The following is a 1,064,739-nucleotide window of genomic DNA, read 5'->3' as shown; positions in this document are numbered from 1 at the left end:
GACATTTACGATACATTTTAAATTTTCTATTATTGCCTTACGTCACAATAAATTGGCTAGGTTATAATGATTCACTCTACATATGTTTATCATTACAGTAAAATTCTGTTTAACGCTTTTTCCAATTACCATAGATTTTACAATTTGTATAATAATTTTGGAAATATATAGTGGACATTTCAGAGCTTTTTTTCTATATACATCTTGTCGGACTCGTAAGTATACTCGTTTTTAATAGTGTTTGAATAAAACTATCTATCAATGAGCTTTACGTGGTTTCTTTCGCTAATGAGTCCACTTGTTGATTGCCAATAATGCTTTGATGGGACGTAATCCAGAAGAAAATTACGATATTGTTACTTTGATTGAGCTCAAATTTTTCCTAATTTCGAAAAGGTAAGGATTGGTAAATTAACTTATTGTAGATTGAAGAAATTTCATCGCAGTGAGCGAGTCCGAGAAAATGTAAATGAGGCAGTTTTGTACAAGTTTAGCTACCTCCATCACTTCGTTTAGAACAATGCATTCAGCTGTAAAAATGGATACATCCTTTCCTATGAATTTTTTAATGTTAAAATCAAGTTCAGGACAAACACAAGCTGCTCAACAAATTTTCATTTAAAGTTTTTATCAATATTAACACTATCTTTGGTTTTATTGCCGAGATCTTTTTTAAAGGTATGAAAGTAGCTGTTGTGTTATATCGATATAAGTAAGTGGTTAGGTTTATATTTGTATAGATTTTTGATTGGTCTCTCATTATGGAAAATAAACATTTAGAGATTTGTCGCGTTGAAATTAGATTTTTTATTATATTTTTGAGAAATTTGAAAATATTTTGAGTGGTCCTACTGTTTGTAGTTGATCAAATTATTAGATGTGCTTTGTCTGTATCCAAGTGCCGCTCTGATTGATGTTCTTTGTATTATTTCTAATTTATGTATTTATCCTAAACGTTTATACAGATCCATTATATTCTATAATCTAGATTTTATATGGAATGATTGGGGTTTTTGAATGGGTGCTCCATCATGCGCTCCTTAGGAATCTAATAACATTGTAGGCTTTCAAATATTTACTAATGACTGATTTTATATGTTGAGCGAGATGTTTTGTAGTCGAAGATTATTACATGAAAGCGAGCTGATTTAATCGATTGAATGGTACAATCATCTAATTGGATTTCAAAAATGGTAAAAAATTAAGTAAAATCTTCATAAATCGTAACGGATCGAGTGTGATAGCAGTTTACCAGGGCTATCTACTTACCTTTTCGTCCCACCGTGTTACAATATTTACTGATTATGTCAGATCGAACTGTTTCAGAAAATCTTTCGCTTGACCGCGGGTAATCTTCTGGTCATCGATCTCCAGCTGACCATCCAAAAGCTGTTCTCTTTTGCTGGACGGTGAACCGCCCGGAAAAAAATAGTAATATTCATCTTCCATAGTCTGCTTTCCACCAGGTAACTATGTTAGCATTACTTGTCGGTTAAAAAAACCGATTCGGATTTTTTTCTATCGTCTAATTCTTTATCTCGTTCTTATCTTATTAATCAACTTACATTCATCTGCTCTCTTATACATATATTTCCACACTCACATACTTTCATCATTTATTTAACTTCCAGGCATCTATCAGCCTTTTTCCCTCTCAGAATAGCTTCGACGTACGTCGCAGTTATTGTCCAGTTTTGTTTTCTTGCAGCATTTTCACCACATTTTCTGGCGTGATACTGCCTATTCTCGTTTCTAGTCGTCGTCTCGTTCATGTTCGCAGTATTTACAGTCTTGACTGTTTATTTTCCCTATGCCGTGTAAATATTTCCTGAAATAATTATGACCGGTAAGGAACTGGGTCAGGAAATAGTTTACTTCCCCGAATCTTCTTCCCGTCCACAATCTTATGTCGTCAATGAGACGTCTCGTCCTTGTACTAGTCGTTTTTTGTCCTTCATCGATTTTTTTATTCTGTTATCGTCATATGCCTCTCTTTTTCCGTAACATCTCTCCTTGCTACGTCTCGGTTTCGTTCATATATGTGCTTCCGTTCTCAAGCGAGCAGGACTATCACCATCACATGAACGATTTCAGCCGAGACTATTCTTATTAGGTACAGACAATCCTCAATACTCCCAATCAATACACCCTGTCTCTGTACATTCATAAGTCTTTTGTTGTATTTCTTGACATACAGCGCATTGACCCACACCTCTACGTCGTAAAGCGTGACGAGTGGGTCGTGGACATCAACAATTATCTCTTCCACACACATTGTCTCGATCCAAATATATTTGCCATCAGGTGGCTGAGAGCGGAAATCTCTTCTGCCGTCTTTTTAACTATCTTTTACAGACTGATTCAAAACATGTAAACGCGGATATTTTTAGATTCGTTTTAAAAAGTTATATAAAATGGAATTTTTTAAAAATTTATAAAAAATAGGTGACTAGACAATCACCTTTAAAAATGACCAATTAGCGGTCAGCTTTAGCCAGGTGCTCGCTTGGAGGTGAGCGCGAAGCGAGAAGGGGAACCGGCATGTGCGCATTACGATTAAGCTAAAGCGATGCTTAACTCGATTTCAATGTGTTTATCATTAGACCAATCGGTGGTGACAAAAAAATGTTATCTATTTTTTAAATCTTGCTGTGTAAATACATACAACTGTACACAACATAAATATGCAATAAAAACAGCTTGTTTTGTAATCCGTTATGCTGAACAGTTAATGTTAAATTAACCCATTAATACCCAAGCCGAATCTGGTAGAGATAGCCTTGAAATAACTATTGAGTTCATGTTATAGCTCAAAAATAATTTACACGTGTTTTTTCTTTTTGCATTTCCAATCGTTTATAAAAAGTTATTTAAACAAATTGACAAAAGTTTTAGTTATTTGAAAAACTATTTACGGCAATCGATGCTACGGGAAAAACCAAGGCGAAAACCTCTATAAGATTTTCTTGTCAGCTCGATTTTGTTGGTGTATATTCGTTATAAACAATTTGAAACTGAGAAGTGATGCTGACAAAAACCTCTCTAACATTATTTTTTTCGACCCAACTGTTTTTGTTAATCATTATGGGTAAAAGAACTACTTTCTTCAAAACAGATCCTTAAAAACAATTACGAATGATTTTGTCTGTGAGTTTCGCAAAAGTAAATATCACATTTTGAACAACAATATTCAGTCAATACTGAACAATTTTCGTTGTCACACTTTCTACGTTTCCCAACCTTTATCTAATGTTCCTCTGTCGGAGTTTTAACTTTTTTCTGTCGTTTGGGTCGATGAGTATTTTCGAGTTTTTGAATATAATATTCACAAACTTCCTCCACAATATCTTTTGAACCTTTCTTCTCATCTGGATGAAGTTTATTGTAAATAACAGTAGCATTAGCTAATGAAGCTTGAATAAGTCTCATGAAGAGACACCACGTCCATTTTTTGCTTCGGATTGTAGGCATAAGTGCATTACAATGCTGGTCGTGTAAGTCTACTCAACCCATGTATCTATTAAACATTGAGAAAGCTTAAGGAAAGAGAATTTTTTGTTTAGTTTTATTATGCCATCTTTTCATTTCAACTTTTGGTTCATCTCCGTATTTAGTTGAGAGAACTGATACGGGTTTTGAGTCCATCACCGTTATGTAATTCAGTTTTGAATTGGCTTCATGAACTGAGATAGTGGTTCCTCTATCAGCTTTCTTTGACATATCGATTTTTGCTTTGACGCGATTTTGACGAACAGTTCCTGTAGCCGATAATCCAATATTTCTTAAGTGAATCATGAGATCTGGAGATGCAAAGAAGTTATGAAAAAACAAATGATATTTTGCCAGATTTTCATTTTTAACCGTCTCCAGGAACCTTTGAAGTAATTTGATAACCACTCTCGATCCCAAACAAACAGAAGCTAAAGGATTTTCAGATTCAGTACCAAACTTGCCTGTATATATATCTAAATCATATATATATCCATCTGAAGAACATAGTGCCCATAGCTTTATCCCAAATTTTATAGGTTTGTTCTTAATGCATTGCTTGATGCTGAATCTTCCAAAATATTTGACCATAATTCGTTAATTGACAAATTATAATCAAAAAATCCATATCTCATACAATTTTCCCTAAATAATTCAAATAAATATCTGACTTTCCAGACTTTATCTTTTTCATCTTTGTCTTGAAGTTTATAAACCCTAATGTTTTTTTTTTATTTTTACAAATTTTTCCCTTGGCATAAGTTCTTTTATTATTGGACACTACAAAAGTCGTTTGTTGGACGAATAGTCAGACTGCTTTTTCCTAGAATTGACTATAGTAATCATAATGATCACGATGAATCGGTCTAAATCATCATTGGTCAATTCAAAGTGGTTTTCGGAAGTAGCTTCTATAATAAAGTTTTTCATTGATTGAGAAAAAAAGAGTTCAAACAATTCCAGAGAACTTTTTGAGTAAAATGATGAAATAGATGAAAGATCATAGTCATCATCTGGAAGATCGTCATAATTCAAAGCATTATCACGCCAATCATATTTATGATTCCGTTCTAGTAACTTCTGGTCACTAGTATAAGAACTCTTTATATGTTCATACGATCCTATAGGAAGCGGCCGAAATGAAGTATATTCTTCTTCTTCATTACTTGAACCTTTATCTGAGCTCTTATGCTCTGTTGGAAGAAATGCAATATTAACATGATGGTCACCATCTACATCATCACCGTCAACCATCTCATTAAAATCAGCAATTCTTCGCCTCGTCATGGTATTACAGTTTTATATTGAAGTATATAAAAAGAACAAAATCAGTAATTTATTTAATATAATAGAATGGTCTTCTATTTCACTGAGTGACAAGCTATCGTCGAAATAGTATATGACACCGAACTATTTAGTCGATTTACATTTGAAATGAAGATAGGAATAAAAATTAGAAAGAATTATAAAATTATGAGGAATTTCTACTGATGGTGTGATTATTTCAGTACAACCGTAGAAAATCTTTTTCAAGTTATTTTTAGTTCACATTCGGTTCGTAAAATTCAAATGATGGAAACTGCTTTATGATTTCTAATTACAATTGTATGATAAAAGGTTAAAGAGGTTTTCGCCTTGGTTTTTTCCGTAGAATCGATTGCCGTAAATAGTTTTTCAAAAAACTAAAACTTTTGTCAATTTGTTTAAATAACTTTTTATAAACAATTGGAAATGCAAAAAGAAAAAACACGTGTAAATTATTTTTGAGCTGTAACATGAACCCAATAGTTATTTCAAGGCTATCTCGACTAGATTCGGCTTGGGATACAACGAGGTCAGCATCACTTCTCAGTTTCAAATTGTTTATAACGAAATTACACCAACAAAATCGAGTCTAACGAAAAAACGCTACAGAGGTTTTCGCCTTGGTTTTCCCGTAAAATCGATTGCCGTAAATAGTTTTTCAAAAAACTAAAACTTTTGTCAATTTGTTTAAATAACTTTTTATAAACAATTGAAAATGCAAAAAGAAAAAACACGTGTAAATTATTTTTGAGCTATAACATGAACTCAATAGTTATTTCAAGGCTATCTCTACCAGATTCGGCTTGGGTATTAATGGGTTAATGATATCGAAGCGGCAACCATCATGACGCGGTTTTGCAAATCAAAATTATTTGGCATAGAAAGTAATATTCATGAAAATTTGAAACTACAAATTTTTTAAATTATTATTTTAGTAAAATTTTAAATTGAATATACAAATACATTAGCAAATGGTTTAAATGTTACTCAAAATCCAGTTTCACTACGAAAAGAATTTACTTCACTAGTACGAGTATGTGAAAATCATTCTGTAATGTATCATTAGAACAAGTTGATGTATTAGCAACAGCTGTTTGTTTATAACCAAATTACCTATCGAAGACGTCATATAAATATTAATTATATAAAAGTTTTGTGTGACCATGGCCAAAAATAATTTTAGTTTGGTGTTATGGAAAGGTGATTCAAGAGAGTTTAGTGTAATACCAAGAAAGAACGTTAGATGTAATGGAAGGAAAATTTAAAAGGAAGTGGTTGGAGGTGGATACAATAAAAAGTAGCAGTAAGTAAAGAAAATTTTTTGAACGAAAAATACATATTGTATTTTATTGAATACGCTTTATTTAATAATTTTAAGCCCTTATACATAAAATATATAATACACTATTGAAAAGATATAAAGAACAATAAAATAATTATTATTTTAAACAGTAACAGTTTAAACGTAGTTAAGTGATACCAATAAAAGCAACCAATTTTGCCGCGATCTCTCAGTACCACACTATGCTTCAAATAAGTTGCTCGCGACTAACTCGCAGGTGAATTGCCAACAACATAAAATTCTTGTGCGGCCCGCGAAGGCAGCGTGGTTCACCCGTTTCACGTTCTTCCGTCTCACGTTCAGGATGAAGGGAAATAGGACATTAAAGAAACGACCAAACGTACACAAAGTAGTGGTGTTTATTTACGTCAATCGTCCATTATAAACAGCGACTCGGTAATGCCCGAAGTTCCGCTGAACTTCCTCACAATGTATCATTGTTTGCTCGCGAGAGAGTGAATAGCGGTGCACGTACATACGTGTGGTTCGCTATGTTTTATCACAGACGATGTCTCTGTTCTGGTCCGTTCTCTCAGACGAACGCTCCGTTTTACTTTCTGGCATGCGCTGGTCCCGGGAAGGCTGTAACATCAATACGTGGTCCGTCGGAACAGGCCTGCTTGGAGTCGAGCAAAATTTAACTTCATCGTCGCCTCAGGAGATTGTCATAAATCCACGAACTATCTCGATCGAGCGTCCGATACGAAAAACCATGAAAGAATCTTTTATTATCTGGCGTTCGCTGATGCTTTGGCCCGTTGATATCTGTGTTGTAAAATGGTATTATTCTTAGATAGAGAATTTACGAGGTCTGTCCGGAAAGTATCGGGCCTACCTTTATATTTTCGTGTTAGCGGTATTCTTTATCATCTGGTGGGTGACATCCTTCAAAGTAATCCCCACTTGATTGAATAACACGGTTCCATCGATGTTTCCACTTTTCAAAACAGTCCTGGAACTCACTTTTAGGGATAGTCTTAAGTACACTCGTCGCATTGTTTTCAACCGTTGTTTTGTCATCGAATCGGTGTCCTTTGAGTGGTTTTTTTAGTTTTGGAAACAGCCAAAAGTCACAAGGGGCTATGTCGGGCTATGTATGGAGGTTGTCGAAGCAATGCGATATTGTGTTTGCTTAAAAACTGCTGCACAAGATTGGATGAATGCGCTGGCGCATTACCGTGATGGAGATGCCAGTCACCACTTTCCCAAAAGTACGGCCGTTTTCTTCTTACTTCATCACGCAAACGTATCAAAATTAGAACGTAGTATTCTTTATTGATTGTCTGACCTGTTAGTGCATATTTATGATGTACAACACCTTCACAATCGAAAAAAACAATCAACATTGACTTAACATTGCTCCGACTTTGACGTGCTTTTTTTGGTCTTGGCGATTCAGAATGCTTTCACTGTGAAGATTGTTGTTTTGTTTCAGGATCATAACCATAAACCCATGATTCATCACCTGTAATAACTTTTCTAAGCACATTATCATCATTATTGACCATTTCCAGATTGTCCAGAGCGATTTCTAAGCGAATGTTTTTCTGCTCTGCTGTGAGCAATTTTGGGATGAATTTCGCACACACGCGTTTCATTCCTATATTTTCGGTTAAAATTTCTGAAATGATAGTTTTTGGTATCCCAAGGTCTTCTTCTAGTTCTCGCACAGTCATACGACGATCTTGTTCGATTGCAAGTCGCACCCGCTCAATATTATCTGCGGTTTTTGTCGTCGAAGGTCGGCCGGAACGAGAATCACTATCGACAGATGTGCGACCATCCTTGAACCGTTTATACCACTCTTTTATTCGTGTTTTGCTCACACACTCATTTCCGAAGGCCTTTTGCATCATTTCAATAGTTTCCGAACTCGTTTTTCCGAGTTGAAAGCAAAATTTGATGCAAATTCATTGATCTTGTTTTTCAGTCATTTTTGACAATATCAAAATCCGACGAACGCAAAAAAGGCACTGTAAACAAAGACACGCTGCGCATGAACTATACGTCCGGCAGGTGTCAGTAAATAACCAATAAATTCGTGAGGCTTTACTGTTGACGTTTCTGTCCGGTAGAGGTCACTCGAACACTATGGCGCGAAGATATAAACGTAGGCCCGATACTTTCCGGACAGATCTCGTACTCAGGTGCAGAGCATCTTTTAAAGGTTTTCGAAATTCGCAACCCCCTAAGTCTGCAAAAAATCGCCCCTAAATTCCGTCTAAACGAAAAATTACAGAAACGGTATCAGAGTATCAAATGCGGAATTAAAAGAGTAAAATTGTACGTACTCTCAGAGGCAGAACAGGATTTAGAAATGTTCGAACCTCGCAGCTCCCTAAGTCTAAAAAAACTGTTCCTTCATCCGGAACACAATATAGGAATTTTAATTGGAAAAAAAAAGAATTACCTTTGTAAAGTAACGGTAAGAAAAATTTTGATAGTCAAAAAATTACTCTGCATCTGCATGAACTGATTCTGTATCAAAATAGCCATAAACTTATTTCAGAAATTCATCATTTTCTTCGTTTGTATCGAACCCCCGTCTCCTCAAACGATCTGTGTAGTAGATTTCTTTTTCTCTTCTTTCCTTTGATTTCAGTATCCCTTTCTAACATCCAACAGAAATCTGCCATCATGTCTATGTCCCATCTTCCTTGGTATCTACGTTCCATTTCCTGTATATCCTGATGATATCGTTCACCTTGTTCTTCACTGTAGTCCCCGAGATTAGCGGGAAAATAGTCCAGAAGAGAATGCAGGAAATGTAATTTCAAATTCATCAAACAACCCAATTTCTGGTAATTATCCAGCAGTTTATTAACTAGAATCTAATACTGATCACTTTCTGTCCATTTCTTTCTGTCCGGTAGAGGTCGCTCGAACACTATGGCGCGAAGATATAAACGTAGGCCCGATACTTTCCGGACAGACCTCGTAAATGGAAGAGATCTCGAAGGCGAGTGAAGTGAGGGTAACACATGCGAAAAGGTTAAATGTTTAGTCAAAGTCAATAATTTACAAAAATGCTAATTGTTCATTATTTTCACTTATAATTTATATAATTTCGCACACTTTATTACGGTTGAATTTCGTTTATCGATGATTAGATTTTATAAATAAGAGATTCACTACGCAGCATGGATTAAGATCGACTTATTCATCAAGCTGGCACGTTTACAAACAAAGTAAAATTGATCTCACGTTATTGATTAACTAAACTGAATCTCGACATTTTGAGTGTTGATCCTGATTCTCGGGATCGGCTCTAGGGATAATTCAACGCTTACGTGCCTGATCGTTGTCCAACGATGATTCAATTGCTCGACTCCGCTAATACAATTCAGCATCCATGACGCTTCCAGACCGCTACACTCCAAAAGCTATGACTTAGCGATATATGTTGCTGAGCAGTCCACGGAGAGATATTGTGTAGCCAAAAGGGAAACAAGCGAGAGCTAACTGATCGTCTGTCTCTGCAAGAAATCACACCGACTGTCTTCATGTACATTTCCTACATCTGACACGATCGATGGGCGCATCGACAGATTCTCAAACCGAAATCAAATTCGACCATTACAGTGTGCGCTAGATCTAGAGGTGCATGATTTTGAGTATGGGATTTTTTAGGAACTTATGTGCGAGTTTATTTTCCTTTTATATACAAATCATACTGCTGCCGTAGCCTGAAATTTTTATGCCAGTGACTAGTTTGTCTGCTAGTTCTTTGATTACTGTTGTATAATAGCTGTTGTACAACGATGTTCGAAACATTTGTCCCACACGCGATGGCAATCCTCCGCGCAGGGTTTGCTTAATGCTGCTTGAGCGACAAGGGCCTTTTATGTTTGCAACTCGTGAAAGTTATAAATTAATGTTGCTGTGGACGACTTTGTTCCCTCCTTTTCATTGATAATGGTGTAATTGTCATTTCCGAAAATAAAGCGGTATCCTTAAACGATTTTTTTTACAGACAACAGATTTGATCTTAAAAGAGGGACGTACAGCACATCACGCATTTTAGTTATTGATGGTTTTTCGTTGCTGTTTACATACTTTATTGCTACAGACCCAGCGCCTTCAATCTTTACGAGGTTTTTGTCATCCATGAGGTCATCGAAAAATTCCTCTTTCTGCAGCATCTGACTCATTACTTCTAAATCTATAATCCAGCGTTCTCGTTTTCATACAAACATTGGAATTCACTAATGATGGAAAGAAGGGAAATAGTGATAGATGTCAAATCACTTAATTTTAATTATATTCAGCAACGTTTCATCAGCACATTTGCTGACCTCTTCAGGCTTTATTAATAGAAAAACAACAAATTATTAACAATAGAGTTTGCACAAGTAATTTTAATAGTATATAATTATATGTATATGTGTATACCTGATTTCTCTCGTAGTCAAATTATTATAGGCTAAAACGAATAGGTCGTAGCACAGTCAAGTTACAATAAAGTGAGAAATCAAGTATTTCAACCCATATATATACTCTTCATCTATTATCCCTTCCTCATCGATCTTAATAAAGGCTTATAGGTGTGACTAAGATATTGTATATCCTCTTTTCTATTTAACGTGTTTTTATGTAAGCCAATGTGTAACATTTCGGATATTCTTCGTTTCTTATAATTCTTTTCATAATCCAATATCTTAGCTTTTTTCCAGTCAAATTCGTGTGAGAACGTTTTTCTATGTGTAGCTACTACTGTATCTGAATCAATGTTTTTTTGTGTTCGTTTAATCTAATTTTTAAGGAACGTTGTAACGGGGTGAATACCGTTTAATTAATTTATCCGCGTAATCGTATCGAAAAGCGCACGTGATTACCTATGTTAAATACGAATATCGGAGAGCAGGAGGGAACGGGCGTCAGTCAACCAACTATCTACAAACACGGGAAGAACACTTCGAAAATACTGTTAATATCACATACGAGAACTTTTATTATCTCTTTATATTACATCGCATTCGGCCCGCGTGTTTATGTTTACATGCCGCGCGCACGACAACAACATGCAGTGTCGGATCGTTCGCCGCTCTTTGTTTGCCGAGATGTTACATGCACGCTTATTGTCGAATCGAGGTATTAGTAGTGTAGCAATTATATCGCGACCGCGAAATTAAGCTTACCTTTATTTTGCAGACGTACGAAGAACGAAAGAAACGGTTCGCACTCTCGTTACGGGAAAGTCTGTCTTTAATACGAGGAAGCTCGCGTTTTCGGTTTCGCCCTCGCTGGCGAAACTCCTCACACGCGCACTCTCACACATGCTTTTTAGGCAGGTGGAGGCTCCCCTGTCGCAGCTCCAACTCGGCTCGTGTCGGCACCCCGGGAAAACTCGGGAAACGTCTAGCGGCTAGGTAACGCAGCTCTGCAATCGGATTCTAATCCTCGACTTTTGCTCGTGTATCGGTAGCTGATTCCGCACTTTGGTTAAACGTGTCAATGGCTGATCCTTCACTGGTTCATTTTCAATCGCACACGTTCCTTCTCGTCGCGTGCCGAATTCCCTCATTATGTTTTTCGTCTACCGGTAGGTGCTGCCCCCGCAGGCAGCCACTAGGTTAGGCTATTAGCGCTAATACGACGATTACCGTCACAACGTTTACTTTCACCTATATAGACCGCTGAATATTGCAGTTAAAACTAGACAATACCAGTGTTGTCTAATAAATCAGATTTGTCTTTTCCTAAACGAATAAACTCTTGTAATGATTTTTGTAATAAAGGAATAGGCATAATGTAATGTTTTTTTAACACAGATAAACATTTTTTTAAGATGTTGCAATTATTAGGAATAGCGACTGTAGGTAATTTTTGAATTTATAATTTTTTAGAATTATTATTTCCTTTTTTGTATTTATTGATACGTTTTCGTATATGTTTTTTGATAAATAAAGATGAATAATTATACTATTTTAGGATATTAGTAATTATTTTTAAATTGTTGGAATGAAATTTTTTATCAACAAGTAAAGACACTTGGTCAACTAAATTTGAAACTATATTAACTTTTTGATGAATTGTATGTTCTGAGTTAAAATTCAAAATTCTGTCAGTTTGTGTTGTTTTCCTAAACCAGTCAAATTCTAATTTATTATTATTTCTGATAAATTTTAAGTCAAGAAATGGAATAAAATTATTCATTTCAATTTCAAACGTAAATTGTAATCTATTATGATAAAAATTGAACGTCTCGATAACTAAATCAATTTTATCTTTCGGAACGCACATCAAAGTATCATCAACATATCTGTAATAGAAAACAGGATTAATCTGATATTCATTCCGGAACACGCTCAGGCAATGTTTCTCTAAGTCTTCCATAACAATATCAGCCAATAAAGGAGAGATATGTGAGCCCATCGGGCTTCCAAATATTTGTTTATAATAAATTTCGTTAAACACAAAATATGTTGTAACGGGAGATATCATTCGGGGCGCGAATGGGAATCTTACCCGTTAAAGAAAGGATGTTCCCAGCGTCGCGAGGCTAACCGCCGCCTCGATCAGCTCGTTCGAACAGCGTCGATCTTCAGACCTTCCGCCCCAGAGCCCGTGAAAACTCACACGTGGAGAACACGTGCGGCGATCCGGGGTGCCCAGTGACTCAAGGTCGGGCAGGTTCTGTCGTGGGCGTCAGGAGAGGAAAACCAGAGGGGATTCGGAATTTTGGAGGTCTATCAATATAACCACTTTTGAACCATGCATACTTAAAAGTATTATGATACCTCGGAGAAGATAACTGATTATGTACGAGGAATTGCATTTTTATGATAAAATTTCTTTCGTGTAAATTGATATTGTATTGCATTAAAATAATAAAATCAGATAGCTTTCTTACAAAATTCTTCCAGAATCGAAAACCATAAACATCCAAAGGCTAAATTTTACCTAATGTAGTGCCAGGCGGTATTGTCATTACCATTAAACTTGTTCCGGTACAACTTCTTGTACGGTATTATTACATTGCCCACTCCAAGAGTCTAAAAGTAAGACCGATGAATTCCCAGTATTTTTTAAAAATACTTCTTGCATCCACGTCTGAAGCAGTTGCTTAGAAAGCTTTCCAGATGTAGAAGCTCGTATTAATATATTTTCTGGTGTAAATAATGTCTGTCTAACTCGAGGCCCAAAGTCTCCACTTGCTTCTTTCAATACTAAAAATAAAGGTGAAAGCAAATTACCCTCTACTGATATAACAGGTTGAATAGTGTAGCTGTGTGTTAAGGAAGACAGTGATTGTGCTATGCTTTGAATTTCTTTCAGTCCTCTATAATTTAATGTTCTACCACTGTGAATCTCCAAATTAAATCCGCTCTGATCAGAATTATATACATTGCTTGCACCGTATTTTGTAAGCAATTGTTTAATTTCAACTCTAAAAGTTTCACGTTGATTTTTAATTTCATTAATATTTTTCAATAAATCTGTTGTAACAAATTTAGTGATTTTTCGAGATACTATATTATGTTTTTTTTAAATTGCCAGATCCACCAATTCGATGCTTTGAACAAAGGCATAGCTATTTCAGCTTTTTTTTGTAAAGCCCATCTTTTCAAATCAATATCATGTACAGTCATCTTCGATATCATAGCTTCATTAAAATTATTAAAAACATATTCTGATATCTTGAATAATTTATCATATCTACTGTCTCCTGCTTCAACTTTCTGTTTCCATCGTCGTAATTGTCGTTCGCTAGTTACTTGTTTGTATTTGTGCTTTACAGTATTAAATGAATAAGGCTTACCTTTTCCACTCAACCAAAACTTTACTGCTTCTTCTTTATATTTAAAGTCAATTTTGTCTTGCTCACATGGATTATTTAATTCTTCTAGAAAATCATCAGATTCTTCGTTTTCCATGTACTCAATAGCTTCTGGATAAATTTCATTTTCATTGCAAAAATACAATGTCGTTTCTTCTTGAACATCAACATCAGAATTTTCTGCATGCTGTCTTATTATTTTCTCCAGTATGTTGTGCAATTGCATTTCTTCGTCACTGATTAAAAACTTTGGTTCGCCATTATTGCTCCGATCAAATGTCATTGAAAGTAAGGTTGCTACAACTTTTGCATCAACAGGCATATTTTAAATATATATAGTATCCAATATGTACGAATAGTGAACAGTCTGATTTGAAAAGTCACGCAATCAAATTCTGAGCACAGAATTTTCGATAATAGTAAAACTAATTATTTTCAAGTAGTCTTAATAATTTTATGAACAATCTTTTATATGAATATATAAAAAATTATATAATATATATAATCTTTTATATAAATGTATATCTAAATGCATTGGCACTTACTGAGTATATACAGGTGTTATATGATACAAGTACAATTTTAAACTAAACTCGACCTTTCATAAAACGTGTTTTTATATTTTTCCTTATGAGCAAAATAAAATAATATTATAAAGATAACAAAAACCGAACAACATTGTTAAAAATATCCAGTGGTTAACTATTGCGGCACTGCTTCCGCATATTAGTATCAATATGATTAATCAATCGCGGTTTCCGCATTTGGCGTGGTCAATAAAAGAATAACAACAAAGTTTCTGCAATATTTTTATTACTATTATTGTTATATATATATATAATTAATGCTGTCAAAATACAAAATTATTTATTTGGTGATAAGATTTTATATTCATATGCACATCAATGTAATACATGGATTATAGGTATACAATACGATGAGGAACATAAGAAAATCAATAACAATTCATAATAATACATCTCCTAATAATAACAATAAAATAAAAATAATAATAACAGAAATCATAATAAACTGTTAACTGGTTGATAATAGTTTTTTCAGAAAAATTTTTAACTAAAGTAAAATTATTTTTTGAGCCAGAAAAACTGCGTAAAAATCATTTTTCAAAAAAATTTGCATAATATTTATAATAAATAATAGAAAAAAATTAAGAAACAAAAACAAACGAAGTTTGTGAAATTCAAAAAGTCCCAAAAACCACAGGTTTTTATTTTTGGTGCCACTTAGGGACTCAAAATACAAATTTTTTCGGTAAAATTTGATACACGTTTGAACGTGTAATTTCCCCTATAATTCGAATCTGCCATAAGCAACAGTAGTTTCCATTTGAAATTTTCAAGTTGAGCCAGATTTGGGGCAATTTTTGGAATAGGACCCAAAAAACTGAGTTTCTCATTTGAAAGAACGAAAAACATTACAAAAGAAACACTATAAATCTTTTCAAGTGCAAAAAACACGACTTTTACACATAATTGAGGTTATGTAAGATCATAAGATAATTTTTTTCGGTCAAACTAATTAATGTATCTTAAAGTATGAGTCTTTCCCTTCAAAATGAATTTTCAATCGTTCAGATATCTTTTTCTTTCACCGAGATATGATAATTTGAATTTAGCGTCTCGCCAACTTATGCACTTCAAGCGTATGTAGATAATTATAATTGGCAATCCTGTTTGTACCAGCTAAATTACCGTATGGGCCGCTAAAAAAAATACGTGTCTAATATTTTTCGATACTCTAATCGTATGCAAAGTTTGAAGAAAATCGGTGACGGACACCTCCCTGCCTTCCCTTGTAAGACTAAATCACACGATATGTTTTTGAATAAGGAACTTACATCCAATGATATTAAAACAACATCGTTTGGTATAAAAATATCTTTCAATTTCTGTTTTAACTGTCCACTGTTTAAAATGTGAGAGCTAATTTGCTTTATAACTGTTTTAAGTGCACTATATAAGAATTTTGCTAATTTGTGAGTAGAGCTATTAATTGATGAAATTATTGGACGTAGTGGCACGTTTTCTTTATGAATTTTTGACAATCCATGGCATTTTGCTATAGTTGTGTCCGTTTGAGTCAAATCATTATTATGCCGATATTTTTTCAGAAAACCATTGTCATTCATTTAAAATTAAGTGATTTTCCATCTATCACTATTTCCCTTCTTTCCATCATTACAAAATTGATCATTTATGAAATATTATGATTTATTTATTTAAAATGTTAATAACTTCTGATTTATCCGAGAAGATTTTAATATTGAAATTCGGTTTCAGGTTGCAAAAATAAATAAAAAAATATTATATTCACGCGGAATCAATGTATTGATGTAGTTAAATAAAAATATGGTACTTATCTATTTTCAGTTTTTACTCCTAAAGTATCACTTTATTATATTAATAATACTCCATAAATTCAACGTTTTGACTACTGATGTAATTTGATTATATTTTTTCCATAGATACGAGGGGGGGTCAATAAGTCTTTACAAGATCCAAGAGATGGCGCTCGTCACGCTTAAATTATCATGCTTTGGCAAGCAATACTACTAACTAAATATCGTAAAAAGTTTCAACTCGATTTATTAAGTCATTTTTTTGTGAGCGTTGGTTGAACAAAAAGTTATTGGTTTATTTGAAAAATGGAAAAATTAGAGTTTCGAGCGGTGATAAATCATTTTCATTTGAAAGGCCTTACACCAAAAGAAGTCACAATTGAGTTGAACGACGTTCACGGTAAGTCTGCCCCTGTGGTTAAGATTGTTTATAACTGGGTAAATGAATTTAAATGAATCAAACGGTACAATCATTTCAATTTTGCATGAAAAATTGGAGATGAAAAAAATATCAGCAAGATGGGTGCCGCGTTTGTTTACTGTTGAAAACAAACGAACCCGCGTGGTCATCTCTAAGGCTCTTTTGGCACGTATACGTCGTAATCCGGAAGACTTTTGGCGTCGACTCGTAACTGTAGACGAAACATGGGTACACCACTACACTCCTAAAACCAAAGAACAGTTCAAACAATGGATTACCGTAGGAGAACCAGCCCCAAAGAAGGCAAAGATAGTAAAGTCAGCTGGCAAGATTATGGCCACGGTTTTCTGGGATGCGTATGGAATCATCTACATCGACTACTTTGAAAAGGACCAGACAATCACCGAACAATATTATGCGTCATTATTAGGTCAGCTAAAAGAAAAAATTAGAGAAAAACGTCCTAACTTGAACAAAAAAAAATGCCTCTTTGTTCAAGACAATGCTCGAATTCACACGTGTGCAGTTTCGATGGCAAAAATTAACGATTTAAAGTTCGAATTAATTGACTATCCACCATGTTCGCCTGACTTTTTCTTATTTCCTAACCTCAAACAATGACTTGCCGGACAACGATTCATGTTGGATGAAGAAGTCATCGCCGAAACAAATGCCTATTTTGAGGGTTTTCAGAAATCATATTTTTCTGATGGCTTAAAAAACTGGAAAGCCATTTAATAAAATGTATCAACCTTCTAGGAGATTATATGAAAAATAAAAAAAAAAATAACATACGCAAAACTTTTTTTTCCTTCTTTTTGTAAAGACTTATTGACCCCCCCCCCCCCTCGTAGTATTCGATGCCATGATTCTGAAAAGGCAATTCTCAACATGTATGTACTTGTCGAGCAAGCGCACTAACAAAAATCGATGTTCACAAAGACTGATCGGTCGCACGATACGAAAAAATGACTGTCAGAACGCACTGAAAGTTGACAATGTTTTTTAATCACTACTTATTAAATTTCAGATTTGATTTTAAAAAATATCATTTTTTATAGAACTCATTTTGGTACAGACTCATCTGACGCATTTAAGACACTCGTGCTACAAAATAGTATACGATATAAGTGTCTGAAACGATGGATTTTGGCATGGCGTGAAGCACGAGCGCTCATTTAATTTAATAATTGATTGTTATTACAAACTACTGAACTTGACTAAATTAAGAAAAATTATTCCTTCTTTTTGTAAAAATTTATTGACCCTCCCTCGTAGTAAGAAATATCTGGAGAGTCTGGAAGTGTTTACAGACGGGTCTATAAAATCTGGATGCCAATGTTTTCGTAAATATACAATTAAATTTATAAAATGAAATAAAATAAAATAAAATGAAACTTTAATTTTTAAAAGTAGATGAAGTAAAAGTTAAAGAAGAAGAAAGGAAAGACAAACAAGAAGGAAGGAGAGATAGAAGTAAAAGAAGAAGTGGGAGATAACATCGAAGAAAAAGGTGGAGAAAAAGGAGAAGAAATAGAAGAAAACACAAAAAGAAAGGGAGAAGAAATAGAGTAAAACAGAGCAGAAGAGAAAGAAATAGATATTTTGCGAGAGATTTTCAGACAAGAGTTTGCTAGTTGCGAACCTAAGGCCGGATACGTATGTATGCACATACGTTTACACGCACACACGTATATACTCCAATAAAATCGTATCACCCCATCATACATACGCTAATAGTTGCAATACACTATTCTAACAAAATTTTCAGATACGATTAACGGATAGTGCAGATGTATACATTTTGACGGTGAAAATAGATAGTATAAAGACAAAGTTTCTGCAGAATAGCCATCGATGGTATCAAAAATAATGATATTAATAAAAAAAGAGGAATTGAACAAAAATGACACCAACTGGAAAAGGACATTCTCAACCAATTCCAACATCCGTTTTTGAGGGAGTCCTTGGTATACACTGATATCATTTAGGTATATTCATTGTACTGAATTTGAAAATTTAAAGATTTTATATTATTTTAGAATTTTTTAATAACGCAATGAACGAAGACCAACAATTTGCACGAGATAAATATAGATGAATGCTGACGAAATAGCGTAATAACATGCTTCATTGATGAAATACAAAATGTGAATTATTTTTTATTTATTTATGTACAAAAACATTAATAACATAAAAAAACAATGAAATAATAACCCAATACAAAGAACACTCCAAAGGCCTCAAAAATGAGTTCTTGAATAGTAACGACATAGTTTTAGGAAAGTCTTCAATAAAGTACTCAAAAAAATCCTTAGAAAAATCGTCACAAAACTCCTCAATAAAGTTCGCAGAAAAATCCCCAAGAAAGTCCTCAGGAAATTCCTCAAAAAAGTCTTCAGCAAAGTCATCGAAAAAGTCCTCAATAACGTCCTCAACAAAGTAATCAAGAAAGTTCTCAAGAAAGTCATTAGGAAAGTCCTCAAGAAAGTCTTCAAGTAAGTCTTCATAAAAGTCCTCAGAAAAATCCTCAGAAAAGTCCTCAAGAAAGTCATTGAAAATGTCCTCAAGAAGTAATCAAAAAGTCCTGGATAAAGTCGTCAAAAAAGTTCAAAAAATACTTCTAGAGGATTTTCTTGATAACTTTTTTTGTGTACGTTGTTGATGGTGTTATTGACGACTATTTTTATCATTTTACTGATGAGTTTTTAAAAAAATTTTTTGAGGACTTTATTGATCACTTTCCTTATGACTTTTTTGAGGACTTTCCTGAGGACTTTTTTGAAGACTTTCTTAAGGACTTTATTGATGACTTTCCTGATGATTATCTATCGGACTTTTGTGTGTGTATTTGCGTGTTTATGGTAGGTTGGTCGCGCATATGTGTATGTGTGGAAGTGTTCAAACGGGCGAATGAATTTAAGGCTGTTAATTAATAAATTGAAACAACAATCAAATTTAACAAGTTATAATATTTTAAACATTTTTACAATAAGTAAGAAGTATATATAACAAATTAAATAAAACAAAAAAAATAACAAATTTTATGTACATAATTATTTAAACTATTTAATCTAACATTTCTTAATCTTTCTAATCTTCTTCCATTTCCCAATCCGGACCATCCACACCATCTTCTATCTCTTCATCTGTTTCTTCGTCACTACTTTCTTCTTCCTCATTTTTCTGTACATTACCATCATGTGCACCTTGTTCCCCTTCTTCCCTTTCAATTCTTTCTTCATCCGGTTCATTATTGTCGATAGGTGTTTTCAAATACTGTTCAAAGAGTCCACCATTCATTTGGATGCAACAACGTACTCTGTGCTGAACACGATGTGTAGTCCTGTAGATCTCTTCTTAATCTACATCTTGTGCTCATTCTTCAACACGTTACCAGCACTCTTCAGCAATATCAGCTGCACCATAGTTGTATATGCATTCTTTACATGATCCCCAAGCATAAAAATCAAGTGGATTCATGTCAGAAGAACGCGCTGACCAAGATATTGTCCCCCTATTGCCAATCCACAATAGATACATCTATAAGAAACAAAATAGTTCACAATTGAGCTCAATTTATCTGCTTCTTGATTTATATGCATTCCAGGTGTGCTTTCGTGTGTTTGTTGTACCTCATCCAGATGGTCGCGCACTTATATTGTGCATATAAATGATATCAGCTTACTGTTCTGGTGTTAGTACGCATTGCAGTCGCACTTCCGCATCTCGAGGTTCTGTTAAAAATATTCCTGAATTATGATCTTATAATAATTATTATTATTAGTATCTTAAGATTATAATCTTGATTCCTTAACTGGATATAGATCTTACCCTATATGTACATCTTTAAATAACTGTTGAATTTCAATGAAATTTCACAAAACTATACACGATAGTTTTCGAGGTTGCTGAATCCACATTTAACATCGTATTGTTAAATAACGTAAAAAATTGGCTTTTTTAAAATCATTTTCAACAAACATTATTTTACGAAAATAAAAACTTTAATGTAGTAAGATATTCGTTAAAACTAACGAAGTTGAATGCAATGATAAAACGATGGTTCTGAGAAAGTGACAAACAGCGGCAATAAGAGCAGCAGCTGGTGTAAAACGAACCAGAGTAACTATAAGAGCTACAACAGCCAACAACGTCGTATACAGAGCCGCGGATCAAGCAAGTCAACCGCCAGCAAATTATTCACCGATGCCGGACGAAGATTTAATAAAACCTGTACTATCTGCGCCTATTGAAACCAACATCATCGTCAACAAGCACCATAAGAAACAGCACCAACCACTTAGCAACCAAGATAATCGTTGCTACAACATGAGGGAAATAGACGTACTGCAGGACTACGAACTTGATCGTCCAGGTAAAACACAAGGTGAGAGATTGGCTAACTAGAAAGTCAGTAATCATGATACTGTGAAAAATAGCTGTATATGTATAGATACAAATACGATTATAAACCAAGATTTAGACTACGCGGTGATTGAAACATTGCTTATGATGAGAGATGCCGCCGCGAGTGACTGCTATTCGAGAAGACTCAACAATAAACTTTAAATACAGTGACAGCGACAACATTGTCCGTTTGTAGAAAGCCATACGCGGAGAAGTAAAAGCCAGAAATAAGACTTTATTGGTCATGGTATCGTCGGCCGCGCATTTAATGAATTTCTTAAAATTGCAGCACGGCAATTCTAATGCGATAGCGGTTCGAATCTCTGATGATCTCTAAATTTACCTTCTATGAGTAGAGGAGAAGCGAGGAAGCTTTAGTCAACAAACGTTAGCAAGCTGGGAAGTCGGCTTATCAGCGATCTAAACAGGATGCGCTTCCAAGAATACGTTCGCTAGAGACAGTGAAACATCGAAGAGAGGTCCAAGGACGTCGGCAATAGTCTGCAGAACAACCAACAACCAAGAAAAAGAAAAAATTATCGTTTTTCATGGATTTGAGACCCGCTAACTGTTCGACTGACAGATTTTTTTTGAAATACACATAGGCAAGTGTATAAACCAGCCAATAGGGATCAACACTTTTGGTAATATGCCGAAGAATATAGTAAACTATTTATTTGTAGCAACCTGATGCAGACAAATACACGGAGCATGCGTTTAGACGATCATCGGCAACTTTATTAGTTGATGCAGGAGCCGATATAACAGCATTGAAACGCCATGAAGGATGGAAATCAAATTCAGTGGCAGAAGGGTACATCGCAGATTCTCATGCTAATAAAAGGAAGGCATTCCAGCAAATTACCCAGGGAATCGCACTAAATAAGACAAGATGTTCTGAAACTACTGTGTCGAATGAGCAATCAGCTAAAAAGTTTAGATCTGATCTTCATTTTGCAGCAGTCAGTGATCAGTCGAATAATGAATTACATGTCCATGGTGAACCATCCACAAGTCAACGGGCATGTCGTACAGTAGTTAATGAAAGTACTACTGATACAGCTGCAAATGTATCTCCTAACAATGAAGAACAACCCAAATTATCTGTTTTTTATGATCCCGACGTTGGTTTGTATCTACAAGGCGTTGGGAATGACGAAAAAACAATTATACTTAATAATTGTAGTGTAAAAATACAAGGTGCAGCAAACAATAAAATAATAATGAGAAACTGCACTATTACTTAAGAAAAGTGATGAAAGAACTTAAATTATTAATTCTAAGTTTCAATTAGACATAGTTTCATCAAATAAGTGATTTTTCCATTTTGGGCCTCATTGGTCAATTTTCAGATAATATGCTCTATCTTCAGATGTAATCAACGAATAGAGCTGAAATTTTATGTCATGTTTTAAACCATTGAAAGAAAGTAAAAAAACCTTCAAAAAGTAGAATTTTCATAAAAAAAAAGTAACTTTTTTCTCAGCGACATAAGAAATTTTAATTTAATTTTATTTGGTCCCTATGGTTAGGACCCAACGGTACAAATCCCTCTACCCCTACTTTCACAGTTGAGAGCAAGCGTTATCCGGTTTTTTCGCGCACCCGATTGTGGGCAAGCGTACAATCTCCAAGCGATGGTTCTAATCTAAAGTTAGCATTAGAGTTAAACTCGCCACGAGGTCGCGGATCTCGGTCTCCGGTAAGTTTAACCGATCTCGCCATCACAACCTAAGGTAAGAGTATATACATGTGGCAAGCGATATTTTTCAAATTAGTTATTATAACTGAAGAAAAAATATTTTACTTTCATCCATGAGACGAGAGACGGAGGAATGAAGGTAAGATTTGATATTCTTTAATTTTTTAAATAAATAGTTTTCGCTAAAAGAAATAAAATTTTTTTCATCCGCAGGTCATTCGAGACTTTTTAAAATATGATTATTATAGATATCATATAATATAGATATTATAAATAAAAATAAAATTATAGATAAAATTTTATAAAAACAAAGAAATAGTTATCTTAATAAGACTACTACTTATGAAGCATAAAAGACCAATGTTTTCAAATGTTGCTCTAACAATGCCTTATCACATTTTGAAAGAAACATTAGATAAACTGAAAATTAAAAGATCTACATCCATACAAGGCTACAATAATATCCTAAGTTCTCACCGACAAATATGCATCGATCTAAATGAATTTGAGAAACTTCCAGAAGTAATTAAAATTGATTATGGAAAGATATCCTCTTATATTTACCCCAGTAATCAAGCAATCATATGTTACTTGTGTTATTTGGAAGAACACATTGCAAGACATTGCCACAGTGCCGTTGACACATGCAAAAATTTTGACCATAACAAATTAGTAAACACTACTGTTATCCAACACGATTGTACACGTATGTAAAGGAATTTCCATCAACTCAAATCTACATAAGATTCCTATTTGCTCATTTGAAAATAATTTAGAAAACCAGTCATCAACAATATCCATTATAGAAAAAGCGAAAAATTATTTATTTAAACATCGTCTTCAAATAAAAGAGCATGGTTTGACAGCTTAATCAGCAGCTCCACGAGTTCTAACATTTCGCAAAACCTCATAATAACGTACAGAAAAAGTTCAAAAAAAGAAACTTTTAAAACTCACCTCACAACAATTAAAAATTTACCATTAATAGATACTCTTGAAAAAATAAAAAGCTCTTGTCCAAGCTCTTAAGAAAAACTCGCTGAATTACTAGTTATTAACCACGGAAGTACTTATATATAATAAGACTCCTACAAATATACCACAGATACGATCAAGTTTATCATTATTCATTAAAAAATTACCGTAAAAAATTTTAATTCGAAAATAAGCAGAATAATTGAGAAACTCAAAATATCTAGTACCACACAAAATCTAGATGAAGGCATGAGAAATTATTTCTAACTATATCAAGACACTTTTTACACGATTAAAAAAGAAAGAAAGATTGAGATTGCAAATCTAAATAATGCAGGCTTATTAGTGTCACCTGCAGAGAATATCACGGATTCAGAAGAATCCCAAATGCAGCCCACCACACAAAAAACGCGGGTGTCCTACTCCGACGTAGAAATAGTATAGGTACGCGACGATGTTATGAACAGTGGACAGGCGATTAAAAGCCTCTAAACTATTCGAGTACAGCTAAGACGCATTGATGCAGTTCTCGAAAGATAGAGGCTAGGATGAAAATACAGGGAAACATCAGCACAGACGTAACAACAGGTATGTATGCAATAAAGGAGGCGGTAGAAATCGCATGGAATGAATGCAACTGCTCGAATTCCCTCCTGAAAAACGCTCTAAACGAGATGGAAAGCTCAGTCTGGAAGGTCTGGTCCTCTTTGGAAAGGAGAGTCTAACATCACTTTAGTTAAGCCAAAGGACGGAAAGACATATGCAGACACCCTACGTCGACCTAAAATGGAGATTGATCCCGAGAGAAGAGACGATACGGCAGACTTTTAGAGACAACGAAAAGGTATAGGATTTGACGCAGAGACAGACATTAGAAATTCTATACTTGGACATGGTCATAGACACAAATAATGCCAAGGACGCACTCAAATGGAAAACGGGACAAGATATGGACTTTAAAATTTACATTTTTGAATAAAAAAAGAGCGACGTCTACATGGACGAATTCAAAGTGGATATTTATTTGGAAGAACACATTGCAAAACAAATAAAACAGAGATACAGCTCAGAGACTGCTTAAGAAGTGCAGAATTAAAATTGACTGTATTTACTGTCGGGTTAAAGAAAGACTGACAGCTCCGAGATGATACTGGAGCCTGGGATATGGATACCAATGAGCGAACTGCTAAAGATGGGACAGAGGACAGTGCTGTTAAAAATGCGGCTAGACCGGCCATATGAGGAAAGCCTAGCTGACCAAACAACCTATTTTCCATGCCTCAAGGCCCGGGTGAACGGGCTTGTTCACATACCGTGACAAGGACGTGTACGGTGTAACGGTCCTATCTATGAGCTCTTCTCTTATTTTCACTGGATTACTACAACCTGCTAAACTCACGAATCTACATATATCAATTAGTATATTAAACAAATTAGCGATATTAAAAATTTATTATAAATATTAAAATTAGCGATTTTCAAATATGAAAATTAGACGTTATTTTTATGTGGTTTAAACAATTTTATACACAGCCATTTGAAATTTTCACCAGTTGACGCTGAAAGTTGAAAAAATATGAGAAAATAAGAATCATGTCGTCATATACTGATACAACATTTGTAAAGTGTTTTAAGTGCAACGAAATCGAAGATATTTCATTGTTTAAAAAAATATTACTTTTTAAATTCAAATCTGCATGAAAATTTTGTAGTGGATCAAATTTTCATTGGATTGACATTATTTTGTTTAGAAAAATACCATTTTTTATAAAAAAAATATTGGGAATGACTACTAGAAAATTCAAACCTCCAAGGCTCTGTAAAGCTTAAAAATCCTAAATAAAATAAAGCGAAATCAGGGGTGCCTTATAATTTTGAGCACTACTGTAGGACGCACATTTGAGACTGACGATACCTCTGAGGGGGAAAGCTGGTTGACTACGCCAACGATGTGGCAGTAGTGATAACAGCACAAACCCCGGAACTGATACAAATGTTATGAGTCAACAGATGGATGACTAACACGGACTGATCTTGACTCAGACTACAACGGAACTTATCCTTCAACAAGAAGTATGATCAATACCCTTATTTCAATGTAAGTCGGAGAAATACAGACGCTCGGTGTAATATCTGGGGGAAACCTAGATATGAAACTGATCTTCTGGCCATATGTACCGACTGATTCAAAAACATATGTAAACCCGGATATTTTTGAATTCATCTAAAAAGTTAAATAAGATGGAATTGATAAAAAATTTTTATAATATTTTAGTAATGAGATAATTAACGACTAATGACAGCTACTCAGCGGTAGCTTTGGCCCGGTGGTTGCTTGATGCTTGATGGCGAGCAGGAAAGGGAAGCAGCACGAACGCACTGACAGTGGTGCTCAATTTGCTACCTAACCAATATATTAGTATATCTATAGCAGTTGTTGATACAATGCATATTACTAAGTATTGGTTTTAATCGATTTTATACTTAATAAACAGAAGTATGATCAATTCCACAAAGAAACGTTCATAATTCTGCATAGTTTTCACAAATTTTCATATTAGAGGCAAAGCGTCTACGGAAATCATTTTTATAAAATAGATTGTGTATAAATTGACAAAAAAATTTACCCATATTTTTGAAAGATATTTATTTGTTTTTATTCGATTCTAAAATTCTGAAAGTTATTATATTTTTTTGCGATTTTCGCGATAATCAAATTTCACAATATCTCAGCTTATAAATCAATATTTTTTACTTGTAAGGGCTCATTTTAAAGAACAAAGTGTGCCCTACAATTTGATGTCAAAAAATATATTTTATACTCATTTATAAATAAATTTAAGAGCTAAAATTTTTTTTCTAATGTTCGCTATTTTATTTGTTTACAAGAATATCATCGTTTCAAATGTAACAACCACCTTAAAGTTATACGACATGATAGACTTTTACTTAAAGGTTAGTAAGAACTTTAATTTTTATAAAAATATCAATTACATTTGGAGCTATTGGACGCGCTGCTTCTGAGACCTTGCCGATTTCTTGTGGCTTTTCTATTAAGAACGATGGCGATTTTGGCCTTGCCATCTATGCCGGTTTCCACAGCCTCTAGGTGGACTGAGTGTGCGTGTGCAGTATGCTGAGAATACAACCAACACGGGTTTGATGTGAGGATAGTGAATCGTTGTTGCAATAATGAATTTTGATGCACAAGCGTTTGAAGAAGGCATGGCCGAGGAAAATGTAAGTACCTCCTCGTACTTTGTCTCTCGCACGGTTTGCTTGCTTTCTCTTTCTCTTACAATGCGCTGCTTCATTAAACCGCATTGTGTTAATTCTACATTTGTACCATTTATAATTTCATTTATATGAACAGCAGTTATACTGATTACGCATTCTTTTGTCTCGCCTTACTCTTGTTCCTTTCCTGTGCTAATTTCCTTCATATTTATTATTCGCGATTTCTCTTACATCTACCCACGACGCTCTACGCGGGCCACGAGGTAGCTTTGATGCAGACAACCAGGCTCGGCCGAGTACGAGCCATTGCAAAAACTCGGTGCAAATTGAGCATAGTATCGCCGAGACTAATCTTATAATAACTCATAGTAATTTGCTCTCTATAACGCAGTGAAATTTATAAACCGTTATAATACAATTAATTATGACAACGTTTCGTTGGTTTGCCTTCCAGCGTCATCAGGTCTTTTATTAAATTGTCAACTGATACAAAAAATTTTTTATGACGACTTAAATAAATGATAACATTAAAAGTCAATACAACAGAAAATTTACATACCAATACAATATGTAGAAATAAAGAATTTATATTATCCATTGCTAATAGTCCAAACTTTTAGAATTAATTAGCAATAAGACAACATAAATCGAAATGACAACCGAAAGATTCAAAGTCACAAGTCACACTGAGAAATTAAACACAACGGCACATAGTAATATTCTGAAGTTTAACTCAGGCAAGGTTTATTTTATTAAAACTAAGATGTAGAGACCAATTTTTAAGAGAAGCAATGTATTGAAAAGACCAATGGAATTAATAACAAGTATCTCGAGCTATTAAGAATTTTAAGCTATTCAAGAAATTTAAAAATGCTACTGTATTGTTTGCTAAGAAATTGAGTATTCCCTTGTCTATTAATAGTATTATCATATGCATTAATGAATATTATTTCAGAAATAATTCTTTTTTTCTTGTTAATCTCTTTGTCTAAAATTCTAACATTATTAAAATTGAAACTATATGTCGAATTATCAACAAGGTGCTTTGCTATTGGTAACAATTTTTCTATAAAAGTATTTCCATGTTCATTAATTCTTTGTTTTAATTTTCATTTTGTTTGTTCTATATAAGTAGCCGCGCACTGATTGCATTTAAATTTATATATAATAAAAATCTCAGACCATTTATCATTACGATCCTTGCCCAGTTTTACAATATTATTCAATTTTGTACTCATAAGCAAAATTACACGAAAGAATCTTTCAAACGATAGCATTTCCGTATGCAGTAACGACAACGTGTATCTATCAAATCCACCGTGTGCCTTTAAAAATGCGCTGGCTATCAGTAGATGGATGCTCGCTCGCAAATGTCGTGATATGTAATTTGATTTTTTATATCTAAGGTTGAAAATAAATAAAAAACATTAACTTGTTTTTTACTCATCTATTATATATACAGGATGTCCCATTTTAAAGGAACCACCCCGAAATTTTCGACGGTTGGCGTTGTACAAAAAAATTGTTCAGACAGTAGTTGTTTGGGACAATGGGGGCAACCTTTCTGTGAAATCCGATTTGACCTTGAGATTCATTTTCAAGAGCGGAAAATTTTACGTTCAGATAACGTATTATGTGTAGGGTGTGGTTAACCCCCCCCCCCCCCCTCGCCTAAGGTCATGTAGGGGTCAAATTCATGATTTTCTTCCTCTATGCATAGGTCTGATCGGCAAGGGTAAGGTTAATTGTAATAACCTAATAACTCGATAACCCAAATAACCCAAAAATCCAATAAGCCGATAACCCCAATATAATTCAATAACCCCAATATCAAAAAAAAATTGTAGGGTAAAACAACAGTGACCTTGAGCTTAAACTTCAGGTTGATTTTCAAAGTCGACTTCATGTATTCAAAGCCTTCATGAGAAGTGTCATTTTCCATTTTGTGGGATAACATGTTATTTCCATTATTTTTTCTGGTGTGATTCCGGACAAGCCTACAAAGTTTCAACTAAATTGTTTAATAACACTTTTTTAGTATTGTTTATGACAATAGTGATTCGCGAACAGTCCTTCTCAGGATAGTTCAAGTGTAATTTTCTTAGTCGACTTAAAAGGAGGGAATATGACGGATTATTCGAGAAACGAAATTGTTGATATTCTGTTGTCTCTCGGGGCATGTCAAGGCCGATATCGTGCTGCGGCAAGGTATTACCCGCAGCACCCGGCTAGGTAATCAATACCTTGCCTTCATTGGCTGGGTAATCGATACCATACCTTCATTGGCTGGGTAATCAATACCTTGCCTTCACTGGCTGGGTAATCAATACCTTATTAACCTCACCCTTGCCCCGGTGGGATAGGGGGTGAACCGTTCCCCCAACATAATACTTTATCTAAACGTAGAATTTCCCGCTCTTTTCGAATCCGGGATAAAAAATGGGGGTCCTTATTCAAAATATCTCTTGGTTATTGGGTTATTGGGGTTATTGGGGTTATCGAGTTATTGGGTATTGGAGTTATAGGGTTATTACAATTAACCTTACCCTTGACTGATCATCCCTGTGCATAGATGAAGAAAATCATAAATTTGACCCCTTCATGACCTTAGGCGAGGGGGGGGGGTTAACCGCACCCCACACATAATACCTTATCTAAACGTAGAATTTTCCGCTCTTTTCGAATCCGGGATCAAAAATATGGGTTCCTATTCAAAAAATGACTTTGACCTTCAAATGAAAATAAATCTCAAGGTCAAATCGGATTTCACAGAAAAGTTGCCCCCGTTGTCCCAAACAACTGTTGTCTTGTTAGGAACTTGATTAAAACCAAACAAGAACAAATTTACGCAAATTAAGCATGAAGGCGTTTGGTAATAGTTTGACGGCATATTAGACAGTGATATGTTCACAAGGTAAAAATAGTATAGTGATCCTAGCATCCAAATATATCTTACATCTGGTAATTTCAAGTTGACGCAAAATATTGCCTATATCTCGCTGCGACTTTTCAACCCTTTCGCGAATTTTATTCATTTTTTCATTTTGTTTATCTATACTTTTCTTATAACCGCAAACTTCTTCGCAAACAGATACCATACTAATAGTTGCATTTGATATGGTTTTTGAAGCACATTTCTCCGTCAAATGTAAATCGGAAAAAAGCTTTGTAACAAGGCTCTCTATCGATAACGATAACGCAGGCTCGTCTGTACTCGAAGGTGGGTTGACAGTAGGTGGGCTAGTTGTTGCGCACGCTGGATCTTCACACGTTGTTGCTGTCCGATACTCGAGCTTATACTATCCACAAACATCTCTACATTTTCGAGGAGGTACTGGTACGGGACTCTATCCGATCGGCACATTGCCACAACTTCTGTTACGAATGAAAAGGCAGCCGCCATCTCAGAGCTTATGTTCCGTCATAGGGTCATCATCTTCTTCCCAACGACAGACTTCCATACTACATTCAAAACAGCGCACTCGATCGATCTGCCCCGTATAATAAAAGCCGGCCGCAGCAAGATCTGCTGGTCGTACGTGTGCGCATATCCATTGAGACGTGAAGCTATCCAGCCTCGCTTGCTCAAATCTGCACAAATAAAAAAAATATTAAAAAAAATATAAAGTATGTTCTATAAACAATAAAACAAATAATTAGCTATAGTCAATCTTGTTGGAGATCATTGTAGAATGTTCGTATCACCTTTTTTTCTTTCACACTTTACACTAGTTCACTCTCGATGCGAATGCGACTGCTGATGAGATGCAGTTCATTTTTATAGCGGATGATTGAGATTTCCCCTCTGAAAAAATTCCATACATGCCATACGTACCATACATTCCATTCATTCCGTACATGCCATACATTCCATAAAAAAAATTCATTTAATTTGTTATGAGTTATACATTGTGACGGTAAACGTCTTATTAGCGCTAACAGTCCAACCATGCGGCTGCCGGCGAGGGTAGCACCTGCCGGTTGGGGTGAAATATAATGAGGGAATTCGGTACGAGATGAGACGGAACGCGCGCGTATGAAAACGAGCCAGCCGAGGATTAGTGCCCGATCGCAGAGCAGCGCAGGAATTATAATTGGTGTCCTCCGAGCTATCCTGAGTGCCGATACGAGCCGACCTTGAAGTACAGCAGCGGTGCCTTCTTCCGTTCGGAAAGTGTGCGTGTAAGTGTGCGTGAGCGGAGAGTTTCGCCATCGAGGGCGAAACCGTAAACGAGAGATATCATCGCCCGCAGATAAACATTGCCGAAAGACTAGCGTGTGCCGTACGAGTCTCCACTTGTTATCCGTGCGAGAGTTAATAAGGTAAGTGGCCAGCTTGATTTCGCGATTGCTAAATAATTGCTAATAACTAATTTCTCGTGCTCCGTAAGAAGCGTGCATCTAATAACTCGGCGAACAAAGAGTGGCGAGCGATCCGACACTGCATGTTATTGTCGCGCGTGCGCGTCTTGTAAACATAAACACGCGGGCCGAATACAGTGTAGCATTAAAAGGCAATAAACGATCCTATATGTGATATTAACAGTATTTTCGATGTATTTATTTCACGTTAGTAGATAGTTGGTTGACTGACACCCGTTCCCTCCTGCTCTTCGATTTCGGTACTTAAACATTCAGGTAATCACGCGCGCTTTTCTATGCGATCGCGCGCTTAAAATAAAAAGACGGTATTAACCCTGTTACAACATACACGTGCGCGCGTATGAAACAAAATTTCGCTCCTCCATTCTCCATTAAAAAAAATTCCATACATGCCATACATTTCCATAAAAAATTCATTTAATTTGTTATAAGTTATACATACACGGGCGCGTATGTATGCGTATATAAAGCATACAACAGAACATTTACTGTGGGGAATTGACTCAACGGTCTATACAAGTGACGTCATTTAAAACTGTCGCATATACGCACTGATTTTAGAGACATTTTTTTATTGTTGTTGTTTTTTTAATAACGAGATTTCAATTATTTTAATTAAGAAGAAATTACCTGTCCTTTCTGTTGAATTTAATTTTTGACAATTTACATATAAATAATTAATTGTCTACATCTAATACTCTATAAGAAAAAAATCTAGTAACATTATTTATCGAATTCTTTTCTCAAAATAATCTTTCAGTAATAAAATATTAAAATTATTAATTATTAAAATTAATTAGAGATCATTTAAGACCAAGAAAAAAAATTTTTAAAAAGAATAGACATACAGGAGAATCGAACTTAGTCTCCTTCGCATCTATACGAATCTATCTACCGTCTGAGCCATTGTCGCTCTTTCTAAAGATAGTGCGTACTAACTATATATTACTTCATGATTTAGGAAAAAATTATAATTTTTTTAGTATTATTTTATACACTGAATTAAACGAATTATTTTAATATAGTATATTTTTTAACTAATTAAAAAATACTTATCTGCACGTTTCGCTGAAAATGGAGGGGTAAGAATAAAGAAAAACACAAGGTTGAATTCATTCGTAATTTAAAATTGTTATTGTTTTTTTGTTGAAACGTTTGTTTTTTAGTACTTACCTTTGCAGCTACGATATATTTGCACATACGTTTGAATAGCACTTCAAAGTGCTGATTTATAAAACATTATATAAGTTTTTTTATTGAACAAATAGTTAGTCAATGTTATATTTAATCATACGTTTGAATAGCACTGAAAAGTGCTGATTTATAAAAATAAAATAAGTATTTTATTCAACAAATAGTTTGTCTATAATTGAAAATTTAGCACTGAAAAGTGCTGTTTTAAATTTATATTAATCGATAATATCAATTAACTGTCGGGATTGTATAGCTTCGCCAACTTGAAAAAAAGTGGTCCAGAAAAGGGCCCATCGTTTTTTTGGTTGTGAAGTTAACTTTGGTGTAGTAAAATGCAGCGCGAAGACGATAGTGCAGCGAGATAGCGAGTGTTAGAGCAATTGTTTTCACCGGATGATAGGCCGTGGCAAGACACGTTGGACGAAGCTATGGCAGCATTAGACGAGGACTGCGATCTTTTCGAAGATGAAGTCTTCGGAGTGATGGTACCACAGAATAAAGCAGCGGTGGACGAAGTTGTCGAGCAACCGCGAACACCAACGCCGAGGAGAGACGACGACATCCACGAAGCGGTAACGATTCGGATGCCGCTCACACATCCACCATCAATATTGTAAGTACCTATTTTTTCATTCTCTCTCTCTCTCTCTCTCTCATTCTGTTTTTATAATATAAAAAACAAAATCATTTAAATGTAAATAGATATATTCTTATTATTATAAAATTTATAAATAATCAATACCATTATGCTAATAACACAATTATATTTAAATTTTATTAATTTATTAATATAATGATATTAGTTATACATAAATTTCTTATAATAATAAGAGCATATGTGTTCTTTACATTAAAAAGAGGTTCTGTTCTTTTTTCATTAAATAAGGAATGTGAGAGCATGACACGTACATACATACATACGTATGTATGTGCGTGGGTATATGAGAGAGAGAGTATATACTCAAATTTCAAATCTAATGTCTCTCTCTCTCTCTCTCTCTCTCTCTCACGTACTTATAATTTCTTGTTTTGTTTTCGATCGCATTCTTTTTCCGATACTTGACGTCTGGTTATCATCGTCGTCATCGTTATCGGCATAGTACACGGTTACTTTGTGAACTCTCATAGTTTTATTATACAGAGAATTTCAGTACGAAGCATACATGTGTTTCCTATTAATATATGTGATACTATTACAGCAGGTGTCGGTCGCCACTTCAAGTACTGTTACCGTCTCCGTACTCCCGATCGTATTCGACGGTGAATGTGTAAGTTCAATATTTATTAATTTTTTAATATTATATATATATATATATATATATATATATATATATATATATATATATATATATATATATATATATATATATATATATATATATATATATATATGGGACGATCCATGTCAACCGGATCACTGCTGTGTCCAAAATTTGATGTGACCAAAAAAATCGTGCAACGACTCATTTTAAAGCTTAGGATATCTACTTTCTGATGCTGTGTGCGCCTTTGCAAAATCCAACATGGCGGCTCCAATATGGCGGCTACAAGAGACAAACTCGTAAACAAAAAATTTTATTTTTCAAATTTTTAGTAATAAATGTTAAAAAAATTAATATTTCATATTTTTTTATGAAAATCTGGCTCATTTCCTACAAAAAAGTAACAGAGACCATTTTCGCTAAAATGAAAAATAAAAAAGTTATAATTTTTTGAAAATTTTCAAAAATAAAAAACTTTGCGATTTTTATACTCAGAAGGAAATGACTTTGGAAAAAAAATTTAAGGAACAAAATTGCTTGAAATTCATCAAAACACAAGTGTGAATTTTTTCGAATTCCTTTGAGCGATTTTTTGCTTTTTGGATTTATCGGATTGTTTCAAAAATTAAAAAACTTCCCAAGATCTTTTACAAAAATTCATACGTAGTCTACGACTAATTCTAAGAGCTTTTTATTTTATAAGATTGTTCAGTAAAGGCGATCCTTTTTGAGTAAATCGAAAAAGTAACTTGGACCGCTAGACACCAACCAGATAACCCACGCAAGCTCAGGAGAAGCTGTTTATAAATAAAAATGTAAGAAAACTAACCCCAAGATATTGAACCTGCGTGCCCAGGGGCAGCAATTTTTAAATTATAATGAGAATAAACTAGTGAGGCCAATAACCAAATAACCCACACAAGCTATAAGGCAAACTGTAAAATATGTATAATAATCATTCAAGTTTCGAAGGTAAAAAGTACAATTAAAATACGTTCAATAATTATTTAATTCTGAGAATAAAAAATTATGTAAAATATGTACAATGATTGTTTGAGATTTTATGAATAATATAAAGACCATACAAATCAGGATTTCTGTTGGTTTTTCGCTTCTGACCCATCTTAGGTGGATGATATGCCAAAATCAATAGCACCATCGTGTTCTCCGGGAAAAAATATATCGAAAACATGTAACATATGTTCGAAAATGATATTAAATTACTTCTGAATACAAAAGGCATAGCTGTCTACAGTATGGATAAGGCCGACAGTCTTAGCAGAATATCATTTTTGCTGGTTTAATAATGAGTTTAAACTATTTTTAAACGTATAATACATGTTTTCGATGTATTTTTTTCCGTAAAACACAATGGTGGTATTTACTTTATCGTAGGTTTAACCTACGCGGCTCTAGAGTAAAAAAACTGTATTTTTTATCGGTTTTTATTTTTTTTGAGGGGTTCCACCACTTTTAAAAATCTGAAAAAATTCACAGACATTTCTGGACTATAAATACATAATATATATTTTTTTCAGAAATGAGTCTTTCTTTGTTTTTGAAATATCGCATTTTGAAATATTCGAATGGCTCTAAAAATTTGAATTTCCCGCCAAAATTTTTTCCAGTTACCCCGTTTTGTAGGGCTTAAAAAACTCTACAATTAAAAAAAAAAAGAATTTTCTAGCTCAAGAATTGACTGAGATATCGTCGAAAAACTGAAAATCACAAAATAGGGCCTTATAAGGCCCTATTTGAACTTAGGGGTGTGAAAATTGGGGAATCTTCGTTGTTTTTCATGCTGAACAAGATAGTCCATCCACTTTTTCAAAATCGTTGGGGGCACTTTTGACCATCTTAATAGGCTAGACCCTTTGCATCCACTATCAAAAATTTGTCACACTTGTAGAAAAAGTATTTATAACTCTCATAAAGATCTTTCTTTTGAAGGTAATAGTCGAGATTACATGGAATTCGATGACTCTTTGAATGAATCTCCGAATAAAGGAATACGCGAATCCTGCAGTAAAAATGATAGTATAGAGGACATGAAATTTGATGATTCCTTGGAAGAACTTGCATGCAAATCTAGAGAAGAACAGTTAGAAGAACTCTTGAATGGCCTTAAAAAGAAATTCCTAAGTTTATCTGAAAATGATCCAATGCGTACGTCTATTCTCACTATAGCTCCTGATTGTTGGAGCATTCGTACAATCATGGAAGAATTTAAATGTTCTCATAGACTGGCAAAAAACTCTAAGGATTTGAAAAATTCTGGTGGAGTATTATCAGTACCACCTTTCGAAAGGGGAAAAAATATAGATGAAGAAACTTTATTGAAAGTTATTGAATTTTACGAAAATGACACAAACGGTCGCATTATGCCGCATAAAAAAGAAGTTATCAAGGTCAAGATAGATGGTGTGATAGTTTCTAAACAAAAACATTTACTACTGTATGATGTTAAAGTTTTACATTTCATGTTCAAGAAGAAATATCCAGAATATCTTATTGGATCATCTAAGTTCGCAGAGCTGCATCCTAAATGGTGTGTTTTAGCTGGATCATCAGGAACACACAGCGTTTGCATATGCACGACTCACCAGAATGTTAAACTAATGTTAGATGCTATAAATCTTAAATTTTTGAACAGGGATTCTGAATTTCAATTATGTGACTACAAAGATTGTTTTAAATTCATTCAGTGTAAGAAACCTACAACTGATTGTCATTTGCTACAGTGTAACAAATGTCCTAATACTGAGAAGCTTTCCGACTTCCTTTTGGAATTATTGAAAAAAAAATAAAATCGAACAAGTTATATTCAGCACTTGGCAATCTACTGATCGCTGTACCCGCAAACAAGAATGTCTTCCCTCAGATGAATTTATAGAAGTATTGTGTGATCGCATCAAAGTTCTCATTACGCATAGTTTTATATCAAATGAACAAACAAAATTTATATCTGATAAAAGGGAAAATTTAAAAGAAAATGAAATATTGCTATACTATGATTTTGTGGAAAATTATGCATACGTGGCTCAGGATGCCGCTCAAGCTTTCCATTATAACAATGACCAATGTTCTGTTTTTACTGTTGCATTTTACTATCGCTCCAATATCGAATTAAAACATCACAACATGATTTTACTATCAGATTGCACAACCCATGATGCAACAGCAGTTTATTTAATGCAGCAGAAAGTGATACCGATAATTAAAATGTTGTATTCAAAAAGCACAAAAATTTATTATATATCTGATGGTGCCAAGCAACATTTTAAGAATAGAACTCAAATGATGCACCTTGCCCATCACAAGACTGATTTTCAAATTGATACGGAATGGCACTGTTATGCAACGTCTCATGGTAAATGCATCTGTGATGGACTAGGTGCTTCTTTGAAGAGTGAAGCAATCCAATATAGCTTACAAGCTGAACCAAAAAATGCTATATTAAATTCTATAACTCTCTTTAAATGGGCTAAGGAAAAGTTCAAGAACATACAATTTCTTTACTATACAAAAGAAGAACATAAGAGGTTATCTGATACATTAAAAAGAAAATTCCCCAACCCACCTGCTGTAACCAAGATTCAAAGTAGCCATGCGTTTATTCCAAATATTGACAATAAATTGATAGTAAAACGCTACGCGGCTGCAAAAGATAATGTGGATATAATACAATATTAGAATTAACAACAGTTGTACATGAATTGGACAATATCTTACACCATATCTAACCACTGAATTATACCCAGTATAATTTAAAAACAGCTGTCCCCCGGGTACACATGTTTAACGCCTTGGGGTTATAATTTATTGAATTTTTAATTGCAAACAGTTTGCCTTATAGCTTGTGTGGGTTATTTGGTTATTGGCCTCACTAGTTTATTCTCATTATAATTTAAAAATTGCTGCCCCTGGGCACGCAGGTTCAATATCTTGGGGTTAGTTTTCTTACATTTTTATTTATAAACAGCTTCTCCTGAGCTTGCGTGGGTTATCTGGTTGGTGTCTAGCGGTCCAAGTTACTTTTTCGATTTACTCAAAAAGGATCGCCTTTACTGAACAATCTTATAAAATAAAAAGCTCTTAGAATTAGTCGTAGACTACGTATGAATTTTTGTAAAAGATCTTGGGAAGTTTTTTAATTTTTGAAACAATCCGATAAATCCAAAAAGCAAAAAATCGCTCAAAGGAATTCGAAAAAATTCACACTTGTGTTTTGATGAATTTCAAGCAATTTTGTTCCTTAAATTTTTTTTCCAAAGTCATTTCCTTCTGAGTATAAAAATCGCAAAGTTTTTTATTTTTGAAAATTTTCAAAAAATTATAACTTTTTTATTTTTCATTTTAGCGAAAATGGTCTCTGTTACTTTTTTGTAGGAAATGAGCCAGATTTTCATAAAAAAATATGAAATATTAATTTTTTTAACATTTATTACTAAAAATTTGAAAAATAAAATTTTTTGTTTACGAGTTTGTCTCTTGTAGCCGCCATATTGGAGCCGCCATGTTGGATTTTGCAAAGGCGCACACAGCATCAGAAAGTAGATATCCTAAGCTTTAAAATGAGTCGTTGCACGATTTTTTTGGTCACATCAAATTTTGGACACAGCAGTGATCCGGTTGACATGGATCGTCCCATATATATATATATATATATATTTGAAAAAATTAATTCATATATATATATATTAATTTTTTCAAATAAAGAATCTTTTTTTATAGATCTGATGACGATGACGATGACGTGGAGATGGTTTGTCAGATCATTGTCTCGTGTCCACCACCACCATGACGCGTGACACACATCAACCTGGTGACGCCTCGAACAGCACCCGTGATCGATATCACGACGCCACAAACGCTCTTGATGAACTTAGTTTCACCAGAGCAACAAGAGGCCCACTGCCGCCGACGAGAACAGGTATGAATTTTTTTTTCTCTTTTCTTTTCTAATCGGGGTAGTTTGTTCTAAGTTTTTCATTTTTTTTTTGCAGTTCGACGCCGACGACGACGACACCATGCCAGTATGCGAAGGCTGGGAATGCGCATATTGCACCGCTGGTCGCTGCAGTTTGTAGCCGCAGTGGGTGGAATCACCACCATAGCGCGGAAGCAGTCAATCGGAATGGACCGGTCAGACACGTGGTGCGCCGGTTATTCACATTGCGGTTGCCCACTCCCAAAAGTTCTCCGCTATACGCCAGTTATCCCGATCGCCGTCGTCAACTCCCAACCCTTGAGTAGGTCCGCGGAATCACCCACAACGGCGCTCATGCGGGGTCTTCACATCACGGGGAAAAAGCGCCTGTGCGTCATGGGCGGCACAATCGTCGGCGCCCCACGCTATAAAGTAGATAAATTTTTCCCCGCTGATCACGACGACGACGATGAAGAGGACGATGATGATGATGATGGCGATGACGATAACTAAGCGTCAGTTTTTTATACATTTTTTACATGTATAAGCTCTTTTATATTTCTGTATTTTTTGTACTTTTTTATATATTTTTGTATTTTTATATAATAAATGATTATTAATAATGATATGTCTTTTTATTTCAGGGATCAGACATACACGCACGCACACGCGCGCGCGCGCGCGCGCATGCACATTGAACAACAACAAAAATTATCCGTGATATACCAATTATAATAAATATTTATGTATAATATTTATTAAATTTATTATCATTTGTATGTATTAGCGCTTGGGCCCTCCCCACCCCCACATGTCAATCGTGTAGCTAATATACACAATACGAATTGCCCGTAGTACAAGTGGCAGTAGCTCTAGTGGTAGAACATCGGCCTGCGGATCCAGAGGACGCGCATTCGATCCCCCGATCCGTTAGTCCGTTTTTTTTTTCGATAAATCTAAAAAATTAACACACACACACACAATAAAAAAATCAAAATGCGTAACACAGAACGCGCGTAGCGGGAACACATTAGATCAGTAGAAGAGGAGGGGGAAGCAAAGAAAACGCACGGGCGTCAGAGCACATTAGCACACAGTATAGGAATTAGATCAGTAGGGGGAAGGGGGAAGTGCAGAGAACGCACGGGTGTCAGAGCACATCAGTATAGTATAGGAGAGGGGAGGGAGTGCGTAGAACGCACGGGCATCATAGCACCAGTAGGAAAGGGGAGGAGTGCGTAGAACGCAAGGGTAATACAGTAGAGCAGGGGGAGAGGGGAGAACGCACGGCATCAGAATAGATTAACTTAGTAGGGGAGGGGGGAGTGTGTAGAACGCACCGGTATAAATTAGTAGGAGGGGGGAAGGTGATTCGACAATGCACGGGCCGCTCATTAAGGGAGGGAGGTGAGGTGAGTTAACAGTGCTGAGCTGAAGATGTACACACCTCAACTCAGACACTTCAACTCATTAAGCTGATACCCCTCTGAGTTAAGGCCTCTCTAGTTCACCTACTCTTTTTAGTTCAGTTCAGAATTTTTTATATCAGTTGACAATTTAATAAAAGACCTGATAAAGCTGGAAGGGAAACCAGCAAAATGTTGTCATAATTAATTATGTATAATTATTTGGTTGGAGTTTTAGGTGTCACTCTCATAAAACATTGGAATATAATTCATTAGATCTATAATGATGAAGATTAATAATGTATTTAATTAATTTATCACTGAAAACATAGATATCTTCATTATGAAAAGCCAAAATAACTCTATTTTTCCATTTACTGTAATCTATGTTACGTATAATTTTGAACATATATCGTCAACCAGCCAAGATTTTGGTATTTCACAATTTTCTACGTGATCCTCACCAATTTATTTATACAAGTTTTATGAAATTTTCATTATTATAACGGATGTTCTTGCTTAAATTGAAAATTTTTAAATTCTGCTATAAATAAGACTTTTTTATAGTGTTTTCAACTACGTAAATTTTTAATTGCATGTTTAATAACTTATGGTATTTGTCTAAATTCACCACCAAGTAGAATTAATTTTCCTCCAAATAGCAGGGTATTATTACATACATCTTGCAAGTTTTTATCTACGATTTCAACAGCCTTTCTTGGAATCATAGAAGCTTCATTCCAAATTATCAGTTCAGTTTGCCGTAATTTCCTTATATCAGCTTCTTGTTTTAAAAAGGATATTTCTACGTTATTTAAATCTAATATTAGTCAAAATGTTCTATGACTTTTTATTCCTTTTGGTAATAAAATTGAAGCTTTACCTTGTAATACAGTGCATTACAAGGCTTTGCCTGAGAGTGTTGCATTACTTGCAACACCTCAGGGGAGCCATCCCCGTCTCTTACCATCCCATAACCAGCCGAAGAAAACTGTTCTACTCGCGCCCTAATATCAACCCTAAGTAATTTTCAAATTGGCCCACCCACGCCTGGAAAAACGATGCAAAAAGGCAAACCACGTGATCCTACAGATGAGTGAAAAATGGAGCGCATGACAAAAAAAGAAAGCGCACGCACACACACAATCCTGACCATGTGTTGCCAGCTGGAGGAAAACACGGAAAAATTGACGAAAAAATGCAACAAAAATGCATGCGAGCGGAACTTGCAGACACATTACACATCCAGGCACTATCACAGACACTCTGGTGAAGCTGGCACACCTAGGGCGATCAGGAAATCGTAGATGAAGCGGCAGCCGGCAATCAGCTGTGCCAGGCTGCTGTGCACCATCAATGACACCCTGAGCGCCGTACACATTGCTGCTGACCACTGGCGAACATTCGAATGCATACACACGACACACAACCGAGGGGGAGCGCTCTAGGAGGTGCTCCAGAGACCGGCAGTAGAGCACGATGTCTACACGCGGGAGCGAGGGCGGTCATTTTGAGGCGCCGAGATAGACTGAGAATCTTTGACCGTGAAGAGCCGTTGCTCGTTTATTTTTCGACTGATCGTGAGCTCCGCTACAAGCAGATCCGCTACTAGGCGAGAAAATCAAGTGATTTGGAAACAGTCGAGTGAATCTTTAGGCTTATAATACATAAGTAGATAAAGTGCCGCTTATTAGTGAGAATTAGGTGTTGCTTCTGTGATTTTCCATATCCTTGACGCGTGGATCCGTCGACATTGGAAACAAAGTGCTCCGACCGAATCGCGCTGACCAACCGCCATTTTTTTCTTAACTAACTCGAGCGTAAAAGAAGTGTAGGATTCGGATAGCTAGATGAAGTGCTACTCGCCGTCGAGAATTGGGGATTGAGCGCATAATTTGTCACGTGTTTGATTCGCCGGGACGTGTGGATCCGTTGCCGCTGCGCATTAAATCGCATCGAGCCGCGCTGACCATCCGTCATTCTGACCGACTATGTACCCTAGCTAGAGAATAAAGGAAAGTGTAGTGTAATCGATATCTGTTATTTATACCTCGTTGACTTTTCCCTCCCTGCATACTGATTTTATTTTCAGTCGTGGACGATCTGTAGCGAGAATTTTTCCTTTACTAGTTCCGAAAGTTAAGTAACATACGCGTTAACTCTCGACCGGAGATGCGAAGTTACTTCCTAAACTGCCGGCATTCCCAGGACGTGAAGAGAACGGAGAACACTAACCGTTGATTGTTGGAGCGGCCTGAAGGAAAAGTTGTCGGCGTGAGGCCACCAATTTGCGCACTATGCGCAGTCGCATAGTGAACAGATAAACCTACGCGCCGATTTCCTATCTCATCCCCGACGATCATCGTATTCAAGGAATGGCGGTCCGGCGCCCTTATCACTAGTCAGAGAAACGACCTAAACAAGCATTGTGGCGGAAGTATTTCGTGTGTGCGGCTTAAACCACTCGAAGTCCCCTGCCACAAACTGTCCAAGTCATTGAAAGGGCGTTTTTATTATAGAAATATATTTATAAATTATAGTTTTATATAAATGTACCACCTGATCCATCAATAAAATACATAATAGTTTATCGTTTGCTATTGCGTATAAAATATTTAATTTATCTTCGTTCAATTCTTTTACCATTTTTAATACAAAAATTTACATTTAAAGATAAGTCATTGTCTATATCATCAGTATCGACAATAATTGTACGTTCTGGTACTGGTAAATAGAACTCTTTGCATCAAATATTTTCCTTTTTTTAGAAGTAAATCTAAATGTTGTAAAGTATTATTCTATTCAGTTTCTTTAAAATCTGCACAAAAATACTCTTTACATTTTTTGCATATGGTATTTCCTGGGATATTTTCTGATAATAAAAAGTTAGAAAAGTATGTTCGTTGCTGTTTAGACTTCATGATTAAACACGCTGCATTGAAAGCTTCTAAAATATTTGAGTCATTTTCTAATAGATTCATAGCACAAACGATTTCTTAGTACAATGTCTGTCTCAAAAGTATTCGACCTACCTTGATTTCTCGGTGCTTGATTTAATCTTTGTCATCCGGGGAGTAGTATCATTCAAAGTAGTCCCTATTTGATTGAATAAGATGCTCATATCGGTATTTCCACTTATTAAAGCACTCTTGGGAGTCAAATTTGGGAATTGTCTTTAGTGCATTCGTCGCATTAGTTTCAACAGTCTCTTTATCATCGAATCGATATCTCTCAAGCGATATTGTCAATTGAGGAAACAGCCAAAAGTTGCAAGGAGCTATATCGGCACTGTAGCAGAGCTGCTCAATACTGTGTTTCAATAAATACTGCTGCACAAGGTTTGATACGTGCGCTGGAGCATTGTCATAATGAAGAAATTAGTCACCGGTTCACCAAAGTTGTGGTTGTTTTTTCCTAATTACTTTACGCAATCTTTTAAAAATATCATCTTAGTACTCTTTTTTGGTTGTGTGGCATGTAGGAACATATTTATAGTATGCAAAGCCCTTATAATAAAAAAATAGACCAGTACGAGGATCACTGTCAACAGATGTGCAGCCACTTTTGAGCTGTATATACCACTCTTTTATTTATGTTTTGTCTATACACTTATCTTTAAAGGTCTTTTGCAATATTTCAATAGTTTGCGCATAACTTTTACCGAGATTAAAGCCAAATTTTTATGCAAATTCGTTGTTAGTTCTGCCATTTTTAATAATAAACAAATTGCGACGAATGCAAAAAGTTGTTGTAAACAAATACACGTTGTGCGGGAACTAAATCTTTTCATTGATACGTATCTCGGACTACTAACGAGAAGGTTAGAAGTTGCTGGTGATGTTCGTACCTTCTAGAGGTCGCTTGATATGAACGTAGGTCGAATACATTTGGGATAGATTTTGTATGTTTCACACGTATATCCATTATAAGTTTTTATATCTTCAAATGATTGCGCTCCTTTCCGTCTATTCAAAATCAATATTATATCGTTCATTATCTTTTGGACTTAAAATTCCATTTCTACAAATTGCATTTTTAGTTCGGTTTCGCACTCTACACTTCCATGTATTATTTTTATATTCGTAATATTGTGCTATTTTAGCATATTTTATTTTTCTAGCAAATTCACCTATCTTATTTAATTTAAACCTAGCCATGAATGTAGTTTTCCATTTATGTAGAGCTTTTTCAACTTCGTATTCTTCAAAAATTAATTTTTGTTCATTTTAAATATGAATTGCTAATTCTTGTACCGTATGACTTCTCCACATAATGGATATCCTATAATCAGCCATGCAGATTCCATTAGACATAAATAACGTCCTTTTGGAAAACTATTACGTTCATCGTAAATTTCATTGTCATTGTCTTATGTTGTACTGTTATTCTTTGTGTTTTCTTTTAATTTTTTTATTTTGAAGTAAACTTTATCACTTCCTTCATGGATATAATCAAATATATATATTTTAAACTTTGTATAGATGCACAATATTCAACATTGATATGATATTCATATTTAAGTAAACAATATGCATTATATGGCACTACCATCGAGTTATCAACACGAATTGAATCTTTTCCTTTTTTTTAATAAGTGTGTCCATTATCCAAATTATCTTTTCTCATATAATCAGAAAAACCATTTTTTTCAAGGCTATCGTATTTTGAACTTTTTTAGGAAAGTTTTTTTACATTTAACATTCATAATACATGGTAATTTGTTTATACGTAATCCATGTAACATATGTCTTTTAACTAATCTTGCTAAAATTTCTGCTGAAATTATTTTATCGATATCTTCTAGAGTTTTTAATTTACTATCTGGATGCAATATGATAAATAAATGAGAATGAGGTTTGAAAACTTTTTTGAAATTCTATAGTATAAATCCATGCTAGGACTTTAACAAAAATTTCTTTTTTTTGTAATATCATTTAAAAGATTGCAAAAAATAATTTTCAAGAAAGTAATGCTAACTCATTAGGAATAGTTGCGTAAGCAAAATTCTTCAGTTTCAGTTCTACCCAATTTGGATTATAAGTCATAGTAATGAAAAGGTGTGATCTTTCTATTTTATGAATAGTAGCCATTGCATCTTGATAATGTTGCATATATCTAGGACCTCCATATGAGTAACCGGTAAAATGAACATATTTCCTAATCTTTCTTTGTTCTTTAAATTTTCAGATTTATTGCGTAGTATTGCGAAATACGTGATCCATAAGTCCTTGATAATATTCTATTCTAAATTTTTTTTAATTTTTACTAATAAAATTCGTTCTGTTTACTTCTGCAGCTGCTGCTGAATATATCAAGTCCTGTTGAGAAAGTTTTACAGCCATTGTGACGGTAAACGTCAAATTAGCGCTAATAATCTAACCTAATTGCTGCCTGCGGAGGCAGCACCTACCGGGGAGACGCAAAATGTAACGAAGGAATTCGGCACGCGAGCAGACGGAACGCGCGCGATTGAAAATGAACCAGTGAGGGTTTATCCATCATCGCGTTCGCCCGTATTTTCGTCGTCGACTACCGATACGCGAGCCGCCAAGACCGAAATTCACAGACAGAGCGTCCGCACCAGTGCCGATTTGAAGTGACCGCTGTTAGAGAGGCATTCTCGAGCTACCAGGAGTGCGGACCCGAGCCAACGGAAAAGCGTCGTCCTCTGCGATATCGAAAGTGTGTGTGTGAGGTTTCACCATCGAGGGCGAAACCACGTGCGCGCGAATTCGCGATCCGCGACACAAAAATAGACAGCTTTCTCGCAGCACGAATTGTTACCGTCGTCTTCGTACGTCTGCAGAATAAAGGTAAGCTGGCCAGCTTAATTTCGCGGTCGCGATTCGATAGTTACTCAACTAATCATCCGAAGCGAAACGTTCATGTGATAGCTCTACGGACGAAGAGCAGCGAGCGTTCCGACACTGCATGTTGTTGTCGAGCGAGCGCCGATGTAAACACAAACACGCGGGCCGACTCTAATATAGCAGTTGACAAGACAATAAAAGGTTTCGTTCGTGATATTAGCAAGTGCTCTCAGCGTGTTTATTCCGTAGTAACTCCAATCCTTGTAGATTTGTAGTTAGTTGGTTGACTGACACCTTTTTTCAAACGAGGTTCAAAACCTGTTTTTAAACGACTGAAAACGATTTCATCTTTTTCAACGTCACAGCTCAAACATTCATTTTTAAATGGATTTTCTGAAATGCAATCGCTGGAATTAATTTATCTGAATCATAATCAATAATAATTGAATAATTAAGATGAGAATCATTGATAATCGAATCGTCTGAATTGTAGTCGGTTGTATGAGCGAGTTTAATATCTGTTTTAGATTTTTCTTGAATTTTTTGGTTTTTTTCTGATAAATCATTACTTATATTTCTATGTATTTTTTTCTCTATCCTAATCTGTATTGGAAATATTGTAATATGGTGAGATCATTATTCTTGTTAATTTTACTTCTATGTTAATAAACATTTTTTTATACGTATTGTGACGGTAAACGTCAAATTAGCACTGATTATTTAACTTAATTGCTGCATGTGAGGGCAGCACCTGCCGGGGGGACGAAATTCGTAACTAGGGAATTCGGCACGCGAGCAGACGGAATACGCGCGATAGAATTCGAACCAGTGAAGCTTAGACCATCGTTGTGTCCGCCCGCTTTCGCTATCGTTATCGCCGATTCACGAGCCATCAACGTCAACGCATCAAAACAGCAGCAGCCAGTTACCCGAGATTGTGGCCGCCAAGGTGCCATCCAGCTACCAGTTTGAGACCAGGACGAGTACGTGTGTGTGAGGTTCGCCATCGAGGGCGAAACCATAACGTGCGCGAACTCGCGACTCGCGAAATAGACAACAGAAACTGTCCCGCTCTGTGCGAGTTATTTGTGCTTCTTTCGATCGCCTGCAATAATAAGGTAAACTGGCCAGCTTAATTTCGCGATCGTGATTGCGTGATTAATAATCAATTTCTAATATTCGATGCGTGCATGTAACGGCTCTAATAACAAAGAGCAGCGAGCGTACCGGCAAAGCGTGTTGTCGATGAGCGAGCGTCAACGTAAACAAACGCGCGGGCCGACCTTCTGTAGAGTATGAGGGATAATAAAAGATCTAATTCGTATTACTAACAAGTGCTTTTCGATTCACTTATACCTCATAGCTTCCACTCACTTTCCTTCGTTAAGAGAACTTACTGGTTGACTGGCGACTATCTTTACATGCTCTCCGATTTACGTACTGAGCATAATTAACTGCGCGCGTCCTTTTAGTGTATTTGCGCGCATAAAATAATTAAACGGTTTTACCCCGTTACAGTATTTAATCTGTTATATATATTTTTTGTTATAATTTTAAATGAAAACTTATATCCTAATGGTTCTTTTTGTAACGAGAACTCCATCCCAAATCTTCCAAAAAAATAGTATTGGAAAAACCATTGGTTCAATATGTTATGATAATTTATTCATATACGTATGTGCATTTTTATCTTGTTGTTTTTTTGGATAAACACATAAATCGAATTCATCAACTACACCTGATTTTGATAAATAAGGCCGCTACATTCTTTTACAGATGATAAATTATACTGATTTGTGTGAGCGTCATTCTTTGTCATAAAATATAACCTATAATTTGATATATTTTGTATATTTGCTAGCTTATTTTAAGAATTTGGAATATGGATTGTCTTTCATAATGTTTGTTAATATTGTTATATACTTTTTGTTAATTTAGGATTTGACTTCAATTTTTTTTTCTATAACTTAGTTGACATCATAAATATAAAACTAACTTCCAACAGGTTCTTTGTTTGTTTCAGATATTAAATAATTTTTTTTTGTGAAAAATTTGACCTTAAATTTTCAAATTATATATTTCTTTGGATTTGTCATTTATAACGTTAGTACGGAACGTTGCAAAACTAAATAAATTATTGTTATATCTAATTAATTACCGAAAATCGTTATTTAATAGTAATTCTTTCTACTCTATTATATTCGGAATAAGATGGAATAATAACTGTGCCATTATGACAACATTAAGATTTAAATTTTTTTAGGAACAGTAAACAATTTCACAACTCACATTGAAAACTCATTCTGCTAAAATCGGAACGAAGAAAATTTTTTTTGTATCTGTTTCAAAATATAATGTAGTATTCATAGATGGATCTTGAAATTTTTTTCTTTAGTATCTATTTCATACATTTCATGATATCAACGGTATCATCTATTCCCACAGTATAATTAGTTTCATCATTGATTGTAACATTGTCCATAGATTTATTAAGTTTAGTACGGAATATCAATTCACGTTTGCCTTTCGTGGAGTGTAGACACGTATACAGCATGATCTACTCTAGAAACAAAACAACGTAACAGAAAATTAAGTGTTGTGACCGTCAACTTTAGATTAAATTTCTCTTTTTCCCCTACGAAGAAATGGCTTAATTGCTTACCACTTTCTATTCTTCGTTTTTTAATGGAGTGGATGCATCATCCACTCCACACCAACCACAAAAAAGATCCAGAACGAGCCCAGAGAATTCAAATTCTAATAAAAGAAAATAAACACAACTAATAGATTACTGGTTGAGCTAAAACACAAATAAATATTCAAAAAATGGCAATAATGAAACTGAAAAAACAGGATCAACAATAAAAGAAAAAAGTCATAGTAAATCACCACCAATTTTTGTATACAACGTAGAGAATATCCGTCTTTTAGAAAACTTGTTGAACGAAATAGCTAAAGATTGCTATTAATTAAAAGTGCTAGGGCAAAATAATGAAAAATCCAACCATTCTCATCGGAAAAATATTTACCTATAGTCAATGCACTAAAAAAGAAGAACACTCAGTTTTATATTTATCAATGTAAGGAAAATAAGGAATTTAAAGTGACACTGAGAGGTATTTACCCACCAATTGATATTGAAGCAATTAAAGCTGCCATTGAAGAATTCAAACACAATGTAATGAACATTCGTCACATCCGCTCGAGTAACCAAGATTCCATTACCACTTTTCATCATAGAAATAGAACATGATTACAAAAACCAAGAAATATACAAGGTTATTAAATACTGCAGTAAAATTTTAACCACTAAAAGAGACTTTTTTAACTGTTAAAAGAGACATTTCGCAATGTCAAAACTGCCAAGAATACGGGCATACTACAAATTACTGTTACAAAACCGTAGTGTGTGTCAAATGTGCAAAACAACATCCAACAAAAGAATGTAAAATCAAAGAAAAAATAGATAAAGTAGTGTACGCTAATGGACAAAGAAACCACACTGTAAGTTACAAGGGATGTCCAGTACGTATTCAGTTGCAACGGAAATTATACCAGTAATTAAGAGAAAAACAATAATACATTTAACCCAGTCTAATATAAATACAAAAATAAGCACGTACGAAATAAGACAACATAAAACATATGCACCAGCAACAGCAAATCAAAACAAACAGACTTAGACAGATGAATCAATACAAACAAACACGCAGACAAAAAACACCAAACACAACAATGATATAAATAATAACAAAGCTTGAAAATTTGATGGATTAACTGATGAAAAGAATGGATACGATGCTAAACCTTTCAACTATCCTAAACTATCGTAAATGAAATGATATGATGAATAAATTAAAACTAACAATCTGGAACGCAAACAGACTCATGCAGAGACGCCTCGAAGTAAGAGCTTTCTTAGTACATGTAAATATTGATATAATGCTAATCTCCGAAATTCATTTCACAAGAAAAAATGACATAAACATACCAAACTACACTGTACACAAAACAAATCACTCGCTGATTGCACAACCTACAAGCAACCAACGTGAGTATAAATGACAATAGAGGGTCGATTACGGTAACAGCTGTTTACTGCCCACCGAACAAAATAATAATAAAGAAGAACTGGACAGATTTTTCCAAAACACAATGAAATCGTTTCATAGTAGGAGACTTCAATACAAAATATCCATGGTGGGAATCCAAATCATCGATGCCAACAAGTAGAGTTAAAGTATTCTATGAAGTCTTACAAAAAAATAACTACACACCGATTTCAACTGAAGAGCCAACTTATTGGCCAACAGATTTAAATAAGCAACCAGATCTGATAGACTTGTGACGAGAGCCACGGCTCGCGCCGTTGGCTTCGTCGACATCTCTCCCTTCCCGGTGGCAGAGGGAGCGAGAGAGAGAATAAGGAATATGGTTGAGAAGCCGGCAGAGTGGCGCGCGTGAGTTGCCGTCGCTTGCCCGCTACTCAAGGGTTTTTGGTGGGGAGACGCTTGGTGCCCGTCAGTAGATTGCTACAGCGATCTAATGAATTAAATTTTAATCGATTTAAATTAAACAGCAATCGAGTGCGACACGCTTTGTCTGCGCCGTTTGAGCGATTGATTAATTGTTGGCCTTTGCGAAAGAAAGTGAAGTTTGTTCCTGCAACGTGAGTGCAACTTGGTGCAACCGTTCGTCTCTGGACTTGTACGAGAAAAGTGAACGAGCCATCAGTATCTCTACCACCCGGGGACACCGAGCAGTTTTCCCGTAAGTTTGGTCAAGTTTTCTCTCTCTTGCGTAGGATCGCGTCGCCGGCAACCCGCGAGGATAGGGAGGCTCAGCGGTTATTTCGCTCGAGGGCCTATGGAGAAAAACGGAGAATAGCTCGTAACCGTCGCGCTAGCCGGGTTTCATGCAATTTTTCCGCAGGAACTCGCGGCTGCGGTAGTGCGAAAGCGCGATTATTGTGACGTAGGTTTACCGATTGTAACTGTTAAAGTGTGTGGATAAATATATGTATTAAACGAGTTTGAGTGATTATTGTGCTGACCATTCCTGCCTATTCCCTTTGCGCGCGTCGAAACGTTGCCTTTCGCATCCCCCGCGAAGCAGCTTGGCCTTCCGGGCCCCGATCTATAAAAATTTGTCATTTTCTTCGGTAACGGAAGAGAACTCGTGACAGACTTTTCAATAGTAAAAGAAATTAATAAAAAATACTTGGAGGCATCGTCTTGCTTAGACTTAACATCTAAACACAGTCTAGTTCTAATTAATTTCTCAACAGAAATTGATTTATTTACAGTTTTTTTTTTTAATTTTTTAATATACAGTATCGTTAAAATTGTAAATTTCACAAAAAGCTTAAATTTCTATACAGACCAAAAATAGTCAATTTTTCCATTAATTTTTTATTATTACACGATAACACTTGATTTTAATTATTAGAATAATCAATATTTCCTATTATTATTAACGTAACGACGAACGTTATAGTCGCGTACTCGTCTCGTAAGGAGGACTGCCCGCGGGAGCAGTACCTACCGGCCATGAAGAAAAGACACGCATCGCGGATGATGGGAGAAGGAGGGCAGAAAAAGAGTCAGTCGAAGAGAGAACTCTCGAGTGTACACACCCGCCTCTTTTTGGTTAGCTGAGATCACACCATTTGAAGACAACGCGAGACGGACGCCAAGTCTGAGTGACCTACACAAAAGACGATAATCCAAGAGGAAAACCAAAGAGAGAGAGTGTAACGGTCCAGTCTGAATTGCCTTTTCCTTCCTCTTCCACTGCAAAACAGCAACCTGTCATACACAAGAAATTTGAAGAAAAGCGGTATCAGAGCTTAGGCGCTCTTCACATATACGTGTAAATGTGTTAGGGTAATTCGGCGAAAACAAGACCATGTAAGGAGCGTGACGTTACAAGCGTGGAAAATTTATTATTTACGATGAAAAATCAATAATTCCAAAGTTTTTTTTACGAACAAAAGCATTTTTCAGTTAATTTTCATGCGCTAATCTCGAATTTCAATTTATTATAATCATTCAATATATATTTGTGAGATTAATTTAATGGCGTTCGTGATGAGTCAAAATGCTAGTTCATAGTGAGATGCGCATTTGCATGAAGCGTTAATAACCCAAGTTAATGCATACACGTACCGAATCATGCAAAGGTCAGTCAATAAACCACGTGGCATTTAAAATGTTGTTGTTTAATTGTTGTGCACATTTTAAATAATTAAGTGCGCCACGTGGTAGATTAGGTTAGTTTGCGAGTTAATGTAACGTTAACTATCTTTTTTTTTTTCTTGTTAGTTATCTACCGTCGCGACTAGTCAAATCTAGAGTAATAATTGTAGGCGCGTGCGAGTGCGGACGAGAAATTTTTGAAAATTTAACGCGCAATCACCAAAACGGTTTGAATGTTGTCGGATACTAATTAATATTGTACCCATTGGCCTAGAAAAAATACTAATACCGACAACACTCTAAATAAAAACAAGCACAGCACGAACCAAAACAAAACACGAACGTCGATAAAATCATTTATGTAAAATGTTTCAATGTCGGAGACGTGAGTCGGCTACGTGCGCTAACCTGTGCTCACGGGAGCAGCTAAGCATTTACGTTTAACTAATACGGCGCCACTTTGCAGTGCTATCGATTAAAATAAACGAGTTAAAACACAAATACTGCAGGGGCATGAATTTCTTTGTTTTTGATTTAGTTAAATAATAGAAATACGCCTTATTAAAATTTATAGCTGAGAAAATTGGTGTTTGAGCATAGATAAGCTTGTTTAATAATAATTAAGTTTACTGAATACTAAAAACAGACGCGTTAATAAACAACTACTGCGCCTGATAGGTAAGATCATTGTATTGCGTAATAACGAGTTAAAAAATTTTTCGACCGGTTTAATAGGATATGTAATGTGTGTTAAGCATTTTATTTACTAATAGAGTTAAATTAAAAAGCTTTTAAAAATTGAGTAAAGCACACTCGCACACGCAATAAAGCTACAGGAATAAAGAAAAGAAAGCGCAAGAGCGAGCGTATGCGATTCCTGTAGCAATTGAATAATCGTCAAATACGGCGATAATTTACGGTTATTATCAAACAATAACAATAACTAGGCAGCGTCCACATAGAAGAGTAATAGACCCTAGATTTCAGCGATTGTTATCAAATAATATTGGATAGGATAACCGCAAAAGTGGACCAAACGCAGAAAAATATAGAGAATCGGATAATAACGCTCGAAGATGAAGAGATCAGTGAATATCTAAAGCAAGTGGAGCTTAGAATAAATGGAAGCAAGCTCGTCCAAACTGGGAGGTTATAGAACTGGCTGCTAGGTGATTATTCAACAAGCGACTTTGAGCAAACGGGGAAAACAGACAATAACCCAGCGAGAAGAGTAGCCCTACGTTCAAAATTGATAATGTTTATCTGCGCTGAATATACAGCGAATGCAGAAGAAGACTTTACAACCCTTAGCAAGATGTTGACGTTATATCAAGAGTGTAAGAGACAGCAATTAATATCTGGCTGGAAACATCACTATAACAGCTGACGACGGCAGCCAATTTCAATTACCACCCGCATTTACTGTGATGGTATAGGAACTGATCTTTCGTTTACGAGAGTACAAAAAAAACTCGAGTTGTTAAACACCGTAAGCGAAAACTTATCGAGTTTAACAAAGATATTGGATACATTATATGACACTAGCGACACGATTAAGAAACAACAGGAAAATTTGACCGCCAGAATAGTTGTTCTAGAGAACAGAGGAAACGTAGACACATAAGATGCTGATATGAGCTGCATAGATGATCTATATATAACAGCAAGAAAGCACTCGCAGAGGCGTACCGTTCCAAGACACGTTTACCTGTCATTATGACGCGCACTTGCCTCAAAGCACGCCAGCAGCACCCGGCCAGAGGCCCACGCAGAACGCTCCCTTTACGAGGGGGTGAACAGCATTAACCTGCTAAGTTTAATGCTGAACAACTACATACCAGGCGCATATTCGAGTCAATAATCGATAAACCCATGGTCAGCCACGAGAGATGTCGGTCGCATTGTCAGAGGATGGAAACTCAAGTTTTTCGGAGTAGGCAACGTTAGCGTGGATACCTTCCTGTCCGACAACATGAGGAATGGCGCCGGTTTCACGGAAAAGGAAATGCTCTTATCAGTGTCGAAACTGCTAAACGGACCAGCGCTTACTTGGTACGAAATGATGAAGGAGGAATGGCTAACCTATGCCGAGTTTAAAGCTGATGCGCGAGAATGGTTCGAGACTAGCATTCATCAGCAGCAACTACTAATGAGAGAGGTTCAAAGTCGATATCAAGGCCCGGATGAGCTAGTAACGTATATGTGATTAATATAATGGGTTTGATGCGGCGCTTCAACCCATCGATGGCGTACGAGCACCAATTAGACTTGCTGCATGCCAATCTCTTCATTGATATCCAGAGCCAAGTGCGTAGAGCTAAAGTAAACTCTATACGCACACTGAACGCCTTGGCCACAGAAGCACAAAATGCCTTGAACCAGAGATAGGTGGAATGCGTCATACCAGATCTTCAAACGATTCTGTATCCTGAGCTAGCTTACCGTCCTTATAATGGCGATACTCGCAGTCGCAAGACTAAAGTAGGAACGATGGCTTACGAAAAGTCAGAGATCGACGATCGGCTAAACCGGATGGAAAAGGTATTGAAAAAGTGATACTCCAGATAGTTTATACGCCGACACAAGTGGAACCGATCTCAAATGCGACTCTAACCACGAGTGAGAACGATAAAAAAGGTTCGCAGCCTGATGTAATGAACGAGGTACTGTTATACCTTACGGAATTATCGAAGGGGATGAAATCGAACTTTACGAGACGAAGTTCGACCCCCGAGGGTCGATGCCACGAGGGTCTGACTGAGAGGCCAGAAGCTCCTCGTAAACGAGAGAGGAACTTTACCAAGCCACTCAAATGTATCGAGTGTAGACTGCTGGGGTACATTAAAGGTACTATCCTCAATGTAATAAGGGAAATGAGGAAGGGAATGGTTAGATGGGGCTGACCCCACTCCTCCGTCCCCTACGGTAAACCCCATACATGTGACGTCATCGCGTACGAGTGACCACCGATGCGCATAATAGTAATGTGACAACATAGAGGGATAAAGTCAATGATAATTAAGCCCAGGACCATGATCCAGCCGAGGCGGTGAAGGGAAAAATGCTCACGCCCTCGGAAGCATTAGTAACGACGGATAACCATCGACCAATATTCCCGAAGGACCTCCGATGGTGAGGAGCAAGTCAGTCCAGCTCGTTGACATCGGCGCACTACCCTGCGAGAGTGTGATAGCCAGAGCTACGTAACGCCACAAACAAACCGACGAAACTCCTCCAAAATTGGTTCCAGAGTACTCCCCAGAGCAAGAAACGCGTTGGTGGCTACCGATACAAATAGGAGACTTCAAAATTATGCAATGGGAAGCAATGCTCGCCAAATGGCTTCAGCATTAGATATAAGGCTGAATATAACACATGCAGATGCGGCCGGTTTGCCAGACGGCAGAAATTTACCGATTGTCGGCCATGTAATGCTGCCATTCACTGTAGGCGGCGTGACAATACCGATGATGCTGGCTAACTCCTAACCCTCGTTGAAGAATGCATTTTAGGAGTAAACTTCATCAGGCAGTTTAGAACGGTCCTCGATCCTGACGACAATACGCTGCTGTTTAAGAAGTCACAAACCAGAATGAAATTAGAAGTGGCTAGTTTGGAAACCGATTTGAGATTGGTGACCATAGGATTGGCCGAAGTGACAGCAACTCAGCAAGCAATGTTACGGAAAATCAATGACGAGGCCTTATCCCAGGTCTGACAGTAATGATCCGCAAGAGGGACGACTTGTATTGATTTAATATTTGATTTTCGAAAGGTTAATAAAAATACCGAGCTAAATACGTACCCCTTACCGTTTATGCAAGATATATCAAGACGCTTGCAGAATACGCGCTACATCACCACCCGCGACCTTAGTAGCGGGTACCACCAAATACGAATCTCGAGCTATCACCGCCTTTATCGTGCTAAGGTTGGAGCACTTTTAGTTCGTGCAGATACCATTTGGCCTCTTGTACACTGGATTCACCTTCCAGCAGATGATAGATAGTATGATCGTTCCCGAGCTCAGCAAGTTTGCCTTCGTCTACCTGGGTGATATCATCGTAGTATCGTTAAGATTCGAAGACCATTTGCAGCACCTACGGATTGTCTTAAACAGGCTTAACCAAACTGGACTCTTGATTAATCGAGATAAGAGCGTCTTCTGCAAGGAAGAAGCTAAGTACTTGGGATTTCTGAAAATCCTGAAAAGGCCCACTCTATTGTGGAGTACCCCGACCTGGAAATGTTCAACAGCTGCGAACTTTCCTAGGAGTTACCTCGTGGTACCGTTGCTTTTTAGGGGACTTCGCCACATACGTATGCTCATCCGTTGACCAAACTTACAGAAAAGGGACGCGAATATACGTGCGGACCAGACCAGGAACAAGTTTTCACAAGAAATAAGACTCTCATTTTATTTTATTAAATTTCTGATATTAGGAGTTATCCCTGTAATGATAACTCCTAAGATCAGAAATTTAATAAAATAAAATCATCAAATATCAGGAGTGAAAACATAAGAATTTTTTATAAGACTCTCATGATCTCGGCACCGTACCTCGGGCTTCCAGAACCCGAAGAACAATATGTGCTGGAGACGGACGCTAGCGCTACAAGAATCAGAGTCGTCCTAATCCAGAAAGTGGATAACGAGGATCGGATTATCCAGTACGCTAGTAGGGTCCTTAACCTCGCTGAGCAAAACTACTCAATCACGGAACGCGAATGCCTGGCGGTCGTATGAGCCATACAGAAGTTCCACCCCTATATAGAAGCGAAAGCTTCATATAGTAATATATAGTAGTATATAGCTTCATATACTTCATCGATTCAAGGTCGTAACGGACCATAGCAGCTTGAAATGACTTTATAGCCTGATGAATCAAAGAGACCGATTAGCTCGATGAGCGCTCCAGCTCCAAGACCATACTTTTAAGATTAAGTATAGGAAAGGAGCCAACAACGTCATACCTGACGCGTTGTTACGCGCATTCGAGCCCACTGAGTCTGAGATCGGTACCATAGACCGATCTAAATCAATTCCAAAAAGTCGTCGCCAATCCAGAGAAGTACCCTGATTGAAAGGTCACCGACAAGGTGATGTATTTCAGACGATCTACTAGTGACCACCAAAAAGAATGCGAAGACAAGAATGCCTGGAAAATGAATATACTATCTGACCGAGAGGGTTCTATTTGAGAGTCACGATACGGAGACCGCCTGCTATTGAGGTCGAGAGAAAACGTTCGTCCATATCGCCCGATTTCACCAGGCCTGTACAATGATATTAAATGATATTTCAGGAAGTGCTAAGACTGTCAACAGAAATGTCGGTTCCTGACCGCAGGGACGGGCTCCCGCTGATGCCCCGAGTGAGGGGACTACCACAAGGGACCATGTCGCGGGCACAATGGGAAGGCTGTAACATTTGCTATTATCCCGAAGTAACCCGTACAACAAGTTGCCCTCACGCCCGGAAACACCCGCATATAGTCGCTGAGAGACTGGAGTGAGAGGTTACGGGCCGCCCTAGTCTCGATGAAGAGGGAGGAGAGGAAGCAACCGGCATTCAGGATAAGAATAGACCATGAGGATTTCTGCCCCGTGAGCAGAGCCCTCATTCTAATAACTTCAATAATAAAATGGTTAAAAATGATCGACTCTTCACTACATTCATTCTTATCCTGTCTCGAGGTGAGTGGCATGGGTGGTTAGATCGCCTTGAATCCCTTATAGTTTGGACTGAAAGAGGGCAATAACGACAAACGTCATAGTCGCACACTCGTCTCATAAGGAGGATTGACCGCGGGGGCAGTGGCTACCGGCCATAAAGAAACGGCATGCATCGCGAACGATGGGAGAAAGAAGGGAGAAAAAGAGTCAGTCAAAGAGAGAACTCTCGAGTCTACATACTTGCCCTTTTTTGGTTAGCTGAGATCGCACCTTTTGAAAACAACGCAAGACGGACGCTGAGTCTAAGTGAGCTACACAAAAGACGTCAATCCGAGAGGAAAACCTAAGAGAGAGAAAAAGAGCTGACTTCTCCGGTGATCGGAGAAGTAACCTGCAGAATCCGCATAAAGGCAAATAGGAATCGCGAGGTAAGTTGACCAAATCTGCACCATACACTCGTATAACAGAAATTAAATATGGATGGTCTTATGTGAGCTCGAAGGTCGCGTCTCCATAATTATAAGCTTATCGTGAATCTTTGGTAGGCTAACGGTTGTGGAGTATGCGTGGCAGCGGACAAGATGGCGGCAACCGCTTCTGCCACGTATTAGTAATAGTTATAAGGCCGCAGGGCTCAACTCATAAATGAACCGCAGGGTAATAAATAGCACCGTTATGATGATAAAAACCGATTTATATTCATCATTGTGGCCCTTCAGAAGTGTCCATTCCCGCATTAGTACATTCGTTTGTACTATATACGAGGTGTGATCAAAAAGTAAGGTGAATTTTGAAATTTAGCGGGCTACGTCCGTTCGATCTTCGACTTTTTTATTTGGTTATGTCGGTACACTCGTCTAGAACATACGTTCCAAATTTCAGCTTTGTAGTATGTTTGGTTTGTTTGTGAGAGGCATCAAGGTTAGAAGTGTTTTGCGTGCTCCACGATTTGCTGCTGTCTAAAAATATGGATCAAAGAGTTTGCATTAAATTTTGTGTGAAAAATGGAATCAAATGTTCCAAAACACTTGAAATGCTGAAAGTGGCATACGGTGAGTCTACTTTAAGCCAAAAAAATGTTTACAAGTGGTATAAACTCTTCCAAGAAGGCCGAGAAGACACCGACGACGAACCTCGTTCTGGACGCCCCAGCACATCAACAACTGATAAGAATGTTGAAGAAGTGAAGAAAATAGTGTTGGGAAATCGTCGAATTACCATTAGAGAAATTGCTGATGATATTGGCATCTCATTTGGTTCGTGCCAATCAATTTTGACGAGTGTTTTAGACATGAGACGTGTGTCAGTGAAGTTTGTTCCGAAATTGCTCAATTTCGACCAAAAGAAACGTCGCATGAACATCGCCCAAGAGCTACTGAATGACGTCAACGATGATCCAGATTTACTCAACAGGGTTATAACAGGTGACGAAACATGGGTATACGGTTATGACGTCGAGACTAAGACTCAATCGTCCCAGTGGAGGCATTCTGGATCACCAAGACCAAAAAAAGCACGCCAAGTTCGATCAAATGTAAAGGTTTTGCTTACAGTTTTCTTTGTCTGCAGGGGCGTGGTGCATCATGAGTTCTTGCCACAGGGTAGAACAGTAAATAAGGAATATTACCTGCAAGTTATGCGCAATTTGCGCGAAGCAATCCGCCAGAAACGTCCGAATTTGTGGAAAAATAAAAATTGGCTTTTGCACCATGATAACGCCCCTGCTCACACATCGTTGCTTGTGCGCGAATTTTTGGCTAAAACCAACACAGTAACGATGCCACAGGCACCGTAGTCCCCAGATCTGGCCCCCTGTGACTTCTTCTTGTTCCTAAAACTGAAGAGGCCCATGAAAGGACGGCGTTTTGCCACGATTGAGGAGATAAAGACGGCATCGAAGGATGAACTAAACAAGATCACAAAAAATGATTTTTTGAAATGCTTTGAGGATTGGAAAAAGCGTTGGCACAAGTGCATTATATCCGAGGGGGATTACTTTGAAGTAGATAAAAAAAAATTGATGAATAAATAAATATTTTTTGAGAAAAATAAAAATTCACCTTACTTTTTGAACACACCTCGTATGCCTTCGTGTTTTCTCGTCCATTTTCAGCTAGCGGAATTCAGCAATACTTCCGAGAGAGACTAAAGCTGCCTAACAAATATAACAGCAGCAACCAACGAGGACTTCGCCCGGAGGCAAGGGCATACGCCCAAGGTAAGGTCGCGGTACAAGGATCGACGCAAAGAAAGCGTGTCCGTGGGGACAATCCTAAAAAAAAAGCACATAGAGCGCCGCTCAAGCGTACGCCATTGTGTGACGACACGGCGACGCTTATGTAACTCACGCTTATCCGCGAACATACGACAAGGCTTACCCGCAAACCCATACACGACATAGCCTACGAACCATCATACCCCGTTACATTACATTAAAATTAGTATTTCCTATTATTCATTTAAATTTCATTTCCGATTTTTTTTGACGCAAGAAAATATCGAAAATGAAATTTAAATAAAACAATAATGGAATATGTATACTTGTAGAACAATTGGAAAGTTTTCAACAAATAATAAACAGATGTAATTTTCGATATTTTATTATATTTTAAATTGCTATATTTTTTATATTACCATTTATAAAAAATTAAAATTACTTTTTTAATTAAATTTTGAAAAGATTCGTGGGTCGGCTGCGCGTGAATTGTCGTTGTTACCAACAACAGATAGAATAGCTGTAGAACCTTTGATCTGACGTTATTTAAACCGGATTTTCTTTGTTGCATATCCATCTTTGAACACTCTTAAAAGCTTTATCATTAGTGTATTAATCCGTGTGAAAATGTGGTACTACAATTGCTTAAAATATTGAAATAATTAAATAAATAAGAACGGAAGAAACCTGTAAAACAAGACACATATAACATTCAAATCCTTCGTATATACTTTGTCTAAATTTCTATAATTTGGTTTTTCCTACTGTTGACATTTTCCTCAAAGCCTTCTGTCCTTGTAGTCTGCGTTGCATTACAATACACTTTTTTGCAAAACCATGATTCAGAACTACTCGTAAACATCCCTAAATACTTTTATGGCCATTATCGAGATTATAAAAAAGAGAATGAAAGAGAGAGAGAGAGAGGGAATAAAAGAGAATGAAAATAGGTACTTACAATATTGATGGAGGTGTCAGCGGCATCCGAATAGTTGCAGCTTCGTGGATATCGTCTCTCCTCGGTGTTGGTGTTCTCGGCTGTTCGACGACTTCGTCCACCGTTGCTTCCATCGGTGACACCAACACTCTAAAGACTTCATCTTCGACGATATCACAGTCCTCGCCTAATGCTGCCACAATTTCATTAAGCGCGTCTTGCCACGGCACATTGTTCGGCGAAAACAATTGTTCCAACAATTCATCACTCACGGCACTATCGTCTTCACGCTGCATTTTTCTTCACTAAACTTTACTTCACGACAAAAAAATCATAATGACGTATCGTTGCGAGGCGATCGAATTTTTATTCACTTTCGGAAACACTGGTCGTGCATTGGTCATTAGTCGAAGAATTGAAAGTAGGAGTGGGAGACTCCGCGATAGCACTGATTTTGTCACGTGCACAAGACGATCATAATTAGTGGTGGGAGTAGCTAAAGCAATAGCGATTAGTGCGGACAAAAGACGCCAATGTGTATTAATACAGGATCGTGATAGCGCGTGCGCTTTTTTTCACGCAACAGACGAATCGTGGGTGGTAGCAAGCCGTTGGTAGTGACAAGTTGCAGTGAACGATCGACACATTTCAGGGCCACTTTTTTTTTCAAGTTGGCGAAGCTATACAACCCCGATAGTTAATAGATATTATTAATTAATATAAATTTAAAACAGCACTTTTCAGTGCTAAATTTCAATTATAGACAAACTATTTGTTCAGTAAAAAAACTTATACAATTTTTATAAATCAGCACTTTTAAGTACTATTCAAACGTATGTGCAAATATATCGTAGCCGCAAAGGTAAGTACTAAAAAACAAACGTTTCAACAAAAAAAAACAATAACAATTCAAAATTACGAATGAATTCAACCTTGTGTTTTTCTTTCTTCCTACCCCCTCCTCTATTTTCAGCGAAACGAGCAGGTAAGTATAAGGTAAATATTTTTTAATAAGTTAAAAAATATACTATATTAAAATAATTCGTTTCATTTAGTATACAAAATAATACTAAAAATAATTTTTTCCTAAATCATAAAGTAATATACAGTTATTACGCACTATCTTTAGAAAGAGCGACAATGGCTCAGACGGTAGAGCACTGTCGTATACATGCCAAGGAGGCTAGGTTCGATTCTCCTGTATGTCTATTCATTTCTTTTTCTTGTTCTTAAATGAATTTTAACGATAAGTTACATCTTTTTTACTGAAAGATTATTACGAGAAAAAATACGATAAATAATGTTACTAATTTTTTTCTTATAGAGCATTAGATGTAGACAATTAATTATTTATTTGTAAATTGTCAACAATTAAATTCAACAGAAAGGACAGGTCATTTCTTCTTAATTAAAATAATTAAAATATCGTTATTAAAAAAACAACAACAATAACAAAATGTCTCTAAAATCAGTGCGTATATGCAACAGTTTTAAATGACGTCACTCGTATAAACCGTTGAGTCAATTCCCCACGAGTTGTATGCTTTACATACACATACATACGCATGCGCACGTGTATGTATAACTCATAACAAATTAAATGAATTTTTTATGGAATGTATGGCATGTATGGAATGAATGGAATGTATGGCACGTATGGTATGTATGGAATTTTTTTAATGGAGGATGGAGGGGGAAATCTCAATCGTCCGCTATAAAAATGAACTGCATCTCGCATTCGCATCGAGCGTGAACTAGTGTAAAGTGCGAAAGAAAATAAAAGGTGATACGAGCATTTTACAATGAGCTCCAACAAGATTGACTATAGGTAATTATTTCTTTTATTGTTTATAGAACATACTTTATATTTTTTTCAATATTTTTTATTCTGCAGATTTGAGCAAGCGAGGCTAGATAGCTTCACGTCTCAATGGACATGCGCACACGTACAACCAGCAGATCTTGCTGCGGCGGCTTTTATTATACGGGGCAGATCGATCGAGTGCGCTGTTTTGAATGTGGTTTGGAAGTCTGTCGTTGGGAAGAAGGTGACGACCCTGTGACGGAATATCAGCGCTGGGATGACGGCTGCCTTTTCATTCGCAACAGAAGTTGCGGCAATGTGCCGATCGGATCGAGGCCCGTACCAGTACTTGCTCGAAGAAGTAGAGATGATTGTGGACAGTATAATCTTGGGTATCGGGCAGCAACAACGTGGGAAGAGCCAACGTGCGCAACGACTAGCCCACCTACTGTCAACCCACCTTTCAGTACAGACGAGCCTGCGTTATCGTATATAGAGAGCCTTTATTACATAGCTTTTTTCCGATTTACATTTGACGGAGAAATGTGCTTCGAAAACCATATTAAATGCAACTGTTGGTATGGTATCTGTTTGCAAAGAATTTGTACGTGGTTATAAGAAAAATATTGACAAACAGAATGAAAAAATGAATAAAATTCGCGAAAGGGTTGAAGAGTCGCAGCGAGATATAGTCAATATTTTGCGTTAACTTGAAATTACTAGATGTAAGATATGTTTGGATGCTAGGATTGCTGTACTATTTTTACCTCGTGGATATATCGCTGAATGCATGGAAGGTGCATCAAGAATTCACGATTGTCCAATATGTCGTCAAACTATTACCAAACGTGTTCATGCTTATTTTGCGTAAATTTATTCTTTTTTTTTAATAAAGTGCCTATTATTTAAAAAAAATGTTTGTGTACTTTTTTTCTCTTCTAATTTACTATTTTGTATTTTTATGTTAAATTATATTTTGATACAAAAAAATTTGTTCAAGGTAATTGAAAATTTTGGAAATATGATTTTTTTTCTTATATATATATATATATATAATTCAGAGCTAGGAACAAGCATATCTAATTAATTAATAATTGGTTTTCCTTTTCAGTGATTAATAGTTAACACAAGAATTAACATTGTTTATTTTTCAGAAAATGGATATGAATAAACTTGGACTTTACATACTAATTTTATCTACCATTCCATATCAAGGTCAAGCCATCATAGGGTATGATTGCGGAGCGCGATCATTGAATATTACTACTGTTTCTCTGCTTGATGTAGAAGAATGTGATATACCTTTCGAAAAAATTGATAGCACTCAGATCCATGTACAGTTATTGCAGCTAAACCAATTCGAGGAAGTACACGTAATACAATGCAAGATACAACTACAACGTCACATTTATTATTGCGGAATACATTCCCATAGTTCGGTTGTTGAAGATGGAATGCATGAATATACGCTCGAGGTCGGCCAAAAACGTTGTTCACACCTATATAATAGCGGTACAATATATTTAGATAAAATACGTGTATTACGCGATATTAAGGTTAACCAGATGAAAATCCGACCATTAACATTAGCTGGTAGTTTAACAGCTGATGGTAGTTGCAGCGGTGGTGTATATTCTGATGCATATATGGGAGAATGTTGTAGTTCAAGGTCTAGTAAAAATAACCGTGCAAGATTATATTGCGCTAGTTGACTTAAATAACTATCAAGTAAGACTACGCTTAGGTATCAAATGTACATTAACCGAAGAAACTTGCATAGATCCGGAAGGAGGCAATACATTCTGGAAAACAATACCGAAAGACATATGCAAATTCCACCGTTACGGGATTCTGTATGAAGGCATAGCCAGTAAAATTGTAGACGAACACCAAAATCTCATATATTCATTGATAACAGAAGATATTACCTTCGCGTTAATGGCCAAAGGGAGGAGATAAATCTGTGGATATGAAATAGTTCAAACAGAACACCCGAAATTATTCATTTTTGAAACCACTAGGAGAGTCTCAACTTTTGTTATAGCGAAGAAACTATCATTAAGTAATTTAGACATATTCGCCTATGTTAATTCTAAGTTTGTATTCGTCGAGCGTTACATTAAAAATCTGTGACGAGAGCAAGCAGTACGCTTGCTCCTCGTCTGACCTTCTTCTCTCTCTCCCTCTTATCACTCGGCATGGCGACGTGGTCAGCGTTCGGCGCATATATTTATTACGCCTAACCACTGGCCTTTATGTTTTTCCAGCCGCCGAAGATTGCCGAGCAAGGTTGAGAGCGCCCGAAGAAGCAAGAGCGCAGCGACTATGAGGTAGAGAGAGCGACAGAGAGAGAGAGAGAGAGAGAGAGTTAGCGAGCATGCTAGAGTGCGCGTCTATGTACGCACTATGCAGGTTTGGGCCAGCGTGTGATGCGCGACCAATTAGCGCTTTTGTCGCACGCCGCCTAATGAGTAGGCTTGGTGGGAGAGCCCGGCGAGAGCGCGAATGCTGACCATGCGTCAAGTCGCGTGAGGTAGTTCCCGGAAGAAAGTTGAAGAGAGAAGTTGGAAGTAGCAGCGCAATGAGAGAAGAAGAAGCACACGTGCAGCAGTGACCAGACCAGGGCGAGCCGAGGCAACGTGTGGCGGCAACACCTGCAGCAGGGCATTCAGTGTCGCCCTCGCCGCCATGCACGGCATGACTTCCAGTGGGTTCACCACGGGCTACACCGAGGAAGACGTCGAGCCAGCGGCCAGGTCAACTCCCCGTTGCCGGCTCAACGCCAAGTACAAAGGTCAGGTTATCTCTCTCTCTCGGTATTTCTCTCTCTCATGGTGATGCGCGGCCGCGTAGGAACGATAGGTAGCCAGGCGATCACTTGCCGGCTACGCTCATCGTAATGCGGTAGAGAGGTTTCAACGTATTCTTTCCTTTGTAAGGAGGCAAATGGCCAAGGCGATTTAGTCGCCGGGCCATTCGTCCTCCCGCGTTAGTTTAAGTTGTTCTGTATATGTGCGCGTGATGTAAACTTTATTGTAACCGATTTTGTATTTGTTTGTCTGAATAGATTTAAGTTGTATGCTCCAAGTAAAGAAAATTATTTATTCGTTCGACCTATCCTCTCGTTCCCCGATTGTTAAAGAGCGAAAGTGCCTCTCTTACTCTCCCCTTAATAAATTAGTGACGTCAGTGCCGAATAAGGCGCTGCCCCCGTTACAAATCAAATAAACAATTTGTACAGAGACGTAGTTGTACAGCGTTGTAGACAAGAACGTGAAATTTAAAAAAATTCTTTAGCAATAGCCACGTATTCATCTGATCAGTTTGCGTACAATTCGATGAAAGAACCTGGATATATGGACTATAACAGCCGGCGAGGTAATCCACGTCGTTAAATGCATCACAATAGATGTAAAGATTGCGCCTGGGATCGAATGTTATGAAGAATTAAAGGTGGTTCATAATAATGTCACCAAATTCATGACACCCAAAACACATATACTCAAGATTCAAGAAACGGTAGTGTAACGCTTTACTGTCCATTCACTTTTATGTCAACCAGAATTGGTATAAGTTTATGCCACGTCCCGTAGACACCAGAACACCTGAAATCCTGAAGCCTTTCACCCAAATGACGTGGAAATATCAGGACATTCCAACTCTCGCTACCAGTAGTATTTATTCTGAACAAGATCTGCAGAATCTTCTAAATCGAATTATGTACCCTCTCGAATAACCAGCTGTCATCAATGATATTGCTCGATAAATCAAAGGGCATACGATGAGAGATCAAGAAGGAGTAATTGATAAATTACTTAATGAAAACACTTTAGAACGCTTAGTTCACACCACTTGGAATCGAATGTGGAGCAAATTCATGACATTTGGGACATTCAATGCAGGAGTGATAGCTACCCTTTTTATCATACAAATGAATAAAAAGGTGATAGAAATGTTCATCAATGGTATGGTATTGCATAATATTTACGGGTGGTCCTACCAACTCTTTGGAACCATATGGAATAGTCTCACAACTTTCCTTATCCACTTAGGCCACTCGATGCAGAAAGGAGACGAAAAATCCCAGGAAGGGATAAGTAGAGTTCCTATGCCAATACAGATACCCCACTATATACCAGTCAAGGACACAAGAGACAGATGCCAACGTACCAAAAGAAAGTCCAACCCACGAATAGTTTCTTTTCTCGACAATGAATGCAAGTAAATCTTGGTTACCATGCTCTGCAACTATGCCTTCATTTCAGTTAGCGATTACATTGCCTCGCTGCGCTCCTTAAGTAATCCTTTAAGTGGGGGGGGGGGGGTGTAACGTCTGACCGTTTAATTTAGCGAAAAAAATTTTTTTTTGTATGCGTTTATCATATAACTTAGGTTTTAATTTGGAAATGAGTATAAGGAGAGCATCCGGAGCTGAAATAAAAAAGGGTGAAAGTTTCAAAGTCGAAACAGATGCTCCTTTGTCGCGCACGTTCCGAATTTTACTCCGAAAAGTCGTAAAATTTTTTTTTAGTAGGTTTAGATATACAGCAAGGGAGCCGCGGAATTTTATCTACATCCTGTTACACGATTTCTCCTAAGAGTTTCCACTTTTAGAAGCCAACAATTTATCATAGGAAAGAAAATTCGACAATAATTTTAAAATAAATGAACTAAGAAAATAACAGAATGATAGGAAAACTTCGCAGCTCCCTGAAACCTCCCGCACGTTTTTTGATCAGAGACGTAATTTCAGCACAATTAACGAAAATATCCGAAAATTTTGAAACTATTTTTCCTAAATAAGTTAGAAAATTCAATAAATATTCAAGAGACAATTACATAAATGAACAGTAGTATATTAATCCATTATGCAATACAAATTAAAATTGTGTTTGTAAAAAAACAAAATTGATTTCAATAAATAAAATAACAAATATAACTTTTTAACGATTTTCCTTTTATGTTCAAGTTTTAAAATTAATTGTACAGAAATTAAGTAAATCAAAGGGCCAACAAAATTCGAAAAAACAATCTCCAAAAAATAAATTAATTAGATAGTTCACATTCGATAATATACTAAGTTTCATATAAACGACTCTAGTGCGACCCATAAATAATGCACAATTTCTCCCTTCCCATTCCATATTATTTAAACAACAAATTTAGTTAATTACTTAAGTTACAGATTATAAACACGTAGAATTTAAGATTTTCGTATAAAATATGTTTAGATATTATGTAAGTCGCGCTGTTGTTAAGAATATAATAAATAAACTATTAATTATAAGATAAAATTGTAACGAAAATGATACTTGTAGAGCCATCTAACGAGATAGGGCCCATACCCTTGAACGCACGCCCCCAATTTCCACCACGCCCCTGAACCAATTATAGGGCCCAAAAGCCGAGAGGGAAAAGTGGAAAGATCTCAGTCAGCCAATTAAATATTGTTGTCATTTCCACTCTTGCCAAATTTTGAGGGGCTGAGAGAGGGATTTTCCTCTCAACCACCCCCAGGCTTTAAAAAGGTGTGCACAAGCGAAAAAAAATCAATCTAGTTCAATCTAGTACCAGCCCCAGTTTCAATTCGAGTTAGGTCCGAGTAGTAAAAAAGCCAACTCTTCAAGTGCCAGAAAGTCACGTCAAATAAAAAAAAGTAAGTTGAAACCAAATTTTTCTTTACTATCCTATCTTTCCTTTTCCAATCACTACTCACTTAGCTAATCGAAACTCGAAAAATTTAAGTCATAGAGAAATATTTCAGCAAGATTTGAGACATTTCTCTATAAGACAACCTCGCCGTTTAAGATTTAAATAAATTTTTGTGACTATTCCAGCAAGGTCTGGGATACTCACATACAAGTCCCGATTCCATTGGATCATGGTGTTCGATGGGAGACTTGTAATCAGAAACTTTTCTTTATAACGCGAATCGCGAAGTAGAAAGCTCTGATTCTCCAATTGCTCATCCTGGCTTAGACGTACGCACGCAAACCGAAAAGAACACTTGAGATAACATCTGCCTCAGACGTTCCTAAGAAAGTGATCCGGACGTCACAAAGGTTCTAATTTTCATTAATAGGGATGGCTTTACCCTCTAAAAATATTTTTTATTAAAAATGCTGGAAAACATAAACTTATTTTTTATATTTACTTTATAAATATAAAAATTTGGTTATAATTACATTATTTTTAAATTTTTTACTGCAGAAAATGATGTGAATTTTTCAATTTTTCGTGTATTAAAAATAGGGGTTGCAACCCCCAAAAGTCAAACACGCCAGACTTTGTTTTACTTTTTATAAGGATTATTACCCACTTTTTTTACTAAAAAATATTGTCTAGAAGAAAAGTTATTTGAAAAAAATGTTTTTGGGGGTGAACTTTGAGGATGGATTTCATCCCTTAAATGTTTTTCCGCCGATAAAAAAATACCGATCTCCTGCTTTTTTAATGTACTACAAAATATACAAGAATCATCAAAATCAGTGTGTTTGGGTCGGGGTACCTTCCTTGTAAGTAACAATTGATTTTGAATGACATCACATGAAGGTACTTCATCATTGATCCATATCAAATCGTTTATTTTATACAGCAAACATTAAGTATGAATAAAAAGTGTTTTATATTTTTTGAATCTTGAAACTATTGGTATTATGTGCATTAAATTTTTTTCCAGACGATTTGGATGTTTCTTTAGCCGATTGGTATATCTTCTGCAAGCAACTTCTATTCTTCTTTTACGGTCGGCGTGTTAATGTCATTCTTAATTATCTAATTGGTAACAAACCATGACACGTTTCTGATTAATCTTAAAATTTTTATTTTGCAATCTTTTAATGATATCAATATTTGATTTTGTGACTGTACTCTATAGTTAAATACCAAATGCCCATATTAGTTTGATTATCACAAGTATACAACATTTTTAATCACAAACGAGCTATAGTATTCCTGTAGTATTTTGGTGCGCTGAATCCAAATCTGGTCTCAGAATTGTTCCATCACGTGAGGCTTTTGAGATATCCTAACCTAAAAGTACAAAAAGCACTGGTTTTGACAAATTTGAGGTTATGTAGCATCGTAAATAAATTTTTTCACAAAAATCTATTTAAAACCTCTTAAAATATAAATTATCCTCTTTTTAGTGCTGTTGAGTTTGCCTAAATATCTTTTTTTTCGTCGAGATATCGCATTTTGAAATTTTTATATTTATGAATTTCTGAAAATTCGAAAATCCATTAATCCTTTGTTGCACAAATTTTTCTGTTTAATGAATTTACTCGAACATTGTTACTCGGAGGATTTTGGGGACACTGATCACTAATCTGAAATCAACGCACACACACGCATACACACACGAGCTAAGCTAACTGGAAAGGATCGATTCGTTAATTTGAGAACACACATCGAGACAAACAGAAATATACATCAACCAAACTATAAACTAATAGGCACGAGACCGAAAAGACGTGTGATGAACAAATAACGTCAAAAACAGACATCAGACATAACGATAACAAAGAGTCAAATAAACGTAAAAAGAGAAACATGTACAGTACTCGTTAGCATATGAGCTGACACAGAATAGTAATAGTGGCACTGATAATTACAAATATATACAAGAAAGAGGGCACAGTCTCTACTATAGTCACTCTCGCCGGTTACCTAATCCACACAAAACATGTCCACACGAAAACAGGATAGTCAGTGAAGAAGCCCATGTCAACGTCGAATAAATAAGTATGCGAATGAAAAAATGTCACGGTCTAGACAACAGGCAAGCAGATACAGTGATGAGGACTCGTCAAATGTTAGCAATTATACTGACACCACACTATATTCCGACGAGCCAAACCAATATTATTCACACCAAAAACCACGTAGTGACAATCATAGAATAGACTTACAACATAGAGGAAAGGAAAGACTATAACTCTGATAGTGATCGAAGCTCTCGTAAAATAAAACAGTGAACACGGAATCGCTTACAATAACATTCAAGATCAGATCATAGTTGTGTCAAAGATAGACAAGTCAATCGATACTGCTGGCGTGAACGAGATAGATATTCATCTGACTCTGAGCATTCAGACAAATCCTCTCGTAGAAAAACTACGAGACACGAGATCTCAGACAGACACTAACTAAGAGAATCTGACTATGACATAGCCCGCTAAGACTTGCGTAATATTAAATCGTTAGAAAGTCGGAAAATAATATTTATTGGCACTGTTGGACCAGAATAATTTATTAGTTAGATTAAAGATTAAAAATGGAGGGTACGAATGTAAAGTATCGATTTATTACAAAGATAACGGCCGTATTTTCCAATGAAGTAAACTTTTGATACCGTGGCATTTCATAGGAAATTTATACGTGGAAAAACCTTAAAAGAGCGTTGCTTAATCATTATGACAGACGTATGATAGATGATAAAAGAGGAACTATGACGCAGAACGCAAAATGAAGGTGAATAAATCATAGACTACCTCAATGCGTTCCGTTATATCGCCACTCACTTTATACACTCGATATCGTTAAGGTCACAGATTAAGATTGCCAGACGTGGCTTACTCCCAGCATACCGGAAATACATGGCAGACAAAAGAATAGAGATTTAGTGATCTGATATATTATAGCCGGAAATGGGAAGATTTGAAGTAGATGGAAGAATAATATCATCCGCCCTTGATCAAGACACATTTCCCAGCAACAACCCCAAAAATAGTAAACAAAAAGACAGCAAAGACCTCGGCCATACAGAAAGTCTAGATACTACCTGAAGTTATATACAAAAATAGACAAAATAGTGAAAGAGAAAAACAACCATCACATAAAATAAAGCAAAACAGTACTAAGTATAAACAGACCATTTTACTCTATAACTGTAAACTAAAACCCACAATCAGCTAGAAGTAAAAAGTACTTAAGCTGCTGCATAGACTTAATAATAAATACTGGAGAGGAAATTATCACACCTCTTAGAAAAAGTCTAATGAACAATGATAAGCTAATCGAAAGAGCAGCTAAATGTTCGAAAGACCCTAATTCTTTGGCAAGCACTATATCCACTATGTCCCTCAAAAACCTACTTAGCATTGGTATTAGCAAAGCAAAACGGGCTGATGTCCTAAAAGCAATGTTATGTATAAGATCATCGAAAGTAGTAGAAGACATTCACTACCATGACAGGATCCTATGTTAAAAAGAAGCAGTAGAATGGTGGATTAAAAAGAGTGAACTTCCGAAGAAAGAAACTCAGGAAGTTGCGGACATTATAATAAGACAAGCAAGAAAAGAAATCGCTATATACTACGATGTAAATTTAAAAAATTCCCGCATAAGCTGGGATCTAGCTAACCTACATCGAAGAAGGGTAGCCACCAGGGAAACAGCTATTGATCTGGATCCCTCAATACGAAGTCAACCCTTAATGCGTGTATTATTGCCAGACCTTGTAATCCCATATGATAAGATATCGCAAGAATCTTTAGATCAATTGAAATCACACTTAAATAGAGAATTGAGCACTAAAATATCACTATCAATACAAAGCAGATTCCTTTTGAACTTGATGGATGCCAAGAGGTGCGTGCTGCCTTTCCCCCTGGGAGTTTGGAGTCATGTGCACCAATTGAGAATGCTCTATCACACAACAATTTTGTTATAGTTCATGCGAATCTGCAAATGGATAATGCATCAGCAGAGGTTATATAGCACCATAGGATAATTTCAATGGTGATAAGACTCATCTTTGAAAAGAAGAAGGTAACCATAAAAAAGTAGTATACAGTGGTCTCTAAGTGCATAATGAACGAACTAACGAAATTCGAATTTTAATTTAAATAGCAATGCAAACAGAGTCAGACCAAACACTTCATACGCTCAAGCAGCCGCAAATCAAAAGAAACAAATGATCAGGTGGAATCGAGTAAACATTCAAAAAAAGAGCACACCAACAAACTAGAAAAAATGATGGAGCATTTAATGATTAGGATGGACAACATACTAAATTTATTAATAACAGTAATAAATAAAATGGCATAATGAACTCATTAAAAATTGCTATCTGGAATACAAATGGAGTCATATAGAGACACCAAGAATTAAAAGTATTTTTAATACATAAAAATATTTATATAATGTTAATAGTAGAAATCCACTTCACTAGTGAAAACTATTTAAATATTCTAAACTACATGGTACATAAAACATTACACCCGCTTAACAAAACACATGGAGGCACTGCGATTTCATGACCATCCACGCCAACATACAGAGGCAAAGTTCTTTATGAAACTCTCCTTAAAAATAATTGCATACCAATATATACTGGCGAACTAACATACTGGCCACCAGACAAACAAGAAACCAGATTTGATTGACTTCGCAATAGTTAAAGGTATAAATAAAACATACATTGAAGCTTCCTTATGCTTAGACCTTTCATCAGATCATTCCCTGATATTAGTCATTTTACACTCAACAGTACACAAAACTGTAAACAACCTCACAATAACAGACTAGAAAAAATATACACGATTCATCGAGGGACGTACTAAATGTAATGTACCTCTCAAATCTGCTACTAATATAGAAAACAGTATTCAAACACTCAACTCACTCCTAACTAAAGCCATTAATCAATGCTCTACTATTGTAACAAAGAGAAAATCTCAACAAATTATCTTCTCTACAGTCGAACAAAAAATAAAAGAAAAAAGACTACTAAGAAAAAGGTATCAGATTACTAGATCAAGCCAGGTTAAAACGAAACTAAATAAAGTAGTTGAAGAACTGAAGAAAGTATTGTACGCAGAGAAAAATGCAGAAATACAGAAGAATCTTACTTAGAGCACTTGGTCCAACCGAAGCAACGGATTACTTACTGTGGAAAGCGATAAAACAGCTATATAGACGAACTTCATTTATACCACCCATTTAAAAAAACTGTGGAACATGGGCCAGATCAGATGAGGAAAAAACGGCAACTTTCGCAAATCATCTAAGCGAAGTATTTAAACAATAACAACGGATTATTTCTAAATAAGAAGAAACCTTACTGGAAGATCATAATGCTCAGAACATCAGTCGAATCATACTAGTTAACTTAAAGTACTCCAAATAATTAACAATATAAATTTTAAAAAGCCTTCGGTTATGATAATATTACAGGAAAAATTATTAAAAAGCTTTCTACAATAGCTATTAGATACATAACTATAATATTTAATGTATGCCTCTGTCTTTGTTATTGTCCTTCTCAATGGAAAGTAGCAGAGATTATTTTAATACCTAAACCCGGTAAAGAAACTAAATTCCTGAGTTCATACAGACTGATTAGTCTACTGCCAATACGTTCAAAAGTTTACGAAAAAATCATACTAGCTAAATAAACTGAATTATAATAGATGGAAAACTTATCTCCGAAAACCAGTTCGGTGTCTGGAATCATCATTCCACGTTCGAATAAGTGAACAGAATAAGGCCTGCAATTGCTCGGTCGGTAGGGCGACGGACTCGCATCCGGTAGGCCCGGGTTCGATTCCCAGTCCCTGCTAACTGATACAAGCATCACTGAAAAAAGTTTCATGTGCTTTGTTCTCAAACACATTGCAAGCCACCATCGCTGATTAACACTGATAGAGCATAAATAGAGCGACGTTAAATAAAACAAAATAAAATAAAAAAGTGAACAGGATAGTATCAGTAGCGAGAAAATCCATCTAAAATAAACAATGATAAAATTTGTAATAATGGAAAGAAGGGAAAAAGTGAGAGCTGAGAAATAGTGAGCTCTTTCCATTATTACAAATTTTATCATTTAAGAAAACTGTAACGAGGGCAGCGCCTTATTCGGCACTGACGTCACCAATTTATTAAGGGGAGAGTAAGAGAGGCACTTTCGCTCTTTAAGAATCGGGGAACGAGAGGATAGGTCCAACGAATAAATAATTTTCCTTAAATAGAACATACAACTTAAATCTATTCAGACAAGCAAATACAAAATCGGTTATAATAAAGTTTACATCACGCGCACATGTACAGAACAACTTAAACTAACTCGGGAGGATGAACGGCCCGGTGACTAAATCGCCTTGGCCATTTGCCTCCTTACAAAGGAAAGAATACGTCGAAACCTCTCTACCGCATTACGATGAGCGTAGCCGGCAAGTGATCGCCTGGCTACCTATCGTTCCTACGCGGCCGCGCATCACCATGAGAGAGAGAAATACCGGGAGAGAGAGATAACCTGACCTTTGTACTTGGCGTTGAGCCGGCAACGGGGAGTTGACCTGGCCGCTGGCTGGACGTCTTCCTCGGCGTAGCCCGTGGTGAACCCACTGGAAGTCATGCCGTGCACGGTGGCGAGGACGACACTAAATGCCCTGCTGCAGGTGTTGTCGCCACACGTTGCCTCGTCTCGCCCTGGTCTGGTCACTGCTGCACGTGTACTTCTTTTTCTCTCTTTGCGCTGCTACTTCCAACTTCTCTCCTTAACTTTCTTCCGGGAACTGGCTCACGCGACTTGACGCATGGTCAGCGTTCGCGCTCTGGCCGGGCTCTCCCACCAAGCCCACTCATTAGGCAGCGTGCGACAAAAGCGCTAATTGATCGCGCATCACACGCTGGCCCAAACCTGCATAGTGCGTACATAGACGCGCACTCTAGCATGCTCGCTAACTCTCTCTCTCTCTCTCTCTGTCTCTCTCTGTCGCTCTCTCTACCTCATAGTCGCTGCGCTCTTGCTTCTTCGGGCGCTCTCAACCTTGCTCGGCAATCTTCGGCGGCTGGAAAAACATAAAGGCCAGTGGTTAGGCGCAATAAATATATGCGCCCAACGCTGACCACGTCGCCATGCCGAGCGATAAGAGGGAGAGAGAGAAGGAGGGCAGACGAGGAGCAAGCGTACTGCTTGCTCTCGTCACACCCCCTCCCAAGGCCAAAGCTCACTGCGGCCTGACTCTCTTCCCCCTTTTCCTCTCTCGACCGGCAACTTGCAGCTAGCGCTAAACGCTAAACAAAATAATAACCTTAATTAATTTCTTAATCATAACCTATTCTATAACTTAAATTTATACTGATAACACCCAGATAGAACCAAGGGCAAACTCTTCATCCCCAAAATCTAAACTTAAACCCTTACAACAAAGTGAACAAACTTCTCTCACCGAAGAATCGACCAATCCCGCACGCCATCATAGCAATTCCAACTCTAAAATAATAAATATTCGTTAAAAAAAAAATTACGCGTTTACTTTCCGTGGCGGTATGTAACGCTTAATCTCCGAAACATGTACTCTAGTGGTGCGATGTTTTTGCTATTCGTGGCCAATTCATAAATCTCGGGCGAGATTACCAGAACGATTTTAAACGGACCGTCATATTTCGGATCAAGTTTCGCGTTCTTGCCCGCCGCTGTATTCGAAAGCGTATGCACTTTGCGCCAAACCAAATCACCCACTTGGAAAAGAGCTCGTCGCCTACCTTTATCGTAGTACTTCTTTTGCTTTTCCTGTGCTTCGTCAATATGCTTGGCTACTAAGTCGCGTAACGCATTCAAACGTAATAGCCTATCTTCCCATGCCTTTGTATCCAACTTAACTATCGGCTTTACCTTATCACCATCCGGACGCAAGCCCTCACAGTCTAACCTGTACCCTAAGTAGGTTACCTCAGTGCAAAAGAAATCAGACTTTTCTAAATTGATTTCTAGTCCTACACTTACCAATCGCTTCAAAACCTTTTCTAACCATAACATATGGCTCTCAAAATCTGCACTAACCACCAACAGATCATCAAGATACCAGAAAACATGCGGCTCATACTCTGGACCGAAAAGTGCATCCATAAGGCGCGTAAAAGTAGCCGGCATCTAGTAACCAATCCAAACGGCATTCGCTCGAATTCCCATAATCCTGAACCTGGAACCGCAAACGCTGTATATTGTTTACTATTTTCAGATAACGGAATTTGCCAAAACGCCGCTCGCAAATCTATTTTCGACAGTAAACAGCTCCGCGCAACCTATCTAAAATAGCGTCAATGCTAGGCATCGGATACGCGTCTACTTTCGTCACCTTATTTACAGGTCTAAAATCGAGGCAAAACCTATAATCACCGTCTTGTTTACGCACGATCACCGGCGCGTTACACCATTGACTATTCGATGGCCTAATTATTTTCGCTTTCCATAGCCGCATGGTTTCTTTCTGCGTAAATGCTAATATTGGAGGCGACATTCGGCGCATCAGCGTCTTTATCGGGCGCGCATCGCCTACGTCGATAATGTGCTCGATAACCCTGGTGACCGCTGATGATTCGCCAGGTTCCGGGACAATCCGGCGAACGAGCGCCATGATTGTCTCTTTCTGAGCCTTCTCGTATTTACTCAAACCCGCGCATTCGGCGTAAACTTCTACTTCTCTACTATCCTGCTCTGCTAACTAAAACCAATCGCCTTGGTCACCTGCCCGCCAAGCGCGATTACCGTAGCTAATATTTATATTCCACGCTATCCAAAAGTCGGCTCCTAATATCAAGTCATGCTTAAGCGTAGATACTACCGTCGCAATTAACCAATTCGTCCTACCGCCAATTTCAATACTTAACCTCAAGTCGCCCCACGTTTGCGGCTTCTCGCCTGAGATGCCCTGTACAAAAATCGTAGGCGGCTTTAATCGGTCCTTGAAACGTAAACCAAGATTCGGTCCTACTACCGATACCTGAGCACCTCAATCTAGTAGCGCTGTATAGACTTCCCCGCCTATGTCGACCTTAATAAAGAACCTATTCTCTACTACTGCGAGTAACGCTGCATCTGATTCATCTGCCGTTTTCTTCGGGATTTCTGAGTTCCACTCAGACCCTCCCCTCACTAAAACGGAAGGTGCGTCGGCACCGACGACCGAACGTCCAAACAACAAAACCCTACTATCAACAAGCCCACTTCTATCGCGCGTGACCATGACCTTTGTCGCAGCCCGCTCCGACGGGAGCGCAGCGCCTAAGCTCGTTTCCTTACCAACAGATTCTTTCACAGGTTCACCCTGATTTCCTAAAGCAACGGCCTTTTCCGAAGCCTGCCCAACCGTGGGCGAAATACTCGAACCTGTTTCTCTCGCGTTCATGCGCAGCGACGGCAACTCACTTTGCCTCGCTAGGCACTTCTCGAGCGAACTACCCGCCAAAGAATTTCTACCATGATCGATCGCATCTCGCGCATTTGTGTCTGGTAAAACTTTCTGTATTTTAGCATTTTGACTATTCAGAAACCTTCTGCGCCTTCCTGTACCGAGTCGCGAGAATTTACCTGTTCGGGACCATTGCTGGTCTTACTGAGGAAATCTACGGCTACGCTACTCTGCGCTCGGTTCCTGTCTAAAGTCAAACTCGGCAGCTCACTCTCAAACGCAACTTTCCCTACTCTATTTCGCAAACCTCTCGAATCTACAATCTCATTTCTATCCTCTGCTAAACTCTTACCTTCTACTCTAGATGCACACTTGACTTTCACATCCTCATTTTCACGCTTATCGAATATGCTATCCGAGAAAAGATGCGAAGAATTGGCAATTTTTGCCTTGTTCTCGCCTTCCTTTCTCGCCTCAACCACGGTACCCTTGCCTCTTGCGCAAAGCACTCTCTCTACCTGAAGGGCCCGCTCGATCCATCTTAGGCAGGAGTTGTCGAGTGGTCGACGGCTCCCGCCAAGATGTTTCCCTGCCTGGCCTGATTACAAGTAGGGCAATCTCTAAAAACGAAACCAACCGTACCACAGACCTGACACGTCGGCGCGCACTCAGTAGATCGAGTCGGGCAACTATTGGCATAATGTCCCTGTTGCCGACATTTGTAACAGACAACCAGTGGGTTGACTCGAGCCACCGGGTATTGCGTCCTTCTGTGTCGTATCGCGTTGCAATTAAAACATGCCCCTGTGAATAGTCCATTAGAAATATTCCTAGACGAGCCACTATTCTGATCGCGTTGTTGTGGAATCAAGCTAGGGGCTGCATTTGCAGTCGAGGCTAACGAAGCCTGCGCGCTCAATTGAGCCGGTGCGGCTTCTCTTGCAGGTTGGCTTACCGCCGGCGGCTGCTGCCTATCGGCCGCGGCCGCGGCAACTTCGCCTTCCCAATTTTCCACCCACGAATTTATCCTTGGCGTTTGGTACCTTGTGCTCACTGATTTGCTTAAATCAGTGCTGATAAGCGTACTACCTGCTCTATTAATTGATGCGCTCGCATGTGCCGATTGCTCAGTTCCAGCCGCGGGCACGTTTAGCACCGCACGGTTGCCAGACGGCCTGGCCTGAGACGGCAATGAAGCCTGCTGCTCGGCCTGGGCCGACCTACTGTGCATCGCTTCTCTTTCGAACCTAAAAACTGCATTCGCACCATCCGTGATGCCCTGTCTAACCTCGCGCCTATAAATCCAACGCGGAACAGCAGTTAAAGCTCCCCAGATTTGACTTAGCGACCCAGTGCTACATTCGCCCCGATCTCTGGCTTCTTGCTCGCGAGCGCGTCCGGTCGCGCTAACCGACGGCAGGCATGTCGCCGGTGGCAACGCGTTTTCGTTAACCGGCGCGGCTGCGCTCTTGCCCGGCGACCGAACCCGCTCGCGAGGAGCGGCAACACCAGCAGTGACCTGCGTCGCCTGCTTTCTCGCGCGCATTAATTCAGTCGCCAAGGGTGTCACAGCCGTCGCGAGCTCATCGCCAAGATCTGCGCTCTGTGCCCTGTCCGCCGCTGCTTCTTACTGCTCGTCGCATGGCAAGTCCAGGATTTGGCCCGACGCGAAATCTTTAGAATGCAACGGCGGCCGTAAATCTGGTCGTTCTTTCACCAACATAAATCGAAAATACCGGTCCCGTAACTCTTCTAAATCGCCGCACAACGTCAATCCGCGATAGCGCATCAACTCTAACAGAACGGCCGGCTCTGTTGAGTCAATTTTACGTTTTAATCTTTTCGTGTGCGCATCGCGTAATATTCTGCGTAAGACGATTCTGTCTCTACACGCTAATGACATTTTGCGTCTGGAAAAAAAGAAAAAAAAATTAAATTTTTTTAAGAGACTGAAATGCGAGCTACAAGAACGAACGTGTCTCAACCACGATCTATGTAATTCGACACCACTGCCAAATAATAAGAACGATTCTTTCTAGGCTCTGAGCCGGCGAGGAATCGCCTTGCATAAGCCAAAGAAAGAAACCGTAAATATATACATGTGTCTACTTACTAGAAAATATCACAAAACAAAACAAAACAGCAAGGCAAAGTTTTACTTTCTAAGAAATAGGAAACTTAAAATGAGTCGAACTCTAGCGCTCGAACGGCTCAATGACGCACGCGCGGCTACCCGACTCCCCGATAAGAAAAGGTCGCCGGTAGGCCCAAAACAAAACAATCCGAGAGAACAACGACGAAATTCCTTCTAAAAAAAAAGAAAGTTCATAGCACGCGCGTTTTGCCCTTAGCTAATAAATTATTTTTCCCTTCTTAAAAAAAAACTATTACCGCTCGACCATTTCTCTCTGTTATTACCCGATTGTTAATTTCCCCACAAGGGATGCCATGTAACGAGGGCAGCACCTTATTCGGTACTGACGTCACCAATTTATTAAGGGGAGAGTAAGAGAGGCACTTTCGCTCTTTAACAATCGGGGAACGAGAGGATAGGTCGAACGAATAAATAATTTTCCTTAATTAGAACATACAACTTAAATCTATTCAGACAAGCAAATACAAAATCGGTTATAATAAAGTTTACATCACGCGCACATGTACAGAACAACTTAAACTAACTCGGAAGGATGAACGGCCCGGTGACTAAATCGCCTTGGCCATTTGCCTCTTTACAAAGGAAAGAATACGTCAAAACCTCTCTACCGCATTACGATGAGCGTAGCCGGCAAGTGATCGCCTGGCTACCTATCGTTCCTACGCGGCCGCGCATCACCATGAGAGAGAGAAATACCGGGAGAGAGAGATAACCTGACCTTTGTACTTGGCGTTGAGCCGGCAACGGGGAGTTGACCTGGCCGCTGGCTCGACGTCTTCCTCGGTGTAGCCCGTGGTGAACCCACTGGAAGTCATGCCGTGCATGGCGGCGAGGGCGACACTGAATGCCCTGCTGCAGGTGTTGCCGCCACACGTTGCCTCGTCTCGCCCTGGTCTGGTCACTGCTGCACGTGTACTTCTTTTTCTCTCTTTGCGCTGCTACTTCCAACTTCTCTCCTTAACTTTCTTCCGGGAACTGGCTCACGCGACTTGACGCATGGTCAGCGTTCGCGCTCTGGCCGGGCTCTCCCACCAAGCCCACTCATTAGGCGGCGTGCGACAAAAGCGCTAATTGGTCGCGCGTCACACGCCGGCCCAAACCTGCATAGTGCGTGCATAGACGCGCACTCTAGCATGCTCGCTAACTCTCTCTCTCTCTCTCTCTGTCTCTCTCTCTGTCTCTCTCTCTGTCTCTCTCTACCTCATAGTCGCTGCGCTCTTGCTTCTTCGGACGCTTTCAACCTTGCTCGGCAATCTTCGGCGGATGGAAAAACATAAAGGCCAGTGGTTAGGCGCAATAAATATATGCGCCCAACGCTGATCACGTCGCCATGCCGAGCGATAAGAGGGAGAGAGAGAAAGAGGGCAGACGAGGAGCAAGCGTACTACTTGCTCTCGTCACAAAACTATAAGGGAATTAAGACAGTATGTTGCATATGAAAATAAACAATACTGCACAGGCGTATTTCTCGACGTTACTCCTGCTTGATAAAGTCTAGCATAAGAGGCTTCTACATAAACTGAAATAATTTTTTCCTAAATGCTACAATGATTTAGTATAATCTTACCTACAAGATAAAAATCAATAAAGAAGTTTCAAAACGGACCTACACATCGGACCTACCAGTCTTCTAATATTCTGATAGAAATATATGCTGACAATATAGCAGTAATAATAACACATCAAAAAGCAAAAATAGCATCAGAAATATTACAAATTTACCTTGATATTCATCTTCAAAATTTACTAAATTCATGGAGTATAATATTAAACGAGAGTAAATCAATTCACACCAGATTCACTCTCCGTAAAGATACTTGTCGACCTATTACATTGAAATGCAAATACACTCCACAAAAAGACCATGTCAAATACTTAGACATACACTTGGATAGAAGGTTGACATGGAAAGAACTCATATTCACAAAACGAAAACAACTAGGACTGAAATGGAGAAAGATGTACTGCCTCATTGGAGGAAAAGCCTAGCTAACAACTGAAAATAAACTTCTACTTAACAAAGCAGTACTCAAGCCAGTCTGGACATATGGCATTCAACTGTCGGAAGCTACTTCGAATTCGAACATTGAAATCTTAGAAAAATTTCAATCGAAAATCCTATGTAGCACAACTCACGGGCCGTGGTTTGTTTTAAGCGAAATTACTCGAAAAGATTTACAGATTGCATCAGTAAAAGAAGAAATTAAAAATTTCTTCGCAAAATACAACATAAAACGACAAAACCACTCAAACAAATTTATCAGTAAACTTCTCTCGGAATCGATTACCAACCTAGACTCAAAAAACATAAAATAATGAAAACTTAATCCCTCAAATATAAAGACCAAGATAGAAAACTCACTGAAGTACTCCCCTGTTGTATGTAAAACTTTTCTGTTTAATAATAAAATTTACTTATTACCTTACAAATGTTAGATAGATTGTAAATAAACTTTGGAGAAATTAAAAAAAAAATTTTTTTCTTGAAAGTGCGAGCAGTTAAATACACGATAAAAATGTCGTAATTTTCGTTTTGATTTTTGCCTTGCTACATGCAAGAAAATTATCTTACCATAATTTTAATATACACCATTTGAAAAGGCCTGAAAGGAGCAAAGATTATTGGCCGGGAATGTAGTTAGGGAGTATATAATATTAATAACATTTCTTGTCGAAAATTTGTCAAAATATAAAATTGTTCACTAAATAAAAGTAAATGTTTTTCGATTCAAATCTACTAAGGATGAATTTGTTTAGCGAAAATATTTTAGATAATTATAATGTAATCTTCGCAAAAAGCAGAAAAGATATCAGAACGATCAAATTTTACCGATTCAGATATTTCAATTACTTGATTTTGCAAATTCAATTGTAGTATACTCCGATGGATATAAGATTTATAATTTAATAATTGGTAGTACACCTATATTTCAAAAAGAATTATGTAAAGCACGATTTTGTAATGAAATTTGGACGATACTACATTTTGTCGATATAAAAGACTTAACGGAAAACGCGGATCATTTAAATACAAACATACGAGGTCTGTCCGGAAAGTATCGGACCTACGTTTATATCTTCGCGCCATAGTGTTCGAGCGACCACTACCGGACAGAAACGTCAACAGTAAAGCTTCACGAATCTATTGGTTACTTACTGACATCTGCGGACGTATAGTTCATGCTCAGCGTGTCTTTGTTTACAGTGCCTTTTTTGCGTTCGTCGGATTTTGATATTGTCAAAAATGACTAAAAAACAAGATCAACGAATTTGCATCAAATTTTGCTTTCAACTCGGAAAAACGAGTTCAGAAACTATTGAAATTGTGCAAAAGGCCTTCGGAAGCAAGTGTATGAGCAAAATACGAATAAAAGAGTGGTATAAACGGTTCAAGCATGGTCGCACTTCTGTCGATAGTGATTCTCATTCCGGCCGACCTTCGACGACAAAAACCACAGATAATATTTTAGCGGGTGCGACTTGCAATCGAACAAGATCGTCGTATGACTGTGCGAGAACTAGAAAAAAGCCTTGGAATACCAAAAACTATCATTTCAGAAATTTTAACCGAAAATTTAGGAATGAAACGCGTGTGTGCGAAATTCGTTCCAAAATTGCTCACAGCAGAGCAGAAGAACATTCGCTTAGAAATCGCTCTGGACAATCTGGCAATGGTCAATAATGATGATAATGTGCTTAGAAAAGTTATTACAGGTGATGAATCATGGGTTTATGGTTATGATCCTGAAACAAAACAACAATCTTCACAGTGGAAGCATTCTGAATCGCCAAGACCAAAAAAAGCACGTCAAAGTCGGAGCAATGCTAAGTCAATGTTGATTATTTTTTTCGATTGTGAAGGTGTTGTACATCATGAATATGCACGAACAGGTCAGACAATCAATAAAGAATACTGCGTTCAAATTTTGAAACGTTTGCGTGATGCAGTAAGAAGAAAACGGCCGTACTTTTGGGAAAGTGGTGACTGGCTTCTCCATCACGATAATGCGCCAGCGCATTCATCCAATCTTGTGCAGCAGTTTTTGAGCAAACACAATATCGGATTGCTTCGACAACCTCCATACAGTCCCGACATAGCCCCTTGTGACTTTTGGCTGTTTCCAAAACTAAGAAAACCACTCAAAGGATACCGATTCGATGACAAAACAACGGTTGAAAACAATGTGACGAGTGTACTTAAGGCTATCCCTAAAAGTGAGTTCCAGGACTGTTTTTAAAAGTGGGAACATCGATGAAACCGTATTGTTCAATCAAGTGGGGATTACTTTAAAGGATGCCATCCACCAGATGATAAAGAATAACGCTAGCACGAAAATATAAAGGTAGGCCCAATACTTTCCGGACAGACCTCGTAAAAGATCTCCAATATAAATACATTATGTATAAAAAATTATTCTAATAATGCTAAAAAGTTCAGGATAATACGTAAAAAATTTTATAGAATTCAACTCAAAATTAATACTTCATTCATTCGGTAGTTATAATATACAGAAACAAGGATTATTCAATCTAATAGAAATAATATAGCATTATTTATTCAGTACTATATCAGCAGATGATGTTGAAAAAATCAACTAACAAATAAATGTCGTATACATGAACTTGATTACACAATATTTCAAAATTATCGCTCTATAAATTATAATAAAAATAGGTAAATTACAATTTTCACCCGCTTGCAACTATAAAATTGGTCTTAAAATTTTTCCTAGGCTTCAGGTACTAGCGATAGCCTGCTCGCATGTAATTTTTACTTTTTGAGGAAATTGTGGTGGGCGGGAGGAAGAGGGAAATGTCATTAACTGTACCAGAATTGTATAAAATTAAATCTATAGACATAGGTGTTTAGAATTGAGCTTCTAGAGAATCGCTAATGATCTTCTCTGATAAATTTTTAATTTATACAGCAATTACAAATTGACGAATCTATCATACATTTTCAATCAAGAACAGCTATTGGTATCATTTTCTTCAGGAATTATTGGTGGACCAAAAATAAACTGTCATAAAGTAGTTAAAAAAGGGTTGTTGGCAAAAAAAATTTATGGTAAAAATGTAGGCAATTTTTAATGTTAAACATATATAAAGTTAAAAACCTAAAGATTGCTGCAATCAATATACATTTTAAATATTATAGTGAACTATCCAATATAAATAATTCTTTATTATTTCAAAGAATTTGTGTTATTTCCATTGAGGTCCTCCTAAAAAATACTATAGTATGTTTTTTCATATGAATGTGCACAATATTTAATGAAAAAGATTTCATGAGAAAAACGCCAAATCCAAAACAATACAGCTTATTTAAACCTTATAACGAATTTAATTCATTCGTTATGTCTTTCTCTTCCCACGCATGCATGTACACAATTCATATACTTATACTATATTTGAATTTACATTATATTATACAGCAGCCTGCAGCAGCCGACAACGTCGAAGTGTAAGGTAAGAGAGAGAGCCCGGCATGTCCACTAACGAGCCTGTAAGCAGGGAGAGTCGCGTCCGCGTGTATGCGTGTGGTCGCGCTGCCGAAAAGCGCGATGAAAGAGTGGGGACGCCTCCCGCGGTAATTGACTGGCGGACGTAACGCGGGCGACACGTGTTTGGGCGCGCGCTAAAGAGTTGCCTTTTTGCGGACCCGGACTTTCGACCTGGCATTGCCTTAGCTTGTTCGCGGGTGCGTGCAGTGGTGCGACACTTTGACGCGACGGTGTGTGCGAGGACATAGTGCTAGGTAGCCCACTGCAACCGGCACCACTGCAACCGGTGTCCGGGAACGCTGTTCAGCGAGCGAGTGTTTACTGTGCGGAGGGCCTGGCCATTGTCGCCTCATTGTAAGTACCGACTCGATTAGCTCTCTCTCACTTGCCTGCTCGCTTCTCTCTCTATCTTTACCGATTTACTACTGTACGCTTTCTCCTTAATAATTTATATAAATTATCTTTATCCTTCGTATTCTCTGCGTTTCTTTGACTTTGCGCCCGACTCCCACTCCCAATCCTTGGCGAATTCTCTGCGCTCGTCACTACTTTTCGCGCTTTCCAGCCACCGCTACCTGCGACGCTCTACGCGGGTCACGAGGCTGCTTGATATTGCGGCTGGTTGAAAGGCTTGGCCACACATGCACCAGCGTGCTAGCCCCGTGGCATTAGTAACTTATTAAGCCGAGCTGTCAATTAATCTATCCTCTCGATTATAACGGCGGGTTAGCCAAAACCCCGTTATAACCTGGCTATAATAGAATGAAATTGCTAGACTAAAATACGATTTATGTGATTGACGGTGGTGGCTATTGGACACTACACCGAAACTCCACATTCAAAAATATAGAGAAATTTTTTAATTATATTCATTAAACATTATCAAACACTTTGGATAAAATATAATTATTGTTTTTTGTGTATAAATACGCATACAATGTGTAACTTGGGATAAAATCTCATAAAAGATATTATAGACCAAAAAAAATGTTGAAGCTCACATAGAAATTTCTACAGGTAAAATGATAACCAGTAATCAAACAAAATTTCTGTCAAATATACGTAATAATCTTCGATTTGTAGAATTATTTGCAAAATATTTACAAAGAAACAGTATTTCTACAAAAATATTAGATAAAGATGCAGACACACGAATTACACAGCCCAACGTGAAACTTACTCATTAGATGAGACTAGTTATTTCCGGTAGATTTTGGGTCGCTGAATTCAAATCTAACCGGATAATTACTCTATCACATCAATTTTTTTAAATATCCTAACCTAAAAGTGCAAACAATACTGTTTTTCGCTGTTTTTGGGGTACAATAATATCTTGAAAAATTCTTTTTTTGGAAAACTGAGTACGCTTTCTCAAAAGAACACTCTTATCATCTAAAGTCCTTTTTTTAAATTTGGAATATCTTTCATTTTGTTCAAGATATTGTTATTTGAAGTTTACTGTTATAGCAATTTCGTTAAACCCTGAAAATAGAGTGAGTCATTTAAAAAATGAATGTAATTTATTTTATTTGTATTTTATTTAAATTAATTAATTTTATATGTAATTTATTTTAATAAAAATCAATCGTATTTTATTGTAATTTGGATCACCAAATCGATACTCATTATCGAAACTGCACCATAACCTCAGAATACCCTATTACGGACCCCGACGAGACGTTTTTTCTACATACATAAGAAAGGTAGTATGGATGATTGAAATAGTATTTTTTAACAAAGCATTACTGGACAGCTTTAAATACCTAACCTATATCCACTGATACCGTAAGCATTTGAGCAGACATCAGTTCAAAGATGAATTAAAGCGGTGCAAGAGACTCTTACAACTCAATTTCCTTGACCTACGAGCCCGGTAACCTGCTGGTTTTCAACCTCCGACTCTTTCAACCCAATTTTTTTAATCCTCGAGCCCGATAATCTGTTGGTTTTCAACTCTCGACCCTCACAATAAGAAGAATACATTAACCAAGTTTTGCCTGCTGGAAAAAATTACAACCCGTACAAAGGGAGTGAAAATACAGTATGACTGAAAAACATAGTACTAAAATCTAATAACATTGTTTTTCAACAAAAAATTTTACATAATTTATATTCGGCAATGTTCATAGTAATGATAGAAAACCATTTACCAAATTTGTAGTTTGAAAAACTTTACGATCCTTATAAGAGGAGTGAGAATGTAACGAAAACACGATTTTTCACACAACACTTAATCTACGAACCCAAAACTTACCAAATCCCTCAAACTATAAACGAATGTCGAACGTTTGTTTATTCTCGACGTTTAATAATAAAGAGCGGCGACGCGAGTTCACGCGTCGTCCTCAACGCCGCGTGCGTGCGCTTGTGCGGACAATCGCACGGGGTCACGGTACAATGATTTTGAGAGAGTATAAAGGAGAGACTCGTTATAATCGTGGAATTCGCCGTACTCGCGGAAGATCGCGATCACTTCGCCGACGCGTCGCGCACTCGCGAATATATATATATATATATATAGAGAGAGAGAGAGAGAGAGAGAGAGAGAGGGACGACCTGAACTGGTGAAGGCTGCTGGCAGGAATCGCTACTGATGCTGCTGGTAGGAACTGCCATGGGCCTTTGCATGGCTCGTGGGAATTACCATTCTCCATAACGCGTTAAATTTTTAATCATCAGTGTTACATGGCATCCCTTGTGGGGAAAGTTGAAAAATTGGCAATATATGGCTGAGAGGAACAGAGTGTGGATTGAAACGCACTTGTTAAATTTAAAAATTGAGGAATTTGAGAGGATAAAGGCTGGGTAGAAAGCGGGCGTCGAAGTCGCGCGGAGGTCGAACAGCGTGAGTCGGCGCTTGTTGTTGTAAGCCGCGAGCGGTCGAATAGTGCAGGTTAGTAACCCGAGCGGTCTGTTTACATTCACGCAGGCCGGCTGCGCCTTCGAAGCGAGGCAAGCTAAAAACCACGCGGACCGTTGAAATACCGAGTTTGAATGTGAACGATTGTTGTCTTTCATTTTACTTTGATAGCAAACATCACCGTTTACTGTCTTCGCTGCGCTTGGGCCTAGACGGGTGTGCTTTCGGACTAGTGTTCCGAAGGTCACCAATTGTCGTTAATTGTTTTTGTTGTGAGGCACAAAGCCGAGTCGAGTAGTATTGTTGCTAAGCGGATTATCGCTGAACAGTTGACACGTCTTTGCCCGAAAGCCCGGCTAATGTGCATGTTATGAAATTTGACTTTATCGTGTAGTGTTTGTTGTGAGAAAGAGGGAACTGTAGAACGCAGGGTAAACACTTGGCATAAATCCGCCGAGTGTACCTAGTACGAGAAGGAATTGCGTTAATCCGCAACCTTCTCGAATAGAGTTTTACATAGCCCGATAAGAGGTGCGTAAAGCCGCACATGAGTAATTGTAGAAAGTATTTTGTTGTGTAGGGTCAGCATATCTGTACAGAAAGGTTTTGGTTGCGTTATTGCAGGTGTAGGTCACTGATCTTGCCGGTGACTCGCGTCAAGGACGGATCATTTGCGCCGAGAGGTGTCGTAGAACGGTGACGTCACGATGTCGCCCCCGCGACCGATAAATCCCGTGATGCGCGAGATCTTGAGAGATCGAGGCGTGCGAGCGCTGAAGCGGCGCATCGCCACGACCCCACCGGCCGAGCTTATGGCTCTGTTACAGAGGATCCAGTTAAGCGTGAGTGGCACATACGAAGAACTGCAGAATCGCATGCTACGGTATATGATGGCGCGCGAGAGACCTTAGTTGAATACGCCGTTGGCTCCCGGTGACTTCGCGTTGGGCTTCGTCCCAGGACCATCCGAAAGTATCCTCCACGAGGAATCGCGGAAAATCGTGATGACCAGAATGGTGGATGGCGAGGGGGCAGGAAAGGGGCGAACGGTAAGCCCGGTCGAGCCCGCGAGGAGTCGTGGCCGACCGTGCGCGGCGTCGCGACGCGTAGAACCTCTAACACAAAATAACTATAAGTATACTTCAATCCATATTATTTTGTAGAAGGTTTGTATATAGAGGTCTCCGAGATCACTCTTTACAAATCTGATATCAGATTTTGAGAATTTAAAATGGCGGAACCAATGTGGTGGACGAAAATGTCAAAAAAAAATTTTAACTTTCATAAAAACTTGTTTACAAATGTGTGATCTTTGTAGCCTGTACATGTGAACTAAAGAGCCTTAAACCCTAAACCCCTAAACAACAAATAGGCTAGATGCCTGTGCTTTTTAACCAAACGACCTCAAATTCCTAAATTTGTAAACAAGAAAATTCTGTGTGTGAAGCAGTTTTATAATTTCCGTAGAAATTGTTTTCAGAATGTTATTGTAATTCCTTTATTGTAAATTTAACTTATAATGTATTTTTGTTTATAATATTAGAGTATAATAATAATCTACAATTTTTTATCTTTTGCCATAGTGCATTTTTTGTATTGAGCATAAAATATATTATTTTACGAATTTTTTACAATAATGGTAGTCCCCATAAAAGTGTTTAAAGCACAATGCTTTTTTGCACCAACCGCATCGTACAATTGCAATGTCTGTGCACCCTTCTATTTCACAATGTGTTGCACAAGACTTTCCAAAACTGAAATCTATAGGATTATCAAATTTATCTGGTTTTTAATTGACGTAACCGCTTTTATAACAGGAATATTTAAGCAAATCTATATATCTCGGTGAAGACAGTTGGTTGTGAACCAATGATTGAAGTTTAATTATATTATTTCTCACATGTAAATTCTGTAATGAGTGTCGCTCGTTAAAGGTAAAGCCTAAGCGCCTCCATCGCGTGGGGCGACGTAAAAGCCGGCCCGTGAAAACAAATTAGAGGAGGAGAAGCGCCCGCGAGACGAACGAACGAAAAAGTGAGAGAGAGGAGAGAGATTAGGGCGCCGGCCAGCGCGTGTTAGGCGCGCGTAGCATGGGACAGTAGGAATAAGGGGAAGGGGAAAGAGAGCGATTAGGCCGCCGGCCGGCATGCGCGACACAGGAATGAGGAATGCATACGATTAGTCAAGTCCGGACCTGCGGGCAAGAAAAACACGAGTGACGAGTGAGTGCACTGGAAATTGAATGGGGCGAGAGGTCAGAAGATCGAGCTGACCCGAACGAGCTGATCGAGGTGGCGGTCAGCCTCGCAATGCAAGGAATATCCTTTCTCTAACGGGTGAGATTTCTATTCGCGCCCCGAAAGAAATACCCCGTTACAATTCATATCATGATCCATTAACATTACATTATCAGAAAATGTTCGATCAACGTTTTTCCAAATACGGAATCCATAGACATCAAGTGGTCGTATTTTACCTGTAGTTCCAGTTGGAATTTTTTTTATGTTAATGATTTTATTTTGTGGCATCGTTTCTTCTATAACTTTGTCACAATGACAACTCCAAGAATCAAGTAATAATATTAAGTGATGGTCTACATGGGGATAAAATGTTTTTTCCAACCAGATTTTGAAGTGACCTGCAATTAAACGACTTACTAATTAACTGATCAACGATATTACAATGTAATAATTGTTATTAGTTCCCGTACTTGTTGTTAATTTTCCAGATTTCGATGCTTCCACGTACACGTTTTCTGGTCTAAATATGTTTTGTTCTACAATAGAGCCAAACTTGCCACTTGGTTCCTTTAAAACTAGAAATAGCGGTAACAACAGTTGTCCAGTAGCTGATATTAGTGGTTGTATAGTATAACTATGCGTTGTTGCTGAAATTGACTGTACCAGACATTGCACTGGCTTTCCTCCTTCTACTGCTAATGGTTCTTCCAGAATGCATTTCTAGCTGAAATCCGCTCTGATCTAAATTATACAAATTTTCGAGTCTAATCCTTGGTATACACGATTTAACGTCATCAATAAATGCTTCAGCTTTAGCCATAAGTTCCGCACTACTTTCTAGCGTTTTTCTTGTTATGAACTTATTTATTTTCCTAGAAACTATTCTGTGTGCTTGCTTAAATTTGAGTAACCAATGTTTAGAAGCTTTGAATCTAATATCATTAAAACCAATTTCCTTTTTAGCTTGTAAGGCCCATCGAATTATATCTTCATCATGAATAATTGAACCACTGTCGAGAGCTACTTTAAAATTATCCAGGGTATACTGACAAATTGGTGCTACTTTTTCTATATACATGCCACCTTTATTAATTGAATGAGCCCAACGACATAGCTGACTTTTTTGATACTTTTTTGAATCTGTTTTGCATTGTTTTGAGACTTAAATTTTGCTACATTTTGCTACTTCTCCAAAAATCTACAGCTCTTTTTTTGTATTCAAAATCTAGTTCTTCATTATCTGCTGTACATTGATTTGTTGGTGCTATATCCGGATCAGGAAAATGATGTTGCATTTCATCTTCAATTATTTCCACATTATGGTCTTTATACTCTTCTTAAAAATTCAAAGAGTCATCAGTAATCATTTCTACATCGTTGAAACCATGTGTTGCATCTATAACAATTTCTTTTATTTTTTCGACCAACTCTGTTTCATGATAATTCGTGACACTATCCGGTATGTTTAACGCTTGAAAGTGTGCTAATTTAGAACGTTTAACGGATTAATTTTCATTTTTCAATCTGAAATAAAAACAAGCGGTAAAATTTATACAAGCTGTATTTTTGCATGTAAGGCACGACTGCTACATTTCTACCAAAATAAAACGAGTGAATGTAAATTGAATCAAATCATTAATTTATGCATTGGAGAAGAATTCTCGTTTCACTTTGTGATCTTCGGGAAACTCTATTTCTGGTTCACTTTGTAGGCGCCGAAAATGGTAGTTTTTATTCACATGTTATAAAAACACTCTTTGAGTTTATTAAAAAACTTTATTACATACATGTCCATGGTTACATACATGTTGAAAATATCTGTTTGCTCTGCCTCCACCAAAAGTATGCTGTTATATGCATGTAAATCGGGCGGAAAATAGCACTTTGCCGCTCAAGGGCGGAGGAATGAGTCATAAAATAGCTCTAGAGCGGAAAATAGTGCTATAATTTCCACTCGCATTTACATGTATGTAATAACACACTTACGGTGCAGATTAGACAAAAAATGTGGTGTGCATAATGGGTCGAAAGAAGACGATCATAATGAGTGATTGCCACCCTCATTTCGCTAGGATGGCAACTTTCACACTCGTCTGTAATCGCCTTCTTTCCGCCCTTAATGCGTAACATACTAATGATGGTTTATGCCTAGTCGCAAGACGAAAAATTATGCGATTTTCGTGGATCTCTTTGAGAAATTAAAACTGTCTTTTTGCGTACAGCAAATTGTTGATTCCAAAGTAAATATATTGAAAAACTTTCATGAATTTTGGTTCGAAAAATATTGTAAATTAAAATATTGTAAATTATAGCCATGTTAAGGAAACCTGTCTTTTTCAGAGTTGTTTTTCGATGACCAAGATATCTTGAAAATCGTAAAAGCAATCGTCTTAAAATTTTGCTTCCTCCTAGAAGAATTAGTAAAATTTTTAGCTTCATAAAAAAACTTCGTTTGAAGTTCAAAAAGCGTATTTTTAGAAAATGTCCGTATGGATGTGTGTGTGTGTGTGTGTATGTACGTATACCATTTTTGAACTGTCCATCGGATATCGATAAAATTTGGTATCCACTTTTGTTTTTCTATTCCAAATGCGTGAAAAGAATCTATTTTGATTTTATCAACACATACAAACAGATTACAAACTTTTTACGAAATATTATGTTTTGAATTACATATTTACAGTTATTTTGTGTTAGGGATGGTTTACCCCCTTAGGGGTAATATTTATTAAAACAACGAAAAACGTCAACTAAATTTTATTATTATGGATGTTTAAACATTTTTTCCAATTCTTTTTAGTCCGTTTAAACTTTTTTATTATAAAATTATGCCAAAAAATATGTGTTTTCAACCCCTAAAAAATAGGGGATGTTACCCTTACTCTTCAAATCACTATAAAATACTTGCTCCTTTTGTAAGAAATAACCTCCAATTTGTTTCACTAAAAAATATTAATTTCAAGCCGAGATCTTAAAAAAACGCTTTTTGGGAGTTAACTTTAGGGTAAGTTTCTACCCCTTGAAAGTGAAAATTAGCCGATAAAAAAAATACGTGTCTCTTATTTTTTTATGTTCTACAATATGTATGAAAATTATAAGAATTGGTGAGTTCGGGTTGGGTACCTTTCCTTGTTAGTTCGGGGGACCGACGGACAGGAAGTGACGAGTTTACGCTCGCGGATGGAACGTTGGCGACGAGCACCGAAGAGGAGCCGGCTCGAAATCCCGGTGTCCGGTACTATGGACAAGAGAATGTGCCTGGCATCCTAGGTCAGGTGTGGAGCGCGTTTGCGCAGTTGCCGCGTTTAGTGATGCGTCGAGAAGTCCGAGAGGCCCTATCCGGTAGCGCTAACAACCTTTATCGAGTAGAGCAAGCCGCGATAGGAGTGCTGGCCGATGAGCGAGCGTAATGGGCCTTCGCCGTGCCGATGGCTGCTCGAGCCTCGGAGACGCGACCGCCGAGTAAAGAGACCGAGACGTAAGTAACCGAGAGTAAAGAGCCGCCCCCCTCTACCGGTAGCGAAGCGGAGTCGGATGAAGACGAGCAGGAGTTCTTCTCGGATGAAGAAGCAAGTGAGGCCGCGAGCAAAGTCCCGATTAACGCCGGACAAGAGTTGAGTACGCCGATTGTGGCGGGAGAGCCGGCGGACCCGGAGGACCCGGCTAGAAGCTTGTAAGAGGTTTTCCGGAAAATTTTGTGCGAGTGAGGCGGACAAAGGCGAACGGTCCGGATTAAGGACAAAGGAATCGAGGGCGGAGCAGATAACCACCGCGAAGAGCGCGCGCGGTATAGAACACGAGCCAGAGCTGGGGCTGAAGAAAGTACCGACTCGTCGGGCTTGGATACGGATGACGTGCGTGCACCCGACAGGTATAGAGTGGGCTAGGCGAGACGTCGGACAAGAGCGAGCGCCCGTGCGCTGCATCGGTATATAGGAGGTAGGCCGGCGGACGCGGTGAACGCGTTCCGTGCCTGGTCGCTCAAGTTTAGCGAGGAGAGTAACGCGGACGCGGACGGATTCGTGAGAGAATTAACGCGATGTCAGAGGTTTTACGGATTGGACGACGATGAGATCTTGGAAGCGGTGGGTGTGGTACTCTCGGGGAAAGCGGCGTTGTGGTACCGAAATAACGAGCTTAAATGGTATAACCTCGACGAGTTTTTAGAAGATTTTAACGAGGAATTCGGTAAGTATTGGAAGTGATCGGATTTCTGTCAGGAGCTGCGCTTACGCACGCAAGCCGAGGGATAAATACCGCGACTCAGTCCTCTACGAAGGTTTCCCCGGCATTTCTGAATTTCGGACGTAATCCGCGGCCTGAGAAAAGCCTAAGGCGTGAGGTAGAGAGATAAGTACCCGTGATCAGATTGAGTCCCGAAATTTGGCAAAATCGCTTGCAGCAGTTAAACGCGCTACGCGATTTAGTGAGTAAACATATTGAGAGCGCTCAAGAACGACAGAAGAGTGCGTCAATAAGAAGCGCCGGTATGCTGCGTTTAGTGAAGGGGATTTGGTTTGGCGAAAGCTTCATCCGTTGTTGAGTGCGGCGGTGAGCCGAAACGCCAGCCTAGAGCCTGAGTTTGGAGGTCCGTATAAGATAGTCAAAAAGATTTCGGACGTCGTATATGAGTCGGAGGTAAAGGACAAGCGACAGGTCCCGATGGCGCACATAAAAGATTTAAAAAGATACATTCCGCCGCGAGTCGTGGGCCGGATCCAGTGATTATCGCGTCGTCTAGAGTGAGATGTAGAGTTGCGTTATGTATTAATGTATGTTGTATTGGTTTCTTCTCTTTCTCTATTGCATATGTTTGTAACGGTGTTGGTTTTTCCTTTACAGATGGAATAGCGAACGAGAGAGTCGGTGTCCCCGACGCCCGAAGTCGCGATCGAGGACGCAAGTCCTATCGGTTTGGCTTCGGGCAGTCAGGTAGATACGCTCGAGCTCGGAGGCGAGGTGAACGGAGCTGAGCCCGCGGATTCGCTCCTTCCGACCCTGGGGGATAATCCCAGTGAGGCATCCTGCGAGAGCAGTGCCGCAGAAGGCGCTCCTCGGGGAGAGCCTCAGGAGGGGGGAAATGAAGAGCCTGAAACCCCAATTTTAATTACAATAACCGCCATGGTGGACGAGCTTTCTGGGCTCCGCGTTACCCGCGTTGAGCCGGAGCTCTTGTCCCCCAGTGGAGTCCCAAATGCAGTAGTAGAAGAGATAGTTATGGAAGCGTATAGCGCATCAATGGAAGAAGAGCTGAAAGAACTTCTATTGAGAAGTCTGGTATCTCCCTCCGCTGAGGCTGTTCCTCCGATGGAAGGTATTGAAGAGGTTCCTGTGAAGGAGGCAACCGGCTGAAGAACGATGAAGATCTCGCTTCAAGGATTTACGAATGGCCTCCTTGAAGTTATTAAAGAGGAAAAAGAGGATACGCAGAGGCCTGTGGAAATGGTGAAGGTTTTGGTTCCTGTAAAGCCTGCGGAACACGTTCCTAGTCCGCTGGAGTGGAAGCCTCTCCATTTCCAAGCTGTGGACCCGCGATTCTCTTTCCGCCGGCCGCCCGCGATATCAAATGCCCTACCAGCGGGGGTACCTAGAGGATGAACACCGTCGAGTAGCAGAAGCTCAGAGAGGTACAGGCCGAAGGAGACGACGCCGCCGAGGTCCGGATTTTTCTTTGGAAAATCTGTTTTCTCCGCTGAATGAGGGGCAAACGGCGGAAGAAAGAAGAACGGCAGCAAGGCAAAGAGTGACGGCGAACGCTTCATTAACGCCTGGCTTGGAGCAGGAGTGCGGTCCATCGTAACCTAGCTCGGCCAGAAGAGCGGAGGTGACAGACGGTCGATCAGGTTCCGTAGCCATCTCAACTTGGTCAGAAGTGTGCGAGCGAAGTAATTCTGATAGCCCTCTAACAAGTTCATCGGATTCCGAAGAAGAGGATGGAAGTTTGGCTCTTAGTCCGAGAGTTAGGCGTAAGAACCGCCCATCAAAGGCTAGCCGACGGCGGTGGCGGGTAGCGATCGGTCGTAGTCGTCAATTGCCGGAGGAACAACAGAAAATAGCTGAAGAGAGATGTCCGGGAAGGCCTGCGCGGGTGATCACGGATGAGAACTCTGGTCAAAGCGAAGAAGTGACTGAGCGAAAGAAGGAAGAGGAGCGAACTGCTGCGCGCAACACTGGACTGAAGCTTGCGCTGCGTGGAGGACGCTGGGTGCGCCCCACTGATGGAGCGATGCCAACCTTGGGAATTTTCCCATATCACAGCCAGCTTGAATGGAACCAGCCATGCGCGATTACTCCGTCCCAAGAGCCTGTCAGACGTTCAAGTGAACTGGCTTCGGAACCAGCCCCGGCGAAAATCCCGGAGATTGAAAGACCTACGGAGGAAACCCCGGCGAGAAATCGACAGCAGGCCGTGTGCACCTGTGCCTGCCAGGTGAGCGGAATTTGGCGGGCTTCCATGCCCCAATCCTCGGCTCGTACTGTAGCACCGCAGGGGCCGCAGTCGTGAATAGATGCGAAGGGTAACTGGCTCTCAGGCATCTTTCTGCGTGGTTTGGCCCCGGTACCGTTCGACGCGGAGATGGATGTGGTAACGTATCTCTGTTTTAATTGCAGAGCCGGTTCCCATCCGCGGTCGCGATGTCCAGAAGTGGCCAACCTGCGGATATTCTGCCGCAACTGTAGATAATATGATGTATCCGTGAATAATTGCGAGCGATGTACGATTGCATTCAGAGCGCACATTATGACTCGAGTGCAGGCGACTCGTAGTTCGGGCATTCCGCCAGTACATTTGCCTGGTATACCCGACGCTCTCCAACCTCGAGCGATTTTAGAATACCTGGCGAACCCGGAACCGGTGACCTTGACTCAAGGGATGGCCGGAATCGACGCAGCGCCTGAAAGACGAAAGAAGGTACGTCGGGGAGGTAAAAAGAAGCGGTCTCGGATAGAAGCTGCTCAAGCGTTAGCCGCTCAGCATGAAGAAGAGGCTGAAGGCGACCCTCTTGTGGAGCGGATGTGGAACGATGCTCGAGAAGAGCATCGAGTCTCTAGCACTAACCGCAGGGATGAGGAGGTGGCTCGCTGATGTACTCCTCCCGTGTTGGAATCACAGGAGATGGTGGTCGATCCGCCCTCCGCCGAGTTGGCCCCGAGCTCTGGTAACCTGGAAGCAAGGCCCTCCCGGGAACGGATGTAGTTTGACGTTTGTGAGTAGAGTGTTGTTTGCTAGACTTTAATTTATTTTATTGTTTTGATTATTCTCATGTTGTATGCACGTAAGGGTTGAATGGGGACCGAGGTGCGCGTAACTTCGATGTGTGCATATGAGGTGTAGAACCTTTTTGCTCCTATTATTCTGTCTTTTTTTAATGAACGAACGTTCGCTTTGGGCACTCGCGGAGAGGAGCGAGGCGATCGTCAGTCGATCGTAGGAAGAGATCGATGACTTGGGGGGGGGGGGGCTGTAACGGAGCCCTGGCTAGAATAGCGGGTCCTATCTGGCTTTCTTTCTCTCTCTCTCTCTCTCTCTCTCTCTCTCTCTCGCACAGCCTCGCTCCTTCGCTGTTGCCCTGGCGAGCGTTTGAAAATTACGAACCGATATCGATGATCGCACCGCTTTATTTCATGACCAATACCTGAGTCGAGCATCCTCATTAGGAGCCAATTGGGAGCGACAGCGGCTGCGGCAAGAAGAAGAGAAAGAGAGAATGACGTGTCGCGAGTATAGAGTAAGCGAGCGCAAGTGACCCGCGGCGATCCGCTCGCGAGAGCGAAGCCGCCGACGTTGCTCGAGACGACGCGCGAATGATTAGGGGAGAGAGTTCGAGCCGAGATTCTGAGTTTGACGGATCTTTTAACGGCTGAGCATGCGCACGTGAAAGAGAGCAAATCAGACAAAGAAAGCAGAGGACAACGAGCAGATTGCAGCATGGAAAGGACTTCCAACGACCCTTGCATCGAGGAATCCACATCCGAGCCTGCCACGAGCCTGCCAGCAGTCCCGCAGCATTTCCAGCCAGCAGTTCTTGAGGCATTTCCTGCCAGCAACTTCAGCAACAGTTCCTGCCAGCAGCATCAGTAGCGATTCCTGCCAGCAGCCTTCACCAGTTCAGCTCGTCTCTCTCTCTCTCTCTCTCTCTCTCTCTCTCTCTCTCTCTCTCTCTCTCTCTCTCTCTCTCTCTCTCTCTATATTCGCAAGTGCGCGACGCGTCGGCGAAGTGCTCGCTATCTTCCGCGAACACGGCGAATTTAACGATCAAAACGAGTCCCTCCTTTGTACCCTCTCAAATCATTGTACCGTGCCCCCGTGCGATTGTCCGCACGAGCGCACGCACGCGGCGTTAAGGACGATGCGTGAACTTGCGTCGTCGCTCTTTATTGTTAAACGTCGAGAATAAATATTGTTAACGGTTATCGTGAGCGATTATTGTGTGCGCCTGTCATTCCTTTCCTCTCAAACCGAAACCCAAAACACCAATTTAGTGAGGAGGCCCATTATCATTGTTCAGAGGAGCGAAAGAGCCTCTCTTACCTTCCCCTTTAAAAATAATTTGTGATACGACGCTTGGCACGGGCCTTTGCATGGCTCATGGGAATTGCCATTCCCCATAACGCGTTGGATTTTTAATCATCAGTGTCACAACATCATCACGTTTGAGTAACCAACAGTAGTCAGCTATTATGACAGAATCCCATCGTCCGGGATACCTAGATTCAATAGCTAGTAGGTCCCGGTGAAATATCTCTCCCTGCTCATCACTTACATTACATAAATTTCCATCTGGAAAGAAATTGAGATAGTCATGCAAAAAATGTTGTTTTTGACTCATACAGCATCCTAGATCTTTAAATTTTTCTACATGTCTTTTACAAGCTCTTTGTAATTATTTTCTTTTTTATTTCCTAAGAAACCATTTATGACTTTTTCAAATGGAAACCAGGCATTTTTTTCTTTGATAGACATAGTTTTCTTGAAATTGTCATCTTTACAGAGTAATTTAATTTAAGGTCGAAAAAAAATTCCTCATTTTATTTTTGCATCTCTAAATTTTGCAAATTTTTTATGTAAATGATGAAAACATACACTTGATTGATCGAGCGCTTTTACGAACTGCTTCACTAGACCGAATTTTATATGCAGTGGAGGTAAAAGAATTTTTTTTGGATTAAATAACGCTTCGTGAAGGATGTTCATGGATCCGGGTATCAGACTCTCCCTATTAGGTCAGTTCTATTTTTACTTAGTGCTCCTTATCCGCTCTACTATCCCACTCGCAGATGAAACATGGGTATTTGGTGTATCCACTTTGTTGGCCTAGAAGAATAGATATATCTTTAAAATCACGGCATATCTTCCATTTATGTTTGTTGTAATCTATTTTTTCAAGAAGCAGTTTCATGTTTTCATATTTCTCATCTAAAACCGTTGAATATCTAATAGAAACGGACGCATACCGATTGCCATTATGAAGGAGAGCTGCCTTCAAACTGTGGGTAGGGGAGTAAATAAATAAATAAATAAATAAATAAATAAATCTGAAACATCGTTGCAAAAAGTTAACGATTCCGCCTCCGTAAAATATTTTAGAAATTCTTCCTCGCGATTTTTGTACCAAGTAAAAGTTACATCGAGAGAAAGCGCACCTTTTTCTTGTAATCTTGAAGCTAACAGTATCAACTCTTCTTTCAAATTCCCTAAATCTCGATTTAAGTCATTCAACTCAGCCTGATTAAATTAACAAGGTTTACCAAACGATGAGCGCAGTTCGTTACTACTATGAACAACTTAAAATTCATTTTCATCTTTGTTATCTTTGTATCTTTATTCTCTTTCTTCTTTTTCTTCTGCTTCGAGTTTGATTTTTGGAACAGGAATGGGATTTTGAGGCGTATGGGGAGTAGGTTTTGTAACAGATTGTACGTTTGCATATTTAATAGTGTGTTTATTTTTGCTATTGAAGATACTGATTTGTTTACTATCGTGTCATAAACAAAAATAACAATTATCAACGTGATTTTTTGGTTCTCGCCATACTGTAGGAGTACCAAATGGCACACACTTTCTTTTTTCATTTTTTCAGTGTTTTAAACCTACTCTGCACGTATCACAAATCATGTTAGGAACTCAAGTTTTATTTAAATTGGTCAATTCATTATTAAAATATTCTTTGTACAATAATTTGCTAGACGTTGTTTTGGATTTACGCTGTTTAGTTGGGACGAAATCACCACAGAAATAATAAAACTTGTGCGGGTCATTCACACATTGTCGTGAAGACATTTTTTATGAAAATTTAAGTTTTTGACTTAAAATAATGTCTAAAAAGCTCTTTAATACGAAGTGCTAAGAAAATGTCTTAATTGCGTTAATGTTATCTGCAGATTTTCAGTTTATTGTATTGATAGGGACCAAGCTAGTATTTTCAGTTTTCAAACTAACTTAATATAAATGATAAAAATCTGCCGTTCACAAAGATATAAGTATTTGATATAACAAAAAATACAAAGATAATGATTTCCAATTTTATTGAAAATAAAATTCTAATTGAACAATAGCATCTTTACTACTTTATGAAGTGAACATAAATAAGAAGTAAAAATAAGTAATTAAAAATAAATAAGAAATAAAAATGAAAAATAAATAAATATAATTAAGTAAGAAACAGAAATACAGAATAAATAAATAAATGCTTGAACTGTACCGTAAAACAAAAACACCTAACTTTATCTTTGCAAGTTCTCGATATTTTGAATACTCATCCGTTAGCCGATCGCTCAAACACGATCTCTAACACGGATAGTAATATTTACACTGCTAGTAACAAATCAGAACTACGGGGTGTGTTCAAAAAGTAACGAGAATTTTTAAATTTCGCGGGTTTGGAGAGTCCGCTTGTATAAAATTTTTTTTTATTATGTTGGTACACATGCCCCTGAAGTACGATAAAATTTTCAGCAATATTCATTGCTTACTTTTTAAGTGGCAAGACGTGTTTTTCGAGCTCGGCGATTTTCGTTTGTGAAAAAAAATGGATCAAAGAATTTGTATTAAATTTTGCGTAAAAAATGAAATAAAGTGTAGTAAAGTTTGTCAAATGTTAACAAAGGCATATAGTGAGTCTGCTATGAGTAAAGCAAGGATTTATGAGTGGTATAAGCGTTTCCAAGATGGCCACGAAAACGTTGAAGATGACGAACGACCCGGACGCCCAAGCACATCAACAACCGATGAAAACGTGAAAAAAGTGAAAGAAATGGTTATGAACGATCGCCGAATCACAATCAGAGAAGTCGCTGATGATGTTGGCATATCAGTTGGCTCATGCCTTCAAATTTTTTCGAATGTTTTGGGTATGAAACGTGTGGCAGCAAAATTCGTTCCAAAATTGTTGAATTTCGAACAAAAACAGCGGCGAATGGAAGTTGCTCAGGAGTCGCTAAATAAAGTCAATAACGATGCAGAACTACTAAAACGTGTTATAACAGGTGACGAAACATGGGTTTACGGATATGATGTCGAAACTAAGGCTCAATCGTCCCAGTGGAGGCATTCTGGATCGCCAAGACCGAAAAAGGCTCGACAAGTACGGTCGAATGTGAAGGTTATGCTCACTGTGTTCTTCGATTTTAATGGCATAGTGCATTATGAATTCTTGCCACAAGGTCAAACAATCAATAAGCAGTACTACCTACAAGTTCAACGTCGTTTGCGTGAAGCAATCCGAAAAAAACGCCCGGATTTGTGGCAAAACAATTCATGGCTTTTGCACCACGATAATGCGCCTGCTCACACTTCATTGCTTGTTCGTGAATTTTTGGCCAAAAACGAAACTGTAACGATGCCTCAGCCTTCATATTCGCCAGATATGGCTCCATGTGACTTTTTTCTATTTCCAAAAATAAAGAGAACATTAAAAGGCCGTCGTTTTACAAGCATAGATGACATTAAAAGCGAATCGTTGAAAGAGCTAAAAGCTATTACAAAGATCGAGTTTTAAAAGTGTTTCGAGGATTGGAAAAAGCGTTGGCATAAGTGTATTGTATCCGAAGGGGACTACTTTGAAGGCGACAACATTAATGTAGATGAATAAATAAATATTTTTTTCATAAAACGAAAATTCTCGTTATTTTTTGAACACACCTCGTATATCGTTCGACTGCATCCCTTAAGCTCTCCAGTGGAGTGGAGCAAACATTACTATTCCATAAGATGAAGATGGTAGCCACCTAGTGGATGAAAGGTGCACTTATTAGAATAGCGTCTGTCTCGAAATTACTAGGCTCGTAGGTCAAGGAAATTGGGAGGTTATGGTGCAGTTTTGATAATGAGTATCGATTTGGTGATCCAAATGACAATAAAATACGTTACATTGATTTTTTAAATGACTCACTCTATTTTCAGGCTTGAACGAAATTGCTATAACGGTAAACTTCAAATGACAATATCTTGAACAGAAAGAAAAATATTCCAAACTGAAAAAAAGGACTTTAGATGATAAGAGTGTTCTTTTAAGAAAGCGTACTCAGTTTTCCAAAAAAAGAATTTTTCAAGATATTATTGTACCCCAAAAACAGCGATAAACAGCATTTTTTACACTTTTAGGTTAGGATATTTAAAAAACTTGATGTGATAGAGTAATTCTAAGGTCAGATTTGAATTCAGCGACCCAAAATCTACCAAAAATAACGAGTCTCATCTATTGAGCAAGTTTCACGTCGGGCTTATTGAATTGAAAAATAATATATACTGGAAATATGTTTACAGTAGTTGATAATGATATTGATTTATTAATTTTATAAATCACAAAATGTGTCAATGCATATAAAATTATTATGCCAGACTAGCGCACAGGTATATATTTCCTCTGTTGGGTCATAATATTTTGTAATGTATGTATGTATGTTGCTAACCATGCAATTTATGTACTGGGACGGTAAACGTCAAATTAGCGCTGATAACCTAACCTAATTGCTGCCTGCGGGGGCAGCACCTACCGGGGGGACGAAAAAGGTAACGAAGGAATTCGGCGCGCAGAGCAGACGGAACGCGCGCGATTGAAATCGAACCAGTGAAGCACTGGTCATCGTCACGCTCACCCGCAACTACGATGCCGATTACTGATACGTGGGCTAGAGATCGAGTCATAGAGTGAAGCACTGGTCATCGTCACGCTCACCCGCAACTACGACGCCGATTACTGATACGTGAGCTAGAGATCGAGTCATAGAGTGAAGCTTTGACCACCGTCCCGCTCGCCCGCTTTTGTTGTTTTGCTAACACCGATTCGTGAGCCGCTAGAATCGAAAATCAAAAGAACGCTAGTATCAGTGCCAGCCGGAGTGATCGCTATCAGCAAGGTGTCGTACAGCAGTCCAAGGGAGAAACCTGAGCCGTCGGAGAAGCGTCGTCCCCGACGCGATCAAGAAAGCGTGTGTGTGAGGTTTCGCCATCGAGGGCGAGACCGCGTGTGCGCAAATCCGCGACCCGCGACCCGGACAAATAAAAACAGTTCCGCGCAGTGTCTTGCTACCGCCCGCTTCGTACGCCTGCAATATTAAGGTAAGCTGGCCAGCTTAATCTCGCGATCGCGGTTGCATGTTTAATAATTAATTTCCGACATTCGAAGCGTGCATGTAACGGCTTAAATAACAAAGAGCAGCGAGCGTCCCGACAATACGTGTTGTCGATGAGCGAGCGTCGATGTAAACAAACACGCTGGCCGACCTTATGTAGCATTTGAGTGATAATAAAAGGTTCTGTTCGTGTTACTAACAAGTGTTTTCAACTCGCTCACTTCTTATTGCTTCCACTCACTTTCTTGTAGGTTAATTAGATTTACTGGTTGACTGACGCCTGTCCCCCCATGCTCTCCGGATTGCGTTTTGAGCATAGATGATTACATTCGCCCTTTCAATAAAATCGCGCGAATAAAAATAATTAAACGGTGTCCACCCCGTTACATGGCGCCCAACGTTAAAGAACCTACGGTGTTTTTGACTGTTCAAAACACCGGTTCTCAATAGTGACCTTGCGCTCAGTCAACCAGCGACTTAGGTGGCAATCAAGTGTTGTTGTGCACACTTGATACCGAAAGGCCACAATAGTAAACATAGCCTGTTAGTTAGCTTGCGAAGGCCCGCCGCGGTGTAAAAGTGTAAACAACAACTGTAAACGCGTGCGAGTGCGACCGAAAGGCTCTTAGAAGCGTAAACACCAATAAGTTTCGAAAGTTGCCGCAAATATATATTGTACCCGTTGGCCCGGGGAAAACTAACACCGGCAATATTCAAACAAAAGAAATTCAAATTGGTAATTTTATTTGATATCGTGTTGTCTTAACGTAAATGTGTTTTTTTAAATATTATTAACTGCGGTTATTGGTGATTACGCAACGCTCGTTATAATATTTTAGATACTAACCAACACAACCGCGCTAACAAACAGTTAGTGCGTCTGATAGGCAGGATCATTATATTGCGTATTAACGAGCGAAGAGTCTTTCGGCAAATAAATCGTAAAACGCCCTTGATCAAGCCCAGTGTCGGCTAATAAAAATTTTTTTTTTTTCATTTTGCGTACGAAGTTTAATACAGCACTCGTACTCGTATAACAAACGTGTAAATTTCGCATAAAAATTAGCCGCAAGTCAACTAACAGAGAAAAATGAACCGCACTCAAACAGAAATAGAAAACTGGGTATTGACGCTCCAGGAGGAGGAAATCGAAGAGTACCTCGAACAACTAGAACTCAAAACAAGCGGGACCAAGCTCTCGAGAGCTGCACGACTACATACCTGGCTACTCGGCGACTACTCCGCAGCAGATTTCGCGGAAGCCGACAACCAGCACAGCAGTCCAGCCAAGAGAGCCGCCCTACGCTCGGAGCTAATCGTATCCCTATGCCAGGAACATACAGCATCCGAGCAGGAGGGGGAACATCCGCTAGCCCAGTTAATGCAGAGTGCGGAGGTAATATCGCGAGTACAGAAAACCGCGATAAACATCGCGAATGTCCTGGACAGCGGAGAGAACGTGAACAGTAATAAGAGTATTACAATAACAGCTGATGATGGCAGCCAGTTCCAACTCCCATCGGCATTCGCGGTGATGATCCAAGACCTCATTTTCCGGTCCAGAGAAAATGAGAAGAAACTAAAGCTGCTAGACTCACTAGGGTTGAATATGTCCAATTTAACAAAAATATTAGAAAAGATCCTCAGCAACAGCGTCAATGTGAAGTACCAATTGGACAGTCAATCCGCCAGGATCAGTGCATTAGAAAACGCCGAAAACAGAAATATACGGCAAGACGATGCGAATAGTTCCAACGAAGTGCATCAACAGGAGAACACGCGTAGGAGCGTAGCATTCCAAGACACCTTCACATGTCATTACGACACCAGGCTACCCCAGAGCACTCCAGCTGGACCCAGACAGAGGCCCACGGGGGCCATCGGCCGGACCCCCCACCGAACGCCCCCTTTCGGAGAGGGTGGACAGCATCAACTCGGTCGAGTTAATGCTGAAGTGGACAACCACCCGCCGAGCATATGGTCATCCCACCAGACGTCAAACACGTGGTCGATAACAAGAGACGACGGCCGCATTGTCCGAGGATGGAAACTCAGGTTCTCCGGAGAGGGCAATGCGAGCATTGACACCTTCTTGTCAAGGCTGGACAGCTCGAGGAACAGCGCGGGACTTACGGAGGACGAGATGCTCCTGGCAGTATCCGAGCTACTCGTCGGTCCCGCCCTCGTCTGGTACGAGGCAATGCGAAATAAATGGTTCTCCTATGCGGACTTCGAGGCAGACGCAAGAGCATGGTTTGGGACCAGCAAGCGTTTAACGAAAGAGGTTCAAGGCCGATATCAGGGCCCAGACGAACCCGCGAACGTCTACATCGCTAACATGATGGGTCTAATGAGTCGGCTGAACCCCAAAATGACGCACGAGAACCAACTGGACCTGCTGCATGCCAACCTCCTCCCAGAAATCCAGAGCCAAATACGGAGATCGGAAGTAGATTCCGTACGGACCCTGAACGACCTGGCCACGGCGGCCCAGAATAACTTGCATCAGCGAAGGATGGAGCGGACGGTACCAGACCCTCAGTTGACTCTATATCCTGAGTTAGCGTACCACCCCCGCACCGACGCGAGCAAGGGTCGTAAGGGGAAGGTGGCATCTATGTCCGATGACAAACCGGAAGTTAATGACCGCATGGAAAAGGTACTCGAGAAGGTGACGCACCAGGTCGTCTACACGCCGGCGCCCTCGGGGGCGACACCTAATCCGAGCCTAAAATCGGTCGATGGCGAAAAGAATGTCCTATCCTCCGAGGTAGTGAACCAAATGCTGCTGTCTCTCAGGGAGATATCGGAGGGGATAAAGGATATTCGCGCCGACAAAAATCCGATTTCCGAGAACCGAGCCAAGAGACCGGAGACTCCTCGCACACGAGGAAGAGATTTCTCAGGGCCGATCAAATGCGCCGAGTGTGGCCTACTGGGGTACAGAAGGAAGTTCTGTCCCCAATGCAATAAGGGAAACGGGGAAAGGAGTGGTTAGTTGGAGTTGACCCCACTCCTTCATCCCGTAACCCAAACCCCGTTAATGAGATCTCGCGGCCTTCGTCAACACAGCCCGCACCGTTAGTAGCGAGTGTATTGAGCGACGAGAGCGAGAACTCCCTTGGTGACGCCAAAGATGAGCGTAGCGGTAGAGTGCACGCGGAGAAGAAGGGTAATGACGTTAGTAAAGCCAGAGACCCTAGACCAGCCGAGGCGGTGGCGTATGGATCGCACACGCCCTCGGGGGCACGGGCAAAGGCAGATAAATCGTCAAAGGGTATCGACGTTAGTAAAGCCCAAGACCCTGAACCGGCCAAGGTGGTGGCGAATGGATCGCACACGCCCTCGGGGGCAAGGGTAACGGCAGATAAATCGTCGAAACGAAATCCCATGGAAACTCCGATCGTCCGAACCGAGGGGGCTCGGACGATAAGTGACGTCACTCTACCACGCGAGAGCACAGTGGTTAGCGCTATGGTGTACAAGGAGCAAAGCTGTGGAGCCGTCGAAACTGTTTCTCGATATTCCCCGGAGCAGGAGTCGCGTTGGTGGCTACCGGTAAAAATAGGGGACTTCCAAATACGGGCCCTCTATGATCCGGGAGCTTCCACCACAGCCATTGGTAGTAATGCTCTACGGATAGCGTCTGTGCTAGGCGTCAGATTGGACACCACCCACGCGGGTACAACAGGACTACCAGACGGTCGTAAGTTAACGATCGTTGGTCACGCCATGCTGCCGTTCACCGTGGGGGAAATGACGATGCCGACGAGAGTAGCTATCCTCCCTACCTTCGTCGATGAATGTATCTTAGGAGTAAACTTTATTAGGTTGTTTGGAACAGTACTGGATCCGGATGATGATACATTACTGCTCAAGAAATAACGAACCAAGATGAAACTAGAGGTAGCTAGTTTGGAGGCTGGTCCGAGATTAGCTACTATCGGACTAGCCGAAGCAACAGCCTCTCAACGGGCGATATTGCGGAAAACCATCGGCGAGGCTTTATCGCAGGCCCCCGTGGGACTGGGACGTGCAACAGGCATCGAATACGAGATTCAGGTCAGTGATATGGTACCATTCAAGACCGAACTTCGACGTACTGCCTCTACAGTGCCCGGACTGGGACACTTTCGGTTCGCACGAATATCCTTCAGTCCCTCGTACGCCGACGCCACCTTCCAACGGTTGATAGATAGCGTGATCGGACCCGAGCTTGGCGGTTTCGCCTTCGCTCGTTTGGGCGATATCGTTGTAATATCGTCTGAATTAGGAGATCACCCGCAACGTCTTAAAACCGAGTTGGACAGGTTGCGTAGGGCTAGCCTCTCGACTAATCGAGAGAAGAGTGTCTTCTGCAAGCCTGAGGCCACATGGCTTGGTTTGCTGATTATTCACGATGGGACCCGACGACGAGATGACGACGAGATATCTACCACCGAGGGAGCTAAGGGGACGAGCGTCCCGCCTAATGCGAGCGATGCGACGATACGCGGAAACGGATGCGCCGACACAACAGGCGACACACTCCGGAATGACAACGCGACAACTTCGAGCCCACCTCGTTACGTCCCTTCCGATTCCTTCGTCAAAATCCCTATAACCACCCCATCAACTAACGCGGGGAAGCGCCCGCGAAGGAGACCTCGCGAGTACGCGCCAATCACACAAATTACACAACATCGACAGACTACTCGAGCCCCTCCTCCCATCGTCGGGAAAAGGAAGAGGGGCAGACCACCGAGAACGCCAACTACGAATGCATGAGACGCGGCGAGCGAAGGACCTGGGAGACCGACGCCAAGGACACCATCTTCGACCCCGGCGACGAAGGTCCTGGGCAGCCGAACAGGCGCCCACCTTCGACATTTAAAAATGTTCGGGATATTAACTTGCAGAATTATTGCAGGATGCAGATTACGCTCGAACAGTTTGAGCAGGCGGCGGCCGCCCTCATCGGATTAGATTTGGGCCCCGCCGTCGAAGGCGTCATCCACGCGGCACTACATCTGCTGGAGCAGAAAAGATGCGAGGAGGAGCAGGCACGGGCGCGAGCTCACGAGAGCTCGACGTCCGTGCTGATTGAAGAGCTCCCGGCGGAGGAAGCCACCGCGCAACCGAAGACGACCCCCGGCATCGCGCTCGGTGATAGCACGCCACTGCCTGGACCCCCAGCGGGATCTATCCCGTTGAAGGCCCCAACGACATCCGTTGGCACCCAAACGGAGGAGGGTGTCACCGACGCGACCTGGCGCTCCAGGTTCACTAGCCAGACACCCCCGTCTGGCGAACGGACCTGGGAGGAAATAGTAGAAGGGTTGAGGGAAGTCGAACAAGGCTGGGCGCCTTGTTCGACTCTCAACGCCCTCCAACGAGCCGTGTACGCCGAATACGACGCGTACGCGGCTGCGGGACACCACCCAGACGACATGGACTACTGGGATAAGGTGGTGTCCCACCGTCGCCAGTTCGCGTCGGCACTCAAGGAGATACAGCGGCGTCACCGCCAGGCCCTCGAGGGCCCGGCGAGTGATCTCCCCATGGGCCTCTCCCAGCCTCCGATCGTCGGAGCCAGGCCAACGGCTCCGGAGATCAGGTCGGACGCCACTCCGCGCCAGGGCTCGCAGACATACGGGGTAAACCTGGTGGTAAACGTAGACGGCAACCAAGGGGGTCAAGCAATGGGGCCCATCCACATTAATGTGGTAGTAGGGCCCGCGGGTGAGGACCCCACGGTCGAAAGACCGTTGTGGTCCGCCCCGAACCGCAGGGACGGGTTGCCGCTAACCCCCAGGGAACGAGGCCTCCCACGGGGCACCCTATCCCGCGCACAGTGGGAAGGGTGCAACGTGTGCCATTACCCCGGGGTGACCCGCACGGATCGCTGCCCCCGCGTGCGATCGCACGCCAACCTGGTCCAAGAGAGGCTGGGATGGGAGGCGCGCGGCCGTCCTCCACTCAACGACCAGGGAGAAGAGATGTCGCCGAGACCAGCCAGGTGATCCTTCCCTGCTCCCGTGGACAGGGCCACCGTTATATTACCCTGCCAATAAAAATTGAACTTAACATCTCACGGACTATGACCCTTTTATTATCCTTTCTCTTCTCCTCCTCGGAAGGGACAGGGCTAATAGAATTATCGTCAAGGACCCCGTAGGTCCAGACTGGAAGGGGGCTGTGACGGTAAACGTCAAATTAGCGCTGATAACCTAACCTAATTGCTGCCTGCGGGGGCAGCACCTACCGGGAGGACGAAAAAGGTAACAAAGGAATTCGGCGCGCAGAGCAGACGGAACGCGCGCGATTGAAATCGAACCAGTGAAGCACTGGTCATCGTCACGCTCACCCGCAACTACGACGCCGATTACTGATACGTGGGCTAGAGATCGAGTCATAGTGTGAAGCACTGGTCATCTGCACGCTCACCCGCAACTACGACGCCGATTACTGATACGTGAGCTAGAGATCGAGTCATAGAGTGAAGCTTTGACCACCGTCCCGCTCGCCCGCTTTTGTTGTTTTGCTAACACCGATTCGTGAGCCGCTAGAATCGAAAATCAAAAGAACGCTAGTATCAGTGCCAGCCGGATTGATCGCTATCAGCAAGGTGTCCTACAGCAGTCCAAGGGAGAAACCTGAGCCGGCGGAGAAGCGTCGTCCCCGACGCGATCAAGAAAGCGTGTGTGTGAGGTTTCGCCATCGAGGGCGAGACCGCGTGTGCGCAAATCCGCGACCCGGACAAATAAAAACAGTTCCGCGCAGTGTGTCTTGCTACCGCCCGCTTCGTACGCCTGCAATATTAAGGTAAGCTGGCCAGCTTAATCTCGCGATCGCGGTTGCATGTTTAATAATTAATTTCCGACATTTGAAGCGTGCATGTAACGGCTCCAATAACAAAGAGCAGCGAGCGTCCCGACAATAAGTGTTGTCGATGAGCGAGCGTCGATGTAAACAAACACGCGGGCCGACCTTATGTAGCATTTGAGTGATAATAAAAAGGTTCTGTTCGTGTTACTAACAAGTGTTTTCAACTCGCTCACTTCTTATTGCTTCCACTCACTTTCTTGTAGGTTAATTAGATTTACTGGTTGACTGACGCCTGTCCCCCCATGCTCTCCGGATTGCGTTTTGAGCATAGATGATTACATTCGCCCTTTCAATAAAATTGCGCGAATAAAAATAATTAAACGGTGTCTACCCCGTTACAGTACTTACTCTGGTAAATAAATAAATGAATGAATAAATAAATAAATATTTGAATAAAAGATCACCAAATAAATCATAAGGTGTTTTATATTCAAGTAGATATAATGAAGTGTAACAGGCGGCCGTTTAACCTATTAAACCTATTTGTTATCTCGGTCAACGACGCCTTGTTATCTACGTGCCAAAAGCACGTCAACCTACCTTGTCCGGGAGTGCGCCTGCGCAGAGTCTCCTCGCCAATCCGAGTTGGGTTCCCCAACTCGCCACTTGGCGGCGCTGTCGCTCCTGCTTAGCAGCGCTCCTACGGCCGCTGCTGGAAACTTGGTTGGCGATTCACTTCTACCGATCTCCGCGTGATCCGTGCTACGCTACCGGCTTATTCGAATCGAAAGTAAACAAACGCGAACTCTGGACAAAGGAAAGACAAAACGATGACTTGATTTAGTAATAACTATCGTTCACTTTATTTAAATAAATCAATTACACGGGGGGGATTTGCCGAGAGACTTGCGCACGCAAATACAGTTGACAAGGGAAACGGATGGAGAGAGAGAGAAAATCACGACCGACGCGAACTAACCGCTCGCACGCAGTAAACAATTTCTCCGCGCAAGCTGCGCGGGATCGCACGTAAATAACAATAAATCAGGTATTGCACCTACCGCGGTAACGATGTGGATACGGTGGCCAACCGTATCCGTCTAACTGCCGAACGACGAACTGTCTCCGTATCCTCTTCTCCGCCGGGGCAGTTCTGCCGCTGTGGATGTCGTCGAGGTCGCTCTCGTAGATGCCGAGGTCGCGCACGTTGCACAATGCACTCACTCGACACTTCACTTGACACTGCTAATGCAGTGAAAGGAGCCACGTACGTTGCACAATGCGTGGACTCTCCTCGCCGCACAGTCTATCGTCAATAATCGCTAATGCACGCTCCGTGCAATGTGCTCTCTCCCTTCTACGCTCTCGAACGTCGTACCCTGGCTTCCTGGATCTCACTCTTTTAATGTCCAATGCGTTGGTGGCACGTAGAGACGATCTAACCGAACTGAGTGGCACAGTCATACTGCCTACTGAACTCTCCCCTCCCGGTCATTGCCCCTACGCGCCCTCTCTCTCTCTCGAACCGATCGCGGCTATTCCGCTCAGCCGCTTGTTAACCCACGCGAGTCGAACGATTTTCGGTAATCGTTGCAGCCCCCTCCTAGCTTCGGACTACCGGACCGAACTACTTCGCCGACTCGCGACCTTATGGACAGGATTGGGAAGGGGAGAAATCAACACAATCCATCCTTATAAACGTTACTCTTTATTCGCCCATCCCGAGCCACCACTCCCCTACATCATCTGTCGGAGCCTCGTGGCGCCTTATGCCTCGGATAGCACCAGTGCTCCGACTTGTTGGGACACTTTGATGAAGATCGTCCATCGAAGAGACGTCCAGAGTCGCCGAAACGAAATAAAAGGGGTGACAAATTGTTGTTTTTTTTTCGTTTTTTTGTCAAGTGGTTATCCACACCTCAGAACATTTAGGTGGGGGTTAGTCACCGAGCGACAGTACCTGCAGAGCACGCAATTGGGGTGTGTGTAGGGTTAGATTTACTAACCCGGTGGAGCTAACAAACAGTTAGTCTCCACCTATAGGCAGGTAGTTGCGAGTGGAAGTTCGTACTTCCTTAGGGTACGCGGCACCTGCACACACCCACGAGCCCCGTGGATTGTTGCCTTGGAATTGAAGGCGTATTAGGGTAGTTGCTGATATAAATTGCAACACCCCGCTCGCGCCTTGGGCGATAGGAGGCGGTAGTAGTCGACTAGGTAAATTAACCTCAACCGTCACCTACGCCCCAGCATAAGCGATATGGAGGATACCGCCGACGCGATAACCCGGTGGGCATCGGAGCTGCCTTCGACACAGCTGGATAGATACCTGACGCAACTGGAGTTGCGTACAGACGGTCCCAAGCTAATGCAGGCAGTTCGGCTAGCGTATTGGTTGTTAGGCGAATATATCGACCTGGACTTCCAAGGAGCGGCGTTGGATGGGGAGGCGACACAACGCAGACGAAGGAGCCGAGAGAGGTGGCTGGAATCCAGGCGACAGGAGTTAGAAGCAACTGATGCCGAGGATCTCGTCGTCCACCCGCTCATGCTGCTATACAGAGATGAGGTGGTAGAGGCGAACCTGACGCGGACTCTCGCGATCTTCGACAACCTTGAGGAGGATAGTCGGAGCGAGATGGGGGAGCGAGAGCCCGTAGAGGAAGGGGAAACCGGTGAGGTTAAGGGGCCCTCGGAGGGGGTCAGTAGTGAACACAAGGGTTCCACCGGATCGCCAGATAGGCGAAGAGCTCGCCGTTTTGAGAACGCGGAGCTACAACCTCAAGAAGAAGAGGAGGAGCAGTGCGTGACCGAGCGATTAAAGGAAGAAATCGAGCGCAACCGTGTCGGGATTAACCGCATATTAGAGATGCTGGAAAGACACGACCAGGTATGCGCGCTGGAGCGACCAGGTGACCGCCCTGCAGGTGGAGGTCCAGCAGTTGAGGAACAGGGACCCCACCAATCGACAAACTACGATACCGGAGCGACCCAGAAGAACCATGGATTTCCAGTCCACGTATACATGTCACTACGACCCGAGGGTACCAGGAAGTACCCCGGAACCCCAGCGACCGACCCCTGGCGAACCTCGAGAGGCTCCCCAAAGGCAGGTGCCTTTACGGATGGAGCAGCCACTACGAAGAGGACCAAGGGACGCCGACATGGGTGAGGAGCAGGCGATCCCGGAAGGATCCGCCTGGTATGACACCAATGCGGCGTCAGGGTACTATGCGACTCGGGATGCGGGTAGGATAGTCCGAGGATGGAAGCTACGATACTCAGGTACGGCTTCAGAGTGCGTGGACACCTTCTTGTCAAGACTGGAGGATCTACGCGCGGGCTCCGGGCTAACGGACGGCGAAATCTTGTGCTCGGTATCAGAGCTCCTCGAAGGTGTTGCGAGGACCTGGTACGAGCTTAACAAGTTTGAGTGGAGGAGTTACGCCGATTTCGTAGCTGGCGCTCGACGTTGGTTTGGGTCGAGTGAGCTGCAGCAACAAAGATTGCTGTAAGAGGCCCAAGCCCGGTACCAGGAGAAAGGAGAGTTGGTGCGAGAATATGCTTGCCACCTCCTCTTCATGCTAGCCCAACTACGCCTGCCGTTACCAGAGCAGCGACAATTAGATTTGTTATACGCAAATCTCCTGCCCGCCATCCGTATGCAGCTGCGAAGGAACGCGTTTTCCAACGTGGACGAATTCCACGCCCGGGCGACGGATATCGAGACCGCTTTGCGGGACGACGAGCGCCCGAGGACCAGGCTGGAGCCTACGTCCACGTTATACCCCGAGCACATGGGGGTGTCAGCAAAGGCACCACCGCCCCGGGCAGGACCCCGAACGGCGGCAATGTCCAACAAACCTCGGGGTAGGGAACAGCTGCAACCCGAGTCACCGGTCAAAACCCAGGCCAGGAAACCCGAGGACCGGTCCACAATCGCCGCAACGCAGACGACAGACCGCATTGAAGATCTGTCGTCACAGATTGCGACATTGCGACGCGAAATGGACCGGTACTTTAAGGAGAGGAAGGCTAACTCTCCCAAGCGGCCGAGGGGTCGGCCGCAAGAAACGGGGAGGAATAAAACCCCCCCTGGGTCTCCTGGCCAGCGACGAGAGGGTCAGCGGAGAAAAATAGATTTCTCCCAACCAATCAAGTGCTCGTCTTGCGGCAAGCTGGGCTTTACCAGGAGGTACTGCCCGGATTGCAACAAGGGAAACGGGCAGGGAAACGGAGGACGGAGGTCCCCTCCGCGTCCCCAGTAAAGGTGACCTCTCGTCGCGGGTCGCTTGAACGTGGCAGGGGCTCGTCCGCGACCCCAGGGTTCAGGAAGGTCTCGCCAGGGATATCAGACCTCACGAGACCTGGCAGTGCGGTGGCGTTGGAAGCGACAGCGACCGAGCAGATGCCTGATCTGGGTAACCGGGCATTTTGTATCCTCGAAGGGTATGGAGGTCGAATTCAGGTGGTGGAGCAGGGGTTTGAATGGGTCGGAGAGGAGACCGTCAGACCCAAAAGCTCCAGGAGATCACCTGACGCTCCAGAGGATACGCCGGCGACCCAGAAACCAGCGGGTGAGAGCACGTCGACGCGAGTATCGGCGACCCAAGGCAAGAGGAGCCGTGAAAGCCTCCGGACCATTGAGGAAAAAGGGACGGAGAAGGCTCCCCGCAGGTATAATCCCGAGGATGACCATATGTCAGGTGGACATAGGTGCCTACAAGTTGAGGGCACTCTACGATACCGGGGCCTCATCGACGGTATAGGGTCAACTCGGGCTTAGATTGGCATCGGACATGGGGCTGGGCCTGGATGTGACGCGTGGGGGAGAAGCAAAGCTCGCCGACGGTCGCCCATGTCCCATCTTGGGTCATGTGATTTTCCCCTTCACGGTAGGGGGAATCACAAAGGATGTAAGGGTCGCTATAACGCCACTGCTGTCTGATAACTGCTATGTGGGCGCGAATTTCGTGAGGGAATTCAGCGCCAACCTGAACCCTGACACGGACCAGCTGTACTTGGCGAAAGCCAAAGTGGCGGTACCGTTGGAAGTGGCAAGCGTCACTGGTACGTCGTGCCTCGCACCCGTAGGCCTGGTAGAAGCCACGGAAGCACAGCGTCAAGAAGTGGCTAGCCTCGTCGACGGATTAATTCCCGACGCAGATGAGAGTTTGGGCTGTGCTGAGGGGGTCGAGCATGAGATAGACATCGGAGACGCTCGACCCTGTAAATAAAAGTACTACCCGGTCTCCGACAGGGTGCGAGACGAAATGCACGCGCTGGTCAAGGCCATGCTGGACAACGACGTCATTGAACAAGCAACCAGCGGGTGGTCAAGCCCAGTGGTAATGGTGAAGAAGGCAGATGGCAAATACCGGTTCTGCGTAAATTACCAGAAGGTAAACGCGGTAACCAAGCCGGACGCCTATCCATTGCCCTTCATGAGCGACATCCTGCGAAGGATCAGGGATGCTAAGTTTATCTCGACGCTGGACTTGAGTAGCGCGTGCCACCAGATTCCTCTTAAAAAGGAGTCGCGCCCCATTACGGCGTTCACAGTCCCCGGCCTGGGGCATTTTCAGTTCAAGAGAATGCCCTTCGGATTGTCCTATGCTGGCACGACCTTCCAGAGGTTGATGGACAAAGTGATTGGCCCAGATTTAGATCCTTTCGCTTTTGCTTACCTCGACGACGTGATTATTATCTCGCCGTCCTTTGAGGAGCATAAGCGACACCTGGGATTGGTTTTACAACGAATTCTAGGTGCGGGTCTCACAGTGAATAAGACCAAAAACCACTTCTGTAAGTCGGAAGTCAAGTACCTGGGGGTCCTTGTGAACCGTGAAGGAGTAAGGCCGGATCCGGAGAAGGTCAAGCCTATTATGGAGTACCCAGCACCACGGACCATTAAGCAGGTGAAGCGATTTATGGGGATGATGTCGTGGTATCGTCGCTTTATACCCGACTTCGCGACAATCGCTGAGCCGATAAACCGCCTGACGAAGAAGAGTATCCCGTTTGCTTGGCAGCAGGAACAGGAGCAGGCTTTCGAAAGGTTACGAGACGCAATGGTCTCGGCACCAATCTTGCAGTCGCCAGATCCCAGCGCACAGTTCGTATTACAGACGGATGCGAGTGATAGTGGGATAGGCGCGGTATTGACGCAAGAAATCGATGGACAGGAGCGCGTAATTGAGTACGCTAGTCGCTCCCTAAACAGTGCGGAAAGGAACTATACAGTCTCCGAACGGACATGCCTGGCTGTAGTGTGGGCTATCGGGAAGTTCCGGCCATATGTTTAGGGGTACCACTTCAAAGTCAGCACCGATCATAGTTGCCTTAGGTGGCTCCACAGTATGAGGAATCCTACAGGAAGGCTAGCGCGTTGGGTGTTAGTACTGCAAGGACATGTTTTCGATATAGAGTATCGAAAGGGAGACCTCAACGTGGTGCCAGACGCTTTGTCTAGGGCCTATGAAGAGGGGGTGGTAGAAGTGGGTGCCATGACTCAAATACCGAGAAGTATGCCAGGATCCATACTCTCAGCCTACCTGGAAGGTAGTTGGAGGGAGATTGTACCACTACAATCCGACTGAGGAGAGCGAAGGGTCCATCGACCACGAGGAAGCCTGGAAGCTAGTGGTTCTTGCCGAGAAGAGGCATCAGGTACTCGAGGAGGTGCACGATGCGCCAGCAGCGGGACACCAGGGGAGAGAACGGACATTCTCCCGGGCTAGGCACCTGTATTTCTGGCCGAAGATGTACGATCAGGTCAGAGAGTACGTGAGGAGTTGTCCGGTATGTTAGCAATGCAAGGCGGAACAGAGGCCGCCTTGTGGACTGATAGGTCGTCGAGAGGTCTCGCGACCCTGGCAGGTGGTGGCCAGTGATATTACTGGCCCTTTCCCAAAGAGCTCGAGAGGGTTTGAATATATTTTGGTCTTCCTAGACCTGTTCACTCGGTGGGTGGAGTGTGTACCCGTACGCAAGGCCAATGGAAGGACCATCGTACGGGAATTGCACGAGAGGGTGGTAATCAGGTTCGGCGCGCCCGAGATATTTCTTTCGGACAACGGGACCAAATTTAAAAATCAGGAGGTTGATGCCTACTTGCTGAGGAATGGCATCCGGCGCGCCCTTACTCCAGTTTACCACCCACAGGCAAACCCTACAGAGCGAGTGAACAAAACCCTCAAGGCTATGCTCATGTCTTACGTGGAGCGGGACCATAAGAGCTGGGATGAGCACCTGCCAGAGTTCAACTTTGCGTTGAACTCGGCAACTCATAGCGCGACAGGCTATAGCCCGTCTATGCTAGTCTTCGGTCGACAGCCCCCCCTCCCTCGACCTTTAGGAGAGCCGAGGATCAGTTGGCCCGGGAAGCTTCTGAGGGTCAAGAACTGACAGAATGGGGTGAGCACATGCGCCAGTTACCCAACTTATGGGAACGCGCCGGCTCTAAGTCCAGGGAGGAGGCGGACCGTCAGGCGGTCTACTATAACAGGAGGAGACGCCAAGCCGACTTTAGGGTTGGGGACTGGGTGTGGAAGCGGAACCGTATCTTGTCTTCCGCAGCTCAGGGCGTTTCGGCCAAGTTGGCGCCGAAGTATGCTGGTCCATATGTCATTCAGGAGGTTTGTGGAACTAATACCTACCGCCTCGGTAACCAGCAGGAGGAGTTGCCCGAGCTGATCCACGCCAAGGATCTCAAGCCCTATTTCGGCCCATTCTCGGACCAGGATGACGAGGAACCGGGAGGAGGGGACTCAACACCGTTGGAGGAAGAGGAGGGCGTAGGCGACCCGCCAGCGAAGGTCGAGGATCCCAGCGGGGATCCGATATGCGAGCGCGTCGCGATTGCAGCCCCCGCGAACGAAGGTGAGGAGTCCGTGGCGGCTCCAAAGATGCCGATCGAGGCGCCGGCTAAGCAAGGCCGTGGTAGGCCGCGCAAGAACCCTGCGAGCGAACCCCAAGCACCAGGCGGAGATGACCTGAATGGCAATGTGGCAAGGGGAAGAGGCAGGCCCCGTAGAACCACTCAGCACGTGCGGAAGGTGGTCCTGCCAGCTACCCCCGCAAATGGGCCAAATTCGCGAGGAAAGCACAGGGGACCGGGGCGTCCTCGTAAATTGTAGCGTCAAGCGTGACGCAGCGACGGTTAGGTTGAGGGCTGAACCTGAGATATCCCTTAACCCCCCTCTTCTCTTTTACAGATGGAGAGGAAGCTGGTGATCAGCGAAGAGGCCTTCGAGACGGCCACCCAAATGCTGCTCGACCTGAGGCTCGGTCCGGACGCCGATCGGTTGATCGGCGACGTATGCAGATTTGTCCGGGCCCAGGTCGAGGTGGCCTCCAGAGAAGGCCGCTCTCGCCAGCGGGTGGATAACTTCCTCCGGGAAGGAATGAGGTCGCAAGTAAGGAAAGCGGAGACCCGGGAAGCATCCACCCAGACCGACGGTCCGTCCGAAGAGGGCCGTCGGTCTACGTCCACGACGGACCAGGGGGTGCAGACCCCGGGGCCGAGCAAGCCAGCGACGGCTGACGGCTCGACTCAGTGCCCCAGGCCAAAGGAGGCCTGTGGTCGGGGGCAGTGGGTCTGCAACCACCCCCGGATCCCCCAGCAAGTCGGGCTCGAAAATTCCTGGAGGCGCGTGGGAGTTTGTTGGGGAACTCCAGCGCCAGGTACACGCACACCTGGGGGAGTTCCTCGACTTCCGCGGAGCCCAAGAAATGCTGGGGGAGTGGGCTCCGGTAGTCCGGCGGCAGAGGGCCTATGGCCAGGCCCTGCTCCGCGTCGACCGGGGGCCGGAGTCCCCAGAGGCCGCGGGCCCGTCGGCGGTGTTACCACCGACGGCAACAGCGAGTAGGGCCGCGGCCAAGACTCCGGCCAAGCCCCCGACGCAGACTCAGGTCAAGAGAGTCTCGGGGGCCCCCGGTGCCGGGCAGGAGTTTACGGTCCGCGTGGACGGGTCGGTTTCCGACCCTACCGTGGTGGTGCGAACCCATGGGGGACGCACATCCGCCACGGTGGGCGGCGTGACTTTTACCGCCGCCCCGGTAACTCCAGCCCAGCAGCCTCATCCACCAGCGGGAAGTCAGGGCCAAGGGGCGGAGCCTGGCCCCAGCGAACGGCCGCGGAAGGGCTGCTACATCTGCGGCCATCCCGGGATCACCACGACATCAAAGTGTCCCAACAAGTCGGAGCACTGGCTTCCTGGATCTCACTCTTTTAATGTCCAATACGTTGGTTGCACGAAAACGGTAGAGACGATCTAACCGAACTGAAAACACAGTCATACTGCCTACTGAACTCTCCCCTCCCGGTCATTGCCCCTACGCGCCCTCTCTCTCTCTCTCGAACCGATCGCGGCTATTCCGCTCAGCCGCTTGTTAACCCACGCGAGTCGAACGATTTTCGGTAATCGTTGCAGAAGATTTAAAATAAGATAATTTTTTTTATTGTTCTGCTGGGTGTAACTCAACTAGTGTTATATATAATAAAGGGAAAAAAATGAATGAACATATTATTAGAAATAAAATGAAAACTAAAAAAACATGATAGATATATTTTATAAATCAAATCAAACTAATGAAGATGTACATACAACGATGCTAAAAGTATTATAATGAAATTATACGGTGCGGATAACGAAAAACAATTTTTACAGGAATTAAGATGGAAAATATTTTGCACATGCTAAACGAGAATATTACCAAATTCAAATTTTGCATGGTTTTCAAATTGATTCATTATTATGAGGATGGAATAGAACAATTAATATGATATTACTGATGATAAATACAAAACCAGTTGCGTCAAAATAGTTACTGCAAAAGGTAAATAGTTAAAAATTATATATACTAACATAGAATTCATAAAATTGATTGGTTTTGTATTGCCAAAGACGTGGAGTTGAAAAGTATATTCTCAATTTTCTTTATTAATCGTAAATTTTTTTATAAATTTTAAGATCTTTAGCGGCTGTAAAAATAATTGTAATACATCTCAATGCTCATGCAAAAAAATTGAAATAAAAAGTATAGTTACAGTTGCGAATATTGTATTGGCCAATTTTGTCAAAATACTTCACATTCACATTAAATTATATTAAAATGTGATAATAAAATTAAGGGAAGCAGTGAAAATATATCGGATGACGAAAAAAATATAATATAAGAACAAAATTTTCATGAATAATTCATTCACTCAATCATGAATTAATATTTAAATCATATTTTATATTAATTTTGCAACGATTACCGAAAATCGTTAGACTCGCGCGAGGTAAACGAGCGGCTAAGCGAGAGGAGCCGCGTTTGGTTCGCGAGAGAGAGAGAGCGCGTAGGGGCAATGACCGGGAGGGGAGGCTCCGACCGGCAGTATGACTGTGTTACTCAGTCTGTCAGCGTCGCGCTAACCTCCAATCTTCCTGAGTTTCCCGTGTTTTGCCAGAGACATTGCGAACGTGAGTGCGTGGGTGGGTGTGCTAACAGTAGCAGCAGCAGTAGCAGGAGCAGCAACTGCAGTAGCAGCAGCAGCAGCAGCAATAGCAGCAACATCAGTAGCAGCAACAGCAACAGCAGCAACAGTATACGAGGCGGCACAGCGAGCATCGAAGCGGCGTATAGCAACTTGTTGTTCGGATACGGTTGGCCACCGTATCCTCATCGTTCTCGCGGTAGGTGCACCTCTTCCCCTTTTTAATTGTTGTTACAATTAGCGTGCGAATCCGCGCAGCGAGCGCGAAGAATTTAATTGTTGCGTGCGAGCAGGTAGTTCGCGGTAATCGCGGTTTTCTCTCTCTCTCTCAATCTGCGTGTCTTGTCATTCACGCGAGCGTGCGTAAGTCTCTCGGCCAGACCCTCGTGTAAATAAGTTGCGTTAATAAAGTGCATTTTAATTGTTACTTTCGAGTCAAATAGTCGTTATTTAGTCTTTCCTTTGTCCGGAGGTCGCGCCAGTGTTTATTTTCAGTGGATTCGAATTCGCCGGTTGCGTAGCACGAATTGTGCGAATTCCGATAGACGCGAGTCGACAACTTAGGTTCCGGCGGCGGCCGCACGAGTGCTACTAGCAAGGGGCGACAGCGCCGCCAAGCGGTGAGTTGGGGGAACCCAACTCGAAACAGTGAAGAGACTCTGCGCAGGCGCACTCTGAGGCAAGGTAGGTTACTGTGCTTTGAGCACATAGATAACAAGGCTTCGTCTAGTTATAATAAGGGCACTTTTTAGAGATTATCGACTAAGCGACAGCCTGTTACAATTTATAATAAAAATGTTATTAGGATTGTTTTTAAATTCTACGAAATTAATATACTCCATTCTATTGTTCTATTCTATTATTTCTGTATGATAATTATTATATTCCATAAACTTCTTAATTTATATCTAACTTATTTCTATTATACAAATATTTCTTGATTAAAATAAAATTAAAAACTTTGAAAAAAATAACAAATATATTTAAATTAATTTATTTTTTGCTACTTGTATAGCTAAATCATCGAAATTCAGTATCCTTCAAATTCATTTTTCATCAAATATTTTATCAAGTATTCGTTATTTTATATAAAAAGGACAATGTATTTTCTTACGCTTATTAATATATTTTACTGTTTATGGAAAAATCACACGGTCTCAAAATTCAATAGCGATTAAAATGTCTGCTCCAAATTGCTATTACCACGGAAATATTAAAAATAGATACAGGCTCGATAAAAACATAACACCTGAAGTATCTTCCATTTTTTTTGTTCACCAGCTTCAAATTGACAATGTATATTAAAATGTGCAAGCAGATTTCGAGTACGGTCATTGCAATGTCAGAGTTTATATGGTATTTTATTATCAAGCAAGTTAAAATGACCACGTTTTTCTGACAATACGTGATACACAATTGACAATAATAAACATATATACATGTATGTAAGAACTAAGAATCTTAAAAGTAGTTACAAAATCAAATGCTATGCCCCTAATAGGAATAAAAGTTTTTATGTTTAATACGTAAATGACAAGAACAAATAATTATTAAAATAAGTTTTTTGTAATTCAGCGAAATATATATTACAAATTTATATGTACAAGGCTATTTAAGTTACTTGCATAATATGCAGAGTTTGAGATAATCGATATTTGTTCAACTGTTAATAATACTTATGCAAACAATAATAAACTCATTTCTAATTAAGTAAAATAGAACCATTACTTAATTTCTATTAGTAATAACTATAAGAATCCACAAATAGAACAAAGCAATAAGTACTTAAAATAATTTTGTATGAATTATTTGCAACATTAAAAAAATTACGTTCATACATGTATAAAAAAAGTTTTATAAATATCGGCGTGAAAAAGAAAAATCACTCTGACTACATGTTTTCATGAAGTTGAAATAAATTCTACAGCTACATCAATTCATGTACCAAGTAGAGTGAGAGAGAAGAGAAGAGAGTTAACTAAACTATTCGCGCATTATACATTCCCCTTCTCTACATTCCTACATTACTACATGTTACAATATATTTTTTCATTTTTTTGCTCGAAATCTTGTACATAATAAAGTCGCATAAAATGTCAATCCTCATCAAAATTAAACGGTCTTTCTATTCGTGCAGGTTATTTTACCGTCTGCAAGATATTAGCAAATGTAACTTTCAAACATTATTTCGGCCTAAAACCTGTTGACATTGTGTGCTACAAATATCAGAATCATTTCTTTTCCAACTTCAATTTACCTAATATCAAAAATTAATTTCAATCTATTTTTGCTGAACTGTAAGGAGATGAAGATGATGTCGGATAGGCAACCTATCGTATAAATTCGTAAATTCGGACGTACAGGAAAAACACTACGTAAAATAGCATGATTTTCTATTATTTATCAAATTATTGGTCAGAGTGAATAACTCAAAATATTAAAAAAGTTAATATTGAATGCTATTGATGATGACAAAATTGCGTGATATAGAGGCCATTTTTGAATGCTCATCGTAAAGTCGCTTATTGCTCATTATTTGCTTTTTAATAATAATAAATTTGATCCATCCTAGATTATAATTTGAAGACGAATGGGTGACTGTAATATTTCATTTTATGTAAGCTTTAAATTATTCGAGTATAGCAATTCCTCCTGAAATATAGTTTTGGTCTGCTATTTTCTCGAAATAATTCTAGTTCGAAATTTCAATGAAAATCGCATGAATATTGTTTGTATAATTTTTCACAACAATCTAATATAAAAGTAAGCGTTATAAAACTCAAAATTGAGAAGAAAATCTTGAATGTTCAAAATTCATAAGATGAGTTCTCAAGATATATTAGTTAATGACATGCGATTTGTTAATTTGTGAGATATTAAAAGAAAACTAAAAAAAGAGTGTTCTTACTCATAAACATGTTTTATATACGTAAAATTACTTGGAAAAGTCGATCACTAAGAAAAATTGTAAAGTTGCCGTAATTTTTTGAGAATATTAATACGTCAAAATAAGGTACATTAACTTTTATTTACAATAATAAAGATGCAGTAGAGTCAAAAATAGACTTCCAAATCAGGTCAAAATAACAACCATTTTAAGTATATTTTAGAATGAAACTCCTAGATGGTATTGCCCTTCATGCTAAAACTATCTAAGAAAGTTTCATCATCGAAAGTTATATAAAAGCGTACAAAAATTTTATGTATGTTTCTTCATAATATTATAAATATGATTGTGATATAAGAATAGAGAATGTCAAAAATGAAGACAATAATAAATAAATTCAATATCTAAGGTACGTACGAGGTGTGTTCAAAAAGTAACAAGAATTTTTAAATTTCGCGGGTTTGGAGAGTCCGCTTGTATAAAATTTTTTTTTATTATGTTGGTACACATGCCCCTGAAGTACGATAAAATTTTCAGCAATATTCATTGCTTACTTTTTAAGTGGCAAGACGTGTTTTTCGAGCTCGGCGATTTTCGTTTGTGAAAAAAAATGGATCAAAGAATTTGTATTGAATTTTGCGTAAAAAATGAAATAAAGTGTAGTAAAGTTTGTCAAATGTTAACAAAGGCATATAGTGAGTCTGCTATGAGTAAAGCAAGGATTTATGAGTGGTATAAGCGTTTCCAAGATGGCCACGAAAACGTTGAAGATGACGAACGAACCGGACGCCCAAGCACATCAACAACCGATGAAAACGTGAAAAAAGTGAAAGAAATGGTTATGAACGATCGCCGAATCACAATCAGAGAAGTCGCTGATGATGTTGGCATATCAGTTGGCTCATGCCATCAAATTTTTTCGAATGTTTTGGGTATGAAACGTGTGGCAGCAAAATTCGTTCCAAAATTGTTGAATTTCGAACAAAAACAGCGGCGAATGGAAGTTGCTCAGGAGTCGCTAAATGAAGTCAATAACGATGCAGAACTACTAAAACGTGTTATAACAGGTGACGAAACATGGGTTTACGGATATGATGTCGAAACTAAGGCTCAATCGTCCCAGTGGAGGCATTCTGGATCGCCAAGGCCGAAAAAGGCTCGACAAGTGCGGTCGAATGTGAAGGTTATGCTCACTGTGTTCTTCGATTTTAATGGCATAGTGCATAATGAATTCTTGCCACAAGGTCAAACAATCAATAAGCAGTACTACCTACAAGTTCAACGTCGTTTGCGTGAAGCAATCCGAAAAAAACGCCCGGATTTGTGGCAAAACAATTCATGGCTTTTGCACCACGATAATGCGCCTGCTCACACTTCATTGCTTGTTCGTGAATTTTTGGCCAAAAACGAAACTGTAACGATGCCTCAGCCTCCATATTCGCCAGATATCGTTCCATGTGACTTTTTTCTATTTCCAAAAATAAAGAGAACATTAAAAGGCCGTCGTTTTACAAGCATAGATGACATTAAAAGCGAATCGCTGAAAGAGCTAAAAGCTATTACAAAGATCGAGTTTCAAAAGTGTTTCGAGGATTGGAAAAAGCGTTGGCATAAGTGTATTGTATCCGAAGGGGACTACTTTGAAGGCGACAACATTAATGTAGATGAATAAATAAATATTTTTTTCATAAAACGAAAATTCTCGTTATTTTTTGAACACACCTCGTAGCTTGTTACATAGCTTGTTTTAAGTGATTGATTTTTAACATGTTTTCTATAGGTATTTAACGTACTAGAAAAATTACCTCAAAGTTGGTTTTTTCAATAATACAATTTATACGTGTAAAGTTTTTACTCAACATGTAGAAATCACATAATTGAATTTAATTGTCTAATATAATAAGTAATAGTTATTCACAAATTGAATTAAAATATTACAATTGAGTAAAAGACACAATTTTCAATAATATATCAGGATATTGTATTCAATATTTAAAACTTCAACAATTTAAAGACTTGTTGATGGTTATTATTTATTTATTCATTTTAGGCCGTATAAAATAGTTAACGAATGGTCAAGAGAACGTTCTGTTATAGTCACTGCGAAAAAATCACACATGATATTAAATCTAATAATATCACATGTAATTTTTTTTATCCTATTTGACCACTATGTATAACTGTACACAAACTAATATTTTACGTGTACATCCAATTAAATTAATAATACTAGTTAATTTATACATAACACTTTTAAAGATATAATTTTTTTCTGACATTATTAATGAATTGATATTAAATTGCAATTGTTTTGGCTGCATACTGGATTCCGATGTCACGATCTTGAGACTGCCAGCCAAGAGCAGATCCATTGAGTCACAATCAGCACTTCCAATTGAAGTCAAGATTTCATATATTTGAGGATAAAAAAGGTGTTATTATATATTTATACCATCTTCAGGCATATAATCCTTATGAATATTAGACGTAGGATTGAATGATTTCATTCATAACATAGATCAAATTAATAATCGTATCGTACATCTCAATAAGTGAAAATTGTACAGTAGAAAATCAAATCTGATCCTTCGTATAAAAATAAGATTTGTTTACAATTTTTACATAGTTAAATATTATTAATAACATGACAAAAATCATTCTAGTTGATTATCATATATTTATTTATTTATTTACATCAAAAATCAGATGTGATCTTTTTAATAGCAATTCATCATTATTCACAATAAAAGTTTGAATTGAGCTATATTATATACAATTCGTTATTACTTTATAACAAGTTATCATTATTCACAATAAACATTTGAATAGCTATATTATATACAATTTGCATGTGAACGTTTATTTCAATCATCAGCGCTTGTAAACTTCTATCTTCATTAACAAGATTATAAATAAAAAGGAATTACGCATATAAAAAAACGTGTTATTAATTAATAACTATATTATGACTATCAGAATATTTTATCTGTATAAATAATAATTCATGGCTTATATATCATTTATATATAATTATCTATAAAGTTTTTTTTTAATTCCTAAAGTATCGTTTTGATTTCTTGTAAATGAGCCATTTATATTTCATTTCTACTGCAGAACTAGCGAATAATCTAATACCGCATTTGAATTATTATTTAGAATTTCTAAATAAAATATAAAGAAAATGACAAAATTTTCGTAAGCTCTTCCGAAGATATTGAAAATTGATAATATAAGCTCCCAAATATAACTCTCAATTGAACGCTTTGAATACATTCATTTACCATAATAAACTAATTAAAATAGCTTATAATAGAAGTAATTTTTGACGAAAATCTTATTAGAAAGTTAATTGTGCCATTATACAAAAGATATTAGATAGTTTAATTTGGCATTGTTTCCTACTTGGAAATCGATATAGAAAATGGAAAAAATATATAATATAAATTTTTACAAACATTTATAAATATATAAACTTACTTTTTTGAGTTTTGCGTAAGAGTTATTTTTCATTTATAACAACAAAAATGTATTATTGTAATTTTAAAGCCAACAATGAGAAAGTTATAATGTATTAAAACTTTCTTATTGTATAACTTTTACATATATGCCACGCGAGTCGACCTGATAATTAAGGTCGATGGAAAAACTCACGAGTAAATTTATATATTTTTGGAAAATTTCTACATCCGTTATTTTTCCATTTATATGGCCTGATATTTGAAATAAAGATAATTAGTAGCCCCATAAACCTAAAAATGACAGGTTTTATTGCGTTAATCGTATATTTTCCAAAATCATTTTCATTGTAGAAAACGGATAATTCACAGAGCATGCAAACTTACATTACATCTTATTCGTGTTTTAATGTTCTACAACTTTCTTGTTATTTTCACTAAAATTACACAAAGATTTTTAATGTTATAATCAAAGAATAAAAAAAGGAAATTTTTTCGTACTGAATGTTTATAAAAAACTGTTCTAATAATATTTTTGTCATAACAGTTTACTTATTGATTGGACTACAAAGATAATGCGCTTAATTCAAACAACTTCTTACAATTAGTATAAGAAAATTTGATTTTATTGCAAATACAAGTCGCATGAAAACTCACAGATTACAAATTATTCTATCCACAAAGATAATATCTAAAAAAGTCTTCAACTATTCAGTTACACAATAAATTCAATAATTTAGTCTGTATTATTTAAAAAAAGTACATATATTCTTTATTTAATTTATTTTAATAATTTATTTTCCTTTATCGTCGCCTAAAAACTCTCTTCCCCTCTGTCTCGCTCTCCTCACCATCTCTGTGGAGAGGTATAATTCTCTATCTCTGTACAGGTTTTTGTAGGCCACGTAACGAAACAGGAAAAAGGTCATTTTTATTAATATTAATAAATATTTATTAATATTTATGATATTAATACTACCTGAAAATTATCTATGCAGTAATGTACAAGATACCGCATATATTGTAACTAATAATTTTTTGCACTCGTGAATTTTATTTAGGAATTTTTTTATTTATAAGTTACATGAAAAAGTGCATTACTTGGGTATTTCGATGTTAGTCAAAATGTTCACCATTTAATCCTAATTACTTGATTAAATTTCTTAAAAACTCGATTTATTTATATTTTGATCAGCTACAATTTATATTTTATACATTTTTGTACTTTTCTTATTTTCACAGTTATAATTAAAAAATAAAAAGTCATTTTTTTCATTTATCAAAATCATTCATTTCCACAAATTTCTAAATAATATTTACGAATTGAAAACATACCAGTATAATGTACGAAATACCCTGTATATAACTACACAGATTGATTTTAGATAGTATTAATGTCACGAAAAAACTCCTACTGTGTGGACTACAACTTTATCCAGGGTCGCGGGAGCAATCTGTGGTATGAATTCCGAAGACATTTATATACGCGACACTATACGACGGTTGTCCAGAAAGTATCCAACGTGATATAGATAAAAATAATTACGTTAATATTTTGTTACATCGGTAGTAAATTGTACTCCTTCTAGAAAGACATACCAAATTTGAAGTTAATCGGTCAATTAGGATACTTTTTACAGCGTTTCAAAACAAAAAATTAACTAGTGTTTGAATGGAGTATAAAAATTAAAAAAAAATTATTTGAAAGACTGTAAAAAGTTTCCTAATTAACCAATCAACTTTAAACTTAGCATGTCTTTAAACATAGTTAAATTTATTACCAATATATTCAAATATTAACGAAATTACTTTTATATTCATCAAGGCGGAAACTTTTCAGATAACTCTCGTATATAACTTTACATATAAGCATTTTCAAAATTAACTATACATTCGTAAAATATATAATTATGAATAAATGGTATTTCAAGAGCTTGGCATTACTGCTTAAAATATTTTACAAAAGGAAAAAATATTCTTTTTACATTTTTTAATACTTTGTTTAGCGCGATACTCATAGAATAGTTACATTTATTTCATCTTTTCCATTGTTATCTACATCACAGATGTAAATATCTGTTTCATAATTTAACATTTACTATAGATTGTCAAGGATTATTGTAGACATATAACTTCCAAAAGTGAAAAAAATACATAATTATATAGCTTGTTTAAATAAATTAATTGTGAAAAATGCATAAACAAATATTATTTAAAAAAATAAAGTTTTAAAAAGTTTATATATTTTATTTGTATTTAGATGTGTAGCCCAGGCTTGATCACTGTCACAGTATTAACAGTTAAAATAACCAAAGAATAAAGATAAATGTCTATCTTCGTTATCTTCATTAGTACCACCGAGCTAAAGCCACTCAGACTGCATCACGTCAGATCAGATAAATTTTTCAGTGCAATATAGTAAGTATATTAACCAATGGTGTATTGAAATGTTTTCTTTGATATGCTTGAGTAATCATTTTGCAAATGTACTAACCAATTGATGTAAAAACTAAGTCCTAAACATAAGAATATCATAAGATTAAAAAAAAGAAAAATATCATTATTCCATAAAAAGATTTGTTCATTTATTTATCGACTTCTAGCAGACAAATTTTTTCTAGAGACAGGATATATTTGTACTATGAACAAAAATTGAATTTTCATCAAATCACTAGAAACTTAAAAACATGTTTAAGTAAAGATTATTTTAAAATAAGTGAAATCACCATAAAAAATCTTGGAATAAAGTAAAAAGTAGTATGAATACCTTTGCTATAGTTTCGCTTTTTTTTCTAACGCTTAAAAAGATTCCGTATCATTTAATAATTAACTTATACTTCCACTATGACGCCTTCTTGGGCCAGCGTTAGTGCACCATCAGAAACTGAATGGTGATTGTAGTAAGTGATTTAGATATACTAGATCACCCAGTGTTTGATATGACGTGTGTTAAGTTAAAACATTGTATAGGGTTAATAAACTGTAAAGTGCGGTTTCTTTCCACTAGGATATTTATTACTAAATTGAAGATAAGTATTTTGGATAAGTTTCCAAGAAGATCTGGGTGGTTTCAACAAAATGTTGATGTAGACAATTACGATGAAATATTAATTTTGTCAATTGTTGAATGTTTGGTTAGCTGTTTGACTTTGAAAGTCAATTTTACGATATTTTTTAGCAATTACATAATGAATTGAATGTACTCTGTAGCGCACAATTATACTTTTGTACTCAATTCATGCTGAATGAAAAATAGGAAAGCCTGAAATTTTATTTAATAAAATCATTATTCTTTCTCTGCGAGCGCACGCGCGCGTGTGTGTGTGTGTGAAAGAGAGAGGAATTTTATTTACAGTGCTAGGAGTCAATAATGCATTGAAAATTGATTTCTACTTGTCCAAGATGATTTCAAAATATACGTTTTGTCCAAACACGTCAGATAGATTAACCAACTAGTAAAGATTTAACGACTTTCCTTGAACGCCTAGCTGAAAGATGCAGCGAAATTTATAAATGAGTTATGGTCATATCTTTTGAAAAATCATAAGAGCAAGTTTTATATATTTTAAAATAAAGAAAGAAAAACAATAAATAAGGTATTCAGGTATATTTTTCCTTTATTAAATATTGAATAACAATTATTTTGAGGTCTGTTGCAATAATAATCTGATCAATCGGATTTCATGATTAAAAATATGACTGATCCTTTACGATATATCTCTCTATAATTAACTTTACTTTGGATGAAAGAAATTACTTCGATAACATCGTGAAAACGCTGATAATTAATTGATTCAACGATGATGTTGAATTATATTTATTGATACTTCTCTTAAATGTAAGATAAAACTATAGAATATTTTATCAATAAGATGTATCGATGCAAATTATGAAAAAACTAGAGTTATCTAGATGGAATCTGTATGAGCTTTCATGTTGATCATTAATAAGGAAATCAAATTCGGAGTCAGTTCTAGCTTTTCAGAAGTTTTAATGTGGAAACTATTTGAAAATTTGACAAAATTAGTAACAATCAAAATAAATGTACATTCTATGTTTTATTGTTCTTCTTCTACTTTTATCATAAAAAATAAATATTACATGGAAATATAGAACTTCATTGAATTTAAGCACACTTTTTATTTCAAAACAAATATCTATAATGAAATTGACAAGACTACCCTATAATTTATGAACTCTACTGATTTCTAATGTGATGTTAAAGAAACATCCATTGTTATGGTAGCGGACCGACAAGCGAGTAGTTTTGCCGGGCACACTAAGACGCTATATATACAATAAGATAACTCATCGGTGCCCTCGTGAGAGACTTTCATTTTTTGTTTTACTTCCACGCATCACTTCGCGATTATTGTATTAGTGAAATTGATATATGAGGTGACATCTTTCGTTAAAAAAAGTTTTAATTCGATTTTTACAGTTTTGATAAAGTTATTCGAGGTTATACATTTTGACAATGTTATTTCTTGATTTGCCGTAAAATTTTTGTTTGGGAAATTAATCTTCTCTACATACGATGCTACTTATTTAACCTCTCTACTATATAAATATAATTTATATACAGTAAATTCTACATTATTTATGAATGAACAAGTGTGGTGTTGTTTAAATTTATTAGTTATATTATACAGTTTGGATTATTATGTAATTCAGTCATAATATTAATTCGTAGCAGCTTAAAACTCGCTAGAAAGAAAGTTTCTGTTTATGAGTACTTAAATCAAAATAGAATGACAACTTATTTTCCTTAAGTATGTAATTTGAAAGTGAAATATTAATATATTAACTGTGTATAAAAGTTTTATTATGAAGTATACCACTGAAAATAACTTAAATTTCAACTGTACAGTATGAATGTCACATAAATTGCTCAATAAGCATTACTGGCAACTGTAGATTTTTAAATATTTTAATGAGAATAGTAGGATCAATTTTAATTTCAAAATTGTCAACTAATTTGAAAATTGTGTAGTTGTGTTAAACTATATTTATCAAAATGTTACTCCTCTTAACTAATATAAAGAATCTAAACACTTCAAAACTCAATACACTTAAAGATAAAGAATATCTACTACAAATCTTGACTGATGCTTTTCAATTAATGTTAATGATTAAAAACGTTGACTTGTTCAGCGATTGTCAAAGAGGATTTCGCGCAATGAAAAACTATGCTTGATGAATGAAAAACATCTATGCCTCGGCACGATGCTATTCCACGAAATCGCTTCTACAATTTTTGAAATTAATATTAAGATTTCAAATTTGATTCACATTATTAGAATGTTGATGAACAATTTAATATTATTAAAAATTTAATTTTCGAAAACTATTAACAGACTTTCAACGATTAAAATTACTCATTTGGTAATTTTCAAGATTATAATTTTTTATTAACAAACAAAAGTACTTATCGATTTCTAGAACTGACTGTTAGAAACTTTATGCTAAAAGAAGTATTTTCATATTTTTTTATTTAATCTATGTATAACTTTCAAAATATGAAAGAGTTCAATTGATGAAACACTTTTTCCGTTACGCGGAGCCTTTTTTAACAACGACTGAACAAGCGAATATCCTTAAAGCAAGCTAAATAATTATCAATTTCAATTCATAAAATTCATTAAATTCGTAACCATTCTTGACAATTTAATTAATATCATTTAATTACTATGAATATCAATTCTATTTAATTTGCTGCAACATTCTTATAATTCTTATAGTACCTACGAGTGCATGGTTGAATATTATTCTAACTTGATATTTCAATAAAACAAACAAATGTGTCTATGGTCTTTGCATATAAAGTGAAACGTTTCATCCTCACACACTCATCTTTTAAGAAAGGTATGAAAATTGCCAGGTGAGTGGACAAACGGAAAAAATATCAATTGTTATATGATAGTGGAGGAAGAGGTTTCGGGTTTTGAGTTTTTATATTACAATTTTTTAAACTTTTTCTAAGGTTTAAATACATGCTTGGATATCATAGACATCTGTCCTGTCATCATTTTCCCTTAATATATACCCATTTTTCCAAAATTTCAAAATGCGATATTTCAGTTAAAAAAAAAGATAATAGACCAAAGACGCTGTTTTTTGCACTTTTAGGCGATGATATCTCGGAAACCAGAGCTAATTGAGATATGTAGTATATAGATATTCGGATTTAACGCACCAAAAACCTTCAAAAATATATATTCTAGTTTTTGGATCAGGTCAACTTAATTTTGTTGGCCTGTGTAATTTTTCCGTTTTAATTCTACATGAGTTTGAATCAATATCTTTGTTTGATGAAAATTTAATTTCATAATGTTCTCTAGGCTATGAAATTATCAATACCTATTCATCTGACTATTTCAATACCTTTCTTGAAAGGTGCGTGTATGTATAATATACTGCATAATATACTAAATACTAAAGAAAATAGTATTAAAGAATAGAGAATATAGTAGTAAAGAAAATAAAAAAGAATATAGAATAGAAAAGAATATAGAAAATAGTAGTAACGAAAATATAAAAAATTCAAAAGTTCTATAAAGAGAAAATATACTAGTTAAGAAAGCGTTCAGAAAATGATAAAATATGTTACATTAATTATTAGAGTGATAAATTTTTTTACTGTTTATCTTGAATATTAATTATATTGCGATTTAAAAAAAGTACATTTAAGAATACCTTACAATGCCTTATGTCAACTAAATTATAATAACTAAATACCGTATAGATGGAAAAAAGTTTTTATTTGACGCACAAGTCTTGCTATCTCTGTATCAATTTAGCATTTATATAGAAGTAATTTATACAAACAGTTTTATGGAATAAATTTGAAATTTTTATACAAAAATACTTTTAAACAAAATAACAACCACATTGGAAAATCGAAAATAGGACAACATAAAACATTCAACAATGAAGGAAACGATACCTCAAACATTAAAACAGTACGTAAAATAAAGCGTGTGTATGCGTGTGTGTGTTTGTGGTTTAGCCAAATTTTCAAACTGAGTGCAGATTTTCATTGAACCTTTTTCGTATTCTATATATAGTATTAGAATTAATTATACGAAAATACGCATACGCCGCACGAAATGGCGTTGTAAAACTTGTTTTGTCCTTATAAGTCTTGAAATTGCTCAACAAAGTGCATAATTTTTCATGGATTTCTGACTTTAATAACAAAATGAAAAATGGTAACATTAATCAAAGTTCAAATTCTACAATTCAAAATATGCCGAAAATTGTATATTTATTTTTACTAGAAATATCTAACTCTGTAAATTATACCACTAAATAAAAGACTGGTTACCGGTGAAATTGTAAAATTGATTCCATTATGAAAAAATTATGTTTTATAAGCTCACCATGGATGGAATTTTGAAACAAAGAATAAACTTTGTTATGGTTTTTAATTCTAATGTATTTTAACATGTAAAATGATAAACAAAATATGACTAACGCTATTATTTTCAGTTTTATATTGAATTATAAAAAACTACATTATCGTGCCTACATTTTATTCTCTATAAAATGTATGTGTATGTATGTGTCCGTATATGTGTATGCATGCACACGCATGTGTGTAACTAATTCCATACAAAGTATGTATTAATTCGGCCCATTATTTTTTGGAGTATTTAAAAGCACTATCACAATATTTTAAGATTATGCAATTCTAATTTGCCGGGTTTTATTATTCGATATAGTATTTTTCATTCGAAATAATTTCTCATTCTCATTCATCGTGGATGCTTTGATGTAAGTAAATTTATTCCGATTAGAAAATTTATTTGAATTAAGAATGAATCGAAGGAATTATTAAAAATTTAGGGTTTATTGATCATCAAGGTATGTTCCGACAATGAAATTAAGTTTTAATCATGTTTCAAAATTGTTTTAAATAATAGATAACTTTGTGTTTAATTAAGTCGTATATTGCTGATGATGTTGAAGATTCTTCTAAATAAGATAAATAAAGTAATTTGCAAAAAATTAATTAACAATAAGATGTGAGTATTCAAAACTAGAAAAGATCCGTTGATGATTTCGAAATACAAGTGAAATGAAAACATTTAAAAATCAATGCTAAATTTTTGTTCTTGAGTATAAACGCTACTTGAAGTATAAACGTTATCGTTTAGTAACTGAAGTAGATGGAAATAAAACAGATTGATGAAATATTATTGATAGGAAGTTAGATTCATTTGTTATATATGTAATTCATACTGAGAAATTCCAATAAATTATACGGTAACGTATAGCAATTTTTACTATCTGTGATACTTTTTGTAGTGTTGTTTCCGTAATTGTTTTGGTGCAATCTCATAATTTTTACCCCAGCACACCAACCGACATGTTAAGTTTGTACTATGCAGAAGGGCTATTTCACACTGTGTTGTTGACAATTTACAGCTGAATTCACAAATCCTAATCTTGAAAATTCATTTTTACAAACTTACGTTAATAATTATTTTCGCCATTTTTTATCACGATTTCTCATATAAAGCTCTATTCTACAATTAAGAAATATGTATTTTAATTGCATTTAGCTTATTATGATGAGTTTGATTATGAACTATAAATATATTAGAAAATTTTACGTAGATGACTCCGGAACTTTTTCTACATTGTCAAAATTGTTCTAGCATGTCTACTTTTTACAGGCTTGTTAATCTCGTCCATGGATTGTGATGCGTCACCGTAATTATTTTTACTTTACTAGAATTTGAACAATGCGCCTCGCGCGCTCTTATCTACATTTTTGTTCTCCATAATCAAGTTAATAAAATTAAACTCGATTAATAATTAATGATTAATTGTTTAATTAATGTTATGAAATATTTTATCAGCGAAAGAAATTTTACGTTTGTAAAACAGTTAATAAATAAAATTTTTTAAATTTAATAATCATTAAATTAACTATTTATAAACATAATTTTTAACACTTGCATTTTCTCTTTGATGATCACTAAGATTAATTATGAGGGAATCTCAAGATCGAATAGGATCGAATCTGAAACAGCTACATAAAGCTGTTCGTGATTAAAAACATTTCTTCGTAAATCTATACCAATTTTATCAAAGTTTGACCTTGCACTTTAGTTACTGTATTTGCAAAGACTAATTTAACTAGAAACTATCTCTGGAATAAAAAAGATTATACATCTTCACAATATAAAGTTATACGAAAAAGATGCGTCAATTCCACTTCTTAGAAGCGAACACTTCTGACTTATAGTTAGTTTTCAAGACTTTTGTCAGAGATTATAAATGATGCAGAAGGATCAATAGCCTCTCAATTTTCTGCTTTCTAACAATAATCAGAGTGGACGAAATAGCATTTTTCTCAAAACATATTATTAAAAAAATTAATTTTTAAAATAAAATATAATTTACGTACATACAAACATTTTGAATAAAAATATTAAAAAGATTTTATATATTTATATTTAAGTGAAAACGGAAACTAGTATAATTTTGAATACACGTTTTTAAATTAGATTAAGTTAGATTAGGTTAGATTCAAATAGAAACATGCACACTGCATCAGCTAATCGGATAGCGTTTATCTTCGCTTGTCAACATCCGGTCATGACTTTTTTATAAAGAGAATTGTCTTTGTAATTAGGCAAATATTTTCTCGTAGTGCAAAGACTTAATCTAAATTACTTGTAAAGAATTTAGGTCATAAAAAATTAAGTTAAAGAAAAAGTTAATTATAATCAATCACAGATCGAGAAAAAATTGGATTTGGATAGAAATATAAGAGCAAATATATTCAGAAAATCAACTAAATCAATGAAAATAGTACATTTTGTTACTAGTGCAAGAAAGTTATTTCAGTCTTGTGTGAACGTTTGTGCCCGAGTAAAGTAAGGGTAATGAGGCTACATGAGGCTGAAATCACTTTCTTGTACACATATCTCACTTTATTTTTCGATACAACGTATGTGGGACAAGATTTTGAGCATGCTCGATTTCTCGAGTGTGCGTAAAGTCGAATGCCCACGCTTAGAGTGTCAAGAAGGAAATTATAGCTTTTATATTATATAGTTCCTAGTTTCTTATCTTAATATATATTATTTTGCAATACAAAGTATGTCGGAATCTAGGACTTACAGATTTTGAATTCAAATTGCAATAATTAATAATTAGTTATCTAAAATAATTTTTGTTGTCTAGTTTCATTACGATGATTGTCATTTAGTTACACAAAACGCTATTCGAGCCATTTCGCCATAACTTATGAATGTGTTCATGCATTTTGCCACTTTTCTTACCTGGTTTATTTTAATTTGGTTCTATTTCTTAACAAAAAAATGAATAAATATATGCTACGAATTATTCAATTTTACTACTTAATCGAAAAAAAAATTAGTTCTAGGATAAGTTAGATCCAAATTTAGAAATATTGCTGTGTTATTATTATTATTATTATTGTTATTATTATTATTATTATTATTATTATTGGGTTATATTGTAAAAACCTGTTTTTTTGAAAAAAATAGAAAAAGGCATAAGCTTGTAGCTTAATTTTAGCATAAACGGTTGCGTACAATCGATGCATAAATATTTTGTTCGGAACCAGTTACAGTTTTTTCTGATCGATACACTAAATATTTCTTTTGTTTCATAAATAGAATTTTCTTGTTCTATTTGCATATTATGTTTTTTTAAATACTATTTAATAATATGGCACCGATAAAAAGTTAGAACGTAAGAACACATAGGAATATCAAAATGTAAGATACGATCTTATGAGAAGTTATATAGTATGTATAAAAGCCTCACGAAGAAAAAAATTTAGTAATTTCACTACGTAACCTGTTACGTATCTTATTTAGTGAAGAATATCAGAACCGTTTCTCAGTTGTTACTGAATAGGCTCTTCTTTGGGATTTATGAAGTGGCATGAGTTAATATATTTTTTATATTGAATATACTAGCAAATCAAGTCTTCTATTAAACTGAAATAACTTTCAAGATATTTGATCTATTTCGATTCATGTGTTATAAATAACCTGTTATAATTCAAGTCCTAATAATCTTTCTATTAAAAATTAGATACAATGATTTGCTTGAAAGTTAAATTGATAATTCAAATAGAAAAGTGAAAATATAAATTATTATTAACGTTTGAAAATAAATTTTAGAATTTGAAATTGAAATTTTTTACTAAATTGAACGATTTGATCCAGCTATCTATTAGCATATTTAAACCATACTACATTGATTAATTACAATTATCCCAGTTTAAAGAAAGAATCCACTGTTTAATGAATATTCAATATATACCATGTATTTAGCCCCGTAAAGTCTGCACTACAGTCTATATAGCAAAATACCGATACATACAAAGTGTTAGTAGAAACCCACGTGCATGAAATTCCTTGTAATTTACATATGTTACCAACTGAAACTGATCATTTCTAACTAGCATTCGTTCTTATAATATATTCTTAATGATTTTTTATAAATGAAAGTTCATATTTTTTTATAAATTGAATTCTAATGATCAGGAAGTACTTTAAAAAGCATGTATTTTATTATATATCAATGTTCTATGATGAAATGTTTGGCATGCAAAGCGTCCATGAGTTTCCAATACTAACGTATACAATCATATTCAAGCTTTTGATGCTATTTCATTTGAATTTGATAGAAATGAAAAGAAAATATAATCAACGCCATCTGCATATTATACTGACATATGTATGCCTGTGTGTAGGCGTGCGCGCGTGTGTGCGTGGTTGAGTGTATGCGTGCATGCACGTCTTTTATGATAATTATACTAAAGTATAGAGTAAATAAAATTATATTTAAATCGAAAGACGTATCTTATTATTTCTATCACGAATACCGTGTACCAAATTTTAATTATCATAATAATCTTTGTGTTCCTCTTTTGAGTCAAAATCAAAATGAAAGGTATCCAGTACCAACTCTTCTAAAAAAGTAAGAATTTATTGCATCCTCCGATAATATGCATAAAACAAAAATAACTATTGTTTTTTCATTTACTTGTAAATTATGTTTGATTGAAAATTTCATTTGAAGATACAGGTCATCAGATTTTGAATGATATATATAACAGTTTCACTTGATTCTTTTAAACTGCAATAATCACTTAAAGCCAGTGAGTATTATTTGACTCGAATGATTCGAATATAGTAAAACATCTTATCATTATAAATAAAATATTATTTTGAGTACTATTAATTGTTAAGATATTTGTTAAACTTATGATCACTAGTAAATTATTCATCATACGCTATATAAGATAATTCGATCCGGTTTTTGTTATTATTATACACAGTCGGTATAAGAGATCTCTGATGGTATTTTAATACTTGCTTTCTAATCCTAACAAGCATTTATTTTCATTGATAATCTAAAGTTCTCTGGCTTGATCTCAGTGTAGATCAAAATTGTTTCAAGTCTTTTTATTTTCAAGTTCATTCAAATTTTGACGGAATAACTAAGTTATTATGAAATATTAAATTTGTTAAATCTTACAAATACCTTAACTGAGAAGTTAATAAATACTGGAATATTTGAATCAACATTAAAAAAATCTTTTTTTTATTAAATTTCTACTGGTATTAATCGTTCTACTTTTAGCCATTTTGTAAAAAATACTTAAATAAATATTTAATTTTACGTAATTATGAATAACTTCTCACTTGAAGGATTACAACGGTTTCACTCAAAGCTCAGTAGATCCTAATTCAGTGGGTATTCGTTAGAAATTCCACTCACTTTGAGTGAATTATTACTTGAAATAAAATAAATTATATACATAGTGAATAACATGGTCATTCTACTTAAGTTCGATTTTCGATAAACATCACAAGAGTTGCCTATTTTTTAAATATACTTCAATAAATTTAGTGAAGTTATTAGTCGATTAACGATGATCATAAGACTGGGTGAACTAATCGACTCATTTAAAATGGCAAGACTATGTTTTAACTGCATGATTATATGTAGCGTAGTTCAAGGGCAAATTAAACGAGGAAACCTTGTGAACTCGCTGACAACTGGGTCCTTAGGATGGTTACACTATTCATAATTTTCTTTTGGTGGCCGACAAGGGTGATTCCTAGTGCGGTGAGTTCTTGAACCGTTAGTCTTGCTGCTGCCTCTAAAGTTGTAAACCCTGCACGCTCAAAATTTCCTGCATAGCGAGACATCTTTATTGAAATCAGCCACTCTTCTACCGATGTAAGTTGTGTTAGATCAACTGCATCTGGCGCCAATGGATTCGTGCTCCTGTCAATTATATAATTATTATTGCATTTGACATTACAATCTTACATTATATTTTATTATTATTAATATACTAACTTAATCTTAGATATTCTTAGTTAGCTATTATTATTAAGTATGTCGCTAGTATGGTAAAGCATTTTTATGAATAACAAAGATAAATTGTAAAAAGGTACTAAAAATCAAGTAAATCAAGTAAATCATTGAATTTGCTTTTATTTTTATATTGAGACGCTGAGTTATATCAGTAGAGCTGACAAGAAAGGAGACGGGGAGAGCAACACGCAGAAAAGTGGGGAGAGGGAGCGAGGCGAGAAAGACGGAATGAGTCGCTTTGCACTCGATACAAGTGAATCTCCCAGTCCCATTAGGCCAAGCAATAGGGATTTTTTTGTGACATAATTCTGGACAGGTAACCAACAGTGCTATCGTATAGAGTATGTCCCTCTCTACAATTTGACATACTTTTAAACTCTCAAATATTGTTCCGGAATTTGTTATTAACAATTTTAAGCAAAAAATCGCACTTTTTTGGTTTTTTCATTATAACTTTGTAAATAATGTAGCGATTGCAATAGTGTCAATGTAAAAGTTGTAGGTAATTGAATAATGAATAAAATAAGCTTTCGCGTGACTTTGTAACATCATTACAAGCCGATAAAACTCGGGAATCTCGGGAAATTTCGGACTTGTAAAAAAAATTCAAAACAATAGTAGCTGGATATATTCGCTTTAAGTGAGCGAATTCCTGATTCTGTGCAACAGTTAGTTTTTACACAATCAGCGTTTAAACAAATTTATGCGAAATTTTTCGACGCTTCCCCAATCAAAATGGCAAGTTTAATTTCAATTGAAAAACAGTTTCGAAAAGTAGATGTTTTCCATTTTAAAATGTATATTCTGGTTATGGAAAGAAAATATGAAAAATAGACCAGAAATGACACTTTCAGCTGAGCGCACTGAAATAGTCGAGTGGTGGGGCTAGCAGTGACAGAGGAGATATGCATATATACAGGGTGTCCCACTTTAACTTGGACAGTAGGATCACTCAAAACTTTACAAAAAATTCGAAAAATGTTGTAAGTTTCAAAGGGAGTAAACTCAGGATGACCTCAAGCTTACCTTGAACTTTATTTTCAAGGTCATTTCAAGATCAACTTTGTTTTTTAAATAGGAATCCTTATGTTTGACTCTGAATTCGGATAGAGCGAGAGTTTCTATCTTCATATAACCTATTATGCGTGAAGTCCGAGAGACCTTTCAAGGTCAACTTTGTTTTTAAATAGGAACCACTATTTTTGACCACGGATTCGTATAAAGCGGGAAAATTTACCTTCTTATGACCTATTAAGCGTGGGGTCCGGAAGACCCTTCAAGGTCATTTTAAGGTCAACTTTGTTTTTTGAGCTTGCATACTGCGATAAAAGTAATTTCTTCTACATCCCCCAAGCGTATGTTGGGCGGTTCGCTGGTTCGCTATGACTTAAGTAGCCAAGTGGCCTGACTCATAACTGGCTGCTTACCTATAATTCATATAGCGTGAAAGCCGCGGTTACCACTGTCCAAGTTGAAAAGTGCAGTGGAAAAGGGGATCGTCAGATACAGGTGTCACGTGGGAGTTTCTTATAATATCCATAACTTGAGAAGTTATATTCAAGAAGAGTAAAGGATATTTTCTTCAACAATTAAAAAATTTTTCACTCGCGAATGATTTAGAAAAATAATTTTTCGATCCTAGAGTTCTCTGTGTATTAGAGGACCTTGTGAGTTTAGTATCTGCAAGACACATCAACCGATCGCCTGCTTAATTACTCAAGAGTTTTGTGTTAGGTGTCCCAATTTGAGGTAGCTCCAGGATAAGTATGTTTTATTGATTATTATTGACACAGAATTACTAATAATCAATTTATCTTATGAAATACTTTTGTATGTATGTATGCAGAATGGCTAACTATACTTCCAATGAAGTAGTTGACGATAGGTGAATGCAATAGGAATTACAAACTTACTGTTCTGACCTACCCCGAAAGAAGTGATAAACATTGAAAGAAAATCACGGAATAATTCACTGCATCGTCAAAAACAAAGGAATAGATTCAAAAATAATAACGATCCGAGGTTATTTACAATTCTAGTATTGGTTAGATAGTATTGGTTAGTATTCGTTAGATCGAAAGGCAAATAGGAACCCCCAGAATTACAGCTCATAGATTATTAAAATCTGTAAGATACCATCCTTATCACATTAATCTGGTACAGAAATTAAGCCCAGAAGATCATGTACTCAAGGTACAATTTTGTAGATGGGCTCTTGACATATTGATTGAAAACCCCAATTTCATTGGAATATTGGTTTCAGTGATGAACAGTAACGGGAGGATGAATAGGTATTACAGTCATTATTGGTCACCAGTAAATCCACATTAGTATCGTGAGGTGCTCAATCAACATCGTTAGCATATACCAACTCATACATGTAAGTTCCAATATGGTCAAGTGATTGGGCTTCACTTTTTTAAACGGACTATTGATGGTCCAATGTACTTTGCATTTCTCCAGAATAATTTACCAAGATACCTTGAGAATATTCCACTTGTATTTAGATTGAATTTATGGCTTCAACAAGATGGTGCTCCTGCTTACTATGCTCGTATTGTGCGAGTGTTCTTGAATCAGCAATTTCCAGATCGATGAATAGGGCGCACTCCTAGGTCACCAGCCTGAATCGCGTGGCCTCCTAGGTCATCGGCCTCAATCACGTGGCCTCCTAGGTCACCGGACTTATCCCCTTGATTTCTTTTTGTAGGAATATATGAAAAATGTTGTTTTTAATGAACCTCCAACAACATAATTGGATATGATGGATAGAATTAGAAGAGCTTGTGAAACGATAACTCCTGAAATATTTACAACTATGCAGCAAAACTTTTGCCGGCTATTACAGTTGTGTTTGGAGAATAATGGTGGACACTTTGAACATTTAATTCATAATTAAATTTATGCATTTCTACACGGTCTTGCCTTGACTGGCAGGATCTCTACATGATCTTGTCTTACTTAGATGAATCATACATCAATGTACACACACACATGCGCGCGCGCGCGCACACACACATACACATACACACACCCACACACACAAAACGTCCCCTAGGGGCTGTAAGACCTTGTACCTGGTGGGAAGGCTGAAGCGCTGAACTTAAGCAACCAGAACCAGGGATTTTACGCTATCTGAATTACTCATTACTGAGGCAAGCGGCCAATTGTGAGTCTGGCCCCTTAGCTGCTTAGGTTAGAGCAAACCAACAAACAACCGAACACACGCTTCAGTGATGTAGAAGAAATGACTTTTATCGCAGTATGCAAGCTCAAAAAACAAAGTTGACCTTGAAATAATCTTGAAGGGTCTCTCGGACCCCACGCGTAATAGGCTATATGAAGGTAGAATTTCCCGCTCTATTCGTATCCAGGGTCAAAAATAGGATTTCTTATTAAAAAAACAACGTTGATCTTGAAATGACTGAAAATAAAGTTAAAGGTCAAGTTTGAGATTATGCTGAGTCGACCCCCTTTGAACCATACATTTTTTATTTTGAAACATTTTTCAAATATTTTGCAAAGTTTTAGGTTATCCTACTGTCCAAGTTAAAGTGGGACAATCTGTATATACGCAGTAATACATGCGTAACGTATAGCATGCCATTTTTGGATTATCTACGATTATTTTGTAACTGTTTTAGCAATTCTACTTATTTCTCTCTCTCGCTATCTCTCTCTCTTTATCTATCTGTCTATCTGTTTCTCTTCTTCTGCTTTGCTCTTCTCTTTCATCACAGTCAGTCGTATTCAGCTGTGTTCCAACATTTGAACGTAAAGAGAAAGTGAATTGACGCTAACGGTCGTTGTGAATTGTTCAATCGTCGGAGAATTACAAAAAAATCAATATAAAATTGTTCAAGTAATTGCAAGTACACTAATCAAATTGAATAAAAATATACACATGTTGCAAGCGCGACGCATATATGGGCTATTTCGATTGACTTATAACCCTTAGGTTACAGATTTTTTTTAATTTGGCACAATTATTGTACACATGTAAGTGAGATTTTTCCCAAATTTTGATGTCGATATATTAATAATATCAAAAGTTATTAACAATTAAAGAAAAATAATAAAAAATTTTTAAACGGCTATATTTTAAAAGCTAATAAAGATATCGAAGTCGGATTTTTTTTATAATACTTATAATGCCTTAAAATTTCGAAATAATTACAACAATAAACAATAAAAAATTTTTTTTCGAAAGTTATTAACTTTTTGTTTAAACAATTGCTAATATCTCAAAAAGTATTTTTTTTTTTGAAAAATTCTTGCTCCTATGTATTCCTGAGGATTTTTGCTATCGAAATCAATCATAAAATTCAAGGGCCCGACATATCGGAAGGTGTAGCCCTAATTAGAAGAAAACGCCTCAGCGTAAGACCACGAAGATGTCCCGCTGCCGTTGCGACATACACCAAGGCCTCTTTTTTTGATTAGGGCTACTCCTTGCGATATGTCGAGCCCTTGAATTTTATGATTGATTTCGATAGCAAAAATCCTCAGGAATACATAGGAGCAAGAATTTTTCAAAAAAAAAATACTTTTTGAGATATTAGCAATTGTTTAAACAAAATTTAATAACTTTCGAAAAAAATTTTTTATTGTTTATTGTTGTAATTATTTCGAAATTTTAAGGCATTATAAGTATTATAAAAAAATCCAACTTCGATATCTTTATTAGTTTTTAAAATATAGCCGTTTAAAAATTTTTTATCATTTTTCTTTAATTGTTAATAACTTTTGATATAATTAACATATCGACACCAAAATTTGGGAAAAATCTCACTTTCATGTGTACAACAATTATGCTAAATTTAAAAAAATCTGTAACCTAAGGGTTATAAGTCAATCGAAATATCCAAGAATAACCCCACCCATATTACTATATATACGCGTACTCGTATCTCCTCTGCCGCTGATATTCCTACCACTTCATTATTTCGGTACGGTCAGCCAAAAATGTCGAACTTCCACGTCGTTTCTGGTCTATTTTGTATATTTTCTTTTCATAATCGGAATTTACATTTTAAAATGGAAAACATCTACTTTTCGAAACTGTTTTTAAAATTGAAATTAAACTTGCCGTTTCGACTGGGGAAGCGTCGAAAAATTTAGCATGAATTTGTTTAATTGCTGATTGCGTAAAAACTAACTGTTGCACAGGATCAGGATTTTGCGCACTTAAAGTAAATATATCCAGCTACTATTGTTTTGAATTTTTTTAGAAGTCCGAAATTTCCCGGATTTTCCGAGTTTTCTTGGCTTGTAATAATGTTACAAAGTCGCGCGGAAGCTCATTTTGTTTATTATTCAATTACCTACAACTTTTACATTGACACTATTGTAATCGCTACATTATTTGCAAAGTTATAATGAAAAAACCAAAAAAGTGTGATTTTTTGCTTCAAATTGTTAATAACAAATTCCGGGACAATATTTGAGAGTTTAAAAGTATATCAAATTGGAGAGGGCGATATACTCTATACGATAGCATTATTGGTTACCTGTCCAGAATTATTTCACGAAAAAATCCCTATTACTTGGCCTATCGGGCTTGAGTGAGGGATGAGGCCGGCGAGGAACAGTAATCGGCTGATTTTGGCAAGAGAGAGAGAGAGTATTACGTGAACTCAACTATTGCAACCGAAAATAAAATTAAGTTTATGCAATGCGAGCGATAAGTGGTAATGTCTGAGCGAGTCCTGAAGATATGCGCCAAGGTGAAAAAAGTATTGCTGAGTAGAGCATGGCTACGAATATCTAGGTGGCGAACGTTTCTATTATAATTAACAAAGCACCTCACTATAAAGTGCACCTGTTCTATTTTTGCACGCGATCAGCTATTCACAACCGCAGCGCTAGGTTACATTAAGACATGCCAACAGACAACACTGTTTCATTTGTGGCCGTCAATTCACGGAACAACACTTGAGCAGCATTACTCGTTCAGCGTAATCTGTCAACGGTGGATTCTCCTCCCTCTCTCTCATTTACTTATCGAATATAATACTTATCTAAATTAGCTTACAAATATTACAATTATATCACGATTTTCAATTGAAGTAATAACGTATTATGTGACGAGACGCGGACTTCCGGGTCCTCATTTTCGGTTTAAACCGCGCTGAACAGTACATATGGCGGTCTACAAACTGAAATCGCGGGAAGCCGATACGTTGCTTCGGTGTGGTCGAATTGAAATCGGCCATGTGAAAGTTGAATGCACAGGTAAGGACAGGATGAAATGCTGCCGTAAGTGTGGCGCATTCAGACACTACGCGACGGAATGTAAAAGCAAACCGGTTTGCCCACTATGCTCCGAGGCCCGGCACAAGGACGTCGCCCACCTTGCCGGAAGAGACAGGTGAGCCATGTTCCGAGCCGCACTGGAGAAGTGCAGGGGACGGGCCGAAAGACGGACAGAATTCAAGGAAACCTGAATCGAAGTAGGACCGCAGATATGCTTCTACTTTAGATAGCCGATGAATATGATGCGGACATTCTGATTCTGTGTGAACTATAAGGAGAAGAACAACCCAGACATACATTACGAATGAGACAGAGACCACTGCTATCTAGGTAAGGGGAGACACCCAATCTAGAGTCTCCAACGAGAGAGCGATCGAGTGGTGAATGAATGAAACGAATCGACGTGGATGACTACTGCTGGAAATGGCCGCATGGCTCGACCTAGCAGTAGTAAGTATGGGACATACGCCGACGTACAGACGGCTTTGGGTAGGATACTGTATCCCTAATGTCATGATGACATCGGACAGAATACTGCCACGACTAAGCAGGTGGTGGGTGATCGAAGACTATACAGTCAGCGATCACCAGTATATCGACTTCGAAGTGGTAGGACGGACAGTAACGAGACGAACGAGAACTTATCAACCTCCGCAGTGGAACCTACAGAAACTCGACGGATGAAAATTTTCAGACTTGATGACGCACCAGTTCCAGGGGTGAAAATTCCGCCCGAGCTGACAGGCCGACGACGAGCGGAAAGACCGATAGACGAGACGGCCAAACTAATAGACAGCTTGCGCAAAAGCACAATGCCGAAAAGTCGACAGATACAAAAAAGACAACCACAATACTGGTGGACGAACGAGATAGCCGAATTACGCAGGATATACCTGGCAAATCGGCGACCCGAAAGGGAAAACCTCCAGGCCGTATTCAAAACAGCACGGAAGACGCTGACGAAAGCAATATAGGACATTAAGACACGATGCTAGAGGAAGCTTTGCGAGGAGGTGAACGAAGATCCCTGGGAAACTGGGTACAAGATTTTGATTGGCAAACTAGGGTCCCGAGTTTCACCGGAACTCAAAGATGCCAAAACAACAGGACAGTTTGTTGACGGATTGTTTTCAACGCATTCGATTTGGACGAACGTGACAGACAACGTGCACGCACCGGTGCACCCTGCCTTTGCCTCTGAGGAGCTCACCAAAGCAACGAATGCGATGAAGACGGGTAAGACGCCAGGACCAGACGGAGTACCGGTCGAGATCCTCCGGCTTATGGCTCGTCTACGGCCGGAGATACTTGTCGACCTGTACAACATGTACTTGACGACAGAAACGTTCAGCGACCGGTGGAAAGAGGCAAGGTTCGTCTTTATCCCAAAACGTAGGAGCGATCATAGCACGCCTTTGGCCTACCGACCGTTAAGTTTACTTGACACGACTGGTAAACTCTTTGAACAATTACTGAGACCGAGACTGATGGACGCAATACAGACCGGAGGAGGTTTCTTAGACTTGAAGTTTGGTTTCAGGAGGGGTCGATCGATGATTGGAGCGATCCAAAAGGTGGTTGACTCTTTCCTGAAACTAGACAGACACTGCCACGTGGCGCGATCTATAGTATTGCTGGCGACGCTCAACATTAGGAATTCTTTTAACTCGGCCAGGTGGAGGGGTATCTTGGAGGCGCTAAAAAACAACTTCGGGATCCCACCATACTTGGTCCGGATTGTGGAGAATTACCTGAAAAACAGACGGATAATGTACGAGACGATCGAAAGACAGGTAATAAGACAGGTCACCGCTGGGGTGGTTCAGAGGTCTATACTGGGACCTGACATCTGGAATGGTTTATACGATAGCTTGCTTCGGGTTGAGATACCGCTCGGAGTAACACTCGTCGCCTGCGCTGATGGTGTGCGGCGGTGATTACGGAGAGGAACCCCGAGCTAACGCAGTAGACGTTTAATCAGACCATGAGACGAGTTGAACGATGGATGACAGACCACGGACTGCAACTTGCAACAGAAAAGACAGAACTGATGTTTCTAACGAGATATATACAGACGATACTACTCATGAGGGTGGGGACATACAAGATGGAGACCAAGAGGGAAGTCAAGTACCTTGGGGTAACTCTTGATACGAAGATGACCTTCTGGTCTCATATACAGAAAACAACTCAGTAAGCGGCAAAGAGGATAGCATCCTTGAGTCGCCTGATGGCAAATACGACGGGACCTAGATCAGGGAAACGGCGACTGTTAAGGGCGACAGCACACTCGACCCTTCTATACGTCGCGGAAATATGAGCAGACTTCCTGAACACAAAGAAATACTGTAAGTTAATGATGATGGTACAGAGACAGGACGCACTGCGAATCGCTTGCTCCTACTGAACAGTCTCTGCGCAGGCTGTTTTCGTGGTGGCTGGCGTAATACCCGTGGATCTTCTGGTCTTTGAACGCAAAAGGATCTACAGGAGCAGCGCGGACATAGGACGAGAGAACGCGGCAATCGCTGAGCGAGACAATACAATTGACATTTGGCAAGGTCGATGGACAGAGGAACGAGGTGGTAACTGGACGAGACGATTGATACGGGACTTGAGGCTGTGGCTCGGAAGGAAATTTGGTGATATAAATTTCTACGTCACCCAGCTCTTGAGGGGCCACGGGTACTTTCGACGGTACCTTTACAATATGAACAGACTACGAACACCTAACTGTAAGTACTGTGTACACAAACGAGACGACGCGGAACACACGTTTTTCGCGTGTGGCCGCTGGACAAGACTCAGACAGGAACTGGAAGGATCGGTCGGGAGCATCACCCCCGATAACATTGTGACCGTGATGCTACGTGAACTCAAATGGTGGCGCGTAGTCGCTACCTATACGGAAACTATACTGAGACGTAGGAACGTAGATGACTGCTTGACAGATGGCTGAGCAGAGGAAGTGACGCGATATAACGAGATACGGAGGAACGACACGAACGGACGAATACAGACGGAATCTCCAGTCAGAAGTAATATCAACATAGTCCCTGGCTGAAAAAAAGACATCAAGGAAGTGGCGATTTAGTGGGTGGGCTTTTTTTTTGAGATCCCACATAAGCCCTTAGTCAGCAAGACTAAGGGGAATCCGCAAAAAGGATTCCGCAACTCCTTGTAAAAAAAAACATTATGTGAAGCATTAGCTTTAGCAGTGACACTGAAGAAGATGATATTGAAATTACCACTGATGATGAACTGGTGCTGAAGCCTTAGTCTTCAATATTTTGCAAAGTAAAAGCTTTGCAAAATATAATACTTTAAAAATTTAATAAAATACTTTAAAATATAATACTTTAAAAAAAGTAAAAGCTAAAATAGCAATTTATACAAATAAAATAAGTCTACTGAATAACATATTTTATTGTATATAGTATAATCAAGGTTTCAGGATGAGAACTACATTGTTCCGCAATGAAAGTTAAAGCAAGGATAAATTATTAGCCAAATTTTATTTTACATAAAAATTGTTGATACATAATTGTTAAAATTATCTTGATCTTGAAATAATTTTGAAAATACCGTAAAGAACTTATTGTAAATCATCGTAAGATGTTTCTCGAAGAGCCTGTACACCTATATATGAATATATTTTCCATCTAATCAATATCATCATTAGATTAATGATTTACTACTTCAACATTCTTTATTTTATTGACCTTTAACCAAAAAAATTGTTCAAGATCATTATTTTGCTTCTCATCATAAGAGCTACAAATCTATCTAATCAAAAATAATCAAGAATTACGTTAGAATAGACCACAAAGCAATATTTTTTCAAAAAATTAGAGCTTTGATTATTGATATAAATACCAAAATTAAATTGACGTATATTCGGATTAAAAAAAAAAATATGTTTAAGGGGTGTTTCACCTCCTCGAAACCACCCCTGTCAAACTATCAGCAGGTTAATCCATCTAACCCTGGGATAAACAAGTTTAGTCGTTTGTTATTTCTAGAAATAATTTAATCCTATGCATGAGCGAACTACATCAACTAACCAACCTGCCTCTAACCCACCAAACCCCCATAAACCACCCTTACCGAACCACATGCAGGCTAACCCACCTAATCCTAGGAAAAGCAACTTTAGTCGTTTGTTATTTCTTAAAATAATAGAATTTTATACATAAAGCGAGTTATCCCAGCTGAATAACATACCTCTTATCCATCTACCCCTAACCTATCTAACCCCCACCCATATAAACCACCCTTACTGAACCACATGCGGGCTAACCTTATATAAATAGCAAAAAATAAATGTATTTCTTGAATAACATTCATGTTGCATAACAATGTGTCCCAAGTATTACAAATTTTATGTAATAATTATTATTTTCTTTTCATTATAAATACAAAAAAGATAAAAATAATTAATAACGGCTTATAAATATAAGATTTGAGACTGAAATAAATAATAAATAATTATTAACTATTTTGTTTTTTCGAAATTAATAATAACAGTTATAGTATCAGTTTTTTTTTAAATTTCGTTAGCAATGACCTCTATCAACTCTGCTGTTTTTGATAATACTATCAATGCTAGGTCATCAGCGAAACTAACTAACGATGCTCTGTTAGGTAGTTTCAGTCTCAGCAATCAGTCGTACATGCATATCCTCAAAAAGGGCCCCTTTACTGATCCCTGCGCACTCCCGCCGTCAGATCGACAGTTATTCTGCCGTTTTCGGTCACTATAACTAGTGCCCTATCCTTCAGGTAGCTATCTAATATCTTCAGCAGATAATGCGGCATCTTCTTCACTTTTGCGATGGATTGGTATATTCGCTCCCAGATAGCAGAGTTGAACACATTCTTGACGTACAATATCCCCCACCCCTATCTTATACGAGGTGTGTTCAAAAAGTAAGGTGACTTTGTATTTTTAAGAAAAAATATTTATTTATTTATCAATATTTATGTTGTCCCCTTCAAAGTACTCCCCCTCAGATACAATACACTTATGCCAACGGTTTTTCCAATCCTCAAAGCACTTCTCATAAGCACTTTTCGGTATAGCCTTGAGCTCTTCCAGCGACGCAGTCTTTATTTCTTCAATCGTTGCAAATCTCCGTCCTTTTAATAGGTCTCTTTAGTTTTGGGAACAAGAAAAAGTCACATGGGGCCAAATCCGGTGAATATGGTGGCTGAGGCATAATTGTGGTGTTGTTTTTGGCCAAAAAATCTCTCACAAGCAAAGATGAGTGGGCAGGGGCATTATCGTGATGCAAAAGCCATAAATTGTTTTTCCACAATTCTGGGCGTTTTCTTCGTATTGCTTCTCGCAAACGGCGCATAACTTCAAGATAATACTGTTTTTTGACCGTACGTCCATATAGTAAGAACTCCTGATGCACCACGCCATGGTAATCGAAGAAAACAGTGAGCAAAACTTTGACATTTGAACGAACTTGGCGTGCTTTTTTCGGTCTTGGCTCATCTAGGCTCTTCCATTGGGACGATTGGACTTTGGTTTCGATATCATAACCATATACCCATGATTCGTCACCAGTTATGACCCTTTTGAGTAAATCTGGGACGTCGTTGACGTCATTCAACAGTTCTTGAACTGTTTGTTCTTGCTCATGCGACGGTTCTTTTGGTCAAAATTTAGCAATTTCGGAACAAACTTCGCTGACACACGTCTCATGCCCAAAACGTTAGAAAAAATTTCATGGCACGAGCCAATCGATATACCAACATCCTCAGCAACTTCTCTGATAGTGATTCGACGATTTTCCAGAACAATTTTCTTCACTGCTTGAACGTTTTCATCAGTTGTTGACGTGCTTGGGCGTCCAGAGCGAGGCTCGTCATTGGCATCTTCCCGGCCATCTTAGAAGAGTTTGTACCACTTGTAAATATTTTTTTTACTCAGAACAGTTTCACCGTATGCCACCGTCAACATTTCAAGTATTTCGGAGCACTTTATTTTATTTTTTACACAAAATTTGATGCAAATCCTTTGATCCATATTTTTCGATAGCAAGAAATCGCCGAGCACGCAAAACACTTATAACCTTTACGCCTCTCACAACCAAACAAATAATGCTATACACTTGAAACTTGGTACAGATGTTCGGGAAGAGTGTACCAACATAACAAAACAAAAAAATCGATAATCGAAAGTACGTTGTCCGTGAAATTTGAAAAGTCACCTTACTTTTTGAACACACCTCGTATGGTAAATCCCAAGGGTCACGATTTATCGTCTCGATTAAGTCCTTCCAACATTTATTTTTGCTCGTAATGATTGCAGTCCGCAGGGTTCTTCTGGTTTGTTTGTAAATCTGCCGATCTTCTGTTATATTCGGTCGGTTTACTTTCCTCGCTTTCTGATACTTCTATCAGCACTTATTGCACTCTCTCCTCAGCTCCGCTAGCTGCTCACTCCGCCAGTATGCTGGTTTCCTGTGATATTGCACAAGTCTCCGTGGCATGGACGCGTCATGTGCTTCCGTTATATCCTGCATGAGTATTGCTGTTGTTTCTTCTGCTGTCTGTCCTTCCATGCTAGTTGTTATGCTGATTTTCTGTCCGAAGATTTCCCGATCCATTTTTGAGAGGCTCCACCCCCCTCTCACTTGATGCTGCTTCCGTGAATTTCCTGCAATTTGAACCAATATGTATCGATGATCGCTTAGTGGCTCTTCTTCTAGTACTTCCCACGATGTGATGAATTTCGTCGCTATCGTCGATGCAAAAGTGAGGTCCAGGACCGACCTGAAACATCCTCTTTCGAAGGTGTGGATGTCTGGTGTATTCACCACTATGAGATTGAGCTTTACCATCATTTCCTCTAGCAGGTTGCCTCTATGATCTTAGGGTGTCCCGTCCTAGCCCTTGCTTTAGCGTTGAAATCCCCTGCAGCTATAAGTGGGCTCTTCCATTTGCTGATTTCCTGCAGTAACGCGTTTAGATCTTGCTCCTTTATGACATCCGGGACGTTTGGGGAGAAGTAGCAGCTGTATACGACGGTGGTCCGATAAGTACTTAGCCTCACCGCCCGATGGCGCCACTCTCGCAAAAGAAATATTCTATCACGTAGTACAACCTTCTCGATGGTTACTGTCAAGATTGGAAAAAGAGCAGTATCGGTCGGTGATTCGATTCTTGTTTTTGGAAGGGAAATCGCGCAGCGAAATCAAAAAGCGCTTGGATGCTGTGTACGGTGACTCTTCTCCTTCGATGGCGACCATCAAAAATTGATTTAACGAGTTTCAACGTGGTCGCACGTCGATTTTTGAAGAGCCACGTCCAGGTGCTCCGAAAACAGCTACCACGGAGGATAACGTGACATAAATTCACGATCTCGTATTGAAGATCGATTGCAGATCGACGATTGAAGGTGCGCGAGATAGCTAAGATCGTAGGCATCTCAAAAGACCGCGTGGGTCATGACCTGCATGAAATTTTGGGCATGAGAAAGCTGTCTGCACGAGGGGTGCCACGTTTGCTCACTCCGGACAACAAGCGCAACCGTGAGACAACTTCAGAGCAATGTCTGACGCTGTTTAAGCGCAATCCGAAGGAGTTTCTGCGTCGTTTCGTGACAGTCGACGAAACATGGATCCACTGGTATACACCAGAGACCAAGGAACAGTCGAAACAGTGGACTTTACCCGGCGAAAGTGCTCCGAAGAAGGCGAAGACTGCCCCATCGGCCGGAAAGGTGATGGCCACCGTTTTCTGGGATTCACAAGGTGTGATCTACATCGACTACCTGGAGAGGGGCAAAACGGTCACAGGGCTGTACTATGCCGAATTAATGGACCGATTCGACGTCGAATTGCAGAAAAAACGGCCTCATTTGGCGAAGAAAAAGTGCTCTTCCACCATGACAACGCATCGGCTCACACCTCCGCCGTCGCCATGGCCAAATTGGTCGAATTAGGCTACGAACTGCTGCCCCATCCACCGTATTCTCCAGATTTAGCCCCGTGCAACTTTCTTTTGTTTCCAAACTTGAAAAAGTTACTCGCCGGGCAGAAATTTGAGTCGAATGAGGAGGTAATCGCTGCCACGGAAGCCTACTTTTCAGACCTCGAGGAAACGTATTTTTCAGACGGGTGAAAGAAGTTAGAGCATCGCTGGGCCAAGTGTATCGAACTAAAAGGAGACTATGTTGAAAAATAAAACGCCATTTTTCCAAAATTTTCGTTTTTCTTTTGTAGGCTACGTACTTATCGGACCACCGTCGTATTAATATAATCAATTATGTGTTATAATTTCTTTTCTCATTGACAAATTGTAAGTGATTAAAAAAGAAATAATAACTATATTAAAAGTCCACTTTTGAAATTAATAATTTTTAACTGTTATTACTTGTGATTTTTCTTTATTACGAATTAACTTTACTTCTGATCGCTGAATGGCTAGCTAGCAGATTGTTGCAACTAACGGTGCGGAAATGTGAAGCTATCTTAGTGCCGCGGAGAAGGAAGTTTAAGCCTCTCCAATTTACAATAAACGAAGAAATGATAACCCTAAAGAGCGAAATAAGGTACCTAGGAGTATGGCTAGACAGCGAGTGGTCTTTTAAACACCATGTCAAGCAAGCAGTATCAAAAGCATCGGTGGCTTGCACGTCAATCTCGAGAATAATGCCCAATATAGGAGGACCATGGTCGGTACGTAGAAAACTACCGTCAAAAGTTGTAGACTCGATTCAACTGTATAGCGCTTCGACATGGGCAGCACGGACCTTGCCAGCAGATGTAGACAGACATATGGGATCGGTTCAGTGCAAGATGAATCTACGTATTATCAGCACATGACGGTCGATCTCAAGGGACTCGGTGAATGTATTGGCAGGCGTACCTCCAGTGAGACTGTTAGCCTTAGAAAGAGGAGAGATCTGGCAAAACGAAGAAGAGGAATGGCAACGACATAGAGATCTCTCTGAGGAAAAAAAAATCGCATACGAAGAGGAGCGCAAGAAACACTTTTTATAAGATGGCAAGAAGATTGGGAAGCAACAAAGGACGGAAGATGGACCTACGAACTCATTCCAAGATTAAGAGAATGGGTACTCAGAGGACACGGAATGGTCGATTACTACCTCACGCAGGCACTAAGTGGACATGGATCCTTTGGAGTTTACCGTGCCAAGAGAGGGTATTGTTCTGACAGCAAGTGCACTTTTTACGGCAAAGAAAAGGACAACGCGGAGCACACACTATTTAAGTGCCCCGTGAATGAATGCGAGAGACAAAGACTGACAGTAGAATTAGGATTGACTCGGCTAACGAAAGATAACCTGATACTGACCATGTTGACGACCCAAGAGAGATTCCTATATGGTCCTCCATATAGCTACCTTTATCAGGGGGCAATGAAGACAAAAGAAGAAAAGGAGAGAGACACGAGAGGAAGAGACTGAAGAGATTACAAGACTGATGGGCTGAGAATCACAGCAAACGAAGAGGGATCCTTCGGGATCAGAACAGGCCCCACCGAAATAATACTGGAAAGGAGTGCCGGTGGGTGTTTGAAGTCGACAGGGGAATTTCGCCTTGCAGCTATGCGTTATAACATGGCCGTAAGATGAATGGTTTTTAGTCGGTATGCCATGTATTAGAGACTCCGACACAAGACGGAACATTGGTGCCGAGGTTATTTTGACGACTTCATTAACAATGGCTGTCTGGTCTTTAAAAGATTTTTACCCAACCCCTAAAAAAAGAAATACACACACACACACGCACACACGCACGCATGCACGCACACATTTACCACTATAAATCTGATAATGCTATTTTTTTATTTAAATAAATAAATGTTTTTTAAGCCTCGAAGACATTAAATCTTTAATTTTAGTTAAATTTGGGCAGTATTGAATTTTTATCAAAAACTTTTCGAAAGTATTCTAAATTGAAATTTTACTACTGAACTTTGGATTCTAAAAGAACAGGTCATTTTACATAATATAATTCTGTAAATTACAAGGCTTGACCTGAGAGTATTGTATTATTTCCAACGTCTCAGAAAAGCCATACTCGTCCCTTGCCGCCCCATAACCAACCAAATAACACAGGCCGACAGTTTTTAGATCCAGAGACCAGACATAGTATACTGGAAGAAATTTGATGCACTGAATCTGACATCAGAATTGATCCATCACCCTTAGTTTCTAAGATATCCTAAACTAAAAGTGCAAAAGAGACTGTTTTTTGCTGTTTTTTAACTCTTCTCACGTCACTAATTTCTATTTTAGTCAAAAACTAGAAAAAGCATTCGAAAGGGCAAGTTGTCTACTTTAAAAGGCACTACCTAATTTTTTTAACTATAAATTTTGAAGCGAAGATATCATTCTTTGAAATAGAAAAAAAGTGTAGGATTCTTGGAATTTGACTTGGGGGTTAGCCTGTCATGGATGTAAGGAATCTAGGGTTCTTGAGGTTTGGATTTGACGTTAACCGTCAAATTTTGTCGACCTGTGTAATTATACCCAATTCGCGTCCTAACACAAACACCCTAAGAAAACCGGAGAAATCGACGCGACGAGTTAAAGAGCGCGATACGACGGCTTACAAAAAAACAAGAAGCTCACGCTGAAGAAAATGGAGCGCATGCACACACACACGCACATTCTCTCTACCATGTGTTACCGGCCTGAGGAAAAGCCCGCTAAAAAAAGACGGAAAAACGCAACGTAAATTAAACAACGAACCCGTTACACACACGGATACTGTCACAAACACTCCAGGCAAGCTGACACACTTGTTGCGACCAGGAAATCGAGGATAAGCCAGAAACCGACAATCAGCTATGCCAGGCTGCTGCGCACCATCTAAGGTATTCTGAGCGCCACACACTCGCTGCTATTAACTACAGAGCTGACGAATACACTCGAATATAGACACACGAAACGCCCGATGGAGAGCGCTCCACAGGTGCTTTAGAGACCGGTAGCGAGATATGATTTATACAGGCGAGAGCGGCGGCGGCCATTTTGAGTCACTGATACAGACTAAACAAGAGAGAGCGAAACAAACAAACAAACTAAGCAAAAGCAAAGGAGACCCATATTAATAAGATAAGACAAAATTACGAATTCGAAAAGAAGTGAAAATTGGCGCGGAGAATAGACTATGCGTAGTAAAGTACGAGTACACACTAAATGTGTGTACATTCATACATGACACATACATACATGACTCATACAGGGTGAGGAAAAAGTATGGAAACCTCGGAAAATTCGGAAAACCGCATGAGGTTAGTCATGAAGCAAAGGTCATAACCTATGTAACTTTCAACGAGGAACCCAACGGTGACCTCTAATTTGACCTTGAACCTGATTTTCAAGATTATTTCAAGGTCAACCTCATTTTTTCATATAGGAACCCCTATTTTTTATACTAGAATCAAAAAGAGCGATAAATTTTACGGTTGGGAACGATTCAAGTCCGAAGATATCGTAACTTATAATCCTCCTTTTAGCGCTATCCAGGAACAACGACGTGATCGTAGAAGGAATCTGTTCCCTTCGGGGTGCTTTTTTATAGTGAGTTCTTCTTGCCTCTCACTTCGGGGTGCTTTTTAATAGTGAGTTCCCTATGCCTCTCACTTCGAGGTGCTTTTTAATAGTGAGTTCCCCTTGCCTTTCACGTAAATGAATTTACAATAGATGTTCAAATTATTCTCCATTCGCTTCTTAACAGTAACTAATGCTATTATAGAATGATTAAGTTGCATTTTGGATCATCTGCCGTGGAATGGCATTAATTTCTTGAACTATTCTACGTCTTAATTCTTCAAGATTTTGTGGATTACTTCTGTATACCCGATCTTTTAAATACCCTCATAAAAAATAGTACAAAGGGCTTATATCTGGAAATCTTGGAGTCCACTCTACTGTACCTCTTCTATCTATCCATCTATCAAAAAATGTTTCATTGAGGTATTGTCTGACATTTACACCGTAATGAGCTGAAGTACCATCTTGCTGAAACCATGTATTTTCAAAATCATCATTTCTTAAGGCCGGGATAGCTGGAACAATTTGATTTCATAAAAGTTGTTCATTACTTAGAGCGTTCAAATTTCCTTCAATAAAAATGGGACCTATTATTGTATCACCTACTATTCCTGCCCACATTTAATTTTTTAGAATATTGAGTGTGACTTTCTCTCATCCAATGAGGATTTGTGTTGGACCAATGACGATTGACTTCGCCATTTAATTGAAATGTCGCTTCGTCTAAAAAAACAATATTTTGTAAAAATATTGGATTTTCAGTAATCGTTTGTATCATTGTCTCACAAAATTCTACTCGACGATCAGGATCATCCTCATTCAATTCCTGCACAAGTTTCATTTTATAAGGATGAAACTTGTTTAGCTTTAAAATTTTAAAAATAGATTTTTAATCGATCTCCTGCTGTAAAGCTACTGATCGAGATGATTCATGTGGATTTTCCACAAAAGACAGTAATAAAACATCTAAAGATTTTTCTTCAGTTGTTGCTGTTCGTGGTTTTCCAGTAACAGAGCGATTTTTAATAGACCCCGTTTCTTGAAAACGTCTTAAGGTTTTTAAAACTGTGGATTTAGACAAAGGAGTTTCGCCATCACCATTTTGAAACGTTCTATCAAAGAGATTAACAACATTAGTATACGACCTTTGCTGATCACCCTAACCCCTCATCATTAGAAGAGATATTCGTTCTCTTTCGGACAAACGAAACATTTTAAAAGTTTGAAAAAAACAAAAAGTTAATATTGTTATTGTAACTAAAAAAAACTGAAATATTTGACAAATTTGTCGAATTTGATTTTTTTATTGGTCAAGTATTTTTTTTGTCTAGAGCTTATTTACTATGAAAACAACAAATATGGTTTCAACTTCCAATTAATAATAAAGTTAAGAACAAATAAGATTTGAAAATTTAAATGATAACAATTTTTTAATTATTATTTGTAAAAGCACTTCTGTTTTATTTTTAAATTTTCACTTCTTTCAAATACCTTCAAAATAATTTTGTATTTCTAATAAACAATTAGCTTTACAGCCCATGAAAGAGGAGAAAACGTAGCTTTTGACGAAAAAAAACATGTCTTTCCAATTTTTGATAATTTTAATGATATTTTATGCTCAAAGTAGTGACTTTCTATTTTCTAAAATGAAAGGTGAAGACTGCGAAAAAAATGAGATCCAGATGAACTGTGCAGTGTGAAAAATGAGTTGTCTTCTTTTTTCAAAATTCTAAAAAAATACGAGAAAGACAGATCTTCAAATTGCTTTTTATTCGTTTTCTAGCAAAAATCAACCCAATTTTTGTATTTTAAAAAATATATTGTTCTCTCAGAGGAAGCTACACTTTAATTAAATAGCGAAGTCAATCGCCATAACCTTAGATATTGGTACGACAAAATCCTCATTGGATGAGAGAAAGTCACACTCAATATCCTCAAAAATTAAACGTGTGGGCATAAATGGTAGGCGATACAATAATAGGTTCCTTTTTTATCACAGGAAATTTGAACGTTGTAACTTTTGTGAAATCAGATTGTTTCAGCTATCCAGGCGTTAAGATGTGATGATTTTGAAAATACATGGTTTTAAGGAGGTTTAGGGGTCACACTAACTTCGAGTCATTCCCACCCGTAAAATTTATCGCTCTTTTTGATTCTAGTATAAATAATAGGGGTTCCCATATGAAAAAATTAGGTTGATCTTGAAATAACCTTGAAAATGAGGTTCAAGGTCAAATCAGAGGTCACCATTGGGTTCCTCGTTGAAAGTTGCATAGGGTATGACCTTTGTTTCATGACTAACCTCATGCGGTTTTTCGAATTTTCCGGGGTTTCCATACTTTTTCCTCACCCTGTATATTGGACCGAGGCGAACAAGTATACAGGTGACAGAGTTTAATTTGAAATAATGCAAAATAGGAATAACAAAAATTGACCAACGAATGATTACAATTTAGATAAACTATATTGAAGAATACGAATAATTAGACCTAGTACAGCGAAACGGTCCATATTGACATTAATTCTGCAAATTCGAACAAATTATGAATGCGCCACTGATTTCACATATTAACTAAGCCAATAAATAAATGGCTTTTTGGAACCGATTTCCGCCCTCATCAACGGTGCGTGCCAAGGTGGGAGTAAATATTATACTCGTATATACGACGAAATATATTCATAGACTAAGTAGAATTTGCAAGAGTGAAAGAACGGATTCGACATCCACATAGAAATTTAGACCAATAAAAAAATTTAACATGTCAAGAAAGGGAGAGTGGAAAAATTTTTAGAGAAGACGAGCTGCGTCTGGTCTATTTTACCACTGTTTGCCTAGGAGTAAGCGTGCAAATTTTCTTCTCGCAGTCGAGATACCGAGTTGCAGATTAGTTGGTCAGAGGTTTTTGGTTGAGTCAATCCGACGCAAAATCGAGGTAAAGTGTCATTGTCGAATCCCGCGAGAGTTGGTGTCCGTTGCGCTTTGGAAATACGCGTTAAGCACAGAATTGGAGCGTGGAGATCCATCGCCGAAAAATACGAAACGCGAGTTCATCACGTTAACCTTCCGCCATTTTCGCGATGGGATAACCCCGGAATTCTGGTAGTTAATAAAGTGTATAAGATTTAATTGACTCTTTTCTCTGACTTAAGTTACGTACCTTTACCGTGCATGCTGTTATTTAATTTTCAGCCGCGATCGAAAAGTCAGACTTACTTAGTGATTTAAGTACTCGCGCTAGTTAATGATTTTCGCGAATTCTTAAATGAATCTGATATTTCCGACAAAACTGACTCGCTGCAACATAAGTACATAAGGTTACAGAAACAAATTATCCGTTTCGCTATCAATCAAGCACTCACATCCTGCCCTGGAAAATAGAATAGTACACGAGAGTTAACCTGGCCAACTTCGAATATCCGCATGAGCAAGGATTAATAATGAGACATTAGAAGAAGCAGCCACGCAATTCCGTGACGGAAAAACATTAAATACTGCAATCTTTAACCCCTGTCTCAATCTATCGGCGTTGTGTGAGACTATCCGGCGTTTTTCGAACTTGAATTCCTGACGACTGCTAAACCAAGGAGAGCAGTCTGATGCCCGGTAATATGTCAGAAAGACGAGTCGCTGACGGCCATTAGCTGACGAGATTACGGCTGGCGGTTTTATTCTCCCAAATCCCTCGTAAAAATAAGAAAATATTTATATATTATTTATACATTTTTACTATTCAGTAATCATAAAAAAAAACCGACTATTTGATGTCTGCATGGTTCTTAATATTAGTGAATTCTTACATATTAAGAAATACGAAAATATAGAAATTTTTAAATGCGATATCTCATTGAAAGATAAAGATATTTGAGTAAACTAAACTGTATTTAAAAGAGGAAGACTTGTACTATAATATACTTTGCACGGTTTTTACTGTGTGATAATGCATTATCATACATAAGTCGCCCGATCAGCTGATGCCGCTTAGCTCACATAAGCGCATGTGACGAAAGCGAGCGCTTGTTCTCGTCAGTATTTTTACCCCTTTCTCCTTCTCTCGGCAAGGCATAGTGACCAGCGTTGGGCGCATTTTGAATGCGCCTAATACGTGGCCTTTTTTTTTCAGCCGACAAGATCGCCGAGCGAGACCGAGCCGGCCCGAAGCCACTGGAGTGGATAACGCTAGGTATGAGAAAGAGAGAGAGAGGGGCGTGCGTGCCCTACGCAGGTTGAGGCAGGCACGCAACGCGTAACCAATTAACGCTTTAGTCGCGCGCCGTCTAATAAGTAGATCAATTGGGGAAAAAGAAAGAAAAGTCGTAGGGAGCTGTCGATTGCGGTCAAGCGAGTAAGCAGGCAGAAGTCAGTAAGAGAGTAGAGTCAGCAGAGTCAGTTAGCCGAGTACGTCACTCCAAAAAGCTGAGTCGAAAGCTACAAAGACAAAGGAAAGCACGCCAAATATTAGTGTCCTTTACCAGCACTTCTGCGAGGAACGCTCTCGGGAAGAAGCCGGCTAGGAGTTACCCAGCAACGGCCAGCAATGCCATCCGCAGGGCGCAGCCAGGCCTCCCCAATGTCCCGCACAGTAAAGATCAAGGCCATTTTCTTTTATTCTTTCTCTTTCTCTCTCTTTGACGGTACGGCAAAAGTGTGTAAGAGTCAAGTAGGTGGCAAGGCGTTAGCGCATTGGCTACCTGCTGATAATCACACGGCCAGCGTAGTAATGTAAGGTAGCGATCCGTCAAGGCGATCCTTTACCGGGCGGTTTCGTTTAGCGTAATTAGGCTAAGTCGGTTTGTCGCCAAGACGGTTACCTGCCGGGTTGTTGATCGTTAAAATTTTGTAAGCGCGGGTAATTGTAGTTTATTTATCTCTGCGTTTTTTATGTTGTATGCGATAATAATTCAGTTGTGTTCATTAGTATTTAAGGTCCATGTAGTTGTGTTAGAATAATTAGATAAAATGATTTAATGTTTTTCTGAGACGCGATTGCAGTTTATTTCTTGATCCTTCCTTTCCCCTCCCCGATTGTTATGAGCGAGTGCGCCTCACTTGCCCACCTTTAAAAGAATTGGTAACAATCCAGAATTCGTTACACACATATAAATAGCCCCGAGACCTCGCGAAAACACCTCTCAGGACCAGCCCAATTCATGTGCACCACTCTCGCACTTACACTCCCGCACATACAGTTTTACACACAGCAACCCGGACCGATACTCCCCCAGGAAGCCAGGCGACGAGGAAGGTCGCAGCCGATGCCAACTGATCCAGGACGATAACAGCAGACTACAGGAACATCACGAACACACACACCCATGATTCGCACCGTCCCTGAATTTATCGAAACCACACTCAAACACACACACACACACGATTGACCTCACGCACCCCGAGAAGCGACAGGAATAGCGGCAACGTGGCGCAACGCGAACGTTAAAGCGGAGCAGCGGCCATATTAGATCGCGACCGATAAGAGTGACCGAGCGCGAGAGAGGGGTGATCGAGCGTATAACTACAAGTGAGATGACTGATAGGAGAATGACCGAGCGCCAGAAGGAATGGGTTAGGATATGCGTTTGAGCGAAATAGGTGCTATCGATACTCTCGTAGGAGAAATCGGTAGGACTGGGGAGCGCGCGCGAGAAAGAGATAAACATAAACGACGCGAAATTGACCAACGCGCGCGACTAGACCGACCAATGACAAATAGGATAAGGGTATGCTAACGAATAGGGTAAAACTGACGTTACTTAACCGACAACTAAGAAAATTAGGCGCCAAAATCCGACCAGTAATAAAATTGCGAGGGCTAAAAGGCTATTATAGATGGTGTTGATGATCGACTTGACGACAATTTCGACCAATCAAATAAAAACCCGCTACCGTAAGGGAGGTAATCGAAAAAACGCGACGCGATGCCGCGCCAGTCGCGGCAGTAGTAGCTGAGCAGCAGAACAGTGTAAAAGTACAGACAATAGAGTTGTGAGATTAGGACAAAGGACCAGATTATTGCAGAGAGAGATACATACAGAGCCTTTAGACGAGCTAATCCGGAGCAGAGCATTTAGTATAGAGCAAGGGAACCGCGGGAATAAAAAAGTGAGTACTTTCCTTCTCTTTCTTCTTTGTTTCGCGCCCATCCGTAATCATGGCCGCTGCCAACCGACCATAGTGCCGCCTGACCTTCGCGATACCGCCGATAACCCGTGAGTTAACAGGAGTGATTGCTTGACCGCTCGTTGTGAGCTCCGCGACGCTGACTGACGACCTGCAAGTTAACGGGAGTGTGCGAGACCTTTACGTGGCCATCGTTCACTTAATTTTTCTTCAATTTTCTTCGATTTCCCTTCGATTTCTGATCCGAGCCGCGCTTGCCGCGAGGGTAGATGAGATTGAGCCCTTCACTACTCTTCACCGCCTCTAGATTACTGATATGAAGCCTTGAGATACCGCTCGAAGACCCGCTCCTAAGAAGAGTCCCTGCCCCGACATTTTTGACTAGCCGCCGCCCGCATTTCTCTCCGCACGTAAGTTAGGTCTTCGCGCCCTTTTACGTACTTATAGGTGACTAGCGAGGCCAGTGCAAGGAGAAGAGAATCAGCGACCCGACATTCAGCGACTAGAACCAACCGACCTGCAGCGCTACTCGCTCTCCTAACGCAAGAACGGTAGTTGGCGCCCAAAGAATAAAAAATTATAGCTGCGATTGACTGACTGCGCCGTTGGTGGTACTTGAAGCCACGGAAAAAATAAAAATTATTTTTCCGTCTCTATCTCCCCGTCACAACAGAAAAATAATATCGCGAGGTTAGATAACCTCAAATATGTCGAAAAACAGTGTTTTTTTGCACATTTATGTTAGGATATTTTAAAAACCTGATGTGATGGAGAATTCTGAGGACAGATTTGGATTTACCGCACCAAAATACTTCGGGAATACTATAGCTCGATTGTGATAGAAAATATTGTATACCTGTGTCATACTACTACATTCGAAAGTAAGTATATGTTTCGTATGTACTGGTTATGACATACTTATAATTTGTACATCGTAATCATTCAAAAAATTCGTATGAAAATTCCATGAAATTGTTATTAATTTAGTATTTAATTTACACTTCATACTGGTATAATGCTTTGATTTTGATATTTACGGTTTTTGATCCTCTAAACATGGCATTCCTTGAAAAAAAATTAAGAAGCGATTCCATTTCATTGTATGTATTTATAATATCTTTTTATTTATATTTTATAACTTTTAACATCGACATTACTTGTTAGAAAGTTTTCCACCAGAAGTCGTAACAACATACTATATTCTATCAAAGAAAAAAAAAATTCGAAATTGCAAAGTAAATCGTTACCACAAATATGAAAGTTACCTATTATGTGGAGAAATACACTATTATTAAGATTTTTTACATCTGATGAAAGAGATGTAACGAAAAAAAAATCTGAAAAAGATAAGTAACTGCCGTCCAGATTCTTTAGAATTTACCGAAAAATGTTGTGTTTTTATTATTATTACTTTCAATTTTATCAAAAACTCTCTCTTCGTTGCCTGATTAGCTATGCATTTCTTAATTTGTTTTTGCATTAATTTAAATGACTTTTTACACACTTGAACGTTTTAGATATTGTATCACAACTATCAAAAAATCATTCATATAATAATTTGTAACGAGCCGGCTCGTTAAGGGAAAAATCAACTTAATAGAGGGCCAGCGCGTGTCGTGCGCGGGCCAGCTGCGTAGAAAACCGTGCGCGAGCGGAGAGAACAGAGAGAGGACCGTGAGGGGTGGGGGTAGGCGCGAGCGACATTCACGTGTGAACCGGCTTATCGAGAGGACCAGTATAGAGAAAGGAAAGTGAGAATTAGAAGAAAAAAAAGAGTTCTAGGAGGAGAGCTAAACAGTGCAAAGGTACGAGGATTGGAAGCTGGATCCGACAGGTGTGTCGAGCTAAGTGCATCAAGAGTGAGTGCCGTCGCCCAAGTCATAAAAGCTTCAGCGAGTACCGAAGGAATTCGAGGAGAGAGAACGAAGCACCTCCTGGGCGACGAAAGTCAGCGCACGGGGCCGGCAACCGAAGAGCTGACAGAGGTTTTGCGCGGGACTACAACGAGAAGGAGTGAGTAATCTCACCGGCGTACGATTATCTGCGAAAAGATTACGTTTTATTAAGCGTGCGAGGATCGGTTCATTTATACCTCTCGCTCTTTCTCTCGCGGCGAAACCTAGCGTATCGTCGTTGCGCGACGCAGCGACGCGTCACCCGGCAAAGCTCTCGGCCTCTTTCTCTACAGGATGTAATCAAACCGCTAAACGAATAAAGGGTGTCTGCAACTAATCGGCCGCCTTGTTTACTGACGTGGGCAGAAGCACACGTACCTCCTCTGCCCAGCTATCCGAACCCACCGACTCCCCCGCGCAAGCAGTGCGTCGAGCACGCATCCGACGAAGCAATCGGTACCACAGCCGGGAGGTAAGTCTCCCTTCAACGAAGCGACGGTTAGCTTCGCAACGTGGGAGTGACGGTGACTTATTTTGATAACGAGCACCGATTTATCATTTGGATAAATCATAACCGTTACAAATTATTTAATATATTCTTTAACAATTTTGGATAGACAGAACAAAATATTTTGGCGGCTTTATTTTTAATAACAAATGCTGAATAAGATTATTATTTCGAGTCGATTAATATGGATCTCGTCAAATACTCCCATAATTTTACTGATCGAATTTTTCTCCAAAGAGAACGTTATGTATTATCATATCTGATTTAATTAGTATCGACAATTGTGTAACGTCGGGCCATAACTTTAGCTATTTTTAAATACATTTTTCTTTTCTCCTGTAATTGAGAATTTATAGTTATTATCCGAATGACGGGCGCAATTTAGGCTGCAGTACGGCAATAGAATAGGAAAGATCTTTCTGCGTTCAAAGAAGGAAAAGGTCCGAAACAAATATCCCGTAATACGAGAAGCTCTTTTCTATGTCGCGCACATGCCGACTTACGTAGAATGATCGTAAAGTTTTTTTTTGGCTAGGTTAGATACAGCGCAAGGAAGCAGCGGAATTTTATCTACATTCTGCTTCACGATTTTCCTAACGGATTTTCCTTTTTTAGAAGCCAATAAATTAGTATAGGAGAGGAAAGTAGACAATATTTTTGAATTAATAAATAAAGAAAATTACAGGATGATAGAAAAATCTCGCAGCTCTCTAAAACCTCCCACGTGTTTTTTGATGAGATGCATAATTTCAGTACAATTAATAATATAATAAAATAATAATACAATAAGTTAATAATATAATAAAATATTCCGAAGTTTTGAAAACATTTCTCCTAAATAAATTAATAAATATTCAAAATATACCTATACTAATCAATAAAATTGTAGAAGTCCATTACGCGAGACAAAGTTAAAACTGTGTATGCAAAAAATAAATTTGGTTCCAATAAACAAAATAATAAATAAAGCATAATAGCTCTGTAACGACTTTTATGTTCAACTTTTATAATTAATTGTGTAGAAATTAGGTAAATCAAAGGATCAAACAAATCAAAAAAACAATCTCCCAACAATAAATTAATTAGATGGATTTTGTTCGGTAATTAATAATTTAAGTTAGAAATAAACCGAATTCTATGTAAACGGCTTCATAACAACCCATGAATAATGCACAATTTTTCTTTTCCAATGTTATATTGATTAAATAAAGATTAGAGTTTATTAATTAAATTACAAGCAAAAAATACATAGAATTTAAGATTTTCTGATTGAATAGTAGTACGAGTAGTAGTATTTATTGCTCATGTATAGCCTTCACGGCCTTTTACAAAATTTTCCTTTTACAATATCTCTTACATTCTAAAAACGCTTAAAAAACTACCTTCGTGCATCCGCTTCGCTACAATATAATCCGCTTATAATTCGCTTTGACAATATAAATATTTGCACATGTATACTTTCCCTCTCACGTTATTTGCTCTTTAACCTACTACCTCTGCTCTTATTTAGGATGCTCACTATCTCTCCTCGATTTGGCCAACTTCTCGAAAATAAATACATAGTTACAAATTGCTCTATTAGGACAATCAATTTATTGTTGTTTTCCCTTCCCGCACCAGTAATTTCCTGTTCTTCAAGCTCCCTTACCCATCTACCCCCTATTTCCTCTTTTGCCCTCCTACACTCTAGCATATGTTCCAAGCGCTCTTCTTTCCTTCCACAGAATCTGCACTCATTTTCTTTATACTCTTTTGCCCGTTCTCTGCCTACGTACCCACATCTTATTCTCGCCCATTGTTCTTTTATCCAATCTAAAATCTTCCTGTCCTTCCAATAAGCCTCTTCCCCCACCGTCTCTTTCTGTTTATTATAAAGTTCGCTATATGTTGACCCGTCTATTTTTCCCCACAGGCTTTGTAGTTCTTGTTCTACTTTTCTTTGTATCCCTCTCTCTATTTTACTCTTTATTTTTTCTACTTCTTTTTTGTCCCGCATCATTTTAAACATTTCCCCATCTCCTACCTCGTCCAATAGCATTAGCACCTTCTTTCCCCATTTCGTCGGGTTCTTATTTAGTATGTTCCTCACTTCCTTCCTCAAACAAATTTTTAGTCATCTCCCTTCTTCCATTTTTTCTATCTCAACCAAATACTCCATTACCCTCCTATCTGTTTGCAACTCCATCGACGCTCTACCTGCTTCCATGGCAACTATATAATTTGGCGTGTTATTATTTAATCTCATGGCCATTTTTATAAACTTCCTTTGTACCTTCTCAAGATTTTCCCATTTCTGCTACCACCATCTCTACCCCATATAAACATCCCGTTTTTATTATACTGTCCATCAGATATAGCCTTTTCCTTAGATTTTATATTTTTGCCCTTTTTAAAATACCCCATACCGCATTGATTGCACTACTTGCTTTCTCTGCTATTTTATTTATATGTGTCGTATTCACATTTTTTTGAGTAAACCAGTACCCCAAGTATTTGAATTCCCTAACTACCTCCACTTTTTTGCCTTTGTATGAGAGGACTTTCTCTTTGCTTATTTTACCTTCACAACAAATCATTATCTTAGTTTTCTCTGTATTAACTTCCATTCCTATACCATCACTGTAAATCTCTGTTTCTTTTAACATTTCCCTCATTCCTTCCTCATTATCCGCCACAATTACAATATCGTCCGTGAACTTTAAACAATAGAATTATTTCCCTTCCACTACCGCTCCTCCTATTTCTTTCTTTCTTTTCCCAAATATCATCCATATCGTCCATGAACAAACAGAATAGGTTAGGGCTTAATGGGCACCCTTGCCTTATCCCCTGATGCGCCTCGAAACTCTCTGATAGCCCCTCACTAGTTATTACCTCATTCCTTGTTGATTTGTAATTGTTTTTATCATCTGCAGCATTTTCCCTCTTATCCCCTTCTTTTGTAATTTTTTCAACATTTTATCCCTGTCGATTCTATCAAACGCATTTTTAAAACCAATGAATCCTAAACACAATTTCCTTCCTGTCCTTTTTAGCTTATTGGCTATAATTGAGTTTAATACAAAAATTTGCTCTCTCGTCCCTCTTTTCCCTCTGAATCCTACTTGACTTTCCCTATATACCTTATTGCTCTCTGCCCATTCACTGATTCTTCCGGCTATTATTTTCGCCATTAATTTATAGCTCTCGTCTAGCAGTGATACCCCCTATAATTTTTAGCCTCATCATTTTTAAATATTGGGTAAATTCATGCTATTTCCCATCCCTCTAAAATCTCGCTTCTGTCTCATAATTCATTGAAAATTTCTACTATTGTTTTTATCCAAATATCCGGTAGTCCCTTTATGAATTCAATGGAGAGTCCGTCCTGACCCGCTGCTTTTCCGTTTTTCATTTGTTTCAAGGCATCTCTAAATTCTTTCTCACTTATCCTCCTATTTAACCTGTCCTCAACCTCCCATCTTCTGTCCCCTTGTTCACTTCTCTCACCTGGTTCGCGCTTCCTCTCTCATTCTCGTTCCCCCTCTCGTTCATGCTTTCTTCCTTGTTCGGGTTCCTCCTCCCTTCCCCTGTTGCTCCTAGTAAATTCTTAAAGTTTTCGGCCCATTCCTCTCTTTTAATTATTTCCCCCTTTCTGCTTCTCTTCGGCCTTTCTTTATTTACTATCCTCCAGAATTCCCCCATGTCCCTGCTCGCTATTATATGTTTTAATTTGTTTTTATCTCTTTTCCAAAACTCTCTCTTCTCCATCGTTCTGTCTGCTCTCCATATATTCAACTCTTCCCATACTCTCTTTTATTGTATCCTTATCTCTCTATCGTTATTTCTACTTGTCCTCCCCCCCCCCCTTTCCGCTACATTTCATTTTCAATTCTTTAGCTGTTGTTTTTATTTTCATTAACAAATTATTCCACTTATCCTGCAATGATTTGCCCCTCAGTTCTTCCATCCTCCATTTTTGCCCCATCAAAACCTCATATTCCTCTACCTTTTCTGTCCTCCATATAAGTCTTTCTCTAGCCTCTCCTTCCCTTTTCTTCTCCTTTTTTTCACTTTTCCCCAACTTGAAAAATACTGGTAGGTGGTCAGATTCTATCCGTGTTACTATTTCTATTCCTGTCACTATCTTTGTCAGTCCAATTCCTCCTTCTATTACCAAATCAAGGCCCGATGAGCCCGCATCCCCAATAAAAATAATTCTTCCTCTTTCATCTCCTTTGCTACATCCGTTTTTTATTTCCACGTTGCAGTGTTTCAGGCTTTCTATTAGTCTTATTCCCTCCCGCGTCGTTTTCTTGTCCTCCGAATTCCTTTTTCTGCCCTTACTTATCTTTTCACTTCCCATCCTTACATTGAAATCCCCTGCTATAATAAATTTCTTCCTTTCAACTAAACTCACCTCTATTATCTCTTTCAGTTTGCTGGTCATTCTGCTCGTTTTCGCGTTGTTATAAATCGTTATAACATCAATTTTTTCTTTCTCCATCGAAATATTCCTTATTACTATTCCAAATTCCTATTCTTCTATCTTCGCGTTTTTACCTATATCTCTTTTAATCCCTATCATAATCCCCCCAGTAGCTCTCCCTCTCATTTTCATTTTGATCGCCGCCTTCATATCCCACCTATATTTTTTGTTCAATTTTTTAATTAAATTTAGTTCTTTATTTTTTTCTACCCACGTCTCATGTAATAATATAATGTCAAACTTGCTTAAAAAATCTTAGCATTTTAATATATTTTTACTCCCCGCTCCATTCCATGATACGCATTTATAACCTACCCTTCGTTGTTCGCTGATCTCTCCGCTCGTCGTTGCTTCTCTCCTTGTTCCTTCCGTCGTTTTGTCATTTTCCTGGATCTCCAAGCTGCCGCGTTCCTCTTCCTCTATTGCTGCTTCTTCACTCGTTCTAAAACTTGCCGTAGAGCTGTTCCGTGATAGCCCGCCGTGATATCCCTCTCCGTTCCCGATGTTTCTCTTCTTATCTTCGGCTCTGAAAAAACATTCTTTCTTTTACCTCTACGAGACCCCCTCTTCTTTCGTCCCATAAGGTCATTTTTCCGTTGATTCTTATTTTTAGGTAGCTCACCTTTACTTGTTTATGTTTTTTCCTTTCTTGATCTGCTACCATCTTAATCCATTTTTGCACTTCTAATTTTTTGCATGTTCAATATTCCTCTACACTTATTCCTATTTTTTCAAAAATTTCCGCCTGTTCTATAAACACCATTTTTTCTCCAAAATTTTCAAATGTCAAAAGTAGTCCTCCTCTCAACGGCCGGATCCTTTTTATTCCAAACTGCCTTCTTGTAGTTCCCATTATTATTCCTTCTATTTCTTCCTTCCATCTTCTTCCCGATGTCCTCATTCCCCTGATAAATACATTATTCTTCCTATCTCTTCTTTCTTTCATCTTAAACTTGTATTCCGACTTTTTCATCGTGTCCGGCTTATTTACTTCCAGTTCTCTCTCTCCTTCCACGCCGTTATTATCCGCGTTTACTTGTTGCTCTTCGTCAGCTCGTTGTGCCGCATCCTCTTCTTGCCTTTCGCTGCTCTTGTCTTCTGTGCTCTCGTTTGCCTGCTCCCCTTCCTCCCTCCTACACTTGACACGCCACATCTAACTTGATACGCCACATCTAACCATTTTTCCTATTTTCTCCTCCAATCTCTCTTTTTATTCTCTCTCCTTTTCTCCTATTTGTTTTACCAATTCTCACATTCTTCTATCCAACTTCTCCACTGCTATTCTTATCGTTTCTTTCGCCATTTCTACTGCTTGCACATCAATTCTTTTTGGCTCTTCCATCTCCCCCATTCTATCCTGTGGTTTCTTTAATTTCTCTTCTACTCTGCTTCTCTCATACTCTCTTGTGTCCGTGCTCTTATCTGTGTTTACATCCGTCCCTCGGTCTTCCATTCTCCATGCTTCATTTTCTTCCTTATCGGCCTCACCTTCTTTACCATTCAGCTCATGTGCGTTTTTTATCTCCTGTTATTTCCGTATTTCCTCCCTTTTATCTTTCGCCGAATTTTCTTCTCGCTTTCCCTCACCATCCTTTTCCTTCCCCAACTCATCTTGTTCGTTTTCACAATTATTTCACTGTGATTTTTCCCTATGCTACCGTATGATCTTTTATCTGGCTTACTCGGTGGTGTATGAACTAATTTGATACTTTTTGCAAAACCTATTTCGTTGCTATCTTTCTCTCTTTGCATGAACTTTCTTATATGCTTTTCTCCGCTGTTTTTCTTCTTCTCGTTTCCTACTTTCTTTAGTCTGCCCCGTCCCCGCTTTGTCCACTCTTGCTCTCCACTATTCATTTCATCCTTCCTGCTCGTTGCCGCCATAACCACATTTTTGCTGATCTTCGTACTTTCACTCATTTTCTTCTCAATCGCGATTATCTTTCACTTCTTTATCACTCCTTTGCAACCTACCCTCTCATCGTCCTGTTAGTCCACTTTTTGATTGTTTATTCTCTTCTTTATCTTAATATCACCACCTAAATTGCTATCTTACACCGCACACTTCTTTCCTGTCCGAGCTCTCGACCGGAAGACCCTCATTAAATATATTTAGACATCATGTTAAATGCGCTATTATTAAGAGTAGTTTATAAGATTTTATGTATTAAATAATTAATTAATTAAAAAAGATGGAACAAAAATGGTACTTAGAGAGCCATCTCTCTGGTTAGGGCCCATACTCTTAGGCATACACTCACGGTTTTCCTCCACGTCCCCGCACCAATTAGGGCCCAAGCGAAAAAGAAAACTGGAAAGATCTTAAGAGGCCAATTAGAAAACTGTTGTCCATTCCAATTTTCTCGATTTTTGAGGGGTCTAGGGAGGGATTTTCCTCCCAACCACCTCTAAGTTTTAAAAGGGCGTGCGCGATCTGAAAAAGTCAGTCCTCCGTTTACCGTAGCCTGGAGAAAAAAATTAAATCTAGTTATCTGTACCAGAAAATAAAAAATAGAAGTAAGTGAAACCAATCAAATTTCTTTATTTTTTTCTCTCCTTTCCACTCTAGTTAAGTTGTGAATACGATCCTTTATGCTTTCAAGAGGTACTTTGGCATGGTCCGAGATATCCTTCAATAAGAGAAACATGGCGTTTTTGCTTTTAAATTATTTCTCCGTGAATATATCGGCTAACTCTGAGATATTCACATACCAGACTCGATTCTATTGAGTCATGGTATTCTCTGGAAGTCTTACAATAGAGTAAACTTTAAATTTCGCGATCCGTGTGGCTAGTGGCTCTTAGCTCTCTAATTACTCATTCTGGTTGAGCGCCGTAGCGCAAACTGAAGAGAGCACCTGAGATAACGTCTGCTTCAGACGTTCCTGAGTTCCTCGATGTCACAATTGAGTAAATTACGATTTCAATACATAGAATCTAGCAAATAAAAGATCATGGAAATTATTTAAATCCCATATCACTCTATCGAAAACCAATCTTACAAATCCTGTATTTTATACATTCAAACGGGCTGAATATTGAAGCTTACAGATTGTTTGTTAACTTTTTGAGCGAATCCATTATCTAAAAGCCATCGCATTTCCGCGATATAAGATTTTGGATAATTATTGTCTCTTTCTAACGTCCAATACTTTAAGTCAAATTAAAAAAATGCATAATATTATCGTTATTCAGCATCTACACTTATTTTTATACATAAGTTTGGCACATTAGCTCAAACATTACGTAAGAATATAAAAAACTAATTTATTTAACAAAATATCCAATTTTGAAATTCTAAATATCCAAATATTTAAGTGTCAGTGAGTATTTTGAAGTATTATGTACTTCTTCAACATGAAGTTATGAGTTTGTGATTTTATATTTTTGAAATCCTGTCCCTTTCCTGTATATAGATTTTATTTTGACTTTTAGTTAATGTTAATTATTTTTTTTGAAATGAATGGCGATGTAGCAAAAATTAAAAGAGAAAGCTTTGAATTTTCCTGTAATCATAAACAAACTTTGCAGTTGTAGATAATTATTGTAGGTGAAACATTCGAAAACATTGACTGTTGCTATGTATGCATTAATAATTATTACGTCCTAAGCTAGAGCAGACACCAGACGTGATCACTTGTATGAGAAAGTCATTCATTTTATGGCTTTTTACACAAGAATACCTAATTGCGCAGGTATGTTGCTTTCCACAGCTGTGAGAATGTACAAGTGTGTCCCTGAGTGGAGGCTACCTTTTGCAGAATTAACAAATATGTAATAGTGCTCAATGTGCACTTTATGAGTATAGAATAACGAAGACGAGAAAGAGAGAGAGAGAGAGAGAGAGGAGTGCTTCTCTCTCTCTCTCTCTCTCTTCGTCTCTCGTTTTTCTCGATCACATTTTTCAACGTTTCTCGTCCTCTTTTACTATCTAATCACTTTTTAAAATTTTTGGATGTGCCTCTCTCTTTCTCACCTTCGCGAGATTCGTTGCATGAAAGGGAAAATCATTTTTTCTCGTGGTTAATTTTATAGTGTAAAGAGCGGAGTGATTAGCCGGTTGGTGAGTAACGTTTTTTGTCACCCAATGAGCGACTTACTTTTTTCACTGTTGGGCTGTTAGAAAAACCGGAAGTTTTTTAGAAAAGAGATTCTTCATTTTTTGGAACCAAGTATAGTTTAGAATGGTTTTATCATCTAGCGTTTATAATAAAAGAAGCGAAGTGAATAAACTTTCTTCTCCGAAATAGCTTCTAAAGAAATTGATTGAAAATCCTAAAGTCTCCGCCAACCCCTCTCACTTATGTGGTGTACATTGGCTGTGAGAGGTGCTTTAAACATGCTTTATAGTCGATTAACAAGATTAAGAAAAAGTTGAAGGAAAGTCCCCCATCATCAGAAGAAAGGAAAGACAAGACATAAAACTAGACATGTAAGATTGCGCTTTGTGATTGAATCTTTTAATATTTGTTTTAAAAGTTTTCATATATTGGGTCTGAAGTATTCTCTAAAAAGTGAGTACTTACAACTCAGAAGTTTTCTCCAACAAATGGATTCTTAGGTTATTTTCATATAGAACATGTTATCACGATATTCGGACAAAGTTGAGTGCTTTCCTTTGTACTTTACATACCTAAATCTGATGACTAAATAAAATAGAAATAAAACTATTTCTATTTCATTCCACACAAAGACATTAAATTCTGGACTCTAAATATATACCTGCAGCGCAGGACGATATATTAAATTATACAAAAACATATTACCTGCCCGGTGTGATGTATTAAGTTATAAGAGTACTCGTATATTAACCATGTGGAGCTACATATGAAAATACAGGAGTGACCCAAACAAATCTACCGCGTGGGGTGATTTACTGACTCAGAATTAGAAAAAATTAAGGGTAAAACATATTAAGGATTTATCATTTAAAATAAAACTTACTCTTTATTTTCCCTTGAGTATATCTTAGTTTCAATCTCACAGGTAGTCAGAAACTAAAGTTTTTACAAAAGAGCTTTGTGCACTCAGTCCTAAACTATAGTTGACTGGTAGAACTAGGAGAGACGTGAAAGAGAGAGTTCCTGGGGCTCGCGTTGAAGCTTTTCTATCTATTTATCTATTTAGCTATTTCTCTCTCCTTTGACAGTGGTTGCTGGAAATCCACTTCTTTAGGCCCTTGATGCAGCTTCGTCCCAAATGGTAGAATTGGTAAAAAGTTTTTCTCTTTTAAAATTAGGAAACCAAATTGATGAGAGGGCGTAAATTTTCTCAGAGAGCGAGGCGGTGCTGTTTTAATTTGAATCTTTTACACTAGAGATATATTATTACTAGCATATTTATAAGATTAATCATTTAATTATAATTATTTATAACAAAAATTGCATTTGAAAGGAAGGAACATTATTAAATATACAGGGTGGCCGATTTTAATCGACTGATTCAAATATCTGGATTGATGAGCGTTTTCTCGAAAAGTTACAAAAATATTTAATTAAAAATTTCCATGCGTAGTAGATTGCAGAAATTTGTATAAAAAACCTTATATTCGCTGTTTTATAAATTTTCTAGATATTCTAAAATACGTACATGTGATTTTAATAATATTGATTTGAATTTTTGATATCGCATTTTTTGATTAATTAACAATAATTTTATTCATACTGGATGTTCTAGTTCTAAATTAAAATTTTGAATATGGTCAACTATGCTTCCGAAGAAAATTATGATATGATTCTAATCCTGGAAGAGTGTTGTAACCGTTAGAGCAACAGTAAAACTTTATGCAGAACGTTTTCCAAATAAAAGACATCCTGGACACACAACTTTACGGAAATTAACTCAACGAGCTCGAAATGAACAATTTTTTCGTCGACGCAGGTCTCTTGCCATTCATAAAATAGATACTCTCACAATAACTGTTAACTTGTCTATCTGAATCCTTACATCAGCAGCAGGCAAATAGAAAGAGAAATTACTTTACCTCGAACAGCTTTGTCTATTCTTAACAGATTTTGATAAAATGCTGACCACATTACCTTAGCCCAAGAATAAAGGTAACATCATATTGCCATGGCAGGGGTTCTCATTCAAACAATAAAGTTGACCCTGGAATGATATTACAAGGGAACCACCCCAACCCGACCTCACCGATTTGAATGATTTTGGGATATGTTGTAGTACTTGAAAAAAAATTAGATATGTGTTTTTTTTATCGGCCCATAAGGGCTTTTAAGGGGTGAAATCCACCCTGAAAATCAACTCCTAAAATCAGTTTTTTTAATATTTCTCAGCATCAAATGAATATTTTTCAGTAAACTCAACGTTAAAAAATTTCTTATAAAAAGGCGCTTTTAAGGACATAACATTTATATCGATGGGTTGCAACCTCCCTTTTAATAGGGGTAAATACACTATTTTTTGTACTGTTTTACGACATGTAATATAGTAAATCAGCTCGAGTGATTTAAAAATCGCACTGATAATGAGAAAATACTAAAATTAAATTGACGTGTTTCCGGATTTAAAAAAAAAATATGTTTAAGGGGTGTTTCACCCCCTTGAAACCACCCCCATCAAACTATCAGCAGCTTAATCCACCTAACCCTGGGATAAACAAGTTTAATAGTTTGTTATTTCTTGAAATAATGTAATCCTACGCCTGAGCGAGCTACCTCAACTAACCGACCTGTCTCTAACCCACCAAACCCCCATAAACCACCCTTATCCAACCAAATGTAGGCTAATAGACGTAACTTTGGGAGAATTGAGTTTATCAGTTGCTTTTTCTTAAAATAATTGATTCTACACCGTACGTGGGGTATCCCAATTTTTTTTAAAATATATCTGTAGCTCAAACATAATTTATGACAAATACAAATATGTTTCATACATTTTATTTTAATAGTACCAAAATGGCGAGAAATATCTCTTAAAAATAAACATGAGAATAACACGAGGTCTAATTATCATTTATAGATCTATACATATATATTTATATTCGTATGTCGATACATAAATATATTTATGTAAGAGCCATCGTACGCGATACTACATATATTTTGATTTTTCATAATAATTTTCATCTTTATCTTTTTTTTACTTATTGGTAAATTAAAATGTATCATTCAACGAATTCCTTACAGAAATGATAATCATCGAAAAAGTGTTACACCAACCACACCGTGTTATAGCAACATTGTTAAATGCTTCTATTTCGCAATGTATATTGCAAGAATCTCCAAAACTAAAATCAACAGGGTTATTTGTTTTAGCTGGTTTTTCAGCAATGTAGCCGCTTTTATACCAAGCGTATTTAAAAATCTTTATATTGTAACGGGGTAAATACCGTCTTTTTATTTTAAGCGCGCGATCGCATAGAAAAGCGCGCGTAATTACCTGAACGTTCAAATTCGAAAATCGGAGAGCAGGAGGGAACGGGTGTCAGTCAACCAACTATCTACTAACGTGAAATAAATACATCGAAAATACTGTTAATATCACATACGAGATTGTTTATTTCCTCTAAATTCTACACCGTGTTCGGCCCACGTGTTTATGTTTACAAGACGCGCGCGCGACAACAACATGCAGTGTCGGATCGTTCGCCGCTCTTTGTTCGCCGAGTTATTACATGCATGCTTCTTATGATGTAGGAGAGATTAGTTATCGTCAATTACGTAGCGATCGCGAAATTAAGCTGGCCAGCTTACCTTGTTAGCAGTTGTACGGTAGCACGAAAGTAAAAAAAAACGCTCGCACTCTAGTTGCGGAAAAGTCAGTCTTTGCTGCGAGGTATCTCGCGTTTTCAGTTTCGCCCTCGATGACGAAACTACTCACTCACGCACTATTGAGAAAAATGAGTGAGCATAGGTTGAGCTCCGTTTTTTGTATTTTGAGAGTTTGCATGGAAAGGGGTGAGGACCGATGCCACTCACGCGCAAAGGAATGTTGCCGGGGTCATTTTTCACTGCGGTGATGTTTGGACGCGTTGACCTACAGACAACTGTAACATTTTTTAAAAGTTAGTTCTGCGACCGCATTCGAAGGAGCAACAGCTTTGCTCCTGAGACGTTCCGCTCCCCTTTGTCTTCTAGTTTAAACTTGTATTCATCTTGTGTATCAATAAATACTTGGATTCTTAACTATGCTATTGGTGTTGCGTTTATAAAACTTAATACGCACACTAGCACACACTCGTTCTGGTCTGGGTCAGGCACAACTCCTAATCTTTTTGTCTCTGCACTCCGGAAAAACTCGGGAAAAACTCTGGTCCTTCTTAACAGCAGCTGAGTGCCTGGGTCCTAATCTTCCACTGGTTCGTTTTCATTCGCGCGCGATCCATCGCGTTTTGTACCGAATTCCCTCAATACATTTCGCCCCAAACGACAGGTGCTGACCTCGCCGGCAGCCGCATGGTTGGGCTGTTAGCGCTAATACGACGTTTACCGTCACAGCCCCCTTCCAGTCTGGACCTATGGGGTCCTCGACGATAACATTATTAGCGCTGTTCCTTTTGAGGTGAAGAGGGTTAAGGATAATAAAAGGTCATATTCTCTGTGATACTTTGAGTTTTTATTTGGTGTTTGTGTGCGTGTGGCCCTGCCCACGGGGGCAGGGACCGTTCACCTGGCTGGTCTCGTTGGTTCTTCCCGGCCTTCTTCGTCCAACGGGGGGCGCCCGCGTTCCTCCCATCCCAGCCTCTCCTGGACCAGGTCGACATGCTGTCTGACACGGGGACACCGATCTGTACGGGTCACCCCGGGGTAATGGCATACATTGCATCCTTCCCACTGTGCGCGGGAGAGGGTGCCACGCGGGAGGCCTCGCTCTCTGGGGGTCAGAGGCAACCCGTCCCGCCGGTTCGGGGTGGACCACAACGGCCTTTTGACCGTGGGGTCCTCACCCGTGGACCCCACCACAAGATTTATATGGATAGGTCCCGTTGCTTGACCCCCGTTGCTGCCGTCCACGTTGACCACGAGGTTTACCCCGCATGTCCGCGGGCCTCGATGCGTCGTGGCCTCCGACCTGGTCTCCGGAGCCGCGGGTCTGGCTCCGACGGTTGGAGGCTGGGAGAGGCCAATAGGTGCGTCACCGACTGGGCCCTCGAGGGCCTGGCGGTGACAGCGCTGCACCTCCTTTAGGGCCTGTGCGAACTGGTGCCGGCGGGACACCACCTTACTCCAGTAATCCATATCACTGGGGCGGTGTCTCGCAGCCGTGTACGCGTCGTACTCTGCGTATATGGCTCGTATATGGCTCGAGGGTGTTGAGGGTCGTCCAGCTTTGCTCGACCTCCCTCAAACTCCCCACTATCTCTTCCCAGGTTCGTTCACCAGGCGAGGATGCCTGGCTAGTGAACCTGGGGCGCCAGGTCGCATCGGCGAAGGCCCCCTCCGGTTGCGTGCCCACGGAGGTTGGTGGGACTTTCAACGGGATGGCTTCCGCTGGAGGTCCAGGTAGCAGCGCGGTCTCTCCGCGTATCATTCTCGACGTCGACGACGCGCATGTGGTGGTCCCTTCGATGGGGAGCTCCTCTATTAGCACGTATGACGAGCTCTCGTGAGCTCGCACCCGTGCTTGCTCCTCTTCTTCCTTCTTGGAACTGAGAAGGTGTAACCACCCCTTCGACGGCGGGGCCCAAGTCTAGCCCAATGAGGGCGGCCACCGTCTGCTCAAATTGCTCGAGCGTGATCTGCATCCTGTAACAATCCCATGCGTCAGTATCTATAATCCTTTCCTCGGGTATCGAAGGTGGGCGCCTATTCGGCTGCCCAGGGCCTTCGTCGCCGGGGTTGAAGGTGGGGTCCTTGGCGTTGGTCTCCCAGGTCCTTCGTTCGCAGGACCTCATGCATTCACGATCGGTGTTCTCGGCGGTCTACCCCTTTTTCTTTTCCCGACGATAGGAGGGGATATACGTGGATTCTGTCGATGCGGGGTAGTGTGTGTGGTTAATGTATTCTTGCGAGGTCTCCCTCGTGGGCGCTTCACCGCATTAATTGAGAGGGTGGTATTTGGGATCTTGTCGGAAGGATCGGAAGGGGCGTGACGAGATGGGCTCGAAGTTGTCGCGTTATCATTTGCGGAGTGTGTTATCCCTAGTGTCGGCGCGCCCGTTTCCACGTATCGTCGCGTTGTTCGCAGTAGACGGAACGTTCGTCGCCTCTGTTCCATCGGTGGTAGGTGTATCGTCGTCATCTCGCTGTCGGGTTTCTCCTTCCGGCAAGGTATCCTCCTGTCCATAGTAGGGTTTGAGGTCTTTGGCGTGAACCAATTCTGTGACCTATTCCTGCTGGTTGGCAAGGCGGTACGAGTTGACTCCGAGCACTTTCATGACGATAAAGGGACCTATGAACTTTGGCGCTAACTTCGCGGAAATACCCTGCGTCGCACTGGACAGTATGTGATTCTTCTTCCATACTCAGTCCCCTTCCTTAAACCCGGGGTCCTGTGCTTGACGTTATAATATCTCGCCAGCCTCAGGGACTCGTCCGATGCGCTTTCGCGTGCTTGTTGAATAACGAATCGGTTATTCTGCATATGCTCGTTCTATTGTCCGATTCGGAGCAAACTTTCCTCTCGAGCTACAAGCTCGTCCATTCGTCTTCGAAGGGTATTCGGGGCTTCCGGTTGCCTGCCGTAGTTGAGCATGGCAGGGCTGGTTACCGTGGAACTATGGACAGCAGTGTTCAACGCGAACGCGAGTTCAGGTAACGCTCGGTCCCATTCCTTGTGATTCCCTCGCAGGTACGAGGTTATCATCGTCTTCATAGTTCTGTTAACCTTTTCGGTAGGGTTAGTCTGTAGGGTATAAGTTGGGGTAAAGGTCCGTTTTATCCCTTGGTCTCTCAGGTACCCGTCTACCAGCTGTTTACGGAACTCGGTGCCATTATCGGACAGGAAGATCTTAGGCGCACCGAAGCACAGGATTACTCGTTCCCGGAGTTCCTTCGCGATCGTCTTGCCGTTGGCACTACGTATAGGTATGCACTCAACCTATCGTGTGAATAAGTCGATGAATACCAACACGTATTCGTGCCCTCGAGGGCTCCTCGGAAAGGGTCCGGCGACGTCGCCCTCTACCACTTGCCAAGGCGTGGACAACATCCGATCCTGCATGAGCCCGCGCGGCAGTCGTTGTTCGACCTTACACTGCTGACAAACCTGACACTTTTGGACGTAACCCTTGACGTCCGCGTACATCCCTGGCCAATAGTAGGACTGGGCGACGCGGGCGAAGGTCTTCTCGCGTCCCAAATATCCCGCAGTCTTAAGGTCGTGGCTCTCGAACAGGACCGCCTTGCGGTCTTCCGGTGGCACGACAAGCTTCCATGCTTCCTCGTACCCATCTTCGCCTTGGTAGTCGCAGGTCGGCTTTTGGTGATACATCACTTTGCCAACTACTTTCCAATCCGGGTAGTCTGCTGGATTGTCCTCGACACGTCTGAACTGTTCCGCGTACCAAGCTTTGTCACCTGGCTTCGGCTGGTCCAATGCACTAACCTCAGCCTTCGTGGGCTCAAAAGCGCGCGACAACGCATCGAGTAATACTTTGTCGGCCCCCTTTCGATACTCTATCTCGAAAGTATGACCTTGGAGTTGTAAGGCCCATCGGACTAGACGTCCTATCGGGTTCTTCAGGTTGTACAGCCATTTCAGACTGTTATGGCCCGTTACCACCCTGAATCGGTACGCCTCTATGTATGGGCGGAATTTCTGTATAGCCCATACGACCGCCAAGCACTTCCGCTCCGTGGCAGAGTAATTTTGCTCCGCCGGGTTAAGGACTCTGCTAGCGTACTTGACGATCCGGTCTCCGTCTCCTACTCTTTGAATCAGGACGGCGCCGAATCCCGTAGCGCTAGCATCCGTTTCCAGCACGTACTGCCCGTTGTTAAGCATGTGTGGTGAAGTCACTCAAGAATCGGTGGTACCATGAAGCAACCCCCAGGAAGGTGCGCAGCTGTCGCACGTTTCCTGGTCGTGGGTACTCCACGATAGAGCGTACCTTTTCAGGGTTGGGCCTGTTATCCTCACGGTTAATCAACAAACCCAGGTATTTGGCCTCAGGCTTGCAGAAGACGCTCTTCTCTCGATTAATCGAGAGGCCAGCTCTACACAACCTATCCAACACGGTTTTAAGATGTTGTAGGTGATCTTCGAATTTGGACGATACTACGGTGATATCGTCCAAATAGGCGAAGGCGAAATCGCCAAGCTCGGGTCCGATCACGCTATCTATCAACCGTTGGAAGGTGGCGCCGGCGTACGAGAGACCGAATGGCATTCGCACAAACTGAAAATGTCCCAGTCCGGGCACGGTAAAGGCAGTGATAGGTTGAGATTCGGTCTTGAGTGGTATTTGGTGATACGCGCTACTGAGGTCGAGTGTGGAGATATAGAGCGCGTTTCGTAAGAGCCTCAATATATCTTGCATAAACGGTAGGGGGTACGCATTTGGCTCGGTGACCTTGTTGACCTTCCTGAAGTCTATACAAAATCGATACGAGCCATCCTTCTTGCGTATCATAACCACTGGGCTCGACCAGCCACTGTCCGCTAGCTCGATCACCCCTTGGTCTAACATCTCCCTTACCATTCTATGCATTTCTTGCTCGACTTTGTGTGATACCGGATAGTAGCGTTGTTTGATTGGTTTCGTATCACCGACCCGAATCTCGTGTTCAATGCCTGCCGCACATCCCAAACCCACGGGGCCTGCGATAAGGCCTCGCCGATGGTCCTCTGCAATATCGCCTGTTGAGAGGCCGTCACCTCGGCTAGTCCGATCGTAGCTAATCTCGGACCAGCCTACAAGCTAGCTACCTCTAGCTTAATCTTGGCTTGTGATTCCTTGAACAGCAACGTATTATCGTCAAGGTCAAGTACCGCTCTAAACAATCTAACAAAATTCACTCCTAGGATACATTCCTCGACGAGGGTTGGAAGGATAGCTACCCACGTCGGCATCGTCATGCCCCCCACGGTAAACGGCAACATGGCATGACCAACGATCGTTAACTTACGACCATATGGTAGTCCTGCCGTACCCGCGTGGGTGGTATCTAACCTGATGCCTAGCACAGACGCTATCTGCAGAGCATTACTACGCATTACTGTGGTGGAAGCTCCCGGATCATAGAGAGCCCGTATCTGGAAGTCTCCTATTTTCACCGATAGCGACCAGTGCGTCTCCTGTTCCGAGGAATATTGGGAAACAGATTCGGCGGCTCCACAGCCCTGCTCTTTGCACACCATAGAGCTAGCCACTGTGCTCTCGCGTGGTAGAGTGACGTCACGTGTCGTTCGAACCACCTTGGTTCGGACGATCGGAGTTTCCATGGGGTTATCCTTCGACGATTTATCTGCCGTTACCCACGCCCCTGAGGGCATATGCGATTCATTCGCCACCACCTCGGCCGGTCCAGGGTCTTGGGCTTTACTAACGTCAATACCCTCTCTCTCCACATTCACTTTACCGCCACGTTCATCATTGGCGTCACCAGGGGAGTTCTCGCTCTCGTCGCTCAACACGCTCGCTACTATCGGTGCTGACTGTGTTGGCAAAGGCCGCGAGATCTCGTTTACGGGGTTTAATTTAGGGGTTGAAGGAGAGGGGTCAACCCCACCTAACCACTCCTTTCCTCGTTTCCCTTATTGCATTGGGGACAGTACTTTTTGCTGTACCCCAGTAACCCACACTCGATGCATTTGAGCGGTTTAGAGAAGTCTCTCTCCCGTCTTCGAGGAGCTTCCGGCTTCTTAGTGTGGTCCTCTGAGGTCAGGTTTTTCCCGGCGGAGTTATTCTTCATTCCTTCCGATATCTCCTTGAGAGATAGCAGCACTTGGCTCAGTATATCGGTGGGTGGAGCCTTCTTCTCGCCATCAACTACCTCTAGGCTCGGACTAGGTATCGCCCCCGAGAGCATCGACGTGTAGACGACCTGGTGCGCCACCTTCTCGAGCACTCTCTCCATACGGTCCAACCTGTCGCTGACCTCCGGTCTATCACTGGACATCGCTACCACTTTGCCCTTACGGCCCTTGTTTCCATCGGTGCGAGGGTGGTACGCTAACTCTGGGTACAGAGTTGACTGAGGTTTCGGTACCACCCGTTCTACCTTTCGCTGGTGTAAGCTGTTCTGTGCCGCCGTGGCCAGCGCATTCAGGGTCCGTATGGAGTTCACTTCGGACCTCCGCACTTGACCTTGAATGTCCGGGAGAAGGTTGGCGTGCAGCAGGTCCAATGGACAATCAGGCGTCATCTGGGGGTTTAGCCGCCTCATCAGGCCCATCATGTGGCGACATAAACATTCACGGGTTCGTCGGGACCCTGATACCGGCTCTGAATTTCCCTCATCAGACGCTGTTGCTGCTGTACGCTAGTCCCAAACCACTCTTTTGCGTCTATTTCGAACTCAGCGTAGGAGAGCCATTCCTCCTTCATCGCCTCGTACCAGGTGAGGGCGGGACCGACAAGCAGCTCCGATACCGTTAGGAGCATCTCGTCTTCTGTGAGTCCCGCGCCATTCCTCAAGTTGTCCAGCCTAGACAGGAAGGTGTCAATACTCGCATTGCCCTCTCCTGAAAACTTCAGTTTCCAACCTCGGACAATGCGACCAACATCCCTTGTAGTCGACCAAAGGTTTGTTGTCTGCTGAGATGACCACGTACTCGGCGGGTGGTTATTCACTTCAGCATTAATTCCACTGAGTTGATGCTGTCCACCCTCTCCGAAAGGGAGCGTCCGGCGAGGGGTCCTGTCGGTGGCCCCCGTGGGCCTCTGTCCGGGTCCAGCTGGAGTACTTTGACGTAACCTGGTGTCGTAATGGTAGGTGAAGGTATCTTGGAATGCTACGCTCCTACACGTGTTCTCTTGTTGTCGCATTTCGCTGGAATTATTCGCATTGCCTTGCTTTTTTGTTACTGTTCGTACTCTCGCCGTCGTCCAGTACGTTTGTGATGTTTATCGCTGTTTCTTGAATCCGCGATATCACTTCTGCACTCTGCACTAGCTGGGCTAGCGGGTGTTCTCGTTCTTGCTCGGATGCTGCGTGTTCCGCGCATAAGGATACTATTAGCTCCGAGCGTAGGGCTGCCCTTCTTGCCGGATAGCTGTGCTGGTTGTCGACTTCCGCGAAATCCGCCGCAGAGTAGTCGCCTAACAACCAATTTTGCAGCCGCCCAGCTCTCGAGAGCTTATTCCCGCTTTTCTTGAGCTCCAAGTGTTCGAGGTATTCGTTTATTTCTTCGTCTTGGAGCGTCAACACCCAGTCTTCGACTTCTTTTTGAGTGCACTCCATTGTTATCTGTTAGTTGTGTTGCGGCTAATTTTAACGTAAATTTACACGCTTGTTCCACGCGTGATGCGAGTGCGACTGCTATATTAAAAATTGGTAAACAAGTAAAAATTTAGACTTTATTAGCCGACAATAGGCTAAACCAAGGGTAATCACTATTGTATTTACCGAAAGGCTCTTTGCTCGTTATTGCGCAATATAATGATCCTGCCTATCAGGCGCACTAACTGTTTGTTAGCGCGGCTGTGTTGGTTAGTATCTAAAATATTATAACGAGCGTCTATGTGCGTAATCACCAATAACCGCAGCTAACAATATTTAAAAATTACATTTACGTTAAGACAACACGATATCAAATAAAATTACCAATTTGAATTTCTTTTGTTTGAATGTTGCCGGTGTTAGTTTTCCCCGGGCCAACGGGTACAATATATATTTGCGGCAACTTTCGAAACTTATTGGTGTTTACGCTTGGCTAAGAGTCGTTCGGTCGCACTCGCACGCGCTTATAGCGACTGTTTACAATTTATCGTCGCGGCGGGCCTTCGCAAGCTGACTAACAGAGAAGTGATGTTTACTCTGTGGCCTTTAACTCAAAGTGCGCACAACAACACTTTGATTGCCACCTAAGTCGCTGGTTGACTGAGCGCAAGGGCAATGTTTAGAACCGGCGTTTTGAACAATCATAAACGTCTTAGGTTCTTTTACGTTGGGCGCCATGTAACGGGGTAAATACCGTCTTTTTATTTTAAGTGCGCGATCGCATAGAAAAGCGCGCGTGATTACCTGAATGTTCAAATTCGAAAATCGGAGAGTAGGAGGGAATGGGTGTCAGTCAACCAACTATCTACTAACGTGAAATAAATACATCGAAAATACTGTTAATATCACATACGAGATTGTTTATTTCCTCTAAATTCCACACTGTGTTCGGCCCGCGTGTTTATGTTTACAAGACGCGCGCGAGACAACAACATGAAGTGTCGGATCGTTCGCCGCTCTTTGTTCGCCGAGTTATTACATGCATGCTTCTTATGATGTAGGAGAGATTAGTTATCGTCAATTACGTAGCGCTAAATTAAGCTGGCCAGCTTACCTTGTTAGCAGTTGTACGGTAACACGAAAGTAAAAAAAAACGCTCGCACCCTAGTTGCGGAAAAGTCAGTCTTTGCTGCAAGGTATCTCGCGTTTTCAGTTTCGCCCTCGATGGCAAAACTGCTCACTCACGCACACTAGCACGCACTCGTTCTGGTCTGGGTCAGGCACAGCTCCTAATCTTTTTGTCTCTGCACTCCGGAAATACTCGGCAAAAACTCTGGTCTTTCTTAACAGCAGCTGAGTGCCCAAGTCCTAATCTTCCACTGGTTCGTTTTCATTCGCCCGCGTTCCGTCGCGTCTCGTACCGAATTCCCTCAATACATTTCGCCCCAACCGACAGGTGCTGCCCTCGCCTGCTGCCGCATGGTTGGGCTGTTAGCGTTAATACGACGTTTACCGTCATAGTATATCTTGGTGAAGAAAGCTGGTTATGGACAAGAGACTGCATTTTTATGATGTTATTTCTTAAATGTAGATTAATTTCATAGTCCATCAAAATTACTTGATCTGATAAACGTCGAACGGAGTTTTTCCAGATACGAAATCCATAAACATCGAGTCGTTGGATGTTCCCTGTCGTTCCTGTGGGAATTTTTTTTATATTAACAATTTTGTTTGTCGGCATCGTTTCCCTTACAGCTTTATCGCAATGTCGACTCCAAGAGTCGAGTAAAAGTACAGATTGAGATCCAACATTTGGGTAAAAAACTTCTTTCAACCAAATTTTAAAATGATCCAAAATAAAAAAATGTCAAAATTTTTGTATGTCATTGTATTATATAAAACAAAAATATACTAACTTGTCGTTAATTCTCCAGATTTAGATGCTTCCACATGCACCTTTTCTGGTCTACATAATGAAGATTCCACTATGGGACCGAATTGCCCACTTTTTTCTTTTAATACTATAAAAAGTGGTGATAAAAGTTTCCCGGTTGCTGATATAGTTGGTTGAATTGTATAACTGTGCGTTGTCGATGAAACCGATTGTACCAGACATTGCACCTGCTTTTCTCCTTCAACTGCTAATGTTCTTCCCGAGTGCATTTTTAATTGGAAACCACTCTGATCTGAATTATAAAAGTTTGCAATGCCTATTTCTGGTATACATGATTTAACATCAGCTACAAAAGCATCAGCATTAGTTTGTAGTTCTTCTTTACTTTCTAATGTTTTTTTGGTGATAAATTTATTTATTTTTCTAGATACTATTTTATGAGCTTTTTTAAATTTTAGTAACCAATTTTGAGAAGCCTTAAATCTTATATCTTCATGGCCAACAATTTTTTGAGCTTGCAATGCCCATTTCCGTATATCTCGATCATGCACTATCGTACCAGCTGGAATAGCGGCTTTTAAATTATCAAACGTGTATTGGCAAATATGCGCAATTTTTTCTCGGTAAGTTCCATTTTTATTAATTGTTTTCGCCTAACTTTTAAGTTGACTTTTTTTTTTTTTTTTTTTTATTTAACGTCGCTCTATTTATGCTACATCAGTGCTAATCAGCGACTTATAGATGAAACTTTTTTGAATCTATGTTGTACAGTATCGAAATTTAGTTTTTGTTTTTTCCGCTCCTCCAAAATTCTACGACTCTTTGTGTATAATCAAATGTGATTTCTTCATCATCATTTGTGCACTGATTTGTTTGTGCAAAATCAGGATCAGAAAAGTGATGTTGAACTTCATCTTCGATTATTTTAGCATCAGTATCTTTATAATCTTCATGAAAATCTAACGTCTCTTCAACAATCATATCAATATCATTAAACTCATACACGGCATCTATTAATATTTCTTTCAACTTTTCTGAAAATTTAATTTCTTTTAAATTAATCTCGCTATCTGATATTTGTAAACTTTGAAAATAATAATAAATTGACTACGTTCAAAGGATTGATCTTCATGTTTTAATCTCAAACAAAATCAAGATATAAATACTCTTTTTTGCAGTTGAATAATTTTACAAAAGATAAAAGAAAACCTAGTCTATAAATAGAATTCGATCATACGTTTTTAACAGTTATATTTCACATGTTTACAAATCAAAATATTTGAATAAAATTATATATGATAAGTGACATAAATACTTACGTAGTCGACAAAAACTTTTATTCTTGTTCTGTACTATATTTTCGAGTTCAGAAAATTTGTATGTAAATATAGAAATAAGTTTATTTATAAATCCAGCACTATAAGAAAACTTTTTAAATACTTGACTTTTATTCAACTACTATGAATAATGAAAAATGTATCGGATGTTTTATTATTGTAAGGGGCGTAGATTTGGTATAACTTATCTTCTTCGAGCCATTGATAAGACAAAATTGTAAATAAGATAAAGTGTACAGTAAAGTAAAATACCAACAAAAAGTAAACTAAACCACAAGTGAAAATTGAAAAAAGCAAATATTTTATAAGTATAGGAATTGAGACTAAAATAACTATTTATAACTATTAATATAATCAATTATTTGTTATAATTTCTTTTCTCATTGACAAATTGTAAATGATTGAAAAAGAAATAATAACTATATTAAACTTCCACTTTTAAAATTAATAATTTTTAACTGTTATTACTTGTTATTTTTCTTTATTACGAATTAACTTTACGTTTAAAAAATAATAACTATTATTATTACTCTTTTATACACAGCTATATGTAATTCAATGCAAATAATATTTTTAAAAAAACTGATACTATAACTGTTATTGTTAATTTCGAAAAAATAAAATAGTTAATAATTATTTATAATTTATTTCAGTCTCAAATCTTATATTTATAAGCCGTTATTAATTATTTTTATCTTTTTTGTATTTATAATGAAAATAAAATAATAATTATTACATAAAATTTGTAATACTTGGGACATATTATTATGCAACATGAATGTTATTCAAGAAATACATTTATTTTTCGCTATTTATATAAGGTTAACCCGCATGTGGTTCGGTAAGGGTGGTTTATAAGGGTGGGGGTTAGATAGGTTAGGGGTAGATGAATAAGAGGTATGTGATTCAACTGGGATAACTCGCTTATGGTATAAAATTCAATTATTTCAAGAAATAACAAACGACTAAAGTTGCTTTTCCCAGGATTAGGTAGATTAACCTGCTGATAGTTTGACAGGGGTGGGTTCTAGAGGGTGAAACACCCCTTAAACATTTTTTTTTTTTAATCCAGAAACACGTCAATTTAATTTTGGTATTTTCTCATTATCAGTGCGATTTTTATATCACTCGAGCTGATTTACTATATTACATGTCATAAAACAGTACAAAAAATAGTGTATTTACCCCTATTAAAAAGGGGGTTGCAACCCTTCGGTATAAATGTTATGTCCTTAAAAGTGCCTTTTTATAAGAAATTTTTTAACGTTGAGTTTACTGAAAAATATTCATTTGATGCTGAGAAATATTAAAAAACTGATTTTAGGGGTTGATTTTCAGAGTGGATTTAAATCCTTAAAAGCCCTTATAGGCCGATAAAAAAACACGTATCTAATTTTTTTTCAAGTACTACAACATATCACAAAATCATTGAAATCGGTGAGGTCGGGTTGGGGTGGTTCCCTTGTTAGGGTATCCGGACTTCATCATGTTAGATCTTTTGAACGTAAAATCTCACGTTGAATCCGAATCCGCAAAAAATAGGAGTTCCCATTCAGAAAATAACCTTGACCCTGGAATGACTTTGGGGTATCCGGACCACATATATATTACATCTTTTGAACATAGAACCTTACGTAGAATCTGAAGTTAATAGAATCTGATTTAAAGAAATATAGACCTTGAGATGACCTTGACCGATCATGTTCAAGAGCAAATCCAAAGTTACCAAAACATGACTCCTCCAAATTTGAGTAAGTTTTGTCTGAAACTTTTTCCGAGAAAACGTTCATCAATCCAAATGTTTGAGTCGGTCGATTAAAATTGGCCACCCTGTATATGCGCATTTATTATAATTAGAAGGTTTGACTTATAGATACGAGGGGGGGGGGGGTCAATAAGTCTTTACAAAAATAAGGAAAAAAAAGTTTTGCGTATGTAATTTTTTTTGATTTTTCAACATAATCTCCTTGAAGGTCGATACATTTTATTAAACGGCCTTCTATTTTTTTTAATGCCATCAGAAAAATGTGATTTCTGAAAATCCTCAAAATAGGCATTTGTTTCGGCGATGACTTCTTCATTCGACGCGAATCGTTGTCCGGCAAGCCATTATTTGAGGTTCGAAAATAAGAAAAAGTCACTGGGAGCCAAATCAGGCGAATATGGTGGATGGTCAATTAATTCGAACTTTAAATCGTTAATTTTTGCCATCGAAACTGCACACGTGTGAACTCGAGTCTTGAAGAAAGAGGCATTTATTTTTGTTCAAGTGGGGACGTTTTTCTCTGATTTTTTCTTTCAGCTAACCTAATAATGACGCATAATATTGTCCAGTGATCGTCTGACCCTTTTCCAAGTAGTCGATCTAGATGATTCCATACGCATCCCAGAAAACCGTGGTCGTAATCTTGCCAGCTGACTTTACTGTCTTTGCCTTCTTTGGGGCTGGTTCTCCTGCGGTAATCTATTATTTGAACTGTTCTTTGGTTTCGGGAGTGTAGTGGTGTACCCATGTTTCGTCTACAGTTACGAGTCGACGCCAAAAGTCTTCCGGATTACGACGTATGCGTGCCAAAAGAGCCTCAGAGAAGACCATGCGGGTTCGTTTGTTTTCAACAGTGAGCAAACGCGGCACCCATCTTGCTGATATTTTTTTCATCCCCAATTTTTCATGCAAAATTGAAATGATTGTACGTTTTGATACCCCTGTGGCCTCAACTAATTCTTGCAATTTGAATCTTCTATCATTCAAATCCATATCGTGGATTTTGTTGACCATTTCGGGCGTACTCACTTCTACGAGGCGTCCTGAACGGGGTTCATCTTTTGTTGTTGTACGGCCGCGTTTAAATTCATTTACTTAGTTATAAACAGTCTTAAACATAGGGGCAGACTTGCCATGAACGGCGTTCAACTCAACTGTGATTTCTTTTGGTGTAAGGCCTTTCAAATGAAAATGTTTTATCACCGCTCGAAACTCTGTTTTTTCCATTTTTCAAATAAACCAATAACTTTTTGTTCAACCAACACTCACAAAAAACGACTTAATGAATCGAACTGAAACTTTGTACGATATTTAGCTAGTAGTATTGCTTGCCAAAAACTTCATAATTTAAGCGTGACGAGCGCCAGCTCTTGGATTTTGTGAAGACTTATTGACCCCCCTCGTATAAACACTTATTACAAAGCCTCTTAAAAAACATTCATGTACCAAAAACTAGATCAAGGTACCAATATGTTTTCGAGATCGCTGATTCTAAATCCGAGTTCAGTTTAACCTGATTAGGTCAGGTTCAAGGTCATTTCAACGTCAATTTGGTAGAATTTATCAAAACTAACTTAAAATAGTGGGTCTATAGGGTTTTTAGAGTGCTGAATCCAAATCCGATATAAGCTTAACCTTGTCAGGTCATGTTCAAGGTCATTTCATGGTCAAATACACAGAATTTATAAAATATAAAATATTCAGAATTTATTAAATTGTGACGGGCGAATCGATCATTAGATTCGATCGCCCTGTTCGCCTCTCTCTCTTTTCCGCGTGCCTTCTCCTGAGCCGCTGCCACATCGGTCTTGGTTGAGTAAAACCGAGTATCGACGCACGATGTGGCTTTGTTACAGGTCTGATTCCTGATCGGCGGAGATGCCTGGCGTTGGAGGGATAGGCATAGGCGGAGAGCAGAGGAGGAGAGAGAGAAATAGTGTCACCGGCATGAGCCGCACATGTGTGCGTAGCCGGCGGCGCTCGGCCGTTGAGTACCTATAGGGAGGGGCGCGAGATCGCGGGCAGTAGAGTTTCGACCGGCAATTAATTGCCAGCTAGTCGAACTTCGCGACGATAACGAGTTTTTGTGCGGTTGAGTACTGTTTGGAGACCATCAGCAAGAGGGAAGATCGGCTACATCGAGAATCCTGCCTTTCGAGGACTACATCGCTCGCTCAGAGGACGTGGACTTCCACAACAGCGCTCCCTCTCAAGGTCAGGTACCCTTTTTAGTTTATCGGTGCGCGCCTCGATTTCTCTCTCTCCGAGCATCATATAGGCCGGACGCGGACGAGTGGTTAGATGCGTAAATTCGCATCGCCCTCGCGGAATTCGCGGGACGAATTGTAAGGTGACGTTCTGTTTCCTGTGCGTTCATTCGCACGGAGCGAACTTAGCCCGGACTCGGCCGACGCACACGTCAATGGCCGAATGTATAGAATTGTTGTAATAAAGAGAAAAATATTAGAATTGATGAGTTTATTCTGTTAAAACCTGTCTCTCTGTAATTGATTAAATTGCGATTATCGATATTACCGGACGACATAGCCCTCGTTAAATTTTCGCGACGAAGCGAATGTGCCTTCCGAGCCTTTCCCCTTAAATAATTTGTGACGCAACGTTGTTTGGGCTTAAATCATTAACGTACGTGTTACATGGCATCCCTTGTGGGGAAATCGCGGAAATCGGGATTGAGATGATCGCGAGAAAGAGAGACAGAACGCGAAATTCTAAAATAGAAAAGTAATTCGCGTAGACAAAAGAATTTGAAAAGGTCGGTTGACGCCGAGAGGGGAGGTGATCGAACGATCGGCCGAGCTGCGTTGAGCCGCGGCTCGAGCGGTGTTTGTTTACATTCCTCATCTCGGGTTCACAGAGAGCGCCGATCGAGAGAGAGATACGAGGCCGAAATTGTAGCATAGTTGTGTTGCCGTCGCTATACTCAGGCACGGGCGAGTGAGTCATCGACCTAACGTGTCGAAGGCCACTATTCATCATACCCACGGTATACGGCCAGTAAAAGGACGGATAGACAAGTCCATTTGAGAAGCGGGTGTTGTTAGCGTAGTTAGATACTTATGCGATATGGCCATTGGGTACTAATCTGTTTTGATCAGCGGATTAGAAAGGTGCGCCCTTGCCTGGGAGCCGCGACGAGAGTGAGAGTAGTTAGTATTTGTGTTTTTATTTTGAGTTTTATTTCGAAATTAAGGACGCAGAGCAGTGCGTATAATTCGCACTGCCTGAAAATTTTATTTTATATTGCTGATTGAGTAACGGACGAAAGAAAGAAAGCGAATGCGTAGAAGTCGCATCCGCCGTTGATGAGAATTGGCCGGACGATAATTTAGGGCAAGTTAGTGTTGGTCGCTAGTGTTTTTTTTTGTTTGTTTAATTACGTTTTATTATTTGGACAGTTGCGCGACGCGGTCGTCGGTCGTGCCCACATCGCGAGCGGGATATTAGATCGAGCGTTCGGGTGGTGTGAGAAGCAGGGGGCTTGTCAGGATGCCGCCAAGCGGGACGGCAGGCGCGATTATGCGCGAAATATTAAAGGATAGGTTGGTGCGGGCTCTTAAGCGGCGAATTAACGAAACGCCGCCCGCGGAGTTGCTGAGTCTCCTTAAGAGCTATGGCCTTAGCGTGACGGGTAGCTTCGGGGTACTTCAGGAGCGCATGCTGCGCTACATGATCTCGCGTGAAAGGCCGGAGCTTAATCCGCCCCTGAGTCCGGGTGACTTTGAGTCGGGCGTTATGCCGGGCCCGCCGGAGGCTATTCTGCGGGAGGAATCGCGTGAGGTCAACATGGACCTGCAGCCTGATAGAGGCGAGGTGAGCCGCGGACGTCTGGACGGCCAGATCGAGCCTGCGTTAATTCGCAGGCGAGGAAGCCTGGCATCCTCGGACGAGCGGCCGCCGCCCGTAGCAGCGCAGAGAAGCGGGCTAGAGCATAGGAGCGAGGACGGGCAGGATAACGCCCGAATTGCATCACATGATGGGGCGACGGCGCTCGCCGATGCGAGGAGAGAGTTGGCGTCTCACGGAGAGGTGGCGTTCCAGGGTGCCGCAGGAGGGCCGAACATTTTCGGACAGGCGTGGAACATCGTCGCAAGCCTGCCTGGCTTAGTTATGCGGAGGGAAGTACGTGCAGCATTATCGGAAAGCGCGAATAACTTATATCGCGTAGAAGAGGCCGCGTTGGAGATGCAGGCGGGTAGGCGGGATGCGCCGCGCGCCGAGGACATAACGACGACTCGGACACCACATAGACGGGCGCGAGAGGAGCGACGATCTCGCTCGGCGTCGCGCCGGCGGAGGGAAAGTAGCTCGCGGGAGCCGGTTTCGGAAGACGAATTTTTCTCCGAAGTAGAGAGCGACGCCACCGAGGAGAGAGTATTGGGGTCGTTCGACCGGAGAACGAGCACCCCGGCACTGCCACGCGAGGTTGGAGAGGCCATGAAGAATTGGTAAGATTTAGCTAGGAAACTGTTGAAGGGCGGCGTGCGAGAGAATTACGCGGTGAAAACCGAGGGAACGTCGCCGCGGGCCAGGCCACGGTTTGCCGATCCAGGGGAATTTCGGGAGAAGTATAGGCCGAGGTGCCCATCGGCAAGCGAATGGGAAAATAGTTGGAGCGAGTCCCCGAGTTCGGATGAGGACGGGCCGGATGGGGCGGGGTTGGTCAGTCGCAGACCGAAGCGCCGGAGTACTTGCAGGCGCTCAGGTCTGCGTCAGCCCCGACGTTATAAGCCGGTGGACGCGGTGAAGGCCTTTCGCTCTTGGTCGCTGAAGTTTTCGGGTGACGGGGGAGCGGACGTAGACGGTTTCGTAAGTGATATTAGGAAATGCCAGGATTTTTACAGGTTGAGAAATGGGGAAGTACTCCGGGCGGTAGGCATAATATTAACGGGGAAGGCGGCGCTCTGGTACCGTAACAATGAAAATACTTGGCGAACCCTCGGGGAGTTTCTTACCGATTTAAAGGAGGAATTCGGAAGGCATTATAAGCGGGAGGATTTATATCAGGAGTTACGATTAAGGACGCAGGCAGAGGGAGAGACGCTGGGTGACTACCTAACCGCCTTCCAATGTATCGTTCGCCGTTTTGATAGGCCTCCTTCGGAGAGAAGGCAGGTGGCGATTTGCAAAGAAGGTTTGCATCCCACCTTCGCGAGGTATTTGTACGGGAAGTCGTTTGCTACGCTCAAGGAACTGAAGAGGGTAGGCTGCGAATTCGAGCGTCAGCGGGCAAGGGAGAAGAGGTGGCGGCCACCTCCGGCGGCCGACAGCATGCTGGTTCAAGACGCGGCGTATCGGAGCTCGGCGGGACCAGCGAGAAAGGTGGCAAGGACCGCTGTGTTAGAGGCGGAAAAGGGCGCCGAGGTGACACCAGAGGACGGATCGGGTGCGCGACGTTCTAAGAGGCGGTCAAAGGGAAAGAGTGGCGACGCGTCCAAGGGCGAGGTACTCACGGCTGCCGCGCAGCCCGGCGGGGGCGGGGGGCCGACCTCGGGTTCCGGAACCGGCGGGGGAATCAGTGCGAATAATTCCGCAACCTCGGCCGTTCCGGCGGATCCAGGTGCGGCGCGGACACAAACCCCGGTTCCGCCAAGTTTAGTTCCCCAGCAGAGGGGCGCGCAGCGAGGCGGTGATGGCGCTGGCGCGAGTTCGCACGCGTTCGGAGGTAATTGTTTTACGTGTGGAGGCAAGGGACATAGGAGTTCGCAGTGTCCGAATCGCGTTAATCGCGAGGGAGGTAGGCCGCCCCCCACTTGTTATCGGTGTAGGCAGGCCGGACACTTTGCTAATGCGTGTCCGGGGGCCGTGGTTAGTTGCCAGGTTTGCGGGACCGCGGGGGCGGTCTTCCAGAACTGCCCCACGTGTGCGGCTGGTCTGGCGCAACAGGGAAACTCGCAGGCGGGGGCCAAAACTCGCTCGTCGACCCCTGCTTGAGACTGCTCGGGCGAGCGCGGTTGGCGCTTGAGTTGCACCGGAACAGGGTGGCTCGCGCAACGAGAACCGGTAACGGGGAAATCAATGGGGGTGAGAAGGTCGGGCCCGGGGAGGCTGCGTTGTTGTTCGCGGCCGAGGCGCCGGACCAGAATAAGAGTGCCGCGATTGAGGGAACGGCGCGCGGAGTTGGAGGCGCATATCCGGAAATGGCTAAGAGTAGCTCAGAGGAATTTTGGGATAGTCTGTCGCGCCGTTATGAGCGGTTGAACGTGTCGGATCTCGAAGATGTCCAGTTCGGGAAAGCGATAGGAAGCGAAAGAAAGGAAGATTGCACCGTTGGGAAAGGGAAGTACGGAGTAGTGAGAGAGCGATCCGATCGAGCACAGGACGAGCGCGTGGCTGAAGAGTCACCACGACGCTCCCCGCTGCTCTCGGATGCGCCAAAAATGAGTGAGCGATCCGATCGAGCGCGGGTTGAGCGCGTGGCCGACGAGTCGCCGCGACGCTCCCCGCTGCTCTCGGATGCGCCAAAAACGAGTGAGCGATCCGATCGAGCGCAGGTTGAGCCCGTGGCCGACGAGTCACCACGACGCTCCCCGCTGCTCTCGGATGCGCTAAAGATGAGTGAGCGATCCGAGCGAGCGCAGGTTGAGCGCGTGGCCGACGAGCCGCCGCGACGCTCCCTGGAGCCCTCGGGTGCGCCTCAGGTAGGAGAGGGGTCCGATGGAGCGCGAGGGGGGCGCGGAGAAGCGGAACCACCGCGAGCCTCGCCAAGGCTCTCGGACACCGGTGAGCGGTACAGTGGAGTGATGCGACAGGGATCGGTGGGCGAGGATCCGGCGAGCCGTGCGAGGGTGGCGGAAACGCCTTCCGTAGTAACGGAGGGAAGAGCCGAGCCAGGCTCGGATGATCGGTTAGCGAGCCCGCGCGAGGATGATGACGTGGCCCAGGTGGCCGTAGTAGAGAACAGATTTTTTCTAGCTATCAAAATAAATGGGAAAAAGTATCTCGCGTTGTTGGATTCGGGTGCGCAGGTTACGGTGGTGGGCCCAGGATTGGCAAGTAGGTTTAGGTCACGGTTGAGGCCGCCAACGATATTTGTAAGAGGAGTGTCGGGTGAAGAACCGGACCCGTTGGGCGATCTGAAATTCTACCTCGAGATAGGGGGAAAGAGCGGGACGCTGATCGCGTGTGCCGTGGCGCAGTGCGCGCACGACCTAATCTTGGGCGCGGATTTTTGGAATGCGTGGATGCAGGATATCAGCATCGAGAGACGGGAATGGCGACCGAGGGGCTCGCGAGAATGGATTCCTTTCGTGAATAATGAGGACGGGACGGCGCACGTATTCGCTAAATGTGCGGGACTCGTGAGTTACGTGAGCGCGCAACGTGAGCGAGTGTTGGCGTTGGTGCACCGCATCGTACCGGAACCCGGAATCGCTCCGGCAGTGACGAATTTGATTAAGCACGTAATAGATGTGGGGGATGCGAGACCGATCAAAACGCCTATACGCCGGATGTCGCCGCCGATCTTAAAGTTTACCCAGGAGGAGACGACAAGAATGTGGCATGCAGGGGTGATCCGGCCGTCAGATAGTCAGTGGAGTAGCGCACCGGTCGTGGTGAAAAAGGCAGACGGGACGTATCGATTTTGTCTTGACTTCCGTCCGGTAAATAAAGTGACAAAGATCGATGCGTACCCGATGCCCAGTCTCGACTCGATTCTGGATCGATTGCGTGGCGCCGTATTTTTGTCAAAGGTTGATCTTAGGTCGGCGTTTTGGCAGATCCCTTTGGACGAAAACAGTAAACAATTTACGGCATTTGCGGTTCCCGGGTTGGGGCTGTGGGAGTTCGAAAGAATGCCCTTCGGCCTGGTAAACGCGCCCGCGACGTTCATGCGCTTCATGGACGCTCTATTCGGACCGGAGTTCGCGCATAACGTTTTCTGGTATATGGATGACTTATTGGTGGTGTGCGCGAATTTCGAGGATCACATGCAGTGGTTAGAAAGAGTACTGCGGCGTTTAGTTGAGGTAGGGTTGGAGATCAACCTCGAAAAGTCGGACTTCTTTTGTACGCAGGTGACCTATCTTGGCTATAGGTTGGACGGCGAGGGCCTGCGCCCGGACCCGGATCGGATTCAGCCGATTATGGACTACCCGGCGCCTCGTTCGATAGAGCAGCTTCGCAGATTCCTGGGTATGGTGGGTTGGTACGCGCGATTTATCGAAAACGAGAGCGATATAAAAGTACCGCTCACGAAGTTATTGAGGAAAGATCAGTCGTGGGTTTGGGGCGAGGAGCAACAGGAAGCCTTTGAGCGACTGAAAAGAGCGCTCACTGAGGCTCCTGTGCTGGCGAGGCCGGACTTCGAGCGGACGTTTTATCTGCATTGCGATGGTTCATCATACGCGGTGGGAGCGTGTTTAGTGCAGATTTTTGAGGATGGGGAGCACCCGATTTGCTATGCGAGTCGTATGTTAAACGCGCATGAGAAACGATATACGGTGAGTGAGATTGAATTTTTGGCGGTTCGATTCGCAGTTCAGAAGTTTAGGCCGTATATCGAGGGATTTCACTTCGCAGTAGTGACGGATCATAGCGCATTGACGAGGCTTTTAAGCAAGCGAGATTTGACCGGCCGACTCGAGCGGTGGGTGCTGGATTTTCAACAGCTCGATTGCGAGATAGTGCATAGGAAGGGTGCCTTGCATCATGTCCCGGATGCACTCTCGCGCGAGTTTGAGGACGAGGCAGAGGTCGGCGAATTTACGGCAATCAAGGACTCTTGGTACCAGCGAAGACGCCAAGAAGTCCAGGAGCGGCCGGAGAAATATAAAAATTGGAAGGTAGAGGACGGCCTGTTGTATCGCTACATGACAGACTATCTGCTTGATCCAGTTACCAATCGTGAGGAGTGCTGGCAAATGGTTGTTCCGCTCGAGCATCGGGAAAGGGTTTTGCAGGACGCCCATTGTGCGCCTTCGGCCGGACATTTTGGACAGGACAAGACGTGCGATCGGGTCATAAGGGAATATTATTGGCCAGGGGTGCGATATGACGTACGGACGTTCGTAAATCAGTGTCAGGTTTGCCAAAAATATAAAGTCGAGCAGAAAGTACCGAAAGGGTTGATGGGAAGGCGGATGATAGAGCGCCCGTGGGTGGTGGTTGCGACGGACGTGATAGAGTTGCCGCGAAGTAGAAATCGATTTCGGTACATGGTAGTATTCCAGGATCTCTTTACTAAATGGGTCGAGCTCAAACCGTTGAGCTCCGCGGACGGAAAGTCGCTCTCGCACGCGTTTGAGGAAATGATCCTGTTCCGATGGGAAACGCCCGAGTATTTGGTTAGTGATAACGCGAAAGCTTATCAGAGCAAGGCGTTTCAGGATACGCTCCGAGAATACGGCGTTGAGCATGTGTTCTGTCTCCCGTACCATTAGCAGAGTGACCCAGTAGAGAGAGTTAACCGGACGCTGAAGACGATGATAGCTATGTTCGTGGACAACGATCACCGGACTTGGGACCGCTACCTGCACGAATTCAGGCACGCGATTAACACCGCGACTCAGTCTTCTACGAGGGTTACGCCGGCGTTCCTGAACTTCGGTCGGAATCCTCGGCCGGTGAAAAGTTTAAGGAGGGAAATAGAGCGGCGTTCTCCCGTGATCAGGATCAAACCCGAAATTTGGCAGGACCGATTAGAAAGACTTAATGCTTTGCGAGACTTGGTGGGACGTCATATCGAGAAGGCGCAGGAAAGACAGAAGAGAGAGTATGACAAGAGGCGAAGGGACGTTGTCTTTAGTGTAGGCGATTTAGTTTGGCGGAGGAACTACTCGTTGTCGTGTGCCGCGACGGGCAGGAACGCGAAACTGGACCCCGAATACACCGGACCGTATAAAATAGTGAAGAAAGTCTCGAACCTAATATACGAGTTGGAGACTGACAATAACTATCAGATCCCGATGGTCCACGTGAAGGACTTGAAGCGTTACGTTCCGCCGCGCGGTGTGAGCAACGGACGGCGACCGACCGCCGTCGGGTAACGAAGTGGACGGGTTAGATCGTGTTTTCGTTTTTCTTCTTTTAACTGTTTTTTTTATTACTGATTTTGACCGAAGAAAGACCAAATAACTAATACGCCTTAAATTTACAGATGGAAGATGAAATTACGACGTTGGCCGCTCTGACAGCCGAAATAGGCGTCAGGAGCGAGCCTTCCCCAGGACGAGACTGGACGGCGGACCCAGAACCCGAGAAAACGGAGGCAAGCGTGGCCGAGCCCTCGTCATCTTTGGCTCGGCCCGAGCAGTCGCTTGCCGGCTCCACGGAGGGTGATGGAGAAGAAGAGCTCCCGGATCCGTGCGGCTTGGAGTGCACGACCGAAGAGGCGGCTCCCGGGACTCTAGAAACCCGGGGTACGCGAGTGCTGAGGCGAGCCGTGGCTATGGTCGCGGAGCTTTCGGCCTATCGCGTCCTGAGCGTCGGCCCGGGGTTTCCTGAAGAGAAACCGGGCGCCGAGGGAGGAGAAGCGGCTGGCCTGATCGTGGACAGCAACGCAGCAGAAATGGAGCTGGAGGAGCTCTTGCTAAGGAGTCCTCCGGCGCAGCCGCAGGAGCTAAGGGGCGAGACGCCTGTGCGTGAATTCGCACGTCCGTCGAACCCCGGGGGCTCTGCGGACCTGCCCGGCCTACCATCATCAGCAGCAGCGGACCGGCCCCAGGAGTTGGGCTTTACCAACGGGAGGCTGCAGTTAGAGGGGGAGCCGGTTCCGGGAGTTGCGGCAGGCTCGGCGGCGGCAACGGCGGTGGTGCGGCCGGAGAGGCACATCCACGAGCCAATGGAGTGGGTGCCTATGCACCAGCAGCAGCTGGACCCGAGATACAGTTTCCGCCGACAGGGACCGCCGTCGAGCATCCCGCCTGCCGGGTACCTGGAGGACGAGCGGAGGAGGACCGCGGAGGAGCAGCGGGGCGGCGGCAAGAAGAAAAAGAAGAAGAACAAGGGTCCGGATTTCTCGGCGAGCAATTGGGTCTCGCCTCTGACCGAGGCCAGCGCGGAGGAACCGGAGCAGCCGTCCAGGAGCCACCGCCGCACCGAGGACGCTGAACCGGGAAATGAGTGCGTAAATTCGCACCGTTTCCATGGCGAGGCGTCCGCGGAGGCGATAGCATTAGGGAGGCGTCCGCGGAGGCTAGAGATAGGACGAGCCCGTGGGCTGCACTGCCCCCGTCGCTCCAGGGAGGCGCGTGTTTCGCCTCCGCGTTCCGGTGGGACGCCGACGGAGGGTGGCCCTGGTGACCGTGATGGGGGAGTCTCCGCGAAGCCTGCCCTGAAGCCTCGCGACTCGGCCGGTCAGGTGTCAGTGGCCGAGCCGCCGCGTCTGGTGCTCCGGGCTGGGCGGTGGATCCGGGAGACGGACGGGGCCCGGCCAGTTTTGGGTTTCTTTCCCCATCACCGCCAACTAGAGTGGGAGATTCCTGACGAGAGGCCGCCTCCGCTGGAGACCCCGCGCTTGCCTGCTGTTGTCCGACCCGAGCCGCGGCGAGGCGAGGAGGACGGGCCGATTGCGTCAAGTGAGGGCTCGCGGCCCCCGTTGCAGGACGCCATTCCCGCCGAGACTCCAGCAGTAGGAGCCAGGGAGGAGGGTGTCATGATGGGCCGATTGACGGGCACCTTTCTGGCCGGCCTGAACTCGGTGCCGTTCGACCGGGAGTTGGACGTGCGGCCATTTATCTGCTTTAATTGCCGGACTGGGGAACATCGCCGCTCGAGATGCCCGGAGCCGCCGAACCCGCGGGAATGCTGCAGGAATTGTGGGCGCCTGGACGCGACGGTTGCTCATTGCGTGCGATGCGCGGCCGCTTACGCGGAGTATTTACGGACTCGAGCGGGGGCCGACGCTGTAGCCAGGGCGTCCGAGGAGCAACAGCACAAGGAGGCGGACGGACCTCAACCACCGAGTGGAAGGAATGGAGGGGCTCGTAGCGAGGAGGCCGGGGAAGAGATGGCAACCGGGCCGCGTAAGAAGAAGCAGCGACGTGGTGGCCGTCTCCGAAGAGAAAGAATGGAGAGGAGACGAGCTCTCGAAGCTGAGCGGGCCGGTCCGGACGATGCAGTCTTGAGGCTGCGAGAGGACGCGCGGCTAGAACACCAGGCTGCGAGTTCTCTTCAGCGGGACGCCGAGGTTGCCCTGCGACGCACTCCGCCGGGATCCAGCGACGATTCGGAGAGGGCTGATCCTGCCCCTGGTCCCTCTGGGGAGCCTCTTCAGCCCCGAGCGGAGATGGTAGGGTCAACGCTTGAGGAGCCGTGGACGGACGAACAGGCCCAGGAACTAGGTAGATTGGCTGGGGCGGTTAATCCTAGCCACCCCACCACGGCCGAATACATCAGGATGGTGCGGCTGCGACGCTTTGCGTTGCAAGCCAGCACACCTGATGCCCGGAGGGCCGATTAAGGCAAATGGGTGAGTAGTGGTGAAGGTTATATTTAATGGGAGTGAATGTTGAGTATGATTGTTGACGTGTGCGAGTGTTGCCCTTGTATTATTTCCGTTTTTGTCCCTCTGCGTTTCCGAGGCCGATGGCGGCGGTGCTAGGGAGGTCGAGGTGGTCGTCCACCGATGATCGGGGGTATCGTTGGACTTGGGAGGGGGTGTGACGGGCGAATCGATCATTAGATTCGATCGCCCTGTTCGCCTCTCTCTCTTTTCCGCGTGCCTTCCCCTGAGCCGCTGCCACATCGGTCTTGGTTGAGTAAAACCGAGTATCGACGCACGATGTGGCTTTGTTACAGGTCTGATTCCTGATCGGCGGAGATGCCTGGCGTTGGAGGGATAGGCATAGGCGGAGAGCAGAGGAGGAGAGAGAGAAATAGTGTCGCCGGCATGAGCCGCACATGTGTGCGTAGCCGGCGGCGCTCGGCCGTTGAGTACCTATAGGGAGGGGCGCGAGATCGCGGGCAGTAGAGTTTCGACCGGCAATTAATTGCCAGCTAGTCGAACTTCGCGACGATAACGAGTTTTTGTGCGGTTGAGTACTGTTTGGAGACCATCAGCAAGAGGGAAGATCGGCTACATCGAGAATCCTACCTTTCGAGGACTACATCGCTCGCTCAGAGGACGTGGACTTCCACAACAGCGCTCCCTCTCAAGGTCAGGTACCCTTTTTAGTTTATCGGTGCGCGCCTCGATTTCTCTCTCTCCGAGCATCATATAGGCCGGACGCGGACGAGTGGTTAGATGCGTAAATTCGCATCGCCCTCGCGGAATTCGCGGGACGAATTGTGAGGTGACGTTCTGTTTCCTGTGCGTTCATTCGCACGGAGCGAACTTAGCCCGGACTCGGCCGACGCACACGTCAATGGCCGAATGTATAGAATTGTTGTAATAAAGAGAAAAATATTAGAATTGATGAGTTTATTCTGTTAAAACCTGTCTCTCTGTAATTGATTAAATTGCGATTATCGATATTACCGGACGACATAGCCCTCGTTAAATTTTCGCGACGAAGCGAATGTGCCTTCCGAGCCTTTCCCCTTAAATAATTTGTGACGCAACGTTGTTCGGGCTTAAATCATTAACGTACGTGTTACAAAATTAACGAGTCCTTTAAATTGTTCGAATAGCTGATTTCGTATTTGGGGTCGATTTGACTACTAGGTAAGTTTTAGGTTTATTTTAAAGTCTCCGACATAAATAGAAAAACATAGCTGGACCCGTTCTTACATAAGCTATGACAAGAGACGAAATATATTTTCACATGTTAACGTAGGCACATACAGACAAAGTAATAACACAGAATCCAAAGAGTGATTACAGTAACAAAAAAATTAATATATTCAAAATCTATCATAGTCAACAGCATTTGAAGCAGTAAAGAGGATTTGCACCCTTAGGAATTATAGAAAATGGCTTCAAGCTTATTACTCTTATTTATAATATTGAATAACTTCATCAATTAATGCTCTATGAAGTGGATGTCTCATCCATTTTTTTGATTTTAGTAGTAAATCTCTTTTTAATCACCAGTAATCTGCTAACAAATTAATATCCCATATTCTTTTTTATTGCTCCATTTCCATGGTGGACTCTTTCTCCTTGTTTATCGCTGTAATCGTCCCAATTTTCAAGAAAAACCTCCACGTGTGAATGTAAAAGTGTAGCTTTAGGTTCATTATGCAGGTCTTTATCGCTTTTTACCAAGTTCGACACTATTTCTTAATTATGGTATAACTTATAGAGATATAATATATTCATTTATTATAGTTGACGAGTGTATTTATTTAATATTATTATTTTATTTTATATTATTATTTTATTTTATTATTATAAAAGACTTGCATTTTTACAATATTCAGATATATAGACTCTATATGCTGGACTTTGGGGTGCTTATACTTGATAACCGCTCAGTTGCAATTAAGCAAATCAGCACTTACCAAAACTACAAAGAATGCATCCTATTACTATGCTTTGCATTTCACGTAGAGCATTGTATTGCTGAGCCTAACTTAAATTTATTTCATATTCTAACAATTTCTTTGTAGTTTGGATCTTAAATTTCTTAGAAAGTTTTCGACTATATCCTTGAAACACAATTTTTCAAAAAATAAAAAAAACAAAATATGTTTCTCTTTTTTATTCATTTTTATAACAAAATTATCATTTATCGTCTAATGAATCTGAGGTCCATCAAAAATCCCTTAATTTATTTTAGCGTCACTTAATTTAGAAAACTGATTACGAAAAAATTTATGACATCTTCCATCTTCGTTTAAAGATTTTACCCATTGTTTCACAAGTCCTAATTTAATGTGCAAAGGTGGTATAAGAATTTTTGATGCATCAATAAGTGGTTTCTTTTCAACTGCAAGTTCAAAGGTTTTTCATGGAGGCCAGACACTCTTCACATAATGCTTTTCTCGATCTCTACTATCCCAATCATGTAAAAAGCAAGAATATTTCGTAAATCCCGATTATTAACCTAGTAGTATAGTGTTATGTCGCGACTCCGTAGCCGTGATGTATAATTACATAAATAATTATGTAGATATAATTAATTAGATTTCTATTTACCAATATGGCATATATTGTGACGGTAAACGTCGAATTAGCGCTAATAAAATAACCTAATTGCTGCTCGCGGGGGCAGCACCGACCGGGGAGACAAAAAATGAAACGGAGGAATTGGGCGCGCGAGCAGACGGAACGCGCGCGATTGAAAACGAACGAGTGAGGGTTCATCCATCATCGTGCTCGTCCGCTTATTCGATAACTACCGATTCGCAAGCCGCTAAGACCGAAAATCAAGAGAAGATCGTCCGTGCCAGTGATATTCAGGAGTGATCGCTGCTGCCAAGGTGCCGTATAGCTGCCGAAGAGAGAGACCCGAGCCGACGGAGAAGCGTCGCCCTCCACGAGATCCACAGAGAGTGCGTGAGGTTTCGCCATCGAGGACGAAACCGTGTGTGCGTGAATTCGCGATCCGCGACACTAACATAAACAGTCTCCTCGCAGTGCGACTCGCTGTCGTCCACTTCGTACGTCGACAATATTAAGGTAAGCTGGTCAGCTTAATTTAGCGGTCGCGATACGATTATCGCTCGGTTAATTATTCGTCCCGAAGCGTGCATGCAGTAGCTCTACAAACAACGAGCAGCGAGCGTCTCGACATTGCATGTTGTCGTTGAGCGAGCGCCGATGTCAACATAAACACGCGGACCGACTTAATGTAGCATTAAATAGTTAATAAAAGGTTCTGTTCGTGGTTTCAACAAATGCTCTCAGCGTGTTTATCCCGTAACAACTCCACTCCTTATAGACCCCTAGATTTATTGGTTGACTGACAGCTGTTTCCCTCTTACTAATGTGTCGAGCATAGGTAATTACGCGCGCTCTTCGGTGGAATTGCGCGAATAAAGTAATTAAACGGTACCCACCCCGTTACAATATATATATATGCTATATTGGTAAATAGAAATCTAATTAATTAATATATCTAATTAATATATATATATATATATATATATGTAAGCTAGTGTATGTGAGTTAGAGCAGTGTGAAATAAGACTCCGAGCTCTTAGCATCCTTATTGAGTGTTGTTATTGCAATGATTTATATAAAAGTTTGCTATCGGCAATTGTATCGATATACGTCGATTCAAGTTTGTAGTTTATTGTAATTTTAGTGACTTTCGCTACTTGTATATTATTTGCAAATGTTGTTAATATGTCAGTTATTTACTACATCATCTAAGTGTTGATTATAGACCTAGACTCCACTCCACTTATAAGTTCCTTAAAGTGTAGCTTACATATATTTATGTTATATAATTAATAGAGTGACTGGATTTACTTGGGTTATAGATAGATAGGTTGCTTTACAGTTTTGCTGCTCTATCTTCAATTTATTTTCTTGTAGTTAATAGTCATCATTTGCGAATTTTATACGTATCGTGAAATGGATTTTTAGACACAATGTTTAACACAGATCAATAAAACGTTTTATTCATTTGATTCAATTAATACTTTACATTCCGTAAGTGATAGTTTAATGTATAAAATAACTTTATCACTGTTAAATTGTTCGCGTCGCGAATCAACTTACGAAAGGTCTTGCTGTAAGTAAATTCATTGGTTTTTCGACCTACATAAAATCTCTTAAGGTCGGTCGAATGTTAGTGATTTGAGAATTTTGTGTTTCGCAAAGATGATATTGAACGCTTCACCCGATATTTTAATTTCGATTGATTGTTGATGATCTCAACAAAAAGTTTACGTATCAAGATGTAAAAATTTTCCACTGATGTTCATTGTATTTGATTCTGTCTAAGATTACCTCTATTTTACAGTACTATTTATCCAATATAACTGCGTTATAATTCTTAAAGATGCAAATTTTCTGAACCGCTTGAAATACAGCTGACTATGATATATTTCGAATATATAATATTAATTTTGTTGCTGTTATCACTCTTGAGATTCTGCAATTTTACTTTGACTGTACGAGGCTGGTTCGATAAGTACTTAGCCTCACCGCCCGATGGCGCCACTCTCGCTAAAGAAATATTCTATCACGTAGTACAACCTTCTCGATGGTTACTGTCAAGATTTCAGCCGGATCGGAGTTGTAGTTTATTTTTGAGAGCGTGTGAAAGCAAGTGTGTCCGTTGATTTTCGAAAAATGGAAAAAGAGCAGTATCGGTCGGTGATTCGATTCTTGTTTTTGGAAGGGAAATCGCACAGTGAAATCAAAAAGTGCTTGGATGCTGTGTACGGTGACTCTTTTCCTTCGATGGCAACCGTCAAAAATTGGTTTAACGAGTTTCAACGTGGTTGCACGTCGGTTTTCGATGAGCCACGCACAGGTGCTCCGAAAACGGCTACCGATAGGATAACTGACAAAAATTCCCGATCTCGTATTGGCAGATCGACGATTGAAAGTGCGCGAGATAACTGAGATCGTAGGTATTTCAAAAGACCGCGTGGGTCATGTCCTGTATGAAATTTTGGGCATGAGAAAGCTGTCCGCGCGATGGGTGCCGCGTTTGCTCACTTCGGACAATAAGTGCAACCGTGAGACGACTTCAGAGCAGTGTCTGACGCTGTTTAAGCGCAATCCAAAGGAGTTTCTGCGTCATTTTGTGACAGTCGACGAAACATGGATCCACTGGTATACACCAGAGACCAAGGAACAGTCGAAACAGTGGACTTTACCCGGCGAAAGTGCTCCGAAGAAGGCGAAGACTGCCCCATCGGCTGGAAAGGTGATGGCCACCGTTTTCTGGGATTCATAAGGTGTGATCTACATCGACTACCTGGAGAGGGGCAAAACGGTCACAGGGCTGTACTATGCCGAATTAATGGACCGATTCGACGTCGAATTGCAGAAAAAACGGCCCCATTTGGCGAAGAAAAAAGTGCTCTTCCACCATGACAACGCATCGGCTCACACCTCCGCCGTCGCCATGGCCAAATTGGTCGAATTAGGCTACGAACTGCTGCTCCATCCACCGTATTCTCCATATTTGACGCCGTGCGACTTCTTTTTGTTTCAAAACTTGAAAAAGTCGCTCGCCCGGCAGAAATTTGAGTCGAATGAGGAGGTAGTCGCCGCCAGAGAGGCCTACTTTGCAGACCTCGAGGAAACGTATTTTTCAGATGGGTTAACGAAGTTGGAGCATCGCTGAACCAGGTGTATCGAACTAAAAGGAGACTAAGTTGAAAAATAAAACGCCACTTTTCTAAAATTTTCGTTTTTCTTTTGTAGGCTAAGTATTTATCGGACCACCCTCGAACATGCCTATGTTAACGCGTGAAAAAAAATTCATGTTTTATCATAGCTTTATATCGTTCAAATGAACTTAAATTTACCTAACAGTCAAACCGAAATCAGCTATTCCAAAAATCTATAGACCAGTTATTTCAAGTTATATTGAATGAATTTTGTTTATTTAACCATGAAATAATCTTAAGAATTCATTATTTAACATGCTAAGGTTAAGCATACCTAAGATTTGGATTCAGCGTTCCAAAAACTCTATAGACCTACTATTTCTTGATTTATTTTTGGTACTTAAAATTTTTTTTATGGGACTGTGTTATCTAATACTACAATTAATAAATACATGAATTGTAACGGGGGGATAAATCTGCAAAATGAGAAATTTATTTAAGAGCAAACTCCCACGATGCAGAGCAAACCGCCGCACAGTAGGGATTGAAAACGGTCTTCACTAAATTCAACTTTCAAGGCGAACCATATGTGGAAATTCGATAATTTTTTTTTTAAATAACTATTGAATGATTCTGCAGAGATCTCTCGAACCCAAATATAGATATTGTTTTTTATCGTCTCTAACTGACTATGAAAGTAAATAAAAGCAGAAATTCGTGGCATAATTAATTTTTTTTTACGCTAAAACTAATAGTGATCGATCAAAATGTGGCTTAAAATCTCATCTTCTAACTTCATAGAATACGTGAAAATTTTTTTGACCCAAAATCTAACATGTATTTCTTTTAAAGGTCACTTGAAGGTCAATACTATTTTTTATGTCAAATTTGCGGCTCATTGGATTTCAAACATGCTAAATCACTAACTTAGAGTATAATGTATTCTTTTCTCAAAGTAACTGGAAGGTTGGTACTTTTTTCAATATCATTTGAAGGTCAATACTATTTGTTACGATTAAACGACTATTCTTCGAATTGGAAATATACGACATGACTAATTTGGTGTGCAGGAAATGATTTTCTTCAATGCAACAAACCCACAAACCCCAACCCCCAAACTCCAAATCACAGACCACAAATCCACAAACCCTCACAAACCCTAAATCTAGGAATCCCAAATCTAAAAACCCTAACGAATAATCCACAAACTCCAACTCCCTGCAATATATATATATATATATATATATATATATATATATATATATATATATATAATATCAAAGAATTTGTCTCATTAATGTGCTAAAAATGATGCAACAATGGGTTTGTGGGTTTGTTGCATTGAAGAAAATCATTTCCTGCACACCAAATTAGTCATGTCGTATATTTCCAATTCGAAGAATAGTCGTTTAATCGTAACAAATAGTATTGACCTTCAAATGATATTGAAAAAAGTACCTACCTTCCAGTTACTTTGAGAAAAGAATACATTATACTCTAAGTTAGTGATTTAGCATGTTTGAAATCCAATGAGCCGCAAATTTGACATAAAAAATAGTATTGACCTTCAAGTGATCTTTAAAAGAAATACATGTTAGATTTTGGGTCAAAAAAATTTTCACGTATTCTATGAAGTTAGAAGATGAGATTTTAAGCCACATTTTGATCGATCACTATTAGTTTTAGCGTAAAAAAAAATTAATTATGCCACGAATTTCTGCTTTTATTTACTTTCATAGTCAGTTAGAGACGATAAAAAACAATATCTATATTTGGGTTCGAGAGATCTCTGCAGAATCATTCAATAGTTATTTAAAAAAAAATTCATCGAATTTCCACATATGGTTCGCCTTGAAAGTTGAATTTAGTGAAGACCGTTTTCAATCCCCACTGTGCGCCGCTCCGTTAACACGTATGTTAATACGTGTATTCGCCTTAACGTCAGCTGACTTAACTTAGTTGTCTTCGATCAAGCAGAGTTGAACTCACCTTAAGTCACGTGCCTTGTGATACTCGATGAGTTTTAAGTGTAATCGACTTTGCTCCTAATCCACTTAATCCCCTAGCTATAATCGGATTAAAACCTAAGCCTTTTTCAATTGTTTAAACTATTAGGAAAAATTATATGACGAAATCGGCGAATAAGTTTAATAGATTTTATTAATAAAAAAATCTCTACAGTCTTTGTCGGGCCGAAAGACTGACGCACGCGAATAGGATTTACAATTAAATAACTTTCGGTGAGAAAGAGAGAGAGAGAAGATACGAATATTGGCGCGATCTAACGCTCGACGCGAATACAAAAAATTAACGCTAACACCGTTGGACAAAATATCAAATGTATTTTGTCACGCGATAATTAAGGGAGGTGCACCTACCCTGCGGTGCAATTACGGTGATCAGCCGTAATTGTTGAAGCAAATTAAAGGTGCTCCTCCGATCCGAATCAGCTGTGCTGCCTCGATTGCAAATCTGCTGTATAATTGCTGTCGATTTTGCTGCTGCTTCCGTGATGCTGCTACTGTTGCTGCTTCCTCGATCACCCTTGCACACGTATCCAAAATCCAAGTAAACTTTTTTATTGGCAAATCGTTGGAACACTGTGCTAAACTATTTTGGCGGTACTCCACAAGTAACAGCTGAGACGTAACTGCTAATTCAAAAGATCGCGCGCCCCCTCTCTCTCTCAATACTTAGAACTAACGCGCGAAAATCAGAATCGCGAACGGTTCCATTAATTGAATCGACTACCGTTGCAGAATATATAAATTTATACAGCAAAAAAGACATGGTAAAATCAATTAAATAAAATTAAATGTTACGATTGAAGGAACTTTCTGGAACCACTAAATAAAATTTTAGGATTTACAAGCAAGAAAATAAAAGCTCATACTGCGTCATTCAAGATGTAAGAAATTTCATAACAATATCTTTATTATACGCTAGAGAAGAAAATGTTTAATTTTTAATATTAAACACCAGCTGATCTCCTTAAGAAGTGTAATGAGGAAAAGTAATCGTTAATGATGGATTTAATCATGAAATCTTAATAAAAAGAAACTTTAAGACAAAAGAAAGTACTAATGAATCAAATTTGCTGATAATCTAATGAGGTAATAATTTCAAAAGTTGGTTTTGTCGATTGCTGAGGTAAAGTACTTGTAGATTCACTTTTATTTTTTAAATAATCCGTAGGCGCACTGGGTGATTTTATCAGTGATTATTCTATATCTTATTTTAGAGGTCTGATATTCTTATGTCCTAAATATTACCAAGAGGGTCGTCAAGCTACTCCAAATGGCTCTCAATAAATGGAAAGACCATCCATAAATATGGCATAGAGCGATACTACAGATGATTAAAATATCTACTAACATTATGATTCTTTGAATAATGACAAGAATTGCCATGATTCCAGCGCTAACAGTACCAAAGTTGAAGAATTTAGTCCACAACCTGTTCCAGATGCTAGATACTAGACGTTTAAATGCGTTTTCATTGAGTAGCTTACTAATGACTTCCTCATCATCATGTATAGTATGTCCCTTGATTTCTTGAACGACATCGTTGATTAGTCCTGCTTGTTCTAATGGAAACATAATTCTGACTATCAGATCTTCAAGGTTCTTTTCGAAGTAAATTCCATTTGTAGGAATATCTCTATGTCCAATGTAGGAATATCTTGATATTTCCATATCATCTCGGTAAAAGGTTTTAGAATTTCTGAGGGTTCGGGTCGGACATCTACTCGTTTCGGCAATAAATTGAATCAATTTTCATCGTAGTAATAAAAGGTAGGCAAAAGTGATTTGTTGTTCTAAACTTATTATTATACAAGATTTCCAATTCTGAATAGTATTCGTGGCTAAGTATAACTTTAACGTCAGTTAGAATGCACTTTATTAAATGAATAATTTCCCCAGTTGCTACAACCATATAACCGGGTCCCTTTATTAGATTGTGGGCAAATTAGTCTAAAGATTGTTGTGCTATTGCTAAAGCATTCTTTAAAATTTCACGCTCTTATTTACAGTGACGCATGACTACATCCATATATAAATTAACTATTTGAGTTTTTATAAATCTTTCTACAAACACGAATTTTAAGTTTATAAAGCAAATATATCAAGATTTTTAAGTGCTAGTTTTTTGTTATCCACTTCAATGCCTAATTGGTAGGATTATGTATAATGTAGGATGTAGGATGTATAAGGTAGGATGTTCAGTTCTGAATATTTCATAATGGCATACATTTTTCTGACTCAGTGATGAAAATCTTACGACACTACAAAATATATCATTTTCATAAAGTTACATCACATTTATATTGTTTATGTCCAAGATGCTATTTGTGAATCTTGGGTATAGTTGTATAAACGATATAAATGCGATATAATTTCATGAAAATGAAGTTTTTTTGTAGCGTCATCGGATTTTCATCACTATTCTAACCCTTAACTATAAGTACGAAAGTTATATCTTCGGCAGTTGACGAATATATTACACTATTGTTATTAGTTATTTTATTTGCTATACCCACGTATACTAAACTGTAATACTCAAATCCGCGATTACCGAAAGGTAATGTCATCTAGAAAGCGTTACCATATTTGCTATCGATACAAGTCTCACCAGATAATGCGTATCTGGTGATCGGAGTCGAATTTGACTGCTTTTTAAATAAACTACAGCGTAATAATTCTGAATAGTTATTTTAATGTAACCTTGTAGGATTGCATTACTTCAGGCACCATAGCCATCAAAATATAATGTTCCTGCGCAACTACTTTCATCTTTTATAGAACCTGCTAGGATTAATGGTCGAGTAGTTGTTTGATTTATTCTGAGATTCTGAATTACACGTATGTCATCTAAGCGCAAAGTGCCGGAACTATGTAGCTCTAAACATAGTTCACAGATTATTTCTAACATATATTACAACACTCCGAATTTTATATCTGAATTATGCGAATGCATACCACAATATTTAATAGTATGATGTAATATTAATTTACATTGTACTATATGTGCGTCCTTAAATTGATTCAATTGTAATAATTACACACGAGCCTTAGTGCTATTAATTATTGTCATAGGCATATCGCATGGTGCAACATCTGATAGTGATAAGATAATAATATTTAGAGCGAACTCTACAATCATAAGCTATTATAACCTGACTTACAACGATTATAGAAAATAAGACAATGTAGTTGTGCCATCGTGGCTGGTTATACCTTATGATTTTTTTTATTTAATATAAAAAACATATGTGTTATATGTTTTTGATTTTCGAAAATCAAAAGAGGTTATTAATATTTCTTATTGTTACAATTTCTTTTTTTTTCCCACCCCTTTTTTTTAATCTTTGGAAACCTTTTTTGTTGAAGTGATAGACAATATACGTAACCTATTTGCGTAGACTACCTTATTTCTCTTTTTAATTCAGATTTTTATATTATTTTTAGAGGGAATAGTAATAATTTTAAATGCATCAGTTCAATGATCTTCGAGTTTTCCTGGTTTCGGGCCTGAGCAGACAAATACGTAATCACCAAGCTTAAAATTTTTCGGATTAATATGTTTGCTATAGTTACGTTTTGATTTTAATTTAGACTCGACTAAATCGTCATAAGCAAGTTTTTGAATTCATAGGAATTCGTCAACTGACAAGATCAATAATAAAACCTTTATAAGTGGGTAACATATTATCTTTTTGCAAAGGATTACTAAAGGATAATCGAGCTGAACAACCAAATACCACTTCGTATAGAGTATGTTTTGTGCGTTCTTTAATGCATGTGTTATAATTTAGTGAAGCTAAATCTAACTATTCGTTCTAGTTATTATCACTACCCGTATATTTCTTGATCAATTCTGCGAGAACGTGATGTGAGCGTTCAAGTGAACTTTTACATTGAGATCTAAAAACTGTTGTTTTAATTTCTTGACTTTGAATCACTTTGACATTCGATTTATAAGAGAACTTGATAAATTCTATCTTGATCGGTCAATACAGATTGGTTGAGATAGCCGAATATAAAAAGGAAACGTTTAATAAATGCATCAGCGATAGTAGAAGATAAAGTATTGGATAATGGGATTGCTAAGCAAAACTTGCTAAGTTGGTCTTGTATAGTTAAGATATATTCATTATTATTAGGGGTTTTCTCCAAGAGACTTACAACATCTAAGACTATTTTATCAAAAACTGCTCCGTAAGTATCATTTATAATCATAGGTTATTTTGTTTGTAGTCGGGTCAACTTTTTTAATTGACATTCAATTGATATTCAATTTTGTCTGATTCTATAATAAGTTTTAGATATTCCACGATGACCGTTAATAGGAGATACATGCAATTCATAAAAAATAGCTTCTCGTTATTCCAATGGAACATATTCGAATATATTAGTGCAAATTAAGAGTTTAATACTGTTATTACGAAAAATAATATTTAACAAATTTCTGACTAGTCTAAGCTTCTAATATTTTTACTTTTAGCAATATATATTTAAAATTTTCCTAAATGAATTAATAAGTCTTTCAAAACTATTAAGATTTCATGTATTTTAATTTTTATATAACTCACCGATTCAAGTTTTTTACTATGTATGTATAATCTAAAATGTTAATCATTTTTCTTTATCCTTTTTTTTAAAAACTTCTCCTATTTCCATTATTTGATTTCTAGTTATTTTTTTACTTTCTATTAACTTAAGAACACTTTTATCAAATGGTCCTCCTTTGTTACTTGTAAAATATGCAACACTATCTGGGCCTACGTGGATAGACTCTTTAATCTCTATTAAGTTGTTAATCTTCAGAAGACATTCCGATTTATTGGAATCACTTTTTATTGATTGATTTTCGAATCTTTTATTATTACTAAGATTGTTTAAGCCTGATTCGTGTATAATTTTGAAAGTATTTGGAAAGGATTGTGGTTGAATGTTCAGTACTCATGTGTTATTAAGAGAATTATACCTTCTTGGATATCTGGAAGTTTCATCTTGGTTCTCAATATTCGGTAAATTTACTATAGTATAACATACAAATACCGAATGCGGATATACAAATGATCAACAAGGATTGAAAGAGGCACAGACACTTTCAAGGATGTGACTTATTTGTTAACACGCCTATTCAGAAATTAGAAATTTCTTTTTAAAAATTATATCATTATAAAAAACATGTTTAAGAATAGTATTTTCGCGACAGAGTGACAAGGCTGTTCACTCGTGAAACGGAAGCTATTCTCAAAAATGTCCTTATTCCTATTTTTTATTACGAGATTCACGTTGGGTTCTGAACTCCGACCAGGTTGACATTGACCAGGTTACAATAGTAAATTAGAATTTTCAATAATTACTTTCCTTGGACGCTTAGATTGGATTTTGTATTGTAACGGTGGATTGCAATTAGAAATGTTCTTTTGTGGCTAATCGTAAGTTCCTTTTATAGAGCTTATTTCAGGTGAAGGAGTATGATTAACTGGCTAGTTCCTTAAAGGTTTTTGTCTTCTAGTTATTACACTTATTTTTTTAACAAAATTTGTATGTAAAAAACTTAAATTGAGTTTAGATATTCTTTGAGTTATTTCATCTATAAATCTTTTGTTCACAAAATCACTGATATTTTTTTTACGCCGAGAAAAGGAAGTTACTATTGTATTCACGCTAATTGTTTTCGCAAAACAAAACCAAGTATAGTCTTATTATCATTTAAGAAGTCAATTGCTAATAAACCATCATGATTGATAGGGAAATCATTGGGCGCTACTTGGAATATCACTGTTATATCAAATACTCTTAATCCTGAGGTACCTAATGTTTCCTAGAAAGAGCCACTAATATTCGTTATTAGAACTTTGTTATTGGTGTCTACATCTTGATATACAAAGTATTTTTTATTATGCCAATTTCGAATACTATAGTTACTAATAACAAATAGTAAATTGCATTCGAATTCAGGATTATATATGTTTACTAACGGTATGTTATTATATGATTTAAAGCTTTCTATATTGTACATGCGACGATTTTTGTATTATTACTGCTACTAAATAATTGTTCTAATGGAGTTATCACATCAATGGATTAAATTTAAATTTTTGCAATCAATTCTACTCAGACGTTAAAAAATTTAATTTAAGCTTACGCGGTCACAAATTAGCGCTAATCTGAGATTATAAGATCTATTATGCGAGCCACTTGAAAGCCAAATTTTCAAACAGAGTGGTAACGTTCAGCGTTCACCTACGAAAGTAAACAAAAATATACCAATAAAAATTACACCTACTGAAGATTCATCAACACGCTACACAGATACCATTCTGAATATCCCAAATGAAATGGAAGAAGTAGTTGCAATAATTCAACATCCACTCTTAACTATATATAATTTGGTTGAAGATTTTCTATCAGATATCAACGATACACTAGGGTTTGATAAAACTCAGATATTCAGACTTTGGAGGAATTCACGATAAACAGAGCCTTATTAGACACTTCGAGGAATACGTATTTCAATTTGGACAAAGGTTCAAAAAATTAACAAGCATTAATTAATTTTGATAATAATTTAGGAAAAACAAATACAGCAAGAAGTGAGTAACTTTCGTGTATAAATATTGAATTCCGTGAATAAATATCTACTTGATGATTGGAGAACTTAAAATCACCCTTGTAATATGATAGAGGACAATTCTGGAAAATTAAATTAAATTAAAATTAAATCAAAATTCAAATTTACACTCTAGTGAAAAAGATGTCGCTGTAAATAATAGTCGACAGAAAATTTGTTAACAGTAGTCAAAATATCATAACTATAATGGATATACGCCCATTGAAGTTACAACTGTGTTCTAGAATATGATGGTGAAAACATATCAGCCACTAAATATATAATAAAATTAAAGCAAATACAAAATTTCATCAATTATGTAGCTGAAGGAAATTTGACTAACTTCTGAAGGTTCGAATGAAAGGGAAAGCAAGTGATGCTTTGGGAAATAGTACGATAACAACAATAGAAGATTTGATAGCTAGAGTAAGAGTTCTATATCCAATTTAAGATAATATTTATAAATTATATATGTACTAAAGTTTCTAAAATAATTCAAGAACAAAATGAATCAGTGGTCAAGTATACGAATTAACTATGCAAGTTAGTGATTAAAATTAAAGAATTGAAGAGAGTAGAGAGGGTTGCAGAAACAGAAAGGACAAGGTTTGATAGGGCATTGGATGCAGATGCAGTTAAAATTTATAAAAAAGGTCCTAGATCAGAGATAAAATATGAACTAATAAACGAAGTAACATTGAAATGTATCTCTATGATAACCATAGAAATATAAGACGACATCAGAAAGAAGGAAATTAATAAGATCAAGTACTATTAATAATACTTATGTAAATTATTAAACAAAATCTGGAAATACTTAAAATGTGCTTTTATGCCAGATCTGTAAGGACTATCAGCATGAAGCGTTATTCTGTGGCACAGCCTCGTATGTATACTGTAAAGGAACAAACCACTTTTCTAATAATTGCAAGAATGTGTCAAAAAATTAAAAATCAAATATATTTGATTTTTAATCAAATTTTTAATCAAATATATTTGATTTTTAATTTTGTAGTCAACGCGGTCACTCAATAAGTGTTTGTCCGCTAAATAAAAGATAGAACATGCACTATCAATACTGCCAAAAATTAGGTTATGAGATATACCAATGTCCTTAAATTATTGAATATAAAAATGCTAGAAATATAAAGAAATAGGCCATGATCCTAATATGTGCAAAAATAAAACTATTGTTAAGTCAGATAAATGCGACTAAATAATAAGTCAAATAAATTCGACTGTGACGGAATTGGTCACACTGTATAAGATTGTCCAGATATATGTAAAAAGAACAAGAAGTAGGGACACTCAGTAAAATTTTGTAATTTTGGGAAACGCAGGTCACCTTTTAGAGTATATGTTATGTGTGAAAACATAGGACATTATGAACTAGATTGTGATCAAGTCAAGATTTTAGTTGCTAAATACAAAAATAAATAGAAATATAAGTGTCAATTATATAAAGAGTCAGGATACACAGCAAAATTTTACTCGACTCTACAAAGCACTCTACAAACAACATCAAGTCTGAACAACTACAAGTAGTAGACAACTACAACTACTAGAGTAATTTTAACAAAAAATATTCTGTGTATTGCAAGAATATAGGACATCTATAAATAGCTGTAGGAAATTACAATGATGTTATTTATCGCGAATGAATATTTCAATTTTCATATGGCATCAGAAAGCTTTTCTATTCCTTAAGATGGAATATTAGGAATAAAAGTCCTGCTGCAACAAAAACTAAGATTAGATAAAGGATATTTAGCAATTAATGGCAAGAGATTTCAATTGAAATCAATTATTAATAGATATGAAATATACACAACTATAGAACTAATTTCCAAAAAAAACTTGAATAGTTTTTCTGTTGAAGAATTGACCGTCGCCGAAAATATCACTACCAATGATCAACATCCTACACCCTCGGGTACTATTTCATGCAATGAAGAAGTATCAATACATCAAGATGTAGAACAAATTTTATCTACAGTAAGTGATATTCACAAACAAATAGAAAAAGGAAGCAATGACGAGAATGATAGTAATAATGATGATACACCACGGGTCCCAAGAAGGGGGCAACCTAAAATTTCTGTCACTAAGAATTTTTCGATTGGATATTGATTTTTGGACTATTTTGAGTTGAAAGACGTTCGTACGTAAATCGAAAGTCGTCCTTTGCTTTGCATATTTGAGAAAAATGATTTTATATTGATTTTTGCATATTTCATACTGTTTTATTAATATTAATAAAGAATAGATATATATGAAAAATGTATTTTTATATTTAGGAATATAAATATAACATACATATTTTTTTAGCATTATCTGATGGTGAAAAAACAAAATAATTTATTGCTAAACTTGTTACATTTACGAATATTAAATTAAATTACTTGTATTAAATAAGAAACTAAATTGCACTTCTTGCATAAATAATACATATAGATTATAACATTTATACATGTCTACTATTATACCGATGTATACTGCTCTTAACAAGTGGTTGGCATAATCAGCATTATTTTCAGAAACTTTAAAAGAATCCCATATCGTCAAAGAAATCATGATGAACTGCTTTAAAAGCTTTCTCGCTATAGAATCCAAGACCACTTCCTTTTTTTCACAGAAATCATGTGATAAAAAACTATGTGTGCTTTTATAGTCACTGTTATATTTAATTAAAAAAATTCAGTTTTAAAGTTTTCTATATTTTTTTAATAATTTTGATTAAGCTCACTCATAAACAATTATCAATAACTATCTTACATTTTTTCAAACTTTCAACATATTTAAGTCAACAAATACTCTACAAAGAAATTTCTCCGTGCCTTTTATATGGTTGAACGTTACATTTTTTTATCGATTTCAAAGCGCCTTCATTGCTCTCTTTCATCATACGATAGATTATGTGGTTGACTATTCCTATCGAAAGGAATAATAAAAGGCAGTTATGGTATCTAAAATATTTTTTCTCTCCGTAGTTGTTATTCTCGGTCTTGATTTTGTTTTTGGAATATTTTTGTACACAAGAACGTATGGAATTGTGTAGTGATTTGTAAAATACCTGGCACCTACATTAATAAAACATTTAATTTAAGCACTATCTGCTCCCAGGCAGCAGATGCTGCTTTAGGAAATTTTTTTCCAAGTAATGTTATCTTAAAACATACCTTAATGGCTCTATCAATGGAGTTTGCTCCAGTAAAGGTAAATGACATATCTTCAATAAATAATACAGACTTTTGAATGTTGGACAGTGATCCAACGACAAGAACATGCACTATTAGCGGTGATTATGTGAGGAGAATTGAACATTAAGCATTTGTCGATGCTGCTTTATTTTTTCTTTTTCCACTATCTTGATTTCTTGCTTGTTTAATTTAATGGTATTTTCAACCTATAAATCATTATTATTTATAGATAAAGGTAAGCAACTCTCATGCTATAAGATAAATAAATTTTTAATGTAAACCAACCTCAATATGTTTAACAAATGAATTGAAAACTTCCTCTTCAGTGACCCTCCATGAGTAAGTTTCATAATCGATTTCAACGATTTTCTTTATGATGACTTCAACTGCAGGGGTACTTTTTTTCTTTCGATCTTTACTTTTCTTTACAATTTCAACAGATCTTCATCTCTTTGGTCTGACGCAGACCATAGATATCATTAATAATGATATTATAATAATGGCTAATGCCATCTATACTTTTGTAAAGGATTGCATTTGATGAATTATATAAATAAATTATCAGAATTTAATTCTATCAAATTAATGATAATTAATTATTGACAATTTTAAAAATAAACACAAAAAAAGCAATGAAAAATATTAAAAAATAATTTTTCTATAAATTTTTTCATAATTTATTCATATCTACATTCAAGAAAAATGAAATGATACTGTACATATCTTTTTTATAGTTTGATCCCGGCTGACCAGTGAGATGTACTACTATATAAGGTAAGAGTATAAACATATTTGAAATAATTTTGATATCTGAGTACTCTTAAATTTTTACTTCAATGAAGCAGAGAACTTACCTAAAATGATTTTACTGTTTCAGGCTTAATTTTTGAAAGTCAGAGAGCTTTTTATAGAACAAATATCATCTGCCCTTAGCAGGCTTTAATAAAGGCATATTTCAAATTTGAATACTTTTGATTGAAGTGATTCAACAACTGAAACACAGTGAATGTAATAATTGCAATGGATGTAGCAATCACAAACTATTTACAAAATTAATTTTATTACTGGTTCTAGTTACCAGTTTTAAGCCAGCATCAGTTTTCATAAAAGAAAATGTTTCAATAATTTCTAGAATGGGTGTTTGCTTGAAATAAACTTTCATTTCCAGTTGTATGCTCAGCCATTTGTGAATTAACACTTTCATCTACATCATCAATGTTTTTGAGCTTTTAAAAAGTTTCGCTTCGCTATTTTCAGAAGCTGTATCTAGAGATTGCATTATATTGAAATAGAACCCTTCAGGCTCATCACTTTTTAATAAATAATCTTTACCTTCAGAATCTTGCAGTTTTTCAACGTCTTGATAGAAATCATGACCATAAACGAAAGCCGACAAATATTTTGATTGTCGATTCAACTTTCCTTTAGAAACACAACAGTAGCAACCTCAGCTAATTTGGTGAGTCTATCGGCAGGTATCCTACAAATGTTTAGCGTAAAAAACTAAAATCCATACACATCAAATAAGAGTTATGCAGTTTTTTCTTTTTAAGGTTGTATCGTATTACCTCGTCACAATAAATTTGGCAACTTTGCGTTAAAATATGCTTTTAAGTTTTTTCTTTTATCAATTTTTCCATATTCAGGAAACAATTGGTTAAAAAAGATTGCAGGTTAACTTTTATTTGAATCAATTTCAGGTGTTGTTTCCACTTCAGTTTCTGTTTCACGGACAAGAAGGCCAACTTCTTTATCTTTCTTTTGTACAAGATGTTGCAGCGAACCTTCAAACGTATATACCAGTGTATAGATCTCATTGTTCTTGCTATAATCGTTGACATCACCTACACATAAACGGTCAGTACAAATTTTTGATTATTATTATATTGCCATGAGCTTCTGTGTGCGTGAGTGTAACAATATAATGTAGAACAATATAATTGTGGAAATAAAAAAATACAAACTCATGCTGTTTTCGAATAATGTCAATGAGAAAGTCGTACCTCCTTGAGGAACTTCAATACTAGCAGTAAACATAATTCTGCTTGGGTGTTGTACCATATTATTTTCTTTGTTTCTTATATTTTCGGAAGATTCAAAATTTGATGTTCCACTAAATGATGACGAAACAGAATTGTCTAAACTTTGTAATCTATAACCTGGTTGCATCATGTCAATATTGGATGTCGATAAAGTGTTTTTCTATTTGGCATTTGGAAAGTTCCATTATGATGCACCATACTCTGCACTGGCATGTCGGAAAACTGATTTAGAAAATTATTCAATTTCCAGGCAAAGTTTGGTAGTCCTGGATGTATGGACTGTTTTGAATCTACAGATATATCATTTAACAGGAACATTTGAAAATTACTTTTAAAATTAGTCGATAGATTTGTAAACAAGTAATAAGTCTCTAAATTATACCGAATATTTATTCATCTTAATACCAATCTATAAAAGAATTGTAAAGTTTGGATGCAACTGTTATATATATTTTATTTTTATTTTCTTCACTTTTTAGTTCTAATGGTAAATTTCGTACTTGGTCTAATAGTTCGTATACAATTAGAAAAGAGTAAATAATAATTACGATAATTTTACTTGCTCATATTTATTCGAAAATAAATGCCCTTTTGGTTGTACAACTATTTTCCTGAATGTAATTCTATAATAAAAAAATTAATTTAATACATTTATTTAGTTATAACTAATAATATCTCTAAATTACGTGAATAGCAGTTGTTTTGATAGCAATCCAAAAGGAATAGTGCTGAAGGAGTTACAGTAAGTTTTTACGGAAAATATGTCACAAATGGAATAATCTTTTTTTAATAAGAACATCGTGTTAATTTAAATGCAAAAAACTGTCGTGGATATATATTCATGAATTCTGCAAGATTATCCATAAACAATTTGTTTACATTAATTATAAAAAGAACTGAACTACAATGATTTTAAAATACCAGTGTTTAAAGCACGCAGCACGGTTAGAATGGTGTTTCTTTCACTATTTTTTTAAATTTATTGTTCCTCAAAAATACCGATTTAATGGCCTTAAAATGATCTATTAATTTTTATCTTTTATCGAAAACGTATATTCGAGTAGGTTTTGAGGTCGTTCAGTTAAAAATAATTTGTTGTATCGATATTATGTCATAATGTCTCACAACTAACAAATAGATCTTTAAAAAATTATCAAAAACATGGGTTTATTTGAATGAAAATATTAATGAAATTAGTTTAATTTCTATATATTGTAACGGGGTGGATTAGCTGGTACAAAATGGGTTTTTTTAGGAACAAACTCCCACAATGCAGAGCTAATCGCCGCTCCGTTAAACACGATAAAAACCATATCATTGATTGTACAAAAACAAATGGATATTAACTTCCTTTGGAAAACTTGAATAAATTTATTGAAATAATAATTTTTAGTTGTTTCAATAGGAGATTATCTCAAAAAGATTATTGATCAAAAGATGAGATTTTAAGGTCAAATCTAGTGGCATCATGTATGGGCATCCAACAGTTTGAAATGATCGAATCTATATTAAAACTACATCATCCCGATGATGACAATAAAGAAGACAAAGTTTGGTAGGTCAGGACTTTTATAAATATTATGAGGAAAAATATCATGTAATTTGGGGTTTTCTCTACAGCGTTGTCAATAGATGAAATGATGATAAAATACTATAAGCGATGTTCTTTGAAACAATTCATCAAATTAGTACCCATTAGATATGGTACAAAAATGTGGAGTCTTGCTAGCGCTAATAGATTTTTATTCGTTTTTGATATATATTGTGGAAAAAATGTCAAAAGCAATATTTCACCTAAAATTTCTCTTGTAGTCTCTTGGTAGTTCTTGAAGTAACAATAACAATAACAATAATAACTTAAATAATTAAATATTTTTATACTCTCCACTATTATAGATTCAATAAACTAAATTACAAAGTTATTGAGAGTGACACCCAAACTCCACTTTTGCTATAGAATAGCTGATAGTCATTTCCTAAGTAATTTTCGACATAAAAGCCAAATTTGGACTTAGAATTGTTTCACTATGTCAGATTTCTGAGTAATCTTAACCTAAAAGTAAAAAAAAATACGATTTTTCGCTGTATTTAAACTCTAATAACTACATTATTTTTACAATCTAGCAAAACCACTGAAAAGAGCAACTTTTTAGCTTTCTATTCCAACATATACATTTATGATTTTGATTTTTCAAATCAGAGATATTGCTGATTGAAAAAAATAAAAATTATAGACTTTGTAATGACGGATGTATAAAAAATGGATGTGAAATTTCTTTTTCCATCTTTATTTATGATAAACAAGGCATTATAAGTGCGAACATGCTGTAACCCTATAATTTTTTTTTGCACTTTTAAGTTAGGATTACTGAAAAATCTGACGTAATGGAGTAATTTTAAGTCAGGATTCGGTTTTTGCGTCGAAAATTACTTCGGAAATGACTATCACTATTTTAACAACAATCACAACCTCATATTTTGCAGATCTATGTATTTAATCGCTTGCTGTTAAATAAGCTTATACATACAATGCAACGTTATTTATAATTCCATACTTCTCCCACACTACTCTCACACCACGCTCATAGTTCTCATAGTCTCTATGTTCTTAAAGTTTCTCCATATTTCTCACTCAGTTTCTCATACTTGTCCTTCTTTCACAATTTCATATATACTTTTCCTATCCTTCCTACAATTTTTCATACTTCCCTACAGTTTATTTATATTTTCTTCATATTATTCCCACAGATCTTTATACGTCTCCCCAATTTACCTTTCTTCATAAATTTACGAAATGATATCTATGAACTATTATAGCGATATTCGAGTGTTGAAAAAGAGGATATGTATGCCAATTTTCTCTAGTAGACAATTATTACATAGATATGAAAATTAATAGGAACGAAAAACAAGTACCGCGTCTTGATCTCCTCATAGAATGCACTACGTTTGTACGAGTATGACAAATTTATCTCAACTGATGTATCAACAGCTGGCACTATATCAATATAACAGGGAAACTACACCCGGTATCTCTCCCCGGTTTCAATAATATTAAGATACGTTGTAGTATATCAAAATATAATAAACACGTATTTTTTTATTGGCGGATGTGCACTTTAAGGCGGTGACAACCGACCCCGAAAGTCATACTCAAAATCACCTTTTTTTCAGTATTTTCAATTCTATTCAATATTTACCAATAAAACAAAATGGAAACAAATTTTCTTGAAACAAGCAACAAAACCATATTAGTTGCAAATTTTGAGGGTTCGGATTTCACATCTTATATTTTATAAGGACAAAATTAGATTTTCCAAGTATATTTTCCAATTGTATTTTCAAAAGTAACAAACACACAAATCTCAGCACAATCTTCGGGCTCGAAAACCTCAAGTCCATAAATTCTGAAATTGTAATCCCCGAACTTGAAACCATAAACCATAAACACGAATCCCAAACGTACAGACCAACCAATGTCAATTTCATAAACTCACCCATAAATCTCAAGTCTACTACCATAAACCATCATGCACATATCCCATACTTACAAACTACGATTGAATAAAACTCCAATTTCACAAATGCAGATCTCATTTAGACAAAGAGAGACAAAGAGAGACAAGAGAGAGAGAGAGAGAGAGAGAGAGAGAGAGAGAGAGAGAGAGAGAGAGAGAATGGAGAGTATGGAGAGAAGTATAATATAAATAAATAGTAAGTCGAGGAGAGAAAGGGCGCACTAAAAGAATGAAGAAGCACAATTTCATCGGAGCAAGCAAATATTGCGATACCGAAAGAATTGGTCATGAAAAAAGGACCTGTGACCGACAACAGAGATCCTTGGGTTAACCGTAATAGAAAAAGAAGACCAGCCGAAAATATGGGACGAGGAGCTTACAAGGGATATTGGGATCGGAAAAGTTCGCATCAGCGCGCCTAGCCTTGGTACTAGGCTGGCAATAAATTCGCCATATAAAGTACATTATATTTAGGTAAGTGTTTACATCAATATTTATTATTAATAACAAATAGTGCGATACGATTTTATGACATAATTGATCTTCATGATATTCTCAACGATCGCACTCAAAAATTACAGTTTTTTATGTCAAAAATTACGAGTAAAATCAATTCGAATTTATGTCTTTTTTTGTAGGTTAATCACCAATATTCTAAATATGTTGCTGAAACGAGATGAGCTTTTACTTTTTGGAAATTTTTCTGTAAATGAATTTTGCAGTGGAAGGTAACGCATGAAAGCTCAGTGAGCTGTCTCGGCATGCTCGAGAATTGCAATTTTTTACACAGCAAAAACTTCTTGATTTTGTAGGTATTTCGCGTAACATTTTATACTTTGTCGTAAGATAAGTTAATCTTGAACTGTTTGCGACACTATTTTAACAGTAAAAATGATTATTAGTATTTATTAATATAACTTTTATAGCCTTCCTATCTGTTTACATGAGAATTTTAGTAGAAGAGCCTAGTACCAAGGCTTGTGTATCTGGCCGCTAGGCGCGCTGATGCGAACTTTTCCGATCCCAATACCCCGAAGTAACCAATTTGATGATTCTTATATAAATTGTAATTTATTGAAAAATAAGAAATACGTGTTTTTTTATGGGGGAAAAAATATCTAAAATATGAAAACCCTAAAAGTTTATCCCAAAAAATAGTTTTTTTGAAATATGTTTTTTTTTGCAATCAACATTTTTCAGTAAAACGAATTGAATAATCATTCTTACAAAAAGTATAACTAATTTCGGTGGAATTAACTTTTCCTTATAAGAGGTTGCAATCCCCATTTTTAATAGACGAAAAATGTTAATCAATTTCTGTAGTAAAAAATTGAATAATAGTTGATTTATGACCAATTATATATGTTCATAATAAAATTACACAAATAAAATTATTGTTATTCTAGATTTAAAAAAAATGTTTAAAGGGTAAAATGACAATTATTAATAAAAATTAGTATTTTTATGTCATTAGAGAAAAATACTTTAAAAACATATTTAAGGGATGGAAACCGCACTAAAAGTTCACCCTAAAAACAGAATTTTTCAAATATCTTTTTTGTAATCAATATATTTTTGTGAAACCAAGTGCGTAATAATTCTTATAAAAAGGGTAACGATTTCGGGTAGGTTTGATTTGATTGTAACTTCTAATTTTAATATATGAAAAATTGAATTATTGACATGAATTTTTGCAGTAAAAAAATAGCTCAGTTTTGACCAAATATTTATGGTTACAAAGAAATTAGAAAAAAGAGTTCTCCAATTGTTAATTGTTAAGTAAACATATTTTTCATAGGATAAAATAGAAAATTAATAATTTATTTAAATATTTAAAATTGCGTTACGAAATAATGATTGGAATGCCATACTTTTAAAATTAGTAAAAATGATTGTTATCGACTCATCGATTTTATATTTGTGATAGGACAAATTTGTGAATTCTTAAATTAATTATTATTTATTTCTATTTGTTAAATTGATAAATTTATCTTGAAACCTGAGAAAAGTGCTGAAGGTATTTACTACGGAGATATTGTTACGCTATATAATTTAATTGATACTAGTACAAAATAAAATATAAAGTGAAAGCAAAAGCCATTGAAAACCACTCTGAAATTTCATTCATTTCTAAAACTAGATTTTTAAAATATAACGAAACGTTTTCCACTTTTATCATATTTCAATAATTGTCCGATAAGTTTATTCAATTTATTATACATATGACTATTTTGTTTCCAGTCCAATACAATTTAAAATTTAAGAAATAAAAACATTTTTTGGTACACAAATTTCTATGAGAAATTTAAGATTACCTTGGAGAAATGTATTGGGATGAAATATGATACAAGATCAATTGTTTACTATAAGATCATTTCTTCACTTGGTTAATAAATTAGAAATACTTTGTAATAATGAAGACAAATTTATTTCAGTAAAACCAATTTTTAATAATATAAAAAAAGTTTAAAATACATTTTTAATTGAAGAGTATTTAAATGTCAATGAGCAGATTGTTCCCTTTTTTTGGCAAATTTAATTTTAACTAGTGTATAAGAGTAAACTGTATTCGTGAGATATTAAATTGCTTTATAGAGTCAATCTGTTATGTTGTATTATTTTATATTTTATCAAAGAAAATAAATACAATTATAAAAATATTTTAAAAAGTATGGATTTGATGCTACAGTAGTTTTACATTTTTAGTGCAGAATTTACAAAAAATTAATATAATTTTGTTCGATAATTTTTTAGCGTCATATAATCTATTTAAAGTATTTCTAATGGGGTAGATTAGCTAGTACAAACTCCCACGATGCAGAGCTAACCGCCGCTCCGTTAAATACGTATGGTTATACGTGTATTCGCCTTTAAATTTGATACTTTCGTTTCAGTGTCTTCTTTCTAACAGAGTTGAACTCACCTTAAGTCACGTGACTTGTGATACTCGATCTATCTTAGGTGTGAGTGACCTAATGCTTATTCCACCTAATCCCCTAGATGAAATCGGTTAAAAATTTAATTCGTAATAAATCCGTAAATGACGTAATGCGGCGAATAAAATTAATAACGATTATGACTAGAAAATTTACAGTCTTTAATGGGCCGAAAGACTAATGCACGAGAATAGGATTTACAATTATCAACAATAATACAGTGAGAGAGAGAGAGAGAGAATTCGAAACTTTGCCGTGAAATCTAACGCTCGGCGCGAATACAAAAAATAACTATCGCGATAGACAAAATTTTACCATAAGTATTTTGTCTCACAGAAAAAGGAAGGTGCACCTACCCTGCGGTACAATTACGGTGATCAGCCGTAATTGCTTTTCCAGTAAAATTGGAGGTGCTCCTATGTAAATCATCTGCGCTGCCTCGCTCGCCACCAAACTACTGATGCTTTATTACTGCTGATTTGGTTGCTGCTACTGTAATGCTGCTGCTATGGTTTTTCCTCGCTAACACTCGCACTTAAAGTCCAGAAAAACTTTGTAAAAAATAACGGCAAAACACTGTGCAAAATAATTGGCGGTACTACACAAGTAACAGCTGAGGCTTAATTGAACGTTTAAACTCTCGCGCGCCCTCTCTCTCTCTCTCTCTTAGTCGTTCGCTCTAGCATCGCGAGTGTGTACCGAATCGCGAACGGATCGGTCAATCGAATCGACTACCGTTGCATATTAAATAACATGTCTTTACGAGCGATCGATATTACGTATTGATCGTTTTGCGAAACCGTCTTTAATACCTGAATCAGAACTAAAGAAAAAAACGTGGAATGTTTTACGAAATTTGTGATCAAAGCAGTAGTACGCTGGTTCGGCAAAAAATTGGCGAAAAATTTAATATATTATTTATTTATTGTTATACATGTATGTATGTATGTATATATATACAAGATGGGCCATTTTAAGTGGACCAGTAGGTTTTCTCGGAAAATATGAGAGATAGCGAAATATTTTTCTGACAAAAGTTGCTCAATTTCGAGGGAGTCAAATTCTCATGACCTTACCTTTGGCCTTAGTGATCATGTTCAAGGTCATTTGAAGGTCAATTTTGTTTTCTTAAATGGGAACCCCTATTTTTGACCCCGGATTCAGAAAGAGCGGAAATTCTACCCAATTTTTTGTTTAGGCGTCATGTGTGCAGTCTATTTTGCCCTATTTATTCAAGATTATAAATGAAGAAGATAAGTGATTAAAGTATTTTAACATGACCTCCAAGGTTGAAGATAAGGTCATGGGAATGTGGCCCCGTCGAAGTTGAGCAACTTTTGTTTAAAATATTTTTCGCTTAAGATTACCCTTACCTGGTCATTCGGGTGGAAAAATTAAGAAAAAAAATAAATTGATTTTCATATGACCTTGGGTGGTGAATCGGACCCCACATATGTTACATCATCTGAACGTAGAACTTCCCGCTCTATCTGAATCCGGGGTCAAATATAAGGGTTCCCATTTACGAAAACAAAGTTGACCCTCAAATGACCTTGAATATGACCTCCAAGGTCAAAGGTAAGGTCATGAGAATTTGACCCCCTCGAAATTGAGCAACTTTTGTCTGAAAAATATTTCGCTATCTCATAGTTTCCGAGAAAACCTACTGGTCCACGTAAAATGGCCCACCCTGTATATATATACGAGGTGTGTTCAAAAAATACCCGGAATTTTTAAATTTCGCAGGTCTGGAGAGTCCGATTGTCAAAATTTTTTTTTATTGTATTGGTATACATGCCCCTGAAGTATGATAAAATTTTCAGCTATATTCACTGTTTACTTTGTCTGCGGTAGTCGCTAAGATTTGACGTGTTTTTATGAGCTCGGCGATTTTCGTTTTTTAAAAGAAATGGATCAAAGAATTTGTATTAAATTTGGCGTAAAAAATGAAATAAAGTGTAACAAAGTGTGTGAAATGTTACAAAAAGCCTATGGTGAGTCTGCTATCAAAAAAACAAGTGTTTACGAGTGGTATAAGCGTTTCCAAGATGGCCGCGAAGACGTTGAAGATGACGAACGCTCCAGTCGACCCAGCACGTCAACAATCAATGAAAATGTGAAAAAAGTGGAAAAAATGGTTCTGAATGATCGCCGAATCACAATTAGAGAAGTTGCTGATGAAGTTGGGATATCAATTGGCTCATGTCATAACATTTTTTCAAATGTTTTGGGCATGAAATGGGTGGCAGCAAAATTCATTCCAAAACTGCTGAACTTTGACCAAAAAAACAAACGCATGAACATCGCTCAGGAGCTGTTAAACGACGTCAACGACGATCCAAGTTTGCTTGAAAGGGTCATAACTGGTGATGAAACATGTGTGTATGGTTATGATGTCGAAACCAAAGCACAATCGTCCAGCTGGAAGCATTCAACGTCACCAAGAGCGAAAAAAGCACGTCAAGTTCGATCAAATTTGAAGGTTTTGCTTTCAGTTTTCTTTGACTGCAGGGGCGTGGTGCATCATGAGTTCTTATCACAAGGTCGTACGGTTAATAAGGAGTATTACCTTGAAGTTATGCGACGTTTGCGTGAAGCAATCCGAAAAAAACTCCCCGATTTATGGAAAAACAATTCATGGCTTTTGCATCACGATAACGCACCTGCTCACGTGCCCCAACCTCCATATTCACCAGATATGGCTCCGTGTGACTTTTTCCTGTTCCCAAAGTTGAAGAGACCCATGAAAGGACGGCGTTTTTCCTCGATTGAAGAAATAAAGGCCGAATCGCTGAGAGTGCTTAAGGACATACCAAAAAGTAAATATCAAGAGTGCTTCGAAGATTGGAAAAACGCTGGCATAAGTGTATTATATCTGGGGGGGATTACTTTGAAGGGGACCACATTGATGTAAACGAATAAATAAATATTTTTTTGCAAAAACAATAATTCCGGGTACTTTTTGAACACACCTCGTACACACGAACTTGTCACTTTCGGTGCGCGATTTTTCGTGTTAAAGCTTGTTCAGATATTGCGCACATTTGGGGAAATAGTCTTGTTGAGGCAATACAGCGTAAAATGGGACCTCTACCATGAATATATGGTAAATTCGCTCGTCTTTACGGCAAAGGTCATTATTCTTATCCGACCTTGCCTAGCAGTGCGAACACTGTAAAGTGCACAAAATATGAGTTCTTTCCGGAGATACGTTTTATGTATTCAGTAGTTAGTCTTGCTATTCTCCTTTCCTAACTAATTGCCTAAGAACTCAATTTATAAGATCCTTTCTCTTACGAGAAAAAAGCAGTCTTACACAATCTCCTCTCTGAATCATATTTTTGTAACCTGGAAATTCGACTAAATTTTTGTTGCAATACTGTCTAACTTTTCCCGAATAGATGCGACAATACTTAATAGAATTGAAAACGGTGTATGGAGGTAGGAAACCGTGTCGATTTACACTCTGTTCGCTACTCGATAAATAATATTACGAGTTGTTATTGAGATTCGCTTACACTGTTACGCAGACATGAAGGAGTATTATCCTTACGGTTCGACTCTTACAAGGACATCGCCCCCCCCTCCCAACTCCACCTCACTAATTTTAATAATTTTTTGATATGTTGTAGAATTCGACAAAATAAAAGGGACGTATTTTTCTTTTTGTGCCAACATTCACTTTTAAGGGCAGAAAACCATCTATATATCTTACCCCTAAATTATTTTCTTATTATATATCAACATCTAATGAATATTTTTTAATAAAATCAAGTAGAGAATATTTCTTGTAAGAAGTCTAAGATATTAGGCGTGTTTATAGCCCAGAGGGATGCAACCCTTCTTTTATATTTTTTGAAAACTTATAAAATTTTGACGTTATTGTTGTATTATAATATCTATTGAAAAATTAAAAGTAAACATTATGTATTTGGAGATTTAAAGAGAATAAGTACATAGGAGCGATTTAAATGTGGACCGAGCAAGGATTAATAAGGTAAATGATTAAACGTAATTGTGCGAAATCATAAAAACAGCGGCCAAGTACCAGTTTCACAATATAAAAATTCGATCTTTATTCTATAATTTCGAAATTAAGGCAAGTGATCACATTACTTTTTTTCACACTTATTCAATCAATCACACTTTACATTAAAACGGTTGACTCTATCTTATAACTTATAATCATCCCGAAGACCGAAAATGCGTCAATCATAACTTCATATAGTCAGATTTGTTATGAGTTAATATAATTTGTAGGATCTTACATTTTCATGAGTGTCAGGGCGTCAGGTTAACTAGGGCAATGCTCCTCATGATCGAGCCCAAAGCACCCTGCAGTGAATTATTTCCGCGGAGCACCTCCCTCAAAACAATGCAAGTGAATAATATCGACTATTGCACGGATGGAGAGTCTAGCGGGATGAATCGAAAAGCACCTCTTGGTGACACGGCCGTGGCATGAAAAGCCTCTTTTTCAAAGTTATACTCGATTTTAAATCGCCACGCAGTGCACTAGAGTGCGTTTATAGTTGATTTCCCGGAAGATTAAGCGTAGATAGTCATAGATAAGCGCGAGAGGACGTGCAGTAATCAAAGCACGATATATAAAATCTCGTCATTACATATAGTATGCTCTGGAAATTTGTCGTGACGAGTAGCAAAGATAGAGATGCTCCGGACTTTCGTGATACTCTCACGGCAAATTTGACATACATTAACAGATGAATATCATCAATTCCAAACCACCGACCAATCATTTACCAAACTTAAACTGTGATGATTGAAACACTTAAAGCACAGAACTAATGATTTCACAAGTTATACAGTCATTACATAAGTCAAATGTCGATTCTGTTTTATTACCATACTGCGGCAATGATGGTTAATATTATTTAAGCTACGAGAGGGGTCAATAAGTCTTTACAAAAAGAAGGATAAAAAAGTTTTGCGTATGTAATTTTTTTTTATTTTTCAACATAATCTCCTTGAAGGTTGATTATTAAACGGCCTTCCAGTTTTTTTAAGCCATCAGAAAAATATGATTTATGAAAACCCTCAAAATAGGCATTGTTTCGGCAATGACTTCTTCGTTAGACGTGAATCGTTGTCCGGTGAGCCATTTTTTGAGGTTAGGAAATAAGAAAAAGTCACTGGGAGCCAAATCAGGAGAATATAGTGGATGGTCAATTAATTCGAACTTTAAATCGTTAATTTTTGCCATCGAAACTGCAAACGTGTGAACTCGAGCATTGTCTTGAAGAAAGAGGCATTTTTTTTGTTCAAGTGAGGACGTTTTTCTCTGATTTTTTCTTTCAGCTAACCTACTAATGACGCATAATATTGTCCAGTGATCGTCTGACCCTTTTCTAAGTAGTCGATCTAGATGATTCCATATGCATCCCAGAAAACCGTAGTCATAATCTTGTCAGCTGACTTTACTGTCTTTGCCTTCTTTGGGGCTGGTTCTCCTGTGGTAATCTATTATTTGAACTGTTCTTTGGTTTCGGGAGTGTAGTGGTGTACCCATGTTTCGTCTACAGTTACGAGTCGACGCCAAAAGTCTTCCGGATTACGACGTATGCGTGCCAAAAGAGCTTCAGAAAAGACCATGCGGGTTCGTTTATTTTCAACAGTGAGCAAACGCGGCACCCATCTTGCTGATATTTTTTTCATCCCCAATTTTTCATGCAAAATTGAAATGATTGTACGTTTTGATACCCCTGTGGCCTCAACTAATTCTTGCAATTTTAATCTTCTATCACTCAAATCCATATCGTGGATTTTGTTGACCATTTCGGGCGTACTCACTTCTACGGGGTGTCCTGAACGAGGTTCATCTTTTGTTGTTGTACGGCCGCGTTTAAATTCATTTACTTAGTTATAAACAGTCTGAAACATAGGGGCAGACTTGCCATGAACGGCGTTCAACTCAATTGTGATTTCTTTTGGTGTAAGGCCTTTCAAATGAAAATGTTTTATCACCGCTCGAAACTCTGTTTCTTCCATTTTTCAAATAAACCAATAACTTTTTGTTTAACCAACGCTCACAAAAAAACGACTTAATGAATCGAGCTGAAACTTTGTACGATATCTAGTTAGTAGTATTGCTTGCCAAAAACATCATAATTTAAGCGTGACGGGCGCCATCTCTTGGATTTTGTGAAGACTTATTGACCCCCCTCGTATTTATGCATACATACTCATACTTACAAAACATGAAAAGTATAAAATTTACTATTACAATTCACAAAATAAGATCACTTATTTAACCGATATATCCCATGATTAGTGCGGTTATAAGTATCCTTAACAAGTTCGGAATTGCTTGGATTAACCAAAATGAAAACGTTTTCTCCGATAACCTTTGAAATTCGGTAAAGACCTTCGTATAGGTGGAAAAATTTATGTGTAACCTTGTCAAATGCGTTTGACAAATGTCTGACTCTTAGCATCACTACATCGTTTATTTCTATCTTGACTTTCGATATCTTTTGCCCTTTTGATCGATGCTTAAAGCATCTTTCTATATTTTCATGTTATACGGAGCTTGTTTATTTGCTCGGCCTTGTTGTTTATTATTATTACCTAATCCCATCTTACTATTTACACTAATCTGATGGACCAACACATCTTGCTGATTTTGTCTTTCTTTATTTTGATTGGAATTTTGATACTGTTTTTGTTTCTCACTGTATAGCATGTCGAGAGTTGACAAACTAGAAATTACGGAATTTGAATCGTTACGATCAGTTGCGACCAATGCTTGTCGTACTTTAAAAGATAACTGTAAAATTATATTATGATTCTTTTCAAAATTTGTCATTACTGGTTCAATAAAAGTATCTTGTTTTAATTGTGAAAAATAATAAGATTACAATTTTTATCTCTTTCTTTGTTAAAATTTCTCGACAACCATTTACTTTCTATTAGTATTTAAATTGCTACTGTGAAAAACTTTTCTAAAAAGGTAACTATAATTGTATCGTAATGCTGAAAGTTAGGCTATAACTTAAACCAATTTCGAGCTTTGTTTTTCAAAATTATACTAATAATACTAATTTTTCGTAAGTTTTACTTGTAAATTAACGCTAAAAGTAATAATTACAAATTTTATCTCGTTTAAGGGGTTTTTAGAAATCTATCTCATTGATACGCTAGTATTCTGATCAGATAGGCCAATCATATTTATGGCTTACAAGCAATAATTTACTTAACTTATTATTATTCATGAAAGTTCAAGAATAATAATTTAAAGTATTCACAGATTTCATTATAGTAGTGATTATTGAAAACATTAATTCTTTTAGCTTTCTCAAATACGTCTATATTCATGTGTAAAAAAACGTATACATATGATTGTTAAGCACACAAATATTGGTATAGATCATTGGTATAGATCTCTTTACAAATAATCATCTAATTTTGAGATACTCACATAATTATTTTATAACTTGTGATATATTTAATATCATTTTATTTGAATAACTTTTTCAAAAGTATAACAATAAATATTAGATGTAATGTCATAAGTTTTTGTTATTTTTCTATCCAGTTTAAAAATAGTATTTTTAAAAAATTTTCAATCGAATTTTTTTTATTTAAAGCATTTTAACTTTTTTAATAATTAAACGTTATAAAATATTAGTATATAAGTTACATTTTTTTATCTCTATTATATTTCTACACCTACTAGTAATCGTAATGAAGAGTTATTTTACACTTTTATTTAAGGTTCGAAGACGAAGATTAATCCGTTAAATATAGTAAATTTATTATTAGTGTATTTCCAAACCTTACAAATACCAAATGAAGTAGTCAGAAAAATTAAAACACATATTAATTGATGCAATAAATAACTTTAATGAAGTTGATATGATTGTTGAAGAGACGTTGGACTTTCATGAAAAATATAAAGATGGTGATGCTAAAATAATTGAGGATGAAGTTCAACATCATTTTTTTTTATTCTGATGTTGTACCAACTAATTAATGTACTACAAATACTGAAGATGTCGGTTTTGATTACAAAGAGCAAGCCATAGAATATTAGAAAAGCGGAAAGACGAAAAATTTTAATATGGAAATGGTACAAAAAGAATTCAGAAAAATGTCATCGATTAGTCAGCTAAAACGTTGGTCTCATGTAATTAATATAAGTGGTATGTATGGAGAAAAAATTGCACGAATCTATCAATATACACGAGATAATTTAAAAGCTGCTGTTGAAAGTAGCTTAATAATTCACGATCGTGATATTGATCGATGGGCATTACAAGCTCAAAAAGAAATTGACTTTGAAGATGTTGTGGCGGGGAATTTCGGGGGGTCTTAGCCGCACACTCAAAGCGCTTCCGCCACAAGGCGTGATCGGCCCTTTTTCCCCGATTAATTATTAGGGCGCCAGACCGCCGTATCTAATTAGGGCGATCGTCGGGGATGGGGCCAGGATATCGCGACCTGTTGGCTCATGGTACAACTGCGCAGAGTGGGCGGGTGTACGTTGACCCGCGATTTCCTTGGATTCAGGCCGTTAGTGTCCAACAATTTGATTCTTTCCGTCTTCTCGTATCCGTAAAATGCCGGCAGCTCAGGTTGTGACTCTTTACCTCGGGTCGGAGATTCGTTCGAATTCGCGCGTATGTTACCTAAGGTCGGAACCAAAAATAGCGAACAAGTACTTCCCGATATTAACCGTCCGCGGCTGAAAAAATATCAGCATACAGGGAAAGTAGGGTAACAAGGCACAAAATTATGAAAATTGACCAATCTTAATTGTATTTATTTCAAACTACGTGTACAAAGGCGGTCTAATTAGCGGATAGTCAGCGCAACTCGACACAACTCAATACGTAGTGGTACGGATCTACACGTTCCGGTGAATTAAATCTGCGACGATCTATACTTCCGATTCCTGACTTGGAAACCGTGATTCCCTAGTTCACTATCTAAATACTGTTACTCTCTCCTAGCACTCACGACAAATTTGAAGTAACGGCAAAAAAAGGTCAGTGCGACTTAACTGAAACATTAGAATTCTCTCCGTTTAATCCTATCACTCACGTTTAATTCGAATAAACGGCGAATGGTCAGCGTGAATTAACTAAAGCACTAATATTCATTCCGTTTAATCCTATCACTCGCACTCGATTCGGGGAAATAACGAAAGGTCAACGAGACTTAATCGAAGCACCAAATAATTTTCAGTTACACTTTACTACTTACGTCAATTCGAAGAAATGGCGGAATGATCAGCGCGAATTAACTGAAATACTAATATATCGGCGTCAACGGATCCACGCGTCGCGACGATCTATTAGCCCGAGAAAATTCCCGCCCGCACTCCACAATTACTGTTAGTGAGTGGCACTTTGCCTACATACGAATTTCTGCTGATACTCAACGAGCGAAATTACAAGAGAAAATCTAGTACAATCACTCCTTCAGGCTTGAAGAATAGTGGCAAAATGAATGAGAAACGGCTTTTCGCGGTCAAAGATCATCTATACAGGGTGTCCAAAAAGTAACGATACACCTGAGAAATTTTCTAAGCCGGTTATTTTTTTAACCGGGTGAAGGTTGTTCTTGAAGTAACTTTTTACGAGGAATCCGATGGTAACCTTGGATTTGACCTTGAACCTCATTTTCAAGATTATTTTGAGGTCAACCTCATTTTTTTAAATGGAAACCCCTATTTTTTATGGCGGAATCGGAAAGAGCGGAAAATTTTACGTCCAGATATGTATTGAGGTATGAGGTTGAGGTAACCCCTAGAGGTCAACTGGAGGTCAAAGTATGAATTCTTAAAAATCTCGCGAATTCAGTGGTTAAACAAAACAAACAAAAGGATAACCCCAGGTAACTTTCAACGGTGCTCTTTAATTTGTCCTTGAACCTCATTTTCAAGGTTATTTTGAGGTCAACCTCATTTTTTTTAATGGGTACCCCTATTTTTTATGGCGGAATCGAAAAAAGTGAAGACTCTCACGTATGGATGAGTTGAGGTTTGAGGTTAATGTGACCTCTAGGGGTCAGATGAAGGTCAAAATGTGGCTTTGTAATAGTACCGGGATTTTAGTGGTACAAGGAAGCAAATAAAGGTCATGGAAACCCCCATTTTCTACAGCGGCAATCGAAAGAGCCGAAAATTTCACATCCAAATATCTACTTAGATCATAAGTCAAGGGCGAACTTAAAGTTTAAGGTCAGTCGAAGGTCATCCAAACTTAAAGACGCCCTAAAATTTTTTAAAGTTTTTTTCATAATGGAGAAGGGTATTTATTTAGTAATTGCCCATCGGAGATCCGTAACCTTGAATTTGACCTTCAACCTCATTATCAAGGTTTTTTCAAGATCAATTTTTTTTACTTTTAGCGTTACCCAGGAACAACGACGTGGACGTAGTAAAATCTGTCCCCTTGGGGTGCTTTATTTTCGTGAGTTCCCCTCGCCTCTCACGATCGGGGTGCTTGATTTTCGTGAGTTCCCCTCGCCTCTCACGATCGGGGTGCTTGATTTTCGTGAGTTCCCCTCGCCTCTCACGATCGGGGTGCTTGATTTTCGCGAGTTCCCCTCTCCTCTCACGATCGGGGTGCTTGATTTTCGTGAGTTTCCCTGGCCTCTCACGTATGATTTATCTTACATCAGCACATCTTATTTTAAGTGCTCGAATTGTTCACCGTTCACTTCTTGACAGTAAGCTAATCGGTGGTAAAAAGCATCAACAGCATTTTGGATCATTTCAGTGGGAATGAGAGCTGATTCGTCTATGATCCTTTGACGTAATTCGTCCAAGTTTTGGGGTTTAGTTTTGTATACCCGATCCTTTAGATAACCCCAATAGAAATAATCTAAAGGCGTCAAATCGGGGGACCTAGCTGGCCATTCAATTGTGCCTCTCCTTCCTATCCACCGATTATCAAACACCTCATCTAAGTAAATTCGAACGTCTCGTCCATAGTAAGCTGCAGCACCATCCTGCTGATACCATGTATTTTCGAAATTGTCTCCGACTATTTCTCTAATTGCTGGAACTATTTGATTACGAAGCATCTCTTCATAATTTTGAGCGTTTAAGTTACCATCAATAAAGAATGGCCCTATGATTCGATTATTCACTATTCCAGTCCAAACATTCAACTTCTGCGGATATTGCGATTTATCTTCTCGCATCCAGTGTGGATTTTCCGCAGCCCAGTACCTGCAATTATGTCGATTTAATGTTCCGTCAAGTTGAAAAGTTGCTTCATCAGAGAAAACTATGTTTGATGGAAGATTTGGATTTTCAATTATGCGTGCCATCATATCTTCACAAAACTCAACACGACGATCGAAATCGTCTTCATTCAACTTGTGAACCAGGTGTACTTTAAACGGATGGAATTTTGCTGTTTTTAAAATGATATGTACGGACGATGTACTTATGTCATGCTCTTGAGTAACTCTGCGGATGGAATTATGTGGATTTTCAGTGAATGATAATAGAACATTTAATAAATTCTCTTCATTTGTTGCTGAGCGTGGTCTGCCTGACTTAGGTAGATTTCTGACATGGCCAAAATTTACAAACCTTGAAATAGTATTCTGAACAGTAGACACAGCAATTGGAGTTCTATTAACTCGAAATGTCTCATTAAAAAGATTTCTCACTGCCCTGTAAGATCTTTCTACTCCACCCCAGCCTCTCATCATAAGAAGTGATATTCTTTCTCGTTCAGTGAGGCGTTCCATTTTAAGTCAGCGAATCGAAATTTACTCAAAAATCAATCAGAATTAAAAACAAAAAGTTTGCAACCCAAATAAAAGTTTTCAAAAAATGAAAATTATAATTTGAGTACTTTTACAAAAAAGTTCTACTACAGTCCGACTAATGCACTAATGCTTTATGGAGATTTTCGAATGGTAAAATCTTTCCAAATATGTTGCTTTTTTAAATATTAATTTTTGAAAATGCAATTGTCCCGAAGAATAAGCTCAAAACGATAAAGTTAGGCATAGTACATTTCCTAAGGATAGAACCAAGTGAAATTGTTAGTGGATTTTCAATGAATAGGTATGGGATAGTAACCTTAAAAAGTTCAACCGGCTAATCAAGTTATTAAGAAAATAAGCGTAAAAAATCATTGTTGATAGGCGAGGGGAACTCACGAAAATCAAGCACCCCGATCGTGAGAGGCGAGGGGAACTCACGAAAATCAAGCACCCCGATCGTGAGAGGCGAGGGGAACTCACGAAAATAAAGCACCCCAAGGGGACAGATTTTACTACGTCCACGTCGTTGTTCCTGGGTAACGCTAAAAGTAAAAAAAATTGATCTTGAAAAAACCTTGATAATGAGGTTGAAGGTCAAATTCAAGGTTACGGATCTCCGATGGGCAATTACTAAATAAATACCCTTCTCCATTATGAAAAAAACTTTAAAAAATTTTAGGGCGTCTTTAAGTTTGGATGACCTTCGACTGACCTTAAACTTTAAGTTCGCCCTTGACTTATGATCTAAGTAGATATTTGGATGTGAAATTTTCCGCTCTTTCGATTGCCGCTGTCGAAAATGGGGGTTTCCATGACCTTTATTTGCTTCCTTGTACCACTAAAATCCCGGTACTATTACAAAGCCACAGTTTGACCTTCATCTGACCCCTAGAGGTCACATTAACCTCAAACCTCAACTCATCCATACGTGAGAGTCTTCACTTTTTTCGATTCCGCCATAAAAAATAGGGGTACCCATTAAAAAAAATGAGGTTGACCTCAAAATAACCTTGAAACTGAGGTTCAAGGACAAATTAAAGAGCACCGAGTTGAAGTTACCTGGGGTTATCCTTTTGTTTGTTTTGTTTAACCACTGAATTCGCGAGATTTTTAAGAATTCATACTTTGATCTCCAGTTGACCTCTAGGGGTTACCTCAACCTCATACCTCAATACATATCTGGACGTAAAATTTTCCGCTCTTTCCGATTCCGCCATAAAAAATAGGGGTTTCCATTTAAAAAAATGAGGTTGACCTCAAAATAATCTTGAAAATGAGGTTCAAGGTCAAATCCAAGGTTACCATCGGATTCCTCGTAAAAAGTTACTTCAAGAACAACCTTCACCCGGTTAAAAAAATAACCGGCTTAGAAAATTTCTCAGGTGTATCGTTACTTTTTGGACACCCTGTATATAGTATGTTTAAATATTCCTGGTAAAAAAGCTGTTACATAAAACCGGATAAATTTGAAAATCCTGTTGAGTTTAATTTTGGAGATTCTTGCAATATAAAGTATAGATTAGAAGAATGTAACAATATTTTTCTTATACGATGTGGTTGGTGTAAAAAAACATTTTGTATTAAACATTTTTTTGAAGATTGTAATTATTCTGAACACTTTGTGGAATAAGATACTGTAACTAAACTATGAAAAAAAATAGTAATAAAAAATCTTATAAGAAATAATTCTTAGTCAGTTTCATTAAAAAATATTCATGAAATATCGAATAATATTTGATAAGTCACTTTTAGAGATGATTGTTTAATACTACTATTGCAAATACATAGTATGTTTAATTTTGGTATAAATTATATTCTGTTCAAAATAAATCATAAGAAAAAAACTAATGTTCAATCACTAAATATGACCCACTACTTTAAGAGATGGTTAACAGTGCTTAGAGGTGTCTATTTAAAAAACCATACAACGCGTTAACTTAGATATTCGATATAGTAAATAAAAATGCTTTTCTTAGTTTTGTACAGTTCATACTTTGGTTTACATGAAAAAAAGTTAATAAAATTCTACTTTTAAAAAAATATAAAATAAGAGTTGCAACTCTCTGAATCGTAAATACGCTTAATATCTTAGATTTCTTATAGCAAATATTCTCCACTTGATTTTATTAAAAATATTTATTAGATGCTGAGATATAATAAGAAAACAATTTTAGAGATAAGATTTTGGGATGGCTGTCTACCCTTAAAAGTGAACATCAGCATAAAAAAAAAGTCTTTTATTTTGTTGAGTACTACAACATATTAAAAAGTTATTGAAATCGATGAGGTCGGGTTGGGGTAATTTCCTTGTTAGTAGCGAATCTCCAATGGTTTCAGTAGAGTTGTTGACGTTCGTGTAAGAACGCGTTAATCTATATCAGTAATTCATTCAACAATTACTATTTTTAATATTTAGATTATATATTTTCTGGTCAAATTCTTACTTACTCTCAGGAATTCAATTTTCAAATATATCTTAGAGTTCGAACTTAATTTTTATAAGTATATTGTACTATCGCTATAAAAAAATTATATACTATATCTAGGAGTACGAGATTTATATTTCAGCAAAAAATTCAATTTTAGAATAATTAATATAGCTAATAATTTGCAAAAATGAAAATATGCCATTAAAAAAACATTTTGAGAAGAGAATAAGATGTTACCTTTTCAAATTACGCTGAAATCATTAGTTTGAATTGATAATTTTATTACCATTTGTGAAATTAAAAGTATTGTTTTAAAATGTCATTTATATCGAATAAATATTCATCAAGATGCGCGTGTATATTAAGGAGCAATCGGAAGAGAGAGACCGGGAATTCGGAAGCGCACCTAAGAAAGCACGTCGGTGCGCGATGAAAAGGAGAAAGCGGTACACAATCAGACTAAATAGTCAGTATTTTCGCGATCGATAGAGAGACAAAAGTTAAGACAAAAATCAAAGAACCAAGCAACAGACCAGATAACCGAAAAAAAAATTGGACAAATAAAGCCTTCCTACTTTCATGTAGAAAAAAAAAAGTTATTAAAATATAAAAAATCATCTTGATAACAAGATAAAGAAAGATAATTACAAGAATTATATTTGAGCATACATTGTTAAAGAAATAAATATATCCAAGGAAGAATATGATATAAACTTAATAAAAAAAAACACATTCAATAATAGAAATTTATGGAGAATAATCAATAGCAAACTTAATAAACAGAGAAATAAAAATAAGAATATAAATTACATAAAAAACAATTAAAACAGAATGACAGACCTAATTGTAATAGCTAAATACAGAAACGAAATTTGATGTAATATTGGTAAAAAGTTAAGTAAAAAATTTCAACATAAAATTATAAAAATGCTTCCAACGAATGAAGAAAGTATATTTTTACTTTCTACAAATAAATAAACAATCCTAGAAATAATAAACAAAATGGCAAATAAAAATGGAGGTAATGATGGAATTAATACAACTGTACTAAAAACACTTAAAAACCATATATGCTCGCCACTAACAAAAAGTATAAATGACTTCAATGAAAAAAGAGCATGGCCAGAAATACGTACTATATTTAAGGGAGTTATGTACCTACTCGCTTAGTCAAAAAAAGTTAAATTTTTAGGTTGACTACAGCGGTAGTCGATCTGGCAACATTGCGTCTCGTTTGCTTGTGTGCGCGCATGTGTGTACATTGATAATCGCCAATGTGGTTGTTCACAACAAAACAGAAAATAACTGCGATTATTTCGTGTCGATCAACATGCCTAAAGTGAAAACGAAACGGTTTTATTAGAAATGCACTCGAGCCACAGAACAAACATACATTATTCGATTGAAGCAGCAAGTAGCTGGTGGCAATCTCCGAAATGTTTACGGAACCAAAAATTTGAAAACTAACCTACAAATTCAAGAAAAAGAGTGCAAAAATTATAAGCATGTTGATTTGAAAGACGAAGGCTATAAAATAATCAACATCGACACTATTGCCCATCAATTGGTTTGCAAGACGTGCAAAAGTATTTTATCTCTACTGGATACAACCTCCAGTATTTCTGCTGGTCTAGGCACTACCTATTATGTTACCTGTCGCCAATGCAGACATTCCAACAGTGTACTCACTGATAGTCAGCACTGCATTGAAAAATCGGGCAAATTGACTTGATTCCAATACTACAACTGTAGTTGGTTAGTATATTTATCATTTACCAATATGTCAGTATTAATGCAAATACGTGTTATATTTAGCTAACGCACGGTACTTATACATGGCTTTTAATATATTTTTTATGCTAGCAATGATCTCATGATATACAATTACTGCTTGCATATCAAGCAAATCATGAATTATTGAAAAGAACTTTGTTTTTTAATAAATCTAAAAAGTAATATATTTTATAGGTACAATTAATGGAGGTGGTGGCTTGACAACTTTGAATAAACTTCTTTCAGTGATGGGTGTAAGCCCTATGAACACATATACATACAAGGTTCATGAAAAAGAGTTATCTTACATTGTTGATAAGGTGGTCGAGGAAAGCTGTGTGAGAGCTGCCCAAAAAGAAAGAGAGTTGACAATAGAAAATTCAAAACAATTAAAAAAGTTATTGTAAGACCATCGAGAAGCTCCTAAAATGTTTTTGAATTCACTAACCATGATTTACAACGATGTTATAAAAATTGTGCTACGAAAAATTATCTTTACACTAGATTTCTTTTACCATATCTTTTAGATCAATTTTATAAATCTCTCATTGTGGAATTGACAGTGAAATTATTTTTATTTATTTTTTATGCAGTATATTTTAATGAACTTTTTATTCGATGTCGTGAAGCGTGATGTAATACGTTTTATTTATAAAATAATCAATCATGATAATACAAATTTTTACACAGTATGATAATGTAGTTATAAAGGTTGTTGTAGTTCTAATCAACCATATAGTATAATACGATAGCATACTATAATATAAGTATTTATCAGTATTTTTATGAATGTATTGTATCATTGAATAAATAAATGAATAATTCCCGTTAATTTCTGGTTTTCCTACATTTCTAGGCCGGAAAATTTAAAGAAAAATTTTTTATTTCCTGGTGTTATACAAGATGACCAAGATAATAAAAACATTTTGCCCAACAACATCGTTCGAATTGCAGGCTCTTTTGACATGGGATGGCCAACAAAAGGATCGAGAAGAAGTTATGATAGTTTATCGGGTACGGCGGGAATTATAGGGCATTATAGCAAGCAAGTCATTTCGCAAGTGATTTTGAATCGTAAATGTCGATTATGTCATCGTGATCACCCCAAAATTGACCACGATTGTAAATTAAATTATTATGGTACCGCCAAAGGCATGGAGCCTAAAGCTGCTGCGTATCTTGTTGGCGAAAGTAACAAAATTTTATCGGCATGCCAAATCCAGCTCGGAATTTCCATTGGTGACTGCGACTCTTCGGCCATTCAAGCAGCACGCAACGCTGTGAATTACGAAATCGTAAAACACGATGATATTAACCACACTGCTAATACAGTTACTTCAAAACTTTTCAAAAATATAAAACAATATAAGGAATTGAATGGTGCGTCAATTAAGTATCTAACTAAATGCTTCAACTACTGTGTGGCACAGAACAAGGGAAATATTATTGCTCTGTCTGACGCTATTAGGAATATACCATTCCACTGTTTTAATTTGCATGCTAATTGTGGCGATTGGATTCGAAAAACCTAGAGTCTTACAAGCACTCAGTGATTGGGAATGGTTTTGAGCATTCTCAACTTTTTAATTTTTTGATAGAGATCTTTAATGACATGGCAGATAAATCTGCTGGATTTTCCAGATAAGTATCAAGTACGCTAACGAAAGTTTTAATGCTATGATCGCCAGTAAATCTTCAAAATCTAAATTATACGGTACATCGTTCTCTTACAATCTTTGTGTTAATTTATCAGTATTGAAAAAAATGAAGGAGTGAAATATTTAATAGAGCTTTTGCGTAGATGTTAAATTAATCCTTCTAAAAAACTTATAAACTATTGTATGTCAGTGGATAATAATTCTACTGTTTGATATAGTAAAGCCCTCACTCCAGAGTTAAAGCGTCGAAGAATATTGTTGAGGCAAAAAAAGGCAGAGCTTAAACAGAAACATGAACTACTTGAAGGGCCCACCTATGAATCTAAAGCTTTTCTAGATGACTGTATCCACAGTAGTATCAAAGTAGCTTCCCTAAATAATAAGGATAAATATATCGTACTATTTTTTGATTTAGAAACTGGTAGTCTTTCTAGTGACTTTGATATTCACCAGATAGCAGTAAAACATAAACATTACGAATTCAACACATAACATCAAACCTCGGATCAATCTAGTCAGGTGCACGGATTAACATTTACCAACGGACATTTGTTCTTTTATTTCGTCACATTTGATTAAATCGAGTTTACAACTTGCACCTGCTAAAAAATTTCTGTTAAAAATGATTAAAAATAAATGAATGATTTTCAATCGTGAATCTTAATCCTTCAAAAACCAATTAAAATCGATTGAAAATCAGATCAGGAAGCAATGGATTGAATCTGGTTAAAGATTCAAAATTATTAAAATTTATTGGTAAATTATTAATAACATTAGTAAAAATTGGTGTAAAAAAACTTGAAACTTACAGTTAATTGTCAATCAGCGATGACTAATAAAAGTAGAAAAAATGAAAAAAATCAGTTTCTATGTCTTTCCTCTTGTTTTGATATCTCGTGTATATACTAGCCAGGATTCGAACCCGCCACCTCCTGCATATGAAACTGACCATTATACCGCTAGACCACCGATGAACTACTAAAACGACTTTTCGTATCAGAGTTATAAGCTATTATAAACTACTAAAATAATGCCATATTTGTAAAATAATGCTCAAATTCAATCTTTTAATTGAACAATATTGTGACTTCTTCCGAAAGTAAATATTATTGCGAATTTCTGTTGAAAAGCTCCATTGATAAATATTAAAGCATATTAAATTTTAATAGAATTCAATCACTTAATTATTTGATCATTTTCATTAAACATATCAATTAAAATTGAATCATTATAAATCATATCTAATTGGAATCGTAATCAATATGAAAAAGTAGAATTAATTTTAATCCTATTAAATCACTTTTTTAGTACTTTCAAAAATTATGAAATATATTTTTAAACTTTTTGATAAGACACACTGTTCAATCACATTTAGTTGTATAGATTCAAATAATTTCTAACGATTTTTAGTTAATTAGCTATCAATCATTTTATTTTTTTGTTTTCAATATATTCCAATAGAATAAAAAAGAAATAGAAATAAATAGAATAAAAAAATAGAATAAAAAAGATTAGATTCTATTAAAATTTAATCAATTTTCGTAATTATCAACGGAAATTTTTATAAGAATAATGATTATTTAAAACTAGTGGTATTCACGCAGTAAAAATTAACTTTCGAAAGAAAGCACAATATTGTTCAAATCAAAGATTGAATTTGAGCATTACTTTTTAATATGGCATTAGTTTAGTAGTTTATTGAAGTTGAAATCGATTACGTTATGTTTATCAACGACGAGAAATTTGAAATACGAGGTCTGTCCGGAAAGTATCGGGCCTACGTTTATATCTTCGCGCCATAGTGTTCGAGCGACCTCTAGAGGACAGAAACGTCAACACTAAAGCCTCACGAATCTATTGGTTACTTACTGATACCTGCCGGACGTATAGTTCATGCGCAGCGTGTCTTTGTTTACAGTGCCTTTTTCGCGTTCGTCGGATTTTGATATTGTCAAAAATGACTGAAAAACAAGATCAACGAATTTGCATCAAATTTTGCTTTCAACTTGGAAAAACGAGTTCGGAAACTATTGAAATGATGCAAAAGGCCTTCGGAAGCGAGTGTATGAGCAAAACACGAATAAAAGAGTGGTATAAACGGTTCAAGGATGGTCGCACTTCTGTCGATAGCGATTCTCGTTCCGGCCGACCTTCGACGATAAAAACCGCACATAATATTGAGCAGGGGCGATTTGCAATCGAACAAGATCATCGTATCACTGTGCGAGAACTAAAAGAAGACCTTGGAATACCAAAAACTATCATTTCAGAAATTTTAACCGAAAATTTAGGAATGAAACGCGTGTGTGCAAAATTCATCCTAAAATTGCTCACAGCAGAGCAGAATAACATTCGCTTAGAAATTGCTCTGGACAATCTGGAAATGGTCAATAATGTGCTTAGAAAAGTTATTACAGATGATGAATCATGGGTTTATGGTTATGATCCTGAAACAAAACAACAATCTTCACAGTGGAAGCATTCTGAATCGCCAAGACCGAAAAAAGCACGTCAAAGTCGGAGTAATGTTAAGTCAATGTTGATTGTTTTTTTCGATTGTGAAGGTGTTGTATATCACGAATATGCACCAACAGGTCGGACAATCAATAAAGAATAGTTCGTTCAAATTTTGAAACGTTTGCGTGATGCAGTAAGAAAAAAACTGCCGCACTTTTGGGAAAGTGGTGACTGGCTTTTCCATCACGATAATGCGCCAGCGCATTCATCCAATCTTGTGCAGCAGTTTTTGAGCAAACAAAATATCGCATTGCTTCGACAACCTCCATACATAGCCCGACATAGCCCCTTGTGACTTTCGGCTGTTTCCAAAACTAAAAAAACCACTCAAAGGACACCGATTCGATGACAAAACAACGGTTGAAAACAATGCGACGAGTGTACTTAAGGCTATCCCTAAAAGTGAGTTCGAGGACTGTTTTGAAAAGTGGAAATATCGATGGAACCGTGTTATTTAAGTGGGGTCCTCGTATATTGGAATATATGGGTTATTCTTGGCTATTTCGATTGACTTATAACCCTTATGTTACGGATTTCTTTTTAATTTGGCACAATTGTTGTACACACGAAAGTGAGATTTTTCCCAAATTTTGATGTCGATACATTAATTATATCAAAAGTTATTAACGTTAAAGAAAAATGATAAAAAATTTTCAAACGGCTATATTTTAAAAACTAATAAAGATATCGAAGTCAGATTTTTTTATAATACTTATAATGCCTTAAAATTTCGACATAATTACAATAATAAACAATAAAAAATTTTTTTCGAAAGTTATTACCTTTTTATTTAAACAATTGCTAATATCTCAAAAAGTATATTTTTTTTTGAAAAATTCTTGCTCCTGCACGTTCCTGAGGATTTTTGCTATCGAAATCAATCAGAAAATTCAAGGGCCCGACATATCGGAAGGCGTAGCCCTAATCAAAAGAAGATGCCTCGGTGTACGTCGTAACGGCAGCGGGACGTCTTCGGGTCTTACGCTGAGGCGTTTTCTTCTAATTAGGGCTACACCTTCCGATATGTCGGGCCCTTGAATTTTATGATTAATTTCGATAGCAAAAATCCTCAGGAATACGTAGGAGCAAGAATTTTTCAAAAAAAAAAATAATTTTTGTAATATTAACAATTGTTTAAACAAAAAGTTAATAACTTTCGAAATAAATTTTTTATTGTTTATTGTTGTAATTATTTCGAAATGTTAAGGCATTATAAGTATTATAAAAAAATCCGGCTCCGATATCTTTATTAGTTTTTAAAATATAGCCGTTTGAAATTTTTTTATCATTTTTCTTTAATTGTTAATAACTTTTGATATAATTAATGTATCGACATCAAAATTTGGGAAAAATCTCACTTTCGTGTGTACAACAATTGTGCCAAATTAAAAAAATAACCGTAACATAAGGGTTATAAGTCAATCGAAATAGCCAAGAATAACCCATATACGATATTTGATGTGATCGGATAGTTCATTTCATCGTATATATTAGATTAGATTCAAAATTATTAAATTAAATGCAATTGAATAATTGATTCTTCTTAAACGTATTTCAAATTTATTAAAATCTATTAAATCGAAGATAATTGAATAGATCATCTATTCGGATCTGTAAGAACAAATTAATATCTATTGCATCGCGTGTGATAAATTAGAATGTTCTATTAAAACGCATTGAATCTTATAGAACAGTACTCAATAAAGTATGATTGAAAATTTTGACATCATGAATTCATTGAAGTATTTTCGAACTTATTAGATTAAATGTGATTAAACAGCTCATTCTTTTCAAATACATAGAAATTTATTAAAGTCTGTTAAATAAAATATGATTGAGTAGTCCTTTTATTTAAAACTATTAGAAAATATTAATATCTATTTCATTTAATCTAGTTAAATAACGTGTTCGATAAAGAAAAATTTAAAATTATTAATTGTTATTAGTAATTCATTAATATTAATTATAGAAATAGTATTCATAATTATTCAAAGTGATTCAATTTTTTTGTAAATTGCCATAAAATGTGAATGGAATAAGATGTAATTAAAAATGATTGAATTTTAATCGACGCGTTTATAGAAAACAATCCATTTTATTAAAATTGATTAAAATTCAATCAACTTTAATAATTTTTAATGAAACATTGTTAGCAGGGAGCTTATTAATATAATTTTCTACTTTATCTTAACTTGAAGGTTGTCTTAAAAAAGACTTGAATGTTCCAAGTCAGTAAGCGATTAAATGTACACCTCGCGAGAGTCGAGAAAGGTTTGTCGAACGTCGCTGTAGTCCCTTCTTATCACCGATGTTTAGTGACAAGAGCGGTTTACAAGAATTTGTGATAGTAAAAGTTTAATCAACTCTTCGGTTTGTTTCTCGCACCTGTGAGTTGAGTGAACAACACAAGCTTTAATCTGGTTTCGCGCGAAAAAAAAGATTATACAAAATTTAGAATAAAGAAAATAGTGAATCATACAGATTCGAATTTTTTTGTAGATAATGCACAATTATTACAATTTAGCATTGTTTTACCAAAAAAAGATGAATATTTGTGCGAAATTATTGCATGAAAATTTATCTGTTCAAAAAATTTTTTCTAAAGAATATACATTTAAAAGTATAGAAATATAAAGGAAGACCACTAGTAAAAGCAGATGTCAGAAAACAAAATCTGATGCTTCAGTATTGTGAACTTTCAGGTAGGTCAGAATTCCTTAGACTCGATAATAATTGCTTATCGCAAAATGTTATAAGGACAATCAATTAAGTTAATAACGCTCTTTTTTCCGGATCACCTGTTAATAAATTAAAAATTTTATCTACTTTACAGCCTAATCCGTTTTAAACATGAAATAACTCAGTTAACTCTGTCGTAATTCTCAGCATCCTCCTCAAATGACATCGAACACAACTCTTTCGATAACCTAAGCAATTTTTGCCTGTCTGCTATACTAACGGATATTCAAAACGATATTATATAGCAACAATAAAATTTGAAACAGTTATTTAATTTGGCATGGATAAACGTCTCGAATCGAGTTTGAATAAAGAATGTTCGACTTGTTCTTCAATTTTGTCGAAATTCTTATCGATACTTTTAAATATAAATACTAAATCCTTCTGTAGCTTTATATTATCTCGCTTCTATTTTTCAATTTACACATATATTTTGATTTCGAACGATAGCCAATTCTAATTCTAAATGACGTATTCTATTTCTTTGCTCTTGTACCGTACAAACTAATGTATTTACTCTTTTTTTTTTTTTTTTTTTTTTTTTATTTAACGTCGCTCTATTTATGCTCCATCAGTGCTAATCAGCGACGGAGGCTTGCAATGTGTTTGAGAACAAAGCACATGAAACTTTTTTCAGTGGAGCTTGTATCAATCAGCAGGGACTGGGAATCGAACCCAGGCCTACCGGGTGCGAGTCCGTCGCCCTACCGACCGAGCCATTGTAGGCCTCAATGTATTTACTCTAGTATTATCATCGATTTCCTCACGACGATTCAATCGTAACAAAGTTTCTTTTTATAAATATGGCTGTTGTTGGTTTCGTCATAAATACTGTATTTTGAATCCAATCTATTTACTTCTAACGTTGTTTATATATCGTCTACGTAATTGAGACGTAAACAAGCCACGTCAGTACACTAATGCACAACGACACTACTGGGAGTATCATCCTTTATTTTGATCCTACTAATTTTTTCATTCACGTCTCATACCTTTAAACCGAAAGAAATATTTTCAAGAAATATGAGAATAAAAATCAATCTATATTTCGTCTTAACGGAATTTCGAAAAAACTATAAAGTATAACAAGAGCAGTCTAGTATACATAGTATTGCTGTTCTTATAGCAATGATATTGAGAGAGGGTGATAAAATCTCCGAATCATGAAAACATTTGGTTTGCCTTTTTAGTCAAAAACTGATGGTCCTCCAATGTAGACGTGGCTTTTCTAGTGCACTTTGAATTTAGTACTTACATTTAAAATATAATTCCATCTTGACTTATTTAATATTTACCTCATAATCGAAAAGCCCTTACTGTTTATTGATTAAGATTTTTTTTTAATTAAATCAATATTTCTGAAATAATACTGTTCCATACGATTAATAAGAAAATAATGTCTTAAAATAACAACTTATTGTCTATATTAGCCTCTAACAATCATTTCATGAATATAACAACTTCGACTTCCTGTTCGGGCGCCAATTTGTGACCTTTTGGGTAGGTCGGAATTCTTTAGACCCGATAATAATTGCTTATCGCGAAATGTTATAAGAACAATCAATTGAGTTTCCGTTGTGCACACGAACAGCCTTGTCGCAACGCCGCAAAACTTCTCAACTTATTCAAAGAGAGAAATATTTTTAAATATTATTTATTGGGCTCGTTCGTTCAACCAGTCAAGGAAGCTCGGCGGAGCATCATTATCCTAGCTGTCTCCACTCTGGCTGAAAAGAATGGTTCAGGATTCTTGCGTGGTTTCTCTTGGTTGGTGACTAGGTAAATTAGCCACAAGCGGAGTCACATCGAGCAATTCGGATAGCCACAGTGAGAGTGCACATCGAAACTTGCTCGCACTTATATATACGTTTTTCATACGCTCGTGTTATTTACATTTTTTCAATACTCCGTGCACAAAGTACGTCTTTCCCACACGCTCGGCAGAAAACGTGCGTTGAAAATCGCACTTTCCATACGTCGTATCAAAAAATACGGTACGCCACATGTTCAGGAAAGAGTTTCTTGTCTCATGTACCTTTTCACCGTCGCTTCGCTCGGGCGTCAACGCCACACGAGACAAGAATCTACTTTCCCGCACTTGTATCGTAATGTACTAATACTTAATCCTATTACTAAGCCTATAAACACCAGCTTCCCTAGTCTTGTTAATCCTTTAATCCACAGATCATTGTTTGTATCTGATCTCAGTATTTGTGTACATCACAGTATGTTCAATAGTATTTGATCTATAAAAAAATGTATCTGACACAATCGATAAAAAGAACTTGTTTTTTCAATGTTAATTGCAATAGCTAAATTAAAAATTAATTTTTGTTTTTAATTTTCGTAAAAGCAGCTAAGAATTTCAATATGACAACCACTCACAGGTATGATAAATTTAATAATTGACAACTAACAATTTTAATAATAAATTACAAATAAAGAAACTATATTCAAAACAAATTTTTATAGGTATCTTGTCACAGATCACGTAGTCAACAGGTGACTCCGTACATGCAGTAATTGGGAGATAATTAAGAAGAAAAAGAATATACATTCAAAGAGAGTGATGCTCTATTATGCAGCGTATAAAGTTCAACAATTCTAAATATAATATTCGTCAGTTTGAACAGAGTAAGATTTTTTATTTTATTAAAATTTTAAGCAGAGCATTTTGGCAAAACATCAAAGTATCGGAATTTTCTTGAATATTTGCAGATGACTGTGTTATTGATTGCTAGTACGATTGCAACAAAAATTCAGCAACATAATGTAAATTCTCTATTATATAAGATTATCTTGAGAAGTGCTATCATGGAAAGCTACCTGTGAATGTAGAAAAAATGAAAAATATTAAAGAAATATATGATAAAGGATTAATTCCTTTAAATCAATATTCTAAGTTAGTTTTTTGATAGTCTTTCAATAATTTTGATTTGTTTTCCAACTTTCAATAATTCTTTCAATAATTTTGGTTTATTTACACAAATTAATATGATTCACTACAATTTATTATTTTATAATAAAAGGTTTTGAGTTTTGTATTAGAAAAATATTCTTGTTGTTTCAAATTAAATTTTTTGTTTTAGCAGGGATTCGTCTAATAATAAAACTAAAAGTTTCTTTAGATATTTTAAGATATTTTATTTAAGATATTTCGTAGAAAGTAACCATTTTTCTTAGGAAGAATTACGAATCATTGCCTTAAGGTGTACCGTGCTTTTAATCGTTTCTTTTAGATTCTGTTTTGCATTAAAACATTTAGTATTGTTTGCATATTTACATGGGAAATGCTCATTACTCTTTTTATCGTCATGAACGTATGAGTCTAAATTTAAATATTTTTTCAATTCAAAATTATCATCGAGTTTGAAAGATCGAATACGATCAGTACACCAGAAAATATTTTTATTATTTATGAATTTATTTTGGGTAACTAAAATTAATATTTAAAATACTATTGTTCTAATATAACCGATCGGGAATAGATCAAATTCGTTCAAGTACATTTGGAAAGCATTGTCATGCGTTTATTGCACTAATATGCGGAATTTTATCATATAATTATACTGTTGTTAGCTACGTATTTTTTAAATTTAAATTATCGATGTATTTCTCGTGCACCACAAATTGCATCTTGCAAAAACCTAGACATATCGGTTGTAATTTTTCTGAATCAATCTCATTTTAAGATTAAATATAAATATTACATCAAAACGAAATTTTGGTTACAGATATTGAGAGTACGAAAAATGTTACGTTAAGATATAATATTTTTCATCTTTTTTATTACAGCCACAAAATTCATTTTAAGATTATTATACACGGTGATTTGGAAGGCAAATAAAATAAAATCGACTGACAATTAAAATCTGAGTGAATACATGTCTTTTAAATTAGTTATTGTAACAAGAAATTATTGATTTTAAATCACCGATACGACATTTTTTTAAGTTTCTCGATCAAATATAATTATTTTATATCAATGCTTATTTTTAATTTGGATAAATATTTTATTTTCTTTTTTCATTGGGAAATTTTCAAAAATATCATATTTATTGTAAGTTTTGACATAAAATTCAAGTTTGATACCGTACTCTATTAATAAATATTAATTAATATTTTATTAATAAATATTTGAAAAAAAAATCAAAAAGATGATGAGTGTAACTAAATAAGTATAATATCGTAAGCGTCAAAGTAAAATATAATGTATGGTCAATCACTTTGTGATGATGCGTCATCACTTAAATTATTATTAAGCTCACACGAAATCCGCTCCCGATCAGCTGATGCCGCATAGCCCACTCGCGCACATCCGAGACCTCGCGATTTAACACTCCTTAGGGTTTACCAAGCTGATACGCACGACCCTTACGCCCGCGTACAACCACTCGCGCACTCACAACCCGGACCGATACTCCCCCAAGAAGCTAGATGACGAAAAAGATTGCTGCTGGGATCAGTTGATCATAGCAACTACTACTAAGCTCGCGTTAGACCTGGCTAGACTAAGGAAGGGGCAACTGAGCGCGTGAGAGCAAGCGAAACAACCGATACGAGACCGATCAGACGCGAGCAAGGGGAAGTCGGTAGGGCTAATGAGCGCATGTTAGAAAGAGATCATAACGATAACGGCGCGAAACTGACCAACGCGCACGACTTGACCAGCCAATCGGTAATAGGATAGGAGTAGATCGCCAAATGAGCTGAAACGACGCTACTTAACCAGCCAATCGGTAACAGACTAGGGGTGGTTTAGCAAATAGGGCAAAACCGACGCTATCTAATTAACAAATAAGGAAATTAGGCGCCAAGAACCGAACAGTCGTAAAATTGCGTGGGCCAAATTAGTAAAATAGACGGCGCTGATATCCGATTTCGCAGGTCTGGAGAGTCCGATTGTCAAAATTTTTTTTTATTGTGTTGGTATACATGCCCCTGAAGTATGATAAAATTTTCAGCTATATTCACTGTTTACTTTGTCTGCGGTAGTCGCTAAGGTTTGACGTGTTTTTATGAGCTCGGCGATTTTCGTTTTTTAAAAGAAATGGATCAAAGAATTTGTATTAAATTTGGCGTAAAAAATGAAATAAAGTGTAACAAAGTATGTGAAATGTTACAAAAAGCCTATGGTGAGTCTGCTATCAAAAAAACAAGTGTTTACGAGTGGTATAAGCGTTTCCAAGATGGCCGCGAAGACGTTGAAGATACGAACGCTCCGGTCGACCCAGCACGTCAACAATCGATAAAATGTGAAAAAATTGGAAAAAATGGTTCTGAATGATCGCCGAATCACAATTAGAGAAGTTGCTGATGAAGTTGGCATATCAATTGGCTCATGTCATAACATTTTTTCAAATGTTTTGGGCATGAAATGGGTGGCAGCAAAATTCATTCCAAAACTGCTGAACTTTGACCAAAAAAACAAACGCATGAACATCGCTCAGGAGCTGTTAAACGACGTCAACGACGATCCAAGTTTGCTTGAAAGGGTCATAACTGGTGATGAAATATGTGTGTATGGTTATGATGTCGAAACCAAAGCACAATCGTCCAGCTGGAAGCATTCAACGTCACCAAGAGCGAAAAAAGCACGTCAAGTTCGATCAAATTTGAAGGTTTTGCTTTCAGTTTTCTTTGACTGCAGGGGCGTGGTGCATCATGAGTTCTTATCACAAGGTCGTACGGTTAATAAGGAGTATTACCTTGAAGTTATGCGACGTTTGCGTGAAGCAATCCGAAAAAAACTCCCCGATTTATGGAAAAACAATTCATGGCTTTTGCATCACGATAACGCACCTGCTCACGTGCCCCAACCTCCATATTCACCAGATATGGCTCCGTGTGACTTTTTCCTGTTCCCAAAGTTGAAGAGACCCATGAAAGGACGGCGTTTTTCCTCGATTGAAGAAATAAAGGCCGAATCGCTGAGAGTGCTCAAGGACATACCAAAAAGTAAATATCAAGAGTGCTTCGAAGATTGGAAAAAACGCTGGCATAAGTGTATTATATCTGGGGGGGATTACTTTGAAGGGGACCACATTGATGTAAACGAATAAATAAATATTTTTTTGCAAAAACGATAATTCCGGGTACTTTTTGAACAAACCTCGTATATCCACTCAGATTTTCATTGTTCTTCGATTTTATTTAACTTGCCTTTCGAGTTATCGCGTGTATGATGATATTGTGAAAGTTAATTATGATGACTGCAAATATACAAAAGTATTTTCTTTATTGTATAATAGGCAATTGGCTCTTCTAGCCGATTCTACCATTTGTCCGTTCTTGATCGCCGTTTCGCGAGCGCCAAGCTATGAGTGTGTGTGCAGGGTGACCCATTTTAATCTATGGACCCGAATTGCTTCTAAACCACGATATCTGCAAAAAAATGTTTCAGACAAAAGTTGGTCAAGACAAAGGGGGCCATTTGACGGTACCATTAGTTTTGACCTTGAAGTTAATTTTGAAGGTCATTTCAAGGTCAAGATGGTTTTTTCAAATGGGAACCCCTATTTTTGAGTGCGGGTTTGGAAAGAGCGGAAAATTATAAATCAAAATTGTCTTATGCAAAAATTTTTTTGTGACCTTGGAAAGGTAGAAAATGAAGGTCAAATGTCTGAAAAATTATTATTCGTACTTTTTCTAAAATGACGTGGTTTTCTTGGTAATATTACCGTTCATAATGCTTGTGAAAGATCAATAAATTCTAAGGGTATTAATTACTTTGATTAGCTTGACCTTGGCATCAATTTTCAAGGTTATTTGAAGGTCATAACGCATTTTTTGATTGGTAAACCATATTTTTGACTGCAGTCCCTGTTTTATGATATTAGGTCCTAAAAGAATGTTACTTCTTACATGATGATAGAGATTTCTTAGTTTTTTAACCTAATCTTAAGAAGGTCATATCAAGGTCAGTTTAGGAATCTTTGATTGATTGCTGATTCTTCTTCAGACATGAGTGGCTTTTTTTAATACAAGAAAAGCAAAACAAAAGTACTTTTATCTTACTTTTAGCATTATCCGGAAACAACGACGTGGACGTAGTAAGTTCTGTTTATCGTGAGCCCCCTTGCCTCTCGCGTTGGGGTGCTAGATTATCGTGAGTCCTCTTGCCTCTCACAATGGCTGCGGTTAACCACGGATAAATTGTTCAAAGTTTTCTCCGTTGGCTTGAATTCACATGCGTACACGTCTTTCAAAACTGTCCACAGTCCTGAGCAATGTTTCTCGAAGAATGGCTGCGCAAGCTGTACGGATTCGTTCCATCATATCCTCCCTCGAGGTTGGCCGTTGTGCAAAAACAACATTTTTCACGTACCCCCACAAGAAAAAGTCGGGTGACGTGAGATCCGGCGAAGAAGCAGGCCATTCAATTGGTCCTCCTCGTCCAATCCACCTGCCATCATAACGATTATTTAAAAAGTCCTGTACAATACGTGCAAAATGAGGCGCAGCACCATCTTGTTGAAGCCACATTCTTTGTCGCATTGCCAAGTCAACATTTTCCAAGAGACCGGGTAAATGGTCCCTTATCAAGGCTAAGTAGCTATGCCTGTCAACATTTTGATAAAAAGTAAGGTCCAATAAGATATCCGTTTACGATTCCGCACCAGATCATGAGACTCCATCGATTTTGATGGAGTCTACAGCTCTAAACCAGTAAGGATTTTCGTGTGACCAATAGTGACAGTTATGTCTGTTCAGCTGCCCGTCGCTATAAAACTTAGCTTCGTCGGAGAAAAGTAAGTATCGAAAAAAATAGGGATCATTTTGTATGGTTTGCAAAGCCCATTGGAAGAAATTAATTCGCGCTAAAATATGACGCGGCTGTAAGGCTTGCGTTAGAGTGATGTGGTAAGCGTGATAATTTAAATATCTTCGAAACTGTACTTTGCGGTATACCCGTTTCTCTTTCAATCTGTCGAGTACTAATGTGCGGATCTAAGTGGACAGCTGCGAGAATTGTTAAGGTTCGAACATCATTATCTTCATAATCATGATGACGGCGTTGGCGAACAAGGTGCCCTTCGCGAGCTCTTTCAGTTAAGGTTCTTATTGTCATATCAGAAGGGTGTCTTCTATTTGGAAAGCGTACAGCATAATGTCTTGATGCAGTGGCGAAATTGTTGTAACATTCTCCTAAAATTAATATCATATCAACAATTTATGTTGGTGAATAATCAGCCATATTACGAAATTTCTTCCGGATCAAGTACAAGAAGTGTGAATAGTGATTTAATAACGAGGTAGATTTCAAGGAATAAATAAAATATTACAAATAAATCAATGGCTAACATAAGCTCAATTTTTTTCAATAATACAATTAAAAGTAGTTGAAAAATGATAGTACCACGATAAATTTCGCCATCTAATGAAAATCGGTCAATCTTTGAGCTTTAATATCTCGGAGACAAAAAATAAAATTTTAAGTACGTTTTAAATCTTGAGTCAGATCCTTCAATCAGTTATTATTTTAATTCGTAATTAATAAAAAGAAATTGTATCAATAAGCTAGGGCCATTCTGTGTTAGATCTTATACATATTTATTGATACAGCAATATTAAAAATAAATCTAACAGTGGTGAACGTAGTACGAGCGTCAGACTAGGGATTAAGCGATTTTCGAGTGCATTTTAAAGAAACTTGAAACAAAAATTAGCTAGACCAGGTACTGTACTCTGAAAAAATTCTGAAAACGAAAGGGAACTTCGAACAATTAATCCGTGGCTAATCGAACGTGAGAGGAAAGGGGAATCGAGATAATCTAGCACTCCGACGTGAGAGGCAAGGGGACTCACGATAATCTAGCACCCCGACGTGAGAGGCAAGGGGACTCACGATAATCTAGCACCCGAAAGGAAACAGAACTTACTACCTCCACGTCGTTGTTTCCGGGTAACGCTAAAAGTAAGATAAAAGAACTTTTGTTTTGCTTTTCTTGTATTACAAAAAGCCACTCATGTCTGAAGAAAAATCAGCAATCAAACAAAGGTTCCTAAATTTACCTTGATATGATCTTCTTAAAGTTAGGTTAAAAAACTAAGAAATCTCTGTCATCATGTAAGAAGTTACATTCTTTTAGGACCTAATATTATAAAACAGGGACTGCAGTCAAAAATATGGTTTACCAATCAAAAAATGCGTTATGACCTTCAAATAACCTTGAAAATTGATGCCAAGGTCAAGCTAATCAAAGTAATTAATACCCTTAGAATTTATTGATCTTTCACAAGCATTATGAACGGTAATATTACCAAGAAAACCACGTCATTTTAGAAAAAGTACGAATAATAATTTTTCAGACATTTGACCTTCATTTTCTACCTTTCCAAGGTCACAAAAAAATTTTTGCATAAGACAATTTTGATTTAAAATTTTCCGCTCTTCCCAAACCCGCACTCAAAAATAGGGGTTCCCATTTGAAAAAATCATCTTGACCTTGAAATGACCTTCAAAATTAACTTCAAGGTCAAAACTAATGGTACCGTCAAATGGCCCCCTTTGTCCTGACTAACTTTTGTCTGAAACATTTTTTTGCAGATGTCGTGGTTTAGAATCAATTCGGGTCCATAGATTAAAATGGGTCACCCTGTATATGTGTTCACACTTGATTTTTTGTCGTCGAGATGCAATGAATATCATGGCAGTCGTTTTCCATAGGAACCAGCGCGTGAAGCCGTTGTAGCTTGTCTTATTTTATTATTTTCGTTTTTTCTGCGGACGAGTTGAATTGGCGCGATGTTATACCGGCACCGATGAACTCGTTATTTACGTGGAGAATGGTGAGCTTCTTCAGCGCGTTTATGAAGCTTACTGCGGGTAGATTGGAACCGCTGGGACTGGTACTTTTGTCTTCAGGTGCGGAGTGCGAGAAAATTGAAAACTTTTGGACATTCTCAGGTGTCAATGTATTGATTGTTTCGTTACATATTAATTGATATGTCGCTAAACATTTCCCCCAAAACCTGCATACGTATTACTGACTAAATCTGCTCGTACGTATAAAACGGATCATCCTGTGCGAATATTTAGTTGTCATACTGAATATTACAAATGTTATAATTGAAGAAAAAACGACTCAATTATATATTCTCTTTATTTCAACAATGTTTTAAAACAATTAGGAAATGTTTGAAGAGTTGTAAAAATAAGCTCTGATAAGATTGTCTAACATCATAAGATAATTTAATTTCCGATCAAAACAAAAGCGTAATTAAGTCGGTCATGAATTAGTTATACTGAAAATGCATCGTAAGCATTTTTGCAGAATACGAAATTTCGAACAATTACGACATTGATGGATTATCAGTCAATACGCGAGCTCCGTATCGCACAAGTTCGACAATCGGTCGTAATCCCTTACTTTATTTTCAATTTATGCCAACACTACACTTATAATTTATAAGCATATACACATTTATAAAATCTTTATAATCTACTGTATTTACTAAATTATATAATTCCGTATTTATACGTGAGTCTGTTCTACTTCTATGTAGTAAATTTACATGTCAAATTATGTTCATGTATTATTTGACCAATGCCCCTCCTAGATACTATAATCTATGTCAACACAATCCACACTCGTCACATAGCAACAATAATTTTCGTTACATAAGCAAGGTACTGTAAAACATCTCATTATATCCATCGATTCTACTCTCCACTAGTTCAGCCTTAACTTGTTCGGTTGTTCATTACCTAACATAGAACGTTCCGTTCATCATTTATTCGTGATTGATGGTCAGGACGTAAAAATAATATATTTCATGATTTTCACGTTATTTGAGTAGCTTAAAAAAATGTTTATTTCTTTATTGGTTTATTAATCAAATGTGTTACAACTACGTAAAGTCTTGCAGAAATATGCGCAGGTACCTGTATGCAAATAGGTATAAGAGAAAATAAAAACAAAACAAACGAATAATGTTAAAAAATAACAACGTCCAATATCCAAATTTATGCTAATTTCAGTAGTTCTGCTGTGTTTAATGTATTTAATTGGAGTAGATTATTTATATTGCTTTTTATCCAACTTTTAATAATTTATATTTTCTTTTAATTAACTTTACATTTCAGACCTTTCATATCTGATTTCTTTTACTCTTACAAAATTTGGTAGCAACATATATTTCATACCTGATAATAAGAACCCGACCTCCCTGGTATGAAAAATAGTACACATTCCATGGGAAGTAAAACGGTAAACTCATAACTCGTGTTTGCCACCCTCGGCTTTACCTTGAGTGTCAATTTACATAAGCTATACATTTGCCGTTACTTCACCTCGATAAACGTGTAATGTACTATTGACACTTAGTGGTTGATGTTTTATTTATTTTAGACAAAATTATTTTGTATTAGCACTGTATTCAAGATAAGTTATTAACAGCTAAGTTATAAAAATTTCCATTACAGCTCCCAATACAAAATACTCCTTAATGTATAGTAGAAGAGAGAAATTCTTTGACTTTTTCTATAAAATTTTAATTAGTTTTTTCTGTATTTTCTTGGATATCACATAATTTATTACCATAAGCTTCATCCCAAACAATAATACCATAAGTGGCTACGCCCAGGAATAGTGCGTAATACATTGTCAATAGCGCCTTAAAATCTAAATGTTTTGCTAGCTTGAGATGAATAGATAATGTATTTGATTTACTCGGTAATATATTTGAAGTGATTTTCCCATTTGAGTCTATACCAAGATATTTATAGGAGGACACTCGGTTAAATGTCTTGTTTACGATACAAATTCTTGAATTTAATGAGATACTGTCGTAATAGGAGCCAAATGTCACGTAGACTGTTTTGAGGACATTGATTAATAACTGTTTGACGCCATCCAACTGTTAATCACACATAGGTAGTTATTCATTTTTTATTCAAAATTTAACCAGTTTTATTCCGAACAAGAATAATTATCTCATCAGTATAGGACAATATTGCATTTTCTGGCAATATATTAAGTAAATCATTAATATATATTTTAAATGGCAGCAGTCCAAGAATAGTTTCTTACGGTATGTCAAGTAGTACATTGGATGTCTTACTTTCAAATATACTTAACGTATAGTTTTAGATCCGTTCAGTAACTTTTAAACAGCTTAATTGTAAGGTTTTTAAATTTCATATTTTTCCATATTTTTAAGTAATATTTCCTGGTCGACATTTCAAACCTGTTAAATCCTCCCTGGTTAAATCGAGGATTACACTTTATGATTATATTATCCATTTCATTAACTTCTTGATTAACTACATGTGGCAATACATTTTTTGTTACAAATGTTTTCCTAAAACGAAACTATTTGCTTAATAATATTTCATGTTTTAATATAAATCTACATAATCTCAGATGAATCAATTTTTATAAGATTTTAGTAATATTTCAGACTAATAATAGTAATCTGTAATTTGTCGGCAATATTTTATCTCTAGATTTGTTTATAGGTACTATTTTTGCTATTTTCAGTGCAGAAAGCTAGGTTGCTTTATTAATACAATTAAAAATGTACTGTAAAACTAGACTACATACATCCGACATCTTTAGTATTTGTGTAGAAAATCCATCAATACCTCCTGTCTTGATTTTCGAAGTTTAAGTTGTTTTTGATATTTTTATTATATTAGTATACGTATTATCAATATATATTTTTAAATTCTCGAGGTAGATTTAATGTTTGTATGATACCGCTTTCAATTTTTTATGCTAATTTTGTAGCTATATTACTAAAAAACCTAAGAATATTTAAGCAATTTTATCTGAATTTTTGAATACATGTTGTTGTGTTTTATTGTTTCTACCTTTGTATCGTTTTGAGAAACATTATTTAAAGTAATTTTATCATTTTGATGAATAATTGCTTCCCTTAATATCAAAGTATTTCTTGTGATATTATGAGAAAAGTCAATAGACATTTTATTTAAAATTGCGACGTCCCATACCATGATATGAAATGATGCATGTGCATAAGCGTGGTTAACTAACGTTATTTTAATTCAACAATTATCTTATAATTAACCATTTTAGGATAATACAAAAAGGACAATAAGTTTTATTACTACCAGATTAATATATTGAACACTTGAAGTGATTAAAATATTATATGATAGTGTCCTAAATTCACAATAAAAGTAAAAATTATTTATAGCTTTTGTTGATTAAATTTTATTAAAGAAGTAATACGTTTTTTGAAAGGATCATTTTAACAACAATATTTAACCTGTTATACGTAATTTTACCTTAATAAAACCGTAAATTCTTATGTTAAAGAAACTAAATTATAACATCAAATACGTTCAGGACTTCATTAACTATTATTAATTCTACTGTTAATAATTCTGCTGTTTCTTTTGCTCTGTACTCGTATGTGTGCCTGTGTGTACACGCGCGTGTGTGTACGCGTGCGTATGCGTGAGCATATGCGATTCAAGATTAAGAAAACGATTCGAAAAAGATTTATAAACAATTTAGTTTTAGATTATGTATCACACTGATTATGCGAGAACATATTAAAAAAAAATTATGTATGAACTTTTCTCACTTATTAGTTGATCTAAAATTATACACAGATTTTTTCTGATGTATATAGTATATATAATGGTATCAATTACTTTTGTTAATAAACCATACTTGATAACATTTTTAGAAAATATTTTAAAATATGATCAAAGTTATTGTTCTTAGATAATTTTATTGAGAAAGTCTGGCACAATTATTCAGCAAATGTACTTTATTAGAGATGAAAGTAAATAATACATGTTAATCTAATTTTGTTTCTTGCCAAATAATACGTGTATAAATAATTATGGTATAGATTAATGCGTATTTAATTAAATACGTGATAGTATATGTTAATGAAAGTTTTCGTGTTACAGTTTTTTTCTGATGTTCCTAAATGAAATTAAACCCGAGCAATAAAAGAAATGCTTCGTTCTAAAACATTCTTTTTGATCTTCAAGGATGTACTTCACCAATTGCATTAGTGAAGTACGTCCTTGAACCAGTCTTTTCAACATAGTCTAGTGTCATTTGAACCGTAAGAAAGAGTTTTATTTAAGACATTCGTTCGCATAGGTTCGTGAAGTAAATCTATGCGTTTACAAAGAAATATACCTACTATCAATATCACTCATTGTCAGTGCCGTACTTTTTCATATAAAAGTACAGCTCCATTTATCCTGTTAATTGTATGTTACATAATATACTAGGTACGCTGCTTCAACGAAAGACTGAAAGAGTGTTTTGCGAAAGTACGGTTGCGAAAATATAGAATATACGTTTGTGATCAAGACCATGATTAAATAACTATGAGAAATATTTAATTATCCGTGTTACGTGACGTACCATTTGTTATATTTTACGATTAAAATTTCGCTTTCGAGAGTCCCGTTCGTGTTGCGCTAAGGCCAAGGTTATAGTGATAAAACACCATAGCTAGCAGTATTCGTGTGCGCGGCTCGGTGGAAATGAGCGGGAGAAGCTGATTGGATCAGCATGCTTGGCTAAGTAATACGAGCCGATTAGAAACGCGTAAATATCTGAAGCGTATGCGCTAGAGAGAGACGGAATGCGAGGAACAAAGGATATATAACGAACTGGTGAAAACGACGACGGCACCTTTTTTTAGTCAGAACTAAGCGCCGAAGCAAGAAGCCCGCAATATTTCCAAGTTCAGAGTTTATCTCGCCAATTAAAATATAAATTCAGTGCAATTTAATTTGTCCGAGTTATTTGGTATTATTCTTTTACCTAATTAAAAGTTTGTTTCGGTTTACTTCATCAGAGCTTGAGTGTTAATAAAAGCCAAAGAAAGATAGCAACCATACAGGCAATTCATTCACGCCATTAGGACCAAGGCAATACGAGGTGTGATCAAAAAGTAAGGTGAATTTTGAAATTTAGCGGGCTACGTCCGTTCGATCTTCGACTTTTTTATTTGGTTATGTCGGTACACTCGTCTAGAACATACGTTCCAAATTTCAGCTTTGTAGTATGTTTGGTTTGTTTGTGAGAGGCATCAAGGTTAGAAGTGTTTTGCGTGCTCCACGATTTGCTGCTGTCTAAAAATATGGATCAAAGAGTTTGCATTAAATTTTGTGTGAAAAATGGAATCAAATGTTCTAAAACACTTGAAATGCTGAAAGTGGCATACGGTGAGTCTACTTTAAGCCAAAAAAATGTTTACAAGTAGTATAAACTCTTCCAAGAAGGCCGAGAAGACACCGACGACGAACCTCGTTCTGGACGCCCCAGCACATCAACAACTGATAAGAATGTTGAAGAAGTGAAGAAAATAGTGTTGGGAAATCGTCGAATTACCATTAGAGAAATTGCTGATGATATTGGCATCTCATTTGGTTCGTGCCAATCAATTTTGACGAGTGTTTTAGACATGAGACGTGTGTCAGTGAAGTTTGTTCCGAAATTGCTCAATTTCGACCAAAAGAAACGTCGCATGAGCATCGCCCAAGAGCTACTGAATGACGTCAACGATGATCCAGATTTACTCAACAGGGTTATAACAGGTGACGAAACATGGGTATACGGTTATGACGTCGAGACTAAGACTCAATCGTCCCAGTGGAGGCATTCTGGATCACCAAGACCAAAAAAAGCACGCCAAGTTCGATCGAATGTAAAGGTTTTGCTTACAGTTTTCTTTGACTGCAGGGGCGTGGTGCATCATGAGTTCTTGCCACAGGGTAGAACAGTAAATAAGGAATATTACCTGCAAGTTATGCGCAATTTGCGCGAAGTAATCCGCCAGAAACGTCCGAATTTGTGGAAAAATAAAAATTGGCTTTTGCATCATGATAACGCCCTTGCTCACACATCGTTGCTTGTGCGCGAATTTTTAGCTAAAACCAACACAGTAACGATACCACAGGTACCGTATTTCCCAGATCTGGCCCCTGTGACTTCTTCATGTTCCCAAAACTGAAGAGGCCCATGAAAGGACGGCGTTTTGCCACGATTGAGGAGATAAAGCCGGCATCGAAGGATGAACTAAACAAGATCACAAAAAATGATTTTTTGAAATGCTTTGAGGATTGGAAAAAGCGTTGGCACAAGTGCATTATATCCGAGGGGGATTACTTTGAAGGAGATAAAATAAAAATTGATGAATAAATAAATATTTTTTGAGAAAAATAAAAATTCACCTTACTTTTTGATCACACCTCGTATATTAATCCACTGTATCAATTGGACACATACATATATACGCCTACATTTGACGGACCATACAATCCATTTAAAAACAAAAGGAAGGAAGACCATATAAATAAAGAAAAAACAATAATAATACATAAAGGACCGAACGCCAATAAATCTATTAAGAAAATAAGTGAGTACTATTTGTTTATGAATAATAGACAACGCGAGGCGAAGAACACGCGTCTATATATATATGGGTCAAAATTATAGTTCATCGAAAAACCGTGCGCACGGGGTCCTCCGATTTTATTGAAAATTAGTACACGTATTCTACATAAGAAAAAAAGAAACTGCCCAAAATTTCAGCCCCCTAGATAAAAAATTAGGCCCACAGGACTGTTTCAAAGATCAAAAAATCGCCTTTTTTAAGCGTTTTTCGACCTATTTTCAGTTGCTTCTCAAATCTCGAGTTTTAAAGCTACTTGAACAAGCAGGGGCTCATTTTCTTTGTCTTCTCAAGAGCTTTATAGCGCCGTAATATAAAATATAGGTTCGTGTAATAATAAGAATCCTAGAGACCCAAAAGTGCAGAGTGATTTTTACGATTTTTGCCTATGTTCAAGGGCCGTAAGACAGTGAATTTTCAATATTTACAATTTTTGAAGTACGGCATTGGATAGCTCTTGAAAAGACAAAGAAAATGAGACCCAGCCCATTTCTGTAGATTCAAAAGTGACGGAGATATGCTACTTTAAAAATAGCTATTTTCGTGAAAATCGCGTTTTTTGCTGATTTTGACCTAGCTGGAAAAAAATCTGCCTGTTTCGATTTGTCTCAAAATTTCAGAGGATGTTCTTCAAGTGTTCCTCAACAGAGTGCAATAATTTTTTTTCTGTATATCGGCTGATTTGTGTGCTTTTTCAGCTATGAAATATGCGAGTTTTCAGATTTTTCGTACGAGAATGATCAATATCTATTCATCGGTTTCTCTATCTTCTAAGTTTCATAAACGTAATTTTCACCAAACAGTCATAATTGTATACTCCAAAGATTAATTGAAAATCATAAACTATATTTACATACTTACTGTGCATAATTATTTGGGTTAGTTGCGTAGGTTTCGACAGGAACTTTACGAAGTATTACTCAAAGCTACACATTCAAGTGTTGATGTATTTCAATATAATTCAAGGGATATAATTAATCTTTCTACAACAATTGAAATAAAAAGAAATCGAATTCTTATCAGTACAGCAATAGAAATATGACTAGTCGAATATATTCACAATAAATGATTCTTGGTCGGAAGAATAAAATTTCACTTTCATAGTTTTTTGATCAATTGGTTCAAAAAAGTGATATTGTCTGGTATCCTTAACAGTTTTTGCTGATGAAAACCTCTTAGCGAGTGATTTTCCTCTTGCCTCAACTGCACTATCATCAACATACAATATTCTGTAAAGAAAGTGTACATATATAATTTGTTTGACTAAATTTTCGGCAAACTTCTATCATATTAACTTACTTTATCTTTGATTCTTTAGTGGACAAATAATCGTGCATTTGCTTTGCATTCAAAATTTGAACTCCTTGCTTCGATGCTTTTCTTGCAATGCGCTTTACCACAGCCCCTATACCATCACATGCACTTTTACCATGAGATGTAGCGAAAAAATTGTAGGAAACTATTTTCAGTCCAAAGTCTTTTTCATGATAGCACAAATTCCCAAAATGATTTCTGAAAATGATATAGAATATCAATTCTATTAAGTCTTTTCTTTGAAAGAATACATTTTTTTGATAGGAGTATAGCAACACACAAATAAAAAAAATTTTTACTATTAATTTACAACAAAATACTTATAAAATAAATATATTTAAATATATGTATTTTGTTGTAAATTAATAGTAAAAATTTTTTTTATTTGTGTGTTGCTATACTCCTATCAAAAAAATGTATTCTTTCAAAGAAAAGACTTAATAGAATTGATATTCTATATCATTTTCAGAAATCATTTTGGGAATTTGTGCTATCATGAAAAAGACTTTGGACTGAAAATAGTTTCCTACAATTTTTTCGCTACATCTCATGGTAAAAGTGCATGTGATGGTATAGGGGCTGTGGTAAAGCGCATTGCAAGAAAAGCATCGAAGCAAGGAGTTCAAATTTTGAATGCAAAGCAAATGCACGATTATTTGTCCACTAAAGAATCGAAGATAAAGTAAGTTAATATGATAGAAGTTTGCCGAAAATTTAGTCAAACAAATTATATATGTACACTTTCTTTACAGAATATTGTATGTTGATGATAGTGCAGTTGAGGCAAGAGGAAAATCACTCGCTAAGAGGTTTTCATCAGCAAAAACTGTTAAGGATACCAGACAATATCACTTTTTTGAACCAATTGATCAAAAAACTATGAAAGTGAAATTTTATTCTTCCGACCAAGAATCATTTATTGTGAATATATTCGACTAGTCATATTTCTATTGCTGTACTGATAAGAATTCGATTTCTTTTTATTTCAATTGTTGTAGAAAGATTAATTATATCCCTTGAATTATATTGAAATACATCAACACTTGAATGTGTAGCTTTGAGTAATACTTCGTAAAGTTCCTGTCGAAACCTACGCAACTAACCCAAATAATTATGCACAGTAAGTATGTAAATATACTTTATGATTTTCAATTAATCTTTGGAGTATACAATTATGACTGTTTGCTGAAAATTACGTTTATGAAACTTAGAAGATAGAGAAACCGATGAATAGATATTGATCGTTCTCGTACGAAAAATCTGAAAACTCGCATATTTCATAGCTGAAAAAGCACACAAATCAGCCGATATACAGAAAAAAAATTATTGCACTCTGTTGAGGAACACTTGAAGAACATCCTCTGAAATTTTGAGACAAATCGAAACAGGCAGATTTTTTTCCAGCTAGGTCAAAATCAGCAAAAAACGCGATTTTCACGAAAATAGCTATTTTTAAAGTAGCATATCTCCGTCACTTTTGAATCTACAGAAATGGGCTGGGTCTCATTTTCTTTGTCTTTTCAAGAGCTATCCAATGCCGTACTTCAAAAATTGTAAATATTGAAAATTCACTGTCTTACGGCCCTTGAACATAGGCAAAAATCGTAAAAATCACTCTGCACTTTTGGGTCTCTAGGATTCTTATTATTACACGAACCTATATTTTATATTACGGCGCTATAAAGCTCTTGAGAAGACAAAGAAAATGAGCCCCTGCTTGTTCAAGTAGCTTTAAAACTCGAGATTTGAGAAGCAACTGAAAATAGGTCGAAAAACGCTTAAAAAAGGCGATTTTTTGATCTTTGAAACAGTCCTGTGGGCCTAATTTTTTATCTAGGGGGCTGAAATTTTGGGCAGTTTCTTTTTTTCTTATGTAGAATACGTGTACTAATTTTCAATAAAATCGGAGGACCCCGTGCGCACGGTTTTTCGATGAACTATAATTTTGACCCATATATATATATATATATATATATATATATATATTTCTATTTTCGCTCGATGATTTATTCATGTACTTGAGCTTTATAAAATAAATTTTATAAATCCTATTAAACGCGCTTGAATATATCCATATGCTTCCCCGTTATTGTTTATTTTATATATGACCGATTACGGATAAATATATACGGATACGTCCGATCGAATATCTGACGATCGCGGTATTGGGAGCCCGGATTCAAATCTACGAAGATTTCGTTATTGACGCGCGAACGGGACGGGGTGCTCGAAAGCCTGACTGCCGCCCGAGTCAAAGGCCGTTTAGCTGTTAAAGGTCAACGCAAGGGACAAATTCGCCTCGCGCGAATTTTCACCGATCAACTGGTAGCAGAGCGTGGTTATTCAGGCTTTATCTTTTCGCTTTTCTCTCGCGTTAATAAAATTTTAAATAATTTATTGAATACCTTCATAAAATTATTGCATATTGATTAATATATATATTGATTAGCACGTGTATTAATGCAATTGGTATTAATACACTATACGTGTTGATTAGTGTGTAAAATACAGAGTGTCCCATTTTAAAGGAACCACCCGGAAATTTTCGACGGTTGACGTTGTACAAAAAAATTTTTCAGACAACAGTTGTTTGGGACAATGAGGGCAACCTTTCTGTGCAATCCGATTTGACCTTGAGATTTATTTTCAAGGTCATTTGAAGGTCAAAGTTATTTTTTGAATAGGAACCCATATTTTTGATCCCGGATTCGGAAAGACCGGAAAATTCTACGTTTAGATAACGTATGATGTGTGGAGTGCAGTTAACCCCCCCCCCCCGCTTAAGGTCATGTATGGGTCAAATTTATGATTTTCTTCATCTATGCACAGGGATGATCGGGCAAGGGTAAGGTTAATTGTAATAATCCAATAACTTCAATACCCAATAACTCGTTAACCCCAATAACCCCTTTAACCCAATAACCAACAGATATTTTGAATAAGGACCCCCATTTTTATCCCGGATTCGAAAAGAGCGGGAAATTCTACGTTTAGATAAAATATCATGTTGGGGGAGCGGATCACCCCCCTATCCCACCGGGGCAGGGATGAGGTTAATAAGATATTGATTACCCAGCCAGTGAAGGCAAGGTATTGAATCCCAAGCTAATGAAGGTAAGGTATCGATTACCCAGCCAATGAAGGCAAGGTATTGATTACCTAGCCGGGTGCTGCGGGTAATACCTTGCCGCAGCACGATATCGACCTTGACATGCCCCGAGAGACAACAGAATATCAACAATTTCGTTTCTCGAATAATCCGGCATATTCCCTCCTTTTAAATCGACTAAGAAAATTACACTTGAACTATCCTGAGAAGGACTGTTCGCGAATCACTATTGTCATAAACAATACTAAAAAAGTGTTATTAAACAATTTAGTTGAAACTTTGTAGGCTTGTTCGGAATTACACCAGAAAAAAGAATGGAAATAACATGTTATCCCACAAAATGGAAAAATACACTTCTCATGAAGGCTTTGAATACATGAAGTCGACTTTCAAAATCAACCTGAAGTTTAAGCTCAAGGTCACTGTTGTTTGACCCTACAATTTTTTTGGGATATTAGGGTTAATGAATTATTGGGGTTATCGGTTTATTGGATTATTGGGTTATTTGGATTATCGAGTTATTGGGTTATTACAATTAATTTTACTCTTGCCCGATCACCCCTGTGCATAGATGAAGAAAATCATAAATTTGACCCCTAGATGACCTTAGGGGGGGGAGGGGTAACTGCACCCCACACATAATACGTTATCTGAACGTAGAATTTTCCGCTCTTTCCGAATCCGGGATCAAAAATATGGGTTCCTATTCAAAAAATGACTATGACCTTCAAATGACCTTGAAAATAAATCTCAAGGTCAAATCGGATTGCACAGAAAGGTTGCCCCCATTGTCCCAAACAACTGCTGTCTGAACAATTTTTTTGTACAACGCCAACCGTAGAAAATTTCGGGGTGGTTCCTTTAAAATGGGACACCCTGTATATATATTGTTACATAGTGTTAGTATATATTGACGCATATTAATTAATATTGATACATATTAATTAATCTGCCGCCATTATCATTATTATTAATATTTTATTTTTATTTCATATATTGTTTTTCCTTTAATTTTGTATAATATTTATGTTATACTTAATTATAATCGTGATCAAAAAAATATAACTTCTTTCCTGTGCTGGTGAAATGTGATACGGGTGAATAAGACGCTTGTTTCCAAGCAGGCTAAAGGCGACGCCGGAGACGTGGAAAATTGTTTTTCTCACGGTCGGACGTTCGGGAATTCGGCGGAGTTTCGTTTTTGGTCTGCGTAAGCGTAATTAGAGTTTTTGCTTCTGAGATCGGGTGCGTGCTTCCTCCGTTCCCACATTTTGTGCTTAGTTGATCGACTAGTATTGACAACGTGATTCTTTTCCTTAAAAGAAATATATATTTAAAAATCGAAACGCGGTTTAGCAAAATTTCTTTGGGGTATTATTTCATGAACGATCGTTTGAAATCTGATGTGCGCGTTTGCAAATATTTCCCTTCTGTGAAATAGACGAATTTATTTATTTTTTTTATTATTCTATTGTAATAGGGGATTGATACTTGACATTATACCGTACCATCCTGCTATTAAAATTTTTCTTAACTTTTACTTTTTATTTTTATTACTAAACGATAGGTATATATTATTAACTATTAATAATTAGTATTTTGTTAATAATTATTATTTGAATAATTTAATTGAATTATTAATTAGTAAATTTATCATGAATAATTAATTGATTAATTATTATTCGAATAAATTTAATAAACTAATTATTTACCTTGTTAGGAATTATTATTATTATTATTTTCTATTGACAACGGAAAATTTTATTGTATTGTCGTCTTTATTTATTTTTGTTTTATTATAATTTTATTTTATTTTATCTACGATATTAAAAATAAGAATAAGACCCTGGGCCACATATAATCTATAAACTACTGCGGGGAAAATTTAGTGCGACCTTATATGAAAAAGAAAGCAGGATACAAATGTACATAGGACCTTAACGAAATGGAGTCGGCTACTTTACAGTTATTGACTAGTATGTTGGCCAGCTTTACCCTACAAAATATAGTACAAGGAATTACGGAGTTCGATGGCAAAAATGTGCCGTTTAAAGACTTCATCCAGGAAATTCGCAACGGTAGAGCATTGATATCAGATACACAGGAATAAAATTTTGTCCGGTTAATAATTGCTAAACTACGAGGAGCCGCACGTATGGAATGCCATTTATGGAAAATCCATTAAGGCAGTTAATGACTTAATCAGAATCTTAAAGGAACGGCTCGCACCTTGCAAAGACTTCGTATACTACGATTCCAAAATCCATAGTCTGCGTATAAAGCAAGGGGACACTGTTGAAGACTTTCACGACAGGATAAACATTCTGTTGAACTGTGCACAGAATGCGCTGAAAGAAGAGCTCGGAGAAGACTACACCGAGACGATAATGACTCCAATGCGCAACTCGACTATGAAGACTTTCATAGATGGATTGCCAAAAGAAATTGGTGACTTAGTGGATATTAAACAGCCTAAAACCTTAGAGGATGCTTATAAGGAAGCATTGCGTATAGAAACAAGAAATAAATCAAGGGCAAGGCATGAGGAGTCGAACCCTAACAAATGGATAAATTTATTGCGCAGCCTCAATGTTAACTTCGTACAAAACCAACAAAATGATTAAGAAGAACAATTAGAGGACGAGTAGGAGGAATTACCCGCAGAAATCCAACAATTGTTCGTACAAAGAAATAACGGACAGCAGTCGTATACGAATAACTAGAATAACCAAAGATAGCAACAGAATCGATCTCAAAGGCAGAGACCGTACCAAAATAGGAACTGGAAGCCTCGTTATAAAAATTATCAGGATAATGGACCGCATGTGCAGGACGGTTATATAACCCGGATACAGACTCGTATTACCATCACTCTGGAAAACGTTATGTGGAACAATAGCCTATGACCAGCAGCAAAGAGGCGAGTTTAGACCTAATCCAAAGTACCAGCAACAGAATAACGCAAATAATTTAAACACGGATAAATTTCAACACCAACAACCGAATGCGAAGACGATGTTGACTGACATCCAGAAAGTATCAACGACCGTAAACCGGGAGTACCTCCGGCAAAAGTGTTGACGATACTAAGGAATCCGCAATCGTTAATGAACTAGTCATCGCAGTTACCTTAAATTGGGAACTTGGCACAGGAAATAATCAGATCTATGCGCCAACAAGAGTAAGGTTTCGCATACTAGAAACCTGTAAAAAGTGGACCGTGTTCATGGTTGATAATGGATCAGCCGTAAACTTAATTAAGTTTAGTGCATTAAATTTGATTACGAGGTTTGATCCGAGGGAGGTTACTACCTTGAGTGGTATTATGGCACACATCGTTCCGACCATAGGTACGGCAATATTAACCATTAATGGAAAATCCGCAAAATCCCACATAGTATGGAACAATTTTCCTATTGAAGAGGATGGAATGTTAGGCAGAGATTATTTGATCGACACCAACGCAGTGATTTCGTATTATTACAACAGCCTAATGGTAAATAGTGATGTAATGAACCCGATACCGTTCTTACCGAATGATGTTCCCCTTTAACCGACTACAAGATGATCTGATACAAACTATAAGTATTAGAGCTCGTGAGGATGAAGTATCGGATATTAAAGCTGGAGCGAACTTAGATAGAGGAATAGAACGACTGGGTTTTAAAGAAAATGCGAGTAATAAGACTACAAATAGCAAAAAGAGACTGGCGGTTGACACGGTACGATATACATTACCAAGGTCTCGTCAAGTTATACAGATTAATTTGCTGAAGAGTACGCTCGCAGAAGGATATCTACCTAAAATAAATATGGCTGACGATAAAGTGTTTCTTGGGGAAGGCATAGTCATTAATGATCATGAGACCTGCAAGATTATGGCTATCAATACCCATGAGAGAGAAGTAACAATAGAAGTGGACCCAAAGGAAATTATTTCATTTAAATATTACAAATCGGAATTCTCTAGTGACACGAATTCAGATCAGAAAGGTAGCCTTCAGGGACCACAGACTATGGATCAACCCGAGAAACGACGTAATAAATTATTGCAATTGATTAGAACAGGGCACCTTAGCTCGCATGAACTCAAGAGTGTTAAACGTTTATTAAAGAAATATCTGAATGTGTTTTTACTCCCTGGAGAACCCTTACCATGTACTAACTTGATAGAAGATGAAATACACTTAGAGAACAGAGTACCAGTTAATACCAAACAGTATAGGCATCCTCCTGTGCACCCAGAATTTATATCGGAGCAAATTAAGAAACGTTTAAGGGAAGGAATAATCGAAGAATCGAATTAACCTTATAACTCGCCGCTCTGGATTGTCCCTAAAAGCCCGGCGAGTGATGGCACACCAAGGTGGAGGATGGTTATCGACTTTAGAGAATTAAATAAAAAGACCATTGGTGATGCCTACCCCTTACCTAATATTGCTGATATTCGAGATCAGTTGGGAGGTTCGATGTATTTCTCAACGTTTGACTTAATCAGTGGATTTCAACAAATTCCCTTAAGAGTTGAGGACAGGGAGAAGACGGCATTTTCAACCTTTGATGGGCATTTTCATTATATCAGAATGCCGGAAGGACTAATGAACGCGCCAGCAACCTTTCAACGAATGATGAATGTGTTGCTGCGAGGACTGTTGAATGTAGAAATGTTAGTGTATTTGGATGACGTGATAGTTTACGCTAAGAATTTACACGAACATGAAGTTAAAGTAGGAAAATTGTTTGAAAGACTTACCGACGCAGGATTAGTCTTACAACCGGACAAGGTAAATTTCCTATGTCGAGAAGTAAAATTCTTGGGACACATTGTTAGTGCGCAAGGAGTAGAGCCGGACCCTAAATTGGTTGAGGCCGTAAAGAAATTTCTAACGCCTAATGGAGTGAAAAGTGTTAGATCTTTTCTTGGATTCTCCGGATATTACCGTCGCTTTATCCAGGACTACTCGAAGATAGCCAAGCCTCTCAGTGATTTAACGAAAAAAGATCAAGCATATAACTGGGGACCGTCACAGGAAGAGGCTTTCGAAAAGCGGAAGTAGATACTTTGTGAAGCTCCTATCCTAGCTTTTTCTAATTTCGAGAAGACCTTTACCTTAACCACAGATGCTTCGGACTATGCAATAGGAGCGATCTTATCGCAAGAAGTGGATAGTCATGAAAGGCCTGTAGCGTATCTTTCGAAGTTGTTGAATAAAGCGGAAAGAAACTATACAACCACGGAAAAGGAGTGCGTTGCAGTTTTATACACGATGAATCAGTTTAGACCTTATCTCTTATGCAAGAAATTTACCCTGATTGCTGATCATGAACCTCTAAACTTTATGTATAATCGCAAGGGCCCAGGACAAAGGCTAATGAGGTGGATGTTTAAATTCACAGACTATCAATATACATTTAAGTATACGAGGTGTGTTCAAAAAGTAACGAGAATTTTTTAATTTCGCGGGTTTGGAGAGTCCGCTTGTATAAAATTTTTTTTTATTATGTTGGTACACATGCCCCTGAAGTACGATAAAATTTTCAGCAATATTCATTGCTTACTTTTTAAGTGGCAGTCGCTAACGTTAGACGTGTTTTTCGAGCTCGGTGATTTTCGTTTGTGAAAAAAAATGGATCAAAGAATTTGTATTAAATTTTGCGTAAAAAATGAAATAAAGTGTAGTAAAGTTTGTCAAATGTTAACAAAGGCATATAGTGAGTCTGCTATGAGTAAAGCAAGGATTTATGAGTGGTATAAGCGTTTCCAAGATGGCCACGAAAACGTTGAAGATGACGAACGACCCGGACGCCCAAGCACATCAACAACCGATGAAAACGTGAAAAAAGTAAAAGAAATGGTTATGAACGATCGCCGAATCACAATCAGAGAAGTCGCTGATGATGTTGGCATATCAGTTGGCTCATGCCATCAAATTTTTTCGAATGTTTTGGGTATGAAACGTGTGGCAGCAAAATTCATTCCAAAATTGTTGAATTTCGAACAAAAACAGCGGCGAATGGAAGTTGCTCAGGAGTCGCTAAATGAAGTCAATAACGATGCAGAACTACTAAAACGTGTTATAACAGGTGACGAAACATGGGTTTACGGATATGATGTCGAAACTAAGGCTCAATCGTCCCAGTGGAGGCATTCTGGATCGCCAAGGCCGAAAAAGGCTCGACAAGTGCGGTCGAATGTGAAGGTTATGCTCACTGTGTTCTTCGATTTTAATGGCATAGTGCATAATGAATTCTTGCCACAAGGTCAAACAATCAATAAGCAGTACTACCTACAAGTTCAACGTCGTTTGCGTGAAGCAATCCGAAAAAAACGCCCGGATTTGTGGCAAAACAATTCATGGCTTTTGCACCACGATAATGCGCCTGCTCACACTTCATTGCTTGTTCGTGAATTTTTGGCCAAAAACGAAACTGTAACGATGCCTCAGCCTCCATATTCGCCAGATATCGTTCCATGTGACTTTTTTCTATTTCCAAAAATAAAGAGAACATTAAAAGGCCGTCGTTTTACAAGCATAGATGACATTAAAAGCGAATCGCTGAAAGAGCTAAAAGCTATTACAAAGATCGAGTTTCAAAAGTGTTTCGAGGATTGGAAAAAGCGTTGGCATAAGTGTATTGTATCCGAAGGGGACTACTTTGAAGGCGACAACATTAATGTAGATGAATAAATAAATATTTTTTTCATAAAACGAAAATTCTCGTTATTTTTGGAACACACCTCGTAAACCCGGCAAATTAAATTGCAATGCAGACGCACTCTCAAGGAACCCGATTAACTTGCAAGAGTATTTAGACGAAAAGATTCAGAAAGAAAAAGAGCTGAATGAAAATATCCCGAAGATTCAGGTAATGATGCTAAAGCGTAAGACTGGCGGAAAAGAAACAGATGAGAAAGATAAAGTAGAGCCACGGGAATCGATTGGTAAACGGAAGAGGGCTCATACTATCTCGAACGAACTAAGGACAAAAGGAAGGCCTGTTGGGGCCAAGACGAATAAAGAAAAACCAAATTTAGATCACAGTACCATTGCTGAAAGAACTCGAAACAAGAAGTTTGCGAAATCCGCAGAAAAAACTCTCCGATTACCGAATGAACCCAGACCCGGCACTTCTAAACTCAAATTGGAGGTTGAAAAGGGGACCAAATTAGACAAGGATAAACCCTTACCCAAGAAGCTAAAGGCGTTACAGGAAACTACATCGAATGCGGCAATAGACGATTCCGGGTTGAAAACTGGTGAATTGGACAAGGAAACCCCACTTAAAGTTACAGAGCGGGAAGGAGTAACATCGACTGATGAATCTACTATCGAAGTTGCCGTGAAGGAGGTTGATAGCAATGAGTTCGTTAAAGATTCGTCTTTTGGACAATATCTGCCGAGTGGTCGACACAAACGGGTACAGGATATTTTAGATCGACTGGAGAGGGAAAACATTAGCGCCAGTGTTTCGGATTCTGATAGTGAGATCGGATTGAAACAGGCAAGATCCTTTCGGGGACCCTTGTTATTCTCAACTAGGATGGAGGATAAAGATCCGAAGAATGTCCAAGACTGTACGGATCACAGACCCCCGATAAAAGATCCGCGACATAGTGGGCTGAGAAAGGAAACCGAAACGGAAGGAGACAACTCAGGCGATGAAGTTCAGAGTGATAAATCGTAATTTACTGATTGTATAGAATTAGAAGTTAGTGGACCTCAAACCAGTGGGAACTCTGGAGAAGACGATGAATTAGCAGAAAACGAAAGTTCCACTAAAAGATGTGAAGAACGAGCCCCGGCACAAAGGACTCGTCGGCAAACGAAGTGTGGAAATCAGCAGAAAAATTCGAAGCTAGTTTGGGAAGACGTTTAGATAATGAATCGTACTATTGGGACGACATGGGCTTGCACGAGACAACCGCACCATAGAAATGCCTTGTCATTTCTCAGATGGAGACGACCCCCCCCCCCTCCGCGCCGCCCAAGAGCTACAAGAGAAACTATGGAGCCTTGACCCATATGATGAAATAAATGATTCTGATGAGGTAATGGCGAATAGAATAACGAAGTTAGTGGAAGATTCGCAAAAATTGATGGAAACTCATCTAGAACACGACAGTGGCTCGGACACAGATCGCTCGGAGGAAGATGAAAATCAACGTCTCCCGGATATGACTAAAGGAGCAAGTCACGAAAGAATTAAGGAAGTTGAAGAAACTTTAAGACAACCACGACATCGAGAGATATCAGTAACCCCGACTATTAAAACAGGAATACCGGGAGGCAGAAGTACTGCTATGGTTAAAGGACCTCGACTTATGGTAAGATTCGAAGGGCTTGAGGGTATACCCGAAGAATCAGATCTTAGTAACAAGAGCCCTGTAGAATTACACATTTCGAAAACACCAATAGATGATGAATTATTCTTCTTGTTACCGCCCACAGGATCAATTAACCAATATCGAAGACCGGAAGATTATAGAACCCAAGCTCAAGCAGTGAAACCGGCAGCGGAAATTCCTCAATAGGACCTGCGAAATATAACTTACAAAATAATGTAAGTACGAGCCAACAATGTTTAACCTATCGGCGAGATAACATTGTACCTTTTATATCACGAAACTGTAATAACCGAACTGCTATTTCAAAATTATTAAGTGAAATTGGGGCTATAGACCTACACAATATGAAATCTTTGAAACCTAAGGTCGGAAAAATACTAACAACCAAATATAAAAACTATAATATTTTCTCTGTAGTCATAAAAGATAAATATAATGACTCCATTCCTATAGAGGCTATGAAAGTCGGACCTACAAATTTAAAGAAGATACTGATTAAAAGAAATATAGTAAGTTTCCGGATTACTAGACGAGGGGACTATACCGATGACCTTGAACCTGGATTACTAATAGAAATATTAATAAGAATTTTTGAGAAAAGTCCTATAAAAGTAACTGTTTGTTATGGGAACATGATTCTCCCACCGGCAAATCAGCGGATGGAAATAATTAAAACACAACATGACAGCCTAGTGGGTGGCCATAAGGGTATTAACCAGACATATCAGAAAATTCGAGCAAGATATTATTGGTCAGGACTATGAAAGGACATATTAAATTACGTACGGAAATGTCCGAGTTGTCTTGAGAAGAAAATTGATCGTCACAGGACTAAGGAACCGATGCTGATTACGGACACACCAATCGAGGGGTTCGACAAGGTATCGATAGACACCGTAAGAAAATTACAAACCACTCCTAGTGGAAATTCTCACCTGCTGACCATGCAATGCAATCTGACCAAATACTTGATTGTAGTACCGATAAAGGACCTCAGAGCAATCACTATCGCTGACGCATTAGCCAGACACTTAATATGCCAATTCGGTGCCCCTAGAGCAATATTATCAGATCGCGGGATAAGCTTTCTTTCAGAGATAGTAGAATCACTATTACACTTATTCAAAATTCATCATTTAACAACTTCCGGATATAGACCTCAGACTAATGGGTGTCTTAAGAGAAGCCATGCACCATTAATCGATTTCTTACGAATATATTCGGAGCTATTCGACGACTGGGATCGGTTAACCCCATTTGCCGTTTTCACGTATAATACGAGGGTGGTCCGATAAGTACTTAGCCTCACCGCCCGATGGCGCCACTCTCGCTAAAGAAATATTCTATCACATATTACAACCTTCTCGATGGTTACTGTCAAGATTTCAGCCGGATCGGAGTTGTAGTTTATTTTTGAGAGCGTGTGAAAGCAAGTGTGTCCGTTGATTTTTGAAAAATGGAAAAAGAGCAGTATCGGTCGGTGATTCGATTCTTGTTTTTGGAAGGGAAATCGCGCAGCGAAATCAAAAAGCGCTTGGATGCTGTGTACGGTGACTCTTCTCCTTCGATGGCGACCGTCAAAAATTGGTTTAACGAGTTTCAACGTAGTCGCTCGTCGATTTTTGAAGAGCCACGTCCAGGTGCTCCGAAAACGGCTACCACGGAGAATAACGTGACAAAAATTCACGATCTCGTATTGGCAGATCGACGATTGAAGGTGCGCGAGATAGCTAAGATCGTAGGCATCTCAATAGACCGCGTGGGTCATGTCCTGCATGAAATTTTGGGCATGAGAAAGCTGTCGGCGCGATGGGTGCCGCGTTTGCTCACTCCGGACAACAAGCGCAACCGTGTAACAACTTCAGAGCAATGTCTGACGCTGTTTAAGCGTAATCCGAAGGAGTTTCTGCGTCGTTTCGTGACAGTCGACGAAACATGGATACACTGGTATACACCAGAGACCAAGGAACAGTCGAAACAGTGGACTTTACCCGGCGAAGAAGGCGAAGACTGCCCCATCGGCCGGAAAGGTGATGGCCACTGTTTTCTGGACTTCAGAAGGTGTGATCTACATCGACTACCTGGAGAGGGGCAAAACGGTCACAGGGCTGTACTATGCCGAATTATTGGACCGATTCGACGTCGAATTGCAGAAAAACGGCCTCATTTGGCGAAGAAAAAAGTGCTCTTTCACCATGACAACGCACCGGCTCACACCTCCGCCGTCGCCATGGCCAAATTAGTCGAATTAGGCAACGAACTGCTGCCCCATCCACCGTATTCTCCAGATTTAGCCCCGTGCGGCTTCTTTTTGTTTCCAAACTTGAAAAAGTCACTCGCCGGGCAGAAATTTGAGTCGAATGAGGAGGTAATCGCTGCCACGGAAGCCTACTTTTCAGACCTCGAGGAAACGTATTTTTCAGACGGGTTAAAGAAGTTGGAGCATCGCTGGGCCAAGTGTATCGAACTAAAAGGAGATTATGTTGAAAAATAAAACGCCACCACTTTTCCAAAATTTTCGTTTTTCTTTTGTATGATAAGTACTTATCGGACCACTCTACAAGTATACATAATGGAACTGGTTACACCCCCTTTGAACTAGTTTACGGACAAATCGCTCGTTTCCCCATGAAGATACCTAGGGAGGAAATATTAGGGATCTATAACCAATACGTACGCGATCTAGTCTTACGTTTGACAGAACTAAAGATAGCGGCGGGTGATAATCAAATTCGTAAAAAGAAAAAATCTAAAACCCAATATAATAAACACGCTAGACCCTTTAAAGGGAAAGTCGGTGATTACGCCTGGATATTAAACGAACCTCGGGTAGGAAAAGCCGATAGTTATTATATAAAACCCCTAAAAATTGTCGAAATTCTAAATCATAAAAACGTTTTATTAGAATTACCCAATGGAAAAACAATATGGAAGCATATGGATAAACTTAAACTTCAGGCGTAGTTACATAAATTCAATTACTTACTTATCTTATCTATTCTATATTCTTCGTCTATACTATTACTTTGTTCTGTTCTTTCAGGTACTATTTCTTTTAATATTCTTCCTTTTATTTAATATGTATCTAATCTTACTCTCCTTTCTCTCCGTATTTGCCCCGTCTATTATGGACCCCCAAGCTTATGCTATAGAAAAGCTAGACAGCAACCCAGGAATGTACTACAAAAGAATAGATCCAATGAGAATAAAGAGGGCAGATTGGAAAGTATACATATCCATCGACCTCAATTTGTTCCTGGCGAAGACCACTGCTATAATTGACCTACGGTCGCTACTACAAAATTGTACTAGGCATCTCAATGAGGAAACTTGCAGTAATATAATCGGCAAGGATCACATTGATCTGAAGACAATCGCTCTTGAACAAATACAAATGAAGATTCAAGGAGCTATTGAGAACATGGGACATATTTAACCACCCGATGTCCAAGGACCTAAAAATATCAGGCCAAAGACTGGTACCTTTTAGATAGATAAAATAGATAAAATAGAAGCCATCATAAATCAATTATATGCAGACCAAAAAGATATCATTAAACTCTTCAATGATAGGACCCATGTAATCACCACAGGAATGGATAAACTATATAAAATGATGGACGTTCACGGGGACAGAATTTATAATTTAAACTTCCAAATGCGACAAAGATTCGGAAAATTAGAAAATGAAAATGCCCGACTATAGTACATGATTTCAGTACAATCACTTGGAAGAATGCTAGAGTTAAAATTAGATCATTTTATCAAAAGCTCGGAAAAACTTCTTGAAATTATTTATGCGTTAAAAAGGGGCAAAATACATCCGGACCTTATAGACCTTAACATGTTACACCAGATAGCAAATAATATAAAATTCATGGTAACGGACCTCAATTTCCCAATTTCAACCGAACACCTCAGAATTGAGGAAATTATTAAAATTTCCAACATTGGCGCGATCCAGCGAGAAAGGAATACATATATTGTCATTCATTTACCTCTAGTTGACAGAAATTACTATAACCATACCGTCTGCACTCAATATTGATACCACAATCATTGAGTTCAACTGGAAAATCAGCATATATTAGACACAAATACCCGTACTTGGCATTAAGTTCGGATCAAAAACAGTATATACAGATGGACCACCATTCATTGCAAGGTTGTGTGCGAACACACTATACCTTTATATGTCCGGTAGGAGGACCGGTCTTAGATGCTAATTTAAATAGAAAATGCGAACTAGGATTGTTATTACAACCATCCAGTCATGAATTATACCATTGTGACATAGTTCTGAAAATAAAACGAATTACCAGTTGGAATTATATATCAACGGATGGGTCATGGATATACTCATCTAACCGACAAGATACAGTCCGAATTGTCTGCCCGAATCAAGTGAACCAAAAAACCGAAATACAAGGGGTAGGAATACTAAGAATTGCCCCGGGGTTGTGACGAATCGATAAGATGAGTCAAATGATCTCGCTCAAAGAGGCGGCCGATGGCTCGCTCGACGCGGTCTGCGAGCAACTTCACGCTGAAACTCGCTCGCGAGTTGCTCGCAATATAGACCAACAGTGACTCCGTTTCCCGCCGCCGAAGCAGCAACAGCTCCAGAGGGCTCCGTACTGTTTTCTATAATAGAAGAAGACGGCTAGTTCTTGAGTAGGAGTTTTGCAGCATTCTTTGGAACAAGAAGACGATTGAAAGGTGTGACAATATCATCATCGAAGAAGAATTTCCTGACTCTTACTGCTGGCGTGGATTCAACGAATATTAGATAAGTAACCTGATCTACGTTAGACTGCCTGAGAATTTTAACTGTAACTTCGAACCATTTGAATTTTAAATATTGAATTGGAAACGAAAGGGCCGTTCGCGCAAAGACAGTAAATTGCAATATAAAATAACGAATGGAATTTGTAATTTAGATCATGTAATTAGTGATGGAATTTTATGATTGCATCGCGTATTTTATATAGTTTTATAAAATATTGACTCAACGAGAATTGGAATTACTAACATTTTGTTGTAATATAATTAGCATAACGAACTAGTGAATTTTGTAATGAATGACGTATTGAATTAGTTTGTGAATAGTATGGGAGTGACTAGTGTGAGTGTGGCGGAATGAATGTGTGAGGATGGAATGAATGATTTGTGAAGATTATTTTAACATTGAAATAAGAAATAACGAAAATGTAAAGTAATGGGTGCGCGCCGAATATAATATCACTATATATATATATGAATGGCAATTCAATTGATGAGATTAATGATCATTGTAAAATTGGAAAAATGGGATTGAATACTAATCTTGTAACGGATTTAATTTAAATTATGTTCTATTGCTCAATTGGTGAATAAATACTGAGATGTTCAGTGTTGAGATTTGACATTGAATTTAGAGTTTCTTGCATTCTTAGTCTTAAGTATGTGACCACTAATTTGAATATACTAACATTTAAATATAATATTTACATTGGCGCCCAGCTAAAAGGTAAACTCATGTAATCCATGTTTACTTACTGATGAGCAATGAGCATGGCGTGTACGTAACAAGGTCGGGTAGACAATCGAAACAAAGGAATATTGATCTTAGTTTCGCGAATAAGCGAATAAAAGTGAAAAGTAATAATAGGGCTAATACAATGGTTTTGCATCATGATGACGAGGTGATAAACCAACAAGGACAATCTGATGACTTGGAAACGCTAAGGCAGCTAACAGTGGAACAGGCGCAAAGGATGGCTAATATACAAGGCGAATTGGAGAGAGTGCGTTTAGAGCTGGCAAATCAACCGAAGATTGAAGATCTTAAGAAACAACTAGTCGAAAGGGAACAACAAATTCAACGTCTTCAGGCTGCGCAGCGGCCAGAGAACGCCAATAAAAGCGATGAGAGCGATCATCTTCGGGAGCTGCAGCAGCGACTCACGGCGCGGGATACGGAGTTGATACAATTGCGGGATGCGTGCGGAGCGGTTGAAGATCGCCCGGATGGTCCGTCTCAGCGGCTGAATCAAGTTCCTGCACAGCGTGATTACACAGCGGAGATATGTGCGATTATGGGTAATGTAACAAGCATGCAAATTGATATTAAATTGCCGGAGTTTCATGATGAAAATTCAGCTAATCCTTTAGAGTTCTTGGATGATTTTGAGGGGTTCTGTTTAGCAAAGAATATTAATAGAGATAGTAAATTAAAATTATTAAATATAGCATTACAAGGTAGAGCAAAATTATGGTACGGTTTGCAAGGAGATTTGAGGGATTTTGATGATTTTAAAAATAGGTTCCAAAGTGAGTTCTATGGTACAACAGCACAATTTAACTTTAAAGATAAATGGTTGAGTAAAAGATTTAATAGCAGAGAGGATAAAAGTTTACAGAGTTATTATTATAAGCAGCTAAAACAAGCTAGCTACTTAAGGCCAATATTAAACCAATACGAGAAGAACTTTTCAATTATGAAACAATTTCCAATGTCAGTAAGAGATAGATTGGCATTAATTGATTACAGTAATTCTAATGATATAATTAAGATAATAGTAAATTTAGACAATTTATATAATGAAAAGATAAGAAAATATGAGAAAGGTCAGAATTATTCTGGTTATGACAAGCAAGAAAAGGTACAAATTAATCAATTCAAATTGCAAAACAAATATTCAAATTTTAATCACAGAGGTAGAGGAAATTATAGAAAACCGTGGAATAATGGAAGGGGACAAAGCAGATACAATCAAAATCGTTGGAATCAAAATTTTCCAAATAACAATTATGCAAACCAAAATTATTCAAATCACAATTTTTGTCAAGGTTATACTCAACAAATATCAAATAATCAAAATTCTCAGGCACACAGTAATTTGAACGCAACTAGAGAAACCCCTGCTTTAACTCCGGATATACGTTTTCCTCCTCCAGCAATAAATAATGGTAATCCGATATCCAATGAAAATTCGCAAAATCAGACTAATCATTTAAACGACAAATCGGCGCGTTGAGTTGTGGTCCGTCGGCGCGTCAATATCACAATGATATAGTTACAGAATTAAATAGAGATATTCATAGTCAGGACCAGGAAAATAAAGCTGATACAATGGAAAAAGTTCCACTGTCTCCACACTTACTTTGTACAGTATGTGATAGAAGAGTTTTGTCACTTATAGATACAGGTAGCCAAATTAGTGCAATATCAGAAGATTTTTACAATGAATTAAAATATTCACAGGTTTTATTAGAATTACCAGTAGCTAATATGATGGTTTCAGTAGCAATTGGTAAAAAATCAACAAAGATAAAGAAACAAGTATTTTTGCAAATTAGTATTGATGGAGAAAAATTTGAGTTTATTTTCTTTATAGTACCTTTATTGGCGAGTAAAATGATTCTCGGAAATGATTTTAATTTAAAAGTAGGTTTAATAATTAATTATTGGAGCAGAACTATACAGATAAAAAATAGAATAGTATCGCAATCATCAACGTTGTTTGAGACAAGTGCGTCAGAGGGGTTGATTTTAATAAAAAATAATGATCAAACATGCATATATATAGTAAAATTAGAAGAAAAGGAGAAATTTAATAAAAATGTTAGAAAAATGATTGAAGTAGAATTAAAAAACCCTCAAGAAAAAGAAATAATAAAGAATAATATAAAAAAATATCAAATGTGTAGTATAGATATAATTAAACAAATAAATGATCAAGTAATAGAGGGTATAGAAAACGATGAAATGAAAGAATATTTAAATGAAACGGATAAATTAATAATGAATGCATGTAAAGTAGAAAATAAAAAAGAATCAACGTTCTCGGATCAACTTGAATCAATCGCGGAAAACCTGTCAATGATTGATGAAAAGCAAAAATACATAATGATTACAATGTTAAAGCAATTTGAAAATTTATTTTTAGATAAACCGGGTTGTGTAAAAAATTATACGCATAAACTTCGTTTAAAAAAACAAAATCCAATAATTAATCAAACTTATCCAGTGCCATATGCTATGAGAGATGAAGTTGAAGAGTGCATAAAGAGGATGCTTGAAGCTAAAATAATCGAACCTGCGATAAGTCCGTATTGTAATCCGTTGCGTGTTATACGTAAAGAGGATAAAACGATTAGAATATGTCTTGATGCGAGAAATTTGAATAAATTCATTGAAGACGACCATGAGTCACCACCGATTGTCGCGGATATTGTGCAGAATTTTTATAAGTGTAAATTTTTTTCAAAGATTGACATGTTGATGGGATATTGGCAGATAGTTTTGGATGAGGAGTCCCGTCCTTTAACAGCATTTGTTTTTAAAGGGAGGATGTATCAATTTATTCGCGTACCGTTTGGAATAAAAACAGCTGGAAGTGGTTTTATTCGAGCTTTTACAATAGCATTATTAAGCGAAACAAAAATAATAGATATTTTTAAAATTTATCCAGAATTTGAAGATGTAAATGAGGAGAGTGTAAATGAGGTTGCTAAATCAATACCAATAAATGTTCACAAAGAAACAGCAACGTACGTGGATGATTGTGCAGTAGCAACTCCGACATTTAAACGACATATCCAAGTTTTACAAATAATTTTTTCAAAATTGATGGCCAATGGATTCACTATTAACATAAAAAAATGTCAATTTTTAGTAAAGGAAATAATATTTTTAGGTTTTGTCTTGTCATATCAGGGAATTCGTCCTGATCCAAGCCGCATAGAAGTGATTAGGAATTTTGAAGAACCAAAAAATAAAACTCAATTGCAAAGTATACTCGGAGTTTGTAATTATTATCGTCGTTTCGTGATAAAACATAATAGTTTCGTTACGCCGTTTAGAGATTTGTTAAAAAACGATGCGAAGTGGCTATGGACCGAGAAACATGCGCAGGCATTTAACGCACTTAAACATAATTTTATAGATGCTGTTTGCTTGAGTCATGTGATACCGGATACTCCGTTTAGAGTCCAAACTGATGGTAGTGTTCAGGGTATCGCGGGAATTTTATATCAGATTGATGGGAATGGTGATTATTGTATAATTTCTTTAGCGAGCAGATGTTTAACAGAAGTTGAATCAAGGTATACAACCACGGAAATAGAGTTGTTGGGAATTGTTTATTCTGTTGCTAAGTTTAGGGATTATTTGGTGGGCCGGAAGTTTGAGATTGTTACGGATCATAAAGCTCTTACGTTTTTGAATTCTACAAATTTTCACACTTCTCGGCTCATAAGAATGGCCCTGTACTTGCAGCAGTATTCATTTACAGCGGTGCATTGTCGTGGAGTAGATAACTTGGTCGCGGATTTTTTTAGCAGAAATCCTGAGAGTAAATTCAAAGAACAAATACAATCACCGATCAGCATATCATCTTTATATAAATATTCTCTTTCACAAAACAAAAAACATGAGTCAGTTGCTTTGTTGATTATGGCAATGAGTGAGGAAGATGCGACGTTAAAAATAATAATGAAAAATATAGGTAAAAAACAAAGAGATGATTCAGGTTGTGCAAAGTTTTTTAAACAATTAAAGAATAATAACAAACAAAATAATAATTTACAATTATATAATGAAGTATTATTTATAAAAGAGTTAAAGAGCGAAATATGGCGTATAATCATACCGGCGGAAATAAAAGTGGAAATAATAAAGTTAACACATGCGAAGTTGGGACACCCAGGTGTGTTTAAAACACTTTCGTATTTGAAGCAATATTATTATTGGAGGACAATGAGTAGAGACGTCAAGGCGTACATAAAGAAGTGTGATCTTTGCCAGCGTGTAAAGTACTTGTCGATCGCGATGGAGGGACCATATCAATTAGTTGATTCAGTAAAGCCGTCAGATTTAGTGACGGTAGATTTCTATGGTCCTCTCCCTCGCGGTCGAGGGGGAGTGGAGTATGTGTTTGTGATATTGGATGCGTTTTCTAAGTTAGTTCGTCTTTATCCGATGAGAAGGGCTACTACGGACGCAGCATTAAAAAGAATTACTGATGACTATATTCCTGATTGCGGAATATTTAAAAGAATATTGAGTGACAATGGTAGTCAGTTTACTTCTCAGAAATGGAAGATCGAGTTGGAGAAATTGGGCATAAAAGTAGTGTATAGTTCGGTTAGACATCCACAATCTAATCCTACCGAGCGAGTAATGAGAGAGATTGGTAGATTATTTAGAACTTACTGTGAAAAGAAACATACCGCATGGCCATTGTACTTAAAAAAAATTCAAGACATGTTAAATATCACAACACATTATAGTACAGGTTGTGTACCTCATGAACTGCATTTTGGAAAACCTATTAAAGACGAGATATTAAGGATTTTGAGATTTCCTGAATCAAAAATAATAGATAAAGAATTTTTAATAGTTTTTGCTAGAAAAAATATTGAAAGAAGTTTTACAACGCGTATTAGGGGTCAAAAGCCTTCAAAGGTTGTAATTAAAGAGGGAGATTTAGTGTTATTGAGAGTGAAGCATTTATCCAATGCACTAGACAAGGTGACAAAAAAGTTCTTCCATTTGTTTGAGGGACCTTTTAGAATCTCCAAGGACTTAGGACAGAATGCATTTGTATTGGTTGATCCTAATGACGATAATATTGTAGTTGGTACCTATAATCGTACAAATTTGCGCAAATATAATATTTAACAAGAATGAGAATTTGAGTATGATAATATTGATATTCTGTGCAAAATGTATGAGAAATGTTATGAAATAATGTTCAGTGTGTGAGTGAAATGAGAAGAATGAATAAAATGCGTTGAACAATAGTGAAAATGAAGATGAATGTTTAAAGAGATGGATGGTATGAGAGAAATGATTGTGTGAGAATGAAAGTATGTGTGTCGTAACGTAGAGTAAGTTTAGGATAAGTTTGTATTTATATTAGCGTTGAATGAATAATTGACGAGAATCTTTGCGAATGAAAGAACATTGTAATTATGTATGAAATTTAAGATAAGTTATAACTCAAAAAATAATGAATGTATAGAGGTGCACCGAAAGGATCGATTCGAATTAATGGAGAAAGTAACCGGTTATGTAAGATAATGTAAATAGATGGATTGAAGGGTTTTAAGCGGTGTTAAGTATGAGTGAGAGGTGCAATGGCGCTTTCGTTTCAAATTTGTTGTGGACTTGTATTTCATGAGGGCGGATTGTGTTTTTGGCGTAGAATTCTTCTCCACCAAAAAAGGGGGAGTATGTGACGAATCGATAAGATGAGTCAAATGATCTCGCTCAAAGAGGCGGCCGATGGCTCGCTCGACGCGGTCTGCGAGCAACTTCACGCTGAAACTCGCTCGCGAGTTGCTCGCAATATAGACCAACAGTGACTCCGTTTCCCGCCGCCGAAGCAGCAACAGCTCCAGAGGGCTCCGTACTGTTTTCTATAATAGAAGAAGACGGCTAGTTCTTGAGTAGGAGTTTTGCAGCATTCTTTGGAACAAGAAGACGATTGAAAGGTGTGACAATATCATCATCGAAGAAGAATTTCCTGACTCTTACTGCTGGCGTGGATTCAACGAATATTAGATAAGTAACCTGATCTACGTTAGACTGCCTGAGAATTTTAACTGTAACTTCGAACCATTTGAATTTTAAATATTGAATTGGAAACGAAAGGGCCGTTCGCGCAAAGACAGTAAATTGCAATATAAAATAACGAATGGAATTTGTAATTTAGATCATGTAATTAGTGATGGAATTTTATGATTGCATCGCGTATTTTATATAGTTTTATAAAATATTGACTCAACGAGAATTGGAATTACTAACATTTTGTTGTAATATAATTAGCATAACGAACTAGTGAATTTTGTAATGAATGACGTATTGAATTAGTTTGTGAATAGTATGGGAGTGACTAGTGTGAGTGTGGCGGAATGAATGTGTGAGGATGGAATGAATGATTTGTGAAGATTATTTTAACATTGAAATAAGAAATAACGAAAATGTAAAGTAATGGGTGCGCGCCGAATATAATATCACTATATATATATATGAATGGCAATTCAATTGATGAGATTAATGATCATTGTAAAATTGGAAAAATGGGATTGAATACTAATCTTGTAACGGATTTAATTTAAATTATGTTCTATTGCTCAATTGGTGAATAAATACTGAGATGTTCAGTGTTGAGATTTGACATTGAATTTAGAGTTTCTTGCATTCTTAGTCTTAAGTATGTGACCACTAATTTGAATATACTAACATTTAAATATAATATTTACAGGGTGCATCGGTTATACCAAGGATGCGACCTTGTTTACGGAAATGGGCAAAGACAATACAAATGTTTACCTATAACAACCAAACTTAACCCTTAATCTAACGAATCTTTACCTGACACTAACGAACTTATCTGAAACAGATATTAAATTAGAAGAATGGACCCCACAAGCTGAAACCTGCACCAGCCAAGAAAAAACTAAGTGACATTATGGAATGGACGGAAATGATAAGAAATCATAAAAAATTCACAACAACGTACTATCAGGACTAATTTATGGAGGATTCAGTATTAATATCCTAATCATAATAATTATCAGTATAATTTATAAATGTTGCATTGTACGCACGAAAGCGTTAAATAATACCATAGTACACGAATCACCTCACATACATACATCAACATCATCTCGACAAAGATCAATTCTTCACAGCTTCGGTCTGACTACGAATAAGCAAACGCCTGCCAGGATGTCTGAAGAACGATCTAACAAGGGAACCACCCGAACCTGACCTCACCGATTTAAATGATTTTGGGATATGTTGTAGAATTGAAAAAAAATTAGATACGTGTTTTTTTTATCGGCCCATAAGGGCTTTTAAGGGGTGAAATCCACCCTGAAAATCAACCCCTAAAATCAGTTTTTTTAATATTTCTCAGCATCAAATGAATATTTTTCAGTAAACTCAACGTTAAAAAATTTCTTATAAAAAGGCGCTTTTAAGGACATAACATTTATACCGAAGGGTTGCAACCCGTTTTTCAATAGGGGTAAATACACTATTTTTTGTACTGTTTTACGACATGTAATATAGTAAATCAGCTCGAGTGATTTAAAAATCGCACTGATAATGAGAAAATACCAAAATTAAATTGACGTGTTTCCGGATTTAAAAAAAAAATGTTTAAGGGGTGTTTCACCCCCTAGAAACCATCCTCGTCAAACTATCAACAGGTTAATCCACTTAACCCTGGGATAAACAAGTTTAGTCATTTGTTATTTCTTGAAATAATTTAATCCTATGCATGAGCAAGCTACCTCAACTAACCAACCTGCCTCTAACCCACCAAACCCCCATAAACCACCCTTACCGAACCACATGCAGGCTAACCCACCTAATCCTGGGAAAAGCAACTTTAGTCGTTATTTCTTGAAATAATTGAATTTTACACCATAAGCGAGTTATCCCAGTTAACCTCGAACCTATTTAACCCCCCACCCTTACCGAACCACATGCGGCCTAACCTTATATAAATAGCGAAAAATAAATGTATTTCTTGAATAACATTCATGTTGCATAACAATATGTCCCAAGTATTACAAATTTTATGTAATAATTATTATTTTATTTTCATTATAAATACAAAAAAGATAAAAATAATTAATAACAGCTTATAAATATAAGATTTGAGACTGAAATAAATTATAAATAATTATTAACTATTTTGTTTTTTCGAAATTAACAATAACAGTTATAGTATCAGTTTTTTTAAAAATATTATTTGCATTGAATTACATATAGCTGTGTATAAAAGAGTAATAATAATAGTTATTATTTTTTAAACGTAAAGTTAATTCGTAATAAAGAAAAATAACAAGTAATAACAGTTAAAAATTATTAATTTCAAAAGTGAAAGTTTAATATAGTTATTATTTCTTTTTTAATCATTTACAATTTGTCAATGAGAAAAGAAATTATAACAAATAATTGATTATATTAATAGTTATAAATAGTTATTATAGTCTCAATTCCTATACTTATAAACTGTTTACTTTTTTCAATTTTCACTTGTGGTTTAGTTTACTTTTTGTTGGTACTTTACTTTGCTGTACACTTTATCTTATTTACAATTTTGTCTTATCAATGACTCGAAGAAGATAAGTTATATCAAATCTACGCCCCTTACGATAATAAGACATCCGATACATATTTCATTATTCATAGTAGTTGAAGAAAAGTCAAGTATTTAAAAAGTTAAAGTTTTTTTATAGTGCTGGATTTATAAATAAACTTATTTCTATATTTACATATAAATTTCCTGAACACGAAAATAGTACATAAAAAGAAAAGTTTTTGTCTACTACGTAAATATTTATGTCACTTATCATATATAATTTTATTCAAATATTTTGATTTGTAAACATGTGAAATATAACTGTTAAAAACGTATGATCGAATTCTATCTATAGACTAGGTTTTCTTTTGTCTTTTGTAAAATTATTCAACTGTAAAAAAGAGTATTTATATCTTGATTTTATTTTCGATTAAAACATGAAGATCAATCCTTTGATCGTAGTCAATTTATTATTATCATATTTTCAAAGTTTACAAATACCAGATAGCGAGATTAATTTCAAAGAAATTAAGTTATCAGAAAAGTTGAAAGAAATATTAATAGATGCCGTGTATGAGTTTAATGATATTGATATGATTGTTTAAGAGACATTAGATTTTCATGAAGATTATAAAGATACTGGTGCTAAAATAATCGAAGATGAAGTTCAACATCACTTTCCTGATCCTGATTTTGCACCAACAAATCAGTGCACAAATGATGATGAACAAATCGCATTTAATTATAAACAAAGAGCCGTAGAATTTTGGAGGAGCGGAAGAAACAAAAACTTAAAACTGGATACTGTACAACAGAGATTCAAAAAAGTTTCATCTATAAGTCAACTTAAACGTTGGGCGAAAATAATTAATAAAAATGGAATTTACCGAGAAAAAATTGCGCAAATTTGCCAATACACGTTTGATAATTTAAAGGCCGCTATTGCAGCTGGTACAATAGTGCATGATCGAGATATACGGAAATGGGGATTGCAAGCTCAAAAAATTGTTGGCCATGAAGATATAATATTTAAGGCTTCTCAAAATTGGTTACTAAAATTTAAAAAAGCTCATAGAATAATATCTAGAAAAATAAATAAATTTATCACCAAAAAAACATTAAAAGTAAGGTTATAGCGATAAAACACCATAGCTAGCAGTATTCGTGTGCGCGGCTCGGTGGGAATGAGCGGGAGAAGCTGATTCACGCTGCTGCAGCATGCTCCGACAGCATGCTGCAGTCAGCGTGCTTGGCTAAGTAATACAAGTCGATTAGAAACGCGTAAATGTCTGAAGAGTATGCGCTAGAGAGAGACGGAATGCGAGGAACAAAGGATATATAACGAACTGGCGAAAACGACGACGGCACCTTTTTTTAGTCAGGACTAAGCGCCGAAGCAAGAAGCCCGCAATATTTCCGAGTTCAGAGTTTATCTCGCCAATTAAAATATAAATTCAGTGCAATTTAATTTGTCCGAGTTATCCGGTATTATTCTTTTACCTAATTAAAAGTTTGTTTCGGTTTACTTCATCAGAGCTTGAGTATTAATAAAAGCCAAAGAAAGATAGAAACCATACAGGCAATTCGTTCACGCCATTAGGACCAAGGAAATATATTAATCCACTGTATCAATTGGACACATACATATATACACCTACATTTGACGGACCATACAATCCATTTAAAAACAAAAGGAAGGAAGACCATATAAATATAGAAAAAACAATAATAATACATAAAGGACCGAACGCCAATAAATCTATTAAGAAAATAAGTGAGTACTATTTGTTTATGAATAATAGACAACGCGAGGCGAAGAACACGCGTCTATACATATACACACACACACACACACACACACACACACACACACACACACACACACACACACACACACACACACACACACACACACACACACACACACACACACACACACACACACACACACACACATATATTTCTATTTTCGCTCGATGATTTATTCATGTACTTGAGCTTTATAAAATAAATTTTATAAATCCTATGAAACGCGCTTGAATATATCCATATGCTTCCCCGTTATTATTTATTTTATATATGACCGATTACGGATAAATATATACGGATACGTCCGATCGAATATCTCACGATCGCGGTATTGGGAGCCCGGATTCAAATCTACGAAGATTTCGTTATTGACGCGCGAACGGGACGGGGTGCCCGAGAGCCTGACTGCCACCCGAGTCAAAGGCTGCTCGACTGTTAAAGGCCTACGCACGGGACAAATTCGCCTCGCGCGAATTTTCACCTATCAATCCGCAACTCTGGATCTTATTTTTGATGTGTAAATTGTTTTATACACCCAATAAAATTTTTGCCATACGCTGCATGGCATAATATGGAGCCTAAATCATTATTTATCAATAGAATCTGGGTGGATGCATCGCACATCAATGTCTCTGAGAAAGAAAGAGAAGGGGAGAAAGAGAGAGTCAGACAGAGAGGGAAATGTAATCAATCTCATGCTTACCGCAACAATAACATTTATACATGTTATTTAAACATGAATAATTTATACATGTTTATCTAATTGTAAGAGATACCCCGTGCTACATGAAATATCTAGTTTGCAGAACTCAGTCCATCTGGGCTAAAATAGATGAGAGTTAGAGATCAGGATTCACATTCTTTTGGTATGGTATTCTGGAGTGTTGTTGTTTGAAAGAAAATTGCAATATCCTTCACGATGTCGGTAACGAATTCACCAAACATACGTACATCTATTATTATTAATGAATATACCTTGATTTCTTGAAACCGCGGTGTAATCGTATGCTAATTGTTAGTGGACTAGATATAAATACACGCGGTGCTCGTTGCACTAATATATTAATCATTTTAATCTATATTATTGTTAAGAGTACATAAATCTTTATAAATTAAATTAAAAAATGATTAGATCCGAAACTGACTTCACGATTTCTAATTTACAAGCCTGACGTCTTAACTGCTTATCCGTATTTTACCATGGCGCTTCTATACAAATTAACAGCGCATATTATGTATTACAAAAACCATATGATAAGAAAAAAATCTCAGAATAATTTCTACAATTTTTCATCTCCAAACCATTAAAATGGAATATCCAAAGTAAGAATTATATAATAATTATTCACCGTAGTATATCAGCACGTTATATGTTTACGTGTAAAATATGCTTAAACGTAGTCGTAATAAATTTATGATGCATATGCTGATTTTATTGTAAAATTTATTGTGAAATTTCAAGTAAGCGGCCTTCAAATTCACTTAAATATTTTTGTAAATCATTTTCGTTTTCCTCTATGAATAGAAATTTGCATTACTTATATTTTAAACAAAAATTTATTGCTTAATATAATTACTGTAGAATACATATTATAAACTAAATAATACGATAATACATAATATCGGCCAAGCGCTTTTTTCTGGCCTAGTATTTTCAATCTCACTTATCGGCTCCATCAGCTAAAATTTTTCCTATCTCTAACTATAAAAAAATAAATAATTTAACAATAATTCAATAATGAAAAATTTTCAAATAGTTCAAAAAATTGATTAAAAGGAAAATAAAAATTATAAAATAGAGGAAGACGATCTCTAAGATCAGTTTTTGACCTAAATTATTTTTAGGCCAAAATATTAAAGACCACAATATTAGAAAAAAATTCTACTAGTATCTACTCAAAATAAGAAGTCAATTTTACCCCAAATGGATCACCATCACCCTCGTTATCCACCTCAACAACACATTCATAAATGAAAACTTCACCGCTTGTATACAGTGTTTATGGAAAGATTTTACACTGTAAAACTTTTATTTGCTCAGAAAAATATACTATGAACTCGTTTTAATCCCCTTCCCCCTTAAATAGGAGGAGCAAGCCGTTTTATTAATTATTTACGTGCAAGACATGTAAATATATTATATATAAGCCTGATCCGAGGCTCGACTAGAATATGAAAAATATGTTCATAAGTTTTTGGAGATGCTGAATGTGAATTCAAGATCTGCTAATTCATACCATATCAGATTGAAGGTTAGTTGAAGGTCAAACTGTGAAAAAGCAGATGAAAAATCCTGAAACAAAAACATATATAAGTTTTTTGAAATGTTGAATTTGATTTTTGGGTTTATTTAACAGCTCAATATTAAGTAATAATAATTTTAAAGTCAACTTCATATTATTTCGTGGTAGAGCTAAAAAAAATAGTTGCAACAGCGTGGTTTAATTACGTTGTGAGTAAAGAAAAATTACAAGATATTTTTTCATGTTTCATTCGAAATATTATCGAGTTGACTTTGTCATAAGTTTTACCTGACTGAGCTATTAAATAAATCATAAAATCGGACTCAGTCTTTAAAAAACTAGTATATGTATTTTTCAGGACTTTTCATCTACTATAGTTTGATTTTAAAATAAACTTCAACCTGGTGACGGAAGTTAACGGATTTTGTATGTGGAATCAGCCATCTCAAAAATTCTAAGATATTCTAGTCAAGTCTGGTAATCAGGTTTATATATAATGTATTTACGTACTCTGTACATAAATAATTAATAAAATTATTTCCTCCGCCTCCTTAAGGAAAGAGAGGGTTAAAATGGCTAAAAATGGTAAATAAGAGTGAAGGTAGTCATAGAGAATTCGTAGTATACTCTATTTAGCAAATACAAGTTTTACAGATAAATCTTTTTAAAATCGCTGCATACAAGCATATACTTTATGAAGAGCTAGTTGGGGTAAAGAAGGAGGATGGGGGTAGTCTATTTAGGGTAAAATTGATTTTTTATTTTTAATAGATACTGTTCGAATTTCTTTAAATTTTTTGTCTGAAATCTAATTTGGATAAAAAACGGGTCTTTGAGTCTCCCTCCTTTTTTAGGAAATTCCCTAACCTGATTTTTTAAGAATATAATCAAAATGTGATAATGATATTGACATTTGTAGATTTCTAATAATGTCAATTATATGAAATGTTAATACTTACGTACTACACGCAATTTCTAATTAAATACTACAATCCTATTTCCGATACATTCTGTTCTATTCTCTATTATTTTATATGCAATTTTACAAAATAAAAATGGTAACAAAATTAAATATTTGACATTACAGTTGAACCCCACAGTATTAATAACAGTGGTAAATAAAACTATTATTACAAAAGCAAAAATGGCAGGCAGTTATTGCAGAAACATAACAACTAGCAAATAAAAAGTGATAGTGAAAACAGAAATATAATTTAGAAAGAATTGTTGAATTAAATTATAAGATCGATTCATTATACTTAATTATTTTATGTAGACAGCAATTATTGAATGTCTGCATCTTACAATATGAACAGTTTAAAAAAACTTTGATTTTCATATAAAAGAATAAAATTTTGATCAACAAGTTAATGGTATGAATAGCAAGTGTGGTAGTACATATAAAATTAGTGAACTATATATCTGTGTAAAAGTAACAGCACAATACTAATCAGAAAAGTATACAATTTTAACGCAGAGCATAAATGGTATTCTTAAAGCTCTTCGTACAAGAAATATATTTATATATATAAACATAGTGCTTATAAAAATGATTAATGGTTGTTTTGATTATGTTTCGTGCTTATCAAAGAAAAATTAGTAACAGTAATATGGAAAAGGGAAAAAGAGAAGGAAATAATGGAATTTACAGTAAATGGATAAGTACGTTTCTTAATTACTTGGGTTTTCTGCTTACTCACTGGTGCATATATCTAGCTGAACTTATTTGTGGAATAATATTTTTACAATGTAGACTGAACGATAAATAGATCAGCCAAAGTGTGTAAATGGTACCCAATTGGGGTAAGTGAGACTCTGTTGGTGTGGAGTAGTGTTCGTGGTCGTATGTGTGTGGTAATGTACGGCGCGTCCGGCTCCTGGTGGTATTACTGGAACACTGAAGCTGGACTGGGCCTGGTAGGTCTGGTGAGTTTCATGAGTTTGATGAGCCTTCATTAGATCAATAAAGGGCCCTGTAAGACCAGTGTGACCCAAATGGGGCAGACTTGCCTGGACCCCGACCGCCGCGTGTGACGTCACATAGTAAGGATTATGGGCAGGCGGCCTCACGCTGATGACATATTTCCAAGTGGAGGTAGAAGTAGTAGCAGTAGAAGTAGCAGTAGTAGTAGTAGCAGTAGTAGCAGTAGTCGACCAGTACCGTACCAAAGACACCACACAACCAAAACCACAAAGAAATAGCCCAGAAACAAAAAAGAGAAAAGCTTTTTATACAATGCGTTTTCCCTACTTTAATAAAAATTGTGTCATGTTATGTTCAAACAAAAGAAAACGCCAGTTGATAAATGACTTCAATAGTACCAAGTGACGTTTTTAATATTTTTTGTACCAATCAGATTATAGTTCTAATTTAATTCTGTGACATTTTGGAAAAAGGTCCACTTTTTCAAAAAAATAAGATATTTTTACTTTTCCATTCTATAAATGCCTACATAAGTTGCATTGATAATTAATGTAAAATTTAATTTTATTATAAAATATTCGATTTCGAAGAAATCTAATTTTTTAATACTCTTTCTTTGAACTAATTGAAAGTTGGTAAAAAATGTAATATTTAACTATCTCTATAAAATATTTCCGTTAATGCTGCTTCCGCTTGAGAAAATATCATGGTAAACCTTACAATTTTTATTAAAATTGTTGTTGCGATCGGGTCATTGCAGATTCAAAGAACAATATCTCGAAATATTTGTCCTTTTTCAAAAATACTACAGAATTAGACAAATATTAGATTGATGTTTTTTAATAATTTATATAGGGCTAGGAAATTATATTAAAAAAAAATATCAGCATTTGGATTTTATGGATATATTTCGTAGATATATGCATACTATAATCACTTTTTAATAAATTAACCTTTTACAAATAAATTAAGTGAAAATTAAAGAACAATACTGTTCTGGACGACAAAATTTTTCATGTATTTCTTTTAAGATGGGACGGAAAAAATCGCTTAGTAGCGATTTCCCTGCTTCTCTGGCCTCTCGCTGTTTGCGTGCACTGTCGTTAAGTCGAGCAGTCATGTAATTGCGTTAGCGCATTACTAATGCCCGGTTTATATGATTTGAGATGGCGGATTAATGGCTTAGGGAGGATTAGCTGCACAGCTTCCGGTAGGCCATGGAGGTCAAGAGGCACGCGAGAGAGGAGGAGAGAGAATATGCAAGAGAGTAATGGATGAGGAACGAGGGTTATTGTACGTGAAGATTCGACTCGGGGTATTACCGTTGGTAGAAGAGAGCAGCTGTAAGTGAAGATTCGGCTTGGAAAGTTACCGTTGGTAGTAGCACAGTGGACTTTGGTTTGAATTCGGTGTGCGCCGCAGATTGCTGCAGAAATTTTCGTTTGATTTTGTTGACCAGTGATTTGCTGAGCAGGATAGTCCATAGCCTCTGCACCTCTATACCCGAGCCCATTGAAAGGAAAGGTATGGCAGCTAAAACAACCGACACAATGTAAACTCTTCTCTCTCTCTTTCCGTTCCTCAAGAATCAGTTCGAGTGCACGCCTGATAGTCGTGGTGTGGTAAACTCCTGATAATCGGGTACTCCGTGGTGCACAGGATTGCGACCGCTGAGCGACCTTTGTTTGTCCGAGTCTGCCAAAGAGGCTCACCATTGCCTACCGTGCAGGATTGCTGCTTCGCAACGGTTGAACACCTCTCCGGGAACACCGCTTCGCCCCGAAAATTTATATTTGTACGGGAATCTGTATTGCGCTTCTTTATTTTTGCTTATTTGTTTTTAATTTCTTTTATTCTTTCTATATATATATTTTTATTGTTATTGTTAATAAAGAGATAGTTTCGGATTTTTCATAAGCTATGTAATTAAATTTTAAGTTATTTCTTTTTTCCGTCTAAGGCTTTCTCATGCGCGAACGTCGCAACCTGCATGCCCGGCAGGTTGTTCAGTAGTTAAAGCATTTTGCCTTCCAAATCTTCGCGTAAATAATTAGTAAACAGAGACACGGGCAAATTTTATTGTAAAAACCGACCTTTGCAAAGATAATTTCCTCAAAATATCAAAAATAGAAAGTAAACACGTCAAAGACTTGTTGAATTACTTTCGGATTGGTGTGAAATGTTGAAAAGCTTTTAATTATTCATAATATTTTGAACAAATTACTTAAATTTAAAAAATATTAAATTACTATTTTTAAAATACTATTTTCTTTAATTACTGACAGGGATAACCTACTATTGGAATGTACTATACTAAAGTTGTCATATGCTGTGATTTTATAACTAGAACAACAAAATAGTTTCATTTGAATATAATACTTAATTTTGAGTTACTCGTTTTTAAACATTCAAGTAATATGTTCTAAAATTCATGAAAAATTAAAAAAGCTCAAAAGCTTTTTAATGTTTTGCATCAAATCTGACAGTAGTTGAACAAACTCTTGGGAAGGTAAATTTTTTGTTAGAGATCACCATTAATAAATAAATTAATTGATATGTGAATTCTACCGTAGTGATTTCAGAAAGACTTTAAATTATAAGCTAAATTTTTTCTCCGAGAATTCAATTTTCTCTAATGAAATGGCAGATGTTTGAAAAATGGCTTGTATCTAAAATAGCTCAAAAATTCATGTTTCTTTTTCATTCCGATTGCTGCTATAAGTATGCTATTAAGTCAAAAGATCTCAAACTTCTACGCTATTAAGTAATACTCATGTGATTTTTTTCATAAAAATATACGCTTTGAAAGTCAAGTGATTATTATTTTTGAACCGATAGTAGAAACGGACCGAGGTTCGTTCACTATCTTTATGTATATCTTGTTAAGCACAGAATTTTCCTATACTTCATTTTCCTGGCAAGCATTAAACAACCGCATTCTTAAGTACCTTTTTCTTCTACTATCACGACAGAAGCTTATGATCATTGGAGGTAGTTTTCGATTCCTGGATGGACAGATTATTAATCAGTAGAATATAAATCATTGAGGGAACCATGGTATTGGTTTTAACACATACTTTTTGAAAAATAAGTCAGACATCCCAGTGTTCCATGTAATAGTACGATGTCCTATTTTAGAGCCACCGCGATATTGGAAAGTGAAATATATATGATTGGAATTTATTGATACGGGAAATATATATTATGCTTTGTTGAGTAAGTCATCCTTTTTGAGCGCGGAAATAAGAAACTTTTCAAGATCTTAATTCAAAATAATGCCTGTCGTGCACAAAAATCGCAACTAGTTTTAATTTATTTAAATCTAGTCAAACCAACACTGCGTAAAATATTTGAGCCGAAAAACATTGTCACATACATTGCAAGCTTACGACCGAGAGAACGAGACAGAAAAATGAATACCCGATCGAGCAACTATCTAACGCAGCAAGTATCAACGACTAAAAAAAAAAACCAAACAATCAAAAACCGAAGAGTCGAAAAATTAAAAATTTGGTTGTTTCGATTCCAAAAAAATTGAATATGCTCTAGAATATATTCTTATCATAAAAAATAAAGAATCATAATCAATAGAGATAACCAACATAAATTGGAATAAAAGTGATCATTTATATGTTTTTTCTTCTGTTTGGTCATTTTTGAAATCACTTAACTTCGAAAAATTGTATAAACAAAATGAACTACGAGGGTGGTCCGATAAGTACTTAGCCGACAAAAGAAAAACGAAAATTTTGGAAAAGTGGCGTTTCATTTTTCAACATAGTCTCCTTTTAGTTGGATACACTTGGCCCAGCGATGCTCCAACTTCTTTAACCCGTCTGAAATATACGTTTCCTCGAGGTCTAAAATGTAGGCTTCCGTGGCAGCGATTACCTCCTCATTCGACTCAAATTTCTGCCCGGCGAGTGACTTTTTCAAGTTTGGAAACAAAAAGAAGTTGCACGGGGCTAAATCTAGAGAATACGGTGGATGGAGCAGCAGTTCGTAGCCTAATTCGACCAATTTGCCAATGGCGTCGGCGGAGGTGTGAGCCGGTGCATTGTCATGGTGGAAGAGCACTTTTTTCTTCGCCAAATGAGGCCGTTTTTCTACAATTCGACGTCGAATCGGTCCAATAATTCGGCATAGTACAGCCCTGTGACCGTTTTGCCCGTCTCCAGGTAGTCGATGTAGATCACACCTTGTGAAGTCCAGAAAACAGTGGCCATCACCTTTCCGGCCGATGGGGCAGTCTTCGCCTTCTTCGGAGCACTTTCGCCGGGTAAAGTCCACTGTTTCGACTGTTCCTTGGTCTCTGGTGTATACCAGTGGATCCATGTTTCGTCGACTGTCACGAAACGACGCAGAAACTCCTTCGGATTACGCTTAAACAGCGTCAGACATTGCTCTGAAGTTGTCTCACGGTTGGGCTTGTTGTCCGGAGTGAGCAAACGCGGCACCCATCGCGCCGACAGCTTTTTCATGCCCAAAATTTCATGCAGGACATGGCCCACGCGGTCTGTTGAGATGCCTCCAATCTTAGCTATCTCGCGCACCTTCAATCGTCGATCTGCCAATACGAGATCGTAAATTTTTGTCCCGTTATCCTCCGTGGTAGCCGTTTTCGGAGCAGCTGGACGTGGCTCTTCAAAAATCGACGTGCGACCACGTTAAAACTCGTTAAACCAATTTTTGACGGTCGCCATCGAAGGAGAAAAGTCACCGTACACAGCATCCAAGCGCTTTTTGATTTCGCTGCACGATTTCCCTTCCAAAAACAAGAATCGAATCACCGACCGATACTGCTCTTTTTCCATTTTTCAAAAATCAACGGACACACTTGCTTTCACACGCTCTCAAAAATAAACTACAACTTTGATCCGGCTGAAATCTTGACAGTAACCATCGATAAGGTTACTGTCTACTACGTGATAGAATATTCCTTTTGCGAGAGTGCCGCCATCGGGCGGTGAGGCTAAGTACTTATCGGACCACCCTCGTATACTCGTGAAAGAAATAAATCAGAACTTCTATACCACCATTTCCGAAATCCATAGGAAAATATTTGTTAAATAAATTAAAAAAGTCATAATAGGAACATTAGATTCGTAGATAAGTCAATTCCACTCATATTTTTATATATAATAAATATACCCTAGTAAAATAACAAACTCGTTTTACTTATTAGAAATTCTCACAGGTTCATGTATGTAATTGCCTGTATCATAATTTCATAAGTAAAAGTAGTTAAATAATATCTTAAAGTGTACATAGTATATTTTGCGATTTACTAGTTATTAATGAGTAATCAGCAAATATATATATTATGATACAAATATGTAGATTACACAGGCCGACAAAAAATTTTACCAAGAACCCGAGTATAGTTTTCCGAAGGTTTTTTGCGCGCTGAATCCGAATCCGAGGTCAGAATTACTCTGGTGGCTCCGGTTTTCGAGATATCCTAACCTTAAAGTGCAAAAAACGCGATTTTTGCCTATATTTGAGGTTATGTAGCAAAGAAAAGAAATTTTTTTTCAAAAAACTGTATACATCAAATTAAAGTATGAGTTTTCTTCTTTCAAATGCCGTTGAGTATGCTCGGATATCTTTTTTTTTCACGAAGTTACACAAATTTGAAAATTTCAAATTTTATGAATTTAAAAAGCACCACACCATTCAGCCCAAGCTATCTAACAAGTAACCATATTAAAGAGCCACTCACCAATTTAAACCAAACTTGGAAATATGATAAAACACTAAAAAAGATGGCAGATTCAAGATGGTGGATGAAAATCATAGAATTAGCATATTTTTGGTTGGAAATTAGTACTCGGGGGTTTTCGAGGTCGCTGAGTTCGAATATACTACCAAAATTTCGTTTTTTCAAATCCAAGATGGCGAACGCCAGATAGCGAATTCAAAATGGTGGAGGATATTTTTTTGAAATCAATATTTCGCTCGAAAAATAGTAACTTGAAGGGTTTCTAAAACCCCCGAGAATGAGTTTTTTTTATCGAAAAGCAGTTAATTAAACTTGCTCTACCCAGGGTTATATGGGTGAGCCTGTTTAGGGGTTGGCAGGGGTGGTTTCTACCCGTAAGAGAGCATTTTGTAAATAGAAGCACGATGCTCACAATATTTTTTAGTGTTTTGTCATATTTCCAAGTTTGGTTTAAATTGGTGAGTGGCTCTTTAATATGGTTACTTGTTAGATAGCTTGGGCTGAATGGTGTGGTGCTTTTTAAATTCATAAAATTTGAAATTTTCAAATTTGTGTAACTTCGTGAAAAAAAAAGATATCCGAGCTTACTCAACGGCATTTGAAAGAAGAAAACTCATACTTTAATTTGATGTATACAGTTTTTTGAAAACAAATTTCTTTTCTTTGCTACATAACCTCAAATATAGGCAAAAATCGCGTTTTTTGTACTTTAAGGTTAGGATATCTCGAAAACCGGAGCCACCAGAGTATTTCTGACCTCGGATTCGGATTTAGCGCGCAAAAAACCTTCGGAAAACTATACTCGGGTTCTTGGTAAAATATTTTTGTCAAATTCTGTCGACCTGTGTTATGATACTAAGTTAGAAAATTGGATTTTCGTAGCGTGCATAATATCACGGTTAAACCGAAGGCTCCGCCATCATTTTCTTTGTCGCCGGTCGAAAGTACTATTCAGGTGGCTTTGCTTAATTACACAGGTCTGTAGAGTTTTATTAAAAACCAAATCCAGGTTCAAAATTGCTCCATCACGGTTGATTTTTGAATAATCCTAACCTAAACTACAAAAAATACGGTTTTTCGCTATATTTGAGCATCAATAACTTCGCGAATTTTCTTTATGTTTACAATTCAATAAAAGCGCTGGAAAGCTGCTCTTTCCACGTTTTCTTTTAATATTTACATTTATCATTCCAATTTTTTAATTCGAAGATATTACCGATTGAAAAATAAATTGTAGATTTCGCAATGACAAATGTATTAAGAAAAAAAATGTAAAATTTCATTTTCTTGCAAAATATCGAGGAAAGTCAGACAATGCCCTAGTTTCTTATTAATAAACAAGGCTTTATAAGCCTGAGTACGCTGTAACCCTGTAATGTCAAGCACATAAAATCAATAAACCACAACAGCTAGGACTTAGCTATATATTATCGAAGTACATTATAATCCCAAAATTTAAAAAGCAATAACGTCATACCGACGATAGGTAGTTTAAAACTAATATAGGCTGTAACCACATAACCTCAAATGCAATAAAATTAAACTCGCGATAGATAGGGCTCGGTTTTCAAATCCTAAGTACGTTGTCATTCCATAACGTTGAACGGCTTAACATCAAACCCGCAACAGATTACTGTTTAGAACCCAAGTAAGCAATAACCCCATAACCTTGAACGCAGCCCTATCTATTGTGGGTTTGACGTTATTGCGTTTGAAGTTTTTAGGTTACAGTATAGTTGGATTTTATACAAAAGTCCTACCTGTTGTGGATTTGATGTTATGGTGCTTGACATTATGGGGTGGCAGCGTACTCCGTCTTATATTACCTTGTTTACTAGAAATGAGTATCAAAAGAGAAATTTCACGTCTGCTTTTTTTCTTCATACATTCATGATTGAAAAATCGAAATTATAATTATAACTAATGGAATAGAAAGCTGAAAAGTTGCTCTTTCCAGTGGTTTTATCAGATTCTAAAAATAATGAATATACATTGTAGTATTAGTGCTCAAATAAAGTGAAAAATTGTGTATTTTGTACTTTTTTATTAGGATTACTCAAAAACCTGATGGAGCAAATCTAAGCGTGAATTCGGTTTCTACGTCGAAAATTATTTCGAAAATGACTATTTTCATAATAATCACAAACTCATATTTTGCAGATCTATGTTAATGAATTTGTTTTGTTTTTCCTTGTTTTGGAGGTATAGGAGGAGAGAGGTGTGTATCATCTATGTTGCGGCATAATCATATTGTTGCTCAGTTTTGTCTGGTCGTACTTTGCTGCAGGTAGGTTTGTAGAAGATCCAATTGAATTCCACGATGCGTCGGGCGTCGCTGGAAATTCTCTCCGGACTATACTCTGCTCGGCGTCGTTTCGCTCCTTTGTCTCCGCTTGACTATTCGGACTTCTAGCGTGCGCACGCTCGGCCGTCACACACAATCGGTCCTTTTGACTCAAGATCTCGGCTCGAACTCTCTACACAACCATTCGCGCGTCAGCTCGAGCAACGCCGATGGCTTCGCTCTTGCAAGCGGATCGCCGCGGGCCGCTTGCGCTCGCTTACTCTCTACTTGCGATGCGTCAATCTCTCTCTCTTCTTCTTGCCGTAGCCGCTCTCGGTCCTAATTGGCTCTCAATGACGATGCTCTGCTCAAGTATTGGATCTGAAATAAAGGGGTGCGAGCATCAGTATCGGTTCGTAATTTTCACCACGCTCGCCAGGGTAACAGCGAAGGAGCGAGCTGCGAGAGAGAGAGAGAGCGAGCCAGACAGGGCCGGCTATTTTAGCCAGAGCTCCGTCACATTCTATTCTTTCAATGGATGTTAAAAACTAATTGGTTCCTACTTTCCGTTAGCTCCCAACAAGATTATTAGGGATACTTGTTTTTTTATTTTTACTAACATGCTTCACCCAGCGTCAAATTGTGTTTTGACGTCACATATTTTATTATTACAGCAAATGGTTCCCATGGAAGCGACACTTGATAGGCTAATTTTAACCCCACTTTTTGTAATTGTGGAAGAAAAAAAGAGCGGACTCTTTTCTTCTGCTCCAACTATAAAAGCAGTTGCATCGTTAGCCTTACTTTTTATTGGATCAGAGCAGTTCAGCCAAATATCAGCAGCTCATTCTTACAATGTAAGATAGTGCGAGCTACCACGACCACGAAGAAGACAATATAGTATAGCCCATATATCGTCTCTGTAGTGGAATTAGTCTATCATTTTGTTTGGAAAAAAATAAATAGTGTTTAAGTTTTACCAGTTTATGGCTGAGTTTCCTTTAACCATCTACCTATTTCTAGTCTTTAAATACATCAAATTCTGATCTCTTTAGTAATCATCACACGGAAAGACACTATCGTGTTACTTGTACTATTAATATTTTGTGGATTTCACTTATAAAATAGTGGTTTTATCTAAATATAAATTTACGCTTTGCTATCTGTAATCTATTTTTTCCTTTCATTTCCTGATCAGTGCGCTTCCGCGGTCATCTAAAAGTTAATCCAAAGATTGAGGTTTCGTATCAGTGCGACTTTTTATTCACTTCGGCTTTGCGCAATAGCTGATTAGTCAAGTGCGATAAAATTTTTGAGTGTCGACGTCCACTCGACTTTTGAAAAAAATGAGGCAAAACTCAGGTTTTTCTAGCCGGGTCGAGCATAAAAAAAAGAAGTATGTACTCTTTTCAACTTCATTTATATTTTATTCATGCCATATCAAAGCATATCCGAAATTATTTACATACATAAACTTTAGATATTTGTTATTACATTACTTTCACGTTCTTCTATTACTTACGTTGTACATTACTTCAAGCTTTTTTTGTATTATTTTTTTTGTTAGTTAATTGATTATCAATTTTTTATATAAAAAAGTGATCATCTACCAAGTGAATGCATTTTATTCATAAACTGATTGACGGAAAGGTAGTTACCATTATGTGACGATATGTATGTAACAGTTATGAGGAAAAAGTATGGAAACCCTGGAAAATTCGGAAAACCGTATGGAGTTTGTGACGGGGGAAAGGGAGGGGAAAAATAAATGGTAGGTAATTTCTCCGGTCTCGACTGCCGCCAGCGGCGCAGTTAGTCGATGATGTGTATGCAGCTTTATTTTTATTTAAGTTGGGCGCCAGCTACCGTGCTCTCACGTTAGGAGAGCGGGTAGCGCTGCAACATCGGCTGTCGGGTCCTGGGCCCTGCTGGTCGCTGATGAGTGTCGGATGGTTTCCCCGTTGCCTCCTTCCTCGCTGAGGTCGTCGTCGTATGCCGATTTCGCGCGGCTATCACCTATGGAAGAGGAGAATAGGAGCGCGAAATCCTATTCACGGGTTCGTTCGAGACCTAGCGTACCGAATCGAAAGGGAGAAGGGACAACGGGTGGTTTTTACAGGCCACCCACGGCTGCAGCTCGTTCGGCTAGTCAGGTGTGATCCGAGGCACGGTGACTCTTGGCTCAGAAGCAGGTATATCGAGGGGGGGGGGCGTCACAGGGGCGCCCCGACTAACGGATCAGTAGTCTGGAAAGAGGTTCCCTACGATCCTTCGTCGACTGGTAGCGTGGTTCCCGTGGCAAAGGCTATCTAATGGAGTGGCGATTAAATCATTCGTTTGCATACGCGTTCGTAATCTCGGGCCGATCGCGGGGACTGCGGGGGATGAGGTGATCAAAAGGATATAGTCAATAAGTAAACCGTGGTTAATAAGGACTCGTCTTTATTAAATCAATTATTCCCCTGGTCAGCCCAGTAGTTAACCCCTCGCGATGGTTAGCCTGATCTAGGTTAACAAGGACGCGAGTGGCGTACCTCGACGCGACGTCGACCTGGGCAGGTGATCGTTGATACGAACGGTCTCGATGGATCACGAGTGCGTAGTTATGCCGTATGCAAGGCACTTATTTCACGTACTGGTTCAGAAATTTGCCCGAATAAACACACACACGCGGAATCGGTCAGTCGCGCGAAGGTCGGGCTACTCTATCAGCAATGCTAACATTTCGGAACGATAATCCTATAAGGAAAACAAGCTAGTAATGCGCACACAAAACTCGTCGGTCGAACGAAAGTTAGGCGCGACTCGTACAGTATACGCTCGGTTTTGGCAAAGAAATTTGTCAACGCGCGTAAGACTTGTCGCTCGCGCGAAGGTCATGCGGCACTCGACAATTTTGTCTAACAGAATATCGCACAAAGGGAATCAATGAAACTGATGCGCAGACGGGGAGTTCGTGTCCGCGCGAAAGCCAGAAACTCGCTAAGTCTAACAACTTAGTCGGGGGAATCTGTGTAAGAGAAAATCGGCGGTCAACCTAGGTACGCGCGAAGAATTCACAAGTGTGCGCGCGCGCGTGAAGAATCAGTCGTTCAAACGATGCTCAACGTAACGGAACAAAAAAAGGGCGTCCGAGAGACCCATGGCAAAGATGCGCGCTCGAGAAAATCGTATCGGACGCGCGAAGGTCATGCGACACTCCCGAGGACGTTCGACAATCACGCGACTCATAAACGGAAAAGCTCGTCTCAAATCAACGACTCGTTAAGGTTAAGCGGGGATTTTACGGCACATAGACGAGCGCACGCAAAAACTCGTCTTTCGGGCAGCGCACAACGTAACAGCGCGACAAGGAAATCGTCCGGAAGGTCGATGGTGAAGATTCGTACAAGGGGATCGGTCTGATGCGCGAAGGTCGTACGGCACTCCCGAGAATCTAGCGTTTGAATAATCGCACGGAGATCACGCGGCAGGAATGTCCGAAAAGTATCAGACCTGCCTTTTTATCTTCACACTGGGGTTATTCTTCATCATCGGATGGATGGCATCTTTCCAAGTAATCTCCACTTGATTAAATAACACGATTCCAGCAATATTTCCACATCTTGAAATAGTCTTGGAACTCACTTTTAGAAATAGCCTTGAGTACGCTCGTTGTATTATTTTCAACCGTCGTTTTGTCCATTGAGTGGTTTTTTGAGATTTAAAACAGCCAAAAGTCATAGAGGGCTATGTTAGAACTGTATGGAGGTTGTCGAAGCAATGTTATAGTGTGTTTACACAGAAACTACTGCACTAAATTCGATGAACGCGTTGACACATTATCGTGATGGAGAAGTCAGTCACCGCTTGAATAAAAAGCGGGTGTTTTTTTCTGACTACTTCACGCAAACATTTCAAAATTTGAACGTGATATTATTTATTGATTGTCTAACTTATCCGTGCATATTCATGATGAACAACATTTTCACAATAGAAAAAACAATCAACATTGAGTTAACATTGCTCTGACTTTGATGTGCTTTTTTGATTTTGGCGATCCAGAGTGCTTCCACCGTAAAGACTGTTTTTTTACTTCAGAATCATAATTACAAATCTACGATTGATTACCTATAATAACCTTTTTAATCACAGTATCGTCGTTGTTGACTATTACTAAGTTCCTCTAAGCGATTTCTAAATGAAGCTGTTTTTGCTCTGCATTGAGCAATTTCGGTATTAACTTCGCACACACGCGCATCATTTGTAAATTTGAGATTGAAATTTCCTAAATTATAGTTTTTGGTACTTCGAGATCTTCTAATTCTTATACAGTCATGCGATGATCTTAATATTTTTTTTGTCAAAAAGCAGCTAGAATAAGAATTACTATCAACAAAAGTGTGGCCTTCGTTGAAACGATTATACCACTCTTTTATTCGTTTTCTACTTATACACTCATTCTCAAAGGCTTTCTGCATCACCTGAATAGTATTCAAACTCTTTTTTCCGAGTTGAAAAAAACATTTGATGCAAATTCATTCATCTTTTTTTTTAGTTATTTTTAACAATCATAATATCCGTCGAACTCAAAATAACTTTGTAATATAAAGACACGCTACGCATAAACAATACGTCTAGCAGATATGAGCAAGCAACCGATAGGTTCGTGAAGCTTTACTGTTGACTTTCATGCTCCACAGAGGTCATTCGAACACTCGCACGGAAATATAAAGGTAGGTCCGATACTTCGCGGACAGACCTCGTATGATTTATTGCTTACAGTAGTATTTTTCAGAAATGAATTGAATAATAAGTGATTAATTATATTTACTAATTATTTTTTTATAGTTTTAGAATAAATCACAAATAACCTCTATAGATATCATACGTAATTTTCTGTATACTAAACAAACTGGCAATTACAATAAAGAATTTCCTAATGGTATCTATAAAGAGTTTGTTTTATTTGTGGCTATTATAGATCGGAATATGCTGATATTTTAGAAGTAGGAGTATACGACGTAGATTTCAGTGATAAAAAAGAAAGTGATAAGTATTACAATTTATATGAGCTAAAAAGTAATATCTTTATTCTGAAACATGTGAATTAGATTCGTGACCGTAATATATGATGCAAGTTAACATATCTTTTACACTTAGCCACTAGGGATGGGAAAAAGTGAATATATATAAATGTACAAATGAGGTAATTAAAAAAGATCATTTGTTCTTCAATTTCATAAAAATACTCAAGATTTTCATTAAAATTTAAACAAAATTTTCGATAAACATTTTAAATAATTATGCTAAAACTTACTTCTCTGCAAAAGAACAGTACTAACAATAAGAAATTGATCTTATTACCTAACATAACAAACAACTTATTTAAAACCACCAGCGACAGCAGTTACGGGAGACACTTGCTGAGATTAATACCAGAACGCGGGCGGGAGAAAATGATCTAAAACTTAAGTTTATTAATGGCATCCCCGGTATTTCATCGTCAAAAAACGCGTAGATGCAGCCAGGATTTCAAAACAACTGTCTATTTACTACCAAAATATCGGCAGCATCAAATCATCAATTACCTGCTTTGTTCATAACGTGATTACTTGTGCACAGAAATTTAACATTATTGCCCTGACTGAATCTTGGTTGGATGACACTGTGGAGGATGCTTTGCTGAGGATTCCTGGCTATTCGCTCGTGAGACTGGATCGTTGTAACATTCGGAGTGGCAAGTCGAGAGGAGGTGGAATTCTTGTTTGGCTGGAGGATGCATGCTCTTTTCAATCTTTTCAAGTCGTCAACTTTAATTTGAAGCATGTCATTCTTAAGCTTGATTACGGAGCACCCATCATTTTGTCTGTTGCCTATTTGCCACCTGTTTCTTCTCTCTCAGCTGCGACTTTCGAATCATCTATGGACTCCTACTGTTGTTCCTTGGAGGAATCAGCTGCCAGATTTCCGGGGTCTGCCGTTCTTGTTATTGGTGATTTAAATCTGCCTCGTTGCTCGTGGACTGCTGTTGATGGTGTGCTTTCGGCTGATGCTACTGTGAGTGGGGCCATTCGTAATTCAGCATTACGATTACAGGATTGTATGGGCTCTCTTAAGTGTGCTCAGCTCGTCCAGTCTCAGAATAGTTCGGGAAATACTCTTGACTTGACCTTTAGCAGTATTCCGGCGTTCCTTTGTGCATCAGTGGATCCGCTTGCTCCGTCCGACAGATACCATGAGCCTTTGGTCATTGCTGTCAACGTCGTTGTAACCACTTCGACTGATTCTTTACCTCATAGTGCTCTTACCTCCTTCAATTTCAAAAGGGCCAACTATAGTGATATCAATTCATCTCTGGTATCTACTAATTGGGATGATCTTTTTGATGGCCACCAGCATGATGTCGACATGGTGGTTGATGGTTTCTACAGAAAGTTGTCGGAAATTATTGGCTGCAATGTACCTCTAATGGGCTCTTTTGTTGCTAAATTCCCGAATTGGATGTCTGCGGAATTGAGATCTGCCGTCTCTCAGAAGAAGTTGGCCCATCGGACATTTAAGGCTACGGGGGATGGTGGTGCACTGCATGACTTCAGGATCTTCAGGACGGCTTGTAAGCGCCTTGCGTTACGTGATTATGGCCTGTTTATTGAAGACGTTGAAGAGTCGTTGCAATCTGATCCGGGAGAATTTTGGAAATTTGCAAGTTGTAAGGATGGTCTCTCTGGTTATCCTGATAATATGTATTTTAATGATGTTGCTGCTCATCATGGCCAGGATATTGTTAACTTATTTGCGGATCGATTCTCATCGGTCTTTTCTGCGGCCTCTCTTCAGGATGGCTTTAACGGGCTTTCCTTCGACTCACATGCGCTGTCAGAAATTTTGTTCGTGCTCGAAGATGTGAAGCTTAGTCTTGTAGGCCTTAAACCTTCATCCTCGGCTGGGCCTGATGGAATTCCGTCGACTTTCTTTATTAATTGTGTTCATAATTTGGCTCAACCGATTCTTTATATTATGAATTTATCTTTACGTACAGGTACCTTTCCATCGGCCTGGAAACAGGCTTATGTTATTCCAGTGTACAAGAAGCGTGGTGACAAAAGAGATATTTGTAGTTACCGTCCGATAGCCAAGCAGAATGTCCTCTCCAAGTTGTTCGATCGTCTGGTGTCCATCAAACTATCACCCTTCCTTCTTCGCTCTATAAATGTCTCCCAGCATGGTTTTGTTCCCCACCGTTCCACAGTCACTAACCTCGCAGAGTTCGTAGAATTTCTTACTGATGCTTTTGATCAGGATCATCAAGTAGATGCTATCTATACTGATCTCACTAGCGCCTTTGATTGTGTCAATCACCAACTATTAGTAGCTAAGTTATCATTTTATGGTGTTCATGGTCCTTTCCTCTCCTGGTGTTTCTCTTATTTCTCCCATAGATCATACTCCGTAAAACTTCAAAAGTATAAACATGTACCGAACAGCTACTCCCGCATGCACCCGCCCACGCATGTCCAGATCTCGCGACCTATGATCCCCCGAAGTCTCCCTGACCGACGCGCACGAACCTTACACTCGCGTACAACCCTTCGCGCACTCACGACCCGGTCCGACACTCCCTCGGGAAGCTGGAAGCCCTTAAAGATTCCAGCCATGATCAGCTGATCGCAAGCCCCCGTTAACTGAGGTAGACTTAGCTAGACTAAAGTAGGAGCAACCGAGCGCGTGAGAGCAAGCGAGACCGCCGATACGAGACCGATCGGACGCGAGTGAGGGGAATCGGCAAGACCAACAAGCAATGATAGACAAGGATAGGCAAGTGATGCTAACTGGTCAGCCAATCGTTATCGGCTTAGGGGTAGCTAGACTAATAGGACGAAACCGACGCTATCTTTGTAGCCAGTAGGGAAAGTAGGCGCCAACGCACGACCAATAAACAAATTACGCGGGCTAGAGATACCGGTATAGACGGCGCTGACACCCGGCTTAGCAATAAGCCAACCAATCAACTAATAACTAAGAGGAGGTAAGTTAAGAGAAGCGGCGCGTCGCCGAAAAATGGCGCGCCAGTACCCGTGCAGTTCTGGTGCCGATCAGAGAGTTACCGCTGAACTCTGGAGCCGACCAGTGCGCCGCTGAGCCCTGGAGCCGACCAGGGAATTTCTGCGCGAGTGCCGCGAGTAAGAGTGAGCATTAGTGAGCATTAGTGAGTATTAGCAGAGCATCAATCTTAGCAGAGCATCAGCATTAGCAATAACATTAGCATTAGCAGAGCATCAGCATTAGCAACAACATTAGCATTAGCAGAGCATTGGCATTAGCAGAGCAGCAGCATTGGCATTAGCAGAGCAACAGCATTAGCATTTGCAACAGCAGCAACAGCAACAACGGCAGCACCAACGACGATAACCGTAGCGGTAGCTACAGCAGCTTTAGCGGCGGTGGCCGCGACCGCAATCACCTTAAGAAAGTGCTGGAGTAAGTACGCCGCTCTTCTCTTAATTATCGAACGTCCGCGTTACGGGAGTGCCGCACGACCCTCGCGCGTCCGATGATGCCGTTTTCGCGCATACTCTTATCGCTGACCTTCCGAGCATTTTTCTTGTTGTGCCGTCGTACTGTTCATTGTCCGGAAGCCGAAATCATCGCGCGATTGCTGAACGTCCGCGTTGCGGGAGTGTCGCATGACCTTCGCGCGTCTAAAGGCTTCGCTATCGCACATGTTTTTCGTCGTTAACCTTCCGGACACATTTCCCTTGTTGCGCCGTCGTATCGTCCATTGTCCGAAAGACGAAATCGCCGCGTGATTGCCGAACGTCCGCGGTGCGGGAGTGTCTTATGACCTTCGCGCACCTAAAGTTTCTCTATTATGCGTGTTTTCGTCGTTGACCTTCAGAGCATTTTTCTTTGTTGCGCCGTTATACTGTCCGATGTCCGAAAGACAAATTCTCCGAGCGCGCACGTCTATGTACCGTAAATTAGTCGCTTAGCCTTACCAATTGATCGATTGACAAACGAGCTTTTCCCCGTTGTCGCGTGGAAAGCGAAACGTCCGCGTGCGTACTTGTTATAATTTTCTTTGAAGCGATTTTCCCCCGCGAGTTGATATTTGACGAAGCAAAGCATGATCTTCGCGCAGGCGAGGAATTCATACGCGTGTTGATAGAGTCCTTTTTGAAGCCGGTCGAATACATTGCGCGAGTCGCGTCCGACCTTCGTTCGACAAAGTTTTCCGTGCACACATCACTAGCCCTTGTTTTCGTTACGCGATTATTGCTGTGAGGTGCTAACAACATCGGTCGAGTAGTGACTAACCTTCGCGTGACCGACCGAATTCTTGCGTATGTTTACCTCGAACAAGCTGGAATTTTCGCCGCAAGTAGATAACTCGACATTACGTAACTGCGTTTGAGATCCGCGGGACTGTTTGCCCAGCTATCATCCGCCTAAGTCGATGTTGCGTCGTGATACGCCACTCGTGCCCCTATTAACTAGATCAGGCTGACCATCGCGAGGGGTTGACTACTAGGCTGACCTAGGGAATAGCTGATTTAATAAACATGAGTCCTTATTAACTATGGTTTATTTACTAATTTTGCCCCGTTGATCACCTCATCCCCCGTAGCTACCGCGATCGGTCCGAGATTAACGAGCGCACATGCAAACGACTTGATTGCCGTCTAGCCCAATAGCCGCTGCCGCGGGAACCACGCTACCAGTCGACGAAGGACCGGAAGGAACCTCTCCCCAGACTATTAATCCGTTAGTCGAGGCGCTCCTGTGACGCCTCCCTCGATATACCCGCTGCTTCTGAGCTAAGAGCCACCGTGCCCCGGACCACACCTGACTAGCCGAACGAGCTGCAGCCGTGGGTAGCTAAAAACCACCCGTTGTCCCTTCTCTCTTTCGTTCGATGTTTTCCCCTTTTTCGAGCCCGAACGATTTCAGTCTAGGACTTCGCGCTCCTACTTTCATCTCCCACAGGTGATAGCCCGCGCGAGGTCGACGACGACGAGGAAGGAGGCAGCGGGGAAACCACCCGACAATCACAGCGACCAGAGAGCTCCCGACAGCCGATGTTGCAGCGTTACCTGCCCTCCTAACGCGAGGACACGGTAGCTGGCGCCCAACTTAATTAAATAAATAAAAGCTGCATACACATCGTCGGCTAACTGCGCTGCTGGCGGCAGTGCGAGACCGGAAAAAGAATTGTGTCTACCATTCATTTATTTTTCCCTCCCTCTCCCCCCGTCGCACGCTACTCCCTTAGTTTTATTTCATTAGTCAGTTAAATTTTTATCCCTACTCTATCACCTAATCCGGTGAGGGCGGAAATTAATTCGATTTGACTTTATTCTTTTTAGTCTAGTAATTGATGACGTCAGTGGCGCCTTCGAAGACTAATTTAAATATCATTTCTTGGTCGGTAAGGTCGATGTCATTTATTACATGCAAATCATTTCACTTAGCTATAGTACACATTTAACTGTAGAGTTTATTTGTATTTCAATTACATGCGAGTCTTCATTGTTGCTCGCTATCTCTCTCATCCGTCTATCCCTATCAGCTAAACTGCCTCTCTCCTTCTATCCTAATCATATAATAAGCATGCGGTAGTAAAAATGGCAGTTATCACGAATACGTGCATACCTCGTGCATCGGTGCTGTTTTATTTCCACGTTTCCTGGAGCGTTCGTCCAAGTTTCCAGCGTATGTGTGTGCGCGTGAAAGGGGCTACGATTGCCTTTGTTGTAGCATGTAAGTAGCGCTCGGGCGACAACCTTTGTTTTTGCGCGTATTCGTCAGCTGATCGTCAGCTGCTCCAGATTGTCGTCTGCATTCAGCTATTGGTGCTCAATCACCCCTAGGAAGATACCTAGGCATGCCCGTGTACGCATAAGGGTATGACTAGACCGCTAATCCGCGAATTTTTGACGCCTTAACTAGCACGCAGCCGTGTATGTGAGTGTGTACGCGTCGCGAAGTTCGCTAGTGATGCACATTATAAGCATCACAAAGTGATAGACCATATTTGGTGATTAAACATTAATTTTTTCTTAAGACTTATTCGGAATAAAATATAATTTATACCGAAATTAAAAATATTATATTTTTTTTACAATAGTCCCCTTATAAAAAAGAGACCCGACCAAAAGTGAAGCCAGTTTATTCGAGATCTGATTGGCTGAGGTAAAGTCACATGATCTGTATAAGAGAAAGAGGAGAGGGGTGACGAATAAGCTGATCGATGGTCGCCGATTAAGTGTAATAAAAAAAAGTAATATACAATTTTAGATATTAGATATCGCATTTTACATTTTTAAACAATCACGGCATTCGCGGCATTGTATAAGTCTATTGTGACCTTCTGATTGTGCAGTGTGTAATCATTCATTTCAGCAGTCAAGTAATTTGTTCCAGTTGGATGCCGATAGATAGGTAAGTTAAGCAAGTGTTTAATCCATTTTAATCGCACTAAATTAATAATTAACCGAACTTACTTAATTAAATATTAACTTGTAAATGTAAATAAATCAGATAAAGCATATATATTTTATGAATAAAGACATTCGTTAGCATGCTTTATAATTTTATACAATAAAAGGTTATGTTAATTAATTGTTATTTAAAATTACTTCTACAATACAATGATGAGTTATTTAATGATTTTTTCACTATTTAAGTTAATTGCAATATGTATTTATTGTGAATTGACATTTAAAAAATTGTTATTTCATTACTAACCTCTATTTGACACACTACGTGGATTCCTGTTTCACTTCACTGAATCTCAAAATTAGGTTTGACAAAGAAAATGTGATTAATATTATCACAAGATTTAATTACAAAAATTATAGTCTATCATTAAATAACTTACAAATGTTGTATTATAAGAGTAATATTTTCACAAAACAAGTAATCAACATAGGCTCTTTGTCTTTCAAAATAAAAAAAAAAAATGCTGGCAAAGCTCCTTTGATTTCAAATAATATATTCCAAACGATGTTCCAATAGCTTTTTTAATAGTAACATTTTGAAGCAACATGGAAGTTGAAATTGATGCAAACATTGACCAGAGACAAGACGAATGTCAGAATTTCATTTTAACTGATAATGCAGGATATGAAGAGCTGATTGATAAAAATGAGACTACGTCTGTATCAATAACTTATTTTATATATTTCTCATGCAATTTCTGAAATTTCTTTAATTTGATTTTTTCAATGTTTACAGTGAAATCATTGGCTATATCGAAAATATTACTGCTGCAAGAAATGTAGGGAAGCAAAACCAGCTTAAATTGTTTAAATTAGTATTGAGCAATGGTGAAAGAAAGGTATCTGACTGTGTTTAGCAAAAAGAGATTATTGCCAAGTACGAGCCTGAAATACAAATCAATAGAGTTAGTAGTAATAACCAAACATTAATCAATTCTTTTTTTTTAAATTGCATGAAAATATAACATATTCTTTTTTTTCAAATTGCATGAAAATATAACATATTCTTTTTTTTAAATTGCATGAAAATATAACATATTCTTTTTGTAGGTTGTGCACGTCATAGGGGGTTTAACCAAAGCACAGGGAGAGAAGTTTGCAAAAAAAAAGAGTGATGGATATGTTCCATTCGAGATTGTCATTCATCCAGCCGAGCACTGAGATTGAATATTTAGGATTCTACAAATAAGAGCGGGTTGAAACTTTCAGTGTACGGCCCATAGAGGTAAATTTCGATACAATTGCTGATTACAAAAGTGGATTTATAGGTGAAAATTTAATTTTTTCATTTAATTAATTTCTTTATTTGAATTAATGGAAATTTAGGTTCAGTCATATTTTACTAATACTTTCTTTTGCATTTTCTTCTACTACTTTTTACAAGGGAATCAATAATTAAGTTAATTTTAATAGTGGACTACGTTGTACCGAAATGATTTTAAAATATACATTGGTTATTGCTTTACCAAAAAACTTCATTTGAATTTAAATCTATAACATGTTGATATTATAAATGCGTGGTTTTTACAATTTTTTGGGGCTTTTATTAAAAAGATGTTTTGAAAATAATTGAATTTATTTCATAAAATTTCTATACAAATATAAAAATTATTTTATAGAGATATCTAGCAATTTGAAACAAAAATTTTGGTTGACTCAACATCATTATGGACTAAGTTTCAGCTGTTGCAATTCTACTATTACTGATAGAAAAATTTAAATCAATTTTGAAGTAACAAATTATACCTTAACACAGGAACTTCCTATTGGTCTTTTCATAACCGTGACTAGAAAAATAACTGAGTTGTATATACAATTTTGTTTAAGGGGTCATTCTGGCTCCTGCACAAAAAAAGGCTATTTTTGTGAATTTTTTCTGAAGTTATTATTAAATATATCGATATAAAAGTTTTTGGGTTTAATAAATATAGTCTCGAAGTACAAAAAAAATTTTTTTTTTATTATTTGAAATACTTTTTATACGCCATAATGACTGGCAAACGTGACCCCTTAAAAAGTAGGTATGCTTGTAGCGAGACGCAAAACTAGATCACTGTTCATCTGAAACAAAAAAAATGAAACGTTTTAGATTCGGTATGTCAGTGGTTATTTCACTTACTAACAGAATTAATTTTTTTCCATAAATAACAAAATGACGTCAAATTATCGAAAAAAAAGAAATCACATGTTTTTTTTCGCTATTTTTTGCAAAAAAAATAGTTTAAATTAATATTTTAAGATTCTGTTAGTAAGTGCAATAGCCACTGACATACCAAATCTAAAACATTTCATTTTTTTTGTTTCAGATGAACTGTGATCTAGTTTTGCGTCTCGCCACGAGCATACCTACTTTTTAAAGGGTCACGTTTGCCAGTCATTATGGCGTATAAAAAGTATTTCAAATAATAAAAAAAAATTTTTTTTGTCCTTCGAGACTATATTTATTAAACCCAAAAACTTTTATATCGATATATTTAATAATAACTTCAGAAAAAATTCACAAAAATAGCCTTTTTTTGCGCAAGAGCCAGAATTACCCCTTAATATTTGCATAAATAATGATTTTATATTTTTCGAACACATACTTTTATTTTCGATTTAACCCTCAGGGTACGGACTAGGTTAGTGTAACCCAAGCGAATTTTGAAAGTGGCGGCATTCGAAAATAAGTGAAGGGAGGGGGTTGGGACCGGGGGGTAAAAAAAGTTTGAGGTGGGGAGAGCCCGAGATTCCGTTGGCAGCGTCAGTCGACGGCCGCTGCCTTAATTGTGCGGTTTCAAAACCAGGTGTCGGGTAGATTTCACCCAGTCCGTACTGAACGTAACAAAATCCGCTTTTTTGTAAAAACTAAAAATCATTGGTAAATTGTTGTGGCACATGTTGTTTGTGTGAAAAAGGTTGTGTTAGTGAATATCCGAGCAAAGTGTACACTGAAAACCACTTAACAGCGTTTTAGAACATGGCCCCGTAGCGTCAGTTTTTCGTTTGCTAGAGTGTAATGGTATGTACAGCAACTTTATTTTGATTTATTCATGATTTATTCAAACAATATTATTTAGAGTGAATGTATTTAACGTTTTCATTTAATTTTTTTTAAATTAATATTTTTTTTCAGTTTTATCATTCCAGAAGTACGGAAGCAAATTAGCGCACGAAAATCCATAGTATATTCTCTTTTCTCACAATTTTGAAGGTAATATTATTATTTATATTATTATTATAATATTATTATATTATTATTATTATATTATTATTATAATATTATTATATTATTATTATTATATTATTATTATAATATTATTATTTATAATATTATTATTTCGCATACAAATAAAATATACAATCACAAATATCTTGTATTTTAAATTAATTTTTTTGTTTTAAAGATGTTGACGCGGCGGAGAGCTCTGAATGCTACCCGGTTCGAAGGCTTGTATGCAGAAGACGACGATAGCCGAGATGTGAGCGATCACGCCAGCGACACAAATGACGCCGAAACTGTGGAAAATGAGAGTTCCCACGCCTCGGAAACAGACGCCGATTCAACTACCGAAGAAGAATCAGAGGGGGAGGGAGAACCGACAGCTACGCAAACACCTGGCACATCCAAACGTGGCCGCCCGGATTACCTTCGCTCCAAAAGCGGCCATAAATGGTCTCTCTCTGTGCCCTAACAGAGAGGTAGGCGCTCGATCGTAGATTAACAGCCTGCTACTAAAGGGAATGCAATGAATGCCACTAGTCCAGTTCAAGCTTGGGATGTTTTATTTACTGAACAAATTTTAAACATAACACAGGCCGACAAAAAATTTTACCAAGAACCCGAGTATAGTTTTCCGAAGGTTTTTTGCGCGCTGAATCCGAATCCGAGGTCAGAATTACTCTGATGGCTCCGGTTTTCGAGATATCCTAACCTTAAAGTGCAAAAAACGCGATTTTTGCCTATATTTGAGGTTATGTAGCAAAGAAAAGAAATTTTTTTTCAAAAAACTGTATACATCAAATTAAAGTATGAGTTTTCTTCTTTCAAATGCCGTTGAGTATGCTCGGATATCTTTTTTTTTCACGAAGTTACACAAATTTGAAAATTTCAAATTTTATGAATTTAAAAAGCACCACACCATTCAGCCCAAGCTATCTAACAAGTAACCATATTAAAGAGCCACTCACCAATTTAAACCAAACTTGGAAATATGACAAAACACTAAAAAATATTGTGAGCATCGTGCTTCTATTTACAAAATGCTCTCTTACGGGTAGAAACCACCCCTGCCAACCCCTAAACAGGCTCACCCATATAACCCTGGGTAGAGCAAGTTTAATTAACTGCTTTTCGATAAAAAAAACTCATTTTCCAATCACAGGTATGCGTACTAATCTCGACCTAGATAAGCCTCATCCCCAAATACCTGCTGAACCCTTTAAAACCACCCCTACCAACCCCTAAGCAGGCACACCCACATGACCCTGGGTAGAGCAAGATTAATCAACTGCTTTTCGGTAAAAAAAACTCATTCTCGGGGGTTTTGGAAACCCTTCAAGTTACTATTTTTCGAGCGAAATATTGATTTCAAAAAAATATCCTCCACCATTTTGAATTCGCTATCTGGCGTTCGCCATCTTGGATTTGAAAAAACGAAATTTTGGTAGTATATTCGAACTCAGCGACCTCGAAAACCCCCGAGTACTAATTTCCAACCAAAAATATGCTAATTCTATGATTTTCATCCACCATCTTGAATCTGCCATCTTGGATTTTCAAAAATGAAAATTCTGACTGTAGATTCGTATTCAGCGACCCCGAAAACCCCCGAGTAAGAAATTTTAAGCCAGAATAGTCAATAGAAAAATGTATGCCGAAAAGGGTTAAAAGCCACCCCTATCTACCCCTTGCAGGCTTATATACGTAACCCTAGTTACACCAAGTTTAATTAAATCCTTTTTGATGAAAAAATTAATTTTTTAATCACAAATAGACATACACATCTTAACCTGGATATGCCTTATCCCTGTATACATGTACAACCCTTAAAAACCCTTGAGCAGGCTAATCATAGAACCCTGGGTAAGCTATTTTAATCATGTGAAATTCGATGAAGGAATTAATCACAGATAGACATACGCAGCTTATTTTTTGTACGCGGTTGGGAGGGCTGGTTTTAAAGGGTTGAGGAGGTATTTGGGGATGAGGCCTATCTAGATCATATTAGTACGCATACCTGTGATTAGAAAATGAGTTTTTTTATCAAAAAGCAGTTAATTAAACTTGCTCTACCCAGGGTTTATGTGGGTGAGCCTGTTTAGGGGTTGGCAGGGGTGGTTTCTACCCGTAAGAGAGCATTTTGTAAATAGAAGCACGATGCTCACAATATTTTTTAGTGTTTTGTCATATTTCCAAGTTTGGTTTAAATTGGTGAGTGGCTCTTTAATATGGTTACTTGTTAGATAGCTTGGGCTGAATGGTGTGGTGCTTTTTAAATTCATAAAATTTGAAATTTTCAAATTTGTGTAACTTCGTGAAAAAAAAAGATATCCGAGCATACTCAACGGCATTTGAAAGAAGAAAACTCATACTTTAATTTGATGTATACAGTTTTTTGAAAAAAAATTTCTTTTCTTTGCTACATAACCTCAAATATAGGCAAAAATCGCGTTTTTTGCACTTTAAGGTTAGGATATCTCGAAAACCGGAGCCACCAGAGTAATTCTGACCTCGGATTCGGATTCAGCGCGCAAAAAACCTTCGGAAAACTATACTCCGGTTCTTGGTAAAATATTTTTGTCAAATTCTGTCGGCCTGTGTAATTATTGAGCATACAAATCAAGAAATAAATAGGAAAATTGATACTTTGAAAGAAAATAGAATAAATATTGATGTTTCAGTTCACAAAATGATAGATGTTGTAGAACTAAGCTGTTCTCGGGTTATTATATTATACTGGGGTTCATAAAATAAATAACAGCAAAACAATAAACTGGTGGGGCATTCATTGCATGCCTTTATTCAAGACATATTATAAATGTTTCAAATGCGATAAACCCATGTGCAAAGAGCATGTGGCAAAGATGTGCTGCGAATGTGCAAAGTAGTATTATTTTTGTAAAAAATTTTAAGTTGCTGATCGATATTTTTTATGAAATAATTAAAACTATAGCGTTTTTTATGAATTATGTAATAAAAACCATTTTTTAAATAATTTTTATTGTTTTTTATACTATTTTAACCCATATTTTTAAAAGAAGATGCCTCGGTGTCCGGTCGCTGAGGCGTCTTCTTTTGATTAGGGCTACGCTTTCCGATATGTCGGGCCCTTGAATTTTATGATTGATTTCGATAGCAAAAATCCTCAGGAATACGTAGGAGCAAGAATTTTTCAAAAAAAAAATATACTTTTTGAGATATTAGCAATTGTTAACAAAAAGTTAATAACTTAAGAAAAAAAATTTTTATTGTTTATTGTTGTAATTATTTCGAAAGTTCAAGGTATTATAAGTAATTTGGGAAAACTCCGATTCGGTATCTTTATTAGTTTTTTAGATTAAAGCTAAAGTACCTTTCGACCGTGAGTCCGCTGGAGCGCTACCGCAGCCTTACGCCGAGGCGTCTTCTTTTGATTAGGGCTACGCTTTCCGATATGTCGGGCCCTTGAATTTTATGATTGATTTCGATAGCAAAAATCCTCAGGAATACGTAGGAGCAAGAATTTTTCAAAAAAAAATATACTTTTTGAGATATTAGCAATTGTTAACAAAAAGTTAATAACTTTCGAAAAAAAATTTTTATTGTTTATTGTTGTAATTATTTCGAAAGTTCAAGGTATTATAAGTAATTTGGGAAAACTCCGATTCGGTATCTTTATTAGTTTTTTAGATTAAAGCTAAAGTACCTTTCGACCGTGAGTCCGCTGGAGCGCTACCGCAGCCTTACGCCGAGGCGTCTTCTTTTGATTAGGGCTACGCTTTCCGATATGTCGGGCCCTTGAATTTTATGATTGATTTCGATAGCAAAAATCCTCAGGAATACGTAGGAGCAAGAATTTTTCAAAAAAAAAATATACTTTTTGAGATATTAGCAATTGTTTAAACAAAAAGTTAATAACTTTCGAAAAAAAATTTTTATTGTTTATTGTTGCAATTATTTCGAAAGTTCAAGGTATTATAAGTAATTTGGGAAAACTCCGATTCGGTATCTTTATTAGTTTTTTAGATTAAAGCTAAAGTACCTTTCGACCGTGAGTCCGCTGGAGCGCTACCGTAGCCTTACGCCGAGGCGTCTTCTTTTGATAGGGCTACGCTTTCCGATATGTCGGGCCCTTGAATTTTATGATTGATTTCGATAGCAAAAATCCTCAGGAATACGTAGGAGCAAGAATTTTTCAAAAAAAAATATACTTTTTGAGATATTAGCAATTACTTAAACAAAAAGTTAATAACTTTCGAAAAAAAATTTTTATTGTTTATTGTTGTAATTATTTCGAAAGTTCAAGGTATTATAAGTAATTTGGGAAAACTCCGATTCGGTATCTTTATTAGTTTTTTAGATTAAAGCTAAAGTACCTTTCGACCGTGAGTCCGCTGGAGCGCTACCGCAGCCTTACGCCGAGGCGTCTTCTTTTGATTAGGGCTACGCTTTCCGATATGTCGGGCTCTTGAATTTTATGATTGATTTCGATAGCAAAAATCCTCAGGAATACGTAGGAGCAAGAATTTTTCAAAAAAAAAATATACTCTTTGAGATATTAGCAATTGTTTAAACAAAAAGTTAATAACTTTCGAAAAAAATTTTTTATTGTTTATTGTTGTAATTATTTCGAAAGTTCAAGGTATTATAAGTAATTTGGGAAAACTCCGATTCGGTATCTTTATTAGTTTTTTAGATTAAAGCTAAAGTACCTTTCGACCGTGAGTCCGCTGGAGCGCTACCGCAGCCTTACGCCGAGGCGTCTTCTTTTGATTAGGGCTACGCTTTCCGATATGTCGGGCCCTTGAATTTTATGATTGATTTCGATAGCAAAAATCCTCAGGAATACGTAGGAGCAAGAATTTTTCAAAAAAAAAATATACTTTTTGAGATATTAGCAATTGTTAACAAAAAGTTAATAACTTTCGAAAAAAAATTTTTATTGTTTATTGTTGTAATTATTTCGAAAGTTCAAGGTATTATAAGTAATTTGGGAAAACTCCGATTCGGTATCTTTATTAGTTTTTTAGATTAAAGCTAAAGTACCTTTCGACCGTGAGTCCGCTGGAGCGCTACCGCAGCCTTACGCCGAGGCGTCTTCTTTTGATTAGGGCTACGCTTTCCGATATGTCGGGCCCTTGAATTTTATGATTGATTTCGATAGCAAAAATCCTCAGGAATACGTAGGAGCAAGAATTTTTCAAAAAAAAATATACTTTTTGAGATATTAGCAATTGTTTAAACAAAAAGTTAATAACTTTCGAAAAAAAATTTTTATTGTTTATTGTTGTAATTATTTCGAAAGTTCAAGGTATTATAAGTAATTTGGGAAAACTCCGATTCGGTATCTTTATTAGTTTTTTAGATTAAAGCTAAAGTACCTTTCGACCGTGAGTCCGCTGGAGCGCTACCGCAGCCTTACGCCGAGGCGTCTTCTTTTGATTAGGGCTACGCTTTCCGATATGTCGGGCCCTTGAATTTTATGATTGATTTCGATAGCAAAAATCCTCAGGAATACGTAGGAGCAAGAATTTTTCAAAAAAAAAATATACTCTTTGAGATATTAGCAATTGTTTAAACAAAAAGTTAATAACTTTCGAAAAAAATTTTTTATTGTTTATTGTTGTAATTATTTCGAAAGTTCAAGGTATTATAAGTAATTTGGGAAAACTCCGATTCGGTATCTTTATTAGTTTTTTAGATTAAAGCTAAAGTACCTTTTGACCGTGAGTCCGCTGGAGCGCTACCGCAGCCTTACGCCGAGGCGTCTTCTTTTGATTAGGGCTACGCTTTCCGATATGTCGGGCTCTTGAATTTTATGATTGATTTGGATAGCAAAAATCCTCAGGAATACGTAGGAGCAAGAATTTTTCAAAAAAAAAATATACTCTTTGAGATATTAGCAATTGTTTAAACAAAAAGTTAATAACTTTCGAAAAAAAATTTTTATTGTTTATTGTTGTAATTATTTCGAGTTTTTAAGGCATTATAAGTATTTTGAAAAAAATCCGACTTCGATATCTTTATTAGTTTTTAAAATATAGCTGTTTGAAAATTTTTTATCATTTTTCTTTAATTGTTAATAACTTTTGATATAATTAATGTATCTTCTCCAAAATTTGGGAAAAATCTCAGTTTTATGTGTACAACAATTGTGCCAAATTAAAAAAAAATCCGTAACCTAAGGGTTACAAGTCAATCGAAATAGCCTAGAATTACCCATATATTGAACTGTATAGATCTGTAAAATTGACTGTAAAAAGTAATATTATAAGCATAATGATGTTTTAGTTGGTAATATGATTGCACTTTGAAGTAATTATGAAAGTATAAAATGCTTTATATATTTTTATATAGAACGTAACATAAATCACAATGAAAAATATCATTCAGTATTGTAGTATGATGTGTAATCTGTTAATTTGAAAATTGAAACATTTTTAGATTTGTTTCTTGAAAAGAAATCTCTTTTGAAGAATTTATTTATAAGTAGGTAGGTAATTAGTTATATTTTTATCTAAAAACATTTAGGATAAACAAGGTAGCGGAATCGCAGCTTACACAATCCTGTGATTCAATCAAGCTTTGCCATTGCTTAGAAATTGCAATTATATTGTGCAAAGAAAGAACTTTCCTGTACGTATAGAAATAATCCTGTTATTCAAGCTTTAATATGGTTTATTATTGCATATATATTTTGTAAATGATTAGTTTTTTCAACAATATGAGATACTCGATAAAAGTTATAGTAATTCAAAATTAAGAAAATTATTATATGAACTATCCGAAACTATTAAAATTAGATTTTTATATTACTTAAAATTACGGGTTTTTTTATTGTTTTATAAAATAAGAATTTATAATATAAAGTTATGAATATTAAATTCTATATTTTTATATATATTTTATAATTGATATATTTTTAAAATTGCTTTAATAACATATATTTACTTAAATTGCAAATAGTTGGTTTTATATCAGATTTCACTCTACTACACGACGGTGGATCTGTGGTGATCGAGAGAGGAAGAAATGATCAACACCAACTTGCGTAACCAAACTATAACAATATTTGTTTATAACCAAACTATAACAATTACTATGACTTAGGTTTTCTATAGTTTTTTCCCGAAGAGGCCATGAATTTATGGCGAAACGTTGAAATTTCAAGAGTGTTGTTTTAATTACATGAGGGATTTTCCTTAACCATTGTTTATATATGAGATTAGTAATATTTCGAAGGAAAATAAAATAGATTATAATATAACAATATTTATTCAATCGGTTGCAATGTACTGGGGTAGTTCACGAGAGAAGATGGCGGCAAGGAACAGGCTTCCGTGCGCCGCAGCCATCTTGCTAATCTAAAGCCGCGAGCCAACTCCGTGGCTCGAGTCGCTGCTTGGGACGGTGCTGCCGCGAGGCGTCGAGAGAAGGAGGCGCGGGTGTCCCCACAGATCTTCATTTTCCAAACGAGACACCGATAAATTCGGGCATGCGCATATTACCACTAAGATATATATAACATTAGTTCTCCGTCAGTCCAGACAAATAGATTTAGGGACCTACGATTTGCCTTGATTTTTTAAAGATATTTTATAGTATTTTTCAGTATCATTTATGATATCGTTAATTTCACTACGGTATTTGATAGTTTAAAATCGACCGCATGTATAACAGAAACACTTCACATTATGTTTGCAAAGAATTATCGACATTTCAGATACTTATCTGTTAGCTTGCCGCTCAAGTACGATCTCTAACACAAACAGTAAAATATTGACGGCTTACACCTAGTCGTACAAGTAGGAATACAGAAACACTATCTTCGGAAAAATTTTGATTAATACGCAACTCGATATACAGTATACTTCACATTTAATTCACCAACTGCACATTGTTTCATTAAAAACAGTATAATGTATATTCGAAGAAATATATACATGGGAGCACGAAAATGAAATCAGATTTCGAAAATTCAAACGGCAAATCCAATATGCGATCAAAAAAAAAATTATGTGACCGGATGCGATATAAAAAATCTATATATAGGTTTCTAGAATTACTAATCATGAAAATAAAGTCAGATTTTGAAAATAGCGGATCCAATATGACGGACAAAAAATTTATAAATGACCGGATTTGACTTAAAAAATGTATACATGAATTTTTAGAATTTCCAATTACGAATACAACGTTAGATATCGAAAATAAGGAAATTGTGGTTTCAGGATCGAAGATTCCGAACTTGAAGGATAGAAAAATTAGAAGTTATACAGGATGATTCTGAAACAGATGAAGAGTTTGGTAATATTGGATTCTTCTCAAAAAATTGAATAAGATGGCGCAATTAACATTTTTTTTGATAATTAGATGATTCGTTAATCACGATTGAATGTTAACCTATGAGCGGTTGACTACGGCCGACGGGCCGCGCGACAGTGAGTAGCAACGGAGAAAGGAGGTCGACGTACGCATACTAATCAACAGGTGATAGCGGTACTCAATGCGATCCACACGAGGATTACAATACTGATTCCATATTCTAGCAATTTTTTCATAATGTCGTACAAATCGCAAATGACAACAATAAATTAGTATAATTTTTACATAACATAAATTATGTTTAATTTTAATGAGAATTCGTGAAAAAATGTCGAGTGAAATAAATATGAATGTAGCATAATGAGTAAATACAAAATTAATAGAATCATTAATGAAATTTTGAATTCAATATAAAAGACTAACAAATTGCAAGTAACGGTATTTTCATATTAGTAATCAAACCTAATCGTTAAAATGAAAACTGACGGTTAGTATACTATATTCGCTTGCATCGATATATTCTCCTGATATGTATAATCACTGTAAATAAGAAAAGCATTATTTATTAAAATGACTTTTCTACGACTTTTTTACGATTTTTTTTACGTATTTTTACGATTTTTTTACAACTTTTTTACGACTCTTTTACGACATTTCCACGATTTTTCCACCACATTTCTATGACTTTCCTATGACTTTTCCACGACTTTTTTACGACTTTTTTTACAACTGTTCGGTTTTGGTTTTTAAGGACTTTTTAAGAGGATTTTTTTTATAAAATTGAATGTTCTTTCAAGAAGTTTTCCTTTATTTTTATCTTGCACAAATTATCTTTTTTATACGTCCATATCCTAATTTTGATCGTTTTGATACTCCGGCTCATTCGGATTATCATCATCACTATATTGATCTTCTAGCTCTTGTTGATTATCGACAACCCCTACTTTCAAACATTGCTTAAAGTAGCTTCTATTCATTTCTATACATAGGGGAGTTCTTTGCAATACTTGGAGCGTCGCTCTATGTAATTGATTGCGTTCCACATCTTCTGCCCATTCTTGCACTCACTGCCAGCCTTCTTCAGCAGTCCCAGGTGCACCATTATGGTAAATGGCCTCTTTGCACGTTCCCCACACGTAAAAATCTAACGAATTATGGTCGGCAGAACATGCTGGTCATTCGACAGTTCAACCATGGCCTATCCACTCAGGGTAAGACTGTAAAAATATCATAGTAAGTATATTTTTTGCAAAATGAATAAAAATCAAATAGTAATTAATTACCTCGACGAAGTGATCCCGGACAGATTACGTGAAGTGAGCTGGAGCTCCGTCATGCATAAAAATGACATTATCTATGTCTTCTGGATCCAAACCGTCATCTAGAAGATCTGGCAGATCATGTTGCAGAAAGTTGAGGTACGCATCAGCATTAAGGTTTCCCGATAGACGGAATAGCAGCACGATTCGGTCACGAATGACACCAGTCCATACATTTACGGCATATCGATGTTGCAAACGGTCTAAATTGTGACGAAAATATTAGAATATTATAAAAGATTATATTCTAAGCATAAATATAATATATTAAAACATACCATCTCGCATTGCAAATGGATTTTCATGGGCTCATACATGTTCATTATGTTAAACATACTAATTTACCGAGGAAATTGGTAATTAAACATACCAATTTACCTGATAGTAGATTCATCCGTCCATAGAATGCGATTCAAGATTAGGATTAGGAGTTAGGATTACGAGTTAGGATCTTGCTCAACTGCGTCCACCTATGACTGTACCACAACCTCTGCTGCGGATCTCCAGGTTCTATTAAAAATAGTATACTTTTATTAAGATTTTGAGACTTATGAAAACAAAAAAGCTGTGTATTTCTTATTAGATAAAGATTACGTCGCTGTTTTCTAAATGTCGATAACCGTTTAATAAAGTATTTATGGACATTTAAACAATTAAATTGTTAATAACTAATTATGTCTTTATTTTTAGTCATGCCACTCTCGAAATTCACACTCAACAGGTCCAAATACATAAAAAGTACTTAGGTGAGGCTCGTTACCTTTCTTGGCCACGAAATTCCCTTGGCTCCTAGAACTTGCGCGCACCAGCGCGCTGCCGTGCGATGTCAACCACGGATGCCCATTTTGTCTTTAACTAAAAACGGCTACAACTCAGCAATCTTTTGTCGTACATGTATAGATGAGAGCTTAAAAGATTTGTATCATTATCAGAAATAATTATAGTTGATTGATTTTACTATATTTTTAGATTCACGTTGTTTAAATGGGTTTAAACAATTGACTTTAGTATTTTACAATAAAAATGTTACCTTTGAACCGCTACTTGTAAACAAAAAAAATTACACGTGCAAGGTTACATTTTAAAACAACAGCTATTTCCTTCAAAATAAATTATTAAACGTTTCGTTATGTTTAATACAAACTAAGATATGATTAATATAACATAAAAATAAACAACTTTTTAAGAGGAGATCGAAGTGGCTACAGGACTGGCATGGCCATTATCATAGACTAAAAAATCATACACCTACCTAGTGTCTATAGACATGCTGTCCATCATCCTTTATGATCCGTTGTACAGTACTATAAGAACACGACATATCTAAACGGATCACAAGCTGTCTGTCGAGTTTGTGACAAAAGCCGCGATTATAGGATCATGGCGATCACGTTGTCGTTGTTAACCTCCATCAGGATTCCTTATCACGACGCTGCCCGTTTTCCTTAACCTTCGCACAGTATTTTTGATGGTCCGAAAATTGGAATGATGTACTCTAAATGGCTAAAGCTCAGCGTATCGTCAAGTAACCCTCAGCCCAGCCTAAGCATATCACCACATATCGGTGTACTCCTCGTTGGAATACACGTTTCTTCTAGCTATTGCACAACGACAAAATACACTGTGATAAAAAAGTTTTGCAACTAAGCCCATCAATAGTAATAAACAAATGAATAGTAAAAAAAATATTGCTATTCATTTATTTTGAACTATTGATGTGTGGTTGTTCGAAAGTATGCATATTACGGAATATTCTAATCCCTAAACTATCGAAAATTCCATGCTTAAGTTACATTACACTGAAATCCATTACCCTATTCCAACTACGTGTATATTATGAACATCATTCATTGATTGATTGAAACACATAATGCACGTAACATATGTAGCTACAATGTACTTAATGCTTATTGCGACTATTCGTGTAGTTCAATATGCATTTCTTAAGTACGTGAGTAATTGTACAATTTATAATAATTACATATGTAATTGCATTATTGCATTCCAACGTATTTTTGAATAATTTATATTCCTATTATTGTTGATATTCATAATATCAAAATGTTTCTATTAATTTAGTATTTACTCATTACGCTACATTCATATTTATTTCACTTAGCTTTTTTTTTCACGAATTCTCATTAAAATTAAACATAATTTATGTTATATAAAAATTATACTAATTTATTGTTGCCATTTGCGATGTGTATGACATGAAAAAATTGCTAGAATATGGAATCAGTATTGTAATCCATAGTGGGAATCGCGTTAAGCACCGTAATCACTTGTTAATTAGTATGTGCACGTCGACTTCCCTTCTCCGTCGCGACTCATCGTCGCGTGGCCCGTCGGCCGTAGTCAGCTGCTCATTGGCTAATATTCAATCGTGATTATTGAATCATTTAATTATCAAAAAAAAATTTAATTGCGCCATTTTATTCAATTTTTTAAGACAATTCTAATGGTACCAAACTCTTCATATGTTTCAGAATCACCCTGTATAATTGTAGATTACAGGAATCGGGGGTAAGTAATTTGGGATATAAAGATCGGGGGTTATAATATTGAAGCTATTATACTTATTATTATACTTATTATATTATTATTGATACAGGACTCGGGTATCAAGAAAATTAGGGTATGTGGGTTGTATGGTCGGAGGTTACAGGACTCGCGGTTTAAGAAATTTGGTTTAAGGGTGCAGGGTTACAGGACTCAATAATTACGAAAAGTACTAAAAGGACTGTATTTTAATGTTATTATAAAGTAAATAAAATGTTTAATTCAATCAATAATAACTCTATGAAGAAAAGAGGTTTTCATAATTGGAAACATGGATTTTGTAGGGCAAAAGTGCTTCTTTATGTTAGTTTGACCGATTAAAAAAAAATTTACTCGCGATGTTATGTAACCTCAAATATAGCTAAAAATCGTGTTTTTAGCCTTTTTAGGTTAGGATACCTCAAGAACCTCAGATAGTAGAATAATTCTGAGGCCAGATTCGAATTCAGCGCGTCAAAATACTTTTGAAATATGTTGTCGCGTCTCTGTATTTTTTTTGGCTGATGGCCTGTGTTATTACTAATAAGAGGTGTGTTCAAAAAATAACGAGAATTTTCGTTTTATGAAAAAAATATTTATTTATTCATCTACATTAATGTTGTCGCCTTCAAAGTAGTCCCCTTCGGATACAATACACTTATGCCAACGCTTTTTCCAATCCTCGAAACACTTTTGAAACTCGATCTTTGTAATAGCTTTTAGCTCTTTCAGCGATTCGCTTTTAATGTCATCTATGCTTGTAAAACGACGGCCTTTTAATGTTCTCTTTATTTTTGGAAATAGAAAAAAGTCACATGGAGCCATATCTGGCGAATATGAAGGCTGAGGCATCGTTACAGTTTCGTTTTTGGCCAAAAATTCACGAACAAGCAATGAAGTGTGAGCAGGCGCATTATCGTGGTGCAAAAGCCATGAATTGTTTTGCCACAAATCCGGGCGTTTTTTTCCGATTGCTTCACGCAAACGACGTTGAACTTGTAGGTAGTACTGCTTATTGATTGTTTGACCTTGTGGCAAGAATTCATAATGCACTATGCCATTAAAATCGAAGAACACAGTGAGCATAGCCTTCACATTCGACCGTACTTGTCGAGCCTTTTTCGGTCTTGGCGATCCAGAATGCCTCCACTGGGACGATTGAGCCTTAGTTTCGACATCATATCGGTAAACCCATGTTTCGTCACCTGTTATAACATGTTTTAGTAGTTCTGCATCGTTATTGACTTCATTTAGCGACTCCTGAGCAACTTCCATTCGCCGCTGTTTTTGTTCGAAATTCAACAATTGTGGAACGAATTTTGCTGCCACACGTTTCATACCCAAAACATTCGAAAAAATTTGATGGCATGAGCCAACTGATATGCCAACATCATCAGCGACTTCTTTGATTGTGATTCGGCGATCGTTCATAACCATTTCTTTCACTTTTTTCACGTTTTCATCGGTTGTTGATGTGCTTGGGCGTCCGGGTCGTTCGTCATCTTCAACGTTTTCGTGGCCATCTTGGAAACACTTATACCACTCATAAATCCTTGCTTTACTCATAGCAGACTCACTATATGCCTTTGTTAACATTTGACAAACTTTACTACACTTTATTTCATTTTTTACGCAAATTTTAATACAAATTCTTTGATCCATTTTTTTTCACAAACGAAAATCGCCGAGCTCGAAAAACACGTCTAACGTTAGCGGCTGCCACTTAAAAAGTAAGCAATGAATATTGCTGAAAATTTTATCGTACTTCAGGGGCATGTGTATCAACATAATAAAAAAAAATTTTATACAAGCGGACTCTCCAAACCCGCGAAATTTAAAAATTCTCGTTACTTTTTGAACACACCTCGTAGATCTTTATATTACTATTTATGTGCGATAAATAACTATATCTTATGTTAAAACAGTTTAAAAAAAAAAAAAAACACCTTTAACAAATTAAAAGTTGCACGATGGATTCACTAATAAACTTAGTTTTCTTAAATTGTTTTATATTTTGCTAAATAAATCTAAACCCAAATTTAATAAATTTTCCATTTTGAAATGCACTCCCTATCAATCTTATAATTTACTTAAAATTATATGTAAAGTTTTGAAAGTATTGAATCTATTTAAAATGACACAAAAGCTGAAGATTACTTTTAGATCTCTAATGTAAATTAAATTAATCTATATTGCACGTATAAAACGAAAGTCGGTTTTAGAATTTAAAATTTTACCCGCAACATTATTAATAAAAATAACTTACTGAAGAAAAGGAAGGCATGAATGCTCCGGCTACTGAGCAACCTGTCGCGCATGTAGGTTGTGATGCACGCGCGCGCGAGGTCTTAAAATCCCGAAAGCAGAGAAAATACACGGAAAAGTATCTGGAAATTTAAACAATAAAAGAGAATTTATTGCCGACTTGTTTACAAAAATAAAATACATGAAAGAGAATGTACAAAAAAAGAAGTTATTTACGAGGTGTGTTCAAAAAGTAACGAGAATTTTTAAATTTCGCGGGTTTGGAGAGTCCGCTTGTATAAAATTTTTTTTTATTATGTTGATACACATGCCCCTGAAGTACGATAAAATTTTCAGCAATATTCATTGCTTACTTTTTAAGTGGCAGCCGCTAACGTTAGACGTGTTTTTCGAGCTCGGCGATTTTCGTTTGTGAAAAAAAATGGATCAAAGAATTTGTATTAAAATTTGCGTAAAAAATGAAATAAAGTGTAGTAAAGTTTGTCAAATGTTAACAAAGGCATATAGTGAGTCTGCTATGAGTAAAGCAAGGATTTATGAGTGGTATAAGTGTTTCCAAGATGGCCACGAAAACGTTGAAGATGACGAACGACCCGGACGCCCAAGCACATCAACAACCGATGAAAACGTGAAAAAAGTGAAAGAAATGGTTATGAACGATCGCCGAATCACAATCAAAGAAGTCGCTGATGATGTTGGCATATCAGTTGGCTCATGCCATCAAATTTTTTCGAATGTTTTGGGTATGAAACGTGCGGCAGCAAAATTCGTTCCACAATTGTTGAATTTCGAACAAAAACAGCGGCGAATGGAAGTTGCTCAGGAGTCGCTAAATGAAGTCAATAACGATGCAGAACTACTAAAACATGTTATAACAGGTGACGAAACATGAGTTTACCGATATGATGTCGAAACTAAGGCTCAATCGTCCCAGTGGAGGCATTCTGGATCGCCAAGACCGAAAAAGGCTCGACAAGTACGGTCGAATGTGAAGGCTATGCTCACTGTGTTCTTCGATTTTAATGGCATAGTGCATTATGAATTCTTGCCACAAGGTCAAACAATCAATAAGCAGTACTACCTACAAGTTCAACGTCGTTTGCGTGAAGCAATCGGAAAAAAACGCCCGGATTTGTGGCAAAACAATTCATGGCTTTTGCACCACGATAATGCGCCTGCTCACACTTCATTGCTTGTTCGTGAATTTTTGGCCAAAAACGAAACTGTAACGATGCCTCAGCCTTCATATTCGCCAGATATGGCTCCATGTGACTTTTTTCTATTTCCAAAAATAAAGAGAACATTAAAAGGCCGTCGTTTTACAAGCATAGATGACATTAAAAGCGAATCGCTGAAAGAGCTAAAAGCTATTACAAAGATCGAGTTTCAAAAGTGTTTCGAGGATTGGAAAAAGCGTTGGCATAAGTGTATTGTATCCGAAGGGGACTACTTTGAAGGCGACAACATTAATGTAGATGAATAAATAAATATTTTTTTCATAAAACGAAAATTCTCGTTATTTTTTGAACACACCTCGTACATATCTTAGGTTATACCACGTTGTATTCCATCGAGGAATATTTTGAAGAAGGAGGTTGTAGAGTGTCCTCGACCGCACAGCGATTATCTGGTTATTATTATTATTATTATTATTATTATTATTATTATTATTATTATCTGGTCCCTTCTCTTTAAAAAAGTCCCATGACGCAGTATGTAAATAGAGTCGCGGGCCATATTTTCGTTTTCCGCGTTCATAAGCAGCTTTTTACGTTCAGAACATGTTCAACGTAATAGTTATTCAAGTATTTTGAGCTATTTCACGTTGTAATACGTGGAGGGATATTTTGAAGAAGGGGCAGTCCCCTTTCCCTTTAAAAAGATCCGACGAGATGTAATACAATGTGTTATAATCCAACCCAAGATACGTTAACAATTTTTTAATTTTGGCGCCCATAAGCAGCTTTTTAACTCTCACTTGGTTATGAGATTTTCTTTGAAAATCTTTCGTAGTACAAAAGACTTCCGTGCAGAACCCTTTATAGAGAAATTTTGTATAGTAGTTTTAGATTAAGTGCTATTACATTGAAGGAGTGGATTATAACGATTATAATTATTAAAGTCCAGGAGCCTCGTCCACTTTACTGAACAACTTTTTACGTTGAGCATGCTCTGCAAGTAAATAGTGGTATACCCCAAGATACATAAATAACTATTACGTTGAACATGCTCTGAACGTAAAAAGCTGCTTATAGGAGCGGAAAACAAAAATATGGTCCGCGATTCTATTTACATACTGCGTCTCCAACGGTGAATGGTCGAAGCGGTACACATGAAGAGAGATCAACCACCGCGGATCAGCACGAATGCGCGTCCGCTAAGCTCTTTTTGTCCCAGTACCGTAGAATGTACAACTGTCGTATTAATGCACACGGTTGACAAATGAAAACTTGATTGACGGCACCCATAAAGCCCGCGCACGATTACAGGAGAGAGAAAGAGAAGTTCACGCTGTCGATTTTATTGCTACTCCTATCGCTGTTGTTGCTGATAATACTCCTAACGCCGACGGGCTCGCTACCTATGCTGTAGAATCTTTTTGGGAGCGCGGGTGAAAGTTGATGATACATCGGTGGAATCACAATGAAGGCCGAAAGCGAGCCGACTCACCAAACCAACGACGAAGATCAATCAAATTAGTATAGCGGTCTACGGCTCTCGTGTACGTTCACTCGCTTCTACGATGAGCCACACATTCTTCTCTCTATATATATTCTTGTATTAAAGTACTGGTACTGATCAGTGGAGAAGTACCTTCATGTAATTAAAACAAATTTTTTGGAACTAATCGATGAAATTGCAATTATAACATTTGCTTATTGTCCGAGGTCAGATTATAAATATATTGGAGTAATAAAAAAATATATATATATATATATTCTTGCAGACTCTGCATCTCTAATTCTCCTTGGCCTCCACGGCCCGCCGAAATATGTACAATTCCTCATTCCTGGCTACACCAATCAACACCTCAAATAAACTAATCGGGCATGAGTGGTATGCTCACCAATACACACTTGCGTCCAATCAAAACAGTTTTCTCGATCATAAATAACACAATAAAACAACCTATTAACAAAAAATTAAAAAATTTCATGTACGCCATTATACATTTTAAATATTAGTTAGACATACATATGATATTCATTTTTTTAATGGAGATGTTAATCAAAAGTCATCTATAAATTTTGGAAGGTAATGAAAAGATATATTATATCCTTACTGGATCTGTTATTATCAAGTTAATCAATGAGGAAACGACCTATTTATTATAAAGAAAATGAAATTTTTTTTAATATTTATATCTGACAAGCCGTTATTATTATCAATATATGTTTCTTAGAATTAGTAATTCAAGTATTTCTTATAGTACATTATTATTCTTAGCAATAAAGCTATTATTCTTTTACTAAACGTGTTCAAGACGCTCGCTCTAATTGCGAAGATCTTTTTCTCTCTTTTTTTCATTTTCCGCCATGAAATTTTAATTTGGCCGTTTTCTTGCTAAAACAGTTTATCGAAGGCAAGGAATATGTGATGTTACTGTTCGGCAAACAATAAGTATAAATGTTTTGCCATTTGTCCTCTCCTTACAATGTAGTTCGATGACAAGTCAAATCCTGCTGTTGCAAACAACATGCATTTAGGGGCGATACTTTACGGGTAATTTTTACCTCCTTCCTTTGGGATTAACAGAAGGATCAAAAAGCACTCTACATCAGCCTTCTGTATAAAATTGAGTCCATCGACGCTTCTCGTTCTTATCTATTCTATCAGTTGATCGAATTAGTAGCTGAGCAGTACGGATCAACTAGTAAAATCAACCAACTTCAGTTAACCAATAACCGTAATAAAAAGTTTAACCTGCCTACAACTTATTCCTTTACTACGCTAGATACGAGGGTGGTCCGATAAGTACTTAGCCTCACCGCCCGATGGCGCCACTATCGCAAAAGAAATATTCTATCACGTAGTACAACCTTCTCGATGGTAACTGTCAAGATTTCAGCCGGATCGGAGTTGTAGTTTATTTTTGAGACCGTGTGAAAGCAAGTGTGTCTTGATTTTTGAAAAATGGAAAAAGAGCAGTATCGGTCGGTGATTCGATTCTTGTTTTTGGAAGGGAAATCGCGCAACGAAATCAAAAAGCGCTTGGATGCTGTGTACGGTGACTCTTCTCCTTCGATGGCGACCGTCACAAATGGGTTTAACGAGTTTCAACGTGGTCGCACGTCAATTTTTGAAGAGCCACGTCCAGGTGCTCCGAAAACGGCTACCACGGAGGATAACGTAACAAAAATTCACGATCTCGTATTGGCAGATCGACGATTGAAGCTGCGCGAGATAGCTAAGATCGTAGGCATCTCAAAAGACCGCGTGGGTCATGTCCTGCATGAAATTTTGGTCATGAGAAAGCTGTCGGCGCGATGGGTGCCGCGTTTGCTCACTTCGGACAACAAGCGCAACCGTGAGACAACTTCAGAGCAATGTCTGACGCTGTTTAAGCGCAATCCGAAGGAGTTTCTGCGTCGTTTCGTGACAGTCGACGAAACATGGATCCACTGGTATACACCAGAGACCAAGGAACAGTCGAAACAGTGGACTTTACCCGGCGAAAGTGCTCCGAAGAAGGCGAAGACTGCCCCATCGGCCGGAAAGGTGATGGCCACCGTTTTCTGGGATTCACAAGGTGTGATCTACATCGACTACCTGAAGAGGGGCAAAACTGTCACAGGGCTGTACTATGCCGAATTATTGGGCCGATTCGACGTCGAATTGCAGAAAAAACGGCCCCATTTGGCGAAGAAAAAAGTGCTCTTCCACCATGACAACGCACCGGCTCACACCTCCGTCGTCGCCATGGCCAAATTGGTCGAATTAGGCTACGAACTGCTGCCCCATCCACCGTATTCTCAAGTTTTAGCCCCGTGCGACTTCTTTTTGTTTCCAAACTTTAAAAAGTCACTCGCCGGGCAGAAATTTGAGTCGAATGAGGAGGTAATCGCTGCCACGGAAGCCTACTTTTCAGACCTCGAGGAAACGTATTTTTCAGACGGGTTAAAGAAGTTGGAGCATCGCTGGGCCAAGTATATCGAACTAAAAGGAGACTATGTTGAAAAATAAAATGCCACTTTTCCAAAATTTTCGTTTTTCTTTTGTAGGCTAAGTACCTATCGGACCACCCTCCTATCTTTTACATCGCATCTTAATCCGTTGAGTAATTAATTTAGGAAAAGATGCGATTGTATATAAAATGTATTATAAATTTTTGAATGTAAATTAGAGTTCTAAATATAATAAGTACAACTAATTTATTGAAGTTCATAACAAACTACTTTACTAAAATGCAGTAAAAATAACATTAATATAAAAAATGACAAGCCCGACAAGAATATAATATATCTTTTCATTACTTTCAAAAATTTATTAATGACTTTTGACTTATATCTTCATGAAGAAGATTAATATTATATGCGTGTCTAACTAATATTTGACGTGTAGAATATCATATATAAAATTTTTCAATTTTTTATTATTGTACAAATTAATTTAATTTAACGTTCTGAAAGTAATTTTCAGCATCCGTACAATGTTTAAATAGATTTCATTATCTACAAAACTTTGCAAATAATTTTAAACAATAAATGAGATTGATAGAGTGAATTTTAAAGAGGGAAATTTATTAAATTTTGTCTTATATTCATCTAGCATAACATAAAACGATTAAAAAAGAGCTGATACTGTTAGTGAAGTCTTCATATAACTTTTTACTTTGTCAAAAGTGTTTTTTATGGGGATATATAAAGCTATATTTTTTCATTATTTTGCAGACTATTGTGCAGACGAAATTACTTCAATAAATTAATAAGTATATATTAAATGAGGATTATTAATTTTAAATTGTAGAAAGATATAGATTCGCTAACAAAACCGTATTTCAGATATTTTGAATTAATATTTACCATTCTGAATTCGATATCATTACATAAGGAAAACTTGGAATTTTTCGAATTATATATTATTTCATTATTAAATAAAAAGTAACCCTCAAACCTTACGTAGAAATTCTGCTCCGACCATTGATGAAATAGAAAATTGAACAGAAAATAGTTTGATTAAAACAACGTTTAAGCTATTGTTAATTGTACTCTTTACACAGTTTATTTCGCAGATGAGTAAACAATCATATGCTCTTTTTTCAAACGTTAGCATATGTATATTTTATTATTTTTAAAAAATAGAAGGTAGTATTAAAAAATTAAAGAAAAGCAAATTAAACCGAATTGTAGCGCGTGAAAAGTTAATTTATTTAAAGTTTCGGACTCGATAAATAGTCCCTTTTCAGAGCTGTAAATTACTTTTAAAAATATTAGGTAAATAAAAATTCATTATACGAGGTGTGTTCAAAAAGTAGGGTGAATTTTTATTTTTATGAAAAAATATTTATTTACTCATCAATATTTATGTTGTCCTCTTCAAAGTAACCCTCCTCAGATATAATACACTTGTGCCAACGTTTTTTCAATCCTCGAAGCACTTTCTGGTATAGCCTTGAGTTCTTCCAGCGATTTTTTCTTTATCTCCTCAATCGTTCCAAACCTCTGTCCTTTCATGGGTTTCTAATGTTTTGGGAACAGGAAAAAGTTGCACCGGACTATATCCGGTGGATATGGTGCTTGAGGCATGATTGTGGTTTTGTTTTTGGCCAAAAAGATCGACACAAGCAACGATGAGTAAGCAGGTGCATTATCGTGATGCAAAATCCATGAATTGTTTTTCCACAATTCCGGACGTTTTTTTCGTATTGCTTCTCGCAAACAGCGCATAACTTCAAGGTAATACTCTTTATTGATCGTACGACCTTGTGGTAAGAACTCTTGATGTACTACGCCACTATAATCAAAGAAAACAGTGAGCAAAACCTTGATATTTGATAGAACTTGACATACTTTTTTAGTCTTGACTCTTCTGGAGTCTTCCATTGGGACGATTAGGCTTTAGTTTCGACGTCATAACCATAAACCCATGATTCGTCACCAGTTATAACTCTTTTGAGCATATTAGGATCATCATTGACGTCGTTTAACAGCTCTTGAGCGATGCTCCTTCGAAAGTCCTTTTGTTCAAAATTAAGCAGTTTCGGAACAAATTTTGCTGCTACATGTTTCATTCCCAAAACTTCGGAAAAAATTGCATGGCACGAGCCAACAGAGATGCCGACGTCTTCAACCACTTCTCTAATAGTGATTCGATGATTTTTTAACACCATTTGTTTCGCTTCTTTAACACTTTCATCAGTTATTAAAGTGCTGGGGCGTCCAGACCGAGGTTCGTCGTCGGTGTCTTCTCGGCCATCTTGAAAGAGCTTATACCACTTGTAAACAATTTTTTTGACTTAAAGTAGACTCACCGTATGCCACTGTCAACATTTCAAATGTTTTGGAGCACTTAATTCTATTTTTTACACAAAATTTTATGCAAACTCTTTGATCCATTGTTTTCGACAGCAGAAAATTGCCGAGTACAAAAACTACGTCTAACGTTTCTGTTTCGCGAAAAAAGTAAACATAGAAACTACCTGAAACTGTGAGTATATGTGAGGGACATGTATACCAACATAATGAAAAAAATATCGATGATCGAATCTACGTAACCAGCCCAATTTAAAAATTCACCTTACTTTCTGAACACACCTCGTATAGGTAAGTTAGTGTATGAAAAAATTCGTAATTTTTATAAAAATGAATTGCAACGCAATGATTATGGTAAACAGGCTATCACTTTTTTATATAGGATACAGAGTTAAAACCCGTTATTTCTCACGTCGTTCTGCTCAGTTTTCTTACTATCAACTTCATTGTCAGTGTAAGTAAAATTTTTCTAAACGTTTATTTTTCTAGCATAACATAATGAATTAAAACTAATATCAGAAGCTTTTCATGCAAAAAATTCAAATTATCAACTGTAACAAAGAACGTAAAGTTTTACAAAGTGATGAGCTGTGAAAATACACAAGGCAGTTTTTTATAGAACATTCTGTGGGAAAAATTCACAAAAGGATCTCGAAGGTTCGCAAACCATCACGAAATGCTTGGTTATTTAAGGTTGGTAGCTACATGTTATCGTTGAGAACAAGTAACGAATTCGCATGAAAATGAATATTAGGAAAACTAAAACTAATAACTAGTGTAGCTGCAGACGATAATATATGATTTTATAGATCGTGGAATTAAACTTATTACTTCTTTTCTAGGAATGATTTTTTACTACCATTTATGCTTGTTCTCTCTGATTTGGTCGGAAATATCTTGCAATGTTTAATTTACTAATATTTAAATTTATATGCGGAATCATACAGAAGAATATATATTCTATAAAAATGTTAGTAGGATGTTCCAAACAAACAAAGATTTATTTGTAAAAACATTTATAACACAAGAGACTAAAATTCATGTACGAATATACACAGAATATGGAAAAGTTTATATTTGTTATTACTCTGAATGATTGATAGTTCAAATTTTCTGACATGAAAAACCTCTGATACTTTTTTAATTTGTTGTTACAATAATGCTATTGAAAAAGTAAACATCTATGGAAATTTAGCTACCACCTATAATAAAGTTAAAAATAAAGGGAAATTGTATCATTTTTGTTAACTTGTGTAGTTTTTCATTATAGTGCTTTCGAAAAGGGATTAAATACTTAACAATCTAAAACATCGATGTTTTAATAAATTTGTCCTCCAACCGAACAATTAGATTCTATTTCATTCACATCTACTGTGATCTCACATGAACTTTTCGTGGTGCAAAATAAAACTAATTGATCATACACTTTTGTATGGTTTCCATGACAAATAGGATAGCGCATCCTTTCCAACATGGAGACAAAACTACGTATTGATAAATTTTGAAGCTATGTTTAAAAAAATTAAAGATATTGAAAATCAAAGTTTACTTCAATTGTACTAATAGTGACAAGTAGAGTTTTAATATTATGGAGAGTTTTATTAATTTATGAACGTGACGCACATAAAATAAATATAAAACTATCGTTTAACATCAAAATAAACATGGTTAAGATAAAACAGTAATAAAAATGACAAAGCATCATTTGGCACATGTACCAAATTATACATATTAATTGTAATAAATATCAGTGCATGTATATTTGATCGCACACTTTCTTTACCTGTTTTGTGCAATCTTCCTAAGTGTATCGGGACTTCTAATGAGTTTATCAAGAGTTTGAGTGAGGTTAGCAAATGTTGGTCGATGAGTGCGTTCCTTTTGCCAACAGTCGAGCATAAGTTGATAAATAGCCTCGGGGCAATCCATTGGTGCAGGCAGTCGGTAACCCTTTTCAATAGATTTAATAACATCTTGATTGGACCAGTTCCAGTATGGACGCTCGCCATAAGACATGACTTCCCAGCAAACGATACCCATACTCCAAACATCCGAAGCGCTCGTGAATTTGCGAAAAGCAATTGCTTCCGGTGCGGTCCATCTCACAGGAATTTTGCCTCCACGAGTGGTATAAGCACCTTCTGTTGCACTTTCAATTTCTCTTGAAAGTCCGAAGTCGGCGATTTTGCAGACGAGAGCGGCATTGACGAGCACGTTTCTTGCAGCTAAATCTCGATGGACATAGTTCATTTCTGCAAGATATTGCATACCGCTGGCAATACCACGCAACATACCTACTAATTGTAATACCTGGAATTTGCCATCGTTTGCCCGTAAAAATGTATCTAAACTACCATTTTCCATAAATTCAGTGATTATCATTACAGGATTGCTTTTAGTTACAACACCTTGTAGAAAAATTACATTAGGGTGCTCAAACTGGCCCATTATTGACGCTTCAGTTAGAAAATCATTGCGTGCTTTGTCTACAGAGCCAGGCTTTAGAGTCTTTATTGCAACATCAATTTCAGACCTGCCGTCCGGAGGAAGCTTCAGCTTTCCTCTGCATACATCACCGAACTCGCCACCACCTACAATCAAATAAAAAATTTAATTCATTTTTAAGTATAGTAATTTATTATTCGTAAGTTTAGATCTCAAAAAAATTTATATTCTAAATACACTGCCGGTCATCTACTTTGGAGCCCCCGTCGCAAAATTAGTCAAAACTTTCAAATTCAATGTCTCTGGTAAAAATTAACGTACAGAGTCACCCAGGGGCATGTTTGAGAGGTATTTTCAAGCGCTTTCAAATGGTATGACACATGGATGCCATAAATTGTTTTTCAATTTTTTGCAAGCAATAATTCAACAATGAAAATTCGAAAAATTATTTGCTAACTGAAAATTTGCCAAATCCGGAAAAAAAATCTTACAAAAATTTGAGTTAGAGCATTTTTTAGCTTTTATCAAATTCTATCCGAATCACTGGTCAAAAAATTATTTTCGTTAAAACCGACGCGCGCATGAGCATTTTTTCCGGGAAGTGACAGTTTTTTTTAAGATTTTTTATTTCTATAAATTCTAAAAATTCAAAAAAATGTATAGGAGAAAAAATAATTGCTTTGCAAGTGGAATACTGTAATATATTTTTTCAATTTTATCGAAAAAAAAATTTTGTTGATTTAAAAAAATTTTTTTTTTTACAGGTGGTACGCCAAAAAGATGAAAAACTACATCAATTTTTTGTTCACTCATTCAATATCATTCCATAGTAAATATCATGAATTTTGCAGAAAAATGAATTCTTTTTTTTTTTTATTTTAGAAAAATTTTCTTTTTTTTGCAAGATTCAGATAGAGCTTGATAAAAGCTAAAAAATGCTCTGACTCAAATTTTTGTAAGATTTTTTTTCAAGATTTGGCAAATTTTCAAAGTTAACAAAATTTTTTTCGAATTTTCAATGTTGAATTATTGCTTGTAAAAAATTAAAAAACAATCGATAGCACTCATAAGTCATACTATTTGAAAGCTCTTAAAAATACCTTTCAAACATACTCATGGGCGACTCTGTACCTTAATTTTTACCAGAGATATTGAACTTTAAAGTTTTGACTAATTTTGCGGCAGGGGGCCAAAAGTAGGTGACCGGCAGTGTGAATCTTACAGTTCAATAAAAGAAACACTACAATAATAAGTATACCATTAAATTATTCCTGACTTAAAGAAAATCTTTCATGTATGAAGCTTATTATACTTTTCTGGGGGTATAATAGTCATTAGACATAATAGATGATATTTCTTGAATAGTTTATGGCTATAAGGCTAGCTTTTCAATATAAAATTTTTGGATTCATTTTCACTTGAGATCGAAATTTTTTCAAACACTTTAAATAAATAAGTTAAAATGAAAATAATTAAATTATAAATTTATTGGCATTGCAAAGTAAGCAATTGATAAAATTTGAATTATGAAATAAGATAAAGTAACAATAAAATTGTAGTTAACGAAAAAGATTATTTTAAATGCTATGAAACTGAATGAAATTTTAGGGTCATCGTACGTCTACTGTAACAGTCAGAAGCATCCAAATAATATCTTTAACTGCTTGTATTACTTTTGTTATATATTTTTTATTGTTTTTTTTTGTTTAGATATCTACTAGCATGTATTTCAGCTTGCTTCAATTATTTTATTTTTATATGTCATCAGAAGGAATTTAAACATAAATGATTGTTGAAAAAGTTCACTTGTATTATATATGAGAGATAGTATGAGTGAGTTTGTGCCACGGATGCACGTATAGATATGATATAGTCCTTCATAGAGCAGCAATATGATATTAAACTGACTGCGTGAGCTAATGATGAGTCATACACATACTTTGAGTACATCAAAAATAGCTGTAGTTTAAATAAATGTTATCATGATTAAATCTGTTCATCATATTTTGATATTATTCAAACCTGGTAGTACAGCATGACGTGATGTTCTGCGGATAAGTTAAATGACAGGAAATATTTGTAGTAAACGAGCTACCTTCAAAACTTATCGGCCAGATATTGATAGCTACATCAGTCGTTGTTACGCAATTTACATCGTTCTAATATATAAATTCAACAATATTGTCCGGTATAGTTGAGTTGCTAACATAATATTAGGGCATATTGATATCTGAAAATACAGAAAATACAGATCCTGATTCACATTTATCATTGGAGCAACTACTTTCTTTCGTACTATGAGTCGTTAAAGAAATGACCCTGGTGTACCGACATTTTTTTATCGACTTCGGGTATACAGATATCGGTGTGTATGTCGCGACTCAATGAAAGTCCCCATGCTGTTTTACTGATCGTCCCCATGCCTCATGCCCCTGTGATGAATAATGGGTGGAAAAGAAATAATACAATTTGGTATATGTTAAAAAAAGGTTTTTTATTCATTTATAAGAGATATATACAATAAGATGTTCTGAACATATGATGTTTTAAAATTGTTTAAAACCTTCTGACTTTGGGATTGATTTGGAGTGAATGAATATTTTTATGTATCTGATTTCCATGTAGACTGTTTGTCTTCTTTTTTATTTTTCAAGCTCCCGTTGGTCTTTGGGAGACGAGTGTACTGTGTACTGTTATTTTGTTGTTTTGGCCGTTGATGATGAATGAAAATGTATTCTAATAAGTGTGGTTTATAATAGAAACTTTTTGCTTATATTATAGAGGTATTGCTCCTGCCGGAGAAAAAATCAGGATGAGCCTCGTTTTCGTTCTATACCCAAGCTTTCAATTGTTCGCTTTCTCTTTGAGGTTACGTATATCTGAGTAAACGTTAATGAACTTCATATCGAGTTCTTCTCTGTTAAGATCGATGTATAAATATATTTCTTGTATCTAACATTCCATTTAGTTATAGATTTTTGTATATTTTGGATTTCTTTCAACAGACTATTTTGTAATACAGGTAATCACGTTTACTCTCAATATTTTCTAGTTTACGTCCAAATACGTCAACACTCACTTTTGACATTATGGGAAGGAACTGGTAAACGAATTGAATAGTGATTGTAGTGGAGGTAAGTGAAAAAAGCAATACTTTAATTTTCATTTGTATTTATTTTTTTCAGTAAAAACATTTAATTACAAGTTATCATCATAAATATCATTATATTTATACAAATTTTACATGTCCACTTATAGAATTATACTTAATTATACAATCATGTAAAATTAAACAGTATGCCGCTATATCATCATGAATATACTTTTTAATCTAGAATTCTAAATGTATATCGAAAGCAGCTTGTTTCAGTGACTCGTTCTGTTTTTAACAATTTATCACTATCAATAGTGCATTTGTAATAAATTAGTTGAAATTGTACATACACATATCGTATAAGAGATAGTATTGGTTCTTGTCGATGTCAAGATTCAAATTGCCATATGAATATTGTTAGGAGTTGAGAAAGAGTTTTACATTAGTTTTGCTACAATGATCAAAATTGCTAGTATTTCTCTTCTAGTCAGCTTTGCGCTTAGTTTGAAAATCGAGTATGATACATCTTGGTTTTTCTAATTGATTGGACGTTTTGATAGTCCAAATATATTAAGATGTTTGTGGAAGAGCTGGATACTTATAAAGTTTCCATGATCGCAAGCCCATAGGAATTGGAACATTTTTTTTAATTAAACTTGGAAAGCTGTATTTTACACTTATCTGGCATGATAAACATAAGTCATCAACCAATCATCATCAGCACCAATCTACACACGATTGCAATCTACTGATTGCATTCTGATTATCTATTGATCGAGTTAAAATAAATTTATGTTATACACTCACAATAACCTTTTGATAATCTTCTGCAAACTCTAAGATCATTGAAAGTGGTAATGAAATATCAAAGTTACCATTACTACCTAATATATTTCGAGTTTTTGCAACGTCAAACCATTCAGTTTTTTCAAAAAATCTGCTTTAAGTTTGATTGAGTAAAACTAAACCTTTTATAGTTAATCCAACATTTTTACATTTATCTTCTCTAAAGTATTAATTTCGAAGTTCGATTTGCGAACTCCGTACCAGTAACTACAGAACTATCATTTCTTGTTAGTTTTCCAACTATTTGTAGAGAACTTTTTGATGGTAAATGATATAAATCTTGATATTTAACTGCGATACGAATTTCATCACTATTATTAAAATTTTGTGAGATATATGGTTGATGTGCATGAACTTCATAATGAGCGATAGACTCATCAAAAACGACTGGTATTTGTACATTAAGTATTACCTTCATCTTTTACTTGACAGCAACAAATGAATACACACTTTAATTTTTCAAGACTTTGATGTTTTTTCTTCTTTTTCCTTGAGCGATCCTCGCGACAATATTGAGATTGAAACTCTTCAGAAATTGAATTTTGCGACGTGTCAGACTTTTGACTATCTGTCGTGGACTGGTTTTCTGAGCATATAATGGAACACTTATATAGTCACTACCTACTTTAGAGTTATAAACTATTCCTATTATGAAACTCTTTTTATATGTAAACAAATTGATATGACTTCACCTCGAAAACTAATTAAATCACCGTTTTGATCGACTAAACGTTAATTTAACAATTAATTACATTGACAGTTAAATGCAAATAAATGATATGTTTAGGAATTTCAATGATCTTGTAACCAGATGATACGGCTGGAAAGAACTCATAAATGCCGTGTTTTTTATTGTGATTGATATAAGCTCCCGATGTTATGTTACACTCAACACGTAAAGCATTCACTTTGAGAATGGCTACAGGCATGTCGGATATATGGTTTATATTGACTTTCAACAATCGTTGTGTGAAGCTGAGTTAATGTCCAATTGAGTTAAAATGATTGAAAATCAATTACTTTATTGCATGTAATTTTGCTACGTAAAGTATTATTTTTAGTCTTGATGTTTGATTTCTATTCCTAGTGGCTTCAGTTTCTTTTGTAAATATCAATCAATATCATCAATTTCATAACTGCCCGTGAGTAGTTTAATCTTTTGCGAACCAATTTTGAACTTATTATGACCAACATCAATGTTTGGTATTACATTGAATGTAAGTAATTCTACTAAATCAAGAACATAAGTTTTATCTTTGCCTAATTTAATGATTGGGAAGTAATATGTTTCCAATACAGATGATGTATCAGACAAGCTTAGAGTGAATGATTCAACCATGATGAATAATTACATCAGAATGAAATCTTTATTTGTCAAACTAGCTATTAATACAAGTTGTAATTATTATTATGTTCAAGTAAACCACAAAAAAATTTAACCATAAATTATCGCTTACATATCATACGTATTATAAGTTTGATAGTTTTTATACGAGTAATTGTTCTTGATTCGATCAACTTTGAAATATTTGATGAGATCTAAAGGTAATATAATAATAATCTAAAGGTAATACCACGGACATGGGGAATCTTCAATTAACGATCATACTTTTTATGTCATAATCTATTAAAGGACGATGTGGTAATCTTACTTCGAAGTTTTTTTTATCTTCTCATTTTTTTCTTAACTTTGTATTTTAATAACAGTTTTCTTTTTAGTCATCATTATTCTACCGGTTTTATTGAGGAATAAGCCAACAACCTTTTTGATGAGGTTTCAAATACAAACCTTTACCAAGTGCTAGAGTTTCAACGCGTTTATTTTACTTTGTTTGTTCTTCCACTTGTTTTTTGGCTGCACTCGCTCGCTTTATACCTTATACTACTCCGGCCGCACCGCCTGCTAACGATCCAAGTCCGCTAAATCCAGCAAAAATAGGTATAAGTGCTGGAAGAAATCATTCAATTTTAGGTATTGGAAGAATTCTTGGTAAACTTATATTCTCCTTTTCACAGCAGTTACGATGGTTTTACGAGCTGCATCTAAAACATTCTTAATAACAAGTTTGGAATCATTGCTAGGTGTTGTAGCTTTTTTGTGACGGCGATAAGTTTTTCCAGAGTTAGGGTTCTTATTTTTCTGAAACGTTTCTTAACAAGCAGTTTTCCTTTTATTCTTTCGATTTTTTCTAACACCCTTTCCAAACTTGGTTTTTGCCTTCATGATATTTGTAACAGCGTAGCGGTAGCTTTTTCACCTAAACTAGCGCCAGAACTACGTACACCAACACTTTATTCGCAACGTTTCACGCTTGAATATCTTGATTCTGTAAATAAACAATATCATGTTGTTTATATGCACTGCCCAGAGAGAGTTAATGTCAGGATCACTTTTGGAAAATGGAGAAATCGTTTTGATAACTCCCACGAGCCATGCAATGGGCCCATGCTCGAGCACCGTGTCACTAATTATTTTAAAGGGGAAGGTATGGGAGGCTTTTTCACTCCACTGTAGTAGTGATAATGGGCCTCGTCACGAAGTTGGCGTCTAGACGGGCGCACACAATGATCACTTTCAATAACCTTTAACCAAATTTATTACTCAACACGTTTCACAATTATAAAGAGAGGCGACGCAGATTTTCGCGTCGTCCTCTGCGGCTGCACGCCTTCCCTTGTGCGAACAAACGCACGGGGGCACGGTATAATAAATTGAGAGGAACTCAAAGCAGGGTATCACCGTTTTCGCCGTTTTCACTGTACTCGCGGATGATTGCGAGCACCTTGCCAATCCGTCGCGCACTCGCGAATAAAGAAAGAGAGAGAGAGAGAGAGAGAGAGAGAGAGAGAAAGAGAGAGAGAGACGACCTGACCTGACGAAGGCTGCTGGCAGAAACTGCTGCGGGTACTGCAGGCAGGTTGACGGCAGGTTCAGATGAAGTCTTTAAGGCCTTGGGCGTCACTGGAAATCTTCTCCTGGCCGCAATCTGCTCAGCGTCGTATCGATCCTTTGTCTCTCTGCTAGACTATTCGGGTTCTTATGGTGCGCGCGCTCTCGGCCGTCAAAGTCGATCTTTTCCTCTCAAGATCTCGGCTCGAACTCTCTCCCTAATCGTGAGCGTACCCGCTCGAGCAACACTGGCGGCTTCGCTCTCGCGAGCGGATCGCCGCGGGTCGCTCGCGCTCGCTTACTCGCTACACGCGACGCATCAATCTTTCTCTTCTTTTTGCCGCAGCCGCTCTCGCTCCTAATTGGCTCCCAATGACGATGCCCAGCACAGGTATTGGCCCTGAAATAAAGCCGTGCGAGCGTCGGTATCGATTCTTGATTTTTCACCACGCTCGCCAGGGTTACAGCGAAGGAGCGAGCTGCGATAGAGAGAGAGAGAGAGAGAGAAAGCGAGCCAGACAGGGCCGGCCATTCCGGCCAGGGCCCCGTCATACAGGTGATAACATAGATATGATTATGAAAGAATCTTTAAATTTTTAAGAAGAGTTCAAAGACTCTAACGTATATATTGTCGAGGAACAAAATCATTTTCGCAAGATCATCTGAAACACAACTACGTCGCTAGGCAAACCAAATTAATCAAGGCGAATATACAGTGCCCGTCAATTGCTTTTGTCCACCCAAACAGAGATATCTCAAAATTTTAAAGTTTAATATCTTAGTGAAAAATTGATGTACAGAGACCAGCTGGGACGCGTTTGAAAGGTCTTTCCAAGAACTTTTATATAATATGTATAGCAAATATGATTAGTTCATTCTCTAATTGTTTCTAACGATAATTCGTCGTTAAAAATTTGATTTTTTACCCACCTTCCACTCAAAAAAATTGTACGAGTGCATGACTTTGAACAGTTAAAATACATAGATGAAGAAGTTGAAAATCACGTAAATATTGATATTGAATTACACAGGCCGATAAATTTCTCACCCAGAAAACGGGACGTTGTGTGCCCGAAGGATTTTTGTGCGCTGAATCAGACGTCAGGTTTTCGAGATATCCTAACCTAAAAGAGCGAAAAACACGGTTTATTGCTATATTCGAGGTTATGTGATACCGTGAATAATTTTTTTTTCAAAAACGGGTAATACCACCACAAAGGAGTACTCTTGCCCTTTAAAAGCCATTTTTTAGATTTAAGATAACTTGTTTTTCATCGAGATATCACTGATTGAGGTTAAGTACTTTTGTAGTTTTGTAACAACATTAAAACAGCCTATATAGCATATGTGAAGCTATAACCCCAAGTTATAAGTGATCGGATTTGATCGAAAAAAAGTATGTATGGGTTTTTGGGAATGCTGATCACAAATATGAAGTCAGATGGTAAAGATTAAAAATGGCGGCCCAACATGGCGGACCAAAAATTTTATAAGTGATCAGATTCAACATTTAAGCATGGACTTTTTGGGGTTGCTGATCACGAATATGAAGTCAGATTTTGATATTAAGGAAATTTGGATTTTTAGGATGAGAAATTAGAGTCGAACAGGTTACAGAGCTCTTACCCCCTCTCCGTAACCCCCGAAGCATCTAGACCACAACACTTAAAACCGAAATTCCTTAACTACCTAGCCCTGTAACGTGCGAGGCTAGAAGTTCAAACTCTTGAACCGAAATTTTCTTCACCCCCAATTCTTAATCCTCAGTTTCCTTAACGTAAGAGCACCGGAGCCTGCGAGCCTATAACCCCAAACCTTTAATCCCCAGTTTCCTTAACCCTCTAGCCCCGTAACCTGCGAATTTATAAGTTCAAATTCTCAAACCTAAATTTTCTTAACACCCTAGCCCTCTAACCTGTGAGTCTATAACTCCAAACCCTAAATCCCCAGTTTCCTTGACTCTCTATCCCCGTAACCTGCGAGTGTATATTCTTAGTCCTCTAGATTGGATAACCTCTGAACCCTGTTACTTGCAAGTGTATATTCCCAGACCCTTGATTCCTAAATCCATTAATCCTTTCAGTCATTCAATGAGTACGTGAATTCAATCGTAACTTTAATGTACCACTCGTAAATTTGTGAGTTGCTGTTCCAATATAGCAGACCAAATATTTTATATTTGATCTGATTTAAAAAAAATATTCTTTACATTTTTACTTATTTATATATTTGAAAAATCGTTAAAGTCATATTTTATGAAAGAGAATTTGATTGTGAAACACTCTCTTATTTCTGGTTCCAATGCAATCAAATATTTTTGGCCTGGTTCATTAAATCCGCCATTTAAAATTTGCAAAATATGACTTCATATTCGTAATCAATAACCAAAAAACCCATGTATATATTTTTTTGTTCAAATCCAATAAAATATAAAGTTTTTGGTCCACCATATTGGATCCGCCACGTTAAATTTGCAAAATATAACTTCATATTTGTAATTAGCGATCTTATAGACCCATGTGTATACTTTTCCAGTTGAATCCATGTCACAAAACATTTCTGGTCCAAAAATATTGGATTGGTCATTTGTAATTTTCAACATCTGACTTCTTATTCGGGAAGCATTCACGAAAACCCATGATTTACAAAAAATATACATTTTTTCGATCAAATCCGATCACTTATAACTTGAGGTTGTAGCCTCACATATGCTATATAGGCTGTTTTAATGTTGTTACAAAACTACAAAAGTACTTAACCTCAATCAGTGATATCTCGATGAAAAACAAGTTATCTTAAATCTAAAAAATGGCTTTTAAAGGGCAAGAGTACTCCTTTGTGGTGGTATTACCCGTTTTTGAAAAAAAAATTATTCACGGTATTACATAACCTCGAATATAGCAATAAACCGTGTTTTTCGCTCTTTTAGGTTAGAATATCTCGAAAACCTGACGTCTGATTCAGCGCACCAAAATCCTTCGAGCACACAACGTCCCGTTTTCTGAGTGAGAAATTTGTCGGCCTGTGTAATCAACATCAATATTTACGTGATTTTCAACTTCTTCATCTAATGTATTTTAACTGTTCAAAGTCACGCACTCATACAATTTTTTTAAGATTTATGAAACTTTGATTGATTATTCGCACACTACACATGCGCAACATAAAACAATCAGACTTATATATATATATATGTCTGATTATATATATTGTTAAGCAACAATTTTTTTTTTATTTTTTAATATATATATATATATATATATATATATATATATATATATATATATATATATATATATATATATATATATATATATATATATATATATATATATATATATATATATAATTCTATATTTCAATTAATTAGACTGATATTAATTATGTACAGATCTACAATATAATATAATTAGACTACAATATTATAAGACTTTTATACTAACATATTCACTCTCACAGAAATATTGAACCAACTAAAATTAATTTTCGAATTCAACTCTTGATATTGCGCACTCTTGACAATGCGCAACATAGAAAGTTTACATATACTTTAAGGTTCAAATCACCATATGCTGTAATTTCATAAACTCTCATACGACTTTTTTAACAAGAGTTATACACTCATACAATTTTTTAAAAAAGAGCTCCTAAAAATTAAAACTTACTGCGTACTCTTACATTGACTTTTATTCGTTTCTCATCAACTAATTTGGATGTTTTTTTTTCTAAACTTGATATATCAAACGTTAACGAAAGAAATTACAAAGTTGTTTTCATTTACATTCCTGATTCCATCCATAGATTTACAACAATACATTTGTAAAAGTAGATTTATCTCTACTATAAATAATTCAATTCTGCTATTGCTTTATAATAAGTTCAGTTCCAATTATGTAAAACTTCCTTTTATTAAAACCACATAACATCTTATCTTACAGATAAAACTTTTCTTTTGTGAATTAAAACTTTAGATAATATTAAAATTATTAATGATGAAGGAATAATGTGTAACGGTCTAGTTTGATTTGCTCGTTTAACACATTTGTATTAAGATAGCATGCTCATCGTTTAATGTTAAAAAAGTATTAAGTCTTAGAGGATTTTTGACTTTACATAACATAAACAGATAGTCAACTCATATCCAAATAAAGAGCGTGACGTCATAGGTAGCCAGACCTTTAAATTGGCGACACAGTTTTCAAAACAAAGACCTTTAAATTAATGGAAATATTATCATAAGCCTTTAAAGGGACTTATAATTACACAGGCCGACAAAAAATTTTACCAAGAACCCGAGTATAGTTTTCCGAAGATTTTTTGCGCGCTGAATCCGAATCCGAGGTCAGAATTACTCTGGTGGCTCCGGTTTTCGAGATATCCTAACCTTAAAGTGCAAAAAACGCGATTTTTGCCTATATTTGAGGTTATGTAGCAAAGAAAAGAAATTTTTTTTCAAAAAACTGTATACATCAAATTAAAGTATGAGTTTTCTTCTTTCAAATGCCGTTGAGTATGCTCGGATATCTTTTTTTTTCACGAAGTTACACAAATTTGAAAATTTCAAATTTTATGAATTTAAAAAGCACCACACCATTCAGTCCAAGCTATCTAACAAGTAACCATATTAAAGAGCCACTCACCAATTTAAACCAAACTTGGAAATATGACAAAACACTAAAAAATATTGTGAGCATCGTGCTTCTATTTACAAAATGCTCTCTTACGGGTAGAAACCACCCCTGCCAACCCCTAAACAGGCTCACCCACATAAACCCTGGGTAGAGCAAGTTTAATTAACTGCTTTTTGATAAAAAAACTCATTTTCTAATCACAGGTATGCGTACTAATATGATCTAGATAGGCCTCATCCCCAAATACCTCCTCAACCCTTTAAAACCAGCCCTCCCAACCCCTAAGCAGGCACACCCACATGACGCTGGGTAGAGCAAGTTAGCCAAGTGCTTTTTAATGAAAAAATTTAATTTTTCAATCAAAAATGGGCGCACACATCTTTACCTAGATATGCCTCATCCTACTTTTATTTTCGACCCTTAAACCCACCTTTACCTTCTCCTAAGCAGGCTAACCCACATAAACTTGGGTAGAGCATGTTTAATTAAGTACTTTTTGATAAACAAAGTAAATTTTTAACCACATATCGGCTTACTAATTACATTCTTGATATGTGTAATCATTATACGTACACCATTACAACCCTTAAACTACCTCTTTAAACGCCCAAGCAAGGTACCCTACCACTGTTCACCTGTATCATGGTGAAAAGGAGATCAGTTGTGCTACCGCGCAGCCTCTTTCATCCGACCAATCATGTTCTCATCCAAATCGCCGCCATATTAATTTCTTAAACTAAGCCTGTACACCCTAAAATCTAATACTCTAAGCCAACTTTCTTAAATATTCACCATGTCAAATCCACTCACCCCGAAATTCATACACACAAAGAATCGATCAGTGACTTGTTTTTTCTTTTAGGGCCGGGTGTGTAAGCGTGAGTTTCGTTGGCTCGGGATGTGTAGGTTTGAAGTGGTGAGTTTTGCTTGTGTGAGAAAGTTGAGGATCTGTGAATTTAGATGAGGTGTATTAGTTTGTGGATTTTATGATGTTTTGGACTTGGATGTGTACGTGCATATGTGTATGGGCAGCCTCTTGCTACGTGAGTTTAGGAGTATGTGTGGACTAAATACGATACTGTTTTGTAAGAATTTTTATTTGAACTTTTAAAAATTAAAAATGGTTTATTACCGCTCTCAGCCGAACCCAGAGTCACGAAACGTGGACGTGGCGGTATTGACTCCTTTCGTTTTTATTTTGTTTTTTTTTCATTTTTTATATTTTTTTTTATTTTTTTGAGAATTTTAATTTTAATAAAATTAATTCCTTCATCGAATTTCACATGATTAAAATAGTTTACCCAGGGTTCTATGATTAGCCTGCCCAAGGGTTTTTAAGGGTTGTACATGTATACAGGGATAAGGCATATCCAGGTTAAGATGTGTATGTCTATTTGTGATTAAAAAATTAATTTTTTCATCAAAAAGGATTTAATTAAACTTGGTGTAACTAGGGTTACGTATATAAGCCTGCAAGGGGTAGATAGGGGTGGCTTTTAACCCTTTTCGGCATACATTTTTCTATTGACTATTCTGGCTTAAAATTTCTTACTCAGGGGTTTTCGGGGTCGCTGAATACGAATCTACAGTCAGAATTTTCATTTTTGAAAATCCAAGATGGCAGATTCAAGATGGTGGATGAAAATCATAGAATTAGCATATTTTTGGTTGGAAATTAGTACTCGGGGGTCTTCGAGGTCGCTGAGTTCGAATATACTACCAAAATTTCGTTTTTTCAAATCCAAGATGGCGAACGCCAGATAGCGAATTCAAAATGGTGGAGGATATTTTTTTGAAATCAATATTTCGCTCGAAAAATAGTAACTTGAAGGGTTTCCAAAACCCCCGAGAATGAGTTTTTTTTACCGAAAAGCAGTTGATTAATCTTGCTCTACCCAGGGTCATGTGGGTGTGCCTGCTTAGGGGTTGGTAGGGGTGGTTTTAAAGGGTTCAGCAGGTATTTGTGGATGAGGCTTATCTAGGTCGAGATGAGTACGCATACCTGTGATTGGAAAATGAGTTTTTTTTATCGAAAAGCAGTTAATTAAACTTGCTCTACCCAGGGTTATATGGGTGAGCCTGTTTAGGGGTTGGCAGGGGTGGTTTCTACCCGTAAGAGAGCATTTTGTAAATAGAAGCACGATGCTCACAATATTTTTTAGTGTTTTGACAATTTTCCAAGTTTGGTTTAAATTGGTGAGTGGATCTTTAATATGGTTACTTGTTAGATAGCTTGGGCTGAATGGTGTGGTGCTTTTTAAATTCCTAAAATTTGAAATTTTCAAATTTGTGTAACTTCGTGAAAAAAAAAGATATCCGAGCATACTCAACGGCATTTGAAAGAAGAAGACTCATACTTTAATTTGATGTATACAGTTTTTTGAAAAAAAATTTCTTTTCTTTGCTACATAACCTCAAATACAGGCAAAAATCGCGTTTTTTGCACTTTAAGGTTAGGATATCTCGAAAACCGGAGCCACCAGAGTAATTCTGACCTCGGATTCGGATTCAGCGCGCAAAAAACCTTCGGAAAACTATACTCGAGTTCTTGGTAAGATATTTTTGTCAAATTCTGTCGGCCTGTGTTATCTTACTCCCAACACGAATATAATTTGAACACTTGAATTTTATTAAACGATGATATTTTAACGTAAAGCATAATAACTAATAATTTAGCGCAACTTATCAAAATAACTATAGCAAAGAAAATTAATTTCTGTTTGACGAACTAAAAGATAGATTGAATTTCATACAATTATAAATAAACATAGTAAAATATGGTCAATGGAACAAAACTGTTTTAGACCTACACTTAGATATGAATAATTCATAACTTCTATGATAATTTATATTGACAATTTTACTAAAATAAAAACTTTTACAAAATAGCATTTTCTCTAGACTAAAAATTCTATTTCACCTAAACAACTAATATGAGCTAATCAATGTTATACGTACTAGCGAGGTAGCGGGGATAATCTAAAGGAAATAGCTCCGACTCGCATCTATAAATACGCTCGTCGTATCTGTCTCGAGGCTTCACCGAGTAGTGATAAGAGCTCTGTTTGAATAAAAATCTATCTAACACCTATGATGAGTAATTCTTTAACAGTAGCAGTCCTTACTCGCCACCTTATCCTATCCTTCATGATTTCGTGCTTAACTTAAGAGAGGAATAAATCTCTTTATCAAAAGTAGCCGAATTATATGTTTCACTCTCTCCAATTATAATTTATACTATACACGTCTATAAGAATTGATAGCTACGCTGTTGAGCTCAGCTCAGTAAACGCATCAGTTTCTTTGGCACTTTGCTAATCATGTGGTAATAGACGAAAAAGAAAGCCTACTTGGAAGGTCACATAGTTCCATTAAGCACATTTCACTATTAGAAGAAATAAGAGAAAAGCGTAAGGTCAAATAGCTGAATAACAGAGAGTCTGATCACTCTTTCAATAATGTTTTTGTTCTAATGTACGATTCTGGATGACATAAGAAAGTGACGTTACAAATGACTATACAAGATCTTATCTTTGCAAATGAAATATTTTTGAATAAAATTATAATTAATAATAGCAAACAAATACATAAAAACTATTGAAATATAATAAAAATGTCTTGTTATTCATTTATTTCAGACTCCAAAATATAAGTTTACATAATTCACAATTATATTACTTTATATTCTCTTTACATTCTGTATTTTCATAAAATTTTACTAATGTGGGTTCACGAATTAACGACTACTCTTTGGGGAGGGGGGGGGGGGGACTCGTAGAGAAGGGGAAAGTTAAAACTTATTTTTCGGATTGGGGAAAGGTCATATAAAATTCTATTTTAATTTTCTTTTCAAAAACATGGTAAAAACTCTAAAAAATGTAATTTTAACACTTTTGCAACAAAGGAATATGGAGAGGGGGGAGGGGCTAAAACTCGTGGGGAGGGGAGAAGAGAACAAAACTAGAGACCCCCTTACGTCTATAGATATATAGGTAGATATATGAGAATATATATAGATATACTCCCGTATACGCACTATGTATAATTATGTAATAAATAAACAACACTTATTACAATCATTTATATTTATTTCATCGCTCACCTTATATAAGAACAAGAAATAGATAAAAAAGCAATAAATAAACACTAACAAAATCATCAACAGTTAATAAATAACCTATAGTATATGTGATATTACAAATTGCCTTTTATTTATATTCAGTTTATGCTCTCGTAGTCTCTCGCGTTATTGAATAAGAATTCGTTTGAAATTGACTTAAATATATAGGACGTTTTGTGTCAAACGGAACAAGGCTCTGCCCAAAATTCATGATAATGGATTTTAATGATCTTGAACTTAAAATATTTGTTAATAAAACCTCTTCATGGGCTAGTGTGGCCTTTTTAAAACATTCAAAATGGCGGCTCAATATGGCTTCCGAAAATTAGGAAAAATCAAGGTTTTGCAGATAAACGTTAGTAAAACAAAAAAAAGATACCCAATTCAATCGGATTTGGGTGAAAAAAGTTTGTTATTAGCATGCATAACAAGTTGAATAGGCAAGTTAGCGAAATCCATCATGGCGGATCCAAGATAGCGCCTAAAAATCGCCAAAAATTAATATAAATCGAAACTGTGACCCAAGATTTTGATATTTATATTCTTTAAATAGATTTCAACTTACAGAAATCTAAAATCTAAAATGGCGGCTCGAATTGACTCAAAAATTTCATTAAAACAGAGAAAAATAGTAAAGTTCAGGGGGAAATAGTCTTAGACGAATATATTACTACATAACTCATCAGCAAATGTTTGTTTGTGTTTTATACCCTGATTTTGATTTCATAAAATCATCATGGTGAATTTAAGGTGGCACCATAAATTCAAAAATCTTTGTGACTGAAGTAAATCAAGATTGCAATTTTAGATATTGACATTTACACTCTTTATATTTAACCCGAAAACTAAAATACGATCACACATTTTACATATAGATTTTCATAAAAATTCTAAATGGCAGATCCAATAATATCCAAAATGTTATTAAAATGATGTGAAATTTATTTCTCCATAATCCTGGTTAATAGTGTATATATTGAATGAGCAGCCACGGGCAATGGAATCCCATCCCCTGAACCTCGATTTTGACAGTAGCATTTCAAAACTTCAGCCCAACTAAACTTTGGAAAAATACTTGAGAAACAACTTAGTGATTTCCAGCTAGTTTTAAGATACCGCCCCCTCAGCTACGTGATCGTCACCTTAGTCCAGTGAGTCTGGGTGGTAGCACTCCGTTAGGATCCCTTCATCTGGGGTAATAGTCGGGGGTGAGTCTCCTGCTACAACCCGAATGATAGGAGAAAGTCATACAAATAAAATTACCCCAGGCGGATACAGAAAACAAGAATCTCGCAGTTCAGAAACTCTATAGGCTGTAGTCTTTCTACGAAAAAGAGAAGTTAAAGCAAAAGCCAAGGTACAAGAAGAAAAAGAGGTCTCGCAAAAGTGAAGCAATGCTTACGTGGACTGTGGGTATTCCTTCCACCAAGACCAGCAAGTCTCGAACGAAAGGTTAGCGTTCCACCAGGGTACAGCCAGTTAGCTGGTAGGCATGCGGAAATAATCGAGATCACGAGGTGCAGTTGGGAGCCAATCCATGGACTGCCTTTGGCAGAAATCATTATCTCTTGAAGATTCTTGCTATTTGAAATCATTCTAAGAAGTATAAATGTCAAAATCTAAAGTAATAGTTTTGATTTACATCATTCTCAAAGATTTTTAGGTTTCAGGTGCCATCTTAGATCCGCCATAATGATTTTATGAAATAAAAATTATGGTATAGAACAAAAACAAACATTTGTTGATGAGTTAATTATTAATATATTCGTCCGAAACTATTTTTCCTCTCAATTTTACTATTTTTCTCTAGTTTAATGAAATTTTCGGGTTAAATTAAGCCGCCATTTTTTATTTTCCATTTCCGAAAGCCTGAATATGAAATTCGAAACCAAACTGTAGCAACTGAGATGAATTTAAATAGTTTAAATGTCAAAATCTTGACTTACAGTCTTGATTTATATCAATTTTTGGCGATTTTTGGATTTTAAAAGCCATCTTGGATCTCCCATGTTGGATTTCGCTAACTTGCCTATTCAACTTTTTAAGCATGCTAATAACAGATTTTTTTCATCTAAATCCGATTGAATTGGGTATCTTTTTTTGTTTAGCTAACGTTTATCTGCAAAACCTTGATTTTTCCTGATTTCTAGAAGCTGCCACTTTGAATGTTTTAAAAAGGCTACACTAACCCAAGAAAAGTGTTTATTAAAAAACATTTTAAGCTCAAGATCATTAAAATCCATTAGCATAAATTTTGGGCAGAGCCTTGACACAGAACGTCCTATATACGTATATAAATGATATCAAACAATGAAAATAAATTCAAAAGTAATTCATAATAAATAATTTTAATATGTAAATTGAAAATCAATTTTATAAAATAGTATAATAATTTGGAATGCTATTAAGGAAAATAGTCTTAGCCATAGTTTCTCATGGTGTGAAGTGTTCATTGAGCAGAGCATAAGTCTATTTGAAAAAAAGGATATAATTCAGCCCAAGTTTCTCATAGCGCCAAATGTTCTACGAGTCGAGTGTAAATTATAATAGGAGATGATGTGCTTGCTAGCTAATCACAAGAGAGAACCAAGTTAGGTAGAAGCCAAGTTTATCCGATCTCAAGCGCTCACTTTGCAAGACTAGGAGAGAATCTCTTTATCTTGTTCAACTTGAGCTTATTTATACACAGATTTCAAGAAATCAATTTTGCTAGATAGCCGTTTTCACGTTCTTTTCGCAAATGTGCAAAATCGTTCTCTCTTATTTACAATAATAATAATAACGCTAAAGAAAAATTAAATAGTGTAAAAAATACAGTGTAATATAAGTAATTTGGGCATAATTCGAAATTATCACAAAAATCGTAGGTAACAGTTATTAACCAACAATTTTAATAGCGTCAAACTTACAATAAAATAATTGAAATTTTTTACATAGAAAGATAACTTATCGCTTGTAAAAGAATTTTGTAACAGTCCTATCTATGAGCTATTTTCTTATTTCCCTGAATTACTGCAACTCGTTAAACTCAACAATCTGTTTACATCAATTAGCATATTAAACGGCACCACCTCATATATTATATGATTGTCTTAGTACTAGAGTTAAATTTCATGACCATATAAGGAGCATGACGTCATCTACTTATAGATATAGATATAATAGTTTTTGTTATTTTATTAAAATATGTTAATTAAGAGTAATTTTGATGAAAAAAAGCATTTTTTTATAGATTTTAGGGCATATATTTAGATTATGATAATTTAAATTGCGTGTATCTACTAAATTATATTGAATTTTAATATGCAAAGCTGATTTGTTTATTACATTGTAAATATTAATTATCAGAATAATGCGAATACTCTAAATTCGTGATGATTATTTAAGTAACATGAGTAAGAAGTAGTTTCATGGATAACAGCTTAATTATTACTGTTATCAATAAATAAACAATTAATAATTTATTTAAACATATAATTGTATATAGATCGAAAGCGTTAATTTTGTACATAATAATGACAACTTATAATTTATTAATTTTAATTAACTAATCTAGTATTTGCATTATAAGATTTCACAAAAAACCGTTACAAATACGAAAATTTATTATAATTTAAATGTTATTAATTAATTTAAGTATTTCTTTTTAGAAATTACTTCTACTAGTGATAAACTATTAATCTATGTAAAGTTTTATTGTAAATAATATGCTATCACTTTAATTAACTTTATTAGTTAGTAACTTTAAACGATACTTTATGCGATAATTGTAAATTATACTAAAATGATCTATATTTACTTTTGTAAAGTTTACATGTTTTAAAATTTCATTATTACTGTTTATTCTCTTGTAAATTTGAAAAAATGATTTCGCACAATTGCGTAAACAACTCGAAGAGAGCTGTCCTGCAAAAATAGGCGGGAAAATCTGTGTATAAATACGCTGATTTTTGCACAAGCTAGTATTCACTCCTAGCCCTGCAAAGTGAGCGCATGAGATTGAATAAACTTGGCTAATACCTAAGTTCTTTTTCTCAAGTGATTAACTGAGCAAATCCTTTCTTTCCTATTGTAATTTTTGCTCGACTCATAGAATACTTTGCGCTATGAGAAACTTGGGCTGAATTACATTCTTTTTTTCAAATAGACTTATGCTCTGCTCAATGGACACTTCACACCATGAGAAACTATGGCTAAGACTATTTTCCTTAATATCATTCCAAATTATTATACTATTTTATAATAATTATATATATATATGATTGATATAAAAGATTTATATGATTTCATATAAAAGAATTACATTCTTTTATAAGAAAGACTTAAGCTCTGCTTATGGGACACTTGGCACCATAAGAAACTAGGGTAAAGTCTATCTTTCCTTGAAATCTCACTCATATAATTATATATATATATATATATATATGGGTCATTCTAATACTTCTCGTCAAAACCGTGCGCACGGGGTCAACCGATTTTGACGCCAATTTTTTTCTAGATTTCATATGTCAAAATATGACGTCTTGAATTTTTTCAGATTTTTTTAAGCAGATCTAGGGTCCCTAGATTTTTTCAAAGTCCCTAAATCGACCAAAAATCGGTCAAAAAATGGCCATTTTCAAAGTGTCATAGAATCGTCAATTTTGAAGCTACAGTAACGGGCGAGAGCTCATTCTCTTTTTCTTTTTAAGAGCTTTCCATTGGTATATTTCAAAATAAGTTTATGTGACCCGGAAGTAGCTAAACGGCCAGGAACGTAAAGCACATTTTATTCGATTTCCTCTTATCTTTAAAGCTCTGTAAAATTGTCAATTTTGAATATTTTTCATCGCACAAGACACCATTTTTTTGGTCTTTTCAAGACAAAAAAAAACAAGTCTTCATACGTAAGAAAATGTTCAAAATTGACGGAGATACTGCCCTTCCAAGTTTGCAATTTTAGCAAAAAACGCATTTTTTGCGATTTTTGAGTGCAGTTTTCAATACGTTTACCTATTTCTTTTGAGCTAAAAATTTCAGGAAATGTTCCAGAAGTGTTCAGAAATAGGGGGAAAAAAGTTCCGTAATTGGCATCGGGCTCCATCAAACGATAAATGGCATGTATTTTCATCAATTTTTTTATGTTTTTCCTCTATTCTTAAATAATTATGGAATCCTAAAAAAAAAATTTTTTCCTCTTTTCTTTGTCAATTACATTGCAAATGTTTTTCTGGTTATAGATATTTATAATATGTGATTTTATTAAATAAAGATAATTTAATTGTACCTGATAAATATACGTAGTTTTTGTGAGCGGTTTTGTAGAATATATTTACTTCAGCATACAAGCATTCATAAAATAAATCAAATGAATTGTAAATTGAAATAAATATCTTTATTTTTAAGCTATATTAACAACGTCAAACTCAGTATCAAAAGAATATAGTTTAGCTTTCATTGTATTTAAGTCTATGGGTAGAAAACAGTGATATTGCCTAGTGTTTTTAATAGTTTTTGCATTGTTGAATCTACTATCCTTCTTGGAGGAAAGCTTCTTTCCTCTTGCTTCTACGTCGTCATTGGAAACATATAGATATCTGAAATATTATCGAATCAATAATATATCTGATATATATTAAAAATATTTTTCAATAATTTTAACATACTTTATATCAGAGTCAGTTTTACTCAGATAATCGTACATCTGCTCGGCATCCAAAATGCAATGCCCTTGTAAGGCTGCTTTTCTTGCCCTGCGTTTTGCAGCAGCTCCAATGCCATCTGCAGCGCTTTTACCATGAGAAGTCATAAAAAAGTTGTATGATACAACTTTTAGACCAAAGTCCTCTTCATGGTAGCAGATATTAATCAAGTGATTTCTAAAAAAAAATAACATTCAATTGATATATGCTCAAAAATAATACAAGTACAATTTTGAAAGAAAAAGAAATGTCAAACCGCAAATTTTAAATGGAGAATCCATTTACTCTAACACTATTATGTATTCTCTTCTAGCAATTTAACATTTAAAAACGATCTTTTTTTAAATTGGAACATTTGTTTCCAGATCTCTTAAAGTTCAAGAATCTCTTTATCAAATCAAAGAAATTTAAAAACGACATAAGGGTGGAGGGCCATCACAGTCAACAATAATTAGCAAAATCTATAAAAATTATATATTTGAATAAATAGTATTATATCTTACTTATTTTTAAACTGGGTTGGAGCTCCATCACTGAAATAAATAAGCTGTGTTATCCAAGGAAACTCTTGCTTTATTTCATTGAGAATAGCTTCCTGGAATGCATTTACAGAATATGCTTGATGAGTTTTACTGTCCGAAATTACGCAATAACTTTGGCATGACACGTCACCAGTCCCATTATCTTTATAGTATAATACTCCAGTAAACAATGTAGCCTGCACATTGTTGAAATAAAGTCCTTGGGGTGAATTTTGAGCTATGAATGAATAGTTCTCGGCGAAATCTATAATAAGTACTGCAGTAAATCGATCTAGTGTTTTGCGACATTGACAATAATAGTCTTTTTGTTGAGAAGAAATAAAATGGTGCTGAGTTAAGTTGTATATATCTTCAGAAGTAGTATTTAAAAGCACCTCGAAAGGTTCGTCACACTCTATAAGAGATATTTTGCTGAAGGAAGTATTTTCTGAAGTATTACCAGCTACTTTAGTAGTGCTCCAAATTGTATATTTTACATTTCGCATTGACTCAATATCAATGCCATCGCTTAGAAATTGATACACGCTATCTTGAGATGGACAGCTATTGCATTTGCGGAACATGCAACATTTATTATTTGTTGAACAAACTGAAGCTGCAATAGCTTCTCTGTAGCTAATCTTGGGATTGACAGCTGCAGTTTTAAGTTTTACATTGTCATGAGTAGAACAAACGCAAATGTTGTGTGTACCCGGTTCTCCGGCAAAAAAACAATATGGCGGCTGTAACTGACAAAAAAATGCTAGGCATGGAATAGAAGATTGAGTAGTAATTTCTTTCCAGCTATTGTATAAATCTTTCTGGTCGTACAACATAATTCTTTTTTGGAAGACTTGTGGTTGTTGACCTGTGACTTTTACTGTGATTTTTTCTTTTGCTCCACTGCATTGTGAACTATTTGTGTCATCTAAATAGAAATTAACAATTTCTTTTCTTACTTCGGGAGAGTACTTCCAATACGTTTTTCTTTTTCGTAGGCTCAAAATACCTGTTAATTTATATGAAATACTATAAATTTAGTCACAAATAGTAGACATAATTTTTATACATCTATAATGAAAAACTAACACTTTGGATCATGGATTTTGCTGAACCTTTCACCATGGTTTTGTTTTATATTGAAATAAAAATCTACTGAAATAACTTGATCGGAACCGGGAATAGACACTCTCTTAAGATAAGTGTGCTTAACAATAAACACAGCATCGTTCATACAAATATTTCGAGCATGAAATAAAACAAGAAAATTTCAGTGTTTTTTTAATTGATATTCAAATAAAAAGCATTATAACATTTGCTCAAACTTTGAAGTATTATTCCATTAACGTTTTTCTATCTATTCTCCCAAACTTGTTAACCTCTGTAATTTCCGTCGTACTTTTTGCAAGCATTTTCAAGGCTGCCCCATAAGAGCCAATGTTCAACATACCATTTTCAATTTCATATTTTTCAAAATGTAGCCTTATAACATGGGTTAAAGACAATCACATTACATTCAGAATACTCTCAACTTTTATATATTCCAGTTTTATCAAATTCTGTTATTACTTTAATATACAGGGAAATGTCCTTAAGAATTCATATATGTTTTACAAATTTATGACCGTAACAGTGACAAAGTGCAACCACAATGTAAAAATAAAATATTTTTCTTGAAATATTTTTCTTGAAATATGAAGGGATAATATTTTTCATTAAGTTATTCATTTATGCGTGATATATTTAAAATGAAAATACGCAGTCATATTGTTTGAAGTTTAGTTGTTCATGCGCAAAATTTTATTCAATCAATTCAAATAATCGAAAATAAGATTATTATCTGTCTTGCTACAATTAAAAAGGTTAAATTATTTTTGTTGCCTAAAATGTGGTCTATTACCACTGACTCTTTAATGTATATGAACAAATCGTGGTGTAATTCAGTGCAAGTTCAGTGAAGAAAATTTCCCATGAGGTAACTATTATTCTGTTAGTGAAAAAGCAAACTTTTAAACCCAGAGTGAAAAAAATATGAAAACGCGTTGAAATTTTGAAATTTGGCTTGAAAATAGCTTATTTATTTTTATATTTTTTTTATGTAGAATGTAGGGGTCCAAAGTTCATAAGTTTTCCACAAAAAAAGTTAGTTTATGAGGTATGGAACTTCTTTAATGTATTTTCCTTCATGCATTTTTTTAAAATTCAACATTAATATTTTTTAAATATCACGATTTTATTCATATTACTTTTATACCATGGGAAATAATTCAATTACAAAGAGTTCAAATCTGGAGAGTTCAAATGATTGAATATAATTATTTGGAATAAATAACACAATTGAATTGATCTTCGTCAAAATAAAAGTTGAAGTACTATGTGTTGAAATTTCATTTTTAAGGTTTAAAAGATTAAGCAATATTCATGACCAGAAGGGCTTGAGTAATATGCAATGCATAGTGTACTTTGTATTTAATTAAATATTTTTGATTTAATTAAAGTACAAATAAATAAATATGAAAAAATTAAGTTAAATATAAAAATAATGCAAATTTATTATGATTACCAGTCTTTTCTCTCAATTTATTAGCTTCACTAAACATGTATCTGCTGCATGGAATGTACAGTTTTACATCTGAATATTTCCAAGTAGTAGGCAAGAGTGTCAATAAAGAAACTTTCTCATTATAATTTGTTGCAGGAGCATGATATTTCTTTTGAATATTAGTGACAATCTCTTGAAACCAATTGCCTTCATTTGACATTTGTTTGATATTATTGAATTTGGGTAACTCGACCTCATGTGCATTTTGAAAAACCTGGGATATCTGGTTTACAACATCTTGTAAAATACCAACACCTTCATTTATAATACGATCATCATTCAACTTTTGGCGCTTGAATGTTATATCAAAAGGTTCAAGCATTTGGGCAAGCTTTCGTTTATTCTGACTGTTTGATGTGAATTCAGAACTCGAAGAACTATGAGTAAACCCTGGTGTATTCTCTGTGCTGCTAATTTCTTGACTTTCATTACATACTAATGGACTGGATTGTGTACCTTTAAATTCAGCTTTTGAAGATTGTTGATATTTCAACATGTCAGAATTCAAGCGAACACTACAAGCATTGCACACCTTATGTTCCAAGCAAAAAGAAGTTTTGTGGACATTCAATAAATAATTTATATATTCTTGTTTCAAAAAAATTAAATCATCATCAACTTTTGTTCTATGCTTTTGAAATGGATCAATACAGTATTTAAACTTTTCTTCAAAATTTTTAATTTTTGTTGAAAAATCATCTTTACAATGTTTACATAATTTTTTACCAGGTATAACTTGACGATCACAGCTTTTTAAAATTTTTTCTGCTAATTTTAAGTCAATAATGGTCAAAGTGTTTGATATGTTTTTATCATGTACATTACAAGGATCACAACAATAACGCTCAGCATGTGAATAAAATTTAATATATTTCTTGTGATGATAATCACAAATGGATTTTTTTTCAAGACTGTTAAATCCTGGTACTCTTAAAGAAAGAAGCTGTAAATCTTCTACAGTCAGAGAATCGATTTTGTATATATCCTTATTTGCACGAAATCTTTCTTTATGGCACTCTTCATTTACAAGATCACTTATAGAGCAGCTATTTTCATTTGACATCTTATCACTTTGCACTAGCATTAAAAAAAAATTTATTATTTTCAATTTCTACGTCATAATGGTACGTTGATATTATGATTAATTGCAGCGAACTTAAATCAATGAACTTATACAGAATCATATTTATTGTAGAATTTTTTTCAGTTTTAAGGGCCATCCCATCCTCTTCATTAAATTAACTTAAAAGATTAAAAACCATTGTTGACGTTTCGCAAATCATTTATTGCCACTTCAGAATTATATATTTTATTTACACATTGTAGTAAAGTTTTTTATGATGATAGTTTAATAACATAATGTTCGTAAATATTGCAAGTAATTGTTAAGAAGTACATGTTTATTAAAATGTACGACAGATTCGTTCTATGTACCGTTATGAATCTGTCGTACACTTTAATAAACATGTACTTCTTAACAATTACTTGCAATATTTACGAACATTATGTTATTAAACTATCATCATAAAAAACTTTACTACAATGTGTAAATAAAATATATAATTCTGAAGTGGCAATAAATGATTTGCGAAACGTCAACAATGGTTTTTAATCTTTTAAGTTAATTTAATGAAGAGGATGGGATGGCCCTTAAAACTGAAAAAAATTCTACAATAAATATGATTGACAAGAACAAGGGTGAAAAAGTACAAGTTAACTTATACAGAAATTAAATACGAAGTCAAGTAAACAATGAATGCAACGGTAGAACACAAGTAAAAACACGGTTTAGACAGAGAAGCTGCATGCTAGCAACGAATATAAAATAAACGCAGAAGCGTCTAGTGATCCTATTCGCTACTTCATTACCTCGTGTCGCCCTCTGATGGATCAAAAATGACAACTGTTTCGGACTCAGAAAAATGATTATTATAAATGTGCGATCCTTTAAATATCAATTTGCTATACTTACACACTTATAATGAAAAAAAATACTCAGGATTCCAAAATTATTTAACAGATAGAGGATAATATACATAAGAGTGTTAGTGTCAATATATTTTTTTTTAATTTGCGGTTTGACATCTCTTTTTTTTTAAATTGTACATATATTATTTTTGAGCATTCATAAATACATGTAGAAATTGAACATTTTTCTGATATTACAAATGATGTGATGTTCGAATTTTTATCAAAATCTAATTGATATTTCACTAATTTGACGAAGACGATTTCCAAATTTTTTGATTCATTAAATATTTTAAAATATTTTAGTTACCGTATACATCAATTGAATGTTTTTTTTTGCATAACTTAATATATGTCTGGTCAAATTAAATTATCTTTCTAAAACCAAATATTATAAATATCGATAACCAGAAAAACATTTGCAATGTAATTGACAAAGAAAAGAGGAAAAAATTTTTTTTTTAGGATTCCATAATTATTTAAGAATAGAGGAAAAACATAAAAAAATTGATGAAAATACATGCCATTTATCGTTTGATGGAGCCCGATGCCAATTACGGAACTTTTTTCCCCCTATTTCTGAACACTTCTGGAACATTTCCTGAAATTTTTAGCTCAAAAGAAATAGGTAAACGTATTGAAAACTGCACTCAAAAATCGCAAAAAATGCGTTTTTTGCTAAAATTGCAAACTTGGAAGGGCAGTATCTCCGTCAATTTTGAACATTTTCTTACGTATGAAGACTTGTTTTTTTTTGTCTTGAAAAGACCAAAAAAATGGTGTCTTGTGCGATGAAAAATATTCAAAATTGACAATTTTACAGAGCTTTAAAGATAAGAGGAAATCGAATAAAATGTGCTTTACGTTCCTGGCCGTTTAGCTACTTCCGGGTCACATAAACTTATTTTGAAATATACCAATGGAAAGCTCTTAAAAAGAAAAAGAGAATGAGCTCTCGCCCGTTACTGTAGCTTCAAAATTGACGATTCTATGACACTTTGAAAATGGCCATTTTTTGACCGATTTTTGGTCGATTTAGGGACTTTGAAAAAATCTAGGGACCCTAGATCTGCTTAAAAAAATCTGAAAAAATTCAAGACGTCATATTTTGACATATGAAATCTAGAAAAAAATTGGCGTCAAAATCGGTTGACCCCGTGCGCACGGTTTTGACGAGAAGTATTAGAATGACCCATATATATATATATATATATATATATATATATATATATATATATATATATATAATTTATGATGGGTGACAACTCACGCGAGGCGAGTTAGTCCCGTACGAAGGCCTTTATAAAATTAGGGACCTATAATCAATACCTACACGTAGGAATTGATTACACAGGTCAATACGATGTATATCGCACGAAAATGAGCAACATATTCCGAAGGTTTTTGATGCGCTGAACACGAACGCTGAACACCTGGCATCAAAACTGCTCATCACGTCACATTTTCGAGATATTCTAACCTAAAAGTGCGATAAACACGTATTTAATCTGTTTTAAAAGCTATATTACACCGCAAAAAAATTTTTTTTACTGAAAACTAATCTGACCATCTAAAAGTATTGCTTCTGCCCTTTCCAACGCATTTTTCAAATTTAACAAATCTTTTTATTTTGCGGAGATATCATCGAATGAAGTTCACCACTTTAGCGATTTCATAACAACAGTACCAACAATACAAATATGACAGCCCCACGAAAAAGTCATATGTGAACAAAAGTGCAAAAGGTAATACCATTACATTTATGTTTTTGCGATCGCTGAACTTGTTGGCACCCTTGTTGTTTGGCTTGTTTGGCACCCAAGATTTGTCTACATTCACGATAAAATAGCCGAAATAGTTTTTGTAAGCAGTTTCGATTGAAGGCGTAATATTTCTCCTTTGGTTTTTAGTAGCATAAAGTCCACATACGTTGCAGAACTTGTTAGGATCGTTTACGCAAATCCGGGGAGACATAAAATAGATCTCAGGAACACGAGGACGATGAAGATTACTAGAAACTTCAACTGGGATTCTCAACTATCCTGAAAGGGACTGTCGAGAAAATGCCGCTTGATCGCAAGAAATACGCCGAATCTTTCAACTATCCTGAAAAGGACTGTTGAAAACATGCGCGTAAGGTGGATCAAAGCAGAATTTTCAACTATCCTGAAAAGAACTGTTGAAAAGATGCGCGTAAGGTGGACCAAAGCAGAATTCTCAACAATCCTGAAAAGAACTGTCGAGAAAATGCCGCTCGATCGCAAGAAATACGCCGAACCTTTCAACTATTCTGAAAAGGACTGTTGAAAAGATGCGCGTAAGGTGGACTAAAGCAGAATTCTCAACTATCCTGAAAAGGACTGTTGAAAAGAAGTGCGCATGATCAAGGGAAACCGGACTCACAACTATCCTGTTGTGAAAATCCCGCTTGATTGAAAGGAGTAACGTTTGCCTTTGCACTATTAAGGGGTTGATAGGATTGCCATCGCGCTATTAGGAGGTTCATAGCAAAGTTCTTATTAATGCGGTTATTAAGGGATTCATAGCATAGTTCTTACTAATGCGGTTATTAGGAGGTTATTAGGGGTTGATGATACTGCCATTGCATTATTGGAGGTTGATAGGATTGCCATTGGGTTATTAGGATGTTTATAGAATAGCTTATATTAGGGGGTGGGTTATTAGAGGGTTATTAGGGGGTTGCTAACATTGCTATAGAAATATTAGGGGGGTCAGATAAACCTTAAATTCGGGTTCATTGAATACATTTTTTGGATTTTACCTTGACCTAACCTTGACTTTGAGCCGACCAGGTCAAACGCACCCCAGATTCGAATTCAGCGACCTCAAAAACCTATAGAAACAGTACCTGGACCAAGATTAATGGGATAATCTTGATTTGACCTTGATCTGAATTTAACCCCTGAGCTAATTAAGTCAAATAAATCGTAGATTCGGATTCAGCGACCCCAAAAACATAAATGTAATGGTATTACCTTTTCCACTTTTGTTCACATATGACTTTTTTTCGTGGGGCTGTTATATTTGTATTGTTGGTACTGTTGTTATGAAATCGTTAAAGTGGTGAACTTCATTCCATGATATCTCCGCCAAAAAAAAAGATTTGTTAAATTTGAAAAATGCGTTGGAAAGAGTAGAAGTGGCACTTTGAGAAGGTTAGATTCGTTTTTAGCAAGAAAAAATGTTTTGCGGTGTAATATAGCTTCTAAAACAGCGAAAATACGTGTTTTTCGCACTTTTAGGTTAGAATATCTTGAAAACATGACGTGTTAGAGCATTTCTGATGCCTGATTCGTGTTCAGCGCATCAAAAACCTTCGGAATACATGAATAGCGTTCTTGCGATAACTCAAAACTTTTTTTTTGCAGACCTGTGTTATAGGGCCCTAATTTTTCCTCCCTAGGTATCTTCATGGGAAAACGAGCGATTCGTCCGTAAACTAGTTCAAAGGGGGTGTAACCTGTTCCATTACGTATACTTGTATTATATGTAAAAACCGCAAAGGGGGTTAACCGATCCCAGTCGTCAAAACGCTCCGAATATAAACGTAAGAAATCGATTAATGGTGCATGGCTTCTCTCAAGAGACCCATTAGTTTGAGGTCTATATCCGGAAGTTGTTAAATGATGAATTTAACAATTTAATTATTTTGAATAAGTGTAATAGTGATTCTACAATCTCCGTAAGAAAGCTTGTCCCGCGATCTGACAATATTGCTCTAGGGGCACCGAATTGGCATATTAAGTGTCTGACCAACGCGTTAGCGATAGTGGTTGCCCTAAGGTCCTTTATCGGCACTACAATTAAGTATTTGGTCAGATTGCATTGTATGGTCAGCAGGTGAGAGTTTCCACTAGGAGTGGTTCGTAATTTTCCTACGGTGTCTATCGATACCTTGTCGAACGCCTCGATTGGTATGTCCGTAATTAGCATTGGTTCCTTAGACTTGTGACGATCAATTTTCTTCTCAAGACAACTCGGACATTTTCGTACGTAATTTAATATGTCCTTTCGTAGTCCTGGCCAATAATATCTTGCTCGAATTTCTTGGTATGTCTGGTTAATACCCTTATGGCCACCCACTAGGTTGTCATGTAGTGTTTTAATTATTTCCGTCCGCTGGTTTGCTGGTGGGAGAACCATGTTCCCATAACAAACAATTACTTTTATAGGACTCTTCTCAAAAATTCTTATTAATATTTCTGTTAGTAATCTAGGTCCAAGGTCATCAGTATAGTCCCCTCATCTAGCAATCCGGAAACTTACTATATTTCTTTTAATCAGTATCTTCTTCAAATTTGTAAGTCCGACTTTTATAGCCTCTATAGTAATGGAGTCATTATATCTGTCTTTTATCACTACAGAGAAAATATTATGGTTTTTATATTTGGGTGTTAATATTTGTCCGCCTTAGGTTTCAAAGATTTCATATTGCGTAGATCTATAGCCCCAATTTCACTTAATAATTTCGAGATAGCAGTTTGGTTATTACAGTCTCGTGACATAAAATGTACAATGTTATCTCGTCGATAGGTTAAACATTGTTGGCTCGTGCTTACATTATTCTGTAAGATATATTTTGCAGGTCCTATTGAAGAATTTCCACTCCTGGTTTCACTGCTTGAGCTTGGGTTTTTATAGTCTTCCGGTCTTCGATATTGGTTAATTGGTCCTGTCGGTGGTAACAGGAAGAATAATTCATCATCTACGGGTGTTTCTGAAAAGTGTAATTCCACAGGGCTCTTGTTTCTAGGATCTGATTCTTCGGGTATACCCTCAAGCCCTTCGAATTTTACCATATGTCGAGGTCCTTTAACCATGGCAGTACTTCTTCCTCCCGGAATTCCTGTTTTAATATAGTCGGGGTTACTGATATCTCTCAATATCGTGGCTGCCTTAAGGTTTCTTCAGCTTCCTTAATTCTTTCGGGACTTTCTTCCTTAGCCCTATCCGAGAGACGTTGATTTTCATCTTCATCCGGGCGATCTGTTTCCAAGCCACTGTCGTGTTCTAGGTGAGTTTCCATTAATTTTTGCGAATCTTCCACTAGCTTCGTTATCCTATTCGCCATTACCTCATCAGAATCATTTATTTCATCATATAGGTCAAGCCTCCATAGTGTCTCTTGTAGTTCTTGGGGGGGGGGGGGGGGGGGTCTTCTCCATCTGAGAAATGAGAAGGCATTTCTATGGTTCGTTCATTTTCTGATAATTCATCGTCTTCTCCAGATTTCCCGCTGGTTTAAGGTCCACTAACTTCTAGCTCTATTCGTTCAGTAAATTCCGATCTATCACTCTGAACTTCATCGCTTGAGTTGTCTCCTTCCGTTTCGGTTTCCTTTCTCAGCCCACTATGTCGCGGATCTTCTATCGGGGGTCTGTCATCCGTACAGTCTAGGACATTCTTCGGATCTTTATCCTCCATCCTAGTTGAGAATAACAAGGGTCCCCGAGAGGAGCTTGCCTGTTTCAATCCGATCTCACATTTTTTCCATCGAACTCCGTAATTCCTTGTAATATATTCTGTAGGGTAAAACTGTCCGACATACTAGTCAATAACTGTAAAGTAGCCGACTCCATTTCGTTACGGTCCTATGTACGTTGCTATCTTGCTATGTATCTTACTTTCGTTTTCATATAAGGTCGCACTAAATTTTCTCGCAGTAGTTTATAGATTATATGTGGCCCAGGGTCTTATTTTTATTTTTAATATTATAGATAAAAAAAAAGATAAAATAATAGTAAAAAAATTAAATAAAGGTGACAATACAATAAAATTTTCCGTTGTCAATAAAAAAAAAAAAATAATAATAATTATAATTCCTAACAAGGTAACAATTAGTCTATTAAATTTTTCAAATAATAATTATTAACAAAACGCTAATTATTAATAGTTAATATATATACCTATAACAAAAAGGGTAAAATGGTTAAGAGAAATTTAATTGTAGGATGGTACGGTATAATGTCAAGTATCAATCCCCTATTAGAACAAAATAAAAAAAAATAAATTTGTCTATTTCACAGAAGGGAAATATTTCGTAAACGCGCACATCAAATTTCGAACGATCGTTCATGAAATAATATCCTAAAGAAATTTTGCTAAGCTGCGTTTAAAATTTCACGTTGCCAATACTAGTCGGTCAACTAAGCACAAATTGTGAGAACGGAAGAAGCACACACCCGATCTTAGAAGCAAAAACTCTAATTACGCTCACGCGACCAAAAACGAAACTCCGCTGAATTCCGGAACCTCTGATCGTGTGAAAAACAATTTTCCACGTCTCGGGCGTGGCCTTTAGCCTGCCGGTGAAACGAGCGTCTTATTCACCCGTATCGCATTTCACTAGTAAAGAAAAGAAGTTATATTTTTTTTCGATCGCGATTATAATTAAATATAACTTAAATATTATACAAAATTAAAGGGAAACAATATATGAAATAAAAAAAATAAAATATTAATAATAATGAGAATGACGGTGGATCGTGAGATATTCGATCAGACGTATTCGTATATGTATCTATCCGTAATCGGTTATATATAAAATAAGCAATAACGGGGAAGCATATGGATATACTCAAGCGCATTTATTAGTACTTATAAAATTTATTTTATAAAGCTCAAGTACATGAATAATTGATAGAGCGAAAATAAAAAGATATATATATATATATATATATATATATATATATATATATATATAGACGTGTTCTTCGCCTCGCGTTGTCTATTATTTATAAACAATATGGTACTCACTTATTTTTTAAATAAAGTTATTGACAATCGATCCTTTATATATTATTTTCTATTTATTGGTCCTCTCTCCTTTCTGTTTCTTTTTAAATGGATTGGAAAGTTCGTCAAATGTACACGTATATTTGTATATGTTCAATTAATACTGTGGATTAATATATATTTCCTTGGTCCTAGCGGCGTGAACAAGTTGCCTGTATGGTTGCTCTGTTTCTTTGCCTTTTATTAACACCCAAACTAAACTCAACTTTTATTTAAGTAAAAGAGTAATATCGGATAACTCGGACAAATCAAACTAAATTTAAATTTAAATTGGCGAGATAAACTCTGAATTCGGAAATATTGCGGCCTAGTTGCTCCAGCGCTCAGTCCTGACTGACTAATCTCCCTTCGTTGTTTTCAGCGGTTTATTATATATTCTTTGTCCCTCGCATTCCGTCTCTCTCTCTCGCACATATACTTTAGACGTTTACACTTCTCGTATCGGCTCGTATTACCTAGCTAAGCACGCTGACTGCAGCATGCTGCAGCAGCGTGAATCAGCCTCTGCCGCTCATTCCCACCGAGTCGCGCACACGAATACTGCTAGCTATAGTGTTTTATTACTATGTCCGAACGGAATACTCGAGAGCGAAATCTTAATCGTAAAATATAATTATAACATAATGGAACGACACGTAACAATTTATTATTTTATTTCAAAGTTAATATTTAGAATAATTTTAAAAATCGAAACAAATTCTTACTCATTAACGCGACAGACCACGAGAGTACGAACAGTAATATACATAAAAAGTGATACGAACATCACAATTTATAAATAAGAAATGATTACATTGTTCAATAATATTTTAATAATAATTAATTTTCGTTTTTGGCCAAATTTAATAATGTAAATATAAAATTGGCTAATTACTAGTAATCAGTTTTAACAATTATGTCAGTATATATAGAATTAACGCTTCCGATTCATCTTATTTTGTTTATTTAAATAAATTATTAATTTTTTATTTATTGACAACAATTGTAACTAATTTGCTATGAAACGAATGCTCACTCATGTTCCTAAAATTGTCATCTCCAGCTCGGAGTATTCGCTTTATTACAATTATAAATAAATGAAGTTTGCACATTAAAATTTAATAATATTTAAAAGTTTTAAACATTTGAAAACATGATAATTGTAATTTACATACTAAAATTAACATAAAAAATACAATGGTTCATTGAAATTACTATCGATAATGTATTTTTACATTAACCCTTAACTGCTATATGGCCTAGATTTACCTCAGACAATTTTTAACAATAAATAAAATTTTTTTTTTTTTTCAACAAACTTTTTCAGTGTGTGTAATATTAAAAATTGTTAACTTGAATATTTTTTTTGTAGTAAAAGGTTTGAAATATACTAGAAAAAATTTTTATAGAAAAATATCTAAAATTCGCTGATTCATTCGATGTTTTTCGGGCTGGGGTAGATTTACTCCACCGAGCAGTTACGTGGCCAAAATGAGGTGTGTAAGTTAAGGGTTAACGATAAATTGAACAATAAAAATTAGTATATCTATATCTATAAATAAAGTGACGTCACGCTCCTTCTATGGTCATGAAATTTAATTCTCACCCTAACCCAATCATATAATACGTGAGATAGCGAAATTTTCTATACTAATTAATAGTCATAGATTTGCGAGTTTGGCGGGTTACCATGATACAGTGAAAAACCGTGAAAATGGTTCAGGAATTCACAGATAGGACCGTTACACATAACAATAAGAAATAATTAATAAAAATTATTAATTAACTAATAAATGATTATTGGTAGGTGGGTGCTCTATTGTGTGGATCACACCCACAATAGAGAAACGCTAACTTCCGGCGTCCACGTCGTCCCCACTGGAAACGCCAATATCGCGTCGATTCTCTCTGCAGCAGCGCTATAATAGAGACGGCTAACGAAAGCACTGGCTACAGCCGCCAATAGTGGTAGGCTGTACACAACCACTCATGACACAAAACCTACACATCTGATTGACTGTCCGAAAATTCTCTGGAAGCATGAATGAAGGGTCCTATTACCTACAAATGAGATGGAACCCTATAAACGGGTATTTTTTCCAAGCGGATTATAAATGAGAAGGCTCTATAAACGGGCATCTCCCGAATGGATGTGAAACTAGAGGAATTACGGATTAGTCGATCAGACACAAAGCAGAACTTTACCAGACGGTGGCGAGAGCAATCACGAGAGAGTTTACCCTAGATTGTGTGTGTGCCGACTCTGGAGGGTACAATCGTAAAACCAGTCTCGCACTCCTGGGCCGCCAGTAGTTGGAGGGGATCGGACCCACCTCAGTCAGCATGGGAGGTTCGCCCAACACAATGGTAAAGCGCCTAATAAGCGCCAAATCTCGCTCTCTGTAGTAATGCCGATTGGCGATCGGAAGGGCCCTTGCTGCTGGGAGAGGGGGAGGAACGGTCGAGGCCACCGGACTCTAAGCACGTTCGGTCAGGGGGTCTACTCAGGAAAGATTGCAGGATCCACTATACCTGGTAATTAGTTCTGTCCACTAACACACAAAACACATAGTAGATAGAAAGAGATGAAAATGAGATGAAAGGTAAAAAAAATTTTGCAGGTACTAGAGTGCCGCCTGAGCCCATCGACTCAGGAGAGTCACTGAAGCTACAAGGCTCCCCCGTTACACCAGTAGGAAACCTAGCTGGTGGATGGGTAATTGCGACAGGAAAAAGGACAGGGTCGACGTCACCAGAATCCTCGGACGCTGTGGAGAGTAAGATGCGAGAGCAACTGCTCACCATACACCGCGTCCTAGGACAAATGACGGAGAAGACGAACGTCCAAAGAAACGTGAGCCGCGTGATTACGAACGGTATGGCTGAGATATATGACGCTGTAGATGTTTGTATGTATGAAGCGAATGTGACAGATCAGATAAAAGACGAACGTAACGAAAAGACGAGCGAATGTAATGGAGGAAACTCCAGGACATAAAAGGCGACGGCTAAAACAGACCCCAAGCCCAGACCAAGTAGATGATGGAAGACGGAGAACGCTCCTAGACGTTGCTGCCATACAGCAAACCCCGGGGGTGAATGCCGGAAACTAACAAACACCTGACGAGGGGCATACCACTCAACAGACTCCTTTGGAGGATGTTGAGATGAGAGCGGAGGTGTCAGAGGTCTGGGCCACCATGGTAAAAAAGAAAAAGAAAAGGAACAACAAAAAGACCAACAAAGAGACGGTACAAAAGACGACAAACAGACACAGAAGCCGAGGATCGGAGTATCCCAACCTGAAAACCAGGCGCGGGACCATTCTGATCAAGCCGGCGGAAGGACAACTGTACGCCGATGTCTTACGGACTATCAGACAGAAGGTAGACCCCAAGACAGAGAAGGCACACGTTCGGACGATTAGAAAAACCAAGGACGGTGCTGTATTAATGCGGCTGCAAAAGTCGCAAGGAGAGGACTTCCAAAGGATACTTCAGAAAGTATTAGGACAGACTGCGACAGTAAAAGACTTAACTTCCAGGGGGACGCTGGAGTTTGCTAACTTGGACTGCGTCACGACGGTACAGGACATCGTGAACGCGATAAATCGCGAACTAAATACGGACTTGGAGCGGAAAGTGCATCTCTTTGCGCCAAATGCATATGGGAATGCGCGAGCCGTTTGCGAGTTCCACACGACGGAAGTAACAAAACTGATGGGGAGGGAACGCATCAAAATAGGATGGATCAATTGTCGAGTTCGACTACGCATTCATCCTTAAAGATGCTTCAACTGCCACGGGTACGGATAAACGCGGAGAGAATGTAAAGGGCCGGACAGAAAGAACTGCTGCATGAAATGTGGACAGACGGGTCATATGGGCAAGGAGTGTAAAAACGCTACTGACTACTTCCTCTGTAAGGGGATAGAAGGACAGAACCTGGCCCACGTGCCTGGATCAGGCGGGTGCGCCGTATACAGAGCAGAACTAATGGAACTGAAGACAAAACAGAAAAAATGACCCTGACGATACTACAATACAATGTGAACAGAAGTAGCGTAGCACACATGCTCCTCCCTCAAATTGCGATGGAGATGAACACAGACGTGCTTGTTATAAGCAAACAATACAGGAACAGACCTGACCCATCGTGGTTCGCTAGCAAATCGAACACGACGGCGGTGTGGGTATGCGGAAACGAAGCGATGCGAGTATCGGCAAGCGGGTCCGGGGCGGACTATCTTTGGGTGAGGGTGGGCATTGTCGTTATCGTCAGTATATACCTGTCACCGAACTATTCCGCGTTGGAGTATGCCAACAGACTCACAGATATCGAAGACGCAGTGAGAAATATATCCGGAAATACGATCGTGGCGGGCGATTGAGTGGGGTATGCCCACGACAAACAGACGCGGACGGCTACTACTAGAGATGGCCGCGAGGCTGGAACTAGTAGTGGTAAACGAGGGAAAGACGGCGACATTTAGACGACCGGGATGGGGTCAATCTATACCAGACGTGACCTTGGCCACAGACAGACTACTGACGCGAATAAGAGGATGTAAAGTGATCAAGGAATATACAGCCAGTGATCACCAATACATCATCTTTGAAGTGACAGACGAAAATACGACTAGACGAAGAGATAACGTGTTACCCCCTCTACGATGGGACATGAAACACCTGGACAGAAAAGAACTCGACAGACTACTGCAAAATGCAGAGCCTTTTACGATAACCACTCGAAGTGGTATGGACCGTGACTCGGCGGAGAAGTTAGCTGAGGAGGCGGAAAAATACCACCGTCACCTATGCGACGCTACGATGCTGAAAAAACGATACGGACGCGACCGGCGACAGATGTACTGGTGGACGCAAGAAATCGTAGATATCAGACGCGAATCTCACCGGCGACGTAGACAGGCACAAAGACAAAGAAACAGACATGACGAAGAAGCCTCAGAGCCATACAAACTTGCCAGAAAAAGGCTGAGACAAGCTATAACGGACAGTAAACGACAATGCTGGACACGACTAACAGACGAGGTGGACACGGACCCGTGGGGGATGGATTACAAAATTGTGACCCGGAAATTAGGCGTCCGAGCTCCACCGGAGACAAAAGACGCTAGGACAATGGAAAAGATAGTTGAGGGTCTTTTTCCAACGCATCCTGACAGAATCGATGACACGAACACGGACGAAGAAATAGAATGTCCTTGCTTCACAAGGGAAGAGCTCATACGAGCGACAACCTTGCTGAAGATGAACAAGGCTCCTGGACCAGACGGTATACCTGGTGAACTGCTACGGTATGTAGCGAGTCGACGACCCGACATACTCTTGCAGTTGTATAGTGGGTGCCTGACAGCGGGTGTTTTCAGTAAACTCTGGAAGAACGCGAGGTTGGTACTCATTGGTAAAGGCAAGGGAGACCCCGATAAGCCGAATTCGTATAGGCCCTTGAGCCTCCTCAACACGACCGGCAAATTATACGAACTGCTACTGAGACCAAGACTGAACGTGGCGGTGCAAACCGCTGGCGACCTATCGGACCGACAACACGGCTTCCGGAAAGGACGCTCAACGATAGGAGCAACCACAGACGTGAGACAGGTAGTTGACAGAATGAACGAGATTTGCTACGGAGCCAGACCTATAACGCTCCTAGTAACATTAGACGCATCAGCGAAGCATTAGCGATTGCAGCTGAAATCAGCTGATCCTAGCAACCGCCGCTAGACTAGAGTAGACCTGGCTAGACCAAGGGAAGGGCAATCAAGCGCGTGAGAGCGAGCGAGACAACCGATACGAGACCGATCGGACACGAGCGAGGGGAACCGGTAGGACTAACGAGCGCTTGTTAGAAATAGATAGCCGATAACAACGCGAAACTAACCGACGCGCACGATTTGACTAGCCAATTGGTAATAAGATAGGAGTAGATCGCCGAATGAGCTAAGATGACGCTACTTAGCCAACCAATCGGTAACAGGTTAGGGGTAGTTTAGCGAATAAGATAAAACTCTACTCACCAAATAGGGAAACTAGGCGCCAAGAACTAACCAATCATAAAATTACGCGGGCAAAAAATTAGTAAAATAGACGGCACTGACATCCGACCTAGCAACAGACCAACCAATTAGATAAAATCTCGCAATTTTAAGGGGAAGTAAGTTAGGAGAAGCGACGCAACGCCGCGAAGCGCCGCGTCAATAGTAGCTGAATAGCTGAGCCGTAGAGTAGTCGACTGATAGCTGAACCGAGCATCCGAATAGTAACCAAGCAGTGAATTAGCCGACCAGCAGTAGCCGAGAATAGCTGTCCGAATGCCGCGCCTAATAGCAGAGTCTGGAGCAGCGCGGATCTCCAGAGCACGCGAGTCAGTGAACGGAAACGGAAGCAGCAGAAGCAACAGCAAGCGAACGGGCAACAGCAAGATAAAAGTAAAAATGAGTACTTCTTTCTCACCCTAGTATCATACGTGACCGCCTAGACCTTGCGCGTTAATGGGAGTGCCGTCTGACCTTCGCGCGACCGTTAAATTTCACGCCTATGATAGATTGCCGCCTGGTCCGTATTAGAATTGACTCTAGATCGTCGCGTATTACCGGGAGTGCCGCCTGACCTTCGCACGACCGACGAATTCCCCGCGCGCACGTTAGATCAACACGAATTTCCTCCGCGCGATCGTTAAGCTCCTATATGAATAAATATCGCTCGACCTTCTTGATCACCGAATCCCTCGCAATAGTATTAGATTGTCGTCGATACTTTCACGCCGGCGTAAATGCTCGCGTATCAACAGGACCTTATATGACCGCCTCGCAATCCCAGAGACTACCCGTGTATTAGTGTAATTCATCTAACCTCCGCTCGATCGCCACGAAAACGAGTCGAAGTCACGTCACGGTGCGCTACTCGCGCCCTTATTAAATTTAAACAAAATAGACCGTCGCGAATAACCGATTACGAGTGGACAAGAAAAACGACACGAGATAATTGACCTTGGATTGACCCGTAAAAATAAGTCTGATTATTAATAAAGTTGAATACCAGTTAAACCATTGTTGTCATTGACTTTACCCGCTTAATTTTACCATATCCTCCGTAGCTGTCGCGATTGGATACGCGAAACTAGCAAACGTGTTGACACCTCGACACCGCTTCAAACCACGTGACCGGTCGACCTGGATTCTCTACTGCCCTTGGATCGTCAACGAGGCGTCCCAAGACGCCGCTCCGATTACCCACTGTTGAGACAGGAGCCCTTGCCCCGACAGAATGACTAGCCGTCGAGCCGCAGCCGTGGGTAGTTAATATCACCCCCCCCCCTCCCCCCGTTTGATTCTCTCCTCGAACGTTCGATTTAGGACTTCGCGCTCCCTTTCTTTCCAACATCCTATAAGTAGCCGCATGAGGTCGACGTACGGCGAAGGAGACAACGGAACCACCCGAACCACAGCGACCAGAACCCAGCCGATCTGCAGCGCTACCCGCCCTCCTAACGCGAGGACGGTAGCTAGCGCCCAACAATCTATCATCGATAAATAAATAAAAGCTGCGATCATCGGCTGACTGCGCCGCTGGCGGCAGTTGAGGCCGGAAGAATTCGACTATTTATTTTTCCCCGCCCCCTCCTCCGTCGCAACTTCTACGTATACATTTTGAGGTTTGAACAATCTGCATTCCATAATTGGTCCAAACTGACCAGATTATTCCTATAAAACTAAAAAGAGAGGTGACAAAATTTTCCCTTCACCTGATATTAGGGGTTGTATAATATAGCTGTGTGTCGTTGATGTTACCGATTGTACTAGACATTGAATCTGACTTTCGCCTTCCACCGCAAGTGTCCTTCCGGAGTGGATTTCCAATTGGAATTCACTTTGGTCTGTATTAGATGTATTATGAATTTCAATTTCTTGAATAGCTTTCTTCACATTACCAACAAATGTAAGAGCTTGTTTCTCCAATTCTACACTACTGTCGAAAGTTTTTCGGGTAATGAATTTGTTAATTTTTCTTGATACAATTCTGTGAGCAATTTTAAATCTTGATATCCAGTGTTTTGAAGCTTTGAACCTAAAATCTTCAAGCTCTAGATCCTTTTCTGCGTGCAATGCCCAACGACGCAAATCTTGATCATGCACAATAAAACATGCGTCAACAGCAGATTTAAAATTTTGTAATACATAATCACTAATTCGGGCAATTTTTTCTCTGTATGTACCACCTTGGTTAACTGTGCCCTTGGCTTGGTTAACTAAGCCCAACCCCAAAGCTAACTAATAGAAGATACCTTTTTGAATTTACTTTTCACACTCTCAAGACTCAAATTTTTTCTTTTCCCACTTCGCCTATAATTCACTGCTCTTTCTTTATAATTAAAAGATAAATCTTCTTTATCTTCTTTACACTAATTTGTTGAAAATTCTACAGGAGGAGGAAAATAATACATTATATCGTCCTCGATAATAATCAGGATCCTTGAATTCCTCCTGGAAATTTAACGTTTCTTCTGAAATTATTTCTACATCATGAAATTCGTCCATCAAATCCATTAAAATATTTATTTTTATGTTTTCCGCTAACTGATTTTCTTGATAAGTAGATAGGCTTTTTTTTTTTTTTTTTTATTTAACGTCGCTTTATTTATGCTCCATCAGTGCTAATCAGCGACGGAGGCTTGCAATGTGTTTGAGAATAAAGCACATGAAACTTTTTTCAGTGGTGCTTGTATCAATCAGCAGGGACTGGGAATCGAACCCAGGCCTACCGGGTGCGAGTCCGTCGCCCTACCGACCGAGCCAATGTTCACCCTAGATGGGCTATTAATCGGTAATTCCACTGTTTGAAAGCAGGCCTGCAATAAATTGATTACGTTCAAAGGATTGACTCTCATCGTGAATACTGCAATTGCATTAATTACTTTTGTGAATAGACTGTGTTAATGGAATGAAAAATAAACATTCGAAATTTCTTACCTTTTCGATAACACAGAAATTAAGAATAAATTATTTTATGAATTTAAATTTGCAAATATTGAAGAAATTATTTAACTACCCGAATCACGTCCGTCCAGTAAAGACATAACGTTCTAACTGATATGTCATGTTTACAAAAACTTGTATGATATATATAGGACAGATAACACATTTCATATGATAGTATTTTTATCTTATTTTCTTAATTATAAGTATTCTCAACTTTCACTTTCAACGTATGAATAAAATTAAAGAATTTAATAACATCATTTGATTTGGTTCAGTTTTGATATTTATTTTCCATATGTTAAATTAAATTTGATAATTGAAAGATCTTACTCTTTTGTACGCAAACATTTTATCACACTATAATATTCTATATAACTAATAAACAAACGAATGTTATTTCCTTCATTATTATTATTATTCCGTCATTATGATCGATTATTATTATAATTATTCAAAATTTAATATTGAACCACTCGCGTTTGGAAAAGATAAAATAATATTATAATAATAATTAAATTATTCACTTCTTTCTAACACTTTTAGTATGGCAACGGCCATCGAGTACTGAAAATTAGAAAATTTATTGAAAACTTTCGCATTATCTACTCATTAGATGCTAATTTTTATTACGAGTAGCTTTACCCTCTCCAATTATTTGTTATTGATAATTCAGAAATTTAAAGATTCTATTTTTTTTATTTTCTTTTAAAACATAAACATCTGCTCAAAACTAAACTATTTTTCCACTGCGAAAATTCATATCAATTTTTCAATTTTTCACCTATCCAAAATAGGGGTTGCAACCCCCAAAAGTCAATGTCTCTAGAATTTATTATACTTTCGATAAGGAATATTACCCACTTGGTTTTACTAAAAAATATTGGCTAGGAAAAAAGCAATTAAAAAAAATCTGTTTTAGGGGGTGAACTTTGAGCGTAGATTTTACCCTTTAAATGTGTTTTTAGAATATTTTTTAATTATTATATATATAAAGCAGTAAAAATTAAAAAATTCGCTTTTAAATAATTTTAATATCGAAATTTTTAATTTTCATTAATAGAAGTGGCTTTACCCTCTAAAAATATTTGTTATTAAAAATGTTGGAAAATATAAATTTATTTCTTCTATTTTCTTTATAAATATACAAATTTGGTTATAATTAGACTATTTTAAAAGTTTTTACTGAAGAAAATGATGTAAATTTTTCCATTTTTCGTGTATTAAAAATAGAGGTTGCAACCCCCAAAAGTCAAACAGATCAGAGTTTGTTTTATTTTTTATAAGGATTATTACTCAATTTGTTTTACTAAAAAATATTGACTAGAAGAAAAGTTGTTTGAAAAAAATGTTTTTGGGGGTGAACTTTGAGGGTGGATTTCACACCTTAAATATGTTTTTCCGCCAATAAAAAAATACCAATCCGTTACTTTTTTAATGTAATACAATATGTACAAGAATTATCAAAATCAATAAGTTTGGATTGGGGTACCTTCCTTGTAAGTCTTACAAGTATTATATTATCTGTAAATCTACTAAAAATCTCATTGTGGTAACTGCAAGAGCAAAGCTCGAAGTTTTTATTAATCATGCTTCAATTATACGAGGTGTGTTCAAAAAGTAAGGTAACTTTGTATTTTTAAGAAAAAATATTTATTTATTTATCAATATTTATGTTGTCCCCTTCAAAGTAATCCCCCTCAGATACAATACACTTATGCCAACGGTTTTTCCAATCCTCAAAGCACTTCTCATAAGCACTTTTCGGTATAGCCTTGAGCTCTTCCAGCGATGCAGTCTTTATCTCTTCAATCGTTGCAAATCTCCGTCCTTTCATAGGTTTCTTTAGTTTTGAGAACAAGAAAAAGTCACATGGGGCCAAATCCGGTGAATATGATGGCTGAGGCATGATTGTGGTGTTGTTTTTGGCCAAAAAATCTCTCACAAGCAAAGATGAGTAGGCAGGGGTATTATCGTGATGCAAAAGCCATAAATTGTTTTTCCACAATTCTGGGCGTTTTCTTCGTATTGCTTCTCGCCAACGGCGCATAACTTCAAGATAATACTGTTTTTTGACCGTACGTCCATATAGTAAGAACTCCTGATGCACCACGCCATGGTAATCGAAGAAAACAGTGAGCAAAACTTTGACATTTGATCGAACTTGGCGTGCTTTTTTCGGTCTTGGCTCATCTAGGCTCTTCCATTGGGACGATTGGACTTTGGTTTCGATATCATAACCATATATCCATGATTCGTCACCAGTTATGACCCTTTTAAGTAAATCTGGGTCGTCGTTGACGTCATTCAACAGTTCTTGAGCGATGCTAATGCGACGGTTCTTTTGGTCAAAATTTAGCAATTTCGGAAGAAACTTCGCTGACACACGTCTCATGCCCAAAACGTTAGAAAAAATTTCATGGCACGAGCCAAACGATATACCAATATCCTCAACAACTTCTCTAATAGTGATTCGACGATTTTCCAGAACAATTTTCTTCACTGCTTCATCGTTTTCATCAGTTGTTGACGTGCTTGGGCGTCCAGAGCGAGGCTCGTCATTGGCATCTTCCCGGCCATCTTGGAAGAGTTTGTACCACTTGTAAACATTTTTTTTACTCAGAACAGTTTCACCGTATGCCACCGTCAACATTTCAAGTGTTTCGGAGCACTTTATTTTATTTTTTACACAAAATTTGATGCAAATCCTTTGATCCATATTTTTCGATAGCAAGAAATCGCCGAGCACGCAAAACACTTATAACCTTTACGCCTCTCACAACCAAACAAAAAATGCTATACACTTGAAACTTGGTACAGATGTTCGGGAAGAGTGTACCAACATAACAAAACAAAAAAATCGATAATCGAAAGTACGTTGCCCGTGAAATTTGAAAAGTCACCTTACTTTTTGAACACACCTCGTATAAGGTAAACCACGGTGCGTAAAAGATATTTGGAACATATTCAAACAAGAGGACCTTTATTGCATCAAGGAAAGCGAAAACTCGACCACAATGAGCGATACGGAAATAATGTAGCTTTTGAATGATAAGCGCAAACTAGCTCAGCGGCAATCATTAGTTTTTGATGAATCGGGAGCCTTAAGGATGAGGTTTATCGTCGACTGATTGGACTATCCTCGAACAACTTTAATGACCTTTTCAGTAAAGTCAATCATAAAATTCGTAGTACTCAGAAGAGAAGTGCACGAACATGTCTCGCTCTATTCTTGATAAGGTTACGAACTAATATGTCTCAATCAGTACTTTCAACGCTTTTTGGAATATCTAGACGAAAAGTCGGTAAAGCAATTGGTTCTGCCATGATAGCGCTTATGGAGTGCTTTGTACTCAAACATCTTGGGCTCAATCATATTTCTTGAGATGACTTCATAAATCTTTACACTTGTAATCGAGCTAAATATCTCTTCGCTGAAGGCCAAAATGTTGCTATACTTGTAGCAGATTCGACTTATATATACATAGAGAAAAGTATTAACTATACATTTCAAAGGCGTAAATTTTCTATGCATAAAAGTAGACCATTAGTGAAATCTATGATGTTAGTCGGTACTACCGGTTACTTTTTAGATGTATTCGGTCCCTATTTAGCTGATGGAAAAAACAATGATGCTAATATTTTGGACAGCTTAATAAAGCAAAACAATTCCGAGCTTTTAAAATGGCTGTGGCCAGAAGATATTTTTGTTGTAGAGTGTGTATTCCGAGACTGTATATCCACTCTAGAAGAATATGGGCTGATTCTTAAAATGCCTCATTTTTGGATAAATATTTCCACCCTATGAGCACAAAATGAATCCCGACTTGTTACTAATATTCGATGAAGCTGTAAATGGCTTAATATAGATGTGGAAAATGTTGGCACAAGTTAGGTCTCCAATTCTTAAATCCATTATATTGGAGATTATGTTCGCATCGTATGCGCTCTCTGTAATGCATATAGACCTTCTCGAGTTCATGCTTCATCAGACGATGATGAAATCATTGCAGAGAGAATGCTTGTATTAAGTAAAAAAGCGAACGTACTTTAAAAGGTAGTAGAAGATAATAAGTGGGCTCGTAAGACAGTAATATAGAATAAAATAGAAGCTGGATCTTTACTTGACTTTTCTCGGTTAACACATAATGACTTCCACAGAATCACAGTAGAAGTTTATCAGATCAAACAGGCTACGTCGTATATAAGGGAGCATATAAACGATGATGACAGTTACGATATTTATGTGCACAAAGAAAAAAGTGATACATTAAGAGTAAAACTACAATAACGTCATATTTCACCGAAGCAGTACCAACTTTTGGATAAGATATCTGACAGATGACTTTGATCCAATTAAAGGTTGGTATTGTCAGTGTAAGGCCGGAGCTCGTACAGTAAGATGTGCATACGAGGGTGGTCCGATAAGTACTTAGCCTCACCGCCCGATGGCGCCACTCTCGCAAAAGAAATATCACGTAGTACAACCTTTTTGATGGTTACTGTCAAGATTTCAGCCGGATCGGAGTTGTAGTTTATTTTTAAGAGCGTGTGAAAGCAAGTGTGTTCGTTGATTTTTGAAAAATGGAAAAAGAGCAGTATCGGTCGGTGATTCGATTCTTGTTTTTGGAAGGGAAATCGCGCAGCGAAATCAAAAAGCTCTTAGACGCTGTGTACGGTGACTCTTCTCCTTCGATGGCGACCGTCAAAAATTGGTTTAACGAGTTTCAACGTGATCGAACGTCGATTTTTGAAGAGCCACGTCCAGGTGCTCCGAAAACGGCTACCACGGAGGATAACGTGACAAAAATTCACGATCTCGTATTGGCAGATCGACGATTGAAGGTGCGCGAGATAGCTAAGATCGTAGGAATCTCAAAAGATTGCGTGGGTCATGTCCTGCATGAAATTTTGGGCATGAGAAAGTTGTCGGCGCGATGGGTTCCGCGTTTGCTCACTCCGGACAAGCGCAACCGTGAGACAACTTCAGAGCAATGTCTGACGCTGCTTAAGCGCAATCCGAAGGAGTTTCTGCGTCGTTTCGTGACAGTCGACGAAACATGGATCCACTGGTATACACCAGAGACCAAGGAACAATCGAAACAGTGGAGTTTACCCGGCCAAAGTGCTCCGAAGAAGGCGAAGACTGCCCCATCGACCGGAAAGGTGATGGCCACTGTTTTCTGGGCTTCACAAGGTGTGATCTACATCGACTACCTGGAGAGGGGCAAAACGGTCACAGGGCTGTACTATGCCGAATTATTGGGCCGATTCAACGTCGAATTGCAGAAAAAACGGCCCTATTTGGCGAAGAAAAAAGTGCTCTTTCACCATGACAACGCACCGGCTCACACCTCCGCCGTCGCCATGGCCAAATTGGTCGAATTAGGCTACGAACTGCTGCCCCATCCACCGTATTCTCTAGATTTAGCCCCATGCGACTTCTTTTTGTTCCCAAACTTGAAAAAGTCACTCGCCGGGCAGAAATTTGAGTCGAATGAGGAGGTAATCGCTGCCACGGAAGCATACTTTTCATACCTCGAGGAAACTTATTTTTCAGGGTTAAAAAAGTTAGAGCATCGCTGGGCCAAGTGTATCGAACTAAAAGGAGACTATGTTGAAAAATAAAACGCCACTTTTCCAAAATTTTCGTTTTTCTTTTGTAGGCTAAGTACTTATCGGACCACCCTCGTATTACAAGACTCTCAAAATTAGCAGTATAAAAGTTTTCTACGATGCAAAGAATCTGAAATAAAAAGCTTTTAAAATTTGTAGATTTCATACTTGCGTAGTGGAAAATTACGTTTGGCTAACTTGTAAATATCTTTCACCACTCTCTGATGCTCCATCGGATCCGTCTACCACCTTTGTGTTTTCAATATCTGTTTTTATTTTTATAATTCTACGTTATTTATTTCAGCTAAATCATTGAAATTACTTTTTAAGTACGCTATGATAGTCTTTGCAGTAGCTTTGACTTTTAACTGAACGATGCGTTGTACAGTTTTAAAATTAATAACATCACAACGACCGTTACCTCGATGTCCAAGATTACGTCCGTTAACACTCATTTCGATAATGGATAGATGACAGTAATATTCTCAATATATATATATATATATATATATATATATATATTTACTTATTTATCAGCTTATTATCAGCTGATTGTTCAGTTACAAATATTTGAAGACTATTAATAAGCTTATTTAGGTAATCCTAAATACACATGATCTATATTGATATTGTTTCGTGCAACTTTTTACCTAGGTAAAGATGTACCAATTTTCAACTCCTCTTCTACGCTAGATGTTTTAGTCATATTAAATAATGGACTGATAATATTATTAAAATCATGACTATTATGAACTCATATAGGGCTCATCTGGATTCATTTTTTTTCTATGAACGCTAGACTTGTCCAAAATTTCTCGATATTTTTTTAGATCATCTTGAGTTATTAAACTTCTATTAGGCTGCTTTGACTCAAGTCTATGAAATTATTGATTTTTGGATACTGGAAATCATCAACGCTCACACTATTCTTACCAAAAGTTACTGTAAAGTTACCAAGCATGTAAGCTTCATTTTGTTCTGTACACATACCACAGATGATATCATAAAAACTTAAGTAACTTTTATTCAACGCATTCATGTACTTATAGATACCAACGTTGTCATCCTAGCTCAGTTCGAATAAGCTGTCATAAATTTGTGTATCATTGTGATTCATAGTAGCATTAATATCTTCACTGCTAAACTATAGGTTTTCATTCTTATCACTAGCAGCAACAACAGTAAAATAACTATATTCATATTGTGGTACTTTCTTAGAAAACTTTAGCTTTTTAACTAAAAATAATTCAAGATTCAACTTCTTACTTGCTAAATTTTTAATTAGTTGCACTTCGTATTTAGTGGATCAACTATTGGATTAAATGTCTTATTCAAGATATTATCAGTTAATCTCAAACATGCTTCAAGAGATTATATTTCTGTCTGATTGCATTTTGCGTTTTTAAAAGTTGAAAAACTACGTGTTTTTCTTTTTGATGATTATTATCTATGTTGACGCTTCAACGATTACCATTAGACTTCACATTATATTGCTACTGATATATTTATAGCAAAATAATATTTTTCATTAATTATAGCTCTATCCTTGTCGATCACTAAAAATCCATATTTATCACTCAATCAACATTTTGCGTATAGTTCATTAAATTTATTGTAAGTCATATCCGAGTTCACATGAGCATCAACTATATGGTTCATATTTGATTAATCTTGTCGAAAAACCACCAACAAATTAACGTTATCTCTTACGATATATTTAGGAATGTGAACGTACAATTGCAAAAGATAGAAATAGTCAATACTTCTATGTCTATTCATACAAAAGAAAGCACGTACGTTGTCCTGCTTTTCGCACACAATATCGTGGAAGTTATATTGTGTGATATCAATTTAATAATGATTTATTGAATTGGATAATGCATGCTCAGTATCAATCACTGACTTATATTCTTTAAACGGAAAATACTTCATTCCATTTCATAGGTTTCAGCATCTTCCAGTAATTTAGATTTTGGTTGACTAAAAAAGTTCAAGTACACGTAAACATTTTTTAATCTAACGTCATTATGATAAATCTATGTTTGCAGTTTTTGTGTGGAGCAATATAAGTTGAGATACTGTAAAAAACTTATCACACATTCTTGTCATTATTCTCTACTGTCAGTGCAATATTTTTCTTACGTTTAACTAACAGCAAACAAAAGATACATTTTGAGTTTGGTAGAGTTTTTAACATTTGTGACGGTGTAGGCTGGTCATGGCCTGCACCGTGTGCTTGCTTCTCTCACCACCCTAGGCGAAGGCGCACGGCTGGCATCAGACGCACGTTATTTTACGTGTCTGATGCCTGCCTTTATTCTTTCCAGCATTATAGCTAGAAGAGAGAGAGAGAGAGAGAGAGAGAGAGAGAGAGAGAGAAGGCAGCAGCGAGCAAGCGAAATGGGAAGGAAACATTAAGAGTAAGAGAAAGAGAGAGAGAGAGAGAAAAGAAAATATATGTAGTTCGCCTATTAGGAGGACAGTAGTGGGGAAAGGCGTGAGAAGCCGACTCGCACGCACTCGTTACGAGATCGACGCACGCGAGAGAGATCGGCCGCACTTGGACGAGTTGCCATCATTCTTGCCACGAATCCGAGAGAATGTGAGAGCCGTGACAACATTGAAACTAGGCTGCATCTTACGCCAGCCAACTCACCTGCAGCCCACCTGCCAAGCAGCCATCACATTTGTTGGTCAGGTTTAGTTTTCTCTCCTCTCTTTTCTCTCTGTTTCCTCGGCATTGTTCCGCGGCTTGTGTGCGGCGCCAGGCTTTCACGAGCCGGCGCAACGTCTTTTACATTGTAATCTTAATTTGAGCCGGTTAATGAGGTGACATGGCGCTAACGTGCCGGTCATATCGTTTAGCGTAAGTCTTGTGTATTATTAGTAATAAGTAGCTTTGTATTCTCGTCGGCACTCAAGGTAGTGTAGTTGTAATAAACGATCAATTAACGAAGTTGAGTGTGTGAAAATCATTGAGTCTACACCTTCTCTTTCCTGCTTTTCTAGGAGCGACACACCGCCTCCCTTACCTTCCCCTTAAATAATTCGGTAATAGTAGCGAATTGTGGGCATTGAAGGTCGACGCTATTACACATTCAATTCAATATTTAATATAAATGTAAATAGAAATAAATTTTATGTTGGTGACAAACCACCTGAAACCTTATCTATGGGCAGTTACGAAATTGAATACATTAATGAATTCCATCGTAAATCCTAAAATAACAGTGAGTCTGAAATAATACTGAATAATAACTCTTTACGTTATATAATTACAAATTCGGAAGACATTGATTTTAATCTACAAGATTCCATTGAACGAGCACCACGGAAACTAGAAAAAAACAACGAACGTGAAGGTTTTGCTCACAGTTTTCTTCGATTACAGGGTCGTGGTGTATCATAAGTTCTTGCCACAGGGTAGTACGGTTCATAAGAAATATTACCTGCAAGTTATGCGCAATTTGCGCCAAGCAATCCGCCAGAAACGTCCGGATTTGTCGAAGAACAAAAACTGGCTTTTGCACCATGATAACGCACCTGCTTGCACATCGTTGCTTATGCGCGAATATTTAGCCAAAAACAACAGAGTGATGGTGCGGCTGCCACCGTATTCCCCAGACTTGGCCCCCTGTGACTTTTTCCTGTTCCCAAAACTGAAGAGACCGATGAAAGGACGACGCTACGCCACGATTGAGGAGATAAAGATGGCATCGAAGGAGCTGAACAAGATCACAAAAAATGATTTTTTTAAGTGCTTCGAGGATTGGAAAAAATGTTGGCACAAGTGCGATATATCCGAGGGGGATTACTTTGAAGGAGATAAAATAGATATTCATGAATAAATAAATAATTTTTGAAAACATACTAAATTCGCGATACTTTTTGAACAGACCTCTATATACTTTTTGAATAAATTCATTCTACTATTATATTTTGAAGAATTTATTAAAAATATAATTTACGATCTTATCATTTTCCTAATACATGTAACGAGGGCAAGCAGGATGCTCTCTCTCTCTCTCTCTCTTTCTCTCTCTCTCTCACTCTCTTATTATCCAGCGCTCATTATCCGGCGCTCGGGTCGCCACCCGCCGTCGGCGTTTGAATACAAGGCCCCTCGAACTGAGGCATGGAACCATTCCTTTGCTATCCTTGCTCAGAGAATACTAAACTCACTGAGCGTGACCCTGTTCTCCATCGATCGGATCCCTGACTTCAAGGTTTGGACCCGTGATCTATTCTTAAACTACGAGGCTGGAGCATGGATTGAGAGGGCGACTCGCGAAAAGTTAATGCCAGTGCCGGCACTGTCCGATTACACTCGCATACCAAACAGAGTCAATCCAGTTGCGTTCTCCCAAAATTACCCATCGTCCCACACTTACCCCGCTATCGACCTATGGTTCATGAAATAGCTAATTGAACGGTTATTATCTGGCCAAACGCACGTCGATCCACCTTTATACCTCTCCTCTTTTCAGACCGCCCTTCTGTAAAACAAGTGCCATTCGCATCTTTACTACTCTTGCTACTTTTATTATTTTTTACTACTTTTAGTATTTTGTTCTTATTATTTTTATTATTCTCTATTACCTTTATTGTCTTTATTATTTTAATATTATTTTTCATCTTTTATTATTGTTAATTTTGTTGTTTTATCTGATAACTCATTTACATTGTTCTTTATATATTTTATTTTACTATATTTCACATATTTTATTCTATTTTTAGTTTTATATATATACTCTTAGTGCTTACTGTTAACGCCATTGGAAATTCGCTGCTCACCGTATATACTACTCATGCATTTTCACGTAATTCATCTTCTTCATATAGTTAAATGCACTATTTATCCTTGCATCTCCTCTTTTGTCATGTTTAAATTTTGTTATTATTTTGTTATGTACATTTCCAAACTGCCAGACGGGGTTCCACCTCATTGGCGCAATAAACGAACTAATCTAATCTAATCTCTCTCTCACTCACTTATCGCTCGGCAAGGCGACGTGGTCAGCGTTGGGCGTATATTTTTTATTGTGCCTAACCACTAGCCTTTATATTTTTCAACCGCCAAAGAGACTGACGAATGAGATCGAGAGGACCCGAGGGAGCGAGAGCGCAGTGACCAAGTGTTAGAGAGAGAGAGTTAGCGAGAGAGATAGAGTACGCACGTATGCACGCACTATACAGGATTAGGCAGGCGAGCGTCGAGCGACCAATTAGCGTTTTTTGTCGCACGCCACCTAATTAATAGACTTGGTGGGGAGAGTCCAGCGAGAGCGCGATCGCCGGCCGCACGACAATACTTGTGCGGCCAGACACTTTTCACTTTTCGCTTTATACGGCTAGCTGAAATAAGCTGACCTGCCGTTGTTCTTATACTTAACTTTGATTATGTGACTTTCCATCTCCTTCGCCAATTATCAGCGAACCTCGTAGCCGTCTTCAACTCCGTGCGTGGCACAACTTCCGAGGAAGCAGCCAGCAACCACGAAGAAGCCAGCAGCTAGATCAAGTCCTGGCAGCCATCTTCGTCGCCTAAGAAAAGGTCAGGTTTTCTCTCTCTTCTGTTGTGTGTGTGTGTGTGTGCGTCTCTCTCTCTCGTGATGTGAGATCGCTCGAATCGATAAATAGCCAGACAATTACTTGCCGGTTATATTTATCGTACTGCAGTAATAGATCATCGGTTTTTCTTTTCTTTGTGTAATTGTAAGGAAGTGAATTGTCAAGGCGATTCTGTCGCCGGGCAATCCGCCTTTCCGCATCTTTGGTTTAATCGTATATGCGTTTATGCGTGCAACATTTTTAAGTTAATTGTAACTAAGTTTGTTAATACAGATAAGTCTCATTGTTCGAAAATGCAATCAGTTATTCATTCGAGCTGTCCTCTCTGTTTCCCCGATTGTAAGAGCGAAAGTGCCTCTCTTACTCTCCCCTTTATTAAAGAATTTGTGACGTCAGTGTCGATCTAGGCACTGCCTGGTTACATACATATACGTAAAATTAAACTATATTGCAGTGTAGATAGGCGTCAGTCAGACAAAGATTATTTAATTGGTGATGAAAAACTTGTACTTGTGAGCTATAGTACCCTGAATAGCTTCTACTGCCCATCGAAATATAAAACAAGTCGAGATTTATTTTAATCTGGTGCTGACAACTGGTTTTCATCTTTATTTTACAAAGCTGACATGAGAACATGGTATACATCATTTTCTATTATAATTGTTATTTTATATCGCGAAAGTCCCGATCAAGTATGAAAACCTTATCTTTCTTGCATATTAACTTCTTTAGATCACTGTAATTATCATCCATAATCTTTTGTAAAATGGCTAGAGACATTTTTGACTATAAATTTTACATAAAATACGAAAATAGTTTTTTCATTGGCAAATAATTAAATGTTCAATATTTAGTCCGCTATAATGGGTCCGTTGTTTTGCGTCACCGCATCATTATCCATCGCCGAATTTTAAAATAATATGCCAAAAAACTTAACAATACTGAATTTAATAAGGATCTAAAAATAATCATCAACGATAATCTTGAAAAGACTCTATTTCCCAAGTTCTCCAAGCATCTTATTCAATTCACCATTAATCAGGTTAAATATACTAGATAAGGTCTACACATATTTATTAACTAAAGTTTAACAGTTTAATCAATAAAATTTCATCTAATATATAGTTATTTTATAAATCACATGAAATAGTGCGTGTTTTTCTCCATTTACGTAGTTTACAGCCATTTCGGAAAAGGTGAAACCCACGGAACTAGACCAAAATTTTTCTTTTTCATAAACTATAACTATTTTGTCCTCCTATTTCCATAGTTTAAAATAGATCAATGTAATTTATATATTTAAACACAAGATTTAAAAAAAATTTCAATATTTTGGTTCTGATTTGAATAAAATTTGAAATATTGATTTTCCAGTGAACGGAAATGTACTTTTAATTTGAATTGAAAAGGGAAACCGAAAATGAATCGAAAGAAGAAAGCGGAAAACAGTTAGTATACAAGGTTTGGTCATGATAATATTCCCTTCTTCGTTTTGGAAAAAAGGATAAAAAATGAGTTAAAAAGTCTGTGATTTTCGGCGTTACTGCGTTAATATGTGAATATATTATTTCACAAGAAATTGTTATGTATTTAGTAGGAAGGCGAAGTTATAACTTATTATGGATCGGACAGTTTACATTTCTTCTAACAATAAATAATAGTAATGTTCGTATTTTTGAATAGTTGCTGCTGTTACTTTTGTAATTAAAGCAATTTTAGTGAATTTTTAAAAAATTGTGCATAATCATAAGCGCTTTCAAAACTTTGCGCATTAATCCTCACCATTGCGATATAGTAAATATTAAAAAAGTTGTTCAATATCTTACCAATTATAGCCTCTATCGTGATGTACCCTGCATCAATCTCACGGGCAAATTCACGGACGGCCTGGTTAGGATCTTCATACGTGTGAGGATCTACATAACTTCGTGCACTAGTACCACCGGGACCTCCACTGCCGGAACTAGCTACTCCCACTGGAGGCGTAAACAGTGGCGTTGTCACTGAAATTTCGTTGCATTCTATTAACTTTCATATTTCTGCTGTTTTTCCTACGATATGTTAAGGCTAATCTCTGAAAGCCTAATCCAACTCTAAATGAATATCATTTTTCAAATAAGTTTACATATTGCTTGTGATCAATTACATTACCCGTCAAAAGTTTTTGTCCACCTAAATACTAAATCACTCAAACTCCAAAGTGTTATATCTTAGTTGGAAAATAACTTATAAAGGTCAGCGAAGGCTCATTTAAAAGGTCCCTTTTTCAAGTATGGTATGTACACCCAACGTGAATTGAATCGTGACCCCCCCAGTTAGGTTGGTATGAGAATTCCATCGTTGCATCGGAACGATTCAAAAATGAAATTCAAAAATGAAAATTCGTTTTAAGATACGATAAAAAGCTAAAACGTTACTAATTTGTTTTTAGGTTTAAAATTAATTGTTTGCCAAACAATGAATTTAGATGCATGATTATTTGATTTTAGGTTTTAATTATATAATTTAAGAACGAGCGTTATACTATGGCCGATCTGAAAACCACCGTTACGGACTGAAAGTAGCACTCATACCAACCTAACTGGGGGGGTCGCGATTCAATTCACGTTGGGTGTACATCACAAATTGAAAAAAATTCCCCTCCGCCCTGTTATGAAAATGTGAAAAAAATTTTTTATCCTTGTTGAAATGCCTTGCCGTTTTACAAGAAAAAATCGCAGAAAGAAAATATAAAAAATTACTTTATAGCTTTTTCCAAATACTTTTCAAATCATTCCTGTAGAAAATATTTTTATTTAAATTTAGCTCTGTTATATTTCCGTTTAAAAAAATATTGATTCTCGCCTCTGTATCTCTGAAAATTTGAATGATAGAAAAAAGTTTATTTGAAAGAAAATGTATAGAAAATATAAAGAAAGTGTTTCAGAATATTCAAAAAAATTAATTATTTTACCCTAAAAATTATTTTTTTTCTAATGAAAGGGTCATGTAAGGCCATAGAACCATTTCAGTTTTCAAAAATATTTTTACATGTTCTCTATACAGGGTGAGGAAAAAGTATGGAAACCCCGGAAAATTCGGAAAACTGCATAAGGTTAGCCATAAAATAAAGGTCATACCCTATGTAACTTCCAATAACCCAATAACCCAACAGTGACCTCTGATTTGATCTTGAACCAAATTTTCAAGTTTGTTTCAAGGTCAACCTCATTTTTTCATTTGGGAATTCCTATTTTTTATACTAGAATCAAAAAGAGCAATAAATTTTACGGATGGGAATGATTCCAAGTTAGTGTGACGTAGCCTAATCCTCCTTGAAACCATGTATTTTCAAAATCATCACATCTTAACGTCTGGATAGCTGAAACAATCTGATTTCACAAAAGTTACAGCGTTCAAATTTCCTGTGATAAAAAAGGAACCTATTATTGTATCGCCCTACCATTTATGCCCACACATTTAACTTTTGAGGATACTGAATGTGACTTTCTCTCATCCAATGAGGATTTTGTCGTACCAATATCTAAGGTTATGGCGATTGACTTCGCCGTTTAATTGACATGTAGTTTCATCTGAGAAAACAATATTTTTTTTTAAAATACAAAAACAGGGTTGATTTTTGCTAGAAATTTTGCTATTCGTTTTGCTAGAAATTATTATAAATTATTAATATTATATTATATTATACTATTATAAATTCGTTTTGCTAGAAAACGAATAAAAAGGAATTTGAAGATCTGTCTTTCTCGTATTTTTTTAGAATTTTGAAAAAAGAAGACAACTCTTTTTTCACACTGCACAATTCATCTGGATAACATTTTTTTCGCAGTCTTCATCTTTCATTTTAGAAAATAGAAAGTCACTACTATGAGCATAAAATATCATTAAAATTGTCAATAACTGGAAAGTCATGTTTTTTTTCGTCAAAAATTACGTTTTCTCCTCTTTCATGGACTTTAAAGTTAATTGTTTATTTAAGATTTGTCTTCACCATTTGAAAGCTTGTCCCAAATGATACAAAACCCATGCCCGAGAAATTTTTTTTTTGTACGATTTTTTGAACTATATCATATTTTATTAAAAAGCACATGTTACGAATCAAAACGTTATATCTCGGAAAATATGCTGTTTACAAAGAAACTCTAAAGAAAAAAGGTCTTGCATTTTGGTTAAAAAAACCATTTATAAACTAATAAAACTATAAAAAAATATTTATTTTACATTTCTTTGGTTTGGAATTTATTAAATTTTTGAAAAAAAAAACATTAAAAACTTAATTATTAAGGTAAATAAATAATGAGACGTATAAAAATGAGTTTTTAACTAGATGTTTCTATTTATTTGTATATACTTCTTTATTACAAATTTTCAAATAACAATTGTTTATAAAATTAATTTTTAATTAACAAAGTGATAGAATTATAAATAATTTTTACATTTTAAATAAAACCACTGTGTAAATTAAAAAATTCCAAATCAAAAAATGAAGAAAAAAAATCATTTTCTTATCATTTTATCAGTTTACAAATGGTTTTTTTACCAAAATGCAACAACTATTTTCTTTAGAGTTTTTCTATAAAGAGCATATTTTCCGAAATATAACGATGTGATTCATAACGTGACACACCACACAATATGAGTTTTTTACAACTACCCAAAGTCATCTAAAACTTTAAAGTGTTAGGTTCTTGTTAACAGGGTGGCAAATGTCATTGAGCGGTACTGTATAATTGCAATATTTTAAAATTATTTTATAGGTTTTCAAATGTTTTAGATAAAAAAAATTTAAGACAAAAAATGTTATTTTCTAAAATCTAAATAATTGTTCCGTATTTCCTATAAAAAAACATAGCATTTTCTTTCAAATAAAATTATTTCTATTATTCAAAATTCCATAAATATAGACAGCTGAAAATTAATGTTCATGTAATCAAAAATGCGTATTAAATAATTAAATTGAAATAAAAAATTTTTTACAGAAGTGATTTAAAAAGTACTTGGAAAAAGCTACAAAGAGTTTCTTTTTTATATTGTTTCTACGATTACTTCTCGTGAAATGGTGATGATGCATTCAATCAGTGTCAGTCGAAAACGTCAGTCTCGCTATGCCGATCTTGAAACAATCATATCGTGTTACAAAAAATGTCTATTTATTTTACCTTTATCTAACGTTAAAAAAAACCTAGAAACGCGATAGAATATTATAAGGTATACGATGCGCTCAATCCTAATGTGGTTTTAAAATTGATTAATCACCTAAGATCTTTAAGATATTCTAACCTAACAGTGGAAAAATCACAATTACTTTCACTGTATTCAAGGTTATGTAACACTGTAAATAAAATGTTTTCAAAAAACCAGTAAAACTATCATAAAACAGCACTTTTGTTCATTAAACCGCATTTTTTGGATTAGAGAGTTTTTTTTCATTGAGATATCATTGATTGATGTTAAATGTTTCAAAAGTGTCGTAACAACATATAAATCATAGGTTAAAGGGGTCGAGGGTTAAGATACACAAGTATACAAGATTTTATATCACAAGTGAGCTATACTATTCCTGAAAGATTTTGGTGCGCTGAATCCAAATCTGGCCTCAGAATTATTCTATCATGTCAGATTTATAAGATATCCTAACCCTAAACGTGTAAAAAATACTGTTTTTTGACATATTTGAGGTTATGTAGCATCGTAAATAAATTTTGTCACAAAAAACTATTTAAAGCATCTTGAAGTATAAATCATCCCTTTTCAAATGCCGTTGAGTTTGTCTAAATACCTTTTTTTTTAATATTGTTTTAATATTGTTGCTTTAATAATGTTGCAAAATTGATAAAATACTTCAATCAATGATATGTTGATGAAAAAAAAAGTTAGCTTTAATTCAAAAAATGGGTTTAATGGGCAAGAGTACTACTTTATCACAACTCTATTTGTTTTTCGAAAAAACAATTGATTCACAGTGTTACATAACCTTGAACGTAGTGAAGCATCGTAATTTACGCACTTTTAGTTTAGAATAGCTCGAGAGCCTTAAGTGATGAATCAAATCGAAAGATAGATTTGGATTCAGCACTTCGAAAACTTACGGAAATACACTATCGTGTTTCTAGGTTTCTTCCTTTTTGAAATTTGGACGGCCTATAGTAGCTGAATTAAACATCTTTCAATTCCACAAAAAATTAAAAGTTCCAAAGTTTTTCGTTAACATGAATACTATCCTAATAATTTTCAAATATAAAACCTTTAATATAAGGTAAATGTACGACTAAATGAACTATCTTTCTGAACATCAGTAAAAATTCAATATTTTCCTAACATTATTCCATTTCTTGATGAAAAATGTATAAATATTGTTTGAAATTATGTTTTTATGTGTTTATTATTACTGAATTCAAACTATCTCATTAGGGAACCACCCCAACCCTCCGCCATCGATTTTTCTGCAATTGAGATATGTTATAGTTCGTAAAAAAATAAAAGACCCGTATTTATTTTATCGGCGGAAAAAACTATCTAAGGGAAAAATCCATCCCCAGAAAACAGCCCCAGAAGCAGTTCTATAGCAATATCTTTAATTGGAATGAATATTTCTTTATGAAACAAAAAAACACAAGATACTTATAAAAAAAGTAATAGACACACATCAATTTGGACCCGGGGGTTGCAACCCCTTCGATGTATAGAGAAAAAACTGTATTTTTAAGTGTCTTTTTACCTTACAAAAGCTTACAAAATCAAAAAATAATGTTAAAAAAATTTTTAAAATGATATTTTAGTAGAAAATGATAAAACAAAATTGACGTGATTCGGAGTTTTCCTATTAACTATTATTTCGAGGGTAATCTACTCCTTAATGTTATTAATACAATATAGTATAAGCAGTTGTTAATCGCAGATTATGCTCGTTATTTCATGTTTTATGACGCTCAAAAAGTCAAATACATGTATACTTTTGTTCTGCCGAATAAACTATTTAGAGAGTGAAAGTTACCCCCGAAAGTTACCCATCAATAACATTTTATAGCGAAATTTTCTTATTGTATGCACAGTTATCGACGAAACAACCTATAAAAAATTCTTTTAAAAAATGTTAGATAAATATATGTATTTCGTGTACAGGGATTGCAACCCCCCAAGTGGCCTGAAAAAAAGTCATGTTGTCAAATATTTTCTTGCAAAATTTTTTCAGAAGAAATGAAGTTTATGAAAATCGGTTTAAAATCTAACACAAAAGTATACAGTATCCGTCACCACAGGCAGCTACCCCTTCATTGGAGAGTGAACAGAGCATTCATTTGTTACCCTGAACCCCTACCACCCAGAACCCAATTTCATCATCCCTCGAGCTAGTTACCCTCCCACGCTGTAACCCGTAACGCTTACACCTAAATATCGTCAACCCTCGAGGTAGTTACCCTGTCACGCTGTAACCCAAAACACTGAACTCCAATTTCCTAAATCATCGAGTTGGATACCCTGCTACGATATAACCACAAACACTTAACCCAAATTTCCTTAACTCTCGAGCTGGTTACCCTGCTACCCTGTAACCCCGAAATCTTAACGCCAATTCCATTAAACCTAGAGCTGGATACCCTGCCACGCTCTAACCTCGAACTACTACACCTAAATTTCGTCAACCCTCGAGCTGGTTAACCTGCCACGCGCTAACCCCAAACTGTTAACCCCAATTTCCTTTACCCTCGAGATGGTTAACCTGCCATGCACTAACCCCGAACTCCTACACCTAAAATTCGTCAACCCTAGAGCTGGTTAAACTGCCACGCGCTAACCCCAAACTGTTAACCCCAATTTCCTTTACCCTCGAGATGGTTAACCTGCCATGCACTAACCCCGAACTCCTACACCTAAAATTCGTCAACCCTCGAGCTAGTTACCCTGCCACGCTGTAACCCCGAACTCTTAACCCCAATTTCCTTAACCCTCGAGCTGGTTACCCTGCAACGCTCTAACCCCGAACTCCTATACCTAAATTTCGTAAACCCTCGAGCTAAGTACACTGCAACGCTGTAACCCGGAACTCTTAACCCCAATTTCCTTAAACCTCGAGCTGGTTAACCTGCCATGCTCTAACCCCGAACTCCTATACCTAAATTTCGTCAATCCTCGAGCTGGTTACGCTGCCACGCAGTAACCCCGAACTCTTAACCCCAATTTCCTTAAACCTCGAGCTGGTTAACCTGCAATGCTCTAACCCCGAACTCCTATACCTAAATTTCGTTAACCCCCGAGCTAAGTACCCTGCAACGCTGTAACCCCAAACTCTGAACCTTATTTACTAAATCATCGAGCTGGTTGCCCTGCCACGGTGTAGCCCCAAACTCTTAACCACAATTTCCTTAACCCTCGAGCTGGTTACCCTGCAACGCTATAACCCCGAACTCCTACACCTAAATTTCGTCAACCCTCGAGCTAGTTACGCTCCCACGCAGTAACCCGGAACTCTTAACCACAATTTCCTTAAACCTCGAGCTGGTTAACCTGCCATGCTCTAACCCCGAACTACTACACCTAAATTTCGTCAACCCTCGAGCTAGTTACGCTGCCACGCAGTAACCCGGAACTCTTAACCCCAATTTCCTTAAACCTCGAGTTGGTTAACCTGCCATGCTCTAACCCCGAACTCCTATACCTAAATTTCGTCAATCCTCGAGGTAGTTACCCTGCCACGCTGTAACCCCGAACTCTTAACCCCAATTTCCTTAACCCTCGAGCTGGTTACCCTGCAACGCTCTAACCCCGAACTCCTATACCTAAAATTCGTCAACCCTCGAGCTAGTTACCCTGCCACGTTGTAACCCCAAACTCTGAACCTTATTTACTAAATCATCGAGCTGGTTGCCCTGCCACGCTCTAGCCCCAAACTCTTAACCACAATTTCCTTAACCCTCGAGCTGGTTACCCTGCAACGCTCTAACCCCGAACTCCAACACCTAAATTTCGTCAATCCTCGAGCTGGTTACGCTGCCACGCAGTAACCCCGAACTCTTAACCCCAATTTACTTAACCCTCGAGCTGGTTACCATGCAACGCTGTAACCCCGAACTCCTATACCTAAATTTCGTAAACCCTCGAGCTAAGTACACTGCAACGCTGTAACCCGGAACTCTTAACCCCAATTTCCTTAAACCTCGAGCTGGTTAACCTGCCATGCTCTAACCCCGAACTCCTATACCTAAATTTCGTCAATCCTCGAGCTGGTTACGCTGCAACGCAGTAACCCCGAACTGTTAACCCCAATTTCCTTAAACCTAGAGCTGGTTACACTGCCACGCTCTAACCCCGAACTTCTACACCTAAATTTCGACAACCCTCGAAGTAAGTACCCTGCAACGCTGTAACCCCAAACTCTGAACCTTATTTACTAAATCATCGAGCTGGTTGCCCTGCCACGCTGTAGACCCAAACTCTTAACCACAATTTCCTTAACCCTCGAGCTGGTTACCCTGCAACGCTCTAACCCCGAACTCCTACACCTAAATTTCGTCAACCCTCGAGCTAGTTACCCTGCCACGCTGTAACCCCAAACTCTTAACTTCAATTTCCTCAATCATCGAGCTAGTTACCCTGCCACGCTATAACCCCAAACTCTTAACCCCAATTTACTAAATCATTGAGCTGGTTACCCTGCAACGCTCTAACCCCGAACTCCTACAACTAAATTTCGTCAACAATCGAGCTAGTAACCCTGCCACGATGTAACCCCAAACTCTTAACTCCAATTTCCTAAATCATCGAGCTAGTTACCCTGCCACGCTGTAACCCCAAATTCTTAACTCCACTTTCCTAAATCATCGAGCTAGTTATCCTGCCACGCTGTAACCCCAAACTCTTGACCACAATTTTATTAACTATCGAGCTGGTTACCCAGTCACGCTCTAACCGTGAAACCCCTACACCGGAATTTCATCAAACCTCTAGTTGGTTGCCCTGCCCCAATCTAACCCCAAAATCTTAAACCCAATTTCTTTAAACCTAGAGCTGGTTACCCTGCCACGGTCTAACCCCGAACTCTTACACCTAAATTTCGAAAACCCTCGAGCTGGTTAACCTGCCACGCGCTAACCCCAAATTCTTAACCCCAATTTCCTTAACCCTCGAGCTGGTTAACCTGCCGTGCAGTAACCCCGAACTCTTAACCCCAATTTCCTTAACCCTCGAGCTGGTTAACCTGGAAATCTCTAACCCCGAACTCCTACACCTAAATTTCGCCAACCCTCGAGCTAGTTACCCTGCCACGCTGTAACCCCAAACTCTTAACCACAATTTACTAGATCATCGAGCTGGTTGCCCTGCCACGGTATAGCCCCAAACTCTTAACCACAATTTCCTTAACCCTCGAGCTGGTTACCCTGCAACGCTATAACCCCGAACTCCTACACCTAAATTTCGTCAACCCTCGAGCTAGTTACGCTGCCACGCAGTAACCCGGAACTCTTAACCACAATTTCCTTAAACCTCGAGCTGGTTAACCTGCCATGCTCTAACCCCGAACTCCTACACCTAAATTTCGTCAACCCTCGAGCTAGTTACGCTGCCACGCAGTAACCCGGAACTCTTAACCCCAATTTCCTTAAACCTCGAGCTGGTTAACCTGCCATGCTCTAACCCCGAACTCCTATACCTAAATTTCGTCAATCATCGAGGTAGTTACCCTGCCACGCTGTAACCCCGAACTCTTAACCCCAATTTCCTTAACCCTCGAGCTGGTTACCCTGCAACGCTCTAACCCCGAACTCCTATACCTAAAATTCGTCAACCCTCGAGCTAGTTACCCTGCCACGTTGTAACCCCAAACTCTGAACCTTATTTTCTAAATCATCGAGCTGGTTGCCCTGCCACGCTCTAGCCCCAAACTCTTAACCACAATTTCCTTAACCTTCGAGCTGGTTACCCTGCAACGCTCTAACCCCGAACTCCAACACCTAAATTTCGTCAATCCTCGAGCTGGTTACGCTGCCACGCAGTAACCCCGAAATCTTAACCCCAATTTCCTTAATCCTCGAGCTGGTTACCCTGCAACGCTCTAACCCCGAACTCCTATACCTAAATTTCGTAAACCCTCGAGCTAAGTACCCTGCAACGCTGTAACCCCAAACTCTGAACCTTATTTACTAAATCATCGAGCTGGTTGCCCTGCCACGCTGTAGACCCAAACTCTTAACCACAATTTCCTTAACCCTCGAGCTGGTTACCCTGCAACGCTCTAACCCCGAACTCCTACACCTAAATTTCGTCAACCCTCGAGCTAGTTACCCTGCCACGCTGTAACCCCAAACTCTTAACTTCAATTTCCTCAATCATCGAGCTAGTTACCCTGCCACGCTATAACCCCAAACTCTTAACCCCAATTTACTAAATCATTGAGCTGGTTACCCTGCAACGCTCTAACCCCGAACTCCTACAACTAAATTTCGTCAACAATCGAGCTAGTAACCCTGCCACGATGTAACCCCAAACTCTTAACTCCAATTTCCTAAATCATCGAGCTAGTTACCCTGCCACGCTGTAACCCCAAACTCTTAACCCCAATTTACTAAATCATTGAGCTGGTTAACCTGCAACGCTCTAACCCCGAACTCCTACACCTAAATTTCGTCAACCCTCGAGCTAGTTACGCTGCCACGCAGTAACCCGGAACTCTTAACCCCAATTTCCTTAAACCTCGAGCTGGTTAACCTGCCATGCTCTAACCCCGAACTCCTATACCTAAATTTCGTCAATCCTCGAGGTAGTTACCCTGCCACGCTGTAACCCCGAACTCTTAACCCCAATTTCCTTAACCCTCGAGCTGGTTACCCTGCAACGCTCTAACCCCGAACTCCTATACCTAAAATTCGTCAACCCTCGAGCTAGTTACCCTGCAACGCTGTAACCCCAAACTCTGAACCTTATTTACTAAATCATCGAGCTGGTTGCCCTGCCACGCTGTAGACCCAAACTCTTAACCACAATTTCCTTAACCCTCGAGCTGGTTACCGAGCAACGCTCTAACCCCGAACTCCTACACCTAAATTTCGTCAACCCTCGAGCTAGTTACCCTGCCACGCTGTAACCCCAAACTCTTAACTTCAATTTCCTCAATCATCGAGCTAGTTACCCTGCCACGCTATAACCCCAAACTCTTAACCCCAATTTACTAAATCATTGAGCTGGTTACCCTGCAACGCTCTAACCCCGAACTCCTACAACTAAATTTCGTCAACAATCGAGCTAGTAACCCTGCCACGATGTAACCCCAAACTCTTAACTTCAATTTCCTCAATCATCGAGCTAGTTACCCTGCCACGCTATAACCCCAAACTCTTAACCCCAATTTACTAAATCATTGAGCTGGTTACCCTGCAACGCTCTAACCCCGAACTCCTACACCTAAATTTCGTCAACCCTCGAGCTAGTTACGCTGCCACGCAGTAACCCGGAACTCTTAACCCCAATTTCCTTAAACCTCGAGCTGGTTAACCTGCCATGCTCTAACCCCGAACTCCTATACCTAAATTTCGTCAATCCTCGAGGTAGTTACCCTGCCACGCTGTAACCCCGAACTCTTAACCCCAATTTCCTTAACCCTCGAGCTGGTTACCCTGCAACGCTCTAACCCCGAACTCCTATACCTAAAATTCGTCAACCCTCGAGCTAGTTACCCTGCAACGCTGTAACCCCAAACTCTGAACCTTATTTACTAAATCATCGAGCTGGTTGCCCTGCCACGCTCGAGCCCCAAACTCTTAACCACAATTTCCTTAACCTTCGAGCTGGTTACCCTGCAACGCTCTAACCCCGAACTCCTACACCTAAATTTCGTCAACCCTCGAGCTAGTTACCCTGTCACGCTGTAACCCCAAACTCTTAACTTCAATTTCCTCAATCATCGAGCTAGTTACCCTGCCACGCTATAACCCCAAACTCTTAACCCCAATTTACTAAATCATTGAGCAGGTTACCCTGCAACGCTCTAACCCCGAACTCCTACAACTAAATTTCGTCAACAATCGAGCTAGTAACCCTGCCACGATGTAACCCCAAACTCTTAACTCCAATTTCCTAAATCATCGAGCTAGTTACCCTGCCACGCTGTAACCCCAAATTCTTAACTCCACTTTCCTAAATCATCGAGCTAGTTATCCTGCCACGCTGTAACCCCAAACTCTTGACCACAATTTTATTAACTATCGAGCTGGTTACCCAGTCACGCTCTAACCGTGAAACCCCTACACCGGAATTTCATCAAACCTCTAGTTGGTTGCCCTGCCCCAATCTAACCCCAAAATCTTAAACCCAATTTCTTTAAACCTAGAGCTGGTTACCCTGCCACGGTCTAACCCCGAACTCTTACACCTAAATTTTGAAAACCCTCGAGCTGGTTAACCTGCCACGCGCTAACCCCAAATTCTTAACCCCAATTTCCTTAACCCTCGAGCTGGTTAACCTGCCGTGCAGTAACCCCGAACTCTTAACCCCAATTTCCTTAACCCTCGAGCTGGTTAACCTGGAAATCTCTAACCCCGAACTCCTACACCTAAATTTCGTCAACCCTCGAGCTAGTTACGCTGCCACGCAGTAACCCGGAACTCTTAACCACAATTTACTAGATCATCGAGCTGGTTGCCCTGCCACGGTGTAGCCCCAAACTCTTAACCACAATTTCCTTAACCCTCGAGCTGGTTACCCTGCAACGCTATAACCCCGAACTCCTACACCTAAATTTCGTCAACCCTCGAGCTAGTTACGCTGCCACGCAGTAACCCGGAACTCTTAACCACAATTTCCTTAAACCTCGAGCTGGTTAACCTGCCATGCTCTAACCCCGAACTCCTACACCTAAATTTCGTCAACCCTCGAGCTAGTTACGCTGCCACGCAGTAACCCGGAACTCTTAACCCCAATTTCCTTAAACCTCGAGCTGGTTAACCTGCCATGCTCTAACCCCGAACTCCTATACCTAAATTTCGTCAATCCTCGAGGTAGTTACCCTGCCACGCTGTAACCCCGAACTCTTAACCCCAATTTCCTTAACCCTCGAGCTGGTTACCCTGCAACGCTCTAACCCCGAACTCCTATACCTAAAATTCGTCAACCCTCGAGCTAGTTACCCTGCCACATTGTAACCCCAAACTCTGAACCTTATTTTCTAAATCATCGAGCTGGTTGCCCTGCCACGCTCTAGCCCCAAACTCTTAACCACAATTTCCTTAACCTTCGAGCTGGTTACCCTGCAACGCTCTAACCCCGAACTCCAACACCTAAATTTCGTCAATCCTCGAGCTGGTTACGCTGCCACGCAGTAACCCCGAAATCTTAATCCCAATTTCCTTAATCCTCGAGCTGGTTACCCTGCAACGCTCTAACCCCGAACTCCTATACCTAAATTTCGTAAACCCTCGAGCTAAGTACCCTGCAACGCTGTAACCCCAAACTCTGAACCTTATTTACTAAATCATCGAGCTGGTTGCCCTGCCACGCTGTAGACCCAAACTCTTAACCACAATTTCCTTAACCCTCGAGCTGGTTACCCTGCAACGCTCTAACCCCGAACTCCTATACCTAAAATTCGTCAACCCTCGAGCTAGTTACCCTGCCACGCTGTAACCCCAAACTCTTAACTTCAATTTCCTCAATCATCGAGCTAGTTACCCTGCTACGCGATAACCCCAAACTCTTAACCCCAATTTACTAAATCATTGAGCTGGTTACCCTGCAACGCTCTAACCCCGAACTCCTACAACTAAATTTCGTCAACCCTCGAGCTAGTTACGCTGCCACGCAGTAACCCGGAACTCTTAACCACAATTTACTAGATCATCGAGCTGGTTGCCCTGCCACGGTGTAGCCCCAAACTCTTAACCACAATTTCCTTAACCCTCGAGCTGGTTACCCTGCAACGCTATAACCCCGAACTCCTACACCTAAATTTCGTCAACCCTCGAGCTAGTTACGCTGCCACGCAGTAACCCGGAACTCTTAACCACAATTTCCTTAAACCTCGAGCTGGTTAACCTGCCATGCTCTAACCCCGAACTCCTACACCTAAATTTCGTCAACCCTCGAGCTAGTTACGCTGCCACGCAGTAACCCGGAACTCTTAACCCCAATTTCCTTAAACCTCGAGCTGGTTAACCTGCCATGCTCTAACCCCGAACTCCTATACCTAAATTTCGTCAATCCTCGAGGTAGTTACCCTGCCACGCTGTAACCCCGAACTCTTAACCCCAATTTCCTTAACCCTCGAGCTGGTTACCCTGCAACGCTCTAACCCCGAACTCCTATACCTAAAATTCGTCAACCCTCGAGCTAGTTACCCTGCCACATTGTAACCCCAAACTCTGAACCTTATTTTCTAAATCATCGAGCTGGTTGCCCTGCCACGCTCTAGCCCCAAACTCTTAACCACAATTTCCTTAACCTTCGAGCTGGTTACCCTGCAACGCTCTAACCCCGAACTCCAACACCTAAATTTCGTCAATCCTCGAGCTGGTTACGCTGCCACGCAGTAACCCCGAAATCTTAACCCCAATTTCCTTAATCCTCGAGCTGGTTACCCTGCAACGCTCTAACCCCGAACTCCTATACCTAAATTTCGTAAACCCTCGAGCTAAGTACCCTGCAACGCTGTAACCCCAAACTCTGAACCTTATTTACTAAATCATCGAGCTGGTTGCCCTGCCACGCTGTAGACCCAAACTCTTAACCACAATTTCCTTAACCCTCGAGCTGGTTACCCTGCAACGCTCTAACCCCGAACTCCTATACCTAAAATTCGTCAACCCTCGAGCTAGTTACCCTGCCACGCTGTAACCCCAAACTCTTAACTTCAATTTCCTCAATCATCGAGCTAGTTACCCTGCTACGCGATAACCCCAAACTCTTAACCCCAATTTACTAAATCATTGAGCTGGTTACCCTGCAACGCTCTAACCCCGAACTCCTACAACTAAATTTCGTCAACAATCGAGCTAGTAACCCTGCCACGATGTAACCCCAAACTCTTAACTTCAATTTCCTCAATCATCGAGCTAGTTACCCTGCCACGCTATAACCCCAAACTCTTAACCCCAATTTACTAAATCATTCAGCTGGTTACCCTGCAACGCTCTAACCCCGAACTCCTACACCTAAATTTCGTCAACCCTCGAGCTAGTTACGCTGCCACGCAGTAACCCGGAACTCTTAACCCCAATTTCCTTAAACCTCGAGCTGGTTAACCTGCCATGCTCTAACCCCGAACTCCTATACCTAAATTTCGTCAATCCTCGAGGTAGTTACCCTGCCACGCTGTAACCCCGAACTCTTAACCCCAATTTCCTTAACCCTCGAGCTGGTTACCCTGCAACGCTCTCACCCCGAACTCCTATACCTAAATTTCGTCAACCCTGGAGCTAGTTACCCTGCCACGCTGTAACCCCAAACTCTGAACCCTAATTTACTAAATCATCGAGCTGGTTACCCTGTCACGCTCTAGCCCCAAACTCTTAACCACAATTTCCTTAACCCTCGAGCTGGTTACCCTGCAACGCTCTAACCCCGAACTCCAACACCTAAATTTCGTCAATCCTCGAGCTGGTTACGATGCCACGCAGTAACCCCGAACTCTTAACCCCAATTTCCTTAACCCTCGAGCTGGTTACCCTGCAACGCTCTAACCCCGAACTCCTACACCTAAATTTCGTCAACCCTCGAGGTAGTTCCCCTGCCACGCTGTAACCCCAAACTCTGAACTCCAATTTCCTCAATCATCGAGCTAGTTACCCTGCCACGCTGTAACCCCGAACTCCTACACCTAAATTTCGTCAATCCTCGAGCTGGTTTCGCTGCCACTTAGTAACCCCAAACTCTTAACCCCAATTTCCTTAAACCTAGAGCTGGTTACACTGTCACGCTCTAACCCCGAACTTCTACACCTAAATTTCGTCAACCCTCGAGCTGGTTACCCTGCAACGCTCTAACCCCGAACTCCTACACCTAAATTTCGTCAACCCTCTAGCTAGTTACCCTGCTACGCTGTAACCCCAAACTCTTAACTCCAATTTCCTCAATCATCGAGCTATTTACCCTGCCACGCTGTAACCCCAAACTCTTAAGCCCAATTTACTAAATCATCGAGCTGGTTACCCTGCCACGCTCTAACCCCGAACTTATACACCTAAATTTCGTCAACCCTGGAGCTAGTTACCCTGCAACGCTCTAACCCCGAACTCCAACACCTAAATTTCGTCAATCCTCGAGCTGATTATGCTGCCACGCAGTAACCCCGAACTCTTAACCCCAATTTCCTTAACCCTCCAGCTGGTTACCCTGCAACGCTTTAACCCCAAACTCCTACACCTAAATTTCGTCAACCATCGAGCTAGTTACCCTGCCACGCTGTAACCCCAAACTCTTAACCCTAATTTACTAAATCATCGAGCTGGTTACCCTGCAACGCTCTAACCCCGAACTCCTACACCTAAATTTCGTCAACCCTGGAGCTAGTTACCCTGCCACGCTGTAACCCCAAACTCTGAACCCTAATTTACTAAATCATCGAGCTATTTACCCTGCCACGCTGTAACCCCAAACTCTTAACCCCAATTTACTAAATCATCGAGCTGGTTACCCTGCCACGCTCTAACCCCGAACTTATACACCTAAATTTCGTCAACCCTGGAGCTAGTTACCCTGCAACGCTCTAACCCCGAACTCCAACACCTAAATTTCGTCAATCCTCGAGCTGATTATGCTGCCACGCAGTAACCCCGAACTCTTAACCCCAATTTCCTTAACCCTCGAGCTGGTTACCCTGCAACGCTTTAACCCCAAACTCCTACACCTAAATTTCGTCAACCATCGAGCTAGTTACCCTGCCACGCTGTAACCCCAAACTCTTAACCCCAATTTACTAAATCATCGAGCTGGTTACCCTGCAACGCTCTAACTCCGAACTCCTACACCTAAATTTCGTCAACCCTGGAGCTAGTTACCCTGCCACGCTGTAACCCCAAACTCTGAACTCTAATTTACTAAATCATCGAGCTGGTTACCCTGCCATGCTGTAGCCCCAATCTCTTAACCACAATTTCCTTAACCCTCGAGCTGGTTGCCCTGCCACGCTCTAACCCTGAAACCCCTACACCCGAATTTCATCAAACCTCTTGTTGGTTACCCTGCCCCACTCTAACCCTGAAATCTTAACCCCAATTTCCTTAAACCTAGAGCTGGTTACCCTGCCACGGTCTAACCCCGAACTCTAACACCTAAATTTCGTCAACCCTCGAGCTGGTTAACCTGCCACGCGCTAACCCCAAACTCTTAACCCCAATTTCCTTAACACTCGAATTGGTTAACCTGCCATGCGCTAACCCCGAACTCCTACACCCGAATTCCATCAACCCTCCAGATAGTTACCCTGCCATGCTGTAACCACGAACTCCTGGATTTCAATGTTCTGAAATCCGGATTTCAGCTCCCTGTCATTCATAATTCCGATTTCAAAATATTTATAGTATCTTCAAATAAAAGGATATATGCACATTTTCTGTAGGAGATAATGTTTATTTAATTATGTATATTTATGTATAGGTAGGAAAGAGCAAATGTTACGACAAAATCATTCAAATTTTAGAAGTTTGAAATAGCTACGGTGAATTTCATTTTTAAATCATTATGTGCAACAAATATTACTAAAATCCGTGAGGAAATTCGATTATTATGTTATTACGTAAATAGTCATTAGACAAACTGATTTTACCATACTAATAGCTATATGTACGTATTTCGCGAGGCGGTTTTAGCCAATATAAAAATACTGACATGAGATAATGTTACTCTTATTTTCCACCTTAATCACACTCGAGTATGTGCGTGGCTAAACAAAATGAAACTGTGGCATGACGTGGAAACCACAATCAACGATTGCGGTTCATGTGGTTCAAATAGCAAGATTGGAACTGCAACTGTTTTTTTCCTTGATAGAAACAACAATCAACGAATGCGGTTCAAATAGCAAGATTGGAACTACAACTGGTTTTTTCCTTGATAGAAATCGCAATCGTTGACGTATGTGATAATCCAAGATGTAGCAGTGGAGGAATCTCGGGCACCTTGATTTGATATCGGTTTGTTTGGTGCCAACTTCAAAACATGTTCACTTACTGTATATATAAGCATATTCGATCAGCATACTTCAGTAAATTAATAATAGAACTTTGCATTACATCTACGATTTTGAATATCAAAATTGTGTTAGAATGGCAATTGAAATTCACAACGTCATTCAAAAATTACTGAAAATATTTCACATAAGTGCGGTTGTAGAAAGCATACCTATATTAATCGATGCAGAGGAGCAACTACAGGACTTTGAAGTTGAAGATATATTGAGAAAAAGCATTGAACCGAATTCAGGTATTGAATGTGAGACGAGTGAGAACTTATGATTCCTGGATGATGATTTTGATATTAATCCAGAAGGAATTGACGATCAAGATGAAGAAATACATGGTGTAGACTATTCCGAGGTACCTACTTGTACGGTAACAAATACGGTACTTGACGATGGATATAAAAGAAAAGCTGTTGAATACTGGGAAAGTGGTAAGAAAAAGAAACTGTCTTTATGTTCCGTCCAGAGTAAATATAAACAAGTTTCGTCAGAACATCAGTTGAGAATATGGAAACAGCAAATTTTGACAGGCGGGACCAAAAGAGAGAATCTGTTCAAAGTTTCAGAATATACTTTACATAAACTCAAAGATGCTTTAGATCGGAAGTTAACAGTGCATGATTTAGATCTTAAAAGATGGGCTTTACAAAAAAAGTATGAGTTAGATATGCCTTGGTTTAAAGCTTCACCCAATTGGATATTACTATTCAAAATAAAGTATAAAATTATATCGCGAAAAATAACTAAATATGTAACTAAAGTATCTGTTGAAAATGAGGCTAGTTTAAAGTTAGATTGTCAAAATTTTATCAACCTCATGAAAACAGAATTATCAACCAAAAGTGCAAGTAACATATATAATTGCGATCAAAGTGCATTACATTTCGAAATGCATACTGGCAGAACATTGAGCGAAAAAGGTAAGAAGACAGTCGAATCAGTAGTACAATCAGTATCATCGACTACGTATAGTTATACGATTCAAACGACAATATCTGCAAAAGGTACATTGCTATAACCCCTTTTTATGGTATTAAAAGAAACAAACGGAGAATTTGGGCACATTGTTTCAAAAAAACTATTTAATGCACCTAATATGTTTTTGCGAGCAAGTGCATCAGGAAAGCTGTCGAGTGAATTACTTCAAACATGGTTGCAACATGTAGTTTTTACTAACTGTGAGAAAACAGTAGTTTTATTACTAGACTCATGAAGTGGACAGAGTGAACGAACTGTAAGAGAAGTGAGACCAGCAGATACAAATTTTCGATTGATGACAATTCATAAGGGTACAACAGGCAAAATTCAACCACTGGATGTATTCGGTTTTCGATTTTGGAAAAACTTTGTAACAAAAATATTTGATGCCATTATTTTATTCGAATCAGACGTCAGTTTACATGAGAGGAATGATATTATAAAATTACAGTCTATCACACATAATCAATTATCTTCACCTAGATTCAAAAGCGTATGTGAATATGTTTGGTACAAAAGTCGGTACTTGGATAAAAAACCTGATTCGTATGACAATCCTGTTGAATATTGCTTCGAAATTTTAGAACAGCTTATCTGCGAGATTTGAGAGAAAATAGGAATTATAAAATGTGCATGGAGCAAGAAACTAATATGTCTACAGCATTTATTTATAGAGTATCATTATTGTTCACAATATGTACAGTGCTAATGAGCGCGGATCGTCTTTTTATATTCAAAAAATTTAATCTCAATATCAGATGAAATGACGAATTAATATAACGTAAATATAACATAAAAATAAAATAAATTTAACGCTATCTTCTACAATTATTTCGCCGAAGTCCTTTTATTCAGAGATATTATAAATAGGTCGAAACTGGGATTATGGATAACATAATACCGGGTTTCCGACTAGAAAATTAGAAAGGGCAGGGTAAACAGCTCGAGGGTTGATGAAATTCGAGTGTACGAGTTCGGGGTTAGAGCGTGGCAGGGTAACCAGCTCGAGGATTAACGAAATTGGGGTGCAGGAGTTACGGGTTTCAGCATGGCAGGGTAACCAGCTCTAGGGTTGATGAAATTCGGGTGTAGGAGTTCGGGGTTAGAGTGTGGCAAGGAAACCAGCGCGAGGGTGAAGGAAATTGGGGTGTAGAAGTTCGGGATTAGCGCGTCGAAGGGTAACTAGCTCGAAGATTGATGAAATTAGGGTGTAGGAGTTACAGGTCACAGTGTGGCAGGGTAACCAGCTCGTGGGTTAAGAAAATTAAGGTTAAGAGTTTGGGGTTACAGCGTTGAAGGGTAACCAGCTCGAGGATTGAGGAAATTCGGGTGTATTGGTTTGGGGTTAGAGCGTGGCAGAGTCACCAGCTCCATGGTTACGAAATTGGGGTTGAGAGTTTGGGGTTACAGCATGGCAGGGTAACCAGCTCGAGGATAGATGAAATTCGGGTGTAGGAGTTCGGGGTTAAAGCGTGGCAGGGTAACCAGCTCGAGGATTGATGAAATTCTAATACAGGAGTTTGGGAATAGCGCGTGGCAGGGTAACCAGCTCGAGGGTTAAGAAAATTAAGATTAAGAGTTTGGGGTTACAGCGTTGCAGGGTAACTAGCTCGAAGATTGGGGAAATTCGAGTGTAGTAGTTCGGGGTTAGATCGTGGCAGAGTCACCAGCTCCATGGTTACGAATTTGGGGTTGAGAGTTTGGGATACAGCGTGGCAGGGTAACCAGCTTGTGGATAGATGAAATTCGGGTGTAGGAGTTCGGGGTTAGAGCATGGCAGGGTAACCAGCTCGAGGGTTAAGGATTTTGGGGTTAGAGCGGGGCAGGGTAACCAGCTAGAGGGTTGATGAAATTCGGGTGTAGGAGTTCGGGGTAAAAGCATGGCAAGGAAACCAGCTCGATGGTTAAGGAAATTGGGGTGTAGGAGTTCGGGATTAGCGCGTCGATGTGTAACTAGCTCAAAAATTGATGAAATTAGGGTGTAGGAGTTACGGGTTACAGTGTGGCAGGGTAACCAGCTCGAGGGATGATGAAAATGGGGTGTAGGAGTTACCGGTTACAGCGTGGCGGGGTAACCAGCTGGAGGATAGACGAAATTGAGTTGTAGGAGTTCGGGGTTAAAGCGTGGCAAGGTAACCAACTCAAGGATTAATGAAATTCTAATACAGGAGTTCGGGGTTAGCTCGTGGCAGGGTAACCATCTCGAGGGTTAAGAAAATTAAGGTTAAGAGTTTGGGGTTACAGCGTGGCAGGGTAACCAGCTCGAGGATAGATGAAATTCGGGTGTAGGAGTTCGGGGTTAGAGCATGGCAGGGTAACCAGCTCAAGGGTTAAGGAAATTGGGGTTAAGATTTCAGGGTTAGTGCGGGGCAGGGTAAGCAGCTAGAGGGTTGATGAAATTCGGGTGTACGGGTTTCAAGGTTACAGCGTGGCAGGGTAACTAGCTCGAGTGATGATGAAATGGGGTTCGGGGTGGCAGGGCATCAGGGTAACAAACGAATGCTCTGTCCACTATCCAATGAAGGGGTGGCAGCCCCTGGTAACGGATACTGTATACTTTTGTGTTAGATTTTAAACGGAATTTCATAAACTTCATTTCTTCTGAAAAAAATTTTGCAAGAAAATATTTGAAAATATACCTTTTTTTCAGGCGACTTGGCGGGTTGAAACCCCTTGTAGACAAAATCCGTATATTTAGCTAAACTTTTTTAAAAGAATTTTTTAGAGTTTGTTTGTTTCGTCGAAAACTGTGCATAAAATACGAAAATTTTGCTATAAAATGGTGTTGATGAGTAACTTTCGGGGGTATATTTCACCCTCTAAATAGTTTATTCGGCAAAACAAAAGTATACATGTGTTTGGTTTTTTTGAGCGTCATAGAACATGAAATAACCAGCATAATCTGCGATTAACAACTGCTTTATTGTATTAATAACATTAAGGGGTAGTTCACCCTCGAATTAATAGATAATAGAAAACTCCGAAACACGTCAATTTTGTTTTATCATCTTCTACTAAAATATCATTTAAAAAATTTTTTTAACATAATTTTTTGATTTTATAAGCTTTTGTAAGGTAAAAATACACTTAAAAATACAGTTTTTTCTCTATACAAGGAAGGGGTTGCAACCCCCGGGGACCAAATTGATGTGTGTCTGTTACTTTTTTAATAAGTATCTTGTGTTTTTTTGTTTCATAAAAAAATATTCATTACAACTAAAGATATTGCTATAGAACTACTTTTGGGGCTGTTTTTTGGGGGTGGGTTTCATCCCTTAGATAACTTTTTCCGCCGATAAAAAAAAATTACTAGTCTTTTATTTTTTTACGAACTATAACATATCTCAATTGCAGAAAAATCGGAGGCGGAGGGTTGGGGTGGTTCTCTAGTCAGTAGTATAGCTATGTACGAGGTCTGTCCGGAAAGTATCGGGCCAGCCGGAAAGCATAGTGTTCGAGCGACATTTACCGGACAGAACCGTCAACAGTAAAGCCTCACGAATCTATTGGTTACTTACTGACACGTGCCGGACGTATAATTCATGCGCAGCGTGTCTTTGTTTACAGTGCCTTTTTCGCGTTCGTCGGATTTTGATATTATCAAAAATGACTGAAAAAGAAGATCAACGAATTTGCATCAAATTTTGCTTTTAACTCGAAAAAACGAGTCCGGAAACTATTGAAATGATGCAAAAGGCCTTCGGAAGCGAGTGTATGAGCAAAACATGAATAAAAGAGTGGTATAAATGGTTCAAGGATGGTCGCACTTCTGTTGATAGTGATTCTCGTTCCGGCCGACCTTCGACGACAAAAACCGCAGATAATATTGAGCGGGTGCGACTTGCAACCGAACAAGATCGTTGTATGACTGTGCGAGAACTAGAAGAAGACTATCATTTCAGAAATTTTAACCGAAAATTTAGGAATGAAACGCGTGTGTGCGAAATTCATCCCAAAATTGCTCACAGCAGAGCAGAAAAACATTCGCTTAGAAATCGCTCTGGACAATCTGAAAATGGTGAATAATGATGATAATATGCTTAGAAAAGTTATTACAGGTGATGAATCATGGATTTATGGTTATGATCCTGAAACAAAACAACAATCTTCACAGTGGAAGCATTCTGAATCGCCAAGACCAAAAAAAGCACGTAAATGTCGGAGCAATGTTAAGTCAATGTTGATTTTTTTTTTCGATTGTGAAGGTGTTGTATATCACGAATATGCACCAACAGGTTAGACAATCAATAAAGAATACTACGTTCAAATTTTGAAACGTTTGCATGATGCAGTAAGAAGAAAACTGCCGCACTTTTGGGAAAGTGGTGACTGGCTTTTCCATCACGATAATGCGCCAGCGCATTCATCCAATCTTGTGCAGCAGTTTTTGAGTAAACACAATATGGCATTGCTTCGACAACCTCCATACAGTCCCGACATAGCTCCTTGTGACTTTTGGCTGTTTCCAAAACTGAAAAAACCACTCAAAGGACACCGATTCGATGACAAAACAACGGTTGAAAACAATGCGACGAGTGTATTTAAGGCTATCCCTAAAAGTGAGTTCCAGGACTCTTTTGAAAAGTAGAAACATGGATGGAACCGTGTTATTCAATCAAGTGGAGATTACTTTGAAGGATGTCATCCACCAGATGATAAAGAATAACGCTAGCACTAAAATATAAAGGTAGGCCCGATACTTTCCGGACAGACCTCGTATGTCTTCTCTCACTTAATTCAGTATATTTAAGCTAAGTTAGTAGAGATTAGGATGGAGATTGCTAAAGGTATGGTATGCTGTGCGCTGGATTTTGTTAGGGCGTTCCTAGCGGCCACTGTTGTAACCATGGCAATCTAACAAAAAGAAAGCGGAAGATCAATAACCGAAGTCGCTGACTGAAGGGAAAGAAAGAGTCTAGTAAAATATGGAGAAGAAAACTTGAAGAGAAGCAAGGGATGAACGCGTTAGAGCAGGTAACTGTATTTAAAAATGACTGATTTTCAATAATCAAGCATACTTTCTTACGTCAAGATCAATCAGAGCATTTAAGCAAACCTATTACGAAGTTTTTTTTATTAAATCTTATCTACTGACGTATGGCTTGAGCTGGAGCTATGGCAATAGCTTACATAGTTTTATTTTGTCTGTAAGTTACTTTTAACTCATTTTGCTCTCAAAATAAGTTAAAAGATCTTAGCACTTTTCACAGCTTTTGGTATCAAAGCTGCTCCCTCAGTCAGAAGTTCCAGTGGTGGTCATAGCAACAAATAATAGAATTAAGAAAGAAAAAGTTTCACTTATCTTACTTGAAATCAGTAATATATGGGACTGATTTATTTTATTTCTATCTACGGCTTTTTTCATAATTTTTTTGGTATGTTTTATAACTGAACGAATAATTACAAGAGACCGGCTAATAGGCATACCACTTTTAGAGGCAGCTTTAATAATTTCTTTTTCAACGTAAATTTTTTTTTACTTTTTTATATTTCTTTCATTCTCGTTGACATTTTCTAATCCCCTCGTTCTAAGGACTTTAGATTCGAAAATGTATATGAATACTTAAATTCCTCAACCATCCCAAGTATAAAAATTTTAAAAGATTTATTAGAATCTATTGATAGCATTGAGTATCAAAGTTTCGATGAGAATAAGACAGTCGTCTCACTAGATAAAGCAAAACCAAATTCTATCATCATTTTTAATGACATAGGCTTTAACACAGTATTTCAATTGATAACGCATAACACGAAATAACGAATCAATTGGGCACTAGACATTGGTAATGTAAATATCAAATATTGAATAGCAAATATAGATGGAAACGCGGGTCACTCTTACAGAAAATTCGGCAAACCTAAAGGCAAGCCGATGAATAGATCAATTAGTCGGCAAAGCTTTGGTCATGCAGCCAGGAGTCTCGTCGTTATTTATTTTAGTACATGTACTACAGGTGGCTGGATCGCTCAACAGTCAATAATTTCCCCTTTGTAAAAATTTAAGAAATGGAATGTACGGAAAATAATTAGACAGCACCATTAGAATAACAAATTTAATGGACAAAAAGAGTTAGCGAAGTTCGCAATATAGATATACGGCACGGGCTAAGTCATTGGTATCCTACCGTGACTGGCGACTCTTTCCGTCTGTTCTCGTCGATTCCTTAATTCATGCAGCCTCTAATATCCCACTTTTGAATTTGCATAGATTAGAGTAGGCTGAAGCAATCATGTGTGAGCGTGCATATAAGTAAATGATAAAATTTGTAATGATGGAAAGAAGGGAAATAGTGAGAGCTGGAAATTCACTTAATTTTAATTATATTCAGCAACGTTTCGTCAGCACATTTGCTGACCTCTTCAGGCTTTATTAATAGAAAAACAACAAATTATTATCAATAAAGTTACAAATGCAATTTTAATGGCATATAATTATATGTACATATGTTTACCTGATTTCTCTCGTAGTCAAATAAAATAAAATAATTAATAAATAATCAAATAAATTAACTTTGATATAAGTGATATTATCATCTAATAAAGTATTCATTTTTTCTAAATATTTTTTTTCGACATGACTACTGTGATATTACCTTTGTCTGCGTTTATAAACATAATGTCTGGATACATTTTCAGAAAAATTTTTGTTGATTTTATTTTTTTGTTGAATTCTTTTTGTTCAATAGATATATATTTTACGTTTTTATTAGCTGTTTCTAATATTCTCGTTATTTTACTGCAGATATTTTGTTTATCATAAGTAGTTTTTATAAAGTCTGTTTCTAATAGTTCTACAAAATTTTTATAGTAATTAATATTTGTGGTTTATAAATCTCAGTGGAGCTACAAAATTTTGGACAAAGTAAAATTATTTGAGCAACCTTTTTAGGAAGATCGATGTTTGTAAAATTTTTTATCCAATTTTTGCAACCAGTAAATTTATGTTGTTCCTTGTTATGATTCTTTGACATCAAATTCTGGAATTTCCTTTTGTGATAAGTCAAGCTTTTTTCTAAAATTGTTCCAGTTTAATTCAGTCATGTAGAAATAATTGTCTAAAATTTTAGTGTCAATTTTTGATTTCATTAATATGGACGTTGTCCTATCTAATTGTTTTTCCAAGAATTTCATATGTCTATTTATATCTCGTATTACAATTTTTAAGATTTTCGATGCAAGTAGCGTTTGGACAAGGAAACCATAAATTGTTTCTTAGTCAACTGCCAGTGTTTAAGCGTTCTTGTAATTTGTTGTCCGAAATTCAATTTTATGGATTCAAAGAAACTAGGTGTTCTGTTTTGTTTGTAGCCGTTATCTTATCCAAGGCCGTTTTTAATACGTAACATACTGTCTTGATTCCCTTATAGTTTTCTTAAATGATAAGAAGTGTAAGTAGTTGGGTGAGGCAGGTAGCAACCTTGAATGTTTGTGTTGACAAGCGACTTGGTAGCGAATACTTGCTTCAATGTCCCCGAGATTGCTGAAAACTAAATAAAATTAGGATATATCTTATACTCTAACGCAAGTGCCGCTACTCAACCTTGAGCAGAACTTATTGCCGTTAGAGAGGGAGAGAGAAAGAGAGCAGCAGTGATCAATGGACAACTTTTGAGCGGCCGAACCACCTTTTACAAGTCATGGAAAAGCAGGATAATATATAGAGCATTTTTCTACATGGGAAAACATGGAAAATTAGATATTTTATTATTTATTAATATTATTATTTATTATTATCAAGAGTATATATATATATATATATATATATTTATTTACAACTTATGGTACACTTGGATTTTCTATATCTTACATTACTATTTGTGTCTCGTGTCCAGTTTGTGTTTGTGTAGTTGATGATGTATGTGTTTTGTGTGTGTGTGTGCATGTGTATGTATATGTTTGCGTGTGTGTGCGTGTTTTGTGTGTATGTGTGTGTATGTGTGTGTATGTAGATGTGCCTGCGAGTTTTGCTTCTCTGTCTTCTGTTTCCGTCTCTCCTTAGGGTCTTGCAGTTTCGTCTTCTTGTTTTTCTTTATCTTTCTTCTCTTCGTTTCTTCTTCTTTTCCATTTTATCTCCATCATCCACGCTATCTTTTCTTTGCTTCCTATTATTATTTTTTCCCATTCTTCCCCTTCCTTTCTGCTTTTTTCACATTTTTCTACTATGTGCTTTTAATTTTCTTCCTCTTTCATGCACATTCTGCATCTCTTATTTTCTTCTTTTTCCCAATACCTGCTTCCTCTCGTTTCATTACTTAACCTAAACCTTTCCCTTATTTGTAGACCTTTTATTCTTCCCTCTCCTTGAATTTCCTTTAACCTATACCTTTTCATTTCTTCTTTCAGTTCTTTCCACTCGTTTATGTATCTTGATTTTTCTAGTTTTTCTTCTAGTTCTTTTTCTTCTTTTTTCTTTAGCTCATCTCTTATTTCTTCCCAAAACTCTTCCCTCATTTCATCTCCCTCTTCCCTCTCTCTGTATATTTTACTTTTTTCTAGCCTTTCCTCTCTCTCCTCCTTCTTACCCTTTTTATCTTTTTCATTTATTTCCCTTTTCTTTAGTTCTCTCCATGCTTCTCTTTTTATTAAGCCATCTCATTCTTCTCTAATTTTGTTTTCATACCTCATTGCTCTTTCTAATGCTGTTTCTTTCATTTCTTGTCTTCCTGTTTCCCATCGTATTAAGTAACTTGGCATGTTTCTATCTAATCCTAATACCCACTTTATGTATTTTAGTTGTAGTCTCTCTATTTCTTCATATCTCTTCCACCCCCAGATATCTACTCCATACATAATCACGCTTTTCGCCAGTGCATTGAACAGGTTCATCCTTAGCTCCCAATTTTCTCTAAATAGCTTTTCTCCTAGCCCCCATAGTCTTCCGAGTCCCATATTTATTTTCCCTTCTACCTCCTTTATCTGCTTTTTATTTCCGTTAATTCTGTTTATCATATATCCCAAGTAGTTGTACTCTTTAACCATCTCTATTTTCTCACCTTCCAATTCGAATTCTTCTTCCTTTCCCCTTTCTCCTCCTCTCCTTCCTCATTTCATCATCTTTGATTTTCCTACATGTAACTCTAATCCCCTTTCTTCCAGGTATCTTTTTAATTTTTTCATCGTTGCTTTCATTCCACTTTTACTCTTTGCCATCATCACTATATCATCTGCATATCCTAATGTTCATATTTTCTTCCTACCTATCACTACCCCTCCTTCCTGCACCTGCTTGATCTTCTCTTCCAGACGGCGAAGGCAAGATTAAATAACGTGGTGCTCAAAGGTCACCCTTGCCTTACGCCTTTATAAGTCTCAAACTCTCCAATAATTTCTCCTCCAACTTTTACCTTACTCCCTGTTTTCTTGTATATTTCTTCTATTCTTTTCCTAATTTTTCTATTTATCCCTTTCTCTTTCATTGTTTCCCATATTTTCTTCCTCTTTATATTGTCAAAAGCGGCCTTCATGTCGGCAAAGAATACAAACAGTTTTCCTCCTTTTTCACTTATTTCCTTCCCTATTATTGTTTTTAATATATATATTGCGTCCATTGTTCCTCTTTTCTTCCTAAATCCCATCTGCGAATCGCTTAGCGTTTATTTAGCTTCTAGTTCTCTTTCCAGCTTTTTCCTCAGTATTTCCGCATATATTTTATATCCCGTGTCCATCAGCGATATTCCTCTATAATTTTCTACTTCTTCTTTTCTCCCTTTCTTATATATTAGTACTATTATTCGCTTCCTCCATTCTTCCGGATATCCTTCTCCGTTCTATATTCCGTTTAAGCATTTTGTCATATCTTTTATCAAGCCTTCCGTAACTTCCACCCACGCTTCATTTGCTATACCATCTTCTTCTGTCGCCTTTTTCTTTTTCATTTTTCTTTATACCTTTTTTACTTCTCTTTCTTTGATTTCTTCACCTTCCTCTCCTTCGCTGTCTTCGGTTTCTTCCCCTTTACTTTCTTCCTGTTTTTTCTCTCCCAGTTGTTCCTTGAAGTGCTTTATCCATTCTTCTTTTCCTATATTTTCATCTAATCCAATTCTTTTCTTCCTATTGCTATTCACTTTATCCCAGAATTTTCTTCTCGTCTTATCTGTTCTTATTTCTTCTGCCAATCTTTTCCCTTCCTCTTCTTTTGCTTTTCTTATTTCCTCTCTGTATTCTCTCTTTGCTTCTAGGTATTTGCCTCTGTCTTCTTCCCCTTTTCTTACCTTATTTAACTCTGCCATCACCCTATTCCTTTTTATCTTACATTCTTTTCTCCACCAGCTTTTTTTCGATCCTTTTATTTTCCATATCTTCTTTTTTACAACTGCGTTCTTCACTCTATTTTTTATCTCTTTCCATTTTTCTGTTCCCTCTATTGCGTCTATCCATCTCTGATACTCCCTTATACCTTCTTCGCTCCAGTCGTCTATCATTCTTTCTTCCTCTTCTTTTCTTTCTTCCGCTATTTTGTCTCCCAATTCCACCTCTATTGGTAAGTGGTCCGACTTTACCCTCTCTTTTATTTAAACCCTTTTTCTTGCCTCATCACCTTCCTCGTTACCTACTACATAGTCTATCGTTGACATTCCTCTCGCTCCTATATATGTTATTTCTCCCTCTTCACCTCCTTCTTTTCTCCCATTCGTTATCACTAAGCCCGTTTCTGCTAGCCATTTTATCATTTCTTCTCCCACTGCATTTAACACTTTATCCTTGGCCTTTATTTCTTCTAGGTTTACTTCTGTCTCCCATTCTCTCCCTTCATTTCCTGTTCTTGCGTTGAAGTCTCCTCCTATAATTATTGTTTTTCCTCTGTTCTCCTTTATCTCTTCGCTTAGGTATTCATAGTTTTCCTTCTTCTCATGTTGCATATACACCGATGCTATCATGTATTTCCTCCCTCCGATCTTTATTTCTCCTGCTATTACCTCACTTGTCCTTTCTTTCTTCCATTCAACCTTACTCATCCCTTTCCTCTCTCTTACTGCCATTATTCCTTCCCCTATTTCTCTCCCCCTTCTCCCGTCCCTTCTTGAGTCTCTCCACTCTATGTTGTACGCTATCAGTTGTTTCTCCACACTAGTTCTTGCCTCTTGCCTCTTCACCCAGGTTTCCGTTAGCCCTATTATGTCGAATTCCCTAACATATTCCCAGTCGTCTTCCTCCATGCTCCTCATCCCCGCCACGTTCCAGAATAGTATCTTTACTGCCTTTCTTCCCTCTCTCTCCTTTCCCTCCTCTCTCTCTCTTTTATCCCTATTATTTTCGAAACCCTTCCGCCCTTTTCCCTACCATTTTTCCCTCTTTCTCGCTCCATCACCATTCTTCTTCCTCTGACTACATCCCATTATGCCACATCTATACCTCTTTACTTTTACTTTTTATTTCTCTCGCTTTCCTTCTTACCTCCTCTCTTATCTTCCTCTGCTTCCACGTCCAGTCCTGATCTATGTATATCTTATTCGGTCCCAGCTTCTTTTTCTTCTTCATAATTCCTTCTTTTTGTTCCCATGAAGCGCATCTAATTTGCCGCATATTTTTTCTTCTTTCTCTCCGATCATTCCTCCCCGCTGTCCCTCCTATTCTGCTCAGATTCACTATCTCTCCTTTCATTTCTAGTTTCTCCCTTAACCAGTCCTCTGCCTCTCCCTTCTTTTCCCATCTTAACCCACCCTCTAAGTCTGTCACTATTATATTGTTTATCCTACTTTCTCTATCCATTTTTTCTCTCATATGCTCCAATTCTTCCTTATTGCCTACTTCTGTTCCTCTTTGCTTCTTGTTTCCTCCTTCTATACTTTCTTTTAATTTTACGCACTCCTTTTCCAACTGGTTCATCCTCTCACCCCATTTGCCCTGCAGTTTCTTTTCTCTGCTTTCTGCTTTTTCCCTTTCTTCTTTCGTCTCTTTCTTTCTTTCTTCTCTCTTTCTCTTGTTCTCTCCTAACTTTTCCTATTTCTTTCTCCCATCTTTCTTCTCTTCTTTTCCCCTCTGTCGCGATTCTTTCCATTTTCCCATTATATCTTTAAACATTTCTGTCCATTTTTTCCTTTCATCCTCCAATACCTCTCTTAAATCCCTTATATCTATCCGTATCTTTTCCATTATGGCTTCTGCACCACTACTTTTGCCCTCTTATCTTATCGTGTTGCCCAATCCTTCTCCCCCCTCCCCTTCCATCTCGCTCCCCTCGCTTTCACTCTTGTATCTCTTTGCCTCTCTCATTTCTCCTCTATTATTCTCCCTTAGCCCCTCTCCGCTCTCTCTCCCCCTCACCACCTTTACTCTTTTCTTCTTTTCCTTCTCTGGGCCGTTCTTATCCATCCTCCCACCTTTGTCTCTTAATTTTTCTGTTGTCACAAATCTTTCCATCACTATTCCGTACGCCTTAATTTGACTCTCTAATTCTACTCGTGATCCCACCTTTATTCCCTGTCTTACCTTTTCTGTCTCCGCCTTTACTTCTTACCGCCCCTCCTCTCTATCTGCCTTTCCCGCTTCCTGATTTTCTGATTTTCTCTCTTAACCTCAACTTTTCTTTTTTCTTTATTCCTCTCTCTCTCTCTGCTTTTTCCTGCTCTTCTTCTAGCCTTTCTCTCTTTTCTCCACTCCTCTTCCGCCTCCACGCTCTTTTCACCTCTATTTCTCTTCTCAAACACTTTTCCTCTTTAACTTTCTGATCAAAACTCGCACTCACGGCCAAGACACGTCCACACACTTCCACTGTCCTTCTCTTCGAGTATAAATATATAATTACATAGATTGATCGTATAATTACATAGAAAATTTCTTGTCCGCCGGTCTGGATGCACTTATTACTAACTTGAAACTAATATGGTACTTTAGATAAATTTTTTATTAAATAATTGCATTTTTCGGTATTCTCTTTCACCAGAATCTAGTAAGTCTTGATCTAGCTCTGGTATAATTCTTTACTATGGCATTGTGGTCCATAATGTGTTTTATTCTTTCACTGTGGTTGAATCTTGTTGGGCTAGTAAGTCCAATTGCACATGTTGTGCAGTAGTGGGTGAAAACAGTCTGATGTTGCTTTATAGAGGTATATTGGCAGGTTGAGGTAAATACGATGTCATCAAGTACTATGAGGTCTTTACGTTTAGGTTGAAGTTTAAGTAAGTAAACAGAGTTTATAAAAGTTTGTTTACCTTGTAAACCTCTATTAAAATAAAGTAGGGCTTTGTTATTTCCTATGAAATTGATGTCTCTGTAAGTCATCTTATAGCAATTTGGTTGTTGAATTGGATTACTGAGGGCTGATACTGGTTTATTTGAAATTATTTTATTGCTATTGTCTTCAGTTATTTTGTCTTATTACATCAAAGACAGTTTCAATTGGTTTGTATTTTATTTTATCATTTGCTATTTTAGATTCAGATTCGGAGTAAAAAGCTTTTACGAATTTCATTGGCATGAAGCCCTTGTAAAAGGGCGTACTAAAGTCGTACTATTTATTTATTTATTTATTTATCGTATTTCTTCTATTTATGTGAGTCTGAATGTTGTTTATAGCAATTCTAAAATTTATTTGCCATTTTAATGATTTTGTTGAAGTTTTCGATGGACGTATACTGTATTTTATTATACTTAAAGTTTGTTAATCTGTTGTGGGATCTATTGTAATATAAGTTACATTTGTCTTGTGAACATATATACGAGGGTGGTCCGATAAGTACTTAGCCTACAAAAGAAAAACGAAAATTTTGGAAAAGTGGCGTTTTATTTTTCAACATAGTCTCCTTTTAGTTAGACACGCTTGGCCCAGCGATGCTCCAACTTCTTTAACCCGTCTGAAAAATACGTTTCCTCGAGGTCTGAAAAGTAGGCTTACGTGGCAGCGATTACCTCCTCATTCGACTCAAATTTCTGCCCGGCGAGTGACTTTTTCAAGTTTGGAAACAGAAAGAAGTCGCACGGGGCTAAATCTAGAGAATACGGTGGATGAGGCAGTAGTTCATAGCCTAATTCGACCAATTTGGCCATGGCGACGGCGGAGGTGTGAGCCGGTGCGTTGTCATGTTGGAAGAGCACTTTTTTCTTCGCCAAATGGGGCCGTTTTTTCTGCAATTCGACGTCGAATCGGCCCAATAATTCGGCATAGTACGGCCCTGTGACCGTTTTGTCCGTCTCCAGGTAGTTAATGTAGATCCCACCTTGTGTCCGAAAACGGTGGCCATCACCTTTCAGGCCGATGGAGCAGTCTTCGTCTTCTTCGGAGCACTTTCGCCGGGTAAAGTTTACTGTTTCGACTGTTCCTTGGTTTCTGGTGTATACCAGTGGATCCATGTTTCGTGGACGGTTACGAAATGACGTAGAAACTCCTTCGGATTGCGCTTAAACAGCGTCAGACATTGCTCTGAACTTGTCTCACTGTTGTGCTTGTTGTCCGGAGTGAGCAAACGCGGCACCCATCGCGGCGACAGCTTTCTCATGCCCAAAATTTCATGCAGGACATGACCCACGCGGTCTTTTGAGAAGCCTACGATCTTAGCTATCTCGCGCACCTTCAATCGTCGATCTGCCAATACGAGATGGTAAATTTTTGTCACGTTATCCTCCGTGGTGGCCCTTTTCGGAGCACCTGGACGTGGCTCTTCAAAAATCGACGAGCGACTACGTTGAAACTCGTTAAACCAATTTTTGACGGTCGCCATCGAAGGAGAAGAGTCACCGTACACAGCATCCAAGCGCTTTTTGATTTCACTGCGCGATTTCCCTTCCAAAAACAAGAATCGAATCACCGACCGATACTGCTCTTTTTCCATTTTTCAAAAATCAACGGACACACTTGCTTTCACACGCTCTCAAAAATAAACTATAACTCCGATCCGGCTGAAATCTCGACAGTAACCATCGAGAAGGTATGTACTACGTGATAGAATATTTCTTTAGCGAGAGTGACGCCATCGGGCGGTGAGGCTAAGTACTTATCGGACCACCCTCGTAAAAACATCGAATATAGATATGTATGTAGTGGTCCCAAAAGGGACCATTCACGTCCTCTAAAGCTTAAACAATTTTCTATCGATTATAAAGTAAATTGTAGATGTTTTCCTTTACAGCGGGTTAGAATTTAAAAGGAATAGGAATACATTCACTAGCGAGTAATTAGTCATCTTTATTTTAATACGAGTTAACTTAGCAACACTTGTACAGATCCTCGCTTATCCGCGTTCGAACTGAATCTAATCTCGATTACGCATGTTTACAAATATATATTACTTACGTCGCTTGCTCGCTCTCGAGACTTCCGGCAAGTTCGCGAACACTTCGTTACTACACTCGGCCATCCTGGAGAAAGAAAAATTTTATATTTCCGAATCTTCCGGGTTGTCGTCCTCGTTATGTCGCTGTCTGGGGCATTAATCCATAGTTTTATATAATCGGCCGCTGTCGATGTATTAATTGGCCCATCATGTTCGCCGACTTTTTCGACAAGATATCGATTATTACGCATAATACGCACGACCTCGTACAGCCCAAGAAATTTAGCCGCAAACTTCGAATCCGGTCCCTGCTGTGTGCGTTTAATTGCAACTAAATCGCTTTCACGATACGCATCAGCTGTTTTCCGTCTTTTGTTAAATTGTTTGCAATTTTCTTGTATCTTTTGAATTCTTTCTTTTGCTTGTTCGCGAATAATATCCCGCTCTTCTTCGAATGATGCTATCATTTCCATATTAATAAGCTCTCGTATATGCGTGTCGTCATTTAATCGTGCCTGTGTGCCGAACATTAATTGAAATGGTGACATGCCGATGCTTCTCTGCAGCGTGGTGTCAAGGCATTGTTGCGCGATGCTTAAATACTTGTACCACTCTTCACGTTTCGGCGACGTTAGTTTTGTAATTAACGGATTTAATATTCTATTCACACGCTCTACTTGGCCGTTCATTCAGGGAATCCCTATCGTCGTTAAAATATGCCGTATTTTTTCATTTTTACTATAGTTCTCGAATTCTCCTCCCGTAAAACCTGTGCCACAATCCGAAATTATCTGACGAGGATTCCCAAATACTACGGATTGTTTTTTCAGTCGATCAATTACTTCAACTGCCATTGTAGACTTTGTCGCTTACAGCCATGAGAACTTTGTAAAACTGTCAATCACAACTAAAATGTGTTTATAACTCTTTATTGTAGATGCTAATAGGCCAAGGTGGTCAATGTGAAACTTATCAAGTAGCTTATCTTCTTTATCCAGCGGATTAAGATAGCCTTCTAATTTTCCATGTTTTTTCTCCGCTAATATGCAGTCGACGCAATTTTTCACAACTTGTTCTATTTTCGATCGCACATCCAGAATCCAATAGTCCTTTTATAGAATTGCTTCAGTCTTGCCAATGGAAAAATGCCCTCTCTCATGCACTCGCCTAATAATTTGCGAACTCATTTTGCGCGGAACAACCAATTTGATATTGTCGTCAATTTTTCTATACAACAACCCACTACGCATGCTGTATTCGCGCATCTGTTTTTGCTTGGTTTTTTCAACAATTTTCTTAATCTCGTCGCATTCACCTTGTGCGCGTCTTAATCGTGCTATCAAACCATTTTCGCACTCCTCGATAAGCAAACACGTTGGGAGAGGATTACGACTGAGCGCGTCAACGTGAGTCGTGTTTTTACCGGGACGGTGTTCCCGGTAAAAAAAATATTATAGTCGAATTCTTCGAGTAATAATGCTCATCTAGCTACACGCACGCATCAATCTTTCTTACTCATTGTTAACGCAAAAGCACGACAATCTGTAATTATCTTGAATGGTATACCTAACAAATACACTATAAATTTTTTCAACGACTTAACTATCGTGAGAACTTCAAACTCGTAGCTTGTATATTTTTCTTCGGCTGGCGTTGTTTTTCCGCTCGCATAATATACCGGGTGCCATGCATTGTCATCGCGACTACGTTGCAATAGTATCGCTCTATAACCCAACATAGACGCGTCGGTATGCAGCTCGGTTTCAGCGCCAATTCTATACAATCTCAATGCAGGTTCGCTACTCAATAAAATTTTCAATTGTATAAATGCATCGATTTCGGCCTTTTCGAATTTCAACTTTACATTTGCCTTCAGTAAGTTGGTTAATGGTGGTGCAATAGTCGAATAGGCTGGGATGAATTTACGAAAATACCCCGTGAGGCCCAAAAATCCCTGTACCTGCTTCACGTTTGTTGGCCGTCTAAACTTACGAACTGCTTCTAACTTCCGCTCAGACGGTCGAACAGTTTCGCCTTCAATTACATAACCCAAGAAATCAACCTTGCGCTGTAAGAAGCTACACTTCTTCTAATTAAACAGTACACCAGCTCTACTAGCCGTTTCGAATACTCGTTTCGAATACTCAATTTATCCATCGCTCTTAAGCTATCTTTCGACGGTACGATTAAGTCATCCATGTATACTAATACAATCCGTTCACGAACTAATTCCTTAAAGACAGCGTTCATATATTTTTGAAAAATTGCCGGCGAATTTCAGAGAACGAATGGGACTCTGAGAAATTCATAATGACCATCGGGCACTACAAACGCCGTATATTTTCGACTCGGTTCATCTATCGGAACATGAAAAAATCCGTTCTTAAGATCAAACATCGTAATCTCTGCACCCTGCAGCAAGTCAAGCTCGATTAATGATAAAGGGTATCTATCTTTTATAATCATTTATTTAAAAGTCTAAAATCTATGCAGAGTCTGCTCCATCCGTCTTTCTTTTTAACAAGCACAACCGGACTGGCGTAATCGGAATGCAACTTTTAGATAACACCGTATTTTAATCATTCCTCGACGTGAGCGTTTAACACGTCACTCTGAAATGCACTTAGCCGTCACGTACGCTGACAAACGGGTTCATTATCTTTTAGTACAATCGACAGTTTTATATTCATCTCGTGAGTTTTTGCGGGCTTATAATTTGTAACCATGCTCGCGATTTCTTCTCGATATTTTGCTTCGGGTATTTGCTGCACATTTATCGCATTCGTATCATTTGTATAAACCGCTTCGATCTGATAAATCTCAGACACGTGTCCCTCGTCGCAGCTATTTGCGTCTAACAAAGGCTTAATTGTTATTACGTTTCGCCTCGAAACAAGCTTCACTCGACCAAGAAAATCGATGCCAATCAACACGTCGTGCCTTAAGACCTCGTTCGCGACGACTTTTATAACAGTTTCATATTCATAATCATCGACTATTAATTTCGTACAAAATTCGCCAAGCGTTTTGTTTACCTCGATCCCTATGTCGCGTAATAACATCGCGTCGCGTTCTAAAGCCGGTGCTCCGAGCTCGATATATTTCTTTTCCCGCATTACCGTTATATCGCTCCCGGTGTCTATCACCGCGTCAACAGGTAGACTGTTTACCAACACGTGTTTTCTCCTTTTCACCTCATTGATCGCACAGGTACTTTTCGTCGCACCTTGACTGTCTGTATATTCCGACGTAATATGACCATATTTACTACATTTAAAACATTTTCAACCTTTTCCTTTCGTAGGACAATTTGAACTTATATGATCACGCGATTCGCAATTATAGCAACGTTTCGAATTGCTGCGATTTTTTGAATAATGCGCCGCGTTTTCATTGCTTGTATCATCTTTCGCGTCTTTATCGGGCCTACGTTTACCGCTATTCTTCTTATCGCTGCCACTCTCGTCGTTCTTCGTTGTTAGAAGATGTCGATCCTGGAGAGATATGTCTTCGAAACCTCGGAGAAGAGACTCCATCGTTGTAAAACCTCGAAGTCGCGCCATATTTCGAAGGTTCGAGCCTACCTTTATATTTTCGTGTTAGCGTTATTCTTTATCATCTGGTGGGTGGCATCCTTCAAAGTAATCCCTACTTGATTGAATAACACGGTTTCATCGACTTTTCAAAAAAGTCCTGGAACTGATTTTTAGGGATAGCCTTAAGTACACTCGTCGCATTATTTACAACCGTTGTTTTGTCATCGAATCGGTGTCCTTTGAGTGGTTTTTTTAGTTTTTGAAACAGCCAAAAGTCACAAGGGGCTATGCCGGGACGTATGGAGGTTGTCGAAGCAATGGGATATTGTGTTTGCTCAAAAACTGCTGCACAAGATTGAATGAATGCGCTGGCGCATTATCGTGATGGAGAAGCCAGTCACCATTTTCCCAAAAGTGCGGCCGTTTTCTTCTTACTGCATCACGCAAACGTTTCAAAATTTGAACGTAGTATTCTTTATTGATTGTCTGGCCTGTTGGTGCATATTCGTGATGTACAACGCCTTCTCAATCGAAAAAAACAATCAACATTGACTTAACATTGTTCCGACTTTGACGTGCTTTTTTTGGTCTTGGCGATTCAGAGTACTTCCACTGTGAAGATTGTTGTTTTGTTTCAGGATCATAACCATAAACCCATGATTCATCACCTGTACTAACTTTACTAAGCACATTATCATCATTATTCACCATTTCCAGATTGTCCAGAGCGATTTCTAAGCGAATGTTCTTCTGCTCTGCTGTGAGCAATTTTGGGATGAATTTCGCACACACGCGTTTCATTCCTAAATTTTCGGTTAAAATTTCTGAAATGATAGTTTTTGGTATCCCAAGGCCTTCTTATGTTCTCGCACAGTCATATGACGATCTTGTTCGATTGCAAGTCACACCCTCTCAATATTATCTGCGGTATTTGTCGTCGAAGGTCGGCCGGAACGAGAATCACTATCGACAGAAGTGTGACCATCCTTGAACCGTTTATACCACTTTTTTATTCATGTTTTGCTCATACACTCGCTTCCGAAGGCCTTTTGCATCATTTCAATAGTTTCCGAACTCGTTTTTCCGAGTTGAAAGCAAAATTTGATGCAAATTCGTTGATCTTGTTTTTCAATCATTTTTGACAATATCAAAATCCGACGAACGCGAAAAAGGCACTGTAAACGAAGACACGCTGCGCATGAACTATATGTCCGGTAGGTGTCAGTAAGTAACCAATACGAGGGTGGTCCGATAAGTACTTAGCTTCCACGCCCGATGGCGCCACTCTCGCAAAAGAAATATTCTATCACGTAGTACAACCTTCTCGATGGTTACTGTCAAGATTTCAGCCGGATCGGAGTTGTAGTTTATTTTTGAGAGCGTGTGAAAGCAAGTATGTCCGTTGATTTTTGAAAAATGGAAAAAGAGCAGTATTGGTCGGTGATTCGATTCTTGTTTTTGGAAGGGAAATCGCGCAGTGAAATCAAAAAGCGCTTGGATGCTGTGTACGGTGACTCTTCTCCTTCAATGGCGACAGTCAAAATTTGGTTTAACAAGTTTCAACGTGATCGCACGTCGATTTTTGAAGAGCCACGTCCAGGTGCTCCGAAAAGGGCTACCACGGAGGATAACGTGACAAAAATTCACGATCTCGTATTAGCAGATCGACGATTGAAGGTGCGCGAAATAGCTAAGATCGTAGGTATCTCAAAAGACCGCGTATGTCATGTCCTCCATGAAATTTTGGGCGTGAGAAACCTGTCGGCGCGATGGGTGCCGCGTTTGCTCACTCCGGACAACAAGCGCAACCGTGAGACAACTTCAGAGCAATGTCCGACGCTGTTTAAGCGCAATCCGAAGGAGTTTACCTTCAAGAAGTAGAATTTTTTACCTTCTTTCAATGGTTTGAAACATGAAATCAAATTTCAGCTCTATTCGTTGATTACATCTTAACCCATTAACGCCCAAAATGTCAAAATTTCTTGCACGTTTTCAAAGTGATTTTTTCCTATGTAATTGGCATTGAAAAAATTCTTGAACCACATATTCTGATGTAAAATTGCATGCTTTTTCAGAATCCGTTGCCAGAATCATGATAAAACTCACAGGAAAAGAGATATGCTCGATTGAAACATAAAAAACACCTAAATTTTCGAAAAAAAAAATTTTTAGGATTTTTTTTCGAAGTGTTACGTTGAAGATATCACCTTGCGACCGTGATCAAAGGTGATCATGGGATTTGAAGTTTAACAGGGAATTTTTTTGTTTACCTTGAACCATCGCTTCTTTACAAAATGGCGGAAAAAACGAATTTTTTTTTTTTCAATCTTCATCAACTTTTTTCTCAAAATCTATGGTCTTTAGAAAAAAATTCATAAAAACAAAAATGCCTTAGAATCGCTCGAGGAACATTCTCAAATTTTTTCAGAATTTTTTGAGACAATTTTTGATTTTCCGGGAAACTTGGGAAATGGAATTTTCAAAAATGTCTCCAAAAATTCTGAAAAAATTTTAGGATGTTTCTCGAGTGATTCTAAGACATTTCTGTTCTTATGAATTTTTTTCTAAAGTCCATAGATTTCGAGAAAAAAATTGATAAAGTGAACATAGCGGCCGAAACGAATTTTTATTTTTTCAACTTTTTTTCAAAATCCATAGATTTTGAGAAAAAAGTTGATGAAGATTGAAAAAAAAAAAATTCGTTTTTTCCGCCATTTTGTAAAGAAGCGATGGTTCAAGGTAAACAAAAAAATTCCCTGTTAAACTTCAAATCCCATGATCACCTTTGATCACGGTCGCAAGGTGATATCTTCACCGTAACACTTCGAAAAAAATCCTAAAAATTTTTTTTTTCGAAAATTTAGGTGTTTTTTATGTTTCAATCGAGCATATCTCTTTTCCTGTGAGTTTTATCATGATTCTGGCAACGGATTCTGAAAGAGCATGCAATTTTACATCAGAATATGTAGTTCAAGAATTTTTTCAACGCCAATTACATAGGAAAAAATCACTTTGAAAACGTGCAAGAAATTTTGACATTTTGGACGTTAATGGGTTAAGATAGAGCATATTATCTGAAAAATAGTTGATGGAGCCCAAAATGGAAAAACCACTTATTCGATGAAACTATTGATTAGGTTTATTAATAAGTTTCTATAATGCTGTTAAAAAAATATTCTTAAATGGTTTTTTATTTTAAATAGTTTTATCAATGTTTTTTGTGTACTTTTTGTTTTCATTAGAAGTTTTTTCAATGTCCAAGATATGTTTCAAATTATTTTTTTATGAGTATTATTGTATGAATTAATTAATTTTTCGACACTCCGTGTGCAAAGTGTGTCTTTCCCGCACGTTCGACAGAAAACGTGCGTTGAAAATCGCACTTTCCACACGTCGTATAAAAAAATACGGTACGGCGCATGTTCGGGAAAGAGTTTCTCGTCTCGTGTACCTTTCCACCCTCGGTTCGCTCGGGCGTAAACGCCACACGAGACAAGAATCTACTTTCCCGCACTTGTATCGTAATTTACTATTATCATATTATAAATATATTTTATTTATTTCAATTATTTCAATAATAATTAAAGACAAATGTCAAGTGTGCGTAGAGAACCGGTGGGAAGTTAGACTTATATAACATGCCAGAATCAGCCACTTAAGACACGGAAACGCGTGCGCTGGATGCGCATTTAAGACACGGCGTGCTATAAAATATAGAAAAAATCTTTAAATATAAGTTTTAGGAAATGAAAACGACCATCTGGCAGTGACTTTGGGTTTGACCTTGAGTATGACCTTTAAGATTATTTCAAGGTCAACTTTGTTTGTTTAAATAGAAATCTCTATTTTTGATAACGGCAGTCGAAAGAGCGAAAAATTTAAAGCCAGAAATGATATTTTAAAGTCTTTTGCTTTAATTTCGAGGAATTCAAATCAAGATTAAGTATTTTAAAAGCACTCGATAGCTATAGCTGCAAATTTATTATCCTTACTTTTGGCGCTACTCAGAAACAACGACGTGGATGTGGAAAATTTTATTTCCTTTACGATGCCTGATTAACGTAAGTCCCCTTACCTATCACGACTGGAGTGATGTCTTGCCGGTGAAAGCAAGACATGCTGGTGTCTGTCCAGTGAAGACAAGATACAAAATCTTTTAGAAATTGTCAGTTATCATTAAAGTTCTTCTTCAAAATATCCCCCACTTTTTAATTACCAATGTCCCATGCGGTAATAAAATGCTAATGGCTTTTGAATTATATCATTTGGAATCGCCTGAATCGTGTCAATCATGCGTTACCGTATTTCCTCCAAGTTAGCACGTTTTGTAGTATAAACTTTATTCTTAACGTAACTCCATAAAAAGTAATCTAGTAGCGACATGTTAGGAGAATGTGGAACTTACTAAATAGTTCCTCTATGTTCAATCACTCCTCCTAAAAATATGTCCTTCAAATAATTTTGTATACTTGCATAATGAGGGGGATCCCCATCTTGTTGGAAATAAATGATGTTAAAATTATCGCCGACAATTTCATTTATTGCGGGTACGATTTGATTCCTTAACATTTCTTCTTATTTTTCTCCTGTTAAATTTCCTTCTATGAAAAATAGCCCTACTATTATTCTATTATTTATTATATCTGCTCAAACATTTAGTTTCTGTGGATGTTGTATATGCGATTCCAAAAACTAATGTGGATTCACCGATGCCTAAAACCTATAATTATGACGATTAACGTTGTCATCTGACTGAAAGGTACATTCATCAGAAAAAACTATTTCGTGTTGTAACGGAGAATCTCAGCTAGGCCGATTTCGTCCGTTAGGCTCTCGCAAATGTCCGTGCGCCGCGCCAAGCTGAGAGTGTGTGCGTGTGGTACACACACTCATGCTTGGTTTTGTTTACGAGGTGCTGAACACGGGCTGAGCTGACGACTGGAGCGATGCAGATGGCGCAGAAGAAATGAGAGAGAAAGAGAGAGGGAGAAAGAGAGAGAGGGAGAGAGAGAGAGAGAGAGAGAGAGAGAGAGAGATGGAGCGCTCGAATTGCGGATCGCCGTGGAAAATTCGAGGGAGTCTCTGCTAGGCTATGAGCTGAGAAAGTCGCGCGCGTGGATTAACTAAAACGTCACGGTTTTCCAAAGTTGGCCCCGCAACCTCGTCGACGATCATTCGTTTTCGGAGACACGCCTGGTGCGCGGACGAGTATTAGAACGTGAGGCTGGATGATGGAGTGACCCATACATTTTTTTATATTACATATATTTGCAACATTTGAAATTTTTGTAATTTGAATATTTTTAATTTTTGCTACTTTACTAATTTTTATTTGTAGATTTTGCATATTACGTATATTTATATAATATTCTGAAACATATTTATGATATTTTAAAATATTTCTTTAATTTAAAAAATGTACGCATTTTAGGCAGCGAATAATCACAATGTACAGAGAAGATGAACTTTAAAAATGCTGCACATTAATGTAACGTATAATATCATAAATATAAAACAATATACGCAATTCTCAAATAGTTATTACAAAGGTTTAAATAGTTTTATCATAAAACATCTATAACAATACTTTTGATCTTATTACTTTAAAATACTTAAGGGTATCTTTATATTGATGAATAATTTAAATACTGAAGGGATATCTGTGTAATATTAATTAGATATATGGATTTGTTCCATTTCTTGTGCACACTTCAATCATTACATAGACACGGCTTAGTGGATAATGTATAACGTTAATTTATCTGATAACTGTTGCTTTTTTAACCCTTTTAGCTATAGAAACCACTATAGTAGTACCTGATTTCTTTTATTTTTTTGTCATACTTTTTTATTTCATTAAAAATTCTGAAGTCTTTTACATTTTTAGAACATAAAAGAATCTTTTTTGGAATCGATAACGCTTATTTGTTAAATTATAATTATTTATAACTGCTCTAAACATATCATATTTGTTGTGACGATAGACATCCGATTTGCGCTACCGTCTCGATCGCGCGGCAACCTGCGAGGGCAGCACCTACCGGCTCAGGTAAGTCGAAAACGGGAATTTGGTCCGAAATGGGAAGGAACGCGCGCGAAGAGAAAAGGATTAGTGGGAGAGCGCCTTTGACACCGGCAACAGCGTGCAGGAGTCCAGGAGCATTAACGCTAGAGTTGTGCAGCTATCTGAAAGTTGAGGAATAGCTATCTTAAGATTTAGGAGTATCGCGAGTTAGATCAGCAACGTGCATTGAAGAGAGTGTGGGAACTAGTTCGCCGATAAGTGTTATTATTGTTGTCTCGAGTGCTCGGCAATAACGCCATCGTAGGTCAACCATGAGGTCGCGGAATCTATCCAACGGGATCAGCAGGACGACAGTGAAAACCTCGTTTCCAATTAGAAGAGACAGCAACCTGAGTTACGCATTGAGAGACGATACTGATCTGCTCTCCCTGATAGCGCGACTGTTCACGCAAGGTAAGCTGGCCGGCATTGCGTCGCGACTTTTGTTAAACAACCGCGCTTAATTATTCTCCCCTTACACCGGCGATTACAAGAAAATCGGTAGCGAGCATGCAAACGAATTTTGCAAATGAGAGATTGTGAACGAACTGACGATGCGTAAGATTGTCGCGCGCACTGTATAAGCGTAAATGCGTGGGCCAAGTGTGTTGTAGATTATTTGATGAATAAATTAGTCTGTGCGTGATTGAAACGTTATTCTATTGTCTTTGCTAGTAATAAGTTGGTTGACTGACACCTGTCCTCTCCTGCTCTTCGGTTAGCTAGCAAAACTTGATTATTTCGATCTCGCCGCACGCATTCCGGTGTTACGTCTCGTGCATCAACTACGAATAGCTAATGAATGAGACGTTCCAATATGTTGACTAGTGGTTGGATATGTCTCATTTATAATAAATGTACGTGGAAATGTATGTCTGATAATTGCACTACCTTGATAATCGTAGTTTTTAATTGTTGACAGAAATACAGCAGGCTCTAACTGCTTGTTGAATTGTATAAATGTAGCAGGCTCTAACTGCTTGTTGAATTGTTTAAATGTAGCAGGCTCTAACTGCTTGTTGAATTGTTTTGGGTAGGTTGTTGAATAATTACTTGCACGATATTACTTTGTAACAGTCGCGAGTTTATTAAGTATAGTAACCACCAATTGTCGGACCGGTGTGTACGGAGTTGAGTCTTACAGGTACTTATTGACTGACTGACGGACTACTGATCAACTGCCGAGAGTAATTTGTTCATTCCTTTTTATATCTTTTATAGCTATTTTCAGGTCAGTATTGCGATATGGTGTGACATTTTGTTTTTGCTGAATATAAATTTTGCGTTTGGTGACTTTATTTAGGCGTGTCAGCATTGTAGAAATTACTACTTCTGTTACTACTAATAGAAAAGTAGAAACAAATTTGACCTTTAAATGACCTTGACAATGACCCTCAAGGTTGAAGTTAAGGTCACCACAAGATGCCCCTCTCAAAATGCAATAACTTTTGTCTACATCATTTTTCTCTAAACCATACCGATCTTAGGTTAGTTAGGTGGAAAAATTAAGAAAAAAAACACATTGAACTTTACGTGATGTTGGGGGCGACCTTGGTGGTCACCCAGACCCCACGTATAATAGGTCATCTGAACGTAGAATTTCCCGCTCTTTCTGAATCCGAGGTCAAAAATGGGGGTTTCTATTTAAAAAAACAAAGTTGACCTTCGGATGACCTTGAAACTGACCCTCAAGGTCAGAGTCAAGGTCACCCGATTATGTCTCCCTCGGAGTCCAGCAACTTTTGTCTGAAACATGTTTCACGCGTTCTTACCTGGAAAAAGATTTCTGGGTGCTTCGATTAAAATGGTCCACCCTGTATACACAAATACTTAGTAGTCTTTTTTTTAAACGCTGCCTTTTATCAAGCCACTTGTGAAGAAATAAATTAGGCAATGCAATGCACTCTATCATTATTTTTTATCAAATAAAATTCTATTTTTATCGTGAAATTATATAAATGTCAAAGTTATGTATATTTAAAAAAGAAAGAAAACTCTAAGTGTGGATGAAGGAACTGAGCGGAAAATTGATGAAAATTGACGTAGAAAAATTATTTAAAAACTGCACATGATTGTGAAAGACCAATAAAACTTATTAACAATTACGCGCATTTTAGTTTTTGTTCATAAGAAAAATTTTTCAAATTGAACATTCCGAGATCAATAGAAACTGAATCTATTTAGCATGTTGATTCAATTTTTATAGATATAAATGGGCTTAATAGTTAGGAAAATCCCGCGCACTTTTCTATCCAATCAAAATATTATAATCGTTCAAGAAATAAATATTATTTCTCATTACAATTATGTACCTGAAAAAAGATTAGTCGGTAGTATAAATTTACACTTTTGTGTGATAATACCCTGTCAAAAGGAACTGCATCCTCATACCCAGATAATTAATAAGAGCTGTATAAATAGACATGAGTTATTTTCTGAAAGAACCTTTATAAATTATATCTAAAAAAAGTTAAAACCAAAGGAAAAACATAACATTAAGCAGAAATTGAACCCAACCTGAGACGTCGGTCTAACTTCATACTTAATGAAGTTAGAATTTATATTGAAATTATAAATATAAAAATTATGATGTATATCATAATATATTAGATTATTAAAGTTGAATTAACTTTTATTAAAGTTATATATTCATTCACTTAATGTAATGGCAAAAACGGGATAAATGGCAAATAATAAGAAAACTTATGATTGTACTTTTTATTAATCTCGTCATCATACAAATTAATTGTGAGTTAATTGTGAGAAAAAAAAATTTTTATCTATGGTATCTATGTCGACTGGAACCCGGGACGACAAAAATGAAACCAAGCAGCACGCGTTAGCCATCTCGGCTATCAACGCACTAGGATCATGTAGTACGAAAGTTACATATGTTCATAGAAATGTACGAGGGTTTGTGATTAAAAAAGGGGCTTAAGTTGTAGATATTTGCTGTAATAATTAAGATATTACGAGATATTTAATTATGCACAATAAAAAAAAAATTGCATCGAGTGGGAATCGAAGCCTCTATTCTGGTCGTAAAAAAAAGATTTACCGAGACGAAATTCTCTTCGAGTGCTCAAACTTGCACTCTTGCTTCGCCCCGCCCATCGGCTAACGTGATTAGTCAGACGCACATTCTCTTCTTCTCCTCTGTATATTAGACGCACGTTTGGTATTCCCCTCTCGCGCCGAACAAAAATGTGCGTCAGCTTCGGTGCTTTGGCCACTACGAAGCGCTCGAACCAGTAACATTTGTCGGGCACGCTCGGAAGCATTGCCGTCAGCAATGTCCCTACTAATCTCTGAGATGAGTGAGCAGGGGCATTATCGTGATGCAAAAGCCATGAATTGTTTTTTCACAATTCTGGGCGTTTTATTCGTATTGCTTCTCGCAAATGGCGCATAACTTCAAGATAATACTGTTTTTTGATCGTACGTCCATATGGTAAGAACTCCTGATGCACCACGCCATGGTAATCGAAGAAAACAGTGAGCAAAACATTGACATTTGATCGAACTTGGCGTGCTGTTTTCGGTCTTGGCTCATCTGGGCTCTTCTATTGGGACGATTGGACTTTGGTTTCGATATCATAACCATATACCCATGATTCGTCACCAGTTATGACCCTTTTGAGTAAATCTGGGTCTTCGTTGACGTCATTCAACAGTTCTTGAGCGATGCTCATGCGACGGTTCTTTTGGTCAAAATTTAGCAATTTCGGAACAAACTTCGCTGACACACGTCTCATGCCCAAAACGTTAGAAACAATTTCATGGCACGAAACAAGCGATATACCAACATCCTCAGCAACTTCTTTGATAGTGATTCGACGATTTTCCAGAACAATTTTCTTCACTGCTTGAACGTTTTCATCAGTTGTTGACGTGCTTGGGCGTCCAGAGCGAGGCTCGTCATTGGCATCTTCCCGGCCATCTTGGAAGAGTTTGTACCACTTGTAAACATTTTTTCTACTAAGAACAGTTTCACCGTATGCCACCGTCAACATTTCAAGTGTTTCGGAGCATTTTATTTTATTTTTTACACAAAATTTGATGCAAATCCTTTGATCCATATTTTTCGATAGCAAGAAATCGCCGAGCACGCAAAACACTTATAACCTTTACGCCTCTCACAACCAAACAAAAAATTCTATACACTTGAAACTTGGTACAGATGTTCGGGAAGAGTGTACCAACATAGCAAAACAAAAAAATCGATAATCGAAAGTACGTTGCCCGTGAAATTTGAAAAGTCACCTTACTTTTTGAACACACCTCGTATACGAGGGTGGTCCGATAAGTACTTAGCCTCCACGCCCGATGGCGCCACTCTCGCAAAAGAAATATTCTATCTCGTAGTACAACCTTCTCGATGGTTACTGTCAAGATTTCAGCCGGATCGGAGTTGTAGTTTATTTTTGAGAGCGTGTGAAAGCAAGTGTGTCCGTTGATTTTTGAAAAATGGAAAAAGAGCAGTATCGGTCGGTGATTCGATTCTTGTTTTTGGAAGGGAAATCGCGCAGTGAAATCAAAAAGCGCTTGGATGCTGTGTACGGTGACTCTTCTCCTTCGATGGCGACCGTCAAAAATTGGTTGAACGAGTTTCAACGTGGTCGCACGTCGATTTTTGAAGAGCCACGTCCAGGTGCTCCGAAAAGGGCTACCACGGAGGATAACGTGACAAAAATTCACGATGTCGTATTGGCAGATCGACGATTGAAGGTGCGCGAGATAGCTATGATCGTAGGCATCTCAAAAGACCGACTGGGTCATGTCCTGCATGAAATTTTGGGCATGAGAAAGCTGTCGGCGCGATGGGTGCCGCGTTTGCTGACTCCGGACAACAAGCACAACCGTGAGACAACTTCAGAGCAACGTTTGACGCTGTTTAAGCGCAATCCGAAGGAGTTTCTGCGTCGTTTCGTGACAGTCGACGAAACATGGATCCACTGGTATACACCAGAGACCAAGGAACAGTCGAAACAGTGGACTTTACCCGGCGAAAGTGCTCCGAAGAAGGCGAAGACTGCCCCATCGGCCGGAAAGGTGATGGCCACCATTTTCTAGAATTCACAAGGTGTGATCTACATCGACTACCGGGAGAGGAGCAAAACGGTCACAGGGCTGTACTATGCCGAATTATTGGGCCGATTCGACGTCGAATTGCAGAAAAAACGGCCCCATTTGGCGAAGAAAAAAGTGCTCTTCCACCATGACAACAACCCGGCTCACACCTCCGCCGTCGCCATAGCCAAATTGGTCGAAGTAGGCTACGAACTGCTGCCCTATCCACCGTATTCTCCAGATTTAGTCCCGTGCGACTTTTTTTTGTTTCCAAACTTGAAAAAGTCACTCGCCGGGCAGAAATTTGAGTCGAATGAGGAGGTAATCGTTGCCACGGAAGCTTACTTTTCAGACCTCGAGGAAACGTATTTTTTAAACGGGTTAAAGAAGTTGGAGCATCGGTGGGACAAGTGTATCGAACTAAAAGGAGACTATGTTGAAAAATAAAACGCCACTTTTCCAAAATTGTCGTTTTTCTTTTGTAGGTGAGTACTTATCGGACCACCCTCATATATATATATATATATATATATATATATATATATATATATATATATATATATATATATATATATATATATATAATTTCCGCCTCGCGTTGTCTATTATTTTTTTATTACATAAAAAATGGTACTCACTTCATATTAATAAGGTAAAAATAAATTGGTCCGAAATATTAAATATTATTCGGTTCGTTTTGTGGGTAAAGACTTTCTTTGAATCTGGTCAGATTTACTGGTCCAATATATCCTTTTTTTTATCCAATAACGTAACAACACACAATAAAATGATAATTCTTATGATTTTCGTTTATAACAAAATTATTGAAATGATTGTACTGGACACTTTTACTATTCTATTATAACTCATACTCTTATGTTCTCAAATTCCTATCTTCAATTATAGATTTAACTTCAGTAGGAAAAATGCAGCCTTCTTAGTTGGGCGCTTACTCCTAACTGCCGGGTCACACCCTCACTATTCATCTGTGCTTTTTCGTTTCCCTCTTTCATTCCTTACACTCTGTCTCTCTCTGATTTACGTGTTTTTAATCACTTCATCTTCTCTAGCCTAACACGCTAAGTGCAGCATGCTGTCGCAGCATGCTGCAGCAGTATGCTCGATTTCTCACACTCATTCCCGCCGTGGTGCGCACACGAGTACTGTTGACCATAGAGTCTTATCGCTACGTTTTTGACCTTGACGCGACACGAATGGAACTCTCACGAGCGAAGTCTTAAGTAGATATATTATAACAAAAAAAAATGAAATAGTCTGTCACGTAACATTTTATTGTAATAAAGAGAAATCCTGATGAGATTGATAAACATAGCGAAACATCAGTTTTGTGAAAGATTTAGTTGTTCGTTTTCATTAAATAAGGGATTACTCTCCATCATCGAATTTTTCTTTTACTTAATAACTAGAATAATGTTCTGCTGATAGTTTACGCCTATTACAACGGTTATTTTTATGCTTATTTTTATTTTAATGATTTCAATAGTTTGCATTAATTGTACATGAGATTTTATAATAATTAATTTTAATTCTCACTTACAATAACGCGAGCAAATATTTTTAATAGAAGTCTGAATTTATAAATTAATAGTGCATATACTAAATGTATAAAAGTTGACTTATCACAAATACCTACACAGGACCATAAAAGAATATTGGAGCAGAGCATTTCTGAGTTTAATGAATCTTTATGTTTTTAAGATCGCCGATCACTATCCTAGAGTCTACTTTTCGATAGTACTCAAGGTCGAATAAAAGTTAAGCCATTAAGATCGATTTCTATAGATTTTCTGACCCCGGATCTTGAAAGAACAGAAAATTTTATCTTCAGATACTTTTTTACCTTTTCTTCAAAGCAACCGCTAGAAGTCATTTAGAGGTCATTTGAGGGTGAAATCCTTCTTTGAACTATTTACCCATTGTTAACCTATAATCATAATACCTGTCAACTCTAATTTAGAAATTTCAAACCCTTAAATTTAACATCAATAAAATTCATATACATAAACTACCATTCTATAAATCTCAAAAAGCCAAAATAGTTCATCCAATAAAAATATAAGTTCAATAGTCATAATCTCAAAGTTTACATACTTTAAGCTCTTGAAGTTAAATTCCAGAAAAATAAAACTCCAAAAATTAAACTCGAAGTCCACAAACTGAATTGAATGTCAACAAATCCCTATCATTCAAATTCACAACCCCAAAATCGACCAATCTTATACCCGAATAAGTAAATCCTTAACCTAAAAACTACTAACTACTAACACTAAAATTTATCAATTCGGAACTCGAAATCAATAAAACCTATATTTATTAGTTTAGACCGATTGTTGAATTTTATTTACTTCGACCAACAAATGTACATGTTTAAGCATCAAATTCTAGAGAATTGACTTCAGGATTTATATCAATATTTATTTATCGAAAGTAAAATTTTTCCAACGGTGCTCGCACACTATAAAACAACGTTAAAAATATAACTTCTTTCTGATCATTTAAAAATTTGATTATAAAATATATATTTTCCAAAAGTTGGTTCAAAAATTATATATTATTACTAGATTCTTAAAGTAGACATTACTCTAAAGTTGTGGAGGATGTTATACGCGTTAACAAACAAGCAAATATAAAACAAATTCCTACAGGAACTACAGGAAAAATTTAAACTGTAGACATATTAGGCTTTCGTATTTGGAAAAACGACGTTAGACATTTTTCATACAAAGTAATTTTAATGGATAATGATAATCAATTGCATAAACGTAATAATATTATTCAACTATAATCACTAGTCCACAACCAAATTTTATCCTCAAGATATAAAAATCTTATTAAATATTCTTTGTACAAAAGTGGTAACCTTGATGGAAACTCTGAAAAATTTGAGAACTTGATAAAAGGATAAAACTAGTTGTAAAACTACATAAAAATTATAAAAAATTTGTTCAAACACTAGTATTTTTAATGTAATGTTCGATGATAAACTTTTATCAGCTTATTTATTAGTTGATATAGTACTAACAATACTAAATCTTTCATTGATAATACAAAAATTAATCAAATACATCAAATCCAAATCTATACTCGTAAATCCCAAACATAAATCTAAAAAAAACAACAAGAGTCGAATGGTTTTAACTGGGCCACTAAAAAATGGACCCTTCTATTTGGCGAAATTTTTTCCATATTTCTATGGACATATATGAAAAAATAATTCTTAAGTTTTTTTTTAATTTTAATTTTTGTTAGAGTTATAAAAAAATTAAGTTTTTATCGCTTTTTTTTAAATTACCATAATTCGGAAAGTTTTTAATAAAATTTAATGTAATTTACATGGTAAGTAGAAAAATAATAGATTAATAAAATGGCATAAGTATTTTATGGAAATGATGTAATTTGTTTATAAAAAATTAATTTAACAATAAACAATTGAAAATATGTTTAACTTCTCGTGGGATTAGACAAAAATTTCTTTTGCAATATTATTCTGTGTGCTTTCATTGTAACGGTCCTATCTATGATCTAGTTTATTATTTCACTGAATCACTGCAACCCGATAAACTCTTCTATCTGTTTACATCAATTAGCATATTAAACGGCGCCACCTCACCTCTTATTTGATTGCTTAGTACAAGAGTCTGATTTCATGACCATATAAGGAGCGTGACGTCACAGACTTATAGATATAGATATAATAGTTTTTGTTATTTTAATAAAATATGTTAATTAGATGTAATTTTAATGTAATAAAGTATTTCTTATATAGATTTTATTATATAGATTTAGATTATAATAATTCGAATTGCGTTTAATAATTGAATAATAATGAATTTTAATATGCACCTTTAATTTGTTTATTACACTATAAATATTAATTATTAGAAAAATATGAGTACTCCATATTCAAAATGAATATCTGAAAAATATGAGTAAGAATTGGTTTCATTAATAACAGTTAGATAATAACTGTTATTAATAAATGAATAATCAATAATTTATTTAAACATTAAGTTGTATATAGAATGAAAGCGTTAATTTTATACATAATAATGATAGCTTTATAATTTATAAATCTTAAATAATTAATCTAGTAATTAATCTAGTATAAGATTATAGAAAAAACCGTTACAAATATGAAAATTTGTTATAGTTTAAATGTTATTAACTAATTTGAGTATTTCTTTTTAGAAATTACTTCTAAAATTAATAAACGATAAAGTTATGTAAAAATTCAATATTGTTCTATTGTAAATGTTGTAAAATTGCATTAATTAACTTTATTAGTTAATAACTTTTGACGATACTATTTGTGATAATTGTAAATTACACTAAATTGATCAATAACTAATTTTGTATTGTTTTGTACAGCTGTTTTAACGTTGTCACGAAACTGTGAAAATACTTAACTTATATCAATGATATCTTGATGAAAAAAATCCATCTTGAATCTAAAAAATGGATTTCAAAGGGCAAGACTGCTTCTTTGTGATTATCTGGCGCGTTTTTGAAAAAAGAAATTATTCAAGATGCTACGTAACCTCAAAAATAGCAAAAAACGCTATACTTTGCACTTTTAGGTTAGTATATCTCGGAAACGTGACAGATAGGGAAAATACTGAGCTCAGATTCGAATTCAGCGCATCAAAATTCTTCGGGTACACTATGTATGGTCTCTGGTTCTGAAATTTGTTAGCCTGTGTAATTTTCTGCGAAGTTTTAGACTCTTAAAGATGACTAAAAACCGTGCTTTTTACTCTTTTAGATTAGGATATCTCCAAATGCTTAGATAATGGCTCAATTTTGAGGTCGGAATCGAATTCAGTACGTCAATATATTTCGGGTAAGTGGTGTCACACTTCTAGATCATCACTTTTTTGAAATTTTTTCGGCCTCTCAAGTGAAAAATACCTATATTTTGTAATATATTTATGGACAAGTCTTCAAACATGCTACCGATTAATAAAAATAATCTGAACGAAACTTTACCATATTCTGTGTATTGAGCTAAACATAAATATAGTGATATATCTATATAAATACATATTGTTTTCAAGATATATATATATATATATATATATATATATATATATATATTGTAACGGGGTGAAACCGTTTAATTGTTATATTCGCGCGATTACATTAAAAAGACACGCGAAATTGTCAATGCTCACTACTATTCCGGGAGAGCACGAGAAAGTATGCGTCGGTCAACCGATAATCATTAATAACCTATACTAAATTGAGTGGAAGCTATGTGAGATGAGAGAATCAATGAAAACACTTGTTAGTAATATAAATTGGATCTTTTATTATCCCTCAAAATTCACAAAAGGTCGGCCAGCGCGTTTGTTTACATGCACACTCGCTCGTCGACAACACGCTTTGCCGGTACGCTCGCTGCTCTTTGTTATTAGAGCCATTACATGCACGCATCGAATGTTAGAATCAAATTATTATTCGTATAATCGCGATCGCGGAATTAAGCTGGCCAGCCTACCTTATCATTGCAGGCGATCGGAGAAAACCACGACAAGTCGCACAGCACGGAACAGTTGTTTATCGTTTTTATTGTTCGCGGGTCGCGAATGCGCGCACACACTGGTTTCGCCCTCGATGGCGAAACCTCACACACTCTCTCTCGTTCTGGCCTCAAGCTCGTAGCTGGACAGCACCTTGGCGGCTGCAGTCCTGGATCACTGGCTATTGCTTTTTCGATGCGTGTAGACGTCAAGGGCACGTGAATTGGTGATTGCGGTAGGGAAAGCGGACGGACACTAGGATGGTCTAGGCTTCACTCGTTCAAATTCGTTCGCGCGCGTTCCGTCTGCTCGCGTGCCGAATTCCTTCGTTACCTATTCTGTCCCCCCGGCAGGTGCTGCCCTCACAGGCAGCAATTAAGCTAAATAGTCAGCGCTAATCTGACGTTTACCGTCACAGCCCCCTTCCAGTCTGGACCTATAGGGTCCTCGACGATAATTCCATTAGCGCTGCCTTTTCCGAGGAGGAGAAGAGGAAGGATAATAAAGGGTTGTAGTCCAAGTGATGTTAAACTTATAATTTATTGGGCGGCAGGGCGACATATCGGTGACCCTGCCCACGGGGGCAGGGCATCATCACCTAGCTGGTCTCGGTGGCAGCTCCTGGCCCTGGTCGTCCAACGGGGGTCGGCCGCGCGCCTCCCACCCCAGCCTCTCTTGGACCAGGTCGGCGTGTTGTCGCACGCGTGGGCAGCGGTCCGTGCGGGTCACCCCGGGGTAGTGGCATACGTTGCACCCTTCCCACTGAGCGCGGGAAAGGGTGCCCCGTGGGAGCCCTCGCTCTCTGGGGGTTAGAGGCAACCCGTTTCTACGGTTCGGGGCGGACCACAATGGTCTTTCGACCGTGGAGTCCGCACCCGCGGGGCCTAAAACCACATTAATGTGGATGGGCCCCGTTTCTTGACCGCCCTGGCTCCCGTCCACATTTACCGCCAGGTTTACCCCGCACTTTTGCGGACCCTGGTGCGAAGTACTCCCCGACCTGGTTCCCGGAGCCGTTGTCCTGGCTCCGATGATCGGAGACTGGGGGAGGCTGGTGGTATTGCCACTCGCCGGGCCCTCTATGGCCTGGCGGAGGCGCTGCTGGACCTCCCTTAGGGCCGACGCGAACTGGCGACGGCGGGACACCACTTTCTCCCAATGATCTAGATCATCCGGGTGGTGCCCCGCGGCTGTGTACGCGTCGTACTCGGCGTACACAGCCCGTTGGAGGGCGTTGAGGGTCGTCCAGCCTCGCTCGACCTCCCTCAACCCCTCGACTATCTCCTCCCAGGTCCTTTTGCCAGAGGGTGGTGTCTGGCTCGGGAACCTGGGGGGCCAGGTCGCGTCGGGGGCACCCTCTTCTGTTTGGGTGCCCACTGATGTTGTCGGGGCCCTCATGGGGATGGGTCCCGTTGGGGGTCCAGACGGTGGCGCGGCATCGTCGCGCGTGATGCCGGGTGTTGTTGTCGGCGTCGTGGAGGTTTCCTCCATCGGGAGCTCTTCTATGAGCACGGATGACGAGCTCTCGTGAGCTCGCACCCGTGCTCGCTCCTCTTCCTCCTTCTTCTCGGCGAGCAGGTGGAGTGCGGCATGAACTACCCCCTCGACGGCGGGACCTAAGTCTAAGCCGATGAGGGCGGCTGCCGCTTGCTCGAATTGTTCGAGCGTAATCTGCATCCTGTAAATGTCCAGCGAGTTAGTGTCCTGAAATAATTTTGGATATCGAAGGTGGGCGCCTGTTCGGCTGCCCAGGGCCTTCGTCGCCGGAGTCGAAGGTGGGGTCCTTGGCGTCGGTCTCCCAGGTCCTTCGTTCGCCGTGTATCATGCATCCACGGTTGTCGCTTTCGGTGGTCTGCCCCTCTTCCTCTTCACGATGATGGGAGGAGGGGCTCGGGTCGTTTGTCGATGTTGTGTAGTGTGTGTTGTTTGCGCGGACTTACGAGGTCTTCCTCGTGGGCGCTTCGTCGGGTTAGTAGGAGGGATATCTGGCGGGACTCGGCTGGGGGGATTACGGCGAGTACGGCGAGGTGATTTCGGAGTTGTCGCGTCGTCAATTCGGAGTGTATTATCTGAAGTGTCGGCGCTCCCATTTCTGTGTATCGATGTGTCGCTCGCGTTGGGCGGGGCGCTCATCGCCTCGGTTCCCTCGGTGGTAGCGGTCTCGTCGTCATCTCGTGTTCGGGTCCCCTTTTCCGGTATATCGTCATCTCGTCCATAATAGGGTTTAAGGTCCTTAGCGTGTATTAGCTCCGTGACCTCCTCCTGTTGGTTGGCGAGGCGATATGAGTTGGCACCGAGTACCTTTGTGACGATAAAGGGGCCGATGAATTTGGGTGCTAGTTTCGCGGAAATGCCCTGCGCAGCGCAGGACAGTATGCGATTCTTTTTCCACACCCAATCATCTTCTTTAAACCTGTGGTCCCTGTGTTTGGCGTTGTAGTACTTAGACTGCCTCAGGGATTCATCCGAGGCGCTCTCGTGAGCTTGCTGAATGGCGGAACGGCTATTCTGCATGTGCTCGTTCCATTGCCCGATTCGAAGCAAACTCTCTTCTTGCTCGGCGAGCTCGTCCATCCGTTTCCGGAGAGTATTCGGAGCTCCCGGTTGTCTGCCGTAATTGAGCATGGCCGGACTAACCCCGGTGGAACTATGGACGGCCGTATTCAACGCGAACATGAGTTCGGGTAGCGCTCGGTCCCATTCCCTATGATTCCCCTGCAGATACGACGTTATCATCGTCTTCAAGGTACGGTTAACCCTTTCCGTAGGGTTAGCCTGCGGGGTATAGGTTGGGGTGAAGGTCCGTTTTATCCCCTGATCTCTCAGGTACCCATCCACCAACTGATTACGGAACTCGGTGCCGTTGTCGGACAAGAAGATCTTCGGCGTGCCGAAACGTAGGATTATTCGTTCCCTAAGTTCCTTCACGATCGTCTTGCCGTTAGCACTACGTATGGGTATACATTCGACCTATCGTGTGAATACGTCGATGAATACCAGGACGTATTCGTGCCCTCGTGGGCTCTTCGGAAAGGGTCCGGCGATGTCGCCCGCGACCACTTGCCAAGGCATAGACCATGTTCGGTCCTGCATGAGCCCGCGCGGTGGTCGCTGCTCGACCTTGCACTGTTGGCAGACCTGGCACTTTTGGACGTATCCCTTCACATCCGTGTACATTCCCGGCCAGTAATAGGACTGGGCGACACGGGCGAAGGTCTTCTCGCGTCCTAAATGTCCTGCTGTCTCTAGTTCGTGATTTTCGAACAGCACCGCTTTGCGTTCTTCCGGGGGCACGACGAGTTTCCATTCGTCGCCATATCCATCTCCTCCTTGATGATCATGGTTCGGCTTTTGGTGATACATCACCCGGCCGACAACTTTCCAATTCGAGTATTGTTCTGGTTGGCTCTCGACGCGTCGGAACTGATCCGTATACCAGGCGCTGTCCCTTGGCTTCGGCTGGTCTATTGAGCCAACCTCTGCCCTCGTGGGCTCGAAAGCGCGTGATAAGGCGTCGGGCAATACATTGTCTGCCCCTTTTCGATATTCGATCTCGAAAGTATGGCCTTGAAGTTGTAAGGCCCATCGGGCGAGACGTCCAATTGGATTCTTCAGGTTGTATAGCCATTTCAGGCTATTGTGATCAGTTACCACCCTGAACGGGTACGCTTCTATGTATGGGCGAAATTTTTGGATGGCCCACACGACCCCCAAGCATTCGCGCTCCGTAGCTGAGTAGTTTTGCTCAGCCGGATTAAGGACTCTGCTAGCGTACTCTATGATTCGGTCGCCGTCTCCTGCTTTTTGTATCAGGACGGCCCCGATTCCGGTAGCGCTAGCATCTGTCTCCAGCACGTATTGCCCATCGAGTTCTGGTAATCCCAGGCATGGTGCGGACATCATGAGTGCCTTAATTTTGGCGAAGGCTTGTTCCTGTTCCTCTCCCCACACATATTCGCTCTTTTTTCCTGTTAACCTCGTTAACGGTTGAGCGTGCGTGGCGAAGTCGGTCAAGAATCTGCGGTACCACGAAGCTACCCCCAGGAAGGTGCGCAGCTGTCGCACGTTTCCTGGCCGTGGGTACTCCATGATAGAGCGCACCTTTTCAGGATCTGGCCTGATCCCCTCGCGGTTGATCAGCAGGCCGAGGTATTTGGCTTCAGACTTGCAGAAGACGCTTTTCTCTCGATTGATCGAGAGGCCAGCTTCGCACACCCTGTCTAATACGGTTTTTAAGTGTCGTAGGTGATCCTCGAAACTGGACGATACCACTATGATATCGTCCAAATAGGCGAAGGCGAATTCGCCTAGTTCGGGGCCGATCACACTATCGATCAACCGCTGGAAGGTGGCACCGGCGTACGAGAGACCGAACGGCATCCGTACGAACTGGTAATGTCCCAGTCCGGGTACGGTAAAGGCCGTAATCGGCCGAGATTCGATCTTGAGAGGGATCTGGTGATACGCGCTACTGAGGTCGAGCGTAGATATATAGCGCGCATTTCGGAAACGCCTTAGTATATCTTGCATAAACGGCAAGGGATACGCATTCGGCTCGGTGACTTTATTGACCTTTCGGAAGTCAATACAAAATCTGTACGAGCCGTCCTTCTTACGTATCATGACCACTGGGCTCGACCAGCCACTGTCGGCTGGTTCGATTACTCCTTGGGTCAACATTTCCCTTACCAGTCTATGCATTTCCTGCTCGACCTTGTGCGATACTGGGTAGTAACGCTGTTTAATTGGCTTCGTATCACCGACCCGAATCTCGTGCTCGATGCCTGCCGCACATCCCAAGCCCGTCGGGGCTCGGGATAGGGCCTCGTTGATGGTCTTCTGCAGTCTGTTGTGTAGTCGTAACCTCGGCTAGCCCGATTGTGGCTAATCTCGGACCAGCCTCCAAACTAGCTACTTCTAGCTCCATTTTGGCCTGCGATCCCTTGAACAGCAACGTGTTATCGTCTGGATCAAGTACCGCTCTGAACAACCTGATGAAGTTCACTCCTAAAATACATTCTTCGACGAGGGTAGGGAGGATGGCTACTCTCGTCGGCATCGTCAACCCTCCCACGGTGAAAGGTAGCATGGCGTGACCGACGATCGTTAACTTACGACCGTCTGGTAATCCTGCTGTTCCCGCGTGGGTGGTATCTAATCTGACGCCCAGCACAGACGCTATTTGTAGAGCATTACTACCCATAGCTGTGGTGGAAGCTCCCGGATCATAGAGTGCCCGTATTCGGAAGTCCCCTATCTTCACCGGTAGCCACCAACGCGTCTCCTGTTCCGGGGAATATCGGGAAACAGCTTCGACGGCTCCACAGCTTTGCCCTTTATTCGTTATAGCGCTAACCATTGTGCTCTTGCATGGTCGAGTGACGTTACTTGTCGTCCGAGCCCCTTTGGTTCGGACGATCGGAGTTTCCATGAGGTTCTTCTTCGACGGTTTATGTGCCTTAGCCCGTGCCCCCGAGGGCGTGTGCGATCCGTACGTCACCGCCTCGGCTGGTCTAGGGTCTTTGGCTTTACTAGCGTCGTAACCTTTCTTCTCCAAGCGCACTCTTCCGCCACGCTTATCTTTGGCGTCAGCAAGGGAGTTCTCGTCCTCGACGCCCAACACGCTCGCTACTAACGGCGTGGACTGTGTTGACGGAAGCCGCGAGATCTCTTTGACGGGGTTTGGGTTACTGGATGAAGGAGTGGGATCAACCCCACCTATCCACTCCTTTGCTCGTTTCCCTTATTACACTGGGGACAGAACTTCCTATAGTAACCCAGTAGGCCGCACTCGGCACATTTGATCGGCCCAGAGAACTCTCTTCCTCGTTTACGGAGAGTCTGCGGCCTTTTACTTCGGTCCTCGGAAGTCGAGCTTTTGTCGGCGCGGTTATTCTTCATTTCCGCCGATATTTCCTTAAGGGACAACAGCATTTGGTTGAATACGTCAATGGGTGGAACCTTCTTCTCGCCATCGACGGATTCCAGACTCGGGTTAGGTGTCGCCCCCGGGGGCGTCGGTGTGTAGACGACCTGGTGCGTCACCTTTTCGAGTACCTTTTCCATGCGTTCCAATCTATCGCTGACTTCCGGTTTATCACCGGACATGGAAGCCACTTTCCCTTTACGACCCTTGCTCGCGTCGGTGCGGGGGTGATACGCCATCTCAGGATACAAAGTCGACTGAGGGTCTGGCATCGTCCGCTCCATCCTCCGCTGATGCAAGTTGTTCTGGGCCGTCATGGCCAGGTCGTTTAGGGTTCGTACGGAGTCCACTTCTGATCTCCGTATTTAGCTTTGGATTTCCGGCAGGAGGTTGGCATGTAGTAGGTCCAGCTGGCTCTCGTGCGTCATTCTGGGGTATAGTCGGCTCATTAGGCCCATCAGGTTCGCGATATATACATTCGCGGGTTCGTCTGGGCCCTGATATCGGCCTTGGACCTCTTTGGTTAGACGCTGCTGCTGTTGCCTGCTAGTTCCAAACCATGCTCTTGCATCTGCCTCTAAATCCGCGTAGGAGAACCATTCATTCCGCATCGCCTCGAACCAGACGAGGGCAGGACCGGCGAGTAGCTCGGAGACAGCTGTGAGCATCTCGTCTTCCGTAAGTCCAGCGCTGCTCCTCGAGTTGTCTAACCTTGTTAAGAAGGTGTCGATGCTCGCGTTGCCTTCTCCGGAGAACTTGAGCTTCCATCCCCTGACGATGCGGCCGACGTCCCTTGTTGTCGATAACGGGCTTGACGTCTGTTGGGATGACCACATGCTCGGCGGGTGGTTGTTCACTTCAGCATTAACTCCACCGAGTTGATGCTGTCCACCCTCTCCGAAAGGGGGCGTTCGGCGGGGGGTCCTGCCGGGGGCCCCCGTGGGTCTCAGTCCGGGTCCGGCTGGAGTGCTCTGGGGTAGCCTTGCGTCGTAGTGGCACGTGAATGTGTCCTGGAATGCGACACTCCTACGCGTGTTTTCGGGTTGCGGTTCCTCATTGGAACTGTTCGACTCGCCTTGCCGCATAATTTTGTTTACGGCATTCTCCAGTTCCGTAATCCTGGTTGTTAGGTTGTTCATGTGTTCCTGCACCCTGATGTTGGTCTGGACGATTTCTTGCATTATTTAGGTTAGGTCAGACGTGTTCGAGTTCCTTGAGTCTTGTACCTCCCATTTTCTCTCATGTTCCCTGGACCGGAAGATGAGGTCTTGTATCATCACTGCGAATGCTGGCGGGAGTTTAAACTGGTAGCCTTCGTCAGTCGTTATAGTAATTTCCTTCTTACTATTTGATTTTTCTCCGCTGTCCAGGGCATTCGCGATGTTTATCGCGGTTTTTGAACTCGCGATATTACGTCCGCACTCTGTAATAGTTGGGCTAGCGGGTGTCCTCCTTCCTGCTCGGATGCTGTGTGTTCCTGGCATAGGGACACAATTAGCTCCGAGCGTAGGGCGGCTCTTTTGGCTGGACTGCTGTTTTGGTGTTCGACTTCCGCGAAATCTGCTGCGGAATAGTCGCCGAGTAGCCAGTTGTGCAGTCGTGCAGCTCTCGAGAGCTTGCTCCCGCTAGTTTTGAGCTCCAGCTGGTCGAGGTATTCTTCGATTTCCTCCTCCTGGAGCGTCCATACCCAATTTTCTACTTCAGTCTGAGTGCGGTCCATAATTGCTGTTTGTTCGCTTGCGTTTGCCTTCTTTGCAAAATTTACAGTTTTGTTACGCGGATGCGAGTGTTGTATTATGATTCGTACGCCGAATGAAAAATTAATACAATTTTACTAGCCGACACTGGGCTTGATTAATGGCGTTTTACGAATTATTTACCGAAAGATTCTTCGCTCGTTAGTACGCAATATAATTATCCTACCTATCAGACGCACTAACTGTTTGTTAGTACGGCTGTGTGAGTTAGTATTCAAAATATTGTAACGAGCGTTGCGCGTAATCACCAATAACCGCTTTTAATAATATTAAAAAAAAACACTTTTACGTTACGACAATGTCAAATAAAATTATTCAATTAAATTAATTTCGTTTGAAAATTGCCGGTGTTAGTTTTCCCCGGGCCGACGGGTATAATATTATTTGCGGCAACTTTCAAAATTCGTTGGTGTTTACGCTCGAGAATCTTTCGGTCGTACTCGCACGCGTTCACAGTTAATATTTACAATTTTTCGCCGCGGCGGGCCTTCGCAAGCTAGCTAATAGGTTTTGTTTACTATTGTGGCTTTCGGTGTCGAGTGCGCACAGCAACACTTGACTGCCACCTGAGCTGCTGGTTGACCGAGCGCAATGTTAATATTAAGAACCGGTGTTTTGAACAATCAAAAACACCGTAGGTTCTTTAACGTTGGGCGCCATGTAACGGGGTGAAACCGTTTAATTGTTATATTCGCGCGATTACATTAAAAAGACACGCGAAATTGTCAATGCTCACTACTATTCCGGAAGAGCACGAGAAAGTATGCGTCGGTCAACCGATAATCATTAATAACCTATACTAAATTGAGTGGAAGCTATGTGAGATGAGAGAATCAATGAAAACACTTGTTAGTAATATAAATTGGATCTTTTATTATCCCTCAAAATTCACAAAAGGTCGGCCCGCGCGTTTGTTTACATGCACGCTCGCTCGTCGACAACACGCTTTGCCGGTACGCTCGCTGCTCTTTGTTATTAGAGCCATTACATGCACGCATCGAATGTTAGAATCAAATTATTATTCGTATAATCGCGATCGCGGAATTAAGCTGGCCAGCTTACCTTATAATTGCAGGCGATCGGAGAAAACCACGACAAGTCGCGCAGCACGGAACAGTTGTTTATCGTTTTTATTGTTCGCGGGTCGCGAATGCGCGCACACACTGGTTTCGCCCTCGATGGTGAAACCTCACACACTCTCTCTCGTTCTGGCCTCAAGCTCGTAGCTGGACAGGACCTTGGCGGCTGCAGTCCTGGATCACTGGCTATTGCTTTTTCGATGCGTGTAGACGTCAAGGACATGTGAATTGGTGATTGCGGTAGCGAAAGCGGAGGGACACTAGGATGGTCTAGGCTTCACTCGTTCAAATTCGTTCGCGCGCGTTCCGTCTGCTCGCGTGCCGAATTCCTTCGTTACCTATTCTGTCCCCCCGGCAGGTGCTGCCCTCACAGGCAGCAATTAAGCTAAATAGTCAGCGCTAATCTGACGTTTACCGTCACAATATATATATATATATATATATATATATATATATATATATATATACGAGGTGTGTTCAAAAAGTAACGAGAATTTTTAAATTTCGCGGGTTTGGAGAGTCCGCTTGTATAAAATTTTTTTTTATTATGTTGGTACACATGCCCCTGAAGTACGATAAAATTTTCAGCAATATTCATTGCTTACTTTTTAAGTGGCAGCCGCTAACGTTAGAAGTGTTTTTCGAGCTCGGCGATTTTCGTTTGTGAAAAAAAATGGATCAAAGAATTTGTATTAAATTTTGCGTAAAAAATGAAATAAAGTGTAGTAAAGTTTGTCAAATGTTAACAAAGGCATATAGTGACTCTGCTATGAGTAAAGCAAGGATTTATGAGTGGTATAAGCGTTTCCAAGATGGCCACGAAAACGTTGAAGATGACGAACGACCCGGACGCCCAAGCACATCAACAACCGATGAAAACGTGAAAAAAGTGAAAGAAATGGTTATGAACGATCGCCGAATCACAATCAGAGAAGTCGCTGATGATGTTGGCATATCAGTTGGCTCATGCCTTCAAATTTTTTCGAATGTTTTGGGTATGAAACGTGTGGCAGCAAAATTCGTTCCAAAATTGTTGAATTTCGAACAAAAACAGCGGCGAATGGAAGTTGCTCAGGAGTCGCTAAATGAAGTCAATAACGATGCAGAACTACTAAAACGTGTTATAACAGGTGACGAAACATGGGTTTACGGATATGATGTCGAAACTAAGGCTCAATCGTCCCAGTGGAGGCATTCTGGATCGCCAAGACCGAAAAAGGCTCGACAAGTACGGTCGAATGTGAAGGTTATGCTCACTGTGTTCTTCGATTTTAATGGCATAGTGCATTATGAATTCTTGCCACAAGGTCAAACAATCAATAAGCAGTACTACCTACAAGTTCAACGTCGTTTGCGTGAAGCAATCCGAAAAAAACGCCCGGATTTGTGGCAAAACAATTCATGGCTTTTGCACCACGATAATGCGCCTGCTCACACTTCATTGCTTGTTCGTGAATTTTTGGCCAAAAACGAAACTGTAACGATGCCTCAGCCTCCATATTCGCCAGATATGGCTCCATGTGACTTTTTTCTATTTCCAAAAATAAAGAGAACATTAAAAGCCCGTCGTTTTACAAGCATAGATGACATTAAAAGCGAATCGCTGAAAGAGCTAAAAGCTATTACAAAGATCGAGTTTCAAAAGTGTTTCGAGGATTGGAAAAAGCGTTGGCATAAGTGTATTGTATCCGAAGGGGACTACTTTGAAGGCGACAACATTAATGTAGATGAATAAATAAATATTTTTTTCATAAAACGAAAATTCTCGTTATTTTTTGAACACACCTCGTATATATATATATATATATATATATATGTATGTTGCAACGATTACCGAAAATCGTTCGACTCGCGTAGTTTAATAAGCGGCTGAGCGGAATAGCCGCAATCGGTTCGAGAGAGAGAGAGGGCGCGTAGGGGCAATGACTGGGACGGGAGAGTTCAGTAGTCAGTATGACTGTGTCATTCAGTCCGGCTACATCGAGCTACACCTTTTGAGCTGTCAGCGCGTTTTTGTGGTTGTGCGAGAAAGGAGGTTTCGGCGAGTGTTGCAGAACTCGAGCGTGGTGTACTGAGTGCGGCGAGAGCAGCAGCAAATCCGGCGAAAACACAACGACAGGCAGCGGAGCACAGCAACAAGCAGTCTTACGAGCGCAGGAGCGGTTATCCCGCGGCTAGAGCGTCGGATACGGTTGGCCACCGTTATCCACAACAACTCCGTGGTAGGTGCACGACGTCATATATTTATTGTAATTGGCGTGCGACCCCGCGCAGCGTGCGCGGCGGAGTTATAAAGCGTGCGAGTATTTAGTCCGCGACGGTCGCGAGTTTTTCTCTCTCTCTCTCTCCCCTCGCTTGCATTGTCAATCGAATTAGCGTGCGTGAGTCTCTCGGCAAATCCCTCCCGTGTATCTGATTTGATTTAATAAAGCGAACAGTAGCTATTCGCAACAGAATTATTATTTTGTCTTTCCTTTGTCCGGAATGCATGTTTGTTGACATTCGATTCGAATAAGCCGGTAGCATAGCACGGATCGCGCGGATACCGATAGAAGCGAATTGCAAACCGAGTTTCCAGCAGCGGCCGTAGGAGCGCTGCTAAGCAAGAGCGACAGCGCCGCCAAGTGGCGAGTTGGGGAACCCAACTCGGATTGACGAGGGAACTCTGCGCAGGCGCACTCCCGGACAAGGTAGGTTAACGTGCTTACGGCACGTAGCTAACAAGGCGTCGTTTGACCGAAATAATACAATTAATAGGTCACAGGTTAAACGGCCGCCTGTTACAATGTATATATATATATATTTGAAAACTGAGTTGAAATTATTCGAAAAATTAAAATTGGAAAGAAGTAGGTTTAAATCATGTGTGAAGCATATTATGTATTATATTTAAAAAAATTTTTATACGACCTTTTCAAACCGGACCTCCAAATAATATAGACCTACGAGGGTGGTCCGATAAGTACTTAGCCTCACCGCCCGATGGCGCCACTCTCGCAAAAGAAGATGTTGAAAAATAAAACGCCACTTTTCCAAAATTTTCGTTTTTCTTTTGTAGGCTAAGTACTTATCGGATCACCCTCGTATTTATTGTTTTACAAAAATCACAATTCAATTTACTATCAGGATTTTTTTCAATATAATCAAAAATATTGTTTTAAAAATTTTAAATTATTTAATTTGTAAGATACTCTATGATAAACTATTTTTTTTACCTTTACCTTTTCAAATTAATGTAAATATGATATACTTTAGCCTGTGTATGTATAGTTTCTTCATTGAATCACATTGTCGAAAGAAGACAGGATAATGATAACAATAATCATGCATTTAAATACTTAATACCACAGCCCCACGAAAAAATTTCAAGTACCAAAAACTAGACCAAGATACTTATATATTTTCTACGTTGATGATTCTAAATCCAAGGTCGGTTTAACCTGATCAGGTCTTATTTGAGATCATTTCAAAGTCAAATCCAGAGAATTCATAAAAACTGACTTGAAATAGTGGATCTATAGGTTTTTCAGATTGCTGAATATGAATCCGGGATCAGTTTAACCTAAGGCAATGTCAAGGTCATTTTATGGTCAAATCTATAGATTTCATCAAAACTAACTTTAAATAGTAGGTCTGTAGGTTTTCTGGGTTACTGATTATGAATCCGACATCAATTTCTTCCAAGATGATGTCAAAGTCATATCATGGTCAAATCTAAAGAATTCATCAAAACTAACTTAAAATAGATGGTCTATAGGTTTTTCAGGTTGCTGAATCGTAATTCGACGTCAGTATAACTCTCCCAATTCACGTTCAAGGTAATTTTATAGTCAAATACACAAAATTCATTGAAATTCATATTTGGGTTCGGTTTGGCTATTAGGTAAATTTCAATTTCATTTTAATGTCTCCGATATAAATAGAGAAATATAGCTGGATACGTACTCACGTAAGCTATGACAAAGGACGAAGTATATTTTCACACGTTAATATATTGGCACGTTCAGACAAAGTAAAAACACAGAATCTAAAGAGTGATAACAGCAACAAAAATATAAATATTACATATTTAAAATGTATCATAGTCAGCTGTATTTCAAACGGTAAAGAGGATTTGCATCTTTAGAAATTGAAATCACCTCGAGCATATTACTCTTTTTTATGATATTGAACAACTTTGTTATTAAATGATCTACGAAGTGGATTTCTACAGTTTTTCTGGTTCTATTAGTAAATCTCTTTTCAAAGACCAGCAATAATCTGCTAACATATTGATATCCCATCTACTTTGATACCTACGCTCCATTTCCTTAATATTTTGGTGGAATATCTTTCCTTGTTCATCGCTATAATCATCCTGAATTTCAGGAAAATTTTCCATGTGTAAATGCAAAAAGTGTAGCTAGAGGCTTATTAAACAGCCCTGGTTTTTGTAGTTTTTTACCAAAGTCGACACTATTTCTTTGTGTTGGGACTCTTATAATTTTCCAGAAAGTTTTTAACCCCGTCCCTTTTTTATTCAATTTGTAACAAAACTGTCATCATTTATCATACAAATTTGAAGTCCGTCAAAAATCTTATAATTTATTTTAATATCACTTAATTTGGAAAATTGATTTCGGAGATATTTATAGCAATTACCATCATTGTTTTTTACTGATTTTTTCATTCCCAATTTAAAATACAGAGAAATAGTATAAAAATTTTTAAAGAATCAACAAGTGGTTCCTGTATTACATTCTTACAACCAAGTTCGAAGATTTTTCTGAAAGACCAGACACTCTTCACATAATGCTTAAAAATCCTATTTACTTAAAAAAACAAGAACATTTTGTTGACCTAGTAGTATAGTGAGAATTTTAAAATCCCTTCAAATTTGCCATTGATGTTCATCATATTAAATTCTGTCTAAGATTACCTCCATGATACAGTCTAATACAACTGAATTATAATTCTTAAAGATATAAATTCTCTTTACCGCTTGAAATACAGCTAACTATGATACATTTTGAATGTGGTATATTAATTTTTGTTGTTGCTGTTATTACTCTGTGTTTTTCCTTTGTCGGTACGTGACTATGTTAAGGGGGTATCCCTCAATAGATCGCAGAAAATCGACGAAAACTTTGGGAATTTTTTAAAAGAAAACTATTCAATATTTTTTCATGAAATTTAGACTGTGTTTTATTGAAATTTTAACAAATTAGAAAAAAATTTTTCTAGAGAAATATTGTAATAAACAAATGTGCAGTACTCGTTCAAAGTTATAAACTTTTTTTTTTTTCCTTTTTGGCGGTTCAAATCCTGGCTTTCCAATCACTCTGAAACATACAGAAAACATTTTTTTAGTTTCATTAGACATATTTCTCGTCGATGAACCTAAATTTATTGCTCGGAAAAATTATTTAACAAAATGGCGGACTTTTAAAAAAAAATATATTTTTTTTTTATTGTTCATGCAAAAAAGCGGTTAACAAACAATATTTGACAGAATTTTATAGGTACATCGACGAGATTATTTAATTTCCGTTCAAATGGTATTTTTTTTTTTTTTTTTTTTAAGTTGAAAATTCGCTGAGTAAGAGCGCCCGCCAAATCGACAAATCGAAATAAAATAATTCGGAGATAAACGCGTTTAAAGTTTGCGGCAGGCGAAAACGGCATTTTTTTTCATACTCACATCGAATAAAATTGGTTTTCACTCAATCAGCAATACCAGCACCATAAAGGATACCTTCTTCTTCATCATACTGTTGATTTGACTTCGCAGCTTTTAGTTTTTTAGCAGTCCTAGCTACTTTTGTGGATTCTTTGCTGCGGATTTCTTGACGCTTCACGCGCTCATTGTCAGCGCTCTTCGCGTAGTTGGCTGCGGATAGCCCGATCTTGAACTGCAGCGATTTCATAATTCTTAGTACACCATAGAATCCGTCATTGAAGAGTACAGCAGCTGTATGAGCGGCAATTTCAACAGTTTTTCGCCCACAGTGTAAATGCTTCGGAGCTAATCGCCAAATGACTGAGTTGAAACTTTCGTTTGCATTTTGCGTGTAGCCACCTAAGCATCTTTTCAATAAATCATCTTTCGATAAAACTTGATAAATCGGGATTAAATGTTTTTGTACATCTGGGTGTAGTGGAGCTTGATGCTCATAAACATCCTACTTGCTCGCCTTCTTCAGTTGAGAATTGATTACTGCGGAAAGATCTTCGTCTCTTTGCGGCACGATAGCCTTCTTCTTTTTCGCCCTTAGGATAACTAGTACTCATTTTCAAATTGTGAAAACTAGAAACACGATGCTCACTACCCAAAAGCCGAAATAAAACTGAGCAAACTGTAGTAACGGTCTCCCAAACGAATCCCTACCTTTCCCCAGAAATCTTTGTACCTACTATGCTACACCTAGCCTGATCCTGTAAACGAACGTACAGTTTATACAAAGGAAGATCGAGAAACATCTAATCCATTGTATATTATAAGTAGGAAGCGAACTGCAGCGCACCGCCCAGCGGGGCGCCTTGCCGCTCGAGCGCGCAGCTGCCTACCTGCTCTGCACGCCAGAGTATCTATACGAAAATAGCTATAGCGGCTGAACCGCTCTGAATTTCGGTCCAATATTTTAACAGCACATTCTTGAAATGATGTACTTTAAATCTATGCAAAAAAAAAGACTTTTTTCATCGATCTATTGCGGGATACCCCCTTAATGTATGAAAATATACTTCATCCCTTGTCATAGCTTATATAAGCACAGCTATGATTGTCTATTTATGTCGGAAACATTAAAATGTATTTAAAACTTACCTAATAGTGAAACCGTAATTTTAAGTTACATATATTTAATGAATTCTATGTATTTACCCATGACATGATCTTAAACATGAACTGATAATTTTAAACTGTCTTCGGATGTGTATTCAAATTATTTCACAGTAGTTTTAATGAATTCCATGTATTTGATCTATTATTTCAAGTTAGTTTCGATTAATTCTATGGATTTGATCTTGAAATGACCTTGACATGATTTGGAATGGTGAAACTGACTCCGAATCCGAATTCAGCGACCTGAAAAATCTATAGAAATATTATTTTAAGTTCCTTTTAACGAATTCTGTAGATTTGACCTTGAAATGACCTTGAACCTGAACTGATCAAGTTAAACTAACCTCGATTCGGAATCAGTAGCCTCGAAAATATATAGATACTTTAGTCTATTTAGGTTTTTGGTACCTAAAATTCTGTTTTTAGGGCTGTGTAATTAAGCTCATTAAAAATGTTGTAGTAATAAAAGTATGAAATTTATTTCCATAAAAATTGAGTATTGCTTATGACTAATTAAATCATTGAATCCATTATAAAATAATTTAATCATATTCTTGAAATCTAATGAATGTCTACTTCAATATTCATTGTTCACTTTGACTCGAGATGGCTTCTATTTTCGTCTAGTAAATTTTTCACTTAGAAATTCAAAAATCACTGCATCATCTGCAAGATTATTCACATTATTTAAATGAAGATATTCAGTTATTGATTTAATTATTAGTTACACTTTGATGACCTATGATGTGAGTATTTTAAGTAAGTCCGTATTAATTTATATGAACATGTTATGGAAGTTAAGATCGAGAAGAGGTCATCTTCATAAACAAAGTAAAGAGTGTCAAATGAGGTAGGAAGCTCGGTGTTATCAACAATATAACAAGAAATGCATATTATAAAAGAACTAAAGAATTGTTGCAATCAAAATTGTATAACTATTCTACAATATCATTCTAAAATTGCTGAAAAGAAATTGATTATCGAAAATGATACGAACAATACGTAACATACTGTCTTGATTCCCTTATAGTTTTGTTAAATGATAAAATTTTGTAATAATGGAAAGAAGGGAAATAGTGAGAGCTGGAAATTCACTTAATTTTAATTATATTCGGCACTGAATGCTGAAATACTTTTTCGATGGAAATAGAAATATGCATAATTTTTTACAGTATCTAAGAGACCATCTTTTAGTATTTCTTGAAGAAGTAGATTTATACACAAGATTAATAATGTAAGATTAATAATAAGATTCAATTAGATGGAACTCCTGCACACTACGCTCGAATAATTAGACAATATCTCAATCAATATTATTGTGACAGGTGCATTGGACGGACCGAACGTGGAGATTTTGGTGTTCGATGACCACAAAGATCTCCAGATTTGATATCACCTGATTTTTATTTGTGGGGATATTTAAAAGATAATGTTTATGAACACGAACCAACAACAAGAGAAGACACGATGCAAAGAATTCGAATCGCTTGTAAAAACATCCCAAGGGCTATATTACTCAGAACAGTAGAACAATTTCAGCAGCGAATACAATTATGTATTCAAGAAAATGGTGGTATCTTTGAAAACCTACGTTGAATTCTTGAAGAAAAGTGAGAGGCAACGGAACTCACTGTAATCAAGCACCCAAAAGGGAACACAATCCTATTACATCAACGTCGTTGTTCCCGGGTGATGCTAATGGTAGGATACAAATTTGACCTTCAAATGACCTTGAATATCGATAATAGGATCCAGGACATTGTCATATTCATATTGTATATTTTTCCATTTACGAATCCTTGATAAAAAAAATTTTCTGTTACAACAAGCACTGTGACTTTTAAGTGACCTTGCAAAATGGCTTAAAAGACAGCAAGACATTTTACACAATTACTTTCAAAAGGTATCTATAATATTTATTCTACCAAAAAATTTAAAAAATCAGTTATTAAAAGGTTTTTTGAGCATTCAACCTTCAATTGACCTTCTCAGGTCATAAATACAAACTTGAAATATCATTTTGGATGTAATTTTTCCCGCTCTACACGATTCCGGGGTCAAAAATAGGGGTTCCAATTAAAAAAAAGCACTTTGACCATCAGATGACCTTGAAAATCGAATTAAGGGTCAATGATGATGATAGCATTTGGTATCCCGTTCAGTCCCCTACAACTTTTGTAGAGGTTATTTTTTGATAACGTTTGTTTTTACTAGGTTATGCGCGTGGTTGGTTTAAAATGAAACACCCTGTATATGTACTCATAGAGTAGCTCATTATAATTGTCGCTCAATGAGACTTTTTTTATTTTTTTTCGTATAAATTTTTATAAACCGCAATTTTCACCATATTTTGATAATTTTTTTTTAATTCTCGTAATTAGTTATATTTTTTGATGTTCGAGTACCTTATTGTCATCGTTAATATCGTTAATATCGCAAGAGTGCTACATGGTGATCTTTTAGTTTTGTATGTCGTTGATTACAAATCTGATAAATCGTATTTAACAGATCGAATATCAGTGAAATAAAGTATAAAGTCGTGATTATGCTAATTTGTTATTTGATGTTCACTAAATTAATTATATTTGTTATTAATTAAACGAGTACATACTACGAAATCAAGATTCTGTAGACAGGAAGAGTTAAAAATATATATTTATAGTAGTTCATTATGATAATTTAAATAAGAAATAGTGTTAAATTGTTGATTTGAGAAGATAGTATTGCAATATCTTTTTATTATTGTTGTTGAAACTAATATTGTGCGTTTGGAAAATTTGTCTGAAAGTTTTACGTACTTTAATGTGTTATTTTTTATAGTGTTTATAATTATAATAATATTAATGATGACAATAAGGCGCTCAAACATCAAAAAGTCCAACTAATGAGTATTTTAATTAATTAATGGATTAATTTTAATCCAATTAATGAGTAATTTAAAAAAATCGTCCAAATCTGGTAAAAATTGCAGCTTATAAGAGATTTATAGAAAAAAAATTAGAAATATCCTACTGTGCAACGTACTCAAATATCTCTGTTGTTAAGCCGAATAAAACAAAATGTTTAGACAAAAGTTATTCAGAATAAAGAGTATCGCCAAATCACAATAATAATTTTGACCTTGAGCGAGGAATTCCTTGTTGAGAATGATAAGTTATAAATTTTTAGAGCGATTTTTAAAAGGTCAAATCCAGGTAAAATATTGCAAATTCCTGTTTAAAAGAGTTGATTGGCGGAACCGGGAGCGACGAGCGGCGCGGCTTTTAGTGTATTATAAAGATGAAGTAGCACGCGCTGGGAGAGAGATAGAAAGAAAAAGATAGAGACAAGGAGTGAGCGATTTAACGTGCGAGTGAGCGCACCTGACAGCCGCGTTACGCGTGTACCCGCAGGTGTCCGTGAGAAGACCAGCACGACGTGCATGCGTGTGTCAGGTCGGATATTCGTTCATTTTATTTTTCAGGAAGATTGTCAGCAGCTGAGAAGATTTCCTCAACGCCACGGACCGCTGCCGATTTTGGGTCGTATTGTATTTCTGCGGTAAGCTGGATTATATGTGAACCATAATCACTAATTTTTACAAGAAGATAACTACTGAAGACGATAGTGATATTGATGGTATTTGAAAAGATGATATATTAGAGAATAATTGAAAAGATTCTGCAACAATGAATCTATGTTTTCAATTATCAAAGCCTTTATTTAATCAACTATACTTTGATGCACAATAAATACCGATATGAAAAATAATATCTTACTTACAAAAATCCTAAGAGCATTTTATTATAAGGTATGCTACAAATTAAATATATTATTATCTAATATACTACATTAAATGTATATCAGTAAAATTGTGTATGTGTGTGTGTGTGTGCTGTACGTGTGTATTTTCAGTATTATTAGAGATCATACAACATTTAGAACCTTTTGAGACAAATCATTTCGATCGTTTTCAAAAAACCAATTTTTTTAAAAGAATTAATGAAAAAATAACAGAATCAAATAATTTATTACAAATTTTGAAAATTATGGGATGTTCTGAACTAAGCGGTAATATTTTTTCCACACGATACATTTCTTAAACTTTCATTTTCAATCAGGCCTATCTTCGTAGACTTTTCCAATTAAAAGCCTTACGAGAGAACAAAATATTCAATTTTTTCCATAATGCAACGTTTCAGCCGATATGTGGTGAACAAAGACTATTTGACCATTTGACGATAACACGTGACGTGCGATTCGTTTGACAACAATTTGACTTTAAGAGATTGTTTAAATTTGCATTTAATTGTATTTACATAACGGCTCTGACTGGATAATTGAGATGCATGTTGAGGCAAGTCGTTTCGTACTCGATCAGTACCTCATCTATCGTGAAAGAGCCGTAATATGGCTTGATTGGTTTTCATAATGAAAGGACCAGAATGTTTCAAAATAAGCTTTACTGTCATGCAGCAGATACAAAGTCGCAAGTTTTTGTGCTATATTTTGTCTGCAATTCCATACTACATGTTTCTGCAATCCGCTTTGAAGTATTTGACGTGCTTTTCTTGTTCGGCTACAGCAATCTCAGAGATATCGCTATAAAAAATTACTCCAATATATTCAATACCCCAAGCATTCCATTTAAAGATTTAATCTTATTTTTATTTTTATCCAATTTCATTATTTATTTTATTTTTATCCAATTTCATTATTTATTTTATTTTTATCCAATTTCATTACCGGACAAAAATGTATAACTTTAGCCCATTTTGATAGGTGAAATAGATATTTGAAAACCAGAAGAGACTCGAACCTGTGTTTAATATGAGAAAAAGGTCCCTTTATGTATCAATGGCCTATGCTCATATAATAGATCGCCTTTTAACAAAACCTGTAAACTGAAATTACTTTACTTTATACTGTTGGCAGACTTTGCAGCGACGTTTTTACACTATCTTAATCAATCATATTATTGGTCCACTCATTCATAAGTTTTGAAGCGGCTAAAGTCTCCGGCTGTAAATTCATCATAACTTTAGCATCAAGCTTCAGCATGCTTTCCTCACGATAGTGCCGGCATAGCGTTTCTGAATGACGTCATCGACAAAAGATTTCAACAGAAGGATCCGATTGATAGTGATACAACTACCTTTCGAGAAATTTGAATTACGGATAAATCGTTAGGTCATCCTCAACCTTCACGAAAATTTTCTTATATCAAGTGTATATAGTTTACCTGGTTACATTTACGAGGTGTGATCAAAAAGTAAGGTGAATTTTGAAATTTAGCGGGCTACGTCCGTTCGATCTTCGACTTTTTTATTTGGTTATGTCGGTACACTCGTCTAGAACATACGTTCGAAATTTCAGCTTTGTAGTATGTTTGGTTTGTTTGTGAGAGGCATCAAGGTTAGAAGTGTTTTGCGTGCTCCACGATTTGCTGCTGTCTAAAAACATGAATCAAAGAGTTTGCATTAAATTTTGTGTGAAAAATGGAATCAAATGTTCCAAAACACTTGAAATGCTGAAAGTGGCATACGGAGAGTCTACTTTAAGCCAAAAAAATGTTTACAAGTGGTATAAACTCTTCCAAGAAGGCCGAGAAGACACCGACGACGAACCTCGTTCTGGACGCCCCAGCACATCAACAACTGATGAGAATGTTGAAGAAGTGAAGAAAATAGTGTTGGGAAATCGTCGAATTACCATTAGAGAAATTGCTGATGATATTGGCATCTCATTTGGTTCGTGCCAATCAATTTTGACGAGTGTTTTAGACATGAGACGTGTGTCAGCGAAGTTTGTTCCGAAATTGCTCAATTTCGATCAAAAGAAACGTCACATGACCATCGCCCAAGAGCTACTGAATGACGTCAACGATGATCCAGATTTACTCAACAGGGTTATAACAGGTGACGAAACATGGGTATACGGTTATGACGTCGAGACTAAGACTCAATCGTCCCAGTGGAGGCATTCTGGATCACCAAGACCAAAAAAAGCACGCCAAGTTCGATCAAATGTAAAGGTTTTGCTTACAGTTTTCTTTGTCTGCAGGGGCGTGGTGCATCATGAGTTCTTGCCACAGGGTAGAACAGTAAATAAGGAATATTACCTGCAAGTTATGCGTAATTTGCGCGAAGCAATCCGCCAGAAAGGTCCGAATTTGTGGAAAAATAAAAATTGGCTTTTGCACCATGATAACGCGCCTGCTCACACATCGTTGCTTGTGCGCGAATTTTTGGCTAAAACCAACACAGTAACGATGCCACAGGCACCGTATTCCCCAGATCTGGCCCCCCTGTGACTTCTTCTTGTTCCCAAAACTGAAGAGGCCCATGAAAGGACGGCGTTTTGCCACGATTGAGGAGATAAAGACGGCATCGAAGGATGAACTAAACAAGATCACAAAAAATGATTTTTTGAATTGCTTTGAGGATTGGAAAAAGCGTTGGCACAAGTGCATTATATCCGAGGGGGATTACTTTGAAGGAGATAAAATAAAAATTGATGAATAAATAAATATTTTTTGAGAAAAATAAAAATTCACCTTACTTTTTGATCACACCTCGTAGACCAACGAGTGTGTGCTTATACTCCTCGTTTATTTTGTGCATATGAGACAAAATATCGAACATAACGTTCTCCAGCATCTTGCTATATTCGAAGTTCTGTAGTTACTGTATCCAACTAATTGACAGTGATAGTTTTAAATTTATAACCCTAAACTTAATTTCGAAATATTTCAATTGCTGGATAATTGTTACGTTTTTTCGCTAGAAAATTCAATAATTTATTCTTAGCTTAATTTGAAATCAAAACACGCTTTCGGCTATCGATAACTTACGTCAGCGCAGATTCAAAACTGTATCGCTTGCATCAATATGTAATTTATACGGATGTTAGACAATAATCATGCTAATATTGGAGACATAACAATTAAGATATTTATGTGATCAAAAATAGTCTGTTTTTAATTGTCCCAAATGTACATGATATATTATTTGGTCAAGAGAGATAGAAGTTCGATAACATGAGAATATTTCCTAGAAAGTGGCATGGTTGCTTCAAATTTAGTATCGGATAGATTGAGAGGGGTATAATTTCATCAGATCTAAGGCAATACCTATAATGTATCATCACCGTGGGAAAATAAATCTCTTGGACAGAAATATGTAATATAATAAATTATAATTCATTGAGGTTTAATAGTAGGACATATTACGTAAAATTTTACATGATGACGTGTATAAATATTCTATCATAAAAAATAATAATTAAGAACTGAGTAAAAAAGAAATATTGATTACAATAAATAGATTTAGTTTGGTTAAGCCAATTATGTTTTGCGTTTAATTTTACCAACAATATTTTTCGAAGATATGTTTTTTTCATGCGGCATATTCAACTACCTTGTCATATCATTACTCAAGTATTATAAAATAATAATTCAGCACTACAAATGTGTAATATTTATAAGTTAAATTTATTTTACTTAAACAAATACGTGCTGTTATAACGTAAATGATGTCAATGGAATCTCAAAATAAATGTTGGAGAAAACTTACTGTAAGTTACTACCAGTCCTGTAGTAGCGGGCGATTGAATTTGAAGTGGAATTTTTTCATGGATGCAAGTTCAAAAGTTGAAGGGATTTGTACATGAAAAGAAAGAATCGTAAGAATGTTGTTAGATATTTATGCTTAAAATAAATGATCAGATAATGTTTAGTTATCGTATTTATTTAAAATTGAAGAATAAAACGATAAACAACAAGGGTTTATAAGGAAAAGGAGGAAAGAAATATATTTCAACTTGATCCTAGTCTAATAATAAGTTAAAATCTGATAATTGTTATTTTTTCATTTTTGGGACGTTTCCAAATGTAAAATATGTATAGAGAGTTAGTAGTTTGTACTCTAGAAATATTTCAAAAAATAATCCGTTGTATTTGTTCGCTTTACAATATAATATTTCAACATCTGCTTTATCACGCTACCAAATAGAACAAAAATTGAAAAAATATCAGGCTTCATTAGTATGAGTGCAGTATAAAACATGAATTGGAAATTATCGTCGTCGTAAAGCATTGTCATAAGTCATACCATAGAAACGATTTGTCAAAATGTTCAATTACAAAGCAACAAACACAGATTTTTTCTTAAATATTTTCTTAAAATTTTATCGATTACTAATAAAGTTTTCAAAAAGTGGAAAAAATCGTAACTTAAAAGAGTGACTTACTTCCACTGCCGGTGACATTAAAAAGATTATCGGATCGGATTATCGGCCGGTGACATTAAATAATTATAACATACTGAAAAATTTAATGACTGTTTTTTAAAGTTTTTCCGTAGATAAGGTAGCGAATTAAAGAATATTTTACTTGCATTTTCATTTATTTCTTTTGTAAAATTGTAACATATTTTTATACAGAATCCTTAAGGGTGTACTGAATAACAAAACCAGCTGAAAATATCAAGTTTATGGTAATGGTATTGTTTTATCTTTCAATGAGATGCCTCGAAAAAAACTATTAACTCTCCATACAAAATCCTTAAATAAAAATCATTTATTACCTTAATTCTATATTGTATCACTTATTTTGAGAAAAATAGTGTACAAGAAAATTGAATTTTCTTGAACTAATCCATTAAAATATTAACATATTCACCAGCTTTGGTCTACTATTGACGATATTATGGGAACAGAAAAGATTACTCGAATAGCATGATCAGAATAAAAATGCTATAATAATTCTGTTATTGTTATTATGACTAGTTATAAAAACTAGGTTCCTGTGGAACGTTGCAACAATATACTAGATATCTGTACCCATTAGTTTGCTTAATTAATACTATTGATGCTATTAATAATAATAATAGCAATAATAATAATGTACGGCCGGCTCAGTGAGTGGTAACTTCTCACTAATAAATGCTAACTTCCAACGTCCACGATTGTACACGGTAGAAATGTTATCCGTCTTATCAACAATTTTAAAAGCAACGCTATAACAGACACGGCCAAGAGGAAGCAATGACTCACATGTCATGTAAGAATAATGATACTTTGCTGATATATTTAACTACTCATCACTTACACGTCCACGGATTTAAGTCTGTTTCCGTGGTATAAATGGATTGCTCTGTAAATGAGTGCTGTAGCGAACGAGAAGAAGGATGACCTATGAATGGTTAAATCCTTAGTAGATACATCATACGAGAACTAATAAACTATTATCCCTCGAAAGAACATCAGACAAGCATCTTGGTCTACCAGAGATAAAGAAATGAGAGGACTGCTCCAAACCAGCACTTGCTTTCACTCTAGAGGGTACAGTGTTAACACTAGTAGGGACTGTTGGGCCGCCAATAGAATTGGATTCGAACTCAGTGTAGCCGACATGGAAAACCATATCGTATCTTCTTTCAACTCCGTAGTTTCTCAGTACTACTTTCGCGGAATATCGCGGACTCACAGCAGACCCAGGTGCAGCCCAAGATCCCAAAGTACCGACAATACACTCGGTTATGAAAGTGATGGATAAATACAATCAAATCACAGACAACAAACAGATGACCAATAATAATGACAAATGACCAGTAATCTTCAGAATCTCTGGATGCAGTTTAACATAACGGATGGACCAGACTTCAATGTACTGATACAGAGAGAAATAAGATAAGCACGCTTCGACGAATCGTTACAGGAGACGATGGCATTTACCAAAGGTGTTCCGACAGGAGTCGATATGTAAAAAATACGAGCAAACTGGATAACGCAAAAAACAATGGAATTAACAACGTAATTTAGCGTAGCCTCGATGACTTGACCTAGATCAGAGTAGTCAAAAATACATTATACTAGTGTGAAAAGAGAGTGAAAACAAAGGTTCCAATGCGGACAGCTTGGCGACTATGTACAAGACAGCAAAAAAGGCGCTGACTATCTTGATCAGAGACAGTAAAAATCAATGTGCGAGATAGTTATGCGAAGAAGTAGTACAGGATCCCTGGAGACTATAGTACAAGATTGTAACCACGAAAGGTGGTAGGGTATTTGCGTTCTTTGGAGCCTGAAGAGAGAAACACCATAAACGCAATAATTAACAGATTTTTTTTCCAAACTAACCAGTGATAGACGGATATATGGATGACCGGAGGCTTCAGATGTCGTAATTTACTGAGGCGGAGGTAACGCAAGCTACGTCCTCACTTAAGTCTGGCAAGGCACTGAAACCGCATTGCATCCCCTGGGAGATCCTCCGATAGATTGCGATTGTACAGCTGAGACTAGACATGTATAACTTGGGCTTACGAGCTGGCATCTTCACCACTCGATGGAAAATGATTAGACTGCTTCTTCTGTATAAAGGAATAGGTGAATTGAATGCACTATCGTCCTATAGATCCCTAAATGTTCCAGATAGAGCGAACAAACGGTATGATACACGGATAAAACCAATAATACCTGACACGAAAATAATAAACGGAGAACTGACAGATAACCAGTATTGATTTTAAAAGTAATGCTCGACAATAAAGGCGATACCAGAAGTGACGGATACCTACGAATGGAGTGAATTTGCCTCAGTGCGAGAATAATAGTGTTTTTCATGACACTGACGTTAGGAATTTCTTAAACTCTGCTAGATGGAAGGACATTATCAAAGTATTACAAAAATTCGGAGTTCCCTAATATCTGATGTGAGTGATGAAGGATTACACAGATCTGCAAAATAAGGGGTTGTGATTGTTGTTGGCCAACGAAAGGTCATTTCCGAAGTAATTTTGTGCGTAGAATTCGAATCTGGAGTCAGAATTTGTCCATCACGTCAGGTTTTTTTAGATATCTTAACCTAAAAGGGCAAAAAGGCAGTTTTTTGGTATATTTAAGGTCCCATAACAACGCGGAAGGATTTTTTTTTCTGAAAACGGGGCAAACTATTTGAAAGGTATACTCTTACCCTTTAGAATCCATATTTAAGATTTGAGATACCTTTTTTTTCCATCGAGATATCGTTGATTCGAATCAAGTATTTTAGCAGTTCCGATACTGCTATTTTCCCAGATGCGCACATACGACATATGCAAGACTCTAATCTCTCGCCTTTATACCCTAACTTCCATAACCCCCGAGCACTGTAAACTACGACGTCATAGCCCCAGACGCTTAAATCCCTATTTCCTTAACCCCCGAACCCTGTAACCCGCGGCGCTATAACCGTAGACCCTTATACCCTAATTTCCTTCACCCTCGAGCCCTGTAACCTGCGACGCTATAACCTTAAACCCTTCAATTCCTATTTCCTTAAACTTTGAGCTCTGTAACCTACAATGCCCCAAAACCTTGTATCCTAATTTCTTTAAACCTCGATCCCTGTAACCTGTGACGTTATAACCCCCCCAGACCCTTGAACTCTAATTTCCTTAATCCTCGAGCCCTGTAACCTGCGATACTTATTGGGTTAGTATCATAACCTCGTACATGCGATGAAATTACCTGGTAAGCCGCTAATCCGGGAGGATTTATCGACGAGCAGTTTTCATCAGTCGTTTTCACGACTCTGCTCTTGGTGAGTTCTTCTTTGGAGTCTTTATTAGACTTTCTCATAGCTACCTTGAATTATTTATAGTATATTCTATCAGCTATTTCCACATTTTCGTTTTCTTTATAATGAACGTTCGTAGGTGTTCAAATTACCCAGACAATTTTTCTTACATCTACTGTCGTTTTATGTTTTCAAAGCAAAAAATTGACATCAATGAAAGTGTCAACCAGTTTTACAAGAGATATTTCAATATATCGATTTCAAGTCAAGATAAACCTTGGGTTCCACACAAAGCTTGTAAATCCTGTGTTGAAATTTTAAGACGCTGAAATAATGCCACAGACACAGTTACACCCATGTATTCCAAAACACCAATGTTATGACGGGAGCCTTTTAGTCACAATAACTGCTATTTTTGTTTAACTAAAATTATTGGCTTCAATTCTAAAAATTCTCATGAAATAGTGTATCCAAATGTATCAAGTGTCACGAAACCTATAATGATTTATATAATTTTAGACAAGGCAGAACTAATGTTACTAACGAAACAGAGAATATCAGCGGTCATAGCGATAAAAATTGGTACGGTACCGATGGAGACTAGGGAGACAGTAAAACAGTTCGAGGTCACCCTAGATGTGAAATTGACATTCTGGCCTCATATTCACAGAAGACAGCCGAAATGGCAGCCAAGAGAGTAACTGTTCAGTCGCCTAATTCCAAAAACACATGGATTGAGACCGAAAAAACGCCGACTTTGAACGTCAAAAACTCACTCGATCCTATATAATATACGGTACAGAAATTTGGGTCGACGTCCTCAAGACCAATAAATACCGGAAACGGTTACAGAATATACAGAGACACGAAGCGCTGATAATTGCGTATGCGTACCGTACGGTCTCGGAAGAGGCTGTTCAGATTATCGCGCGCATGATCCCCACAGATCTTGTATCTAAGAAGCATAAGAGAGTCTATAAAAACACAAATATGAGACGAGCAGATGCGACAGAAATTGAAAGGGAGGGGTCTTTAACTTAAAAACTAAAAAATAGACTCGATGATTGATAGATGCCCTGAAGCCTTGGCTGGAGAAGTGAATTTTTACTCAACCTAATTCCTTTCTGGTTATGGATATTGCAGGAACTACTTGATCAAAACGAACAAAGTACGCCAGACAAATTTTGTTGGTACAACAATGACGATGCGGAGCATACATTCTGTAGGTGATCGCACTGGATTAATTATTGAGAGACTACAGGTAGTGAGTATGACCAGACACAGTATTACGCCTAATTCTATTCTTGGGACAATGCTGCAAAGCGAAGCTAACAGGGATGTAGTGGCAGACTTTGTTGAGGCTGTTCTCAGAGATAGGAAAGAAGAAGGATATTTTAATGATTAAGTAAATGAGTGAATGAATAGAGAAGAGTTGTGGATGGTCGGGCGATCGAACAAACGACACGAATAATATGGACAGATCGTTCAACGGAAAAATAATACTAACATGGTGACATGTTGGAAAAAAGACAAAGACGAAAGTTAGGAATCCGAGATTCCGGAGTCGAAATTTCGATTTTGGAATCATGGAGTCAAGGTCAGTAGACCTGGATTCGCGATATTCCGATGACGGTATACTGTGATTTAAACTGACAATGAAAGGAAATGAAATAAGGAATTGAATTTTATGACCACCAAAAAAAAGAAATAATAATAATAATAATACTAATAATATTAATAACAATAGAAATAAAAATAACGGATAACTCGGGCTGGAATAAGATAATCTTTAAAGGAAAGACAATGAAACAAATGACTACCAGACGATGAAATTATGCACCCTAAAGATGACACCGAACACTCCGGAGCTGAAATTCCAGGAGACGAACGGATGGACAATAAGCAGAAGCGCAAAAATTTAACGAAAAACTGAAAACCAAAGCGGATCAAAGGAAAGATATATGCGGACACTCTGAAACGATCGAAGATAGAGATTATTAAGGAGGCCTTAAAAGTAAAAATCGCAAAATACCATAAAATACTGGACAGAAAACTGCTCAGGATTTCCGTAGCGACGTAGCAGGGAGACTGAACATTCAGGAAAAGTTACGGCAGACACTGAAAGGAGACGGCACGGTACAAAATTTAACCAAGGAAGAGAGACACTAGAAATTCTAAAGCTGGGCTGTGTTACAGACGGAAACAAGGTCATCTCCACCTGGCGGAGTGAGAGGCATTTTTGACGTACAGTATCGCAAGAGACATCAGTTGTCTCATCCATATTTGATAAATAGCAAATAATCTTTATCAAAAGGTTAAATCTATGACTTCCCATATTACTCCTACTATTGAGTGGTGTCTGTGCTGATTATCTGTCAGTTCACCATGAGCTACGATCGCACGGGTTAGTCTCAGTTTTATTAGTGCTTTGTACATATTTATTGCAGTATTGAGGAGACTTAAAGACCTATAGGAAGATGGTGTATTCATTTCGTCTTTTTCCTTATGTACAAGAACCAGTTTTACTGTCTTTTATTGCGTAGAGAAGATGCCGGTTCACAGGATAGCATTATACTTCTTCAGCAGAAGAACCGAACATATAAAGGTGACCTGCAGAAGGATCTCCCTTGCGATACAGTCCAGGCTCGGTACTCTGTTAAATTTCAGGGAGAAGAGGTCTTGGCTTAGGTCTATCCCCCTAAACTCCGGCACAAACTAAAACTTTTATGTGGTCGCCATTACCAGGTAATCAGTGAAAAGTCCATCTACTGTTGTTTTTATGGTAACTCTGCCTTTAGGTTCTAAAATCTCTAAGAACCATAATTTCTTGGTCACTATTTTGTAACCATGAATATTTAACTCGAGCAATGGTTTTGTTGACCTTGACCATGGTGCACTATACATTGAGTCTTTTATCTTCTGTGTTGAGTCATTTCTCTCTTTATCACTTCAAAGGTAATATGCTGGTAATTGTTGGCCATGTAGTTTCTATCACTCACCATCCTTTTATTCGAAATGAAATTTTATTAATAAATAATCATGGTCACGTCAGATAAGCGCACTCAAAGTTCGATCTTCTATAACTTGATTTTGTTCCACGATGCCACTTCTACATTCAGCATCACGGTCATCTCCAGTATCAGTCTTCCTTGTTTCCATGTCGTTCTCATATCCTATTCGATCGCTCCGAAATTTAAGGTCCCCGATAACGAGGAGATCTTTAAATACAGTCTTTAAGGGCATCCCCTAATATGACGACTTTTTTCTCAAACTCTTCCATTGTGCAGTTTGGGAGCAGGTATACACTCAAGGTATACTTTCAACACCAGAGGTGTTTGAAAACCAACTATTTTGTGTACACATATTCCATTACAGCTCACTTAGTATCAGTACATCTACGGAACATACAGAAACAGAAATAGTAAAGATTGCTTATGCTTATAAAGCAATCTCAACAGAGGTAGTTCTGACAATTGCAAGTGCAATTTCGATAGATCTGCATGTCTGGGAAAGGAATATATGAACGACACAGAGGCATAAACAGAACTAAAGTTGCAGAAACGGAAAGAAATTGCTTATGCTTATAAAGCAATCTCAACAGAGGTAGTTCTGACAATAGCAAGTGCAATTTCGATAGATCTGCATGTCTGGAAAAGGAATATATGAACGACACAGAGGCATAGACAGAACTAAAGTTGCAGAAACGGAAAGAAATAGGATGATAGTAGAATCAGCCAAAATTTGGGAACACTCAAAAGTGAAAACTAGTTAGCGGAAAAAGACAATAAACAAACCCAAAGAATCAAACACAAAAAAAAATAAAATGCGTCGTGGAACGAAATTAATTTAACAAATTTTGAATGTTTATTTTCTAATGAACCATTTCAAAAATGAAATAAAATATTTATATACAATACAAAATTATAATGTATTTGAAATACCGTTATTTAAAACAATAAAGTTGCACTGCATATAAAAATTACTGATGCGTGCCTCGTGATCGAGTAATAGCAGTTAAAAAAAAAGTGAGTGAAGAAAAGATAGAGTAGTAGCGTAGAATAGAGTGATGAGATGTAGCTATAGTGGGGTTTTCTATTCCTTCATCTCTTCTTCGTATTCGAGTTAACACCGAGTAGAACGATTCCTTAGTTGACGTTATATTTTTTGCCAACTAGCTTCTTTGTGCCAATTCGCGATATGGGACATCGTTCCAAAAATTAAAAAAACGGTAAACTCAGTTATCAGATTACTGGATAAAAAACAAGTACGAGACTCTCTAAAAAATCAAGATAAAAAAGCGAAGAAGTAAACTCAGTAAACAGTGAAGCAAAGACAGTGAATAATGATGTGAACACTAAAAAATCAATTCTTCATGATCTTTGTTTATAATGTAGAAAACATTCGAGCGTTAAAAAACCTGCTAAATACAGGTGTTTAATATGCTAACAATGTTCAACAATAAAATATCACCGCCAATTCATTTCCTCATTTCGTTCCTCATTATAGATTGCAGTCTATTTTTTTCTAGATTTTTCTAAACTTTTGTTTTTTTTTATTTATCCAGAACTATTTAGGAATTAAGTGAATAAACTTTTTTTTCGATATTTTGGAGTTGCTAAGTTGATAGCTGTGTAAATATTATTGTTTGAATTTTCAATGATAGTGTCTATGAAGAAGAATATGAAGCAATATTCTACATGTTAGTTTAAATTATGGTATTAGGTTTTCTACTTGCATTACTGAATAAAAATTGACTCCTTTTGACCTTGATCTCTATCACAGATGTTTTGTATTGTAGTCACCTTCTACTAAGAATCGATTTCCTAAAATGTTAAAGAATGTTTCGTAGTTTTTTTTATTGACCGCATATATCAGAGGATAATATAGCGCTTGATATACGTTGCTTGATATACTGACAATTTTATTTTACACTTCGCATAAGATTTATATGAAAACACTTGCTATGAGAAAAATCATGCTATAGAACGATTATCAATTCATTTTCCAGATCGACAGACATTTTCAATTATACAAATAACTTTACAGAAAATCTGAATTACGTAATTCGTAAATTTTTTAATTATTTCAAATAAAACATAAAAAATGAAAATGCATGCAAATATTAATAATAAACTATAACACTATATGACAATATTCCATCATTTTTACTGATAAAAAAAGAAATAGGATTATGGTATCTATAAATAGACAAATCGTAAAAAACATTGTTACAGTAATGGTTGAATACTGCTTGCCAATCTGACACAGATAAGAAAAGTTACAAGTTTTGATTTATTTAAATTTAAACACAATTAATTGTATACTATGACCTACGTTTACGGAAGCTTGTACAGAATTAAGACAATTATTCATTCGCATTTAATACACTACTACATGATGCATCCTGAATAATTTTGGAATAAATTCAAAGATTTCTTTTATTGTGTTTGTATTATTTCCTTTCTATGGATTAAACAGTGGTTTACTCTTATACTCCCGCCCAATAATCTTTGTCCACCCGAGAACAAAATTACTCTAACTTTGAAACTCCATATCTCGGCTGGAAATAAACCTACAGATCTCTGCAGGGGCTTATTTGAAAAGTCTTTTTACGCCCTTTTGAATGAAGTATGTTAAAATTATGTTAACAAATTCCTTTGTGTATATGGGGGCGAATATCAAAACAAAAATTACGAAATTTTTGTTGTTTCTTTAACCGCTCGCCATTACGAGAAAAAAAATCGTAGAAAAAATCTAAAAAAAATCTATTTTATTTACTATAGACAAATTTTAACTGTATGCATATCTCGATCAACGACAAATCTGAATCGGTGTAACAACTGTTAAGAAATAGTCGTAATGCGATATAGGTTTGTTGAAACTCAACAGTCATGAAAATAATATTTGATTTGAAATAAGAAGATTTTTGTTGCTTTTTTTTGTCTCAATGTAAGTAGAAAACTTAATCTAATTTATTAAAACTAATCATAACTAATGATTAGAAAAAAAAAATAAAAAATAAATGTTCTTGTAAATTTTGTTTGTTATTTTTTACCATAGTAATATATTGTTGATATATTATTGAAGTATGGCACCAAGAGATTTGGGTAAACGTTATCAAGTTATTGGATTACACATAAATGGTAAAAGTAATCGTTAGATTACTAATATTCTCAATATTCCTCGTCGAACCGTAGACTATAATGTAAATAAATTAAAAAGTACCAGCAGTGTTGAAGAGAAGAAATGCCCTGGTAGACCACGAAAAACAACAAAATCTGATGACGCATTTATAAAACGCATTTATGTTTGCATAACAGACGTCTTACAGCTAGACAAATCACTGCTGATGTAAATCGGCATCTAAGAAAATCAGTGAGTTGTATAACCGTAAAACTTAGACTGGATAAGGACGGATTGTTTAGAAGAATTGCTGTAAAAAAACCATTTCTGCGGAAGAACAATATCACTAAAAGATTAAAATAGGCTAAAGAACACAAAAATTGGACTGTAGCAGATTAGAATAACGTATTGTGGACCGATCATTGTAAATTCTAAGATTTTTAGTACTAAAAGATCAATTACTATTCGAAGACATGTTGGAGAAAAATATTCAAAAAGTTTTATTGTGCCAACGGTAAAGCACGATGGAGGATCTATTATGGTTTGGGGCTGTTTAAGCGGATCAAACGTAGGAGATATAATAAAAATTGATGGAATTTTGAACAAAGAAAAATACAAACAGATTATTCAAAAACATATTGTTCCTTATGGTTTGGTCCTGGATTTATTTTCCAGCAAGATAATGATCCAAAACATTCTTCCAAAATATGCAAAAATTATATTATGAATTAAGAAAGACAAAAGAAGTTAAAAATGATAGAGTGGCTACCTCAATTTCCGGATCTCAATCCAATTGAGTCATTGTGGGAAGAACTAGATAGAGCCGTGAGAAAAAAACCTCCAACTTCTGCAAAAGATCTATGGGAAATAATACAAGCAGAATGGGAACAGCTTTCATCAACGACCTTGGAGAAATTGATCAAGAGAATGCCGAGACTTTGTAAAGCTGTTATAAAAAGCAAAGGCTATCATTTCGACGAAAAGAAGGTTTAATGTGTCTGCAAAAAGCTTCATCTGAATATTATTTTTCTTTGTTTCAAATTCAAGTTTATTAAAATTAAATTTACAAAATGGTTCAAGTAATGTAGTGTCGCATAATTATGTATATTTCGGCTGACGAGTTTTGATGTACATATTGAAATTTTCTTGACAATAAAAAAATTTGCAAATTCTATTCCCACGTAATATTTTTTACCCTAATTTCTGTGTATCATACTTCAATAATAAATCAACAATATATTACTATGGTAAAAAATTATAAACAAAATTGACAAGAACATTTATTGTTTATTTTTTATTTCTAATCATTAGTTATGATTAGTTTTAATAGATTAGATTAATTTTTCTACTTACATTGAGACAAAAAAGAGCAACAAAAATGCTTTTATTTCAAATCAAATATTATTTTCATGACTGTTGAGTTTCAACAAACCTATATAGCATTACGACTGGTTCTTAATAGTCGTTACACTGACTCTGATTTTTCGTTGATCGACATATGCATACAGTTAAAATTTGTCTATAGTAAATGGAATAGCTTCACGTATAAATGATGTTTTTTATTCTTCCAAAGTGAAGAAAAATGATATATTGAAAAAATTAAGCTACTTGATATTATGACCGAAAAAAAAAATGTTTTCATATGTTATGAAATTTCATTTACGCATTCTCCTTATAAAATAAAGCATTTTCTTCCAATTAAATTTTTTTCTAAGATTAAAATTTTAATAATATAGATAAAGAGCAATGAATACAGACGCTGTTTTTTAATGGAATACTCTTATAATCAATGTATTTAAATCAGTCGCATTTTTCTACGATTTTTTTTTCTTGAAATGGCGAGCGGTTAAAGAAACAACAAAAATTTCGTAATTTTTGTTTTGACATTCGCCCCCTATACACATAAAGGAAATTTGTTAGCATAATGTTAACATATACCATTCAAAAGTGCGTGAAAAGACCTTTCAAATGAGCCCCTGTAGAGCTCTGTAGGTTTATTTCCAGCCGAGATATGGAGTTTCAAAGTTAGAGTCGTTTTGTTCTTGAGTGGACAAAGATTATTGGGCGGGAGTGTATATCATCAGATAGTATGTTACCTAACTAGTGTAACTAGTGTAGTGGAAAGTAGATTCTTATCTTGCATATGGTTTACGCCAGAGTGAAGTGAGATCAAAAAGATACACGAGACGAGAATCTTTTTCCCGAACATGTTGATTAGAGTTTTTTACAATATGCTGTGCAGAAAGTATGATTTTATTGCATACTCGGCGAAAAACGTGCACCAAAATTCGCACTTTCCACATATTGTTTTCAAAAATACCTGGTATATTTGAGAAAGAGATTCTAATCTTGTATAACTTTTCATTCTTATTTTCTTTATCATAAACTTCATATGAGATCCGAAGGACAAACCCTACAACCCGCACAAACCTTATAGATCAAGACATTCTGTTGAATGGCTCCAAAATTTTAGACAAGATAGCTCAATCATATAGATCAAAAGTCCCCATGGCCTAAAGCTCGCCTATATCTGGTTCCAAGATATCGAGGCTCAGAGGCAGACGGATTTTGTGATAAAAACAAGATCAATGAATTTGCATCAAACTTTGGGTTCAATTCGGAACAATCAGTTCGGAAACTATTCAGATGATGAAAAAGACCTTTGGAAATGTTATATGAACAAAAAGAATAAAAGAGTGGTATAATCATTTTAAAGGAGGCTGCTCTTCTGTTGATAGTAATTCTCGTTCTAGCTGACCTTCGATGATAAAAACATTGAATAATATTGAGCAGTTGTGACTTGCGATCGAACAAGATTGTCGTATGATTATGCAGGAACTAGAAGAAAAACTTGGAATAACAAAAACAATAATTTAGGAAATGTTAACCTCAAATTTACAATTGACGCGCGTGTGTATGTTCATTCTGAAATAGCCCAGTGTAGAGGGTATCTTACCAGTATCTTCCCAAATAGAGCAAAAAATCTTCGCTAGTACAAATCGCTCAGGACAACTTAGTAATGGTCAATAACGATGACACTACACTCAAAAAGATTATTACTGGTGATGAATCATGGGTTTATGGTTATAATTCTGAAACAAAACAACAATTTTCACTGTGGAATGACTCTGGATCATCAAGATCAAAAATAACACATCAAAGTCGGAGCAATGCTAAGTCAATGTTGATTATTTTTTTCGATTGTGAAGGTGTTGTACATCATGAATATGCACGAACAGGTCAGACAATCAATAAAGAATACTGCGTTCAAATTTTGAAACGTTTGCGTGATGCAGTAAGAAGAAAACGGCCGTACTTTTGGGAAAGTGGTGACTGGCTTCTCCATCACGATAATGCGCTAGCGCATCCATCCAATCTTGTGCAGCAGTTTTTGAGCAAACACATTATCGCATTGCTTCGACAACCTCCATACAGTCCCGACATAGCCCCTTGTGACTTTTGGCTGTTTCCAAAACTAAAAAAACCACTCAAAGGACAACGATTCGATGACAAAACGACGGGTTGACAACAATGCGACGAGTGTACTTAAGGCTATCCCTAAAAGTGAGTTCCAGGACTGTTTTGAAAAGTGGAAACATCGATGGAACCATGTTATTCAATCAAGTGGGGATTACTTTGAAGGATGCCACCCACCAGATGATAAAGAATAACGCTAGCACGAAAATATAAAGGTAGGCCCGATACTTTCCGGACAGACCTCGTACAATACAAATGTACATTTCCAATGCGCGTCCTTACATTTATATTGTACATTAAGTACTTCATTAATAATTCTCTATTTTATATTTAACAATTTTCTAAATGTTATAAACTTTTCTTTACATAATGCTTTTATAAATATATCTGCAATATTTTCACTTATTATAATCTTCCATACTTCAATTTGTTTTTCTTTTACACTTTCGTGAAAAAAAAGGTAATGTATTTCTATGTGTTTTGAATTCTTTGTAAAATTTCCGTGCTTTGCTATATTTATTGCTCCGGAATTATCTTCAAATATTTTTACAGGTTCACGCATTTCAACATTAAATATTTTTATTAATTTCTTTATAAATTGATTTTAATTTACAACCTCGGATAGCACTACATATTCCGAGTAGGTTGAAGCTTTTGTTACACAATTTTGTTTTTGCGATTTTGAGCCAATCACATTACCAAAAATTCTTATTACATAACCAGTGGTTGATTTTCTATTTGTACTATCTCCCGCATAATCTGAATCTACATAACAACCTATGATATCGCAATTTTCATTACTTTTATAATTCATGTTTAAGTCTTTAGTTAAGTACACGTATTTAAGTGTTCGCAGAGCACATTTCCAATGTGATTTATCATAACAATTTTGGAATCTGATTAAATAATTCACGCTATAACTAATATTTGGTCTTGTATTTGAACTTATATACGTATAATAATACACCTATCAGATTTCTGTGACTTAATGTCAGAATTACATTTTTCAGCCTTTTCTGATTTTAGACTTGTCTTCATAAGAGTACTGTACAACTGACATTGTTCCCACTGATATTTATTTGCTAATAACTATATATACTTTGTTTAACATAATTTAATTTTATGTTTATCATAATCATACTCTACATTTATACAGAGATATTCTTTTATCTCGCCGAAGTTTTTCATTTTGAATTTTTCCAATAAGACTTTCTTAATTTCTATTCTTTTCTCACTTTTACTATATATTAATAAATCATCTACATACAATAATAAATATATAATATCGTTTCCTTATATATACGAAGGGTGTTCAAAAACTATGGTGACTTTTCAATTTTCGCGGGCTACGTATATTTAGGTTTTGAATTTATAATGTTGTTGTGTTGGTACACTTATTTCTATCATATATTTATAGTTTTGACTATATAGCATATGTTGTTTTTCTGGTAGAGGCATCAGAGGTTAGAAGTGTTTGGTGTGCTCGGCGATTTTCTTCTATCGAAAAGAGTTTGCATTAAATTTTGTGTGAAAAATGGAATCCAGTACTCTAAAGCTCTAAATATTGAAAATGGCATAAGGTAAGTCTACTTTGAGTAAGAAAAATGCGTATAAGTAGTATAAGCTATTCCAAGAAGGCCGAGAGAATGTCAAAGACAAACCTCGCCCTGGAGGTCACAACACATTAACAATAGATGAAAACGTTGAAGCAGTGAAAGAAATTATGTTAAAAACTCGTTGAATCATCATCAGAGAAGTTGCAGAAGAAGTTGGCATATCGGTTGGCTCATGCCATGTTATTCTTTCGGATGTTTTGGGCATGAGACATGTGTCAAGTCAATGAAGATCCTGATTTTCTCAAAAGGGTTATAACTGGTGATGAATCGTGATGAAACTGGTACAATAAAATATGGTTATGATGTCGAAACTAAAGTCCAATTGTCCCAATGGAAAACCCCCGAAAAACCCAAAAAGGCACGCCAAGTTCGATCAAATGTCAAGGTTTTGTTCACTATCTTCTTTGATTACCGTGGCGTAGTTCATCAGCAATTCTTGGCATATCAATTGGCTCATGTCATAACATTTTTTTCAAATGTTTTGGGCATGAAACGGGTAGCAGCAAAATTCATTCCAAAACTGCTGAACTTTAACCAAAAAAACAATCGCATGAACATCGTTCAGGAGCTGTTAAACGACGTCAACGATGATCCAAGTTTGCTTGAAAGGGTCATAACTGGTGATGAAACATGGGTGTACGGTTATGATGTCGAACCCAAAGCACAATCGTCCACCTGGAAGCATTCAACGTCACCAAGAGCGAAAAAAGCACGTCAAGTTCGATCAAATGTGAAGGTTTTGCTTACAGTTTTCTTTGACTGCAGGGCCGTGGTGCATCATGAGTTCTTATCACAAGGTCGTACGATCAATAAGGAGTATTATCTTGAAGTTATGCCTCGTTTGCAAGAGGTAATACGCAAAAAACGTCCGGAACTTTGGAAAAACAATTCGTGGATTTGGCATCACGATAATGATCCTCATAATTGCTTGTGAGTGTTTTTTTTGGCCAAAACCAACATCACAATCATACCTCAGCCTCCGTCTTCACCGGATTTGGCTCCTAGTGACTTTTTTCTTTTCTTAAAACTTAAGAAATCCATGAAAAAAATCCATCTCCTCAACGATTGAGGAGATAAAAACTGCATCGCTGAAAAAACTCAAGGCTATACCTCAAAATGATTATCAAAAGTGCTTCGATGATTGGAAAAAGCGCCGGCACAAGTGTATTATATCTATCGGGGATTACTTTGAAGGAAACAACATAGATATTGACCAGTAAAGAAATATTTTTTGAGGAAACCATAAAGTCATCTTACTTTTTGATCACCCCTCGTATATATAAGCAATAGTCTTGCTTTGTACTTTTTAAACTTTAACTTTGTTCAGTATTCATCAAAGTATTTGTACCACGCTCTGGGACTTTCTCTCAATCCATAAAACGCTTTTGATAATTTATACACTCTTCCTGTTCCATTATCATACCCTTTTAGTTAATTGACATTTGAGCTTATATTTCCATTTAAAAAAGCTGTAACTAAGTTTATTTGTTCTATTTTATAACCAAACTGACAGTAGTGGAGCGTAAATATCATCAATTATATTTGTTTGTCGAAATCCTCTAATAACTAATCTTGCCTTATAAATATCATTCGACTTTTTTGTATGAAACAATTTTACATCTAAAATTTCCTTATTCTTTTTTCTAGACATTAACTTCCAAGTTTTATTTTCATATAGACTTTCCATTTCTTTTTCCGTTTCTAATATTTTTCATATTTCTAAATTTCTCCAAAGGTTGATTTAGAGATAAAGGGGAAGAATTATTAGGATATCTATTTGGATTTTTCCTGTCATGTGTTGATCTGCGAGGAACTTTCAGTATTGTTCGTTTACAAAATCATTCGCACTATCAAAAACACTATCATCAGAGCCACTTTCATTTTCTATGTCAGTCTGGATCCCAATATATTTTACATCCTTTTCAACTACATCTATATGTCTCGCAATGATTAATTGATTATTTAACAGAACTCTATATCCTACATCACTATAACCTAATAAAATACCCATCTCATTCTCCTATTTAAATTATCTCTTTTGTTCTGACTTCCGTACAATTACTTTACTACCACACAATTTTAAGTTTCCAACGTTCGGTCTTTTTTTAATATTTCATATGGTGTGTGACGGCTAGCCGTAACTTAGTTTTTTTTACATTTAATTATTAAATATGACGAACGGAGTGGGAACCTTCCTGATTTCCCACGATGAAAACGCATTCGAAATATAAACTTTGATAGTGGCCCGAGCCTGCGTACTCAAGCTTACAATCAACGCTCTATCCTGCTTTGTCCCACACGTATGTGTTGACAGGGGCCTACGATCATCGCGTATACATCGTGAAGTGTTATCACGCTGATAATGGAAGGGGACCATAAAAATGCAATCTATCTTTTTTTCCCACCGATTTTTAAGAAAATAACCGTAATATTAAATAGATTTTCATCAATTTTGTAAGCCATTATAATGCGCACCTTTTTGTCACCGAATAACCAATAAATGGAACAATAATGTATTTTATAATAAATCGTAAAAGGTTTGAATTTTTCTGAATGTTCATAATAGTCACTATGTATCGTCATAATTAATTAAGTTTAGTACAATTATGTATAAGTAATTATAAGCTATAGCGTTACTCTTGCTCTTAAAAGTGGCACTCCGAGAGCCATCTCTGGAGAAAAGGGCCCAAGTTAAAAAGGGACCGCCCTTTCTCTCTCTGAAAATTCACGCCCACAGACCAATAAAGAAATTCTGGATATGATTAGAAAATTTCCCACCAATACAAAATTTAGCCGTTATCGCTTCATGGGCCTGAGGAAAGGGATTTCCACCCAACCACCCACGGCTTATAAAAAGCTCTGTACAAGGCTAGAGAGTAAGTTAAGTTCAGATAGAGTAAGTGCGGAGTGAGCACCAGGAAGTCCCTAATAAGAAGTTTTTACCAGTGAGTGAGTCCCGGAGGAAGCATCAAAGAAGAAAAATCACCCAAGTATATTCAGAGCATATAGAGAGAGAAAGAGGCCAAAGAGCAGAGAGAGAACACAACTTTAATAATAACTAAATTGATAAAATAAAAGTAAATAAAATCTTAAACCTGGCTATCCTTTTCTTTCTTTAAGTAATCCGCCTTTCTTTTGGAAATTCATTAAGCGTGAGTCTGGTGAATTTCCATTAAAGTCCCTTAAGAACACATTAAGCGTGAGTCTGGTGTGTTCGTAATAACATTTGGTTATTACATTCCGCGTTAGCATACAGTTTTCTCAACGCAACAATATTGCTCGTCCCGGCTTATGTGTTACACGATAGCCAAATCAGAGCAACCCTGAGTTTACGCTTGCTCCAAGCGTACCTGAGAGTGACCCCGACGTCACAGGTGTTTTCTTTTCTATTGTATTTGTAAGTATGCAATTTTTCAAATAAACTACTGCCCATCAGATTATCGGCTAATATTTTTTTTAACTAGGGCTTCTTGTAACAAACAGCATGCTGTACCCATAATTGTTTTATTGAATCTCTCTGCATTGCTATTTAGTTCATGAACATAAGCTGGGTAATTATTTAGAATAATCCCTTTTTCTCTGCAAAGTTTATAAAATTTATTAATTAAATATTCTTTTCCATTATCATATCTAATTATTTTTACTCTCTTTTCAGTTTTATTTTCACCCTCATTTATATATTGAACTAAACATTTAAATACTTCATCTTTTGATTTGATACAATAAACTTTGGCTATTTCGCTATTATCATCGATAAATAAAACAAAATATTTTTAATCTCTTATCCCGGTTATATTGGAAGGGCCATAAATATCCGTACGTATAATTTCTAATATTTCTCTTGCCTTTACTCTATTATTATTAAATGGCAAATGATTCATTTTATTTTTAATAGATATTTTACATTTTATATAATCCTTTTCTAGTTTGATTGGTAATCCCGACAATAATTGTTCTTTACTTAGTATGTTTAAATAACCAAAATTTATGTGCCCTAGCATCCTATGTCATTTCTCTTTATTACTCATATTTCGCTTAGCACTAATTACATAATTTATATTTTACTTCGACTTACTTTTTAAATAAAAGACTTAATTCTTTTTATGTGCAACTATTATAACTTTGTTATTTTCATCAATAACACAGGTCGACAACATTTGACAAAAGTCCAGACTCACAGACCAGACATAATGTAACCCAAGAAATTAGATGCGCTGAATTTGAATCTGACCTCAGAATTGATCTAGCACCCTCAATTTCTGAAATATCCTAACCTAAAAGTGCAAAAAAGACTGTTTTTCATTGTTTTTGAACTCTTTTTCACGTTGCTAATTTCCATTGTAGTCAAAAACTGGAAAGAGCATTCAACAAGGCAAGTTGTTTACTTTAAAATACGCTACCTAATTTTTTTAATTAAAATTTTAAAACGGAGATATTGTTCTTTAAAAAAAAAGTGTAGGATTCTTGGAGTTTGACTTGATGGTTAGCCAGTCATGGGTGTATGGAATCTAGGGTTTTTGAAGTCTGGGTTTCACGTTAACCTGTCGGAATGTAAAGAATTTATATTATTTGTGACTTTGAATGTTCACAATTCTTGTTTCATGTATGTTTTACGTTATTGGATAACTCAGCAATTGGGGTTCATGATTTAACGTCAAAGACATTTTGAATTTATTAATTGTTTAAGATTGTAAGTGTTGTCTGAGTAGATTGCATTACTAACTAGAATTTGCAGATTATATATGAATTATTAATCTATTTTTACACACCCAAATCATTTTTCATGTAGTTTATAGTACCATTGAAAACTAAAATTTTCTTTATTTCAAAGAACGATATATTCGCTTCAAAAATTCCAATTGAAAAAATTAGGTTGTGTTTTTTAAAGTAGATAACTTGCCATTTCGAATGCTCTTTCCAGTTTTTAACTACAATGGAAATTAGCAACGTGAAAAAGAGTTCAAAAACAACGAAAAACAGTCTCTTTTGCACTTTTAGGTTAGGATATTTCAGAAATTGAGGGTGCTAGATCAATTCTGAGGCCAGATTCAGATTCAGTGTATCAAATTCCTTTGGTTATACTATGTCTGGTCTCTGGGTCTAAAAACTATCGGCCTGTGTAATTTTTGTCACATTACCTTTTGAAATAATTTTATTTGTCTCTGTTAATTTGCCGTAGCTATTATATTTGCACTCATTTCTTTAGCGTAAAATACATTTGTAATATTACTTCATTAGTTCTTCCAAAAGCATTAAAATAAAAAATTACATTTCCAACTTTTGCTGGTTTTATACACCTATTATCTCCTAAATAAATGTTTATTGGTTCTTTTAGTTTGGTTGATTTTTTAAAATATTTTTCATTATTGACTATATAGTCTGTACAACCACTGTCTAGCAACCAATTAATTTCTATACCTAATTTTACCTTATTATTATATAACTGCACTGCTTGTACTCTCGTCATTCACACATTTGTATTTGAATCGCTCTGCTTGTTCGAAGAACTTGATCTCTGCTGCTGGTTTTGATTCTGCTGCTACTGTTGATTGAAATATCCACGTCTTCTGCCGTTACCTCGCCCATTATTTCCACCTCTGCTGCGACCGCATCCACGACCACGTGTTGAACCTCGCCACGTTGCATCGCTTTACTCTGCTAATCCTCCGTTTCTGCAATCTCTAGCAAAATGCTCCGGTTTACCATACTGGTAACGATTACCTCTTTTTACAGTAAACGCATTAGATATTCGATCTCCTTCCTTATATCTCCTTCCGTTTTTAGTATCTGGCTTCATTTCTACGATTTGTATTTTATTTTTACATAGGCAGTCGTTTTACTCTCATTTTTCAACGTATCAATCTAATCATCAATATAACTGTATTACTTTGGCAGGGTATTCAACATGTAATTTAAATTTTTCTTTTCAGTTATCTTCGCTCCAGAACTTTTTAATTCATTTACATTTTTTTCAAATTCACTAAAAACATTGCTAAGTTACAATATTTTTCTAATCTTAATTTCTCTAATTTATTTCTGCACATTATTTGCATGCTGTGGATTCTCTCAAGTAGATTTTGTTAAACTTATTTATCATTTCGTAAGCTGTAGTTTCTTCGCATACAAATTCTATTGTCTATTCGAAACAGAACTATAAATTATATTTATTGCTTTGTGACGGGTGATGCGATCGTTGAGATCGCTCGCCCTGTTCGCCTCTCTCTCTCTCTCTCTCTCTCTCTCTCTCTCTCTCTCTCTCTCTCTCTCTCTCTCTCTCTCTCTCTCTCTCTCTCTCTCCTTTGCGTGACTTCCCTTACGCCACTGCTATATCGATGTCTTGGTAGTTCAAACCGAACATCAACGCTCAACGTCGCTTTGTTTCAGGTTTAATTCCTGGTCGGCATCGGTAGTCAGGGCGGCGGAAGGAAATGGGAGAGAGAGTGTCGCCAGCGTGACTCGCACATGTGTGCGTAGCCGACAGCGCTTGGCCGATTTTGGGTATTGAGGGAAGAGGTTGGAATATGCCGCGAAGAACAAAAAAGCGCGGCCTTCTCTCGTGGCAACTGAGAGCGGTGAGGAAATTGTGGCAAACAACGGGCCCTCTATAGCCGTATCCAGCAGTAATCGAGAGGACGAGCAACAACAGCTAAGAGGACGTCGACGAGTGGCAGAGCAGCATCAGTAGCAGCAGCTCGCCAGATCTCTGACGACGCCCCTCCCTCAGGTCTCTGTCGTATTTTCGGTGCTCCCTTCGTTTCTCTCTCTCTCTCTCTCAACGAAATCACCAGGACGCGGACAATTAGATGCGAGTGCGCTTAAATCGCACCGCATCTGCCGAGACGGTTGGATAAGTTAGTGTGAGACAATGCTTTGTCTCTGGTGCGTTCACTCGCACGGCCTTTTGTATTAATCTAGTTAAATATCTCATATGATTACTACACATTTATATGATAGCTACATTTTTATTCAGTGACCCCCGAAAATCCTAGTATTTAGTGAGTATTGGCGGATTTTTCGGAAAATACGCCCGCCAATTTAAAAATTTCCAAATCTGATAATAGATTCGTATTCAGTAATTTCGGAAACCCCAACATGCAAATTTTTGAGAAAATTACGATTGAAATAAAAATGTAGCACGTAAAAATGTAAAAAGTGGAGGCTAAGAGATAGACTTTGGCGGTTATCTTAGATCCGCTATCTTGGAAAATTCAAAGTCATAGTGTATGCTAAAGTAAAAGAAGAGAGAAAATTTTTTAGTTCCCATACGTCCAATTTAATTGAATTTATTTATCGTAGCTCGTTTTCCGGTTTCATGAGAAATACATCATATGCACACACTTATGCGTTTCACTACGCATCCGCATAAGGGATGATTTATATCCTCAAAAAGACTTTAAATTCGATTTCGGGGGTTATTACCCATAAAATAAATGGAGTTTGAAGTCGACATTTCATTATCCACGAAGTCAGTTGGGCCATCAATCTTTAAATTCATTTTTAGTACAACCTGCATAAGCGAATATTCACAGGCAAAATATCACAAAAAATTATGGAGGTGTCTGCATGCGTACACCTAAAGTCCTCATAAATGTCATGTGATCGTGATTAGTGTCTGCATAAGTGTAGAGATATGTGTGAGTTCTCATATTCTTCCTTATCAACCCCGTTCATGAACCTACATGGTTTTTTCGAAACTTTTAATATGATGGCTCAATATGGCGGTTACACAACACGAAAAAATAGAAACCATATTTATAAAAGCTTGTAAAAAATTGTTGATTTTCATTGATTAAGGTCTTAAATTGTTGGTAGTTGGAGTCCTTATAGGGTTAACAAAGTAGAATGGTGAAACTGAAGATGACTGATTCATGTTGCAGCTAAAAGCAAAAAAGAAAGATAGATTTAAAATTCAGTTTGCAGAATTTTTTGAAATCACTATATAAGAATCCGAGGTAAGATTTTTAAAATTTACAATGACGAATCTAATATAGTTGCGATATACTTTAAAAATTAAAGTTAATCGAGTAATAATGACTAGAATCATCTTAGTAATACATCTATCGTAGGTTTTTAAGACTGCTGAACATATCTAATTTTTTAAATTATCGTAAACAAGATATTCTTCGGGGGTATGAAAATACAAGACGATTATGCTCTAAACTTTGCCAGGTTTTAGGGCGTTAGTGCCATATTAGATTCGCCATTGTGAATTTTGAAAATCGAAATTCAGTTTCTTATTTAGTGACCTTAAAAACCGTTATATGTTCATCAACCAGACGATTCTGCTCAATTTTTTTAATTTAACTAGATTTAAGAATGTGTTGACGTCATAGTAGGTTCGCTATTTTGAATTTTTTAGGTATAACCTCGGATTTTTATTCAGCGACATCAAAAACTTCCTAGAGTGAATTTCGGAACTATCCGACAATGTTCTTTTTTAATTACAATGATCTTTTGCTTTTAGCCGACATATTGGATCAGCTATCGTCAATTATACCAATCAATTAAATAGAAAATCAACAATTTTTTACAAGCTTTAATAAATGTCTTTTCCGTTTTTTCGTGTTTTGTATCTGTCACCTTGAGCCATCATATTAAAAGTATCGTGAGTTCATGAAGGGGGTCGATAAGGAACAATTTAAGTCCTTGATCGCCAAAATCCACTCATCTAAATTTTGAAAATAACTCTGTTCCGGTTGACAAAAAATGTTTTACACATACAGGCACACACACGCACACACGCCCACACACGGTTACACAATTACACAAGTGAAAATTTTTTTTTAGAAAATCAAGCAATGATGGAAACCGATCTGGGTGGAATTTGGTACAAATATTCTACATCACAAAAACAGGAACTCTCCAAATTTCAGCCTACTAATTAAAAAATTACGCACTCAGGACTGTTTCAAAGGTAGAAAAATGGCCTTTTTTTGAGCGTTATTCGACCTGCCTTTCAACCTTTGCCAAATTTCGAGTTTTTAGACTGGCCAATTCCATCTCAGATCATGCAGAGCTCCCCACACACCTGTCACCAAACTACTCCAAAGTATTTTTTTATTGTTCTAGGTCAAAAATAAGAGGACCCGTATTTTTTCTTTTTTCTCTCAGATGCATAGTTCCGTCAATAATGCAATCGGAAAATGCACTGCTGAAAAGGGAAAATTGAGAAAATTTTTCCAATTAAATTTGGTTTCCTCAATATTTTTTTTATTTTTCGATACAATTAAATAATTTTTATGTCATCTATAGTAGAAACGAAGTTCTTCAAGTCTAATTTATCAAAAATATGAATGTATGCATTTTTCGGGAGAAAATGCATGTTTTCGAAAAAGTGCATCTTGGAGAAAAAATTGTGTATCTCAAAAAGGCCATAATTTTTTGTGCTCAAATTTTTTTCATATATTCTTAGTACCAATACCTTCAAATCCATTCGATCAAAATTTGCTGTTTTTTCGTTATATCGCTTAAAAAAATTTAAAAAAAAAGTTTTACATTTTCAAGTCAAACGCGATAAATACATTCAGGAATTCATGTTAGCGACTATGTAGGTTAATAACTGAACTACAATAACATGTAACTCAAAGAAAAAGCTCACTTTTATTCAATCATGTCTGCAAGAAATGTAAAATTACACGATCATTTTTTTCTGTTTGAGTTGATTACTTTTACAACTCTCTTCACTTTTTTAGATACAACTTTCACTTTCTTGCCCTTGTTTACATTTTCGTTTTTCTTCTTATGAGTACTTTTCTTTTTTTTTCATCTTTTTTCACTTCAATCCATGGATGCGCAGCCGTTCGAGCTATAATACATTCGCTCCTCCCTTCCGAGACAACAGATTTCCACATGTGGCAACGTTGAATACCCTGATATTTCTGGCATTTGTGTCTTTGCTCCATTTGACTACTACGAAAATTGTTTATCTCTGCAGTTTCCATCAAAATCAGCTCTATAGAAGTTGTGTATTTTGATACATTTTCAACAAAACTTTTAGCAGTTTGAATAGCATCAGATTCAGTACTGCGTAAATTATGCACTGTTGCATAATGCTTTACCAAACCACCTATACCATCTACAGCACCCTTTCCATGACCAGTAGCAGAGAATATCCATTTTTTACTCATACTTGCATTTAAAAATTCATTTAACTGGAATCTATTTTTGAAATGACTTGCAGCGCCATCAGATACTAAAGTTATAGAATCAATCGAATTTCCATACGTTTCTTGTGTGTATCTAGTTATATGTTCAAGAATTATTTGTATTGCTGCCAATGCATGAGAATAATCATGTTTTAAGTCTTCACTAATTTACAGTATAACTCTTTGTAATTCCGCCTATGTAGCAAACAGCAGTGAAAATTGAAATCTGTTTATTCACCCAATGATTCCCTTGAACTGGATTTTTCAAAATTACAGACCAATTCTCAGCAAAATCTATATGCATCAGCAAATGTTGATAATTTAACGTCACCCTTTCTTTCTCAGCTTTGATTTCCATTCGCTGTACCTATGTATTTATCGCGTTTGACTTGAAAATGTAAAACTTTTTTTTTAAATTTTTTTAAGCGATATAACGAAAAAACAGCAAATTTTGATCGAATGGATTTGAAGGTATTGGTACTAAGAATATATGAAAAAAATTTGAGCACAAAAAATTATGGCCTTTTTGAGATACACAATTTTTTCTCCAAGATGCACTTTTTCGAAAACATGCATTTTCTCCCGAAAAATGCATACATTCATATTTTTGATAAATTAGACTTGAAGAACTTCGTTTCTACTATAGATGACATAAAAATTATTTAATTGTATCGAAAAATAAAAAAAATATTGAGGAAACCAAATTTAATTGGAAAAATTTTCTCAATTTTCCCTTTTCAGCAGTGCATTTTCCGATTGCATTATTGACGGAACTATGCATCTGAGAGAAAAAAGAAAAAATACGGGTCCTCTTATTTTTGACCTAGAACAATAAAAAAATACTTTGGAGTAGCTTGGTGACAGGTGTGTGGGGAGCTCTGCATGATCTGAGATGGAATTGGCCGACTACAAAAATGACAGAGATTCCGTTTTTTTATCTTTTCAAGAGCTTTCCAACGATGTAAAATTGTTGATTTTTATTATTTTTTATATTTGAACTACGGGGTTGAATAGCTCTTAAAAATTGAAAGAAAATGCAACTCCAAGAGCTTTCAGAGACTAAAAATTGGTGGAAAGACAGGTTGAAGTTCGCGATTTTATGTAGGGGAAGCATCGGTATTTCTTCACCGGTCCCTAACTCTTACATCTACTGAAGTTACTCTTCAATAAATACAATAGTCTAGATATACCCCAAAAATTAATAGCAAATTAAATAAATATGTTTATACAGATAAATTCCAAAAATGTAGCATCTATCTGATTTGGGAAGTATAGAAAGATGTAAATTATCAATTAATTCATTATCATATGCTGTTCAGTACTCTTTTAGAATTAAAATAAGCGAATATACCTATCAAATAACTCCAATTTATTTTTCAACGTAGTCGCCTTTTGACTCTATATATATATTATAACGGTGCTCAAGCTTTTTTATGCCCTGTGAAAAGTAAATTTTATCAAACTCTTCAAAATGCTCATTTGTCGTACCAATTACCTCTTCGTTAGATGAAAATCTTTTATCTGCAAGCCAAATTTCCATGTCAGGAAACAAAAAATAATCGGAAGGAACCAAATCATGAAAATAAGGTGAATGAGACTTTCTCATTACTACGTAATACTTCGTAGTATAAATCAAATAATTTGGCTGTTCCAATGGAACTCATGTGAGCTGATGCATTATCGTGGTGGAAATGAAATTTTTTTCGCCAGATGAGGCCGTTTTTCCTTCAGTATGGCATAAAATCGGTCTAATAATGAGGCATAATATTCTTTTGTAATAATTCTTCATTATTCGTCAATCGGTAATCGATTAATATTATACCACTTGAGTTCCAAAAATTGTAGCCATGACTGTTCCAGCTGAATGTACCGTCTTCGCTTTTTTCGGCGCAGATTCACCTGGCCTAGTCAATTTTCGACTGATTTTTCGTTTCTGACGTAAAATAATGAATTCATGTTTTATCAACAGTAACGTAATGTTGCAAAATCTTCTTTAGATTACGAGGGGGGGTCAATAAGTCTTTACAATATCTAAGAGATGGTGCTCGTCACGCTTAAATTATGATATTTTTGGCAAGCCATACTACTAACTAGATATCGTACAAAGTTTCAGCTCGATTCATTAAGTCTTTTTTTGTGAGCGTTCGTTGAACAAAAAGTTATTGGTTTATTTGAAAAATGGAAAAAACAGAGTTTCGAACGGTAATAAAACATTTTCATTTGAAAGGCCTTACACCAAAATAAATCACAGTTGACTTGACCGCCGCTCATGGCAAGTCTGCCTCTGTGTTTAAGACTGTTTATAACGGGGTAAATAAATTTAAACGCGGCCGTACAACAACAAAAGATGAACCTTGTTCAGGACACCCCGTAGAAGTGAGTACGCCCAAAATGGTCAACAAAATCCACGATATCGCGTTGAGTGATAGAAGATTAAAATTGCGAGAATTAGTTGAGGCCACAGAGGTATCAAAAGGTACAATCATTTTAATTTTGCATGAAAAATTGAGGATGAAAAAAATATCAGCAAGATGGGTGCCTCATTTGTTCACTGTTGAAAACAAACGAACCAGCGTGGTCACCTCTGAGGCTCTTTTGGCACATATACGTCGTAATCCGGAAGACTTTTGGCGTCGACTTGTAACTGTAGACGAAACATGAGTACACCACTACACTCCTGAAACCAAAGAACAATCCAAACAATGGATTACCGCAGGAGAACCAGCCCCAAAGAAGGCAATGACAGTAAAGTCAACTGGCAAGATTATGGCCACGGTTTTCTGGGATGCGTATGGAATCATCTACATCGACTACTTGGAAAAGGGCCAGACGATCACTGGACAATATTATGCGTCATTATTAGGTTAGCTGAAAGAAAAAATCAGAGAAAAGACTATGATGCTCGAGTTCACACGTGTGCAGTCTCGATGGCAAAAATTAACGATTTAAAGTTCGAATTAATTGACCACCCACCATATTCGCCTGATTTGGCTCCTAGTAACTTTTTCTTATTTCCTAACCTCAAAAAATGGCTTGCCGGACAACGATTCACGTCGAATGAAGAAGTCATCGCCGAAACAAATGCCTATTTTGAGGGTTTTCAGAAATCATATTTTTCTAATGGCTTAAAAAAACTGGAACGCCGTGTAATAAAATGTTATCGACCTTCAAGGAGATTATGTTGAAAAATAAAAAAAAATTACATTCGCAAAACTTTTTTTTCCTTCTTTTTGTAAAGACTTATTGACCCCCCCCCCCCCTGTATGTTAAAATAAAGTCACTGATATCATACGTAACAGTATCTTCCTTTGTGACAACAAAATCTAGGGTAGAATATCTTGGAGAAAAAATAAATGCGAGCCCATCGATGAATAAAGCTTTAACTAATAAAGAAACTGATAGAAAGCAGTCGTGTGACAGGGAAAAAGAATTTCTTTAGAACTTGAATAATGATGATCATAAAGAAGAATATAGTCCGAAATTGAGAAAGGAAAAAAATGCATCTGTAAAACTATTTAAATAAAAAAGTTTATGTAATTTTATCAGGATGAAGGGGCTTCCTAAAGATGCTTCTAAATACATGACCGCTGAGTTGAATAATTGTGAAATACTTGAACGGGGAACGAAGTCATCCTTCTATAGAAATAACAAATAAAATTTCTGTCAATATTTTTCAAGAAAAACGAAGAAGGTCTTTTGATTTATTGCTCAAATGAAAAATGTTTTCAATTTGTTGAACAATGGCGATTGTTTATCAATCAGGCAATGCTTCTTAACAATAGAAATGAGTGACAAGTGTACCGTTAGCGCATTCAACACAATCGAAAGAAAGTTATGAAAATGTGCAATGCAAATTAGATAAAATTCCATATAATGAACATAAGTGATAGATTTATGGCAATTTGAAAATAATAACGATTTTTCTTGGTCAACGGTTAAGATTTACAATGTATTTCTGCTTCCACCATATGTTTATAGAATAGTTTATAGAAATATCGTGCAAATCATTACGTCAAAAACGGTTAGCCAACAAGAGCACGGCTCGTACCTGGAAGTCACGATGTACTGATAAAGCCTTTGATTGATACTCAAATTTTTACTTTCGTTTCTTTATGTAAAATTCGATATATGACAATGTATGAAACATGGCTCCATAATTTCAATCCGGAGTCCAATTGACAGTTAGCTGAGTGGACTGCACGCGATTAACCTAATCTAAAACGTGAAAAGACTCAACAATCGTTTGAAAAGGTTTTGGCCTTCATATATTTGGATGCGCATGGAATAATTTTCATCGACTACCTTGAAAAGGGAGAAACCATCAACAGCGACAATTATATAGTGTTATTGGAGAAATTGAAGGTCAAAATCGAAAAAAGCCGGCCCTATTTGAGGAAGAAAAAAGTGCTGTTTCATCAAGACAATATACCGTGTCACAAATCGATGAAATCTATGGCAAAATTGAATGAATTGGGCTTCGAATTGCTTCCGAAATCACCGCATTCTCCAGATATGGCCCTAGCGAGTTTTTCTTGTTTGCAGATCTGAAAAAAATGCTTACTGGAAAGAAATTTAAGACCGATGAAGACGTAATCACTGAAACCGAGACCTATATTGAGGCTAAAGACAAATCGTATTTCAAAAATAGTATCGAAAAGTTGTAAGATCGCTATAATCGCTGTACCACCTTTGATGACAATTATGTTGAATAATAAAAACGAATTTTACCAAAAAAATGTGTTTTTCTTTTAAACAATACGAAATTTTCAGCCGAATTATTATATTGCAATTATAGATAGGTTGATTAGCGAATTCTGAGTTGAGCATGATCCTAAAGAATGGCGGTTATGTATTGATTTCTCTAAAAGAAGCCTTAAAGCTGTATTACTGAACATGGAAATAAACTAGCTTCTGTTTCATTGGCTCACTTTATGACAATGGATGTATATTCGGTGAATATGGAATATTTATATAATGAAATTAATTACGGAACGTATAAATGGAAAATCTGTAAGAATTTAAAAGTTTTCACAATCGTTTTGAGACAACAAAGATGTTTTACGAAATTACCATATTTTTTATATAAATGGAACAGCAGAGCTCGTAAAGATTATTACAAAGTAATGGAGTAGGCAGCATGGAATAATTTTGTTGCAAGGCGAAAAAATATCAAATACAATAAATTAGTTCATCCTGATATTATAATACTGCCTCTTCTTCATATAAAATTAGTCTTGATTAAACAGTTAGTGAAGGCTTTAAGAAATAGAAATAGTAACGTCTTTTAATATTTCTTTGTGAAATTCTCAAAGTTATCAGAAAAAAAAGTCAACGAAGGAATTTTTGATGGACCTTAAAAAAGAGAATTAATGAAAGACCTCGAATCCCCAAATAGAAAGTTAAACGATGAAAGAAAAGCTTGAGAGGCTTTGTCAATGTTTGTAAGAAATTTTTAGGTAACAACTGAGATTCAAATTATAAACAAATAGTTAGCGACTTGGTTGTAAAATATGAAGCTGTTGAATGTCTGATCAGTCTAAAGGTTCCACTTTTTAGATTCTCATTTGGACAAATTTCCACAAAATCTTGAAGATTATAGTGAAGAGCAAGGTGAAAGATTTCATTAAGATATTAAAAAGATAAAAAGGCATTATCAAGGTTTTTGGAAAGTTAATACGATGTTGGATTACTGCTGGAAGTTTAAGAGGGATACCTCAATCAAGCACAAAACAAAGGCGCAGAAAAGAACATTCGATAAAAGGAACAGACATAGCAAGAAAGAAAATTTACATTAGAGAGTGATGGCTTAACAGAATAAGCCATAACTAAATAAGCAGCAATGGATTCAATATAACTTATGAAAAAACGAGTTTTAGATAATAGAAAGTACCGTGAAAAAATGATCTATAAAAGTATGTATTATTTGTGGAAATTAATCTTTTTGATATTTACAGTTTAAGTAAACAATAAAAAAAGATTACGAAAATGTGAACATTGAAAGAGTACAATCTTATTTTAGGTTATGTACAAAAAGATTTTGTGTGATCATAGAGTAGAAAATCTTAAACTCTAAAATTTAATAAGATTCTAGCTTTAAAAGTTAAATACGTTTATTTTTTAATGAATACTTCATAAAATCTACAAAAAGCATGTTCTACACAATCGCGTCTTTCTCTAAGTTGAGTAATCAAGGGAACAAAATACGGTGTAAGATAAAGAAAATTGGATAGCTGACGAGGCAAAAAAATGAGTCGTAGGCAGGTTAAACTTTTCATAATGGTTGTTGGTTGCTGCTTCCTGGAAAATATACTGAATGTTATCTTGTACTGTCTTTTCGGTGCCTCCGCCCTGGTGTGTAGTCCCTTACGTAAGGGAGCTCTGATGTCGCCTTGACCAGGTTGACTTGACTGGATAATCCAGAGAGCTCAGCTGCTAACCTGATCAACTGTTAGAATTGATTAGAACGAGAAGCGGCGATGCACTCATTTTTATACAGAGAGCTGAGGTATAAGAGCGTTCTTTGATCATCTCTTCAGTTCTAAAGGAAGGAGACAGAATTGACTCGTAAGTGTCACTTCCAAATGTAAGTTACTTGCAACAGAGGGGGATTGTGTGACGTCAATAGAGAATTGGATGTTAGCTGAGACTTGTTCAACAAACAGAAAACAGGTATCATCGACAATCGTGTTGTAAGTTAACCAACAGCAGGATTTGACTTGTCCTCGAACTACGAGGGTGGTCCGATAAGTACTTAGCCTCACCGCCCAATGGCGCCACACTCGCAAAAGAAATATTCTATCACGTAGTACAACCTTCTCGATGGTTACTGTCAAGATTTCAGTCGGATCGGAGTTGTAGTTTATTTTTGAGAGCGTGTGAAAGCAAGTGTGTTCGTTGATTTTTGAAAAATGGAAAAAGAGCAGTACCGGTCGGTGATTCGATTCTTGTTTTTGGAAGGGAAATCGCGCAGCGAAATCAAAAAGCGCTTGGATGCTGTGTACGGTGACTCTTCTCTTTCGATGGCGACCGTCAAAAATTGGTTTAACGAGTTTCAACGTGGTCGCACGTCGATTTTTGAAGAGCCACGTCCAGGTGCTACGAAAACGGCTACCACGGGGGATAACGTGACAAAAATTCACAATCTCGTATTGGCAGATCGACGATTGAAGATGCGCGAGATAGCTAAGATCGTAGGCATCTCAAAAGACCGCGTGGGTCATGTCGTGCATGAAATTTTGGGCATGAGAAAGCTGTCGGCGCGATGGGTGCCGCGTTTGCTCACTCCGGACAACAAGCGCAACAGTGAGACAAGTTCAGAGCAATGTCTGACGCTGTTAAGCGCAATCCGAAGGAGTTTCTGCGTCGTTTCGTGACAGTCGACGAAACATGGATCCACTGGTATACACCAGAGACCAAGGAACAGTCGAAACAGTGGACTTTACCCGGTGAAAGTGCTCCGAAGAAGGTGAAGACTGCCCCATCGGCCGGAAAGGTGATGGCCATCGTTTTCTGGGCTTCACAAGGTGTGATCTACATCGACTACCCGGAGAGGGGCAAAACGGTCACAGGGCTGTACTATGTCGAATTATTGGGCCGATTCGACGTCGAATTGCAGAAAAAACGGCCCCATTTGGCGAAGAAAAAAGTGCTCTTCCACCATGACAACGCACCGGCTCACACTCCGCCGTCGCCATAGCCAAATTGGTCGAATTAGGCTACAAGCTGCTGCCCCATCCACCGTATTCTCCAGATTTAGCCCCGCGCGACTTCTTTTTGTTTCCAAACTTGAAAAAGTCACTCGCCAGGTAGAAATTTGAGTCGAATGAGAAGGTAATCGCTGCCACGGAAACCTACTTTTCAGACCTCGAGGAAACGTATTTTTCAGACGCGTTAAAGAAGTTGGAGCATCGCTGGGACAAGTGTATCGAACTAAAAGGAGACTATGTTGAAAAATAAAACGTCACTTTTCCAAAATTTTCGTTTTTCTTTTGTAGGCTAAGTACTTATCGGATCACCCTCGTACATCACATCTCTTGACAGTTTGATGGGCAGCATTTAGCGCAGTGTTATTAAGAATCTTTTTAATAACACTTATGCCATTACTATTCAAGTCTCTGCACATAAGATTTTAGTATTCTGTATTTTACAAATATTCAAATCTTTGTGACTTGGGCATAATGCTAAAGTTTTACTTACTTCCTTTTGCATCTTTCAAATCAGATTGATAGTATACATTTTTACTAACCCAATATAATGTAACTAATCATATATTCAAACATATTTTTGGAAGCACTATATAATAAATAATATAAGCATATTTTCTTAGGAGCCATCCAAAAACACGATAACTCAGCTCGACTACTTACGAAATACTCGTAAGCAATCGAGGTCAAATGTATTAATTACAAAAATTATTCGGTATTACGAATTCATCCTAAAATTCAGACAAATAGTGAGTCATTTCGTTGTCTGAGTATTGGAATGAGCTCGTAAATCAGAATAATTTTTGTGATTTATGATTAAACGATCTGTCGTATTGATGTATTTGAGGACAAATTTAGGAGGATAGTGGTTTTGAAAATAATTCAAAGATCTTTTTTTTTTTGTATAATAATATTAATTCCGTGACTCTTCAAATTTAATTTATTTAACTATTTGATCCATTAGAATTATTTACGATAAATTTTATATCACTATCAATGTGTTAGTAGAATATATATATTACCTAGCTGAAACTGTATAATATATTACATTTCCTACTTAAATACACGTTGGGATAGGATTATAAATATTAGGAATGATTAGGTCTACCTGGTTAGGAAATAAACTAAATATACAGGAGAAGGATTGTCAGGTAACGTCTATATTCGATTTGCGCTTAGCATTTTAAGGACACAGAAAAGCGTCTATGCATTAAAATAATAGGATAAATTGTAAAGATTCGGTAGTACTTTTCACGAGTTTAAAGACTTCTTGCCGCTAAAAGAAACATCTCCGGTTTCCTAGCGATACATTACAGCTGTTATACTACGTTTTACTTTTTCTAGATTATAATCAATAAAGTGAATAACCATAACTTACTTACAATCTCTAATAAACTAAAATCATTAAACTAAAGTCAGGATAAATTTTAAATATATTTGAAAGCAGGACTGACATACCTTCTCCATTTCTATACTCCAAAGTATCACAATCACTTGGTTGTTTTTTGTTGCACTCGTCAGAAGCTCTACTGTATCAAAATTGCATAAATGAGTAAAATAATTTTACTTCAACCTCAAATTAATATAAATTAATTTCGAAAAGATTACCTCCGTAAGAATAGTACGGTCATTACGATGATTATTACAAGAAGAACGACTACTGCAACGATAGCGCCGGCGATAATACGTACTTGCATGTTATCATCTTCACCTACATAATCTAAAAAAAAAATTACTAAATATATACTGACTAATTTGATCAAATTTACAAAAAATAGAAAAATATTTACCCAGTCCTATAGCATGAGATGTCTTTTTGTAGAGAACAGGCGTATACTCGCCCCATCCTCGTGTAGTCTTCGCTCGTACCTGCACGGCATATTCTGTCATAGGCTTAAGATTTTTAAAGGTGGCAGAGAGCTCGGACGTCTGCATGACGGTTGCATTACTCGGATCATCGGTTCGAGCATAGCATCTTACTAAAAACAGGGTATTTTGTTAGTTATTCGCATGAAATGGAACTCAAATATGTACAAGTGTATATAAAAATGATCGATAATTTATGTGCACACACGTACGCGTCTACAGTTGCAAAGTGGAAACCCAAATATACCTTCGTAAAGTACTTTTCTGATACTATCAAACCATGTCATCTAAATATTTATTTTGAATATCAATAAAATTTTAATCTAAAACTAACAATTTTTCCTCTTTTATAACTATTCGGCCAACTACGAATTTAGCACTTATAATAAAAAATATAGTAACATGAAAAAAAACAATTAAAAATGATGTTTAATGTAATATAATCATTAGTACTTCGTACCCGTGCCCTTAAAAGCAGCACATCGGTGACGTATCGAATCAATAAATTTCATAATTCTATCATGAGAGATATTTTTCCAACTCTTCTTGAAAAATTTAAGAAGAGTGAAAAGTTCCACTTCTCTTAGTCTGCGTGCAACACTACTTTAACTTATGTCTGCTAAATTTTTTTTAGTGTAATTCGCGTAGAATACTGGCAGCATTCTTTTTCGCATTTGTAACAGCCTCTCTTTTAATCAATATATCAACACGATTAGTGAACTTCTGTGTCTTTTAGAACTTTTTCAATTTTTGGAGTGTGAATACTCTTGAATTTAGTTATTATATCGTTCCCAGTCGATTTTCCTATTGCCAAAATTTTGGCTATTTCACATGTAACTTTTACTTCATTGTGTGTAATTTAATCACCACTTTTCAGATGTCTAAAAATGTGCGCTTCGGCATGTTTACTGATGGATACTAATTACAGAGAATAATAAAAACACAGTCCTAGTGCTTACATACCTTTGCAACCAATAACATTAAAAATTCGAAACAAATTTTATCTACTTAGTGTTTGGCCTATGAATAAGCAAAATATCAAAATATGTTATTTTAGTTATAAAATTTTTTTATTAGTTAAAATAAATGTTTGAATCGCATGATTTAATAGTATAATAAAATTATTTTATGAAGGTATATTTGTATTTCCACCTTGCATTCTTTATATATTATTAAAATATAAAATTATCTTTGGCCGAATACTTTTGTACGCAATTGTATGTATGTATATTATAGAGAGCTATAGCAATATGAAATTCGAGAAATTATTTCCGAGAATTTATTTCATTTATAAATCTAAATTATTGTAGATAACTAAGGAGAAGTGTAAGAAGAGGGCAGATAAAATTCATGATTTTTTTTATTGCACCAAATTTATTTACAATTTGTCTCACATATCAAGACAATAAGTAAATGTCATTACTATAAATATCAACATGAGAATCGGGAAAATACTCCAGCAAATATTGTCTTTGTTTTAGAATGTGATAAAAAGATTAGGATTTATCTATATATTCATTAATTTATGTTTCTTGAGACTGGTATTTGTAATGGTTGTATTATGGAGATCGTGATAAGTTGATTTGGATGATTTTGTAGTTTGGGAATATATTTTGCGTAATTTTTTTTCTTTTTTCCTTAATTGTTGCAATCTGTAGTTCATTACGAATAATTTCGTTTAGGATAAACCATGTTGCCTGTATGATGTTGCGTAGGATATTCGATTGTTTTTCCAGGATTTTAATATTCGAGTTTGTTTTCAGTTGACAACTCCAATTTTCTTTCGATGAGCCAGTTCATTTTCTTTCATTTCAGTCCTAGCTGTTTAAGTTTTGCAAACTTCCGATCTAAATATTCTACGTAGTTTTTTTGCAGAATGTATTTGTTGTTGAGTCTAATAGGTGGGGAGGTGTTTTTTTCAGTATAAACGTCATATATAATAATTTACTTTTGTTGGAATATATGTAAATATTATAATCTGAACTATTGAAAGAGAATTCAAGACAGTGTAGAGCTCGCGCCCCTTCCACGGCGAGCTCTCGAGCCGAGTTCCGAGCTTTGAGCTACTGAATGTAAGAATGCGCATTCGTGGCATGCTGATATAGTGAAAAGAAGTCTAAGCGAGAAAGTCATACAGTATGGACGTGCGCTTGCATAGCTTGTAAGATACAACGTAATGTATATAGTTAATAAACTACTCATATAAACAAATTCCAACAAACCACATTTTTCAATATGGTAGCAGAGCGTGGTTGAGTTGGACAGAGTAAGTAAATATTTTATAAAGAGTAAGGTTAATTGAAACACGTGTCTGAAATGAAAAATGTATAAGAGAAAAGACTATGGAAAAGTTAAGGAAAAGTAAAAATATAAGCATACATGAAAAGTAAAAATAATTAGCTAAAGGCTAAAGTAAATATTTTGCCTAAATAATTGATAGAAAAACAGATGTAAAGTGATTAGAAAGTTGTAGACTAAAAGCGAAATTATACACAAGTGAAACTATACAACCGAAAAATATAGAGTAACAATTAAAGATAAAGTGAACAACAAGTGAATTGTAAAAAGACACAAGTAAAATAATAAATTAAAAGCACGATGTTAAAAGATTAAAATCAGCAAGCAAGGCACGCGGTATAATGCACGTTTGAAGCACGTGGCAAATTTATAGGTTAAACGCATGACTACATGGCAAATGATATAAGCCATGAATCCAAAGAGAAATACGTAAGCATCGATGAAGAATTAAACAAAAAATTGAGAAATAAGAAAAGTATTTTTGAAATAAGCAAATAAAGTATTAAAATTGAAAAACGTAATTTACGAGAAGATTAAAGCAAAAGAAATAAAATGGCTACGCAAGCAAAGATTGAAGACATTTCAATTCCGATTTTCGATGGCATCAATTATAAAGCCTGGAAAATGAGATTAGTAACTTTGTTAGAATACAAAGAATGTAAAGAGCCAGCAATTAGAACGAGAATATTAAAAGATGAAGCAAACAAAATCGAAGAAGAAAACGAAGCAGCTTGGAATAAGAAAGATTTAAAAGCAAAAACAATTTTGATTAGTGCAGTATCAGACAGACAGCTGGAGTATATAAGCGATTGTACGACTACGTTACAAATGATAAATAGATTTGATACTATGCATTTGACACAATCAACAGCATTGCAAATATTATGCAGAAATAAAATGGAAGAAGTAAAATTGAAAAATTACGAGTTAGTTGATCAATTTTTTCTTGACTTTGAAAGAGCAACAAATAAATTCAAAACCGCTGGAGGCAAGATAACAGAGAAAGAAAAAATGAGATATCTATTGAAAGCATTACCAGCCAATTATAGTTATATTGGTGACTACATAGACCTAGTACCAGAAGATCAGCAAACTGTTGAATATGTAAAGTCAAAGATAAAAGAAAAAAATATGAACAGAGAAGAAAAACAAAAAGGAACGGCTGCAAGTACTTTCCACACGAAAATGAAACGAGAATGCTATGTGTGTGGCAAGTCAGGCCACTTACAGAAAGAATGTTGGCACGCAGACGCCAACAAAGACACACAAAGAAATATCCAAAATCAACGAGAAAGAGAAAATCAAAGGGGATTCACCAGAGGCAACTATAGAGGTCGTGGCCAAACAAGAGGTCAGCAACAACCATCCCCGTCAAGAAATAACGGAGGAAGAAGTCAAGAAGACAACAGAGACAACCGTCAAGCGTGGGCTACATCAGTCTACAACTCACAATTGAAAAAGTGTAGAGAAAATATTGAAAGTGAAAGTGAAATAAATTGGTTACTTGATAGTGGGTGTTCAGATCATATTGTAAATGGTTGTAAATATTTTGAAAAATGTATAGATCTTAAGAATCATGTAAATGTAGAATTACCAAATGGTAAAATTTTGAAAGCCACAAAGATTGGCAATATAAGGACATATTTTAAAACTTATTACAATGAAAATGAAATAAATATAAAAAGTATATATTATGTCAAAGATATAGGAAAAAACTTGTTAAGTTTTTCAAGAATCACAAAAAACAATTATACAATAATATCAAAAAATAATAATTCAAAAATATATGATGAACAAAGAAAATTATTAGCTGTAGCTTACAAAGATGAAAACTTATACAAAATGAAAAGTTATGTCAATAAAAATCAAAGTAAAATTTATACAAATGTAACAAAGTTAACTGAAAAAGAAAAATGGCACAGAGCATTAGGGTCATGTAAACTTTAAATATTTGAATGAAATTGTAAAAAATAAACTATTGGATGGTTTGCCAGATAAACTGGAAAATATAGAGATGAAATGTGCAAATTGTATTGAAAGTAAAATGACTAAAAATTCATTTGATGATTGTAGAACTAGAGCTTCTGAAATTTTAGAGTTGATTCACACTGATTTAAATGGTCCACATAGAATTCAAGGTTACTGTGGAGAAAGGTATTTTATAACTTTTTTGGATGACTATAGTAAATGTGCGAGAATTTATTGCATAAAGAGTAAAGCTGAAACAGCAAATTGTTTTATTGATTATGTAAACTTAGTAGAAAATCAATTTAATAAGAGAGTTAAAAAATTACAATGCGACAATGGCAAAGAGTATTTAAACAAAGAGATATATAACTTTATAAAATACAAGGGTATACAATTATGACCATGTCCACCTTATGTACATGAATTAAATGGTACAGCTGAAAGATATAACAGAAGTGCGTTGGATATAGGTAGATGTTTATTGAGAGAAGCGAGAATTCATAAAAGGTATTGGCCGGAAGTAATACAAACAGTTGCTTACTTGAAGAATAGAACCATAGCAAATACAATAGAAAATAAAACACCATATGAAATATTTTTTGGAAAGAAATCTAGTGTTAAATACTTGAAAATTTATGGGAGTAGAGTATTTGCTAGAGTACCTAAAGAAAGGAGAGTAGATAAATGGGATGACAAAGGTCAATTAGGAGTTTTAGTAAGATATACAAATAATGGTTACAGAGTGTTGATAAATGGTAAAGTAAAAAATGTTAAGCATGTTACAGTAGTAGAAGAAAATGTACAATTAATTTGTTTAGAAAGGAATGATTATGAAAAAGACAGAGTGAATGATGAAAGCGAGTCAGAGTGTGACAGTATTGAAAGTATTGATTATGATAAACAATCAGAGAAAACACAAAAGGATATCGATGATACAGATATAAATCCACAAATTAAAAATGTAAAAAACATTGAAAAAGAAAACCTAATAATTCCTAGAAGGTTCGGACGTAAGAAAGGTCCAGTAAATAGATATGGAAATCCAGTGACACATTGTATATATGTAAATTATATTAATGCAAATGTACCTTATAACTTTGAAGAGGCGTTAAAGAGTAAAAACTCTAATGATTGGAAAAGAGCAATGGATTCTGAAATTAATAGTCTAGAGAAAAATGATACTTGGCAAGTGGTAGAAAAACCCAAAGAAAAAAAGATTATTGATGTTAAGTGGATATATAAAAGAAAAAGCGATAATTCATATAAAGCTAGATTGGTAGTTAGAGGTTTTCAACAAAGAGAGTACATTGAGAATGTTTATTCGCCAGTAGGAAAAATGCAAACACTAAAAATACTATTGTCATACTGTTGTAAAAATAATTGTTATATTGATCAAATGTATGTTGAAACTGCATTTTTAAACGGGTATGTAAAATCAGAAGTATCGTATGTAAATGCACCTAAAGGCTATGAGATTGGTCAAAACAAAGTTTACCAATTGAAAAAGGCATTGTATGGTTTAAGAGAAAGTCCAAGAGCTTGGTATGACTGTTTTCATGAGTATATTAAGAAATTGAATTTTGAAAGAAGTAATTATGACTATTGTTTATATATAAATAATGAAGGTAAAGATACAATATACATACTAGTTTTTGTTGATGATTTACTAATATGCTGCAAAAATAAGAGTAAAATTGATGAGATTAAAGCATGTTTAATGAAAAGATTTGTAATGAAAGATATGGGCAAAGTAAACAATTATATCGGTATAGACATTGAATATAGTGATGAGAGGACACAAATGACGCTAAGTCAAGCAAAATATATTGAATCATTAGCTGAAAAATATAGTTTAGAGAATGCAAAATTATATGATACGCCAATGGAGGCAAATTTAAAATTAAAACAAGTTACTGAACTTGATGAGTCGATAAAATATAAAAATTTGATTGGAGAACTGTTAAATATAAGTACAGGTACGAGACCTGATATATCGTATTCAGTAAACTATTTAAGTAGATTTCAAAGTTGTTATGATTCAACTCATTATAAATATGCAATGAGAGCGTTAAAATACTTGTACAAAACGAAAGATTTAAAAATAACTTATGAAGACAATTATGATAACCAAATTTTAGATTATACGGTTGATTCAGATTTTGCAGGAGATAATTTAGATAGAAAATCCACAACTGGATATATAATAAGATTTTATGGAAATTTAATTTATTGGAAAACTCACAAGCAAAGTACCGTTTCAAAATGCTCAACATTTTCTGAGTAATTGCGATGTCAGAAGCAGTAACTGAAATATTATTTATTAGAAACCTGTTGATAGATTCATTTAATATTAATTTTGATAAAGCTGTGAATATTTACGAGGACAACTCAGGAGCATTGTTAATAGCAAAGTTTGGGAATTTTACAAAAAATTCAAAGCACATAGAAGTGTAATATCATTATATCAATGAAAATTATGAAAACGGAATCATTGATATCCTGAAAGTAGATACGAATTCAAATTTGGCAGATATATTAACAAAAGGTCTTGATAAAAACAAATTTGTAAAAAACAGAGAAAGCTTGAATTTAATATAAGATTGTATAAATATTATAATTGAAAAGAAACTCAGATTGTAAATTTAAAGAGGCGTGTTGGAATATATGTAAATATTATAATCTGAACTATTGAAAGAGAATTCAAGACAGTGTAGAGCTCGCGCCCCCTCCACTGCGAGCTCTCGAGCCGAGTTCCGAGCTTCTAGCTACTGAATGTAAGAATGCGCATGCGCGGCATGCTGATATAGTAAAAAGAAGTCTAAGCGAGAAAGTCATACAGTATGGACGTGCGCTTGCATAGCTTGTAAGATACAACGTAATGTATATAGTTAATAAACTACTCTGTAACGGAGAATTCCGGCCGTACCCGTCTGGGCTGCTCGCGACTGTCCGCACAAATTATTTATTCGGTGATTCGGGAAGCAAAAGACGTTCCCACGACTGAATAACGCGTCGAGCATAAACACGTTAAACGCACAGATTCGAAGTCGGGATGAGGAGTGATACAGCGGCGAATAAACACAACAGCGGATTAATACGCTAGCCTTTAATTGTCAACAAACGATTACAATACGGCAACCTCGGACTTACACACTACGAGCGGTACAATAATAAACGCGAACGCGAAGGTGAATCGGTGGCTGGTCAGCCTGCCGATTCCCTTATAAAAACTAGATATCATACAAATGCCCGACAAACACTTTTCGCTGATAGACCATTAACGGGTAGCCAGCAGGTCTGCTGTGCTACCAACCATAGATTGACTCCCAAACATGCAAGAGAGAGAGACAAGAGAAAAATACGGCACCGACCTCGACCTTCAGCCTCTCCGACGGCTGGAGCGCTCTGCACCGTGACGTCACTGGTGTACTCCCGACCGTATTGCTGATATATTTGTTGTTGCCGCTATCTGTCCTCTGGCTCGTCCTCTTGTTCGCTCCGCAATATTGCTGCCTCGATCTCAACCCGCTCGTTGATCGTTGTTTCTGCCGCCTCCTCGTTGCTCGGCGCTGCAGCACGTCAAGTTCCTCGCGCGCTCGCCCGCGCACCTCGCCGGTTACCCGCACGCACCGGTGCCGGGTATCTTTTAGGACACCGCTGGGCGCGACCCAGCCTCACGCTCTATCACTCGTTCGCGCACCGGGCGTGTCTCCGGAACGAACAAAACGTCGGCGAGGTCGCGAGGCCAACTCGGAAAAACCGTGACCTTTCGGTTTATCCGCGCGCGCGACTTTCTCTGCTCATTGCCTAGCAGAGACTCTCCAATTTTCCGCGGCGATCCGCAATTCGAGCGCTCTCTCTCTCTCTCTCTTTCTCTCTTCTTCTGCGCCATCTGCGTCGCTCCAGCAGTCAGCTCAGCCCGTGTTCAGCACCTCGCAAACAAAAGGTCCAAGCATGATTGTGTGTGCCAAACGTACACACTCTCAGCCTGGCGCGGCGCACGGACATTTGCGAGAGCTAAACGGACGAGATCGGCCTAGCCGAGATTCTCCGTCACAACTCATATAAACAAGTTCCAACAATCAACATTTTTCAACAACTTTCATATACTACAATTCTCCATAAGCTAAGGCAATATTTTAAATAATGACCTATGTAATCTGGAATTAATTCAGATGCTACTGTCTCATCTCTTGATGTAATAATAGCTGTATCACCTACATATATTGCTATTATGGCATTTGGAAACTGGCAAATAAGCTGTGAATAGCAAGTGTAGTGTTGGCTCAAGTATGCTACCTTGCGGAACTCCTGCTTTTATTAACTGTGGTTTTAATATTTTTTTGTTTATTTAAACTTAAAATCTATTTTCTAAGTATGATTTAAATATTTCGTAGTGTATGTATCTTTGGAGAATATCTTATTAGTTTATGTACAAGTCCTTTATGCCATTCTTTATCAAATGCCAGTGCGACGTCTAGAAATATGCCGGCATAGTATTGCTTTTCCTTAATAAATTTCTTTGCATCAGCTATTATTCTATTTTCTTGTTCTATCGTGGAGCGGTTGCACATAAAACCGAATTGCTCATCTGTGATAAGTTCCCTATTCGTTACACCATCCGATAAAAAAACCTTTTTCTGTGCCATTAATGCTATAATGATATTCCCATGCATTTTTCACCATGAGCACAAATCTGAATCCTGTTCAAATATTATGCAGCAGGATTTTTTCTAACTTCAAAAAAAACATCAAAATGAACCAAAACAATTAATTACATTACTTTATAAAATTGTAACTAAAATTATATAATCACGCCACCCTAAAACCTTTTGATTCCTCAGCATTTTACCTCAATAACCTCATAACTAAATAATGCCATAACCCCTTAATTTAAAAAATTCTATAAAGTAAGAAAATCTCATCCAGAAAACCAAATAATCTTATAGCTTGACATAAAGTGCTGAGTGCATATAAATAACAACCACATAACACTGTAACCTAGAAAACCCCATGCAGTATACAAAGATTTTGTACAGAAAAGCATGAACGTTATATGTAACGTCAATTTTGTACAGAAAAATCTGTAAATTTTGTGTATATGTTACTCAGCTCATAACTCGCTTATCTTAAAAACACACATGAAACAAAAATCATTAAGAAAATCTACTCTTTCACACTCTTATGCTTGAATGACTTGTGAAGTGGACAATATTTGTATTTTTTTACTATTGTCAGTATTCTCTCTGTTTATAGTCTAACAATAGTTAGCCATCATATGTGTATGCCATCTACACTGCTGGTCACCTCCGCCACAAAATTAGTCAAAACTTTAAAGTTCAATGTCTCTGGTAAAAATTAACGCACAGAGTCGCCCGGGAGCGCGTTTGAAAGGTCTTTTCAAGAATTTTCAAATGGTATGACTCATGGATGCCATTGATAGTTTTTTAATTTTTTGCAAGCAATAATTCAACATTGGAAATTTCGAAACTTTTTACTAACTTTAAAAATTTGCCAAATCTGGGAAAAAAATCTTACAAAAAATTGAGTTAGAGCATTTTTTTAACTTTTATCAAGCTCTATTTAAAAAAACCGACGCGCGTACGGCCATTTTTTCCTGAAAGTGACAGTTTTTTAAAAGATCTTTTATCTCCGTAAATTCTAAAAATTCAAGAAAATGTATAGGAGAAAAAAATGTTTGTTTTTGCAAGTATATTACTGTACTATTCTTTTTTTTATTTTTTCGAAAAAAAATTTTTGTCGGTTTCAAAAAATATTTTTTTTCACAGCTGGTACGCCAAAAAGATGAAAAACTACATTAAATTTTTATTTTCACTCATTTAATATTATTCCATAATAAATATCATGAATTTTGCAAAAAAATGAATTTTCTCTTTTGGTATTGGAAAAATTTTTCTTTTTTTTTTGCAAAATTCTAAAGCTCATTCATGCAGTTATTTTTTTTTTTTCGGACAGTGTGACGAATGATAAATCTATTAACAACTTACGAATTTCAAGGTCATCAAAGATGCTTTCTTTCAATTTTGCACTGGATAAAGATAGAAATTGTTTAACTAAGTAATCAGAACACCGTCTTTCTATATTTAAAGCATTTATAAAATTTTTTATTAAAGTAAGTTTTATGTGCAAAGGAGGACGGAGCAGTTTAGATGGTCTAAAGAAGTGTTTGTTTATGATGTTCTTAGATCCGATTTGCATCGTTACTTGAGGTGACCAGTTATTTTAGTATAATGTCTCCTGGATTCTTTATTTATCCAAGGGCACAGGAAGCATGGGAACTTCATAAAACTGGATTGTTGATCCAGAATTAGTGTGAATACCTGAAGATCGACACAAATCTGCATATTGTGTATTCAAACTTATCCAAATACATCTTAGTATTTTTATACTTTTCTTTAAGCGTTACCGAATGGACTACGGATATTGGAGTAAATACATTTGTATTATGTAATAATACCACTATGAGGTTTCATTTAGAGGAATCCATGAATAGCCTCCAATCATTGGATTCGTATATATTTTCTTTTAATTCATTCATGAGATCATAAACATTATTACAATGAGCCAAGTCTCCTTCTTTATTCTATTCTGTAGCAATTCTATTCTATATTCTAAATATATTCTATATTATATATAGCTCTCTTACTAAATCATTCAGATCACTTTGATTGAATGGTTTTATTGTACTATCTTTTGCTGTCACTATATATTCTTCATAATCTTCATAATCATTACTTTTACTATTTTTTTTTTCAATGTTTGTTTTGCCTACTTCATAATATTTATGGTATAATATTCTTTTCCTCTATTTTTAGACTCTATTGATGGTATTTATGTATGATATAAGAGGGTGGTCCGATAAGTACTTAGCCTCACCGCCCGATGGCGTCACTCTCGCAAAAGAAATATTCTATCACGTAGTACAACCTTCTCGATGGTTACTGTCAAGATTTCAGCCGGATCGGAGTTGTAGTTTATTTTTGAGAGTGTGTGAAAGCAAGTGTGTCCGTTGATTTTTGAAAAATGGAAAAAGAACAGTATCGGTCGGTGATTCGATTCTTGTTTTTGGAAAGGAAATCGCGCAGCGAAATCAAAAAGCGCTTGGATGCTGTGTACGGTGACTCTTTTCCTTCGATGGCAACCGTCAAAAATTGGTTTAACGAGTTTCAACGTAGTCGCTCGTCGATTTTTGAAGAGCCACGTCCAGGTGCTCCGAAAAGGGCTACCACGGAGGATAACGTGACAAAAATTTACCATCTCGTATTGGCAGATCGACGATTGAAGGTGCGCGAGATAGCTAAGATCGTAGGCTTCTCAAAAGACCGCGTGGGTCATGTCATGCATGAAATTTTGGGCATGAGAAAGCTGTCAGCGCGATGGGTGCCGCGTTTGCTCACTCCGGACAACAAGCACAACAGTGAGACAAGTTCAGAGCAATCTCTGACGCTGTTTAAGCGCAATCCAATTAAGGAGTTTCTGCGTCGTTTCGTGACAGTCGACGAAACATGGATCCACTGGTATACACCAGAGACCAAGGAACAGTCGAAACAGTGGACTTTACCCGGCGAAAGTGCTCCGAAGAAGGCGAAGACTGCCCCATCGGCCGGAAAGGTGATGGCCACCGTTTTCTGGGCTTCACAAGGTGTGATCTACATCGACTACCCGGAGAGGGGCAAAACGGTCACAGGGCTGAACTATGCCGAATTATTGGGCCGATTCAACGTCGAATTGCAGAAAAAACGGCTCCATTTGGCGAAGAAAAAAGTGCTCTTCCACCACGACAACGCACCGGCTCACACCTCCGTCATCGCCATAGCCAAATTGGTCGAATTAGGCTACGAGCTGCTGCCCCATCTACCGTATTCTCCAGATTTAGCCCCGCGCGACTTCTTTTTGTTTCCAAACTTGAAAAAGTCACTCGCCGGGCAGAAATTTGAGTCGAATGAGGAGGTAATCGCTGCCACGGAAGCCTACTTTTCAGACCTCGAGGAAACGTATTTTTCAGACGGGTTAAAGAAGTTGGAGCATCGCTGGGCCAAGTGTATCGAACTGAAAGTAGACTATGTACAAAAATAAAACGTCACTTTTCCAAAATTTTCGTTTTTCTTTTGTAGGCTAAGTACTTATCGGACCACCCTCGTATTTATCTAGTATACATACTGAGTAAATCATGCAACTCATGTTAAATTGTTATAATACAAAATCCTGCTATCTAAGAAAATACTGGAAATATTGGCACTGTTTTAGAAGAAGATGTGTGGAATGATCCACTTTTCAATTCTCTAAGATAACGAAACCAACGATGGCGTGCTACCCAGCAGATGGGTGGTAGGATGTGAGGATGAAGTTGGAGTATATTCAACGATGAATTAACACTATTTTCGTTAATTTCTAAAAGCCAAATTTATTTCTACGGAGATGCGAAGGTTATCATCCGTAGACTGGTGGACTTACCCGTGATAGGAACGAGAATCCTACTGCATGGCATCATTAATATTACCACGACAAATTTAAATGCTTTTTAAAATTCGGCTGGGTCTAAACTCAATTCAAACAGATATAGTTGATTGGAAATGCAGTTGCTCGTATATTTGTGAATATTTTAAATTTAAGAATTACTTTAAAATATTTTCTTTAAATTTTCAAGCAGTATGTCAGCGATGTTTGGACTGGGTAATTGAGAGGATAAAAATTGGTTACAATTAACTGTGTGTAGTGGTTACAAAACAATGTTAAAATCGGTAAAAACACATGAAAGATAAAGTCAAATTCAAGCACAGCAATTCAAAATCAGAAGTATAAAGCGTTATACAAGCATCTCTACAGTCCCAAGATTGTAGCAAAGAAAATTTTAACGCGGCTTTCGATTCAAGTATTGTTCACATGGAAGTAGCTGAATATAATGAAGTATGTTAAGAAGACATTGAAGAAGAAATTATTAAAGTAATGATGATAAAAATAAGAAAGAATACATACCGACAGAAGAAGATACCACTTCAATCAAGGTGATCTGAATGATAGTAGAAATAATAGTAAGAGAGTTTGGATGATCAAAATATGGAATAGAATTGCTAGTTTTGAGGCTAAAAAAATATGTTATCTAAACGAACAAAAGTTTAATTTTATCGTAATATAGATGAGCTTTTCCGAAAATGCTTTAATAAAGAAGGAGACTTGGTGCATTGTAATGATGTTTATGGTCTCATGAATGATCTAAAAGAGAATATATACGAATCCAATGATAGGAGGCTATTCACAGATTCCACTAAACGAAACCTCAAAGTGGTATTATTACATTTATGTTATATACATTTATGTTATATATTATAATAGAAATGTATTTACTCCAATATTTGTAGTCCATTCGGTAACGCTTAAAGAAAAGTATAAAAATACTAAGATGTATTTGGATAAGTTTGAATACACAATATACAGATTTGTGTCGATCTTCAGGTATTCACACTAATTCTAATCAGCAATCCAGTTGTACGAAGTTTCCATGCTTCCTGTGTCCGTGCGAAAGTAAGAAACGCAGGAGACATTATAGTAAAATAACCGGCCAGTTCAAGTAATGATGCAAGCCAGACCTAAGCACATCATAAACAAACACTTTATTAGACCATCTAAGCTTTTCTGCCAAATTAAACAAAGTTAATCCTGACAAAACGTACGCACAAACTGCGTCAAAATAAAATGACTCGGTTGAGACGGAAGAATACAAACAATACAACACCGAGACAGTAAAAGATAAACAAGACATTGTAGCAAGCAAACTCGATTTTATGATGGTACAGCTATTACACAGAATAGCTATTATGCATCAAAATATGAATAATATGCTAATTTATTAACTAAACTAGTAAGTAAAATGTCATAATATTTAGATTACGAATACGAATCTGGAATGCAAATGACTCATGCAAAGAGACCTAGAATTTAGAACGTTTCTAATTCAAAAAAACATTGACATTATGTTAACATCAAAACCAAACTCATTTTATTAGCAAAAACTGATTAAATATTCCGAATTACTCTGTTTACACAACTAATCATCCACCAGACAAAGAGCACACTACGGTGGTCCTCGACGTACTTCAACCTTAAGTGACTTGCACCTCCGATTTTTTTTTCAATATGATCGAGGGTCACTTTCCCAACATATCCCCATTGCGCAGAAAATTGCAAAGTTAAAACTTTTTTTAAATCGTCATTTTAAAAAAAATGCATTTTTTCCTGTTAATTTATAATAAGTTATAAATAAAATAAATAGAATAAATAAGTTTATTTGTCTATTTACGTTTGTAAATCGACAATCTTGATATTGACTGCGTCTACTCGTACACCGTAATATGGCTAACTTTATCCAGTTCTATTATATTTCACTCAAACTCTCAACATACCAACGTTCGAATATTGTAAACAAAATCAGAAGGTGCGAAAGGTGAAATGCCTGAGAATACAATAAAATGGATATTGAAATATAATTTACTAGTTCAACTCCGACTGCAAGTTGAACAACATGTCACTAAAGATTATTAAGAATTACATGCTTACACACGAAGAGAAACGGAGTGCAGTTTGTCCATTATGCTGGAGTAAGCATAAATCGATGATTAATACAGGACTGGCCTTGAAATCAAAAATAAGTAATCTATTTTAATGAGTGTCTCCTAAAAGTAGTTTGTCATTCGTGCAAGAGGAATTTATACTGTTCAACACTCGACCAGAAAAAAGTGGCAAAAATAAATTTCTCAAAATTTCACTTGAAGAAAGAAACAAGACTAAATAAAAATGTGAAATGTGATTGTTATTTTTGTGAAATATGAATGAAAGCATGGAATGGATAGAATTATCCCAAAAAATGTTTTCTCTACTGAACTCAAGTCGCACTTGAGTGAGAAAAAACCCCAAAAAAATGCAGTCAAAAAAATATGTTCCAAATGTAAAAGTGTAATAGAGAAAGGAAAAAGTCATGTTTGTAGAAAGTCGCTAATAGATAATGTCAAAGAAAGTATAGCAAATGTTGCGCTGAAAAAAAAGAACAGCTAACATCTTCTCTGTTAAAAGACATTATTGCAGTCAAAAGTGATAATAATTCAGTGCAATTATTGTAAATTACGAGGGTGGTCCAATAAGTACTTAGCGTACAAAAGAAAAACGAAAATTTTGGAAAAGTGACGTTTCATTTTTCAACATAGTGTCCTTTCAGTTCGATACACTTGGCCCAGCGATGCTCCAACTTCTTTAACCCGTCTGAAAAATACGTTTCCTCAAGGTCTGAAAAGTAGGCTTCTGTGGCAGCGATTACCTCCTCATTCGCCTCAAATTTCTGCCCGGCGAGTGACTTTTTCAAGTTTGGAAACAAAAAGAAGTCGCGCGGGGCTAAATCTGGAGAATACGGTAGATGGGGCAGCAGCTCGTAGCCTAATTCGACCAATTTGGCTATGGCGACGACGGAGGTGTGAGCCGATGCGTTGTCGTGATGGAAGAGCACTTTTCTCTTCGCCAAATGGGGCCGTTTTTTCTGCAATTCGACGTCGAATCGGCCCAATAATTCGGCATAGTACAGCCCTGTGACCGTTTTGCCCCTCTCCGGGTAGTCGATGTAGATCACACCTTGTGAAGCCCAGAAAACGGTGGCCATCACCTTTCCGGCCGATGGGGCAGTCTTCGCCTTCTTCGGAGCACTTTCGCCGGGTAAAGTCCACTGTTTCGACTGTTCCTTGGTCTCTGGTGTATACCAGTGGATCCATGTTTCGTCGACTGTCACGAAACAACGCAGAAACTCCTTCGGATTCCGCTTAAACAGCGTCAGACATTGCTCTGAACTTGTCTCACGGTTGCGCTTGTTGTCCGGAGTGAGCAAACGCGGCACCCATCGCGCCGACAGCTTTCTCATGTCCAAAATTTCATGCAGGACATGACCCACGCGGTCTTTTGAGATGCCTACGATTTTAGCTATCTCACGCACCTTCAATCGTCGATCTGCCAATACAAGATGGTGAATTTTTGTCACGCTATCCTTCGTGGTAGCCGTTTTCGGAGCACCTGGACGTAGCTCTTCAAAAATCGACGTGCGACCACGTTGAAACTCGTTAAACCAATTTTTGACGGTTGCCATCGAAGGAGAAGAGTCACCGTACACAGCATCCAAGCATTTTTTGATTTCGCTGCGCGATTTTCCTTCCAAAAACAAGAATCGAATCACCGACCGATACTGCTCTTTTTCCATTTTTCAAAAATCAACGGACATACTTGCTTTCACACGCTCTCAAAAATAAACTACAAGTCCGATCCGGCTGAAATCTTGACAGTAACCATCGAGAAGGTTGTACTACGTGATAGAATATTCCTTTTACGAGAGTGGCGCCATCGGGCGGTGAGGCTAAGTACTTATCGGACCACCCTCGTAAAGGTGGAAAACCCTTGAGAGTTACAGTCGGATTAGTTAAAAAGCCAAAAGAAACGTTGTTTACGATAGAGGATTTTCAAAATATTTGTACAACCTTCAATCTAAGTTACAAAGTTACGAGTGGAATTGCGACAGCAATTCGTATGGCAACCAAAAATGCAAGAATTATTGAACCACATTTGAAAAGAAAACTGTTAGATGAAAATCACACATTAGATGATTTATTTTCTTGCAAAGTTTTTGATTTTAAACGTAACGTTGGCGATATTATTTCTACTGCTAGTGAGACAATGATATACTGCATTAATTTAGAGAAACTAATTGAACACGTTATTGAATCACGCAATATTACATAAAAACATTTGAAATTTGGTATTAACGGTGGAGGTGGCTTTTTGAAAGTTTATTTGAGTGTGCAGTGTATTATTGAAAATAATGTGAATGTTTCTGAAAAAATGTATACGTCAATAGTAAAAAAATGAAATAGCGGCTAAAAAGTTACAAGACTCAAGTGTAAAGAAACTATTTATTATGGGTTTAGCTAAATGTGTTCAAGAAAATTACGATAACGTAATACAGTTATGGTCAGAGTAAGGTATAAATAATTTTGAGAGAAATATCGCAACCGATTTAAATTTCTTTAGCCGATTTAAATATCGCAAACATTCTTGTCGGCGTGATGTCACACTCGAGCTTACATCCATGTTGTTGGAGCTATGCGAATAAAAATAATCTCCAGCAAGTTGATGAATATAGAACTATCAGTGATATATTAAAAAATTATATAGAATGGCGTGATGCGGGTGGTGATAGAAAGAAAGCTAAGAATTATAAAAATTGTATATACCTTCCGATCATTCAAACTGCTAAGGACAGATTGATTTTGGATATAATTCCTTCGTCAGAATTACATTGATTTCTAGGGGTTGTCAATACGCTATTCTCGTATATGTCAAAAGCATTTGGAAAAGAATCTAATAAATTTCAAAAGAAAAACTTTTGATTTCTAGTATGAAAAAAGATATTTGGTAAAATTTTCATTCAAAACTAACGGGGAAAAATGCATTTTTAAAAAATGGCGATTAAAAAAAAAGTTTTAACTTTGCGATTTTCTACGCAACCGGGATAGTTGGGAAAGTGACCCTTGATGATATTGAAAAAGAAAATCGGAGGTGCAAGTCATGTAGGGTTAAAGTTCGTCGAGGACCACCGTGACAGGGAGGCACAGTAATCATAATCCAAACAAAAATAAACTACTACGTATATACATTTATAAGTGAAACTAATCTACAAGCAACTAGCTTGATTGTTAAAAAGGTTCCATAACGGTAACAGCTGTTTATTGTCCTCTCAATAAAAGCATCACAGAAGAAAACTAGATAGATTTTCTACAATTACAAAGAAACGTCTTTATAGCCGGAGGCGATTATAACGCTAAATATCCATGGTGAGTCTGAAAATTACAAACTCCGACGCATAGAGGAAAAACACTCTATAAAGCTATGTAAATTAAAAACTACTTTCCAATATCAATCGAGCAACCATCTTACTAGCCATCAAATACACAAAAACTTCCCGACTTAATCGTCTTTGCAATAGTGAAAGGTTTACGAGTAGATAAAAAGTATTTTAAAATAACGTTATGCTTAGACTTAACAGCTGATACTTTCCAGTACTAATCGTGTTTCGCACACAAGTTTCTGGAAAAGGAAAACAACATCACGAAAACTAACTGGAATAAATACTCTCAATACATCGACAAACGTATTATGGATAATATCTCGCTCAAAACAGAAAACGACATTGAAGACAGTATTAAAACGTTCAACTCATGTATGATTGAAGCAATTGAAAAATGCTGAACTACGATACAGAAAAAGTAAATACAACAAATATCTTTAAACAAGATTTCGCAGAAAATTAAAGAAAAAATGAATAATTAGAAAAAGATTTCAGAAAACCAGATAAAGACAAGACAAAACAAAGTTAAACAAAGCAACCAAAGAGTTAAAAAGGTAGTTGTATGAAGAAAAGAACACAAAAACGCAAAACTATCTATGAGCACTAGATCCAACAGAGGCAACTGAATATTCTCTCTGGAGGGTCACAAAAAAAATCAAAAGACCAATTTCATTTATCCCTTCAATTAAAAAATCCTGTGGTGAGTAAGCCAGAACCAACGAGGAACAACATTCACATACCATCTAAGCACTGTTTTTAAATCTCACTCAAGAAAAATTAGCAAACAAGATGAAGAATTATTGTTGCTAGGACATACGAACGAACAAGAAAACATCCATATGAAATCAGTTAAAATAAAGAAAGTATTACAACTAATTAACAAAATTAAGTCAAAAAAGCCCCTAGCTTTGATAAAATAAATGATAAAATGATAAAAAAGTTGTCATTAAAAGTAATTTGTCTCATATCTAATTTGCAACGCATGTTTACGCCTAGATTACTTTCTAACACAATAGAGAATAGTCGAAATTATCTTAATATCCAAGCCTGAAAAGAAACTTGAACTGATTACTTTATACAGACTAATAAGTCTATTACCAAAATTATCAAAAATTCTGGAAAAATTAATATTAATTAAAATCAACCAAATAATTACAAACAGCAAACTTATCCCGGACCACCAATTTGGATTCAGATATAAACACTCTACAATTGAACAAATGAATAGAATAGTAACAGCTGATAAGAAAACTATCAAAGAAAAACAATACTGTTGTGATGTTCGTATCACTTATAAATAAAATAATTCGAACTCTCGTAATCTAGCTAATGAGTAAGAATTTGTTTCCAATGATTTTACTCTAATTGTCAATAAAATAGATAAGTAAATCAAATGCAATTAATAAGTAAATCGAATATACATAAATAAATACAATGTTTCGAGGAAAGTCAGACAATGCCCTAGTTTCTTATGGTGCGAATTGTCCCATAAGCAGAACTAAAGTCTTTCTTTGATAGGATATAATTCGGCCCAAGTTTCTTATAGCGCGAGATGTTCTATAAGTCGAGCTCAAATTATAAGGAAGGGACAGTCTTGCTCAGTTAATCACAATGAGAGAAAGAACTTAGGTATAATCCAAGTTTATTCAGACTCATGCGCTCACCTTGCAAGGCTAGAAGTGAATGCTAGCCTGTGCAAAGTTGGGCCTATTTATACACAGATTTTCCCGTTTATTTTTGCAGGAGAGATGTCATCGAAAATTCGAGAGACATTCGCGAATTTTGAGAAATGAGTTTTCTTAATTTACAAGTAAATAACCATTAATATTAAACTTTTAACACATGTAAACTTTACAGAATTTGTTATTTGTTGATTTTATACAATATACAATTATCGCCAATAGTGTCGTCAAAAGTTATTAACTAATAAAGTTAATTAACGTGATATTACAATATTTATAATAGAAAATTATTAAATTTTTATATAACTTTATAGTTGATTAATTTTGGAAGTATTCTCTAAAAATAAATATTTAAATTAGTTAATAACATTTGAATTATGACTAATTTTTCATATTTGTAACGGTTTTTTCTAATCTTATAATGCAATTATTAGATTAATTATCTAAGATTTCTAAATTATAAAGTTGTCATTATCAAGTATAAACTTAATACTTTCGTTTTATATACAGCTTATTATTTAAATAAATTATTGATTGTTTATTTGCTAATAACAGTTATTATTCAGCTGTTATTAATGAAACCAATTCTTACTCATGTTCTATACTTATTCATTTGCATATGAATTATTTACATTTTTCTAATATTTCATATGTTAACGTAATAAATAAATCTACTTTGCATATTGGTATTCATTATTATATCATAATTGAATGTAATTTTTGTTATTATATTATGAATCTCCATGCTAAAATCTATATAATCAATACTTTGTTATATTAAAATTATCTCTAATTAACATATTTTTCTTAATATCCAAAATCATTATATCTATATCTATTACTTTGTGACGTCACGCTGTTTATTTTGATTCGACTCTTATTTGTATACAATCGCGTAAACAGTGAGGTAGCGCCGCTTAATATATTGATTTGAATAAACAGATAGATACGTTAGACTAGTTGCAGTAATTCAGTGATTTAATAAATAGCTCATAAATAGGACCGTTACACTGTACAGGCTTACTTCTAGATGTAGCACAAGCATTCGACAAAGTTTGGCGCAAAGGATTGCTACATAAACTTAATGGATTTTTTCCAAGCAACACTACCGGCTGTTACATTCATATCTTCCAACCAAAGCCTTTCACGTTGAAATAAATAGTATTACATCAGAACAATATATAATTAATGCAGGAGTACCATACGGAAGTGTTTTGGGCCCGACATTGTACTTATTATACACTTTGGATTTACCTAAAATGTCCAAAATTATAACTGTAACTTATGCAGACGATACAGTAATACTAACGTCATATTTTGATGCTAAAATAGCAAAAGAAATCATTCAAAATTACCTAGGTAAACATCTACATAAATGGCTAAATTTATGAAGAATCACAGTTAATGAATCCACATCAATACAAACAACATTTACATTTAGAAAAGTTATCTGTCCACAAATCAGACTAAACGGAAAATTAATACCACGAAGTAACCCCGTTTACCTTTTTTAAAGTCAAACATAGAAATACGGGAAAGATTTCAATTAAAAGTCCTACGTAAAATAATACGAGCGCCATATAGTTTGTTCCAAACAAAATCGTCAAAAATGATCTATAAATTCAATTAGTAAAAGAAGAAATAGAAATCTTCTATACAAAATCCAAAACCGGACTAGAAAACCATCCAAATAAGCTTTTAAATAAACTTTTAAAGACAACCATCACCAAGACAAGACTCAAAAAGCATAAATTGATAAGCGCATAGCTATAAAAAAAGAAAAACAAATTAAACGAAAACTAGCATCAATTAAAACTAGGACAGAGTGCTCAATAGAACCTCTGTGTTAACTCATGTAATCTATATCTAAACTGTAACTAAATTTACTTATTGTCTGATTATGTATGATAAATTGTAAATAATCTAGGGGTAATAAAAAAAATATGATGGCTGACTTTTGTTAGACATTGAAAAGAGAAAACACTGACAATAGTAAAAAACGCAAATGCAATCCACTTCACAGGTCATTTGAGGATAAAATAGTGCAAAAAAGCATATATTCTTAAAAGTTCTTTTTCCTGCGTGTTTTCAAAATAAGCGGGCTTATTAATATATTGGCTTAGTAATACACACACAAGTTTTACGGATTTCCTTGTACAAATTCGATGTGACATATGACATTCATACTTCCCTGTACAATATTTGTGTACATTATATGAGATTTTTTAGGTTATGGTATTATGGGGTTATTAGTCATTTGTATTCAGCATTTTATGCTATAAGCTATGATTGGAAGCCTTGCGAGGTATCTACCTCCGATTTTTATATAACTGGAATATGTTGTAGAACATAAAAAAAATAAGAGAAAAGCATTATTTTTATCGGCGAAGAAGCGTTTTTAGGAGGTAAAAACAACCCTTAAAAATCACCCTTGAAAATAAAATTTTCTTAATATCTAATATTGATATTGAATATTGATATAATTCCAATACCAAATTGTTTGTTATAAAATAACAGTTCTATGACTATTGCCTGTACCTAATAGGGTTGCAACTTCTAATTTTTTAAGTAAAAATATTGCTTTTTTTACAATTTTCCGAATACCAACTTTTTTAAATCGCTTAAATTTGTGGGGAATCGCCCTACTAACGATAAGGACACCGGGCGGCAGTACCGACAACAACGCCACCGGAAGCTGTCGTTGTAGCCGCGAGGGTGCTTCTTTATCCGCCCTCTTTCCCAGTTCAAGCGACATGTCTAAAGCACACGCACGTCTTCACGTATACTTCCATACGTTGTCAATCTTTCCGCACTTCACTCTGTAATTCAACAATAAGTAACTATAGCAAAATTAAGGAAAGTGTTCGCGTTTCATTCCCCCTGAAACCGAAACACCAAAGTAGTGACCCCAACGTGATCTCGACGGATCCCCGAGTGGCATTATGCCAAAACAAACGGGCAGCCTAAGCGACGCCACCTTTAACAAAAGATTGCGGATTCCGGCTGCCGCTACCTATAGCAGGGAAGGCTCACGCACAGTTTCAAATAACGGTGGCGAGGACAAATCAGTAACCACGAGCCGATCCACTGCAGCCTGTCACATGATCCTTTGCCAAGCAACTCGCACGACTCAGTGACGAAGCAGGCATAAACGAGCGGGAAGACAAAACAAGCGTCATGATCGGCCTGAACACCGACTCTCCACCAATCGGCGTTGAAAGCTCGCAACAGCACCAGCAATAGAACCAGCAGTAGTACAGTGACATAGTGGGCGCAGCAGAGTTGGCAGCACAGTGGGAGGCGCTCGCCAGATTGCAGCAGCAGATGACCACGAGCAAATCGGCACTTACAGACGCACCGTCTTCACGCCCAACCTGGGGCTGCGTTGGGGGGGTCTGACTTGACCATTTGTCATCGCGGACGTCTACGGCGCCATCATCAGAGTAGATTTCTCGGCCAACGCAGGACTACTAGTTGACCTGCAAAATTTGTGCTTTGCGTCGCTCAGCCTCGCTCAGCGTCCAAGTTTTGGTCTGACCGATGAACGAGCACTCCGTGGCCATCCTCCATACCTGTGATGACAATGTCGCACCCAGGAGCCAGTACGACCGCCTGCTTGTCTAGTACGTTCACCTGGCGAAGCTTGGCAGCTGTAAGGTGACGCTGAACGGCAGTGTGGTCATCTATTATATCCACACGCAAGGACCACCGGTCTACGACCGTGCACGATCGCTGCACGGAAAACGCCTTGCAGGTACCAAGGCTGCTTTCGGCTGGTCGAATAGAGCGATGGCTCCTATAGAGTCACGGGTGACTACCGCCGGCTCAACGCTTGCACACAGCCAGATCGGTACCCGCTCCCCGTCATTGAGGATTTTCTCCTCCAATGCCATGACGACGTGATGTTCGCCATCATCGACCTGGAGAAGGTCTCCTACCAGGTGCCAATGGCCGAAGAGAACGTCCCCAAGATCATATATATGTCCAATTAAGCAAAAAATAAAAAAAGTAACACGTGCAAATTATAAAAGAAATCACACCGCAAACTATAAAGAATGCCTAGGTCGTAATCAATTACAGAAAAAACTATTTCCTAGACTAAGAGAAATAACATTAAATCAAAACAGTATTTAAGTTCATCAATATTCAAATTTAACTTTAAATGCCAACGTCAATAAAGTTAGACCAAACATAACAAAACGATCAGAGTGAGATAGAGATATCACAATAAACAGTTGTTCAAGCAGAGCTAAGTAGGCATACTAACAAAGTAAACAGAAATAATAAACTCAAATATATGATGAAGCAGCTGATGCAAAGAATGGATACTATGTTAAATTTTTCAACTGGGATAGTAAACAAAATGGCATAATGAACAGTATAAAACTTGCTATGTAGAACGCAAACAGTCTTATGCAGAGGCAAATTGAATTAAAAGCATTTTTAATATATGAAAATATAGACATCATGTTGATATCAGAAACACATTTTACAAATAAAAACTATCTCAATATACCAAATCACACTACACATAAAACCAATCATCCGTTTAATAACGGACACCAAGATACTGCGGTTATAATCAAAACAAAAAGAAACCACTGTATCCACACTTACACAAGTGTAATCTACTTATAAGCAACCAGTGTGATCATCAAGGATAATGACGGACCGATAACAATATGAGGTTTTTATTGTCCTCCAAACAAAACAATCACAGAAAAAAACTGGACTGACTTTTTCAAACCGCTCGGAAATCGCTTTATAGTAGGAGGCGATTTTAATGCGAAACATCCATGGTGGGGATCAAGATCATCAACTCCAACAAACAAAGGCAGAGTACTTTATGAAATACGACACACAAAAATTACTGCATTACACAAAACAACTACTGACCTACAAATATAAACAAGCTTCCGGATTTGATGTAGTAAAAGATATAAAAAAAATTATTTTGAAGTGTTATCATGCTTAGATTTATCATCAGATCATTCGCTGGTACTAATTACTCTACACCGCCAAGTATTTAATAAAGTAAACAATAATATAAAAGTTGACTGGGAAAAGTATGCTCTTTACATAAAGAAACGCATTACGTGCAATGTTCCTCTTAAAACAGCTAATAAATATAGAAAGCTGCAGCAAGTCACTTAACGTAATTCTAACTCAAACTATTAATAAATGCTTTACTTCAATAAATAGAAATAAAACACAGCAAATTCCGTCCTCTAAAATAACTCAAAAAATCAAAGAAAAGAGATTATTAAGAAAAAGGTATCAAATAACTAGTTCGAGTCAAGATAAAACTAAAATAAATAAAGCAACCAAAGATATAAAGAAAATATTATATAAAGAAAAAAAACATACAAACGTAGAATTATCTCAGATCACTGAGTCCTACAAAAGATTACTACAGATTATTCATTATGGAAAGCTTCTAAACATGACTTAAGAGATAAACTACATTTATACCACCTACTAGAAAATCTGGTGCTAAGTAGGCAAGATCGGACGAGGAAAAAGCTGAAATGTTCGTAAATCATCTTAGTATAGTATTCAAGCCTCACCAAAGAATAATCATCGAAAAAGAAAAAATCTTACTAGAAGGCTCTGATGTCCAAGAAAGTAAACCAATCAAATCGATTATAATAAAGGAAGTATCACAAATAACTAATAATATTAAGAATAGAAAAATTCCCGGTTCTGATAATATTACAGGAAGTGATCAAAACGTTACCCCTAATTTTAATAAGATATCTAACGATTGTTTTTAATGCATGTTTGCGTCTGCTATTTTCTTTCCCAGTGGAAAATATTAGAAATTGTTTTAATACATAAACCCAGTGAAGAAACAGAACTGATAACATCATATAGACCGATTAGTCTTTTATCAGTACTAACTAAAATCTTTGAAAAACTAATTCTAGCTAGATAATACTAAACAGAAAACTTATCCTTGATCATCAATTTGGTTTCAGATGTAACCATTCCACGATTGAACAAGTAAAAATAAGTGTATCTGTTGCGAGGAAAGCCATTAAAGATAAACAATACTGCAGTGATATATTCCTGGATGTTGCCGAGGCTTTTGACAAGGTTTGGCATAAAGGGCTACTGCGCAAGTTCAAGAGATTTTTTCCTCAGCCCCACTACGAATCGTTACAGTTTTATCTACACATTAAAACCTATCAAGTTAAAATACGTAAATAAAAACGTATCAAAATGTCAGTTAATAAAAACAGGAGTACCGCAGAGTAGTGTTTTAGGTCCAACACTATATATATATCAGTTATATACCTCGGACCTACCAAAGTCTATTAATATCTTGACAGCAACATATGCAGATGATACAACAATTTTAACAGTACAACCAGAGGCAACAATAGCAACCAAAACATTCTAAACTACTTAAAAAGTCATCTTCAAAATTGGTTTAACTCCTGGAGAATAATAGTAAATGAAAGCAAATCAATACATACGACATTTACACTTCGGAAAGATACCTGTTCTCCTATTAGATTAAACAACAAATATATTCCGCAAAGCAATCAAGTAAAATATCTAGGTATTCACCTAGACCGAAGACTTACATGGAAAGAACATATATAATCCTGGAAAGATTTCAATTGAAAGTCGTACGCAATGTAGTATGAGCTCCATGGTTCGTACCGAATGAAATTATCCAAAATGATTTACAGATACCTACAGTCAAAGAAGAAGTTAAAAAATTCTACACAAAATATAATACCAGACTTCAAAACCACCCAAATAAAGTTGTCAATAAAGTTCTCAAGACTTCCATCGCCAACATAGACTGAAGAAACATAAACAAATGAATGCGCAAATAAATTAACATAATTATTTCAATCATACTCTAAAACAAAGACAGTATACTCACTGAAGTATAATGCTATTTATTATATAGATATATGTCTAATAGCAAAAAAATTTGTTCATTATCTCTATACGTGAGACAGATTGCAAATAGACTTACAATTAGAGTAATAAAACAAATGGAAATTCTATGGCAATTATTTGTACCATAGAGTATTGAAATTTTTACACTTAAAAAGTTTCTATTTTCGAGTATTAAATTCCGGTGATAACTCTTACTAATGAGGTAAGTGCAAAGAGATATTCTAAAAAGAAAAATAACATCTTTAAGGAACATCTGGTATTTTTAGAATTTGATAAACTGCTGTTTTCGTTTTTGAATTCCTGTGATAACTTCTACTCTTATCAGTATAAGATTAATTGAATGAGCCATTTCGACAATAGAAAATAACATCTATCAGAAGCGTCTAGCACTAAGTGTTTATGTTTCAATTGCGTTAATTGTAAGTATCCTTATATTAGACAAAACTGAGAATTAATTCAAAGAGTATAATTAATCTTCTACTTACAACACTTCAAGTTAAGAATATACAAGAAGCTCCTGCTGAACATGCTGAATTAGAATTGAAAGAAAATATTGAAAAATTTTTTTTTGAATACTATGGATAATTAGCGAAATGGAAACTGTAGAATATAACACATTCGAATTCAAAGAAGAATTAAAAAATTGTGAAGCCATGGCCGTTGAAGATAATATATGGTACAAATAGCTTATTGATTCTGATGAAGGTACCGCGGATGATGAAAAATGAAGTAATGAATACAAAAAGAAAAGCAGTTGAATACTCCAGATCTGCAAAGACAAGAAATTTATATATTGACACTGTTAGACAGAAGTATAAAAAGTATCGTCTGAATGATATTTACGTCGTTGGGCAAATCAGATTAATAAAGGCGGTATGTATATGGAAAAACTAAATGCAATTTCAGAAATTGTACTAAAAAATGTTAAAGATTCTTTCAAAGTGGGCAATATTATACAGAAAAATAAATAAATTTATTACAAAAAACTTTAAGTGATGAGTCAAAGTTAAAAAATGAAATAGGCAAATTTGTAGATAAAACATGAAATTACATTCGTTAGTATGGAGAATATAATATCTATAACTGTGAACAAAATGGATTTGAGTTAGAAATTTATTCTAAATGAACACTGACAGAGGAAGAAACAAAAAAAGTTGAGTGTGTTGTTTCTTCAACAAGCCACAGCTATACGATACAATCGACAATAAATGTTGCAGGAAAATTAGTTTCGCCCCTTTTTTTAGTTACGAAGAAAACAAAGGATAAGTTTGGATCGATAATACTAAAAAATTTATTTAAACCATCTAATGTTTACGTAATGACATCAAAATCTGGTAAATTGACTAAAGGTATGTGTAGTCTAAAAATTCTGATTTTATATGACTATTTAAGTATTCATTATATTTACAGAATATTTCAAAACGTGGTTAAAAGAAGTCTTTTACCCTAATGTGAGTAGTAAAAGTATACTTCTAATAGGTTGATGGAGTGGACACTGTCCAGAAGTTGTTTGAGAAGTTACTATAAAAGATAAACAGATACATCTATTAAAGTTATCTAAAGGTGTAACATCAAAGATACTACCTTTAGATATTTTTGGTTTTAGAATTTGGAAAAACTTTGTAAAGCATTTCTCCAATAGTATGATATTATTAAATGAAGATTTTAATTTACATTTAAGGGGTCATTCTGGCTCTTACGCAAAAATAAAAAACTATTTTTGTGAATTTTTTCTGAAGTTATTATTAAATATATCGATATAAAAGTTTTTGGGTTTGATAAATACAGTCTCGAAGTACAAAAAATATTTTTTTTTATTATTTGAAATACTTTTTATACACCATAATGGCTGGCAAACGTGACCCCTCAAAAAGTAGGTATGCTCGTGGCGTGACGGAAAACTATATCACAGTTCATCTGAATCAAAATAAATGAAACGTTTTACATTCGGAATGTCAGTGGCTATTCTACTTACTTATGGTCACGTTTGCCAGCTATTATAGCCTATAAAATGTATTTCAAATAATAAAAAAAAATTTTTTTTGTACTTCGAGACTGTATATATCAAATCCAAAAACTTTTATATCGATATATTTAATAATAATTTCAGAAAAAATTCACAAAAATAGTTTTATTTTTTGCGCAAAAACCAGAATGACCCCTTAAAGAACAATGCTATAAAATTACAACCTCTTATTCAGAATCAACTGATTTCACATAGATATGTCAATCTTTTCAAGTACAGTTAGTTTAAAAATAGATATATAGAAAAACCCTATCCATTTTGAAAATCCTATTGAATTTAGATTCACACAAGCAAATTAAGTTTTATGTGAGGCACCTGAATGTATAAATGTTGCTATTATTAGATGTTCATGGCGCCGAAAATCTTTAAAATTTAACAAGGTGCAATTTACACGCACTCTTCCGTAAATCTCCTACAATCACCAGGATTATTCGTAACAGTCGATTGCGAATTAACACATTTAAAATTCGTATCACCGAATATTCTTACCAACCAAAGAAAATATAACAAAATCAGTACAGGGCTAAGTCAATGCGAATTTTACGTACTGCTCTTTATGCCTAGATTAACGGCTAACCAAATTTAAATTTCAAAACAAAGAATATATATTCGCATGCACATTAGCTGCAACTCTCGGCAAGGACGAACCCCTTAAGCGAATTTCATAATCCTCATACAAAAACAATAATCTTTTACTCCTAACGGACGAGCTAGACAAACACTTTTTTAACAATATTTACTAGCTTTATTCAATTAAACGACTTCTATGAATGTTCGCCCTCTCGCTCGACGATAACACACTACAAATAATAGGTAATCAGTGATCCTCGATGCACTGGTCTGAGAATCGATTCGACCATGACCAAGCGCAGCAACGACTGTAAAACGGTGATTTACATACACATTCAAACACTCTATCATCACATACATGCTTTTCGAGCGAGTTTTGTATGCTCAACGTTCAGCTTTCTTCTTCGTTTGCGCGACGATAAACCGGTAAGCTAAAGATAAACAGACGCTCGACTTATGTTTGGACGCAGGCCGAACTCCTGCTCGCTTGAATTTCATATAAACGGGTAAGCGTATTTATACTGCTTGTTTTTGGTTTGTCTTGTTTGTTCTCTCCTTCCTTCACGCTCAAAATTCTTAACACTCGAAAATACTTTTCTCCCGCGAACAAACAAAACTCCCGCAATTCAAACATTAATCCCATCTCTCTCAAATGCAGCCCTGTCTTTTATTCTGCCTTCTAACAAGGTATGTTATGTCACGAGTACTTCGCCTAGAGTACGGAAATTATGATTTCCACGAGCCCAGGCGAAGAGTGAACCAAGTATTTTCATTGCGTGTATTCGGAAGGCACATTCATCATAAATGATGGTACTAGGCTTCGCACCATCTTAAAATATCGGGCTACAGCTATAAGAAAAAGGATGGAAATTACAGTAATTTGATTTCAATTATCCATAAATTATTGACAGATCCATGTGCTACTTGTGCGATTAAATGCACCAAAACCACTACTTACATTTACCATAAATAATTAACAGAAAGGCGGCAAGGAAAGAAGAAACGCCACACTATCGGCAAAAATGAAAAAATAAGATTCAAAATCACATATCTTAAGAACTAAATGACGTAGTATAATAATTCTAAAAGTACTGTAAAGCTGACAGTATGTATGTAGTACATCATATAGATTGGAGAAAAAATACCATCATATTGGAAAAGTTAATTTATGACTTTGATATTGTATGTCAAAGACAAAATTTTTCGAAAAGAAATAACTTCTTTACCATTTTTAATAAGAATACACATGTTTTCATAAAAAACAGTTTTTCATGTTCTTTCTGACCGAACAAGGAATCTAAATATGGCTTCTAAATTTTTTTTTCTTTTCAATGTTAATGAAAAACTCCAGATCAAATTATCAATCCTAAAGTAGACATTTTTTTCGGTTCCCCAGTAGTTTTACACATATGTTGGTGTTTAACCTAGCTTAAAAACATTATATAATCATTTCCTATATGATTTTGGAGATATTTTCAAGGTTATCTCAATTTCAACATTCTTTTTATAATTCCGAAATGTATTTTCATATAAATAACAGTCAGTTCAATGATGGTGTATGTAACATTATAATGGAAATAGTGAGTATATATTTATTTTATAAATTATATATATGTTTTATATATATTGTGACGGTAAACGTCTTATTAGCGCTAACGGCCCAACTATGCGGCTGCCTGCGAGGGCAGCACCTACCGGTTAGGGAAAATGTGTGACGAGGGAATTCGGCACGCGACGGGACGGAACGCGCACGTATGAAAATGAATCAGTCGAGAATTAGAATCCGATTGCAGAGCCGATCCGATTGCAGCAAATACCTTTGACGTTTTCCCGAGTTTTCCGAAGGCAGAGACGAAAGAGAGAAGCTGTGAGATAGCCTTACGTCCAGCGAGTGTGCGTGCAAGTGTGAGTGAGTGGAGAGTTTCGCCATCGAGGGCGAAATCGTGAACGAGAGGTATCATCGCCCACATATAAACATTTGCCGAAAGACTAGCGTGTGTCGTGCGAGCCTCCTTCATCTTACTTGTTACCCGTGCGAGAATTAATAAGGTACGCTGGCCAGCTTAATTTCGCGATCGCGATAGAATTGTCTTTAACTAATCTCTCGCACTCGACAAGAAAGGCGCATGTAAGAACTCTGCGAACGATAAGCGGCGAGCGATCCGATATTGCATGTTGTTGTCGCGCGCGCGGCATGTAAACATAAACACGCGGGCCGAATACAGTGTAACATTAAGAGGCAATAAACGTTCACGCTTGTGATACTAACAATATTTCCGACGTATTTATTTCATGCTAGTAGACAGTTGGTTGACTGACACCCGTTCCCTCCTGCTCTCCGGTTTTCGTGTTTGAACGTGTAGGTAATCACGCGCGCTTTTCTATGCGATCGCGCGCTGAAATTGAATAAACGGTATTAACCCCGTTACAATATATAATACAGTCTTGGTGAAAATTGTGACGGTGTAGGCTGGTCATAGCCTACATCAAACGCACGTTATTATCACGTGCCTGATGCCTGCCCTTTTTATTTTCAGCAACGCACGAGAGCGGAGGACGAGGCCAGGGACGCGACGACGAGATCGAACATTGAGAGTGCGAGAGAGAGAGAGAGAAAAACTATAGTCTAGTGGTTGGGCTTGGCGCGCGGCACTTGTCGCGACCGGCATTGCCATGTGCCGCCGATTAGGAGGCGAGTGGTGGGAGAAGGCGTGAGTAGCCGGCTTTCATGCACTCGCGACAGTGACGCGCACGCACGCGAGAGTAATCGGCCGCATTAGTTGGTGACTACCGCTGCGAAGCCTGTCCCTTTGTTCGGGAAGAAGTTGGTAGTCCTCGACAGATTGGCCGGACGGGATTTTCTCTGCCAGCGACGCAGCAGTCAGGAGGTTTCCTGCAAGGAGCCGTCATCGAGACAACACCCGACGGGTTCTTCTGCCAAATCGCCGGCCACACAGCAGCCAAGGGTCTTCCTGCCAAGCCGCCGGTGGGACACCTTCTAGATTGCCAGCGACAGCGACGTCCGCCGAATTTGGTCAGGTCATCCATTCCTCTCTCTCTTTATATCTCTCCTTTTCCTCGGTGATTTTCACGGTTCGCGTTGTTACGCCAGGCTTCCCCGAGCCGGCGTAGTTTTCGGCAGTGTCTAGTATAAGTTGTCGTTTGAGCCGGTTAACGAGGTGACGTGGCGCTGACGTGCCGGTCATCTCGTTTAGAATAAGTTTGCGTGTTATTAGTAATAAGTGGTTTGTACTTTCGTCGGCACTCGAGGTAGTGCGTTTGTAATAAACGGTTTATTAACGAAATTAAGTGTGTGTGAAGTTATTTTGCCCGCTGTTCTCCTTCCTGCTTTGCTTGGAGCGATACACCGCCTCCCTTACCTTCCCCCTTTATAAATAATTGGTAATAGTGGCGAATTTATCGGCATTGCACGCCGACGCTATTACAAAATAAAAGAAAAAACAAACAGATCTTGAATGGTTGAGTTGAGAAGACGCTGACTTAAAGACAGGATTAAGAATACTGCCACTAATCACGTAGTTATTTCACTGGAAAAGCCTCAGGAAAAGCCTCTGAAAAGGCTTCTGAAAATGCCCCTGAAAACTCTTAGTTTGGCAGCAGACACCAGTAGTTGTACTTCTATCCTTGATAAAAGGCTAAAAGGTTTCAGAGAGATCTGAAGCTGGCTGAGCTGCTGGAATTCATGACCTGAATGAGCCGGTGCACTGCTTTATACCCTTGCTTAGAGGGCTCAGAGCGCTCTCTCCCTATATATCATATTTTGGAAGAAGGGAGAAGATGGTCCATAAGAAGTCGCCCTCTGCGAGTGTGTTCTGATATCAGTTCTGAGTGAATTTGTGACGTCAGAGAAGATTTATTCCAGTTGCTACTTATAATCCAAATTATAAAACAAGTATCATCAACAATCGTGTTATGAGTTAACAAGAATCAAGACTCTACCTGTCGTTGTTGTAAAAGGGTGAGATAAGAGACGAGGCAAACATTTACTTTTAATATTTGTAAAGCTATTACGTCACAACTGTTTACCATGAATTCTTCGATTTGAACGAGAAAGAAGCCAGCCACATAGAAAAATTAAAAAATGAGAGGAAAATTAGAAAATGCAGGCCGAGGCCTGAACAATATACAGGGTGTCCCATGATAACTTGCCCAGTAGGATATGTCAAAACTTGGCAAGGTAATCGAAAAATATTTCAAACGAAAGTTGGTTTGGAAGGGGTCAACTTATGATAATCTTAAACTTAACCTTGAACTTGATTTTCAAGGTCATTTCAAGGTCAACTATGTTTTTTTAATGGAAACCCCTATTTTTTATCCAGGATTCAGATAGAACGGAAAATTTTACGTTCAAATCATGTAATCAGTACACTCATAACGCTCGAGAAGTTCAGATGTGCGAATGATCGCTCTCTAAATTTAAAGTGACCGTTAGACAGTGAAAGTAAACAGACACAGTAAACAAACATAGTGCATTTAAATTGAAACAAAACAAAATCATACAAACAAACAATAATATTGGCATAGCCGTCATGGTTACAATTAAAGAAAAGGTGCAAATCACACCTGTAAAAAATTTGGAAGAAGCAAAAACTGATATAACAACCTGGAAAACTGTACAACAAAAGCGTGCAAGGAGTAGCCCAGAAGAAAACAAAATAATCAAAAAGAGACAAACACATATCAAAGACTACTGGCTAAGTAGCAGTATAAAACCAATAGATACAACTAATCAATTCGAATTACTAAAAGAAAATGAAACCAGTGTCATCCAATTTTGATGATTGTCACGGCAAGTTTTATCCGCTGCGGTAGCGATGGTCGAGTTATAAGGCGCGTGTGGGTACTTGCAGGAATCTAGGCGTCGAAGTCGGCAGTTATATAATAATAATTTTTATTATAAAGTGACAGAGCTCCAGAGAGATGTCTTTACAAGGCAAGATCGTGTACAGGACTGACTGCGCTTGTCCCTCTCGGGGGCTCACGAACTTAAGATAAGTCCCTACCACTTCCTTCAGGAACAAGTATATCCTGGGAACCGAGAGATTCATATAGCTTAATTGTGTATTTAGGTTCGCAGCTGTCTATGTTCTATTTCATTTCTGATTTATCATGTATTTACCGCGTACAGTTTGTTTGTTTCGGCCTATCTTATGTCTTCTACTTCAGTCGGCCCGCGTGTGCAACGAATACACATGTATGACATATGTTCTTATAGCTACAAGAGATAACTATATTATTTTATTATTAGTTCACATGACACCAGTGATACAGTTAAAACAAACACACAAACAATAACACCCACAATAAATAAAATATCAAAAGCACCACCAATATTCGTTAACGGTGTCGTTAATATGATCCCGCTACATGAACTACTCGATAAGGTAGCGAAAAACGAATACTCGTTAAAAGTATTTACTAATAATAAAATAAAAATTCAAATAAATAAACCAGATCTTTTTACACAAATAATCAACGAATTAGAAAATAAAAATACTGACTTTTATACATTCCAAAGAAAAGAGAGGAAACCTTATAAAGCTATATTAAAAAATATGCATCCTTCAGTAGATACAAACGAATTAAAAACAGAAATAGAATCATATAGCCATGAAGTAATAAGAATAACAAACATCAAACATAGAATTACGAAACAACCGTTGCCAATATTTTTTATAGAAATAAAACAAAAAGAAAACAATCATGACATTTTTGAAATAAACAAGCTAATGCAACAAATAGTTAGGTTTGAACCTTCATACAAAAAAAGAGACATTCCACAATGCATGCGCTGCCAGGAATTTGGCCATACAAAAAATTATTCTCACAGACCTCCAGTCTGTGTAAAATGCGCAAAAAGTCACCTCACCAGCAACTGCCCAATTCAAACAAAAATAGATGAAGTTAAGTGTGCGAATTGCGGTGGGAACCATGTAGCTAGCTATAAAGGTTGCAGTGCAAGGATACTCTTACAACAAAAACTTTTCTCAGCGTTAAGGACAAAACAAATAACCGAAAACACCGTTAGACCAGACGTTTCATATGCACAGGCTGCAACCGGTAATAACAACACAATAATTAAAGAACCCAAACAAACACAGATAACACAACAAACAGCAAATAACACCAATGACAGTCAACTCGTAAACATGATGATGCAACTAATGAATAGAATAGACACAATAATAAATCTACTCACGACACTCATAAACAAGATAAAATGAATACAGAAATAAAAATAGCAATTTGGAACGCTAACGGTTTAGCGCAAAGAAACATATAAGTAAAACCTTTTCTTATAGAAAATAATATTGATATTCTTAATATTAATTAATTATTAATATTAATATTATTAATATTAATGCTAATATCTGAAACTCACTACACACATAGAAGCTTTTTCAAAATCCCACGATATACACTGTACAGTAAAACCCATCCCGACGGCAAACCTCACGGAGGAACAGCAATACTAATAAAAAACAATATAAACCATCATGAAATGGAAGCACATAATAAAGACTATCTACAAGCAACAAATATCGCATTAACGGATAATCACGGACAAATAACATTTTCAGCATTATACTGCCTACCTAGACACAAAATAACAAAAGAACAATACTACAAAAAATATTTCGACAGCTTAAGAAATCGTTTCCTCGCAGGAAGAGACTACAATGCCAAACATCCATGGTATGGATCAAGATCAATGACTCCAAATCCAAAAGGAGCAATTTTATACGCAGTAATAAAAGCAGAAAACCTAACAACAATTTCAACAGGTGAACCGACATACTGGCCGTCCGACATTCACAAACTATCGGACTTAATAGATTTTGCAGTCACTAAAGGCATATCTTACAATCATGTAACAGCCAAATCGTGCCTCGATTTAACTTCAGACCACTCACCAATTATTATTAACTACACCTCAACAATTGTAACCAATACAAAAAATAGACCGCTTTATAACAAAAAAAACAAACTGGAAGTGTTACAGAACGTTTTTAAATGAAAAACTTACAGGTAAGATACCACTAAAAACGAAACAAAATATTGACATAGCAATAGAAGATCTAAATAACAACATTAAAAACACTATTAAAAACGCAACTCCAATATACCCAGAAAATCAAAAGATATATTCAACGATTTTCAAAACAGCATCAGACAAAATCAATGAAAAAAGAAAATTAAGAAAGATATGGCAGCAAACTAGACTACAAACCGATAAAACAAAATATAACAGGGTAATCAAAGAACTTAAAAAAATTCTGTACGACGAAAAAAATGAAAATATAAATAATTACTTAACTAACCTAACTTCATCAGATGCTTCTGATTACTCACTATGGAAAGCAACAAAAAAAATTAAACAACCAAAAAATTTCTCTCCACCTATTTTAAAAAATAACATGACATGGATACGTACAGATATTGAGAAAGCAAACACATTTGCAGAGCATTTAATGAATGTATTCAATCCACCACAACGTTTAAAAACAGAAGAAGGAGAACACATCATACTAATAAGCACGCAGGGTGACAGAAGTAAGCCATCAAATTCAACAACTAAAAAATGGAAAGAGCCCTGGACACGATAATATAAACGCCAAACTAGTGAAAGGACTTCCCATAAAAGCCGTAAGATACATAACCATCATATTCAACGCAATATTCCGATTACATTATTTTCCTGCAATATGGAAAATAGCAATAATAATTCTACTACAAAAACCAGGTAAACCGCCTCAACATACCACATCTTACAGGCCAATTAGTCTATTACCAGCACTTTCAAAAATTTGCGAAAAAATAATCATTAAAAGACTGAACAAAATACTACAAGAGGAAAATAAAATACCAGAGCATCAATTCGGATAATCATCGTGATAATCATGCTACAATAGAACAAATAAATAGAGTCACAACACAGATAAGAAACACTTTTAAAAAAAATGAATACTGTAATGCAGTATTTCTTGATGTAGCTCAAGCATTCGATAAAGTCTCGCACGAAGGACTACTATACAAACTAGATAAAGTCGTACCAGGAGAATTATACCTATTACTAAAATCATACTTAAGTTCTAGAACATTTAAAGTAAAAATAAAAAACGAAATAACAGAACGTTATCCAATAAAAGCCGGTATTTCCCAAGGCAGTGTTCTAGGCCCCATATTATATTTAATTTACACAAACGATCTCCCAACCATAGAAAACATTAATATTGCCACTTATTCTGATGATACAGCTATATTAACAACACACACTAATGCAGCGACCGCCTCTAATAATATGCAAAACTACTTAAATAAAGTTACGCTCTGGTTTAACAAATGGAGAATAAAAGTTAATAAAACAAAATCAATCCAAGTAACTTACAGACTTAAAAAAGAGACTTGCCCTCCAGTGCACATAAACAAACAATTGATACCTCAAGCAGACAAAGCCAAATACCTTGGTATGCACCTAGATCGAAGATTAACATGGAGAGACTATATATGGGCAAAACGAAAAAAACTTAACTTACAGACAAAAAAATATTACTGGCTACTTGGAAGAAAATTCAAGCTAGCCATTGAAAATAAACCACTTATTTATAAAGTAATAATTAAACCAGTATAGATATACGGCATCCAACTCTGGGGCACTGCCACAAAATCAAACATAGACATAATAGAAAGATTCCAAAACAAAACACTACGTTTCATCACAGATGCACCATGATTTATTACAAATGAAAATATAACAAAAGAAGCAAACATAACAACTGTACATGAAGAAATCGAAATATTCAGAAGAAAATATACCAATAGAATTTTGAAACATCCTAATCAACTAGCAAAAAAGCTAATAACTACAACACCAATAGTTTCAAGATTTAAAAAATATCAAACACCATTTGCAAAGATAAAAGTAAATGATTACATATATGTACTGATCACTGGAGACGTGCTTACACGCAATTCAAATCAAAAATTTGTTTTAAAAACATGTACTTATTGTCCACATAGGACAGATTGTAACATTTATTAGAATAAAATTAAAAAAAAAATCATATAATATGCATGGAGACCGAATGACCCCACCCCCCCCCCCAAAGTCATGAATTCAACTCAACGACGAAAAATGAGGGTTCATTCAAAAAGTAAGGTTGACCTTGAAATGACTTTGAGGCTAGGGTGGGAGTTTTTCGGACCCTATAAATATCCTAACATCTGAACGTACAATTTCATGTAGAATTCAAACCTGTGACGAAAAATGTTGGGTCCCATTTAAAAAGTAAGATTGACCTCGAAAGGACTTTGAGGATGGGGTGAGGGTTATTTGACCCCACACGTATTACATGATTTGAACGTAAAATTTCCTGCTTTATACGAATCCGGGATAAAAAGTAGGGGTTTCCATTTAAAGAAACAAAGCTGACCTTGAAATAACCAAGAAAATTAAGTTCATGGAAATACCAAGACATTCCCACATTGGTCATTAGCGACATTTATACTGAAGCAGATTTGGAAGATTTACTAAACCGAATCATGTCTCACTTGGAACAACCAGCAGTAATAAACGATTTTACCAGAGAAATTCGTGGTCATTCTACTAAAGATACCGAAGAAACTATTGGAAAGTTACTGAATGAAAATGCTATGGAACGTCTAGTTAGTAACGCCTGGAACCGAATTGGTCCAAATTTATGACTTTCGATACTATAAGTGCTGGATTTATTGCTATCCTATTCATAATACAGGGACTAAGAAAAATAATAGAGATTACGATAAATGGAATTGCACTACATAGCATCTATAGTTGGTCATTTCATTTATTCGGAGCAATATGGAACAGCCTCACTACCTTCCTGATCCACTTGGCCAAACCTCCACCAGAAAGAAATGTTGAGACTGGTCAAGACCTATTACCTACAGCTCCGAAACCAGACCAAAAGTATACATCAGTTTCCACCATTGAAGACGAAACCAATCAGAGGAACCATGTACCAATTCCATCTCAACCTACCACTGGTTATTTCTCGCCCAAGCATTGATTTAGTATTCTCATTGATCCATGAATTATAACTTTTAAGCGTATATAAGAGTTGAACGTTCTTCTTAACGATTACTTCTCCTCGTTACACTTCTAAAGTGACCGTTTTAGTGTGGGGTTGTGACGGCGGACAATTTTTTTCTATTTTAATTTTTATAAGAATTTTTTTTTAAGAACAGGGAAAATCAAAAAGAATTATATATGCGCACTATGTTATTAAACGAATTTTTATCGTAAGAAATTAGGAAATAACCACCTTGTTAAATTACATAATTTTTTTTTTGTATTAATCCCCCGATTAAAACTTAAAATAAATAAAATTGCATGATTAGAGAATAATTTAATAAACCACCCATAAATCTGTACAATGCAGCGTGCGAAATAATAAGATTATACTTTATTACTTATTTTCAATACACATTATATACTTATAATTATTTGTAATACTTATTTTCAATACAAATTATAATCAACTGTAATTGCGAAAGACCCTACGATATTGTCCTTAGCATTAAGTAACTTGTAAGTTATCGAGTTCATACAAAAAAATTAATTTTTAAGTTATTGTAAACCTGCTTACTGGATAAAGCTTGGTTAAGAACGGTACTCGAGGAGTCATCTCGCGAGCCAAGGTCTGTACCTTTGCGTCCGCTCCTCCGATTTTCTCCACGCCCCCGCTCCAATTAGGGCCCGAAAACCCAGCGAGGAAAATGAAAAGAGACAAACGAACCAATGAACGCATCATCGCTTGCTCGACTCCTCCCGAAACCAAGACGCTAAGAGAGGGACTTACCACCCAGCCACCCCCGATGTATAAAAAGAACTGTACGAGCCTCGAGAGACAGTCAAAAAAAAAAAAAAATCAAGGTGAAGAAAATCTTAGTTAGTGTCAAACTCGCACTTCCAGAATAAAAAAAAGCAGTAAACAAACTAAATAATTTTTATTTCTTTTATCTTTCTTTCCTCTATTTTAAGTAGCAGCTCATAATTCCTTTTTTTTATTATTATCTGGAGACTACTTTTGATAGACTTCAGGTATAAATTTTGTTAGGGAAACCCGGGTACTACTTATGATAGGACCCGTGGTGCTTCTCGCCCGAGGATTACGACTTTCGATCGGAATCTAAAGGCAGAAGTATAGGCTCTGTGGCACTATCCCCCTAGGTTAAAAATATTTCTTGACAAGTGATCCACGCCAGTTTAGGCGAGAAATCGCAGTTCTGGCGACATCGAAACCCAGAGACTGCGCTAAGCCTTAGGCGCACCTGAGCTGTGTCGTTGCCACGACGTCACATAAACTAAAGTTCATTTTAAAAACTTGGCACTGATATGCCATTGATAATTAATATTGTAAATAGATAAACATTAACAGTAAACTAGAAAATGTTATTCACATTAATAAATGAAAATGATTTTTTTAGAACTAACGTATTTTAATTGTGTTCATTAACTAATATTTGTTCTTTTTCAGGATCCACTACAATATGAAACGTACTTGAACGAAAAATATTCCTAACTTACGTTAAACTACAACGTAACTGAACCAACGCAACAACCAACTTTAACAAATGATAAAAAAGAACTAACCAACAAATAACAAACAACCAACTTTAACAAATAAAAAATAACTTACCAACAAATAATATACAACCAATTATTGCAAATCATTACATTAACTTAAAAAAAATTTATTTATTAAAATCATAATAATTAAAATAAAGCTCCCATCTACATTGTAAAGTACATTTCAATTAATATTTATTTGTTATATATTTGTTATATTTTAATACATTAGCTGAAATTTTTTATAATTTCTTTACTTTTCATAAGAATAAGAAAATGTAATATTTATTGTATTAAATAAATTTGGAAGTTTATTGTACATATACATTGGCTGATTTCTTTGATATCATTTAAGTATTAAATTAAAACCTTTCCTCTAGATTGTAAAGTACATTTCAATTAGTATTTACTTGCTCTTCTGTTTTGAATACATTAGCTAAAAATTTTATAATTTTTTTTTTACTGAGTATTTCATAGGAATAATCAAATTTACACTTATTGAATGTAATTAAAGAATCAAATATTACTACTTATTGAATGAAATTAATTTGAAAGTTGTAATACACATACATCGGGTGATTCAGAGGCATGTAATGGCTTCGATTCGGGTTCGATTCCCAGTCCCTCCTGATTGATACAAGCACCACTAAAAAAGTTTCATGTGCTTTGTTCTCAAACACATTGCAAGCCTCCGTCGCCGATTAGCACTGATGGAGCATAAATAGAGCGACGTTAAATAAAAATAAAAAAAAAAACATCGGGTGATTGTTTCGATATTATTTGACTTCAAGTTTTTCTTATATAATTCTTAGTTTTTATTATCATTATGCCTACTAGAAACGTTAAACGTACACCAGAAGAACAACAAATCTTTCTTAATGCTAAGCGACTTCGAGATAAAGAAAATACGCAGCGCAGACGTCAAGCAGCTCGAAATGCATTACATCAACGAACAGAAATTATAGAACAAGATTACTTAGGTCCAATGGATGTACTGTGCTTTTATTGTAAAGCTAAACATTTTAAAGATGAAATGATTTCTAATAAAGGTTATTCCTTCAGCGACTGTAGTAGTCATGGTGCAGTATCATTAAATCCCTTGCCTGAATTTCCACCTGAACTTCATTCATTATTTACAGGTCGACATTCTAAATCTAATTTATTTATAAAAGATATTCGATATTATAACAATTCATTAGCTTTTGCTTCGTTGAGTGGAAATTTATTTAATTTTGCACCAAATCGACCGAGACCATTGTTTTAAAATACAAGGTCAAGTTTATTACCAAATAAATACAGCACTTTATCCAAATGAAAGAGAAAATCCATCTTATGAACAACTTTTCATAGTTGATCAATTAGAAGCTTTAAACTATCGATTACGTAACAATTCAAGACTAGATTATGTACTTTTAACGACTTTAGACACAGTTATACGGGAAAAAAATATTTTTGCACAATCATACGAGATGATGAAAGTAGAAATAGAAAGACAACAATCACTGTTAAGCAATAATACTGAACCTGAATTACAACTGTTATTTACTTTGAAACCGGGTTTCGATAAAAGACGATATAATTTTCAACGTGTTAACGAAGTTGCTGCAATATTTTCAACTACAGCAGATGGAGAAATTTCGGAATCATAAGTAACGATTAAGAATAAACATACAAAAAATTTATAACATGTCAGTACCATGGATCCCAACGTTGAACCTTGAATATATCCTTTATTTTACTCTTACGGTACTCAAGGATGGCACAAAAATTTAATGCGTGTTAATGATAAACGCATTTCTCGAATGGCGTATTACAGACATTGATTGACTATAAGACCAGGTGAATTTAATCCTTTTATTATTGGCGAAAGATTATCCCAACAATGGGCAGTAGATAGTTACGTGAAAGTCGAAAAAGATCGAATCCAATATTGTAAAGATCATCAAAGAGAATTAAGGGCTGATACTTATAAAGGTCTCAGTGATTATATGCAGAATACTGCCGATGAAGTTGGTGGACAAGTAGGTAAAACCGTTATTCTTCCATCATCATTTACTGGATCTTCATGTTATATTCAGCAATGCTATCAAAATGCTATGGCTATAGTAAATGAAAAAGGAAAGCCTGATATTTTTCTTACGATGACGTACAATCCAAAATGGCCTGAAATTCAAGAAAATCTTTTACCTGGTCAACAAGCTTGTGACAGACCAGATATTGTAACCCGAGTTTTTTATTTAAAGAAAGAGCGATTACTTGATTTAATTGTTAACAAAAAATTCTTTGGCGAAGTTGCTGGTCATGTTCACGTAGTAGAATTTCAAAAACGAGGTTTACTACACAGGTATTTATTAATAACATTAGCTAATGGATATAAGTGGACTATTGCGGAAATTGTTGATAAATTTATATCTGCTGAAATTCCGATTAAAGTAAATAATCCACATTTATACGACATTATACCAAAACATATGATTCACGGACCATCTGGCGATTGGTGTATGGAAAATGATAAATGTTCTAAAAGTTTACCAAAAAGTTTTCAAGAGGAAACTACTATGGATGAAAACGGTTTTCTGAATTATCGTCGCAGAGATAATGGTTATATTCACAAACACTGTAATAGCAATAAAGTTAATAACAGTTGGGTGGTACCTCATTGTCCAGATTTATCAGAAATGTTTGATTGACATATAAATGTCAAAGCAGTGTCAAGTATTATGGCTGTAAAATATTTATATAAATATATATATACAAAGGCCATGATACTGCAACTGTTGTTATTCAAGATTCTGAAAATGGTATAGCTCTTTACCATAATGAGATTTATAAGTTTATAAACACTTGATATATTGGCCCTGTTGAACCAATCTACCATTTATTAAGTAAAACATTACAAGATAAAAGCCATACAATTATTAGGTTACCTGTACATTTATCTGAACATCAATCTGTCATCATTTCAAATGATGCGAATAATCCTTTAACGATAGAAAATCTAAGTAATGCAAGTAGCATGTTATTAGATTATTGCAAATTAAATTTAGAAAATGAAACTGCAAGACAATATTATTATTCAGAAATTTCACAACATTTTACTTATAAGAAAGAAAAAAATGGTAATTTATATTTAACTAAATGGAGTACCAGAAAAAAACACTTTAACGTCATTGGGCGTATGCATTCTGTTAGTCCAACTCAATTTGAATTATTTTATTTAAGATCGCTATTACTTCATGTAAAAGGAGCTGTAAGTTTTGAAAGCTTGAGAACTTTTGATGATGTAGTATACCCTACTTTTGTCGTAACTTGCCTAGCATTGGGTCTAATTAAAAATTATGAAGAATGGAAAATGGTTTTGGAAGAAGGAACAAGGTGGATGATGCCCCAAAGACTTAGATATTTATTTATACGGATTCTCATACATTCTCATCCACTAAATCCAGAAGAATCGTGGGTTCTTTTCAAAGATGCAATGTCGAAGATTTTTCTCGATATCACGAAAAAAGTATAAGTCATAAAATGGCTTACTCTGTCATAAACACTTTATTGAATAAAGAAGGTCGTACTTTAGCTGACTTTCTTACAATGAATCAATCAGTTGAAATAGAATTTTCAAGTTCTAATGAAAAGAATGAAACTAACCATTTAAACTGTGTATCTTTTGGAATCCGGATATCTTTACAACAAATGGCAGAACTAGGAGAGCAACGTTATAATACCTTAAATCCTCAATAAAAACAAATAGTTGACATGATTTTCGAAGCGGATCATAATTCTACGAGGGGGGGGGATCAATAAGTCTTTACAAAATCCAAGAGATGGCGCTCGTCACGCTTAAATTATGATGTTTTTGGCAAGCAATACTACTAACTAGATATCGTACAAAGTTTCAGGTCGATTCATTTAGTCGTTTTTCTGTGAGCGTTGGTTGAACAAAAAGTTATTGGTTTATTTGAAAAATGGAAAAAACAGAGTTTCGAGCGGTGATAAAACATTTTCATTTGAAAGGCCTTACACCAAAAGAAACCACAGTTGAGTTGAACGTCGTTCATGGCAAGTCTGTCCCTGTGTTTAAGACTATTTATAACAACAAAAGATGAACCTCGTTCAGGACGCCCCGTAGAAGTGAGTACGTCCGAAATGGTCAACAAAATCTTTGATATGGTGTTGAGTGATAGAAGATTAAAATTGCGAGAATTAGTTGAGGCCACAGGGGTATCAAAGGGTACAATCATTTCAATTTTGCATGAAAAATTGGGGATGAAAAAAATATCAGCAAGATGGGTGCCGCGTTTGGTCACTGTTGAAAACAAACGAACCCGCGTGGTCTTCTCTGAGGCTCTTTTGGCACATATACGTCGTAATCCGGAAGACTTTTAGTATCGACTCATAACTGTAGACGAAACATGGGTACACCACTACACTCCTGAAACCAAAGAACAGTCCAAACAATAGATTACCGCAGGAGTACCAGCCCCAAAGAAGGCAAAGACAGTAAAGTCAGCTGGCAAGATTATGGCTACGGTTTTCTAGGATGCGTATGGAATCATCTATATCGACTACTTGGAAAAGGGCCAGACGATCACTGGACAATATTATTCGTCATTATTAGGTTAGCTGAAAGAAAAAATCAGAGAAAAACGTCCTCACTCGAACAAAAAAAATGCCTCTTTCTTCAAGACAATGCTTGAGTTCACACGTGTGCAGTTTCGATGGCAAAAATTAACGATTTAAAGTTCGAATTAATTGACCACCCACCATATTCGCCTGATTTGGCTCCTAGTAACTTTTTCTTATTTCCTAACCTCAAAAAATGGCTTGCCGGACAACGATTCACGTCGAATGAAGAAGTCATCACCGAAACAAATGCCTATTTTGAGGGTTTGCAGAAATCATATTTTTCTGATGGCTTGAAAAAACTGGAAGGCCGTTTAATAAAATGTATCGATCTTCGAGGAGATTATGTTAAAAAATAAAAAAAAATTACATATGCAAAACTTCTTTTTCCTTCTTTTTGTAAAGACTTATTGACCCCCCCCCCCCCCCCCCCCCTCGTACTTATACTGGTCCTAGGTGCATTTATATGGATGGACCAAGAGGATCTGGAAAAACTTATGTTATGAAACGTTATATATAACGTTATACCTTGTTCTAAAAATATTAAAATATGCTCCATGGCATTTACTGGAATTGCAGCTACATTACTTCCAAATGGCAAAACTGTACATAAAACGTTTGGATTACCAGTACCTATGTTTCTAGATTCTTCTTCAAATATCAAAGCACAATCTCTAGAAGTACTAAGAGAAATGGACAAGTACTAAGAGAAATAGAAATATTTATTTGGGATGAAATTTCAATGGCTCCGAGATATGCATTGAAAATTGTAGATAAAACTTTAAAAAATTTTATGAACAATGACTTGCCATTTGGAGGAAAAATTATAATAGTCGGAGGAGATTTAAAACAATTGTTACCAATTAAAGTTCGAGGCACTCGAAATGAAATATTACGTCTTTGCGTTAAATATAGTGCAGTATAGAAACATTTTATTAAATTTACTTTAACGACAAACATGAAAGTTTTACCAAATGAAACAGAATTTTCCAAATTTTTAGATGTTGGTCATGGAACATTGAATGATCAAAATGACTGTGTAAATTTCCCTGAACATTGCATATTTCTTCCAACTACTAATATAATTGAAAGTATTTTTGGTAACTTAATTCGGGAAAAGAAATTTTAAGAAATGAGTAAATGTGTCATATTATCAGCCAGAAATGTGGACGTAGACGATATTAATAAACAAATAACTAATTTATTGAGCAAAGATTTTGAACGTATATACGAGGGTGGTCCGATAAGTACTTAGCCTCACCGCCCGATGCGCCACTCTCGCAAAAGAAATATTCTATCACGTAGTACAACCTTCTCGATGATTACTGTCAAGATTTCAACCGGATCGGAGTTGTAGTTTATTTTTGAGAGCGTGTGAAAGCAATGTGTCCGTTGATTTTTGAAAAATGTAAAAAGAGCAGTATCGGTCGGTGATTCGATTCTTGTTTTTGGAAGGGAAATCGCGCAGTGAAATCAAAAAGCGCTTGGATGCTGTATACGGAGACTCTTCTCCTTTGATGGCGACCGTCAAAAATTGGTTTAACGAGTTTCAACGTGGTCGCACGTCGATTTTTGAAGAGCCACGTCTAGGTGCTACTAAAACGGCTACCACGGAGGATAACGTGCCGCGTTTGCTCACTCCGGACAACAAGCGCAACCGTGAGACAACTTCAGAGCAATGTCTGACGCTGTTTAAGCGCAATCCGAAGGAGTTTCTGCATTGTTTCGTGACAGTCGACGAAACATGGATCCACTGGTATACTCCAGAGACCAAGGAACAGTCGAAACAGTGGACTTTACCCGGCGAAAGTGCTCCGAAGAAGGCGAAGACTGCCCCATCGACCGGAAAGATGATGGCCACCGTTTTCTGGGCTTCACAAGGTGTGATCTACATCGACTACCCGGAGAGGGGCAAAACGGTCACAGGGCTGTACTATGCCGAATTATTGGGCCGATTCGACGTCGAATTGCAGAAAAAACGGCCCCATTTGGCGAAGAAAAAAGTGCTCTTCCACCATGACAACGCACCGGTTCACACCTCCGCCGACGCCATAGCGAATTAGGCTACGAGCTGCTGCCCCATCCACCGTATTCTCCAGATTTAGCCCCGCACGACTTCTTTTTGTTTCTAAACTTGAAAAAGTCACTCGCCGGGCAGAAATTTGAGTCGAATGTGGAGGTAATCGCTGCCACGGAAGCCTACTTTTCAGACCTCGAGGAAACGTATTTTTCAGACGGGTTAAAGAAATTGGAGCATCGCTGGGCCAAGTGTATCGAACTCAAAGGAGACTATGTTGAAAAATAAAACGCCACTTTTCCAAAACTTTCGTTTTTCTTTTGTAGGCTAAGTACTTATCGGACCACCCTCGTATACTGCTATTGATACCGTTGTAAATAATAACGGTATATTAGACGACCTTATTTTACCAAAACAGTTGCATAATTTAAATCCATCAAGTTTACCACCTTACGAATTACGCTTGTGAAAAAATTGTACTGTAATGCTAATTAGGAATATCAGTAATACGAGGGTTGCTACTTATATTTTGAGCCTAATAATGAAAAGACAGTAATTTATTATCTAAAATGGCTTTATTGTTTTTCGAAGTATTCTCCATGATGATAAATGCACTTTTGCATGCGCTCGAACCAATTTTCGTAACACTTTTTCGACTCTGATTGAGGTACCTCCAAAACATGGTTTTTGAATGCATCAACGGCTTCTTCAGGCGCCGAAAAACGTTGTCCACGCAATTTATTCTTGATATGCGGGAATAAAAAGAAATCATTTGGTGCTAAATCAGGGCTGTATGGAGGATGACCCATCAATTTAACGTTTTGACCAGTCAAATAGGAGGTTGTTTTAGCTGATGTGTGAGAGCTTGCATTGTCATGATGAAGAATGATCCTTCGTTGTCGCTTCTTTTTTCGTATTTCACCAAGCACTTCTGGCAAACAAATGGTTGTGTACCATTCAGAATTCACTGTTCTACGATGATCGAATGGTACAGTTGCCACATGTCCAGTTATTCCAAAGAAACAGGCGATCATTTGCTTCGAAGTGCTTCGCGCACGAATCACTTTTGTTGGATTCGGCTCGTCTTGAAAGACCCATACAGTGGATTGCTGTTTTGTTTCGGGCTCATATGCATAGATCCAAGATTCGTCACCTGTGTAGATGTTATACACAGTGTTTGATGCACCGCGATTGTATTTTTTGAGCATTTCTTTGCACCAATTGATGCGAGCATCTTTTTGAGTTTTTGTCAAATTATGGGGGATCCAACGCGAACAAATCTTTTTTACAGCTAAATGTTCATGCAATATCTTATTGATGCTCGTCATACTAATGCCCAAGGATTCCTCAATCTCACGATATGTTACATACCGATTTTGCTTTATTAGTTCGTGCACAGCATCAATGTTTTCTGGCACAACAACTGATTTTGGACGACCTTCACGACTTTCATCCCCGAGCGAACTGCGGCCACGATTAAATTCGTTATACCAGCGTTTCACAGTGGCAAGGGATGGGGCTTCATCGACAAAAGTCGAAGTAAGTTGATCGATGCACTCCTGTCTTGATAGCCCACGACGAAAGTCGTAGAAAATCATCGCACGAAAATGCTCACGAGTTAATTCCATTTTTTGCCCGAGATGAATTTTTCAAGTTACTGTGAACAACACAAATTGCACTCAAATGAAAAAATGTTCTGAAGAAGATTATGGTTAAAAATGTCAAACTTTCCACTGGAAACGTCAGATGGCGCCTCTAAACACTTAGTATTGCCAAGGCTCAAAATATAAGTAGCAACCCTCGTAATGAAGGCTTGTACAATGGAACGAGATTGCAAATACTAGATTTATCGAATCACTTAATAAAATGTAAAATTTTAACAGGTGATAAAGCTAACGAAATTGTCTTTATAAATCGTATAACTTTGTATAGTGAAAATGATTATCCATTCACATTCAAGAGAAGACAATTTCCAATCAAACTAGCTTTTGCAATGACTATTAATAAAGCTCAAGGACAAACTTTAGAAAAAACGGTTGTCGACCTTCCAAAAGACATATTCAATCATGGTTAACTTTATGTAGCAATGTCTAGAGTTAGATCTTGGGATTCTATCAAAATATATTTAGGAAATTATACACAAACAAGAAAGGTTAAAAATTATGTTTACAAAGAATTATTCTTAGAATAAATTTAAATCTATTGTATTAGTATTTTATCTATTGTAGAAATGACTATTTAACCTTCAAATAACATTGTAGAATATATTTACCTCGAGTGCAATACTATATTCCTATGTAAAATTAAACGCTGAATCCATTTCTGGCATAAAAAAATACATAGAATCATAATTGAATGCTTTACAAACGATTTTAAACATTTTTTTTTCAAAGTCCCTACATTGCAGAAGTAAGGTAGAGTATAAGGCGAAAATTTTGAGCCTATAAAATGAGAGAGAGGAGAGATTAGGGCGCCGGCCAGCGCGTGTTAGGCGCGCGTAGCACGGGACGGTAGGAATAAGGGGAAGGGGAAAGAGAGCGATTAGGCCGCCGGCCGGCGTGCGCGACACAGGAGTGAGGAATGCGTACGATTAGTCAAGTCCGGACCTGCGGGCAAGAAAAACGCGAGTGAGTGCATTGGAAATTGAAGGAACTTCCCGACCGATATTACGTGAAGACTCGGTGGTTCTAAGGTCGTTGAGAATCACGCCCCAGGGAAAGGTCATTCGCTGCCCATTACTGCCAGTTGCCCAGAGCGATCTGAGGCAACAGTCGAGGATCGCGGGCAACTGCGAACCCGGGCAGGGAAAACCTTGACTGGAAGGCATGCCGCGAGGAAGAGCCGGAAGCCGACGCAATTTGCGAAAACCGTCGAGGATACCCTTGGCAGCAGCAACTCGGCCCCGCAGCGTAAGTTCCCGACATTAATTGTAAGTGTGCGCGGCCAGAAAGCGAAATTAGATAGTGCGCGTCTTTCTCTCTCTCATCGCGAGCGCGATATACCCTGCGGAATCTCTCGGCCACGGCGTTATCTTTGTATGAACAAACGCGGCGAAGGAAAATAAATCTGTAGATTTTTCGACAACTGGCTGAGACTTTTCCTTTCGAACTCCCTTTGGTTTTCCTCTCCTGTCGCCCATAACAGAACCTGCCCGACCTTGAGTCACTGGGCAACCCGGAATCGCCGCACGTGCCCTCCACGTGTGGGCTTTCTCGGGCTCTGGGGCGAGAGGTCAGAAGATCGAGCTGATCCGAACGAGCTGATCGAGGTGGCGGTCAGCCTCGCAACGCAAGGCATATCCTTTCTCTAACGGGTGAGATTTCTATTCGCGCCCCGAAAGAACTCCCCCGTTACAATATATATATATATATGTTTTTGATATACTTAATTTCTTACTGTATTGTAACGTGACTGGCTACGAGCTGTTCGTTTTCAGCCTATAATAATTTGATTACGAGAGAAATTAGGTACACACATATACATATAATTTGCCTTTAAAAATTACATTTAAAACTTTATTGTTAATAATTGGTTGTTTTTCTGTCAATAAAACCTGAAGAGATCAGCAAATGTGCTGACGAAACGTTGCTGAATATAATTAAAATTAAGTGAATTTTCTATCTCTCACTATTTTCCTTTTTCCATTATTATAAAGTTTATTATCAATGAAATCTTGTAAAAAAAACTAAAATATGTAGAAAAATTAAAAGATGTTAAATTAAGCCATTTAATATCATATATTTGTTCTATGAAAGTTTGAGTTTCTAATTCCAACGCAATAATTTTAAAATTTTAAATTGATTGAAATGAAATAAAAAAATTTTAATTTGATGGTGTTGCTACAGTATATTCTAAATCGCACATATTTAATAATCTACTTTGATAGCTGTTATTTATTATTTAATCTTTAGGTGCTTGGGGTTTAAAAATTTATAAATCACATTTCTGTAGAAACATGGTCTGAAGTTCGCAAGTTAGGGTTACATTAAATAAGGATGTTAATATGTCAGACCCCTGAAACCTAGAGGTTATTCCGGTCCGATATAGTTAAGCCAAATGTTAAAATTTTCAAAATTTCAAAATAACATTCAATTGCAATATTTTTAAAATTTTTAGCTTTATTTAGGTTTTAGATAATCAAATAGATTCATTTTTTATCATTATTTTATTACAACTGACTGAGCATTTATGAATGTATTTTACAAGATTCATCTAACAGTAGCATAAATACACCACTCTATTGTGTATTAGACTTTGCTTCTAAATTCATCATAATAAAAAATATTTACTATAAATAATTGATTAGTTATTATTTGTAAAATACAAATAAATAATTTCATTTTTTATGCCTCTAGGCACTTTTGGCTCTCTAAAGATTAAATTTAATTATGAATCATAATAGCAATAATTGAACTTTCAACATTTAGATCTCTATGAACTTTTAATATCAGTTTTGCATACCTACATTTTGATTAACTACCCTCTGCATTAAACATAAAGCCGTTATAGCAGGATACAATTAAAAATTGTGAACTGTCTAGGTACAGAAAATATTATAACAAACTTAAACTTTCCACGATTAAATTCGGATTGGAGAATAAATAATCAATACTATACCTTCATATCGCTCAACAAGATCATCTGGATCATGTGTTTCAGTAAGATCACTGACCGGAGCATCCCAACTAATGCTGAGCTCCGAGCTTTTTACATAAGTAATACGTAAATTGCTCACAAGACTGGGTACAGAAGCCTCAGTAGTCACGGTGATGTCAACATATCGTGGCTCATAGCCGTGAACACGTGCTATAGTTGAAACGCCGTTTTCAGCAAATACTTGGAAACGGTAAGTCGTGACGGCATTTAAACCTGTTATAGTAATTTTAGTGTCATTGAAAGCATGTTGATTGTTTGGTATATATTTGACGGTATCAGTACTGCAAGCATCACACAGTACTCGATAGTTAGTGTCATTACGGCCACCAAGTTTATAAGGCGGATTCCATGAAAGGATTACTGTAGACTGGTCGACGAAGTTAACAGTAAGATTCTGCGGAGCCGTCGGTGGTTGAGTACAAGCCATGCTTTTGGAATCTTGTGGTGCACGGTAGTAATCAGAATCACAGCGACACTCACTAAATCCATAATCTGACGCTTTACTATGAGCAGGGCAAATTTCACATGCTTGGGATCCAGGTTCATGTTTGAATTTGCCTATCGGACACTCTTGACACTGCTGACGTTTTGGATCGGCTTGATAGCCAGGTCTACAGTGGCAACCACCGCTTGCTAGATACCACTTGCCATCGCCTTTACATAAATATGTTGGACGCTCATGTTGTTCTTGTTGGGCATTTGCTACACACTGACCCAGACTCTGTTCGATTAAAGCAACCTCGCGACCCGTAGGTGTAGCTGAAAATCGAGCGTAATTAACTGTGACTTCGGGACAGCTGATATAATATACCTTAATAGCAAGTAAGGAAATGCAAGCTCCTTGATCTCGAAATGCAAAATATACACCTTTCTTCGTAACAGGAATTGATTTGACTTCAGTGTTGATAATCACCTCGGTATTACTGTTGAAGCGACCTTCATTCGCCGCTATTCTACCAATAAGCTTATAACTATCGGGCTCCCACGGCGGTGGCTCCTTTGTTGCTGCATCAAACTCGTAGTAGAGTAAGCTAAAAGTTTCTTTGCAGCTAAGAGCATTTCCAGGGAAAAGCGAACAATCACGCACTGTGAATTTTATTTCTATATACATGCGATTTGCTGGACCTCGTTCTATAAATGGTGTCCATAACCAGTTGTTGACATTGTTGTATGCCACGTCACACACCACATAGCTCCTCCAGTTTATTCCCTTGTCAAAGTTTGTAAATGATTCCTCGACCCACTGAAACAATTAAATTGTCTAATTAAATTCTACTACATTGATATTATTGGTTTCATAATATTTTTTGAAAAATTAAAAAGATTTTATTACTTTAGATACTTGACAGTAACGTTATAAAATCTGAACAAGAGTGATAAGAAATCAAAGTAATCTACATATCGACATGGGTTTTCTCTTATTTCCATTAAATACTCGATATTTTAATGCCTTTATTTAGAAAAAACTTTTTATTTCATGCAAAAATATCAATGAAATATTCAACAACAAAAATAGTCTAATTCTTAAGAACTTCTAATATTGAATAGTATAATTCAATTTTCAATAATCTCAATAAATTTCATTAAAATTGAGATTAAGAAATATAAACATAAATAATAATATTATAAGTACATTGAATATAAGTTTACATAAAATTTTGTATATATAAGTTATAATAACTATACGAGGTGTGTTCAAAAAGTAAGGTGACTTTTCAAATTTCACGAGCAACGTACTTTCGATTATCGATTTTTTTGTTTTGTTATGTTGGTACACTCTTCCCGAACATCTGTATCAAGTTTCAAGTGTATAGCATTTTTTGATTGGTTGTGAGAGGCGTAAAGGTTATAAGTGTTTTGCGTGCTCGGCGATTTCTTGCTATCGAAAAATATGGATCAAAGGATTTGCATCAAATTTTGTGTAAAAAATAAAATAAAGTGCTCCAAAACACTTGAAATGTTGACGGTGGCATACGGTGAAACTGTTCTGAGTAAAAAAAATGTTTACAAGTGGTACAAACTCTTCCAAGATGGCCGGGAAGATGACGAGCCTCGCTCTAGACGCTCAAGCACGTCAACAACTGATGAAAACGTTCAAGCAGTGAAGAAAATTGTTCTGGAAAATCGTCGAATCACTATCAGAGAAGTTGCTGAGGATGTTGGTATATCGCTTGGCTCGTGCCATGAAATTTTTTTTAACGTTTTGGGCATGAGACGTGTGTCAGCGAAGTTTGTTCCGAAATTGCTAAATTTTGACCAAAAAAACCGTCGCATGAGCATCGCTCAAGAACTCTTGAATGACGTCAACGACGACCCAGATTTACTCAAAAGGGTCATAACTGGTGACGAATCGTGGGTATATGGTTATGATATCGAAACCAAAGTCCAATCGTCCCAATGGAAGAGCCCAGATGAGCCAAGACCGAAAAAAGCACGCCAAGTTCAATCAAATGTCAAAGTTTTGCTCACCGTTTTCTTCGATTACCATGGCATGGTGCATCAGGAGTTCTTACCATATGGACGTACGGTCAATAAGCAGTATTATCTTGAAGTTATGCGCCGTTTGCGAGAAGCAATACGAAGAAAACGCCAAGAATTGTGGAAAAACAATTCATGGCTTTTGCATCACGATAATGCCCCTGCTCACTCATCTTTGCTTGTGAGAGATTTTTCGGCCAAAAACAACACCACAATCATGCCTCAGCTACCATATTCATCGGATTTGGCCCCATGTTACTTTTTCTTGTTCCCAAAACTAAAGAGACCTATGAAAGGACGGAGATTTGCAACGATTGAAGAGATAAAGACTGCATCGCTGAAAGAGCTCAAGGCTATACCGAAAAGTGCTTATGAGAAGTGCTTTGAGGATTGGAAAAACCATTTTTTGAGTGTTATGAGTCTTAAAACTACGACAGGTCAATTCAAATTTTTTCTACTTGGCAAGTATTGTACCTGCGATACAGTAACCTACAATTTCTAGATCCAAGTACAGTACCAACCCTCAAATCACCTTAATCACGATCTGATGGTATTGAAAAGATTCTGAATTAAGATCGACTAGAAAAACCAATGATCACCGTCGTTCTTTCAATTTAAATCGACAACCACTCCGATCAGTTTCTTTTTATCTCATTCAAATCGACTCTCGGATATTCAGTATCAAATCATAACAACATTAAGTATTATTATCAGGTTCTTATACAGGCGTCAGGATTTTTCTATTGAACAACCCTTCTTAAGATATTTAGTTATTTGTATTAACAGTTTCCAGAGAGGCTCTTAGAGCCTTTCTTTCAATTAGTTTCCTCACTTTTATTAAAATTCAAAATGAAAATATATAACAGCTTAATGGCTTAATGATTAAAATTAGAAACATGAATTATGAACACAAATAACCATCTAAGTTTGAAACAAGATGTATTTTTCTTTTTTATTAAACTGTTAGCTATTAACAACATTAAAGTTACAAATATTATAATCGCGTACGACGCTGGTTACAAAAAAAAGTATTACGCTAGTGTCCAGCTGAGCTCCTAGCATATCGACATTAGAAAATTCACAACCGCAAACACCTTAAGTTTTCCACTAGAAAATTCGCGTTGACAAAGAAAAGGTCCAACGTTCTAGGTGCAAGTAGAAGGTAGCTAAAATAAATGATTCTCGGTTTAATTATAGATACGATGCATCTTGAGATAGGTCCGCACGCAAATTCGGATGCTCGATTTTATGACGCTGATCATAAAAAAAGAGACGCAGATGAGGATGTGCAAAAAAAACCGACGAAATACAAATAAAATAACTACCCTACCATTTTTGTGAAAGTCTTCTGCCGAATAAAGGTGAGCAGCAATTAGCACTGCCATTAAGGAAGGATTGTCTGTCGAGAATTACAGAAAATATATGTGTTCCATCAACCTCTTATGAGTGATAACGGAACACGAAAAAAAGAAGCGTATTACATTGTTGATATTCAACTAAAAGGATACGTCGTACCGCCGTACGTACAATGTAAATATTCTACAATCCTCAAAGATGTAAAGCGACCAACTTACACTGGAAACCAGCCTGAAAATGATCTAGGAAACGCACTTTTCATCCAAAGTGGGTGACAATAGGACTATGGTCATTGTGGTTTATATCGTTCGCTCTGGGTACATTGATCGGTTGAATAGGGGCTTACCTAGATGGTGTAACATTTATGACAATATCATATCGATTACATAAGATTTTTCGTTGTGCTCGATGACTTTATGTAAACCATTGTACGCAGGATCTGATGGGTCGTACACGGCATTACGAGGGGAAAAACATACGATGAAGTCTTTAATTCTTTGAAGATAAATACTTTTCCTCCGCCGTGGCGACGTAAAGGAAATGGTTTTAAAATATTAACATGTCCTTTTAGGCAGTCTATGTAGTCGGACGTAGTATACGAGGTGTGTTCAAAAAATACCAGGAATTTTTAAATTTCGCGGGTCTGGAGAGTCCGATTGTTAAAATTTTTTTTATTGTGTTGGTATACATGCCCCTGAAGTATGATAAAATTTTCAGCTATATTCACTGTTTACTTTGTCTGCGATAGTCGCTAAGGTTTGACGTGTTTTTATGAGCTCGGCGATTTTCGTTTTTTAAAAGAAATGGATCAAAGAATTTGTATTAAATTTTGCGTAAAAAATGAAATAAAGTGTAACAAAGTGTGTGAAATGTTACAAAAAGTCTATGGTGAGTCTGCTATGAAAAAAACAAGTGTTTACAAGTGGTATAAGCGTTTTCAAGATGACCGCGAAGACGTTGAAGATGACGAACGCTCCGGTCGACCCAGCACGTCAACAATCGATGAAAATGTGAAAAAAGTGGAAAAAATGGTTCTGAATGATCGCCGAATCACAATTAGAGAAGTTGCTGATGAAGTTGGCATATCAATTGGCTCATGTCAACATTTTTTCAAATGTTTTGGGCATGAAACGGATGGCAGCAAAATTCATTCCAAAACTACTGAACTTTGACCAAAAAAACAATCGCATGAACAACGCTCAGGAGCTGTTAAACGACGTCAACGACGATCCAAGTTTGCTTGAAAGGGTCATAACTGGTGATGAAACATGGGTGTACGGTTATGGCGTCTAAACCAAAGCACAATCGTCCACCTGGAAGCATTCAACGTCACCAAGAGCGAAAAAAGCACGTCAAGTTCGATCAAATGTGAAGGTTTTGCTTACAGTTTTCTTTGACTGCAGGGGCGTGGTGCATCATGAGTTCTTATCACAAGGTCGTACGGTTAGTAAGGAGTATTATCTTGAAGTTATGCGACGTTTACGTGAAGCAAAGAAAAAATGAAAAAAACGCCCCGATTTATGGAAAAACAATTCATGGCTTTTGCATCACGATAACGCACCTGCTCACTCGTCGTTGCTTGTTCGTAATTTTTTGGCCAAAAACAATACCGTAGTCGTACCCCAACCTCCATATTCACCAGATATAGCTCCGTGTGACTTTTTCCTGTTCCCAAAGTTGAAGAGACCCATGAAAGGACGGCGTTTTTATTCGATTGAAGAAATAAAGGCCGAATCGCTGAGAGTGCTAAGGACATACTAAAAAGTGAATATCAAGAGTGCTTCGAAGATTGGAAAAAACGCTGGCATAAGTGTATTATATTTGGGGGGGATTACTTTGAAGGAGACCACATTGATGCAAACGAATAAATAAATATTTTTTTGGAAAAACGATAATTCCGGGTACTTTTTGAACACACCTCGTATAGTGTCGTTCGCGAGGAAGAATTTGGTGGGTAAAAGTATGCCTGAGCCATAGACTAGCTTTCAGCGGTTCTCTTTTAAGGCAGTACAATTGGCATCACGGAGATTCAGTTATTACCGTCATGACACTTTACTATAGCCTTCAATAGCCTATGAAATCGAGCATTCAGTCCCTGCACTTGTGGATGGTAACTTGTACATATCTTTTTCGTACCTAACAACACACATAATCCCGATAAAAGTGTAGACTCGAACTAGCGTCCCAGATCTATGATAATTCGCGAGTGTACGCCAATGTAGGCAGGCAATATGGATAACAAGATGGACGCGTCCGGAGCGGCTTCCAAATCTGCTATAAAAATTGCCTCAGGCCAACGAAAGAAACGATCGATAATTACACTGGTCAACAAGGATTTATCCTAACCTAATGAATAAAATTTTTCAGAAAGTAGGTAATGTCAACTGTTTCTTTTTTGAGTGGTTTAATATGAATTTCAGGACAAAATTTGACCATAACCTAAACTTTTAGAGATTTACTAAGTTAAAACACTATCTTTTACTAAGTTAGAGCCAGGAGATTCATCTCTTTTAACCAGAAATCTAGCTGTTCAGATTTATTTTTGGTCAGATCCAAATCCTTGACCAAATTATTCAAGAAACCTTACATGAACAATTGCAGAGCTTTATCTAGATCGAAATATACACTATCATCTAACTAATGACTATCTTTCACGTTTACATCTCTCATTTGGTTCGAGTTTATTAAAGTGTTGGTGACAAATTTCCTTCTTACTATTCAAACCTTGCAGATCAATTACAAAAAATAACAGCCTAACTGCGTGGCTCACGCCATACCATGGAAGAAGTAAAACGCAAGTGTTATAATTTAGAATCATCCTTATTTTAACGAGCTAATATCGATGGAGAAAAAGCACAAATTTTCTTCGGCGCCCATGATTTATCTGGATTCACAATGGAATAACCAAAATACTTATTGTAAGCATCGTTAATCACGTCTGTATATTGTTTGGGAAAAGCGTATAATCCACATACGTACCTAAATTATCGGGATCATTTATACAATTTTAATAAGACATTGCAATAAATATGAATACGAATAAAACAAGCTTCTTTTGAAAAACGATGAAAACGAAGTCGTAATGTAGAAATCTCTAACTATTCTGAGGAGGATTGTTGGAAAAATAAGTAAACTAAGAACTAAAGGGATTTTCAATTGTTTTTGCACAGGACTGTTGGGAAGATCTCGGTTGATGGACAGTCGCAACGCTAAAACAACCAACTATCTTCAAAAGGACTGATGAATTTTGAACCAAGAACGAAAAAAATCTTCAACTATCCTGATAAGGACTGCTGATAATACACGCTCAATTGACAGTTGCAACGCTGAAACCATCAACTATCCTGTAAAAGACTATCGGTAAAAAGTACTGCCAGAAGTTCAAATCATGTTAAAATAAAAATTACAGTTCAGATTTCATATATCTTGCATGAAGAAGTGAAAGTCAGATCATAATATAGGAAGGCTGTTATCTATAAAAAGTTAAGTGCCTTACATATATGACGACTAAAATCATTAAACAAAGGAGAGAGTGTATCGATTATACAAAGGGGAATGGATTGTTAACCCATTAAGTTACACAAAATCAAAATTCTGCTGTTAAATCGTTCATAGAAGAGATTAAATTGTTTGGGTTTAGCCCTCACAGGTTATAGCACACTTAGATTGGATGATGAGTTTGGTACTTTATTCAAAAATAGAGACTGATGCTCCAAGTAAACAGAGTTTGTTCTCGACGTATGATCGAGTATGCTTATATGTAAGGTCATCACGTACGGGAGGAGCGTATACCGGAAGGTGGAAAAGCCCCTAGATAAAGCTAAAACACATATACTTACATTGTCTCCGTCGTATAAATTTTCATCGGTGTCTGTAAAATGTCTTCCAGTTCTCCTCTCCATTTTGCTATCGCTTCTTTTCCCCTCCAATTCATTATGCCTCTTACTAGTATGTTGTTTTGATTGGATACTCTCCTTTTTCTCTATTCTAGTTCTACTGCATTCATTTTGTCTGGTTTATTTATAAAGCTCTACGACTCCTCTTTTTTCCATATTAGTACCCTTCTTCTCTCTTTTTCTCTCTCCTGTTACCCTCTCTTTTCTTCCAATTTTAACTCCCCCGTTCTTCTGGTGTTTGTATCCTGTCTTTCCTTTTCTTCTTTTCTTCCTGTGTTGTTACTGTTTTTGCTAATCTCTGATACTTTTATCGTCTCCCCTATCTCTTCTTGCATGCTTCATCTCATCTCCTTCTTCTTTTTCAACAAGAACAGCCTACTAGGTAATTTTTTAATTTCAGATTCCTTTCTATGTACTCTTCCCATACCTCTCCTATTCTCTCAGTTATTTTCTATTGTTTATTTCAGTTTCATGCCTCTTTCCATTCTTTTTAATCATACTCTCAAGCAATTTTATTTTTCTCTCCGTCTGCCTTCTATAAATTATCTATTCCTTTCTCATCTCATTTTCTCTTCTCTCACTACCTTTGCATTTTACTTTTTCTTTTTCAATCTCTTAGTCTGTTACTATATTTTTCTCTCCGTCCCATTGCTCAAGCACTGCTCCGCCGTCTTCAAAACTCTCTTTTTTCCCGACCTCCTCTTCTTTGCCTTTGGTCTTTCTATGAGCTTCCCCTTTTTCTCCGCTAGATATCTCTTCTCTCTGTCCTTCTCCGTTCCTTGTCTCTCCCTGCTCTTCTATCCCTTTTTCTCTCCATTTCTTTCTCTCTCCTCCACCTTTTCTTTGTCCGTCCTTTCCTCTCCATTCTCCTGTCACTGCTCTTACTATACATTTCTTAATACCGTTTCCCGTTCACAAGTCGTCTTTTTCCAGAATTTTCTTTACTGGCCTCTCCCTTTTTCTTTTTTTTTTACCCTCGTTGTCCCAATTAATATTTTTTCTTGACACTTTTTTTGTTCCTGTGTACCTTTGTCTTTCATCCTCCCTAACCTCTTCTGCCTGCCGCCTTTTCTTTCCGCCATATTTCTCTCCTCGCCTTTTACTTTCCTCTTCCTTCACTTCTTCATTTTTCTTTCCCATCTTCCACTTTTCATGATACTATTCTGTATTTTTCCCTTTTTTATCTCTTATTTTTTCTCGATTTACGATTTTCTACTACGCGGTAATGATGTGTTGCATGTCACCGTCAAACCAGAAATCTTGTTCAAATTATTTACTATTAAAATATATAATTATATTATTATAATTATATTATTTAATATCAGTTGACTTCGTTGTGTATTTTATTTTGTATCTAAGGCAAAAACGTAAAAAAATTCCTGTAAGTGTAAATTTGAAAAAAATTAAAAATAATTAACCTTCATATGACTGCAAGCCATCAGATTTTTCTTTACGATCATTGTTTTAGAAAAATTATGATGGATAATCAAAGTAATCCACTATACATGGTGACTCAATTGAATCGGGCACAGCAAATAACTCGTCAGGGACGGCCCCAATCGAAAAACGATCTTTGCCAAATTGAAAGTAAATTTTCATTCTTTTTAAAGAATGTTTCCTTCCCGTTGAATGTTATACAGATGACACTTGTGGATACAAAATAGGTCTGAAACCATGCTTTATTAAATATTTTTTTCATCGTGAAAATTTCCAATTCTGTATCGATTATTACTCTTTCTATTATATTTTTCCTCGTATTTTTCAATATAAATTATTGTATAATTGATTCACAAATAATTTTGGTATCATTCTCTATACTGAATTCACTCACACATTCTAGAATATTTAAGCAAAATTTCGAATCAATGGTTTGGAAGTGAAAAATTTATAACAATGAAAGAGAGATTAAAGTTCCATAATAATTTTATTGATTGAATTTATAATTCTATACACTTTTTATTGTTTATTATATTTTTTATTGTTTTTCAATATAAATTATTGACTTGTATATTTGAATCTCAATTAACTTCGGTTTCATTTTCTAGACTTCATTTATATTCACACATTCTAAAATATTTGTGCACAATTTCTAATTTATGCATATACATACATGAGTTTTGATTGCTATTTGTTTATCTACTTGATAACCTTAAACTCAGTTTGCAAAATTAACCCAATTATTTATTATCTAAAAATCTAAAGGTAACAGATTAAATCTAAAAATTTAAAGGTAACAAATAAAAAAATATTCTAGGAAAAATATTCTTTGATGGAATACCAGGAAAAATGGAATAAGTTAATACACAAATGAAAAACATATTATATTATAAATTTAAAAGAGTAATACTAATACTATATCCTAGAAATTGTTAGATATCTAAAAAGCAAAAATTGAAATAAACTGAAAAAGAATTCGTAAGTGCTCTAGTGAATAGGCAATATATAGCAAAATTTTATCTTTAATGCAAACATTTCTATATCATGCAAGAATCATTATTTTTCAGGAGACACTTATATTCTAAAAAATTTACAAAAAGATTTCATAAAAATCATACCAGAAGACACAATGGAAGACCGCGACTATCAAAAACAATTTTTTAGTCTAGAAAATTTGATATAATCTATCGTATCAGTTCAAATTGATCTCAATTATGTGCCGGAGAATCGCGGCATAGATGTCTTTCCTGCCGTCGGGCTTTCGCTGGGATCTGCGCGCCACGCCAGACTACGAGTACGTGCGTTGAGAACACACATTCATGCTAGCTTTCTTCTTTTACCAAGGTGCGGCGTTAGGGCGAGCGATGAAGGAGGACGTAGACGGCAGGTGAAGAAGAGCGAGGAGAGAGACAGAGAGAGAGAAAGAGAGAGAGAGAGACAGACAGACAGACAGACAGACAGACAGAAGAGAGAAGAGAAAGAGAAGGAGAGCGGAGAGCAAAGAGGAAAAGAAAAGTTGCGCGCGCACCCTCACGCTGATTTTTCGGCAGTTGGTACTAGCATCTAGTACAGGACATCACGCACGTCATATCGTGCCGAGTTTCGATTGTAGAAGAGTTTATCCCGCGTTCTCGCTGACGATTATTTTGTGTTTATGAATATACGCCCGATGTGTGGGAGTAGCTTAAAGGAAAATTGGCTGGGTCCAGCCCAGCCACAAACTGTCGAGGAACCCACATTGGTACGCGTGAGATTTTCCGGCGAGGTGACGCGGGCGTGCACGCGTGAGCAGCTTGCCAGGCGGACATTTTGGGTGTTGTTGGTGAGCGGAGAGAAGGCGAATCAAGGGCAGAAAAGCAGCGGTAACAACAACAATAACAACAGGAATACCGACGGAAGCAACAATAAGAGCAACAGCAACAGATATACAAACATCGGCAATAGCGACACCCGTACACACACATACTCAACGACAAGCAGCAATAGAAACATCAACAATAGCAATGGTATGATGAGCACGACGGAGAAGAGAAAGATAGGTAGAGGAAGGTTGCTGCTGTGATTTTCTCTGTCTGTCTGTCTGCCTGTCTGCCTGTCTGTCTGTCTCTTTCTCACTCTCTCTCTCTCTCTCTCTTTTTCTATCTCGTATGTTCCAGGTGCCTCGCCGGCCGCGATCGTTGTCGGACGTGACAACTTTGAGCTTTCTGGCATTATCGCCAAAGCCGTCAAGTGAAACGGACCGGGCGAGATCACGTTGCAGTAAGAGACCTGACAGGAGGTGGTGTGACAGACACATGAACTCCTCAGATTCTAGTGAGGCGAGTGATGCTATTTCTACTGATGAGTACGAGAGGCCGCATGTCCACCACCGATGCCGATCACACCGCTACGGATGCGTTCAAGCTCCTATGAATCACCCCGCCGAATCTCAAGTTCAATGGAGTTTCTGATTCGTCAGCGGTGCGTTTCCTGGAGAAACTCGAGCGTTGCGTGCGGGTGTACCATCTTCCAGATTGCGAGGTGCTTTAGGCTTTGGACGTGATTTTCTCTGATCGCGCGGAGATGTAGCTGGCTAATAAATTCAGAACATGGAGCACATTGAGTTTTCTATGAGTTTCCACCATCATTATTGTCGGGTGCTGTCGTAGGGAGGAGCTTTACGACGTGTTGGCTCGTCGAACGCAGATCGTTGATTAACCCTATAACGAGTCGCATTCTCGTTATGTCTCTCTCTCCCTGCAGCCAGTTTGTTTATTAATCATATTTATACTTTACCGTGCATTATAATAATTTGTAATTTGTAGCGCAGTTGAAATGTCAGTGAACAAGGTAAGAGTCGAGTCCTACGATCTATACTATCGATAGTCTTTAGCGCGGATGTCGCGGAGAGACCGCGATCGCGAAGGGGAGAGAGAAGGAGAGCGCGCAATGAGTCAGTTGGCATGCGAGCAGAGACAAGTACGGACGCTAGCATAGTTTGACAGTAACATCTTTTCTGTTGCGTTACGAGAGATCTCGAAGGAGTAAGCGAGTACGCAGTGACGATTATACGAGTCCAAAGATCGCCAGCGATAAGCGAAGGCGCATAGCTGATGTTGACAGGAATTCCGTCAGCTATAAGGCTAGGAAGCGAGAACGCCCGCGTGAGTGTAGGACAGGAGTAAGCGTGGTCGCGATCTACTGTTCGTGCGTTGCTGCCGTTCTAATAACCGACGACAACTACTGTAAGTACCTACTCGATTCTCTCTCTCTCTCTTAGGCTCTCTCTCTCTCCTATTGCTTGCTAACTGCATTTGTCACTTTAGTTTTTCGCCCGACTTACGCACCCTGTCATTTTGCTCGGCATTGCGTCTTGCCTCGAGCCGCTTTAAGCGAATTCGTTGCCAAGTCGTTGCCTTGTTCGCTGCCGCTCACATTTCGCCACCACGCGCGCTTGTATGTATTCGTTAGTGCCTGAAATACACGATTCGTTTCTACCAAAATCCGCAGCGACTTATTCCGATACACCTGCCTTATTGTATAACTACTTCGCCGCGAGACTCTTTAGGTTGTCCCTCACCAAGTAACCTGTAGCTCACGACACTCTCCGCGGGCCGAATTTCTACGTAAGGAAGGAGGCAAGCTGATGCGGCTGGACCCAAGCACTGTTCGCGCTGGCGCACAGGGTTGCCTTGAATAGCGCACTTCGCTTTATTAAAATATTAATCCGCGAGAATTATTTATTATATTGAAATAGCCCGAAAAGAGCACGAGCTAAAACCCCGTTATAACCCATTAACGTCGAAAAAGCCAAAAGTCTTAACTTTACTTTGCGTTTATTTTTGAAGTACTTAAACATCTAAAAATGACTTACTTTATGTTTTTGGGATCGCTCTACAAGATTCTAAAGCCATAATGATGATTAGATTTTACGAAAAAAAAAAAAAAATATGGCAACTTTTTTTGAAAAAAGCACTGAAAAATTTGTCGGGAAAAATTTAAAAATCAAATTTTCTATCAAAATAGCATGTTTTTATTCAACAAAAATGAGCACAAGTTTGCACAAACATTTCAAACTTTCGAAATATGACCTATAAAAATTAAAAATTCCAAAATGTACGAAAAATAAAGACTTTCGCGAAAAATTTCTAGGAACAAAAAAGTCTTAAAATTGACTAAGAAATACTCTCAAATTTTTTTAGATTTTTTAAGACGATTTTCGACTTTTTGGAAAATCCGGAAAATCCGATTTTCCAAAAATGTCTCGAAAAATTCTGAAAAAATTTGATAGTGTTCCTTGACTGATTTTAAGACTTTTTTGTTCCTAGAAATTTTTTGCGAAAGTCTAGTTTTCGAGAAAAACGCTTCTGAAGTTAAAAAAGAAATTTCTACTTCGCCGCCATTTTGAGACGTACATTTGTTGTGCAAACTTGTGTTCATTTTTGTTGAATAAAAACATGCTGTTTTGATAGAAAATTTGATTTTTTAATTTTTCTCAACAAATTCTTCAGTGCTTTTTTCGAAAAAAGTCGTCATATTTTTTTTCTTGAAATCTAATCATCATTATGACTTTAGAATCTTGTAGAGCGACGAAACAATAACATAAAGCGACGAAAAACATAAAGTAAGTCATTTTTAGACATATTCTTGATGTTTAAGTACTTCAAAAATAAACGCAAAGTAAAGTTAAAACTTGGCTTTTTCGGCGTTAATGGGTTAATCTATAAGAGATTATCTAACTGCGTTTGAGAGCGTCGTGAGGCGAATAAGGCCTCCGTCGTCAGAAAGGAAACAGGTTCAACTGGCTAAGGTGGGACTAAACCTGGAATACGGAAGGTACCTCCGGGAATAGTCAGTTTACTCTCTACGTGATATAAAGTATTACAGGAAGAAGCTGAAGAAGCACCGTGAGTACGAGAAGAGGTGGCACCCCCTTCTGCCAAGGACAATCTACTGATTGAGGATACAGCTTACAAGGGCAAGGGCAAGAAGAGTCACGTGGCAGCAAGTGCCGTGGCTGCCCAAGCGGATGTACCTTCGGCGTAAAAGTCAAAGGCAATGAAGAAGAAGAAGAAGGGAAACGCCTCTGGTACTATCTCGACTAGGGGTTCGTCAAGCAACGATTTGAAGGTAGATCAGTGTGTGGCGAGCAGTACCGTGCAGCCCACACTGAAACAACACCTCAATCCTAAGACCCAGGGAAACTGCGAGAGACCAAGCAAGAATCAACGGCCGCAAACGGGTGAACTTTGGAGGAAGGTGCTATGGTTGCAATGGCGAGGGCCATAGGATTTCTGAGTGCGCGAATAATAATCGGGCCCAAGGCAACCAGGCACCGAGAAGCTCGGTCTGTTTTCGGTGTCGCAAGACGGGGCATTATGCTCCGGTTTGTCCCCTGGGTAGGTGGAGTGAGTCGTGACAGGTGTGTCAGGCCCCAAATTGCACATTCAGCACGTGTGTAACCTGCAAGCCAGTCCGTAGATGGGTGGAAAACAGGTCAGTAATTAGAATTAAATTTAATTAATTAAGGCAATGAGCACGGGTCCGACGCATTATGCTCCGGTTTGTCCCCTGGGTAGGTGGAGTGAGTCGTGACAGGTGTGTCAGGCCCCAAATTGCACATTCAGCACGTGTGTAACCTGCAAGCCAGTCCGTAGATGGGTGGAAAACAGGTCAGTAATTAGAATTAAATTTAATTAATTAAGGCAATGAGCACGGATCCGACGCTCTCTGCAGTGGCTCGCGGTGGGCTACCAACTTAAGGGTGAGTGCCCTGGAAGCGAGAAAGACGGAGACGGACGAGAGGTGACAGGAGCTTACGAGACGACTTAAGAGCCGCTGACAGAGAGCTAACGGCAAAGAGTGCTTGGAGGTGCATGATGGACAGGAATGCCATAGGTGCCAGCCGTGTGAAGCAGCGCTCACAAGCGAGTTTTCACAGCGAGTTGCCCTATCGAGCGAGGCACCGGACAGGTCTAACAACATATTGTAAGAAGTTTACGAGCGGGACGATTGGATTCTCGGAGTTGTTTGAGGAGGCTGGCCTACGTCTTGGGAACGCGACGAAGGAGCTAGAAGATTTTTCGGTTCCGCTGGGAGCAGAGGTCGTGCAGAGTAAGACTGAGTGTCTAATAGTCTCTGGTAGTGAGAATCCTATTGTGGACGAGGTTACGGAAAACCGTCTACTATTTGTATTGCTCATCGGCGGGAGACCATACAGTGCACTGTTCGACTCAGGTGCACAAGTATCAGTAATAGACTGCCGAATCACGCAGGACTTCAGACCTCAGGTCAAAGGGATCCTTGGGGTGGTGAATGGCTTCTCGAGGACACCAGTTAGCTTGCTGCGAATGCTGCGGCTGATGATCGAAATCGACAAGATAGTCCGATCAATCGAGGCATATGCGTGCAAGCAGGATTTGCAGTACGATATGTTACTCAGGCAGGACTTTATTATCCGTGCGTTCGGCTTCAAGATGGACGCCGTGGAAGACGAATGGAGTGTCGATGGTTTGGAAATGTGGTACCATTTTGCGCGCAGAGTTAGATCCCGACCGCGTCAAGCCCGTTTAAGATTTTCCAGCTCCACGGAACATCAAACAACTGTGAAGCTTTCACTATTCTTGGAAGCGTGTCCTGTTTAGATCGCTGATAAGCCGACTCTTTCTAGCTTGCTAATGTTTGCTAACTAAAGCTAAAACTTCCACGCTTTTCCACTACACATAGAGGGTAAAGTTTAGAGATTATCAAAGATTCGAGCCGCTATTACATTAGAATTGCCATACTGCAAGGAATTCATTACATGCGCGGCCGACGATAACATGACCAATAAAATCTTATTTTTTGCTTTTACTTCTCCACGTATGGCTTTCTACAAACGGATAATATTCTCGCTGTCACTGTATACAAAGTCTATTGTTGAGTCACGAAATCGCTTCGCGAATAGCACTCACACGCGGCGGCGTTTCTCATGCGCAATGTCTCAATCACCGCGAAGTTTAAATCTTTGATTATAATCGTATTTGTATCTATATATATACAGCTGTTTCTCATAGAATCACGATTACTGGCTTGCTGGTTAGCTAATTTCTCACCTTATGTTTAACCTGGACGATCAAGTTCGTAGTCCTGCAGTACGTCTATTTCCCTCATGTTGTTGTAGCTACGATGATCTTGGTTCTTAAGTGATGGGCGCTGTTTCTCCTGGTGATCGTTGCCGATGACGTTGGTTTCAATAGGTGCAGGTGGTACAGGTTCTATTAAATCTTCGTCCGGCATCGGTGAATAACTTGCTAGCGGTTGATTTACTTGATCCGCGGCTCTGTGTACGACGTTGTAGGCGGCTGTAGCTCTTGCAGTTACTCTGGTTTGTTTTACACCAGCTGCTGCTCTTGTTGCCGTTGTTTGTCGCATTCTCGAAGCCATCGTCTTATCATGATCACGAAAGTCATTACATTCAACTTCGTTAGTTTTAACGAATATCTTACTACATTAATGTCTTTATTTTGGTAAAATAATTTTTGCTGAAAATTATTTTTAAAAAGCCAATTTTTGTGCGTTATTTAACAATATGATGTTAAATATGTGTTCAGCGACCTCGAAAACCATCGTGTATAGTTTTGTGAAATTTCATTGTCATTTAACAGTTATTCAAAGATGTACATATAGAATAAGATCCATATCCAGTTAAGAAATCAAGATTATATTTCAAAAATATTTTTAACAGAACTTTGAGATGCGGAAGCGCGACTATAATACAGTTACTGGATTTTGAATGCGATTGAACAGGGTGAAGGAATACTTTACAGGATTTTATGGACGGACGAGTCAAGATTTGGACGTTTTAGAATGTTCAATCAACACAATGAACACTCATGGAGTCATCAAAACCAGCATTTGGTCCGAGAACGTAAAGTTAGTTTTATGTATATTATATAATTTGATTACCCGTATAAAATCCGTTTGAGTTATCCCTTTAATGAATCATCGTTTTTTATGACAAAAAATAAGTGAAGTATAATAAATATTGATATTAGAAATTCTAGTTATATGTTTTTGTATGTGATGAAAAATACTGTTAATAAAACACAAGGGAATAATTTCTACTCAGAAAAATGAACGGTTATTTACTCATCGATTTATTAATAAATTGATTTATTAATAAGGTTATAAACATGTTCTTAATCAATTACAGATCAAACACGGCATCGTTATTCGATTAATGTATGGGCGGGAATGATTGGAAATCAGTTAGTCGGGCCAGTACCATTATCACAAAATCTAAACGGTGACACGTACTTAGATTTTCTACAGCATGATCTCCCAAATTTTCTGGATGACGCACTTAAACTAAAACAGCAAGTTAACATCATTTACATGCATGATGGCGCTCCTACACATACTGCTCTACAAGTGCGCGACCATCTGGATGAGGTACAACAAACACACGGAAGCACACACACCTGGAATGCATATCAATCAAAAAGTAGATAAATTGAGCTTAATTGTGAACTGTTTTGTTTCTTGTAGATATATCCACACTGGATTGGTAATAGTCAGCGCGTACTCCTGACACGAATCCACTTAACTTTTATGCTTGGGGATCATGCAAAGAATGCATATACCATAATGATGCAGCTGATACTGCTGAAGAGTGCTGGCAACGTGTTGAAGAATGGGCACAGGATGTATATCAAAAAGAGATCTAGAGAGCTACACATCACGTTCAGCGCACAGCACGTTGTTACATCCAAATGAATGGTGGACACTTTCAACAACAGTAATGAACCTGATGAAGTAGGAATTGGAAGGGAAGAAGAAGAAGAACAAGGTACACAAGATGATAATGAACAGGAAAATGAGGAAGAGGAAAATAGTGACGAAGGAACAGATGAAAAGATAGAAGAGGGTGTGGATGGTCCGGATTGTGAAATGGAAAAAGATTAGAAACATTAAGAAATGTTAAACTAAATAGTTTAAATAATTATGTACATAAAGTTTGTTATTTTTTTGTTTTATTTATTTATCTTGTTATATATACTTCTTACTTATTGTAAATATGTTTAAAATATTATAAGTTGTTAAAATTGATTGTTATTTCAAGTTATTAATTGACAGCCCTAAATTCATTCGTCAGTTTTAACACCCCCACACACACATACGCGCTATAACATGATCATAAACACACGAAAACAACTGAAAACACGCAAAAGTCCGATAGAAAATCATCAGGAAAGTCATTAATAAAGTCCTCAAAAAAGTCCTTAAGAAAGTCCTCAAAAAAGTCCTCAGGAAATTCCTCAAAAAAGTCCTTCAGAAAGTCCTCATGAAAATTCTCAGGAAAATTCTCAAAAAAGTCATAAGAAAAGTTATCAGTAAAGTCCTCAAAAAAGTCTTCAGAAAAGTCCTCAAAAAATTCTTCTATCAAGAAAGTTCTCTAGAAGGATTTTTTTATTTTTTTGACGACTTTATTGAGGACTTTTTTTATTACTTCTTGAGGAAATTTTCAATGACTTTCTTGAGGACTTTTATAAGGACTTACTTGAGGACTTTTCTGAGGACATTCTATTGGACTTACTTGAGGCCATTTTTGAGTACTTTATTTATGACTTTCTTGAGGAATTTCTTGATTACTTTCTTGAGGACGTTACTGAGGACTTTTTTGATGACTTTCCTGAGGACATACGTATCCGGCCTAAGGTTCGCAACTAGCAAACTCTCGTCTTAAAATCTTCCGCAAAATATCCATTTCATTCTTTTCTGCTCAGTTTTCCATTATTTCTTTCCCTTTCCTTCTCCGTCTTCTTCTATTCTCCTTTTTCTCCTCGTTTTTCTTTGATGTTATCCCCCACTTCTTCTCTTGCTTCTATCTCTCTTTCCTTCTTGTTTGTCTCTCCTTTCTCTTCTTTTTTATCTCTTACTTTATCTACTTTTAAAATTTAAAGTTTCATTTTATTTTATTTTGTATCATTTTATAAATTTAATCATATATTTATGACAAACTTGGCATTCAGATTCTGCAGTTCCGTCTGTAAATACTTCCAGACTCTCTAGATATTTCTTACTATCTATGGAAAAATTATAATCAAATTATATCAGCAGTCAAAACGTTGAATTTATAGTGTTATTAATGTAATAAAGTGATACTTTGAGATTGAAAACTGAAAACAGATAAGAATCATATTTTTGTTCTATGGCTACATTAATATATTGTCTCCGCGTAAATATAATTTTTGTTTGTGTATTTTTGCAAACTGAAACTGAATTTCAATATTAAAATCTTCTCGGATAAATCTATCAAAAGTTATCAATATTTTAAATAAATAACTCATAGTATTTCATACATATATCTACATTATTCTGTCTACATATATCTACTATACAAAATATCTACATTATTTAGATAGTATCGATTTCAGTTCATACAGATATATGAAAAAAGTGTCTACAATATTTTAAATTGTTAGTCTAAAATTCTTGATAACTTTTGATTGATATATCTGACGACGTTTTAAAATTTAAATTCGATTTAAAGTTGCAAAAATCAGTTATATTCAAGTGAAGACCTATCAATTCTCGTACAAAATACTAGTATTCTCAACTATTAGCCAAAAAATAGTGTCCGTCATTTAAGTGCGAAGCTGAGTGCACCACGGTTGGAGCGCTAAGCATTCTGCGTCGCGATATTTACAAGTTACTTAATGTAGGAAGGGGCTGCATTAATTATATCGTTGAAAAAATACAACTGTATATTTTTTGTATAAGTGTATTTTATTAAAATAAAGTGTGATAATTAAATCCTATAAATTATAGGCCTAGGGCTCTATTGCACGAAAGTTACATTAATATTGACAATTAAGTATAAAAACTGAAGTGAATAAAAAAGACAAAAAGTGTGTAACGAGTTTAGACACTCGTTACGTCCCTCTCCGCCTGGTCCGCACTACTTTATAACTATATTGATAATCTAGATGTTCACAGGCAGAGAGAGAGAGCACTATAGGGCACTCGAGAATGCGGGCGAGCGAGAGAGAGAGAGAGCGTGAGCACGTGTGCGCGGCAAGTGCCGGCTTGTCGCGGCCGCGAGAGAGCGAGCGCCGCGGCAATGGGAGCCCGCCTTCGAGAGAGAACGAACGCGCGCCCAGCTGAGCTGTCTGGCAGAAAGGGAAGCTACCCCGCAATCGCCGACCTTCCGTGCTCCCGCTTACGTTCGCGAGTCGCGTACGAGTGTGTGAGAGACGACGTGCCCCGAAGCCGTTCCTGGTGCGCCCGTTCGACCCCAGGACGACCGAGCGAGGGAGACGAGTCGTGGGCCGCTTGCTGCGACAAGCCTCTGTCGAGCCCCGCGAGCGAGTGTGTGTGCAAGTAGCCCGCTTCGTACTGTAAGTACCGGCTAGTTACTTTGCTTGCTCTCTCTCTACGCTACTGCAGCCTGCTCTCTTTATTCCACCGCTGTACCCTGTTCATTCTTCCGACATAACCCTTTTGTTCATTTTGTTCTGTATTACTTATGATTCTACTAGTTAGTAAACGCTCTTATCTATCAACCTCGCTCTTTATTTGACGCGCCTGGCTCTTTCCCCGATTCCTTGCGTACGCAATCAGAACCGCGACCTATCGCCGATTATGACCGCACCGCGCCTGCTACCAGATTCGAGCACCTGTGGCTGCAGCGGGCCGATTGCCGACTTCAAGGACTGGCACACGAGGCCCCAGGTAAGCGGTGCCGTACCCCCTGCGACGAGCTGCCTAACGCGCAGCTCGTGTCTCTCCCCTTTGTAACGGGAAAACCTAAAACCCCGTTACAAGTATGCGCACCGTTATATAGAAACTCTACGATAACAATTACTCAACACGAAGTTATAAAGTGCAACTTTTGTTGACGAAGGATAAAAACTGGCAGTTCGTCAAAGATGAAGCGCCAAACCGGTGGATCAGCATGGATCGCGAAGGACGAAGCGGCTCAAATCACTATCGTTCTCCTAGTTGAAGACAACCATCTACGACTTATAAGGAATGCAAAGTCCGCAAAGGAGCAGTGGGACCTTCTCAGGGATATCACCAAAAGGCCGCTCTATCAAGTAAAATGTTTTACAGGCGTTTTTTCCGTACAGTGATTCCGGAGAAGGGTGACATAATGTACCACATTTCTACAATATCAGAGTATGTTGATAAGCTAGTTAGATTCGTGTAAGTTATTCCAGACGATATTATTGTGAACGTATTATTAAGCAGTGTACCGATCTCATACGACACTTTCATAATTCTCTGGAGAGTAAACCCAATAAAGATCTTAAAGTAGAATTTTTCAAAAGAAAGCTAATCGACGAGTACAGGCGGCATAAGGACAAAAAGGACGTAGAAAAGGATTACTTGATAAATGAATCGGTAATGAAGATGGTCTATAAAGAAAAAAAAGGTAGGCACGGAGCCAAAAAATGAAAGGTTTTTTTTTGTAAAAAATCAGGACATACAAAAGCAGATTACAGAAAATATAAGTCTTGAAAAGAGAAGCATCCAGAAAATTAAAATAAAATATCGCATGAAAACGCCAAAGTGTATTGTTGTTACCTAATGAATTCCAAGGTTTGTATGAAACCGAGAACAGTTGGATTATAGATTTAGGAGTAATGAGTCAGGTGCTGCAGAAAAAGGAATGTTTCGATGACCTCGCGGATGGCCACAACCTCGTAAATATTGAAGGCGCTGGGTCTGCAGCAATAAAGTGTGTAAATGGCAGCGAGAAACCATCGATAAAAAACATACGTGATGTGCTGTACGTCCCTGTCTTAATAGCAAATCTGATGTCCGTGAAAAAAATCCTCTAAGAAGGGTACCGCTTTATTTACGGAAACGATAATTACATCATCATCAATGACAAGGACGGAATACAGGGGTCCATAACAACATTAGTTTATAACTTTTACGAGTTGCAAACATAAAAGACCCTTGTCGCTCAAGCAACATTAAGCAAACGCTGCGCCGAGGATTGCCATCGCGTGTGGGACAAACGTTTCGAACATGGTTATACAACAGCTGTTATACAACAGTAATTAAGGAACTGACGGACAAACAACTAGCCCCTGGCAGAAAAATTTCAGGCTGCGGCAGCAGTATTATTTGTGAGGACTGTATAAAAGGAAAACAGGCTTGCACACAAGTTCCGAAAAAATCTCATACTCAAAATCATATACCTCTAGATCTAGTGCACACTGTAACGATCGAATTTGATTTCGGTTTGAGACTGTCGATGCGCCCATCAATCGTATCAGATGTACCAAATGTACATGAAGACAGTCTGTGTGGTCTCTCGCAGAGACAGACGATCAGTTGGCTCTCACTCTCGCTTGTTTCCCTTTCGGCTACACAACATCTCTCCGTGGACTGTTCAGCAAAATACATCGCTAATTCCACGACCATCTCTTCATCACTGTCCCGACTCGCGTTGCCTCTCGGATATCATCCGTTGCCAACAGAGGAAGAAGGCTCATCACAGCTTTTGGAGTGCAGCGCTGTCGAGGCGTCATGGATGCTGAATTGTGTTGGCGGGGTCGAGCAATTGAGTCATTGTTGGACGACGACTGGACTACATAAGCATTAAATCACCTCGAGAGCCGATCCCAAGAATCGGGATCAACACTCAAAATTTTGAGATTCAGTTTGGTTAATCGATAACGTGAAATACATTGTCCTTTATTTATAAACGTGCGAGCTTGATAAACAAGTCGATCCTAATCTATGCCGCGTAGTGAATCTCTTGTTATAAAATATAATCATCGATTAACGAAATCCGACCGTAATGAAGCGTGAAAAATTATATGAATTATAAGTAAAAATAATGAACGACTAGCATTTGTGTAAATTATTGACTTTGACTAAACATCTAGCCTTTTCGGGTGTGTTGTCCTCAGTTCACTCGCCTTCGAAAATCTCTTCAATTTAAATTCTGTATCTAAGAATAATACAACACAGATGTCAGCGGGCTAAAGCATCAGCGAATGTCAAGGCAATAAAAGATTTTGACGGCTTTTCTTATCGGACGCTCGATCGAGATACACTACCGTCCATAAAGATTTGCCATCCCCTTGCTGAAATCATCAAAACTTTAGAGTTTTATGGCTCAGTTTCTATAAGAGCTAGAAAATCCTGCGGGGTCTCATTTGAAAGGTCTTGCCACGGCCTTTCAAATTTTGTAAAACATAATTGATTTTATTTGTTTTTTGTACAACTTGTGACGTCATAAACAAATTGTTTTTTTTTAATTTTTTCATATCAACTTCGACCCCGATTTATTTATATAACGGATTCTACATACTACAATTTTCAAAAAATGGGCTGTATTTTTTTTATTTTCAACTCTAAAGAAAAAACTCTCAGAAGAAAAAAATGTAGTGTTTTGCAAGAGCTATCAAATGCGCTACTCAGAATAAAAAAAAAAAAGTTTTTTTTTTCACGTTTTTTAAAATTGAAATTTTTCTAGAAAAAAAACTGAAATTACATATATTTAATAAAATTAGTAAGTAACTAGTATTTATAACTGAATGGGCTTACAAACAATGATAACAAGATACATTTATTGTATTCGACGTTTGTAACAGAGGAATTTGCATTGTTTTCATTTTTAATGACTTTCTACAGTATTGTGCTCACCGATAATCACTGTGATAATCACTGATCATTTACGTGGTTTGATTTACTTGACTTTCATAAATGTATACATATAGCAGAGAATACGTATGGAAATTCAGTCTCTTATCAGCTTTAATGAGTGAAATATCAATGTGTCCAATCTAGTCAGTAAATTATGCATGTATTTTTTGTTCATTAAAAATGACGAAAAAAAGAAACTTAAGCATTGAAGAGCGATCTGAGATAGTAGCCTTGCATAAAGTGAATAAAAGTAATAATGAAATTTCCAAAATTTTGAATATTCCAAGAAGAACAGTTGATTATAACATTAAAAAATTCATAACTCAAGGAAATATCAAAAACAAAAAAATTTCAGGAAGGCCTAGGAAAACTACGAGCGCTACTGCTTAACACATTTGTAGTACAAGTACACATAATCCAAGACTCACGGCACCCGAACTTGCTGTTGAAACTCAAAAAGCGTATGATGTTAAACTTAGTGTTACTACGATAAAGAGACGACTTCATGAAGGTGGACTATACGGTCGAATAGCAATTAAAAAGCCTTTACTAAAACCGATTAATAAAAAGAAACGATTGGCTTGGGCCAGAAAACATAAAATTTGGACCATTGATGATTGGAAAAAAGTTTTGTGGTCTGATGAAAGCAAATTCGAGGTTTTTGGTAGTAAACGCAGAGTTTTGTGCGGAGAAAAAATAATCAAAAACATTTAGAAAAAAATATGTGTGCTTCGGATAAACATGGTGGCGGCTTAGTAATGGTATGGGGTTGTTTTGGTGGTTCTAAGGTTGGTGACCTTCTTAAAATTGATGGCAAGTTGAAAAAAGAAGGTTACAAAAAAATTCTTGAAAAAAATGTTGTATCTTCCGGAACAAGAATAATTGGTCGCAAATTTACGTTCCAACAAGATAACGACACAAAGCATACTTCAAAGTTATGTAAAAGTTATCTTGCTCAATTGGAGAAGAAAAAAAAATTAGTTGTGATGGAATGGCCACCGTACTCTCCTGATCTTAACCCTATCGAACTATTGTGGGATGATCTAGATAGAGCTGTAAGGAAGGTAGGACCTACTTCCCAGAAGGATCGTTGGAATATCTTAGAAAATGAGTGGAAAAAAATAAGTGCAGAAACTTTAGAGAAACTTGTAGCACGAATGCCTCGAATTTGTAAAGTAGTTATAGCAAAAAAGGTGGATATTTCGATGAAAAAAACGTTTAAATAATTAGTATTGTTTCGTTTTTGTTTACAACTGAAATTTATATTCAGATTGTGATAATATATTAATTACAAGCATTATTAGTATTATAAAAAATGAAATTATTATTGTTATGTTAAATTTCGCTCGACTCCAAACAGGCCTGCTCCGATGGACCACGTATCGATGATACAAATTTTTCGGGATCAGCGCATACCTGGAAGTAAAACGGAACGTTCGTCCGAGAGAACGGACCAGAACAGAGACATCGTCTGCGACAAAATATAGCAAATCTCACGTAAGTACGGGCACCGCTATTCTCTCTCTTGCGAGAGAACAATGATACATTGTGACGATGTTCAGCGGAACTTCGGATATCGGGCGAGCGACGGGCGTTACCGCGCCGCCGTTTATTATGGACAATTGACGTAAATAAACACCACTACTTTGTGTACGTTTGATCGTTTCTTTAACATCCTATTTCCCTTCATCCTTCGGGTAAACGTGAGACGAGTGAACTCCGCTACCTTTGCGGGCCGCACAAGAATTTTATGTTGTCGGCAATTCACCCGTGAGTTAGTTGCGAGCAACCTGTTTGAAGCATGGTATGGTACTACGAGATCGCGGCAAATTTGGTTCCTTTTGCTGGTACTACGTAACTACGTTATAACTGTTAATGTTTAAAATAATATTTATTTTATTATTCTTTACATCTTTTCAATAGTGTATTGTATATTTTATATATAAAGGTTTAAAATTATTAAATAAAGTGTATTAAATAAAATACAATATCTATTTTTCGTGCAAAAAATTTTGTTTAGTTACTGCTACTTTTTATTATATCCACCTCCAACCACTTTCTTCCAAATTTTGTTTCCATTTTTATGTCATTACATCAAAGTTCTTTCTTGGTATTACACTAAAGTCTCTCGGATCACCTTTCCATAACACCAAATTAAAATTATTTTCGTCCATGGTCACATAAAACTTTTATATTATTAATATTTATATGACGTCTTCCATAGATAATATGGTTATAAACAGCGGTTGATAACATATCAGTTTGTTCTAGCGATACATCATAGTATGATTTTCACAGACTAATGAAGTAAATTCTTTTTATAGTAAAACTGAATTTTGAGTAACATATAAACCAATTGATAATGTATTTTTATATCCAATTTAAAATTTAATAATTAGTAATTTAATTAGAGAAATAACACAGGTATACAAATAATAGGTCATTTTCTGTATCATTAGTCAGCTATGATATTTCCCAAGGATTTTGGTGCACTGAATTCAAATCTGGCCTCAGAATTGTTCCATCATGTCAGGTTTTAGAGATATCCTAACCTAAAAGTGCGAAAAGTACTGTTTTTTGAAATATTTGAGGTTATGTAGCATCGTAAATAAATTTTATCACAGAAAACTATTTAAAGCATCTCAAAGTACAAATCTTCCCCTTCAAAATATCGTTGAGTTTGCCTAAATATCCCTTTTTTCATCCAGATATCGCATTTTGAAATTATCATATTTATGAATTTTTTCAAAATTCGAAAATCTATTAACCTATTAAATCCTAAGTGGACGATTTTCTTTTACTTTTTTCATTGATCTTTTATCAGGAATAGAAATCAGAAATAGACATTTCTAACGTAAAATTGTCTTAACTTTCGATCTATGCTGTTAGAATTTTGAAAAAATACGTGCGTGTGCGTGTGTATACGAGGTCTGTACGGAAAGTATCGGGCCTACCTTCATATTTTCGTGCTAGCGTTATTCTTTATCATCTGGTGGGTGGCATCCTGCAAAGTAATCCCCACTTGATTGAATAACACGGTGTTTCCACTTTTCAAACAGTCCTGGAACTCACTTTTAGGGATAGCCTTAAGTACACTCATCGCATTGTTTTCAACCGTTATTTTGTCATCGAATCGGTGTCCTTTGAGTAGTTTTTTAGTTTTGGAAACACCCAAAAGTCACAAGGGGCTATGTCGGGACTGTATGGAGGTTGTCGAAGCAATGCGATATTGTGTTTGCTCAAAAAATGCTGCACAAGATTGGATGAATGCGCTGGCGCATTATCGTGATGGAGAAGCCAGTCATCACTTTCCCAAAAGTGCGGCCGTTTTCTTCTTACTGCATCACGCGAACGTTTCAAAATTTGAACGTAGTATTCTTTATTGATTGTCTGACCTGTTGGTGCATATTCGTGATGTACAACACCTTCACAATCGAAAAAAACAATCAACATTGACTTAACATTGCTCCGACTTTGACGTGCTTTTCTTGGTCTAAATTTTCGGTTGTAATTTCTGAAATGATAGTTTTTGATATCCCAAGGTCTACGACGATCTTGTTCGATTGCAAGTCGCACCCGCTCAATATTATCTGCGGTTTTTGTCGTCGAAGGTCGGCCGGAACGAGAATCACTATCAACAGAAGTGCGACCATCCTTGAACCGTTTATACCACTATTTTATTCGTGTTTTTCTCATACACTCGCTTCCGAAGGCCTTTTGCATTATTTCAATAGTTTCCGAACCTGTTTTTCCGAGTTGAAAGCAAAATTTGATGCAAATTCACTGATCTTGTTTTTCAATTCGTTGATCTTGTTGACAATATCAAAATCCGACGAACGCGAAAAAGGCACTGTAAACAAAGAAACACTGCGCATGAACTATACGTCCGGCAGGTGTCAGTAAGTAACCAATAGATTCGTGAGGCTTTACTGTTGACGTTTCTGTCCGGTAGGGAGCGCTCGAACACTATGGCGCGAAGATATAAACGTAGGCCCGATACTTTCCGGACAGACCTCGTACAAGGTGTCCCATATCAAAGGAACCATCCTGAAATTTTCTGCGGTTGGCGTTCTATAAAAAACTTGTTTAGACAAAAGTTGTTTGGGACAATAAGGAACACCTCTCCCAGAAATTGCATTTGACATTAAGATTTATTTTCAAGGTCATTTGAAGGTCAAAGTCATTTTTTGAATAGGAACCTATAATTTTGATCCCGGATTCGGAAAGAGCGAGAAATTCTACGTTTAGTTAAGGTATTATGTGTGGGATACGGTTAACCCCCTCCCCCCCCGCGTAAGGCCCTGTAGGGTTCAAATTTATTATTTTCTTCATCTATGCACAGGGATGGTCGGGGAAGGGTAAGATTAATTGTAATAACCCAATAACTTGCTGGTAATATTTTGCCCCCCCAACCCAATAACTAGACGGTAATATCTTGCTGCAGCACGATATCAGCTTTGAACGTCAAAATTACCCAGGAAGGCTTCGGTACCCAAACCACGTGAGAATCCGAATTATTGAACGAAGAGAGAGACGTCGAACACGAATACGCCCCGAGAGATAACAGAATGTTAACAATTAGGAAATTTACACGGCGTCTAAGTTAAAAAATGGAAAATAAGCTTTCGTTAATTAAATGAAATAAAATTGTACGTAATCTTCAATAAATCTTGAATGAATCCTTGAATAAAGCCGTGAAAAATGGATAAAAAATGGAAAATAAGCTTCCGTTATTATTAACAAGTTTGCCTAACTTGGCTGGCTAGCCCGTCGGCTACTCAAAATACCTCTTTTTTTTATTTCGGATTTGGAAAGAAAGTTAAACTGGTCGCTCCCATATTGTCTTAATCCATTAAGGCCCTTGCCAAACCTGGGCAAGATAGTGCCAAACTAACTATGCCAATCGTAGGTAAATCGAAAAAAAATACCCGTGTTTTTTCTTTTGCCATTTACATATATTTATCAAAAGTTATTTAAACAAATTATCGAAAGGTAATCATTTGAAGTCTGACAAAAAAACGTTACATACGTTTCTTTCTTATTTTTTCAATACTATAGCTCGCTTGTGATATAAAAACTTGTATACCTGTGTAATTTAAAAAATTTGTAGTTTCAAATATTTATTGAATGTTACCTTCTATGCTAAATAAATTTGACTTGCAAAGCCGCGTCATGATGGTTGTCGCTTCGATATAATTAATTTATCATTAACTTTTCAGCATAACGTACTTCGAGACAAGCTGTTTTTGTTGCACATTTATGTTGTGTACGGCTGTATGTATTTACACAGCAAGATTTGAAAAACAGATAACATTTTTTTTTCATCGCCGATTGGTCTAATAATAAACACATTAAAATCGAGTTTAGTGCCGCTTTAGTTTGATCGAGGCGCGCGTATGCCGGCCTCCATTCCCGCTCCCCGTTCACCACCAAGCGAACACTTGGCTAAAACTGACTGCTGATTAGCCGTCTTTCAAAGGTGATTATGTAGTCATCTAATTCTCATAAAATTTTTTTATGAATTCTATCTTATATAAATTTTTAAAATAAATCCAAAAATATCCGGGTTTGTTTTTGAATGAGCCTATATATGTGTATATATATATATATATATATATATATATATATATATATATATATATATATATATATATATATGTATAGTAGAATATAGATTTCGTCGTTTTTTTAACATTGTTTTGTTAGTTACCAAGGAGAACGCTTAGTAACATATTGTTATTCTTTTTAGTAAGTCTCGCAAATTAATTGAGTAAAGTGACTTAACCAATAAAATTATTTTATATGTTGATTTATTCAATTAAAGTTCTTTTATATAATTTGTTTTTATTATTTACACAAGATGTCTGGTAAAATACCCCGCACGCCTTCTCGCGTGTCGTTTCAAACAACGACACGGTCACAAACTGCGACCGCTTCTACTACCATTTCTGCCATCACAACTGAAATGGATTTTACATTACATCTCTCACAAAATACAAACAATCCAGGTATTAATGACTCGACTATCTCTCATCCGATTCTCCTCACTTTAGATTCATCTGACGGTTCAGCGACTTTGCGTCACAACTCAACTGCGATCGTTGATGAGTATTAAGTAGATGTTCACGACACATCTGCGATACGTAATGTATTACCAATACTACCTGACCCGCCAGAAACGTCGTTTTAAGCTGCTTCTGTACCTCAATCTGTACTACGTTAACTCTGCAGCCATTGAAAGCCAACGTATCATCGAAGATCTACGTTCACAACAACGTTCTTTTCAACAGGAATTGGATCACCTTCGACAACAAATATTACAGATGAGTTCGATTTGTTTCTCAACCACCCCCAATACCAACAATATATACACATAGCTCAAATACAAACCAAATTCGAAATAATAATGACTTAAGAGAGGTACCACACCAACTGCTATATCTACCACGGTCACTCATATAGATTTGGGGTTAGGTTATAACATAAAACCTGATACTTATGATGCTGAAACTCCTTTTACAGAATATTTAAATCAATTTAATTTGATTGCGAAAGCAAATGCTTGGTCAGATAATAAGAAAATAATAGCATTAGCTGCTTCATTGAGAGGCAAGGCAAAAAGTGTGTTAAATAATTTGACCAACACAGAAACTTTGGATCTTAGAGCTTTATTAGATAAACTTGAATCAGGCTGCGGTATACATTTTAAATCTAATTAGACGACAACGTCCAGATGAAGATCTCCCAACTTTAGCAGATGTAATAGAACAATTAGCTTCAGCTTACCCTGAATGCTCAACAGAAATTTAGGATAAGATAGCATGTACCCAATTCATCATGGGTATTTATCAATCAGGGATTACAGAAATTCTTCAATTAGAAAGAATTACTTCTTTAAAAATAGCTTTAGCTCATGCTTTCGAAGTTCAATCGATTAAAGAATAAAATATGAATTTAACTTAACAAAGTGATAGAATTTCTCAATATAATTCAATTTTTCGGTGACAAATGATCAAGATTACAGAAAATCAAAATAAACCATTTGTCTCTCAAGAATGGTTAAAAAATCTTGAATGTTGGAAATTTCACAAGAAAGGTCACAATCGTGACCGATGTCTAGAACAGCGAAATTAGGTTATGTTAAATATTCAGGAGCGGGTTTAACATCAAATAAACAAGCCCCTCATGTTAATAATTCTTCACAACCACATATTTGTAGAATTCTTAGTAATTTGAAATCTTTTCAATTCGAAGGACTTGTTAATGGGATTTCTTGTATTTTTAAAATTGACTCAGGCTTAGATGTGACTATTTTGAATTCAAGGTTTATGGATCAACTTATCAATTTACTACCTCTAAATGGGGATACATTGAAATGTCCTACTAGAGAAATTGTTCCGATTAAATCTAAAGCTGAACTTTGGATAAATTTAGGTCAACATTCAGCCAAAATAATTGTTTTCATGGCTGATATTATTGATGATTGTATATTAGGTTGCGATTTCTTAAACAGGCATTTCTGACTTAATAAACACATTTTTCATGAATACTCCATATATAATCACCAGTAACTCCGATGAACAACGATGTTGTAGAATTTTAGAATATACTCAAGAAATACCTCGTTTATTAACAGATGTTTTTAATAACAACTTCCACAATTTAGACTCATCAGAAAAAAAGAATTTTTTTAAATTTTCAACAGATTTCGAAGAAATTTTTCATGACGACAACGTTGAAGGAAGTTGCAATTTAGTTGAACATAAGATTGAGTTACATGATTCCCGCCCCCTTCCTTTTCATTTGCAAGGAGAGGTTAATCAAATGATTAAGAATGTGTAGAATCAGAGTGTAACAGAAGAATCTTCTAGTTCTTGGTGTTCTCCAATAGTCTTGAAACAGAAAAAGGATGGTACTCTAAGATTCTACGTCGATTTTCGTAAACTTAATGATAAAGCTATTAAAAATTCATATCCATTACCTAGAATTGATCAGATTCTAGATAAATTAGCTAATAAATCCCGGTTTTTAACTTTAGATTTTAAAAGTGGGTATTGATAAGTAAAGATTCGTCCAGAGAAAAAAACCGCTTTTTCTGTTAGAAACGAATTATGGCAACTTATTGTTATGGCTTTTGGACTATGCAACGCCCTAGTCACTTTCAATCATCTTATGAAAAAATTGCTTCGTGATCTCTTAGACGATATTTGTTTAATTTAGTTTGACGATGTTATGATTATGGCTAAATCATTTGATGAAATACTGACAAATTAAGAAACAGTTTTTATAAGGATTTGAAATGCTAACTTAAAACTATATCAAAAGAAATGTGTTTCTTCCAACGCGAAGTTGAGATCGTAAAAAGATAGAAACTGTAATTTCTTGGCCTATTCCTTCAACTAAAAAACATGTAAAAAGTTTCAATGGTTTATGTTCTTATTATAGGAGATTCATTAGAAATTTTGTCTTCTATCGACAAACCACTTTATAAATTAACTGAAAAGAAACATAAAATTCAATGGACTCCGGAATGTCAAATTTCTTTTTGACTTTTGAAAGAAATTCTCTCAACACCACCCATTTTAGCTTTTCCATTAGAAAATTTTCCTTTCACTATAGATATAGATGCGACTGATCATGGGATAGGAGCTGTACTATCTCAAGTATAGGATGGAGAAGAAAAAAGAAGAATATTAAACCGGAGTCTCAACAATATTCATGAAATAGCTATATTTCCTGTCCGGTTTAAGCGAATCATACGTGCTATCGAGAAAGTTCATGAACTGATTATCGAGTTTTTTTTTAAAGGTATCCTAATTAGTACGCATGCATTTTATTTTAAAGGACTTCTTAGCGTATGGACATTTTTCAGCATTTACGGAAATATTAAACGGATAGTGATCGGAACCCCAAGTTTCATCTGAAACTATAAAGTTGATTTTATCGGGAAAACATTTAGCTTGGCTCAGAATAAAATCGGGAGCTCGGTAGCATGTAATAATGTCAAAACTCGGGTTAGTATTATTAATATGAATACCGCATATTTCTACATATTTGCTAGGGATATTTAGATTGTCTAACTCGATAAACGCAAACATTTTGCGCACTAAAAGGATAATACCACCTCCTTTTGAATAAACTCGGTCCTTTCTTACTGTCACGAAGCCGGGGAATTGTACCTTGATTTTGGGGGAAAGTCAGGTTTCGACACATACGAGAATATCAATTTCGACTAATAGTTCTGCAATTTCGATTCTTCTTTTTCGAAAACTTCTGCAGTTCTAGTAAACAATTTTTATATTTCTATAGTTTTCTTGACCCATTTGGTTGAACAGAAAATTAAATTCCAGGGGGTCATCAATGCTACTTTCACTGTAAGTCTGATATAATCATATTATTCAAATGATCTAGGCGCGCTGAAATTTTCTTCAGTTGATGTTCAAAATTTTTGTCTTCCAAACAGTCATGTATTTCGTCGAGCATCGAAATGAAGGAGCTGGTATCTTCTGTATACTTTGAGGCTATAGAGGAATGTCTGACTTCCTGTACGAGTGAACGAGAAAGTCGACCAACTACTTATGATCCAAAGGAAATTTGTCTATGTTTATTGAAATGAGTTCTTTTAGCTGCTCAAAATGTTACTCTACTTCTTCACATGTAACCTCTTTCTTTTCATAAGCTTTAAAATTTTTGGTTTGCCTGTTGAACTTATCTTTTTTAGGGATAAAGCTAGAGTGAGTTTTTATCATTTTCTATGCTATCGACGCTTTTATTTGAGATAGTGCTCGGTGTAAAGGAATGTTTATTGATTAGCGGAGGGGGAAATATGAGTGAATTTTTTTAATTTTTACTGTATCCAATGTGGAATTTTCGGCTGCGTGAAATTCTTCCTTCTGAGGGTCTATTGTTGTTATAACTTGATCAATTACCTCTGTGCTATTTTCTTTATTATAGATGTTTATCTGTGGATTATGAGTGGTAGCGGCTGCATTCTTGCAGTGTTTAGCTAGATGACCTTTTTCGCGACAAAGAAAGCAAGTTTGTTTTTCCGCTGAAAGGTATATGAAATATGTTGTGCTGTCCACATATACATTTATCGGCGCAAGGAGTATTTCGATATCGTACATTTGATGCCGGAAGCTTAGCATATGCGCGTATCCTGTCTCGGCAATGTCCGCACGGATGTATGTAATCTGAGAGCAAGGAGTGATATTATTCTTAATGAGTTCTTCGAAGATTACCTCATTAGGGATTATTGGGCTGGCGTTGGAGATTATGATTAACTTTAGAGATAATTTAGCGATTAACAGTCCAATGTCTAACGAGCGATCACCCACAGAAATCTTTTTGTCCTTTCCCGTCAATTTGTCTGCATTTTCTTTGTTATTTAAGTAAACACATATTCTAGCGTCAGAGATGCGCGAAATAAAACGAATATTTTCAAGTTCTGTCAATTTTCCGATGGCCAGTGCATACTCTTTCACTGTGATGTCCTCCACAGTATCGATAACGATCGCCTGTTCTTTTGTGAGTACATGGATTTCTTGGGTTACATGTGCGTATGAAGATCATTATTGGCGAGACTGTTGTTGTGATAATGTTTGAGTTTGGAAGAGTATTTTAACGCAACTGCTTCTGGAACCAGAAGCACACGCAAAACACTCTACGAGAGTCGTTTGAAAAGTCCGTGCAAAAATAAAAACTGCTTGATTTTTTTTAATAAATCTTTTTTATTTTTCAACATAGTCTCCTTTTAGGCTTATACACTTCATCCAACACTGCTCTAGTTTGTTAATCCCTTCCAAATAATAGGATTCGTTCAAGTCTGTAAAATAGGCATTCATTTTTGCAATCACCTCCTCGTTTGAATAAAATCTTTTCCTCGCCAACCATTTTTTTCATATTAGGGAACAAATAGTAGTCCGACGGAGCGAAGTCTGGAGAATAGGGGGGATGTGAAACGAGTTGGAACCCTATCTCCATCAGATTTGCGGCCACAACTGTTTAGACGTAAGCTGGCGCATTGTCGTGGTGGAAGAGGACTTTTTTGTGGGCCAATCGTGGACGTTTCTCTAGCAACTCGGTTTTCAAACGATCCAATAACGATGAATAATATTCGCCTGTAATGGTTTTACCCTTTTCCAGATAGTCGATGAAGATTATTCCTTGCGAATCCCAAAAGACAGTCGCCATAACCTTTCCAGAACGTTCAGCGTCTTTTGTGCTCATATGGCCACTCCGAAAATCTTGAAACCACTTATAAATCATTCTAATCGAAGGTGCTCAATCACCATAATGTTTATCAAGCTTCTGTTTAATCTTCTGAGGCGTTTTGCCTTTGAAAAAGTAATGTTTAATTAATACACGAAATTCTTTTTCGTCCATTTTTTTACAACCACTCGATTTCTTTGATTGAAACGAATGTAAAACGCAAAGTAATTGGCCGATCTGACTGAAACTTGGTGTGTGCTCTTCCAAGATATGCCACTAACTGAAAATAACCTTGATATGCACTAGTAGCGCCATCTCTCTGACTTTGCGCAGACTTTTCAAAGGACCCTCGTATAGTCGGTTTACAAAATTAAAAAAAGTTTAAGCAACACACTTTGACAAGCGCGAGTCTATAATTCATAAATACACTGAACACAAAAGCACTCTATCGAGGTTTGTGAACACTCGCAAGCACGAGCGACTAGCAATCACGTATGATCGCAACGATGTCTCCAACCGAACTCATTGAAGGCATGAAATGTTAGCGTATTTGATATAATCTCATCTCTATTAAACCTATCTCTTAATTTTATTTCAATTTTTGTGTGGTTTTTATTGATACAATATATAAAACTAATTTTAGGCATTGCTTGTACTGCCCATTGATATAAACATTCGAAAAAAACATTTTTATTATTTATTGTTGTAATTATTTCGAAAGTGTGAGGTATTATAAGTATTTTAGAAAAAATTCGATTTCGATATTATTAGTATTTTTAAATATAGCCTTTTCAAAATTTTTATAATTTTTCTTTAATTATTGATAACTTTTGATATAATTAATATATCGTCGTGAAATTTTAGGAAAAAATTCACTTCTATATGTACCACAATTGTGCCAAATTTAAAAAAATCCGTAATCTGAGTGTTGTAGACCCATTCAAATACCCAAGAATCACCTATATATTCAGTAGCTTACATATTTTCTCTGCCATATTCTATATAGTAATATACATAGTATAATTTCATTGTTCGTGGTACTTGAAAAGTAACTTATGCAGATGGTACTATTTTTACCATATTCTTTGTGTTCTCACTACTGCCCCAACTACTGACTTTTGCTCTCCTTGAAAACTATTTGATCGTTTACTATATAACAAGAGGTCGATTCAGCAAGTATAGTATAGCTGGTATAAACAATTTAAAAATAACTGAACCGAAACCCCGTTATAACTATTCACTATACTGTTATTTTGAATTATTTTTCGTTTATCTAAATCCATTAGTTTAATATATAAAGTCACAATTTATTGATTACTATTTTTACTTGTGGGACTATCAAATAACTTGCCAATATCCTAACTCGACAAATAGTCTGATTTCTTCTTCTGTAGAACTGTCTGCATTTAGTCTATTTGAATTATTTGAATCGTCTCCAAAATTAATTAGGGTTCTTTCTATTATACTATCTTCATTTACTATGTGGATTTCTGATAACTTATCTTTTTTTAACTTAATGTTTGATAATTTATACTCTTTCAAATTAAAATGAATATCTTTTGGTGTGTGTATGATTAAGCTCTGCTTGGCTATATATCTCCCAATATCTGAGTATCTCTCGCTAATTTTAAAATGAAATATGTTACTGGAATAGGAAAGTGAAAAGGTCTTGCTAAATCAGCGGTTGAAGATTTAGTGCTCTTTCGTTGTAAATTTCGTTTTTTTCTCATAACGACCTCTGGAATTGAGCCGATTTCTTTCCTTTCGGTTAACGCATTATTGACTGCTGTACCTCTCTTTAGAATTTGCTGAGTTTTTGTAGGCCATCGCGGTATCTTTACGCTTTTCTTAAAAATGTTTCATTCGAGTGTTCCAACAAGTAATTTTCTTAACTCCGGGTCCTTATTTATTCGCAGTCTTTTGAGTTTTAGTTGGTTATATATATTATTATCGGGGTTTTTATCGTTTATTTGCGCCTTTTTTTCATTTTCTAATAATATCTGCTTTATTGAAATAAAACTTCTCTCTAGTTACGAGACAAATTGTAAATACATTTACTTTGACCTTTTGTCTAATTTATTAACGTTTTCGACAGCCAATCTTGGATTCTTCTGACCACGAGCACGACAGAAAATGTCTTTCGGAGCTATAACGGTTCCGATGAAACCACTTTTTAATATCGCAAAGCGAGTTAGAAACGCCAGGTCAATGTTAAAAGATCGTTAGTTCGATTTGTTCATTGTTCCTTTTTTTACGATAAAAAAAACACAAGAGAGCGTAAGGTTCAAATTGCCATGGCTACATATTTTGTTTCGTTGTCCTGTTTTTTCGGTGATCTGGCATTCCTTCTTACGATTTCGAAGTAAACGAACGTTATATAAAGCTAATTATATCTAAAACTAAGACAATCTGTATTATAAAAGGCTTTCTATCTGTTTTAATAAAGTGAAGAGTTACTCGACACAAAAGGAATTATTTATTTGAGAGAGCAAAGCACATCTATTTATTGATCTATTTACAAAAAAAACTGATCAATTTAGAGACTTCGAAGAATTTTGTCATACACCAACATGCCTATTCTTTCACTGACTTTGCACCAATTTAGACCTTTTACAAACTTTGCAATTTGCATGGTCTTTCACTTGACTCGCCTAACTGTTAAAGGATCGATACGCACAACTTATATTATAGATATTAATAGATAACGTTTCGGAAAATCTTGAACTCGTGGCAGACGGCACAATGTACGAACGCGCGAATCGCTTATATAGACGACTGCAAGGTGACTATGAAGAAAAAGACTTCATACAAACCATAGACGCGTAGGACCACGAAACGATAACGCGGCGCAATAATCTTTGTCTCACTTTTATAAAATCAGACGCGTTACCGCGAGAATTGCGTGAAGACCTCGTTAACGCCGTTAATCAAGACATAGAAGAAGATATGATAAATAGCCAAGAAATAGAAGAAACGAATAACGGCGACATGTCACTCACAACAACAGCTGATACACACGAGGCACTGATGCGAGACGCGGTACGCACATACACATCGATGTTCGCAGTAATTACGAGCGCCCACGCGCCGACATCGCAGTCAACGCCGCCGTGTACAGTATCAGCAGCAAACGTAGGCTCAAGTGAACAACGTCATGCCAACACGAACACAACATGCGCGCATGAGACATCGATACCTACAATAGGCACCCCAAGTACAATAAATTATCGTGAAGACCTCATATGGGTTAATCTGCCTTGCGGTGAACCTAAACAAATGCCACGCTTAGCAGCCGAGGAGCTAAAACGAGCAGTGATAGCGGAACGTTCACAGGCTAAACAAATTCTCGATCTTCAAAACTGTCCAGAAGCTATGTCAAACAAACACGACAAGCTTATAAGACAAAATGAAGATCTGAAGACCACGAACAATAACCTCCTCGCCAGACTACAAGCAGCTGAAGTAATAGTTCAACAACAAAACGAGCGCACACGGTTTAACGTGACTCGCGCAGATAAAGCTGTCAACTTTCGCGATACATACAGCCTCATCGATCCGGACTTCGATCTAACTATAAACAGCCCGAACGTAAATCCCCATGCACGAATCTTCTGCTCGACAACGAAGCAGTAGACAACACAATACGCGACAGGGCCAACAATTTATTCAACCGCATCAGTGAGACCGGCCGACAGGATGCAAGCGGCCACGCGACTAACGGAAGCAGCGTTTTCCAACGCGATCCCTCACATCCCCGCAAGCTCGAGCTGGGGAAGGGGGATCACATCTTCAAGTCGTCCGCTCTCGCAAGCGACGGGCGTGCAACAAACGGCTGCCGCGCAAGCCCAAATCCCTTAGAGCTTCGGTGTCCCCAATTGGCGATCGAGCCCACTTCTCGCAACCTCCCGCTCGATGGGTTCAACCAGGAATTTAGGGAAAACCATCAGGGAATGGAAGATTTCCTTTGCGGGAGACGGCACCATCAGCATCGAGGAATTTTTGGAGCGTGTTGAAGAAAACTGCTGCCTAGACCGAATAGCAGAAGACGAGTTTTTAGATTCGTTGTCCACCCTGTTTCGCGGATCTACGCTTCGACCTTTTTTGGTACCGCTTGCTACGGCCCACGTGGTCGTCGTATTAACAGTTCAGGGATGCTGCGCTATCCACCTATAGTAAATCCAGGAAGTACAACCGCAACCTATCGGTTGAAGCGCACCTGAGGACACAGGGCCCCGATGAACCAGTCCGCGATTACCTTGCAGCGCTGAATACTATTTTTAGCCGCTTCGAAAGGCCGTGGAGCGTCGCAGACCAGGTCAACCTGGCAATCGATAATATGTTGCCTAAACTAAAGAAAGAGTTGAAAAAGACTCAGAACTACTTCGCGTCGTTACCGCAGTTGTTAGCCAAAGCAATGGAAGTAGAGATCGCGGAGTCCGACGAACACTGGAAAGCCCCCCCCCCCCCCTCCGCGGAAAAGAGCATGCTGCCCGACGCGGCATACCAGCCTAGGGTCAAAGCGCCGGCGAGGGCCAAAGCGAGCATCGCGTCTGTTGTAGAAAAGTCTTCTTTCTCTGAGGCCGACTTCGAAAAATCTTTCCAAAAGTTTTTCGATAAAAAGTGGCAGCAACTTGCGACGGCTAAGAAAGGGCTTCTCGTCCCCCTTAAGGACGCAGTACAGGAATCGACCACCGTCGGCTCCCCGAAAGATGGCAAACCTCCGGCCTACCCGCGTCAACGCGAGGGAAGACAGAGCGGGGCAAGCGGCCGTGGCCGCCCGGCAAGAAACGGTCGGACCCAAGTCATCACTCCCAAGTCGGACAAAAACAAGAGCAAGCCTTCCGTCCCCGATGCTGAGAGATTACTCTGTTGGGGCTGCAGCTGGCCTGGGTACAATAAAGCCACCTGGCCCGAGTGCTCAAAAATCGAGGCACCAAAAAACGTGGAGAGGAACGCGTAGATGGGGTTCCTATCGTTCCAATGGCGACCCGGATCTTCGCTACAGATGCCCCCGCGGGAGAAGCGCCAACACGTTCCGATAGTTTTGCGACGAGCGCGTTGGTAGAGAAGTACCCCAGATGGTGGCTGACGCTTAGCATCGGTCCATTTACTTGCAGGGCTCTGTACGACACTGGAGCCTCGCGCACCGTTCTGAGCCCCATTTGCCCTTCAGATTGCTACCGCGATGAACAAGCGCGTCAACATGTATGTCGGGCCCGGCGCGAAAGCAGTCGATGGTCATTATGTCCCTATCATCGGTAATGTACAGTTACCCTTTACGATAGGTGGTGTTACCCATTCGATCGACGTACTCATTTTGAGTGAGGCTGATGCTGATTCCACCCTCGGAAGCGACTTCGTTCGAGCCTTTTCCGCGTGTTTGGATCCCGAGACCAACACGATAAGGATTAAAGGTTGCGATCAGGAAGTCCCGACCACTGTCTCCTCACTTCGTGCGGAGGAGGCGATGTCGCTGGCGGCCTTGGGTATCGAAGAGATCTCGAAGGAGCAGCGACAAGAAATCGATCGAGTGATGGATGACCTCCTGCCCGAACCTTCCTGCGAGCAGCTCGGCTGTACCGGATGGATCGAGCACGCCATCGACATTGGCAGCGCGCGCCCAATTAAACAGAAATAATAACCGGTGTCGCATAAGATCTAGGAGGAAATGCACGTGCAAGTGCATAAAATGCTGCAGATGGGAATTATTCGTAAGTCCCGCAGCGAGTGGTCTAGCCCGGTGGTGATGATTCGGAAACCCGACGGCGAATACCGATTTTGTGTGGACTACCGGAAGGTGAATAGCGTTACTCGCGTGAGCGCATATCCGCTGCCCTTTATGGACGCGATACTGCGAAAGCTCCAGCACGCCAGATTCGTGAGCGCAATTGACCTCGCGAGCGGATTTTGGCAGGTCCCTCTTTCGGAGAGGGCCATCGCGGTAACTGCTTTCACCGTCCCAGGACTCGGGCTATTCGAATTTGTTCGGATGCCCTTCGGATTGGCTGGTGCCCCGGCAACATTTCAGATGTTGGCCGACAGGCTCATCTCACCCGAGATGGAGCCTTATGCCTTCGCGTACCTTGACGACGTGATCATCGCTACTGAAACGTTCTCAGAGCATGTCCGGTGGCTCACGCATATTCTAAAAAGAATACGTGATGCTGGCCTTACGATCAATCGCAAGAAGTCTAGGATTTGCATGACCGAAGTGCGTTATGTCGGCGTGTTGTTAAATCGCGATGGTACACGCCCCGATCCAGAACGAGTCGCACCGATACTCGAGTATCCAGCCCCGAAAAATCTTCGTGCTCTGCGCAGATTCTTGGGCATAGCCTCGTGGTATCGAAAATTTTTGAACGATTACGCTACGATTTGTGAGCCGCTTAACGCGCTCACCCGCAAGGACGCCAAATTTGAATGGCAGGAGGCGCAACGGCAAGCTTTCGAGCAAGTCAAAGCCCTTTTGGCAACGGCCCCTGTCCTAGCCAGGCCCAATTTCACTGCGCCGTTCATCATCGAATGTGACGCGAGCGATACTGGCTTTGGAAGCGTTCTGCTGCAGCGTATCGACGGCGAAGATCGAGTTCTGTGCTTCACGAGTCGCGCCCTGACGGCTTGCGAACGCCGCTTGTCGGTTACCGAGCGTGAGTGCCTCGCTGTCGTCTGGTCGACCGAAAAGTTCCGACCCTACGTGGAGGGGTATCACTTTACAGTTGTGACCGACCACCAGAGCCTTAAATGGCTCACTAATCTGAAACACCCAAACGGTAAGCTTGGTCGTTGGTCCCTCGCGTTGCAATCGTATGATTTCGATATTATACATCGCAGGGGTAAGGACAACGTCGTACTCGACGCGCTTTCACGCATGTGTGAGGCCGACGAAGACGAACTCGCGGCTACCGCTTCGTTGACACTCGACGAAAGCATAAACGACCCGTGGTACCGCAAGAGGAGGCAGGAGGTCCTCGAGCGGCCCACGGATAACCCCTACTGGAAGGTTTTAGGTGGTCGCTTATATATTTACAAGCCTGATCCCATCGTCGACGACCTCTTCGGAACCGATGACGACGCTTGGAAGCTCGTTATCCCAAAGGAAGACCAGGCACGAGTCTTATCCAAATGCCACGAGGAGCCGACGGCAGGGCATCTTGGCCGCTACAAAACCCACAAGCGCGCGAGTCTCCGCTATTATTGGCCGAAAATCCATCACGACGTAGGATATTACGTTAAGAATTGTCCGATCTGCCAGCAAGTCAAAGCCTTACAAGTCACACCAGCAGGGTTGATGGGACGACACCTCGTCACGCGATCGTGGGAAATTGTATCCGGCGATACCATGGGCCCTTTCCCGCGATCCGCGCAGGGCTACGAGCACTTGCTTGTCTTTCTCGATCTCTTCACTCGCTGGATCGAATGTGTCCCTCTCCGTAAAATTGCTGGGAAAATCATCCGATGCTAACTGAAAGAACATGTGTTTCTGCGTTTCGGGATCCCTAAAAAGTTCTTGTCTGACAACGGTACTCCGTTCAAGAATAAAGTTGTCGACGACTTTTTGGACTCGTTCGGCGTGATACACGCGACATGCGCCCCGTACTTGCCTAAGAGCAACCCGACCGAACGCGTAAATCGCACAATCAAAACCATGATTCGAGCGTTTATCGAGGAAAAGCACTCGACGTGGGACGCGCATATAGCAGAGTTCGCGTTTGCCTATAACACGGCAATACACGAAGCGGTGCGCACGAGCCCCGCTTTTCTAAATTACGGACGTCATCCCGAGCTGCTAAACTCGAAGAAACGAGAGGAAGAACACGCCGTGGCTCGGAACCTCGAGACGGCCGCGGTCACCGACTGGCACGCTCGAATTAACAAGCTTGACGACTTCCGAGCCGTTGCACTGCAACACTCGCGGGAAGCCCAAGATAGACAGAAAATATACTATAACGCTAAGCATCGCGACGTCAAGTATAACGTCGGTGATAGAGTCTGGGCGAAGAATCGTGTGCTGTCTTCCGCCGCTAACCAGACGACTACGAAACTCAGCCCGAAGTACGCGGGCCCGTTCATCGTTACCGCACGCCTCGGTCCCAACTCATACCAACTCCAGAACGAAGAAGGTTATGACGTTGGCAAAGCCGCCGTTTGCGACTTGCGACCGTGTTTCGATGGAGCCCAGTGCCCCGATGATGCAGCAGACAGTTCTCTCCTTGAAGGAAACAAAAACGACGAGACGATGTCGTTGAAGGAAATTTTCTCGCCCGATCGCACGCAGGAAAGCGACGAGCGCGATACCCCGTTTCGGTCGCAAAAGTTATAGGGCCAGAGGCCCCAACAAGCCCACGGCAGGACTTCGCGCGAGGCGAAATACCGACCGCTCCAAGGAGAAGAGGTCGCCCTCGCAAGCAGAGAATGCATGCTCCCGTCGACGTATCCCCTCGGCGCTTGCGTTCCCGGAACTAGCACCTTACTACCCTGCTTGTTTCCTCATTCTCTTTCGCTCATCTCGCCTTCTACGACAGTAAAACTCTGCTACTGCTTCAAAGCTTCCAGCTTCCCTGGTAGGCGCTATCGCTTGATGCAGCTAATTAAGTTCGTTTTCTTGCCTAATATTACGTATACTTCGCCCTATAGAGGATGCTGACCAACGCCGAAATAGCCCCCCTCGCCAAGTGAATGGAAGAGGTGCTGCATGAAGCACTCACGTCGGCCGTGGCTAGTGCTTCGCGCCGAAACGCTGTGCCCTCGACGCGCAGGGACGCTTCCCCAGCTCCAGCCCTTGCCTACTCCAACGCGGTAGGGGATGATCCAGCCAGCGAGACGCGGGCCTCGTCAGACGATGACAGCGACGCAAGCTCCACGGAGACCACCATGGACTTTCCCCAGAGGATGTTACGCAGGCCGAGACGGGCAGAGGACAATGCGGGCCGTAAAGGCGAGGATTCGCCGGACCGCAGCCCGAAGCGCACCAACACGTCTCCCTGTTCCGCCCTGGCGGCTGCCGAGCGCTTGGAGGCCATCCTGCGGCAGCGCGGCTACGGCGACCCCAGCTCTACCAGCGAGGAACGCGACGCCGCTACGAACCTCAAGGCCAAGATAGGCCCGGCCCCTGCGACGAAAGAGCCACCTACCCTCGAAGATGAGTGGAAAGTCCTCCAGGCTCATGTTACCGCCTGCAGGAAGGCGCGGCTAGCCGCGGAAAAGGAGGAGGAGAAAGCTTACCGAGACGGACTCGCCTTCATCGACCGCCATGGGTCCCGCGGTCTCGCTATCGCAGGAACCTACGCTACCAAGCTACAGGAGGCCACAGAGCAAGGCCTACACCCAGGAGATGATCTCCGAACGCGAGGCTCGCAAACAACGCGAGGAGACGCGACAACGCCTACAAGAGGAGCAACGTCGAGCCCAAGAGCACCTCGAAACGGTGAAACGACAGCTAGCAGCCTTGGGCGACCCGCCGACGTCACACTCCCGTTGAGTGTCCAGCCAGGCCATCCCAAACGACCGGACGCGCCGCACGCCAGGCTACTTTGCCCTGCAAGGAGCCGCAGGAGACGAGCCGTGCAACCGCTGGGCCGCTCCCCGTCCGGACTTCTTCGGCAAGCGGGCTTGCTCCACTTGCGGCCTTACGGGAGTGCCGCGAACCTCCGACTGCCCGAATTGGTCGAGGCACGAGCTTTGGAGGAGCGGCGGACGGCAGCCGTACTCGTATAGTACAGTCGAAACGCGTCAACGCAGGGAAGCCTTCCTTCGAGACAGGGAAGAGTCGTTGGCCACCCACGCGGACGACGGCGACAGACGAGGTGTGACCAGGCACTAAGTCTGAATCTAGGTGCTACGACCATCCTCGCGACCTCGCCCTCGAAGTCCCCCCCCCCCCCCCAAGTATCAGGCATTGACGCCCACGTTTTTTTTTTCCTTTTCTCTTCTCGTTTTCTTTTATCACGCGTTACCCTATTAGATTTGCGATCCGCGCGAGTAGAGAGAATCGCGGTAAGCTACATTCCACCCAGAGCTTCTAGTGCATAAGATGTCGAAAAAAATAAATAAATAAAACATATTTTTTTACCACTACGATGTCTTAATTCTTCTTTATCAATTAATTCTCCTTACTTGGTGGAGAGAGACAGGTTTTTTCGACCTGGTACGCCCTGCTACCCAGCTCTGGGGAAGGGGCATATAACGAGCGGCCAGACCCTCGTTATGTCTCTCTCTCCCCACAGATAATTATTATTATTTATATATATATATATATATTTGTCATATAACTATTTCACATGTATGGCAGCCAAAGGTAAGTCAGAGAGAGCGCTAATAGAGGGCGAGCTAGAGAGAGAGAATTCGGGAGGCCGGCGCGACGCGCGCGAGTAGGAGAGCAGGGCAGGTAAAAGCCCCGCGATAAGAACTTTCTCTTGTACCGGCGACTTCGAAGCACGTGGACGTGTGACGAGCAGATATACGCGCTTGCGACCTTTTGTGATCAGCGACTTTTTCCGTGGTGTTTCTGACGAGTACGCGAGTGCCCACTCAGTGCGAGGTTTGGTGTCGAGAGTGCCCTAGTGTTTTTGGCGAGCTAATTCTAGCGACTACGCGTGCGAGCCTCCAAAGCCGCCCGCCTTTTGACCGCATTCGAATGCGTACTTTGCGTCCTCGCAGACCACGTGTGAGGCCGAGAACACCGTCTCCAGGGCTGACTCCGAGACGTCATTGTAAGTACCACCTCGAATACGTGTCTCTCTCGCTAGCTTTTCGCCGCTCTCTCTCCCGCTTACGCTGCGTACTAACTTTGTACTATTCTCTGTAGTAAACTCAATGCCGCTCGTATATCTGTTTTCTTCCTTTGCGCTTCCCTTTTACCTATCGTAAACAATCCCGTTCCGTCCGGCTTTCGCACCTGAATTTCGTGATCGCCTCAAAGCGCCCATAGGACTACACGACGCTCTCCGCGAGCCAAGGTAACGGACGCCGCACCACGACGTTCCTGTTGCTGCTGGGTTAGGCTTTGCGCAGCCTATTACGAGGCCCACACCGAGCTGTTTCCAATTCCCTCGTAATTTATATAACGAGTGACCCGCGCTGGGTCAAAACCCCGTTATACGTTGTAGGGGCTACCAAGCGTAGAAAGGAGCCCATTTCGCAAGTATAAATTCGCTCGTCGCTGTGGCAAGAGGATTCACTATCCTACCTTGTTTAGCAGCGCGAGCACTGTTTAGAAATAAAGCCTCAGCAATTTCCTGAGATAAATTTCTTTATTCAGTGGTTAGCCTGCTAATTCCTGTCCTTTCGATATCTAAGTGCTCAACTCATAAGACTATCTCTCTTATGAGAAAAAAGTAGCCTTAGATATCTCCCTACCTCAAATATAATAATTGTTGAAAAATTAAATTGAGTATTGGTTGTGGCGCTGTCGGGCCTCTCCCTGATAGATGCAATCACGCTCAATTGCATTTCAAGACGATTCATCGAGTTAGAAAACTTTGGGTTTACTACTCGAAAAATTTTCATATTTCATTTAGAATATCCACGTGTCAACTTCTTGCTACTCTCGGAAACGCGATTACGAATACAACAGAAAGAGTCCGAACTATTGTTTTGATAACGTGGGAAAGATTCAAACGTTACAGTGTACTAATGGTTGTTTAAAACTTGATTGTAATGCTGTAATTCATTTAGAACTATTTCTATATAAAATCAGCCAATAACTAGAGGATCGGATTTATCCCACCATTTTTGAAAATAGCAAAGATTGGCGTTTTTTGAAAATATGGATATTTTAAAAATAATTGATGGTATAAAAAAAATACTTTTCAAAAAGTTGCTCCTTTCTGTTACCTTTAATCAAACGTATATTGCTAAAAAAATCTGCTTTAATTCGACACCGTTTCTTCAATTTTGAAATTAAGAGGTACGCTCCTAATTCCTTTTTTTACCATTCCTTAAGGCATTAGGAACCTAAAACAAAATGTCTCCATAATGGGTCATGCTTGTGACACAGTTTACTTTCATCTTAAAGCTTTAAGGAAACCAGCCTATCTCAAACATTGAAAATTAAGACTATTCTTTCTAATCATGTCAAAATCGGTCTAGCGAAGATATTGATGTAAAGCTTTTTTATCTCAAAATACTCCGTTTTAGATTATTCATCATATAATAGTTTAAAATGAAATCACGGAATACTTCGCCATGAGCCCAAAAAACCCAAGGAGTCGCTTTTCCATCCATGACTTCATAATCCAAGCATATTACTACCTCACGTTTTTGAAAGAAGTAATCATAAAAAATTTCATTATATTATAACTTTGGTACAGCTATTTTACCTATTACTTGCACACTTAACTATGTTGTTGATTACGTATACAAATGAGTGTGAAAAAAAATTCGAGGAAACAGGATTTGAATCCGTGATCAGAGATTAATCTCTGCTGCGATACAAAATCTGCTTCGTTCAGTTAGTCACTCACACAATTCCTTTCCGTCCGCTACTGCATGCGCACGTTTAGTATACCTTCTCCATGAATACTCAAATTGTCCGCATAGTTCGACGATTTGACCGCGGTGCGGTGCTCTGATCAGTAACAAAACAACGCACAGTAGGAAATATTGGACAAAATTCTCGCCATTGTTCAATTTTCATGTTATAGTCATAATTTTTTTTCAAAGACCGCGTTATATACTGAATTTTCATAATCCGGTGAGGTTTTGTTTGGAAAAACCCTATTTTTTTCATGCTTAGAGAGCCACTCAATCTCATCTTGAGGTAAAAAATTTTAAATACTTAATGTTCAGTAGTTCAATTGTATAAAAAAATGTTTGTAAAGCATCAAATTTAAAAAAAAATTAATTAATTGATCCTTGATGTTATATCTGATATTTATTTTAAAAAACCTAACCTCAAAATTATAAATTCTAACCTAAAAAGCCTTAAACATCATTTAAATTGGAGGTAATCTGTTTTTTAAAATACCGAAAATACGAAATAGACTCTAAACTGCTCTACGTAACATGTTACACCTAAACCATGAATTCTAATTTACAAAACCTAACCTCAAAATCTTCATCCTAAAAAAAAAGTTTAGAAAAAGAGGGCCTGTAGGTCTAGGGTGCAGGCTTGAGCGAATAAGACTCGAGTAAATACAGTTGAAGAATTTTCTTAACATTTCTTAATAAATATTCGAAAAAATAAAATTTAAAATGTTTTCAGTAAGCTTCTAAATCTATTATTCCTAAAACCTAGACCATTTCTAAACCATAGGACGTTCAAGTTTCATACACAGAAGTCCTGCACCCTAAAAACCTAACGTACTAAACTTTATACGCACAAATCCTATAAATTCTAATATTACATCTTCAATCCCTTGCTTATCAAACCCTGGAGCCTCAAAACGGTTTTTTCATACTTGTATATCTTTGAGCTCTATTTACCGTAACTTTTGACTCTTGAGTCCTTTATGTCAGTCCTATAAACACTAGCTGTATATTTGACTCACAAACCCTAGATTTATAATACTTGAAAGTACATATATAATTAGAAAATATAATGATTGATGGATTGAGGATATTATATTTATACATATATGATGTACATCTTACTCTTGGTTCTTATATTTACTTATTTACTAATAATTCATTATTAATAAATAAATGAGGAATAAGTAAATAATGACATAATTTAAAAAAATAATATAAAATAATTAATAATAAACATATTTCTTCTCTTTAAGTCTGAAGCTAGTAACTCTGATTGTTCTTTGGTTAAACCAATCTTTCTGATTAAATTGTTGTGACTTTTCTGATCATATTTTTTAACAGTTCGCTCTCTACTGATAGGAATATACTCTTCATTATTGTATAGAGGAAAAATTTTCCTAATTTCTAGCGTTATCACTTGAATGAGTTTCTTGTACGAGGTGTGTTCAAAAAGTAACAAGAATTTTTAAATTTCGCGGGTTTGGAGAGTCCGCTTGTATAAAATTTTTTTTTATTATGTTGGTACACATGCCCCTGAAGTACGATAAAATTTTCAGCAATATTCATTGCTTACTTTTAAAGTGGCAGCCGCTAACGTTAGACGTGTTTTTCGAGCTCGGCGATTTTCGTTTGTGAAAAAAAATGGATCAAAGAATTTGTATTAAATTTTGCGTAAAAAATGAAATAAAGTGTAGTAAAGTTTGTCAAATGTTAACAAAGGCATATAGTGAGTCTGCTATGAGTAAAGCAAGGATTTATGAGTGGTATAAGCGTTTCCAAGATGGCCACGAAAACGTTGAAGATGAACGACCCGGACGCCCAAGCACATCAACAACCGATGAAAACGTGAAAAAAGTGAAAGAAATGGTTATGAACGATCGCCGAATCACAATCAGAGAAGTCGCTGATGATGTTGGCATATCAGTTGGCTCATGCCATCAAATTTTTTCGAATGTTTTAGGTATGAAACGTGTGGCAGCAAAATTCGTTCCAAAATTGTTGAATTTCGAACAAAAACAGCGGCGAATGGAAGTTGCTCAGGAGTCGCTAAATGAAGTCAATAACGATGCAGAACTACTAAAACGTGTTATAACAGGTGACGAAACATGGGTTTACGGATATGATGTCGAAACTAAGGCTCAATCGTCCCAGTGGAGGCATTCTGGATCGCCAAGACCGAAAAAGGCTCGACAAGTGCAGTCGAATGTGAAGGTTATGCTCACTGTGTTCTTCGATTTTAATGGCATAGTGCATTATGAATTCTTGCCACAAGGTCAAACAATCAATAAGCAGTACTACCTACAAGTTCAACGTCGTTTGCGTGAAGCAATCCGAAAAAAACGCCCGGATTTGTGGCAAAACAATTCATGGCTTTTGCACCACGATAATGCGCCTGCTCACACTTCATTGCTTGTTCGTGAATTTTTGGCCAAAAACGAAACTGTAACGATGCCTCAGCCTCCATATTCGCCAGATATGGCTCCATGTGACTTTTTTCTATTTCCAAAAATAAAGAGAACATTAAAAGGCCGTCGTTTTACAAGCATAGATGACATTAAAAGCGAATCGCTGAAAGAGCTAAAAGCTATTACAAAGATCGAGTTTCAAAAGTGGTTCGAGGATTGGAAAAAGCGTTGGCATAAGTGTATTGTATCCGAAGGGGACTACTTTGAAGGCGACAACATTAATGTAGATGAATAAATAAATATTTTTTTCATAAAACGAAAATTCTCGTTATTTTTTGAACACACCTCGTACATTAGTTTAATTCGACAAATGATCAATTATATCTCTTGATTCTTTTTAAGCTTTTCATAAATACATTGTTTACAAACTTTATTACTATCTATTATTGTTAAACTAAATATTCAATTGCTTTTATCTTTTTGTTCTTTTTATGCTGTAGGAGTTATAAAATTTGTTTAGTGTATTAGTGTATATTTTTGTATCCAAGAATGAAGAATCTCGGGATAGTTTTACAACTGGTTTGGGCGCTTTAAATATACATAACGATTTGACAAATCAAATTAACGAACAAGAAATTGACAATAATGATAACGCAACAGATGAGAAGGATTTTTACAATTTCGATGAAAGTGAAGAAAATCTTTCGCTATACAATTTTTGTTATACAAAAACAACAATCACTTTTATCTTCTGGTTATTTCTACTTTATTGGTGTCGTAAACTTTAATTTGGCTCTGTACTGATTTGAACTGACTCGATTTATCATTGCGTAACATGAGCCACATGTAATATGAAGGACCCAGGTTTTGTCTTGTAAAATGCATACCGTAACCGAGAGAAAAAGTTTCGTAAGTATTTTAATGAAGATATTTATCTAGTTTACTGCACTGACGTAAAATGACTCATCGATGAATTAAAGCCAGACGTGTACAAATCTGAGGATTGGCTATTGTTTATTGATTCATCACAGCGCAGACTTGAAACAGTACTTCTTTACAATACAAATAAGAATGCTCCTATACCATTAGCACATTCAACTAAGATCAAAGAAGAGTATTAAAATCTTGACAAAAATAAAGTACGAAGAACATAATTGATAAATATGTGGTGACTTGAACATTTTATTTGTGATATTAGGACAACAAGGATTGATAAAATATCCGTGTTATTTGTATATGTTTTATAGTAGAAATAAAACAAATCACTTCAAAAAAACAGAATTAGCCACCAAGAGTCATTTGAACCTGGAAAAAAGAGTATTCTTAAAGAACCTCTCATAAATTTGTCCAAAATTTTAATACCTTCTTTGCATAGAAAGCTTGGATTGATAAAACAATTAGTCAAGGTATTGGGCAAAAATGGCCAATGTTTTAAGTACTTGGAAAAAGTGTTTTATAAGAAATTAAATGCTCAATTAAAATAAGGCATTTTTGACGGTCCCGAAGTCCGTATATTATTTAGAGATGAAAACTTTGACACAACTATGAATGAATCCGAGAAAGCAGCATGGTCAAGCTTCAAAGTGGTGTCAACAAAATTTTTAGGCAACACAAAATACCTAGAGTACGTAAATTTTGTCAAATGAATGGTGCGTAATTACTAGAAATTGAGCTACCTAATGAACTTAAAACTTCATTTTCTTGATTTTCATATTGATCAATTTCCTGAAAATAAAGGTAACTTTAGTGAAGAGCAAGGTGAAAGGATTCACCAAGACGTAAAAGATTTTGATCGTAGATTTCAAGAAAGGTGGGGTGTAAAAATGTTAGCACTGATGGATGATAAAAAGAGAGACAACTTCGATAAGGGGATAAAAACGCTCGTACCTATCATTCGATGAAAAACATGTGCGTAAGCAAAAATCAATTTAATAATACAATCTATTATTAAAAGGTATCTGAAAAATAACTAAAACTACCGCACTCGGTCTCACTAGTGTGACTCATGATCAATTTCAAACTTAATTTACACGTAACATTCCAAGTTAATCTTGTTTTCATATATCACATCATGAAAAACCGTTAAAATGGATTTAAAACAAAGATTTTCAAGAAAATCATTAAATTTATCCCATATGTTGCTAATTAACGTCTTGTAAAAATATATATTATTACAAAATTTTTGTAGAAATATTCTGTAACAATTGCAGAATATTTGAGAAACATTATAGAATCATTTCAGCGAAATATTTCTTGAAAGATTCTGTTTTCAATATCTCATACTGTGTGGAAATGTTTCTCGAGCATATAGTTCATGATTGAACCAGGATTAGTCTTAATTGTAAATATTGGCGGTCCCTATTATAAATACATCATATTGAACTTTTGATGTAAAACCTTTAACTACTAGAATTAATTTTTTTTATTCATAATACCATTGCGAGTTAAAAAATTATTCAGTTTCCTGAATATAATATTATGATTAAGATTGAAATTATAAATTAAAATAGGTGAAGCCTTAAAAAACTTTATAGATAAATTTACGTTCAATCGTGCTATAAGACTCCATATCTTGAAATCTAAAGCATGGACATGTAAGTATTTATCAATAGCATTATTGAACTGCTCTATCACACATTCCGAGATTTTTTGGAGCTTATCATTTTTTATATCTCCTTCACGAATTTGATCTTTCCATCTATACAAAGCCGTTACATGAGAAATATTGTTGACTTTAATTTTAACTGATGTCAATCTGCGTTTAACTCTAATACCGAATTGTCAATATTCAACTATTTTTATTTTGTAATCAAATCTATGCTTACTTTCATTTTTATAATTTCTAAGCAATATTTTTTCATAAAAATCTTACAATTTCGGTCTATTCCAAGAATGAATATAATTATTCATGTTTTACAGTTGTGGAATAATATATTAGAAAAAATATATAATAACAAATAAATAACTATTGTTACTGCAGAAACGTTGTTCTTCCAGTATCGAAAATTTTTTTTTAATTTGACTTTCAACCAACCTTAAAAATAAGGGTTTACCTCAAGCGCGATATACTCAGACGTAAAATTTAACTCTAATTCCACTTTTGACCTTAGGAACTATTTTGCTTAAAAAATAGATGGATTAGTTTGAGAAAGTATTCACTGGTTTCTTTATTGAAAATAACACTTCCCCGATTCTCCTTAAACTCACTTTATCGTTCAGCGTAGTCGGACCTTGTATCTTTCTTAGTTTGTCTATCAGAATATAAAAATGTAAGCCCTAAGAATTCCCATTTAATACCGTAATGAGTTTCTTCCAGTTCTCGTTCTTATTTAGTTGTATTTTCAAAGATTCAAAATCTGAGCAAGCCTTGCCAGAAAACACAAGCAATCAAGAAACAACGGAGTACAAAACAGCAAGAAATAAGAGAAACCGAAGCCTGCTACGGTTCGGTCGGTAGGGCAACGGACTCGCATCCGGTAGGCCCGGCGATTCCCAGTCCCTACCGATTGATACAAACACCACTGAAAAAAGTTTCATGTACTTTGTTCTTAAACACATTGCAAACTTCCGTCACTGAGTAGCACTAATTGAGAGCGACGTTAAATAAAAAAAAAAAAAAAAAGAGAAATCTTATTGAAAACAATTATATTAAGAAAAGACAAATGAATATTCGGGATCACTGGCTTGGCATACTAAATGCATTAGTTGAAATTGAAAATCCATTTAAAAAACTAGAGGTAAATACAAATAATGGAAATATCTCCATCGAAGACTCATTAATACTAAAAAAACAACAGCAACGCAAAGATCGCTATCTATCGTAAGTAGCATCTCCATAAACTTTTCGGAGCTCACGATGTGCTTCAGCTGCCGTTTTCTTCAAATGAAAGAAGAAAATCACCACTTCCTGCAAATCACGAATATTCAACACAAAATTAGACATTTTCAATCGATCAAAACTATATATATATCGAAGAAACAAAATCACTAATGTAGCAAATCGTTTTGTTTACCATATGTCGAAGCTTGGTTTATGACCTAGATATTTCAAAATTGAACATTACTTATTGCTGGAGCCATTTATTGACAAACAGCGAGAACATAGTTGCGCACTTAATACCAGTCAGATGGAAACTATGATGATGCAAATAATGAATAGAATCGATACAATGCTAAGTCTGATTATGACACTTATAAATAAGATCAAATAAACGTAGAAATAAAAATAGCAGTTTGCACCGCAAACACTTACTCAATTAAAAATAAATAATCTTAATTTAATCTTTAACTAAAAAATTTTTTTAATAATTAATAATATTAATATAATATTAATATATCCGAAACTTACTTAATACACACAAATTTTTTGAAAATAATACAGTATTCAATATATGTGATATTTTAATAAAAAAGTACATTTTGATTGAAAATTTGAAAAAAAAAAAAAAAAAAAAAATCGTATATTTGTTGATTTTTTGGTAAGTTGCGCAAAATTATAAATTTTTATTTTATTTATTATAGCTAATAATGAAATAATAATAATATTTATTTATTAATCAGCCAGATAGGCCTAGAAAAAGGACTTGGTTTACAAATCGTATCATAACTTAACGTATCTTATTCGAACCACTCATAGCTCAAACCATCCATATTCACATATATTACATACTTTGTGAACTACACATATATTTTACACATAAATAAACTTATACTCGTACACTCTTATACACTCTTATACACTCTTATATACTCTTATGTACACTCCAATACACTCTTGTACGCTCTTATACACTCTGTGGCAACGCAACATGATATTTCTTCGCTTACGGCCTACTACGAGTCTCACTTGACTCCTTGCGTTTTTCAACTCTTTAGAACTCCTTCTCGACTCGCTTGAACATCTTTATCAATTCAAAAGTACCTAGTTCACTGTAGGAATACTTATTTAAACTTTACTTCATCTCCAATCTATTTTTCCTCCAGCTCATACTCACTTTCCACGTGTTTATCAAATGTTGAATAGTACCGTATTCTCTTTTACAAAGTTTACATAATCTGTCCTCCGTTTTTAGCCAATATTTATTGCATGTTTCTAAGTTCCCACACCATATTCTCACAATTATACCAATATCACTGTCCTTCCTACATCTACCTAGGTATTTCGGTATATCTTTGGACATTATGTTTTTAAAATTTGCATTATATCTAGACTCCCTAATTTTACCATCTAATACTTGATGTTTTTCATCCTACATACAATTTCTGCAGCCACATCCATCTCTGACTTTAGTTTCCCATCTACAACTAAGGTACATGCGAGGTCTGTTCAAAAAGTATCGCGAATTTTGAATTTCCGCGGGCTATTTTTTTGTAGCGTTATGTGGATAGTCATGTCCCTTACTTATGCTGACAAGGTCGGCCATTTTGAATGTTTAGTTAATTTTTGACAGCTCTTTTTCTTGGATGTGTTTTGGCTCGTCTTCGATTTTTGCCTATTCTAAAAAATGGATCAAAGAATCAGTATCAAATTTTGTACGAAAAACGAAATAAAGTGCGCGAACGCATTCCGAATGTTGACTGTGGCATATAGTGAAGCTACATTGGATCAAAGCAACGTTTATCGATGGTAATGTTCTCAGAGGGCCGAGAAGATGTGAACGACGAACAACGTGCCGGACGCCCGAGAACGTCAACAACAGACGAAAACATTGATAAAGTGAAGAAAACAGTATTGGCCAATCGTCGAATCACGGTTAGAGAAGTTTCTGAGGATCTAAACATATCAATTAGCTCATTGTATTCGATTTTAACCAATGATTTGGGCATGAGTCGGGTCACCGCGAAATTCATGTCAAAACTGCTCAATTTTGATCAAAAACAGCATCACGTTAACATTGGTCAGGATATGTTGGACTCGGTCCCTGACCATCCAAATGTGATCCAGAATATACTATAATTGGGGATAAATCATGGGTTTATGGTTATGATATGGAAACCAAAATTCAATCATTCCAATGAAAGCTGTCGCATAAGCCAAGACCCAAAAAAACGCGCCAAGTTCGGTCGAACATGAAGATTTTGCTCACAGTTTTCTTTAATTACAGGGGCGTGGTGTATCATGAGTTATTGCTACAGAATAGTAGGATCAATAAGAAATATTACCTGCAAGTTATGCGCAATTTGCGCGAAGCAATCCGCTAGAAACGTCCGGATTTATGGAAAAACAAAAACTGAATTTTGCACCATGATAACGCCCCTGCTCATATATCGTTGCTTGTGCGTGAATATTTGGCCAAAAACAGCACAGTAATGGTGCCGCAACCACCGTATTCCCCAGACCTGGCCCCTGTGACTTTTTCCCGTTCCCAAAACTAAAGAGGCTCACGAAAGGATGACGCTACGCCACGATTAAGGAAATAAATATGGCATCGAAGGAGGAGCCGAACAAAATCACAAAAAATGATTTTTTTAAATGTTTTGATGATTGGAAAAAACGTTGGTACAAATGCATTATATCCGAGGGGGATTACTTTGAAGGAGATAAAATAGAAATAAATAATTTTTGAAAACATACAAAATTCGCGATACTTTTTGAACAGACCTCGTAAACCTATTGAATTGCAAAATTTTTTTCTTTTCACATTGTACACATCTATCTCTCCTAGTCTTTCCTATTCTTTCGAACATAATTTTACAAGTCTATTCTCTTCCATACTTACAATCTTTTGGTCATACTTAAAACGCTCTCGCTCGCTATGGGTTACATAGTTTCTATACGCTAGTTTCCCTGTACACGATGAATCTCAGTGTACAAATATCCAGCTTCAAAACTCATCTAGAATAATCTAACTGTATTCTTTCTAGTTCTTTCCATTCTTCCCATTCCCATATTTAAGCACCATAACCCATAACACTTTCGACTAGATAGTCAAATAACATTTTCCTTCTTTTAAAGTCATTTTAACATCTTCTCTCCCCCAGTCCCCACACTCTTTATGCTACCACAATTCCCTTTTTTTTATTTCCTCTATGTGAGTTCTATAACTAGTATCGCTGTCAAAAGTAAAACCTAAATATTTAAAAGAATTTAGCTTTTCAATCTCCTTTCCCTTATAAGACCATTTTTCTTTATTGCTGTTTCTACCTTTATTGCAAACTACCATTTTCGACTTTCCTACACTCAACATTAGATTCCTTTCTTCCAAAAACTTTTAATGTTCCTAAATTATCTATTATTGCTTCCTTGTTTAGTCCTATAAGAACAAGGTCATAAGCATATGCTAACGACCATACCCTCGTCCCTCCAATAAATACACCTCCTATATTTCTATTTTCAAATTCTTTCTCCAATGCTGCAATATATAGACAAAACAGGATCGGACTCAGAACACACCCTTGCCTCACGCCCTGCATACTCCAGAACCGTCTCGAGTAATTATTGTCATCCTTCGCCGTAATAACCGTTTCTTCATAGATTACCTTTAGCCTTTCAATCAGGTATTCACTAACAACTTCTTCATCCAGCACCTTTCATAGTTCCGTTCTATTCACTGTATCGAATGCAGTCGTGAGATCCATAAAGCATGTGTAAATCTATTCCTCGCCTTAGCTACTTGCACTACGTGGTTCAGTACAGAAATATTGTCCGTTGTCGACCGGCCTCTTCTAAATCCAGCTTGTCCTTCCGGGAGGAATACTTTCTCTTCCACCTCCGTCACAAGTTTATCCTTTAAAATTTCTGTATAAACTTTATATGCTGTCAGTAATAAGGATATCCCTCTATAATTCTTTACATTCTTTAAATTTCCTTTTTTATGTAGTGGTAAGATAACTGCAACCTTCCCATCCTCCGGTATATCTTCTATATCTTCCATTTAAACAGTTACTTCCTTTGCTAAGCACTTAGGAAATATATTTAAACACTCTCCACGTAATATAACATAAACAAGAATAAACCTTGCTTAACAATATACAAAAATTTCATTGTAATAATTACATAGTAAACAATGTAAAGTTACACGAAATAAACAATATAATAGTGAGTCTTGATAACAAAAACTCCTGAGCACGATAATACAAATAGGAAATTACTTAAGAAACTACTTCATAAGGAAATAAGATTTATTACCATTAAAATTAATGCAATAATTATATTATCATATTTTTTACTCAATAAAAAATAAATTATATTAATTTCAAAATCAGGAAAGCCACTTATTTTTAACCACAGCAATTTGTTTCATCATATAGACCTATTAGTTTCTCAAAAATGTGTTAAGTTTAGCATAAAGACTTATTATTAAAACTCAGTAATATCTCACTTTTAACTTCATAATTATGCAGTAGGACAATTAGAATTAAAATAAATAATAAAACTATAAAACTATATCACATAGAACTAGGTATTCCCCAAGGCAGTGTTCTTTGTTATAATATTTAATTTACACCTATGATCTTTCAATAAAAAGTATAGGTATATATTTCATGAAAAGTATAGGTATCGTCAAAATTGTTCGGACAAAAGTTGTTTGGGACAATGAGGGACAACTTTCCCAGAAATCTAATTTGACCTTGAGATTTACTTTCAAGGCCATTTGAAGGTCAAAATCATTTTTTGAATAGTAACCAATAATTTTGATCCCGGATTCGGAAAGCGCGAGAAATTCTACGTTCAGATGAGGTATTATGTGTGGGATGCAGTTAACCCCCTTCCCGCGTAAGATCATGTAGGGATCAAATTTATTATTTTCTTCATCTATGCACAGGGATAAGTAAGGATAAGTACAGGATAAGCAAGGGTAAGATTCATTTTAATAACCCAATAAACCAACCCCAATAACCCCAATAACCAAATAACCAACTTATTTTTTAATAAGAACCCCCATTTTTTATCATGGATTCGGAAAGAGCGGGAAATTCTACGTTCAGGTAAGGTATTATGTGTGGGGTGCGGTCAATCCCCCTCCTATCCCACCGGGGCAAGGGTGAGGTTAATAATAATAACAATAATAATAATAATAATAATAATAATAATAATAATAATAATAATAATAATAATAATAATAATAATAATAATAATAATAATAATGCCGGGCTGGTCCAGTGAGTGGTAACACCTCACTGGGCAAATACTAGCTTCCAACGTCCACGACGTGCCCGGTGGAAACGATGTCCGTCGCGTCAATGCTCTGAGCAGCAACGCCATAACGGACACGGCCAAGAGGAAGATATGGCTCACAAATGACGCAAAAGATAATGGTATTCTGCCGATGTGTCCAACCATTAATCACTTATACACATATACACTCACACACTACGCAAACACTCACACACACACGCCTTCTGGCAAACCGGGGAAGTGAATGCTCGGCGACCCTATAAACGGGCCTTACCGAAAAGCGAATGGTAGGGGACTCCTATAAACGGAGCCGCCTGAAAGCGAGTGAAGGGGATCTCTCTAAACGGGCTCTCCCCGTGAACGAAGCCCGGTTTTGCTCATGGGCACTTACATACACGCACACATCACAGGGGGGAACACTGAACAAACAGGGTAAACACACAGGGGGGGAGGACTTCAGGGGCCGTGCGTTGTCCCAGCGCGGTTCGTGGAGTCGCGACCACGAGGGACCTCTAGCATAACGGGACAGAAAACTATGGAAAATGCACAAAGAAAACATTGATTTACCTCAAGTGGTAATCCCTTCTCAGGGAGAATCCACCCCGGGTTTCGATCGGGTGAAAGCCCCGGTGGCCACGGGCAGCGGCAAGGATTTTGAGGGCCGTACCTTGTGCATGGCGAAGAGGAGGACCAAACGAAACGATACGAACAAAAATACACTGAACATACCAGAACGACAGAGGGCTGACAGTGTATCAAGTGGCGGCAGCGGGGTGAGTTACGCCTCCGCCACAGACAACCAAGAACAGACGTCAAGACGAACACCCACGATAAACAAACCACGAGACATGACTGAACTGCTAAGGCTAATACAAGAGACGGCGACAAAAATGGCCGAAGCAGCAAACATACAAAAAAACATGAATATGACAGTGAAGACTGGAATCAAGACAATTCTCGAGACTGTGGACATTGCGCTGCACAAGCGGATGGACACAGCTCCGGAAGGACACCGACGAGACAGCAACAAGACAAGCACGACGACGAACAACAACGCAGAGACGCCACAGACGAAACGGAAACGTTCGCTGACCGGAACCACGCCGGAGCCCTCACAAAAGAGGCCACCGACGACAGATTCGACCAAAGACTGGCAGACCGTTACACGGAAAAAAACAAAAAAGGAAACGGACGCAAGGAATCGACCTGACAAGGACAGACCGGCCCACCAGAAAAGGGGACTCGCTGTCCTCGTCAAACCGGGGACACACGCGTTGTACTCCGATATCGTCCGAAAAATCCGGTCAACGATCGATCCGAAGGAGAGTCACGTACAGGTGACGACCCTGAGGAAGACTAAGAACGGTCTGTGCCTATTGAAGCTGCAGGTAGACGTAGACAAACCAGACGGACGCGACGTGTTTGAGCGACAGATCCAGGAGGCCATCGGGGAAGCGGGCAGTGTCAGGGCTATGACTTCCAAGGTACAATTGGAGATCATGGATCTGGACTGCGTTGCGACTCCGGAAGACGTGACGGACGCGCTCAGACGAGAGTCTGGGCGAGACACAGACTTTCGGGTCTACATTTTCGATCCTAACCGCGCTGAGCAGTATATGGCGGTCTGCGAAATGGAATCGCGGGAAGCCGAGGCGCTGCTCCGGCGCGGTCGGATCGGAATTGGCTGGGTGCACTGCCGCGTCCGAAAAAGACTGACGGTGACGAAATTTTACAGATATCTGGGCTTCGACCATGTGAAAGCTGAATGCACAGGAAAGGACAAGACGAAATGCTGCCGCAAGTGAGGCATATCCGGACACTACGCGATGGAATGTAAAAACAAGTAAGTCTGCCCACTCTGCTACGAGGCCGGGCACAGGGATGTCACCCACCTTGCCGGAAACCTGAATCGAAGTAGGACTGCAGATATGCTCCTACCTTAGATAGCCGACGAATATGACGCGGACATCCTGATCCGGAGTGAACCATACAGGAGAAAGACGACCCAGACATCCATTACAAACGAGACAGAGACCACTGCTATCTGGGTACGGGGTGGCATCCAATCTAGAGTCTCCAATCGCGGTGTCGGGGACGACTATGTCTGGGTCACAGTTGGCGCTGTCACTTATCTCAGCGTCTACTTGACACCCAACTGCACCGCGATGGAGTTCGAAAGAAAGGCGGCACTCCCAGAAAACGGGATCAGGGACCTGCCTGGGGATGTCATCATTGCGGGGGATTTTAACGCGAGGGCGACCGAGTGGGGAACGAATAAAACGAATCGACGCGGACAACTATGCTGGAAATGACCGCAAGGCTCGATCTAGAAGTGGTAAATACGGGACATACGCCGATGTATAAACGGCCAGGCGTCGGAGACTCTATCCCCGACGTCACGATAACATCGGACAGAATCCTGCCACGGCTGAGGGGATGGCGGGTGATCGAAGACTACACAGCCAGCGATCACCAGTACATCGTCTTTGAAGTGTAGGGATGGACAGGAACGAGACGAACGAGAACCCACCAACACCCGCGGTGAAATCTACGTAAACTCGACGGACAAAAATTTTCGGAAAAGCTAATGGCAGAACCGGCTCCATGGGAGAGAATTCCCCCCAAACTAACGAGCCGATAAAGAGCGAAAAGACTGACAGACGAGACGGCCAAATTAATAGACATCTTGTGCAGAAGCACAATTCCGAAACATCGACAGATACAACAACGAGATAGTCGAGCTAAGCAGGATACGAGGTCTGTCCGGAAAGTATCTAGCGTACCTTTATATTTTCGTGCTAGCGTTATTCTTTATCATCTGGTGCGTCGCATCCTTCAAAGTAATCCCCACTTGATTGAAAAACACGGTTCCATCGATGTTTCCACCTTTCAAAACAGTCCTGGAACTCACTTTTAGGGATAGCCTTAAGTACACTCGTCGCATTGTTTTCAACCGTTGTTTTGTCATCGAATCGGTGTCCTGTGAGTGGTTTTTTAGTTTTGGAAACAGCTAAAAGTCACAAGGGGCTATGTCGGGACTGTATGGAGGTTGGCGAAGCAATCCGATATTGTATTTGCTCAAAAACTGCTGCACAAGATTGGATGAATGCACTGGCGCATTATCGTGATGGAGAAGCCAGTCATCACTTTCCCAAAAGTGCGGCTTTTTTCTTCTTACTGCATCACGCAAACGTTTCAAAATTTTAACGTAGTATTCTTTATTTATTGTCTGATCTGTTGTTGCATATTCGTGATGTACAACACCTTTATAACCGAAAAAAAAACAATCAACATTGACTTAACGTTGCTCCGACTTTGACGTGCTTTTTTTGGTCTTGGCGATTCAGAATGTGAAGATTGTTGTTTTGCTTCAGGATCATAACCATAAGCCCATGATTCAATACCTGTAATAACTTTTCTAAGAACATTATCATCATTATTGACCATTTCCAGATTGTCCAGAGCGATTTCTAGGTAAATGTTCTTCTGCTCTGCTGTGAGCACTTTTGGGATGAATTTCGCACACACGCGTTTCATTCCTAAATTTTCGGTTGTAATTTCTGAAATTATAGTTTTTGATATCCCAAGGTTTACGACGATCTTGTTCGATTGCAAGTCACACCCGCTCAATATTATCTGCGGTTTTTGTCTTCGAAAGTCGGCCAGAACGAGAATCACCATCGACAGAAGTGCGACCATCCTTGAACCGTTTATATCACTCTTTTATTCGTGTTTTGTTCATACACTCGCTTCTGAAGGCCTTTTGCATCATTTCAATAGTTTCCGAACTCGTTTTTCCGAGTTGAAAGCAAAATTTGATGCAAATTCGTTGATCTTGTTTTTCAGTCATTTTTGACAATATCAAAATCCGACGAACGCGAAAAAGGTACTGTAAACATAGACACGCTACGCATGAACTATACGTCCGGCAGGTGTCAGTAAGTAACCAATAGATTCGTGAGGCTTTACTGTTGACGTTTCTGTCCGGTAGAGGATGCTCGAACACTATGGCGCGAAGATATAAACGTAGGCCCGATACTTTCTGGACAGACCTCGTATTCCTGACAAATCGGCGACGAGTGACTAGGGCAAGGGGCGGACCCGAAAGGGAAAACCTCCAAGCCATGTACAAAACAGCACGGAAGACGCTGACGAAAGCAATACGGGATAGCAAGACGCGATGCTGGAGGAAGTTCTGCGAGGAGGTGAACGAGGATCCCTGGGGAACCGGCTACAAGATCGTGACCGGGAAACTAGGGGGCCGAGTCTTACCGGAACTTAAAGATGCCGAAACAGCGGGACGGATTGTTGACGGATTGTTTCCGACGCACCCGATTAGGACAAACGTGATGGATGACGTGGACGTACATATGCCCACCGCATTTGCCGCTGAGGAGCTCATCAGAGCAACGAATGCGATGAAGACGGGTAAGGCACCGGGACCAGACGGACTAGCGTCCGAGATCTTCCGATTTGTGGCTCGTTTACGGCCCGAGATACTCCTCGACCTGTACAACAGGTGCTTGACGACAGAAACGTTCAGCAACAGGTGGAAGGTGGCAACGCTCGTTCTTATCCCGAAAGGTAGGAGCGATCCTGGTACGCTTTCGGCTTATTGACCGATGAGTTTACTTGACACGACTGGTAAACTCTTTGAACAATTACTGAGACCGAGACTGATGGACGCGATATAGACCGGAGGGAGTCTCTTAGATTTGCAGATTGGTTTCAGGAGGGATCGATCGACGATTGGAGCGATCCAAAAAGTAGTCGATTCTTTCCTGGAACTAGACAGACATTGCCACGCAGCGTGACCTATGGTGTTGCTGGCAACGCTTGACATTAGGTATGCTTTTAACTTGGCTAGGTGGAAGGATATCTTGGAGGCGCTGAAAAGCAACTTCGGGATCCAGCCATACCTGCTTCGGGTTGTGGAGGATTACCTAAAAAACAGACGGATAATGTACGAGACGATCGAAGGACAAGTAACGAGATAGGTCACCGCTGGGGTGGCACAGGAGTCGATACTGGACCTGACTTCTGGAATGGCTTATACGATAGCTTGCTTCGGCTTGGGATGCCGCTCGGAGTGACCCTCGTCGCCTACGCTGATGACGTGACGGCGGTGATCACGGAGAGGTCCTCCGAGCTGTCGCAGCTGGCGTTGAACCAGACCATGAGACGAGTCGGACGATAGATGACAGACCACGAACTAGCAACAGAAAAAACGGAATTGATGTTTCTCACGAGAAGACGCATACAGACGATACTGCACATGAGGGACACAATAATCGTCGTCTTGTTTCCAAGTCCACATCTTCCAATAATTCTGGTAATTCATTCTGCAGGAAATTAAGATATGCTGCGCTGTTGACATTCCCATCGAAAAAATAAGGTCCTATCAGATAACCATTTATTATACCGCACCACAGTACGAGGCTCCATCTATGCTGATTATCAACATGACGTACCCAATGAGGGTTCTAGATAGACCAATAATAACTGTTATGGCGATTGAGTTGCCCATTACTATGAAATGTAGCTTCGTCCGAAAACATTACGTATCTGAAAAATTCAGGATCTTCACGAATCCTTGCTTCTGCCCAATCACAGAATTCGAGTCTGCGGCGGAGGTCGTCTGGCATCAAAGCTTGAATCAAAGTTATGTGATACGGATGAAATCTATGAAGCCGCAAAATTCTACCGGCTGTTGTTCTTAAGATTCCAGTACGTCTCTGAATTTCACGCAAAGAGATATGATGATTCAAATCAACCATTGCCAAAACAACATTGTTTTGTCTCATAATGCGACGACGATTTCTGCGTATTCATAGTCGACGTCTCTCTCTTCGTTCAATGATTCGGATTCTCACGTGGTTTCGGTACCGAAACCTCCCTGGGTAATTTTGTCGGTCAAGGCGGTTATCGTGCTGAAGCAAGATATTACCGTCCAGTTATTGGGTTGGAGGCAAGATATTACCAGCAAGTTATTAGGTTATTACACCTAATTTTACCCTTGATCCCTGTGCATAGATGAAGAAAATAATAAATTTGACCCCTACATGATCTTACGCGGGGGGGGGGGGGGGGTTAACCGTACCCCACACATAATACCTTAACTAAACGTAGAATTTCTCGCTTTATCTGAATCCGGGATCAAAATTATAGGTTCCTATTCAAAAAATGACTTTGACCTTCAAATGACCTTGAAAATAAATCAAGTAAAATAAATAAAATAAATCTCAAGATCAAATCCGATTTCTAGGAAAGATGTCTCTCACTGTCCCAAACAACTTTTGTCTGAAAAATTTTGTTGTAAAACTATATTTGAACTAACGGAAAGCAACTCGACTTACATTTACGAAAATTCTTCTAATTATTAGGCAGAAAATCAAAATTCAATTAATAAGCCATTAATACATAAATGCATAATTAAACCAATATGGACCTATGGAATCCAATTATGCGACATGGCAACAAAACCAGACACAGACATTATGTAAGATTCCAAAATAAAGTTCTAAAATCTATCATGAATGCAATGTGGTACGTCAGTACGTCAGGAATGAGATAAATAGAAAAGACATCACGATAACAACTGTAAAAGACGAAATAGAAGCTGCAAGCAGGAAGTACACAAACAGGATATCTGAACATCCAAATTGCTTGGCGGAGAATTTGCTTCATACAACACCTAGCCTTTCAGAATTCAAAAAACATAAAAGACTATTTTTACATTCCTAACACTTATATTGTTATCTTCTATTAGAAACAATGTAAATATGTAACGATATAGTACGTATCATTGGAAAAGTACCTTTATATATTAGCTTATTATTAATTTACAATAAAAATTTATAAAATATACGTACTGTCCTTTATAGACAGATTATAAATAAAGATAGTAAATAATAAATAAGTATTTTCATCCAAAAATTTAGTAGTCTTAATAATTAAATACTTACTCCTGGAGTATTAGCTTGTTTTCCAAATGGAAACTTGGTCCACTTCAAACTGCCTTCTGTTGTTGTGTCAAGAAGAACAACTGCAAAAATATATAATTTCGAACTATATATTACTATCAATTACACTGTAATTTTGTGGTCAGTTTATTTTAAATATTTACCACGCTTACAGCGATAATTCAATAATGACAGTATATTTACTCATATTACAACGTAAACATTAGTATGTATTTTTTGGAACAAATTCTCTCAATGATGATTTTTTTAAAAAATACTCCACGTAGATCTCTACCATGTTATTTCAATAGTTCAAGAACTCTACGAGAAGGTTCTGTCTAGAAAACGGAATAACTCAATGCATTGAAATAGAAATTTTCAAGTTCAACAGAATAACTTAGAAGCACTCCTTATAGTATTTAGTTTTTTAGAGATATAGTTATATGTACATTGATAAAATTTTAAATTTACTCAAAAAAAAAAGATAATTCTCAAGGTAGTGTTCAAGTCGTATATTTGAAGCATTTACGTGTGACAACCCGTAATACGAGTAGAGCATGCACATTTGCACACTAAGATATAGAGACCAACTATTTTTAATATAAGTGTATAATCTTAAGCTTTAAAAATATTTGCAATGATAAAAGATAGTTTTTTACTACAAAAAGTTATCAACTTTTTTCTTAAATGAATTGGAAAATATAAAAAGAAATTTCTATTTAAAATTTTTGCTTCTACACATTCCTGAGGGTTTTTTTATTGCTTACGCTGTAAGAGAAACTTATTTTTTCTTCCTCTTTAGCTTTGAGTTATCTAATAATTTGAAATAGCCGTGAGGCGTCGATTTGTATAACATTTATTATAGTGAGCTCAAGTTCATAGATCACTTTTATTTAATTGCATTATTATTTAATTATCAGACTCTAAATGGAAAAATCTTATATATTCGTATAATTAAATACAAGTCAGAACATAATTTGTACTGAAACTAAATAACTTTCAAATATATCGGAGAAAATGGGGCTTTCAGTTTGGCATCGGAATGAGTGACAATGCAGCGTAAGAGCAGCAAGTATATATTGGAACTAATAGAAAAAAAACTATTAAATAGAGTGATAAAAAAGCAGGAAAATGAACGAGGAACAGGAAAACAAGAAGAAGAGAGGAAAGCCGACAAAGAGAGAACAGAAGGAAAGTGAAAATGTGCAGGAAAATACCACAAAAAAATCATGATAAAAGTGGGGGAGGGAATGTAACGGGGGAGAGTGACGAAAAAAGGTGGAAAGAGATAGGAAGTAAGGTGAACGAGAACAAAGAAGGAGAGAAAAGAGAGGATAAAGAAGGAGAGGTCGGTAACGATGGAATGATGGAAGGAGGCTTCTGGTGGAGACAAAGGTAACGAACCGCTAGGGGGAACCAACAGTATTAGTGTAGCGGATAAGGAAAAGAATGTCGCGGACGGGGCAGTTATAGTGAAAGACTGGGACAAGGAGAGAAGCAAGCATTCCCATAGAAAGGAGGAAACAGGTTATGATAGAAGAAATAAAGAGGATAGTGTAGTAGAGGGGGTAGGAGAGAAAACAAATAAATTCATGAGTGAAATTAAAAGAAAGGCTTACTTTTCTTTTAAGACTACTGGAAGATATAGAAAATAGAGAACAGAAGCATAAAGGAGAATTAACGTTAATAGAAAACAAACAGGAATTAAGATTAGAAGACGTATGGGGGAAAGTTAATAAAAAAGATACTAAAATTAATAAATTGCAGGAAAAGATTGTGGAACTAGAGAAAGAGAGAAACTGTGAAAGCAGCACAGAATATGTGGGGAAAAAGAAAAAGAAATGACAACAAGAAGGTGAGAAGAAGATGATAACAAAGGGGATAGAAAAACAAACAAAAAGCTGAGAAACACGCAGAGTAAAAACGAAGAGCGAAGAAGAGAACGGTACGTAGAGGAGAACTGGAAGGAAAGGACGTCTGCAAACAAGGAGAGCAGGATACCGATATGAGAAGTGCCAGGGACAGGAAGCTCTAGGACAAAACCAGACGAGGTGACATTAACGGAACAGCAATACCAGAGAAGAGAGAAGATATAAAGAAAAAACAACGTTCTAGTGAGGGAATTGATGTGATGGAGAGGGAAGAAAGCAACAGCAAGATACAAGGAAGAGTTGGGGAGTTTACTGAAAGTCTCTATAAAAATCTTTAAAATAGAAACAATCAGGGAATGGGCTGTACTGACGACGTGCACATTTTAGAACAAGATGGAAATATTCAAAAACAAATACAGATGAAAGGGAAAAGCAGTATATATAAAATATGATTTCACGACAAGAGAAAAGGTAGTGCAGAATCGGATAGAAATGATAGAGAGGGAAGAAAGAGGAAGAGGAAGAAGAGCCATGGCAGGATACCAGTAGATAATAGTAGAGGGAACATGGTACGAATAGAGTGAAAGAGAAGGGGTATGGTGAAAGCAAAAAGAAGGGGGTAACAGACTAAAACGAGGGGAAAGAACTAGGAAGGAAAAGAAGATAACAGGAATTGCCTGGAATATAGCAGGAATTAAAAACATATGGAAAGAATGGAACTACATAAAAAAATATGACATAATAATCTTACAGGAAACGTGGCTGGAGAAGGACACGATGAAAAGCACCATGAAGAAACTACGAGAAAAGTATGTGTAGAGATTAAAGGTAGCGGTAAGATCCAAGAGGAGAGGAAGAGCAAGCGGAGAGGAAATTGTGATGTTCATATCACTTATTATTTATATTATTGTTCGTACTGTCGTGGTCTGTCGCGTTAATGCGTAAGAATTCGTTTCGTTTTTCAAAATGCTTCTAATTATTACTTTGAAATTAAATAATAAATTATATATATGATTATATGAGTGATATTTCAAGGAAAGATAGACTTTACCCTAGTTTCTTATGGTGCGAAGTGTCCCATAAGCAGATCTTAAGTCTTTCTTATAAAAGGTGTGGCGGGGAATTTCGGGGGTTTTCACCGCGCTACGAATTTCTTCCGCCACAAGGCCTGTTTGACTCTTTGCCCCCGATTATTTAGGGCGCCAGACCGCCGGCTAATTAAGGCGATCGTCGGGGGTAAAGCCAAAATGGGATTTGTCGCGTGTATCCCGGTTTGTCTTCACGGCGACTGCGCAGGGTGGGCAAACGGGTGAGTACTCGCGATCTCCTCAGTTTCAGGCCTCGGTGTCCAACTACTCGATTCCTATTTTTCCTCCTCAATTATGGTATGCCGGCAGCTCAGATGATGGCTCCTTAATTCAGGTCGTAAGTCCGTTCGAATTCGCGCGTATGTTACCTATCGTGGAACCCAAAAATATAGCGAATCAGCATTACCCGATTATAACCGCTCGCGACTGAAAATCACCAGCATGCAATTGAGACAGGGTAACAAAGTAAATTTTATAAAAAAACAATTAATCACTTTATTGACGTATTTATTAATTCATAAGCAAGAAGTCGGAGTGATTAGGGTCAGTATGACTCTGAATAATTATGAAATAGCGAGGATACAAATTAATCGAAATATTAATAATTTTCCGGTCGGTCTTCGATTGACAAAGATGATGGAATGGTCAGCGCAAATAAATAAATCATGAATTCTAATTCTTATATTCCCAATTTCTGCAATAAAATATCATACGGCGGAAAGTCAGCGCGAATAATTGAATAACGAGTTCGAATTCGTCTACTTGCAATATTCACAGTGGAACATTTTATTGGCGAAAGGTCAGCGCGAATAAATCAAATCACGAGCCTCCTTTGTCTGATCCTAACGCTCACGTTCGATTTTATAAAATGGCGGAAAGGTCGGTACAATTCAGTAGGCTCGATAGTTTAATTCGGTTAATTCTACGTTCGCAATAAATATTATTAGCGAAAGGTCAGCGCGAATACTCTAAATCACGAGTTTTCTTGGTCTGATCCCAACACTCACGTTCAATTTACGAAATAGCGGAAAGGTCAGCACAATTCAATAGGCTCGATAATTTTATTCGGCTAATTCTACGTTTGCAATAAATATTATTAGCGAAAGGTCAGCGCGAATATCCTAAATCACGAGTTTTCTTTGTCTGGTCCTAACGCTCACGTTCGGTTTACGAAATGGCGGAAAGGTCAGCACAATTAAACTAATCAATAATTTTATTCGTCTACTTCTGTGTGCGTAACGATTTAGTATACGGCGAAAGGTCAGCGCAAATAAATTAACCACTGCCTTTAATCCGTATAAACCTAACACTCACGTTCAATTTATGAAATGGTGGAAAGGTCAGCGCGATTCGATAGGCACCGGCATCGACGGATCCACGCGTCGCGACGACCTACGGCGCTGAAAATTTCACTCCCGTACTCCGCGATTAATATAAGTGAGTGGCACTTTGCCTACTTATGATTTTCCTTGCTGTTTCGGCGAACAAAATTAGTGAGAACAGGCGTCTAACGCAATTGATCCTGCGGCAAGATTATCTGGCGTGATTACTCCTTCTCGCTAGAAGACCAGTGGCAAAATGGACGAGAATCGGCTTTTCACGGTCAAAGATCGCTTTTCTTCTCTTTTTTCCGAGAAGAAATGTTATTATTGGTCGGTATGCTAATTCGGATGTCGGTAGCGCCCTTCGAATATTTTATCATTGGTTCGTATGTAAATTAGAAGGATACAGCGCCCTGCTTAACTCTCCTACTTTCGTCGTTATTTACCCTCTCTCACCCCCCACTAAGGTAGCTATCATTAATTGACGGAAAAGATCAACCCTTACCCATCTCGGCGATTTTCTGCTTGCCTCAGGAGTGTCAGTGTCTTGTGAATGTTGGTGTTGGTGCCTGGGAGTGTAACGGATCTGCAGTTGTCATTAACATGCATTTCCGTTGCATTTTCCAGTGAAGTTTCCCGTTTTTCTTTTGCCGGTCGGCAACACGTGGTCGGGAGTGAGTGTATGCGTGCGCTATTTCGTGGTGCGCTCCTTTTTTTTTTTCTCTTTTGCGTGTCCGTCGGATCGCGTTTGTCGGGTTTGTTTCGCCAATATCTCCGGTGTGGTTGTTCGGGCATGAAAAAAAGTAATCGTTTTTTTTTATAGGGCGCGTTTGTTTTTATTTTACTCAACCGGTTACGCGGCGGCAAGGGACGGGAATGGCTTTTCTGAGGTGTTGCAAATAATGCAGCGCTCAGGAAAGGCCTTGTAATGTACCGCATTAAAAAGGATGTAATTCAGTCCAAGTTTCTCATAGCGCGAAGTGTTCTATAAATCGAGCACAAATTACAATAGGAAAAGAAAGGATATGCTCAATTAATCACTATAAGAGAAAGAACTTAGGTATTAGTCAAGTTTATTCCATCTCATGCGCTCACTTTGCAAGGCTAGGAATGAATGCTAGCCTGTGCAAAAATCAGCGTATTTATACACGGATTTTCCCGCCAATTTTCGCAGGACAGCTTTCTTAGAGCTGTTTACGTAATTGTGAGTAATCATTTATCCAAATTTACAAGAGAATAAACAGTAATAATGAAATTTTAAAACATGTAAACTTTACAAAAGTAGATAGTAATCATTTTAGTATAATTTACAATTAATGTGATAGCACAATATTTACAATAAAACAATAATAAAATTTTACATAGATTAATCTATCACTACTAGAAGTTATTTCTGAAAAGAAATACTCAAATTAGTTAATAACATTTTAATTATAATAAATTTTCGTATTTGTAACGGTTTTTTGTAAAATCTTATAATGCTAATAATAGATTAGTTAATAATTAGTTAATATTAATAAACTATAAAGTTGTCATTATTATGTACAAAATTAATGCTTTCTATTGTAACAGGGTATGACCGTTTAATGATTATATCGCGTGGTTATATTACTGGGACACACGTAAATCGTCAAAGTTCACTACTATTCCGGGAGAGCACGAGAAAATATGCGTCAGTCAACCGATAATCGTTTATAACCTAAGCTAAATTGAGTGGAAGCTATGTGAGATGAGAGAATCAATGAAAACACTTGTTAGTAAGGTAAATCGGATCTTTTATTATCCCTCAAAACTCACAAAAGGTCGGCCCGCGCGTTTGTTTACATGCACGCTCGCTCATCGACAACACGTTTTGCCGGTACGCTCGCCGCTCTTCGTTACGAGAGCCATTACATGCACGCATTAAATGTTAGGATCGAGTTATTATTTGTGTAATCGCGATCGCGAAATTAAGCTGGCCAGCTTACCTTTTACTCGCAGGCGATCGAAGAGAAACAACGAATACTTCGCACAGCACGGAACAGTTTTATTGTTGTTTTGGTGTTCGCGAGTCGCGAACGCGCGCACGCACTGGTTTCGCCCTCGATGGCGAAACCTCTCACACTCTCTCTCTTTCTCGTTCTGGCCTCCGGCTGGTACTCGATGGCTCCTTGGCGGCTGCACTCCTGGATCACTAGTTGCTGTTATTATTAAAGCGTACGGATGTCAAGGGCACGTGAATCGAAGGGATGATAGCGTAAGCGGACGGACACTATGATGGTCGATGCTTCACTGGTTCGAATTCTACCGCGTGCGTTCCGTCTGCTCGCGTGCCGAATTCCTTCGTTACGTATTTTTGTCCCCCCGGGAGGTGCTGCCCTCACGGACAGCAATAAGGTTAAATAGTTAGCGCTAACTTGACGTTTACCGTCACAGCCCCCTTCCAGTCTGGGCCTATAGGGTCCTTGACGATGATTCCGTTAGCGCTATACTTTCCGAGGAGGAGATGAGGAAGGATAATAAAGGATCATAGTCCGAGTACTGTGAAAATTTTACTTTTTATTGGACGGCGGGGCGATGTATCGGTGGTCCTGCCCACGGGGGCAGGACATTATCACCTAGCTGGCCTCGGCGGTACCTCCTGGCCCTGGTCGTCCAACGGGGGTCGGCCGCGCGCCTCCCACCCCAGCCTCTCCTGGACCAGGTCGGCGTGTTGTCGCACGCGTGGGCAGCGGTCCGTGCGGGTCACCCCGGGGTAGTGGCATACGTTGCACCCCTCCCACTGAGCGCGGGATAGGGTGCCCCGTGGGAGCCCTCGCTCTCGGGGGGTCAGAGGCGACCCGTTCCTACGGTTCGGGGCGGACCACAATGGTCTTTCGACCGTGGAGTCCGCACCCGCGGGGCCTAGGACCACATTAATGTGGATGGGCCCCGTTGCTTGACCGCCTTGGCTCCCGTCCACATTAACCACCAGGGTTACCCCGCCTTCTTGCGAGCCCTGGTGCGGCGTGATCCCCGACCTGGTTTCCGGGGCCGTTGTTCTGGCGCCGGCGGTCGGAGACTGGGAGAGGCTTGAAGGATCGCCGCTCGCCGGGCCCTCGATGGCCTGGCGGAGGCGCTGCTGTACCTCCCTTAGAGCCGACGTGAACTGGCGACGGCGGGACACCACTCTCTCCCAGTGGTCAAGGTCTGCTGGGTGGTGTCCCGCGGCTGTGTATGCATCATATTCGGCGTACACAGCCCGCTGGAGGGCGTTGAGGGTCGTCCAACCTCGCTCGACCTCCCTCAACCCCTCGACGATGTCCTCCCAGGTCCTTTTGCCAGAGGGTGGTGTCTGGCTCGGGAACCTGGGGGGCCAGGTCGCGTCGGGGGCACCCTCTTCCGTTTGGGTGCCCACTGATGCTATCGGGACCCTCATGGGGATGGGTCCCTTTGGTGGTCCGGACGGTGGTGCAGCGTCGTCGCGCGTGATGCCGGGGGTCGTCGTCGGCGTTGTGGAGGTTTCCTCGGTCGGGAGCTCTTCTATGAACACGGATGACGAGCTCTCGTGAGCTCGCACCCGTGCTCGCTCCTCTTCCTCCTTCTTCTCAGCGAGCAGGTGGAGCGCGGCATGAACCACCCCCTCGACGGCGGGACCTAAGTCCAGGCCGATGAGGGCGGCTGCCGCTTGCTCGAACTGATCGAGGGTAATCTGCATCCTGTAAACGTCCGGCGAGTTAGTATCCTAAAAACAACTTTGGATATCGAAGGTGGGCGCCTGTTCGGCTGCCCAGGGCCTTCGTCGCCGGAATTTAAGGTGGGATCCTTGGCGTCGGTCTCCCAGGTCCTTCGTTCGCCGTGTATCATGCATCCACGGTTGTCGCTTTCGGTGGTCTGCCCCTCTTCCTCTTCACGATGATGGGAGGAGGGGCTCGGGTCGTTTGTCGATGTTGTGTAGTGTGTGTTGTTTGCGCGGACTTACGAGGTCTTCCTCGTGGGCGCTTCGTCGGGTTAGTAGGGGGGATATGTAGCGGAACTCGGCTAGGGGGACTACGGCGAGTACGGCGAGGTGAGTTCGGGATTGTCGCGTCGTCATTTCGGAGTGTATTATCTGAAGTGTTGGCGCTCCCGTTTCCGTGTACCGATGTATCGCTCGCGTTAGGCGGGACGTTCATCGCCTCGGTTCCCTCGGTGGTAGAGGTCTCGTCGTCATCTCGCGTTCGGGGCCCATTTGCCGGTATGTCGTCGTCTCGTCCATAATAGGGTTTGAGGTCCTTAGCATGTATTAGCTCTGTGACCTCTTCCTGTTGGTTGGCGAGGCGATATGAGTTGGCGCCGAGTACCTTTGTGACGATAAAGGGGCCGATGAACTTAGGTGCTAGTTTCGCGGAAATGCCCTGTGCCGCGCAGGACAGTATGCGATTCTTTTTCCACACCCAATCACTTTCTTTGAACCTGTGGTCCCTGTGTTTGGCATTGTAGTACTTGGACTGCCTCAGGGACTCATCCGAGGCGCTCTCGTGAGCTTGCTGAATGGTGGAACGGCTATTCTGCATGTGCTCGTTCCATTGCCCGATTCGAAGCAAACTCTCTTCTTGCTCGGCGAGCTCGTCCATCCGTTTCCGGAGAGTATTCGGGGCTCCCGGTTGTCTGCCTTAATTGAGCATGGCCGGACTAACCCCGGTGGAACTATGGACGGCCGTATTCAACGCGAAAATGAGTTCGGGTAGCGCTCGGTCCCATTCCCGATGATTCCCCTGCAGATACGACGTTATCATCATCTTCAAGGTGCGGTTAACCCTTTCCGTAGGGTTAGCCTGCGGGGTATAGGTTGGGGTGAAGGTCCGTTTTATCCCCTGATCTCAGGTACCCGTCCACCAACTGATTGCGGAACTCGGTGCCGTTGTCAGACAAGAAGGTCTTGGGTGTGCCGAAACGTAGGATTATTCGTTCCCGAAGTTCCTTCACGATCGTCTTGCCGTTAGCACTACGTATGGGTATGCATTCGACCCATCGTGTGAATACGTCGATGAATACCAGGACGTATTCGTGCCCTCGTGGGCTCTTCGGGAAGGGTCCGGCGATGTCGCCCGCGACCACTTGCCAAGGCATAGACCATGTTCGGTCCTGCATGAGCCCGCGCGGCGGTCGCTGCTCGACCTTGCACTGTTGGCAGATCTGGCACTTTTGGACGTATCCCTTCACATCCGTGTACATTCCCGGCCAGTAATAGGACTGGGCGACACGGGCGAAGGTCTTCTCGCGTCTTAAGTGTCCTGCCGTCTCTAGGTCGTGATTTTCAAACAATACCGCTCTGCGTTCTTCCGGGGGCACGACGAGTTTCCATTCGTCGCCATACCGATCTCCTCCTGGATGATCATAATTCGGCTTTCGGTGATACATCACCCGGCCGACAACCTTCCAATTCGGGTATTGCTCTGGTTGGCTCTCGACGCGTCGGAATTGATCCGTGTACCAGGCGCTGTCCCTTGGCTTCGGCTGGTCCATTGCGCCAACCTCTGCCTTCGTGGGCTCGAAAGCGCGTGATAAGGCGTCGGGCAATACATTGTCTGCCCCCTTTCGGGTATTCGATCTCGAAAGTATGGCCTTGAAGTTGTAAGGCCCATCGGGCGAGACGACCAATTGGATTCTTCAGGTTGTATAGCCATTTCAGGCTATTGTGATCAGTTACTACCCTGAACGGGTACGCTTCTATGTATGGGCGAAACTTTTGGATGGCCCACACGACCGCCAAGCATTCGCGCTCCGTAGCTGAGTAGTTTTGCTCAGCCGGATTAAGGACTCTGCTAGCGTACTCTATGATTCGGTCGCCGTCTCCTGCCTTTTGTAACAGGACGGCCCCGATTCCGGTAGCGCTAGCATTTGTCTCCAGCACGTACTGCCCATCTGGTTCTGGTAATCCCAGGCATGGTGCGGACATCATGAGTGCCTTAATTTTGGCGAAGGCTTGTTCCTGTTCCTCTCCCCACACATATTCGCTCTTTTTTCCTGTTAACCTCGTTAACGGTTGAGCGTGCGTGGCGAAGTCGGTCAAGAATCTGCGGTACCACGAAGCTACCCCCAGGAAGGTGCGCAGCTGTCGCACGTTTCCTGGTCTTGGGTACTCCATGATAGAGCGCACCTTTTCAGGATCTGGCCTGATCCCCTCGCGGTTGATCAGCAGCCCGAGGTATTTGGCTTCAGACTTGCAGAAGACGCTTTTCTCTCGATTGATCGAGAGGCCAGCTTCACACACCCTGTCCAATACGGTTTTTAAGTATCGTAGGTGATCCTCGAAACTGGACGATACCACTATGATATCGTCCAAATAGGCGAAGGCGAATTTGCCTAGTTCGGGACCGATCACACTATCGATCAACCGCTGGAAGGTGGCACCGGCGTACGAGAGACCGAACGGCATTCGTACGAACTGGTAATGTCCCAGTCCAGGTACGGTAAAGGCCGTAATTGGCCGAGATTCGATCTTGAGTGGGATCTGGTGATACGCGCTACTGAGGTCGAGCGTAGATATATAGCGCGCATTTCGCAAACGTCTTAATATATCTTGCATAAACGGTAAGGGATACGCATTCGGCTCGGTGACTTTATTGACCTTTCGGAAGTCAATACAAAATCTGTATGAGCCGTCCTTCTTGCGTATCATGACCACTGGGCTCGACCAGCCACTGTCGGCTGGTTCGATTACCCCTTGGGTCAACATTTCCCTTACCAGTCTATGCATTTCTTGCTCGACCTTGTGCGATACTGGGTAGTAACGCTGCTTAATTGGCTTCGTATCCCCGACCCGAATCTCGTGCTCGATGCCTGCCGCACATCCCAAGCCCGTCGGGGCTCGGGATAGAGCCTCGTTGATGGTCTTCTGCAGCATGGTCTGTTGTGTAGCCGTAACCTCGGCTAGTCCGATTGTGGCTAACCTCGGACCAGCCTCCAAACTAGCTACTTCTAGCTCCATTTTGGCCTGCGATCCCTTGAACAACAATGTGTTATCGTCTGGGTCAAGTACCGCTCTGAACAACCTGACGAAGTTCACTCCTAAAATACATTCTTCGACGAGGGTAGGGAGGATGGCTACTCTCGTCGGCATCGTCAATCCTCCCACGGTGAAAGGTAGCATAGCGTGACCGACGATCGTTAACTTACGACCGTCTGGTAATCCTGCTGTTCCCGCGTGGGTGGTGTCTAATCTGACGCTTAGCACAGTCGCTATTTGTAGAGCATTACTACCCATGGCTGTGGTGGAAGCTCCCGGATCATAGAGGGCCCGTATTTGGAAGTCCCCTATTTTCACCGGTAGCCACCAACGCGTCTCCTGTTCCGGGGAATATCGGGAAACAGTTGCGGCGGCTCCACAGCTTTGCTCTTTATTCGTTATAGCGCTAACCATTGTACTCTTGCGTGGTCGAGTGGCGTTACTTGTGATCCGAACCCCTTTGGTTCGGGCGATCGGAGTTTCCATGAGGTTCTTCTTCGACGGTTTATTTGCCTTAGCCCGTGCCCCCGAGGGCGTGTGCGATCCGTACGTCACTGCCTCGGCTGGTCTAGGGTCTTTGGCTTTACCAGTGTCGTAACCTTTCTTCTCCAAACGCACTCTTCCACCACGCTTATCTTTGGCGTCAGCAATGGAGTTCTCGTCCTCGACGCCCAACACGCTCGCTGTTAGCGGCGTGGGCTGTGTTGGCGGAGGCCGCGAGACCTCTTTGACGGGGTTTGGGTTATTGGATGAAGGAGTGGGATCAACCCCACCTATCCACTCCTTTGGTCGTTTCCCTTATTACACTGGGGACAGAACTTCCTATAATAACCCAGTAGGCCGCACTCGGCACATTTGATCGGCCCAGAGAATTCTCTTCCTCGTTTACGGGGAGTCTCCGGCCTTTTACATCGGTCCTCGGAAGTCGAACTTTTATCGGTGCGGTTACTCTTCATTTCCGCCGATATTTCCTTAAGGGATAACAGCATTTGGTTGAATACGTCGGTGGGGGAAACCTTCTTCTCACCATCGACGGCTTCCAGACTCGGGTTAGGTGCTGCCCCCGGGGGCGTCGGTGTGTAGACGACCTGGTGCGTCACCTTCTCGAGTACCTTCTCCATGCGTTCCAATCTATCGCTGACTTCCGGTTTATCACCGGACATGGAAGCCAGTTTCCCTTTACGAGCCTTGCTCGCGTCGGTGCGGGGATGATATGCCATCTCAGGATACAAAGTCGACTGAGGGTCTGGTATCGTCCGCTCCATCCTCCGCTGATGCAAGTTGTGCTGGGCCGTCATGGCCAGGACGTTTAGGGTTCGTACGGAGTCCACTTCTGATCTCCGTATTTGGCTTTGGATTTCCGGTAGGAGGTTGGTATGAAGCAGGTCTAGCTGACTCTCGTGCGTCATCCTGGGGTTTAGCCGACTCATTAGGCCCATCAGGTTCGCGATGTACACGTTCGCGGGTTCGTCTGGACCCTGATATCGGCCTTGTACCTCTTTGGTTAGACGTTGCTGCTGTTGCCTGCTAGTTCCAAACCACGCTCTGGCGTCTGCCTCGAAATCCGCGTAGGAGAACCATTCATTCCGCATTGCCTCAAACCAGACGAGGGCAGGACCGGCGAGTAGCTCGGAGACAGCCGTGAGCATCTCGTCTTCCGTGAATCCAGCGCTGCTCCTCGAGTTGTCTAATCTCGTTAAGAAGGTGTCGATGCTCGCGTTGCCTTCTCCGGAGAACCTGAGCTTCCATCCCCTGACGATGCGGCCGACGTCCCTTATTGTGGATAACGGGCTTGACGTCTGTTGGGATGACCACATGCTCGGCGGGTGGTTGTTCACTTCAGCATTAACTCCACCGAGTTGATGCTGTCCACCCTCTCCAAAAGGGGGCGTTCGGCGGGGGGTCCTGTCGGGGGCCCCCGTGGGCCTCGGTCCGGGTCCGGCTGGAGTGCTCTGGGGTAGCCTTGCGTCGTAGTGGCATGTGAATGTGTCCTGGAATGCGACACTCCTACGCGTGTTTTCGGGTTGTGGTTCCTCATTGGAACTGTTCGACTCGTCTTGCCGCATAATTTTGTTTACGGCACTCTCCAGTTCCGTGATCCTGGTTGCTAGGTTGTCCATGTGTTCCTGCACCCTGATGTTGGTCTGGACGATTTCTTGCATTACTTGGGTTAGGTCAGACGCATTTCTATTTCGTGAGTCTTGTACCTCCCATTTCCTCTCATGTTCCCTGCAGCGGAAAATGAGGTCTTGAACCATTACCGCGAATGCCGGCGGGAGTCTGAATTGGCTGCCATCATCAGCCGTAATAGTAATTTCCTTATTACTATTTGATTCTTCTCCGTTGTCCAGGGCATTCGCGATGTTTATCGCGGTTTTTTGAACTCGCGATATTACGTCCGCACTCTGTAGTAGCTGGGCTAGCGGGTGTTCTCCTTCTTGCTCGGATGCTGTGTGTTCCTAGCATAGGGATGCAATTAGCTCCGAGCGTAGGGCGGCTCTTTTGGCTGGACTGCTGTTTTGGTGTTCGGCTTCCGCGAAATCTGTTGCGGAATAGTCGCCGAGTAGCCAGTTGTGTAGTCGTGCAGCTCTCGAGAGCTTGCTCCCGCTAGTTTTGAGCTCCAGCTGGTCGAGGTATTCTTCTACTTCCTCCTCCTGGAGCGTCCATACCCAATTTTCTACTTCAGTCTGAGTGCGGTCCATGATTTGTTGTTAGGTTACTTGCGGTTGACTTTTATGTAAATTTACAGGTATGTTACGCGCGTGCGAGTGTTATATTAAAATTCGTGCGCCGAATTGAAAAATAAAAAAAATTTTATTTGTCAGCACTGGGCTTGATCAAGGGCGCTTTACGGATTAATTGCCGAAAAATTCTTTGCTCGTCAATACGCAATATAATGATCCTACCTATCAGGCGTACTAACTGTTTGTTAGCACGGCTGTGTGAGTTAGTATCTAAAATATTGTAATGAGCGTTGTGCGTAAACACCAATAACCGCAGTTAATAATATTAAAAAAAAATTTTACGTTACGACAATGTCAAATAAAATTATTCAATTAAATTAATTTCGTTTGAAAATTGCCGGTGTTAGTTTTCCCCGGGCCAACGGGTATAATATTATTTACGGCAACTTTCAAAATTTGTTGATGTTTACGCTCGAGAATCTTTCGGTCGCACTCGCACGCGTTCACAGTCAATGTTTACAATTTTTCGCCGCAGCGGGCCTTCGCAAGCTAGCTAACGGGCTTTGTTTACTATTGTGGCTTTCGGTGTCGAGTGCGCACAACAACACTTGACTGCCACCTGAGCTATTGGTTGACCGAGCGCAAGGTTAATATTAAGAACCGGTGTTTTGAACAATCAGAAACACCGTAGGTTCTTTAACGTTGGGCGCCATGTAACGGGGTATGACCGTTTAATGATTATATCGCGTGGTTATATTACTGGGACACACGTAAATCGTCAAAGCTCACTACTATTCCGGGAGAGCACGAGAAAATATGCGTCAGTCAACCGATAATCGTTTATAACCTAAGCTAAATTGAGTGGAAGCTATGTGAGATGAGAGAATCAATGAAAACACTTGTTAGTAAGGTAAATCGGATCTTTTATTATCCCTCAAAACTCACAAAAGGTCGGCCCGCGCGTTTGTTTACATGCACGCTCGCTCATCGACAACACGTTTTGCCAGTACGCTCGCCGCTCTTCGTTACGAGAGCCATTACATGCACGCATTAAATGTTAGGATCGAGTTATTATTTGTGTAATCGCGATCGCGAAATTAAGCTGGCCAGCTTACCTTTTACTCGCAGGCGATCGAAGAGAAACAACGAATACTTCGCACAGCACGGAACAGTTTTATTGTTGTTTTGGTGTTCGCGAGTCGCGAACGCGCGCACGCACTGGTTTCGCCCTCGATGGCGAAACCTCTCACACTCTCTCTCTTTCTCGTTCTGGCCTCCGGCTGGTACTCGATGGCTCCTTGGCGGCTGCACTCCTGGATCATTAGTTGCTGTTATTATTAAAGCGTATGGATGTCAAGGGCACGTGAATCGAAGGGATGATAGCGTAAGCGGACGGACACTATGATGGTCGATGCTTCACTGGTTCGAATTCTACCGCGTGCGTTCCGTCTGCTCGCGTGCCGAATTCCTTCGTTACGTATTTTTGTCCCCCCGGGAGGTGCTGCCCTCACGGACAGCAATAAGGTTAAATAGTTAGCGCTAACTTGACGTTTACCGTCACACTATCTATATACAATTATATGTTTAAATAAATTATTAATTATTTATTTATTGATAACAGTTTGATAATTAAACAGTTATCATTGAAACCAATTCTTACTCATGTTTCTAGGATATTCATTACGAATTTAGAGTATCCGCATTATTCTAATAATTAATATTTACAATGTAATAAACAAATTAACTTTGCATATAAAAATTCAATATAATTTATAATGAAACACAATTTAAATTAACATAATCTAAATTTATGCCCTAAAATCTATATAAAAAATGTTTGATTCATCAAAATTACTCTTAATTAACATATTTTAATAAAATAACAAAAACTATTATATCTATATCTATAAGTAGGTAACTTCACGCTCCTTATATGGTCATGAAATTTGACTCCGGTACTAAGACAATCATATGATATATAAGGTGGCACCGTTAAATATGTTAATCGATGTAAACAGATTGATGAGTTTATCGGGTTGCAGTGATTCAGTGAAATGAGAAAATTATATTAGAAAAAATTATAGTAAAGTCGAAAGTTATTAACTAATGAAGTTAGTGAATACAATAGCGCAATATTTGTAATAAAATAATGAGAAAATTTTACATATAGCAATAGTTTATCGCTTGTAGAAGTAATTCCAAAAAAGAACTACTTAAACTAGTTAATAACATTTAAATAATAATCAATTTTCGTATTTTTGCAAAATCTTGTAAATATTTAATCGGTTAATTAAGATTAATAAATTATAACAATGTTGTTATTATGAATAGAATTAACGCTTTCGATTCATATACTATTATTTGTTTAAATAAATTATTAATTGATTATTTATTAATAACAGTTATAACTAAGCTGTTATCAGTGAACCGAATTCTTACTCATGTTTCTCAAATAGTCATCTTGAGTTGAGAGTATCCGCTTTATTATAATAATTAACATTTACAAAGTTATAAACAAATTAAGTTTGCACATTAAAATTTAATAAGATTTAGTAGTTAACAGTAATTAAAAATATTATAATGTTAATCTATGCCCTAAAATCTATATAAAAAATACTTTATTTCATTGCAATTCCTCTTAATAACGCATTTTAATTAAACCATAAAAACTATTTTATATATATCTGTAAGTAGAGACGTCACACTCCTTATATGGTCATGAAATTTGACTCTAGCACTAATACGAGGTCTGTCCGGAAAGTATCGGGCCTACCTTTATATTTTCGTGCTAGCGTTATTCTTTATCATCTGGTGGGTGGCATCCTTCAAAGTAATCCCCACTTGATTGAAAAACACGGTTCCATCGATGTTTCCACTTTTCAAAACAGTCCTGGAACTCACTTTTAGGGATAGCCTTAAGTACACTCGTCGCATTGTTTTCAACCGTTGTTTTGTCATCGAATCGGTGTCCTTTGAGTGGTTCTTTTAGTTTTGGAAACAGCCAAAAGTCACAAGGGGCTATGTCGGGACTGTATGGAGGTTGTCGAAGCAATGCGATATTGTGTTTGCTCAAAAGCTGCTGCACAAGATTGGATGAATGCGCTGGCGCATTATCGTGATGGAGAAGCCAGTCATCACTTTCCCAAAAGTGCGGCCGTTTTCTTCTTACTGCATCACGCAAACGTTTCAAAATTTGAACGTAGTATTCTTTATTGATTGTCTGACCTGTTGGTGCATATTCGTGATGTACAACACCTTTACAATCGAAAAAAAACAATCAACATTAACTTAACGTTGTTCCGACTTTGACGTGCTTTTTTTGGTCTTGGCGATTCAGAATGCTTCCACTGTGAAGATTGTTGTTTTGTTTCAGGATCATAACCATAAACCCATGATTCATTACCTGTAATAACTTTTCTAAGAACATTATCATCATTATTGACCATTTTCAGATTGTGATGAATTCCAGATTTGGGATGAATTTCGCACACACGCGTTTCATTCCTAAATTTTCGGTTGTAACTTCTGAAATTATAGTTTTTGATATCCCAAGGTCTACGACGATCTTGTTCGATTGCAAGTCGCACTCGCTTAATATTATCTGTGGTTTTTATCGTCGAAGGTCGGCCGGAAAGAGAATCACTATCGACAGAAGTGCGACCATCCTTGAACCGTTTATACTACTCTTTTATTCGTGTTTTGCTCATACACTCGTTTCCGGAGGCTTTTTGCATCATTTCAATAGTTTCCGAACTCGTTTTTCCGAGTTAAAAGCAAAATTTGATGCAAATTCGTTGATCTTGTTTTTCAGTCATTTTTACAATATCAAAATCCGACGAACGCGAAAAAAGCACCGTAAACAAAGACACGCTGCGCATGAACTATACGTCCGGCAGATATCAGTAAGTAACCAATAGATTCGTGAGGCTTTACTGTTGATGTTTCTGTCCGGTAGAGGTCGCTCGAACACTATAGCACGAAGATATAAACGTAGGCCCGATACTTTCTGGACAGACCTCGTACAATCATATAATATGAGAGGTGGTGCCGTTTAATATACGAATTGATATATGTAGATTCACGAGTTTAGCGGATTGCAGTAATCCAGTGAAAATATGAGAAGAGCTCATAGATAGGACCGTTACAATATTTGGAAACCAATGGAAAGAAATTCAATTAAGAAGATACAGCTGATCAAGAAATGTATGTACAGAAACTAAGTCATTAGTTAAGCACAACGATGAAGATACAAGCAACCTGGACGAACATGAAAAAGCCATGAATCATAACTACCGATACATTGAATTTCGCGTTATAGTGTGTACTTTCTTAAGGCAAAATATGTGAAGATACATTAATAGCCTTTGCCTCGAAGATTTTGAAACCGGTAGAAAATCGGTAACATACGTATGAACATGAAGCGTTAGGAATCGTATTCGCAGTGAAAACATTCAGAAACTATATATGTGGAAATAAGTTCACGATAGTAGTAATTATAAACCGTTATTGTTATTCAAACCGGCAAATAACAATTCGAGGGTACAGATATGGAGGTTAGAACTCACATAAGAAAAATAAGACAAAAGGCAGAGCTGGCAGTAAACAGCAGTTAGGGCCTAGTGAAGATAACAAGACTCAATGTCCTAGACAGAAGACTGTTAATATTAAATTCAATGGGAAAAGCAGGTTGCTTATATGGGTTGGATGTGTGGGGATGGTAGAAACAAGAAGAACTAGAAAAGGTGCAAGCGAAAATAGTCAAGATGGTACTACGCATATACAGGAATACCTCAGATTATATATGGGAAATGGAAGCAGGGGTGGAAGACCTGTACTTAGAAACGATAAAGAGGGCTATGAACTATATAGGTGAGATATCTGAGATGGAAGATAATAGACTACCAAAAATATGTCTAAAGGAGAAAATAAGAGGAGTGATGAACTACAACCCAACAAGATGGGGAAAGGAGAGGCTAGCATCGGCTACAAAAACAGGATACGGGGAACTGAAGGAGCTTAAGAAAAAAGGAATTGACAAAGGGAAACTGCAGGAAATAGCGAGAAAAATTTTGAAATGAGAACGAAACAACACATTTAAACAAGATAGAGCAAGATAGACGAGTCAAGTTCCTGGGAACACTACAAAAGATGAAAAACTAATATAGGGAGGGAGAAATATTGGGAAGAAAAGGACAAGGAAGGACACTTAAAAAAAAGAAAAAAGAATCTCAAGTATAAAATGTGGCCGCATAGGAAAAGCGAAAAATAAAAGTTTCACATCTGGATCTGTGAGACGGCGAGGAAGTACATCAATAAAGAATGGATAAAGGCGGTAGATGATTGGAGGGAAAACAGTAGGGGAGATGAATTGATCGGAAAAGGGAAGATACTGTAAGGGAAACTAGAGAAAGGATATGTCAATATGCCAGGGCCTTTGAAAAGCTAGTAAAAGATAATAGGAAAAGTAGGGCAAAAGGAAATAGAGAAGAGATAATTGGGGGGGCAGAAGGATAACGGTGATAGAAGAATTACGATGAAGGGAAGAAAGCAAGACTAGGATATAAAGAAGGCGAGAAAGAAATAGAGCAATTGGAAGGGAGAAAACAAGAGGAAGATGGAGGAAAACTTTACCATACGAAGACTAAAGATTTAAAGGATGTTGGATAATTTCTGGATCGTGAACAAACCATGTATCTTAATAGGCATGCTATGTAAAAGGGAAGTATTATATGATGGGGGTAAAGTAAGTAACTTATTGTGTACTTAACACGAAATAAATACTATACTATACTACCCTATATTGGAGAAAATCACTTTATGACTTTTGAAGTCATAAAAGAGACAGCTTCTATGAATTTTAAAAAGATATATCAATGAAAGGTGGGGTAAAAAAAATTCAAGACAAGGTGTAAGATATTTTACGTCCCAGCGCCATGAGTCCGAGTCCTGGACCCACTCGGTACAGTAGGGTAGACCGTCTTCTATTATTTGATGTCCTTCTTCACATATTTCCACATGTCACATTTTCTTAAGCCGGAAATTAGAATTTTATAATGATATTTTATAGAAAATACCCTCAAGAATGCGTAGAAGCAAGAATTAAAATAAAAACTACATTTTGAAATATTTGAATTAAAAAAAGTTAATGACTTTTTATAATAAAAAATTATCGTTTATCATTGCAAATACTGTGAAAGCTTTACATATATTTAAAAATGTTGAATCCTATACCTTGATTAGTGTTTAAAATATAGTCCGTTGAAAAATTTTTATCAATTTTTAAAATGTTAATAACTTTAGATCTAATTAATATTTTTCTATGAAAATTTAGGAAAATGATGACCTCTATATATACAACAATTACGCAAAGTTAAAAAAAAACTAGTCGAAGCTAAAGCTACTTATTGTTCACACGATTAACCTCGATTTCTTATTTATATTTACACTTATGTTAGTAAATACGTTTTGGTGTTACCTACTTAGTTAATATTTCAATTCACTTTCCTTTTCAGTATCGCTTCAGCGAGGCTTGTTCTGATCAGCAATTGATCCCTCTACAATTTTTTTTAATTTGGCACAATTGTTGTACACATAGAAGTGAGTTTTCTCAAACTTTCACGATGTATTAATTACATCAAAAGTTGTTAACAATTAAAAAAATCATATAAAAGAAATTTCAAAAAGCTATTTTTTAGAAACTAATACAAATATCCAAATCAAATTTTTTCTAAAATACTTATAACACCTTACACTTTCAAAATAAAAACAACAATAAATAATAAATCTTGTATTTTCAAAAGTTATTAACTTTATTAATTAATAGTATTTAATCTATCTATTTTAATTAATCTATTTCTAAAAAGAATTAAGGCTTGCAGTAGCTCGGTCGGTAGGGGGACGGATTCGCACCCGGTAGGCCCGGGTTCGATTCCTAGTCCCTGTTGATTGATAGAAGCACCACTGAAAAAAGTTTTATGTGCTCTTTTCTCAAACATATTGCAAGCTTCCGTCGGTAATTAGCACTGATGGAGCATAAATAGAGTGATGCTAAGCAAAATAAAAAAAAAAACTTTTTTTAAACATTTGCAAATATCTTAAAAACTTTTTTTTCAAGTTCCTGCTTCGACGTATTCTTGAATGTTTTTGCTATAGAAATCAGTCAGAAAATTTAAAGGCCCGACATATCAAAATGCGCAGAACTAATTAAAAGAAGACGCTTTGACATACAGCCGCGATGACGCTGATGTGGACCCACAGTGTAAAGATTCATTAGCTTTAATCTCAACAACTAATGAAGATATCGAAGTCGAATTTTTTCTGAAATGCTATTAATACCTTACACTTTTGAAATAGTTACAATAATAAATAATAAAATTTTTTTTTCGAAAGTTATAAACTTTTTTTTGTAAACAATTGCAAATATCTTAAAACTGTTTTTTTTTTAATTTTTGCTTTTACGTGTACTTGAGGAATTTTTCTATAGAAATCAGTCATAAACTTCAAGGAACCGACACATCGGAAGGCGTTGCAATATAAAGAAGACTCCCCGGTGTACGGTCGTGACGGTATCCTACTGCACTCGAGGACCCCTCACGTAGGGTACCTCCCGGCGGTCTCTTGGGCTTTTGTTTGGTCTACTTAATAATATCGTCCAGTAAAAATTTTAACTTAATATAAAGTAAAGCCTAATAGGGTTACTGTTGGCTATTTCGATGATTGTAAAAGAAAAAAAAAAACTTTAGGTAAAGACTGCCGTATTTATGAAAATTGAGGACAGTTGACTTTTAACTTTTGAAGTGATCACGTCGTAGATTTTTTGTTTCAGAGTTAAACTAAAGCAAATATTTAATTGAAGTTTCAGTTTACATTTTAAAAGTTTATAGAAAATGGTTAAATTCTTTTTTTCTATCATTAGAATAAACAGTACTTAAATTACAATCTCTTAATTGAATGTTGGCAAAAAAGATCAGTTTTGTGAAACTTGTAAAAGAAAGTCTAATAAAAGAAACGAGGAAAGAAAGAGATTCGGTAAGATAACAAAAGATATTGGTAATTATATGAACAGCAGTGATAGAGCAAAAAGTAATAATGCGTCCATGATATCTGCCATAATGAAAATTTTCAAGAAGTAGATTTATGGAAATAGATTCAGAGGCAATTTGATAGTATAGATTCAAGATTATGCAGCAGTTCCTCTGTATAAAATCCAATAAAACTTTGTCAATCGTCAAATAGTGATTAAGTCTTTCAGTTGGAAGGTAATGATCATAAAAATTTTGAAGTGAAAGCCATAAACGATTTCAGCTTGAAATTGGAATAGAATTTCCGGTTTCAAGCCTATATATTAATTTAATAACTAAGATTTTGAATAAATAGAAAAGTATCAATTTTTTTTCTACTATATTAGGTTTTTTTTTTATTTATAGAGGTTAAAAACGCTAACTGCAATTTCAAGCTGAAGTCGTTTATGGCTTTTACTACAAAATTTCAAGAAGGGAAAAATCCAAAGACGCGACAATATATTTCCGAAGTATTTTAACAAGCTGAATCCGAATCTGGCCTTAGAATTGTTCCATCACCCAAGATTTACGAGATATTATAGCTTAAAAGGGTCAAAAATACGATTTTTAGCTATATTTGAGGTTACGTAACATCACGAATAATTTTTATTTTCTAAACAGGTCAAGTCATCTTAAAGAAGCATTCTTGCGCTACAAAACCGATTTTTTCACGAATATCTCTTTTTTTCAAGAAATTATCCGTGATTGACATTAAGCATTTTGTTCATTTCCAAATAGTATTAAAATACATCCTAATTTTTAAAAATGCATATGTAGCAATGCGGAATTATATCCTGAGACCCTTATATCCTAATTTTCATAACCGTTGAGCACTATAACTTGAGATACTATAATCCCGGCCCCTCAATTCCCGAGCACTAGAAACTATACCTCTGTAAATCCAAACCCACATATCGTAATTTTCTTAACTCTGATCCCTGTTACCTACAATTACCTCTATGATTATACTGTTAAAAAGGCCTTGACGGCTCTTTTGCTTCCATCATAACCTTCTTTTCTTTCTGCATATTATTGAATTTTTCCGTATTCTTCATAAATTACTCTGCTTCAAACAAATTATTTTACTTGTTCAATGAAAACGTTTTCTTTTCCTATCAAAGAATCATTTTCGTGAAATGCGTTTCTGATGAGTCAATGTATCATGTCTTTCAAGTCAGCAATAGTCCGTCATAGTTATCTCATTACATCTATCTTGATAATTACGTTCTTTTTCCTTCAAATCCCAATGAAAACAATCACCTATTTCCTCATTGAATGCTCTAATATTCTCAGGAAAGGAATCCAAATAAGAATGCAAATTCATGGAACCGTCTAATTTCTGGAAATTTTGCAGCATGCTCGATATTATTATCTCATACTTCAATCCCGATGGTTTCCCAGAAACTTCAATACAACATTTTTAAAACTTGTGCAAATATTTTTTTCCAGATCTGTCACAGTTGATTCAAAATGTTCCTCGTTCATTAGTTTTCGAATATTAGGCCCTACTAATATACCTTCTTGAAATTTAGTATCTATTATATGCGGATATAGTGATCGAATATCTTTGTAGCCATCACCTGCTTCATTTAAAATACATACAAATTACTTCATCAAATTAAGTTTGAAATGTAGAGGTGGTAACAAAACTTTACTAATATTAACAATACACTCATAAATAACTTTGTAAGAACTAATATTTATTTCATTTTTTCTTGGCCGTTATTTTTTTCTATTCAATGTTGCTTCTTATCACGGCTGTCTAAAAGGTAGAGAAACCAAGGGTATTTCATATATCCTGATTGCATACCTAATAAAATATTGATCACCTTCAATCACCACAAATCAACCATAGGTTGTCCTCCTAATCAAGCTTTTTAATAAGACATTCTTTAAAATAATAGAATGTCCCACGGGGATTGCTATATATTTATTTCTATTACGAAGAAGAACAATCTTGAGGCTCTCTTTCAAGGAATCAACAAACAACCGCCAATTTCGTGTATCATAATTTTCTTCTACGTTGTATAATTTAATTAGATTTGCAATGTTGTTATAATAAACAAAGTTGTCTTCATTCGTAAAATGCGGTTAAAATTTTACATCTCTCTTCCAATATACAAGGTGAGTCATTTTAATCTATGGACCTCCATATCTCAAATTCTATGTATACGAGAGTGGTCCGATAAGTACTTAACCTCACCACCCGATGGTGCCACTCTCGCAAAAGAAATATTCTATCACGGAGTACAACCTTCTCGATGGTTACGGTCAAGATTTCAGCCGGATCGGAGTTGTAGTTTATTTTTGAGAGCGTGTGAAAGCAATTGTGTCCGTTGATTTTTGAAAAATAGAAAAAGAGCAGTATCGGTCGGTGATTCGATTCTTGTTTTTGGAAGGGAAATTGCGCAGCGAAATCAAAAAGCGCTTGGATGCTGTGTACGGTGACTCTTCTCCTTCGATGGCGACTGTCAAAAATTGGTTTAAGGAGTTTCAACGTGGTCGCACGTCGATTTTTGAAGAGCCACGTCCAGGTACTCCGAAAACGGCTACCACGGAGGATAACGTGACAAAAATTCATGATCTCGTATTGGCAGATCGACGATTGAAGGTGTGCGAGATAGCTAAGATCGTAGGCATCTCAATTACCGCGTGGGTCATGTCCTGTATGAAATTTTGGGCATGAGAAAGCTGTCGGCGCGATAGGTACCGCGTTTGCTCACTCCGGACAACAAGCGCAACCGTGAGACAACTTCAGAGCAATGTCTGAGGCTGTTTAAACGCAATCCGAAGGAGTTTCTGCGTCGTTTCGTGACAGTCGACGAAACATGGATCCACTGGTATACACCAGAGACCAAGGAACAGTCGAAACAGTGGACTTTACCCGTCGAAAGTGCTCCGAAGAAGGCAAAGACTGTCCCATCAGCCGGAAAGGTGATGGCCACCGTTTTCTGGGATTCACAAGGTGTGATCTACATCGACTACCTGGAGAGGGGCAAAACGGTCACAGGGTTGTACTATGCCGAATTATTGGGCCGATTCGACGTCAAATTGCAGAAAAAACGGCCCCATTTGACGAAAAAAAAGTGCTCTTCCACCATGACAACGCACTGGCTCACACCTCCGCCGTCGCCATGGCCAAATTGGTCGAATTAGGCTACGAACTGCTGCCCCATCCACCGTATTCTCCAGATTTAGCCCCGTGCGACTTCTTTTTGTTTCCAAACTTGAAAAAATCACTCGCAGGGCAGAAATTTGAGTCAAATGAGGAGGTAATCGCTGCCACGGAAGCCTACTTTTCAGACCTCCAGGAAACGTATTTTTCAGACGGGTTAAAGAAGTTGGAGCATCGCTGGGCCAAGTGTATCGAACTAAAAGGAGACTATGTTGAAAAATAAAACGCCACTTTTCCAAAATTTTCATTTTTCTTTTATAGGCTAAGTACTTATCGGACCACCCTCGTAGTACAGAAAAATAGTTCAGACAAAAGTTGCTCAATAACAAGAGGGCCATATTTTGGTGACCTTAAATTTTACCTTGAACATGATAGGTTAAGGTTCCAAGGTCAATATTTTTTTTAAATAGGAACCCTTACTTTTTATCTCTGATTCGAATTCTGCGTTAAATTCTACGTTCAAATATGTAATGTGTGGAGTCTAAATGTCCCCCACCCCAATCCCGAAATCATTTGGAGGTCATCCTTTCGTTTTAATTGGAACCCCTCATTTTTCTTCTCAGGTTAGAATTCTACATGAAATGGTACGTTCAGATGATGGGATATTCATACGGTCCAAATGATTCCCTCCTTAGCCCCAGTCATTTCAATATTAACCTTACTTTTTTAATGGAAACCCCTATTTCTCACACCAAATTTGGATGTAACGGTCCTATTTATGAGCTATTTATTAAATCACTGAATTACTGCAACTAGTCTAATGTATCTATCTGTTTATTCAAATCAATACATCAAGCGGCGCTACCTCACTGTTTACTCGATTGTATACAAATAAGAGTCGAATCAAAATAAATAGCGTGACGTCACAAAGTAATAGATATTGATATAATGATTTTGGATATTAAGAAAAATATGTTAATTAGAGATAATTTTAATATGTGACGGTAAACGTCAAATTAGCGCTGATAATATAACTTAATTGTTGCCTGTGAGGGCAGCACCTGCCGGGGGGACGAAATTCGTAACGAAGGAATTCGGCACGCGAGCAGACGGAACGCGCGCGATTGAAACCGAACCAGTGAAGCTTCGACTATCGTTGAGTCCGCCCGCTTTCGCTATCTCTATCGCCAATCTACGAGCCATCAACATCAACACGCTAGAGCAGCAACAGCCAGTCGTCCGTGATCGTAGCCGCCCAGGTGCCATCCAGCTACCAGTTCGAGGCCAGGACGAGAGTGTGTGTGAGGTTTCGCCATCGAGGGCGAAACCATATCCGTGCGCGCGTGTTCGCGACCGGCGACAAACAATTAAAAACTGTTCCGCGCTGTGCGGTTTGTCTGTGCTTCCTTCGATCGCCTGCAATAATAAGGTAAGCTGGCCAGCTTAATTTCGCGATCGCGGTTGCATGATTAATTATTAATTTCCGACATTCGAAGCGTGCATGCGGCGACTCTAATAACAAAGAGCAGCGAGCGTCCCGGCAAAACGTGTTGTCGATGAGCAAGCGTCAATGTAAACAAACGCGCGGGCCGACTTTGTGTAGTATTTGAATGGTAATAAAAGGCTCCGTCCGTGTTATTAACAAGTATTTTTTGACTCGCTCTTTTCATATAGCTTCCACTTACTTTTCCCAGATTAGAGGACTTACTGGTTGACTGACGCACGTTTCCACATGCTCTCCGATTTATGTATTGAGCATAAATAATTACGCGCGTCCTTTTAGTATAATTGCGCAAATAAAATAATTAAACGGTTTTACCCCGTTACAAATATAACAAAGTATTTATTATATAAATTTGAGTACGTAGATTCAGAATATAATAACACAAATTGCATTTAATTATGAAATAATAATAAATTTTAATATGCAAAATTGATTTATTTATTACGCTAACAATATGAATTATTAGAAAAATGTAAATATGCAAAATGAATAAGTATAGAACATGAGTAAGAATTGGTTTCATTAATAACAGCTGAATAATAACTGTTATTAGTAAATAAACAATTAATAATTTATTTAAACAATAAGTTGTATATAGAACGAAAGTATTAATTAAAAATTTTATACTTGATAATGATAGCTTTATAATTTAGGAATCTTAGATAAATAATCTAATAATTGCATTATAAGATTAGGAAAAACCGTTATAAATATGAAAAATTAGTTATAATTCAAATGTTATTAACTAATTTAAATATTCATTTTTGGAAAATACCTCTAAATTGAATCAACTATAAAGTTATATAAAAATTTATTAATTTTTTATTGTAAATATTGTAATATCATGTTAATTAAGTTTATTAGTTAATAACTTTTGACGACACTATTTGCGATGATTGTATATTATATAAAATCAACAAATAACAAATTTTGTAAAGTTTACATGCGTTAAAAGCTTAATATAAATGATTATTTACTTGTAAATTAAGAAAACTCATTACTCAATATTCGCGAATGTCTCTCGAATGTTCGATGACATCTCTCCTGCAAAAATAAGCGGGAAAATCTATGTATAAATAGGCCCACCTTTGTACAGGCTAGTATTCAATTCTAGCCTTGCAAGGTGAGCGCATGAATCTGAATAAACTTGGCTAATACCTAAGTTCTTTCTCTCATTGTGATTAACTGAGCAAGACTGTTCCTTCCTTATAATTCGAGCTCGACTTATAGAACATCTCGCGCTATAAGAAACTTGGGTCGTATTATATCCTATCCAAGAAAGACTTTAGCTCTGCTTATGGGACAATTCACACCATAAGAAACTAGGGCATAGTCTGACTTTCCTTGAAACATTGTACTTATTTATATATATATTTGATTTATTTATTATTGTTAGAATACATTTGATTTATCTATTTATTTTATTGACAAGTAGAGTAAAATTAATGGAAACAAATTCTTACTCATTAGCTAGATACGAGAGTTCTAATGATTATTATTTATAAGTGATACTAACATCACATGGAAAAAATGGGAAATTATTCGTCTGGAATAATATTCAATAGGTTTATTTTCGTGACCTTCAGAGGGTTAATTCAAGAGCAAAATTTTAAAAAGTTGGATAGTAATTTTTTAAGTTCTCTAACGAAGCAATCGCTGTGAAAGTATCTAATTGAAACATGTTAACACTGACACTGTTGACCTCAAAAGTAACTCAAATAAGAAAATATCAATCTGTTCCTTCCTCTTTTCCTTTTCCTATCCTCTTCTTTTCACTTCCTTCCTTACCCATCCCTCTCCTTACCTCTCGTATTATCTCGCTTCTGTTTCTCCCTCCCTCTTACTTCATGTGATTACTCATATAAAGCTGTTTAACCGTGTTTGATTTTGAAGATGGATAAATTAAAAATTATTTGTTTCATCTTAAAGAACTTAAGATTTAATTAAATTAATTTTATTTTAATTTCAATGCAAAAAAGTGTACATGTAAAAATCTTCTAGTTATGCATTGCAAAATAATAAATTCCGAGGAATGAAAAATTTTTCACTAATATTGTTAATACGCAGTCATGCATAATACTTTCATGATTGTAAACTAAAAAGTTTCTGATTGGTATTACTTTTTTTCTAAAATCTTGTATTCATTATTAAAACTTAATCATTTACATATGTAAGTTAGAATTCTAATACCTTGAGTTATTTTGTGGATACATACTCAATAGAGATGGCAGATTATACGCCAATATTATTGGACCACCAGAATCGATGGAGTATAATGGTATGGTGGGGAGTAGTAAATAGCTATTCGATTGGACCCTATTTTTTTGACGGAGACGTTAATAGACATACTTATTTAGAGTTGCTATGGGATCACCTGCCGAGACTGTTAGAAGACGTTAACTTGTCATGAAAATAAACCTTGAAAAATATTATTCCGGACGAATAATTTCCCGCGTTTTTTAAATCCGGTGTGAGAAATAGGGGTTTCCATTAAAAAAGTAAGATTGACCTTGAAAATATTTTGGGGTGGGGCGGGGGGTTACCGGACCCCGAACATATCACATTATCTGAACGTACAATTTCACGTAGAATTCAAATCTGCAATGAAAATTAGGGGTTTCCATTAAAAAAGCAAGGATAACCTTGAAATGACTTTGAGAGGTTGTAAGGGATCCTTTTAAAAAAACTTTGACCTTGGAATGACTTAGACCTATCATGTTCAAGGTCATGTCATTCCACGTTGCTCCACTTGGAAAGGTAAATAACGACGGTACAGTTTCAATTATTTTCAATTTATTCATATGTTAACTACATAGTGAAATAGATTTCGTTAATTGTTTAAATACATTGCTGCATTATTGAGTGCATAATTCTATCCTATCATGAAAATTATACACTGTTCTGAGTAATACATCGCGTGGTATGTTTTGAAATGCGATTCTGATTCTATCTATCATGTCTTCTCGGGTCGTGGGTTGCTGTTCATGAACGACATTTTTTAAGTATTCCCATAGGTAGAAATCCGGAGATGTCAAACAGGGTGACCATCCAACAAGTCCACCGCGATCTATCTATCTACCATTGAATCTGTTATTAAAGTAAGCTCGGATATTTATATGATAATGCGCAGGAGCTCCATCTAATTGCATCTACATCCTCAGTCTAGTATCAAGGTCAACTTCTTCCAGTAATACATCTAGTTCATTTTGTAGAAATTGTAGAAAAATCGCTCCATTGACATTTTTTTCAAAAAACTAAGGTCTAATCAGATATCCATTAATAATGCCACACTACACATTGATACTCTAACGATGCTGATTATGATACTTTTCGAAATCAATGCGGATTTCTATCCGACCAGTAGTGTAAATTGTGCCTGTTGAGCTGCCATTATTTTTGAATATAGCTTAGTCAGAGAACATCACGTTATGGAAAAATAGTCTCTACATTCTGGATCATTTCTCTTGCCCAACGACAAAATTCCAGTCGTCTTTCCACATCATCTTCTGTTACGGTTTGGGTGAGAATAATATATGGTCGATATCGCATTTTTCTCAATATTCTGAGTACAGTTTGCTTTGGTATTCTAGTTTCTCATTGAAACTTGTAAGCTACTAATATGGGGGTCCATGTGCATAATTGCCAGTATCACTAGCACGCGGAGATCATTCTCATCATAAGTATGACGTCGACGTGTACGACCTAAATGTCCTTGTTGAGCCTTCAGATGAATGTGATGAAATGTTTTATAGTCGTGATGTCTTCCATTAGGGAAGCGTTTACGATAAAGTCGTATGGCTCTATGACATTGGCCGTCGGATAGGCCGAGAGTCGTAATGATATCAATACGTTCTCTTGCAGAGTAATCCGACATGGCCACAACGAGTAGATTGTCTTTTATTTGATAAATATTGAAAGAAAATCATTGACATCATTGAACATGAATGCATCATTCGGTTTAGGAATAGTTAACTAAATGAAAAACCGAGGTGTAGTAGGGAATGATATGATTTTAAAACAATTAGAATCACATGCATACCTGCATCAATTTATCAAAGTCAAAATGATCAGAGTCGAATAACCATTATCGAAGACGCTTACCAATACAACTTATCCCTATCGAATAAACTATCGGTTAAGGGGTATAATAGATCTTAATTATAATACATGCCTTTCTAAAAAATTTAATCGGGATTTCTCAACCAAAATAAAGATTTTCATATCGGGTTGAGAATTTACATTTAACCTTGACATGATTTTGAACCTCCAAGGAAAGACGGGAAATCTTCGAGATATGACCCGTTCGAATTTCAAAAACGGTGGTTCGAACATTTAAGGGAAAAAATAAAAATACTGACCTCTGCTGACCTTGGAGGGTTAATTGGACGCCACACATATTATCTCAATTAAGCATAGGATTTTCCGCTCTTTCCGAATCCGAAGTCAAAAATAGAGGTTCCGTTCCACAAGGAGAAAGTATAAAAAAGATACATATCCCTTGATATACAAGGGTTAACCATAAACCCTGCATTATCTCATTAACTATAAGTCACTCGACTTTGCGTCCATGAGAGCTTTAAAACAGAGCCTCAAGAACAATTTACTGAAGTTACAGCAAATTTGACCAATCTCCATAAGGTTAATGCGGGGTTCTTTAAATAATTTATTGTTTTTTTTTGTAAATGGATTTTATAAGTGTATCCTATCTCACACGATTATGAAAAATAATACCTAAATAGTTGGTACCATTTATTTATTGTGAAATTGAACCCTTAATTATTCTTAACTAAAGTAACTTAGGTAAATTCTTCTGTTTACATGTTAAATGATAGATTATTTAAAGTTAACCAATTAAAAATGTTGTGTTGTAAGTGTCAATTCATTTTCTTTTCAATCTTATGCCACATATCACTTGACGAAATTATCACTCATAAGCGTAAAATATTATTGCTCTTTCCTCCTATATTACAAATATATCATTCACATATAAGATAAAAAAAAATTGGTTCTAACCTCATGCCGTATGGAAATTCAATTTATATAACTTCATCACTACAAAAGATCCATTTACTTTTACCCTTTATTTCTTATTATTACAATAATTTTATATTAATTTATTTACGATACCTTTTATTTTGTAGTTGTATAACATGTTTAATAAAATATTATGATCAACAGTATTAAAAACATTGGCTAGATCTAGAAAAGTAGCTGCTACTGGATTACTGGAATAATTTTTTTTATATACTTTTTTCGTATATGATGTTCGTTATATAATTAAATACATATTTCGTACTCTTATTTTATCTGAATCCGTATTAGTTTTTCGCATTTGCAATTCAATCTGTCAAGTTCCAAAATGGAAAAGAAAAAAGTATAGACGTACAACTATATAAATTCATTAAAAGTAAATTTTTAATAATAAATGTTATAATATCAGTAATGACAATTTTATAACTTGATTGAAGTTTCAAACAAAAATTACACAGATAAGTTTGTGGAAATTTTTACCCATAGGTAAAAATTTGTATCCCAAGGTCTTCTTCTAGTTCTCGCAGTCATACGACGATCTTGTTCGATTGCAAGTCGCACCCGCTCAATATTATCTGCGGTTTTTGTCGTCGAACGAGAATCACTATCGACAGAAGTGCGACCATCCTTGAACCGTTTACCACTCTTTTATTCGTGTTTTGCTCATACACTCGCTTCCGAAGGCCTTTTGCATCATTTCAATAGTTTCCGAACTCGTTTTTCTGAGTTGAAAGCAAAATTCGATGCAAATTCGTTGATCTTGTTTTTCACTCATTTTTACAATATCAAAATCCGACGAACGCGAAAAAGGTACTGTAAACAAAGACACGCTGCGCATGAACTATACGTCCGGCAGGTGTCAGTAAGTAACCAATAGATTCGTGAGGCTTTACTGTTGACGTTTCTGTCCGGTAGAGATCGCTCGAACACTATGGCGCGAAAATATAAACGTAGGCCCGATACTTTCCTGACAGACCTCGTATAAGAACCTAAGATACTGATTTTTTTAAATAGTAACTTTTCACTCAAGTATTTTTAAGAACAATAAAATTACAACAATCATACATAATACTAATAGTATATTGTTTAAAACTTTAAAATAATAATACTAGTAAAAATTAAAGAAAAAAAAAAAAAAAAGAGGACTTAGTAATCGATATGATCTCGCGGTTAGTTCTGGAAACGCACGTTGCTGCTACAAACGTTCGACATTTGTTTATAGTTTGGGGGGGTAAGTTTAGGGTTCGTAGGTTGAGTGTTGTGTGAAAAATCGTGTTTTCACTGCATTCTCACCCCTTTTATAAGGGTACTAAAGTTTTTCGAATGATAAATTTGGTAAATGGTTTCTTATCATCACTATGAACCGAGGGGTTATCCACTGCTTGAAATCTGTGTACAGGGCAAAGAAAAATCTTTTGAAATCTTTCAAATTTTCTACAATCTTAATAAGATTGCAATCATTCAAGATTTAAAAAAATCTTTTCTAATCGCTACACGGAGAGAAAAATTTACTAGATTTAAGTAAACGATTTCGTAAAGAATGCCATTCTTTTACTTCAAAAAAAATATTAATAAGTTTTAAACAAGTTTGATAGATTTTATAAAAAGTTTGTTCAAAAATAGGAAAGTAATATCTAAACTGGTATTTATCTCAAATCAAATAATTATTTTTTTTAAACAAAAAAAAATTTATTAGAAAATACCAAATTATTCTTTCAATTCTAACTAATCAGTTTTCTTGAAGTTACAAAACTAATTCAATCACGTTCAATACAAGCTTGAATTATATGTAACTAAAACTTTTGTAATTCTATGAAATGCATTTTTCAAATCGAACAAATCAATTTGATTAATTGCTCGTTAATTGCTGAAGTCCCTTTTTTCAAATATAGTTACTAAGTTCGAATAAATATTTCATCAACTAAAACAATCATTTTTTCATACTATAAATAAAAGTTTGATTTGATAAAATTTTCTCTTGAATTTAAAAAAGACTTTCTACAATTTTCCTCATCAATTTGAAATCGTATTTTATAATGTACGATAGCTATTATTTTGAATTCAAAAAGGTATATTTTTGAATTCATATAACGATTCGCTTGACTGTAATAGTCATTTGTTCCATTAGTATAGTAGAACATTTTGTTCTATCGTCCTTTCCTTCATGTTTTTTCTAAAATGTTTTTAAAGTAGAAAAATTTCGATGTTAATGTAAGATCGATCTGCAATCATATTAGTCGATCATAACTTTTAAAATGTATATCAATAATACTTCCGGAATCGTGGAAATCATGTTCTTGTAGGAAAAAGTTATTTTCTTAAATTTAAGAAACCATTTGATAAGAAATTAAGAGAAAGGATTCTCGTTGACTACGATGCCATGGCAATGGAATATATTGTACTTTAGTCTGATCTACAGTTTAGATGAATTCCTGAGTTTATAATATCGCTTAATATGACAGAGTATTGAACTTCGATAAACTTTTTTTTATTAAAAATGTCTCTTCTTGGTTTCATGACCCTCTCTTGTTTTTTGAAAACTTTAAGCAAATCATAGTAAAATTATTATAAGCTTCTCGATTTATACTCATTTGGCATTTATAAAATATCATTTAAAAACAATGAAATATTTTCTTATATTCGAACCAATGTTCCACATTTAAATAATAAACATTTGATCAAGAAAGGTCTTACCAAGTTCGTATATTACTTTTTTTTATAAAAAAAATTTCGCTTCGTAATTTGGCTAGATTGTATATAAGTCAGAAATAACTATCTATCTATAAGCGTTCCGTTAGCGTAATTGGTTAAGTGCGTGCGAGCTACCCCATGCGACCGGGGTTCGATTCCCGTTGCGAGCGAAAATTCTCTGCGTTTTTAAATGATAGGATAAACTGTAGAAATATGTGAAAATATTAAACAGTAAAGATTAACCTATAACATTCAATAAGAAAAGTTAATTACAGTTCAATATTTAACTTTATAAAAATAAAACAAAAAATATTTTTGCAATCTTGTCAAGATTTTAATCTCGAAAATCCTTGTAATCTTGAAAAAATCAGTACAATCTTTCATGTATTCATGAAGATTGACAAAATCTTCTGTGATTTTTGAAATCATTAAAATCTCTGAAGATTGTCACTATCCTTCAATTTTCAATCCGTGTACACTTTTTGAGGCAGTGGATAACCCCTCGCTATGAACATTACCGAATATAAATTATGTAAAATTTTTGTTGAAAAACAATGTACAGTCGGACCTCTGCTACTGCACGCTTTCGGGAGTTGGTGCCCTCGCCACTGCCCGCTACGGGCTCTCTGGCGTTAGCCAATAAGAGCGCTCCGTCAGGTACGGGCATTGAGTGGCGTGCCGCGCTGGTCTCGAGGGGGGCCCGGAGAAAATGTCACAAATTTAGGTACATATCCCCTCCCACAAATTACAAGAGTCATAAATTACAAGGAGTGTAAATCATAAGTCACAAATTTCAAGGAGTCATCTTGTACTTGAAGATATGCAAGATATAAGAGCGACGCGTCGGCGCCAGACCCATAAAAGTACGCCGCCGGCAGGTGCCAGGTAAGCGACCGAGAGCGTACGACACTGCGCTCGAGTCATAAATCGGGCAGTTAGAGAGGCTAGGTAACGGGCAGTGGCAGAGGTCGGGCAGTTGCGGAGGGTGCAGTAGCAGAGGTTCGACTGTAATTAGATTTTAGTAAATTTTTTTTTTCAGTCATACTGTATTATCACTCACTTTGTACGGATTGTAATTTTTTCCAGCAGGCAAAACTTGGTTAATGTATTCTTCTTATCGTGAGGGTCGGAAGTTGAAAACCAGCAGGTTACCGGGCTCGAGGGTTGAGGAAATGAGGTTCAGAGGGTCAGAGTTTGAAAATCAGCAGGTTACCGGGCTCATAGAGGTCAAGGAAATTGGGTTGTAAAAGTCTCTTACACCGCCTTAGTTTAAAGTGTTCATCGTTGAACCGACGTCTGCTCAAATGCCTACAGTATCAGTAGATTTAGGTATTCAAAGGAGTCCAGTAATGCTTTGTCCTATAAAAAATACTATTTCAATCATTCACACTAGCTTTACATACCTGTAGAGAAAACGTCTCATGGGGGTCCGTAATAGGGAATCTGAGATTATCGTGCTATTTCGATAACACAGGCCGACAGAATTTGACAAAAATATTTTACCAAGAACCCGAGTATAGTTTTCCGAAGGTTTTTTGCGCGCTGAATCTGAATCCGAGGTCAGAATTATTTTGGTGGCTCCGGTTTTCGAGATATCCTAACCTTAAAGTGCAAAAAACGCGATTTTTGCCTATATTTGAGGTTATGTAGCAAAGAAAAGAAATTTTTTTTCAAAAAACTGTATACATCAAATTAAAGTATGAGTTTTCTTCTTTCAAATGCCGTTGAGTATGCTCGGATATCTTTTTTTTTCACGAAGTTACACAAATTTGAAAATTTCAAATTTTATGAATTTAAAAAGCACCACATCATTCAACCCAAGCTATCTAACAAGTAACCATATTAAAGAGCCACTCACCAATTTAAACCAAACTTGGAAATATGACAAAACACTAAAAAATATTGTGAGCATCGTGCTTCTATTTACAAAATGCTCTCTTACGGGTAGAAACCACCCCTGCCAACCCCTAAACAGGCTCACCCACATAACCCTGGGTAGAGCAAGTTTAATTAACTGCTTTTTGATAAAAAAACTCATTTTCTAATCACAGGTATGCGTACTAATATGATCTAGATAGGCCTCATCCCCAAATACCTCCTCAACCCTTTAAAACCAGCCCTCCCAACCCCTAAGCAGGCACACCCACATGACGCTGGGTAGAGCAAGTTAGCCAAGTGCTTTTCATTTCAAATTTGTGTAACTTCGTGAACAAAAAAGATATCCGAGCATACTCAACAGCATTTGAAAGAAGAAAACTCATACTTTAATTTGATGTATACAGTTTTTTGAAAAAAAATTTATTTTCTTTGCTACATAACCTCAAATATAGGCAAAAATCGCGTTTTTTGCACTTTAAGGTTAGGATATCTCGAAAACCGGAGCCACCAGAGTAATTCTGACCTCGGATTCGGATTCAGCGCGCAAAAAACCTTCGGAAAACTATACTCGGGTTCTTGGTAAAATTTTTTGTCGGCCTGTGTAATGAGTATCGACTCGATGATCCAAATGACAATAAAATACGTTACATCGATTGTTTAAATGACTCAATTTATTTTCAGATTTTAACGAAATTACTATAACAGTAAACTTTAAATGACGATTTCTTGGATAGAAAAAAGATATTCTAAAATTAAAAAGAGGGTTTTAGAGGGTAAGAGTGCTCCTTTAAGATGGTGTACTTAGTTTTACGAAAAAAAAAAAAAAATTATTCAAAATGTTATTGTACTCAAAAGCAACGAAAAACAGTATTTTTTGTACTTTTAGGTTAGGACATTTAGAAAACTTCATGTGATAAAGTAATTCGAAGGTCAGATTTGAATTCGGCGAACAAAAATCTACCGAAAATAACCAGTCTCATCTAATGAGCAAGTTTCACGTCGGGTTGTGTAACTTTAATCAAAAACAATCAATGTTTTTGAGAGTTATCAATGTTTCAAATTTTTGCTCATCTTTCTTAAGATGTTAACATATGTGTACTTAGTGATATCTAAATTCGTGTTGCATTTGTTTATTGCGAAATTATTCATGATGTATAATTGTACATTAAGTATTAAATAATTCTTTATTTCGCTAAGTAATAATTAAATAATTATTTTACTGAGTATTAATTAATTTGTAACGAAGGCTCGTTCGTTACTATTATTTAGAGGTGGGAAAGTGAGTGACCATTCGATGGCCTAACTTTTCCTCTTTTTGCTGCGATAACCCAAGACTTCTCCGACGCTTCGCGGATGCAGCCTAAATCTCGTCGTGAACCTAAATCTATAAGTCTAAGCCTGTTCTCTACAACTGCGACTAACGCTGCGTCTAATTCATCTGCCGTTTTATTCGGGATTTCTGAGTTCCACTCAGACCCTCCCCTCACCAAAACCAAAGGTGCGTCGGCACCGACGACCGAACGTCCAAACAACAAAACCCTACTATCAACAAGCTCACTTCTATCGCGCGTGACCATGACCTTTGTCGCAGCCCGCTCCGACGGGAGCGCAGCGCCTGAGCTCGTTTTCTTACCAACAAATTCTACCACAGGTTTGCCCTGATTTCCTAAAGCAACGGCCTTTTCCGAAACCTGCCCAACCGTGGGCGAAATACTCGAACCTGCTTCACTCGTGTTCGTGCGCAACGATGGCAACTCATTTTGCCTCGCTGGGCACTTCTCGGGCGAGCTAACTATCGCGCAAAATTTGTTAAACCCGATCGCATCATGCGCATCCTTATCGGGCAAAATTTCCCGTGTATTAGTGTGTCGACCTTTTTGAAGACTTTCCGCGTCCTGCTGTAACGAGTCGCGTTTACTTGCCTCTTCGGATTCATTGCTGATCCTACTAGGGAAACTCACGCATTCGTCATTCTGCGCCCGAACCTCTTTCAATGTCGCACGACTAAACTCGCCTTTAAACACGTTTTTAAACTCAACAATTTCCCTACTACATTTTTCCGGATTCTCATATTCTACGAATACTGCACGCTTGACCTTAGCCTTGACTTTCAAATATTCCCCTATTACCTCGTCTAAGAGAGAAGGCGCAGAACTGGCAGTTCCTGCCTTGCTCTCGCCTTCCTCTTTTACCAAATTCACGAAAGGAGGCGCAGAACTGGCAATTTCTGCCTTGTTCTCGCCTTCCCTTTTTGCCTCAACTCTATTCCCTTCTTCTACGGTGCGTTCGCTTCTTGCGCGAAGCACTTTCTCTACCTCAATGGCCCGCTCGATCCATCTTAGGCAAGCGGTCGACGGCTCCCGCACTGAAGTTTCCCTGCTTCACCTGATTGCAAGTAGGGCAATCTCTGCACACGTAGCCGATTGTCCCATAAACCTGGCAGTAAAGCGTTGGCTCCGAAGTTCGCGTCGGGTAGTTGTTGGCATAATGCCCTGTCGGCATTTGTAGCTAACTACCCGCGGATTAGCCTGAGCTACTGGGCATTGAGCTTTCCTATGGCCTAACGCGTTGCAATTAAAACAGGACTCCGTAAATGGCCTATTTGAATTGTTACCTCCTTGATTGCGCTGCTGCGGAACCAAGCTAGGGGCTACACCTGCAGCCGGGGCCCACGAAGCCTGCGCGCTCTGACGAGCAAGCGCGGCTCTGTTCGCAAGCTGGTTCGTCGCCTGTGGCTGTTGCTTATTAGCTGTAGCCACGGTAATTTCACCATTTTGCTTCTTGCCCTTCTTTCCTAGGTTCTTGCTCTGCTGCTGCGCTTTCTTTTTAGAAGGTTCAATTGTTAGGACCTCGTCAATCGCGACGTTTAAGCTATATATGATTTCAACCGATTTCTGTTTACCAGTAGACCTTTTCGTGTCTGTATACGCCGATTCGGGAATTAACGTCACGTCGCCGTTGGCGGCTTTTGCCACCTTTTCCAAACGGCCATACGATCCTCGAGCGCTAAACCTGCCTCTTTAAAACTATTCAGATCACAGAAGGTCTTGGTTTCAAGATATCGCTTATATCTTGGGTGTAGACCCTCTATGATCATCACTAGCTGGCGTTTTACCGATACCGGTGGGTCAAAACGACGCAAAATCGTCTGGAAAGCCGCGACGTAGTCCGATATCTTCTCGTTTTCACCCTGTATCCGTTGACGTAACTCGCCGTAAAGTTGCTTTCTATTTAATCGCCGGCAGAATTCGCTAGAAAAACTTTTTTTTAAGTCTTTCAGCGTCTTCCACATACCGCGATTAACCTCGTGCCACGAGCGCGCTTTATCACGAAAAGTAGTGCCTATCGCGATAAACAACTCTTCGTCAGGAATTTCGTAATAGCGCTGACAATCGCTTAAACCCGATAGAAAACTTAACGCATTCATACCGTCTTTACCCGAAAAACGGAGAGACCATGCGTTGAGTGCGCTTACCCCGTCCGCAGGTATACCATTGATATACTTTATTCGCGGAGGGCCGCTCTCTCTGCTTGTCTACTCTTCTCTACCTTTTTTTGAAACGATTTTTCTGTCCGCGTATCACAACTATCGGTATCCGACAGGCACGTGCTTGTATAGCTAACCCCGAAAGTTTCTATCTTTTTAGCTTGTCTACTCTTAGACCACTTCACACTAGCTACGCTACCTTTGCCTAACGAGGCAGACATCCGCATTTCATTTGCCGTAGTTGTCTGTGCTCCGCGCTCCCAGACTTCTACCCAAGAACTTACTCTAGGCGCGTGGTACTTCGTACTCGCCGATCTATCTGAATCGGCGTAGATGGACGCACTACCAGCTTAATTATTTCGCGCACTCGCGTGAGCCAGTGGCTCAGTCACAACCGCTGGCGCGTTTAGTGCCGCGCGATCGCTGAGCGGCTTGGCTTGAGGCGGCAAGGGAGCCTGCTCCTCGGCCTGAGTCGCTCCACTGTGCACTGCCTCACTCTCTACCCTAAAAACTGCATTCGCGCCATCCGTGATACCCTGTCTCACTTCGCGCTTATAAATCCAGCGCGGTACTGACGCAAGGGCCCCCCAGATTTGGCTTAGCGCACTGGTACTGCTTTCGCCCTGGTTTTGGCGTTCCTGCTCGCGCGCGCGTAAGTTCGCGCCATCCGACGGCAACCGAGCTGTCAACGGTGGCTGGATTGCCGAAGGTAGCACATCTCTATTGACAGCCGCATCTGTACCTATGCTCGGCGACTGGGTTTGCCTGCGCGGAGCGGCGACGCTTGTTACCTGCGTTGCCTGCTCTTGTTCGCGCGGCAATTCAGCCGCTAAGGGCGCAGCAGCTGTTGCGGACTCGTCGCCGAAATTTGCACGTCGCGCGCTGTCCGCTGTCGCATCACGCGATTCGTCATGCAGCAACTCCGTGATCCGACCAAGCGCAAAGTCGCTCAGATATACCGGTGGCTGTAAATCTGGTCGCTTTTTCCTTAATAAAAAGCGCAGGTATCGGTCTCGCAGCTCTTCTAAATCACCGCACAGAATAAGTCCGCGGTAGCTCATTAACTCAAGCAGTACGGCTGGTTCTGTTGAGTCGATCTCGCGTTTAAGACTTTTCGCGTGCGCGTCGCGTAATATTCTACGCATTATAATCCTGTCTCTGCAAGCCAGCGACATTTTTCGTGGGAAATTAAAATTCAAAATATCGAGAGAGCGTGTGTTTATCCTGTGTTATGCTGTTCGAATTATTTTCGAATTTATTTTCGAATTTTCCGCAGGCTTTCAGCCGGCAAGCGATTGCCTTGCATAAGCCTAACAAAGAAAACTTGCCAGATACCCAATTCCACTGTTTAAGTTTGGGTCCAACGTCAAAACAACCATATGACGCAATCGCGGCCAGTCGACTCCCCCACTGAGAAAAGGTCACTGGTAATCCGAGGCAAAACACTCATAGAAAAGTAAACACGGAGCTAGAGGTTCTTTTCTTTGTGCGCGCGTTTCGCCATTAGTATACAACGGAAAATTCCCGATTAACCATTTATTAATCTACCATTCCCGATCTCATTACCCCAATTGCTAGGCCCACAAGGGATGCCATGTAACGAAGGCTCGTTCGTTACTATTATTTAGAGGTGGGCAAGTGAGGCGCACTCGCTGATAGCAATTGAGGCGGGAGGGGGGGGGGAGGCAAATCAACAAAAGGTTAATAACTTTATACACACAAACAACATTCGCATTGAAACAAATATAATTTCATTAAGCCAAAGTTAAATTACACTTAAACTTCGCAAACACCGCACATTAACAAACCGCATTACACACTCTTTAATCGACTAACACAACGACGTCCTTAACAACTATTACAAAGAAAGAACAAATTAACCATCTCATCGCGCTTACAAATCTCTAGAAAACACAACGCGCGTCGCCCGGCAGATGACCGCCTTGACGACGAACCGACTTAAGCTAGTTGGCTAAACGAGAAAGACGTCCGGCGAAGGATCGCCTGGACGATTTCTCTTTGCGCGATTTACTGCCCTACCGTCATTAGGGCAGGTAGCCGGCGTGTGCACGCCTTGCTACCCACCTAATGTTAAACTCGCGCACAGTGCCGTCGATGAAGAGAGAGAGAGAGAAAGAGAGAAAGATTAAATTGAAAACTAGACCTTGGTTCTGGAGCGGGAGTCCTGGCTGTGCCCTGCGCACGGTGTTGCAGGTCGTCGCTGGGCAACTCCTGTCGGCTTCCTCTCGGCCCTCTATCCTCGGCTAAACTTCTTCGCCGCTGGCCGTCCACCGTCCTGCTCTGGTCGACTCCGAAAACCTTCTGAGGCTCTCCTCGACTTACTAGCGTCTGTGTCGCTCTTTTTTTTCTCGCGACCTACAGCTTCTTCGCCGATCTTTTCTCTCCCCACTTGACCTACTTGTTAGGGGGTGCGCGACCAACGCGCTAATTGGTTCTAAACGCGCGCCTGCCTAATATTGCGTAGGGCACGGACTATTTTTCTCTCTCTCTAACATCTCTATACTCTCTCTGTCGCCAGTGCAGCCGCTTCGGGCCTGCTCGGCCCCGCTCGGCAATCTCCGTCAGCTGAAATAGAGACCATGCATTAGACGCATTCTTAAATTCGCCTAAAGCTGGTCACCGTGCCTTGCCGAGAGAGAGGGGAACTTGGGAAAATTTTGACGAGAACAAGCGCATCGCTTGCTCTCGTCACAAATTGATACGTATAACAAGTCAGTATTTAAAATCAGCGCATCAAAATTGACTGATAAAGGGTTTTTGTTGATTGAAAAAGCTTAAAGTTACAAATTTCGTAGTAAACAATAAATTTCGCATAGATGTGACGTCACTTTCCTTATAAGGTAATGATTTAGATCGAGTGCCGTAACACATCTAAGCGTATATGTGAGGTAGTGTCTAAGTTTTGACAACACTTCTTCTTTATTGCAGATGTATGGCAAGTTGCTATTGTGTGAAGGGAGGTGGACAGTCGCAGCATTCAAATTCGCAGATAAAATGAAAGAAGAAGGTGACGAGCGATTATAAAAAATATGCTAAAAAGAAAAAATAAATATTGTGAAGGATAATGAACATATGATGAAGAAAGATATTGGAAATAAATAGGATTTAGTAGCATGGAAATAAAAAGAATAAAAATGCAAAATAAAGACGTAGAAAAGATATTAAGAAGAGAAAGAGAAAAACAAGGACAATAATTAGGAGAAAAAATCGAAAAACCATAATATAACGAAAGATATAAAGAAATAGTAACAATAAGTAGGCTAGAGTATTTATTACAAGGTTGCAAAAATTACAAAGAAATAACTTGACTTAGGTGTGGAAATCTAGAATATAGGTATTAGAATACGGAGGAAAAAAGATTGTACAACTTATGCGGGAAAAGATTAAGAACATTGAAACACGTAATGGATATTTGCGAAGAAACTACAAAATAAAAAGCAGACTCACCGCATATAGAAATAAATGATTAACAATTAGAAAAAATATGGAAAGGGAAAAACGATGATGAAATAGGTAAATGGATAAGGAAATAAAAAGTCAAAATTTAAAAGAATAGGATCAATGAAATAAAATATAAAACAAATAAATAAATCAGAAATTAAAAGGAAAACAAAAGCCTAAGACACAGAGATACTTTTTTATAATATCGGTAAAATTATATAAATTATGTAAATTATTTAAAATATATAAAGTAAGAAATATTTATAATGCAGGGAATGTAGATTCTAGCAAGGAATAATGTAAAGATAAAAAGGCAATGGATGTAAAGATAACAATAGATAAAAATATTAACTATGAAATGATGAGTAAAACGAGAAAGAAAAATCGTAACCGAGCATGAATTGGATGAACTGTGTGAATAAAGATAAATTGTAATTATAAGTGATATCAATTAAAGATAATGTAAGAATTGTAACAGCGACGTTATGATAATACAAATAATGTAAAATAAAGATGATAACTATAAATTTATTGTAAATTAAATGTTTATAGTGAGTAAGTGATGAATCCACTTTCGGGCGAATCGGAATGTTCAACCAACACAATGAACATGTGTGGGCCCACGAGAATCCATTTGCGGTGCGAGAAGGTATATTTAAGAATAATATTGTATTTGCTTGCACAACAAAATATTTAACAATATTTTTCAACATAATTTAGATCGTTCGCAGCATAGATATGCCGTAAATGTATGGGCTGGTGTGATTCGTGACCGAATTGTGGGTCCATTCCGTCTACCGCGAAACCTCAATGCTGGTGCGTACCTCGATTTTCTGCAACATGATCTGTCAGCTCTTCTAGATGACGTCCTCCCAGATCAAAATAACATCATCCTGATGCACGACGGAGCCCCAGCCCACTTTGCGCAGCCTGTCCGGGACCATCTCGACGAGGTAATTGATTACTGTTTGTTTTTTATTAATTTATAAAAAAAAGTATACTGATTTCTATGTTTTTCCAGTCTTACCCTGAGTGGATAGGCCGTGGTGGTACCGTAGAATGGCCAGCACGTTCCCCAGATCATAATCCATTGGATTATTATGTTTGGGGAACGTGCAAAGAGGCCATCTACTCTAACGGTCCACCTGGCAACGCAGATGGATGCTGGCAGACTGTTCAAGAGTGGGCAGAAAATGTGGCCCCCGATCAAATACATAGAGCGACGCTCCAAGTTTTACGAAGAGCTCGCCTATGTATACAAATGAATAGGGGCCACTTTGAACAATGCATGAAGGCAGGGGGGGATCCTGGTGATGGAGTAGGCGACGAGGAGCTTGAGAGGGATCCAGAAGATGATAACGATCCAGACTGGGAGATGGACGAATAGAAAGAGGTAAGTCGTAGAAAAGTCGTAAACAAAGTTGTTGGGTTATTGGGTTATTGGGTTCATAGAAAAGTCGTAAAAAAAGTCGTAAAAAAAGTCGTAAAAAAGGCGTAAAAGTCGTAAAAAAGTCGTAAGCAAAGTTGTTGGATTATTGGGTTATTGTGTTAAAGAAAAAAGTCGTAAAAAAGTCGTAGAAAAGTCGTAAACAAAATTGTTGGATTATTGGGTTCATAGAAAAGTGGTAAAAGAAGTTGTAGAAAAGTCGTAAAAAAGTCGTAAAAAAAGTCATAAAAAAAGTTGTTGGGTTATTGGGTTATTGGGTTAAAGATAAAAGTCGTTAAAAAGTCGTAATAAAGTCGTAAACAAAGTTGTTGGGTTATTGTGTTTATTGGGTTCGTAGAAAAGTCGTAAGCAAAGTTGTTGGGTTATTAGGTTAAAGAAAAAAGTAAAAAAAATATAATATTTTCTATTTATTTGCAGTGTTTGGCGGAATTGCGGTCCTGGCTGGAGATTTCGTTAAACTTTTTGTTGTTGTTAATTTTTTTTTTTCATTATTTATTATTAATTTATCTTATTATTATGTTATTGTTATTATTGTTTAAGTTATTGTGTTAAAAAATGTTATTGTTCAGAAATTGTTTATTATTAATAAGTTTTACAAATAAAAATTAATATAAAAAATGTAAAATTATTTTTTAATTCGACGCGTGTTTTCGCATATCCGCGTCAGAGCTAGCCGATATCTATCCGTCGCCATTTTTTCCGCCCCCGTCGAAATCTTGTTAACCAATTCTGGAAAACAAAAACAAGAATAATTACTTTTCAATGATTATATTATTAGATAATATCTTACCGAGTACGCCTTCATAAATGGCTTGCGGAATGGCAACCGTACCGGCTTTCCCGGTAGGTGTCATGCGACGAAGCTCATCTTTGATCACCAGCATGTTGATGAGCTTCGTCACCAGTTTTTGTGGGTCCCCTTTGTATTTTTCGGTTATGTTATCCAATTCAATTTGGACAACATAAACCGAAGAACCATCACAAAGCCGTACCTATAACAATAAGTATTGTTATTTTTATATTAGTTGTATGTATCGTGTGCGTATGAATGTATGTTTTTTTAAGCGTTATGTCCGAGTGTGCTTGGCAGTGTGTGTGTACCTGTGTGTGAGATTGCAAGAGTGCGTGAGCGCATGCGAACTAGCGTGGTTGTATGTGCGTGGGCTTGTGAGCTTGCAAACGTGCGTGAATGCAATGTGCATGTGAACGTGTATGCACATGCATCGGTGTGTGGGTAGATGAGCTTGCAAGCGTGCGTAAGTACTGGCTGTATACAGCGGGTGTGCGTGTGTATGTTTATAAGCTTGCAAGCGTTAGTAGGCATGACCCTGTACGTCTGTAAGAGCTGTGTATGTATGTTTTTTATTGTATGAGTATATGAATGTATGTATGTATGTATGTAAGTTGCCCTACCTTGCCATTTCGGGGTTCCAGTCCGGCAAACTCCTTTCTCAAAATCCTCTTCAAATTCAAAGCCTCCTCGTCATTATCTCCCGAATCTAAAAAATAATCATATTTTTATTAATATAATAGATTAACAATTTTTTTATTTAAATTACCTTCACTGCGCTCATTTCCAAGAATCACCTTACCATCAGTCGAAACTTCCAATTCGTTTAAATATTTCCTGTCATCTAAATAAACATTAAAGGTTAATAATGTGTATATGATAATTGTACTAACTTACCTTTTGCTGCCACCAAATCCACTGCAAGCCATTTACGCCCGTATTTTGCCTCGTGCAATACTCCTACACGACGCAAATTCTCGGACGCCACGACACTGCACTCTTTACTATTTTTCCACAAGACCAACGAAAACATTCTTGCATGCGCATGTAGTACACAACACTTATTTGTTTTGAAAATATTATTCAATAAACAATATGAAGTTATCGTTGCTGGCATTTAGTTATTCTTTTATGCCTCGTTCGAAATTTCATCAATGTTTTTATTCATTTTGTACAATTCATGTTTTTTACAATACAAAACAATGTAATGCATTATTACATTGCAACGTATTTTTTAATAATTTTATCCATATTATTATTGATATTCATAATATCAAAATACGTCAACATAACGGCTGCTAGCAGTAACAGGTCAAGAGTTGAGCACCTCTGTCACCTGTTGATTAAAATGCGCGAGTCGACCTCCCTTCTCCGTCGCGACTCGCCGTCGCGCGGCCCGTCGGCCGTAGCCAGCCGCTCATTGGCTGACATTCAATCGCGATTATCTAATTGACTAATTATCAAAAAAAAATTTTAACTGTGCCATCTTATTCCATTTTTCAAAACGAATCGAATGGTACCAAACTCTTCATATGTTTCAGAATCAACCTGTATACGAGTATATACATTATGTAATGAAACGTAACATAATTTAAAAATACTTAACTTTGTAGTTATATAATAAATTCTAAATTGTTTATTACTTAAAGTATGAGACATTAAATAAAAGAAGATTTATTTATCGATCCTGCATAACAATATTTAACATGGTAGCAGAGCGGGGTTACGATAAAAGTGCTGTTAAGATAACACGTGAAAATGAATTGAACTAAGTGAAAAGAAATAAAATAGTAACAAATCAAAAAAGACTATAAACAAAAGTGTGATTTAAAATTAAAGATTAAACAAAAATTGAACGAGATGAAAAAAAAAAGGGAACGTGGTAAAAAAATTTTTGAAGTGAAAAAATAAATTTATTAACAATTGAAAACTGAAAAATATTAACGATAAACGAAAGTAAAAACAACGAAGATAAATTACTCAAAAGAATTTTTTAGATTTAAACAAAAATTGAACGAGATGAAAAAAAAAAGAACGTGGTGAAAAACTTTTGAAGTGAAAAAATAAATTTATGAACAATTGAAAACTGAAAAATATTAACGATAAACGAAAGTAAAAACAATGAAGATAAATTACTCAAAAGAATTTTTTAGATTTAAACAAAAATTGAACGAGATGAAAAAAAAAGAACGTGGTGAAAAACTTTTGAAGTGAAAAATAAATTTATGAACAATTGAAAACTGAAAAATATTAACGATAAACGAAAGTGAAAACAACGAAGATAAATTACTCAAAAGAATTTTTTTTTATTTAAACAAAAATTAAACGAGATGCGCTCGGATTAAAAATTCCAAAACGAACTTATAACAGAATACGTGTTACGATAACAAAATAAAAATGATTAAATCAGAAGATGTTAAAGTACCGATGTTTGACGGTCAAGACTACGCCTTATGGAAAAAACGAATTTTATTATATTTAGAGTGGAAAAAATGTAAAGACCAAGCGACGCGTGAGAAAACAGAGAAAGACACTGATGCAGTAGCGTGGAATGAATCGAACATTAACCCATTAAAGCCCACGCTAAGACTGGTTGAGATAGCGACAAACAAACTGTGCTATCTTTTGCATAAGTGAAAAATAAAATATACGTATTTTTTTTTATGTTATTTTCAATTGTTTATAACAAATTATTTAAACAAATTACAAAAAAATTCATAATTATCAAAATCTAAATGCGGGAATCGATTCTGGAGGTGAAATCAAGACGAAAACCTATATAACACTTTTTTGTCAGAATTCAATTTGTTAGTGTAACGTAGGAATAAACAATTGCATGTTGGGGAGAAAAAGTGACCATGTCAAGTCCCAAGCAAAATCTATCTGGAATAGCAAAAAATAAACTGTGCTATCCTTTGCATAAGTGAAAAATAAAATATATATATTTTTTCTTATGTCATTTGCAATTGTTTATAACAAATTATTTAAACAAATTACAAAAAAATTCATAATTTTCAAAATCTGAATGCGGAAATCGATTCGGGGGATAAAATTGAGATGAAAACCTATATAACACTTTTTTGTCAGAGTTCAATTTGATATCTTTATGTAGAAATAAACTATTGACAAATAAGTGTTTTCATTCTCACACATGGTATCTGGAATCATATCAGTATTTTTTACTGATAAATTTTGAGATCTTATACTGTAATTGGATAAGTTTATTTCATTTCGTAAATCCTTCCGTGTTAGAGATCACGTTTGAGTGGCGGGCTAACGGTTGAAAACATTTATACATTGGATCTATTCTTTGAAATAATAATTTCGGAAAACTTTTAGTTTTTATTTTGTTCTAAATTGGTAACGTTACTGATAATGCCGAGACGGAGAATTAGCGATCTACCAAATTTAGTTGAAGATTCTGATAGTGATGAAGGTCAACATATTGATATAGCATTCATTCCTAATGAATATGAAAGTTCAGATGGAGATTCGGACGGTGATCCAAATGAAGATACATTATCAAATGAATTACCATCAGGTTCTTACGAACATGTTAAAAGTACATACACAAGTACTCAGAAATTGTTGGAACCGAATCATAAGTACAGTTGGAAAAATGATGCTTTGAATGATATTTCTCCGCATGTCGAGAGCAACTTCAATATTTCACCTATTTCATCATTGCAATCCAAAAATGCTTTTGAGTTGTTTGAGGTTTTCTTTTCGAAATCAATGAAAAACCATATCATTGAAGCCACTTCTGAAAATCATTTTGATTTATGTATGGATGATCTAGAAAAATTTATTACAATCATAATGATTACTATCTTCAATTCTAGAAAAAGTATTCGTGATTACTGGTCAAAAAAGCGAATACTTCAGTGTCCAGTAATTGCGGAACTTATGTCTAGAAATAATTTCGTTGCCATAAAAAAGAACATACGATTCTATAAACTTCAAGAAACTGATCAAAATGATAAAGTCTGGAAGGTTAGAACTCTGTATGATATGTTTCGTGAGAATTGTATGCAATTTGGTTTCTTTGACTATAATTTATCAATAGATGAGATAATGGTAAAATACTTTGGTAGGTTTGGTATCAAGCAATGTATAAGGAATAAACCCATTAGATTTGGAATAAAAGAATGGGCAGTCTGTTCTTCTGATGGGTATATATATGATCTTGATATTTACACTGGTAAATCAGGAATCGATGAACGAAATCCTTTAGTTGCCGTTGGTTTAGGGTCTAGAGTGGTGATAAAGTTACTTTCGAATTTATTAGAAAAAACACAGAGAGAAGAACTGAAAAAGTATCATATTTATTTTGACAACTTTTTCACAAACCCAGATCTTATGATTCATTTGAAAAAAAATGGTTTATCGGCGACAGGAACTGTTCGGCATAATCGTGTGAAAGTGAAAGTCGAAATGCCAAAAAAAGCTAAAAGAGGATACACTATTTCAATGCATGAAGTGAATTCAAAATTGAATTATATTACAGTTATGGACTCAAAGCCAGTATCGATTCTCTCTTCGAAATATGGAAATGAACCAAAAGTTGAAATGCAGAGATGGCAGGAATCATCGAAAAAATCTATTCTTTTTCCTCATTGTTTCTCTATGTATAATGAACACATGGGTGGCGTCGATCTACATGATCAACACTGTAATGCTTTGATGCCTACAATTCGAAGTAAGAAATGGACATGGTGCCTTGTATTACGGCTCATCCAAGCATCCTTAGCAAACGCTACAGTGATTTACAATAAGTTACATCCAGACGAAAGAAAAGGTTCCAAAGATATTGTTCAAGAAGTTTGTGAATATTATATTGACAAGTTATCTTCCAAACGTCCCCCCAAACGACAGAAACAGAGTGAAACTTCATCCCAAGAACACGTGATGAAACATGGGAGTCTTAGGAAATGTGGAATTTCAACATGTCGGACAAGAACGGAATGGTATTGTGAGAAATGTTCTATGCCTGTTTGCAAAAGTCATAAAGAAGGACATGGCAATGAACAATAATTCAATCCCACCGATTATATTTACAATAATTCATGCCAATATTGATGGATAAATACAATAATTAGCTTCATTTTATACGATTTTTTGAAACACTCTCAGGAGGCCGAATGTTTCTTCCTTCATTACAATAACTAATTGGCCTCTGACAGAAAAGTGTTATATAGGTTTTCGTCTAAACTTTACCCCCAGAATCGATTTCCGCATTCAGATTTTGAAAATTATAAATTTTTTTATAATTTGTTTAAATAGTTTGTTATAAACAATTGCAAATGACATAAGAAAAAATATATATATTTTATTTTTCACTTATGCAAAGGATAGCACAGTTTATTTTTTGCTATTCCAGATAGATTTTGCTTGGGACTTGACATGGTCACTTTTTCTCCCCAACATGCAATTGTTTATTCCTACGTTACACTAACAAATTGAATTCTGACAAAAAAGTGTTATATAGGTTTTCGTCTTGATTTCACCTCCAGAATCGATTCCCGCATTTAGATTTTGATAATTATGAATTTTTTTGTAATTTGTTTAAATAATTTGTTATAAACAATTGAAAATAACATAAAAAAAAATACGTATATTTTATTTTTCACTTATGCAAAAGATAGCACAGTTTGTTTGTCGCTATCTCAACCAGTCTTAGCGTGGGCTTTAATGGGTTAAAGCGATGAACTATATATATTCGAGTATATCTAACAAACAATTGGAGTTCGTGGGTGATGAAACCAGTGCGTTTAAGATCATGCAAAAATTTGATAATATGTATTTAAAAACATCAACTGCTTTACAAATTATTGTGAGAAACAAACTTGATAGACTTAAATTGAAAAACTTTGAAAATTGGGAAACCTTTTTCCTAGAGTTTGAAAAATTAATTAATGAACTTAAAGAAGCGGGTGCAACTTTAAATGAACCTGAAAAACTTGATTATTTGCTAAAAATTCTTCCTAACTCTTTAAGTTATCTTGGTGATTTAATTGATATTTTAAAGGATGGAGATAAAACATGTGAATATGTGAAAAACAAAATATTTATGAGTGAAACTAAATATAAAAATTCAAATGACAATAATATAAAATCAAGTGTATTTAAAACGGAAACTCGTGACGTAGAGTGCAACAAATGTCACAAGAGAGGACACTATGCAAGAGCGTGTCGTAGTCGAGGAGGTGCAAGAGCACAATGGCCAGGAGGTGGCCAGTACAATCAACAACAACAATATAGTCAACAACAACAACAGTCTTCTCAGCATCAACAACAACAACAACAATTCCATCGGCGTCAGTACGACGGCAATTACCAAGCGAGAGGTTTTTTTTAATAACGTCGGCCGAGGGTACGACAACCAATCACATTTCAACCGAGGAAGAGGTTATGGTTTTAGAGGAAATGGGTCCAGAGGACGTGGTCGAGGTTGGTATCAATCCAACAAAAGGTATACATACAACGATCAAGAAGACAATTGATCAAGTGAAACTTTTTTTACGCGAATAGAAATGAATAGAGAGAATGAGTTTGAATTTGTGAGTAAAGATAAGAATTGCAATAATGTTTGTGTGAATGGTTTTCAAAAGGTAGATTGGATACTTGACAGTGGCTGTTCAGACCACATTATTAATGATAAATCATATTTTATTGAATGCTCAAAATTAGATAAACCTTTATATGTTAAAGTAGGTGATGGCAGACTCTTAAAGGTTACAGAAATTGGAAAAGTTTTAATGTACTTAAATGTAGATGGTATAGAACATGAAGTAAAAGTATCCAATGTATTTTTTGTTAAAGAAATGGACAAAAATTTACTCAGTTACGCGAAAATAACAGATAATTATAAAATTGTTTCTATCCAAAACCACTCGTCAATTTATAACAGAGTTGGTAAAATTATTGGAATAGCAAAAAAGACAAATGGTTTATATGTACTAGAGAGTCAAATAAAAATCCAAAATTCATTTTCATATAAAACAAACAAAATGACTGAAAAAGAAAAATTCCATAGAATGCTTGGCCATATAAACTTTAACTATTTGAATAAAATGTGGAAAGAGTATTTAGTTGACGGTCTACCCAAAAATCTAGAAAATATTCATTTAAAATGTGGAACATGTTTACAAAATAAATGCATAATTTGCCATTTAAAAATAATCGTAGTGGAGCAAGTAGAATTCTAGAGATTGTACATACAGATTTAAATGGACCACATAGAACTACTGGTTATGATGGCTCAAGTTATTTTTTGACATTTCTCGATGATTATAGCAAATTTTTTATTGTCTATACAATAAAAACAAAAAGTGAAGTTATACCTGTTTTCTAGATTACATAAATAAAGTTGAAAATCATACAGGTAATAAAATAAAATATCTAAGATGTGATAATGGAAAAGAGTATCTAAATAAAGATATTTTTAACTTGATTAGAGAAAAAGGAATCATAATGGACAATTGTCCACCTTATGTACATGAGTTAAACGGTACGGCGGAACGCTTTAATAGAACGATTATGGATTCGGCTCGTTGTTTAATGTCAGAAGCAAATTTAAATAGACGATATTGGCCTGAAGTAGTTTTAACAGCTAGCTATCTTAAAAATAGAACAATTGCGAACACTATTGAGAATAAAAGTCCTTACGAAATATTTTATGGTAAAAGGCCAAATATTGAAAATTTAAAATTGTATGGAAGTAAAGTTTTTGTAAGAACGCCCGAAATTAAAAGAGATTCAAAATGGGATCGGAAAACAGATTTTGGTATACTTGTTGGTTACGAGAAAGTTGGTTATAGAGTATTAATAGGTAATAGAATAACAGTTGAAAGACATGTAGATTTTGTAAAAGACGATGAAGTTTTAGTTGGTTTTAAAGGAGATAATGAGAGCGAAAATGAAACAGATAACGATGAAGTATTCAAAAGTCCAAGTAAAAATAAAAATTTGAAAGAAAGTCTAAGTCCAAAAGTTGAAAAAGATAAAAGTATTGATAATGAATCCGATGAGTATGTTGAGTGTGATGAGCAAATTACACCTCGTAGGTCAACAAGAGTAAAACAAAAACCCGACAGATACGGCGAAAGCCAAACATACTATATTTACGTAAATTATGTTAATGCTAATAGTCCAAAAACATATGAAGAAGCTTTAAGTAGTAATGAATCGGAATTGTGGAAAAATGCTATGCAAAAAGAAATAAATTGTATTAATAAAAATAAAACTTGGAAACTAATCGAGAAACCTGAAGATAATAAAGTAATTGATGTAAAATGGGTATTTACAAACAAAGCAAATAACATTAAAAAAGCGAGATTAGTTGTAAGAGGTTTTCAACAAAAAGAAATTGTAAATGATATTTATTCACCTGTTGCGAGAATTCAAACCTTAAAATTATTGTTAGCCTTTTGTGTTCAAAATAAATATCAAATCGAGCAAATAGACGTTGAGACAGCATTCCTAAATGGAAACATTAAATCTGAAATTTACGTTAAACAACCAAATGGTTATGATGATAAATCTGGTCGAGTTTATAAGTTAATAAAAGCTTTGTATGGTTTGAGAGAGAGTCCACGAGCGTGGTATGAATGTTTTGATAAATATATAAGAAGTCTAGGTTTTGTAAGAAGTATCAGCGATTACTGTTTATATATTTTCCATGGAAAAGATGGAGAAAAGATTTATTTAATATTGTTTGTTGATGATTTGCTAATATATGGCAAGAAAATTGAAAAAAATAAACGAAATTGAAATTAAATTACAGAATAGATTTGCAATGAAAGACTTAGGTAAACTGAAAACTTATCTTGGCATAAATATTGAATACAATTTTGAAGAAAATAGAATGACATTAGACCAATGTGAATATAGTTTATTTATTTACAACTTATATGTTCGATTATTTTACATCTCTTATATTACTATTTGTGTCTCGTATCCTGTATGTGTAGTTGATTATGTATGTGTGTGTGTGCGTGTGTGTGCGCGCGTGCGTGTGTGTGTGTATATGTTGTGTAAATATGTGCCTTTGTAGGTGTGTCTGCAACTCTTGTGGCCCCGTCTTCTACGCCTGCCTGTCCCTCTTTTCTTCTCATTTTTCTTCTGATTACTCTTCTTTTCCTCTTTCTCTCTCCAAGATCTGCCTTTTCCTCTCTTCTGTTTTTCTCTTTCTTGCATATTTTCTTTTGCCTTTTCACCTTTGCCTTTCCTTTGCTTTTGCTCTCATTCTTGCTAATCATTTCCTCTATCTTTCTCCTTATTAAGGCATTGACACCTTTTTCTTGTTTCCTATTGCTCCCTCTGCCTTTCCTTTCCTCAACCTCACTTATTTTTCCTTAGTATCTTATAATTTGCCTATTTCTTTCTCTTCTTCGAATCTTCTTCTTTTCCATTTTGCTCCGTCCTCCAATACTGCTATCTCTCGCTTATGTAGTTGCTGTTACTTGTGTCTTGTGTGTGTGTGTGTGTGTGTGTGTGTATGTGTATGTTTATGATTGCGCGTATGTTTGTGTTTTGTGTGTGTGTGTGTCGATGTGTCTGCGAGTCTTGCTTCTCTGTCTTCTATTTCCGTCTCTCCTTAGGGTTTTGTAGCTTCGTCTTCTTGCTTTTCTTTTTCTTTCTTCTCTTCATTTCTTCTTCTTTTCCATTTCAACTCCATCATCCACGCTATCTTTTCTTTGCTTCCTATTATTATTTTTTCCCATTCTTCCCCTTCCATTCTGCTTTTTCACATTTTTCTACCATGTGCTTCCAATTTTCTTCCTCTTTCATACACATTCTGCATCTCTTATTTTCTTCTTTTTCCCAATACTTGCTTCCTCTCGTTTCATTACCTAGCCTAAACCTTTCCCTTATTTGCAGGCCTTTTATTCTACCCTCTCCTTGAATTTCCTTTAACCAATACCTTTTCATTTCTTCTTTCAGCTCTTTCCACTCGTTTATACATCTTGATTTTTCTAGTTTTTCTTCTAGTTCTTTTTCATCTTTTTTCTTCAGCTCATCTCTTATTTCTTCCCAAAACTCTTCCCTTGTTTCATCTCCCTCTTCTCTCTCTCTCTGTAAATTTTACTTTTTTCTAGCCTTTCCTCGATCTCCTCCTTCTTACCCTTTTTATCTTTTTCATTTCTTTCCCTTTTCTTTAATTCTCTCCATGCTTCTTTTCTTATTGAGCCATCTATTTCTTCTCTTATTTTGTTTTCATACTTGATTGCTCTTTCTAATGTTGTTTCTTTCATTTCTTGTCTTCCTGTTTCCCATCGTATTAGGTAACTTGGCGTGTTTCTATCGAATCCTAAAACCCACTTTATGTATTTTAGTTGTAGTCTTTCTATTTCCTCATATCTCTTCCATCCCCAGATTTCTGCTCCATACATAATCACGCTTTTCGCCAGAGCATCGAACAGGTTCATCCTTAGCTCCCAGTTTTCTCTAAATAGCTTTTCTCCTAGCCCCCATAACTTTCCGAGTCCCATATTTATTTTCCCTTCTACCTTCTTTATCTGCTTTTTGTTTCCGTTATTTCTGCTTATCACATATCCTAAGTAGTTGTACTCTTTCACCATCTCTATCTTCTCATCTTCCCATTCGAATTCTTCTTCCTTCCCCCTTCCTCCTCCTCTCCAGCATTTCATCATCTTTGATTTTCCTACATTTAACTCTAATCCCCTTTCTTCCAGGTATCTTTTTAATTTTTTTCAGCATTACTTTCATTCCACTTTCACTCTTTGCCATCATCACTATATCATCTGCGTATTCTAATGTCCATATTTTCTTCCTTCCTATCACTACCCCTCCTTCCTGCACCTGCTTGATCTTCCCTTCCAGGTCGGCGAAGGCAAGATTAAATAGCGTGGTGCTCAAAGGGCACCCTTGCCTTACGCCTTTGTAAGTCTCAAACTCCCCAATTATTTCTCCTCCAACTTTTACCTTACTCCCTGTTTTCTTGTATATTTCTTCTATTCTTTTCCTAATTTTTCTATTTATCCCTTTCTCTTTCATTGTTTCCCATATTTTCTTCCTCTTTATTTTATCAAAAGCGGCCTTCATGTCTGCAAAGAATACGAACAGTTTTTCTCCTTTTTCCCTTATTTCCTTCCCTATTATTGTTTTTAATATAAATATCGCGTCCATTGTTCCTCTTTTCTTCCTAAATCCCATCTGCGTATCACTTAGCGTTTCTTTAGCTTCTAGTTCTCTTTCCAGCTTTTTTCTCAGTATTTCCGCATATATTTTATATCCCGTGTCCATCAGCGTTATTCCTCTATAGTTTCCTACTTCTTCTTTCCTCCCTTTCTTATATATTGGTACTATTATTCCCTTTCTCCGTTCTTCCGGATATCCTTCTCCGTTCCATATTCCATTTAAGCATTTTGTCATATCTTTTATCAAGCCTTCCGTGCCTTCCACCCAAGCTTTATTTGCTATACCATCTTCTTCTGTCGCCTTTTTCTTTTTCATTTTTCTTATTACCTTTTTTACTTCTCTTTCTTTGATTTCTTCACCTTCCTCTCCTTCGCTGTCTTCGGTTTCTTCCCCTTTACTTTCTTCCTGTTCTTTCTCTCCCAGTTGTTACATACCAGTGGTACATACACACTTCTCGACCTCTTCTTAATTAAAAATGACACAGATATCCACTCCTTTTCAAAAACGCCGGCCCCATTTATTGACTGTCACGACCTTATCGAGCTGTCTATCTACGCCACGGTTCCCCCCTCAGCCACGAAAATCATCCTCATTCGCAAACTTAAAAGTGTTGACACAGTACAGCTAAATTTACTGGTTGCCGAGTGCGTTGCCGTACAGTACCCATCACCGCAGACTACTCTTACTGACCCAACTCAAATGTCCCTGGATTCACTCGAACGCTTCCTCTCAGACGCCGTGCTGAAAGCCTTCGACACCCTTGCCCCGGTTCGCCAGACAAAACTGTCTAGGCTAAGCCGTGGGTATCAGCTGACATTCGCATCCTCATGCGTGCTCGCACGGCGGCGTACAAGCGAGCAAAAATAACTGCGCTTCCAGGTGACATTCGGAGGTACAAAGACCTTCGAAACCGCGTTTCAAACCAGCTTGACACTGCAAAAAATAACTACATCTCGGCCAAACTTGCATCTGCCACAGATCCCAAGACTAAATGGAGAGAACTTCGCTGTCTCGGCATTGCACAAAAATCCATGCCGTCTCCACTATCATTTTTCTAACCCACAGCGTTAAACTATCACTTCGCCAAAATCGTTAACCAGCTTCCGCCTATTACTCTTTCCTGCTACGACAATCTCACATCGATACCACTCTCTCGCTCATTCTCATTTCCTCAATTCAATCTAAACCCGGTGTCAGTCAAGGATGTGGAGGATGTTCTCGCGGATGCCCACTCAAAGTCAAAAGGAGAGGACGGGATTTCGCTGAGAATGCTCTCGATGGTTTCGCAAACTGTCCTTCCGTACTACACCATGCTTTTTAATCACTCAATTGCCAACTCACTTTTCCCCACGCTCTGGAAGCGCACGCAAATTGTCCCGCTCTCCAAAGTGAAGTCTCCTACCTCCCTTTCGGACACACGACCTATCGCTAAGCTATGTGAGCCCTCGAAGCTCTTCGAGCGCCTCGTCCATCGTCAATTGTCAGCCTACCTTCAGCAGCATCACCTGCTCGACTCCCGCCAAGCCGGATTTAGAAGGGGACATTCTACCGAGACCGCGCTCCTTGGTCTTCTCGACGATGTTCGGTTTGCTACCGAAAATAGGCTTCTCACCATCCTGGTGCTTTTGACTTCTCAAAAGCCTTTGATCGCATCTGCCACTTGCGACTGATCACCAAACTGCGCAATATAAACCTCTCCGACAAAGCCCTCAAATGGTTTTTCAACTATTTGGCGGATCGCGTACAGGCGGTGATAGATGAGGGAGGCGTTGTCTCTGAGTGGCTCCGCGCTGCCACCGGTGTCCCGCAGGGGAGTGTCCTTGGCCCTCTACTCTTTGCCATCTACATCAACGACCTTCCGATGGTCTTGTTATCTGCCAAGTACGAGGTGTGATCAGAAAGTAAGGTGAATTTTTATTTTTCTCAAAAAATATTTATTTATTCATCAATTTTTATTTTGTCTCCTTCAAACTAATCCCCCTCGGATATATACTTGTGCCAACGCTTTTTCCAATCCTCAAAGCATTTCAAAAAATCATTTTTTGGGATCTTGTTTAGTTCATCCTTCGATGCCGTCTTTATCTCCTCAATCGTGGCAAAACGCCGTCCTTTCATGGGCCTCTTCAGTTTTGGGAACAAGAAGAAGTCACAGGGGGGCCAGATCTGGGGAATACGGTGCCTGTGGCATCGTTACTGTGTTGGTTTTAGCCAAAAATTCGCGCACAAGCAACGATGTGTGAGCAGGCGCGTTATCATGGTGCAAAAGCCAATTTTTATTTTTCCACAAATTCGGACCTTTCTGGCGGATTGCTTCGCGCAAATTGCGCATAACTTGCAGGTAATATTCCTTATTTACTGTTCTACCCTGTGGCAAGAACTCATGATGCATCACGCCCCTGCAGTCAAAGAAAACTGTAAGCAAAACCTTTACATTTGATCGAACTTGGCGTGCTTTTTTTGGTCTTGGTGATCCAGAATGCCTCCACTGGGACGATTGAGTCTTAGTCTCGACGTCACAACCGTATACCCATGTTTCGTCACCTGTTATAACCCTGTTGAGTAAATCTGGTTCATCGTTGACGTCATTCAGTAGCTCTTGGGCGATGCTCATGCGACGTTTCTTTTGATCGAAATTGAGCAATTTCGGAACAAACTTCGCTGACACACGTCTCATGTCTAAAACACTCCTCAAAATTAATTGGCACGAACCAAATGAGATGCCAATATCATCAGCAATTTCTCTAATGGTAATTCGACGATTTCCCAACACTATTTTCTTCACTTCTTCAACATTCTCATCAGTTGTTGATGTGCTGGGGCGTCCAGAACGAGGTTCGTCGTCGGTGTCTTCTCGGCCTTCTTGGAAGAGTTTATACCACTTGTAAACATTTTTTTGGCTTAAAGTAGACTCACCGTATGCCACTTTCAGCATTTCAAGTGTTTTGGAACATTTGATTCCATTTTTCACACAAAATTTAATGCAAACTCTTTGATCCATGTTTTTAGACAGCAGCAAATCGTGGAGCACGCAAAACACTTCTAACCTTGATGCCTCTCACAAACAAACCAAACATACTACAAAGCTGAAATTTGGAACGTATGTTCTAGACGAGTGTACCGACATAACCAAATAAAAAAGTCGAAGATCGAACGGACGTAGCCCACTAAATTTCAAAATTCACCTTACTTTTTGATCACACCTCGTATATCATCTATGCGGATGACACGCAAATATATGTGCATTGTTCCCCGCGGGACATTGAGCGTGGCATCGTGGAGGCCCAGCGAGATGCACAGGCGGTGGCTGATTGGGCCTTGGGCAATGGCCTTGATCTCAACCTTGCCAAAACGAAGGCTATGATCTTGAGCAGCGAATTGTATGTGACTGCCCTTGATCTCACCACTTTGCCTTGCATCACCGTCAACGGACATAAGATCCCCTTCGTGATGGCGGCAAGGAGCCTTGGGGTCACCCTCTCTCCTACGCTCCAATGGAAGTCACACACTTCAGACGTAGTGAGGAAGGTTTACGGCTCTCTCAGCTCTCTTAAGTTCTATCGCCGTTCTTTGTCACTCGCTCTCCGCAAGACTTTGGTTGAGTCACTGGTACTCCCACTGTTAAACTTCTCGTCCACCGTCTTCATGGATCTTGACAAGACACGTACTCGTGACCTCCAGGTGGCGCAAAATGCCTGTGTCCGATTCGTCTCTGGTAACATCCCATTCCTACCAAATAATGACCTCACCTCTCATGTTACGTTCCACCGCCTGAAACTACGTTGGCTCACACTCTCATCGACACGACAACTAGCCCTCGCAAAACTATTTTATAAGGTCGTTTGTAACAATGGGCCGTCGTATCTGACTGACCACATATCACTACTGAACCAACTTACTATCGCCCGCCGCTCTATTCGCAATATACCCGCGGCCTTCCACTTTCGTGCTCCATGCACTGAGTCCTGGAAGAGATCATTCGCAATTAGAGGTATGGATCTCCTAAACCAACTTGCAGTGACCACTTTTTCCTTGGAACGACTCACTGAATTCAAATACTGGTTATTTGATCTTCTTTTCCTCCTTGAAATTGACAGATTCGCTATCCGGGTTGCACAGGAGCAACTGACAGGTACAGCCTCCCTCGCTTACCTACCCCATATTTCACGCCCGTACAACGTCTCTGCGTTCTCTCCTAATCCTTCATATCTACTGGTGGGCGGTAGATATTTGCGTTATCGATTCCTGAATGATGAACCAAATCTCTCCCTCCAATTTAAACTGTAAATATGCCCCCCTCCCACTGCGTTAAATTAAGTTTATATATTAAGCTCGTGCGCACCTCTCTGAGGTTCTCTTATTTGTATTCTTAGATTATATTATTAGCTTTAGTCTCTACATGTACATTTGCGCTGCCTTGCACTTCTATATATCAACTAGATTCGACGGCTGTCTTGCAACAATCCGCTTGCTAAACAAAAACATGTCGTTTGTACGCTTACAATACTGCTATTGTCACTATCACTATTATATATTGTCAACTGTGTATTTCTTCCAACCACACGGGGTCCTACCCCATGGTTTAATAAAGATTAATCAATCAATCAATCAATCAATCAATCTCTCTCTCTCTCTCTCTCTCTCTCTCTCTCTCTCTCTCTCTCTCTCTTTCTCATCTTTCTCTCTCTCTGTGAGTAACGACACACTGGTCTTTGAGGCTCTCTTTCTTAATAATCATTTTCTCAATTTTGCCACTTCCTCGAGCGGCATATTTTTGCAGGCGAGTTCGTCCAGCTGGCCACTGCGCTTCCTGCTAAAAATTCTTGGCTCTCAGTCAATTTTTTGGCCAGTGGATGAATAAACCGCCTGCCTGGTTACAACATAACCTTCATCAAATCTCCAATTTTGACGAGTTTTGATCTATATACTTCTGCAAACAACACAAACAACAACACAGCCTCCACTCCAGGACCGCTACACTCTACACACTACACACTACACATCTCACCAAATACTACACTTCCAACATTTTTGCTGCTAAGTACCAGTGTCAACAATTTTTACCGTTATCCACATATTTGAATCTTCTCGGAGAGACTCCTCATAGCCGGTGCTATTTCCTCGCCGCATCACTACTCTTCACTTAATCTGTTCTTGCGCTTAGTCATCGCGATGGCTATTTTAATTTTAAGCTTATTTTAATTTATATTTATTTTACAACATCTTGTTTTGTTTTATTTAGTTTAATACTGTTGTATTTTCATCTAGCGCTATCTACACGATAGACAATTTTATTTTTAATCTTAATTTTAATTTTATTCTATCGACTGTGTCAAATCGCGTTTACTTTCTCACTTTTTCACGTAATTTGCAATGTAATTTTTCTGCGTTCGCTTCATCAATCATTTTCTCTCATTTCATTCTTGCGTCTAAGTTACTTATTTATTTTTGCGTTTCAATCATCTCTAGGTTAATTTGCGAATTCCCTTACCGTCTCTTGTAAATGGCATCATTTTACTCCCGTGTCTCCCGCCAATTTTTGATCCTTAACTAACTGAGTTGGTGCCACTGAGGCGCCAATTTTCAAATCTTTTAAATCCAGACTTTTCACAACTACCGTTTATGACTGGTCAGTGACTCAAATTTTCGCGCGAAATTCAAACTGCTCAATTTGTCGTGTCGATCGGTCCTTTAAACTATCTTATTTGTTACAGTTTCTTGCGTAGTTTTGAGATCCGGAGAGGAGATATGGGTAATTTTGTGACACAATCTATGAATTTTTATTTTTTGTTTTAACTAGTTTTAAATTTTCAAACCTTTCACTTTTATCAAATGGTCTTGTCTTCATGCGCCGAGTGTGTTGAAGCGTTGAGTTATCTGGGTGCTAATATCTTGCAGTGCGAGTCCTGTGACAGATCTTTCTATCGTCACTGTTTCCATATAACCTCAAATCCTGATCTTGCGACCTTTACTTGTCGTGCCTGCTCTTTTCAGTCCGCGGTTTTAGCCAACTCTCGTCATTCCGGTAGCGTTTTTTTAGAATCCCCTTCTTCCACACAATTTGACTCTGCTTCTGCTGGTACTTTGCCTTTTATCGAAACCTCAGGCCGTAAGAGACAGGCATCTCCTTACGAGCTTTTCCCATCGAAGACGTCGAGAGTGGAATCCCAGAGTGACTTCTGTGGTGCTGACCGATCGGCCGTCCTTCCCACTGTTTCTCCCTCCAGTGCGGACCAAACCCACTTGCTGGATAGTATGGCATCTACCACGGGCGACAAACCACCAGCATGGTTTTCTGGCTTCGTGAATAATGAATTCACTGAATTTCGGAACGAGATCAGAGCCACCCAGACCTCCATTCTAACCAAGGTCAATCGTGTTGCCGATGAGGTGAAGAGCCGTGGTGGGTCTCAAGGATCGTTCCGAGCTCCTTATTCTGGGCCTACCGCAGGGGTTCCAGGGTTCGCTGGAGGATGCCGCCGGGATGCTTTTTGAGGCGATTGGCTGCCCAAACGCTGGTGGTCGCATAGTGGCCACCAGAAGATGGACTGCCTCTCGTTCTCGTCCAAATCCTACCGATACTACGTCCACTTTCGTCGTGCGTATCGACTCAACGGTGTTGCGTGATGTCATACTGGAGCGCTCGGGCAAGCTCGCTGGGAAGACGGCGAGGGACATTTTTAAGTGCGGTCACGGAAATCCCGTCTTCATCCGCCAGCTGTTACCGCAGCCGATCCACAATCTCTTTGTAAAGGCGCTCGCGCGCAGTCGTGAGCTGGGTTTCGTGCGCCCTTTCGTCTCGGGTATGGTCGTCCATATGCGGGAGAACACACGTTCCACCCCGATCCCAATTACGTCGGAGAGTGACCTTGACACCTGCGCGCCTTTGCCTCCTGGTCAGCCTCCTGCCCAGGCCGCTCCGCGCTCTGGTGCCATGTCAGTGGCTGCCACTCCGATCGGCACTCGCAGACATGCTCCACTCAACCTTAACTTCGCGCCCCAGGTTGTCAAATTGCGACCTACTGCCTCCATCCCAATAAACCCGGCTCCGCAACTTAGCAAAGCAGACGGTTGTTTCAGCCCGACAGTGTCTGTCTTCCCGGCCCAGCTATCTCAAACCATCCCAACTTCATCTCTTCCAGTTTCTGGTCCATGATGCCAACTAATCCGGGACCATACCCCGCCCTCTGCTTCCTTCTTTGTCGGCCACATCAATATTAACAGACTAAATTCCCCCTGTCACTTTGTTCTTCTCGAAGCACAAGCCCTTTCTACACATTTTGATGTCATAGCCATTACTGAAACTTTCCTCTCACTTGATATCTCTGACTCCCACCTCTCTGTCTCCGATTTCAATTTTTTCAGGCTTGACCGAATTGGAAAGCAGGGTGGCGGTGTTGGTCTGTACGTCAGATCTCACCTTAAATTCAGTTTCCTTGCTACTTCAGATCCAGTTTTTGATAACACGCCTGAATTCATCCTAGGTGAAATAAAGTCCGACAACACCAAGCTGTTGATGGCGGTGGTATACAGACGTCCCTTTGCTTGCTCTCCCACACACTTTTTCAACTGCTTGGTCACTTACCTCCCTCTGTACGGAAATATCATCATTACCGGTGACTTTACCGCGGACCTAGGTTCCAGCTCCCTGTCAGACGCTCGAGCTTTGAGATCTCTCGTTGACCTGCACAACCTTCACTTCGTATCCACTGCTCCCACACATCACTGTCTTGATACAAATCCCCCTTCCCATACTACTCTTGACCTCTTCATAGTGAAAGACCCAAATGCTATCCAGGCATTTGGAAAGTCTGGTACTCCTTTTATTGCTGGCCATGATTTCATCTCGCTCACCTATCGCTTCGCTTCTAACAAGCATATCACTAGAGTCATTAGGTCCCGCGGTTTGAATCGGGTGGACGAAGCGGCCTTAAATGGGACCCTCAGCGGCCTTCTCTCGTGTCTGGTCGACAAATCTCCAACACGACTGCAGCACTCTTTTGACCCGTCGATCGAAGCCGACGTGCATTCCCTTGACAACTTGGTGCACTCTTTCACTGAAGTCTTCATAAAATCCTTTGACGAGGTAGCCCCTCTCAGGTGCATCAGGTTGTCTTCTAGGCGTAAACCCTGGGTGACTCCGAGCATTCTTGCTCTTATGAAAAAGCGTGACGCTGCCTATAAACTGGCATCCTCCTCCCGCTCGGGCAGTGATGTCGCTGGGTATCGAAGACTACGTAACGATGTCTCAAATGCCCTCGACTCTGCAAAAAATTCGTGCATTTCAGGCAGACTGTCTTCCGCAGCCACCAGCAAGGCCAGATGGAGAGAGTTACGAAATTTGGGAGTCACAAGGCGCGCTCTTCCATCCCCGTTTCAATTTTTTTCCCCAGCCGTACTAAACACCTACTTTGCCAACATAGTCAACTCGTCCCCTCCATTGACACATGACTTTTTGGACGCCCTTTTAGCGAGTCCCCCAAACGCTCCTCACGTCCACTCCCCATTCAATTTTCGTGAGGTTACTTGTCGGGAGGTCATGGATGCACTAAACTCGTCCACATCCAGAACATTCGGTCTTGATGGTTTGTCTGTCAAGATGCTTAAACTTCTCTCCTTTTCTTGTCCCTCATCTCTCACGCATCTTGTCAACAAATCATTACTGTGCGGCGTCTTCCCGACCTCCTGGAAACGGTCTCTCATCACCCCTCTTGCCAAAGTACCTTCGCCCGCTCTTTTATCGGACATCAGACCGATAGCAAGGTTATCTGAGGTATCAAAGGTGCTTGAGAGGCTCGTTCATTTACAACTCTCGTCTTACCTGGACCGCCGCAAGCTGCGTGATCCACGGCAGGCGGGTTTCGTGCGGTTTTACAGCACCCAGACTGCTCTCCTGGGTGTCCTGGATGACGTCCGCAGGGCTATTGAGGAGCGTAAAATTACAATCCTCGTCCTTCTGGATTTCTCCAGGGCTTTCGACGTTATCCCCCATGGTCGTCTGATTGTCAAGCTCAGGGACCTATGCCTGTCTGACACTGTCTTGGGTTGGTTCTTCAGCTATCTGACCGACAGGTTTCAGGCCGTTATGGGGGAGGATGGCAGGGTGTCGGATTGGCTCAGGGTTGCTACCGGAGTACCACAGGGTAGTATTCTGGGACCATTGCTATTTGCAATCTTTATCTCGGACCTGCCCTCTGTTCTCTCCTACATGAACTACATGCTTTACGCCGACGACACGCAGGTCTATCTTCACTGTCATCCCGGCAGTCTTGCGGAGGCTTTGGGGAGGGTGCAGCTTGATGTGCAGGCTATAGCGGATTGGGCACTAGGAAACAGTATCTCCCTTAACCTCACCAAGACCAAGGTCATGATACTGGGCAGCGAACAGTACGTTAGGGCTATCAACTTGTATGACATCGTGAAGATCACCATCAACGAGGTTCCACTCGACTATGTTATTAGTGCTCGTAATCTGGGTGTGACACTTACTCCCACGTTAAACTGGTCCGAACATGTGAGAAGCGTGACGAGGAGGGCATACAGCTGTCTGGCTTCACTCCGTTTCCACAGGAAATCTCTCTCGACTACCCTCAGAAAAGTTCTCGTCGAGCAACTCGTTTTCCCACATTTCGATTACCTCTCAGTGGTTTGTATTCAGCTTGATGGAGAGCGCTCGTCTAAGCTTCAAGTTGCACAAAACGCCTGCGTACGCTTCGTAATAGGATGGATCCCTTTTATACCCTCTCTATCCTTAAACAGCCACATTACGCACCATAGACTAGCCCTGGGCTGGCTATCCCTTACCTCAAATAGGTATAGAGCCCTTGTCGTTCTGGCCTACTCTGTTGTGTCCAGAAAATCGCCGCACTACCTGGCTAGAAACCTGTCTGTCCTGCTCGATGGCGTCATTATTCGGCGCTCGGGTCGCCGCCCGCCGTCGGCGTTTGAATACAAGGCCCCTCGAACTGAGGCATGGAACCATTCCTTTGCTATCCTTGCTCAGAGAATACTAAACTCACTGAGCGTGACCCTGTTCTCCATCGATCGGATCCCTGACTTCAAGGTTTGGACCCGTGATCTATTCTTAAAGTACGAGGCTGGAGCATGGATTGAGAGGGCGACTCGCGAAAAGTTAATGCCAGTGCCGGCACTGTCCGATTACACTCGCATACCAAACAGAGTCAATCCAGTCGCGTTCTCCCAAAATTATCCATCGTCCCACACTTACCCCGCTATCGACCTATGGTTCATGAAATAGCTAATTTAACGGTTATTTTCTGGCCAAACGCACGTCGATCCACCTTTATACCTCTCCTCTTTTCAGACCGCCCTTCTGTAAAACAAGTGCCATTCGCGTCTTTATTTTAATATTATTTTTCATCTTTTATTATTGTTAATTTTGTTGTTTTATCTGATAAGTCATTTACATTGTTCTTTATATATTTTATTTTACTATATTTTACATATTTTATTCTATTTTTAGTTTTATATATAAACTCTTAGTGTTTATTGTGAACACCATTGGAAATTCGCTGTTCACCGTATATACTACTCACGCATTTTCACGTAATTCATCTTCTTCATATAGTTAAATGCGTTACTATTCATCCTTGCATCTCCTCTTTTGTTATATTTAAATTTTGTTATTATTTTGTTATGTACATTTACAAACTGCCAGACGGGGTTCCACCTCATTGGCGCAATAAACGAACTAATCTAATCTAATCTAATCTCTCTCCCTTGATAAAGAGAGAAACCTGAAGAATGAAGACCTGAAAGAATGCTAAAACAAAAGACTGGCATCAGGTACGAAACATACGTGCGCCAGATGCCCGCTATGAGCCCTTACCGATGTCGGAGAGAGAGAAGGGACGCACGCTGTAGGCCATGACCAACCTACACCGTTACATATATTTTGTGAATTCTGGACGTAACAAAGATTAATCTAAGCATTTTTTCAATTCTTACATTTGACGGTAACATTAAAAATATGAAAAATAATATTTAAAGATATCTGCAAGACTTGCTGGTGCACAAAAAATCTAATGTTTCTAGCTAGATCGATTAATGCCCAATACCCAGAATACGACATTTGTCTCAAAAGTATCGAGCCTACCTTCATATTTCCGCGTCGAAATTTAACCACACACGTGCTTTGAGAGGTCACACGATCACTAAAGAATACTACGTTGAAGTATTGAAAAGATTGTGTGACGTAGTCAGAAGAAAACGGCCACAGCTTTGGTAAAGTGGTGATTGGCTGCTTCACCACCATAATGCACCAGTGCATTTATCGTACCTTGAGCAGCAATATTTAACAAAGCATCAAGTCGTTCAGCTTCGCCACTTCCGATTTGATGACAAAGAGACGGTTGAAACGAATGTGACGAATATACTAAAGGCAATTCCGAAAACTGACTTCGAGGACTGCTTTAGGAAGTGGGAACACCGTTGGAAACATGTTACTCAATGAAATGGGGATTACTTTGAAGGATGTCACTAACCAGATGATAAAAAATAACCCCAATGCGGAAATATAAAGGTAGACTCGATACTTTTGGGACAAACCTCGTACTTCTATCTTTCAACATCGGCAAAAATTTTGTAAGTTTCATTCAATTTTATTTTTGATGTTTTCAATGTTGCTGACAAACATAATTATAAAAGTTAATAATTATGGCCAGAGCTGGGAAAGGTTTTATTCACCCTCTAAATAATGATATTTGTGTTTTCTCAATTCATTGATTATCATGACTGGATTCAATTGGTTCTTGAATTTGTTTTTCTCTAAGAACATATTCAAGTTCCATGGCACTTTGAGAACATTTGAAATATGGTGACTTAAGGATGATCAATGGTTAATCGAAAGTTAACAGACCTGTTTCTATTTTTAATATATTGAACTGAACAGTACGAATACCAGGATGAATTTTTTCAATATTTCTTTCCAAGTGAATTTCAATGAAAATTAATTCGCAAGTTACACTTTTATATATATAGAACCACAACAATTGAAGATTTTAACAAAAAAAGTGAGAAGAGGTTTTTTTTGTTATGACATAGATATGAAAATTTACTCAAATAAAGATAATCGGAGCAAGGATACTCGTTTTTCACCCAAAATTTCAGGTTTTTCACGAAATAAAATTGTTTATTATTCATTCATACAAATTTAGCGTGTATTAATATAAATTATAATAAATAAGAAAAACAACTAGGCGTAGGGCTCAAAGAGTGAAAAGATAAAGAGAGGAAGAAAGAGAAAGAGAGAGAGATTATGAGCAACGGCCATCACGACTGAGTAGTGAAAGAAGAGGCGATGCAAGAGAGCAAGTGAAGTCAATTTTTGGTCAATCTTGGAACAAGTAATATGTCCTAGCGATTAGAACTATTTATGGCAGAAGCACGAAAACGATAGAATACGCGCAGGCGATTCCAGGTGAAATTCATTATGAATTTTGATAGGCGAGGCTAACCTAGTGTGTCACAGGCGAATAGCGAGTAGAGAAAAGACAGAAGAACTATAGTATGATATATCTGATGGATGAAAGTACTGAACGAGCTAAAAAAGTTGTAAGTCGCTGAATTATAGAAAGAAGTGCAGTTTAAAACTAATAAGTAAATAAAATAAAAATAACAAATAAAATAAATAACAGTATTAATAAATAATACAGTATTAATAAGTAATATTAATAAATCAGTAATGAATTAATTAAATAGCAAATTAACTAACTTCAACAAATAAATTAAATAAGATCACAAAGCAACTATCTGGATTGTTTATTTTTTCCGTGAAGTCAAGCTGCAGTGAAAGCTTAATTGTAGATCTTATAGAGTGAACTAATGTTAGGTTACGTTAGGTTAGGTTTAATGATGCTCAACACTGTTCACTATTCAGTTCTATTTAGTTCTTGACGATAATAGGCGAAGATCACACTATTCAATCTTCTTAAGGATGAAATACAACTGATCATACTCATGCAGGCTTCAGAAATCCGCATCATAGAAGACTCGAGGAGGAGGGTGATTTTTCAGTCATCCGAATGAACTCCAGTCATACAGGTCATCACAGGCATGAAGATCCTGTCTTTTGAAGCAGGTCAATGGTTGGAGCAGTTCAAACAACAAAATGGATTGACCGGTGGAACAACTTTTATAATGGATAGTTTCATTGCTAGTTTTCCTCTGTCCAAGGCCCCTGCTATAGGTGAAGAACAAAAATCACTTAAGATGAGAGCACCCGGGTGATGGCACATAATCAACTGCGTCAAGCAATCATGTCACAGGGATGTTGTTAAACTTTCAACTCCCTGTTAATATTTGTACAGAATTTCAAAAATAACACAAGACCAATCTTGGTCAACGTGGCGAATAACTGACTGAAAATATTCTCTGCATTTCGAGATTACGTCACTAACATTTGAAAAACAACCAGCAGCTAAGTAATAAGAACACGGCAAGAGTCTAGAAAAGTTTTGAATTGTTGACATTAACAGTACAGAAAATAACAACTGTTGCAGTCAACAATGAGCACAGCAAACACTTTTCGCCACCGCAGGTGATTTTAAAGAGCTGGAACAAGTAAGTAAGACGAAGAAAGAGAAAAAAATTAATAAGGCAAAATAGCAAAGCAACCTCTCCCAGACCAGAGAGGGAATTGTAAGGCAAGTATAATAGAAAATTATTCGAAATTCACGATGCTCTAGCTTACTATGAACTTTGATCGACACTTACATTTCGTGTGTATAACAGATAGTTGAGCCAATCAATAGCAAGCAATTAAAGTAATAACTGTGATCGTAATTGAATTTAAACTTGCAAATAGCAAGTTCGTAGTGCAATGTGTGCGACTAAACTTTAAATGCGGAAAAATTTGAGAATTAAAGATTATTATAAGCCAAATTCCAGTTTTAGATGCACTGAATGTACAATCGCCCATTGTCGCCATTGCAGAGTACTGTTTCACCTCCCCAATCCCATCCCGTATAAAAACTTGTTAAAATGAACTCTGGATTAAGACCCATCACATGGCTCATAAGGATAATTTATTTTAATAATATCGGCGATTATGTTAAAACTTTTTGAATTAAAATACAAACATATAAAGTGTACCTCAAGATTTGAAATATTTATAAAATTACCTTGTTCAGCAGTGCCAGGCAATGACTGTAGTATAATCAGAATCAAAATAACTAAAGGTGCCGTGAAAAACAGGTTAGCGAAGTGATCTGCGGCCGCGCAGTGGGCATACTTATTCATAGAGAAATTAGCCATGCTCTCTACTGCCAACTGCTGATAGCAAATACTACTGCTATCTGCAGGCTAGTTAATTGTCCAAAGCTCGAGTCGGGAGTTAGAGTCGAGGCCAAGGAGCTTAGTCCGGCAGCAGCTACATGCTTGCATTGCCGGCTCACGCTCCACCAACCTCGACCCTGACTCCGACGCCCACTCCGCCTTCGCCACTCCAGCCTTTTTCTTTTATGTCGCTTGTTCAGGCTTTTGACAATTCCTGTAATTAATACCATACAATTTTTATTTATTCATGGTATCTGATTTATGATTAAATGAAGTCTAATTATTTTTAATTTATAATTATTTACTTGCATTAAAAAAATTGAAATATGCATACAGGTACAAATAGTTCTGGAGAATTTAAAAATGAAATGAATTCCTAGTAACAGTATTAATACATTCTACATTTGTTTTTATTCATCCTTGTTGAGATAATTTGAGGTCCTTGGAACAATTTATATGAATCAATTATCATAATAGGTTTCTATATAATTGCAAATATATAACAATCAGATTATAATTGGATTATTTATTAAGTGTTGCAATTTCATGATTCGAATAAACTAAGATATGATACTACTTATTTTAATAACTTTTTTTATACTGGTACTTTTCTGTTTGTATAAGACAAGTAAATAGATAATACATATAGAACGGTCATCAAGAAAAATTGTTGAATTCAAACGATTGTAAATTCATTAATACCAGGAAAGAAATTCTATAAAAAAGTCTAGGCATTCATAATATATGAGAAACCAATGGATTAATATTGAAGCTATTTCAGAAGATAAAAAAGCTAAACAATGTATATTATACCAACTATATCTGTACAAGTACATTTCATTTTCATGAAATATTTTGATTTATATATTTTACATGTACGTTGTCTATATGTGGTTCTTTACGGAATGAGACTTCTTATAGGATATTTTTTATAAGGTAAGGTTAAATTGTTATTATTACTATTATCAAAATTAACACTAATCATACCAACACTTATTAGATACCTAGTTTACCATAGCGGGTCAAAACCCGAAATTTACGTTTCCTACTTTTATGTATGAAATATGGATGTTGGAAAGGAAATAAAAATATAATGATAATAAAATATGTATTATAATTATATGAAATAGTATTTTTACTAATTATATGAAATAGTATTTTTACAATTTCTATTTCAAACGCAAAAAATAAGAGTTGTTTTTATACATCACATTTTTTACACTTAAGTGTTTCCGTCGCACATTTCCCGCAAACAAATATTTTACAATTGGAGCAAATTTTATTAGTTTTATTTTCTTTGCAGTATCCTATTTGACACCTCTTACGTTTATTAGAATCTGTAACAGGGTTAGGCAACGATCGTTTAGTATTTGCTTTTTCTTTTGGTTGTTCACGGGCAACTCGAAAATCGTGGGCAAGTTCTACTGCTAGCTTGAGTAAAAAATCTTGTCTCGAGATATTATCTCCTGTCGTTTGCTTGTATAAAATCTAGGCATTTATACCAGCTAAATGAAAAATATTAAAAAAAACTTGGAGTGGCCATCTGCAAGACTTAGACTTTGTAGTAAATTTCCTCGCCATTTGATCGGTCATGTCTACACCAAATTTGGTTTTATTGTAATATGAAACAGTTTCAGGTAAACGCTTATCATTATTTTCTATTGATACAAATTTATGTTTAGAACTAAGTAAAAGTACCTTTTTATTTGGCTTGCTTTTATAAATTGTAAGAGTACAATTATCAGAAGTAAAAATTTTCGAAGAAAATCTTGCCATGTCATCTTTCTTTTGCTTTGTAATTAGTGGCAGATCCCTTTTGTTTGAGCGAATGGTTCCAACTAGGGTAGTTCTTTTTGCTAGAAGTTGTATGGCTAGTGATTTGCTTGTGAAGAAGTTGTCTGTGGTCATAGTTCTTCCGCAACCCGTAAATGGCTTGATCATGAGTACAACATATTCAGAGAGTTGTACTGAAGAGGGTCTATTTTCATCTTTTCCTAGATATGGAAATACATTTATAACGTATTTGCTATCGACGTCCGATGCTAACCAAAATTTGATTCCAAATTTATCCGGCTTGTTAGGCATGTATTGCGTAAATCTACATCGTACTTTAGTCGGAAATAGCTGTTCATCTATAGTAATATTACCACCCGGTTTGTAACAGTTTTGGCTGTTCTCAATGAAAATATTCCAAATCGTGGATACTATAGTAAATTTATCTGCTTTCAAACGTTCACTTCGCTGACTTTTTTAATTAAAACGAATAAATCTAAGAATTTCGGTAAAATTATTTCTGCTCATAGTTTCAGAAAAAAATTTGGGCCCCCATATATTATTCCACAAAAAAGAAAGTTTCAAATTATTTGCTCCATATGCAGCTCGTGCATATAAAATTGCAATAAATGCAGCAAGTTTTTCTTGAAATAAACTCCAATCGGATCCTAATACAATGTTTACTTCTTCTATTGTGCATGTTCTTATATGGTTCATAATGCGGTGGTCAATTATCAATGAAAATGCAGTACTAACTTTACCTTTCATTATACGACGTTTAGCATATCCTGTTGGGCCTACTTCTTGTCTGAAAATGTTATGAAGTGGTGGTCTTCCAGGTGTGCCACCTATTTATATTTCTTTCCAAACAGATCCATCAATTGCAACATGTTGTTCATTTATTTCTGCTTCACTTTCTTCAGAACTTGAGAGTAATCTTCTTCTTTTTCGTCCACAACCGATATTCACAATATTTTCCTCTTCATTGTCAGTATCTGTAGATTCAGACTCATTTTCGTTTGTAACCAATATATCTTCGTTTTCAGAAAATTCATCTTCACCGATTTCCGAAAACTCTTCTCAATATTATTTATATCTTCTAAGAATTTGGACTGTCTCGTTCGTTTCGATATTTTATGGGTAAATAGTTACCTGTATCACTAATAAAGCTATAAAAATAAAATAAAAACTATGTACCAAACTTTTCTTTTTTGCTACCTTTTTTACACAAAAATCTAGTTTCAATCTAAAATTTTTATATTTTCTTGAATTATTCTCAGCTATTTTGATTTAACTACTTTACGTAACAGTCTTTGCATACATTTGCAGTTTACTGAATACAATAAGATAAGCAATATGTATTGATAAGCTTATAAAACAAAAAAAATGTTCTCCGGGTCAAATGACCCGATGTGGTAGACAACGGTATACGACAGTTATTACTCAAAAGAAACAAAACAAAAAATTATAAAAATAGTATAAGAACAGTAGACTTAATTAGTCAGAAAAAGTCAGTAAGTTAAATTTGGAGAAGTAATAAGATAATACGTGCATTATCAATGCAAAAGTTTAAAATGGGTCATTTGACCCGTTATGGTATGATTAGTCTTAAATATGCTAGTATGCATGAACCAATAAAAATAAATATTATTAGCTTCATTGTCACTTTAAATTCTTCATTTTTTTCTAAGCATTATAAGGATTGGAAACTATTTTTATATCGATGAAAATTTATTTTTTACGAGAAAAGAAGTAGGAATATTTTATAATGTTATAATTATCGTTATATGAAAACACCGACGTAAAAAAAATGTTAATTTAATGGGAAATTTTTTTTTTATTTACTCCAGAGTTTATTTACAATCTGTCTCACATTTATAAGACAATAAGTAAATTTTATTACTAAACTGTGTAATTTCTTTTATAGTTTGCATACGTTACTTCTTTTATTTTTTCTTTTTTTAGACACTCGCTAGTTGCGTGATATTTTGCACATTTCACACAAACTGCGCTTTTCAAAACAATACTTTTTAGTGTCTCCGAATTCTTGGTAGTTATAACATTGTGGTATGTCTCTTTTGATATGTGGTGGTTCAAATTTCACTACTGTGTTTAGTAGTCTGCTAATTTTATAAATTTCCTAGTTCTTATAGTCGTATTCTATTTCGACAGTGAAAAAAGCTAACGGTGTTTTTGTAATCTGATGGCATATGTTTCTGATATTAACTACTTTATACCTATGTGCTTCGATGGCGTTTGTTAATTTCTCCGTATCAACTCAAGATCATCTTAAGCCCTTTTCCTTTTTTGCGCTGATAAGCGTAAAACTGAGTATTTTTTTTAGTCTGCTGACTATCGGCAAATACTTTTCTGAAATTGTGGGTTGAATTTTAAGTTTGTTTTTCGCTAGTACTTTCAGGATATAGCTATTTTTAGCTATATTATTTAGTAAGTTTTCTAGGTTTTATAGCGGACGAATGTTTTCCACGTTGTACACGTTTTAGGGGTGGTTTGTGTTTTTTTTTAAATTACTGTTGCTTCGTTACCGTCAGTATCTTTTTTATCTTGTAAAATGTCAAATTTGTTAGTGTTCTAGATTAACCAATAGTCGAATAGATGTGCTTGCTGTTGTTTTTTCTTTTGATCTAAATTATCTGGGCTACTTCTCTACCTTTTACCACTAACTATTTTCCACTTCTCAGTGTTGTTTTGTATGGAGGTAGATAATACTTCTCCTGTCAGAGTGTCCATTTTGGCCATTACTATTTCTTTAATTTACTATGCGGTTTGAATTTTAATTTCAACTTGATTGGCTATCACTTAGCTATGCAAGTAGAGCGTTTAACAGGTACGTCTGCACTCCTCAAAGATCAAACGTTGACTTTTTAATGGAAAAAGCCGTATTTTTACAAAGAAAGATTGCAGAGGAAAGCTCACAGTTATTAGAAAGAGGACTTATCTATTGCAGCCGAAAAATAGAAGTGCTAAAGCTCGTGGTTGACGCGCAACGGGAAGTCTCTAACCTCTTACCTATCTCTCCCCTCGATTTCTATTTCCGGGTTCACTACCCTCATCGCATCTTAGCAGCTCATATCGGTTCTTTGGTCACACCTGCTGTCTTCTCGTTGACTTTCTTGCCGCTATTCTCCATCTCGCTCTCACTCGCCCTTATTAGATAGCCGGACCAAAGGTTAGCCGTAAGCCTTCCATTCCGTGGATTTTACCCGCTAAACACAGAAATCATGAGCTTTCTATGGGGCTACTATCCTCCAAGAGCTTAGAACTAGAGCTGACAGTCTCACGATGATACGTGTGGGGCGTACGTCCACATTAATGGATAGAGCTTGAATGCGAGGTTGCTGTGCTAATCTCGTTTCAATGCGCGATGGATCAGTGTTTTGCAATAGTCGCTGAACATAAACGTTCGGATAAGTATAAATCATCTTGGCGGAAAAGCACACGGAAGAACAGCTATATTAATTAGAAACAATATTAAACATCGAAAATTAAAGCATACAGATTCGAATACTTATAAGCAACAAATGTCGTAATCACGAATAATAACGGTCACATTATATTTTCAGCCTTATTGCCTTCCAAGGCGCAAAATAATCAAAATACGGTATAAAAAATATTTTGACAATCAAAATTGAAGAAAAAAGAAAATTAAAAAAAAATGGCAGCAGGCCAGATTAAAAACTGATAAAAGCAAATATAAACAGTTTATTAAAGAACTCAATAAAATAAAAAAGACAAATGTGGAAACTGGAGGAAACCACGTAGCCAGTTATAAAGATTGTAATGTAAAAAAGTTCTCGTGCAAAAATTATTCCTAGCATTAAGACCAAAACAAATAATAAATATAGGAAACATCATTTAGAACAACGTCTCATATGTATCAAGATCATTAATACCAATTCCAAAAAAAGCAACTTTATATGCAGTGTGACGGTAAACGTCAAATTAGCGCTGATTATTTAACTTAATTGCTGCCTGTGAGGGCAGCACCTGCCGGGGGGACAAAATACGTAACGAAGGAATTCGGCACGCGAGCAGACGGAACGCGCGCGATTGAAATCGAACTAGTGAAGCATTGACCATTGTTGTGTCCGCCCGCTTTCGCTATTACCGCCGCCGATTCACGTGCCCTTGACCACCATACGCTGAGACAGTGATATCCAGCTGAGAGCCAGTTATCCAGGACTGTAGCCGCCAAGGAGCCATCCAGCTACCAGTTTGAGGCCAAGTCGAGTGTGTGTGTGTGAGGTTTCGCCATCGAGGGCGAAACCATTCCGTGCGCGCATTCGCGACCCGCGAACTAAACATTAAAAACTGTTCCGTACTGTGCGATTTGTCGCTGTGTTCTCCAATCGCCTGCAAATATAAGGTAAGCTGGCCAGCTTAATTTCGTGATCGCGACTGCGTGATTAATAATCAATTTCTAATATTCGATGCGTGCATGTAACGGCTCTAATAACAAAAAGCAGCGAGCGTACCGGCAAAGCGTGTTGTCGATGAGCGAGCGTCAACGTAAACAAACGCGCGGGCCGACCTTCTATAGAGTATGAGGGATAATAAAAGATCTAATTCGTATTACTGACAAGTGCTTTTCGATTCACTTATACCTCATAGCTTCCACTCACTTTCCTTCGATAAGAGAACTTACTGGTTGACTGGCGCCTGTCTTTGCATCCTCTCTGATTTACGTACCGAGCATAATTAACTGCGCGCGTCCTTTTAGTGTATCCGCGCGCATAAAATAATTAAACGGTTTTACCCCGTTACATGGCGCCCAACGTTAAAGAACCTACGGTGTTTTTGATAGTGCAAAACACCGGTTCTCAGTAATAAACTCGCGCCCAGTCAACCAGCGACCCAGGTGGTAATCAAGTGTTGTTGTGCGCACTTGATACCGAAGGCCACGTTAGTAAACAAATCCTGTTAGCTAGCTTGTGAAGGCTCGCCGCGGCGAAAAATTGTAAATATTAGCTGTGAACGCGTGCGAGTGCGACCGAAAGATTCTTGAACGAATTTTGAAAGTTGCCGCAAATAATATTATACCCGTTGGCCCGGGGAAAACTAACACCGGCAATTTTCAAACAAAATTAATTTAATTGAATAATTTTATTTGACATCGTATTGTCGTAACGTAAATGTGTTTTTTTTTTAATATTATTAACTGCGGTTATTGGTGATTACGCGCAACGCTCATTACAATATTTTAAATACTAACTCACACAGCCGTACTAACAAACAGTTAGTGCGTCTGATAGGTAGGATAATTATATTGCGTACTAACGAGCGAAGAATCTTTCGGCAATTAATTCGTAAAACGCCGTTGATCAAGCCCAGTGTTAGCTAATAAAATATTTTTTATTTTTCATCCGGCATACGAATCGTAATACAACACTCGCACCCGCGTAACATAACTGTAAATTTTACAAAGAAATCCAACGCTAGTAATCAAACAGACAATCATGGACCGCACTCAGACAGAGATAGAAAATTGGGTATGGACACTCCAGGAGGAGGAAATCGAAGAATACCTCGAGCACCTGGAGCTCAAAACAAGCGGGTCCAAGCTCTCGAGAGCTGCACGACTACATAACTGGTTACTTGGCGACTATTCCGCAGCAGATTTCGCGGAAGTCGACAACCAACACAGCAGTCCAGCCAAAAGAGCCGCCCTACGTTCGGAGCTAATCGTATCCCTATGCCAGGAACACACAGCATCCGAGCAGGAGGGAGAATACCCGCTAGCCCAACTATTGCAGAGTGCGGATGTAATATCGCGAGTCCAGAAAACCGCGATAAACGTCGCGAATGCCCTGGACAGCGGAGAGAACACAAATAGTAAAAAGGAAATTACTATAACGGCTGTCGATGGCAGCCAGTTCAAACTCCCGCCGGCATTCGCGATGATGATTCAAGACCTCATTTTCCGGTCCAGGGAACATGAGAGGAAATGGGAGGTACAAGACTCACGGAATTCGAATGCATCTAACCTAACCCAAGTAGTAGAACAAATAGAAGAACAAGTAGTAGAACAAGATAGTAGAACAAATCGTCAGGACCAACATCAAGGTGCAGGAACAAATCGACAACCTGTCAACCAGGATGAAGGAACTAGAAAATGCCGTATACAGAGATATGCGGCAAGACGAGTCAAACAGTTCCAGTGAGGAACCACAACCGGAAAACACGCGTAGGAGCGTCGCATTCCAGGATACATTCACATGCCACTACGACGCCAGGTTACCCCAGAGCACTCCAGCCGGACCCGGACTGAGGCCCACGGGGGCCGCCGGCAGGACCCCCCGCCGGACGCCCCTTTTCGGAGAGGGTGGACAGCATCAACTCGGTGGAGTTAATGCTGAAGTGGACAACCACCCGCCGAGCATGTGGTCATCCCAACAGACGTCAAACCCGTGGACGACGACAAGGGATGTCGGCCGCATCGTCCGGGGATGGAAACTCAGGTTCTCCGGAGAAGGCAACGCGAGTATTGACACCTTCTTATCAAGGTTGGAGAACTCGAGGAGCAGCGCTGGACTTACGGAAGACGAGATGCTCACAGCTGTCTCCGAGCTACTCGCCGGTCCTGCCCTCGTTTGGTTAGAAGCAATGCGGAACGAATGGTTCTCCTACGCGGATTTCGAGGCAGACGCCAGAGCATGGTTTGGGACCAGCAGGCAACAACAGCAGCGTCTAACCAAAGAGGTTCAAGGCCGATACCAGGGCCCAGACGAACCCGCGAACGTATACATCGCGAACATGATGGGCCTAATGAGCCGGCTGAACCCCAAGATGACGCAGGAGAGCCAGCTGGACCTGCTACATGCCAACCTCCTCCCGGAAATCCAGAGTCAAATACGGAGATCAGAAGTAGACTCCGTGCGGACCCTGAACGACCTGGCCACGACGGCCCAAAATAACTTGCATCAGCGAAGGATGGAGCGGACGATACCAGACCCTCAGTCGACTTTATATCCTGAGTTGGCGTATCACCCCCGCACCGACGCGAGCAAGGGTCGTAAGGGGAAGGTGGCATCTATGTCCGGTGACAAACCGGAAGTCAATGATAGATTGGACCGCATGGAGAAGGTACTCGAGAGGGTGACGCACCAGGTCGTCTACACACCGACGCCCTCGGGGGCGACACCTAATCCGAGTCTGGAATCCGTCGATGGCGAGAAAAAGGTTCTGCCCATCGACATGTTTAACCAAATGCTGTTGTCCATCAAAGAACTGACGGCGGAAATGAAGAATAATCGCGCCGACAAAAGTCTGACTTCCGAGGACCGAGCCAAGAGACCAGAGACTCCTCGCGGACGAGGAAGGGATTTCTCCGGTCTGCTTAAATGTGCCGAGTGTGGCCGATTGGGGTACAGTAGGAGGTACTGTCCCCAATGCAATAAGGGAAACGAGGAAAGGAGTGGTTAGTTGGGGTTGACCCCACTCCTTCATCCCGTAACCCAAACCCCGTTAAGGAGATCTCGCGGCTTTCGTCAGCACAGCCCGCACCGTTAGTAGCGAGCGTGCTGAGCGACGAGGGCGAGAACTCCCTTGGTGACGCCAATGATGAGCGTGGTGGTAGAGTGAACGCGGAGAGGAAGGGTAATGACGTGAGTAAACCCCAGGACCCTGGACCGGTCGAGGTGGTGGCGAATGGATCGCACACGCTCTCGGGGACCAGGGTAACGGCAGATAAACCGTCAAAAGGTAATGACGTTAGTAAAGCCCAGGACCCTAGACCAGCCGAGGTGGTGGCGAATGGATCGCACACGCCCTCGGGGGCACGGGTAACGGCAGATAAACCGCCGAAAGGTAGCCCTATGGGAACTCCGGTCGTCCGGACCGAGGTGGTTCGAACGAGAAGTAACGTCACTTTACCACACGAGAGCACGGTGGTTAGCGCTATGATGGGCAAGGAGCAGAGCTGTGGAGCCGCCGAAACTGTTTCCCGATATTCCCCGGAACAAGAAACGCGCTGGTGGCTACCGGTGAAAATAGGAGACTTCCAGTTACGGGCTCTCTATGATCCGGGAGCTTCCACCACAGCCATGGGTAATATTGCTCTGCAAATAGCGTCCGTGTTAGGCGTCAGGTTAGATACCTCCCACGCAGGTACGGCAAGGCTACCCGACGGTCGTAAGTTGACGATCGTCGGCCATGTCACGTTGCCGTTCACCGTAGGGGAGATGACGATGCCGACGAGGGTGGCTATCCTCCCAACCCTCGTCGATGAATGTGTCTTAGGAGTGAACTTTATTAGGTTGTTTAGAGCAGTACTGGATCCGGATGATGATACATACTGCTCAAGAAATCACAAACCAAGATGAAACTAGAAGTAGCTAGTTTGGAGGCTGGTCCGAGATTAGCTACTATCGGACTAGCTGAGGTAACCGCCTCTCAACAGGCGATATTGCAGAGGACCATCGACGAGGCCTTATCGCAGGCCCCCGTGGGACTGGGACGAGCAACAGGCATTGAACACGAGATTCGAGTCAATGAGACAAAATCGTTCAAGAACGAACGCCGACATTTCACTGCCTCCACCGTACCCAGACTGGGATACCTCCGATTCGTAAGAGTATCATTCGATCCCTCGTACGCCGGCGCCACCTTCCAACGGTTAATAGACAGCGTGATCGGACCCGAGCTTGGCGGTTTCTCTTTCGCCTGTTTGGACGATATCATAGTAGTATCGTCCAAATTCGAAGATCACGCACAAAGTCTTAAAACAGAGTTGGATAGGTTGTATAGGGCTGGCCTCTCGATTGATCGAGAGAAGAGTGTCTTCTGTAAGTCTGGGGCCACATACCTTGGTTTGTCGATTACCCACAACAGAACCGGACGAGAAGACGATTTACCGGAAGATAGGACCCGCCCACGAGATGGCGACGAGACCTCTACCACCGAGGGAACCAAGGTGATGAACGTCCCGCCTAACGCGAGCGATACAACGATACACGGGAACGGGAGCGCCGACACTGCGGATAACACACTCCAAAATGGCGACGCGACCACCCCGAGCTCACCTCGCCGTACTCGTCGTAATCCCACCAGCCGAGTCCAAATAAATACCTCTCCTACTAAACACGATGAAGCACCCACGAAGGAAACCTCGTGAGTGCGCGCTAACTACACTCATTACACAACATCGACAGACTACTCGAGCCCCTCCTCCCATCGTCGGGAAAAGGAAGAGGGGCAGGCCACCGAGAACACCAACCGTGAACGCATGAAACACAGCGAACGAAGGACCTGGGACACCGACGCCAAGGACCCCACCTTCGACTCCGGCGACGAAGGCCCTGGGCAGCCGAACAGGCGCCCACCTTCGATATCCAAAACTATTCAGGATACTAACTTGCTGGATAATTACAGGATGCAGATCACGCTCGAACAATTCGAGCAAGCGGCAGCCGCCCTCATCGGCCTGGACTCGGGTCCCGCCGTTGAAGGGGTGGTACATGCCGCCTTGCACCTCATAAGTGCCCGAAGAGAAGAGGAGGAGCAAGCACGGGTGTGAGCTCACGAGAGCTCGTCATCCGTGCTCATCGAAGAACTCCCGACAGCGGATCCTACCGCGATACCGTCGACGACTCCCGGTATCGCGCACGGCGATACCACGCCGCTACCCGGACCCCCAGCGGGATCTATCCCGCTGAAGGCCCCGACATCATCCATTGGATGACCAGGGAGCAGAATTACCCGGGAGACCAGCCAGGTGATCTTCCCCTGCCCCCGTGGGCAGGGCCACCGTTATACTACCCGGCGAATAAAGATGGGATTAAACATCACGTGGACTATAATCCTTTATTATCCTCTCTCTTTTCCTCCTCGGAAGGGACAGCACTAATGGAATTATCGTCGAGGACCCTATAGGTCCAGACTGGAAGGGGGCTGTGACGGTAAACGTCAAATTAGCGCTGATTATTTAACTTAATTGCTGCCTGTGAGGGCAGCACCTGCCGGGGGGACAAAATACGTAACGAAGGAATTCGGCACGCGAGCAGACGGAACGCGCGCGATTGAAATCGAACTAGTGAAGCATTGACCATTGTTGTGTCCGCCCGCTTTCGCTATTACCGCCGCCGATTCACGTGCCCTTGACCACCATACGCTGAGACAGTGATATCCAGCTGAGAGCCAGTTATCAAGGACTGTAGCCGCCAAGGAGCCATCCAGCTACCAGTTTGAGGCCAAGCCGAGTGTGTGTGTGTGAGGTTTCGCCATCGAGGGCGAAACCATTCCGTGCGCGCATTCGCGACCCGCGAACTAAACATTAAAAACTGTTCCGTGCTGTGCGATTTGTCGCTGTGTTCTCCGATCGCCTGCAAATATAAGGTAAGCTGGCCAGCTTAATTTCGCGATCGCGACTGCGTGATTAATAATCAATTTCTAATAATGGAAAGAATGGAAATTGAGAGCTGGGAATTCACTTAATTTTAATAATATTCAGCAACGTTTCATTAGCACATTTGCTCACCTCCTCAGGCTTTATTAATAGAAAAACAACAAACTATTAACAATAAAGTTACAAATGTAATTTTAATGGCATATAATTATACGTACTCACACCCGGTAGGCCCGGGTTCGACTCTCAGTCCCTGCTGATTGATACAAGCACCACTGAAAAAAGTTTCATGTGCTGTGTTCTCAAACATTTTACAAGCCTCTGTCGCTGATTAGCACTGATGGAGCATAAATAGAGCGACATTAAATAAATAAAAAAAAAAAAAAAAAAAAATTATATGTACATGTGAGTACCTGATTTCTCTCGTAGTCAAATTATTATAGGCTAAAACGAATAGCTCGTAGCCAGTCACGTTACAATACAGTAAGAATCAAGTATTTCAATACACACACACACACACACACACACACACACACACACACACACACACACACACACACACACACACACACACACACACACACACACACACACACACACACACATATATATATATATATATATATATATTCTTCACCTATCATCCCTTCCTCATTGATCTTAATAAAGGCTTATAAATATGACTAATAAGGGAACCACCCCAACCCGACCTCGCCGATTTGAATGATTTTAAGATATGTTGTAGTACTTGAAAAATAATTAGATACGTGTTTTTTTTATAGGCCCATAAGGGCTTTTAAGGGGTGAAATCCACCCTGAAAATCAACCCTTAAAATCAGTTTTTTTAATATTTCTCAGCATCAAATGAATTATGAATTAACTTTACGTTTAAAAAATAATAACTATTATTATTTTTTATACACAGCTATATGTAATACAATGCAAATAATATTTAAAAAAAACTGATACTATAACTGTTATTATTAATTTCGAAAAAACAAAATAGTTAATAAATATTTATAATTTATTTTAGTCTCAATTATATTTATAAGCCGTTATTAATGATTTTTGTCTTTTTTGTATTTATAATGAAAAGAAAATAATAATTATTACATAAAATTTGTAATACTTGGGACATATTGATATGCAACATGAATGTTATTCAAGAAATACATTTATTTTTCGCTATTTATATAAGGTTAGCCTGCATGTGTTTTAGTAAGGGTGGTTTATAAGGGTGGGGGTTAGATAGGTTAGGGGTAGGTGAATAAGAGGTATGTGATTCAGCTGGGATAACTCGCTTATGGTGTAAAATTCAATTATTTCAAGAAATAACGAACGACTAAAGTTGTTTTTCCCAGGATTAGGTGGATTAACCTGCTGATAGTTTGACGGGGGTAGTTTCTAGAGGGTGAAACACCCCTTAAATATTTTTTTTTTAATCCGGAAACACGTTAATTTAATTTTGGTATTTTCTCATTATCAGTACGATTTTTAAATCACTCGAGCTGATTTACTATATTACATGTCGTAAAACAGTACAAAAAATAGTGTATTTACCCCTATTAAAAAGGGGGTTGCAACCCTTCGGTATAAATGTTATGTCCTTAAAAGCGCCTTTTTATAAGAAATTTTTTAACGTTGAGTTTACCGAAAAATATTCATTTGATGCTGAGAAATATTAAAAAAACTGATTTAGGGTTCGATTTTCAGGGTGGATTTCACTCCTTAAAAGCCCTTATGGGCCGATAAAAGAAAACACGTATCTAATTTTATTTCAAGTACTACAACATATCCCAAAATCATTCAAATCGGTGAGGTCGGGTTGGGGTGGTTTCCTTGTAAGATATTGTATATCCTCTTTTTTTATTTAAAGTGTTTTTATGTAAGCCGATGTACAACATTTCGGATATTCTCCGTTTGTTATAATTCTTTTCATAATGCAATATCTTAGCTTTGTCTCAGTCAAATTCGTGTGAGAGTTCTTCTATGTGTAGCTACTACTGTATCTGAGTCAATGTTTTTTTGTGTTCATTTAATCTAATTTTTAAGGATCGCTTACTTTCACCTATATAGACCGCTGAACATTGTTTGCAGTTAAAACTGTAGACAATACTAGTGTTGTCTAATAAATCAGTTTGTCTTTTCCTAAATGAATGAACTCTTGTAATGGTTTTTGTAATAAAGGGATTGGAGTAATGACATGTTTTTTTAACATAGAAGAACATTTTTTAAAGGTATTGCAATTATAGGTAGTTTGTGATATTTTAATTTTTAAGAATTATTTTTCCCTTTTTTATATTTGCTGATCCGTTTGTGTATGTGCTTTTTGATAAATTCAGATGGATAATTATTTTTTTTCAGGATATTGGTAACTATTTTGAAATTGCGTAAACGAAATTTTTTGTCAGCAAGTAAAAACACCCGGTCAACTAAATTTGAAACTATATTAACTTTTTGATGAATTGTATGTTCTGAGTTAAAATCCAAAATTCTGTCAGTTTGTGTTGTTTTTCTAAACCAGTCAAATTCTAATTTATTATTATTTCTGATCAATTTTAAGACGAGAAATGGTATAAAATTATTCATTTCAATTTCAAACGTAAATTGTAATCTATAATGATAATAATTGAACGTCTCGACAATTAAATCAATATCATCTTTCGGAACGCACATCAAAGTATCATAAACATATCTATAGTAGAAAACAGGATTAATTTGATATTTATTTCACAACACGTTCAGGCAGCGTTTCTCTAAGTCTTCCATTACAATATCAGCCAATAAAGGAGAGATGGGGGAGCTCATCGGGCTTCCAAATATTTGTTTATAATAAATTTTGTTGAACACAAAATAAACGAAATTTCCGCAGTAAAATAACCAGAATATTAGAAACAGCTAATAAAAACGTAAAACATATATCTATTGAACAAAAAGAATTCAACAAAGACAAAGGTAATGTCACAGTAGTCATGTTGAAAAAAGAATATTTAGAAAAAATGAATACTTTGTTAGATGATAATATCAAATTTATTATAAACAAATATTTGGAAGTTTTTAAATTTATTATAAGAAAATATGGCAGTAGTCCAGATTAAAAACTGATAAAACCAAATATAATCGGTCTATTAAAGAACTTACAAAATTCTTTACGATGAAAAAATAGAAATATAAGTAACTACCTAACTAACTTAACTACAATCGAGGCTACTTATTATTTGGTTTGAAAAAACAATTAAAAAAATAAACCAGCCACAAATATTCTCTTCTCTTATATTAAAATTGATATAACGAAGGCTAGAACAAGTATTGATCAACCTTATACATTTGCTAAATGTTTATAAAATATATTCATCCCCCCCACAACGTAAAATAACATAAAATAAAGAACAAAAATATGACTAAACTACGAGGGTGGTCCGATAAGTACTTAGTCTCACCGCCCGATGGCGCCACTCTCGCAAAAGAAATATTCTATCACGTATTCTATGTATCATGGCAATGTAACATACGTTGAGCCAATAAAGTTTCCATTAAGTTAATTCTATCACGTAGTACAACCTTCTCGATGGTTACTGTCAAGATTTCAGCCGGATCGGAGTTGTAGTTTATTTTTGAGAGCGTGTGAAAGCAAGTGTGTCCGTTGATTTTTGAAAAATGGAAAAAGAGAAGTATCGGTCGGTGATTAGATTCTTGTTTTTGGAAGGGAAATCGCGCAGCGAAATCAAAAAACACTTGGATGCTGTGTACGGTGACTTTTCTCCTTCGATGACGACCGTCAAAAATTGGTTTAACGAGTTTCAACGTAGTCGCACGTCGATTTTTGAAGAGCCACGTCCAGGTGCTCCGAAAACGGCTACCACGAAGGATAACGTGACAAAAATTCACGATCTCGTATTGGCAGATCGACGATTGAAGGTGCGCGAGATAGCTAAGATCGTAGGCATCTCAAAAGACCGCGTGGGTCATGTCCTGCATGAAATTTTGGGCATGAAAAAGTTGTCGGCGCGATGGGTGCCACGTTTGCTCACTCCGGACAACAAGCGCAACAGTGAGACAATTTCAGAGCTATGTTTGACGCTGTTAAGCGCAATCCGAAGGAGTTTCTGCATCGTTTCGTGACAGCCGACGAAAAATGGATCCACTGGTATAACCAGAGACCAAGGAACAGTCGAAACAGTGGACTTTACCCGGCGAAAGTGCTCCGAAGGAGGTGAAGACTGCCCCAACCCATCGGCCGGAAAGGTGATGGCCATCGTTTTCTGGGATTCACAAGGTGTGATCTACATCGACTACATGGAGAGGGGCAAAACGGTCAGAGGGCTATACTGTGCCGAATTATTGGGCCGATTCGATGTCGAATTGCAGAAAAAACGACCCCATTTGGCGAAGAAAAAAGTGCTCTTCTACCATGACAACGCACCGGCTCACACCTCATAGCCGAATTAGTCGAATTAGGCTATGAACTGCTGCCCTATCCACCGTATTCTCCAGATTTAGCCCCGTGTGACTTCTTTTTATTTCCAAACTTGAAAAAGTCACTCGCCGGGCGGAAATTTGAGTCGAATGAGGAGGTAATCGCTGCCACGGAAGCCTACTTTTCAGACCTCGAGGAAACGTATTTTTCAGACGGGTTAAAGAAGTTGGAGCATCGCTGGACCAAGTGTATCGAACTAAAAGAAGACTATGTTGAAAAATAAAACGCCACTTTTCCAAAATTTTCGTTTTTCTTTTGTAGGCTAAGTACTTATCGGACCACCCTCGTAGATGCAAAGTAACAAGAGTAATAATCACTCAATAGTAGATAATATTAAAGTGAAAGAAATTAACTACATGAATCCTCAGCTAAAAAAATAAAAAACCCCTGAAACGATAATATAACTACGAAGTTACTGAAAGTACTTTCTAAAAAGTAACGAGATACATAAATATCTTATTAAATTTAATATTTCGTTTACACTGTTTCTTTACTGCGCAATAATAATTATAGCAAAACTGGGTTAACCACCCCAGCACGTCACATCTTACAGACAATCGCTCTACTGCCCACATTATCTAAAATTTACGAAAAAATAATAACTAAAAGAATAAATAAAATATTAATAGAACCCAATATTTCATCAATAATTTAGTTTCCGTAACAATCATGCTACAAGAGAACAAATAGAGTTATCACTAAAATAAGAAAAACTTTTAAAAATAATGATTACTTTAATGCATTATTTCTAGATATAGCCCAAGCTTTTAATAAAGTATGACAAAAATGACTCTTATATAAACTTAATAGAATTATACCATAAAATTTCTGTCTGCTATCAGAATCATATCTCAATTCTAGAACTTTAAAGGTACAAATAAAAATGAAACAACTGAATTTTACCGAACAAAAGCCGGCGGTCTCCAAGTAAACGTTTTCGGTCCCTTATTATACTTAATATATACCCATGAAAAATGTTAACATTGCCACGTAAGCAGACAAACTAGCTATATTAATATCACACGCTAATGAAACAACAGCCTCCTATAATATGCAGAAATATCTAGATGCAACTTGAAATTTGTTAAACAAATGGAAGATAATAATAAATGAAACAAGATAAATTCAAATAACCTATATCGTAAAACAGGGATCTTGTCCACCAGTACACATAAATAATTAATCAAGCTATCCCACAAGGAGACAAAGCGAAACCTCTTGGAATGCACCTAAATCGCTGATTGACGTACAAAGACCACATATGGACCAAACGAAAACAACTTAATTTACAGATGATAAAATATTATTGACTACTAGGAAGAAAATGCAAACTTTGAACTAAAAGCAAACTTCTAGTACACAAATCCATAATTAAACCGGTATTGATATAAGGCATACACCACTGGGGTACTGCTACAAAATCAAATAGAGATATAATAGAAAAATTCTAAAATAAAATATCCATTACTAATGCACCATGGTTTATCGCAAACGTATACATAAGGAAGGATGTTAATACTACGACTGTAAGAAAAGGAATTAAAGTAGTTTGCAGAATTATTATTATAGTAACTTCAAAAACTACGTCCACGTGGAATGCTGCAGAGGCACACTAAGTACCTATACGCATTAGTCTTGGTTTCCTATAGTCATGAGTAAGTAGACCCACCTACCCCATCATTTATTGAAACAGTACAGGAGAATCAAGTTTTTCACGCATTATGACTAGACAGACAGTTTAAGGTAGAATCCGAACCATCGGAATCACGGAAAATGTTCACATGCAAGGGACTCGAATCCAGGACCTCCTGTACAAAAGTCCAAGTTCTTACTCATTGAGCCACCAGGACTCGTAATAGAATACAGGAACATTTAAATTGACTACCAAAGCAGTTAATGCATACAACACCAACAGTTTTAAGATTTAAAAAATGTAAAACACCGTTTACTCATAATTAAAAAAGCACAAAATTAATCTTTAGAAAGCTAAGGTTTCGAAAAATTTGTAAATCGCATTTTTCTATAAAAATGTGGTCTAACGTCCGTAATTTAAAGCCAAACTAAGTTGGAATATTGGTAGGTTAGACTCATTTATGTCTATAAGCTGTGACGTCGTGGTAACGACACATCAGACACATAAGGTGCATCTGAGGCTTGGCGCAGTCTCAGGGTTCTAATGTTGCTAGTAGTGCCATTTCTCGTATAGACTAGCGGGATCACCAATCGAAAATTATTTTAACCGAAAGGGGACAGTGCAACTGAATCTATACTTTTGCCCCTGGATTCCAATTAATAGTTGTATTCCTAGAGCACGAAGTATCCTCGGTCCTATCAATAGTAGAACCCGATTTTTCTATCAAAATCGTACCTGGAGCTTATCAAAAGTAGCCTCCAGATACGGAAAAAGGGAAGAATTTTGAGTCACGAGCTGTTTCTAAAATAGAGGAGAGATAGATAAATCAGACAATTTTTTGTTTGTTCGTTTACTTTTTATTAAATGTTTCGAGTTTTCAGAACAAGCGGGCTCCGTTCCGTACTGGCTGCTTGGCTTGATTCGTTTCTCTTGGTCTCCTTGGCTGCTTGGCTGCTTAACTCCTTAGCTGTCTTCTTGGTTGACTTCGTGGGACTACTGATTTCTATGCTTCCTTCAGCACTCACTTACTGGTACTCAATCTCTGCTCTTTGAGTCTTGTACAGCCTTTTCATATTAGGTGGGTGGTTGGCTGGCGAGTCTCTCTCTTAGCCTCTCGGTTTCGGGACGAGTGGAGCAGGCAATGATGCGTTAATTGGCTCTTCTGTTTTTCCTCGCTGTGTTTTCAGGCCCTGATTAGAAGAGGGGGCGTGGAGAAAATCAGGGGCACGGACGCAAGGACGTATCAAAATGTTTATAATTATTAAATAATCGAAGTCGGAATAAATCTAATCGACCGTACATAACTTATACACTACTTAATACTAACAACAATATTACAATGAAATCCGCCGCAAAATATAGTTATTAATAATTACGTAGTAATAAAATATAATAAAAATAGAGCGATGCTTGTTATCTCACACGCTATGTTGTACAAATTCGTGTATTAATTTCTTATAATAAAAGTACGCTAAATAACAGTGAATTTATTAAAATTAACGTATATTTTTTTCTATTTTCTACTTAAACTAAGCTCCGGAGCGAAAACTCGATAAGAGATTTTGAGAGGCCAAAATTATTTCCGACATATTGCTGAAGTTAAAATATTTAAATTAAAAAAAAATTATATTATCATTTCTAATGCTTAATTTCTAGCTTGAAAGGGAAAAATTCGTTAGTCGTGATGAGAACAGGATGCAGACAGGGTTTTATGGCCCTTTTCTCTTATCGGCATCTCGGCGCCCACGTGTTCGGAGGCTGCATGCACTTTGTATGTAAGTGCGAGGGTGCGAGGGGCGGAAGAGCGTAATAAAAAAAAGGAATGCACGCTTACATGAATTTGGACTATAGATTTTTATTGCGGTTTGGAGACTGTCAAGGAAAATTTACTTAACTCGGTTCCCACAGCTCATGGGAAACGGTTTTTACTCCGTTGTCTGTTTTAATACTAAGAAAAAAAAATTATTCCCTTCTTTTGAAATCATACGGCCCGCCGTCATAAAGCGTGTCCTGGTCCAGTATGGTAAGGCCAAATATTTAAATTTTCAAAAATAACATTCAATTGCTCTATTTTTTTCATTTTAAGATTTATTATGTTTAATCTTATACTTTCCACACAATAAAATATTTATCATAAATTATTGAATACTTATTATTTGTACAATATAAATAAATAATTTAATTACTTTTACGCCTCTAGGCGTTTTCCGGTCCTCTAAAGGTTAATGTATTGGTACGAAAGAACGTTGAAGTAGCTTCATATGGTTGTTTCTCCAAAATGTAAAATAAGAATTGGAAATAAAATAACTGGGGAATTTAACACATATAAAGGTAACACAAAGGTACCGGTTGAGTACATCACTTTTCAATCTCGTATTTACAGGTCTAGAAACGGAGATGAATAAGGAGGACAATCGATCAATAAATATGATATACTAAAAATTAAGAATGATCAAACTACTATTGTAAAAACATTGTTATAGTGATATAAAATAAAAGAAATGAACTTTTTTTAATATACGCTGAATCGTACATTGAAAATTGAAAGAAATAAAATTAAGCTTTGAAATAATATAGTCATAAACTTTGTATATAAATTTTAATGTAAAATAAGTGAATTTGTTGATGTGTTGACTTTGTATCGTTTGAAATAAAACACTTTTTTTCGTACGATTTAACGTACGATTTTTCGTACGATACATTTAATGTATCGTTCTCATTAATATTATAACGAGAGGTCGATTCAGCAAGTATGGTACAGCTAGAATAGACAATGAGTATATTGTAGAGTGTAGGGATGGTCGTGGCTCAAGTGGTAGAGCGCCAGTTTACGGATACGTAGGACGCGGGTACGATTTCCGACGTGTCCGTCCATTTTTTAAAAATAGCTGAACCAAAACCCTGTTATAATATTAAGTGATATACAAAGTCTGCCACAAAAGTATCCGATATACCTCGATTTATCGGCGCTTGATTTAATCTTCGTCATTCGGGGGGTAATACCCTTCAAAGTAGTTTCCATTTGATTCAATAAGACGCTCATATAAATGTTTTCACTTATTAAAGCACTGTAACAAATCAGACTTTGGAATCGCTTTTAGTGCATTCTTCACATTAGTTTCAACAATTTCTTTATCGTCAAATCGATGTCCTTTAAGCGGGATTTTTAATCGAGGAATCAAATACAAGTTGCAGGGAGCTACTCGTATATCAGGACTTTATAAAGGCTGATGGAGCTGCACAACACTGTGTGTTAATAAATACTGCTCCGCAAGGTTTGATGCGTGCGCTGGAGCATTGTCGTGATAAAGAAGCCAGTCACCGGTTTCCCAAAATTGCGGTCATTATCTCCTGATTCACGCAATCTTTTCAAAACTTCAACGAACTTTTTATTGATTATCTGGCTTGTAGGAGCATATTAATGGCGCACAACACCCTTATAATCGGAAAAAACAATCAACATTGACTTCAACTTTGACGGACTTTTCTCGGCCGAGGCTTGTATGAAAGCTTCCACTACGAAGATTGCTGTTTTGTTTCAGGATCATAACCCAAATTTTGTCGAGATCTAAGCAAAATTTTATGCAAATTCGCTGTTCGGTTCGTTCTACCATTTCTAGCAATAAACGAGTTGCGACGAACGCAAAAAAGTCGTTGTAAATAAATACACGTTACGCGGGAACTAAGGCGTATCATCGGTATTCTGAGTTAGTGATGAGAAGGTTAGGAGTTACTGGTGACATTCATGCCCTCCAGAGGTCGTCTGAGTCTCTTCGAGCGAAGATATGAACATAGGTCGGATACTTTTGGGATAAACCTTATAAATATTTTCCTTGTTGAGTTTAAAGGTGTGTAATACTGATAATTATTTATATATATTTATATTTGAAAATGTATATAACATTTTGTATTAATAAAATTGTAATAAACGTTGAATATTAGTCTCTTAATTTGGAAAAGCGCGAAGCCTCGAGCATGAGAAAGTGCGAGAGACGTAGATAAGCAGCAAAAATTTCGATGAGATGAGCGTGGATAGGGACGTGAATCATGACAATAACAAAATTCGAGTGGCCGACAATTCATGCCAAAGTAATAATAGGCACAGCTTACAAAAAAAAATAAAGGAAATACGTAAAAAATAAAAAAAATACACACGTGTTTACGAGATGCGTGACTTACAGTTCCCGCGCTTGACACTTGAGCTCGAATGCTCGACCAAAACTTGAAAACATGCATAAAAACCGGAAAATGCACAAAGATCCATCGCTGGAAATTATATAAGTATGGAACAGATTTGCTACCCTCGAGAATGATCATCGTCATTCATCATCATTGTGGCGTGAAAATGGATCCATTGTTGTGCCTTTAATTAGTTTTAGATGCGATTAGGCAATAAGTTGGTCGCGCTACAATGTGCGACTCGCTAGCCATTGTAATTTCGTTTAGTACCGATGCAAATGCCATTTACAATAAGCATTATTTTTATTGCGACAAATTAGTAAGAAGTAGCAGTTCAACAATTAAGACTGGTCAAGGTATCACATGCTGCTGCGATTAAGTTTTAGCGGTGAACTCATCGAAGTTGGTTGTGTGAGAGTGATGTGAGAAACTAAAATTAATAAATTACAGGGAAAGTTTGAGAAACTGGAGAAAGAAAAGCAATGGAAGCAGCACAGAAGAGGAGGGAAAAAAGGAAAAGTAACAGTAAGAAGGAGGGAAGAAGATGACTGCGAAAAAAAAGAGAAATAAACAGTGAGCTGAGGAGCATGCACAGGAGGGCAATTCTTAGCTCTTTCAAACAGTTTAAAACATCAAATCACCAATTTTGTTCAAAGTTGGTAGACTTGTTACCTATACAGAGGTCAATATCTGTGCAGAGTTTTAGATCAAAATATTGATAAGGGGCCGACTTATCAACTGTTAAAAAAATATTGGACATTTTTTTATTAATTCGATTTCTCAGAGACTAGTAAAGATATAGCCATGATTCTTTTTTTAAAAGACGCGGAAAGAGTTTCACTTTTAAAATGTAAATAGTAAAATACCAAATCATTTATTTATGTCATTGTTATAAACAATTTTTATCTATCTCATCTATATCTCAAAAAACGATTTTTTTTTTAATTTTTGCACCATCGTGTTCCTTGTCATTTTTTACATAAGAAACCGTTGAGAAAATCAAGTGCCCGCTATTAGGATTAAGACAACACTAAAATGAAACGAACCGCGCGCTAGCCGCTCGGCCGTCCGCTACTCGTGCGGTTCTAACATTGCCCAGGAACAATAAAGAGGTAACGAGAGGACTATATGTTTAGAGGAGAACAGGAAGGAAATGACGATCTCAGATGAAGGGAGTAAGGCGCCGGTCTGAGAAGAGACATAGACAGTAAGTTTTAGGACAAAACCAGACAAGATGACATTAACGGAATAGGAATACGAGAGAAGAAAGACGATATCAAGAAAAAACAGCATTTTAGTAAGGGGAATGATGTATTAGAGAGGGAAGGAAGCAACAGTAAGATATAAAAGGAGCTGGAGAGTTTATTGAAAGTCCCTATAAAAATCTTTAAGCAGAAACAATCAGGGAAGGGGCTGTACTGACGATGTGCACATTTCGGGATAAGATGGAAATATTTAAAAACAAATACAGATTAAAGAAGAAGGCAGTATGGATAGAAGATGACCTAACGATAAGAGATAAGGTAGTGTAGAGTCGGATAGAGATGGTAGAGAGGGAAGAAAGAAAAAAAGGAAGAAGAGCTATGGCATGATACCAGAAGATAATAGTGGAAGGAACATTGTACGAATGGAGTGAAAGAGAAGGGGTTATGTTGAAAGAAAAAAGAAAAGGATAATAGATTAAAACGAGAGGAAAGTACTAGCAAGGGAAAGAAGATAACAGGAATTGACCGGGCTATAGCAGAAATTAAAAACATGGAAAGAATGGAACTACATAAAAAAATATGACATAATAATCTTACAGGAAATGTGGCTGGAGAAGAAAAAGATAGAAAGCACCATGAAGAAACTAGATGAAGAGCATGCGTGGAAAGGCAAGGCAGCGGCAAGATCCAAGAGGAGAGAAAGAGCAAGCGAAGAGGTCACGGTCGAAGTAAGAAATCGGATAGCGACAAACGTTATGATAAAGGAATAGAAATACGGGATAGTAGCAGAAGGGATAAAAGTTTCAAAAGAAAGATGTGACATAGTAGCAATATACAACAACAAAGGGATAAATAATGTAATGAGACCTAGAAAAATTTATTGAGGAAAGGAGTGAAAGTGGTAATTGCCTGTTAATGATTGGGGACTTCAATGCAAGAGTTGGAGAAGGGAAAGATGGAGAGGAGATCGCGGGAGAAGAAGAGAAACAGAGGAGAGAGGTAATTAAGAATTTATAATGAAATAGGGACAATAATAAAGAATGGGAATACGGAAGATGATTGGGAAGGCGTGATATCATACATCGGAGAAGCATGAAGCTCTACAGTCGACCTCATCATAGAGACAGGATGAAATGGAAGATCTTCTGAGGAAGATGAAAGTGGAAAAAAGACATACATCTGAACATCTACCTATTACGTTCGAGTTCGAAACAGAGGAGAGAAATCTAGAAGATAGTGAGGAGAAGGAGGACAAGGATGAAACGCGGAGGATGTATCCCAAATTAGTATAGGATGATAAAAAAAAGAAAGAGTATAGAGAGGAGCTGGGAAGAAGGGAAGAAGAACTTGTCACAAAAACCACGGAAGGGAAATTAAAGAGAATAAAAAGGATCCTTTTGGAAATAGAGAAAAAAACAGGTATACAAAAAGGGTTAAAACATAAAACAGGAAGAGCAGAAGATATAAGAGAATAGAAAGACAAAGAATACAAAGAATTAAGCAGGCAAGTATGGAAGAAACTGAAGAAATTCCTGATAACTAAAGAGAACAAGGATAGGAGGACAGGAAGGAGTATAATGAGGGAAGAAGAAGGTTGAGAGAACTGGAGAACATCAAGAAAAAAGGGCTAACTGAAGAAAAATGGTCAAGACGAAAAAACAGCAAGAGCTGAGCGAACTTTTGGGAAACCATGAAAAGTTTTAGGATAAAAAGAAGCAAAAAAGATACAAGAATCACTGAGAAAGAATAACTAAAGCAGTTTAAACCAGAGGAGGAAATGTGCGAGAAACTGACGGCGATGCAAGGACGGACAAGAAAAGATAAAGAAAAATTCTAGGGTCAGGAAAAAGAAAGTCAGCTAAAGGACGAGGATGAAGGGACAGAGAAATGGAATTAACAGAGCATTATGAATAGAGAAATAATCAAAGGGAAGGTGGAGAAGGCAATGAAATGACTAAAAAAAGGAAAAGAGGCTGGATAAGATGGAATTCCAGGAGAGTTCTTTAATAAGGGCTTAACTGAAAGCTAGATAAAGGAACTGACTGAGACTTTAAACGAGATTTAGGAAAAAGAAGAGCTATCTAAGGATCAGAAAAAAGCTCGCGTAATCCTAATATATAAATCGGGCGAGGAATACAAGGTAGATAATTACAGAGGAGTTTCTCTGCTCAATGTGGGATACAAGTTGTTAGTGGGAATATTGAACGACAGGCTTAAAACATAGCTAGAAGAGGAAAGTCTACTATGGGAGAGTCAAGAGGGGTTTGTATTTAGAACAGGAAGGGGAACGAGAGATCATATTTTCACGCTAAACAGCATAATAGGGAACAAAATTAAGAAGAACAAACATTCGATTCGGTGGATAGAGAAATTCTGTTAAGAAAACTAGAAGGCGAGGGAGTCTCTGGAAGAATGCTGAGGATAATCAGAAAAATCTACAGAGACAACATGTGAAGTAATTATGGATAAGGGAATATCTGATGAGTTCAGAACAGAGAGGGGAGTTAAACAAGACTGTCCTCTAAGTGCGGCACTCTAACATTTACTTAAACGATATTTACAAGATGTTGGTTGCAAAAAAAACTAAGGGGACTCAGTCATAGGTGATCAGAGGGTAATAGGTTTAAAGTTTGCAGATGATATAGTATTGCTAGCGAACACTCAGGAAGGTCTACAAGAGATGCTAGATAGTATGCAAAGATATAACAAAAGAAATGGCTTAGAACGAAACGTAAAGAAGACAAGATGGCAGTAAGGAAAGGAGGGAGGCTAAAGAGGAAAGCAGAATGGAAGTATGGAGGGTAAAAGTTAGAGGTAGTGAAAGAATATAAGTATTTAGGCTTCTAGTTTCCTTTGAGGGTAGGGGGGGAAATAGAACTCACATAAGAAAAATGAAACAAATCTTAGGGCCTAATCAAGAGAGCAAGATTGAATATCCTAAACAAAAGACTGTTAATAATAAATTCAGTGGGAAAAGCAGGTTTTTTATATGGGTCGGATGTGTGGGGATGGTAGAAACAAAAAGAACTAGAAAAGATGCAAGCGAAAATAGTCAAGATGGTACTAGGAATGAACAGGAATACCTCAGATTATATATGGAAGATGGAGGCAGAGATGGAAGGGCTATACTTAGAAACGATAAGAAGGGCGATGAACTATATAGAGGAGGATATAAGAGGAGTGATGAACAACAACCAAACAAGATGGGAAAAGGAGTGGCTAGAATCGGCTACAAAAGCAGGGAACGGGGAAATGAAGGAATTGAAAAAGGGAAACTGCAGGAGATAGCGAGAAAAATTTGGAAAATAAGAACGGAAGAACACATTCAAACAAGATGGAGCAAGATAGACGAGTCAAGTTACTGAGAACACTACAAGATATGGAAAACTAGTATAGGGAGGGAGATATATTGGGAGGAAAGGGGAGTAGAAGATCACCTAAAAAGAAGAATGGGCAAAAATAAGATCTGGTAGCACAGAATAGGAGAGAAATAAAAGCTTCATTAACCTGTTAACCGAGCGGGACGTATAAATACGTTAAAAGTAAACAATATCGGGTACGGGTAGGACATATGAATACGTCCTCGATATTTATATTGCGCCGTGGAACGGGCGGAACGTATATTTTACTACTACTATGGTAATACGTCATTCATAGACATATTAGTGGAAAAGGACGGGCCCGTTATATGTTGCATAATTAGAAAGGGATTTCCCCGGTTAACAGGTTAAGCAGGAATGTAAAGTCTGTGGCAAAGAGCAAGAAGACCTACAGCATATCTGAATCTATAAAACGGTGAGGAAGAGTATCAAAAGGGAGTGATAAAAGCGGTTGAAGAGTTGATCAGAATATTAGGAAAGATGTTGGAAGGGAAGTTGGAGAAAGGAACATGTCAATATGCCAGGGCCTATGAGAAGCTAGTGACAGGTAATAAGAAAATTAGAGCAAAAGGAATACGAGTGAAGGTAAGGGGGGGGGGGGGGGTAGGAAGTTAACAGAGGAAGAGGAACCAAGAATCAAGGAGCGAAACAAGAGTAGGAAATAAAGAAGGCTGAAAGGAATTGGAGAAATGGAAAGGGATGAAACATAAGGAAGAAAGAAGAAGGTCCAATACTACGAAATCTGAAAACCCAAGGAACGTCGGACATTTTTAGACAGCGAATGAAACCATGTACGTTGATAGACATTCAATGTAAAAGGGAAGTATTACATTAGGAGGGAGGTGAAGTAACCAATTAATTGTATACTTAATAGCAAAAATAGATATATACTATTATAATAGAATTCCAGAACATCATGTTTTTAAAAAATGGAAAAAAACATAGGTTAAACGACAAACAAACTCGTTGATTATTGGACGGATATATACGGTTATTCCAAGTCAATTTGAATCGTTTTAGTTAAGAAACAGTAAATTGAATAGTCTGTGAAACATTTTCATTAGCTTGTTTAGCTGATGGCTTTATGGAAATTAATCTAGAGTGGACAAATGTAATGTCACAAGCTGTAATATTTATGATTCCAAAACAACTAAGAAGATTATTCGTATGAATTCTGATTCATTGCAACTCGATGCATCCAACCGGACTTTGGGAGAATTTTAAAGATGCTATATTTGAGAGAATATGCATTATTTTAACAAAATTGAAAGTTATTGTAAAGTAATATCGAATACGGGATGTGACTTGGAAAGAAGGTAATAGTCTTGACAATATTCCACAATTTCAACAAATATTAAACTTTACCGATGAAATTTCTATTTGAAATGAAAATGAAATGTTGAATAATTATAAAGCTATTGGTGTTGTAAAAGATATAACAAATACAACTAAAAATAAAAAGAAATAGTGGATAACATTTTGAAATAGTAAATTATAACAGATGTTTCTTTATTAGGTATAACAGCAGTATTATTATCCCAAAGTAAGACGGCCCATAAAGTATTTTACTTACTCGTATCCTTACAGTAAGATTCATCGAATATCAAATTAGAATCACAAGATGCGGCTTTTCTAAAAGAAACCGATATTTTCATATGGAATGAAGCTCCAGTGGCACCAGGACATGTAACTGAATTGATCGAACTTTGTGTGATATAATGGATAATGATCTTTTTCTTTGTGGGAAAATAATAATTTTAATTATTGATTTATCTATAAATCGTAGTATACATTGAAATAATATTATTATATTTTCTTTGTCATCAGATATGCAAGCTTTCCTCGAAGAAACAAAATTCTCAGTTTTTGTTAAATGTTATAAATAGAACATAAAATAATATTTATAATAATTTAGATACAGAATAAGAATGAGAGGCCGGTGGAAGAGTGTGGACGTGTCTTGGCTGTGAGTGCGAGTTTTGGTGAGAAAGTTAAAGAGGAAAAGTGTTTGAGGAGAGAAATAGAGGTGAAAAGAGCGTGGAGGCGGAAGAGGAGTGGAGTAGAGAGAGAGATAGAGAGAGGCTTGGAGAAGAGTAGGAAAAAATAGAGAGAGAGAGGAATAAAGAAAAAAGAAAAGTTGAGGTTAAGAGAGAAAATCAGAAAGCGGTAAAGGCAGGTAGGGAGGGGGGCGGTAAGAAGTAACGGCGGAGACAGAAAAGGTAAGACAGGGAATAAAGGTGGGATCACGAGTAGAATAAGAGAGTCGAAATAAGGCGTACGGGATATTGATGGAAAGATTTGTGACAACAGAAAAATTAAGAGACAAAGATGGAAGGATGGATAAGAAAGGCCCAGAGGAGGAAAAGAAGAAAAGAGTAAAGGTGGTGAGGGGGAGAGAGAGCGGAGAGGGGCTGAGGGAGAATAATAGAGGAGAAATGAGAGAGGCAAAAAGATGCAAGAGTGAAAGCGAGGGGAGCGAGATGGAAGGGGAGGGGGGAGAAGGATTGGACAACACGATAAGAGAAGTGGGAAAAAGTAGTGGTACAGAAGATATAATGGAAAAGATACGGGTAGATATAAGGGATTTAAGAGAGGCATGGGAGGATGAAAGGAAAGAATGGACAGAAATGTTTAAAGAAATAATGGGCAAAATGGAAAGAATGGAGACAGAGGGGAAAAGAAGAGAAGAAAGATAGGAGAAAGAAATAGGAAAAGTTAGGAGAGAACAAGAGAGAGAGAGAAGAAAGAAAGAAAGAGACGAAAGAAGAAAGGGAAAAAGCAGAAAGTAGAGAAAAGAAACTGCAGGGCAAATGGGGTGAGAGGATGAACCAGTTGGAAGAGGAGTGCGTAAAATTAATAGAAAGTATAGAAGGAGGAAACAAGAAGCAAAGAGGAACAGAAGTAGACAATAAGGAAGAATTAGAGTATATGAGAGAAAAAATGGATTGAGAAAGTAGGATAAACAATATAATAGGGACAGACTTAGAGGGTGATTTAAGATGGGAAAAGAAGGGAAAGGCAGAGGACTGGTTAAGGGAGGAACTAGAAATGAAAGGAGAGATAGTGAATCTGAGAAGAATAGGAGGGATAGCGGGGAGGGATGATCGGAGAGAAAGAGGAAAAAATATGTGGCAAATTAGATGCGCTTCATGGGAACAAAAAGAAGGAATTATGAAGAAAAAAAAGAAGCTGGGACAGAAAAAGATATATATATATAGATCAGGACTGGACGTGGAAGCAGAGGAAGATAAGAGAGGAAGTAAGAAGGAAAGCGAGAGAAATAAGAAGTAAAGGTAAAGAGGTAAAGATGTGGCAAAACGGGGTGAAGTCAGAGGAAGAAGAATGGTGGTGGAGCGAGAAAGAGGGAAAAATGGTAGGAAAAAGGGAGAAAGAGTTTCGAAAACAATAGGGATAAAAGAGAGAGAGAGGAGGGAAAGGCGAGAAAGGGAAGAAAGGCTGTAAAGATACTATTCTGGAACGTGGAGGGGTTGAGGAGCATGGAGGAAGTCGACTGGAAATATGTTAGGGAATTCGACATAATAGGGCTAACGGAAACCTGGGTGAAGAGGCAAGGGGCAAGAACTGGCATGGAGAAACAACTGAAAGAGTACAACATAGAGTGGAGAGACTCAAGAAGGGAAGGAAGAAGGGTGAGAGAAATAGGGAAAGGAATAATGGTGGTAAGAGAGAGAGGAAAGGGATGAGTAAGGTTGAATGGAAGAAAGAAAGGACAAGTGAGGTAATAGTAGGAGAAATAAAGATCGGAGGGAGGAAATACATGATAGCATCGGTGTATATGCAAGACGAGAAGAAGGAAAACTATGAATACCTAAGCGAAGAGATAGAGGAGAAGAGAGGAAAAACAATAATTATAGGGGGAGACTTCAACGCAAGAACAGGAAATGAAGGGAGAGAATGGGAGACAGAACAAAACCTAGAAGAAATAAAGGCCAAGGATAAAGTGTGAAACGCAGAGGGAGAAGAAATGATGAAATGGCTAGGAGAAAGGGGCTTAGTGATAACGAATGGGAGAAAAGAAGGAGATGAAGAGGGAGAAATAACATATAGGAGCGAGAGGAATGTCAACGATTGACTATGTAGTAGGTAACGAGGAAGGTGATGAGGCAATAAAAAGGGTTTAAATAAAAGAGAGGGTAAAGTCGGACCGCTTACCAATAGAGGTGGAATTGTGAGACAATAGCGGAAGAAAGAAAAGAAGAGGAAGAAAGAATGATAGACGACTGGAGCGAAGAAGGTATAAGGGAGTATCAGAGATAGATAGACGCAATAGAGGGAACAGAAAAATGGAAAGAGATAAAAAATAGAGTGAAGAACGCAGTTGTAAAAAAGAATATAAGAGAAAAAAAAGGATAAAAAAAAGCTGGTGGAGAAAAGAATGTAAGATAAAAAGGGCTAGGGTGATGGCAGAGTTAAATAAGGTAAGAAAAGGGGAAGGAGACAGAGGCAAATACCTAGAAGCAAAGAGAGAATACAGAGAGAAAAGAAGAAAAGTAAAAGAAGATGAGGGGAAAAGAGTGGCAGAAGAAATAAGAAAAGATAAGACGAGAAGAAAATTCTGGGATAAAGTGAATGGCAATAGGAAGAAAAGAATGGAATTAGATGAAAATATAGGAATAGAAGAATGGTTAAAGCACTTCAAGGAACAACTGGGAGAGAAAGAAAAGGAAGAAAGCAAAGGGGAAGAAACCGAAGATAGCGAAGGAGAGGAAGGTGAAGAAATCAAAGAAAGAGGAGTAAAAGAGGTAATAAGAAAAATGAAAAAGAAAAAGGTGACAGGAGAAGATGGTATAGCAAATGAAGCGTGGATGGAAGGCACGGAAGGCTTGATAAAAAATATGACAAAATGCTTAAACGGAATATGGAACGGAGAAGGATATCCGGAAGAATGGAGGAAGGGAATAATAGTACCAATATATAAGAAAGGGAGGAAAGAAGAAGTAGAAAACTATAGAGGAATAACGCTAATGGACACGGGATATAAAATATATGCGGAAATATTGAGGAAAAAGAGAACTAGAAGCTAAAGAAACGCTAAGCGATACGCACATGGGATTAGGAAGAAAAGAGGAACAATGGATGCAATATATATATTAAAAACAATAATATGGAAGGAAATATGGGAAAAAGAAGGAAAACTGTTTGTATTCTTTGCCGACATAAAGGCCGCTTTTGATAAGATAAAGAGGAAGAAAATATGGGAAACAATGAAAGAGAAAGGGATAAATAGATAAATTAGGAAAAGAATAGAAGAAATATACAAGAAAACAGTAAGGTAAAAGTTGGAGAAGAAATAATTGGGGAGTTTGAGACTTACAAAGACGTGAGACGTGCCATTTGAGCACCACTCTATTTAATCTTGCCTTCGCCGACCTGGAAGTGAAGATCAAACAGGTGCAGGAAGGAGGGGTAGAGATAGGAAGGAAGAAAATATGGACATTAAGATATGCAGATGATATAGTGATGATGGCAAAGAGTGAAAGTAGAATGAAAGCAATGCTGAAAAAATTAAAAAGATACCTGGAAGAAAGGGGATTAGAGTTAAATGTAGGAAAATCAAAGATGATGAAATGCAGGAGAGGAGGAGGAAGGAGGAAGGAAGAAGAATTCGAATGGCAAGGTGAGAAGATAGAGATGATTAAAGAGTACAACTACTTGGGGTATGTGATAATCAGAAATAACGGAAATAAAAAGCAGATAAAGAAGGTAGAAAGGAAAATAAATATGGGACTCGAAAGACTATGAGGGCTAGGAGAAAAGCTATTTGGAGAAAATTGGGAGCTAAGGATGAACCTATTCGATGCACTGGCGAAAAGCGTGATTATGTATGGAGCAGAAATCTGGAGATGGGAGAGATATGAAGAAATAGAGAGACTACAACTAAAATACATAAAGTGGGTATTAGGATTAGATAGAATCACTCCAAGTTACTTAATACGATGGGAAACAGGAAGACAAGAAATGAAAGAAACAGCATTAGAAAGAGCAATGAGGTATGAAAACAAAATTAGAGAAGAAAGAGATGGCTCAATAAAAAAAGAAGCATGGAGAGAACTAAAGAAAAGGGAAAGAAATGAAAAAGATAAAAAGGGTAAGAAGGAGGAGAGAGAGGAAAGGCTAGAAAAAAGTAAAATATACAGAGAGAGGGAACAGGGAGATGAAACGAGGGAAGAGTTTTGGGAAGAAATAAGAGATTAGCTAAAGAAAAAAGAAGAAAAAGAACTAGAAGAAAAACTAGAAAAATCAAGATGTACAAACAAGTGGAAAGAACTGAAAGAAGAAATGAAAAGGTATAGGTTAAAGGAAATTCAAAGAGAGGGAAGAATAAAAGGCCTACAAATAAGGGAAAGGTTTAGGTTAGGTAATGAAACGAGAGGAAGCAGGTATTGGGAAAAAGAAGAAAATAAGAGATGCAGAATGTGTATGAAAGAGGAAGAAAATTGGGAACACATAGTAGAAAAATAAGAAAAAATAAGAATAGGAAGCAAAGAAAAGATAGCGTGAATGATGAAGATAAAATAGAAAAGAAGAAGAAATGAAGAGAAGAAAGAAAAAGAAAAACAAGAAGACGAAACTGCAAGACCCTAAGGAGAGACGGAAACAGAAGACAGAGAAGCAAGACTCGCAGACACATCTACCTACACACACATACACACACATACACATAAAACACGCATACATGCGCAAACATAAACATACACATGCACACACACACACAAAAAACAAGTACTAGCAACTACACAAGCGAAAGGAAGCAGGTATTGGAGGATGGAGCAAAATGAAAAAGAAGAAGAATCGAAGAAGAGAAAGAAAAAGTTAAATTAGAAGACAAATTATAAGATACTAAGGAAAAATAAGTGAGGTTGAGGAAAGGAAAGGCAGAGAGAGCAATAGGAAATAAGAAAAAGGTGTCAAAGCCCTAATAAAGAGAAAGATAGATAAAATGATTAGCAAGAATGAGAGCAAAAGCAAAGGCAAAGGTGAAAAAGCAAAAAAAAGTAACAAAGGAAAAAGTTGAAAAGAAAATATGCAAGAAAGAGAAAAACAGAAGAGCGGAAAAGGCAGATCTTGGAGAGAGAGAGAGAGAGAGAGAGGAAGAGAAGATTAATCAACAGAAAAATAGGAAGAAAAGAGGAACAGACAGGCGCAGAAGACAGAGACACAAGAGTTGCAGACACACCGACATACATACACACATATGCAAAATATACACACACAAAACACATACATCGTCGACTACACAAACACAAACTGGACACGAGACACAAATAGTAATGTAAGAAATAAAATAAACCAAATGTAACATAAGTTGTAAATAAAAAATATATATATAATAATTTAGATACAATTCATTTTCTAAAACATTGTATTATAAGAACACATACGGTAGAAATAATCATGGATCGTATATAAAAATATATATATAGACAAAAGCAATGTAGAAACTCAATTAACTACGTTATTTAATCTGTGAGATATGTTGACGTTAATGAAATTAATGAAAATTTTGTAAATATCCTCAACAAATCAACGAAAAACATTTATAGAAGCATGATAGTACTGAAAATTATCATAATACAAGTTTTAGTAAAGAAGTTTTATTACTAGAATATTTAAATACACTATCTCCTCTATCTATTCCTTTTTATGAATTGAACTTAAAGTTGAATTGTTTTATTATGCTCATTCGAAATCTTAGTATCTGAAGGGTTATGTAATGGTACTAGATAGTTAATTTTAAATCTTTCTAATAATTTGTAAAAGTGTGAAATATTAACTGATGATAAGAAAGGTGATATAGTATTTATAAATCGCACTACATTATATTCATTAGAAACTGATTATTCCTTCATAACGACGCTAGTTTCCTATTAAAATAGATTTTGCAATGACAATAAATAAGGCACAAGGGCAAACTTTAGAAAAAGTTGAAATAGATTTAAGAAATGATGTTTTTAGTCATGGATAATTATATGTGGCTTTATCTCGAGTTCGCTCATGCAATTCAGTAAAATTATTTATAAATAGTACTGATCAAAATAGTATTAAAAATTATGTTTATAAAGAAATATATCATTAAATATTTTAAATTTTAAGTAATTTTTTAACTGTACAATTTTTTTAATTTTAATTTTAATTTTATTTAATTTTCATTCTATCTTACGTTAGTGAAGTAAATAGTTTGGACTCTAATTGTTTTATTTATAATCGCGTTTCCGAGAGTAAGCAAGAAGTTGACACGTGAATGCTCTATAGGTATTGATATATCAATAATCACCGAATAGCGAACACAGTATTTGCTGTTTCGATGAGCCGTTTAAAATATAATTGAGTATTGTTGCATTTATCGAGGAGAAGCCCTACAGCGCCGCAGCGAATATTCAATTTCATTTCTAGGCCATTCTTAATTTCAGGGAGGAGATAGTCTAAGGCTACTTTTTTCTTATAAGAGAGAGGAGTCTTATGAGTTGAGCGCTTAGATTATCGTAAGGAAAAGGAATGAGCAGGCTAACCACTGAATAATGAAATCAGTCTCAGAAAATAGCTGAGTCTTTATTTCGTTCAATGCTCGCGCTGCTAAGCAAGGTAGGATAATGAATCTTCTTGCCGCAGCGACGAGCGAATTTATACTTGCGAAATTGGCTCCTTTCTACGCTTGGTAGCCCCTACAACGCTATTTTTGATATTAGCATAAACTTTGTACAAGTTTTGTCGTAAAATGGCTCGATCGAAATTGAAAATTAATGATTTAAGAAATCAAGTAAGGAATAACAAATTTTTTAATATAAATCTTTCCTCAAGGAAAAATCACCTTTTAAAATTATATGTGATATATGTTGGAAATTTAACTAACACAGAATTTACAATAACTTTACGGAAAATTTTTACAGAAAAAAATCGCTTGTGAAAAGTGGAACATTATTCAAAATAAAAACGATTAACTTAACAATCCATTTTTGAATAATAATTAAAAAACGAATTTGTAAATTTCTCTTTTAACCATTATAAAATCAACAAATGGGTAACAATCGTTATCATTAATTTTATAGATATTTACAGTCGAATCGCTATCTCGCAACGCAATTTTAATTGTTTAAATAAATTATGAATTTTTTATTTATTGATAACTCAGTCAAAAATTAGTTATCAAAGTGTCAAATTCTTGCTTTTCTGTCTTAATACGCTTCGATCGCTATTGTATATTCAAATTTGCAATATACTTATTTGTTGCAAAATTACTAACCATATTTACTTATAAATTGAATTAAACTAACAAATACATATTTAATGACTATAATAACTTGAGATTCGAGATCAGCGCATAAAAATTGACTGAAAAATGCTTTTGTTCTGTAACGGGGTTGGTAACCGACGATTTATTTATGTGCGCGATCACGTCGAAGAGCGCGCGGGATTATCTACACGTTCAAATTCGAAAACCGGAGAGCAGGAGGGAATGGGCGTCAGTCAACCAACTTTCTACTGTCGTGAAATAATAACATCGAAATTACAGTCAAGATCACATACGAGATCGTTTATTATCTCTTATTTCTAACAATGTATTCGGCCCGCATGTTTATGTTTACAAAGCGCGCGCGCGACAATAACATGCAGTGTCGGATCGCTCGCCGCTCTTTGTTCGCTGGGTTAATACATGCACGCTTCTTATGGAGTACGAGAGATTAGTTATTAGCAATTATATAGCAATCGCGAAATTAAGCTGGCCAGCTTACCTGATTAGCAGTCGCACCGTGAGAGAGAAAGTTCACACTCTAATTTCGGGGAAAACCTGTCTTTGTCACGAGGTATCTCGAGTTTTTGGTTTCACCCTCGATGGCGAAACCCTTCACTAACGCACACTAACACGCACTCGATCTGCTCTGGCTCAGGCACCGCTCCTCTCGATGTATTCAGTTGACTCGGCTTAGCATTCCAAGAAAAACTCGGGAAAACTCGAACTACTATCTGCTACAGCTGAGTGTGCGGGTTCTAATCTTCGACTGGTTCATTTTCATACGCGCGCGTTCCGTCCCGTCGCGTGCCGAATTCCCTTATTACATTTGCCTCAACCGGTAGGTACTGCCCTCGCAGGCAGCCGCATGGTTGGGCTGTTAGAACTAATAAGACGTTTACCGTTACAGTTCATTAGAAAAAATTTTGCAATTGTCGATTTTGCATTGTAAACAATAATTTTCCCACGCTTGTGACGTCATGCTCCTTATATGGTCTTGTTTCCGCCGATTGTCCTAACACATTTACGTGTATATGAGAAGAGCGCCTTCGCTCAAGTACCGCTTTTCTTCAGTTTTCTTGTGTACGATCGGTTGTTATTTTGCAGTGGGAGAAAAGGTAAATCAGACTGGACCGTTATACGAGGGTCGTTTGAAAAGTCCGTGCAAAGTCAGAGAGATGGCGCTACTAGTGCGTATCAAGGTTATTTTCAGTTAGTGGCATATCTTGGAAGAGCACACACCAAGTTTCAGCCAGATCGACCAATTACTTTGCGTTTTACATTCGTTTCAATCAAAGAAATCGAGTGGTTGTAAAAAAATGGACGAAAAAGAATTTCATGTGTTGATTAAACATTACTTTTTCAAAGGCAAAACGCCTCAGGAAATTAAACAGAAGTTTGATAAACATTATGGTGATTGTGCACCTTCGATTAGAATGGTTTATAAGTGGTTTCAAAATTTTCGGAGTGGCCATATAAGCACAAAAGACGCTAAATATTCCGGATGCCCTGTTGAAGTTACCACTTCAGAAATCATTGATAAAATCCATGATATGATGATGGCTGACAGAAGAGTGAAGGTGCGTGAGATTGCTAGTACTGTAGGCATCTCGAGCGAACGGGTACATAATATTTTGCACCAACATTTGGACATGAAAAAGCTATCCGCTAGACTGGTGCCGCGATTGCTCTCGATTGACCAAAAACGAGATCGTGTGAAGTGTTGCAAGAATGGTTTGTATCTGTTCCAGCAAAATCCGCAAGACTTTAAGCGTCGTTTCATCACTGTAGATGAAACATGGATACATCACTACACTCCTGAGACCAAAGAATAGTCTAAACAATGGATTACCAAGGGGGAATCTGCTCCGAAAAAGGCGAAGTCAATTCCTTCGGCCGGGAAGGTTATGGCGACTGTCTTTTAGGATTCGCAAGGAATAATCTTCATCGACTATCTGAAAAAGGATAAAACCATTACAGGCTAATATTATCCATCGTTATTGGATCGTTTGAAAACCGAGTTGCCAGAGAAACGTCCACGATTGGCCCACAAAAAAGTCCTCTTCCACCACGACAATGCGCCAGCTCACGCCTCAGCAGTTATGGTTGCAAAACTGATGGAGATAGGGTTCCAACTCGTTTCACATCCCCCTATTCTCCAGACTTGGCTTTGTCGGACTACTATTTGTTCCCTAATATGAAAAAATGGCTGGCAGGGAAAAGATTTTATTCAAACGAGGAGGTGATTGCAGAAACGAATGCCTATTTTACAGACTTGGACAAATCCTATTATTTGGAAGGGATTAACAATCTAGAGCAGCGTTGGATGAAGTGTATAAGCCTAGAAGGAGGCTATGTTGAAAAATAAAAAAGATTTATTAAAATAAATCAAGCAATTTTTATTTTTGCACGGACTTTTCAAACGACCCTCGTATATATATATAATTAAATATTGTCTTTCAGACATCACCTATAATGTCATCTAAATTGAATCAAGAATTAAATCTAATTAATGGAAATGGAAAAGATGCTGTGGCAAATAACGACGCTGTGCACAATGATGAAAATGTTTTGAATAAAGATACTCCCGGTGAGCAGATGATCGATCCACCGTTATACACACGAGATGAAGATTTTGATGAGCTGCAGGATCAGGATAATACCACGTAATTATCTATTAATAATTAAATAATAGGAGATCTATATGTACACACACACACACACACACACACATGTAATATAGTTCTATCTAATTTATCTATATATTTTTTTTATTATTTTTACCTATAATATTTTTTTTAAATGTATTGATGCAGGATAATTTTATGTATCCTGCATTTTTCCTTTAAGTATAGTATGGAGATCATTTTTATTCTGCTGAAGGAAATATGCTTTTAAATATTCAGTTTCTTTTTAATAAATATTGTGCATGCAGTAGGTTATACGATAGATTTTTAAAAAATTGTAACTTTTTCACAAAATTAGAAAAATCGGTATATGCTTCATGAAAGTAGATTTTGAAAGTAGAGTTTTACAAATCCCCTTTTTTTTATTTAAAACTAAGATACGTTCAACATCTCATGATGAAAATTGTTATTGGAAGTGTGAAAAATGTTATTTAAAATTACAATCTATTTTTCAACTTAAAGTATAATAAGCAGTAGTAAATTATTTGAAAGTTGAATAAGTTAAGGAGGTTCTTTTTAAAATTACTTTTTTTTTTAATTTTCTTGTTTGTCTGTTTTTGTAATGAAATAATAAGATATCTCGATTAAGTTCATGCTCTTGCTTTTGTTGGAACGAAAATCCAGTATGAACTATTTAAGTTTGTTCTCAACAATAGGAGCAATAAAAGAATCATGTGTTTAGTGTTGGGCAGAACGTTTATCCAGCTATATGAATATGAAGCTGTGATTGGACGTGCAGTTCACTTTATTCACTTTTTCACTTTTTAAGTTTACATATAGTTATTTAACCCATTAACGACCAAAGAGGTCAGTTTTTGGACATATTTTTGATCGCAAAATTCATTTGTAAAACGAAACAATAAATTGATCCAGGGTACCATACCTTATGTTTTTGGGTGTGCTGAATCTAAATCCGGGCTCAAAATTCAAAAATTTTGCTTACAGAATTAAATATGGCCGATTTTTTATAAAAAAATAGGGAAATTTTGGAAAAAAAATTTTTTGGAATTTTTTGTTTACCATAACACATGTCAATCTCGAAATCTTTCTTCAACCATGAGTGCACAAAATTGTTGAACTTTAACAGAAAATTTTTATATTTAAAGTTTTTTTTCCAAAATAGCGGAAAAAATGACAAAATCTGGAAAAAAATGCGTTTTAGGTTACTATTTTTTTCTCAAAAACTATGAGGTTAAGGAAAAAGTTTTATACAACAAAAATGTCTTATAATTTGTCAAGGAACACTATAAAAACTTTTTTTAATTTTTCAAAAAATTACAGAATTGAAAATTTTAAAAAAATTTCTAAAAATTCTGGAAAAATTAGAGAGTCTTCTTTGACTAATTCTAAGACATTTTCGATCTTATAAATTTTTCCGAAAAGCTTATAGTTTTCGAGAAAAAAATTCTCAAACAATTGTGGAAATTCTATTCAACCGTTTCAACTTTTGTAATTACATAAGATAAGTTGGGGTATAAACGTACCAAAGTTTAATTTATCAAGAGGTTCTAAATAAAGTATTGCGTAAGTACCTCTAAAGTGTGACTATTTTCAGTTTATCTTTATATTTTACTCTTAGCGTAACCCAGAGACAACAGCGTGGACGTAGTAAAATCATGTCTCCTTCGAGGTGCTTGTTTATAGTGAGTCCCCTTGCCTCTCACTCCTCGGGGTGCTTTTTTATAGTGAGTCCTCTCGCCTCTCACTCTACGAGGTGCTTTTTTATAGTGAGTTCCCTGGCCTCTCACTGTAATCAGACATGCTTTGCTTTCATGCATGCACTGCAAAAAAACAAATTGCACTTCTCACAGTACACATATGTTCTTATTGGACAAATGGAACACTTGTTCTGTTTCTTTTTTCGAATTGTTGTATGCTTTTCCTTATTTTTTTCAGCATCATGAATGTAACTTTCCGCTATTGATATTGTAAATTCTTTAGTTCCAACTTTTTTTTTACTATCATCAGCAGTATTGAATATTACAACTGCATTTGTAATTGCTGCTTGGATAAGTCTAATGAAAACCACCCACGTCCACTTCTTTAAACGAATACTTGGCAACAAATTGTTACAGTGACCGTCGTGTACATCAAGTCCACCCATGGACTGATTATAAAGGTGAAAAGCTTGCGGAACTGGTATATCGACTTTTTCTTTTTCGATCGAACTGTATAGTATCTCTTTGCTGATGATAATGGAGTGACTGACCCCTGCAGCTGTAGATAGTATTGATACTGGCTCTGAATCCATAACCGTGATGTAATTGATTCCAGAGTTTTTTTCATGCTTTACTGCATATGTTCCACATGGAGCCTTTTTATGAATGACATTTTTTACTGGGACACGATTGTCTCTAACAGTTCCAGTACATTTCAATTTTAATCGGTTTAAATGCACAACAAGATCCAAATTTGTAAAGTAATTGTCAAAATAAAGATGATAAAGAGGAATTTTTGCATCAGAAGTCAATTCAAAAAAAGGCTTCAATAAATGTAAAACCACGCGAGATCCTAACGCGCATTTAGATAACTTATCTCCTATTACAGAGTTCTTTCCACAGTATAAATCTATATTGAATAAGTATCCATTAGCAGCACACAAACTCCAAAATTTAAGACCGAATCGTGTAGGTTTTCCTCGTATAAACTGTTTCAAACACGTTCTAGCATACGATTTAGCCATCATTTCATCCTCTGATAAAGCTGATTTCCAAAAGCCAAACTTCAGAATATTCTTTTGAAACAGTTTCAACAAAGCACGAACTCGCCAAGCCTTATCTTGTCGATCTTTATCTTTGGCCTTTGAGTATTTCAATTTAGACTTTATGATTTCAAAATGAGATCGTGACATTGCTGAAGAAATTTTTTCACAGGATAAAAAAGGGTCAGTTGACCAATAATCTCTTTGAGATTTTCGTTTATTGAATGAACTTGTTATAATGATTCCAATGAATGTATTTAGATCGACTAATGATAAGTCAAAATGATTTTCCTTACATGCATCGATAATATAATTTTTCATTTCAATAGAAAAAAAATGTTCAAACAGTTCTTTTGGATCACATTTTCTAATTTTTTCTTTTGTAGATCTAGGAAATAATATTTTATCTTCAATTATGTCAGAATATATCTTTTCACCATCTACCCAATCAAATTTATGATCTTTTTCAAGCTTAGCTTGATCAGCTTGATAACTTTTTGAAACTCTCTTGTAAGTAGCTTTCGGTATTTTTTCATCACGGTAATTATCTGAATCACTATCTGAATCATTTTCAGAATCTGACGAACCAGAATATTCTGCATTTGGTATCATGCAATTTTCATCATCGTCTGTGGTGCATGATTCAGATTCACTTCCAGATTCAGAAGAAACAGCACTTCTCGATCTTTTTCGAGGCATTGCTAGTATAAACACGAAAGTGTTAAGAAAATCTCCTAATTTCAAAGGATAAATTTGAATAACTTTTGAGTTGAAAAATTACGTTATGTTTATCGACTTCAATCGATCTGCCCAAATAGGTTTTGGTAAAACTTTTCTAAGAGAAGAGATGGGCTACGCTGAGAGTAAAATCTAAATATAAATGTTATGAGCACTCAGGTAATACTCAGGTAATACGATTTTTTCCTCCGACCTCATGGAGAATGGAAACCCCGTACATTTGCACCCCAACTTATCTTATGAAATTCCAAAAGTTGAAACGGTTGAATAGAATTTCCACAATTGTTTGAGAATTTTTTTCTCGAAAACTATAGGCTTTCGGGAAAAATTTATAAGATCAAATATGTCTTAGAATTAGTCAAAGAATTCTCTTTAATTTTTACAGAATATTTCGAAATTTTTGTGAAATTTTCAATTTTGTAATTTTTTGAAAAATTAAAAAAAAATTTCAAAAAATTTCAGAGTTTTTCTTGACAAATTATAAGTCATTTTTATAATATAAAGTTTTTTCCCGAACCTAATAGTTTTTAAGAAAAAAAATAGTAACCTAAAACGTATTTTTTTTCCAGATTTTGGCATTTTTTCCGCCATTTTGGAAAAAAAAACTTGGAATATAAAAATTTTCTGTTAAAGTTCAACAATTTTGTGCACTCATGGTTGAAGAAAGATTTCGAGATTGGCATGTATTATGGTAGAAAAAAAATTCCATAAAATTTTTGTTTTCAAAATTTCCTTATTTTTTTATAAAAAATCGGCCATATTTAATTCTGTAAACAAAATTTTTGAATTTTGAGCCCGGATTTAGATTCAGCACACCCAAAAACATAAGATATGGTACCCTGGATCAATTTATTGTTTCGTTTTACAAATGAATTTTGCGATCAAAAATATGTCCAAAAACTGACCTCTTTGGTCGTTAATGGGTTAATGTATAAAAAATATTGATCACACTCTGACATTCTTTTGATACGCTTTATAAATTACTGATGACAAATTTTGTCTTTTCGTTTATGCTAGCTCACGCCTCAGCAGTGAGCAAAACTGATGGAGATAGGGTTCCAACTCGTTTCACATCCCCCTATTCTCCAGACTTGGCTTTGTCGGACTACTATTTGTTCCCTAATATGAAAAAATGGCTGGCAGGGAAAAGATTTTATTCAAACGAAGAGGTGATTGCAGAAACGAATGCCTATTTTACAGACTTGGACAAATCCTATTATTTGGAAGGGATTAACAAACTAGAGCAGCGTTGGATGAAGTGTATAATCTTAAAAGGAGACTATGTTGAAAAATAAAAAAGATTTATTAAAAAAAATCAAGCAGTTTTTATTTTTGCACGGACTTTTCAAAAGACCCTCGTAGTTCATCATTTATGACTATAAATTATTAGTAAAAAGTACAGTACAATTATATCATTGAAGTGTAAATAGGTTCTAATTAAATATTTCCACATAGCCCACACAGTTCATTACAATATTTATTTACAGACCGTCGCATTATTGACTATATTAAATTAAAGGAAGAAAATTCTTTTCAGTAAATAGCAATATTCAATAACTAATCTGATAGTTTAACTATCGTGTAACCAAAGTAATCATCGCAAAACAGTGAATTACTTACCGGTTAGTACTTAAATGTACTGAAATGAGTTTTTTTTCGAAAAGGACCCTGATAACACATAATATCATAAAAATTAATTATCGACATCGACTAAAATCCGTATACATAAACAGAGTGCATATAGCTACAGAAAGATGAAAATGACATAACAGAGACTGTCCTAAACAAAGCCGAAATAAGAAGAATTTGAATCAAATCGGTATTTTCAAGGAGAATAGTTAGCAGTAAAATATTTGTAACAGTTTCTTAAATTGTTCGTGTCTATATTTATATACAGAGTGTCCCAAAAGTCCCGGGTCTGTACAAAAACTCGAAAGGAATGCGTTATAGGGAAAAATGTTTCAAATAAAGTTGATATGTTCGTTATTGATGAACTTGGTGATGACCTTGCTTTTAACCTCAAAGTTAATTTTCATGGTCATTTCAAGGTCAACTTTGATTTTTTAAATAAGAATCTCTATTTTTAACCTTCGATCCGGAGAAAGCGGGAAATTATACGTTCAACTGACGTATTATACGTGAGGTCTGAAAAACCCTTCAAGGTCATTTCAAGGTCAGCTTTCGTTTTTTAAATAGAAACACTTATTTTTACCCCACATTCAGAATTAGCGGAGAATTTTAGATTCAGATAAATTATTATGTGTGGGGTCCGGGAGACCCGTCAAGATAATTGCCAAGGTTATGCGAATTTCAATTTTTTTTTCTGTCTACTCTAATGATCCTACAATAATACGGTTTAGCGAAAAATGTTTCAGATGAAAGTTACTGGACTTTGAAAGGAACACTTCCTGTTGAACGCGACTTTAACCTTGACGTTTATTTTCTAGGTCACTTCAAGGTTATTTTTATTTTTCTTTCAAAAAGCCCTATTTTGATTCCGGATTCTCAAAAAGCGCAAAATTTTACATCCAGATATGTACTCACAACCGAGGGCCAGAAGAACTTCAAAAGTCATTTGTACAATATTGATTTTTCAAAATTGGGAACTCACTCACTTCATAATGCAAATTAGCAGTATTGTAGTTGATCTTGCCGAGTCAAAATAATAAGTATATTTCGTATGTATTTACATTATTTGACAACAAAGATTTCGGTAACAAAGTTACTCTCAGTTGGCGTTTTCTTGTATCTGTTACGTAGGCGTTACATTTTATAGAAGTCAAATTGCATACTGAGAAGTTCACTGAGAATTAATTTGTATTGAAGTTTTGGCGTTTAATTAGAAGTAAACGCCAAATGAGGGTAACTTTTTTACCGAAACGTTGCCAAGTAATGTACATAAATTTTATTATTTACTACACCTTCGACTCCTAAATTGTATGTTTTTTCGAACAGCAATCTTCTTTCTCGTTACAAAATCAATTTAAGCAGTCAATCGACAATCAGATATCTAATGGTAATCTTAATTTGTTGGGTCATTAATTTATTTGAAATAAATGACCTGTAATAATCATTAGAGTAGACAGAAAAAAATTGGAATTCACATAACCGTGGCAATTATATTTCATAGGTCTCCCGGACCCCACACAAAATCGTGCAACGACTCATTTTAAAGCTTAGGATATCTACTTTCTGATTCTGTGTGCGCCTTTGCAAAATCCAATATGGCGGCTACAAGAGACAAACTCGTAAACAAAAAATTTTATTTTTCAAATTTTTAGTAATAAATGTTAAAAAAATTAATATTTCATATTTTTTTATGAAAACCTGGCTCATTTCCTACAAAAAAGTAACAGAGACCATTTTCGCTAAAATGAAAAATAAAAATGTTATAATTTTTTGAAAATTTTCAAAAATAAAAAACTGCGATTTTTTACTCAGAAGGAAATAACTTTGGAAAAAAAATTTAAGGAACAAAATTGCTTGAAATTCATCAAAACACAAGTGTGAATTTTTTCGAATTCCTTTGAGCGATTTTTTTGAATTTTTGTAAAAGATCTTGGGAAGTTTTTTAATTTTTCAAACAATCCGATAAATCCAAAAAGCAAAAAATCGCTCAAAAGAATTCGAAAAAATTCACACTTGTGTTTTGATGAATTTCAAGCAATTTTGTTCCTTAAATTTTTTTTCCAAAGTTATTTCCTTCTGAGTAAAAAATCGCAGTGTTTTATTTTTGAAAATTTTCAAAAAATTATAACTTTTCTATTTTTCATTTTAGCGAAAATGGTCTCTGTTACTTTTTTGTAGGAAATGAGCCAGATTTTCATAAAAAAATATGAAATATTAATTTTTTTAACATTTATTACTAAAAATTTGAAAAATAAAATTTTTTGTTTACGAGTTTGTCTCTTGTAGCCGCCATATTGGAGCCGTCATGTTGGATTTAGCAAAGGCGCACACAGCATCAGAAAGTAAATATCCTAAGCTTTAAAATGAGTCGTTGCACGATTTTTTTGGTCACATCAAATTTTGGACACAGCAGTGATCCGGTTGACATAGATCGTCCCATATATATATATATATATATATATATATATATATATATATATATATATATATAATATTAATTATAAATATAATATTAATTATAAATATATTATTTTTATGTGAAGCATTTCAGAAAATAGTCTTATGTATTTATTACCTTCTGTCTCAAAAACTTGAACATTTTTAACATTTTTAAAATAAAAATTTTTTAACGGTCTGAAAGTTTGGCTCTACATAAATATTTATCTGTTCAATGTTATTTTTTAGTTTTGTTGTTATGATTTTTGATAGTTGCTGTACTATTTTTGATATATTGTTCTATGAATTCTGAAGAATAGTTTTGGAAAAGAATAAGCTTAACTAATTTAAAATTGTTTGTATGAAAGCTAGAATGAGCAAGTTTAAGACATTAGTTTAATAATAAATAAGACTAATTTCAGATTATGTGATTCTGGGTGATATGAATTATAACACAGTCCGACAAGATATTTGCACAAGCAAACCATACATGGTTCCCCGAAGAGTTTTTAGCGCTGAAACCGAATCCGGCCTCAGAATTTCTCCAACACGTCAGGATTTTGAGATATCCTAACCTAAAAGTGCGAAAATAGCAATTTTTGCCTATATTTGAGGTTATGTAGCACTACGAAATTCTCTATACACAAAAAACTATAAAAGATATCTTAAAGTAGCAGCCTAGTCCTTTCAAATGCCGTTGAATTTGCTCAAATAGCTTATTTTTTCTTTAAGATATTGTATTTTAAAGTTTTTCGATTTCATAAATATTGTACCTCTCACAACATACGATACAGCTTTGAAAGTTTCGACGTCGAATTTTTTGTCAAACGACTTCAATCAACTACTGTTCTGCAAGAAAATAAAGATATATACCATAGACAGGCTAACCTACCTTTAACCTAAATTATATCATTTCCACAAATCCTTACAACCCTTAAAAACCACCCCTGCCAACCTTCAAACAGGCTAACCTACCTACAATAAATCTGGGTAGAGCGAGTTTAATCGACTGCTTTTCTATGAGGAACCTAAGATCTCGACCACAGATAGGCTTATCTGTTTTCTCCTTGACGTAGTCTATCTCCAGATACCCTTACAACCCTCATAAACCGCCCTACCAACCCCCAAGCAGGCTAACCTACCTAACGCTGGTTAGAACGAGTTTAATCATTTGCTTTTCTATGAGGAACGTAAAATCTCAACCAGACAGGCTTACCTGTTGTCTCCTTGATGTACTCTATCCTCAGAAAACCCTACAACCCTCAGAAATCCCCTCTACCAACCCGCAAGCAAACTAACTCATCTAACCCTTGGTAGAGCGAGTTTAATCAACTGCTTTTCTGTAAAAAAATGAATATCTCATTGACATTGTCTCTGATATACCCCTCCTCAGGTAGGGGTGGTTTATAAGGGCTGTAAGGGTTCGTGGGGATGACGTAATTTAGGTTGAAGTTGGGTTAGCCTGTCCATGGTATATATCTTAATTTTGTTGTAGAACAGTAATTGATTAAAGGCGCTTAACACGAAATTCAACGTCGAACCGTTCAAAGTTATACGTTCTGAAAGGTACAATATTCATGAAATGAAAAACTTTGAAATTTAATATCTCAAAGAAAAAATAAGCAAACTGAGCAAACTCAACGGCATTTAAAAGGACTAGACTGCTTCTTTAATATGTCGTTTGTTGTTTTTTACGTGTAGATAATGTCGTGGTGCTACATAACTTCAAATATAGGTAAAAATCGCTATTTTCTCACTTTTAGATTAAGATATCTCAAAATCCTGACGTGCTGGAGCAATTCTGAGGCCGGATTTGGTTTCAGCGCCAAAAATTCTTTGGGAAAACATATATGATTTGCTTGTGCAAAAAATTAAGGTATTTTTGTAGGACTGTGTAATTTACATACCGTCCTGAAATAGATGGTTTATTATGAGTTAGTAATAATAGTGTTATTATTTTTCACAATGAATTTAACGTCAAGAAAGCTAATTATATTGTTATTTATATATTCTACAATAAATTGTTAAAACTGTTAAATAGGTGTAAACAAAAATTTATCATATTCTTTGAAAATGCATCTATGTATCTGTAATATAACGGTACATTCAAAGATAACTTTTTAAGCAAATAGTTACTAAAAATTGCAACAAAACATTACATATTGAACTTACGGGGCTACCTAAGATAAATTGATATCTTTGTGACGAAGAATTTCGGCATTGCCGGCGTTCTGCCGTCAGGTTCTCGCCGAGATCCGCACGCCATGCCAAGCTGCGAGTGTATACGTGTAGAACACACATTAATACTCGTCTTTCTTTGTTGAGGTGTGAGTAGCAGAGGAGGGCGTAGGCAGTAGAGAACAAAAAGAAAGAAGAGAGAGAGAGAGAGAGAGAGAGAGAGAGAGAGAGAGAGAGAGAGAGAGAGAGAGAGAGAGAGAGAGAGAGAGAGAGACGGACAAAAGAAGGAAGAGATCGCGAGTTGTGCACGCACCCACGCGCTAATTTTTATAACAGTATTCTCTAAGGTATAGCGAAGAGCGTCATGCGCGCTTTTTCGTATCGGTTTTTCTGTGTTTTTCCCGCGTCCTCATAGACAAGGAATAGTTTGTAGACGCGCCCGGTACGTGGAATGTTTAGAATTATTGGCAACAGGAACATCAACAACGATGACAGCAACAGGAACGTCAACAGTAATAGCAACAAGAACGACAACAGTAACAGCAACAGCAACAAGAGGTGACAAAGACAACAGTAACGGAGCCAGGAACCAGCGGACGGAGTTGGTGTTGCGTTTCTCTTTCACTCTCCCTTTCTCTAGCATGCTTCAGGTGGTAGCCTATCACAGATAACGTGGCAATCTGCCAGCTATCCCGTCGGCTGCAATCGTCGATTGATTTTGAACGGGAGTCAAAATATATAGATTGTTGTTGTTGCGTTAGAAGTAAGGGTAGTATAGGTAAATCCGGTGGGAGTCCTACGCGGGTGGCACCTTCGTGAACGCGTAGTCTGTCATGTGGATAGGGGAACGAGAATTGATATATTGAGATCGCCATTTTTAGTTGTTATTTTGTTGATTTGTTTTCGTTTCTTGTTTTCTTTTTCCTTCTTTTGTTATTATCAGTAAAGGCCTCAATATTAAATTGTTCTCATGTTCGTCTGTCTAAATATCAGTCCATATCCAGAATCCAATTCGTGCGATTGACGCGCTACAGCTCGGCGCGTCATTTAGTCATGAGAGCGTTTGCACCTCCTGAATCGCCCTTAAAAATAATTTTCTTCGCGCGTTCATCTTTCATTTGTACTAAATAATGATATAAATCGTTAACTTAATAATTATTTCATATGAGACTGAGCATAAATGACAGCATGCGAGAGAAATGTGGGCGACATTGGTCACAGAATGAACTCGAATGATTGTCTACACTTTATTATACTTCCAACGTACACGAGTCAGCTTCGCACGGAAATGGCGGTTGATCAGCACAGCGAAATTGCATTTTTGAGTGTCGGTAAATTGCGGTGACGAATTCACTTGTCTCAAGTTTCTACACACAGCCTCTATCAACGAAAATAGTGTGGTCGGTCATTATCTGCTCAGCTAATTCGACAGCGAAAATTCGAGTGCACTCTTAAATGATCACTGGAAAAATGAATGTGAAGGCAAAATAATATGTTCATTCTCTTCACAAATCTATTGACCTTTTGTGCCAAAAAAAGTGAATGGTCGAAAAGTCAAATGAGATGTCTGACGTGCCCTCTCGAAGGGATTTTTATTAGAATTCGCGCAATTGCTGTCGATCTGAGCAGTAAGTCTAGCTATTCGTATGATGTAGTAAAATTCATTTTATATATGATCGTATAACTAACTTCTCGATATTAATGATTATCCTATTTCAAATATTTTTGCATTCATACAATTCGACTTCACTTTATTTCGCTTTTGCTTTGTAGTTCTCAAATATATATCAGCAACCATTCGTCTGTGTATATATATATATATATATATATATATATATATATATATATATATATCTCCGTCCGTAGTCCGTTATATCCATAATACAGATATTCGTTGTTGTTTCACACGTACTTCGTCGACTCGATATAATATGTCAATAATACGTATGTGACTAACGTGTATTCTATTGCGCATGGTATATTTTGCAGCGCCAATTTTGACATTGATTTAATTCGCATTATTCGCAATGTTTTCTGTATTCCATCACTGTTGGTCTCGCTTAATCTGACTCACTCGCTCTCGTTCAGTCTACCTCATACGCTTTCGTTTTGTCTGCCTCACAGGCTCTTGCTCAATCTGGCTCGCTCGCTCTTGCTTCACCTAACTCGTTCAGTTTTGTTTAGTCTATCTCGATTACTCTTGCTTAGGTGGTATAAACGATTCAAAATGACTACCGCGCCTCTTGCGTGTGCATTGGTGTGTCTACATAACCTAAACTTATGGTAAATGGATAGCGTTGATGTGCAGGTGTATCGCGCTTAGAACGCCGTGGATGGTGCGCAGCGACTTGGCTTAGCTGATTATTGACTGCTGCTTTTACCTGGTCAACTTGGCTGCACATCAGGGTTTACAGTGTCCCACTCATGTCTTCGAATGTGCGCGAGTGTGTAACACGTCCACCATCATTTTGGCGTACGTTTTCGTCGCATTTTTCATTAGTTCTTCTTTCATTTTTCGTGAACCAACAAAAGGTGGCCATGAGTATACGTGTGTGTGCGTAAACGTTAAATATAGTAAAATATGTAAGAGGTACTTGGTGGGGTGCCGATCCAAGCACACTTCTTACTATATATGTCTTATGTAAGATCAATTATTGACTTTGCCTGTTTTATATATCTTCCTAAGAGAACTGACGACTTATTAAAACTTGAACGCATTCAGTTTGCCGCAATAAGACTCGCTTTTGGATATCGAATCAGCACCCCAACAAACATTCTCATAGTTGAATCCAAACTAATGTACATTTCTGATCGCACTAGATTTTTATGCCTCTGCTACTTATCAAAAATCATATCCAACTCAAGTCTAGCCATTTTTAAATCAATTCATACTATATATAGAAACTTTAAAAGTAACAATACAAAGAATATACTAATTAACTGTATTAAAGAAATAATACCGATCAGTAATGTAATTCATACAGCTTCACATTATAATTTTTGTCTCACTGACCATGATACTTTCTCGACTCAAATAAATATAAATACAGAATTAGGGAAACAACTAAAAAAATCAACGAACATCAATGAAAGGCTAAAAATTTTATTCAACATGAAAATTATACTGCAATTTACACAGACGGTAGCAAAATTTTAAATAATGCCTCTGTTGGTACTGCGTGCATATCAAATGAACTACATATTTCTGTCCAAAAAAATCTAAATAATATGGCATTAATCTATACTGCAGAAAATATCGCTTTAAACGATGCACTTGATATTGCTCTTCAAAATGTAGACAAGAATATTGTCATTTTCACTGATTTTTTAAGTGTCTTAGAAAAACTAAAAAATCTAGATTTTAATGTAAAAACAAACTCATACATATATAAAATCAAACAGAAAACTATAAAATTTCAAAAACTAAGTACAAACAATAATAAAATTACATTAGCTTGGGTTCCTTCATACATTGGAATCAGTGGAAATGAGCAAGCAGACTTGCTAGCCAAAGATGCGACAAATAATAATCATAACCCAAACATCCAAATTCCATTTACGACTTACGACAATATTTTAAATCCAACTGTAAAAAAGAAACTAAAAAACAATAAATAATGAAAGCAATTTTAAAGGAACAGAATATTTTTCGCATTATTACAACAACAATAGGTCAACTTGGTTTAGTAATCATAATAATCTAAAAAGAGCAAACATTGTTACTATAAATAGAATAAGAGCAAACCACTACAACCTAGCCGCATCTATGGCACGTATTAAAATTATTAATAGTCCAACATGCAAATGTAACATAGCCAATGAGAATCTTGACCATATTCTTTGGTCATGCTAACTCTATGTAAACTAAAGAACAAAACTCATTAATAATCTAAAAAAATCAAAGATAACTCCACCGACTAATATAACAACAATACTCTGTAAACCTAACCTAAATATTTGTAAAACTCTAGGTTCATTTTTCAATGAATGTAATCTGGATATATAACCTATCACTCATGTATAAATCAATGTAAAAAAAAGAAGAAAAGAGAGGAATGAAAGAAAAAAAAAGAAAAGGAAAAACAAGAAAAAGCGCATTTGTGTTTTTCGTGCTTTTTTCTTAAGCTAAAATAACTTGTACACAGTTAAATAAAGCTATATCAATAAAAAAAAAACAATTATCAGATTACTGGCTGTAGTACAAGTTACAGGTACAAAATACTTCAAGAAAATAAAAAAAAATAGAGAAAAGCATAGCGAAAAAGAAAACAACGAAGAAAATAAGTTAACAAGTGAATCCTGTCCGATTTTCGTTTACAACATATAGAATATTAAACTGTTACAAAATCTACTGAACGAAATAGCCAACAAAAATTACACCTTAAAATTGATAAGATAAAGCAAAATTAAAATTCAGCGGACAACTTAGTAAAAATATTTATCAATTATTACTGCACTGAAAGAAAAAAAACACGCAATTTTACACTTGCTAACGTAAAGAAGAAAAAGGTTTTAAAGTTATATTAAGAAGTATTCACCTTTTAGTTAATATAGATGAATTAAAAACACCCATAGAAGAACATGGACATAAAGTAATAAGTATTCATAATCTAAGGCATCGCATCACAAAACTACTATTGACCCTTCTCACAGTTGCAATTGAACATGATTATAATAAAATTTATGAAGTAAACCGATATAAACTATTGAATACGGTAAGCACATTCGAACCACCGAACTTTAAATAAGAAATTCCTTAATCTCAAAACTGCCAAAAATATGGGTATATAAAAAACTATTGTTACAAAAGTATTGTGTGTGTGAAATATGCTAAACAACACCAAATTAAATAATTTCCAACAAATTTCCAAACAAAAAATAAAAGTCGTAACATGTACAAATTACAAAGGACATCACACCGCAAATTATAAAGGATGCCTACTAGTTCGTAAGCAATTATAGCAAAATATAATTCCTTGATTATGAGAAAAGACATTAAATCAAAACAGTATTCAAGTTCATCAACATCCAAATTCAAATTTAAATATCAACCTTAATAAAGTTCAATAGCCTTTAGACCAATCATAACATATGTATAAGTAATATCAAAACAAAAACAAAACGATCAAAGCAAGATAGAAATATCGAAACAAACAGTTGTTCTTGCAGAGCTAAGTAGACATACCAATGAAGTAAGCACAAATAATAGACTCGATCACATGATCGAGCAGCTGATGCAAAGAATAGATACTATGTTAAATCTTTTAACTCTACTTTAAACAAAATAGCATAATAAGTAGTCTTAAATTCGTTATCTGGAACACAAACAGTCTTATGCAAAGGCATCTTGTATTAAAAGTATTTTTAATCTATAAAAATAAAGACAAAAAAAATTGTCAAATATTAATACTCACCTATCAAATTTTATTTATTATATTACTATTAGTGTGGTAGAATAATTTTTTATTATATTTACATGAAAATTTATTATTAAAATGACGTTTTTAAATGTACTAAAAAACTTGTTCATTTCTAATATCAAATTAATTACGTCCTCCTCTCCTGCATTTATCGTGAGTGCGACAACTGGTGTCATAACACATTCAATTACTATCTGTCATTACATTTAGCGTATGTGAAGGTCATAGAAATTACATACATCATTAGTTTGAGATGACGGTGGCGATATATTGCTCAGATCAACGCCAATCGGAAGAGTACCGCATAGCTCTCCATGAAAAAATTGACTGCAATCACTCTGTTTTTAATGTTTCTTTATAGACTTAATGCAAAGTACCCAGTCACTGTACTCCACGTAATAGAAATCATATTCTGTGAAGTCCTGAAGACTTACATGTGTGTTCGACCAATCTGTAATAAAATTTGCAGTCTTGCTTTTTTCAAATCTGAAACAAAAAAGTATATTCAGTAAGATAATTTTGCGTCCATAAATAAGGTGTACCTTCAAATGTAAATACCTGTGTGCGTTGTCGTACATATTTCTATTTTTCATGTGAGAAGCACAGAAACAAATGCATCTTTAGCAGTTACGTTTAATGTTTATGTTTCTGCAACAGACGTATTCCCCCTCCTCTTCACAGCGGTCACGATTATGTTAAACGACCGTTCTAATTTCAGATGAGTAATTTCTTACATAATATGTCTCTCTCTCTCTCTCTCTCTCTCTCTCTCTCTCTCTCTCTCTCCTCTCTCTCTTCGACTTGGTAACAGTACGGAACAACAATTAAGAGCAGTAAATAGGAGAATCAGTTTACAAAGTTAAGTGATTCTATATGACAAATAATCAGGTAAATTGTTTTTGGACTTTTTATCCATAATAACTTCAATAAATCATGTCTGAATACAAATATTATTTTGTTTTATTATTCAGTAAAAATAATCTTTAGTTCGTATATAATTAAATAACCAAAATCTACGACTTCCGGTTTAACACCGGATTGAGCAGCAGCGCAGCGTAACGCAGCAATACAAAGATTTAAGTAAAAGTAGAAAGTGAATGAAAGTGTGGAGAATAAGTAACAAGAATGGAGCCAAATAAAGAAAGGAAGAATTGGAAGTGAAGGTGTGAGAAATTGAGTAGGTAGAAGAAAGTTATAGGAGGAAGAAAACAAGAGGTGCAAGTAAGGTTAGGAGTGTAGGAGAAAAATACAGAAGAAAGATAGCAAGAAAAAGAATGTGCGATGAACAGGAAAACAAGAAGACAAGAGGGAAACCATCAAAGAGAAGGTAGACAAACGGTGGAAACGATCAAGAAAATGGAATTAAAAAATTCATAGTAAAGGTGAGAGAGGGGGAGGTGACAGGGGGAAAGGACAAAGAAAACCGGGACGAGGAAGGAAGTGTAGAGGGGAAAGGGAACAAAGAAGAAGAAAGAAGAGTTCAAACGAACGAGGAGGCCGGTAAAGAAGAGGAGAAGATGATGAGACACCTAGTGGAGATAATGGAAGGGACGAATTGAGAGTGCACATGAACACCAGTGAGGCGTATAATGAAGAAATTTTTACGGATGGGGAAATAGCTGCAAAATAATAGAACGGGGAGAGGTTAAAGGAAATAGATAGAAGTAAAGAACCAGCTAAGGATGGTAAAAATCAAGGGCAAAGAACTGAAGAGGTAAGTGATGATCTAAAAAAATTTAAGAGATATCGAAAGAAAAATAAGACTATTAGAGGGTACAATAGAAAGCAGTGAAAGAAAGCATAGAGGTGAAATAAGAATAATACGAGGGGGGTCGATAAGTTTTTACAAAAAGAAGGAAAAAAAAGTTTTGTGTACGTATTTTTTTTTTATTTGTCAACATAATCTCCTTCAAGGTCGATACATTTTATTAAACGGCCGTCCATTTTATTTAAGCCATCATAAAAATATGATTTCTGAAAACCCTCAAAATAGGCATTTGTTTCGACGATGACTTCTTCATTCGACGTGAATCGTTGTCCGGCAAGCCATTTTTTGAGGTTAGGAAATAAGAAAAAGTCACTGGGAGCCAAATCAGGCGAATATGGTGGATGGTCAATTAATTCGAACTTTAAATCGTTAATTTTTGCATTGTTTAGACTGTCCTTTGGTTTCAAGAGTATAGTGGTATACCCATGTTTCGTTTACATTTACGAGTCGTTGCCAAAAGTCTTCCGAATTACGACATATGCGTGCCAAAAGAGTCTCAGAGTTGACCACGCGGGCTCGTTTGATTTCAACAGTGAGCAAACGCGGCACCCATCTTGCTGATATTTTTTTCATGCAAAATTGAAATGATTGTACCTTTTGATATCCCTGTGGCGGCCTCAACTAATTCTCGCAATTTTAATCTTCTATCCCTCAACACCATATCGTGGATTTTGTTGACCTTTTCGGGCGTACTCACTTCTACGGGGCGTCCTGAACGAGGTTCATCTTTTGTTGTTGTACGGCCGCGTTTAAATTTATTTACCCAGTTATAAACAGTCTTAAACACAGAGGCAGACTTGCCATAAACGGCGTTCAACTCAACTGTGATTTCTTTTGGTGTATGGCTTTTCAAATGAAAATGTTTTATCGCCGCTCGAAACTCTGTTTTTTCTATTTTTCAATTAAACCAATAACTTTTTGTTCAACCAACGCTCACAAAAAAACGACTTAATGAATCGAGCTGAAACTTTGTACGATATCTAGCTAGTAGTATTGCTTGCCAAAAACATCATAATTTAAGCGTGACGAACGCCATCTCTTGGATTTTGTAAAGACTTATTGACCCACCCTCGTAGAAAGGAACTAGGAAATTAGATTAGATGAAATATGGGGGGAAAATAATAAAAAAGATTCTAAAATAAATAAATTACAGGAGAGGATTAACCAATTGGAGAGACAGAAACCGAGATATTAACACAGAAGAGATGAGTCACCAGGAGAAAGAGAAGCTGTGAGAAGGAGAGAAGATGGTAATGAAGGGACAAGAGAAGAAATTAAAGAAAGAATTAAAGAAGGGATTAAGAAGGGAAACCACACAGAGGGATTTTGAGGAGGGATTAAGAGGACTTTACTTAAAGGAAAACAGGAATAAAACGGAGCTAACAGAAGGAAGATTTAAGACCCCAATATGAGAAAAGAAGGAGACGGAAAGCTTCAAAACTAAACCAGACAAGATGACAGAAGCAGAGCAAGAATAATAATCGAAAGGAAGGAAAGACTAGCAAGACAGAACAACATACTTGTGAGAGGGATAATGCATTGGAGGGGAAAGGAAGCGACGTCAAAGTACAAGGAGGAACTGGAAGCCCTATTAAGAATACCAATTAAAATCTACAGGACGGAAACTACAAGGGATAGAACCGTCTTAACAATGTGCACACAACAGGATAAAATGGAAATAATTAAAAACAAATACAAACCAAAAGGGAAGGCAATATGGATTGAAAATGACCTGACAACAAAAGATAAAGTGATACAAGATTGAAGAGGTGCGGTAGAGAGGGAAGAAAGATAGAGAAGAAGAAGAGCAGCAGCAGGACACAAGAAAATAGTAGTCAAGGAGACACGATACAAATGGAGAGAAAAAGAGGGTAACAATCACACGGGGCTGGGTAGGTGGGGCAATGATACGAGGATCATCGGAATTGACTAGATTATAGCGGGAATAAGAAAAGGCGACATTTAATGCATCTGTCGGCTATAACAAAGGATAGCTTGAGCCAAGAGGTTTGGACGTACTCAAAATAGGAAACAAAACAATTGATGAAGAAAGAAAGAGAGCCGCGAGCTGTGCGCGCAGTTAATTTGTAGTGAAATCGGCAGTTTGAAATCGGTCTTTGCTTTTTTCTTCGTTCTTTTTGTCAATGTCTGAACTCTGATAATCCATAGTTTAAAGTTCAATTTGTCTCTTTCGTCTGTGCAAAATGGCGTCAGAATTGCAAAATTGTCACAATTATGTTTATGATTTTTTTCCTTGACAAATATGTGCAATCCGAAAAAATTACCAAGAATAAAAAGTTCTTAGAATCACTCAAAGAATACGTTCAAATTTTTTCAAAAAGTTTCGAGCAATTTTTCAATTTTACTATCGGCCAAATTATTGCAAAATAAAAAATTGTAGTTGAAATATATGCAAGAATCTATTAGTTATACGCATAGAACTTGACGTGAGAAAGAAAAGCTGCACGTATAGTACCGTGCTGAGAAGAGACCACGAAAACAAATACACAACATTTATGGCTATGTAAGTGACTGTAGTGCGAAAACAGCTTGCGGCAGCATAAGTTTTTTATTTTTACTTCCAATTGTATTAGCAATCTGTTTAAACACAAAAAGCAAATGTTATTGTACAACAATATATATTAACAATTGATTCTGACTCAACATTACATGGAAGTACTTAACCATTGATTAGTATCAAAGCTTTTATTTTACAAAATTAACTTTAAATATGTACAAAAGATGTTTTATATTATTTGAATTTTTAGGCTGTTGGTGTTGCTTGCATTAACCCTTTAACATCACATGGACACTTTTCGAATGTACCTTTTTCGAGTTCATTTCTTACCATGAAAGCGCTTAACAATAAAATCTTGCGGTACCTTACCTACTATTTTTGAGGTCGTTCTTTTCAATGGTGAAATTAAAATTTTATAAAAGTTGCATTTTAAACATTTTTTTGCAAAACAAATTAAAAAAACACAAAAATTTCAGTCTTACTTGTAATCCGAATTTTTACCGTGTTATAGTTTGTGACGGTAAACGTCAAATTAGCGCTGATAATCTAATTTAATTGCTGCCTGTGAGGGCAGCACCTGCCGGGGGGACGAAATACGTAACGAAGGAATTCGGCACGCGAGCAGACGGAACGCGCGCGATAGAATTCGAACCAGTGAAGCATTGACCATTGTTGTGTCCGCCCGCTTTCGCTATCGCCACCGCCGATTCACGTGCCCTTGATAACCACGCGCTAAAACAGCGATACTCAGCTTAGTGCCAGATAGCAGTGACAGCCGCCACCGAGGTGCCAGATATCTACCAGCTCGAGACCAGGACGAGAGAGAGTGTGTGAGGTTTCGCCATCGAGGGCAAAACCATTCTGTGCGCGCATTCGCGACCCGCGAACTAAACGATAAAAACTGTTCCGCGCTGTGCGATTTGCCCCTGTTTTCTCCGATCGCCTGCAAATATAAGGTAAGCTGGCCAGCTTAATTTCGCGATCGCGATTGCATGATTGATAACTAATTTCCGATATCTGAAGCGTGCGTGTAACGGCTCTAACAACAAAGAGCAGCGAGCGTCCCGGCAATACGTGTTGCCGACGAGCGAGCGTCAATGTAAACAAACGCGCGGGCCGACCTTCTGTAGATTATGAGGAATAATAAAAGATCTAGTTCGTATTACTAACAAGTGCTTTTCGATTCGCTTATACCTCATAGCTTCCACTCACTTTCCTTAGATAAGAGGACTTACTGGTTGACTGACGCACGTTCCCACATGCTCCCCGATTTACGTACTGAGCATAATTAACTACGCGCGTCCTTTTAGTGTAATTGCGCGAATAAAATAATTAAACGGTTTTACCCCGTTACAAGTTATATTTTTTTATTAAAAATCATATTAAACGCGTCCACGATTGTTGTACTTTCGATCTATGTGCTAATTTTTTTTTATCGTTATATACATTTGCAAAACGTAGTCGAAGCAGTGACAAATTCTTGCAAATTTTGGAATACCCCGAATTTTTCATTAGAGCTTGCTTTTTACAACCATCATGTAAGATATATATGGTTTCCAATATTTTATTGGATGCTGATTACGAATTTGTTATTATTTTTGTAAAATTAATTTATTTAAACAATTTGTTTAAACAATATTTTCAAAAAAATCGAATTTATGCAAAATTTAAATCAGAATCGTAATCTACGGGAAAAAATCGTATAAAACATGTATTATCAATACCCATTGTTTAAATAATTATGCAACAATAATAACAAAAACGAAACTTTTTACTTTTATATTTAATATACATGTTGAACATGGTTTCCAAGGTTTCTGTGGTCATTAATGTCGAATTTCATATTATTTTATGCAAAAACTAATTTTTAAGCTGTTTGTTTAAACAAAATTTGAACAAAAATCTAATTTTTGAAATTCACGTAAAGAACTATAAAAAAATGCCTATTGGTTACCATTTTGACTTGGCAATATAATAATAAGCTTTTAGATTTACATAATCAGCTCAGGTGAAGAATTTTGTGTAATATTCCATGATAACTGAATCTCGATGTATGTGCCACTTGACTAAAAATAATGTTATAAAATAATTTGTAATGACAATTAGTGAGAACAGTGAATTCCAAAATCATACTTTTGTAAGAGTATAATTGGACAACATCGTGCCTTCTAAAAACTGTCAATCCAAAATATCCAAATTTTGAATTCTACAGTTTTCAGTATTAATCTATCAAAATGCCAAAACGTAATAATTCTACACCACCAACTGCTACAAAAAAAACGTCAAATCAGTACGATTGAAAATACTGACAAAGAAAATCTTGTTGAGTAAGTGTTCATAACCTAGTCCGGACGATTCCGGTGAATCTGATCGCAGTGATGACAAAGATGTATCCTCCACTTATCTGAAAGTAGTGCATGTACTGAAGACGAAATGGACATCGATGTTCAAGAAATTCATCCCATTCAGTCTTACCAAAGAGTTTCAGAAAATTACTCTTCAATGCAAAAAAAGTTAGAAGAAGACCATGAGTATCGTTGGGTTGATGGAGTAGCTAAATATCATGATCATTTACATAATGATAATTTGTTATCTCAAAATGATAAGACAACGATACTGTCCAGTTCCTTCACAGAATTGTTTGAAATGTTTTTTACTACAGATCTAAAGGAAAACATTATTGATTCAACTAATGAACAAGGATATCAGCCAACTCTCAATCGTTTCGAAAAGTTTATAGGTGTCATTATATTTACAATGTTCAACAAGAAATTGTCACAACGAGATTATTGGTCCACAAATGCCTTATTAAGATCTGGCGTAGTAGCATCAGCTATGGGGCGTCGTGAATTTGAATATATAAAATCTCATATAAAATTCCATAAATCTACTGATCAAGATGCAAATGTCAAAGCTTGGCGTGTTCGCCAGATTGTGAACATATTCAATAAAAATATCAAGCGCATTGCTTATTTTTGTACTGCTCTTAGTATTGATGAAATTATGATTAAGTTTTATGGTAAAATTGGTTTCGAACAATTCATCAAGACCAAAACGGATACGATTTGGTATAAAAAAGTGGGCATTGCGTGGTTAAAATGGTTATTTTTTCAACTGTAATATATATTGTAGTAAAAATTCCAAAGATGAATTTTTACCGAAAGTTGCCCAAGGGAGTCACGTAGTTATGCAGATGCTTCATGACTTCTTGAAAAAGACATCACCTCGTGATAGACTCAAGTACCATAACTATTTTGATAATCTATTTTGCTGTCCTGACCTACTTGTATATTTGAAGAAACAAAACGTGAAAGCGACTGGTGTTGTGAAAAAAAGACAGAATCAAAGAGACTAACAATATCGATGCAAAAGCACCTCGAGGAACCCACAAAGCAAAACACGAAAAGAATAGTGGCATGAATTTCATTACAGTTGTTGATTTAAAACCAGTGTCGATTCTTTCTACAGCTGCTGGTGGGCCAAATTTAAAACGCTACAACAAGGACAAGAAAGAAAAAATTACAGTAACTTTCCCCAATGTTGTTATAGGATATAATAATCTCATGGGTAAAGTCAACTTGCATGATCAGCACTGTAATAAATTAATGTCAATAATTCGAGCAAAGAAATGGAAATAGCCAGTTTTTCTTAGAATTTTGCAGGCATCAATAACCAATGCCACGATTTTATACAATATATAGCAAATCAAGGAAAAAAAAGTTAGGTACTAAAGATTTTGCAACGGCTATTTGTGAACAATATCTATATAAGTCTAATGAATCCAGAAAAAAGTTTAAAAATCATACTTTTATGACGTCAGCATACACAAAATATTGTTCACAAGAAAAATGTGAAGTAAGCACGTAGAAATTTCGCAAGGAGTGTGATACTCATTTCTGGATTCAATCATTCCAATCATTCATGGACAATTCTTCACAGAATATTGTACATATATTATTTCAAAAATATTTCTTTGAAATAATTGGTAGAAATATTTTTAAATATTTCTGGAATATATTAAAAATCTTTTAGAAATATCTCAGCGAAAAATATTTCTGAAAATCAATCACAAAAAATAATTTTGGAAGTTTCTCAAAATAGCCATTTGTTTGTGTTATGACCTCGTTTGAGACGAATCGTCCGGCAAGCCACTTTATTAGGTTTAGGAATAAAAAAATGTCACTAGGGGCCAAATCTGATGAATACGATGGATAATCTATTAATTCGAACGTCAATTCCTTAAATTTAGCCAATGAAACTAAACAAATATGCATTTGTGCATTGTCTTGATAAAACAGAATTTTTTTTTTAAATGAGGACGTTTTTGCTTTATTTTCTTACTTAACCGGTCCAAAAACGACGCAAAATACTCTCCGGTGATTGTTTGTCCTTTTTCTAAATAGTCGACGAAGATAATTCTACGTGCATCTCAATAACAGTGGCCATAACCTTGCCGGCCGATTTCACTGTCTTCGCCTTCTTTGGAGCTGATTGACCTTTAACAATCCACTATATTAATTGTTTCTTCGTCTCAGGAGTGTAGTGGTGTATCCACGTTCCATCTACAGTTATGAATCGACGCAGAAAGTCGTCCGAATTACGGTGGATGCGCGTCAAGAGGGCCTCAGCGGCTACCACTCGACTGCGTCTGTTCTCGTCTGAAAGCAAACGCGGCATCCATCTTGCCGGAATTTTTCTCATGTCCAATTTCTCATGCAAAATCGAAATGACTATACCTTTGAAACCTCTGTAGCCTCGATTATTCCGCGCAATTTTATTCTTCGGGCACTCAACACCATGTCGTAGATTTAATTGATCATTTGCGAAGTGCTCACGTCTACAGGACGGCCTGAACGATGTCCATTTGCAGTCGATGTACGGCTACGTTTAAATTCATTTACCCAATTATAAACAGTTGCAAACACAGGGGACAGATACACCATGAACTGCATCTATAAGTAGCATCTCGTAACTCTGCTTTGATTTCTTTCGGTGTAAGGCCTTTTAAATAGAAATGTTTGATCACCGCTCGGAACTCACTTTTTTCCATTGTTAACAAGAAATAAAAGTTGTTCACTTTGATCGACGATAAAAACGGAACTACTCGATGGATCTGGCTGAAACTTCAACAGCACTCTATTTCACAATGACGCTTGCTGTTGCAACATAAGTTGAGATACTTTGAGTACTATCTCTTGGATTTTCTAAGGACTTATTGACCTACCCTCGTATTATTGATTTAGTCTTTTTGTAAATAAACTTAACTCCCATAATTAGATACTTTAGTACTTATTAAGTGTTTTTTATTATCTAATTTTTGTGTTTCCTTTTTCTCATATTTATGCTCTCAATCAACTTAAATTGATTACGTAGTTTGTTGAAAAGCTTTATAGCATGCAACTTTTTATTTTGTTAAAAGTGTTTTTATGGTCATTTTAGTTATTATAACATAAGCCATGATAATAATAAAATTTTATTTAAAAATAACACGGATCTGCAAAATTTTGGTTCTAGATCAACTGAATGTCACTTCTCAAGTAATTTTTTACGTCAAAATAAATTCCGAAGTCAGAATTTGTCCATAACGACAGGTTTTTTAGATATCCTAATCTGAAGAGACAAAAAGACCGTTTTCTGCTATATTTCAGGTCCCGTAACATCGGGAAAAAATTTATTTTCCAAAAACGGGAAGAACCATCTAAAATATTTATTTTTACTATTCAAAATCCATTTTTAAGATTTGAAATATCTTTCTCATCAAAATATCGTTGATTAAAGTCAAGTATTTTAGAAGTTTCAAAACAATAATTTTCCGGATACATATATACATATACGAAAATACTTGACATTACTTAATTTTGAAAAGTAAAAATATAGTAAAAAACGGCCTTTTTCGCCTCTTTAGGTTAGGATATCTGAAAAAGATGACGGGGTGGACAAATTATCACTTCAGATTCGAATTATGCACAAATAACTTTCAATTAGCCAAGAACAATAACAGCCCCTTATTTTGCAGATATGTGTATCTATTAGTTACCGTATACAAAATGGCAAAATGTAATAGTGTAATGAGACATACGGCTCGTCACCAATTATTTGGCGCAGACTTTTGGCGTCGACTCGTAACTGTAGACGAAACATGGGTACACCACTACACTCCTGAAACCAAAGAACAGTTCAAACAATGGATTACCGCAGGTGAATCAGACCCAAAGAAGGCAAAGACAGTAAAGTCAGCTGGCAAGATTATGGCCACGGTTTTCTAGGATGCGTATGGAATCATCTACATCGACTACTTGGAAAAGGGCCAGACGATCACTGGAGAATATTATGCATCATTATTAGGTTAGCTGAAAGGAAAAATCAAAGAAAAACGTCCTCACTTGAACAAAGAAAAATGCCTCGTTCTTCAAGACAATGCTCGAGTGTGTGCAGTTTCGATGGCAAAAATTAACGATTTAAAGTTCGAATTAATTGACCATCCACCATATTTGTCTGATTTAACTCCCAGTGACTTTTTCTTATTTCCCAACCTCAAAAAATGTCTTACCGGACAACGATTCACGTTGAATGAAGAAGTCATCGCCGAAACAAATGCCTATTTTGAGGGTTTTCAGAAATAATATTTTTCTGATGGCTTAAAAAAACTGGAAGGCCATTTAATACAATGTATCGACCTTCAAAGAGATTATGTTGAAAAATTAAAAAAAATTACATACGCAAAAATTTTTTTTTCCTTCTTTTTGTAAAGACTTATTGAACCCCCTCGTACTTTCACATGTGTTTATAAAAGTACATCATTTTATACTTTATATCAATATTGAATGAATAAATAATGCGTTCATAAATTTTTTTATTATAAACTGTCATATATTTATTTATTTATGCGGTACAAAACTTGATAAGTTGATTAGCAGGATACAAAGAAATTTAACATTGAAGGCGACAAAAATACTAAAACTATTAAAATTGATTAAGAAATATTGAAGTATATTAATCAATATAACTTCTATTGCGCATTAAACCACAAAAGTCATTCAAATCAAATCTATTAATTTTCCTACTAATATTTAGAAATAGCGGGGACTTGGATTGGATGGGAACCATTTAGATTCAATTTTCAATACGCAAAATCAGTCGCCGAAATGAACTGTAATAGTGACGATCGAATACTATTGAATTCGAATTCAGCATTATTCAAATCAATGTTCTCGTTCTAGCTGGGTCGCTATATCCCGCCGATGACGGTCACGGGAGTATTAACTGTGAATATTTCGGTAAGTATTATATTGATACAATTACTTATACACTGATACAGATCTGTATAGAAAAACAAACAAAAATAAGTTGTCGAATTATTATATTTAAAGTAAATAGAAAAACTATGATTTGCAGAATTTATATTGTGATTTAAACATCGAAATAAGTAGATATTAAAAATGTACTCGTATTTATGTATTTTGCAACGGTAGTCAATTGATCCATTACATGGCGCCCAACCGGTATTAAGACCTGTTATATGCGAATAGGATTGTACGTCGAAGGTAATTAACGCACGGGAGAGAGAGACAATTGCGCAAACGATTAGGAAGGATTGAACGGGTGTTAGCGTGAGATTTTGAGCGGTGCGCATTCTGCAGGAGGGAAAGGAAATCACTTCGACCTTTTTTTTTATAAATCGTATACTGATTGTAAATAAGGACCGAAAGCGGTAATAATCAATAGGTCGAAGCGATCCCGAATCGTTGTGAGTTATCAGGTGCTAGTCCGTTTGAGCCAGAGTTTAGCGGATAACGGGGGCTCAGAAGCACCTGGGCGACGATAAATGCAGAGAGCGCGAGCCAAGCGCGCAGCCTAGAAATATTAGCCAGGCGGAGCAAGCAAACAGCGGGCTCCGACCTATAGGTAGAATATTTTATCTTATAATTAGATAGTTTGCGGGGACTACACGCGCTCATAATCTCGCGAATTTGCGCCTTAAAAAGAAGGCAGGAAGGGTAGTAACACTAATTAGTGTAGTACCCCGCTCATACCTTGGGTGATAGGAAGCGGTAGTGGTAGAATAGGCCGATATTCTAAACCTCGACCGCATCCTACACCTGTGCGGAGGCAAGATCGCTCTGTTGTCAGCCCAAATCGACACGTGGATATTAGAGCTGACCTCCGCACAGCGCGGACGCTACCTGGTAGAATTAGAGCTGCGCAGGGACGGAAGCGTCATCCAGCAGGCGGCTAGGCTATGAAGATGGCTGCTGGGTACAGCGTCGCAGATTTTAAGGAGACCACGCGAAGTAAGTAGGTGGCAGGGCGCAAGAGATGCACCCGACAAACGTGGCTCGATACAATCTGGGACGAGTAGGAACATCTCAGCGCACAGGAGCACAGCGACCATCCTCTGAGACTCATCAATAGAAAGAGAATAACCTTGACAAATATGTCAAGGACATTCAACTGCCTTGATGGGGACTCGCAGGTTGAAGCTAGACGCCAAGAAGAGGATGATGTCATCCAAGGAGTCCTCCACACCCAGGAACAGGAGGAGAGGGAGAGAAGACGGAGCAACCCGGATCTGAGATCGGAGGAGTCCTGGATCCGGAAGGAGCCCCAAGGAGAACTATTCTTGGGCGACGCCTTCCGGGAGATAGAGTAATTGAAAGACGGAGTCGACCGCAACCGCAAGCTGGTTTACCGTATCCTGGAGACCCTCCAAACTCTCCAGGGCATACAGGTGTATACGGAGCGAAAGGCGCAGGACTAAAGAAGAGGAGGTGAAGAGGATCAAGAGGATTACGGGAGACCCGCACCAGTTCGACAAAGAAGTCGAAGCAGATCGTCTGGCACCGTTCTCCATTTATCCTGAGGGCTCTCCACAACCCAAGATGTAGGAAAAATTGTCCGCGGATAGAAATTGAGGTTTGCGGGCAGTAGGGCACAGAGCGTGGACATGTTTCTGTCACGGTTAGAAGACCTGCGCGTGGGCGCAGGACTAACCGACGACGAGGTACTTTGTTCCGTATCGGAGATCCTCGAAAGTAACGCGAGGACCTGGTACAATAACAACAAACACCAGTGGCTGAGTTACGACAAATTCATTGCCGACGCCCGAAAATGGTTCGGCACCAGTACGTAACAGTAACAAAGGCTGTTGCAGGAAGCGCAGAACCGGTTCTAGGGTGAAGACGAATTAGTGAGAGACTACGTGTTCAACTTGGTAGCTCTTGTCAATCGGTTGTAACCACCAATGCTCTTGGAGAGGTTATTGGACCTGCTGCATGCTAACCTCCTTCCGAACATCCAGATACAGTTGCGTCGTAGTGAGTTAACGTCAATACACGAATTTAATAGGAGAGCGACCGAAGTACAAAACACTTTGTCTTACGGTTGGTGTCCACGCGTATTCACTGACCCAAACTCGATGATCTTCCCTCAGCACGCATACCAGCCGAGCAAAAGAACGGCTGGTAATAAATCCCATATCGCTGCAGTAGCCAGCGAAGAGAAGGGACGTGTTAAGAAGGAGGGAGATCCGCAGTGTATACAGGGAGTGAAGAACCCTGCCAGGAGGCCTACCGAGCAGGTAACGGTATCGGCTGAGCAAACCTCCACTTCTGATAAGATGGAGGAGCGACTAGAGGAAATAGAGAGGCTCCTGCGCGAAATGGCCACACAAAGGCAGGGCAGCCCTCCAGAAAAGTGCAAAAGCCAGGTTTCCTGGCAAGCGGCGAGAAGGACAGAGACGGAAAAACGATTTCACGAAGCCTCTTCAGTATTACGTTTGTGAAAAACTGGGATTCAGCCGTAAGTTCTGCCCAGATTGCAACAAGGGAAACGGCAAGGAGAGAGAAGAGAAGAGGTCATCTTCGCGCCTCCAGTGAATTCGACCTCTCGCCGCGGGCGTCGACCTAGGGATCCTAACAAGTCCTAGGAGGGTATCAAGAGGGCTTAGGACCTAGCAGTACAACGGAGCAGATGGCGATCGAGCAACCCGAAGACCTAAAAGGTTCGGGCCTCTCCACACAAAAAGTTCCCCTGCCTAAGGAGTCCACGAGTACGAACAAGCCCATCATCGTAGCAGCGGCTGAAGGGAAAAAGCCGCTAGAAAGCACGAAAGATGGAGGAAAAAAAGATGGAGAAAAAAGTAGCAACTCGTGGATACGACCCAGAGGATGAGACCAAATGGTGGTTACGGTTAGACATAGGTGACTTTAAGATTAGAACACTCTATGATACCGGCACCTCATCGACGGTAATGGGTCAGTTAAAGCTGAGATCGGACTGAATGTGACCAGGGCGGGTGATGCAAGGCCCGCCGACGGGCGCCCATGCCCCATCATTAGTCATGTGATGTTCCCCTTTAAGGTAGGAGGAGTCACAAGGAAGATAAGAGTTGCCATTACGCCACTGTTTACGGATGACTGTTAAGTAGGCTTTATAAGAGAGTTCCGCACAGTTTTGGATTCCGATGAGGATGAATTATGGCTGACGGACGCCCAGGTAAAAGTACCTATGGAAGTGGTGGAAATTGATGGTACGGCATTTCTCGCACCGGTAGGACTATGGAAGGCCACGGAAACACAGCTTGAGGAAATTGAGGATCTCGTCAAAAGATTGATTCCTGACGGAGGAAAGGTTTTAGGCTGTGCCGTGGGGGTCGAGCACGAAATAGATGTTGGAAGTGCTTGACTCATCAAACAAAAGTACTACCCAGTTTCCGACAGGATGCGAGAGGAAATATACGTGCTGGTCAAGGATATGCTGGAAAAATATGTTGTCGAAACAGCGACCACCGGGGGGTCAAGTCCAGTCATGATCCCTCCTACAAAAAGTCATGGCCTTTTGAGTGAAGCCAGTTTATTCTTGACGTGATTGGCTGAGACATAATGACTGACAGCATGTTAAATGTGTGTCTGTGTGTAGTGTGTAATGTATGCGTGTTGTATCTCGTGGTAGTGACAAGCTTGGACGTTTTGGTGACCGAACTGCAATGATTAGCATAGTACAATCCGGTGGCATCGTTTATTCTATTACTTATAGAAAGAATACAATATAGTAAATGGTAAGTAAATTTATAGATATATTAAAAATCTTTATTATTTTCTTTTTTTATATGATGACAATAGATTAATTATAAAATTAAATTGAGAGAAAAAAGTTAGTTTATATAATTATTAAACTAGCACGTGCTTGACTCCTTGATTGCTCTTATACGGCAATATTATCTTTTTTATTACATTTTTTGTTCGATTGTATATTATGTATCAAATTCTGAGTTTTTTTCTTTATCTTCATGTATGTAATAAATTATAATAATTATGAGGTTAGTGAGGTTAACTTACGAGTACGTGTTTGGCTTCTTGAATACTTTTAACCGGCAATATCATCTTTTTATTACTTTTGTATTCAATGGTATGTTGACTACTGTTATTAGCTTTAAAAAATAGTGTTATATACGAGGGTCGTTTGAAAAGTCCGTGCAAAGTCAGAGAGATGGCGCTACTAGTGCGTATCAAGGTTAATTTCAGTTAGTGACATATCTTTGAAGAGCACACACCAAGTTTCAGACAGATCGGCCAATTACTTTGCGTTTTACATTCTTTTCAATCAAAGAAATTGAGTGGTTGTAAAAAAATGGACGAAAAAGAATTTCGTGTATTGATTAAACATTACTTTTTCAAAGGCAAAACGCCTCAGGAGATTAAACAGAAGCTTGATAAACATTATGGTGATTGTGCACCTTCGATTAGAATGGTTTATAAGTGGTTTCAAAATTTTTAGAGTAGCCATATGAGCACAAAAGACGTTGAACGTTCTGGACGCCCTGTTGAGGTTACCACTTCAGAAATCATTGATAAAATCCATGATATGGTGATGGCTGACAGAAGAGTGAAGATGCGTGAGATTGCTAGTACTGTAGGCATCTCGAGCGAACGGTACATAATATTTTGCACCAACATTTGGACATGAAAAAGCTATCCGCTAGATGGGTGCCATGATTGTTCACGATTGACCAAAAACGAGATCGTGTGAAGTGTTGCAAGAATGGTTTGTAGCCGTTCCAGCAAAATCAGCAAGACTTTAAGCGTCGTTTCATCACTGTAGATGAAACATGGATACATCACTGCACTCCTGAGACCCAAGAACAGTCTAAACAAAGGGTTACCAAGGGGGAATCTGCTCCGAAAAAGGCGAAGACAATTCCTTCGGCCGGGAAGGTTATGGCGACTGTCTTTTGGGATTGGCAAGGAATAATCTTCATTGACTATCTGGAAAAGGGTAAAATTATTACAAGCAAATATTATTCATCGTTATTGGATCGTTTGAAAACCGAGTTGCTAGAGAAACGTCCACGATTGGCCCACAAAAAAGTCCTCTTCCACCACGACAATGCGCCAGCTCACGCCTCAGCAGTTATGGCCGCAAAACTGATGAAGATAGGGTTCCAACTCGTTTCACATCCCCCCTATTCTCCGGACTTGGCTCTGTCGGACTACTATTTGTTCCTAATATGAAAAAATAGATGGCGGGCAAAAGATTTTATTCAAACGAGGAGGTGATTGCAGAAACGAATGCCTATTTTACAGACTTGGACAAATCCTATTATTTGGAAGGGATTAACAACTAGAGCAGCGTTGGATGAAGTGTATAAGCCTAAAAAGAGGTTATGTTGAAAAATAAAAAAGATTTATTAAAAAAAAATCAAGCAGTTTTTATTTTTGCACGGACTTTTCAAACGACCCTCGTATATACTGAAAGTCAAGTCTCTTCCTTTAAGGTGTGGTTACCTGAATTGTCTTTGTTTTATTTATTCTTGTTCTCCATTGTTTGAACCATAGTACAGCTTTATCTAGGTATTTCTGCATATTACAAGAAACCATTGTTACTTGAGTATAACGTTAAAATAGTTGTCGTCTGCGTATGTGACGATATTAATATCTTTCATAATTGGAAGATCATGGGTATAAATTAAGTATAGTATAGGTCCAAGAACACTTTCTTGGAGAATATCGGCATTTACTGAATAAAGTTTAGTTGTTTCATTATTTAATTTTATTTAAAAATTTAGAGTCTAGTGTTTAGATATAATTTTAACAGGAGATGGAAAGTTTTTGGTAAGATTTTATTAAACTTATGCAGTAATCGGTTGTACCGGACTTTATCGAATGCTTGAGATACGTCGAGAAAAACTATGTTACTATATTCGTTTTTTTCGAAAGTCTTCCGGATTTTAGTGGTTACTCTGTTTATTTGTTCTATTATGACGTGATTGTTACAGAAACCGGCTTGATGGTTGGGTGTAATGTTTTGATTCTATGGTATTTCATTTAATCGTTTGATTCTTACTTTTTAGTAGGTTTTAGAGTGTCGGAAGTAGATTAATTAGTCTGTAGGACGAAGGAGGTTCCGATATTTTACCCGATTTCGAAATGAGTATGATGGTTGCTATTTTCCATACAATAGGAAAATAAAATAATTGAAATATTGGATTTATCACTATATTAATGTATCTTTTAAGATATTAATGTATCTTCAGATAGTTCTTTAAGTAATTTTCCATTAATGTTTTTGTGCCTTGCCTTAAGATTAACGGTTATGTAATTTATTTATTTTCTTTTAATATTGTGCTAAGTATTGAGGAGTTGCTATGTTGATAGCTTTATAGATGTTATCATTAAAATTTTCTATAGCAATATCTACATTTTGCAACAAAATTAACGCATCACCTAATCCCGATTAAAAAAGGGCACAACTTCGAAGATCGATATTTCAGGTAGAAAATATTGTAATGAGGTCAATTATTTTTAAATTAAAGGCTAAAGTCTTTATTTCAAGATGGTGGTGTGACGGCCATATGACGACCATATGATCAAAAATTTTCAAATTTCAGAGGAATAATTTTTCCTAGTATTAAGACCAACGGCAGAGTTGAAAACGTTTCCCATTAGCTGTGGGAACCGATTGAAGTGTCGCAGGGAAATTTTCCTTGATAATCTTCAAACGACAATAAAATCTATAGTCCAAATTTATGTCAGCGTGCATTCCTTCTTTTATTACGCTCTTCCGCCCCTCGCACCCTCGCACTTACATACGAAGTGCATGCAGCCTCCGAACACGTGGGCGCCGAGATGCCGATAAGAGAAGAGGGCCATAAAATCGCGTCTATATCCTGTTCACATAATGACTAACGAATTTTTCCTTTTCAAGCTAGAAATTAAACATTAGAAATGATAATATAATTTTTTTTTAATTTAAATATTTTAATTTCAGCAATATGTCGGAAATAATTTTGGCCTCTCAAAACCTCTTGAGTTTTCGCTCCGGAGCTTAGTTTAAGCAGAAAATAGAAAAAATGAAACAAATACGTTAATTTTAATGAATATAATGGTACCGAAAAACTTTTATTATAAGAAATTAATCTATGCAGCGTAGCGTGCGAGATAATAAGCGTCGCTTTATTTTTATAAATTTTGTTATTAGATAATTATTGATAATTGTATTTTTGCGGCGAATTCAATTATAATGTTAATTGTTAATATAAGTAGTGTATAAGCTATGTATTGGTCGATTATGTTTGTTCCGACTTCATTTAATTAATAATTACGAAATTTTAAACTAATCTTGGCTGCGAATGATACTCGAAGAGCCATCTCACGAGCTAAGGCCTGTACCCTTGCGTCCGCGCCCCCGATTTTCTCCACGCCCCCGCTCCAATCAGGGCCCGAAAATCCAGCGGGGAAAATCAGAAGAAACAAACGGACCAATTATCACATCATTGCCTGATCCACTCCTCCCGAAATCGACAGGCTGAGAGAGGAACTACTCATTACCCAACCACCCATCTAATATAAAAAGGGCTGCACAAGACCCGAAGGGCAGTCGTCGTAGTTGTTGTAGTCGTTGGAGTTAGTTGTTGGAGTTCCAGTTGTAGTGTGTGCAAGAAAGAGATTGAATACCAGTGCTGAAGGAAGCGTAGGAATCAACACTAAAAAGTTAGATCCCAAACAAGAGTCAAGCAGCCAAGCAGTCAAGAAGTGAATCAAAAAGCCAAGCAGCCAAGAAGCCCAAGAAGTGGAACGAATAAAATCGACTAATACAGAATTAGGAGCTGCAAGTTAAAAAGTGACAAGTTTCAATAAAAAGAGAAGCAAATAAAATGTTTTTAATTTTTTAATAACTTATCTATTTCTCCTCTCTCTTAGAAATAACTCGCAATTCAAAAATTCTTCCCTTTACCGTATTTGGAGACTACTTTTGATAGGCTCCAAATACAATTTATATTAGGAAAACCGGGTTCTACTATTGATAGGACCCAGGATACTTCGCGCTCTCGGATTACAACTATCAATTCGAATCCAAGAGCAGAAGTATAGGTTTAGTGGCACTGTCCCCCTCGGTATTATTAATTTTCGATTAGTGATCCCGCTAGTTTATGCGAGAAATCGCAGGCTAGCAACAACAGAACCCTGAGACTGCGCCAAGCCTCAGGTGCACCTGAGATGTGTCGTTGCTATGACGTCACAGTGGAACTAGATTTAATATTTAACTCAATCTTTACTTATGTGACCTTGATATTAAAGGTAATTTTTTAAAGATAAAAAATCATGAATATTCAAAGTGCGCTCAAGCTTGGGTAATTTTTTGTTGATAATTCTGATCATTGGATCTTAAAAAAATTGACACGCTAATTTTTTTTGTCAATTTTGCAAAGTTTTAAAAATTGTATTAAAAAAACCCGTTTTTTTGTGAAACATTTGATAATTTCGAACCACTCTATGATTGAATCAGCGGTGTAGAATGATTCGACTTCGTAGATCGATATCTCAGGTTTAAAATACCAAATGCATAGATTTGAATGTTATTTCTTGGTTGATTCTGATCAAATTGAAATGGAAAAGTCGTATTCGAGCGAAACGAATATTACCGTCGACTTTAGCGTTATCCAATAAGCATCACGAGGAAATAGTCGATCGGGTTTAGCTTATTCTATGTGTGTATACGCGCGTGTGTGTTTGTGTTTCTGTTGCCAGCTTAGCAATGAATAACCTCAATTAATCTAGCAGGCATATTAATGTAAGCTCTTGTTATATCTTGAGGTATCTCGTGCCATATCTCATTTAAAGTCAGTCCCAGCTCCTAAAGATTCCTAGGCTGTCTACTGCGCAATCGTCTACCTATCATGCCCCGTACATGTTCAATTGGATTAAGATCCGGACTATTTGATGGATGTGGTAGTATCTTTAACTAGTGTTTCCATAAGCTTGAATAATTCTTGCAGAATGGGATGATGCATTATCTTGCATGAAAATGAAATTTGGACTTATACGGCGACTCATTGGAAGCACATGAGGCTCAAAATTTTCATCGTTGTAGCGTCTAGCTGTTAACCTGGGAGGTTGAATTACAATAAAATCATTGCGATTATTCAAAGAGATTCTTGTCCATACTATAACGAATCCACCAAAAAAACTTTTGGTCGGTTGAATATGGCTTGGGTCAAAAAGCTCCCTCCTACGATGCTAAATTCGTATTCGAACATTGTTAGGGATTGTTGAGCAGGAGTAATTTATTTATTTATTATTCGCGAAGACACAACACAAACAACAAATTTTTTTTTTTTTTTTTTATTCACAATTCATAATCACAATAGAATCGAATGTTACAGCTCACAATGAAACAATCACAATCGAAATGTTACAGCTCACAATGAGAGAATCGAAATGTTATAGTTCACAATGTTTTACAGACTTAAGTCTTTTTGGAACTCTCCGTCCCTTTAATCGTGACTGACACGATTTTTAATAACCCCTACCCGTGATAGTCATTTATTTTTATTCGCAGAATCTTCGCGGTTTTCGTAACGCAGGGTCGCATCGGTGATTTGTTCGTCGTAGTTAGCATTTTTCTTCTTACCGGCGCTCTCTCGTTCTGATGTGTGTAGTTGAGTGTGGTGTCCTCTTCTGCAAACGTTGCAGGTCTCGTGGGATGGACAATCGCGCGCCATGTGTCCATTATTGAGGCATCGGTAGCATAATCGTAGCCGTTTGACTATTGCGTATCGTTGATTTATTCTTTCGTCGGCGAATTTGCGGCACGTAGCTATTTGGTGTGATCCGCGTAGGCAGAACGCGCACTCGTTTCCTTGAGCAGGACTTCTTTCTCGATTTGATTTTGCTCGTTCAGTGTTTGTGCAGATGAGGGCTGCTCGCGATGATTTTGGCAAGTCTCTGGAATTGTGCTGGTGTCTGCGTCGTTGAGCGTCTTCTCGTGAACTTGAGCGTGCAACTTCTACTTCGGCAAGACCGGAATTGATTGTGCTCACGGCTTTGTCCTGAAGATATTTTGCGAGTTTTTCCACACTCGTCTCTCTTTCAATACTCTCCGCTACGTCGCAAAAGGTTGATTTTAGATAACTCGGTAATTTATCTATGACGTTCTTCAAAAGGCTTGAATCTGCTAAACGGTCTGCCAAGCCAACAGACTTAAACGCGGCTACTGCATTATTTAGTCCTATTGTGAACGATACGATCGTGCTTTTTCCATCTCTTAATGAAGGCAACGATGAGATGTCTTTAGAAATCCTGGTGGCTATGGTGTTTTTGCCTCCAAATTGTAGCTTTAGTGTAAGCATAACGTCCTCCGGATTTTTTGTGGTGGCGAGTAGCGTCTTTACTCGTTCGCGCGCGTCACCTTTCACCGCTTTTAGTAGGCGAGCTATATTTTCGCGATTGCTGAAGCCGTAATTTTGAGTGGACTCGCGGTACATGGCCTCGAAGTGCAGCCAATCGAGCGGGTCTCCCCGAAACTCGGGTAATTCTTTTAAAATTTGTAGATTAGCGTTTGAACGTGATCCGTGGTCGCTAGACGCTGTTTCTTTTACCGTGCGCAATAACTCGTGTAGCGAGTCTGCAAATAAAGCGCTCACATCGCTAACGCTTAAATGCACATTTCTGCTGCGGTTATTTAGTCTCATACCTTGGAGTTCTTCTTCATCGCTGCTAACGCCGGCTGATTCTCTTTCAAAGATCTCTTGAGTTGCGTCTCTTGCCCTTTGTGGCGGAGATTGCGGAGTTGCGTTGTCATCGATATGAGGTGGTGATACATCGCGTTGTACGTCAAGCTGCTGTGGAAAAGTGCTGCTAGGTGCTGATCGCTTTTTTGGCCGCTGCCCGGGGTTGTCGAGGCCTCTTGCCTCCCGGGGCTGCTGCTGGCGTTGACGTTGCTCGTCTTTTCAGTGGCATTTTTACGAAGCACTAATTGTCACTGCTTTACGCCCGCTCACTGTTCAGTGTCCCACCAGGGGTACCAATTGTTAGGGATTGTTGAGCAGGAGTAATTTATTTATTTATTATTCGCAAAGACACAACACAAACACCAAATTTTTTTTTTTTTTTTTTTTTTTTTTTTATTCACAGTTCATAATCACAATAGAATCGAATGTTACAGCTCACAATGAGAGAATCGAAATGTTATAGTTTACAATGTTTTACAGACTTAAGTAGAACGATTCAAAAAAGAGAGTGCGAGAGGAGGCGCGCTGCGCTCCCCTTTTAAATACACTCGTAACCATGGAAATAACATTCGTCGTTATGTATAAAACAACTTGATGCGCATTTACACTATCAATTTTTTATTAAACAAATGCTCGATAAATGTGCACGACACCAATCCGCCTTCAATACCCAATAAATGTCACACTCATGGCCACGAATGTTATCGCACATATCTTTTGCCGTTCCCTTCGCCCTTCGAACCTCTCATCAACCCTCCGCGATCAATTCCTCCCTTAAACTTCCATCCCGCTCGTGGATCGCCGGACGATCTCGGGATAGCCCTTGTGCCATCGCCGAACTGTAATCGTTGCTGGCCATTCGTTCTTATTTTAGCCTCAAGAAATGCACGGCATTTGCGTTTCTTGAGCTGAGGCGTACGGCCTTGGCTCTGTTTAGACAGCAGCCATGCGCATCATCCGAGCGAAGCCTTGGAATAAGGGTGCCGCTTGGTCGCGGAAGGTGTGAGCTCGCCACACGTTCCCTCTTGTTTTTCCTATACGGTCCATCGAAAATCTTGACCGTTCAAATCAAAATTAGCATGTGGCCGTCATATGTCCAAATACTCGACCATGCGCCCGCCGTTCCCTACACGAAACACCGATTGTCGTACGAAGCACTCCGCTGCCATATGCGCAACAGAAAAAGGCCGAGTAAAAAGTAAAAAAAAAAAAATATATAAAAAGGTGCCGCGCGCTTGCGTCCTCAACAAACATCATTACCATACAGACAATATCGTGACTCGTATATGAATAATACATTTCTCCACTATCCTACCGTCCATTGTCCATAAGTTCTAGATAGTGCAGACGAGATCTACGATATCTTGCTGTGAGAAAAGGTACTCTATCACGAATTCATGAACTTAAACCTGCTTCGTGAAGATGTCTCCTTACTGTTTGCAAACTGATTTGCCTGTGTGGCAAGGCTTCATTATGAATTTATTGCACATTTTTTCTGATTCGTGTAAGGTTGTTCGTATTAATCCCCGCAAGCATTTGTTACGCGTCTCCTACCTTGCCCGGTCCTTCTGCGATAAGCACCTGTTTTATTGAATCAAGACAGAGCTCGAGGAACAGTCAAAAAAAATCCCCATTCGTCTTGCTACCTTACGTCGACTAAGTCTAGCTTCTGAGAGTACAACAATTGGCGCGGATTGAATTTGATTTAACGGAGGCATTTCTATTTTGTCAAGAAATCGATTTGAATAGTTTTAAAATAATGCCGTAAAAAATTTTACGATTTCGCCAAACAGTAAAAGATTAAAGAATGATAGATTTATAAAAGAACCGTATTCATTAAAATTTGGATACGGTCAGAAATGGAATTGAACATTTTTTTTACATTACTAATTTCAAGAAACAATATGCAACAGATGACAAGTTTGATAAAAGTGTACATTTCCCATTTTTTAAGAGATATTTGATGCAAGATAAAAATTGTGAAATAATAACGTTTACAAATTTAAAAAATTTGTTTTTTACATTTAGCTTGAGTTAAACTCGATCGACTACCTCCTCGTGGTACTTACTGGATAACACTAAAGTCGACGGTAATATTCGTTTCGCTCAAATACGAGTTTTCCATTTCGACTTAATCAGAATCAACTAACCCGAACTCCCCGACTTCGATAATTCTTGTATATGTTATAGTACATTAAAAAAGCAAGAACTTGGTATTTTTTATCGGCGGAAAAACATATTTAAAAAGTAAAATCCACCCTCAAAGTTAACCCCCAAAAATATTTTTTTCAAATAACTTTTCTTCTAGCCAATATTTTTTAATAAAACAAAGTGAATAATAATTCTTATAAAAAGTAAAACAAACTCTGGTGTGTTTTACTTTTGGGGGTTGCAACCCCTATTTTTAATATACGAAAAATTGAAAAATTGACATTATTTTCTGCAGTAACAACATTTAAATTGTGTAATTATAACCAAATTTTTATATTTATAAAGAAAATAGAAAAAATAAGTTTCGGTTTTCCAGCATTTTTAATAAAAAATATTTTTAGAAGGTAAAGCCACCCATATTAATGAAAATTAAAACTTTCAATATTAAAATTATTTAAAAGCGAATTTTTTAATTTTTACTGCTTTATAGACATTATTATAATATTATTTTATTATAATAAAATATTCTAAAAACACATTTTAAAGGTGAAATCTACCCTCGAAGTTCACCCCCAAAAACAGGTTTTCTTAAATAGCTTTTTTCTTAATCAATATTTTTTCAGTAAAACCAATTGGGTAATATTCCTTATCGATAGTGTAAGAAATTCTAGTGACATTGACTTTTGGGGGTTCCAACTCCTATTTTTGATAGGTGAAAAATTGAAAAATTTACATGAATTTTTGCAGTGGAAAAATAGTTTAGTTTTGAGCAAATGTTTATGTTTTGAAAGAAAATAGATGGAAACCATTTTCTTTGTTTTTAAGTAAATTATAGGCATTGCAACTCTCGTTTCTAATGAAAATAAACTGGAAAAATTTATATGAATTCCTATTGTAACCATTTATGGTGAAAAATCTTATTTTTATACAGAATCGATAAAAAGAGAAAATTATATTTAATCTATTTTTATCTTAAATGACTCTACTTTTATCTCATTTGTCTTTGTACGAATTTTTTGATAGAGTGCTGCACAGTTACTAATATAAACTATTATAAAATTTAATATAATTTAGAAGGAACCGTTTTTTTAACATTTTTTATTTGTTGAAGTCTGAACAGTAATGATAATCATCAAAAAAATGTTTGAAACATAGGGACTTTTTACACCAGCTACAACGTATAATTGCAGCATTGTGACAGTCTTCGATTTCGCATTTTGAACAAGAATCCGCGAAACTGAAATCAACCAGATTATCCAATTTTTCCGGTTTTTCTTTGAGATATCCACTTTTAAAGCAAGAATATTTGAAAAGATTTAAATATCTTGGTGACGAAAATTGGTTATGAACCAATGACTGAAACCTAATAATATTAATTCTCGAATGTAAATTCATATCGTAATCCATTAAAATAACGTTATCTGAAAAACGTCGAACAAAGTTTTTCCACGATCGAATTCCGTATACATCTAATGGTTGGATTTTTCCTGTAGTTTCAGTTGGAATTTTCATAACATTAACGATCTTATCTTCTGGTCTAGTTTCTTCAATTACTTTTTCGCAGTGACCACTCCAAGAATCCAGCAGCAATATACTGGTAGGACCAACATTTCGATGAAAAATGTTCTTCAACCAAATTTAAAAAAAATCTGCAATAAAAGAATTTGTTCAACATTTTCCTACCAGCATTCTGTTATTTTTAAATTATATTTAATTATTACTTACCTGAAGTTAATTTTCTAGATTTAGATACTTCTAGGTATACATTTTGAGGTTTGAACTATTGGGATTCTACAATTGGTCCAAACTGGACAGATTGTTCCTTTAAAACTAAAAAGAGAGGTGACAAAAGTTGATGGTACCGATTGTACTAGACATTGAATCTGCCTTTCGCCTTCCACCATAAGTATCCTTCCGAAGTGGATTTCCAATTAGAATCCACTTTCATCTGTATTATATGTATTATGAATTTCAATTTCTTAAATAGCTTTCTTCACATTGATAACAAATGTAAGAGCTTGTTTCTCTAGTTCTGCACTACTTTCGAAAATTTTTCGGGTAACGAATTTGTTAATTTTTCTTGATACAATTCTGTAAGCAATTTTAATTCTTGATAACCAGTATTTTGAATCTTTGAACCTAAAATCTTCAAACTCTAGATCCTTTTTTGCATGTAATGCCCAACGACGCAAATATTGGACATGCACAATAAAACCAGAGTCAACAGCAGATACGTAATCACAAATTCGGGCAATTTTTTCTCTGTATGTTGATTGAGTTAGCCCAACGCCGAAGCTGACTGATAGAAGATACCTTTTTGAATTTACTTTTCACACTCTCAAATTTTTTCTTTTCCCACTTCACTAATAATTCACTACTCTTTCTTTATAATCAAAAGATAAATCTTCTCTATCTTCTTTACACTAATTTGTTAGAAATTTTACAGGAGGAGAAAAATGATGCATTATATCGTCCTCGATAATTTGTGCATCAGGATCCTTGTATTCCTTCTGGAAATTTAACGTTTCTTGTGAAATTATTTCTACATTGTGAAATTCGTCCATTGAATCTATCAAAATATTTTTTGTTTTCCGCTAACTGATTTTCTTGATAAGTAGTTGAGCTGTTAATATTATTAATAATTTGTATTACTGCCTTTAATTCCATCGATTTAATTGATTATTTAATTGGTGTACTGTCTTGGACGTTAGAGCCATCTAGTAAGATTTTTTCTACTTCAGTGATCATTCTTTGGTGAGGTTTGAATACCGTGCTAAGATGATGTGCGAACGTTTCAGCTTTTTCCTCGTCCGGTCTTGCCTAGTTACCACTAGGTTTTCTGATAAGCGGTATAAATGTGGTTGGTCTTTTAAATCGTTTAGTAGCTTTCCATAATTAGTTGTATGTTGCTTGTGTAGGACTTAGAATCTGATCTGAGATAATTCTACGTTTGTGTTTTTTTCTGTGTGTAACCTAACATTCTGTGTATATTTTCTTTAGATTTCTGGATGCTTTATTTACTTTAGTTTTGTCTTACCTCGATCTAGTTATCTGATATCTTTTTCTTAATAATTTCTTTTCTTTGATTTCTTGGGGTATTTTATATGGGAAAGCAAACCATCCATACAAAGGCCCCTTCTTTAACAAAATTTGCATAATGCCTCATTACATGCACGTTGAATGAGTATTTTTGAAATCCATACAAGTGGAGTACTTCATTAGCAACAATTTGTCTCAGCTGTATTAAATTCATTGGGATGAAACGCGCGCGAAGGTAAAAGAACCAGTCGAAGATTAGCCTACCAGAGGCGATACCGATTCATTTCCCCCTGATAGAGCGACCGGTTATTTAAGGTAAGCTGGCCAGCTTCACGTCGCGACTATTGACAAACGACCGCGCTTAATTGTTATCTCCTCGCACCGGCGATTCTGTAAAAATCGGTAGCGTGCATGCGAAATAATATTGCGAACAAAGGATTGCAATCGAACTAGCGAGATATGTTATTGCCGCGCGCGCCGTATAAACATAAACACGCGGGCCAAGCGTCTTGTAGAGTTAACGGAAAATAAACTAACTTATGTTTGATCGAAACGATAATTTACTGTTGTTATTGTTATTAGTAGTAAGTTGGCTGACTGATTCCCGTTCCCTCCTGCTCTCCGGTTAACAAACGCGAATATCTTAATTTCGCCGCGCGCATCCCGTTACGATTGTGTGTCGAGCGAAATAAAGAATTAAAAACGGATTAACCACCCCGTTACAGAACATAACTAAGAAGTAAAAATAAATAAATAAAAATAAATAAGAAAGAAAAATGAAAAATAAATAAATATAATTAAGTAAGAAACAGAAATACAAAATAAATAAATAAACACTTGAAATGTACCGTAAAACAAAAATAATTGACTTTATATCTTTGCAAGGAGTTCTCGATATTTTTAAGTCTTATCCGTTAACCCGCCGCTCAAATACGATCTTTAACAAAGATAATAATATTTACACTGTTAGTATCAAGTCAGAACTATATTGTTCGACTACATCCCTTGAGCTCGCCAGTGAAGTAGAGCACACTCTGCTATTCCACAAGACGAAGATGGTAGCTACCTAGTGAATGAAAGGTGAACTTGTTAGAATAACGCCTGCTTCGAAGTTACCGGGCTCGTGGGTCAAGGAAATTAGGTTGAACGAGTCTCTTCCATCGCTTTAGGTAAAAGTGTTCATCGTTGAACCGACGTCTGCTCAAACATCTACGGTATTAGCGGACAGAAGTTAGGTATTTAAAGGTATAAAGTAATGCTTTGTCCTATAAAAAATACTACTTCAATCATCCACAGTAGCTTTATATCTATAAAAATATCGTCTCACGGGGGTCTGTAATAGGGGTTTTCGAATTTTTAGATTAGGTTATCAGGGTATTCTGAGGTTATGATGCAGTTTCGATAATAAATATCAATTCGGTGATCCAAATGATTATAAAATACGTTACATTGATTTTTTCAATACCTCACTCTATTTTCAGGCTTTAACGAAATTACGAGAAATTCGTACTATAAGAGTAAATTTTAAATGACGACATCTTGGGCAGAAAAGAATTATTCCAACCTTAAAAAAGGGTTTTAGAGGGTAAGAATGTTCTTTTAAAATAGCGTACTCAGTTTTCCAAAAAAGAAAAAAAAATTTATTCAAGATGTTATTGTACCTCAAAAACAGCAAAAAACAGCATTTTTTGCACTTTTAGGTTAGGATATTTAAAAAACTTGATATGATCGAATAATTCTAAGGTCAATTATTGTGTAATTTATGCGCAATAATACTCCCTGCGACATTTGGTTGTTTCTTCGATTGAAAATTCCGCTTAAGGGACATACGAGGTGTGTTCAAAAAGTAACGAGAATTTTTAAATTTCGCGGGTTTGGAGAGTCCGCTTGTATAAAATTTTTTTTTATTATGTTGGTACACATGCCCCTGAAGTACGATAAAATTTTCAGCAATATTCATTGCTTACTTTTTAAGTGGCAGCCGCTAACGTTAGAGGTGTTTTTCGAGCTCGGCGATTTTCGTTTGTGAAAAAAAATGGATCAAAGAATTTGTATTAAATTTTGCGTAAAAAATGAAATAAAGTGTAATAAAGTTTGTCAAATGTTAACAAAGGCATATAGTGAGTCTGCTATGAGTAAAGCAAGGATTTATGAGTGGTATAAGCGTTTCCAAGATGGCCACGAAAACGTTGAAGATGACGAACGACCCGGACGCCCAAGCACATCAACAACCGATGAAAACGTGAAAAAAGTGAAAGAAATGATTATGAACGATCGCCGAATCACAATCAGAGAAGTCGCTGATGATGTTGGCATATCAATTGGCTCATGCCATCAAATTTTTTCGAATGTTTTGGGTATGAAACGTGTGGCAGCAAAATTCGTTCCAAAATTGTTGAATTTCGAACAAAAACAGCGGCGAATGGAAGTTCCTTAGGAGTCGCTAAATGAAGTCAATAACGATGCAGAACTACTAAAACGTGTTATAACAGGTGACGAAACATGAGTTTACGGATATGATGTCGAAACTAAGGCTCAATCGTCCCAGTGGAGGCATTCTGGATCGCCAAGACCGAAAAAGGCTCGACAAGTACGGTCGAATGTGAAGGTTATGCTCACTGTGTTTTTCGATTTTAATGGCATAGTGCATTATGAATTCTTGCCACAAGGTCAAACAATCAATAAGCAGTACTACCTACAAGTTCAACGTCGTTTGCGTGAAGCAATCCGAAAAAAACGCCCGGATTTGTGGCAAAACAATTCATGGCTTTTGCACCACGATAATGCGCCTGCTCACACTTCATTGCTTGTTCGTGAATTTTTGGCCAAAAACGAAACTGTAACGATGCCTCAGCCTCCATATTCGCCAGATATGGCTCCATGTGACTTTTTTCTATTTCCAAAAATAAAGAGAACATTAAAAGGCCGTCGTTTTACAAGCATAGATGACATTAAAAGCGAATCGCTGAAAGAGCTAAAAGCTATTACAAAGATCGAGTTTCAAAAGTGTTTCGACGATTGGAAAAAGCGTTGGCATAAGTGTATTGTATCCGAAGGGGACTACTTTGAAGGCGACAACATTAATGTAGATGAATAAATAAATATTTTTTTCATAAAACGAAAATTCTCGTTGTTTTTTGAACACACCTCGTAGATTAGACGATAAAGATACTATTGAAACTAATGGGACGAATGCACCAGAGGCGATTCCGAAGTCTAACTTTCAAAAGTGCTTTAGTAAGTGGAAACTTCGATAAGAGCGTTTTATTCAATTAAATGAACACTACTTTGAAGGATGCCATCCCCGGATGATGAAGATTAAATCAAGCACCGATAAGTCGGATACTTTTGGGACAGACCTCCTATTTTTCAAAATCGTAAACTTATAAGTTTCATTTCTGAGAACATACAAACGTTAGAAATTGAAAATTAAAATATTTGTTCTTATAATCTATAACATTCAAACATATTTCCAACATTTTCATCATTATTAACTTACTAAATTTGATTTTTTGTAAACATACATTAGTCATTTCTCATACTCACTTTGAAGGTTCTCCATGAGGACTTCTTAAGTTGTTATTTAAAAATTACAAATTTAAGACTTGTTATTTTAAAGTTATAAAATAATTTTATTAAAGATTCGGACGATCTCTCAATATATTTTTAAGTTTCAAAACTACAACCATAGCTATTTCAAGTATTGAAAAGTACATACGAGAGGGGATCAATAAGTCTTTACAAAATTCAAGAGATAGCGCTCGCCACGCTTAAATTATCATGTTTCATGTTTTGGTAAGCAATACTACTAACTAGATATCGTACTATGTTTTAGCTCGATTTATTAAGTCGTTTTTTTGTGGGCGTTGGTTGAACAAAAAGTTATTAGTTTATTTGAAAAATAGAAAAATCAGAGTTTCGAACGGTGATAAAACATTTTCATTTAAAAAGCCTTACACCAAAAGAAATCACAGTTGAGTAGAACGCCGTTTATGGCAAGTCTGCCTCTGTGTTTAAGACTGTTTATAACTGGGTAAATAAATTTAAACGTGGCCGTACGACAATAAAAGATGAACCTCGTTCAGGACGCCCCGTAGAAGTGAGTACGCCCAAAATGGTCAACAAAATGCACGATATGGTGTTGAGGAATAGAAGATTAAAATTGCAAGAATTAGTTGAGGGCACAGGGTCATCAAAGGGTACAATCATTTCAATTTTGCATAAAAAATTAGGGATGAAAAAAATATCAGCAAGATGGGTGCCGCGTTTGCTCACTGTTGAAAACAAACGAACCCGCGTGGTCACCTGTGAGACTCTTTTGGCACGCAAACGTCGTAATCCGGAAGACTTTTGGCGTCGACTCATAACTGTAGATGGAACATCGGTACACTACTACACTTCTGAAACCAAAGAACAGTCCAAACAATGGATTACCACAGGAGAACCAGCCCCAAAGAAGGCAAACACAGTAAAGTCAACTGGCAAGATTATGGCCACAGTTTTCTGGGATGCGTATGGAATTATCTACATCGACTACTTGGAAAAGGGCCAGACGATCACTGGAGAATATTATGCGTCATTATTAGGTTAGCTGAAAGAAAAAATCAGAGAAAAACGTCCTCACGGAAACAAAAAAAATGCCTCTTTCTTCAAGACAATGCTCGAGTTCACACGTGTGCAGTTTCGATGACAAAAATTAACGATTTAAAGTTCGAATTAATTGACCATCCACCATATTCGCCTGATGTGGCTCCCAGTGACTTTTTCTTATTTCCTAACCTCAAAAAATGGCTTGCCGGACAACGATTCACGTCGAATGAAGAAGTCATCGCAGAAACAAATGCCTATTTTGAGGGTTTTCAGAAACCATATTTTTCTGATGGCTTAAAAAAACTGGAAGGCCATTTAATAAAATGTATCGAGCTTCAAGGAGATTATGTTGAAAAATAAAAAAAAATTACATACACAAAATTTTTTTTTCCTTCTTTTTGTAAAGACTTATTGGTCCCCCTCGTAAATTAATATTTTTTAACTGTAACATACAAACTCAAAAAATTTGTTATTACAAATAATAGTTTACCAAGTTTGTACGTTTTAAATTTACTCACCGTGAATAATGCACTTGAGCGAATGCATTTATATACATTAACCTTTGGAGCGTATCACGCAGTCGACACGCCTTCACTAACAGCAACATATACACGTTACCATTTCACATATAAAGCGCACACTAGCACGCTGCAATCGTCAAAGATTCTTCAACTCTTAACAATGATGTTTTGGCTCGCCGCATACTCACCGCATTAAAAGTTAATTGTGCTAATCATCGTAATTATATTGTATGATACGAACATCCAAGGACTCTAAGCGAAAATTGTGGTATTGACTGTATTGTAACGTGACTGGCTACGAACTATTCGTTTTAGCCTATAATAATTTGACTATGAGAGAAATCAGCCTTAAAAGGTCAGCAAATGTGCTGACGAAACGTTTCTGAATATAATTAAAATTAAGTGAATTTCCAGCTCTCACTATTTCTCTTCTTTTCATTATTACAAATTTTATCATTTAAGAAAACTATAAGGGAATCAAGACAGTATGTTACGCATAGAAAATTGTGGTACGTGGGATAAATGGACCCAACGACACGGACGCGAACGAGATTTCATTGTGCAAATGTCTCGCGCGCATGCATACCATAAACTACGGACTTGATAACCTTATACGATAAGGCGGGAAGTCGATGATACGAAAATCTGGAAGTATGCAAATAATTCAAACAAAATCGGAGATTCGTGACAGAACACATCACACTTATCCAATGACTAGCTGCATTCAGTATCGTACCGGCATCGAGAGAAGCGGCAGCAATTCAAACTGATGCGTCGATGAATACGGCGACTGTCTAATCGACTACCGCCATCACCTTCAATGGTCAAATACAGCGACAACAACATTAATCGTGACCATGGACACGTAAGAGAAAAACAATAACAAAAAAGAATTAAAATAAAGTGTGGGATGGAAAAAAATTTCAAAATCTTTTCTAAATATCTTCAATTATTCTTAACACAAATTTAATTTTATGGTTGTTTTTCATTCAATCCATTTCGTTATTATTGTTTGTTCAATATATACAATTTCGATAATTAATAATTCTAGTTTAATTTTTTTATTACTAAGAAGTACTGTTAAGTTAAATGGCAAGAAAAGAAAACTAATAAAGCCATCATAGACAGAGGGAAAGAGAAAGAGAGAAACAAAGAGAAAGAGAGAGAGTACACGCGTGCACACAATAACGTGTCCTTTCTGCAAAGAAATTATATTCTGACACTTGTTGAACCAGCTCGCGCTCTCTTTCTTTTATATTTTTCTGTAATTTATTACAGTACTCGAACCTTTTATATGGCAATTTTGAGATTCTATATATATTGAGATGGTATATATGTATGGATAAATTATGCTGTTTGAAATACATTACATCTATCGATATTTATTGATGAATAAGAATAGCATTTTGACTCGTTTTTCCACAAAAACTGATAAGCTGCTGATAACTTGCTGATAAGTTTTTCCACAAAAACTGATAAACTGATAACTTCTGCTTGTTCCGACATGTATGAGAAAAATTATCCAAAATATTAATTAAACCTACGATTGATCAAAGATTATCATAACGATTGATGAAATGTACTAAGTTAGTTATACTACTACACAATATTAAGCCTTACATACTTAAGAGTCACAATCCTAGTTTTATATTAGTGTGAGTAACACATTTAACACCGTCTCTTTTGCGTCGTTGAAAACACCCGTAAACATTCTTCGAATTTAACAGATTTAATATTCTAATAATTAGTTTGCATTATTCACTCATCTTTTAATTTATAATGTACCAAAGCTAAAAATGTATTTTCCTTCATTTTATTCTATTTAGTTTCTAAAATGATTAATCTGTATTGATAATTTTAAAACATAACCTCTTATGTTCTTAAAACGATTTAATAACAGTCCTATTTCTATTCTTGTAGGTTCTTATCCATATTAATTATTTATAAATTAAATTTATTGCTGACATATAATATCATACTCCTAGGTATACGAAGGTGGACCGATAAGTACTTAGCCTCACCGCCCGATGGCGCCACTCGCAAAAGAAATATTCTATCACGTAGTACAACCTTCTTGATGGTTACTATCAAGATTTCAGCCGGATCGGAGTTGCAGTTTATTTTTGAGAGCGTGTGAAAGCAAGTGTGTCTGTTGATTTTTGAAAAATGGAAAAAGAGCAGTATCGGTCGGTGATTCGATTCTTGTTTTTGGAAGGGAAATCGCGCAGCGAAATCAAAAAGCGCTTGGATGCTGTGTACGGTGACTCTTTTCCTTCGATGGCAACCGTTAAAAATTGGTTTAACGAGTTTCAACGTGGTCGGACGTCGATTTTTGAAGAGTCACGTCCAAGTGCTCCGAAAACGGCTACCACGGAGGATAACGTGACAAAAATTCACGATCTCGTATTGGCAGATCGACGATTGAAGGTGCGCGAGATAGCTAAGATCGTAGGCATCTCAAAAGACCGCGTGGGTCATGTCCTGCATGACATTTTGGGCATGAGAAAGCTGTCGGCGCAATGGATGCCGCGTTTGCTCACTCCGGACAACAAGCGCAAATGTGAGACAACTTCAGAGCAATGTCTGACGCTGTTTAAGCGCAATCCAATTAAGGAGTTTCTGCGTCGTTTCGTGACAGTCGACGAAACATGGATGCACTGGTATACACAAGAGACCAAGGGACAGTCGAAACAGTGGACTTTACCCGGCGAAAGTGCTCCGAAAAAGGCGAAGACTGTCCCATCGGCCGGAAAGGTCATGGCCACCTGGGATTCACAAGGTGTGATCTACATCGACTACCTGGAGAGGGGCAAAACGGTCACAGGGCTGTACTATGCCGAATTATTGGGCCGATTCGACGTCAAATTGCAGAAAAAACGGCCCCATTTGACGAAAAAAAAGTGCTCTTCCACCATGACAACGCACCGGCTCACACCTCCGCCGTCGCCATGGCCAAATTGGTCGAATTAGGCTACGAACTGCTGCCCCATCCACCGTATTCTCCAGATTTAGCCCCGTGCGACTTCTTTTTATTTCCAAACTTGAAAAAGTCACTCGCCGGGCAGAAATTTGAGTCGAATGAGGAGGTAATCGCTGCCACGGAAGCCTACTTTTCAGACCTCGAGGAAACGTATTTTTCAGACGGGTTAAAGAAGTTGGAGCATCGCTGGACCAAGTGTATCGAACTAAAAGAAGACTATGTTGAAAAATAAAACGCCACTTTTCCAAAATTTTCGTTTTTCTTTTGTAGGCTAAGTACACGACAATTAAAAATTTCGCGCTCTTTTTTAGCATTAATCAATCACAACGCTAAGTGACAGCGACTCATCGTTTTCTTAAGATAGGATATGTGATGAACCTATCGTACACATGCTTCAGCACTACGCGTTGCATTACTTCTGGAGGCCCTGTAGCAAAGAAACAGACTTTCAATAAATACTTTTAATAAATGTTATTTAATCAATGTCAAATAAACTTTAGAAAACGTGAAAACTGTTCTGAATGCTGTTCAATATGATCATCATAATTGGAAAGTATGTGGAGATTTTAAAATCTTATCTTGGACAACAGGCAGGTCATACAAAATACTTACGTTTTATATGTTTATGAAATAGAAGAGACAAATATCAGCAGTAGAAAAAAAGGTTTGGCCTCTTCACAAATCTCTTAAAGCTGGCGACCCTAAAGTTTTTAAGACCGATTCCATCTTAGATCATGCAGAGCTCCATGCAGACCTGTCACAAAGCTACTCCAAAGTATTATTTTATTGTTCTAGATCAAAAATAAGAATACCCGTATTTTTTTATTTTTCTCTCAGATGCATATATGCGTCAATTATGCAATCGGAAAATGCATTGCTGAAAAGAGAAACTTGAGTAAAATTTTTGATTGTATTTTGGTTATTCAATATTTCTTTTATTATTCGGCACGGTAAAATAGTTTTTATGTTACTTATAGCGAAAATGAAGCTCTTTAAGTCTACATTATTAAAAATGTCCATAAATGCATTTTTCGGCAGAAAATGCATTTTTTCAAAAAAGTGCATCTACGAAAAAAAACTGTGTATCTCAAAAAGGCCATCTTTCTTTTCTCTCAAATTTTTTTTGTAGGTTCTTTGTACCAGGACCTTCAAATCTATGTATCCGAAATTTGGTGTTTGTTCCCCAGATCGCTTAAAAAATTTAAATAAAAAAAATTCATTTTCGTGTCAAATGCAATAAATTATTCAGCAATTCATTTTAGGGACTGTGTAGGTAAAGAATATAAATGCAATAGCATGTGAATCAAAGAAATCGTTCGTATTTATATATTTATATATGTGCAAATAGATTAAATTTACATGATATATCAACAACTTATTCACTTTTTTAGCTACAATTTTCACTTTTTTTATTTTATTTCTTTGTTCTTTTTTCTTCTTGTCGGTTATTTTTTTTTTTCATTTTTTTTTCACTTGAATCCAAGGATGAGCAGTCGTTCGAGCTATAAAACATTCGCTCCCTCTTTCCGAGACAACAGATTTCAACATGTGACAACGCTGAATACCCACCTATTTCTGGCAAATGTTTCTATGCTCTTGTTGACTACTACGAAAATCGCAAATTTCTGCAGTTTCCATTAAAATCAGCTTTATAGACGTTGTGTATTTTGTTACATTTTTAACAAACCTTTCAGCACTTTGAATAGCATCAAATTCGGAACTGCGCAAATTATGCACTGTTGCATAATGTTTTATCAAGCCACCTACTCCATAAACAGCACCCTTTCCATGACCTGTAGCTGAAAATATCTACTTTTTATTTATTTTTGAATGTAAAAATTCATTCAGCTGAAAACGGTTTTTAAATTGACTTGCAGCGCCATCGGATAGTAAGGTAATAGAGTGAATCGAATTTCCGTACAGTTCTTGTGTGTATCGAGTTATGTCTTTAAGAATTTTTTGTATTGCTAACAATGCATAAGAATAATCATGTTTTAAATCTTCGCTAATTACAGTATAACTCTTTGTAATGTCACCTACATAGCATACTGCAGTAATAATTGAAATCTGTTTATTAACTCAATGATTTCCTTGAACTGGATTTTTTAATATAACATACCAATTTTCAGCAAAGTCTATGTGCATCAGCAAATGATTATAATATAACTTCACTCTTTGTTTTTCAGCTTTGATTTCCATTTGCCGCACTTCCTTGATGCGTAAATGTGAACTTATTGTGATTGTATGATTGGCTAGCTGTTACGGATGTAATTTGAAATATGCTCTCACAGAATTTTTGGACAAAGACATTGCGCTTGAATCATTTCATTGCGCCGCGGACTGTTTGCTAATCGATGCGCGCGTGCGATGTCGAACTCGAAAACAAGATCGAGTGACCATGCGTAACGACATCGACACTCTCATTTTTAAAAAGAATCTCTAATCTGCCGACATTTGTCGGTTGGTTCCTTTGTTGTTAAGTTCAGTTACGGCCTCTTCGAAACGCGAAACTTAAGCAACACTACGAATATTGTTTAATTTAAGATAAGCGTGTGAGAGAAGCGTGCGCCGCATCAAGCTGAGTTACGATTTAGAATCAAATTTTGACTATTTACCATTGCTACGATCACTGCCTCCAAACTCGCAAAAATGCATACATCGCTAAAAAAGATGGCAAATGCATTGTGGCAATCAGACTGGTTGAAAGGTTACCTTTCAAAGCTGATTGTCGACGACGGACATTGAGCGTCCGTCACCCCGTTGTTTGAGCCGAAAGCCGGCGATATCAAACAACGCAACACGAGCCACCAAAACACGGCACAATCTTTAGCGCACGGTCGGAATCATCACAGACTTCGACTCGAGCCAATCAAACAGAGAAAGGAGCAGTTGACACATGAATAAGGAAACCTCATTGGCAGGAGGTCAAGAAGTTCACGCCTTCGACCTTCGTGCGAGGAAAGGGAATTGAGATAAGAAAATTTTTTGATCGGACTCAGCTGGCGCGGCGACGCGTCTCAATCATTCTAGATCCGGTACTTGAACAAGCAGTTCGCCTATCTTTAAGCACGCGTGCGTCAACTATATTTCATTAATTGTACTTCCGTTAATTATACCTTTATACTCTTTAGAATTACGATTCTCGTGTCGACACAAATTTAATCCTTTCTTATTTTAACTAGTTTAGCCGGCGAACCTTTATAAATGTAATTTGTATCGTTAGTTGTTAGTTTGATTGTAAGCTTACTTTGATTACGAGCGTTCCGGTTTATTTATTATTTTAAGTAGTGTTATTGTGAATTAAATAAATCCGGTGTTCTTTATATTAAATATTTTAAAACCCCCACTCTCAGTCCTTCTCACCCTAACACTAGCTCTTCTTTGAATGTAGAAATAGATACTGAGCGAGTTTCTAAATTTCCTTGATTCCAAACAGCGAAAGTTATATCTTTTTCAGTATCCGATTCACTGAGCCCCAGCAACTCAAAGCCTCAAGCAACTCAATACCCTTAACACCAGGACATGAATCACATTCTTGAAAATAGCAAGACTCTGTGGGTGATGTGCACAATACAGAATATAGAACTTTAGAGGGTACAGTTGAAATATCGATATTATATATATGATTTATTCAACAAAAATGTTACATATTTGTATTTACAAGTACAATTTATTTCTCTACTGTGTGACGTATGTGTGTGTGTGTTTGAGTTTTTGTTTGTGTTAGTGTCCTTTGTATTTCCTTCTCCTCTTCTTTTCCATTTGCCTTCATTTTTCGTCTTCTTCTCACACTTTCATTCCATCTTCTATCCCATCCTCTCTCTTTCTCTCTCCCTCCTGTACTTACCTCCTCTCTTTCTGTATGTCCTCCCATTTATAATCATTCTTCTGTTTTCTACCACGATGTCCATTACTACTCCTGCTTCCTGGCAAGCACTGAGGACCTTCTTTGCTGCTCTTATCATTTCATCCCTCTCTTTTCTTTCTTCAAAGGACAGCCACTCGTCTAAGCTCATTTTTCCTTCTCTGTATAATTCTCTTTCCAGGTCCCATATCTTGTCTCTGTCTTCTCTGCTATTAAACTCAACTTTCAGCCTTTCTCCCAATTCCTTTACATGTTTCACTTTCACTTTATGAACCTTTTCAAACCATTCTTCTATTTTTACACCTTCTTCCCATTTTGGTCCCTTTTTCACTACCAGAATTCTTTTTTTCCAGTCGTCCCATTCTTCTCCTGGTGATTCGTCACTCTCACTTTCCACCTTCCTTTTTTTTCTTTTGTTTTTCTCTTTTTTTCTCTCCACTTCCTCCTCTGCTCCCTTCTCATCTCTTTCTTTTCTGCTTTCTTTTTGGTTTTCCTCAATTGTTCTTAGTCTTATTTCTTGATTCCTAGCCTCTCTTTCCAACTCTTTTACCTTATTTTCCAGATCACTTCTTTTTTTTTCTTTCTATTTCCATCCATTCTTCTAGGTCTTCTTTTTCTACTCTTCTGTCTCTTTCTATCTTCGTTATTTTCCTTTCAATTTCATCCATTTTCGTTAATCTTTTCTTTTGCCTTCTTTACTCTATGAATTTTTATTTCTTTCTTATCTAGCCGGTCTTCTCACCTGTCCGTATTAAGGCTTTTACACCTTTTCTGCGATCTCCTCCGCTCCCTCTGCTTTCACTTATGCTTACTACAGTTCTCTCTTACCAATTTCTTTCTTCTCTCTTTTCACTTTTCTTTTTCTTTCTCTTTTTCTTCCTCTTTTCTTCTTCTTTTTCACTTTAGTTCCCTCATCCATGCTATTTTATCTTTGCTCCCAACTATTATTTCTTCCCACTTTTCTCCTTCTTCTCTTGTCATTTCGCACTTTTCTACTATGTGTTTCCAATCTTCCTCTTCTTTTTGGCACATTCTACATTTCTTATTTTCTTCTTTTTCCCAGTATCTACTCCCTCTTGTCTCGTTCCCTAACCTAAACCTCTCTCTTATTTGTAGGCCTCTTATTTCCCCTTCATTTTGTATTTCTTTTCGTCTATACTTCTTCATTTCTTCCTTTATCCCCTTCCACTCTCTTATATATCTTGATTCTTCCAGCTTATCTTCCATTTCTTTTTCTTCTTTTTTCCTCAATTCTTCTCTTACTTCTTCCCAGAACTCTTCTCTTTCATCGTCTCCTTCTTCTCTCTCTCTGTATTTTTTACTTTCCCCTAGTCTTTCTTCTCTCTCTCCTTTTTTTTCATTTCTTTCTTCTCTTTTTAGTCCAGGAAATCTAGCCCAAAAATAGCCATTTGAGGTATAAATCTTGGGCCAGGCTGATTTTTTGTGAGAAGGTAGTAAAAATGGTATATAGTAAAATGTGACTTATCCGTAGAGTCAAATTTGACCTCGATTTTGTTTATAAGCCATGAAAGGTACGATTTTCGTAAAATTTCACGTTTTTCGTTTATAACTTTTGTCTGGTTGACTTTACAGAAAAAAAATTAACATCATTTTTGTTCGTCTTTTCAAGACGAACAAAATGATTCCCTGCAAGACAAAAAATATTGACCCAGACCGATGTTATTGTTAAATAACCATTATTTATTGCACATTTAATTAAACCATAACCAGGAACTTTGGTACCTTCCGATTTACTTCAACCATTTGTTCTTGATAAGAGACAATCTGTGCAAAAGATCAAATTTCTGAGTTGAATATTTCTCGAGTTATAGCGTTATAAACAAATTAACTAATTGTCAATCTCAACAAGTCTGACGGTTATCCGTAGTTGCGCTAATTTTTTTATAGGTAGATTTTACCATAAACTATCGAAAGCCCTTATTATTTTTCCAAAAAACATAATTTTGCAACGTAGGGAATTTTTTATCTAAATTTCCTTAGTTGCAAAATAGAATATTAACAACATTTTAATACTTATGCAATATTTTCTGACGCTTATCGATAGAGCCTTGAAAGATCTTTAATTTAAAGCAAGATTCGTCGAAATTCATTAATAAATAAGGAAGCTACGGGCTCCCAAAGTTAACGGCTTATTGTTTAACAAATTATATGTGTAGCGAAAAAAAAAAAATATGTCCGTAAACGGTACACGGAGCAATGTCATTCCGTGAAATATCAAGCTTTCGGTAAAAAGCTACATATGTTTAAATAATTCATAAAACCTCCGCAAGCAACCGAAATTCCAGCGGTTCTCGCTTGGAGAAGGAGTGGGGGGCGATCGATTTCTCATCTAACTACGAAAAAAAACTCGACGCGCGCCTTCAAAATCGACCGCGCAACTTTCAACGCACTTTTCTCCGGAACTATTTATGATAAACACATCATTTTTTTTTAAATTTAGTACTACGCGACGAGAGGAATCGATCTAATTACATATAAATGACGACAAGTAGAAAATATTGCGTTTAATTAGTGTAAAGTTTTTTTTTATTTTATATACAATCATTTTACAATTAAACGACGTATATTATACAACACAGCATAAATGAATTACATCAATTATTTATCAGCGCTTCTATTACTAATTAACTTAAATTTATTACGCAATTATAAATACAATCGATCGCATCAAACTATTTACTACTAACTATTATCGAAGCTATCTTACTAGTACCTATATTTTACTAAACTTTTTTCTTTTTAACGGGTGGTTCATTGTTATTAAGGGATTCGCGAAAAATTCATGTTTTGCAAGCTAAAGAGGATGCCGATACATTGATAGTTGAAACAGCTATTTTAGAAAGCTCAGAAGAAGAACCGGCTGTTATCGTTGGCTCCGATACCGATCTACTTGTTATAATGACGCAACGTACTCCGATTGACAAAAAAGTTTATTTTTTGAAAGATGTCAAAGGTGAAATTTCTCTATATGACTCCGAAAGTTTTAAGTACAAAAGCTTAAAATCATTAGTTTTATTCTTGCACGCTTTCTGTGGTTGCGACACTACTTCCGCATTTTACTTTCAAGGTAAAAATAAATTACTGAAAATATTACTGAAAGACAATGATTTAACGACTAAATTAGCAATTTTCAATAACCCCGAAGCGGAGAAGTCGGCTATTGTCAACGCAGGAAACTTGGCGATCATGGCTATGTATGGTGCTAAATCGAATCAAAATATGACTTTGAACGAATTCAGGTACGAATGTTACGATCACGCTGTTACAAAAAAAAAAACACATTTGACTTGAAAAATCTGCCGCCTAGCGAATCTGCAGCAATGCATCATTCGTATCGAGTTTATTACCAGGTGCAAGTATGGTTTGGCAACACCGATAGTTCGATCGAGTCGGATGATGACACAAGTTTGAAACCAAGTAATTGGGGGTGGAAATTCAGTACGAACGTTTACAAACCTATATTCGTCGAGGGCAAGTTATTGCCAGACGAAATCTTAAAAAGTATTAAATGCAATTGCAAAAAAGGTTGTAAAAGTAATTGTAAATGTAAGAAACACGGGTTGAAATGTTTAGATTTTTGTGGTCAATGTAAAGGCGTCGCGTGCGAAAATCGAGAAGAACCGATTGAATTACCGGAAAATGATGAAGGTATCAACGGTGAAGAAGGTGACCTGCTATTGCCAGAAGAGCATGTAGAGCAGCTTCACGATGAAATAATAGAGATTACGTATGATATTCCAGCCATGGATGATTATGATATGGAAGTGGATTCTGATAACGAGAGCGAAATAATATCCCTTGATAACAATGAACCACCCGTTAAAAAGAAAAAAGTTTAGTAAAATATAGGTACTAGTAAGATAGCTTCGATAATAGTTAGTAGTAAATAGTTTGATGCGATCGATTGTATTTATAATTGCGTAATAAATTTAAGTTAATTAGTAATAGAAGCGCTGATAAATAATTGATGTAATTCATTTATGCTGTGTTGTATAATATACGTCGTTTAATTGTAAAATGATTGTATATAAAATAAAAAAAAACTTTACACTAATTAAACGCAATATTTTCTACTTGTCGTCATTTATATGTAATTAGATCGATTCCTCTCGTCGCGTAGTACTAAATTTAAAAAAAAATGATGTGTTTATCATAAATAGTTCCGGAGAAAAGTGCGTTGAAAGTTGCGCGGTCGATTTTGAAGGCGCGCGTCGAGTTTTTTTTCGTAGTTAGATGAGAAATCGATCGCCCCCCACTCCTTCTCCAAGCGAGAACCGCTGGAATTTCGGTTGCTTGCGGAGGTTTTATGAATTATTTAAACATATGTAGCTTTTTACCGAAAGCTTGATATTTCACGGAATGACATTGCTCCGTGTACCGTTTACGGACATATTTTTTTTTTTTCGCTACACATATAATTTGTTAAACAATAAGCCGTTAACTTTGGGAGCCCGTAGCTTCCTTATTTATTAATGAATTTCGACGAATCTTGCTTTAAATTAAAGATCTTTCAAGGCTCTATCGATAAGCGTCAGAAAATATTGCATAAGTATTAAAATGTTGTTAATATTCTATTTTGCAACTAAGGAAATTTAGATAAAAAATTCCCTACGTTGCAAAATTATGTTTTTTGGAAAAATAATAAGGGCTTTCGATAGTTTATGGTAAAATCTACCTATAAAAAAATTAGCGCAACTACGGATAACCGTCAGACTTGTTGAGATTGACAATTAGTTAATTTGTTTATAACGCTATAACTCGAGAAATATTCAACTCAGAAATTTGATCTTTTGCACAGATTGTCTCTTATCAAGAACAAATGGTTGAAGTAAATCGGAAGGTACCAAAGTTCCTGGTTATGGTTTAATTAAATGTGCAATAAATAATGGTTATTTAACAATAACATCGGTCTGGGTCAATATTTTTTGTCTTGCAGGGAATCATTTTGTTCGTCTTGAAAAGACGAACAAAAATGATGTTAATTTTTTTCTGTAAAGTCAACCAGACAAAAGTTATAAACGAAAAACGTGAAATTTTACGAAAATCGTACCTTTCATGGCTTATAAACAAAATCGAGGTCAAATTTGACTCTACGGATAAGTCACATTTTACTATATACCATTTTTACTACCTTCTCACAAAAAATCAGCCTGGCCCAAGAATTATACCCGCAAATCCCTCTTTTTCCTGGACTATTTTCCTTTCATTTCTCTCCATGCTTCTTTCTTTATTGTTCCATCCCCCTCTTCTTTAATTTTATTTTCATATCTCATCGCTCTCTCCATTGCTTTTTCTTTTATTTCTTTTCTTCCTGTTTCCCATTTTATCAGATAACTCGGTGTGTTTCTGTCCAAGCCCAGTACCCATTTTATATATTTCATTTGTAGTCTTTCTATTTCCTCGTATCTTTTCCACCCCCATATTTCTGCTCCGTACATTATCACGCTTTTCACTAACGCGTCAAATAACCTCATCCTTAGCTTCCAATTTTCTTTAAATAATCTTTCTCCCAACCCCCATATTTTTCCTAGTCCCATGTTTATTTTACCTTCTGTTTTCTTTATATGTCTCTTATTCCCATTATTTTTGTTTATTATGTATCCCAGATAGTTGTATTCTTTCACCATTTCAATTTTCTTTCCTATCCACTCAAAGCTTTCTTCCTTTCCTCTTCCTCCTCCTTTCTTACATTTCATCATTTTTGACTTTTCTACGTTTAATTCCAACCCTCTTTCCTCTAAGAATCTCCTTAGTTTTTTCAGCATCTCTTTCATCCCATTTTCATTATTTGCCATCATTACTATATCATCTGCGTATACTATCGTCCAAATTTTCTTTCTTCCTATTACCACTCCTCCTTCCTGAATTTTACTCATTTTATCTTCTAACTCCGCAAAGGCAAGATTAAATAGCGTGGTGCTCAGCGGGCACCCTTGCCTTACTCCCTTTTCTGTGTCGAATTCACCTATTATCTCTCCTCTAATTTTTATTCTGCATATTTGGGTATATATATTGTATATTTGTATATTTCCCTTGTATATTTCTTCTATGATTCTTCTGATTCTTTTATCTATTTCTTTTTCCTTCATTATTTCCCATATCTTCTTTCTTCTTATCTTGTCAAACGCTGCTTTCATGTCAGCGAAGAAGACAAACAATTTCCCACCTTTTTCCCTGATTTCTTTTCCTATTGCCGTTTTTAGCACGTATATTGCGTCTGTTGTTCCTCTTTTTAGTCTGAAACCCATTTGCGTGTCGCTTAGTATTCCTTTTTCTTCTATCTCTCTATCTAGTCTTTTCCTTACTATTTCTGCATATATCTTATATCCTGTGTCCATCAGCGTTATACCCCTATAATTGCTTACTTCTTCTTTTTTCCTTTCTTGTATACTGGTATTATTATTCCCTTTCTCCATTCCTTCGGGTATCATTCTCCGTTCCATACTCTATTTAGACATTTTGTCAGGTCCTTTATTAGGCTTTCAGTCCCAGCCATCCACGCTTCATTTGCAATCCCATCTTCTTCTGTTGCTTTTTTCTTTTTCATTCTCTTTATCACCTCTACTACCTCTTTTACTTCTATTTCCTCTCTTTCTTCTTTTTCCCCCCTTTCCCATTCTTCTCTTTCTTCTTTTTTATTGTCGTCCTTTTCTTTTTCTCCCAGCTGCTTCTTGAAGTGTTTTAGCCATTCCTCATTGCTTATTTTTTCATCTATTTTTGCTCTTTTTTTCTTTCCTCCGCTCACTTTTTCCCAAAATTTCCTTCTCGTTCTATCTTTGCTTATTTCCTCCGCCACTTTCCTTCCTTCCTCTTCTTTTGCCTTTCTTATTTCCTCTCTGTATTCCCTCTTTGCTTCCAGGTAACCGCTTCTATCCCCAATTCCTCTTCTTAGTTCTTTCAGAGCATTCATTACCTTGTCTCTTTTTACCTTACATTCTTCTCTCCACCAGCTTTTTCTTGTTCCTTTTTTACTCCTTATTTTCTTTTTTGTTATTGCGTTCTGCACTCTAATTTTTATCTCTTTCCCTTTTCCGTTCCTTCAACTGCTCCTATCCATCTGTGATACTCTTTTATTCCTTCTTCGCTCCAGTCTTTTCTTAACCTTTCTTCTTCTCTGTTTTCTTCTTCTTCAACCCTGTTTTCTAGCTCCACTTCTACTGGTAGGTGATCCGAATTGATTCTCTCTCCCATTTGCATTTTCTTCACTTCTCTCTTCCCCTCCTATATTTCCTATTACGTAGTCAATCGTCGACATCCCTCTCGCTCCTATATATGTAATTTCTCCCTCTTCATCTCCCTCTTTTTTTCCATTCATAATCACTAATCCCGTCTCTCCTAGCCATTTAACCATCTCTTCCCCTTCTGCGTTTATCATACCATCCTTTGTTTTTATTTCTTCTGTCTGTCCTTCGCTATCCCATTCTCTTCCTTCGCCTCCTGTTCTAGTGTTAAAGTCTCCTCCTATTATTAATATTTTACCTCTATTTTCCTCTATTTCTTCGGTTAGGTACTTATAATTTTCTTTTTTCTTGTGCTGTATGTAGACTGATGCAACCGTGCATTTCTCTCTCTCTATCTCTATTTCCCCTACTATGACTTCTTCTGTCCTTTCTTTCTTCCATTTTACCTTTATTCTCCCTTGTCTTTCTCTAACTGCCATCAGTCCTCCCCCTATCTCCCTACCCCTTTTTCCTTCCCTTCTCGAGTCCCTCCATTCAATGTTATACTCATTCAAATTTCTTCCTATTCCTATTTCTGCTTCTTCTCTTTTCACCCATGTCTCCGTAAGTCCTACTATATCAAAATTTCTAATGTATTTCCAGTCCTCTTCTTCCAGGCTCTTTATTCCCGCCACATTCCAGAATAACATTTTTACCGTTTTTCTTCCCTTCACCTCTTCTCTCTTCTTTCCTCTCCCACTTTTATTTCCGAAACCCTTCCATTCCTTTCTTTGTCAATCTTTCTTCTCTCTCATTCCACCTCCACTCTTCCTCCCCTGCTCTTACCCCGTTGTGCCATATTTTAACTTCCTTGCCCTTATTTTTCAATTCTCTTGCTTTTCTTCTTACCTCCTCTCTTATTTTCCTCTGTTTCCACGTCCAGTCATGATCTATATATATTTTTTTCTCCCCTAGATTACTTTTTTTCTTCATTATTCCCTCCTTTTGCTCCCATGAGGCACACTTAATTTGCCACATCCTCTTCCTTCTATACTCTATTCCTTCCTGTCTCTGTTTTATTTCTTGTCCTCCTATACTCCTTAGGCTTATTATTTCCCCTTTAATTCCCATTCTGTCCTTTAACCATTCCTCTGCATCTCCTTTTTTTCCCATTTCAGTTCTCTCTCCAGATCCGTTACAATTATATTATTTACCCTACTTTCTCTATCCATCCTCTCCTTCATGTGATCCATTTCATCCCTATTATCTACTCCTTTTTCTTCTGCCCTTGTCTCTTTTCCTTCTATGCATCTTTTCATCTTATTCATCTCTTCTTCCAATCCATTCACTCTTTCTTCCCACTTCTCTTGTCTTCTTTTTTCTTCTCTTTCTCTTTTTTTCCTTTCCTCCCTATCTTTCTCTAATTCTTCTCTAAGTTTTTCTAACCCTCTCTCCCATTTTGCTTCCCTTTTTTTTCCGCCTCTTCCATTCGCCTCATCATTTCATTTAGCAGTTCCTCTTTTTCTCTCCTCCCCTCTCTTCTCAGTTCTCTCATTTCTGCTAGTATTCTTTCAATTGCATTACCTTCTCCTTTACTCTCACCCACCCCTATCAATGTTCTGTCCATTTCATTTCCTTCATCCCCATCTGTTCCACTCCCCTCGCTTTCACTTTTGTACCTTTTCAGCTGCCTCACTTCTTCCTTGTTTCCTCCCCTCAGGCCCTCTTCGCTCTCTCTACCTCTCACCCCCTTTGCCTTCCTTTTATCCCCTTTACCGTCCCTCTCTTTCGCTGTTCCTGGCGTTATGAACATCTCGTTCCTGTTTCCTATTCCAATTCCCCACCTTGCTCCCGCCTTAACTCTCTCTCTCTTATTCCCTTTGTCTTCGCCTTTATATCCCTCTCCTACGCTCCTCTTTTCCCGCCTTCTGTCTAATCTAACCTAACCTATCCTTTCTCCCTTTATTTTTTTTCTCACCTTACTTCCTTCGCCCTTTGTATCCCTCACTTTTTCTCTTCTCCAAACCCCTTTCCACTCCTCCTGTACCTTTTCTCCACTTTTCTCTTCACTTCCCGCTCTCCTTCTCTCTTAAATTGCGTTATACTCAGCACTCACACAAGACGCGTCCACACTCATCCAAGTCTCAATATAACCCCCGAAATATCGATATTATTTTGACCGATAAAATTTTTTAAAGCAATTAAAAGTAATTAGCACAATATGTACATAAGCACACATCATTTAATGGATTGAACAAAACATACTTTGGACGCATGGAATAAAACTTAGATTTACTAATTTTTATTCCAGGATTTTCTTTTTTCATCAAAACATAAACTTCTTTCATGCTTCGAGTCAAGAACCGCTTTACTTTTTTACTTTTTTATCATTTTATATTACTGTAATAACGTCTGATTTATTTGAACTTTGTCTAGAATAATTGAAATCGTCGTTTAAAAAATGTTCCATGACAATATCTCCAGTTCTTTCATCTATTGGATTCACTGTATTTATCTAGCTCGCAATAAATTCTTAAAAATAATTATAAATTCCAGATTTTACATGGATTTAGTCGACTAAATACGTATGTGTTATAATAATTTTTCAATTATTACCTCCGTTTGAAGCAAGATTTCTTGCTTTAACTATCATATAGATAGTTACTTGCGAAAACATTGTTAAAATTTGAAACTTCGATAATTCAGGTGCTACAATAGTCAGAAGTCTTATTTTTTCAGAGATCGTTGAACACTTATTAAAAGCTTTGGAAAAGTTTTCTTGTACTTCAATAGAAAAGTTATTGGTTTTACTTGTTGTCTCTTCAATTTTCACATTATATATTTTTTGTAATTTTTCGCTTGTTGCTTTAGAATAAGAAGAGATAAGTTGTCTTTTTTTTCTGAGAACATACCTTGCAACATTAGTATTTGACAGATCATGCGTTTTACGTAAGGGCGACACTGGATATTTTAACTGGCAGATGATTTCATTGTTAAATTCTTTAATACAGACTGATTTATCTAGTAGAAAATCACGATCAGTATCATCAACTTGCATTTCTTCGGGTTGATCTGCTTGTTGTACATTGTAATCATCTAGCTCTGTTGAGTTGTGGTCATTCACAATACGTTTGTAGCAATTGCTACATACGCTAACAGTCGCATCAATTTCATCATTTTGGAGCTTTATTTGCAAATAGTCAGCATAATCACCAATTTTTTGAAATTTTACACTTCTACACTGATACACGTTCTTTTTGTGAATATTGAAATAGTCTGGGCACTTCACTCTCTTTGCAGAATAAAGACCTACCATGTTGACAACAAAACAATCAAGTTTACACTAACGCTGAATTCTATAAAAGCGTGAATATTTACGTACGTAGGGGTCTCTATTCGGTTATGTATTCGGTCATCTGTGTTTATGAAGTCCGTACATAAGTAAATAACACATGACCGAATGAAAGAATGCCTTCTTGATTAGGCAGATACTTAAATCGAAATAATTGTTTTCCAATTAACTTACATAGGCGCTAATATGAATTGATGAATGTATTTATTGCGTTTGACACGAAAATGAATTTTTTTTATTTTAATTTTTTAAGCGATCTGGGGAACAAACACCAAATTTCGGATACATAGATTTGAAGGTCCTGGTACAAAGAACCTACAAAAAAAATGTGAGAGAAAAGAAAGATGGCCTTTTTGAGATACACAGTTTTTTTTTTCGAAGATGCACTTTTTTTGAAAAAATGCATTTTCTTCCGAAAAATGCATTTATGGACATTTTTAATAATGTAGACTTAAAGAGCTTCATTTTTGCTATAAGTAACATAAAAACTATTTTACCGTGCCGAATAATAAAAGAAATATTGAATAACCAAAATACAATCAAAAAATTTTACTCAAGTTTCTCTTTTCAGCAATGCATTTTCCGATTGCATAATTGACGCATATATGCATCTAAGAGAAAAATAAAAAAATACGGGTACTCTTATTTTTGACCTAGAACAATAAAATAATACTTTGGAGTAGCTTCGTGACAGGTCTGCATGGAGCTCTGCATGATCTGAGATGGAATCGGCCATAAGGATTCACTGATTGATAGTGAAAAAGTTCTACTTTCTCCACTTCATATCAAACTTGAACTCATAAAACAATTTATAAAAGCCCTTGATATAGATGGTGATACTTCATGTACCTTTTAGATTGGTTTTCCAGTTTGAATGATACCAAAATGAAAGCAGGAATATTTGTTGGACCACAAATATGTGAATTGATGAAAACAACTCAATTTGAGGATATCATGGCCAATGTTAAAAGAAAGGCTTGGATCAGTTTCAAAAAAGTAGTCGAAGGACTTATAGGCAATAAAAAAATCAAATGATTATGACGTATTAGTTAACAATATGCTTACAAGCTTTTAAGTGTTAGGCTGCAATATGAGCAATCCGGGCACTAAAGTACATTATTTGCATTCTCATTTTGATTGGCTCTCTGAGAATTTAGGTGATGTTAGCGAAGAACAAGGAGAACGTTTTCATCAGAATATAAAGGATATGGAGCAGCGTTGGCCGCTCAAGATAAGTGTGGCCCACATTTATATAAACAGACTAATGCTGGTCCTTACAAAATGGTGAGCTACAAGCTAAACATAAGAGATGATCCAACACAAGATCTTTGGAGAATAAGAAAAAAAAGGTATCATAAAAGCGAAAATTAAGTCAATCATGAATGGTAAAATACCCTGTTGAACGTTATAAGGTTTTACCATAATTTGGTTTAAAACAGCAGAGTCCTACCTGTCATGTATTTGGGTTTTTTAAACATAACCCTCTTTTTCATGGTAGTGATGGTAAGGCGTTCGAGGTTATGGCGTTATAGAGTTGACGATGTTTATTTAATGAGCTGTCGTCTATATAATACCTCGTTCATCAAAAATAAGAATCAAGAATTAAATTTCATGTCCAATTATCTTTTCCCTTCAGATATCGGTTATTGCAAAGCTTGCAATTTTTTTCAACTGGCGATATCTTTGATTAGAAAAATTCAAATCTTACATATAATTAGTGAAATGGAAAGTTGAAAAGTGGCCCGTTCTGATGATTGGATCAGATTTAAAAAATAATAAAAATTCGCGAAGTTATTGTTGCTTGAATAATGCAAAAACCCGTGTTTTCCGCACTTTTAGGATAGGATTACTCCGAAACTTAACGTGCTGGAGCACATCTGACACCAGATTCGGTTTTTAAATTTTACAAAAATTACTTCGGAAATGAGTATATCGATATTCCCATAACAATCACAAATTTAAATTTTGCAGACTTGTGTAATCTATCGGCGCTCCCTCGCTCGCTTCTTCAGTCAAGTCGCTCATTAATGTTTCCTTCATTCGAATATTCGGATTTTCTAATTTATATTTATTTCTTACAACTTGAATTTAATCGATAACATTATTTCGTTTAAATCGTATCACCCTTATTTTGCAACTATTACAAAGTTTAATTAACGCATAACTTTAACTATAGAGCTTATATACTTACATAAAAACTTTACATATCGTATTTTTGTTTTTTCGCTAACAATAATTAATCTTTAACGATATCATGCAAATGAACTATAAATAAAAATCATAAATATACACTAGAACTTCCAGACAATTATTAACGGATGATCCAAATCGAATTATTTCAATATAAGAATTAGAAACATTTAGAGTATGGAGACAGTCATTCATATCCTTTGCAAAATATTACGTATAGATCGTACAAGAAATTCCTCGTAAAATAGAAGAAAAAAATTACAGCAATCTAACAAGACATTAAAATACGCCCTAGTACAGTCATTTTATTATATAATTTTATAAAAGATCATATTTTCGAAGTACGGTTATGAGTTTTAACTCATACGTTAAAAATACTTTTAATGTTGCTTGAATTTCTTCACTCAAAAGAAACTAATCAGCAAGTTAATTATCATCTTCTCTTTCCATTACTATATTTTGCTAAATACGAGGATGGGTCAATAAGTACTTAAAAAATCCAAGAGTTGGCACTCAAAGCATCCCAACTTATGTTGTACTAGCAAGCGTCACTATTACTGCCGAAGTTTCAGCTAGAACCATCGAGTAGCTCCGTTTTTATCGTCGATCAAAGTGAACAACTTTTGTTTCTTGTTAACAATGGAAAAAAGTGAGTTCCGAGCGATGATAAAACATTTTTATTTAAAAGGCATTACACCGAAAGAAATCAAAGCTAAGTTAGATGCAGTTCATAGTATATCTGTCCCTGTGTTTGCAACTGTTTACAATTGGGTAAATGAATTTAAATGTGACCGTACATCGACTGCAGATGAACATCGTTCAGGCCGTCCTGTAGACGTGAGCACTCTGGAAATGATCAATAAACTCCACGACATGGTGTTAAGTGACCGAAGAATAAAATTGCGCAAAATAGTCGAGGCCACAGAGGTTTCAAAAGGTACAGTCAATTCCATTTTGCATGAGAAATTGGACATAAGACAAATTTTGGCATGATGGGTGCCGCGTTTGCTCTCAGACGAGAACAGACACAGTCGAGTGGTAGCCGCTGAGGCGGCCCTCTTGATGCGCATCCACCGTAATCCGGACGACTTTTTGCGTCGATTCATAACTGTAGACGAAACGTGGATACACCACTATACTTCTGAGACGAAGAAACAATCAAAACAGTGGATTGTAAAAGGTCAACCAGCTCCAAAGAAGGCGAAGACAGTGAAATCGACCGACAAGGTTATGGCCATGGTTTTTTGGGATGCACGTGTTGGAATTATCTTCGTCGACTATTTATAAAAAGGACAAACAATCACCTGAAAGTATTATGCATCGTTGTTGGACCGGTTAAATGAGAAAATAAAGGAAAAACATCCTCATTTGAACAAAAAAAAATTCTATGTTATCAAGATAATCTACGAGTGTACACTTGAGGAGTTTCAATGACTACAATTAAGGAATTTGAATTCAAATTAGTGAAACGTCTACTTTATTCATCAAATTTGGCCTCTAGTGATTTTTTTTATTTTCCAACCTAAAAAAGTGGCTTGCCGGACAACGATTTATCTCATACGAGGAGGCCATAACACAAATAAATGGCTATCTTGAGGAAATTTTCAAAATTATTTTTTTCAGATGGCTCAAAAAATTTGAAGAACCTAGCTTGAAAGTATATTATCGAGCAAAAAGGAGATTATTTTGAAAACTAAAAAAAAATCTACCAAAAAAATTTATTTTTCTATTTTTTTCTAAGGACTTATTGACCTACCCTCGTAATAACATAGTTATAGTTAACATGGGGCGCCATATTAATTATCAGTAGTTGGGCAATTCTTGGCTATTTCAAACAGTTTAAAACTTCAAATCACCAATTTTGTTCAAAGTTGGTAGACTTGTTATCTATACTGAGGTCAACATCTGTGCAGAGTTTTAGATCAAAATATTGATAAGGGGCCGACTTATCAACTGTTGAAAAAATATTGGACTTTTTTTTATTAATTCGGTTTCTCGGAGACTAATAAAGATATGGACATGATTCTTTTTTTAAAAGACGCGGAGAGTTTCACTTTTAAAATGTAAATAATAAAATACCAAATCATTTATTTATGCCATTGTTATAAACAATTTTTTCAAAAAATCGACGATATCTCAAAAAACGATATTTTTTTTTAAATTTTTGTACCATCGTGTTCCTTGTCATTTTTGACATAAGAAACCGTTGAGAAAATCGAGTGCCCGCTATTAGGATTAAGATAGCACTAAAATGAAACGAACCGCGCGCTAGCCGCTCGGCCGTCTGCTACTCGTGCGGTTCCAACGTTGCTTGCTGCAATTGCCTTCTTTAAAGAATAAATAATTTCATATTCTAACAGTCTATATGTATTTATTTAAATAATATATAAATGTATTAATTAAGTAAATGAACTATTTTTTTATACAATCTGATATAATATTGAAATTAAACATTTGCTCTCTGCGTTTGAGCGGGCTTGAGACCAACGCATATTTAGGATGCGGCCACATTAAAAATGTTTTTTTTTATCGGACCTACACCATAATACTCTTAATAAGTTATTTACAAGTAATTTTACAAAAAAACCCTTTAAATTATGCGTCTTATTTCAAATTCAGAAGAGTATGAAGTTTTTCTTACTTTAATTTCCGTTGTATTGTCATCACTAACTGGAATGAATGCATGCAGTGATTGTGTTCCTTGTATAGTAAGAGCATCTTTTAATTGACTATACATGCTACTTTCAAAAATTTCATATTCTTCTTGACTACAGTAAATAAACCTTATTTTAGGCATAGCTTGCTTCGCCCATTTGTAAAGTTCTGCAGAATTACTTATGATTTTACCGAGCAAGCTTTCTCGTCGAGCTAATCTTTTTATACCTCCACCAATTCCATCACACGGACTTTTACCATGACAACTTACAAAAAAATGCCACTCTGTTCTAATAGAATAAATTCTGTAATGTCGAACTAAGTTTAGAAAATTCATTCTATTTTTATATTGGCTTCCGGCACCATTGTATAAAAAAATAGTTCATTTACTTAATTAATACATTTATATATTATTTAAATAAATACATATAGACTGTTAGAATATGAAATTATTTATTCTTTAAAGAAGGCAATTGCAGCAAGCAACGTTGGAACCGCACGAGTAGCAGACGGCCGAGCGGCTAGCGCGCGGTTCGTTTCATTTTAGTGCTATCTTAATCCTAATAGCGGGCACTCGATTTTCTCAACGGTTTCTTATGTCAAAAATGACAAGGAACACGATGGTACAAAAATTTAAAAAAAAAATATCGTTTTTTGAGATATCGTCGATTTTTTGAAAAAATTGTTTATAACAATGGCATAAATAAATGATTTGGTATTTTATTATTTACATTTTAAAAGTGAAACTCTCCGCGTCTTTTAAAAAAAGAATCATGTCCATATCTTTATTAGTCTCCGAGAAACCGAATTAATAAAAAAAAGTCCAATATTTTTTCAACAGTTGATAAGTCGGCCCCTTATCAATATTTTGATCTAAAACTCTGCACAAATGTTGACCTCTGTATAGATAACAAGTCTACCAATTTTGAACAAAATTGGTGATTTGAAGTTTTAAACTGTTTGAAATAGCTAAGAATTGCCCAGTTGTTATTCTCTCGGGTTACTTCTACGTTTATCATACAAATTTTACGGATTCATTTCTTTTAGCGTTCCTTTCAAACAAATTATTCTGTCATTGAAAATTGACCAATAATTATTTTACCATCGAAATTTTTTGTTAAAGCTTCCTCAAGTCGGAAAAACTGGTAGTTTCATAGACCTATGCATATTGTTTATTCTTTTTGTCATCATTTATTAGTTTTCGTATCCCATAATTGTACGTATAAAATTTACTTAAGCACTAACAACGATAAAGTATGCAAAATTTTAGTCATATTTTTTTTTCAAAGTCAATAAACGCAGTGATAATATCTAATTAATCTCAGTTTTTGGATATCATTTTCAGAGCTGTAATGGAATAAATGATGTTTTGCAATATAAGCAAATAATTTTTTGAATTACCATAGATTATTTTTGAACATAAAAATCAATTTGATGCTAAATAAAATTCGTTGACTAGCAGTTTTTTCAATTCATTTACGCTCTTTCTGACGTAACTTTGATAGTCAATTTGACATCGGATTCTCGGGCGTACAGTTGTGTGCAAAAGTATTCCGCCAAAGATAAGTTTCTGTTTTAAAAACGTATAAAGAAAGCAAAGTGGAAACACAAATACACTTTCGTAAAATACTTTTATTATACTATAAACATGTAGTCCAAACATTTATTTCAACTATTAACAAAATTATATAACTAAAATAACATTCATACGTATCCGATCAAACACTAAATAGATATAATTCGCTTCGCATTGTTAACACTATTGGTTGATAAGGTATGTTACCGTTAGGACAATGTTTTTGTTACACTCTATAATTAGTATCACTCGGTAAATATACCAAAACGCACATCGTTAGACATCTGAAAAGTCGTGATGAAATTAGCCAATGAAGGAAAAGTTTTACGTGAAATATTTATAATTTTGGCAATAGGAAAATCGACTGTGAATGATATAACTAAATTCAAGAGTATTCACACTCCAAAAATTGAAAAAGTTCTAAGAGACACAAAAGTTCACTAATCGTGTTGATATATTGATTAAAAGAGAGGCTGTTACAAATGTGAAAAAGAATACTGCCATTATTGAATGGGAATTACAAGAAGAAAATTTAGCAGACATAAGTCAAGGTACTGTTGAACGCAGACTGAAAGAAGTGGGACTTTTTAGACGCGTTAATATGAAAAAACTACTCATTAGTAAGAAAAATAAGAAGGTTACTTTAAAATTAGCTAAAGCACATCAAAGCTGGACTGTTGAGAACTGGATCAAAGTACTGTTTTCGAACGAAATTAAAATTATGCTATAGGGTGCATTTTCTTAGAAAGGTATAGACTCTGCCATGTACAAAGACATTATATTGCAGTAAATGCTAACTTATGCTCGTCATAACATGGCTAGAAGATGAATATTTTAATGATAAAATATAATAATATTTATATTTAATATTATTTGATAATATTATTATTATAATTATAATTATAATAATCTGCAGGATAATGATCTGAAACATCGATCACAGCTCCTTCAATAAGTCTTTATCAAGAACATAAATCAAGAACATAGTTTTAAAGTGGCCAAGTCAGTCTCCGGACTTGAACCCTAGTAGAATATTTATAGCAAGAGTTGAAATTAAGATTAGGGACAAAAAATAAAGCTGATTTGTGGGTTTAAGAATAATGAAAAAATATTTTTTATAATAGAATGATGAAACTTATTGATTCTATGCCCAACCAATGTGCTGCCATGATAGCTTCTAAAGGCACGGCTACGACGTACATATGACTACTATGTTAAATTTAATACCTTTTTGAGTTTTTTTTTTTCATGTTACTATGCCATCTATATTTTTTCTATATATGTATCAAATTCCTAGTTGGCCGGAATTAAGAAAGAGGAAAAATTATTACTTTTGGATTAAGATTTTGTTAATAGTTAAAATAAATATTTGGAACACATAGTTTCGTAGTATAATAAAAGTACTTTACGAAGGTATATTTGTGTTTTCACTTTACATTCTTTATACATTATTAAAACATAAAGTTGCCTTTGGCCGGATATTTTTGCACGTAACTATATATCATTGGAAAAAGGCGGATTTAAAAGTGATTAATTTTTCGATACCTCTCTATTTTACTTTACATAGTTTAGAAAGATTACAGTTTTACTGCAAAGGTAATAAATATCGCTGTAATCTTGGCATGTTTGTTCATCTCCATCTCCTTCAGAAGTACACTTTTTGTTTCGATCACATTGATCTTATGAACATACTTGCATTTTTTCCAAGTGTCGTCCCCTGAAGATTTCATCATATAACAAGATGAAAGTTGTTTAATGCTGCAAAACTCTGTTATCTGTAAAATATAAAATTATCGATATATTTAATACTCAAAATATAAGTATACAGTTTTGGAGCCGAAACTCAACCGATAAAATAATTACTTTGAAATTCATATAAAAGTTGAAATTTATATGAAATAATTGTACAATTTGAAATATGTTATTGCAATCGACATTCGTTGAAATGTAATATTAAGTTGCTCAAAATTTATTTCTAAGTGAAAAAAATATTCATTGTCCTTTTTAAGATGAAATTTTCGCTATAATCATTCAGCTTCTGTACCACAGGTAGATGATCTAATCGAGCCCTTCCTTTCATAAAATTTCCACTGATTCCTTCCTATTCCAAATGGTTCAATGTTCCAGTAATATGAAAAATACAACTATTTTCAATGAAGTCTAATAGTAATCAAAATAAATACTAAAATTAACCATCCATTGATCTTGATATTGTATCACATAAAATAATATTTTGAATAAAAATTAATTCAATAATTTATAAATTTATTTGATTATTTAATAGCATATTCAATGATATTTTATTATTAATGATATTTTATTAGATATGTTATGAGTTCTAATAATTAAACGGTGCAATGTTTAACCAGTCATATGTTGTGGAATGATTTTAATAAATAATGAATAAAGAAATGTTCAATCACACTTTGTTGATATTTCTTTGTAAATTCCAATAGTTAAACGGTACCACATTTACTCGCTCATATTTTATTAACCCATTAAGGCCCATGCCAAAACATCATGAGACAGCGCTAAACTAACTATGCCATTCATAGCATAAGTGAAAAAAAAAGTACCCGTGTTTTTTCTTCTGCCATTTGCAATTGTCTATAAAAAATTATTTAAAAAAATTACCAAAAAAGTTAATATTTTTAAAAACTGATTGCGGCAATCGATTCTACGGGAAAAAATACGACAAAACCGTATATAATGTTTTTTGGTCAGACTTAAATTTGACGCTAGGAAATGACTATAAAGTCTATCCATCCGAAAGTTTGATACCGGTGGGATGAATATACTACAACCTAATGGTTGGGTGGATGATTTGAAAAAATTTTTATTTTATTATAAAGTTGTGAAAATTATGTTAGAGATCACGTTTGAGTGGCGGGCTAACGGTTGGATCAAAATGTATAGATATCATTTACTTTCACTTCGAAGCGTCTGTCTAACTTACGAAGTGCATTTTATATTATTTCATAATTTTCACCATTTTTTATTCTTGAAAAATGTTCAGGCGAAAAATATGAAAGCGCAGAATTGCTGATATAACAGATTTAGTTGGGGTTGATGATGTCGAGTTCGATTCCCTAGCTAATTCTCGATCTGTCAACATAGCATTTATTCCCGGAGACCACGAAAGCTCCGATGGAGATTCTGATGGCAATCTGGATGAAGATGTTCATCTCAACTTATTCCTACTGATTCTTATGAACATGTCAAAAGCATGTATACCAGTACTCAAAAATTACTAGAACCTAATCATGTTTTCCATTGGTAAGAAAAAGCTCTGACTCATGACACCACTGTAAATGATATGACTGTCATTTCAACATTGAACCGATTTCTTCTTTATTCTATAAAAATTCTTTAGATTTGTTTGAACTATATTTTTCTAATTCCATGAAAAATTATATCGTCGAAGCTACATCAGAAAATAAACGGCATAGATAGTTTGACGGTATGTATATGCCATGGATTTTGCTTGGGATTTGGCGTATACAGGTGAGCCTGCCCGGCCTGCAATTGTTTATTGCAGTTTTACATTAACAATTTGAAGTTTGACAAGAAAACGTTCTATACGTTTTCGTCATATTTTTTCCCGTCGAATCGATTGCCGCATCAGTTTTTAAAAACATTAACTTTTTTGGTAATTTGTTTAAATAATTTTTTATAAATAATTGCAAATGGCAAAAAAAAAACAAGGGTACTTTTTTTTTACTTATGCTATAAATGGCATAGTGAGTTTAGCGCTGTCTCATACTGTTTTGGCATGGGCCTTAATGGGTTAAAACAGGATGGAAGATTTGTATTTAACCCTTTAACGCTCAAATAGCCAAAATTTCAAAGTCAACTTCAAGCTCGTGCCTTTCAATTATAACCCATGTGAAAAAAATATTGAGATACATATTCTTGTGTAAAAAAATCTCATTTTTCGAATGGCATCGTTAAATTTATTGAAAAATGAACGCAAACAGTTTATTTTTAACAATAAACAAAAAAAAAATGCAAATTTTCAAAATTTTTTTCTTTTGAGGAATTTTTTCAACTATGTTCTCGGTACTCCAATATATCCTAACCCATCAGGATACGGGACCCGAAGGTTATACTTCAAAAATATATCTTTAGATACTTCGATTTTGACTGTTAATCGATCCAAAATGGCGCCCGAATGCCCGAAATTATTGCAAAATCACAGAAATTTGCACTTTTGAAGTTGAATCTAAGTTTTAACAGGCAAAGTGACTTTTCTGAGTTTTATGTCAAAAGATTGGATGCATATTAGCAAAATTAGCTCACGCAATTGATTTTCAAGATGGCGGCTACCAAGAGTTAGCTGAAATAACGTATTTACACGTTTTTATAGCCTCTGTATAGTCTCCAATCCTCTTTTTTTGATCGGTTAGTAAACTCTCTGAATCATTAGATCTGAATTCATTATTAGCTTATCAAAATTTAAAATGGCGGATCCAATATGGCGGACCGTAACCTGAAAAATAGCTATTTACGGAAAGTAAAAAAATACCATCGTATTCTACGTAAAATTTGAGATAAAATAACTTCAGTTCATTTTCTCGCTCAAAGTCGCCATTTTCGAGTGAAAAATTCCCAAAGTATCAGAAATCGAAAATTCGCCTCCAAACTTCGCAATCATGCGTTTTCGATCGGAGTTTTCCGATTCTCACTGCAAGCAGGTAAATGCTCTTGAAGACTGTCATTCCTATATAAATTTCCTCTCAAATTCGCGAACCTACTCACGTTTGTGAATACCGAAAATCGAAGATATCTCGTCAAGAAATTATTTCAGTGTCTGTAATGACAATGTTGTTTTTATGAGTTTATTCCTAAAAAAACTGTATTCAAGATCGCATGTATCGCACAGTCCCTGATAGGTAATCTCATCCTAGACTCGAGAATGGGAGTTCCACAGACCCAGAAAGCACAGTCGTGATAGAATTTTTCTCCGATTTGCAATTTCTTCCACGTTTGTGAGGATCGATTCCAGAAAAATATTTGGGCATGAAATCATTTGGATAGCTTTTGATTGCATTGGATTGGATAGCTGCATGGATTTGCATAACTTCATTCCCTAAAAAAATTGTATCTACTTTCATACATAAGGCATAATGCCCAAAAGGAAATCTAATTGTAGACGTGAGAATAGTAGTTCTGCAAATTTGGAACAATCCAGTCAACGGAATCCAGTTGCACAAGGGTCCATTGAGTATGACGAACGTGGAGAATTCATCAATGCTAATATTATACCAAATGCTGAAGATTCTGGTGAATCTGATTCAGATATTTCAATAAATGGAAATTCTGATGATTCTTCAGAAGACGATTCAGGCTCGGAGCAAGTTGATGATTCCACGACGACGTTTATTGTCAATTCTTACGATGATGTTTACAAAAGTTACAGTGGTTCACAAAAGAAATTAGAGAATGATCACCAGTACGAATGGCTCAATAGAGAGCATAATCATAATAGAACTTTCACAAATGAGATATTCCTCAAAAATTCGGATAAAGAAAGCATATTGAAAAGTACTCCAACAAATTTATTTGAATGCTTCTTCACTCTCGAAATGAAGGATCACATCATTGAATGTACAAAAATAAATGGCTGTGAAATGTCAAGGACTGAACTTGATGTATTCATTGGTATTATTATATTTACTACATACATTAAAAGACTATCTCAGAGAGATTACTGGTCTACGGACTCACATTTGAGAGCTGAACCGGTAGTATCCGCAATGTCCCGTAAAAGATTTGAACAGATCAAGTCAAAAATCAAATTTCATAAGCTTGAAGAGAGAAATAATACTGATAGGATCTATCGCGTCAGAAAATTGACAGATATATTTAGAAAAAATTTGATGCGTTATGGTATTTTTTCAACAGTATTGTCAATATACGAAATGATGCTAAAGTTTTATGGAAGAACAGTTTTGAGACAATTCATAAAAGGTAGGCCCGTGAGGTTCGGAATCAAAATGTGGGCCCTCTGCTGTGCCAATGGCTATCTTTTTGATTTTGAAATTTACTGTGGGAAAAATTCTGATACGGATGGGGTATTATCAAAATGTACTCTAGGTAATCGTGTGGTTGTCAATATGCTGCAAGTAGTTTTCAGTACCGTAACTCTTCGTAACAGAGATCAATTGCACATTTACTTCGATAATTTGTTCACTAGCCCAGATTTACTTATCCATTTGAAAAAATATGGGTTGTGTGCTACTGGTACAGTTAGAGAAAATAGAGTCTGTGTCAAAAATAGTATCCAAAAGAAAGACGATCGAGGAAAATATGAGGTAAAACATGATCAGAATAGTGGTTTGAATTTCTTGACCGTAATGGACTCGAAACCAGTCTCTATTTTATCAACTGCAGCTGGAGCAACACCACTAAGCCCTGTTCTACGTCGCCAAAAAGGTCAAAAAGAAAAGAGAGAACTTGACTTCCCAAGAGCTTTTTTGATTTATAATAAATTCATGGGTGGAGTTGATCTACGTACATGATCAACGTTGCAATAAAATAGAACCAATAATACGATCTAAAAAATGGACGTGGATAATATTTATCCGACTTATTCAAACTTCCACAGCTAATGCTGTGATTGTATATTATAATACTGCTAATCAGAGTAATGGCGTGAAAATGAGTACAAAAGATTTTGCTATGGGAATAGGTAAGAATTACTTGAGCAGGTCTTGCAGGAAATCTGGATCATTACTCCATGAAACCAAACAACTTGAGGTACGAAAGCTGTGCGGCAATCAGGGTTGTGGAATTCGTACACGAAAGTTTTACACTACATGTTCTATGTATTATTGTGGAACATGCTTCAAGACGACTCATCCCTAAATGGAAGGAAGTTAGAAACTAAAAATTAAAAAAACCTAAGAAACTGTTTGAAAAATACAAAAAATACAAAAAAATACAAAAAAATACAAAAAAATACAAAAAAATACAAAAAAATACAAAAAAATACAAAAAAATACAAAAAAATACAAAAAAAATACAAAAAAATACAAAAAAATACAAAAAAATACAAAAAAATACAAAAAAATACAAAAAAATACAAAAAAATACAAAAAAATACAAAAAAATACAAAAAAATACAAAAAAATACAAAAAAATACAAAAAAATACAAAAAAATACAAAAAAATACAAAAAAATACAAAAAAATACAAAAAAATACAAAAAAATACAAAAAAATACAAAAAAATACAAAAAAATACAAAAAAATACAAAAAAATACAAAAAAATACAAAAAAATACAAAAAAATACAAAAAAATACAAAAAAATACAAAAAAATACAAAAAAATACAAAAAAATACAAAAAAATACAAAAAAATACAAAAAAATACAAAAAAATACAAAAAAATACAGAAAAATACAAAAAAATACAAAAAAATACAAAAAAATACAAAAAAATATACAAAAAATACACAAAAAATACACAAAAAATACACAAAAAATACAAAAAAATACAAAAAATACAAAAAAATACAACCAAAATATGATTCTCGAAAGCGTTCACCTCCTCGTGGTGAGAATCAGGCAACTCTAATGATTACTGATAAATCATAGGCAAAGAACGCGCGATCGCCATCGTAAGGCCATTACAACGTCTTAGAAGCACGATTGCGAATTTTCGATTTCTGATACTTTGGGAATTTTTCACTCGAGAATGGCGACTCTGAGCGAGAAAATGAACTGAAGTTATTTTATCTCAAATTTTACGTAGAATAAGATGGTATTTTTTTACTTTCCGTAAATAGCTATTTTTCAGGTCCGCCATATTGGATCCGCCATTTTAAATTTTGATAAGCTAATAATGAATTCAGATCTAATGATTCAGAGAGTTTACTAACCGATCAAAAAAAGAGGATTGGAGACTATACAGTGGCTATAAAAACGTGTAAATACGTTATTTCAGCTAACTCTTGGTAGCCGCCATCTTGAAAATCAATTGCGTGAGCTAATTTTGCTAATATGCATCCAATCTTTTGACATAAAACTCAGAAAAGTCACTTTGCCTGTTAAAACTTAGATTCAACTTCAAAAGTGCAAATTTCTGTGATTTTGCAATAATTTCGGGCATTCGGGCGCCATTTTGGATCGATTAACAGTCAAAATCGAAGTATCTAAAGATGTATTTTTGAAGTACAACCTTCGGGTCCCGTATCCTGATGGGTTAGGATATATTGGAGTACCGAGAATATAGTTGAAAAAATTCCTCAAAAGAAAAAAATTTTGAAAATTTGCATTTTTTTTTGTTTATTGTTAAAAATAAACTGTTTGCGTTCATTTTTCAATAAATTTAACGATGCCATTCGAAAAATGAGATTTTTTTACGGAAGAATATGTATCTCAATATTTTTTTCACATAGGTTATAATTGAAAGGCACGAGCTTGAAGTTAACGTTGAAATTTTGGACATTTGAGCGTTAACGGGTTAACAAATAAAAAAGGTATTGTTAGAATTTTATTCATTCTAACTCCTCAGATTTGTAGCATTATGTGTTTCTAACTCAAGGAAGGACTATTGCAGACTTAATTACTGTAGACTTGTCTCTACAAGTCTAAGATAAGATAGAAGGCAAGTGCGAGTTCACACATATCAATTACTCTCTTCTAAACCATCTTTTTATCACAGTTTACAAGTATTTAATATAATTACACGTCGTATAAACATTTTGTTACATCGTACTAAATTAAATCGTTGAATATTTCTTGCATATTGGTCTTCAATATCTCGTAATATCAATCTTGATATTTATAATACGTCTCCATTTTGTTCAACTTTATCCTTGAATGCTGTAACCATAAAGCCGACTTTTCCACGACAATAAATGACGCCCGTGATATTGTGTTACTAATTCTTTATTTTACGCAAGCGAGGGAAGCAATAAATGGTCTAAAAGACTAATGTTGTGCTGGAAAAATGTAGCAAATAAATTCGTGAAAAAGAATGACGTGCAAGTGGAAAGCAGAACCAAGAATCGGGCAACACAAACGTTTAGCCAAATGATTACTTTATTATAATGATCAAAAAACGAATCTTACAAGCTATTTCCGCTAACACAAACTCTAAGGCTTCTGCCTGTTAACATAACTCATAGAAGAACGTTCCCAATCCTCCGCCTTTGATTTTGCTACAATTTGAATATGTTAGAGCTTATTGAAAAATAAATGATACGTGTTTTCTTTTTCGCCGAAAAAAGCTTCCTAATAGATGAAAGACACCCTCGAAAATCATCTCTTAGAGCAGTTTTCTATCAATATTTTTGTTTTTAATTAAAATTTTTCAACAAAATAAAATGGAAGTTAATTGCTTTTCCTTAAGCTAACTTTGTCCATTTTGTTTCATTAAAAAATATATCCAAAACATATCCAAATTACATTGAAATCGGAGGCAGAGAGTTGGAAATGTTCCCTTATCAGTAGAATAGACGTCGGGCGCGGAGGGTCACGCGATCATTGCTAACGAACTTCTCAACGATATTTGCTCAGGTAATGATTATGGATCGTTGATGGCGTCTTTACTGCATTTATGATTACAGAAAGCTCATCACGCATGAAAACCTGGACGAAGAACTCATAACAGAGAAACAATGGAAGAGAGAGACAGACAGACAAAGAAAGAGAGAGAGAGAGAGAGAGAGAAATAGAGAGAGAGAGAGACAGAGACAGAAAAGAGAGATAAAGAGAGTTCAACTAATCAAGGCGTCTAAGATCGAATCTCGTCGATTACGATGCGCCGATTGAATAATCCTGCTGATGAATGCTGCACACTGATAGCGATGAGATAAGTGCACACTCGGATGGAGATCAACGCGCTCCTTTGCGAGGTACCCAGCTGGTAGTCAATGAATGTACTCGGTTCCTCTATTACAAGTTGCTGGTAGCCGGGCGCAATTCAGTGACACATCTCGTTCTCGTCACAAACGTACCCCACTCGTTGATCACCACACAAAGCGATTCACAGCGGCCACTGAATGATGGGGCTCATTTCGCATTTACAATGTACATTTTGCAATACTTACATTACATATTTTATGTCTGATGATTTATTTAATCTTGGCAAATGCTCCTATACTCATTTCCTTTTGCATTTTAATACTCCATATAGTTTGTAGTTTGCCACTCTTTCTTTCCAGTACTTTCTATTAATAAGTTTTTACTAATAGAAATACTTTTGCTTTTTACTTATTTTAATACTTGTTTTTCAGTTCATTTCCGTCATAGCGCTTAAAACACATAACATTTTATATGTTTAGGTTTGATTTTATGATAGATACATTTAATTTCAATTAGTTAAAATCCAGTCTCACTTTTTCTAAGCTTTTATACACTCATTGCTCGTTATAATATTCATTTGCTTCAATGATCTGTTACGTCTCGTGCATAAACTACGAATAGCGAATGTGCGAAACGTACCAATATGATACAAGTAGCTGGTTGAGGCTCACAAGTAATGAGTAATATATGATATATGGATAGAAATGAATGTGTTTTATTATTTTGTTGTACTTACAGTCTCTGGAGTACTTTCAGTATCGTAGATCTCGGTATTTGGTTAGGTTAAATAATGAAGTTGCACGTTCTCACTTTTAAGGGATCGCATATTTATTAAGATCAAATAATATAGTTTGACAAGTAGTAATTGAATAGTTAGCCAAATTGTCGAACAGGCTTGCACGCGACTGTAGCGTCGATACGTAAAGTTTATTCGTCAATTGTCGAACTGACGTGTACGGAGTAACAATATGGACTGACTATTTACAGGTGGTTCGTCTTATATACATAGATTTGTGCTTAATTAATCGCTGATGTTTCTGTGTAGTTGGGTAATTTTCCTTTTGAGTTCAATGTGCGTTGTGTAATGCTGAGTATGGTCTTTGTGTTTTGCTGCCGTATAGTTTTCTGGTGGACGTGTACATAGTTTTGATTTTTACGAAATTCGGAATTGCACTTTTTAAAGAGTGTAAATGAATAAAGATACGTCTTGAGACGTAACACCTCGGGGCATAAGATATTGCAATTAATATGTATTGATTGCAATGGTTGGTTTTCGGTGGAAAAGATTATTTTATTATGTGCATTTCCGAGTTTCGGAAGTTTTGGAATTTGATTGCGTCGGTGGGATCATTTTTCTGCAAGGTGTACAAATTATTTGATATATAAAGGCTGCGTCGCTTCGATAGTTTACAAAGTGTTCTTTGCGCTTGTGACGAAAATATAGAATTTAACATGTACGGTTTCCCGAGAAAACGTTATTCGATGGTTTGCGTAAGTATTTTGCTTATTTACAATATGTATATGTGTATGTAAATGCTGTATGTAGGTGTCTATAATATATATATAATTTTGGCTTTTCTTTCCTTTAGTTTGAAGACTGGAAGTATACTCGTGCTGTCAGGCGTGCCAGGAGGGAAGGCCTGCCTATGCCCGTTGCGCCGAAGCCTGGAACGAGGAACTATCGTAGGATAGAGGGAGGTATTTCCGTTTTCCGATTCTTGCTTGATTGTTCGTTTTATTTTGTTTTATTTTGTTTTCTTGTTGTTAGTTTCAGGATTGGACTGTTATCCGGGCTTTAAGACAAAGTGACCGGCTGACACGTACTTCCTACTACCTTGGGGAGTATGGACCGGATGAGGACACTTGGGGTCTTCGTGATATGTTTTTTTATGAATTGCGTGTATATTGTAACGGGTTTCGTAGAGTTTATATGGAAGTATTCGACGATGATTATAAGGTTTTTATCGGGCCAAGTATATCACATCGGTATGATTGTAACTGTATCTAGTATGTATGACAAGTTATTATTCCCGTTTTTCTTGCTTTTTACAATTTGTACTCAATAAATATAAAAAGATTGTTTGTGTTTTATAAATATAAAAATTGAATTTGAATTTTTTTTTCATTGTCTTAGACCTATAGCGAATATTTCGCTTCCCTACCCGCTTAAAATTAGGCTACATTTGAGGAGTGTCATGTTTGTATTAGTTTAACTCTAGTGAAAACAAATGTTTATTGTTAGTTGAAAGAGTGGTTTGATTATTGAGGGTAAAAGGTGGTCTGTTTGGTAGAGGAGGTGGCGTTGTGTGTCTAGGTGTCGAGATAGGTATTGTAGGGATAATCTTGATTTCTTGCAGTTCCATGTGTTTTCCTTTGTCGTTGTCTGTTCTGTCTTCGCTTGGTTTCTCAAGTTTGATGAGGAGGTGTGTAATAGAGCTGAAAATGGCTCCGAGTAGGTGGAGCGACCAGCCGTAGATTGCGTGTAGTGTATATCCTCTAATTATTGTATCTATTATTAATTTTATTGTGTTTATTAAGATCAATATCATAATCATAACTGAAGAGATTGATCCGCAAGTGATCATTTTGTTTATGATCATATTCCAGGTGCTGACTGCAATGTTTTTTATAGCATTTTCTAAGAAGATGCTTCCACTTGTTGTCACGTCTCCCGTTATCTCTCTTGCTATGTCATTGAGTATTGATGTTCTCTCCATAGGGAACATTATTTGTTGTTGTAGTTCGTCTAGTTCATCTTGAGAATATACTCCACTTGTTGCTAATGAATTTATTGATTTGAAGTTCCATCCTATTTTTGTGTTAGGTCTCAGTGTGTTTGGTGCTGCGCATGGTTGAGGTTTGGGTGTGAGTCTTACCCATTCTTCTTCGAGCTTGTAGTACGTTGGGACGAGTGCGTTACAGTTTATCTGTTCCCCTTTCTTTTTAAGGATGTGTGTTTTTGGTGTCAGGAACCATGTTTCGTTTCCCGAAGTTACTGGGAGTTCATTGTAACATTCTTCTAATTTAACTATTTTTACTGTTTTTGGTACACATTTTATTAAGTGTACTACTTTTCCTGCAACTCTTGCAATGTATCCCGGTTTTTTCATGATATCGTATGCAAATTCGTCGGGGGAGAGGGTGGCAATGGATAGGGCATTTTGTATTACCTTTCTTTCGACTTCGCATCTTTCTGTTATTAGATTCAAATATAATTTGTTCAATTGACTCCTTAAATGTTTTTCAACGTATACGAATTTTGAATTGACGTATGTAAATAGGTCTAGGTTTACGTTGCTTCTTGTGCCTACTAAGTCGTTTCCTAGTTGATATGCGTTTATATAATTGTCTTTTTCTACAATAAATAGTTTCGGGTGTTCCGTTCTTACAAGTTCTCTGTTGCAGCGTTGTATTTTGTTTCTGGCGCTTAGAGCAAATGTTATTTCGCTAGAATTTAATGCGTAAATTATTTCGTGATCGTAGTCACTAGAATATTTCGTTGCCATGCCTTTAAATAGCACATCGAATTCGTTTTTGAAGCATTCTCCTCCTGGTAAAATATCCCAGAAGGTATAGCCCGCTTCCATGTCTATACATGTTTTGTCAGAGAACTTGCATACGGTCCCTGTGTTTAGTCTTAATTTATCGTTATCTAGGTTTACTTTAGCTCTACTTTGTATTAGTGTTATTTTGATAAAGCCATGAACAAATACCTTATTCCATGATCCGAAGCTATCAGCGTAGGCTGCTCCATAGCAGGAGTTTCCTTCTGCGCTACCCGCGAAATCGATACTTTTTGAAGTGGTTGCGTTTATTTTTAGATCAACAATTTTATGAATATTGTCGTATACGAAAGTTCCCGTTTCATGGATAAATTTACATTGTTCATGACTTATTTCGTAAATGTATTCCTGTTCTCCAGTTGGTATGGGTATTAAGTGCGCGAATATTCCACATGTGGAGACAGTTCTATGTATTTCTATTTTACATTGTAATACGGAAATTTCACGGAATTCCGCGGTTTGTATTAATTCTATATATATATATATTCGATTTATTTACAGGAATGTTGTGAAAGTCGCATTCTCCCGTGTCCACTAGGGAGTACGTCGTGATGTTTGGCGTTGTTGTCCCGCAGTCGTATCCGATGATGGCTGATGTTGTTTTGATAATTGTAATTAGTATTAAGAATTGTTGATACATTTTGGAATGGTCCTAAAACATAAATTATTGTTAGATTTTCTTTTTATGCATAATTAATTTATTTGAATGGACTGTATTTGCTTTTCCACCTTTATTTATGATGACATTATATTTGTCTGAAACCTTTAAGATTTCAAATGGTCCCAGGTTTTGGTTCTTTTCGAGTTTGCCTGGTTTAGGTTCTTTTATGAGCCAGACTTTGTCTCCAATTTTGAAATCTGTTGGGTTTATGAAGCGATCGTAATACTTTTTTGATCTTTCTTTAGTAGTTATTAGGTTTTCTCTTGCAAAATTTGCAATATCTTTCATATTTGTGATTAAATGTGACAGGTAATTATTGAAAGTGGGTAATTGTTCTGAAGCTTTTAAAGCTTCGCTTGAAGGTAATCGTGGTGGATAAGCGAAAACTAGTTCATGTGGTGTGAATCTGTGGGGGCTGTGTACGCTTGTGTTATAATGGAATTGTGCTAGTTCTAGTAATTCGTCCCATTCAAGTATTCGCACAATGGGTGATGGGCTCTTTCTAATGAACCGTTTGATTGTGGCGAAAAGGCTGTTGTTTCTATTTTCGTGAATTTAAATCTGCGCGCTATGCATTTCAAGAGTTTGCTTGTAAAGTTTGCCCCTCTATCTGTGAGCACGATTTTTGGTGAACTGAAAACGCATATAAATTTTTTTATGAACGCGTCTGCGATTGATTCGGCAGTTTGATCGGGTAGAGGTATCACTATTAGAAATTTTGATAATAAATCTTGAATGGAAAGGATGTATTTATTTTGATTTTTGGTAATATTTAGTGGACCTACTATATCCATAGCAATTTTGTCGAAAGTTTTAAACGGTGTTTCCGTTATAACCATTGGTTGTCTTGTCTTTACTCTTTTTAATTTATTTCTCTGGCAGTCTTCGCAATTTTTTATTCTTTGCTCTATGTTTGTTTTTAAATTTTCCCAATAATACTTGTGTTTGATGCGATTTAATGTTCTATATACTCCTGAGTGTCCTCCTAAGGCGGATGAGTGGTTGAAATTGAATATTCTATCTCGGTCTTTGATTTCGATATAGTTTAAGCAAATAACTATGTTAATACCTGAGTTCTGAAAGGTTTTTGTGATTATTTCTTCTATTTCTTGCCAATGAATATTGTTTATCTGTAGGTCTTTTGAAATGCTGAATCTATTTTCTTTTTGTTGTGCCATAATTTCTTTCAGGGTTCCTAGGATGTGAGTGATAATTTGTTTTATTGTTATTGCTGATTGGCCTGAGTCTATGCATAGAATAAATAATTTTCTTGAATTTATTTTTATAATTTCGATTTCATTTGTGCGGAGGTCTTTATTGATATTGATTTTCTTTGACTTTATAAATTGTTCCATTTTTTTGTCTAATATTTGTCGTGATTGGTTTACAAATATTGCAACGTTGTCATTCCGTGAATCTATGGGTTTTTTTGTGAAGACTACATGTTTCTGTTTTTCTAGATCTGCTTTGCTTGTCGTGATTTCTGGTGGGTAATCTTGGATGTTTGTTTGTTTTTTCTTATCCCTTGGGCTTGTTTTTTGTTTTCTTTTCTTCTTAATTGTTCTTTTTATTTTTGTATTGTTATTTTGTATGTCTGTTGTTTGTATTTTTCCTGTTTCTTTAGCTTTTTGTGCTCTGGTTACGACTGTTACCATGGTATTTTCTACAGGGTTTCTTGATAATGCGTCTGCGTTTGTATTTATCTTCCCGGGTTTGTAGATAATATCATAGTCGTAATCCAGTAGGTTGAGTCTCCATTTTTGTACTCTGGAGTTATTGTCGGCAGATTTGAGAGATAGTAGTGGTTTGTGGTCACTTACTATTGTGAATTTATTTCCGTATATGTAATTTCTGAATGTTTTCACAGCGAATACAATTCCTAATGCTTCGCGTTCGTATGTGTGGTACTTTTTTTCTGCTGGTTTTAGCACTCTTGATGCAAATGCAATTGGTTTGTCCTCGTCTATTTTGCCTTGTGAGAGTACGCACCCTAATGCGAAATTTGATGCGTCTGTTGTTATTATGAAGGGTTTTGTCATGTCTGGATATTGCAGTATTGGTGCAGAGCATAGAGCTTTCTTTAAGTTTTCGAATGATTTGTGTCTCTCTGTATTCCAGACAAATTCTGTCTTTTTGTAATAGCTGTATTAATGGTTTGGCTATATCTGAAAAGTTGTCTATAAAGCGTCTGTAATAGCTAGTAAGTCCCAAGAATTTTCTAATATTTTTAACTATTTTAGGGATAGGGTATTGCTTCGATTTTCTTTGGATCAGTTTTTACGCCTTCTTCGCTTATGATATGTCCTAGAAATTCTACTTCTTTTTGAAAAAATTTACATTTGCTGGTTTCTAATTTGAGTCCTGCTTCCCTTAGCTTTTGTGCTATGAGCTTGAATCTTGCGTTGTGTTCTTCTACTGTATTTGCTACAATGATTACGTCATCGATGTATACATAGCAGAAGCCTTTTTCTCTTAAATCTCCGAGTACTGTTGTTAGTGCTCTTTGAAAAATTCTTGGCGAGTTGATTAATCCAAAAGGTAGCACTTTAAATTCGAAGCGTCCTAAGCCAGGTATGCTGAAGTTGGTTTTGTGAATGTCTGATTCTTTCATTTTTATTTGATGGAATCCAGAAACCATGTCAATAGTTGTAAAAAATTTGTTTTTTCCTATACAATCAAAGATTTCCAATATGTTAGGTATTAGGTAAGGGTCTGGTATTATTTTAGCGTTTAATTTTCTGTAATCTATGACTAATCTCCATTTTTTTTTCCCTCTTTGGTGAGTCCTTTTTTTGGAACGACCCATACTGGTGCATTAAATGCGCTTGTTGAAGGTCTAACTAATTTGTTTGCGATTAGTTTTTTTGTTTCGTCCAATGCCACTTGTTTCAGTGTGTAGGGCAAAGGAAATTGTTTGATATATACTGGCTTTTCGTCTGTTAAGTTGATCTCGTGTTCTTCGATATTGCACATGCCGAGTTCATCTCCTTCTAGCCAGCATATGTCTTCGAATGATATAATTAAGTTCTTTATCGCTCGTTTTTTTTTGTGGGTTAAGTGATCTAGCTTTACTGCCTCGATCAGTCGGTTTCGTCTTTCTTTCGTGTCTTGAGTTTCTGGGGCTTTTTTTTGTATGATTTCCCTTTGTATTTCTTTTTGTGTATCTATAGTTTCGTTACCTGATAATTCTGCTTCTTGTATTTGTATATTTTGTTTTGTATTGTCCTCTATTTTTATTTTTTGTTCTAATGTCGAACAAAAAGTATAATAGTTGTCCATGATGTATTCTTCTTCTGTTTGCTCTTTTTTATTTTCGAGAGCTTCGTTTATATTTTCCATGAATTTTGCTAAATTTGCTTGATACGTTTGTTCGTCGCCTTCCTCTTGTGCTTGCTCTGCTTTTTCTTTTTCTTGCGTGTTTATTTCGTTTACTGTCGTTAATACTTTTTCTAGATCTTGATATAATGATATGTCCTCATTTTTTGATGTAATGTCGTATTTTCCTGTAATTTCTTCTGTATTGTTGGCTTCTTGATTTGAAGTAACAATCGATTTTTCTTGTAGTGTAGTAATTGTGGGAGTTGTATATTTATCTTTTGTAGATTTTACGAGTATTTTTTCTCCATTGATTTCTAGGTATCCTTCATCTAGTCTCACCTTGTAGTCTAAGAAAATGTTTATTCCTAGAATTCCATCGTATGGAATAGAGAAAGTGTCCGGGGCTACATGGAAATCAAAGTATGTATTTTGTATTGGTATCTTTGTAGATCCTAGGGTTTTGATAGACTTGTCGATTATTCCGGAGGTCAGTATCCGTTCATTGCTATTTATGTCTCGTTTTGAAATACTGTTATTTTGTATGATGTTTAGTTGAGCTCCGCTATCGATCAACAATTTGAGTTTTTTGTTTGAATATGGATCATCGACTTCAATATATTGCAGTAAATTTTCCATTTTCAATACGTATGTTTTTGCTTCTATGTTGGCTGTGTTTTTGACTTGTTGTATTTTTGTATCTTTTTGTTGTGGGGCACTTTTTCGTTGTGTTCCCTTTTTAGGCGTTCCCTCCAGAAAGGGCCTCGAAGTTTCCCACTCTTCCTTTATTTCTAAAGCAATTCTGTGTTGTGTGACCAGCTATTTTACATTTTCCGCAGAATTCGCCGGCTTGTTTTTGTCGTGACAAGATTATGCTGCATTCATCAATTACGTGGCCGTGTTTCTTGCAAAATTCGCATATCTTTTGTTGATTTGTTGGTGTGTTGTTCATTAATGCGCTTAATTTTCTACAGTCGTTTATATTATGTCCTGGACTTTTGCAGTAGGCACAGCCTTTCCTTTGGAATCCATTATAATTTGAATTATATGACAGTTGTTGAGTTTGTTGAACTTGCTGCGGTTGCGTTTTTAGAAGTGGGCAATACTTAGCTGTGTGGCCTGTGTCTTCGCAATACTGACACTTAAATTTCTGTTTAGCTTTGAATTCTGTGAACATGATTTTTACTTGGTCGCAGGTGTCTTGTTCGTGGCCTACTTCTTCACAGATAGCACATATTTTGTATAGAGACTTTTTTATTTCTCCTGCTTTACAATCTTTTACGAGGTGGCCCATATTATTGCACTTTCTGCATATTACTTCCGGGCACTGCTGCATTGTATGTCCAATCTTGTCACAATTTTCGCATTTGTTTTGTTTTGAAATTTGGTCATTCTTACAATTTATTGGGTTGTGTCCTGTTTCGTTGCATTTCCAGCATGCTTTGTAGTCGCTGATGTGTGGGCATTGATCTACTTCATGTCCCATTTCTTGGCAATATTGGCAGTGGATATTTTGTCTTTTGTTTAAGCGACAGGCACTTATTGAATGACTCGGTTGGCTACAGAATTTGCATATTAAATTAATTTTCTTTGGCACTTTCCTGCAACTATTCGAGAAATGGTCTGTTCCTTTACAGTATACGCAGGCTGCTGTGCGACAAAATAGAGCTTCATGTGAATATTCTCTGCATATTTGACATGTGAGGATTTTTGCTTCTTGGAACTCTTCTTTATCGTTTGAATATGTATAGTTTCTACTTGGTTTTGTTTTATATTTCCTTTTTTCTATATCGCTTTCAATGTCTATTGCCCTTGTCGACATATCTTGTACTGTAGTTCCTGGGCCTATTTCGTATCTGATTTCTGCTTTTAGTCCTTTCCTATAGCTTTTAGCTGCTTCTTTGTCTAGTGTAGCTTCGAATTGTGTTCGTTCTATTGCTATGGTGTCCTCCCATTTATTTAGTTCCTTTATTCTTCATACTAGTTGTCGTATTCTGTTAGTATAGTGTACAACTGATTCGTCTTCCTCTTGTGATATCTGACGAACTTTCGCATATAGTGCATGTATGTCTTCTTTGATGGGGTATAGAGTTCTGATTGCATTGATTAGGTCTGTTATATTTTCCACTTTACTTCCTCTTATTGCCTCTTTTACTTCACCTTTAATATTTATTTTTAATAATTTTGTAAGGTTTCTCTCATCGATGTCGTCTATAATATCTTTTACTTCCTTTAACATGGAGATGTATTCCATAGGTGATATGTTTTTGCCATCGAACTCCGCGACGAAGGCTGCTACATCTTTCAATTGTTATTTCATTGGTTTTTTTTGGTTATCCATATTTGTAGGTATGTTGTTAATTGATGGTGTAGGATTTTCTCTAATGATTTTTGTTTATTGCTTTGTGGTAGACGGGTCTTCGATGAGTGTGTCGATATCTACTGCTGCTAGAAAATCACTTTTCCGTGAGTCTTCCTTCTGTAGATTATTTTCAAAATTTTTCGGAATTGTGAGTTCTTGTTTATCTTCTTCGGCAAGTGTTTTTCCTTCTTCTTGACTTTGTAGTTCGCGATTTAAAAATGTATCTTTTGAAGTTCCTAAGATCAGGCTTTGTTCGTTGTAAATTCCTCCAAAGTCTGAGTATCGTTGATTTTTATCGAGGTCTATTGTGGTATTTACTGTTGAAAAGTTGTTTTCTTGTATAATTGAATCTTGTTCTTCTGTTTGAGTTGCTGGTGAAACTTCGGTTCTTGTAATTTCCGTTTGTGTTTTCTTTGCTTTTTTTGTAGGTGAGTATTGTATCTTGCTGCTTCTTCTGAATGCGCTTTTTTCTAACTCTTTATGTAGGAGGCTTTTCAATTGGGGATTGCTACGCGTTTGGGATCGCGTAAGCTTCGAGTCGTTTGAAATTACTCTGCTAGTTGGGATAATTTTTTTACTCATTTCGGCATTTTATTCGAGAAAAGAAAAGGAAAAGTAAATGTATTGAATTTAGATTGTATTGAATAATTATAAGAAAGTTCAAAAGGAAATAATGTGAACTTAAAAAAAAACTAAAAATCGATAGTTAAAATTTGTTCGGTTATTGGGAGGGAGTCATGTAAAATGATTCGTATATCGTTCGATTAATAATATTGTAGCATTCATATAAGTATAATTATATAAGCATGCATATATATATATGTATATAAGTAACAAATTCGTATATGAGTAAATAAGGAATTGGTGTTTTGACCTACTTTTTCTCTACTCTTTCCTTATTTCGACTCAAGTTCCAAAATTTTTGCTAAGTTTTAGATTCTACCAGGTTATTTAGTCGCGGCGCGCGATGGTCAAGTTACTACGCCAAAGCACGGTTCGCGCTTGCGAAATGACACAATTTACGAATTTGATATTATGTGTTTTCAGTTCGAAAGAAATCGGTTGAAATGTAATTTGTTGTAAAAAAAAAAATTTCTTTCAAAATTAGAAATTATTAATTTGTTATTAATTGATGCCTTGAAGCTTGTATTGAAAAGTTTGAATTGGTAGGATAAAGTAATTTATTCCGATTTTGCACTTTGAATTGATAAAATAAAATGATTTTTCTAATTTCGTACCGGAACCAATTTGTTACGTCTCGTGCATAAACTACGAATAGCGAATGTGCGAAACGTACCAATATGATACAAGTGGCTGGTTCAGGCTCACAAGTAATGAGTAATATATGATATATGGATAGAAATGAATGTGTTTTATTATTTTGTTGTACTTACAGTCTCTGGAGTACTTTCAGTATTGTAGATCTCGGTATTTGGTTAGGTTAAATAATGAAGTTGCACGTTCTCACTTTTAAGGGATCGCATATTTATTAAGATCAAATAATATAGTTTGACAAGTAGTAATTGAATAGTTAGCCAAATTGTCAAACAGGCTTGCACGCGACTGTAGCGTCGATACGTAAAGTTTATTCGTCAATTGTCGAACTGACGTGTACGGAGTAACAATATGGACTGACTCTTTACAGGTGGTTCGTCTTATATACATAGATTTGTGCTTAATTAATCGCTGATGTTTCTGTGTAGTTGGGTAATTTTCCTTTTGAGTTCAATGTGCGTTGTGTAATGCTGAGTATGGTCTTTGTGTTTTGCTGCCGTATAGTTTCCTGGTGGACGTGTACATAGTTTTGATTTTTACGAAATTCGGAATTGCACTTTTGAAAGAGTGTAAATGAATAAAGATACGTCTTGAGACCTAACAGATCCATCTCAACATAAATCCTATACTCATTTTCACTCTTTTACAGCTTCAGCTACAAGTGTCGTTTGAAAAGTCCGTGCAAAGTCAGACAGGCGGTGCTACTGGTGCGTATCGAGGTTATTTTCAGTTAGTAGCATATCTTGGATGAGCATACAACAAATTTCAACCTGATAGGTCTATTACTTTGTATTTAACATTCATTTGAATCGAAGAAATCGAGTTGTTATAAAAAATTGTCGTGTGTTAATTAAAATTACTTTATTAAAGGCAGAACGCCTCGGGAGATTAAACAGAAGCTTGATAATCATTATTATTGTGCACCTGCAATTAGAATGGTTTATAAGTGCTTTCGAAATTTTCGGACTGACCATATTAGCACAAAAGACGCTGAATGTTCTGGATGCGCTGTTAAGGTCACTACTCCAGAAATCAATTATAAAATCCATGATATGGTGATGGCTGACAGAAGAGTGAAGGTGCGTGAGATTGCTAGGTCTGTAGATATCTTGAACAAACCGGTACTTTTAGGTATTTTGCACCAACATTTGGACACGAAAAAGCTATCCGCTAGGTGGATACCGCTATTGCTCACGATTAACCAAAAACTAGATCGTGTGAAGTGATACAAGGACAGTTTGCAGCTGTTCCAGTGAAATCCGCAAGACTTTAAGCGTCGTTTAGTCAGTGTGGATGAAACATGAATACATCACTACACTCCTGAGACCAAAGAATAGTCTAAAGAATGGGTTACCAACGAGGAATCTGCTCCGAAAAAGGCGAAGATTCAGATTCCTTTGGTCCTAAAGGTTATGTCTTTTGAGATTCGCAAGGAATAATCTTCATCGACTATCTAGAAAAGGGTAAAACCATTACAGGTAAATATTATTCATAGTTATTGGGTCGTTTGAAAACCAAGTTGAAGAAAAACGTCCACGATTGGCCCATAAAAAAGTCCTCTTCCATGCCGACAACGCACCAGCTCATACCTCAGTAATATGGCCGCAAAAGTGATGAAAATAGGGTTTCAACTCATTTCACATCCCCCTTATTTTTCAGACTTGGTTCCATTGGACTATTATTTGTTACTTTATATGAAAATATTGCTGGCGGGGAAAAGATTTTATTTAAACGAGGAGGTGATTGCAGAAACGAATGCTTATTTTACAAATTTGAACAAATCCTAGTATTTGGAAGGGATCAATAAACTAGAGCAGCGTTGAATAAAGTGTAGAAGCCTAAAAGGAGATTATGTTGAAAAATCAAAAAGGTTTATTAAAAAAAATCAGGTAATATTCATTTTTGCACGGCCTTTTCAAACGACCTTCATAAATGTTATCTCATCATAAGGTTGAAGTTACACAAGAATGTATTTAAAATCAATTAGAGTGAATTTTTCATCGTCATTAATTCTTGATATTAGTCTCATGTTACATAATAATGTAAATAAAATTAAATTTTTTATTCGTGATGTTATTTTAGTCATATTACATTTTAACTATAAAGTTGTATGTATTATAACGTCATAAACTTATAATTGCCGCCTAGCCATTCATTGCGCTCAGTCGAATATCACTCTATCGGCGATCATTGTCAACTCGATTTTATCTACTGCGCCAAATCGGTGGTTTTGACGCCTGGCTTTCTCGCTCGGCACTCTCACTCGTTCTCTCGTTTGAAAACCTTCACATCGGTAACAACTTTTCATCCTGCTGCCTTCTATGTCCAAATTGATTGCCATCGCTACGTCCGGCCTCACAACCAGCCTTCTCTTTGCTATGAGCTCACGTAATGAGAACGTCGTAAAAATCTGCAACCTTATACCCAGAGGAACGGAAATAGCTTCATCGCCATCCAGCGCTGAGTCAAGTAGCACAAATGCGGGACATGATTTTGTCTTATCGAGCGTATGGAATTTGATTTCTTTTTAATTTAGTGAAGCACGAATCGAGTGTTCATGTTATATATCTGATGAATGAATGTTTGTATGGTATGACATTCCGCATAATTATGTTCTAGCACTGAATTTTCACGGTTAATCTCGATTTATAGTTTGGAATAAATATAGAGTGGTTTTACGAAATTCGCTTTGTAATCTCATACTCCCTATTTATCCATTCGCATCATATTTAACAGTTACAGTATCGTCACGGCACTCTAAATTAATTTAAGTCAATTCTTTTCTAAGGTATTTATTACATTTTTGTGTTTTTATCTCAACTTCGTATAGTTTACCTTTCTCTAATTTCTATTTACTTTCTTGCTATTCACAAGCTTTGTATTATGTAGAATACCCTTGAGAGCTTATTTTTCTCGTATTATAATGCATGCTTTAATTTGCTTTATATCACATTATTTTATAGAGCAACTACTAATTTTTCGAATAAGACTTTTTTTTATTTCGTTTAACGTCGCTCTATTTATGCTTCATCAGTGCTAATCAGCGACGGAGGCTTGCAATGTGTTTGAAAACAAAGCACACGAAACTTTTTTCAGTGGTGCTTGTATCAATCATCAGAGACTGGGAATCAAGCCTGGGCCTACCGGGTGCAAGTCCGTCGCCCTACCGACCGAGCCATTGCAGGCCTCCGAATAAGACTTTCGTTAGAACTTTCGTTTCTTAAATCTATTGACGTTTGAAAAAACTTTGACAATTGTCTAAATATTAATCCCTAATAATAATTTTACAACTGAGTGTCATTATCACTTTATATATTTACTTTGAACTCAATTTCGCATCATTTTGAATCTTTCATTGAAATATTCATCGTTTAATTTTCGATTGCATGTGAAAATCTCAAATCTTATGCTATTTTCAACATTGTATGCCGGTTATCACTACTCATCCTTTTGTCTCCTGTAAACACTTATCTAGAAGGATATCTCCCTTTTCTTACTCTTGATATAATTCAAAAGATTATCTCATCTTAGTTGTTCATTTTGATTGTCAGTTTGGATATATTTATTATGTACAGATGTCGCAAGCAATTGTGATTTTTAAATAAATAAATAACAAAAAATATAGAACAAATTAATTTGTAGTAGTAATTATCTATTTCATCATTTCCAACTGCATACTCGACTTTATCCAGTGGAATTTTTTTTTGTCAATCATTTAAGTTTTAATCATGGACACATATGATATCGCCCCTATCACCCCGTCTTTCACGTAAGGCACCAAGCGAGTAGTCATTAAAATCTAATATATATATACTTATTTTTCGGCGTACTTAATCAGACTACTTTGCTTATTTCGGCGGTCAAGATATTTTGTTAAATATCTTTAATGATTGAATAGAATAATACTGAACAGTTAAGAAATATAACAAATATTCATCTAGCTAAACGTTTATAGTAAAGTTACGAAAATCGCGAAATCAATCACATATAGTCAATTAGTCGCATTTAATTTTGAAAACTACACGAAAGTACTAAACTTTCTGAAATCACTTTTTATAAGCAAATAAATGACTTTGAAGACACAATAGTTTGTATCAAAAAATTATAAATACTATGTTGGAGTAAAGGATGATTCATTCGAAATGACTTCCATTTGTAACTATTAGGCATAAAATAAATATCATAGAACTACTCATTGAATCTGTGGCTAATCAAATTAAACGATCCATTGCTATCGTGTTCAATGCAACTTTGCAAAAAATACTAAGCTAGAATAACTGTTGCTAATGAAACTATTAAAATACTTTCTTGAAGAGCATAAAAATCCTTATATACCGAACATTTTTTAGAAAAAATTTAAGATATAATCCCGCAGGGCGTTTGTATATATTAAAACAAATTTATGTGGGTTGTGTTTTCATTAATTTATTATTATTACTTTTGTAATAGCGTAGGAATATATTTTCTATAGTTGTTAGTACAAATACATATACAAATAAACTATTTGATATCACTTGTTGATGAGACAGTTTCATAGTTATTAATGATTATGCTATAAATAATAATGTAGTTACGCTTAATTGAATTAGAAAACTTTTTTACGTTCAACTCTGATGTTTTTGGTTTTGTTTTTAATTTTTAAGTTAAATAAACACATTAAAACGTTTGTATTTTATCATTAATATTGATTTCTCAGTGCTTCATAATTTTGTAGCTTAAATCGTTGAGGTACAGTCAATGTTTCTGGACATAAAAAAATAGAAAAAATGTAAAAATGAAAACTTACAATAACTTTTAAAAATATGAACCGATAGTATTCAAAATTTATTTACGTCTAACTTAAATGAGAATTTTCGCAGACAAGTTTCACAATCGTAGTTCAAATCGTTCGGGAGGAATGGATTTTCTATAAATAGGAAAATAAAGAAAATATAAAAAATAAAAAAATTAAATAACTTCGAATTATTAACTAAAACTTTAATCAAAACTAAATTAAGATAAGTAAAAGTAATTGTAAAGCTTAATAACACAGGTTTACAAAAAAAAAAAGATGTCCGGATCTTGGGTCAGACCATATTTTTCTTATGTATTTTTTGACGCTTTTGAATTCAATTTGAATTCAAAGAAATTTTTGGTTTTGCTCTATCACGTCAGAATTTTTGGCAAAATCAAAAAATATGTCGAAAAAGTCGATTATTTTGTAAGAAATACGACAAACCTTGGACAATATTCAACATAAAGAAAACGAATATGTAATACCACTCAATACATCCAAAATGTTAAAGCACTAACCGTTTAATCAAAAACGTCAACTTCAACGCCGACCCTTAACCCTCTTACCTCCTAACACTACCCCTAACAAACCACAAGCACGCTCACCCACGTAATCCAGAAAACAGTGAATTTAATCGCTAGTTTTTTAGCCATTAATCTGGTATAATACAGTGAGAAGATTAAACTATCAACTTTCTGGTTAAGCAGATGTATCTCACCATTCAGGCCTTATCCTATGAACCCCTAAAACTACCCCTAACAAACCACAAGCAGGCTTACTCACATACCCCAGAGAGTAGCAAGTTAAATCGCCAGTTTTCTATAAAATAATCAAGTTTAATACAAATAGAATGTTGAACCATCTACTCTTTGATTAACTAAATCTACCTGAATACCTTTTTCTAACCCTTCAACCCCCTCACACTAATAAGGTAAAAAGTTGTTTAATTGCCAGTTATCTTGGGAACAATCCATTTCATCCAATTAAATCTACCTTCTGATCAATAAAATTAACCTGAATACCTACCCTTAGCGCTCGGATCCTATTACACCATCTCTAACATACTTGAAACAGGCTATCTCTCAAACAGCAAGTTTAATCTGTAGTTTTAAATAAAAAAATGAGTTCAATACTATCAGAAGGGCCCTGTGTGTTGGTCTGCTTTTAGTTTGTTACGTGTATGAGTAGCCTACCATCTTATTTTTTTTTTTAGCTTACGAAATATCATGTCATTTTAATCAATAAAAATATATCTAGCAGTTTATAGAATATATCTCTACACTTTTAACCCACAAACCCAAACGTACGAAGCTCAAATTAATAAATTCGAAGCCTTTAAACTCTCGTTCCCCTGATTTCAAGCTCATAAAATTGTAATGTAATAAAATCGAAGTTATTTAAACTTCAAGCTCACAAATTCAAAGTTTACGATTTCAAAACCCACCGCATTTAAGCCCACAAATCCAAAGCTGCTTAAAATCAGAACCCCCAATTGAATGCATATAAATTGGAAGCTTATGAAACCTAAGACAACAAATTATAAACTCCAAATCTACTTTTCTAAAGCCCAAGTTTCAAAACCGCAAACCTCAAATCCCAAATTCTAACACAGACCAAAAAATTCAAGTTCTCTCTAAACCCACAAACCTGAATTCTGTATACATACTTGCAAATATGTCGTTAACATTTTAGGATAAAAATGGAAAAAATGAATCAGTGTAGTAACGATCCCAATCACTTCTGTATTATGTGTGGTGAATACCTTACAAGTAAAGAACGAAAAAAATTCACGGATTTATTGCAATCTTGGTATATTGAATGTTACGAGAAATCTTCAAATGAAATCCAAAAGCCATGGATTCCACAGACTATGTGTGTAAAGTGCATTCACAGACTAAGACGGTGGAAGAACGGTGACGATAGCACAAGACATTTTTTATCTCCGATGATATGGAGAAAACCTCAAAATCATAGGAATGATTGTTACTTTTGTTTGTGTAACACTACGGGTTATAACATTAAAAATAAATACAACATTACATATCCAAAAGTATCTTCAGTGACTTTTCCAATCATCAATGATGAAACTAGTACCATAAGGAGAAAATCTAATGAACAACTTGAAACTAATGATGTGATTGTAGATGAAGAAGAGATTACAGATTCTGATAATACTGAATCTGAACATGAAGATTCTCATTGTCATGACAGTTCTTTTTTCGAAGAGAAGACTCCAATTTTATTTAACCAATTGACATTAAACGATCTTGTACGAGAGTTAGATCTTTCTAAAGGACGTTCAGAACTACTTGCTTCTAGGCTGCAAGAAAAAAACTTGTTAGAAAAAGGAACTAAGGTTACTCATTACCGCAATAGAGATGAGCCTTTCAGAAAATATTTTTTGGAAGAAAACTTTTTGGTATATTATTGTAATATCAAAGGACTTATAAACGAGTTAAATGCAGATTACTTAGCTGAGGATTGGAGACTTTTCTTGGATTCTACAAAAAGAAGTTTTAAAGCTTTACTACTGCATAATGGTAATAAATATGCTTCGGTGCCAGTTGCTCATTCTGTAGTGCTTACTGAAGAATATGAATCCATCAGTTTTGTATTAAAGAAACTTAATTACGAAAAGCACCAATGGCTCATTTGCACAGATTTAAAGATTGTCACTATAATTCTAGGACAGCAAAGTGGTTTCACTAAGTATCCTTGTTTTATTTGCAAATGGGACAGTCGTGATCGTGAACAGCACTATATAGAAAAAAATTGGCCAATAAGAGAAGAGTTAAAACCTGGAGATAAAAATATTATTTTAAAGAAATTAGTTGATCCTTCTAAAATACTATTACCACCATTACACATCAAGTTAGGTTTAATAAAACAATTTATAAAAGCTTTAAAAGCTCAAAATAGTAATGCCTTCATCTACTTACGTACTAAATTTCCCAAGTTGTCAGAAGCCAAAATTAAGGAAGGTATGTTTGATGGTCCACAGATAAGAGAATTGTTAAAAGATCAAACTTTTGAAGAAAAAATGACAGATTTAGAAAGAAAAGCTTGGAAAGGTTTTAGAGAAGTAGTCACTAAATTTTTAGGAAATAATAAAGATCCTCAGTATAAACAAATTGTTGAAAATATGCTTGACAACTTCAAAAACTTGGGATGTTTAATGAGCTTAAAAGTATATTTCTTACATTCTTATTTAGAAAAATTCCCGGAAAATCTTGGAGCTGTAAGTGGAGAGCAAGGAGAATGTGCTCATCAAGATTTAAAAGAAATTGAAAGACGTTACCAAGGTTTCTGGGACAAAATTATGTTATCAGATTACTGTTGGACCCTTAAGAGAGATACAAAATCAACTTATAAACGAAAATCAAAGAGAAGATCTTTCGAACAGAAAAAATAGATATAGAATATGACATTGTGAGAGGCGAGGGGACTCACGTTAATCAAGCACCCCGATCGTGAGAGGCAAGGGGACTCACGTTAAACAAGCACCCCGGTGAGAGACAAGGGGAACTCACGGTAATAAAGCACCCCAAAGGAAACATAATCCTATTACGTCCACGTCGTTGTTTCTGGGTAGTGCTAAAAATAGGAAGTAAATGGGTTTAAGGTAGTGAAGGGCACTCACGTTAAACAAGCACCCAGGTGAGAGGCAAGGGGACTCACGTTAATCCATTTACTACGTCCACGGCGTTGTTCAAGGCTAAAGCAAAAAGTAAAAAAAACAATTGTGACCAACAAAGGGGCTTAGTGCATAATTTATTAAAGCGATTGTCAAAGGCAAGGGACTTGAAATTACTTTCTGGGTTGGGGGGTGGGAGGAGAAGTGGCAGGGTAGGGTCTAAAAATCAAAAATCGTCAACTACGTTGAAGACGGGGACTCCAAAACCTATGGGAATTTACTGAAAGCGACGCCTTATGGTAAAGATTTTATCGTTCAAAAAAAGAGTGCATTGGGCATGTTAAAAAAAGAATGGGTTCCCGTCTCCGAGAGTTAGTTAAAAATACCGTAGACGATAAAGTCGTAAAATCAGGGAAAAGTTTGGCCAAAAACAAAGAAGTAAAGTGCTAGGTGGAAAAGGTGAATTGAGTGGGAAAATGATTGACAACTTGAGTCGGTATTACGGATCTACAATTCGACACAATTGCGAGTCTATAGAAAAAATGAAAACTGCCATCTGGGGGACATTATATCACCAACAATCGACCGATGAAAAACCGCAGCACGACAAATGTATGAGCGGCAAAACTCATGGTGTTTGTTGTACCAAAAGGCTCTAGCAGCAGAAACGATTGAAGATTTCACACACAGCTATAATCCTCTACCAGATTATATTATACAAGCAATCAAGCCTATATATGAGGATTTGAGTAAAGATGAACTTGTAGAAAGGTGTGTTGGAGGATATACGCAGAACACCAACGAAGGTTTAAATCAATCGATCTGTTTATCTCATCAAAAAAGTTATCAGAAAGCAAGAATTTAGTTCAGTTTGCAGCCAATGTTGCTGACAGTATCTTCAACGAAGATTGTGGTGCTTTATTAATGTTTATGCATGATATGAGAATCGGCGTTGGGATGAGCGCTCATGTCTACGCTGTAGCGCAAAATGCGGATCGCATTGCGAGGTCTAATAGAAACGCTGAACAGCAAAGCAAATGATCCCGAATTCAACGTAGATTAAGGGGTAACATCTATGTAGAAATTTCAAAAATTCAATTTTTTTTTTTTAAGCTAATATAGTAGAGAAACATGTTAAAAAGAACGTCCCAAAGTGATTTTACGAAAAAAAAATTTTTCTCTGAGTTGTGAGCATTATACGCTAGGTATCCCGCTGCGCGGTCGCGGTCCCGCGGTGCGCCCTTCGCTCCGAAATGCTTACTTACCTGAGATATCCCTTTACGACTGTTTCTACTCGAAAATAGTACACAAGGCTGCCCAAGAGTGGCACTAGTGCGATTTTGAAATGTATTTGTGTTAGTGTATAAGTGTGGCGTCAGTTTGACCGTTGGCACCACGCTAACTGACAGTTGTGTTCTAGAGTTCAAATACTATTGCAGCGAAAGTTTTCATGAGTATGGCGTCGAATAAACCAGTGTTTGCTACAAAAAAAGGCACCATATCGACGAATCGCAAAAGAAAAATGGGAAAGCATCGTCCTATGAATCGTTACGAAGCAGAAGCTGATTTGTCAGGAGTGAGCGCGTCAGCGAAAAAACTGAAAAATGCTTCCCCGTGCGATGCGACTGTTGATCCGGCGTTCATGTATTGCTTCGTTGCTTTTGTGTCAGTTTTTTCAGAAATTTCAGAGCATGTTGTGTGTCGTATTTGCCATTCAACAGTGCAATTCTACCAATCATCAAAACGTGGCTTGGGCTTCAAAATTGACATCGTTTGTTCTACTTGTGCCAAAAAAAGTGAAAAAAAAGTGATAGCTAGTGTGCCCAATAGTCCATTTATCAGAAATGCCTATGATATTAATCGTCGGATAATATTGGCAACGCGTTTGATAGGAGTGGGTTTGAATGGCTTGTCAAAATTCTGTGCGTTTATGGAAATTCCTCGTCCAATGTTTCAGTCCGTATATGACTCTATTGTGAAGACAATTTTGGTAGCAACAGCAAGCGTGCGGGACGCAAGTATGAAGAAAGCAGCTCAAGAAGAAATAAAATTATCTGCTGAAAATGAACAAACAGAGGGGATCACAGTTTCTGGCGACGGAACATGGAGAAAACGAGGTTTCTCATCGCTGTTTGGTATAGTGACTTTGATTGGTTGGACAACCGGAAAAGTTGTAGATATTGTTGTGAAATCTAGCTATTGTAAGTCTTGCGAGTTTTGGAAGAAGAAAGAAGGCACAGAAGAATATGCAGAGTGGTTCGAAACGCATGAAAATGAATGCCAAGCGAATCATAAAGGATCTGCAGGAAAAATGGAAGTGGACGCTGCAAAAGAAATGTTTGGTCGGTCTATCCTTTTACACGGTGTGCCTTACGTGAACTATGTTGGAGACAGCGACTGTAAGACTTACAAAGGGGTTGAAGAATTAGATCCGTATAAGAAATTGAATATAAAAATAAAGAAAAAGGAGTGCATCGGTCATGTACAAAAACGTATGGGCACTCGCTTGCGAAATCTTGTCAAAACGAAGAAAGGATTGGGCGGACGAGGAAAACTTACAAAGGGGTTGAAGAATTAGATCCGTATAAGAAATTGAATATAAAAATAAAGAAAAAGGAGTGCATCGGTCATGTACAAAAACGTATGGGCACTCGCTTGCGAAATCTTGTCAAAACGAAGAAAGGATTGGGCGGACGAGGAAAACTTACTGGGAAGTTGATTGACGAACTCAATAAATATTATGGCTTGGCGATTCGTCGTAACCCTCATTCATTAGAGAATATGAAGAATGCTATTTGGACAACACTTTCTTATAAAATATCCACGAACGAGAACCCACAGCATGACCACTGTCCGATCGGCGTGGACTTGTGGTGTACATGGCAACGAGCGAAAGCAGAGGGTACTTTAAACAATTACGAGCACGTGAAGCCCCTCAACAACGAAGTTTACGATGCCATCAAACCAATATACGAAGATTTGACCAAGGATGAGTTATTGGATCGCTGCCTGGGGGGCTACACACAAAACAGCAACGAAAGTTTCAACGCGCTCCTGTGGTCGATGGCGCCAAAACATGTGTCGAGTGGCATGAACGTGCTCTCTGTTTGCGCTGATCTTGCTGTTTGCATCTTCAATGACGGTATTTCAAGTGTTATGGACGTGATGAGTGTGTTAGACCTCAAAATTGGAGACAATTGCTACAATTATTGCGCCGAATTTGACGAGAAGCGTATCCAGTCCTCGGAGCGCTCGCTAACTGACGCGGCGAGGGAGGCTCGCCTGGCTTTGAAATCGTCAAGAAGAGAAGAACAGCAAGGACATACCAACTTGGAGGTCAACTTTATGGTGCTGGCATCGCTGAATGAAGGTGAAAACCGTTTATAGTGAATATTTTTAAAACTATGTTCGATTTTTCCCGTTTTCTAACTTTGAAAGTGTTTTTCTCGAAACGACTTTTTTTCACTTTACCACCATAATTATTCAGTCAATTTTGATCCGATCGATTTCAAATTTCAGTACAAGTTTTAAAACAGCATTTTCTAGAGAAAAGCGTAGGATTTTGATGAAAAGTTGAAAACTTTTTATTTTACGGCTGATTTTTCATGCTTTTTTTAACGAAAAAAAAAAAATGTTTTTTCGAACTTTTGCAAAAATTTTAAAATTTGATATTTTTGAAAACCCCTACGTAGTTCTCTTGTTTTTAGTCCATACAATAAATAAAAATTTAATTTATGTGTTTCAGATCAATAGCGACGATAAAAAATTGGTGGTAGTGGAGGCCTCTCTAAAAATTGCTGCTCTACTTATAGCTCTATACAGGCGCCATTTTGTTTTTAAATCCATTGTAAAAATTAATTTGTGTAGTTCAAACCATGTATAATAAAGACAACTTGTTAGATTTTGCATTAAATATTATGTCTTTCTAAAAAAAAATTCCGAAAATGTCCTTCAAAAACACGTCTCTACATAGATGTTACCCCTTAATACACTTTATCTAAAAAATCAAACTTTTTTGATTTCAGACGATTCTACGATGAATGCTGATGGACACCGCAGAGCACCTTCTGAAAAAGACGTTTTCAGAAATACTCTCACATGGGCTTATTTTGCAATATTTTCTTATGAAAATTTTTTTAAAGATTGTCGAAATGATGTACGACAATATTCCTTTATTTTTAATAAAATATTTTAAGCCATATCTCTGTAAAAAATTCATAAAAAAAGCGTTTTTTGGTCACTACTCCTCCCTTAAGTGAGCGAGCTAGCTTCTGGTTTGTTAGAAATACTGTTATGGGTGTTGTTAGGGATTTGAAAGGGTAGGGATAGATATTAATTTTATAGATTTCGTTGAGTATAATTCAACGATCACCATCTAACTGAATTGAACCAGATTGTTTCGGCGATTAAACTTGCTGCTCCCTGGGTTATGTGGGTGAGCCTACTTGTGGTTTGTTAGGGGTAGTTTTAGGGGTTCATAGGATAAGGCCTGAATGGTGAGATACATCTGCTTAACCAGAAAGTTGATAGTTTAATCTTCTCACTGTATTATACCAGATTGATGGCTAAGAAACTAGCGATTAAATTCACTGTTTTCTGGATTACGTGGGTGAGCGTGCTTGTGGTTTGTTAGGGGTAGTGTTAGGAGGTAAGAGGGTTAAGGGTCGGCGTTGAAGTTGACGTTTTTGATTAAACGGTTAGTGCTTTAACATTTTGGATGTATTGAGTGGTATTACATATTCGTTTTCTTTATGTTGAATATTGTCCAAGGTTTGTCGTATTTCTTACAAAATAATCGACTTTTTCGACATATTTTTTGATTTTGCCAAAAATTCTGACGTGATAGAGCAAAACCAAAAATTTCTTTGAATTCAGCGTCAAAAAATACATAAGAAAAATATGGTCTGACCCAAGATCCGGACATCTTTTTTTTTTTTTGTAAACCTGTGTAATTAGTCCAATCAACAGAGAAATTTTAGTGCAAAAATTAAGGGATGGATTCAGCCAACGTAAATCGCTTCGGAGTAACGCAAATATAAACTCTATATAAAATGACACTCGAGATTTTGAGTAAAATTTTATTTCTAAGGGCTCAAAGTTAGCGAATGCAGGTTACTTCAATCTGCAAGCCACGGTATGTATTTTACCTGAAAAAGTTTAAGATAAAAGTTGTAGACATTTCCAAAAACTAAAATTTGAGTCGTCGCGCGATTATTTTCATTTGTTAGCTATTGTAAAAAGTCCGAAAAACTCTCGAAAATAGCCATTTCTAGTATATCGAATATTTATTGTAGAAACGACTTTTTTTATTGTTTATCTCTCTTAAAGGAAAGCTTTTATATTTCTAAAAAAATGAGTCGTCATACAATTATATATTTTTATTAGTTACTGATTTATCCTTATTAGTTAACTAACATACACCTAAAGTACGGGGCTGTAACTTTTTTTTAGCCGAAGATATCGAGTTGCAAAAGAGCTCAATCTCTTTGTCAAAACGTCAATTTTGATAAATGATTAGGGGCGAACGAACAGATTACTCATTACTATATTACTAATTAATTACTACTATACAAGATTACTACACTGATATAAGTGAAAAACTCTTGTAGTTGTGAGCCTGATCATTATCAATGCCGACCGTTATTTCGTATACCTGGGATTCGTAGTGAGTAATCTTGTATACCTGGGTTTTATGGTCAGACGATTAACAATTAACCTTTTTATTAAACCATTATCGAGTCATTAGAATTGCACCGTAATGCTAATTCGAACTCGCCTGATGAGTATAGTTAATAATAAATTACGGGAAATAAATACAGTAATTATGAATAGACCATTCGTAATAAATTTTGAAGCTACCCCAAATTTTTTTAAAATGATCGAAATTGATGCACTAGTTCGCGAGATAAGCTTGATTTTTACCAACCGCGATTATTTGAATGCAGACTTTTAGTATTTTCAAGCGTGCGAGAGAGCTTTTCTCATGGTTGAATTATTGTTGAATTGTAATCATTGTTAAAGAGCCAAACTATATAAAGCCTCGTATCGTAATAAGAAAATGTAATGTATTAACGATTGGACGTCGTTAGTCCGATTTGCTAATGTTCAATAGTACAACAATAGTGATTTTATAAAATAAAAATCTTAACTTGGCTCCTATTGATCGAAAATAAAATTTTTTTTTCAAAGAATTTTCTATAGTACATAGGATAGCCGCAAATCTAATTGTTTATACAGAAAAGAAAGTGCACTTTATTACATCAAAAATAAGGTGTTGCAAATTAATTTTTTCATTCGCCCCTAATCATTTATCAAAATTAACGATTTGACAGAGATTGAGCTCTTTTGCAACTTGATGTATTCGGCTAAAAAAATGTTCCATCCCCGTACTTTGGGTGTCTCTTAGTTAACAAATAAGAATAACTCAGTAACTAATAAAAATAAATAATCGTGCGACGACTCATTTCTTTTAGAATCATAAGAGGTTTCCTTTAAGAGAGATAAACATCAAAAAAAGTCGTTTTTACAATAAATATTCGATATAGTAGAAATGGCTCTTTTCGGGGGTTTTACGGGCTTTTTATACGAGGGTCGTTTGAAAAGTCCGTGCAAAAATAAAAACTGCTTGATTTTTTTTAATAAATCTTTTTTATTTTTCAACATAGTCTCCTTTTAGACTTATACACTTCATCCAACGCTGCTCTAGTTTGTTAATCCCTTCCAAATAATAGGATTTGTCCAAGTCTGTAAAATAGGCATTCTTTTCTGAAATCACCTCCTCGTTTGAATAAAATCTTTTCCCCGCCATCTATTTTTTCATATTAGGAATAAATAATAGTCCGACAGAGCCAAGTCCGGAGAATAGGGGGGATGTGAAACGAGTTGGAACCCTATCTTCATCAGTTTTGTGGCCGCAACTGCTGAGGCATGAGCTGGCGCATTGTCGTGCTGGAAGAGGACTTTTTTGTGGGCCAATCGTGGACGTTTCTCTAGCAACTCGGTTTTCAAACGATCCAATAACGATGAATAATATTCGCCTGTAACGGTTTTACCCTTTTCCAGATAGTCGATGAAAATTATTCCTTGCGAATCCCAAAAGACAGTCGCCATAACCTTCCCGGCCGAAAGAATTGTCTTGGCCTTTTTCGGAGCAGATTCCTCGTTGGTAACCTATTCTTTAGACTATTCTTTGGTCTCAGGAGTGTAGTGATGTATTCATGTTTCATCCACACTGACTAAACGACGCTTAAAGTCTTGCGGATTTCACTGGAACAGCTGCAAACTGTCCTTGTATCACTTCACACGATCTAGTTTTTGGTTAATCGTGAGCAATAGCGGTATCCACCTAGCGGATAGCTTTTTCATGTCCAAATGTTGGTGCAAAATACCTAAAAGTACCGGTTTGTTCAAGATATCTACAGACCTAGCAATCTCACGCACCTTCACTCTTCTGTCAGCCATCACCATATCATGGATTTTATTAATGATTTCTGGAGTGGTGACCTTAACAGCGCATCCAGAACATTCAGAGTCTTTTGTGCTAATATGGTCAGTCCGAAAATTTCGAAAGCACTTATAAACCATTCTAATGCAGGTGCACAATAATAATGATTTTCAAGCTTCTGTTTAATCTCCCGAGGCGTTCTGCCTTTAATAAAGTAATTTTAATTAACACACGACATTCTTTTTCCTCCAATTTTTTATAACCACTCGATTTCTTCGATTCAAATGAATGTTAAATACAAAGTAATAGACCTATCAGGCTGAAATTTGGTGTGTGCTCATCCAAGATATGCTACTAACTGAAAATAACCTCGATACGCACCAGTAGCACGGACTTTTCAAACGACCCTCGTAATAACTAACAAACGAAAATAATCCCACGACTCAAATTGTAGCTTTTGGAAATGTCTACAACTTTTATCTTAAACTTTTACAGATAAAATACATACAGATAAAAAAAATCTGATTAAAAATCTCGAGTTGCATTTTATATAGAGTTTCTATTTGCGTAATCCGAAGCGATTTACGTTGGCTGAATCCATCCCTTAATTTTTGCACGAAATAGGCCATTTTTGTCTGTTGATTGGACTAGATTGTAACTTGAATTGTTTTGGACGATATGCAATGACAGGTAGTCTCTGTTTTTTGCACTTTTCCGTTTTGAGGGAGGTGTAGCGTCGTCGGACATTACCACCCCTCTCCCTGGGCGCCGAAGGTTGGCATAGCCCACTGTCTTTCACTCCTTGGTTTCGCTTTCAAAACTACCTTGGAGATCCGGAAGTCAAGTTTGCTACGACATCCCTGACACTCACAGGGAGTCGAAGCCTTGTTAATCTACTCGTAAGACGGCGACCTTCTCGAGAGGAGTACCGATCCTTTCAAGGTTCAGCGCTTAAGAAGAGCGGAACTGAAGGTTTGACTCTCGGTCTAGGCGGAACAGGACTCTAGTTGTTCGAACGGCATCCGCGTCGGAAGTACGCGGCATACAAATCTTACGAGATTTGCTTAACCACGTACCACTGCCCCGCAGAGGCCAACCCAAATTCGGGACGTCGAAAGAAAGATCCAGCTAGGACAGTCAGAGGAAATTCCCAAGACGATCAACCAGCTAAAGCTCCCTTTCGGGGCTCATTCAAAATCGTCCCACCCTGCGTACCTGTATTTTAAGGGATTGCTCCCACGATTCACAGATCTCTCGCTTCAACGTGCCAGCGCACGTCTTCCCATTGCGTTTCGATCATCTCCGTTCTCGCTGGTGGGTATCCGTCTTTCGAAGATATGCAATGACTATCAATTCACCACATACGTAGACATACGTATATGAATATACATACAAACTGACATTTTTGTGGTACCGCACCGTTTTCTTAATTAGCTAACAGTTAAAAACGTATGTATCCGACTTTCCACTAACATAATAGAATTCCGTTGGTAACCACAAGCCTGACGACTAGTTTTATGAAATTTATTTTAAGCCTGGTAATATCGAATTGAATTCATTTCAAACGAATCATCCTCTACTCCAACATAATTGTAATTTTTAAATGTCAAACTATTGCGAGTTAAAAGTAATTTGCCTTTAAAAAATTGATTACAGAAAGTCCTATACTTTCCTGTATTATTAATAATTAAATTGCGATAAACCTGTATAAAATTGATTTTACAATTCTGTCTAGTTTACTATAAAAGTACTGATGATTGATTTTTCTATTTTCTGTGTTATCAGTACTGTTCGATTTAATCCACAAGTAAATTAAAATAATATCGTGATTAATGAAATAAACAAATTAATTACTCTGATACTAACGAATTTGTACAATTAGTCAGATATTAATAGCTATTTGCCTGATTTTTACCTTTGACGGAAGATATGGGAAAAGGGACAGAGAGAAATTACCTTAACAAACAAGGGTCATGATTCTGGGAGCTACGTATGATCTCGTATACAATGTGGAAATCCATTATTTTTATGTTTTTTTTTTTTTTTTTTTTTTTTTTTTTTTTTTATTAACAATTTAAAGTCACATCCACCAAATTGGTTATTAGTGACTACAGGATTAATAGCATTCTACATAAGAATAGTCGAGATATGTAATTGTTAGCGTTTTACATGATTGTGGTATAATATTTTCATTTGCATTGGTATACATGATTGATTCAAGAGAAATAATTGAAAGAGATAATTAAATAGCAGATCATATACATATAAATTAAGGAAAGAGAAAAATAAAGGCAGTCAGATTGAATGAAAAAACTTAGTTCTTTTCAGAAGTTCTAGTACACTGTAGCACGATTTTTTTTTTGCAAAATAGTTCGAGTATTCAATTGGAAGGTTACAACTTTTTCTTTCTTCAGCTAGATCCGCGCACTCCAATAGTAAATGTTTCACTGATAGCGACACCGCACATTTTTCACACTTATTTGGTTTGTCCTTCGTGATTAGATGGATATGGGTTAAGTTCGTATGTCCGATTTTGAGTCTTGTTAGAATGACTTGCTCTTTGCGTGTGACATCGAGAGTTGGCCTATTGTCGAAGAAATTTTGTACGAATTCATGAATTTTTAAGGCAGGGGCCTTCTTCCACAGCTCGTTCCAATACTCATTTATGGCAGACGACAGTTCTTTCTTTTTCTCTGTATGAGGGTGGGGTTCAATATTCACAGTGTCATTGGACATAGCTGCTGCTTCCTTTGCGGCTTGATTAACTATCTCGTTTTCTTTGATTCCACAATGTGAAGGTATCCATGCTATAACAATGCTGTCAATTTTATTCCTGTGCTTTAAATCTAAAAGTTTGTTATTGATTGATTTTATTGCAGTATTTTTTGAGTTAACTTCCTTCAATGCTGACAGTATACTTTTTGAATCGGAGAAGATGATAAATTTGTTCATATCCATTAGTGCAATTGAGTCGACAGCTTTACTCACAGCGTGAGCTTCAGCTGAAAAAACCGACCATGAGGCGGGCAATTTATACTTTTGAATTTCTCCATTTTTTATGTATTTAGTGTCTGTAGAATCCACCGCTGAATTTTTCCAAATTGCATAAAAATTAGTTAAAGAAGATAAGCTGATGTTAAGCAATACAAATTATAAGCTTTCTTCACTGTAGTGTATAAATTTTTCTAATAAAGTTATTACTATGAACATTTTTTCATCTTGGATGTTCACTTAATCGTAACATCTCAGTTTTGAAAAAAAATTGGTTTATTGCGCTTTTACGTTAAAGCGAACGAAAATCATTTTTGAACGGCTCATTATCTTTCTTTAGTACCAAAAATAAAGTTAAGGATTTTTAAAATAGTTAATTTTACTACACGAAATTTTACAAGTTTTATCCAAAAAACATTTTGAAAAAATTTTATAATGTACAATTTAGGATCGACCATATTTTGTAAAGAAATTTGTGCGGTTCAAAAAAATCGTTTCTTTATAATTGTTTGAACAAATTTCTACCAACTTCTCGAAAAATTTAGTTATGGATTCGAATTTAAGCGATTGAAATACATAAGAATAATAGGTTTTATTTGGGGATTCTTATTGCATATATGATGATATTCAGTCCCGAACTAACAGAAGGAGAGTATTAATTAATAACCTGTCGTTGTCTAAGTATGATGCGAGGTTAATTGTCGCCTCATTGCTTGTAAATCGCTGCTATTGTCATCTGTCGGCGTCTAAAATAGCGCCACTTTACACTTGTGTCGCCCGATATGCTGGCTTAAAGACGGATTAGTCGCATACAAAAGTTAGACAAATAAAATGAATACACGGGCCGTTTTACATTACCGTGCAAACTATATATACGACAGAGTTGATGAGAGGCTAGCGCATTCGCGTATCAGACATGCGTTCGCAAGAAAAAGAGAAAGAGAGAGATTATATTGCGAGCTAACACGTCGCACTATATAGGTCACTACTAAAAACTTACGCTAGTTCACTGAGTTGCGTCGATCAGATACAATTCCGCTAAATCTGGTGTTGTCGAAATAATCGTGCAAAGCCGGCGCTGCGAATAACTACAATTGTCGCTGGAAAATGGTCGTTCCTGCTACCGGTAATTTGGTAAGAATCTGAAGCTCGTTGGCATCCTTACTAAAAAGAAAAATAATCAGAAATGAACCCTCTATTAATCGTGATTGATTATTTGGACATAGAACTTATGGCATATGATTGGCTTACTAATATGACGTAATGATGTCATACGAGAATTTGAAATTATTTATATTCTTTGTTCAATTTAACAATATTCAGTTTGTTCAGCGTGCATAGTGATTACTTGTAATATAAAATATAAAACCAAAGAAGAAAAATGATCTGGAAGAAAGTCCAGAACAACACAATATAAAATCTTGTTTCTTACATATATTTTTATAGACTGCATTATTTAACCCTTATGTGCACAACCAACTTTTCCCACACTAATGCACAACCGGGGTACCCGGGTACCCACCCCCTAGTCCGGGCGCTGGTAACATTTGAGTGTATTTGAGAGATCCCCTCAGTAACTTCAGCTTACTTTATGTTTTTTGGGTCGCTGAATCGTTTTTTCGATGTTACCGAGCCGAATTCTTGCCCAATTTTTATAAACAAATTAAGTTGCAAAATTACGTTTTCTCGCGTTTTGAGCCGGAAAAATTTATTTTATTGTAAATTTGAGGCTGGATTTCGATTCTACAGGAAAAAATACATAAAAAATGTATATAATATTTAATAAATTTGTTTCATTTATTCGGTACAAATATGATAATGTCTAGCGGACTGTAGCCGTGAAGCGTATATGCACCGCGCACCGCGCCGCTTAATGAATGACGGCTTTCTTTATATAGTTTTTTCATGTTGTGTTTTTTGTACTTTTCTCAACTTTTTACAATAATGAATTATTATTTGATATTAAAAAAAATAGATATTTCTAATACATATTTTTTATACATTTTAACAAACATTTTGATAAATAGATATATTTGTATATATTTTTGTAGTAAAATAAACAAATATTTAATCAATCAAATATTACGTATTTTCTTTGATGTTAAAATGTTATATAAAGTAAAATCTATCCAATGTAACATGAATCGTCAGCAGGTCTCGCCGCATTTTCGTGAAAAACACGTCAAAGCTTGCACGAGAAGCTTTGACTATCGTCAACAGGGCAATCGTCTCGCGGTGCAGACATGCATTGGAGTGCTCGTGAATAGGTAGTATCACAAGTGTTTTTATCATGTCGCAAGACAATAGTGTAGATTTCGACAAGAGTTTGTGTATTTTGTGTTAATCGAATAAAAAAAATTTAACCAGTACATCCAATGGTTGTAAAAAAATACGAGAAGCTGCTACTCAGAGAAAAGATGCAGTGCTATTATGAGTGAATCAGCTGCGACCTGAGGAGCTTTTTCAGTATCACATGAACAATGTTTGCTATAGACCCTACACAGATAAAGTTAAAATAGAGAGAGCTGTAAAAATTATGAAAAGCGAAAATACATCACATAAACGTGCGCCAATAAACGTGACACAAGAGAGTTGTCGAATTACGAGATCGCAATTATCGTCTTCGTCGAGTTTTTCGTCGCAACATGAATCTAAAAGGTATGCTTGTATTATTTGTGGTTGCTTCGATCATCAAGAAGAAAAAAAAACATATCGTATTTGCGAATTGGATCAGGCAAAAAATTTTTCAAAATTACAAGGTTTTACAAAGATGATGTTTTTACTCGATGCTCAGATTTGCAAAACGCCAACGATATTTTTGCTGCTGATATTTATTACCACAAGAATTGCATTAGAATATACTTAAAAAAATACGATGTTGTTGAAAAAGCTCAGTCTCAATCGAAACAGCGCGAGTGTAATAATTCAGCAACATATGAGAAGTCACAAGCAATTGCTTCCGTAATTAATTCATTAATGATTTAATTACGATGATTTTTTCTTTATCAAGTGTTCGTGACCAAGTTAATCAAGTTGCTGAGTCGAATTTAAATATTCTTAACGTAGATATAAAAAATTACTTAATAAATCGTTCCGGCGAAACAATTGAATTTTCGGTTCCATCGGATAAAAAAAGCAAACATTGTTTTACGATTGCAATATATCTTTAGAAGACGTAGTATAACAAAGTTACAGTCGAAATATATACTTAAGGAAAGTGCAAGAATATGGAATGATGAATTAAATAAGCTTGATTTTGAACTTGAAGATACATTTTTTAATGCACGCAATTTACAGTCGTCGTGGGATAAATTTGAAATTTCGGAAAATTTGATAACTTTCTTTACAGTACTGTATAGTTTGCAAAAACGATTTGTAACAGGAAAAACTGACAGTGAATTTTCCGAACACAAAATTCTGAAATTAAAAGCGTTATGTCAAATTATGTTCTATAATTTAAAAAATGGAAAAGTCAAAACTTCATTGCACGTAATGATTGCACAAACTATTCATAGCACATGCAAAAGTAAGAGTTTAATTGAGAGCTTTAATCGCCTGGGGCTGTGTCTTTCATATGATAGTCTTTTAAAATCTACAACTAATTTAGCTCAATTTACAATAGAATCAAGTTTGAATAAAACTCCTCTACCAAGTCAGTTCGTCAAATCTGAGTTTACGAAAGGCGCATTCGATAATTTTGACCATTTAGAGGCTACGTTATCAGGGTTGAATAGTACCCACGACACCGTATGTGTGCTTTTTGAAAGCGCTCCGAACTTAGTTCCACGAAAACCGAACATCTCAGATACATTAATTAATAAAATAAAAAAATCATTGGATTCTTTGTTACCATGTCAAACGCTAAAAAATTTTTTCATTCCGAGCGGAAAAATAACACTCACATCTGAATATGCGGAAAATTCTACTCATTTATCTCCAGATAGATACGAAATAATAAACAAAGAAGATCTCGCCTGGCTTTTATATCGCATGAATACTTCAGACAACATAATCTCTCGCGTTAATGAACATCAAACTACTCAAAACTGGGCTCCGTTTAATTCGGTTCTTGTCAAAAATAAGAGGCGGTTGCAAAATGTAGGTTACATGCCGATTTTTCCTCACCCTGACACTAAAGTCGCAACAGTGTATACAGTAATGTGTAATTTCAAAGAGATTTTAAATCGATTAGATCAAAAGTACTTGCCATTATTTTGCGACGAAGGCGTTTATCGTATTGCGAAACCTATTCAATTACTTCGAGGAGAAAAGTTTAAAAATATTGTATTGATGATGGGGAGCTTTCATACAATGAAAGTTTTGCAAGGTTGCACAGCTCATTATTTTGAAGGAAGCAGAATAGAACATGTATTTATTGAAACTGAAATTTTCGGCGAGAACGTGGTTAAGAAGCAAATCATGAAAGGAGCGCATTATAACCGCTGTATGAAATTTTTTCTTTTACTCGGAGAAGCTTTACATCGCTTACAACTTGAAGTATTTTTTCAAGAGTATCCTTCTGAAGATTACGAAGATGAGTTATCGACCTTGAGTGCTCTACAAGCTGCGTTATCTGAAGAGAATTGGAATGAAGCTTAATTATTGTACAAAAATTTTTGCCAAGGGAGTAGTAAAATTCTTTCAGATTATCGTGACTTTGTTGAACGGAGATGTCAAGAATCGCCTATATTCAAATACGCTACTGTCGGATTGAAACTTATACAATTATTGAAAAACATGGACAGGGCTGATCAAGAAGGTAATTGGCAATTGCACATTGATTCGCAAATATTATCGCTACCGGTTTTTGCTGTGTTTGATCGAATAAATTACCTGCGTTATGCTTCATTGTATGTGCAAGATATTATTAATTTACCTGAAGAAAAGCGAGAATTATACGAAAAATTTATTGCTGGTAATTTCACCGTGAAACGATCGTCTGTATCGTTTACATCAGTCGGTGGAGACCAAGGCCTTGAACAAACGACTAACCGCTCTCAAAAAAGTGGTTCGGGTATTATAGGCTCGACGAAAAAGAAAGAATATGTCACTGGTTGGAATTTAACTCATCTCGAATTATTAGCAGTTAAACATTTACTTAGTGAAATTACTCACGTACAAGTGGAAAATGACGAATTAGTAAGACACCATGATTCTAGTCTGCATATGACGCATAAAACTGAAGAACAGCTTGGCAAAATAATGGCATATATTACATCTCATTGCAACCCTTTCAAAAGCGGCAATGAGCCGCTAAGAAATATTATCACACAAGAGTTGATAACATCAGAGTGTACTGATGCTCTTTTAAACATTTTTAAAAATGGTATTGATAAATACAACAAGTTTTTCTTCGAACGATTTGTTGAAAAATCCAAAAGCTTATCAGATCTAATTTCAAAAGTACAGTTACCATCATTTACAAGTTCTCAAGAAAGTAGTGCGGCTGAAGAAAAACGTGTGTCTACTACGAAGCAAAATCAGTTCGCTCAAAAATTAATCCAATTAGCAAAAAAGCGCAATTACAGCCTCGAAAGTTTATTTTCCTTTGAACTTACCGATACGAATCAATTGTTTAACGAAGATGGCTCCATGAAAAAGGAACCGAACAAATCTGATTTAGTTGTTGAATTAGAAAAATTTTTTTAAAATTTTACTGAGTAGAGTGGTTACTTGGCACATAATGCTACGTTGATAATTGATATAATGTTGAGATGTCGACAAATAAAATGAAGAAACATGAAAACATTCGATGACTTCGCTACTGCTTTTTGTAATTCTATCGCTGTGACAGAGTACCAAGTTAATCGAATTGATTTCATTTCCGATTCATATCTCGAAAATTCGATCAAGCTCGATGAAAGATCTAAGAGATGTAAAGAGGCACCTATAGATATACATGCTATTAATGAAAAAGTACCAATGCCAAAACAGGAGAATTCGTTTTGGTTATCAAAGAAGAATAAAATATTATTGCAACATTTTATTAGAAAAATTTTATTTTCTGGCTCCCCTACCCGAAAGTACGTACTTCCTGGCTCTGTATCAGTCCGGGAAGAGAGACTTTTGTGGCCTCGGCCAAGATCTGCGCATGCGCCGAGTAGCTGCTAGACCTAACCTTTCGTTACCCTGCTCGCTGGTGCTACTTGTGTGCAATTGTTTACAAGGCCTGAGTATGGATGACACATCATCTGAAGGCTCAGCAGACGAAGAAGAAGTTTTGAGAAATTTCGAAAAAGAAGCCCAGCTGATTGTGAAATCCGGTACACTTCCGAAAAAGTCGGGAGAACGTTACATGTTAGTATATAACAACTATCAAACCTGGCGTACTGCAAATGAAAAATCACTCTCTACTTCTGAAGAAGATAATTTAGTAGTCTATTTTGATGAATTGAAAACAAAAGTGAAACCTCCAACACTATGGAGTATCTGGAGCATGTTGCGGAAGACGCTGAGCACGAATAACAGTATTGACATAACTCGATTTGCAAAATTGAAAGATTTGATCAAAACAAATAACCAAGGCTACAAGCCTAGAAAGGCCTTCACTTTCAAATGGGATCAAATAATGAAGTTTATGAAGGAAGCTTTGGATCATGATTACTTAGTTTTCAAGGTATTATTTATTATTTCTTGTTGACATACTTCTCTCAATTAAACCATTCATTATTATCGTTTACAGGTTATCCCCAATTCTGGAATATGTGGCTGTCTGCGTTGTGATGAATTAACGAATATGAAAGTTTCTAATATTGAAGATCTAAAAGGCAGGTATCTCGTGACGATAGGTGATAATAAGAATGACTACCCAGGACAATTCATCATTGGCAATCTTTTTTACGATAAAGTGCAAACATATATTTCACTAAGACCTGGAGGCATTGAATTTGACCGACTTTTCATTCAGTATCACAACGGCAAATGTATAAAGCAACCTATTGGAAGACACTCGATTGGTGGTATACCCATGAAAATCGCAGGGTTTTTGGAACTGCCTAATCCGCAGAGATACACAGGTCATTGTTTCAGACGTACAGCTGCAACGCTACTCTCAAAATCTGGAGCGACTATGCAAATGATAAAGCAATTAGGCAGGTGGCGGTCTGATATAATTGCACAAGGATACATCGAAAACTCAGTGCACAATAGGCAGATGATTTACAATGGTCTTGTACATCAAGCTACAACAAGTGAGACACCAAACCAACTGCCAGCACCCATTCCTTCAACTAGCAAAGAGTCAATCAGTGCATCTATACATAACTCACGATCAGCGAATACTGAAATAACCCATATTGATAATGATTTACAAAATTATGATTTGGATGGGGTAGATTTTTCTGACGAGTTCACCGTTGCTGATCTGGATAAAACTGCAAGTAAGATCCAAAAATATTAACTTTATCAAAAGAAAAACAAGAAAACTCTTTATGTTCGATAAACTGTAAAACTTTTCATTCATTATAAATACATTTTTAGATGCAGTCAAAGAAGTATATTTTTCAACAGCTAATAATAAAAGGATAGTAACACCACCTGTAGCAAATCATTGTGGAAGCTCATCAACTGCAAAAGATAAACAATCATTCTTCTTAAAACTACCAGTAAAAATTGATTTTAGAAGTCCATCAAATGATCAACCTGGAATTTGTAAAAAAAGAAAACTCATAGAAAACTTGAACACAGATGAAAATGCAAATAACATTGATGCCATGTTGAACTAGCACCCTATGAAGTTTGAAAATTGCACTTTCAACAATTGTGTATTCAACTTGAGTTCCACTACAGGTGAAAATCTTTCTTAAAATAGGTTAATAAAAAGTGATTTTATGGAGTTGTAATGAAAGTAAATGTAAGATGTAAAATGTGATAATACTATAGTAAATAGTAGATTTGACATAGTATTATTATCTAGTTGTAATCGCTTTGTAATAAAAAGAAATGAAAACGAATCAATTATCGGCTTTACGTTTCTGTCTTATTCTCATTCTTTTCCTTCTGTATTGTGTGTGTTGTTGTCCGCCCGACTTTTGTAGAATCGAGGCGAAGCCGATCAGTTGGTAAGCTGATAAGCCGATACATACACAATCAGCTGGCCGTGCGAGCGGCCCGGAAGAGCAGTAATACGCGAGTCGACCGCGGGGGCGCGCTACTGCAGTCCGCAATTGATATTTCGGCTGAGCAGCAGACGAGAACGCGATTTTGTTATTAAAAAAATAATACTTGAACGTACTTTCGGGTGGGGAGCAAGAAAAATAGTATACGACACTCGGCCAGAATGCTGGATGCAAAATCTCGGCTTCGCCTCGGGCGTCAAACCCCGCCGGCCAGGAAATCCAACTTTCTGGCCATGTATCGTAATATACTATAGAAAAAAGTCACGAGATATGGCCAAATAATATTCCTCTGATTTGTAGTGCAACAAATGAAGCGCCTTGTCAATCTAATTCAAGTTATGAGCCTAGTGAATTATTTTTATTGCAAAGATATGATATCGAAGAAGCAGATTCTCGTATCGTTTTACACATTAATCAAGCATGTATGGAAGGAAGAACTAAAATATTAGTATTGTCATCTGACACGGATGTAGTTGTATTACTTTTGTATTATTGGTCAACGTTTGAATCAAAAAATTTACAGGTTCGTCTTATATAGTAGTTTGTACATTAAATATTTTTTATTCTTGTTTGATATTTATTTATGTATACATTTTTTAGGAACTTTGGATACAAGTAGGTGCCGGAGCAAAAAAAAGATTACTGCCAATTCATAAATTAGCTAAAGATTGTGGAAACGAATTGTGCTCAGTTCTTCCAGCTCTGCACCACCTCTCTAGCGCAGACTACACAAGCAAAGTAGGAAATAAATATAGTGCATCACGTTCTGACCCATATAAATATTTAAATAAATTCGCACGTGGTATTTAATTTTTTTAATAATCCAATTGTAAGAAAATCTTTAAATGACATATTTTACATAAACTTTTTATTTTAAGGCTTAACTGAAGTTGTCATTGCATCAGCTATCACTAATGCTGAGGAGTTTTTATTAAAAGCTAAAAGAATAAATGCATTCACTTCATTTGATGTACTTAGATCTAAAACTTATAATGATTATTCTTCGGTTTCGGAAATGCCGCCTACCAGTGCTTCAATACGCTTACACATATTGAGAGCATTTTACGTGACTTATGAGCAGATTAATTTATTAAATTCAAGAAAAGAAATTTTAGATCCAGAATTATTTGGTTATTGTTATAAAGATGAGTTATTAATTCCAAGAAAAATTACGATCCTATATCCGCCAATTGACAGTTTGTTGCCAAGTTGTAAATGCGTATAGTGTTCGACGAAAGCGTATCCCTGCCATGTAGCTAAATTGCCTTGTACCTCTCTTTGTAAATGCCAAGTACAAAATACTTGCCAAAATCCTCACAAAAATGAATAAATAAATATTTATAATGTATTATATACACTACAAAATAATCAATAAAACGTTATTATTAAGCGCCGCGGTGCGCGGTGCTGTATACGCTTCAAGGCTACAGTCCGCTAGACATTATCATATTTGTACCGAATAAATGAAACAAATTTATTAAATATTATATACATTTTTTATGTATTTTTTCCTGTAGAATCGAAATCCAGCCTCAAATTTACAATAAAATAAATTTTTCCGGCTCAAAACGCGAGAAAACGTAATTTTGCAACTTAATTTGTTTATAAAAATTGGACAAGAATTCGGCTCGGTAACATCGAAAAAATGATTCAGCAACCCAAAAAACATAAAGTAAGCTGAAGTTATCGAAGGGACCTCTCAAATAGACTCAAATGTTACAAGCGCCCGGACTACCCAGTTTTAATGACCTTTTAAATATAAATATGTTTGAAATCATGTGCAATCTATTTTTTTTAATAAATTAACATAAATTAAATGTATTTGACCAATTTCCGAGTTGCACAGTATAGTTTAGTAGCTTTGAGAATAAATCGGAGCAAAGATTTTGGGTACTCAGCGGGTGGTGCGCGGTCAGTTTTCGCATTCGTCGGTCGACAGCTGTTCGCAATGTTTTAATGACGGATAGTAAGGTGGTATACCTTCATTACTATAGCCACCTGAAATCTCTGTAGCATCTACGGCTCAGTCATTCGTTTCTAGCGAAGGGGAGCGGACGCGCTTCGCAAGCAAACTCAGCAGTACCGTTTTGCACCAAGCAACGTCTAGGGCAGAAACGACGCTGACTTTATGTTTGAAACTTATTACAATTGAAGAGGCATTGTTGAGTGTTTTTTTATTGTTATTTTGTGTGCAGTGCTTGATATTTATATCATGCAAAATCATCTATCACGTTCCGAGTTCTCAAGGTAAGACTTGTGTCCTATTATAATTATCAAGTTTCCTTCTATTTTCGTGACAGTTTTTCAACATAAAAATGTATTGAATTTAGATTGACTCGTGCAAGAAACCATGCATACATCAACAATCTGCTTGGAGACACCAATGATTCCTCGGAATGCGACTATGACAGCGATGAAAACTGGCTACCGAGAGAAGCTATAAACGCAGTAACAGACACTGACTATGATCCAGCAACTACTGGCGGGGAGTCCGAAGGGGAGGGAGAGGAGAGCAGTGAATCTGAGCAAAGTGAAGACGAGGATAGGTCTTCAGGTATACCGACGAGAGAAGAACAAGCAGGTACGAAAAATGCTACTGAATCCCTGTTAAAAGAGAGAGTGATGAAGAGTGAAGCCTCTATTGATTTTGATTGGTTAGTTTGAGTTCTGACGTATTGATTTTGATTGGTTAGTTTAGCTCTGGCGCTGATTTTAAATTGTAATATGCTCATAGCTATAAATTTATAATAATTTATTTTATATTTATTAAAATTTTAATAAATTTTTGATTTTTGATTTTTGATGTTGATTTTTGTATTTTGATGGTGATTTTTGATAGTGATTTTTGATTTATGATTTTTAATTTAAAATTGAAGTGAGAATCCCTGTTTTAGACAAAAAAAGTCAAAGTAATGTTGACGCTTGTGGTGCCACTTGTGTCATTTGCCAGAGGGTCTGACAATTCGGTCATTCAGACATTCGGCTTCCGGCATTTCACATTGATTAATTATATAGTGTAGGTGCTTCTAATTGTGTTGTACGTACGTCATTTGAATATTTTTGGTAAGTATTATCAATCAGTAGTGAGTAGTCAAAAAGATAATATAGTGATAGTCAGTAGTAATTTGTCCTAACCCTCATTTCGTACATTTCGTGCAACAGTAATTTTTCTTATTTGAACATTTGTTTTTCTTATTTGAATATTTGTAACCAAAAAAGAAGTTTTTTTATTAGGTGCGAGTATTTAGAATCATTTGTTCGTTTTTATTAAACGTTTTAGAAACACTTTTTATAATGCGACACGTGGGTAGTCCATGATGTTACTGTTAAAACTCCCGTTTCGTTTTTCACTTTTAGAATCATTTGTTACTTTTATCGAGCGTTTGTAACATTTTTGATTGAAAAAACTCATTACAGGTTCGATCTTTATTGACGGTAATAATGGCTATTGAAGAAAATGATGTTGAATTTACTTCTGACGAGGAAGTTCAATATTTGATGGAAGCACAAGGCGTTGATTATTGTATGTTAGTATTTATTTGTAGGTAAATTTGAATTTTATAAATAGTTAATTAATAAGTTTGAATATATATATTTTTTTAAAGGGAATACACTGGATTTCTATGTGAAGTTTTAGGCATTCAACAGGTGGAAAATAATAATAAAAATTTGTTCAAAGCAATAATAAGTAATGGCACTCAGAGATTTAATTTGTTAATTTGGGACCAAACTTTAGTTGATAAATATTGCGACAGTCTTATTTCAGGCATGGTATGGAGTAAAAAAATTTATATAGTTTTTAGATTAAATATATAATTAAACATATATGTATTTTTTCAGATTATGTCTATGGATGGAGCACAAGGGCAAGTAGTTCAAGAAAGAAAATTTCATAGAGAAATGAAATGCTTAAACTACGAGCTAATAATTCAGAAGAAGACTAAAGTGAATTTTTTCGGTATACGTAAAGCTGATAAAAAACCAGAGCCTCCAGTAACAACTATTCCGTTTCTTGACCTCGCTAATGCTGAAGGAGAAATAAGTGAGTGGTATCTATAATTCTTCATTTCATTCTTTTTATTTTGTTGATAAAATAATAACTTTATTCTTTTCTTTTTGCAGTTGTTCAAGCATACATCAAAACTGTGCCTTCTGCTGCCTTAGGTAAGAATGGACCTGTCATTTGCATCTGGTACAATAACCGAAGGAATGCACAAAGTGGATTTGCATATTAGTAATTTTGTTGTTTTAAAAAAGAAATTTTGTTTTAAAAAAAATTAACCAAACATTATTCATAAGTACTTAATTGTTTAACGTTTGATATTATATATTGAAACATGCTGGTCAATTTCAATCAATATTTATATTTTTTCAAAATGTATAATTCTAGAATTCTAAAATCTAGAATATAAATATAAGAATGATGACTGATTAGAGAAACTTTTCGTATAACTTAATATAATTTTGCAGCATTCATATATTTTTTCTGTTTAAGTAGTAAACATTTAAGATTTTTACAAGTATTAATGACGTTGTGATATCCCGAAAGGGAATTTTATATGTGGATGTACGAGGTGTGTTCAAAAAGTAACGAGAATTTTTAAATTTCGGGTTTGGAGAGTCCGCTTGTATAAAATTTTTTTTTATTATGTTGGTACACACGCCTCTGAAGTACGATAAAATTTTCAGCAATATTCATTGCTTACTTTTTAAGTGGCAGCCGCTAACGTTAGACGTGTTTTTCGAGCTCGGCGATTTTCGTTTGTGAAAAAAAATGGATCAAAGAATTTGTAATAAATTTTGCGTAAAAAATGAAATAAAGTGTAGTAAAGTTTGTCAAATGTTAACAAAGGCATATAGTGAGTCTGCTATGAGTAAAGCAAGGATTAATGAGTGGTATAAGTGTTTCCAAGAGGGCCACGAAAACGTTGAAGATGACGAACGACCCGGACGCCCAAGCACATCAACAACCGATGAAAACGTGAAAAAAGTGAAAGAAATGGTTATGAACGATCGCCGAATCACAATCAGAGAAGTCGCTGATGATGTTGGCATATCAATTGGCTCATGCCATCAAATTTTTTCGAATGTTTTGGGTATGAAACGTGTGGCAGCAAAATTCGTTCCAAAATTGTTGAATTTCGAACAAAAACAGCGGCGAATGGAAGTTGCTCAGGAGTCGCTAAATGAAGTCAATAATGATGCAGAACTACTAAAACGTGTTATAACAGGTGACGAAACATGGGTTTACGGATATGATGTCGAAACTAAGGCTCAATCGTCCCAGTGGAGGCATTCTGGATCGCCAAGACCGAAAAAGGCTCGACAAGTACGGTCGAATGTGAAGGTTATGCTCACTGTGTTCTTCGATTTTAATGGCATAGTGCATTATGAATTCTTGCCACAAGGTCAAACAATCAATAAGCAGTACTACCTACAAGTTCAACGTCGTTTGCGTGAAGCAATCCGAAAAAAACGCCCGGATTTGGGGCAAAACAATTCATGGCTTTTGCACCACGATAATGCGCCTGCTCACACTTCATTGCTTGTTCGTGAATTTTTGGCCAAAAACGAAACTGTAACGATGCCTCAGCCTCCATATTCGCCAGATATGGCTCCATGTGACTTTTTTCTATTTCCAAAAATAAAGAGAACATTAAAAGGCCGTCGTTTTACAAGCATAGATGACATTAAAAGCGAATCGCTGAAAGAGCTAAAAGCTATTACAAAGATCGAGTTTCAAAAGTGTTTCGAGGATTGGAAAAAGCGTTGGCATAAGTGTATTGTATCCGAAGGGGACTACTTTGAAGGCGACAACATTAATGTAGATGAATAAATAAATATTTTTTTCATAAAATGAAAATTCTCGTTATTTTTTGAACACACCTCGTATGCATTTAATATTGAGACTGCTTAGAATAGTTTTTAAAACTGCATGAATGTATATGTATGCAATACAGCATTCACAGTGTAAGTTTAAAACATTTCATTAATTCGTTTTTTGTGCATTTCTCATTATTAATATGTATCGATCAAGAATTTTATCGAAAGTTATGTATGTTTTCACTCTGGATTTCAAAATAATATAAATAAATTGAAATAAATATTATGTATCATTCCTGATCACCCTATTCCCATCTCAAATTTATTTTTAATAATTCTCATAATATGTATTGATCAAGCATTTTGTAATTTTGTTCAAAATAATGTAAAAAAATTGAAATAAATATTATTTATCATCCCTGAACACCCTATTCTCATTTCAAATTCATTAGTTTTTGCAAAAAAAATTTTTGAAAATTGGCTCCCAGATCACAACATTTACATAGTTTACGTAAGGCCATCTACATTATATATAACCTCTTCGATTAAAAGTAGTTCAGGACCTTACATGAGTGTAAATAAAGGAACCTACATTTGCCGATGATTACCGTTCTATTTGGTCTATTTGCGCGACTAAGTTTATAATATACATGTATATGATTATTCATGTAAAAAGAGGTATTAATAGTGAGTTTGCTGTTCTTGAATTTGAAAACATTTCTTACGGCTAAACAGTGACAACGCACGTGGTAATTATTTATCTATAAAATTATTCTGACAATCACTATTCAAGAAGTATATTTATACCATACCTTTAAATATATATATATATATATATATATATACATAAATTTAATATAGGTACATACACAAAAATTAACATAACTAACGTACGATTACATAAGCTTTTTTAATGGTATCAATACCGTGAAACATTTTTAGGTTATAATTATTTGTTATACACTTGAACTATGAAAATTTCAATAATTTATTTTTAATTGAATTAAGTTTCTATTCAAATTTCTCAGATAATTGTTTGATTAATGCTTTAATAATTATTTTTAACAGTTGCTAAGTTTACTCTCGAAGAGCTCCAGTAAAGCATAAGCGATTGGGAAAAGAAGGTAAAGTTTACAAAATTTAAATTTTATAATAAAGTATTTAATCAAACCAATAGGATATACATATATAACTGTTTTTTCTGTTTCAGGATTCCATTTGTAGGTCATCATTAGTGTATATTTTTGGTGTTTTCATTATTTTTATGCTCACACATATCCAATAGTATATTTCTCAATTGATAATAATAATATTATGTAGTATGTATCACAAATCATTGAATAAATTATAATAAAATTGATTACACACAATCTGAAATTATTTTTATTTTTTTCTTCACATATTTATAACCAATCATATAGTATATACAACATACATACAAAAGAAATAAAAAATATTATACGAAATTGAAATTATATTATACGAATTTAAACTATTATACGAAATTGGAACTCATATATGAAATTTAAACTAATATATGAAATCTAAACTATTATACCGAATTAAACCTACATTATTACATTACATGAAATTAAATTTTTGTACGAATATTTAACATGCTCACAATGTTGTAAATAGCAATATTTATTTTTTGAAATTACTCTTTTAGTAGGGTTGGGTTTACATGTGGTGATTCGACATTAATAATTAAAGTAATCAATTTTTCATATATTTAAAAAATAATACATTAATTTTTAAGTAAGGTGATTTATTATACGTCTTTTTTAACAATTACTTTTAAAATTATTTACTTTTTCGTGATAGTTATATATTACAAATTTGTAATTTAAACATTATGCCTAGAAAAACTATTCGGTCACAAGAAGAAGAGGAGGCTTTTCAGCAAAATCGACGACAAGAAAGAGCAGAACGTCAGCGGTTTAGACGGCTACAAAGTCGACATTTGATTCATGAAAACAATAGGACTACACAGGATTCGACACCAATAAATATACAGAATAATACTAGACCGGATTATTTAGGAAAATTGGAAAATTCATGTCAGCATTGTCATGCATTACATTTTAAAGATGAGATGGTAAGTGGTAAAGGATTGTCATTTAATGACTGTTGTGGCCATGGATCAGTTTTTTTAGATCCATTATTGGAATTTCCTGAAGAACTTAAGTTATTATTAAAAGGAGAACACCGTCAATCTGTTCTATTTTTTGAACGCATAAGAGCGTACAATAATTCATTATCTTTTGCGTCCTTCAATGCTAACTTGGTTAATTTTCAATCACGTCGACCAGGTCCATATTGTTTTAAAATTCAAGGACAAGTATATTATCAAATCAATACATCATTATATCCGTGTTATGATGAAAATCCATCCTATGGTCAGCTTTTTATTATTGATCAAGAGGAAGCAATAAATTATCGAATGAACACATTTTCAAATTTAAATCAAGATCTTAACATAATCTTAGATACAATAATTCGGGAAAATAATGTTTTCGCACAATCGTATCATATGATGAGACAAAAAATTGTATATCAGCAAGAATTGTTTAATGAAACTGATCAGCCTCAACCGGAATTACAATTACTTTTTTCTTTGAAACCAGGGCAAGACAGGAGAAGATATAACTTTCAAAGAATTAATGAAGTAGCTGCTATATTTGCTACGACAGCTGATGGAGAGATTCCAGAATCGTATGTAACTATTAGAAATAAAAATACGAAATCATTACAATGTGTTAGTACAATGGATCCAAAAGTTGAGCCGTGGATATATCCATTATTTTATCCGTATGGTTCACCCGGGTGGCATAGACATTTACAATGAAAAGATGATGTCAACAAACGTGTAACTCGTATGACTTATTATAAATTTCGAATGGCAATAAGGCTCAATGAATTTAATTCATTCATTTTAGGTCGAAGATTGTTCCAACAATGGGTTGTTGATAGTTACGTGAAAATTGAAAAAGACCGTATTCAATACTGTAAAGATCACCAACAAGAATTGCGATCAGATACATATAAAGGTTTGAGTGATTATATGCAAAACTCTGCTAATAACGTGAATGGTCGAGTTGGTAAATCTGTCATTCTTCCATCTACTTTTATAGGTTCACCACGTTATATGCAACAATGTTATCAAGACTCAATGGCTTTGGTAAATGAAAAAGAAAAACCTAATATTTTTCTGACTATGACGTGTAATCCTAATTGGGTTGAAATACAAGAAAATCTTTTACCTGGTCAACAAGCATGTGACCGGCCTGATATTGTTGCACGAGTATTTCATTTGAAAAAAAAACGTTAACTTGATTTAGTTATAAAGAAAAAATTATTTGGTGAAGTGACAGCTTATGTATATGTCATTGAATTTCAAAAACGAGGTTTACCGCACATGCATTTACTAATAACGTTATCAGGAGGATATAAATGGACTACTGCTGAAATTATAGACAAATTTATTTCTGCAGAAATTCCTAATAAAACAGACAATTCGCATCTGCACAATCTTGTAATAAATCACATGACACACGGACCCTGTGGTGACTGGTGCATGAAAGATGGAGAATGCTCAAAACATTTTCCAAAACAATTTCAAAACGAAACAACCATGAATGAAAATGGTTATCCGCACTATCAAAGACGAAACGATGGCATAACTGTTGATAAAACAAACGATCACGTAGTAGATAATCGTTGGGTAGTACCGTACTGTCCAATATTATTGAAATTATTTGATTGCCATATTAATATCAAGCATTTGTGCCGTAAAATATTTGTACAAGTACATTTATAAAGGTCATGATGCAGCAACAATTATAATCCAAGATTCTGAAAATGGTAATATGGTTATACATAATGAAATCTATCAATATCTTGATGCACGTTACGTTGGACCTGTTGAAGCGTGTTGGCGCATACTTAGTAAACCTTTACAAGACAAGTCATTCTATTATTAGATTACCGATACATTTACCGAATGAACAAAATATAATATTTTCTGAATCAGTTAATGAGATAAATTTAGAATTTTTGCAAAATAAAAGCAGTTTGCTATTAGACTACTTTAAATTAAATAGAGATGATAAATCAGCAAGACAGTATTATTATTATCAAATTCCATCTCACTTTACACATAAAAAAATAAAGTTAATGGATGTCACTGTTACAAAGTGGCAGCCTAGAAAAAAACATTTTAATACAATTGGTAGGATGTATTTTGTAAGTCCAGCCCAGTTAGAACTATTTCATTTAAGATTATTGCTATTACATGTAAAAGGTGCTGTAAATTTTGAGCATTTAAGAACAGTTGATAACGTCATACATCCAACTTTCATTGCAGCTTGCTTAGCTTTAGGTTTAATTGAAAACGATGATGAATGGAATACAGCTATGAATGAAGGAGTGCAATGGATGATGCCGCAAAGACTTCGTTTCTTATTCGTTCGAATTTTAATACATTGTCAGCCTGTTAAACCAGAAGAATTATGGACAAATTTTCAAGATGCATTATCAGAAGATTTTTCTAGAACATGGGAAAAAGATATCGCTTATCAAATAGCATATCAAGATATTAATAGTATATTAAACAATGAAGGTAAAAGTTTAAACGATTTACCTTCAATGCCACCACTATTGCCAATTAATATTCTTCACGTTCAAGAGAATATCTCATTACAAGAAATGGCTGATAGAGGCAATCAGAAATATAATAATTTAAATCCTTCGCAAAAAGAGATAGTTGATTTAGTTATCAATGCTGTAGACAATGAAAATTATAGTGGACCTACTTGTATTTTTATGGAGGGACCAGGAGGATCAGGAAAAATATATGTTTATGAAACAATGTAAGATTTACTAACATCAAAAAATATAGAAGTATGTACAATGGCTTATACTGGTATTACTGCCACTCTACTTCCTAACGGTAAAACAGTGCATAAAATTTTTGGTTTACCAGTTCCCATGTTTAATGATTCAACTTCTAATATCAAAGTTTAATCTAAAGAAGCTGAAAAACTTTATAAAACTACGGTTTTTATTTGGGATGAAGCTCCAATGGCTCCAAGATATGCATTAGATATTGCAAACAAAGTTTTGAAAGATATTATGGGAAATAATTTACCATTTGGTGGAAAAATCATGATTCTGGGTGGAGATTTCAAACAGTTATTACCAATAAAAGTGAGAGGAACACGAAATGAAATACTGAATCTCTCTATAAAATACAGCCCATCGTGGAAAAATTTCACAAAATATATACTAACGACTAATATGAGGGTTCTGCCAAATGAAATTGAATTTTCTAATTTTTTGTTAAATGTTGGAAATGGTTCACTAAATGATACAGATGATTACATAGATATTCCTCATCATTGTATACTTCCCAAAACAGTTAGCATAATAGATGATATTTTTGGTCAACTAATTAAAGACAAAAAATTTGATGAAATGAGTAGTTGTGCAATTTTGTCTGCTAGGAATGAAGACGTAGATAAGATCAATAGACAAATAACGGATTCATTAGATGACACAGATCAACGCTTTTATACTGCTATTGATACTATCATAAACAATAATAATGGTGAATTCGATTATGTTATTATGCCGGAACATTTGAATGCTTTAAACCCACCATGCTTGCCACCTTACAAATTACATTTAAAAAAAAAAGTATCATAACGTTAATAAGAAATATCAGCATTAATGAAGGTCTATGCAACGGTATAAGGTTGCAAGTAATAGATCTATCAAATCATTTAATAAAATGTAAAATTTTAACGGGTGATAAAACAGGACAAGTAGTTTTCTTGAACCGCATTACTTTATATTGCGAAAACGAATATCCGTTTGCCTTTAAAAGGAGACAGTTCCCAGTTAAATTAGCATTTGCTATGACTATTAACAAAGCTCAAGGGCAAACCTTCCGAAAAGTTGTCGTTGATTTACGAAAAGATGTTTTTAGTCATGGGCAATTGTATGTAGCATTCTCTCGTGTTAGATCGTGCAATTCTATAAAAATCTATTTTGGAAGCCAAATACATTCGAATAAAGTAAAAAATTACGTTTACAAGGAATTATTTCAAGATTAATTAAATTTTGAAAATACATACTGTTAATTATATTGTATGGCCTTACTTACTTACAATTTGTTTAATATTTACATGAATACTTAATTAATGAAATATTATGAAATTTTTATATAACAATGTATAATTGAAATATCGATTTACAGCGCGCGTAGCGCGCGATAAACTTCTAGTATATAGCAAAACACAAAACAGTTTGGAGCAAAACTCCACCTAATATTCATCAAGTAGCTGCTCACAATGTTCTGCGATAAAGAAGCGGGATGTGTAGATCTACAGATACTTTGTCGGTAGGAGATACATTCAAAAAGATTATTACAGTTGAAATTGTCGACATAATTGTTGGTTGTACAAATCAGAAAGCAAAAGCCGTGTTTGAAAACTATAATGTAAATAATCCGGAATCGAATCGATCGTGGCGTCCCGTGACCATGCAAGAAGTGTATGCGTTTATTGGAATTTTGATATACTTGGGAGAAAATAATTCTAACACAGATCACACCAGCGAAATGTAGAAAAGCACTTCATATCCTTTATATCGTGCAGCAATGGGCGTAAATAAATTTCGTGTTATATTACGATTGATTCGTTTTGACGATGCAAACACTCGTCAAAAAAGATCAGAGCAAGACAAAGCTGCTCCTATTCGAGATGTATAGACAATGTTCAATTCAAATTTGGCTAAGTTGTATAAGCCAACCGAAAATTTGACTATTGATGAGCAGTTGTATCCATATCGCAGACACACGAAATTTACTCAGTATATTCCTTCAAAGTCAGCAAAATACGGAATCAAAATTTGGTGGATTCGCGATGCTGAAAACGCTTCTCCTTTGAAAGGAATTATTTACACGGGAAAAATTGGCAACGTTCGTGAAAAAAATCAAGGAGAGAGAGTTGTGAAAGAGCTGGCAGCTCCATTTAAAAATAGTGGTAGGAATATAACAATGGATGATTATTGCACTACTCTGCCAAAAAGTAAGGTGACTTTTCAAATTTCACGGGCAACGTACTTTCGATTATCGATTTTTTTGTTTTGTTATGTTGGTACACTCTTCCCGAATATCTGTACCAAGTTTCAAATGTATAGCATTTTTTATTTGGTTGTGAGAGGCGTAAAGGTTATAAGTGTTTTGCGTGCTCGGCGATTTCTTGCTATCAAAAAATATGAATCAAAGGATTTGCATCAAATTTTGTGTAAAAAATAAAATAAAGTACTCCGAAACACTTGAAATGTTGACGGTGGCATACGCTGAAACTGTTCTGAGTAAAAAAAATGTTTACAAGTGGTACAAACTCTTCCAAGATGGCCGGGAAGATGCCAATGACGAGCCTCGCTCTGGACGCCCAAGCACGTCAACAACTGATGAAAACGTTCAAGCAGTGAAGAAAATTGTTCTGGAAAATCGTCGAATCACTATCAGAGAAGTTGCTGAGGATGTTGGTATATCGCTTGGCTCGTGCCATGAAATTTTTTCTAACGTTTTGGGCATGAGACTTGTGTCAGCGAAGTTTGTTCCGAAATTGCTAAATTTTGACCAAAAGAACCGTCGCATGAGCATCGCTCAAGAACTGTTGAATGACGTCAACGACGACCCAGATTTACTCAAAAGGGTCATAACTGGTGACGAATCATGGGTATATGGTTACGATATAAAAACCAAAGTCCAATCGTCCCAATGGAGGAGCCCAGATGAGCCAAGACCGAAAAGAGCACGCCAAGTTCGATCAAATGTCAAAGTATTGCTCACTGTTTTCTTCGATGACCATGGCGTGGTACATCAGGAGTTCTTACCATATGGACGTACGGTCAATAAACAGTATTATCTTGAAGTTATGCGCCGTTTGCGAGAAGCAATACGAAGAAAACGCCCAGAATTGTGGAAAAACAATTCATGGCTTTTGCATCACGATAATGCCCCTCACGGTGGGTTTTAAAATATTTTAATTTTTTTGAATACCACCCCGGAAATTTTTATGAATATCTATTGCAGGAGGTTTATAGAACTAGGAAAAACCAACCCCGAAATCGTAGAACCTCAACTTTTCGTTTTATTCACATTGGAAATTTTTTTTTACTCTTTTGGCATTATAATCATTTTGGAAATGTTAAACTAGAAAAAAATTAAATTAAAATTGCTCATCTTTTAAACTATATTATATTTATTACAAATATATACATATATGGATCAAAATAATTTTTTTTTCAATAATGACATAATTTATCAATGCATTTTTTAATTTAAATATGGCTGCTGTTATATTCACAAACTGCTCTTAATAGATTTTGTGAATATTCAGGATGTGATTTATTAAGTTTATATTTACACCATGTCTTCTTGAAATCTGCATGGACTGATTCCATAGCTTGTTCACTATAAAAGCCAAGTCCTCTTTTATACATAGAACAAAAATATGGTACATGTTCAATAACTGCATGCACTTTAGGAGTGATACTAATCTCCAAAACTGCGTAGCTCTCCTTAAAATTATTTATGTACACTTTGAATTGAGGGTCCTGTTTATTTGAGAAGCAAGAATCAACTACATGACAGAAGTCTTGAAAACATTGAACATATTTCATACATCTTCCTACATATTTTTCAGAGATTCTTCGTAAAATGTCAACACTTTTTAGTAATTTTCTGCAAGAGTTGCCATTGAAAGAAGGTTTTCCATAGTATACTTCTCGATCTACATGACATTCTGTAACCCATGCTTGACTTTCATTTTCGAATTCTGATGCCATGCTTTCATACAACTTATTGACAACACCGAGTAACAAGTGCAGTTCTGGAGGTGTAATAAGGTCTATAATTTCTTTATCTTTTGTGTAGTTAAAGAGAGGTTTATTCACGCAGTTTTTGAAGCATTGGGCATTTTTTTTTTTACTTCCATCTTTTTCCCAAGCTTCCATGTTTTTCAGGCAATTAGAGAGTGTTCGGAGTACACCGCATGTATGTAATTCATCACTTGAAGCTGTGCACCAAGTACAAGGGTATTTGCTGGCATGTCATAATACCTATTAAAATATTTGCTAATTTCAAATCAGTGGCCACTGTACAATTAAATGTATCGAGCTTCAATAATGTCCATAGCAGAGAAATATTTTCAAAATTTTCCTGAGTTGATTCCACTAAACCAATGATGAATAATTTCATAACACTAGAACTCAAAAATTTTACATTTATACCATCCTTATATGACTGTCGCAATTTTTTTGATTTATTTTCAGTTCTGGCATCAATTTCACTACTATCTATCAAAGAAATACAAACTTTTAGAAAACCGCCACCCCCATCAATACCAACTTTGTAAGAACAGTTAGTTACATATCTTTCTTGTTCTATAAGTTGACATAGTTCAACAACATTATTACAAAAAATAAACGGCTTATCTTCTGTTGTTTTAAGTTTGCCCTTTGTTTTAGAGAATTTGGCTTCTGCGATTGAAAAATAGTCATCAAGCCGGTGATTAAGAGAGTTCAATTTTCTTTTTAAATCATTTTCGATACATTTCCTATCTTTCAGCGCTATGCGAATCAAATTTCCTATTCCACAAATTTTATTAGTACTCAATCCATATTTTGTTTGTAACTGTAACATATCTTCCGCAGATATTATTTTACGATTGTCTTTGGGAAACAGTTCTATTCTAAGAGGCTTTCCGTGCTTTTGGGATAAGGAAATAACATTACCTGCTGATTCAATACTTCCTTGATTATGTTTTTCAGCAACATTTCCTTTTATAAGCTCACACGTTAAATGCTCTTTTGTTTTCTCAGGTAAATAACTTTGTACTATATCTTTAACATTTTTATATTTTGTTGATGACGTGCAATTGTGTTGTACTCCTTTATGTAATGTAGATATGCACTTGGCACATTTTTTCGATAGATTTTGACCTTTCTTTTTCAATTCAGATTTACGTTTCACAACAAATCCCAAATCAGTTCGCGCAAAGTCACATAGAGTACAATTACAAATCATATCACTATTTGTTCTTGTAACTTTTTTAGGAAATGTAAAGTTAGAATAATCAGGCAAGTTAAATTTGTTATCACTTCTGGCTAATTCATAAACCTTCACACGACACGATGTACAAATTGATGTAGGTAGACGAACGTCTGTATCACTGTAATTTGAAACTTTATCTAGTTTTTTCTTCATTTCAGATCCAATATTTTTCATGCCTTTCTTTTTTTCTTTACAACCTACACAAACTTTTTTTCTATTCTCTTCGTGAGAAGCTGCATGATTAAGTTGCGACATTATCACTGAGAATTTTCAAAACTTGTAGCAACACGAAAGAAAGGTGTAGACTGATAACAGCTAACTGACGCGAAAACGGTCGAAACTATAGTCAACTTCCCCCACTTTCTACATACTTCAACATATTTTCCGCGGCATACGTTATATTTGAAAACTCGCGCGACCTTTGATATTGTTTACATCATAATAGCATGAGTACCAGCAACCAATTGACTATTGAACGAGGTTGATTCTTCCTATTTCATAATACACACACGTACACATATATGATATTGCATAAATACGTATATGTTTACACGATTATGCTTATAACTGTGTTTGAATTAAAAAATGCATTGAAAAATTATGTCATAATTGAAAAAAAAAAATAATTTTCAGTATATATGTATATATTTGTAATAAATATAATATAGTTTAAAAGATGAGCAATTTTAATTTAATTTTTTTCTAGTTTAACATTTCCAAAATGATTATAATGCCAAAAGAGTAAAAAAAAATTTCCAATGTGAATAAAACGAAAAGTTGAGGTTCTACGATTTCGGGGTTGGTTTTTCCTAGTTCTATAAACCTCCTGCAATAGATATTCATAAAAATTTCCGGGGTGGTATTCAAAAAAATTAAAATATTTTAAAACCCACCGTGCCCTGCTCACTCATCTTTGCTTGTGAGAGATTTTTTGACCAAAAACAACACCACAATCATGCCTCAGCCATCATATTCACAGGATTTGGCCCCATGTGACTTTTTCTTGTTCTCAAAACTAAAGAGACCTATGAAAGGACGGAGATTTGCAACGATTGAAGAGATAAAGACTGCATCGCTGGAAGAGCTCAAGGCTATACCGAAAAGTGCTTATGAGAAGTGCTTTGAGGATTGGAAAAACCGTTGGCATAAGTGTATTGTATCTGAGGGGGATTACTTTGAAGAGGACAACATAAATATTGATAAATAAATAAATATTTTTTCTTAAAAATACAAAGTCACCTTACTTTTTGAACACACCTCGTATACGTATACATCGCATAATAAATGGATGGTAATTTCATTTTTAATGTATGCGACTATTGTAATTTAATGTGAATTGATTCACTATGATTGATTCTTCTACATTGGTCTCTCTACGTAGTCTACTCAATGCTATCAATGAGCGAGCTACTACTAATGGCCTGCACCTTGCTTAATTGTAGGAAAATCTTATTTTTGTATTAAGTACTTTTCGTCTAGAAATTGTTTGTGTGTATCTGAGCAACCCCTTATTTAGGGTCCTTGGTCTAATTTTTCTTCCACACAGAAGGCATATTATTCACTTAGTCGAAGTTTACAAGAACGAGCCACTTCAAGAGACTGTAACTCAATGGATTTTGGAAAATTCTCGTTTTAGTTTTAGGGGTTTTCGTCAGGAAATTCACTCACCTATCCTACAAACTTAACTCCGCTACTTTATTAAAGTGCTATCGGGAAATCATGATCGTGTTGATAAAAATTGTTCGTTAGAATACAATTGAAAAACGTTTTTGAAACAATCATCAGAATTCATTAACTTACATTAGATTACATTAAATACAATTAAACATGATTTTCAAACATAATACATTAAAACCGATAAAAAAATGTTTGATTAAATGCTATTAGAAAAATATTGTAGAAATTACCATTGGAATTCATAGAATACGATTATATTAAATGCCATTCATTATGACTCTTTTAAAACTGTTTCATACAATACTATTGGAAAAAATCCCCTTATAAAAAAGTGATGTGAATCCAAACTATTCGTGATCTGATTGGCTCAGTGATAGTCACGTGGTGTTCATGGATGTGTAGTGTATTATGACTGTGTGCTAACTGCTAAGACGAGTTGCTATTTGTGTTGGTAAGTAAAATTTATTTTTCAATCGTTATGTGATAAAAATATAATAATGATATTATTATTTTACAAAATTATATTTAAAATTTTAAAAAACGTAAAGTCGTTAATTATATGAATATTAATTTTAGAGTTGAAAATAAGAATTAAAAAGAGGCTAACGGATTCTACAGATGTCGCTCTGTTTTTAGAATAAGGAATAGGATGTTTTTAGAATAAGGATAGGGCGTAGGGAGGGCCTGAGGAGAGGGAATTATTGTCGTGCTATCAATCACGTTCTTTTCGGCTTTAGACTTCGACATGACCAGACCTCCCAAGGCTCTCCTGACTGCAAACCGTGATCCATCGACATCTCTTCATTTGTTTAATACAAATGCATATTTCAGTATTTATATTTAAAGGTAATGTAATCTAATTACTTATAGGATATATATTTCTATTTATTGAAGTTCTTCAAAATATATTTTTGAAAATTGTTTATTGTAAAAATTTTGAGGTTAATAGTGAATGTTGACGTAGCACGTGTTATATTATATTTTTATGTTTAAATTGACCATTAGTGATTTCAATAAATTTTTAAGGTAACTTTAATACGTTAATCAAAACCAAATGTTTTTTTGAGAAATTTAATGATTTTACAAATGAATCTCTACAATTTTTATTTATACATTTGTAGTAATATGTACGAGTAAAAATATACCTTTTGAGTTCATTTATTCAAACTAATAATTTTAGATAGCAGAAGCGCAAAATCAACTGAATAATGCAGAGGGTCAACAAGCAGCACAAAACCTAGATCGGCAAATAGTAGGTCCGCCAAATCAAGTTGTACCTGCTGCCGCTGATGGGCAAGTACAAGGTGTGCCAAATGAAGATGATGAGTTAATGGAACAAGATTGCAGATTATCAGACAATGCAATCTATGATCATTTTGTAGACAAAGATAATACTGTGTAAGAATATTATTATTCGTTCTTATCACATTTTATCCCATCTGTTTCTTTTATTATAACTTATTAATTTATTTGATTTGGCTTTTTTATAGTGAAATAACAGCCTACATTGACCAGATAAACGCTCCCAAGATTGTAGGACTAAAGAAAAATTTGAAACTGTTTAAATTTGTATTGACCAACAGCAGCAAAAAAGTTGCAGTCTGTGTTTGGAATGAACCAATGGTTTCACTTTATTATCCAAAGGTCCAAGCTGATAGAGTAAGTATAAATTATATGATTAGTTTTTTTTATTTGAACGTTTTAAAAATCTCTTAGTAATTTATACATATATAATGTACATATTATTTACTTGAACAGGTGTTACGTCTAACTGAATGTCAAGCCAGATCAGTTAAACCCAATTATTTCAGGGAGAACGATGGATTTGTTCCTCATGAACTCACAATTTTGGAAAGTACTAACGTCGAATTTCTGGGCATGCGTAGACTCTCCAATGAACAAAATGAACACAGATCAATGAACGTTACGTTCGATGACATTAAAAATTACGAGACTGGTGATACTGGTAAGCATTTAATTTTTTACTATTATATAACTTAGAATATATAATCAAACAATGTTATGTAAGCTCATTAAATTTTAAAATTTCTTTCAGTTATTTTAAATGGATTTATCAAGCAAACTTTCCGGGTCATACGAAGTCGCTGGAATAACATGAGCTATGGAAGTGGCTCAATATGTGATGCTACGACTAAAGTAAATGTAAACATAACAAATTTTACTGAAGCTCCACCAACCTACGTTCGTGGGGCTAATGGTACGATTACTGGGGAGTTACGTGTTGATGGTATGACTTTTTTCATGTAGCACTAAATGCTTTCAATATGTAATTAACATATTATTAAATTATAAATATATATTATGATACTATACAGGTGCGTTAACAGTCACCACGTGCAGTAACATTAAGGACATTGTTCTGAATACTGACGTTGAGCCAATGACTGTTGAAGAATTGGAAGCTGTTATACAATTTCCGAAGCGTACAGCTAATTAAAGGTAGCATTGTTACGATCGTGCATATTCCATTTTACATCATTTTTTTATTGACTTTATTCGTTTTCACGAAAATGGTATATGAGTATTTATTAAAAATTTTCAATATCTTCTTAAAGAAATTTGTTCGTTCACTATAATATTATACAATAATTTTAACTTGACATTTCGTTATTCATGATTGAAATTTTTCTACTTTATTAATTAGATAGGTAACTTGTATGATTATCTTATTAATCAGAAAAAACATATCTCAATAAGTTTTTCAAGTAAATTTTGGTTAATTTTTAATATCTCCTAATTCAGTGAGAAAAAAGTACAAACGACTTAACTTTAAAGAGTATTAAAACATAACTTTGAGATGAATATTAACCCATTAACGTCCAAAATGTCAAAATTTCTTGCACGTTTTCAAAGTGATTTTTTCCTATGTAATTGGCGTTGAAAAAATTCTTGAACCACATATTCTGATGTAAAATTGCATGCTCTTTCAGAATCCGTTGCCAGAATCATGATAAAACTCACAGGAAAAGAGGTATGCTCGATTGAAACATAAAAAACACCTAAATTTTCGAAAAAAAAAATTTTTAGGATTTTTTTTCGAAGTGTTACGGTGAAGATATCACCTTGCGACCGTGATCAAAGGTGATCATGGGATTTGAAGTTTAACAGGGAATTTTTTTGTTTACCTTGAACCATCGCTTCTTTACAAAATGGCGGAAAAAACGAATTTTTATTTTTTCAACTTTATCAATTTTTTTCTCGAAATCTATGGACTTTAGAAAAAAATTCATAAAAACAAAAATGTCTTAGAATCGCTCGAGGAACATTCTCAAATTTTTTTAGAATTTTTTGAGACAATTTTTGATTTTCCGGGAAACTTGGGAAATGGAATTTTCAAAAATGTCTCCAAAAATTCTGAAAAAATTTTAGGATGTTTCTCGAGTGATTCTAAGACATTTTTGTTCTTATGAATTTTTTTCTAAAGTCCATAGATTTCGAGAAAAAAATTGATAAAGTTGAAAAAATAAAAATTCGTTTTTTCCGCCATTTTGTAAAGAAGCGATGGTTCAAGGTAAACAAAAAAATTCCCTGTTAAACTTCAAATCCCATGATCACCTTTGATCACGGTCGCAAGGTGATATCTTCACCGTAACACTTCGAAAAAAAATCCTAAAAATTTTTTTTTTCGAAAATTTAGGTGTTTTTTATGTTTCAATCGAGCATACCTCTTTTCCTGTGAGTTTTATCATGATTCTGGCAACGGATTCTGAAAGAGCATGCAATTTTACATCAGAATATGTGGTTCAAGAATTTTTTCAACGCCAATTACATAGGAAAAAATCACTTTGAAAATGTGCAAGAAATTTGGACATTTTGGACGTTAATGGGTTAAGAAATAAATAGAACTAAAGTAAGTACGTATTTAGTTTGAAAAACTGTTATTTTAAGAAAAAAAAGTATTACGTGTGTTCATAAATGTTAGAACTTAAGTTATATGATTTTAGGAAGTGTTTGAGACTAGAACCTTAAATAATTTACAAATAAATAAATCTAATAACAAGAGTTTGTTATACACTATTTAAAAAAACTTTGTAAATGTAAACTAACTTTTTTATGAATGATTATAAATTTACTGTAAAGATCTTAAGCTGATAATTACGTAGATACAGAGTATTTAATAGACTTGACAAGTGAGGGTTATATCTTTGTGATATTAGTTATAGAAGTAATATAACTTGGTAGTATTTAATGATCATATTAGTATAATTTTGAGGAAATAGCTTTATATGATTCTAATTACCATGACTGAGTAATTCATGTATTACATATCATGAAAAATAAACTAAATGTTGTCAAGTATTTTCTTGCGGAAATGTATTCCATAAAATAATGAATAATATATTTTTATGAGATAGCCTTAAAAAATGAAGTTATTCAAAAATGTTTCTCTTATAATAATAAGTGATTGTGATGTGTATTAAATTACCATAATATTGTCTGTCAAAAAAATTCTAATGTATTTTCAATAGTCTAATTTTTTCAAGATATTAATTGATATTGTAATACTCAACAATAGGAACTGTGTAAACTGTGTATCTCTTCATTCTTACTAAAATGTATTTGTAGACATTTTTTTAATAAAAAATACTATATCCCTGCCCATTATTTATTTCATTACAATGATTAAAAGTGCGGACAATCGAAGGCTGTTGTACATTTCAAATGATAAAGAACACGTATACTCATTTATAACTTTTCAAACACTGATGACTAACACTTGAACAAGTTGTAGTAATAGATGACGGTTTGATTTAATATGTGCTTGAGTTTCTTACATTGATCATTCATATTCAGGCATACGTATTGGTTTATCGGCGTCCCAGTTAGAGACCCACTGCCATCTAACAAAAGTAAATAAAGTTGATCATTCATTACGGATTCACATGTTTGATACCACGTAATAATTAAAAAATTAGAATGATAATTATTATACTGATTACCTCTTCATTAAAATTAGATCATTCTTTATAAAAAAAGAGTAAGAAATACGATCAAGTCAAGTTGATTATCAAAAAAAGTATTAACTGCACTTTTATTACTGTAAGTATTTAGAAAATACACTCAAAAATAGTTTATAACCTTAAACATAATTATAATAAGCACTTATTGCGTTACTTAGGAAATTGTTTTATATGAATTAGAAATTTGAGTAACGTTATATTATTACAGAAATAGTGATAAGCGATTTGTGTACTTAATTATTTTAATATTATTAAAATATAATATTTACATGGATGTCTCTTTGTATTTCTTTGAATTGAGTTATGTTCTTTTTAATAAAAGTAGCGTAGAATAGAATATGCAAATTCAACAATGTACTATATTGATTATATGTCTAATATATAATCTGTAGGAAGTATATGTATGTAATTAAAATGTTTCTTTGGAATATATAAACATAACATCAAAAATGTCAATACAATTAATAGTTACACCTATTATATGATCTAAATTACTATTATACAAAAATCTATTATACAACATTTTATTCTTCAATTATTACCAACGTTGACTACAGAATTTTTTGACAATTTTTTCAGGGCTCGAGATACTTAAACCAGGAGCTGAAACCATAAATTTTATAAACGTACTGCACCACTTGAATATTTAAAGGAGTTAAGGCATTTTGTTGCATCATCAAATGTGACGGCACTTTTTTAAAAATTATCTTTTAAATCTATGTTCCATTCAAGCTGTAATATAAACGTATTTTGGAATTTTCATAACCAAGTCTTGAACGTATCTTATAGAACGTACATATAATTTAATGTATATCGGCTTTATGTTATATTACACACTTTTATTTAGTTATTAATACTAAACTTGAAGATTTTCAATTGTATTTAAATATTTAATTATCAATAATATTTAAGTTTTCAATAAATATTGTCGTGTCGATAAATATTATTTAATAAAATAATCAATTTTTTTGCAGGTGGTTCAACGAGCATCACTTTATGGTTTTACAAATTATTTTTCATTAAAAATTAACATAATTTATGAAATTTTCTTTTATTTATTGCACGAGTTTCGATTTTACAAATATATTAATATAGTTAAAAGTAGGTAAAAGGTTATTGTGCTTTAATAAAAACAAACTGATAACAGTTTCTTGACAAATTATTATTTGATGTTCCTGCCTTTCCCATGTTTTCAGATTTAACTATTTGAATTTTATCTTTTATTATTTTGAATTAAACTCATTGCATTATATTAGCTCCCAATTACCATAAGAATTAAACTATTAAGGACGTTCACCAGAAAATCACTTATACCTAGATTTCTTTCAAACTTTGAAAATAAGTACTGTTTGTGAAGCTCTATCCAACGGTAAAATAAAAAATGTAGGTAACCGGCCTAACAATCTATAAATTTAGCTTCAAAGTTCACACATTTAACACGTGAGGTATAGGCCAAACCCTGTTTTTCAAAAGGTTTTATTCAACTGTATATACAATACTACCTAGATTTTCGACAAAAACTAACAAACTTTTGTAGAGATAATAAGGAATCAAATGCGATGTTAAAAAAGGGGGGTATCCGCACTATTTTTTATGCTAAACGGACTTGAAATTGATAATATGATCAATCTTTCAGTCAGCTTACGGAGCTAAGTATGGCGACTTGGCAACACCGCATCAGCTGGCATCAACTGCATGTTTGAATTGTCCCCCAACTAGCACACTACAATTTTTTTTCCACGTAAAAGTATTGGAGAAATAATTGAATTGACTCACTCAAATAAATTTTTTATATGCACAAATTCAAGAAGGTTGAAAAATAAAAACTAATAAATAATTATGATCGTAATAAATTTATGTTATTTATTGCAACGGTAGTCGATTCAATTAATCGAACCGTTCGCGATTCTGATTTTCGCGCGTTAGTTCTAAGTATTGAGAGAGAGAGGGGGCGCGCGATCTTTTAAATTAGCAGTTACGCTTCAGCTGTATTCGAACGAGCATCGCCGATTTTTATTTACACAGTTTTTCTCGCCGAGTGATAGTTTTCCTGGGACAATTTCGTGCGTGAGTGTAATAGCGATATTATAGCAAGTACGAGGATTCGGAAGCAGTTTGCAGCTGATAAGCAGAGTGAGGCAGCGCAGCCAATTGTTCAAAGGACAGGGGCAGTTGATATTTTGCTGACATCAACAGTTACGGCTGATCACCGTAATTGCACCGCAGGGTAGGTGCACCTCCCTTAATTATCGCGTGACAAAATACATTTAGTATTTTGTTCAACCGTGTTAGCGTTGATATTTTTTGTATTTGCGCCGAGCGTTAGATCGCGCCAATTTTCGTATCTTCTCTCTCTCTCTTCCTCACCGAAAGTTATTTAATTGTAAATCCTATTCGCATGCGTCAGTCTTTCGGCCCGACAAAGACTGTAGAGATTTTTATTAATAAAATCTAATAAACTTATTCGCCGATTTCGTCATATGATTTTTCCTAGTAGTTTAAACAATTGAAAAAGGCTTAGGTTTTAATCCGATCATAGCTAGGGGATTAAGTGGATTAGGAGCAAAGTCGATTACACTTAAAACTTATCGTGTGTCACAAGGCACGTGACTTAAGGTGAGTTCAACTCTGCTTGATCGAAGACATCTAAGTTAAGGCAGCTGACGTTAAGGTGAATACACGTATTAACATACGTGTTAACGGAGCGGCGGTTTGCTCTGCATCGTGGGAGTTTGCTCTTAAATAAATTTCTCATTTTGCAGCTCCCCCCCCCCCCGTTATATTATTCAAACATTGAAAATAAAATTTTTAAACTTTGATTTTTTACCTATCTAATAATAGACTAACATTAAATATTATCATATGATAAATATATATTTATTTATTTTGTTTAGTCTTCAAAAACTCAACTACTTTATCTAATACCTTCGTATCTTTGGTTATTTTTATTTTACCATCAATTTTTTCGCTGAACATACTAGTAATTCCTTGTGCTCCTTCTTTTTTGTAAACGTCTTGTATCTGTTGATATGTAATGCTGTGCTTAGCTAATTTTTTCAAAAATGTTTGAGATATAACGTTATTCAGCTCAGTCAAATATGTTAATTTCACGTTAATCTGATTTTGCTCAAGTATTCCTTGACAGCAATTTATATAAGATTTTTTCGTATCAATAAGAAGTTGTCTACATTTTAAAATATCAACAAGTTTGTTTAAAACCCTGACATCACCAAGTGCATTGTGAAAATCCTGCAAATCTTTAGTATCTAAAAATTTTATTGCCAAACATTCTAAGTTAAACTGCTTATAACCTTTTCTATCTTTCAGTTTCTTTTCGAACACTGTTAATGTGTCAGAAAATCCAGCAATTCTATCGAACTCTCGAAGCATGTTCTGAGTCATTACTTGTCGAATGAAAATTTGCGTATCAAATGTGGCATTGTGAACTACTAGTAAACATTTTTTAGATGCTGATAATGATTCCAAAAATTGTTTAAAGGCGACTAGAGTTTCTTGAAGTGTCAATTTTTCAACTGGATCTCCACGGAGACAGAGCATCCCGCCCGTGTTACACAAGCCAGTCGCTTTCGTAGCATGTCATGAAATATCTTTTGTAGGGCCAACGTAAGAATCGAATTCAAACTTTCCACATTTTGCCGCAATTTGAACTATGTCTGCATCTTTATCAAGCCCAGTTGTTTTCAAGTCGAAGAATACAAGTTTCACTTTTCTATCAACCACGCATTCTCGTTCAACAGGCATCTCGATTTGCGAATTGAAACCACAGTTGCTTTGGTATGTGATACCTTCTGTCTTTTCTTGATTTTGCCTCAATGCTTCTCTATTTTGTTTCAATTGAATTTTACGTAACTTTTTAGCATGAGACGAATTCGCAAGCTTTCTTTTCAATCGTTTACGATCCGCGCCTTCAGCATACAGGGCACTGAAACACTGTTCTTCAAAACCCAATCTAGTGCGAAAATTCAGAATGGCTTTTTCGCCATCATTCCATGTGCATACACTATCTCCGACTCGAACATCACAAGTTGCAGTCGTACTCAAGCATTGATTTTTATGAGCCTTATGGGCAACGACATTGTTAAAGCTTTTGTTTGTTTGACTTGAAGCGGCAACAGAAAATTTAGCAGCATTTGCTGCATATTTATTGAGCAATTGTACTAGTTTCTCATACAATTCATTGTTTGTTAGTGTTAGTGTGTGTTTATCTTTATATTTACACCAGAATCCACAGTTTTCGTGGCGTCCATAGAAATGGTCTGGTAATCTTTTCAGTTCCTTACGTAATCTTTCACAATCGCCTTTATTTTGGGCTACAGCGTATGCAAAGCATTTTTTAATATGCGCTATGACTCCTTTTTTATTCATTTCTTTATGCAATGAACGCATATTATAGAGTTCACTGCTGAAATTTTTCAATAAATGGTTTTTGTCAGCTAGTTTATGAAAAGTGATCACAGGATTATCTCTGCGTACAGCTGCAATCATTGAGCTATCCTCATCGCCAACTATGAATCGTACTTGCAATTTACTTTCAATCAAAATTTCGCTATGATTTATTAATTGTACGCCAGCATTTGCTTCCATAGCCTTCGCGCTTCCTTGGAAATTTTTGCGACAGTCGTGATCGCTTTTATCGTGTCCCATATCACATTTTTTACATTTACGATTCCTAGTAGTATAATCCAAAATTTTTCCGCTCAAAAATCCAATTACAGTACTATAACCGTTCAGGCTATCATAGCTTCAACCATTCCCGCGCTTACTCCAAGCCATGTCAAAAGACACTATTATATTTATTATTTCTTCTAGAGCTGCGTCAAAAATTGCATTAGTTTTTTCATTGGAATAACTGGATTGAAGGGTAGCGAGGTGTGGATAAATATCATTAACTATATTTTTGGGCCCGAAAAAGTAATAAATTACATAAAAAAAGCCAAGAATTGAATAAATTCGTATAAATATATATGCGTGAAGTTTGTATAATTTTATTCATTCAAATTTACAGCGATTTGAAAAAAATTAAAAATACCACTTATGTCAAACATTCTTTTACATTGAAATAATCATTTTCATAAGATAATTTATCATAATTTATCAAGTGTCACATATTACAAGAATGACGTTGGCTAAACACGCAAAGTCCTTAAAAAAAAATCATCTTTACTACGACTTGATCCAGAAAAAGAGTAAAAAATATATACATCACTAGCAAGAAAAATGTATACATTCAAACACAAAAGAATTTTGAAATGAAAAAAAAAATTAATAACATTATGTATAATCAACCTAATAATATAAATGTGTAAAAAAATTGATCCAGAAATAGTCATCAAGACTCAACAATGTAAAAAAAATATAGATAACAAATAGATAAATTAGAATGAAGTTGTTCGTTGACCAATACTGTAGAAGTTGTACAATACTGTGAAATCTCAATCATTGTAATAATTACTCGTACAATACAATTGACTACTCAAATGTGTATGACAGCAAGAAAGCTTACAATTCTTTGGATAACTTTTCATTATTCTCTATAACTAACTCCCTTTCTTCCATTGCTGCTCGCTTACAGCTTGCTTTCGCTTCTTTCTCTATCAGATCCCCAATCAACCTTTCATACTTTTTGTATAGTGTATTTGAAATTGGTGGAACATTTGCACAAACAAGAATTTTATCTAAAGCTGTCTTTCCAGCACCAGAATAAACAGCACCGGTAATAATAATAATGTACATTATACATTTTTACTGAATATAGACTAAGTGATAATGTGATGTGAGTACTCTTTTAGCACAGTAGCAAATTATTTTGAAAGAGAAATTTAAAAAATAGCACTTACCAAGGACTAATGCAGCATTTATTTCAGAAACCTGTTTGTCTAACATTTTGCCTGTATTGACTTTAGTGTATCTTTTACAAACACTACAACAAACAGTTAGTACTGAATGACATCCAATCAAATGTTCTTTCGCTGTATCGGTCATATTCAAAACATTTTCGCACTTGTGACACTTTAGATTATTTCCCAGTTCGTGTAAATTAACTATGCGTAAACCTTCGCAAACTTTATTGGCTTTCTGTTCTGTCAGTGATTGTCGAGGTGATTCTTGAATCAACTGTTTCCTTGCATTTAATCTGGCTTGCACGGCTTTCTTCAGGCGATCTAATGCTTTTTTTTTTGCAAAAGTGCCATTTTTATTACGATGAATGGGCATTTTGTTTATTCACATTTCTCACGTGTGCAGTCAAACAATCATACACATATAACCTCTATTCCGACACGCTTTCTACGGCCGAACTGAATAGGCGATCCGCGGTGTTGCCACTTTGAGTAAATCGACGCAAGCGACGTATTTTTTTACTTCTGCGCATTAAAATAAGTAAAATGATGCTCAACTCATTTCATCCAAATCCCGCGAAATATACTTGTTACCCGTGGAGAATCGGTTGAGCACATCTACAAGCTAGTGAACGTCCTTAATGATAACACAGGTTTACAAAATAAAAAAAGTTGATACCTATTTGACCAGACCATATAACTTTTATGTATTTCGATGCGCTGAACACGAATCCGAGGTCCGTTGATCTCCATCACGTCAGGTTCAAGGTCTTTTGAAGGTCAAATGTATTTAATACAACGGAATTTAAAATTTGACTACGGATTCGGAAAGAGCGGGACATTTTACGTTCAAATACATATTGTTGGTTTTTTCCAACATGACCTTTGAAGGACATCTAGAGCTCAAACAAATAATAAATAGACTTTATTTGCTTTTTATCCATATGAACTTGTTTTTGAGACATCCGATGGGCTTCTATTGTATACTGTCATGTATCTTTGTATTCTAAATACAAACCTGAAATCCATTTGACCTCATCCAGTTAGGATCAAGGTCATTTCAAGGTTAATTCGTTAATTTTGCACAAAAAAACAAATATAACCATAGTCTTTGAACCCTGGTTGCCTTAACTCTCGAGCCCTGCAACTCTCTATGACCTTCGACCTCCGCATCCCAATTTCCTAAAACCCCGAGAACTTGACCTTAAAACGCCTTGAACCAATCCCTCATACCCCCGATTCCATAACCACCGAGCACTTAATCCTAAGACCCGATTCCCCATACTCCAATGTTCTTAACTCCCCAGCACTTAACTCTGAGACATCTTACACCCAATTCCTAATACTACATGTTCCTTAATAACCGAGTCCTATAAACTATAAGCGTGCACCAGCGGCTCCGTCCGACGGTCCTTTTCAGGATAGTTGGATATCCGGTGCAACAGCGGCTCCGTCCGACGGTCCTTTTCAGGATAGTTGGATATCCGGTGCAGCAGTGGTTCCGTCCAACGGTCCTTTTCAGGATAGTTGGATATCCGGTGCAGCAGTGGTTCCGTTCAACGGTCCTTTTCAGGATAGTTGGATATCCGGTGCAGCAGTGGTTCCGTCCAACGGTCCTTTTCAGGATAGTTGGATATCCGGTGCAGCAATGGTTCCGTCCAACGGTCCTTTTCAGGATAGTTGGATATCCGGTGCAGCAATGGTTCCGTCCAACGGTCCTTTCCAGGATAGTTGGATATCCGGTGATAATGATTGCTATTTTTGTATAAACACCAAATTTGGATTTAATTCAAGAAACATTCGATCTGTGCCTTACACAACTACTTTGTCTGTCACAATGCCAGTCTTAGAAAGCGATACCAGTCATGATGAAGATGAAGCAATGGAAATCAATATAAGTGATGAAAACATTACAGAATCTTTGGGGAACACGGACCAAGAAAATGACAAAGAAGATAAAGAAGAAGATGACGCAGAACATAATGAAATGAATGACCGAGAATGTTACGAAGAAGATGACGAAGAAACTGATTGTGATGTTTGTACAACGGGTAACGAGATAACCCCTTCAAAGTTCAATCAGAGTGAACTCAACGATTTGGTAAGAGATTTAGCGCTATCTAAAGCGCAATCGGAACTATTGGCATCACGGCTGAAAGAAAAAGGTTGTTTACACAAAAAAACAAAAGTAACATACTACAGAGATGAGCCTTTTCGAAAATATTTTGTTCAAGGTGGTTCTTTGGTATATTGTAGTGAAATAGACGAGTTGTTTAGAACATTTGGAGTTGAACATGATTCTAAAGAATGGCGGTTATTTATTGATTCTTCTAAGAGAAGCCTTAAAGCTGTATTACTAAACAATGGGAATAAACTAGCTTCTGTTCCATTGGCTCACTCTACGACAATGGATGAAAATTACGTGAATATGGAATATTTACTTGATAAAATTAATTACGAGTTGTATAAATGGAAAATCTGCACGGATTTAAAAGTTGTCACAATCATTTTGGGACAACAATCTGGTTTTACGACATACCCATGTTTTCTATGTGAATGGGATAGCAGAGCTCGTGAAAAGCATTATGATGTGAAGGAGTAGCCAGCAAGGGATAGTTTTGTGTAGGGAACAAAAATCTCAAATACAATAAATTGGTTGATCCTGATAAAATAATACTGCCTCCTCTTCATATAAAATTAGGCTTGATTAAACAGCTGGTAAAAGCTTTAAAGAAAAGAGATAGTAAAGCTTTTCAATATCTCTTCTTGAAATTCCCAAAGTTATCCGAAGCAAAACTCAAAGAGGGAATTTTTGATGGACCTCAAATAAGAGAACTCATAAAAGATCTCGAATTCCCGAATAGAATGTCAGAAGATGAACGAAAAGCTTGGCAGAGCTTTATTGACGTTTGTACGAAATTTTTAGGTAACAACAGAGATCAAAATTATAAAGAAATAGTCAACGACTTGGTCGTAAACTACAAAGCTGTTCAATGTCTCATGAGTCCGAAGCTCCACTTTTTAGATTCTCATTTGGACAAATTTCCAGAAAATCTAGGAGATTATAGTGAAGAGCAAGGTGAAAGATTTCATTAAGACATTAAAGAGATGGAAAGGCGCTATCAAGGATTTTGGGATGTCAATATGATGTCAGATTACTGTTGGAACCTTAAGAGGGATACTTCAGTTAAGCACAAGAGAAAAGCACTGAAAAGAACATTCGATGAAAGATGTAGACCTAACAAGAAAGCACGTTTACATTGAAGAGTGGTGGCTTAACAGAGTAAGAGACATAAACCTCGATGTTAAGAAGTACCCTCCATGAGATTATAATAAAAAATGATTGTTTCACCATGACATTGAAATACTTAATATAAATTTCAGAGATTTCCTGATTTTCATACCTTTAACTGACTTTAGAAAGTTAGAAGATCTTAAATTTCGATTGGATTTCAATTCGATTTCGAGAATATCAAGGTCGGGGCGTGTAGAATTTGCTATGCCATGTTTGGGATTTTTTATGCGGTGGTAAAAAGCAAGCGAATCCTCCTATCTAGAACCCTGTTCTCCACTTTACTATTCGGAGAATCCCGGTAGCATTTGAAATACCCATAGCACGTAAGCATCTGCGTAAGGTAGAAGTTCACTTCTCCGAAGCTCCTCTCCATCCACGCCCTAATGTCAGGAATTGAGCTTCTCGTCCATACGCCTTTACCATCTCTCGAGCACCGTTCTCGCCATACCTCTATTGTTCTATCACTCTCCTCCTTGGCTACTTCTACTTTATTTTCGTTTAACCTTCTGTCATAGATCCTCTTGCGCTCCCTAGCAAGAAGATCTACGGGGATTACACCATCGACAACCAGAATAGCTTCCCTCGAGACCGTTCAGTATGCGCTAGATGTCCTCAAGGCCCCTCGCCTCTGTACGCTCAAAAGCCTTTCGCGATATAGATCGAAGTTCATCACATCAGGGGTTCATGAAATTAGGATGTGAAGGTCGGGGTTGTAGAGTTGCAGGTTACCGGGCTCGGGGCTGAGAAAATTAAGATATGGAGATCGGAGGTTGAGAGTCCAGGGTTATAGTCAGGCAGAGATGCAGGGCTCGAGGGTTAAGGGGGTATCCCTATATAGATCGATCAAAAAATCGATTTTTTTTTTATTACATAAATCGAAAGTAGAACATTTCAAAAGTATGCTGTTAAAATTTTAGCGCAAAATTTGAATCCGTTTAGCCGCTATAGGCATATTCGCTAACGTTCTTTAGCGGGTGGTGCGCGCGGCGCAGGTAGGCAGGACACAATAGCTCCCCGCTGAGCTGGGATACTTCGATAATGAAAAGAGCAGATGTTCTGTGATTTGTGAGTGTGTTTGTGTGTACCCTAACAAGACTTTACGAGCCAATAGTATAGTAGGATAGACAGTGTACAGTACAGCTATAAACTCGTTTTGGAGCATCGGTTCGCTACAGTTGGTTCAGTTTTACTGTAACTGTTGTGCAGTTTGCATCGCTCTCTCTCTCAACATTCATCATGACATCGTATCCGAAAGGCGAACATGAAAGCAACTATCGTGCAAGCCGTAGAAAGAGATCTTACCATGGTAATCAGCACATGAGTGAAGACGGCGAAGTGAAAGGGGCCAGTGCTAGTGCACGAAAATTAGCAGCAGCAACTGCTGATGACGTGCCAGTCAATCTATCTCACCGATATCGAATAATTGAATTTGTGACTATTTTCTCGGTACTTTCCGAGATGCCGTGCTGTAAAACTTGTAAAGGAGCAGTGAAGTTTGAAGAGACTGGCTTCCGTGGTTTCGGATGGAAACTTTCCGTTTCTTGTAAATGTGGCACGAGTACTATACCTTCTGGCCCCCACATAAACAATGGCTTCGAAGTAAAACGGCGTATAGTGTTTGTGATGAGACTTTTAGGTATTGGTTTGCAAGGAATAAATATGTTTTCTAATTTGATGGATTTTGGTGAAGGACTCAGTAATACAGCATATGACAGTATATTGGAGCACATTCATCAAGCGACAAAACTTTATTTCAAAATAACAAGTCAAAAAACTGTCGAAGAAGAGAAGAAACTGAACGAGCAATCAGAAAAGCCATTACTTGAAATGAAAGTATCTGGCGATGGATCATGGAAGAAACGAGGCTTCTCTTCAAAAATCGGCGTGACTACGCTGATATTATATGAATGTGGAAAAATTGTCGACTTAGTTGTGAAAAGTACGTAATGCAAATCATGTCTAGGATGCCCTTACAAGGAAAACACTCAAGAATATGTCAACTGGTACGAAAATCATGCTGACGAATGTGCTGCAAATCATGAAGGCTCTGCAGGAAAGATGGAGGTCGACGCCGTTTTAGAAATGTTTGAGCATTCGGTTGATGAATACGGCATACGATACACCGTCTACATCGGCGATGGCGACTCGAAAACTTTTACTGCAATTTTGAAAAAGAATCCTTACGGAGATGAATTTCCGGTGGTGAAGTGTGAGTGCATTGGCCACGTTCAGAAGCGAATGGGAACGCGTCTTCGGAATTTGAAAAAAAAAGAGAAATTGGGAGGTAGAGGCAAACTTACTGATGCTCTTATAAAAAAGTTAAGTACTTATTACGGACTCGCCATCAGAAGAAACGTCAACTCAATACAACATATGAAAGAAGCAATATTAGCTACATACTACCATATGTGCTCGACTGACGAAAAACCACAGCATCAGTACTGCCCTCCGGGAATCGATAGCTGGTGTGAGTGGCAACAATCGCAGGTAGTCGCAGCCGGCGTTTTTGAGCATCCACCGGCTCTCCATGAAGATTTACAAAAGCATTTATTGCCCATTTATGAAGATTTATCGAGAGAAGATCTACTGCAAAGGTGCTTGGGTGGGCGGACATACCCAAAATGCGAATGAAAGTTTTAATGCTCTTGTATGGCGCTTGGCTCCTAAGCATCTGCACTGTGGTTCAAAAACCGTTGAAATTGCAGCTTGGATTGCTGCTGGATTATTTAATGACGGTTATAAATCAATCCTGCAAACAATGAACATCCTCGAGTTCACTATTGGAGCGCCTACTTACAACTACGCCCAAAAGATGGATGAAAACCGAATAAAGCGTCAAGAGCTGAAGAGTTCGAGTGCCACAAAGGAAGGTAGATTGGCTAAAAAAGCAAGAGCTGCTCCTGAAAAAGATGAAGAAGATGACCTCCTTTATGGCCCAGGCATTGCTGATTAAGAAAAAAATTAAAAAGTAATGGTGAGTCAATCAAAAATGCGATTTTCGGCTACCGCGAACTTTAAACGCGTTTTACTTGAAAAGGAAATTTCTTGACTGTCCGTGTTTGGGGGCATAATTTCTCGGCAAGTTTTTAACTTATTAAAAAAAAATAGCATTTTGAAGATAATTTAAAAATCTAGTCGATGAACCTACTTGTTTTTGAAATAAAAATTTATTTAACCACTATTTTGCAATAATAATAAAAAAAAATGTTACAATTTTTTTTCAAAAGTGCACCATTTTGCTATGGAATTTTTTTATACTTTAAATTTAGGTTAGTCGACGAGATTTAGACCTTATAATAACAAAAAAATTCTTCTTTTATGTTTCAGAGAGATACGACGACGACAAGTGTGCACACAAAATTGGGGAAAAAAAAAAGTTGTATAGTTCAACATTTTTTTTTACAACTTTTATAAACAAAATAATGTAAAAAAAATATTTAATGCATCTTCAATGTTTAAGCAATAAACTATAAAATTTTCAACTAAAAATCTTGTATAGTTTAAGAAAAAAAAAATCGCAAAGTTTTAGTTCATTTTTGCCCATCTATATAGGGATACCCCCTTAAAGCAACCAGGGTTAAAAGACTAGGGTTATATTTGTTTTTTTTGACCAACTGCTGCACCGGATATCCAACTATCCTGAAAAGGACCGTCGGACGGAGCCGCTGGTGCACGCTTATAGTTTATAGGACTCGGTTATTAAGGAACATGTAGTATTAGGAATTGGGTGTAAGATGTCTCAGAGTTAAGTGCTGGGGAGTTAAGAACATTGGAGTATGGGGAATCGGGTCTTAGGATTAAGTGCTCGGTGGTTATGGAATTGGGGGTATGAGGGATTGGTTCAAGGCGTTTTAAGGTCAAGTTCTCGGGGTTTTAGGAAATTAGGATGCGGAGGTCGAAGGTCATAGAGAGTTGCAGGGCTCGAGGGTTAAGGCAACCAGGGTTCAAAGACTATGGTTATATTTGTTTTTTTGTGCAAAATTAACGAATTAACCTTGAAATGACCTTGATCCTAACTGGATGAGGTCAAATGGATTCCAGGTTTGTATTTAGAATACAAAGATACATGGCAGTATACAATAGAAGCCCATCGGATGTCTCAAAAACAAGTTCATATGGATAAAAAGCAAATAAGGTCTATTTATTATTTGTTTGAGCTCTAGATGTCCTTCAAAGGTCATGTTGGAAAAAACCAACAATATGTATTTGAACGTAAAATGTCCCGCTCTTTCCGAATCCGTAGTCAAATTTTGAATTCCGTTGTATTCAATACATTTGAGCTTTGAAAGACCTTGAACCTGACGTGATGGAGATCAACGGACCTCGGATTCATGTTCAGCGCATCGAAATACATAAAAGTTATATGGTCTGGTCAAATAGGCATCAACTTTTTTTATTTTGTAAACCTGTGTAATTGAACCAATACAAGGAAAGAAAAACGAAATTGAAAAACTAATTATACAGAAAAACCAACCATTACGAAATTATACAATTTTACGAAACACTGAAACAACAAAGAAAAAAACGAAATTGGAAAACTAATTACACTGCAAACCCAACCATTACGAAATTATACAATTTTACGAAACACTGAAACAACAAAAAAAAACCGAATTGAAAAACTAATTACACTGAAAAACGAACCATTACGAAATTATTAAAATTATTATAAATTATATCACAAAAATAAACAATTTTACAAAATACTGAAACAACAAAGAAAAATCTAATATCAAAAATCAAATAAATAGACATAAATCTTTACACAATTTATGTTTATTTGAACAATTTATATATTTATTTATTACTTTACGTAGTTATAAAAAAAAATTTTTTTGTAGAGGTAGCATCTTATGGTTATGTTATAGAATTTCAGAAACGTGGTTTACCACACATGCATTTATTGATAACTTTAAAAAGCGGTTATAAAATATCTACACCTGCAATGGTTAATAAATTTATATCAGCTGAGCTTCCAAATAAAGATACTGATCCTATTTTATATGACATAGTTGTGAAAAATATGATACACGGGCCTTGCGGTGACTGGTGTATGGTAAATAACAAATGCTCAAAAAAATTTCCGAAAGAATTCCAAAATGAAACTATTATGGATAAAACTAAATATATTTATAAAGGACACGATGCAGCAACAGTAACTATTGGGAATGAAAATGTATCTACAAATATTATTAACCACGATGAAGTTAGCAGTTTCATAGAAACTCGATATGTCGGACCTGTTGAAAAATGTTATCGAATTTTTAGCAAACCATTGCAAAATAAAAGTCATGCTATTGAACGACTACCAATTCATTTATCACATCAGCAATACGTAGTAATTTCAAGTAACGCAGAAAACATTGTAGACAATCTGCATCATGCGAGTAGTAAGTTACTTGATTATTTCAAATTAAATATTGAAAATAGCACTGCACGTCAGTATTTATATAGTGACATTCCGTCATTTTTTACTTATAAAAAAGAAAAAATTAATGGTACTATGGTAACGAAGTGGGCAATACGCAAAAAACATTTTGATTGCATCGGACGAATGTTTTCTGTGAGTCCTACACAACCAGAGCTATTTCACTTACGATTATTATTATTGCATGTAAGAGGACCTACAAGCTTTGATTCCTTAAAAACAGTAAATGGTATAATTCAACCTTCCTTTACAGCAGCTTGCCTAGAATTAGGATTAATAGAAGACGATGAAGAATGGGCTAAAGCGATGGAGGAAGCAACAATATGGATGATGCCACGTAGACTTCGACAATTGTTTGTTCGAATTTTAATACATTGTCAACCTATACACCCTGAAGAATTATGGGATAAGTTCAACGATGCATTGTCGGAAGATTTTTCGCGAATGCACGACGTTATTAGAAGTCATCAAATGGCATATGCTGAAATTAATAATTTATTGAATTATGAAGGTAAGAGTTTGGCTGACTACCCTACTATGGATCAAACAGTAGTTAGTCATTTATTATTAGAAAACAATAATGAATCATTACAATCAAATTATAGAAAAATTGGAGAACGTCAATATCAGCTATTGAATGAACAACAAAAAGAAATTGTCGACGTTGTTTTGAACTTAGCAAATGAGACTAATAATCATGATAATAATTGTATATACGAGGTGTGTTCAAAAAGTAAGGTGACTTTATATTTTTAAGAAAAAATATTTACTTATTTATCAATATTTATGTTGTCCCCTTCAAAGTAATCCCCCTCAGATACAATACACTTATGCCAACGGTTTTTCCAATCCTCAAAGCACTTCTCATAAGCACTATTCGGTATAGCCTTGAGCTCTTCCAGCGATGCAGTCTTTATCTCTTCAATCGTTGCAAATCTCCGTGCTTTCATAGGTCTCTTTAGTTTTGGGAACAAAAAAAAGTCACATGGGGCCAAATCCGGTGAATATGATGGCTGAGGCATGATTGTGGTGTTGTTTTTGGCCAAAAAATCTCTCACATGCAAAGATGAGTGAGCAGGGGCATTATCGTGATGCAAAAGCCATGAATTGTTTTTCCACAATTCTGGGCGTTTTCTTCGTATTGCTTTTCGCAAACGGCGCATAACTTCAAGATAATACTGTTTATTGACCGTACGTCCATATGGTAAGAACTCCTGATGCACCACGCCATGGTAATCGAAGAAAACAGTGAGCAAAACTTTGACATTTGATCGAACTTGGCGTGCTTTTTTCGGTCTTGGCTCATCTGGGCTCTTCCATTGGGACGATTGGACTTTGGTTTCGATATCATAACCATATACCCATGATTCGTCACCAGTTATGACCCTTTTGAGTAAATCTGGGTCGTCATTGACGTCATTCAACAATTCTTGAGCGATGCTCATGCGCCGGTTCTTTTGGTCAAAATTTAGCAATTTCGGAACAAACTTCGCTGACACAAGTCTCATGCCCAAAACGTTAGAAAAAATTTCATGTGTAGTGATTCGACGATTTTCCAGAACAATTTTCTTCACTGCTTGAACGTTTTCATCAGTTGTTGACGTGCTTGGGCGTCCAGAGCGAGGCTCGTCATTGGCATCTTCCCGGCCATCTTGGAAAAGTTTGTACCACTTGTAAACATTTTTTTTACTCAGAACAGTTTCAGCGTATGCCACCGTCAACATTTCAAGTGTTTCGGAGTACTTTATTTTATTTTTTACACAAAATTTGATGCAAATCCTTTGATCCATATTTTTTGATAGCAAGAAATCGCCGAGCACGCAAAACACTTATAACCTTTACGCCTCTCACAACCAAACAAAAAATGCTATACACTTGAAACTTGGTACAGATGTTCGGGAAGAGTGTACCAACATAACAAAACAAACAAATCGATAATCGAAAGTACGTTGCCCGTGAAATTTGAAAAGTCAACTTACTTTTTGAACACACCTCGTACATCGATGGTCCAGCAGGATCAGGAAAAACTTTCGTTTACACAACTATTTATAATTTACTGTGCTCAAAAAAAGTCAAAGTATCTTCAATGGCCTTCACTGGAATTGCAGCAATATTACTTCCACAAGGAAAAACAGTACATAAAACATTTGGTCTTCCTGTTCCTATGTACAGTGACTCGTCAAGTATAACAGCGCAATCTAAGGATGGCCTTCTACTAAAAGAAACAAAAGTTTTTATTTGGGACGAAGCGCCTATGGCTCCAAGATATGCATTAGAAATAGTGAATAGAACGTTACAACAATTTATGAACAATAATTTACCATTTGGTGGTAAAGTTATGGTTTTAGGGGGCGATTTTAGGCAACTTTTACCAATTAAAATCAATGAAAGTCGTACTGAAACCTAGAACCTTTCTATTGAATACAGTGAATTATGGAAACATTTCACTAAATACAATCTTACCATTAATATGAGAGTATTACCTAATGAAGTTGATTTCGTAAAATTTTTATTATTAGTTGGTGATGGAACTCTGAACAATCAATGTGACAATTTAAATTTACCCGAGCATTGTAACTTAAATCAAAATGATGATGTCCGCAGAGTGTTTCAAAGGTTAATTACAGAAAAGAAATTTGATGTTATGAGTAAATGTGCTATATTATCAGCCCGAAATGTGGATATTGATGAATTAAATAAATTAGTTACCGATTTACTAGATAGAGCAACAGAACGTATATATACTGCAATTGACAGTACCGATAATTGTGATAATGGTGATTTCCAAGAAATAATCTTACCGGAATATTTGAATACGTTACATCCTTCCAGTTTACCTTCATATGAGCTACGATTGAGAAAAAATTGTATTGTTTGCTGATTAGAAATATAAGTATACACGAAGGCTTATGCAATGGTACACGTCTACGAGTATTAGATTTTTCGAATCATCTATTGAAATGTCAAGTTTTAACAGGAGACAAATCAAATAGTATTGTATTTTTAAATCGTATTTCATTAACTTGCGAAAATGAATACCCATTTACATTCAGAAGGCGTCAATTTCCAATAAAATTAGCATTTGCTATGACAATTAATAAAGCTCAAGGTCAAACATTTGATAAGACTGCTATTGATCTTCGAAGAAGATCTTCGAATTGTCCATGTTTTCAATCATGGACAATTGTATGTAGCAATGTCTAGAATACGTTCATGGGAAACACTCAAAATTTACCTAGGGAATCAGCAACGTGATAGGTTTACAGTTAAAAATTATATCTACAAGGAACTTTATACATAAAAGATTTTATCTAACGTGTAATTACCATGCGTATATTTAAATGTGATGATTAATCTAAGGCGCGCGTAGCGCGCTAATAAGTTCTAGTATTCTTAAAATAATCATTAGAAATCATAGAATCTGATTGCATCAAATACGATTACGTATGGAAATCATATATGATATAATCAAATCGATAAGAAACTATACGACTGAGTACCATTAAGGATTTTTTTTAAACATTTAAAAATTTATTGAACATGATTCAATAAAATATTACTGAATCTATTTTTATTGACGGTATTCTTCAAATTGCTTCATTATGATTGGAGTTAATTAAAATTTTGCGCACTAACTTGTTATGAAGCAAAAACTTGGAAATTTATTGAAAATATCATATTTGAAGGGCGGCAGTGGTGGCCCTATGGGAATGCGGTCCTCAATAATTTTTTTACATGTTCGTATAAACAATATTCTTGCTGTAAAATACTTTTTGTTGGATAATTTTGCGCACTGACTTGTTATCGCAATAAAACCAGGAAATTTAGTAAAATAGTCATATTCGAAGGGCGGCAGGGGTTACCCTATGGGGACGCGGTCCTCGATAATTTTTTTTTACTTCCGATATGCCTGCTTTTTAAGAGAGAACACTTTTTACTCGATAAATTTTGTGCTCTAATTTGTTATGAAACAAAAACTTGGAAATTTATTAAAAAAGTTATATATGAAGGGTGTCAGAGGTAGCCTTATGGGAACGCGGTCCTTCATAATTTTTCTACATATTCGTATAAGCAATATTTCGTATTTTTAGAGTAAAATACTTTTTATACGATAATTTTTGCGCACTGATTTGGTACCCTAAAAAAATTGTATTTCATGTCAGTTAGGTCGTCAGCGTTTGAACCCTTAGGTGAGTAGACGTGTTCATACTGCGGTCTACCGGAAAAGTCATCCTAGGGAACCACCCCAACCCTCCGCCTCCGATTTTTCTGCAATTGAGATATGTTATAGTGCGTAAAAAAAATAAAAGACCCGTATTTTTTTTTATCGGCGGAAAAAGCTATCCAAGGGATGAAACCCACCCCCAAAACACAGCCCCAAAAGCAGTTCTATAGCAATGTCTTTAGTTGTAATGAATATTTTTTTATGAAACAAAAAAACACAAGATACTTATAACAAAAGTAACAGACACACATCAATTTGGTCCCCGGAGGTTGCAACCCCTACGTTGTATAGAGGAAAAACCATATTTTTAAGTGTATTTTTACCTTACAAAATCAAAAAATTATGTTAAAAAAATTTTAAAAATGATATTCTAGTAGAAAATGATAAAAGAAAATTGACGTGTTTCGGAATTTTCCTATTATCTATTATTTCGAAGGTGAACTACCCCTTAATGTTATTAATACAATATAAGCAGTTGTTAATCGCAGATTATGCTAGTTATTTCATGTTCTGTGACGCTCAAAAAAGCTAAACATATGTATACTTTTGTTCTGCCGAATAAACTATTTAGAGGGTGAAAGCTACCCCCGAAAGTTAGCCCTCAACATCATTTTACAGCGAAATTTTCGTATTATATGCACAGTTTTTGACGAAACAAACACAAAAAAATTGTTATAAAAAATTTCAGCTAAATATATGGATTTCGTCTACAGGGGTTCGAAACCCCCGAAGTCGCCTGAAAGAAAAGCTATATTTTCAAAGATTTTCTTGCAAAATTTTTTCAGAAGAAATGAAGTTTATGAAACTCCGAGAAATTAAAAATCTAACACAAAAGTATACAGTATTCGTCACCAGGGGCTGCTACCCCTTCATTGGAGAGTGAACAAAGCATTCATTTGTTACCTTGATCCCCTACCACCCCGAACCCAATTTCCTTAAACCTCGAGCTAGTTACCCTGCCACGCTATAACCCGTAACTCCTACACCCCATTTCATCAATACTCGAGCTGGTTACCCTGCCATGCTCTAACCCCAAACTCCTACATCTGAATTTCATCAATCCTCGAGCCGGTTACCCTGCTACGCTCTAACCCCGAACTCCTACACCCGAATTTCATCAACCCTCGAGCTAGTTACCCAGCCCTTTCCAATTTTCTAGTCCGAAACCCGGTTCTCTGTTATTCATAATCCCAATTTCGACATATTTGTAATATCTCTGGAGAAAAGGACATAGGTGAAATGATTGTAGAAGATAACGTTACATTTATTTTATTTTTATGTTATATTTATGTTATATTAATTCGTTCATTTCATCTGATATTGAGATTACATTTTTTGAATATAAAAATCAACGCACGAGCTGGTTACCCTGCCACGCTGTAACCCGTAACTCCTGCACCCCAATTTCATCAACCCCCGAGCTAATTACCCTGCCACGCTGTAACCCGTAACTCCTACATCCCAGTTTCATCAACCCTCCAGCTGGTTACCCTGCTACGCTGTAACACCGAACTCCTGAATTCCAATTTTCTGAAATCCGGAACCCAGCTCCCTGTCATTCATAATCCCGATTTCGAAATATTTATAGTATCTTCAAATAAAAGGACATATGCACATTTTTTATAGAAGATAACGTTTAATTAATTACGTATATTTATATATAGGTAGGAAATAGCAAATGCAACTACGAAATCATGCAAATTTTTGAAGTTCGAAATAGCTACACGAAATTTCATTTTTAAATCATTATGTTCAACAACTATTACTACTATGCCTGAGGAAATTCGATTATTATGTTATTATGAAAAAATTCATAAGACAAACTGATTTTACCATACTAATAGGTATATTTGTCGAGGCGGTTTTAGCGAACATAAAAATACTGACATGAGATAATGTTACTCTTATTTTCCACCTTAAACACACTCGAGTATGTGCGTGGCAAAACAATGAATGCGGTTCATGTGGTTCAAATAGAGAGATTGGAAATGTAACTGTTTTTTTCCTTGATAGAAACTACAATCAACCAATGCGGTTCATGTGGTTCAAATAGCAAGATTGGAACTACAACTATTTTTTTCCTTAATAGAAACCACAACCAAAGAATGCGGTTCATGTGGTTTAAATAGTAAGATTGGAACTGCAACTCTTTTTTTCCTTGATAGAAATCGTAATCGTTGACGTATGTGATAAGCCAAGACTAACAGTGGAGGAACCTGGGGCACCTTGATTTCATATCGGTTTGTGTGGTGCCAACTTCAAAACATGTTTTGTTCACTTACGGTATATATAAGCATATTCCATCAGCATACTTCAGTAAATTAGTAATAGAACTTTGCTTTACATCTACGTTTTTGAATGTCAAAATTGTGTTAGAATGGCAATTGAAATTCACAACGTCATTCAAAAAATACTGAAAACATTCCACATAAGTGCGGTTGTAGAAAGCATACCTATATTAAACGATGAAGAGAAGCAGCTACACGATTATGTTGAAGATATATTGAGAAAAAGCATTGAAACGAATTCAGGTATTGAATGTGAGATAAGTGAGAACTTAAGTTTCCTGGATGATGATTTTGATATTAATCTAGAAGTAATTGACGATCAATTTGAAGAAATACATGATGTAGACTATGCCGGGGTACCTACTTGTACGGTAACAATACTGGGAAAGTGGCAAGAAAAAGAAACTATATTTAAGTTCCGTCCAGAGTAAATATAAATAAGTTTCGTCAGAACGTCGGTTGAGAACATGGAAACAGTAAATTTTGACAAGCGGGACCAAAAGAGAGAATCTGTTTGAAGTTTCAGAATATACTTTACAACAACTCAAAGATGTTTTAGATCGGCAGTTAACAGTGCATGATTTAGATCTTAAAAGATGGGCTTTACAAAAAAAGTATGAGTTAGATATGCCTTGGTTTAAAGCTTCACCCAGTTGGATATTACTATTCAAAAAAAAGCATAAAATTGTATCGCGTAAAATAACTAAATATGTAACTAAAGTATCTGTTGAAAGTGAGGCTAATTTAAAGTTAGATTGTCAAAATTTTATCAACCTCATAAAAACAGAATTATCAACCAAAAGTGCAAGTAACATATCATTCCGATCAAAGTGGATTCAATTTAGAAATGCATACTGGCAGAACATTGAGTGAAAAAGGTAAGAAGACAGTCGAATCAGTAGTACAATCAGTATCATAGACTTCACATACGAGGGTGGTCCGATAAGTACTTAGCCTACAAAAGAAAAACGAAAATTTTGGAAAAGTGGCGTTTTATTTTTCAACATAGTCTCCTTTTAGTTTGATACACTTGGCCCAGCGATACTCCAACTTGTTTAACCCGTCTGAAAAATACGTTTCCTCGAGGTCTGAAAAGTAAGCTTCCGTGGCAGCGATTACCTCCTCATTCGACTCAAATTTCTGCCCGGCGAGTGACTTTTTCAAGTTTGGAAACAGAAAGAAGTCGCACGGGGCTAAAACTTGAGAATACGGTGGATGGGGCAGCAGTTCGTAGCCTAATTCGACCAATTTGGCCATGGCGACGACGGAGGTGTGAGCCGGTGCGTTGTCATGGTGGAAGAGCACTTTTTTCTTCGCCAAATGGGGCCGTTTTTTCTGCAATTCGACGTCGAATCGGCCCAATAATTCGGCATAGTACAGCCCTGTGACCGTTTTGCCCCTCTCTGGGTAGTCGATGTAGATCACACCTTGTGAAGCCCAGAAAACGATGGCCATCACCTTTCCGGCCGATGGGGCAGTCTTCACCTTCTTCGGAGCACTTTCACCGGGTAAAGTCCACTGTTTCGACTGTTCCTTGGTCTCTGGTGTATACCAGTGGATCCATGTTTCGTCGACTGTCACGAAACGACGCAGAAACTCCTTCGGATTGCGCTTAACAGCGTCAGACATTGCTCTGAACTTGTCTCACTGTTGCGCTTGTTGTCCGGAGTGAGCAAACGCGGCACCCATCGCGCCGACAGCTTTCTCATGCCCAAAATTTCATGCAGGACATGACCCACGCGGTCTTTTGAGATGCCTACGATCTTAGCTATCTCGCGCACCTTCAATCGTCGATCTGCCAATACGAGATCGTGAAGTTTTGTCACGTTATCCTCCGTGGTAGCCGTTTTCGGAGCACCTGGACGTGGCTCTTCAAAAATCGACGTGCGACCACGTTGGAACTCGTTAAACCAATTTTTGACGGTCGCCATCGAAGGAGAAGAGTCACCGAACACAGCATCCAAGCGCTTTTTGATTACACTGCGCAATTTCCCTTCCAAAACAAGAATCCAATCACCAACCGATACTACTCTTTTTCCATTTTTCAAAAATCAAGGGACACACTTGCTTTCACACGCTCTCAAAAATAAACTACAACTCCGATCCGGCTGAAATCTTGACAGTAACCATCGAGAAGGTTGTACTACGTGATAGAATATTTCTTTTGCGAGAGTGGCGCCATCGGGCGGTGAGGCTAAGTACTTATCGGACCACCCTCGTAGTTATACGATTCAACTGACAATATCTGCAAAAGGTACATTGCTATCACCCCTTTTTATGGTATTAAAAGAAACAAACGGAGAGTTTGGACCCATTGTTTGGACCCAAAACTATTCAATGCACCTAATATATTTTTGCGAGCAAGTGTATCAGGAAAGCTGTCGAGTGAATTACTTCAAACATGGTTGCAACATGGATTTTTTCCTAACTACGGGAAAACAGTAGTTTTATTACTAGATTCATGGAGTGGACAGTGTGAAAGATCTGTAAGAGAAGTGACACCAGCAGATACAAATTTTCGATTGATAACAATTCCTATTCGTACGACGGGCAAAATTCAACCACTGGATGTATTCGGTTTTCGATTTTGGAAAAACTTTGTAAGAAAAATATCTGATGCTATTATTTTATTCGGATCAGAAATCAGTTTACATGAGAGGAATAATATTATAAAATTACAGTCTATCACACATAATCAATTATCTTCACCTAGATTCAAAAGCGTATTTAAATATGCTTGGTACAAATGTGGGTACTTGGATAAAAAACCAGATTCGTTCGACAATCCTGTTAAATATTGCTTCGAAATTTCAGAAGAGCTTATCTGCGAGATTCGTGAGAAAATAGCAATTACAAAATGTGCATGGTACAAGAAACTAATATAATCAAAAAATGTAATCTCAATATCAGATGAAATAACGAATTAATATAACGTATATTGCAACGATTACCGAAAATCGTAGACTCGCGCGAGGTTAGCGAGCGGCTAAGCGAGAGGAGCCGCGTTCGGTCCGTGAGAGAGAGAGAGAGAGCGTAAGGGGCAATGACCGGGAGGGGAGGCTCCGACCGGCAGTATGACTGTGCCACTCAGTCAGTTCGTGCCGATCTAACCTCCGTTTTCCCGAGCCGTTCAAGTTTTGTGTTTTCCTGGTGACATTGCGAACTTGAGTGCGTGGGTGCGTTAGCAGCAGCAATAGCGGCAGCAGCAGCGATAGCAGCAGCAATATCGGCGGCAGCCCTAGCAGCAACAGCAGCATTAGCGACAGCAGCAACAACAACAGCAGCAATAATAATTGAGGCGGTGCAGCAAGCAGCGGAGCAGCTTATTAGCAGCGTGTTGATCGGATACGGTTGGCCACCGTATCCTCATCGTTCTTGCGGTAGGTGCACCTTTTCCCCCTTTTTGTTATTGTAATTTGCGTGCGATCCCGCGCAGCGTGCGCGAGGAAGATTAGTTGTTGCGTGCGGGCGGTTAGTTCGCGGCATTCGTGGTTTTCTCTCTCTCTCATTTTCAGCGTGTGTTGTCATTCACGCGTGCGTGCGTAAGTCTCTCGGCCAATTCCCCGTGTAAATTAGTTACCTCAATAAAGTGCATCTTTATCATTATTTTCGAGTTAGATAGTCGTTATTTGGTCTTTCCTTTGTCCGGAGGTCGCGCCAGTGTTTATTTTCAGTGGATTCGAATTCGCCGGTTGCGTAGCACGAATCGTGCGATTATCGATAGACGCGAGTCGACGGCTTAGGTTCCAGCGGCGGCCGCACGAGCGCTACTAGCAAGGGGCGACAGCGCCGCCAAGCGGTGAGTTGGGGGAACCCAACTCGGAACAGCGAAGAGACTCTGCGCAGGCGCACTCCGAGGCAAGGTAGGTTACTGTGCTTTGAGCACATAGATAGCAAGGCGTCGTTTAGTCGCAATTAAAGGTACGTTTGCATGATTATAGACTAAACGGCGGCCTGTTACATGGCGCCCAACTAAATTAGGACTCACACACGAGGGAAATTGCACGAAAAGAGAGAGCAACGCGCGCGAGAGTGAAACGTTTGCGCGCGTGCGTAATAAGGTGCGAGCGGGTAAAGTAACGCGTGGCTCGTTCGGTACGTGCTCTGCGGTAGGGGAAAGACGCCTCTCCGACCCAATAACAACTGCTTTTGTGAGCCGAGAGCACACTAACCCCAGGGGTCGAAGAGACGTCCGTAGTCGCTCTAACGCGAATATAAAAGGTGACTAATTGTATTTGGGTTAACTTTTTGCTTTTTAAGTGTTTTATTACACATTAAAGTAATTAAGTGGGGTTAGTCACCGAGCGACAGTACCAGCAGAGCGCGCAATTGGGGTGTGTGTAGGGTTAGATTAACTAACCCGGTGGAGCTAACAAACAGTTAGCCTCCACCTATAGGCAGGTAGTTGCGAAGCGGAAGTTCGTACTTCCTTAGAGTACGCGATACCTGCACACACCCACAAGCCACGCGTATTGTTGCCTTGTAAATAAAGGCGTAATTGGGTAGTTGGCGATAAAAATCGTAACACCCCGCTCGCGCCTTGGGCGATAGGAGGCGGTGGTGGTCGACTAGGAAAATTAACCTCAACCGCCACCTACGCCCCACCCAGCATAAGCGTCATGGAGGATACCGCCGACGCGATAACCCGGTGGGCTTCGGAACTGCCTTCGACACAGCTGGATAGGTACCTGACGCAACTGGAATTGCGAACAGATGGTCCTAAGCTGATGCAGGCAGTTCGATTAGCATATTGGTTGCTAGGCGAGTATATCGACCTAGACTTCCAAGGAGCGGCGTTGGATAGGGAGGCCACACAACGCAGGCGACGGAGTCGAGAGAGGTGGCTGGAGTCCAGGCGACAAGAGTTAGAAGCAGCTGATGCGGAGGATCTTGTCGCCCACCCACTCATGCTGTTATACAGGGATGAGGTGGTGGAGGCCAACCTGACGCGGACTCTCGCAGTCTATGACAACTTTGAAGAGGAGAGTCAGAGCGAGACGGGGGAGCGAGAGCCCGCAGAGGAAGGTGGGACCGGCGAGGTCAAGGGGCCCACGGAGGGGGTCAGTAGTGAGCACAAGGGCTCCACCGGATCGCCGGATAGGCGAAGAGCCCGTCGCTTCGAGAACGCGGAGCTACAACCTCCAGAGGAAGAAGAAGAGCGGTGCGTGACCGAGCGACTAAAAGAAGAGATCGAGTGCAACCGGGTCGGGATAAACCGCATATTGGAGATGCTGGAAAAACACGACCAGGTATGCGCGCGGTGGAGCGACCAGGTGACCGCTCTGCAGGTGGAGTTCCTGCAGTTTAGAAACAGGGACCCCACCAATCGACGAACGGTCATACCAGAGCGGCCCCGGAGGACCGTGGACTTCCAATCCACGTATACGTGCCACTACGACCCAAGGGTACCAGGTAGTACCCCGGAACCCCAGCGACCGACCCCTGGCGAACCTCGAGAGGCTCCCCAAAGGCAGGCGCCTTCAAGGACGGAACAGCCACCGAGAAGAGGACCAAGAGACGCCGACATGGATGAAGGGCAGGCGATCCCTGAAGGATCCGCCTGGTACGACGCCAATGCGGCGTCGGGGTACTACGCGACTCGGGACGCGGGTAGGATTGTGAGAGGATGGAAGCTGCGATACTCTGGCACGGCTTCAGAGTGCGTAGACACCTTCTTGTCGAGACTAGAAGATCTGCGCGCGGGTTCTGGGCTAACAGACGGCGAAATCTTGTGCTCGGTATCAGAGCTCCTCGAAGGCGTTGCGAGGACCTGGTACGAGCTTAACAAGCTTAAGTGGAGGAATTACGCCGACTTCGTGGCAGGCGCTCGACGTTGGTTTGGGTCGAGTGAGCTTCAGCAACAAAGATTGCTGCAAGAGGCCCAAGCCCGGTACCAGGAGAAAGGAGAGCTGGTACGAGAATATGCCTGCCACCTCCTCTTCATGTTAGCCCAGCTACGTCCGCCGTTACCAGAGCAGAGGCAGTTAGATTTGCTATATGCAAATCTCCTACCCGCCATCCGGATGCAGCTGCGGAGGAATGCGTTCTCCAACGTGGACGAATTCCACGCCCGGGCGACCGAAATCGAGACCGCCTTGCGGGACGACGAGCGCCCGAGGACTAGGTTGGAGCCAACGTCCACGTTGTACCCCGAGCACATGGGGGTATCAGCTAAGGCACCACCGCCCCGGGCAGGACCCCGAACGGCGGCCATGTCCAACAAGCCTCGGGGTAGGGAACAGCGGCAACCCGAGTCGCCGGTTAAAGCCTCGGCCAAGAGACCCGAGGACCGGCCCGCAATCGCCGCAACGCAGGCGATAGACCCCATTGAGGATCTATCGTCGCAGATTGCGACCCTGCGGCGCGATATGGACCGGTACTTTAAGGAGAGGAAGGCTAACTCTCCCAGGTGGCCGAGGGGTCGGCCACAAGAAAAGGGGAGGAATAAAACCCCCCCAGGGTCTCCTGGCCAGCGACGAGAGGGTCAGCGGAGGAAAATAGATTACTCCCAACCGATCAAGTGCTCGTCTTGTGGCAAACTAGGCCCGGATTGCAACAAGGGAAACGGGCAGGGAAGCGGAGGACGGAGGTCCCCTCCGCGACCCCAGTAAAGGCGACCTCTCGTCGCGGGTCGCTGGAACGGGGTAGGGGCCCGCCAGCGACTCCAGGGTTCAGGAAGGTCTCGCCAGGGATATCGGACCTTACGAGACCTAGCAGTGCGGTGGCGTCAGAAGCGACAGCGACCGAGCATATGCCTGATCTGGGTAACCGGGCATTTTGTATCCTCGAAGGGTACGGAGGCCGGATTCAGGTGGTGGAGCAGGGGTTTGAATGGGTCGGAGAGGAGACCATCAGACCCAAAAGCTCCAGGAGACCACCTGACACTCCGGAGGATACACCGGCGACCCAGACACCTGCGGGTGAGAGCACGTCGATGCGAGTAGCGGCTGCCCAGGGCAAGAAGAGCCGTGAAAGCCTCCCGTCCACAGAGGGGAGAGAGACGGCGAAAGCTCCCCGCAGGTATAGACCCGAGGATGAGACCCGATGGTGGCTTCAGGTGGGGATAGGTGCCTACAAGTTAAGGGCACTCTACGACACCGGGGCCTCATCAACGGTAATGGGTCAACTCGGGCTTAGGTTGGCATCAGACATGGGGCCTGGACGTCACGCGAGCGGGAGAAGCGAAGCTCGCTGACGGTCGCCCATGTCCCATCTTGGGTCATGTGATTTTCCCCTTCACAGTAGGGGGAATCACAAAAGATGTAAGGGTCGCTATAACGCCACTGCTGTCTGATGACTGCTACGTCGGCGCGAATTTCGTGAGGGAATTCAGCGCCAACCTGAACCCTGACACGGACCAGCTGTACTTGGCGAAAGCCAAAGTGGTGGTACCGTTGGAAGTGGCAAGCGTCACTGGTACGTCGTGCCTCGCACCTGTAGGCCTGGTAGAAGCCACGGAAGCACAGCGTCAAGAAGTGGCTAGCCTCGTCGATGGATTAATTCCAGACGGAGGCGAGTGTTTAGGCTGTGCTGTGGGGGTCGAGGATGAGATAGACATCGGAGACGCTCGACCCTGTAAACAGAAATACTACCCGGTCTCCGACAGGGTGCGAGACGAAATGCACGCGCTGGTCAAGGCCATGCTGGACAATGACGTCATTGAGCCAGCAACCAGCGGGTGGTCAAGTCCAGTGGTGATGGTTAAGAAGGCAGACGGCAAATACCGGTTCTGCGTGAATTACCAGAAGGTAAACGCAGTAACCAAGCCGGACGCCTACCCATTACCCTTCATGAGCGACATCCTGTGAAGGATCAGGGATGCGAAGTTCATCTCGACACTGGACTTGAGTAGCGCGTACCACCAGATACCTCTTAAAAAGGAGTCGCGCCCCATTACGGCGTTCACAGTCCCTGGCCTGGGGCATTTTCAGTTCAAGAGAATGCCCTTCGGATTGTCCTACGCCGGCGCGACTTTCCAGAGGTTGATGGACAGAGTGATTGGCCCGGATTTAGATCCTTTCGCTTTTCCGTACCTTGACGACGTGATTATTATCTCGCCGTCCTTTGAGGAGCATAAGCGACACCTGGGATTGGTTTTACAACGAATCCTGGGTGCGGGCCTCACTGTGAATAAGACCAAAAGCCACTTCTGTAAGTCGGAAGTCAAGTACCTGGGGGTCCTAGTGAACCGTGAAGGGGTAAGGCCAGATCCAGAGAAGATCAAGCCCATCATGGAGTACCCAGTACCACGGACGATCAGACAGGTGAAGCGATTCATGGGGATGATGTCGTGGTATCGTCGCTTCATACCCGACTTCGCAACCATCGCTGAGCCGATAAACCGCCTGACGAAGAAGAGCATCCCGTTTGCGTGGCAGCAGGAACAGGAGCAGGCTTTCGAACGGTTACGAGACGCAATGGTCTCGGCACCGATCTTGCAGTCGCCAGATCCCAACGCGCAGTTCGTGTTACAAACGGACGCGAGCGATAGCGGGATAGGCGCGGTATTGACGCAAGAAGTCGATGGACAGGAGCGCGTAATTGAGTACGCCAGTCGCTCCTTAAACAGTGCGGAAAGGAACTATACAGTCTCCGAACGAGAGTGCCTGGCAGTAGTATGGGCTATCGGGAAGTTCCGGCCCTATGTTGAGGGGCACCACTTCAAAGTCATCACCGATCATAGTTGCCTTAAGTGGCTCCACAGTATGAGGAATCCTACAGGAAAGCTAGCGCGTTGGGCGTTAGCACTACAAGGCCATGTGTTCGATATAGAGTATCGAAAAGGAGACCTCAACGTGGTGCCAGACGCTTTATCTAGGGCCTATGAGGAGGGGGTGGTAGAAGTGGGTGCCATGACTCATCAGCCGGAAACTGCCGATGCCTGGTACCTTCAGAAGTATAGAGAAGTATGCCAGGATCCACATTCTCAACCTACCTGGAAGGTAGTCGGTGGGAGATTGTATCACTACAATCCGGCTGAGGAGAGCGAAGGGTCCATCGACAACGAGGAAGCCTGGAAGCTAGTGGTTCCTGCCGAGAAGAGGCATCAAGTACTCGAGGAGGTGCACGATGCGCCAGCAGCGGGACACCAGGGGAGAGAACGAACGTTCTCCCGGGCTAGGCACCTGTATTTCTGGCGAAAGATGTACGATCAGGTCAGAGAGTACGTGAGGAGTTGCCCGGTATGTCAGCAATGCAAGGCGGAGCAAAGGCCGCCTTGCGGGCTGATGGGTCGTCGAGAGATCTCGCGACCCTGGCAGGTGGTGGCCAGTGACATTACTGGCCCCTTCCCGAAGAGCTCGAGAGGGTTCGAGTACATTTTGGTCTTTTTAGACCTGTTCACTCGGTGGGTGGAGTGCGTACCCGTACGTAAGGCCAACGGAAGGACCATCGTACGGGAATTGCACGAGAGGGTGGTAACCAGGTTTGGGGCGCCAGAGATTTTTCTTTCGGATAACGGGACCGAATTTAAAAACCAAGAGGTCGATGCCTACCTGTCGAGGAACGGCATCCGGCGCGCCCTTACCCCAGTTTACCACCCGCAGGCAAACCCCACACAGCGAGTGAACAAAACCCTCAAGGCCATGCTCATATCGTACGTGGAGCGGGACCATAAGAGCTGGGACGAGCACCTGCCAGAGTTCAACTTCGCGTTGAACTCGGCAACTCACAGCGCGACAGGTTACAGCCCGGCCATGCTGGTCTTCGGGAGACAGCCCACTCCCCCCTCGACCTTTAGGAGGGCTCAGGATCAGTTGGCCCGGGAAGCTTCCGAGGGCCAAGAACTGACCGAATGGGGCGACCACATGCGCCAGTTACCCAATTTGTGGGAACGTGCTGGCTCTAAGTCCAGGGAGGAGGCGGCCCGTCAGGCGGTCTACTACAACCGGAGGAGACGTCAGGCCGACTTTAGGGTTGGGGACTGGGTGTGGAAGCGGAACCGCATCTTGTCTTCCGCAGCTCAGGGCGTTTCGGCGAAGTTGGCGCCGAAGTATGCTGGTCCCTACGTAATTCAGGAGGTATGTGGGACGAATACCTATCGCCTAGGTAACCAGCTGGAAGAGTTGCCCGAGCTGATCCACGCCAAGGACCTCAAGTCCTATTTCGGTCCATTCTCAGATGAGGACAACGAGGAACCAGGAGGCGGGGACTCAGCACCGTTGGAGGAAGAGGAGGGCGTAGGCGACCCGCCAGCGAAGATCGAGGAATCCAGCGAGGATCCGATATGCGAGTGCGTCGCGAATGCAGCCCCCGCGAACGAGCGTGAGAAACCCGCGGCGGCTCCAGAGGTACCGATCGAGGCACCGGCTAAGCGAGGCCGAGGTAGGCCGCGCAAGAACCCCGCGTGCGAACCTCGGGAACCAGGTGGAGACGACCTGGATGGCAATGCGGTAAGGGGAAGGGGCAGACCACGTAGAACCGCTCAGCACGTGCGGAAGGTGGTACTGCCAGCTACCCCCGCAAATGGGCCATGCTCGCGAGGAAAGCGCCGGGGACCGGGACGTCCTCGTAAACAATAGCGTCGAGCGTCACACGGCGACGGGTAGGTTAAGGGCTGAGCCTGAGAAATCCCTTGACCCCACTTCTTCTCTTTTACAGATGGAGAGGAAGCTGGTCATCAGTGAAGAGGCCCTCGAGACGGCCACCCAACTGCTGCTCGACCTGGGATTGGGTCCGGGCGCCGATCGGCTGATCGGCGACCTCCGTAGGTTCGTCCGGGCCCAGGTCGAGGTGGCCGCTCGCGAGGGCCGCTCGCGCCAGCGGGTGGACGACTTCCTTCGGGAAGCCATGAGGCCCCCGGTCAGAAGGCCCGAGACCAGGGAAGCGTCCACGCAGGACCAGGGTGTGCAGACCCAAGGGTCGAGCGCGGCAACGACGGAGAGCTCGACCCAGTACCCCGGGCCAAGGGAGGCCTGCGGCCAGCAGCAGTGGGTCTGCAACCACCCACGGGTCCCCCAGCAAGATGGGCTTGTAAACTCCTGGAGGCACGTGAGGTTGGGCCTCCAGGAGTTAGAAAATGCCTGGGAGTTTGTCGGGGAACTCCAGCGCCAGGTACATGCACACCTGGGGGAGTTCCTCGACTTCCGCGGCGCCCAAGAAATGCTGGGGGAGTGGGCTCCGGTAGACCGGCGGCAGAGGGCCTATGGTGAGGCCCTCCTGCGCGTTGACCGGGGGCAGGAGTCCCCAGAGGCCGCGGGCCCGCCGGCGGTGTTACCACCGGCGGCCCCGACGAGCAGGGACGCGGCCAGGACTCCGGCCAAGCCCCCGACCAAGACTCAGCCCAAGAGAGTCTCGGGGGCCCCCGGTGCCGGACAGGAGTTCACGGTCCGCGTGGACGGGTCGGTTTCCGACCCTACCGTGGTGGTGCGTACCATGGGGGGACGCACATCCGCCACGGTGGGCGGCGTCACATTCATCGCCGCCCCGGCAGCAGCAGCCGCGCCGCCCCAACAACCAGCAGGAAGTCAGGGCCATGGGGCGGAGCCCGGCCTCATCAGAAGACCGGGCAAGGGCTGCTACATCTGCGGCCATCCCGGCATCACAACGACCTCCAAGTGCCCCAACAAGTCGGAGCCCTGGCGCTACCCCAGACACAAGGCGCCAGGGGGCTCCGGCAGGTGACGTGGGGGAGTGGTGGCCCGGGATGGGCAAATAAAGCCGTGTTTCAAAGAGGATGGATTGTGCTGATTTCTCTCTTTTCCCAATCCTGTCCTTGGGGTCGCGAGTCAATGAGGTAGTTCGATCCGGTAGTTCGAAGTTAGGAGGGGGCTGCAACGATTACCGAAAATCGTAGACTCGCGCGAGGTTAGCGAGCGGCTGAGCGAGAGGAGCCGCGTTCGGTCCGTGAGAGAGAGAGAGAGAGCGTAAGGGGCAATGACCGGGAGGGGAGGCTCCGACCGGCAGTATGACTGTGCCACTCAGTCAGTTCGTGCCGATCTAACCTCCGTTTTCCCGAGCCGTTCAAGTTTTGTGTTTTCCTGGTGACATTGCGAACTTGAGTGCGTGGGTGCGTTAGCAGCAGCAATAGCGGCAGCAGCAGCGATAGCAGCAGCAATATAGGCGGCAGCCCTAGCAGCAACAGCAGCATTAGCGACAGCAGCAACAACAACAGCAGCAATAGTAATTGAGGCGGTGCAGCAAGCAGCGGAGCAGCTTATTAGCAGCGTGTTGATCGGATACGGTTGGCCACCGTATCCTCATCGTTCTTGCGGTAGGTGCACCTTTTCCCCCTTTTTGTTATTGTAATTTGCGTGCGATCCCGCGCAGCGTGCGCGAGGAAGATTAGTTGTTGCGTGCGGGCGGTTAGTTCGCGGCATTCGTGGTTTTCTCTCTCTCTCATTTTCAGCGTGTGTTGTCATTCACGCGTGCGTGCGTAAGTCTCTCGGCCAATTCCCCGTGTAAATTAGTTACCTCAATAAAGTGCATCTTTATCATTATTTTCGAGTTAGATAGTCTTTATTTGGTCTTTCCTTTGTCCGGAGGTCGCGCCAGTGTTTATTTTCAGTGGATTCGAATTCGCCGGTTGCGTAGCACTAATCGTGCGATTATCGATAGACGCGAGTCGACGGCTTAGGTTCCAGCGGCGGCCGCACGAGCACTACTAGCAAGGGGCGACAGCGCCGCCAAGCGGTGAGTTGGGGGAACCCAACTCGGAACAGCGAAGAGACTCTGCGCAGGCGCACTCCGAGGCAAGGTAGGTTACTGTGCTTTGAGCACATAGATAGCAAGGCGTCGTTTAGTCGCAATTAAAGGTACGTTTGCATGATTATAGACTAAACGGCGGCCTGTTACAATATATAACATAAAAATAAAATAAATTTAACGATATCTTCTACAACTATTTCGCCTATGTCCTTTTCTTCAGAGATATTATAAATATGTCGAAATTGGGATTACAAATAACAGAGAACCGGGTTTCGGACTAGAAAATTGGAAAGGGCAGGGTAACCAGCTCGAGAACTGATGAAATTTGGGTGTAGGAGTTCAGGGTTAGAGCGTGGCAGGGTAACCAGCTCGAGAATTGATGAAATTCGGGAGTAGGAGTTCGGGGTTAGAGCGTGGCCGGGTAACCAGCTCGAGGATTGATGAAATTGAGGTTAAGAGTTTGGGGTTACAGCGTGGCAGAGAAACCAGCTCCAGGGTATATTAAATTCGGGTGCAGGAGTTCGGGGTTACAGCGTGGCCGGGCAACCAGCTCGAGGATCGATGAAATTTGGGTGTAAGAGATCTGGGTTAGAGCGTGGCAGGGTAACCAGCTCGAGGGTTGATGAAATTGGGGTTAAGAGTTTGGGGTTACAGCGTGGCAGGGTAACCAGCTCGACGGTTGATGAAATTGGGGTGTAGGATATACGGGTTAAAGCTTGGCAGGGTAACTAGCTATAGTATTGAAGAAATTTGGGTATAAAAGTTCGGGGTTAGAGAGGGGCAGGGTAACCAGTTCGAGCGTTAAGGAAATTGGGGTTCAGTGTTACGAGTTACGGCGTCGCAGGGTAACCAGCTCGAGGTTTGATGAAATTGGGGTTAAGAGTTTGGGGTTACAGCGTGGCAGAGTAACCAGCTCCAGAGTATATTAAATTCGGGTACAGGAGTTCGGGGTTAGAGCGTGGCAGGGTAACCAGCTCGAGGGTTGATGAAATTGGGGTTAAGAGTTTGGGGTTACAGCGTGGCAGGGTAACCAGCCCGAGGGTTTATTAAATTCGGGTGTAGGAGTTCGAGGTTAGAGCGTGACCGGGCAACCAGCTCGAGGATTGTTGAAATTTGGGTGTAGGCGATCGGGGTTAGAGCGTGGCAGGGTAACCAGGTCGAGTATTGAAGAAATTCGGGTGAAAGAGTTCGGGGTTAGAGCGTGGCAGGGTAACCAGCTCGAGGGTTAAGGAAATTGGGGTTAAGAGTTACAGGTTACAGCGTGGAAGGGTAACCAGCTCGAGGATTGACGAAATTCGGGAGTAGGAGATCGGGGTTAGAGCGTGGCAAGGTAACCAGCTCGAGGGTTGATGAAATTGGGGTTAAGAGTTTGGGTTTACAGCGTGGCAGGGTAACCAGCTCGAGGATTGATGAAATTCGGGAGTAGGAGATCGGGGTTAGAGCGTGGTAAGGTAACCAGTTCGAGGGTTGATGAAATTGGGGTTAAAAGTTTAGGGTTACAGCGTGGCAGGTGTTACGATGGCTGCCTTTTCTCGCGCACGAGCTCCTTTTCTTTACGAGTCACCTTCCAAATAAATAGGGTAACGCTGCAAACGGTTGGTTTAATGGCCATATGATTTCGTTGTATAACTGCTTACTTTAGTACAGTCGAACCTCTGCTACTGCACCCTCCGCAACTGCCCGACCTCTGCCACTGCCCGTTATCTAGCCTCTCTCACTGCCCGATTTATGACTCGAGCGCAGTGCCGTGCGCTCTCGGTCGCTTACCTGGAACCTGCCGGCGGCGCACTTTTATGAGTCTGGCGCCGACGCGTCGCTCTTCAAGATGACTCTTAATGACTTGTAATTTGTGACTTATGATTTACACTCCTTGTAATTTATGACTCTTGTAATTTGTGGGGGGGATATGCACCTAAAGACGCGCTTTGACTTCAGTCTGTATTCGACTTTCGATGCAACACCCTCGTCCTTTTCTCCAGTTTACGTATCTCTCAGTGTCCAAAACAATTTTGTTCAATCGAGTGTACGTTTTGATTGTGTTTTTAAAATCAACTGATTTTCAAGAAGTTTTCAAGATCAACTGGTAAGTTTAGAAGTCTATTTTTACACTATATCTTTTATATTTAGTCTATAAAATAAAATAAGAAAGCAATTTTTTTAAATAAGAAAAAAAACGCTGCCAATCAATTGTCAGTTAGCTTCTTTTATTATATTTTTCGATTCTTATTAATATTTGCGTCAATTTTTTATATATTTGTTTCATTCATTTGAATTTGTACAATAATTTTTCAGATCATGACAGCCAAGAGTTTGAACCTGTGTCAGGTAGCTGAAATAAAGCAGAAGCTGTCCAACAATATCAAGATGGCTCATCTTGCCAAGGAATACAGCGTTTCTCCGCATACTATCAAGAGATTGAGCGAGGGCTTGGACTTGTCTTTGGAGGAACAATCTCCGGGGACCAGAAAACGGCAGGTCAACTTGACAGTGCAGCAAAAAGCTGCTATCGTCGCAGCTCTGGACGCCGGCAAATCAACGCAGAGTTTGGCCCAGCTCTACGGCGTTGACCCGACGACGATCAGAAGAGTGAAATCGCAGAAGCCAGAAATTATGAAGCGCGCCCTGGAATTGGATGACAGCCAGCAGAATAAGGAATGCAAGAGGATCCACGTCGAAGAGAATCCTCGCGACATGGCGCTGTACGAGTGGTTCAAGCAGCAACGTTCATCGGGGACTCCAATCTCGGGCGATGTTCTGAAAGCTAAGGCCTTGGAGCTCAACAAGTTCGTTGGGGCAGCGGCCGATTTCAAGGCCAGCAATGGATGGCTAGAGAAATTCAAGAAGCGCTACCAGATTCGGCAGTTATCTATGCAAGGAGATAAGTTGTCATCCGACAACGTAGCAGCAGAGAATTTCAAGGAGACGCTGCATTCTTACTTGAAAGAGAAAGGATACACCGAGGATGAGGTCTACAACGCCGATGAGACGGGCTTATTTTTCAAGTCCTTGCCGAAGAAAACTCTAGCGGCGGGATACGAGCGGCAACCATCGGGATTGAAGGAGCAGAAAGAACGAGTGACTGTGATGTGCTGCGCCAATGCGTCCGGATCGCATAAAATCACTCCTCTACTCATCGGCAAGTCGAAAAATCCCAGATGTTTTTCGAAGTGCGAGAGAGAGAAACGGCCCGTCAAATACACGAACAGCCGTTCAGCTTGGATAGATCGGAACATATTCTTGGACTGGTTCGAGAATATTTTCGTCAAGGAGGTCCGAGCGCATCATCCGCCGCATCAGAAAATTCTTCTCCTGTTGCACAATGCGCCGTCGCACCCCGCAGCAGCTGAATTAAATTGCATCGCCGAGAACGTTGAAGTGATGTTCCTGCCGCCGAACGTCACCGCTTTGATTCAGCCAATGGATCAGGGCGTCATTGAAAAAATGAAAAAAATGTTCCGGAAAAATTTAGTTAAAGCGCTAGTCCTAGAAGAGGCAACATCGGGAGCAAGCGTCATCGATTTGGCAAAGAAGCAGACGGTAAAGGACTGCTGCTATCGAATTTCTAGTTCGTGGGATGTTATCAACGCCAGAGATCTCCGCAACGCATGGAACAGAATTTTGGGCAAGGACGATTCTCCCTACGAAAAAAGAGCATCGGCTGAAGAAGTTAACTTGTTATTACAACTTCTTAAGGATAGCCCAGCCTTCGCCGACTGCACATTCGAGATGGCCCAAGCATGGATCGAGGAAGATTACACGGATAATGGCTGGCAAAATTTGAACATCCAAGAAATTTTTGAAAGGTATTGTAAAAGTTTTATGTAATTATTTATATGTCATTTACATGTGTTCATAGAAACAAATATGTACTCAAAAAACATTGTATTAATATATTTTTTTTATCTATTATTTTAGAATCACGTCTAATAATCCGGAGAAGTTCGCTGAAGAAGACGAGGAGCCGATCGCAGAAGTCGAAAATATAGAACCAGAGAAAGAAGTTTCCGTTGGAGAGGCCTACGATGCGGCTCTGAAGCTTCGAACATTCTTAGAGCGAACGTGGGATTCGACGAGCGCGCAGATAAGCAATGTGCAAGAAGTCGCCGATTTAATACTAAATATACACAAACCAATGTAATTTGTATGCTGAATGTGTATGTTGATTTTGTACCTTGATTTTATTTGTTGATTTTTTATGTTAATTTTTTATGTTGATTTTCTAAGTTAATTTTTTATGTTGATTTTGTATAATGTACATGATTTTGTTAAAATAAAGCATAGTTAAATTTATTTATAATGTTTTTTTTAACGGAAAATTTGAAAAATTTAAACTTTATGTATGTACCTACAAATATGAATTATCACCTGATATTTTTCTAAATTATAAACAGTACATAATTTTGTTTTCTTTCACTACACTTTTTTTTTTGAGTAAGTTGTATCACACCATTCGAGTAAAATGATTTACTGTGTATAATATAAAACAAAATTATCAGGTGATAATGCAAGCAAAATTTGTAACATTTTCTCCGGGCCCCCCTCGAGACCAGCGCGGCACGCCACTCAATGCCCGTACCTGACGGAGCGCTCTTATTGGCTAACGCCAGAGAGCCCGTAGCGGGCAGTGGCGGAGGGCACCAACTCCCGAGAGCGTGCAGTAGCAGAGGTCCGACTGTATTAGTATTTTCCAATGGGCGCACATACTGACCTTCACGTTATATCACCATAATTATTACTATCGTAATTGGCTATGTTGTGCCGATCACATTGTACTCCTTCATTACCGACTATCCGTAAGTTATATATATACCGGTCACATTGTACTCCTTCATTGCCGACTCTCCGCGGGTTATAGAGTATTGTAGGCCTTCATTGCCAACTACCTGTACGTTTTGAATGCGCCGATCACATTGTACACCTTTATACCGACCGTTCGTAGTGATGGACCGATCACCTGCACTCTACTGAGCAATGTTGCTAACTATCTACACGGTAGAAATCTCTGCTACATACTGATGTGCGGTATGGATTATAAATATATGAATATCAGCTCACCTTATTGCCATCGTCAGCCGTTTATGATTAAACACAGGGGCAGACTTGCCACAAACGGCGATCAACTCAACTGTGATTTCTTTTGGTTTAAGGCCTTTCAAACGAAAATGTTTTATCATCGCTCGAAACTCTCTTTTTTCCATTTTTCAAATAAACCAATAACTTTTTGTTCAACCAACGCTTACAAAAAAAAGACTTAATGAATCGAGCTGAAACTTCATACGATATCTAGTTAGTAGTAATACTTGCTAAAAACATAATGTAAGCGTGACGAGCGCCATCTCTTGGATTTTGTAAAGACTTATTGAATCCCCCTCGTATATACGTGCAAAGTTTCGTTTGTCGCGCTCCCTATTAACTACCCCTACAGCCCTTAGAAATTCCCACTGAATTTTAAGGATATTTTCTTCAGCATTCCCCAGCAGCACAATATTTTTTAGTAAAAGGTGAATTTCCTACTAGATATAAGTAAGTTCTATATGCGTGCCAAGTTTCATTTGTCGCGCCTCCTAATAACCACCTTTGCAGCCCTTAGAAATGCACACTCCCAGCGAATTTCAAAGATATTTATATCAGCATTCCCTAGCAACACAATATTTTTTTATAAAATTTGATTTTTCTACTAGATATAGGTAAACTCTATCTCCGTGCCAAGTTTCGATTGTCGCGCCCTAAATAATCACCCCTACAGCTTTTTGCAATGTCTGCTCATTGCGAATTCAATGTAAATATAGTTATATTTTTTATTACTGAAATTTGTCTAAATATTCCGTTTATTATCAGCCAATTCTTATTTAATTGTCCCCATATTCCATTGTTGGTATATGTTTAATAATGTATAAATATTTTTCAGTGTAATCATACACAGTTGACACACATTACAGTTGAATAACAAATAATATAATTTTTTAAATTATTCGGTATATATTTCCACGTCATTTTTAATTCTAATAAAAGAAACAGTTTTTTTTCTACTTTACGTACGCTACTGCATATTGTTTTTTGTGGTACAGTTAAATAACAAATAATACACTCCTCGCAAAAATTAAGGGAACAAAAAAATTTGTCAAATTTTTGGCTGATTTTCAACAGGCGGTATTTCAGTGAGAAATGGTCGTACAGGAAATAAAAAAATAAAGCTGTTGAAGCTTGAAGACTCTAGTTTTTAGTTTTTTTGGTTAAAAATTTTTTGGAGCTCCGTATTTCATGCAATCCTTATACAATGCGCAAAAAAAATTTTATCCAAATTTTTTTCATTTCGTTTCTTACTCTACGGGCATGGAAAAATTTATTCGAGCTACGCCAATACATAGGTCTTTTAGCCTGTTTATTCAGCTTCACGCTGCTTTTCGCGGAGCTCAATTGCGATCATTTGTCTCCGAGATATCAAACTTTGAATTTTCAAAATTCGATATCTCTGGAACTACTGGTCGCACAGCGAACGGACACCGAATTTCATCATCTGCATAAAATTTCCGATGAAATACTGTCAAACGTTAGTAAAGAGAAAATTTTTTTTCCATCTCTAACATTGAATTGAAAAAAGTGAAAAAAGTGACATTTTCCCCATTTTTGGTTACTTGACTGTATCTTCTGTAATATGGGCGGAAAAGGTACGGTTAAAGAGAAGTTTTACAGACTAATGTCCCTCAAAGAACCCCCTAAATTTTTGGAGCGATCGGTTCAGCGGTTTTTCCGGACGAATTGATCAAAATTTATAAAAAATGAAAGGAACAAGGTTTTTGTTCCTTAACTTGAAGCAAACTTTTTAAAAATCAAAAAATTCCATTTTTTTTTCGTCTGTTTACACAATTTTGTGTCTGTTTACGATTAATTTTTAAAAAAATTGAAAAAAAACAATTTTTTTCAAAAATAAAAAAAAACATTTTAAAAAATAAAAAAAAAATTTTTTCCACTAACTATAAAATATTGTTCTCTAGCGATTGATGACCGATTTACCGCCGGCATTAGCGTTATCCAAATACCACGTGGAAATTGTTCGGTCGGATTTATGCTTCTTTTGTGCTTACGCACGTGTGCGAATGATTTTTGGAAAGAGGAGACCCCGTAGCTCGTCAGCTCCACAGTATTTTACGACTCCAAACTCACTTTCCAAAGTGTGTGTGCGTGCGTGCGTGCGTGCGTGCATGCGTGCGTGCGTGCGTGCGTGCGTGCGTGCGTGCGTGCGTGCGTGCGTGCGTGCGTGCGTGCATGTGTGTGTGTGTGTGTGTTTAGTATCGAGTATTTCCGCCTCTACTCTGAATCACAGCTTGCAATCGCTGCCGCATATTGGAAATGCAATTGCGGATCATCCGCTGAGGAATCTGATGCCAAACTCTTATCAAAGCAATCTCTAATTTAGTTAAATTTCGGAGGTTTGGGTAACTCTGACGCAATCGGCGGCCCAAAATGTCCCAGACCTGCTCAATATGATTGAGATCAGGACTCATTGCAGGATGCCTTAACAACTGAATGCCGTTTCTCTCGAAGAATCGACGAGTGATGTTCGCCGTATGAGGCCTTGCGTTATCCTGCATAAGAATGAATCTTCTCGCGTTTCTCCATATTGGTAACACATGAAGTCTCAGAATCTGGTCGATATAACGCCTGGAATTGAGGTTATCTCGAACAATAACCAAAGGAGTTCGAGATCCTCGTGAAACTCCCGCCCAAACCATTACTAATCCTCCATTGTAAGCGGCTACTGAACGCATCAAGCGTTGTGCATAACGTTCTCCTGTACGGCGCCAAACTCGAGGTCATCTGTTGTTACCATACAGACAAAATCGAGATTCATCTGAGAAAAGAACATTGTTCCAGTTTCTCATGGGCCAGTTCACATGGTTACGAGCATACTGCAAACGAGCTCTACGATGTGCAGCGGTCAACATCAGCCCACGAGCAGCATTTCGAGCACGCAGTCCAGCTTCGTGAAGGCGATTCCTTACTGTTGTTCGAGAAATGTTTCGAGGCGGTCTTGGTTGTTGTCGTTGTCGTTGTTGTTGTTGTCGTAGATGTTGTTGTCGTTGATGTTGACGGTTGGGGAAGTTTTGGGCGATGATGTTTGCTGGAGCTAAAGGTTCTTGAAGGGCGTGTCGAATGATTGCTCGATCGTCTCGGCGAGTCGTCTCTCGATGTTGGCCTTGTCCAGGGCGTCGCTCGAATCAATTTGTTTCCAGGTATCGGTTGTAGGCACGAGACACTACCGAGGGACTGACACCAAGTTATTCACCCACCTGCCGATACCTATACCCCTCCTGAACAAGAGTTACTAGCTGAGCGACTTCTGGGGCAGATCAATGCAGCCTCGGAGGCATTATGAAAAAAATTAATGTTTACGAGAATCAAGCAGCCGTCAAAAAGTTCTTTAGAATTTACGAAAAGAAAAGTAAAAGAAAAGTTTAGTTCTGAAAAAAACTGTTGAGTGGTTTTTTACTAAAAAGTCGAAGAGTTTAGAAAAAAACTGTTTTTTTTTATCACGTTTTGGCTTCACGGAAGACGTTAAAAACTTATCGCGCAGAATTTCACAGACCGAGTAATGGATACGCCTTAGGGGTATTAACTTTGATTTTTTTCAAATCAATTTTTTTTAAGCGTAATTGAGGCTTGAATGTATCCATGACCTAAATGAATCCAAATGAATGACTAATCGATTATTAATTTATTTTCAGTAAAGAAATTGAAAATGTTATTTTTTTTTCAATTAAAAAAAATTTTTTTTTTCAAGAACCATATTTTATAGTCAGTGGGAAATTGAAAAAAAATTTTTTTTTATTTTTGAAACATTTTTTTGATTTTTGAAACGTTTTTTTTTGAAAAATTTTTTTAGTTTTTTGAAAAAATTTTTTTTATTTTTGAAAAAAAATGTTTTTGTTTTCCATTTTTTTCAAAATTAATCGTAAACAGACATAAAATTGTGTAAACAGACAAAAAAAATGGAATTTTTTGATTTTTAAAAAGTTTGTTACGAGGCGCTTCACACCTCTCATCAAATAAGATGCGACGAGTGTCAGGAGACACACACACGCATGCGACCAGCGAAGCCGAGAGAGAGAGCCGCTTCCCCCGAAATTATCCGAATGCGGACACGTGACCCGAGGTCACAAATTCGAGGCCTCGCGGCAATCAATGAAGAAAGCTCGAGGCTTTTTCGTGCGTGCATTCATGCTGCGCGTGTCACTTCACCACTCCCGTGCTCAAACGACACGCGCCGCCGTAGCTAAGACGATTGACACCCTCGGGGGGAGGTATCTAGCAGGCCTGCATCCAGGTTCTCGTGCGGCGGGAAACCCCTCCAGAGAAAGCGTGTTCCTGGAGGTAAACCTCTGCGTGCGAAGGTCCGAGAAACCACGAGCGACGGAACATCACTTTACCTCGGCTACCCGAGTAGCCTCCGTAAGTAATATATCCTTGCTTGCTCTCTCTCTCTCTTCGCGCGAGCGATTTTAGGAAGTTACTTCCTACGAGAGTAACTTCCGTAGCCTAGCGACGGCTACTGTACTAGGCAGTTGACTAAATAAACTCCAGAGAGTATAAACTGTACTGTACTCCGTACTTTATTTCGACGTGAGACCTTGACCACCTCTCTCTATTTCGCCCAGGCGACGACGGGAGACCTACGCCGCCTCCGCGGGGTATATTTGACCTTCAGTCAAATACCATTACCTGAGACTAGCCCGGAGCTAGAGCCCGTCGTGACGATAAGGTGGCCCTTTTCTCTGGCAAGGAAGTTAAGGGCAAGTAAAGGGGCTACCAGCCTTATCACCAGTTTGCTTCAAGTTAAGGAACAAAAACCTTGTTCCTTTAATTTTTTATAAATTTTGATCAATTCGTCCGGAAAAACCGCTGAACCGATCGCTCCAAAAATTTAGGGGGTTCTTTGGGGGACATTAGACTGTAAAATTTCTCTTTAACCGTACCTTTTCCGCCCATATTACAGAAGATACAGTCAAGTAACCAAAAATGGGGAAAATGTTACTTTTTTTCACTTTTTTCAATTTAATGTTAGAGATGGAAAAAAATTTTTCTCTTTACTAACGTTCGACTGTATTTCATCGGAAATTTTATGCAGATGATGAAATTCGGTGTCCGCTCGCTGTGCGACCAGTAGTTCCAGAGATATCGAATTTTGAAAATTCAAAGTTTGATATCTCGGAGACAAATGATCGCAATTGAGCTCCGCGAAAAGCAGCGTGAAGCTGAATAAACAGGCTAAATGACCTATGTATTGGCGTAGCTCGAATAAATTTTTCCATGCCCGTAGAGTAAGAAACGAAATGAAAAAAATTTGGATAAAATTTTTTTTGCGCTTTATATAAGGATTGCATGAAATACGGAGCTCCAAAAAATTTTTAACCAAAAAAAACTACAAACTAGAGTCTTCAAGCTTCAACAGCTTTATGTTTTTATTTCCTGTACAACCATTTCTCACTGAAATACCGCCTGTTGAAAAACAGCCAAAAATTTAACAAATTTTTTTGTTCCCTTAATTTTTGCGAGGAGTGTATAATTTTTTAAATTATTCGGTATATATTTTCACGGCATTTTTAATTCAAATAAAAGAAACAGTTTTTTTCCACTTTATGTACGCTACTGCCTATCGTTTTTTGTGGTACAGTTTAATAAAAAAATAATATAATTTTTTAAATTATTCCGTATATATTTTCACGTTATGTTTAAATTTTTTAGGATAATATCGTTATATTGGTATTTCAATTTTCATAGTCAATTGTATTTAGTAACGGTACTGCATTATTTTCAATATAATTTATTCGAACATAATTTTTTAAATGTTTAAGACATAATTTTCAAATAAATTTATCCGGTATGTTTGTTTTTACAGGTTTTTCTCGTTTGCTTTTATATTTTGTTCTTAATAATTCTTCTTCATTGTCTGTATCAACATATGACTTGTCCAGACAGTCTACGTGACAAAATCGTTGACATATTCCACATTTTATAGAAGCACCGTTTTTAAAAGCACTATTAAAACAATTTGTACAAATCGATGCCATATCCTCGGACAGTAACAGTTCATGAGCCACTTCCTCAGCAAAATCTTTAGGATAAAATTTCGTACATATATCATCTCCACGTATTAAAAATTTGAGATAGAACATTACATAAATTCACAACTGTTTGGATCATTGATAGGTTGATATGGTCTTCTGTCAACTTTTGTAATGGCCTATTCAATCTTACTCAGCTTAGAAAAACTTGAAAAAGGATTGCAAACTTTCACGAAAGTCTGAAACGCTTGGATAACTTTTTCTTCATCATTACCATTTTCATATTGATCTAATATGGCTAAAGTTTCTTTTTCTACGTTTTCCACTAATAAACGCCAATGATGAAGATATATGTAAGGCATCAAAATAACTTTTCCCAGAAGACTTTGCGTATTACAAATTTTACGTTTTTTATTGATTCTTCTGTCGGAAGCATCTCCCAGAATCATGTAAGTGTCGTCAGTGGGTATGTAAGTACATTGTTTCCAATTTTTTATAATCGAACCTATAGTAATAGCCATGTAAGCATCAATAATCAAACCACTGATCCAATTGTCTCCATTTAGAGATGAAAATTGCTTTGACGTTATTTCAATTTCATCATAAGATAGATGCTAACGATTTAAATTTGGCGACTGTAATTGTAGACGAATTTGGCTTAAAATAATATATTCGTTCTTTTATAATGTTATTTCAAAATCTCTCTAGCTACATATGAGAACAGTTATGATATTCATCTATTAACTGTCTATATGGGATCTTTTCTAATCTGCAAAAGATTATCTATTGTTTCATTAATTTTTTGCTTACGTTGCCTTGTTCCATGGTTCTTTTTATATCATCAGTACAGGTGATACTTTCAGGCATAATACATACAAAATTATCATTTTCTTTTAAATTTTGTAAATTTTCTTGGTAATCTATTGTAAGAAGACTCATATCTGTAGTCGATACCACTGATCTTGCTGTTATATCATTATTTAAGTAAATTATTTTGTTATCGGGTTCATCAATACTCATCATGGCAGCTTCTAATAATAACAAGTCTTTGTTGTTATCAGTATTTTTTTGTTAATTCGTCTACTTGCTGATCTTTCCATGTAACTCTCTTTTTTTTAATAATAATTTTTTTATCTTCTATTGATTTTCCCTTTTTTGCTGTAGTTCTTTTAAATTCTGTTGCTATTATTTTATTATAATTCGTCAATTTTTCTTTTGCATATGAACGACCTTCCAATAGAGATGTCTTTATTCGTTTGGTGTTTACACCATTCTTTACTAGAGCGGCAGTCTGTTGCCTATCCAATCTTTTAGCCAAACATGCATCAAGAAGAGCGCCTGGATACTTGTATTTTCGACTGGATGACTTCGTTCCTTTTGTATTTATGCCAATCTCTACCACAGCTGCAGTATTTTGCCTATCTGCATCCAAAATTACACATATTTTCGAATAATTCATCAACATTTATAAGTTTTCTGGATAAAACAAGCAATCCAATACAATCGAGAAAGATATTTTGAACATCTGTTTGCACTTTTTTGTCGTCTGTTTTATTATGTACAATTTTTTTATAATTCTCTTTAATTGAACGAGATACTAAATGGACGAAATGAGAATAACATATTTTAATATGTATTAATTCTTTAGGCAACTCTGGACCTTTGTACCTTCACTACAAAACTTCTATAACACATTGTTTTATTGTACTAGCGTCATATTGTCCCATTCCTTTATTAGAGAATGTATAAACACCCAAGACCAATCGGAAACTATACATTTAAAGAATGGTCGTTGGTGTGATACTTTCATTACAAAGTATTTGTATTCTTTTAGCCATGCACTAATCGATAGAATTCCATGTTCTGACGTGTCATGTGTGTCTGTTTATTTCGACATCATGTATGACTAATAATCAATAATAATATATTCTATTGCAAGTCATATCTTGCGGTTTACGCACAATAGAACCAGTTGCATCTATATAAAGTATTACATTTTTACATTTTTGAGAGAGAGAGAGAGAGAGAGAGAGAGAGAGAGAGAGAGAGAACTCATGTTTGATCACCAGTTATGACCCTTTGAAGCAAACTTGGATCGTTAAAGTTCAGAAGTTTTGGAATGAATTTTGCTGCCACCCGTTTCATGCCCAAAACATTTGAAAAAATGTTATGACATGAGCAAATTGATATGCCAACTTCATCAGCAACTTCTCTAATTGTGATTCGGCGATCATTCAGAACCATTTTTTCCACTTTTTTCACATTTTCATCGATTGTTGGCGTGCTGGATCAACCGGAGCATTCGTCATCTTGAAAGTTTTCGCGGCAATCTTGGAAACGCTTATACCACTCGTAAACACTTGTATTTTTCATAGCAGACTCACCATAGGCTTTTTGTAACATTTCACACACTTTGTTACACTTTATTTCATTTTTTACGCAAAATTTAATACAAATTCTTTGATCCATTTCTTTTAAAAAACGAAAATCGCCGAACTCATAAAAACACGTCAAACCTTAGCGACTACCGCAGACAGAGTAAACAGTGAATATAGCTGAAAATTTTATCATACTTCAGGGGCATGTATACCAACACAATAAAAAAAAATTTTGACAATTAGACTCTCCAGACCCGCGAAATTTAAAAATTCCGGGTATTTTTTGAACACACCTCGTATACTAGATAATTTTTCTACACTGACTTGTTATCGCAACAATATCAGGAAATTTACCGAAACAGTCATATTCGAAACACGGCAAGGGTAGCCCTATGGTAAGGCGGTCCTCAATAATTTTTTTAAATGTTCGTATAAGCAATATTCTTAGAATAAAAAGTATTTTATTCGACAATTTTTGCTCACTGACTTGTTACCATAAAAAAATTGTATTTTATGTCAGCTGGGTACATGAAAGCATGCACAGATGGTATTTCCAGGGGTTCCAGCAATTAATATTTTTTTAGATGCTTGTAACAGTCTCTACTGTAATTGAAATAGACTCTGGACTCATTATTCTTGTCTAATTAAATACTACTAAGAATATACTCGTCAGTACATTGTAGAACATATGTGGACTCCAGCAAGGGTGGTTTTAGGGGATTGTTATTCATTTATGATGGTACTAACTTCGTATTTGTCATTATGACATTATATAGATGCCATATATCATGTTAGATATGAAATTTCTTTTTCCATTTTTGGTTGACGCGTAATGTTTCAAACTTCAGACACATTTCAACCTTGTATTGAAGTCAAGGTCAAATTATGTTAATACCAATTTCTTTTTGCAAATAGCAATTATTATTAATGAATAGCGTTCAAGAAATGTTACATTAAGCTTTAAAAAATCTATCAGTCACGATGAGATATCAACTTGGGTACCATTATGTGTATATATATCGATTACGCCCTTAAAATCCATGAAATCCCTACTTATATAAATCAACTTTTGACCTCTGTTATCTCGATGGTCTTTGGATAAGAAAATTTTTAAAGGTTATATTCTTATCACTCATTCCAAGGGCTATGTCCTTCGTTTCAAAAAAATTCCTAATATTTCTCAAAATCGACGAAAATCATTAATTTTTTTTTTTTTTCAAAAACTTACAATTTCTTTATATAAAGAATAAAAGTTTTTGGAGCTTTGTGCGCATGGAGACTTATTTTACACATCAAGAGCTATTTAAATCCAAAGTCCGACTTTAACCAAGAGCTATTTCCCTAACATAACGATCGGGTCAGAGCTCCGTTATAATCCTTACGACGTCCGCCCCTCCCCGGAACTAACAATGATTTCACTTCATTCGTCACACTCCCAATAATCGCATGCTGAGTCTCGCTCGACATCGTCCCACGCCACTCGCATTCAGAACACACGGGAACTTCTGTAGAAACCAACTTGTCATGCGACCACATCGAATGTAGCCGCATAACCCTGCATGCCCACTGCAAGCCCTCCAACGGACCCGGGAATCCTGCCCGCAAAAAGGCAGGCGGTGATAACTCGTTCGCAAGCTCAAACCTACGTGGAGGGTCCCTCCGACTCGTAGGTATCGTCCCTCCGTGATCCACCGTATCCCTTTGCTTTAGCGCGCCTTCCTGACTATGCACAGCCAGCTCGCCCCTCAACTGAGCCTCACATGGCCACCCTGAGTCCAGCGCATCTCCCAACTCAATACTGGTACCACCTCTTGACGCTCCTCTTGAGGTGTCCTCTTGACTCGTTCTCAAAGAGGTCAAAGAGATCCTCGTGGTCCAAGCGGTGGCACAATTGCTGCCCGAAGTCTTTTGCAAACTCCGTGAAGTCCTCCCATTCACCGTCATTATTGATTAACCATACCTCGGCTCGTGCGGTGAACACCGTACTATTATTAAATTTTATAGAGGAAGTTAGTATTGCACTAGAAGTGAAAATATTTTACAATATCATCTGAAAGTCAAATCGGGAAACAATAGTTACTTCTTGAATTACTAATTGATCAATGTTGATTAGTTAGGATATGATAATACTCAGGTATTTAGAGTCACTGAATTCAAATCTGATGTCGGTTTAAACATACCAGATTTCGATCAAGGTCATTTGGAGATTAAATCGTAAATATTTTTGATTTTCAATAAGTTTAGGACATCTACAAGTTTTACATGTCGCTGAATCCGAATGTGGGGTTCGTTGAAGTGACAAACGACGTAGTTATGGATAAATTGATATTAGAATAAATGAGATATTGTCACACAAAGATAAGAAGATTGGGCGTACTAACAAATAATGTTAGCAGTAAATGCAGATGGTAATTATTTGCACTTTTTATTGATAATTTTACATATTATATTATGATAGCAACGACAATCTTTTACTTTTGTTCTTCAAGAAAAAATACAATTATACTTCAAAAATGATAATATAAAAATTATAATATAAAAATTATAAGTATAAAATTTCAATTATACAAGAAACCACAGTTTGAAACAAATTTTTCCGTAAATACATTGTTTGACACTCCAACGGACTCCAGATTCGGATTCAGCAACACGTAAAACTTGTGGATGTACTAATCTTATAAAAAAATTAAAAAATATTCGCCAATTAACCTTTAAATGATCTTGATCGAGGCCTGGTAGGATTAAACGGACATCAGACTTGGATTCAGTGACTCGAAATACCTGAGTATTATCATTTCCTCACAAATCAACATTGATCAATTAGTAATTCAAGAAATAACTATTTTTTCCCAATTTAACTTTTAAATAACATTGTAAAATATTTTTACCTAGAGTGAAATACTATATTCCTATATAACATTAAACGTGGAATTCATTTCTGGCATAAAAATACGTAAAATCACAATTAAATTACAGCCGATTTTTTTTAATTCTTTAAGAAACTAATAAATCTCTTGATTGTTTTTTTGTTGGTTTGTTATTAGTTTGAGCCATCATATTGGAGCCACATTGCAGAAGAAAGTAGAGTATAAGGCGAACATTTTAAGCCCATCCATGATTTTTTTTGTGATCTAAAATTTCAGACAGAACCATTATCCATTTGGTGGTGTGTGTGTGTGCGTGCGTGCATGTGTGTATGTAAGCTATTTGAATCAGCTCAGGAACACTGGATGATGGTTTTTATTTAAACTTTACACAACTCTATATATATGGAGGTCGTCATTTTTCTAAATTTTTATAGCAAAATATTAATTAAATCAAATGTTATAAACTTTAAAAAAAAGTCATAAAAGTATTTCAAAGTTATTTAGGTTCAGTACAAATCATGTTCTGACTTGAATTTAATTTTGAGAAAATATGACACTTTTCTGTTAAGAGTTGTGATAATTAAATAATAATAACAGTTACATAAAAGTGACTTATTAACTTTTGATACTACTTCATACGAATACACTGTACGAAGCTATTGCACTTTTGCAGATTTAATATCCTATTATGTCGCGACTACGTAGCCGTGACGTGTAGTTTTAGAATATGTATGATCATTCATTTATTAGTAATTATTATTAGACAGGAACTTACCTGGGTTATTATTTCGAGTTAAGTTGGCTGTTTAGCTCTATCTTGATAAAGTATATATGAGGTTGGTCGGTAATGATGCACGAACACTCGATTCAAGTAATTATTTATTTATTCAAAGACAGAAATGGTTTCTCAAAAATAATAATAGGTGAATTATACGTTATTCGGCTGTCGCGCGTCGCGAATCAGCCCGTAAGAACTTTAACAAATTTTAATGTTATTGAGTAGTCGCGCGTCGCGAATCAACTGCCGAAAAATCGAATATTCTGTTTTTATATTGACTCTTTGGCCCATATTAATGTGTTGAGTAATCAAAAAATCAAAATGTCGGGCGCCCCAAATTTTCGGACTACTCATCTTTTAATTTCGCTGAGTTTGTATTTTGTAAAAAATGCCGTTCGTCGTTTATACATTATTTCGTTTTTTAATTGATTGCTGATGAAATCAAAATGAAGAAATAGTTACGTCTCGGGACGTAACACCTCCGTGGCTAGATCGTTGTATATCGGTGTGATATCAACGCAAAATAAACAGAGAGAAATGAGAGAGAGAGAAAAAAAAAAAATAAATAAATAAATGTGCGTTACTCTTAGTTATTCGGCAATCGATTGAAAACGCTTTAATTTTACCTTAATAGTACTTTTAATGTTACGCGGACAATAATACTCCGTATCACGGTATAGTAGAGCTTCATTTCAGGATTCGATATGTATATATATAACGGATTTGTGTTTTTAACTAATGTAATTCTAATGTGAAAATTGGGATGTGTTGCTTCTTTCTGGTGGAAATTTCTTTAGGAGTAGGGACGGGTGGTGTGGTGTTTGAGGTCTGATTCGTGAATGGGGTTATTGCTTGTGGGTTCTCATTTTTTTGTTTGTCTATTACTATTTCATCCAATGTATATTCTTCCTCTTTCGATGGAGTTTGGTTTCTCTGTTTGAGTAGTAGTTTGTTTAGTGCCACCAGTAATTGTGTTATTGAACTAAATATGGCTCCTAGCAAATATGCAGAAATTCCATATATAGAGTGTAGAGTATAGCCTCTGATTATTACATTGATTAAACTTTTACCGCATTGAAATATAATGGCGGTCATTATGATGGCAGAACTTATAGAACCAAATTTAGTTAGTTTGGTGATGAACTTATTCCATGTGCTTCCAGCGATGTTGGTTAATGTTTGTTCTGTCAGTATTAGGTTTGATACTAATCCTCCCTCTACACTTTCGTCGCCTCGCATACTTCTCGCGATTACGTTGAGGAGTGATGCTTTCTCCATGGGAAAGAGGATGTGATTTTGTAGTTTTTGTAGGTCTTCTTGGAAGTAGATCCCACTGGTTGCCAATGATTCTAGTTCCGTCGGTTTCCATGTTATTTTGGTGGTCGGTTTCAAGGTCAGAACTGCGTTGGTTGTTCTTCTCGGAGTTGGTGTCAAATTTATCCATTCGTTTCCTATTTTGTAGTATTGGGGAATGATTGTGTTGCAGTTTATTTCTGTTCCTGTTTTCATTAAGATGTGTGTTTTTGGTGTGAGGTAAAATGTTTCGTTTCTTGAAATGACTGGAAGTTGCGAGAAACATTTGTCTGTATGAAGTAGTTGAACTTCTGTAGGCGTACATTGTATAATATGTACGGCTTCCCCTGCCAGGCGAGCTATGTACCCGGGCTTCTCCATGATGTTGTACGCAAATTCATCTGGTGAGAGGGATGCCAGGGATAAGGAGTTATATAGGACTTTCCTTTCCAATTCACATTTTTGTTGCAATATATCTATATAGAGGCTTTTTGTTTCGACCCTGAAATGCTTTTCTACATACACAAATTTGCTATTGAAGTACGTGAATAGATCATAGCTAAGTATCCCTTGCTTCGTTTGAATATCATTGTCGTACAAAATATTGAATTGGGTTCGTTCATATATAAAAAGTTTTGGATGTTCAGTTGTTATTAAGATTCTGTTGCAAAAACTCATGTTCCCTCTAGTTGACAATGCAAAGGATACTTCGTTCGTACTTATGCTAAAAATGGTTTCATGATCGGGTGAGCTTATTTTAGTGACCGTTCCCCTATACAGTATATCGTATTAATTTTTGAAACAGTCTTCGTGCGGTAGTAATGACCAAAAGGTGTAACCTCTTTCCATATCGATACAATGTTGGTCCGAAAACTTACATACTGTACCCGAATTTAATCTTAATCTATCATTGTTTAATTCGACTGCTGCATAGCTTTCTAACAAGGTTATTTTTATAAGTCCCTGTACGAGAACAACGCTCCACGTACCAAATCGGTCGGCGTAGGCTGCTCCTGAACAAGTTTTACCCTTAACGTTTCCTGCTAGATCTAAACCTACACTTTTTGTCGAGTTAATCCTTAGGTCGGCTATTGTGTGTGCGTTATCATATTTGAAAATACCCGTATCATGTATAGCTTTACAGTTGTCTTGTAATATTTCGTAAATGTATTCTTGGATTGCATTTTCGGTTGGTCCTAAATGACTAAACATACCGCAATGAAAAATTGTTCGCCTTATTTCTATTTTACATTGTATAATTTTCATTGATTTGAATTCCGTTTTTTGTAATAATTCGATAGTGGCTTGTGTGTTATTTACTTGAATTTCTTGAAAATTGCATTCCCCTGCATCCAAGAGTGAGTATGTTGTAATGGTAGGGTTCGTTGAGCCGCAATTGAAGCCAATAAGTCCTTTGCTTGTTGAAAAGAAGGTGATTATGATTAAGATAGTCATTGATTGTTGCGCCATTGTGTTTCCTGGAAATAGAATAAGGTTACTATGCTTGTTTTGCTACGCTTAATTTATTGGCATGAATTGTTTTTGGTTTTCCATTGTAATCGATTACAACACTGCCTTTTTCAGTTATTTTTAATACTTCAAAAGGTCCTAAATATTTATTTTTCTCTAATTTCCCCGGTTTTGGTTCTTTCATGAACCATACTTTATCTCCAATTTTAAAATTTACTGGATTTGTAAATCAGTCATAATAATTTTTTGATTTTTGTTTTGAGATTATTAGATTTTCTCTAGCCATGTGTGATATTATATTCATGTTTTTTATTAAATTCTCTAGGTATCCATTGAAACTTGGTAATTGTTCGGATTTTTTTAATGGTACGCTAGATGGTAATTTAGCTGGAAAAGCAAAAACTAATTCATGTGGTGTTAAATTGTGACTAGTGTGTATGCTGGTGTTGTAATTGAATTGGGCCAACTCTAGGAGTTCGTCCCAATCACATTTTTTTGATGTAAATTGTTTGATGTATTCGCAAAGCGGATGGTTAGCCCTTTCGACAGATCCATTAGATTGAGGTGAAAATGACGTTGTTTCAATTTTTTCGAAATGAAATCTTTTGGCAATTTGCTTTAACATTTTGCTTCTAAAGTTTTGTGCTCTGTCCGTTAGTACTATTTTTGGAGTTCCGAAAGTACAAATAAACCTTTTTATAAAAGCTTCGCTTACAGCTTCCGCTGTTTGGTCTTTTAATGCTACTAATGTGATAAATTTTGAAAGTTGGTCTTGAATTGAAAGTATGTACCGATTATTACTTTTTGTAATATCGAATGGCCCCATTATATCCATGGCAACTTTATCAAAAGTTTTGAAAGGTGTATCTGTTATAATCATTGGTTGTCGTGTAGGTTTACGTTTTAATTTGTTTTTTTGACATTCTATACACATGGAAATTCTTTTTTGTATGTCGTTCTTTAGGTTTTCCCAACAGTATTTATCTTTAATTCTATTATAAGTTCGATTCACTCCCGAATGACCTCCTAATCTCGAAGAATGATATATTTCAAAAATTTTATTTCTCTGGTCTAACTCACATATATATTCAACATGATTCATACAAACAATAGTCTTGATGTTAGTTCCTATGAAAGTATCATTTATGATTTCTTCTATTTCTGACCATTGTATGTTTCTTATGTCAATGTTTTTTGAAATACTCAGCATAGAGATCTTATTTTGTAATAGAAGTCTTTTCAAATTTTTGAACAATTCGGCTAAATCTTGTTTTACTGTTTCCGTCGCTGCGGCAGTGTTCAGGCACAAAATAAATATTTTTCGTTTACCGTAGTTTAATGTTTCCAAATTATTACTGGATAAATTTTTGTTTATTTTCAAATTTTTCTCTGCAAGTATGTTACTCGTATTTTTGTCTAGCCCTTCATGTTTTTCAGAGATTAAATGGATAATGTTATCATTACGAAGTTGTATAGAACTTTTGCTATAAATGACATGACCTCTATTATAATCATTATTAATGCTACTATTTTTTATACATTTTTTATCTATATTGTTGGATTTGTATGTATATTTCTGTTTGCTCTTTTTTTGAATGCATGCGTGATTTGTAATTTGTTCCTTTTTGTCAACATTTAATGAATTTGTCTGTACTACCTCCTCTAAGTTCTCGGTTCTTTTTCTTTGTGCTCGTGTCATAACACAAATTTTTGGTTCTACCGCAATCCGCGATAAACAGTCAGCTGGACCGTTTTCTTTGCCTGGATAATAAATTATGTCAAAGTCGTAATCAACTAGTTTTAGTCGCCATTTTTGCACTCTACTATTATTATCAGCCGACTTTAATGAATGTAAAGGTTTGTGGTCTGTTACTACCGTAAATTTATTTCCGAATAAGTATGTTCTAAATGTTTTAATAGCGAAAATTATTGCAAGAGCCTCTCTTTCATAAGTCATATAATTTTGTTCTGTTTTGTTCAAAACCCTTGAAGTGTATGCGATGGGTCTATCGTACCCTAATTCTCCCTGGGAAAGGACCGCGCCCAAACTATGATTCGACGCGTCTGTTCTAACGATGTAAGGTTTGTTAAATTGTGGATATTGTAGGATAGGTGCTTCGCATAGTAGTTTTTTTAATTTATTTAAAGCTTCCTGTTGTTCATTGTCCTAGAAAAATGTTGTGTTTTTATGTAAGAGTATAGTTAATGGTTTTGTTACTTCTGCAAAATTTGGGATAAAACGTCTATAATAATTGCATAGCCCTAAGAACTCTCTAACGTTTTTCGTAATTGTCGGTGTTGGAAAAGCTTCAACAGCTTGTACTTTTTTTTATCTGGTTTAATTCCATATTCACTGATAATATGTCCCAAAAAGGATACTTCTGTTTTGAGCCAATCGCATTTTTGAGGTTCAAGTTTTAGGTTAGCTTCTCTTAGTTTTTGAACTATTTCAGAAAAACGTTTATTGACCTCATCCACTGTTTCTCCAAAGATGATTATATCGTCAATAAAAACAAAGCATGTATTGGCGATTAAGTCCCCCAAAATTGTATTAAGAATTCTTTGAAATGTTCTAGGCGAGTTTACTAGTCCGAATGGTAAAACGAGAAATTCAAATCTTCCTAATGGATGTATGCTAAATGCTGTTTTGAAGATATCTTTCGGGTGCATTGCTACCTGATGGAAACCGGATTTTAGATCGACAACATGATAAAATTTGGCTTTCCCGAATTGATTAAATATTTCTGTTATGTTTGGAATTAGATATGGGTCAAGAACAGTTTTTTCATTCAATTTCCTGTAGTCAATTACTAATCGCCATCTAGCTTTCCCGTCTGCTAAGCTCTTTTTCTTCACTACCCATGTTGGTGCATTGAAAGCACTTTTCGATTTCCTTATTAAATTATTAGATATCAATGATTTTACTTCTTCAATAGCAATGTCCCGTAATTTGTGTGGCAAGGGAAATTGTTTGACGTAAACCGGTTTGTTGTCTGTTAAATTAATTTCATGTTGTTCTATATTACATGTACCTAATCTGTCGCCATCGGCCCAAAATACATCTTCGTTTTCCTCAATAAGTTCTTTCATTATCTTATAGTTGTTTCCGACTAAATCTCTCAAATTTATTTTTTCTAATACTTTTTCCTTGTGGCTTAATTGATTTCCTTCAATTTTTTCTTGTTCTTCTCCTAAAAAATTTATGCTCCCCCCGTATAAAATTTCATTTTCATTGACGTTGAAATCTATATTTTCCGTTAGTTCAATACTGTTTGGAAAGTTTTCTAAGTCGAAAGATAAATATTGATATGTTTGGATTTCTTCTGAAACAGTATTTTCCGAAGGGAATTCTATTTCTATATTTTCTTTTATGACCGATATAAATTGTTTATAATCGTAATTGTCTGCATAATCATCCTTTGTGTTAGTCATTTCATCAGTACTCATTGCTACATTTATATCGGTAATCATGTGCTCTATTTTGGAAGGGTCTTTCTCTAATTCAGCTTCCAAGTTCGTTATTCCCTTGGAAGAAAAAGGTATTAGTAATGAGTTTTTACAATTTTCGATCTCGCGTTCTACTTTTAAATCTTTTACAGTCATTGTTTCGTTATTTATTTTATCCGTTGTTGTTGTGCATGGAAATGTAACAGATTCGGGGTCCTCTAGTATATTTTCTCTTTCTAGTGGATGAAATTTGTTATTTTCCTCAAAGATTTTCGATTCTTCGTAGTGTTTTTCTTTTACGTTTTTTGTTTTATTTTCCTTATTAATGACATGTAAAATTTTACTTAAAAATCCCTTTTGTTCTTCTGTTATCCTTGATTCCTCTTTCTTTTTGTTTTCGGTAAGAACGATTGAGTTCATTTGAGTTAACGGTATTGATATAAGTTTAATTTTCCTACTATTTATTTCCAAATAACCTTCATCTAATCTTAACTTATTTTCTTTCAGAACAGGTATGCCAAGAATGCCATCATAAGGGATTGAAAATTCTCTTGGTACAATATGAAAATCAATTAACAACCCATTAATTGTTATTTTTATCAAACCTAATGTTTGAATTGTTTTATCAGTAATACCGGATAATGAAATTTTTTCTGAGTCCAAAATAGCGTTTGATGGTATACAATCGCTTTTTATGATATTGATTTGAGCTCCACTATCTATAAGTAAATTAAAATTAACACCCGAAAACGGATTCGGTACCTGTATGTATTGTAACAAATTTTTTAACTTTAGGAAATACATTGGCATTTTAGTTTCAATGATACTTGTAAGTTCTATATTGCCATTACATTCATTATAGAGTTTATTTTGTTTGTCATTTCGGAGGCATACTTTATTATTTTTTTCCGTTTTGGTTTGCGACTCATATTGTCTTGTTAAATTTAATGCGTGAGTTTCATTTTGGTCATCAATGTCCATTTTTCGTGTTGTCGTTATTTCGTCTCTTAATTCTGCAGCGAGTGACTTTTTATTTATTTCCTCCGTGCACTCATGTTCGGAAGAATCTATTCGTTTCCCTGATTATTACGTCTGAAACAAGTCGACTTTGTATGATCGGTACGTTTACAAATTGTACAAAATTTTTCTTGGTTATTTTCTAGTGATTTTATAATTGGACATAATTCGACTTTATGACCTGATTCCTTGCAATAAGTACAAATACTAGTGGTTTTTGCGTTTCTTTCTAAAGCTCTCAATTTCAAACAATTGTCAATTACATGATTATTCATGTGGCAATAATCACACTTAGTGTCATTATTTCTTTTCCCAAAATTATTGAATCATGAAGGTCCGTTATCGTGATTAAAATTTCCATTTCTGCGTTTATTGTCACTAGAATTTGTATTTGAACTGATTTTATTATCGTTACTTCTATTGTTCTTACTATAGCTAACCAGGATTCTTGCCAATTCACAATTATTTGCTTCATGATCTTTTTCTTTACAGATTGTACATATTGCAAATCTACATTCTTTCGTTTCGTCCGCGTTTGGGCAATATTTTACTGAGTGACCGATTTCATTGCAACGCCTGCATGTCACATTCGGGCAATTGCGTATTGTATGGTCGCTGCTGTCGCAAACAGCGCAAAAGTTCGTTGATTTGAAAGATTTTGAACAGTTGTGCGGGGCGTGTCCGCTTTCCTTACATTTCCAACATACTTCAGATTCTATAATAAATGGGCATTGTGTAACCGTATGACCCATCACCTGACAATATTGACAATGATTTCCTTTAATTCTGTTAAATTTGCAACCGTCTATAGAATGCCCCTGAGCATTACAGAATTTACATATCAATTCGATCTTTTTATTTACAATTTTACAATTGTTTGACAGGTGATCTTAGTTCTTACAATATACACAAGCTCCTTTGTAACAAAATAAAGCTTCATGGTTATAGTCCTGACAAATTTGACAATTATATATGTGAGTAACATTTGTTGAAGCAGTAACCGAGTCTACATTACTATGAAAGGGACTAGCGATATCACCCCTCAATAATCTTTGTTTTTTTAAATTTGTTTCAATTTCAATAGCGTCTTGTAAAGCAGTGCCCAAATTAATGTGATTTCCTAATTCCAGACGAATGTCTTGTTGTAAACCTTGTTTAAAAATTTTTAACGCGTCAGCATTTAATACTGTTTCATACGTTTTGAAATCTTCGTCAGTTACATCTGCTTCTAACTTTTTCATTTCTTTAATTTGCAAAACTATTTCCTGTAAACGGTTTGCGTATGCTAAGACAGGTTCATTTGGTTTTTGGATTTCCGTAAATTTCCCATATAAACTATGAATATTGTCAAAGGAGGGAAATAGCTGCCTTATCACTTTGATATAATCATTTATCTTATCTATTTTGATGTTTACTAATGCTTTATAAACTTCTCCGCCCAATTTAATTTTCAGAATTGATATTAAACTTGGTTCATCTAACTCAGAAACAATTGTTTTTACGTGTTTCAATTTTTCAATATATTCATTAGTTGTCATATTTTTTCCATCGAACTTTGGAACTAAATCTGCAACGTATTTAAGTGGTAAACGTAACGGTTGCGTCATTTTGTTGCCTGTTTCTATACCGTCGTTATCGACTTGTTCAAAGTTATTTGTTTGGATAATTGGATTATAGAGTGCTACTTGTCTGGTCGTTCCATTCGTATTTATTGTACGTTTCACGTCTTTGCAAATACTCTCTTCGTTACAAATACCACCAATGTCTGTGTATTCGTTATTATTAAATAAAAATTCGTAGTTCTGATCAAGAGTAAAGTCCAAATCTAATAATGAATTTGAGTGTTCAAAATTTTGTGTTAATCGTTTAAGTGGATTTTCTACAGAGTTGTTTACGTCCAATGTATTAAATACTTGCACTTCTTGTACTGTGTTTTTGTTAGGTGTTACTATATTATTTAATGCTTTTTCCGTATTTTCCCTACTAATTCCTTTAGGAGGAGAGTGTACCAATTTCCTTGATCGTTTGAAAGGATTTATAACGGATGTGCTCGGTTGCACTATATTACTTTCCAACTCTGGTTTATTTTTTACCTGAAGCCGCATCAGTCGTTTTGCTTCAATAGGGCTAGAGAGGTTTTTGTTACTCATTAAAATGTGATTTCATTTAGAATGTTATTTTATATAAAACAAACACCCATTTAGTACCGGAACCAATTTGTTATGTCGCGACTACGTAGCCGTGACGTGTAGTTTTAGAATATGTATGATCATTCATTTATTAGTAATTATTATTAGACAGGAACTTACCTGGGTTATTATTTCGAGTTAAGTTGGCTGTTTAGCTCTATCTTGATAAAGTATATATGAGGTCGGTCGGTAATGATGCACGAACACTCGATTCAAGTAATTATTTATTTATTCAAAGACAGAAATGGTTTCTCAAAAATAACAATAGGTGAATTATACGTTATTCGGCTGTCGCGCGTCGCGAATCAGCCCGTAAGAACTTTAACAAATTTTAATGTTATTGAGTAGTCGCGCGTCGCGAATCAACTGCCGAAAAGTCGAGTCTTCTGTTTTTATATTGACTCTTTGGCCCATATTAATGTGTTGAGTAATCAAAAAATCAAAATGTCGGGCGCCCCAAATTTTCGGATTACTCATCTTTTAATTTCGCTGAGTTTGTATTTTGTAAAAAATGCCGTTCGTCGTTTATACATTATTTCGTTTTTTAATTGATTGCTGATGAAATCAAAATGAAGAAATAGTTACGTCTCGGGACGTAACAATCCTAACGTTGAAATAGGCATCTCCTCATTTTGTACTTTTCGACCAAAAGATTGTGTTTCGATTAACAATAAAAAAAAATTTCTTAATACTTGAGTATTTATACATCATCAAAATGTAAACCTGATGTTGAACGACGCAAAATTAAAAATAAAAGGTAGGAAACGGTTCAGTTGAAAATACTCGAAATTTTTTAATAATCATTATGCGACAACGTAACCGAAGCATGTAAATTTAATGCATGTTGAATGTATCCAGAACTTAAACATTTTGATAATTCTGATTTTTGATGAAAGTATTCGTATATGTAAAGCATGTTTCAAAGCAAAGATGAATAAATTACCATTTCTTAAAGTTAGATTTAGAGAGAATAGACAGCTTAACAGAATATATACATCCTGATGTAATGGGTAAAAGTCTGTAACTTACCACAATCAATATAGATTTATAGCTATTTGTAGATAGTTTTTCTCGATACGCGGGTGTATATCTTTTGAAGAATAAAACAGAAGTACCAAATTGTTTGAGAGAGTTTGTAGTTTCAGCTAGAAATTTGATAGGTAAAAATGTTAGAACTGGTTATATATGTTGCAATAAAGACACAGAATTTACTAATAAATCATTGTTTGAAGTAGACATCAGTTGAATCCAACTGTTAATGAATGGAAGATGTTAAATAGGATTTTTAAATATTTAATTCACACAATGAATTTGTCCTTAACTTATAGAAGTAAAGGAGATAGAATTGATGGGTATTCAGACTCAAGTTTACTAGATTGCAAAGGGTCCATTACTACTTGTGGATACTTAATTAAATTATTCGGAAATGTAATAGCATGGAAAACTCAAAAGTAACATTGCGTTTTACTTTCGAATTACCAAGCTAAGTACATAGCGATGAGCGAACTTTGCAAGGAAACGATTGCATTGAGTTTTTCACTTGAGAGACTAGTTGACAAAAATCTTTATTCTATGACGCTGAGATGCGATAATAGTACTGCCATAGCATGTACAAAAATACAAGAAAGCGTAGGGTTAAGACACTTGACAGAATTGAGATTTCACTATGTAAGAGTGCGAAAAAAGGGGAAGAATAATTGTTAAGGAAGAATATTTTTGATAAGCCCTTACCATTGATACTACATAAAGAGCTGAAAAATAAAATATTTAATATCAACTGTTACTTTGCAGACTAGACAGATCCTGACTCAAATCCAAACGGATCATATTAATCCTATGACGATGGAATGATTTATGATTCAGAAAATGGGATATTCTGGTACAAAGATGAATCTGGAGATGATTACTACTGAAATGTTGAATAAGAAGAGTGGATTCTGTACAGTAATGTATAAATGTAAATATTTATAAGTCAAGTCTTACAAGGGAATGTTTCCAACCCTACGCCTCCGATTTTGCTACAATTTGTATATGTTATAGATAATTAAAAAATAAATAATAAATGTTCTTTTATCGGCAGAAAAAGCTTTCTAAAGGATGAAAGCCACCCTCGGAAACCACCCCTCAGAGCAGTTTTCTATCAATATTTTTGGTTTCAATTAATATTTTTGAATGAAACAAAATAAAAGTCAGTTGCTTTCTCATAAACAAATTTTTTCCATTTTGTTTCACTGAAAAAAATTAATTGAAACTAAAAATATTGATAAAAAACTGCTCTGAGAGGTGATTTTCAAAGGTGGCTTTCACTTCTTAGAAAGCTTTTTCCGCCGATAAAATAAAACACGTATCGCGTGCGTGTCTGACTGCAGAGCTAAAAAGAGGTGTATCACGACTTTAATAAATTGATCGCCCTATTTCTTTGTGTAATTCTTTACTTCACCTTGTTCACACCATCCTTTTGTCAACTTTGTTCAACAATTAAAAGTACTGTTTATGGATTTATTTGGAATACATGACTATTTTGCAATCGGCCAGAACGAATTTGTAAAATGTCGTAAAGTAAGTTTAAAAGATAATAAATTTATGGCAAATCTCGACTTTACAGCAAACTACGTGACTAAATTCCAAGGAACGATCCAGGTAATCTATTATTACAACGATCAAATAACTATCCGTCTTCATTCTTTTAAACAATAAATGGCGAAATTAAAAAGAATAATTTAATATTATTTTGGAATACCTAAAGCATGGTAAAAATAGCTTTGTTTTTAAAAAAAGCTGTAGAATATTTAAATAAAAAATACAAAAATACTGTAGAAAAAATATACATGTTAGATAGAGCAGTGAGCTAATACAACAATTGATTTACTTTTATTAATTTAATAAAAGTAAATACTTTTATTAATTTAATAAAAGTAAATACTTTTATTAATTTAATAAAAGTAAATTAGTGGCATTTTTTCCCAAGATGTTATGGCAAAAGTCCTTACCATGGAATCGAAGGAGTGAAAAGGCTTGATCGAAATACTAGTACGAAAGGTAAGATTGTAAGTAATGCGTTGAAGTTATATAAGCGGGTACTGCAATGATGTCTAGAACTAGTTTTATATACTGTAGTAATAAACATCATAAGGCAATTTAAATAGATTTAAAATATAGATTCGAAGAAGTTGAAACAGTATCGAATACACAGCCGATTTTCGCCTTCATTCCCCTAAGTGATGCAGATCAATTAAGATTTCAGTCTTCTGATATGAAATAAGGATAGTTTGTTACTAATTAAAAATAAATGGATATGAATATTAATAATCATTATTATTAATATGTTATTAATTTTAGTTTATATTAAATAGTAAATATTTTTAATACATAATTTTAAAAACGTTGGTCTTAAATACGATTAAACACAGAAAGAAAGCATTATTATAGTTTAATTGTCGTATTTTTTATGTAAAAATGGCATATTTTCATAAAATATAAAGCATAATTTGTAGCAGCAACAAGCATAATTTGTATTACATATAAATAACTCAAATACCGCTACATCTTACATTACAGAGGTAGCGCTCGCGTTCAGACGGACGGCAGAGCGCCTTTCAAGGAGGCTCCAGCACAAAACTGAAGCAGACGTCGTACACATCCGGCGTCTGAAGGGAAGCCATGTTTGTCTCGCTGACAAAGTTAAGCGCGCGTTTTTTGAATGATTTGAAATTTTATAATAGAATTTATTGAATAAAATTAATTGGATGTAAATACTAATAAATGTATTTAAGCTCTATTTATTTTTTTAATTAAATTATTTATTTATAACTATTATTTTTAGTTTTATGTTTGAATATGTCTTTATATAGTAAATCAAACACATAAAACTGTACAATATCATGTCAACATAACCATGTAGATTATGTACGCCCAATTTCGGTATACACTTGTCACCCAGATCTAGTTAGACTGTAGCTATTCACTCATTGGCTCATTAAAAAAAAAGGAAATTTGACGACTATTTATTTTGATGATGAAAAAAAAGTGTTACTTGAAATCGCGTTATTTTGCAGTACTACTGCATTAAAAACAATGAAAGATTTATCAGTATAAATTTATATGACAGTATACATATTAATTTTTTCGTTGATTTTGACTTTAGTAAGAGTTGCTGGAGCCCTCTTAATCGGTGTGACGTGTTCCCTTATGTACTACAATTTTATAACTGATTTTTATAGAAAAGAAACACTCCCCCCACCCCACACATATACACACACGCACACACTCACTCACTCGCACGCACGAGCGAAATAGTTTTTATTTGATTATTTCTACACTATTCCGACATACCTGTTGTAAACTTATGAGTCTGAAGTTTGTAACGATATTCAATAACAAAAAATCCAAAAAAAAATGAAAACGATTAATTATTCATTTTTATTGTTTCTAATAGTATAGCGATGTATATGAAGGTAATATATTAGAAGTACAAGATTAAAACTACCCTTAAGATATTTTTACGCGATAGATAACAAGAGCATGAGATAAAATGAGATTGTACTTTTTATTAGCAAAACAATATACAGTCGACGGAGACAATTGTTGTACATATTGGTAATATCTATTTGCGTGCCCAATTTCCTTGGTCACACTTCTAAGAACCACCGCTACAGTCCTTCGAAATCGCCCTTCACAACTGAACTCAAAGTTATTATTGCAGCATTTTTTACAACATAACATCTTATACAAAAGGTAGTTTTTTTTTAATATATATTGGTAATATCTATTTACGTATTAAGTTTCGTTCTTTGCACTTCTAAGAACCACCCCTTCAGTCCTTCGAAATTACCGTTCACAGCTAAAGTCAAAGTTATTATTGCAGCATTTTATAACATAATATTAACATTTTATTAACATAATATTTTGTGCGAAAGGTGGTTTTTTAAATTAAAATTGGTAATATATATTTACGTGCAAGGTTTTTCTGCCGCACTCCACCACCCCTGCAGTCCTTTTAAATGGCCATTCACATCTAAACTCATAGTTATTATTGCAGTATAAATATTGAAAGTCGCTGAGTATGGCCTTTTCAAAAGGCTGTAGGGGAGATTCTTCGGAAGTGTGACATACAAGACTTAACACCCAAATAGACGCTTCGAATGCCTATAAGAAAAACAACCTTTCTTTGAAAAAAATTATGTTAATAAAAAATGCTGCAATAATAACTTTGAGTTTAGCTGGGAACTGCCATTGGAAAGGGTTGTAGGTATGGTTTTTAGGTAGTGCGACAAACGAAACTTTGCACGTAAATAGATATTATCAATATGTACAAACAGCGTCTTCGTTGATTGCATATTTTTTGGTTAATAAAAAGTACAATCAGTTTTATCTCGTGTCTTTAGAGCAGTCTGGCATGTAAAAATATCCTAAGGTTAGTTTTAAAGCTATGTCTTATATGTACCATCTATTACCTTCATATATATCCCTATATTAACCATTAGAAATAATAAAAATAAGTAATTAGTTTTTTTTTTAATTTTTCGTTATCGAATAACGTTACCAACTTCAGACTCATGCAGACTTTTATAAATAATGAATAACATGTGTACCAATTTCCAAACCAAAATATTAATTAATTTTTAAGTTATTACCTTCGTTATTTTTTAAGATATGGAAAGTAATGTTTTTTAAATACCCGGCAAGAGATTCAACTCAATTTTGCATTAAATAAAATCGATTTGTTTCCTATTCCACGATTGGAATTTAAAATTTCTACTCTATTCTATACTTTGAACGTTTTATATAGAAAAACGTATTAACATTTTCTGACATCTAATAAAATAAACTACAGTATGTGATGATGCAAAGCACTACGCAAATGGTCAGTGCAATGAGAGCCTCCACCACTTCATCGTCACCCACTTGGCTTATACTATCTACGATAAGGTAGAACATACATACAACTGTAAGGCATTGTTATCTTCAGAGATATATCCGACAGATAAGATCTTTAATTTTCAGTACATTAATTTAAAAGGATGCGCCTTTGTTAAGCTTCTCATTGACACAGATGTACTTAGTTTGAAAAATTAAATGTAATATAAGTAACAGAATTTAGTGTAATGTAATATTTAATTAAATACTAAATCGATCGCAGATATTTTAGTATATAATTTATAAAAATGACATTATTTGCATGATATGTTAATACTTTAAAATAAATCACGTTCGAAAAAGTCTTATAAATGTTAAGTACACTTCACCAGCAACTGTATAATTGTATGCAAACCGAACAGAGAGGGCCAAGTTTGGATGCTGGAAAATGTTTACATTGTTTTCTATGTAAGGAAATCGATGGATGCCTAGCAGGATATAATCAGAATAGATATTTCGAAACTGCATGTGGTAATTTATGTATGACATTGTAAAGTAGTATTTGAAATTTTGATGTTCATAAACAAATGTGATTACTTTACAACCAGAAAAGATCAAACTATTTTTTTTTGGTTCATACAAATTGAAATCAAAAAAAAAACAACTATTTTTTTGTGTTCAATTTGCATGAGATTAAAATTTTCTATATGTAAATTATTGATAAGATCTATTAATTTTCTAAATTAGAGTTGAAAGTGCCTAAAACAGTAGTTTTTCAACTTTCTTCATTATTTATGTAAATGCTGAAGTCCTGGTATAAATTGAGTATATCAATTTTAAACTATAGTTTTATTAGAAATTTCGTGTTCTACAACTTTGTTTCTGTGATATTTTATGAGAAAAATTATATTATGCATTAATAAAGCGACCTATTTTTGTACTTTTTAGCAATAAAAATATTTATTACCCAAAATTCTTAAGGAAATTAAAGCTAATAAAGTCAGTATTATTATTAAATTTTTGAATGATTTCAAAAATAAGATAGTATGTTGCATTTACATCCATGTTTCAAGACTTTCTTGGTTCATTTACTAAACTACAAAGATAAGGAAAGACAATACTTATTGCAGCTGGCATGAATAGCTTGTGTATAGATGCATGAACAATAACTTTCAGAATTCATGAATTATTTAGTTCTATATAATATACTTGACAGTCAATTTTTATATGTTGATTTTATCAATTATTCATGTATTATAAAAACTTGAAGAATATATTTTACAAAAATTCTTCTACTACTAAATAAATAAAAGTAAACATACCTATACTTATGTACAATGGATTTATATACAATAGGACATAGATATTATACAGGTAGGAATAATCTGGGATTAAGAACTTCAAATAAATAACAAATTGAAAATAGAAAGTAGGAAAAGTTTATAGAAAAAAAGGTTTTCTTTTTTCTTTGTTCTACAATAATCAAGAACAGTGTCGAAGAAAACATAATGTAAGACAAGAACATTCACATAAATTTATAGAAAAAAGTTTAAATGACAAGTAATTGAAATAAATGAAAAAATAAATGATAAGTAGAAAGCAAAAGTAAAATTAATTTATAGAATGCTAAAATAATTAATTTAAAAAGTAAGAAAATAAGAATAGAAACAAGGAAAAAAAAACTCAACATGATAATAAAAGAATAAGTTGTAACAAGATGAGATAGAAATCGGCATATTTATTAAAGCAAATATAAACAGAGAGACACAGGAACATAAAAAAACATGCTCAGTGGAAAATATCGATAATATATTTAATTAGAAAATGATAAATGTGCATCATTGGATCAATGATTGAAAAACATAATTATATTTCTCGGAAAATTGTATTAAAATATATTTAAGTATATCCACAGTATAAATGTAAAATAATTTACTTATTTATTCAGTTAAATTGATTTATTAATGCTGATTCAATTAATTTAGTTGTTAATACTAATAAATTATATTAAGGTTTAAAATTGATTAATTGGCATAAATTTTAAGATATCACCAATGAATATGCAACTTACATTTGAATAAAATATCAAATTTAATTTTAATACATCTATTAAAAATAATATTCTACTAAGAGCTAGTACAATTCTCGTTTATATAGTCTGATAAATTTAAAAACATATTTGGTTACTTTTCAGAAACTTTAATATGGACGAAAAGTATGTAATGTAGGTTTTTCTAAAGTGAAATAGCTAGTATAGCTGAGTACGTCATATTTTTGCACAATTCTTTTGTAATTTTTTACATGGATGCAAGAGCCGCCTTAAAAAAAACTTTTTGTAACTACTGCAAATCTTACAAAATCCTATTCCAGACTCTTTGAGGGCACACTTATAATGAAACCATGACTGCTAAGTAGAAAACAAGTTAAATATCAATGGATTGATCTAAATAAATTGCGCCCAGTCGATTTGGCATAACAGTGCAAAAGGACAGAGGATATTATTGAAATAATCAATGAGAAAATCTCAGGACAATATAAAAATATTTCAAAGTCAATGAGCTAGAAAAATAAAATTATGAAAATAAATAAGTTTCATGTACCTTAATTTTGTAGTGATGCTGTTTGTGGTGTTCTATTATTTTGGTGAGAGTTAGCAACTAGCAGTTGCAGGTAAATACTTTTCGAAGAAAGTAACGATAGACGTGAATCGATAAATAGATGAGTGTGACAGATTGACAAAAAAATTAAAAACGAGAAAAATACAGAAATAACAAAAGGAACGACTTAATTCTTGATTAGACAGCTTGGTGGAATTGCTCCGCCACGAGCGCCATTTTAGTAATGCTTCTCTTTCAGTGGAGTAGCGTGCGCACGAGCAGCACCTACACCGTTCAATCGACATCCAACTATCGTTGCCTTTTTCTTTTTCTTACACGCGCGCACTAGAATCAAACATAGAATCTCTAAAGGCTGATGGTTTGAATGCACTGCACGATAGACAATAATAGAAAAAGCTAGAAGATAGAATCATAAAATAGAATAGGAAAAATAATATAGTCCTACTACTTATTTTCCGATCATTAATTTTATCATCTTGCACCATTGAACCAAAAATCACTTATAGCACTATTCCACCATCGAAAATTCACATCATACCACCACTATTACGTTGGTAAGGATGAACACAAGATAATGGCTGTATAACACGGTGACGCACCCTAAGTTCGCGAGAAAACTGTCCAAAATACAGCAGTAAAGCTTGTTTAAAGTCAAAGTGTCGCGCGTTACCACATCACTCGCCCCGTCTCAACTAAGTTCATAAACCAACTGGAGTAAATGTACCGCCACAGCCGTTGTCAGAACGCCATCACAGCCTCTGCTCTCTTTGCCTGTCTCACTCCCCACCTCGCCCCCTCTTCTTCTAATTTTCCTTTCTCTGTCCCTTCTAATTCTCTCTTCTCTCTCTCTCTCTCCCTCCCGCCCTCTCTATCATACACTCTACCCCTCCCTACCTCTCACCCGCCCTACCTCACAACTCAAAGCTCTCCCTTCCCGACACTGCACTTCTTGGCGTAGCATCGACAGTACCCACTCGCACTGTGCCGGCTTGTTTTCTCTTTTCCTTCGTATATCGTACCGCTATTCAACCGTCTGCGCCTGTTTTACGCTTTCCCTTTACAACATGAGTGATCTATCTATACCTAATTTTCACATGCTGAAAAAATTTAGCAATAAGTCTTTATGATTGTTGGTTGTGTATAGATACTAACTGAAATAATTTTCCATGCCAGTCTATAATCTATAAAAGTTACTATAAGAAATTAGCTGATTTTTCTCTAACGATATTTTAGAGAAAATGTGTAAAAATCCTGTTAAAATAAGGACATTCAATCAGATTGGAAATTTCATCCGCTTTGAGTCTATTTCTCAATACTACAAATGACAACTCAAATTCCTTAAAGTGGAATCAATCTGAATCTCCTTTAACATATTTCTATCTTGAAATTAATTATTATAATATGTCAAATTAATTGGATTGAGATTAATTTTATTGTAATGAATTTCAATTGTCATTTGTAGGATTCAGAAATAGACTCAATGCAGATTAGATGTTCATACCGGTTGAATGTCGTTATTTTTGCAGGGAAAAGCTGATTCTGTTTGACATGTTCAAAATTATATAATTTGAGATAAAGCTACTCAATAATTAGTACTTTCAAAGCCACGGAAGAACTAAATTCTAATGTCTACTATATTATTAAACTAACTAAAAATATGACTAAAATTCTTATTTAGTTGTCATTATATTTCGAAACCATCGGACAACGAATGTTATTACAAAAGCAAAAATGACAAATCAGGAGATCTTATTTTTATAGGTCATTTTCCAATCTAATGTATATTTATTTAATTTCAAGTTAAACAAAGAACAATAAGGTACTATTCAAATTTTTTAAATTAATTATATGAGTTCATAGTTATTTTTATTATTATTAATATGTATACCACGAGCAAATTGTTCCAATATTTAAAATAAGTATTATTACATCCAAAATAATATAATTATTTACTTGGAATGTAAATAAGCAATTTCAATGGAATGTATAAAAACTTTCCTTTTGTACATAATTAACGTAACGTCCGAATCATTGATTTCAGCAAGCATAAGTGTCAAGTGTAAAATGTACTTACAAATTCGCACGAGTATAAACTTTGCACCTTAATTTCATTCCATTCTACTTATACTAAATTGTCTATGATCCAAGTTAACATGTAAATTTTTCGACATTTTCGAGACTGTTACAAATAATAGTATTTCATAGCATGTTCACTATAATTTATTCAAATACGTTTGTGTTAGTAAAAAGCGTGCCTAATTTCATAAAGCAAAATAAAATATTTTTCATAATCTCAAAAACACTTGAAAAAAATGATATTAAAAAAGTTTAAGCTGAAAATTGTTTAAAGTTGACGCGGACAATACAATTACATTTATAGACATTCTGCTTATAAAATTGCTAAAAAATAATTTATTTACATTTTTTACGAATAGCATAATATTTTTTGACTGCAAAATATCTTTTATTATATATTTTTTATTAACAATTTATTTCAATTGTCTCAAAACTGCACTTGTTTTAATTTCTTGATATAATAACTTATTTTTTAATTATCGTATCGAGACGAGCTTGAAGGAATTAGATTCTTGAATAAATTTTACATCGAGATCAATATTTTTCGAAACTTTACTCTTAAAAAACAATATGTTGCAATGTTTTCAAAATATTAAAAATTTTCAAATAACTGTATTTTGTAAAGTTTGTTAACAATTGCGTTGCAATTTTATACATTCGCTACCTCATTGGGAGATGTTTAATATAAATATAGCCAAACCTGTTTAATTTATTTATAAGTTAGAGCGTCGGCAAGTTTCATCTTTGACGACGTACTCTTCTGAAAATACTAAGTAAAAATTTGAGTATAACTCACACATGAAATGGCATAAGATCTTACTTACATTCCTAAGTAAATTCATGCAATAGCATATTTTGCGTAAGTTCATAATCAAGTTCTTAGTTACATTCTTTTGTAAGAACTTGATTGATATGCTAATTGAGTAGCTAATCAGGTTAGTTATTATATACAAGGGTAAGTTAATAAGTCTTTAGAAAATTCAAGAGATGGCTCGCAAAGCATCACAACTTATGTTGAAACAGCAAGCGGCACTTCTAAATACTGTACTGTCAATGGTGTGCTTTCAGATCCATCAAGTGGTTCAGTTTTTATCGTTGTTCAAAGAAAACAACTTTTGCTTATTGTTAACAATGGAAAAAGTGAATTTTGATAAAATATTTCTATTTCAAAGACCTTACACCGAAAGAAATTAAAGCCTAGTTAGATGCAGTTCACGGTGTATCTGCCCCTGTGTTTGCAACTGTTTAAAATTAGATAAACAAATTTAAATATGGTCGTGCATCGACTATAGATGAAAATCATTCAGTGTGTCCTGTAGATGTGAGTACCCCGGAAATGATCGATAAAATCCATTACATGGTGTTAAATGACCAAAGAATAAAATTACGCGAAATAGTTGAGGTTTTAAACAGGGGCTTCAAAATGTACAACAAAAATTGCGGTAAGATATGTACCGCATTTGCTCTTAGCCTAGAACAGACGCAGTCATGTGGTGGCCGCTGAGGCATTTACCGGAATTCGAACGACTTTCTGCTTGAATTCATAACTTTAGATGAAACTGGATACACCACTACACTCCCGAGACAAAGAAACAGTCAAAACAGTGGATTGTAAAAGATCAAGTAGCTCCAAAGAAGACAAAGACAACAATAAAGTCGGTCGACAAAGTTATAGCCACTGTTTCTTAGGATACACATGGAATTGCCTTCGTTAACTATTTAGAAAAAGGACAAAGAATTACCGAAAAGTATTATGCGTCGTTGTTAGACTGATTAAACTAGGAAATAGAAGAAAAACGTTCTCATTTGAACAAAAAAACATTTTGTTTCATCAAAACAATACACGAGTGTACACTTGAGTAGTTGAGAAATTAAAGTTTGAATTAATGGACCATTCATTGCATTCACTAAATTTGATCCCTAGTGAATTTTTTTATTCGCAAACCTAAAAAAGTAGTTTGCCGGACTTTCATCTCCGAGGAGATCATAACACAAACAAATGACTGTTTCAAAGAATTTCCAAAATCATTTTTTTCTGATGGTTTAAGAAAACTCGAAGGATTCCTGGAAAAATGTATTGATCTAAAAGAAGATTATATTAAAAAAATGAAAAAATCTATTTAAAAAAAATTATTTTTCTATCTTTTTCTAAGGATTTATTGACCCACCCTCGTAATTTTTAATCATATTTTACCTTCCTAAAATATCAAGTTTTTACGTAAGAATTTACTCAATGTCAAAACCAAACTTCGATAATAAACTCAAATCACATCAAACATGATTAACTATATGTATTCTATGCTTGTACCGACGATACTCATGCTTAACTCCCATGAAAATAACGTACATCCTTACTAAAAGTTCTTACATCAGTTCTAATATAAGAAACATCGCTAGATCCCGTAGAATCTTTTTGCCTCTATTTCTTATGTTTCAACTAGTTCTCATGCAAAATCCAACGTAAGAAATATATAAAAATGACTTGAATTCTATTCTCATGAAAAATCTGATGCATGAAACTGTCCTCACATATGATCTCACGTATGGTATCTGACGTATAGTAAGAAACCAAATTTTTATAAAAACTTATAATAAATAACAGTGTTCATGTTACCAAAATAATTACCATTGTTTATTATAAATTTTTATAAAAGTTTGGTTTCTTACATACGATCTAACCATACGTCAGATCGTATGTCAGGACAGTTTCATGCATCAGATCTTTCATGAAAATAGAATATGAGTCATTTTTACATATTTCTTATGTTAGATCTTGCATAAGAATAGGTTTAAGCATAATAAATAGGAGGCGAAAAAGTCCTACGGGATCTAGCGATGTTTCTTAAGCTAGAACTGATATAAGAATTTTTACTAGTGTCATGCGAACTAATAATAAAATAATATAGTTATCTCCTGTAGCTAAGAACATATGTTATACACGCGTATTCGTTGCACACGCGGGCCGACTGAAGTAGAAGACATAAGAAAGGCCGAAACAAACAAACTGTACGCGGTAAATACATGATAGACTAGAAATGAAATAGAACATAGACAGCTGCAAACCTAAATAAACAATTAAGCGATATGACTCTCTCGGTTCCCAGGATATACTTATTCCTGAAGGAAGTGGTAGGGACTTATCTTAAGTTTGTGAGCCCCCGAGAGGGACAAGCGCAGGCAGTCCTGTACACGATCTCGCCTTGTAAAGACATCTCTCTGGAGCTCTGTCACTTTATAATAAAAGTATTATTATATAACTGCCGACTTCGACGCTTAGATTCCTGCAAGTACCCACACGCGCCTTATAACTCGACTATCGCTACCGCAGCGTGTAAAACTTGCCGTGACATTCATCAAAATTGGATGACATTTGGTGGCAGCAAGGGTGGAATAAAGAAAAAACGGTTAGAAAAAAAACTACCAGTAGTATAATCGGACCGTTTAGTCAAGAGGCAGTATAGAGATCGCTCGACTCCGGATTATAACTCAGTTCCCAGAGAAGAGGACAGTCCGAACGCACATTCTCGGCTGATATTGATTGGTGCAGCAGTTCTCAGAGAAGCAGCCGACATCGTTCATCAGCCTACACGCACAAATCGTTGCCGATTCAGGAGTCTCGCAGTTGCCAGGGGAGCAGCTCAACTTCAGCGCACGTTGTGCTCACGGATATATTCAGTGCTACCGTTTTTACGGCCCAACAGGGAGGTCCAAAGGACTCAAGGTACGCAAAAATAAATTTTAATAAGTTCAAAAAGTAAAGAACTTATTGCACCGCGTTATATTTTGTAAACTGAAGTCTATGATTGAGATATTACAGAGAAAGTTGTCCCCACTTTGTCTGTCGTATCAGTGAGGTTATTTACCTTTCAATCATAAACGCAGTCGTAATTAATAAGCTTTCACACGTGTACATTCACATCACTACACTCGCGCTTGAAAAATAGGTTAGACTTATATGCTAGGTCGCGATACTTTTTGTAACTATCGAACTGTCGATAACGAGACTACAGACTCTGACAAAACTTCCGGAACACAATCCTTAACAGACGTAACTGACCACTCACACGATAATCAGCGACATTCAAACATTTACTTACGACCTTCAAAAATGGATGCTCTTAGTAAATTCACGAAGAAAATAAGCTCAAGCGAAGATATTACCGAATCAGATAAAGAATCACAGCTGAAGAAGGAGCTTTTGTTACAACGTGAAAAAAATGAACGACAGCAGGTGCAAATTGACAATCTATCGAAACAACTCAACGAGCTTATGCAAAGTATACGGAAGGATGAAGTAATAATACCGGCAGCGCGAAGACAGCAGGGAAATTCAGCAGTTGAGCCGCCTTTGCCTTCAAATAATATTTCCACGGGGCAAGATACGTCCACGCGACTACATGTTTACACAGGAATGCTTCGACGGGAAGATCATCAATTTATTCGTGAATTGTTGACTGAAATAAGGGAGTACGACGGATCAACTGACGTATCTGCATTTATAGATCAAATTATAAGAACAAGTAGGCAATTAGACTCTGATCCAGCAATTTCTGCACTAATTAGGAAAGTTTGTGCATCAAAATTAAAAGGAAGAGCCCAGCAGGTAGTAGAAAGACACCAGGTAACCACTGCCGTGCAACTGAAAGAATGCTTAGAAACACACTTTGGCAAGTTAGAGCTTGAATACGATCAACTGTCTGAAATCAGAAATGCTATGAGGCAAAAATCCGGCGAGCTGTAAAAAATTATGTATATCGCTATAATAATATAAACATGCGAATACAAGTTGCGATAGACGGAGAAGGTGGCGATTATAAAGAAATGCATCGCGTTTATGAGTCCAACAAAGCGATAGAAAAATTCGTACGCGGATTATACCCAGAGGGATTACGACTCGCCGTCCAACAAAAAAATCCGCACACTCTTCCTATAGCATATCAACAAGCCATGTATGAAGAACAACGGAGAAATGAAGATGATAGGCTACGCGCTAAAAATCGTATCGATGCTACGTACGAATACGCCGATCAAAGAAAAGAGCGAGAGAAAAGGGAAAGTCGGCCTAAAGACAGGTATGCGCGCCCAAATAAACACTACTCCAAAGATAGATACGACTCAGAACCAAGGGAAAGATATTATAGTGATAAAAGGGAAGATAATCATCATAGTAGCTCACGAGAACAGTCAACAGACCGCTACCAATCTCGCGATAGAACGCCTCCAAAGGTTACGTTCGAGAAACAAGATAGGCCTCCAAAGCCCACGTGCTCACACTGTGGAGTATATGGCCATGATAAATCTAATTGTTATAGATTAAAAAATGCACAAGGCAAAAATTTTCCGAGACCAGCCTCAAGTCAACACTTGATGAAAGAAGAGAACGCCTCATGGACCGAGGACGACCCGCCACAATGCTTTTGGAACGACATGCAGACGCAATATATCCCTCAAATGGACGACACTGGCATCTATGGCTTAAGCCAACAGGCACAAGAAGACGAATATTAAAATTTTTAGTAGACACCGGAGCAGGCCTCTCAATAATCAAAGACTCAGTACTGGATAAAAAAACTTGTAATCCCATTAAACAGCCGATGTATGAGAGAAAAACAATTCAAATAGTGAATGGACCACATACAATGTACGGCCAATGCAAACTCAAAACTTTCGGAAAGGACTTTATTTACAATGTAGCTGCAGACTCATTTCCGCTTGACGCCGACGGACTTTTAGGCAGAGATTGGCTCAAAAACTATCAGGCTATAATAAATACTACAGACGAAATAATAGAAATCAAAGACGAACACAAAAACATATTAAGTTTTAAGTTTAATAGAGAACACACACCGCTTCAACCTGGAATAAATATTCTTACTGTCAAAATTAATGAGCCGGACGGAGATTATATCATTACAGATCAAAAAAACATAGTGACGCCTGCAATTTATAACGTAAGGGATGGAAAAGCGAAATTAAGTTGCATAAATAATTCAGAGAAACAAGTCAATATATACACTGACTTACACATAGAACAATTCAAAGAAAACATTTCAATATTAAACAATAACATTCCTAACGACCAGAGGAAAGCGCTTCTACAACAGTTCTATTCTCAAGAAAGTAATATCTATGCAACGCAGGATAGGGACAAACTTATTACTGAGAATACACGGGTTTCACACCTGCCGCAAGAACAAGCCAATGCTATCTTAACACTTGTTAGAGCTTTCTCGGATATATTTCAACTTGAAGGAGATGCCGCCCCTTCACTCGATGACGTATATCACCGAATAGATTTAACTACAGCTCAGCCTATCAGTTCAAAACTATATCGACACCCGATGGCATTGCATAAAGAAATTGATAAACAAATCACGGACCTTGAAGAAAGAGGAGTAATAGTGAAGTCAAATTCGCCCTTCCTTTCGCCCGTATGGTGTGTACCTAAGAAAATGGATGCCTCAGGGGTACAGAAGTATAGAGTAGTAATTGACTTTCGGAAATTAAATGAATACACACTCCACGACAACTATCCGCTACCCTCAATAGATGAAATCTTAGATCAATTAGGAGAAACAAGATACTTTAGCGCGTTTGACCTTTTTAGCGGTTTTTATCAGGTCCCTGTATTACAAGAGCACCGCGAACGAACAGCATTCAGCACCCACAAAGGACATTGGGAATTTAAACAGATGCCAATGGGACTCAAAAATGCACCCGCGACCTTTCAGCGCATAATGAATTTAAAATTACAAGGATTAATTGGCACAATATGCTTTGTATATCTAGACGATATCATAGTATATTCAAAAACATTTGAAGAGCACCTGCAAAATTTACAAACTTTATTTCAACGACTGAGGAAGACAAAATTAAAACTACAACCAGATAAATGCGAATACGTAAAGGCAGAATTAGAATACCTTGGACACTTAATTACAAAAGAAGGAGTTTTACCGAACCCAAGTAAGATAGACTGTATAAGGAACTACAAACAACCCGTTAATCAAAAAGAAGTACGCCAGCTATTAGGTCTATGCGGATATTATAGAAAATTCATCAAAAACTACGGTAAAATAATCGTACCTTTAAATAAGCTCATGTGTAAGGACCAAAAGTTTGAATTTACTCATGAATGCCAAGAGGCCTTCAAAACATTGAAAGAAAAATTAACCTCAGCGCCTATATTACGTTACCCAAACCTCGAAGAATTATTTATACTCACAACCGATGCAAGTAACGAAGGACTCGGAGCAATATTAAGTCAAGGAGATTACAAAAAGGGAAAAGATTTACCTTGTGCATACGCATCACGAGCACTTAATAGCGCAGAGAAAAACTACTCGACCACTGAGAAAGAATTGCTCGGAGCCGTCTGGGCTATAAGGCATTTTAGACACTTTTTATATGGAAAGCCATTTATTCTCATAACCGACCATGCACCTTTGGCAGGACTAATCAAGACCAAGTCACCCGAGATCGGATCGAGGATATTTAAACTACTTCTTAAAATAGCTGACTTTCAGCCAATGGTTGAATATAAAAAGGGTAGATTAAATACTAACGCCGACGCACTTAGCCGAGCATTTTGCACTGAAACTCTTTGCAGCATTGTATGGACGCGAGACAGTTACCCTGCTCTCACTATCACAAAGGACAAATGGCAATCGACGCCAGCAACAAAATTATTGAAGGAGTCGACCGAAAAGGGGACTAAAGCGTTAGAATTTAGTGAAGATTTTACCCTACAGGAAGTTGAGAACTCGATCAGTCACCTAAGAATGGTAGCAACATCAAACGGCATTAATCGGCTCTACATAAAAAGGAAACATCGTTATGAAAAACCAGTTGATGCAAACAAAACTATCAAGTCTGCTCCCCTAGCTGACCCGGATATAGCTAGTGAGCAACCTAAGACTACGGCAAGACCATTATCGCCAATAACAAACGATGTTGAAGATTCATATCTGCCTTTAAAACAACGACTACCTCGCCAGCGAGGAAGGCCAAAAATAAAGTCGCAAGTTATTATGAATAATGAATGTGAAGGAGACGTAATTTTGGAACCTTCTGAAGAGCTTATAACTAATCTACTGCCCGTAGTAATAGACATTCTTAATAAACTCAAAGCTGATGAAACTCTAGAATTCAGAAAAATCGATCACAGTACATCTCAAAAATTAATTCAGAAATTTGCTGAAATGGCCAAGAAAATGAGGCGGCCAACTCTCTACATTAAAAGCACAGAGCAGCAACACGTAAATAATGAAGCTACATAAAAAACACTACTAGGTAGGGCACACGGTGAAACACACTGGAAGCAAGATAAAATGACAATTGAGCTTAGAAAATACTGTTGGGAAACAAAAACAGAGGATATAAGAAATTGGATCGATTCGTGTGAACATTGTCGTAATGAGGAGATAAAGAAACGATTCCGAGCGCCAGGCACACTCATTGAAGCACCCTCAGATATCAACGAAATCTGGTACATAGACCATGCGCAACCAAAGAAATATTTATATTTATTTGTAATCGAAGCACTATCAAGATATGTAAAGGTCATAATTCTAAATAGTTTCGATGAAACCACAGATGCCCTTAAAAACCTATTCTGTGAATGGGGGACGCCTAAAAAAATAATATCCGATAACGGCTCAACATTTCATTCAAAGTCATTTCAAAAGCTATTAGAACAATATGGAGTAAGCCACTATCCGGTTACGCCTCTACACCCTCAATCGAATGGAATTTGCGAGAGAGTTATTGGCACACTCAAAAATAAAGTTACTCGAGCGCTAGAAAACAACCGATCACACATACCTACAGTAATGAGCTACAACAATACAATACACCCAAGCACAGGATTTTCACCTTACGAACTCTTTTATGCCCGTGCACCACGTGAAATGATAACCGGTTCTCTGCTACGAGATATTATCGAAGGAAGATTCCACAAAGCCAATCGAGATAAAATCACCGCAAAAGTAAAGATCGATAAAAGTAAACAGAGAAATAAAAAATTAGTGGACTCACGACAAGCATTAAAATTTAAACCAGAATTACAGCAACAAGTGATGTTCAAGTTAGGGAACGAATATCAAGGGCCGGAAACAATACTTACAATAAATCGAAATACTAATACCACACAGATATTATATAATAATGCTTTATTTAGACGACATTTCAATCAATTAAAGCCATTGCCTGACGTTTTTATTTCAGATGAGGGAACTCTTAGTGCTACTCAACATATTCATTAATGTACAAGGAAAAATCAGTATAACACATCAATCTGTACCATTGCTGAGACAGAATTTCGGCACTGCTTTTCTTTACGAAGATATTTGGACCATAGTCAATCATATTAACTTGACTGTACTCCTACTTAACGGAAGAGAAATTGAACAGCATTTAGATCTCATAACTACCACGTGTAGTGGCCACAAGTGTCAAGCTAAAGATTTCATTGCACACCAGAAACGCCGATTACGCAGTCTAACGCAGAAGTTATCGCTTTTTCAGCCACACCCTGTAGAAGCCAAAAACAGAAAAAAAAGAGGCTTATTTAACTTTGTCGGATCAGTCAACAAATTTCTTTTTGGTACAATGGACGCAAATGACGCAGAGTACTATAATCAAGAAATCGACAAACTATATAACCATACAGGGAAAGCCCTGTTAGCAGTAACAAATCAAACAATATTTATGCAGGATACTTTTAATGAATTTTCAAAAGAATTTCATACATTCAAGAATAACGAGCAGGAATTGTTAAATTGGAGTAGGAAAATGAAATCTGTATTTACAGACTATCAGGCAAACACAATGATACATCTATCACTTGAAGAAATCGACGTAGCGATTGAAGAATACGATAATTATATTACAGAGTTATTTACGGCTATAAACATTGCTCGAAACGGCTTATTATCACCAGCACTTATGAAGCCAGAAACACTCATACAAGGTCTACGTGAAGCATATGAACAAAATGTATATATCGACATACTTTTACCACCTCACATAAATAATTATTTCTCTATTATACAGTCCATGACATTTTCATCATACATATCCAAAGCAGGACTTACAATAGTTACTAAATACCCCATTGCACATGCAGATCCTTATGAAATTCTAAAGTTACGAGCACTACCTTTTGAAAGTCGCTTAAACGTACTTGGATTGTTCGATGTAACACAGCAATACATACTCGTATCAAAGGATAACACTAAATACACGACTATTGATGACGTTAACACATGCTCACGCAATGATCAAGGAAGACTATGCCCAATTCAGTTCTTTCCAAAACGCCTGCAGTCACTAGATAATTGTGAAAGACTTCTCTTTGACGATGTAAAGAAATGCCCGCCAAAGTACTTTGCATTATCGCAACCCTTCATACAAAGATTAAACATCACCAGCTTTTACATACTACCTACCGCTGTGATGCAGTTTAGTCTCTTCTGTCGTTCTTATATAAAGGATTTACAAATAGAGCAACCAACTGTTGTACAACTATCTGACGGATTTTTTCTTACTAATGTTGATTACAGACTCGAAATCACACATGACGTACGTACTCACACTGAAAGCTACCCAAAAATAGACATTCCATCACTTCCACAAAATACCTCATCCGTGATTCCTACATTAACCTTACAAACGCACCACTTAGAGAATTTACACACAAAAGCGTCAAATTTAAAACAAATCGAGGAGGAGCTTGAATTATTATCAAAGGAACAACGTCATCACTCCTATATCGCTACCGCCGTAGATTACCTGCACTACGCTGGATACATTGCGCTCGCACTTATAGCAATTTATATTAGTTATAAGATAGGGTTGTTTAGTGCCATAGCTGTATTTTTACGATATATTTTTAGACGTCTTACAGGACATTGTTGTTGTCATAATCGTGCATCCACTTCAGATATAGTTACCTACACTCGTTGCTCTAACGTTAAAGCTGTTGTCGATCCGATTAATAATGATATTGTCTGTAACTCTTTTATGTTGCACAAAGTGCCACCACAGGTTGCGAACATATTGTGAGATTCTTGAGGACAAGAATCAGCTTAAGGAAGGGATTGTCATGCGAACTAATAATAAAATAATATAGTTATCTCCTGTAGCTAAGAACATATGTTATACACGCGTATTCGTTGCACACGCGGGCCGACTGAAGTAGAAGACATAAGAAAGGCCGAAACAAACAAACTGTACGCGGTAAATACATGATAGACTAGAAATGAAATAGAACATAGACAGCTGCAAACCTAAATAAACAATTAAGCGATATGACTCTCTCGGTTCCCAGGATATACTTATTCCTGAAGGAAGTGGTAGGGACTTATCTTAAGTTTGTGAGCCCCCGAGAGGGACAAGCGCAGGCAGTCCTGTACACGATCTCGCCTTGTAAAGACATCTCTCTGGAGCTCTGTCACTTTATAATAAAAGTATTATTATATAACTGCCGACTTCGACGCTTAGATTCCTGCAAGTACCCACACGCGCCTTATAACTCGACTATCGCTACCGCAGCGTGTAAAACTTGCCGTGACATTCATCAAAATTGGATGACACTAGGGATAACACACCAAAAATTGGAATTACGATTACCAATTCAAAGGCTAGAGCCTTTATTGTTTATTATAAATTTTTATCTATATGAATGTCTTAATGACGGATTATTCGTCAACTCAGAACAGCTCAGTGCTATTATTTATGAGGTTAGGAATGATGGCAGAATGCGAAACCTAAAAATATTGCCATGGTGGTAGTGTGACGATGGGTAATATTTTTCATTTCTTATTTTTGTATTAATCAGTAAATTTCGCCTTTTTCTCTAAACACCTGTATCTCCTCAAACGAATGTAGAATTTTCTGAAAAAGCCCATAAAACAAGAATGTGCCCAGACTCAGCATCTGGAGCATGTTTCTCACTCCAAAAAGAATTGGTTCAGGCTATGACGCCACGCCGACAAGGAAATTCAACGAGCTAGAGGAAGTCATAAAAATTTTACGACGTCCTGTTTTCTATTTTTTCAAAAATCTGAAAAACCGTAATGCTACGTAAAGCTTATTTAGAATTAAAATAGTTATTTCATAAAATTTACGTATTCATATATTTTTCCATTATTTTTATGTTATATCGGGTCAATGACCAGCAAAGTTCAACTAAGAGTAGCATATCTACAAAAGACAATTTTATGAGAAATTTATCAAAGAAACACGAAAGTAGTTGCACTTTTAATAAATTCCGATTAACAATTTAGTTCAAATATTAATAAGTTGTTAATAAAAAATTCAAAATTATGTTTCTCTCTCCCTCAATGTGTTAATATTTTATTTTATTTATTAGTCGAAAATTATGCTTCAAGTAAATTTTCTTTAATTCTTCATAGTTAATTAAGTATAATAGTTAATACTTAATAGTAAAACTGAAAGAAATAATAATTTAATATCTTTATCATAAATACTCGATAAATTCTAAAAATATTCATTACAAATATAATTTTCGATTTATATCAACGAAATTCAGTTTTGTTAATAGATTTTATTAATTAACTTGTAAAGAAGTTTGCGCGAAAATACAATAAATAAATAAATAAATTAAAAGAAGAAAATAAGATAAAAATAGTAGATTAAGAGCCATCTCTTGAGAAAATGGACCAAACATAAAAGTAGCCGACTTCAATCGTCTGGAAAATTCACGCCCTCCAGCCAAATAAGAGGATTATTTTCATTGAGAGAGACCCTCAACTAATCCAAAACTAAAAGGAAGAAGCCTTAGGAGACCTGAGGAAGTGATTTTCCGCCTCCAACAGCCGTCCGAAGGCATGAGCCACGTAAAGAAGATTTAAAAGAGCAGTCTCACGCCACTATTGACTCGAGAAAAGAAGCCAAAAACCACCAATAAATCCAGAGTGCGCAAAGCTCTGTTATATTTTATAAAAGTGTTTGCGAAATTATATTGTCCTGAAAATAAAAATTAAATCCAATTTAAGTTATTGAAGCCCTTCATCTTTCCTAATTCCGAGTCAACTTTTCTCCCCGCAAGATAGAAAGATTTGACTCACCTGTTTTATGTTTATACGCAAGTCGCCTATAAGGCCCCACTTGTCTAAACACAAGTCGCCTACGAGGCCCCGTTTGTTTAAACGCAAGTCGCCTTCGAGGCCCCGCTTGCTACATAAAATTAAGTGACAGTATTCAAATAGAGTTGCCCGGTTTAGGCACGTAAAAGTGTAAATCAAAAGAACTCAAGTAAAATATAGTCGCAATTTCGGATTTAAATTTTTTGAGGCTCCGAAGGGATAATTTTGAATCTGTCACTTCTTTTTATGACGTTCTATATAATTCTACATAAATTTTGGACAGAATATAAATAAAAAATTAAAAAGTCGCGAAAATAATATAGGAATCTCTCTCTCTCTCTCTCTCTCAGTAGATTTTTCGAATAGCTGCAAATAAATCAAGATATAAGTCAAGATTTCAACAGGGTATCACTGGTGCGGTAACCCGTACAGTATTTTATTATTGCACATTTTAGCAACTTTCAAAATTTTTGAAATATGCATATTCAAGATTTTTGCAGAGCTTCGCAAATTTGAAAACTTTTAAAATTGTTTGAAAACTTGCTTTTATCCAAATTCTGGCATATTTTTAATTTTCGTAACTTTATGAATTTTTATTTGCAGATTTTGTATATTATGCATATTTACGCAAATTTCTGCATATTTCCAGTTGGCCTTGAAATAACGTTGAAGGTAATGCTTAAAAAATTAAAAAAAAATGACTTCGACCTTTTTAAAAACATAATCTGGTAATTTTCTAGATTAATGAAAAGGGTTATGGGGGAAAGGGGTGGGGGTAGAAATTATTTAAACGCAAAATTTTCTGCTCTTTCGATCGCTGTTGTAAAAAATAGGGGTTCTTATTTAATAAAATAAAGTTGGCCTTGAAATAACCTTGAAGGTCATGCTCAAGATCAAATTCAAGATCACTACCAGATGGCTGGTTTGATTTCCCAAAACTTTTATGTTTAACCCCTTATTTTCCGAGATACTCAGGTGTGCCATATTTTTGGGACACCCTGTATGTGTGTATGTGTGTGTGTGTCTATGTCTGTTTGTGAGTGTGTATATATGTGTGTATATGTGTCTGTATAAATAGTCGGTTCGGACGATTTTTTTTAGATTTGATAAAAATAGCATAGATGTAAATAGATTCGTAATTTTTATTAATCTCGTATCATAAATTGCGATGGTTTATTACAAAAATCCTTTTTGCATTAAAAACGATTTGACAACGTGAAGATTATAGGACGTCAAAACAGTTTGTATAAGAAAACTTTAATCTATAATTTAATTAATCAGTTTTCTAATTGGAAAAATCGTTTATAACGATCAATACATATAAAATAGGACGAGATAAGCTCATATGACAATAAATATTTTCTGTAATGAATTGTTGAAAAATAAAAAATCTTTTAAACCGATTATCCGTCAGTTATAGCATTCTCTTTTGAAAATCTTTTACAACGTTAGAAGTACATCCAAAGAATGGAAACTGGGTACGTCAGTAAATGTTAAATTCCTAATGATATTATCATTATTGTAACGCTTCAAATTATATTACTTTCAAACGGGTACAAATTTATTGTTATATTTGTTCTTAATCTGAATTTAAATTTGAACTCAGTCATGTATTATCAATTTATTGTTACTCGAAATGAAAAAAATTTAATCTTTACATAAACACACGAACGTGATGATAATGATTTTGTGAATAGTGAAAAGCAACTAGATGAGTGTCTTGGAAGACTCATTACCGAAGAAGAAGCCCGGAAATTACTCCTACTCCAGCGAAATAGGCCGACCCTGCTGTTCGAAAATCATGACGCAGTAATGGAACCAAACAAATATATTATAAACCCTTTTCAAAAATCGAATAAACTTGCGCGTTCTCCTCCTAGAACAAGCAGTGGAAACAATAAAATTAAAATTTCAGACGATATAGAAAAGATTAATAAATAAACAACACAAGAAGAAAAATTAATTAATATATCAGATACTGATATCCCAGAAGAAAAATTAACATCAAACTTTCCGAATTCACTGTTAGATTTAAACGTCACTATTTGACCAAAATTACAATTTTTCACTTAATAATAACGAATACACAGACATCGGCGGTATTTAAAATGAACAAAGTATTTGTAGCGAATCGAAAAATTTCATTAACAAAAACGAAATTTCTGAACAATTAACACTTTATAATTCAGATTTTCAATTAGATAAAAATAAAAGAATCGAAAATAATAACACGGAAATAAATGTCAACAAAATGTCGTAACCGTTGAGATTACCACTTAAATACATCGCGGATTTAGTCCCACAGTTCGACGGAAAAAATATAGCACTCAGCGAATATATTGATAAATTAAAAACTGGAAAATCAATAGTTTCTGAGGTAAATGAACCAAACCTAATCCCAATTTTAAAATGTAAATTAAGCAGAGAGATTTATAAAGCACTGGCTAACATCAAAATTGATAGAATAGACGATTATATTAAATCCATAAGACAATTATTCCCTTCTTTAGATAATATTCATAGTTTATACGGAAAATTTACGGATATTATTCAAAAACCAAATGAATTGGTCCTAACGTATGCCAATCGGTTGAAGGATCTAGTTATACAAATTAAAGAAATAAAAAAACTACAAATTAATACGGACGAGGCTTTCAAAGCATTTGAAACAATGATAAATAATGACGCGTTAATAAACTTTAAAAACGGCTTACAACAAAATATCCGTATAGAACTAAAAGATTATAATAATTTGAGCGCTGCTGTGCAAGAAGCCATACAAATTGAAACAAAACTACAAAAACATACAATATTAAGGGGAAATATCACTAACACTCTCCAGAATACGCCGGATTCAACTATTCCTTCAGAGAATATAAATAACATTTACAATTGTCAAATTTGTGAAAATTATAATCACGAGGCTTTATTTTGCCAAAACGGGTCATGCGTATACTGCGAATCCGACGATCATTTATCAAATAATTGTAAAGTTGCAAAAGCAAAAATAGAATTAATATAAAAATTTTGTAATTATAAGGGCATTCAATAGATTGTTGCAAATTTAATAAAATAAAAGGTAACCATTGTCAATACTGTCAAGTAATGGGCCATTCTGTTCCACAATGACCACCTAATTACAGAATGTGAAATATGTTGGAAATGTAAAGAAAGTGGACACAGCCCATATTCATGCTCTAAATTACTTAAGACACCAGAGCCCTGTGTAGCTTGCGACAGTACAGGACACAGTACTAAATTGACCAAATGTAACGTGCAAACGTTGCAACAAAGTCGGTCACTCAGTAAAATTTTGCCCAAATGCAGACGAAGTAAAAAGATACAGATTTGCAGTGTGTGCAATATGCAACGAAGAAAATCATGAAATGAATGACTGCAAATTGGTAAAAATTTTAAATACTTATAACAAAAATAATGGAAACAATGAAAACAGAAGTAACACAAATCCGAATTTTAATAATGATAAACGTAGAAACGGAAATAACGATTACAACAACAGACCTATACGATATAATAATTTTGGAAGAAACAACGATACAAAATGCGACTATTGTCACATGAAAAACCATACAATCGAAAATTGCTTAAAAATAAAAACACTCGAAAAAAATGCAAAAAAGGTATGGTATGTTTCTATTGCATAGAATCAGGTCACAAAATTGAATGATGTCCAATTATAAAATTATTAGAAAACAGCCAAAAAAAATTTTGCACGATTTGTAAACGAACAGATCATACAGATTCACAATGTTCCAGGCGCAACAACCAGGGAAACGAATAGTTTCTTCCGAAATCGAGTGCATGGAAGAAAGATATATTAAGCCACTCACTACAGAAACGAGAAGCAATATAATGACAACGCTAAGTGTTGAAACTGCTGACACAAGCAAACTTGATACAATTGGGTCAGCAAGTCAAGATAACGTAAGAATCAAAACAGAAGAAAAATTATGTCACGAATGTAATGGAAACGTAGAATTCAAAAATACATTTAAAAGTAAAGTATCAATGTACCTTCTAAAATTAGAGAATTTATTGCAATACATACAAATACCGAATCCATTTTCAAACGCTAATTTCAATCTACTGGTTGATAGTGGAGCTCAAATAAACATTATAAAAAGTAATCAAATACCAGTAAACGTCATGCTAGATTCAGAGAAAATTTTATTATAAGGTATTACTGACAAAACTATTGAATATTAGGCCTAGTAAAAATAGTCATTAATGGGCTATTAGTTGATTTCCATGTTGCTTCAAAAGAATTCTCAAATCCTTATGACGGAATACTAGGAATACCCATTCTGAAAGAACACAAATTAAGACTAGACGAAGGTTATTTAGAAATAAATAATCGAAAAATACAACTCATATCTGTCCCCTTAAATTCAAATAATTCAATCACATTTAGTGAAAAAAAGAGAAGACAAAAGCAAGAATAACACAAGAATAAAAAATTTTTGTAAACAAAACTCTATAATATTGATAAAGAAAATAAAGCAGAATGTGAAAAAGAAAAAGATGAAAATTATGTAATGACTGGAAATGATTATAATTTGAAACGAAACAATACAAAGATAATTTGTTCTACAGCTACCAAAATAATTGACACTGTAACAACAGATAAATTAAGCAATGACATAGTTTCATCAAAGAATACGAATCAGAATACTAACATTTGTAAAGAATCAGACGAAACATTTCTTACAAACCTGAAATCAGAATTAGGAAAAAACCCTTTTGTTTTTAAGTAGTAGAAAAGAGAGAGAGTGAGTACTAGACGGGATCAAGGAAGTGATGATGGTTGGGAGGTTCAAGTTACATAGAAAACAAAAGCGCAGACGTATCCCGTGGATTAGGGAATAGACCACACCTAGCCGGCATAAAAACCCTAGTCACAAGTGGGGAAAAGCCTTTTAGATGCGGCAACTTTATTTATACAAGTACAAAGCGAAATAGAGAGCAAACATCGATAGAGACCTCGGAACAATTAAGCTGGACGCAGAGGTGGCGTTCGCCCTTACAATTTTCCGCGTACGCGCGCGCGATCCGGTGGACAATCAGTTCCACTTACCACCCGCCTCAGGACTCGTGAGAGAGAGAGAGAGAGAGCGAGAGGGAAAGTACCTCCAGGTTATAAGGTGTGATATAGCCCCGACGTCTCGGGAACGGGGACAGCTCTCACTACAGCGCCCCCTGAGTAACATGGTGGGCGCAGAGCCGCGTGTTGGAGGCACTTTTGAGGGCTGGTCACACCCTCACCTACGGTAGCAGGTCGCCCAGGTGGCCCAGCAGCCACGAGTGACTGATCGCGGTGATGGCTGGTGTTCTCGCCAGTAACACGCTGAACGCTTTTCTTACTCAAAGGAATTATCACCGCAGCGCACAGAAATTTGACTTGTCTAAAAGCGTTAGACAAGTCCCGATCCGTCAAGGAGGACGTACAAACTAAAAACTGGCCCGAGGAAAAGCGATGCTCGGCTCAGGTGCGCGAAGCATTTCCACCCCCCCCCCCCCCGTGTGCTAATGGCCAGCGACGCCCTATAGAGATAAAGAGCTGATTGAAATGAGAGCGTGTCGCGCGGTCGGATCCCGCACGCGTCGCACTGCAGGGGGCGTCAGAAACGGCCACATGTTGACAAGGACACGCAGTCCCCATCGCACATGCGCTACAGCTGACCCTGGCCCAGACGTGGCACAGGTAGCCGGAAAAATATGCCGGCTTGTCGCGAGATCTTAAGGTCGCATGTGTGATGTAGCCGCGTTACACGAGGACCACAGATATTTTCAACATTCAGGCGCAAACACCGTAAACGCCTTTAAAAATAAAACTTTTGATTAACTATATAAACATGACAATGAATAATGACAAAATACCAAAAACAAATGATGAACATATCGAAGATTATAATTATGAACAATTTATTTCCGCCATAAATAAGAATCTTGAAATAAAATTCCCTCCCGAAAACAATATACTAGAAGAAATACAAACATATCAATACATTTCTTTCGATTTAGACAATTTTCCTGACAGTATTAACTTAACAGAAAATACAGACTTCAATGTCAATGAAAATGAAATTTTTCATGCAGTACACATTTTTTAGGAGAAGAACAAGAACAATCAGAAAATAATCCATTAAATCACAAAGAAAAAGTTTTTGAAAAAATAGATTTAAAAGATCTACAAGAAAATGACAACGAGAAAATGAAAAAATTAATAGAAAAAATTGAAGACATATTTTGGGTTGAAAGTGATAAATTAGGCATCTGTAACATAGAACAACACGAAATAAATTTAACTGATGACAAACTCGTTTACGTAAAACAATTTCCATTGCCACATCAACTAAGGGATATTACAATACATGAAGTGAAAAAGCTAATATCTCACAATGTTATCCGAAAATTGAAAAGTACTTTTAACGCACCAACATGGGTGGTTAAGAAAAAGAGCTTGGTAGACGGAAAAGCCAGGTGGCGTTTAGTAATCGACTACAGAAAATTAAATGAAAAAACTGTTCCTGACCCATACTTAATTCCAAATATAACTGAAATGTTCGATCAATTGGGAAAAGCAAAATATTACCACATTGTTGACCTAAAATCAGGATTTCATCGTGTAAAAATGCACCCAAAAGACATTTGTAAAACTGCATTTAGTATACACCCCTTAGGACGATTTGAATTCCTTGTTCTACCATTTGGCCTAATAAACTCAACTAGAACATTTCAAAGAATACTTGATACAGTTTTAGGCGATTTAATTCCCAATATACAGTGCCGCTCAGCCACTTTTACCCCCCCACGGGCAAAATCAGTCTAACTTCAAAGTTTTATATCTCTGGTAGAAATTAACGTACAGAGACGCGCGTGGATGCGTTTGAAAGGTCTTTCGGAGAGCTTTCAAATGATATGACTCACGGTTGCCATGGATTGTTTTTTAAAATTTTGCATAATTGTCTCATAATTGTCATAATTGTCTCTGTACGTTAATTTCTACCAGAGAAATAAAACTTTGAAGTTAGACTGATTTTGCCCGTGGGGGGGTAAAAGTGGCTGAGCGGCACTGTATGTTTCGTCTTTACCAAACCACAGTTTAGGAGCGGCGTTTTCTCAAGAAGAATTAGGTTATGATAAACCCATCGCTTATGCATCCAGAGTTTTAAACAAAATAGAACAAAATTATATGACTTACGAAAGAGAAGCCCTTGGAATAATCTTCGCGATCAAAACATTCCGAACCTGCTTATTTGGTAACAAATTTACTATAGTAACTGATCACAAACCTTTACTCTTACTAAAGTCAGTCGATAATAATAGAGTACAAAAATGGAGAATAGAGTGCAAAAATGGCGATTAAAATTAGTTGATTATGACTTTGACATAATTTATCGTCCAGGCAAAGAAAACGGTCCAGCTGATTGTTTATCGAGGAATCCTATAGAAGCTAAAACACGCGTCACGACGCGAGCACAGAAAGCAAAATTAAAAGACAAAATAATACCAACTCAAACATTAAATAACAACGACAAAATAAAAATTATGAATAACAAAAGAATTCAAGAAAAGAATAAAAAAAAACGAACACGAAAACTCAGAAATACTAGTAATACTCAATATAGAAAGAATTAACTCATCATCAAGGACAGAATTAACAACACAAACAGCGAAAATATCGTTTATAGTAAAAATTCAATACAATTTCAAAACGATAACATAATTCACATAATCTCTGAGAAACATAAAGAATTAGACGAAAACACGAACAATATACTAATAAAAAATAATATAAAAATCAATCAAAACTTGTCTATAAATGAAATAGAAACATTAGATTACAGGAAAAAGAAAATATATATTTTATGTTTAAACACTGCTGCATCAGCAGAAATAAAAAAAGCAAATTTTAATGGAGCTGTTTAACAATTGGAAAGTAGTAGTGTTTATCAATTGGAAACACTTTTTAATAGAAAATAACATTTCAACAGTAAGCATTTCGAAAAATATCAACATAATAAACTTATGGTGATCGGAAATAGAAAACATAATCAAAACAACTTTCAAAGGAAGTAATATTAAAGTAATATTAAAATCATCGTTTGTATGAATCTTATCGAATATGTCGGTAATTTAGATCAGAGAAATGAACTCTTTAAAATATATCACACTTCTGAAACTCGGAGGTCATTCAGGAATTAACCGAACTTACAATAAAATTAAAGAGAAATATTGCTGGGAAAATCTAAAGAAAGACTTACAAAGATCCATTTCAATGTGCCAGGAATGTTAAAGAAACAAATTAAAACGTAAACCAACGAGACAACCGATGACTCTGATTAACACACCTTTTAAACCGTTTGATAAAGTCACCATGGATATAATGAGTCCATTCGAAATTACAAAAAATAATCATCGATACATACTTGCAATTCAAGACCAACTTAAAATTTATCACTCTAACAGCGTTACAAGATCAAACCGCGGAATCTTTTATAAAAAGATTCATTTGCATTTTCGGAACACCAAAAGTAGTATTAACAGATAAAACTCAGAACTTTAAAAGTAAATTGCTAAAACAAATAGCAAAAACATTCCAATTCGAAAAGATTGAAACAACATCATTCTCCCTACAATCCAATGGCTCTGTCGAAAGGGCAAATAATCCTCTCTGTGAATATATCAAACAATTCACATCGAAAAAATGTGAATGGGACAAACTCTTAGAATTAGCACAATTTAATTATAACACCAGCATTCACTTTGGTCACAACTTTACGCCATATGAACTTGTTTTTGCCTTTCCAACCAAACTACCATCCAGTGTACCTCTAAAAAAATCCGAACAATTACCAACTTTTAATCGATACTTAGAGAACTTAATAAAAAATATGAACGAACTAGTACACATGGCTAGAAGAAATTTGATAATTTCAAAATAAATATATATATAATATAGAATTTAAAATCGGAGACAAAGTCTGGTTCATGAAAAAACCAAGCCCGGGAAAATTAGAAAAAAATAAATATTTAGGACCTTTTAAAATATTAAAAATAACAGAAAAGGGCAGCGAAAAACTACAAAAAACCGAATTTAGATCAATAAAAATTATCCAATGTAAAATAGTAATACACCGTACAGTTTTCCATTGAGGCATGTTTAGCCATTTAGGTCCAACAAAAAACGCACTCCAAAAATACAACTACGATATATCACACGATGATTGTAATAACATATACCAAACGGGTATTTTCAAATACGATAATGTACATATTATAGCGGGATTAAAAATTAAATCTACAAAAACCTCAGAATTAGATTTAGCAGGAAATGCCGAGGGAAAATCTTGTTCGGGAGCGACCTATGCCGACAATTTCGGAACATGGAGTAACGTCTTCGTACAGGATCTTATAAAAATAACGCTATGGGAAAGTTAGGCCGCGGTCAGGTTAGAAAGTGACAAAATAAGGTTAAGTTTGGGAACAATATGTAAATTTTCAGACCAACATTGTATTGATATAGAAAAAGGTTACGCTTTCTGGCCGTTATTACCACACGAAGACTGTTTTATGAACCAATTCGAAGTTTTATATAGGGGTCCGGTCACTAAGATAACCTCGCCCAGTCAAGACAGAATATTTAGCATAAGCACAAAAGAAGTATCTTTTGCATTATCATCTATAGGAAATACATGTTTTTGTAATAGATTTTTGACAAAAACCGAACACCCAAAACTTCTTATATACGAAAGATCGGAACTCAATTTTCTATTCGACAATGATATTCAGACAAAGCAAGGGATACTTAATTACGATTTATTCACCTATTTTAATAGTAAGTTCGTTTACGTAGAGAAACATATCAGATCAGAAACCAAAAACCTTTACCTAGATATTTTGAAACTAAAATGTGAATTGGAAAGGAAAGTCCTATACAATTCCCTATCGATTGCTTCCATCGCACCTGACGAATTTGCATATAACCTCATCGAGAAGCCTAGGTACATAGCTTGGCTGGCAGGGAAAGCCGTACATATCATACAATGTACGCCTACTGAAGTAGAACTACTCTACACGGATTTGCACAACTTCCAGTAACATCAAAAAACGAAACATACTACCTCACATCAAAAACACACATTTTATTGAAGATAGGAACGGAGATAAATTGTAACACAATCATTCCCTAATACTACAAAATTGGAAACCAATGGATAAATCTCACATCAACACCGAGAAAAGCAACCAATACAGTCCTGACATTGAAACCAAACACTTAGTGTTGGTTTCAATGTCAACAACATGGCAACCAACAGAATTAGAATCATTAGCAACTAGTGGCATTTATTCCCAAGAAGATCTGCAACAATTAGAAAATCATATACTCTTTCCCATGGAAAAAGCAGCACTTCTCAACGTAATTGCAAGAGGTATGCGAGGCGACGAAAGCATGCAAGGACGACTGATATCAAATTTGATACTTACAGAAAAAACTCTGACCGATCTAGCAGAAAGCACCTGAAATAAAGTCGTCAACAAACTCACTAATTTCGGCTCTATAAATTCCGCCATTATAATGAGTATTATCATATTTCAATGTTTAAAAAGCCTATTTAATGTGATAATTAGAAGCTTACATTGCACTCAATATATGGAAACTCTACATAGTTGTTAGCAGCAGTGTTTGGCTTTATCACACACCTATTCGTTGCACTGAACAAGCCATTCGCCAAGCAAGAATGCAAAAACGCAATAGAAAACAACGAATACGAATTAAATCAAATAATAATTGATTATCCAGAAGTCAACATACCAAAACCATCCCTATACTTCCCAACCACATTCAAACCCATATCTTCACCAATCCTAAACAAAATTTCCAAAATAAATGAACAAGCTAATCCAATCTTCACATTAGACTTGCATTAATCATTGTTGGCAGAGAGGTGGCGCACCCCTGCTCTTGTTGCGCTCTGACGCTTGTCCCCTCCCACTTTCTGTTACGAGAGCTCTAGCGTGAGCTTAGCCGACCGGCACACACACACCTTGTTCGTCAGAGCTGCAGTTCGGACGTATAGACGACTTAATAATTTATACCAATAAAACTCTGCTCGAGATTTATAATCACAAATACGTTCATTTATTTAACACCTATAACAACAGGTTATGGGCCCAGCACTCTTCCGCTGCGCGAGTGAGAACAAAGTGAAATCGCGAGTGAAAAACGAAAAGTGAGAAAGGCGAAAGAAAGAACAAAGAAGAAAGAACGAAGGTGAAAGAAAGAACAAAGAAGAAAGAACGAAGGTGAAAGAAAGAACAAAGAAGAAAGAAAGAAGAACGAACGAAAGAACAAAGAAAAAAAAACCGGGAGAAGATCGACGAGTAGATTGAATTCTTCGATGCGTAAGTAATAGAATTAAGATAATTACGCGAACGCGAGTGAATAAAAATGAAAATTAAAAATTCAAAAATAAATCGAAAATTGAAAAAGAAATATAAATAACGAAAATTGACTAGACAACGACCGAGAATAGATAAAAAATAAGAAAAGGGAAGAAATGAATTCTACGAAACGAAAATTAGGAAATGCGCGAAAAATCAAAATGGCGACAATCACGCGGGAACAGTGGCGTAGAAACTGTTGATTCGCGCCAAAACTCCACGCGCAGGCTCAAATAAGAAAAGAAGGAAAGAAAGCGAACGCGCGCAGACGTGTTGAACGAGCGAGACGGAGCGATGTATACGTACATACATATACGAATGACGCGTGCGAGCGAGAGAGCGCTCGACAGTAAAGGATGACGCGAACTATATATGTTGAGACGGGCATATATGCACACGTAACCTATAAGAAAGCGCGAAACTACAGCGCGCGAATTCATTGAAATAGAATTACATTAATTGAAATGGAAATTTACAGACATGATGGATGCCATCAGAAACAAGATCATTCGACACCTTGATCAAACGAATGCACACCCGAACGAAGGGGCATATATTATGATGAACCCGAGAAAAATGGGACTGGTTGTATCGTTTACAAACATGGAATTCATCGTAATCAGTAAGAATAAAATTTGTATTAACGAAACGAATGCGAATGGAATACTCTCAGCCAAAAGAGTATTCATACGAGTCAGTATTTTCACAGATATTGAAAATAATGACACCGACCAGTCATAGAGAGTTCCCTCTGAAGAATGAGAGTTCACTCGTTTGGAGAGTTCTATGAGTGTAAGTCACAGCTGTGTGTGACAATATTTACATTCACAGTCCTAGGGTGAAAGCGAATGCACTCAAGTTGTACTGACTGCAGGAGCAGACACCTGTTGCAGGCACTTACAAGTTGTACTGTAACTCTGCCTCGCAGCACCAATTCCTCCATTAATAAGACACGAATGTTTACAGATGAATCCACCCTCGCACAAATTGAGACAGGCTGACTTATTGGACGTCTGGAAGGGATGAAGGATCCAAAGAGGATTCTCATCGGAGGCAGAAACAAAGGAGCAACGACCAACCTGTCCTATTTGAGAGAACGAGTAGACGAATTGATGACAGAATCAAAGGACATACGAGAGGCAATACGATCTAACACGAACGCCGTGAACACGCTGTGTGGCAAGCTGGACACGCTGCTCATGGTCATGATTGGACCGACGGCACCAATGCAACAGACAACCAACACGGAGAACCAAGTTGAGCGAAATGAAGGATTAAGACCACCGCTGACAGCTACACCGCACGAAGAAAGCCAGGACGCGGTGACTTTGGACTCCCCGATCGGAGGGTTGTCTGACAGGAGAAGGATGCCACTGGCGTGTAGCACTGTTCGGCGAATTTCATCGGAGAACAGAGGAGGAAGGAACGACAATGATGATCAAGTAAAGACATCCGATTCAACACATAACCGAACGAATGACGAAAAAGGAGACGACCCACACGTATGTAAAAATTTAAACGAACTAACAAGAAACTGATAAAATCGGCAAAAATCTTCAAGATAAATTTACTAGATCTAACGGATTAACAAACACGAACGATTTTAGCAGAGTGAGTGTAGAATTAACAAACTCGGACGGCGGAACGAATCGGAAATACTGTCTGACGAAAGATACACGATATGATGTATTTGAAAGATTACTGCATACAGAATTGAAAGCTCGGAAACTCTTTTATATATTAGAGAAGGACGATGCAAAACGCAATAACACCAATCCGGGTAAATTACAAGACGATAAAATTAGAGTACTCGACACTGTATTGAATCACTTGGGAAAAGAATATATTGATATCGCGACGAAGCATAACGATCCGAGAAAAGTAATTGAAGAGATCAAACAAATCAAAATGTCAGAAACGGGAATGACTGAACACGACACTTATAAGAGACTAATTAACATAAAGTTTAACCCTGCCAAAGAAAACATAGTTCAACTCTGCTCCAGATTTGAAGACTATGTTAAACAATATGAAAATCAAGCGAATGTGAAAGAATATCCTGATAAAGACAAAAAGAATTTAATCTATCAAGCAGTTAAGAAATATATACCATCCATAGCAACAGCCGATTGCATAAACGAAATGACGAGAGGAGAAAAATTAAGTTATATGGAACTAAAACGATTAATATTACAGGTTGGACCGTTAAGCGTAACACAACCACCCAAAGCAAATCACGTCGCGACGAAAGCAACGACCGGCAGACTCACATGCTATGGGTGTGGTGGCGAAGGACATACACAGGAAAACTGCCCTAACCCCGGCAAATTCCTGTGCTACAACTGCCTAAAAATAGGTACGCACAAGGCCAACGAATGTCGCTCGAAAGGACTAAAAAGAAAAGCAGAAGGAGACGAGCACAAACAAGTGCACAAGAGACCAAGAGACGAGCTCCACGAAAATATGAAAGACCGAGAGACAAGTCGAGGTATCAAGATGAGCGCAAGCGAGGTACAGTCAAAAGGTCAAAGAATAATTACAGTAAAGTAAAGTGTAACTTGGCAGAAGGCGAGGAAACTGCACAGAACGATGTGTCAAATTCCGCCGAAAGCAACAACGAACGCGAGAACGGAGATGTAACGATCGACAAATACATCGCGGACACGGGAGCGTCTGATCACATGAGTAGCGATTGACTAAGTTTTACCCCACTCGATAAAGACAAACACGGTTTCATTTATTGCGCGAACAAATCGCCGGGCGCTCGTTTGAAATATGAAGGAAAGGGAGTAGTGAAAGGATTAAATTCGGAAGGAAAAATGATATATTTGAATAATGTAATTTACGCGAAAAATTTAGCTACTAATTTAATGTCGCTGAGAAAATTTGTAGACCGCGGATTAAATATTCACTTAGACGGAAAAACGATTGATATTTACGATCCGAAAACAGAACAAACATTCTTGTCCGGAAAATATAAGCGCCCATTTTGGATTATAGAAATCGGAAAAGTAAAGAATGAAAACCGAACACTGAACGAAAACGAGGATAAAACGAGCGAAATGCGTACTTATGCGAATATGGTAACAAGAAGCAAAGCTGAGACAAACAAAAATTAACCCGAAGTACAACCGATCAAAGAAAAGTTAATCAAACGAACAGTTAAAATGAATAAATCCAAAGATTTGCTAACCACGATTCGTGATAGACACATAGAAAGTTTAGAAAAGGATAGGGACCCGACAAATATAAGTACCGAACTTGATGAGTTTGTAAAAATGCATAAAATCAGCACTGCTAAAATCTGGCACATAAGAATGGGCCATGCATCTGCCGATTATATCCGAAAATTAAGTGTAGAATATCCCGAAATTAAAAACCTAAAAGTTAACGAAATTGACGAAAGCATTAAAGAATGTGAAACATGTATACAATCAAAATTAAAGAAACTTCCATTTAGTAAGGTAAGACACCGCGAAAACAAACCATTGTTGCGAATACACGCAGACTTAATGGGACGCATCTCGCCAGCGTCGCATCCAAAGGGTTATCGGTATATCACGTCATTTATAGATAGCAACTCGCGATATGCAGGAACGTATCCAATAAAACATAAGAACCAAGTACCGGAATGTCTAAGGGACTTCATAATCTCGGCGAGAAACTTGCGAAGAGAAGACTCAAAGTTTTGTTACTTAGAATGCGATCAAGGTACAGAATACACGGGTAAAAGAACGATAGACGTATTAAAAGAATTTGGAGCAGAACTGCTAGTTGTTTGTCCAGGCACTCCTCAGCATAATGGAGTTGCAGAAAGATTTAATCAAACAATAAAAAGAAAAATATGCTCTGCGTTGTTAGATTCAGGACTACCGACTGTTATGTGGGATGTGGGTTTGGGCGCAATGACATACGTGTATAATCTAACTCCACATAAAACGCTAGATTTTAAAGCTCCTATCAAACTGTTTGCTCCAAATTGTAACGTAGACATCAATCAAATTAAACGATTCGGCTGTGTAGCTTACATCACAACCGACCCTACAAGGAAATTCGACAAAGTAACGATTAAAACTATACACGTGGGTTACATGCGTACCGGCTACATTCTGTATGACCCGATAAAAAGGAAAATGTGCGAAAGCAGAAATATTCGATTTGCTGAAAAATTGACATATGGAAAAGTGTATAAGAAAGCGAATGAGGAACATGAAGAGTTGAAATTCGATGAAAAGAAAAGCACAGTAACGGAGGGAGAGAAAAACGAAATCGAAAAGGATAAAGAGAGAACCGAAACGGAGGGAGTAAACCAAACGAAAGTAGGAAAACGAAAGCGCGGTAGACCGAAAAGGATTAATACAGCCTTGCTCACTTTGACAGAAGCCGACGAAAATGAAGAGAGCGACAAGCTATACCATGCACTTCTAGCTAAAATAAATAACGATCCGACGACATACGAACAAGCGATGAGTAGTGTCGATAGACTTGAATGGGAACGAGCAGTGGAAGAAGAATTAAAATCGCTGAACGAGAACAAAGTATATAAAATAATACCGAGACCCAAGGTCGACAGTAAAGGACAGAAACCTAATTTATTCGATTCAAGATGGATATTTAAAACCAAGACTGAAGGTCTTAAGAAAGCGCGTGTAGTAGTTCGAGGATTCAAAGATAAGAATTTCTATGATCTACGCGAAACTTACGCGCCGGTATCGCGACTACCGCTTATTAGGGCCGTGATGGTATTCGCAAATAAGAACAACTTTATAATGTATCAACTAGATGTTAAAAACGCGTTTCTAAACAGCAAAATAAACGACGAAGTATATATGGAAATACCAGACGGAATGCCCTTTTCAAGCGAAGAAAAACTTAAACTAGTACTTAAGTTAGAAAAAGCGTTGTACGGTTTAAAAACGAGTCCAAAAAGATGGTACGAAACGTTTGCAGAAGTATTGACGAGTTTTGGATTCAAAACTGAGGATTCGGACCCGTGCATGTTTGTATATAAGGACGCGAACGTAATGATAATAATCATCTTGTACGTAGATGACGTGCTTATGGTAGGAAACGACGAAAACAAGATGAACGAAATAAAACAAAAGATGCAAAATAGATTTAACATGAAAGATTTAGGAACACCTAAGGAGTACTAGGGAATAACAATAGAAAGAGATGAAAAAGAAAAAACGATGAGACTGCACCAAAGAAAGTTTATTGATAAAATATTACGAAAGTTCGGATATAACGAAACTCATCAGAAACGAACACCTATGGTGTCGAATCAAGTCCTAAATCGAGAACGACGCGAAAGAGAAACGGAACCACAGAAAGAAAACGCGATAGAACCAATAAAATATCGCGAAATCATCGGCTCTTTGTTGTATCTCGCGAACGCTACCAGACGGGACTTGTCGTACGCGGTGAATGTATTAAGTCGTCATCAATTGAATCCGACAGAAGTTGAATGGAAACTCGTAGAGCGAGTATTCGGTTATCTAAACGGAACAAGAGATTATGGCTTGACATACAAGGGAACGTAAGACGGGCTGCAAGTATATTCGGATACAAGCTTGGCCGACTGTAAAGGATCGAAAACGACTTGCGGATACTTGGTAAAGATGTATGGAGATACGGTATCGTGGCGTACGCGTAAGCAGACGTATGTCTCGTTGTCAACTTGTCAAGCGGAATACATAGCAATGAGCGAAGCATGTGTCGAGCTGATATCGATAGCAAAAGTGATTGAGGGATTGACAAGCGAGACAATGCGTCCTGCAACACTGTATTGCGACAACAACGCGGCTATTGCAAGTACGCAGATAGAGGGCGGAACGCGCTTGAAACATCTTACGGAAATTCGCGAACACTACGTAAAAGAATGCTTATCGAGAGAAATAATCAAATTAAATTGGATATCATCAAAACAGCAATTAGCTGACATTTTTACGAAGCCTCTAACATTCACGATTCACGAAAGATTAACGAAAGAAATATTGAATATGTAAAGAATACAAACGAATGAGAGAAAACAATATCCATAGATCTGCCAGACAGAACGACCTTTATGCAACGAGGCTGGGGGAGGTCGATCTTTGGACATGGTCAACATCACGACTGCCCTTATTCTCTGCCAGACGACAGATACGAGGGTGTCTTCAGACCTCACCGGGACGTGGCACCAGACTGGAGGATTGGACTAGAGGTGATGGAGACGACAGAAAAAATCGTAGAGGTTGTCGAAACAATCACTACAGGAGAAGAGCAGCCAAGAGAGGAAGACTGGGATGAGGACTAGAGCCAGGTTACACCAGGAGGGAGTGTTGGCAGAGAGGTAGCGCACCCCTGCTCTTGTTGCGCTCTGACGCTTGTCCCCTCCCACTTTCTGTTACGAGAGCTCTAGCGTGAGCTTAGCCGGCCGGCACACACACACCTTGTTCGTCAGAGCTGCAGTTCGGACGTATAGACGATTTAATAATTTATACCAATAAAACTCTGCTCGAGATTTACAATCACATATACGTTCATTTATTTAACACCTATAACAACAATCATAACTACGAAGAATATACTAATAAAGATCTAAAATGAATCTCCACTACACTATAATTATTAGTTTTAAGACAAAATTTATATAAAATTGAGCATAATTGCCGAATATATCAAAATTAATATAAATATAACTATATTTTCTTTTCTTTTTTTACGTTGATGTCGTGCCGTTATGCAACTTTCTAGCCTAAGTTCTACTTACTTTGAGGTCAGCAGCAATGAAGCAAGCTCAAAGTAGCAAAATAAGCCCTAAAATATATTACACCTTTACGAAACACAAAAATTGTTAAACTAACCGAACTCAGCAGAATTCTAACCCAACCCAGAAATCGTAACACTGACATATTTACTTCTTGATTACTCGACAAATCAATGTAGGCTAATCAGTCAATATTCAATATATAAAAGAGCTTACCGATTTCTTTCGGCAGTTTATTCGCGACAATTCAATTGTACTCGTATTAATTCAATTACCGCTCACGGAGTGAATTCGATTTATCAAACAAAACAAGATTTTATTAGTGTTCTTAAATATTGTGTTTAAAATTCACTGTTACAATTCAATTATATTAATTCAATTACCGCTCACGGAGTGAATTCTATTTATCAAATAAAGTAAAATTTTATTAGTGTTCTTAAATACTGTGTTTAAAATTCATTGTTACAATTCCATTGTATTAATTGAATTATGGCTCACGGAGTGAATTCTATTTATTAAATAAAGTGAGATTTTACTAGTGCTCTGAAATATTGTGTTTAAAATTCATTGCTACCACTTCCATTGGGATTAATAAGAAGACATCCATCGACGAGAATAAGAATCGGAAATAATATTCCTCTAATAAAGGACGATCCAGATTATCCAGCAACGAAGTAAGAGTTGGAAATAATATATCTTGATAATCAACAACCCAGATAAGTCCTGCCATTATCTATATATATATATATATATATACTGTAACGGGGTTGGATATCGTTTAATTACTTTTATTCGCGCAACTTTATTGAAGGGTGAATGTAATCATCTATGCTCAATACATAATCCGGAGAGCATGGGGAAACAGGTGTCAGTCAACCAATAGATCTACTAATCTACGAAAATGTGAGTGGAAGCAATATGGAATAAGCGAGTCGAAAGCACTTGTTACTGTCACGGATAGAATCTTTTATTATCTATCAAATGCTACATAAGGTCGGCCCGCGTGTTTGTTTACATCGATGCTCGCACAACGACAACCTGCAGTGTCGGGACGCTCGCTGCTCTTTGTTAACAGAGCTATTACATGCACGCTTCGGATGCCGGAGGTTAGTCGTCACGCATGCAATCGTATCGCGACCGCGAAATTAAGCTGGCCAGCTTACCTTTATTCGGCGGACGCTCGAAGATGACACCAACAAGTCACACTCAAGAAAGGGATTCGAGTTTGTTCGTGTCGCGGATCGCGAACTCGCGCGCACGTGGTTTCGCCCTCGATGGCGAAACCTCACACACACACTGTTCGATGTCGCCGGTACGAGGGCGTTCAGCAGGCTCAGGTCAGCACTCGGTGGTAGCGGTTGCTGGTGTTCCACAATTAGGTTATATTGTTAGCGCTAATTAGACGTTTACCGTCACAATACTTTATATATCTCGATCATACCGACTTAAAATTGAAATTCTATGACTTAAATAAATACATGTCACGGCTACGGAGTCGCGACATAACAAGGGCATCAAAGACGTGTTAGACCACGATCTATTTATAATGAATCTTATATTTATGTATTAGTTACTCTAACGGTTGTTCACTTAGATCCTCATACTGACCTGTCAAATCGAAATGCAATATGAAATCCTTAAATCAACTCTAGGCGATTACTTCTTAGCCAAAATTACCATCTATATCGTATTATTTTAACACAGGATGTTACACCTATTAATATGCAGATGCGATTCCAGTTTTGTCAAGGGGCACAGCGAATGATTGTCGATGATCCCAATGATTTTCGATTTGTAATGTTTTCTGATAAAACGAAATTCAAAATTAACAGACATAACTGTTACTATTGGTCGGATGTTACGAGTAATCCCCATTGGCACAGGCAAATCGATAACTAAAATCGCTGGGATCTTAATGTGTGTAACGGTCCTATCTATGAGTTATTTTCTTATTTCACTGAATTACTGCAACTCGCTAAAGTCATCAATCTATTTACATCAATTAGCATATTAAACGGCGCCACCTCACATATTATTTGATTGTCTTAGTACCAGAAGCCAATTTCATGACCATATAAAGAGCGTGACGTCACATACTTATAGATATAGATATAATAGTTTTGTTATTTTATTAAAATATGTTAGTTATGAGTAATTTTAATGAAACAAAGTATTTTCTATGTTGTAACGGGGTGGATACCGTTTAATTAATTTATTCGCGCGATCGTACTGCAGGGTGCGCGTAATTACCTACGTCAAACACGAAAATCGGAGAGCAGGAGGGAACGAGTGTCAGTCAACCAACTATCTACGAAAATGAAATCAGTACGGCTTAAATAAGATTAATATCACAGACGGAATCTTTTATTTCCTCTAACTATACAGCGCATTAGGCCCGCGTGTTTATATTTACAGTGGCGCACACGATAACAACATGCAGTGTCGGATCGCTCGCCGCTCTTTGTCCGCAGAGCTATTACATGCACGCTTTTCGTCGAACACGGCAAATTAGTTACTAGTATTGCTATAGGGTCGCGAAATTAAGCTGGCCAGCTTACCTTAATGACGATTGTTCGGCAGCAAGAGAAACGTAGCACACAGCGTGTTCAGGCAAAGTCTTTCAGTTCTTTGTCGCGGATCGCGAATTCGCGCGCACACGGTTTCGCTCTCGATGGCGAAACACCTCACACACACACTTGACTCCGCAGGAGATGGCACCGCTTCTGCTGGCTCAGATCGACACTCCGGACAGCTCGGCAACAACAATCAACTAATATCTGCGCTACGTTCGGGCAATCAGACTGCGGGCCTCGATTTTTGCGGCTTGTGTATCGGTAGCTGATTCTCCACTGGTTCCTTTTATTACGCGCGCGTTCCGTCCCGTTTCGTGCCGGATTCCTTCGTTACGCTTTTCACCGACCGGTAGGTGCTGCCCCCGCAGGCAGCCACTAGGTTAGGCTGTTAGCGCTAATACGACGTTCACCGTCACAATATGGATGATAGAACATAGATTTAGATTATAATAATTTTAATTGCGTTTAATTATTAAATTATATTGAATTTTAATATGCAAAGTTAATTTGTTTATTACATTGTAAATATTAATTATCGGAATAATACGGTTACTCTAAATTCATAATGAATATCTTAGAAAGATGAGTAAGAATTGGTTTCATTATTGATAACAGATAATCATTACTGTTATCAATAAATAAATAATTAATAATTTATATAAAAATAAAGTTATATATAGATCGAAAGCGTTAATTTTGTATATAATAATGACAACTTTATAATTTATTAATCTTAATTAATTAATCTAGTGATTACATTATAAGATTTCAGAAAAAACCGTTACAAATATGAAAATTTATTATAATTCATATGTTATTAACTAATTTGAGTATTTCTTTTTAAAAATTACTTCTACAATTGATAAATTATTAATTTATGTAAAATTTTATTATAGTTTTATTTTAAATATTGTACTATTACATTAATTAACTTTATTAGTTAATAACTTTTGACGATACTTTTCGTGATAATTGTAAATTATACTAAATGATCAATACTTTTGTAAAGTTTACATGTTTTAAAATTTCAGTATTACTGTTTATTCACTTTTAAATTTAGAAAATTCATTTCTCAAAATTGCGTAAACAACTTGAAAAGAGCTACCCTGCGAAAATAGGCGGGAAAATCTGTGTATACGAGGTGTGTTCAAAAAGTAAGGTTATTTTTCAAATTTCACGGGCAACGTTCTTTCGATAAGGTCCAAGTAGACCGAACCGTCTATTATTGTGGAATGCATTCACAAAATTCCACAATAGAGAATGGCGCAATAGAGTACGAGGGTCGTTTGAAAAATCCGTGCAAAAATAAAAACTGCTTCAATTTTTTAAAAAAATCTTTTTTATTTTTGAATATAGTCTCCTTTTAGGCTTATACACTTCATCCAACGCTGCTCTAGTTTGTTAATCCCTTCCAAATAATAGAATTTGTCCAAGTCTGTAAAATAGGCATTCGTTTCTGTAATCACCTCCTCGTTTGAATAAAATCTTTTCCCGCCAGCTATTTTTTCATGTTAGGGAACAAATAGTAGTCCGACGGAGCCAAGTCTGGAGAATATGGGGGATGTGAAATGAGTTGGAACCCTATCTCCATCAGTTTTGCGGCCACAACTGCTCAGGCGTGAGTTGGCGCATTGTCGTGGTGGAAGAGGCCTTTTTTGTGGGCCAATCGTGGACGTTTCTCTAGCAACTCGGTTTTCAAATGATCCAATAACGATGAATAATATTCGCCTGTAATGATTTTTTCCTTTTCCAGATAGTCGATGACGATTATTCCTTGCGAATCCCAAAAGACAGTCGCCATAACCTTCCCGACCGAAGGAATTGTCTTCGCCTTTTTCCGAGCAGATTCCCCCTTGGTAACCCATTGTTGTTTAGACTGTTCTTTGGTCTCAGGAATGTAGTGATGTATCCATGTTTCATCTACAGTGATGAAACGATGCTCAAAGTCTTGCGGTTTTGGCTGGAACAGCTGCAAACCATTCTTGCAACACTTCACACGATCTCGTTTCTGGTCAATCGTGAGCAATCGCGGCACCCATCTAGCGGATAGCTTTTTCATATCCAAATGTTGGTGCAAAATATTATGTACCCGTTTTCTCGAGATGCCTACAGTACTAGCAATCTCACGCACCTTCACTCTTCTGTTAGCCATCACCATATCATGGATTTTATCAATGATTTCTGAAGTGGTAACCTCAACAGGGCGTCCAGAACGTTCAGCGTCTTTTGTGCTCACATGGCCACACCAAAAATTTTAAAACCACTTATAAACCATTCTAATCGAACGTGCACAATCACCATAATGTTTATCAAGCTTCTGTTTAATCTCCTGACGCGTTTTGCCTTTGAAAAAGTAATGTTTTATCAATACACGAAATTCTTTTTCGTCCATTTTTTTACAACCACTCGATTTCTTTGATTAAAACGAATGTAAAACGCAAAGTAATTGGCCGATCTGGCTGAAACTTGGTGTGTGCTCTTCCAAGTGTGATGTTCGTATCACTTATAAATAATTCGAACTCTCGTATCTAGCTAATGAGTAAGAATTTGTTTCTAATCATTTTACTCTACTTGTCAATAAAATAAATAGATAAATCAAATGTACTCTAATAATAATGAACAAATCAAATATATATAAATAAGTACAATGTTTCAGGGAAAGTCAGACGATGCCCTAGTTTCTTATGGTACGAATTGTCCCATAAGCAGAGCTAAAATCATTCTTGGATAGGATATAATTGATGTTCTATAAGTCGAGCTCGAATTATAAGGAAGGAACAGTCTTGCTCAGTTAATCACAATGAGAGAAAAAACTTAGGTATTAGCCAAGTTTATTCAGACTCATGCGCTCATCTTCCAAGGCTAGAATGCTAGCCTGTGCAAAGGTGGGCCTATTTATACACAGATTTTCCCGCTTATTTTTGCAGGAGAGATGTCATTGAACATTCGAGAGACATTCGCGAATTTTGAGAAATGAGTTTTCTTAATTTACAAGTAAATAACCATTAATAGTAAGCTCTTAACACATGTAAACTTTACAGAATTTGTTATTTGTTGATTTTATACAATATACAAATAGTATCGCAAATAGTATTGTCAACAGTTATTAACTAATAAAGTTAATTAACGTGATATTACAATATTTACAATACAAAATTATTAAATTTTTATATAACTTTATAGTTGATTAATTTCGGAAGTATTTTCTAAAAATAAATATTTAAATTAGTTAATAACATTTGAATTATAACTAATTTTTCATATTTATAACGGTTTTTTCTAATCTTATAATGCAATTATTAGATTAATTATCTAAGATTCCTAAATCATAAAGTTATCATTATTAAGTATAAAATTAATACTTTCGTTTTATATACAGCTTATTGTTTAAATAAATTATTAATTGTTTATTTACTAATAACAGTTATTATTCAGCTGTTATTAATGAAACCAATTCTTACTCATGTTCTATACTTATTCATTTTGCATATGGATTATTTACATTTTTCTAATAATTGATATTGTTAGCGTAATAAATAAATCAACTTTGAATATTGAAATTCATTATTATTTAATAATTAAATGCAATTTGTGTTAATATATTCTGAATCTACGTACTAAAATCTTTATAATAAATACTTTGTTATATTAAAATTATTTCTAATTAACAAATTTTTCTTAATAACAAAAATCACTATATCTATATCTATTACTTTGTGACGTCACGCTATTTATTTTGATTTGACTCTTATATGAATACAATCGAGTAAACAGTGAGGTAGCGCCGCTTAATGTATTAATTTGAATAAACAGATAGATGCGTTAGATTAGTTGTGGTAATTCAGTGATTTAATAAATAGCTCATAAATAGGACCGTTACACAAGATATGCTACTAACTGAAAATAACCTTGATACGCACTAGTAGCGCCATCTCTCTGACTTTGCACGGACTTTTCAAACGACCCTCGTATTTAATATATATAAGCCAACAAACTTGTTATGATTTACACAAAAGCGGTACATTTTACTTTGACAATTCACATGTATTTCGAGATCTTAAAGTGAATCAAACCATAGTTAGACCCGCGATACTTGCAGGAAGCGTAGATCAGAATGGAAAATGTAACGATGGTAGTTATTCCGATGCTTATGGAAGCTGGAGTTCCGTAGTTGTCCAAGCTAAAATAAAAGTAACTTTACAAGAATATACCGCTTCTATCGACTTAGATAATAACCAAATAATATTACGTAGTGGCGTTAGATGTATTATAGGTAGGGAACATTGTATAGATTCTGAAGGAGGATATACTTTTTGGGAAAGCATACCTAAAGATGTATGTAAATTTAATCGGTATCAAATATTGTATGAAGGAGCAGCTAATCAGATTGAAGGTGAAATAGAACAAACTTTATACTCGTTAGTAATATAAGACATCGCTTTCGCGTTAACCCTTTTCCTCCCAAATAACACAAATTTTTTCTTAACTTTCATCCTCATATCTTTTAATGAAAAAATCGTATGAAAAATTTATCAAGCATCACATCTTGTAGATTTTGACCTCCTCTTTCGAATGCCGTTGACAAAATTTACCTAAATTGTAAGTCGGAAACGTTATAGGCCGGTTTTCCGGAAAATTCACAAATTTTTCGCGTTTTTTTTTCTAAAAAAAGTATATTTTGAAATGGAAAAAGTTTGCACACACCATTGGAAACACTGTTATCGGTGTTATAGATGTCTTTTCTTTCAAATGCCGTTGGATTTTTTCCGAAATTCAAAATGGCGAACACAAAATGGCGTTCGAAAGGAAAAATTTTTTTTTTAAACTTGACGAATTTTTGTCTCCAAAACTATCAAGTTTAGTGAAAAATTTCTTAGAACAAAAATATCTTAAGATTAGTCAAGAAATACTTTCAAATTTTTTCAGATTTTTTTACAGCGAATTTGGAAATTTTGATTTTCCGATTTTCCACGAATTCGAAAATTAACTCTCTCGCCTAAAGTCCTATCGCGTCGCGATCAGGAAAATCGACTTTTAGCGAGGGTAGCAAAAAAAAAGAATTGTTAGACTTGAAATTTTTTTAAATTTTGTGAAAACAAATTGAAAAAAATGTATCTAGGAATAAAATTGATTAATTTTTTACTCAAAAACTATTGACTCAATAAAAAAATTCATAATAACAAAAGAGTCTTAAAATTTACCAAGGAGTACTCTCAATTTTTTTCAAAATTTTCCGAGTTAATTTTCGAATTCGTGGAAAATCGAAATTTCCAAATTCGCTGTAAAAAAATCTGAAAAAATTTGAGAGTATTTCTTGACTAATTTTAAGACATTTTTGTTCTTACAAATTTTTCACTAAACTTGATAGTTTTGGAGACAAAAATTCGTCAAGTTTAAAAAAAAAATTTTTTCTTTCGAACGCCATTTTGTGTTCGCCATTTTGAATTTCGGAAAATATCCAACGGTATTTGAAAGAAAAGGCATCTATAACACCGATAACAGTGTTTCCAATGGTGTGTGCAAACTTTTTCCATTTCAAAATATACTTTTTTTAGAAAAAAAACGCGAAAAATTTGTGAATTTTCCGGAAAACCGGCCTATAACGTTTCCGGCTTACAATTTAGGTAAATTTTGTCAACGGTATTCGAAAGAGGAGGTCAAAATTTACAAGATGTGATGCTTGATAAATTTTTCATACGATTTTTTCATTAAAAGATAGGATGAAAGTTAAGAAAAAATTTGTGTTATTTGGGAGGAAAAGGGTTAATATCCAAATCCAAACGTAATCTATACGGTTACGAAATTATAGTTACCGAACACCCAAAATTATTTGTTTATGTTGTCGAAAATAATGCATTTTTCCTAAGTAAGAAAATATCAATGATATATTTGCGTATGTAAATTCTAAATTTGTATATGTAGAACGTCACATAAAGGTACAATTAAGTCATATGTACAAGGATGTTGTCGTACATCGCTGTAAACATGAAAGAGAAATTTTGAAAAATGCACTTGCAATTGCTAGTCAATCTCCCGATCAGTTTGCCTATAATCTCATGAATGGATCCGGATATATGGCTGTAACAGCAGGAGAGGTAGTACACATTGTTAAGTGTATACCCGTTGATGTGAAAGTATCGCAAGGAGACGAATGTTATGCTGAACTGAAAGTAATCTATAACAACCATACCAAATTCGTATCTCCTAAAACACATATTTTGAAAGCTTATGGGACAGTAGTTGATTGTAATGCTCGTCTACCCACATTCTTTTATTTCATTGACGACTGGTATAAGTTTTTGCCAAGAGCAGTACAAGCAAAAACTCCCACCACTCTTAAGCCTTTTTCTGGATTAACCTGGAAATACCAGAATATTCCTTCACTAGCCACCAGCGAAATATATACAGAAAAGGATCTACAAGATTTAATAAACAGAATCCTGTTCCCTTTGGAACAACGTGCAGTAATAAATGATGTAACCCGAGAAATTCGTGGACACACCATAAAAGATAGTAACGGAACAATTGGAAAGCTAATGAACGAGAATGTAATGGAGCAGTTAGTAGTCAATACCTGGAACAAAATGTGGATGAAATTCATGACCTTTGGTATTTTGAGTGCCGGTATACTTGCAATTATACTAATTGTCCAAACCATTAAAAAATTAATAAAAGTTCTCATCAATGGAATAACTCTACATAGCATTTATGGATGGTTTTTTCATCTGATTGGGGCCATATGGAATAATTTAACTACCTTTCTGATACATTTAGCACCAAAACCTACAGAAGCGAAAAGGGATGTAGAATTACCAGCAAATATTGCTACCGCTCTTGGACGGGAATTATATCCGACTCTACATACAAAAGAAAATGAAATAGCACGACACAACCAGAGTAATTCGAGTCCAGCATCACAATGTCAAGCAGTTAAACCATCGTTTGGGTTTCTTCCATGTTAGGCCAAGATCTTCGAGATTATAGAATATAAAATATAATGATAAAACCTTGATTACAGCATAATACGTCAAGATCCTTATAATTAGAATTAAAAGTTCGATTGCTCTTCCTCGTTGCACTCCTCTAGTAATCGTTTAAGTGTGGGAGTGTGACGGCGGACCATATATGATCAAAATTTTAAAAATTTCAAAAGAATAATTTGTCCTAATATTAAGATCAACGGCAGAGTTGCAACCGTTTCCCATGAGCTGTGGGAACCGAGTCGAGTGTCGCAGGGAAATTTTTTTAATAGTCTGCAAACGGCAATAGAATCTATAGTGTAAATTTATGTAAGCGTGCATTCTTTTTTTTCATTACGCTCTTCTGCCCCTCGTACCCTCGCACTTGCATATGAAGTGCATGCAGCCTCCGAACATGTGAGCGCTGAGATGCCGATAAGAGAAGAGGGCCATGGGATCGCGTCTGCATCCTATTCACATCATAGCTATCGAATTTTTCCCTTTCCAACTAGAAGTTAGGCATTAGAAATTATGAAATAATATTTTTTAAACTTGAATATTTTGACTTCAACAATATATCAAAAATAATTTTGGCCTCTCAAAACCTCTTATCGAGTTTTCGCTCCGGAACTTAGTTTAAGCAGAAAATAGAAAAAAATAAAAAAATACGATAATTTTAATGAATTCACTGTTACTTAGCGAACTTTTATTATAAGAAATTAATCTACGAATTTATACAATGTAGCGTGCGAGATAACAAGTATCGCTCTATTTTTATTATATTTTATTATTAGATAATTATTGATAACTGTATTTTGCGGCGAATTTAATTGTAATATTGATTGTTAATATAAGTAGTGTATAAGTTATGTATTGGTCGATTATGCTTGTTCCGACTTCAATTAATTAATAATTATGAAATTTTACCTTCATTTTAAACTAATTTATCTTCATCGGGCAGCCTCGTTGTGTCCCAGGACATACATTGCTTATCGACTCCTCTCATTTTCGCTTATGTCCCTTACAATTTAACATAAGAGAATATTTTATTAGAAATTTTACAATCCTAAAATTCAAATTATGCCGATTGGTCAATAAGAAATTTCACAACTTAAAAACTTAATTGCTTTTTATGCTCAAACAAATAATTTAACAAGAAATTAAAGAAAACCCTAACGAAATCTTAAATTTTCTAATATTCAAACTAATATTTTATAGTATTTATTGATATAAATATTTATATTAATCGAATTATTGTACTTTATATCAGTTACTATAATGAATATTTATAATTTGCAGTAATTAAATTTAAGTACTCTATTCAATTTCGTTAGTTATAGTAATAAATAGACTATGTATAATAATAATAAAAATTATTTTAGTTGACAATTTTGATACTTACAAATTTGAATTTGTAAGCTCGTCAACTTTAGCTCAATAGAATCTATTTTATATAACTCGTTTAAATTAATCATACTAATTTAATACTGCAACGTATAACGGGGTTTTAGCTAACTCGTCGTTATAATCGAGAGGATAAATTAATTGACAGCTCGGCTTAACCAGTTTCTAATGCCACGAGGCTAGTACGCTGGTGCATGTGTGGCCAAGCCCTTCAACTAGCCACAATGTCGAGCAGCCTCGTGGCCCGCGTAGAGCGTCGCAGGTAGCAGTGGCTGAAAAGCGCGAAAGGTAGCGACGGACGCAGAGAATTCGCCAAGGATAGGGAGTGAGAGTCGGGCGCAAAGTCAGAGAAATGCAGAGAATAAAAAGGGTAAAAATAATTTATATAAAGCATCCAAGGGAAAGCGTACAGAGTGGTAAATCGGCAAAGAGAGAGAGAAGCGGCAAGCCAGCAAGAGAGAGCTAAACGAGTCGGTACTTACAATGCGATGGCAACGGCCAGGCCCTCGGTACAACGGGTATCCGCTCGCCGGACGGCGTTCCCGGACGCAGGTTGCAGTGGTGAAGAAGCGCGGGACCGTCTTACGCTAGGTCCCAGCGCGCGCACACCGCTCTGTCAAGTCGCCGCACCACGGCACGCACTCGCAAAACAATTCCAGGCAATGCCGGACCGAAAGTCCAAACTCTCCGGTAAAGAGGACGAAGTTGACGATGCTAAATCGCGGCGATTGCCCAAGCAAAAAGAGGACGGAAAAGCCCTTGCCTCGATGCGCGTCCAGACACGTGTCGTCCGCGTTACGTCTGCCAGTCAATTGCCGCGAGAGGCGTCCCCACTCTTTTATCGCACTTTTCGGCAGCGCGACCACACGCATACACGCATACATGCGAGCGCGACTCTCTCTGCTTGTACGCACGTGAGTAGACATGCCGGGCTCTCTCTCTTACCTTACACTTCGACGTTGTCGGCTGCTGCAGGCTGCTGTACAATATAATGTGAATTCAAATATAGTACAAGTATATAAATTGTGTACATGCATGCGTGGGAAGAGAGAGACATAACGAATGAATTAAATTCGTTATAAACGGTAGTCGATTTAATTAATCGAACCGTTCACACCGATTTGTGTCACACTTTGTTTTTGCCGAATAATTAGTTTTCTGGAACAATTACGTGCGTGTGTGCAACAATAGTATTGCAGCAGCAAGCAGCGGTGCAGAAGCAGTAGATTGCAGTAGATAAAGGCGAATTGAGGCAGCGCAGCTGATAATCGAGGGGCAGCGGCAGTTGAGATTTTCGCAACAACAATTACGGCTGATCACCGTAATTGCACCGCATGGTAGGTGCACCTCCCGTCATATTAAGCGATACAAAATACTTTCGATATTTTGTATATTCGTGATAGTGTTATTTTTTGTATTCGCGCAGCGTTAGTTCACGGTAATATTGGAACCTTCTCTCTCTCTCTTTCTCACGGAAAATAGTTAATTGTAAAATCCTATTCGCGAGCATTAGTCTTTCGGTCCTACAAAGACTAGTGATTTTTGTTAATTAAAGTTTATTAATTTTATTCGCCGTTTACTTCATTTGATTTTCCTAGTAGCTTAAGTAATTGGAAAAGGCTTAGGTTTTAATCTGATTAACTCTAGGGGATTAAGAAGATTAGGAGTAAAGTCGATCACGCGTAAAACTCGTCGAGTGTCACATGACACGTGACTTAAGGTGAGTTCAACTCCGTTTGATAGAAGACAACTAGAATAAATCATCTGACGTTAAGGCGAATACACGTACTATCATACGTGCTTAACGGAGCGGCGGTTTGCTCTGCATCGTGGGAATTTGTTCTTAAATAAATTTCTCATTTTTCAGAATTATCTCCCCCATTACATGGCACCCAACTGGTATTAAGACCCGTTTAGTGCGAATAGGATTGTGCGTCGAAGGTAATCGACGCGCAAGAGAGAGAACCGAATGCGCGAGTGCTTAGGAAGGTTTGAGCGGGTGGTAGCGCGAGATCGTGAGCGGTAAGCTCTCTGCTGGGGAAAAAACGAAAAAACGTAGTTACACTAAATAGTGTATACCCCGCTCATATCTTGGGTGATAGGAAGCGGTAGTGGTCGATTAGGCCGATAATTTCAAACCTCGACCGCATCCTACACCCGTGCGGAGGCAAGATGGCTCTGTTGTCAGCTCAGATCGACAATTGGGCATTAGAGCTGACCTCCGCACAGCGCGAAAGCTATTTGGCGGATTGATAGCTGCGCAAGGATGGAAGTGTCATCCAGCAGGCGGCTAGGCTTGGGAGATGGTTGCTAGGAGAGTACACCGTCACAGATTTTAAAGAGACCACGTATAGTAAAGAGGTGGCAGGGCGTAGGAGGCGTACCCGACAAGCGTGGCTCGACACAGTCTGTGACGAGTTGGAAACCCACAGCGCAGATGAGAACAGCGACCATTCCCTGAGGATCATCAATAGGGGGGGAATATCCTTGACAGATATGTCAAGGACATTCGCCTGCCTGGATGAAGACTCTGAGGGTGAAGCCAGCCGCCAAGAAGAGGATGAGCTCATCCAGAAGGCCCTACGCATCCAGGAGCAGGAGGAGGGGGAGAGGAGACGGAGCAATCCGGATCTCAGGTCGCAGCAATCCTGCTCCCGGAAGGAACCTCAGGAAGAATTAACCTTGAGTGAAGGTTTCCGGGAAATAGAGTACCTGAAGGAGGGAGTCGACCGCAACCGCAAGCTGGTTGGTCGAATTCTAGAAACCCTTCAGACTCTGCAGGGAATACAGGTGTCTGTGGAGCGCGAAGCACAGGACATGCGCCTACGAATACGAGAGCTGGAAGACGTAATGCATGAGATGGCCAATGCTAGCCGTTCTTCTCAGCGCGACTCGGTTCAACCGCGCTCCGAACGTAATGTGGACTTTCAGGACACATTCACCTGTCACTACGATTCTGGGATTCCTGGAAGCACACCGGATCCTCCAATACCACTACCCAGAAGAAAGGACGGCACCCCACAGGAAGCCCCCCGTAGAAGAGGAGGTGAAGAGGATCCGGAAGAATATGGGAGATCCGCACCTCTTCGACAGAGGAGTCGAAGTGGATCATCTGGCACTGGTCCTCAACTATCCTCAGAGCTCTCCACAACCCGAGATGTTGGAAAAATTGTCCGCGGATGGAAATTAAGGTTTGCGGGCAGTAGGGCACAGAGCGTAGATACGTTTCTGTCAAGGTTGGAAGATCTACGCGTGGGCGCAGGGCTAACTCATGACGAAGTGCTTTGTTCCGTATCAGAGATCCTCGAAGGTAACGCGAGGACCTGGTACGATAACAACAAGTACCAGTGGGTCAGTTACGCAGAGTTCGTCGCTGACGACCGGGATTGGTTCGGCACTAGTACGCAACAGTAACAAAGGCTGTTGCAGGAAGCCCAGAACCGGTTCCAGGGAGAGGACGAACTAGTGCGAGACTACGTATCCAACCTGGTGGCTCTTGTCAATAGACTAGAATCACCGATGACCTTGGAGAGGTTATTAGACCTACTCCATGCAAACCTCGTTCCAAATATCCAAATACAGCTGCGTCGGAGCGAGATGAAGTCGATACGCGAATTCAACAGGAGGGCGACCGAGGTACAGAACACCTTATCTTACGGTCGTCGTCCACGAGTGTTCGCCGACCCCAACTCGACGATCTTCCCTCAGCACGCCTACCAGCCAAGCAAAAGAACGGCTGGTAATAAATTCCAAACCGCTGGAATGGCCAGCGAAGGGAAGACGCGTGCGAAGAAGGAGGGAGATCCGCAGCGCGGACAGGGCGTGGAGAACCTCACCAGGAGGCCTACCGAACAAGCATCAATATCGGCTACGCAAGCTTCCACTTCTGATAAGAAGATGGAAGACCGTCTGGAGGGCATCGAGCGGATGTTACGCAAGTTGGCCAATGAGAAGCAAGGCAGCCCTCCAGAACAGCGTAAGAGCCGATGGCGTGGAGGAAGGAAAAATTCTCCTTTTCCCAGGTCTCCTGGCGAGCGGCGACAAGGACAGAAGCGGAAGATCGACTTCACCAAGCCTCTCCAGTGTTTCGCTTGTGGCAAACTGGGATTTAGTCGTAAATTCTGCCCAGATTGCAACAAGGGAAACGGCAAGGAGAGCGAAGAGAAGAAGTCATCTTCGCGCCTCCAGTAGATTCGACCTCTCGCTGCAGGTCGCCGATGGGAAAAAGCAAGTTGTCGGCGACCCAAGGATCCAAACAGGTCCTGGAAGGGCATCAAGAGAGCCCAGGGCCTAGCAGTATGTTGGAGCAGAAGGCGATCGAACCTGATTCCAGCCCTCGGTAGAATAGAGGAGTGGTCATTCTGGAGAGACCAGATGGCCACATACAAATTGTGGAGGAGGGGGAAGACTCCAGGGAGAGCCTCTCCACACAAAAAGCTCCTCTGCCGATGGGATCCACGAGTAGAAGCAAGCCCACCGTCGTCGCAGCAGTGGAAGGGAAAAAGCCGCTGAAAAGCACGACGATCGGAGGCAAAGATGCGACTCGTGGATATGACCAGGTGGTGGTTGCAGGTCGACATAGGTGATTTTAAAATTAGAGCACTCTATGATACCGGCGCCTCATCCACGGTCATGGGTCAATTAGGGCTGAGATTGGCATCGGAGATGGGACTTGGATTGAATGTGACCAGAGCGGGCGATGCAAGGTTCGCTGATGGGCGCCCATACCCTATAATTGGTCACGTGATGTTCCCCTTTAAAGTAGGAGGAATCACGAAGGAAATCAGAGTCGCCATTACGCCACTGCTCACGGACGACTGCTACGTAGGAGCGAACTTTATAAGAGAGTTCCGCGCAGTTTTGGATCACGACGAGGATGAGTTATGGCTTAAGGACACCCAAGTGAAAGTACCAATGGAAGTGGCTGGAATTGATGGTACGGCATTTCTCGCATCGGTAGGACTGTAGGAGGCCACGGAAACACAGCTGGAGGAAATAGAAGACCTCGTTAATGTGCCGTGGGGGTTGAGCACGAAATAGATGTTGGAAATGCTCGACCCATCAAACAGAAATACTACTCAGTCTCTGATAGAGTGCGAGAGGAAATGCACGCGCTGGTCAAAGATATGCTGGAAAAAGATGTAATCGAACCAGCGACCAGCGGATGGTCAAGTCCAATAGTAATTGTAAGGAAGGCTGATGGAAAATATAGGTTTTGCGTGAATTACCAAAAGGTAAATGCGATTACCAAACCTGATGCCTACCCTTTACCATATATGAACGACATCCTAACAAGGAAACCCCCCCAACCCGACCTCACCGATTTCAATAATCTTTTGATATGTTATAGTTCATCAAAAAATAAGACATACGTATTTTTTTTTATCGGCGGAAAAACACTTTGAGGGGGTGAAAACAACTCTCAAAGTTCACCCCCAAAAATAGATTTTCCAATGTATCTCAGCATCTAATTGATATTTTACGACCAAACAAATTTCATATCACTTCTCATGTGAAAAGCAAACTAGCACATGCAATTCCGACCACAAGGGATGCAACCCTTATTTTTTTTATGTAAAATACTATAACGAGCTGAGGCTCGTTATATCTCTCTCCCCCCTTAAGTTAATTATAATTCGTTGATAACCCATGTATCCTTTTCCTTATGTATTTTTGTCTTGCCATAGCTGCGGACGCGGCACGAGGTAAATCAGGGAGCACCGAGGAGAGAGAGAGAGAGAGAGAGACCCGCGTGTACGCGTGTAAGCGTGGACGCCGGAGTGTCGCGCACATAGTTAATTGGCTGAGACGCGCCGCTGCCGGTTAGCTAGCGCGAGGGAGGGGATCACGTCCGCGTGCCAGTAAGGAGCGACAGCCCGCCTTGGCAAGAGGAAGCAAGTTTGGCGATTGACGCGAGAAAAAGTAGTGCTTGGTGCTACACAGCCTGGGTTCTGCCACCAAAAAAAAGAGAACGAAGCGTTCGTGCGATCCTGGGTGCGCGCGTGAGTGTATGTTTGCCGATCTCACCCGTTCAGCACGAGAGATCTGCCTCGAGGCCGGACACCTGCGCGTGTCGAGTTTAAAGCCGACGCCACATCGAGCTTGCCATGTAAGTGCCCGTTCGATTTCAAGATTCTCTCTCTCGCTTGCTTCCCACTTGCCTCTCTCGCTGCGACTGCTATTTGTATGCTTTCTTTATTATCTTAATATTAATAAATAACCATTCTGTTAATTACTGCGTCTTTCCTCACGGCACTTCCTCCCTCCCGCGTTACGCGCACGCCGGCTTATACCGTCCCCTGCTACCTGATCTACGACGCTCTCCGCGGGCCGAAGGCCAGGACGCCTTCGAGGGGCATGTCTGAGCCGCTGGGCTGAATCCCGCGCGTTCCCCGCACGAGTTACCCGCAAGTCGAGCAGTTACACAGCATCACCCTTAACGGGGTAACCTAAATCCCCGTTACAATACTATCTATTTCATGGCTATTTTTATGAAAAAAATTAAAATAACCCGAAAAAAATTGGAAAACATATTACCCTACATAAAATACAAAAATAAAGTTTGTAACAGGCTGCCGTTTAGTCGGTAATCCTGTAAATGTACCTTTATTTACGACTAGACGACGCCTTGTTATCTCTGTGCTCAAAGCACAGCAACCTACCTTGTCTCGGAGTGCGCCTGCGCAGAGTCTCCTTACTATTCCGAGTTGGGTTCCCCCAACTCGCCGCTTGGCGGCGCTGTCGCCCTTACTAGTAGCGCTCGTGCGGCCGCCGCTGGAACCTAGGTTGACGATTCCCGCCTATCGCTATTTTCGTGATTCGTGCTACGCTACCGGCGAATTCGAATCAAACGTAAGCAAATACTGACGCGACCTCCGGACAAAGGAATGACACAATAACTGAAACTCGTTTAAATAAAACTAAGGATTGATTTATTCAACAAAATCAATGACACGGGGAATCTGCCAAGAGTCTTGCGCACGCTCGCGTGAATGACAATACACGCTGAAAATGAGAGAGAGAGAAAACCACGGACGCCGCGAACTAACCGCTCGCGCGCAACAAACAAATTCTTCGCGCTCGCTGCGCGGATTCGCACGCTTATAACAATAAAAGGGATGGTGCACCTACCGCAAGGACGATGAGGATACGGTGGCCAACCGTATCCGATTAACACGCTGCTAATACGCTGCTGCGCTGCTTGCCGCACCGCCTAGATTACTGTTGCTGTCGTTGTTGTTGCTGCTACCGCCGTTATTGCTGTTGCCTCTAATGCTGCTGCTACTATTGCTGCTGCTGCTATTGTTGTTGCTGCTGCACTAAGCACTCAGCACACCAACGTTCGCACCTCCGACCTCGCACTTCGCAACACCAAAGCGAAAACTTGAACGGCTCGGGAAAACGGAGGTTAGGTCAACGCACTGACTGAGTGACACAGTCATACTGCCGGTCGGAGCCTCCCCTCCCGGTCATTGCCCCTACGCGCTCTCTCTCCCTCGTGAACCGAACGCGGCTCCTCTCGTTTAGCCGCTCATTAACCTCGCGCGTCTGACGATTTTCAGTAATCGTTGCAAGTTAATCTAGTCAAGCTTTTTTTCAAACTACCCCCTTAAAGTTGAAAAACCACCCCTAAAAAAATGTTTTCAATACATTACAGGTGGTGTTGATAATTTAGTGTAAAATTTGTTAAGTATCATTTATACTGCACAAAAACAACTATCTCGTGCAGTTTCGACCACAAGGGTTGCAACCCCTAATTTCTGTCATCGAAATTTTTACCTTCTTTGTACCTATTTTTGAAAAAAAGTTCATAATGAGCTTGAAAAAATTAGTAAAAATATTACCGTGGATAGAATAAGAAAAAAAATTTACCTTTTATTTTTAAAACCACCCCTTATGTTGAAAAACCACCCCCAAAAAATTGTTTCCAATACATTACAGGTGGTGTTGATAATTTACTGTAAAATACGTTGCGTATCATTTATAATGTACAAACACAACTATCTCGTGCAGTTTCAACCACAAGGGTTGCAACCCCTAATTTCTGTCATCGAAATTTGTACCTTCTTTATTCCTATTTTTGAAAAAAAGTTCATAATGAGCTTAAAAAAATTGGAAAAAATATTACCGTGGATAGAATAAGAATAAAAAATTTACCCGTTCAAACTTATTTTCAAAACCACCCTCAATGTTGAAAAACCATCCTAAAAAAAGTTTCTGACATATCGTTGCAATCTCTTCTAAATCAAATAAGCTATGATTCCATAGCTATTTTGTTGCTCTCTTTTAAATTTTTTACGTTCTATCGTTTATTAATTCTATCAAAAAATAAATAACTTTTATTATATAAAAAAACAAGTCAAGAATAATATAATATTATAAGTATACCTAGAAGATAAGTATAGTTTCTCGGATGTTCAAAAATTTTGGTATATGAATGATAGTATTATCAGAATTTTATTTACGTCCTACTATCAGCGTCTCTGACGATTGTCTGTTATTTTCATGATTGATAAATATGAGTAAGTAATTCTTCATCAGTAGCCAACACAACTTTCTTGTTGTTGGACGTATTGTATCGACTATTGAACTAACAGCATAATAAATAGTAATAAGAATATAAGATTATAAGTACAAATAATAATAAGATACTATTCCGTTAATTCGTATTTCGTAGTACCTGCTACGTAAGTATAACTATAAAATTATTTTTTATATGCAAATAATTTTACGGCTTTTTAATATTTGTTATTAAAAAAATTGAAATTACACTGATTATGAGGATTTATTAATTAATGATGTTTATAATTATTGTTTACTTATTGATTTGTTTATTATTATTGTTTATTAATTAATATGTTTACTTTTTAATTTATTAATTAATTTTTTTCATGAATGTTTTCTATAAGTTTGTTTATCATTATTGTTTACTTATCAATTTGTTTATTTATTTGTTTTTATCCTAATTTGTTTATTTGTTATTCAGTTTATTTCTTATTCCCCAGCGATATCAGGAGAGACCTATACAGAGGAAAAATAGGGAAAAAAAGGGGACGGATGGATGGACGGACGCACGGAGAATTTCGCGCCTTCTGTTTAATATAATAGAAGATATATAAGATATATATATATATATATATATTTTTTTTTTTTATTTCAGATTAAAAAATGAAAATTAACGCTCTGAATGTTTTAAATTTATTATTAGCTTACTTTCAAACTCTACAAATACCTGAAAGTGAGACAAATTATAAAGAGATTCAATTGTCGGAAAGAATTAAAAGCATTTTAATAGATTCCGTGAATGATTTCAATGAAGTAGATATGATCGTTGAAGATACATTAGATTTTCAAGAAGATTACAAAGATCATGCTGCAAAAATAGTAGAAGATGAAGTTCAACACCATTTTCCTGACGATTTCGAAGCACCCACCGACCATTGTACCAAAGACAATGAAGATGTCAGTTTTGAATATAAGCAAAGAGCCGTAGAATACTGGAGAAGTGGCAAAAAAAAAATTTAAGTGTTGAAAGTGTACGTCAAAAATTTAAGAAAGTTTCATCTGTGAGTCAGTTGAAACGTTGGGCTCATATAGTCAACAAAGGTGGTACTTATAGAGAAAAAATTGCAAGAATTTGTCAGTACACTTTTGATAATTTTAAAGCAGCAGTAGACGCTGGTTACATCATTCATGATCGTGACATACGTCGATGGGCATTGCAAGCTCAAAAGATTATAGGATCAGAAGATGTAAGATTCAAAGCTTCGGATAACTGGCTTTGTAAATTCAAGAAAGCTCATAGAATAGTATCCCGGAAAATAAATAAGTTTATAACCAAGAAAACACTAGAAAGTAATTCAGAACTAACGATTAAAGCAAATACTTTTATTGCTGATGTTAAAGCAGGCATAAGAATAATTGGAATTCATAATGTGTTTAATTCTGATCAGAGCGGATTCCAACTGGAAATGCACTCCGGAAGAACGCTAGCGGTTGGAGGAGAAAAGCAGGTACAGTGTTTAGTACAGTCAGTTTCTTCAACAACCCACAGTTATACTATACAGCCACTCATATCAGCCACAGGAGAATTACTGTCACCACTCTTTTTAGTTTTGAAGGAATCTAGCGGTGAGTTTGGACCCATTGTTGAAACCACTTTATTTAGACCCGAAAATGTTTACGTAGAAGCATCTAAATCTGGAAAGTTGACTACAGGTATACATAATCCCATCTAGTTACAATTAATGTCATTATAAATGATTTTACAAATAAGATTTTTGATTTTAGATCTCTGTAAAATATGGCTGCAAAAAGTATATTTCCCTAATGTAGGTTCCAATACGATGCTGTTGCTTGACTCCTGGAGCGGTCATTGTGACAGTGCCATAGAAACTGTAACTCCACGTGATAAAATTATAAATTTTAAAAAAATACCGACTGGCACAACGGGAAAAATTCAGCCACTTGATGTTTTTGGATTTCGCATATGGAAGAACTTTGTCCGCCAATTTTCAGATACCGTAATTTTGATGAATTATGATTTGGATTTACATAAAAGAAACAACATTATTAAACTTCAGTCGTTAGTCCACAATCAATTATCTTCACCAAGATATACTAATCTTTTTAAATATTCCTCGTTCAAGAGTGGTTACCTCACTAAAAAACCAGAAAATTTTGACAATCCTGTTGCTTACAGTTTTGGAGATTCCTGCAATACACATTGTGATATAGAAGGATGCAAAAATGTGGCTATTATACGTTGCGGTTGGTGCAAAAAATCATTATGTTTCGAGCACTTCTATGAAGAATATCATTATTGTAAGAAGTATGAACAATAAATCCGTCCTAATTTTTTTGATTGTTTTTAATTGGTAACTGAATGAATTATAGTAACGCATATAAAAATCAATTAAACATATATTACTTGGCAGTTTACAATTTTAGTCACAAGAAAGGAGAAAAACTCAACCAACAAAAACAATGGCAATGCTATCAACCCTCCTAATCACCGAATGGCGATGGTAATAAACCTCCGCCTAATAACCCTCCTAATATCCCCCAATGGCATTGCTTACAACCCCCCATTAACCTCCTAATAACTCCCCCCCCCCCCAATAAGACCCTCCCCCTAATAACCCCCTAATAACCCCAGTAGTTAGCAGGATTGATAACGTTGCCATTATGTTATTCGGTGGGTTGCAAGCATTGCCATAAGGTTGCAAGGGGGCTCAGCTATGTCTTCGGGCTATTAGTGGGGGGCTAACGGCATTTTCATTGGAGGTTTTTAGGGGGTTATTAGGGGGGGTTGTAAGCATTCTGATAGTGCGGGTTAGTGCGGGAAATTGCCATTGGAATATAAGGGGAGTTTTAGAAATTGCTACTGGGTGATGGATCATTTTTCCGGACAGATTCGGAATCGGCGCAACAAAATACTTTGGAAAAACGTTGTCCCAGTTCTGGGTCTTGTTGGGTGATATAATCTTGAATTGGTACATATTTTTCGTATTCTATCCACGATAATAATTTTTCCAATTTTTTAAGCTCATTATGAACTTTTTTTCAAAAATAGGAATGGAGAAGGTAAAAATTTCGATGACATAAATTAGGGGTTGCAACCCTCGTGGTCGAAACTGCACGAGATAAATGTGTTTGTACATTATAAGTGATGAGCAACGTATTTTACAGTAAATTATCAACACCACCTGTAATGTATTGGAAACAATTTTTTGGGGGTGGGTTTTCAACATAAGGGGTGGTTTTAAAAATAAAAGGTAAATTTTTTTTCTTATTCTATCCACGGTAATATTTTTACTAATTTTTTCAAGCTCATTGTGAACCTTTTTTCAAAAATAGGTACAAAGAAGGTAAAAATTTCGATGACAGAAATTAGGGGTTGCAACCCTTGTGGTCGAAACTGCACGAGATAGTTGTGTTTGTACAGTATAAATGATGCTTAACGTATTTTACACTAAATTATCAACACCACCTGTAATGTATTGAAAACAATTTTTTAGGGGTGGTTTTTCAACTTTAAGGGGGTAGTTTAAAAAAAAACCTTGACTAGATTAACTTTATTTTTGTATTTTATGTAGGGTAATATTTTTTCCAATTTTTTTCGAGTTATTTTAATTTTTTTCATAAAAATAGCCATGAAATAGATAGTATTTTAAATAAAAAAAATAAGGGTTGCATCCCTTGTGGTCGGAATTGCATGTGCTAGTTTGCTTTTCACATGAGAAGTGATATGAAATTTGTTTGGTCGTAAAATATCAATTAGTTGCTGAGATACATTGGAAAATCTATTTTTGGGGGTGAACTTTGAGAGTTGTTTTCACCCCCTCAAAGTGTTTTTCCGCCGATAAAAAAAAATACGTATGTCTTATTTTTTGATGAACTATAACATATTAAAAGATTATTGAAATCGGTGAGGTCGGGTTGGGGGGGTTTCCTTTTAAGACGGATAAGGGATGCAAAGTTCATATCTACTCTGGACTTGAGCAGTGCGTACCACCAAATTCCCCTGAAGGAAGAATCGGGTCCGATATCAGCGTTTACAGTACCTGGATTAGGGCACTTTCAATTGAAGAGAATGCCCTGCGGACTGTCATACGCAGGAGCGCCATTCCAGAGGTTGATGGACAAGGTGATAAGCCCGGATATGGATCCAATCGCTTTTGCTTACCTTGATAACATAATTGTGGTTTTGTCGTCCTTTGAGGGGCATAAGCGGCACCTAGAAATGGTATTAAAGAGAATTCTAGGTGCGGGCTTAACCATCAACAAAGCCAAAAGTCACTTCTGCAAGACGGAAGTCAGGTACTTGGGAGTTCTTGTAAACCAGGACGGAGTAAGACCATATCCAGAGAAGATACGACCGATATTGGAATATCCAACACCGCGGACTGTCAAACAGGTGAAGCGGTTCATGGGAATGACCTCGTGGTATAGACGTTTTATACCCGACTTTGCCATGATCGCTGAACCTATAAACCGTCTGACAAAGAAGAATGTACGTTTCTCTTGGGAGGAGGAGTAAGAGCGAGCTTTCACGAGGTTGCAGGAGGCGATGACTTCCGCCCCAATACTGCAATCTCCCGATCCTAACGGTCAGTTTATACTAGAAACTGATGCTAGTGACAGTGGGATCGGGGCAATCCTCACGCAAGATGTTGATGGAGAAGAGCGTGTGATAGAATACGCTAGCCGATCACTCAACAGAGCTGAGAGAAATTATACGGCATCCGAAAAAGAGTGCTTGGCAGTGCTATGGGCTATTGGAAAGTTCCGGCCGTACATTGAAGGGCATCACTTCAGGGTCATCACTGACCATAGTTGCCTAAAATGGCTCCACAATATGAGAAATCCCACGGGAAGACTAGCGTGATGGGCGCTAGCATTGCAAGGCAATGTCTTCGATATTGAATATAGAAAAGGGGATCTCAATGTGGTGCTTGACGCATTATCTAGGGCCTATGAGGAGGAGGGGATTAAGTGAGTGCCGTACATAGTCAGCCGGAGACCATTGACGCCTGGTATTTGCAACAATACCAGGAAGTATGCCAAGACCCACACTCTCACCTTACTTGGAAGATAGTGGGAGGGAGGCTGTATCATTATTAGCCTGATGAGGACGGTGAAGGGTCCATCGACAACGATGAAGCGTGGAAGCTTGCGGTGCCTAGGGAGAAAAGGCACCAGATGCTCCAGGAGGTCCATGATGCTCCTACAGCAGGGCATCAGGGACGAGAGCGTACGTTCTCCAGGGCTAGGCGCTTGTACTACTGGCCAAGATGTATGATCAGGTCAGGGAGTACGTAAAGAGTTGCCCGGTGTGTCAGCAATGCAAGGTGGAACAAAGAGCACCTTGCGGGCTGATGGGTCGTAGACAAGTGTCACGACCCTGGCAGGTGGTGGCCGGTGATATCACTGGTCCTTTTCCCAAAAGTTCTCGAGGTTTTGTGTACATCTTAGTCTTTGTAGACTTGTTTACTCGCTGGGTAGAGTGTGTTGCAATACGCAAAGCTAATGGGAAGACAATCGCAAGGGAATTACACGAGAGAATTGTCACTAGGTTTGGCGCGCCCGAGGTATTCTTGTCGGATAATGGAACCGAATTCAAGTATCAGGAAGTCGATTCATACATCCAGACGAACGGCATTCAGCGCGCCTTGACTTCCGTGCATCATCCCCAAGCGAATCCCACAGAGCGAGTAAACAAGACACTCAAAACCATGATCACGTCTTACGTAAGCCGTGATCATAAGAGCTGGGATGAACACCTGTCAGAGTTCAACTTCATGTTAAACTCGGCAACTCATAGCGCCACCGGATATAGTCCTGCGATGCTCATGTTTGGGCGTCAGCCGGTACCTCCTTTGACGTTCAGAAGAGTCCAAGATCAGCAGGCCCTTGAATGTTCGGAGGGTCAAGCTGTGGTGGATTGGGCTGAACATATGGAGTAGCTCCCTAATTTATGGGAGAGGGCCAACTCCAAGTCAAAGGAGGAAGCTGCGCGTCAGGCGGCTTATTATGACCGGAAGAGACGGCAACCCGAGTTTAAGGTCGGAGATTGGGTTTGGAAGAGGAACAGGATTCTCTCTTCGGCTGCCCAAGGCATATCAGCCAAATTGGCGCCGAAATATGCCGGTCCGTACGTGATTGAAGAGGTTTGTGGTTCCAACACGTACAGACTAGGCAATCAGCTGGAGATACTATCCGAGCTCTTCCATGCCAAAGATCTTAAACCATACTGCGGTCCGGGTGAGGATGAGGAAAGCGAGGAGGTCATCGATCCTCGCCAGCCGCAAGTTGAACAGTCGGAGGAGGCGAACGATTCCGCGAATGCGTGCGAAGATCCGGGAAGGGATTTACCAAGCTAGCGGATCGAATTAGCAGCCCCCACGGCCGTAGATAAGGATCCCACCGAGACGTCAGATTTACCGGTATCAGCCCCAACCAAGAGAGGTCGAGGTCGACCTCGAAAGGTCCCAGAAACGATCACTGGTCCAGTAAGAGGCAACAACTATCCCATGAAGGAAACAAGAGGGAGAGGTAGGCCTCGAAAGACCGTGCCCGTTGTGCAAAGGACGGTTGGGCCGATAAACCCGAACGGTAACCGACGAGGGCCACGACGTTCCCGCAAAGAATCACGAGGGAACGTATAACTCGGTGGGATGCGGCGTATATTAGGTTTTTTTTCGCGTAGGGAGATTGATCTGAGATTTTTTTGTTTTGGATGTTTCAGATCGACCGGAGAATCGTCGTCGAAGAGGAGACCTTCGAGGTGGTCACGCAGATGCTATTGGATCTGCAACTGGGCCCTCATGCGACGCAGTTAATTGAAGATCTGCGTAGCTTCGCCAGGGTCCAGTTGGAGGTGACCACCCGAAGGGAGCGACATAATGCTTCGGTGGCAGACGTTCTCCGGGACTCATCGGGGGTCACCCCAAAGAAGGCTTCCTGGGACGCTTCGACACCGACGAAGAACAAGGACAGTGTCGAGCGTCCCAAGTCCACAGTGGACCAGGGGGTGCAAACCCTCAAGTCCGGCGTACTCCAGACGTCGGACAGTGCGAGCCAGTGCCCGGGACCCAGGGAAACCTGTGGGGCATCGCACTGGGTCTGCAACCACCCCCTCATCCCGGAGCAGCCAACCTCCTCCTCGACTTCAGATACGTACGAACTGCTCGGGGAGTGGGCAGAGATGGCTCAGCGTCAGAGAGCCTACGGAGAGGCGCTGCTGCGGGTAGACAAGGAACAGGAGTTCCCCGCAGCGCTCCCGGCGCCGGCTCAGGAGAAGACAGCCCCGGGAGCTACTGGCGCTGGACCAATGCTCACGGTCCATGTGGACGGGTGTATGGCTCCAGATACCACAATCGTGGTCAGGTCGCAGGATGGACGTGCAACCGCCACGGTGGGCGGCGTCACTATTACCGCCTCCCAGGAAGTCAGCACCCAGCAATCTCCTATGACTGCTGAGCAGCCTACACAAGATCGGGAGGCTGCTCAATTTCGATCGCAGCTGAGGAGCTGCTACATCTGTGGGGAGCCTGGGGTGACCAACTTCCAGCGGTACTCGGAGAAGGCTACACACTGGCGCTACCCGAAACATCGAGCGCCAGGTGTAGCCAAACGATGATGTAGGCCCTGGAGGGCAATAAAATTAGCCGAAATAAAGAAGGGAGTTGATTATTTAGTTCCCTTCCTTCTTTACTTTTCAGGTTCCTGATGGCGGCGAATCGCGGGTATTCGTCCTGCCCAGGTAGTCAGGACTTGGGGGGGGGGGCTGCCACGGTAGTCGATTTAATTAATCGAACCGTTCGCGATTCTGCTTCTCGCGCGTTAGTTCTAATAGTTAAGAGAGAGAGAGGGAGCGCACGATCTTTTGAATAGGCAGTTTCGCCTCAGCTGTTCACGAGAGTTTACCGCCGTTTTATGTTTTGCACTTTGTTTCGCAAAAAGTAAAGTATTCTTTAGTCAATTACGTGCGTGAGTGCAACGGCATTTTCGTGACAGATAATAGCAGCAGTACAGTAGCAGCAACAAAGTTATATTGAGGCAGATCGAGGCAGCGCAGCTGATAATAGAGGAGCAGCGGCAGTTGAAATTTTTACAACAACAATTACGGCTGATCACCGTAATTGCACCGCATGGTAGATGCCCCTCCCGTCATATTAAGCGATACAAAATACTTTCGATATTTTGTATATTCGTAATAGTGTTATTTTTTGTATTCCCGCCGAGCGTTAGTTCGCAATAATATTCGAATCTTCTCTCTCTCTCTTTCTCACGGAAAATAGTTAATTGTAAAATCCTATTCGCGAGCGTTAGTCTTTCGGCCCTACAAAGACTTTAGTGATTTTTGTTAATTAAAGTTTATTAAATTTATTCGCCGTTTACTTCATTTGATTTTCCTAGTAGCTCAAGTAATAGGAAAAGGTTTGGGTTTTAATCTGATTAACTCTAGGGGATTAAGAAGATTAGGAGTAAAGTCGCTCACACTTAAAACTCGTCGAGTGTCACATGACACGTGACTTAAGGTGAGTTCAACTCCGTTTGATAGAAGACAACTAGAATAAATCATCCGACGTTAAGGCGAATACACGTACTATCATACGTGCTTAACGGAGCTGCGGTTTGCTCTGCATCGTGGGAATTTGTTCTTAAATAAATTTCTCATTTTTCAGATTTATCTCCCCCGTTAAAATACATTAAATTCGAACTAATATAAGTTGGAATTTTTGTTTATAATAATTCTATCATTAGTCTTGTTTCATTTCATTATTATTTTTTTTTATTATAAAATACGAGGTGTGTTCAAAAAGTAAGGTGACTTTGTATTTTTAAGAAAAATATTTATTTATTTATCAATATTTATGTTGTCCCCTTCAAAGTAATCCCCCTCAGATACAATACACTTATGCCAACGGTTTTTCCAATCCTCAAAGCACTTCTCATAAGCACTTTTCGGTATAGCCTTGAGCTCTTCCAGCGATGCAGTCTTTATCTCTTCAATCGTTGCAAATCTCCGCCCTTTCATAGGTCTCTTTAATTTTGGGAACAAGAAATAGTCACATGGGGCCAAATCCGGTGAATATGGTGGCTGAGACATGATTGTGGTGTTGTTTTTGGCCAAAAAATCTCTCACAAGCAAAGATGAGTGAGCAGGGGCATTATCGTGATGCAAAAGCCATGAATTGTTTTCCCACAATTCTGGGCGTTTTCTTCGTATTGCTTCTCGCAAACGGCGCATAACTTCAAGATAATACTGTTTATTGATCGTACGTCTATATGGTAAGAACTCCTGATGCACCACGCCATAGTACTATAATCGAAGAAAACAGTGAGCAAAACTTTGACATTTGATCGAACTTGGCGGGCTTTTTTCGATCTTGGCTCATCTGGGCTCTTCCATTGGGACGATTGGACTTTGGTTTCGATATCATAACCATATACCCATGATCCGTCGCCAGTTATGACCCTTTTGAGTAAATCTGGGTCGTCGTTGACGTCATTCAACAGTTCTTGAGCGATGCTCATGCGACGGTTCTTTTGTTCAAAATTTAGCAATTTCGGAACAAACTTCGCTGATACGTCTCATGCCCAAAACGTCAGAAAAAATTTCATGGCACGAGCCAAGCGATATACCAACATCCTCAGCAACTTCTCTGATAGTGATTCGACGATTTTCCAGAACAATTTTCTTCACTGCTTGAACGTTTTCATTAGTTATTGACGTGCTTGGGCGTCCGGAGCGAGGCTCATCATTGGCATTTTTCCGGCCATCTTGGAAGAGTTTGTACCACTTGTAAACATTTCATTTACTCAGAACAGTTTCACCGTATGCCACCGTCAACATTTCAAGTGTTTCGGAGCACTTTATTTTATTTTTTACACAAAATTTGATGCAAATCCTTTGATCCATATTTTCTGATAGCAAGAAATCGCCGAGCACGCAAAACACTTATAACCTTTACGCCTCTCACAACCCAATAAAAAATGCTATACACTTGAAACTTGGTACAGATGTTCGGGAAGAGTGTACCAACATAAAAAAACAAAAAAATCGATAATCGAAAGAACGTTGCCCGTGAAATTTGAAAAATAACCTTACTTTTTGAACACACCTCGTATACTGAGAATATTTAATTCCATTAATTAACTTCGATGAAAAGTAGCTTTAAACAAGAAATTCAGTTTAGAAATGTTAAAGATTAAACCGTACCTTGTTGAGAATAACTGTAAGTTATTCGTTTGTAAGTAGCTTTGCGCACATTAAATAAATAATAGGGTCAGTTTGTCTCTCCAATTCAATACTCAAAGAGCCATCTATTAGTGGAAACTTAGGAAAATTACAGAAAAACGATATCGACCGTTGAGGATCTCGGAGATTTTGATCCTTGAAAATCACGAGAGGTGGCGTGTTCTGGACAGAAAAATGGTTTTTCACCAATTCGATGATCAAGAACAAAAAGCTCCATAGAAACTTGGGCCTTAAACTACTCAATACCAGTCCTTTTGGTTATATATAGCTATAAAAAGCTGAGCGCCCTACACAAGTCCTGTCATGTTCTCCCGGAGAAGCTCTAACCATATACTGGAAGGAAGGAAAAATCACGTCTAACCACAAAAAAAGAAAAGACAAACTTCCAGAGAAAAAAAAAATAAGCGCACAAAGCTACACTAAATAATAGCATATTATTAAGCGTGAGAAAAAAATAAAATAAACTTAAGTAAGGTATAAAATAAAAATTTTTTACTAAACCTTCGCTCGTTTCCTTACTTTGGAATCTGCATATCGGCTTGCGCCAGGTTAGCTAGACTCACGGGTTGTTCTGTTTGCTTCTGATTTTATGTTTGGTCGGTATCAAGCACAATTGCGAAGAACGAGATTAGTTTCGAAATAGTAATCCTCCTGATTTTATATATTGGCACGTGTCAGATATATAATTGCGGACGAAGAATAATAGAAGCATGCGCTAAAGCCTTAACTTATAACAAAGCTCACCCCGGTTGACACGCAAAAGCCTAAAGCGAAACAGAGCTCCTGAGAAATACGAGGTGTGTTCAAAAAATACCCGGAATTTTTAAATTTCGCGGGTCTGGAGAGTCTGATTGTCAGAATTTTTTTTTATTGTGTTGGTATACATGCCCCTGAAGTATGATAAAATTTTCAGCTATATTCACTGTTTACTTTGTCTGCGGTAGTCGCTAAGGTTTGACGTGTTTTTATGAGCTCGGCGATTTTCGTTTTTTAAAAGAAATGGATCAAAGAATTTGTATTAAATTTTGCGTAAAAAATGAAATAAAGTGTAACAAAGTGTGTGAAATGTTACAAAAAGCCTATGGTGAGTCTACTATGAAAAAAACAAGTGTTTACGAGTGGTATAAGCGTTTCCAAGATGGCCGCGAAGACGTTGAAGATGACGAACGCTCCGGTCGATCCAGCACGTCAACAATCGATGAAAATGTGAAAAAAGTGGAAAAAATGGTTCTGAATGATCGCCGAATCACAATTAGAGAAGTTACTGATGAAGTTGACATATCAATTGGCTCATGTCATAACATTTTTTGAAATGTTTTGGGCATGAAACGGGTGGCAGCAAAATTCATTCCAAAACTACTGAACTCTGACCAAAAAAACAATCGCATGAACATCGCTCAGGAGCTGTTAAACGACGTCAACGACGATCCAAGTTTGCTTGAAAGGGTCATAACTGGTGATATAACATGGGTGTACGGTTATGATGTCGAAACCAAAGCACAATCGTCCACCTGGAAGCATTCAACGTCACCAAGAGCGAAAAAAGCATGTCAAGTTCGATCAAACGTGAAGGTTTTGCTTACAGTTTTCTTTGACTGCAGGGGCGTGGTGCATCATGAGTTCTTATCACAAGGTCGTACGGTTAATAAGGAGTATTACCTTGAAGTTATGCGACGTTTGCGTGAAGCAATCCGAAAAAAACGCCCCGATTTATGGAAAAACAATTCATGGCTTTTGCATCACGATAACGCACCTGCTCACTCGTCGTTGCTTGTTCGTAATTTTTTGGCCAAAAACAATACCGTAGTCGTGCCCCAACCTCCATATTCACCAGGTATGGCTCCGTGTGACTTTTTCCTGTTCCCAAAGTTGAAGAGACCCATGAAAGGACGGCGTTTCTCCTCGATTGAGGAAATAAAGGCCGAATCGCTGAGAGTGCTCAAGGACATACCAAAAAGTGAATATCAAGAGTGCTTCGAAGATTGGAAAAAACGCTGACATAAGTGTATTATATCTGGGGAGGATTACTTTGAAGGGGACCACATTGATGTAAACGAATAAATAAATATTTTTTTGGAAAAACGATAATTCCGGGTACTTTTTGAACACACCTCGTACGTCTCGTGCCTCAGACATCCTGAAAATTACGCGCGCTGACTTAACACCTCAATAGCACTCCATGGGCACAGATTTATGTTTTTGAGTACTACAAAATAATTAATACTCTCTTTGAAATTGAAAATACATATAATTACTGTACTGTACAGAAAAAGATTGAAAGGTTCTATCTTTTCGAGAATCCTAAAATGATTCATTCAATTTACGAGATCCGAAGATTTAATTCCTAATTATATTCGTAATCAAAGGAAATTCCATAAATTTCTATAGGCCTTTATTAATGAGGCGTTGAATATTATAACCTAGGAATACCTTGAAAAATACATTTCAAATTCAGTAAATTGTGAACGTTTCGAGTATATAAAGCATACTATTTTGTGTGACGACATAATCTAACAATTGTAATTATTTTTTATTGTATTTCTATCACAATAGAAATTACTAATTTATATTAGCTAAATTAAAATTCTTATAATAATCTGAAGAAAAGTAAATAGAGAAATTAGAAAAGGTATTTATATTGGTTTGCCTAATTTCAGTAAAATTTTCGTTCTTTTATTATTCGCAGAAAAGTATAATAATAATATAGTATATTAATCTACGAGGGTGTTCAATAAGTTCGTGGCTTCTCGGAAAATAGAGAAGTTATCGTAATGTATTTTATATTGTAAAAGAGTACCATCTATTATAAAACCATATACAAATTTCAAGTTAGTGTTCGTTTGGAAATTTTTGCAATCATTTGAATTTAGTTTTGTCATGTGTAAATCATGGAAAAAAATGAGTTTGGTGTGCTTATTAAACATTATTTCCTCAGGGGAAAATCAATCAAAGAAACTGAAGAAAAGCTTAGGAAATATTATGAACTCTCTTCCATCGCATGATATGGAAAGAAAAATGGTTTACTGAATTTTGTTGTGGCCGTAAGCACGAGGGATACTGAGCGTCTTGGTCGTCCAAAAGAGGTGACTACTCAAGGTATGATCAATAAAGTTCCTGATATTATACTCGCTGATTGAAAGTGCGAGAGATTAGTGAGGCTCTTAACATTTCAGTAGGATACACATGGGACATTTTACATAAATGTTTGGGCATCAAAAAGTTATGTACAAGATGAGTGCCGCATTTGCTCACAGCTCATAACAAGCGAACTCGTGTGATAGCATCTAAGCAATGTTTGAGCATGTTTTAACGTAATAGAAAAGAATTTTTACGGTAATTTATTTTACGGTAACAAAATTTTCATTTTTTTAACAAAGTATTTTAAATAATTTTTGTTTCAAAATTTGTTCGTTTAAATACTGGCCAATCTAATTTTTCAAAATAAGATCTCAACCAATTCAATAGGATAAATAGTATATTTGTAATCGTGTACGCAAATTCAAAAAAATATAGTTCTGAAACAAACACGTTTAAACTGGATGATTGAAAAATTTTTTGTATTTAGTGTACTTACATCGATAAAAGTTAATCTGCAATTCCAACTCCATATAGCTTTCCTTCAGAATGTTTGCAATTTTTAATTTTAGCTGTTTTTTGCATTTTCGAGCAGTTCTGGCTTCTTTGATGTTGTTTTCACTTCTTCGCTGCTGTTTTTTCGTGCGCTCCGCATCGTGTCTTTGGCATAAATTTGAGCATAAACGCCAACTTTGATATGCATTAAATCTATAATTTCTAAAACATCACTATAACCTGTATTGACAAAACAAGCAACAATGTAAGCAAATATTTCAACGATTTTAGCGCCAGTATTCAACTGTTTAGGTGCCAGACGCGAAACAGTAGAATGAAAACTCTCGTTATTATTCTGAGTACCCGCCTAGACATCTCGTCAATAGATCATCATTTTCTAAATATTCGAATATAGGATGAATATGCTTTTCAACTTCCTTATCAAGTGGAGGAGGATGCTTGATTAATTTAGTCATTTCGAGAACTGTAGCTTGCTGCCATTTGCACCAGCTATTAAAGCCTGTCGGATAGTTTTTGTGTTTTGGTTTCTTGTTAGTGGAAGTTAAGTGATTTAGTATAGCTTTTATAACTTTCTTCATGTCTTTCTGAATGATCCGCCGAGCTAAACAGATCAAAATGCGCGTTAATAAATTTTCCAGAATGAGGAGTGGCAATGCGAAATAATAAAACTCGGATTTATTAACAATTTTAATCAAAATAATAACAAACGGATTTAACAAAAACAAAGATCAACTTAACTACGTAACAACTCGAAAACGCAAAAATAATAACAACAAAGCTCCTGTTCATCGTACGATCGACAAAATCCTCTCCGCGCCCGCGCGAAAAAGTATGAATCGGCGAAAGGATGGCCACCCAATCCGCCTTCACTATTACTCCCGCGCTCTGAAATACACAGTTGAATGGCGCTCGTAACAAAGATAAAATCAGCAAATGATCGTGGACGGCGAAGTAGCTGGCAGGTCTGCGCGCTACCCGCTCAACAAGCACGCCCGGAACATGCAAAAGAAGAGTAATTTGCCGGACTGCACCCGTCAGTGATAATACCAATAATGCAGTTGGCATCCCGCTGACCGCGAGTGGGCTAGCTGACAAAGAATAATAAAATAAAAATAATAAACTTATGAAAATGAAAAGAGAACGGAACAAAAGATCCATCGCCCAAATCAAAAAGAAAACCCCAAAAGAAAAGTAAATTATATAAATACCAAAGGGGCACCACTTAACTCGTCGTTTCTCCCCCTCACTAGCCTTCTTAGCGGGTTGGAGGCGATGAGAGATCGCTTGCCTCCACGAAAAGCGCAGGCGGTCTCCCAGGGATAGTCTGATAAGATACGCCAGGGCTACGGACCTGTGAAAAGGCGGCGCTGACGCTGGCTGACCTGGTGACGCCGCAGGTGGTCAATCCACCGACGCCAGCGATAGGGTAATCACTAGTTACGCCGGAAGCGGTACCAGTCACGTCGCCGGTGTTGTTGGCGACATCGATGTCTCCGCCAGCGGTGGAGCACACAGGGACATGCTCCCCACCATCCTTGGAACATGTTGAATGCCACCCGTGGCCTCCAATTAGTCCACCGCAGCGCTCCGCCTGACCCGGTTCCGGTCTGGCGGCTTATCCCCGAGTTGGCTGTTACTGCGGCATCGATTGGTGGTTTCGGATGCTGGATGGTGGGCTCCTAGGTCCCGGTGGGCGAGGCATCCGTCACCAGCGACGTTGGAGGATGAGGCGGCCTTCTTGCGCCACGGAATGCGTCCCACATCAGCGCAGGTCTTTCGACGCCAACGGCCGTCCGGATATACTTTCCAGACTACGCTGTCAGCGTCGACCTCACGGCGTCATGGACGCGCTGAATCCGGAGTCCCTGCCTCCGCCAACACATCACTCATCGGCTCTTCTCGTCCGGAATTTGTCATCGGGAGGTCTTCCACCTCCATTGGGTTAAACAATCCCGGGTTTTTCTTGACAGAAGTACCCTCGCCTGTCCTCAAATCCTGCGCGGGCGCACATACGCAAACCGCTATGTATGTTTCAAGCTACCTAGGCCCCCCATAAACTGGCTTGAAACATACGAGGTGTGATCAAAAAGTAACGAGAATTATTTTTTTTCTGAGAAACTATTTATTTATTCATCAATATCGAATTTGTCCCCTTCAAAGTAATCCCCCTCAGATATAATACAGTTTTTCCAACACTTTATCCAGTCTTCAAAGCACTTTTCAAGCTCACTTTTTAATACAGCTCTTAGCTCCTTCAGCGATTTCTCTTTTATCTCATCAATGGTGTCAAAACGTTGTCCTTTCAACGTTTTTTTTAATCTTGGGAATAAAAAGAAGTCACAGGGAGCCATATCCGGTGAATATGGTGCCTGAGGTAACACAACAGTATTTTTTTTTGCTAAAAATTCACGCACAACTAACGCGTTATAAGCGGGAGCGTTATCGTGATGCAGTTTCCACGAATTGTTTTGCCACAAAATCGGTCGTTTTTGTCGAATCGCTTCACGTAAACGGCGCATAACCTTTAAATAGTATTCCTTATTGACAGTGCGACCTTCTGGTAGGAATTCATGATGTACTATATCGTTCGAATCAAAGAAGACAGTGAGAAGAACCTTCATTTTTGATCGAACTTGGCGAATTTTTTTTGGTCTTGGCTCACCAGGTAGCTTCCATTGCGATGATTGCGCCTTGGTTTCAACGTCATACCCATAAACCCATGTTTCGTCACCAGTTATAATGCAATTCATAAGTTCTGGATCGTTATTGGCTGCATTCAAACATTCTTTGGAGATTTCTACGCGAGTTTGTTTTTGATCAAAATTTAACAGTTTTGGGACGAATTTGGCTGCTACACGTGTCATGCCTAAAACTTCACTGAAAATTGCTTGACACGATCCAAATGAAATACCAGTATCATCACTGACTTCACTGATAGTGATTCGCCGATCTCCTAGAATCATTTATTTAACCTTTTTGACGTTATCCTCGTTAATTGAAGTGTTAGGGCGGCCAGAACGATCATCATCTGAGAATCGTTTATACCACTCATAAATCCTTGGTTTACTCATAGTAGAATCACCATAGGCCTTTATTAACATTTCACACACTTTGTTGCACTTTATTTCATTTTTTACGCAAAATTTAATACAGGTTCTTTGATCCATTTTTTTAACAAACAAAATTCGCCGAGATTTCAAAAACACCTCTAATCTTAGCGGCTGCCACGTAAAAAGTAAACAATGTAACCAGCTGAAAATTTTATCATACTTCAGGGGCGTGTGTACCAATATAATAAAAAAAAAATTTGACGATCAGATTTTCCAAACCCGCGAAAAAAAATAATTCTCGTTACTTTTTGATCACACCTCGTACATTGCTTATTTACTCAGGCACGACGTTGTCGGGTCCTTTCCGATACTCGATCTCAGAAGTATGATCTTGGTACTGTAACGTCCATCGAGTTAATCGGCTCGTTGGATTTTTCAGGCTATAAAGCCATTTCAAGCTGCTATAGTCCGTCACGTCTTTGAATCGATAAGTTTCTATATTAGGGTGGAACTTCTGTATGGTCCATACGACCGCCAAGCATTCGCGTTTCATGGCTGAGTAGTTTAACTCAGCGGAATTAAAGACCCTGCTAGCGTACTCGATAATCCGATCCTCATTATCCACTTTCTAGATTAGAATGACTCCGATTCCTGTAGCGCTAGCGTCCGTCTCTAGTACATGTAGTCCTTCGGGTTCTGGAAGTCCGATTAAAAGTACGAGACACGATGCGGAGATCATGAGTGCCTTAATTCTTACGAAAGCTTGTTACTGGTCTAATCCCCACTTATACTCGCGTCCCTTTTTTGTTAGCTTGGTCAACGGCTGAGTATATGTGACGAAATCCCCTAAGAAGCGACGGTACCACGAGACAGCTCCAAGGAAAGTTCGCAGCTGTCGAACGTTTCCTAGTCGAGGGTACTCCACAATAGAGTGGACCTTTTCAGGATCTGGTCTGATTCCATCTCGGTTAATCAGTAATTTCAGGTGCTTAGCTTCTGCTTTACAGAAGACGCTTTTATCTCGATTAATATAGAGTCCCGCTTGACTTAGACTACCTAAGACAATCTCCAGCTGCTGCAAATGGTCCTCGAATCTTGACGATACTACGATGATAACATCCAGGTAGGCGAAGGCAAATTCGCTGAGCTCAGGACCGATCACGCTATCAATCAACCACTGGAAGGTGGCACCTGCATACGAGAGGTCAAACGGCATCCGCACAAACTGAAAATGACCCAGCACTGGTACAGTAAAGGCGGGGATAGTTCGAAATTTCGGTTTGAGCCGAATTTGGTGATACGCACTACTAAGGTTGAGAGTGGAGATATAGTGTGCGTTCCACAAGCGTCTCAATATATCTTGCATGAACGGTAAGGGATACGCATTTAACTCGGTGATTTTGTTGACCTTCCGAAAATCAATACAAATTCGGTACGAGCCATCCTTTTTGTTTACCACCGGGCTCGACCAGCCACTCTTAGCCAGTTCGATAACTCCCTGGGTTAAGATTTCCCTTATCATTTTATGCATTTCTTGCTCGACCTTATGCGATACTAGGTAGTATCGCTGCTTTATCGGCTTTGTATCCCCATAGCCAATCTCGTGTTCGATTCCTGCAGCACATCCCAGACCCGCGGGGGCCTGGGATAAGGCCTTATCAATGGTTTCGCGTAACGTTGTCTGCCGTGTGGCTGTCACTTTGGCCAATCCTATAGTCACCAATCTCGAATCAGTTTTTAAGCTAGCTAATTCTAGTTTCATCCTGGTCTGTGACTTCTTAAACGGCAGCGTGTCGTCGTCAGGATCTAGGACCGCTCTAAACTGTCTGATGAAGTTTACTCCTAAAATACATTTTTCGACGAGGGTTGGGAGTATTGCCACCCTCGTCGACAGTGTCATGCTGCCTACAATGACCGGCAACATCACGTGGCCAACAATCCGTGAACTGCGGCCGTCTGGCAAACCGGCCATGCCTGCATGGATAATATTCAGCCTTATATTTAACGCTGAAGCCATTTGGAGACCGTTGCTTCCCATTGCTGTGATTGAGGTCTCCGGATCATAAAGAGCTCTAAGTTTGAAGTCTTCTATTTGTACCTGTAGCCATCAACGCGTTTCTTGCTCCGTGGGAGTACTATGGAATCAATACTGGAGGAGCTTTGTCGGTTTGTTTGTGGCGTACCGTAGCGCTGGCTATTACGCTTTCGCAGGGTACTGACACACTCCTCACCATTGGAGGTCCTTCGAGAGTCCTAGTTGACGAGTTATCTACCGTTACCAATGCTTGCGAGGGCGTGGGCATGTTTCCTTCCACCACCTCGGCCGGATCATGGTCCTGGGCTTTACTATCGTCGACTCTTCCCCTCTCCGTAGTCATATTATTGTGTAGTGCATCGCAAGCGCTAACAGGGCGATCCTTACTCCCGTCACTCAACACGTTTATCACTATCAGTGCCGTTTGTAGTAGCGAGGGCGGGTGAGTAACGCAGCGAGCAATCGCCAAACCGTCGTTCGTCGCATTTTCAGCACTTGTATGGGGTTTACTGAAGGAGACGGAGGAGTGAAGTTAACCCGATCTAACCACTCCTTTCCTCGTTTCCCTTATTACATTGAGGACAGTACCTTTTACTGTATCCCAGAAATCCACACTCGATACATTTGAGTGGCTTGGTGAAGTCTCTCTCTCGTTTATGGGGAGCTTCTTGCCTCTTAGGTTAACCCTTGGGGTTGAACTTTGCCTCGCAAAGTTCGATTTCATTCCCTCCGATAATTCCTTAAGATACAGTAGTACCTGGTTCATTATATCAGGCGGTGTACCTTGCTTATTGTTCTCACTTGTAGCTAGGGCCGCGTTCGGGGTCGGTTCCACTTGCGTCGGCATATATACAACCTAGTGGGTCACTTTTTCCAGCATCTTTTCAATCAGGTCTAGCCGATCGGTGGACTCTGACTTCTCGTGAGCCATTGTCCCTACTTTAGTCTTACGACTCTTATTCTCATCGTTGTGAGGACGGTAAGCCAACTCGGGATACAGAGTCGTTTGAGAATCTGGTATAACGCGTTCCGCCTTTCTCTGGTTCAAGGTATTTTGTGCCGCCATGGCTAAGGTATTCAGAGTGCATATAGAGTTTACGTCTGATCTACGCACCTAGCTCTAAATATCAATGAGGAAATTGGCATGCAGCAGATCCAACTGGCGCTCGTACGCCATCGATGGGTTCAAGTGCCGCATCAAATCGCTATAAATTTTAATACGGCTTATTTTTATTATTTAACTAAAACAAAAACAAAGAAATTGATGTCCGTGCAGTGTTCGTGATTTGACTCGTTTATTGTAATTGATAACACTGCAAAGTGATGCCATATTATTTAAGCTCAAATACTTAGCTGCTCCCGTGAGCACGGGTTAGCGCACGTAGCCGACTCGCGTCGCCGATGTTAAAAAATTGTACATAAATGATTTTGTCGGCGTTCACAGTTTGTTATGGCTCGTGCTGTGCTTGTTTTTATTTTGAATGTTGTCGGTATTATTATTTTCCCCAGGCCAATGGGTACAATATTAGTTAGTATCCGACAACGTTCAAACCGTATTGGTGATTGAGCATTCAATTTTCAAGAATTTCTCGTCCGCACTCGCACGCGATTACAATTATTATTTTAAACTTAACTAGTCACGATGGCTGGCCCTTACATATACTCACGAACTAACCTAATCTACCACGTGGCGCGCTTGATTATTTAAAACTGTGCACAACGACATTTTAAACGCCACGTGGTTCATTGACTGACATTTGCACGATTCGATACGTATTTGCAGTAAGTTGTGTTATTAACGCTTCGAACAAATGCACAGTTATGAATTTGCGTTTTGACTCGTCGCGAATGCTACTGGTTCACTTACATTGGGCACCATGTAACGGGGTATAATTTAGAGAGGAGCTACGCCGTGGACGGGTTGCAGATTTGCCTTGCATTTGTGCGCAAATGAGCGCGAATTGTGGGAACGTTGCCGCTACGTCATACAATGGCGCACGCTTTAACGACGCTCTGTGAATTTCTAGAAGATTGCCCACGGGCAATCACAAAGGCCTTCTCTGTGGCAGTCCTCCTACTGCTACCTTATCTCGGGTGTATGTACTTGTTTCCCAACAAGACGAAGTCCCCGTTGGTTGCTACCGTTATTTTATTCGGTAGCCTCAGCCTCGGTCGGAACTATTTGGGAAAATTCAGCTAGCTGAAAACGAGCGCAAAAGCAAGAAATCATTTTGCCACAACGAACATACCGATGGGGGAAGGGATTCTACTAATGGGCGAGTCAATGATTATCTCACATAGAATTTATCTATCACTAAGGCGTCCTTTATTGTTTCGATATCCATATATAAATTTTAGACCTATGCTGCTATCACGATTTTCTACACGTGGCATATGCGGGCGTCGCCATTTTATCCGCTGCTGCGTACGAGCCACGCTTCCTCGCTTATAATTCATTATAATTTCATTATAATCACAGTACACGCGCGATCGCCTTTTATCGTTTTACGATTTCACGTGAGATCGCCGGCAACTTCATCTTAAACACGCGAAACTATTAGCACGAAGCTGGCCAGTTTACCTCGCGAGAGCAGCTCTTAACCGTGTCGTTACTCGGATTAACCTCGTTTAATCTCCTGGTCTCACTGGAGAAGTTGTCTGTATGAAGTTGGGCATTCGCCCAATTACTTGCGCACGATCTCTCAGGATGCCCTTTCCTCTCAGCTAATGTCCTTACACACCAGTCGCGGCACTTTTCTTTTAGAAGGCGAGGAATAATCACGCTCGGTAAGGGCTAGTCCGTACTCCGCGAACAGCTTAGACTTCCGTTCTCTATATCTATCTCCCTTCCCGCGCAATGCGCGCCCTCAATTCATGTCCGGTAGGTGCTGCCTCTCGCGGGCAGTCGTCCTAACGAGGTGAGAGCGCGGATGTAACGTTTATCGTTACAAATTATATGATTTATTCAATAAAATCAACGTAAAATATCGAACATTCAACCTAATTTCAATATCGCACAATGCGATATTCTTAAGTATATATTCACAAATTCGTAAGTATTTTCATAATTTGCGCCATAACTATCTTTCTAAAGGAAAAAGCACAAGCTTTCTAGCACACACTCTCAGCTCGGCAAGGCGCACGGGGATCAGTGAGAGCCCGACGGAGAGCAACGGCCGGGCCGTGATTCTCCGTTACAAAATAGCTAAAATTAAGGCTCGACGTTACATTTTCAAGAATATAAAACTATATTCGATAATTTTACGACATACGAGAATTTTTTTCTTAAAAACAATGAACTTATACGAAGAATTGATTAAAACTTTTTGGAAAAATCTAACCTATTCTATGGATGATTCTGCGAATTTTTTCCCTTTCTGCTTTATCGATGATTTCATACTTTCCAAGAAAAAAATGTATGAATATCGTTGCAAAATTATCTTCATTTACACAACATTTTGAACAGCATAAAATAAAAAACCGATCTTGGAACCATATATTCTAGAATCTCAGACATTAAAACTACAGGTTATTGAGGTCTTACGTGGATTGCAGATCGAGAACCATTCTAAAAACTCGATTGTATGAAAAAGAAAAGAAAATTCGTATTTTTCTTTATTGAACCGTTAACAACCAAAGACCTTGTAGCAAAATTCGCTTCGTTATCAAATTTTAAAGGTGGGAAAGTGAGGCGCACTCGCTCATAGCAATGGAGGAGGGGGTGGAGGGAAAGGTAAAGAAATATAATTAACAAAAATCACAACTTACAAAACCTTAATCACTAACGAACACAACTAATCAAATATGCCTTAAACACTATTGAACATAACGGTGTTCGTAACACATACTACGCAATAGAAGAAACGGAAGAACAAATTAATTAACATTAACCGCGTTTACAAAAATCTCAGCGAACCCGTAACGTGTCGCCCGGCTGGTGACCGCCTTGACGACAAATCGAATTAGTCTACTTATTCTAAGAGAAAACCGTCCGACGAAGGATCGCCTTGACGGTACGCTACTTTAACAAATAATACCAGCCGTGTAATCACAAACAGCTAGCCAGCATGCTAACGGCTTGCCACCTACTTGACCTTTACACTTACTCGCTGTGCCATACCGCCAAAGAGAGAGAGAGAGAGAGAGAGAGAGACAGAGAGAGAGAGAGAGAGAGAGAGAGAGAGAAGGGCCTTGACCTTAGCTGTGTGGGAACGGGGAGGCCTGGCTGCGCCCTGCGGATGGTGTTGCTGGCCCTCGCTGGGTGACTCCTAGCCGGCTCTTTCCAGGTAGCGTCCCTTGCAAGATGCTGGTAAAAAGCACTTGTCCTTTGTTCCTCTTGGCTTCTCATCTCAGCCCCTTGGCGTGTGCGGCTGACTTCTACCTCTGAACACTGAATGGACTGCACCGCTGACCGACTTAGAACTGTGTACCCGCTCGCTTGCTTCCGCAATCGACAACTTCCTCACTTTCTTTCTTTTCTCCCCACTTGACTTACTTATTAGGCGGCGCGCGACCAATACCCTAATTGGTTACGCGTCTCTCTTTTTTTCTAACACCTATCTTTGTCGTCCACTTAATGACTTCGGGCCGGCTCGGCCTCGCTCGGCAATCTCCGTCGGCTGAAACAAAGACCATGCATTAGACGCATTCTTAAATGCGCCCAACGCTGGCCACCTTACCTTGCAGAGAGAGGGGAAAATGGGAAAAAATACCGACGAGAACAAGCGCAGCGCTTGCTCTCGTCACAACGTCATTTTACTTCCTTGAAGAAGTTTTGTTTTGGTGATTTTGTAAAAAAATATGCTTTATTCTTGTATTTTTGTACTGTCAGAATTTGCATCACAGATTTTTTTTCCTGATATGAACCTGAACGTGCGTTATGTAATTAAAGATAAAATTTTCGCTCATATCTTCGTTTGAAAAAGTATGATGTCTACAAAACCTGTCTTTTAGGTTGCCCGTTGTTCATCAATTTTCTGTATACGAGGTTTGTCCGGAAAGTATCGGGCCTACCTTTATATTTTCGTGCTAGCGTTATTCTTTATCATCTGGTGGATGCCATCCTTCAAAGTAATCCCCACTTGATTAAATAACACGATTCCATCGATGTTTCCACTTCTCAAAACAGTCCTGGAATTCACTTTTAGGGATAACCTTAAGTACACTCGTCGCATTGTTTTCAACCGTTGTTTTGTCATCGAATCGGTGTCCTTTGAGTGGTTTTTTTAGTTTTCGAAACAGCCAAAAGTCACAAGGGGCTATGTCGGGACTGTATGGAGGTTGTCGAAGCAATGCAATATTGCGTTTGCTCAAAAACTGCTGCACAAGATTGGTTAAATGCGCTGGCGCATTATCGTGATGGAGAAGCCAGTTACCACTTTCCCAAAAGTGCGGCCGTTTTCTTCTTACTGCATCACGCAAACGTTTCAAAATTTGAACGTAGTATTCTTTATTGATTGTCTGACCTGTTGGTGCATATTTGTGATTTACAACACCTTCACAATCGAAAAAATCAATCAACAATGACTTAACATTGCTCCGACTTTGACGTGCTTTTTTTGGTCTTGGTGATTCAGAATGCTTCCACTGTGAAGATTGTTGTTTTGTTTCAGGATCATAGCCATAAACCCATGATTCATCACCTGTAATAACTTTTCTAAGCACATTATCATCATTATTGACCATTTCCAGATTGTCCAGAGCGATTTCTAAGCGAATGTTCTTCTGCTCTGCTGTGAGCAATTTTGGGATGAATTTCGCACACACGCGTTTTATTCCTAAATTTTCGGTTAAAATGTCTGAAATGATAGTTTTTGGTATCCCAAGGTCTTCTTCTAGTTTTCGCACAGTCATACGATGATCTTGTTCGATTGCAAATCGCACCCGCTCAATATTATCTACGGTTTTTGTCGTCGAGGGTCGGCCGAAACAAGAATCACTATCGACAGAAGTGCGACCATCCTTGAACCGTTTATACCACTCTCTTATTCGTGTTTTGCTCATATACTCGCTTCCGAAGGCCTTTTGCATCATTTCAATAGTTTCCGAACTCGTTTTTCCGAGTTGAAAGCAAAATTTGATGCAAATTCGTTGATCTTGTTTTTCAGTCATTTTTGACAATATCAAAATCCGACGAACGCGAAAAAGGCACTGTAAACAAAGACACGCTGCGCATGAATTATATGTCCGGCAGGTGTCAGTAAGTAACCAATAGATTCGTGAGGCTTTACTGTTGACATTTCTGTCCGGTAGAGGTCGCTCGAACACTATGGCGCGAAGATATAAACGTAGGCCCAATACTTTCCGGGCAGACCTCGTATGCATGTTACCACTCCACGTTTTGGCAGTTTTTAATTTATTAAAATTAAACAGTAGGCTTTTCGGCTTCTTCACAATAAAAATGTTGCTTTTTATTTGCTTGAATATTGGCTAATTAAAACGTAATTATTATTTGAAAATAGTTTTATTTTTATTTTTTTTTCAATTTTGAAAACTTTCAACTAAAATTTTATAAACTCATTGATTCTTGTAATATAAGTATGTTTTTATTATGTAAATATCAGATTTATATTCTATTACTTAAGCCTTTTTTTTAAGCTTTTTCCAATTTTAAAAATAATTTTTTTGCGATATTATCATATTTCTAATTTTTTATTTTTACTACTTTCATTTTGTACTAGTTTTTCTGTCTTGTTTGAGGTGAACAGACATATAGAACTACTATTTTTTCGGCTACTTGCAATTTTTCAGCTGTTTCGCTAGTCGCGAGGTACTCATAGCATAACTAGCTTTTAATCTGTTAAATAATTGTATGGATAAATAGATAAATTTTAAATTTGTCGATTCTTTTACATTTTTTTCAAACTAAATAACGATAAATAATATTGGATATAATGACAGAAAAAAATCAAATCTAAAATAATCACATGTATAAAACGGCTGAGTTGTTCAAAACTTTAAAGAAGCAATCATAGTCAATGTAGTTGACAGCATGTTTTGAACATGTTTTTGATCGCAAAATACATTTATAAAACGAAACAATACATTGATACAAGGTACCGTCCCTTGTGTTTTAAGGTGAGTTTGATTTAGATCCGGACTCAAAATTCAAAAATTTTACTAACAAAATTCATGATGTTGGGTTCTTTTTGAAAAGTTTAAATGTAAAAATTTTCTGTTTCAACAATCTCGTGCACTTATGGTTGACGAAAGATTCCATGTTGACGCGTTTTATGCGAGAAAAAAATTGTTGAAAAAAAATGTGAAATTTTTCTCTACTTATATATAAAAAAAAAACCCGACATATTTAATTTTGTGAGCAAAATCTGAAGCATCGAAAACGTGTAACTCTCGATTTCTTTGTCCATTATTTGCATGAGTTATGCTTGCAAGAAAAGCAGTATACCGGGAAGGGTATTCTCGATTGAAACGGGTTAAACACCAGTGTATCTTGTGTGACGTTTTTGAACAAATTAAACGAGTTACGGCCAATTAACATATAAGGATACATATGGCGTTATCGTTATTAATTAATGCCAGTTGTTTCATTCATTTAGGACAGTTATCCGATATCAGAAGATATCGATGACTTTAAAAATAGTATTGATGAAGAAGAAGATTTTAATAACCTGTCTATTAATGACAATGAGATTGACAAATGTAAATTTAAAAAATTAGATGACATCATACGAGATGAAGAATACAATACAGTCGAACCTCTACAAATAGGCATTAGTAAAGTAGAAATAATTTTATCCATAATGAAGTTTGCGAAAAAATATCATATCTCGAATACGGGAATAATAGATTTGTAAAATGCAAAATATGTTTCTTAACAAAGTAATTTTCCTCGAGAATCGTTATGAAGTCGATAGCCTATTCAATCCAGAAGATGGTATACTCGTAGATTATTACGCTGTATGTCTAATGTGTAATATATTCATCGGAATATTTAGTAAGAAACAACGAACAATATTTTGTGAAATCTGCGATGAAGACAAACTTGAAAGATTCATCGTACACTAATTATTTTGTAATTATCGATGTCGTAAATAACATAAAACATCTGGTCGAAGCCAAATATGATTTTTATATTGATCTTGTATCCCGATGTAACAAAAAGCGTACTGTTAATTTTAAAGATATTTCCGATGATCAAGAATACAAAAAATTTGTAACATCGTTGTCAGTCGAGCGTAGAAAGTCTTATATTAGTGTTACGTTTAATAGCGATAGATCTCCAACTTTTAAAAGTTCTAAATGTTCGATATGACCAATAGAAGTTATTGTAAATAAAGTACCGGAACATATTCGTTCCATAAAAAGCATAACTTGAGCGTTGTGGTTTGGACGTGACAAGCCAAATATGACATATTTTCTACATTCTTTTATTAATTACGAGTATTAACTCGTACATAAAAAAATTTACGCAAAGCGATATAAGAAATCAACTGCGAAATCAAATTAAAAATCTGTATCTCTATGCATTATGTTGTTGTGTAGATGCTGTCGCACGGGATCCTATGTAGGGCACCGTTCAATTCAATGACTATTACGGCTGCAATTGGTGTTTGCATCCAGGTGTTCATATTCGACACGATACTGGATACACTATGAAGTATTCTACACTGGACGAATATCCTGAAAGAAGAACAGCTAATGCCACAATTGAACTCATGCAAAGATCAGTTGAATTGAATGCTCCTACTTTTAGGATCAAAAACGTAACTTGTTTGTTACTTGCGAACGGTTTCAACATAATTGATGGTTTGTCCTAGATCCACTGCACAACGTTGATAGAGGTGTAAATTGCCAATTCTGCAACTATTGGGTAGCTTCATCTGGTAAATCATACTCTATTTCGATGAATAAAATAAAGGTAATTGATCAATACATTAAAAACTTCAAAGTGCCTACGTAACTTGTACGATTGTCGCGTTATTTAAATAATCGGGCTTTTTGGAAAGCGTTAGAATGGTTAAATTGGATTATTTTTTAGTCTACCAATATTGAAATATGTATCACGTGACAGTTCTGAATTTTAAGATTATATGAATCATTGGTCTCTATTAGTAGAAACATATTATTTATATATTATTCAAAAATGGATCAAACATCACGTAGTTACGGAGAGCAGATTCATTGCTGAAAAAATTTGTTTTCAACGTATAACTCCTATATGGAGAAGATGAACTTTGAACGTTCATCAACTGCTACACTTAACTCAGAGTGTTGCTGACTGGAGTCCGTAGTATACGCATAGTGGTGTGATTATGTATTCCAATTAAGCCATGGGAAATTAAAACGAACTATATTTGCTACCAAGCATGTATTAATCGAGTCAGGTGTGTTGGCATGTAAGTTTTGAAGAGAATATATACTGATATTAAAAAAACACGTTAAAACTTATGAAGGTTCAACAAGATTTAGAGTATGTGAGATATTTACAAAATGAGTTTTATCAAAAAACTGTAAAGTTTATGTGATGTTGTGTAACGGCCCGGAAAATAATTAAATTATTCTCGCGGCCTGTCAACAATTTCTTCTTCGCTGCTTCGCTACTCTACCGCCGCGGCACGCGCCTCCTCGAGTCTCGCCCTCTCTCTCTCTGCTTCGCTTCACGCTCGCTTGCCCGCTTGGCCATGCTCGGCCTCGTGCGCGGGCAATTTTCCGCGAAAACGGCCCCGACCGTTATAGTTGGTATCACTTATTATTTATATTATAGTTCGTACTCTCGTGGTCTGTCGCGTTAATGAGTAGGAATTCGTTTCTTTTCAATACGATTCTAATTATTACTATGAAATAAAGTAATAAATAATATATATGATTATATAAATGAGATTTCAAGGAAAAGATAGACTATACCCTAGTTTTTTATGGTGCGAATTGTCTCATAAGCAGAGCTTAAGTCTTTCTTATAAAGGATATAATTCAGCCCAAGTTTCTCATAGCACGAAGTGTTCTATGAGTCGAGCACGAACTGTAATAGGAAAAGAGAGGATCTGCTTAGTTAATCACTATGAGAGAAAGAACTTAGGTATTAGCCAAGTTTATTCAATCTCATGCACTCGTTTTGCAAGGGTAGGAGTGAATACTAGCCTGTGCAAAAATCAGCATATTTATACACAGATTTTCCCGCCTATTTTCGCAGGACAGCTCTCTTCGAGTTGCTTACGTAATTTTGAGAAATAAATTTTCTAAATTAACAAATGAATAAGCAATAATAATGAAATTTTAAAACATATAAACTTTCCAAAAGTAGATATTGATCATTTTAGAATAATTTACAATTATCGCAAAAAGTATCGTCAAAAGTTATTAACTATTAAAGTTAATTAATGTAATAGCACAATATTTACAATAAAACAATAATAAAATTTTACATAAATTAATAGTTTATTAATAGTAGAAGTAATTTCTAAAAACAACTACTCAATTTAGTTAATAACATTTGAATTATAATAAATTTTCATATTTGTAACAGTTTTTTCTAAAATCTTATTATATAATTACTAGATTAATTAATTAAGATTAATAAATTATAAAGTTGTCATTATTATGTACAACATTAACGCTTTCGATCTATATACAACTGTTTTGTTTAAATAAATTATTAATTATTTATTTTGCAACGGTAGTCGATTTAATTAATCAAACCGTTCGCGATTCTGCTTCTCGCGCGTTAGTTCGAACTATTGAGAGAGAGAGGGGGCGCGCGATCTTTTGAATAAGCGTTACGCCTCAGCTGTGAACAGGAGTTACCGCCGATTTATTTTTCGCACTTTGTTTCCGCCGAATAAAGTTTTCTTTGGTTAATTACGTACGTGTCTGCAACGACAGTATTGCAGCAGCAAGCAGCGGTGCAGAAGCAGCAGATAAAAGCGAATTGAGGCAGCGCAGCTGATAATAGAGGGGCAGCGGCAGTTGGGATTTTTGCAACAACAATTACGGCTGATCACCGTAATTGCACCGCATGGTAGGTGCACCTCCCGTCATATAAAGCGATACAAAATACTTTCGATATTTTGTATATTCGTGATATGGTTATTTTTTGTATTCGCGCCGAGCGTTAGTTCGTGGTAATATTTGAATCTTCTCTTTCTCTCTTTCTCACGGAAAATAGTTAATTGTAAAATCCTATTCGCGAGCGTTAGTCTTTCGGCCCTACAAAGACTGTAGTGATTTTTGTTAATTAAAGTTTATTAAATTTATTCGTCGTTTACTTCATTTAATTTTCCTAGTAGCTTAAGTAATTGGAAAAGGCTTAGGTTTTAATCTGATTAACTCTAGGGGATTAAGAAGATTAGGAGTAAAGTCACACACACTTAAAACTCGTCGAGTGTCACATGAGACGTGACTTAAGGTGAGTTCAACTCCGTTTGATAGAAGACAACTAGAATAAATCATCTGACGTTAAGGCGAATACACGTACTATCATACGTGCTTAACGGAGCGGCGGTTTGCTCTGCATCGTGGGTATTTGTTCTTAAATAAATTTCTCATTTTTCAGATTTATCTCCCCCGTTACAATTTATTGATAACAATAATAATTAAACTGTTATCAACGAAACCAATTCTTACTCATGTTTCTAAAATATTCATCATGAATTTAGAGTATTCGCATTATTCTGTTAATTAATATTTACAATGTAATAAACAAATTAATTTTGCATATTAAAATCCAATATGATTTAATAATTAAACGCAATTAAAATTATTATAATCTAAATCTATGCCCTAAAATCTATATAAAAAATGCTTTGTTTTATCAAAATTACTCTTAATTAACATATTTTAATAAAATAACAAAAACTATTATATCTATATCTATAAGGATGTTACGTCACGCTCCTTATATGGTCATGAAATTTGACTCTGGTAGTAAGACAATCAAATAATATGTGAGGTGGCGCTGTTTAATATGCTAATTGAGGCCTGCAATGGCTCGGTCGGTAGGGCGACGGACTTGCACCCGGTAGGCCCGGGTTCGATTCCCAGCCCCTGCTTATTGATACAAGCACCACTGAAAAAAAGAGTTTCATGTGCTTTGTTCTCAAACACATTGCAAGCCTCCGTCGCTGATTAGCACTGATGGAACATAAATAGAGCGACGTTAAATAAAAAAAAAAATATATGCTAATTGATGTAAATAGATTCATGAGTTGAGCGGGTTGCAGTGATTCAGTGAAATAAGAAAATAACTCGTAGATAGGACCCTTACATTTACTTACAGATATTTTGGTAGGACAATTGTAAATGAAGAAGTCATTGAACAGTTACAATTACTAATAAATAGAGTGAGAGCCTACATTAAAATGGTTAAGATGGGTGTTTATTTAAGACACGTAAAAAACTATTTACAGATCAAATAATGCCCTTGCAATGCTAAAAATGGCAGTTTGATTCAGATCCAGCAGTAAAAAAATATTGAAGACGGTAAAGAGTACACTATGTAGAAGAAAATAGTACTAAATGATGATCCAATATGTAACGAATTAAACTGCATAAAACAAGTCATTGAAATTAGCTTGAATATTAATATAACAAAAACGAAGAATATTGATAAATTATGTGTTTACTTGAGTATTGACTGCAACGGTTATATTTTATCTATTTCTATAATGTATTGGAAATAACATATATACCACAATTAAATACGATAGTAATTATTTATCTTGTCAACATTAGTAAATTATATGTATTGTAACGGGGTGAATACCGTTTAATTAATTTATTCGCGCAATCGTACTGAAAGGCGCGTATAATTACCTACGTCAGACACGAAAATCGGAGAGCAGGGGGGAACGGGTGTCAGTCAACCAACTATCTACAAACACGGAAAGAACACTTCGAAAATACTGTTAATATCACATACGAGAACTTTTATTACTTCTTAATGTTACATTGAATTCGGCCCGCGTGTTTATGTTTACATGCCACGCGCACGACAACAACACGCAGTGTCGGATCGCTCGCCGCTCTTTGTTTGCCGAGATGTTACATGCACGCTTTTTGTCGAATCGAGGGATTAGTCGTATAGCAATTATATCGCAACTGCGAAATTAAGCTGGCCAGCTTACCTTTTATTGCAGTCGTACGAAGAACGAAAGAAACGATTCGCACTCTCGTTGCGGGAAAGTCTGTTTTTAATACCAGGAAACTCGCGTTTTCGGTTTCGCCCTCGCTGGCGAAACTCCTCACACGCGCACTCTCACACACGCTTTTCAGGCAGGCGGAGGCACCGCTATCGCAGCCCCGACTCGGCTCGTATCGACACTCTGGTAAAACTCGGGGAAACGTCAAAAGTCTTAATAGCACAGCTCTGCGATCGGGTTCTAACTCTCGACTTTTGGCTCGTGTATCGGTAGCTGATTCTGCACGTTCGGCTAAGCATGTCGATGGCTGATCCTTCACTTACGGCTCTCCGTATCGGTAGTTAATCCTGCACTGGTTCGTTTTCAATAGCGCGCGTTCCGCCTCGTCGCGTGCCAAATTCCCTCGTCACATTTTTCGTATACCGGTAAGGGCTGCCCCCGCAGGCAGCCACTAGGTTAGGCTATTAGCGCTAATTCGACGTTTACCATCACAGTATAATAGTTTGTACGAAAAATCTTGTAAATAAATTTATGATTGTTATTTACAAGATAAAAACCTTATCGTTGTCAACCATTAATACTTCTAAAAATCACGAAAAATAAACATCAATTTCATGTATTACTGTCAGTAAGAGCACCATAAGTTGTGAATCTTACCCGTATCGTGACTCCATATCTGATGATGGATGAAGTGGCTTCATTTAAATGCGTATGTTAATTAACTAATAGGATTGATACTGACTGAAAAATTGATACTAACTAAAATATTACTACAGTAGGTATGGACAAAAATAAAAACGGAGTGATCAACCTGAATTTTCTGGAAAATCCACATGGGTCGAACAAGAAATTTACCTGGATTTACTTGAAAATCAATACGTGTTGACCAAGAACTCCACTTAGATTTACTCGAAAATCCATATAGAATCCACACGTATCCACATGTAAATCCAACTAGAAATTCAGCTGGATTGTACCTCAAATTCACCTGGATTTTGCTTAAAATCCACCTGGATTTCTCATAGAATCCACCTAGATTGACCGGCGATCCACCTAGATTTTGTTTGAAATCCACTTGGATTTCTCATATAATCCACCTAAATTTTGCATTGTAAATCCAACTGGGAATCCAGATAAATTGACGGCTAAATCTACCTGGATTGAGGGGAAAGTCGAGATGGATTTCCCGAAAATCCATATGGATTTAACGTGGAAACCTACTTAGATTTTTTGAAAATACTTATGAAATCCACACATATTCACATAGAAATCCAACTAGAAATCCAGGCTAAATTTCCAGCTGGAATTTTGCAATAGAAACTCGTTGATTATACCTCTGCCATCGCCTCATAAACAGTTAAAACAACTCTCTTTCTCCCTGTTTACACTATACTTTTTCTTATGGCACCTCCAGGAAACTACGGTAGCGTGAGATAACGATACACATGCTTGAGCGCAAAACTAACAAGGAAGGTCCCCAACTCGAACTCACCGATTTTAATAATTCTTGTATAGATTGTAGTACATTAAAAAAGCAAGAGATTGGTATTTTTCTATCGGCGGAAAAACATATTTAAGGGGTGACATCTACCCTCAAAGTTCAATCCAAAAAACAATTTTTTAAATAACTTTTCTTCTAGTTAATATTAATTAGTAAAACAAAGTGGGTAATAATCCTTATGAAAAGTCAAACAAATTCTGGTGTGTTTGACTTTTGGGGGTTGCAACAGCTATTTTTAATACACGAAAAATCAAAAATTGACATCATTTTCTGCAGTAAAAACTTTTAAAAGAGTGTAATTATAACCAAATTTTTATATTTATAAAGAAAATAGAAAAAATAAATTTATGTTTTCCAGCATTTTCAATAAAAAATATTTTTAGAGGACCACCCCTATTAATGAAAATTAGAATTTTCGATATTAAAATTATTTTAAAGCGAATGTTTCATTTTTACTGCTTTATAAATATTATTATAATAAAAATATTCTAAAAACACATTTAAAAGCTAAAATATATCCTCAATAGTTTTTAGTAAAACAAAGTGGGTAATATTCCTTATCGAAAGTGTAACAAATTCTGTTGGCATTGACTTTTGGGGGTTGCAACCCCTATTTTTAATAGGTGAGAAATGACAGGAATTTCCGTAGTGGACAAATAGTTTAGTTTTGAGCAGATGTTTATGTTTTGAAAGAAAATAGTGGTAAACAGTTTCTTTGTTTTTAATTAAATTATAGGCATTGCAACTCCTGTTTCTAATGAAAATAAACTGGAAAAATTTATATGAATTCCTATTATAACCCTTCATGGTGAAAGATCTTATTTTTATACAGAATTGATGAAAAGAGAAAATTATAATTAATCTATATTATCTTACATGATTCTACTTTTAACTCATTTGTGTTTGTACCAATTTTTTGATAGAGTGCTGCACACTTACTAATATAAACTTTTATAAAATTTAATACAATTGAGAAGGAACGATTTTTTAACATTTTTTATTTGTTAAAGTCGGAACAGTAATGATAATCATCAAAAAATGTTTTAATTATAGGCACTTTTTACACTAGCCACAACGTATAATTGCAGTATTTTGGCTGCCTTCGATTTCGCATTTTGAACTACAAGAATCCCCGAAACTGAAATCAACCAGATTATCAAATTTTCCGGTTTTTCTTAGATATCCACTTTTAAACCAAGAATATTTAAAAAGATTTAAATATCGTGGTGACGAAAATTGGTTATGAACCAATGACTGAAGCCTAAAAATATTATTTCTCGAATGTAAATTCATATTGTAATCCATTAAAATAACGTTATCTGAAAAACATCAAAAAAAGTTTTTCTACACACGAATCCGTATATATCGAATGGTTGGATTTTTCCTGTAGTTCCAGTTGGAATTTTCATAACATTAATGATTTTATTTTCTGGTCTAGTTTTTTCAATTACTTTTTCGTAGTAACCACTCCAAGAATCTAACAGCAATATACTGGTAGGACCAACATTTGGATGAAAAATATTCTTCAACCAAATTTTAAAAAGATCTGCAATAAAAGAATTGGTTCAACATTCTTTCTACCAGCATTCTGTTATTTTTAAATTATATTTAATTATTACTTACCTGAAGTTAATTTTCCACATTTAGGTATTTCTACGTATACATATTGAGGTTTGAACAATTTTGATTCTATAATTGGTCCAAATTGGCCAGATTGTTCCTTTAAAACTAAAAAGAGAGGTGACAAAAGTTTTCCTTCATCCGATATTAGGGGTCGTATACGACGGTGGTCGGATAAGTACTTAGCCTACAAAAGAAAAACGAAAATTTTGGAAAAGTGGCGTTTTATTTTTCAATATAGTCTCCTTTTAGTTCGATACACTTGGCCCAGCGATGCTCCAACTTCTTAAACCCGTCTGAAAAATACGTTTCTTCGAGGTCTGAAAAGTAGGCTTCCGTGTCAGCGATTACCTCCTCATTCGACTCAAATTTCTGCCCGGCGAGTGACTTTTAAAGTTTGGAAACAAAAAGAAGTCGCACGGGACTAAATCTGGAGAATACGGTGGATGGGGCAGCAGTTCGTAGCCTAATTCGACCAATTTGGCCATGGCGACGGCGGAGGTGTAAGCCGGTGCGTCGTCATGGTGGAAGAGCACTTTTTTCTTCGCCAAATGAGGCCGTTTTTTCTGCAATTCGACGTCGAATCGGCCCCATAATTCGGCATAGTACAGCCCTGTGACCGTTTTGCCCCTCTCCAGGTAGTCGATGTAGATCACACCTTGTGAATCCCAGAAAACGGTGTCCATCACCTTTCCGGCCGATGGGGCAGTCTTCGCCTTCTTCGGAGCACTTTCGCCGGGTAAAGTCCACTGTTTCAACTGTTCCTTGGTCTCTGGTGTATACCAGTGGATCCATGTTTCGTCGACTGTTACAAAACGACGCAGAAACTCCTTCGGATTGCGCTTAAACAGCGTCAGACATTGCTCTGAAGTTGTCTCACGGTTGCGCTTGTTGTCCGAAGTGAGCAAACGCGGCACCCATCGCGCCGACAGCTTTTTCATGCCCAAAATTTCATGCAGGACATGACCCACGCGGTCTTTTGAGATGCCTACGATCTTAGCTATCTCGCGCACCTTCAATCGTCGATCTGCCAATACGAGATCGTGAAGTTTTGTCACGTTATCCTCCGTGGTAGCCGTTTTCGGAGCACCTGGACGTGGCTCTTCAAAAATCGACGTGCGACCACGTTGGAACTCGTTAAACCAATTTTTGACGGTCGCCATCGAAGGAGAAGAGTCACCGAACACAGCATCCAAGCGCTTTTTGATTACACTGCGCAATTTCCCTTCCAAAACAAGAATCCAATCACCAACCCATACTGCTCTTTTTCCATTTTTCAAAAATCAACGGACACACTTGCTTTAACACGCTCTCAAAAATAAACTACAACTCCGATCCGGCTGAAATCTTGACAGTAACCATCGAGAAGGTTGTACTACGTGATAGAATATTTCTTTTGCGAGAGTGGCGCCATCGGACGGTGAGGCTAAGTACTTATCGGACCACCCTCGTAGTATAGCTGTGTGTCGTTTATAATACCGATTGTACTAGACATTGAATCTGACTTTCGCCTTCCACCGCAAGTGTCCTTCCGGAGTGGATTTCCAATATGGGCTATTCTGTCTTGTGAGGGCGCTGACAAGCACATAGGGTACAAATGCGGCAAATACAAACCAATTAAGTTTAATGCCTTATATAATGATTAAAATCTCGCTAAAAATTAATTTTGCTATTTGCAAATTGTGATCAAATTTTTTTACTGATATTTAAATTGTAAAAGTTCAAGTTGTATTAAAAAAATTTAATTTCAAAGTATAATATTTTATCGTATCGATTGAACCTACAAAATAGAGCAACCAGTCGATGAACTTGAAAGACAGTTACAAAGAGTCAACAAGATGTACAGCTGTTTTTTCATGTGATTACAATAGTAATTATGGAAAATGAAAGGTGTTTGTTGTGTTCCCAATTGCAAAAATGACATTTCTACAAGTGGACATGTATTTCCTAAAGATACAACCATTCGGAGTCTTTGGTTGAAAAAAATAAAACGCTCAAACTGGACACCAGGAAAATGGAGCAAAATTTGTCATCATCACTTGAAACCAACTGATTTTCTTGTATTTAATAAGGCTGGTAAGATAATTTTTTCAAGTTTATCAATAAAATGCCACACAGTACAAAATATCAAACTAATTTCATGTAATTCACAGGTTGGAAAAATGTAAGAAAGTTGCTGAAACAGGGTGCTGTAACTTCAATGTTTCCATGGAACTGGAATAAAATTATCAACAATAAATTGAAGAAAACTAAAGACAAGAAAATAGAAAGAGAAAGAAGTATAAAACTATTGATTGAAAGTATTTTAGTGGATACCATAGCAGAAGAATCTATTAGGAAATTGATTTAGCGTGTCTTGGAGAAGATCAATGATGAGAGCACTGTTCTGAATAGCATGGATAATACTTTCGGTCATAGTGGCTCATTCTGTGAGAACAATATGTGTATAGCAGGTGAATCTCAAGTATTTGAAAGTAAAATAGATTTGTTAAATATTATTGAAGAAGTAGAAATTGTGACTAGTGAAACTGAATTCAGTAATACAGAAACTCTGGAAGAAAGAAACATTTTAACGAAACAAGTTGATATGAACTTTGATACTGGTATCAAAACACAGCATCCATTTAATGTGCGCATGGAAAATTTTAAAGATAATAAAAAAGCTATTAACTTCTATACAGATTTGGAAAACTACGACAAGTTCATGTTTGTTTATCGAACATTAGGTATAGCTGTGAATGAACTCAATTACATTTATTATACCAAGCCTAAAATGAGTGTAGTGGATCAGTTTTTATTAACGCTTATGATTTTAAAACAGAATAAAACATACTATGAGGTTGGCTTATTTTTCAATGTATGTGTGAAACAAGTTGCTAATATTTTTATAACCTGGATCAAGTTTATGAGTCTGCAATGGTCTGAGGTATCGCAGTGGCCATCAAGAGAATTGGTAGACTTTTTTACACCCCATGATTTTCGCAAGAAATTTCGCTTCACAAAAGGAATCGTTGATGGCACTGAAATTCAGATTCAAAAACCTAACGTACCAACTACACAGCAATGTACTTTCTCAACATACAAAAATAAACCTACGGCTAAGACAATAATTTGTGCATCACCAGGAGGATTATAACCACCCACATCTTATCTGTATATATATCTCTTATCTTGTATCAATCAGCAGGGACTGGGAATCGAACCCGGGCTGAACGTATCATTGGTTTAGGTAAAACATATAAAATATTAGAAGGACCTTTAATTGCTTCACATGCAAAATTAGCTGACGATATCATATTTGTATGTTTTATGTTATGTAACTTTAGAAAGGCTATAATCTCTGAAAATGCTTAAATATCTCTATGTTTTATAGACTTTGATAAAATTTAAAGATTTTTTTCTACATTAACAAATCTATACTCTTATTTTGCACTGTGTGCACGTAAAACAATCATGTAAAACAAGTTAGAATAAATATTTTCTATATAAATACTTATTCAACACTGCTTGTCGAAAGTGACTTTCATAAAATTTTACCAAACTTTTAACCATCTTATCAATGGATGCTTCATCTCTCCTTATTGTCAATAATAAAATATCTTTAATAGTATTGACTATGAATACACACATTTGCATCTCAGCGCAGTATAATTGGCCTTGAACTTGATAATAATAATTGTGATCCTCTTTAAGCTTGTAATAACCTTCTCTGTCACGTAGATATAGGTAATCTACATTTTGTGGTGAAATAAATTGATCTTTCGCACTAAAAGGACACTTGACCTCAATGCAAACACTGTCATTCAAAATACCATCAGGCGAAGTTGCTAAAAAGGGATATTTCAATGATACAAATGTCCCACATTCTACAACTTTTCTTTTCATAACTTCTTCAAACTTCTTTATAGCGTGCACTTCATATTTTTTACCATATTGTATAGCTGGCAAATGTGATAAGTCAATCGGTTTCATCAACCTACGTACAAGCTTATCATAATCATGACTTTTACAAAGTTCTCCAAATAATTAATCCAACATCTCTTTCTACAAACCAGCATTTGTTTTTAGACTAACCACGAGTCAAAGATTCAATTTCTAATCTCTTAGCCTGCGACACATCCATTAAATTCATATGTTTTAAAAAACTAATAACTTTATGTTCTTTACATATTCATGATCATTGTAGACAGCAAATATATTTGCAGGTTCAAATAATTGCAATTCTGGAAAAGATTCACCTATAATTGCAGCAAAATTTATGCATTGGTTTCTGAATTTGGCATTGTAATTATCTATTTTTCTATATTTAGTAGGTCTTGGGTCAAAGTCTTTTAATCTACTTTCCAACTTATTCATTTTATTGAATAGCAGATCTTTGATTTTAACTGGTGACCCATTGTATTTTTTTTTTTAACTTGATGAAACTTTTGCAGTTGTTCCGTACAAGTAGCTCTTATTTTGTATTCTTTGTTTTTCACAAAATCTTTCATCGCTTCTAACACTACAGAAACATGCTTACAATGAGCCGATGGACCTTTTCCAGCTGCACACTCACACTGTGTGTTAGAGATGCATTTATATGATTTTACTTTAACATCAACAGTATAAATAACTGATTTTCTATATTCTGAAGCGACTCTGGCGCATAAAAATTCTTCACCATCTTCATTGGAAGCTTTTCGCAAGCTCAATAGATAATTATCGTTGTACATTTTTATGCCTTTATCATTGATAGCAGATGCTTGTACTGACTCAAAATATTCACTATCAAAGTTCATATCAATATTCAAAATGTGCGATGCGTTTAAATCTTTGTATATTTTTGAGTCAGGCTTAATTAATATGTAGCTTTTATCTTCATCTTCTGGTTCAACTCTAATGGATATTTTATCGTAATCGATAAGCCTGAAAATGTATAAAAAATTGAAAAATTGCCCTTTGTTAAAAACCGGGGCTTATAACCTTTGAACTAAATCAGCCTTTTTCCCCGTCGTTTTGGCTTTCCTCAGTTTCAGTTCCTGTATCAATTGTTTAATGGTCCATTGGCCGTAATCAGTACTTTTACTCATATTGCCATTCATTATTGAGAATTAAATAAACTAAACATGCTTCGACGTGCATATATGTATAAACCGATTCATACTTCGCGGAATCGTACCCCATGTGCTTGTCAGCGCCCTCATGCGACAGAATAGCCCTAATTGGAATCCACTTTGATCTGTATTATATTTATTTTGAATTCCAATTTCTGGAATAGCTTTCTTCACATTAGTAACAAATGTAAGAGCTTATTTCTCTAGTTCTGCACTACTTTCGAAAGTTTTTCGGGTAACGAATTTGTTAATTTTTCTTTATACAATTCTGTGACAAAATTTAAATCTTGATAACCAGTGTTTTGAAGCTTTAAACCTAAAATTTTCAAACTCTAGATCTTTTTTGCGAGTAATGCCCAACGACGCAAATCTTGATCATGCACAATAAAATCAGCGTCAACAGCAGATTAAAATTTTGTAATACATAATCACAAATTCGGGCAATTTTTTCTCTGTATGTTAACTGAGTTAGCCCAACGCCGAAGTTGACTGATAGAAGATACCTTTTTGAATTTACTTTTCACACTCTCAAATTTTTTCTTTTCCCACTTCGCTAATAATTCACTACTTTGATTTGTTGGAAATTCTACACGAGGAGGAAAATGATGCATTATATCGTCCTCGATAATTTGTTCCAGGATTCTTGTATTCCTCCTGGAAATTTAACGTTTCTTCTGAAATTATTTTTACATCGCGAAATTCGTCCATCGAATCTATTAAAATATTTTTTATGTTTTCCGCTAACTCATTTTCTTGATGGTAAGTAGTTGGGGTATTAATCGGTAAATCCAATATTTGAAAGTATGCCAGCAATAAATTGATTACGTTTAAAGGATTGAGTTTCATCGTGAATACTGCAATTGCATTAATTAATTTTGTGAATAGACTGCTTTAATGAAATGAAAAATAAACATTCAAAATTTCTTACCTTTTCGATAAAACAGAAAATAAGAATAAATTATTATATGAATTAAAATTTGAAAATATTGAAGAAATTATTTAACTCCTCGAATCACGTCCGTCCATTAAAGACATGGAATATAAACTAATATCTTATGTTTACAAAAACTTGTACGATATATATAGGACAGCTAGATAACACATTTCATTTCATAGTATTTTTATCTTGTTTTCTTAATTGTAAGTACTCTCAACTCTCACTTTCAACATATAAATAAAATTAAATTTAATAACATCATTTCATTTGGTTCAGTTTTGATATTTAAGTTTCCATATGTTAAATTAAATTTGATACTTGAAAGAACTTACTCTGTTGTACACAAACGTTTTATCACACTATAATATTCTACATTACTAATAAACAAATGAATGTTATTTCCTTCATTATTATTCTATTATTATTATAATTATTCAAAATTTAATACTTGGCCACTCGCGTTTGAAAAAGTTAAAATATTATAATAATAATTAAATTATTTACTTCTTTCTAACATTTTCAGTATGGCAACGGCCTTCGAGTACTAAAAATTAGAAAATTTATTTAAAACTTTCGCATTATCTTCTCATTAGATACTAATTTTCATTAATAAGAGTAGTTTAACCCTCTCCAATTATTTATTATTAATAATTCAGAAATTGAAGGATTCTATTTTTCTATTTTCTTTCAAAACATAAACATCTGCTCAAAACTAAACTATTTTTCCACTGCAAAAACACGTGTCAATTTTTCATCTATCAAAAATAGGGGTTGCAACCCCCAAAAGTCAATGTCACCAGAATTTGTTACACTTTCGATAAGGAATATTACCCACTTGGTTTTACTAAAAAATATTGATTATGAAAAAAGTTATTTAAAAAAACCTGTTTTTGGGGGTGAACTTTGAGGATATATTTTAGCCTTTAAATGTGTTTTTAGAATATTTTTATTATAATAATATTTATAAAGCAGTAAAGATTAAAAAATTCGCTTTAAAATAATATTAATATCGAAAGTTCGAATTTTCATTAATAGGGGTGGCCTTCTAAAAATATTTTTTATTGAAAATGCTGAAACATAAACTTATTTTTTCTATTTTCTTTATAAATATAAAAATTTGGTTATAATTACACTCTTTTAAAAGTTTTTACTGTGCAGAAAATGATGTCAATTTTTGATTTTTCGTGTATTAAAAATAGCTGTTGCAACCCACAAAAGTCAAACACACCAGAGTTTGTTTGACTTTTAATAAAGATTATTACCCATTTTGTCTTACCAAAAAATATTGACTAGAAGAAAAGTTATTTAAAGAAATGTTTTTGGGAGTAAACTTTGAGGGTGGATTCCACCCCTTAAATATGTTTTTCCGCCGATAAAAAAATACCAATCTCTTGCTTTTTTAATGTACTACAATCTATACAAGAATTATCAAAATCGGTGAGTTCGAATTGGGGTACCTTCCTTGTAAGATACTTTTCTAACACAAAGAAAACAATTCATTATTCATTATAGTCTTAATACTACCGATTGTTGTTGGTTTGCTCCCTTCCCTCGAGGTTCGCTCACTTTCTGTCTGTTTCTCTATCTTTGTCTCTCATTGTTATTTGGCTCTCTTTCCCGCTAAAAATAGCGATTAAAGTGCATACTTTTTATAGTGAATATGTTAACAAATTCATATACAAAATTTAAAAAATTTTATTATATTTTTATTACATTACTACAGTATCACTAAAAAATTGTATTAATATTACAATATACTCTTTACTGTTATTTGAGTTTACTTACTTTTACATTATATAATTGTAGATAATTGTGAATAGAACTAGTTACTCACAAGTCGTTATTCGTTTTAATCAAATCAAAAAGCATGGTTACCAGATTTAGTGTAGGAGCCATAATAGAAAACCTTTCGAAAATCTAAACAATGATAGAATACATTATAATGAAACTCATATTTTTCCTCAAAATTTTCACATATTTTTTACATTATTGAAAACAAAAAAGTAGATAGTTGTATTATGATAAAAACTGTTTAATGTAAACGTTTAACACTTCTATTGTTATTCTTATTTCAAATTCTGTACTAAATTACAGAAATAAACTTTTTCACATTTAGGTATCCTACTATAACTTATTCAATTTTGTTTTCTCTGACATCTATAACTAAACTATATATGTATTGATAGCAGCTATAGCAATAATATTATTCATACAATTTATTAAAGGCACTTTAAATTTATTGACTTCATTTTACAAAATTTATTATGGGTATATAGGTATCAAAAAGCTGTGATTATTTCTAACAATAGTTTAGTCAGAATTCCTATACTTCAAATTATTACACTTTTACAGTTTTACTTTATTTTGTACACTGAGAAACACACTGAAAGCAATAACTTATCTAATAATTTATAATAATCCATGTCGCAGAATTTCTTATAAAAATTGTATGAACGAATAATACCAAATGGAGTAATTCTTGGAAGCACTAACATATTATCTATCATAAGTTTTACAAAATCTTTAAAAACAATATCACACTTCAAAGATGATATGAATTGTAGAAAAATACTTGAAAACTTTAGAAGAATACAAATTTGCTTTCATCTTTTAATGTACATGGATTTGTATTTGATATAAGAAAATAAATGAAAAGGTATTATTGTATAATATTAAATATAAAGAAAAAATATTTGAAAACTATGTGCTACTAAGTGAAAACTATTTTTTTAACCATCATTGTGATAATGTTAAATTAATAAATGTTGTTAAAAAAACTTGGTTTTTTTATGCAGATCGCTGTCATGGGTATTTCTATACTTCATTCATTTCAATACTGTTTTCATCATCAGAACATCCATTTTGTCTGTCTTTTGTTTGTTTTTCTCCAGATAGATGTCTTTTCCTATGCACTTTCATATTATCTCGACGATTAAACAATTTACCACATTCTGGACAAGCATGGCTTTTTTCTTCATGAACATGACGATGAGCAGCTAAGTGACTGGCTTGAGCAAATGCAGCACCACATTTCTGACAAATATGCTTACGTACTCCTTGATGTTTTAATAGATGTTCATTTAAAAATGCTTTTGATGCATACTTATTTTTACAAATACTACATGCAAATGGTTTTGGGTTACTGTGTTGTAAAATATGAGCCTTATATTTCGAAGCCACTTTAAAAGTCTTTTGACAAGTTTCACAAATGTATGTTGTTGTATGACGTGTTTTTATATGTTCATTGAGAACTGATAAACTTGAATATAAATTATAGCAAAAACGACATCTAAAGTTTCGCCTATCTTTCATATGAACACTACCAATATGACTCAGAAGCCTTGTGCGATAAGGAAAAACTTTCCCACAATATTCACAAGCTAAATTTTGTGGTGGCATATGTGATTTTACATGCATCTGTAAAGAAACTTTGTGATGGTAACTTTGTTCACAATCAGCACACTGATAAGGCTTGATACCTTTATGGACATTCATGTGCTCTGTTAAATCAAATTTAGATCTGAATCTTTTTGGACACTTAGAGCACGAAATAGGACGGGGATTAGTATGTGAGCAACGTATGTGCTTCATAACATCAGATTTACAAACAAATTTGGCTTGGCATAAAATACAAACATACTGCTTGATACCAAGGTGTGTTTTAACATGAACAGTACATTTATCTTTCCGCTCATAAATTTTCCTACACAATTTACAAGCATAGTTTATTTGATTGTTAATATTAATTTGTTCAACATTTTCATCAACATGAATTTCTTCACCATCCATTTTAAATAATTCTTCTGGATTTCGTGAATTATTACAAAAATCTTCAACATTTTGCAATTTATCAATCAAACTATTATGCTTATCTTTTGAAATATTTGAACTGATAATATTTTTAACAAGATTATTTACCTCTTCATTATTTCTATCTTCAAGGAATGTAATAATAGATTTATCTACTAAACAAGACCCTTGATCAGGAAAAACTTTAGCTACAACTGTTAAAGAATCTGCTTCTTGCTTTTTAGATAATTCGACGGTAAAACTTATATCTTCAGTATCACCTGAGCGGTTCAAAGGCTCTTTGACTGAAACATCAACTCCTGGTGTGTTTGTAATAACAGATAATACTTTATTTAAAGTAATAGTAGGTATTTGAATCTTATTACTATTATCCAGATGTTGATTTTTATTTTTAGGATCCTGACTGATGATTGAATTAATTCTAGAATATGAACTACTATCAATAACAATATTATGATTTCTCAGTCTTTTTTTTTCTGGGAAGGCACTTTTAATGCTTTTAGTATTTGATTCTGTTGCTAATGTATCTGTATTTTGTCTGCTTCTAAGCTTGCGAGTGGACACTATGTTTGGTTGTTGTGAACTGGCTAATTCAATTTCATCATTTACGATTCTTTGAGAATTATGTTTAGAAGCTAACTTTGTTTGATATAACTGTCTACGAAGATTTCTTTGAGTTCTAACAGATTTTACAGATGCTTTAGCTTTATTAGTTTCTTCAAGAGGATTTAAATTTTTATCACTAATGTTATTGTTGTTATAACTGATATTAACATTACTGTTAATTAAAGTATCATTTATATTGACATCAACATCGTTTTCTTTATTTTCAATAACTTTTTCGATTCTAGATGTACTTGGTAATGGATCCTTGCTTTTATTTTCCTCCTAAAGAGAAAGAATTAAATATTTTAAATGTTAGGAACAAAGTAAAGTTAAATTTAGCAATTAATATTAAGACCCACCCTCCCCTTCCATAGATATACAAACCAATGTAAATCAACAGGTCAACTTTGCTTTAAGGTTTAACCGCATATAGTACTTGCAACCTAAAAAAAAATATAGGTTAACAGTTTTTACTGATCAATATACTGTTGATCAATTTTGGATCATCTGGTCTATTAGTTTCTTTAAAAATAAATGTTTAAAAATGTTTCAAAAATAATATATTTTAGATTTGGGGATTTGTTTATAAGACAATGACAAATGAAAGATGATAGTTCAATATTATTCTAAAAAGATCATTTTCAAATATTTATTGTTAAAGAAACTAATAGACAGGATGATTTAAAGTTGATTAACAGCACTTTGACCAGTAAAAACTATTGACCTAGTTTTTATCGGGTTGTGAGCATTACTCGTGGTTAAACATTGGAACAAAGTTGACCCTTCAATTTACACTGATTTATATAACTATGGAAGGGTAAAAAAGATTCTTACAAAAAAATTTAACTTCGTAAATAATAAATTTTATACCTATTAAACTGTATAAAAAATTAATATCGCATTTACTCAATAACACAAATAGTTTTCATAAATGTTAAATATTATTATTAAAAACTAGACTCAATCATTCATCAAATCAAATTTTATTAAAAATTTCAAAAGTAAATAATAATTATATAATTATATTTTAATTGACAGTGAATGCTTTAAGCTTTCATATGAATAAAAAATAATTATCAAAAAAATAGTGATTGTTAGAATATTGAATGGAATAAAGTAGAAACATTGATATAAGGATTAACTTACGATATTTGATAAAGGTTGTACATTATATTGATCATGTAACAATTGCTGGGTACGTAAACACTCTTCTTGAAAATCACAAACAAATTCTAATTTACCCAAACACTGAACACAGATTATTTTGGGTAAGAGATCCTTTTCATTTATCTGTAATTTAAAAAATTTAATATTATATATATTAGAAATTATTTCTCACATATTTGGACTTTGATCTTAAAATATTATTACTTATATATGTTACTGTCAAAGCATATGAGCCAGCATCTTATTTAACAACTACTCATTGTATAAAATGACTGATAATACTAGGTATAAGAGATAAGACGATTTAATTATATAATGAGTTTTTATGGAACAAAGAATAATAATAAAAAGTGTTTAAGAGATTCTGAAATTTAATTATAAAAATGAGGTACATTACAAATGCACATAAATAAATAAATAACAGTACTTTAATTATTTTTGAAATATTACACAATTTTCTAAAAATATATTATATCACTACTGTTATTGGTATCTAAATAAAATTTCTGTTGATTAATTGTATTGTAATGACAAAAATTCCAATTATTTATTACTGCTTGAGGTTGTTATGTTTTATTTGTAGTTAGTATTATACTGGTGAAATAAAGTTGAAGTTAACGTTAAAGTTAATAAAATTGAAGATTAGTTTCCATGAATTTTAGAGCAATTGTAAATAATAATTATTTATCACACATTTATTCTTTAAACCGTCTATTGACATGTCTGAGGATTTTTATCAGAAATATGATCAAATTATAAAACAAGAAAACTTGCAATAATATAGCACAATTATTTGCAATATTTTATTAGCCTAGATGTATATCAATTAGTTTTAAATAAACGATACGTTCTGTTGACTAACTTAATATTAATCCTATTCCATGTTACTAATAAAAAGTATAGAGCTAGTAACATTTAAAAGATACCACAGTAAACATGTTTCATTTATTAATTATTATTTTAGTAGTCACTAAGTAGTCAATTATTTATTAGTCATTAATTATATCATTACATACTTGTCTAACTTTCATTCTATACTTCATTTATTACCTAGAGATTTCATAAAATGTTAATAATAAATCTATAAGAAATTATCTATTTAAGTTTGCATAAAATAATCCTGCAATTCATAAAACAAATAGCTATCATGTAAAATACCTGAATTATATATTTAAGATAGTAACATAAAATCACAAAATAAATTCATCAGATATTTGAAAGAGAAAAATCGGCTATATAATTTTAATCGCTCCATAAGATATAATACATTATTTACAGCAATCTATATATTTTATCTCTGAGAATTTTTGAATTATTTAGTATTTGATAATTTTACTAAAAATGTATAATTTCTTTGTTCTATCTCACAATTATAGTTCAGTTACAATATAAGCATAACTTAGCTATTTAATGTAGAAGTTGAAAAAATAAAAGAAAACAGAATAGTACAATTAGTAATATAAATGTGTGGAGCAATCGGCTTAAAAAATAATCTTTGGATACAGATTAATGCTACAGTCACAACTCGATCAGTTATGGAAAATGGCATACATAAATAGAACAATAAAAATACAGAAATTATAGATCATTTAAGTACTATGTAACATACCAAAATATTGATTTTTGAATGAATTTTGACACCTAAAAAACGTCTAACACCTTCTTCACCAAAAATATCAATGTACATCCTTACACATTGACCACAGAGTCTGCAAACCTGTCCCGCGGAGCCCTCCGGCTCCATTTTTGTTTACCCTGAAGGCTTTCTAAATAGACGCTTAAACTTCTGAAAATGAACGCTGAAAGTTAATATCAGAACGGTGACTTATCAGTGTATATAAATATTTTCTTAATATTAAACATAGATAAACATACTTATTTATTTAAAATAATATTAATCATAAATCATCGAAGTTTACAATTTGTGATGCGCACCCTTTTTCCTTAATGCGACACTGTGAACGCTTGTAATGGATTAATACTCTCGAACTAATTCTTATATATTTTCATTCGACAAAAGATTTAAATGAAAAAATTAATTTTAAGTACTACATTAATATAGCAAAACCTTTTTATTTTATGTTGATGTTCAAACATTAGTGACGATATCAAATAAAACACGAAATAAAGAGTATGGTAAGAAACTTAAAAGAATAAATCTATCATAATAAATTCAATATATATTTATCAGATATAAATAGTTGGTAAATACTTTCAATAAATATTATCTCTCAATATCTCAAAAAGATATTCCTGGAATGCTCCTCATGAAAATAAAATTGCTCTATACATAGATATTATGTTTCAAAAGTTATTAATAATTCTTTATTTCAACAAAAACGATGATAAATTGACTGTTGGTGGTAAAAATATTAAAATATTAGCACGTATGAGTTATAAAAATTATTCGACGTAAAATGCTCCCAAATATGGTCTAATTAGTTTTGTAATTTTTTAAAACACTTAACTAATTCGGTATAAACATTGAAAAACCGAACGGCTCATGAGCTACTTGACAAAGGAGGAAAGAACTTAGTGAGGAATTGACGAAAATCGGTCAGAAAAAATTATAGAAAAACTGCGCATAATTGATAAGGATAGAAAAATTCATTAATAATTCTGCGCAATTTAGTTTTTATTAATAACAAAATTTCAACAGTAAAACATTCCTTAATATGTAGAAATTGAATCTACGTAGCGTTTTTGTACAGTTTTTATAGAAATGAATCTATTGAACCGTTAGCAAAAATCACGCGAAATTTTTTTATCTAATCAAAATATTATAATAATCATCCATTATAAATTAAATATTATTTTTCATTACAGCGATACATGGACCTGAAAAATTCATCGATAACAGAGGTCTAAAAACTTTTATGAGACAATATCCTCTCCAGCAGAATTGCGCTCTTATAATGAGAGTTCTATTAAGAGGAATAGATTATTTTCTTATTATTTTTCTTATTTATTTTATAGAATTAGATTTCTTACCTACAGAAGTCTTGGAGTACTTAAAAGTATTAGTTATTGAAAAATAATCCATCCCTATCAGTACAGTTCTTATACTGGCATTCTTGGAAAGGTATTTCGTATGTTAAAATAGTTATTATTTTACATTGTAGGTCATTTGAAAAGTAACAGTTTTAGATTTTACCTCACATCGTATCTGAGTGCAGGAGCCCAGCACCTAAGACCTTCTTCATTTTTCAAAGAGATTTTTCGGGGACGAACTAACAAATGGTAGTAAAATGTTAGAATAGCTTGCATGTACATATGTTGTACAGTGTGCGCATGCGCGCGTACATATGAGTTCGTACTCTGCTCGGTACTTCTAGTTTGCTCGCTCAATTGTGAGCAACTTTATTAATAAAGAATTGCTTTAAGTGAAAGGCCAGTATTTTGATTTTCTGCCATATCATTGCGCCCATCAGATTATTGATTCAGCACATACTTTCACCGTGCCAGAGCGGAAGATCCGTTATCAACAAGAGTAAGCAAGGAGAAAGAATTTTCGGTACGAGGTGGTGGATCAAAGGCGTTGCGTTTTTCTCGTAAAAGCTTATATGAGTTTCGAATACGATGCGGAAAATAAAAGTAGAGAACGAGTCCATAAATGTTAAATCATTTTGCCCGTTTTAGAGAATAGATATTTGGTATTCGCAAAATAAATGGAAAAAGTGCTGACTTTTCTGTGAGAAATTCAAAACGAAATACAAAAGGAAAATTAAGCCTATGATATTAGAGGACTGTTAATATAAGAGAAATGCGAACACGAATATTAGAACATAATTTGATACACTCGCAAAAGTAAATTAACGCATTATTTATTTTTTTATTTAGTTTATTTTATTAGTTTTTTTATAAATTTTGCAAAGTTTTTTTTCTTTTTTAATATTATTGTTGTAATTTTTTTTGATCCTACGATCTTCGAGGGGTGAGTAGGTTTCCTCACTGTTGGTTGGGTCGAAATCAATATAACTTTTCGTCGAACCCACTCAACATTCTTCACCGTCGGAATATTTCTCTGTAAAAAAAATTTGTAATTATTATTTTTAATTTATATTTATTAATCATTTACTTATTTCTATAATTTAAGTACTTACAGAAGCAGTCAAAGCGAGTGGCATATCGACTTCTTCTCTTTGACAGCATGTGGATGTTGCTGTAGATGATGACGATGACGTTGCTGTTGATGACGATGACGTCGCTGGTGATGTTGACCTTGATGTTGCTGATGGTGACAACGATGACGATAATGTTAACGACGCTGATGATGATATTGACATCATCGAAGATAGTTCATTATCCTGATTCACCATGATGGAGGTTGTTGATGGTTCAGCTCTCTCATTTATGCAGGAAAGCCTTTGCTTAACTTTCGCAGCAAGTTGGTCTTGCTCTGCTTTGGCTAAGTCCACTTTCCGTTTCCTCTCCAATCGAGCGGATTCTTGATGCCTACTCATCGCGTCCGCACGTTTACGCTGCTGTAACTTCGCTTTCACGCGATCATTGACAATCTTGTCAATTTCATACGCGACTTGTTGCGTCATCATTCTGGCTGCAATGGATTCCTTGATCCACTGAAAAAAGAGAAAAGACAATCAAATATTAATAAAAATATAAATTGATATAATTTTATAAAAATCAATAATAATACTTACTTGTTGAATAATCGCCTTTATTTGTTGAATTTGTAGAACTTGAGGACTGTTCTCGTCTACAAATCTTTGTAACTGAAAAATAAATGATAATAAATAAACACACGCACACACACACACACACACATATTGCAACGATTGCCGAAAATCGTTTAGACTCGCGTGGGTTACTCAGCGGCTGAGCGTAACAGCCGTAATCGGTTTGAGAGTGAGAGAGAGGGCGCCTTGGGGGAAATTACCGGGAGGGGAGAGTTAGCTAGCCAGTATGACTGTGACCTTCAGTCCGGCTACATCATAGCTATTGAGTTTGAGCTACCAACGTGCTTGATAGTTTCGAGTGAGATCCAGGGAGTTTTGGTACTTTGTTCGAGAGTGTTGAGGTGGAGGTGCACATCGCACGTCGTGTGCATAAACAACTGACGACAACAATCAGTGTGGTGGGACGGGTGTACACACTGTACAACGTGTGTGACACCGTCGCCGATAACGATAACTGTGAGCGGAGTGCCGAGTGCGCGCATTGTTGAACGTCTGCGACCTCGGCCCCAGCGTACTCAACCTCTGCAACTCCTGCAGCCACGCAACAGCAACAGCGGAGCAACGGACGCAGAGGCAACTCATCGACAACAAGTTTAGATGGGTACGGTTGGCCACCGTATCCCCATCAATTCCGCGGTAGGTGTCCAGCCCTATTTATTGTAATTAGCGTGCGATCCCGCGCAGCGTATGCGGTGATATTATTAAAAGCGTGCGAGCGAATAGTCCGCGACGATCGCGAGATTCACTCTCTCTCTCCCCGTTTGTATCGTCATTCGAAATTGCGTGCGAAAGTCTCTCGGCAAATCCCTCTCTTATACAAGTTTTAAGTAAATAAAGTGATCAGAGATTTACACGCAACGATCTCATTGTTTTATCTTCCCTTTGTCCGAAAGCGGTGTTATTGTTTACGTTCGATTCTAACGCGCCGGTAGTTCAGCACGAATCACGTAAGCAACATACGAAGCTGCTCGCCAACCGAGTTGTCAGCAGTGGCCGACGGAGCGCTGTTAAGCGAGCGCGCCAGCGCCCCTAGCGGAGAGATCGAGAATCCAATTTAGAACGGTAAGAGAACTCGGCGCAGGCGCAGACCGGGACAAGGTAAGTTAATGTGCTTACAACACATAGATAACACGGCGTCGTTAGACCATACGAATAATCATATTCGATAGGGATTAGAGGTTAAACGGCAGCCTGTTACATGGCGCCCAACAAATTTTAGGACTCGCACAAGGGGAGTCGATTTGCACGGAAAGAGAGAGCGACGCACGAGAGAGAGAGAGACGTTTGAGCGCGTGCGTATTAAGGTGCGAGCGGGTTAAAGAACACGTGGCTCGTTCGGCACGTGCTCTGCAGTGGGGAAAAGACGTCTCTCCGACCTAATAACGACTGCTTTTGTAAGCCGAGAGCATACTAACATTGGGGGTCGAAGAGACGTCCTGAGTCGCTCTAAAGAAAATAAAAGAGGTGACAAATTGTTTTTTTTCTCTCGAGTGGTTATCCACACCTTAGAGGATTATCAGGTGGGGGGAAGTCACAGCGCGATAATAAGGGCAGAGCACGCAATTTGGGTATGTGCGGGATTAGTTTTACTAACCCGGTGGGGCTAGCAAACAGTTAGTCCCCACCTATAGGTAGGTAGTTGCGAGCGGAAGTTTTCGCTTCCTTCGGGTACGCGGCACCTGCACACACCCACGAGCCTCGTGGGTTGTTGCCTTGTAATTTAAGGCGTAGTAGTACAGTTGCCTATAAAAGTCGCAACACCCCGCTCGTGCCTTGGGCGATAGGAGGCGGTAGTGGTCGAATAGGCAAATTAACCTCGACCGTCACCTACGCCCGAGTATAGGCGGTATGGAGGACACCGCCAAGGCGATAACCCGATGGGCATCGGAACTGCCTTCGACACAGCTTGATAGGTATCTGACGCAGCTGGAGTTGCGTACAGAAGGGCCCAAGCTGATGCAAGCGGTCCGACTGGCATATTGGCTATTGGGCGAGTATATCGACCTGGATTTCCAAGGAACAGCGTTGGATAAAGATGCGGTACAACGCAGACGACGAAGCCGAGAGAGATGGCTCGAGACCAGGCGACAAGAGCTAGAGGAAGCTGAGGCCGAGGATCTCGTCGCCCACCCACTCATGCTGCTATACAGCGATGAGGCAGTGGAGGCGAACCTGACGCGGACTCTCGCGGTCTTCGACAACCTCGACGAGGACAGTCGGAGCGATGTCGGGGAACGAGAGTCCGTCAAGGAGTCTGGGACCGGGGTAGCCAGTGGGCCCCCGGAAGGGGTTAGCAGGGGACGTGAGGGTTCCACCGGATCGCCGGTTAGGCGAAGAGCTCGTCGTTTTGAAAACGAAGAGCTGCATCCACAAGAAGACGAGGAGGAACGGTGCGTGACCGAGCGATTGAAAGAAGAAATCGAGCGCAACCGTGTCGGGATCAACCGCATACTAGAGATGCTGGAGAGGCACGATCAGGTATGCGCGCGGTGGAGCGACCAGGTGACCGCCCTGCAGGTGGAGGTCCAGCAGTTGAGGAGCAGGGACCTCACAAATCGACGAACTGTCATACCGGAGCGGCCCAGGAGAACCGTGGATTTTCAGTCCACGTACACGTGCCACTACGATCCGAGTGTACCAGGAAGTACCCCGGAGCCCCAGAGACCGACCCCTGGTGAACCTCGAGAGGCTCCTCAAAGGCAGGCGCCTCTGCAGACGGAGCAGCCGCCGCGAAGAGGACCAACATGGGCGAAGAGCAGGCGATCCCGGACAGATCAGCCTGGTATGATACCAATGCGGCGACAGGATTTTACACGACCCGGGATGCGGGTAGGATAGTCCGAGGATGGAAGCTGCGATATTCGGGCACGGCTTCAGAATGCGTGGACACCTTCTTGTCAAGACTAGAGGATCTACGAGCGGGCTCCGGGCTAACCGACGGCGATGTTTTGTGCTCGGTATCAGAACTCCTCGAAGGCGTTGCGAGGACATGGTACGAGCTTAATAAGTTTAAGTGGAGGAGTTATGCCGACTTCGTAGCTGGCGCTCGATGTTGGTTTGGGTCAAGCGAATTGCAGCAACAGAGATTGCTGCAAGAGGCCCAAGCTCGGTACCAGGAAAAAGGAGAGTTGGTAAGAGAATACGCCTGCCACCTCCTCTTCATGCTGTCCCAATTGCGCCCGCCGTTACCAGAGCAGCGACAACTAGATTTGTTGTATGCAAATCTACTACCCGCCATCCGTATGCAGCTGCGGAGAAATGCGTTCTCCAATGTGGACGAATTTCACGCCCGGGCAACCGAAATCGAGACCGCTATACGGGACGACGAGCGCCCGAGGACCAGGCTGGAGCCCACGTCCACATTATACCCCGAGCACATGGGTGTGTCAGCGAAGGCACCACCGCCCCGGGCAGGACCCCGAACGGTGGCCATGTCTAATAAACCTCGGGGTATAGAGCAGCTGCAATCCGAGTCACCGGTGAAGAGCCAGGCCAGGAAACCCGAGAACCGGTCCTCAATCTCCGCGACGCAGACGACAGACCGTTTTGAAGACTTGTCGTCACAGGTAGCGACCCTGCGACGCGAAATAGACCGGTACTTTAAGGAGAGGAAGGCTAACTCTCCCAAGCGGCCAAGGGGTCGACCGCAAGAAAAGGGGAGGAATAAAACCCCCCCTGGGTCTCCTGGCCAGCGGCGAGAGGGTCATAGGAGAAAGATAGATTTCTCCCAACCTATCAAGTGCTCGTCCTGTGGCAAGCTGGGCTTCACCAGGAGGTACTGCCCGGATTGCAACAAGGGAAACGGGCAGGGAAACGGAGGACGGAGGTCCCCTCCGCGTCCCCAATAGAGGTGACCTCTCGTCGCGGGTCGCTAGAGCGTGGCAGTGGCCCGTCAGCGACCCTAGGGTTCAGGAAGGTCTCGGAAGGGACATTGAGTCCTACGAGACCCAGCAGTGCGGTGGCGTATGAAGCGACAACGACCGCGCAGGTGCCTGATCTGGGTACCAGAGCATTCTGTATCCTCGAAGGGTATGGAGGTCGGATTCAAGTGGTGGAGCACGGGTACGAATGGATCGGAGACGAGACCGGCGGCCCCAAAAGCTCCAGGAGACCACCCGATGCTCCTGAGGATACGCCTGGGTCCCAGAAACTAGTGAGGGAGAGCATGTCGACGCGAGTAGCGGCTGCCCAAGGCAAGAAGAGCCGCGAAAGCCCCCGGACCACTGAGAAGAAGGGGATGGAGAAAGCTCCCCGTAGTTATAACCCCGAGGATGAGACTAGATGGTGGCTTCAGGTAGACATAGGTGCCTATAAGTTGAGGGCACTGTACGATACCGGAGCCTCATCGACGGTAATGGGTCAGCTCGGGCTAAAGTTGGCATCGGACATGGGGCTGGGCCTAGATGTGACGCGCGCGGGAGAAGCTAAACTCGCCGACGGTCGCCCGTGCCCCATCTTGGGTCATGTGATCTTCCCCTTCACGGTAGGGGGAATCACGAAGGATGTCAGAGTCGCCATAACGCCACTGCTGTCTGATAACTGCTATGTGGGCGCGAATTTCGTAAGGGAATTCAGCGCCAACCTGAACCCTGACACGGACCAGCTGTACTTGGCAAAAGCCAAAGTACGGTACCGTTGGAAGTGGCAAGTATCACTAGTACGTCGTGCCTCGCACCCGTAGGCCTGATAAAAGCCACGGAAGCACAGCGCCAAGAAGT

The 1,064,739-nt window shown here is 37.3% G+C and overlaps 12 protein-coding genes across 19 annotated transcripts; 7 read left to right on the top strand and 5 right to left on the bottom strand.

Moving 5' to 3' along the window:
* Window positions 1-137,290: 137,290 nt before the first annotated feature.
* On the bottom strand, window positions 137,291-956,479 carry LOC131674343 (ephrin type-B receptor 1-B). Of its 7 annotated transcripts, none has more exons than XM_058952971.1 (13): window positions 955,696-956,479; window positions 948,269-948,384; window positions 857,271-857,434; window positions 705,844-706,211; window positions 635,167-635,246; window positions 569,166-570,447; window positions 516,848-517,036; window positions 516,666-516,777; window positions 516,516-516,586; window positions 482,008-482,025; window positions 405,134-405,310; window positions 349,313-350,120; window positions 300,404-303,087 (listed from the first exon to the last, which is right to left on the bottom strand). In XM_058952971.1, exons 4-13 carry the CDS (start codon window positions 705,974-705,976, stop codon window positions 302,787-302,789), a joined length of 3,171 nt encoding a protein of 1,056 aa, XP_058808954.1. In that variant the 5' UTR covers window positions 705,977-706,211; window positions 857,271-857,434; window positions 948,269-948,384; window positions 955,696-956,479; the 3' UTR covers window positions 300,404-302,786. The 7 variants fall into 7 exon arrangements, with proteins under 7 accessions (XP_058808996.1, XP_058808954.1, XP_058808947.1 ...); XM_058952964.1 differs by lacking the exon at window positions 948,269-948,384 and having other exon boundaries at window positions 955,696-956,037; window positions 956,159-956,479; XM_058953013.1 differs by lacking the exons at window positions 300,404-303,087; window positions 948,269-948,384 and adding an exon at window positions 137,291-141,227.
* LOC131674032 (piggyBac transposable element-derived protein 3-like) lies at window positions 746,698-748,344 on the bottom strand. Its single transcript, XM_058952477.1, has 3 exons — window positions 748,090-748,344; window positions 746,822-747,744; window positions 746,698-746,725 (listed from the first exon to the last, which is right to left on the bottom strand). Exons 1-3 carry the CDS (start codon window positions 748,342-748,344, stop codon window positions 746,698-746,700), a joined length of 1,206 nt encoding a protein of 401 aa, XP_058808460.1.
* Window positions 821,566-822,960, top strand: LOC131674026 (piggyBac transposable element-derived protein 3-like). Its single transcript, XM_058952463.1, has one exon. The coding sequence runs from the start codon at window positions 821,566-821,568 to the stop codon at window positions 822,958-822,960; it is 1,395 nt and encodes a 464-aa protein (XP_058808446.1).
* Window positions 834,530-835,276, bottom strand: LOC131674017 (CCHC-type zinc finger nucleic acid binding protein-like). The gene has a single exon (XM_058952450.1). The coding sequence runs from the start codon at window positions 835,274-835,276 to the stop codon at window positions 834,530-834,532; it is 747 nt and encodes a 248-aa protein (XP_058808433.1).
* LOC131674008 (uncharacterized) lies at window positions 872,066-875,085 on the top strand. Its single transcript, XM_058952438.1, has 4 exons — window positions 872,066-873,026; window positions 873,150-873,488; window positions 873,552-874,001; window positions 874,514-875,085. Exons 1-4 carry the CDS (start codon window positions 872,066-872,068, stop codon window positions 875,083-875,085), a joined length of 2,322 nt encoding a protein of 773 aa, XP_058808421.1.
* LOC131673999 (uncharacterized) lies at window positions 890,596-891,663 on the bottom strand. The gene has a single exon (XM_058952426.1). The coding sequence runs from the start codon at window positions 891,661-891,663 to the stop codon at window positions 890,596-890,598; it is 1,068 nt and encodes a 355-aa protein (XP_058808409.1).
* LOC131673993 (uncharacterized) lies at window positions 901,097-903,986 on the top strand. The gene is made up of 2 exons (XM_058952414.1): window positions 901,097-902,288; window positions 903,652-903,986. Exons 1-2 carry the CDS (start codon window positions 901,097-901,099, stop codon window positions 903,984-903,986), a joined length of 1,527 nt encoding a protein of 508 aa, XP_058808397.1.
* LOC131673985 (jerky protein homolog-like) lies at window positions 923,033-924,875 on the top strand. The gene is made up of 2 exons (XM_058952400.1): window positions 923,033-924,540; window positions 924,653-924,875. The coding sequence occupies exons 1-2, from the start codon at window positions 923,033-923,035 to the stop codon at window positions 924,873-924,875; spliced, it is 1,731 nt and encodes a 576-aa protein (XP_058808383.1).
* A 9,640-nt stretch (window positions 956,480-966,119) lies between the features above and the next one.
* Window positions 966,120-967,052, top strand: LOC131673958 (uncharacterized protein K02A2.6-like). The gene has a single exon (XM_058952367.1). The coding sequence runs from the start codon at window positions 966,120-966,122 to the stop codon at window positions 967,050-967,052; it is 933 nt and encodes a 310-aa protein (XP_058808350.1).
* A 78,542-nt stretch (window positions 967,053-1,045,594) lies between these two features.
* Window positions 1,045,595-1,046,061, top strand: LOC131673942 (peroxynitrite isomerase THAP4-like). Its single transcript, XM_058952344.1, has 2 exons — window positions 1,045,595-1,045,787; window positions 1,045,865-1,046,061. Exons 1-2 carry the CDS (start codon window positions 1,045,595-1,045,597, stop codon window positions 1,046,059-1,046,061), a joined length of 390 nt encoding a protein of 129 aa, XP_058808327.1.
* A 45-nt stretch (window positions 1,046,062-1,046,106) lies between these two features.
* On the top strand, window positions 1,046,107-1,046,847 carry LOC131673937 (uncharacterized). The gene has a single exon (XM_058952338.1). The coding sequence runs from the start codon at window positions 1,046,107-1,046,109 to the stop codon at window positions 1,046,845-1,046,847; it is 741 nt and encodes a 246-aa protein (XP_058808321.1).
* A 4,789-nt stretch (window positions 1,046,848-1,051,636) lies between these two features.
* Window positions 1,051,637-1,057,455, bottom strand: LOC131673774 (zinc finger protein 182-like). Of its 2 annotated transcripts, none has more exons than XM_058952058.1 (4): window positions 1,057,200-1,057,455; window positions 1,056,934-1,057,110; window positions 1,055,304-1,055,447; window positions 1,051,637-1,054,439 (listed from the first exon to the last, which is right to left on the bottom strand). In XM_058952058.1, exons 2-4 carry the CDS (start codon window positions 1,057,066-1,057,068, stop codon window positions 1,052,556-1,052,558), a joined length of 2,163 nt encoding a protein of 720 aa, XP_058808041.1. In that variant the 5' UTR covers window positions 1,057,069-1,057,110; window positions 1,057,200-1,057,455; the 3' UTR covers window positions 1,051,637-1,052,555. The 2 variants fall into 2 exon arrangements, with proteins under 2 accessions (XP_058808041.1, XP_058808035.1); XM_058952052.1 differs by having other exon boundaries at window positions 1,051,638-1,054,439; window positions 1,056,934-1,057,123.
* Window positions 1,057,456-1,064,739: the final 7,284 nt, after the last annotated feature.

The sequence above is a fragment of the Phymastichus coffea genome, unplaced genomic scaffold (genome assembly GCF_024137745.1).
Source record: "Phymastichus coffea isolate CEN01 unplaced genomic scaffold, Cenicafe_Pcof_1.1 PCOF00014, whole genome shotgun sequence".
In the NCBI taxonomy this organism is placed as follows: Eukaryota; Metazoa; Arthropoda; class Insecta; order Hymenoptera; family Eulophidae; genus Phymastichus; species Phymastichus coffea.
Note: the sequence above shows the minus strand (reverse complement) of the source record. Positions and strands in the feature narration are given on the sequence as shown.

Bases quoted from the DNA above. Each gene is read 5' to 3' on its own strand.
- LOC131673985 (XM_058952400.1), top strand. From the start codon at position 923,033: ATGACAGCCAAGAGTTTGAACCTGTGTCAGGTAGCTGAAATAAAGCAG. The intron at 924,541-924,652 runs GTATTGTAAAAG...CTATTATTTTAG, and splicing joins ATCCAAGAAATTTTTGAAAG to AATCACGTCTAATAATCCGG.
- LOC131674017 (XM_058952450.1), bottom strand. From the start codon at position 835,276: ATGGGACATGAAGTAGATCAATGCCCACACATCAGCGACTACAAAGCA.
- LOC131673958 (XM_058952367.1), top strand. From the start codon at position 966,120: ATGACAATTGAGCTTAGAAAATACTGTTGGGAAACAAAAACAGAGGAT.
- LOC131673774 (XM_058952058.1), bottom strand. From the start codon at position 1,057,068: ATGGAGCCGGAGGGCTCCGCGGGACAGGTTTGCAGACTCTGTGGTCAA. The intron at 1,055,448-1,056,933 runs GTATGTTACATA...TTTAAATTACAG, and splicing joins ATTCAAAAATCAATATTTTG to ATAAATGAAAAGGATCTCTT. The intron at 1,054,440-1,055,303 runs GTAAGTTAATCC...CTTTCTCTTTAG, and splicing joins TACAACCTTTATCAAATATC to GAGGAAAATAAAAGCAAGGA.
- LOC131674026 (XM_058952463.1), top strand. From the start codon at position 821,566: ATGCCCAAAAGGAAATCTAATTGTAGACGTGAGAATAGTAGTTCTGCA.
- LOC131673942 (XM_058952344.1), top strand. From the start codon at position 1,045,595: ATGAAAGGTGTTTGTTGTGTTCCCAATTGCAAAAATGACATTTCTACA. The intron at 1,045,788-1,045,864 runs GTAAGATAATTT...TGTAATTCACAG, and splicing joins TCTTGTATTTAATAAGGCTG to GTTGGAAAAATGTAAGAAAG.
- LOC131673937 (XM_058952338.1), top strand. From the start codon at position 1,046,107: ATGGATAATACTTTCGGTCATAGTGGCTCATTCTGTGAGAACAATATG.
- LOC131674032 (XM_058952477.1), bottom strand. From the start codon at position 748,344: ATGCCTCGAAAAAGATCGAGAAGTGCTGTTTCTTCTGAATCTGGAAGT. The intron at 747,745-748,089 runs GTAGATGGTGAA...AAATACTCAAAG, and splicing joins AAGATCATAAATTTGATTGG to GCCAAAGATAAAGATCGACA. The intron at 746,726-746,821 runs GCATACAACAAT...GTTTTTTTGCAG, and splicing joins GCTGAAAAAAATAAGGAAAA to TGCATGCATGAAAGCAAAGC.
- LOC131673993 (XM_058952414.1), top strand. From the start codon at position 901,097: ATGGTTAATAAATTTATATCAGCTGAGCTTCCAAATAAAGATACTGAT. The intron at 902,289-903,651 runs GTATATACGAGG...GCTCAAAAAAAG, and splicing joins TAATAATCATGATAATAATT to TCAAAGTATCTTCAATGGCC.
- LOC131674343 (XM_058952971.1), bottom strand. From the start codon at position 705,976: ATGGCTAATTTCTCTATGAATAAGTATGCCCACTGCGCGGCCGCAGAT. The intron at 350,121-405,133 runs GTAAGATATTGA...ATTTGATTGTAG, and splicing joins CACGATAGAGGCTATAATTG to GTGGTGGCGAGTTCGGTGAT. The intron at 303,088-349,312 runs GTAAAGAAAGTG...ATATGTCATCAG, and splicing joins AGGAAGATTGCACAAAACAG to CGTGAGGCCGCCTGCCCATA.
- LOC131674008 (XM_058952438.1), top strand. From the start codon at position 872,066: ATGCCTAGAAAAACTATTCGGTCACAAGAAGAAGAGGAGGCTTTTCAG. The intron at 873,027-873,149 runs GTTCACCCGGGT...CATTCATTTTAG, and splicing joins TCCATTATTTTATCCGTATG to GTCGAAGATTGTTCCAACAA. The intron at 873,489-873,551 runs GTGACCGGCCTG...AACTTGATTTAG, and splicing joins TTTACCTGGTCAACAAGCAT to TTATAAAGAAAAAATTATTT.
- LOC131673999 (XM_058952426.1), bottom strand. From the start codon at position 891,663: ATGGGACACGATAAAAGCGATCACGACTGTCGCAAAAATTTCCAAGGA.